Source organism: Mesoplodon densirostris, chromosome 3, assembly GCF_025265405.1.
Source record: "Mesoplodon densirostris isolate mMesDen1 chromosome 3, mMesDen1 primary haplotype, whole genome shotgun sequence".
NCBI classification, from domain to species: domain Eukaryota; kingdom Metazoa; phylum Chordata; class Mammalia; order Artiodactyla; family Ziphiidae; genus Mesoplodon; species Mesoplodon densirostris.
Genome location: NC_082663.1, coordinates 48655199 through 49808631, shown reverse-complemented (window position 1 = coordinate 49808631; position 1153433 = coordinate 48655199). Strand labels below are relative to the sequence as shown.

Below are 1153433 nucleotides of genomic sequence, written 5' to 3'. Positions count from 1 at the left end.
AAGAGAGATAATACAGCAATGCAAAAAGGGGCTTCTTCTCAATCCTAAACTACATACTAGAATCACTAAGGAGCTTTTTAACAGTTACTGACATCTCAGCCCTACTACAGGCCAATTTAATCCAGCCTTCTGGGTGTGGGACCCGGGCATCTATATTTTTTAGAGCTCCACAGCTAATTCCAATATGCAGCCAGAATTGAGAACCAATGTTCCACTGAAGCAAAATTCAGAATGCAAGCTTGAAGCCCTACATACAGAGCATCAAGCTGAGTCTCACTCCCATAAAAAGCAGTCAGGCATTTGCCTAGTAACAAGGGATTCCTAAGATATTTGCCTTTTTCTAAGAGGCAGCTTTGGCCTTTTGAATGGCTACTCATTGTCCATGCCTCAGAAAAATATGCTGGGCCTCCACTGCCCAGTAGCTGAAGATCAGCGTCCCGTTCCTTTGTTATTCAAGGCCGGGCTCCAGGCGTCCTCACGATGGGAAATGGCTCCTTCTGAGGCAACATTTCTCTTTGCTTTCTCTGCCCCTGGGATTTGTGATTCTGGACAAGGCATATGCCTTCTCACCATGTCATTTTCCTCATTTGCAGAGGCAAACACAGTGTCCATTGATTCCTTTGGTTAAGCTGACTGGTGCCCTGGCTCATGTCCAGTGACTATTTCTCTTTGCAGCAATCCTCAGCTGGGGGTGAGCCAGGAAGGAGACGGCTGCCCATTTAGAGTCCCAAGCCCCCGCGCTCTGTATCCTGTAAGCTCTCCAAATGCCGGCTTGTTCAGCTGATTCTCTTCAACCCAGACAGGTTCATCAGAAAGCTTTGGAACAGATTTGAGGACAGAAATGCTACCAGACTCTTTTGAAATGTCTGAGTTTAGTTGAAGTCCAGACTCCAGTAGATCCAGGCTATAGGAATATAAGCCCCGACCCCCCAGCCTCTTTGTTTTCCCACGGGAAAACCTCCTAATTGGTCTGGATAAATTCTCTTGAACTCAAACTGTAACTATAGCACATGGACTCATTACCTTTATTTCTATAATTATTGATAGTTTGTATTTCTTTTTAATATCTCCATATCACATGCAGTTGCATTCATTTTCCCCCTACCTATTAACTAATAATACTGAGTGCTTGCTATGTGCCAAACATATTATCACGTTATCCTCACATCCATCTTCAGAGGTAGGTGCTATTGGTATACCAGTTGTACAGATATAAAATTGAGGTTTAAATAAGTCAAGTGGCTTGCTCCAGTTTCCACAGGGTAAAAGAGGCAGAAACTGGAATTCATCTATAGCTATGTGATTCCAATCAGATACTGCTCCAAAATAGATCTGTTTTAGGAAGTTTCTCAATCCTTCACCTCGAGTTTCTGTGCTTCCTTGAGGCAGGATCTCTGCCACCAGATCTTCCCTTCTGGCTCTGCTTGTTTAGGAATTGGCTACAGTACGTGCCAGAGTCAAAAAGATTTGGAACCAACAACAAGGGTAAGTGGAGTGGGCAGGGAGAAAACTTAGATTTCTGTTTTGTACCATATACCAAAATAAATTCCATATGAATCAAAAATTTAAATGAAATAATAGAAGTACTAGAGGAATATATACATATAGGCAAGGAGAAAATTTTCAGGTAGGAAGGACTTAATAGAATGGTCACCAAAGGCAGAAACCATAAATTAAAATATTAAGAATTTCAACTACACAAAAATGTTAAATGTAAATTTAAATGTAAAAAACAATTGACAATGCAAGATACATGAGAATTAATAGACTGAATACATAAAACATTCTTACAAACCAGTAAGTAAAAGATGAATACTCCAATTAAAAAATGTCAAAGATAAAAGAATGAAAAGAAGACTAATATTCATGATTGATGGTGATGAATTCTGGCAACAAACTGTTGCATTTTCTGCAGGTGGGAGTATGAATTGACATAACCTTTCTAAAGGTCAATTCAACAAAATGTACTTAAACTTTTAAAAAATGCAGAGCAGTTAACCCAACTGTTTAGAGAAATAGGTCTTAGGGTAATAATTAAGGACATGCATAGTGACCCAGCAGGGGAATGACCCTGGAACGGTGTGGACATTAGAAAAGACATGACAACACCCTAAAAGCCCAGGAAAGGAAGAGCTGAAGACATCATACTACAGCCCTGCTACGAAAGCACTATTTAGTCATTAAGAAGAAAGTCTACTTATTGAACTATATTCATTGGAAGCATGCTTACATGGAAAGATATTCACAATACAGTGTTTAGAAAAGAAAAAGCCAACTGTTCCACAGAATAACTGTTTGGGGATATACAAGAAAAGTCTGTCTCTAGGTAATGAGAGTGTGTTGGTTTGATTTTTATTTTCTTCATTTTGCGTGTTTGCATTTTTCATTAATTCTACAAAAAACATGCACCGCTTTTGTAATGAGAAAGAAAAATACAATAGAAGTTGTAAAAGAGGAATCACAGAACTCCAAGTCTAGTCTCTGCGTCACTAAGAACAGGAGGGTTGGACTAGGTCATAAATTGACCCACATCTTCTTCAGAGGGAGATGGGACCTGCTGGCAACGTCTGGCCCTCAGCCCCCTGCTGGTCCCACGGAGGCCTGTCCTTCCCTGAGATCAAACAGTAGTCAGCCCCCAACTCTTCCCACCCTTCCTTAGACAGATCCGGGGCCCCAGTACAGGTGCTTGCCCAGGAAACTGAGGCATGGACAGAGGCTGACTCTGCCCGAGGAAGGTCCATGGGGCAGCAAAGATGTGGCACTCACTCCAGGCTTGGTCCCTGGTTTGGACACGTGGGTTTATTTTCCGGGGAGAGATTTCTCTCCTAGCCTAAAAACACCCTTTTGACTCTCCTGCCCTTGGTTAAGTCTCACTAGTGACAGAAGGTGGCTGCGCTCTCTCTGCAAGTGCTGACAGCCCCACCTGCGCTTTGGCTGCAGTCTCCCTCCACCGTCCCGGGCCAACCCCGAGCACGCCTCAAACTGCCCCTAGGAGGCAGAAATGCCAGCTAACAGCCAGAGTTGCAGCGCGGTGGCCAGCAGCCACCCCCGCGAGGCCGCGGGCATCCAGTTACTGGTTCCCAGAGCGGGGGAACAGGAACAACACTGAGCCGGAATTAGGAGGCGCACCCCGCCCAGGCAGTCGGCTCGCAGGGATCCTGCAGCCGCCCGGCCCCCACTGCGCCTGGAGGCACCAGGTCACGGGGCCGCTTCACTCTCCCTGCGGGAACCCCAAGAGCCCCCACCCTGCCCAGACATCGGCCCAGGGTCTCCGGGCGATGTTGTCTCTGGACGTGAGTTCCCGTCCTTCCTGGAGTCCCGGACTTCCCCGATCGGAAAAGGCGCGCTCTGCCGAGGCCCTGGGCTGCCCAGGCTCTGCCTCCTCAGTGGCCAGCGTCAGGGGAGAGAGCGAGGGCCCTTCGGCTCCCGCCCGGGCGCCTGCATCGTCCTCCCACTCCCCCTCCTCGGCCCGGCACACCGACAGCACGGGGGTTTTCATGCACACCCCCAGCCCTTGGCCAACAAAGGGGTCTCGGATCCCGTGGCCTCCTCCGGGCGGGGCTCCTACGCCGGAGCCCGCAAAGCTCACACATTGCGGGGGGAGTGGGGCGCGGCGGGTGAGCTGCAGGGCTGAGGTCCGCTGCCCCGCAGCGCAGGACTGGAGGTCTCTTACGGGCACAGCGCCACCCCCAGCCTCGTTTGACCGCTGCGGGGAAAGCGCGGAAGCCGGAGGGGCTCCCGGGCCTGAACCGCGGCGCGCTCGTGGTACATGGCGCTGCTGGGCAGGCGAAGAAACTGACTTGACTCAGGTGTGCGGGGCACGGGGCGGGGGGGCGGGGGGAAGAGGTAAAGGCCCCGCAGCTGGACCGCCTCAGAGCTGCAGAGCTCAGGAAAGGCCATAAGTAGTTTACTAAGAGCAAATTTTAAGAGGGGAAATTTGAGACAGTAATAGCTGCAGCATCTGGGGGAACCGCAGGGGGGGGGGAAAGTTGTGAATCAGACTTTTGCACAGGGACTCAGATTTTGCAATAGGCGCTTAATTAAAAATAAAATATATTGACTCGGTAGGCAAGTCGTGTTCCTGGGAAGGTAAAAATACAGTTGACTCCCCCCACACCCCAGATGCTCCACCTGCCTGCTGTAATTACACGGCTTCAGAGAGGAGGGGGAAAAAACACGAACAGAGAGAAATCTGCTTGCATATTTTTCTTCTATTGTGGTGGACTCATTTGAATTATAATGTGTTGCAGGCCACAGTAGGAAATTTTGTGCCTTGAATAATGAATCCCCCTGGAGCCCACAGTACCTGTACTTCTCTTTAGTGTCCTCTGAGAATAACGTGTTCGACATTCAAGTGACAACAGTGGAAAGGATTTCAAAGCCCTGGAGCCCCAGAACGCTGTACACCCTGACGGCTCTTCTGCCTGCCCTGTCTTTGGCTTCCAAATACAGCAGGTTCTTTCTTTACTTTAAATATGTTCATCTTTTACACGGGTCTTGGCTGTCCACAGAAATACAGTCCAGATGAGTAGGCTCTTCTAAATCTGAGCTAGCCCTGCCGATACAAAGGTTCCAAGGTGCTAAGGCCCCAGGATACTACCTAGATTTTTTTAATGGAAAAACTGGGGACCAGAGAGGTACAATGTCTTGTCCCAAGCCAAAACAGGATTTTCTGATGCTGATATTATTTGACTGGCTCAAGCTGGCTTTCCATAAGAAAAAAATAGTAAACATTCAGTACTTTAACAAGACAGACACGGTTTAGGTTGCAAGCAGTATCCAAACCTTTGGGACACTCCATGGTTCTGAATAACTATTTTATAGAGGTTTGAAGTTAAGGGGCAAATGCAGGGAAAAAATACAAAATCTCAGTAAGATGAGAGAATAAAAGTTTTACAAAATGATAGAAGCAAATGCCTAAACTATCAGTTTTCTTTTGTTTTTGTTGAGCATTCTTTCTGGTTTGAAATAGATTGAGAAGCCTTTTTAAAAACAAGTTATTTTTGACCAAATAATATTAAGTATATCCATATGATAACATGGAACCAATTTTTTAAAAGTTCTTAAATGATATGGAAGGATTTCCAACATACATTACTGAGTAGAAAGCAAATATACTACTATTTGAATGGGATGAAAAGATCAAAGGAAAGTGTATATGCGTTATTTGTTTGTAGAGCAATAGACTATCTTTGGACGGATATTGCTTTTTGGGATGGGATGGGAGGACAGGGAGAGGGGACTATGGCCTCTTTATCTAAATCCTCTGTCAGTTTGTTTTTAAACAATGTAAATGGATTGCTTGTTTAAAAAGTAAATAAAATTTGATAAATATTAAAGTCGTTCAAGCTGTAATACAGCCTGGTCAAGACATGGTGATGGAGGGAGGGATGGGTAATTGTTAATCCTCATTTTTTTTTTTTTTTTTTTTTGCGATACGAGGGCCTCTCACTGTTGTGGCCTCTCCCGTTGCGGAGCACAGGATCCGGACGCGCAGGCTCAGTGGCCATGGCTCACGGACCCAGCCGCTCCGCGGCATGTGGGATCTTCCCGGACCGGGGCACGAACCCGCGTCCCCTGCATTGGCAGGCGGGCTCTCAACCACTGCGCCACCAGGGAAGCCCCTGATTTTTTAAAGGTAATTTTATTCATTACTTCCTCATGTTTTCATCGAGTTTCTTAATAACTTGCCAAAGAAAGCTGATATGGAGTTTTCTTCTCTGCCTGCTGCTTCTCTCTAACCAAGGCATAGACAGGCAGAGAAATAACCTGAAAATGGGATATAGGAAGGAAGAGAATAAAGAAGCAAAGACCAGGTTTAATTGGCAAGTTAACAAAGGACAGCTGACTACACTCGCTTACTTTCTGAGCTAGGACATTTCCTTTGTGTCCTGAGAACTATTTCAGGACTTTGTAAGTCCCCACTTATTAACATTCTAAGAGCTTTGAGCTGAAAAGCAGAGAACCCCAAAGCCTGAAAAAGGCAAAAACTCTGCCAGACTTGGGTCTGGCTGAACCATCTTGAAATAGCACTTTAGAGTCTGCTGTACCACTTCCAGCAGCCGCAAAGAGCAGAGAAACTCAGAGGGGTCATCCCCATGGTCTGAGATGTTCCCCCAAAGAGTTCTCAATCCTACTTGTAGATGGTTTGACCCTGCAGTCCAGCTGATTCCCAGGATGCAGAGAGTGAGCCCAGTTGCACCCCAACGTGGGACCATCCTCCCCAAAGACAAAAGTGGAAACTCCCTCTGTGATAGGTTCTTCCTATTCAAACAAAACAAGCAAACCAAAACAAACACACACAAAAACCCTTTTCTTTTTTCTACCTGCTCTCTGATGCCCTTACACAGAGCCCAAATCTTCCTTTCTCCACGTAGAGCAGGGTTTCTCAACCTTGGCACTATTGACATTTTGCACCAGGTAATTCTTTGTTATCAGAGGGCTGCACTGTGCATTTTAAGATGTTTAGCAGGAATCCTGCCCTCTGTCTACTGTCTAGCACCATTCCCCAGGTTAGGGTATATGTATATATACATATTTGTTAGGAGTCAGAGATAAGGTAGAAGGCAGGTGACATTAAGATGTTGTGCTAGATACTTTCCATTTACCTCTCCAAATCCACTCTCCACCCTTTTCCACCCTGCTCTGTGCCTCGGAGTGTTGACTCTTACAGAAGGCACTGATAACTTCATCAACATGCTGTCTCTCTGGCTTTTGCTCGGGTTTGGCCATTGGGGGGAACTGGCCAGTGGGGGTGTGGGAAGAGTGTGAGATTGATTAGATTGATTACTCTGGATCCCCCTTGGCTAGATCATGGTTGGTTGACTGCTTCCCTCTTCCACAGGCCAAAGCTCTGTCAGGAGGCTGTCTCAAAGACCTACAGCTCTCTCTGGCACGCAGTTAACTGCTCGCTCCCCTCGGCCTTCAGGCTTAAAAGTGGTAACAGTTTCCTGCTGTTGCTAGCTCCAGGGTAATGCACCATCCCTCAATGGTTTCCCTAAACCTTGCCCACATTTTTATAAGTCATCCCTTTATTAAAACCTCCTCAAATTAGTTTGAGTACGCCATCTGTTTCCTGCTGGACCCTGACGGATACAGATGATATGGGAAAGCATTTGATGGTGGGGTTATTGGTCTGAGACAGGATTTAGAAATTCCGGGATTCTTTGACCAAACACCCAATAGGTTCAAGTGCCTTGAACCAAAGTGATCGTGGTACCCTTTCTTTATATATTTCTCCCCCAATAACCAAACCCGGGCCTGAGATCTCCCATTTGCAGCATGAGAAAGCATTTGCCCTCATACCAAGAGTAGAAGTTGTCCAGGTCACATGTGGCCTTCTCAAAACAGACATGATTGAGGACTAAAAAACAGCATGAGAGAGAAGGGATAGCAAGATCTTCCCCCAAGAAAGCAAGCTCTGTCCCTTTTATCACTTAAGCCACACGAAAGGAAGAGGAAAACATTGACATGTTAACCCCTTCGTAAGTGCGTTATCTGGAAAATGAGAGCAAATGAGTGTCTTCCAATGTAACATGAGACTTTCTTCATAGACATTGAATGTCTCCATCTTAATTCTAATGTATCCAGGAGAAGTAAAATATGTAGGCCATGTGGGAGAAGGGGCATCCTCTTCACTGGCCCCTGGGCTGTCTGGGTTGGACAGAGGGAGGTTGTCCCGGGCCTCAGCTGCCAGGAGGTGGGAAGGAACAGAGCTCCTGTATGGCTCTGACCCACGAGCACCCAATGATAAGGAGGGCAGGTGCGGCAAGGAGGAGCCCAGGGAGCCAGCTCTGCATCTGGCGGTGGTGCCTCTGGGCCAGGCCAGGACAACAACCTCGATTGTCCCCTCCCAACAGTAGCCCTGCTGATCCCGGAGAAAAGAAAGCCATGGGGCCGTTTGGATCAGGCCTCCACAGGAAGAATGCTGCCCTTTCTCTGCAGCTCTGGGTCCCAGAGTCATGGAATCAACAGCTCAGAAGCTGGCAGCCCCCTCGGAGGCCTGGGCAGCCTCCCCCATGATCACATGGCCCAAGACACTCTGTTCTTTGTAACAGCAGCTTGGCTGGGTGGGCTGAGGACCTCTGCAGAAAAAGATGCTTCAGGTGCCCCCTGAAATCCCTGGAAATTGATGAAAGAGCCTCTCTCCTCTGGTCTGTGCCCCCAGCCTGCCCAGCTCACCTGGTCTCTGAGCGCCTGCACAACCGGATGCTTGACTTATTCACAGCAGAAACAGCTCCTCGGCCAGTGCCAGAAACAGCATCAGACTCCGAGAGCACAAGGGAAGCACAGACACCTTCAGGGCTTCTGCCTCATGCGGCTAACGTCAGAGATGTTTTATTAAACGAGATCTGAGGTCACATTGCTTCTTGGATAAAAGGAATTTTGCTTCAAAGAAATTTACTTGCTAAACAACGCTAGGAAAATTGCCAGACTATCACTAGTGCACAGCCAGCCACTTTTGAGCTGCTCAGTGTTTCCAGAACTGCCAAGTAAACCACTCACATTAGGTCAAGGCTCCAGAGAGCTAATCATGGAACCTTGTGGACCCTCAGTTTCCCCCTCTGTAAGAACACAGCGGCTGGACTAAATGAACCTCTAAGCTATTTCCAGCTCTACACTCCATTCATACTTGGGAACATCCTGTCTCTTGGCACCTACTAAGGAGAAGTTAGCCAAGAAGGAAAAGGAGGCGGCGCAACTCCGGAGCCAGACCGCCTAGGTTCAAATCCCAGCTCTACGACTACCATCTGTATAACACTGGGAAAGTTGTTTCATCTCTCTCTCCCTCAGCTTCCTTATCTGAAAAGTGGGGATAACTTTAGCACCTGCTTCATGGGGTTGTCATGAGGCTTAAATATAATAACATCTGCAAGGCACAGAACACACCTAGTACAGAGTAGGCACACTGTAAGCATTTGCTATTTTCATTGCTCTCTTTACTTTCACAGAATGCCATCTGAGTCTTTTCCTGTCACTAGTTCAGCCTTGCTAAAAGCAATTTGGCAAATGGGCTCTCAGAGGGCAGAGAACGGTATTTTTCTGGGGGAATTGAAAATAATGCCAACTTTATTCCCTCCGCAGCTAGCATTCTCTTGAGCTGGGAAGGAGGCTTGGTGAGGGGGCTGCAGTGCCTTACAAACTTTGGCAGGATGCCATTTCTTCCAGATTGGAGACAAAAGTGAAGCACAGACAGGGGCCCCGTCCAGAGCCTCCATGCAAGTCACAGAGAAGCTCTAAGCCTTCTGTCTGATCCTCAGCCTGCAGCAGCCTCCTTAGCCCACCACCCACCCCACAGCTCCTACTTAGAGGGATTCCCGCCAAGTCCCAGGTCTGCGCTCAGGACACTCCCTACACAGCTGATCAGCTGGGCCGTGCCAGTGAGTCATCTTGTACCATTTCCAGAGGCCCAGAAGCCTGCTGTAGGAGCCAAAATGCTGGGCAATGACTGCAGTTGGATGGAAGCTGAGGAATCCCTGGCCCCTTGGACCAGGGAAACAACCACAGAAAGAAGGGCAAGTCTAGAGTTCCACCATGGTTAACTCCCAGGCAACACAGGGTAAGAATGGACTAAGGCCTTGGAATTCCAGCCCACGCAGGGTCCAGGAGGCCCCATTAGCCAGCCAGTGCCTACACAGCCCATTAACAAATAGGCGTCAGATGAGGCACTAGGTATGTCCACTTCACTTCTCAAGATCCCACTTCCTTCCCTAGCCTGCTCTGCCCTTTGTAGAAAGTACCTCTGGCTTCTGGTTGGGTTTGGCTACCGGAGGCAGTACCATGAGAAGTGAGGGCAAAACTCAAGTGAGTTCATGGCATTCAGTCCTCTGGTCCCCACTCCCACTCCATCCTGGATCCCTTTACCTAAAGCCGTAACTATCCCACTTAAGCATGCCCTCTGTGTCCTGCAGGACCCTGATATAGGCCAAATGTTGGCCCAAGGGCCCATCACCCCATCAGCTTTGTCTTCTTTTTCTTTTTGCATATTTGTACCATAAAAGAATACCTATGACATGTATGCAAGATATGAAGCCACAACCCAACTTAAAAATATGAGTATCAATGCTTTGAAAACTTTGTGTGTTTCACAGCCACAGTTCCATCACCAGACATGCACACATGAGTGCACACACACGCACACAGTTCACCATAGGAAAGGACTGGGGAAAACCAATTATGTTATTTTTCCGCTTGTCAGCTCAGGGTTCACATCCCAGCTGGCACATGTGAGCCAAGAGACCATGTACTGGAAGTGTCATGGAGTGGGACAGCCACACAGAGTTAGATCCTCAGTAGGTAGAACCCCAGGGAACACTGGAGTAAGTCCAATAGTCCCTTACGCTTCCTAATGGGGAGTGAGGACAGACTGCCACACAGCCAGGACTTTGGGGCAGCCTTCCTTCCTTCCTGCCGTGATAATCATTACTGCATGCAGCCCAGCAATTTGGCGCCTCAGCAGCCAGACTCCTGGTAGGTGCCTGGGCCCGACCATTATGGGGGATATTATCATCATGATTACAGGATGGCTGAGCCGTCCAGCAAAGTGACCGGTAATTTGCAATCTAATGGCCATTCAGTGGTGGGTAATATTATGGACCTTACCCTGCAATTGTAAAACAACCATCCCTCTCTAATGTAGCAGTTGTCCCATCAAAAGCCCAGCCTTTGCTTTTGATTTCTGGCTAATCAGTAGCTGTGCCAGCTTTGGCTTTAGCGTTGGAGAAGCTAAACAAGGGAGCGTGAAATGATACACTTCTCTGAGGACCCCTGAATGAGAAGTTTAGGCAGCTCTGTCAAGTGGAGGAAAAACAAGTGAAAGATGCATCTGGAAGGCAATTTCATTTCTTAAAAGAGCAAAAGAAGCTGGCCCCAAAAGCTGTGCAGAATGTACCAAGTGTTGCCTGGGAATCTGGAAGACCAACACAGGCCCAGTTGGGTGCATACCCACAGCCCATGCCCATGTGAGTGGGTATACACCCACTCACATACATCCACACACAGGAGAATACAGTTCCTTCCACCCCAGGGTGGCTTACTGACAGACTCCCAGAATAGGCGTTGAGGGTCTCTCCTGGATGCTGTGCACAATTCTGCTTGTGGGCACAGCTCAGTTCCATCTGCCTTGATGTCAGTGGGCATTGTTAGGAGAGAATGCCGTCTGATTAGAGGCCCAGGTCAAACTTGGGTCACAGTCCACTGGGACACTTCAATTTTATGCCACTCCTCAGGACTATATAGCACAGCAGGCGGGAACTGCTGGGCACTCATGAGTTCAAATCCATCACTAATGACCAGGGTAATGTTGAGCAGTCGGCTTAGCCAAGAATATTCTGCACGACAAGTTAATGGCTTGGTTTTACTGAACCTCAGCTATGAAACAGGGATGATATAGTACCTTCCCTATCTCACAGAGGATGTTGTGTGAACCAACTGATCTCTTGTCTGTGTAAGTGTTTTGAAAATAAACTAGGACTCACAGAAGCTAGGCAGCACTGAGTACTGGCCTGCTGGGGGAATTAACAGCCCATTCTGCCTCAGCCCTCCCCCCTTATCCTGGCTCTTATGAGGAACCCCCTGGTTAGTGGTTTGGGAAACATCACCTGCATTCCATGGTGGCAGGTGCCTGCAGAGTGGCTCTCCAGCTGTGTATTGCCCATACTGTATAGCACCAACTACCAGGAGAACTCCAGAGTGGAAGGAAGGGAGGGAGGGAAGGAGGGAGGGGAGGGGAGGGGAAGGGAGAAAGGTAACAGGACTCAGTTGTCTCAACCCATAGCCATGATATTACAGGTGGAGAGTAGTGACTTTCCAACATACGTGGTGGGGTCTTATCTTTCCAATTCCTGCCTTCTTCCCTTGATAGAAAGGACAACTTGCCATGTCCCCCATGACTGCAAGCCATTCCCAACAGAGCAAAGCTTCATGAGCACAGAATCTATACTTTTCTTTCTAGAACCTGCACCAGGTAATTCCCAGAGCAAGGAGGTAGTAGGAGCAGGCAGTTGACCAATTAGTACCTAGTGGTGGGACTGGAAATGATGGTACCTTCCAGTTCTGGTTATAAGCAATCCATGTGGTCAGAATATAAAGGAAGGCAGAGAGGGATCATGACCTGTGAGCCCTCACCCAACCCTGCGATTCAGCCTGAGCCTGGTTCTGCCCCTCCTCTGACCTGCCTCACTGCTGCGTATCTCACCCAGGGACATGGGACAATAGTATGTCTACTCCAATGGAATGGGAACATGGGAACCAGAGTCCAGCAGGTAGATGGATCAGGCCAAGAGAGACAATGGGCGAGATGTGATTCCTACTGTCCCTGGCCTCGAGTCTAGATTTGGAGTGCCTACTTGCAATAAATTCAGAGGGTGCTTACAATGGAACTGGAGAGTGAAAAGAGAGGTAATTGATAAATAGCTAAATAGAAAGAGATTGAGCCATCAAGAAAGCAGATAGATTATACTACCAAGAAAGAAAATAGATAACACTAGAAACCATGGTGGACATTGGGTTGCCTCTTCCAAATCCATTCAACTATATGATTAATATAAGCCAATCTAGTAATCCCACTGGACATGCAACTGAACTTGAGCCTATGAGACACAGGGTGAAATTTCCTCCCTCTTAAGAGAAAGCCCTAGAAAGGGAAAGTCCTTCTTCTTCCTTCAGATATTATCACATTCACAATGTGATGTCTGGAACAGCTGTAACCACCTTGCTACCAGCAAGATGATAAAGTTAATATCAAAAATGGCAGAAGGGAGAAGCACAAAGAATATGGGTCCTTGATGACAGCATTAATCTAAGAAACAGCCAAGTCTGGCATCTATCCAACCTGGATCTTCAAGTTATATAAGATAATACATGTCCTTTATTTGAGCCAGCCTCAGTGGGGTTTTCTGTTAATTGCCTCTTAGACTAGCACCTTAATTGATATAAGAACCCAAGCCAGGGTAAACCGGGACACTAAGGCCAGGCTGGACCCACAGTCACACTCAACACTGAACTGACGAGGGCTCTTTCTAACCTCTCCCTGTAAACCTAGGATCAGTCCCAGCATAGCCTGGAGCCAGCTGAGTCTACAGGTGTGGAATTCCCAGCTTCAGCTGCCAGTCAAAGAGCTGAGAGGGCACAGGGCCAGGCAGCCCATTATAAAAACCCGCTCCAGGGCTTCTGGAACACAAATGTCCAGGCCAGTTGGGCACTTCCCCTTCCCTCTAGAGGCCTCCCGTCAGCCTCCTGGTCAGCCAGGTCCCACAGCTGCCAAGCATAGATGCTGACTCTTAAGTGGGGAACAGTGCTCCATGAAGCCCCTCTCAAAATGGTATATCCCCTGAACAGCTGGGGCTTTGGGGGCACTTGTCCCCTGGGAAATTCCTCATTCCAGAGCAATGGAAACACACATTGAAAGGCATTATGTTTCAGACCCTCTGCGTGGCATACTGGGGTGGCAAGAAGGTTGAGCTGCACATGTTTCAGATGGAAATCAGTGTTTCTGACTCTCGGTGTAAACGCCTTCTGAGTTTCAATGCTGTTTGTGACTAGTTCTCTTCCAACAGGACAGGCAGGCCAGCGAACGTCAGTGTTGACTTAATTATCCTTCAGAGATGCATAGGATGCCCAGAGTAGAAAAGGACATCAGAAAGTACAGATCTCAGTTTTATGATGAGGAAAACAGAAGTCTAGAAAGTTGAGAAGCATCCATGGTACCACACGATCAGCAACTAAGGCAGGGCAAGAATCCAGGTCTTTTCACTCAGGGTCCCTGTTTTCTCTTTCCTCAGCTGTGACAAAGGCCTAGGTGGGGGTATCCGGAACAGGTGGCTAATGCTTCCAAATTAATAGTGCTATACCTCACAGGGCCCTCTGGGGATAAAGCTGCTTTTACACCTAACAATTTTTTTTTATCATAAATCAGGAGCAACAGTGTTGGAGCAGCATGCTGCTCAGTGGCCACAAAGAACGGATGCAAGTGCTGGTCACACCTCCTAATCTGAGAAAGAGGAAAGGGGCTGTTTGCCATGCGCATGCAATCCAGGCTGCATGAGTGCCGTGTCAGCAGATGATGTGGGCACAGAGCTAGTGAAGGACATCCCAGTCTGCAGCAGCCACACCTCCCCTAAGAACAGGCTCTGGGCACAGAGTCCCAGAGTTGACCCCATTCTGTTGTCTGGCTGCCCTGAGGGGACCCTCGGGTCACAGCCATGCTCACATCCATGGGGGCTGGGCCAGCTCCTCAAAGTCTAGAAAGCTATAGCCCACCTTGCCCCCAAGAGGATCACAGCCCCCAGTGTAACCTCCTACCTCCTGACCCCTAAGAGTGGGTGAAATTCGGGCATTTGAAGTTTTGTCATCCAGCATGGTGTCACAGGACACCATGGGAGAAGGGGGAAGAAAGTCCCACAAAATGGAGAGTTCACCCCTCGGTGCAGCCCCCCATTCTCACCTTCTCCCCAACCTTCTGAGGAGCTAACACAGAGGGCAGCATGGTTTGTAGACTATTCTGAATCCTCAGATTTTAGAACTGGAGAGGATCGCAAAGAAGATGCTGGTAGTTCCAGTGCAGGACTCAAGGGCAGGATACCTAAGTTGTTAGGGACAAAATTAAAAATTCAGGTTTTCAAGCCCAGCCCCCAGGGATTCTTATTCAGAAGGCCCAGAAATCTGCATGTTTCAGAAGCTCTCAGGTGATTTCCCAACCACTGTAGTGAGTCAGTCCTCCCTCCACAAGAAGAACCTGTGGTCCAGAGGTCCAGGTCACTCAGCTTGGGAGAGCACAGCATGGGAGAGGTGACAGACCACAGACACAAATCTTTCCAGTGGAGTGGAATATTAGCTCTGCAACCCACTGGCTGGGAGACATTGGCAAGTCTCCTAAACCCTCTGACCCAGAAATTCCACGATTAGAAATTCTCAAGAGGCCATGGGGTCCTGTCAGCATGATTTATAATAGTAAAAGACTGGAACCAATGTAATTTTCCATCAAGAAGAGACTAGTTGTATGAATTACGCACAACCATGCTATGGAACACTATGAAGATTCTAAGAGGAAAATAGCAAAACAGCAGCTCTGTATGTGCTACTATAAGAAGTGAAAAAAGCAAGGTGTGGTCCAAGGCTCTGTCCTCTCCTGCCCCCTCAGTAGCCTCTTCCTTCTCCCTCAACCCTCACATCCAACAGAAGGACCTTAATCTGGTGGATTCCATCTTACAAATGCCTCTAAATCCATGTACTTCCATCCGTGCTGCACCATCTCCCTGTGGACTCCTGCAACATCTTCCCAACCCAGCCTCCATGATGCATCCTTACATGCAGATCTGACCACTCCACTCTCTCCACCCTTAAACCCCCCTCCAGTGTTCACCACTGCCAACTCCTCAGCAGGGCCCAGAAATTCATTCCTGACCCCTGCTTCCTTCTCCAGCCCCATCTGTTGCAACTTCCTATTCTTCCACCATAAATTTTTAAGTCTTAAAATGCATCACATCTTCCCTCTTACGTCCATATCTGATGCACCCTTCCTCCCTGCTCCCCTACACACACTCCTTATTTAGCTAAGGTGTTGCCTCCTTCACAACTTTTCCTTGACACCTGCCCCCACCATGCCAAGTCCAGGTGTTCCCATGATATCCCCTTGCCTCGCCCATCATAGCATGTTTCTTGCCACACTGTCATTGCATGATTCCTTCTCCATACATTTCAGGGCACCTTAAGCCCTGGGAGAGGAGAAACTGAGTCTGTTTCACTCCTAGGTCTTCAGGGCTCAGCACCAACATGATGCAGATGGTTAATAAGTATTTGTCTGATGAATAAATAATAGTACTCACCACAATATATTAAAAATTATCTGAGCTAATCAATGGTAAACTCTGTGTGGCAGGTGCTAAGGATAGAAAGATAAATTAGACAGTGTCTGAGACATAGGGAAATTTTTTTAATGCCAAATGAGTACAGGAAGGATCTTTTCCTCCTGTTGTACATTTGACCATCCCAAGTTCTAACCAGTACTGGAGAGACACAGAACATCACACAGTAGTAACTCAAAATCAGTGAAATGGGGTAGAGGAAACATATCATGGAGGTCAAAGAACTTCCTTAATAATCAAATTCTCCTTCAGAAATACACAGACCACTTTGAAAGTTGATTCATTTTTTTCAAGCTATGAAGAACATACCCTAAGAAAAATATTATCTGGAGAAGAACACTAAGTAACCTATGTATCATTTATTAGTGTTGAAGATCAGTGTTTTTCTAAACATATTTAGATTCCATGCAAGAATGTAAGCATCCTCCTTTTTTTTTTTACTTTTTTCTTCTTTTTTTCCAGTTTTATTGAGATACAATTGACATATAACCTTGTATTAGTTTAAGGTGTAAAACATAATGACTTGACACAAGTATATATTACAAAATGATTACCACAGTAAATGTAGTTAACATCCATCACCTCACATGGTTACAACTTTTTTTCTTGTGATGATTCATCTTTTTCTGGAGTGCACTCCTCACAATTTGAAAAAGTATATTCAGTTGAGCATTTATTTGTTGAATATTTAACTCTGCCACTTGCCCTTAAGCTATGGTAAGGGTAAGAATAATGACTGTTTTATAACTCCAGAACCTAGCACAGTATCCTAGCACTTGTTAGGTGTTCAGTAAATATTTGTTGTCTGAATGAGTGAATACATGACTGAATGCATGAATGAGTGAACAGAGAATACAGCACGGGATTTCACTCATCCTTGGAAAAATACTGAGCATGAGATAGGAAAAAGTCATCATGAAACCACGCTGATGAAAGACAAGAAAAATGAAGAGCGGGGCTGAGCCAAGGTCACAAACCAATCAGTTTTTTTTTTAAATAGAGAAACAACCAAAAATATGGAACCAAGAAGAGAGATGCTATAATAAACCACTGACTGATACCTTCAGAGTATTGTTATACCACTGAGCTGTGAATAAAATCCCGCTTACCTAAACAGAGCCGGTGAGTTTATGCATTGTTTGTGTTTTGCTTAGATGAGAACACCACGGCTGCCCCGTCAGCCTCCATGTGCAACTGTCCCAATCAACTGCCGGCTGTAATTAGGGAGTGTGCTGGGGAAAGGGCACTGGAGAGAAGTCAGCGTGCGTATTTTGTCTTCCATTGTGGCTGGCTCATTTGAATGATAATGTATTGCAGTCTGGGGTGTAATGGACTCCGGGTACCTGAGCGGCCGGTTAGTGGCCGGCAACAAGACAGGAATAGCATCTTCGGGCAATAAAAAGATGATCTCAGTGTGGCAGTAGACAGATGCTGGGAAATTCCCCATTGCAGGCACCATCAGGAGCTTCCATCATTGAGAGCTTCATTTATTTTATTCATAGTCATTTTTCCAGCCGAGAGACTTAAAAGCATCTGGCTGGTGGCATCCTGAGGTGATGAAACACGGTGGGTGGAAGGCCAGAGGAGGTGCAGGATCCCCATCCCCAGGGGATGCTTAATAAACCCATGAGCCTGCTCTTTGTTTTCAAGGAGTCAGAGGAAAACTTGGCTCAACTCGGGGACAGAGTCAGATGACAGCTGGAAGGCCCTGCCAGCTTGGGGATTTTCAAATATCACTTTATTTTTGTTAACATGGATATCCCTTGTAATATGCCCACATGTGTGTAGGCACCTGGTCCTGGAAACCTGAAGCTAGGTACCAGATGCAACGTAGTAGATGATTAGGTGACAGGTGTAGTTTCTGGATCCAGACTGCCTGGGTTTGAAGCCTGGTCTGCCACTTACCAGCTCTGGGAGAGTTGTGTGCCTCAATTTCCCCATGTATAAAATGGAAAGATGGTAAAAATAGTATTTACCTCATACAAAAGTTTGCTGTAAGGTTTAGTTGTGTAAATCAGTTAAAGCACTTAAAGCAGTGCCTCATACATATTCAGTGCCTGATAAATATCAGTTATTATCAGTATACCTCTGTGCAAATGCCAGGAGACACTTGACCTCCAGGTGACACAGCATGACTTAATAGGATTGGCATAGGCTCTGAATCAGACTGATCTGGGCACCACTCAACTACCTACTAGCTGGGTCACCTTGGAAAAGTTGCTTAACATCCTGAGCCTCAGCAACCTCATATGTAAATAAGAATACCTACCAGTAACTACTTCATAGTGTTGTGGTGAGGGATTGATTACATAATACATGCACTGAAAAGAGTGCCTGGCACATAGTACACACTCAATAAATGCTGGGTAGTAATAATGCTAGTATTATGCTGCTATCATCATCATCATCATCATCACCACCGCAAACCACCATAAGGAGTTTAGTTTTTAGCTAATAGGCAATGGGATGTCATGAAATGTTCATTTAAGGAATTATCTGTCCAAACCTGTGTGCTTGAAATCTCACCCTGGTGGCAAATTAGCAAGTGGACTAGAGAGGGTAAGTGCTGGGAGAAAGACCAGTTAAGCCTTCTGCAATGATCAAGGCAGAGGACGGTAATTGCAAAGTCATCCTTTGAAATTCCTTAACTAGGACCTACACACTGCAGTTAACTTTATTTCTGTTTGTTTTTGCTGTGCCATCCCTTTCCCTGCGGGGTACTGATGGACAAGGTCTAGTTTACTTGAAAAACAGGGATGAAGTAAGTGAATAAATCTCCTCTCTCTCTCTCTCTCTCTCTCTCTCCACACACACACACACACACACAGCTGCTATATAAACATAAATTGTTTAATTTGTCTCAACTTAATATGCCGCCCAACTCTATTAATAATCAATATATCACACCAAGACTTCCAAAAACCTTTCTGGAACAAGACATGTTATTAATACACAGATAAATCATGTGTGGGACTTGGGGTTGGAGGAGTAGGGGAGGGAGTGTCAAGGGGCAAAGATATTTTGAATCTGTACCTAGACACCTATGCTGATACAGGCACCCTGGGTACCAATCCCATAAGCCTTCTGGGTCCCGAGTCTCAGAAGCCTCATAGGACACAATGAGACTGCAGCTGCTCCCCGCCCCCATCTTTGGTGCTTGTCCCCCCATTTTCATTCAGTCGACCGTCATTTCTAAACGCTCTTTCATACAGCAGTTGGGGCCCACCCCACTGGCTCCCTACACTCCCAGTGACAGGACACACCTCCTCCCTCATCTCGCCAGGCTTGCCAGTTGAGCCCAGATACATGAATGGCAAAGCATGCCGAACTGGAGCCCAGACAGCGCTCATCATCCTGTCACCAGGACAAAGGAAGGAAATTCCATTATGTCACCTTCCACAAGTGAGAGACAGTGACAATTTCCCCATAAACACTCCACTGACACTGTTATGATGTATCTCAAGCACTTCTAATCAGTATGGAAGTGGAGAGACTGCGGAAGCTCTTCAGTCTCAAAGACGCCATTCAGCTGGAATTGCAGTCTCCAACTGTTGTTATTGAAATGACCTGGCTAAGAGCATCTACCACTCTCTGTATCACATCAAATGTAAACATGTGTGTGTATATACATATATATATATATATATATATGTGTGTGTGTGTGTGTGTGTGTGTATAGCATTTTCTATCTTTGCAAAGTACATTCACAAAGTTTTGTTACTCTGGGTGAGCACCAGATGTCAGGAATATTTAAATTCAGTTACCACATTTTCACCTGCGTTTACTCATTGCCCTCTCTGTATTACTCATTGCCCTCTCTGTATTTCTTCCTCTGCAAATTATCAAAAGGGACAAGGTTTTTATTTCTCCAATTTTGAACAGGGAAAACTGCTTTTATTTTTCAAGTTTTGAAGAGAGAGAAGACTTTTCTTTTTATAGCTTCTTGCCAACAGCAGCAATGGGATTAAGTTTCTAAAGGTTTGGTCAATACTATCCAACAATAAAAGTGTTTTTAGTTTAAAACTGGCTTGTTCTCTCTCCATGAATTACTTATTAATTATAAAGGTAAAGACCACCTTAACCATGTGATCAAACTTAACATCACCAATAATGGGACAAACTGATATCATGTACTTCTAATATGATGTACCCAGAAAGACAGAACACCACTTATGCGATATGCCTGCCAAAACAGTCATAACCTGAGTTGAACCACGAGGAAATATCAGACAAACCCAAATTGAGGGAAATCTATAAGACAACTAGGCTCTACTCTTCAGAAATGTCTATGTCATGGAAAAAAGTAGCCAGACTGAGGAACTGTTCCAGATTGAAGGAGACTAAAGAGGACTGTATGATAGATTGCAGTATTGGATCAATGTTAAATTTCAAAAATCTGATGATTGTATTATGGTTTTATAAGAAACTTTTTGTTCTTAGGAGATACATGCTGAAGTATTTGGGGAGTAAAGTCTGCAACTTACTCTCAAATGGTTTAGCAAATAGTAATAAAAATGTGTATATGTATATATAAGGACATATATATAGAGAGAAAACGAATGTGGCAAAATATTAACAGTTGATGAGCCCACCTGAAGGATAAATGAGTGTTTGCTGCACTATTGTTGCAACTTTTCTTTAAGTTTGAAATTTTCAAAATAACAGGCTGGGGGTGGGGGCATGATGAGAGTTTGTTGACCAAGTGAAGATGGAATATCAAAGAAAATACAGAAGAATATCTTTCTGACATTAAAGGTAGGAAAGCATTTCTTAACCAGATCACTAAACACACTAACCATAAAAGAAATGTTAGTAAATTATATTACACTGTAATATGGAATTTTTTCATCAAATGAAACTTTAAAAGGTGAAAAGTCAAGCAAAAATCCAGGAAAGATATTTGCAACATACAAAACCTACAACGTTATGGTATCCAGAATATATAAAGAATACGTTTTATACTAAGTCAAGAGAAAACTGGGCAAAAGACATAAACAAGTATTTCAGATTAGAGGAGACACTTGGCTCATAAATCTAAGAAAAACTGTTCAACCTCAGTAGTGATCAGGGAGATGAAAATGAAGCCCAGAATAAGGTAACAATTTACACCAAGAATGGCAAAACTTTAGAGGTTAATAGTACATGGTGGAAAACATTTAGATCAACAAAACCATTACATCCTACTAAATAGGAGTGTAAATTAGTATGGTCACTTTGGAAAACAATTTAGCATGGTTTTTCACTAGCTACTCACCAAATCCACTTCATATGCCTCCTTGATACACAGAAAGGCTACATTTCCCAGCCTCCACTGCACTTAGGTGTGGCTATGTGACTGAGTTCTGGCCAATGGAATGTTGGCAGAAATGACTGTAGGCCACTTCCCTGACTTGCCTTAAAACTTCCTTTGTGATCCTCCAGTGTCTCACTTCGCCATCTGTTAGCTATTTGCACACTCCCAGGATGATTTTGGACACCTCATTTTCAAGATGGGGAGATTTCATCATCCTGGATTCCTGAATGACTGGGTGGAATGGAGCACACCTCCACACCCAGCTCCCATCCCATCTGCAGATAGACTTTACATGAGTAAGATTCCTTCTATTGCGTGAAGCCCCTGATATTTTATTTGTTTTCCGTGACAGCAGCTAGTGGTACTTTTTCAATAAATGCTTTAAGTTGAACATTTGCATATGTTACAACGCAGGAATTCAGTTCTAAGTAAATGCCCTAGAGAAATTCTTGCACATATACACAAAGAGACGTATATAAGAATGTCCTTAGCAGCACAGGTTGATATAGAAGTAAACTGGGAAAAAGTCCCATTGAAGTAGAATGGATAAGTAATTCAAGGTTTAAAGTCCCATTGAAGTAGAATGGATAAGTAATTTAAGGTTTAAAAAATATCATGCAATGGAATATTATACAGCAGTTAAAATAATCAAAGTTCAGGGCTTCCCTGATGGCACAGTAGTTAAGAATCCACCTGCCAATGCAGGGGACATGGGTTAGAGCCCTGGTCTGGGAAGATCCCACATGCCGCGGAGCAACTAAGCCCGTGTGCCACAACTACTGAGCCTGTGCTCTAGAGCCCACAAGCCACAACTACTGAGCCCACATGCCACAACTACTGAAGCCCGCGCACCTAGAGCCTGTGCTCCGCAACAAGAGAAGCCACTGCAATGAGAAGACTGTGCACCACAACAAAGGGTAGCTTCCTCTCATCGCAACTAGAGAAAGCCCGCGTGCAGCAATGAAGACCCAACGCAGCCAAAAATAAATTTTAAAAAATAAAAAAAACCAAAGTTCAGCTACACACAACAATATGGACGAACTATAAAAATATAAACTTGAGGGGAAAAGATAAGTCCCAGAAGACTATATCAAAGCTGTCATACTGGATAAAAAGTTTAAAAACAAGCAAAACTAAACAATCATTGTCTAAGCATTCATTATTTGAATTAAAACCACTTTTTTTAAGATAGGGGAAAGATACACACAAAATTCAGGAGTGTGGTTACCTCTAGATGTAGCTGATATTCAAAATGAAATTGTTGGCACCAACCAATCAACATGGTCACAGCTGGAACCAGCTGTGCTGCCTGTACAGATATGGGAGTAGGGGAGGGGGCAGGCCAAGGAGGGGATGGGGAGACACACAAAAGAAGGTGCAAATTGTTAGTAATTTTCTAGTTCCTGAAATGGGTGGTGGGTTTATGAACTCCATCCTATCACTCTTTAAAATGCACATCAATGTTACATATATATATTTTTTTTTAAATAAGTGGATGAATTCACCTTTGTCCTCGCATATTCCCCTGCTCTTATCAAATTCCAGGCTCCACTTCTATGGGTATTTAGGTCATGCACAGCACAAGGGAACTTCATCCAAGATGGTGCCATGGCAGCCATATATTCATTTATATGAGAGTGTGTGTGCGTGGCACAGAGATGTGGCTTTAGGGCAGGGAGGGCCCTGGAGCAGCCGGCACACCTCACCCTACCATTTCCCAACACCTCACCCCCTCATCCTTCAAACTACACTCAGGGAAGTGACCAGGCACACTTCCCTGGCACACACCCTCCACTCATTCCCTGTGTTATTTCTCTCACTTGCTAACCCATCTTGAAGATCTGCCCCTCCCCCTGCCAATTCTAAATGTCAAATGGAGGGGGGGAAGGGGAGGGAATGGGAACTGATATGGACACATTGTCACAGGCACAGGGACCCCGCCTTGGCAGATGGTGGGCAGGCAAGAGTGAGGTCCATGTGTGCACACAGCCAGGGACTAGAGTCCCTAGGCAGAGCCAGGGACAGGTCACTGCGTATGATTAGTCAGCTTATGCAGTAATATTCTAACCTACTTTTTATTTTTGCTACTGTTTTGCTTGCTTGATTTTTCTTGAGGAAATGACACTAAGCATTGGAGCTACAAGGATAAGTAGAGAGCTCTAATCTTTCAAACCAGGTCCTTGACATCCTTAAAACATATGGTGGTGTGTGCCCTCCACTCGGGCTTCTTGATCTGATATTCCAAACTGCTCTGGTGTGTTCACAGGGGCCAAGGGCTTGAGGCTTATTACTCTCAGAAAGTATTTCGACTAGAGCATTCTGAAAACAAGCCCTTTACTCAAGAGAACGTTGCAAATAGCAGGGATGCTGAGCAGCAGGGCCGGCCCACACGGAGCTACTCCTTATCAGAGTTCCTTTGCAACCTTTCCTGGTTCACACACTTTAGAGGCAGGGGCCAGTTCTGCTCCTTCAAAAGATGGCCCTGGGGTTAGAAAGATTGGACAAAGTTGTGAGATTCCCCAAAACTTCCCAATAATAATAAATGAGTCCTCTTACATCTCACGCACTCTCCTCTGAGATGGAGTAGGAAGCATAAGTTTGCTCCTGGAGCTGCTGTTCCCTCTGCCTGTGACCTTGGGCAAGTCGCTTGCCCTCTCTGCCACTCATTTTCCTCTTCTGTCCAGTGGGGGTAATAACAGTGCCCACCTCACAAAATTCTCTTGAGAATTAGATGAACATACTGTGCATAAATTGCTTACCATGTTGTCTGGCATGCACTAGACAATAAATAAATGCCATCTACTTTTATTATTACCAACCTTAAATATAAAGCTCTCGATTTTTACATGGCAAAGAAGACATATTTGAATTCTTCATGGGGTGTCCCTGTTTCCTCATTCCTCCTACTCATCTTCCCATTTTCAGTCTCTTATCTAATGCAAAAGCCATCAAGCATCAAAGCAAGCTGGACTCCAGGGTTGGACTGCCAAGGTTCAGGTCTGAGCTCTGCCACTCCCCAGCTGGGTCACTTTGGGAAATACGCTTAACCTCTTGGTTCCTCAGTTTCCCCATCTGCACAAAGAAGGTAATAATATGCAGCCCTTCGGAACGTCATGAAGATTAATTGAGATAATACATGGAAAGCATCTAGAACAGTGCCTTGTGCATAATAAAGGCTCAGTTATCTTGGGAGGACTAATTCTTACAAATAGAGGTTGGAGAATTACAACACTAATTGAAAGGAACTGTTTTTAGTTTTGATTGGCTTGAATGGAAAGACACCAATGATAAGATTTCTTAGAATCCTCCCATCCCTTGTTTTATGAAGCCTCGGATATATTCCTTAAAGTGAGATTCTGTCACCAGTTATTCCTGTGACCAGTTATTCATCTCACTATAAACTAGATATAATTAAGTACAGTCCATAAAACTAAGGTTGTGCCATGCTCCCTGTATTAGTCAAGGTTCTCCACAGAAACAGAACCAACAGAAACCAATAAAAGTCTATATAAATACAGTTGACCCTTGAACAACGTGAGGTTAGGGCACCAACCTGCAAGCAGTCAAAAATCCACGTACGGGGGCTTTCCTGGTGGCGCAGTGGTTAAGAATCCACCTGCCAGGGCCTCCCTGGTGGCGCAGTGGTTGGGAGTCCGCCTGCCGATGCAGGGGACACGGGTTCGTGCCCCGATCCCGGAGGATCCCACATGCCGCGGAGCGGCTGGGCCCGCGAGCCATGGCCGCGGGGCCTGTGTGTCCGGAGCCTGTGCTCCGCAACGGGAGAGGCCACAGCAGTGAGAGGCCCGCGTACAGAAAAAAAAAAAAAAAAAAAAAAAAAAAAGAATCCACCTGCCAATGCAGGGGACACAGGTTCGAGCCCTGGTCCGGGAAGATCCCACATGCCGCAGAGCAACTAAGCCCGTGTGCCACAACTACTGAGCCTGTGCTCTAGAGCCTGTGTGCCACAACTACAGAAGCCCACGTGCCTAGAGCCCATGCTCCACAACAAGAGAAGCCACCGCAATGAGAAGCCCGTGCACCGCAACAAAGAGTATCTCCCGCTCACCTCAACTAGAGAAAGCCCGCTTGCAGCAACAAAGACCCAACGCAGCCAAAAATAAATTAATTAAATAAATTTTTAAAAAATCCATGTAGGACTATACAGTCAGCTTTTTGTACCCACAGTTCCTCCATATCTGTAGTTCCACATCCATAAATTCAAGCAACTTTGGGTTGTGCAATATGGTAGTATGTATTTACTGAAAAAATCCTGTGTGTGAGTGGACCTATGCAATTTAAACTTATGTTGTTCAAGAGTCAACTGTATGGTATCCTGATTTAAATGTTAAACCCATCCAAAAACTACCTTCACAGAAACATCTAGAATAGTGTTTGACCAAATATCTGGGTACTGTGGCCTAGCCAAGTTGACACATAAAACTAACCATCACAATATCAGATAACAAACTACTCTTTATACTATCTAATGACCCTTGTTTCCACACAATTCATAACCCTGCCTCTGCACCAGACCCTCAAAAAGGGCCAAGACTTTGGCCCTCAAGCCTTCTGTCCCCTCTGCCTCCAGACTCTGATGTGGACCAAGGTCCCAGTACCTTTTAGACCCACATCTACGGAATGTCCAAGCACAGCCTGAATTGCTCTCACGCCACTTTTTGGTTAAGTTGCTAGCTCCACATACATTAATTCACAGATGTTCTTTAAGTTCTTACGTTTTTTGTTAAACGGATCATCAGTCTGAAGAATACTACTCAGCACCATTTCTCAAGCAATCACTCTTTAAGCCAGAATTCTCATTCCCACTTGCCCCATGCATCAACAAACATCTATTTTCCCTCAGGATCCTAGTAAAGGGGAGCAAGAGAGGATGTCAACAAAGCCATTTGCCATGAAAGTTTCAGGGAGATCAGGAAAAATCCCCCAAGGCAAGGAGGGTCTAGCCTGAAGGCAAAGGGTGAGCTAGAATCCCGTAGATGAAAAGCAGTTGAGAGAAGAAGGGCCTTGTGAAGGGGAAGGGGCTCTAGGGGGGTCTCACCTAAATCCCCTGGCCCACCCCAGAGGACACCTGCAGACCAGCCAGGGACACAGTGTTTTCCAGGTCCTCCGCCTGAGGGCACTGTCTGGCTACGGCAGCACTAACGGGGGGAGGTGGAGGCCTCTTGGACTAGGGTGGTGGCAGGCATGGAGAGAAATGGAGGGATACAGATATCTATACAGGGAAGACGGACAGAACCTCATGATGCACGTGGAGGAAGGAGATGGAGATGTGGGGATGGATTCATTATGATGAACCACATATTCATATGAACTCAACTCCAGAGGTGATTCCCTCTGCCTCTCAAGTAGTTCTCTCTGCCTACTCACCCAGAGACATCCTGACTGCCACATCTGGCCAAACCAGACACAAGACAGTGACAGACAAACGCCCAGGAGTACGGGGCCTCCCAACCACAAAGTCACCACGCAGATGCCACCACGAGTCTGACCAAGAACCAAGCGTGGAATGGTTCTGAGACCCTCCAGGCAGCCTGGGGAGCCCATTCAGTTTGGTAAGAAGGATAGGGTCCATAGGGTTGGGCTCTTGGCTAAAAAGCCTCCTTTCAGAATTTTCCTTTTCTTTTGCCATCCCATAGAGGATTATAGATAGCTGCAGTCTGTGAGTTGGATTACTTCCATCCATAAAAGAAAGAGTATAAAGTCTTTTCACCCGAATCAGAAAAGAAGTATCCTTTTGTCCCACTGTATTCATCAATATGTCATATTTAACTGTTAAAATTATTGACAGGTATATAAAACATTTGGTGACAGTGAAAATAGCTTCCTATAAAGAGTTTATTCTTTTTTATTGATAGTAAGTTGGCTTCCCTAGCCCTAGCAAGAAAATAGAGACCACTAACAAGATATCAAATCCATTTATATGGCTTTCTACAATCTTCCCTTTTACTCTGGGGCTCTGTTCTAGGCCCTGTCTTTTTAAATTTCAGCATCTGAGGGAGCTTGGAGCCCTAAAGCAGGATCATATTACTCCTGTAATGAGGAAAGTATAATTCTAATAGCATCATTTACTACAGCCTTTCATTTTTCGTCTTCAAGGCAGACTGTGCTCCTGTGTGCCTATGACTTGAAACTTTAAAATAGAAAACTTTCAACTGTAGAGAAATATTAATGAAAGGATCTGTCTGCATGCAGTGCCAGGTGGGCACCATGCATAACAACAATAATATTGTATTAATAATAATTATAAATATAATAGCTACCTTGATTTAATGACTACTGTGTACCAGGCATTTAAGCAAAGCCACAATTTCCAGTTGTGTTTCCGCAAAGGTGTCTGGCTGAGTGGCAAGCAGAAACTGAAATCCACTTGCCAAACCCTTTGTCCTTGTGCAGGCTGCATCTCCTGAAGCCAGGGGTGCCTTTTCATAATGTGCTATCATGTGGGCCAGAAGATGTCCTGCTTATATGCTATTTCTGATTCCTAGGACACTGATGAATTTCACGACAAGGAAATCCAAGCCTCAAAAACCTATGTTTTTAGAGACTCCACTCTTGGTGGGCACACACAAAGTAGTGTGCGCATCAGGACCAGGTGGAAGGAGCAGTGACCCCATAGGAAACTGAACCAGACATACCTGCTAGTGTTGGAGGGTCTCCTGCAGAGGCAGGGGGTGGCTGTGGCTCACTGCAGGGACAAGGACACTGGCAGCAGAAGTTCTGGGAAGTACTCCTTGGCATAAGCCCTCACAGAGTCCACCACTAGTCCCACCAAAGAGCCTATAGCCTGCAGTGATGGGTTGCCTCAGGTCAAACAACCAACAGCAAGGGAACTCAGCCCTACACATCAGCAGACAAGTGGATTAAAGTTTTACTGAGCTCTGCCCACCAGAGCAACACCCAGCTACCTACCACCAGTCCCTCCTATCAGGAAGCTTGCCTCATCCACCAGAGGGCAGACAGAAGAAGCAAGAAGAACTACAATCCTGCAACCTGTGGAATGAAAACCACATTCACAGAAAGACAGACAGGATGAAAAAGCAGAGGACTATGTACCAGATGAAGGAACAAGATAAAACCCCAGAAAAACAACTCAATGAAGTGGAGGTAGGCAACCTTCCAGAAAAAGAATTCAGAATAATGCTAGTGAAGATGATCCAGGACCTCAGAAAAAGAATGGAGGCAAAGATTGAGAAGATGCAAGAAATGTTTAACAAAGACCTAGAAGAATTAAAGAACAAACAAACATAGATGAACAATACAATAACTGAAATGAAAACGACACTAGAAGGAATCAATAGCAGAATAACTGAGGCAGAAGAACGGATAAGTGACCTGGAAGACAGAATGGTGAAATTCACTGCTGAGGAACAGAATAAAGAAAAACGAATGAAAAGAAATGAAGACAGCCTAAGAGACCTCTGGGACAACAGTAAACGCACCAACATTTGCATTATAGGGGTCCCAGAAGGAGAAGAGAGAGAGAAAGGACACGAGAAAATAGTTGAAGAGATTATAGTCTAAAACTTCCCTAACATGGAAGAGGAAATAGCCATCCAAGTCCAGGAGGTGCAGAGAGTCCCAGGCAGGATAAACCCAAGGAGAAACATGCCAAAACACATAGTAATCAAACTGACAAAAAATAAAGACAAAGAAAAATTACTAAAAGCAACAAGGGAAAAATGACAAATAACATACAAGGGAACTCCCATAAGGTTAACAGCTGATTTCTCAGCAGAAACGCTGCAAGGCAGAAGGGAGTGGCATGACATATTTAAAGTGATGAAAGGGAAGAACCTACAACCAAGTTTACTCTACACAGCAAGGATCTCATTCGGATTCAACAGGGAAATTAAAATCTTTACAGACAAGCAAAAGCTAAAAGAATTCAGCACCACCAAACCAGCTCTACAACAAACGCTCAAGGAACTTCTCTAAGTGGGAAACACAAGAGAAGAAAAGGACCTGCAAAAACAAACCCAAAACGATTAAGAAAATGGTAATAGGAACGTACATATCCATAATTACCTTAAATGTGAATGGATTAAACACTCCAACCAAAAGACACAGGCTCGCTGAATGGATACAAAAACAAGACCCATATATATGCTGTCAACAAGAGACCCGCTTCAGACCTAGGGACACATACAGACTGAAAGTGAGGGGATGGAAAAAGATATTCCATGCAAATGGAAATCAAAAGAAATACTCATATCAGATAAAATAGACTTTAAAATAAAGAACGCTACAAGAGAAAAGGAAGGACACTACATAATGATCAAGGGATCAATCCGAGAAGAAGATATAACAATTATAAATAGATATGCACCCAACATAGGAGCACCTCAATACATAAGGCAAATGCCAACAGCTATTAAAGAGGATATCAACAGTAACACAATAATAGCGGGGGACTTTAACATCTCACTTACACCAATGGACACATCATCCAGACAGAAAATTAAGAAGGAAACATAAGCTTTAAATAACACAACAGACCAGACAGATTTCATTGAAACTTATAGGACATTCCATCCAAAAACAGCAGATTACACTTTCTTCTAAAGTGCACACAGCACTGTCTCCAGGATAGATCACATCTTGGGTCACAAATCAAGCCTTGGTAAATTTAAGAAAATTGAAATCATATCAAGTATCTTTTCTGACCACAATGCTATGAGATTAGAAATAAATGTAAAAAACACAAACACATGGAGGTTAAACAATATATTACTAAATAACCAAAAGATCACTGAAGAAATCAAAGAGGAAATCAAAAAATACCTAGAGAAAAATGACAAAAAAACACAACGATCCAAATCCTATGGGATGCAGCAAAAGCAGTTCTAAGACGGAAGTTTATAGCAATACAATCCAACCTCAAGAAACAAGAAAAATCTCAAGTAAACAATCTAACCTTACACTTAAAGGAAGTAGAGAAAGAAGAGCAAACAAAATCCAAAGTTAGTACAAGGAAAGAAATCATAAAGTCAGAGCAGAAATAAATGAAATAGAAACAAAGAAAACAATAGCAAAGATCAACAAAACTAAAAGCTGCTTCTTTGAGAAGATAAAAAAAAAATGATAAACCTTTAGCCAGACTCATCAAGAAAAAGAGGGAGAGGACTCAAATCAATAAATTTAGAAATGAAAAAGGAGAAGTTACAACAGACACTGCAGAAATACAAGGCATCATAAGAGACTACTACAAGCAACTCTATGCCACTAAAATGGACAACCTAGAAGAAATGGACAAATTCTTAGAAAGGTAAAACCTTCCAAGACTGAACCAGGAAGAAAGAGAAAATATGAACAGACCAATCACAAGTAATGAAATTGAAACTGTGATTAAAAATCTTCCAACAAACAAAAGTGCAGACCAGATGGCTTCACAGGTGAATTCTATCAAACATTTAGAGAAGAGCTAACACCCATCCTTCTCAAACTCTTCCAAAAAACTGCAGGGAAGGAACACTCCCAAACTGATTCTATGAGGCCACCATCACCCTGATACCAAAACCAGACAAAGATACTGCAGAAAAAAAGAAAATTACAGACCAGTATCACTGATGAATATAGATGCAAAAATCCTCAACAAAATACTAGCAAACAGAATTCAAGAACACATTAAAAGGAACAAGTAGGATTTATCCCAGGGATGCAAGGATTCTTCAATATATGCAAATCAATCAATGTGATACACCATATTAACAAATTGAAGAATAAAAACCATATGATCATCTCAATACCTGCAGAAAAAAATTTTGATAAAATTCAACACCCATTTATGATAAAAACTCTCCAGAAAGTGGGCATAGAGGGAAACTACCTCAACAAAATAAAGGCCATATACAACAAACCTATAGCAAACATCATTCTCAATTATGAAAAACTGAAAGTATTTCCTCAAAGATCAGGAACAAGACAAGGATGTCCACTCTAGCCACTATTATTCAACAGAGTTTTGAAGTCCTAGTTATTCAACAGCAATCAGAGAAGAAAAAGAAATAAAAGGAATCCAAATTGGAAAAGCAGAAGTAAAACTGTCACTGTTTGCAGATGACATGGTACTATATATAGATAATCCTAAAGATACCACCAGAAAACTACTAGAGCTAATCAATGAATTTGGTAAAGAAGCAGGATACAAAATTAATGCACAGAAATCTCTTGCATTCCTATCCACTAACAACAGAAGATCAGAAAGAGAAATTAAGGAAACAATCCCATTCGCCATTGCAACAAAAATAATAAAATACCAGGAATAAACCTACCTAAGGAAGTAAAAGACATGTACTGAGAAAACTATACAACACTGATGAAAGAAATCAAAGATGACACAAACAGTTGGAGAGATATACCATGTTCTTGGGTTGGAAGAATCAATATTGTGAAAATGATTATACTACTCAAAGCAATCTACAGATTCAATACAATCCCTATCAAATTACCCATGACATTTTTTACAGAACTAGAACAAAAAGTCTTAAAATTTGTACAGAGACACAAAAGACCCCAAATAGCCAAAGCAAACTTGAGGGAAAAAAACGGAGCTGGAGGAATCAGACTCCCTGACTTCAGTCTATACTACAAAGCTACAGTAATCAAGACAATATGGTACTGGCACAAAAACAGAAATACAGATCAATGGAACAGGATAGAAAGCTCAGAGATAAACCCACGCACCTATGGTTAACTATTCTATGACAAAGGCGCCAAGGATATACAATGGAGAAAAGACAGTCTCTTCAATAAGTGATGCTGGGAGAACTGGACAGCTACATGTTAAACAATGAAATTAGAACACTCCCTAACACTACACAAAAATAAACTCAAAATGGATTTGAGACCTAAATATAAGACTGGACACTATAAAACTCTTAGAGGAAAACATAGGAAGAACAACACTCTGACATAAATCACAGCAAGATCTTTTTTTGACCCACCTCCTAGAGTAATGGAAATAAAAACAAAAATAAACAAATAAGACCTAACGAAATTTAAAACATTTTGCACAGCAAAGGAAACTATAAATAAGACGAAAAGACAACCCTCAGAATGGGAGAAAATATTTGCAAATGAATCAACAGACAAAGGATTAATTTCCAAAATATGTAAACAGTTCATGCAGCTCAATATTAAAAAAACAAACAACCCAATCCAAAAATGGGCAGAAGACCTAAATAGACATTTCTCCAAAGAAGACATACAGATGGCCAAGAGGCACACGAAAAGCTGCTCAACATCACTAATTATTAGAGAAATGCAAATCAAAACTACAATGAGGGGGCTTCCCTGGTGGCGCAGTGGTTGAGAGTCTGCCTGCCGATGGAGGGGGCATGGGTTCGTGCCCCGGTCCAGGAGAATCCCACATGCCGCGGAGTGGCTAGGCCCGTGAGCCATGGCCGCTGAGCCTGTGCGTCCGGAGCCTGTGCTCTGCAACGGGAGAGGCCACAGCAGTGAGGGGCCCACGTACAGCAAAAAAAAAAAAAAAAAAAAAAAAACTACAATGAGGTATCACCTCACACCAGTTAGAATGGGTATCATCAAAAAATCTACAAACAACAAATGCTGGAGAGGGTGTGGAGAAAAGGGAACCCTCTTGCACTTCTGGTGGGAATGTAAATTGATACAGCCACTATGGAGAACAGTATGGAGGTTCCTTAAAAAACTAAACATAGAACTACCATATGACCCAGCAATCCCACTACTGGGCATATATCCAGAGAAAACCATAATTCAAAAAGACACATGCACCCCAGTGTTCACTGCAGCACTATTTACAATAGCCAGGTCATAGAAGCAACCTAAATGCCCATTGACAGATGAATGGATAAAGAAGATGTGGTACATATATACAATGGAATATTACTCAGCCATAAAATGGAACAAACTGGGTCATTTGTAGAGACGTGGGTGGACCTAGAGACTGTCATACACAGTGAAGCAAGTCAGAAAGAGAAAAACAAATATTGTATATTAACACATATATGTGGAATGTAGAAAAATGGTTTACAAGGCAGAAACAGAGACACAGCGGGGTGGGGGGGCGGGTTGTGGTGGTGGGATGAATTGGGAGATTGGGATTGACATATATGTGCTAATATGTATAAAATAGATAACTAATAAGACCCTGCTCTATAAAAAATAATTAAAAATAAAAAAACCTGTTTTTTCTCATGCAACATTTCCTTTCTACAGAAAGAGAAACTACAGACAGAATTATTGTTATTTTCTTAATTCTAAGGGAATGTTGACCAGAAGTTGAATTGATTTGTCCATTGTTTCCACAAATGCAAATTCATCTATTCATAAGATGAACTTCACCAGAGTCTGCAGAGACTATGAGGGTGGTCTCCAGGAGCTTATATTCTCATGAGAAAGACAAGCTGTCTGGGCAAATAATTACGACCCTAAAGAGGATAGGAGTTCAAGAAAGGGAGAAGTTTCAGCTCTGAGATGCTGAAAGCATGTTCGAGGGGAACCTTGAAGGATGAGAAAATTAGGTATACAGAGATGGTGGTGGAATTCCAGGCAAAGGCAAGGAAACTGCCCCTGTGCAATGAGATGGGCCTCCATTAACCCTGTTCTGGCCTTAGCCTCCTGGCCTCCATTATCGTGGAACCAGCTGGATCCTCTGTCTCCCGCCTTTTCCTTCCCAGCCCAGGCACCATGGCCCATCACTTGCATTACATCACACACACCCAACAACACCTGAAGCTTTGATGGAGGCCCCGTCCCCTTCTTTGCACCCACACTGGTCACTTGAGGCTTGTGACAGAAAAGTCCCACAGCTGTGTTGATGGTGCCCCAACTTCAGGGCACCCTGTTCTGGACCCTGAACAGTGCCCCCTCGTTTCCTAGGAGCGCTCTTCACACCCACAGAACTGCTAAGTCAAAACTGCAGACTCCCTGGCACTCACCTCCACTGCCCTCGCAAGCAGCCTCGTCAGCTCTTCCTCTCCTGCCCTCACTGCCACCCAATAAGCCTGTGTCCCAGGTGTCCCCACCTGACACTCCTAGCAAAGGGCAGGCTGGGCACCTCCTGAAGCCATCACCCTGGACCTTATTTCTGCCAGAGGTGTTACTGGGGCATGATCCCCTCTTGCCTCCTTCTCAACGTCTTCTTTCACTTTCCTTTAGTCTAACCAATTACGTATTGTTTCCTCCTTGCCCAGCACAGGAGGGAGAGAAGTGGGAGACAGCGGTGAACAGAGCAGACAACCATGCATGCCTGCGTGGGCCAACAGTCTAGCCCCCCTTGCCCCATGCCTCTTCCTCCTCAGCCCTGAACAGGCTCCAGGCTCCACCTGAACTTCACAACTTCCATTCCTCCATCTTGCTTGCAGCCTCCCAGCCTTTGCCTCTGCCCTTTCCTTGCCTGAATGTCTTTCCTACCCCATCCTTCCATTGCCCTCCTGCCTTCCACCCAGACTATTCAGATCTGGGACCCTTCCATATGCTCTGACCTGTCCTACAGCTATCATCACGCACTCGCTATGAGAAACACCAGATTAATTTTCTGTCTCCCTAACCAGACTATAAGACTGCTACGGCCCCAAATTGCGGCCTGCTGGTCTCTGTATCCATGGCATTCAACAGAGAGCCTGGCCCACAGTCGCTATTCCATGCATGTCAGTCAAAGCCCTATATTCTTAAATATTATAGTTATATTAATAGTTTTCATATACACTATGTGCCCAGTATAGTCTAAGCACATTTCTATAAACATCTTAGTTAATCTTCTCAACAATCATTCAAGGTAAGTACTAAGGTGATCTCTATTCTACGGAGGAAGAAACAGAGGTTTCAAGAAACTAAACAACCACCACGTTTCACACTGCTAGAAGCATGTAGAGCCTGAATTCTCTCACCTCAGTCTCTATGAGCACCAGCTCTTAGCAATCACTCACTAGGGCCTTCCCACATATAACCATAACATAAAGTATGTTCTATAGATAAGTGAATAGTGAGGGAAAGAAACTAACACTCAAATGTCTACTGTGTGCCAGTACTTCAAATACATACTTTTAATTCTTACATCCCCTTCTGTACCACATACCTATTTGATATTACAGTATATTGCAGTAATTTGACTGATTTGCCTGATGGCTCAGAGAAGTTAAGAAATTCACCCAAGATCACACAGCAAGTAAATGTGGTATCCATTGAATCCAAATGGGCTCTCTCATCACAATGTGCTCCCCCTCCTTTCAGCACAGTATCCGGTGCTCCCTGGCAGGCACTGGGGTCTCCATACCTTCTGAGGATATGTGGGCTGGGCCCAGAACTTTAGAACAGTGGAAGTTTCTCTCAATTTCTGCAATATAATCAACTTCTTTCAAACTTCCTTTCACAGGGGAGAAAGGAGGATAAAGCTAGCCTAATTCTTCCCCTTTCCACATATAAAGGGTTTTGTTTTGCTTTGCTTTGCTTTTTGTGCCTCTAATTCTTACTGCTTTAAATACTAAAATTTGTACTAGACCTCACTGAGTTTTTAACATAGACTTCTGGTGTTCGAAACTCAAGCCATGGTTTCTTTGCCTCTGGGAGGTATTGTTTTGCCTGCAAAATGCCCTCATCATTACCCTCAAAAACACTGGGATGATGAAATGACCAGTTTCCCCACACCCAGACCTCACCTTAGAAAGAAGCAAGCAGAAGGATGAAGCAGCCTCCATCGGAGCTCAGACTTGAAAGAGATCAAATGTTTACCAGATAGAGACAATTTAAAGTATGCAGGGCAGAGGAAACACTAACTGACAAAATATGCTTTATCCTTGCTACCCAGAGGGGAGGGATGGGGTGCAAGAAATGATCGTGGGCTCACAAGGACATCAGGCTGATCATAGAAAATAAAGAAACTGCGTTTCCTTGGGGGAGGGGAAAGGAGCTGAGCATTCCCCAACCTTCTGCCTTGGTTCACAGTCGCAAATGCAGGATGAACTTGTCTGGGGTGTGGGAACTTGCTTCCCCACATACCCAAAGAGTCCCACTCTAGCTCTCACATCCTCTCAACCCAATTCTGAGGGGCACTCAATCCCCTGGAACATGAGGCCCAGCTCTGCCTGGGACTTGGCAGAAGTCCTCCGCTCCAGGAAATGAATAGTTTTCCTCATTCCCACAAAGCAAAAAATGTCATGAGAAATGCAGGGGTTGCCCTTGTTGAGGTGGGTCCGGTGGTGATACTGACAAGTCCTGTTCTGAACAAGCAGGACCTCCCAGCAGCCTCGGGGACCCAGCCTGGGTGGACTCAAATCTGTCGGCTGGAGAGGGAACGGCAGGCTCTGCTGTGCTCAACAGCTGTAAATAGGCAGGCTGGCCCGGGCTGCAGTTCGGACTGCTGTGGTTCTCAGCAAGCATCAGAAGTACCTGGAGGGCTTGTTAAAACACAGATGCCTGGACTCCACCCCCAGAGACTGTGATTCAGCAGGGCTGGAGCAGGGCCCATGAATGTGCATTTCTAGCAAGTTCCCGGGGATGTTGCTGCTGCCGGTGGCCTGTGAAGAGTACTGCCTGACTGCTATACCCTGTCCCTTGGCTTAGAACTATGGGAACTTGCCAAAGGTCTCCCTTGTGTGGTTGCACAGTTTGTGCACTGCCCAAAAGCACCTGGGTGTAGGGGATGAGGGGCCTGGTAATGAGCACATGCTCCACTAGCCAAGCCATGTGCTCTGCCAAGGGGCTGTGTTGACCTGGAGACTGGGACTCATGTGTCCAGAGAGAGCACCTTTTCATCATTCATCCACCCAAAGGGGGTACCTTTTTATAATTTGTGCAAAAGCATGCCTAGGCAGTGGTGGCCCTAAAAAAATGCCCTTTAGCCACCAGTACACAGAGCAGGACATCAAATGCATACTCACCTGGGGACCCATGGGAGGGTCACAAGGATCCAGCGTGTGGTGGGGGAAAGAGGTGTGCTTTGGTACCTCCCACCCTCACTTCTCCCTCACGCTGAGGCTCTCTGACCACATGAGGGACAAGTCATTTCCAGGACCTTAAGGACAATCAGGGCATGTGGTTCTGTCACTTCCTGCACAACCTCAGACGACTAAGCAGGGGAACTGTGGCCACAGAAGGAATGTTGTACAGCTAATCCCTGTCTTGCCTGACAGCGGCCACCCCATATGAACACCTTTTACGTCCCAGGCAGGGTTCTAGATGCTTGCAGAGAAGTTCTCAAGCAGCTTCCCTCAACCAACTGCCCCAGCTGGCCAGCGCTCCCCTCCTTGCTGTAAAATCTCTGCCGCCCACAGCAGGCTGACCCTCTAGGATACCTGTACCATCTTCTGCCAGCTGAGCTGTGTGCCAACCAAGAGTCAGCTATGTGTGTTCCCAAACCTACTGATGCCAGCTGCATGTGTCACTGTGCTCCAGTAATTTAATTAACTATCTTGTAAACTGGTGAAATACAAAACGAAAGAGAACTTTTGTTTCCATGAAAATTAAGTTGATTGCTTTGGAAAAGCTCAATGAAGGCAAGTTTCCAAAAAAGGTTACTGTCAAATTAGATAGCAGTGGAGGAGACAAATGTAAAAGATTGAGGAGGGGCATGTGCAAATCTAAGAGAATGCTGTACTCAGACTGCTTACCAAGCATTTCCATCTAAAGACACTGAAGCTAGAACCATAGGTGAGGCATTGTGGGAATGCTCTACACACGAGAGATGAGAGGGATTGGGAATCAGCGGAGCCTACACCCGAAAACAAGGCTTTGGCCCTAAATCAAAAGGATGGGGAATGAATGTACGTTCACTCATTTTAATACATTTAAGTCAATACTGGTAGCAGAGATGGTGTTAGAAACAGTTAAATCAGCATGCCCAGGTCACTCAGCCCCTTTCCAGCTGGGTGACCTTGGATGAGTAACTGTTCTGAGACTCGGGATCCTCCCTGTTGAGAAGAAAACCGTGAGGAAGAAAGGAACGCACAAATATTGGTGCTACCTTTTGTGTTTGCAGCCAGCACCCTTTTGCCTTCCGCGCAGTGACAGTGCTCCCATTTCTCTGTGGGAAAACCACCCTGCCCTTGCTCTCAGCCTGGGACCTTCCCAGGGCAGAACACCCAGCTCAGGACGAGCAATCTGCACACACCACCTACCCAGCCACTGTGATTGCTACAAGGATGGTACATGGCTCAAGTCTGGGCAGCTGGTAGTAGTAAGACTCCACTCTCCAAGATTTTAAGTTATCAGGGAATTGGTCTTTCTCCTCCTCTGGCTTGGATCTGGTGATGATGTGAGCCTGAGGGCAGCTTGAAAAATTGGAGGATAGAGTCAAATCAGAGGAAACAGAGCCCAGAGCAGAGTTCGGGGGAGGCCGTGGACATCGCTGCAAACCTGATGCAAGCCGGTCCTGAAGCCAGATGTTCAGTTACACAAGCAAATACACTTCTTTTTTACCTTAAGACAGGTTGATTTGGGAGTCTTCATTTCTTTTCCCCAGAAAGACAAAGACTCACCCACAAGGCATGTATGTGCGAGCCAACTGTAGGAAACCTGGAAGGGAGAGTAGGGGAGCGAGGCAGAGAAGGGAAGAAAGCCAGTAACGGAGACGTTGTCTAGCAAGTGTCACTGTGGGCGGCAGAAACGTCGTCCCATGGAGAAGCTCTGGAAACAATGCAAACACACCTCTCAGAGTTAAACCAGCCGAAAGGCCAAGGGCCAGGATACTTATACACGGGCTCCCCTTGTCAAGGTTGAGGTCTGCTCCAGCGTATGAATGAAAAGCATTCCCTCCCTGGCACGGCTGGCCTGACCTGAGAACAGGCAGAGTGGACCTCTGCTTTCAGAAAAGTCCCTCAGACAGAGTTGCAGGAGCTGGCAGCTGGAAGATAGGTTGGTGCTCATGAAAATGACGGGGCCAAGAGGATAGAGGCTGGGGCCAGCAGCCTCTGCTACAGCTAGGTTCTCTATTACTTGCAAAAGAAAGACTTCACTGATACTTTAAGGGATTCAAGGCCATGCTTGGGACGTAGTAAGCACTCAAAAATTACAATCACCATCAGTACTATTATTCTTGCTACTGACCAGTATTGAGCATTATGAAGACCCAGCTCGTGATATAATCACAATGATCTTTGTAACCTAAGAACTCTTTAGGTAGACTAGGTAAAGAAGTGACGTCCCAGGGCTTCCCTGGTGGCGCAGTGGTTGAGAGTCCGCCTGCCGATGCAGGGGGCATGGGTTCGTGCCCCGGTCCGGAAGGATCCCACATGCTGTGGAGCGGCTGGGCCCGTGAGACACGGCCACTCAGCCTGCGCGTCCGGAGCCTGTGCTCCGCAGCGGGAGAGGCCACAGCAGTGAGAGGCCCGCGTACCGCCAAAAAAAAAAAAAAAAAAAGAAGTGACGTCTCAAAGGAAGTCCCTCCCCAGTCTCTCGGGCACTGGTGCCAACCACAGTTGACGGTTCAGGGACGCCACCCATTGCTGGGCCCTCTCTGCCAGAGGATATCTGAAGCCCTCAGCCAGCCTCAGCACAAATGGTGCCTTCAAGAGTCACTTGTCGTTGAGCTCCCTAAACAAGCACAGAGAAGATGGGGAAGCCCATTGGGAGGGGCTTGGTTATACAGGATGAGAAGATACATACAAAGAGACTTTCTGTCCTTTTTGTTTTTCAATCTTGGTTGCAGTTCTTGGTTTTCTTCTTAAAGGCTGGATGAAGAAACTGATATAATGTTGAAGACTACGACTCATGAATAATTAATTGGTTGGAATAAATATACTTAAATATTTCAAAGGTTTGGCCAAGAGGTTTCACTACAGTCGTCCAAACATCTGTCAAGAAGAAAGATACATCCTCACCGAGGTCACGCCCAGTTGATCTGTTTGGGCCTGGAGATGGCTTTGGGGCCCAGAGCCAGAAGAGCTGCATGGGTTTGGGCAGGGCCCACCCACTCCTGGGCTGGCTGGAGAGGTTGCCCTCTTCCTGCATTCCAGCGGTTCCTGAGTCCCGGGTTCACATGTTCCAGGCATATTTGGAAGCACTTTACTGCCTGTGAGATAGGAACTTTTATTATCCCCATTTCACAGAAGCAGCAACTAAGGTAACAAAAGAGCACACAGCTAATACATGGTAAAGCCAAGATTTGAACCCGAGCGTTCTGGCTCCAGAGGTCACTGTGCTCTGTGCTTTCACATATTACCCTTTGAACACACAGTTCATCCAAGCCCAGGATAGGGACAAACCTTCTCCACCCAACCAGGAGATTAGAGATGTCTTCTCATTGCCCCTTCTCCACCCAACCAGGAGATTAGAGACGTCTTCTCATCGCCCCTCTCTGCCGACAGCCTTCTTCTGTCCCCGTACACACTGTGTCACATGCAGCCTGAAGAAGGTAAACAGTAAGTCTTGTTGGCTTACTCTCTGTGTCCTTTGTAGTGTCCATTTTGGGATGTTCTTCAGGGGCCCACCATTCTCGCAGTTTTTTCCTACAAGCCCCACATAAGTAGGACAGTGCTAGTCCCTTAGCCTCATGAACTGCATAGGCTGCAGAAAAGTTATACGTCCCATTTGTGAAGAGTCAAGACAAAACTTTTTAAAGGAAGTCGGGGAGGGAGAAACGGCATTACTAGCAACTCTAAAAGTAACAGAGAAGCTTGTGGCTTTGAGTACATGTACAATCGGCCAGACAGGAATTCAAATGGCAGCTCTAGTCAGTGACACTGGGAGAGTGACCATCCTTTCAGAGCCTCATATTTTCCCATCTGTAAAATGCAGAAAACAGTTCCCATTTGACAGGGATGTTGCAAGATTTCAATGCAAGAACCTAGGCAAGGCTGGTGCCAAACACAGGCCGACAGTAAGCTTCCAATAAGTGCTCATTCCCTTCTTCTCTCTCGGTAAAGGAAAGAAACACGGCACGTGGGAGGTTAATTTCCCTCCAATTCCAGGAATCATGGAAATGGTTTTGCTGATGTCATGGGAAGAGCCCCACTTGGGAATGGATGCTGTCTGGGGAAGAAAACTCTGCTCAGCGTCTATACATTGTGCGGGGGTGACTTACCTCAAGGCTTCCAGCAAGTCACGGCTGTGAAATTATCGCAGTTGTTTATTTGGCGGGGGGAGAAGGGGAGGGGAAAGGATTCTTTGCTCGGGTCCCGCGTCCTCAGCCCACACACACACCTCCTGGGACTGCAGCTTTGGACTGAACATGAACCCTGCAGTTTGTGAGTTTGTTTGCTTTGGGCAAATAATGACTTCCTGTTTCTTAGAAGACAGAGCAAAGCTTCCCAAGGCTTCTCTGCCAGGCAGCAGTTTTTACCAAACGACACACGAATGCTTGTGGGGTAAACAGAACGGAGACACAGGGATGAGGCCCGCCCACTGAGCAGCCCCAAGAAGTGCAATTGGGGTTTGAGAAACAGGCAGGACATTTCAGCTTCCCCAAGCTCCCAAGTTTTGATCAAAGCCCAAGAGCAGTTTCTAGGACTCCTAGGCTCTTGCCCACACACGCTGCATCTGTGCTGTGAGGTTCTCACTGGACCCCCAGACGTGGCACAATTTCCCTGTCTCCTGGGCCACTTGGCAGCTTTCCTAACCACTGGGCAGTCTAAACTCCTCTCTGTTCAAAAAGCATACCAATCTAATTCCCACCTCCAAGCCTCCACAAGTTGTCCTATTTGCCTTCCCCTCCTTCACATATGCTCAGCACACACCTCACTTCTTACAGGAAATCCTCCTGAATTGCTCCCCTGCTCTTCCTTTTCACAGCCCTTGCCACTCAATACTGTTCTCTAAGGTTAGTCTCATGTCCATGGCCCCAAATTGTAAATTGTCTGAAGGCAAGGGTTTAAAGACTAGCTAATGTGTGCTAAGAGCTTTGCAAGCTTGATTTTATTTAAACCTTCACAACCCTTATGAAGGAGGCACTTTCATTATCCCCATTTTACAAGTGAGGAAATTAAGGCTCAAGACATAAATAACATACCCAAGATCACAGAGTTAGTGGCAGAATTGGACAACGACCCAGCCCTGATTCTCGTGCCTGTCCTTGTGAGTACTACAGGATGTTGCCTCCTAGAAAAATGTTTGTTAATTGGTTGTTGAACAGACAGACTGGGGGTTCTCAAAGGATTGCTCCCAGACTAGCAGCATCAGCAGCATCTGGGAACTGGTTAGAAATGGAAATGATTGGGCCCTACCCCAGACTTACTGAATCAGAAACTCCAAGGGTGGTACCCAGAAGTCTGTGTTTTTAAAAGCCCTTCAGGTTTTTGGATGTTTGCTAGTGTTTCAGACTACTTGGCCAGACCGAGGATTGGCAAACTTTTTCTGTTAAGGGCTAGATAGTAGAGATTTTAGACTTTGCAGGCCTAGAGGTAATATTGAAGCTATAACACATACTTTCATAACAAGATAGAAAAAAAGTTTCCAGGAATTTTTTATTGATGAAATTCAAAATATGATCGAGTATGATTTTTTTATAATAAAAATCTAATAATGAGAAGAGTGAGATTCATTGGGGGTGGGGGACAACATTTTACTTACTTGGGATTCAAAGTCAGCGCTCCCTATCATCAAATCAATTGCAGATGTTCATTTGTAAAAGCAATTCTTAGCTCCCTGTACACAGCAGGCAGTGGGCCGGGACTGGCCTGCAGGGTGTAGTAAGCCGACCCCTGGAACAGACCATCCCAGCTGAACCAGTAACTGTGGGTGCCTTTGGGTCAACACTTGTCTAAACTGAGCAGTCACTATGTCCTGGCTATTGTAAATAGTGCTGCAATGAACACTGGGGTGTATGTGTCTTTTTGAATTGTGGTTTTCCCTGGGTATATGCCCAGGAGTGGGGCTGCTGGGTCATATGGTAATTCTATTTTTAGTTTTTTAAGGAACCTCCATACTGTTTTCCATAGTGGCTGTATCAATTTAGATTCCCACCAACAGTGCAAGAGGGCACACCCTCTCCAGCATTTACTGTTTGCAGATTTTGTGATGATGGACTTTCTGACTGGTGTGAGGTGATATCTTATTGTAGTTTTGATTTGCATTTCTCTAATAATTAGTGATATTGAGCATTTTTTCATGTGTTTGTTGGCCATCTGTATGTCTTCTTTGGAGAAATGTCTATTTAGGTCTTCTGCCCATTTTTTGATTGGGTTATTTGGTTTTTTTTGATATTGAGCTGCATGAGCTGTTTGTATATTTTGGAGATTAATCCTTTGTCAGTTGCTTTGTTTGCAAATATTTTCTCCCATTCTGAGGGTTGTCTTTTCCACTTGTTTATGGTTTCCTTTGCTGTGCAAAAGATTTTGAGGAATGGATAAAGAAGATGTGGTACATATATACAATGGAATATTACTCAGCCATGAAAAGGAATGAAATTGGGTCATTTGTAGAGATGTGGATGGACCTAGGGACTGTCATACAGAGTGAAGTAAGTCAGAAAAGAGAAAAACAAATACTGTACATTAATGCATATATGTGGAATCTGGAAAAACTGGTATAGACAATCTTATTTACAAAGCAGAAATAGAGACACAGACATAGAGAACAAACGTATGGATGCCAAGGGAGAAAGGAGGGGGGGAATGAATTGGGAGACTGGGATTGACATATATACACTATTGATATTATGTATAAAATAGATAACTAATGAGAACCTAGGTATAGCACAGGGAACTCTACTCAATACTCTGTGGTGAACTAAATGGGAAGGAAATCCAACAAAGAGGGGATATATGTATACGTATAGCTGATTCACTTTGCTGTACAGTAGAAACTAACACAACATTGTAAAACAATTGTACTCCAAGAAAAAAAAAATTTTTAAGAGAGAAACAAAACAAAACAAATAAATAAATAAACTGAACAGCCACTATAAACAATCATTTTGGTGATTCCATGCCCTCAACCCCACTCCTCCATCCCCCAAAACAGTTGCTTAACAGAACTGACAGATCTGACCAGGCATTCTGGCATCACGTAACTCTCAGAGAGGCTGTGATAAGCCAGGCAGGCCCTGCCTTACACAGCTCCCTGCTCGGGAGAACAGCTGTCCAGCCAGGTGGCCAAGCAGCTGCAGGAAGCCCTGATCCCACCACCTGTGGCTTCCCTCCCTACCTCAGCCCGCCCCTCCTGGACTTCCCAGGCAGGCACACTGCTTGCTCCAGGGAAGGTGGGTGTCTGGAAAAGATAGAAATTAACACTTTGCCCCAGTTTTACCCTCTGCCTGGCTTTCTCAGCACCTGTCTGAACTCACAGAGGGATGGGAAAGCATAGGGAGATAAAACATAGAAGTATCAAGAAGAGCTAAACCTTTACTGGTCCCTTTAAAAGACAGGTGGGGGCTTCCCTGGTGGCGCAGTGGTTGAGAGTCCGCCTGCTGATGCAGGGGACATGGGTTCATGCCCTGGTCCGGGAAGATCCCACATGCCGCAGAGCGGCTGGGCCCGTGAGCCATGGCCGCTGAGCCTGCGCGTCTGGAGCCTGTGCTCCGCAACGGGAGAGGCCACAACAGTGAGAGGCCCGCGTACCGCAAAAAAAAAAAAAAAAAAAAGACAGGTGGAAGTAACAACTGGCTGATGTACTTGGTTGAATTGTGTCCCTCAAAACAATATGTTCAAGTCTTAACTCTTAGTACCTGTGAACGTGACCTTATTTTAAAATACGGTCTTTGAAGATATAATCAAGTTAAGATGTGGTCATGCTGGATCAGAGAGGACCTATAAGAAGAGGGAAATTTGGACACACAGACATGCAGGGACACAAAACCATGTGAAGATGGAGACAAATGTTAGAGTAATGTGTCTATAAGCCAAGGGACACCAGAAGCTGGAGGCAACTTCCACAAGCTAGGAGAAGAGCATGGAACAGATTCTCCCTCTGAGGCTCCAGAAGGAACCAACCATGCCTCCATCTTGGTTGCAGACTTCTAACCTCTAGAACTGTGAGAGAATAGATTTCTGTTGTCTTAAGCCACCCAGTCTGTGGTACTTTGTTCAGGCAGCCTGAGGAAACCAATACAGCTGATAGTAAGGGAATGCTAAAATACAGTGAGATACATCAGAATGACCAGAGAGAACAAATTATTATACTTTCAAAAATCCCTAGCATTTGAAGGACTTCCCTGGTGGTCCAGTGGTTAAGACTCTGTACTTCCAATGTGGGGGTTACCGGCTTGACCCCTAGTCAGTGAACTAAGATCCTACATGCCACGGCACAGCCAAAAAATTTTAAAATAAATAAATAAAAAAGATCCATTCTCTTAGCAACTTTCAAATATGCAATACAGTATTAACTATAGTCACCATGTTGTATGTTACACCCGAATGCATAATTAAAAAAAATTTTTTTTAATCCCTAGCATTTGAGACTGTGCTTAGGACATAAAGTTGAGCAAAAGAAGCAGATTTCAAAACTAACTTTGCAATTTTAAAACTTACATTTATAAACACATGATACATAGACAAAAGTATAGACAAAAATGTAATATAATATTTGCATTATTTATGTCCATGTGGGGAATAAAATAAACATGGGTTCTTAAAATCAGGAAAAATGGTAATTAGAAAAATAAAAGCGATTAAATAGAAGCAATAATCCACATTTACTCTGATCAAAAAAAAACAAAAACAAAAACAAGAAGTATGAAAGAAAAAGGACAACTATCTGGAATCAGAGCCATTTTGAAGTGGATCTGAAATAAGCCTGAAAACTAGATTGCTGAGAGAGGTGCCTGAGAAGCTCCTGTAAGAACAGGTAAAACAAAATCAGACACCAAGATTGCTTCTCAGCCCCAGCTGCACATTCGATTTATTCAGGAAGGTTTCCAAACAAACCAGGTCCCACCCAAGGCCAACTGAATAAACCAGGAAGAGGTCACCTAGGACCACATGAAACTTAAATTTCATTTTAATCAGTCTTTGCCTAGAGAAAATTGTATATGAGAAAACCTAAACTTGGCCTCATCAGTGAGGGGAGATGACAAAATTAGTAATAAGTAACATTTTGAACATTTGTTACATGGCTGGCACAATTCTAAATTATTTACATGGATTATCTCCCTTAAACATCATAATAGCATCATAATCATAGTTGCCACAATTATACCCATTTTAGAGACAAGAGAACCGAGGCTCAGCAATATCAAGTATCATGGCTGGGGTCACACAGTTTGAACGTGGCAGATCTAGAATCCAAAATAAGGAAGGTTAGTTCTTCAACCAACACATTATATTCCATCTTTGAAGCTTGAGACATGATTATCTAAGCTGGGAATTTGGTAAGGAAGACTGTCACTCAAATCCAGATGGATACCTGGAGCCCTACTTTTCCCAGTTTTATACCTTCTTTAAACTTCAGAATCTCCTGAGAGGTTTTTAAAAATCCTGATGTCCAGGCCACACCCCAGACCAATGGCATCAGGACCTCAGAATGGAATCAGGTATTGGTTCTTGAAAGTTCCTCAGCAGGTAATAAGCAGCTAAATGTGTTCCCCAATTCTTCCTGGAAAAATATGGGTCAATAGATAAATAATAATAAAGCCCTAGACCATTTCAGTTTTCAAACAACTAACTTACAATCACTACAAGCATGAATTTTTTTTTTTTATGGTCCCCTTGCTCTTCAACCTCAAAGCCCTTGTGTTAACAGGGGCAGCCACAGAATTCTGCTTCTTCTGTTTCTCTGAGTGCCCCCTCTTCTGCTCTCCCCCAAGCCAAGCCACCTGCCTCTTCTCATTCAGAAATCTCCTCCCACCCTCCATAGTCAGGGACCCCCCTCCCAGCATGTTCCAACCTCTGTGCCTCCACCAAGGACTTGAAGAGCAAACCCCAAATCACAGCAAACCACTCTTCTGTAATTTGCTGAGCTGCCAACCTAAAAAGAGACTAAATATTCCCTCTTTTTTGTTGTTTGAATGAACTGTGAAACAAACCAAAGTTGTGGATTTGTTTTCCAGAAACAATTAAGAAAACCAGTTTAATGCAGAAGCAAAGACAATATACCCATAAAACTACTGAATGCAAAAAATTCTCCAAAGGTACCTAACACATTCAGTTTGAGAGAATCCAATACAACATACGGGGCGAGGGGTGTCAAGCCCAAGCTTCAGGAGGCCTGATCATTGAAAAGCACATAACAGGAGAGCCCCTGAAGACAGAGCACACATGTTATCTGCAGAGTCGGGGCAACAGTACAGTGCAAAACTTCTTATAAATATTAAGCTGCCATCTACCCTCATCAGAAACCATTGCCATTCTTCACGCCCTTGGCCTTCTCTTACTGCGTTGAGCATATGGGACTGTGGCTGGCGAGAGAGTGTCCAAAAAGGCATGGAGATGGAATGGGAGCCCTGGGGTTCAGAGGTCCCACTGCTGTGCTCCTCGAAAGGGCGGTCACAATGGGTTGTAGCTGGGGGTCAAACCACAGACCTGGTCTGATCTCTGACTTAGCTGTGGTCCCTGAGGCAACTCTCTCCCCACCTCTGAGTCTCTGTCTGCTGCTCAGTAAGATACAGGGTTCTCTAAGGCCTGGTATCAAAAGCAACAAGCTGTAGGAGCCAAGTCATGTAGCTGGCTCAAGATCCTGGGTGGGCTCAACTCCCCAGGGTTTGAGGAAAGGCTGCACCCCTTTCACATCTGGAACCTAGAATGGCTGCCCTCTGGTTTATATGAAGGGACATCCTTGTATAAAGTAGGGCCATGGGAAATCATTGCAACAAAAAAAGATAGCCAGGAGAGGGGCCAGCTCACCAGAGGGTTCTATATTCTCCAAATGACCGTGAAGTCATGAGGTGTTATGCACAGAGCATGCGCTTAAACACACAGACACATACACAGAGAGAGAATTTTTATAAGAATACCACATTTAGAGTCAGCAAACCTATGACACAATCCAATTCAGTTCTGGCACCAGACCACTTCAAGTAGATTAATTTTGTGTAAAAAATGTCAAACGAGACTCATAATACCTACTGCAGATTAAAGATGACCCCCAATTCTCTGCTACTCTTCCCACTGAGAGGTGCAGTCTAATTTCCCTCCCCTTGAATCTGAGTTGGCCTCAACAACTTGCTTGACCAAGAGAATGCAAGGGAAATGAGCCTGTGCTGCCGAGGCTAGATCATATGGAGTCATGGGCTTCCACTCTGGTCTCTTAGAGCACTCACTTTCAGGATGCTCCCTTTCAGGACCCAGCTGTCATGTCCTGAGAAGCCCAAGCCACCTGGAGAGGCCTCCTGTAAACATCTGAACAACCAACAGTTGTCCCAGCCAACAGGCCACATCCCCGCATCCACTACCAGCCATGTGATTGCTCCATTCTAGATGCATCGGCATTAAGTTTGGGGGAGTTTGTTATGTAGCAATGGGTAATTGGATACACCTAACTTGCAGACCAAGGGACTACCATGTGAGATTAACTGTAAAGATGATGCAAAACCACCTTGTAAATCATAAAGTGTTCCACGAACGTAAAGGATCACTGTTAATATTATGAGTTCCTGTATTGCCCTTCCCGTCCTGGCCCAAAGAGAGACTCTTGGCCTGTGTTCTAGCCCATGGCAATTTTGTGACTTAGCTCTGTGCCTGTGCTTTTGAACTTTTCAGGTGAGCTTTTTAAAAGACGCCAAGATCACAGAGAGGAACCCCTGGGGTTGTTTACCTGAGGTTCCTGACCTGTATGCCTGCACTCTCATCCCTGTACCCTGGGTTTCCTAATACCTACATGTTTCCCAAAGCTCCTCTGTCCACTTGTGCCTTCAGAACTGGATGCTCCAAACCAGGAGTCCCCAACCTTTTTGGCACCAGGGACCGGTCAAGCGCTTTACATTTATTGTGCACTTTATTTCTATTATTACATTGTAATACATAATTAAATAATTAGACAACTCACCATAATGCAGAATCAATGGGAGCCCTGAGCTTGTTTTCCTGCAACCAGGTGGTCCCATCTGGGGTGATGGGAGACAGTGACACCCGAAGTGTGTTGCTTATGTCCAGTCTCCTCCGTGATCTTGTTTTGGTTGCTCTCTCTGCAGAAAACCCTGCTTCACAAAGACAGGATGTTGCAAATGGAAGCAGGCTTTTCAGTGCTTTTGTGGCAATCTCAGGATACTCCACCTTCACTTTAATCCAGAACGTATGGAGATTTGAAGTTGTCTCAAACATACTTTTAAGGCCACCGTCATTTGCGATCTCAAGCAGTTGATCCTCTTCTAGAATGGACAAAGTCGATTCACCTGGCTTATTCACAAATGGGTCACGGATCCATTCCTTCCCAGTTTGGGGGTCTTTCGTGGTTGGGAAGTAATGCTCAAACTCTTTTCAAAGCTGAGACAGGTGATCATGCACCAACTGGGAGAAAGAAGGCCCTGGCTCGGTCTCTTTCAAAATCTCTGCTAATGTTTGAAACATGTCAAAAATCCCAATGTTCACTCGTCGCCCCCATAATTCCAGTTTGGCTTTGAACGCAGTCACTTTATCTGTCGACTTGAACACAGCTGTCGGTCTCCCTGAAGTGACAGACTGAGTTCGTTGAGCAGGTTGAATATGTCACACAAGTAAGCAAGTACTGCGACCCATTCTGTGTCACTGAAATGTGCTGCCAATGGTGACTGTTCTTCTAAAAGAAATCTCTGGAATGGCTTTCATAACTCAAAAACTCTGGCTAGTGATCTACCTTTAGAAAGCCATCTTACTTCTGTGTATAAGAGAAGACGTGGACTTCCCTGGTGGCGCAGTGGTTAAGAATCTATCTGCAAATGCAGGGGTCATGGGTTTGATCCCTGGTCCGGGAAGATCCCACATGCCACGGAGCAACTAAGCCCGTGCACTGCAACTACTGAGGCTGCGCTCTAGAGCCCGCGTGCCACAACATGCTCCTAGAGCCCGTGCTCCGCAACGAAGAGTAGCCCCGGCTAGCCACAACTAGAGAAAGCCCACGCAGCAATGAAGACCCAACACAGCCAAAAATTAAAAATAAATAAATAAATATATCGACTTAAACCAAAAAAAGAGAACTTATATATATATATATAAAAAAAAAAAGACGTGTGCTCTGCGTCCATCCCCTCACAGAGCTGCACAAACTGCTGTGTATGTACTTTAATGTGGTTAATAATTTTAATCACATCCTGCAAAACGTTGTTAAGTTCAGGTGACATTTTTCGGCTAGCCAGCATTTCTCTATGGATGACACAGCGCGTAGACTCACATTCAGAAGCGACCTCTCTGACCCGAGTAGTGAAACCAGAAAGCCGTCCAGTCACGGCAGCCGCTCCTTCCGTGCATATACCGACACAAAATGACCAATTCAGTTTTCCTGATATGTAATCATTCAAAGACTTGAATAAACATCACTACAGAAGTGGTGGGATTGAAAGGCTGAGCAGGAGAGAGGAAGGAAAGATGGAGGGAGGGAGGGAAGGAGAGAGACAAGGAAAGAGGCAAGGGGATTTTTTTTTTTTTTTTTTTTTTAGTGTAAAATGATCTGGTTTCTGTTAGGCACTTCCACATTCTTTCTTTCATTCCAGAGACAGAAAGAGAGAGTGTAGGTGCTGGAGGACAGAAAGGACAAAAAGGGGCTCCCACTGGTTTCTCCAGTGTGTTTGTGACTGTGATACAGACGCCTCCTTGCTCCACGTTCTCTGCTGGACAACTGCAGTTGTTCTACAAGTAGGAAACAAAAATGATAACCTAATTGTACCTGGAATGAAATTTCAAAGATTTCTTTTAAATCCCTCAGCAAAGCATAAGTAAAAAATTCTAAGTGTCTTAAGAGTAAAATATACCGTAAGTATTTTAAAATGGAAACAAAACAAAAACAAAGACTTGAATAGTTCTGCAGCTGTGGTGTTGGCTGGCAACAAAAGTGCATATAACATATCCTCATGCACATCCTCCTGAAAAATATATCACACAAAAACAAGCATTGTTGCCTTGTTGTCAACATCAGTAGACTTGTCAACCTGGATTGCACACCACAGTGATTCATTAATCCTTTCTAACAATTGTGCCTCAATATCCTCTGCTATTTCATCAATTCATCTAGTTATGGTGCTAGCTGAAAGAGGAACACATGCCGCCTTTTGAACGGCAGCGTCTCCTAAAAGTTCATGACACATGTCCTTAGCAGCAGCAGGATCAACTCTTCACCAATAGTAAAGGGCTTCTTAGCTTTAGCAGTGTGGTTAGCCACTAAGAATGATGCTCTCAGCGCAGACACATCTGATGAAGTTGTGGCCTTCAGTAACTGCTTCTGTTCTTCTTGTTCATTTTTTTTCTTTTGAAAAACTCCAAAGTCTTGTCTTTTAATGCAGGGTGCTTGGTCTCCATGTGGCAAAGCAGTTTTGAAGGTTCCATGGCTTTGTTGGATAGCCAGTGGCCACGTATTATCAAAAGCAGGCTTGGAGAAGGTGAATCACCTGTTTCAATGAACCCGTAATTTAAGTAGCACTCTTGGTATTTTCTTTTAAACGCAGCTTTCTTTTTTGTTGGCAGTCTTAGAGTCTTCTCCTGTCTCATCATTGGGTCTTTCCCCCTTTTCAAAGAAGCTCTCCAGCAACATTTGTTTTTTACTCATTTTGGCTAGGGTTAGCTTGTGGGCTTAGCAAAACTGTGACTGAGACAAGTGTCCAGTGTGGGAAAGAGGCTAGGATGGAAGTGGTAAATAAAATAATGGGCGGGCCACATGCGGGCTAAAATAAGTGTCAGATTCTGACTTAAAGCCTGCCACCAGCTGCAGCTGTACAACTGAAGTACATCAACTCACTTGCCACTGTAAAGCCTGCCACCGGATGCACCTTAATTGTCACTTGCCACTCACTGATAGGGTTTCAATCTGAGTCTGCAAGTAATTGATTATGGTCTCTGTGCAGTCAAACCTCTCTGCTAATGATAATCTGTGTTTGCAGCCACTCCTCAGCTCTAACATCACTACCTCAGCTTCACCTCAGATCATCAGGCGTTAGATTCTCATAAGGAGCTCGCAACCTAGATCCCTCACATGTGCAGTTCCCAGTAGGGTTCGAGCTCCAGTGAGAATCTAATACCACCACTGATCTGACGGGAGGTGGAGTTCAGGCAGTAATGTGAGAGATGGGGAGCGGCTGTAAATACAGATGAAGCTTCGCTCACTCGCCTGTTGCTCACCTCCTGCTGTGCAGCCTGGTGCCAGTACAGGTCCGTGGCCCGAGGGTTGGGGACCCCTGCTCTAAACTGTCCCTAAGGTTAATGTTTCTCTAGCCAGAATCTGTGCATATCCCTCCTATGGACAAGTATTCACTGTCATGGTGAACCAGAGTCTTACATTCAAACAGAGGTCACAAGCTGACATTAGAGAGGAAATATGACCATAATCAACTTACTATGATTTCTTCTCCAATGGCCTTACCAAACGCACTACTAGAGAATTGTCTGACTGTTCTTCAAGGGGTTTGTTCACTGAGACAGATCCTTTGTCCTTATTTTCCTCTCTCAAATGACATCACACGTGAGACAGTGTTCACAGAAGACATCTTTAAAAGTCAATTCAAGTGTTGAAATTTAGTTCTACTCTCATCACCTAGGGTAGAACTAAATGAAGGGATCTCTTGATCTAGAAGCTAGCTCTTTGGATATACAACTAACAGAATTATTTCTGGATTTCCCACTATGTTAGTATTGGGTGGGCCAAAAAATGCCTTCGGTTTTTTTCAGTAAAAATAAAAGACACATTTTTCATTTTCACCAAAAACTTTATTGAACAACATATTCACCCTTTTGTTCCACTACCTTCTGCCATTTTTCAGGCAACTTCATAATTCCATTTTTGCAAAACTTTTTATCATTTTGAGCAAAGAACCGTTCCAAGTGCCTTTTACAGTCTTCCAGGGAATTGAATTTTTTTCCATTAAGAGAATTTTGTAAAGACCGAAATAAATGGAAATCTGAAGGTGCAATGTCTGGTGAATATGGCAGATGAATCAGAGCTTCTCAGCCAAGCTATTACAGTTTTTGCCTGGTCATCAAAGAAACCTGCGGTCTTGCATTATTCTGATGGAAGATTATGCGTTTTCTGTTAAGACTAATTCCAGACGCTTTTCATTGACTGCCACTTTCAGTTGGTCTAGTTGGGAGCAGTACTTGTTGGAATTAATTCTTTGGTTTCTAGAAGGAGCTCATAATAGAGGACACCCTTCCAATCCCACCATATACACAACATCACCTTCTTTGGATGAAGACCGGCCCTTGGTGTGGTTGGTGGTGGTTCATTTCACTTGCCCCACCATCTCTTCCATCCCACATTGTTATACAATATTCACTTTTCATCGCCCGTCACAATTTGTTTTAAAAACGGAATGTTTTCATTATGCTTCAGTAGAGAATTGCATGCGGAAACATGCTCAAGAAGGGTTTTTTTGCTTAACTTATGTGGAACCCAAACATCAAAGCGATTCACATAACCAAGCTGGTGCAAATGATTTTCAATGCTTGATTTGGATATTTTGAGTATGTAGGCTATCTCTCGCGTGGTATAACATTGATTTTCTCAATTATTGTTTTGACTTGATCGCTATCACCTTCAACTGGTCTACCCGACCATGGAGCATCGTCTAGCTAGAAATCTCCAGCACGAAACTTCACAAACCACTTTTGACACATTCGATCAGTCACGGCACCTTCTCCACACACTGCACAAATCGTTTTTAGTGTTTCAGTTGTGTTTTTACCTTTCTTGAAATAACAAAGCATAATATTCCGAAACTGTTGCTTTTTTCTTCTATCTTCAATATTAAAATGGCTACACAAAAATTCACCAATTTTGATGTCTTTTTTTTAAAATGCACACTGATATGACAGCTGTCACATACAACCTAACAAAATTGTTTCGAATGAAGTTAAAGACAACTAAGTGCTCTAGAGTCATCTTACAGAAAAAAAACAAATGAACCTTTTGGCCCACCCAATAATTGAAGTTGGGTTACTCTTGTCACCTGACTCTCCATTTCCTCAACCAGTCAGTGCAGACAGAAGACAGTGCATACCCATGCTATCTCACAAACCTGATGGCATCAACTCCCACCTCTTCCCACCACTGCAGGAGGTTGATGCCTGTGTCATCATTTGTCTCATGCCATTCTGGCCACCTGTGCTCCTTGCTATTTCACAGGGGCTGGAAGCCCGCAAACAATATTACAACATTTCTCAGGTCCATTCCCTCTCCACTAGGTTCTGCCAGTGGCAGGCACTGGAGGCGACTAAAAGGAAGGAAGAAGGGAAAAGGTATCTTTTTGTTCCTTCTGCTTCTGGTATCATCAGTGAAGTAGAAGTAACAGGCAAGGGGTAACTCCTGCATTCCTGGGCAGTAGTGGCAGCAGCTTTGGCAGCTCAGTGCCCATGAGCTCTGGCCCTGCAGCAGCACTGTCAGGGTGGAGATATTCAGGTTCCCAAGCTCCTGTGGTATAAGTGAGAGCACAGGCTGCTGACATCCTGAAAGAGGTCAGCAGCAGCAGATACACCAGCAGTCTGGGACTCCAGCTATCCTAAATTTGGGGTAACATCATATTCCTTCCTACAGCCACAGCCTAGGGGCAGTAATGACTTCCTACAATTCCTAATGCCTGGGTAACCTGATTTTCCTCTTTCTTTCCCTCCTTTGGCCCTTCTGACACTTCTTGTCAAACAACCAAATACCTGCATTGAATTTCCTCTGTTTGCCATAGCTAGAGTGGTTTTTATTTTCCTTAATAGACGCTGCTACTCAGTAGTCTAAGCACCTACGAAAAACACTGTTCATTGCCTATAAACTGCCCATTCCCCATCTTCTTATAAATGGAAATAATTTTGGTCAGATCAGCAAGGTTCCCAGATAAATACCCACTTTCCCAGTCTCCTTTGTAGCAAGGGGTGACCATGTGACCATGGTTCATTTTAACCAATGAAATATAAGAAGTCTTCTGGGAACTCAGAGAAGGTTTTTGCTTTCCTGATAAAATGAAATAGATGGGACCAATGCTACCTCTTCCACTCTCCTTCCTGCTTTGAGTATAGATGTGATGTTTGGACCTGCAGCAGCCCTCTTGCACCCATGAGTCAACAAACATGAGGACAAAAGGCAATTCTCTAGGGATGATGTAGTAGAAAGATAGAAAAAGCCTGAGTCCATGGCATTGTGAGCAGCTAAATCAACCCCAGCAGCCACCGTAAGTCCTAGAGTTCATGCGTTAGCCCCATCCTCTGACAATCTTGAGTTCTGGAACTTTCTTTGTAAGTGCCAGCTCTTTTCAATAACTTCTGCTTTAATTTGACCACATAGGAACACTGGAAAAAGAGTTTCCAGCTCCTGCTTAGCTCAGTGTGCATATACACTCAAACGGGGCCTCTTCAAAAAGGAAAAGGAGGAAGATTCAGAAAACAAAAAATTAGCATTCCCACAAACGGGAGGAGGTGAGAAGGTGTGCCTGGGCAGAAATCTGCCAGGAGCAGCCCACGCAGTATTTGACCTTCCTGGTCTCATTTTGAATTGCCCTTTATAAAAGCTCACCACACAATTCTCATTAGAGTCTCTGAGATAAGCTGGAGTAGGTCAGAGGCAGATTATTTGGGTCATGGCCAATAATATAGTATCACAAATCTTTTCCTCTCACCCTACTATTTTCCTTTTCTTTTTTACCCAAATTGGCTCTGAAGCCCATCTTCCTGGAGAGGCGAGCTGGTGATCCCTTCTGACCACGGTTTCTCTTGGCAGCAGGTCTAGTTTGGTCAGTACCCAGTACTGCTGAGTCTCTCTCCCTGGGAGACGCCCGCTGCCTGGCCATGCTTTAATTAAGTGGACATCTCATTCCTGCGGACATTGTGCAGCTGCTGTATTTTGCTAGTATCTTGAAGCCAAATTAGAATTTTTTAAATACTTAGCTTTTATTTGATGAGTTCCCTGATCTCTTGTAAGAATTGTACCCCTTATCCCCCTTTCACAGCCCCACTAGCCATAGGTCTTTAGGAAGGGTGCCAAGGGCAAGGGGGAGGGGTCCCTCCCTTGAACTGGCCCCGTCATGTGCATACGCCTTGTTAATGAGCACCCTATTTGTGAAGAAAGGGAGGGAATGAGGAGAAACCTCGTTTCTCTCCTTCAGTTTGTTTTTTAATCAAATCAAATTCTTAATTACATTGGGCTGGAATGAAATTATGCCTCTGAAGAGCTTCCAGATGGAACTAGGAAAGTGACTTCAGCTGAACTCTGCAGCCATTTTGGTCAGTAAAAAATGTTTGCTCCTGAAGGGGCTGCCAGGCTGGTGGTTCTGCTCTGAGGGACAAAGGGCACTTCTGTTTGCTCTCCCCTTCCAGGTATTGCTGAGGGACTTCTCACCTGGCTGGGGTAGGAGACTTCTAAGCTCAGGGGTTTCCTAACAGGTCCACTAGATGGGGACTCAGATATATCATCAGACAGGCAGGGGGACCAAATGCTGACCTCCCCTCACTGGCTGTGTGACACTAGGCAGTGCACCACCTCTCTGAGCCTCAGTTTCCTCAAGAGACCTCTCTTATCTCACAAGATCATTGTGAAGAATGTCATATGGTTTGTGCATAGCCTTTATTTCCTTCTCTTTCCTTATTCTCCACCTATTTCCTCAGAGAAAGGCTGCCCAACACAATTGAAGTCTAAGATGCTGCTTTTCATAAGGAACCTCTGGTTCATGAGCCATTGTTTTCAGGAATGCATGAAATGGGCGGACACACAAGAATGCCAGTTATCCTTCGGGGAAAAAGAGATCAGATTTGTGGTCACCAGAGTTGGAAGGTGGGGGGTAGGGGAATTGGATGAAAGTAGGCAAAAGGTACAAACTTCCAGTTACAACATAAATAAGTACTAGGGATGTAGTGTACAGCATGATAAATATAATTCACACTGCTGTATGTTATAAATGAAAGTTGTTGAGAGAGTAAATCCTAACAGTTCCATCACAAGAAAAAAAATGTTATTTCTTTTACTTTGTATGAGGAGATGGATGTTCACTAAATTTACTGTGGTGATCACTTCATCATGCTGTACACCTTAAATTTATACCGTGCTATATGTCAATTGTATCTCAACAAAACTGGAAGGAAAAATAAAGCATACAAGTCAAAAAAAAAAAAAAGAATGCCAATTATCTTAATGAAATTCAGCTCTTCATTCCCAACCTGGCCCCAACACCACAAGTCTGGGAGTTCTCTCCGTAACCTTATGATGGGGCTTCTATCATCTGAGCATTCTGTCTCCTCTCTCTGGATGCACCGTCTTTGTCTATCCAACACCATCTCCCAGAATTTCACTTTTAATTAAGAATTTAATTTAAATTAAGCAAACCCAATCCACCTAAAGGAAGACAACTGACAATGTAGCCTTTGGGGACACAGGAATGCTGCTCAGGAATTTCTCCTGGCTCTGTCCTGAGCCCACTGGGCAGGTGGTGGGGGAGAGAAGGCAGGAGGAGAGCAGACCTGGTTATGTGGGGCAGAGAAAACTCATATGACTGGCTCTCTGGATGTGATGAATTAACCACCTAATCCAAAGTGGAGAATGTGTGGCCTAGCTACATGATCAGGTACACCCAACACGCAAGGGCGATCAGCAAGCAGGGACGATGGCCTGCCACCTGTTGCTGAAAGCTGCAGAGCAGAGCAGCAAATGCACTGGCCCTCAAATAGGTCATTCTGCTTCCACAGGACATGCCACCAGGAAGCCTATTTAGTACTCCTACAGGGGACTTGCACTGGAACAAACTTTTATGACTGCTCCGTTTAGGTTTTTCCCGGGGGCTTAAACCAAACTACTCTGAAGTGGTTCATCTGTTCCTCAGGCCAGGGGTTGTCACCAAGAGGAGCTAAAGTCAGAGGCAGCTCCATTTTCTCAGGAGAAACAAGACATTCAGCTCTTTCCCTTTTTCCACCATCTTCTTCACTCTCCAGCTCTGAGTGGAAATGAAACATTATGAAATATGCTTCTGAATCAAACATTATGAAAATTCCTGTTGAGATACCATTGTATGCAGAGTGGAGCTGCTCTTTGGGCAGCTAGTAATTTGGGGGGTTAATTCACTGATATTAAAAACAGTGTGTATGTATGAGTTCTTGCATTTCAAAAATTCCAAAATTGTTTCCAGAGTGTTGCAGCAGATACTGCAGAATGGCTTGATACTCAATCCCAACTACCTTTTTTCTTAACTTTCTCTAACATAGAGACTGAAAAGCTGAATACTCCATTTTCCTAGCCATCTTCCAGCCAGGAAAGGCCATGTCCTGGCCAAGGAGATATACGTGGAAGCCACAGGGAAGCACTTCCCCTACCAAACAAAATGATAATGTCTCTCAAGAAGACCACTCTTGGCATTCCCCCTTCTTCCTGCCTGGAAGCAGTCTTGCAAACAGGAAGCTCAAAGCCACATGCTAAGAATGATGGGACCAAAAGAGACAAAGGAACTGACAGCATTCTGGAGCAGCTATACCAGCCCTGGGCTGTCCACCTCCAACTTATTATATGAAGGGAAAACAGCCCAACTCAGTAGCTGAAGTCTCTCAGAGTTGAGTTTTCTGTAGTTTGTAACAAAACTGATTCCTAAATTATACAAGTATGATCCTACAGAGATAAGAAAGATTCAGCATATTTCTTTTTTTTTTTTTTTGACCCTAAGTAATTACAGGTTAAAGGGTTTGCACTTGTTTTGGTGAGATGGAGAAAGGAGCAAAGAGGAAAAGTTCAAAATCACCCACCGGCTCTTGAACCGGTGTTATAACAGCTGATGCTGTGTTGCTTGAGTTACAGACCTCCTGTTCCTTTGTATTGGGGGATTTCTCAAAATTTGATATTTAGAAGACCGGATGAGACTCAAGTCTCCTGACATCAAAACATAAATGGTTTCACTTCTCAAACATTTCAGTTGAATGTTTGCCAAAGTTTTTATCTCAGGGAAACTATTTGCTAAGGTTCTAATATTATATAAAATACTGAAGCAAGGCTTCCCCCAGGGGATTATATTACTATTTAGTTTTATATTTCTTCTGATGCCTCCAATAAATCATGAACTTCTTCAGAGATGTCAGAGGGCAGGCTGTCTCTCCGACTGCAAATGACAAGCCATGAATAATGCACACAGGTCTCAAAGAGAGGCTCCCAAAGCCACAGCTTGTTGCCTCTGGGCTCTGGTCAGACAATCCACTTCAGTGGAGCCTGGTTTCTGCCTGGTGTCAGGTGAGCTCTGCACTGGCCAATCACTAGGAATCCCTGGCCATGGGCCACAGCTCGGAGTACATGATTCCTGGGGTCAGGCAAACCGCTGAGGAATCTGGAGTACCAAGAGGGAGCTGCAACTCCCAAAAGAACAAAACTAGAAAACTCCAGGGAAAGCAGCCAGTATTCTAATCTTCTCAACTAGACTTAAAACTCCTCGAGGGCAGTCCTGGTTCCCTACAATGCCTAAAGTAGTGCCTGGATCTTAAGGGTGACCTAATAAATATTGTATGGAAGGATGGACATATGGATGTATAGACAGATAGATGGACAGGCTACCATAGGAAAATTGGCAGAAATAAGACAACCAGTATGTAAAATCATACAGACAGTGATAAATAAAACCTTGTTTATCAAATATCAGGGCAGGAGGTACTTCATGACAATGGCGAGTGGAGAAGGGAGCAAGTATGACACTATTTACATTGCAAAGAAGAAAGCTTCGAGAGCCCACTCACTGGAAGGTGGGGCAGGTTGTATATATAAGTGACTTATTACCTGCTCCCATGTTCCCTATGTTAGTAATTTCATCATCCCTGCTCCCTCCTCATTTTCCATTGAATTCCCAAAGGAACAGTGTTTACTTGCCACCTACACAAATAAATCTGGTTTTCCTCTTAGCCAGCCTTCTGAATCTGCTTTCAAGTATCTCATTAACAGTCTCCAAATTGCAGTATCCAATATCTTTGTCTAATTCATCATCTCCCCCGACTATGTGGCGGTTTGACCCTTCTGGCCATTCTTTATATTCCCCTGCATTCTTCTTTCTGGATTTCTGAATCTCTGCTCTCTCTTGCTCCTTGGTGGACCCAATCCTTATTCTGAATTTCTTCTTCTTTTTCCGCTGCCTCCTCTGAGCTCACTCTTTCCTAACCAGTAAGTTTTTGTCACATTCTGTCTTTATGCTCTTCTCATGCTACCCTCCCCAGGTGACCACATTCTCACCTATGACTTCAAGTGTCCTCTGTTGGTAAATGACCCCCATGTGATGTCTTTGGCCCTATGGACTAGACTGGACATCTCCATCCACCCATTAATTCATTAATCAAACATTTATAAAGACCTTGTCATGTACAAAGTTTGCTGCACAAACTGGGGATACCAAGAAGAATATGACTTCCTTTAAGGATATCAAAGTTAACAGGAGGAGACAGAAGTAAAATGATAATAATTTGGGTTAAGAATTGTCTGTCATCAGGGCTTCCCTGGTGGCGCAGTGGTTGAGAATCTGCCTGCCAATGCAGGGGACACGGGTTCGAGCCCTGGTCTGGGAAGATCCCACGTGCCACAGGGCAACTGGGTCCGTGAGCCACAATTACTGAGCCTGCGCGTCTGGAGCCTGTGCTCTGCAACAAGAGAGGCCGCGATAGTGAGAGGCCCGCACACCGCGATGAGGAGTGGCCCCCGCTTGCCACAACTAGAGAAAGCCTTCGCACAGAAACGAAGACCCAACACAGCCATAAATAAATAAATAAATAAATATTTTTTAAAAAAATTGTCATCAAAGAGAAGGGTCACCTAGGAGACCTCCATGAGAAGGCTAAGTGGGGGTCAGCCCAGTGCATGTGATGGCAAAGGACATCCTAAGAGAGCAGGGCAAGGTATGAAGACTCATGAAAGCACACACTGGTCAGCTAACATTTACTGGCTTCCTATCAAATGCCAGACACTATGCTAGGTGTTTTCACAAAATAATATTACCTCACATTACACAATGATTATTAAGTAACAAGCACTTTGCTAAGTGCTTTTCAGACAATATATCATTTAATCTTCAAAGAACCATAAAAGATAAATGTTATTACCTTCATTTTACAGATGAAGAAGCTGAAACCCATCTGTAACTTGAGCTCAGTGACTTGGGTAAGGCTTACAACTAGTAAGCGGCAGAGCCAGGGGCTTAGGGATGAATGGTTTAGCTCCATGAACAGAAACTCTTCCAGTTAGCTTAAGTAAAAGCAGACTTGCTATGAGGCAGCTGGGATGTCTCCAAGAACTCTAGGATGAAAGCTCCAGTCAGGCCTCACAAAGAGCTGGAATTGGGCCTGGAGAACCATCAGATCAAGGCAGCTACTTTCTGGCTCCTTCCTTCATCAGACTGTCTCTGCTCTGCCCACTGCTGCTCCTCTCTCACTGACTGCTTCACCATCCTGCCCCTCTCTGCATTTACAGACTGGGTCTCTCTTCTTGCTCATCATGGTCCATGGTACCATCACCGAGGCTCCAAAGTGGCATCCTTATGCCCCCTGACTACAGCACCTATAGCTCCAGTACCCACAAAGACTCATCATAGTCATGTCCACTAATTCCAAATTCTCATGAAAGAGATTCTTATTTGCTCAGGTTACATAGGGTAACCACACCCGACCACATCAGCTGTAGCATGTAGAATAGGAAGTAGATTAGAAGAGGTACCAGACATGGCTGCAGAAGAGGTAATTCACAGAGAAAGGGGCATGGACTAGGAAGGCATGCTCAAGAGTTGTCTTTTACAGGTGACATTCCATCCCAGGTGTTCTGACTTCAAGTCATGTTTTTAAACATGTGAGATAAAGCACTGTCCCACACTGCTTTATCTCAAACAAAACATATCCAAAATCAAGGTATACCCTTTAAATAAGCTCCTATTTCCTTATCTCAGTTAATGACTTAACATCGGCCTATTCCCCAGGCTTAACATTTCACAGTTAACCTCAATATCTCTCTTTCTTTGATACCCTACCCCTAACACTCTACCCTTACTATAATCAGACAGTCTCCTGGGTTGGTCCATTTTCCATGCCAAAGGATCAGCCAGTGTGGTTCAAAATACAACAGTGATACAAAGTCCAAGAGTAAAGCTGGTTGATGAGAGACTAAGTTATTTTGAACTGAATCAAGAAAACTGTAGGAGCAATTGCTATTACTAGTGTAAAAAAAGAAAACTATTAGCAGACACAGAACAATCCGATGAGTAACTTTTGTAAGGTCAAGAGACGGCATTGGATTTGGTCTATTTGTTAAACCTGAACTGATTAAACAACCGGCAAGGAGATGAAAGGAAAGAGTGGTGCCTGCTGGTAGAGGATAACTAGCTGAAGGCATGGTGAGCAGATGGAAAGGAACAAACCAAGATCAATTAGGCGTTCAACATAACAAAAATGGCTGATTTTTTTTTTTTAGTTGAGATACAGGTGATGTATAGCATTATATAAGTTATAGGTATACAACAGTGATTCACAATTTTTAAAGGTTATACTCCATTTATAGTTATTATAAAATATTGGCTATATTCCCTGTGTTGTACAATATATCCTTGTAGCTTATTTTATTTTATACATAATAGTTTGTTCTTCTTATTTCTCTACCTACTATCTTGCCCCACCTTCCCTCTCCCCACTGGTAACTGCTAGTTTGTTCTCTATATGTGTGAGCCTGTTTCCTTTTCGTTATATTCACTAGTTTTATTTTTAGATTCCACATGAAAGTGATATCATACAGTATCTGTCTTTCTCTGTCTGACTTATTTCACTTTACATAATGCCCTCTAAGTCTATCTATGTTGTTGCAAATGGCAAAATTTCATTCTTTTTTATGGATGGGTAGTATCCCATTGGGTATATGTATACCACATCTTTATTCATCTGTTGATGGACAGTTAGGTTGCTGCCATATCTTGGCTGTAAATAATGCTGCTATAAACATTGGGGTGTATCTTTTCAAATTAGTGTTTTCATTTTTTTTTGCATATACATCCAGGAATGGAATTGCTAGGTCATATGGTAATTCTATTTTTAGGTTTTTGAAAAACCTCCATACTGTTTTCCACAGTAGCTGTACCAAAAAATGGTCAATCTTGATTGATCTCTCCAGCAGTGCTCTGGTAAACGTTTAACTCCTGGCATTCAGGAGGAAAAAACCCTAAATTTACTCCAATTTCTGTGGTATAAATACTCCCACTGTGGCCAATTTCAAACTACCAACCAAATCTCACCGAATGAGGAATTAGAAAGAGATGCTTTCAAATGATTCTCATGAGGCAGTAAGACCTGGTTCCAGCACACCACTGGGTGTCTCCAACCTTCTTGATTTTCAGAATGTCTTAGAATTGGGGGAGCTTCAATTCACCCATATAAGAACCCCTTGGAATGAATAGTCCTTCACTTCAGCCAAATAAACTGACCCTACAGTCTATTAGTTTAAAAACAAATAAACAAACAAACAAACAGAAAACCACCCTATTCAAGGATCAAGCATCTTTCCAAGCTTGCCATAAATCAATTTGTAATCTAGTATACATTATAGGAAACATACAAGACAGACTTTGAAAAGGGTTCTTGAAGAACAGAGGAACAGAGGAAAAGAAATCCTTGTTGGCACAAAAGAGTTGGAATTTGATCTGAATTTGGTAGATGGGTAGCACAGGAGGAGAAGAGGCAATTCCAGGCAGCAGGACTAGATTGAGACTTAGGTGGAGAGGAAACGTGTGTTTGGGAACAGTATAGTCAGAAATAGCAGATAGAATGGAAGGAGAGCAATAGACTTGAGACTTCAGTGAAGTAAAGAGGTAACTGATAAAGATTATAATGGGGGATTAAAAAAAACTCTGCAAACATTTATAGTAGAAGTGATTATCCATGTGGGGTACAGGTAGGAGCTTGACAGAATGGGACAGAGGTGGGAGCAAAAATACGTACCACATCATTTTTATGTTGCTGCATTCTGAACAATATAAATGTATTTCCTTTTCTAAAATTAAATTTAAAATTCAAAATAAATTTACAAAGATAGGGCTTCCCTGGTGGCGCAGTGGTTGAGAGTCCGCCTGCCGATGCAGGGGACACGGGTTCGTGCCCCGGTCTGGGAAGATCCCACATGCCGCGGAGCGGCTGGGTCTCTGAGCCATGGCTGCTGAGCCATGGCTGCTGAGCCTGCGCGTCCGGAGCCTGTGCTTCGCAACGGGAGAGGTCACAACAATGAGAGGCCCACATACCGCAAAAAAAAATTTACAAAGATAAAGTGTGAGCAGATCGAGCCTCAACCACCAGAACACAGGCATTAGTCCCCTCCACCAGGAAGCCTACACAACCTACTGAAACAACCTTAGCCACTGGGGACAGACACCAAAAACAACGGGAACTACGAACCTGCAGCCTGCAAAAAGGAGACCCCAAACACAGTAACATAAGCAAAATGAGAAGACAGAAAAACACACAGCAGGAGAAGGAGCAAAATAAAAACCCACCAGACCTAACAAATGAAGAAGTAATAGGCAGTCTACCTGAAAAAGAATTCAGAATAATGATGGTAAAGATGATCCAAGATTCTATTTCCCAGATCCAAAATCTTGGAAATAGAATAGACAAAATGCAAGAAACAGTTAACAAGGACCTAGAAGAACTAAAGATGAATCAAGCATCGATTAAAAACACAATAAATGAAATAAAAAATACTCTAGATGGGATCAATAGCAGAATAACTGAGGCAGAAGAACGGATAAGTGAGGTGGAAGATAAAATAGTGGAAATAACTGGTGCAGAGCAAAATAAAGAAAAAAGAATGAAAAGAACAGAGGACAGTCTCAGAGACCTCTGGGACAACATTAAACGCACCAACATTCGAATTATAGGGGTTCCAGAAGAAGAAGAGAAAAAGAAAGGGACTGAGAAAATATTTGAAGAGATTATAGTTGAAAACTTCCCTAATATGGGAAAGGAAATAGTTCATCAAGTCCAGGAGGCACAGAGAGTCCCATACAGAATAAATCCAAGGAGAAATACACCAAGACACATATTAATCAAACTGTCAAAAATTAAACACAAAGAAATCCTATTAAAAGCAGCAAGGCAAAAGCAACAAATAACACACAAGGGAATCCCCATCAGGATAACAGCTGATCTCTCAGCAGAAACTCTACAAGCCAGAAGGGAGTGGCAGGACATAATTAAAGTGATGAAGGAGAGAAACCTGCAACCAAGATTACTCTACCCAGCAAGGATCTCATTCAGATTTGATGGAGAAATTAAAACCTTTACAGACAAGCAAAAGCTGAGAGAGTTCAGCACCACCAAACCAGCTTTACAACAAATGCTAAAGGAACTTCTCTAGGCAAGAAACACAAAAGAAAGAAAAGACCTACAATAACGAACCCAAAACAATTAAGAAAATGGGAATAGGAACATACATATCAATAATTACCTTAAATGTAAATGGACTAAATGCTCCCACCAAAAGACACAGATTGGCTGAATGGATACAAAAACAAGACCCATATATATGCTGTCTACAAGAGACCCACTTCAGACCTAGAGACACATACAGACTGAAAGTAAGGGGATGGAAAAAGATATTCCATACAAATGGAAACCAAAAGAAAGCTTGAGTAGCAATTCTCATATCTGACAAAATAGACTTTAAAATAAAGACTATTAGAAGAGACAAAGAAGGACACTACATAATGATCAAGGGATCGATCCAAGAAGAAGATATAACAATTGTAAATATTTATGCACCCAACATAGGAGCACCTCAATACATAAGGCAAATACTAACAGCCATAAAAGGAGAAATCGACAGTAACACAATCATAGTAGGGGACTTTAACACCCCACTTTCACCAATGGACAGATCATCCAAAATGAAAATAAATAAGGAAACACAAGCTTTAAATGATACATTAAACAAGATGGACTTAATTGATATTTATAGGACATTACATCCAAAAACAACAGAATACACATTTTTCTCAAGTGCTCATGGAACATTCTCCAGGGTAGATCATATCTTGGGTCACAAATCAAGCCTTGGTAAATTTAAGAAAATTGAAATTGTATCAAGTATCTTTTCCAACCACAATGCTATGAGACTAGATATCAATTACAGGAAAAGAGCTGTAAAACATACAAACACATGGAGGCTAAACAATACACTACTTAATAACAAAGTGATCACTGAAGAAATCAAAGGGGAAATTAAAAAATACCTAGAAACAAATGACAATGGAGACACGATGACCCAAAACCTATGGGATGCAGCAAAAGCAGTTCTAAGAGGGAAGTTTATAGCAATACAATCCTACCTTAAGAAACAGGAAACATCTCGAATAAACAACCTAACCTTGCACCTAAAGCAATTAGAGAAAGAAGAACAAAAACATCCCAAAGTTAGCAGAAGGAAAGAAATCATAAAAATCAGATCAGAAATAAATGAAAAAGAAATGAAGGAAATGATAGCTAAGATCAATAAAACTAAAAGCTGGTTCTTTGAGAAGATAAACAAAATTGATAAACCATTAGCCAGACTCATCAAGAAAAAAAGGGAGAAGACTCAAATCAATAGAATTAGAAATGAAAAAGGAGAAGTAACAACTGACACTGCAGAGTTACAAAAGATCACGAGAGATTACTACAAGCAACTCTACGCCAATAAAATGGACAACCTGGAAGAAATGGACAAATTCTTAGAAATGCACAACCTGCCAAGACTGAATCAGGAAGAAATAGAAAATATCAACAGACCAATCACAAGCACTGAAATTGAAACTGTGATAAAAAATCTTCCAACAAACAAAAGCCCAGGACCAGATGGCTTCACAGGTGAATTCTATCAAGCATTTAGAGAAGAGCTAACACCTATCCTTCTCAAACTCTTCCAAAATACAGCAGAGGGAGGAACACTCCCAAACTCATTCTACGAGGCCACCATCACCTTGATACCAAAACCAGACAAGGATGTCACAATGAAAGAAAACTACAGGCCAATATCACTGATGAACATAGATGCAAAAATCCTCAACAAAATACTAGCAAACAGAATCCAACAGCACATTAAAAGGATCATACACCATGATCAAGTGGGGTTTATTCCAGGAATGCAAGGATTCTTCAATATACGCAAATCAATCAACGTGATACACCATATTAACAAATTGAAGGAGAAAAACCATATGATCATCTCAATAGATGCAGAGAAAGCTTTCGACAAAATTCAACACCCATTTATGATAAAAACCCTGCAGAAAGTAGGCATAGAGGGAACTTTCCTCAACATAATAAAGGCCATATATGACAAACCCACAGCCAACATTGTCTTCAATGGTGAAAAACTGAAATCATTTCCACTAAGATCAGGAAAAAGACAAGGTTGCCCACTCTCACCACTCTCATCCAACATAGTTTTGGAAGTTCTAGCCACAGCAATCAGAGAAGAAAAAGAAATAAAAGGAATCCAAATCAGAAAAGAAGAAGTAAAGCTGTCACTGTTTGCAGATGACATGATATTATACATAGAGAATCCTAAAGATGCTACCAGAAAACTACTAGAGCTAATCAATGAATTTGGTAAAGTTGCAGGATACAAAATTAATGCACAGAAATCTCTGGCATTCCTATATACTAAGGATGAAAAATCTGAAAGTGAAATCAAGGAAACACTCCCATTTACCATTGCAACAAAAAGAATAAAATATCTAGGAATAAACCTACCTAAGGAGACAAAAGACCTGTATGCAGAAAATTATAAGACACTGATGAAAGAAATTAAAGATGATACAAATAGATGGAGAGATGTACCATGTTCTTGGATTGGAAGAATCAACATTGTGAAAATGACTCTACTACCCAAAGCAATCTACAGATTCAATGCAATCCCTATCAAACTACCACTGGCATTTTTCACAGAACTAGAGCAAAACATTTCACAATTTGTATGGAAACACAAAAGACCCCGAATAGCCAAAGCAATCTTGAGAACGAAAAACGGAGCTGGAGGAATCAGGCTCCCTGACTTCAGACTATACTACAAAGCTACAGTAATCAAGACAGTATGGTACTGGCACAAAAACAGAAAGATAGATCAATGGAACAGGATAGAAAGCCCAGAGATAAACCCACGGATATATGGTCACCTTAACTTTGATAAAGGGGGCAGGAATGTACAGTGGAGAAAGGACAGTCTCTTCAATAAGTGGTGCTGGGAAAACTGGATAGGGACATGTAAAAGTATGAGATTAGATCACTCCCTAACACCATACACAAAAATAAGCTCAAAATGGATTAAAGACCTAAATGTAATTCCAGACACTATCAAACTCTTAGAGGAAAACATAGGCAGAACACTCTATGACATAAATCACAGCAAGATCCTTCTGGACCCACCTCCTAGAGAAATGGAAATAAAGACAAAAATAAACACATGGGACCTAATGAAACTTAAAAGCTTTTGCACAGCAAAGGAAACCATAAACAAGACCAAAAGACAACCCTCAGAATGGGAGAAAATATTTGTAAATGAAGCAACTGACAAAGGATTAATCTCCAAAATTTATAAGCAGCTCATGCAGCTCAATAACAAAAAAACAAACAACCCAATCCAAAAATGGGCAGAAGACCTAAATAGACATTTCTCCACAGAAGATATACAGACTGCCAACAAACACATGAAAGGATGCTCAACATCTTTACTCATTAGAGAAATGCAAATCAAAACTACAATGAGATATCATCTCACACCAGTCAGAATGGCCATCATCAAAAAATCTACAAACAATAAATGCTGGAGAGGGTGTGGAAAAAAAGGAACACTCTTGCACTGCTGGTGGGAATGTGAATTGGTACAGCCGCTATGGAGAACGGTATGGAGGTTCCTTAAAAAACTACAAATAGAACTACCATATGACCCAGCAATCCCACTACTGGGCATATACCCTGAGAAAACCATACTTCAAAAAGAGACATGTACCAAAATGTTCATAGCAGCCCTATTTACAATAGCCCGGAGATGGAAACAACCTAAGTGTCCATCATCGGATGAATGGGTAAAGAAGATGTGGCACATATATACAATGGAATATTACTCAGCCATAAAAAGAAATGAAATTGAGCTATTTGTAATGAGGTGGATGGACCTAGAGTCTGTCATACAGAGTGTAGTAAGTCAGAAAGAGAAAGACAACTACTGTATGCTGACACATATATATGGAATTTAAGAAAAAATATGTCATGAAGAACATAGGGGTAAAACAGGAATACAGACACAGACCTACTAGAGAATGGACTTGAGGACATGGGGAGGGGGAAGGGTAAGCTGTGACAAAGTGAAAGAGTGGCATGGACATATATACACTACCAAACGTAAGGTAGATAGCTAGTGGGAAGCAGCCGCATAGCACAGGGAGATCAGCTCGGTGCTTTGTGACCGCCTGGAGGGGTGGGATAGGGAGGGTGGGAGGGAGACGCAAAAGGGAGGGGATATGGAAACATATGTATATGTATAACTGATTAAATTTGTTATAAAGCAAAAAATTTAAAGAAAATAAAAAAAATAAAAAATAAAAAGAAATGTCTAATCAAGTGTTCTGTGATGATTCAAAAGAGCTCAAGATGGATCTGAAACATCTCCAGATGTGGAACTTCCCCACACCCTGAATCATCAAGGCCAGGGCTGGCCTCTTTGATTAGGTTGCAATGACTATGAAATGCAATGAATATGTGCAGGAGTTAGGGATGGGGCAGGGGAAGAAGCAGTGTGGGTGTGCATCTGTGAATAAAGCTTCTCGTCTCATCTAGTGAAAATCAGAATTTGGGGTCCAAGAGTACTTACTTCTTAACCTTCCTCCAAAGGTCTTGCATCTGCAGAAATAATATTTACCTCTTTATCTGACCAAAGTCTCTTGAGTCTACTGCTTATTTCAAGTTCCCCCTGCCACCTCCCTTAAATCTTAGGTCTCATGAGCGTGCAATGTTTTCTTTATTGTCTCTTTGTTAAATCTGATCAATTTCACTCTCACCACTTCACCAACACACTGTGCATGTGCACACACACACACACTCATAGCCCTGCCATCACATCCAAAGACTAAAAACACTGCTTCCAGAGTAATCGCCATCAAGTGCAACTCTGACAACGTCCCTTTGTAGCTGTAAAAGCATGGGTGGCCCACCCCAGACTGACCCAGCGGACTTTATTTGAGCTCACCCCTCCACACCTACCTACGCTACCTGCTACCTGACTCTGCTATTCCCAAACGCACCTTTCCTCCCCACCTCAGCATCTCAATCTAGTTCCTCAGCCCAGAATTGCCTCTTCTCCTGAATTCCAACTCTTCATGCCAACAGAGATTTCCTTTCCTCTGTTCTCCTTCTCAAAGTCTGCCTTGTACTTTTCTTACAAAGAATACTAGGCTGTAGGAAATGCATCTAATGTGAGGAGTGGACCCCATCTTGTTTCTCCTGATTCAGCACCTAGCATCTTGCATAATGAACATGCAAGACAGAAATTGCTATCTGTCCCCTGACATCCAGTCTCTGTTTCTGTCTTCCAGTAACAGAAGGACTGCTTTTTAGCTACACACATGGCCACCTAGAGTAAAGATTATATGTCCTAGCCTCTGCTATGTTAGCGGTGACCCTGTGCCTAAGTTCTGGCCAAAGGGAAGTGCACCAAAGGGCATGCACAGCTTAAGGGTTTGCCCTTCAAAGGAAGGAGTGTGTCCTCCTCCTCCTCTGCCCTCCCTTCCTGTGGCTGGAATGCAGATGTGCTGGCCAGCCATGTTGGTCCATGTAGATGTGAACAAAGCACCCTAGTAACAGGAGAGAAGAAGGATAGAAAGAGCTCAGAGCTCGTCTGGACTTCACAGAGCCACCTTCCTAGCCAGCTGAGCTGCTATGCACAGGCAGTTACCCAGAGAGGAATACTTTCCGACCACGTTTAAGCCACTGTGTTATTTTGGGCCTGCTTAGAACAGCACATTCATATTCTAAATAATACAAGGTGCTTAATTCAAGTTTACTGAATTAAATTCATGGATGCTGGATTCTAGGTTTGTACAGGAAATAAGAAAATTGAGGGGAATCTTGCTTCATGTGTTTAGATTGAAGTTTTAGGCAACCGGGCCTCACAGGCCCTTCCCACGATACCTCTGTCAAACAGAACACTGATGAGAAACTGAGCTAACCCTGTACTTACTTCACTGATTAAAAGAACTTATCCCCGGGAATTCCCTGGTGGCGCAGTGGTTAAGAATCCGCCTGCCAATGCAGGAGACACGGGTTCGATCCCCGGTCTGGGAAGATCCCACATGCCGCGGAGCAACTAAGCCGGTGCGCCGCAACTCCTGAGCCTGTGCTCTAGAGCCTGTGAGCCATAACTACTGAGCCCACGGGCCACAACTACTGAAGCCTGTGTGCCCTAGAGCCCAAGTGCCGCAACTACTGAGCCCACGGGCCACAACTACTGAAGCCCGCACTCCACAATGAGAAGCCGCCTCAATGAGAAGGCTGAGCACCACAATGAAGAGCAGCCACCACTCGCTGCAACTAGAGAAAGCCTGTGCACAGCAACAAAGACCCAACACAGCCAAAAATTTAAAAAAATTAAAAATAAAAGAGAAAAAATAACTTATCCCAATGGGGGGTAAGGGGGGGATAAATTGGAAGATTGGGGCTGACACATACACACTAGTATATATATAAAATAGATAACTAATAAGGACCGACTGTACAGCACAGGGAACTCTGCTCAATACTCTGTAATGGCCCATATGCGAGAAGAATCTTAAGAAGAGTGGATATATGTATAACAGATTCACTTTGCTGTACACCTGAAACTAACACAACATTGTAAACTTATGCCCCAATAAAAATGATTAAAAAAAAGAACTTATCCCAAGATCAAACACACCCAAGATGGGCCAGAAATCACCTTCACTGGAGGCCAGGCTGAGTGTGGTGATTCTCTTTGCCTAGAGGCCCTGCCACATGGAGGAAAGTCGAATAAGGAATATAAAGAATAGACCTTCACCAGGACAGTGTGGTCCAGTGTGGCTGCTTTCAGGCCCCATAACCAGTCTCGCAAAAACTCCTAAAACACAGAATGTCCTTTGACTTTCTTCTGTTTTTAATCAAATTTTCTAAGGAGACAGAATCCCAAGAAATAGGAGTTTCTCACTGATAAAGAGACTTTTCCTCATTGATGAATTCCACTGCTGTTAACCCACCCCCATCCTGGAGCTGATCCTCCAAGATGCTCACAAACCAACAGGCAAGCTCCCAGCCAAAGCTGCTCCTGGGCATGGGACAGGACATGCCCTGTCACTTAGCAGAAGTCACCTAGGCCTCCTTGAACTGCCACCTCCCTAACTGCTAGGCTTGCATCATGAGCTACTTACAGGAATCCTGTACCACATGTCGAGTGAAATAGGAGATACAGGAAATGAGCCAGATTCCTGGGCTTGAGGGAGGGCTCATTGTTAACCAGAAGGGACAGCACAAGAGCAGCCACACATGGCATTCCAAGCCCTTGGCAAACTATACAAAGGAAGCCTGTATCCACCCCCTTCTAAAGACAGTGTAGGGCTTGCATTCTAGAGAGATAACTTCTTTTCTTTTTCCCTAGGCAAGAAACGTTGAAAATTCAAAATTGTCTCTGCATATGTATATGTGTACGTGTGTGTGTGCATTTAAACATCACTGTGGATCAAACAGTCTGAGGGTTCTGTAGACACTTAGGAGACAAAGCGGGCTCACAGCAGACAAAGCCAATTCCGGAAAGAAGTCCAAACGCAAGGCTTGGGAAGAGCCCCTGACGCAGCGACTCAAACCACGTCTCCAGCCCTGCCCTTCTGGAGCCCCATCGGTGGCATTTAAAATTGGGGTGACAGGGGGCTTCCCTGGTGGCGCAGTGGTTGAGAGTCCGCCTGCTGATGCAGGGGACACGGGTTCGTGCCCCGGTCCGGGAGGATCCCACATGCCGCGGAGCGGCTGGGCCCGTGAGCCATGGCCGCTGAGCCTGCACGTCTGGAGCCTGTGCTCCGCAACGGGAGAGGCCACAACAGTGAGAGGCCCGCGTACCGCAAAAAAAAAAAAAAATTGGGGTGACAGGATCCCCAAGGAGCCTGAGCCTTGAGTTTGGGGGTTACACATAACCTCATCCTCTCCATCCTCCTCCTCAAAGCTGAATCACTCCCCCTATGAGTCCAGCTGACTGAAAATAGCTTATTTTCTTCAGTGGTTTCTTTATGGCTCTCATTGCTCTTTCATCTTCCTTTTCACCCAAAACCATGTGCATGCAGAGACTCAGCTTCTCTAACTGGATTTTAGCCTCCTGGAGGCAGTGCCTTTACCATCTCTTTCGTCTCTTCCTCCATTGAGTGCTGTACGTTGCAACCCAGGCTACTTAAATATTTGATCACTTGGTTTTCTGTGAAAGGGTTCCCTTTTTCTGCACTTCACAAGACAAGGTAATAATAGTGTCCAGTCACCTGCACTACCAGATCCTCAGAAGGCACCTGCTAAGTGTTAAGCCCCTTGTCCTCAGTTGTGAGAAGACGAAGCAGAGAAGAGCACACTGCCTTCCCTTCCTCCTCTCTGACTCTCCTGTTCTGGGAGGAAGCCAGTGAACAACTCAGTGAGTGTTACTGACTTGTAACAATTAGAAGGGAAGTTAACTGATATAAATGGCTTCTGCACCATTGCTGGCGGAAGCTGAAGCACTGGAACACCGTCATTACCAAGTGCAATAGACACAGGTGGATTCCTCGGAGTAGATTGAGCCAGGCCCTCTGTCTCTCCCAGGAGACCCATCTTCCCTGGATAGGCTAGAGGGGGACCTTGTGGGGACAGGGACTTCTTCCTGCAGAGGGAAAAGCCGGCTCTGCCCAGATGGCTTCCACTCGGCGCCTAGGACCAGGCAGCTTGGCCTGGTGAGCCCAGAGCAACACTGACTTTGCTGTTCCCCGGCGGGCAGAGACTCCATCAACTGCCCCAGATAGTTCCTGAGGCCCGAGCTGAGCCATAGATCTAGCAATAGGAGGTGAGCAACCCGTTTCCCGCGGTGTTCCTGCCAGCACAGGTGTCATCTGTAGAGGGGGCACCAGGGCTTGCACTGTGCAGACTGGGGACGCAGATTTTCATCATCTCCCTCCCCGCTCTGGCTCGCTCATGACACTCCAGTCACGACAGGCTCCCACGGGTCCTCAGACAATGCCAGGCATGTCCCAGCCTCAGGGCCTTTGAACTTGTCCCCCTGTGCCGGGAATACTCTTTTCTGGGTGTCCTCACAGAGGTTTGTGTCCTCACAAACTTCTCCTTCAGGTTTGCTTAAATATAACCTCGGAGAGCTCCTTCCTGCAAATGGCTCCCCACGTACCCCCAGCTGTCCTTACGCCAGTTTCTAGTTCTATTTCTCTCTGTGTCACTTTTCACTGCCCAACACAGTATCACTTTACTTGCATTTTTGCTTGCTGCCTCCTTTCCCCTGTTAGAACCTAAGTTCCCTGAGCGCTGTTTTGTTCTCTGCTGTGTCCTCAGCAACTAGAACAGTGTCAGGTAAAGAGCAGATGTTCAAATGTACTAAAAATAGATATTAAATCAATGAAACAATTATCTTAACTGTTATTATTACCAGATAGGTTATAGGTCACCTTTGGCATCAATAGGCACTTAGCTCCTTGCAGGAGCCGCCCCTCCCAGAGAGGAGTGTTGGTGCAAGACCCCGCAAGGCTGAGCAGTGGGATACACGATCACTTTGCTAGTGTGCTGGAGCTCTCATAACATAGCGCCACCAACTGGGTGGCTTCAACAACAGAAATTTCTTGTCTTACAGTGTGGAGGCTAGAAGTCTGAGATCAAGGTGTGGGTAGGGTTGTTTCTTTATGAGGATTGTGAGGGAGACGTTGTTCCAGGCCCCCTTGCTAGCTTCTGGAGGCTTCCTGGCAATCTTTAGTGTTCCTTGACTTGTAGAAGCATCACCTCAATCTCTGCCTTCATCTTCACATGGCCTTCTCCCTGTCTGCATGTCTGGATGTCTGTATCCAAAATTCCCCTTCTTATAAGGACTCCTGTCATACTGAATCAGGGCCCACCCTAATGACCTCATCTTAACTAATAATGCCTGCAACAACCCTATTTCCAAATAAAGCCACATGCTGGGGTACTGGGAGTTAGGACTTCATATGTGAATTCCGAGGGAGGGGGACACAATTCAGCCCATAACTGCCCTCATCTTGTATGGAGACAGAAAGGTTGCCTAATGGGAAACACCCTCTCATCCTGCTCCTCTCACTGCTTCTCAAGGGAAGGAACATGGATGTCAGATGGGGTTGGCCCAAGACCAAGCCTAAGAGCCGGCATCCACCTTCCTAAGGCTTTCCCTTAAGATGACCACTGTCCAAACAGCACAGACCTCCCTGCAGCCCAGAGAGAAGCTGCCTGCCCCCAGCATCCTGCAGGCCCACTGATGATTCAGTCCCTCAGCTGGACCCGAACAGGGTCACCAGGGAAGACAACTGAAGGTGGACTCAAAAAGCATGCACCCTGACCTGCACGTGGGGATGGGCCAGGAAGAATGTCCTGAGAGCCTGGGGGAGGAAGAGTTGCCAGCACCTAACAAGGGCCCCATGCACAGAGTTGCTGATACAAATTTGAGAGACAGAAATGACAAGATGTACGCCAAGTGGCCACAAAAGAGGACACAGATCTTTGAAAACCTTGGTGGGGTTGATGATAGAGCTGCCCATTAGCATCAGCACAGGAATGCTGTTGTCCCTATCTCCATCATGAGCCCAGTTCTTGGTGTTTTATAACCCATAATAAACTAGTGCGGTGGGCCCTCCGAGACCTTTACCCAGGTTTTAATCCACATGCATTTGCCCCCAGAAAGAGCATTATAGAACACAGGGATGCTTTAGTTTTTCCAATCCATGACATTCTGATTTACCAGAACTAAAAGTGGAATAATGAAACGCATTGGGGTGAACTTAGGTGTGAGATCTCGGTAAAACCTGAGCTCCAACTTCCTGGAACTGCCTCCCAAATAATACTTCCTTCACTGCCATGGTGAGGATTAGATAACTTTGTGCCCTGCACATAGTAGGTACTCACTAAATGAAAAGAGACTCAGCTGAAGAAGGAAAATCTTGCAGCAGCAAGAAGCCCTGTGCACTGCAGCCTGTTTTTGCCTCCCTGTTGCCAGGGATGTCTGCTGCAACCAGAAGCAAAGACCAGGAAGAGTTGGGGAGCTCCGGCATTCCCAGGCAGCAGGCACCCTTCCTCCTGCCCGGATTTAAATTGAAGTACAAAATTTGCATTCAGTCCCCTCAGGGCCTGGCTCAGTGACCTCAGCCTCAGGTTTGAAATACTTTTGCTCCGGGTAACTGCAGGTTCAAATCCCAGGAGGGTTTCTGCTAGGCCTGGCATCTTTCTGAGATAGATTTTTGAATAAATGCAATTTAGTGAAAGCAGACCTCTCAGAGGAGGCCTCTGGAAAGGAGAGATGGAGCTGCTGTGGGAGGGGAGGAGGGGTCAGAATTTTATCCAGGTTTTCCCGGTGTCCTTGCCAGATGTCAAGCATGCTTAAAACTTTGGGGAAACCAGAGGAAGCTCACAGAGGATCCCTGTGCCAGGACCTAGCCCTCTAGTTGTCTCTATTGTGGAGCCTCTGTCACGTGCTTCCTTCCCACCTCTCTCTGCCCTGTGAGTGGGTGTATTTTGAGAATGGGAGTGCTTCTGCTTGAGACTCTTCCTGTTCTGGAGATGGGTCTATTCCCCTCCGAGCCACAGCCGATAGGAGGATAGTTTAATTCAGTGGTTACAGATGTAGACCCCAGATCAGATGACCTGTGTGTAAATCCCAGCTTTTCCAAGTCCTACCTGTATGGCATCTTCTATGGCCCACATCAAAAAGTATATTGGTCTTTGCATTTTGAAAACTATGCCACAGTACCCCGCTGCCCTGAGCTTGGGGACTCACAGGACAAAGGAATCTTCAAGAAAGCTCTCCAATAACACCAAGAAGGGGCAGCAAGGAGACATCAGAGTGACCAAAGGCTTCATCACTTTTGAGACATATACGCAAAAGCCACTTCAGTTATATCCCCTAAATTTCATAGTTCCCCACAGTCCAGTGAGAATTTATATGGCTTTTTAGGAGTCACTGCTCTCAGGGCTCTGATCTCCATGGGCAAAGTATAAGGGGTTATGGAGAGACACTAACATGAGGAGCAAGAGAGGGGGTCCTGTCTCAAGGTGGGGTCCTCAAGAAGGACAGATATAGATTCGTGTGCAGGATGTTTATTAGGGAGTGCTCTTGGATCAACACCTGTAGAAGGAGACAGAGGGAGAAGGTGAGTTGTGATACAATCTCAAGGAGGCCTCGGCTGGCCACACAGAGAGCTGGAGTAGCCCACAGAGTTGTTCCAAGTCAGGGAGGGGAGCCAGGCCTCTGCACCTCCCACGTGGATCAGTCATTAGATGTGGCTGCTCTGGGAAGGGGGGGCTCTCCCAGCAGGGGTAATCGCCATGGAGTGCCAACAGCTGCAGGCTCTCTTCCCACAGCAGCCCCGAAGGGTCCCAAAGTGGGTTACGGCAGCATGTCACAGTGTCCACCACAAACCCCCACCAGGACAACCTCTTTCTTCATGAGTAGAAATATCACTCACACATCTGGGGGGGGCAGATATCTTGCACAATTAGTACAATGAAAAGAGGGGATTTCATTTTGGCCAGGGGTACTCCCAGGCCTAACTCTGCCACTAAATCTAAGACTCAACTTATCAGTAAACAGTGGGACTGTTTCAAACTGCAGAGTCCTTGAGTTAGAAAGCAACAAAAGCCACCCAACTGAACTCCCACCCAAGGCAAAGACCCCAACTGCATCTCAGCAGATGGTCTTCAAGCCTCTGCCTAACCGTTCTAATGCCTGGGCTGGGGTGGGTGCTCCCTTTACCACAGGCCTGACACCCCTATTTATTAACAGTTTTTTCTAATGTACGGTTACTATCAACCTCCCAGGAAAGCTCACTCATAACTCACCAAGTAATTACTCATTCACAGATCATCCTTCAGCTATTTGAGGACAAATAAATAATCTGGTTCTTTCCATGGGTACCAACCATATGCATACCAAACATTTGTTCACTCGTTTGACACATGCATTTGTGCCTTCTGCCAAGCCCTTACATGGACATTGAGTTATTCCATCTTCATAAGAGTCTCATAAACATAACAACTGCCAGCATTATTATCCGTGCTTCTTGCCCTGAGAAATTAGGTAAGGTTTCACAGAAAAGGGAAGCATTGGATTGGATCTGGAAGAATGAATAGGAAGTCCCTTATCCCAGAGGGGGTGGCATTTCCGGCTGGGGGAGTAGGACTTACAAAGACCTAGGGCATCAAAGAGCTTAACATATTTGGGGAAAACTTATAATATGGCTAGAGTGGTGGTTCTCAGGTGAGGACAGTTGCTCCCCAGGGGACATATGGCAACATCTAGAGACATTATTGTCACAACTAGGAGCAGGTTCTACTGGCATCTAGTGGGTTGAGGTCACGGATGCTGCTAAACACCCTACAATGCACAGGGTGGCCCCCACAATAAAAATCATCTAGCCAAAAATTTCAGTAGTGCTGAGGTTGAGAAAATGTGGGCTAGAGCCTGGGGAGAGGGCAGGGATGGTAAATGGGTAAATTGGAACTAGATTCCGAAGGGTCGAGTTAAGAGGTTTAATTCCTTCCTGTTGCCTGCAAGACTTCAGAGCCTAGATTTGGTAAGAAAACTGAAGAATGATCTAGAGTGAGCCAAGTCTGAGATCAGGGAGACTGTTGAGACTGCCCATTCATTCCTTCTCTCACTCATCATTTATTAAAGACTTAATGAGCATCTGTTATATACTACACTCTGTGCTAGTCCCTGGGATGTAATGATGAGTAAAACAGACTCAGTCCCTGCCCTTGGGAGTTTTACAGTCTAAGTAAAGGAGAGAGGCATTGTTTGAATAATCGCACCAATGTGGAAGCACACACTAGCAGGTACAATGAAGCAACAGTAAGGGAGCTCCCAGCGTAAATGACAATGAGGACTGATCAAGGAAGGTTCCAAGGAGAAGATGTCCCCTGCCAAGCCCACTGGGGTCCTCAGGAAAAATAAGATGTAGTCCAGGTGATAAGGTCTAGCCTCTTGTTTTGCGCTTAGTCTAGTTTCACTTGCATATAAGATGTCGTACGCAGAGGCCTTGCACCTAACACATCAGATTAGCGTTCCCAGAATAGAACTACTGCACCCAACACCCCAACTTGGCGTGCCATGTGCAGAAATGCTGCACCCAACACTTCACTCTGGAGCTCTGCAAGCAACATGACTGCACCTGACCCTTGAGGACTCTGCCCCTCAGTCTGTCCACAGAGAAGAACCCTATAAAGCAGCCCCACCAATGGCTTGTTCCAGAGAGTGTGTACTTTAGAGCTCAAGCTCACACCTCTCCATTCTTTCAGCAAAGAATAAAACTTTCCTCTGCTTCTGAACCAAACTTGGTCTCATTCTAGTGGCTCGAATGACAACAAGCAGGAGGACCCTTGTTGGCGCCCGACTCTAAAGGATTGGTAACAAATTTTGGTGACCATGAAGGAACGGACTATGGCCTTTTTGCCTGCACCTACCCACTAGGCTCCAGGCTCGCCCTGGCTCCAGCGGGAGGATGGCGGAAGCTCTGGGACGTTTCCATGAGGATGACTGACTCTGATCTCTGAGTACACTCTGATGGGGTAGAACGGCGGCAGCCTCCAGCTGAATTCAGAGCAACTCTGCCCAGCAACCCAATACCTGGGTGTGCTGCACACACAGGGTAGCCTGCAGCATCATCTGGACCACACCCTCTTAAGGGAATCATACTGTGGCATCACTGGGGATCAGAGACTGAAACTCACACATGTCTGTCCGCTGCCTCTGGCTGGACTTCCTGCAGTGTCCGATGTCCGGGGACTGTGCGGACGGGTGGACGAGAGGGAGCCACAGTAGTCTTGCCCACTGTCTCACCAGTAGTGCTGTCCTATGGACCCCTGTACAAGGCAGTAGTGGCCACACCAGGGATCTTGTCCCCCTTGTCCACCTCCAGGGCTCAGCAGTAGCATTCTCCACAGTCACTTTTGGTTTGGTGAAGGACACTGGCCAGCCCCGTGAGCCAAGAGGCAAGACCAGGAAAAGGCCCAGGTAACGAGGGCCACCTGACAAATTAGAACAAGGATGCTCCGTCCAAGTTCAGGAAAAGGCACCAAGGTTGCCTGAGTATGAAATGGTCCCAAGGTAAATAAGTGACCGGTGACTTGACCTCTTCCTGTCAGAGCTAGTTTCTCTGAAGTGGGCTGGGGAACCCTGTGAGCCACTCTCAAGACCAGGACGCCCATTATCAGGAATCCCTGTGAGCCGCTGGCAAGAACAGGAAACACAACACCCACCATCTGACCTCTCCTCCCCGCTCCGCTTGTGAGGCAAAGCTTGGGTGATTCTTGATTGATGGGGGCTCCACGGGCTCTGCTCCAGGTAGCAGCACAGCATTCCAGCTGCCCTGGTGACCTGGGGAGCGCCGTGGGAGTCTTGTTTTTACCCCTTTACCGGGAAGTCTGAAAACTTCTCCTTTTTGGCTGAATGGAGGAAAGAGAAGACTTCCACCTCAGCCAAGCTGCTCTGGCCTGGAGGCAGTCCTGCCTAACCTCCTGGGGGACATTCTGACTGAGGGAGGACTGACTAGTTCAAGCACAGGCCGTAATAAATTCAAGGGAAATCCCCAACTGTATCAGAGCCCATGCCTATTTGGGTCTCATGAGGTATCCATTAAGAGTTTGGTGCTGGTTCCAAATTTCCCAAACTGGTAATCTTATTTGGGTTAAATCTTATGGCATTTTCATACCAAAACGATCACTCCAACCACCCCCTCGGTAGTTGGGAAAATGTCATTGTAAGGGATTGAGGGACAATCCAGAGGGGTCCTGAATCTGATTAGGGGAGTCATTCAGACCCATGGCCCCACCTGGGCTGACATCCAGAGCCTCCTCAATGTACTCCTAGTAGGGGAAGAAAAGGCCACAGTCTTTTTAAAAGCCCAAGAGGAAGCAGACAAAGAGAACAGAAACAATGCAGGTCACGCTATTTTCAGACTGGGGACTCAAGCGGTCCCAGATAACAAATCCAACTGGGACCGCCAAGACAATGGAGCAGGGAGTGGAAGACAGAGGCTGACCCATTATAAAAATACGATCCTAAAGGGAATCCAGGCAGCAGGAAAGACATCTGTCAATGGGAATAAGATAAAGGAAATTAATCAGGAGCCAAAGGAAAACGCTTCGGCATTCCTAGAGTGTCTCAGGGAATGCCTCTAAATCTATACTACCCATGACCCTGAGATGTTGGAAGGGGATGCAATCCTGAGGTTGTATTTCATTTCCCAAAGTGCCCCCGACATTAGGCTTAAACTTCAGAAATTAAAAATATTGGGTTGGCCAAAAAGTTCGTTCGGGTTTTTCCGTAACATCCTGAGTGAACTTTTTGACCAACCCAATAGAACCAGATACCCATCTCTCTCACCTGGTCAAGGTTCCCTACCACAACCTTTAATAACTGAGGAAAAGGAGGAGGAAGAGGAGGAGAAGTCAGAGGATAAAAAGACCTGGAAGCAAGCCCACCTACTGGCTATTGCCCTCCAGTAGCAACTGGTTGGCATGGGAATCTGGACTAACTGCCCACAGAGACTCTCAACTTTGATGAGGACCGTTAGCCCTCATCCAGGGGTAGCCAGCCAAGGAAACTAGGACCCAATCAGCGTGCCATAAGTAACCAAGAGGGACACTGGAAGAGTCCCAAAGGGGGATGGGAATGGCAGATCCCAGCCACTACTCTCCAAGGCAGATGGTCCAAATCAATGGAAAATGATGGGATCAGGAGGGTCCCAAGCTGGTACTCCAATTTACTCCTCAGGAACCCTGGCTGACACCGGACACAGGGGGAAGCCTGTTGAATTCTTAGTCGACATCAGTGCCACTTACTTGGTTCTGGCAAACTCGGTCACAAGAGTTGCAAAATTTAGGGGGTATCAGGGAAGGCCTAAGAACGGGCATTCATAGAGCCATTAGACAACGCAGTGGTTATTATAAAAATCTGTCACACACTAAATTCTACCACCTTACTACCTACAGAAACAGGGCCCTTGGAACACAATTAAATAGAAGGAAAAGACACAGCCTATTCCAGTTGCCCTGACCTAGGAAATGAACCTCTCCCAAACACTGGAAAAGGAATGGTTCAGAGATGGAAGTAGTTTTTTGAGGGAGGGGAAAAGGCTGGCAGGATATTCAGTAACCTCTCAGACCCAAGTCATAGACGCAAGAAGCCTAGCTTTAGGGACTTCTGTGCAGAAGGCAGAGCTGATAGCCCTCACCCAAGTCTTAGAGCTTAGAAAAGGGAAGATCTTAAATGTTTCAGACCAGAGGGACATATCCTGGAGAAAATGGGCAGATTGATTTCACTGTCATACTGAGACTACTGGGCAATTTCAGCTATCTCTTGGTGCTAGTAGACACATTTTCTGGGTGGATAGAAGCATTCCCTGATAGAACTGAAATGGCAGCTGGAGTGGCTAAGGCATTACTAAAAGAAATAATCTTCCGGTTTGGACTCCCAGAATCCCAACAAAGTGATAATGGTCCAGCATTTGTGTCTCAAGTGAACGAGTGCCCTGGGCATAAAACGGACCTTGTACTTAGCCTGGAGACCCCAGTCATCAGGAAAAGTAGAGATTCAATCAAACCTTGAAACGGGCCTTAGCCAAGCTATGTAAGGAAACTCAAGAAAATTGGATTAAGTTGCTTCCGATTGCCCCAAGGGATAAATTAAAGTTAAGTTTGAACTCATGTATGGTAGGCCCATTCCCTAAGCGCAAGAAAAGGGATACCTTTAACTCCCTTAAAGTGGAACAACTCAAGTATGCCCTCCAGGAAGGAGAAACCATGAAAGCTCTCACAGAATAGGTAATCAGGTGCTGCCCGCACCCACTGACCTGGCCCCACACCCCTTCTGGCCTGGAAATTATGTGTACCTTTAAAAACCCAGAAAACCAGCAGTCCGCAAGATACCATGGTAACTGCTGCCATTGTGCTGAGTCTTTTTTGTACCCCCAGGACAAAATGAGGGCCCTATACTTCCTTTATATTTTTCCCATCTTGGGCATTAAAATGTTCACCCCCACTGTCGCCCCATGGCAAACAAATTTCTTCTACAATGTGACCAGAGATATTCAGGACAATGGAAATTCACTGACTGTTGGATCTGTCGTGCCCAACCTGAAACAGGAAAGGAGCATCAGATATTTTTAAGAGGAAACTCAATAGCCAAGGGGGAACTACTAAATACCACCTTCCTCCCAGCTGGTGATAACCTGTAAACAAGTTGAAGCAGCTGGTCCCACTTGAGACACTGATGGACCAACAGCACGAACAACATGTGAATCAGGTGATCCAACAAGGGAAAACGGTTGAGTTTGGTACCTGGGTGCCCCAATGGAGTCCTAGAGAGACTTACGTAGATAAAAAACCAGAGCACTGACCCTTCGAGGACTCAAGCCAATGGCACAGGGTCGCTGTGCTTACAAAGAGGATACATGTTCTTGGGTATGCCCCCAAACTCAAAGAGGGGCTGGGCATCCAATGCTTAGACAGTACTAAGGTGAGGGGCTGTGTCACCATGAGAACTGTGGGACCACATCCAATCTTAGTTGGAGTTTACAATCGACCCACTACCCACACGAAGAAGCCATAACACTCCAAAAGAGCCACAAGACTACTAATCACAGGAGTCATTGCACTCATTGGGGTACTAGTGACCCTGGCTGGGGGAACTGCATATAACACTGTCACCCTAAAAAGGGTAGTAGCCACAGTGGTGACAGTAGCCACTGAGACTGGCCTCGACTTCAAACTGTTAGAAAACAACTTGACATGTGAAGCAGACCAAACCTTTAAACCCCATACAAAAATCTGTTGACTCACTGGCTAGTATGGTCCTAGACAACCGAATTGCCCTAGATTATGTTAGCTGATCAGGGAGGGGTCTGTGCACTGGCCAACGTGTCAATTTGCTTTTATGCCAATGCAAGTGGCCTGACTGGAGAAAGTGCAGACAGGCTACTAGAAAAAGCACCTTGGCTACCAGAAGCCAGCCAGTCTAACCTTGCCGAGCAAATGTGGAGCAGGGTAACACAGGCCCTCCCCAGCGTCATTTGGTTTCTACTCTCCGGCGCCCCTTAATAACCATCATTTTCTCGCTGACATCTGAGCCATGTATCTTAAATTGTCTTATGTCCTTTGTCTCCAAAACGTTAGACAAATGGCGGTCACTCAGGAATATGAACAGTGAGGGCCAAGGTGACAATCAAACATATCTAAAAGTGGCTAGGGAAAAGTTCTGGTCCTCTACCCGAGGTTATGACGACGCCCAAACTCAGCAAGAAGCAGTTACATAAGACAGACCACCGCTGCGGCCCCTCAGCACCCCTCAAGAATGAGAAGCAGGACCAAGACAGACGAGGGATTTGTCACCGGCAAAGCCCATTAATAATTCCCAGGAAATAAACATAGAAACTGGGTAATGAAACAAAGTCTTACCTTTTTTTAATCCTTTGTGCTTAGTCTCGGTTCACGTCCCCATAAGGGGCTGCAAGTAGATGCCTTGCCCCAGGCACTCGGGACCGGGGCTCCCAGGGCCGGCATCTCAGCTCCCAGCAGCGCGGCGAAAGGCAGCTCAGCACACTCGATCCAAGATAGCAGCAGCGGGCCGTGCGCAGAGACGCTGCTCGGGGCACGGAGATCAGGAGCGTGAGCAGCACAGCTGCGCCCGCTTCAGGAGAACCCCGCCCCCTCCCAGCTGAGGAGACTCGAATAAAGTAGCCCCACGCACGGCCTCTCGGAGAGAGCGTGGGGAACATGGGCAGAGTAGGCTTTAGAGCGGGAGCACACACCTCTCCATTCTCTGATCAAAGAAGAAAGCTTTCCTTTGCTTCTGAACCGAATTTGGTCTCGTTATTTGCTCAAAGGATACCAGGAAGGAGGACCCTTGTTGGGGATTGACTCAGGAAGGTCGGTGACAAAGAAAGGTTTAAGCCAACCGTCAGAAAGATGAAGACTCCAGCCAAGAGATAAGGTGAGTCTTTTCTGGGCAAAGCAAAAGAGAGGATGAGCCAATTCAATGTAAATTTGGGAGGTAGAATCCGCGATTTTGTAAGACTTGTTGTCATGGGTGAGTGGGGAGAAGTCGGGGCCCTAATGGTTTCTGTTTCCAGGATTGGGGATGCCAGAGGAAGAGCAAACTGGGGCTCAGAGTGGCACCATCAGGCCTCCTCTGAGACAGCTTTCTAGCGCGTGGAGGTGTCAGCACACTTTGGGCCCATGACTCGCTGAAGAAACCCGGCAACAAGCCACCTTTTCCTACTCCTATCTACTCCACTTTAACTTTGTTGCTGGTAGAGCCCTCAGACTTGTTTGTTCCCAGCTCCATTTTACAGGTGAAGCCCTTAAGGCATTTGCCAAGGTCTGCCAGCTGTTAGTCATTCAGCCAAAACGAATCCGAAAACTCCAGCCCTGAACAAAAGACAACAAAGACAGACCCCTACCTTGCATCCTCCCTCCAGATTTCACACCCCTCAAATTGAGGCACTGACCTTCGTTGCAGGAGAGGGAAATGTCATGTCCTGTGACCCACAGGTGTCCTTAGGACGGACCACCAAGTGAGGGTCCTTGGCTTTGCCCAGGAAATATTTCAAGAGCAAGCCAAAGAAAAGTGAAAGCAAGTTTATTCAGAGGGCTACACGCTCCATAGGCAGAATGGGGACCATCTCAGAAAGTGAGAGTGGCCCCAGGAATGGGGTTGTTGGTTTTTGTGGGCTAATTTCACACTGCTAACAAGTGGGAGAAATATTCTTGCTGTTTCAGGCAAGAGAGGAAATTTCCCAGGAAGTGGGCCACTGCCCATTTTTTGGCCTTTTATTGTCCGCCTCGGAACTGTCGTGGCATAGGGGGAGTGATTTTTAGTATTACAATGAAAGTATAATGAGCAGACTATTCTCAAAGCCACCTTGGTTTCAGCTGGTTCCAGCCAGTCTTCATCGCGTCCCAACAACTGAGCCCCCTCTTCATTTATCTAGCAGCTGTGTCCTGCCCCTCTCCCTCCTGTTTCATTCCCTCCTCAGAGATTTTACTCCCATATTCTTATGAGAAGCCGAGGGGCGACACTCCATCTTCTGTAGCTGCTTCAGGGATGAGTAGGGGGTGTCGACCCTGCCTGTCAGGGAGTAAATGTCTCTGGATGCCTGGTCTAGGAATCCCAGGGGCAGGACAGCTTCTTGTTTTAAGTCGGAGGGCAGTATGGGCTGGAGTACTCGCATAGCCATCATTTTGATGTGGAACTGTTGTAACCTGGAAGACACAAACTTTACCAAGAGGTTAAAGACACAGGGTCTAAAGAGGAGGAATAGGAGTATGATCATTACTGGCCCAGGAGGGGCAGGAACCAAGTAAGGCTAGGGAGGGCGCTCTTAATGGTGGACCAGATGGTATTAGGGTCTGACCTTGTTGTAGCAGTGTAACCATGATGCTTGTTCATAAATCTTTTTGTGGTCCATCTTGGTCTGGCCTGACTTATTGACATAGGTACAGTAGGTTTCGTTTATGACTGCACAAATGCCACCCTGCTCAGCCAGCAAATAATCCAAGGCCAATCTATTGTCCATGACCACACTGGCCAATGAGTTTAAAGAAGTTGAAAGTCTTTTTAGGGCATCTCCCGTGGTCAATGCTAAGCTCTCTAAAGTGTTGGTGAGATTTTCTAGGGTTACCTCATTGTAGGCAAAGCCACCCCATGGAGCTGACAATCCCCTGCCAGTCCTATTCCTGCCAATATTAATCCAGTGGCCCTCCTGGGATGATATTGAGTATTATTATGTATTGTGACTGTGAGTGGGACCCAATGTTCTAATGTACAGGCTCCCCAGTGCCACACATTATTGATATGAGGATAAGCATTTACATAGGGGCCAAATTTCCCCTGGGGTGCACTTGTCTTTGGGCCCTCATTCTGGGGAGTGCCACATATCCAGCCATATCCTGAAGGTGCAGCAAGAGATCTGGGAACAGAAGAATTTAACAAGGAAGCAGCTGTCTGGATCCATGGAAGGGACAAATTGTGAACACAATGTGGGGACAGGAGCCCATTAGTATATACAAAATAGTTAAGTTCAGGAGTATTCCATGCCCTTGGCTTAGATGAGATACTGATGTAAGAGATTTTACCCACCATTTCCGTAGAGCCCGACAGTTTTTAGCCCAATTTTTAGTCCATTTCATCCCTATCCTATAGGCACCTTCAGTCTGGGCTTTATTATAAGCACACAGAGTGGAGGCATTCATGGGAATGCAGTGTGGGTCTGGGTTCCAAAACACTGCAGTGATATTACCATCTGGTAGCCAGGGATTGTTCCAAAGAGGCTCACCATAGCCAAAAGAACCATAAGAGGTGTAGTGGCCTTGGAAGCTTGACTGGTTTTCTGGATAACAAAAGTAGCCATGATTAACAGAAAAGTTATGTCACCTTTTTAAAAAGAGTTAAACACAGGCAAGGTATTGGGCCTGACGAGGGTATTTCCCATGGCGCTCCTATCAGTGGCAGGGGAGGTGGGGTATCCATGTACCTATTTGTGCCTATAAATGATTGTTGTGAGCCAGAGTTTTTATGGCAGACCCAACAACAATTAACTAGTTTTTCTCCTTAGGCAACTATTTTAGATGTTTACTAAAGCATTATTTTCCCATTCCCCCTGAGCCGTGACCATCGTGAGAAGTGCTACTAGGAAGGAGTATCATGGCTTTTGACATCATATTACTACATTTTTTTCTCAGACCCAGCAGGGGCAAAGAAGATATTTATGAGGGGGAGGGGGTTCTGAAAAACAGCAGAATAAGAGCATGATAGTTAAAAACACAAGGATTATGAGGCCAACCCACCACAGCCAGGTGAAGTCACCTATTCTCTGGGACAGGTATCTGAGGTCTTCCACTGGCTCATAGCTCTTCTGGTTCCTTTTGGGACTTAAAAGTTACACGTTTTATTCTAGACAGATGTACCCAACTAGAAATTCTTGGTAGCATGACAGCAGTTGGGTACTTAGTAACACTTGATAATGGTCCCTTCCATTTTGGTTGTAGCTGGTCCTCAGGGGACCTTTCCTTCCAAGTTTTTTGTAGGACAGAGTCCCCTGACTGGTTGGAGACTTCGACCTTTTCTTTTGTGGGGGGTAGGCAGCACTTTGTTTCCTTATTCTTTGAGGGCCCTTTCAATTTGGCTTCAATGTGGGAGACCAGTTGGTGGGTTTCCTCATCAAACAAGAGAACTGAAGTCAAAAAGGGCCTTCCATAGGTCATTTCAATGGGGCTAAGTTTTAAAATTCCCTTTGGGGCCATCCTGGTCTGTAGAGGGCTACAGGCAGCAGGGAGATCCAGGTTTCTGAAGTCTCTTGGCATAGTTTAGCCAGCGTTCTTTCTAGAACGTGATTTGCTTTTCTACCTTGCCTGAGGGATGGGGCTTCCAGGAGCAGTAGAGGTGGTAGTGAGTACCTAGAGCTGAGGAAACCTGTTGGGTCACCTTGGCGGTGAAGGAAGGTTCATTATCACTCTGTAAGTTTTGGGTAATCTGAATCTTGGAATTATCTCTTTAAGCAGAAATTTGGATATTTCTATTGCCTTTTCAGTTCTAGCAGGGAAAGCTTCTATCCACCCTGTAAAAGTGTCTGTGAATACCAATAGGTATTTTCATCCCCTACATAGGGGCATCTGGGTAAAGCCCATTTGCCAATCTTTCCCTGGATAGGTTCACCAATGTTGTATGGGCCAAGTTAGGGGTGGAGGCTTCCTGGTCACTGCGGGCACAAAGCTTAGAAACCCTGTTGACATTTTTAATAGGTTGGGACAGTCCTTCACCGAGGAACACTTGAGTAAACAGTTTGAGTAAGGAGTCCCACCCTCAGTGGGAAGATTTGTGGGAGTGCTTAATTATGTTCCATTGCTCAGCCCCAGCAGTGAGAAGCTTGTCATCTTCTGTCTGCCATCCTGAGAGGTCTCTTTCCAGTCCCCTGTATTTAGCCCACTCAGTTTCTTCAGGTATAAAAGATGGCACAGTCAGGAAGGGTGGAGTGTCAGGTATGAGAGCTGCAGCCTGTAGGGCTGGCTGTTCTTTGGCTGCAGTCTTAGCGGCCTTGTCGGCCAGGACATTTCCCCTTATAAGGAAGGTGTTGACCCTTTGGTGACCTCTACAGTGAATGACTGCGACCTCCTTTGGAAGCTGGACCACTTACAGGAGTTCTAGAATTTCTAACTGGTGTTTCATAGGGGACCCTTTAGCTATTAGTAGTCCCTTTCTTTCAGTGTGGCAGCATGGGCAAGTAGCACTAGAAATCCTTACTTGGAATCAATAAATATATATTGATTCTTTTTTTTTTAAATATTAGGAAACATATTAACATAATTCACTATGCTAATAACACAAAGAAGAAAAAATATGATCATGTCAATAGATGTTGAAAAGGCATTTGATAAAATTTAACATCAATTCCTAACAAAAGTCTTTTTATTTAATTGAAGTATAGTTCATTTACAATGTTTCAGGTGTACAGAAATGTAATTCAGTTATAAATATACATATATATATTCTTTTTCGGATTCTTTCATATTATAGGTTATTACAAGATACTGAATATAGTTCCTTGTGCTATACAGTAGGTCCTTGTTATTTATTTATTTTATATATAGTAGTGTGTATCTGTTAATCCCAGATTCCTAATTTCTCCCACCCACCCCCCTTCCCCTTTGGTAACCATAGTTTATTTTCTATGTCTGTGAGTCAGCTTCTGATTTCTAAATAATTTCATTTGTATCATTTTTTTGGTTCCACATATGAGTGGTATCATATGATATTTGTCTTTCTCTCTCTGACTTACTTCACTTAGTATAATAATCTCTAGGTCCATCCATTTTGCTGCAAATAACATTATTTCACCCTTTTTATGGCTGAGTAATATTCCACTGAATATATATATTATACATATCATATCTTTATCCATTCATCTGTTGATGGACATTTAGTTTGCTTCCATGTCTTGGCTATTTTAAATATTGCTGCTATGAACATTGCGGTGCATGTATCTTTTCAAATTAGAGTTTTCGTCTTTTCCAGATATATGTGCAGGAGTGGGATTGCTGAATCATATGGTAACTCTATTTTTATTTTTTAAACAACCTCCACACTGTTCTCCACAGTGGCTATGTCAGCTTACAATACCACCAACAGTGTAGGAGGGTTCACTTTTCTCCAAACCCCTCTCCAGCAATGATTACTTGTAGACTTGTTGATGACGGCCATTCTGACTGATATGATGTGATACCCCATTGTAGTTTTGACTTGCATTTCTCCTATAATTAGATATGTTGAGCATCTTTTCATGTGCCTGTAGCCATCTGGATATCATCTTTGGACAAATGTCTATTTAGGTCTTCTCCCCAGTTTTTGACTGGGTTGTTTGGTTTTGTATTTTTTTTATATTGAGCTATATGAGCTGTTTGTATATGGAAATTAATCCCTTGTCAGTCGCATTGTTTGCAAATATTTTATTCCAGTCTGTAGGTTGTCATCTTGTTTTGTTTATGGTTTCCTATGCTTTGAAAAAGCTTTTACGTTTAATCAGGTCCCATTTGTTTATTTTTGCTTTTATTTGCATTGCTCTAGGAGACGGATCCAAAAACATATTACTGCAATTTATGTCAGGGTGTTCTGCCTGCGTTTTCCTCTGTGAGTTTTATAGTATCTGATCATACACTTATATCTTTAATCCATTTTTAGGTTATTTTTCTATATGGCATTAGAGAATGTTCTAATTTCATTCTTTTACATGTAGCTGTCCAATTTTCCCAACACCACTTCTTGAAGAGACTGTCTTTTCTCCATTGTACATTCTTGCCTCCTTTGTCATAGATTAATTAATGATATATGTGTGTGTTTATTTCTGGGCTTTCTCTCCTGTTCCATTGAGGGAATGTGTCTGTTTTTGTGCCAGTACCATACTGTTTTGAGTACTGTAGCTTTGTAGTATGAAAGTCAGGGAGCCAGCTGACTCCGGCTCTGTTCTTCTTTCCCAAGACTGCTTTGGCTATTCGGAATCCTTTGTGTTTCCATACAAATTTTAAAATATTTTGTTCCAGTTCTGTGAAAAATGCCATTGGTAATTTGATAGTGATTGCATTGAATCTGTAGAATGCCTTGGGTAGGATGGTCATTTTAACAATATTAATTCTCCCAGTCCAAGAACATGGTATATCTTTCCATCTGTTTGTGTCATTTTCAATTTCTTTCATCAGCATCTTACAGTTTTCAGAGTACAGATCTTTTGCCTCCTCAAATAGGTTTATTCTTAGGTATTAAATTCTTTTTGGTGCAGTGGTAAATGGGATTGTTTCCTTAATTTCTCTTTCGGGTATGTCATTGTTAGTGTCTAGAAATACAACAGATTTCTGTATATTAATTTTGTATCCTGAAACTTTACCAAATTCATTGAGCTCTAGTGGTTTTCTTGTGGAGTCTTTAGGATTTCCTATGTATGGTGTCATATCATCTGCCAACAGTGACAATTTCACTTCTTCCTTTCCAATTGGATACATTTATTTGTTTATCTTCTCTGATTGCTGTGGCTAAGAATTCCAAAATTATGTTGAATAAAAGTGGTGAGAGTGGGAATCCTTGCTTTGTTCCTTATCTTAAAGGAAATGTTTCAGCTTTTTACTCTTGAGTATGATGTTAGCTGTGGGCTTGTTGTATATGGAACTCATTATGTTGAGGTATGTTCCCTCTATGCCCACTTTCTGGAGAGTTTTTATCATAAATGGATGTTGAATTTTATCAAAACCTTTTGTGCATCTATTGAGATGATCATATGGTTTTTATTCTTCAATTTGTAGATGTGGTGTATCACATTGAGTGACTTGTGGATATGGAAAAGTCCTTGCATCTCTGGGCTAAATCCCACTTGATCATGATATATGATCCTTTCAAGGTATTGTTGGATTCAATTCACTAGTATTTTGTTGAGGATTTTTGCATCAATGTTCATCAGTGATGTTAGCCTGGAATTTTCTTTTTGAGTGATATCTTTGAAGGTTTTGATATCAGGGTGATGGTGGCCTCATAGAATAAGATTGGAAGTGTTCCTTCCTCTACAATTTTTTGGAATGGTTTGAGGAGGTTAAATGTTAAACTATTCTCTAAATGTTTGGTAGAATTCACCTGTGAAGCCATCTGGTCCTGGACCTTTGTTAGTTGGGAGTTTTTAAATTACTGATTCAATTTCAGTACTGGTAATCAGTCTCTTTGTATTTTTATTTCTTCCTGGTTCAATCTTGGGAGATTGTGTCTTTCTAAGAATTTGTCCATTTCTTCTAGGTTGTCCATTTTATTGGCGTAAAGTTGCTTATAATAGTCTCTTATGATCCTTTGTAGTTCTGTTGTGTCCATTGCAACTTCTCCATTTTCATTTCTGATTTTATTTGGGCCCTCTCCCTTTTTTTTCTTGACCAATCTGGCTGATGGTTTATCAACATTTTTATCTTTTCGAAGAATCAACTTTTATTTTTTTTTATTTTATTTTTTATTTTTTGCGGTATGCGGGCCTCTCACTGTTGTGGCCTCCCCCGTTGCGGAGCACAGGCTCCGGACGCGCAGGCTCCGGACGCGCAGGCTCAGCGGCCATGGCTCACGGGCCCAGCCGCTCCGCGGCATATGGGATCCTCCCAGACCGGGGCACGAACCCGTATCCCCTGCATCGGCAGGCGGACTCTCAACCACTTGCGCCACCAGGGAGGCCCTCAACTTTTATTTTAATTGATCTTTTTTTTAGTCTCTATTTGAATTATTTCTGCTTTGATATTTATGATTTCTTTCTTTCTGTTAACTTTGGATTTTGTTCTTCTTTCTCTAGTTGTTTTAGGTGTAAGGTTAGGTTGTCTATTTGAGATTTTTCTTGTTTTCTGAGGTAAGTGTGTATCTCTATAAACTTCCCTCTTAGAACTGCTTTCGCAGTGCCCCATAGGTTTTGGATTGTCATGTTTTCATTGTCATTTATCTCTAAGTATTTTTAAATTTCCTCTTTGATTTCTTCAGTGATCAATTTATTGTTTAGGAGCATATTTTTTAGACATTTTTTGCAGTTTTTCTATTGTAGTTGATTTCTAGACTCATCGTGCTGTGGTTGGAAAAGATGCTTGATATGATTTTCATTTTCTTAAATTTACTGATGTTCATTTTGTGGCCTAGCATGTGATCTATCCTGAAGAATGTTCCATGTGCACTTGAAAAGAATGTGCATTCTGCTGCTTTCAGATGTGTACTGTCAATTTCCCCTTTTATGTCTGCTAACATTTGCCTTGTATATTGAGGTGCTTCTATGTTGGGTGCATATATTGAATATATTTACAATTGTTATATCTTCTTCTTAGATCGATCCCTTGATCACTGTGTGGTGTCCTTCTTTGTCTCTTGTACCAGTCTTTACTTTAAAGACTATTTTGTCTGATATAGGTATTGCTGCTCCAGCTTCTTTTGATTTCCATTCACGTGGAATATCTTTTTCCATCCCCTCACTTTCAGTCTGTATGTGTCTCTAGATCTGAAGTGAGTCTCTTGTAGGCAACATTTAGTCCATTTACATTTAATGTAATTATTAATATGTATGTCCCTATTGCCATTTTGTTAATTGTTTTGGATTTCTTTTTGTAGGTCTTTTTTTTCCCCCCTTCCTTTTTTTGTTCCCTTCTCTTTTGATTTGCTATCTATAGTGTTATGTTTGGATTCCTTTTCCTTTTTTGTGTGTATATCTATTATAGTCTTGGTTTGCACTTACCATGAGGTTTTTGTATAGTAGTCTATATATACATAATTGTTTTAAGTTGCTGATTTCTTAATTTCAAAAGTTTTTTTAAAACCTTGCATTTGTACTCTTCTCCCCTCATTATTACTCTTTTTGATATCATATTTTACATTTAATTGTTTTGTGTATCTCTGCTTATTTGATACAGACAATTTTACTACTTTTGTCTTTTAACTTCCCTACTAGATTTGTGTGTGGATGGTTTCCTACCTTTATTGTATGTTTACCTAAACTGGTGAGATTTTTCAGTCTGTAATTTTCTCATTTCTAGTTGTGACCTTTTCTCTTTTGCCTCGATAATTTCCTAATTTGATGTAGAGCTGGTTTGGTGGTGCTGGATACTTTTAGCTTTTGCTTGTCTGTAAAGTTTTTATTTCTCCATGAAATCTGAATCAGAGGATTTCTGAGTAGACTATTCTTGTTTCTTGATATTTTTCCTTTCTTCATTGTAAATATATCATGCCACTCCCTTCTGGCCTGCAGATCTTCTGCTGAAAAATCAGCTGATAGCCTTATGGGAGTTCCCTTGTAGATTATTTGTTGCTTTCCCCTTGCTGCTTTTAGTATTCTCTCTTTATCTTTAATTTTTCTCATTTTGATTACAATGTAACTTGGTGTGTCCCTCTTTGGGTTAATCCTGTATGGGACTCTGTGCTTCCTGGACTTGGGTGACTCTTTTTTTTCCCAGATTAGGGAAGTTTTCAGCTGTTATCTCTTCAAATACTTTCTCAGGCCCTTTCCCTGGCTCTTCTCCTTCTGGGACCCCATAATGTGAATATTAGTGCACTTGATATTATACTAGGCAGTCTCTTAAACTGTCCTCATTTGTTTTCATTCTTTTTTTAAAATTAATTTTATTTATTTATTTATTTTACTTATTTATTTTTGGCTACATTGGGTCTTCATTGCTGCACGCGGGCTTTCTCTAGTTGTGGTGAGCAGGGGCTACTCTTTGTTGCAGTCCACAGGCTTCTCATTGCAGTGGCTTCTCTTGTTGCAGAGCATGGGCTCTAGGTGCACGGGCTTCAGTAGTTGTGGCACACAGGCTCTAGAGCACAGGCTCAGTAGTTGTGGCACATGGGCTTAGTTGCTCCGTGGCATGTGGGATCTTCCCAGACCAGGGCTTGATCCCGTGTCCCCTGCATTGGCAGGTGGATCCTTAACCACTGTGCCACCAGGGAAGCCCTCATTCTTTTTTCTTTTCTCTGTTTAGTGGCAGTGATTTCCACTATTCTGTCTTCCAGCTCACTGATCCAGTCTTCTGAATCATTTAGCCTACTATTGATTTCTTCTACTGTATTTTTTATTTAAGTTTTTGTATTCTTCATCTCTGGTTGTTCTTCATGCTTTCTAACTCTTTGTTAAAAACTTGTTTCGACCACCATGCCTTCCTCACCCTGTTCTCATTGGAAAAAGCTTAGAAAATCCTAGTCAGCAAGGGAAGAAGTTGTATGTGACATTGGGTAGAGGAACATGGCCTATTTTTTCAACACATTCCACACTGGGAATGAGAGGAAAACCATTAAAATTGGAATTTTAAGTCATAACTCAACTGTCAGACTCCTGGTAGAAGTTGTGGCCCCAGCAAAGATAGTTAAAAGTCACAGAGCAAATCTTGAAAGTTCTCATCACAAGAGAAAAAAATTGTAACTATGTATGGTGATAGATGTTAACCAGACTTTGCATAAAAAACAAAACAAAACAAAAAAACAACTTGTAACTGCTCCTTCTGTGCATCCATTCTCCTCTCAAGTTCTTTGATCATCTTTATTACTACTCTGAACACTTTCTTGGGTAGATTGCCTATCTCCACTTCACTTAGTTCTCCTTCTGGGGTTTTATTTTGTTCCTTCATTTGGAACATATTCCTCCACCACCTCATTTTGTCTAAGTTGCTAGTTGTAGTTATATGTATGTGATAGAGTAGTTACGTTCCTTAATCTTGGAGAACTGGCCCTCTCTAGGAGGGAGGCATCCTATGCATCCCAGCAGTGTACTCCCCTGTCGTCACCCAAGCTATATGCTCTAGGGGTTCCTCCAAAGAAGTCTGTGTGGGTCCTTCTGTTGTGGTGGGCTGACTGTGGGCATTCTGGTAGCCTTGATTGGCCCCTAGTCCTATTGGCTGCCAGGCCCTGCCTTCTGCAGATACTGCTGCCTGCTGTTCAGTACAGCATGGTCATAAGATGGCTGGTTGCAGAATCCTAGGGGACCATGGGGCTAGTGCTGGCTTACTGGTGGGTGGAGTCAGAGTCCCAAAGACTCTGGAGCTTTTGCCTAACCTCTGGCAGGTGAAGCCTGATCTTGGGGTTACTGCTGGACTACTGGCAGGCAGAGCTGGTTCCTGGAGTCTGCCTGTGGGGCCCAGGGATCCCAGAGCTTATCAGATTGTTGAGGGGGGCAGAGGGGGCAATTCCAGACACCGTTGGTTGGCTGTTGGGTATGGGGCCCAAGGTGTCCTAAAGGTTGCATTTTCCTGCTAGTGGGCAAGGCCAGGGCCCAGCTAGTCCTAGTGTAGTGTCTGATCTGCAGTGTGGGGTAATAGTTTTCTCCTGGTGTCTGCACCCTGGTGGGTGAGGCTGGTCTAGAGGCTTGTTCAGGCTTCCTGGTGGGAAGGGCTGTCCCCTGATGAGTGGAGCTAGGTCTTGGCCCTCCAGTGGGCAGGGCTGTATCTAGGGGCATATCTAGAGGTGGCTGTGGGCTCTTTAGTCTTTAGGCAGCCTGACTGCTGATGGGTGGGGCTGTGTCCCTTCCAATTAGTTTGACCTGAGGCATCCCAGCACTCGTGCCAGTTGGATGTGGCCAGGTCTTGGTGTAATGAGTCAAGATGGCAGCCCCTGGGTTCACATGGTTGAATGTTGCCCAGTGTGTCTGACACCAGTGTCTATGTCCCCAGATTGAGCTATAGTCACGCCCCCCCCACCTCTGCAGGAGACTCTCTAAGACCAACAGGTAGGTCTGGCCCAGGCTTCTATCAAATTACTGCTTTTGCTCTTGGTCCTAGTGTGCATGAGAATTTGTGTGCGCCCTTTAAGTTGAAGTCTCTATTTTCCCCAGTCCTATGGGGCTCCTATAATTAAGCTCCTCTGGCCTTCAAAGCCAAATGCTCTGGGGACTCCTCTTCCCCGTGTTGGACCCCTGGGCTGAGGAGCATGATGTGAGGATCAGAACTCTCACTCCTGTGGGAGAACCTCTGCAATATAATTATTTTCCAGTTTGTGGGTCACCCACCCCAGGGGGGTATGGGATTTGATTCTATTGCGAGTCTGCACCTCCCACCCATCTTGTTGTGGTGCCTTCTTTATGTCTTTAGTTCTAGATCTTTTTTGGTAGGTTCCAGTTTTTTTTCATCGGTGGTGGTTTTTTCAGATATTTGTGATTTTGCTGTGCTTGTGAGAGGAAGTGAGCTCAGAGTCTTTCTGCTCTGCCGTCTGGGCTGCTTTTCTCTATATATTGATTCTTAATCCCTTTCCTAGCTGGAGTGCTCTGATCAAGGCGATCCATTCGGCCTTTTGGGCAAACGTGTTAGATGGTAGTGCTCCAGACTCAACAATTGTTACAGGCTGACTATGGCCTAGCTGGCCTTTCTTGTGGGGGCAGTCCCATTTCCAGTGGCCCTCTCATTTGCATATATGGCAGGGTCCTGGTGGACTTTTTCCATACAGGGGGCATTTATCCTTCCAGTGCCTCATGGCTGCATTTAAAACAGGTCCCTTCTCAGTGGGGCAGTGGCTCTGATCCAGATTTTCTAGATCTTGTCCCCACCATGGGCTCGTGCAAGGGAGTGAGGGGGTAACCCTGAGGTGATGGGGGGGCTAGGGCTGCTGTCAATAATTGTGCCTTTCATTGTTGTCCCTGAATCCTTTTTGCTTCCTCAACCTTATCTCTATTGTTAAATACTCCAAAGGCCAAGTCCATGAGCTAATACATGGGGTTTTGGGGTCCCATAGCTGCCTTCTGTAATTTTCTCCTAATGTCTGGGGCAGATTAAGTGATAAAATGGGTATTTACTGGAACTTGCCCTTTGAGATGTCAGGATTAATACTGGTATATTTTCTAAAGGCTTCCTCCAGGCAGCCATGGAAGAGGGCAGGATTCTCATTTTTTCCCGTGTTACTTTTCTGACTTTGTCATAATTAACAGGCTTAACAACATACCTTTTCATCCCTTCTATGAGACAAATTATCATGTGGTTCTTGTGTTCAAGACCTCTACCTCCCTGTTGTAAGTCCCAGTAGGGGGTCTTGGCTGGAGATTTCATCCCCTCCTGTAATGTAGATTATATGTCCTTGATTCTCACTGGCAATTCGTTGGCATGTGCCCAGGCTGCACCAAGGATCCAGCTTTTCTCTTCAAAGGTGCAGCATGTAGAAAGGAGGACCTGTAGGTCATCCCAAGTAAGTTCATAGGACATTGTCAGCTTGGTGAATTCCTCTACAACCTGGGGTCCTTGGAAAAATGTCCAAATTTCTCTTTGCAAGTAACTAGGTCAGCCATAGGAAAAGGGACGTGGACTCTGATTGTTTTTCTGTCACCAGCCAGCCCTTCTCTTAAGGGACAGAGTTTGGTATTGGGAGGCCAATGGTAGCCTCACTTTGTGTAGTACTGGCAGAACTCACCTCCGGTAATGAAGGATACAGGACTGGGCTGGAGGGAGAAGGTGGTGGGATTTCCAGCAGTCCAGATGAGGTGCTAGGGGTAGATGGTCCAGAAGACTGTCTCCCCTCAGAACTGGGGGGATAAGAGTTCCCAGTTGTGGACCTCAAGGAGGTGGACACATAAAGGGATCGTCTAAAACACTGGGCTCCTGTGGAGGAAGAAGGCACTTGGAAGGGGTTGTGAGCCAGGCATACGCAGCAGGATTTTTTTAGATCTGGATCTTGGAATAGGGTCATGAACATTTAGATGTACATGGCATCCCCCCATTTACCTTCCCTTTTACAAAATAGGTCTAGCTGCAAGATGCTATTGTAGTTCAGTGACCCATTTTCTGGCCAGATCTCTTGGTCCCCTAGTTTGTATTGGGGCCATGCAGTATTGCAAAAGAAAATTAATTTCTTTTTTCTTAAGCCATCCTGTCTAAATTTATCCCAGTCAGCTAATGTACATTCTAACGGGGAGTCCTTCGGGGTGCTTGTAGTCAACCCTATTTTTGGTTAGGACTTTGTGATAAGACAGGGGTCTGACAGATCCTGGCCAAAAGGTAGTTAACTGTTCTGGTGCTCTCCTAGTGTCCCTGATATCCCAGAAACATAAGATGGGAGTGCACAGCTAGGGACTTCAGTGGATGGACCCCCTCAAGGGGGTATTGTGGAATTAAGTTCTGATGGCAGTTAAAAAGATAGTATAATAGGCTGGATCTGTGATGGCCCCTGACTCCAGGGTAGGGAATTCAGAAGAAGAGGTGTTTAATTAAGCAGGGCAAACTGGGCTTGTGGCCATCTGGCCTTAAAAAAGGGTTTGTTTGGCAAAGGCAGCAGTGAGATCCCTGTGAGCACCTGAATTCTGTCTGTTCAGCAAGCCTAAGCATAGCCCACAGGGCAGGAGAGGAATAAGAGCCAGCAGGAGAAAAAGCAACCAGAATCCCAAGGCCTAAATCCTTCAGAGAGGGAGGGAGGAGATCTAGGCCCTGAATCAGCTAAAGGAATAATCTTCATCATCCTGCCAAAGAAGAAAAGAAGCAGATAGAGCCGAAGGATAGGGCTGGAATGCCACAAGGGGATGTGATGTTAGTAAAACAAGGAAAAAGTTCCCTTCAGGATGATACCTTTATGATGTTTAGCATAACAATGTTGGATCAAACATCCAACCAGGTGAAAAGCAGCCGGGAACTCGGGGTAACAGTAGGTCTTGACCTGAGGGGAGGCTGAAGAGGGATACCTCTGTACAGCCATGAAACAGAGGCAACACCCAACCTGTTGGCAAAGTCAGCAAGGGGGCCCAAGGACCAGTAGACAGTCTAAGAAGTTAGGAGGGGTTGAGAGGAGGAGGAGGAGGGGAAAACCCAGGGTGATGGATTTTATAAATCCAAACTAGACTAGGGAATATAAGCTTGTGACCCCCGTCAGGAAAGTGACCGCTCGTGACTTCCACTCAGGGGTGCAATGAGACCATGGGTCCCGAGAAGCACTCGGGGAGGGCCGGGCCACAAATCTAGTGGAGGACTTCCTTGGGCCCCCTACTTGGGCCCCCTAACACAGTTCCGGGTCCCAGAATTGGACTGAGACTGGGAATGAGTAACAAAGGGGAATCAGGGTCGAGGAGCCGTAGAGGGGAACCAGGTCACCAGTTACATGCTGTGGTCTTAATTTGGAAGTCCGGGTGGTTGTCTCGTGGATCTTCTCAGTTCCAAAGGGATAGAGTTATATAACCAGAAGATGAGAAAGGAGGAGAGAGAGCCAGCAGAGACAAGCCTCAGGCTCGGCTGGCTCCTTCACGGCCAGAGAGCTGGTCTCTGCCAGATCCCATGGGCAGCATCTGCCACCACCTAAGGGGCTGTTTGGTTTTCATGATTCAGGCCAAGTCCCAGCCATCCTCCATGGAGGAGGGGAGCCGTAGCCCAGTAGACGGATTGAGATGATGCCTTTTGATGTCCCTGCGTGGTCACCACAAAAGATGTTACAGGAAAGGGAACTATCACGTTCTGGGGTCCACAGGAGTCCTTAGGACAGACCACCAAGTGAGGGTCCTTGGCTTCTCGGAGGAAGGAATTCAAGAGTGAGCCAAAGAAAAGTGAAATTAGTTTATTTAGTGAGAGCCGCCCCAGGGCATGGGGTTGTTGGTTTTTATGGGCTAAAGTAATTTCATTCGCTAACGAGTGGGAGGAATAGTCTTACTATTCGAGGAAGGGTGGGGATTTCCCAGGACTTGGGCCACTGCCCACTTTTTGGCCTTTTATGGTCCATTTCAGAACTGTCATGGCATAAGGGGGCGTGATGTTTAATATTACAGTGAAGGTATAATGAGCTAAAGGTCAATGACTGGACTATTCTCTCTTGGTTTCAGCTGGTTCCAGCTGGTCTTTATCGCATCCCAATAACTGGGCCCCTTCTTCATTTATCTAGTGGTTGTGTCCTACCCCTTTCCCTCCTGTCTCACCTTGACCGGTTCTCTGGCCAGGACAGCTTGGGCTAGATTAGGAAGCATTTCAGCCCCACTTCATCTCTTCTCCCACAGTGAGGTCATAACCGAAAATGCCAGGCTCTCAGGGAGACTGACATCCATCCAGGAAGCAAAGACAAGTTCAGGACGAGGCCTGGTAATTCCACCAGTGAGAGGGCACAGCCAATCTGCCAGCCTTCAGACGGGACATGAAGGCTGACATTGTGGGTGATACGGTTTCCCTGGGCGTTTTCTTGTCTAACCAGTTGTTAAACAGGACTCTTCCTGTCTGTGAGTGTTGCCTGAGGCCCCCAAACTGAGAACAATAGATGCTCAAACCCCCACCCTCTAGAGTGAGGTGTTGGGTCATTTAGCACACAGCCTTCTCTTATCCGTAGCCTGGAGGTGATGATGGGTGAATGCTGGAGAACCGGTTTGGAGTTCAGGAAGTTGAAAAGGCTAGTAGGAAGGATTTCTTTAGCGCCAGCTATCTAGGGGTGTTGAGGGTGAGGTGAGTGAAGGGGCAAGTGAGGAGGTCCTTGAGGAAATCTTTCTAAAGGGGAGCTTGATTCATGTCTCCTGGAATTAGGGAGGATGTCGAGACTGATTCCTGCCTTGAAAATGGAAGGTGGCTGAGCCAGAGGCAGAGCTTTGGCAAGGTGAGGTGGTGTCTGCCTTCCGATGGGCCCTAAGAATGGCACCAGCCTGAGAAGGCAGGAAGAGAGGAGGGGATGCCAACAGATGGATGGGCTTCTGGAAACCAGGAGGTGGAAGAAAGCATGCTAGGGAAGGCATTGCCCATGGTGAGTCACTGCAAATGGGAGATTCCCGCCCAAAAATACATAAAAGCATCCCACATTTGGGATAATCCCAAGAGTGCCCTGACTCCAGATTATAACCTCATCATTTGGATTCTGTGCTCTTTTTCTCAGAGGCCCCCTTTCCTCTAGGCTAGACCCTGAAAAGTCCAAAAGAACAGCAGCAGGGAGAGTAAGACAGGAGGTGGGACAAGGAAGCGACCTTCCCCACTGCAGGCTTCCGAGACCAAGCCAGGCCAGGAAGGGGCATGCATGTGTGTTTGTGTATGTGTCTGTGTTTGTGTGTACGGAGTTGTGGGGGGCAGGCAAGGGCAAAGTTGTGAAACGTATGAGTGAGTAGAGCTTTGATTTAGATGCACTAGATTTTTAATGTTTCTGAATAATTAAACTAATTTTGGATAATGAAAATGAGCTTGAGTGGAAAAGGCATGTGATGATCCAGAGCCGTGGAAGGAAGACCCAAGGTAGAGCACAGATTTACACTTTATCAAGGCCAGCTCAGTTGATAAGCTAATTACATTTACTCATAGAAGCCCAGGGCTCCTACTGGGCTGGTCCTGCCCTGGCCAGGCACTGGAGCAGAGGAAGGGCCAGCCCAGTGTTGGAAGGAGTGGGCCCCATGTCCTGGGATACGTCTTGGGCTCTCAGTGTCAGAGACCCCACCCAGAAACCATGTCACTGGGCCTTTTGATGATAAAGATGAGAGCCTGGGCTAGGCTCTCCAGAAGGATAGTCCTCGGTTTCAGAACGGAGCTGAAGGCCCATGGGCCTTGTGACCACAACACAGCACAGGGAGACTCGGCCCAAGCTTCCCTCCTGGAGAGGATGTTTGCTTTCCTCCCTTCCCACACGGAGATCTGAGTGGAAACAGCCTTTCTTCCCCCTCGTGCTGATGAGGATTTGTTGGCAGTGAGCCTTTGGAGTGTGCATTTCCTTCCCAGGGAAGCTGATGCCTTCACAGACGAATTCCTTGCCTTGATACCAGAATAGCTGCTGCGTATCTCTCCTCATGGAGGCCCCATCTATTCTGGGCCCTGTGAGAACAATGCCTGGGGCCACTTTTGTCCCAACAAGGCAGGAACTGGCCAGCTTAGTGCTCAGCGAATGGCTTGGGTATGAGTGGAAATCCCCTCTGTCCCTGCAGGGCCGCAGCTGCACAATCCCAGGGCAGGGCTTGGATTGGGGAGGTCAGGAGCAGGGGCAGGAGGCACCAGGGCTTGCAGTCAGATACCTCCAGACTTTCAACAGTGGCCTCCACTGAAAGTCAAAACTGAGTCTCTTATTTTAACCAGCAGTATGACGGTGGGGAAGTGACTTCACATTTCTGAATCTCAATCCCTTCATCTACAAAGTAAGGTTAGTAGCGTGAAACTCAGGGAGTTGTTAGCACCATTAGATAAGAACGTATGGAAATGACTGATAGCACGTGAAGTAAATGTTGCTCAGCTTAAAATCAGAGCCCCAAATGTCTGGGAAGCCTTCCTTGGTCGCCCCACTTTATGCCAGCGTGCCTCTCAGCTCATCATCCTGTTGGATATCCTCCAAAGGCCATGGGTGGAGTTAGAAAAACAGCCTGTGGCCGGTGTAGGGTGTTGTCAGCGTCGGACGCTGTCAGCCCTGTCACCAGTAGACCCACAGCCCAAAGGCTGGTTGTTGTCCTTCTGGCTTTACAATCAGTCTTCTCTTGCATCCTCAGTGAACTCCCTCAGTGATGATGACTTAATCCAAGTATAGTCACAGGTGGCCCATGGATAAGCCAGGCTGCCAATGTGTTGATACCAAGGGGAGAGGTTGGGCGAGAAAGGGGCGGTCCCTTCCCAGTGTCTGGAGGGTTCAGAAGACACTATTTGAGATGCTGATGTCCCAGTTCTGAGGCTCTCTCTCCTCTGTTGAGGGGAACCACACAGCCCATTCCTCCACAGGGGACCCCTTTTTCTGAGTTCCCTTGCAGACTAATCTCCCCTTGTGTCTCCATCCAATGTGTTAATATCACTGATTATGCCACTAGGAAGTAGATGCTTCTACAGGCCTGGGAAGACCCCAGTATCCTGTCATTATCTGCTGATTTCATTAGTGTAACTTTCACATCCTCTGACTGATGAATGATGAGGAATACTGGACATGGTCCCAGTCTCCTGAGGCCTCCGATCCTCCCAACTGTCAGCCCTTTAGAAAGCCTCTGTGCAGAGATGATCTCCAGGCCCCCTAGGACAGTTCTGGCCTCTAAGTCAGACATGATAATAACACCATGTAAATGTCTGAAGAAATACAACTGGGGCTTCTTCCAAGCCATATTCCACACATGCCATAACCAAGGGAGGACCAAGGGGCCAACTCAAAGCAAGAGTCCGGGGACCAGGGAGCAGCTGCCATAGAAGAATTTAAAGGGATAAAGACAAGAGTTCAGATTGAGGCTGCTCAGATTGGGAGAGGTTCAAACTTGTTGCTAGGTTGTCTGGCTGAACTACACTGCTGGAAATGAAATATGCACCTTGCCAACTTGCAGTGCTAGTCAAATTCTGTGCCGTGAATCATTTTCATGTCTTCATTGTTAAATCTTGGATCCATGGGTAGGAATTCCAACTACCAGACCTGGCTCCCCCTGGGCCTCCTCAGGCAGATAACAGACTTCGGTGCTGGACCTGGGATGCAGCACCCACCCAGGTTTCTGCTCTGGTGGGTGTGGGTCTCCAGGCCCAATGGTGGCAGAAGTGAGTATGGAGATACATGGCATTCCCAGACAGTTGAGAGCTCTAGAATTCGCTTCTAAACCGTTCCCAATGAATAAAACCAACAGGAAGCCCACTGTTGCCCAAGAACCCCCTCAGGCCACACCAAATGGGGCTCACACAGTGTCTCAGTGACAGAGAAAGACCAAAGAAGCCCAGCTGCCTAGCTGCCCAATTATATTAGAGAAGAAAACTGGCCCATGAGCTACCTCAATTCCTGACAACCAGTCCAGTCTGGGTGGACCTCCACAATCAACACTTCTCAGGTGACTGAGGCGTCTCCATTTCTTGATATGATAGGAGCTTTCATTAAACCATCTTTAGCCAAAGAAAAACTGAAGCCTGAAAAAGTCTTGAACACACAAAACTTCTCATGGCTGCTGCACGTGAGCCATACCGGTGCTTGGGAATCAAATGCCTCCATTTACTGACACCTCCTCTATTCCAGAGCCTGAGAGTCCCTCTTTATACATTATGCTCTTCAAGCCTCACCAGAACTAGGTGGGGTGGATATTGTTAGCTCCATTTTGTGGATAAAGAAACAGATTATCAAAATGACTTTTTAAAAACCCATGGCTAGAATCCTCATACTAATAGGAATGTCAGATGGTGAAGCCACTTTGAAAACAGTCTGACAGCTTCTCAAAATGTCAAACATAGAGTTACCATATGACCCAGCAATTCTACTCATAGGTATATGCCCAAGAGAATTGAAAACACGTGTCTACACAAACACCTGTACATAAATGTTCATAGCAGCATTATTCATAATAGCCTAAAGTAGAAACAATCCAAATGTCCATGAACTGAAGAATGGTTAAAAACATGTGATATATCCATGCAATAGAATATTATTCAGCAATAAAAAGGGGTGAAATTCTGATACATACAAAATGGATGAACGTAGAAATTATAATACTAAGTGAGAGAAGCCAGACACAAAAAAACACATTTGATTCCATTTTCATGAAATGTCCAGAATAAGTAAATCTATATGTAGAGAAAGCAGATTAGTGGTTACCTCGAGCAGAGGATGGGGAGAATTGGAAGTGACTATTAATGGGTGTGGGGTTACTTTTTGGAGTGATTTAAAATATTTTAAGATTATGATGATAGTTCACAACTCTGTAAAATACACTAAAATCATTGAATTGTACACTCTAAATGGATGAATTTTATGGCACGTAAATTACACCTCACTAAGACTGTCTTTAAAAAAATATCATGGCTGGTTGAACCCTAAGTGATAATTGTGCCTGTAAAGTCACCTTTGAATTTAGTGTTTAAGTCTGCTTTACCAAAAAGAACAAAACCCAGGTTATCTATGTGTGTGGTAGAAAGCACAGAGCTCTGGTAACAGGAAGATCTGGACTTGTGTGACCTTAAGCAGTTATTTAGTCCTTCTGTGCCAATTACTAAGACTTCTATGGAGGTAAAATGGGATAATGTCTTTACAGACTTGTGGTGGAATATATGTTAATTATATACTCCCATTTCCTAGAAGGGGGAGTTAAAAGAACAAGCCAGGGGCACAGCCCTGGAAAGGGATGAGGGTAAGAGTCATAAGACCACAATAGGAATTTAGGAATATGGATAAAGCTGAAGCCTGGCATAACTCCTGCAGCCCATAGTAAGGACTCAGCTTCAGTAACAACTCTGAAATTCAAGATTTGAGTCCAGTCAACCACTAAGCAATGATGCTGAGCCTCAGGACCTTGAGATATTCAACACCTCTTTGCCCTGGTCATGCCTCGTTCTGCAATGTATGGAAGACCTGAGGAAGTTGTGGAGGTTATGCTGTAGGGAGTGGGGGACTTCAGAAGCAGGCCTGCAAGGTGGGATATTTTCAAAGTAAGTCAGAGAGACATGAGAAATCCCAGTCCTTTGAAGACTGTCCACATCCCAAATGGCGATGTGAATCTATAAAAACCTATTTTATTCTTATGAAATGGTTCAAAAATGTCATTTAAATGGGAGAAAGAAAGTGACCCTACTTAGATTATCTACAGCTTCACAACTTTTCATCTCATTTATGCCCAAAGATTCTCATTCCCAAATCCAAATTCTAGGCCAGTGGCCCCAGAACATTCCTTGTCCCCCAGATCTTAGAGCACCAAAGAGGAAGCAGTGCCTCTACATTCAGTCAACAAACCTGCCAATCCTTTCTTCTACAGTGTCTTCAGCACTTATCTGTTTTTGAAGGAGAGACAAAGAAGGAAGAGAAAAAATATATAGTTGTATAGTTAAAACCTAAGCTCTTGATTTTTCAATTCAGGAGCCCACTTAAGATTCAGGAAAACTACCATGCTTATTGATGTAGGAGAAATATAGATAATAATAAGTACCTCATAGGATCACTATGCAGATAGAATAAGATGGTGACCCAGTTGAACAAATTGTAGATTTGGAGTCATGTAGAAATATGCCTATGTCTGAAACTTTTTCAAACCTCCAACACCAACTTCAAAAGGCTGTTATGAAATATTACTTGTAAAATGCCTAGTGCAGTGTCTGGCATTAGTAGTCCTCAATAATAGGACTACTAGTAAGTAGGAAAAGTGAAGCACTTTACACAGTGATTAGCACAGTCACAGATCCTGCCCCACATTGTTTCCCAGGGTGGGGGGCATCAGATAGCCAAGATGTGATTGAGAAGAGGCCAGGTGCATGCCAGGGCATGGAAGGGCCCAGAAGACCCCAGTGTGGAAAAAGCCAGAGGAGAGCTATTGGACATGGAGGTGGCTTAGTCTGGCAACCTCATGCCAAGGGCAATTTTGGCTCCAGACCCCAGAACTGAGATAGGTTCTGTCCTGGGTGGAAACTTCCAGTGGGAGAAAACACCACCCCCAGGTTGCCATCAGCAGGAAGCCAGATTCTCTACTGGGGGAACTGGTCAACCTGGCAGGAGATTGCATGGATGCACCCAGATGCATGTGTTTACAAATATGAGAGGGGACTAAACACCCAATACTGATCACCAATATTTGACTCAGCAGCTGCTAACTCATCCAGACCATTCAGAAAATCCAGAATTCTGCAAGGCACATAGAAATGCAGTGATTTGGAATGATTCACCAGCCAACTCTTCTCCTGTCTCAGTCTGAGGCTTCTAGTGAGCCCTTAGATTCAATAATAAAGAAAGAGGCCACTGTTTACAACTCAAGTCCTTTGTGTAGGTTGTTCCTGCCTCAGTGGGTTGCAGGTTGTCTGCAGAGAAAAAAGACAGCCACTTTTATTGACCCTCTTTGTGGGCCTCAGATTTTCCCCAACCTTCTTTGATGACAAGCTTTTCTCTCACCAGTTGTGCACATTCATCTCAGAAGTCAGAGAGGAGAGACTTTTATATCAAGGCAAAGAGTACCTGGCAAGAGGCAAGAGGTGAGGTGGTGGGGTGAAGTAGGGATGGGGACCAGGGAGGACATCTTTTTTAAAAAAGGTGATTCTCACCAGGGCCTTAAACGTTCTATGATGAGAAGAGACTAGTGTGTGTCTCTTCAGACAGGCTTAGCATAATAACCTGGAGACCAGCAAAGGGAGCTCAGAGCCAAGCTAAATATGCCAAAATGGAGCAACCCAGAAAAATAGTTAAAGAAAAAAATGGTGTGAACTTGAGGCTCATAAAGATGTATCAAACCCTGGGTTAAAAATAACTTACTGGGCTTCCCTGGTGGCGCAGTGGTTGAGAGTCCGCCTGCCGATGCAGGGGACGCGGGTTTGTGCCCTGGTCTGGGAGGATCCCACATGCCGCGGAGCGGCTGGGCCCGTGAGCCATGGCCTCTGGGCCTGTGCGTCCGGAGCCTGTGCTCCACAACAGGAGAGGCCACAGCGGTGAGAGGCCCGCGTATTGTAAAACAAACAAACAAACAACTTACTGATGAGCTAATGTAAGCACATGGTATGAAATTCTGAAGAGTGAAAAGTGAGTCTCCCTCTGAACCTGTAACCTAACCAAGCAGATCCCCCTCCTCCCACTGAGTAAACATTATTAACAATTTTGTGTATATTCTTTGCGAGATAAGCTTTGTACCTACAAGAATATGTTTATATATATCACATATTCCCTACCCTATAGATGGTATTTATTATACTGTACATATTGTTCTGACTTGCTTTTTCTCTGCTTAATATATCTAGGGAACTATTCAATAGTTCTAATTATTTATGATTAAACATATTTATATTACCATCACTTAACTTCTTTAAAAAGTATTATTTGACCTCCAGCTCTAAAATGTTTGGAAATCAGTGTGTTTGCTTTCTTTTTTCCTTCCAGAACCTTGGTGAAATATATTATTTCTACATTGAAATAGTGTATTACGCTTGCATTCTGTATTAACAACCATAATTTCCACCAATGCCTTAATTCTTAGTCCTACAGCTATATGGATTCAATGCTCACCACCATTCTTTTTTTAAAATATTTATTTTATTTTATTTTATTTATTTATTTTGGCTGCGCTGGGTCTTAGTCGTGGCATGTGGGATCTTTTAGTTGCAGCATGCAGACTTCTTAGTTGCGGCATGCATGCAGGATCTAGCTCCCTGACCAGGGATCGAACCCGGACCCCCTGCATTGGGAATGTAGAGTCTTACCCACTGGACCACCAGGGAAGTCCCTCACCGCCATTCTTTTTGCCAGGGTTTCTCCCCTGATCTCTTGGTTGACAGAAATTTGCCTTCTTGTAGTTTTTTCAAAAAGTGGTCAACATTGCTGCTGGTCTTGTAGAGAATGGACTTGTGGACATGGGGATGGGGAAGGGTAAGCTGGGACAAAGTGAGAGAGTGGCATGGACTTATATATACTACAAAATGTGAAATAGATAGCTAGTGGGAAGCAGCCACATAGCACAGGGAGATCAGCTCTGTGCTTTGTGACCACCTAGAGGGGTGGGATAGGGAGGGTGGGAGGGAGATGCAAGAGGGAGGAGACAAGGGGACATACATATATGTATAGCTGGTTCACTTTGTTATAAAGCAATTATACTCCAATAAAGATGTTAAAAAAAACATTGCTGCTGGTCTTACATATTTGAAAATGTGTGTCTTCTGCTTTTATACTTGATCAACATGTTTGCTGAGTATAAAATTCTTGGATTCCTCACATTTTCCTTCCATGATTTGAAAAAGTGTTGACCATTCCTGTGGAGAAGTTAAATTAGCCTGATGTTTTTCCCTGTGTAGGCAGATTTTCCTCTTGGTTAGAATGCTCACAGGATTCTTTCTTTATCTTTGAAGTCTAGTTACTTTACTATGATTTGATGCTTAGTGTATCAGTTTTTCTTGGCACGTGATATACCTTTTCATACAAGTCTTTTTTATTTCTGGAAATATTCTTGAATAATATTGAGTATTTTCTTCTATTTGCTTGGTTCTTTTCAATGGGGATACTATTTGTGGATCTCTTTGGACTGATGTCTCTATTATTTTCATATTATTCTTGTCCAGCTTTTCATTTCCAGCTCATTTTGCTTGCTTTTCAATCTTTTCCTTTGTGTCCTTCTTATATTTTCATCAGTGTTTCTTCCTTTTTGTGCTTATTCCAGTGCAGGTTTAATTTCTCTTTGTGTCCTCCCTGGCCTCGCCCAGCTCCTGGGGACAGTCTAGTGGTTAAAAGTGAGGGTTCTGAAGTCAAGGTTTGATTCCACCTACCACAACGTAACTCTTGTTCAGTTACTTGACTTTTGGTTACCTCATATTAAATTGAGTAAAATAAGAGCATCTCCCTTACAGGGCTGTCGTAAGGATTGATAAGTTAATACCTAAAAGCACTCTCAACCACTATGGGCATATTTTAAGGTCTCTTTGTAAATTAGCAAAAGGAGATGATGATGATGATGGTAGTAATATTAATAATAATAATTATTATTATTATAGCTGGTTCTTCCCTGAGCTCTTATGTTTCTGCTTTGAGCTCTTAAATCAACCTGTAACATTTTTTTGAATTCACGGTGATGTCATAATTTTCACCTACCTCGTGGCCACATATTTCTGCTGCCTGTTTCTTAACATTTGTTTTTCTTACTCCTTTCCTCATGTTTTGCTTGTAACAAGTTTGTATAGATCCTGTACTCGTTCTTTTTAAAAGTATTCCTTATCTTTCAGTGAGGCTAGTTCTTCTTGGACCAGCCCTTTGAAGGAGATTCCCTTGGGCAAGCCAGTCTGGTTTTCAGACCAGCGGAAATAGTCTTAGAGATCACAGTCGTGTATGTGAGAAATCCACAGTTTACAAGTCTGTGTACTGTTGAGTCTCTCTTCCCCATCCTCTCCAACAAATCGCCTCTTTCAAAGATGATTTTTGTGTGCTGCTCTGTTGGCCTTACACCTCTGCCACTTGCTGGTATCAAACAGACGCCAGGGAAGCTCCCACCACCCGCTGATGTACCCTAATGCCTCTGATTCAAGCAGGGGATGGGCAGTTGAGCCCTTTGGGGTGTGGTGAGAGGACTCTGTTCTTCCAGGCTTGTCTGAGACCTGCAGATGGACACTTCTTCCCTCAGGTCTTCCTATGCCGCCAAGGGGCTTTGCTCCATTTATAGCTCTTCCTCATATATTATGGTCGGGGTCACAGGATGCCTTGCAACATCGTCTAAGATGGAATATGAGTTTCTGCTTCTTGATTTCCTTCTCTGCTTCTGGTGGAGTTGTGGCTTTCCTGGCTTGTCAGAGGAGAGGGCAGAACCCTAGCTGTGCCTTTCTCTCCAACAGCATTCATGAGGAGTTCAGACTCCACAACGCAGCCTCAGCGGAGGGAGGGAGGCCCTGAGGACTCAGTGAGCCAGGGAAAGGCCTCATGCTTTTGGCACACCTTTCCTGAGGGGCAAAGCCCACCTCACCTCAGCTTCACATTCTCAGAGATTTGAGTCCGGCTCTTGGTGAAATAAAGCACTTTACCACACCATACAATCTCTGTATTAGGCTTACAAGCTGTCATGGCTTTAATTTGGAGGAGCAAGATGAACCAGGCACTTCTTTTTGGTGATTTGTTGTAAAAAGGTTTTATCCACCCACTGACCAGCAGGCACTGAGGCTTTCTCCCCCTGGAGTTACCAAAACCACAAGCACCAACTGGTGGGTAACAGTCAGATATGTTTAAATGTCTCCTTAATTAAAAGAAGGAAAAAAAAGCATCTGAGACCTTACCTGGTTTCCTGTTGACTGCACTTGAGCAGGGTCAGGCAGGGACTCCTGAGTCACCAAGTCAGCGAGGCAGAATGTCACTTGTGACCTGGCCTGAGAACAGCTGGTTGGAAACACCTTACAAATACAAGAAGCCACTTTCTCCACAGGAGTTCTTGTGCACGGCACAACCAAGTCCCACCAGGAAGGCCTCAGAGGGGACAAACCGCTGCCTCAAAGATGTGGCCTTTATAAAGCATGTGGTGGAACTTCGGGGCTGTCAGACCAAGGGCTCAGAGAAAGAGACCCTTGAGCAGGTCGTCAAGATAGAGAGAAATGTCCCACCCCCACTTCAGTTCCACCTGAACCACTGGCAGGATCGTCATGAAGACCCAGGGGACCTGAAGGGCAAGCAGACCTTGAGCGTGGCTTCTCTGCCCAGCCGTTTAAAGAAGAGTTTTCACACAGCCTCTGAGTCTTCCAAATCTCCTAAAGTGACCGCAATCAAAATTGATGTGGGGAACTTCATCCACAAATTAAATTTACTGGTTCCCAGTATGGAAGCTCAGTGGCTTTGTCTTGCAGCCAGTGAGGGGATCTGAGGGCTTGAGATATGACATGTAAAAGAAAAAAAGCATTTGATCATCTGGCACAATTAAATGGCTTAAAAGTAGACATGGCTGCCCTTTCAGCTCTGGGAGCCGGAGCTGGCAGCGCCCGGTGAAACTGTTTGGACCACTTAGTGAGATGTTAGGAAGGGCTCACGTCTTCCAAGTTTACTGCCTAATTTTCTTCACGCTCGTTTCTTTGTTGTTTGTTTTTTTAAGTGATGTGTATATGGGCTAATGGATTGATTGCCATGAGAAGCTATCTCTAATTTTGTTCCAAGAGAGCTCTTTTGTTGATCGTTTTCTGTCTCTACTGGTTCTCACCCAGAGAGAGCTCACCCAGCCTCGAGCCCATAGGTATTCTCGGGTTGTCATATGTTGCATCTCTGTGTGGCAGCTCTTCCGTGACCATGACGACAAACGCTGTTTTTCTGGCGACACATGGGAATCAGAGTGCCCCTGCCAAGAGCTGCGGACAGAGAAGGAGGCAGGGTCCTGATGGCTGGGGCGTGGCCCAGCTTGCCAGAAGCCCATCCTCCAAGCCTGGTCCTTCTTGTCTGCCTTGTTTTATAGTGGACCCTTCACGTAGACCTGGGAGTGTAGGATGGGAAGACAAAATAAAAATCAGCCTTGAAACTGGGCTTCCTTACCCATATTCCTGGGTCCCCTCCTAAGAGGTCAGAATCATTGGGTCTGGGTTGGGCTCCAGGAGTTTGCATGTCTGACAGCCCCTGCGGTGGTTCTAATATAGGTGGTCCATGGACCATGCTCTGATAAACACTGCTATATTAGATGATTCATAGAATGAGGAGAATAAAGTGTGTTTTATTACAGTGAAAAAAAAATTAATGGGCTTGTCCTCCCCTTCCACTATCTACTCCTAACCACTCACTGGTGATAGGATAGCAGGATGGAGATTAGTGAAGTTGGACCCAGAGACAGAAAATGTGGATGTGCTCTGGACTGCCTCTCTCTGGACTGTTAGGTTTTCAAACACACACACACACACACACACACACACACACACAATTGTGTTTCCTTTGTTCAAATGAAGATAAAGTTGATCGTGTCATGTTATTCTGTTGAGTGAAAATTCAAAGTAGGTGTTGAAGAGTTCTATCTACCTTACTTCATCTATTTTAAACTTCATTGTGGCATTTTTTTTCTTGAGGATCAGAACTATGTCTTTTATTTCTTTGTGTCCTCTCTACAGTTAAAACCATGGTACATGCTCAATAAATACAATAATTAATTCTATGAGAAACAATAGTAATAACAGCAATAATAACTCCAGGGTGGCTTGTGAGCCTGATTTTGGAGCCAGTTGCCTGGGTTTGAATCTGCCGCTTATTGGCTGTGTGGCTTTGGATGACCATTCTGTCATCTGACTCAGCATCTTCATCAGTAAAAGTGGGAAGGATAATAATAATACATGCCTCATAGGATTGTTGTAAGGAATAAATTAGTTAATATAAATTACATGGAACACTGCATGATACATAGTAAGTACTAAGTGTGCTTGCCATCATCATTTTTTTTTAGGTCATTCTTATTTGTTATGAGCTCAAAAATGCATTTAAAAATATGTTCGTTGTATATTAGTAAGCATTCTAGATGTTTTGAAACAGAGAGCTTTTAAAAATTACTAGTGTCTGTGTACGAGAAGCAGAATTCTCCTGATTGAGCACCATACGGTTATTATTGTCCACTTTTTTCTGTAATACTTTGGTAATGGAATGCAGAGACATTCAACTATATTTTCCTTTTTTTAGATTTTCTTTTTCTTGCATTTAGATATTATTTGGTTTTTCTGTGCATGCATACTTTCAGCATCATAAAATTTTTTCTGCTGTGTAACTTTTGTTGTTTATATCTTCCAGTGAAATTGTTCATGCCTAGAAGGAGAGTGGAAAGTAAGAGTTAATTTATTTTAAAAATGTTTTTAATATTAATTAATTTTCCAAATTTTTAGACTAAGTTTTGCACTTGCCTTAATGCATTTAGGCACAGAAACCACCTACAAATAAAATATGGCTATCTGACTAATCAAATTATGTTTCCTTATCCTATGGGGTGAATTAAGTATAAGATAAAATATCAATAGAGGGCTTCCCTGGTGGCGCAGCGATTGAGAGTCTGCCTGCCGATGCAGGGGACACGGGTTCGTGCCCCGGTCCGGGAAGATCCCACATGCCATGGAGCGGCTAGGCCCATGAGCCATGGCCGCTGAGCCTGCACGTCCGGAGCCTGTGCTCCGCAACGGGAGAGGCCACAACAGTGAGACAGGCCCGTGTACCGCAAAAAAAAAAAAAAAAAAAATCAATAGAAACACTGTGAAGGAGTGCAAAACTTCTCTCCTCCTTGGGCCAAGCCAAAAATATGAAAGTGGGTAAAGTGTTCTTCAGGTCTCTCATAAACTGTTATTTTAAAGCTTAAGAGTAATATATATTTTAAAAGTTATAGTAGTAATTAGCTTGAGCAAGAGGCCAATAAAATGTGCCGTAGCATTTTGCAAATATAATGTATTAGTTCAGTGACGTTATGAATATTTTTTAAAGCCTTTTTTTCATCATTTTTAATCCAGTGGACTAATGGCTTATTTAAGCATCTTGCCTTGATATTAAAATGTACCTATTGTTGATGTCTTTTCCAGATTCCTAATGTCCTTCTTTCTCTTTCTTTTTGTTAGTGGTACTATTACTTTATTTCATTTTTACAGGTGGTGGTGTGTACTAGTATGTCCTAATTGGCAAATTTTTTAAAATTGAAGTATAGTTGATTTACAATGTTGTGTTAGTTTCAGGTGTATTAAAAAGTGATTCATTTATACATACGTATATATGTGTGTATATATATATATGTATATATATACACATGTGTTCTTTTTCAGATTCTTTTCTATCATAGGTTATTAAAAGATAATGAATACACTTCCCTGTGCTATACAGTAGGACCTTGTTGCTTATCTATTTTATATGTATTAACAGTGTGCATCTGTTAATCCCAAACTCCTAATTTATCCCTCCACCACCAACCACTTTCTCCATTGGTAGCCATAAGTTTGTTTTCTATGTCTGTGAGTTTATATCTGTTTTGTAAACAAGTTTGTATCATTTTTTAGATTCCACATATAAGTGATATCATATGATATTTATCTTTCTCTGTCTGATTTACTTCACTTACTATGATAATCTCTAGGTCCATCCATGTTGCTGCAAATGGCATTATTTCATTCCTTTTTATGGCTAATATTCCATTGTGATTATATACCACATCTTCTTTATCCAGTCATCTGTCAACAGACATTTAGGTTGTTTCCATGTCTTAGTTGTTGTAAATAGTGCTGTGATGAACAGTGGGGTGCAAGTAACTTTTCAATCAGCAATTTCATGTTTTCCAGTTGTATGTCCAGGAGTGTAATTGCTGGATCATATGGTAACACGTTTTTTTTTTTTTTTTTTTCGGAAACCTCCATACTGTTCTCCATAGTGGCTGCACCAATTTATATTCTGACCAACAGTGTAGCAGGGTTCCCTTTTCTCCACATGCTCTCCAGCATTTATTATTTGTAGACTTTTTGATGGTGGCCATTCTGACTGGTGCGAGGTGATACCTCATTGTAGTTTTGACTTGTATTTCTCTAATAATCAGTGATGTTGAGCATCTTTTCCTGTGCCTGTTGGACATCTGTATGTCTTCTTTGGAAAAATCTCTATTCAGTTCTTCTGCCCATTTTTTGATTGGTTTGTATGTTATTTTGATATTGAGTTGTATGAGCTGTTTGTATATTTTGGAAATTAATCCCGTGTTGGTTGAATCATTTGCAAATATTTTCTCCCATTCTGTAGGTTGTCTTTTCATTTTGTTTATAGTTTCCTTTGCTGTGCAAAAGCTTTTAAGCTTAATTAGGTCCAGTTTCTTTATTTTTGTTTCCATTTCCATTACTCTAGGGGACAGATCCCCCCAAAATTGCTGCAATTTACATCAAAATGTGTTCTGCATATGTTTTCCTCTAGGAGTTTTATAGTATCCTTACATTTAGGTCTTTAATCCATTTTGAGTTTATTTTTGTGTATTGTGTTAAGGAATGATCTAATATCATTCTTTTACATGTAGCAGTCCAGTTTCCCCAGCACCACTTATTAAAGAGACTGTCTTTTCTCCATTGTATAGTCTTGCCTCTTTTGTCGTAGATTAATTGACCATAAGTGTGTGGATTTATTTTTGGGCTTTCTACCCTGTTCCATTGATCTATGTGTCTGTTTTGTGCCATTACCAAAGTGTTTTGATCACTGTAGCTTTGTAGTATAATCTGAAGTCAGGGAGCATGATTCCTCCAGCTCCATTCTTCTTTCTCAAGATTGTTTTAACTATTTGGGGTACTTTGTGTTTCCATACAAATTTTAAAATTATTTGTTCTAGTTCTGTGAAAAATGCCATTGGTAATTTGATAGGGATTGCATTGAATCTATAGATATCCTTGGGTAGTATGGTCATTTTAATAATACCGATTCTTCCAATCCAAGAACACAGTATATCATTCCATCTGTTTGTGTTGTCTTCAATTTCTTTCATCAGCATCTTATAGTTTTCAGAGCACAGGCATTCTGCCTCCTTAGTAGGTTTATTCCTAGGTATGTTATTCTTTTTGATAAGATGGTAAATGGAATCATTTCCTGAATTTCTCTTTCTGAAATTTTGCTGTTAGTGTATGGAAATGCAACAGATTTCTGTATATTAATGTTGTATCCTGCAACTTTACTGAATTCATTGATGTGCTCTAGTAGTTTCCTGGTGGCATCTTTAGGATTTTCTGTGTATCGTATCATGTCATCTGCAAACAGTGACAGTTTTACTTCTTCCCTTCCAATTTGGATACATTTTATTTGTTTTTCTTCTCTGATTGCCGTGGCTAGGACTTCCAAAACTATGTTGAATAGAAGTGATGAGAGTGGGCGTCCTTGCTTTGTTCCTCATCTTAGTGGAAATGGTTTCACTTTTTCACCATTGAGAACAATGTTGGCTGTGGGTTTGTCATATATGGCCTTTATTATGTTGAGGTAAGTTCCCTGTATGCCTACTTTCTGGAGGGTTTTGATTTTCTGTCTGGATGATCTGTCTATTGATGTAAATGGGGTATTAAACTCCCCCGCTATTATTGTATTACTGTCAATTTCTCCTTTTATGCCTGTTATTATTTGCATTATATATTGAGATGCCCCTATGTTGGGTGCATATATATTTACAATTGTTATATCTTCTTCTTGGATTGATCCCTTGATCATTATGTAGTGTCCTTCTTTGTCTCTTGTGACAGTCTTTAAAGACTATTTTGTCTGATATAAGTATTGCTACTCTGGATTTCTTTTGATTTCCATTTGCATGGAGTACCTTTTTCCATCCCCTCACTTTCAGTCTGTATGTGTCTCTAGATATGAAGTGAGTCCCTTGTAAGCAGCATATATATGGGTCTTGTTTTTGTATCCATTCAGCAAGCCTATGTCTTTTGGGTGGAGCATTTAGTCCATTTACATTTAAGGTAATTATCGATATGTATGTTCTTATTGCCATTTTGTTAATTGTTTTGTATTTCTTTTTGTAGGTCTTTTTTTTCTTCTTTTGTTCTCTTGTGATTTGCTGACTATCTTTAGTGTTATGTTTGGATTCCTTTTCCTTTTTTAAGTGTGTATCTATTTTAGAGTCTTGGTTTGCAGTTATCATGAGGTTTTGTATAGCAGTCTATATACATTTGTGATTGTTTTAAGTTGCTGATCTCTTAATATCAAATGCTTTTTAAAAACCCTGCATTTATACTCTCCTCCCCTCATGATTATTGTTCTTGATATCATATTTTACACGTTTCATGTATCCCTTACCTACTTATTGTGGACACAGATGATTTTACTACTTTTGTATACTAACCTCCCTACTAGCTTTGTGTTTGGAGGAATTCCTACATTTACTTAATGTTTGCCTTTAGTGGCGAGCTTTTACATTCTATAATTTTCTTGTTTCTAGTTGTGGCCTTTTCCCTTTTGCCTAAAGAAGTTGTTCTTTTTTTTTTCCCTTAAGTCAGTATTGTTTTTATTTATTTTATTTTTATTTTTTTTTTATTTTTTTTTTATTTATTTATTTTTTTTTTTTGCTGTACGCGGGCCTCTCACTGCTGTGGCCTCTCCCGTTGCGGAGCACAGGCTCCGGACACACAGGCTCCGCAGCCATGGCTCGCGGGCCCAGCCGCTCCGCGGCATGTGGGATCCTCCGGGATCGGGGCACGAACCCGTGTCCCCTGCATCGGCAGGCGGACTCCCAACCACTGCGCCACCAGGGAGGCCCTATTTTTATTTTTTAACACCTTTATTGGAGTATAATTGCTTTACAATGCTGTGTTATTTCTCCTGTATAACAAAATGAATTAGCTATATGCATATGTATATCCCCATATCCCCTCCCTGTTGCATCTCCCTCCCACCCTCCATATCCCACCCCTCTAGGTGGTCACAAAGCACTGAGCTGATCTCCCTGTGCTATGCGGCTGCTTCCCACTAGCTATCTATTTTACGTTTGGTAGTGTATATATGTCCATGCCACTCTCTCACTTTGTCCCAGCTTACCCATCCCCCTTCCCATGTCCTCAAGTCCATTCTCTACATCTGCATCTTTATTCCTGTCCTGCCCCTAGGTTCATCAGAACCTTTTTTTTTTTTTTAGATTGCATATGTATGTTTTAGCTTACAGTATTTGTTTTTCTCTTTCTGACTTCACTCTGTATGACAGACTCTAGGTCCATCCACCTCACTACAAATAACTCAGTTTTGTTTCTTTTTATGGCCGAATAATATTCCATTGTGAATATGTGCCTCATCTTCTTTATCCATTCATCTGTTGATGGACACTTAGGTTGCTTCCATGTCCTGGCTATTGTAAATAGTACTGCAATGAACATTGTGGGACATGTCTCTTTTTAAATTATGGTTTTCTCAGGGTATATGCCCATGAGTGGGATTGCTGGGTCATATGGTAGTTCTATTTTTCTTTTTTTTTTTTTTCGGTACGCAAGCCTCTCACTGCTGCAGCCTTTCCCGCTGTGGAGCACAGGCTCCAGGTGTGCAGGCCCAGCGGCCACGGCCCACGGGCCCAGCTGCTCCACGGCACACGGGATCCTCCCAGACCCGGTCACAAACGCTCGTCCCCTGCATCGGCAGGCGGACTCTCAACCACTGCGCCACCAGGGAAGCCCTATTTTTCATTTTTTAAGGAACCTCCATACTGTTCTCCATAGTGGCTTTATCAATTTACATTCCCACCAACAGTGCAAGAGGGTTCCCTTTTCTCCACACCCTCTCCAGCATTTATTGTTTGTAGATTTTTTCATGATGGCCATTCTGACCAGTGTGAGGTGATACCTCATTGTGGTGTTGATTTGCATTTCTCTAATGATTAGTGATGTTGAGCATCCATCCTTTCATGTGTTTGGTGGCAGTCTGTATATCTTCTTTGGAGAAATGTCTGTTTAGATCTTCCTGTCCATTTTTGGATTGGGTTGTCTGTTTTTTTGATATTGAGCTGCATGAGCTGCTTATATATTTTGGTGATTAATCCTTTGTCAGTTTCTTTATTTGCAAATATTTTCTCCCATTCTGAGGGTTGTCTTTTTGTCTTGTTTATGGTTTCCTTTGCTATGCAAAAGCTCTGAAGTTTCATTAGGTCCCATTTGTTTGTTTGTTTGTTTCCATTTCTCTAGGAGGTGGGCCAAAAAGGATCTTGCTGTGATTTAGTCATAGAGTGTTCTGCCTATGTTTTCTTGCAAGAGTTTGATAGTGTCGGGCCTTACATTTAGGTCTTTAATCCATTTTGAGTTTATTTTTGTGTACAGTGTTAGGAAGTGTTCTAATTACATTGTTTTACATGTAGCTATCCAGTTTTCCCAGCACCACTTATTAAATAGGCTGTCTTTTCTCTATTTTATATTCTTGCCTCCTTTGTCAAAGATAAGGTGGCCATATGTGCATCGGTTTATCTCTGGGGTTTCTATCCTTTTGTGCCAGTACCATACTGTCTTGATTACTGTAGCTTTGTAGTATAGTCTGAAGTCCGGAAGCCTGATTCCTCCAGCTCCCTTTTTCTTTCTCAAGATTACTTTGGCCATTCGGTGTCTGTGTTTCCATACAAATTGTAAAATTTTTTGTTCTAGTTCTGTGAAAAATGCCATTGGTAACTTGTTAGGGATTGCATTGAATCTGTAGATTACTTTGGGTAGTAGAGTCATTTTCACAATGTTGATTCTTCCAATCCAAGAACATGGTATATCTCTCCATCTGTTTGTATCATCCTTAATTTCTTTCATCAGTGTCTCATAGTTTTCTGCATACAGGTCTTTTGTCTACTTAGGAAGGTTTATTCCTAGGTATTTTATTCTTTTTGTTGCAGTAGTAAATGGGAGTGTTTCCTTAATTTCTCTTTCAGATTTTTCATCATTAGTGTATAGGAATGCAAGAGATTTCTGTGCATTAATTTTGTATCCTGTTACTTTACCAAATTCATTGATTAGCTCTAGTGGTTTTCTGGTAGCATCTTTAGGATTCTCTATGTATAGTATCATGTCATCTGCAAACAGTGACAGTTTTACTACTTCTTTTCCAATTTGGATTCCTTTTATTTCTTTTTATTCTCTGATTGCTGTGGCTAAAACTTCCAAAACTATGTTGAATAATAGTTGTGAGAGTGGACAACCCTGTCTTCTTCCTGATCTTAGAGGAAATGCTTTCAGTTTTTCACCATTGCGAATGATGTTGGCTGTGGGTTTTTCATATATGGCCTATATTATGTTCAGGTAGGTTCCCTCTATGCCCACTTTCTGGAGAGTTTTTATCATAAATGGGTGTTGAATTTTGTTGAAAGCTTTTTCTGCATCTCTTGAGATTATTATATGGTTTTTATCCTTCAGTTTGTTAATATAGTATATCACATTGATTGATTTGCATATTTTGAATAATTCTTGCATCCCTGCAATAAATCCCACTTGATCATAGTGTATGATCCTTTTAAGGTGTTGTTGGATTCTGTTTGCTAGTATTTTGTTGTGGATTTTTGCATCTATGTTCATCAGTGATATTGGTCTTTAGTGTTCTTTTTTTGTGACATCTTTGTCTGGTTTTGGTATCAGGGTGATGGTGGCCTCATAGAATAAGTTTGGGAGTGTTCCTCCCTCTGCTATATTTTGGAAGAGTTTGAGGAGGATAGGTGTTAGTTCTTCTCTAAATGTTTGATAGTATTTGCCTGTGAAGCCATCTGATCCTGGGCTTTTGTTTGCTGGATGATTTTTAATCACAGTTTCAATTTCATTACTTGTGATTGGTCTGTTTATATTTTCTATTTCTTCCTAGTTCTGTCTTGGAAAGTTGTAGTTTTCTAAAAATTTGTCCATTTCTTCCAGCTTGTCCATTTTATTGGCATATAGTTTTTTGTAGTAGTCTCTCATGATCCTTTGTATTTCTGCAGTGTCAGTTGTTACTTCTCCTTTTTCATTTCTAATTCTGTTGATTTGAATCTTCTCCCTTTTTTTCTTGATGAGTCTGGCTAATGGTTTATCAATTTTGTTTATCTTCTCAAAGAACCAGCTTTTAGTTTTATTGATCTTTGCTATTATTTCCTTCATTTCCTTTTCATTTATTTCTGATCTGATCTTTATGATTCTTTCCTTCTGCTAACTTGGGGTTTTTTCTCTACTTGCTTTAGGTGTAAGATTAGGTTGTTTATTTGAGATGTTTCTCGTTTCTTGAGATTGTATTATATTGCTATAAACTTCCCTCTTAGAACTGCTTTTGCTGCATCCCATAGGTTTTGGGTCATCATGTTTTCATTGTCATATGTTCCTAGGTATCTTTTGATTTCCTCTTTGCTTTCTTCAGTGATATCTTGGTTATTTAATAGTGTATAGTTTAGCCTCCATGTGTTTGTATTTTTTACAGTTTTTTCCTGTAGTTGATAGCTAGTCTCATAGCGCTGTGGTCAGGAAAGATACTTGATATGATTTCAGTTTTCTTAAATTTACCAAGTCTTGATTTGTGACCCAAGATATGGTCTATCCTGGAGAATGTTCCATGAGCACTTGAGAAGAAAGTGTATTCTGTTGTTTTTGGATGGAATGTCCTATAAATATCAATTAAGTCTATCTGGTCTAATGTGTCTTTTTAAAAGTTTGTGTTGCCTTATTTATTTTCATCTCCTATGATCTGTCCATTGGTGAAAGTGGGGTGTTAAAGTACCCTACTATTGTTGTGTTACTGTCGATTTCCCCTTTTATGGCTGTTAGATTTGCCTTATGTATTAAGGTGCTCCTATGTTGGGTGCATAAATATTTCCAGTTGTTATATATTCTTCTTGGATTGATCCCTTGATCATTATGTAGTGTCCTTCTTTGTCTCTTGTAATAGTCTTTATATTAAAGTCTATTTTGTCTGATACGAAAATTGCTACTCCAGCTTTTTTTTTGATTTCCATTTTCATGGAATAGCTTTTTCCATCCCCTCACTTTCAGTCTGTATGTGTCCCTAAGTCTGAAGTGGGTCTCTTGTAGACAGCATATATATGGGTCTTGTTTTTGTATTCAGCCAGTCTATGTCTTTTGGTTGGAGCATTTAATCCATTTTCATTTAATATGATTATCAATATGTTGTTCTTGTTGCCATTTTCTTAATTGTTTGGGGTTTGTGTTTTTAAGGTCTTTTCCTTCTCTTGTGTTTCCTGCCTAGAGAAGTTCTTTTAGCATTTGATGTAAAGCTGGTTTGGTGGTGCTGAATTCTCTTAACTTTTGCTAGTTTGTAAAGTTTTTAATTTCTCCGAATCTGAGTGAGATCCTTGCTGGGTAGAGTAATCTTGGTTGTAGGTTTTTCCCTTTTATCACTTTAAATATGTCCTGCCACTCCCTTCTGGCTTTCAGAATTTCTGCTAAAAGATCAGCTGTTAACCTTATGGGGATTCCCTTGTATGTTATTTGTTGCTTTTCCCTTGCTGCTTTTTATATGTTTTCTTTATATTTAATTTTTGATAGTTTGATAATATGTGTCTTGGTGTGTGTCTCCTTGGGTTTATCTTGTATGGCACTCTCTGAGCTTCCTGGACTTGATTGACTATTTCCTTTCCCATGTTAGGGAAGTTTTCCACTATAATCTCTTCAAATATTTTTTCAGACCCTTTCTTTTTCTCTTCTTCTTCTGGGACTCCTATAATTAAAATGTTCATGTGTTTAATGTTGTCCCAGAGGTCTCTGAGACTGTCTTCAATTCTTTTCATTCTTTTTTCTTTATTCTGCTCCTGGCAGTTATTTCCACTATTTTATCTTCCAGGTCACTTATTCGTTCTTCTGCCTCAGTTATTCTGCTATTGATTCTTTCTAGAGAATTTTAAATTTCATTTATTGTGATGTTCATCATTGTTTGCTCTTTAGTTCTTCTAGGTCCTTGTTAAACGTTTCTTGTATTTTCTCCTTTCTATTTCCAAGATTTCAGATCATCTTTACTATCATTACTCTGAATTCTTTTTCAGGTAGACTGCCTATTTCCTCTTCATTTGTTTGGTCTGGTGGGTTTTTACCTTGCTCCTTCATCTACTGCATATTTCTCTGTTTTCTCATTTTGTTTAGCTTACTGTGTTTGGGGTCTCCTTTTCGCAGGCTGCAGGTTTGTAGTTCCCATTACTTTTGGTGTCTGCCCACATTGGGTGGTTCAGTGGCTTGTGTAGGCTTCCTGGTGGAGGGCACTGGTGCCTGTGTTCTGCTGGGTGGGGCTGTATCTTGTCCTTCTGGTGGGCAGGGCCACGTCCAGTGTTGTGTTTTGGAGTGTCTGGGAACTTAGTATGACTTTAGGCAGCCTCTCTGCTAATGGGAGGGGTTGTGTTCCTGTCTTGCTAGTTGTTTGGCATGGGGCATCCAGCACTGGAGCTTGCTGGCTGTTGGGTGGAACTGAGTCTTAGTGTTGAGATGAAGATCTCTGCGAGAGCTCTTGCCAATTGATATTACGTGGGACCGGAAGGTTTCTGGTGGTCCAATGTCCTGGATTCGGCCCTCCCTCCTCAGAGTCTCAGGCCCGACACCCAGCTGGAGCACCAAGACCCTGCCAGCCACACGGCTCAGAAGAAAAGGAAGAAAGAAAACAAAAACAAAAACAAAAAAACGAACAGGCAAAACCCTAGGTCAAATGGTAAAAGCAAACCTATACAGACAAAATCACAGAAGGAAGCATACACATACACAATCACAAAAAGAAAAAGGCGATAAATATATATATATATATATATATATATATATAAAGGAAGAGAGCAACCAAACCAATAAACAAATCCACCAGTGATGATAAGCACTAAATACTAAACTAAGATAAACCTAAAACCAAAAACAAATTAGACACAGACAGCAAACCCCAAGTCTACAGTTGCTCCCAAAGTCCACCGCCTCAGTTTTGGGAACATTCATTGTCTATTCAGGTATTCTTCAGATGCAGGGTTTATCAAATTGATTGTGGGGATTTAATCTGCTGCTCCTGAGGCTGCTGAGAGAGATTTCCCTTTCTCTTCTTTGTTTTCACAGCTCCTGGGGTTCAGCTTTGGTTGTGGCCCCACCTCTACGTGTAGGCCACCCTCAGGCATCTGTTACCTGCCCAGACAGGAGGCGGTTAAATCAGCAGCTGATTAGGTCTCTCTCGCTCACTCAGGCTTGGGGGAGGGAGGGGTACAGTAGTCATAATTGGAATGCGGGGTGAGCCTGCGGCAGCAGAGGCCGGCGTGACGTTGCAACAGCCTGAGGTGTGCCATGTGTTCTTCCGGGGAAGTTGTCCCTGGATCACGGCACCCTGGCAGCGGCATGCTTCACAGGTTCCCGGGGGGGCTGTGTGGAGAGTGACCTGTGCTTGCACACAGGTTCTTGGTGGCAGTGGCAGCAGTGTTAGCAGTTCATGCCCATCTCTGGGGTCCAAGCTGACAGCCACAGCTCATGCCTGTCTCTGGAGCTCATTTAGGCGGTGCTCTGCCTTCTGTGGGAACCCTGGGAAGAAACCCCTCTTCTCGTGCACACTGAAACAAAGGTCTCTTGCCTCTCTGGCACGTCCCGACTTTTTCCCGGACTCCCTCCTGGCTAGCTGTGGTGTACTAGCCCCCTTCAGGCTGTGTTCATGCAGCTAACCCCAGTCCTCTCCCTAGGGTCTGATTTCCAAAGCCCGAGCCTCGGCACCCAGCTCCCACCTGCCCTGGCAGGTGAGCAGGCAAGCCTCTCATGTTGGTGAGTGCTGGTCGGCATTGATCCTCTGTGAGGGAATCTCTCCGCTTTGCCCTCTGCACCCCTGTTGCTGCGCTTGCCTCCATGGCTCTGAAGATTCTCCCCCGCCCACCTCCTGTCCCCGCCAGTGAAGGGGCTTCCTAGTGTGTGTGGAAACCTTTCCTCCTTCACGGCTCCCTCCCACTGGTGCAGGTCCCGTCCCCATCCTTTTGTCTCTGTTTATTCTTTTTCCTTTTGCCCTACCCAGGTATGTGGGGAGTTTATTGCCTTTTGGGGGGTCTGAGGTCTTCTGTCAGCGTTCAGTAGGTGTTCTGTAGGAGTTGTTCCACGTGTAGATGAATTTCTGATGTATTTGTGGGGAGGAAGGTGATCTCCGCGTCTTACTCCTCTGCCATCTTGAAGGTCTCCCACCTAAAGAAGTTTCTTTAACAGTTGTCGTAAAGCTTGTTTTGTGGTGCTGAATGCTTTTAGCTTTTGTTTATCTGTAAAGATTTTGATTTCTCCATCTAATCTGAATCAGAGGCTCGCTGGGTAGAGTATTCTTGGTTGTAGGTTTTTCCATTTCATCGTTTTAAATATATCATGCCACTCCCTTTTGGCATGCAGAGCTTCTACTGAAAAAATCAGCTGATAGCCTTATGGCAGTTCCCTTGTACATTATTTAGTGCTTTCCCCTTGCTGCCTTTAGTGTTCTCTCTTTATCTTTGATTTTTGTTATTTTGATAACAGTGTGTCTTGGTGTGTTCTTCTTTTGGTTAATCCTGTATGGGACTCTCTCTGCCTCCTGGACTTGGTTGACTGTTCTCTTTCCCAAGTTAGGACAGTTTTCAGCTATTATCTCTTCAAAGTTTCTCAGGCCCTTTCTCTCTCTCTTCTCTTTCTGGGACCCCTATAATGTGAATATTAGTTCACTTGATGTTGTCCCAGAGGTCTCTTAAACTGTCCTCTTTTCTTTTCATTCTTTTTTCTTTTTTTTGTTCAGCAGCAGTGTTTTCCACTACTCTGTCTTCCAGCTCACTGATCCATTCTTCTGAATCATTTAGTCTACTATTGATTCCTTCTAATGTAGTTTTCATTTCAATTATTGTATTCTTCATCTCTCATGAGAGTTCTTCATGCTTTCTAACTCTTTGTTAAAAACTTGTAACTGCTCCCTCTGTGCATCCGTTCTCCTCCCAAGTTCTTTGATCATCTTTACTATCATTACTCTGCACTCCTTCCTTCTTGGGTAGATTGCGTATCTCCACTTTGCTTAGTTATTCTTCTGGGGTTTTATTTTGTTCCTTCATCTGGAACATATTCCTATGCCACCTCATTTTGTCTAAGTTGCTTTTTCTATTTTTATGTGTGTGGTAGGTTAGTTATATTTCTTGACCTTGGAGAAGTGGCCCTCTTTAGAAGACGTCTGATGTGTACCAGCTGTGTACTCCCCTCCCATCACCCAAGCTATATGCTCTAGGGATCTCTTCTAAGAGGTCTGTGTTGGTCCTTCTGTTGTGGTAGGCCGACTCTGTGGGCATTCTGGTAGCACTGATTGGCCCCTAGTCCAGTTGGTTGCCAGGCCCTGCCTTGTATAGATGCTGCTGGCTGCTGTTTAGTGGGACCTGGTAATTACTTGGCTGGTTGTGGAATCCTAGGGGCCCCCGGGGCTAGTGCTGTCTTGCTGGTGGGTGGAGTCAGAGTCCCGAAGACTCTTGGGCTGTTGCCCACCCTCTGGCATGTGAAGCCAGATCCTTGAGTTAGTGCTGGACTACTGGCAGGCAGAGCTTGTTGCTGGAGTCTGGCTGCAGGACCCAGGGATCCTAGAGCTTGTTTCAAATCATTGAGGGGGCAGGGGGGCTTAGTTCCTGACACAGTTGCATGTTGGGTATGGGGCCCAGTGTGTCCTAAAGGTTGCATTTTCCTTCTAGTGGGCAGGCCCATGGCCCAGCTAGTCCCAGGGTAGGGTCTGGCCTGCATTGTGGGGTCATAGTTTTCTTTCTCCTGGTGTCTGTACCCTGTTGGGTGAGGCTGGTCTAGAGGCTTGTTCGGGCTTCCTGGTGGGAGGGGCCGGTTCCTGTTCCCTAGTGTGTGGAGCTAGTTCTTGGCCCTCTGGTGGGCAGGGCTGTATCTAGGGGCATATCTAGAGGTTGCTGTGGGCTCTTTAGTCTTTAGGCAGCCTGGCTGCTGATGGGTGGGGCCGTGTCCCTTCCCAGTTCGTTGTTTGGCCTGAGGCGTCCCAGCACTTGTGCCTACAGGCTGTTGGGTGGGGCCAGGATCTTGGTGCTAATGAGCCAAGATGGCAGCCCCTGTGTTCACATGGCTGAATGTTGCCATGTGTGTCTGACACCAGTGTCTATGTCCCCAGATTGAGCCGCAGTCGCCCCCCCTCCCCCGCCACCTCTCCAGGAGACTCTTCAAGACCAGTAGGTAGGTCTGTCCCAGGCTCCTATCAAATTACTGCTTTTGCCCTTGGTCCTGGTGTGCGTGATTTTGTGTGTGCCCTTTAAGAGTGAAGTCTCTGTTTCCCCCAGTCCTGTGGAGCTCCTACAATTAAGCCCCATTCATTGGCTTTCAGAGACATATGCTCTGGTGGCTCCTTTTCCCTGTGCTGGACCCCTGGGTTGGTGAGACGGATGCTCAGAAGTTTCACTCCTGTGGGAGAACCTCTGCAATATAGTTATTTTCCAGTCTGTGGGTTGCCTGCCCCTGGGGGGGTATGGGTTTTGATTATAACGCGAGTCTGCACCTCCTACCCGTCTTGTTGTGGTTCCTTCTTTATGTTTTTAGTTGTAGAAGATCTCTTCTGGTCACCATCATTATTATTATGGTTGTTGTTATGGTGATGATAACCAAAACTATATGATAGGACCAAAGTGTCCTTGCACTTGTCCCTAATACTGTTTTAGCCTCTGTGAATGTGCACATTGCACTATTCTAAAATGGAAGCAATGTTCAAACTGCCCTGAAGTATATTTCATCTTTTCTACATTTTGTATTACTTAAAGGATCACACTTACAAGGCAGCAGCCCATTTAAAAAACATCCATGGAGGAAAAACAAAATTCCTTTTTATATTAGAATGTTCCACATGCTTTAAATTAGGGTTTATCAGTAAAGCTGAAAGTTTATCCTAATTGTTAATATAGTTTGAAATTAGGTTTGTTTTGAAAAGCAAAAAAAAAAAAAAATTTTTTTTTTCATACTTTTCCCTACATAGAATAGGAAGTTGTTTCCATTTTGGGTCTGATGTAAAAAGAAGAGGAAAGAGGCTGTTTTCTTCCTTTTCTATTTAGAACTGGGTTCCTGGTACAGGAGCAGTTCATATCATATCACACTGAGTCACAAGATCTACAAACATGAATCATCAAAACATGCTTCAAGTTTCACAGGTTATGGGGACATTTAGGAAGTAACATTTTCCACTACTCTTTCAATTCTTCTGTATGTTTGGAAATTTCAGAATAAAAAGTTGGGGAAAAACCCAAGAAAAATAAAAGTAGGAGGGATGGGGACCATAAGTCCCTTATCTGACTTTTAAGCAACCCACGGTTCTCCAAAATGTTGGAAGTATTATAATCTTACCAAAGACAGCACAGGGTAGGAGCAAGTCAGAATATTCATAAGGCGGTTATATTTACACAGCTGTATATTTATAAGGTTGCCCATCAGTGGTCTATCATGGTTCTTAATGTAGAAGACACCAAAAATGATGCTTGTAAAGTTGAAAATAAATCTCTCTTCTCTGGAACCCCATACCCCAATAATCAGGACCCCCTGTTTGGCCATGTTGTGCCCTCTGACCTTTCCCCTTATGTCACAGTCCATGTCAGGAGGGGGGTCCTCCTTGGGATTTTCCAAACTGGAACTGAGAGAAGACAGTCCATCTCTGATGGAGAGCTGTGATTTGTGAGGACCAGAATGTTTCCTATCTGTGGTGAAAGTATTTTAAGAGCATAAAGTCAATACATAGAGAACAAAAATAAGAAGCACTCAAAGGACCGAGTGCTAGAAAAAGCCACCAATTAGAAGCCAGGAAGATGAGAAAGGACTGGCAAAGGTCTGTGTCACAATCACAATTCAATCAGGGAGATGAAATGAACATTTTTAGGACTCTCTATTTTGGGTCAAATTACCTTCCTTTACTCCTTGACCTTTCTAGTGAGATAACTCCTACTTAAAAGCACCGCTTGGGTGTCTCGGAGGCATCTCAAATTTCATGTGTTCAAAACTGAACTCCTGATCTTCCTCTCAAAAACCTGTTCCCTGGCATATTCTCCACTTCAGTTACTGGCAATTTCTTCCTTCCAGTTGCTGAAGTTCTAACACTTGGAGTCATTTTTGATGCCTCTTTTTCTCACATGCTGCATCTAATATCAAGAGATGGCTCATCCTTGCCAGATATGCAGACTGTAGCCACTTGTCACCATGTCCACTGATGCCATAGCGCCCAAGCTCCATTGTTACTTGCCTGGATTACTTGAAGAGCCTCCTAATTTGTCTCCTTGCTTCCCTCTTGCCCTCCTGACCACACGGCTTCTCATCTCACAAGTCAGGTCATAAGATTCCTTTCTCTACTTTGGATCCTTCAAATACAGAGTAAAAATCATTATGATGAACTATAAGCCCTCATAGCAATAAAAAATTTAAAAACTAGTTCTTATTCAGTCTAACTTACCTAGTCTTCAGCCTTACCTCCTATCTCTCTGCCCACCTCACCGTCCCCTAACCCCATTCTACCCCAGCCACGGTCCCTTTCCTTCACTGATCTCAGACAAGGCAAGCACACCCCTACACTTCTACCTCAGGGATTGGCACTTGCTGTTCCTTCTGCCTCAGATACACATCTGCCAGATGTTAGCATGGTCACCTCCCTCCCTCACTTCCTTCAGGCATATCTCTTCGTATCCCACCACACCAGAAGTCTTCTCTGATCATTCTACAGGAAGTAGTAGCCTTTTCCTCTGCTTTTCCTTATAATACATATCACCAGCTAATACATTATTTATGTCTTCCTCCAACTTAGAATATATGCTCCACAAGAAGGACATTTTTTGTTCACTGCTTGTCTGAGCACCTAGAACCATGTCTATCACATGGGAGGCACACAAAAGGTGTTTTCTGAACGAACCATTCAGAATCCTTCCAGTACATCTCACGTTTCAATGTCTTTTACCCAAGCTAGCTTGAATCCGTCCTCATACTGGTGTCAAACAGTTCAACTTAAATTTTACCTCACTCACATTTCTTTCACTAAGATGTATCAGATTACATAATGATAGTTCCTTTTTTCCTACATCTTCCTATCTTGTTGCTGACCACTTATTAAGTTCTGAAATAGCTGCCATTTAAGAGTTTTATCAGCCATTTGGAAAAAGCTCAGTTCTTCTTTGCTACTATATTGTACTATTATAATATTGTGACTACAATAATTTAATAATTTTTTCAACTGACTTAATATTTGAAAGTCATGAAACATTCATTTCCCCCCGAAACTATAGCCTCTGTTCTCAAATGAAATCAGAAATCGAGAGTCCAGGATTCAATTAGGAACAAATTCTGCCACCTTTGAGTTATCTAAGCTTGTCACTTCTTCCATTTCTCCTTCCTGCTATTCAAATTTTAACAATATCAGGGCTTTTTCTAGCACTGGTCCATTGGAAGGTGAGGGAACACGTACATATCAAATCAGTATGTCTACTTGACCATAGTCCTAATCAAGGAGTTGAAGTCTTGGTAGTTCAAGAATGTTGGCTAAAATGGGAGTGAGAAAGTACTGTGAGTTCACTTGCTTGACATCCTTGGTCTCCATCTCTTTTCTAAGGGCCCATGATAATTTTAAGATTTCTCAGCAAACACAGTCAATGAACACCGGCTAATTTTCCATCAGCAAAGATCTCAAACTCTTTACTACTACAAGTCACCTTTGTTCTTCCTATGATTCCACTCTCCTGACTTTTTAGGGTCCACTTCATTATGAAATGTTCTGGTGTTTTAATGCACCCACATGAATTTACATTTACCCTTAGGCAATGTCAACTTTCAAAAAACTAAGAATAAACTTGCAAAAAAGAACCAATCCTCATACCACTTTATAGTTTTTGTATTTCTACTTAGCACTAATGTGATTTTAATATGTCACCATGGATTCATTTATTTTAACTTCCACCCATTGACTTATTAACCTTTTCACATTTAAGACTGGATGTCAAAGAGAAACTTTTAAAATATTTCAAGGGATTGAATATTCTGAAAATTGTAGCTTTAAAAAGCATATTTGTCAGTATTACTTCTGGGTATATATCCACAGGAATTGAAAGCAGAGTATCAAAGAGATATTTGCACATCCGTGTTCACAGCAGCACTATTCACAATAGCCTACAAGTGGAAGCAACTCAAATGTCCACTGACAGATGAATAAACAAAATGTGGTATACACATACAATGGAATACTACACAACTTTAAAAAAGGGAGGAAATCCTCTCATATGCTACAACACGGATGAAACTTGAGGACACCATACTAAGTGAAATAAGCCACTCATATAAAGACAAATACTGTAATAATTCCACTTACATAAAGTCTCTAAGGCAACCAAACTCATAGAAATGGAAAGCAGAATGGCAGTTACCAGGGTCTGGGGGATAGGGAGGAATAAGTTGTTGTTTGATAGGTATATAGTTCTGTAAGATGGGGAAGCCCTGGAGATCTGTTTCATGACAATGTGAATACACTCAACACTACACACAACACTGAAAAAAAGGTTAAGGTGGTACGTTTTATGATGTGGTTTTACCACACACACCAAAAACATATTTGTGTCATTTTGCATTTAGATTTTTGATGGAGATGGGGTGGGACAGATGTTTATAATATATATGTAGCATTTACCCCTTATATTGTAATTTCCTTTAAACCACACACACACAAAAACCTCTAACAAACTTAGCATTTAATAAATATATCAAGTACTGAGCATCTTAAATAATAGTTTATTAGGGAAGAATGACCAAATGTACAGACTGAAGAAAAACTGGCTCTTCCGTCCCATATTTTATCTCTGTGATTATCTGATTTATGTCTGTCTTTTCCACTAAGCAGAAAAGTAAGCTCCAGTGTCTGGTTTTAGTCACCATTACATCTCCAGGGCCTAGAAAACAGTACATAAATATTTACCGAATGAATGAATATGGTATTAAAACATTTGGAGATGTGGTAACACCCACGTCCATAATCACTGAATTCAAGCGTAATTAGAGATATACCATAAAGGAGGCAGAATCAACTTTCAAAAAACTAATTTTAATCAAAACAAAAATTGTTGATCATTAACAAGTTTATAAAACAGTGATTTAGTTACATAAATAAATTGATATCAGTGTATCAAATCTTAATTACTTTCAACTTCATGAGCATGTTTACATGGGTGATGAAGTACAACCTTTTTTTTTTCTTTTTACCTATTATAATAAATAAAATGGAGCGCATGAAATAGTTCTTCTAAACAAAAATACCTACAAACATACCTCTAGCATGTTCTCTAATGAAGGGAACAAGAGACACTGGACAACTTTTGCACCAAAACATAAAAATTGCTTTAAAAAGCACAAGGTTACAGAACCATCAGCTAAAGTAAAGACACTATACTGTAACCAAAGTTGGTATTTAATAATATAATGAACAGTTTGGTAGTTAGATCTCCAGTTTGGTTATTTTAAAGCATTAAGACAAGGCAAGATAGAAGGCTGCTTTTGTTTTGAGTAATTCTAGAGAAAATAAAATATATTTAAAAAAAAGAAAGAAAACTGAAAAGTAGAACAGTCATACCTACACAACTTTCTGTCCTGCACAAAGTCAAAATACCTATGCAGAATAGATATATAATATATATAATGTTATTTGTGCACAAAGGTTAGCTTATTATTAGCTCACTGCAAAGGCGTAATGTATCAGATGTCAATTGTTTTGGAAAACATTTTGCGTTTTGTCAAAAGGATATTTCTTTTAAGTTTCCTAGGCTAGGAGGCACGAACCCCAGTTCCGGCATACTGTATATTCTTAATGCTAAGGCTTGCTGCTCTGGCTGTGTATTTTGTTGCCCCTCTTTATTCTAGTGCCTGTTACAAGCATGTGTGGTGTAGTGGTTGTGGTTGGTGTGTCTTGTGTCTGTGTGTATACATATATATATGTATACATAAGTTGTATAAATATATATACATATATAATTTCTCCCAATAGATCTCAGTCAAACCATGCAATCCAAAAGGTGGCTCTGCATAGATGCCCAGCATGAAGTTCACCGCCTGAGCCAACCCTGAAGCAAGGCGCACTTTTAGTCCTTCTGATAGGTTTTCTCTCAGTTTTTTTTTTTTGTTTTTGTTTAAAACCAAGCTACTGCAGCTTCAAGTATTTTGCATTACATAGAATATTTTTTATAAATTAGTTAATGTTATATTTTCAATATTCAGACATATACTATAATATATATACAGTACAATAAATGCTCTCATTCTTTTTTTATTTTTATTTTTTTGATAAATCCCTGAGAATGTATGTTGACAGTCGCTAAGTTTCCACATGCACAAGCATTGTGTGCCATGCTTCTGGACGAACAGCACTGCAAAGCCACGTGGGTCAGCCTTTTAACTATTAGTATTTTCGTTTTGTTGGTTTGTTTAAATATGCTGAAAATGTAAAGATGAGTTACAAAGGAGTAAAGCTGAATCCATTCGAGGTACTTATCACAGGATGGAGGTGTTTTGTTTGGTTTTTAAAGCCATTTCAATTATTTTTTTTTTGAGGCTGTGAACGTATACAGAAAACAGGAGAGCTATGTGGACTTTTGCCACTTGACAACATATACTCAGTGTAAACCAAACCTTTTTAACCTCTCTCTCATACAAAACCAAAAAAACAAAACAAAAAAAAAGAATAAGAAAAATAATAAAATAAAAAGAAAGAAAGAGGGAAGAAAATTAAAAACACACAAACTTTCACATGACAATTTAGTCTGCAAACGCAATATAACTATACACATATAATACCGGTGTGGCTCTGTTCTTTAAGTTAAAAAGGGTACAAAGGCAGGCTCAAGTAAAAACAAACTGTCCCCCCCATTCCCACCCCCACCCCCATTCATACAAGTTCTATCAACCAAACCTCTCCCGAACCAACATCATCAGTTTCTTTTTGCCTTTGTAGATTTGTTTCAGGTTGTCGATGAACTGTGTAAACTGAATGTGTCCATCATGCGCCATTAAGAAGGTCTCTCGGGCCTTGCTGAGGAACTCTATAAACTCACTATAGTGCCGAGGACTGATGTGTGTGAGCCGTGAGTGTGTCGTGTTGATATAGGCCCCGATTGTGGCATCCAAGAGTTGCCTCAAGGGGGCTTTGTCCAGTGACATGAGCTTACCAGAGTTCCTCCTTCCGTGAAGTCCCACCATGCCAGGAGTGGTCAGAGTGCATCTGCGCAAAATGTCTGACAGTACCGTTGCACACTTGACACTCTTGACCACCAGAGGTATTATAGCTGCAAGCTCATTTTTACCAAGGGAGTGGCTAAGCGCACAGGCCCACAAAACGTCATTAATGGCAGGGTGCGTGTCCTGATTGTAGCTCAGGTTAAGATGGGTCATGGCCAGGGTGGCCAGCTTGTAGGCCCTCATGGGGTACCCGCGGTGCTCCATGTACCGTGCTATTGTAAAGAGCTGGGTGTAGCTCATACCAGTTGTAGCAGCGTCGAGAACAATTTGGTACGCCGTCTCAAAAGCTATGTGATCCTTTTCACACAGGGTCAGCGCAGAGAGGGCACAGTTCTGAGGGTCCTTCATAGCGCACTGCAATGCAAGTGTCCGGGCGCTGCTGGCCAGCTTTTCCTGCTGGTGGCAGTCCAGGTGGAGGCGGACGATGGTGCTGTTGGACATCACGGTGGTTGCAACAATACTTGTGGCTTCAGTGGGAGTAAAAAGCGTAAACCAGCTCTGCATGATGCTGTCCAGGGCATAAACACCTGCAAGGAGCACAGAGAAGCCCCATTACTGACGAGAGGCTGCCCAGAGGTCTTGCCTTATTTCCACTTTTATAATCAATGCTTACATTGTTAACCATCACAGGACATAAGCTAGGTCAGAAAATCCTGTAAGGTAATGTGCCTGGGAGCAACCTTTTAGAATAAGGTTATTATAGATTGCTATTCAGTGAAATGCCTGAAAGGAACATGAACTTGCTGTAATAAAGAACTAATCCTCTCGGTAGCTGGTATTTGCACTGTGCTGCTGCTTGCTTGCCATCTCAGACAATGGCTTTTTGCTAATGAGTTCTAGTTCACTGGGGCCTCCTGTCAGTTACCCACCACAGAATCTGAGTCAGAAAAACTACAACCCTCACCAAAATGGGGAGTTTTTATGTGGTCTGTGTAGCTGTGTGTAGGTTTAAAGTACACACGATACAAAGTGATTAAACACACAAAGAAGCAGGAAAATGTGACCTATAATCAAGAGAAAAGAGTCAACAGAAGCAGACATACAGACGACTCAGATGTTTGAAATGGATGACAAGGTCTTTAAAATAACCATTTTAAGTACACAGACGCAATATGCCCCAGCTGTAGGAAAATCCTAAACGTGGGCCATTTAAAGCACAGGTACTAAATCTAAGAGAAATTAGGCCTATTTCTTGGTGCAGGGGTAGGGAGAGTGGTGTGGCAGTTCTTGAACTGGTATTATCTTTGTATTGCTTCACTAAAGCATCACTTCAGTAATATAATTTTTATACTGAGACCAATTTCCCTTTTTCCAAGATAACATACCATTATAGATTAATAAAAGAAAAATAACAAGAAAAATGCTTTTACAGTATCTGCTGTGTCCATCTTTAGACAAGCACTGAGGTAGCCGTGTCTTCTCAGCAAGAGGTCTGTATCCTTTTCTGATGCAAATAAGAAGACAGTTTAACCCACATTTATTTCCAACAGCCACCATTTTGTTTGTGTTGGCCTTCTCGCCAGGAATGTATGGGTTTTTTAGTTATGATTTATTGCTGCAGAGGGGAAATAGTTGACTGAAGGGTCTCACAGATTGCACTGTATGGGCAACCGGGGATCTTCTTATGGCTGCTACAAATTCTCACAAAGCTTACCTAAACCACACCCAGTGGTCATTTCTCTGTTGGATACTATGACGAATGCCCTCAGATGGTGAAGAAAAAACTCAGTGCAACTAGATAACTTTATATTGTTTTAATTAAAGTGACCTGAACCATTAACCCACAGTCTAAAGTTAGTTCCAAAGATGGTTTGCTGCCTACCAAAGAGTCACTGTGGAATATGAAACTGTAAACTTGATTATCACACAAAGTTACTGAAAGCACCTTAAGTGTGACAGAACAGCTGAATAAAAAGTGTCTGCTCCCTGACTTAATCCATTTTAAGTAAGAGTTGGAGCCCCACAGATGTGAGAGGAACAGTGCAAGTGTGTATAACTGAAGGCTGACGGTGGGGTTCGGGGAAGAGAGCCCCTGTAGGTTGCCAGAAGGGGCAGGAGCCTTGGAGAAGTCAAGGTAAAGAAGAGAAAATGTTCTTCTCTGTACCCGGAAAGAAGTGAAATCTGAGCACGAGGCACCTTGGAGAGCCCCTGCCCCTGATTTACGTACCCACTTCAGTAGCGCACGTTACCAGCCACCTGACCATCTCCCGCCGGCGCCAGTTTAAGGTTGACAGCGTCATTCGCATAACCTATGAAGACAGGATAACAAAATGTTTTGGAAGATTATCCCTAAGTCAATGGAAAAAGAAAACAATTCATTCCAAAGTATAAATTACTAGGCAGACTCCCTACTACCAGGAGGATGGAGAGCCTTATTTGGAATAAAGCTGTGCATATGAATTTGGACTTACCCACAGCTCCCCTTGCTGGCCTTGCCCCAGCCTGGGAGGCAGGAGGTCTGTGTTCTACTCCTGGTAGGCCAACTGACTAGACGCGGCAACCTGGGCAAGTCACTCAATCGACCACTTTTCTCCTCTGCAAAATCCAAGGGCTGGACTGGCACACTGAACACAGCCCACGCCCTCTTCTCCTCTCCAGCTTTAACATTCCATGGTTCTAAATTTCTGAGCCACCTCATGAATTAATTCTGACTAGGAACCCTCAGTTGGCAAAGAGGTTTTTTTAAAAAATAATTGTTTTAGTTATCCCTTCAATCTCTGGTTGTTCCTTCCTGGTGATTAAGAAGATAACCCCAGGTCTATAGAAAGAAATCACCTTTGGCATCATTAGCAATCTAATTTTGTTTTTTACTTTCTAATAGATTCCAAGATAAAATTAACCATATCATCCTGCTTCCCTCATTTTTTAAGATTCAGAGCATCTAGGGACATAATACTCCTAAAGCCTTGGAAAGGTCCTATGGTATTCCTTCCTGGGTCCCAGGAAGAATGAGGCAGGGAGCAAGCTCTCAGTAATCTGCCATTTACCAAAAAAATCTGCCAGAATTCCAAATACCCAGGAAACTCATGTTAATGGTTCTTTCTGCATCATACCTTTAAGAGGAAAATGATAACAAAAATAAGCCAAACAACAAGAATTTATTTTTTAAAAGAAACTTTCTAAAATGTCATTGTATAGCTTAAATGCAATCTCCCATGCCCTCTGCTTGTAGAGTACTGTTAGTGGCAAGTGCATTTTTCTACAGTCTAATTCTTTAACCTTATTAATCACTGTTAAGGAGAAGCCATAACTAGAAAACCATATTAACCATCTAACTGGGGCATTCTAGTCCCCATACTTTAGAAAATTAGAAGATGACAATTTCTTTCACTGCTTTTTATGGAGGGAAAAACAATTGTTAATAGAGATTACCTGAGAAAAGTAGAAATATAAACTTTTCAGTTCCTGGTTTATACAGTAATCTTTTCAGATACTATAAGGAAGCAAACATCTATCTGCATGACTAACTCAAAATGTCCTCGGTAATATGTCTAAGGCCTGCTGAAGCTGAAACTGGACTCCGGCCCAATCCCTCTTCCTTTACCCTAATTTTTTTTTTTTTTTTTGGCGGTACGCGGGCCTCTCACTGCTGTGGCCTCTCCCGTTGCGGAGCACAGGCTCCGGACGCGCAGGCCCAGCGGCCATGGCCCACGGGCCCAGCCGCTCCACGGCATGCGGGATCCTCCCAGACCAGGGCACGAACCCGCATCCCCTGCATCGGCAGGCGAACCCTCAACCACTGCGCCACCAGGGAAGCACCCCCCCTTACCCTAATTTTCTCAGGGTTATAAAAAAGGAGTCAGAACTGTCCATCTATCATGAAAATGCAAACATCAGTAAATATCCGTACTTCCTCTAAAAATTTAACCCTAACAAATGAATCGTTATTATACATGAGCTTTATTTAAGCCATGTATAGGAAGAACTCTTCTTCAATTCATTAAAGGAGAAACAGTGATGTCAAGGCTCTAATACAGAAGATGATTTTTTACTGAAAGACACAAACAGGGCTTCTAAAGGTACAGTCCTACACATGAGGCGGCAGTCTGGTTCAGGTGGGAATGACCACAACTGCGAAGCACAGTGCTCTCCTGAAGTCTAACAGATCTGTGCACCAAAGAGTCATGTACCTGCACTAAAAAATCCAAACAAACAGCAACACCGTAGGATGATGCTTTTATTTAGCAGTCCTTGGTGCTCCAGGAAAGACCATAGTCACATACCTGCAGGCCCAGCTCCAGAGACACCTTCAAAAGAGTGATGTCTGGCAAACTGTCCATGAGAGTTGCTATTTTAAATGCATCTTGGGCAAGCTTGAAGATGTGGGATGAGGAGTGAATGTTTTTCTGGATGGATTCTAATACTGTTTCCAGCCTCCGAACATCGCCTGCAATGAACAAGGGGAAACCAAATCAAAGCAAAGCAAGGGAAAGCAAAACAACAACAACAAAAATCACACAACCACACACACACACACACACACACACACACACACGGAGTTAAAAAAGGAACAAAACACAAAGTACAAGTTACTTTACATGAAATGTTCATGGATGGCACAGATGTTACAACTAAGTGTCCCAAGGTTATTGCATGTCTGTGAATCCCAGCTTCAGGAAAAAGATACACTGAGACACACCCTCATGACTAAAAGCTCATGTGAACCAGAACCAACGTGAGACAGCAAATAGTTCTCTCAGGTTCCTGCTTTTTTATTTCTGGTGAATATTTCGGGGAGAAGAAATGTAACCCAACTTTTTAATCTGCCTCTGAAGCTCACCCACCATTTACATGGCATGGTAACTAAACCCAAACTCTGCCAGCAGCAAGTTTAATGATGCAGTTAAATAAGGAAAATGTCGGCTCAAATGAGTAGCACCTGTTTTGCTTCATAAGCTAACATCTAAAGAAAAGGATCCCTTACAACATAAGCACCACTATTGAGAATCTGATGGAAAACATGACCCTTAAAATAAAAAGGCAAACTAACAAAATAATCATGAGGCCTCAGGACAACCCAGTACCTTTGGCTGCAGTGAGCATAGTGGATGCCAGCTCGCACTGCTGGGATTCTATGTGGCTTAGAGTGAACCAACGAGGGTACCGGTTGGGAACAACGGATGCCATGTGGTGTGGACGGGTGAGGTCTCCCGCTGGAGCAGTGGATTCCAACACTAGCAACCTGTAATGACAAGACAAGGCAGGCGGCTCTTAGTTACCACTTGTCCATCACCCTGGCCACAGGGACTGCCCAGAAGCCAGAGGAGCAGGTAGATGCTGGGAGCGATTGTTCGGGTCCTCGGTGAGGGAAGAGCTGGTACAGCTACACTTTGCTGTCTGGATGCTAAAGTTACCTCGTTAATTGCCCATCACCTAACCCTAAGAGGTTTCCTTTCTTTAGCATCATTCAGAAAACGGCAACATTCAAGGAAATTAAGACATGTAACAATGGAGAGGTTTGAAACACAAGTCTTAATGTTTACCTACTGTAAAATTTCTGAATCTTATCACTCATTAAAAATTAAAAATCAAAAGAAACTGATAGTCAAGTGGATATTTAAAACTGAGATTACAACCGTTAGGAATCAGTGTATAGCTGAGACAAATAAGTTTAACTTATTAAAACAAAGTAAGAGGGAAAGTAAAACAAAAATGACTTCTTTCCATATATTCATACTTTCTGCATAATTAGTTCCTCATTACTTCAGAAATTTGTAGTTAGAAAATGTTCTATCAATTATATCAGGGATGATGGATGCAAATGATCCAAGTATTTGTCCCTTGACAGTCTTGCATAAATTCAGCATGATTTCTTACTTTAATCAATGTATCTTTAAGAATATGTTGACAAATAAAGAACAACTATTGAAACAAAGCACATGCTTGGCGGTCTCTTCCAAATATAAATAAGCACCAAAGAGATTAGTAGAGTAGCTATAACTGCAATAATTTTTTTACAATCATCAAAACACTGACCTTCCCTCAAGTACACCAGTGTTAGGGACTGTGGAGTAAGAGCTGGGGACCAGGAGAAGTTAGCACGGTCAGGGTGTGATGCTGGGCTTGGGGCCCTACCCAACAGCAATTATTGCTCTGGTAAGCCAAATCCCTCATTCCCTTTTCCTTTTATCTAGGGACAGAGATGTTAGCATTAGATGGTGGCAATTCAGTAGTAAGAATTTTGGTGGGGTTGCTATTTAGCTTTTTAAAAACCCAGACTATCCCTATGTTCACAGGCAGATCCTTCCAGAGTTGCTGTAGAGCACACTAGTCAACGTCCCTGGAAAGATGAGAAAATGATTGTGAAAATGCCCTTCTTCAGTATCTCCCCTCTCTTTCTAGAAAGACTAAGAGGCAAGTAAGCTACCTGTCTCTTTTCCTTCCTATTCCCCTGGCTGCCTTGAGATGCTCTAGTAGTTCACACCACCTCCCTCCCATGGCCATACTTTGGCTGAGGGCGTGTGGCAGGCAGAAGAGAAGAGGTGTAAAACAATTCCCCTGTGTCCTGCTGGTGTCCCCCGTGAACGAACTGCCTGGGCAGCAACCAAGGGTGGACATAAATGAGCTTGTGAGTGTTAGAAAAGCAAGCCTCCCCACCTGAAAGATACCTTCACATGAGCCAGAACCACAGAGAAACCTTAGCTATTTTACCCTTAAACTTTACAGTAACTGTAGCAATAGCATCTGGTGGCATCATAACAGTATCCTTCCCTTTACCACAGGAGCAGAATTGTTAGGATTTGAGTAAGTACAGAGCTGAACATGTCTTCATCTGATAACTTCCATTTCAGCTTCCCAAAATGGGAATAGGAATGTACTTATAAAATTGTGCTCTAAAATACAAACCAAGTGGTATAAAGTAATTTGGTGGGGGACTTTTGCTTATGTTAGTTATTTTATTTTTTGATATTTTAAAAACAGACGAGAGAACTTTTAAGGTTTCTCTGATATGTTAATGAGATTTCATGTTGCCAAGGAAAACATGTCAAATTAAAGGATGTCAGCCTCAATACACAATGACACACAGGTACACATATACACACACACAAATACAAACACACTCTATTGCTGCATAAAAGAGGCCTCCTGCAACTTATAAGCTATACTCATACAGGAAAGGCATTGTTTTTGAATCCATTACACTGGCTGCAGAGATAGTATCTTCGATGAAAAGTTTCTGTGGAATCAAACTGTTCTCCAGCACCTCAAGCTTTTAGGTGTGTAGGTGGTTTGTCTTTAGGTGGCAATAACAGGGTCTAATCGGCACTTTAACAAAAGTGTTAATTAAAGAGTTGCACAACAATGTAAATGTACTTAGTGCCACTGAACTGTACAGTTAAATATGGTTGAAATGGTATGTTTTATATTATGTGACTTTTACCACAATAAAAAAAAATTTTTTTTAAGTGTGTTAATTAAAAAAAAAGACAAAAGGAAAAAAGCTCATGTTTTAAGAAAGGTAGATATTCCTTTCAGGTACTTAAAGTTTAAAAGGCTATATATAAGACTGGAAAATTTAATCTTGAGTTCATTAAAAAATATTCAGCTAGAACAAATTCGTGATAAAAATAATTATTTTGTGAACTGACTTTTTAAAAGGATGGTGAAAACAGAAAGGTCAGCAGCAGAGAATGTGTTCTAATTGTTATTACTGAAAAGGAGGGACTGAGGGGCGGATGGAAACAAAGCTGAGGCGAACAAATCCTGGAAGACCCCTAGATAGCGATGCCTTCAACACTAGATACAGCTCCCATCTTCTCTCATCCTCCAGTGGAGCATAAAGGTGTTTCGGTGCTAGAATGGCTTTCCTGAGCTACTGATGGAATGTGTAATTACAGCCGGTGTGAAGGCCTCTCTCAATTACTATATTCAGTCAAGTATACGTGTTATTTACCACTGCTTCAAAAATCTATTTTTGTCTAAACAGTTACGTTATTTAGGAAGGTTTCAACTGTTGCTGCCTTGTGGTTAAACTTGGCCTGAAGTTGTTCTCTAGTCCCAAATTCTAGCTTCAAGCAAAAGCAGGATAAAGCCACCATGAACATGAGTGTGACAGCAGACAAGAATACCATCCTTCCCTTACTTTAAAACAAAAGCCAAACAAGCCAACAAACCACCACCACCACAACCCAAGAAGCTTGTTTTAGTTTTTCTGCTGCCTACAAGAAAAATGAATGAATGAGAAGTCAGTTAACAGCCATTTTTCCCAGTGGGGGATTTGGATTGCCTCTGCCCGGCGGGGCTGTGAATACGTACCGCATTGCTCTCAGTGCAATTTTGTATGCCAATTCAGCATCATGAGGTAGGAGAGAGGTGAAGAGATACTTGGCAAATGTGTGCATTGGAACGCTCTCCCGATGGATTATTTCGCCTAAACCACTATATGGTCCGGCTGTAGGAAGAGAGTATACACATTTTACATTCCTAAAAAAGGAACTAAGACTTCTTGTAAAGTATAGTTTAAATTTTTTATGTAAAGTTATAAACAATGCTAATCTAGTTAAGAATGTAATCTAAGTGACATAGTAGAAACGAATACAATTCTTAGTAAAATGATTCTACAGGGTAGAGTATACGATATCAAATTCACTTCAGGAACAATTCCCTGTGCCACAGCTAAAAGGAGAATCACAGAACTATGGGGGCAGAACTTTTTCACATTATAACTGCTTCAGAGAAATAAACACTCCAAAGCAGGAAACCTCACTGAATTTAAGAAAGACCCTATCTCAGTGTGTGATATCTGAGCATCCAGATTTTCAAATACACAGATGACTCTACAGCTTAACTTTGGAATCTGCCCCAGCCCCAGTCAGTCTTAGGGGCACAAATAAGCCAGGTTTCCAGAAAAGAGTTCTCTGTTTCAGGGGGAGGGATGGGGAGGAGTCTGAACCACAAATCCCGATACAAAGACTTTAAATATTGTTGCTTCTAATAAGCAGAAATAGATATTAATTCTCATAAAGGATTAATAATAAAAGACCAGAATAATACTCACCGTAGGCAAAAGAAAAAAAAAGTAACTGATTCTACCACTATTTGGGCTTCAAAAGACCAATTTTAAAAGTAAAATTGTATTTCAACTGTCAAAATTCATGTCTTAGTAAGTTGTGACAGGCATGCGGCAGAGCTGCGCTCCCCTGTGTGCTCTCTGGGTGCTACCCTAAGAAGGACGACACCAACTTTTAAAATAAATTTTGAAAGGAAACCACAGTGGTTAGTTCAACTACTTTCCGCTTAGGTGCTGTGAGGTTTTGTCACTGTGAAGTGTTTTATAAATTAGTTTCCATGTCACCTTTGGGTAACATCTAGAATTATGAATCATGACACTACTGCTCAAAGGACATAATACATTTGTTTTCCATGAGAAAAATAAGTCTGGTGAAGAGTTTAGAATGCAAGAAATGCAGTTCAGAGGAAATGGTGAGAGGAGTTACTGAATTGGGCACTGAGTAGGAGCATGATACATTTTAGATCATTTTAACAGAAGTTGTTTTCAAATTTCATTGTTTTATTCTTTGGTTAGTATTTTTGAATTGTTCCTTATTAAAGTACTTTGAAAGTCATGTAAATAACTTATTTTTTTACCTAGACAAACTAAAATCCATCCTAGATTTCTAATTTTATCAAATCTATTAAACTTTTTTTCTTTTTTTGTCTTTAAGACATTTAAAAATGTTTTAGCGATCTGATATTCTTCAAAAGCTGATAAGGCATTACAGTTTTACCTTTAGTTCATATAATGAGGCCAGATTATTTGTTATATTATAGAATGTTTGCCCTCCCCCCAAATTCATATGTTAAAGCCGCAACTCTCAATGTGACTGGAAGATAAGGCCTTTAGGGAGGTAATTAAGGTTAAATGAGATCATAGGGGCCTTGACCTGGTCCAAGAGAATTAGTGACCTATGAGAAGAGACAGAAAGAGTGACCTCTGTCTCTGTCTTGTGAGGGCTCAGGGAGAAGGCAGCCATCTGCAAGGCAGGAAGAGGGCCCTCACCAGAAACTGAATTAGCCAGCACCTTGACCTTGGACTTCTCAGCCTCCAGAACTGTGAGAAATAAATTTCTATTGTTTAAGCCACCTAACCTGTAGTATTTTTTAATGGCAGCCTGAGCAGACTAAGACATTAATTCTGTTTTTTTAAGGACTAATTATAGCAAACTTGTATATTTTCCATCTTCATTTCTCTTCCATTTCCTTTCAGTGTTTCCCTTGTACCATCAAGTTCCCTTTTTATACTATGCAGGGAAGGCCAGGATGCATAATCAACATAATAACACCTCCCAACAAGCAAAACATTCAGTCAGGTATCACAGAATTATTTGTTGATTAATAGTCAGTGTAATGCCTGAACTCTGGTGTACTGAAAAATGAAAAACTGAAATTTGAAATCTAAGTTCCCCAGAAGTGCTTTTCCAATATGCCCAATTGATTCAATGTGCCCATACTGTGTCCAGAAGTGATTTAACACTCAGCAACAAAATACAGGGTTACTGCTTCCTCTTTTTCAGATACCTGAGTCTGCTAACTAATTTGCCCCTGAAATTCACAGAGTATAAGTGTATGAAGACCTTGGTGCCCAGTGCAGTCATCTCAATCATGGAGCGCTTATCTTTTGGAGTTTATAGAAATGGTCCCTTGGCTTCCCCTTGGACTTCTTCCTGTCCTGCACCAACCACTCTTTGGGGCCTAGCAAGGTTGGGAAAAGAGAGGAGGCTGGGGTGGGTCATCAGCACTCCTTACAGAGCACAGTTCTCAGTAAAATGTTTAATGGGAAGGTATGGACTAATCAAAGACTAAGACAAAGTTAAAAAATATTCATGAGTAATGAACACGGAGACATTTGAAAAGGTAAGTGATGAACAGATATCAGACACTATCAACTTTGAAAACCACACATCCTCATCTTTTCCCTCAGTATAATGAAAATCAAAAGGCAGTTACCAAGAGTTACTAAGAGCCAGCATAGAAAAGTTTATGGCTAATGATATTGCTTATATCAAAAGGAAATATATGACAGGAAACTAAAACAGTAATGAAAGGATCAAGGTCATTTGAACTTTGTCAAGATGGGCTTTTATCTTTAGGGAAAAAAAACTTCAGGAGAGTGCTTCAAAAAACTAGGAATTTTTACCAAAATTAAGCATGTTTTATTCAGAAGAATATTTCTCCTTTAAGGTGTACTTCTAAAACACATAAATGTATAATATATTTAATGAAAATATTTTTTTTCAAATAGATCTTTAGGTTTGGACATATAAAAAGTTTTGAAATGCTATTTTCTCTAAATCCTTCCCTATATATAGCCATTCTGAATATAAGATGAAGATACCATACTGTATGAGCTTATTAATCACAGAGAAATCCACAGAAATAACACACATGTACTTGAGAGACAGAAGCAGTTTAAAAGATTTGACATCACCTAAATCTGTGTAAAAGATCAGGCTACCACATTAATTACACTTATTCTTTTCAAGGAAAAAAAAAACATTAAAAAAAAATAATGCCATCCAAAATTTGTTAGGCCCTTTAGCTCTTGACCTTATAGAAAAGAAGAAAACTAGACTTTGCCTTAATGATTCTATGAAACCTTTACTTTGATGAATGTATACCTAATGTATTCTCTGAAATAATTAGCGCAGTGGAAATTCACTTCTGCAGTCTTTGGTCCTTTGTCAGCATGTGCAAATGATATGTTCAAAACCTAGACGTCAACATAACAGCCAATAATTTGGAGGAATGCCAGCCAATTTCCATTTTATTACTTAATTGATCAAGCAAAGAGGAATATGGCTACCAGCAATAACTCACTAAATATCAAACTTGCATTCATCTCAGGAACAACACAGACTGAGTAAAAAGTCCTTTTTAAAGCTGGTGGCATTTAAATGGGGCTCATTTCTAGCAGGTTATCTTACATGACCACCTAAATCAAATGATAAACATGTAAACATCTAAACTTGTTTATTAAGTGATACTATTATTTGCAAAGTGAACATGCCTATGACACTCAGTGACCATACCAATCAAGATAACCACCATATTAAGTGTACTCCCAACATAAGAAAGCTGAGTGGCTAAATACAATGGGCTAAACAAGTGAGGAAGTTCTTTATCATACTACCTTCTAATAGGAAGACTGCTTGCTTGCGAAAAATTTTCACCAGTGTGTCATCCAATTCAATTTCCTGAAGCTTGGAAATGAGCTGCTCCTCATTCCGGCAAACCTTCTCTTGGGTATACAGCCCATCAGGCATAATACGCTGCTGTCCCAGCCCTATTAGGGCTACTTCCACAGCTAGCGTTAAATAGGATTCCCCTTCTTCTAAGAATTTGTGTGCAGGTAGATGCTGGTATTCCAGAGACTTGCACTGTCCCATATTCTCTGTCACAAAAGAAATCAGAGTTCAGAAATGACTTTTGCAGGTACCCTGATAAGTACGATCTATTTTACCTAGTACTCTTAAATAAATTATTGACTTAACTCCAAGAAAGCCAGAAAACCATGTTTCTTAGGTTAAAGTACATAGTTTTCCAATATCTTTTAAAAAATGACCATGAATGACTAAACGTTTATGTTCTGGGGGATAGAATATTACAAATATTTTTCTCTCCCTAAAGATGAATCACCAAAGAAAACTATAAATCTAAGAAGAGATACTAAGCATACCTAAGAGTAAACAAATTTTTAGTTAAACAAGAGTAAAATTACATGATGACTGCAATAGTTATCAATTTTTTAAAGCCTGGCATTAAAAACATTTTCCATACTTTTATCACAATGTTGTAATTTATAACAAGAACAGTAGAGAACATATATGTAACTCAATTTCATGATCCTTTTTGTTATCAAAGAGTCATCAGTTATTACAAGAGAAGGATTCTTTGAGGATTCTCTTATCTCTCTTAAGGTGTTTCTATTAGAAATTCTTAACAAACTTCAACTGTCCAACTCGCAAGAAAAGTGAATTCAAAGTCATACCATACCCTCACCCTCCTGATAGAGTTTGGGTCACCCATAATCCATGAAGGCAACCACCACAGGCTAGATGCTTAACTCTCCAAGCTAATCCAGCCATGGGAGTAGTGAAAGGACAATCCTTCTTCCCTCCCACATGATGTACATTCTTATTTTATATCTTTATGCTGGAAAATAGTCATAAATGCAGATAAATTCTTAGATGTACAATCATTGACTAGAAGGGAATAAATATTTTTAGGTTCTTGACACATGCTGCCGATTGTCAACTCTAAGACTTTTCCCAGTTTGTAGGAGCCTGCCTGAAAAGTGTGAGCACCCTTTCTTGCTAACTGCTAGTACTGTTAACTATATGGATTCATAAGACAAACTCTGAAGAAAAACAGTGACCAATGATGAACGCCATTCAGGGTTTAGGGGAAAAAAAGCACATGAGACAAATGTCAATGGTTTTACCTGTAAAATCTGAGAACACAGGGAAGCTTTCATCATCAGTGCGGCAGGCTTCCATCAGGCTGCTGAAAAGAGTGCCCACGGGGTCCAGGGGGTGTCCAACCCAGCCCTCCAGATTGGTTATTGAGGTTATGCTTTTATGGGGTAGCTCTTTGTAAGAAAAGGGAATTGAGACATGGAGAGAAGTAGAGGACAGAAAGGCTTTTACCATTTCCAGCATCCTGACAAATTAATTCTAAATTCAATTTAAAATTCCTCTTTCATTAAAAAACAAGGGTACATAAAATCCCCAACTTGTGAACTATTTTAAGTTCTAAAGGTTCATCTGTGAATCAATATAAATGGTGCTAACTTCCCAAGACAGCTCTCAAACATCTATTTAATTCATATATCCAGGCTACTAGGTTAACATTACTACTTACACTATTAAATTATGATGTATGAGGAAAATGAATTTTAAATTTTTACCTGAGAAGCTAAGGACAACTCTCCTCACTTCCTAGGAGTGGCTTTAGAGAGAACTAAGAAGTCCCCCTGGAATTACCATTGGATAACTAACTCTACAACTATGTTAAGAAGATACTCTCAGAGTCAGTGCTCACTGGGTTATCTAAAATGGAGTCTAGAAGGCAGCTGTACCCTGGGTCGGACTTGAACTTCTGTATGAATATTTATTAAATTACTCCCCTATCACCTTATAAAAATCTTCCTTATCGTGGATCTGTAAGTCATTTAAGAGAGGACCTTTGCCACAAAGGGGAACTATAGCAGAAGATAACATATAATTTGGATGAACCATATCCTTTTCATTTTCTTCATGTAATGTTAGAACTTTCAAGTTCTCAAGTTAGAGTGCTGAGAGAAAAGCTGCAAATATTTTAAGGTATATTCCATTATCGTAAACAATGCAATACTTTACATCTAAGTGTTTACTAAAGTTATAAATAATAGTGGTTCCTTCTTAAAGGAAACTATAATAAAATCTATATATAATATAAAATATACAAGAAAAATATTGGCTTGTAAATAGCTAAAAAGCCATTCTGCAAGTTCAGTATTCCTTTAGAAGTCTTCTGTTTTGGACTATCAACTATTAGTACATAAAAATAAAGCATGGCCTAGCACAATGTATTAAAATTTATAGAAGGTGGGTACTAGATTCCTTGGAAAGGTCTTTCCCTTCAATTTCTGTCACTGGCTTTCATATACACAACCAGGATGAAAACAGAAATATGAGCATTACTCTTAGGAACAAGTCTCTCTCTCTCTCTCTCTCTCTCTCTCTCTCTCTCTCTCTATATATATATATATATATATATATATAACACATATATATATTTATATATAGACTTACTGTGGTGATCATTTCAAAATATATAAATATGGAATCATTATGCTGTACACATGAAACTAAGATGTTATATGTCAATTATATCTCAATTTTTTAAAAAGTTGACATATCATGCCAAATAATATTGAAAATGTACAAGATACTTCATTTACTAATCTTGGCCCCATAAGAAATAACTGTTGGGCTTCCCTGGTTGCGCAGTGGTTGAGAGTCCGCCTGCCAATGCAGGGGACACGGGTTCGTGCCCCGGTCCGGGAAGGTCCCACATGCCGTGGAGCAGCCGGGCCCGTGAGCCATGGCCGCTGGGCCTGCACATCCGGAGCCTGTGCTCCGCAACGGGAGAGGCCACAGCGGTGAGAGGCCCGCATACCGCAAAAAAAAAAAAAGTACTTCACTCTCTCTTAGCCTGAGTGTTTCAATCTTTTATACTTTTCAGAAGTAAATGTCTTTTGGCCATAGATTGTGTGTGTTTAGGGGGAGGGAGATTTCAGAAAAATTTTGCAAAGGGCCAAGCAACATATTTTGTAAATACAGCTGGTAACCAGTGATGATATGACAAACACAAAGAACTGGACAAAGTAATGATTGTTGGGGATATCACATTCCAATCCCATCTGAGCTCCCCCTTCCTTGGTTCCAATGGTAACTTTGGAATTTTCTTTCATCATATAAATGCTAATGTTAACATTTTTAATACTTCCAATAATATAGAGGATATCAAAAATTACAACAAACACTCGCTCCAATCTCCAGCCCACTTCAACAACTGATAATTTTTAGCTGTACCCTAGATGTGTGTAAAATCACCCAAGGAATAAAACAAAAACATAAGCAAAAAAACACCACAGCTAAAACTACTTCTCTCTGAATAAGATATAAAATTCCAGAGTAAAAATAAAACAATCCTACCAAAGAAAAATTAAAAGATTTACACCTACAGAAGAAAAAGAAGTGCACGGATTAATCAGAAAAAGCATACATATATCTTTCTTTTGATCAGGGCCTATGCACGTTACAAGCCTTTTGCAATTACTACTACTAAGTAATGCTTACTTAAAATTTAAAAGATTAATAAACTGAGATAAAGAGGAGTTAAATGTGTCCTGTCAGTTGACAGCTCATCGAATGTTATTTTACAGAATTTGAAAAATCCAGTTCTGTTTTTTTTTTTTTTAGCTTTCATTGGAGTATAGTTTTTTTTTTTTTTAAGGTTTTTTTTGATGTGGACCATTTTTAAAGTCTTTACTGAACTTGTTACAATATTGCTTCTGTTTTACGTTTTGGTTTTTTGGCCACGAGGCATGTGGGATCTCAGCTCCGCAACCAGGGATGGAACCCACACCCCCTGCATTGGAAGGCGAAGTCTTAACCACTGGACCACCAGAGCAGTCCCCAGGAGTTCTGTTTAATCGCTTTAAATACATATCATGTCCTGATGTACAAATTATTACAATTAAACTGTTTTATAGTGCTTCCACACTCTGTCAGGCCCTGCTTTCAGTGCCTTACCGGAATTAACTAGTTTAATCTTTTCAACAACTCTAAGAGACAGGTCCTCAACCGAGCCCCATTCCATAGTCAAGTCAATGCCTAAGGTCTCCCAGCTGGGACCTCCTGCCAGGATTCCAACATAGGCAGTCTACCCCCAGAACCCTTACTATCACAATTAAAATGCTCTTTCACAAAATGAAATATCTGGCTAACTTGCATTTTAGATAATTCCGACATACGACATAACTCAAACAGTAAAAAAAAAAAACCTCCCCTTTAAAAAATTAACCAACCTAAGAAACTTGTAAAAAATTTTATTTCTTACAACATTCAACGGGTGGGGGTGGGGGGATGCCTAACATTTCTCATAGATCAGCTATTAAATATTTCAAATGAGTGGTGAGTAAAGCCATCACCATGGCTCTAAGTTTAAAAGTTCTCTCTCCCAAAAGAGCATAAAACCTAGTGACATCATCACCAAGAATCCCATTCCAATGGAAACAGACTCCTTCACACATTTACCTTTTTTTTGAGTTCGGAACATTTCCAGCTGTTTCTGTTGCTGCCGTCTTAACGTGTTAACAATAGCTATTGCTAGTCTCAGTGCTTCTCTGGGGTACCCATGAGAACGTAATGCGTCTACTCGTGCACAGGCTGTAGGAACATGTTCTAAAACAGAAAGTTAAGGGGGGAAGGTTGCCATTATCAGATATATCTATGAAAACAGGATTTAACAGTAAGATGTTTTCCCCTGAAATACTATTAAAAAGATACAAGAAACCATTTCTGAACTTGGATTTGAATGAAAAACTCCTATTGCCAAGCATTCATCCATCTCCCATTGAATCCCTCAACTCTCCTCCTCCCACTCCAATAATGCTATAGAAACTAAACAAAGAAGTAAGTCATGGAAATGTCTTTCCGGTTTGGCCACTTACCATGCCAGAGGGGCCACCCGCGGGAGTCAAAGAGGGAGTTTTCAGCGTCGTCATGGTAACAGTAGTTGGTGTACAGGTCACTGCTGATAATGTGCTGCAAGTGGCTATCCTGCCAGTGGAGATCGCACGCCTCGATGGCTCGGGTGAACACTGTCCGATGTGGCCTGTTCGATGAATCTGTTTTTTCCACAGTTCAGAAAGCCGTGTCAGCTATTGTTCACATGTGAATAAATCAGTCATACCATACCATTCTGTGGCCAGATGTTCATGAACACACCCACACACATTGTCCTGCACCCCCTAAGCAGAAGGATGAAGGGTGAATATTCTCATGTCTGAAGTACTAGGAGGCAAATCAGACCAAAGAGCCACCATTCATTCACTCACTTGTTTTATCAAACACAAACACTCTGCAGCCATCAGAGCTAAGGTTAAAGGCATCCTGCAAAAAGAATCGTCAAGTCTAGTTTCCATGCCAAATACACTGAAAGGAGGCACTCGGCACAAAAATCCCATGAAAACTCACTGCTCCCCACTTCTGAGGTGCTGTGGTGGACTGCCCTGATGGGATCAACAGCTCTCACAAACACTATGCAAGAGATGAGACACCAGCCATGGAACCTTTCAGGAAGATGCAATCAGCCTTTAAAAATACGCAGAAGGGTTGTGCTTTTGGTTGTATTTTTTAACTATATTGTGCGGTTTTGCACAATTAAAAACTATTATGCTTCTTGGGATATAATGACTAAATGTCACTTTATATCCCAAAGGGCATAAATGCATATATTTAACATTTCACAAAGCCACACAACATAGCTACAAAACAAACCAGCGCACTTACCTTGCCCCTACAGGCTGCCTCCTGACTGTTGTGCAGGTTCCATGACTGGTGTGATGTCCCCAGCATAGTGTATGCCAGGGCATCACAAAAGAGCAGAAGCACACACTCCGAAGAGGGTTCAAGTTTCAGGACCTGACAGAGAAAAGAAATGTTTGGGGAATAAAGGATATTTTTACCCCAACCTCTGGGATTATTCAGTTCTTCTGGAAAAAATCATTCAAATTCTACCTGCACTCCCACCCCTTCGGTCCCCAACTCCAGACTTACCTTAAACTGTGGCAGAAACCTTAGAAAGAGCCTCAGCTGACAATCAGGGTAACAAACTATTTTTATTTATGTGTGCTTTATTTAGCTCAAGTATCACCCCTCACTGTTCTGAGGCTTAACTAAATGAGAAGTAAAATCTGGAGCTTCCTTAGTTGGTAAAGTTTCATCTTCCTCTCCCTGGAACTTTGGCTAAGCACAGACATAAAGGAAATCATAGAAATCAAAATACAACTGAATCAAGAAGAGCTCTGAAAACTCATCTAGACCAACCCCTCTATTCTGCTGATGGAACTGAAAATTGAGAGAAGTAAAGTGACTTGCCAAGGTCACACTGCCAGGCAATGGCAGTCAAGATCAAAACACAGATAACCTCACTCCAAATTCAGCTATTTAGGCTGTTCTGAAAGGCTTTTGAATGGTCTTTAACAGAAAGAGACATTACTTCAGCTTGGTCTCAGGTGGACTTAGACATCTGTATTTGAATGGCAGACATATCAAAATGCATGGATGACATAATTTGAGAGGCCTAAATACTGATGTATCTGTTCTGGCCCCTGCCCAGACTCCTTGTTAGCAGCAGACAGAGGGACACTTTGCAAATGGGAAGAGTTGGCCCTACATTTAATAGCCTTTGGAACCTACCAGGGCTTTTTGCAGAGCAGAATAAATATACCCCTACTCAACAAGAAACTGGTTCCATGACTTCTTATAGTCAATCAAGCAAATATTCCAAAGTCCAAATCTCACACAAGTTTTTTTTTTTTTTTTTTTTTTGCAGTACGCGGGCCTCTCACTGTTGTGGCCTCTCCCGCTGCGGAGCACAGGCTCCGGATGTGCAGGCTCAGCGGCCATGGCTCATGGGCCCAGCCGCTCCGCGGCATGTGGGATCTTCCTGGACTGGGGCACAAACCTGTGTCCCCTGCATCGGCAGGCAGACTCTCTCTCAACCACTGCACCACCAGGGAAGCCCTCACACAAGTATTTTTAAATGGCTTTCTAATTTCATTTATTTTGTTTAACTCAAATCATAGAAACAATTTAAAATTAAAAGGAGAATTTAGAAAGCAACGTATTATTATGCACTTATTAAAAGAATGAGAGTTCTGTCTGACCCACTGTGGTATCAATAATAAAAGCAAGATGTGGGTATGATTCCATTGAAAAAATTAAAATCTTAACTTTTCATGTTTGTATGTGACTGTAAGAGCATAACGAAACATACAGGACATACACCAGGACAGTGGTTAGCTGTAAGAGTCTGATACAACCAACTGTAACAAAAAAGACTAAATACTATTGGTATTTAAACGAAAATGTAAGATACAAAGCTCTATAATAGCATGGAAACAAAAAAAAAACCTACATAGACAATGACTGAAAAGATATACAAACAAAAATTGATTTGATTAAGTATCAAAATTATGGTCAATTTTTATCTTAGATATCTGTGTTTTTTTGACTTTTGCAATAACAGAAAATAGAAACACATGATCTTAATCAAATTGTTGAGACGATAAACACAGGGACTTCCCTGGTGGTGCAGTGGTTAAGAATCCGCCTGCCAATGCAGGGGACATGGGTTCGAGCCCTGGTCCAGGAAGATCCCACATGCTGTGGAGCAACTAAGCCCATGCGTCACAAGTACTGAGCCTGCGCTCTAGATCCCGTGAGCCACAACTACTGAGCCTGTGTGCCACAACTACTGAAGCCCATATGCCTAGAGCCTGTGCTCCGCAACTAGAGAAGCCACCGCAATGAGAAGCCCGCGCACCGCAATGAAGAGTAGCTCCTGCTCACCACAGCTAGAGAGAAAGCCCATGCGCAGCAATGAAGACCCAATGCAGCCAAAATAAATAAACAAACAAACAAATAAATAAATGATAAACACTAATTTGTAAAAAATTTTAAATAAAGCATAAAATAATATTAGTTTTTTAACCCAAAAAGTTTTTAAAAGGCTGTCATTCAGGTATATTTAAAAAACAAACACACTACTCTTTCTAAGGGTGTGGATTCTAATGTTGTCAATTAATTCTAACAATCTCAGCGAAGACAGGGCCTGATTTGTGCTTCACTTTCACTCTGATGTGCAAACACATGCAATTCTGCCCATGGTCTGTACCACATGCACTCACTGCCCAGCGGCATGGCCGCTGGGCTCTGCTGTCACCAAAGGCTCTCCCTCTGCCAGCCCGCTCAGCCCTCCAGCAGAAGTACTGCAGGCTGAGCACCCGAGCCCCTCTGTAGGGATGTATCTTCTGACAGCCCCTCTGGAGAATGTGGGTGTTCTGATAAAAGGAGGCGCCCTGGTGCCTTTAAGCACAACAGCTATAAATATTGCCCTTAGAAACCAGTCCTGACTTCATATCCCTGGGCCAAACCATAAATGAAATGAACTCTTTTTTTCCGGAGGCTGGACCACTTCCTAAGAGTTTTCTAAAGCCTATGGAATATTCATATTTAACCAAGGGGAAAGCAACCAAATGGAAAGTAAAAAAGTAAACTGTAAAATGTTAGGATGGCAGTCACAAAAAAGCAGGTGGGGAGTGAAACACAGAGAAACCTCCAAATATAATAAAGTTAAAAAAATCAAATTTATTGCCTATGGAGATGTAAGCATACCTTTTCCTAGCAATAGAAGAGAATAAATGTTGAATTGTTAAACTTGAAAATTCTGAGCTTCTGGAAAAAAACTTGGGGTATAAGGGGTAGATTTATTTTCTTTGAAGTTATTAAATAAAATCATCATGGGCAATAAAGATACGACAGATTTCAAATACTGAATTCCCAAGGCAAATATCTCTAGACAAAGGAGAGCCAGACAATCATCTTTCCCAAGGCCTGAAACTTCTTTTTGATTGGACAAGTCCCTGTGGAGTAATACATATTATTTTCTCTCTTTGTAGAGACTGAAAATACTATGCTAACATCACATTTCATTCTCAGCACATTGTCCAGCTCTTTCTAGGAGTACCAACTCCAGATGGGGCCAGAAAACAGAATGACAGTCTTGATTCTTGAATCCTTCTGATGTCATTTAACTCTCACCTTGCATCTATCATATCTTTAAAGTCTTCCAAGTTTTCTCAAAAAAGGGGGAGCAGCAGCACAAACTTACACAAGAAGAGTGACAGAGTTAGTGAATGAAATTTTTATTTGCAAGAGTTAACTACTTTAAAGATTTGGTTCTGAAAGAGAGGAGAAAATTCTGCGGTAGCTAGCGGGGACGATGGGGGCAAGGAAAGATTTTTTAAGATGAGAGAGACTTGAGCTAAATGGGTGGGTCCAATAGAGAGGGAGAAGCTTAAAAACAACAGCAAACAAACAAACAAAAAGCAGTACAGAAATGAGAGACCAAGATTCTTAAGAGGCTATCTGAAAATGTCTGGGAGCATTTCTTCGTTGTCCAAAGACCGGAGGGCACTATTAGCCTACAGTAGGTGGGAACAAGTATGCTAGACAGTCCTTCACAATAAATAATTTTCCTGGTCTGAATGCCAGCAGCACCCCCTGCTCCTACAGCCCCAGTTATTAAATGTTTACTTGCTGTATTCTAAAACTAAGAATGTTTAACTGATTAAATTGTATAGTAGCCCAAATATGAACTGACCAACAGATATAAAAACACACAGCTCCTCAAGCCTCTCAATATTTTGTTTTACAATATACTACCCACCTATTCCATGATTTTTTAAAATATATTCACACTAAATAATTAATAGGCAATTTTAACACATACTAGTAGTATATGTATTATATCCATCTGTATTCTGAGAATATGAAAAAGAGTTATAGAAAGGTCTCACATAAAAATTAAAACACACACACACATTCATGTCAAAACATATTTTAAGTCCGTGAGTTATGCTAAGTTCTTAAGTGAGTAAAATAATTTTCCCAAATCTATTGTACGTTACTGTTATAAACGCAGATGCACAATTAGGTAGATACAAAGTGAGCAGATTACCACTGTGTACTCACCTTGGTGAGCATTTGCACCCTGAGGCAGAGCATTGGTCAAGTTAGGTAATTCACTGCCATGATTTCCATCTTCCCATGGACAGACATCAACACCATTCCACTTTTTCAACTGTTTTAGCCAGCTGGCCTTCTGCTCCAACTTGCAGTGGGGATTTAAAACTATACACATCCACAGAGCACCTAATTTAAAGGGAGAGAGGAAAGCAAATTTTTTAAAAGTTTACAAGTGTCCAATCCTAATAGCTAATGATAAACCCTTTCAAAATGGACCCAAGTCTGCAGCTGTATAATGCAATTCTCCCTTGTCCAAGCAACAAATCTCACACAGAGGTTAATGTAAAGAGCCCAAATTTGAACCAAAGAATCCAAACACTGTTACATATAAAGATGAAAGATATTTCAGATGGTAATTGTAATCACATTCCTACTTTGTGACATTTTGGGCAAAAGTCAATAAAGAGGGCCTCCCTGGTGGTGCAGTGGTTGAGAGTCCGCCTGCCGATGCAGGGGATACGGGTTCGTGCCCCGGTCTGGGAGGATCCCATATGCCGCGGAGCGGCTGGGCCCATGAGCCATGGCCGCTGGGCCTGCGCGTCCGGAGCCTGTGCTCCGCAATGGGAGAGGCCACAACAGGGAGAGGCCCGCATACCGCAAAAAAAAAAAAAAGTCAATAAAGAATACAACCTTAAGGATCAATTTGTTACTTTAATTTACAAGCAGATTTTATTCATGGATGCTGCAACAAACCACTCTAAATGGTTCTTCTGTGCAAAAATTAAATTTACTTTTAAGAGTATCTTTTTAAAATAAAATCATAAAGGCATAACAATGGACACAAACTATTTCCCAGTCTCCTTATAAGCATTTCAAACTTTATTATGCTCGTTAATTAGTATGCATATCCATATATCAACAGATCTTTTAAAAATAAAATTTACTTAAACATGCTTCCCTAAATGATTTAACTAGGAATTAACCTTTATATAAATGAAATTACTAAATTTATGTCTTTTTGTGAATGAAATCACTAAACATTTATCAAAAGTTCACTTGCTTTAAAATGAAAAGACAACCTGTGGACTTGAAGAAAATATTTCAAGACAATGCGACTGACGAGGGCTTAATTTCCAAAATACACAAATATCTCATACAGCTCAATATCAAAAAAAAAACCACAATAAACAAACCAATCAAAAAAGGGGCAGAAGACCTAAATAGACATTTCTGCAAAGAAAACATACAGATGGCCAACAGGCACATGAAGAGATGCTCAATGTCGCTAATCATCAGAGAAATGCAAATTAAAACTACAATGAAGTATCACCTCACATTGGTCAGAATGCCCATCATCAAAGTCTACAAATAGTAAATGCTGGAGAAGGTGTGGAGAAAAGGGAACCCTCCTACACTGTTAGTGAGAATGTAAATTGGTACAGCCACATATGGAAAACAGTATGGAGGTTCCTTAAAAAACTAAAAAAAGAGTTACCATATGATACAGCAATCCCACTCCGGGGCATATATCTGGAAAATATGACAACTCAGATCCAAAAAGATACATGCACCCCAATGTTCATAGCAGCACTATTTACAATGGCCAAGACATGGAAGCAACCTAAGTGTCCACCAACGGATGAGTGGATAAAGATGTGGTATGTACATACATACAAACATACACACACAATGGAATATTAGTCAGCCATAAAAAAGAATGAAATGATGCCATTTGCAGCAACAAGGATGGACCTAGAGTTTATCATACGAAGTGAAGTAAAGTCAGACAGAGAAGGACACAATGTTATATGATATCACATTTGGGATCTATAAGTAGTACAAATGAACTTATTTACAAAACAAACAGATTCACAGACATAGAAAACTTATGATTACCAAAGGGAAAAGGGAGGGAGGGATAAATTAGGAATATGGGACTAACAGATACACACTACCATATATAAAATAAACAACACGGATTTACTGTATAGCACAGGGAACTACAGTCAGTATCTTGTAAACACCTTTAATAGAAAAGAATCAAATATGTATATATATTTTTTGATTCTATATATATATAACCAAATCACTTTGCTGTACACCTGAAACTTACACAATATTTTAAATCAACTATACTTCAATTAAAAAGTTCACCTGTTTTTCAAAGGAAAAGCCCTAATGAATTTAGAAGGTATAACTCATAATTTGAAAAATTAAGGTACTGATAAAATGTATCATTCCTTTCTACATTTTTCAGAAAGATAGCTAATTCAAGCAACTATTTCACAAGTTTTAGAAGTTCAAGTTTGGGAAGTCCCTGGTGGTCCAGTGGTCAGGACTCCATGCTTCCACTGCAGGGGGCATGGGTAAGATCCTGCAAGCTTTGCCATGTGGCCAAAAAAAAAGTTTTTACTTTACCAATTTCAAAACAAGACAGATACCAGTACTTCAAAGTCATTCACAACACTTCTTCTTTGAAAAGGTTTGTATGTGTATCTGTGTTTATTTTAATCAGTTGTGTTAACCAAGTGAATAATACAGGTAAGAATGGTCTGTTTATGTTTGGTTTGTCCAAAAGAGATGCTTTTCATTCTTCCACATTTAAAATTAGCAAGCTTCTTCAATTAGAGACTCTGTTATTTTAAATATCAAATAATGTTTACCAACAGAAAATAAACATAGCCACAACCTAAGCCACAGATATTTATAATTCACATTTCTATATTTTAAAATGCCAGTCAGAAACAAAAATGTGATAGATAAAGATGGAGTAAAGCCCACTATGGCTTATCTCTCCCCATAATTACAATTAAAAACTGGACAAAATACAAAAAGCAGCAATCTGAGGACTCTGAAAAGTAAACAACAGCAAGCGGTTTGTGGAAATAAAACTTGAAGAAATTTAAGTCATATGGGGGTGACTTCCTGTTACTTTTCCCCCCTCTTTTCTCTCCTGGCTTGCACATAAGATTAGCCCCATTTGGGGAACTATGTAGAAGGCATATAGAGCAACAACTTGAGAGAAACCTCATCTACCTGGTGAGAGGATTGGGAAAAGGGAACCCCCTGCCACTCAGAAGCTAGAGAGGGAGATCCCTGGATATTCTGTACAAAAATAGGCATAAATACTGGTCACACCTCACGTGCATGAGACTGCCCCAACACAGCACAGACAAGGTTTTGAAAACTTTACTGACATCACCCAAAGAAGGTAAAACAGAACTCAAAGTCTGAATATATCCTATTGAATGTATGCTTTAAAAAAACAAAAATTTCTCCGGAGGATTATAATAGGACCTAGACTCTTACAATTCAGTATTTAAAATGTTCAGGATCCAAAATTACTTGGCTTACAAAGAAAAGGGAAATGTGATCAATTCTCAAGGGAAAAAACAATGAACCAGATGTTAGAATTATCAATCAGAGACTTTATGCAACTGTTATAACTATGTTCCACCAGATGAAGATAAACACTAAATTTGAAGATAGAAATGATCTCATCTGAAGAAGAGAGAGAAACAATCAGAAGAAAATGAACAGAGCCTTAAGACAGGTGGGAAAATATCAAAAGTAACATTTGTATCATTGGAGATCCAAAGAAGATGAGAAATAGATACAGAAAAACTCAAAAGAAATAATTACCAAAATTGAAGATATGAATTTACAGATCAAAGAAGCTGAGCTAACCAAAAAATCCATGCCCAGTGATAATCAAATCACTGAAAACCGAAAAGAAAAAAATATTGAAAACAGAGAAAAATGAAATGCCGTATAAAGGAGAATGACTCAAATAATTATTCTTGTCAGAAATTATACAGGACAGAAGACAGTGGAGCAATGTCTTTAAAGTGTTAAAAGAAATGGAAATATCAACCCAGAGTTGGCAAAATATCATTCATGAATGATGGTGAAATGAAGGCTTTCTCAGATCAGGAAAAACTAACACATGTATTGTTCAAGAGACCTGATGCTAAACACTGCTGACAGAAATGAATATGAACTATAAAAAAAGAACTAAATAGAAATGTTAGAATTGAAAAAACAGTATCTGAAATAAAAAAATTCACTAGATAGAATTAATAGTAGAATGGATATGACAGAGGTAAAAGTCAGTAAACCTGAAGAGAAATAATACCAGAGGGAACCTTGGAACTATATGAATAAAGGAAGAGGAACAGAAATAATAAATACCTAAGTAAATGTCATGGACTACTTTTGTCCTTCTAAGTTCTTTAAGATAAGTATGACTACTGAAAGCAAAAACGTGAACATTGTCTTATGGTATTTTAAACATATGTAGATGTAATACACATGAAAACTTTACTAGCATAAAGGAGGGAGAGTAAAGGGACCTATATGGTTGTTAGATTCTACATTCTTTTTTAAGTGGCAAAGTATAAACTCAAAGTAGACTGTTTAAGGTTAGGTATATTTCTTGTAATACTGAAACCATTAAAAAAAATACAAGGAAATACAAACAAAAAGGACAATAGATAAATTAAAATGAAATACTAAAAAAAAGTTTTAAAATAATCCAAAGAAGGAGAAAAGAAGGCAGGAGGGAGGGAACAAAGGAACAAAAACAGAGAGGATAAATAGGAAACAAATGATTAAATGGTAGACTTACACTGAACTATATCAATAATTATAGCAAATGTAAATCATCTAAACATACCTATTAAAAGAGATGGTGAAATCAGGTTGAAAAACAAGACCCAACTCTATGCTATGTACTAGAAACCCTCTTCAAATATAATGACATAGATAAATTAAATGGAAAAGGATGGAAAAAGATACACCATGCAAACACTTTCAAAACAAAGTTGGAGTGGCCATATTATTATCAGACAAAGTAGACTTTGGAACAAGAAATGCTACACCAGATAAAGTGAAACATAACATGATAAAAGGGTTAGTTCTACAAAAAACATAACAATCCTAAATGAGGATGCTGCACCTAACATTAAGACTTCAAAATATATGAAGCAAAAAGTGACAGAGCTGAAAAGAGAAACACACAAATCCACAGTTATATTTGGAGATCTCAATACTTCTCTCTCAATAACTAACAGAACAAGCTGACAGAAAATTAGCAAGGATAAAGAATATCTAAAACAATACTATCAACCAACTTAATCTAACTAACATTCATAGAACACTCCACTTAGCATTAGTAGAAAAACAAAACAAAACAAAATCTTATACTTTCTAAAATGCACAAAGAACATTTACCAAGGTAGTCCATTTTCTGGGCCATAAAACAAACTTTGACAAATATTAAGGAAGTGAAATCATACAAAGTATATTCTCTAATGTAATAGAATTAAATTAGAAATAAGTAACAGGATGATATTTGGAAAATCCCCAAATATCTGGGAATTAAACAACACAATTCCAAATAACTCATGAGTAAAAGAAGTCACAAAAGAAAACAGAAAATATTTTGTTCTGAATGAAAATGCAAATAAAATATATCAAAACTTGTGATCTACAGCTAAAAAGAGTTTAGAAATTTATAGTATTAAATGCTTGTATTGGAAAAGAAGGAAAGATTCAAATCAATAATCTAAATATCCACCTTAAGAAACTAGAAAAAGAATGAGAACTCAAAGCCAAAGCAAGCAGAAAGAAGGAAATAACAGATCAGAAATCAATTAAATGGAAAACCACCACCTAAGTTTTTTTTAATGAAAACAAAAGCTAGTTCCTTTTTTTTTTTTTTTTTGCGGTACGTGAGCCTCTCACTGCCATGGCCTCTCCCATTGTGGAGCACAGGCTCCGGACGCGCAGGCCCAGCAGCCATGGCTCACGGGCCCAGCAGCTCCGCGGCATGTGGGATCCTCCCGGACCGGGGCACAAACCCGTGTCCCCTGCATCGGCAGGTGGACTCTCAACCACTGCACCACCAGGGAAGTCCAAGCTAGTTCTTTAAAAAGATTAATAAAGCTATAATCAGTCTGACCAAAAAAAGAAAGGAGAAACTATGAGTATCAGGAATAAAAAAGGGCACATCATTATAGATCCTAGGGGCATTAAAAGGCTCATAAAGGAATACTATGAACAACTTATTCCCATAAATTCTACAGCTTAGATGAAATGGACAAATTCCTTGAAAAACCACAAACTACCACAGTTCTCTCAAGAAGAAATAATAACCTGAATAGCTTTAAATTTATCAAAGAAATTAAATCTACAGTTAAAAACTCTAACAATGCACGTCCAGATGTTTCCCTGGAAAATTCTACCAAACAGTAAAGAAAGAAAGAACACCAATTCCATACAATACCTTCCAGAAAAAAGAAGAAAGGGAAGGTTTTCAACTTATTTTATGAGGCCAGCATTACCCTGATAGCAAAACCAGTCAAAAAACATTACAAGTAAATATAATTACATGTCAAAGTAAAACACCACAACAAAATATTAGTAAATCTAATTAAGAAATACATAAATAAAGAAAACACACCACAACTAAATAGGGTTTATCCCAGGAATGCAAGGCCAGTTCAACATTAAAAATTAGTGTAACTCACTATATAGCAGACTAAGGAAGAAGAACCATATGACCATTTCAACAGATGCAGAAAAAGCAACTGACAAAATTCAACATCCCTTCATAATAAATAAAAGTCTCAGCAAACTAGGAACAGAAGATAACTTACCTGATAAAGGTCATCTGCAAAAAAAACCACCTACAGTTAATATGATAATGGAAAAAGACTGAATGTTTTTCCTCTAAGATAAAAACAAGGCAAAGATGTCTGCTCTACCACTCCTATTCAACATCACACTGGAAGTTCTAGCCAGGCCAATAAAGCAAGAAACGGAGATTAATGACATAGATTTAAAAGGAAAAAATAAAATAGCCTCTATTTGTAGACAACTAACCTACAAAAAAGGTAAGTAAGTTTAGCAAGGTCATATGATACAAGTTCAAAGCAAGAAACCAACTGTATATCTATGTACTAAAATTGAACAATTACAGATCAAAATTTACCCCCCAAAAGCACCAATTATAATACTATCAAAAAACATGAAATACTTAAGTTATAAATCTAACAAAACATGTATGGAGTCTCTATGCTAAAAACTACAAAACACTGACAAGAGAAATCAAAGACAATCTTAAAAAGCAGACTGGAAACCTCAATACCATTAAGATATCAATTCTCCCCAAATTGATCTATATATTCAACATAACCCTACTCAAAACCCTAGCAGGCACTGGTGTACATACTGACAAAAATATAGAATGGCCAAACAATTTTAAAGAAGGAAAAAGTTGGAAGGTTCCCCAGCACCTAATCTTGAGACTTTGTATAAAGTTAAGAGTAATCAAGACAGCGTATGATTGTGAAAGAACAGGTATATACACCACTGTATAGATTAGGGAGCTCAGACCTACATAGATATGGTCAATTCAAGGTTCAAAGCCATTCAATGTAGAAAAGATAAATCTTTTCAAAAACTAGTGCTACTACAATTGGATATTCATATAAAATGAACTTAAATCTATAACACACAGTTTATTAAAAATTAACTCAGCTAACTTATTAAAAACTAACTCAAAGTGGATCACAGACCTAGATATAAAACGTAAAACCATAAAACTTCTGGAAAACATCTTTGTGACCTTGGGCTAGGCAGAGATAATCTGAGATACAATATCAAAAGCATAATCCATAAAAGATAAAATTTATCAAGTGAACTTCATCAACATTAATATCTTTTGTGCTGCAAAAAAAAACAATATAAAGAGAATGAAAAGACAAGCCACAGGGGCCTCCCTGGTGGCGCAGGTGGTTGAGGGTCCGCCTGCCGATGCAGGGGATACGGGTTCGTGCCCCGGTCTGGGAGGATCCCATGTGCCGCGGAGCGGCTGGGCCCGTGGGCCATGGCCGCTGGGCCTGTGCGTCTGGAGCCTGCGCGTCCGGAGCCTGTGCTCCGCAACGGGGGAGGCCACAGCAGTGAGAGGCCCGCATACCGCAAAAAAAAAAAAAAAAAAAAAAAAAAAAAAAAAAAAAAAAAAAAAAAAGACAAGCCACAGATTGGGAGAAAATATGTGCAAATCATACATCTGACAAAGAACTTGTATCTAGAATATGTAAAATCCTCCCAAAACTCATCAAGAAAACGAATAACCCTATTACAAATGGGCAAAAAATCTGGAAAAGACACTTCACTCAAGAAGATATACAGATGGCAAACTGCTGATGAAAACATGCTGAACATCATTAATCATTATGAAAATGAAAATGGAAACTGTTTGCAAATGACATGATACTATACGTAAAAAATCCTAAGGACACCACCAGAAAACTACTAGAGCTTATCAATGATTTCAGAAAAGTTGCAGGATACAAAATTAATATACAGAAATCTGTTGCATCTCTATACACTAACAATGAACTATCAGAAAGAGAAATTAAGGAAATAATCTCATTTACCATCACATCAAAAAGAATAAAATAGCTAGGAATAAACCTACCTAAAGAGGTAAAAGACCTGTAGTTGGAAAAACTGTAAGATGCTAATGAAAGTAAATGAAGATGACACAAGCAGATGGAAAAATACACCGTGTTCTTGGATTGGAAGAATTAATATTGTTGAAATGACCATATTACCGAAGGCAATCTACAGATTCAATGCATTCCCTATCACAATACCAATGGCATTTGTATGGAAACACAAAAGACCCCAAATAGCCAACACAACCTTGAGAAAGAACAGAGCTAGAGGAATCACACTCCCTGACTTCAGACTATTCTACAAAGCTACAGTAATAAAAATAGCATGGTACTGGTACAAAAACCAGACACATAGATCAATGGCACAGAATATAGAGTCCAGACATAAACCCATGCACTTATGGTCAATCACTCTGCAACAAAGAATATACAATGGAGAAAAGACAGTCTCTCCAATAAGTGGTGCTTGGAAACTAGACAGGTACATGTAAAAGAATTAAATTAGAACATTCTCTAACACCATACGCAAAAATAAACTCAAAATGGATTAAAGACCTAAATGTAAGACCGGAAACCATGAAACTCCTAGAGGAAAATATGGGCAGAACACTCCTTGACATAAATCATAGCAATATTTTTTGGGATCTGTCTCCTAAAGCAAAGGAAATAAAAGGAAAAATAAACAAATGGGACTTAATTAAACTGCAAAGCTTTTTGCACAGCAAAGGAAACCACTGACAAAACGAGAAGAAAATCAAAATAACAAACAACCCAATTAAAAACTGGGCAGAAGAACTGAATAGGCATTTTTCCAAAGGCATGCAGATAGCCAACAAGGCATATGAAAAGATGCTCAATAGTACTAATCATCAGAGAAATGCAAATCAAAACTACAATGAGATATCATCTCACACCTGTCAGAGGGGCTATCATCGAAAAGAACACAAATAACAAATGTGGCGAGGATGTAGAGAAAGGGAAACCCTCATACACTGTTGCTGGTAATATAAATTGGTGCAGCCACTATGGAAAATAGTATGCAGGTTTCTCAAAAAAACTAAAAATAGAACGACCATATGATCCATCAGTTCTACTCCTGGGTATACATCTGAAAAAAACAAAAACACTAATTCAAAAAGACACATGCACCCCAATGTTCACAGCAGCATTATTTACAACTGCCAAGGTATGGAAGCAACTTAAGTGTCCATGAACAGAAGAATGGATAAAGAAGATGTAGTGTATATACACAGAATGGAATACTACTCAGCCATAAAAAAGAATGAAATAATCCCATTTGCAGTAACATGGATGGACTTGGAGGGTATCATGTCAAGTGAAATAAGTCAGACAGAGAAAGACAAATATTGTATGATATCACTTATATGTGGACTCTAAAAAATATAACAAACTAATGAATATAATAAAAAAAGCACACTTACAGATACAGAGAACAAACTAGTAGTTACCAGTGGGGAGAGGGAAGGGGGAAGGGGCAATATAGGAATAGGGGAGTAAAAGGTACAAACTATTATGACAAAAACAAGCTACAAGGATATATTGTACAACACAGGGAATATAGCCAATATTTTATAAATAACTATAAATGGACTATCTATAACCTTTAAAAATTGTGAATCACTATATTGTATACCTATAACTTATATAATATTGTACATCAACTATACTTCAATTAAAAAAAAACCATATGAGATACCACTACACACCTATTATAAGGGTTAAAATTAGAAAAAGAAATTTAAAACCTGAAAATACTGCTGGCAATCAGAATGCTCATAATTGCTGCTGTGAGTGCAAAATGATATAGCTACCTTGGAATATGGTTCAGCAGTTTCTCATGAAGTTAAACATTTACCTTATGACCCAACAATCCTACCTCTTGGGATTTGCCCAAGAGAAATGAAAACTTAGGTTCAAATAAAAACTTTACAAGAATGTTTATAGCAGTTTTATTCGTAAATGCAAAAGACATCCAACCTGAATGTCCTTCAACTGGTGAATGGATGAACAAACTTGGTGCATTCATATAATAGACTACTACTTAGCAACAAGAAACAGACCACTGAAATACACATAATATCGCAAATGCATTATACTAAGTGAAGGAAGCCAGAATCAAAAGGGTATATATGTGTACACACACACTTTATTATTCCATTTATGTGACATTTTGGAAAAGGCAAAACTAAATGGACTGAGAATAGACTACCAATGCTAGGGACAGGGAGTACGCGATGAATTGATTATAAAGGGACTGTGTGAGGGAATTTTTGGAGGCGATATAACCATTCCATATCTTCATTGATCATATGACTCTATGCCTTTGTCTAAACTCAAAATTATACACTAAAAATGTCAGGTGTATGTATTTTTATAGTTAAGTATTTATGGTATGTATTTTACACTATAGTTAGGAATTTTATTGTATGTAACAAAGTAAATTTTAAAAAATTGCTAATTAATATATGGATCAAACAATTTTATCTACTGGTATTCCAAAGACCTAAGTATGAGTGCTCTCTCTGCAGGATTTATCTACAAGCCAATGGACATCACACAAATCACCATCCTATTAATCGTATGCGTTTCCCATGCCAAGAACCAGGAAAAACAGCTTCAAATGAAACATGACCACACACTGTCACAAAGCAAGAGACAAATCAAAATGGTGTCTAAAGAACCTGTAAGTGGCAGCCTTTCCTACTGAATCCCATTGGAAAATGGGATACAACTTTACCAGGCTTTAGATTTTGGACTGATGGACAACATAACAACACAAAATAAGTTACATGGTAATAATTAAATTAAATCTAATGAATGCTACAGATTGGATCAAAAATTGGCATTTCTATTTATAAGGCTACACTGAAGTCATTTTCCAAATCATCAAATTATCTTTCTAAAAAAATAAAATTATAATATTCAACAGGTAATGCTTCAGAATTAAGAATCTTTTGTGTTTTTCTTCCAAGATGTTTTTGTCTTATAATTCTACTACTCTTAGATACTTTAACAGATAAAACTAAAATCAAAAAGTTGCTCTGAAAGATGTGCTGTGAGACTAGAAATTTCATTATCAGGTTGTTAGTGTAGTATCAAAGTTCTGTGTAAAAGGGCAACCAAGTAAATTAATATGGACAAATAATATGTAAATGTCTATCCAAAATAAGTTTATTTATTTTCTATGTGTCTATTTTATAATTCAGAATTCTGTATTTCAGTCCACCTGTGTGAACTATAATTTATTTTGGAAATCAGCTTTAAAGCACCACCATGTCAGCTAAAAGCTAAGATAGAACTAACTTCAACCTAAATGTCCATCAACAGAGGAATGGATAAAGAAGATGTGGTATATATATACAATGGAATATTACTCAGCCATGAAAAGGAACTGAGCTGGGTCATTTGTAGAGACATGGATAGACCTAGAGATGGTCATACAGAGTGAAGTAAGTCAGAAAGAGAAAAACAAATATTGTGTATTAATGCATATATGTGGGATCTGAAAACACTGGTATAGACAATCTTACTTACAAAGCAGAAACAGAGACACAGACATAGAGAATAAACCTATGGATACCAAGGGGGAAAGTGGGGGGATGAATTGGGAGATGGGGATTGACATGTATACACTACTGATACTATGTATAAAATAGATAACTAATGAGAACCTACTGTATAGCACTGGGAACTCTACTCAGTGCTCTGTGGCAACCTAAATGAGATGGAAATCCAAAAAAGAGGAAACACATGTATACATATAGCTGATTCACTTTGCTGTATGGTATAAACTAACAGAGTATTATAAAGCAACTATACTCCAATAAAAAATTTTTTAAGTGTAGAAATTATATATCCTAACATATATATATGTATCTCAAATCCATTGTTTTTCACATTCAATTTCTTTTTCTTTTTACACAAAGTTTAAAAAATAGAATTAAAAACCAGATTTATACTAAGCACTAGTTCTTTTGAAGTAACTCAAAGATAAAATTAGGAAAATACTAACCAATGTATACAATGCTGAAGGACTGACTGACTTGCATTTGAAGAAGCTGACAAGGTGATAATGATCCAGTAAGCTTCACTTTCACTTGGTGAAAACTCAGAGCTTATAGAAGCCAGCACAATACTGACAAAACCATATAATTCTACTTTTTAAAAAAGTTCTTTTGATGAAATAAATATAGGAACACCAATTACAACTTTAATTAAATAATCATTATTATCACTAATAGTCACCATTTCTTGGGTGCCTATCATGTGCTATAGGCACTATACTTAGGGCTTTACAAACATTTTTTTCATTAACTCATTACAATAATCCTCCATGATCAGAAATAATACATCCACTTTAAAGATGAGAAAACTAAAATGCACAGATTACAAGATCTTAAAAACAAGATCCTAAATATTCTTGCAAACTTTAAACAGTGATTTCTATGATTCAAGGAAAAAATAAAGCTATAAAACTAGATTTTCACGCTTACACTTCTCTAATTAGAAAATTTCCATTACAGAATGAGAAAACATTTTTTAAAGCCAAGCCTTTATTAATTTAAGCCAGTAATGTTTTTTTATTGCTCACCTCCCTAAAGAGAGGTTTCATCTTGAAAGGATGTTCTTAATGTTAAATTCAAGTTCAGAGCTATAATAGATATGGTCTTTTATATGAACAGTCACCACTACAAAAGCTGTAATTAGCCTTAATAACCAAGTTAACCAAATTGAGTAAGTCATCCTCCAAATTTTATTAATTTGGAGTTCCACTGTGAGCATTTATCTCCTTCCCCTCCAACACACTCCTGCAACATTTGTAGCTTTAAAAATAAAGCTCTTTGAGGATTAAACACTTCATTCTGCTGTCCCTCAGAAATACAAACCCTTTTGAAAGGTCTCAACCAAAAATAGGACACAGCACTCAGTGAAAACTTAGCATTTCCAGCACCTAGCAGATGACCTGGCATCTAGAGAGTATTACTGGTTCTTTTACAAGACACTTAATTATTTGCTATGAAGTACAATGAAAATAAATTCAATACTTTTAAATTGCTTTCCTAGCTTCAATGCCTCAAAGTATATAAAGGCAATTATCAAATCACCAGTGTGTGCATCATTTGGTTTCTGAATTATCCATGGCACATTTCAGCTCTAGTCTAGCTTTTTCTCTACCACCCAGCATGATTTTACTCTCCTTTCCACTACTCCACCTAATCTGCACTCAGTGATTTCAGCAAAAAGATGTGCTGTAATCTACAAGTCAAAGTAAAGCAAAACAAGGAAGGCAACTCCCGTGGGATGAAGGAAAACAAAGCCTTTTTTTTTTTTTTGCACAAGGTGATGATGGTTCCAATCCACTCAGAGGTCTTAAAATCTGTTCGCATCCTATACCTGACCCACATAGGCAAATTAACATGGACAGAATCACACGGAGACAGAAGACAAATCATCACAAAAGCCTTTTTAGTTTTTAAATATTTTTATTTATTTTTTTATAACGTATGGATTCAATATATTTATAGATTATGTTCCACTAAAAGTTATTACAAAATAATGTCTATATTTCCCTGTGTTGTATAATAGATCCTTGTTTTTTTATTTTCTACATAGAGGTATTGGATTAAGAAAAACAAACTACTATCTTTCCCAGACCCCTTCACTCTCCCCACTGGTAACTGCTGATTTGTTCTCTTTGAGTCTATTGCTATTTTGTTATATGCATTTCTTTCTCGCATTTCTTAGATTCCATGTACAAAAAGCCTTTTTAGTCGCTTCTGTATTCTACTGGTCACACTGCCAATGGACAAGCACCCACACTCCCAACAAATGTAGGTAACAAGAATTAATGAATTCTAAATGTCCTGAAGGCCAGTCTTGTCCATCAAACATTTTGATGTACAAATCACCACCATTTTGACCCACATACCCAGTGTTTTACATTTCCAACTAGAAGAAACGTTTGATCCACAAACTGATCTGGAAAGGACAAGATATGGATTACCAGCTGCAAGACCTTGGGCAAGGCCACTTAGCCTCTCTGTGGTGGCAGTCCCTGATTTAAACAATAGAGATAATAATTCCTACCTACCTTGTAGGGCTGTTTACACTTAAGTAAGATAATACGTGCAGAAATGTTCTGAAAACTGTAGAGTTCCACCCAGCACCAAAAGGTGCACTCCAGCAAACCCCGGTGTAGAAGACTTTGATGTTGAGGAAATTGAGACTCGAAAGGTGAAAACAACATTGAAGGACTCAGCTTGTGATTCTCTGAATACCGTTATAAATATTTCTACATTTAATAAAATAAAACAATTAAGAGAACATATTAAACAAAAAAATATCAGTGACATTAAACACTTAGGCTAGTAATAATGGGTTCTTGTGCAATTAATTTCCACTTGCTATATGTTTTTAGCTAGAAACATCTTTTAGTGTCTTCTTTTCCCGTGGTTTCAAAGACAGGCTTTTAAATGTGTTTTATTTTCCAGTAGGCCTCCCAGGCCCCACCCAAGGCCCACAGTCACTTAGAGGTCTGAGATGCTTTGGGTAATTTTATCCTTACCTACTCGAATGGAGGAGGCATTTCTCAAACTCATCCCCAACCCTACAGGGTTATATAACTTCTTCTCTGCCCATGGTAACCTCATGCCAAAGGATGGATAAAGAGCAGTGCTGAAGCCTGTTCAGACTCTTCCTTCCTCAGCCTCCCTTCCCCTCCCCCTCCCCCCTCAGAATCTCGGCCGAAACATCTAGTCTACCATTCACTCTCTGTCCCTTTTTAGTGTCAAGGGTTCCAGCCTTCTACAGGAACTCAAAATTGAAACTTACTGGAACCCAAATTCTTATTTTTGGAGGGGAAAAACCTGGAAGTCAAACCGGGTGAAATTTGGTATAAAGAGATTATGAAGGTGAGGAAAAATTACTTTAAAAATATTAGAAATGGCGATGTAGAATACTCTAGGACTGTTTTACACTACTTCCTAGTAATACAGATTCAACTTTGACAAACATCTTAGTCCACCATAAGGGATAAAGTTAACTGAAATAAGAGAACTTCGTTTTTACACATTATTCTATTTGACACTGCTAGAGACTTGCAAGATAACCATTAGAAACCGCATGAAGTACTGTCAGATGTATAACCACTGTTCTGGTTACCTATTACTATGTAAAAGAACTACCCTAAACTTACTGGCTTAATATAACAATGTATCATTGTATCTCATAATTCTGTAGGTCAGAGATTCTCTCCTCCTTACCTTTCCCCTGCCCTAACATAGCCTCTCTACATAGACAGTGTGCGCTTTCTCATAACATGGAAGGCTCAGAATAGCCAGACTTTTTACATGAAAACTCAGGGCCCTAGGACAGAACCTTCTAAGAGACAGGAAGTAGACACTGCCAGTCACTTTTAAGGCTTGGGCCCAGAAACTGGCCGAAACATCTACTGTCATATTTTGTTGGTCAAACATCTACAAAAACGAGAGAACACAGACCCCACATCTCAATGAAAGAGTAGCAAAGGATCTGTGGCCACTGTAATCTATCACTGTTACCTGGAAATAATGTAACTCAGCTAGATTACAAAATGGAAAATGAAGGTATTTACCAATGGGTATGAGAATGTTGTTACTTAAAATGATCAAATCCAAACAAACCACTCAACATTTGAAAAGAGCTGCGAGTCAAGCAAAAAACAAAAAAGCCATGATGAAAACAGCATAAAAGGTATGCCAACACACAGTTAAGTGCTGATTTGTATGTTAATTTCTATCCCTTCAAGGAAAATCCTAACAATATCATGTTACCCATGTTAGATTTCTAAATAGAGTCTACATTTAAAGTTTTAAAATGTTTGTCTTTAGGGTACAAAGATCGCTCCATCTAGTTCAGCTAACATATTTCTGAAAGTGAATGGCATCTTTACTTATCCACTTGCTGCCATTTATTGAATATACTTCACACAAAACCTATGTGAAGTACTTCACATACTTTATCACATTTCACCCTCAAAGAAAGACTCACTTTACAAATAAGGAAACTGAGGTTCAGGGACAAGTAGAAATGTTGTGCTGCTATTAAAGATGGCAGCCAGGATTTGTTACCAAGGCCCATGATCCCCCCCTGCCCCCAAACTAACACACTTTTTTTTTTTTTTTTTTGCGGTACGCAGGCCTCTCACTGTTGTGGCCTCTCCCATTGTGGAGCACAGGCTCCGGACGCGCAGGCTCAGAGGCCATGGCTCACGGGCCCAGCCGTTCCGCGGCATCCCCCGGGATCCTCCCGGACCGGGGCACGAACCCATGTCCTCTGCATCGGCAGGCGAACTCTCAACCACTGCGCCACCAGGGAAGCCCCAAACTAACACTCTTAAACAATATGGTGTTTAGCCTTCTGCCTAGATACGTGGTCAAAAAGTACCTCTGTAAGTGAGGCTTCCTATGTGCAGTTAGCATATATGAATTCTAAGATCAATGATTTTAGTCTTTTGACAGAATCACTGATCCGCTCACTCATATTTCAGCAGTATAATACAAATGGTATATTATTGTTGAAAATTATGAAGTACCCTAAAAGTACAGCTAATAAACCCTGTACTTTATTTAACCACCTACTCATATACTTAGAACATGTTGCATATATATTAATGGAATCATATCCAACAAAAACCTACCACAGGTCCATCTAAAAAGATCTAATGAAACAAATGAAAACTCTATTTTTCAGGACTGACAGGCATAGCAAATAAGTAATTTCACTGCAGATTAAAACAGCAGATAAACAATCAAAAGCTCAACTTACAATTCAAGATTGATTATTCAAGTCAGAAGAAATCTGTTTTCTCTGAAAATATGATGATGTACTAATATGAGGTCTCTTAGAGTGGAGTCACATCAGCATTTCTGGGATAATGCACTTGTGTGTGACTGAGTGTGCTCTTTGCCTGCTGGGTGTATTGCTGGGTGGAGCATTATGATTTGTGACTGAATAAATCAGCTGGCCATTCTCTATCTCTTGCTATTCCCCATAATCAATATAACTTGTTTTTAAAGTTCTTTCTACTTCATGAGTTCTTGTGTGTGTGTGTGTGTGTGTGTGTGTGTGTGTGTGTGTGTGTGTGTGTGTGTGTGTTACACGGGCCTCTCACTGTTGTGGCCTCTCCCGTTGCGGAGCACAGGCTCCGGACGTGCAGGCTCAGCGGCCATGGCTCACAGGCCCAGCCGCTCCGCAGCATGTGGGATCTTCCCGGACCGGGCACGAACCCGTGTCCCCTGCATGGGCAGGCGGACTCTCAACCACTGCGCCACCAAGGAAGCCCCATGAGTTTTTGTTAATATGCAAATCAATTCAGTAATTAATATAAAAGCTATACATTTTTTATAAAAGACACTTTGGAATTCTTTATAAATGTGCTCCTCTCCCTAGTTTCCAGAAGATACGAAGTGTATAATGCTACTGGAGTCAGCACAGGGGCAGTGGCAGTGGGAAGTGGGGGACGAAGGGGCAGGGCAACAAATACCGCCTTCTCTAAAGGTGAGAAGAAGAAAGGCCAGTGACTCCCTTTTCCTCTGTCTCAAAGGTGGAAAATGAACACTTTCACATGGAAAATTTAATTTCTACTTTTTAATATCATGTTTATTCTTATGAAATAGTAGTAGGCAAAGTACAAAACAATCACTTTTGGTACTTCCCAGGGTTCCATAGTTATAAAACAATTCATAATATTTATAATATTTATTTTCGTTCTCAGAGGCTATTATATAAGAGGCTAGAATTTCATGCATGATCCAGTTAACTAATTATACTTATTTAGAGGCCATGAAATGCCTAATTGCAGTCACAAATAGAAGATCACTGGCAGAATTAGTTGTGCTAGCAAAACTGTAGTCACAAAATTTCTTGGGTCAGACCACACAAAAATTGCAACCCTAATTATAGTATCGTTCTCAGTATAATTCAGTCTTAATATGTTAGTAACCCATGTTTGGAAAATACGTTTAACTGGTAAAAACATTCTCTTTACTTTAAATTTGGTATGCTAGTCCCTAATTCACTAAAATACTTCTGGGGAAATTTCAAAATAAAGCCTCAGGGACACTGTAAAGAGAGAGTTTTTGAGATTACTTAGGTCAAGCAGGGCTGAACCCTCAGCAAAACGGCATACAACTGGTTATCATCTACCCAGGCTCTGAGAAAAGATGGAAGTAGAATAATCTTTTTGTGGTCAAGAAAGAAAATAAACCACAGATATTCCAAAACAGCTAACTGGTATCCTGGATAATGTTCCTTTCAGGCAAACCTGTGGCCCTCATCTAATTAATATGCAGCCTTTCCATCCCATTTGACTTGTCAGTGCTACTGGGTCAACATGCACAGCTCATCAAAAACACACTGACCTCATGAGGAACCTGGTTCTATAGGAAATGACCAGAGCCAGCTCCTCCACCACTCACCACCCTTCTCCTTTTTGAGGGAGGGAGGAAAGGAAAGCCAGGAAAGGTAGAAAGAAGAGAAAAAGGCACAATGACCAGTGGCGTCTTAGTTTGAGATACAAGAGGGCAGTCAAGAGTGAGGAGAAGGAATGTGGTAACCTGTAAGAACACTTCCCACGTGCTCTGCACTGGCTGCTTAACTGAACTGTCTTCGTAAACAGTGCCACGATTCATCCAACAGTCATGACTCCAAGTCTATATAAATCTAGTTCTGAAAATACTCTTTAGGCCTTCAGGGTGCCTCTCTCCTATAAGCTTCCCATTGGGCCCACTTTCCCAGCATAGACAAAGGACTTCCGGGATGAGAAAGAAAGTGTTGAATATTATCTACATTATCTTACCTTAGGCCTCAAAAATCCTCATTATGGCTTTTTTACAGATAAGGAAACTGGGGTTCTATCTAAGATAAGGAACTTGTCCAGGGTTACACAGTTAGTGAATATGAGGCTCAGAATCCATACTTAAAGAGCATCTGGCTCCAAGAACCCTGTTCTTTATATTCTAGTTGTAGGCTCTAAACACTGAAACAATCCTGTTTAAGACAGAACTTATCTCAACTTGCCCCTTTGAAAAAACATGCCTGGTTAAGTGTGGTAAAGAATTACTTTTGAATATATATTACAAATTGATACAGAATTGTGACTTACAGTATAAATATATTAGCTCTAACCTCAAAACTTTCTGAAACACATCCTACATTATATAACCTCACTTCTTCTGTTGTCTTACTTGGGCTGCTTTTTATTTTTCACGTATTCTGTTTTCTAACTAGATTATAAGCTCCCCAATGGCAGTGCCTGCCATAGGGCACTATAAGCAGTAGGTTCTTATTAATCTGCCTGCTGCACTGGTAAGGCACTCTACTGTCCACCGTATTTACAGGTAAGTGCTTCCCTGATCTACCGGTACAACAACCTTCCTTTCACTTTTACCATGGAGAACTAATTTAGGACAACAGATAATCAGGAGCCCTACCAAAAATAATCGAATTTACCAATGGTTATGATTATAGAATACTGATGACAGGTAAACGCTTCAGCTACAGTTGTGTAACAACCCCAAGGAAATGGGTTTATAGTATTCTGTCATATTGGAACTGCAATTTTACTCATTAAAAACAATTTCTTAATACACTGACTTTTCTATAGAGTTCAGAAAGAATCTGTGATGGGTACTGAATTTCTTGAAGAATAGAATGTTTCATTTTGCTCTAATTCATTCTATTACTGAATTAAACTTTGATGTATTGGTCTTGACAAGTGCTTCATGCTGATTGTATTGTGTATGATAGTATAATCACTTCCCTTGCATTTCCCACTGGCTAGCTGATTAATGCAATAGATTACCTGCAGCACTGATGGCAAGGGGGAATCACTGCCCTTCCATACCCTAAACTGTGTTTATATTTCAGTGTGCATCTGTGTGTGCGCACGTGTGTTCCTCAGTACACAGACATCCGTGAAGATTCACTTGTACATGGGCAGGAAGATAGGAAAAACCAGAAGGGTAGGAAAGGAAAACTGAGGACACAGTGAAGATCAATGCCTTTCCATCACTGTTTTCAGTACACCAAAAAAGCTTACTTCTTAATGCTTCCAGATAGGTGTCTAGCATTACACTTCAATTATTCATTCACTTTTTATTCACAAGTATTTACTGAGCACCAACTCTATGCCAGGCATGTTGTTCTTCTCACCTTTACTGGAAAACTAACTTTTAAAAAATGAATCACTTTCGGTGTTCCATTAGTAGACAAGAAGGAAAAAAGTAGGGTGAGATTATTAAATGGACACTAATACAGGGACGAACAAGGATGGCCATGAAATTAGTTTAAATGCCCCAATAAAGACAGCAATTGACAAGAAGACTATTAATATTAACCACAGAGAGTAGTGTAATGGTTTCCAAACAAACAAAAAAATCTCTCAGATTACTTGGTCTATACAGGATCCTAATTGTCTAGCAAAGAGCAGTTTCTGGGTATGATCAATATGTATGGTGAATAGGTTGCTGGATATATTAATCAAATCTTTAAATGTGTGTGTGTTGGGGGCAGACGGGGTTGGGGAGAGGTGAATTAAGACTTCTGTGCTCTTGGCAGCATTTTGAAAGCATTCCTCCTAACAGAATTTTCTCCCCGTTCCCAGCTTATATTTGACCCAAGTGTCCTGTTTAGGCTCCTCCCATAGAACCCCCTCAGCCCTTGCTCATCCACAAAGGAAGACTGTGGCTTCCAATCTAAGCCATTTCAAGATTGTTTATTGCTTAAGTCTGATTCCTAATTTATGAATGATTCTCTCTCCTCCAGGTTTGCTGAAGCAAATTCTTAAATTTACTAACTTACCCAAAAAGGGGCTGGGGAGCACACCCTGAGGTCAACAAGGCTCAGCTGGTCATAGCTCAAAATCACAGAGATTTGGATTTCCATTGCAAAGGTTATCGCTGCTCATAGTATTGAGGGAGCGAGCCACATTTTGCATAACCACTACTACCACTACTCCTGGCAATTCATCTCTAGATCAGAGCCGGAGAAAATAGCCCTAAGATCAGTCTAACTCATCAGTCTAAGATCTACTAACTCATTCAGGCAATTTAATGTCAGATGGCACCTGTACTTTACAAAGAGTCCTATCCTTATTTCAATTTGGAACTTTGAACCTGAGCACTAAAAACAATGTTACAAAGTTATCAGACAAGCTTACGGCAGCCTCACGAAGATTCACCTACCGCAAATCATTTGCCAGCCTGCCTTCCACCTAAAATATATAAGGGAAAGTTATTTACATAAATAAAAAAGTCATTCTCAGGTATACCCTTAAGATGAGTGGCTGTTTAAAAGCCTACTGAAGATAGTCACTGCCAAGCACGTATTTTAAATCTCAGAAGCCTTTGTTCTAGAGAAATCTTAGTGGAAAGCCTAGTGTGTAAAGAGGCAGGAGGCGCTCTACCGGCAGGAGAAGGCCCCACCCCAGGGGGGCTCTGCGAGGCAGGGTCTGAACTCCCCATCTGAGTGACAACCATTATTCCTTTCCTTGGGTTCTCCCCTGACCTCATTAGCCCACCTAAGCTTAAATGAACCATGACAACATTTGCAAAGCACCTTGCTAGGTGCCAGCACATGCAGAGAACAGCCTAAGTGGCTGCTGCGGTCCTCCCTTGGCTTCCCCTTCTTTCATTCTAGCTCCTGGCACCCTTGACTCCCCGTGAAGCCCCTGGGAATGGCAGATGGCTTACAATGAGGCTTCTCAGACCTCGTTAATGTTTGTATGCTGCCACTTCAGGGTAAGAAATGGTGAAAGGAAATGATCCCCCACCTGTCTTTCTTCGTTTTTACTCCCTCACTCCTCCTATGCTCTACCACGATGGGATGCTCTAGAGATCCACATTCTAAGAAGGAGACTCCCCCAGCCAGATCTCCCTTTGGTGGCAGTTTCTTGAGGGCAAGTGCAATACTAACTTTTAAGAAGTGAGAAAAGTAAGGAGAGAACTTTTCTGAAATTGTGGTGAGGAAGAAAAGAACACATTATACCAATGCTCTGACATTCCTATTAGCCACGAATGTGAGAACAAAATCTACCACTGATGGACTCATGTTATAAATAGAAAGGCAGCATAAAAGAGAGTAACTGGAATTTATTCTTGGTACAAACAATGCTACCAGCACACTACATGTCTAATATAGAACACTAAAGTGTATTACATCTTAACTCCTAGTCAAATCTCCGTGGTCTATATTTAGAAGAGTTTTATGAAAACACACAAGGGGGTTGATCCCCAAGTGTTGTTAAAATTATTCAATTGTACACCTAAATAATTTCGACAGTGAATATCCTTAAGAGTCTCCAATTGGCTAAATAGGATCAAATCGTCTGTAAAGATCTCTTTTAATCCCAAGAATCTACTATCTTCTATTAATATGTATTTTTAATTTTTCTCTTTATTTTCACTATTTCTCATACAGGGTATTGAATGGATAATTAAGGCCTAGCAGCTGCAGTCAAGAGAAGGATGGTTGATAGTACTACACAGGAAGTATTTATCGTAGATTTGCCCACCATATAGAAACATGCATTCTCTCTTTTGGTTAACTTCTGACCCAAACTAGAAATTACTCTGCCGACTTAAAGCAGCGGAGAATAAACCCCTCTTCCCATCCCCACAGCAGAACAGAACCCAGAGCCCTCTGACCCAAGAACACAGAGGTCTCAGTTTTAAGAGACAAACAGCAGTAGGACCACACAACAGAGAAAGAAACCAGGCCCCAGTAATGAGGACCCAGCAGCAGATAGACATTCTGAGAACAGTGCTGGAGGGAAGCAAAGCCTCCTGAGCAATACAATTGACAAAGCCTCTGTATTTAGAGGGAGCTCCGAATAATGAGGGGAAAAACAGAGGCTGAGACAGGAGCATACAACCCCATCCCAGAGCAGGATGGCCTAGCCCATGTGCAGGAGGGGCTCTGCAGAGCCTACAGACCACAGGAGGTAAACACAGGCCAGGACAAAGACAGTGACCTAAGGGTTTTCAGTGGCTCCATAACAGAAGGGACTGGAAAATGAGACCAAAACTTCAATGTACCCCATCTACAGTATGTAGTATCTGTATATTATGATACACTTATTACATAATACAGTTCTCAATCAATAGCATATATTTGGCTACTCTACATTAGTGTGTTTTTTTCAGAGTCTGAAGTTAGAGAGCCCCTGTGAACACAGATGGGCAACTAGATTAGGTAAGCTCTGCTGACAACTGCAATCAGGACTGTGGGACCATGGGGCGGGTGGACCCAGGGCAGGACAGGCAGCTTTTGCAGGATTCACTGCCATCTAGGTGAGCTTGACTTTGTCCCTGTTCTCCTCTGAGGAGAGAGACTGCCAGGAAGAGAGGCATATTAGTCTTTTAAAATAAGTTGAGGATGGTATCTAGTTTTAGTGGTTAAGTCTTTGAAGTCACTGACACATAGGATCAAATTCCTGCTCTGCTGCTGTGTGACCTTAGGCAAGTTATCTGGCCTCCTTGTACCTCAGTTTTCTTGGCTATAAAACTGGGGCTCATAACTACCTATCTCACAGGGTTGTTTTAAGAATTAAATAAAATAACGCATGCCTTAAGTGCTTAGCATAGTGCCTGATAAATAATTGTTGGCACCTGCATTATGTTTAGTAGCTGGACCAAAATGGAAAATAAAGCAAAAATCTAGATCTTGTAATGTCTACTCTCTCTCCTCCTCCTCCTCCTCCCCCTGAAGTTAAGTAACAATGAAGAATAACAAGGTTGGACTGAAAATCTTAAAGACAACATTTTGGATAACGAGTTTGAACCTTTTCACCATCCCCCACTGAATTCTCCCTGTCTTCATTCATGTTATTCCTTCTTTCTGTAGTATTCTCACTACTTCTCCCCTACAACTCACCTCCACGAACATTCCTGTAAAACCATGTTAAGTTCAGTCTACTTATTCACTAATATGTGAATAAATTACTCTATCAAAGTGCGCTGCAGTTCATTCAAGCCTGTTCTGATTTCTCCTTTCTCCTGATGATTGTGTCTCTACTCCCCCCATACTCCCGGTACCATCGTCAACGGTAAAATCAAATATTTAATACATCTATTCTCCTTGACATAGCAAGTGCTTAATACATACTGATCAGGAAACCACAACAGGACTTCTGGAAAGAAGCGTTAACAGGAAGGCATAGAAATGGTGTAAGTGGTTAAGCTATATTCTCCTTGCACCCAGGGAAGACAAACGGGTAGGTGACAAGCACTCCCTGATATGTGGCTCATTAGGATTACATACTACATTTACAGCTACATGGAAGTTTCCAAGTCTGTACTGACATCTTTTTGCTGCAAGGGGGCTCTGGGAATTGCTGTTTTCTCCACTGCACTAGCAAAGACGTATCAACTTATATGGCAAACTACACTGGAATGCTTTCCAGTTCTCAATGAGAAGCAGTCACTCCTTAGCCTATTCACTAGCCACCATCAACTTCAAAATGTGGAAAGCCTGAGTTTGAATTTACCACAGAAAACTAAGTAAGGGGCTCCAAACAGTGGGGGGAATTACTAAGCCTTTTGCTTTTGGAGACGTAAGACGGCATATCCCAGAAATTTCTCCACAGTTACCTCCAAAGCAGAGCCTTTAGAATCTTAGTTCTGGCTGTGCACAAAGGCCCTCCTGTTACTTAGAGTACCATTTTGAATGTGTGACTTAAGCATATGTTTTCTTCCTTATTCAAGAATAATGTGGGTGGGTGCAAAAGAGGCCAATACTTGTATCTGCAGTGATAGCTGGGACAGGGTTCTAGGTCCATGGAGTAGGTAATTTTTAGTACTTTGCAATATCTGTGGTCCCAGTGGGTGGGCTAAGTTCTCTATTGCTGAATGTAGATTTATCCTGATTCCAAGTCCCCTGAATCTTTATACTCACTCTATCTATCCAGCACCCTACCAAGGAATATTATATCTATTGCCTAATAAGGAAATGCAAACTAGAAAGAAACATCTAACTATGGCTATTTCTGCTCACACACAGTGAGGTACCTGTATCAAAAGCTTTGAAAAGAACTCAGAGATACCACCTTGTTCTTATGAACTGAGTGAGCACAGCTCAGAGCAGTAAGGCTCTTGCAATGGCAGCCCAGCCTCTCCCAAAGAAACAAGGTTACATGCTAGAGAGCAAAACACATGACTCGGAGAGAAAGTGTTTAAAATTTGGGTGTGGGGGGGGAGAAACATATTATGCAATACATATTATGAAAATGAAAATTTAAGAATTTTTCCCTGTGCTAAAACTGTAATTAAATCTTATTTAACTGTTTCCTCTAATGACATCCATTTTAATTAGGTTTTAATAGACTGGCAGCCACAACCTATAGTTTTATGAAGCAAAATAAAATTACAGTCTTGGAAGACATTTAAGGAAAGAGAACCATCAACACAGATGAGAGGTTACAATATATCCCCTCATCCCTAAAGACCCCCACGGTAATTAAATGTGCTGAACAGACAGCCATTAGGGCTAACAGTAGGTGTGCTCACCAATCTGCACTGGGCTTGAAATAACCCTTGAGATCCAAGGGTTATTTCTGTGATCCGTATACCAGAAAATCTGCATGGAGTAAAGAACACAACTGAAAAGGTATGTACTCTATAGCTCTACCAAAGATGTGTAGCCACTGCCAAATATGCAGCCTCTACTGTTGCAATGGGCTGTCTTAAGATTTTAATATATACATGTTCTTATAACTGATCATGATACAACAACACTCATCTTCAGAAGACTGCCATATGTTTGGGAAAATGAACATTATGTAGAGAAAGTAAAATTAATATATGAAAAACTGATTCACATTCAAGATAAATGTATCTGTAAATGAGATGCACTAAACAGGATCTTAATAGTATGCATCTGTATCTATTTCACACTACATTATGAAAATCAGGGAGTAAATCAGAAAAATTAACTCAGACCAAATGAATATCATAGGCATTTATTTTAGAAAAGAACTGAGCATAATCATTCCTTTGTTAGCCAGAGGATGGGGCAAAGAAATTGGGCCTTTTGTTATCTCAAATAAGTATGTGTATCTTTATTTGAAAGAAAGAAAGAGTTAAATGAATATATTTTATTTTTAAAACTAATTTTGAAACATTGGTACTTAAATTTTAATAAATCACATATACTCAAAAAGTTGTAAATCTTGGGGAGGGGGATATCTGATCCTATGAAAAAATACAATTTTGTAATCTGGCTGACAATCTGATGCCTCTAAATCTCTCTGCCAAGAAGCAGTTACTTGGCTAAGATACTCTTACTAGTACACTTTCATCAGATTAAGGTTTTCATGCCAGGAATTTTTTTTTCTCCTGGGGTACTGGCCATTGCCAGAAATGGACCTATCGAATCTACTGGTACTAAGGAGTTAAGCATCTGAGATTTAATTTAACAGTTTCAGCTTTATTAAGCTGTCACAGAGCGGCCCTACTTTGATAACAGTAGCTGCTCCAATTATGGCTTGGTTTAGGGTTGACAAGTATAATGATTCATTCGTGGCACATGAGAAGCAATAAAAGGTTGTTTTGCATTACAGCTTTAAAAATGTGGGCACTTTTTTCATTTAATTTGTCACTTAGCTTTTGCTAAGAGGACATTTAAATTGCAGTAAAAGGCAAATGGGGCTTTTAGTTTAAATGTAATCCCCATATTTAAATGATCTGTAATGGTGCAGTGTTGGAGTGGGAACACTATTGTCTCACAGTGGGTCCTGATGGTGACATGTGACATTTGTATTCAGGTCCTGTATTATCCATGTGGCTAAAGGGCTTCCAATTTCATTTCACAGCCAGAAGCCTGCAGAAAACACCAATTAACTTGCAGATCCCATTTGCCGACAAAACTCAGCCTCTTCTCAATGTCTGGCATCTGGCAGTGCTCAGCATTTAATTCCAAAGCAGAGCCTTGAAGCAATGTGAGCCCTGTACAGGGGCACAAAGTCAAATTCCCCCATTTTCTTAAGAAGCAAAATTCTTTCCTTTTGAAGTCCAGAAGCAACTTTTAGTTAACTTTTTTGGTGAATGAATATTAAGATGTGATAACTATTGTTACTCCTACACGAGATTCTTCACAGAACTTAGAACTCATTAAAATGGCAAGTGACCTCTGCTCACCATCACAGCATGTAGGAGAATTTATAGCAGTCTAGTGATGATTGGGTTCGGGGAGGGAGAGGGTGATTTGTGAAAAAAGAAAATACAGGGCAAGAATATGTATTCTTCATCCTGGACTGAAATCAAAGAACTTGTTTGAAAGCCTGGTCCGTAACTAGAAAAGTAGTCCATCAGAGGGTAGGTATAACTAGCATTAACTAGTGGAAACTTCCACCTAATGAGAATTAATCCTTTTGATTGAGGGCTGAGGTACATAATTTTCAAAGCCAACTTGCAAAAGTGAAATACGACTAATGGATTAAATGCAAACCCTGAAAATTTTATTTAACTATATCACTTGTATATATTTTTTTGGTAACCAAAAAATTTCGTTGGTATTTTCTTTCTAATTAGTTATTTGTTAATTCTAAGCTTCTTTAAGTACCAAAGCTCTTTAAATTTTATTCATTTAATATTAATCCAATAATAGATTTTTTTTAATGCTAATCCTTTTTACTGCCATAAACCAACTAGTCAATTCAACAGTTACTACAGAGTTACAAGACTGAGGAGTCTTTATTTGTAAATCACTCAGTATTCTATAAAAATTTTTGTTTAAACCATGCATTACACTTGTGTTCTCCAACCATCACACCGGGCCCCCAAACATTTCCTTCCAATACATTGAAAGGATCCACTGTAGTTACAGATTGATTTAAATTTTGATTGAGGGAAAGGCCACTAAGCATTACTTCAGGTGACCCAAGGGAAGTACTAAGATTAAGTTATTACAAGATACTTAATAAAAATATTAGGGAAAAAGGTCAACAAATATCTAACAGCTGGCAGATAGCAGACACACGTTAAAAAACAAACAACAAAACAAACAAGAGTTGTCATCGGGCTTCCCTGGTGGCGCAGTGGTTGAGAGTCCGCCTGCCGATGCAGGGGACACGGGTTCGTGCCCCAGTCCGGGAAGATCCCACATGCCACGGAGCGGCTGGGCCCGTGAGCCATGGCCACTGAGCCTGCGCGACCGGAGCCTGTGCTCCGCAACGGGAGAGGCCACAACAGTGAGAGGCCCGCGTACCGCAAAAAAAAAAAAAAAAGAGTTGTCATACACAGCCCAGTTCCTGAACATACATCCTATTAATGGGAAAAAGGAAACTTTGGTGTCCAATTCTCTACCAACCTGCTGTACAACCCTAGGTCACACTACGTCATTTTGTGGAAGTCTTCTAACCTCCTCAGACTTCAGTTTCCCTATCTGTAAACAGTTCATCTCAAAGGCCCCTTCCAAGCATTATTATCATGTGGTATCTTCACAGACATCAGCCTCTCTTGGTCAAGACATGGGATCAATAGCATGATGAGGTCCATCATTAGCCAAGAGGAAGACAGAAGGTGAAGGTATGAAGACTTCTACTATTCAATTACACTGAAACTAGGATCTTCTAATAAATATATGCATAACGTAAAATTAATACAGGCATTGACAAAATATTTGCCAAAAATTCCATTTGTCACATATAGATTTCTTAATAGACAAGATAACAAATACATTATTAACTTCCCTAGCAATGAGCACTGAGTAACAAGAGTCATCCCCCCTCAAACTTCCCAGTAAACATGAGTAGTAGATTTCTCATTTTTTCAACCACCTGCTATATTTATATTTTTATCACCACGGATTTGGGAAGCAATAAAAATTAGAGTTTGCCGTGTCTTTTCCATTCTGACAATCAACAGTCCATCTAAGTCAATAATAACGAAAAAAATAAAATGAATATTCAAGCTACTTTTGATACTTTTAATGTGGGCAAAAGGGGAAAACAGCCAAATTTTAGCTGAACTGATTACAGTATCAGTCTAGAAATAAGTAATCAGTTCCATTATACCAAATACCTGTTTTGAAACATAGCTCTTTTTTTCAAATATTTAAAAGCAGATCCTGTGCTTGCTTTCCTCAACATCAGACAATTCCCCCAAAACACTGCCAAGATTGGTTCCTGCAAATGCCTCATTCTTCCTATTCTTCTAACCAGTGTATAATGGCAACAAGTTCATATAAAAGTAGCTCTCTCTTCTGCAGTACTCTGACCATGCTCTTTAAACATTCAACCATGGTCTTTGTCCACACACAACTCAATGGCAATCCATCAGGAAATTTATACTTACCCAGCTCATCCCAGAGCTGCCTATATTTGTCAGTCATTGCGGTGCCTTGTTGCCTCCAAAGTGACAGACGAGGGTCGGCCATGAACTGCTCTGTTATCAAAGTCAACATTCGGGCCCCGTTTGAGTCCCTCATCTTCAACATCTCCCGCACCTAGTGGGGAAAAAAACAGACCTTCAGAAAAATGTTATAAAATGAACAGCAATACAGAGACAGACTACTTTATTTCTTTGGGGAGGGAGGGTGGGGTGGTGGTGGTGGTGAAGTCTTGATACCATCCTTCTTAAGCAAACAAAAGTTGTTAAAAACGAGCCTCTGAGGGACTTCCGTGGCGGCCCAGTGGTTAAGACTTTACCTTCCAATGCAGGGGGTGAGAGTTCAATCCCTGGTCAGGGAGCTAAGGTCCCACATGCCTCGTGGCCAAAAAAACAAAACATAAAACAGAAGCAGTAATGTCACAAATTCAATAAAGACTTCAAAAAAAGAAAAAAAAAAGGTCCACATCAAAAAACAAAAAACCTTAAAAAAAAGAAAACAAAAAAACAAAAAAAATGAGCCTCTGTCCTAACTGGCAATTTAATCAGAGAACTGACCATTGATTTTTTTAAATTATGTTTTAGAATCCACACGAGGAAAAGAAATTTGTGTAACTTCCCAATTTTCCCCCAAAATGTTTTTGTCAGCCTACAGAAAAATAATACCAAAATAAACAAGACAAATCACTGGGCACCTTCCTGACTCCCTAACTGATGGCGCTTACCACCAGAGTAGTAGAGTCTAAAGCACCGTACTGAGAACTCTTTAGAGATCTTCTGAATTGATCTGACAGTGTTTATAATAATAGCATCTGTCCTTCCATTTTTTTTAAAAAAAAAGCTTTATTGAGACATAATTCACGTACATACAATTCACCAATTTAAACTGTACAATTTAAACCTCTTTCAGTGGTTTTTAGTATATTCAAGTACAAGTTCTACAAGTGCTTCATTTTTTGAGGTAAATCAGTAATTTCACTAGATTCTTTCTCACCGAGGATTTCCATGTAAAGAGCAACAGCATACTTCTATTCACTCAAATGGGACTGTTTTTGCAATGGTAAGAGGAAATGTAAAGGGCTGTAGGTTCAGAACTCTCTTGCTCCAAATGAGCAATCCTTGAAGCGGAATCATAACCACTGACCTAGTAAGTTAACTTGGCTTCTCTGCTGGAACCTCAAGCTCTGTCCATTATTCTTCTGTTACATTTCCCAAATAAACAAGAAAACAAGAAAAGAAACACAAGACTAAGTTGCTCTACAGGAAATCCTAAATGAATCCATCCATTCTTAAAGTGTGTACCGCTATGTGTTCAATGAATAGGAATCCCAGCTGAACATCAGTTCTCTGTGTAGAAAATTAGTGGAGCAAGGTCATAAGTAGTAGATAAGGAGAGGGGAGTCCTTGTATTCAAAATTCTTTCTATGTGAAAGCCACATGAAGGAGGAAACAGCAGATCTTCAAAAAAGCAGCCTAAACCTCTAGATCAATAGGTTCTGCCTCAGTCCTGTACCCTGACAAGTAATGGAACCCTCACCCCAAACCAGGCTTCAGAATTTGAGCCTTGTAGAGAACTCAAATGTACTTCTGCACTGAATCACAAGGGTATGCTTCCCAGAGGGTTTTTTGAGTAATCTTAAGAAGTACTAAAAAGGAGAAAGAAATGGAGTTGCCATTTATCGGACATCTTGCTAAAGAGTTTTACATTCATATCTACCTTTTAATCTTCACAACAACCATATAAAGTAGGCCAGATTATAATCCCCATTTTACAAATTATAAAGCCATCCCTCAGAAGTAAAGTAACTTGTCCAAAGGACAAGAGGAACAACTGGAATCAGAACCCAGATCTGCCTTAACTCTGGAAGTTATGCCATTTCCAAAATTAGATGTTGCTCTTACTTCATATGGTATATACAATGTGTACATCATATATAAGGATAAATATAGCAACTGCAGGCCAGTCTAACACCTCTTTCACATTGCTTCCACTAGGCCACAGTGTACTCTCTGCTGATACGAGAATCTATGAAATACTTCCTGTGTGTCTAAATATACCAAAACTTTAATATTACCTCTATATATCATGGATTTAATTTAGCATTTATTTTCCTAATAAATTTCTAACCTACTACTCAGTTAGCAATAGCAATGAAAATAAATGCTTTACTATTAAGCATACAAACCAGAACTATTAACCAACACTCAAATACATATACATTAATTACAGCCTAATGGTAATTAATTTTCAGACTGTTGACTGTGAGGTATTACAAGAGTCTGAAGTGCCTATGAATTACCAAAGAATGATTAAATCATGTGAAATAATTTTAGAGTTAAATGTATTTTTACTGTAATCTAATTCTTGAAAAATTGGCAATCTAAGTATGGTATATGGAATAAATCTTTGTTTTTTTTTTTAAGGCTGCACCACGCAGCATGCTGGATCTTAGTTCCTGGACCAGGGATTAGAGCCCATGCCCCCTGCATTGGGAGCGTGGAGTTTTAACCACTGAACCACCAGGGAAGTCCCAGGATAAATCTTCATTTAAAGGGTTTTCATTAATCAGAGTACACTAATTTTTGGCTATAAGCAGTAACAGAGTTTACTCTAATTCTTCTGAACTACAAAAGCTTTGAATTATTATGAATATTAGAGAAGTTGTTTAACAGAAATATCAATGAACACAGTTATCTGTTCCCTTAAAACCAATTTGAATACATTATCTATAAAGATGGCTGTACCCCCAATGAAAAGACATTGCTTTAATATTATTTAAAAAGCATTTTATCCAGTATTTAGGCATGTGTTTATGGTACTAAGAGTTCTGTGTAAAGCAACAGACACAGCTTCTGTTCACAATGAACTTATAATGAAGATAACTTTGTTTCTTAGGCTATCAAATTTTGGTGATGAGAATTAACATTTACCAAGGCCCAACTACTGTTAGACACCATTATCATTTAACACCATAATCACAACAACTTGAATGGATATGCTACTATTAGCTAATTTTATAGATGAGGAAACTGACTTAAATAACTTGCCAAGGTACATACACTCAATAAGATTTAGAACTGAGATTTAAACCCAGGTTTGTTTGACTCCAAAGTTTATGCTCTTGAAACTAATTTAAAGATATCGACATTAAGCTAATTATATAAAGCACATCTTAAGGGCTATATTCAAAGGTATGCTCTACTTGGGAAAATTAACTAGAAGAAGAAAAAAATTGAAAAGATGGCATTTCAAATAACATTAAGCTATTTTATTTTTAGTACTGAACAGTTTTTCAAAATTGTATAAATTGCCACCATTTTATTAATAAGAGCTGAGAAAGACAAAAATGGCCCATATCTTGTCTAAAGATACCTAAGTAAATTAATGCTTGCATTGCAACACAGAAGTCTCTAATGGTTGATAATAACTTAGTCTATTCTTCCCCCCACTCCGCCCCGGCCATGCCACATGGCTTGCGGGATCTTAGTTCCCCGACCAAGGATTGAACTGGGGCCCTGGCAATGAAAGCACCAAGTTCTAACCACTGGAACGCCAGGGAATTTCCAGTTCTTAAAAAAATAAATAAGAATTTAAAAAGAAGCCTTTATCCTGTTGTAAACATGATCATATATACTTTCTATAAATGTATATATTTAGAATATTTCTTTAAAAATAAAAAGTCATACCTTTGCAAAGAGCAAATTAAGCTGCTTCCCTGATCCGTGGTACCCGCCCTGGGAAAGGAACAGTTTAACCTGTTCTTGAACCTGCTCTTCATCTAAGTGCCAGCAGTTTTCATCATCTATACTAGCACCTGCTGTTGGATCAGGAGCACCTAGAAATAGAAAGAAAAAAATAACACATATGCTAGGAAAAACTCTGGGCTAAAAGGGCTCTGATAATAAACTTGAAAAGAATTAAGATTCTGTATTTTTTGCCTAAACACTTTTTAATCCAATCTCAATTTCAATATACATACAAATGTATGACCGAAAATAAATGTAAAAATTATTCTTTTATTGCCAGAACTTTGCTGATTTGTGCTAAGCCAAAGGGTGATGACTTTAGAGCTGAGATGTTTCCCTTTTTTAAGATCAGAGACTATACCTTTGGAGATGACTTTACAGGTTTCCTAAAGAAAAAAAAATTCACAAAAATGTCTCATTGTAAATATGTGATGTTTATAAAAGCTCTACTGTGTAGGACACGTTAATAAAATGTTTTTCAGAGACATCAGAAAAATATGAAACAAAGTAAACTCAGCAGCATATTTCTCTTTGCTATGTTAATTCAAGAAGCTTTCACCATTATCTGCTGCTGTATAAACTACATGCTGACATAAGTCTTTAGTTGCAGAAAACCAAAGATTAAAAAGGGAAATCAAGCCACATGGGAACAGGCAGTGCAGCTGTTGTACTAAACCACGTTGTAGTATCACCTTGCCAAAACTGCGTAAATATTTTATTGCTGAAGTACGCATAAAAGATAACAGCTATGTAACAAGCCCTGTGTGTAGACTACCTTAGAAACTCAAAAATTACCCAGATATTTAGGCAGGTGAAAATTGTTTCATTATTTATTAATAAAATAAAATAAAATGGTACTTAAGGCCTAAGTTCATAAGTAATACAAAAACTAAATCTAAAATCTCTTCTCAATAGTGTTTCATTGCCTTATCAACCCTTAAAAAAATACATGTGTAGGTATGGTTCTACACTTCTTTTCTTTTAATGATCTAATGCAGACTCAACTGGCTGAGGAAATAATCACTAACATGTGCTTAGAACCAGGGTCCATTAGTCCCTAGGAGGAAGACAATGGGTCTGTGAACCTCCCTGAAAAAGTGTGCTTTCATTCATTCAGCCAACATATTTACTGAGTGAGTGCCCTCTGCTAGACTTGGGGATGGACTGGGGTACAAAATAGAATTCCTCTCCTCACAGAATTTACCATCTAGTTCAATGGCTTTCAAACTTTTTTGACTAAGACCCACAATAGGAAATATAATTTATATCATACTCAATACACCTGTGTACCTGGACACTTATATGATCACACCTATTTATTAATCTGAAGCAAAGGTATGATGAAAAAACACCCTTATTGTAAGTGAAGAGGTCTGATATTTTCTATACTATTTCATTTTTTAAAAAGGCTTGTCATAATTTTTAACACTGATTTCATAATGTATAATGGGTTGCAATCCACTACATGAGAAACACTGGTTTAAGTATGTGAAATCAATATCAAATGTAATAATCACACATACAAATATATAATAATAAATGAACTAATTGTTTACAGAAGAGGACAAAGTACCAGGAGATCGTATCAGAGAGCTCTGACCCGCCCTTGAATTGGCAGAATAAGCATACCTTGAGGAAATGGAATTTGAGCTGAGATCTGCCTTAGGTAGATTAGAAGATAAATTAAGGCAGAAAAAGGAAGCACTGGGTCTGCATGTGAGACTAAGAGCTCAGGCAGAGGTCTCGGGCATAAAGGAACATGGTACGTGGATGAAACAAAAGATAGTCCATGTCCATGCAAACCAAAAGTAGGTGATAAGGAAGAAGAGCAATACAAGACAACTCTGGAGAAGAGAAGGGACAACTCTTGCCAGGCCAGAGAGCCCTGACAAGTGAGGAGCTTAGTTTCTCTCCCTAAAAGTAATGAATGGGAATTCATGACAAGGTTATCCGAAGTGGAAGAATGGAATACTCTAGATAGTAAAAGATGTTCTGTCCTGACGTACATCAATTTCAACATTCCTGTCATGGAATATTATGCAGCCATAAAAATGAATGTGAGGATTCTTTACGTACTACAATGGAAAGATAGCCAGGATACACTGCGGAATGAAAAAAAAAAATCAAGGTGAAGGAAAGTATACATACTGTACCACCTTTTATGTAAATGAAGATTTACATTAAGAAGATTTAAAAGAGCTTATGTGTTAGTATTTCCTTACCTATGCATAAAATATCTTAGAAGAATGATTAGAATGAGCAACCCAGTTACATGAGGGAACGAGGTTCTTCACTGAATACCTTTTTCATACTTTTAAAATCTTGAAACCACATGAATATATTCATGTATCTAAAAATATCTCTAAAGTGTGGAGAATAGATAGGGAGCAAAAATATTTAAGAGTGGAACGGTGAGGGTGATATATTGATGATACAATAATAGAAAGGATAATAATGGTAGCTTAAAAAACATCAGTGAGAACAGAAATGGAGAACCTGACAGAAATTTAGGATATAAAAGCCAAAGGACTTGGTGAAAAAGTAGATACATGAGATATGGGCGATCAGGGGGCTGAGAGAGACATGGTTTTCTGGATTGAAATACTGGACAACTCACTGACACACAGACCACCAGAGCAGGATCAGTTTCAGGGGAGGAGGGGCAGTGTTTAGATCATAAGCTCAATTTTATTATTATTTAAAAAAAATTTTTGGCCGCACTGCGCAGAATGCGGGATCTTAGTTCCCTGACCAGGTATTGAAACCACACCCCCTACAGTGGAAATGCGGAGTCTTAACCACTGCACCGCCAGGGAAGTCCATGAGTTCAGTTTTAGACATGGTGAATTTCAAGTACCTCTGAGATAGCTGGCCAAGAAGAGGGGACAGGATTTCAAGTAGGGAGCTGGATATACTATGGGACACAATACAGGGTAAAGAGAGCGTCTAAGATGGAACCCTAAGGAAGGCCAACACTTAAAGGCTGGGCAAGAGAATGAGGAAGGACAGCAACGGGAACGAGTAGCCTATTAGGAAGAGCAGGAGAGACTGGCTCTTCCAGAAGGCAGAGAAAGCTGTTCCAAGTAGGGAGTTATATAAGCTACCAGAGAGCAAGGATTATATCTGCCCTGTTCACCACTGCCTCCTAACACCTAGCCGGTGTTTGCCATTATCAGGCAATCAAGTACTGGGAGGAACGGGGGGAAAAGAGGGAGAGAGAAAGGCATAAATACATTCCACCCCTACTAAAGTACCCTCACATGCCTTATCTCATTTTCTTCTCACAATGTCCCCTGGAGGTGAGTATAGCTATGATCCCCTTTCTACAGAAGGAGAAACACGTTCAGAGTGGTTATGACTTGTCCACAGCCACAATGCCAAATCCGGTCTCCCATTTCTCTCCCCTGCTGAAGAATATATCCCAGAACCTTGGAGCTCAAGTTTAACCCTGAAGGTATCAAGGCAGCAGTTGTCAACCGTAAATCAAAGATAAATTTAAGGAAGGATACTGAGATCTGTTAGCGTGTTTCTCTTTTACAGGAAAATTTAAGGACACACAATATTGTGAAGAGTTAACTAACTACTGGGGTTATATCTGTAACCCCTAATCTAGCTCATCCCTTTGATTCTAGAGAAAGACAGACACAGACTCACAGACACAGACATACAACTGTACAAAGACAGGCCTCCACTTCCTCAACCCTAAACTTCTATAATGTAGGAATAAAAAATTAAGTAATCAGTTGATAAATAAAACATAAATTTACTCTAAACACAACTGAACATTTTAGGAATAAAGACATGTATACTTTACATTACAGACCAGGAAATTAATGTCTACAACAACAACCCCCCCCAAAAGAGCAAATTTATTTATTAAACTTTTTTTTTTTTGGCTGTGTTGGGTCTTCATTGCTATGCACGGGCTTTCTCTAGTTGAGGCGAGAGGGAGCTACTCCTCGCTGCGGTGCGCGGGCCTCCCACTGCAGTGGCCTCTCTCGTTGCGGAGCACAGGCTCCAGGCGCGCGGGCTTCAGTAGTTGTGGCTCCCGCAGGCTCAGCAGCTGTGGTGCACGGGCCCAGTTGCTCCGTGGCATGTGGGATCCTCCCGGACCAGGGATCGAACCTATGTCTCCTGCACTGGCAGGCAGATTCTCAACCACTGCGCCACCAGGGAAGTCCTATTTATTAAACTTTAATGCCAAAGTTTAAACACTTAAATCCTAACATGTCTTGATTACATGCATTAAAGTATTGCCCAAGCCTTGTATAAAATGTAGATTTGCAAAATTTATTTCTACTTGTTAACAGTTGTCTATAATCAAAGACAAACCTCTCAGCATTTAGCTTTGAGAAAGGTATGCAAAGAGAATCATAATTCATGTATTTATACATTTGCTATTAGATATTCCCCCAGTTGGGCAGGAACCAGAACCTGTGTATGTAAATTAAATGATCCATTAAAGTGTTTTAAAACCTATCATACTTTTAAACCCTTATTTATATTTATAATTATAAATGCTATAACTTTTACAAGTGTATAATTAATCTTTGTGAGCATTTTATTACTGAGGCTTAACTCTTCAAAGTTTCAAGCCTTCAGGGAAAGTGAAATTATCTGTTGAAAAAAGTGAAACAGTTTGTCTCTCACTCCCAGTTAGGGTGTGTGGATTTGATTCACCCTCCTACCTTGCTTACATAATGCCACAGGAGAAGAGCAAAGGAGAGTTCAGAGACAAGAAGGACTACTGTTCACGTCTTTGGCTTTCCCTGCCTGCTACTTGATTTGGTTCAGATTTAGTTTTGATTTACCCCAATATCAAAAACTCTTACCCTAGCGGTTCCCACAATTAGGAGTATATCAAAACTCCAGAGGCACACCATGAAAAACAGATGCTTAGGCACCACTTCAGACCTACTGAATCAGAATCTTTGCCACAGGTAAAAAGGCAAGGGCAGTGGGGGTGGGGAGTGTGGCTGGGAAACACTAGTCTATATTTGGAGAGAATCTTAAACATGGTGGCACATTTTGGATCTTAGTTTTGAAAAGTATTCAGGGTCCTAAGTCATCAGACAGACGCCTCTCCAGCGTACTGACTAAAGTAAATTTAGGACATATTGACTGAGATATCTGTCTCTTGTCACAAAAACAGTCACTTCTAAGCACTGGGCAACACCAAATCATTCTGCAAATTTTAAACTGAGATATTAAGACATGTTCACAACTGGCTTATACTATGTTTGGTATGTGGAATTATCCACAGCTTTGGGTTCTAACGGGGAACTTAAAGCTTTCTTTTTTCTTAAACTGCTGGAAAACAAATTCAAACAAGTGAAAGGCTTTAGTTTACATGTTCATCTTAACTGTGACCTAACTGCTTTAGTAACACTATTGTCCAAATAATGCTTTAAGTGTTTTATATTTATGTAGCAGTGTTCTTTTTTGTTAAAATTAAATTGTCAAATTCAGTCTACAGAGGCAGAATGCAGGCAGCAGATGTCTACACTGCAGAGGTGATTAATTCAGCCTCTTTTGCAGGACCTATAGAAGAATGCCATCTCCGACAGTTTTAGTGCCTGCTGTTAAAGATAGGAAACATTAAGTCTGTGTCTTACAAAGACACCAGTACACCTGTCTTATAAGCTGAAGGCAAAATCCTGGCATCAACCATTGGCACCAAGAGAGGGAAGGCAAGGCAGCAAACTTTAGAGATTCAGGCTCAGAAAAAAATCTTTCTTTAGAGAGGACAAGAACTAGAAGACCACTGAAAAATAATGTGCATTGAATAAACACACACTTGAGAAGAGCTTTAAATTTTATTCTTACTGAAATCCCCATTTCGAGGTAGTGACTAATGCCTTCATTTCAATATACAATTTTGTGGTGGCTAAAAGAGCCAGATCCTTTATCACCTATTCTCAATGGTCAGTCCATGTAATTCTACTGCCATGATGCAGTGTGGTGTCCTCTCCAGGAGCTGTTAGAGGACAACCTGTTTTCCTTAGCCTGCAGGCTAATGACAGAGGGAGCCCTGGCATGCACCCTCAACAAGCCACCTTCCCTTTAGCTAAATTCCAAGGAAATAAATAAGTAGCATGGTAATCAGGATATATTTCAGGGAACTCAAATAGGCCCGTCAGGGTTTATAGCCCTTCTTCTATTCTTTTCCTCTCACCTGACTTTATTACTCATCTCCTATTATCATTTAATTTACTTCAGAAGTTCAATGATATACTTATTTATGTACAGAAATAATCATGTATTTTATATGGATAAAAAGCAATAAAATATTTGTACATTCACGAATGCTCATTTAAAAAATTCAGAGTACTCTATGCTTAAGAGGTAAGTCATTTTCCATAACTTAGCTAACAAATGTATTAATGTATTAGCAATTACCTGGTGCACAAACATAAATAAATGCACAGTTCTCAGAAAGTCTTTTTTACATAACCTGGCTCTTCAGATTTATTAAAAGAGATCTACTATGTTTGCAAGGTCCAAGAATGGTTTGCTCAGATTATTATTATTTTATTTTATTTTTTTTGCGGTATGCGGGCCTCTCACTGCTGTGGCCTTTCCCGTTGTGGAGCACAGGCTCCGGACGTGCAGGTCAGCGGCCATGGCTCACGGGCCTAGCCGCTCCACAGCATGTGGGATCTTCCCGGGCTGGGGCACGAACCCGTGTCCCTTACATCGGCAGGCGGACTCTCAACCACTGCGCCACCAGGGAAGCCCTGCTCAGATTATTTTTAAAGATGTTTTTTTAAAAAAAGTTCACAGGGCTTCCCTGGTGGCACAGTGGTTAAGAGTCCGCCTGCCGATGCAGGGGACATGGGTTCGTGTCCCGGTGCGGGAGGATCCCACATGCCCGGGAGCGGCTGGAACCGTGAGCCATGGCCGCTGAGCCTGCACGTCTGGAGCCTGTGCTCCACAACGGGAGAGGCCACAGCGGTAAGAGGCCCCTGTACCGCAAAAAAAAAAAAAAGGTTCACAAATATTTTCCTCAACTGTCTTGAAGACTCACGTCAACTGCCACATCACAATGATGGAGATAATAGCAACTCAGATTTACTCCTTTTTAACCCTCCTAACCTGATGAAATAGGCACTCTTTTCCTAACCACGTTTTACAAGTAAGAAAACAAAGCCCTGAAGAGATTCAGTTCCTTGCCTCCACTCAAAGAGCTGGAAAGCAAAGGGACCAAAATTCTAATGTAGGCTGTCTAACTTCTAAGCTCTTAAACACTCTGAATACTCTTACAGTGGGAGGTAAGAGAAACCTCCAGGGAGGGAGATGGGAATAATAAGCTCATCTAGCCAACATGGAGACTTAGGATCAGTTAAAGGAGACAGGGATGGCAAGGAAACTGATCACAGCTGGTAACAATTCTTTGAAAATTATGAGAGTTGGGGTAGTGTCAGAGATGGCTATAGGGTGTGAGGGAAGGCAAGATTTGGAGGTAAAAAGAGAAAGGATAAAGGGTATTGGGCTAAAAGTAACTTGGCTGTCTCTGCATTACCCTATCAAATACATGATGTGTCAGAGATGTGACTCCTCCCAATTAGGAGACAGAAGTCCTAAGATTACTTCTCATTTGCTAAAATGTTTTTTCATGTGAAGATGATCATGTGTACATGATTGTATATTTCAACAATTTTTTTGAACAAAATAAAAATCATATTATGGAAACATCAAGTTCTAATTAAAACTTAAGGGAAAAACTGGTAATTTTTGGAAGGAAATTTGGCAGCAATTACAAAACCCAAAATGCCGATACCAATTTTTCTGGCATTTCTACTAAGAATCTATTCCTCAAAAGCATTTGCACAAATCCACACATACACAAAGAATGGTCACAGCAGCACTGCACATAGTAGGAAAAAAGTGAAAACAACTTCAAAATCCTTCAGTATGTCAATGATTAAATATATCCAGAGTATGTATTACTACATGCAACACTTAACACAGTACAAGACCTATTTTACTAACAAGATATTCATGATATATTAAAAGAAAAAAGAAACTGCAAAAAAAAGTTTTTAAAATTGTTTTTTAAAAATTGCATACATGTGTGCACAAAGAAAACTTGCCTCTGAAGACTCTAAACCACACTGTCAGCCATGGTTGCCAGGGAATAAGGGAGCTACTGGAGACTAAGGCAGGGGAGCTGTTGGGAGCCAGTGAGTTCTTGTCTTTTTATCTTCAGATACTTCTATACTTCCATACATCTTTTCAACATGCAGTCTTCTTTTTCTTTTTTTTTACTTCTAAGTTTCACACTACCGTACTTTGAGGTAGCACATTTAAAGCAACTTTAATTCTGTCCTATAGATAGATTTGCTAATTACATTGACCATCAGTAGTAGGTCATACCTTTGCTTCACCAACTGTCAACACCAGAACGGTCTACAATAGAAATGATAATGCCTGTAATAACAAAATTATCTCCCTAGGATAACTGTACAAACTAGTTGCTAATGCAAGCCCAATTACAAGGACTGTGACCCTCCACAGAGAAACAAAATGAAGAGAGATGTGACATGAGGCCTCCATCAAACAACTCCAACTGTCACTCACTGCTAGATTTGGAACAAGTATGTGTACAAGAATAAATCTCCAAGTTCTTACCAAGAACAAAATGGAATAAAAAATGATATGGTTACTTTTTTAAAAAGTATAGCTGATTTACAGTATTATGTTAGTTTTAGGTGTACAGCATAGTGGTTCAGTATTTTTACAGATTATACTCTGTCAAAGGTTATTACAAGATAATGGCTATAAATTTCCTGTGCTATATACAATATATCCCTGTTGCTTATCTATTTTATACATAGTAGTTTTTATCTCTTAATCTCATACCCCTAATTTACCCCTCCCTTCCTTCTCTCTCCCCTCTGGTAACACTAATTTGTTTTCTGTGTCCGTAAGTCTGTTTCTGTTTTGCTATATACATTTGTTTTTATTATTTTTTAGATTCCACATATCAGTGATATCATATAGTATTTGTCCTTCCCTGTCTGACTTACTTCACTGAGCAAAATAGTCTCTAGGTCCACCCATGTTACTACAAGTGGCAGAATTTCATTCTTTTATATGGCCAAGTAGTATTCCACTGCATTTATATACCACTTCTTCTTTAACTATTTGTCAGTTGATGAACACTTGGGTTGCTTCCACATCTTGGTTATTCTAGATAAATAGTGCTGCTATGAACACTGGGGTACAAGTATCTTTTAAAATTAGTGTTTTCATTTTTACTGCATATATATTCAGGAGTGGATCATATGTTAGTTCTATTTTTTTTTTAAATATTTATTTACTTAGGCTGCTCTGGGTCTTAGCTCCAGCATGAAGGATCTTTTTTAGTTGCGGCATGTGGACTCTTAGTTGTGGCATACATGTGGGATCTAGTTCCCCAACCAGGGATCGAACCCGGGCCCCCTGCATTGGGAGTGTGAAGTCTTAGCCACTGGACCACCAGGGAAGTCCCGTTACTTCTATTTTTAGTTGTTTTGTTTTTCTTTTGGAGGAACCTCCATACTGTTTTCCACAGTGGTTGCAACAATTTACATTCCCACCATCAGTGTATGAGGGTTCCCTTTTCTCCACATCCTCTCCAACATTTGTTATTTGTAGACTTTTGGATGACTGTCACTCTGACAGAGTAAGGTGATATATCATTGTTGTTTTAATTTGCATTTCTCTAATAGTTAGTGATGTTGACCATCTTTTCATGTGTCTATTAGCCATCTGTATGTCTTCTTTGAAAAATATGTCTATTCAGGTCTTTGCCCATTTTTTGATTGGGTTGTTTATTTTTTTTGATATTGAGTTGCATGAGCTGTTTGTATATTTTAGGTATTAATCCCTTGTCGGTCATGTCATTTGCAAATATTTTCTCCCATTCCATAGGCTGTCTTATCATTTTGTCAATGGTTTTCCTTTGCTGTGCAAAAGCTTCGAAGTTTAATTAGGTCCTAGTTGTTTATTTTTGCTTTTATTTCTTTTGCCTTAGAAGACAGATCTAAAAAAATATTGCCATGATTTATGTCAAGGAGTGTTCTACCTATATTCTCTTCTAGAAGGTTTATGGTTTCAAGGTCTACATTTAAGTCTTTAATCCATTTTGAATTTATTTTTGTTTATGGTGGGAGGAAATGTTCTAATCTCTGTTTCACATGTGGCTGTCCAGCTTTCCCAGAACCACAAGTTGAAGAAACTGTCTTCTCTCCATTGTATATTCTTGCCCCCTTTGTTGTAGATTAATTGACCATAGGTGTGTGAGTTTATTTCTGGGCTCTCTATTCTGTTCCACTGATCTATGTGTCTGGTTTCTGTACCAGTACCATGCTGTTTTGATTACTGTAGCTCTGTAGTATAGTTTGAAGTGTGGGAGGGTGATAGCTCCAGCTTTGTTCTTTTCTCTCAAGATTGCTTTGGCAATTCTGGGTCTTTTGTGGTTCCATATGAATTTTAGGATTTTTTTGTCCTAGTTTTGTGGAAAATGTCATGGGTATTTTGATAGAGATTGCATCAAATCTGTAGATTGCTTTGGGTAGTATAGCCATTTTAACAATATTAATTCTTCCAATTCAAGAGCACGAGATATCTTTCCATTTCTTTGTATCATCTTTAATTTTCTTCATCAGTGTTTTATTGTTTTCAGAATATAGGTCTTTCACCTACTTGGTTAAGTTTATTCCTAAGTATTTTACTCTTTTTGATGCAATTTTTAACAGGACTTTTTTTTACATTCTTTTTCTGATATTTCACTGTTAGTGTATAGAAATGCAACAGATTTCTGTATATTAACCTTGCACCCTGCAACTTTACTGAATTCAATTACCAGTTTTTGGGTGGAGACTTCAGGGCTTTCTCTGCAAATAATAACAGTTTTACTTCTTCCCTTTCAATTTGGATGCCTTTTATTTGGTTTTCTTGTCTGATTGCTGTGGCTAGGTCTTCCAATACTATGTCAAATAGAAGTGGTGAGAGTGGGCATCCTTGTCTTGTTCCTGAATTTGGAAGAAAGTCTTTCAGCTTTTCACCACTGAGTATGATTTTAGCTATGGGTTTCTCATAAATGATCTTTACTACATAATAAAGGACACTGTTACTTTTTGTTTAACAAACTGTGAGTGCCCATTACTTCTTTTTTTTTTTAATTTTTATGTATTTACTTATTTTTGGAGTACAGTTGCTTCCACAATGTTGTTTTGGCTTCTACTGCACAGCAAAAGGAATCAGTCATACATATACATATATCCCCTCCCTTTTGGATTACCTTCCCATTTAGGATACCATAGTGCATTAAGTAGAGTTCCCTCTGCTACACAGTATGTTCCCATTGTTGTCTATTTTATACATAGTACCAATAGTGTATATCTGTCAATCCCAATCTCCCAATTCCTCCCAACCTCCCCCTTTCCCCCTTGGTATCCATATAACATTTGTTCTCTATGTCTGTGTCTCTATTTCTGCTTGGCAAATAAGGTCATCTATACCATTTTTTAAAATTCCGCATATATGCGTTAATATATGATATTTGTTTTTCTCTTTCTGACTTACCTCACTCTGACACTCGCTAGGTCCATCCACGTCTCTACAAATGACCAAATTTCATTCCTTTTTATGGCTGAGTAATATTCCTTTGTATATATGTACCACATCTTCTTTATCCATTCATCTGTCAATGGGCATTTAGGTTGCTTCCATGGCCTGGCTATTGTAAATAGTGCTACTACGAATACCGGGGTGCACGGGTCTTTCTGTATTATGATTTTCTCTGGGTATATGCACAGTAGTGGGATTGCTGGGTCCTATGGTAGTTCCATTTTTAGCTTTTGAAGGAACCTCCATACTGTTTTCCATAGTGGCTGTATCACTTTACATTTCCACCAACAGTGTAAGAGGGTTCCCTTTTCTCCACACTCTCTCCAGCGTTTATTGTTTATAGATTTTTTGATGACGGCCATTCTGACCGGTGTGAGGTGATGCCTCATTGTAGTTTTGATTTGCATTTCTCTAATAATTAGCGATGTTGAGCATCTTTTCATGTGCCTCTTGGCCATCTGTATGTCTTCTTTGGAGAAATGTCTACTTATAGGTCTTCTGCCCATTTTTGGATTGGGTTGTTTGCTTTTTTGATATTGAGCTGCATGAGCTGCTTGTAAATTTTGGAGCTTAATCCTTTGCCCATTGCTTCATTTGCAAATATTTTCTCCCATTCTGAGGGTTGTCTTTTTGTCTTGTCTATGGTTTCCTTTGCTGTGCAAAAGCTTTGAAGTTTCATTAGGTCCCATTTGTTTATTTTTGTTTTTATCTTCATTTCTCTAGGAGGTGGGTCAAAAAAGATCTTGCTGTGATTTGTGTCGAAGAGTGTTCTGCCTATGTTTTCATCTAAGAGTTTTACAGTGTCTGGCCTTACATTTAGGTCTTTAATCCATTTTCAGTTTATTTTTGTGTATGGTGTTAGGAAGTGTTCTAATTTCATTCTTTTACATGTAGCTGTCCAGTTTTCCCAGCACCACTTATTGAAGAGGCTGTCATTTCTCCACTGTGTATTTTTGCCTCCTTTGTCATAGATTAGGCGACCACAGGCGTGTAGACTTATCTCTGGGCTTTCTATCCTGTTCCATTGATCTATATTTCTGTGTTTGTGCCAGTACCATACTGCCTTGATTACTGTAGCTTTGTAGTATAGTCTGAAGTCAGGGAGCCTGATTCCTCCAGCTCCATTTTTCTTTCTCAAGACTGCTTTGGCTATTGGGGTCTTTTGTGTTTCCATACAAATTGTAAAAATTTTTTGTTCTAGTTCTGTGAAAAATGCCATTGGTAATTTGATAGGTATTGCTTTGAATCTGTAGATTGTTTGGATAGAACAGTCATTTTCAAAATATTGATTCTTCTGGAGCTTCCCCAGTGGTGTAGTGGTTGACAGTCCGCCTGCCGGTGCAGGGGACACAAGTTTGATCCCTAGTCCAGGGGGATCCCACGTGCCGCAGGGCAGCTGGGACCATGTGCCACAACTACTGAGCCTGCACTCTAGAGCTCGCAAGCCGCAACTGCTGTGCCCGCGCAACACAACTACTGAGGCTGCATGCCACGACTGCTGGGGCCTGCATGCCTAGAGCCCATGCTCTGCAGCAGGAGGGGCCATGGCGGTGGGAGGCCTGCGCACCACAACCAGAGAAAGCCCACGTGCAGCAAAAAAGACCCGGCACAGCCAAAAATGAATAAATAAAATAAATTTTAAAAATATATATTGATTTTCCAATCCAAGAACATGGTATATCTCTCCATCTGTTTGTGTTGTCTTTGATTTCTTTCATCAGTATCTTATAGTTTTCTGCATACAGGTCTTTTGCCCCCTTAGTTAAGGTTTATTCCTTGGTATTTTATTCTTTTTGTTGTGATGGTAAATGGGATTGTTTCCTTAATTTCTTTCTCTGATCTTTCGTTGTTAGTACATAGGAATGCAAGAAATTTCTGTGTATTAATTTTGTATCATGCAACTTTACTAAATTCATTGATTAGCTCTAGTAGTTTTCTGGTGGCATCTTTAGGACTTTTCTATGTATAGTATCATGTCATCTGCAAACAGTGACAGTTTTACTTCTTCATTTCCAATTTGGATTCCTTTTATTTCATTTACTTCTCTGATTGCTATGGCTAGGACTTCCAAAACTATGTTGAATAATAGTGGCAAGAGTCGGCATCCTTGTCTTATTCCTGATCTTAGAGGAAATGCTTTCAGTTTTTCACCATTGAGAATGATGTCTGCTGTGGTTTTGTCATATATGGCCTTTATTATGTTGAGGTAGGTTCCCTCTATGCCCACTTTCTGGAGAGTCTGTATCATAAATGGGTGTTGAATTTTGTCAAAAGTTTTTTCTGCATCTATTGAGATGATCATATGGTTTTTATTCTTCAATTTGTTAATATGGTGTATCACATTGATTGATTTGCATATACTGAAGAATCCTTGCATCCCTGGGATAAATCCCACTTGATCATGGTGTATGATCCTTTTAGTGTGCTGTTGGATTTAATGTGTTGCTAGTATTTTGTTAAGGATTTTTGCATCTACGCTCGTCAGTGATATTGGCCTGTAGTTTTCCTTTTTGTGACATCTTTGTCTGGTTTTGGTATCAGGGTGATGGTGGCCTCATAGAATGAATTGGGGAGTGTTCCTTCCTCTGCAGTTTTTTGGAAGTTTGAGAAGGACAGGTGTTAGCTCTTCTCTAAATGTTTGATAGACTTCACCTGTGAAGCCATCTGGTCCTGGACTCTTTTTGGGGGCTGCATTGGGTCTTCGTTGCTGCGTGAGGGCCTTCTTCTAGTTGCGGCGAGTGGGGGCTACTCTTTGCTGCGGTGCGCAGGCTTCTCATTGCAGTGTGCGAGCTTCTCATTGTGGTGGCATCTCTTGTTGTGGAGCACGGGCTCTAGGCGCGTGGGCTTCAGTAGTTGTGGCACACAGGCTAAGTAGTTGTGGCTCACAGGCTCTAGAGCACAGGTTCATGGTGCATGGGCTTAGTTCCTCCGTGCCATGTGGGATCTTCCACGACCAGGCCTCAAACCCGTGTCCTCTGTACTGGCAGGCGGATTCTTAACCACTGCGCCCCCAGGGAAGTCCCAGTGTGCCCATTACTTCTTAAATATTGTCCTTAGGGAGGATGGCAAAATACACAGGTCATAGTTTCACCCCTGATGGAGCCTACAATCAAGTAAACATAAGCTATACAACAGACATGGGATGGCTGAATAGATTTGATTGTTTGGTAATATCTGGAAGAGACTGAATAGACTGATATATATGATGGCTGGGACACAGAAGCATTCGAAGGCTAAATTAAGCAGAACAGGCAGGCATGAATGGAATTTATAGTGCTAGTTTTATAAGAACCATCCTCAAACAAATTGAAATGTCTGATGAAAGAACAACACACAAATGCACACTTGGGTAGAACTACAAGAGGTACATCTTTGGAGTATGGATGCTAGGTGCCTCCTGTGTCTCTGTAAAAAATACAATCACCAACGAGTCACAGAATCGTGAGTGGAAAACATCTTAGATGTCATGTGTCCACCCTCACCTGACATGAATACAAATGACCCTTAAACAACTGGGTTTGAATTACATGGGTCCACTTAGAGGGACTTTTTTTTTCAATAGTAAATACTACAGTACTACATAATCCCCATTTGAATCCACAGACGTGGAACTGCAGATACAGAAGAACTGTGGGCATGAGGAACCACAGGTACAGAGGACTGCAGGTACCCAGGACTGAATGACTATAAGTTACACATGGATTTTCAACTGTGCAGACGGTTGATGCCCCTAACCCCCAAGTTGCTCCAGGGTCAACTTTATATCCCTTCTATATCTGTCTAACTGAGACAGTATCTCTGGACACATGGCACTGAAGTGAGGGATGAATCTAGCCTACTTTTGGGATTGACTCAAGCTCTGGGAGTAAAAGGGCCACGGAAATGACACCTTTTCCCTCTGTTCCAAGCAGAGACCAATGCCACAGTTTCCACTCAATCTGTCCCTTTTTGTTGTAGTTTACCCAGTACTGGCTATCCCATAGGGAGGTCACTAAAAGAAAGAGCAAAAGGAAAAAAAGTAGAAGAGGACGAAATATGTGCCAGAGAGTCAGAGCACAGCAAGCTGACCTACAACTCTATTATCATCCATCCCCCAATTGGTTTCTTCCCTCTTCTTTTTAACTATGACTACTTATGGGTACCCCAACATAAGGTAAACTCTCTCTTTTAATATTTTACACATGTATATATTATATGACTAAAATTTTTCCAACACTGCTAGTGAAGATTATGAGCATTTTAAATATGAGGAAAAAAATGAGTCTCACCCAGGGTCACACAGGTAATACACAGAAGAGACAATGCTGTACTCCAGGCCTCCAGGTTTCAAATTCAATGTTCTGTCCCTACACCACAATTTACTAATTTGTAATGCACTCCTTTAATAAGAAGCATAAAAGACCAAAAAAGGCTGAGTTGAAATAATCAAGAGAGTGGGTTAGCACTTAGACATCAGTAAATTTCCAAATAAATACTTAGTAAAGACAATAGCTTTTTCTTAACAATATGGAAGCTAGAAAGTTTTTTGGTTTTGTTTTGTTTTGTTTTGTTTTGTTTTTTGCGGTACGCGGGCCTCTCACTGTTGTGGCCTCTCCTGTTGTGGAGCACAGGCTCTGGACGCGCAGGCTCAGCGGCCATGGTTCACGGGCCCAGCCGCCCCGCGGCATGTGGTATCTTCCGGGACCGGGGCACGAACCCACGTCCCCTGCATCGGCAAGCGGACTCTCAAACACTGTGCCACCAGGGAAGCCCATACGTTTTATTTTAATATAAAACCAAGACAAACAATTTTGCTTATCAATGCAAAACTACAACTGGCAATCTTCTTGGAGGGCCATTAACATTAACTATCTTACACCCACTGTTTAGCATACAGTGATTGATTTAATCTAATCACAATTATGCAGGAAATTTTATGAAAAGAAAATGAAATGTAAAAAAACTGACAAGGACTGAACTATTATGATGACTACATCTATATTCTGACTACTTTCACTCAACCTGTGACCCTGGATAAGTCACTAACCCATTCTCCTTGGTTTCTTAGTCTAGAAACTATTACAATTATAAATTTGCAATATGTAGCTTACAAGGAAATTTTGAGAAACAATATACCTGAAATAGACTTGAAAAAGCTTTTAATTCCTCAGCATAAAATTCTTTTAAAAATAAAATATTTCAAAATAGTAAGTAAAGCAACTAATAGAATTTTAAGAAGCATTAGGACAAGTTCACAAGGAAAAGGAAAAACCTACTGTTATCAACATAGTTTGTATTTACTTAAAAATTATATTATGGGGGCTTCCCTGGTGGCGCAGTGGTTGAGAGTCCGCCTGCCGATGCAGGGGATACGGGTTCGTGCCCTGATCCCAGAGGATCCCACATGCCGCGGAGCGGCTGGGCCCGCGAGCCATGGCCGCGGAGCCTGTGTGTCCGGAGCCTGTGCTCCGCAACGGGAGAGGCCACAGCAGTGAGAGGCCCGCGTACAGCAAAAAAAAAAAAAAAAAGAAAAGAAAAAAAAAATTATATTATGACTTTCTCTTATAAAGGATTTAGATAAGCTAAACCTCATTCTGTTTAAGATACCTATTAAGATAATCTAATCTAAATCTTATCCTAACCCTATTTATCTAGCAAGGTAAAAGTGATGCTTTTCCTTAGAGAAAAATGAACTCTTCCCAATATTCATGTTCAAGACATTTTTCTCAAAGAAAAAACACACCCCCGAAACCATACAAGGAAATACTGCTTTTAAAATGAGTTAGAAAATGCTTAATGTACAGATGTTTGGAGGCAGGTGGGACCATGTAGTCAAATAACTGCAAAACATTTTAAATCCTACCCCCTACTAAATCATCAATCTAACAGTAAAAATAAGACCCTCCAGGGAGCAGATTTCCCATTTCAACACTTAAGGTCATGGCCTGCTTTCTACCTCTCTTCTTTTTTTGCCACTTGTCACACTAGAATGGAAGGCAGGAAGGCAGCTTGTGTAATTGGCCCATTTCCAGGCTAGGAGCGAATCTTATGATAAATTAAGTGGAGAGAAAGCTGGCAGGATAAACTTCTCAAGTTCACTGCTTTCGTAAAGCTGTTCTCATACAAAAGTTATTTGAAAATCACATTGAGTCTAAAGCTAACCTGCATTCTGCCCTTGATATTTCCTTAGATATCTTTTTCTTCTAATTTTAGAAAGTCTGAGAGAAATATAATGTCATGTGAACACTTTCTCACATCCAAGTTTAGTTTAGATTGTTTCATTAGTCCCACTATTTCGACACAGAAATGCATTTTAAAAGCTTTTACATAAGAAACTTTGGGGTCTGCTATCCTTCAAAACAAGGAAGACAAATGCAGAACAAACACCTTACTGTTGATGTGGACCTCTGGTTAAACTAAAACTCAGAGGACAAAATGACCAAATGGAATATATGAATTTCTAAAAAAGGAAAAAGAGAGAGTGCATAAAAGTTTGAAGAAATGGTATATGCTATTCTTCTGCCTTCAATGAGCGATTTAATAGGAAGCCACAAATAGGCTCCTGAGAAATCTCTGAGATGACTGTTAGCTGGCCTGAATTTTCACAAGGTAACATGATTAAGACAGATGATATGACAGAGCAGAAGCCTACTTAAAAAGTCCTTGCATGCATGTGCTTTTGGTGGGTCCAGGGTACTTCTGTGGCAGAGTTGTTTACAATCCTGTTACTCAACACTGGCAGACTCTACCAGGTAAAATGCTTTACACACCTTATAACAGCTACTTTAATAAAGCTGAGACTGACATGGAGAGCACTAGAAGAAATATGGCTATGTGGATTTTCCCCCGACATAAAAGACATATTAAAAGTATCATAAGATACCAGGAGACTTGTAAAAGAATGTTCAGAGCAGCTCTATTCAAAACAAGGTTCATCAACAGTGGAAGAGACAAATAAATTGTGGTGTCCTCATACCTAGAATACTCTATAGAGTATGTGCTGTCCAATAAGGTAGCCACTAGCCATGTGGCTATTGAACACTTGCAATGTGGCTAGAGTTTGATGTGAGATGTGCTGTAAGTGTAAAACAGACAACAGATTTTCAAAGACTTAATATGGAAAAGAAGTGAAATATATCAATATTTTTGTTGAATTGATATTTATGAATGTTGGGATGATATGAATATGTTGAATTGATTTTTTAGATATATTGAGATAAATAAAACATTATTAACATTAATTTTACTTGCTTCTTTTTAAGTGAAGCTAACAAGATATTTTAATTTATACATGTGGCTCACACTGTACTTCTATTGGTATTTCTAGTGTTGCTTTAGAGCAATGAAAATGAATGAACTAAGGGTACATGAAACAATATGAATAAATCATATAAACACGATTTTGAATGAAAGAAGTCAGATACATAACGTTTAAAATCAGATAAGACTAAACCAGTGTTTAGTGATGTTAACGTTAAAACACAAAGCACCAAAGAAGTGATTACCATAAAAAATCAGGCAATGGTTACCATGGGACACAGAAAGGAGCCTGTGACTGACTGGAAGGGGACATGTGGAACCCTCCAAAGTGCCAAGAGTCATCTATTTCTTGGCCTGGATGTTGGTTCACTTTGTTAACCTACACATACATATTCTATGCACTTTTCTGTGTTATATCTCACAATTTAAAGAGTTTTAAAGAAATGATCTCAAACTGCTTTCCTTAAACATTTATATTTGCTACATCAAGTAAGGACTTTGAAGAAAACCTAAAAGGATAGGGTTGAGTGACTGACTGGTCCCATATTTCAACTGTATGTTGACAGTTGATACATGTGTTTACAAATAAGTGAGATAACAAGTTCAGTGTATAAAAGACTTAAAAGAAACCCTTTTTGAGATTTATTACACACAATAATAGTCATATCCTAAACTCTCTCTATATAAATTCTCATCTTTTTCTAAGAATAAGTTACTTTCTTAATATGAGGCATCATAACAGAAACGTACTGCCTTGGAAAATAAATTTTTTAAGAAAATGAAAAAAATTCTCAATATGCGCAAGTCAGTTTACTGACAACAGCTGACAAAGGTGAATTTGTGTTTACTATAACTGATCCCTAGTATCTGATGAAATTTTACAAAACAAACATATAAGAGCCAAGCTTTAAAGATGAGAGATTTTTCTGAGCAGAAAAGACTTGGTATCTAGTAGAAGGTACAAAACACTTCAAAAGAAATGTTTCAGGATGCAAAACTAAATTTAAACCTTCAGCTACCTAAGAGGGATGCTGATGATCTCATTCATATTTAATTCATTTTCATGCAAAAGAATTAAATTTATAAATGAAAAATAATCCAGAGAAGCAATCTATAGAATAAGTATCTATACTCACCATGAACTTGGTTGATTTCTGAATTCTGGGAAAGAATTTCATCTGCCAATTTTTGAGCAGTTGGCAAAACTTCTGTGTGGTGCACTGTGATCAAATACTGTACAAACTTTTGTAGTTGGTCTCTATTCATTTGAAAGAGAGTCTCTGAAATGGGAAGATGCAATTTGACCTGGTCTGGCTTGCGGATGCGGTATAAAGACAGTGCCACGACATGGGCACAATAAAATATGTCCTTGTTTCCACAGCTGCAGGTCACTGAGGTAATCTTGCAACGATCAAAGCTGATGGCCACGTTACAAACAGTTTCTGGCTCCGATTGTATTGCAGGTTCTGTCACTGTGCCACTCAAGTGGAAACCTATGTGAAAGAAGGGGAGGAGAGTTCAGCTTCTGCATTCAGATGCTACAAAATATTTTAATTCTTTGAAATGCGTAGTGCTTGACAGCTGCCAGAAAAAACTACGACAGCTTTTATTTTCAAGTAAAAACATTCAGGCCACTCCAACCTCCCTCTCCCCGCACCTTACAAGTAAAACATAAACGCTATTTAACAGACATGCTGAAGTAGTGTATTACACAGCCATACGAAAACACTTACTGCAGTATACCACCATCACACCTATATATATGTATATTCATACACCACATCATACCTATACCTAGATCATAGCTTACCTAGAGTAAGCCATCATTACTCTGTTCTAAATCTGTGTGTGGTATATACCTGACCAAAATCCCCTAGATCAGTAGTTTTCTCTCCCAGCATTCCACCCTTTTTTAAACAACTTTTTAAAATAGAGCAGGCCAGCTCAGCTTTCCTCTCAACAAACTCCTCCCTTCCTTCCACCTTTATTCCAGGCAGCCCCGATATTGCAATGTCTCTGAGCAGTATGTGCTGGGGGAACTGCAAAGCCCAACAAATCGCACGCACACCACAGCTGAAGTAGCTCAATGACTATTTTCTTTCCTATCATACAGAGTAAAGCTGGTACAGAGGTAGGCTGTTAAACATGCTCACATGCACACATGGGTGCACAAAATCACCAAGTGGTGAGGGGCCTTAGAGGCCTTGTAGCCTCAACTTAGAACCACACAGGAACCCTCCACAACCTCCCTGACCAATGGCACTTGGCCGCTGCTTCGAAGGATCCAGAAATGAGACACTCAACCCGCACAGGCAGCAACGGCTCCTTGGATAGCTCTAGCTACAGCTCACAGCCAATGAAAACTGCACCCTGACCAACGGCACTTGGCCGCTGCTTCGAAGGATCCAGAAATGAGACACTCAACCCGCACAGGCAGCAACGGCTCCTTGGATAGCTCTAGCTACAGCTCACAGCCAGTGAAAACTGCCTCTCACTGCCGCTGCCACCAGTCAGTCAGTCTTGTCCTGTTTGGCCAGGGCATACACCCACCTCACTCCTTTTCCCTAAATATGCAGAAGCTTATCCTGAATTTTTTTTGGCACACCATTCAGTTCCACCTACCCTCTCTGAAAGCCACATGCAGAGAGTCAGTGATAAACATTAAGGGGAAAACTCCAGGGCACAGACTTACCTCAGGATTAAGTACCCAACAGAAACTTGAATGTTAGAAATGTAATGAAGCCTCTGACTCTCTCAGCCTTCCACTACCTATGCTACTTTAATAAAATTTACCTAGCAGGCCACTGTTTCTCCAGGTTCCCCTTCAGTCACAAAGAGAAGGATCTTTTCACCACGTGGGAACTCTGGGAAGGATGCTGCACATGGAGCTACAGAGACGTGACACGAGAATGACAGCCAGATGATGCCTAGAGTTCACATGTGGGGCATCTGAACCCTACTTACTATCTCTTTCAAGAGAGGGGTTCCTTTAGGCCAGGGTGCTGGGAGAAACATTATTCAACTTACGAGAAATCTTTCAGAGTAATGTAACTTCATCTTGATAATTCATATTCAGCAACACAGTGGAAAGAGAAAAGTGTTGTCATATTTTTTTACCAGATTATCAATTTAAGAAGTGCATTTCCAAAAATCAAGTCACTATTATTGCTTCACAATAAGGAATTTTGATAACCGTAATACGGTAACCTCTGGTTTTCTTCCACAGAGATTATCCCTGTTTTCAAATGGATATCCCAGTCTCCTCCTCTATCTCTTTTGGCCAAGAAGTTTTTTTGGAAAACCGCAATTAAAGAAAGGATACATAGCAAATGTAATCATATTTTAAAAAAATTTAATGTATTTCCCCACAAGAAAAAAAGATCACATAAAAAGTAAACACCCAGGGCTTCCCTGGTGGCGCAGTGGTTGAGAGTCCGCCTGCGGATGCGGGGGACACGGGTTCGTGCCCCGGTCCGGGAAGATCCCACATGCAGCAGAGCGGCTGGGCCTGTGAGCCATGGCCGCTGAGCCTGCGCGTCCGGAGCCTGTGCTCTGCAATGGGAGAGGCCACAGCAGTGAGAGGCCCGCACACCGCAAAAAAAAATAAATAAATAAATAAACATCCTGGAAAATTTTAGAAATGAAGAATAATAAGAGCAGTCTTGTCTTCTTGTATACCAGTGCACTAAAAGCTTACAATAATTAAAAGTCCATGGGACAGGCACAGATTAAGACAAGAAAAAGATCAATGGATCATAAATAAGTCCAGAAAGTTTCCAAGTATATTCTGTATACTTAGTGCAAAGGTTCTGTTTTCTACCTGTCACATATATGTGTACAAAAGAAACTAGTTGTCACTATAGGAAGATAGTTATCATAAACTAACCATTTATAAAATCAATCTCTCCCAGCTTAACACTATTTTATTTCTCCTTATCCACCAAGTCAACATCTTTGTCTCTCCACAAAAGTGATACTGAAGGACTCCCATCACAGGCAAAGCCACGACAGCTGAGAATCCAAAAGAGTTAGACTAGTTAGTATTTAAATAGTCTGCAAGGCTATAGTGTAAGAGGTGCTTCAAAAGAGACTGATTTAACTATCAAAGAAGAGGCCCTTCCTAAATAGACATTTCTCTAAAGAAGACATACAGATGGCCAAGAGGCACATAAAAAGATGCTCAACATCACTAATTATTAGAGAAATGCAAATCAAAACTACAATGAGGTTATCACCTCACAAATCACCTCAAAATGGCCATCATCAAAAACTCTATAAACAATAAATGCTGAAGAGGGTGTGGAGAAAAGGGAACGCTCTTGCACTGTTGGTGGGAATGTAAATTGATACAACCACTATGGAAAACAGTATGGCGGTTCCTTAAAAAACTAAAAATAGAACTACCATATGATCCAGCAATCCCACTACTGGGCATATACCCTGAGAAAACCATAATTCAAAAAGACACAGGTACCCCAATGTTCAATGCAGCACTACAATAGCCAGGACATGGAAGCAACCTAAATATCCATCAACAGAGTAATGGATAAAGAAGGTGTGGTACATATATACAATAGAATATTACTCAGCCATAAAAAGGAATGAAATTGGGTCATTTGTAGAGACCTGGATGGGCCTAGAGAGTGTCATACAGAGTGAAGTAAGTCAGAAAGAGAAAAACAAATGTTGTATATTAACGCATATATGTGGAATCTAGAAAAATGGTACAGATGGTCTTATTTGCAAAGCAGAAACAGAGACACAGACGTAGAGAACAAAGGTATGGATACCAAGGGGGAAGGGGGTGGTGAGATGAATTGGGAGATGGGGATTGACATATATACACTATTGATACTATGTATAAAATAGATAGCTAACGAGAACCTACAGTACAGCACAGGGAACTCTACTCAGTGCTCTGCAGTGACCTAAATGGGAAGGAAATCCTAAAAAGAGGGGATATATGTATACGTGTGGCTGATTCACTTTGCTGTACAGCAGAAACTAACACAGCATTGTAAAGCAGCTATACTCCAATAAAAATTAAAAAAAAAAAAAAGAGAAGAGACCTTAGCAGAACCAACGAAGCCCTCAAATAGTTTTGCAAAACAGAGTTTTCTTCATTCATGTGAGTTGTACAAGTCACAAGTAAAGTATAGTGAATCCTGATATCGTACAATTATGCTGGGGGAAAACCCCACCTACTATCCAATTATATTACGTTGAGTATTTACCACTCTCATAAAATTTTTTAAAAAGCAAACTATAAAATATTGTGACTTCCAAAACAAATTAACTCAAGAGATGTGTGAGGGCACAAATAAACACATTGATGTCTTATAAAAGTACACTTCATTAATGTAATATCATCAAGATTAAGGCATTTCATGAATGTTCATTTTTCCAAGTAATTCTAGATTATCTTTCAAGTACCCAAACTCCTTTTAAAATTCCAACCATTTTTCTTGGAAATATTTCTAAATGTAAGTTCTACCTTGCCACCCTAATCAGCTGACCATTCAGGGTATTACCAAGTGAATGGGACAGCATTCCCTGTAAGAGACAACTGCAGGTGGCAGTATTTTTTCAGCGGGCTCTTGTTTTTTTCTCTACTATCAGCAATCACAATGACTCCCCTCCTATACTGCTATCCTTTTTCATAGAAAATTCTTTGCCCTCCGGTCAGCTGCACCTCTAATTTGACTAGATTTGTGGGAATTATTTAATATTCAGAGGTCTATTTGGGGTTTTTCCCTCCTTACTTTTAGGCTGGGATGGCTGATGTTGCTAGAGGTAAGAGGCTTTACTTTATTTATTTATTTTTTATTTATTTATTATTTTTTTTTTTTGCTGTACGCGGGCCTCTCACTGTTGTGGCCTCTCCCGTTGCGGAGCACAGGCTCCAGACGCGCAGGCTCAGCGGCCATGGCTCACAGGCCCAGCCGCTCCGCGGCATGTGGGATCTTCCCGGACCGGAGCACGAACCCACGTCCCCTGCATCGGCAGGCGGACTCTCAACCACTGCGCCACCAGGGAAGCCCGTGGGTTTACTTTAGATACAAGAAAATTACATACACACAGAGGGGACAGCAGGTACACTAGTTTTTAAGACAATGCAATACTGAGTCAACATGCAGGAGGTTCCATCACGCCTCTCTTCAGGGTTGTGTAGTAGTGTATTTTGGCCTCTCCAATTTGAGGAAACTTTGAAATTCCACCAACTCACTCTCTCTGGGTCCTAAATCATACCATAGCACTCACGGGAGAAGCAAGGAGAATACTCCTCCCTCAAAGATAACTAGAGATGTCCCTATAGACATTCTTCCCCCACTACTTCCTCTGCACCCCTCAGTGGTCTTATCCTTTAGGCACTGCGTGACTTGAAACAAAAAGTAAGTTCTTGAGAATGGATTTTGCCTTTCTGGAGTTCTGGCAATCCCGGGTGACCAGCGGCTTTGGGATTGTAAATGCAAAAATCTCCTTCTAGGACAGTCAGCTGTTCGATATGACAGAACTGAGGACACAGAAAGGGGTAATCCTGCGCTCTGTGGTAAACCATGGATAATTAACTGTTTTATTTTCAAAGAACTAAAACTGAAGAAACGACATAAATCTTTTTTTAATAAATATATTTGACTTTACAAAATATAATCTGTCAAAGACAGTTAACTCCATAAGAGCAAACCTCACAGGGCAGTCAAATTGTTTTGTCGTCATGCCACCACAGCACCCAATATAATGTTAGTATTCACATTCTCAGTCTGCAGGAAATAAAGAAAAACAAAGCAGAAACCAAGGCTCAGTGTTGTACAGGCCTTGGTAACAGACTTTGATTCGGATCAGGTTCTGTCCACTTAAATGCTGTGTGATCTGGGCATATTGTTTAAACTTTCTGATACTTGCTGTATTTTGTGCAAAATGTGGCTAGAAATACCTCCTAGGATTGTTTTGGGGATTAAACTGAAATAACATATGTAAAGCACCTGGCACGTAGTAAAAGTGCTCATTAAATTTTATTTCCCTTTCCTTCCCTTCCCAGCTGGAGAAATAAGGGAGGAGGGGTGCTGGAAACATTCCCTTTATCCATAACACTTTTTTCCTCTATGGCTACTGGAATCTTGGGGGGAAGGAGGAACCTCATTCTTGAAGTAGCTTGGAAAATAAATGCGAAAGAGTGTTACTTTCATACTGAGAGAACTAGAAAATGTTCGGGGAGAGATTTTTTTTAAGTAACCATAGATACTTCAAAAATATTATAATGCAATGATTCTCAAAGCATGATCCAGGGATACCCATAGCTCCCAGAGAGGCTTTCAAAACTTTTTCATTTTTGCACTTGGTCAGTAGTTTATAAGACTTAGCAGGGAAACACCGAAGGGGCAAATTTCTCACATGTGAACTACACAATTGAATCGTCTACATTAATTTCACATTAACGAGAATTAAGGTTTCTAGAAAGTGAATATTAAATTCTTCACTGATATTCTAAAAATAAGCTTTCCTTGAAAGCTGATTTTCCGTATCTAAGGTCAGATTTTAGCTGCATTTTAAAGGTGACAAGGAGACCCATGATATCAGACTGGAGAGACAACTGTTTTAAAATACACAAAGAATTTCTAAAGCTTGGCCACTTTGTGCATGTATATGTATGTCCTCAGTTAACTGAAAAATGGTAACAAACTGAAAACATTAGAAATTGTCTAAGCTAAAGTAAACTGGTAGACATGAAATAAACACACACTAAAAACTACTGCTTTCAGGGCACATTCTTTTCAGAAAAATATGCACCCTGTGCATGAGGTGCTCAAGTAACATATTTTTTGTTGAAAAAGAATTTAACAGAAGCACTGGTGTAGTACTTACACAAATACATCTTTCACCCTTTTCCTAAATAAAAAGAACCCCCAGGGAAATTAAAGGCAGAAACCAAAGCAATGCAATGTTATGGCTGAAAGGATGGCAAGGGTTGTAAGAGGTTTCTTTTAAGTTTCTAAAGCTAAGTCTAAAACTGCGGAAGTGTTAACCACTCTCATAACAAAGCATTCATTGGTTTGCTAAACCCAGTGCATTGGCTAAATGTATAGTAACTAATACGTGATCATGTGTCCCTGGTAAAATATATAAGTTAATCATTGCCCCACAAAACCCAACTTTTACCTTTCCTAACTCTGAGAACAGCACACAATCCAACATGCCATGCTGCAATTATCAATTTTAAAAACAAAAAGTTTTAATTCAAATCAAGCATAATTTCCAGATCAGCAGTACAGACATATTAGGGGACCAAGACAGAGGCAATAAACTCAACTCAAAACCAACTTGTCTAAAATATGATATTCTGGGCTTCCCTGGTGGCGCAGTGGTTGAGAGTCCGCCTGCAGATGCAGGGGACACGGGTTCGTGCCCCAGTCCGGGAAGATCCCACATGCCGCGGAGCGGCTGGGCCCGTGAGCCATGGCTGCTGAGCCTGCGCGTCCGGAGCCTGTGCTTCGCAACGGGAGAGACCACAACAATGAGAGGCACACATATCGCAAAAAAAAAAAAAAAAAAAAAAAAAAAAATGATATTCTTTCTTCAACTACGTAATTTTCTCAAAGGGATATCCTAAATTAAAGAGACTGCATCCTGTGAGCTGGCTAATTAAATCCTCTAGCCCTAATTTCTAACACCAAGCTTAAACAGCTTATGGAAAGACATTAGGAGATTTTGCCGGCAATCACTAATGAAGTGGTTTCCTTCTTTCAGAAAAATTATTTTTTAAAGGAAAAGCTTTGTTTTGAAGTCCACCTTCAAAATGCCTATTTGGACTAGAATTGCTCCTACACTTCATTAATATTTGAGAGAAAGACAATGGCAAATTAATGCAAAGACCAGACTGTAAACCACAGCACACCATATAAACAACATAAAAATTTACGGAGCATGCACTGGATGGGCCCAATCAAGAGTTCCCAGAGGCACTCTGTTCAGTATTGGTTTTGTTTCCTCGTTAATGCAGATCCTCACAACACTTCATCCAAGGACCCGTATGATCAGAATAACTGTGTTAGATATGAATGGCATTACATAGTTATTTAATATTATTCCTGAAGAAAAATGACACTTATCCACTAATTTAGCCATCTGTAATGAGCACCTAGAAGAAGCTGAGTTTAAGGAGACTGTTGGATTTAAAAAAAAAAATTACATCACTCTGTCATCCCCAGTCTTGAACTACATAAGCCCCTCCCCCCCATTACTGTCAAGTAATTTTCCAAAATGTATTTCTGTATTTTAACATGCATACTTGAGGGAAACAACCATTGCCCAGACCCAGATTCTGGGTGGGCAGCCGGGGGAGGAGGGGTGATAAACAAATTAGGTAGAATTTGAGTTATGTGCACAACTATAAAGCCACAAAGTGCTTAGGAATTTAAATTATCTGCCCCAATTTTTAAATTCCACTTTCTCTAATGCCAACCTTCTCTAATACAAGCAAAGCAGCTCCAGACTTCCACCTTTCCTGAAGACCAGATCAGCCAGGCTCCCTTGCCCCATCGGTATAGCCCCCAGTGGCGTCCCTACAATTCAGTGCTCCCTCCTCTTCCCCTCCCTCACTTGGCCTCTCACCTGGATGCCCAACCTCTGAAGTACAGATTAAGTTTATTAGAGCCTTTTGGTGTTCAACTCCGAGCACCTCTACACACCTGTGTCTTACTTCCCCTAAGGGGGAAGGGGACAGAAGATCCTTTTACTTGTTTACTTCCCGTTGTTGCTTACAGCAAAACAACCTTTAGAAATGCTTGGCTATTTGCTTTAGGAGCTGAGGTGAAGGACAAACTCTGGAAACTAAGTCTGTTTACCAGAGCCAAGAGGTAAGGAGAAAAGTATGCTCATTTTTTTGAATTATGGTTTTCTCAGGGTATATGCCTAGTAGTGGGATTGCTGGGTCATATGGTAGTTCTATTTGTAGTTTTTTAAGGAACCTCCATACTGTTCTCCATAGTGGCTGTACCAATTCACCATAATTCAAAAAGAGACATGTACCAAAACGTTCATTGCAGCTCTATTCACAATAGCCCGGAGATGGAAACAACCTAAGTGTCCATCATCGGATGAATGGATAAAGAAGATGTGGCACATATATACAATGGAATATTACTCAGCCATAAAAAGAAACGAAACTGAGCTATTTGTAATGAGGTGGATAGACCTAGAGTCTGTCATACAGAGTGAAGTAAGTCAGAAAGAGAAAGACAAATACTGTATGCTAACACATATATATGGAATTTTAATTTAAAAAATGTCATGAAGAACCTAGGGGTAAAACGGGAATAAAGACACAGACCAACTTGAGAATGGACTTGAGGATATGGGGAGTGGGAAGGGTAAGCTGTGACAAAGCGAAAGAGCGGCATGGACATATATACACTACCAAACGTAAGGTAGATAGATAGTGGGAAGCAGCCGCAGAGCACAGGGAGATCAGCTCGGTGCTTTGTGACTGCCTGGAGGGGTGGGATGGGGAGGGTGGGAGGGAGGGAGATGCATGAGGGAAGGGATGTGGGAACAGATGTATATGTATGACTGATTCACTTTGTTATAAAGCAGAAACTAATAAAAAAAAAAAAAGAAAAAAAAAGAAAGAAAAGTGTGCCCAGACCCCAGAAGGGAGAATGCAGGCCTCGGTAGCCAAATTCCTCCACCCACACCCTGGAACTCCGGCTTGACCCCTCCACTTTAAAATAAAGCCTATTTCTAAGCGTTCACGTCTCGCTTATATCGAGTTAAGCTCGAAGCAGGGGGCTGTGACATCATCTGAGACAGCCGAGTTCTGTAGCACCCTTGTCACAGAGGACTATCCTGGAGGAAACACTCAAGAAGCATTTGTTAGGTGAAAGAACGCACAAACCCTCTTACTCTCTTGGTAGGTGGAACATATAGTTTGGTGCGTCTCAAACTGGAATGTGCATCAGGATTCCTGGGCCCCACCCATCATCCCAGGTGATGCTGTGGCTGCTGGTCCAGGGTCGCCGACCTAAGATGATTAGAATTCAGCCTAAACTGTACTTTTCTAGTAAAAATACATTTAAGTAAACACAGTAAACAGAATAGTAAGGAATATGTTATTTTTCATATAAAAAATGTATACAATTTCTTGCTTATCGTGGAACCTAAATGCTCCCAATTCCATGAAGTCAGATATGAGACATTAAACTGGTCTGAGCGTTAAGAAAGAAAAATAAATGAAAAAAATCTTTATTAACAAAAATGTATTACTATCATAATTGTTAATACTTACAGCTATACCATCCTATTTGAAGTGAAACCTTCATTAAAAATCTAAATTAAAATATAAAAATTTTAAAATGATCAGAGTATTTACTTTTACAAAAAGATTGTTTTACAATGTCCCATGGGATTCCTCATAATTGAAGGTTCTTTGTGTATTCAAAACAATCCAATTAATGGAAAAAAATTACTGGCAACTATTTTAGTAACACATTTTTCGCCTAAGGCAAAATGTACCCTATATGAGAAAGTCAGAGGCAACAGAATATGCAGGATAACACACAGTGAGGCAGAATTTTAAAGAGAATTAGAACCTTCTAAAATAAGATCTGTTTTGTTAAATAAACTTAAGCAAGTAACAGCCTCAATTTTCTCATCTAAAAAAGGATTAATAATATCTATCTTGTAGGACTGCTGTTAAGAACTGACAAGGTATATAAACCCCCATAAGAATTCCTTCTACGGAATGCCTGCTATCATCATTATTGTAATAGAACTGTCACATGCTCTTGGAAGCACAGCATTTCCAACACATGCACTAAAACCCTAGTCCGTTAGCAAGAGTGCATGTGCTGCTTGAAATGTCAAGCTCCCAGGAGCATGCCAGCATTTCTATTACAATAATGGACAAGGGTTTGCTGTTGTGGTGGTAATTCTATACTAATATATACATATTTCCAAATTAATGGAACTGCTATGATTTTTAAAAATTTGTTCCCATTTTACATAGCACATTCTTCAAATGTGAGTTGACTCCAAATGGAAGAGAAAAGCAGGGGACTGAGAAGACTTCATTTTGTCTCAAACAACTTCCAGTTTCCCTAAGTGAAGCTATATATGTATAAACTGAATCACTTTGTTCTATACCTGAAACTAACACAACACTGTAAATCAACTATACTTCAATAGAAAAAAAATTATTACCAAAAAATATAAACAAACAAACAAGTCTTTAATAAGAAAAAAAAAGAACAGCAAGGTAGATGTACTGATACTTTGGCTAAGAGGTACATTTTTTTCTTAAATACACAGTGATAAAAGAGAAGCAAAGAGACTTTGGTTCAAAATGCGGATGAAACATACTAAGACATTCCCACCCATGTCTCAGAGCAGTGTGATTACAGATGAATGTTTATTTAACTTGTTTTGGTTGATGTAGGGGTAGTGTTTTATCTAAGATTTCTACAACGAACATAAATTACTTAGAAGAAAAAAAAGTGCTTTGGCTAAAATTGAAAAAGTGCTTACAGTCTTCCCAAGTAAAGAATTTGCTACATAAATGATGTCCAGCACACATTCTGGGAGCCTGGCAATAACCACACACCAAGTTTAAACACTAAGGGTCATCAATGCCCTCAATGCAGTTCTGCCTACTGACTGGCCCAGCCTATTTTGGCAACAGGACACTCCCAGGCTCTCCTTAACCCATGGATGCTCAGCCCTCTTTTGGCTCAGCCATACTCCAGAGAAGATGTATTACAGCACTCAGTATGACAAGGCAGAGAAAGACTGGGCTCCTGGTTCTAATTTCAGCCATTATCTAATGTTAGCCTCTTGGGCAAGTTACTTATTAACATCTATTTCTTCTTCTCTCTTCTTTCCTCATTTATTAAATAAAGGAAATAGATTTTTTTAAAAAAAAGTGTGTAGGTAGGCAGGAGTTATGGAGAGCTACCCATGACAAGATGAAGGATGGTAGTTATCACAATCACTCACACAAGACCTTTGACCTGCCCTGGCTGCTACAGAATTGAATCAACGCTCACCTCAAAGGACTTGGAAGCTATGGCTCAGGGAAGGGGAGAGAAAAAGGACAGACACTGCTATAGGTGCAGTCACATATATGTAACTGGCATATGGGGAGAATTTTTTAAAGTTTTGAAATTCAATACGAAAGCGAGTAAACATTTAATTTTTATCTACATAATTTTCAGCCATCTGTCTATAACTGAGATTCTTAAGGCATACCTTTTCATTATTTTTCATATCTAAAACCTAAATCTAATCTTTAAAGTCTCAGATTGCATAAATATAGGTGAAGTTTATTATGCAGAATGTATAAAATACAAAATAATATAAAAACATAAAAGCCCATTAAAAATGAAATGAAAGGATTGAATCATACTGTCTGCCCTGCCTTCACCACCTAAATATCTGCATTCTTTCCCTACTATCCATTAAGTATTATGAAATATTAAATATTATGAACAACCACTTCCCTAATCCCTTAACTTGGTTAACAGGTGATATACAAGTCTCTATGGGAAGCATCCATGAACAGAAGGGTTTCAGTTCTGAGAAGTCACTGGATTACTGGGCAACTGATAGCTAAGAAGTCAAATCAGCGGTGGATTCCAGAAATAAAGAGAAACAGTACAAACCTTCATTTCCCAAACTGTGTTCTATGTATGTTAACAGGTATTTATCGGGGTGTCCTATGAGAGAAGGACTGATAAGACCCTGGTAGCACTTATAAGTACCTAGAACAGTGCCTGGCATGTGACACATGCTCAATATTTACTGAGAAAATGAACGAATGAAGGAAAAAGTAAAAATTTTATTTAGTAGAGAGGTTAAATAAAATCTGAATACTCTACCAAATTGCTCTAGCATGAATTAGAAGCTACAAGATAGAAAAATCTGAAAACAAATTATCTATGTGCCTTACCCAGGAAACATATGTGTGTGCAAGAGTAGTAAGAATTAAACTTTTATTGTAGATAATAACCCTGTTTATGTGTGATTATTTCAAAATCTCACAAAAGTACCGCTAATAATAAATATACACTACTTCAAAAAGCAATTCGGTTTTATTTATTTCTTCTGAAGGCAAAGTACGTTAATGAACAGACATATTCCATTTTAGCCTAGAAGAGCACATTTTTTTAACATCTTTATTGGAGTATAATTGCTTTACAATGTTGTGTTAGTTTCTGCTTTATAGCAAAGTGAATCAGTTATACATATACACATGTTGTCATACCTCTTCCCTCTTGCGTCTCCCTCCCTCCCACCCCTCTAGGTGGTCACAAAGCACCGAGATGATTTCCCTGTGCTATGCGGCTGCTTCCCACTAGCTATCTATTTTACGTTTGGTAGTTTATATATGGCCATGCCACTCTCTCACTTTGTCCCAGCTTACCCTTCCCCCTCCCCGTATCCTCAAGTCCATTCTCTAGTAGGTCTGGGTCTTTATTCCCATCTTGCCCCTAGGTTCTTCATGACCATTTTTTTTTTTTTTTAGATTCCATATATATGTGTTAGCATACGGTATTTGTTTTTCTCTTTCTGACTTGCTTCACTCTGTATGATAGGCTCTAGATCCAACCACCTCACTACAAATAACGCAATTTTGTTTCTTTTTATGGCTGAGTAATATTCCATTGTATACATGTGCCACATCTTCTTTATCCATTCACCTGTTGATGGACACTTAGGTTGCTTCCATGTCCTGGCTTTTGTAAATAGAGCTGCAATGAACACTCTGGTACATGACTCTTTTTGAATTATGGTTTTCTCAGGGTATATGCCCAGTAGTGGGATTGCTGGGTCATATGGTAGTTCTATTTGTAGTTTTTGAAGGAACCTCCATACTGTTCTCCATAGTGGCTGTATCAATTGACATTCCCACCAACAGCACAAGAGGGTTCCCTTTTCTCCACACCCTCTCCAGCATTTACTGTTTCTAGATTTTTTTGATGATGGCCATTCTGACTGGTGTGAGATGATATCTCATTGTAGTTTTGATTTGCTTTTCTCTAATGATTAATGATGTTGAGCATTCTTTCATGTGTTTGTTGGCAATCTGTATATCTTCTTTGGAGAAATGTCTATTTAGGTCTTCTGCCCATTTTTGGATTGGGTTGTTTGTTTTTTTGATATTGAGCTGCATGAGCTGCTTGTAAATTTTGGAGATTAATCCTCTGTCAGCTGCTTCATTTGCAAATATTTTCTCCCATTCTGAGGGTTGTCTTTTGGTCTTGTTTATGGTCTCCTTTGCTGTGCAAAAGCTTTTAAGTTTCATTAGGTCCCATTTGTTTATTTTTGTTTTTATTTCCATTTCTCTAGGAAGTGGGTCAAAAAGGATCTTGCTGTGATTTATGTCATAGTGTTCTGCCTATGTCTCCCACTAAGAGTTTGATAGTGTCTGGCCTTACATTTAGGTCTTTAACCCATTTTGAGTTTATTTTTGTGTATGGTGTTAGAGAGTGTTCTAACTTCATTCTTTTACATGTAGCTGTCCTGTTTTCCCAGCACCACTTATTGAAAGAGGCTATCTCTTCTCCACTGTATATTCTTGCCTCCTTTATCAAAGATAAGGTGACCATATGTGCGTGGGTTTATCTCTGGGCTTTCTATCCTGTTCCATTGATGTATATTTCTGTTTTTGTGCCAGTACCATACTGCCTTGATTACTGTAGCTTTGTAGTATAGTCTGAAGTCAGGGCGCCTGATTCCTCCAGCTCCGTTTTTCTTTCTAGAAGAGCATTTCTGTTGGATGTGGTGATGGTAACATTATAGAAAAAAAATCAGAAAAATGCAGGTATTGGCTCAGGGCTCTAACCACAATTTTCCTTTCAATATCAAGTAATCATTAATGCTGTTTACAAATAATGATGATCTGATGTTAACAAACTTCAGGATTTAAAAAAAATATTTTGAATAAGTTAAAATAGATAACTTCTATGCCAAATTTAGGACTACTGTTCATTTTAAACAAGAAATATAAACCCGAACAGCTTCAGATATGAAAGAGTGCTAATTAAGTAGCAATTACATATACAATGGCTTAACCTGTGTTGCAGAATCAAAATAATGTGCCTGAGGCTTGTCAGTATAATGGAATGAGAACTGACCTGGGAGAGAGACTTGGGTTTTAATCCCAGCTCTGCTACTAACTAGCTGTTTGACCTTGAGTCTGTGGCTTCATTTTCAAATCTGCAAAAGGAGGCTAAAGGACTGGGTCAGTGGTCCCTTATTTTTTTTTGTGAGGAGAGGGAGCAGGGGTTGGCACAGATCTCTTGACAAGCTAAGAACGGGCAATAAACGCTCCCCCCAAAATATGCACAAAATTATGCAGAATATTTCGTAGTTCAGCATCTGTTATCTATTCACTTATTTAGAATCTTATAGATCTCCCTATACTCCAACACCTTAGATTCTAAACAAGTCAAAGGCAACCAAAATATATATACTCACATTCAAAATACATGATGAAAACCCAGACTTCGGCTCAAAGTATTTTTTTCTTTGGTTTATAATGAACTTTCAAGGGCTTTTTAAAAAAGAATTTAATGTTTTTAAAAAGTATATTCAGTTTATTTCTAAGATGTTTACAGGCAACTGGAATACCTATCCAAGTACTCACCTATTTGGAGGCAACCATACTTATCCAAGTTCAAGAGACTACATTATCCATTCTTGAGAATAGGGGATTTATAGCCCACATAATACTAAGCACCAAATGATGAAACAACAGTAGTTCTAGAACAGGTTTATAATGGAAATTAAAGGAGGATAAATGATGATAAATAATTGGCATCATGTATAGGACCCAATGACTGATTACTACTCTATTTCATCATAAAACTAACATACATATTAAATGCAGATAAAAATACAGTAATTCAACAACATAAAAGACCAATCAAAAGATATGTGGTCAACTTCTTTAATCAATCAGAATTATTACGTTTTAAAAAGCTACTTTAATTGCCTAAAACATAAATATTATAGTCAAGGAAAATTCCACAGTTTAAAGCAAAAAAATAAAACTTGAGAAATGAACTACGTGGCTAGTTTTCAGGCTTTGGAATTTTGAGGAAAAAAGCTTATGGCCATACATTATAAATCAAGCACATTAGCTTAACAAATGTTTCATATTATTCATACTAATTTCTCTGGCTGAGTATGAACCCCACTACTTGAGACTATTACATAAAGTTGCCTCTTTTCTTTTACTTAGAAGGGTTGTCAGAAATTGGAAAAGCCCTCATCTCCAATACAAAGTTATTTTTCCCTGCCTCAGAAAACCTATAAATGTTAGCACTACAAAACATGGTAGAGGGAGAGGAGTAAAGATGAGATGAGTGACAGCTACCACAGTATCTTTTACTGGTCTAACTGGTCCTTCTCTTTCATTTCTCTCCCTCTCTTAACATTTGTTCCTTCAAATTCTTCCCACACTTTTCCCTTTACTAAACGCAATTGTACCTTGCCTCACTCCCTTATCCTTCACTCCACTATCAAAATTACCTTTATATACACATGCACAGCAGGAGGGAATTCATTAGAAAAGGCTAAGAGAATCTTTTCTGTGGCAGCTATACTCTCCAGCAACTCCAAACTCTGCCCAGACCATTTATAAACTAACTGGGGACATCTGCAGTTATTCTGATCCAAGAATAAAGTTTTTTTATTTGGGGGACAGCTTGACAGGCCTACTAGAAACACAAGTCTAAGTTTATTAAGTTTTTAAAGTATATATATATCAAAATTCAGCATTTTATTAAACAAGAAGGTAAAAAAATATAGGCAAGCCAAAGAAATATTAGCCTTAAAATAATTTCTAAAAAAGCTAAGGAATTCCACTTCATTCTCTTTGACGATTCTTCCTCAAACATATTTTTTCTCTAAATGTATGAAAATTATAGTTACACATTCTTTTTGAAAAGGCCTCTGATATACCAAATCTTTCTATGAAACTGAATTTTCCTGGTATAACAATGACAGCCATACTAATGATATAATTTTTAAGGGGGAAAATCAGAAGCGAAAGGTTAATACCCTAAGGGAACACTAAGCTGGTATTAATCAGATTAAATGAAGATCTGATTTCATGATCATGACTTTACTAAAACAGTAGTTCTGTATGCTCAAAAAATTTGGCTCTTAGTAATTCTTTTTGTTTTTAAAGATTTATTTATTATTCATTTATTTATTTTATTTTTGGCTGCATCGGGTCTTAGTTGTGGCATGTGGGACCTTCATTGAGGTGCATGGGCTCTTCTTTACAGCGCGCAGGTTTCTCTCTAGTTGTGGTGTGCGGGTTTTCTCTTCTCTAGTTGTGGCATGCAGGCTCCAGGGAGCGAGGGCTCTGTAGTTGTGGCATGTGGGTTCCAGAGCGTGTGGGCTCTGCAGTTTGCAGCACGCAGGCTCTCTAGTTGAGGCACACAAGCTCAGTAGTTGTGGCACGTGGGCTTACCTGCCCCGTGGCATGTGGGATCTTAGTTCCCTGACCAAGGATTGAACCCACGTCCCCTGCATTGTAAGGCGGATTCTTTACCACTGGACCACCAGGGAAGTCTCACCTCTTAGTAATTCTTAAGAACAAAAGGTTTAGCCTGAAAAACTGAGGGAAGATTTATCCCTGGAAGGAGCATGTTCACTTCAACAGGTTGATGAAAATCTTTCAAAAAACGTATGAACATTTTAACTTTCTAAACAGTATCAAAAAACTCTAATTTAACACTTGCTTGATGACTCAAGGTTATCATGATGAACATTTACTGCATTATGTCCTCCCAGCAATGCCCTCAACAGCATTACTCAGCCAGGTTATTGGCCTTTTAGCTAAAGAGCTTCTGCACTGCCCTGATGGCCGAGTACTGGTCTGCTCTTTCTCTCTCCTTCCTTGCAGAAGTCAAATGCCCCCTTCTCATGCTGACATTTTGACTAATAGCTGCATCCCCTCTAGTTCTTCTAAAATGTTGGCTTACATCTTTCTAGGACTTTGGAAACTAGATAACCACCATTTTTAGAGCTGTGTAAAAATAAGACAAAATGAGGTCTGAGCACAGGCCTCAGGTTTTCTTCTATGAGTTAAGTGCTTACACTTGAGTCTGGGGATATTGATGGACGTAGCTTCGCAGTTTCAAGGGCTCTTCTTTTGTCCTTGATTCATTGTTCTCAATTATATCCCAGAGAGAAAGTAAAAATTAGAGAAAAATGAATAAACTACTTTTTAAGTTTTCCACAAAAGTGCCATGAACTTGAAAAGGTAAATTCTAAAATTATTTCTCATTACTAGAAATATGCGATGTGGTAACATGTCTGATTAATCACTTCTACCAATATTAATAAGAAAGGGTTAGCTCTTCTACCTGTCACCATATGAATCTCACTTTTCTCTCACACATAAAAAAATAACTTTCAGGATAAACATATCTAACATAAGAAGTCTAACATAAGAAGGCTCTATGTTTTTTCAAGAAGAACACTATTTAAAAAAACAAGATAGGCCTCCCTGGTGGCGCAGTGGTTAAGAGTCCGCCTGCCGATGCAGGGGATACGGGTTCGTGCCCCGGTCTGGGAGGATCCCATATGCCGCGGAGCGGCTGGGCCCGTGAGCCATGGCCACTGGGCCTGCGCATCCGGAGCCTGTGCTCCGCAACGGGAGAGGCCACAACAGTGAGAGGCCCACATACCGCAAAAAGAAAAAATAAATTAAAAAAAAAAAAAAAAAAAAAACAAAAAAAACAAGATACACCCAGGTCTTGGTTTATAAATACCAATAAAAGAAACCAAAGCTTCTTGGAAAAAATGGCTGATTCTAGGGTTGGGATGAAGAAAATACTGATGCCAGAAAGAAAGTGCTTAAAAAAAATTGAGGGAACTGTCCCATCCTGAAAGAGTCCCCAATGGCCAGGATGCAACTATTTGAGCAGCAAAATAACATTAGTATTGGATTATAACTCAAAGAATAAAATAAATATCTGAGTCCATACTGATAAAAATTATTAAATGAATAAATAAATAAATGAAGAAGAAGGGACACATCTTCCTTATAGAAGAATTCCAATTAAAAAATGTAGAGAGGGCTTCCCTGGTGGCGCAGTGGTTGAGAGTCCGCCTGCCGATGCAGGGGACACGGGTTTGTGCCCCGGTCCGGGAAGATCCCACATGCCGCGGAGCGGCTAGGCCCGTGAGCCATGGCCGCTGAGCCTGCGCGTCCGGAGCCTGTGCTCCACAACTGGCGGGCCACAACAGTGAGAGGCCCATGTACCGCAAAAAAAAAAAAAAAAAAAAAAATGTAGAGAGGATGAGAGAAATAAAAATCATCATTAGAACACCACAGTAATATCTGCTGCAGGCCAGGATATACTGATGAATGATAAAATTAGTGGGTAAAGCTTTAAAGAGAAACAGAATATTTGCATAGTCTCAAAGAATCTCCCCTCCAGATATGTAACTTAAATTCTTTGATGCTCCTCCCTCCAGTAGGTGGAGCTTAATTCTCCTCCCCTTGAATATGGACTGGACTTTAGTAACTCCCATCTAATGAAAAGTAAAAAACAGTAGCTTTATAGCAGAGAAACCTGTCACTTAAGCAAGTGATCACGGTTAGTTAAGCAAGTGATCACGGTTAGCATAACCAACTGCAAGTCGAGTTGATATCAGGTACCCCCTGAAATGATGCAATGAGAAGTGAACATTACTATTTTGTGATATTCTTGCAAAAAAATGCACAACCTCAATCTAATCATGAGAAAAGCACCAGACAACTCAAATTAAGGGACATTCTACAAAAATACCTGCCCAGTATTCTTCAAAAGTGTCAAGGTCATAAAAGACAAAGAAAGACCACTAAACTGTCACAAATTAGAAGAGACTAGGAAACATAATGACTAAATACAATATGATATCCTGGACTGGATGCTCAAAAAGGACATTAGGAGAAACGCTGGGGAAATGTGAATAAAGCCTGTAGTTAATAGTACTGGACCAATGTTAATTTCTTTAGTTCTGATACACAGTTGTATAAGATGCCAACATTAGGGGAGGCTGGGTAGAGGGCTTATGAAAACTCTCTGTACATCTTTCAACTTTTCTGTAAATCTGAAATTTTTTCAAAATAAAAAGTTTTTTTAAAAGAATCTGATATGGTTACTAGTTACTTAGTATGGTTACTTAGAACTTAGCAAACAGGTCACCAATATCTAAGCCACAAAGATCCTTTGGGCTGCTTTAAGGTAAATTTCTAATGTTTCAATTTAAAGATTAAGATAATATTTCATAGCAAGAAAAAGGGTAGGAGGACTCTAGAGAAATACTTGCACATATGTACCAGGAGACATACAAATAATTCAGCTTCATAATATAATAATTCAGCAGCTTTGTAATATAAAACTGGTAACCCAAATATCTATCAGCAGCAGACTTAAGCTGTGACATACTCATATGGTAGGACACTTTATAGCTGTGAGAATCAATCACATCTAGTTTCTTTTTCTTTTTTTTATTGAGGTATAAGTGACATATAACATTGTATTAGTTTCAGGTGTACAACATAGTTATTCTGTATCTGTATACATTGAGAAATGATCACCATAATAGTCTATTTTATAACATCCATCACCATACACAGTTACAAAATTTTTTTCTTACATGAGAACTCTTAACATCCACTCTTCTAGCAACTCTCAAATGTGCAATACAGTATTACTAACTACAGTTACCATGTTGTACATTATGTCCACATGACCCATTTATTTTTGGAAGTTTATACCTATTTTAATCACCATTTCTGCAACCACCAATCTGTTGTATCTATGAGCTTGGTTTCTGTTTTGTTTTGTTTTAGATTCCACGTATAAGTGAGATCATATAGTATCTGACTTTCTCTGACTTATTTCACTTAGCGTAAATGCCCTCAAGGTCCATCCATGTTGTTGCAAATGGTACGATTTCATTCTATTTTATGCCTGAATAATATTCCACTGTATACCACAGTTTTCTTAATCCATTCATCCATTCATGGACACTTACTTAGGTTGTTTCCATATCCTGGCTATGGTAAATAATGCTGCAATGAACATAAGGGTATACATATCTTTTCAAGTTAAGTATTTTCATTTTCTTTGGATAAATACCCAGAAATGGAATTGCTGGATCATATGGCAGTTCTATTTTTAATTTTTTGATGAACCTCCATACTCTTTTCCATAGTGGCTGCAGCAATTCCCACCAACAATGAATAAGGATACCCCTTTCTCCACATCCCTGCCAACATTTGTTATTTCTTGTCTTTTTGATAAAAGCCATTTTAACAGGTGTGAGGTGATATATCTCATTGTGATTTTGATTTACATTTCCCTGATGATTAGTGATGTTGAGCATCTTTTCATGTGCCTGTTGGCCATCTGTATGTCTTCTTTGAAAAAATGTCTATTCAGATTTTCTGCCCATGTTTTATTCGAATTCCTTGGTTTTTTGCTATTGAGATGAATGAGTTCTTTCTATATTTTACATATTAACCCCTTATCAGAAATATGATTTGCAAATATTTTCTCCCATTCAGTAGGTCGCCTTTTCATTTTGCTGATGATTTCCTTTGCTATGCAGAAGCTTTTCAGTTAATGTTGTCCTACTTGTTTACTTTTGCTTTCACTGCCATTGCTTTTGGAGTCAGATCAAAAAAAAAAAAATCATCGCTAAGACTGACGTCAAGTAACTAACAACATGAAAGAATAGTCCAGTTTCATTCTTGCATATATGGCTGTCCAGTTTTCTCAACACCAATTATTGAAGAGATGTCCTTTCCCTATTGCATATTCTTGGCTCCTTTGTCATAAATTAATTGACCACACATGTGGGTTTATTTCTGGGCTCTCAATTCTGTTCCATTGATATGTTTGTCTATTTTTATGCCAATGTCATACTGTATTGATTACTATAGCTTTGTAATATAGTTTAAAATCAGGGACCATGATACCTCCAGTTTTTTCTTTCTCAAGGTTGCTTTGGCTATTTGTGGTTCCACATATATCTTGAGATTGTTTGTTCTATTTCTGTAAAAAATGTAATCACATCTGTTTTAATGAATCTCAAATATAATACTTTAGAGAGGAAAAACTGGAAAAGCAAGTTACGGTATATAAAGAAGTAGGCAGAATATCAAATGGGAATTTTTTTTTTTTTTAAGGCAAGGAAATGTTTAATACAAAATTCAGGGTACCTGATAACTTCTGCTGATGGTGGGAAGTAAGAAGTGAAATAAAGGTGTCTGGGAAGGGCACACAAAGTGTTCCCTGTGTTTTTTGCTTTATAAGTCACAAATGTATTATAAATATTCTTTTATATCCATTATATATTTATTTTTAATTATAAAAGGTGTGAGGAAGAATTTCATCTTTAACAGATACACATCCTGCCAACTAAACGTAATTCATTAGGTGCTGAAATCTTTTCAATCTCTATAAAATTCCAAACTTCATCTTTTTTGAATTTGAAAAATAACCATTTCTAAAAACACTGAGAAAGTATGTCATCCATTCAGAGACTACAATGTAAAGCAAGTTTAGTTAATGAAGTCCAGTGTTACACTGGGATGTCTGCCTTCTTCCATTTAAAAAGAAAGAAAAAATAAATAAAAATAAAAAATAAAAAGAAAGAACCTTCCTCTATTGCCATCCTAGGATAAACTATTTACCTTTCACAAAAACAAGAAGCTTGTGCATGCTGGGAAAGATAATAAGGAGAAACCCACTTGAGCTGTTATCACATAATTCTGAATACTCTTGTCATCCTTATGGCCAGATCAAAGTTAACTCAGTACTCTGATTAAAATATCTTCAGATTCTGAAATATTCTATGCATCTCATTATTCAAAATCTACAATTTATTAATAAAATGCCCTCAAAATAAATTTTGGGTTAAATATTAAGTTTTTTTTTTTTTTTTTGCGGTATGCGGGCCTCCCACTGTTGTGGCCTCTCCCGTTGCGGAGCACAGGCTCCGGACGCGCAGGCCCAGCGGCCATGGCTCACGGGCCCAGCCGCTCCGCGGCATATGGGATCCCCCCAGACCGGGGCACGAACCCGTATCCCCTGCATCGGCAGGCGGACTCTCAACCACTGCGCCACCAGGGAGGCCCTTAAGTTTTTTTTAATAAAAGATTCCTAGAGTAACTGCCATAGGTTAGTTATCACATTTAGGTATAAAATACAGTATAAAAAAATCAAGGCAAAGATACTGGCTTTAACTTTTTAAATTATACCTGTGATCAATAATAATTATAAAAACAGCAGGTCTATTCTAAATACAAAACACTAAAGTGACCCTAAGCTCAATACACACACCTAAATATAGTGCTCCCAAGAGAGGAAATAGGCCAAAATCGATGACAGGGCTGAGCTGTAAGACATCAAAAGTATGCTTATAAAGAGCTAACTTTGGTCATTATTAAACTATTTTTTTAATGTAAGTTAACTCAAAGTTTACTATATTCTTTTTTTTTTTTTTTTTTTTTTTGCGGTACACGGGCCTCTCACTGTTGTGGCCTCTCCCGTTGCGGAGCACAGGCTCCGGACATGCAGGCCCAGCAGCCATGGCTCACGGGCCCAGCCGCTCCGCGGCATGTGGGATCCTCCCGGACCGGGGCACCCGAACCCGTGTCCCCTGCATCGGCAGGCGGACTCTCAACCACTGCGCCACCAGGGAAGCCCTGAAGTTTACTATATTCTTACTTAATGAGCAATACTTGATTCCACATGAAAATAATCATTTACTTAATGATGCTTTCCAGTCAAGTTTTGATTTCAAAGGGGGAAAACAAAAATCCCCAAACACCCAGAGGGTATAAAAGTAACCAAGGTAAAGCTTAAAAACCACATTTCCTTTCATGGGAGGATTTTATTGCAATGTGAAATTTTGCTTTTGAAAAACTATAAAGTTGAAAAACTAAGGTCACTGGAGAAATTAAAAGAAAACAAAAAAGTTATAGGAAGTCTTATTACTTCCTACAGGTCTCTTGATATACAAATAACAAACTTTAAATAATGTATTTAATAGGATTATCATTTAAAGCACAATTTGGATTTTAAAAATAATAACCTAGTTAGTCTGTCAATCTAAGTTACTCTGACATTTGTACCTTGATTTCCTGAATCTAACTAAAACGTTCCTATCATGATGCCAGCTTCCTAGTCAGGCTTTTTGAAAGGACTACAGTAGCTCAAGTTCCCTCAGCTGAGCAAGAGCCAACACTCGAACTACTGCCCCTTCTGTGCAGTTGTGAGCAGTTAACACTCAGGATAAATCACTCCTAAATTAAAGCAGTCTTTATGGATCACAGTGACAACAACCACACTAACCAGACGGTCAGGTCAGTCTTCAGGAATCAGGACATACTTTTTAAGGTAACAGGAGCTTCAAACTATAGTCCCTGGAAACGGACTTCTTGGAACCACATTATCCTTAAATAAAGAAACTTCAATTGAATGAAGTAAAACTGCAGATAGCCCTAAAAAATATACTCGGCTACTTAAGTGTTTCCAAAATGACCAATGGCATATGTTCCTGAGGTTCCTCCTCCCTGCCCTCATTTATTTCTCCCTTGAGTGCAGGCTTTTCCCTGCCCCAAGCCTCACCTTCATGAATCATTTGCTTATGGGGTAAGGGTAGTAATTTCTTTGTTTACTATTTACTACTTTGGAGTCCTGTAAATATTTAGTAACAACAATAATAATCAACTGATTATGCAGGTCAAGCATTCATAGTTCAGAGAAGTATAACCATCAGGGCACCAGGAAGTGACAAAAATCTCCAACAGTGACCTTTAACTGTCAGAGGGTTTTATTAACCCACTTAAGGGAAATGTGTTAAGGTGGCAATTCAGTGGAGTGCATACTTTTTAGCAGCCCTTATTTAGTGTATCAGTTATTTTTTTTTAATAAATCATACAAATGAGAAATCACTTAAAGCAAGAGTACATGAGTCTCTGGGATGCATTCTCATTTTGTCCCACCCCTTCCCCTTCCCAGAATGGGAAGGCTGATAGGTCAAAATCAAACTACAGCCATCCATTTTCACTGCTTTCAGCAATACCCATTTCATACTTGGGGCAAAGAAGAATTTGAACAAATCACCATTTTCCCCTCAACTTTCTGCTACTACCAGATTGTTGGAGGGGAAAGGTTAGTGGAAAGATGATCCAAGAAGAGGGGCAGAAAGAAAGGAGGGAGAGAAAGAAGCGGCTGAGGATGTTAGAAGACAGGAGGCTTTTTTTTTTTTTTTTTTTTTTTTACGGTACGTGGGCCTCTCACTGTTGTGGCCTCTCCCGTTGTGGGGCACAGGCTCCGGACGCGCAGGCTCAGCAGCCATGGCTCACGGGCCCAGCCACTCCACGGCACGTGGGATCTTCCCAGACCGGGGCACAAACCCGTGTCCCCTGCATCGGCAGGCGGACTCTCAACCACTGCACCACCAGGGAAGCCCGTCAGGAGGCTTCTGGGTTGCTACTAGGTTCAGAGTTTCTAAGAAGAAATAGGGGTATATTAATTTGGAACACATAATATTTCTAAAAAATAAGCTGTTCTTTCATTCCATTGAAGCATTTAGCAGAATCAGTCCAAACTGCTCAGCACCCCAGCCCAACTCTGTGTGCCTTTCTGGTTAAGCTGGCAGTGAGGGGACCAATTATTTATATTTCCAGTCAACCTTCCTTTTTAGTTACTGCCTGAATCACACCTGGAGGTCAATCAGGGGACAGGTGTTTCACTCAGACTGCCTTCCCATCTGCTTCACACCTGTTACTGTCCTAAAATATCCACACTGACAGACAGACAGGGACAAAGATTATGAAAGGGATAGAGTGGGTCCCCCACAAGCTTTGTACAGTCAGCATCCCCATCCATCCCAGCTATGCTGGGAATGTGACTCTCGGAATTATGACAACAAAAGCTCATGCAAACTACTACTACTACTACTACTACTGCTGCTGCTGCTGCTGCTGCTACTACTGCTACTACTACTTCTACAAACCAAACTCCTAAACATCTTTTGAGTTCAGAGTGGCATAATTTAACCAGAGGAGAATTATGAGATGGTATAAATGGCCTTATTCAAACCTAGGCTATTAAAAACAATCAAATAAGAAAGTATTAAACCTCTGGAAATTTAAGAAAATAAATTGAAATTCAGCTTGAGTGAACCAGAATGAGAAACCAACATGACTGAAAAGAAACAGTGGGCATATCCTACGGGTACTGGTGCTATTTTCTAATTTACTGCTCTTTTGTAGTATTAAGATGTACCTAAGACTTTACAAAACACCAGGAACCAACATTGTTAAGATGTAAATGCCAAAAAGAAATCTTACAGGATGAACAAAGGGATTCAAAGAGGGAAAGAAGATGCTCTGATTACAAAGACTGCCAGGGTAACAGTGTTGCCGTTTTATGAGTCTTCCCAACATATTCCCCTAGTAGGTGGCATTTCAAGTAAATAATGTCAAACTATCCTATATACACCTATTACTCTCTACTCCTATTGGCACTGTGATTTTCTTGGACTACTTCAATATCTCCAGTCAAGGTTAGTTTCACTCAACTTTCACTCCCAACTATGTATGTCCTTACCCTTTCTCTTCATTCCTATATATGCTTACTTTTGACAAATAAATCTTCTCACCATACTCCCATATACTTCTTGGTTCAATGTTGTTGTTTTTTTCTTTTTAATGTCTCCAAGTGCATCATATCAGAGCCAGTAGGACTCTGTGAGGCATTCCTTGAACAATTTTTTCAGAATGCCTACCAACACCTCTATCATCTCTCCTCCCCCAAACAGAGGCTTTTTTGTTCACATATACTATCTCATTTACTAGAGAATTATGGGATTTACTAAAATAAACATTAAGTTTTTTTTTTTTTTTTTTTTTTTTTTTTTTTTTTTTTGCTGTACGCGGGCCTCTCACTGCTGTGGCCTCTCCCGTTGCGGAGCACAGGCTCCGGACACACAGGCTCCGCGGCCATGGCTCGCGGGCCCAGCCGCTCCGCGGCATGTGGGATCTTCCGGGATCGGGGCACGAACCCGTGTCCCCTGCATCGGCAGGCGGACTCTCAACCACTGCGCCACCAGGGAAGCCCAAAACATTAAGTTTTATAATCACTTTAATGAAGTAATATTGCCATTAGACAAACTAGTTATGGAGGAGAGAATTAAATAGTGAATGAGAAGAAAATTTATTTTCAACTTTTTATTGAAGTATAATTAATTTACAATGTTGTTAGTTTCAGGTGTACAGCAAAGTGATTCAGATATATATATATACACACATATATATATTTAAAAAACTATATATTCTAAGGAAACTAATTTAATAGGCCTGTGTTCATTTGTACAGAACATGATACTTCGTGGGGTTTCTTTTTTTGGTTGAGGTATATAGTTGATTTACAATTTTATACAAGTTTCAGGTATATAGTTATCCGTAGTTTGTGCTTCTTAATCCCCTACACCCCATCCTGCCCCTCCTCCTTCAGAACAAGATGCTTTGAAAAGTAATTTCTGTTCTGTGATCTCATTTGATCCACATATATAAAGAAGAAAAGACACTAATAGCAATTAATAGCCAAGCACTGTTAGGAGCTTTTATATTTAAAATTTTTACAACTCAATAAAATACATATTACTTTCCCCCTCGTTACAGATAAGGAAAAGGAAACTAGAAGAGTTGATGTTGATGATGCACACGATGCTGATGTGCTAAGAGGCAGTTCATCTGACTCTGCCACACCATGTTGCCTCCAATCTAGCTTAATCAGATAAATTTTTTAATCCATAATTGCAGTAAATATGAGAAGACTGATCTGTGACATATTCAAATCCTGGCAGACAGAAACTATTAAAAAGCCTGGGGGCTTCCCTGGTGGTGCAATTGTTGAGAGTCCGCCTGCCGATGCAGGGGACATGGGTTCGTGCCCCGGTCCAGGAGGATCCCACATGCCACGGAGCGGCTGGGCCCATGAGCCATGGCCACTGAGCCTGCACGTCCGGAGCCTGTGCTCCGCAATGGGAGAGGCCCCCATACCGCAAAAAAAAAAAAAAAAAAAAAAAAGCCTGGGTCTAGGCAATCAGATAACCTGATCCTAACATATCCTCATCTCCTCAACCAGCCCCAGCCTACAGATGGGCTGTGTTGTGTGTTCTTGGATGAGTCACTTACCCAATTAGGCCTTAGTTTCCCACATATAAAACGTGGGAGGAAGACTAGATAATTTTTAAGGTTATGTCCACCGATACTTTTATTTCTTTCTGAAAGGAATATTCAACTGTATAGATTAACTTTTTTTCTAACCAATGTATAAAACATATAGGGGGAGGGTTGGAAATCACTACCCTATAAAGCAAGGACTAAGTTTAAGCCACGACTAAGTCTTCTTATACTCTCCTGAACACAGATGATTTGCATTTAAGCATTTAGTAAGTAGCTCTGAATGATGAAAGATGAACTGACTAGAGTCTACCTATGAAACTACCTTACATCCAGGAAGGGTTTTCAAGGTAAGTCTGCGTAATTACTGAACTCTGCCTGAAAGAAAAAAATGTTATGAGTATGTGTATTTTAGTGATTACAAAAACAAAAGAGGAAAAGCTAACAACTTCAAATTTGGGATCACAGCCTAAATTGCCACAAAATTTTAACTTTTACACATAATATAATCTCATGTAGATTATCCATAATCTAGATTAACAACATAAACCCTTTAGCTCATGCAGTTTCCTCTGCTAAATATGTCCCTTCTTCTCTCTCTAGAAGTCCTAGTCACCTGTATGACCTATTTCAAATACATTCATCCTCGCAGTGAAAGGCCACCACCTAGAACCTCACCACTCATCACACACACAGAAAAGCATTTGTTGTATCTTTTGTGCACCAAAGTACTTTCTGCAGATTGTTATTACAGCCCCTTATCACACAACACTATGGTGAATTGTTTATATGCCTGTCTGTCCCAGTGGACTGTAAGCTGTTTTATTCATCTTTGTGTCCTCAGTACCTACCAGGACCAGGCACATGGCTGGCATGCATTAAATGGTCACTGAATTGAACTGAATAGAATAGAACATTTCCCTTTCACTCAACCAACACAGCTTTGGGTCTGAACATCCCAAACACTCATACTCAGACGTGTTTTGCTGCACTAGATGGCAAAAGCAAGCTTCAAGCACCCTGTAAATTCAGTTCTCAGAGAGACCTGTGGGGAAAAGGTATTTTAAAAATCAGTTTACAAAAAAAAAAAAAAGCAGTTTTAAAAAAGGCTTCATATTTCTTATGGATTTAGAGGCTAAGAAAAAGTAAATTGTGTGTCCCCAGTATCTTTAAAGTAATGCTCTGCTAATTGTTCTAATATTCATGACATTCTTTCTCCTGTTTGGGAAGATAAGAGGGATTGATTTATGTGAAATATCCACTACCTCCCTATTATCTGCTCTCCGACTATATCAAGAGTTAGTACTTCCTCCCTACACACACCCCCTTATCCCCACAACCAACAGCACCTAAAAAACTGCCATTTTCCTATTTCACACAAAATCTGAAAAGAGAGCTGGGCCTCATTCCAAAGAACTGTCAATTTTTCAAAGAAGTTTACCCTACCAAATCAGTCATCTTTCTTCTTCCATTAGGAAAGAGATTAAAATAGAATTACACTTCAAAATGGGAGCTCAACGTTTTAAAGCCACTAAACTTTCTGTACCCTTAATGTATTCTAGCTTCCACCCCCTACACACACCTTTTCTTCAGAGCATTAATCAAAACTGTGGCATGCTTCCTAGCCTCAAAGATCTTTCCCATGTTCTCCAATTCATTAAAGACTTTTCCAATTACCAGAGTAAAATACTAAGTCATGATTTGGCATTTCAAGCATATTCCTGCAATCCAGGTTAGACTGAAAGGACGTCTGAACTATATAGCTACATATAACTATCCCCACCACATTCTCATGAGAAAACCAAATCCTATAATATTTGACTTTTTAAAACCCAATGATGCCAAAAATCCTTCAAAAGTCTTTTTACACTGAAACAAATCATTTAGAAATAATAGTTTATCCTTAAAGTTGAAGTACATATACTCTATGACCCAACGATTCCACTGTTAGGCAAATATATACTAAAGAAGTGCATGTACATATATACCAAGACACATAATCAAAAACACTCTTAGCATCGCTGTTAATGATACCCCCAAACTGGAAGCAACCCAAATGTCCACCGACAGTAGAAAGACTAAACAAAGTATGGTAGAGATATGAAATAGATTACTATACAGCAATGAGAATGCTACAAGCAACCACACAGATGAATCACATAATGTTAAATAAAAGAAGCAAGTACAAAGAATATATAAAGTGTAATTCTATAACTATCTGTTCAACTGTAGGCATGTTTTATATACTGTTCAATATGTATGTTATACTTCACAATACAAAAGCAGTCTTTTAGCTTCAAAACTGTAGTTTCCACACATAAAATCCTTATTTTTATTTTAGTTATAGCATTTATAAGTCTGTCTTTCCATAAGACTATAAACTGCTTGAGGGTGAAGTCTGATTTTATTCATCTGGGGGCTCCCAGAACATCATGGTACATAGCAGATGCTCAACAAATATTGACTGGATAGATGGATGAAAGAATTACGAACACAGGGAAATCTCAAATGACAAAGAAATCTCCATGAAGCAAAAGAATAAAAGTCACTTCCCTTTTCCTGTATACAGGCAAAGACTAGTAAGCTCCGAATTTCAACTAGTTAAATACATTCTCAAATGCCTATTTCTAATAAATGGCTCCATTGGACACAAGATAGTTTTAGCACATATTTTATCAAAAGTGCAAGTTATTTTTGAGCTGTTAGTTCAATAGCCAGATTCTGATTTTTCTCTTTTGCAGTACAGCTGCCAGACTCCTGGTTGTCTAACTTATTAATAATTCCTTAACTTAAACACAAAAACACATGCACAACTCTCTTTATGAATCTACCCCCAAGAGTTCTAAAATGTTTCTCCATTAAAAAGCACATCTCAGAACATCCTGCTGTTCTTAGAGCTGCAATGCTTTCCTCCTCCCAGTTCCCCAGTCAGTCTCCTATGGACCATCGGACTGAAATTAGCTATTCATTACATGTGAAGGAGCGCTGGCTGGAGTGGAGCCCTGCAGAGACAGACTGCTATTTTACATGTCAATTTCAGAACTAAAGCATCTGCTACCTTACTGATATGTATATTTAATGTCTCTGCATAATGTGTGGAATTATATGCTGTTCATTGCCTGTTTGTTCTGATATTAGGTACTCTTAAGTAGCATTATTCTAAATTATTCTCTGAAATATGTGGGACTTTGTATTAGGTCTCTTCCCTAGTGTTGTCTGTAACACAGGGTCCAAATGAACACCATACAGAATACTGAAGACCAAAAAATCATGAATCAGAGTAAGGTAACCAAATATGACAAGTTTGTGGCCGGCAATTACTAATAATTTACTTCATATCCGAGGCTCCTGACTCCTCGATACAGTCTTACATTAGGTTGAGGGGTTGTGGTGAGGGAATGTTAAATTATTAACAGCCATTGGTAAACCTTGAGTATTAGAATTGTTCTTTTGAAAATCTGTACATTTATGTTAAAAGCCATATTTCTAGCATGTTTCTCTCTCATCAGCAATTAATTCCATGTTAAAGACATTTTTTTTTGTAAATTGTGGTGATACACGTTATTGAATAAACCTCTGAATGGGGTGGGGTGGGGGAAAGCTTTAAGCTATCACATACAGTCCTCATACCATAAATTACAATTGCTTTTGTTCATTAACCCTCATACTCAGCAGGAAGCTGGGAATGTTCAATATTTAAGAACCACCATGAATGGCAGTATTATACTAATCAAACCTAAGTGATACTAGATGTACAATAATGAACTAATGCCTGTGTTAACAGAACTACAAGTACCACACCGGCACAATAATCTGGATTGCTTTACCACAGTTAGTAGTACTGCTGCGATTAAGGACTTGCTCAGATTAATAAGGTTTTTCTAGCTTTATAAATCATCCACACTTGTTAGTGAATACACCTTTTAGTTACAGAAGGTGACTAGTGGATTTTGTTTTTGTGTGTAGTTGGATGCTACATGTAAGCTTGCTGGTGTGATACAGATACAGTGGCCATGTGAGGTGCCCACGGTAAATGACAGGTACCATTTGGCATTTACTCACAAATCTAAAACATGAGGCCTAAAAATTGGTAATAAACTTTAAAAGATTAATCTATTTCCTCTCAGATGCATAAGTTTAGATTCTAATTCTCCAAGGAAATAAATTTACAAGTGCATGTACATGACCACCCAACCCCACACCATCTTTTACCAGCTCCCAAGCATGCTCCAGAGAACGAGGGTTACCTATTTGTTCTAGCACAATGTCTAATACCTAATGATGATGACTCAACAAATATTTGTAGTGAATGCACGCACACGTCAATGCTAGAAAAAAGTAATCTGAGAAATAGTAGGAACTATCATACAAAACCCACTGAAGTAGACAGAACCTATCACCAAACCAGAAAAAAGTTGGTAGTGACCAGTGCTTCCATGAATAAGTTAGCTCAGTCCGACTAATATCAGGATCTGAAACTAGAGAAGCTTTATATATTTGATGAATAGTATAGCACCTACCTAGCAAAGATCTTAAATAAACCATAACAACAATATACATGTAGGAGAAAAAATTAAAACTGGAGAAAATATTCTCCAATACTACCAACCTGTAAATTTTAAGATTAAGATTACTACTACTACTTTATTGTTTAGTTAAAACATAGGTCAGCTGATGTCCAAATTGCCATCAACATCTCATTTGCTGATAACAGGGACTATAGTTTTTTTAATAGAGTACTTAATTGTTCACCTTAGATATACATACTGAACTGCAGAACAGAAAAAAAATTTTTTCCCATCTTTAATCAGCATTTCAAAACACAAAATTAACTTCTTTGTCATTGAAAACAACCACCAAACCAACAACCTTAGAAAATATAATAAATCAGCTTATTTAATCAACAATGATTTTAAAATGTAATCCTTAACAGTTGTTTAAAATATGCATAACTAAGTTTGCAATAGTTATCCTGATTTAAAGCAAAAGCACATCTGCTTATGAGTAAGTATAGTCTGACAGCAATTTGGAACATCTATCAGAAGGAATCAACTGTAAGCTAAATAAGGATTATTTGTATTCCACATAATACTCTATTTGTTCTTTCTAGCCACTGCAGAAATAAAAGACACTCAAACTCATTTAGTGTACACTAAATCCAATGTACCTAGGCAAAACACTGAAAATTCCATTTGGATGGTTCCCAGCCCATATAGCCCAACTTTTTAGAGTATTACTACCATCTGGTTACTAGTCTGTGTTTACCAAAACAGTAGCTGTGCACACATTTCTATAGCAGCTGTGGTCAAAAACTTTAAATCAATCCATTTGGCTAAACGAAAACTCTTCAAGGGAAAAACAAATACAGCATTTTGGATATATATACTTAAAATAAGTTCCACTACTGGTTCTAATAACATTCCCCGAGGACAAAAACAGTAAAAATGTATTTTTTTTACATTTTTGTAAATTGTATTTACAAATACAATTTTGGTATTTGAGACATTAACTTCATTATTTATATTTTCAATCATTTATCACACGAAAGAAGGTCAATGGAAGTCAAGTGAAACACCCAAGGTTAAACAACTAGCTAGTAGCTGGACTCTGTCCAGAACATAGGTATCTCCCCTGGTTTCCAACACAAGAATCTTTTCAGAAAATTATTCCAACCAAATCCCAAGGGCCTAAAAATAGAATTTTGTCAAAGGAATATACCATTTAATAAATGCAGGTTACAATTATTTTAATCATTTTCATAAAATATAACAGTTCATCATAAATTATGAAACCTGACATATTTGTTTCAGAACTGGGTTAAGAGCTTAAAGCATCCTGTGAAATTTATAAGAATTCTAATTTTACAAACTTTTCCCTTTCTTTTTCACATCCTCCTTCAACTCCTCCCATTAAAAACTAAGTCTACAAACCAATCATATTACCCTGGTCAAGAGGCTAAGCTATTACTTTAGATCCAAAGGTAATTTCTTAGCTCCTACACACATGCTGATGTTCCCCTTTCTATTAAAACATAACAATATGCCACACTGCATGCTTTCTTGTAAATAGAAAGCCTTTTCCTAATTAGAACTATCAAACTTCCAAATGATCTCCTTCCCCCTAAGAAACAAACCTAATCCCCAAATATAAATTAATATAGAAATGCCCTCCGCATTGCTTAGAGGGGGAATAAAAGGCAATATGCCAAATGTACTCTCTCTATATCTTTTGTTGCTATAGTACTAACAATTTCTTTAATAATACTTAAGAAAAACAAATTTTCAGGGCATAATGGGGACTATTTTAAACTTATTTGGGTTAATAAGCCACTATCCTTGCTTTGACAAAAATGAATTGTGGCCTTCTTTCTTCCTTTTTCATGATATCTAAGAAGAAAAAATAAACTAACAATCCACCAAAGACAAAGCATGTGTTCACTCCTCTACATGGAATATTAAACTTTCAAGGGAAAGAACTGGACATTAAATTATTTGGGGGTCAGGTTACAGAAGGGGTGGTTTATAGCATTTGTAGGTGAACTATTTTTTGTTTTGTTGGCTTCCTGATTCCTGGTCATTTATTTTAGAACATGAGAACCCAACGAAAAACCCAAAATTAAAACTTTCACTACTTCTTTACATCATATCCAGGAAAAGAAAAGTTGGTGTCGGTGGACATCTAGAACAAACAGGTAATAAGTTAACATAATTACTGAGACAAATGCACAACAGGGTTTTTACACTTTTACATCCATCATTCATAGGTGCCTCTCAACAAACATCCTTGTACAGAGTTGGTAGTGGAGCAGGACAAGCAATATTATTCCCATTTGACAGATAAACTCATGGAGGTTATATGACACACCAGGGCCCAAGGCTAGTAAGCCAGCTGTGAAGTGAGGAAAACACCCAAATCCTCTGGTGCCAAAGACCTGCAATCATTCCAAAATACTGCCTCTGTTCATTTCACTAGTTTCAACTAATTTGCAACAAGAGTAATACAGAGCTGTGTACAGTGTCTCACTCTGCTCATCTACTTTTTAGGTCTTCCTTTCTCTTTCTCTCCTCCAACACTATGAACTCGGTGGCTCAGCTTTGTTTGAGCCCAATATGGGCCTGAGAAGCCGGGGGTGCACTACACACATTTGAAGATTTTACAAGCTGAAGCATTTTGCACAGGTGGCTGGGATTCCACTTTAACCACCTGTGTGTATACGATTCTTCCTAAATTCAAACCTAGCACAGACCGCAGTTTAAATTTAATGTTTTGGAGGAGAGGGAAGCAAAATTGTTTTGAAATTCTCTGTGAAAAACAGCCTGTTGTATTAGAACAAACAGCAGCTTGTTCCTATCATTCCTTTGTTTGACAAGTCTGGGCTGGCTAGAAAGGTCATTTATGCCTCAAAGCATCAAATTAACATTTGAAGACATGAATTTTAAAAATGGCTATTTGCTTCTGTTCTGTGAATGGCTAATGCAGTTCAGAAAAACAGAAAGGAGAAAAACCTACTACAGTCTTAGCCTAGTCCCAAAAAAGGCTAAGAAAAATAACAAAAACAGAAAAGGGAAACACAAAACTTTCCTAAGGCAAAGCATCCTGTGAAATTTATAAGCATTTTAATTGATTTATTTTAATTGATTTATTTAATTGAGCACTGATTTTATGTCCATGTCAACACACGCCGACTCTGTCTTAATTAAGCTACATTCTTTAACAGAAGAATTAAGAAGGTAGCTGAAATCGTCAAACTTTCAAGCAATGTAAGGAAGAAAAATCACTAATTATCATAAGATGGCTTTTTGGAAAATCATAAGGTTCCTCCCTCTCATCCATAACCCTTGTGTCCAAATACCAGCAATGACTGTATAGACTAAACTCCCAATTTATTTAGTACTATCTTGGTTCAAGCACAACATCTTTTTTCCTAGGTTTCTATATTATCTTCCCAACACAAGTCTATGTCACTATATATATTTGAAATACGAATCATCATTACTAGCTACAACCTTCAACTATATAGTCATTCAAGATCAGGAAATACTCTGGTTTCATTGGAAAGACCTGAGGGATGTGAAGTCTGAAATTCACTGTACAGCCTTACAAAAGTGAGTCATTTTCATTACAGCTTGTTTTCTATAGATGTATACTGGGAATACCACAAACCAGCTTCCATAATATTATGGGAAATATAAAACAATGTAATATTTTAAATTAATATGTAATTTAATGAGATAATATAGATATCGGAAATAAAATTTGAGAATATTACTAATTTCCTGAAGTACTACAGAAAATTTTGACAAAATTTTTAAAATGAGAAAAATTTAAAAACATCACTGTAACAATTCAAAATAATCTTTAAAACACAAAATTCTTAAAATAATTTAAAATAATCACCTTATCTAGAAATATTCTATGATGTTATAAAGTTAGTTCATAAAATAATGTCTCAATGATGCTGCTTCCTCAAGCCACCTCCCACCACTCCTCTTCTCACTGCTTAACTCCTTGCAGTCTAGCTTCCATTCCAAGCATTCCATGGCCAGGGTTCTCCTGGGAGTAATTAATTAATGATCTCATAAATGCAGAGCACAAAGGCCTCCTCTCAGGCTTCATTCTCCTTGACCTCTCTATAACATCTGACACTGTTCTGTAAAACCGTTTGACTTGGCTTCTGCAATACTGCACTGGCATGATTCTCTATCCACCTCTCAAAATATCTCTTCTCAGTACCATTCACTTATCATTCATGAATCAAAATGATCCCAAATCTGAGTGGCTTTCCTGCAGATTGGCCCCAATGCTCAAATCCTGGGGGTGCCATTCACACAAATGACAATGTGATTGGTACCCACCGGAGTTTAGCAATGGAGTGGCCCTGTCCTTGGATTGCCCTCAGGCCTTACCAGAGATAAGGCTTCCTCTACCTGGACAACAGCATCCATTCCCACACCTTCTACCACAAAACACACACGCGCACACACAGCCCCCAAGACTGTATCTTCATCTCTGTTTTCTTCTGATGACCAGTCTTCCCTGCCCATGTGTTTGCTAGCTATCTCCGTATGGACAATACATACTTACATCCACCAGTACCTCACTCAACTTACCTCCTGTCAAAACCAGCACCACTTCCATGCCCTATCAGACCCCTGCAGTTTCCTCATCTTGGCCACAGCAAATTTTGCCAAGGCCTTCCTCTACATTCTCTGCTATATCTATGGCCTCACCTTAATTCCAAATGCCCTTTCTCTAAACCAGACTTCACCTCCCATTTTAACAGGTGAGGACCCTGCCTCCACCATCTGCCACTCCACTCTAGATTGCCACTGAAACACAGAAAGGAGCACCGCATTCCCCTATGTTAAGACTAACATATGCTATCTCAGAATTATGACTGTACTCCGTAAGAAAACTGAGGGCCTAGGGATTGTGGCCCCCACCTCCCTACTACTCTCCTTCTCTACGTTCTCCACCGCAAGTTTTACCCCCCCCACACTTTATAAATGTTGTCATGGTCTATAATAAATCCAAGAAACACAAATATTCCTCGATTAAATCCCCACATAAAGAATTATTATAACAGGGTCATATGAAACAGGTCAACTCTAATGCAAATATATTGTTAATTAACCATGTCAATGTACACATTCCAATTAAAACCAGCTGATTAATTCAACTGTTTATTTTTAGGTTTTTGAAACCTAAAATATTGAAATAACTTTCAATTAAAAAAGGAAGATAGGGCCTCCCTGGTGGCGCAGTGGTTGAGAGTCCGCCTGCCGATGCAGGGGATACGGGTTCGTGCCCCGGTCTGGGAGGATCCCATGTGCCGCGGAGCGGCTGGGCCCGTGAGCCATGGCCTCTGGGCCTGCGCGTCCGGAGCCTGTGCTCCGCAACGGGAGAGGCCACAACAGTGAGAGGCCCGCATACCGCAAAAAGAAAAAAAAAAAAAAAAGGAAGATAGTCATGCCACTTGATCAAGGCAAGAAGCACAACATCAATCTCTCTGTAACAAACCCTACCCCCTTGCATGAATAGTGCTTCATGTGAAGCAGGCACTCAGTAAAGGTCTCAGAATTTGAACCTCAAATTGTGGCAACACTTGACTGTCCCTCTCACTCACAAACAGGGGTTGTGTTTAACTGAGGTTTCCCAGTTGTCTCAAAACATAAAATGGGGCTTCCCTGGTGGTGCAGTGGTTGAGAGTCCACCTGCCGATGCAGGGGACACGGGTTCGTGTCCTGGTCTGGGAGGATCCCACATGCTGCGGAGAGGCTGGGCCCGTGAGCCATGGCCGCTGAGCCTGCGCGACCGGAGTCTGTGCTCTGCAACGGGAGAGGCCCCAACAGTGAGAGGCCCGTGTACCGCAAAACAACAACAACAACAACAACAAAAAACATAAAATGATAAAGATGTAACAAACCCAAGAAATGAAGTGCCTTTTTCTTTAAATTACTGAGAATTAGTTTTATCATAGTAGCAAGGGGCCTGAAGTTAAGTCATTCACAATGTTGCCTCTTCCCCTCCTCATGACTAAGAGTAACACCGTCAGCCAAAATGAGAAGCACAGGCCACAGTCTTTGAAAAGCACAAAGCCACCCAGAAGGCAAACAGGTGAAGACCATCACGAAGAACAGATCAGAAAGAAAGGATTTCTTTTTAAGCAGAAAACCTACAAGCCAGAGCAACAGAGGTTACAAGAGTATGAAGACACTAATGAAACGGGGCCATGTTCTCCATCCCTCCAAGTATTTCTGGCATCCCTGTAACTTTGAAGAATAAAATAGCCTAAGAGAACCACCAAAATGGCTTTAATAACGCAGGAAAATGACTAGAGCACTAATACCAGTTAGGAGAATCAAACCAGGCCAAATGCTTTAGTTCACAGCAGCACTCATGCCTGTGTCTTACTCCTTTTTGCAAAAAAGATGCGACATTTTTAATACTTGAGTCACAACAAATGTCTCTTAAGTTCCTTGCCAGAAACTAAAAGATTAAGAAAGTTCTATGTAAATCAGAGCTCCCTTAGATACTGCCCGTTGCAGACATAAGGAAGTCTCCCTGTGGCACCCACTCCATTGATAATATTAAAATCTAACAGGCTCATACCTAACCCTCCAGGAGCCATCGTCAACATACACAGGAACTAAGGAAGCCATCTTCAGTAGGTGGAAAAGGAACTCTCAAAATGGCTAGATGGTATGGACAATAAGATGCCATTTTTATGAACAGAGTCAGAATCATTATAAATATAAAAAGTTTAACAATTTAAGAATTTTTAAAAATAGTTGTTTGATTACTATTAGAAAATAAACATATACATTAGAATACAAACATCAAACTTTAAAAAACATAGACAGTATAAATATTTTGTAACCATTGCAGTAAAGATTAGTTTAAGCATGAATCATCAACACATGCCAAGTCTAGGGAGAGTTTTTGATGAGGAGCATATTTTCATGGTCTTAAAGTGTCTCCCCATAGATCGCTTACTAGTTCCAAGGGAAAAATTAGTAATAAATATAGAGAAGAAATTGGAAAACACTTTGGCCAAGTCATGATCAAAATTAATATTACCAATGAGGGGCAGATGGGTTTCAGGTACCTCGAAATGTGAAACCCTAAGGACACATTATTTATGTAGCATTCTGGTAGGAAATGCATAATCTGAATCTAATCATGAGAAAACATCGGAAAAACACTAAAATAAGGAATGTTCCATTAGAAAAAGGGGGAGACTCTATTCTTTAAAAATGGAAATTATCATAAAAGATAAGATCTTTGGCAATATTCCAGATTAAAAGAGGCTAAAGAGACAAGAGTACTAAATGCAATACCTGACCTAGATGAATCCCATTACTGAAGGAGGGGGAAAATCCTATAAAGAATATTATTGGATCAAGTAACAAAATTGGAATATAGACAGTAAAGTTTCTATCAACATTAAATTTATGGAAGATGACAGCGGTACTGTCTCTACTGTGGTTTTTAAAGAGAATATCCCCATGGAACTCACTCTCATGTGGTTCAAAAAAAAATATTGTGTGTTGAGGGGAGAGGGGAGGCAGTGGGGGAGACAGAGAGGGAGAAGGAGAGGGAGAATACTCAAATGATAAAGCGAACTGGCTAAAAGGTTAACAAGTGAATAGAGACAAAAAGTTTATAGATACTCTATTATTATTTGCAGGATTTTTCTGTAAGTTTGAAATATCACATTAAAAAATTTTTAATATGAAAAGTTTATATGCCTCACTCCAGTATTCTGCCACTTAGTTTGGTAAATACAGTGTTTATCTTAAAATAGCATTGTGAAAACAAGACTTCATCATATTATTAAATTAACAACCTTACAAATTACACACTGGCCTGAACAGCCTCAGTGTCAGAGAAGGGGTACACGTGTCAAAAAAAAGGCTTTATTTATTTATTTATTTATTTATTTATTAACATCCATATTGGAGTATAATTGCTTTACAATGGTGTTAGCTTCTGCTTTATAACAAAGTGAATCAGTTATACACATACATATGTTCCCATATCTCTTCCCTCTTGCGCCTCCCTCTCTCCCACCTTCCCTATCCCACCCCTCTAGGTGGTCACAAACCACCTAGCTGATCTCCCTGTGCTATGCGGCTGCTTCCCACTAGCCATCTATTTTACGTTTGGTAGTGTATATATGTCCATGCCACTCTCTCAATTTGTCACAGCTTACCCTTACCCTTCCCCATATCCTCAAGTCCATTCTCTAGTAGGTCTGTGTCTTTATTCCCGTCTTTCCCCTAGGTTCTTCATGACCATTTTTTTTCTTAGATTCCATATATATGTATTAGCATATGGTATTTGTTTTTCTCTTTCTGACTTACTTCACTCTGCATGACAGACTCTAGGTCTATCCGCCTCACTACAAATAACTCAATTTCATTTCTTTTTATGGCTGAGTAATATTCCATTGTATATATGTGCCACATCTTCTTTATCCATTCATCTGTTGATGGACACTTAGGTTGCTTCCATGTTCTGGCTATTGTAAATAGAGCTGCGATGAACATTGTGGTACATGACTCTTTCTAAATTATGGTTTTCTCAGGGTATATGCCCAGTAGTGGGATTGCTGGGTCGTATGGTAGTTCTATTTGTAGTTTTTTAAGGAACCACCATACTGTTCTCCATAGTGGCTGTATCAACTGACATTCCCACCAACAGTGCAAGAGGGTTCCCTTTGCTCCACACCCTCTCCAACATTTATTGTTTCTAGATTTTTTGATGATGGCCACTGTGACTGGTGCGAGATGATATCTCATTGCACTTTTGATTTGCATTTCTCTAATGATTAATGATGTTGAGTATTCTTTCATGTGTCTGTTGGAAATCTGTATATCTTCCTTGGAGAAATGTCTATTTAGGTCTTCTGCCCATTTTTGGATTGGGTTGTTTGTTTTTTTGTTATTGAGCTGCATGAGCTGCTTGTAAATTTTGGAGATTAATCCTTTGTCAGTTGCTTCATTTGTAAATATTTTCTCCCATTCTGACGGTTGTCTTTGCGTCTTGTTTATGGTTTCCTTTGCTGTGCAAAAGCTTTTAAGTTTCATTAGGTCCCATTTGTTTATTTTTGTTTTTATTTCCATTTCTCTAGGAGGTGGGTCCAAAAGGATCTTGCTGTGATTTATGTCATAGAGCGTTCTGCCTATGTTTTTCTCTAAGAGTTTGATAGTGTCTGGCCTTACATTTAGGTCTTTAATCCATTTTGAGTTTATTTTTGTGTATGGTGTTATGGTTATGGAGTGTTCTAATTTCATACTTTTACATGTACCTGTCCAGGTTTCCCAGCACCACTTATTGAAGAGGCTGTCTTTTCTCCATTGTATATTCTTGCCTCCTTTATCAAAGATAAGGTGACCATATGGGTGTGGGTTTATCTCTGGGCTTTCTATCCTGTTCCATTGATCTGTATTTCTGTTTTTGTGCCAGTACCATACTGTCTTGATTACTGTATCGTTGTAGTATAGTCTGAAGTCAGGGAGCCTGATTCCTCCAGCTCCCTTTTTTCGTTCTCACGATTGCTTTGGCTATTCGGGGTCTTTTGTGTTTCCATCCAAGTTGTGAAATGTTTTGTTGTAGTTCTGTGAAAAATGCCAGTGGTAGTTTGACAGGGATTGCACTGAATCTGTAGATTGCTTTGGGTAGTAGAGTCATTTTCACAATGTTGATTCTTCCAATCCAAGAACATGGTATATCTCTCCATCTATTTGTATCATCTTTAATTTCTTTCATCAGTGTCTTATAATTTTCTGCATACAGGTCTTTTGTCTCCTTAGATAGGTTTATTTCTAGATATTTTATTCTTTTTGTTGCAATAGTAAATGGCAGTGATTTCTTAATTTCACTTTCAGATTTTTCATCATTAGTGTATAGGAATGCCAGAGATTTCTGTGCATTAATTTTGTATCCTGCTACTTTACCAAATTCATTGATTAGCTCTAGTAGTTTTCTGGTAGCATCTTTAGGATTCTCTATGTATAGTATCATGTCATCTGCAAACAGTGACAGCTTTACTTCTTCTTTTCTGATTTGGATTCCTTTTATTTCTTTTTCTTCTCTGATTGCTGTGGCTAGAACTTCCAAAACTATGTTGGATGAGAGTGGTGAGAGTGGGCAACCTTGTCTTTTTCCTGATCTTAGTGGAAATGATTTCAGTTTTTCACCATTGAAGACAATGTTGGCTGTGGGTTTGTCATATATGGCCTTTATTATGTTGAGGAAAGTTCCCTCTATGCCTACTTTCTGCAGGGTTTTCATCATAAATGGGTGTTGAATTTTGTCTAAAGCTTTCTCTACATCTATTGAGATGATCATATGGTTTTTCTCCTTCAGTTTAACATGGTGTATCACATTGACTGATTTGTGTACATTGAAGAATCCTTGCATTCCTGGAATAAACCCCACTTGATCATGGTGTATGATCCTTTTAATGTGCAGTTGGACTCTGTTTGCTAGTATTTTGTTGAGGATTTTTGCTCTATGTTCATCAATGATATTGGCTGGTAGTTTTCTTCCTTTGTGACATCTTTGTCTGGATTTGGTATCAGGGTGATGGTGGCTTCATAGAATTAGTTTGGGAGTGTTCCTCCCTCTGCTATAGTTTGGAAGAGTTTGAGAAGGATAGGTGTTAGTTCTTCTCTAAATGTTTGATAGAATTCACCTGTGAAGCCATCTGGTCCTGGGCTTTTGTTTGTTGGAAGATTTTTAATCACAGTTTCAATTTCAGTGCTTGTGATTGGTCTGTTCATATTTTCTATTTCTTCCTGGTTCAGTCTCAGCAGATTGTGCATTTCTAAGAATGTGTCCATTTCTTCCAGGTTGTCCATTTTATTGGCATAGAGTTGCTTGTAGTAATCTCTCATGATCTTTTGTATTTCTGCAGTGTCAGTTGTTACTTTTCCTTTTTCATTTCTAATTCTATTGAGTCTTCTCCCTTTTTTAAAAAATTTATTTATTTATGCTGTGTTGGGTCTTCGTTTCTGTGCGAGGGCTTTCTCTAGTTGTGGCAAGCGGGGACCACCCTTCATCGAGGTGCACGGGCCTCTCACCGTCGCAGCCTCTCCTGTTGTGGAGCACAGGCTCCAGATGTGCAGGCTCAGCCGTTGTGGCCCACGTACCCAGTCGCTCCACAGCATGTGGGATCCTCCCAGACCAGGGTTCGAACCTGTGTTCCCTGCATTAGCAGGCAGACTCCCAACCACTGCACCACCAGGAAAGCCCTCCCTTTTTTTCTTGATGAGTCTGGCTAATGGTTCATCAAATTTGTTTATCTTCTCAAAGAAACAGCTTTTAGTTTTATTGATCTTTGCTATCGTTTCCTTCATTTCTTTTTCATTTATTTCTGATCTGATCTCTATGATTTCTTTCCTTCTGCTAAATTTGGGGGGTTCTTGTTCTTCTTTCTCTAATTGCTTTAGGTGCAAGGTTAGGTTGTTTATTCGAGATGTTTCCTGTTTCTTAATGTAGGACTGTATTGCTATAAACTTCCCTCTTAGGACTGCTTTTGCTGCATCCCATAGGTTTTGGGTCATGGTGTCTCCACTGTCATTTGTTTCTAGGTATTTTTTGATTTCCTCTTTGATTTCTTCAGTGATAACTTCGTTATTAAGTAGTGTATTGTTTAGCCTCCATGTGTTTGTATTTTTTACAGCTCTTTTCCTGTAATTGGTATCTAGTCTCATAGCGTTGTAGTCGGAAAAGATACTTGATACAATTTCAATTTTCTTAAATTTACCAAGGCTTGATTTGTGACCCAAGATATGATCTATCCTGGAGAATGTTCCATGAGCACTTGAGAAAAATGTGTATTCTGTTGTTTTTGGATGGAATGTCCTATAAATATCAATTAAATCCATCTTGTTTAATGTATCATTTAAAGCTTGTGTTTCCTTATTTATTTTCATTTTGAATGATCTGTCCATTGGTGAAAGTGGGGTGTTAAAGTCCCCTACTATGATTGTGTTACTGTCGATCTCCCCTTTTATGGCTGTTAACATTTGCCTTATGTATTGAGGTGTTCCTATGTTGGGTGCATAAATATTTACAATTGTTATATCTTCTTCTTGGATTGATCCCTTGATCATTATGTAATGTCCTTCTTTGTCTCTTGTAATAGTCTTTATTTTAAAGTCTATTTTGTCTGATATGAGAATTGCTACTCCAGCTTTCCTCTGATTTCCCTTTGCATGGAATATCTTTTTCCATCCCCTCACTTTCAGTCTGTATGTGTCCCTAGGTCTGAAGTGGGTCTCTTGTAGACAGCATATATACGGGTCTTGTTTTGGTATCCATTCAGCCAGTCTGTGTCTTTTGGTGGGAGCATTTAATCCATTTACATTTAAGGTAATTATCGATATGTATGTTCCTATTCCCATTTACTTAATTGTTTTGGGTTTATTATTGTAGGTCTTTTCCTTCTCTTGTGTTTCTTGCCTAGAGAAGTTCCTTTAGCATTTGTTGTAAAGCTGGTTTGATGGTGCTGAACTCTCTCAGCTTTTGTTTATCTGTAAAGGTTTTAATTTCTCCATCAAATCTGAATGAGATCCTTGCTGGGTAGAGTAATCTTGGTTGTAGGTTTTTCTCCTTCATCACTTTAAATATGTCCTGCCACTCCCTTCTGGCTTGCAGAGTTTCTGCTGAAAGATCAGCTGTTAACCTTCTGGGGATTCCCTTGTGTGTTATTTGTTGTTTTTCCCTTGCTGCTTTTAATATGTTTTCTTTGTATTTAATTTTTGATAGTTTGATTAATATGTGTCTTGGTGTGTTTCTCCTTGGATTTATCCTTTATGGGACTCTCTGTGCTTCCTGTACTTGATTAATTTTTTCCTTTCCCATATTAGGGAAGTTTTCAACTATAGTCTCTTCAAATATTTTCTCAGTCCCTTTCTTTTTCTCTTCTTCTTCTGGAACCCCTATAATTCGAATGTTGGTGCGTTTAGTGTTGTCCCAGGGGTCTTTGAGACTGTCCTCGGTTCTTTTCATTCTTTTTTCTTTATTCTGCTCTGCAGTAGTTATTTCCACTATTTTATCTTCCAGGTCACTTATCCATTCTTCTGCCTCAGTTTTCTGCTATTGATCCCTTCTAGAGTATTTTTAATTTCATTTACTGTGTTGTTCATCATTGCTTGTTTTCCTCTTTAGTTCTTCTAGGTCCTTGTTTAATGTTTCTTGCATTTTCTCTATTCTATTTCCAAGACTTTGGATCATCTTTACTATCATTATTCTGAATTCTTTTTCAGGTAGACTGCCTATTTCCTCTTCATTTGTTCGGTCTGGTGGGTTTTTACCTTGCTCATTCATCTGCTGTGTGCTTTTCTGTCTTTTCATTTTGCTTATCTTACTGTGTTTGGGGTCTCCTTTTCACAGGCTGCAGGTTCGTAGTTCCCATTGTTTTTTGTGTCTGTCCCCAGTGGCTAAGCTTGGTTCAGTGGGTTGTGTATGCTTCCTGGTGGAGGGGACTAGTGCCTGTGTTCTGGTGGATGAGGCTGGATCTTGTCTTTCTGGTGGGCAGGACCACATCTGGTGGTGTATTTTGGGGTGTCTGTAGTCTTATTATGATTTTAGGCAGCCTCTCTGATAATGGATGGGGCTGTGTTCTTGTCTTGCTAGTTGTTTGGCATAGGGTGTCCAGCACTGTAGCTTGCTGGTCGTCAAGTGAAGCTGGGTCTTGGCGTTGAGATGGAGATTTCTGGGAGAGTTTTGCCGTTTGATATTACGTGGAGCTGGGAGGTCTCTTGTGGACCAGTGTCCTGAACCTGGCTCTCCCACCTCAGCGGCACAGCCCTGACGCCTAGCTGGAGCAGCAAGAGCCTGTCCTCCACATGGCTCAGAATAAAAGGGAGAAAAAATAGAAAGAAAGAAAGAGTATAAAATAAAGTAAGATAAAATAAAATAAAGTTATTAAAATAAAGAATAATTATTAAGAAAAAATTTTTTTAAGTAAAAAGAAAAAAAATGGCTTTAAAAGCATCCTCCACATTTCCATAGCTAAATGTAAAAGAGCAAATCTACAAGGTATAAATACGTAATAACAAAATAGAAGGAAAGAAGCACTATTCTGTTTACATCACTCCACTGTTAAAAACCCCCAGTTATCTGCCCATTTCCTACTGGACAGAATGTCTTATGGAGCTCGGCATACAAAACTCTTCAAAACCTGGGAAGCTTACCTCTTCAGATTTACCATCTGCTGCCACCATGCCCCCATACACACACCGCCTCAACATTCCAGTCATGCTGATTGTTATAAGCCCTCTCTGTGCCTTTACACATGCTGTTCCCTCTGCCTGGAATGTCCTTCTCTGACGGCCTTCTCTTTTTGGTGAGCCCTTCCGCATGCTTCCTAACTAAGCTTAAATGCCACTGCCTCTGTGAACCCTTTGCTGACTCTCCCAACAGAAGTCAGCCTTACTCTGCTCCCCCAGAACTGTGTCCCTACTCCTGGGCTGTATGACTGAGGATTTCTCTCTTGCCCTGAGCTTCTCCCTAACTAGAATATGAGGTTGCTCAGAGCAGGGATTGTGGTCTAGAAGTGCAGTGTCTTCCAAGCACAGTGCTCCATAAACACTGACAATATGACTAAATTATCTTCTCTAAGTAGGACAGGTTCAACATTAAAGAAGGGCTAGCACTTGGAATACTTATTTTATATCAAATACTATAAGAAAAAGTGCTTTGCAAGTATCAATTTAGTCTTCACAACAATCCTAAGACGAAGGTTTTTCCTCTGTTTCAACCTCTCTGAAACTAGGATGTATCAATGATACAATGTATACTGTCAAATGGACAGTATATTTTTCATTCTTAGTGGTAAAGCAATGGCACATCTTATAATCAATGGTCTTGGTTTTGATAAAATATGGTATTATTCCCATACATTCCCTCATATTTATAGATGAGGAAACTGTGGCACCAATGAGAATTACTTAACTTGCTGAAAGTTGCACAGGACAGTCAAGATTCAGTTCCAGGCAAACTGATCCCAGAATCCACACTCTTTATCCACTTCTCCCCAACAAGAGTGATCCTGTAGCATGCGTGAGCTATTGGCACCAGAGCTGGGAGAAATCCAAAAGTAAGGCTTGTTCTTTGAGGTTACCAGGATCCTGCGAAATGGCCAGGATGAAGCTCAAGATTAGAGGCAGTGAATTAAAATGGATCTTGAAATACCTGAGGAGAGAGCCTAGAGTCCTTGTCAGCATCTATTCTCTCTGGAGGAGGCCTGGGTCTGAGTTCCGGTTCCTTCTCTACAGCCACCTCAGGACACATTCTCCACATCTTTATTTTCTCCCTTAGGTTTGTCCTGAAGTTGCCAGTGAATATAATCATAATTCTCTCAGAAATTACCAAAAAATGACCTAATCAAGCCCTCTGCCTTATATCTTAATCCCTGTAACATCATTGCTGGTAAGTAGTTATCTAGCCTCAGCTCAAACACTTAAGCAGTTCCTTTTCTTTTTAGAAAGATGGGAAAAGATACTCCTAATATTAAAGTTCATCTCCTAATTTCCACCCCCCATCCTACATCTGCCCTTAGAACCTGCACAGCAAATTTTAATTCCTCTTCTTCATGACAGTCCTTGTCTTTATTTGAAAACTATAGTCTTAAGATAGCAATTCATAGGCACCCTGCCTGCTTCAAAAACTTGCCATCACCGGAAGTAACGGAGGCAGAAACAGCTAGCAGTAGTGAAAACATAAGCAAAGTGCTAAGAAAACACAGAGAAAGGGCAGCTCCTTTGTGGGGGACAGAGGGTGAGGGAGAGGGAAGGAGTAAAAGTTCACAGAGGAGGTGGACTGCGAGGGGTAAAGTGCTGTCAGCCAGTGTCAAAATTCAGTATGACAATGAGGGGAAATTTTTATAAAAACAAAAAGCTGAACTTTTAAACATATGAAATGTTTCTGGTTTCTAACATTCTTGCTTTCATTTTATGATTCTGGGCAGAAGGCTCATTGGCTTGTACAATTTGTGCAGTGCTGAATGCATAGATAACCATCCTACTGACAGCGGAATGTAGGGTTGGAATAAACAAAGTGAAACTTACCATCTGTGTGGTACCATCTGATTCAAAGCAATAACACTTACTGAAGATTTTACTTGTATTCTTCACTAACAATAGGTTGCCTCAGGTACTTCAGTTCTATTCATCTTAGGTAAGAAACTAGCACAAATGCAATCTCTGTAACTGCTTCTTAATAATCAGTGGCCAAGTCATTCTGGTCTAATACATACCTCCCCACACACTCCCCACCCCACTCCCCAGCAGCCTTTGTTCCACTGTAACTTATTTGACCCACTATTACAACATGGATAGTGCCTAATATGCCACAACTCTATGTAAGACCAGAAAAAATACATATGTATTTTGGTAACATAGTAGAAGCTGCTGTATAAAGAACACTTATAACCTTTACTGTAAGCGATCTTTCTTTCCATCTGATGTTAAATGAGTCACTTACTGCTGCAGGAGCAAATGAAATGTCTATAATACTGTTGGAACTTTTAGATATACATACTGTAAGAAGCCGGGGAACTAGTATAATTTTGTAGGTCTTTATCATGGTCTGTAACTTAATCCTATACTGTCATTAGACAATTTGGTGATCTCTAAAGCACATGTTGGCTTCTTTGTATGGTCCAGTTCTCTATCAGTCAGTTCAGTGTGATACCTTCTGAGCAAGGATAACAGAATTTAAAAATTACTATTGCAAATTAACACTACTGGTGCATGTCGTTCCTACAGACCATAAAAATATTTGTATAGATTTTACAATTACACAGTACTTTCCAATTCATTTGACACTCACAATAATCTTGTGAGATACCTTCATTTTACAAGTGAAGAAACTAAAGTTCAAAGACATCAAGTGAGTAGCCCAAGTCTCTATAGCCAGTAACCAGCAGGGCTGGATCTCAACCTGGATCCTCCAACTGCAATTTCCAGGATCTTTCTATTAATGAAACCATGGCTACCTCAGTTGCACACCTAACTCTAGCCCAGATCAACCCACTGTCTGCTGCATGTTCTCTTCTGTAATGAATCCAACCAGACGGCAGTGGCTATATACTACCATTGTCCTGAGGGGCTTTCAGAGAGGCTTGTAGTAGGTGGATGCAGAATGACACTCTAGACCAATGCTGTCTAAAAGAACCTTCTCCAATGGCGGAACTGTTCTACACATGAGCTGTTTAATACACTAGCCACCAGCCACATGTGGTTACAGAGCACTTGAAATGCATAACTGAGAAACTGAACTTTTAATGTTTTTTAATTCTAATTAATTTAAATTTAAATGGCTATGTGTGGCCAATGGCTACCTTAACGGGGAGCACAGTTTGACCTTGGAAGCAGAACTTAGACTGGAAGCAGAACTTAGGGTTTTAATGTTGTAGCTTTAAGCACAAATGAAAAAGAAAATCAATTAAATAATGAGCTGAGAGGACAGCACTAGCTCATGGGAACTAGAATGGATCCGATACCATCAAAAGTAATACAACCAAAAGATAATCGTAGAATAATCTTTCCACCTTTGTAAACTCTCTGGTCAGCCAAATCTAATGAGTGACTATATAAGTCCAGGCCTGCTAATAGTATAAACTATGCAGGGCAAGGAACTCAACATTATTCTATAGGCCACAATGGGTTTCCTGGGAAAAAAGAGCTCATCACTCTACAAGAAACTAATCCAAATAAATTATAAATAGATGATGGATGTGAAAAGCAAGGTGTCTTTAATAAATCAGGCATTATTCCTCTAATTATACTTTATCCGAGTACTGAAGAACTCAAAGGAGCATCTCAAAGGCCATATCCTTGTCTCTGTCCTTACAGTAAGTATCACATCCATACGTCTATCACCACCCGTACCACTTCCTTCCAAAACATGTCTTCCCCCCTCATTCACCTAGCTAGGCACTAAGAGGTTTCATTTAACTAAAAGTGATAGACTTGTTTGTCAAATCCTTCTCTGTGTTAAAATTATTGAGACCTTCAAAACGCCTAGATAGGTTTCATAAGTCCCAAGAATAAAAGCAATTGTCATTTCTTTTTCCTTTAGCTTTACCTGACTGGTGCTGATAACAGAACTGAACCGCAAGTCAAGAGCCTGGGGTCTTGGTTCTGACTCTTTGACTACTAGATGTTTAGCCCTCTACAAACCACTTAACTTCACACTGCCTCAGTTTTCTCGTTTGTAAATTGATGGGATGATTAGATCAACCTCTAAAGTAATTTCCAGCTGTAATACTCTACCATTCTGTGATATCCTCAATAGTTTTCAGTTGAGTTCGAGGTCTTTCTTAGAGCCTCCTATTATTAAGAAAGTCACATATTTGGTTTATGTAGCCAAAACCGTGATATGTGCAATCTGCTTCAAAAATTCACTGATCAACAATCCACCCATTCTCCAAAATTCTGAGTATACCAATTCTTTCCTTACAGAAAAAGCCATTCATTTCTAATATTTCAAAACACAAATCCTTCCTAACTGTGCAAATTAAAAGTACATTCAAGAGGCAAATCAAAAGTACATTCAAAGTACATTCAAAAGTACATTCAAAAGTACATTCAATCTAATTACTTATACTCTTAACAACCTGGAGCATCAGGATAAAGCACATGCTAACATGGATTACTTTTTGCTTTTCATTTATCTCTGCAACTGTACTCACTCACACTGAAGTCACACTCTCTCAGATTGTCTTTCCAGCTCCTGTGTTCTACAACTCTGAACCTGTCTCCTCTAGCAGTACCTGAAAAAAACTATTCATAAGAAAAGAACAAACAGCTTTTCTACCTATGTGAAGGCTTTGTTGGGAACTTGGATTTATTTATACTCAAAAAATCCACTTCTGAAACTGAACTTGAGTAATTTTAGCTGGCATTTAGTCGGCATAGTTGAGTAATCTTCTAAACCTGTTCAATGTAGGTAATTTGTACTGAGGCAGGAGCCTCTAGCAGAGATAGGCAGTGAGCTCCTGTGAACTGAGTCCTTCTCGTTTCTACAACTGTGTTCCAACTTAATTTCACTTAATCCACAGGCCCATGCTAACAAAGGTAAGCACTATCTCTTTGACCCCTTCTGTCCATCCTTGTCATTCATTCTCTTCACACCTGTTCACTTCCCTCGGCTTCTGCTCTTTCACATGGGCTTTATGTCTTCTAGTCTCAGTAACTTGTTCTTGACAATACATCATTTCAATTAATGCTGTCCTGCGATCCAAGGGTGGTAGCAGGCTAATGCTCGTGGGCTCTGTGAGGCAAAAGGAGGTAGCGTAGCTAAACTAAATCACCCTCACAGAGACGGACCTACAGGGATTTAGTCTCATTGGCATAAGGTCCTTATCACCTGGCTAAAAGGTCTACCTGCTGGTCACTCATCACTTCTGAGAGAATCAAGAAACAGGATGCTATCACATTTCTAGGAAGCGATAAGAGGTATATAAGCTCTGACAGATACATAATCAGCTAGGAGGAAGATGAAAAGCAACACGATAATCAGAAGCTGAGGCTCCTAGAAATTACTGCTGGAGTATCTAAAATCCTTATTAAAATTATCAAGAAGTCTCATAGTTTCTCGGGGAGGGGGGGAGATGAAGCTATATGAAGAGAGGCTTCACTAGTAGGGAAATCCCAAGGGTAACAAGAATTGACTCATCTTAAGGTCTCCATGAGATATCAACAGGTAGAACAGCAAGCACTGTGAGAATCAAGCCTTTCCGCTTCCTTTCTCACCATTCCTTCCCAGCATTTGGACTCATTGAGCAACAAAGGAACGCTTTTTGTTCTACAAGCTCACGTGCAGAGAGCTTACTTCCATCTGTCCTTTTTGTCCCCAGTGATTCCTAGGATCTGCATTCTTCTCTACCCAACCCACATGTAAGAAGGTTAGACATAGATTATGATCTGTGCTTTTAGTTTTACAGCAAAATCAGACTGCTGGTATTCCAAGCCCTGATAAGCTTATCTTGAATAACTTAAGCTCCCATTACCCTTCATTGGTAAATTTTTTATGAAGGTTTTTGCCCTTAAAGTTCCCAGTTGTTTACAACGAATCAAAAAAAAGAAGAAAAAGAGAAAGGAAGGGAAGGGAAGGAAAGGAAAGGGAAAGGGAAGAGAGAAAGGAAGAAAGGAAGAAAGAAAAAGAAAAAGAAAGGAAAAGAAAAAAAGTTCTAAAGATAGAACTATTCCTTCTGAGGTAGAAAGTAGTGTATACTTTAACTGACTTGAGCTCATCCAGCAACATATACTGAAAGACAGCTTTTAGGTGACTAGTGATGCTATCTTCTAAATGTGACCTTTGTGAGTTGTGGAGAAATGGGGCCCAGTTCTCACCGCATATCCGTTCTGACACACAAACATACTCTTACATAGGAATCAGTAAGTATTTCTATCTTAAGTATTCCTTTGCTACTCATTAAAATGAGAGCATGGGTTTTGGAGCCAGTGAAATCTGGGTTCAAGTCCCAACTCTGGAATTTGTTAGCAGCTCTATATCCTTGAGCAAGTAATGACCTCCCTACAACCCAGTTTCCTCATCTATGAAGTGAAGATTCAAACACTATTTCACAGCCTCTTTGTAAGGATTAAGATTTAAATAAAATAATGAAGAGAAAGGGATTAGCATAGTGCAAGGCACACAGTGTTCAGCTTTTGTTGTAGCTTCTATTATTTGGGTCACTTCTTTCTCCATTACTAGAGGTCTTTGGTTCTATTATCCTATGATCCTATTTGTCATGTTACCAGCTTCAAGAAAGTCTTATCTTGGACTAAACCCAGCATTTTCAATCCAATCTAATCTATATAATCAGGTATCTCAGATACTTAAGAGAAAAGTGCCAAATAAAGCATTATTTGTTCTGTTCCACAGCCACAAACATATTAAGTACCTCTATCATAAATGCGTAACTAGTTTTCAGGAGAATCACATGAGAATGTCTGGACATATCAGTACCAAAAAGACAAGTCAAGGGCAGGTCCTACTATATATAGGTTAATGGCATCATCTGCAGAAATAAAAAATAACATCATAAACCACCAACCTTCTATCTAATACAGAAATGTACGAAGATTGGAACAATGTCCCAATTTTAACACTATTCCAAAAACAAACCTGTACACTATTTTTAATTTTCTTAAACTAGTCAGCTGGCAAATCTCTATACTTCTAATTTTCTATATTTCTATTTTTATTACTTTGTTGTATTATATCATTTTCTTTAAATCACTCAAAATCCCTTAGGGAAAAATAATATAAAAATAAACAAAGAAACACTTAAAAATCAACTAATCACAAGAGGTATTGAGTGCTCACTCCTCTGAACACACACAGCCTTATTTGATTTACCCCCCAATCATACTTAGTGAGCATAGCAGAGTTCCTTCATGCTGAGTCCTTTAGTTTGGGGGTTGTTTGTCGCATTTGTAACTACTACAAGACATTTCTTTTTCCACAGAGGAAACTAAAGTAATTCAGTATGAGTTAATAAGACACCCAACAAGTGGAAGTTAAAATCCTGTATTTTCAAATTTTAAAAACATAACTAATTCTATAGCACAAAAGAAAAAAGAATTTATTTCAGCCACTCTACCTATCTGACCTCTCTGAACAGCTCATCCAAATCCAATTCTTTCCTCCTCTTCACCCACCCCATCCCATCCCATCACTGAACGCTGCTGAGGTGTCCATTGCTCTCCATCTCCACTGCCCCACACGAGTTTAAGCTAATACTGCCAGAACTGCTGCAACCATGTTCTTTACTGGAAGCCTTGCTTCTATTCTTGCCCTTACCAACCTATTCTCCACACAGCAACTGGTGGGTGCCCTGCCACTACACTCAGAAATAAAAGGCAATTCCTTACCGGCTGCCCTAGGAACACCTTACAGGATCTTGCCCTGACCATTTCTCCTACTCCATCAGGCATCACTCTGCCCTCATCTTCCTCTAGTTCACCACCCATGTGGGCTCCTTTCAATTCCTTGTATACATCAGGTCCTTCTGCCCTCAGGAACTTCCTTCAGACATACTTTATTATCTCTAATTTCCATTAGACTGCAAGCTAATGCTAATTTCCATTAGACTGCGAGAACTGCTTTTATTCAGCAGTAAGTACCCAGCACCTGAATAAAGTCTGGCACACAATAGGTGTTCAAAGAATATATGCGAAAAGAATAAATGAATGGGAACAGAAAATAAATTTTAATGTCAAACACCTTCAATGGAAGCCATATGAGAAACCAGCCTCAATGAGAGGAAATTCAAAATAAACCACTTTAAATTTAATATTCAAGATGGACACTCATAAGAAAACAGATTCTTCAGCAATGCTCTTAGAAACCAAAACAGAGATTAACAGAAGAGTTTTGAAAACTGAGCACAATGTGCCTCTTTTCTGGTTTTGACAATCTGTTTTCACTGCTGAATCTCTTTCAATTCTATCTTAAAAGAAGCCAAGAAGTAGCCCATAAAAGGAATATGCAAACAGTTAAAACACTAACCAGAACTAAGAGACAACTGTGCTGCCAGCTGCTCCAAATAACATCAACAATAAATGCCTTCACATCACTAATTCCTGATAAGCAAGGAAACAGGAGGGGAAAATTCTAAATTGAAGCTCTGAAACATACTGAAACCATAATACTATGCCTGAGCATCAGCATTCACAGGATCAAACCAAGGATGCTGCTTTCCCCCAACCCCATTGCAAATAAGCAAGATGCTAGATCTGAAGTACGATAGTTGAAATTCTGACCTACCCAATAGTTCTATTCCTGCATAGTGAGGTAGCCCAACTATCTCTTGTGAGGTTCTTCCCTCTTTTAATCATGAGGTTTCAAGTGCAGAGGCCCCAGTTTCAATCCCCTACAGTTCACTGGAAACGGTAATAAAGTATCTACATGTTTTGCCCAAATTTTCAAACCATCTAATAGAAACTGAAGGTTGACTAAGGGTAAGCTACAAGGCTAATAAACATCTTTTTTTTTTTCGTGTGAGCTGGAATTAAATCAACTTAGTGTGGTTATGTTAGCTATTTGCAGTTGTTTGATATTCCCTGCTATAATGTCTTTCTTTTGATTGAATGACATAATAATTACAGATGCAAGTGTATTTGCAGATAATATCTTTTAAAACATGGGTTAAGTAGACAAAAGTAATTTTAAAGGGTTCTTATTAAAGATAAGGTTGAAGCTTCCTGAAATATATCATAGTATTTGGGGAACAAAAACACACTGTAGTTTTGGGCAAAAGCTTCCAATTAAGAAGCTCCTTCTTCACTAACATCAAGACTGGGGGACAGCAATTTTTGCCATGTTCCCATCCTTTACAACCCAAAATATGCTCACCTTAGTCGATATTATAAGAGCTTAAAAAGCAGATGATTAACTAAGTCATACTTTTCTTCTACAGAGTCCAAATATAGACTCAAATAACAAGACATAAGCATTTACTCTGTATTTTGAAGAGGTTTTATCTTAGAAGAAATAACTATTTTTGCAAAAACAAAGAAAGGAAATTCTAATTCTAAATCCATACTCAAATCACTCGTGGCTTTACTCCCAGAGGAGAGGGTAGAGCCAGTGAGGACTTCACATCAGTGGTGCTGGGTTGCTTTATACAAGCAGGTAGATGGAGAGACCAGTGGGCATACCAGGTCTTCATTGCTTCTGCTGCCTTACTACTCCTAGGGAGCCCAACCATACTGTATCATTACTCAGCATGTTTTTATGTTTTGATAATGGCCTCTTCGCCTTGAGTCCCCTTATGGAGGAACTAATTAAAAGCATTTCTCCCTGGAGAAACCAAGACACAGTGAGGTTAAAAGTGAGTGGACAGTCATATAATTGCTGACTAAGCAAGAATTCATAACCTCTTTCCTAATTCAATGTTCAATATATCAAATATTCCTGTCGGATATTCCATGTATTAAATGAAATAACCTTAATATTTAAATCCAATATAACAGAATAGCTTATATAGCTCTTTATACTTTTATTATTATTCTGCATGAAGTGTATTTTGCCAAAGTTACCTAGGCAAAAAACACAAGTTCTTAAAGTCTAGCCTGATGCCTTAAAAAGAAAATATATCAATTACTGTGATACTATTCACAAACTCAGAACACTCATAAACTCTATGGAATTGTCAATTTAGGGCTGAACATATCTTTTGCCAAAGAAGGTCCTGGTTTTTTGTTGCTTTGTTTCCTCCTGATCTGTACGCTGACTTCACCTTAGCTGGGCTGCTACACATAAGTGTAATTATAGTGACTGACTCCAGAAGGTGAGTGCCATCAATGCCTAAGGAAATGATCAAGATCATGCAGAAGCAGCTTCTTAACAAGAAGGACAAATAAGCAGAAGCTTTCCTTTCATGAAAGACTAAAATCTCCTCTATCGAAAGTCATAATAACATATCAATAATTTTATAAATTTGGTGTCCCTGAAACAGTTACTCAAATACAGTTGATTAAATTAACTATACCAGATAACTTCAGACGCCACACCAAACAGTCTTCCTTTATTGGCCGGGTCAAGTAACAAAGTTTTCCATGAAGTTTAACGGCTCTTTTTAGACCCCTGTTTATGAACTTGTATTGCACTCTGTACTCACCACCCACACCTCTCAACCCCCGCAGGTCCCCCTCCACACACACGTAAAGCCAATAAGTTGCATTCCTAACTATGACTCACATTAACTAAGAACCAGAAGATTAACAAAACTCTCGGCTATAACTAAGCAAAATGATCTAATTAATATAGTTGAGAAAAACACATGTTGTTAAAAGTAAAAGTAATCATATGAAAACAGAAGATAATGGCGGAAATGCAGCTTTAAACATGATCCTTGTAAGATGTCCCTAGAAAAATGCCCACATTTTTCTTTAAGGGCCGAAGAATCAGCAGCAATAACCCAAACCTATCATGCCCATAGGTGGTTTTAATAGTTATATTCAGTATTGGCAGTTTTCCACATTAGTATTTCTTCTTTTTTGATCTTCTGTTTTACAGAATTGCATTTGAGAGTTTTTACAATTTCTTTCCTGTATCAATTCTGAAATAAAATGGACTTTAGGTAAGAAAAATCAAGACCCTCATACTCAGTAAAAATCATCTCTTTAGCCCCTCCTCCGCTAAAAATCACCGTAGTTTTTACTGTTTCTCTTTCTCAGAAACAAAAACAAAAAGGCCCATGAAATATGAGAATATGATATGTAAGTTATATTTAGTTTTATGCTTATATTTACTATTTACACCGAAGCTGTGCAGAGCCCTGGCTTTCAAAAACGATGGGAGGAAGAAAGTCTTTCACCTACAAGGAAAAATCTATAACCAGAATTTAATATTCATTAAGGAACCTCAAACCTTCGCGCCGCCTCCTCTGTGTCAGTCACACACACGCCGCCCCGCCCCCCGCGCTGTCAGTCCCGGCTCTGGCCCCCGGCTGAACCGGCGGCGCTGACGTCAGCTGGCGACCGCGGCCGCATTCCTAAACAGTTCAGACAAACCCACTGGTGGGAAGCTTCGAAAGCCCTCAGCTGTAGTGAAGAAAGCAAAGGCTTGGCCGGCAGCCAGACTCCTGAGCTCAGCATTTTGTAATGCACTTCCTTTTTACTTAACAGCTTGCATAATGCCTTTAACCCTTCCTTTACCTGCTTCGCACCTTTAACCCCTTCTCCTCCCGGTTCAAGTTCAAAGCAAACTTCGAAACTCGGTCTCCCACAAGGTTTTAATGTACTCTGCCCCAAATCACAACTGACTGATTTTTAATACTGCTGAAGAGGCATTTTAATTAAACATACATGCTCCCCCTGAACGGTCCACTTTTTGCCCCTTAGAGTAATGTTATTTTTCAAGCAAGGAAACTAAAACATTTTATTAAAACAATATATACACTACTATGTATAAAATAGATAACTAATGAGAACCTATGTATATAGCACAGGGAACTCTACTCAATGCTCTGTGGTGACCTAAATGGGAAGGAAATCCAAGGAAGAGGGGATATATGTATACACTGGCTGATACACTGCTGTACAGCAGAAACTAACACAACATTGTAGAGCAACTATACTCCAATTTAAAAAAACCAATATATTTAAATGTTCAATTTTTTCAAGACCCTTCCTTAATAATTTATTTCTTAGAACTTATTTTTTCAAGAGATACCTTCAAAAAAATCCAAACAAGAAGAACAAAAGGGTATGTGCAGTGGAAAACCTCCCTCCAACCCTGTGCCCCCCTGCCATCCAGTTCTCACTCCATGAAAATGAATGTGATTTATTTCCCTTGTATTCACCCAGAAGTATAGTTACATGTAAGGAAACAGAATATATTCTATTTTCTCCCTTTTTACCCAAATGGTAAACACCACAAGTGCTTTCTCCGTTGCTTCCTTCTCTTTTAGAACTGCAAGGAATTCCACCACACTTTACAGTATTTACCAGTCCCCTGTATGTGAGCATTTAGGCAATTTCCAATTTTTCTGCTATTACAAATACAGGTTTATGTGTAGGAGAAAACAGCCTTTTGTCTGTGATGAGAGTTTGAAAGAACTTTTTATATATTAAGGAAATTAGCCCTTTGTGTTAAGAGCTGCAAAAATGTTTTTCCAGTTAAGTGAATCTGGTGGTTTCTGTCACACAGAAATTTAGAGATTTTATGTAACTGAATTGCTATCAATCTATTCTTTTATGGCTCCTGGTTATTATATCAGATGTAGACTGTCATTCCCCATGCAGTTTATAAAAGAATTATCCTATGGTTTCTTCCAATACTTACTATATGTTTTCAGTTTTACATTACAGTATTTGGAGTTTGTACTTTGTTTTTTCCTAGATGAATATCCACTAGTCCCAACATTATCCATTGAATAATCTATCTTTACTCACTGTTTTGAAATGGTGCCCTTATTATATTTACTAAATTACTTTATGTCAGTTGGGTTCACAGGGTTTTTATGCTGCATTTATCATCAGTGATCATTTTTTAAACTAGGAAAAATATACGTTCTGTATAGGCAACAAAATCCAGTTTCAATAAATATATTTCAGATTTGAGTTTTATTTATTTTTAAACCAAACTAAATCCTTTTCTGGAATTCTGGGATAAATTAAAGCATATCATCATTCTGTTACATTCAAAGACGTATACTGAAATACTATCTAATGTGATTTCAAAGTGACTGATGTTTTGAAAATAAATATCCATACAGAAACATCACTCTTGACTAATTATGGCAAGTACTTTTACTCTTCATAAAGACTTCACATAATAACCAGAAAGATTTAAAATGTTGAAAACACTGTTAAAACAAAATTTTGATACCGATTGTAAACAACTTTGATTTTTTTAAACTGTTGATGCAGTTTTAATTTTATTTTATTTTGGCCCCGCCACGCAGCATTCAGGATCTTCTCCAACCAGGGATTGAACCCGTGCCCGCTGCAGCGGAAGCACAGAGTCTTAACCACTGGACCACCAGGGAAGTCCAACTTTGACTTTTAATGTACCCTTTAGTACTCTTTAAAAGAAAAATGGGTAACAAATGAGGATGAACTAGTCCTTTCAACTCGTTTTTGCCCTTCTTTCCATATCTGTTAGTGATTATTCCACCAGGTGTATATGAAATTCCTACGTTTTATATTTATATAACCCACCATATTGACAAACAATTACTTATTCTATTTAGCATATAAATTATTAAGAATGCACATGGTTTTAACTTTAAGGAGATGTTAAAAGACTGTAATATGCAAAAATCATCCATTGCTGAAAACACAGCATAATCTACTATTTTGAAAAGGACCTCATCAGGTTAGGCATGTGCTTCCCTAAAGGGACAGCAAGATGATAGAGACCTTCAGACTTAAGGCTCAAAGCACCAGTATGTTAATGGAGGAGGAGAGGGCGGGAAGCAGGGGGCAGGGATGAGGAGGAAAATATAGATTGGCCAAAGCAGGGAGAAGCCCCAAACCCTGAGGCAAAGAAGATCCTAATGCAGCTCAGGCTGTCCTCTGTACAATGAGGCTATCATTTATTTCACAGTCATCACAGGTCCCTGGCCTCTCAGGACAGGCCTGCCACTGAGTCACAAGACCACAAACTGTGTCAAGAGAAAGCCTTTTTAAAGCTGTTTTCCTTGTGTGGTACAGAAATACTGCATGTAGTATACAGTTTTTAAAGTTCTGAAATGCAACTCAAATATAAGACATTATCATTCTAACTAAGATGTGGTGCTACAATTATATTTATGGAGTTACCATTTTAAACCCTGAGCCCATTTCCCTATAAAAGCTATGACACACAGAATAAAGTCCAAACAGAAATTACTTTAAAGCTCCTGACACTCTGCCCCTAATCTATGCTACCACTCTTTTTTCAAGGAGCCTACACTTTGGCCCCAAGGGAGCAGGGCCTGCTGTTTCTCAAACATGCCTGTTGACTTTGCTCATATTTTCCTGTACCTGGAATAACCTTCCAACAACAGAGAATACCAATATGATGCAGATGGTGATGAAGAATGTTAAAGAGAAAAGTCATCAAAATACACGCTTAAAATTCTCATATTAGGGACTTCTCTGGTGGCACAGTGGTTAAGAATACACCTGCCAATGCAAGGGACACGGGTTCAAGCCGTGGCCCGGGAAGATCCCACATGCCGCAGAACAACTAAGCCTGTGTGCCACAACTACTGAGCCCGTGTGCCTAGAGCCTGTGCTCCGCAACGAGAAAGCCACCGCAATGAGAAGCCCACACACCGCAGCAAAGAGTAGCCCCTGCTCACCACAACTAGAAAACGCCCCCGCATAGCAACGAAGACCCAATGAAGCCAAAAATAAATAAATTATTTATTTTAAATCTCATATTAATATGAAGATAAAAGACACTAAGGAAACACTATATTCCACTAAAAAGACGGACCATTATGAAGAAAAACAATGTGGATCCTCTTTATAAAAAATCTACTTAGATATATCAATTATGTGAACAAAGTATATATTTTTAATTAGTTTCATCTCTGAGCAGGGGTGAGGATGTCAGCTTACCTATTACATCTTCAAGCGCAGCTTTCCATCAACTTCCAAATTAAAAGGAATATAAAGGAGTACAAAACTAATATACTTTGTCTTTTTCTCACAAAACGCAGAAAGATATTTGGATTTAAAAAATTTTTTTTATTTTATATTGGAGTATAGTTGACTGACAATGTTGTGTTAGTTTCAGGTGTAGAGCAAGGATTTAGTTACACACATTCAGGTATCTATTCTTCTCTCAGATTCTTTTCCCGTATAGGTTATTAGAGTATTGACTATAGTTCCCTGTGCTCTACAGTAAGTCCTTGTTGATTATCTATTTTACATATAGTAGTGTGCATATGCCTATCCCAATCTCCCAATTCATCATCCCTCCCACCTTTCCCCCATGGAAACCAAAGGTAGCCCTCTGTGAGTCTGTTTCTCTTCAGTAAACAAGTTTACCTGCATCATTTTGTTAGATTCCACATGTAAGTGAAATCATATGATACTTGTCTTTCTCTGTCTGACTTACATCACTTAGTACTGATAATCTCTAGGTCCAACCATGTTGCTGCAAATGGAATTATTTCATTCTTTTTTATGGCTGAGTAATATTCTCCATATATACGTACCACTTCTTTATCCATTCATCTGTTGATGGACATTTAGGTTGCTTCTATGTCCTGACTATCGTAAACAGTGCCGCAATGAACACTGGGGTGCATGTATCTTTTCAAATTATGGCTTTCTCCAGATATATGCCCAGGAGTGGGATTGCTGGATCATATGGTAGCTCTATTTCTAGCTTTATAAGGAACCTCCATACTGTTCTCCATAGTGGCTGTACCAATTTACACTGCCACTGAGAGTGTAGGAGGGTTCCCTTTTCCCCACACCCTTCTCCAGCCTTTGTTGTTTGTAGACTTTTTGATGATGGCCATTCTGACCAGTGTGAGGTGATACCTCATTGTAGTTTTCAGTTGCATTTCTCTAACAATTAGCGATGTTGAGCATCTTTTCAAGTGGTTTTTGGCCATCTGTATGTCTTCTTTGGAGAAATGTCTATTTAGATCCTCGGCCCATTTTTGGATTTTTTTTTTTTATATTGAGCTGCACGAGCATGAGCTGTTTGTATATTTTGGAGATTAATGCCTTGTCGGTCACTTCAGTTGCAAATATTTTCTCCCATTCTGTGGGTTGTCTTTTTGTTTTGTTTATGGTCTCCTTTGTTATGAAAAAGCTTTTAAGTTTAATTAGGTACCATTTGTTTATTTTTGTTTTTATTTTCATGACTCTAGGAGGTGGATGCAAAAAGATATTGCTACTATTTATGTCAGAGTGTTCTGCCTATGTTTTCCTCTAGTTTTATAGTATCTGGTCTTATTTTTACATCTTTAATCCACATTGAGTTTATTTTTGTGTATGGTGTTAGAGAATGTTCTAATTTCATTCTTTTTTATGTAGTTGACCAGTTTTCCCAGCACCACTTATTGAAGAAACTTTCTTTTCTCCACTGTATAGTCTTGCCTCCTTTGTCGTAGATTAATTGACAAGAGTTGCCTGGGTTTATTTCTGGGCATTCTGTCCTGTTCTGTTGATCTATGTGTCTGTTTTTGTGCCAGTACCATACTGTTTTGATGACTGTAGCTTTGTAGTATAGTCTTAAGTCAGGAAGCCTGATACCTCCACCTCTGTTCTTCTGTCTCAAGACTGTTTTAGCTATTTGGGGTCTTTTGGGTTTCCATACAAATTTAAAATTTTTTTGTTCCAGTTCTGTGAAAAATGCCATTGGTCATTTGATAGGAATTGCACTGAATCTGTAGACTGCCTGGAGTAGCATAGTCATTTTGACAATATTGATTCTCCCAATCCAAGAACATGGTATATCTTTCCATCTGTTTGTGTCATCTTCAATTTCCTTCACCAGTGTCCTACAGTATTCACAGAATAGGTTTTTGCCTCCTTAAGTAGGTTTATTCCTAAGTGCTTTATTCTTTTTGATGTGATGGTCAATGGGATTTTTTCCCTTAATTTCTTTCCAATCTTCTGTTGTAACTACATAGGAATGCAAGGGATTTCCGTGTATTCATTGGTATCCTGCAACTTTACCGAATTCATTGATGAGCCCTAGTAGTTTTCTGGTAACATATTTAGAACTTTCTATGTATAGTATCATGTTATCTGCAATGAGTGACAGTTTTGCTTCTTCTTTTCCAATTTGGATTCCTTTTATTTCTTTTTCTTCTCTGATTGCCATGGTTAGGACTTCCAAAACTATGTTGAATAAAAGTGATGAGAGTGGACATCCTTGTCTTGTTCCTGATCTTAAGAGGAAATGCTTTCAGCTTTTCACTGCTGAGAATTATGTTAACTGTGGGTTTGTCATACATGGCCTTTATTAAGTTGAGGTAGATTCCCTCTATGCTCACGTTCTGGAGAGTTTTTATCATAAATGGGTGTTGTATTTTGTGAAAAGCTTTTTCTGCATCTATTGTGATGATCATATGGTTTGTATTCTTCAATTTGTTACTGTGGTGTATCACTCTGATTGATTTGTGGATATTGAAGAATACTTGCATCCCTGGGCTAAATCCCACTTGATTATAGCATATGATCCTTTTAATGTATTGTTTGATTTGGTTTACTAGTATTTTGTTGAAGACTCTTCCATCTGTGTTCATCAGTGATATTGGCCCGTAATTTTCTTTTTCATGATTTTTTTTTTTTTTTTTGGCAACATTGGGTCTTTGTTGCTGCATGCGGGCTTTTTTCTCTAGTTGCAGAGAGCAGGGGTTCCTCTTCGTTGCAGTGCACAGGCTTCTCATTGTGGTGGCTTCTCTTGTTGCGGAGCTCGGGCTCTAGGTGCGGGGGCTTCAGTAGTTGTGGCTCCCGAGCTCTAGAGCACAGGCTCAGTAATTGTGGCGTACGGGCTTTGCTGCTCCACAGCATGTGGGATCTTCCCAGACCAGGGCTCGAACCCATGTCCCCTGCATTGGCAGGCAGATTCTTAACCACCGCACCACCAGGGAAGCCCTAATTTTCTCTTTTTTTTTTTTGTGGTGTCTTTGTCTGATTTTAGTATCAGAGTGATGGTGGCCTCAGAGAATGAGCTTGGGAGTGTTCCTTCCTCTGCAATTTTTTGGAAGAGTTTCAAAAGGATAGGCATTAACTATTCTCTAAATATTTGGTAGAATTCGCCTGTGAAGCCATCTGGTCCTGGGCTTTTGTTTATTGGAAGTTTTAAAATCACATATTCAATTTCAGTACTTGTGATTGGTCTGTTCGTATTTTCTATTTCTTCCTGGTTCAGTCTTGGAAGGTTGTTCCCTTCTAAAACTTTCTCCATTTCTTCTAGGTTGTCCATTTTATTGCATGTAGTTGCCTGTAGTAGTCTCTTAGGATCCTTTGTATTTCTATGGTGTCAGTTGTAACTTCTCCTTTTTCTTTTTAAATTTTATTGATTTGAGCCCTCTCCCTTTTCTTCTTGATGAGTCTGGCTAGAGGTTTATCAATTTTGTTTACCTTTTCAAAGAACCAGCTTTTAGTTTCATTTATCTTTGCTACTGTTTTCTTTGTTTTTATTTATTTCTGCTCTGATCTTTATGATTTCTTTCCTTCTACTAGCTTTGGATTTTGTTTGTTCTTCTTTCTCTAGTTGCTTCAGGTGTAAGGTTAGGTTGTTTGTTTCCTGAGGTAATCTTGTATCGCTATAAACTTCCCTCTTAGAACTGCTTTTGCTGCATTCCATAGGTTTTGCATTGTCATGTTTTTGTTGTCATTTGTCTCTAGATATGTTTTTGATTTCCTCTTTGATTTCTTCAGTGATCCATTGGTTACTAACATATTATTTAGCCTCCATGTGTTTGTTTTTTTCCCAGTTTCTTTCTTGTAATTGATTCTATGCTCAAAGCATTATGGTCAGAAAAGATTCTTGATATGATTTCAATTTTGTTAAATTTACGAAGGCATGCTTTGTGCCCCAGCATGTGATCTATCCTGCAGAATGTTCTGTGTGCACTTGGGAAGAATGTGTACTCTGCTGCTTTTGGATGGAATGCTCCATAAATATCAATTAAGTCCATCTGGTCTAATGGGTCATTTAAGGCCTGTGTTTCCTTATTGATTTTCTGTCTGGATGATCCGTTCATTGATGTAAGTGGGGTGTTAAAGTCTCCCATTATTATTGTGTTATGTCAAGTTCTCCTTTTATGGCTGTTAGCATTTGCCTTATATATTGAGGTGCTCCGTTGGGTGCAAATATATTTACAATTATATCTTCTTCTTGGATTGATCCCTTGATCATTATGTAGTATCCTTCTTTGTCTCTTGTAACAGTGTTTATTGTAAAGTCTACTTTGTCTGATATGAGTAATTCCACTCCCACTTACTTTTGATTTCCATTTGCATGGAATACCTTTTTCCATCCCCTCATTTTCAGTCTGTATGTGTCCCTAGATCTGAAGTGGGTCTCTTGTACACAGCCTATATACGGGTCTCCTTTTTGTATCCATTCAGCCAGTGTGTCTTTTTGTTGCAGCATTTAATCCACTTACATTTAAGGTAATTACCGACATGTATGTTCTTATTCCATTCTGTTAATTGTTTTGGATTTGTTTTCGTAGGTCTTTTTTTCTTCCCTTCCTCTTTTGTTCTCTTGTGTTTTGATGACTATCTTTAGTGTTCTGTTTGGATTGCTTTTTCTTTTTTGTGTGTGTATCTATTATAGATTTTTGGTTTGCAGTTCCCATGAGGTTTGGTGGGGTTTTTTGGCTGCGTTGGGTCTTTTCTGCTGTGCGCAGGCTTTCTCTAGCTGTGGTGAGCAGGGGCTATTCTTCATTGCGGTGCGCAGGCTTCTCACTGCAGTGGCTTGTTGCAGAGCACAGGCTCCAGGCACACAGGCTTCAGCAGTTGTAGCACATGGGTGCAGTAGTTGTGGCACATGGGCCCCAGAGCACGTGGGCTTCAGTAGTTGTGGCATGCAGTAGTTGTGGTTCATGGGCTCTAGAGCACAGGCTCAGGAGTTGTAGTACACGGGCTTAGTTGCTCCATGGCATGTGATCATCCTGGACCAGGGATCAAACCTGTGTCCCCTGCATTGGTAGGCGGATTCTTAACCACTGCACCACCAGGGAAGTCCCTCCCGTGAGGTTTTGATATAGCACTCTATAACATACAAGATTGTTTTAAGTGGTTGGTCTCTTCAATTGCACTTCCAATATCCTGTGTTTGTACTCTCCTCTTCTCATGACAGCTGGTTTTGATATAGCACTCTATAACATACAAGATTGTTTTAAGTGGTTGGTCTCTTCAATTGCACTTCCAATATCCTGTGTTTGTACTCTCCTCTTCTCATGACTGCTGGTTTTGATATACTTTTGTGTGGATGATTTCCTGACTGTACTGTATGTTTGCCTTTACCAGTGAGCCTTCCCATTCGTAATTTTGTTTCTAGTTGTCTCCTTTTCTTTTCCACCTAGAGAAATTCCCTTAGCATTTGTTGTAAAGCTTGTTTGGTGGTGCTGAATTCTCTTAGCTTTTGCTTGTCTGTAAGCTTTTGATTTCTCTGTGGAATCTGAATGAGAACCTTGCTGAGTAGCATATTCTTGGTTGTAGGTTTTTCCCTTTCATCACTTATCATGCCACTCCCTTCTGGCCTGCAGAGTTTCTACTGAAAAATCAGCAGATGGCCTTATGGGGATTCCCTTGTGTGTTATTTCTTGCTTTTAATATTTTCTCTGTTTTTAGTTTTTGTCAGCTTGATTACTATGTGTCTTGGCATGTTCCTCCTTGGGTTTATCCTGTATGGGACTCTCTGAGCATCCTGGACTTGAGTGTCTCCTTTCCCATGTTATGGAAGTTTTTGGCTATAATCTCTTCAAATATTTTCTCAGGCCTTCTCTCTCTCTCTTCTCCTTCTGGGACCCCTATAATGCAAATGTTGGTGCATTTAATGTTGTCCCAGATGTCTCTGAGACTGTCCTCATTTCTTTTCATACTTTTTTTCTTTATTCTGTTCTGCAGCAGTGATTTCCACCACTCTGTCTTCCAGCTCACTTATTTATTCATCCTTCTGCCTCACTTATTCTCCTATGTATTCCTTCTAGTGTATTTTTCATTTCAGTTATTGTATTGTTCATCTCTGTTTGTTCTTTAAACCTTCTAGCTCTTTGTTAAACATTTGTTTTATCTTCTCAGTCTGTGCCTCTATTTCTTTTTCTGAGACCTTGGATCATCTTTACTATCATTACTCTGAATTCTTTAGCAAGTAGACTGCCTATTTCCACTTCACTTAGTTGTCGTTCTGGGTTTTTGTCTTCTTCCTTCATCTGGACCCTATTTCTCTGCCCCCTCACTTTGTCTAACTTTCCGTGTTTCTGGTCTCCTTTCTGCAGACTGCAGGGGTGTAGTTCCTCTTGGTTCTGGTGAGGTTGGTCCAGGGGCTTATGCAGGCTTCCTGGTGGGAGGGACTGGTGCCAGCCCACTGGTGGGTGGAGTTGGGTCTTGTCCTGGTGGGTGGGGCCATGCCAAGTGGTGTGTTTAGGGGTGGCTGTGAGCTCCATACGACTTCAGGCAGCCTGTCTGTTGATGGGGCAGCACGCTCCTCGTTGTTTGCCCTGAGTTGTCCCAGCAGTGGAGTCTGCAGGCTGCGGGGTTGGGTCAGGTCTCCGTGCCAAAATGGCGACCTCCAAGGGCACTCACACGGATCAATAATCCTTGGGGCCTCTGCCACCAGTGTCCTTGCCCCTACAGTGAGCCACAGCCAACCAGTCTCCCCAGGAGACCCTCAAAGATTCACCAGTAGGTCTAGCCCAGCCTCCTAGGGAGTCACTGCTTTGTGATGGGTTCCCAGTGCACATGAAACCTTGTGTGTGCCATCCTAGAGTCTCTATTTCCCCTGGCCCTGTGGAGCGCTTGCACTCAAGCCTCACTGGTCTTCAAAGCCAAATGCTCTGGGGGCGGCTCCTCCCAATTCCAGACCCTCAGACTGGGGAGCCTAACGTCAGGCTCAGAACTCTCACTCCTCTGGGAGAACCTCTGCGATATAATTATTTTCCAGTTTATGGGTCGCCCACCCAGTGGGTATGGGATTTGTTTACATCATAAAAGCACCCCGCCTATCATCTTACTGTGGCTTCTTCTCTGTCTTTGGATGTAAAATATCTTTTTTGGTAGGTTCCAGTCTTTTCTGTCCATGGCTGTTCAGCAGTTAGTTGTGATTATGTTTTTCTGAGAGGAGGTGAGCTCAACTCTTTCTACTCAACCATCTTGTCTGGAATCAAGGGGCTGGTTTTAGTTTGGATGCTTGCTGCCTCTTTCCTCAGCATGTGCTGGCCATCATCCCCTTCATGCAGGGGTGTGAAGGTGCAGCAGCGGCTGTGGGCACTGCCAGGATGGCAGGGGCAGCAATTGGCACCTGCTCACAGCCCATGTGCTGTCCCTGCACTCTCCTCAGATGGTAGGAGCCATGGCTGGTGCCTGCTCACAGGTCTTGTAGTGGCAGCAGCAGCCCACACACTCCTGGGACAGCGGGGGAAGTGACTGGCGCCTGCTTGTGGGTCTCTCAGTGGTGGCGGCAGCCTGTGCCCACCTCCGGAGCCCAGAACGGCATCAGTGGCTCGCGGCCATCCCAGAAGCTTGTGCAGGTGGTATCCTGTTGCTTGAGAGCACACACAGGGAAAGAAGCTCCTATGGCAGTGCCTCCCCTCTCCTCACATTCCCCAACAATGGTGCCGCCTTGCATCTCTGGTGGGCCCAGGCTTCTTCCAAGGATACCCTCTGTTGCCACACTCCAGCCTCGTCTGGCTGTCTCCCATGGCCAACCCTGGTCGTCTCCCTGGGTCTGACTTCTGAAGCCTGAGCTTCAGCACTCAGCCCCCGCCCATACCGGCAGACAAACATCCAGGGTGGGGAGCACAGGGTGGCGGTACTGACCGTCTGTGCAGGTTACTCTCCATTTTGCCTACCACAAACGGGTTGCTGTGCTCTCCTCCAAGGCTCCAAAGCTCCCCCTCTGTCCAAGCTGATCTCCCTGCCCACGAGCAGACTTCCCAGGTGTGGGAACCTTTCCTCTTTCAGAGCTCCCTCCCTCGGGTGCAGGTCCCATCCTGATTCCTTTCCCTCCCTTTTTCTTTTTTCTTTTGTCCTACGCAGTTATGTGGAGGTTTCCTTGACCTTTTGGAAGTCTGAGCTCTTCTGCCAGTGTTCAGTATATGTTCTGTGCAAATTTTTCCATGTGTAGGTATATTTCTGATGTATTTGTGGGAGGAGGTGAGCTCCACTTCCTACTCCTCCGCCATCTTGATAGCTCCCCTCTCTAATAAACTTTAAACAGGGCACTGTAAACACCAGCCCCCATAACAGGATGATTTCAGTTAAGTTCAACTGCACTCTCACTCTGTGAAGCTTTGGCTGTCAGGTCACGAACCCCCGATACCTGTGGACCTATCTGCCATGCTCTAAGCCCCACTGGTGTTGACTCCTGTGACCTAGGACTCAGAACTCCTGAAGTATCTGCGATGCACAGGTATCCAACAGTTCTCAAATCTAATTGGGCATCAAAGGCACCTGCATAACTCAAGAAACATAGAGATTCTCAGGACTCAAGCCCCAGACTTCCTGAAGCACAGTAACTGATAGCAGAATCTATTTTGTGGAAAAAAAACTCCCCAGGTCTGATTTGTAAAGAAGTAGTCTGGAAAAGGAAAAGATGAGCAGGGCCATGAAGGAGGATAAAAGAGGTAGTGAAATCCCCCTGCTTTCTTGGATTTAATCTCTCTCTCCCATGTCCCCCCTGAAAAAAAGAAGAGACAGCTACTGTGAGAAAATAACAGCAAGAGTTTCAGGAATGGGAACTTCCTCTTAAAAACAGGAGTTTAAATAGGAGTTTCCTCTTTAAAACCCACCCGCCCTTGTCTACCTTAAGGTCTGCTGCCCAACAATAAATATGAACAAAAGAGAGCAGAACAGGGATAGGAGTTTCCCCTCGTGGGTGGTAGTCATACAGGAGATGGACACAATATGAGCTTCAGGAGAGTGGAGGAAGCTCTTTGTGGTTTTCTACCTGCCCTAATTTATGCCATTCTTTGCCTAAAGACTGGAAAATAAATAAAATTTAGTCACAGGGAACAAGAAAAAGTGTCATCATTTTAAGAATTCAACTGACAGAGAGAATGAGGAGGTAGGGATCCTGTGGTATATATAAAAAATATTTTTTAAACGTCTCCCAGGATGGGTACTAAAGAGACTTTATGAGGTCACCTAATTCATCTCTTAGTAGACAAGATTACAGCTAATAGTATCCAGGGAAAGATACTGGAAAATATATTTTAGGGGCTAAATTTCTATATAATTTAATTGTTCTCATTGTCAAAAATACTGTTTAAATGTCAGGAAGCTCACAAGATTGGAAACTAAGAACTGAGCATTAAAAACTGCTTCCTTTTATGACAAAAATCTTACATTGGCCAAAAAAATTTGGCCAAAAAACTCCCATGCAAAGATTTTGAGTATGTTATTATTTTGTAGGATTCAAGAATCTTGTTTGTATGCATGTTTTCCCTTCTGATTTTATTCAAAAGATTCTCTTTTCTTTTCCAAGTGTACTTTCTAAGTCTGAAGACAAAGTGTTCCTTTTCCCTGGCTCCTCCTCCCCTGGCCTCCATGTGATGAAGCGCCCATGCGAAAACTAAAGCAGCTATAGAGCTCATAGTGGTCTTACTTGTTAGTCTGTGAAAGACTGAAGCTGCCAGCTGCATATGGATTAGAATGGTCCTGTTTACAATGGCTCCCTGCTCTATGTCAAGAAAAACTGAACTGACCACATGGCACACGGTTTAGAAACCCCAGGCCATTTTTAATTTCAGATATTTATTTTTATGAACAATACCATAGCTTTAACAGCCCCCAAAGAGGTCTGAACCTTAAAACCTTTAGATATTTGGTAATATGAAAACCATGCCCCAGTGAATAATCACTCAATCTTAAATTGCTACCTCAGCCGGAGGTTTTTTAAAAGTCAGTCCTATTGATGGTTTCATGATAGTCTTCAAGGACTAGAAAGAGTTACTGAAAGAACGATACCAAAGACATGTGTCCTCAATTAAGTCTGAAATCTTTGTTTCCTCTAAATCAGATGTGTAAACTTGGCAAGTGACATCATTTGTAAGCAGCATGTGTAAGCATTCCTCTAGTGCAATGCACAATCACTCCCTTAATTTTATCATGGGATCACAGAGTTAAATTCCTGCATTCCCCCCTATTATCTAAGAGTACAACATAGAGCAGGGTATTTTTGTTTGATTTCTTCATTTCTAAATCCCAGGGCGTATCACATAGTATATGTTCAAGTTGTTACTGATTAATGAATACTGCCAAATTAAAGCACACAGAAAAATGAAGTTAATTTCTGTCATTCATTAAATGTAAGAATCAACTATACATTACACCCAACAATGCAAATTCTAAATCTGCCCATAGGGGCAACATAACAGTTATTGTGAAAATCATAATTTTGAATTTCCTAGTTGGGTGCAATTGGATACTTAACCTTTAAGGTGCAAAACCTTATGTATTTAATAAAACTGAATCCTATTAGAGTTCCAATTTCTACATGTATCCCCTAGAGCACTGTAATCTAGAAACCATACAGTATCTTGTTCTGTGCAGAAACTTAATCATTAAAAACACCTTCATTTGGACAGTTTCTGGACATAACATTTCCTGTAATAAAAAACAGAATCACTGGAGATTCATCTCTATACTGCTCCTAAAATCCATGCTGCAAAAGTTTAAGTTTATGCTCCAAATGATAAAGGTTTTATATAAATTGGGAGCCAAATATAACTAAAGCAAAACTCCAATGATAATAGTGATATAATGGCAAATCCATTGTAGTTTTAAAAGTTCTACTTAAACTAATAATTATATTAAAATTTCAAGCATTTATAGATACATCTTCAAAATCATTTTCACGGTGAGTCCTCCATTCTCAACTGTACTTACAATTGATACAGTCATCTTTTCTAACTTCACAAATAAGATCCTTTAACTCTACAGAGTGTGTGCTCTATTACTGTTAATACTTTACACTAAAGAGCATCTCAAACACAGAAAGAGCTACTAATTGCTACCATAACTTGGGATGTACATGTTCCATAAAAGAATATTTTAAGAGTGACAGAATGATAGGATATTCCTTAAATTTTGTCCCATCTTCATAAGACTTCTGAGATGTTTTCACAATCTTTCCTTTCACCCCTGGAGCTGGGCTGAGAAAAAGGAGAGTGGGTATCAGTGTGGGTACATACTTAAGCATATAGATACACGCTCACTTGCAGGAGGAAGAAAGGGAGAAAGACCAAAAAAATGGTAGCAAGGCGAGATGAGACTGGTCTTGCTGATTCATAAAATGACTGGCTTAATAGGACATTTGGGCAGTGATATTATTTTGGAAACATTTATGCTAAAGTTTCTTTTGTAATATATCAAACTAAGAAAAGGTCATATAAATTGATGCAACAAAGGAAATTCCATTACAAAGTATAAGTCACAGAATTAAAAAAAATATGCAGATGTGGCCAATCTATATAACTATCTCCATGTCAAACTCTAATACTTCTCTTCACACAGATCAGTAGAGAGAACTTCTGTGGTATTTTTGATGTAGTAATATCCCATTACATACTCATAACTAATGTTTTTACCAGTTATTTGCCAGGTAGATTTCATTCACATTTTTAACCTATCTCAGTATACATCCTTTATTTTCTATAAAAACATACAGCATCACTCAGAAAATCTGGAATAAGATTTCAGTATATTCTCCTTGTCACTGCTTTTTAAACCTTACCTCCCCACAGATTATATTTAAACTGTCTAAAGTTACAGTCTTTTGAAAAACTGTTGTGTACACATACTGGTACCTCTGGAAGAATACTGGAAATGCTAACATAAGAGATTTTCTCTTCTGTTGTTCCACCAGCCCCCTCTTGTTCAGCACTCAGTACTGGGCACTCCAGAGGTCAGGAAACCATGGGGAGACTGAATGAAAAGAAAGGATGGGGGCTAGGGAGCAATTATTAGAGATCACTAAAGTAAAAGCTAACTAGAGCACAACTGAAAAAAAGCTAGCACTGGGAATCTAAATGTATACAAAAATTAAAACTTACAGAATTTTCAAGATAGATGGTAAATTAATGAGAAAGTTGTTTGAATTCAAGGCTTCAAACCAAGACAAATTACATCCAATCATGAAATATACTGTCTATTGGAACCTGAAACTACTGTCAGGCTTCCCCACAAGTCAAATGTAAATAGCAGAAAGACCCTAACAGGAAGCCATGAGAGACTGTATTTGACTTTACCTGGTCAACATTTTCATCAGCAGACAAACTTGGGATGTACTCAGAGGCAGGATCAGTTAGAACGAGGAGACAACCTGTGGGGCTCCCTAATACCCAGGGAAGATGGAAGGTTCAGAAGGATTTAGCAGTCCAGGACAAGACACAGATACAAAATAACTCACAAAAAGAAAGATAACTATAAAGTACTACACTGGCTGTAAAAACAAAAGCTGCTCATCTATAACATAAGGTCTTACTACGAGCAATTCACGTGAAAAACCACACACCAAGGATCAGTTACATACATGTTTAAAACAGGACATGGCTGTCTATAAAATAAACCCAATAAAACATATCAACTTGGGCTATACTAATGAAATCACAATTTTTAAACCTTCTTAGCATGCCCCATGTTGGTCATACCCTATTTGAAGTACTATAAGCTCTTTTGAGGACCACATTTTAAAAGTGGCAATGAAAAACGGGAACATTTCAGGAAAGCTAGCATGATTACAAAGAGTCTGAAACTACATTAAAGAGGGATGGTAGAAAGAGCTTTGGCAGCATAACTCGGAGAAGAATCAACATAACTCTTGTTCAATATCTGAAGATATGTCATGTGAAAGATGGAAAAGATAGAATTACGACTACTGGAGGGCTAGGAATCCATCCAACGTGAAAAGCTACCTAACATTAAGTTCTTCAAAACTGCCTTGAAAATCAAGGATTCTGAATCTCTAGAAGAGAAGCCAAGCCAATGAATGAAATAGCCAAATAGACATGGAATGACAAGCTGCCAAGGATGCTTCGAGGATGTCTGTCTATGCTCTTAAGGATGGGTGTACAAAGCTACTTCCAACCCATAACCCTAGAGATCATCTACAGCCCCTGACCATACAGGTGAAAAAACTGAAGCCAGACAAGGGAACCACCTTGCTCAGGGTATCACAACCATAAAATAGCAAGGCAAGGAGCCAGTTTTCTGGACTCGTGATCCATGTTCTTCATTCTGTTCCATCTTCTCACTTTAAGTATCAGGCCACTTTGACCCTCACTCACAGAGAAAACATTCTCTTCTTAAGAGTTCATTCAGACTTGGGAAGTAGGGATTTGAAGAACCAATCACTTTGGGACAAGTGATTTTGCTTGTTTTTCAGTTCTTTCTGTAATGTTCAGTTACTCAAATAGCCCAGAAAGCACCAATCCTTTATGTACATGGATGCTGTACGTGTTTTCCCACTAAGAATTCAGCTCTGAGGGCGTTGCAGCAAGAAGATTCAGGTGATCCCCCAAAGAGGAATGACTCACTGCTCAAACTTTCCACCCAATTCAATAAGGGACGATAGATTCTAGAAAAAAACAAAAGAGGATCTTATTTTTTCCCTCAGTTGAAAAGACAGAGATGGAGTCTGCACTTGCAGAGAAAGAGTAGGTTTCAATGTGTAAGAGAAACTGGAGTGCCAATATCAGTAATTTTCTCAGTCCAGTCACATATAAGGATTTAATCCACAATCAGGCAAACTCAATGTTTTCAATCAAAACGCATTTTCAAATAACAGACATTGACTGTCTTTTTAGAAAGCTGAACAACTCACTCTCCTCAGCCTCCCAAACTTCCATTCAGCCATCCAACCTAAGGTCATCCTTCCTCTTCTCACAAACAAGCACCCTAATGACACCAGTCAACAAATTCAGTTTGCTCCCTAACTCAGAGAAAATTATTCTCAAGATTAAAATAACACAATGCTTGGCTTAATCATAAAAATCACAATCTTAATGAACCACTACCGGGGCTGACCAGGTGCCAAATGCTGTGCTTAGTACATTACAGCATGTTGATAAGGTAAATATGATCATCCTCACATTACAAATGAAGAAAACAAGACTCCAAGAGACTAAGTTTATTGCCCAAGGTCAAGAGATACTAAGTGTTACAAGCAGGCTTCTAACTCTGAACTTCAGGACTCCCCAATCTTAACCAATACAATGCTGCCTGCCTACTTGCTCAAGGGGAGTGATGCTGTGGGCTCCAAGCAACAACTGGAACCATGCAAAGGAAGTGGGGCCCAAGTCCACTCAAGAGTTTCACAGGTACCAGATGGCACTGGGCCATTCTGTGAAATACTGTTGAGATGCTCTTCTGTAACCAGAGGCTTAAACAGCAGCAAGACGGACTAAGTGTAGACATGAAAATCAACTTCCTCTGTTTTGTAGGTAAACTGGAAGGCCTCTAATAGTTAACATTAATACTGACTAAATTTTTACTGCTTTCTGTACTAGGCACTGGGATCAAATCCCTTCTCCTTTCCCTCTCAATGTGGATTAAGTGGATTTGGACCATAAAGCCCATTCTCTACACTTAGTGAGCTAAACAGGCAGCAAGGACTCTGTCTCCTTCAGATGTCACCTCACAACAGTTTGGCTGTCACTGATGGGCTGCGTGTGCCATAGTCCCTGGAGGGCCCCTGCTGCAGGGCTGAGGACTCACAGCACGTGCAGACCAACAAAACAAACTGCCTTTTTCTCCTGAAATGTGGATTTAGTCACAACTGCCACCCCTCGGAGCATTTCACTGATTCCCCCATATTACACTCAAGGTGAATTTGATTCAAGATCAAATTTGTTAGAGGTAAATCCAATGGATCTACATTTTTTTTAAGTTAAAGAAAATTTTGATTATTGTGCTATACAAACACATTTTTGTAGGATATTTTAAGATATATACTACATACAATTAAGATAATATTTCGTTGGGGAGTAAGAATACATTCTAAACTACTTTAATGATTTTTAGATTAAGTCTATATCAATGCCCCAAACTGAATAACCTGGTTATTTTGTACCGCAAATTCAGATATTGACAATAAGACAACAAATCAAAAAGCCTGGGTTTTAATTCCAGGTCTCCTCTTACTACTTACTATTGGGGCAATCATGAATAAGTCATTAACCTCTCTGAGAAGCAGTTCCCTAACCTGACAACAGCAATTTTTTAAAACTCTAAACGGCAAATGTATGGCTATGATATTTATAATGTTCCTAAGAGGTGAACAATCTCTAGTTCAAACATTTAATAAGGAGTATTTGGAAAACATTAGATAATTCATTTAAGCCCTCCCCTCTCTCCCCCACAAAAACCCTGTTTTCTGATTTTTATTCAGCAGCAGTAAAAATTTTAACCGAAAATTTAAATTTTAAAATGTCTAACTAGTTTGTGAATGTAGATTTTTTTCCTTTTCTTTAAACTATTTAAACGAAACCACTTAAATCTTTTCTTTAAATTTCTTTGAACTATTTAAACTAATCTGACTGAAGTTAGAGCATGCTATTCCACTAAAACAAACTAAAAAATCTGACACCTAACACTCCCTTCTTACACTTGCACAGCATTTTGCAAGCTAAATAAAATGTTTCATTCACGTTTGAATGAAAACATTCAATTCTCACAATAAACCTATATGGTCAGGAGCGTTAAGCGTCATGTGACAATTTTGCAAAAGAAGATAACGTGACAGATAAATAAGACATTCAGGGCACACAGCTCGAAGTGGTAGAGGCACAAGTGGAAGACTTGGCCTTCTGGTCCATGCTGTCCAAGATCATGTCTGCCTCCCAGTACCAGACTGTACCTTCTGAGCTCAGTGTATATGGCAGACTTGCAAAGAAACACAAACTTTCCCGATTTTTTCTGTTTCTAAGCAATACTATGATTTAGAATGCCTAAACCAACAACTACCCCTCAAAAAAACATATAAAGCTTAACAAGATATTCAAGTTGACAGCCCTCCATTGAGTAAAGCCATTTTCTTTACTCCACTGAATAATTTATAGAGAAATAAATTCTCTGAGAACACTTTAATATCAGATTACTAATGTAGTCCATGGCCTATTATGTCTTACCTATAAAACTTTGCTTAAAAGGTCAAGTGAATAAAATGTTTTAACTTATAAATTAGAAGTTCTGAATCTTAATCTCTCTGGATACATTTTTTTTAAAAAAACAGAATTTTTTTAACCAAGTGTTTTTCAATTTTTGAAATCCATTTTGTTTTAAAGTAAGCTGCTTTAAAAAATCAATTTTTACTGAGTTATAACCATGTGTCTAGCCCTATGCTCATTTAATCAATTAAACCACTGATTTTTATCTTAACTCTGATATTGCTTAACTTAGTATTCAAACATGACACCCTGACAGATCCATATCTGTGTGCAGGGATGAAGGGGGAGGGCGGAGATCAACGTACAGCAAATGGTCTTTCTTGTACTGCATAGCTTGCCATCTATCCTGCATTGGGCTGTCAGGTAGGACTGTGCAAGGACATACTTGGTGCCACCTCTATACCTATATCCCTCCACCAGGTAGGACTGCCTGCACAGAAGTTTTCTCAGCACTGAGCAGTTATACCACCTCTCTGAAATGGTGTCCCTTTTATTAAAGGAGTCTTTCTGGTCACCTTATAGGCCATGATGGCCTTGCTGAAGGGATAAGTCACATTATAAAGGTACTCCCTCTAGTACTAATGTTTAGTACACCCCCAACTCATAAATGGGATTTTATGACTCCAAGAAATGAGCACGATAGGCTTTCATTGGCTCCTCATGACTGTGCCCACGAATCAAGGCTAATCAAAGCCTCGTGATGGCACACTACTATCACTAGAAGATCAAGCCCAACTCCTCATTATGGTACACAAGGTCCTCCATAGTCTGGCCTGCCTCTACCATCTCCTCTCCTATCACCACCACCACCACCCTTCTCCAACACTTGGTGCCAGTCATTGAAGCAGTGCAGACTCTGAATCACAAAAGGGAGATAACTGTTTTGTACCTCCACACTTATGCATGAGCTGTATCGACTGCCTAGAATGTATTTCCATACCCCCTCCTCTGACCAACTACCCTTCCCCACCCTCCTGACTGTATTTGCCTGGCCAATTCCTCCGATTTCCCACCACTGGTTCCAAGTTTCCCCTTCTCTTCTGGAAGCCTTCACATATCCCCAGGAAGAATGGATAACTCCCCCTCATACACACTACTCAGAGTGTACTTCGTGCACTGTCAATCAAGTTACATGCCTTGAAGTCATCTTACTTTCCACCCAGTGAGCTCCAAGAAGACAGGGAAGAAGTCTGACTCAGCTTTGCATTCCCAGTACTCAACCAGTGCAGGCACAAATCAAATAGTCAGAATGGAGAGAGGACCAGTACTGCTCAGCAACCCAAGGCTCAGCTATCCCAGGAAACTCTTCCCATGCAGGGGCTGCAAGGGCCCAAGCAGTCAGGTCCCGGCTGACTCCCTCACCACCAGCCCTGGAGAAGACAGTGAGTGGGCTGGCAGCCCAGGGAGCATGCCCAGAGGCAAGGACACACTGTCCCAAGGAAGAGTGCTATCAGTGGGCTGTGCCAGGCCGAGACAAGTGAGGGGCAAGTTGTTCCACCAGCACTTCCACCAACTGAAGGCAGGGAATTTTCTAATCATAAACGCTTGCCTTTTATCTCACTTTATATAGCCTTGCCTCCTACATTCAGCAGTAAATTGCTGCTTTATCACAAAAATAATTTAATTCAGCAGAACATGGACATAAGATAATAGCACCAAACTAAAAAAAAAATTCCTTAACTATCCTAACGTCAACCAATCAACAACTTCTCTATCTTACCCCTGTAACTGGAACACTCCACAGATATTGACTCTGCTTGCTTTTATTTTATACATCATATGATAAGGTTGGTTATCTTGTTTTCAAGCTCCCTACAGATTAAAAGTAGCACATTTGAGAAAAGAGTTTCATAACGAAGAAGACAAAAAAGCTATTTCAAAAACCAGGCCCAGGAACCCCAAAGTCTGGCAATCTGGAGCATTTGGCCCTGTATGTCTGGATGCTCAGTACATTCAACCTAAAAGAGCACAGTTCAGGTTCTTAAAGGCAAAATTTGTCAGCTTTTTGGGAATGCTGCCTATAAAACTATACACTTCTTAATATTCTGCCATAGACAAAGTAAAATTATATTTTAAATGAATAATAGCAATTCCACTTACAGAAATCTACCCCCAAAATGTAAATGTGCAAGATAAACACACCAATATGCTCAGTGTAGCACTGTTCACAATAGTGGAAAACTGAAAACTAAATACCTATTAAAACGGTAATGAGAAAGAGATTATGACCTATACTTAAAATGGAACACAATTCAGCCATTTTAAAAGATCATATTCATTAACATGGAAAGATACCACAACAAAGTATTAAGTAAAAAAATAAAGGCTGGTAAATAGCACATGTGATATAACTTCACTCACATTACACAAGGGTGCACATGTGTGTATGCTTGCATATATGCACATGGGCATACATGCATGCTGATTACCAAACTGCTGACAGTGAACACTCCTGTATTATCAAACTGTTAACTGTGATTCTTGCTCCTTCACAATTTTCTATATTGCCTGAATTCTCTACAGAAACACAGATCTTGTATATAATGAGAAAAAATTATTTTTGAAAAATATACTCCAGCATGTGCACATACATCTCAAATACTGTTTTACAAGATAAAAGAAAAGGGAGAGAAAGGCAAGTAGGTGCATGTATGTAGCTAGCCTGGATGCATTCACCATGCTTTCCATCCATCTCCTACAACAGAGAAATCAGCAAATAGCTATAGACTCATCACTACAAATTCATCAGTACTACTTACTAGAAAACACAATTTTGAAAGCTAGAATACTTATATACAAGGATATCTTACATATAGCTCCAGTCACCCAAACAACTTCAAATAGTTTCTTAGTTCTATCTGGAAGAAGTACTTCAACAAATTTTCAATGTTAAAACAGTGGCATAAATCAACCACATGTCAATAAAAAAATTAAAGTTAAAAAAACAAACAAATACTAGCATGTCAACCACGGAGGGAAATAACAATACTGAAACGATACTGAAGAAAAATATATGCAAAATAGAGGTGGCCCTAGAAAAGCCTACTGGATGTCAAAAGAAGCCAAGAAATTTTGAAAATACAATTTCTGAGATTGCCCTGACTGACATTGCTCATTCACAAAAGTTTTATCATGTGTGGGCTCTCCAAAGCACGAGGCAAAGATAAAGGGAGGAAAAGAAACACAGGGCATCAGAATTTACACTTTCACTCAAAAAAATTTTTGAAAAACACAAAATATATTACTTTGTCATAAGCTCAGGTTTAATAAGGTTGGAAGAATAAAGTATCTGAAAATATCTGAGCTACAAAAATTGCGGTTTGGGCACAATGCTAGTCACATTATTTCTGAATTCTAATAATTTTCCTCCTTATAAAAGGTGTAAGGATAAAGAAATGTTTGTTAATTATAATAACCTTCTTAGTCAAAATAAATAGCCCTAGAAGAAAAAAAAACTTTTAAAAATAAATATGGTAAAGAATTCTGAACTGTCATACTCTCTTCATTACAGCAGACTAGCTGCACTGGAATTCTTTGGGGAAGGCAGGACATACTATACTTAGACAGGCAGGTTGGCAGGCAGGCTGCCCAAAAGAGTTAAGGAAACGAGATAGGAAATAAAGATGAGGAGGAAAGGGAGCTCTGCAGCAAATAAGATGGAAGAAAAAAAGAAAGGAAAATTCAGTTCTGCCTCATGCTACAGATGCCCTCAGGAAATGTCATTAATGGCACATTTCATTATAGAAATTCCCCAGATTGGCCAAACACTTGCTTTTTTGGTTTCCAGATCAAAAACTACATGCACCTTTTGCACATCAAGGCTAATGCATATATGGCATGTGGCTAAGAAATTATTCTCAGCCCAGCATGTCTGCATCAAGATACATCTGTGGCTCCCTATAACCTGTAATGACAACATTGACAAGCTAAACAGAAGACCAACACAGACACAGAGCAGACAGACACAGAATGGATTTAAATGCCAAAACTGTGTTCTGAGACTCTTCAACTGGGTTTTCTTTCCTTCACAAGATGGTTTCCAAATACATTTAGTCTTTGAATCATTGCAGACTTTTTCATTTCCCTAACTTCTCCATCAAGTTGAAGAGTTGTTGAAGTTCTAAGAAAAGTACACTTCCACTTCAGTGGATAAGTGTGGTACCACGACAAATCTCAGGTGAGGAGGGCCTTCCTCAAGGGAGAAGCCCAACAAGATGGGAGGAGCTCTCCAGAACAGGAACCAGAGAGAAAGCCTCAAGGGCGGGAGAACAGACTAAGTTTCACTGACAGATGGTGACTTTCATGCATTTTGTCTCTTTTCTCATTTCTCCTCCCCAGGAGTTTGGGGACAAGTATCCCAGTATGCCAAGATACATTTACAGATATTCAAGTGACAAAGAATAAACACTGATCTAGAATGATTCAAAAAATAAAGGCAGTCTTTTTGCTGACTACAGAACCAAACTCAGAATTTCCCAATTTCAATTCACAATGATTCCCACTTCTGTATAAAACAGTATTGGTTTCCATTTTAAGGTTTCCTAGCAGCAAAATACCCAAAGTCACAATTCCAACACAAGAAAACTTAAAGCCTCTCAGTCACTATACAGCAAAGTGGTGGAGGGCATAAATTTTTTAAGCCACTGTGTGGGCTCAAATTCCAACTCTTTCATTTACCAGGTGTGTGACAGTGGGCAAGTTACCTAATGTCTGTACCTCAGTTTCCTTATGTATCTCTTAATTTAAATAAATTAATATATGTAAAGCTCTTACAGTATGAAGCACTTCCTGTAATAATAATGACTCTTACTATTATTACTATCATCATCATCATCGTCCAGAAGGTTTCCATGAGCACCTCAAGTGAACCTCTCCTAGAACAAGACTGTCACCTCTAAAGCATTCCAACTATTTCCCAATTTGAGAAGACAGCATAAATCCAAAATGTTTCCTACATCTGAAAAAACATTTTGGTGTGTGGGGAACTTTTCAGCTCAGAGTGGTTTTTCAAGGAGTTACAGCCATCAAGTAAAGATGTAAAATGTGAACTGTTCCCTCTTCCATCTTTCAAGAAGAAAAGGAAAAGGAAGAGACAGTTTGGGAGGTGCTTTTGTTTTGTTTTTCAAAGAGTAGCTTTGACAGGCCATTAATTCAAGCTAATCTTAATTAAATATATCTGCAGAGTATTCAACATGTGAAGTGCTTCTGCCTTAACAGTTTTATAGTATAGACTGTTACAAGCACCCAATTAACTGAAAAAGGACTTTCCTACCACATAATCTTTACATTTGAAATCGCACAAGTGCTGTTTTACCCTTTTTCACTATTTCCTACATTTAAAATATTACTTTTTTTTTTTTTTTTTTTTTTTTTTTTTTTTTGCGGTACGTGCGCCTCTCACTGTTGTGGCCTCTCCCATTGCGGAGCACAGGCTCCGGATGCGCAGGCTCAGCGGCCATGGCTCACGGGCCCAGCCGCTCTGCAGCATGTGGGATCCTCCCGGACCGGGGCACGAACCCGTGTCCCCTGCATCGGCAGGCGGACTCTCAACTACTGCGCCACCAGGGAAGCCCTCATTACTTTTAATACGGCAGTGATGGTAATTAAAATAATCATAAGTTTCTCCAGCATGAGGCATGGAAGAGAACATGGAATGGACACAATCCTGATTTTCAGGCAACTTATGTAAATATGCTGTTTTGGGGGAGTAGCAGGTTTACTGTACTTATTTTTGTTATTACCCATTTGCTAATTTGGAAGGTAAGTGTAGATCTCTCCCAAAAGCAGACGGCCTATCTACTGTAGAAAGCTGTTTCAGATACAAGCAACTACCAGCAGAGAATTTACATTCTTAGTAATCAGTACAAGCCCTTTTGAACTCTACGGAGTACTCATTATCAATATCATAAATAAAACAATAAAAGCAAATGGTTCCTTACAAAGAGTCTTAGCAACTAGAGATAAAGGGATCTGCTGTAATTGGGTTGAATAGAGGGCATTTGGCAAGAGCAAATGGGTAAAGAGCCTCAAAAGTAAATCATACTTTTGTTGTAATACAAAAATATAAGAAAATGAGAGCTAGTAATGTTCTTTGAGAAAGTAAGATATTCAAAGGTATGAAAAACATTTTTTAAATCCGCACAAAGGGATTCTGAAACAGGAAAATCTATTAACCCACAAGTTGTTGGATTATTTTTCTTTACATACACACGTTATGGAAACTTCAGAATCACGAAATATATTCCTGATTAGCAACACTCAAGTTTCCAGCTGCCCTTGCATTTGTTCACTTTGTCAAAGCCCTAATTCTATACTAAAGTCCTTTGTCTTACTCGAACGCCGGCTCAGCTCACCTTACTAGAAAGGCTCTTCTGGTTTGTCAGCTGTGCCCATGATAAGCAGCTGGGAAGTATGGAAAAACCATAGCTACTGACTGAAAGAGTGTGGACATGGAGTTGCACCATTTGTTGCAGAAGAGGTTATAAAAAATGTAAATCCAAAAAAATGAAATTAAAAAGACTATTCATTGCACCACACCTGCTCAGAAAAAGCTTTACAATTACCAATCCATGTAAAATAGCCCCAGTTCAACTAAAGGGAAGTATTAATCCTTGTTTAAAGTGGGGGCAGGGGTGGGGCGGTGGGCGGCACCTACCAAGGCACAAAGACAAAGGCAGAACCACTCAGAAGCAGGAAGAGAAATGCCCACTCATGTACAGGGGATAAACCAAAGGCCTCTCAGAGGTCTGTGTTTCCCTGATGTAGTATTTTCAATAACCGGCAAACTCAAGGCAGACAGACATCAATCTGGAATGTAGACAGGAGAGCTTTCACAACTTCAAAGCGTAAGAATGTGTTCTCAATTAGTACGTAATAACATGAAAGCCAAGTGCAGACTAGGCCTCAAATATTTCCCATCTTTAGCTTGAGATTTTTCTCATCCTTAGCAACGTTCAATTGCTGGGCCACAGTGCCACTCTTCCCGTAATCTCCTGTGCCTTACTTGTGCCCACCACTCCAAGTGTTTGGCTATGAGCAGGGCTCTCTCCTGAGTCTAAGTGCAAACCCCCATATCTGGAGCTGTCAATAAATTATATCCAACGAGGCACCAACAGTCTGTGGTGTTTGCTATTTGAAAGACAGAGAGCCAGGCTGGCTGCTCCATAAAACCCCCGTGAAGTGGGCATGATCACCTTGACTAGCACGGTTATGCACAGCCCTCTGCCCCTGGGGCACAGCAGCTGAGAGCAGGCTCCCAAAAGAACCAAGATCTAGGTGGATTGTCAAAGGTGGAGCAAAGTACACTACTGGGCCTGGTTATGTGAGACAGTATGTTATGTACAAAATACGTGCATTCATCATGAAACAATGAAGCAGGAAAAGAGCATTAACCCTGATAAAGTGCCTGTGCACTGGCCTAAATACCTGCCATATATTATCTCAGTTAATGCAACTGAGGACCAGACAAGTTAAATAACTTTCCCAGGTTGCAAAGTTGGTAAGGGATAGAATGAGAATCCAAACCCAGATCTGCCTAACTACAAATCAAGTGTTCTTGCTATTAAATCATAATGCCTTTTATTATTTTTCCCATCATCACGTTTCTCTGAAATAGTTAGGCCTCCACTGTGGCCATCTATAAAGATGGATTAAAACTCAAAAGAGAACTAAGCATTTTCCTGACAACCCAGCAGTACAGACTGGCTTGGGCAAACTCCTTTAAACACTAAAATTTTTCTATTTTTAATCATTTGATGAAATGGTAAATTTGATGAAAATTTTTCTCAAAATATGTAACTGCCTTCTTGAACAGAACATACCAAACACCACTAACCAGTAAATGTGTGTCCTACGTCCATAGTGTTCTACCATTTGGGATGGGAGACTGCACTCATCTCAGAGATGCAGGGGGCCACACAGACCACCTAGTCAAATCCCGAGACTACAAGATGTTCCTCATAAGATTTGCCCAAGGCTAAAATGTTAAAAATATGAAAAGAAACCCATTCGCGTGTGGCTCAATGGATCTAAAAATTTAAGCAGCTTTTGGAACACAAAGTTTCCAACATCCATCTAAATTCAGTCATTCCACCAACACCTGAGTTCCATACCCACCATTGCCAAACTGGCCACCTGTCAATCTTAACATTCTCTAAATCCTGTAACCTCGTGAATTCGGATTCAACTGTACAATATTAAGGCAACTATTCGTGAGGCCTCCTGAGGGTAGTGGTATTCTTTCACCCTATTTGAACATTCTTTCCTGCCTGCCCAGACTTGCAGAGCTACGTACACTTTTCACTACCATACTGGTTCTGAAAACTTGTCATCAGAGTTTGGAAGACTTTTTATCAATAAAAATCAGATAGTCTCTGTTTTAGCAAGGAGAGCAACATTTTAACGTGGAAAACCTGATCCTTAAACTGGAAGAAAAAAAAAAAGTTTAAGTGTCATTGAAATAGTAGTTTTCCTCAGAAATATTACTGACTTTAGCATCATTTTTTTGTTTTTCTAAATAAGATGATATATTATTTAAACCAACCACAAAGGCGTTATTAGCATATATGAGAAAAGGTTCTTATACATCATTAGGTACCAGATTAAAATAAGAAATGTTAGGGACTTCCTGGTGGTGCAGTGGTTAAGACTCTGCGCTCCTAACGCAGGGGGCCTGGGTTCGATCCTTGGTCAGGGAACTAGATCCGACATGCAGGCCACAACCAAGAGTTCGCATGCCACGACTAAGAGTTCACATGCCACAACTAGGGAGTCTGCACGCTGCAACTAAGACCTGGCGCAACCAAGTAAACAAATAAATATTAAAATATATATATATGTATGTGTAAATAAAATAAAATAAGAAATGTTAAAATAATATTGTTATGTGCTACAGTTATCAACCTTTCCAGACTTTCATTCTCTCAAAACAAGATGGAGATTTCAATTATGACTACAGCCAGCTGGTAGGGTGAAAAGAAAGCCAGCCACACTGTGCTCCACTCTCATCATCTGCCTCTCATTATTCTCCCACTATCCTAAATTTAAGGTGCAGCTCCAAGCTGCCCAGAAGATCTTGACCCTAATGGGAAGTGACTGCTTGTCAGCTGCCTAGTCTGTTTACTGGACAGTTATTGTGGTACTATGCCTGAAACTTGAAAAGAAATCCTAAACAGAAAGAAAATATATGGTGTGTAAAACATACATACATACATATATCAATAAATACATAAGATAAACTTATTTTTAAATCGTATGTAAGTTACAATTTCCAGTAATATGCTCAAAAAATAAGCACACTATTTTCCCTGTGTGTCCAGACTTTGGAAATACTATACTTACTATACTTCTTTCAGATTAAGAACTGGATCCATTCCTTTGAATTCAGAGAAACATCACCTGGAAAGGTGTCTGGAGGTTAAAGAAAATTATACTGAGCATGTTATTTGAAAGTAAAACATGCTGCTTGAAAATAAGTCTAACTCACATTTCCTGACTTTATGGACACCTTGTATCTCAATTCACTGCAAATCGGCTCCCTTCATTCTCCCCACTCACCTCAAATAGCAAATTTCTTTCTCTGTTGAAGGCATCATGACTTTACTGCTTATGGTGTAGCACTTTCGGGAAACTGAAAAAACTGTGAAAGAGAGAACTGTTGACTCCATTAGAGTCCAAATTAATTTTGTCACTGATTGCTATATAACTAAAGACAAGTACCTAATCATAAATAAAAATACATCTCTTGAGATTATGAATGTTGATGAGAGTGCCAAAGGCAAGGGCAGTAGGGTACTCACATAATTCCTTTGCAAAAATATCAGAGAAAAGTTGAGATGAAAAGGATTATCTCTTTCTGCTCCAAAATATAAAAGATATGTATTCTGGCTATTTTTATCGCCAAATGACTGGCAGCTATGAGTCGCGAGGAGAATGCGTGTAAGAAAGCATGCAGGACACCAACCACCACCAGCCACGCTGGTCTGTCAGAGGAACACGATGCTACTTAGTCTTGGGAGCATTCATTTGGAACAGACTAGCTTTTGGCCTGCATTCCAGTTCTCATTTTCCTCGCATATCTGTATTACTCTACTTTCTCTCCCTTAACAAAGAACAAAAAGTTTAGCAGGTGGACCTTTACTAGTATAACACATGTTAACTACAACTAACTTCATCCATCTGTTATATCAAGAAAGATATCTACATTCCACTTATACATGGAAAGCCCTAGTAAATTTTATATTTGTTTTGAATAGATTGCATTACATTTATCCACACAGTAAATGACATAATGCACTGTGATGGAGGGATCTATTCACTCCACACTGCAGGAATACCTCAATTACTAAAGGAGAAAAGAAGCCCTTCTCATGGCATTCAAAAAGTTAACTATATAGAGTTCCAGCTGGACAACAGCGGAAAATATATCACTCCAATGATCCAAGAGGTAATATACTGTACTTAGTTTTCCACAGCCAAGAGGCCACACATCACACACTAAAACAAAATAAACTACAGATACAGATAACTGCTCACCACTGAGGCATGTGTGTGACTTCGTACTTTAAGATGAAGGCATGACATGCATCACCATGTTAGTTACTTTGAGTCTTTGTCCAGGACAGATGTACCCTTACTTTAAAAGTAAATTCAATATCATCATATGCAAAAGAAAAATTTGGAGATGATTTTCACTTTAAAAAAAGAATTTTCAATGGTATTCTTTAAATATAAAAGTAAGCCCTAGAATGATTCATTCTACAAATATATCTATTACATACTATAAGGAACAATAAGTTTCTATGAACACATGAAGGAGTTTATGATTGCAATAATAATTCTAAACCAGGGGCTGGTAATCACTGAGACAAAAACCAAAGAGAGCAAAAGTCACCACCAAAGAAGACTCAATGGTCAGTGCACAGGAGTATAATCTCCCTAGGTTCCAGTCAACATTTTCCAATAAACAACCATTTCTTGAATGTCTACCATGTTCCAGACAATCCTACCTGGCTCACATTTCCTGCACTTCTACCTCCTGACTTGACACACAGAAAGGACTCAAGAGTCTATACAGAGGATGTTGTCCCTGATGTCCCTGATGCAAAACCCTCAGTTTTGTCAAGATCTGAAGACCTAAGAATAGTGAATGGATACTACAGTACTAGTATTTTCAAAACCTAGATTTAAATATGGTGGGGGAAAAAAAAAACACATTCTACAGATGCTAATCATTAGGAACATTTTCTGGGAGCCCCACACAGTCCAAATTCTGAGAAGTTAAAGCTATACCAAACCTAGTGTGAGAATAGTGATAAACAGAACAAAATAGTTCCAAGGCTATTCAAAGTCATAAAGAATAAAAAGCCATTTTCTCATCTTAAATATCACACAAAGAGGCTTAATTTTGTTTACTATCTATCAGATGTAGCTTTGCATTTACATTGCTAATGATCCTTTTTCAAAGTGTGTTAACACTTTTAGTTCCTTTTGAATAGAAATAACTGATCTCCTACCTACCCTAGGACTTGGACATGCTAATAATGTCAAGCTGCACATAAGCATATTTTCATGTTCAGAATATATTATCAGAATAGAAAAAAAGTTAGAGGGGGTTATTTATTTTCTCGGGAAGGTATTGTATATAGGAAGGTTCATCCTGCTTTGTTCTAGTTTTTACTTGATATTCTATAAAGGGTAGATCCAAATATAATTTATCCCTTATGAAAGACATCCCTCAGAAGGCAAAAACCTAAAAGAGTCATTTTTCCAATATGCACTAGAATAAAAAAAAGGGCTTCAGGGCTTCCCTGGTGGCGCAGTGGTTGAGAGTCTGCCTGCCGATGCAGGGGACACGGGTTCGTGCCCCGGTCCGGGAAGATCCCACATGCCGCGGAGTGGCTGGGCCCGTGAGCCATGGCCGCTGAGCCTGCGCGTCCGGAGCCTGTGCTCCGCAACGGGAGAGGCCACAACAGTAAGAGGCCCGCGTACCGCAAAAAAAAAAAAAAAGGGGGGGGGGGGGCTTCAGTGTTTTGTGGTATCAAATTCTTTGTCTCCATACAGTTATCAACTCAGAACTAGTCAAAGGACCCTCTGGAAAAATGAAAACTGTAAAAGGCAATGGAGTGCTCGACCACAATTAAATCCCTACAATTTTAAGATGACAGTCTACTTCTGTGCAGTCATTTAGACAATAAAGATTTGAAGGAAAAGAGAAGCAATAAAACATACTTCACAAATCCAAAAGATCGTTGCCAGGATAGAAAAAGAATTCCCTTGACAAGGTCTAGCCCAAGAAATTGTAGTAAGGAATAAAAACATTTCTGAATTGGATAATCTGAGATACAGACTTAATGTTAACTTCCAAACTGTTCTTTATTTACCTTTCTATCTTTAATTTTTATGACTTAAAAATAAAAAAATTTGAAAGGGTATGCTTACCCCAGCCTCTCTCAAGGCAGCTTAAGATTATGACTTTCTTGTGAATCCTTCCAAAGATGTTATATGCATATACAAGCAACTTACAAATACAAATTTATTCTCAAATGACATAGTAACACACACTACATCTTTTTTTTTTCATTTAACAAATATCTACATCATTCCCTATTGATACAGTTTCCTCATTCTTTTTTGACTACTGCACCATATTCCATTATGTGAATGGAACATAATTCATTTAACCAGTCTTCTGTGATGAACATTTAGGTTGTTTCCAGAGTTTTGTTACTATAAACGATGCTTCAATAAACTACTTCATTTCAACTTAGCATAAGATCCTGAATACATTCCTGGATGTAGAACTGTTAGGTCAAAGAGATCTGTGTGTTTATAATTTTAACGTATGCTGTGAAATTATCCTCCATAAAGACTGTCCCAATTTATACTCCCACCAGCAATGCACGAATGAGTGCCTATGCCCACACCCAGGCTAATAACGTGTTACATCTTTATTTTATTTTTATCCATGTGACAGGATTTTTTTTTAATGGCATCTGGTACAATTTTAATTTGCATTTCTCTTACAAACTGAGGAACTTTATTTTCTTTTAATTTTTTTATTGAGGTATAGGTGATGTACAATACTATATAAGCAACTCAGCAACTTTAGATTTAGAGCCAGTGGTATCTCATTTCTGTGAAATCTTCATGTATATCCTTTGCCCATTTTTCTACTGAATTGTTGGTCTTTTTCTTATTGATTTGTAGAATTTTTTACACATGAAGGAAATTTGCCCATTATCTTTGATGAGTTGTAAATGTTTTTCAACTTGTCTTTGACTTTGCTTGTGTTAGTTTTTGATATGGAGAAATTTTTATTTTTTTTAAGTCTAATTTATAAATATTTTTCTTTTATTGCTTCCGTTTTAGGTCAAAGTTAGAAGAACCTCCATTCTAAATTGTAAAACTTTTCTTCCCTATTTAGTTCTATTTCTTTTGTGACTTTGCTTTTTAAAGTTAAAATTTCATCCACTTAAAATTCATTCTGGTGGAGGTATGAATTATAGATCCAACTTTATTTTTTTCCAGATGGCTCCCCAGTTACCATTTACTGAATAAATTTCATCACTGATTTGAAATGCCAATTTTATCATATCCTGTGTGTTTTGGGGGTCCCTTTCCAGGCTTCATATTTTATTTCATTGATCTGTAATCTATGCTTTTTGCCTTCATCGCACAGTTTTAATGAATGTGGCTTAACAATACCTTTTAATATCTTGTAGGGATGTTCTCATCTCTCATTACTTTTCTTTTTCAGAATGTTTCTAATATTATTGCATGCATGTTCCTATATTTATTTTAGCATTGGTTGGTCAAGCCTAAAAAAATCCTGTTAGTGTTTTTATTGGGATCATTTCCAATTTACAGACAAACTTAGGGAGCTTACTTACCTTTAAGAAACAACCCTAAAACCTGGCAACTTTGTTCCACTGCATACAAATGGTGTGATTCATGACTCAGCTAGGACAATCATATTTCATGTTAGTATGTCTCCAATCACAAGACGATGGTCTTCCTGAGAGTTAATAGTGGTGTTTGGCATTAACCTTCCTCTTGCAGCCAGAAGGGTTGTATGAAAAATGTATGAATGCCATAAGTACTGTTAAAATAGCAGATTCACTGAGTTTATTCATAAATTAAATAAATAAAAAATAATTCCATGGTCACCATATGTTTTCTTAAAATGAAAGCTAAAGACACAAGAGTAAAGAACTGAAAAAGACCTCTACAGATGATCCAGACAAGGGTCTAAGCAACCTTTTCTTCTGAGCACATCACTCCTATCATAATAGTTTATTTTACGGACTGTTTCCTAATTTCCAATTCAAAGGACACTCTAAATTGGAAAATCATGTTCATTCTACCCCCAACATTCCTATAGAATTGTTACCACATGTACAGTACATTGTATCATCATGTAGATGGAAGCAAAAGGAATGATGAATGGGAGCAAAAAGTAGAAAAAATATTTTACATTAATATTTAAAATTTACAAACACCTTAACATACACTATCTCATCTGACATGTATGCATAAATTGGGCTGCCTACATATTAATAAAGAATACATAACAATGAAGAACAATAATTTTTATAAGTAATATTTTAAAACTAAAACATTCATGTCTACTACGTCCTGTAATTTTAATGCTACAAATCTTAGGTATCAAAAGAGAAACATGTTCTTCTCTCTGTTCAAGGGTGGGGGGGAATATGAGATTAAAGATGTAGGCAGGCCAGATCATGAGCAACGACAGAAAGAATTTAACTTTGGCCTTAAAGGGATTTTAAATAGGGAAAGAATATGATCATAACTGCTTTTTAAAAATCACTGATGTACTGTACAGAGGCTGGGTTAGATGCAGTGTGGCAAAGGTAGATAGAGAAAAAGTTATTGCAGTGAACCAGACCAGTGATGGTTGGACTTAGGGTAGTAGCAGCGTGATGAATAAAGGATTCATTTAAGAGATATCCAAGAGGTAGAAATGGTAAGACACTGATGATTTCCGGGCTTAAACAACTCAACGGACGGTGGTGCCACTTACAGAACTAGTGAACATATAGGGAAAGGCAGATTTGGAAGGAAATAACAAGTTTGAAGTACAAATATAACAAGCAAGTGAAGACATCTAGTGAACAGTTAGACAACAGGAGTCTAGAGCTCAGAAGTGAAGATTTAAAGCTGGTCTGTGGAGTTTTGAGAGCAAATAAGAGTAGAAAAGGGGCCCAGAAAAGCAGGTAGAGGAAAGTGACCCTGCAAAGAAGACTGGACTTACCAGAGAGGTAAGAAAAAAACCAGGAGAGCTCGGATTTTATGAAAGCCAAGTCAAGACTGTGTTACTACAAAGAGTTGTCAGCTTTGTTGAGTGTTGTGCTGTCAAATAAGATGAAGAATGAGGAGAGCGAGCCCACTGCATTTAGTAACACTGGTACCCTTAACAGGGACAGCTGCAGTGGAGTGATGGGACAGAGACCAGAGTGCAGGAGGCTGAGAGGGAAGTGGGAAGTGAAGAAATAGAGTGTGATCACTCTTTCAAGAAATTTGAATATGGGGGTGAGGGGAGGTCACTGAGGAAAAGAATGCAACAGGAAAGTCCTGTGTCAAAGGAGGATTTTTTTTAAGGTGGAAGAGATTTCCCCATGTTTAAATGGTATTTATGAACACTAGTACTAAGGAAAACAAATAATTCCTTCCTTTCAATAATGCCCCCAAATTAATACAGGAAAAAAACTGGAAAGCTGCTCATTTCTGAGGATGATCTTATGGTAGTGAGAAAACTCAGCGATCCATAACTGGCAATTATTTGTCCCTAAAGATAGTCTCTAATAAATCAGCAACAAAAAAGTTAACAATAGGGCTTCCCTGGTGGCGCAGTGGTTGAGAGTCCGCCTGCCGATGCAGGGGACACGGGTTCGTGCCCCGGTCTGGGAAGATCCCACATGCCGTGGAGCGGCTGGGCCCGTGAGCCATGGCCGCTGAGCCTGCGCGTCCGGAGCCTGTGCTCCGCAACGGGAGAGGCCACAACAGTGAGAGGCCCGCGTACCGCAAAAAAAAAAAAAAAAAAAAAGTTAACAATAAATCCCTTAAAACAACAAAAACAAAAAAACCCAAAAACATCCTTCATGCAGACATAAATGATTTCATAAGAGCGATCTGCTTACATTTAAATCGTAACAGAACTTTAGGATGCTCACATCAAAATGGAAAATGGAATTCAAAGTTCATATGCCTAATGTTTACCAGTAATTTGTAAATTCTGAAATACACTTTCTCAAAATAATCAGGTAAGGGAGAATAATCTGTGGATCCAATAGGTCAACTTACTCTGATTCTTCCACAGATTAAAGGTTTTACAGATGCCTTGAAATGAAAGGAAACTGACTATTACATGAATGGTTTGGTTATTTACACCCCTTGAGGCTCATACATAGCACACCTAATGGTTTTGCCTTGAGGCAAAGATTTAACAGATTGCCCTCCTAATTGCTCCCTGGACCCAACTGTACACAAGGCCATGTGATTCCGAGGTGCAGATTCCTATATAAAACTCATCTTTAGAAAAAAAAAAATCAAAGATAAATATCTCACCAACTATTTCTGAACAAATGAAACTGTTTATAATATCCAAAATCTAATAATTCACCATGCCAAACACTAGCCAATATACCTAATACATTCTGACCTGGTTCTCTCTAAAATAAAAGCAATTTAAGTAAAGCAATAAACATATTATTTAGCAACATCATCATCCCAGTAAACTGCTGAACAGTTAGTTATACTACAAATAACAGTGTCAATTTTAAAATTTCAGACATGAGAAATTTCATTCCTGAACAATGTGTGTTATGTCTTCGTAATAAGCACAGACACCTGGGAAAGTCATCATTTTTAAAAGAGTTTAAAATGTAAAATAAAATCTAGGTAGTGAAGGAGATAAAAGAATTTTTAAACTAGAAAAAATATAAAACTAAGTATTAAACTTCTGGAAAGGTGAGCAAAGTCCTCTAAATTTAGAAATCACAGGACTTCCCTGGTGGCGCAGTGGTTGAGGGTCCGCCTAATGATGCAGGGGACACGGGTTTGTGCCCCGGTCCGGGAAGATCCCACATGCCGTGGAGCGGCTGGGCCCGTGAGCCATGGCCGCTGAGCCTGCGCGTCTGGAGCCTGTGCTCCGCAACGGGAGAGGCCACAACAGTGAGAGGCCCGCGTACCGCAAAAAAAAAAAAAGAAAAAGGAGATCACAGTTGAAAAAAAAAAGTTTGAATTTCTAAAAATAAAAAAAAAATCTTCCAAATGTCCCAAAATGGCAGTTAAAATCTCAGCTAGGTACCAGCACCTGCCCACACATTCCTGGGGCAGATGCGAGGTGTGGACTGGGCCCTCCTGTCTCCAGAGCACATGCTCTCCACCACTGTGCCCCTTTATCTGACCTTTCCCAACAGGTGAAGAGGAGGGCAGGAATATAATTCATAAAATAGGAAATGTGACAAATAAGGAAACATGTGGGGAAATATTTAATTTCCTGAGTAACCTAATTTTTCCACATTAAAACAGGTAACCTGTTTATGGCAAACTTTTGGTAACCTGTTAAATTGGCAAAAATATAAAACTATGGTAATATCTAGAGCTGGTAACAGGTATTTGAAACTGGTAGGCGGTTTGACATTACGCAAAATGAGCCATAAAAACATCCACATGCCCTTTGGCCCACAATTTCCTCTTCTGGAAGTTCTATACTAAGGTAAAAAGAAATTAAAATATAACAGAGTAGGGGGTGCTGCTCACTGCCCACGTGCAAAGTTCCTCATCTGACAATTATTCATAAAGTGAAAACCTAGAAACAACCTGTATGTCCAAAATAAGAGAAACATCATGTAAAATATGATAAATCCATTGGTCATTTTAAATAATTATAAAATGTTTAGAACATGAAAAATGCTTTTCATACAATGTCAAACCAAAAAGGGCTGGATATAAAACCGTACAGATTTTAGAAACTCTTTTTTTAATGCAAAGATAAATTACAAAAAGGAAAAAAACTCAAACTGTGACTATGGTTGGTTAACGTGATAGTATAGAATGATTTTTTTTCCCCACTAACTTGCAAATGTTTTCATAATGTGGTTTAATTACTTCTATTATTTTAATAAAGGTTTGAAAAATGGGTGGTTCACAAAGCATTTGCAAATTTAAAATATAAGAACAAAACTTTGAGGGTTCTTTGACATTTTTTTCCAAAAGTGAAAAATAATGGTCTAACAATAAGGATGCCTCAGATAATCTGTTCTATATGATCCAAGTTCCAGTGTACAGAAGTTGCAAAACAAAAAAATTGTCAACTTACTTAGGCCTTAGAAGTTATCTCATTAGCTATTTTATTTTAAATGCAATTGGATAGCCATTTGAGTTTTAAGCTGGAGTGTTTTATTACCTCATTTATGCTACAGCTTCCGTTTTCTGGTCTTTTGGTAAAATTTAGCATCCTAAATGCTTAACAAAATCTTTGATGGAAAAAGAAGAACCATTTATACCACCTGACTCTTGCTTAATCTAAAAAATAACTTTATTAGATAAAATTCATATTTAATAATATTTTAAATCTTAATAAGGTCTCCCCTACTAGACTAACAGTTCCTGAAAGAAGACAGGAATTGTACCTTATTTAGCAAGGTGGCTGGTTCTTACACAAGCATACAGATCTGTGCTTGAGGAGGTATACAAGGGGAAAAACTAACGTTCCGAAGTCAGGAAAATCACAAATCACCAATCAAGTAAGCAGACATACATAGGGCTGTCCAAGTCCAAAGATACCTTTGTAAGACATTAAAATGTTTCTGAAAGAATTGGGTGCCCAAAAGACCAAACCACATAAGTTCTGCCTAGCCTCCAAGTCACCTAAGCCTGATGCCAGGAAGACTCAATTTTAGCCAACCAGAAAGCACACACTTATTACAACAGATTTTGAGAGGTTTTTTTTTAGCTATTATATAAAATAGTGGTTAACACAGAATGCTCACTTATTAGCACATGTTAAAAGAATGTACTTGAGTTTAATCCAATGATGAAATTGTTTCATTCTGCAATAGTAACTTGGACTTTCACTTACCTATGATCCAAGATCCTTTTTGTTGTTTTATAAGATAAAGTTTGTAACAGGGAATAAGAGATTTAGCTCACCAGGGCTGCCAATTTGTTACTAAAAGCACTGGGTCTTCAGGTATCAGAACAACACAGGAATCTATATCCAGAACCAAAGGAAGTAATGATACATCATTAAAACCACCAACAAACATTTGTATAGCACTTCATGGTTTTAAAAGGGAATCATATATAAAATATTATTTGATAGCTAAAATATATCTAGACCTTTCTTTATAGCTCTCAAGGTGCTTCCTTCACACATTATATGCCACTTCACATTCAAACCAATCTTTTAAGTTAAGCAAGGCAGATATTAATTACACCATCATAAATGATGAAACTAAGGCTCAGAAAGCTTAAGAGATTTGCCAAATTCACACAGCTGTTAAATGGCAAAGCAGAAACTACACTGTGGGCGAAGGACCTCTATTCCCCATGCCAGATCTCCATCAGAGAGCTGACCAACTTGCATTTTGTGCAGGCAATGTGATCAAAGGGAAATTATATGATGACATCCCAGACATACATCCTTTCTTGCTAGCCAGCCAGCAGTAAGAGTTATTATTTCATCTACTGACACACCTAATAGAAAACCCACAGTTCTTTAACCAAAAGGCAAACTGATAATTAAAAAGGTAAGCCTCCTGCTGAGCCAAAGCCCAGACTTTTATTTTTTAGGAACTTATTTGAAAGTTCAGGGGCAAACACCATAAAGGAATATCAAAGGCAGACTTCTCAAGGGTTTTGTTTCCCCTTCTCTTCTGCTGTTTACATCAAACAAGACAACAATTCAATATCTAAAATGTCAATGCCAATTATCTTACTTTAAATGAGGACCCCTTTTAAGCATTAATACTTTTAAAATATTTTAAACTGAGTAAAATGTTTCTAGAGTTTATTAAACATCTATCTTTTTAAATATATAGAATTACTGGTGTGTCTACTCTGAATCTTTAATATTATATTTTACATAAATATAGTAGCTAACGTGTTTTGAGCTCTTAACCATGTGCTGTGCCACTGGGCTATTTTCACACAGTCTCACTGAATCCTCACAACAACCCTATGATGTAAAGTACAAACAACTTTAACATCTATTTTATAAATGTGGAAATGGAGGCAATGAATATTAGTTAACAAATCAGAAAGGAACAGGCTTGGGATTTGAAGCTAGAAAGTTTAACCACCACATTGCCTCCCTGTTCTCTTGTAGGGGTTGGAGATAGTGGGAAAGGCACGGGCTCTGGAATCTGACTCTCTGGGTTCAAAGCCTAGCTCCCATGCTTACTGATGAATCTTGGAAAAACTAGAGAAAATCTCCCTTTTCTCAGCTACAAAAGAAATCTAAGAGGTGATATAATAATTCTTGTATCATGGAACTGTTACGGGAAGAAGATGTAATGCCTAGTAAACAGTAACTGGCTCACAATGAGGACTCAAAAACGTCAGTAAGCAATAGCAGTGTTCCTCCAAGGAAAGTGAGGTGTTTATTAGGGCTTTAGTCCCACGCCAAACGGCTTCAAACTGCTCCTGTTGAGTTCTCGAAATCTTTTTTTCTAAGGTTTTATTTTCTCAAGCTGGCACTCCTGGCTGCTGATGTATCTATAGGGGGCATCCTCTTCTCTTTCCTCCTCTTCTACACTTTTTCAAATATGCTGTAAACTATAAGGTTAAATCGCTAGACTTTCTAAACTGATTTCTAAGTAAGAATATCTAGATTCTGAAGGAGGATCCAGGGTTTCTCTAGTTAGTTAAGAGGAAAACTTTAGTGAATGGACTTTGTAACATGTGGTTTTGGCTTTTCAGAGTTCTTTTTGCTTATTCAGCTTCTTTGTGGGTTTTGAAGAGTGTTGTAGATACCATACATTTTAGATCTATAGATAAACATGATCTTGCTGGAGCATACTAGAATGTGGCACTACTACTCTTCTGTCAAATCAGATAAACAAAGTGAGGGAAAGTGGCCGCAGGCTAGTACACCAAATTACTCAAACAGTCCATAAAAGCACAGACCATCCTTTTCCTCTGGCTTACTACCTAAGGGCTAGCAGAGGTAAGAAGTGACAGCTAAAACAAGGTAGGGTTTAGGGTCTGACGCACTGGACGGAAGAGGAACTAAGGTCTCATCACATGGAGGTCCTCATTTTAGACACATTCGCTCAAAGTACGGCCAAATGTGGTGATTCAGTAGGAACAACTTTTCTCCACACTCTGCCAACTCAATGCTATTCGTACGTGCTCTCTTGCCCTCTAGCAAGGCAGCAAAGAGAAATGATTCCAACTTTCAGCGATGAGCCTACTGGACAAACAAGTACCAAAAATCACTAAGTGTTAGAAGAGAACGTAATCACACTATTTACTGTGAGACAAGTCTTCACTGGATTAAAATAGAAGCACACAAGGGAGGGTGAAATGAAGGTGATCATACAAAATGTATTTGAGACACCTCAAAAATAAAGAAAAACTGTCAAATCTGAAACAAAGTTTAGACTATTCCACTCTTACCATAGCAACTATATAAAGCACTGCTGCATTTCTGCCATTTCCAAACATTTTTCAAAATTCAGCAAGTCATTCATTCCCTATCCAAGAAGCTGGTATACGAACTACATACAAATAGGAATAAAGTCATGTTTATAACTTCCAAACCCTTTTTATTACCAATGTTTATAAACATGATATTCTACACTGGAACTTCTTAAAATAATCAAGTTCACTGATATAATTGATGAAATATGTTACATTCCAAAAGGCTACAAAACATATGGGCCAGGGGTGAGCAAACTTTTTCTGTAAAGGGTTTTTTCTGTTGTAGGCTTTGCAGGCCATAAACTCTCTCTCAACTACTCAACTCTGCCTTTGTACCACAAAAGCAGCCATAGACAACATGTAAACTAATGAGCATGGATATGTTCAATAAAATTTTACTTCTGGACTCCGCAATCTGAATTTCATATCATTTTCACATGTCACAAACCATTATTCTTTTGATTTTTTCCCCACCTATTAAAATAATGTAAAAACCATTCTTAGTTTTTGCAGGCTATATAAAAACTGGTGGCAGGCCAGATTTGGCAGATGGGTCATAATTTTCTGATCCCTCATATAGGATACTCTAATGTTAAAAAAAAAGGGAAATACAAAAAACCCCATCAACTGCAATTTTGAGATTAGAGTCCCTTTGAATCTGGAGGGGGTTATGGGACAGTCCATAGGTTAAACAATGCATTACTGTACTTCTGAAATAGAAAATGGGCTATATACAGACTATTTTAAAATCCTGATTTCTAAAGTTAATACCAAAATGTTAAATAAGAGTGTGTCTTTTCAATAACCTTTAAACATATTTCATTTTCCCTCGGGAATGACTTAAACCTCTGCAGCGTTCATATTATTAGCACAGTATTTTCAGGTCCACCCGAGCATAGCTAGGGTCTCCTCTGCCCTCCAGAAGTCAACTAATGATTAAGTCACAGTGCCAAATGTAAATTTCTATAGCATGATAAAAGCTATTTCCTGAAGCTTCATGAGAATACATGTTGTGTTGCGTCTAAAATATAAGAATACTCTTTGGGCCTCCCTGGTGGCGCAAGTGGTTGAGAGTCCGCCTGCCGATGCAGGGGATACGGGTTCGTGCCCCGGTCTGGGAGGATCCCATATGCCGCGGAGCGGCTGGGCCCGTGAGCCATGGCCGCTGAGCCTGCGCGTCCGGAGCCTGCGCGTCCGGAGCCTGTGCTCCGCAACGGGGGAGGCCACAACAGTGAGAGGCCCGCATACCACAAAAAAAAATAATAATAAAAAAATAAATAAAAATAAAATAAAATATAAGAATACTCTGAGATTAGAGAAAAGGCTCTGAGAACGATGGATTAGTCAGCCTTCTGCGAGCTTAGGAGAAGCGTGCAAGGTAAGTACCTATAAAATCCTATTATAGGGGAGGTCTGTTAATGGTTATATTCAAACCTGGTACTATATAATCCAACAATTTCCACATGTCAGTAGATGACTGAGCATATCCTTACCAACTCTAAATAATAAACAATTCTGAACAACCAAAAGCTTGCTCTGATTCCATAGTGACCCCCTTATGTGGGATAGGCTTTTCAACTGGTGGTGTTGTCTGTAATGAACCTTTTCCATCTGGTCGGCCGCACAAAACTCCAATCAACCACCTTCCCTGTATGCAGTGTCCCCTGTGGTGTGGGGAGAGGAGGACACAGTTGAAAATAGAGAAAATACTTTTCCTCATTTTAGCAACTTTGCTCAAGCAGGTGTCAGAGATCTACTGACTGGACAGGTAGTTTAAACAAACAAACAAACAAACAAAAAACACAGAGCTTTTCATCTTGAACCTCAGGGGAAAAAAGAGGTAAACTGAAACCAGAGTGACTTACCTCAGTTATATGAAAATCAGTGATTCACTTAGAACACACATATTTTGTTTGGGGATACCAAAATCTCTTAAGTCAGCATCTGGAGATTAAAAAAATAAATGGACCAGACATGTGTTTTGGACCTGGGAATTCTGACTGGTTTCATTTCAAATTCGATTTATCCAGATCTTGCTCAGACAGAAAAAGGGCAAAAATGCAATTTCTTAGGAGGGTCATCCAGCTAGTGGTTGGACTATCAGTGACCTAGATAAGAGCAGAAACAGCCCAAGAAATTCTGGTTTCCTGATATAGGGAAAAGCAAGGAATCTGTCCATGCCTTCTTTCATTTTATAATTATTTACTGCACTCTAAATATTTATGGTCTCCAAACACGTGGGCAGGCTCCCCACAACATGAAATATCTCACATATCTACTGCAGCTCAAGAACAGTGTTTTTCAAAGAGTGGTTCACAATCAACTAACAGGGCAGAGACCAATGTTGTGGGTTACAGACAGCATTTTTCAATTAAATGAATCAATACCTTTGAAAACATGAGCAAACGTTATGTTTTAAGGGTAACTACTATCTTGGAAACTTTAGTTTCTTTCAAAGTAATGTATGTGTGTACTGGGTTGTGATGTAAAGTGTCTTACTTTGAAGGGGGGGGGGTTGTAATTTAAGAATAGCTTGAAATACCTTCCAGACCTAAACAGACATGAGATAAGCAAGCAATCAGGACAGTAATCAGACCTAGAAACAAAAATTGGGAAGCTATCATTACTTGACAGCATAGGAAGCTTTGGGGTACTTGACATTATCTAGGAAAAAGACATGAGGTAGGAGAAGAGCCCAGCCTCAAACCCTGGGGACATCAACATTTAGAGCTTGGACAGAGGAAGAATCACCTAAACCAAATGAAGGCGTGGCCAGAGAGGCAGTAGGAAAGCGGGGGAGCTGAGGTTTCCCGTGCAGGGAGAGCCAGTAAAACTAAAAGTCAAAAAAGAGGCATCTCGGGGCTTCCCTGGTGGCGCAGTGGTTGAGAGTCAGCCTGCCGATGCAGGGGACACGGGTTCGTGCCCCGGTCCGGGAAGATCCCACATGCTGCGGAGCGGCTGGGCCTGTGAGCCATGGCCGCTGGGCCTGCGCGTCCGGAGCCTGTGCTCCGCAACGGGAGAGGCCACAACAGTGAGAGGCCGGCGTACCGCCAGAAAAAAAAAAAAAGGCATCTCCCTTTCAATTCCCCGTTTTTCAAAAATAAGGCATGAATGAGGAAAAGCTGCAGGATGATTTTGAGTAAAGAAGGTAAAATAAATAGATGCTATAGATGCTACAGAGCCTAGAAATGTACTTACTCTGCAGATATACACGTATCTAGGAACACTTGCTCGGTATTTTATGGTGGGTACTGTAAACCAAAAGAAGATGTTGGTATCCATTTAAACCACGTATTTACATGTTTGAAGACAACATGTAGGCAAATCACATGATAGTTAATCAGTTTAGGGTTGTCCATTGGCATTCTAAAGATGTCAAACCACATTACAATAAATCTTATCGTTAAAATATATTTTCACTATCTTCTTGCGAATCTCACACTAAATTCCCTTCAAAGAAAGAAGGGATTCCTAATACTCTGGAAGCAAATACTCTCAACAGGGAGTATAATGGAATAATAGCGTTGCCCTTTGTTTAGACTGAAATTGTTCCAAACCTATGATCCTGTGCCCGTCAACAAAAGCCACAGCCTCTAATGTTCTGGGCAGCAGCCTCATTTGGAGGTAATGGGGCTCTCTTGAAACTTATATGAAGATCTATCATCGTGACTACTTTAAGTGCCTTTGCCCTACTTCACAACTTCTACAAATCACATGTTAATACTCTTGGTCTTAATAAAACACGACATTTCCTAGAGTGGGATGGCAGCTTCCTTTTTCAATATTAGAAGCAACTACTGCTAAGGACAGCTAGTTTGTAATAGAATCAGAATGATGGTACTGAAATGGACCTTAAAAATTATCTTGCCCAGTTCTTTCATTTAACAGATAAGAAAGTGGGGGCTTGACCCAGGTGGTCCAGAGGAGAGAATCTGGCTGTCAGAGTAAGTCAGATGAAGGTTTCAACCCCAGTTCTATTAGTGGTTCATCACAAGAAGTCAGTGTCTTCATCTGGAAAATAAGGGTAACAACCACCAATCTCACGCAGGAGAATTTAAGTGAAACAATGCATTTAAAGCACTTAGCACACTGTGGGCACACAGAATGTACCCAAAGTGAGTCCCTCCCTTGGTCCCCATTCTCTTTTCCTCCTTGTACAAGGCAGATCACAAACTGGGATGCTACTCAGACTCCTCTGTGACTTCACAACACACAAAAGAAAAAGACCACAGAATTGTGTACTTAATGCCTCAATTGGTTCTGGTTTAAATATGAAATTAACATTAAGTAGCTTCTTATAACACACTGAAATCCAAACTCAAGCCAAGTGATGGCAATGGTTTAAGGAATGGAAAGAGAAAGAAGAAAACCAAGGAGCCTCAGTGAGGTAAGAGGAAAATGAGGCAAGTCGGCATCACCGAGGTCAGGGGTGGAAGTCCATACAAATGGGTGTCAGTACCAAAAGCCAGAAACAGATTAAGGAGAAATAACAACTGAAATAACCCATTGCACTGTCTATAAAATCAGTGGTGATCATGAGGAGAGGTTCCAGAAGTAGAGGTGAAAAACTAAAGCTAGTTAGAGATACCAAAAGGAAAATAAGTGCAGGATAAGCAAAATCAATGGAAACAGCTACTCATTTGAGGTGCTTGACAATAAGGAGAAAAGTCAAACAATAACCATGTGTGAAGGGAAGATCAAAGTGTAGCAGCTAAGAACACAGGCTCTGAAACCAGCTTATCTAGAGTCACATCTCAATTCTGCCAAGTTGTAGCTGTGTGACCTTAGGAGAATGAGTTATCCTCTCCGTGCCTCAGTTTCCACACCAAAGACAGTAAGGATAAAAATAGTACCCACTGGGCTGGTTTTTCGTTGGATCTCATCTCTTCTCTGTATTAAAAGGGGCTAGAAGTCTATAAACTACATCTTCCAAACTCCCTTGCCAACTAGATTCCCGTTGGGTATTGCCCATGGGAAACAATGAAACGAGACTGCAAGGTGAGAGAAAGAAAAAGGTCTTCTTTTGTTTCCTGTTTCTACTGGTAACTCCAAAAGCAGCAGCAGACAACCGCAGGCTCGAGCAGCTTCTGTGGTGGCTCCAAAGCAGCAGAACCAATGAAGATCTCCAGCAAATCTGCAAAGCAGGCAGTTTATGCGGCAGCTGTCTGATATTTGAGTACCATCCCCTCCCCTTCTTGCTCTTCAACATTCACGCACACACCCTCACACCCTCACACACACACACACACACACACACACACACACACTCCTTTCTGCTCCAACATCCAAACCCCCAACACAGCCCTTCCAATTAACACTGTAACCAATTCCTTACGTTAAATCTTTCTGTGCTTAAAACATCAAGTGATTTTTATTTTCCTGATTGGACACTAATTGATAAACACCTACTTCTTATTGCTATTGTGAGAATAAAATGAGTTTTTTTTTTAAAGTAAAGGCTTGGATCAGTAACTGAACCCTAGAAGGCACTTTATAAATGTTAACAACTGCTACTCTGCAAGGATCTTAAAATCCGCGTCTGAAATCAAGTTCCTTGTCCCGCATACAGACTATCTCTGAAAATGGTCCCATCATCCTTTCCTTCACCCAGGCTCCAAATCGGAGTCATCTTTCTTCCCGTCAATAAACACAATCCGCCAGTTCTCACTGCAGGGAGCCCTCCGAATCTCCAGGTGCAAGCCTTTATTACTCCTTATTGAGCCTATAGCAATGTCTTCCCCTCCCCAGGGATTTATCTGCTTGCAGGCTCCAGTTCATTCTACACTGTACCAGGAGGATTTTCCAAAAGGGAGGAGGGGAGGTGTCAGATCTTGTCACTACCCAAGGTGCCCAAGGTCACGAGTCCATTCAACCACACAAAGGCCTTCCTTCCTGAAGTCAACCCCTGCCTCCTTCCTTAACAGGAGCTCCCAACATACTGCTTTCCTATTTACATCCCCAAATCCTGCACCCCAACCACATCAGAAACCCTTGACACTCCTCCAAACTTTCTTTGCCCTTTGGTCCCTCCATACTTTTGCACAGGATAATCCCTCTGGATAGAATGCCCTCCATGCCCCACGGAGCCTTTGCTAGATCCCTTCTACCTCACCAGAACTAACCTCTCCTATGCCTCCCTAGCATTTCACCAACCCAATACTATTTCACCAACCCAATACTATTACCTAGCGCCACATGCTTGTGTTGTAAGTTGCAAGTACTGAGCTCCTCAGGAGACTAAGATTCTTTACCCCTTGCATGTCCTCCATATAGCAGAGCTTCCCAGTATGAGAGCTGAAAGTTGTGAGATATTGATACCTCAGCTCTTGGAGCAGGCAGGTGGGGCTGCCAGCCCCCAGGCCAGTGGTCTTCACCCACCAGCCCAGCAGCAGCTTTTCTACCGTTAGAAATCTCCTGCCCCTACTGTACAGAGTATTTTTTTCTGTGTGGTATGAGGGGAAAGAGGTTGGAAGCTATGCTCTATAGCAGCCAGATCAGCACCTTGCATACAGCTCCAGTCTTCCATCAAACCTCATGAAACAGAACTGCTCCATTTCCAAGTTTTTAATGGCAGCATTCCCTATTATAAAAACTTACAAGTGAAGTGAAAACTATACCAGTTCCTCACTTTCTACAACTTTTTTCTTAATTTTTGGAATGTGAACATAAGAAGGTTAGTGAATGAAAGCACAGATCTTTCAAATATAAGAAAAATATATATTCCAGACCCATTTGCATTCATAAATATTAGATTTTATTTTGGACCATTAAACACAATTGAATTCTAAGACAGCCAGTCAACTGGAATTCAGAACACAGTCCCCCTCAAGGGGGAAAACTGTTAGCTTCATAGCTTCCATTTGTTATAAATACTATAAACCAATACTGTTCCAAATAATAGCAGTTAAATACTGGTGTCTGGGAAAAAAATTAATTTAGAAGGATGAGGAAATGCATGACTTTTTGTAGAGATTCTGAGGGGATATTCAGGATCCTTTCAAGAGCTTAAAAGGTCCAAGACACTATTTCTACCTATACTTAGAAAATCTACAACTTGAATTTTCCTTGTTGGAGACATCTCATTGTAATTACCCTTCTCCCATCAGCCACAGTTTAATTACAGTTGAAACAATAAAGAAGAAAGAACACTGTTAAATTAAGGGGGGTGGATTTTTAAATACTGGAGGCAAATAGGACATACAAAAAGGCAGAACTAAGCTTTAGGCAACAAGTGAAAGAAAAAATATGAAAAGGAAAACATCCAAACTATTCCAGGAAAAGTTGGCAGAGAAATTGAGGAAACAAACTTCCCACAGCTGCCACAAGGAGGCACTAACAACCGAGGACAGCTCGGTAACTCCTGAGTTAAACAGATAATAAAAAGACTTTCAAATATTTAAGGTAACATTTCCCACACTCACAGATGCTGGTCCCTGAAAAGATTTGCCTGGCCAACAGTGAAATTACAAAAGGACAGTTTAGTTTTTATAAAGCTAAATTTATTCCATTAAGAAGATTATCCTCTATCCTGAGATTGTTTTTTGGTATTAAAATGCCTTTAAATTTTAAAAATTGTGTCAAAGTACGATTTTGTTTTAAAGTGTAAATACCAGACGTGCCAGTCATGGGCCTATTCCCACAGATCAATGAGAGCTCTTTATCTCAGGAGAGTTGATCACTGCAGACATCATTCCTCAGGCTCCTAGCTAGGTCAGCTGGCTTTTCTCTGGGTTCAGTCTTTGGGAAACACTGGTGGAGAATGGGCAGGTGGGAGGAACAATGGAGCCAGGATATTTCTCTCCCTCCTTCTCTACTTCAGGAAGTGTTCCCAGCAGTGGCTGTATTTCCTTCATGGCTCTTGCTCCTACTAGGAGATTCCAATCTCCTCAGAGTAACTCTGGCTCCCGAGCTCCCATAACCCAACCATTAGCGATACTGTTCTCCTCCCCTTGCTGTTAATCTCTAGGCTGCTTCACCATCCTATCCTGCTGTCTCAGCTCCTCCATCATCTCTGGAACCAACCCCCTGAACTGAATTCCTATTTTTAAAACTTAAGAGTGGTTTCCCTTTTCTTGGGCGGACCCTAAGGAGTGTATTAAGCCAGTGATTCTGCATGTATCAGAATCACCTGAGGAGCTTATTAAAACCCAGATGCTGGGCCCCACTTCCAGAATTTCCCAGTCAGTATATCTGAAGTGGAGCCAGGAATGTGCATTTCTAAGAAATTCCCAGGTGATGCTGGGGCCAACTCTGAAAACTTCTACAACAGACAAAACAAAGAACTGGCCATCTTTGGTTGGTCTGCCTTTTTTTTCTTTTTTTTTTTCTTTTAACACCTTTACTGAGATATAATTCACATACCATACATACAATTCACCCATTTAAAGTATACAATTTGATGGTTTTTATTATATTCACAGATATGTGCAACCATTACTGCCTTTTTTCATTTGACAATAAAATCCAAAACACGCTGTGAAATTCAAGGAAATCCCACCCTCCTGTCTTCGTATGAAAAAAATAAACTTTTAAGACAGTTTCCTTACATTATTACAGAGGCCAATAGGTTTCTAAGAAATGGTCTTTAAAAGAAAACAGAATTTTAGCACTTACTTTATACCTTACCATGCAATAAAATCTCAATTATAAATATCAGAACGAATCCACTGAACTTTTCTATAAAGAAAACATCGATATAGACTCAGATTATTGGAAATAACTTAGCCATGAAATCTCAAACCTAGAAAACAATCAGTTGGCAGATGGTTCTTCTACCTTAGAAATTTAAGACTGAACAACAGTCCCAAATAAGTTGAAGGGCAATTAAAGTACAGTGTCTTGGAACCAAGGTTTAAGAATCACTATACAGGGGCTTCCCTGGTGGCGCAGTGGTTGAGAGTCTGCCTGCTAATGCAGGGGACGGACACGGGTTCGAGCCCTGGTCCGGGAGGATCCCACATGCCGTGGAGCGGCTGGGCCCGTGAGCCACAACTACTGAGCCTGCGCGTCTGGAGCCTGTGCTCCGCAACAGGAGAGGCCGCGACAGTGAGAGGCCCGCGCACCGCGATGAAGAGTGGCCCCCGCTTGCCACAACTAGAGAAAGCCCTCGCACAGAAACGAAGACCCGGCACAGCCAAAAATAAATTAAAAAAGAATCACTATACGGTGTTTAGATTTATGTTGGCAAAAAGTTAAAATCAAGTATGCAACCAAATCATAGCCGAACTGTGTGCACACACAAAAAAACTTATTATGAGACCAAAGGGTCTACAGACCAGCACTAATAGAAAAATGTGAGCCACAAATATAATTTAAAATTTTCTAGTAACCACTTTAAAAAAGGTAAAAACAGGTGAAATTGATTTCAACTAATACACTCCATTTAACCCACAATACCCAAAATATTTTCATTTCAACGAATTATTAATGATATATATATATATATATATTTTTTTTTTTTTTTGGTACACGGGCCCCTCACTGTTGGGGCCTCTCCCATTGCGGAGCACAGGCTCCGGACGCGCAGGCTCCGCGGCATGTGGGATCTTCCCGGACCGGGGCACGAACTCGTGTCCTCTGCATTGGCAGGTGGACTCAACCACTGCGCCACCAGGGAAGCCCTTAATGATATATTTTACATTCGTTTTATTGCACTAAGTCTTCAAGTTCTGTTGCATGTGTTACACTTCCAGCACATCACAATTCAGGCTAGCCACATTTCAAATGCTACCACATCAGACAGCACAAATACAGATGAATAGAAATTCACCAGTCTTTTTACTGGACATATTGATACTTAGCATAGTGGCAGTGTTCTACTATGCTGTTTTCACAAATTACTTGTGAAATATATATATATATATATATATATATTTTTTTTTTTTTTTGGTGTGCGGGCCTCTCACTGTTGTGGTCTCTCCCGTTGTGGAGCACAGGCTCCGGACGCGCAGGCTCAGCGGCCATGGCTCACGGGCCCAGCTGCTCCGCCGCATGTGGGATCTTCCCGGACCGGGGCACGAACCCATGTCCCCTGCATCGGCAGGCGTACTCTCAACCACTGCGCCACCAGGGAAGCCCCTGAACTATATTTTTTAAGAAGTTAAAGCTTTAAATGTTTGTACGGATCTCAGACAGTTACAAAACTATGTTAACATTTGGCTCCTGCCACTTAATATTGTATTAAAAAAAAAAAAGCCTCTCAAGAGAATTTCATTGTAAACAGGTAAGCTACCATCACTGCTATTTTACTTGGAGTCCCAAAGTTGGCAGTATCTCAACTCTCCTTTCTCCAGCCCAAGGGAAACCCTAGCAGCCACTATGGGCCTCCACCAGTCCCGAAGCTAAGGAATGAATTGTCATCTCCTGTGTTTGTGAACAGGAAGTTAAGTCATAACTACCAACCAAACCCCCACACTGAAGTATCTGGTCCTTTGACAGGGGAAACTAATATAACCTGATCACTTTATTCAGTAACAGCACAGTAGACTTGTGATAAACAAAAAATATTAAGTCACATTTTTAACGTGATTAAAACATTATTTTAATACTGAATTAAAAATAGAAAGGACAGGACTTCCCTGGTGGTGCAGTGGTTAAGAATCCGCCTGCCAATGCAAGGGACACAGGTTCGAGCCCTGGTCCGGGAATATCCCACGTGCTGCAGAGCAACTAAGCCCGTGCACCACAACTACTAAGCCTGTGCTCTAGAGCCCGCGAGCCACAACAACTGAAGCCCGTGGCCTAGAGCCCGTGCTCCGCAACAAGAGAAGCCACCACAATGAGAAGCCCGCGCGCCGCAACGAAGAGTAGCCCCCGCTCGCGGCAAGTAGAGAAAGCCCGTGCGCAGCAATAAAGACCCAACGCAGCCAAAAATAAAAAAATAAGTTTATTAAAAAAAAATAGAAAGGACATATCAGCTTGAGGTACTACCTTTAATTCTTCATGATCTATCGAAAGAGACCAGACATATAACCTGCATACAAAATTAAAAATTTAAGTAGACTACAAAAGAGTTATTTTCAGTAGGAAGCCACAGTACAACATTTATTACCTTTAATTATTACAACTGATGATCAAAATAAGACTCTAAGAATGGGGTATATAACAAGTCTCTGGGTACAGAGGCAGACTATAAATCATAAACATGGTACTTTGAGAAACTCCTTAAATTATCCTTAATATTTGAAATTTACAGTTTGATACCAGTTTACTCTAGAATCCAGTGATGTATGAATTTAAATTATACACTAAAGAAATACAGGGAGATTGAAATGGTGCCTCTAATATCAAACAATCTCTGAGCCCCTCAAAAATAATGGACTGTTCCTTCACTTATCAGAAAGTGGTTTCTTTTGCACATAAAACTCTTGCCATAAGCATAAATATACGTGTGTGTCTGTGCAAGAGTAGTGAGATAATTACATACCTTTGGGGCTTAAACACATCTGGTGTCACATCACACTTTAGGCATATAGTTATTTCATTTTGAACCATTCACTCTAGAGAGTACTCATCCTATAACTTGGTCATAATTAAGCAGAGCTACTCAGTATTTCAGCAATTATACAGCATAGGTGGACTTTTATATGGTACTTTTGTAAATCAGATAATCAAAACATATACCTTAAATAAGTTAAAGTGCTAAAACTATGACAAGTTACATAAGATTTACTGAACTTTTAACTTGTGACCAGTCTACACAGTAAGCTATAATTGCTGCAGATACACCCAGCTATAGAATGAAAGTTGAACCCACAGGCAGTTCACTAAGTCAAGGAGAGGGTATGGGGGCAGCAGGATGAGGTCAGAAGAAGGCAAATCTAATAATCCATGTCTTACAAGGAAGGATAGTGTCCTGACTTTATTTACTATCTTCTATTAGTCAGTCAGGATGCACACCCTTACACTACCTACTCTCAACTCAAGAAATACAGGTCTTGGCATCTCAGGCTAGTGGATTAAATAGCCTCCAGAAATGTTCCTTTATATAGTCTCATGGTTACACTCAGGAGGGAATAGGAGAAGGGAAAGATCCTGGATGTTGCCTGGAAAGACATATCTAATCTTTCCTCACCTGCAAACAGAGGAGTTTCCTAAAAACAAAAGAAGGAAAGAAAATTTTAAGGCTTGCTCTAAGAGTTACACAGGTCTTCAGGCTACAATTTAGTAGTAAGAAGAGAATGTCCCCGTACTTCAGCAAACTGCTAAATCTCTCCATCAACAGGGCTGCTAACACAACCCACCAGCACTTGAAACTGCCTTCTAGTAACACTGCTGTGTGCACCTCAGCAGCCTCACACAGCTTCTATTATACTAAACTTCTCTTTGAAGTATCTCCTATATCCATGGCCCCCAAGTCTCCCACTAAAATCAAGGAAGTGATGAAAGAGAAAATGTTACTGTTTCAAGCCAAACTATTAATGTCATCAAATACTGTGACTGAAACTCTTTTTTTTAAAGCTCGGCAAAGAAAAAAGTCGTACTTAACTCATTATAGTATCAGCTCCAAGAAGCAAGAAGATACTATGGATCAGACCATTACTACTATCAAGGAGAAAAAAATAAAACATAGCACATTCCAGAAGTCATGGAACACTTTTCAAAGGTCGGAGCTGATTTTGAGTGGTGTTACAGACCAAGGAGGTCTCTGGATGGTTTCCTTCATGCACAGACAGGCAGAGAAGCTGCCCTTAGCAACGCTTAGAAAGAAGGTGGGTCAGTGAAAAAAATCCCACTTGAGAAGACGTCTAGCAAAGACTCACTGGGTGCTCCTGCACAAGTGACTTAGCCATCTCATGTCTCAGTTTCCTCAGCCACAGAACGAAGAGAATACCTTCTTCCCAAAGTTGTTATGAGGGCTGGAGATCATGCTTGTAAAGCACAGAACTGCTGGTTCAAAAGTGGATGACATTATGAGCTGCAACTACATAAAACAGCAAATGAACACAAGTTTCAAATAAGAGTTGACCCCCAACCCCACCCCAAACAACATACTGAAAAAAGTTCAAGTTTGTCTAAGATCACTTTAATAACTTCAAGTGGCAGATACTTTTTTTTTTTTTTTTTTTCTTTTTGCGGTATGTGGGCCTCTCACTGTTGTGGCCTCTCCCGTTGCGGAGCACAGGCTCCGGATGCGCAGGCCCAGCGGCCATGGCTCACGGGCCCAGCCGCTCCGCGGCATATGGGATCCTCCCAGACCGGGGCACGAACCCGTATCCCCTGCACCGGCAGGCGGACTCTCAACCACTGCGCCACCAGGGAGGCCCGGCAGATACTTTTTTGATATTCCTTACATGCATCATTCTAGCCTGCTCCTTCTGAGTTCGATTAACACACTGAATCAAAGATTAACAGGACAAAAAAAATTGAAAGAGAAAAAGCTCAAGCGCGGGCAAGAATGCACAGAATAATGAATAGAGAAAGATGCTGCATGCAGACCTGCTGTGTGGCCCACAGTGACCCTGCATGTGAGCTCAGTTCAAGGCCAGTGCCCTGCCCACCAAGATGGAACACAGCTTCTCATGCAAGAGAACTGAGAAAAAGACTGAAGAAGAGAACTGACCTACAAACGTGGGTGAGTCTCCTGCTCTAACTACACACCCTACCATCCTCTCAAAACCTTCGGCTGTTTGTTTTTTTCCAGGTAACATGTATGACAAACTGAATTTCTCAATCCATGTTATATAAACCCACATACGAATACAATCGGCCTTGATTAGGGAGCTTCTCAAACTCTTCTAAGGAAGTCCCTCTAACAGCAAAAACAAATGAAAAAGTACCTTTGGGTAGTCGGGGAGTGGCCAAAAGAGGCCACAAACGTAAAACTAGACTACGTTTTTCAAACTGACATATTCTTTGTGGGACAGGTGAGAGACAGCTAGTAGATCGAGCCACTGAGTAAAAGCACTGCCTCTTCCTGGAGAGTCAGAAAAACATTTCCCAAGTAAAACACCACTGCCTTCATCCATTTACTCAACAAACTTTTTTTGAGAGTCAACTATGTGCAAAGGGTTTTATTGGGACTATGAATATGAAAATACATACATATAGACATACACACATACAGTCTAATGGGGGAGACAAAAAATTCACATAGGAAACTATGATTAGGGTTACAAAGGAGAGAACTCTTTGCCAGGAGCTTTCTCTAAGCCAAGCTGACAATTAAGGCATGAATCGGGCAAAGAAGAGCATTCCAAGCAGAAAAAAAGAACATGGGCAAAGGCAGTGAAGGGCAAGGGAGAACAGTGTGCAAAAGGCACCTGAGGGACCAGGCTGGACCACGCTAGGCCTTGCACACCCATGAATGACTTCTGTCCTCTGAACAAAGGGAAGTCACTGAAGGTTCTGCACAGGGAGATCACAGGCAACATCATCCTGCCTTCAATACATATCATAAGAGCTGATCCTTGCCTGTCCAAAGTTCACAAGCTGATTATAACACTCTTAACAAATACATGAAGTTTACTCTTAACGCATGTACACACGAGAAGAGCACATACAAGAAAATGAAAAGCTCTGTGGTACATATTAGAAGTATACAAAGGCCATTAACAGGTCTTTCACTGGACAGTTAGAAACGAGTGTGGAGTAGGTCATCCAGGTCACATCAGCACAGCTTTCAAGGGCAATGATATATGAGATCACCCAAAAATAGAATTGAAAAAAATACACAACCAAAATTTCAGTTCATATTAAGTTCTTAAAATTTAACTTGAGGGGCTTCCCTGGTGGCGCAGTGGTTGAGAGTCCGCCTGCCGAGGCAGGGGACACGGGTTCATGCCCCAGGTCCGGGAGGATCCCACATGCCGCGGAGCGGCTGGGCCCGTGAGCCATGGCTGCTGAGCCTGCGCGACCGGAGTCTGTGCTCCGCAACGGGAGAGGCCACAACAGTGAGAGGCCTGCTTACCACACACACACACACAAATTAACTTGAAACTATTTTTCTGAATACTTTACTTGTAAATCTTTAAATCAGGAGAAAGGTTAATCAACTCTTTTCACTGATTCAAGTCCCCAGAGGATGGGAATGCAGATCTTATACATACATTCCTATGACTTGAGAAACTCAGAAATGCATCTGAATGAGTGTCTTTTATCTTCCATCCTCTGCTTATCCATTGCAAATATTCAGGGAAGCCTAGAAACTAAATCACAAGTGATTAGGTTAATCCATAAACTGTCCATTCTACTCAAGAATAGAATTGAATTGATCTTAGCCATGCCCCTCTCCACTTTCAGGAGAATAATTCTAGAGTTCCAGTGAAGGCAAAATTCATCAATCATTGGGGTCAAAAACAAGAAAGGCATTAAGACATTAAAGCCAAGGCATTCTTTGTTGAATAATATATGTTCTGCTTAGTTGCACTAGATCAGACAAAATTATAATGATAATAAAATATTAACAGAAATTAATCTCTGGATAGTGAATTTCAATGTTTTAATGGTAATGAAAGTTTGTTTTTTTAAAAAAAAACAATGTTTCCCTTCTCTGATTACAAAATCGAGATATGATGATTGTAGGGTTTGGGGAAAATATAGAAAACTAGAAGAAAATATTAATAAATAGAGAAAATCAGGGAAAAACTGGGGCAGAACAATAATATATTTCCCTTTTGTGTAACTATTTAGAATTCAAGTACTTTCATGTGTTCCCATGTAGGTCTCTTAACAGCCTCATGATAGAGGCGACAGAGGTATAATTATTTTCATTTTATAAGACTCAAGGAAATTCAGAGCCACTATGTGATCTGCCTAAGGGTACAAAGGCAGTAAGACAAGACCCATCGAAGAGGATTCTAGTCTCCTGATGGGTCAGGCATCTTCTCCAGCTCATGGCCATGGGATCAGCAAATGATACAGGAGTAGTTAACTCCAAGCACCTAAAATGAGCAGTACCTGCAAACATCGATCAAAAGCAAGAAAATGTGCAAAACAGAATTATATCATTAATACAAATATACGCTAGAGCACTACAACATCAAGTAAAGATAGGAAAATTTACATATCTTTAAGTTACCAAAAAGTGAAAAAGTGGCGGGGGAAGGGGAATACACATCAAATCCATGGAGATGGAGAATCTCTTAATTAACTGCTTCCTTTTGGTGCGAATGCAAATGCAGAGAGACATCAGCTATTTCCTACCTGAAAGAGAGTGAGTGGAGCCCACTGATAAAGACCAAAGCTCTTGCCGTCCCAAACAACTCTCCTCTCCCTCCCTTCCTGTCTCCCTACACACACGCTGTAGCATATGCCCATGCGAACACACAGAGTATAATTTTAAACTGGTTTATTTACTGCCCCCTTCTTCCTGAAAAACAAGATATATGGCTAGGTAACCATATATGTTATCATCTGAACCGGAACATTTATAAGAGTGAAAGAGGTGACTATTCCTGATTATGCTAGGAAAAGAGGCATAAACCAAGAATGACTGGGCAAATGGGAACATGCAGTCTCCCAGTATCTGGATCCCTCCTCTCATGAAACAAGCATTGGGAGTACACCCTTACTGTTCAAAAAAGCTGCTTGGTGTGTCCCATTTTATGCAATACTGGGTCTTAAGGAAATTCTACATCAAGGGAAAGTCATCAGCATTTTGTAGACCAGTTTAATAAACATTCCTAATTAGTGAATGTCTTTTTACAATGCATAAGATCTTGTGGGGTGTTTTTAAGTTATATGTGGTTTTGCAAGCCGTCTGAAAAAAGTTTTAAGAAACCAGTTAAATTTATTTTTGCCAACTTCTTTAAAAATTGAAGTATCAGGGGCTTCCCTGGTGGCGCAGTGGTTGAGAATCTGCCTGCCAATGCAGGGTACACGGGTTCAAGCCCTGGTCCGGGAAGGTCCCACATGCCGCGGAGTAACTAGGCCCGTGCAACTAGGCCCAGCAACTAGGCGCGTCTGGAGCCTGTGCTCCGCAACAAGAGAGGCCGAGACAGTGAGAGGCCCGCGCACCGAGGTGAAGAGTGGCCCCAGCTCACTGCAACTAGAGAAAGCCCTTGCACAGAAACGAAGACCCAACACAGCCAAAAATAAATAAATTAATTAATTAAAAAAAAATAGTGTTCCAATGACCTTGTTTAAAAAAAAAATTGAAGTATCAAATAAAAGGAAAAAGCAATCTCTTAATCACTCGAAGGTATTTAAAATTCAAAGTTACTTGCTTTGGTAACCCAAAAGTACTGTTCTACACAGGAATGCCCAAATTATTTTCTGTGTAGACGCTGGAATCATCTAGTAAATAAACTGCTTTCAGAACAGTTTTTTTGGCTGATGCTGATGCTGTTAACAAGTTAACAAGCTCGAAGGAAAAAGTTCCCTCAAATAAGAAAAAGAAGAAAGAAACCTTTCATGGTATTTGTATAAATGTACTGCTGGTAATAAATAAAGTCTCAAAAACCAAACTTCCTATCTTGTGGTCATATTCGTATTCAAAATACCTCCTAAGGGACAACTCAGATTCAGAAAATCAAACAGAAATTGGAACTTGGAGCTATTTTTTTTCAACTAAGAGAATTTCATACAGGTACACACAAATACTGATATATAATCTAAGCCTACCATTCATTCAAGGGACATTTCAATGTCTACTATACACACACTGCACTGACACTATTAATAGTTGGCTGTCCTGGATTTAAAATTTACCAGTATTTTTTTTCACTCTAGCAGATTTATCTTTCAACTCCAAAAAGGGACTTTTTATTTAAATACTCTGTGATTCTCACCCCAAAAAACAAGACTAGAAATATCTACTAAACAATAGCCAACTCAAAATGACCCTATAACAGTATATGGCAGGGACTTCCCTGGTGGTCCAGTGGTTAAGACTCTGTGGCTCCCAATGCAGGGGGGCCAGGTTCGATCCCTGGTCAGGGAACTAGATCCCGCATGCTGCAACTAAAAGCCCCGCATGCTGCAACGAAGATCCCGCGTGCCACAACTACGACCCAGTACAGCCAAATAAATAAATATTAAAAAGTAAATAAATAAAATATTACTTAAAAGAACAGTATATAACAGAATATTTTTACATTTATTTGTTAGCACTTCATATTCTGAGTTGTCTGATAGCCTAACTATTGCTCCCCTCTATAAAAGATGCTTAGAAATCTACAATCCTACACACTGCAATTTCTCATAAGAAACAATCCCTCATTTTCTCCAACTTTCACATTAAAGATGAGTTCCACAGCTGTGTTCTCAAGTTTGGAAAGGGCCATGAATCAGACAGGCCAGTGTCAGTCTTTACAACAACCCCTTGCAGAATGTCAGGTCTACCCACCTTCACTGAGAAAAAAACAGAGTATACTTATGAACTTGCTTTACTATTATATCTTTTTTAAAAATGGTATGACGGTTCTAGATTTCCTGGGTAAGGCTTATTGAAAGAGTCAAGACATAGAATTTTCTAGATTAAATAATAAATTAGGCTTCTTGAAAGAGCCAGGTTCAAAGCTCAATTCTAAAAACTAAAAAGGCAAGTCAAAAATAAAGAGAACACTAGTTGCTCCACAACTGTAAAGGATCAAAGAGGGGAACTGCAACTCAAGGAGTAAATTTTAAAAACTAGCCTTTTAGAGATGCAATAGCCAATCCATCCATAAAACCACCATAAGTTGGCCATTATACACTGCACACATTACATTCTGAATTGTTACTATCTTTAACAGGAAGAATGGGGGGGGGGTAAGTAAAAAATACAGTTTTTGTAACATTAAATAAGCAGCCCAGTGAAATATAAATTCCGGAAAAGGGAAGAGGAAAGGGACCCTCTATATCTGAACATGGCTACCTGAATTTTTTGTGCTTTTCTGGCCTTAACCCACCACCACTTAGCCCATCTTTACCACCATTCTTTCCGAAGACCCCAATACGCACGCATATGCACGCAGGCGCACAAACAGGCGTTCACACACAACACATACACACAGTTACAGGGTTTAAAAAATACAAACCATATCCTTATGTGTCAAAAAATAAATTTCATACAAGAGCACAAGAACTCTGAAGTCTCGTGATTTATCAAAATCAAAAGACAATGTCACTGCTAAGCTATGAGCTAATGCAAATTCAGACCTAATACATACACTGAATTTTGAATAAACTCAGTCACTGGCTCTTACATCACCATTTTTTTTCTAACACATCTAAAATTATAAACTATGAAAACAAATTCTGGAAAATAAATGAGCATGAAAAATCATGGATGAAACTTAAATTACTATTGAAACAGAATTTTTTTTTTTTTTTTTTTTTTTTTTTTGCGGTACGCAGGCCTCTCACTGTTGTGGCCTCTCCCGTTGCAGAGCACAGGCTCCGGACGCGCAGGCTCAGCGGCCATGGCTCACGGGCCCAGCCGCTCCACGGCATGTGGGATTTTCCCAGACCGGGGCACGAACCCGTGTCCCCTGCATCGGCAGGCGGACTCTCAACCACTGCGCCACCAGGGAAGCCCTGAAACAGAATTTTTTAAAAAATCTGTCCATTTTAAAATAAAAGTATTTTTCCACAAATTGTTAAAATGAATAAAGAGTTTCAAAAAAATTTTCCCCATTGCAATAGTCCTTATTGAAAGCAAAAATGCAATACTATCCAATACTCTGGAATTTCTTGCTATTTAATGAAACAGCTTAGACAAAATGCCTTTTTAATAAGTTGCTAAGAGAGATCCACAAAAACTGCAAAGAAACTGCCCTCACAAGTTCCAATAAGGAACATCATTTGAGCACTTTGCTTATAAGACTTCAAACAGCACTAGTCAAACTACCATCTGGGCTTTGGTTTTAATCAAGCTTATTAGTTAAACTGGAGCTGACATCATTTACATGACTAACCTAAGTGAAATCTAAATTACATTAAGGATCCATAAGATAGTCACTTACCTACTACCATCCAGTAGATTATAATGTTCTAAGCATATTATAAATATATATATGTGTGCATACACACACACACACACACACACCTCTATCTATAGAAACATACATAGATATATCAGTGGATCTATCTCCAAGCCACTTCTGGAAAATACACCTACCATAACCTCTAACTGCAGAAAGACACCACATGGTATAATTAATACACTGTGATATAGTTCAATGCACTCGGTACTCTATCCCCAAGACATTCTGATTATATTCCCTAATGAAATTTTTGTTTTCACTCTAAGAAACAAAATATCCTTGGATCAGCAAGAGTAAGCTGCCCAACTTGCTCTTATCCACAATGGAAGCATCTCATTTTAAGATGTAAAAATTTAAATTAACTCTGAAACATCTGCCTTCTCTAAGCCATTAGACCAGCAAGTCACCTTTCACTAAATCCCTCACCTTAAGCTTTTTTTCAAAAAGTGAATGCAACAAAATTTGTCCAATAAACTACCTTAAAGACAAAGTGGGAAAAAAATCAATTTGATTCTATTTCTAGTTATTTTGGCCAATTATTTTGTTACCTTAAGAAGGGCATCACATCAATGCACTAGCTAAATGTTATCCTGACATCCAACAGATCTAAGTACATTATACCACAATTCATTGAATAAGTGAATAATAATCATCATTCCTGTTTCTATTCAAATTCAGTGTGGTCCATGGTACACTGAAAATCATCCCTAACATACCCTCAGCTTTTTTATGTACTACTATGGAAAGAATATAAATACTGTTCTTCTTACCGAAGTCCGTTCCAAACATACTACAGGTTCACACTGTGACATTCTTTTCACTTCTTTCCAAAATTATACAAGAACAAATCCAACATATTTTTCATTTTGAGTACAACTGATAATCAAGTAAATTCTTAAATTCACACGTGCATCCAAAAGTTTAAAACTCAGTTTGCAAATACAATCCACATGATACTGGCTCTAGGGTATACAGAATCTAGACCCAGATACTGCTACCTTGCCCAAAACCCACCTATACTCCCTACTAGAATAAATAGTAAGCTTTTTATTTGCTAAATATGTTCTTACAGCATTAACCAAAACTAAACACACAGAGAGAATACTGACAACTGTAGAAAAAAACAGTACATGTGTTTTTTTTAAATGTCTAATGACACCTATAATTATATAAACCAATTCAGACTCTACAACTTCAACAGGAATGGCAATTTTAAAGATGCCCAAGGCATTTTAAATTAATCAGGCAAGTCTCACACCTCTTGGTGCTACCGCAAAACCAAAATGATTGAGCAGGATATATGTCTGACCTGATAAGGCAATTCTTAAATCTTTCTCCTATCTAAAATAGTTATCACAGTATGATGCCTACTATCAAAAATCAATCCTTTCTTTAAAAAATGCACATCCCATTTCGAAAAAGTAGAGGTAAGTAGAATATCATAACACAGAATATATACAAAAATTAGTTCAGTTTAATAACTGAAAAGTTAAGTTTTTGACATTTGCCAAGCAGTCCCACAACGTGCTGGCCCTATGCCATCATGGCCTAGTGCCAGCCTGATGGAGGGCCAGGCTAAAAATAGCAGCCAAGCAGCAGCTGGAACACATAGGTCCTTGTGACCTCAGCTTTATTTCCCTAAATCAAGGGAGGTTGAAGGGAAGGGGACAGTGGCTGGGAAAGAAAGGAATGGAACACACTCTCTTGGTTGGTATTTCCTACCTCTTCCGATTTCTTGCCTTTCTCCCTACCACTCTCTACTCTTCCTCACTCCCCCACTCCATTCCCCCATGCCCAAGAAAGGAAGGGAAAGAGCATGGGCATTAGAGAAGGAGGGAAAAGAAAGATACTTGAGCTCTGAGGCAGGTTAGGTTCAGAGGCTCCCTTCACTCCTACCCTCAAGTCTCACTTGATTCTGCCATCATCACAAAGCAGCCATTGGTCATTTCAGTCCTCAGCTTTACCATGGTCTAGAGAAAATATAAGACAAAAATTACACAGGTGATAATTGTAGGAGAGAAGCAAGAGAGAACTAGAATATGGTGTCAGGAGTTCAAAATCCTAAGTGCTAAGGAAACTTGAAGAACGCTTTAAAAAAACAAAGATCGGGACTTCCCTGGAGGTCCAGTGGTTGGGACCCAGTGTTTTCACTGCTGAAGGCCCAGGTTCAATCCCACCGCATGGACAAAAAAAAAATTAAAAATTAAAAAATTAAATTAAATTAAAAAACAAAGTCCTAAAGAAATAAGGTAAACTTATTTTTTTTAAAGTCCTCACATACATCTGATTACAAACTTCTGGTATTTGTGTTTTAGCAGTTTATTTTACGACAAATATTTATAAAAATCATGGCCATCTTCTTTGTAGAAGTGAGTTAATATAAAGCAGTAGCAGGAACAAAGGTTCAACGTAACCAAATACTACAGTGCTACCTTCAGCTTCTGCCAGCCTTTACCAAAAGACTAACAGTAACACCAGAAGAGGCTCCAGGCTCTGCCCTTTACAGTGAAATGATAAAATACCTATACTTCATTTATAAAAATACTGATCACTGTCAGCAAATATTTAACAGCCACAACATGGCACATGTAGCATTCTAAATTGTACTAACGTAATCAAGAGAATTTAAATCTTGCTTCTGTAGACTCATTCTATGTACTATCTTCTTATGCATATTTCCCATATAATACCTTCTAACTTTAGAGATCTGACACCAATTAACAATGAAAAATGCTTTAAGTAAACAGACTGTTAAATAACATAGGACCAGGCAGTGAGTCACCTGAACTTTAAGCGCATTAATTCATTAAATGAGCTTCCAATTTATCTGATCAGCTTTTTCAGCTAGTAAGAGTTTAGATGTACCGACAGGTTCTACTGTATCCTTGCAATTAACATCCTTCCAATTACCTATCTCTTTCAAAGAAAATTAAATCTTTTTCTCAGCACAAGAAATAGTATAATTTTCAACCATAACATTCAAAAAGTTGTACAAGATAAATGTATATATGCGACATATATATTGCAATTAGATCTAACATGCAAGTTATTCCTCTTTCAAAAGTTAAAAATGTCTGGGCTTTCCTGGTGGCGCAGTGGTTGAGAGTCCGCCTGCCGATGCAGGGGTCATGGGTTCGTGCCCCAGTCCGGGAGGATCCCACGTGCCGTGGAGTGGCTGGGCCCGTGAGCCATGGCTGCTGAGCCTGTACGTCCGGAGCCTGTGCTCCGCAACGGGAGAGGCCGCAGCAGTGAGAGGCCCGCGTACCGCAAAAAAAAAAAAAAAAAAAAGTTAAAAATGTCTGATGAATGATGATCAAAATCACCCCACACAACCATCTTCCAAAGCTGAAATTCGTTCACAAAAGGCACTTTTTTTAACTTTTTGTTTTATATTGGAGTATAACCGATTGACAATGTTGTGATAGTTTCAGGTGCACAGCAAAGCGACTCAGCCATACATATACATATATCCATTCTCCCCCAGACTCCCCTTCCATCCAGGCTGCTACATAACATTGAGCAGAGTTCCCTGTGCTATACAGTAGGTCCCACAAAAGGTATTTTTAAAGTGCAGTTTTTCAAGTCAAGTTTTTAAAATACATGTTAAAAATCATAGCTCTGATCACAATTTAAAATTCTGGCTACTGTGAAAAATCACCCTAAAAAGTACCAAGAGACTATAAACATGAAGATGAACTTTCTAGAATAGTTAACGATGACACATCACCAGTAATATTATTTAGGGGATAAGAGTACCAGCTCAGAGAGGCTGTGTCTGGCTCCATAATTTACCAGGCTGTGTGACCTTGGGCAAAAGTTACTTGCGTTTTTTCCCTATGCTTCAGTTTTCTCATCTGTGAAATGAAAATAATAGAAGTACCTAACTCATAGGGCCGTTAAGAAATATAAAGTACTTGGAGCAGTATCTGGCACATGGTTAAGTGCTCTGAAAGCGTTGACTGGAAATGTTGTTGCAGCAGTATTAAGAGACTCACTGTAAATCATGCTCAGTACAATAAAGAAAAGTCCGAAATAATACAAAGTCTTTATAAAGAGACGTTAATAAAGCTTTGAGGCCACATCAATTACGTGAAAGAGGTGTACCTAAGGGTTATGTATATAGTACTAGTTACTAGCGATGAGGGTGGGATGACACTGACAGAAACACTGAAAAACGTACAAAAACAGGTCAAACAGACACTACTGAATAAGTTTTCATACACATACTAAGCTCAGAACAGACAAATTTCTTACTGGGTACTGACTTCTATCGTCCTGTGTATGTAGTATTTTCAACTTTTAGTAAATTCTGTATTACAAGGAGGTATGCGTACAGTCATGTGTACTCACACCAACTGTAATAGAGTTTCATACAGCTAGCAATCATAACTAACTTTTCCTGAACTTTAATCTCATCAGAGAACATCTCTACAGTTTCCAAATGTCTACAAGTGTTTTATACTAGCATGTACTAAGCACGCCAGAATCACTGCTTAACTGAAGCCATTAGAATCTGGCCTGAAACTAAAATGTTATCTAGAAATACTTTTATAACATTCAATGAAATGTTAGCCAAATAATCTCTCCAACAGCATAGTCAATTTACAGTCATTATATGCTTGTTCTGATTTCTGAGATTTTCTGAAGTTTACCAAACATTCCCAGCAAATTAGGAGGCAGCCTGAGTAGTGGAAAAACAGAGATTCCACGTTTAACTTTGCAATTTACTATGCCTGTCTGGACAAATTACTCAACATGTCTGGGCCTCAGTTTTCTCATGAGCAAAATGGGAGAAGCTGGAATCGATCTCTACAAATATTCAGAGCTCTACAGGTAGATAATAACTATCATGCAAGAGTATTGTGTAAAAACAGAATCTCATCCGTTCGCATATTTAAGAAGAAACAGAAGAGTGCATCTGTACACAGAGGTCACTGAAATATGCTTGGAGTAATGATACTCAAATGATACCTAGGTTCACCTGTCTCCTTTTCTCTCACTTGGGAACATCAAATTTGTTACAAATAAATACATAAATAAATATATGTAACATATGTTGACAAAAAACTAATTATCACTAAAGAATTCCACAAATATAAAACACTTAGCATACCCTTTTCCAACAGACTTCACTTACTATCAGCTGAAGGTCAATTTTAAGTTCAAAATGAAAAGCAGATTTTGCACTGCGTTCTCTCCAAAGCTTGCTTTGGCTACCTTTTCTAGATCAAAAAAATAAAGGAAGCATCCTATTTTTAAAGAATTGAAAACCATGTACAAAGCAAATTCTTAGCAGAACACACGGCACTGAAAGCAAAAAGTGGAAAGACACTCAGATTTTTCAAATAAATCTAACACACTTTATTTTTGAGACTCTGGCTAGGATTGAGAAACAAGTCTCTTTCCATGGGACAAGCTATGTAACATATTTCTCCAAATTACCACTTGGTACTGATTTCTCAGAAAGAGATGAGTCTTTCCATTCATTATAAGGAGGAAATAGCTCATGTTTTCTAATTTACAGTAATCCTCCAATATTTACATGCATCAAAAAATTAATAAACCAAGAAAATTAATTATATTTTTATTGGGAGAAAGCATGATTTTTCAAACTATATAATAGTAATCTGAAAGGTAACTGAAAATGGTTTTGTGGGCTCCATGTAGTTTATTACCATTTAAAAAATAGTTGCCTATAATCTGCTTTGTTTCTAAGACGTTTATACTTACCTATAATCTGCTTTCTCTTGTAGGATATTTGTCCTCTTAAATATAACAGGTAAAGGTCAACAGCAGTTCAAGTTTAATGATGGCCCCTATAAAAATTTCTAACACGGGTTTGTCTTATCATATGTATACATAAGCTTCTTAAAATAAAGGTACCAAATTCATTTTGCATCACTGAAGAAAACCGATTTTCTAACACAAAAATATAAAGCACGTAAGCATTTGGAATTAGTACAGACCGTTCGTATAATTTTTAAAAGGGACAGCTTTCTTAAACGAAAGCATCAGTCATTCCTTCATTGCCATCCTGTTCACTGAACATTTTACTAGCTAAAATCACACATTCTTAAGTAAACTCTTAAAATGATTGTGAGTAAAAGAGACATGCTGCCCTGCATCTTTCCAGACCAAACATTTAGAGTTGGAACTGATAGTAACTGATTACCCATTGTGAAAAGAACAGAAGCCAAGGATAAACAGATAAACATCTTAACAGTTGACCAGGACATACTTAAGACAACACTGACTTCAATTGTTCAATTAATTGCAATAATTGTTCTTTAGACAACACGTTCCACAGAATCCTGATGTTTTAAGAAGGAAAGGTATCCGAGTCCCTCATCTGCAAAAAGGATGAAACTCAATGCACAGTTAAAATAATGTGGGTGGCCTTTTCCTCCTCAATCCCAGGGTGTACTCAGAATACAAGTGTGTAGGGCAGGAAATTAAAGACTGAAGCAAGAGTAGAAATATTTACTTAATTCAAATCTGCAATTCCACCTTCCAGTATTGTTGAAATATTCTGGCTACGAAAAGTATTCTGTCTCCCAAACACTTTAGATTTCTTCATTGGACCAGTTCTAACCGTTGGAGAACCAAGTATCATAAAAAATGCCAAGATTGCTTCACCTAAAATTGAAACTCCCTCAGAACAATGCTGAGTACATCTGAGATGCTCAATACTTTCAAAAATCAACTGTAAGCAAATCAAACATCTCAACTCAGATAGAACCACAATAAAAAAACGCATGCAACTAGTTTCAATTTCTTTTCCTTTTGTGTAATTTTTCATTAACCAAAAGACAGAACGAGCATAGGACTCTGATTCAAATTTGTTCTATATCATTACCTTAATCTCAAAATTACATTCAATTAACTATATTATCATCAATAAACAAAACACCTAACTCTCAAAGTGCATTTAGAATCACATCTTTATATAATAATCTCTGGTCTGTAAAGAAAATCAAAATACTCAAAGGCCAACAAATTAGCCTTAAGTTAGCTGATTAAAATTTTAACTATCTTAAATCTAATAATGATCCCCTTTTACTGCTTTGCTACCCCCTAAATCATAAAATTTTAAGTAACAAATCTGAAAAGACCATGAGAATGTTTAACAAAGTATAAACAGAATTTCTCTCCCAAAAGTAACCAGAAAAAAAACCCCAAAACCTAGCTCCTTCCTTCTCCTACAAGTCTAGTTTCTAGTTTTGTTTAGCCATTTCTTGCTTTTAAATGATTGTTTAGTCACAAATAAGGAAATGGTGTTTCCAAAAAAAAAAAATTTGAGTGTACACCAGTTCTTCAGAAAGGGAACACACACACACACACACACACACACAACCCAAAACAAAAAATAATGCATTAATTAAAAACACAAGGATAACTATCCTAAGATTTCTTATTAGAAAAGTATATGCTGCTAGTTTTAAGAAAAATCCAACCATAATAACAATGAAAAGTAAAATTCCCCCCAAAACCTTGCCCATTCATTTGACTGCCCTCCTCCAAAGATACTCACTATTCAATGGTTGCTTGTGTACCCTTTCCACGTTTTTACACACCTATATGCAAGTCCATCTTTTTTGTTTTAAACAGAAATTGCAGCATACTACATGAACGGTTGAGTTGTTTTTATTTTTTTTTTTTGTATTTTATTTTTAAACATCTCTATTGGAGTATAATTGCTCTACAATGGTGTGTTAGTTTCTGCTTTATAACAAAGTGAATCAGCTATACATATACATATATCCGCATATCTCCTCCCTCTTGCGTCTCCCTCCCACTTTCTCTATCCCACCCCTCTAGGTGGACACAAAGCACCGAGCTGATCTCCCTGTGCTGATCTCCCTGTGCTATGCGGCTGCTTCCCACTAGCTATCTATTTTACTGTTGGTAGTATATATAAGTCCATGTCACACTCTCACTTTATCCCAGCTTACCCTTCCCCCACCCCATGTACTCAAGTCCATTCTCTACATCTGCGTCTTTATTCCTGTCCTGCCCCTAGGTTGTTCAAAACCCTTATTTTTAGATGCCATATATATGTGTTAACATACGGTATTTGTTTTTCTCTTTTAGACTTACTTCACTCTGTACGACAGACTCTAGGTTCATCCACCTCACTACAAATAACTCAATTTCGTTTCTTTTTATGACTGAGTAATATCCCATTGTGTACATGTGCCACACCTTCTTTATCCATTCATCTGTCAATGGACACTTAGGTTGCTTCCATGTCCTGGCTATTGTAAATAGAGCTGCAATGAACACTTTGGTACATGACTCTTTTTGAATTATGGTTTTCTCAGGGTATATGCCCAGTAGTGGGATTGCTGGGTCGTATGGTAGTTCTATTTTTAGTTTTTGAAGGAACCTCCATACTGTTCTCCATAGTGGTTGTATCAATTTACATTCCCACCAACAGTGCAAGAGACTTCCCTTTTCTCCACACCCTCTCCAGCATTTATTTATTTTTTGATGATGGCTATTCTGACTGATGTGAGGTGATACCTCACTGTAGTTTTTTTTTTTTTTTTTTTTTCTTTTTGCGGTATGCGGGCCTCTCGCTGTTGTGGCCTCTCCCGTTGCGGAGCACAGGCTCCGGATGCGCAGGCCCAGCGGCCATGGCTCACGGGCCCAGCCGCTCCGCGGCATATGGGATCCTCCCAGACCGGGGCACGAACCTGTATCCCCTGCATCGGCAGGCGGACTCTCAACCACTGCGCCACCAGGGAGGCCCCTCACTGTAGTTTTGATTTGCGTTTCTCTAATGATTAGTGATGTTGATCATCCTTTCATGTGTTTGTTGGCAATCTGTATGTCTTCTTTGGAGAAATGTCTATTTAGGTCTTCTGCCCATTTTTGGATTGGGTTGTTTGTTTTTTTGATATTGAGATGCATGAGCTGCTTGTAAATTTTGGAGATTAATCCTTTGTCAGTTGCTTCATTTGCAAATATTTTCTCCCATTCTGAGGGTTGTCTTTTGGTCTTGTTTATGGTTTCCTTTGCTGTGCAAAAGCTTTGAAATTTCATTAGGTCCCATGTGTTTATTTTTGCTTTTATTTCCATTTCTCTAGGAGGTGGGTCTAAAAGGATCTTGCTGTGATTTATGTCATAGAATGTTCTGCCTATGTTTTCCTCTAAGAGTTTGAGAGTGTCTGGCCTTACATTTAGGTCTTTAATCCATTTCGAGTTTATTTTTGTGTATGGTATTAGGGAGTGTTCTAATTTCATTCTTTTACATGTAGCTGTCCAGTTTTCCAAGCACCACTTACTGAAGAGGCTGTCTTTTCTCCATTGCATATTCTTGCCTCCTTTATAAAAAATAAGGTGACCATATGTGCGTGGGTTTATCTCTGGGCTTTCTATCCTGTTCCATTGATCTATATTTCTGCTTTTGTGCCAGTACCATACTGTCTTGATTACTGTAGCTTTGTAGTAGAGAGTTGACTTGTTTTTACATGAAATTTGCTGGTCACCTCTTCTTGTCAGTACATAAAAATCTACTTTGTTTTTTCATGGTTGCATAGTATTCCATTGAGTACTACTTAGCCACTTCCCTTCTGATAGAAATTTAGCTTGATTCCAGGTTTTCAGTATTGCAAACCATACTGCAATGAGCATCACTCACCGTAATGAACATCACTGTGCACTAATATCAATATATCTATGGAATAAACTCCTAGAAATGACACAAAAAGATTGTGCCAACCATCAGGGGAGGCAGCATCCCATTCTCCCACCTCCTCAATCAATTCTGGGTAATGTCTACCCGTGTGCCAATGTGGTGGATGAAAATGGCATGTCATCTTTGTGTCTCTCTTAGTGAAGATAAATACATTTATAAATAATTTGCATTTCTTTCTGAAATGTGTTGTCCATTTTTCTACCAGGTTATTCATCTCTTTTTTTCCCCCGATTTTTAGGAATTATCTGCCAGCCTTTGGTCAAACAGGTGGTAAATATTTGCCCCAGTTAGTTGCTTAACTTGGTTCATCATGTTTTCAATCCTACAGAAACTTTTAGATTTTTTTAAATCAGGTAACTTATATCTCTCTCTTCCTTAACAATTCAAGTTCCAGGTCCCATTAGGGATTTGCCTGCTCTCTCCCAGGCAAAATTTTTGGAAAAATTTATGTGACTTCTAAATCATTACTGGAATGTTGTCAATAATATTTACAAACAAGCACCTTCAGCAATAGCTCCCACCCAATATATCATTAGTTAACAACAATAAGCCAACAACACTTCCTCCAAAACTTCCCATAATCAACTGATGAACAGCTCTGTACCAATTAAATATTGCTTACAGCTGCTATATCAAAGGTTTAATTTTTTTCCTTTAAATTTCTTCTTCTTAAAATCTAGGAGTTGAAAAATAACTAAGCAAGTATGTTTAATTTCCGGGAAATCCCAATTCTCTGTCCCTCAATCCTTAAATAATCTTCAACATTGTAAGTGTAAAATAAAGTCCAACAACTAGATTGTCTGTATCGTATCTATAATTTAGTCATCTCTACAAAAGTCAAAGAATACTTCCTGTACAAACAAACTTGTAATTTTGCAATAGCAGAAAATTGCTTATGATGCTATCAACACAGTATTCTGTCCTTTTCCATTTCAGGTTATGAAGTGAAAGGGTTCTACCTCAAATCACAAAATTATAAAATAAGCCTCATGTTAGTTCCAATTCAAACCACCACTTAGAGCTAAATTAGATGGTTAATCTAGCCACTCTCTCTGTTCTTCTTTAAGAAAAAAAAATCTTGGTCATAAGTTTTCTATCTCACAGTGCCAGCTGCCAGGCATTTAACAGCCTTCCATCTCTAAGCTGACTGGCACAACAAGTAATACAACTTGGAAGTTAAGGAAATTGGCAGAACTCAGAAGGGAAAAAAGAATATTTTCCACAATTTGTACAGCACTTGTTTAGCACGTATGTTAAGTGTTTCCAAAGGGGTGGTCAACTCTTCAAACTATATAAGAAGCATCTACTTCACATCAACCACTGCCAGCTCCATTCAGTGGCCTCCTTCTCCTCCTGGGACTATTCAGAAAGTTACTATTTTCTTTTACAACTCACCCCGGCCTCTTTACCAATGAAAGCAGGCAAAGCCCACGCTGTGTGTCTGTCTCCTAGAGAAGATTGCATCTTTTATTTATCGTCCCTTGGCTTTATTTTCACAGTGAATTCCTGGCTTAAATGCAATCAGCCAAGAAACCCTCCCTATGTGCTCTCCTGTCATTCCTCATTGCTTGCAAGCAGAGTCAAGCACAGAAGGGGGAAAAAAAAAACTCAGCATTGCCAGCCAAGCCATAAAAACTCACAAACTAGTTATACTGAGAAACCATGGATGGGCTTCAATCCATTTCAACCAGGCAGGAAACAAGGCGGGGGGGTAATAACTTGAAAGGCTGTTCATTCGATTTTTTTTTTTTAAAGAATGGATGGCCTCAGAAGTTAAACCCCCCTCTAGACATAAGGAAAGGGGTATCTAACCTAGAAAAGGCAACACTGGGGGCTGCCTTTACAAATAAATGACCATGCTGGAAATCACGTTTGCAGATTGCATCAGAATGCAAAGTAATGAGATAGGATTAAAACAAATCTTTAAGTCTCTCTTGGGTCCCCACCCAGCCCCCCACCCGACTCCCAAAGAGAAGGGATAAAAGGAACTGACTACGGAAAGAGAAGATTAAATTAAAAATCAGAGGCAGTGATGCTTCCCAACCTCTCCCCATTCATTAGGAACCGTGCTCACCACCACAGTTTAAATAGACAGCAATATGAGAAGGGGGGTAGAAAATACGTCGTTTTGCAATCAGGAGAAAAATACTGGGAAAGGGGAGTTTCACTATAGCATTGTTCTTTTCCGTGCAGCTCAAACATCCCCAGCGCTACAGCTGAAAAAAATATCTGACCAGAAAACACACTGGAGGGTGGGGGGAGGGGGAGGACAGGGAAAGCTTTTAAAATTCGGTATTTGAGAAAACTCTCATGGTCTGTCAGAAAAAGAAGGGCTGTGCAGCTTTAAACCACAAGTCCTACTCTCGCCTTTGTCAAATACCTTCTACTTTACAAGCCCCGAAAAGAAATAAAAAGACTCTTTTGTTTGGTTTCCCCTTTTCGGAGGGTGACAGAAAACTGAAAGGGGCACAAATAAACCTGAAAATGAGAACAAAGTGCGGGGTCGTGCCCGGCTGCCAGGCGGTCGCGCAGGGAGGGACGCGGGAGCGGCCGCGGAGCCCCTCCGCCTCACGCTCCTGCAGCCTCCGGCCGAGAGCGCCAAGCCCGTCACCGCTCCCCACGGATCGCACAGAGCACGACCCCCGGTCCCCCGGGCGCAAACCGAACTCCGGCGGCAGGAGCCCCGGGCACGCCGCTGCCCCAAAGAACGGGGAAGAGCCAGCCCCTCCCGGCCCGGCTCGCGCCCTTTAATTAGGGGGCGTTCTCGCGGGGAGAGGTCCCTCAGGAGATGGGTCCAGCCCGCCGCCCACCGTCCGCGCGGCCCCGAGACGGAGAGGCGCGGAGGAAAGGACATTTAAATCCCGGGGCGGCCGGCGGAGCTCGCCCGGGCCAGCCCAGACGCCGCAGAGACCCCCGAAGCTCTGCGGCCGCCAGCCCGTCGAAGCCAGGAGAAAAGAAGCAGCCGAGTGGCATTAAAATGTATTTCCCTCCCTCAAATGGAAGGGGCGGGGGGTGGGGAGTGGGGGGAAGAGGAGAAAGAAAGACGAGCGAGCGACAGACAAGGGGAGAGAGGAGGGAGAGCGCAGAACGCGGCCCGGCCGCCGTTTCGGCCCCGGCCGGCATTGTCTGTGCGGCCCGCGCTCCCTCCCCCGCCCCGCACGGCCCCGCCACAGACACCCTCCGCCGGAGCCCGGCCGTCAGCCCGCGCCTTTGTCCACATTCACCCCCCAAAACAGGCGAGCAGCCCTCCAGTACGTGCTCCCCGGAAGAAGGGCGGGGAACCGAACGGGCCGGGGGCACCCGACACCCACCCCGCGGACCCCGCGGAGGGGCGCGTCCTGCTGATTCATTTCCCCCTCGCGCTGGCCCGTCCGGGGAGACAGGGGGCGGGGAGGGCGGGGAGGAAATGGGCGCTCCGCTCGGGAGGACTATCCGGGACGGTGAGGGCACCGGGCGGGGTGCGGGCGCGCGCTGGGCTGAGGGGCTGCCGGGAGGGGAGGGGGCGGGCGCCCCCCCCCGAGGGACTGACGGACGGACTGACGGCCCCGAGACTGCCCCGTGACTCACCGACTTGCAGGACGTTGTCGACGCAGCCGCTCTCCAGCAGCGCGATGCCCCGGCGGAAGGGCAGCCGTGTCTCGTCTCCGCCGTCCGCCGACCCGGCAGCCCCCGCCGACGGGGCCCCGGCCCCAGCGGCGGCGGCGGCGGCGGCGGCGGCAGCGGCGGCGGCGGCCGAGGTGGCGGCCGGCGAGGACGAGGAGCCGCCGCCGCCTGCGCCGCCCGCGCCGCCGCCCGCGCCGCCGGGGCCGCCGCTGTCTTCGCCGGGGCCGCCCGCGGCGCCGCCGCCGGTGTTGAAGGACGAGTACATGCAGATCTCCCGCTCGCTGCGGGGGAAGGACCAGTAGACGATGCGGCGCTGCACCGGCTCCGGGATGCGCTCGAAGCGCTCCTCCACGCGCTGGAACGGCCACTTCTCAGCCACCTTGCGCGCCGCGATGTCCAGCAGCGACTCGGGGCTCTGGGTCTTGCCCGGCGGCAGCAGCCCCAGCGCTGCGCCGCCCCCGCACGCCGCCGCCGCCGCGCCGCCCGCCCGCGGGCCCGGCCGACAGGCAGAGCTGTAACCGCCACCCGCTCCTCCGCCGCCGCTGCTGGCCCCGCCGCCGCCGCCGCCTCCGCCGCCCGGCCGGCAGCAGAGCCGTTTCGCGGGAGGAGGCTGCTGTCCGCGCTCCGCCATGACCGCGCCGCTTCTAACCCGACAGCGGAAGTGCCAGGACCCTATAAACGGCACAAGGAAGCGCGACACGCACACGCCGCCGCGACGCCACGCTGCCATCTAGGGCCCGCCGCTCCTTGTAGGGGCACAAGAGGTGGGGCCTTCACTGTGACGTCGAGGCTGAGGCGGGGCCCCGATAGGGGAACCTAGGGCCAAGGGCGGGGCCTATGCAAATCGCTGGGCTGAAACATAAATAGAGCGCTCAGCGGACACGGGGGTAGCGGGGGCGCTGGGGTTGGGTGCCCGAAGGGTTGTGAGAATGTCAGACTGCTGTGACGCGGGGGGCGGGGCTCAGGCGGGGTTCCCGGGGGAGGGGGCGGGCCGCCCGGCCTGGCCTAATGTGGGTGGGTCTCTGCGCCCCCTGCCTACTCAACTTCCCCCTCCAATTCCCTGCCTCCCTTTGATATCCAGTAAGTGAGGACGCGCCTCGTGGGTCGCAGCGGGGAGGGAAGGGGAGATGGGAGGTGAGCACGGGGGAGGGGTCCGGGCTAAACGGGGGGCGGGGCCCGCGGGTCGATGCCCCACCCCCCGGTCACAGCCTGACCGCCGGGGGAAAAGCCTCTGGGCGGAGGAGGTGCTTTCAAAACAAAGAAATGCGGCGTGGAACCTGAGGGACTGGGGTGGTGAGGAAGGCGGAGGAGGTGCGGCTGAGGCCGTCCGGCCGCCCGCTTCCCCTCCAGTCAGCCCGGAGGAGCTCCCCCCACCGCCTGCCCGGGCTGCGGTGCCGGAGAAGAGGGAGGAGGCTGCGTTAGGCGGCTGTTTTCCAGTTCACTTTTGCAGACCAAGGCGGAGAAGAAGAGCACCAGCTCCGCTGCCCCTCTTGGCTGCTGCGCACTCAGCCCCGAGCCCCGCGTGCGCTCTGTCTCGGATACCGAGCCAGCCAAAGTGTCCGGAAACGCGCAGAGCGCTCAGAACCTGTCCCGCAGCTGTGCGACGCGCGTCTCGAGCTGGCCGCTGCCGCCCCGCCCTCGTGCTCCTTCAGCCCTGCGGGCGGAGAAGCCGGCCCGCCCGCCGGCGCAGAGCTGGGGAACTTGAACTGGCCCCAGCGGCCGCTCTGCCGAGATCCCGCTCCAAGCCCGGGGGTGCTCCGGCTCGGGGTAGAGGGCACACCCGGGAAGTGGATTTAGCAAACACACCTTTGTGAGTACACACGCCACGGGCGCGCGCACACACACCCTACGGGCGCGCGCGCACAGCCCAGCCGTCTGCAGACAGCGCGCCCGGGCCGCTCGGCGGCGGACGGTGGCTGCGAGCGCGCTCGGTGCGCACTTAGATTTGCGGCTCGCGTCCGCCCTGGGCGCCGGGCTGCGGGGAGCCCTGGCGCTCGGGACACACGCCGCGCTCTCTGCCGCCCTGGCGGCGCCCGAACGGCCCATCCTCCTGGGACAAGGCAGCGTGGGGGGCGGTCGAGCGGAGAGCGCAGCTTGCTGGGGCTAGGGCTCCGGTGAAGGCGAAGTAGCGAGTCCCGGCTGAACCCGGAACGCCGCGGACATTGTTCTTCGCACTCTCCAGAGCTCGGTTGAATCTGGGTCCAAAACACAGACTTAATTACCACGTTAGAGACATCCTTACTCTTTGCCCTGCCTTCTGTTTTTACTGTAAACCCTGTCACTGATAACTGTCGCTATTGTAAAAGATAAACCGTATCTCCTTTGACACTTTCGCATCTTTTAAGGTTATTGGCTGATACCCACCTGCCCGCCTTGTTGCCTGGATTTAAAGGGATAAGGGTGCTCCCGAGTTTTAAAGAAAATCGCCCACTCAGGGCCGAGGCACCGAAGACCTAGAGCTCCAGGTCTTGGCTCTTCTCCTCTTCAGGCCTCACTGAGCCCCAGGCTGCAGGTCCCCAGGGGACCTGATGCTGGCAGACTTTCCATAGCTGCCTTACTAGTTAGGAAAATGTTGGTGACATTATGTTTTTGTATATCCATCTGGTATTTTTCTGGGCACCTCCTCAATGCTTAGGAAAAGGCCTGGGTAGAAAACTGGAAGACTATCTTTATGGGCAAAAGGGAGAGGGAAGATTTTTCCTCCAGTTCTATTTCGGGGTTTCTTAAAAAATAAAAGTTTTTAAATTTTTTAAAAATATAGGTGATAGGAGAAGAAAGTAAGTCAAAAAGTAAAATTTGGGTTCCATTCCGTCTTCAAACACAGTCATGATAGGACTTAGGCTTGTGTAATGTGTAGCTTACAAAGAATTTTCATACAGGTACAGACAGAATCGCTGAACTGGAAAGTTAAAGATGACAAAACTCATACCCCCAGACAGGGTAAGTGACTCATTCAGGGTCCTACGTGGTGTTAGTGGAAGAAGTTAATTCATACTGAACGGGAAAGTAGACAGCTTTGGAGGTGCCTAATGTTTAGAGATCTTGATTTTGTATTGAACCAAAGAGACTGGATTTAAGGCATCATCCTACATTGGAGGGATTTCATTAAACTCTCTGTTCAAAGATGAATCTAGAGCCTCCAGCTCAGCCTAACCCCATTTTCCCTCTCTGCAGTCTCTTACATTGAGACCACACCCTCCTTCTTGAACTGTCCTCTCTCTGGTTTCCCTGACACTCTCCTGTCCCTTCAGTGTCTCCAACTCATCTTTCCTTGACTTACTATGGGGTTTCTCTTCCTCCCAACTGTTGAAGGTACACCCTGCCCTATAGACTATGAGGGTCCTGTTCTCCATTTTTAGTGGCCCACCCCTTGGAGAGTTTCCACTGTTCCCAACTCCCAACCATGGTCTCTGCTCCAGCTCACTCATTTCTTCCTGGTGGCCAGCTCCCTTTTCCATTGCCACCTCAAACCCAAAAAGTACCACATTTCCCTGGAAACCAGACTCTCTTCCTTCCCCTAGATTGTTATTACTGTTGCCACCTGTTCATAAGCCCCCAAGAGTTTTTCTTCTTTGCCTTTGCCTGCAACTCCCATATAGGTTTACTTGCTGCATTATCTATCCCAGCCCCTCTCGCTCAGTCAATTATTCCTCCTCTTCACTCTGCACAGCCTCCTCACTGGTGTGTCTGTATAACCTTTCCTCCTGCAAATCCTCCTCCACCCAGCTGCTGTGCTTCCTAAAGTATAATTCTGATGGTGTCACCCTTCTGCTCAAGTCCCTTTAAATGACTCCCTGCCACCTACTAGGAAAAGTCCAAATTCAGATACGATCTTGACCAAACCCAACTTTCCAGCCTAACCTTCCACTAAAATGTAGCAGACCTTCCAGTTCCCCAACAGGAATTTTGTTAGGTCCCATCAGGACCTCTCCCAGCTCCCCAGATGTCATCCCAACTTTCCCACTCTGCACATTTACTCCAGATGTTCCTGTGGCCTGTAAGAGAGACACTGTCTCTTCCCTTGTAACTTGTCAAATTCCTACCCTTCCTTCCAGGACTGGCTCAAATGCCGCTTCCTCTGGGAAAAGCCACCTGGATGTGTGATCTCTCTCTCCTGGAGCCACTGTAACGCTTTGGATCTTTCTCGTGACGTTTATACCATTCTGCCGAGGGTCACAGCTATGTTAACACCTGCTCAAGCCATTCATCTTCTCTCTCTTCCCTGGTTAGAAATTCTCTGAGGGTTGAGATTATGCCTCAGCCATCTCTGTAGTGCCAGGTGCCCAGCACTGCACTGCAAGGCTTCTGTCTCCCCAGAGGTCAGCTACCCTCATGAGTCAAGAAGTAAGTGACAGTATGTCATCTTTGGCTGGTACTGTGCCACTCTCATTTCTGAGGTATTTACAGTGTTTTTTTTTTTTTTTTCTGGTGTTCATAGAAATCGTTACTAAATTACTTACAATTGCCCTTTTCAAACAAGCCCCTACTGTAGGGACCACATAAGGGCCAGAGGCCTCTGGTTATGCTTCAATGTTTACCATTAGGCAATGGTAGGAAATGAAAGTACAAAAAGTCTACAGCTTCCCAAATGCAGTGACTCATCATATCAAATCACAGCACACCACATCGGCCAGTGTGGTCAGGAGCTAGGCTCTTAGGCAGACTTCATAAACAGGACTCTCAGTAGCTAAACTGATAGCCACAAAGAAGAGAGACACCCTCTCCCCAGCACCTTACCAATCACCTGGCCTGTTGCAGTTAGATGCATCAATAGATGGATAGCTAAGGAACTTATTTCAAAGGAGCAGTAGAGTCCTGTCTAGACATCTGTCATGGCATCTCTACCTGTCTTTAAGAATGAAAATTTGAATTAAATTCAGTAGAGATGTATCAAATTCCTGGAGCAGTGGTTTTCAAAGAGAGATCCTTAGAGTGCCCCAGAGCACTGCACACAATTTTGGAGCTGGGAACCAGAAACTGACACTCACTCCCCATGTGAGTCTTCTTTACAGTCAAGTTTGAAAACTACCCTTTGGTGGCAAGAACTTCACACAGCCCTGGCACTTAGGAGGAGGCCTGCAGAAGAAAAAAAATGGCTTTGCCTGATCATTATTGCTAGTCGTCTCAGCTAATTAAAAGAATAATTTTCCATTAATAGGAAGACTCCAAGATGTGAGAATTAGATTAGATCTAAGGAACTTCAAGTCATTTGAAGATGGACACAAAGTTATTCCCACTTCCATGCTTTTCCTCATATTGGGGTATACTTTTTATATTATAACCAAAGCCAATTATGTTCCCTGGGATATAATTAAATTATTTAGAGAGAAAGAAAAGCCTAAAATAGCACAGTTAGCCTATGAATCAGGCTTATTCTCCCCTTCAGTGGAATGACAGAGAATTCTATGTGCCAAAAAAAGAGTAAAGAATGAGATATTAGAGATGACACTTATCAGGACAAAATGTCCAATAACAAGGGAAAGTGCCAAAAGAATCTCCCTGGTCAGTCGTTTCCACCAAATAGATCCTTGGGCAAAATAAGAAGTGGGCATTAAAACCATTGCTCTAGGGCTTCCCTGGTGGCGCAGTGGTTGAGAGTCTGCCTGCCGATGCAGGGGACACGGGTTCATGCCCCGGTCCGGGAGGATCCCACATGCCGCGGAGCAGCTGGGCCCGTGGGCCATGGCCGCTGAGCCTGCGTGTCTGGAGCCTGTGCTCCGCAACGGGAGAGGCCACAACGGTGAGAGGCCCGCGTACCACAAAAAAAAAAAAAAAAAAAAAAAAAAAAAAAAAAAAAAAAACCATTGCTCTCTATCTTAGGGGAAAAATTTGATCCATTTCAACTTTGTTAAATTCCAGAAAATGAAACTACTGATATTTCACTATTATTGTTTAGAGAGTGGGTGCAGATGCAGTGCTAGGTCTTTTATAAACAGTAACTCATTTGGTCCCCAGTGCCCCTTAGCACCCCTCCCCACCCTGCCCTGGCACAAGAAATGAATGAAGGAACTGAGGCTCAGAGAAATTCATCAAAGGTTATTCAGCTCTGATCTGGCCTAGCAGGGATTCAAGTTCAGGTTGTCTGATGATAAAGCCAGAACTTTTCCCATTATCCAGTAGTTCCCAAACTTGCCCAGATTATAAGAATAGCCCTGTGTACTTGTTTAAAATTTAGATTTCCTTTACCTCTCCCCTGGAGAGGGCTGGGGTGGGACCTGGAATCTGTGTTTTTGTTGTTGTTTTAATGTATGCCCTGGATAATTCTTTAGAAAAGACAAGTTGGGAAACATCATAATTCATAATTCAGTGGCCACATTATCACTTACCCACAGGTTTTCTAGAATTTTCTATAAGTATAAAAAAGTGTATTCAACAACTGATCAACCAACCAATCTTTTCCATCCTATTTCTAAGAGCAGTGTATTCTGTTAAGACAAAAGTCTGTAAAGTTACAATCTGGGTTTTTGAAAAATAAATCATTATATCTCAACATATACAAAAAATCAGGTTGGCAATTTGCTTATAAATTAATTTGCTTCAAGTTTTGTAATTTGGACAATAATTCCCCCCTCTAGAGGTAAAAAAGTGTTTGCTTTTGTTAAATATTAGATAATCTACTCTTGTTAATTTTTAGCAAAAATATTTTAGTGTAAATATAGTCTATTCGTTCCATTCCAAAGTGCAGTGGTGAAGATCGCATCAAATGAAACCATCTCAGAACCGGAATGTTTAACAAGCCTCCAACATGACTTAGAACCTAGTGATAGCCAAAAGAAATAGGAAATGCCACATTTAATTATAGCTTTTAGTCCTTCCCCTTTTAAAAAACTGTAACTTTTTAAAAAGTTTTTATTGGAGTACAGTTGATTTACAATTTTGTGTTAGTTTCAGGTGCACAGCAAAGTGAATCAGCTATACATATACATATAGATGTATCTACTCTTTTTTTTTTTTTTTTAGATTCTTTTCCCATATAGGCCATTACAGAGTATCCAGTAGAGTTCCCCGTGCTCTACAGCAGGTTCTTACTAGTTACCTATTTTATGTATAGCAGTATGTATATTTCAATCCCAATCTCTCAGTTTATCCCTCCCCCCAACCCCTGGTAACCATAAATTTGTTTTCTACATCCATGACTCTACTTGTTTTGTAAATAAGTTCATTTGTACCCTTTTATTTTTAGATTCCGCATATAAGCAATATCATATGCTATTTGTCTTTCTCTGTCTGACTTACTTCACTTAATATGAAAATCTCTAGGTCCATCCATGTTGCTGCAAATGGAATGATTTTGTTCTTTTTTAGGGCTGAGTAATATTCCATTGTATGTATGTACCACATCTTCTTTATCCATTCCTCTGTTGATGGACATTTAGGTTGCTTCCATGTCCTGGCTATTGTAAAATAGTGCTGCAGTGAACATTGGGGTGCATGTATCTTTTTGAATTATGGTTTTCTCCAGGTATATGCCCAGGAGTGGGACTGCTGGGTCATATGGTAGTTCTATTTTTAGTTTTTTAAGTAACCTCCATACTGTTCTCTATAGTGGCTGCACCAGTTTACATTCCCACCAACAGTGCAAGAGGGTTCCCTTTTCTCCACACCCTCTCCAGCATTTATTGTTTGTAGATTTTTTGATGATGGCCATTCTGACCGGTGTGAAGTGATATCTCATTGTAGTTTTGATTTTCGTTTCTCTAATAATTAGTGATGTTGAGCATCTTTGCATGTGCTTTTTGGCCATCTGTATGTCTTCTTTGGAGAAATGTCTATTTAGAGCTTCCGCCCATTTTTTGATTGGGTTATTTGTAACTGTAACTTTTTAGTAAGTATTTTGTTAAGCTTGTCACAAGATAGACACAAGAATACTATTTAATTGAATAATGTAAAAAATATTTACTTCCATATTTATTTACCTATGTCAACTGGAAAAAAGAACTCCCAGTTTTAAACACTGAAAAAGTAGCACTATAGAAAAATCTTAACTTAGAAAATTAATGATTTCCTCAAAATTGCATCAATCTACCAGTTCACTCTTTGCACATATCTCTGGTAGGTGAGATGGTAGGGGAAAAACACATTGAAGACATTAAATGCTACAGTATGAACATATTCTCTAGGGAGTCAAAACGTGCTCTGACATGTATGAAGGATGTATTTGCAGAAAATAATGTCATCCCCCAAATCATTTCATAAACATACAGCATGAGCATTTTCCAAAGTGATCAAACAGTATTTTATTCATTCTCATTCCCATCTGGAGGAAGTAAAGACATACAATTCAGACAAACAAGTAACTTTTGGGGGCACCTTATGCCTAGAAAAAGATTATTTGCTTTTAAGAGACAAGCATGAAAATTAAAGTTAAAAATGTGAAAGCCAAACTTTATAATGCATTTATTAAGGACATTTTTATCACCTACAATATTCTAAATATTCAAGAACTCATTCCTTGTCAAGAATATAGCATCATGACAATTCAGATGTGAAAAGCGTCACTTCCAATGACTTCGTTCAAACCCAGAATTAAATATCTTGTGAAATGAAGCAGTCTCAGCAAAAGCTCATATGTCAGATATTTTTTCAACCTGAAATCTATATTAACTAACATGTCCACAGAACTACACTACAATAAAACCATGGTTATAAGAACCTTTATAAGAACCATCTTGAATAGACATTTTCCCCAAAAAACTGAAGATTTATTTCTTAAGTACCAAAACTTTTAAAAAAAATCTTAACCCTGAAAGCTAGAAATCTTCTAACGTGATGCACTTCCTTGGCTTCTTAAGCATAGGGTCTCACTATAAACACAATGATGACCTCAAGAGCTACTAAGGCATGCAAGACAGTTTGTCCACCACTAAAAACTCTAGACTTCTTTCATTCTTTCTTTCCTTTCTTCCTTCCTTCCTTTCACTTTTTATTTAGTTTTTAGTTTTTATGTCTTTTTTCCCTCAGTTTTTTTGGTCTTCTCCTCTACAGTTGTGCTATCCCCTGTTATTTTTAATTATTGTCATATAACCCCATTCCTCCTCCCTTTCTGAATTGTTGCTTCCCATTTGCTGTGGCTTTGGAACCCAGAAAACCCACTTGTTAGAATTGTTTGTAAAATAAAAATCAACTAAGTTCTTAATGAGGACATCCCCTATGGTTAAAATATGCACAGTCTATGTCACATTTATTTCAGCTTCTTGCAGACTTCCTGGATTCCAGGTAGGTCGCAGATAAAGGGAAGGTTATTAGATGGTCAAACTCTGGCTTCTGAGGGGTTAATACATGATGATAATTGAAACTCACGGTGATGGCTCTGAGGTGCCTGTTGAATGATCGTACATAAAATAATATATCTTGAGTATGATATAGGTTTAAAGTCTTTATAAAATTATAATCCTTTGAAGCTTGGTGGTTCACATCTGGAATTTATGACAATATCCTAACGGATTTCAGATAAACCAGAAGTTGCCGTTCCCACATCACATACAAGAAGGGCCTGTTATGCCTTCCTGTTACAGCTTGAGTTCACCCTGGAATGAGGAGGGATAGAGAACAAAATCCTCAACAAGCCCGCCTGGCAAGACTCAAGGCTATGCATTAGGAATGAACTGGTTGGTGCTCACCTTTCCAGCTGGCCTTGTCCCAGGTTCATTCCCCTCAGTCTCTGGGGTTCTGCCAACACAGACTGCTCCGGCCAGCTTTCGGTTCCTTGAACACTTGAGGCTCACTTCCCCCAGAGGGCCTTTGCCCCAGAGTTCCCACTGCCTGGAATGCTCTCTCTCCCCAGGCCCAGCAATCACTGCCTAGTTTCCTCCTACTCAGCGTAATCATACTTCCTTAGGAAGGCCTGGCCGCTCTGACAGGTCAGCTCTGCCTATTACACACTCTTGTAGTTCATGTACTTCCCCTAGAAGCCCTTCTAGAATTGTAATTTTTCATTTAGTTGTGTGTAGGACAGATTACCTAGAAAATAGTAGGTGCTCAATAAGTATTTGTTCATTCCATGGAAGGGAGGGAGCAAGGGCACTTCAGCCAGACTGGCTTTCTCACTGTGGTTAACATCATGACCTGCCCGGAGAGCAGCTGCCAACATTTTACCTTCACTTGATTGCTGTCAAGGCCCATGGGTCTCTCCTTCCCTTTCAAGAAAAGAGTAAAATCTACTCAATGAACATGCAGCAGCATGCCATGAAGCTATTGCTACTACATTCTAGACATCGTGGCCTTATTCCAAGCAAAGAAATAAGAAGAAAATCTTTCCAAACAAATTTCAAAACGTTTGCCATGCTGTGATACATGCTCCCTTTAACATTTGTCTTCTGTTAATTCTATTTTTCTGGTTTTTGTCTCAAGTTTTGGCAATTTCAAGTGTTCTGGTTACCATGGAAAGAGGAAACAATGATCTTTTAGAGGTTAAGAGGGAAAAAATATTCGCTCCAAACTGTTACATTAAAGATTCATTATGCCCTCTCCTGGGGCTCTTGGGTTTATCCTTAAGACAAGTTCAAATTGCTGAACATGAACTATTAGCTCTAAGTGAGAACCTTTACCTTCTTTCCTCTAAGCATCTTCATAACACTTCAGACATTTTATAAGTTCTTCCTGACACATGGGAAACTTAGGTTACGAAGAACCGTACGATATACATTGTCAGTTTTATTTTTTCTTTCGTTATTTCAGAGGAAGATAAAAATTTCTTAACTTTCAGAGCAAGAAATAAACATTAGATGTTGCCTCTTTTTTGTTATTCTGTATGTAGTCTTAATAGCTGTAGTCTGATTAGTTATAGTCTTAATAAGTCTTTCACAGAAAACTTGACCAGTAATAACTGAAAAATTTGAAAAATCTGGAAAAGGAAGAAGATAGTTTACTTGTCTGCTGAAGAGGCAAATATCCCTACAATTTTACATCCTGTAAGAATGGCTTCATTTCTTTTAGACTTTGAACTTAGAACCTATGTGTGTATATATGGCTGTATAAGACTTGGTTTTTAACACATTATAGAATATCCTGTGTTGTAATTTTCCACATCTCATGTCACCAGAAAATTTCCAGGTTCCCTGAAGGACAGGTATGGGTGATTCTAACACCACCTCCTGCCTCATTTCTGTGTGGAAGCTGGCCTGCTGCCCCTCCCTCTCCACCTAAGGTGTCATCCTCCTGTGAAGCATCCATCTGATGGGCTGCTTCCCACTGCACTTCCCCATCCCACCCCGACTACTGTTTCTTGCCTTAATTCTGGCTTTAGGAATATCCAGAGGAGGCTTCTATCTTAAAAGTGTGTTTGACAGCTCATGCGGCTCAATATTTTAAAAAAAAACAACGCAATCCAAAAATGGGCAGAAGACCTAAAGAGACATTTCTCCAAAGAAGACATACAGATGGCCAAGAAGCACATGAAAAGATGCTCAACATCACTAATTATTAGAGGAATGCAAATCAAAACTACAGTGAGGTATCACCTCACACCAGTTAGAATGGGCATCATCAGAAAATCTACAAACAACAAATGCTGGAGAGGGTGCGGAGAAAAGGGAACCCTCTTGCACTGTTGGTGGGAATGTAAATTGATACAGCCACTATGGAGAACAGTATGGAGGTCCCTTAAAAAACTAAAAATAGAACTACTATATGACCCAGCAATCGCACTCCTGGGCATATACCTGGAGAAAACCATAATTCAAAAAGACACATGCACCCCAATGTTCATTGCAGCACTATTTACAATAGCCAGGTCCTGGAAGCAACCTAAATGCCCATCGACAGACAAATGGATAAAGAAGATGTGGTACATATATACAATGGAATATTACTTAGCCATAAAAAGGAACAAAATTGGGTCATTTGTAGAGACATGGATTGATCGAGAGACTGTCATACAGAGTGAAGTAAGTCAGAAAGAGAAAAACAAATACCGTATGTTAACGCGTGTATGTGGAACCTAGAAAAGTGGTAGATGAACCGGTCTGCAGGGCAGAAATAGAGACACAGACGTAGAGAACAAACGTATGGACACCAAGGGGGGAAAGTGGTGGCGGGGGCTGGTGGTGGTGGGATGAACTGGGAGATTGGGATTGACATATATACACTAATATGTATAAAATAGATAACTAATAAGAACCTGCTGTATAAAAAATAAAATTCAAACAAAAAGTGTGTTTGAGCAAGGCCAAGTCTCTAAAGTTATTCCTCTCAATTTACAATTCAACCATTAGCGATTTAGTTCTTGAGCCCCCTTTGAAAAATATCGATGTCCCCCTAAGGGCTAAGACTTGAAGCCATTATCAATGTTTAATCCCAACCCCTCTGCCACCTCTCATGGAAAATTAAATTGAGGACAGGCCCTATAGGGTGGTGCTAATAAGAAGGGGGTTGCTGAATGAACTTCACTAATTTCACAATGTTACCTTGGGTTTCACACTCTTCAATGTATGGCTCTCCTTGAAGTTTCCTTTTTCTTTATTTTTTTTCCCACCTTGTTCCACCTTTGTTCCTCTTGCCTAGGTTTATCCACGTGTGCCAATGTCTGTATATATCCCCAGGTCTGTCTTTGTCGTGACACCGACTTGTCTAGCAGGGTAACCATAAAAAAATTAATTCAGATTCCTTGTTGGATGATTTAGGTATTTTCAGCTTCATTAACAGCTAATCACCACACAGTGGATTACACAACCACAGTTTGAAATATGCCTTCAAGGTGGCTAGACTAACAGGAATGATCGTGTAAGGGGACTTCAGGAGGGCATCATACACACACAGCTATTATGTCTTTGTGGGAACGTGCATTTGCCTATGAATTGTCTGTGCATGTTCTTGACAGGTCCCTTCTTATCCTGTTCCCAGCCCCCAGCCCACCCCACCCAGCCTCTGCCAGGTCTGCCTACAGGTCCCTCAGTCTCAGAGCCTTCCAGAGAGAAGTGAGAGCTCATTCAGGTCCAGCAGTGTCCTGAGGAGTGTCCCAGTGTGCCCGCAGCTGAGGCAGACAGGCCAACTGTACCCCAGCAGGGTTCAGAGTCAGGCTGGGAGGTAAAAATACATAGCCAGGAAGCTTGGAAAGGTGCCACTGGGGACACAGCCAGGTATTTTGCTCCTCTGGCCCTGCCCTGAGGGCCAAATTAGCATCAGAGCCGGAAGTGTGACCCAGGAGCCAAAGTTTTATGTGGGCTCTTTCTCCAACCACGGAAAAGACTCTGGTAGGTATGGGGGGTGGGTTGCTGTGTGGGTTAGGTTAGTATGAGAGATGATGAGACCCTCCCACACCCCACAGACGCCAGCTCCAGTGCTGGCTTTGACCAACTAATGTCAACTTGGCCAGAGTGGCAGCAAATTGGGGTAGGGTGCTGGGTGCAAGCCTGTGCTCCCACATGCAGGTTCTGCTTTTGCAGGTCTGGCACAAACCACTAACTCCTCTGGCCACACAAAGTGCTCTGTGGGCAGGGCTAGCCCTGTTTGCCCTGGACGGGGACCGTTGTCAATGGCTGGTTGGATTTGTCAGGTTTGCTCTCAACATTGGTCAATGACCATTGTCAGGTGTTGCTAGGGTTGCAGGAGAAAGGTTACACTTGATTGGCTGAGCAACTGTATTCCGTAACCAATCCAAATGCTGTGCCTGTGGGAGGGGGACTCAACACGATAGAGCAGTATCAAGCACAGGCAGACACATTCCGGGTACAAACAAGGCGTCTGGAAAAATGGAATGATGGTGTGCAGGAGTCCCATGCCCCTCGACAGCTCCAGCCATGGTGTGGTTGCTCTTCAAAATGTTACAGCCTAAGTTAAAGTCATTCCCACTGATTGGAGGATATCAAGATTTCAAAACAGGCAGTGGCAATTGTAAGGAGGAAGTAAAACTCCTTGCTCATTGTGTTTTACAGCCTTCCTTAGTAAAACTGCTGAATTGTAATTTAAAATATTCCACCCTTTCAAATAAATTAAGTGCAGCCCTTAAAAACAGGAAATGAGAAAGGCGCGCACGTATTGTCAACTAAACATTCACAGACCTAGTACCACAAAGCGAAGTTGAAAATCAGAGAACAGTCCTATGAATTCACTATAGAAGGATGACAACAGGGGTCACCACCAAGGGAGACGTTATGCCTCTGGCAGTGAACTCTTGGGCTGAAACCTGAATGCTAATTAGGAAACGAATGAAAGACAAACATCAGCTCGAAGGGAAATTTGGATCCTGCATGATTGTAGATATTCTGAGATTCAGATAAACCTTATGGTACTAAGGGAAGTTAGAGTGTACTTGATGGTAGCAGCAGCTGAACCCTCCCTTTAGAAAACATAACTGCCAGTCAGCCAGATGTTCCTGCAGAACTCTGGCAATACATCAAAAGCAAACAGAATTATCTTGCCTGAAAGATAAGTTAAGCTTCTGTATAGTACTGATTTTCCATTCAGTTATCAATATAATCACCAAATTTTAGCATTTTTAAAAATTTTATGGAACATTTTAAAAATATTTATTTATTTATTTTGGCTGCTCCGGGTCTTAGTTACGGCACACGGGATTTTTAGTTTTGGCATGCAGACTTCTTAGTTGCGGCATGCGGACTCTTAGTTGCATTGCGGCATGCATGCGTGATCTAGTTCCCTGGCCAGGGATCGAACCTGGGCCCCCTGCATTGGGAGCACAGAGTCTTACCCACTGAACCACCAGGGAAGTCCCTGGACTTTAGCATTTTTATTGTCAGTTTCTATTCAGTCACAAGAAAAGTTTTTTTAGTCTTCTTCCATTCCATGCCATGCCTCTCCCTTTGCTCTCAGACCTGTTCCTTAGAAAGATGGAGCAGCCATGCAAGAATACTAAGGGAGGGAAGGAAGGAAGGAAGAGAATGAAAGAAGGTACATCAGTGTATGTTTCCCATGGGTCCCATCCCCTATTATTCATTTCCCCTTTCCAACTCAGACTCTTCTGCTCAAGAGGGACCCTACATTCAAGCCAAGGAGCTTGAGCTTAGTTTCAGACTGAAACAGTGTTTCAGGATTCTGCATTTTACTTTATATACATTTTGAAGTAACTCAAAACGAGAAAAAAGAATAAGCTTCCACAACTGAGTTTTGGACAATTTCACCTTCCACTTCCACTGGTGTAAAGAAGAATATTCCTGATTCACTTTGTTATAAAGCAGAAACTAACACACCATTGTGAAGCAATTATACTCAATAAAGTTGTAAAAAAAAAAAGAATATTCATGAGGATAAATATTCATGAAAATATTCATGAGGAGGATCGGCAACAGGACTGCCTTACAGAAAGTACACCTTCACAAGCCTTTCCACCAAGCTCCTCACTTAACTCTACCCACACAGACCAGTGGGACCCACCAAGCTCACTCTACCCAAGATCCTCCTGTGTCTTAATGGAGACACTATAATAGCAGTATCTAGCTTTTCCAAAGGGGAAGAAACTTAGTATTTTGGGTTCATTTTTGTTGTTGTTGTTGCATGTGAGGCTAAATGCAGATATTTGTGCTGTTGGCAACATCTTAGGAAGTGATTTAGCCCACCTGCATAGCCAGGCATAATTTATCATGTGGCCCTGTGACTTTAACCCTATTTCTTTCTCCCTTCCGATTATTTCAGTCATGTTTGTGTATTAATGACTTAGGGCATAGCTTTATTATTTCAGAGGCTCTGAAGTCCTACTTGACTTTTCTAATTCAGAACCTAGCTTTCTCTCATTCTGACCTTACCTGCTCTCTTCAGGAACAGATCCAGGAGACCAGAAAAACTTACCACCCACATCTACTCTTCATAATCAAGTCACTGGATGAAGACAGGCAGGTAAGCTGGGAAAGTTATCCTAGATCCTGTTCTGGCCTGGCAGGCACACCCCACACAGTCATCGGTGAATATTCTCCAGGGTTAGCACTGCCCAGGGCTTTGCAAATTGGTGTTCTCTCTCCACAGTTTATATTTCAAGACAACTTCCAGTGAGAATCATATAGTCAGAAACCAAAATGGTAGGTTATAAAAACCTACTGGATCAGTGAAAAACAAAAATTTGACTGCTAATTTCAACCTATAATCAAAGAGTAAAAGTCACCCATTTAACTTACATCCCTTTCTTTTTCTGAATCACCATCTCTAATAAAGGGGAAATTTTGTTTAATGATAAAAAGTAGAAGCAAAAGGCCTGGGATAACCCACAACTAAATAAGCAGTTGTAGAACATTAATGATCATTGGGAGAAGATGAAACCAAAAAGGGAGAGACAGGCAAGGGAGTTGACATGAAGTTTGAAAGACCACATTCAGCCTGCACCCTCAAGAAAATGTCTAAGAGAAAGTAGGCCAGAACAACAATGAAGGTAGGGTGAAAAAGATGTGACTTTAGTTTTCAAAATGTCATGTCCGTATTGAGTGTCCCTTTGGTCCAAACGAGAAACAAAGGGAGAAATCAAACAGCTTCAGTGGCAAGCAGAACAGTTGGCAAAGAATCAGGGGTAAAATCTTGGGGAAGCCTCAGTGTGCAGCCTAAGGACAGATGGGAAGAGTCCTTCCAGCTCCTCTGTTTCCCCAAGTCCTGCTTTTCTCATTGCCCACTATTCCCCCTTTCAGTCTGCTCTTAATTTTACCCCATGCCAACGCTCACACCTGGCTCTCTCTGTGGATTTCTTTTCTTTTTTTTTTTAAAGCCTTCTGGGGAAGACTCTTCATTCATTCATGCTGTACTTTCAAACCATTTAAGATGTGATTTTTCAATAACATATGATTAATTTATTTAAAAAACCACTTATGGGGGCTTCCCTGGTGGCTCAGTGGTTGAGAGTTCGCCTGCCGATGCAGGGGACACGGGTTCGTGCCCCGGTCTGGGAAGATCCCACATGCCGCGGAGCGGCTGGGCCCGTGAGCCATGGCCGCTGAGCCTGCGTGTCCGGAGCCTGTGCTCCGCAATGGGAGAGGCCACAACAGTGAGAGGCCCGTGTACCACAAAAAAAAAAAAAAAAGCCACTTATGATGCTCATAAGCAGAAGGGCTGACTTGATTCCATAACAAGGCCATGACCAGGTGGTTTTATTGGTTGTGACTCTTTCCAGCAGGCTTGGTATTATAAAAAGCACAGTGGAAAGGGAGATCTAGACTTTGCTTCATTCTCTGGGATGTTCTGGAGAGTGAGTGTTGACAGATCACCAGGTTTTCCTTAATTGTTCCCAATATGTACATAAGCGGATGTTTCTTTAGGCAAAAACAGCTATTACAATGAGCCCAGTGAAGCTTTGAATTTCCTTGAGCCTACAAGAGATTTTAGGAACACCATTTATTAAGATCAATGTGCTTTGTTTTGGTCACTGAAAGCCATAACCATAAAAGAAAAAAACTGATAAAATGGACTTCGTTGAAATTAAAAATTTCTCATCAAAAGAGACCATTAAGAAAATGAATAGGCAAGCCATGGACTGGAAGAAAATAATTGTGAAACATAAACTCGACAGAGGACTGATAGCCACAATATATCGAGAACTCCTACTCAGTAATAAAGACAAAAAAATTGCTTGAATGGATAGAGGATTTGAAAAGACATTTCACAAAAGATGTATGAATGGCAAATAAGCACATGGTAACGTGTTCAATGTTCTTAGTCATTAGGAAAATGGAAATTAAACCCACAATGAGATATCACCACGTACTCACCAGGATGACAACGCTAAATGCAAGCTAGGATGCGGAGCAACTGGAACTCTCATACATTGTTGGTGGGAATATTAAGTGGAACATCTGTTTTGAAAAAGGAATAGCAGTTTCTTTAAAAACTAAACATACACCAAAGACAAATATCATATGATATCGCTTATATGCGTAACCTAAAAAAAAATGATACAAATGAACATATTTACAAAAGAGAAACAGATTTAGAGAACAAACTTATGGTTACCAGGGGGGAAGGTGGAGGGGAGGGATAGACTGGGAGTTAGGGATTGACATGTACACACTGCTATATTTAAAATAGATAACCAACAAGGACCTACTGTATAGCACAGGGAACTCTGCTCAGTATTCTGTAATAACCTAAATGGGAAAAGAATTTGAAAAAGAATAGATACATGTATATGTATAACTGAATCACTTTGCTGTACACCTAAAACTAACACAAAATTGTTAATCAACTATACTCCAATATAAAATAAAAATAAAAAAAAAACAAAACTAAACATACATCTACTCTGTGATTTAGCAATTATGCAAGTAGGTTTTTCCCAAGGGAAATGAAAGCATATGTCTATAAAAAGGCTTGTATAAGAATGTTCCCAACAGCTTTATTCACAATAGCCAAAAATGATACATCCCAGGTGTCCATGAACAGATGAATGACCATACAAACTGTGGTATAGTCACACAATGGAATACTACTCAACAATACAAAGGAATGAACTACTTTCACACAGAATAACGTGACTCAATCTCATAGACAGTATGCTGAGTGAAAAAGGTCTTACTCGAAAGAGTTTATTTTATTTGATTCCATTTTTATATGAAATTCTAGAATAGGCAAAACTAATCTGTAGTGAAAAAAATTGAAACAGTGCTTGCCTCTGGGAAGGGGAGTAGGGGTGAGGATTGACAGGAAACTGGGAGGGAACTTTCTGGGGCAATGGTGATGTTCTATGTCTTAATAGGACTTTGGGTACACAAAACTCAGAAAGTATACACTTAAGGTTTTATATTTCATTATATATAAATTTTACATCAGAAGAAAAAAGTAAATATCAAACTGAAGTTTTTAGGTGGAATTTGGTTCATGCCTGCCATTTACTTTTTTTTGGCCATGTCCTGTGGCATGAAGGATCTTAGTTTCCCCATCAGGGATCGAAGCTGTGCCCCCTGCAGTGGAGGCACAGAGTCTTAACCACTGGACTGCCAGGGAAGTCCCTGCCATTTACTTTTTTTTTGGCTACATTGGGTCTTCGATGCTGCGTGTGGGCTTTCTCTAGTTGCGGCGAGCAAGGGCTACTCCACGTTGCGGTGCGCGGGCTTCTCCTTGCGGTGGCCTCTCTTGCAGCGGAGCTCAGGCTCTAGGCGCGTGGGCTCAGTAGTTGTGGTGAACAGGCTTAGTTGCTCCGCGGTATGTGGGATCTTCCCGGACCAGGACTCAAACCTGTGTCCCCTGCATTGGCAAGCGGATTCCCAACCACTGTGCCACCAGGGAAGCCCCCATTTACTTTCAAAAGCATGAGAAAGATAAGGATTAATGGAGGAGGGATGTATAGATATGCAATAAAGCAACGTAGTACAATGTTAATGGTAGACTCTACAATTAAATGGTGGGTATATGGGTATTCACTGTAAAATGCTGTGTAAAATCTTGTGTATACAGAAGATATACAGACTGCCAACAAACACATGAAAGGATGCTCAACATCTTTACTCATTAGAGAAATGCAAATCAAAACTACAATGAGATATCATCTCACACCAGTCAGAATGGCCATCATCAAAAAATCTAGAAACAATAAATGCTGGAGAGGGTGTGGAAAAAAGGGAACACTCTTGCACTGCTGGTGGGAATGTGAATTCGTACAGCCACTATGGAGAACGGTATGGAGGTTCCTTAAAAAACTACAAATAGAACTACCATATGACCCAGCAATCCCACTACTGGGCATATACCCTGAGAAAACCATAATTCAAAAAGAGACATGTACCAAAATGTTCATAGCAGCCCTATTTACAATAGCCCGGAGATGGAAACAACCTAAGTGTCCATCATCGGATGAATGGGTAAAGAAGATGTGGCACATATATACAATGGAATATTACTCAGCCATAAAAAGAAATGAAATTGAGCTATTTGTAATGAGGTGGATGGACCTAGAGTCTGTCATACAGAGTGAAGTAAGTCAGAAAGGGAAAGACAAATACCGTATGCTGACACATATATATGGAATTAAAAAAAAAAAATGTCATGAAGAACATAGGGATAAGACGGGAATAAAGACACAGACCTACTAGAGCATGGACTTGAGGATATGGGGAGGGGGAAGGGTAAGCTGTGACAAAGTGAAAGAGTGGCATGGACATATATACACTACCAAACGTAAGGTAGATAGCTAGTGGGAAGCAGCCGCATAGCACAGGGAGATCAGCTCGGTTCTTTGTGACCGCCTGGAGGGGTGGGATAGGGAGGGTGGGAGGGAGATGCAAAAGGGAGGGGATATGGGAACATATGTATATGTATAACTGATTAAATTTGTAAAATAAAATTAAAAAAAAAAAAAGTCACCCATGTTGTTGGGAGTATAGCTGCAGTTCCTTTGTATACATCGCTGCAGTGTTCCAGAGGTGTGAATGTATCACAGTTTACCCATTATCTTGTTTATGGGGAGAGGGGAGAAAAAGAAGGAGGTTCTGTTTTAGTCATGTTGACTTTGAGATGCCTATTGCAATTCCAGTGGAGATGTTGAGTTGGCAAGTGGATATTCAAGTTTGTATTTCAGGGGAGAGGTCTCAGATGGAGATACCAGCGTGCAGATGGCCTCTAAAGCATTATTTCTCCAGCCGTTTCTGGAATGCTATTTAACCTATTGATTGAGATTTTTAATCTTTTTGCTTCTGGTCTTTCCAGTCTGCCTGGTCACTTTGCTGAAGTGTGACTTGTAAAAGAATAAATGAGGAGAATATGAGCCTCAAAGAAAAAAAAAAAAAAAATCTTGTGTATATTTGGAAACACTCACAGTAAAGTGTTGGGGGAAGAAAATAAATGTGCTAGTCTTACCCATGGACCCTCTTCAGTTGTTTGTTAGATCTAAATACTCTATCTTTTAATATTCATATTAGATTATAAATATAGAAGATGAAGCCTTGGGTTTGTAAGAATCTCACATCTGACTTCTTTTTCTTTTTAAATCTAGTCTTTCATACCTTTTATTGTAGCAGACAAAAGAAGCCAGGAAACGGTTATTATGGGAGGAAGGGAGGGAGAGAGACCTGTGACCCTAAAAAAAAAACCACACACAAAAAAAACTCCTACTGTAAAATATTGAATATCAAGAGCCGGCAAGTGCTTCAGAGTTGTAGAATCAAGAAATTAATGAAAGCACCAAGACTGCATCCTCAGAACCGCTGGGGAATGATAATTACAGACAACAGTATTTCTGGAGCAGACACATAACCTTGATTCCCAGGATACCCCCTAAGGCACTCTAATAGTATGCTATTTGAGGAAGGTTTTTCTACCTTTAATAACAGGGAAATAATGTTAGAAGGAAAGAAATCCCTTATTTAGCCACTAGGGTGTCATTATTGAGCCCCAGTTGAAGGTCCCTTTAAAAGCCTCCATATGGTAAAAGAATATGTTTCCCCACGAAATCAAAACTGAGTACATATGAGACTTCTGAACATCCTTTTTCTTGGATCTTAAAATGGATTTGTGCATATTTGTGAAAAAAAATTTTATGATGTGCTATCTTCCAAAGTGAATGGTTATTTATAATTCATAAAAGACCTGAGCACAGGAAAATTCTTCCCTTTTATTAGCCCTGTAAAGTTAGACCAGCTGATCTTTTAGTACATATTACAGACACCAAATTCTCCGTATGGTTGAAGTTTCTCTCCTCAAAGTAAATGCAAAGAGGCAGTGCTACTGAAGCTATTCTTCAAAAGCTGGTGGGGTCCGTGTCTCTTTTGATTAAATGTTAAATAAACAAAAAAATCATTCTCAGAGCCAGTCTCTAAAGACACAGAAGGGAGCATACTTGGAATGCTAAACATGCTTTCTAAATCTTGCACAGCCTTTGTAAAATACGACGGCATATTTTTAAATGGATTTTCTTTTCTGTTTCCAACATTTAACCATCGTCTTCGGACACAGTTGCCACATCATTTCCTTTCAGCTGCTGCTGGCTGCTTGTGGGTCATAGTACAGGCTCATGAGCAGAAGTGACTTGAGGCAAGGAGTATGGGCACCAGGGATTTGGACCCATTACAGGGAGTCCTGGTGCCAAGGGCTTCCACCCAGCTGCACCTGCACATCCCCGACATGATATCATAGAAAGTTACTTCCTTCAAAGAATCCAGCTTTCTTAGCTCACCCTACCAGGGTCACATCCACCTCGATTAGTGGCGTGCCTCGGACCCACATAAGAGAGTTTCACAGAATTTTTAGAGATCTAAGTTCAATCTGAAAATAACACATGGTTTTGTTTTCTTTGAAGTTCCCTGCCCTCTAATATTCCAGACGAGCCTTTTAAGCTCTGGTATAGAACTTTCTGGAGATAGAAACTCTTTCTGTGTCCTGACTTTTAAATACCTTGACTTAAAATATAGGGTGCTAACTGCCAAACACAAAAAGCCAACTCACTTATAAGACAGGATCCTTGGTCAGAAAGGATTGCCTCACCTTGCAAGGACAAGGGATGAAGGATTCAAATGATTCTTGAGCAACTTTTTTACCACCTTATGCTGCCTGACTCAGAAGAGAAGGATGAGGAGATCTCAGCCTCTTGATGACACACCAGCTGCACTATGTAGTACCAACAGTGGGAATGGAAAAGGCAATATTTATTCTGAGGGCCCTCACAGCATCATCATTAAGTCATTCGTCCACTCCTAAGTGGTTTGCATTTTCCAAGATCCAGAGAGGGACGCCCATGAGCTGTAATTCTAGGCATTTTTTTCCCCTTTCTACCCACACTCTTATTCAACATGTCTAAGCACTGTTTGGAAAAACCAGATAGCTGACAAAACCAAATATGCAATATGCTATCATATGTTTTCGTTTAACACTTTCAGAATTTATTTCCCCATCACATAAATGAAATCTTTCAAGTTCTTCTTCCTCATCATCCACCACCCAAAACACTAAATCATTACATAACAGAACTGTTAATCAATTATCTACTGCGTCATATCCCTCCCTCCCTCCCTCCCTCCATCCAAGCATCCACGCTACAAGTATTCCCTAAGAATTTACTATGTGCCAGTCCCTATGGTGGAGATATAGACATGAGTAATTTATAACCTTGCCCTTCAGGAGCTTCCAGTCATACAGAAGATGCTCACCTCTATGTCTCCCAAGCCTTCAGTGAACAGTTAACTTTCTGTTACTTCATCACAGCAAGAAAACAGGAGCTCTTACTCTGCCCAGATAATACTCCTAGGTTCATGAACTTTGTCCACCGCATTTTCTCTGATCACCACCCTATCCTCTGAAGCCTGGTACACAGTCAGTCATGAGAGAAACTAACTAAATTTACTACTGGAGCAAATTTCGGGACATAGCTTGGATAGGACACAGGATAATGTCAAATTCTCACTTTGCAGTTTTAAAATTTAAATAGCCACTGCCAAATACAGTGTATTTAATTTTCTCTCTCCTTTCTAGGGCACTGACCCCCTCCTTCAGAACTAGACCTTTGGGGTTTCAATTCATCTGGCTAATTCACTCCAATCTACCCTTCAGTCCAATCATCTTTCTGGTTTCCAGAGATAAGTCATGGGATCTTTCCTTTTGGGAGGCCCTAAGTGTAGCTTCCTTACCCATCATGCACCGAGCTGTGTCCTTTGAAATACTGTTGTGCTTTTTTTTTGAGGGGGAGGGGAACCGAATTGTAATGAAACCTGGGTTGGGGAGAGGATGCCAAGAAGGCACCCAAGGCTTCCCTTTATGCTGCATCCAGCCAAGCCTCTGACCAACTCAAGGGTTTGTTTATGACATTTCATAAGCAGACCTAACAAGCTCCTTTGGCAATATTCTTTGAAGAAGTTTCCATCCCCCAGGACAAGGCCAGAGCTTCCCGGTCTGCCTGCCATAGCTCACCAAGACTGGGTTCCAGGTATGCAAATGCGTTACAGGTGCGTCAAGATGTGGACCCTCTCAGCCCAAGAGGCTGCCAGCCTGGGTCAGAGGCAGTCAGGGCAGCCACTCGTGAAAGGTAGGGCTGGGCTGATAAGAGTTCTGGAGAGGTGACCAAACTCGGCGGCCCCTGTTTGCCTTGGGGCCAGAAATTGGGGTCTGCCATCAGTCCCGTGCTGGCACTTGGTGCAGAGGCCTGCTCCAGTCCTGGAGTTATATCCTTATCCTCAAAACCCCCCAACCTTCCAGGCTAGGTTCTCCGTCACCCTTCACTCCTCTTGGCCCTGAACCAAAGGTGACCACGTCTGGCTGCTCTTCTGCCTGGTGTTTATGATCATCCCTTTGGGAACCACTAGCCTGGGTTTTCCCAGCTTCTTCACCCTCAGTCCCCTTAGCCCAGCAGGTTCAACAGAATATAATGCCAGCCACTTATGTAATCTAAAATTTTCTACTAGCTACCTTTTTTAAAGTTTAAACAGGTAAAAAAATTTTTTTGCATCCAAATTTGTTATTTAAAACAGCTTTATCGAGATAAAACTCACATACCATACAACTACACATTTAAAGTGTACAACTGAGTATATTCACAGAGCTGTACAACCAGTGCCATGATCAATTTTAGAACATTTTCATCACCCCTTAAAGAAATTCCATACCCATCGGCACTCACTTCCCATTTCCCTCCAAAACCCCCAGCCCTAAGCAACCAACCATCTACCTTCTGTCTCTGTTGCTTTGCCTCTTGGCCATCTCATGTAAGTGGAATCGTACAATGTGTGGCCTTTGTGTCTGACTTCTTTCACTTAGCATTGTGTTTCAAGCTTTGCTCATGTTGTAGCATTCACTTTAATCATTTACTTTATTTAGTTCAATCTATCCAAAATATCATTTCAACATGTAGTCCCTCTTAAAGATGATAAATGATGTACTTTGCATTCTTTTTTTCACACTAATTCTTTGAGCTCTGGTGCGTATTTTACACTCAGAGCACATCTCAGTCAGACCAGCCACACTGCAAGTGCTCAATACCCACATGTGGCTACCGGCCATTGTGCTGGAAAGCACAGCCCTAGCCAGAGTCCTTTCCATTACTCTTTAAAGGCAACAGCTTTCTCTGTTCACCACCATACTCCTGCATACCCTCTCTACCTCATCAGTACCGACACCGTGGTTCACAAGTGGCTTTAGGATTTTAAGGCCAGCACCATGCTTCTCTTCCCCAGTAGAGAGCCCCAAGCTTGTGCTTCCATCTGGGCAGTGGCCGCTCAGGTCAGAGCCTGCACACAGATAACTGGAGCCCATGCTGCCTGGTCACTTTCCTTGCCCAGGTGCCAGAGCTGGATGATATATCTAGCTAAAGGGAAACTTTCTGCTTTGAAAAACTTAACAAAAGAAACTTTATTCTTACTTTTTAGAAGCAGGTCTGTCATTTCTTAATTTTCTCCCTAGTACATTTTCCAGCCATTGTTTTGCTAACAATTGCTCTAAGCACACAAATAAAGCTCACTGGTAGTGGTAGATGTGGGAAATTGCTACAAGCTTCCTCACAGCTTTATCCTGCTTCTGTCAGCCATTTCCCTAAGAAAATGGATGTTTAATCAATATGAGGCTGCATCTTATAAGCCTAGCTCATCAGCTATCACCTCCTTCTAGGCTCTCAGAAGAGACAGAAGCCTACAGCACTGCCACCAACTGCCCAGGATGCAGGGATTTCAACAGGAAACGGGACCTTTATGAATGAAGCACATTATTTATCTCAGTGTGGGTATATCTATATGGTCATATGTAAGTTACTTCTAAACACCTGTAATTCTTAAGATGGGCACATGGCAATGTTTGTGAAATTGCCTTTTTGAAGGAAAAGCTTTCAAAATTGGGGTTATTTAGTCCACAATATGGAAAATTGAGGGCAGGTTTAATATGTGCAAATTTAACAGAGACATAAGAAGAACAACAATATCAGCATCTTCCCTGTTTTTCCTCAGGGTAAGAAGAGAGAAAATGAGCTGCAGTTGCTGGAGAAGGGACTGAGGTTCATCTTCGATGTCAATAACATCGAAGCTCTGGAGAATCTTATGGAAGGAGCTTCAGGGTTTTGGTCAACATTCATTCTACCAACATTTACTGAGGACCTTCTGGGCATTTCTTGGTTTGTGTCTAATTCAGTCACAGAGCTAAATCGGGAAGATTTCACTAAAATGCTTCTCTGGAGTGTTTCCCTAACGTGAAGTATTGCTATCTCTTTTTTCCCAACTTTTCTTCTTATTCTCTGCCACCTATGAAGGTTCACAGGGCCCAGTCCTGGACCCTGCAAAAAAAAAAAAAAAAAAGCTTTACAAATCAAGAATTATTCTAAAAGAAAATCTGACCCACCGCACCAGTCAAGATTTCAGCCTCTTGATCAAACAGCCACTCATAAGGCAATGGCATGCTGAGAAAAGCAGGCAGTAATGGTAGCCAGTTCAGAGGTGTGAGGACTTGCTGTGAACTGGTTTATATTACCTACCTCCTTTTACTCAACAGAAACTTTCTTCTCTACAGAAAATGGCAATACCACTACCATTCTAGGATTCCTTGTATTAGCCTCACCCAGCAACTGCTTGGCTGTCTATCCAGAATAGTTAAAACAGCCAGTGCCCCAGGGAATGTCATAAAATTTCACTGTATTCAGTGACGCCCTACTCAATGAATTGCAGAGAACCTAGTCTTCTGCACACCTGGCTATGAATCACTGATTCAGTGACCTCCATTTGGGATCTGATTTCCTGAGGTAGTTAATTTAGCCTTCATGAGATGGAGGTACTGAACCTTTCTTAGGGATGCATGCCGAATTTCACATAACTGTGAAGTTACTTCGGTTGTTTACATGGCAATCTTGTGTGATCTAAGCAACTCTATTGCTGTCATTTTAAGACCCTTTGAAACATCTTAATGGTCCCATTTTTTTTTCTTTCCCTCTTGCTCATTTCCAAATGGAAGGAATTCTTATGAGGTAATAGGGTGGTGGGGAGAAACACAGTTTGCTTTAGCTCCTACTAATTATTCCATGTTATGCTTGAGTGGATTATTTGCATCCAATCTCTATTTGTTAACATCAATGGGCTATGTTTGCATAACTAGATCGAATTATAAAAAGACTTCCATTTTGAATGGTTAACTCTCACAAAAAGAAAGAAAAAGAAAGAAAAGAAAGGAAGGAAGGAAGGAAGAAAGAAGGAAAGAAGGGACCATATCCTAAGCTAGAGATAGCAGCCTTGGGAAACCTGTACTGGAGGAAAAAAAGAATCTCTTAAAGTTCATCACAAAGACTTTCTGGTTTCAATTTCCTCTCTTCTTTTGAAATAAGATCCAGTACCCCAGCCCTCCACCTAGAGTAAAGTAGCTGGGACTTGGCAGGAAGTGGTGTGGCAGACCACCCAAGAATTAGGGGTATCTGATGTGGAAGGGAAAAGTTAAATGAAAATCTGAAAATGATGTCAAGTAGATGAGAATGAATCATCAATACTGAGCTCCCATTTCTCTCCAGTGAAGATCCCTGTGCTAGATCATCCAGTTAATCATCCAGCTAGGAAGGGCTGGGCTAAGTCACTTTCCAAGCCATACCTCAGCCTCCAGGCAGTGTAATCCTAACCCTTTAGAAAGACCTCCAACTCATTCAAGTTCCTGAGAAACATTCCTGTTCTATAAACTCCTCAGGCTGTCTTCTGTCAACACACCTCTTTCCTTTTACTCACACACATTTCCTTATCACCATCTGATGTGTTTTGTCCCTTCCAATAAACTGTGAAGTTCTTGAAGCCCAACAAGAGCTCTTGCGCCACCTGACTGTCCCCCCTCCACCTCCCAGCCAATACCTGGACAGAGGGGTAACTTACTTGGTCTATTATCACTCTGGATCAAAGTTCTCTTTTTTAGATTGCAAGATTCAGGAGAGCAGGACCTCAATTAGTGAAAAGTGCAAGTGACTTCCTGCCAGAGTCAGCTTCTACTGGTAGACCTCTGAAGCAACCACACCTGGGGTGTGATTGGAAGGGTTTTAGAAACCTCCTTCCACCTTCACCTTCTGAAATTCCACCAATTGACACCTTTTCACTTAAGGTTTTGATCTTTGTTAAAATACAGATTCCCCCAGGAGCAGTACCTTGATAAGTTATCTGTGATTTAGAGTAGATAAAGGAACTTACTGAACCTGGAGAGAGGAGAGGGGATAGCAGTGGAGGGGAAGTTTGGGTGTCAGTTGGCCCCATTCACACCAAAATATTTCAATAATGTGTGATGGGGGTGTTGATATGAAGAATCATTCTCCTTCCAAAGGCCCAGCCCCCAACACCTTATGTATTGACTGAAGTATGAATAAGGATGGGGACATTTAGTGAATGCTTTCTATGTGCTAGACAGCGCTCTAAACACTTAAATAGTAACTTGTTACACCTCACAACTCCCCGAAGTTGGCCCTGTTATCATCCCAGCTTTACAGATGAGGCAACTGAGGAAGAGAGGGTCCCAAAGTCACACAGACAGAAGGTGGCAGACCCAGGAAATGAGTAAGAATGATGGACACTTTTAAATATCCAAGCTTGCATTTCTCATCCCTTTCCCATGTTGACCGCCTCCCCTCCCCGATTTTCATTCTCCTCCCACCCTTGTCAGTAGATTTACCTGAGATAATCCAAATGAATCCTAAATGTGGGAAACAAACAGCCATCTAAGAAAATAGAAACAGCGATCCAGCTATGGATGAGTCCTTCCACAAAGAAGTGTTCAAAAAATGACAACCAATATGCTGTCATTGACGACACTTAAAAAAATGTACATTGTGATCCAGTGCTTTAAAAGTACCCAGGGAATTTTCTAAATTGCAATATGCCCATTTTGGGTGCTTTTTCCCCAACACTATGAGCAAAACAGAGATACTAACCATGGCAACCTCTATATCACTTGATACACGTAAAAGGGGCAAAGGCTTCCTGAGAGAGGGGGCCCTGCATCTGTGTGTGTATATGCTATTTCTAAGACATGTATAAACTGAAACACACACAGGACCCACCCAACAACTTCTTTTCCTTGAGGAGGATGAATTGAGAGAGTTCATCTTGTGCATCAGACTAGAGAAGATAGGCTCCTTATTCATCTTTAGATTGGAAAAATAAAATACGCATTGGCTCCCTGGAGCTGGAGGTGATAGCCCCAAAATTAGAAGGAGACCAAGCAAAAGGAAAAAAGCAGATAAATAGCAGAGTGGCGGTGGGACAGCACCATGTTTTGCTCCCGATAGGCGCTCATGTTTGCAGGGTTTCGTTCAGTGGAAGGGCATGGGATTGGAAAGTGCATTGCTTTGAGGATGCCCTCACAGTACAGCTCACGGAGTAACATGACTGGGACACCTATGCCCCTGATGACCTCTGAGAAGGAACTCCAGGGACAACCCTGCCACCAATGGAAGACAGTTCTTCAGCAGGTGTGGCAAAGCTGAGATTTGCCTATGAGGGCAGCACTACTCCAAGGTGCTGCTGGGTTCTTCCTGGGAATTGCTCTTTCCCAGTCAGCATCAGAAATCAGCAGGAGAGTAATGATTAGAGAAATGCAAATCAAAACTACAATGAGGTATCACCTCACGCCAGTCAGAATGGTCATCATTAAAAAGTCTACAAACAATAAATGCTGGAGAGGGTGTGGAGAAAAGGGAACCCTCCTACACTGTTGGTGAGAATGTAAATTGGTACAACCACTATGGAGAACAGTTTGGAGGTTCCTTAAAAAACTAAAACTAGAGCTACCATATAATCCAGCAATCCCACTCCTGGGTATATATCTGGAGAAAACCATAATTCAAAAAGATACATGTACCCCAATGTTCACTGCAGCCCTGTTTACAATTGCCAAGACATGGAAGCAACCTAAATGTCCATCAACAGAGGAATGGATAAAGAAGATGTGGTACATATATACAATGGAATATTACTCAGCCACAAAAAGGACAAAATAATGCCATTAGCAGCAACATGGATGGACCTAGAGATTATCATACGGAGTGAAGTAAGTCAGACAGAGAAAGACAAATATCATATGACATCACTTATATGTGGAATCTAAAAAAATGATACAAATGAACTTACTTACAAAACAGAAACAGACTCACAGACTTCAAAAACAAACTTCTGGTTACCAAAGCGAAAAGGTTGGTGGGGGGATAAATTATGAGTTTGGGGTTAACATATACACACTACGATATATAAAATAGATAACCAACAAGGACCTACTGTAGAGTACAGGGAACTCTACCCAATAATCTGTAATAAACTATATGGGAAAAGAATCTGAAATAGAATAGATATATGTATATGTATAACTGAATCACTTTGCTGTACACCTGAAACTAACAACATTGTAAATCAAGTATACTCCAAAATAAAATAAAAATTAAATTAGAAAAAAAATCATCAGCAGAGGTTTTCACCCTAAGCTCCACAACCTTCCTTGTGAGCCTGAGGTGTTCTTACATGTTGTGTGACTTTAAAATTTTTAATGATCTTCACAAAGTTCATATTAAGGAAACAGCTCTTTGAAGCACACCTCTTAACCCTTCAAAACTTGTCTTTATAATTTGGGAGTTTGGACTGATTAATTTTTATGACAAACCATGTAAAGAATTTCCAAAATTTATTCTTTCCTTTCATTATTATCACTGGAGGCCACACTATATGTTCTTGTACATAGGTAGTGTATGGTCAACTTGTTGAGACTTTTGGAGGCTTATAATTACCAATAAAGCACTGGTAGCTCCTGTGCTTTACTCTTGTGCTAGTAAAAGACTAGTAGTACATTTTTTACTTTGAAAGAAATTTTACTTTCATAATGACCTTGGCTTGCTGGTATATCCAGTGCTACAAAAAGTATTGATAGCTGCCTAGGTTGTGTACCCTTTGCTTTCTACCATCCATGCTTAAAATTAGAGACACAGTAAGGATTCTACCAGCCCCAATATATCTATAGTTAACAGAAGTTAAAGGAGTTCTCTTTCATTCTGAAAGGAATGGGAATTTTTTTTTTTGAGAATTACTGAACCCACATTTGGTAATAAGCCCATTATATAATGGGTTCAGATATCAACCGTCAGTTTTTCCTTATTAAAAAATGGGGGGGTGGGGCTTCCCTGGTGGCGCAGTAGCTGAGAATCCGCCTGCCAATGCAGGGGACACGGGGTCGAGCCCTGGTCCAGGAAGATCCCACATGCCGTGGAGCAATTAAGCCTGTGTGCCACAACTACTGAGCCTGCGCTCTAGAACCCACAAGCCACAACAACTGAGCCCACGAGCCACAACTACTGAAGCCCATGCGCCTGGAGCCCATGCTCCGCAACAAGAGAAGCCACCGCAATGAGAAGCCTGTGCACTGCAACGAAGAGTAGCCCCTGCTCGCCACATCTAGAGAAAGCCCACATGCAGCAACGAAGACCCAACACAGCCAAAAAGAAATAAATTAAATTAAATTAATTTAAAAAAAAAACAGAGGCGGGGAACCCTTAACTAATGGGGCAAGGAAAATCTAGTTGTTCACACCTACTCTGGAGAACTTTTGAACATCCCATGGGGTCTTATTATTAAGTGTGTTTTGGAATGTCAGCTTCTTCCTTCAGGATCTTTAACTACTGATTCGTTTCTTTTTTAAAGTACTGTGTCTAGGTATTCAGTCCTTATCAACTTATTCCAGGGGGAGACTTTGCATCTCTAATAGAGCTGTTTCTGAGTCACTTGCAGCTCTTCCTATCTCTAACCTGGGCACTCCAGTCACAACCACATTCTCCTGGTGAGATCAGCGTTCTCTCTCTGAGAGTACTGTGGCCAGGGCAGGGGCAATTTAAAAGCCCTATCTCATGGGAACAATTTTTTCTTGCTTGGAGTTTGATGAAACTGCTTCCTTCAGTGGGAGAGTTATGAAGAGGATCATTGACCAGCCTTTGTCTCTCATTTAAGGTATTGCTGTTTGAACACTTCATGTTCAATATCACCTTGAGTACACGAACACCCAAGGCCTTGAGGAAACTCTGACATACATCGAGGGGGTACTGATGAGATGGGTGGTCCAGCCATGTCATTTGGCTCTGGCCTCTGGCTGAAGGGGATCCCAGACTGTGGCTGCTATTCTGTAGCAAACTCATGCAGAAAAGCAGAGAGCATATCACCATCACGTGGATACTAAATTAAATCCATCAAACTCTTAGTTCTCACGATATCTGCAGGAGAAACGCCAGATGCAGGAGTGAGGGGCCTTAAAAATCTGTAAGCTTCTTTGTCCTTTTGGAGGCTGTCCGACAGCCCAAAGACCTGTTGATGCAGGAATATTTTGCCGATTCCTACAGCCAGGACTGGATAGAATTTTGTTATATCAGCAGTTGTCAGTCAACGAACCTCTCTCTTGTTGGTAAGGTACATCAAAGGCCAGGACAATACCAGGAATGACTCTTAAGTGTCCCAACAGGAAAAGGAGGCATCGTCACTCACATTGCCGGCCAACTGGTAAGAACCAGGGCATATGGAGAAGCAGTGCAGGCCGGAGTGAGGAGTGCAGACAGATGAGAGACAGCTGTTCCCTGGCAGGGCTCTGCATTACCTCGAGGGGAGAGCCAAGCTCTGGCTCTGGGAGGGACTGCTGTCTGCACTCGCACGCAGAGGCAGGGCACACAGGAGGGGCCCTGGGAGTGTGCTCAGGCAAACGTGAAACTCAAGCCCTGAAAGCTAAGCCCCAAATCCAAATACGCTGTTACGCAAAGCATTCGCAGATTGGCTCGCATTTGATTATCGTATGAGGTTACTTGTTGGCATGTGCTGAGTAATTCCCTGGCATGCCCGCAGCTTGTCAGGGGCATTCCTTCCTGAGTCACAACTGGACCAACAGCCCGGCTCAGGGAGCAGGGGCCAGCGCTGTCTAAGAGGCTATCTTTTTGATGAAACCTACAGCCCTCGGTCCGGATTTGCTGATGTCACCATGCCTGCTTTTCCATCTTCAAAGATGAGCTGGTAGGCATTTCCAGTGAGTGTTTGACAGACTCAAGGAAACATTTTGGGGGCTGCACGTAACTGTTGAAGTGAGGAATATTCGTCTGTCATCAGTTGGATGAGAAAAGTTAAAATTCCTGCCAGAACTTTGGAGGCCTAGGGAGATGGCATCTCTCACGGGAGCAACATGAGGCCAATTACAATGCTCAGCATTTTCCCAACACTCTGGGTTCAGAGCTCTTTGCGATCCGTTTGTTTCTTTAGCTGAGTTTCTTAAACACACACCACCCCTTGTGGAGCTCTCTGGGCCTCCACCCAAAAGCTGAAGGATACAAAGAGGAAGAAAAGACAGAGCAGCCGGCTCTACCCAAAGAGAAATCAAGCCAAATATTTCAACGATTCATTACTCTCCAAAAGCCTGTCAATACTTACAATGGGGGGAAACGGAGAACAGCCAAAATGTACAGCAGTGGAAGACTGGCCATATACAATATGGAAAAATAAGCAGTCATTAAAATCATGCTGTAGATTGTAGAAGAAACTTTAACGACATGGAAACCTATAAACAATATATGGTTAAGTGAAGCTAATTATAAGACATCATGGACAATATGCTTACATTTTGTACATACATATATATATTTCTAGCTGATATCTACATATAGGAAAAAGACTGAAAGAATATAAATTAACATGTTAATAGCAATATTTCTAGGTTGGGGTGGATTATAAGAGATTTTTCTTTCTTTTTTTCTCCAAACTGTCTACAATGAACACGTTTTAATTTTGTTTACATTTTGTTATTATTATTATTTTGCTTATAAAATAAGACGTGCTCACAGTATAAGGTTCAAACAATATAGACATGTTTTGTTTTGCGGTACGTGGGCCTCTCACTGCTGTGGCCTCTCCCGTTGTGGAGCACAGGCTCCAGACGCGCAGGCTCAGCGGCCATGGCTCATGGGCCCAGCCGCTCCGCGGCATGTGGGATCCTCCTGGACGGGGGCACGAACCTGTGTCCCCTACGTCGGCAGGCGGATTCTCAACCACTGCGCCACCAGGGAAGCCCCTACAGACATGTTTAAAGTCTAAAGTAAAATTCCTCTTAATCCTGCCTAACAGATAATCCTTGCATGTACAAATCTGTATTTTAAAATTATTCTAGAATATTTATGCAATAGAATTACATATAGGTCTTCAATTCGCCTTTTTTCACTTAAGGTATCTGGCACATCTTCCCAGGTATGTGTGAGTACTTTTCTTTTTTTCTTTTTTAAGAAGTTGATCAGTGGGAGCCCTGGTAGGCCAGCAGGGAATGGGAGCTACAGCCACAAGTCCACCAGAGTGAGGGTCTCCCCCTTCCTGCTGCAGATGGGCAGGGGAATCAATGGGCACTGAAGTCCCAAGATGTAAGAGCTGAAAAGAACTTTAAAAAAGACTTAATTAAACCCATTCCTTAAATGAAGAGATGAAGATCCAGAGACCAGAATCCAAGTCTTCTAACTCTGTGTCCAATATTGCCTTTACCACACTGTGTAGTATAAAATAGATAATAAGAAGTACTTTTTAAAGAGCTCTTATCTTGCTAACCTTTTGTTTCAGCCTTAAAGTCCCTTAAGGGAACTGGGGGAGGTTATCTCTCCCATTGTACAGATGATAGTACTAGCTAACCTTTGCTAGGGACCATGGGCCAGGTTCTAAGCTAAGCTATTCGCCTGCATTACCTCATACAGTTCTCACAAGAGATCTCGGAGGTTGGTCCTATTATTTTACCCATCCTACAGATGAAAAAAATTAAGGCTCAGAGAGACTGAATGAACTTTTCAAAGGTCCCACAGCTAGGACATGATGGAGCCAAGACTTGAAACTATGTCTAGCCCCGGAGTCCTTACTTTTAAACATTACACTTTCTTTCTTGCAGGCTTAGTGCATAAAGTTTTCACAAAACACACTTTAATTACTCTCTCCCTTTCCCCTTTGTTGTTGTTATCCAGTCCTCAAACAAAGCAAAACAGGAATGACATTAGAGAATGCAATTTGGTGTCAGGCAGGGTTCAGGGGCCCCACTTGGTGTTCAGGACTCCATGCCAAACACTGGGGTAAAAACAAAACAAAACAAAATAAAACAAAACACCCAGTCCAACCACAGCTATTCTCACAGTTGGCAAAAGAGTTGCCTGGCACTTTTCCTCTAAGGATCCTGCACGTCCCATACAAGGTGGTAAACTGCTTGCTCCCCAGGTATTTTCATTTCTTATGTAAAAGTGCACTCGTTTCAACTTGGCCAACACGTTAGCACTTGTAGGTAAAGCTGTTCTTTTTTTCAATCAGACACACAATACACACTGAGTCATGTGTAGAAGGCCTGTACAATGTTTTTATTGTGAGCAGAGCCCCAAGGGCTTCGTCTTACAGTCCTCACCTCCACAGAGAAAGAGCCTGCCTGATGTTGCTGCATGTGGCTGTCACACGGAGCTGCCAGAGGCTGGGCTGTGCCATGAGCTGTCATTTCACCCACTCAACTCTGGCCCCTCACAAGCTGGTGGTCAGGACTTTCCCGGACACTTATACTATAGCCTTCTCTATAATTTGTTCACCTTCTTCTCTTTCTTTCCACTTTTAGTGCCCTCCCTTCTCTCCCCTCCATGCTTCTGTTCAATCTCTCTGCCTTTTCTATTTTCTGATTCATTTCCTCTTCTTGTATCTTGAAAGGCTGCACTAGTTCCATTACTGTTCCATAAAGCACAGAGCTGGTCCCCTTTCTCTTTCTTCCATAATCCCCAGAGCCTATTCTGTAGTCTCCCCCCGCCCAAATGCCTTTTCACCTCCTTTCTCTGCTCACCAGCCTCTTTGTCACTATGATAGCCATTCTCAGCAAAGAGGTTGGAGGCGCTGTCCTGAACGTGGAGACTCTGCATTGAAAAGATTCAGTGCATTGGCTCAGGGGCCCCGGCTGCTTGGGTAAACTTCTTGGCACTGCTCTTTACTAACTAGGTGAGGTCAAGGAAGTCACCTAGGCTCTCTAAATCCCAGGTTCTCTCGAAGTCAGATGGTGATAATGAAAGTCCCTGGTTCTTAGAATTGTTGGGAGCCCTACATTAGGCTCCATAGCTCTGGGGTTTGGGTTCTAGACCTACTTGCTTTACTAGTTGGGTGATCTTGGCCAGGACACTGAGCCTCTCTTTGCCTCAGTGTCCTTGCTTATAACATGAGAGTGGTAATAATAGTATCTACTCTATTGGTGTACTGAGAAGATGTTAATAAACATAAAAACACCTGGAATAGTGCCTGGCACACAGGAGCCTTCCCCCAAAGTTGTCCATGGTGACATTTATTCATGGATGTAAGATGCCTGGAATAGCTGGAGACACTCAAGCGGTGGCAGTTACCCACTTGCTAGAGACCTTTGTTCCTCTTGCTCTCTGCTCTTTGGCTGCGCCTTTCCTGGGAAGCCTGATCATGACCATTCTGCCCAGAGTGTGTTTTCTTAAGAACTCTCTCTGCCCTTTGCACCAAGTGAAAACCAAGCCATGGAGAAGCCCAGCTTACAGACATACAGCTAAGGAAGCAAAATAGGAAGGGAGTAACGTGGCAGGTTTTCTACAGCAGATTTGCTTTTGTGCCGATTTTATAGGTGGAACAATGACATCTTCCTGCATAATTTTGCAAAATGACTTTTGCAAATCACATCACATTTAACTTCTCTCTTTAAATGAGAAACTGTATATAAAGAGCTTAGAGCAGGTGTTGGAGCCCCATAAATTATAACTCTTGTTTATTTTATTCTTGTAAGACTGATCTAGTCACATTATAGAAAGCTTAGAAGAGAAAGAAAAGGAAAAAAACACTGCTTCCTTAAGTTCACCATCTATGATCATTTTGTACTCTCACATCTTAATATACTGCAAGAACTCATACTTCAAAGGAATCCTATCGAGAATAATTTCAGAAAGTGAAGATTCCTTCTTATATTACTAATACTTATATTAATAATATAAGGAATACTACTATTTCTTATATTATTAATCTCTTCAAGATTGCAAGTAAAGATGTGCCTAGATTCTCTTTGGTAATGTGAGGAAGCTCAGAGTGTCATCTCCTCAAGTGATCTCCAGGTCAGGACATTCTCAGCAACCCTTCGAAGGTATTCTGAGAGTCAGGGTCCTTAGTGTCTGTATTTCCCAAGAGAGAAAGTGATAGGATTCATTTGTAATCAACCAACTTAGAGGATAGAATATAGCACCAGATCACCTCAGGAATACTTGAGTTCACTTTTGTCAGAGGTGAGCCATGGGTGTGGGGTGTTGAAAATATTATATCTATGAAGGTTAAGGCTCATGGATCCCTTTTTTGGAAAAATAACAAATCACTTTGGTTCGCCTTCTGTGGGCACTCACCTTTCCATGCCCTGGGTTCACTTTAAGTGTGGTGTTTTGGGATAGCTCTTTGATTAGTGGGGCCTTTATATTCTGTGCATTCACTGCCCCCTCTCCATCCACACTAAAATATTCTTCATATAAAGCCACTTACAGATTTTATTCCAAAAGACACAGACCTACTAGAGAATGGACTTGAGGATATGGGGAGGGGGAAGGGTAAGCTGTGACAAAGCAAGAGAGTGGCATGGACATATATACACTACCAAACGTAAAATAGATAGCTAGTGGGAAGCAGCCGCATAGCACAGGGAGATCAGCTCGGTGCTTTGTGACCACCTAGAGGGGTGGGATAGGGAGGGTGGGAGGGAGGGAGACGCAAGAGGGAAGAGATATGGGAACATATGTATATGTATAGCTGATTCACTTTGTTATAAAGCAGAAACTAACACACCATCGTAAAGCAATTATACTCCAATAAAGATGTAAAAAAAAAAAAGCTAGTCTATATAAGAAAAAAAAAAGATTTTATTCCACTAATTATTAGAGGAATGCAAATCAAAACTACAATGAGGTACCACCTCATGCCAGTCAGAATGGCCATCATCAAAAAGTCCACAAATAACAAACGCTGGAGAGGGTGTGGAGAAAAGGGAACCCTCCTACATTGTTGGTGGGAATGTAAGTTGGTGCAGCCACTGTGGAGAACAGTCTGGAGGTTCCTCAGAAAACTAAAAATAGAGTTACCATATGATCCAGCAATCCCACTCCTGGGCATATATCCGGACAAAACTATAATTCAAAAAGATAATGCACCCTTATGTTCACAGCAGCACTATTCACAATAGTCAAGACATGGAAACAACCTAAATGTCCATCAACAGATGAATGGATAAAGAAGATGTGGTATATATATACCATGGAATACTACTCGCCCGTAAAAAAAGAATGAAATGATGCCATTTGCAGCAACATGGATGCAACTAGAGATTGTCATACTAAGTGAAGTATGTCATAAGGAGAAAGACAAATACCATATGATGTCACGTATATGTGGAATCTAAAATATGACACAAATGACCCTATCTATGAAACAGACACAAAATCAGGGACATAGAGAATAGACTGGTGGTTGCCAAGGGGGAGGGGGGTGGGAGAGGGTAGGAGTGGGAGTTTGGGATTGGCAGATGCAAATTGGTATATATAGGATGGATAAACAACAAGGTCCTACCATAGAGCACAGGGAACTATATTCAATATACTGTGATGAACCATAATGGAAAAGGATATGAAAAAGAATGTATATATGTATAACTGAGTCACTTTGCTGTATAGCAGTAATTAACAGAACATTGTAATACAACTATACTTTAATAAAAATAAATTAACAAAAGATTTTATTCCATAGGAACAGAATATGAATATGACTAAGAAAAGCTTACCATCTGGAAAAATAATTGAAACTGCTTAAAGTCTAATGTCCTAAAGGGGAGGGGAACTCTACAACAGAAATAAAATTGTCAGCTTTTAATAATCAGCTGCATATTCACGGCACTTTGTCACGTGCAAAGCATTTTTTAACAGTCACTACGCATTTACTCATTCGTTTACTTATTCTTTCAATACCAGAGTCACATTATGACTTTTGTGGACCCCAGGTACTTTTGCCTTCTTGGGCCCCTTCCTCCATTAAAAAAAAAAATTAAAATTAAAATAACTTAGTAGATTTTTGTGGGCCCAAAAAACTTCTTTTCTTTTTTTTCTGATATGAGAAAAAATTAAAACACCTTTTCTACTCTGACAACTTGGGTTTTTTTCTGATTTTAAGAATAACTGAAACATTTTCATGGGCCCTGGGCATGGTGCCTACTATGCCTCCATAAATCAGCCTGCACCAAGAGTGGGTTGGGGGTTAGAAATGCAGATGGGACTTCCCTGGTGGTGCAGTGGTTAAGAATCCGCCTGCCAATGCAGCATGAGACACGGGTTCGAGCCCTGGTCCAGGAAGATCCCACATGCCACGGAGCAACTAAGCCCGTGTGCCACAACTACTGAGCCCACGTGCGGCAACTACGGAAGCCCGTGTGCCTAGAGCCCGTGCTCTGCAACAAGAGAAGCCACTGCAATGAGAAGCCCACGCACTGCAACCAAGAGTAGTCCCCGCTCACTGCAACTAGAGAAAGCCCGCACACAGCAACGAAGACCCAACGCAGGCAAAAAGTTAATAAATTAATAAATAAATAAATTTATTTAAAAAAAAAAAAGAAATGCAGATGAACACACGTGGCTCCCGCCCCCTCAGGAGCTCAACAGCCTCAGGGAAGCAGACCAGCACACATGCCATGATGCTGCTGCTGCTCTGTAGTCCCAATGCAACTGAGGGCTGGCAGCTGTCCCACAAGAGCATACAGGGGCCAGCATCTAACTCGTAGGACAGCAGGAAGATGGGTTTCTGGAGGAGGCATTGTTTGAATGACTCTTTAACCAGCATTTTTCAGCAATTTGTGTTTGAGGCCCAGGTTCAAATTTTAGAATTTCTGGCAGGCCACTTGAAAAATTGAGAAGTGAACATTAGGCCAAAGAAGCAAGTTTCAGGGAACTGAAGAAACCTGCTATTAATCTCAGTATATGGAGCTATACACAATTTTATATTCTGATCAATACATAAGATTTATCTTTGCTGCAAGCATGGGGACATACATCTACCTCTGTGTCAGAAGACAGTGTCAAGCTGACTAGCTGCTGTGGCACTGGATGCAGGGGACACATCGGGCTGGGAGGAGGGGTGGGAGGCTCAGGGTATCTAGCTGGTTCCACAGGGAGACCACAGTTCAATGGGGCGTGAAAAACCTTTCCCTCCCGATCCTATAAAAGACACAGTGGAGGCAGAAAATATTTCTTCTCGGTGCTGAAGAACAACCAAATGATAACATTTAGCCTCATCTATGGGAAAAAAATATTTTAGACGTTGATCAAAATTTGGCAACATAGTTAGTTGCAAGGCATTCAAGATACACCAGCTGCCAAGCTCCAGTAGTTAAATCTACCAATCTCAGGATAATAAGAGCAAACGCTTAGGATGTCCCAAGAACCACTGTGAGAGCTTTATATTTGCTTTTAATCTTCATAACAAATCTACTATGTGAGTATTATTATCATCCCCATTTTAAAAATGAGGAAAGTAAGACATGGAAACTTCAGGTGACCTGCCTTCGTGCGGGGCAGAGCTGAGACTCGAACACAGGCTCTGAGGCTTGTCCTCTCCGTCACTGCGCTTCGCCATCTGGGGATGCCGCTGGCACACCATCCACTGTCTCGTGTCTGAACACTGCTGCTTCTGCTCAGCCTCACATAGGACCAGCTTGACTGCCCCTCGCCGTAGGCCTCTGACCTGGCACCGCAGAGTGTAGTGGGGACCCACTCAGCCCCACGGGAGCAACACAGAAGGGCTTCGAGGACTTACCACTCTGACCAGTGGCCGACGGGGAATAACAATGGCTCAATCCCAAGACAGATTTCACACGACCTCGCAGTCCCACAGGGTCCAGCAGCTGGTAGCAGAGTCAGGGTTGCCAGAGACAACATAGAATGCCCAGTTCGCTTTGAATTTCAGATCAACGACAAAGAATTTTTTCCTAGAAGTATGTCCCAGATATTGCATGGTACATACTTCTAGTCAAAAAAAAATTCTTTATTTATTGGAAATTCGAAGTTCACTCTGTGTTTTATTATTTTATTGTTTTGCAAAAAAGTGACACCCCTAAGCAGTAGCCACGCTGGTGACGCATGCTCTTACAGGCCTGCTTCCTTCCCTGCCTGGCTCCCCCGTCTCTCACCCAGCTCCCTGGGGCCACAGGCACAAAAAAGAACTTGCATGGGAGCTTTTGTCACAGCCCCAGCTTTCTGGAAAACCAGACTATGACCCAACTGGGCAAGGACTTTGCCAGGCAGTGAGGTAGCCATAATGCTCCCAGCCATCCTGTGAGACAGGCATTGCTATCATCACACTCAAGTTACAAATAAGGAAACTGAGGCTCAGGGAGATCCATCCGTTGGCCAGGACCCCCTCAGCTGCTCTAGCTCCACCAGTTTCTTACTAGAAAGTGCATTCCAGGCCACTCTTGAGAGACATTGAAGCATTACTGGAATGAGCATCAATTGGTTCAGATAATCATTGATTCACTTAATAATTACCCCTATTTGTTGAAAGAAACACTCTTGTCCTCGCATAAAGGAATATAGTGACATATGCACTGAGAGAATTCGTCTCTTAGCAGCTGTAACAGCAAGAGGCCCAATTTCTCCTGTTTCACTCTAGTTGGAATGATCACAGTTAAAGCATGAAGTTTTCAACCTCAGTTCTTCACAAATAAAACCAGCAGCACATTATTTTTTCTATATATAACTAAATATAATGTATTCATTCTAAAAGTTATGACTGATTACAAAGAGACAAACTCAGAGGGACTTCCCTGGTGGTGCAGTGGATCAGACTCCACACTCCCAGTGCAGGGCCCAGGTTCAATCCCTGGTCAGGGAACTAGATCCCACATGCATGCTGCAACTAAGGGTTTAAGTGCCACAACTAAGGAGCCCATGTTGCCACAACTAAGGAGCCCACCTGCCACAACTAAGATCCAGTGCAACCAAATAAATAAATAAATGAGACAAATTCAGAAAGCCTCGAAATTATACTTGCCTTTGACCTGCACTGGAAAGTTGGTTTCCGTCCCGTAAATTATCTGTTGGGACAATTAGAGAAAAAAAAGCAAACATTAAAGAAAACCTGGGCCAAAGCACTTGTGCCCAGTGGGTTTACACAGGAGTGAAACCACCTTGTAAACTTTCAAAAAACAAAACCAAACCTTGGCAGCATATAAGCCTAAAATGAGAAAGAAGGTGCTCTTTTCTACATAAACCTTATGAAATGAAACCTTTTGTTCCTCTTTGTCTGCTGGATCTTCATTACGAAGGAAGGAAACTTGTAGATGCGAGAAAACCTTCCTCCAAGGTGCTGCTGGAGGGGCTCATGGAATCAGCCGCCTCTGCAGCTCCATCCAGTGAGGCTTTTTCTCACGGCAGCCAGGGAAGCAGATGGAGCGCATGGCTGGCTCTGGTTACCTATGGCTGCCAGCCTAGTCCCCTGGGCATTCCAAGGCCCCACCTTCCACCTGGCCCATGACCTCTGACCTTGGCCCTGTGGCCAACACAGGAATGGGGGAGGCAGGGGGGTGTAGGTCTCAGGCTGTCTGGGCCCAGGCCACAGATGAAAGAGTCAGTTGTTTCCACTCTTCATGCTCACTTGTGAGGTCCTGGGAGCTGCAGAACTGGTATTTCTCCATCTCGCAGCTGCTCACATGGCCGTGTAGACAAGCTGTAACTCTAGCTGAACATTGTGCATGTGTGTCGCACGGGAGGTGGCATCCTGGCTTCCAGTCCCAGCTCTGCCGCTGACTTGCTCTGGGGCTTCAGTGAGCCCCTCCGCCTCTCAGGAGCCTCAGTTTTCTCATCTGTGAAACAGGACAGTTGGATCCCTGCAGGTGCTGGGGCAGGGGGCTGCTGAGGAGGCAGATCGAAGCCATCTCCTGTAATCCTCCTCGCCACGTCCACAGAATCAATGAAAAATATTCCACTTTTATCTGTCTTCCATTGTGTACTTTCATTGAAGACTTTCTTTGAAAAAAGGTTTCTGTTGCTTCTAAAAACCAGTAGAGTAGGCGGTCTCTAAGTGACCTTCCAAACTTATGATTCTATAATTCCATGATCCCAAAACAGAAGTTCGGACTTGGCCTTTTTAAAGGGTTGCACGGTACTTGGGAGAGTGAGAAAATTATGAGATACGTGATGATATGTTTCTGATCCTGAAGATCCTCTTATGCAGCCTCCCCCTGGGGACATATAAAGTTTCCAGGGCCCAAGCCCCCTCCTTTGTTACACCGGATAAAGGCTCACATGTTAATTATTTAGCCACTGGGGCCAACTGGAACACAGTCTTATAATGAAACTGCCTTGAAAATACTTCCGTGTGTGACATAAGGCTCTGGCAATTTGAACATATCTTTTCTTCCTTCATATCAGCAGCTGTTTTATGGACTGGGCTTAGACGGCTTAGACAAAGGGCACTGGATTGGTGAATTATTCATATAATCTGCATTTCCTGGCCGCTATGGATAATTGACAGGTGTCACATCACCTTTTGCAAATGTCCCACAATTAGAGACTGTATATCAGTGTTTGACTTCCATGTAATCCTCCCTTTCTAAGCTAGTTTCATATTTTATTTACAGCTTGGTGGCGTTTTTGACTTGGCTGCCTATTTCTCTCACTTTCGATTTCAAGCCTTTTGCTCCACTTAATATAACCGGGAACATTTAAATAATGACTCCCTCTCAGGTTGCTAAAGGCAGTCACTCATTGTGGCTGTGTTTTATTCATTCAGCCATTACGTTAGTCAATTTCTTGATGTAGGATGAAATGCAGCTGTAAGGAAAGCATGATATAAATCTGTTTTTATGACTTGTTTGGTTCACAGGGAAAAAAACTAAAAGCAAATCTTCCCAGGGCCTGACACAAGTTGTAAACTGTGGAGGAAGTTAGCTGGTTAAAGAATGTGACTTACTTAATAGGAGCAATGGAACATTTCAGATCTCCACCGGAGTGGGAAGGTTTCTGGCATTAGGAATAAAGCCAGGGTGAGTTCTCTTTGGGCCCAGTGAGAAAAGTTAGGTAAGAAAATAAACCTGGAATTGATAGCCCTGAAGACTAATGTGAGAACATAGCCATAAATTAAACACTTTGAGCAAATAGAACCTTTGGAATCCTGCAGTCCTACTTTTCCACTTGACCCAACTGGAAACTGAGGCCTAAGGCACACAAGGGCTTGCCCACCATCCCAGCACCAGTTAGTGGAAAAGCTAAAAGCTGGGTCAGCTGATTCCTGCTCCGGCACTTTTACTGCTCTGCAATGCAACAGATCATTCTTGTTACCCCTCCAGTATCCACTCACCTCTTCTACGGCCATTGCTTGCTGTTCCTTGGGAGAATTCACCCTTCCTCATGCTTAGTTGTGTGCACTGTGTGAAATTATTTCATGCTGACTCTCAGCAGGAGCATGACTGACTAAGCCCATCAGTGAATCCATTTTCCCAAATGGGTACTTCAGGAATGGCCATGTGACCTAAATCAGACAGTGATTGCCAGCACTTGTGTAGGTGCTGTTGGAAGAGATTTTCTGTCCCAGTAGAGGGGGTTGGATTAGGCTGTGAGGGCTGCAGCTGCTGCAGATATTTTGCTATCCACATGGAAGAGACTGGAGCCACAGGGAGTAGGTGGGGGAAAATGTATCATGTGATACCTGAGGGTGAAATCTGTGATACAAAAACACCGAGCAGAGAGATCAAACCTTGGTTAAGTAAACCTATCATTTATCTTCTAAACTAGGACAACTTTGAGAATGAAACAGGACAAGAAAAATGCTGAACCAGACCAGATGCATAAACAGGACTAGCCTGGGCAGAGGGACACATGGTCATCTGCTCTATGATGGCATCATCTGAGCCACTGGATTAAGCTAGCTGAATTAAGCTGGCACTCTCTTTAGGCCTTTTTAGTCTAGGTGACAGTGAACTCTCGTCACTGTTGAGGCCAGTTTGAGTTAAGTGTTTTGTAACTTGCATGTAATAGTTTTAACTGAAATAAATATGTTGCTGCTTGTGCTTTCTAAAATCTTGTCCTATTTCATATCTTAAGCTTGTAGTTAAACGTGCTCATTATATGCCGTACTTTTAATAAATGTTAAAACTTTATATTTAACCTTTTACTTCAAATAATTAAAACGATCACTTATAGAACGTTTACATTTACAGAGAACTTCTAAGTTAATTGTCTTACAATACCCCTGTGAAATAGGTATCGCCCAAGGTTTGGAGAAGTTAAAAAATTTACCCAGGTCCACAGGGCTGATGTGGCAGATATGCAGTGGTGACTTTCTGTGGTGGCGGGAAAAATCCTACAATCCTACACTGAATTTTATTGTTTTCCAGTTTCTGTAGTGTAAGTATTCCAGTGATGGCCAATTTCCAGGCATCAACCTGACCTCACTGAGCTTGGAGCTGGGAAGAGCTGCACTGGCTCTCAGGGGCCAGATCCAGTGCCCCACTGCATGGAACGTGCATCCAAGACTTCCGACTCCATTTCCAAATTCATCCTTTTTCTGTTCTAGATGTTTGGTGTGAGGTAGTCAGCTCTGAATTGTGCTCCTTTTTTTTGTGTGTGTGGTACGCGGGCCTCTCACTTCTGCGGCCTCTCCCGCGGCGGAGCACAGGCTCCGGACGCGCAGGCTCAGCGGCCATGGCTCACGGGCCCAGCCACTCCGCGGCATGTGGGATCTTCCCGGACCGGGGCACGAACCTGTGTCCCCCGCATCGGCAGGCGGACTCTCAACCACTGCGCCACCAAGGAAGCCCTGAATTGTGCTCCTTTAACAATGGCAGATGGGCCCCAGGGCTTCAAGCCTTCAAAAGATATTTCCCCAGAGCAGAACTGCAACGAGCAACTCAGTTCAGACCTTGTGTTTCCCGAGCCTGTCTCCACTGACACCCTCAGCAGGAACCACCTCTGGGTCTTCAGCATTTTCTCTGCTCCTCACTTGAATGAAGCTACTTCCCCGCCCCTCCCTTCCCCTGCTCTGCTTCTGCTCCTCCTACAGCTGGTGTAAGAGACTCGTCTGGGCCCTCTGCTCTGGCTCCTGGGCCACTGTGTTGAATCATAGCAGTAATATAGAAAGGTACTGTTTCCCTTCTCCCCAGAGTGAGAAGCCAAGGCCTTGGCCTAGGATCCTGTGGGCTGGGTTAGCAACAGCAACTGCCTATGCTACTCCGGTCACTGCTGTCAGTCCTAAGCCCTCACAGCGAAGGGGACACTCACAAACCCCATTCACATTCATGACCTCATTTGAAGGTAGTGACTGGATCGTGTGCTAACTGCTTTGCTTCAGCAGAGAGGAGAGAGCTTGGAGAAGAGCTGAGTCATGTGAAAACCCTGGTGGCAGCCACCTAATTTCCAGTCCTGGGGCTTAAGTGAAACTAGCCAGGCTTTACAGGGCTTGCCTTACAAGCTCAAACCTATTGGTCACAAACAAATGCCACAGTAACCTTAATTGTCAAAAATCCCGGAGTCATTGAACTGCATGGTAGAAGTAATTCTGCATGACATCCACAGTATGTAAAAACTGAGAAGAGGAAGGTCTTCTGGTAACATTTCAACCCAAATATTTATGGATCACTTTTTCATTGTGACTGCTATTTCCTCCCTGTGAGTTAGGTAGGGGGGCAGCCATGATGACACCATGCCATTAACAATGGCTAATTCTACCATGGTCAGTGCTCAATTGTCCACTCTCAGAAGGATAATTTAAAAAATCATTTAGGGTTGATTTGGGGATGGATTTTTGTCCTTATGCTTGAACATGGGCATGTCAGAGCATCTGAGCATTCCCTTAGAACAACTTAATGAAGCAAGTTTATGAAGAATGGGGAAGCTGCCCTCCCTCACCAGGCTGCCCTCCTGCAATGGCACCTCCTGGGGGAACAAAGGGTCCTTTTCCAGAATGATTCAAATACAGAAGGAGGTTTGCACCTCCTTTAGCTTTTCCTACAGAAGAAGGAATGGTGACTGTGCTTCATATTGCTTTTCCACATGTGAAGCGAATAGCGATGAAGTGAATCAACCAAAACATATTTGTGTGTGTCAGGGTGAATGTGCTCATGCAAGATGTGTGGAGCATAAAGTCATAGTAAAGGCCATGGTCCCTGTTTCATTTCAAAGCTTGTGCTTTTTGACCTGCTAAATAGCAGGAAGCAATCCACTGCAGATTATAACAAAGAGTTACGTTGGAATCGATGGCTAAGGCTGTAAAAGTTCAGAAGAACTGGAGATCAGAGAAGAATTTGGAAAGGAGAGGAAACTGAAGCTGGGCCTTGAGAGCTGAACAGGAAGAGGAGGACATTCCAGCTCAGCAGAATGAGTGTTATGTGAGACACATGGAGGCATGAATGTCTGGCCAGAGGGGCGTTTCTATGCATGATTACCATTAAGCAGCTAGGGTTCTCCCATAGCAAGCGAGTTATTTACAAAGCAAGCTTCTTGATAGAAGAGGCATTAACAGTTCATAAAGTGAAGAATAAGCAGACCCTGCCATGAAACATAATATGGCAAATCCAGTCACCATTAAGTGGGAATCAACCATAGCCAACCTGTATCAGACAATGATGACTCAGAATGATACTTCTTAGAACATCCAGCATCCATGCATATTCAGACTGAAAAGTCCTTCTGGTATTTTCAGCTGATGACCAGATTGGATTAGGCACACTGACTTGATTTGCTATACAGTCAATGCTGTCATTAAGATGACCCCCCAAGAAACTAGACATTGATAAATTCATCAATTATTTAAAGTTACAAACTCTATGTGGTAGATATTCTAGGCCCAAAGAACGTAAAAGTAATGAAAATGAATAGCATTACATACTTCTAGGGGCTTAAATGTCTGCATACTTCTGAAAGCTTGACTTGACTCTGATAAATAAAGGACGATATTGAGCTTGGTGAATCTGTTGTAGCAGATGCCCCATGGGAATCGACATTTCCACCATGCTGATCACTAGTCTTCCCTTGTAGGTGGTGGAATGACCAAAAGTTCTGGATCTCTCTATAGCACAGTATGTCAGTTTGACAATGTTTAAAATTTAAGAAGTTTCAGCTTCCTCACATATGGAAACAGGCTGATATGCCCCTCCCATACCGATAAATAGGCCCCTCATAGGGAACTGAACCTTAGAAAAGGAAGCAACTCACCCAAGAAACACACTGAGTGGAGCCTGGGGGCATGTCTCAGGGAGAAGTAGAGTCAAAAAGTCAGATATTCTATCCAAACTAACTGGAAAAAGAGGAGAAAACCCCAGTATACGCAAATATCAGATAGTGGGGCCTCGTGACAGATGAGTTCTACTATCTGTGAGAAAATTAAGCAAGCTATCAGAGGAAGTTTGGGAATCTCCTTCCATAAATATTTAGGAATTTTTAACACAGTATTTATTTGGAGACAAGAAAATGGGATGAGTCCTTTCTGTTTGGTTTCTATTAAACTTCTGCTCCCAAATATCTTTCCATGAGACAACAATTTTTAAATCTTATTGGAAAAATCCCAAAGTGGTCAAGTAAAAACTTTATAATTGAGAGAAAACAGGAAGAAAAGAAAATGCTTTGACACATGCTGAAAATCTTGGCTGCATACAACAAAGTGTCTATCGTGTTTCCTTGGAAAAAATGGGAGGTTTACCAGGAAAATGTGTCTGGACAGGAAGTAGATGTGGGAGCCTCCAGGAGGAGGAGCATCTCTGTCTGCTGGGCCACGCTGACTTACCCTCTTCTCTCTCCTGACCAGTTTGACTTCATTGGAGCTTCTGCTCCTTCATAACTAGCTTTCACATGGCTTCATGGCCTCCCAGGCCCCTCTCTAAACAAGACCCTTCAGTTCCATCTTCCTCATACTAACTAGCACATTCGTGCTGCACTTTAAATTCTTGAGAGACTGAATCTGATTGGCCCAGTTCACCTGTTGGTGCCAGGGATAAAGGTTACATTATAGGCCATTGTCTGGCCAGTGCAATGGTTGCCCTTGGGTCAGATTCCCGCCACTGGTCCAATTCCTTGGAGCAAACGAGGGGAGGGGGGTAAAAGGATGTGGTCAGGGCATTTCTCAACAGAAAGGGCTGGTCATGAGCATGCTCTGATTGCTGTCTCTGTTAAAATGTAGTGGTAACTGGCTCTTCTTCAAGACTAGCGAAAGTGCTCTTAAACTGCAGCTTGAGGGCATGTTTTATTATTTTATCTATTCAGTCATTTATTCATTCCAATCTATCTCCTATCATAAAAGGTTTGAGGTGACTTACAAAATCTATATACAAGTATCAAATGGTTGAGAAATGTAGGCAAATTCTTGTTTTCCTAAGAATAAGACAATTAAAAGCCGGGGCAAAATTATCACCGCAGAGTACATAACGTTCAAAGTTAGGAAATTGCTAAAGATGGGCCTTGAGGACTTCCCTGGTGGCGCAGTGGTTAAGAATCCGCCTGCCAATGCAGGAGACACAGGTTCGAGCCCTGGTCCGGGAAGATCCCACATGTCACGGAGCAACTAAGCCCGTGCTCCACAACTACTGAGCCTGTGCTCTAGACCCCCACGAGCCACAACTACTGAGTCCATGTGCCACAACTACTGAGGTCCGCACACTCTAGGGCCCGCAACAAGAGAAGCCACCACAACGAGAAGCTTGCACACCGCAACGAAGAGCAGCCCCCCTTCGCTGCAACTAGAGAAAGCCCACGCACAGCAAGAAAGACCCAATGCAGCCAAAAATAAATAAATAAATTTATTAAAAAAAAAAAAAAAAAAAAAAGATGGGCCTTGAATTTGTTTCGAAACCTGAGACCTGCCAAACTTAACAGCAAGTGGCTAAATACAAGGGAAAACTCCTGGCAGAAAGTGTCATTTATGTTCTAACAGGTTACTAGCCAAGCCGCCTGTGGAAGCCTGTCCCTCCAAAGAGACATTCTCTTCTTTTTTTGATAACTTATGGGCCACCTCAATGGGGAAGGAGACTGCTACATTATGTCTCAAGGCTTCTTCTGGTCCTCAATTCATAACAATGGTTGTGATTTCACTGAGCAAGCAAGAAAACAAATAATTAAGAAGGAAAGATTTTATGTAGATAAAAACCAACCTCCAACACAACTTCATTCCACTAAAGCCTTAGGCCCCAGCCCCCAGCAAAATTGGAGACATAGTTTGAAAGCTGAAAAGGCAGATCATAAAATCCTTATTTCTTTTTTATTGTGCATTGTAAGGCAAGAAATACACAGGAAGCCTGGCTCAGTGATTTTTCTGCTCTCCGCTTTTTTTGCCTGTAGCATTTCTGACATCCTCAGATCTTCGGAGGCTCTTTATTTACTTTATTTTTCTTCTTTTGATTATAGAATAGCAAAAAGTCCTAGAAAGCTTGGTCCTGGTGCATGACGATGGAAGAGCTCTTTCCTGGAGTACCAGGTCTGCCATGCTGGTTGAGACGCACTGTGGGAGCTCTGGAAAGCAAAATGGGATGTTCCCTCTCAGACAGGAACTGGGAATCATTCTATTTAAAAGGACAGCTGTCATTTAATATTCATTGAGCAGCCACCATATTCTAAGTGCCATATGAAGCATATATGTACCTGAAGTTTGAAAAGAGGAGACTAATTTTTTATGGAAACCAGTTACAACTGATACTTGATTTTGGAAAGGGGTAGAAGGAATTCTTGGTGCTTCAATTTTTGCTGAGAAAAATGTCACATGGATTGCCAAGATGGTGATCCTGAAAAACCATTTGCAATATTCAATTAACAATAATTAAGGCACTCAGTGGGAAGCTCCTTAGTGACTTGCTTAATAGCAGAAATTGGTACTTGGAATTCCCGGTGGATGAGCGAAAAGATAATAAGTACCCCAAATATAAAGACAATCGAAATGAAACCCATAATGACCAAATTATATTACGCAAATAGACACACAAGTTGAATTAGGAATATTTAAGTTTTTGACGAGAAATATTAAAAAGTGATATAACATTTTAGCCATTAATTGATCATCTAATCTAGTTTAGTTCTGTGAAGGGAGCTGGTTTATAAAGCTTCAAGTTTTACATATGTTGATAAGGGACCACAGTCTATTATAACAACCTCATATTTCTAGGAGCTGGTAAAGTCTAATTTTCTGTTAATACAGTTAATAATGAACTATAATTGATTCTATTACCAATAGTCTTAAAAAGACAGCTAGTCATTTAGTCCATCTTTTCATGATCACATACTCACAAAATATTAAAGCTAATTTGATTTACTATATTCAACTTTAATAATTTTAAACTATTCTCCACCAAATAATTTTCTATGGTATTAAACAGATTCTTCGTTTCTTCTCCTTTATAGTTTTTTCTCACATACTCTCTTACTATAACTCACTTCTCCATCAATTTCCCCTCCTTCATATATTTGAAATTGTACAATCAATTTCAATAATCCTCCAATATCCAATTAAGGTGTAAGTCAAGGGTTGCCTGTATATGCTTGAATGCAGTAAATCCAAAGCATGGGAGACTTGTTAGATTTCACTAATCCAATCTCCCCATTCATATGTGTATATTTAAGTCTAAAAACCTAACCCGGTCTGATCTCTGGCAAGGAAAAAACAATCAGTGCATTCATCATTAATCATGTCAGCATTGTAAAAGTTCTCTTCCAAAGCCTCTGCTTTCCTCCTTTGTATGTCCAAACCTCTGTTAAGCTCAGTAAAATCTTTGCTTTTTAAAACTTTATGTTTGAACAAAACCCTCATATTTATTATCAGAGAGCTAAGTCAGTCAATCCTTTCATATAAAAACAACTCTAAGGAAGTCATACATCATGTCTATCATGCAGATGTAACATATATATTTGTGTATACATATATAAACATGTGTATATATATAAAATGTTTTTTAAAAACTTGATCATACTTTTCTTCATGTTGTAAATATCTGTTTATTCCAATTAATAGATATAAATTTAACAGTTTAATGACTGCCTAATAGTATGGATATAGTTTACTTCATTTGATTATTCCTCTATTGTTCAACATTTAGGATCTTCTGGTTTACTTGTACATACATCCTTATATACTTATTTCATTGTTTTCTTGGGATGAATTTCTTCAGGTCAAATGTTTAAGCCTTCAAATATATATTGACAATTTGTCCTCCAGAAAGGTAGTTTCATTTTGCATTGCCATGGACAGTGTATGAACATGTCAAATCACCAACGTCCTGGACAACTCTGATTTTTCCTTATCTGACAGATGAAAAGAGATATCTGGCTGCCATTTTTATTCTGTGGTTACTAGTAAGGAAGAAAATGCTTTCGTATGCTAAATAGTCATTTCTTCTTTTGTAAATACCCAAATCATGTTCTTTGTCCACTTCTACATAGTAAGAATACTGCCCCATTGTTAGTAACATCTACAGTCTTGCAAATGCTTTTCCCAGTCTGTATTTGTCTTTTAAATTTGTTCACAGTACTTTTTTCTATTTTTGCATGCTTGTTTTTTAAAAATAAATACTCTTAGAAGCAGTTTTTAACAAATAAAATAAATAAATCCATTTGGGAGACACAGAAATGTTGTCAACTTTTAAAAAGTTTTCAAATGGCTGTAATTCTCAGTATGGACCTTGGAATTTGGAAGCTCTCTTGCAGTTCTTTCATTCATTGAGTGTCTCTGTGTGAAAAGCACTAAGCTAGCCATTGCGGGGGGGTGGGGTACTAGGATGTTTACACCTGATCCCTGTCCTCAGATCTAGACAAAGGAACAAACGAAACAACAACTACACATGGTTGAAAATGAGTGAACATAAGAGGATAGGATAGTATTACAGTAGCTTTGGAATGCAGCATTTGAAAAAAATGGTTGTTCAGTGGAACTTGTGGGAAGATGTGTGGTTGTTGGTGAGCCAGTTGGTTTGCTTCAGTGGCACGACTGGTTTAACTTGGGGAATTAGACAAATGTGCCACCCTCAATTACATCCTGTATCGCCTTTAGGGTATATATCTATTCTGATCCAGTAATGAACTCTCATTTGAAGCAGGGTACAGACTTGATCCTACTAATCCTGGCCATCAGGATATTTTCTGTACTCAAATAAAAGCAAGGACCTGATCTAACACACTCTACTAGGAAGAATGTCTGCTGACCTCTAAGACTTCCATCAAAATCATAGTTTGCCAAGGTGTAAGCTGACCGCATCCTTTAGAGGCATGTGGATCAGCCAGCTGGCAAGCCTTGGCCACCACTCTCCCCAGGCAATCAGCCAACAACCCAGCACTCCCAGCAAGATTCATTCCCACTGCAACATTTGTTTAATTTTATTTTTTGAGGCATTCTGTTAATTGGGACCTTTTGCAAAGTCTTTCAGGCGCTTTGAAGTGCCCATTCTCCCGTCAATTTCTGGTGAAAATTGATAGTCCTGTCACACGTGTCTTCAGCAAGAAATCTGTATAAAGACTGAAGTTGATTCTTTTTTCTTTACCTAACTCAGTGCAGCAGAAATGAGGCAGAGGAACTGTCAGTCATTTCTAAGGATGACAATTTTCACTGCTTAACAATCTTAAATATAAAATTCCAGCTATTTGATGATATGCCTGTGTACGGCCCATCCCCCAGATCCAATGATAAGTGTCGAACAGCAGGTTTAGGGCCCTTTGCTTAGGCATGATAACTTAGGGAAATAGTTAGCTCATCAAAATTGGCTGGGTGCCCTGTTTTCATATTATCCAGACAGAAGTCACTGAACCACAACTTTGCTGCTTAGAAATAGGCACCAAAAGAGAGGGAGTGCGGGAACTATGAAGAGTTAGCCAGTTACCGTATTCAGTCATGAAGTGTACTTTACACTCAAGGATAAACTGATACATGTTAAATTATGCTTGAAGAAATGTCTGGAAGAGCACTCAGGAGATCTGCTGGCTGAACTCTGGTCTTCCCCAGCCAGGTGACCTTTAGCAAGACCCAGGACTCTTTGAACCAGAGGTTCTTCACATGTGAAAGAGAGTCCAAATAGATGACTTCGAAGTTCCAGAGCTTCACGTTTTGAGAACTTGATTGAAAAGCCACATTAATCATTTCTATGTTCAGGTACACCCTACTTTTATAAAGTCACTTTTTAAAACTGTAAACTCATAATTCATTAAGTAATTACTCTCTTAAGTCTACATAGGTGATTCAGCAGAGTGTACCCTCTGACTCATCTTAAGAAGTTCACGTGCTCAAAATGGGTACCTGAAGTCAGAGTAGAAATCCCCCCCAGATAAGATCACAGAGGCCCAGAGTACTATGGGGATTGGAAACCCAGACGTGATCCTTTCCAGCTCTTCTGTTTTGAGACTGACTCTATGATATTTGTTTGGAGATTGCAAGCTGGGTTTCATGGAACAATTAGCATTTAATGAGAACCTTGAATGAATAGTGAGATTTCCAAAGAGAAGGATGAAATGGAGGAAATTCTAGGCAGAGAGAACAGAATAAACACAGATGCAGACCCAAGAAATTTTGGACAATATTTAAAGAATTCCTGAACTCAAACACCTAGAGACAACAAATCCAATTTGTCTGCAATCCAGGTTAAGGTATTAATTTATCTTTTCCACAAATATTGATTGAACATCCATGCTTGGTGTGGTAGGACAGCTAAAGATGTCTCTGGAAGTTCAAATATAGGGTTAAACTAGGTTTCTAAATAATAAAAGAAATATATGCATATTTTGCACAAAATATGGAAGACAGAGGAGGAAAAAGAGCTAAAGTAAAAATCACCCACCTTATTTAAGTTTATAGACTTTGAAGGTAATATCTCACCTAGTACACAGAATCAAACATATAAATTTGGATGAATACAGAAGCAATCACTGATTAGCTCAAAGCAACATTTAAATTGATCTTTTCAGTGAAAAGGCGTTAGAAAAAGCAATCTAAAGAACACCTGTTTAGACTCACAAGAATCAACAATTACGTTCTTCAGGGAATGAGGAGTTTTCAGCTGCCTTCACTCCAAGGAGAGGCAATAGAGCTTAGCATTTTTATTACCATAATCCAGAACATTTAAGGGGGCCAGAGGAAAATATTCACACCCACCTCTTTTTTTTTTTTTTTTTTTTTTTTGCAGTACGCGGGCCTCTCACTGTTGTGGCCTCTCCCATTGTGGAGCACAGGCTCCGGACGCGCAGGCTCAGCGGCCATGGCTCACAGGCCCAGCCGCTCTGCGGCATGTGGGATCTTCCCGCACCGGGGCATGAACCCGTGTCCCCTGCATCGGCAGGCGGACTCTCAACCACTGCGCCACCAGGGCAGCCCTGCACACCCACCTCTTAATTTGAACAGGAGGCAAGTTCCTTAAGGCACTCACTTAATTAGCATGGTCTGGGGCTGAGGGAGGGGACACCCTAGGATTCTTCACTTGACAATTTCCCTTTAAGAAATATGGGCTCTAGACTTTAGAGTAAAAGAAAAACTAACTTCAGTCTCAACCATGTGACCTGAGAAGACCTAGACAGTGAATCTGATTGGTGCAGAGGGGGAAGAGGGAGAGTTGATGCCTCCACATGGCCTCTAGTCTAGAATGGCTGGCGCTTCTGCCGGGTGTCAGTTTGAAGCCACTAAAGCTGGCACCGCACAACTCCAGGGAATGGGAAGGTCATTCACAGAGCCTGTGATGGGAATGTCAAGTGGGAAAGCTTGGTTTCACTCCTGCTGCCCCCTCCTCAGATGGCTTCCTAATAATATTCAATAGTAATAATAATAATAGCTAGCATCCACTGAGTGCTTACTATGTGCCAGATGCCATACATTTGATGTGCAAAATCCCATTGATTCCCATGAGCAGGTAATATTAATATCCCAATTTTGTAGATAGTAGAGTGAGCATACAGTAAATTTATTATCCCACCTGGGGCACTTTTGAGAGAGAAAAGAGGTGCTATTACTAACGACACTGGGACAATAGGTGTAAACCAAGACTGACTCAAGTGAACCAGGGAATGTGGTCCCCCTATAGATAAGGGGGCTCAGGTGCAGAATCAGGATCAAGGGTACTTTGTAATGTCAGTCTCAAAATGTTTCTACGGAACAGCTTTCATCTTTGTGCCAGGCCTTCCTGAGCTTTAAATATTTTTATCTATCAAATGGACTTAATGAAACAATTTCATACAGTTATATAAGGATGTAATCAGAGCAAAGCACCTACAAGGTGTGTAGGAGCTCAAAGTGCTAGTCACTTAATCAACCTCAGTTACCTTCTCCAAACTCCCTCTAGAATCCAGGCCTCTTTGGGACCTCAGGCAAGCCCCTTTACTTCTCTGGCGCTCAGCTGCCTCATTCATACAAGAATCGGGGTGGAGGGCTTCCCTGGTGGCGCAGTGGTTGAGAGTCCACCTGCCGAGGCAGGGGACACGGGTTCGTGCCCCAGTCCGCGAAGATCCCACGTGCCGCGGAGCGGCTGCGCCCGTGAGCCATGGCCGCTGAGCCTGCGCGTCCGGAGCCTGTGCTCCGCAACGGGAGAGGCCACAACAGTGAGAGGCCCGCGTACCGCAAAAAAAAAAAAAAAAAAAAAAGAATGGGGGTGGATTAAAGGCAAAACATTCCTTTTAACTTTGACCTTCTTTCTCCTCTGGTTCCTCTGGAGTTCATCTTTGTCCAGTCACAGCAGCAGGAGGAATGCCCCTCTCCTCTGCTTTCAGTTCAGAGAAGGGGTTCCTTTGGTTTATGCCTACTTTCATTCTCTAGTGCTTTCTGTAGGAGGTTTAAAATGGTGGCTGAGGGAAGACTTTCTCTCCCGCATTCTCTTCTTTCCATAGATTGCCCCTCAATTTGGTACAGAAATGCCAGGGAGCAGCTGATGAGCTGGACAAGGGATCCCATTTGGATCTGGTCAGGTGGAAGTTTTTCCTCTGCAATGTATCACCTTGTCCTTTCTTGCAACCACCAAATGTCTGTACTAGGAAAGATATGTCACAAATTGCATTCAGAGGTCACACAGTTATGCTAATGCAAGGGCCATTTTTCCTAAGAATAAATGTTGGAATTGAACTGAGAATTAAACACCTTAATGAATCAAAGGCAGTGGGAGGTGAGAAAAGTACACAGGGCTTGTGGTAGGAGATGGTTCCTTGTGCAAATCCTCAAGACAGTGCGGCCTCCAGCACAGGCAAGGCCACCCGGGTGTGCCTTCTTCTTTCCTCCCTCCCTCTCCCTCCCTCCCTCCTTCCTTATTTCAAAGATGTCAGTTGAGCACCTCCATGTTATACTCAGGAACCATGCTAGGCTCGAGGGTTGGAATAAATGGAAATCAGACATGGTTTCTGCCTTCATAGAGCTTCCACTGTAGCAGTGAGAGAGATGTAATCTAATAACCACACGAAAACGTGTCAGATTAGGCCTCTGAGAAGTGCCATGGAGGAGAAATACAGGGTTCCATGGAGAGGTTTGACCTAGTTAGAGAGGCTGGGCAAGGTCTCCCTGAGGAAGTGATGGGGCTCCGGACGAGACGGGAAGGATGAGTTGGCATTCCGGGCAGAGGAAGTAGCTTGTGTAAAAGCCCTGAGGTGAGAGGAAGCTCAGAGGGTTTGAAGAACCGAAAGAAGGTCAGAGTGTCTGGAGCCCTGAGAACCAGGGGAGAGGGTGCAGGATGGGACTGGAGAGGGAGATGGGGACCAGACCACACCCGGCCCCGGAAGCCCCTGTAAGCATTCAGGCTTTTCCTCAAAGCCACAGAGAACTTGTGCAAGTGTTCTCAGCAGGAAGGTGAAGGATCAGAGTTTATTTGAAAATGATTAATCCAGGAAAATGAATTCAAAGGTGGCAAGAAAGGAAGTGAGGAAATAATAAGGAGTAATGGGAGTTAATGTTTATGGAAACATGAAACCATGGACCAAGTATTGTTCTAGGAACTTATTCACATTATCTCTTCTAATCCTCATACAGACCTAGAGGCTATCATCCCCTCTTTTCACAGAAGAGGAGGTTGAGACACAGAGCAACTGGACCAACGTTGGTTGGCAAGTGCTGAAACCAGGCCGTGACCCAGGCAGTCCATCTGTTGAGTCCACTGTTTGATCACTACAGCACAGAGGCTCCTTCCTGCCCGTAGGCCAGGTGGAAGACGGAGTAGGGGTTGCACCAGGCTGGTGTCTGTGGACAGACCCTGGAGCTATTAAGTGGTAAGAATTGACAAGATTCAGACCAGAATTTGGGGGGGGGGGCTGGAGGGAGTCTCAGTTCTGTGTGGGTAAGAAGGTGAGAGGGGATGCAGCTCCGGGTCTAGAGATCCTGCGAGGTGCCAGGCTGGAGATGGAGAGCATGATTTGGTTGAGGGTACTTCTTTACAGCTCTGGATCTAAGGAAAAGAAAACAGCTTTGATACTTCACTGTAAGCATTCATTATGTTTTCTTGCTTTCTCTTCCTCTTACTGGGAATTCCATGAGATTTGCTAAGAACTAACGACTTTAGGTCTCTTCTTTTAAAAACTAGGCAGATGCCATTTCTCTTCCTGCTTTATTTATTTATTCGACTTGATGTTTAATTCTTTTAGTTTCTAAAAATTTTGCTTTCACTCCGACTGCACTCCTAGAAATTCTGTCTGAAGATTACTTGGATTCACATGCTCATTGATTTTATCCCCCACTTCTCAGAATTAGAGAAAAATAGACATGTTTTCTAGCTTCCATACATTTTCTTCTGCCAACAACTGACATTCTTAATTCTGACACTGGTCAGCCCTGAGCCTTGGAATGTATACATAGCTTTATTTCAACAATGCACTTCAGATATCTACATGTTACAATTTCTTAGACAATACAAACCGTACTTGTCTATAGCTGCCACTAAAGTACATTTTATTTTAATTAATTAATTTATTTATTTTTGGCCACGTTGGGTCTTTGTTGCTGCGGATGGGCTTTCTCTAGTTGCGGTGAGCAGGGGCTACTCTTTGTTGCCATGCACAGGCTTCTCATTGCGGTGGCTTCTCTTGTTGCAGAGCAAGGGCTCTAGGTGCACGGGCTTCAGTAGTTGTGGCACACGGGCTCAGTAGTTGTGGCTCGCGGGCTCTAGAGCACAGGCTCAGTAGTTGTGGCACATGGGCTTAGTGGCTCCGCAGCATGAGGGATCTTCCTGGGCCAGGGCTCGTACCGGTGTCCCCTGCATTGGCAGGCGGATTCTTAACCACTGCACAACCAGGGAAGTCCCTAAAGTACATTTTAAAATACACAGTCGGGGCTTCCCTGGTGGCGCAGTGGTTGAGAGTCCACCTGCCGATGCAGGGGACGTGGGTTTGTGCCCCGGTCCAGGAGGATCCCACATGCCGCAGAGCGGCTGGGCCCGTGAGCCATGGCCGCTGAGCCTGCGCGTCCAGAGCCTGTGCTCCGCAACGGGAAAGGCCACAGCAGTGAGAGGCCCGCGTACTGCAAAAATAAATAAATAAATAAATAAATAAATAAATAAATAAACTAAAATACACAGTTACTGGGCTTCTCTGGTGGCCCAGTGGTTGAGAGTCCGCCTGCCAATGCAGGGGACACAGGTTCGTGCCCCGGTCCGGGAAGATCCCACATGCCGCAGAGCGGCTAGGCCCGTGAACCACGGCCGCTGAGCCTGCGCGTCCGGAGCCTATGCTCCGCAAAGGGAGAGGCCACAACAGTGAGAGGCCCACGTACTGCAAAAAAAAAAAAAAAAAAAAAAAACAAAAAACACAGTTACTTTAGTCTTGCCTCCAGGATAATTTTTGGACAATTTCCTAAAGAACAATCTTTTCACAGATTTCTGGTTCAAACCACTAGACTACAATGGCCAATTTGGCAAAGTTGTTCTCTCTCTCTCTCTCTCTCTCTCTCTCTCTCTCACACACACACACACACACAGTTTTAAAAAGGAAGATGAAGTCATGTACTATTGCAAAATTTCTATAAATTCTAAAATATATCACCAGAGGGACAGTTCTAACAAATTAGTCAGAATTGTAATTTTAACTCTGTAGGGTACTTCTGGCTAAGCTGTTTGCCCCTAAGGATTCCACAAAAGCAGCCAGACTCCATTTACGCTTCTTTGTTAAAATGCATTGTGAGATGAGCGTTGATGGTGCCTTCATTAATTCCTGCAATGATCATTTGGCACGTACTATGTGCCAAAGGCTGTGGCAGGGGGCAGAGTGATGTTCTAGGAGGGCATAAACTCCATCTTAAATTTCAATCTTGGGCTTCTCTGGTGGCACAGTGGTTAAGAATCTGCCTGCCAATGCAGGGCACACAGGTTTGAGCCCTGGTACAGGAAGATCCCACATGCTGCGGAGCAACTAAGCCCATGTGCCACAACTACTGAGCCTGCACTCTAGAGCCCGCGAGCCACAACTGCTGAAGCCCGCGCACCTAGAGCCCATGCTCCGCAACAAGAGAAGCCACCGCAATGAGAAGACCGCACAAAGAAGAGTAGCCCCCGCTCACTGCAACTAGAGAAAGCAAAGACCCAACGCAGCCAAAAAAAAAAAATTAAAATAAAATAAGTTTATAAAAAAAAAATTTCAATCTTGTGGAGGAATCAGTACTAAATAAACAATTACATTACAGAGTTTCTGGAAGTAGAAAGCTTTAAGCTGAGACCTGAAGGATGAGTAGAAGTTATCAAGGAGACAAGAAGAAAAGAGACCTCCAGTTAGAGGGAGCCACATATTCAAAAGACTCAGAGTGAGCAAGAACAGGGTATGCAAAAACTGCAAGAAGTTCAGTAGGGCTGGATCTGAGAATGCAGGGGGGTGGTTGGTGAATGAGGCGTAGTGAATGGTCATGAAAAGTCTTGTAACCATGTCAAGGAATTTGGAATTTATCCTGAGGGTAGGGGTTGCCCATTAAAAGGGTTATAGCAGGGAGTGTGGATAATTGATTGAGGTGAAGCTGTTGTAATGATACAGAGAAAACGATGGCCTGAACTAGGACAGTAGCAGAGGGGGCAGGTTCATAGGGTAACTGGAAGGTTGGCTATGGGAAATCAGGGCAGGGGGAAGGTGACAGACAGGATGACTCTCAGGTTTTGGGTTTGGCCAACCAGATGGATGACAGAGCTGTCCACTGAGAGAGAGAACACTGGAGGGGAGACAGGTCTCAGCATGCTGAGGTTGAGGTACCTGTGGGACACCCAAAGTAGATGACCAGTATATAGTTAGTTCTTTAGTTAGTTAGTTAATTAGTTGAGGGGTCTAGACTAAAGATATAGACATGGTAACTGAAGCTAGCTGAACGAATAGATGAGTGTGCTCAAGAAGAGCTGTAGGTGCCCAAGAAGAGATGTCCAGTGATTTTAGCAACATGGCGGTCATGTGATTTTGAAGGGGCAAGTTCGCGGGGGGCACGGGGTGGGGTGGTTGGTGGTGAAGGCAGAAGCCAGGTTGCAGAGTGAGCACGGGGAAAGGAACAGTGTAGACAACGCTCTCAAGAAGTTTAACCATAGAAGGGAAAAGAGAAGCAGGGGTGACTGCTTGGCAGTGGTTTAAGATTTAGGGGACTCTGGTGAATTTAAACATCAATGATAAAAACTTGGGAGGGAGAGAGGGGCTGAGCGTTCAGCAAAAAGAGGCTTGGTCTTGGGGAAGGCTGGGGAGGACATCCAGGGACTGGGAAAGGAATAGAAAATGTGAAGGAGTTTCAAGATGTTCTCACTGAGGTTTTTATTTCTGTTACTGGAGGGCAAGATAATCGGTTAAGCATGAGAGGGAAGTTTGCAGGATTAAAAGGGTAGAAGAGAATGGAGGTTTTCTTTAAAAAAAATAAAAATGAGTATTTTTTAAATTAAAAAAGAAACACATGCCATGATTTTGAAAAATCCAAGAGTATACAGTGAAATGTAAGTCTGTGCTGTACCCCAGCAGCCCAGCCCTCCAGCCCTTCTTTCTGGAGGCAACCCCAGGGACCTGTCTCTTGAACCTCCTTTCAGAGATATTCCATGCCCTGTTCTGAGCCACATTTTTTCACTTAACATTTTATCTTGAAGATGGTTCCACATCAGCACAAAAAAATCCACCCCATTATGAAATATACTTTCTTTAACCAGTTCTTGTACATACTTCTTAGCTCACAGTGGGAAGCGTGTGTAGGGACAGAATTGCCCTCTAAAGATTTACGGGTCAACCTGAGTGGCCATGAGGTGCCCAGATGAAACATCATTTCTGGCTATCTCTGAGCATATTTCCAGATGAGGTGAGCATTTGAATCTGTGGACTCAGTAAAGTAGATCTTGTTCCCCAATGCAGGTGGGCTTCATCTAATCCACTGAAGGCCAGAATAGAACAGGAGAAAGGAAGAATTCATCCATTTTTTCTTGCCTTATTGCCTGACTTGAGATATCTCATCTCATATTCTTCTGCTCTGGGACTGAGATTTATACCATCAGCTCCCTTGGTTTTCAGGCCTTCAGATTCGTACTCAATTACACCACTGGCTTTCCTGGGCCTCCAGCTTGCACACAGCAGATCATGGAACTGCTCAGTCTCCATAATCACATGAGCCAATCCCTCAGGATAAATCTCTTTCTATATATCTGTGTACATCCCGTTGGTTCTGTTTCTCTGGAGAATCTTAATACAATATCCTTGCCTATTTTCCTGTTGGGTTGTTGGTCTTTTTCCTACCAATTTTTAAGAATGGTGAAGGTTTGCAGTAGTCTCCATGGAAGAGAAGAAAGGGCCAAAGAGGGCTGGTATCGGGGCAGCCACCAAGCTCCTCCCTCTCTGCAGTGGAGCTAAGTACAGAGCTCTGCAGGCACTCCTTGAATTGAATAGGTTTTCACTGAACTGCCCGTTTGCAGCCCTGGCCTGTGATTTCTTTCTCCAGAAGGATTACAATTCCCTGAGGCTATTGCTGACCAACAGGCCTGCGGTCGGAGAAGGAAGGAAGGAAGGCCCCCATTCTGTGAGTTCCATTGTCCGCCTGTGAGCGGGTGGAGGAGAAGTTGCTCAAATCCCTGAGTCGGCCTGGGAAGGGACTTGGGGCCCTCCTTGCTGGGCTTGGTGTTTACCCTGGGCCCCAGTTTCCCGTACTTGATCCAAAGGGTGTGTCCTTCCAGGCCTGCAGTGAGCCAACCATGCCAGCCCCGGTAGATGCCAGTCTCCCGCACGCAGCTCTTGATGCCCCCACCCCCAGCTGGCTGCCCGCACACACAGACTGTCACCTCGGCTGCCAGCCACCCTCCTTGACCACACACAGTCCTAGGCCCAAGAGTCTGAGGGCAGGGGGCTGAGAAGGCTGAGGATGAAGGGTGAGGCTGATGCTTCCCTGTCCTCTGCAGGTAGCCAGCTCCCTCCGCCCTTTTGCATTTCCCAGAGCCCCACAGACAGGTTCAAGGCCTGAAAGGTGTGAGAGGCCACTCTAACTCCTAAACTCCTCAATGCGAAGCCAAGAAAGCACCGTTTCCCAGAGCAGAACTTACAGCTTCCTGCTACCCATGAAAACTCCAAGTGGTGTGAATTGTTTTGTAAACTCTCTTATCACACATACGAATCATACAGTTAAAATGACCTGAGTAATGAAAGGATAGAAACACATTTTAATCCTTCCTTAGCATATGTGATGTGCCTGGTGCTGTGCTAAAAGGCTTTACATACATTTGGCCCTTACAACAACCCTATAAGGCAGTGAGCATCGTTATTCCCATTTTACAGATGACAAAAGTGAGGCTTCGGGCAGTTAAGTAACTTTCCCTAAATCACAGGATTGGTAAATGGCAAGGCAGGCATTTGAACTTAGCTCTAAATGTGGGAAATGTGTAAACACGGCCTTAGACTGCAGTGTGCACCCCTGTTCATCCCCCATCAACACAGCTGTAGCCAGGGAGGCCCTTACTGACTGGTATTTCATGTCTCTCAATGCTCTGTAGATTCCGCTTCTCCTAAAAAAGAGGACTGCCTAGGAATTCTGCCCCAGGATACTTAAACCCATCACAGGTTTTCAAAAACAGACGACCTTATTAAACAGGAACTTTATACCAGAGTCTAGTTGGGCCTCTCTGTCTAGTGACCAGATGAAGGTCTTGCCGGGGGTGGATGATTGCTTAAACTACTGAAATAGTTATGAAAAGGGGCATTCATATTACAACTCCCAATATTCAAATGCATTGGGCAGTCCAGCATTTTTCAACTTTCATAACCATTGCTTTTAGACTCTACTTCTTTAATTAAAAAGAATTTCTTGGAAACCATAAACAAATTGAAAAGACAACCTATGGACTGGGGGAAAATATTGGCACATGATGCAACCGACAAGGGCTTAATTTCCAAAAGATACAAACAGCTCATACAATTCAATATAAGAGAAACCAAACCACCCAATCAAAAAATGGGCAGAAGGCCTAAACAGACATTTCTCCAAAGAAGACATACAGATGGCCAAGAAGCACATGAAAAGGTGTTCATCATCGTTAATTATTAGACAAATGAAAATCAGAACTACAATGAGATACCCCGTCACACCAGTCAGAATGACCATCATTACAAAGTCTACAAATAATAAATGCTGGAGAGGGTGTGGAAAAAAGGGAACCCTCTTACACTGTTGGTGGGAATGTAAATTAGCATAACCACTATGGAAAACAGTATGGAAGTTCCTCAAAAAACTAAAAATAGATTTGCCATATGATCCAGAAATCCTACTCCTGAGCATATACCTAGACAAAACTATAATTTGAAAAGATACATGCACCTCTATGTTCGTAGCAGCACTATTTATAATAGCCAAGACATGTAAGCAAACTAAATGTCCATCGACAGGTGAATGAATAAAGAAGATGTGGTGTATATATATATATATATATATATATATATATATATATATATACACAATGGAATATTAGTCATAAAAAGAATGAAATAATGCCATTTGCAGCAACATAGATGGACCTAGAGATTATCATACTAAGTGAAGTGAGTCAGAAAGGGAAAGACAAATACCATATGATATCACTTACATGTGGAATATAAAATATGACACAAGTGAATCTATCTATGAAACAGAAACAGACTCACAGACATAGAGAACAGACTTGTGGTTGCCAAGGGAGAAGGAAGAGGGAAGGATTGGGAGTTTCAGATTAGCAAATGCAAATTATTATATATAGGATGGATAAACAACAGTGTCCTACTGTATAACATAGGGAACTATATTCAATATCCTGTGATACACTGAAATGGAAAAGAACATGAAAAAGAATATATATGTATAACTGAATCACTTCTCTGTACAGCAGAAATTAACACAACATTGTAAGTCAACTATACTTCAATAAAACTAAAAAAAAATAATTTCTTGTCTTCACTTCCTATCCGACCCCTTCTCTTGTGAGTGGAGGTTTAAGCTCAGAATCCTAGCATCGGTGGAGCTTTGACTTTGAGTTAACAGGGACTGGGATACAGACCCATAACTAGAATCGTGAGAGGTAGTTTGTTTTCTTTTTCAACCCTCTTGATGGCCAAAGGTGCTAAACATGTAGCTGTATAACAGCTGAAAAGGAAATCGAACACAAAGAAGAAAATGACACAGCCCTAACCCACAATTTAAAAGGCAAACATTCAAAACACGTGGACTGAGGAAGTCTTTTTTTTTTTTTTTTTAAACTTTTACTTTATAAAAATTTCTAATGAAAGACCTCATGGAAAATTTTTTAAAGTTTTAACTTTTACTGTTTAGGTCGATGCTGATCAGAAAGTACTACCTTTCCTTACAACACACAATATTACCAGGGACGTTGATGGAGAACCACACAGCAATGAGTACATGTTCCTCTGGGTAAAAACTACTGCAGTCCATTAAAGGTCTGCAATTTTGTAAAGTGGTTCCAATATCTGTTTCCCCTTTGTCTCTAGAACCCAAACTTTAGAGAATTCTTTCAAAATTTCTCAAGCTGCAACTAGTGCATGGCGTCTCAAATGCGAAAAATGCCAAAAGAGTACTTTGATTTTCAGTGCTCTCTAACCAGTGAGTTCCTGGTTCGTTATTGTATCTTCAGGGTAGGAAGAAATGAAGCTTTTTTCCACTGGCAGGGGAGGGGACCCAATCATAATTTTTAGTTCCTAATAAAGAAAAGTGCAGCCAATTTAAATGGTCTCAAATAAATTATTGTTGAAACTAGCATTTTATAACATTGGTATGTTTGGAATCTAAAGGATTGGTACTAATTTATGAAGAACAAGTCAGAGAGGAAGCTGAAATAGGCCTGACTTTCCGGGTTGGCCTTGAGGGGCGCAGCATGGCCACTCCTGTCGGCTCCTCTGAGCAAGACAACAGAGATGGCCCACAGAAGGTTTCTACGTTTTGAGGAATATACTTCCTAAAGTCCTGGATTCTTTTTATGTTCTGTTTTTTCTCTTAAGAGGGGTAGGTGTATAGGGGCAAACTAGGAAACGGATGGGGAGAAAGGAAAGTGCATTTCCAAGTTAGAGAAAATTGGTGGTACAATATCCCAATGGATGTGAACTGAATTTCATTGGCAACTGCATTCACAGTCAGAGCAACTAAACAAGGTGACTTCAAGAGGAAAGTTCCAATTTCTGCAGTGCTGAGATTAGAGATCAGTGGCAACTCCCTTGGAGGCCTGGGAGCTGCTCCCTCTGTTCTCTTTCCTCCTCCACCCTCCCCACCCCTATTCCTTCCCACTCTTAGGCTATCCAGTACTGTGATGTTAAGAAAACCACGTCTAAAGAACATATTCTCCCTAAGAAGGGCATTACATTGTTAGACAGGAGCCAACAGGGTCTTTGGAGACAGGCCCAGGTACGAATCCTGGCTCTCCCCCATACCGGCTGTGTGTTACAGTCAGGCTACTTAACCTCTCTGAGCTTTAGGGTGCTCATCTGTGAAATAAGGACAACAGAACCTACCGTGTTTTTTTTTTTTTTTTTTTTTTTTTTTTTTTTTTTGCGGTACGCGGGCCTCTCACTGTTGTGGCCTCTCCCGTTGCGGAGCACAGGCTCCGGACGCGCAGGCTCAGCAGCCATGGCTCTGCGGCATGTGGGATCCTCCCAGACCGGGGCACGAACCCGCGTCCCCTGCATCGGCAGGTGGACTCTCAACCACTGCGCCACCAGGGAAGCCCCAACCGTGTGTATTTTTGAGAGGACTGTGAAGAAGTACATAAATGAAAGCCTTTGGAGTCAAACTGCCCAGATTCTCATGTTTCCCTGACTACTTTCCAGCTGTGTGACCTCTTGTAAGTAACTAACTCATATATGCCTTAAATATGAGTTTCCTCATTGTAAAAACAATAACACCCACCTTGTAAGTTCTTTTAAAGTTTCAATGAGATTGTTGGTACACCCTTTGCAAATATCTGGCACATAGTAAATGCTGGATAAATGCTAGCTGTTATTAAATAACATGTGTAGAGTGCCTAGGACTTGGCTGAGAAGGTATGTTCTATAAGCAGTTGCATCTACTAGTTTGAAAACTGTAACTGGTTATATTTTGATAAATCTTCAACTATTCAAGCTAAATGCACACGGTCATATATCTATAATTTTTCAGAGTTTTACTGAAGTATAACCTGTGTAGAGTGCAGACATCTTAAGTATAAATTTAATTATATTTAACCCTGTTTTAGGTGATTTAAAAAGTGAGAAGCTTTCTCTGCTGAATCTGACAAGTAGAAGAAAAGAGATTAATTTGTCTGATTAAAAGACAGGTTTATTCTGAGAGAGAAAAAAATGCAGTATTCAATACACACAATTTTTTACCAGCAAATAGAGTACATTTTATTCATATAATTACCCAGTCTTCACTCATATCCCAAAGATTTCTTGGATTCACTAGAACATTTGCAGTTGTTGCTAAGCAGAGGCAATATTTTCATAAAAGTGCCTGTGAGTTTGACCTCTGTAGCACCCCTGATTTAGAATCTTAAATTTTTTTCTTTAACTGATTACATCTTGCAGGAAGTGCAACAGATTCTCTTGAAAGAGCTTGACAGACAGATGTTTTGCATCTGAGTGAAGCGTAAACACCAACATCGCTTAGCTTTGAAAATTCTTTATTCTGAAAGATTTGGCTGAATTCACCCATTACAAGCAAATGATAATTCCTCTTAGCAACTCCTCTACCTGGCAGTTGACATGTTTATTTTGACAATGATTGTAAAGCTCATTCTGATTTCCAAAACATTCAAATGTGAAAAAGCATGTGTCTTAGAACTCTTGAAGCAGTATTTTAATACTTTGCAACATACATTTCACCAAAAATTGTACAGGACACTGTGATTATGACTCTTTATTTGGCTTCATATTTTGGGAGCTAAGTTGTAATAGAAGCCAGAGATTCAAAGTGAGGAGTCTTGAGTGTTTTCTCCAATACAAATATCACTTCAAGACAACTTATGTTTCATATTAATAATCATCATCACTTTGGAGTAGCTGCTCTGTGCTAGGCACTGTGCTATGTACATTATCTCCCCTAGTCTTTATTAAAAGTCCTATACAATCGGGGCTTCCTTGGTGGTGCAGTGGTTAAGAATCCACCTGCCAATGCAGGGGACACAGGTTCGAGCCCTGGTCTGGGAAGACCCCACATGCTGTGGAGCAGCTAAGCCCGTGCACCACAACTACTGAGCCTGTGCTCTAGAGCCCGCAAGCCACAACTACTGAGCCCGCGTGCCACAATTACTGAAACCTGCACGCCTGGAGCCCGTGCTCTGCAACAAGAGAAGCCACCGTAATGAGAAGCCTGCACACCACAACAAAGAGTAGCCCCCTGCTTGCTGCCAACTAGAGAAAGCCCGAGCACAGCAACGAAGACCCAATGCAGCCAAAAAATAAATAAATTTTAAAAATTAAAAAAAAAAGTCCTATACAATCGGTATTATTATCAATTTTTACAGACAGAGAAACTGGGGTTCAGAGAGATCATTGTTTAGGCTAACTCACCTATGAGGAAGATCCTGACTTTGAACCCAAGCTTGTCAGACTCCAACACCTAGACTCTTTCAAGTACACCCAATAGCTTTCAAGGTTGTGCAATGTTAAATACATTTAGTGTACTCAGAATACCAGAGATGACTCCAAAGATCTGTTGGGGTAGAGGGAGTGGAAAGAGAGATAAATGTTTATATCCATATGTGTGTGTATATATATGTATGTCACACACACACACACACATCAGTTTGTTAGGGAATTTCCTTTCTTTGAAGCTGTGTAAAGAGAAAAACCTCACTGGTGTAAACTATTGGAGAGAAGGTCAGACTAAATTAGTGGAAAGTATGAATTTTAAATTCATTTTAAATAAAATAGATTTTCCGAATGCCTTATGGATTTCAAAATGGATTCCCACTCATTCTCTTATTTCATGCTCATAACAACCCCTCAAACTAGGCAGAGTTGGTATTATCAACTTAATTTTACAGGTAAGAAAAGTAAGGGATGAAAAAGCTAAATGTCTTGCCTATGGTCATAGAGCTATTTAGTGATACACTCACACCTCCCTACTGCAGGGTGACCTAATAAATTCCTTCTGAATTATCAGATAATTATCGGATAAGAATGATATGTATTCTTATATTAATTATTCATATATAAGAGATTGCCTGAAGTGCTCCAAGATTTATTTCAAACATTCCCTTTGTAATCTCATTTACATCATTCTTCTGCACTACTTAGCAAGACAGGGTTTGCTAAATGCAGGAAAATTTCTGCCCAGATCCCAATCAAGTTATTATAAATTCCAAATGAATAGGGTCTAAATAAATAAGGGCTTATTATGGGGCTAAAAGCTGATAATGTTATTTGTTTCTGATATCTTTTTTCATTTGCTTCAGCCCCAGTTTGTGCATTTTATCTACTGCATTTTTTTTTTTTTTTTTGGTTTCCTCATTAGAGAAACAGGGCAAGAGAGGCATACAAGGAAAGAATTACTTGTATATGAATAAAATTAATAACCTGAAGTTATGGAAGGGGGTAGAGAGGTATCTTTTTGGTATTTTATCATAATGTTTAGTAACAGCAATTTGCAGTAATGAAATAACGAATCTTTACTTCTCCTGGGTATGTGCTGTGTTTATCGCTTTATGCTTTACTTACAATTTTTTTTATTACTCCATTTGTTAAATTATTTAAACTTACAAGGCAACCTCTAACTTATTAATGGTAAGGCAGCCTTCTGAAATGGGAGTCATGCAAATAATTATTTCATTTTTTATCCGTATTTTTAAGGGGGTCAAGATATTTTTGTCATTTACCCTGGGATTTATAGGGACTAAAATGCTCGTGATAATTCACCACCGGGGACAGGTAACCCAGCTTGAACTCTAAGTACCATGAGGACTTATCTCCCTAAAATAAACTTTATATAAAAGTCATCTGGATGGAAATGTGCTTTTCCTCATGCTGGGTTTCCTTATGCTTTTAAAAGAGTCCTAAGGGATTAACATGAGTGAGAGACAGGCCAATAGCATGAAAGGCCCAGTGCTCTTAGAGATATTTCTTCTATGATTAAAAAAGAATGAATTTTTGTGTTTGCCAGGTGTGAAGAATAAACACTCCTGGATTCCCTCTGTTCTGTGGTTTTCCCTGTAATCTACAAACACGCCACAAAGGCTTCTCTGTTTCTTCCCTCAATCACATTTCTCATTCAGACGTCCTTCCTGTTTGGGGTTCTATTTCTTACTTCCATTTGGTTCTTTCCTTTCCTGTATGGGCTTCTAAGTTTGTTTATTTTCAGGTTTCTCACATTTTTCTATTTTTGAATCGTTTCTTTCTGCAGGACAATCTCCGTGTCTTGCTCCTTTTTCGTTTTGCTCCCTGTCTGTGCTGTACCTGGTATTATTCATCATCTTCGTTTCTATTTATTTCTTTCCTCCTGGCTCTTATTTCTTTATCTCTGGCCCCTTATTTCCTCTCCTTGATTCTCCTGTTCCCATCTCGATGCCCTTTGACCAAACATCCTCTCTCTACCCCCTGCTTAAGGCAGTTGAAGAAACATTCCCAACTAGAATGGAATAGAAAGAATAGAGTAGAAAGGGAATAGAAAGGTGGCTGGCTGAACCTAGGAAGGGCGTGTCTAGTCGTGTTAATGACTTCCCCATCCTCTGTTGGTCCCTGGCCGGTCTCCACCACTGTCTGCCTGTGTCCCAGCCGGGATGGGAAGGAAGCAGGAGAAAAGGTGAGGGCTTGGGGCCATGGAGACTGTGAAGCCGTTCTGTAAATACCAGACCGCCTGGTCAGCATTCATCACAGAAACTCTACAAAACAGGATTATATTCAAAGCACAGAACCACTCAGATCAGCTTCCCAGCAAGCCAGAGTCTATGCTTCTGCATCTAAAACTGAAGTAAGTATAACCAGAATGTTTTCACTTGACCCTGAATTACTTTAAAACTACCTGTGGGAGGGTGCTAATGCCCACTTCCAAAATAAACATCTCATTTCTCATGACTTGGCTCTGACCCAGCTCCACCCTTGGCATTTTTTATTTTAAAAATATTTCCAGATATGTTTATAAATAAATCACGCCTCTTAACACTGCCTTACTGCCACCCAATTGTACAGCGGAGGAAAAATCCATGACAGTTAACACTGTGGAAAGTTTGCTTCTCTCTCATCCCTCAGGAAAAAAAAAAAAAAAAAAAAAGGAGAAGCATAATGAGTATTTAAAAGCCAAATGAACAAGAAGCTCTCAGAAAAACAATTTTACCAGCCCAGCAGCAGTAAGACAACCAACTGCACAAACAACGTGACCTTTCTTCCTTCCCCTCCTGCCACCTGGGGTGACGACCAAAGGGCATTGTGTGCAGTCTGGGACGGCAGGGACCTTGGGAGCCCTGCTGAGGACGGATGGTGACAGAGCTGACTCCACGTCTCCTTGTTCAGGCAGGTGTCAGTTTGTTGATTCTGCAACTGAGTCCCAGGGAAAACACCTCGCTCTTCAAATTCTTCAAAACAACAACAAACCTGCACTTTTCACATGTTTTCTATTTGGACCAAAGAAGTCTCTCTTTCTTAGACTCAGGTACATTGGGGAAAATACCCTAAGTTTATGACATTGTTTGCTAGAATCCCCTCTGAGGTCAGTTCTGGCATGCCTCCTGCCCTGGCCTACTCTTGAGACAAAAGAGAGAAGAGCTGGGTCTTAGCACAAATGAAAACAAAGTTTCAGGGCTGAGGGCTTTGTCTAACTCTGCACTGATTGAGGTTGGGTCTGAGCAGAGGGGCGCGTCCCCAGGCAGCCAGGAGTCCTTCCTGTAAGACAGCTTCAGGCGCGGGGTGGGGTGAGGGTGGGGGGAGGGGGGGTTCTGTCCACTCAGGGCTGCCATCATGTGGGGACGTCTTGAATCAGGGGCCTCTCTTTAATAACATCTAAGGATTTTTTTTTCCTGGTTTCAAAAAGATCACAAAAAGGATGTGCCGAGAACTGAATCAAATAATAGAATCACAAGCACCCCCCCCCCAAAGTTAGAAATAAATTACATTCGGACAAATATACATACAAAAATTATGCACAAGCGTTCCAATTTTAATGCTCATTTCCCTCCTCTAAGGAAGTTTTAAAATAAAATAAAAAGAAACAAGTAACAAAAATAAAACAAGAACACAAAAAAATCCTCGGCCGGATAGAGTCCAGTTCCTGATATCCTTGAGATTTGCAGGTTCTGTTTTGTTTGTGACCCCTTGTGCCCCCGATTCCAGTCTCTGTGGTTGGCATTAGAAGCATCACTGCCTGGTCTCAAGGCTTTCATCCCCTTTGGGGAGCCCTGTCACCATCTTGTCTCCATTTGCTAAAAGGGTGGGCTTTAAGCAGCTGTGTGCACAGTGTTAGCTGCTGCACAGAGGCAAGCAGTGGCCAGAGTTGGAACGGTGTGTTCCCTGCCAGCCTGGCCTGCACGCTGGACAGCTTCTCCCTGCCCCACCACAGAGGGAGGGGTTTCCTTGCTCTGCATCCCACAGGAAGAGAACTACCTCCAGGCCAAGTGTTCCCAGAAAAACCCACCACCAGAATAGAGAAGCCGTGAGCTCCTCTTACTCATTTTGTCACACAAACATCCCATGCTGGAATACGCTGAGGTTTCACTCTTACTCCATTTTCTGACCACTGTTAAGGACATGTGACTAATGCTAGATGTATTAGTTTCTTAGGGCAGCCATAACAAAGTATCAAAAACTGGGTGGGTATCTCTTTAATAAGTAGAAACTTTTTGTCTCACAGTTCTGAAGGCCAGAAGCCCAAAGTGAACCTGTTGGCAGTTTCAGGCTCCCTCTGAAGGTGCTAGGGAAGGGTCTGTTTCATGCCTCTCCTAGCTTCTTGGTAGCCTCAGGTGTTCCTTGGCTTATAGATGAGCACTCCAGTCTTCTGTCCTCTCACAGTGTTCTCCATGCGTCTGCATCTTCTTCCCTCTGTGTGTGTGTGTTTCTGCATCCAAATTTCCCCATTTTATAAGGACACCAGTCATATTGGATTAGGGCCCACCCTCATGGCCTCATTTTTAACTTGGTTAAATCTACAAAGAACCTATTTGCAAGTCAGGTCACTTTCTGAGGTCTGGGGGTTAGGACTTCAGCATATTTATTTGGGGGGACACAGTTTGGCCAATATCAGTAGGTTGCCTTGTTGTTTAAACGTTTTCCCAACTTACAAGAAAGACTACTCTCTCTTATTTTGTGGGTCAGCCTATGGAATGTTCTGTAACTACAGTAATAACTAGATTCAAACAAATGGCAAAGAGCTGCTGGGTAGGTTCAATAGAGGCCCTGGCTTTAGACACTTCTGCTTGGCCACTTCCCCTTGTGTGGGCCTGTTCCCTCTCCTCTTCTGGTTTCCCTGAATGAAATGGGAATCTGATTTGTACTTTCAACTGAGGTTTCTCTTTTCTAAGCTCTTCTCCAGCACTGGGACACATCTGAGCTGCTTCTCCTCACTGTAACAGCAGCTCTCACAGTAACAAAAAACGTATCCTCATTAGTGATGGAGGGGTGGGAGGTGCTGGAAGATGTGTCAGCACAGGTATCACTGGTTGCCCCATAGCGATTCACACCCATTTGTACAGTTGTGATATAAGGCTGAAAGTGACATTTAAGTGTTTGGAAATTCTGAGATGAAAAGTAATTGAAAAAATCAATTGTTAGGATTGGATTGTGAAAGCATCTTCTTAAAAAACAGAGCATATTTGGGTTAATGAACATCTTGGGTTCTCCTAATTTTCTAGGCAATAATCATAACAAACCCATGATACAAGTCTTAGCCTCCAGGGCTTACACATCAATGTGGTTAATCACCTTTGATTTCCATAGCATTCCTGCCCCACCAGATTCTCATACCAACCTCCCAACGTAGGGCAACAGAGAGGATGAGTGGGTGAAAAAAACAATGAGGTTCAAATTGCGGGGCAATGCCCCCAGGTGGTCTCGGGGGCACCTCAGCTGGCTACTAGCTGCTCGCACAAACTGGTGGTCCACTAAACATGCTGATTTTATTTACAGGTTGGGCTAGTTTTCAGCATCTTGTTTGAACGTTGTTTTTGATTCTGATTTTCCAGTTTTTCTAGTTGGGTAAGGCTTGGGAAGATAAGTTGGATCAGAGGAGAGATTTCTAACCTACTACAAAGGCTTCCCTAGCAGGTGGGATTTAAAAGGGAAATAGATGAGAGTAAGCTTAGAACATCCAGGTGAGAGACATAGCCAAACCCTCGTTTTTACACAGAGCAGACAGGAGCCCTTCATGCAAGAGGGAGGGGGACGAATGGATATCCTCTCTTTTTTTTACTTTTTCCCCCCTGGTTGGAAAAAGTTATATTTTTCTTTTACCAGCACTATACAAAATGAAGCAGTACAGAAAAAGAGAAGGTTTCTGCAATCTCACCACTTCTCCACTCTGCTAGGAGCCACAGTGATGACAGTTCAGGTTATTTCCTTCCAGACTTTCTAACACAAATACTGTATAGGTCTACATCTGTATCTATAAGTAAAATCATTAACAGAGTCATCCCATTCTGATCATTCTGTACCTGCTCTTTTTTCTCTTATATTGCCTATATTTTTCCATGTCAAACCATGAAGATACAACTTATTCTTTTTTAAAAAAAATCATATTTCATGTTGTAAAATAAAGCAATTCTTGCACTGATTCAAACCATACAGAAAGCTATAAAGTGAAAAGTAAAAGTCCTCCATCCTTTACACCTAGTCCTTTTCTTCAAAGGTAGTCACTATAACTGCTATCACAGTTTCCCATATATCCTTCCAGAAACTATAATTACTACTATTTCCATATATGTACATACAGAAAACTTTTATTTTGTCTGCATCTTGCTTTCTTTATGTAATATATCTTGAGATTCTAAAGAATCTTGAGGTATATATAGATATACCTCATTCTTTTTAACGGACGTGTAGCATTCCATTGTATGACTGTACTATTATTTAATTACTCAGTTCTCTATTAATGGACATTAAAAAAGCTATTTTTACTGGAGTATAGATGATTTACAATGTTGTGTTTGTTTCAGGTGTAGAGCAAAGTAAATCAGTTATACATATACATATATCCACTCTTTTTTTAGATTCTTTTCCCATATAGGCCATTACACAGTATTGAGTAGAGTTCCCTGTGCTATACAGTAGGTTCTTATTAGTTAGCTTTTTTTTTTTTTTTTTTTTTTTTTTTTTTGCGGTATGCGGGCCTCTCACTGTTGTGGCCTCTCCCGTTGCGGAGCACAGGCTCCGGACGCGCAGACTCAGCGGCCATGGCTCACGGGCCCAGCCGCTCTGCGGCACGTGGGATCTTCCCGGACCGGGGCATGAACCCCTGTCTCCTTCATCGGCAGGCGGACTCTCAACCACTGCGCCACCAGGGAAGCCCAGTTATCTATTTTATATATAGTTGTGTGTATATATCAATCCCAATCTCCCAATTTATCCCTCCCCCACCTTATCCCCTGGTAACCATAAGTTTGTTTTCTACATCTGTGTTAATGGACATTTAAGTTGTTTTAAAATTTTGTACTAAAAAAGAGCACTAGAATAAACATCCTCATACACACATCTCTCATACAGAATAAAACATTAGTCCTCATTTCTCTACACTGTCATCAACCCTGGGCATTAGCATTTTATTTATTTATTTATTTGGCGTACTTTATTTATTGATTTATATTTTTACAAAAACTGTTGCTGATTTGATTAGTGATATCTTGCTTTAACTTTTATGTCTTTGATTATTATGGAACCTAACCCTATTTTATATGCTTCACTGCCCTGAATTGCCTGTTCCTGACTTTTGCCTGGGTGTTTGTCGGAATATTTCTCTTTTTCTTATTGATTTACAACAGGAGGATTGTCATATGAAAACATGCCTATAGAACTCCAGTGATGGAGCTAAGACTTTAGAAGGCAATTATGCTTTACATGTTCATAATTCTCTAATAAACTCAGCAGAGACCAAGTTGATACTTACATCTGTTAAAGTAAATTTTTTTCTAATAGAGTGTAAACTGTGTAAAAAATAAATAAGTAAATAAAAGACACAGGAAGAAAGAACAGCTTGTCTTCCAGTATCTCTTGCCATCTGAGAAGCACTTTTAGGGAGATAGTGAACATGCTAAGGAAATCATTCTTATCTATCTATTTATTTATTTTTTATAATCAAATGAACACATTTATTTATTTTTATTTTTTAACATCTTTATTGGAGTATAATTGCTTTACAATGGTGTGTTAGTTTCTGCTGTATAACAAAGTGAATCGGCTCTACATGTTCATATATCCCCATATCTCCTCCCTCTTGCATCTCCCTCCCACCCTCCCTATCCCACCCCTCTAGGTGGTCACAAAGCACTGAGCTGATCTCCCTGTGCTATGTGGCTGCTTCCCACTAGCTATCTATTTTACATTTGGTAGTGTGTATATGTCCATGCCACTCTCTCACTTCGTCCCAGCTTACCCTTCCTTCTCCCCGTGTCCTCAAGTCCATTCTCTATGTTGGCATCTATATTCCTGTCCTGCTCCTAGGTTCTTCAGACCTTTTTTTTTTTAGATTCCATATATATATGTGTTAGCATACGGTATTTGTTTTTCTCTTTCTGACTTACTTCACTCTATATGACAGACTCTAGGTTCATCCACCTCACTACAAATAACTCAATTTCGTTTCTTTTTATGGCTGAGTAATATTCCATATATGTGCCACATCTTCTTTATCCAATCATCTGTCAATGGACACTTAGGTTGCTTCCATGTCCTGGCTATTGTAAACAGAGCTGCAATGAACATTGTGGTACATGACTTTTTTTGAATTATGGTTTTCTCAGGGTATATGCCCAGTAGTGGGATGGCTGGGTCGTATGGTAGTTCTATTTTTAGTTTTTTAAGGAAACTCCATAATGTTCTCCATAGTGGTTGTATCAATTTACATTCCCACCAGCAGTGCAAGAGGGTTCCCCTTTCTCCACACCCTCTCCAGCATTTATTGTTTGTAGATTTTTTGATGATGGCCATTCTGACCAGTGTGAGGTGATACCTCATTGTAGTTTTGATTTGCATTTCTCTAACGATTAGTGACGTTGAGGATCCTTTCATGTGTTTGTTGGCAATCTGTATATCTTCTTTGGAGAAACATCTATTTAGGTCTTCTGCCCATTTTTGGATTGGGTTGTTTGTTTGTTCGACTTTGAGCTGCATGAGCTGCTTGTAGATTTGGGGGATTAATCCTTTGTCAGTTGCTTCATTTCTTATCTATTTAACACTCATTCCTCATAAGCAACTCTTTGCTATTCTGTCTTAAGGTACACATAAATAAAAGTAATAAAACAATCTAAGCCGTAGACTTGCACTCATTCTGACTGATTCCCCCCCTCAGTCCAAATTACTGAAGTTTTCTTAATAATACTTAAAAACAAGCCCATTTACAAAGCCAGTGACATCATAACGATCAGAACTGCACTCATTCTCACTCCCTCACACATTTTCCTACTGGATGAGTGGCTTCCTTGTTTAAGTATGGAATTCACTGATCATAAAGTGGATTTCATCAGATACAAAATATGAAAAAATGAACTCATGGGAAATGACCCTTGAAATGCACACCACCCTCAAGGCTTGAAAGGATTCTCTATTTCATCAACTTTAGATGAGCCATAGTAATAAAACATAAAATATTATACAAGGATTAGAAAATTAAGAGGCACATACCTCATATTTCCTCCCCAGTCTCGTTTTCTTAGCCTAACTCACTCTCAGCATTTACAGCCGGTCCACTTGGCCTTCCCCCAGGAATTGCACCCCTTGGTTGAGTTAAGGGTTTCTTCTCTGTGCTTCCAGAACACTCTGCATGGCTCTCTCCTATCACTCACTGTACAATTTTGAAATGACAGGGGATGTGGCTCCTCCCAAATTTGATTGCCAGCTCTGCAGGTCAAGGACCGCGTAGTGTTCATCTTTGTGCACCTGTCAGCTCTCACAGTCCCTGGCACTTGGGGGGTTCTAAGTAATTACTTGTTTTGCTGTGTTATTGTTAATATGTTGAATGATATGGAGAACAGTTTGCTCCCTATTTCACAACCGGTTGCTTACCTAACAGTCATCACTGCCCCTTCCCCCTTTATCCTTGCTGGAGAAACCCTGATTTTGTTTGAAGTTTCACTCTCCACAAAGCTATGTGCTTAGGAAATGACTCCTCTTTTCTGGTTCGAGGGAGAGCATGCATGGTGACTGGTCCGGTCAATCTTTGCAGTCCCACTCCCCTGGCCTGTGGCCCAATTCCAGTCAATGAGGTCTGAGAGTAACTCATCTGGGAAGCTTCGGGAAAAGGCTTTTCTTATAGTATAGAGAGACTCATGGGAGGAGACCGCCTCTTTCTACTGGTCATTGGTGTATTGCATGGGATATCTGGAACTGTTGCAGACATCTTATAAAACAAGGGGGACATCCCCAACCTTCTAAAGACTGCAAAGGCATCCTCCATGTTGTGGTTGGGCTGGTGTCCCCTGCCTGCAGACTTTCACTGAGACATAATTAACCCCTGAAGGCAACCTAACAGTACATCACCACACTGAATAAAAACAGGGAGAAACCAAAGGGGCATTAGGAGTCCTGTACTGGGGGAAATAGAGTCAAAATGGAAAGTTAAAAGGAATCAGGTTTGGGCTTCCCTGGTGGCGCAGTGGTTGAGAGTCCTCCTGCCGATGCAGGGGACACGGGTTCCTGCCCCAGTCCGGGAAGATCCCACATGCCGCGGAGCGGCTGGGCCCGTGAGCCATGGCCGCTGAGCCCGCGCGTCCGGAGCCTGTGCTCCGCAACGGGAGAGGCCACAACAGTGAGAGGCCCGCGTACCGTAAAAACAACAACAAAAAAAAGGAATCAGGTTCTATCTTAAGGTAGAGAAGCCCATGGATAAACCCAGTTGTTTTCAAGTTCATGGAGGGTTTTATGGATGGGATATCAAACAGTTATTCCCCATAACTTCTGAATACCTAACTGAAAGAGGAAACTGAATTAAAGCAGGAAAGATTCTGGATGGGTTTAAGGGAGAATTTGCCTAAGGAGTGATAAAACCCTGACAAAGTCCACTGAAGATGAGAGTCTGTGCCTTTAGAAAAAGACAAGAATGGAAAACACGAGTCTTTGAGCAGTTTATTATTCACCTACCTAAGGCAGTGGGGATAACCAAATGGCTACTTTGAAGTTTGTAATTTTATGTTAATCCAGAGAAGAGAAGCTACTCAAATTTAAGCAGATGAGGAATCAGCTACGTATCTCCAAAAGTATCCATTAGGGTATAAGTTTGATTCGACAAAGCTGGAAATACCTGTTTCAGCACTATCAGGCCAAAATGTCAGCGTGACATCCAGTTTATAAGTTACGTAGAACACACACTACTTATCAGAGCTTTGTGATTAGTCACATGCCCTGAACGAGGACATTGCATGAGAAATGTAGCCTTGGGGAAGGTGGCTGATTATATTTCCGGGGTGTTTATTAGTAAGGCTGATCCTAATCTGAATCCACTTTTCCATGGAAGAATGTAAAAATGAGTATTGGATTTGGTCACTTGCTATGACCATGCCAACACGCTGAAGAACACACAGTATGCAAGTCACCAGGCTCGGCTCAGGGCCACCCATTCCTAAGTCCAAGGCTTAGGTTAAGGGAACTACTCAAACAAACGATATTGCAAATTGATTTACTGACTGTGAAATTACAGCACGGATCACAATTAACCTGGGACAATAACTACTTCTCCCCTTACAACCAATTTTACATAAAACTATTATCTCTCAGATTAACCCCAGAAGCTAATGTAAATACAATAAAGGCGTAGTAAAATCGGTTTTGAAAGGTTTATTCTTGTTGATTTGGTTATGTGCACGTCACCACCTCGTTTTACTGAGACTGCTGGTGGGGCGTTTCTTTTCCTCCTAAATTTGGTTGGACAAGTCTTAAAATGCAGATTCTGTGTATTGAAACTCACTCTTTCACAAATCAACAACTGCTCTTTCTGTCATACAGGCCTGGTTCTACTGAGACTTTTATGGAAACAGCATGAGCTGACAGACACCTAGGGGAATGAGGGTCCCCTCCCAGCCCCGCTTCTCCTCTTCCCTTGTATGACTCTCTGACTCCTCTCTTCTCCTTTCATCTCACTTTTGAGAATCCCTTCATGCCCTAATTCTCTGCTGCACTGGGCACATGCTCCCTGACGGCCAGGGAGCCCTGGAAACAGCCTCTGGGTTTTGAAAGAAATTCCGGACTTCAGATAAGGCACCCCAACAGCCCGCCAGGGTGCTGAGAGGAGCTGTGCGGAAAGTGCTGTCCTGTCCCCTTCCCTTTACACCTTTCCTCCCCGCATCCGCCCTGCCATTGGCAGTAGATGGAGGGAAGCCTGCAAGTTTAGCTGCTGCCAATTAGATTGTGTTGTTTTCAGTCCTCAGTCTTTCCCTTCCACGCACGGGGTCAAACAACCCCTTACACAGGATGCTGACACAGCCTTATGTCTTGGCTTTGAAGTCACCCAGACCTGGGTACAAACCCTACTCTGCCATCGAATACCAGTGTGTCTTCCAGGAATGTATTTAATCTCTAAGAACTCGGTTTCCTATAAAACGGGGGATACTAATACCTACTTCTAATGTTGTCAGGATTAAGGAAGGGCCATTTAAAAAGCACTTATTATTCAGTGTCATTATAGGGAAGCAAAACCCCTTTTTATACAGCAGTAAGAGACTTCTAAATACCTGTGCCCAAAATATAGGTAGTATTTGCTGCTTGTACTCCAGCCACTTCCTTTCAAAGGAAACCCCAGTCTTGGGCCTACGACCGCAGCAAATCAGCTGCAGAGCCGAAGGACCAAATCGTGGGCACGGAGGACTATCTTCCTGAGACCAGTGGAGGCTACAGCAACCCTGCATGTAGCACATGCCTTGCTGGGACACGGGGAAGGTTAATGAGATAACATCTAGGTGGAAAGTGCTGAGCGTGCTAAATATTACCATGTTGCAATTACCCTGCTACTGGGGCAGGCGTGCCTTTGTCCGGATTATTCAAGAGCAGGGGGCCCTGAGAGAGAAGGTGGCGGGTGAGATGCAATTTAGGCAAGTCAAACATACCCTATCCCAGACACGCTTTCAGTGATGCTGGAAGCCACAAACAGGGAAAGGACTTCAGCCTCCGCAGTGCTGCAGTTTCAACGGTTTAACTTTCTGGGTTTAGAATTATTTCCTGCCACGTTTCTGCAGAGCTTCCGAGAGACGACTGACAACACAGCCACGGTGGACCTGCTCATCAGCCCTGTGACCTGGGGCAACACCTCTCTGAGCCTCGGTTTCCCCGCTTGGAAAATGGAGAAAATAATCCCATCTATTTCACACGGTCTAAGACTACAAAGCCAAAGTGCTTGGAAAGTTATAAAGGGATGCATGGTGATGTGAATTATTAGATGTCGTCACTTTCTATTCTCTCATTTCTTATCTGACCATAACCAATCTTAAGGAGTAAAGGTCTCTGACTCTACTTGCTGTTACCAACCATCATACATCACAAAGTCTAGCTGAATTTCCACAAGGCTGAGTTATGCATTAGGAGCACTGAGAAAAGATGGTACTATTGGTTCTATTTTTAAGGACCAGCTTATCATGACGTAGTGCTTCTAGTTTCTGGATCCACTAAGCCATGCTATTATATAGAAATAGTATTAGTTTTTATTATGTAGCACCTGGAACTTTTAAAAACACTTCCACGTATGGTGTCGTTTAGTGCTTGTTTGTAGGTCTCTGTCTCTCCCAGATAAATCTCTTGGGATATCTGTTTTTCTCCTTACTGTTTTTCAGCACTTTGCCTCTGGAAGAGGCAGAAGCCTGGGGCCTCAAGGATTCAGGGCATGACCCCGGGAGTCTTACTGGACGTGGCCTCGGTGGAATCAGTTGTTAAGGAAATGAAGACAGCTCCAAGCTGCCCAGCCTGTCTCATGACCGGGACACAGACAGTCCTGCTCACAGGGAGACAAGCATCCCTCCACGACCTGCGGTCACCCCAACAGTTTCAGGAAAGTCTCCCATGTACCCAGAGTCTCGGGTGCTGCTTACTGACAAACCAGCCCCTCAATAATCTTATTGTATGTTTTCAAAATAATTCTCTGTAATGCCCCAAGAATGTCTGAACTTCTGTATGAACTCTCTAGTTTGCATATTTTTCAGCTTATTAGTGGGAACTCCGATAGACAAGGCCCATGACCTTGTCTTTCCATGGACGTCTCTGGCGGGGTGCAAGGGCACTCTCTCCTGCTGGTGAACTCACAGTGCCCTTCTGATTGCCCCTCACACCCACTGCAGCCTCTTTCTTCCCTCACCTTCTTCACAATCAATATTAAGAAAAAAAATAACTTTGCTTAAATTACAGGTTACTCATTAAAAACTGCTACAAGATTCTGGTTCTGAATTTTCGTGAAGCAAGATTCTGAAAAAAGAGAGAGCACGGATGATGTTGCCTTTGATGACCTGTTGACCCTGACCCCATGCCACTGGGAAGGGAGCATTCAGGTTTCAGGATGAGTGCACAGGATCTCAGCTCTAATATAGCCTGTCGTTCATAAATCCCTGAGACATCCAGGCCCAGCCAGATGTGATGTGCCCTGGCTGAATCCTTCTGTGGAGATGCCAGGGAGAGTGGGAGTTAAGTGCTAATTGGAAATGAGATCTTATATTGGAAAATTAAGGTTTTAAAAATGCTTTGAACGGGTCTATTTGGGAGTATATTCAAGTGCATGGATACATAAATTCAGGAGATACTGTTATCTTATTTTGCTAGATGCAGCTAGAATCATAAAGAAGATAAATACCAAATTTCATAGCTATTGGACAAGCATGTCCCAATACCTCCGCCTAGGATTTTGCTACATGTAGCATGATATATTTTGATCCACGTATGCAATTCTTCTCTATTTCCAGTTAGAAGGATCTGTCCCACAAATGAAATGACCTCAGATTTAGGGACCTACAACAAGAGCAAAGGACCACAAGTAATCCCCAAATTTTTGCTTAAGTCATTCATTCGCTTATATATTTATTCATTTTTGTTTCAAGAAACCTTTACTTATAACTAATTTTGTGTACAGTACATTGTACGTATGCGCTATTCAATGAGAAGATGTAGAGAGTCATTCTGCCCATCAAACAACTAAAAACCATGGTAGGGCAGTGAGAAATGTCCCTCTCAATTTAAACATCATTGCAAGAAATTTCATCGCAAGTGTATTATTAAAAACCAAGTGACTCCTATAGAAAATGAGGCCTGGGAACTGAGAAAAACTAGCCTGAGTAGTCAGGCAAAGATCAGAGCTGAGCAGAGCCTTGAAGGATGCAGAGTGAAGCATTTCAACTATGTTTCCACCTTTTATTCCCAACAGAAGGCAGAAGGAACTGTGCTCTTCTTTCATGACTCCTGACTATCCCTAGTGGGAGGTCCAAGGTGCAGTAAAATGGCCGAAAGACTGAGACCCAGAGGGAGAAATAGGAGATTCGAGGATGCACAGATAGAGTATCATCACACCCCAAAAAGTTAGAACTGACTCTAGCTTGGAAAGATGAGCCCTTTCAACTATTGGCACCTGCTACAGAAAAGGCCTTCAGGAATTATTAGTTGAACGAATGAATGAATGACCAAGATGATCCCCAGAACTTCCTCAGCCCCCACTTTTGCTGTCTCTTCCCAGGTGCCCTTGCAGCCTCCAGAGGTGAACAAGGCAGAACTTGTCTCCCAGGGCTTCGTAAATGACTAGATTCTTGTTAAGTGCTCCTTCCTTGCAGAACGGGATTATGCAGTGATTTGCAAAAATACGTAACCATTAAGTTGTTTTTACTTCTTTGCTAGTACAAGCAAGTGCGATGATGAACATCCTTGTGCGCATTTTCTTGGGTACCTGAATGAGAATGTTTCTAGGGTAGGCACCTAGATACATGCTCAGCCTTTCTAGACACTGCCAAATTGTTTTCCAAAGCGCTTGTACCAATTTACACCCCCATAAGCAATGTAGAATACTTCCTGTTTGTCTACATCCTTGCCAGAACTTGGTATCATGAATTTTACCGAGATAAGAAGGGTAGAATGACATCTCATTGTTGTTTCCCTTTGCAGTTCCCTGTTTACTATTGAAGTTGAGTCTGTTCTCTGAAACTCCTATTCAATCCATGTAAGGTCTTACCTACTCTGTAAGCCTCTTGGCTTCCTTTTCATCTCTTTGTCTCCTTTTTTTTTTTTTGGCCACTCGTGCGGCATACAGGATCTTAGTCCCCTGACCAGGGATTGAACCTGCGCCCCCTGCAGTGGAAGCGTGGAGTCATAACCACTGGACCGCCAGGGAAGTCCTTCTTTGTCTCCCTTTTCTATCTTATGAACAATTTCTTCTAGTTCGCTTGTTTTTTCAAATGTGCCTACTTTTCCATTTAACCAATCCATTGGCGTTTTAAATTTCAATTATAATATTTTTTATTTTTAAAAATTTTTTGTTTTGCAAATTTGCAAGATCATTACTTTTAATCCCCTCTATTATTATTTTTTGCCAATTAGATAGACATACACTTATTTTATTATGACTGATAATGACAATATCTAATGTCATTTGAGGTCTGATTCTTCCATTTTGTTTTCTGGACATCCCCCATGGTGTCTTGATTGCTTGTGTGTTTTGTGAGTTATGATGGTTCGGCCAGATTCTCTTCTGTTTAATCGTGGGAATTTTTTGAGGCCTGATTTAAAGGCAGGTTCCTCCAGACTATATTGCTTTTATTTCTGTCATGTGCCTGGAATCAATTAAAACCTGAAACCACTTTAAAATAAAATTTTCAACTTGAGGTTTTTTGGTCCTCATAGATAATGTAAATTTTGGACCACAAACCCCTGTGTAGGTTTGCTTGTGGTTATGAATTTTTGGGAGAGTGTTCCCCTCTCCACCCAGCACAATAGTCAAGATAAGCAAGTTTCCTTGTTATCTCCATCTGTGGGTGGGTTTGTATCTATTGATAGTTCACCCTTGTACTGAAGGTGTTGCTCACTGGGATTCAAGCTTTACATGTGGGATCTCCTGTTAGAATGCACCTTGGCTGGGCCTTGGGCTTGGTCACCTGCCAACTTTACCCCTTGCCACCATTAACACCTTAGGTTAAGGCCAGCAGGGCTCAACTGATGCCTCCATGGAGAAGGCCAAATTCAGAGCGCTCTTAACTTTCAGGATTCCTGCTTTCACCTTATTTGCCTCTGAATATTTCTTACTCTCTTACTAGCTCAGGGATGCACTTAAAAATAATTATTTAAAAAAAAATTTTGGCCATGCCGTGCAGCATGTGGGATCCTAGTTCCCCGACCAGGGATTGAACCCACGTCCCCTGCATTGGAAGCACAGAGACCGCCAGGGAAGTCCCTAAGAATAATTTTTAATTCTGAAATTTTATTTCACATTTTTAGTTGTTTTTAGTGGAGGGATGTTCAATTTGCCCTACAGAAGCAAACAAGAGTCCTATTACATAATTTATTATAATTTCCTGTGTGTTTGTAGTATTTTATATTTAAAAGAATAACAACTCTGATAAAAACTCTTGGAAGGAAAGAGACCAAAAAAGTGTTAGGTAAGGATGGTGAGATTATTGGTGAGTATTCCCTCTCCCTATAGTTCAAGTTCAAGGACTGGACTGGGTGTCAGAAGACCTGGGTTTACTTCCAGCATTCAGTAATTCAGTGCTATTCAAGGTAGCATTGATAATACCACCTCAATATTCTCCTGAATATTTGTGAACTGGCAAAATTGATGGTACCCAAACCTATTAACACACCAAGGAAAAACCACCCAGTGAGGAAGTGTTTCAGGTATCTGTCCATGTCACCTCTGACCTCCTCATTACCCTACACTCACCAACAGGAGGTTATCAAATTCTCAAATTGTTGCCTACATGGTAGGTGAAAATGGTATCTCATTGTGGTTCTTTTGCCCCCCTTGACAGCAGCATAATAGCTCATTGCATGAGAGTAAAATAATCGGGTTTTATTTAAATGACTTCTCCATTGATAACGTTTTAGATTACTTCCAATTTTTTGTTATTATAAACAGTGCTGCAATCAACTTTTTGGGTACATACATCTTTACACAATTGTTGTTTTACATTCTTAGGATAAAGTATTCAGTATTTTGCTACTTGTTGCCAGACTGCCTTACTTTGGGGTAGGCACAAGTTCTTGCTGTAGATAAAAGTTCTAAAAAATGTCTAAATTCCTAGATTAAATTTCTAAAGCTAAAAATATTTTCATTTATGTTTTAAAATTTTACATTTTGTTACTTGCAAATTAAAGTCTTCCTGCCTACCATTATCTACAGATGTATCTGGCTTTTAGAAAAAAATGTAAATACAATAGTCCAAACTTACAAAACAAATAAGTTAGGGAGTGACTATTATTTGTTTTACAAAATGGTACCAATTTAAACTGAAAGCACTCTGAGAACTTTTGAAATACGACCAAATTTATAAAAACTCAATTTACACATAATATATCAAGAATATATCAAGCACACAAAGTGAGGTATACTTATTTGAACATCATTTTATGAATCTGAGGAGGGTGATTAAATATGCTGCTGCTTTTTTGAGAGGCAAATTGTGTACAGTGTAAGAAATCCATGAAGGATTAACAAAACTGTAATTACGTGATTTTTTTTTCTCTAAAACTCTTGGGTTTGTTTTCTTTTCCTTTTTCTTTCTTTCTTTCTTTCTTTTTTTTTTTAAGATTGTGCTTCAAAAGCAGAAAGAATATCCATTTCCCTCCCTTGCTTTTCAGGCTTCCCACTACATGCCAGCCAACAGAGTGGCATACGGCACATAACATGCATAGTCAACCTCCTACTAGCATATTTGCAGAAGAACCTACAGTACATATTGAACTAAACCACACCTCATGTAAAAGACCTTTAATCATCCTTTATTCCTTGGTGCAGGAGAATGGTGGTAGTTGGGGTGGGGGAGGGAGAGTTAGTTGTTGGCAAGATAGCTGAGGGGAATGGAAATATCATTACCATGGGGGTGGGTGGCCTTCTTACTCATTGGCTCTAATTCCCTCGCCAGACAAATGAAATGACAATGCTGTAGGGCTTAGAAAAATTGGGGCAACTCTGGGGCAGTGGGTGGCCGAGAATGTATTAATGACAGCCTGTCTGGGCCTTTGAGTGGCAGATAAAACACACAGATACACACTCTGCACACTTAACCAGCTCCGGTCCTAACAGACTTTCCCAATCTTTTGTCCCAATCACTCATCTTTTTAAGCCAGATTCAGAAAAATGCACGTACCATGTAAAACACTTTTGTTTTTGTAAGAAAACTCTAACATAGAAGTTTGAGGGGGGAGTTTGGCATTTTTCCAGCACATTCGGGAATCCCCGCCTACACTCTGACCATAATTAGCGTGTGGCCTTCAGAATGCAGGCCCAGGAGGAAGGAGGTAGGCGTAGGCCAGGCCCCCTTTGCTCTTCCTTTTTTCCCTTCCTCACTTATGCCCCTCTCCTCCCATTAGGCAGTCTGGCTATAGGCCATGCTTACCTAGTGCCCATTGGTCACCCCTAGAAGGCCACACAAGGTGTTGCACCCAGGGGCTTGCTTGGCACTTTCAGAGTTTCTGGCCTCTGAAGTAGAAGAGGGTTGACCGATTTTATTTTATGAGGTCGGTGGGAAACTAAAGTGGAAAACTAGCAGGAAAAGAACTGGACTGGGTGTCAGAAGACCTGGGTTTACTTCCAGCTGGGCCTCTACTTAGCCATGTGACCTTGAGCAAGACACTTAATCCCTGCAGACCCACGTTTTTTCAGCTGAAAAGTGAGGTTTGAATGAAGTGATCTGGGGAGTAAAATTGAGCCAAGTGATCGATTTTGTGTGTATGAGGGTGGCTGTGCCTACGTGGTGTGTGTATACGTGTAAAGTACGAAAAGATCACCCCAAGGAGAAATGGATTAATGCAACCACAGCGCAAACGCTCAGAAGTGAAAGTGGGCAGCTGAAATGGTGAGGAGGTGTGTCAAAGGGGAGACAGTGCTTTCCCGTGGGCACTGTAAAACAAATTACCCTAAAACTTAGTGGTGTAAACCAAAAACCAACTTGTTTAAAATGGTCTTTTTTAACGATTTTGTGGGTTACGAGTTCAGGAAGGTCTTGGCTGCCTTGCTGTCACACAGCTTTTGGGGACACCCAAGCTGGCCTGTCCACATAGCTGGCAGTGGATGCTGGCTGTTGCTGGAAGCTCAGCGGGGCTGTGACCAGAAGGCCTTTCCAGCATGGCTTTCTTAGAGGAGGTAGCCTCCACATGGTGGCCAGCTTCCTGCTGAGCAAGTGTCCCAAGAGAAGAAAGCAGAAGCGGCACGGCCTTCTCAGACTCAGCCTGAGAAGTCACATTGTGATATTTCTACCATACTTAATTGGTCAAAGCAGTCACCAGCCCATCCTGGTTCAGAGGAGGGTATGGGGGACGCTTTCTCTTGACGAGAGGATACAAAAGAATGTTGGGGTCAAGTTGTAAAATTGCCACAGGCACCTGACAAGAGTGCTCTGATTTTTCTCAGTATCTTTGAAATAAATGTCTTGATAATTTATATAAGTTAATCAGCTTTCTGAGATAAGAGGCTTCTTGACTAATGTGGCTTGCTGAGTACTTATGAAGTGAATGTACTTAAAGAATCACTGCACTTTGCAAATAAATTATATAGCTCCAATCTGGGATAACTTTAACTTCCACAGCTGTTTGACGCAAATAAAGTCAGCTCTGTAACTCCTCAGTGTGGGGAAAAGGCAAAGAGCTGTGAAATATCAAATAACCAGACTTATTATTTCTAGACTGATTTGGATGGTTCAGAAATGGGCCTCTGCTTCTGGGAATCTGACAGCTCACTATGAATATGGGACAATAATGCTACACAACACCCAGGAAAGAGACCAACTCGCTATGAGTGCCTGGGAGCAGGCTATGACCGAGGGAAAACACCCTAGAATTCATCTCAGGAAAAATGTATGCTACCTGGACTTGAGCTCTTCTGAGGATGGTGGCTGAGAGCAAACACACTTTATGCACTCTTCCTTGGTCTAATTTCAATGATTATTCCTTCCCATCTTGTGCAGCTGCCATCAGACTGATTTTAGTTCCTGGGGACTAAACAGTTTCTGAAGGTTGTGATCACTCCCCTTCAGTGGAGCATATCTTCAAACACCTTCCTGGATAATTACCATGGCCCAGTGACTGGGCAATCACGAGAGTGATTTTAAACACACACACACACACACACACACACACACACACACACACACATTCTCCAGCGTGTTCCTTTCTGTTTGTTTTGTTTTTGCATTTTCAAAGCCCAGCGGTTTGTGAGAGGCAGAGAAGGACAAAATAAAAAGACATATGGTAGTGCTTAAATTATTCCCCAAAAGGGAAAGTGTCCAATATGAAATTATTCAGTCTTTCTACTATTCTGGGGTGGGGAGGGAGGCATTTCAACCAAGAAAATCATAGAATACCCACAATACCCAGAGGAGAACTGAATTATATTATCAACTTCCAAATACAGTCAGCAATATTTCACCAGAAAAGCTGTTTTGCAAACATTAAACCTCTAATATTTACACTGGGAAATACCTCCAGTCCTTCTCTGCTGTCTCCCCCAGCCCCCTGCACATGCGTGCACACACACACACACACACACACACACAATCTTTTCCTTCCCAGGATCCTCTTTTTTTTTTTTTTTTTTTTTTTTGCGGTATGCGGGCCTCTCACTGTTGTGGCCTCCCCCGTTGCGGAGCACAGGCTCTGGACGCGCAGGCTCCGGACGCGCAGGCTCAGCGGCCATGACTCACGGGCCCAGCCGCTCCGCGGCATATGGGATCCTCCCAGACCGGGGCACGAACCCGTATCCCCTGCATCGGCAGGCGGACTCTCAACCACTTGCGCCACCAGGGAGGCCCCAGGATCCTCTTTGTTTGGTTCGCTTCTTTTATCCCAATGTGTACATAGGTGATTCTGTAGTGAGGTGCCCAAAAGTCTCCAGAAGGAAAGATTACACAAAGTAGAATTTTGTCTCTTATTTTTCTAAATGTTCTAAGGACCTACAGATTCATCTGATATAAGCCATGGAAAATGGCAGCCAGAAGAAAATCAGTGAGACAATTCCGCGAGATCTTTTTTCATCCAAATTGCTAAGTAGAGAAGGAGGTGGAGGTTGGGTTTCAGCTTCCTGTTCTTTTACTCAGTTTATGCAACTTCAATCCATTCAACCCAGGCTTAGGCCTGCTACATAAATGTTTTATGAAACGAGATAAACTTTGAGAAATATTTTTAAACTTAAATTTGAAATACAGGTGATGCATTCACGGTTCAACATGAAAGCACTGTAAAATGTATATGCTGAGAGGTCCGCCCCAGCTACTCCAGTCCCTCCCCACTCCCACCCACTCCTTATAAGTAAGCATCTTGTTAGTTTCTTGTACATATGCCCAGTGTTTATGCTAATACAAACACAAACATATCCATATTTTACTTCTTTTTCCATTGTTTTTGAGAAGGAATTTAAGAGAGATAGAACTGGCCTTGTTTGCTCTAGTGGTGAGAATACAGAAGTAGAGAAAGCATAATGGGATAGCAGAAGCTTATAAGAATGAAGTGATTTCTGTTATTTAGATTCTCTGAATCACTTTCCTTGACATTTGTTCTTTTTTTCTTCCTAGTTTTATTTTATTTTTATTTTAGGCCACGCCATGTGGCTTGCGGGATCTTAGTTCCCCGACCAGGGATCGAACCTGTTCTCCCTGCGGTGGAAGCACGGAGTCCTAACCACTGGACTGCCAGGGAATTCCCAACATTGGCTTTTTGATTAAATCTATTCTTTGGGCCTCTTAATTCTTTAAACTTACAAAATCTTTATTGGTTGCACAAGCAAAATTTTAGATAATTTATATAGCTCATCTCTTGCTTAACAACTAAAACATGTATATGGCACATCCTTAAGAAAAGAACAAGAAGTACAGTAGCAAGTGCAGTGCAGGGTCCCCTTACTGGGAGGCTGACCATGACCTGAGGGAAGAACATTCATTCTGACCTGAAAGCTTTTCTTTGTCTTACATGTACACTTGCAAAGAGAAAACAAAGGCCTTAGAACATCACACTCTTCTGATACCTGGCAGTCTAAAGTAGAACTATTTGGTAGATTTTAGAAATAGCTGCAGGAATGTGTATGTAACCAGATAATTGATGCTGGGCATTGTGTGGGACTGTGCCAGACTCCAAAAACAATTAAATCATTTAAAACTCATATTTTGGAAATGAACAGACAACAATGACAACAACCCATCATCTGAACAAGTTGAAACACAATAATGATGTAATTTGTTGTCATTTTTTGGTGTGTAGTATTGTATTATATGCCAGATGAATAAAAGACAAACTAAATTGTGAATGATATATAGAATAAATGATTGCATGGGTCATACTGTAATAATTGCTTTACATGGTCGATGCTTTCCTAAAGAGTTATATGACAGACGAGTTTTGGAAAATCAAAAAATGTTTAAAGAAATCCTTAAGATGACTCATTTATTTTGATTTTTTATTTAAAATGAAACATACATGAACATTCTAAGATATCTTAACAGGACAAAAAGGGTGCAATAAAACAAATCTCCCTCCTACCCCATCCCAATTTGCCAGGCCTATTCCTCAGACACAACCAACATACCACTTTCTTATGTTTCCCACAGAAATATTCTGCATATTGTAATACGTAAATATCTCTCTTTTTAAAACACAAACAAGAGCGTGCTGCAAACCTATTCTTCACATGGCTCAGTCTCTTATCAGCACACGCACACCTATGCAGCTGAATGTCCCACTGGAAGGAAGGACCTCAGTTTATTCAGCCAGGCCCCCAGTGAGTGATGACTCTTCTCTGACATGAATGAGAATCTTGGTAGAGTAAAATGAAATCACCTTCTCATGATCTCTTTTTTTAAATGTATTTGTTATACACCAAGTGTTGTCCCATCTCCCTTTCTGGCATCTGGAAACTCATTCGTTCCCTTCTCAGAGATCACCATCATGGGCTGCCTTATGTCCAGGGTCTGAAAAACACTCTTTTATACATTTTTAGTTTTTTCGTTGTTTCAGGCAGGAGGATAAATCCAATCCCTATTATTCCATGTTGGCCAGAAGCAGAAGTGTCGTATTTTTAAAACACTGAAGTGTTTCCTAAACTTGGATGTGTACAATCATCTGAGCAACTCACTAAAAATGAAGGTTCCTGGGCTCCCATCCAGAAATTCGGATTCAGCAGGGCTACCTGGGAATCTGTATTTCTAACCAGTGGCTCAAGTAGTTGTTGAAGCCCCGCCATGGACGGGACCAGTTGTTTGGAAACCGCTGGCTTTAAGGAAGATTATATGTATTTGTCAGCTATCCTCAAGTGATACCACCATATGGGACAGTTTGTTTGTCAGAAGAACAAAATAGAAATAAATGGTGAGATGGATTTCTTGCCAGACTTTGAATTACTGAGTTTTTAGGAACACACTGCCACCTCTGAAGAGTGTTTGAAGAGGGCAGGGTCCTGATCCAAAGGGACAGCTCTACTCAGCATGTGACACAACAGAGCCAATGAGCTTGAAGGCAGGCTGGGAGTCGAGGTGGAAGGGGCACATTTACTTGTCTGTACAGAAAAGGCACAAATCCCAGCAGCTTCAGCTTAGTTAAACTCATTTTGGAAAATATTTTTGGCTTGTGTGGTTTTATGCTTTTAGAGTTCCATTTTTAAGCACTGAGCCTGTCCAAACCCACTGAAGCTGAGCTGAAGCATCCAAGGAAGATGCTGAGTTTCACACCGATCTCTGCTGAGTCTGTAAAAATTTTTCAGATTTGTCCAAACTGCTTTGTTGAGAAACCAAAACAAAAATCACTAATCCCAGTGGGGTTTGTAATATCCTGTGGTTTTCATCCAAAACTATGGCAAAAGCAGAGGTCGGTCATGTGACTTACAAGCCTAAAGGTTTCATTATGAACCCTGAAAGAAATCCACAAGCTTCAGTCTTAAAATATACTCCCAAGAGAAAAACCAAAAAAAAAAAAAAAAAAAGAAAATCTTCTTATGGTTGGCCTGCAAGCATAGACTAAGGAAACATTTCCAAACCAAATGTTGTCAGGGCTCACTACATTTTAAATCCAAAGTTGAATTTTATTCCATTGGGGTGACATTGTTTATTAACACTGTCTGTGGCAACTGGATTGTCTAGAAAAGTTCAGGAGAGCTGGAGGCCCTCTCTTATTTGTGCTATGAACAGAACTGGCCTACTGCTCAATAAACAAAATGAGTTCAACAACATAAATGATGAGGTTTTATTTTGCCATATCTTCCTTCCCCTAGAATATGTAGACAACAAATTATGAAAGTACTCATATTTTCTATTCTTTAATATGAAATTTCACTCATTAAATGTCAGATCCCTTTACAACAATGATTCAAATTCTAGGATACACAAGAATAACCTGGAGAACTTGTGACATCTGTATATTCTTGTTATCTATCACATTGGAATGTGACAAACTATCCCAAAACATAGAGGCTTACAGCAACAAGCATTATATTGTATCTCATGATTTTGTGGGTCAGGAGTTCTGGCAGGGCTCAGCTGGGTGATTCTTCTGCTCACTGTGAACATCTGGGGTTACCCATTGGTTTTTAGCTGGTGGCTGGTCTCACCTGGAGGGTCCAAGACAGCTCCACCCTCATGCCTGGCAAATTGGATGAGCGTAAATCTGGTTCAGCTGGGAACTTCTCGCTCTCCATGTATCCATAGCATCTCTCCATGTGGTCCAGGGCTCCCAGAGACCAAGCCTAGGCCTGGAACTGGCATAGCATCACCTCATTGTTCAGAGCAGCCATGGCCAGATTTCAAGGGGAGGAGAAACAGACCCTACCTCTCAATGGGAGAAATGTCAGAGAATTTGTGGCCATCTGTTATCCACTACAATGCAAATGCCAGAGTTCTACTCCCAGAAATTCTGATTTAATAGGTGTGTAATGGGGTCCAAGATTCTGCATTTTAGAAAATACCCAATGAGATTCTGGTGTGAAGGATCCTCACAGCACCCGTTGAAAAATACCAAGTGTGCTTATAATGAATCTGTCCATCAATCAATTAACAAACATCAACTAATCATATGATGTGTGCCCAGAATCACATTGGGTGCTCTGGAGACTAGAAAAGGAACATAATGAAGGGATCCCAGCCCTGAAGGTGCTCACAATCCCTGAAGCCAGGGTGCAGGGGAGTCTTAATGCCAGGATTCCCCATGGGAGAGGGCCAGGTGGGGGGAAGGATAGTACAAAGTGGGCACATTGCCAAGGTGACTGAAGCAAGCATCTGGAACACAGCCATAGGAATCAGATCAAAACGTGTGTTGGAATGAGTAGGTGGCTAGAATAAATTATGGGGGAAAGGGAGCTGTTCTCTGCAAAGTTTCTAGAGAGAAATGGGGATGGGGCAGAGCAAGGAAGCAGGGGGCGTGACGGCTCCCAACACGTTGTCCAAAGTGTGATCTTCGACAGGACCACTTCCCCTCATCTTTTATTCCTCCCCAGGCCTGACTTTCTGGTCCTATTTGCCTGTGTTGCTCCTATCCCAGCAAGCCAAGCAGTTCAGCTTCAGGATGGGACAGCCAGTCTTTCCAGTAACAACGTGGACTTTCAGGGCAGGGTTCTGACTCACCCTGTATATGGCTTCAGTGACCAAATCGTCTCTGGATCCCACTCCCAAAGCAGACTCTGTGAGTGAGTGCCTGCACATGTATGCGTGTGTGTGTGTGTGTGTGTGTGTGTGTGTGTGTGTGTAAGGGGGTGACTCCTGGGGGGAGGCATAACGTTGGGAGACTCTCAGGAGCTGGGTCAAGCTATGAAGAATGTTATTGAGCGTCTGAGCACATTGCTGAAAATAATAGAGAAAGATGATCTGTAATCTAGATACATGGGATGAGAGATAACAGTGGAATGAACTCGGTGGCCGGGGACCAGAAGAACGGGTTGGGAGGGGTGCTGGAACAGAAGGGTCCAAGAGGCTATCTGTAAACAAGGTTTTGTGTAGGGTGCCAAAGGGGGTGAAGGCTGGCTACTCAAAGATGTCTTATTTGGCCTGATGGAAAACAATCCCTTCTTGTCCTGATCAGAGGCTGCTGTCAGTGCTAAGTCTAAGTTTTGAAGATTCAGGACTGAAAGCCGGGACCAGCAGCAGCCAGGGAAGGCTGGGAGCAGGCTGGGCAGCCATGGTCTCACAGCACAGGGTGCTTCCTGAGCGAGCAGATGCTCGCAGACAGGCAGCACAGGGAGACACAGATATCCAGGAAGAGGGCCAGGAAGGTAGGCCTGGATCACACCATTATGTACATGGTCTCATTCCCAGCCATAGCTAGGGCAGGAAGCAATCGTAAATCAGTCCGGGGCTTCTGGGTCCATCCTCAGGACAGGATGGGAAGGAAATATTAGGTCTCTGTGCCAATTAGACCAAGGTGCCTCAGGCAAGCAGCTGATGCCCTATGAGCCCTAAGGCCCCCTCCTCCAGGCAGACCCAGGATTGAACCCCACCACAGGTTTAGCGAGCATAGTGCTGTCTGGATTAGCCCCTTCTGGCCCCTCAGCAGGGCCTTGGTGCAAGGCAGAAAGCATATAACCATACAAAGTGACCCCGGTGTGGAGGCAGGGATGGGGGTCAATTTTTGTCCTGGATGTTTGAATATACTGGCCAGACCTTGATTTTTTTTACCATAAGTCAGGAAAGTTTGGGGTCTCTCTGTACCTCATCAGACACAGGGCTGGTAAATCAGTCATGACCAGAGGGATGCAAAACATTAACACTGGGCTAGTTGGGAAAACAGGGAGCAAGTGAGTAGGTCCAGGACACCTGGTGTCTAAGCATTGTCATGCCAGCCGGCCCGTCCAGTAAGTGGCTGGCTTGAGCAGGGGACGAGCTGAGAAGGCTATTGAAGGCACTGCTGCCAAAAACATTGTTCCAGTTGAATGGTAAGCTATGTTCCACACCCTGGCAACTGGAGGATGAAAGCGTCTGCTGTGTTCCTTTTAAGATTAGGAAAATACCACCTCATTGTGGAGTTACTTCTGAAGATTTCAGGACACTTGCATCAAAAAACAACACCCTGTCACTCCAGGGGAGGCTGGTGCCCCAACCAGTGAGCTTTTCTTTTGCTACTCCAATAAAGCCCTTAAAATACCTCTACTTACTAATTCACCATCCACCCATTTCCTTACCTGTAGGTTCCAGCTTCCCCAGTGAGTGTGCTGGTGCTGGTGAGAGGCTCTTGACCTGATTTCTCTTTCACTCGGTCGGACCAGTTAGGTCTGACTTAGGCTAGTCTTTTGTTCAGTATTTCTTGAATGCTTGAGGTGTGCCAGGCACTGTGCTCAGGGAATGCAGAGGTAATTATGACATGGTCCCTCCCCTCAAGGAGTTTGTAGCATAAGAAGGGACAGACAGGTGGACAATGGCTGCCTACCCAGCAGAATCCTTCCTAGCAGAATCCTGACACTATTTGGAATCCTCCCTTCACTCATTCCCCTACACACACACACACACACACACACACGCACAGACTGCTTTGGGGGTAGGGTGCAGGGAGTGTGAAGCCAGGAGCAGAATGAGTCAGGGGAAGGGAGAAGGGCCTGCCCTGAAAGTCCACGTTGTTCCTGGGAGGGCTGGCTGTCTCGTCCTGGAGCTGAGCTGCATGTCCTGCTGGGATAGGAGCAACACAGGCCAGTAACACTGGAAAGATGGCCAGTGTGTAGTTGTGGTTCATTCGTGTTCTTAAATATTATATTGTGTGAATATATACAACTTATACATTCATATAGTCAAGGGACATCAGGGTTATTTCTAGTCTCTTAAAATTGTGTTTCTTTGAACGGAGTTGTTTGATGTTTGTTATTATAAACAACACTGTTATAAATATTCCTAAGCAGGTCTCTGGGTATCCATGTGGAAGTTCACATTTAAAGGATAATACCAAATTGTTTTTCACATGATGGTACCTATTGACTTTTCCATCAGCAGTGTGTAAGAGTTCCATTTGTTCCATATCCTCACTCATGCTTCACTTCATTGCATTTTTTGATTAAAAAAAAAATCTAGTGATTTCCACTGCAAATATGAATTTGAATTTTTCTGATTACTGATGAATATTATCATGAATATTGTCCATTTGTGTTTCTGCTTCTGTGAAAGCTTGTTCAAGACTTTTGCCCGTTTTCATTTTGAGATATTTGCATTTTTCTAATTGATTTTAGGAGTTATTTGTATATTCTGGATAATAATCATTTGTCAGTTGTATTTGTTCCAAATATCTTCTTCCATCTTGCATAACATATTTTCACTTTTTAAATAGTGTCTCTTAATGAACAAATGTTCCTCATTTTTATGTGGGCAGATTTATCAATATTTTCTTCATGGTTAGTACTTGCTTGGTCTTTTTAGTAAGTCCTTCTCTACTCCAAAGTCATAAAGATATATTCTTTTCTTTTATGCTAAAAATGTTAAAGTTTTGCTGTATGCATTTAAGTTTAATTCACCTGAGATTCATTATGTGTATGGTGTGAGACAGGGATCCAATTTCACTTGTTTTCCATATGTATAAGTAAGTGTCCCAGGGAAATTTATGGAATTATCCTCCCTTTTTCCAATGACTGCAATGCTATTTCTGTCATATATTAAGTTTCCATATACACAGGTCTGCTTCTGGGTTTTCTATTTTGTTCTATCATCAATTTGTTTAGTCCTGAACCTATACCACCTAGTGTTATTAAACATTCCTTTATGAAAAAAATGTTGCTGTCAGGAAAGGCAAATTTTCCCACCTTATTCTTCTTCAAGACTGCTTAGCTATTCTTAGGCTGTGCTCATCAATATACGTTTAGAATCGATTTGTCAAGTTCTTTGAAAACCTCTGCTGGGATTCTTATTGGAATAGCACTGCGTTTATAGATCAATTTGAGGAAAACTGACATCTTCATAATCCTGAGTTTCCCTATCCATTAAAACAGTGTATCTCCATTTATTTAGGTCTCTATAAAGTGTTTTCATTCACTCAAAATTCAACTGCTCTGTGCCAGACACTTACTCCAAGGGACAAATTCCTTGCCATGATGGAACATACATTCTGGTAGGGAGAAGACAATAGAAAAAATAAATAAGTAAAAATAAGAAACGAGTAAAACTAATAAGTGAAAGGTCAGAAGGAAGCAAGGAAACCAGCCACATGCCTATGTGGGGGAAGGCAGAAGGAAAGCAAGCCTCCTCATATGAAGAGTCTGGGATGGCTGGAGTGGAGACAACAAAGGTACGAGTTGTAAGACATGAGGTCAAAAAGGAGACAGGGACCCACTCACGTGGGTCAGAGTGAGGCTGGGCTGATGACCACAGAAGGGATGTGATCTGACTGTGTATAACAGGACTGCCCTGGCTGCTGTGCTGAGAACCTATGGAGCAGGAAGTAAGCAGGGAGGCCATATATGAGGCTCCTACAATAATTCAGATGAGCTGTGATGGTGGCTTGGGCCGGGGTCATAGCAATGGGGTGGTGAGAAGTGGCCGGTGAGAAGTAGCACCAAGAGGATTTGCTGACAATGAGATGTGAGGTGGGAGAGGATCCAAGAACTGATTAGTCCAAGAGATATGCCTGAGCAAAGGAAAGACGCTGTTGCCATTTACAGAGAAGGGGAAAATAGGTTGGAGGGAGAATGTCAGGAGCTCAAAACTGGACATGATAAGTTTGAGATTTCTAGTAAACAGCTCAGAGGAGGTGCTCTGTGGCCTGCTGGATACAGAAGGCTGGAGTTCAGAAGCGAGACACCAACTGAAGTTATACATTTGGAAGTCACTGAACCGTATCAGTCAGGATCCCAACAGAAAATAATAGCATGTGCAAATTAGGAATATTTAGGGAGAGTTTATTTACAGAGAGACTATTTTTAGAGGTGGGCATTTAGGGAAACCCAAGGAATCTTGGAAAACTCTGGGTGTTGCAAGCACCAAAAGAACAGGGGAAACAGGGGAACATAGGAACTGGGAAAGAGTTGGGTGGAAAAGGGAGTCTCGAGAGGAGACATCTTTAGTTAAGAGTTCTTACCCAGAAGGAGCCAAGGGAATAAATACCCCAGCCTCACGCTTCTCTCTCCCCTTAATATCCTGCCACTGTGCACCAATGTTTATAACCAACCAGAAGCCAGAAGGGACATAGACTGCTTGATAAGTAAATACAAGCCAACCTCCTGAGGCAAAGAACAGAGAGGAAGATGGAGAACAGATCTAGAGGGAAAGAGAAGATACTTGGAGCAGGCAGATAACATGGTATTTGAAGCAATGAGATTGAATGAGATGACTAGGGAATGTATGCAGACAGAATAGAGGAGAGGTCTAAGGACTGATCTCTGGAACACTGCAATTCTTAGAAGCTGGACAGATAAGGAAGAATCAGCAAAGTGTACTGAGAAGGAGTGACCAGAAAAAATCTCCAGGAGAGTATGGGGTCCTAGAAGTCAAGTGAAGAAGCCGATTTTAAGGAGAGTGTGTCACATGCTGTTATTAGGTCCAGTAAAATGGGGCCTGAGAACTGACCACTGGACATAGCAAAGCAGAGGCCACCAGTGGCCTTGACAAGAGCAATGGTAGTGGGAGAGGGACCTCACTGAAGTGGGTCTAAGTGAAAATCAAAGAATTGAGAATAGATAACATTTTCAAGGAATTTTGCTATCAATTATAAAATCATATATAAAGGGGTTGAGGGAAATGGGTGGCTGCTGGAAGGGAAAGATCAAGACAGGTTTTTGTTTTTGTTTTTAGGATGAGAGAAAATAATAGCATACTGTATACTAACAGGAAGGATCCTAGTATAAAGGGGAAACAATGAATGATGCAGGAGAGAGTCAAATTGCTATAGCAATGTACTGGAATAGATAAGAAGGGATGGGGCCTGGTGCATAAAGAGAGGGCTTGGGTTTAGTTCAAAGCTTGGGGAGTTCATCTACAGGAGCAGGAAGAATTGTAAGCGTGTGGGTGCAGATGCTAATGGGAATGCAGATGTGGTGGGTGGTTCATGTAAGTTCTCATTTGATTGCTTCATTTTTCTTCAGTGCATAGAAAGCAGGGTCATCAGCTGATAGAGAGAATCTGGGAGAAGTTGGCATTTTGCAAAGAGAAAAATATATCGTCAACTAACTTAGTAATCATCAAAATTTTCTCTTTCAAAAATAATTTTGAAAAATAATGTCTCCTCAATATATTTGCAAATGATGCAACCAACAAGGGCTTAATTTCCGAAATATACAAACAGTTCATACAACTCAATGACAAAAAAAACAAACAACCCAACCGAAAAACGGGCAGAAGACCTAAACAGACATTTCTCCAAAGAAGGTATACAGATGGCCAACAGGCCCATGAGAGATGCTCAACATCACTAATTATTAGAGGAATGCAAATCAAAACTACAATAAGGTACCACCTCACACTAGTCAGAATGGCCATCATTAAAAAACCTACAAATAACAGACGCCGGAGAGGGTGTGGAGAAAAGGGAACCCTCTTGCACTGTTGGTGGGAATGTAAATTGATACAGCCACTATGGAAAACAGTACGGAGGTTCTTCAAAAAACTAAAAATAGAACTACCATACGACCCAGCAATCCCACTACTGGGCATATACCCTGAGAAAACCATAATCCAAAAAGAGTCATGTACCACAATGTTCATTGCAGCTCTATTTCCAATAGCCGGGACATGGAAGCAACCTAAGTGTCCATCAACAGATGAATGGATAAAGAAGATGTGGCAGATGAATGGATAAAGAAGATGTGGCACATATATACAATGGAATATTACCCAGCCATAAAACATAACAGTGTACGTCTTGCCTCCTACACTGCTGGTGGGAATGTAAGTTGGTGCAGCCACTATGGAAAGCAGTATGGAGGTTCCTCAAAAACATAAAAATAGACCTGCCATATGATCCGTCAATCCCACTCTTGGGCAAAACTAATCCCAGACAAAACTATAATTCAAAAAGATACATGCACCCCTATGTTTATAGCAGCACTATTCACAATAGCCAAGACATGGAAGCAACCTAAATGTCCGTCAACAGATGAATGGATAAAGACTATGTGGTACATATATACAAGCGTACCATGATTTTGGTTAGGCAGGCCAGCATGTTAAAGCAATGAAAAGTGCAATGGAGTTGAGGATATGCATATAATTCTTAGTGATTATAGTTCTCGGCCATGGAATATAATCTGGATAAGGTCTTCAAACAAGATTTATAATTTTTTCCATACTGGCCTGGGAAGCCCTTTGTTAAGTTCATTTCTAGGTTCTTTATAAAAGAAAATCTTTTAAAATATGTTTGCCAATTATTTTTTGCTAGAGTAGACAAATAAAATTAATTTTAATATATTGACCATACTATCAAGCCAGCCTGAAAAACCCCAATACCTTGTATATAGGTTGCTTTGGGCTCTCTTGCAGTTGGTCATATCCTCCATAAATATTATCAGTCATGTTTCCTGCTTTTCAATCCTTATGCTTTTCTCTCTTTTTCATGTCATACTGTGTTGGCTAGTAACTCCAATGTAATGTTGAATACAGAAGTGGTGATAATGACTAGTATTAACTTATGACTGATTTTAAATGGAATGTTTTTAACATTTTATCATTAATAAAGATATTTACTCCAGGTTTTTGGTAGGTATTCTTTGTGGATTTTATTTATGTATTTTTTTAATACTAAATGACTCCTCCATTCCTCGGATAATTTCAACTTGGTCATGATGTAATATATTTTTTATGTCACTAGAGTCTTTGAATACTCACAATCTGAGGAGATAAGGTTTATTATGTTCATTTACAGACAAGAAACTGAGATTTAGAGATAAACATAATATGCATAAGGTTTATACCCAGCCGATGTCAGAACAGGAATTCAAACTCAGGTCTGATTCTAAACTGATGCTCTTTCTACCAGTTATATTCCTTGAGGGCAGAGACTAGGTCTTTTTACTATGTCTCAAATGCTCAGGGCAGTGTTGTACTCAAAGTACTTACTCAAGAAATACGTTGAATGAATACTGAATGGATGTTTCAGGACCCTATAGACTCTTTAAAGTTTCCTTAGCTGAATAATAAATAAATAACACTTTTCTCATCTTAGGTATTGGTCACAAAATGATGTTAAATGTAAATGGAAGAAAAGATCTATAGAAGTGGACCTAAAAGATACTCTTAGTAGTTTTTTATTGCAGTTCTTTAAATTCTTCATTGGAAGAATTTTAATCCATTGGGATGGATTTTAGAAGGGCTAACAGGAGACAGAAAATAGTGAAATCAAGAGAAAGTCTCTTAAAATGTACACAGTTTCCCTTGGTCAATGATTTTACTATTGTGTTAATACTCAGGACCAAAGAAATCAAAACCATTGATGGTCAAGTCTTCTTTAAAACTTCTCCATTTCTTAAGTCCAAAAAGTGGTATTTCTTGGGCAGATATGTTTTAAAGAGATTGGGAATAACTCTCTACAGTTAGAAAAAGAAGAGCATGCAAAGGCATATCTGAGCATGGTGTCAGGCAGAAAAGCCAGGTCACAAAGGTTCTGGGAGGGAAATCCCCCTACATCCTGCAAGACCCTGGGATGGGCCTCTGGGGCATAAACAAGGGCAGGAGACTCTCTACATAAAACATCTGCCAAAATAGGATGAAGGAGTCAACAGTTGTAGCCAAAATAATATTTCACTGCTTGCCGAAAAACAGGCAGGAAAAACTACACCGTCACCTCTTCTGGGAAAAGCAAAAATAAAGTTGCATTTCAACCTTAATTTTCCACCCTGTGGGCAAAAATAAAAGGAAAATTACTTCTGGGCAATACTGCACATATTATAGAATAATGTGCCATCTTAGCCAGTTGAGCAGAGCAACAAATGTTCTTCTCTCTAGAAAAGAATAATTCACTGAGTTCCTTTAAAGTAAACCTTAAAAAGAAATGCTATCTCCAGAAGGAGATACAATGAAACACACCATCAAGTGCCATCTAAGAATGTCACACATCTCTATTGAAGAGACAGTGTGACGCTTGGGAATAAACTGGAAGTATAGCATTTGGGAGGCTGATCTGATACACACACCACCCCATCACTGCCTCATGGCCTTCTCAACTTGAAGTCACTTCATGTCTGTTTTCTTCCTTCCTCCCTTCCTTCCTTCCCTCCTTCCTTCCTTCCTTCCTTCCTTCCCTCCTCCCTCCCTTCCTTCCCTCACTCTGTCCTTTTTATATTTTAAATGTTGATTCATTGGACAATCCAACAAATTTTTTCTGTGATGCCTGTTATTAAGATGGTCCCAAACACTACCAGTTTTCAAGACTGGCTTATAATTGCACAGGTGTGGCCCCCTCTGTGTCTCTGTGTCAGCAGAATTCTAAGATGGTTACCAAGATTTCTGCCTCCAGTGTATGTGCCCTATATAATCCCTTCCCTTTGACTGTGAGAGGAACCTGTCAATATAATGGTATATCACTCCCATAATCATGCTATGCTATATGGCAGAGGGATTTACAGATGTAATTAAGATCCCTAATTAGTTGACTTTGAGTTAATCAAAAAAGATTATCCTAGGTGGGCCTGGCCCACCTAACCAGAAGAGCCTTTAAAAGTCATCAGAGGGATTCTAAGTGAAAGAGGTTTCTCCTGCTGGCCTTGAAGAAGAGAACAACCACTGTGTGGCAAGGACCTGAGGGTGACATCTAAGAACTGACAGTGGTCCCTGTCCAACAGCCAGCAAGAATCTGGGGACTTCACTCCCACAAGTCCAAGGAACTTAATTCTGCCAACAACCAGTGAGACCTGAAGAGGAACCGAAGCCTCAGATAGGATTGAGCCCCATTGACACCTTGATTACAGCCTGATGAGACCCTGAGCAGAACACCCAGCCAATCCACACCCAGATTTCTGATCCTTGGAAATGATGAGATAATGAATACATTATCTAAGCCACTAACTTTGTACAGCAATAGAAAACTAATAAATCTATCCTTGGCCTTAAAGTCTGATGACAATACCCCTAATCTGAGGTTTTGAGTGAGAATTTACTAAGTAATGTGGGAGAAGAAGTTAATGAGCTCCTTTATCAGCTGGAAAAAATTACCTCTAGTGTTTTAGTTGATGTTATAGTCATTCCTGCTATTCACCAAATGTTTCCAGCTTTCTCTCTCTCCAGACCCATGACAGCCATGTACTATTCCCCTTGGTGCAATCCTTGTTAGATGGACCATGTACATCATGTTTGACATGTGTATCACTTCCGGGCCAGGGCACTGGACCAATGCAGAACTCCCTGGAGCTCCCTTTGCCTAGTCACAGCAGTGCTCCTGATAGCGTGGGTTCTAGAGTGAGGTTATATGGGCAAAGCCTATCTTGCTGGCCTGTGATTTCCCCTGTAGAGTGAAAACTAAATCTTATTTGCAGATACGACAACTTTACAGTTGTTTGTTACTGAATCATAACTTAGTCCACGCTCTCACATGGGGAATTACTGAACTACACAGCCGAAAGGAACAGCCAGAGACACAGACGTGAGAAGATAAGAAGATAGGAGAACACTCAGTCTCTTACATGGTGTCACATGCCTGAATTATTTCCAGTCCTTATTGCAAACAAACAAACAAAAACAAAGAACAAATAAAAAATGCCTTAAGTAAGTGCATGCAGAAGAGATAAAACATGAGAACATCAACCATCACTCATCTATGCTGAAAAGCACGAGGATCACAGAATCCACTAAAGTCTGAGACGGCAGAACCAGCAAAGTGGCTGGCTCTTTATTTTGTCGGGGGAAGCTCTTCTTGGACAACTCTTCTTAGGACAAATGCCATCAACAGTCTTTGGAGTTTCCATGTTCCCTTAATTTCGAGAGCTGAGGACAGAGTCTTCATATCCTGCTCATCAAGATTGTCTAAAGATAATTTAGAAGAAGTGTATCTACCCAGCAGAAACAATGCAAACAAAAGGTCTGATTTTTAAAAAGTGCTATGATAGGAGAAAAAATAGATGAGCAGTACAACCCTGTTTTTAAAAGGGAGAGAAATAGCATGTTAATAGGGGGATGTTAATGTTAAATGATCATTTTGATCAGTTATAAGGTCTTTCTGAAAACCATTCAGATGGTTTCTGTGGCAAACACTAAACTTAGATCTTAGATAGAGGTTCTGGTGAAATGTTCTTGGGGAAATTAACAGAAATTCCATTCTGGCAGATTTGGATTTTGAAGATAAAAATACCACTGGCTCTGTGAATAGTGGGATAGTTAAGGCAGACAAGTATAAATTAAGCTAACCCTATGTATGTTTTCAAAGTGCTATTCTGTTCAGACCACATCAATAATGTATAGCCAAGGAAATGGACTGAGGAATGAAAGAGATTTCTTGACCCCAGCAACCAGTGACTCAACGAATTATTATAGAAGTAACTAGACTATACTTCTCAAAGTTAAATTTGATCAAAAAGATGCATCACCAAGAACTAGAGCTGGACACTATTACTTGTGGAACATTTTTCAATTTGAATATATTAGCTATGTCTACATAGTAAGAGGAAATGGAATACTGAGGCAGTGATTGGGTAATTTAGGCTATAAGTTTATATTTACAATGAAAACATAAAGCAATTGTGACAAGATAGTTAAATTGAATCACCTAAGGTAATTGCTTCAATTCCTTCACCCCACATTTTTTTATAGATGTGTGGTCATAGCCTTTGAGAGAGGTAAGGATATTGTGGGTGCCTGAATGTTGGACTTATGTGCCAAAGGACACACTCCTACCAATAGTCCTAAAGCTATTCTCGGTGCAAAATATTTGCCTGCTAGTTATATGCTCCTCTCACTCCAATGCTAGGTGATATTACCAGCATATGGCTTCCACAGGCAAGCTGGTGGCTATATTTTTTAGGTTCTATCTGTATTTCCCTGGACCTGTGCAATGAAGTCATCTGGATGATGAGAACAAAAAACAGCATCCTCTCGAAAGGAATGTCATTCGGCTCTCACAACACAGAGAGATTCATTTAGTATACATTTAAATGTAAATAAATGCATCAGATTAATGATCTTGGCACTAAAGAGATACTAAAATAGGCCATTGATGACCTTTCATGCTCCACCTGAAATTGTAAAAGGATGGCACAAGAGGTAGCTTGGGTCTTTCGATAGAACCACTTCCTTTCTAGAACCATTTATCCCCCTTGGTTTCTCAGCTTTTCCTCTAAATAGCAATGTTGATGCTTTATTAATCAATAAGACATGATACAGAGTATGGTTATCATAAAATAATCATACCCTGGAGCATTTTGAGGCATGAGCCACTTGCCTCTAATCAGATTGGGTTGAGATTACCTCTGGATAACCACACTCTTGGGAACTGTCTCATTTCTATTATGAGTACATTTTATAATAGGGAAAAATGTACATTCCTGTAGGGGGAAAATGAAGTTGGCAGCTTATACCTAGCAATCATTTCAGTTGAGCCGAGAAACATTCCTCTTTTTGAAAGAAGTCAAACTATGCTTCTTCTATTCAAGCAATGTCAGAGAAGAGGCAGCTCACATGCCGTGTGGGTAACGTGATACAATGGAGACTGTATTTTACTTTGGCATTGTAAGCTCCAAATTATATGCAAACATTCAAAAAGGGCATTTGAAACTTGGCATGCATGTTTATAAAGGGCACATTCTGAATCTGGAGTGGGCTTAGGTGTCTAGGTTACAATAACAGATGATCTCCAATGTAAAAATGGAACAAAGCCTTTTTTTAACTTCCTCCAGAGAAAGATGTTCAACTTTCTGCTTCAATTATAATCCCAGGCACACTGGAGCTTCCGTTAAGAGCAATTTCTCTCTATTTCTCCTTATCCTGACCAGCCAAAAATTTTAATCAAATTACATATATTGGAAAGTTAAAGACAGAAAAGCCCAGTGAGCCATCAAATGCATTTTACAACAGTGTGCACAGCACTCACCCCATTGGTTTAGAATGATGGAAAAATCCATTTAAAATGTTACATGAACACACTGCCGAGACGATTACAAATTCTTAGAGCTGTAGGTTTTAATCCTATTTTTCTATGCATAGTATTTTTTAACACCTTTATTGGAGTTTAATTGCTTTACAATGGTGTGTTAGTTTCTGCTGTATAACAAAGTGAAGCAGTTATACGTATACATATGTGCCCATATCTCTTCCCTCTTGCGTCTTCCCCCCTCCCACCCTCCTTACCCCACCCCTCTAGGTGGTCACAAAGCACGGAGCTGATCTCCCTGTGTTATGCAGCTGCTTCCCACTAGCTATCTATTTTACGTTTGGTAGTGTATATATGTCCATATGCATAGTATTTTTATCCAGGAATTTTTAACATGGGATAAATGATAAAGAATAAAAAAAGATGGTGAAAATACTTATGTAAATTGTTCTACGATAGAAATAAATATTTGTAACTAATAATTAAATTGAGATACAAGAAAGTTGGACAAGTTTTTGCCATATTAATGGAATCAGATGATACTCTTTGTGTTTGTCTTTGTTAGCTATATGAGTCTCAAAATAAAAACAAAATTATTTCAGGTTGATCTTTTGAATGAAAGGAGAGAAGGTGGACACAATCCTGGGACACCATAAAGAGAAACAGTCTCATTTATGGATTTGTGGTATTAGAATTAAATTTAGCTTCTACATGGCATTTGCTACATGGCATTTAGCTTCTACTGCATTTGATTAATGACACCCGTTTTCAATGCCGGTTATTTCAAGAGCCTCAGAATATCTGTCTTGGGTTTGAACAATTGCTTAATGCTTCCTACTATATCGTTTCCTTGGAATTGTACTTGATTTCTGTAAAACAGCTAGGGTAACTGGGCTCCTGGCTTAAAAGAAATAAGGGCTAGCCAAAAAGAAACCATGTAAGCATTTTTATTCACCATTAAAAATTCAACTCACAGAACCAGATGAAAGAGTCAATTTTTGATTATTCAGAGAGCAGAAAGGTTCCCCACCTCAGATTTCCCCAAGTTGGTAGATTACTCATGTTTTCTACTAAGAGTCTCATTTTTTTCTTGCCCAGAAGAGGCCAAAAACAGCCTAAATGCAGCCTGTAGCGCTACCTCACACATCCCAGAATGAAAGACAATTGAGGGCCTTGTAGGCAGAGCTAGACTGAAATAGACCTGGGGAAGCTCCTCCTCTTCTGGAAGCAGTGACTCCTGGCCCAGCCCTGCCTCCGACTGATGTGGGAGTTCTCAGAGGCCTGCACCAAGCACCCTCTTCTATCACTTAAACATCTCCTGCCCCATTAACCTCCTGCCACCTCGACTCTGGCGTTAGCTACACCTGCACCACAACAGTTTTCTCTAAGGTCATTGCATAGTCAAATGAGTGGCTTTATCAGTGTTCTCCTTGAGTGCTGCCCCATTCACCTCCACTAATCAACAGGCTCTTGAAATTCCTTCCTGCTTATGTGACCGTTCATTACAAGCTCCTCTCCTACATCTTGCTCATCTTTCTCTACTTTGCTAGTTGCCTTTCCTTTCCTAAATAGTAAATATTTTCCCAAAACCAAGAGTGTCTTTGTCCCTTTGCTTTTCTCTCTGGGTAATAAACCTTCTCTCATAGTATCAACTGTGTCAAATCCACAAGGCCCACTTTGACTTTTCACCCATCACTAGTTTTTTGTCTCCCACCAACACTCAAAGCTAAAAAGACTGAGCTGCAGAATTTCAAAGTGGCTCCCTGTGATTCCCCCCACTTGGTATCCACATCTTTGTGTAATCCTCTCCTCTTCAGCGTGGGTAGAGTCTGTTACTTGCTTCTAGCCAACGGAATATGGCAAAGGTGAAAAGACTGAGCAGATGTTATTCTGATCCCTATATCAGTTGACTTTGAATTCATCAAAAGGGAAATTGTCCTACGTGGGCCTGACCTAAAAGACGGTGCAGACTTTCCTTGAAAGAAGAAACTTGAAGCAAGAGAGACACTCCCCTGAAGACCCTGAATTGCTTAGTGAGAGGATAGCCTCTTGGAGCTGAGGGGTTCAGTCCTATAATTGCAAGGAACCGAGTTCTACCAAGAGTCTGCATGAGCTTGAAAGAGGCCCAAGCTCCAGATGAAAACATCAGCCCTGGCTGATACCTTGACTGCAGTCTGTAGGACCCTGAGCAGAGGACCCAGTTAAGCTCTGCCCAGACTCCTGACCCACAGAATTGTGTATTGTTTTAATCCACTAGGTTGTGGTCATTTGTTTTATAGCAATAGAAAACTAATATCTTACCTTCCCAACTTTATTACTGTCCTCTCAGGCTCTAAAGTTACCTGTGACTCTTTTCCTTCATCAGATACGAAGACTTGTCATTTATTCTTAACCAGAATCTAATGAATTAAACTACATTCCTCTATTTTATTGAATTATTCAGCAAATACGTGCCAGACACTGTGTCCAGCTCCGGTTATGCAATGCTGCATAAGATAGGCATGGTTCCTTACCCTTATGCAAATAAAGTTTAGTGGATAAAATGAACATTGCACATACAGTTGCAAGGTGCTTTGAGAGAGTCCTGCAGGGACTCCAACCTAGTCTGGGTGGCAGAGGAGGCAGGAAAGACCTTATTACCTCACTGTCTCCAGCCTGAGTTCTGTTCCAGCCTTCTACTGAGTCTCCCTGCTTCTCATTCCTCCAGACAGTACACTCAGTTACTAGGTTTCCCTTCCTCAAAGATACTTGAAACCTGTTGGCCTCTGTTTAAGGACTTCCAATGGGTCCCTATGACCTCATAGATATAACAAGCAAAATATTAATATGGTTGTAGCAAACGTCAATTGTCCCTTATCTAACGAAGGCCCAAAAAAGTGTAAAGACTTGGCTGAAGCCACAGAAGTAGTAGAAGTAGGACTGAATTCACTGTCAGCTAACTCTAAATCAAATTCTCTTTTTTCGCTTTTGCTACTTCTCTGATATTGTTAAAAAAAATTATCTGATCATGAGTATGGAGCTAACAAATGTTATAGATAAATCAGGTATAGTCCTTAGAGGAAAAACACATTGCCTATTTTTGGCTTACATGCTTGAAGCTAATCGAAGATCAATATTTGGTTAATATGGCTGGTCTCATAAGCCTGTGACTATAAAATGAGGGTCACATTTACATTTATACCTCATTTACAGTAAAGCCGAGACCACCTGCCTGCCAAAGAGAAATACAGCAGCACTGTTGATGGTCCTGGTGCTCCAACCAGCTACCTTTCACTGGCATGCACCCACTACTATGGTTTGGATTTTAACAAGGCACAGCTTCCCTTTTCTCCAAAGAACTGTCCTCAGAAGCCTCTTCCTTTGGAAGGCCGTTCCAACCCTCTACATTTGGGCCAAACTTCAGCCAATGACTGCCTGATACATACTCAGCAAAAGATCAGTTGTGGGATGCAATCTACCCTCCAGAGCTTTTGTGTGAGATCTGATTGAAGCGAACCTCCAGAGGAGACCTTATTCTTGGGTTGCTGGCATCCCCACCCTATCATGCTTCCTTCATGCCCTTCTCCTGAGAACAGTCCTCAAATCAATCACTTGAATAAGAATTCCCACCTCAGGCTCTGCTTTCAGGGGACTTATTCCCAAACAATAAACTTACTCAAAGTGTCCCCTATTTGTCTCCATGAGCCATCAAAGGAGCCTCATCTATGTCTACTGGCCATTATGTCATGGCAGCCTCATGAGGCATCTACCACCTTTCCCTCTCCCATCCAAATGTCCTCACCACTGCCCAGGAATCTGCTTGAATGAACCCCACTGTGGTCTCTGCTCAAGGCTTGCATTCTGAGAACAACAGTGTCCATAACAAGGATGCTGCTTTTGGATATCCCTTCAACTGCCAGTCCTCAGGATGCCACAGCTAACCTGACTTCCATGCTAGTTGGTAGTATGACTTCCACCTTGACTTTCTGGATACTGGATACTTCCTGGATGTGGCCCCTCAACAGCTCTGCTTGTGCCCACAGTTTCAGGAGGTCTAGTTTCTGACCTTTATTTCTCTAATCCTGAGGAATCAAACCCATTTCTAGGGGTAGGGGGAAAAGCTGATACCATCCCTTTAAAATCCTCTTGCAGCATATGGCCCCAAGCAAACACATCCCTTCTGTTCCAGCTAAAAAAACAAAGCCCTGTGATGTGCATGAACGTGTGGGGAGAGAGTGTCGTCTACACTAGCAGCATCTGGCATCCAGTTCAAAAATTTTCTTAAATTTGGTTTTTATTTTAAGCCTGTGTATCAAGGAAACCTCCTTCCTGAAACTATTTTGGATAGAGAACTTCCGTAAAGAAGAACAGATACAACCTGTTTTTAAGAAATTCTTCTTTCATAAAAGTTATTAAAATGTGCTTAAATACACATAGAAGAAACATTCAGAGTATAATTCTTGTAGTTTTTACAAAGTTTGGTTTTAAATAAGGAAATTCTAGAATGAAATTCAAAGTGTTTTCCATTTCTCTTTCATAGAGATTTAACATTTATGATGGTATTTCCTAATATTTTATTACAAACATTTTTAAGCACACAGCAAAGTTGAATTTTACCATAAACATCTCTCTATGCATCATCTAGATTCTACCAGTAACATTTTTCTGTACTTGCTTCATCATGTATCAGTACATCTATGCATTCCTCTATTCACTCATTCATCAATCTATGGTGGCATTATAATAATTATTATTATTTTTAAAATTATTTTTTAAAAGATATTTTATACTTGGATTTAAACAAGAAAGTCTAAGTGAAAATAAATTGTACTGGATATCATCTCTTCAACAATAAAAATATTATAAGATGTACTTGACAGAGTGGCCTGACAAAGGAATCCTAAATTATCTTCATATACACTAGTTCTGGATGAATATTGTTTTAAAGCCATGGGTAAATCAGTTATAAAATAAATCTCATGGAAATTTGAGAAGAATGCCAGGTAAAGTTTTAAGTAACAATTCTCTAAAACCCTGGTCTGTTCAATTGTCAGTGTGGGAAGCTATTTTTATTTAATCAGTAGTAAATGTGCCAATTCATTAACGCTTGTGTTTGAAGTCAGAAACTGAATTTCAGGGGAATAGGAACTAAGATGGCTGAGTAGAAGGATGTGCTCTCACTCCCTCTTGTGAGAACACCAGAATCACAACTAACTGCTGGACAATCATCGACAGGAAGACACTGGAACTCACCAAAAAAGATACCCCAGGGCTTCCCTGGTGGCGCAGTGGTTGAGAGTCCGCCTGCCGATGCAGGGGACACGGGTTCGTGCCCCGGTCTGGGAAGATCCCACATGCTGCAGAGCGGCTAGGCCCGTGAGCCATGGCTGCTGAGCCTGCGCGTCCGAAGCCTGTGCTCCGCAACGGGAGAGGCCACAACAGTGAGAGGCCAGCGTACCGCAAAAAAAAAAAAAAAAAAAAAAAAAAAAAAGATACCCCACATCCAAAGACAAAGGAGAAGCCACAATGAAACAGTAGGAGGGGCGCAATCACAGTTAAATCAAATCCCATAACTGCTGGGTGGGTGACTCACAGACTGGAGAACACTTATATCACGGAAGTCCACCCACTGGAGTGAAGGTTCTGGGCCCCATGTCAGGCTTTCCAACCTGGGGGTCTGGCAACGGGAGGAGGAATTCCTAGAGAATCAGACTTTGAAGGCTAGTGGGATTTAATTGCAGGACTTCGACAGGACGGGGGAAACAGAGACTCCACTCTTAGAGAGCACACACACAAAGTAGTGTGTGCATCAGGACCCAGGGGAAGGAGCAGTGACCCCAGGGGAGACTGAACCAGACCTACCTGCTAGTGTTGGAGGGTCTCCTGCAGAGGCGGGGGGGTGGTGGCTGTGGCTCACCGCGGGGACAGGACACTGGCAGCAGAAGTTCTGGGAAGTACTCCTTGGCATGAGCCCTCCCAGAGTCCGCCATTATCCCCACCAAAGAGCCCAGGTAGGCTCCAGTGTTGGGTTGCCTCAGGTCAAAGAACAAACAGGGAGGGAACCCAGCCCCACCCATCAGCAGTCAAGCAGATTAAAGTTTTACTGAGCTCTGCCCACCAGAGCAACAGTCAGCTCTACCCACCACTAGTCCCTCCCATCAGGAAACTTGCCCAAGCCTCTCAGATAGCCTCATCCACCAGAGGGCAGATAGCAGAAGCAAGAAGAACTACAATCCTGCAGCCTGTGGAACGAAAACCACATTCACAGAAAGATAGACAAGACGAAAAGGCAAAGGGCTATGTACCAGACGAAGCAACAAGATAAAACCCCAGAAAAACAACTCAATAAAGTGGAGATAGGCAAACTTCCAGAAAAAGAATTCAGAATAATGATAGTGAAGATGATTCAGGACCTCGGAAAAAGAATGAAGGCAAAGATCGAGAAGATGCAAGAAATGTTTCACAAAGACCGAGAAGAATTAAAGAACAAACAAACAGAGATGAACAATACAATAACTGAAATGAAAACTACATTAGAAGGAATCAATAGCAGAATAACTCAGGCAGAGGAACGGATAAGTGACCTGGAAGACAGAATGGTGGAATTCACTGCTGCAGAACAGAATAAAGAAAAAAGAATGAAAAGAAATGAAGACAGCCTAAGAGACCTCTGGGACAACATTAAATGCAACAACATTCGTATTATAGGGGTCCCAGAAGGAGAAGAGAGAGAGAAAGGACCAGAGAAAATATCTGAAGAGATTATAGTTGAAAACTTCCCTAACATGGGAAAGGAAATAGCCACCCAAGTCCAGGAAGTGCAGAGAGTCCCATACAGGATAAACCCAAGGAGAAACACGCTGAGACACACAGTAATCAAACTGGCAAAGATTAAAGACAAAGAAAAATTATTGAAAGAAGCAAGGGAAAAATGACAAATAACATACAAGGGAACTCCCATAAGGTTAACAGCTGATTTCTCAGCAGAAACTCTACAAGCCAGAAGGGAGTGGCAAGATATACTTAAAGTGATGAAAGGGAAGAACCTACAACCAAGATTACTCTACCCCTCAAGGATCTCATTCAGATTCCACGGAGAAATCAAAAGCTTTACAGGCAAGCAAAAACTAAGAGAGTTCAGCACCACCAAACCAGCTCTACAACAAATGCTAAAGGAACTTCTCTAAGTGGGAAACACATGAGAAGAAAAGGACCTATAAAAACAAACCCAAAACAATTAAGAAAATGGTCATAGGAACATACATATCAACAATTACCTTAAACGTGAATGGATTAAATGCTCCAACCAAAAGACACAGGCTTGCTGAATGGATACAAAAATAAGACCCATCTATATGCTGTCTACAAGAGACCCACTTCAGACCTAGGGACACTTACAGACTGAAAGTGAGGGGATGGAAAAAGATATTCCATGCAAATGGAAATCAAAAGAAAGCTGAAGTAGCAATACGCATATCAGATAAAACAGACTTTCAAATAAAGAATGTTACAAGAGACAAGGAAGGACACTACATAATGATCAAGGGATCAATCCGAGAAGAAGATATAACAATTATAAATATATATATGCACCCAACATAGGAGCGCCTCAATATATAAGGCAACTGCTAACAGCTATAAAAGAGGAAATCGACAGTAACACAATAATAGTTGGGGACTTTCACACCTCACTTACACCAATGGACAGATCATCCAAGATGAAAATAAATAAGGAAACAGAAGGTTTAAATGACACAACAGACCATATAGATTTAATTGATATTTATAGGACATTCCATCCAAAAACAACAGATTACACTTTCTTCTCAAGTGCGCATGGAACATTCTCCAGGATAGATCACATCTTGGGTCACAAATCAAGCCACAGTAAATTTAAGAAAATTGAAATGATATCAAGCATCTTTTCGGACCACAACACTATGAGATTAGAAATGAATTACAGGGAAAAAAAACGTAAAAAACACAAACACATGGAGGCTAAACAATACGCTACTAAATAACCAAGAGATCACTGAAGAAATCAAAGAGGAAATCAAAAAATACCTAGAGACAAATGACAATGAAAACACGATGATCCAAAATATATGGGATGCAGCAAAAGCAGTTCTAAGAGGGAAGTTTATAGCTATACAAGCTTACCTAAAGAAACAAAAAGAATCTCAAATAAACAATCTAACCTTACACCTAAAGGAACTAGAGAAAGAAGAACAAACAAAACCCAAAGTTAGCAGAAGGAAATAAATCATAAAGATCAGAGCAGAAATAACTGAAATAGAAACAAAGAAAACAACAGCAAAGATCAATAAAACTAAAAGCTGGTTCTTTGAGAAAATAAACAAAATTGATAAACCATTAGCCAGACTCATCAAGAAAAAGAGGGAGAGGACTCAAATCAATAAAATTAGAAACGAAAAAGGAGAAGTTACAATAGACACCGCAGAAATACAAAGCATCCTAAGAGACTACGACAAGCAAATCTATGCCAATAAAATGGACAACCTGGAAGAAATGGAAAAATTCTTAGAAAGGTATAACCTTCCAAGACTGAACCAGGAAGAAAGAGAAAATATGAACAGACCAATCACAAGTAATGAAATTGAAACTGTGATTAAAAATCTTCCAAAAAACAAAAGTCCAGGACCAGATGGCTTCACAGGGGAACTCTATCAAACATTTACAGAAGAGCTAACACCTATCCTTCTCAAACTCTTCCAAAAAACTGCAGAGGAAGGAACACTCCCAAACTCATTCTATGAGGCCACCATCACCCAGATACCAAAACCAGACAAAGATACTACAAAAAAAGAAAATTACAGACCAATATCACTCATGAATATAGATGCAAAAATCTTCAACAAAATACTAGCAAACAGAATCCAACAACACATTAAAAGGATCATGTACCATGATCAAGTGGGATTTATCCCAGGGATGCAAGGATTCTTCAATATACATAAATCAATCAATGTGATAAACCATATTAACAAATTGAAGAATAAAAACCATATGAACATCTCAATAGATGCATTAAAAGCTTTTGACAAAATTCAACACCCATTTATGATACAAACTCTCCAGAAACTGGGCATAGAGGGAACCTAACTCAACATAATAAAGGTCATATACGACAAACCCACAGCAAACATCATTCTCAATGGTGAAAAACTGAAACCATTTCCTCTAAGATCAGGAACAAGACAAGGATGTCCACTCTCACCACTATTATACAACATAGTTTTCGAAGTCCTAGCCATGGTAATCAGAGAAGAAAAAGAAATAAAAGGAATACAAATTGGAAAAGAGGAAGTAAAACTGTCACTGTTTGCAGATGACATGATACTATATATAGAGAATCCTAAAGGTGCCACCAGAAAACTACTAGAGCTCATCAATGAATTTGGTAAAGTTGCAGGATACAAAATTAATGCACAGAAATCTCTTGCATTCCTATAAACTAATGATGAAAAATATGAAAGAGAAATTAAGGAAATACTCCCATTTACCATTGCAACAAAAATAATAAAATACCTAGGAATAAAGCTACCTAGGGAGATAAAAGACCTGTATGCAGAAAACTATAAGACATTGATGGAAGAAATTTAAGATGATACCAACAGATGGAGAGATATACCACGTTCTTGGATTGGAAGAATCAATATTGTGAAAATGACTATACTACCCAAAGCTATCTACAGATTCAATACAATCCCTATCAAATTACCAATGGCATTTTTTACAGAACTAGAACAAAAAATCTTTAAATTTGTATGGAGACACAAAACACACCGAACAGTCAAGGCAGTCTTGAGGGAAAAAAACAGAGCTGGAGGGCTTCCCTGGTGGCGCAGTGGTTGAGTGTCCACCTGCTGATGCAGGGGACATGGGTTCGTGCCCTGGTCCGGGAAGATCCCACATGCCGCGGAGCGGCTGGGCCCGTGAGCCATGGCCACTGAGCCTGCATGTCCAGAGCCTGTGCTCCGCAATGGGAGAAACCACAACAGTGAGAGGCCCATGTACCGCAAAAAAAAGAAAAAAAAAAAACGGAGCTGGAGGAATCAGACTCCCTGACTTCAGACTATACTACAAAGCTAGAGTAACCAAGACAACATGGTACTGGGACAAAAACAGAAACATAGATCAATGGAACAAGATAGAAAGCCGAGAGATAAACCTATGCACCTATGGTCAACTAATCTATGACAAAGGAGGCAAGGATATACAATGGAGAAAAGACAGCCTCTTCAATAAGTGGTGCTGGGAAAACTGGACAGCTACATGTAAAAGAATGAAATTAGAACACTCCCTAACACCAGACATACACAAAAATAAACTCAAAATGGATTAGAGACCTAAATGTAAGACCGTACACTATAAAACTCTTAGAGGAAAACATAGGAAGAACACTCTTTGACAAAAACGACAGCTAGATCTTTTTTGATCCACCTCCTACAGTAATGGAAATAAAAACAAAAATAAACAAATGGGACCTAACGAAACTTCAAAGCTTTTGCACAGCAAAGGAAACCATAAACTAGATGAAAAGACAACCCTCAGAATGGGAGAAAATATTTGCAAACAAATCAACAGAGAAAGGATTAATCTCCAGAATATATAAACAGCTCATGCAGCTCAATATTAAAAAAAAAACAAAACCCAATCCAAAAATGGGCAGAAGACCTAAACAGACATTTCTCCAAAGAAGACATACAGATGGCCAAGAAGTACATGAAAAGCTGCTCAACATCACTAATTATTAGAGAAATGCAAATCAAAACTACAATGAGGTATTACCTCACACCAGTCAGAATGGGCATCATCAGAAAATCTACAAACAACAAATGCTGGAGAGGGTGTGGAGAAGAGGGAACCCTCTTGCACTGTTGGTGCGAATGTAAATTGATACAGCCACTATGGAGAACAGTATAAAGGTTCCTTAAAAAACTAAACATAGGGCTTCCCTGGTGGCGCAGTGGTTGAGAGTGCGCTTGCCGATGCAGGGGACACAGGTTCATGCCCCGGTCTGGGAAGATCCCACATGCCGTGGAGCGGCTGGGCCCGTGAGCCATGGCCGCTGAGCCTGCGTGTCCAGAGCCTGTGCTCCGCAACAGGAGAGGCCACAACAGTGAGAGGCCCGCATACCGCAAAAAAAAAAAAAAAAAAAAAACTAAACATAGTATTACCATATGACCCAGCAATCCCACTACTGGGCATATACCCAGAGAAAACCATAATTCAAAAAGACACATGCACCCCAATGTTCATTGCAGCACTGTTTACAATAGCCAGGTCATGGAAGCAAACTAAATGCCCACTGACAGACGAATGGATAAAGAAGATGTGGTACATATATACAATGGAATATTACTCAGCCATAAAAAAGAACAAAATTGGCTCATTTGTAGAGACGTGGATGGATCTAGAGACTGTCATACAGAGTGAAGTAAGTCACAAAGAGAAAAACAAATATTGTATATTTATGCATATATGTGGAACCTAGAAAAATGGTACAGATGAACTGGTTTGCAGGGCAGAAGTTGAGACACAGATGTAGAGAACAAACGTATGGACACCAAGGGGGAAAGCGGCGGGGGGGTGGGGGTCGGGGTGGGGTGGGTGATGAATTGGGCGATTGGTATTGACATGTATACACTGATGTGTATAAAACTGATGACTAATAAGGACCTGCTGTATAAAAAAATAAATAAAATAAAATTTAAAAATTAAAAAAAACCTGAATTTTATTTACAATATTAATTCACTAAATGGAACCATATATTTTATTTTTTTTTATTTTTTTATTTTTTTTTTTTTTTGCTGTACGCGGGCCTCTCACTGCTGTGGCCTCTCCCGTTGCGGAGCACAGGCTCCGGACACACAGGCTCCGCGGCCACGGCTCGCGGGCCCAGCCGCTCCGCGGCATGTGGGATCTTCCGGGATCGGGGCACGAACCCGTGTCCCCTGCATCGGCAGGCGGACTCTCAACCACTGCGCCACCAGGGAAGCCCTGGAACCATATATTTTAACACAGTGATTTACAAAGATTCAATCACTTCTCTAACATTTACATTTATGTGATCTAATCACCGAAAAGTGTTAACTTAGAAGCAATATATTGCATTCTGTGATGTCATTTTTGACAGGGCTCCAAGAAAAGAGATACAGAAGTTTGGTTTAGCAGAAAGCAGACATGCATTTTGTTTCACTCTTGTAAAAGTAAAATTTAATCATGTTGGTACACCCAAAATAATTTTATCATTTTATTTTATTTTAATTTTTTAATTAATAAAATTTTTTTGGCCACACCTCATGACATGCGGGATCTTAGTTTCCTGACCAGGGATTGAACCCATGCCTCCTGCAGTGGAAGCACAGATTCCCAATCACTGGACCACCAGGGAATTCCCAAAAGTAGTTTTATCATTTTAAATAGAATAACCAGACAGTTGACTCAAAGAGAAAATTGGCTTGTTTATTTATTGGCTAAAATTACTAGTTCCTTGAGAATTCCATAAGAAGATAAAGTGGTGGTGAAAACCAAATCCCTACATAAAAACAGAGCAAGTAGACAGCAAAACTCAAAATCCACGGACTATATTTACAACCAAACTTGGTGACAAGGTATCTCTATGAACCTGAAGATATAAGTGGGATTCAAACCACCAACAACCACAAGATCTGCCTAGTATCAGGATCTATATAAGGAGAAGCACAGAAAAGCTACAGGGTATCTGCCAGATATGAGAACAGGAGATCTCAAAATTGCCTATTGGAATTCACTAAAAGCATAGGAGGCCATTTAGAAGAAAGCAGCTGAAACTGGCAGGACTTTACCTACTCCCATAGTGTGTGAATGCAAGGTGCACAATAGCATGTGAAGGGGTTGTTAGAGTCTATGAACTTTTGAAAATGATCAGCCAGGGTTGCCTTCCAGGTCAGGACCCCACACTGTAGCAAAATGGTTGATAGAAGAATCTAACTTGAGGAGAATGTGGACAATAGAGACCATGCAAAGAGATGGTCCAGATAAAAGCAGGAGAGAGAAACAAAACCAGGAAATTTAAGAATACAAGCTGTCAGGGCTTCCCTGGTGGCGCAGTGGTTGAGAGTCCGCCTGCCAATGCAGGGGACATGGGTTCGTGCCCCGGTCCGGGAAGATCCCACATGCCGCGAAGCGGCTAGGCCCGAGAGCCGTGGCTGCGGAGCCTGTGCTCCTCAAAGGGAGAGGCCACAGCGGTGAGAAGCCCGCGTACCGCAAAAAAAAACAAAAACAAAAACAAAAAAAGAATACAAGCTGTCATATTTTAATACTTTATGAAAACAAGAAGGAGTTCTTTGAAATTAGGAAATCAACATGAAGCTTCCTTCTAAAAGTTAAGGAAAACTCACATAAAAATAAGCAACATAAATGTACCAAGGTCAAATAGCATACTAAGTTATTATTTTTAAAAGCAAAATAAGGAGCAGAATAATACCCTTATAGTCAATGAGAGCATGCCAGAAAGACATGCCCATAAAACAGATAAACCTTAACTATTTCAAAATGATCTAAGAAGCATTAAGAAGTTAAGACATAAAAGAATAACATAAATCAAAATTAGGAAAATGAGGTGACAGAATTCAAAATGAAGAAAAAATTTATTTTAGGAATGAAGGCTAAACTAGAAGGAGCACAAGAATGATCAAATAGAAAATAAAATACCTTAAGAGAAATAGAAAGTGAAAGCAGATTTTTCGTAAAGTAAAAATAAAGAGAAAAAGTATTTGAGAAAAAGTGACAAATACTGAAAACAAAGATGTACTATGCAGATAATAGAAGTTCTTGATGAAAAGCAGAACAAAATAACAGAACAAATACGAAAAACTGTAACTTAAGAAAAAATTTCCTAAAACAAACAAATATTTGAAACTACATTTTAAACTCAATGGACTAAAAAGAAAAAATTGGTGGGGGATGGGCATCTAGCTCAAAAGGAAAAAAAATTACATTCAATCAGACATTCTGATAGCCATGCTATATGTCAAAAGAAAATTGAGTAACATATTTAAGACACTCAAGAAAAGAAAATATGAGCCAAAGATATACAATGAGCAATATACATCTTCAGATACAAAGGGCACAAACTGTTATCAATATGTGAGAACTCAAGGGATGTTGTTCCCATAAGTGCTTCTTCAGGAAGCACAAGAGAATAAGCTTCAGACAACAAAAATGACTCAGCTACATAAGGATTGATGGTGAGCACTAAATATATAATTACTTGCAGAACTACATAAAGATTAAAAATTATATAATAGTTATATGCTCTGACAATGTGGATATAGCACAAGCATAAAATGGGGTTGGGTGGGTGGTAAGAATGGGAATACTATATGCTAAAAAATAATTTAACTGCTTTCAACAATCATAATTGTTGGTGGTATTATTAGTAATATTAGTATTATTATATTAATATTAGTAATGAGTATTACTAATATTAGTATTATTAGCACTATTATTCTGAGACTCTTGCGTGTACAGTTGGGTTAAAACAAATGAATTATTATGGGATATTCTAATTCTATCATCTCTTGAATCCTTGAGAACCAAGATTCCTGGTGTGGAAAAACAGAGATACAGATATAGAAGAGGTGGGTAGTCAGAACCCTTTACCAAGTCTGGGGCAAGAAATGTTTAAGATGAACCTGGAACATCTTGTCATACCAGAGAGTAAGGAAGCAAACAAAGATCACTAGGGTAATGTCAAAAGGACTGAGGAAGTGACTTAAGGAGACTCCCACTGCCAAAAATGGAACATTTTGAGATTCGACAAAGATAAGAATTGCAGTGGATTTAAACCTATCAAATCTATTCAATTCATCTGCTTATAATGATATCTTAAAAACTTATCTCATCCAGAGGATAGCAGGGAAGCAGTTCATTACCTTGAAGTCTGGTAAATCAAGGAAAATCAAGCATTTACTTTGCCTTTCCTACATAAACTGTACCACTGAATAACCAAATAGTAGATGAAAAGAAGCATCTTTTTAAAAAAGTATTCTAGCTAGTAAGTGAAAATGAAACAACTGAAGAAGAATATCACCATTTTGCAGCCCCAGGAATTAATACATCTAGACAATGGTGACATTACAAAAGAGAGACAAGACAACCACCTGAAATCTTACTACAGGCATCTAACCTGAGTTTGATCAAGTGTCTGGACTCAATTTGCAGGAAATACAGAAGAAAGAGGAACATGATGAACAGCACCATGAAGAAAATCTAGACTGCTGGAAACACTGAAGGTCAAAATTGCCCAGGTCACTCAACAGATAAACTGTGAGGAAATAAAAAGATGTATCAAAAAATAAGGCAAGACTAAACTATAGAGTCTAAGGATGCACACTTGGGTGATAATGTCATAAAGAAACATAAGGAAGAGGGAGCTACAGTCAGGAGAGTGGTTACTTATAGAGGGACATATAAGGGCATGATAGGGTTAGAGAAGCACATGGTAGGGCTTTTGGTCTATTTCTTGACCTGGGTAATGATTACAGGGTATTAGCCTTATAATAATTTCCTAAATGATGAGATGAGAGGAGACAAGCAGACAGTTAGACCCACAAGTCTGGAGTTCTAGGGAGAAGTCAAGGCTGTATTTAGGAATCAAATAGATGATACTTATATCTATGGGGTTGAATAAGGTCATCTATGAAAGTAGTTGGATTTTTAAAAGACCAGCAGCTCCAGGACAGAGCCATGGGAATGTCAACATTTGGATGTGAAGCAGAGAAATCAGAAAAAAAGGTGGATAGTTACTTGGTAAGTGTGGTGTCGGGAAGCTTGTGACTCCTTTAAATCTTCTCAATCCCAAAGTTTACTCCAGTCATTGCTATAGTGACAAGTCCCCAAAAGGCTTCAATGGCTTCACACAGGTGCAATCAGACAATGCCTGCCTCAGGTGGAAATCAGGTGCCTCCCCATTCCTGTCCTGGGGAGCTTCTCTGACCCATGTAGTGGGATCCTCAGGAACCTACTTGGCACTTCTGTATGAGCTGGGACTGGGACAGTAACACTTGTGGGGTCACACTCCTGAATTGTGGTGGATGAGATCCGATGGATACATGCTTCCCCTTTTATCCCCCAGGCAGATACTTCTGAGGTACATTTTATAAGGCTCTTCAGGGTCTTATAAATGAGGGTCTTATGAGTCAAGCACAGATGGTTGCAGCAGTCGCCTATAGGCATGGCCCACTCCATGACACAATCTTGTGTTGGTTTTCTCTCCTTTTCTATGATCTCTCACTTTAGCTCTCTGGAATCTTTCCCCAAATAAACCATCTACATACCAGTCTTTGTCTCAGGTTCTGCTTTGGGGAGAATCAGTATTTCAAGGAGAGAGGACTCAACTGTGTTGAATGCTGCCGAGAGGTTAAGGATCCACAGAATGTGGCTAGATGGAATTCCTGGGTACCCTGACAAGAGCAGTTTCAGTGGAGTGATGGGGCAGAAGCTCGATCGGGGGGGCCAGAGAGAATAGAAGTGGAAACGGACACAGTAAATTACAGGTGCTCTCTCATGGGTCCTATTCTTGGACCCTTGACCTCTCAGCAGCATTCAATACAACTGACTATTCTCTCCTTTTTGAAATATATCACATTTGCCAGTGACCGGGGAGAAGAGAAATGGACCAGTAGCTAGAGATGTATGTAGGGTTAAGGAAAGGCTCTTTAAAGCCAGGAGACAGTAGACCATGGGGATGATGAGATTGTCTATCAGAGAGGGAAAAACTCAGGCAAAAGAGAGAGAAGGGAATATTGAGAATGAGAGCAGGTAGGATCTTAAGCCCAGGTGTTGGCATGGGCCTTTCATTCAAAGAAGTGAAGAGAAGGCAGAGTACAGACAGGTATGGAGATGGGTTGGTTTGATGATTTAGGTGTTGGGGATATAAAGGAATTCATGTCTGATGGCTTCCATTTTCCAATGAACTATACTGTCAGGTCAAAAGCTGAGGGAGAGCAGCAGAGGGTGTAGCAAGTTTGAGAAAGGAAGAGGAGGGAAATAATTTTGGAAACAAAGAACACAAATATATTAGGAAAGTGACTGCCGAGCTGAACTGAGTGTCCATTTATTCATTTCACTGGAGAGATTGCTAACTCACTTCTATCCCATTTTGGGGGCAGTGGGTTTTCTAAGGCCCAGGGTTACACCTGGGTACTGTTAATTTCTAAAAAAAAAATCTTGTTACCAATATGATGGAGTTGGAATGAAGATTACAAGGAAGAAGAGCAAGATAGAGATCTAGCCTCTCAAATCAAATGCAAGGTGGTAGTGGAGGCCAGCTGAAGAATGACTGCTCAAAGGAGCATGGTCCGAGGGGGGATATTTAATTCGGGTCACACAATTGGCTCAATGTTGTCAAGGTCCATCAAAAAAAAGTTTATTTTCCATCAGAAGTGTGGAACAACTGCAAATGCACAGGTGAGTTTTCAGAAAGAGTACATTTAGGAATATATGTTTTCCTTCAAACAATGCGTTAAACAGAACGATACTGTTTTTCCCTTTTCCCCCTTAGAAAAATTAGAGTTGTATGAATTTATCACAGAGGTGGAGGTGAGACTTATGAAATAACTATAGGCTTTCCAAACCATGAGTCTAAATAGGGAAGTTAATAAGTACCATGCTGAGCAGTGACATCACTGTTTCCTTAGTTACCCAATGTGGAGGCAGAAATGAATAAGCTAGATATAAATGCAGTATCTAATAGGGTGGGAGTGTTAGAACATTTTATGGCCATGAGGTTGGTAAGCCTTGTAACTCAAAATGTGGTCACTGAAAACATGTAACCAAAAAATGTCATGGGGCCTGTCAACTCACTGCTTATGGCATTGGCAAAATATGTTCTATATTCATGTACGTGGGTGGAAGCTAAATGTAGCTAGTTCATTGGCTACACCTAAAATCCTGAATTAGGACTTTGTGGATATGTCAACACAAAAACATACACATATTTTGTATTTTACACAGAGGCAGTAGATAACAAGTATGTAGTAAATATAACATGATTTTAAAATAGGTATGTGCTTATTTATATAATACACATGGTTCATTCCTTTTAGTTAAATGATACCTGCCTCTGTAGACACTCTGAAAAGCTGAAACAATCTTATTCCTATCTTGATATTAAACTCATCTTTACTTCTCCTGTTTGCTTATTTTAACATGTAACAATCAAAGTCTTTTTTTTGTTTTGTTTTTAATGTGATTGTCTTTGACAATCATCTGAATTACTTACTGGAGCAACTATAATAGGTAAGCTAAAATGACTATTCCCATTTTAGAGTTGGAAAAACTAAAGTATAGATGGGTTAAATTTCTGTACAAACTCAGTTTTTACTGTTGTTATAAATAGTTTTGTTTCAGATTGGATGTAAGATCAGTGACCAAAGAAGACAGCTTCTGAATGTTACCTCATCCTTACATTCTAGGATCTGAGAGTTGTATTTGAGTACCAAGCTTGATATACAGAAACTAGAAGATAATACACACTGTCTATGGCTAACAGTGCGAAAAATTCAGCCTAGGAACTACTAAACATGCTTGAACAAAAGTTTATTTTCCATCAGAAATGTGGAACAGAACTTTTTTTGAAAATTTGCAAAAATCCTCATTTTTCATAGTGTTTAACAGTGTCTCATCATCTGGACAATAATTTTTCGACTCTTTAACAAATGATAAGCTTTCAATTATTTTTACAGAGGTTTTCCTTTCAATCAATAATTTCCTTTCAATTATTTTTACAGAGGTTTTCCTTTCCTTTCAACAATTATCTCTATTTTTAGCTCATGATTCCCAAATAAAAGTGTAATCTCTTTCCAGAATTTTAGGGCTGTGCTCTAGGCCATCAATCTGACAAAAATCCTTGCAGATAAACAGCACATACTTTAAAAAGCTTTTTCTTTTCTTTCTTCCTTTTTTTTAAAAAAATTTGCCATGTGGAAAATGGCAAAGAACTTAGTTGAAAAACAACTGGTTGAAATAATAGATCAAGTGATAGAATAAATTTTAGGCAAAGTATCTTCAGATACACATTTCCATTATTTTATACTATATGTTTCTCTTATTTTTAGTTAGCTCCTATAACCCATTATTTTTAATTTTTATCAATGTTATAGATTTTATAAACAGTTTAAAGAGTGAAGCAACTTTAAAAACCTTATCATAAACTTCATTTCTCACTCCCAACCCCACCATACCTCCAGGCAACCATTTTGAACTCCTGTAGCAGATTCTCTTGTTTACTTTCTTAATTCTAAATAAAGTGATTATTTTGTGACTTTTCCACTTTAGGCATTATCTATTGATTTCCCAATATAGAAGATGAGGATTTAGTTATCTTTTACTTCTTGCTCCTCCACATAAATACACACATTTAATCCCCAAATTTGGCCCTATCATGATTTCAGTTAGATCACTATTCAGTACTTACACTATTAAATGCTATCCTCATCTGTGCCACATAATATACTATGGTTATATCTCCTTTCCTACATAATTTTTGTTCTTTTTAAAAAATTGAACCTGAGGTACACAGATTTGGATTAATTATAACTCATGACACATACTTATCATTGGTCTATGCATAGCCCTCTTTTATTTAGTCATTTAATTAACTATTTTAAATAATGTAACTAGATCTCTTGAACCGACACCTAAAATGAAAGTTAGAGCCTTGAAAATAACCTACACCTATTTATCCCTGCATCAACAAGAATGAAATACTTAGGAATAAACCTACCTAAAGAGGCAAAAGACTTGTATTCTGAAAACTATAAGATGCTGATGAAAGAAACTGAAGACGACACAATCAGATGGAAAGATATATCATATTCCTGGATTGGAAGAATCAATATTGTTAAAATGACCATACTACCTAAGGCAATCTACAGATTCAATGCAATCCCTATTAAATTACCAATGGCATTTTTCACAGAATTAGAACAAAGAATTTTAAAATTTGCATGAAAACACAAAAGACACTGAATAGCCAAAACAATTTTCAGAGAGAAGAATGGAGCTGGAGGAATCATGGTCCCTGACTTCGACTATATCACAAAGCTACAGTAATCAAAACAGTAGGGCGCTGGCCAAAAAACAGACACAGATCAATGGAATAGGATAGAAAGCCCAGAAATTAACCCTAACACCTATGGTCAATTAATCTATGACAAAAGAGGCAAGAATATACAGTGGAGAAAGGACAGTCTTTTCAATAAGTGGTGCCGGGAAAACTGGACAGCTACATGTGAAAGAATGAAATTAGAACTTTCTCTAACATCATATGCATAAGTAAACTCAAAATGGATTAAAGACCTAAATGTAAGACTGGATACTATAAAACTCCTAGAGGAAAACATAGGCAGAACACTCTTTGGCATAAATTGCAGCAATATTTTTTGGATCTGGCAGCTAGAGTAATGGAAACAAAAGCAAAAATAAACAAATGGGATGTAATTAAACTTAAAAGCTTTTGCACAGTAAAGGAAACCATAAACAAAACAAAAAGACAACCTACAGGATGGCAGAGAATATCTGCAAGTGATGCCAACAAGGGATTAATCTCCAAAACATACAAACAGCTCATACAACTCAGTATCAAAAAAACAAACCAAAAACCAAACAACCCCATCAAAGAATGGGCAGAAGACCTAAACAGTCATTTCTCCAAAGAACACATATAGATGGCCAACAGGCACATGAAAAGAAGCTCAACATCACTAATTATTAGAGAAATGCAAATCAAAACTACAATGAGGTATCAGATGTCATAATGGCATCATCAAAAAGTCTATAAATAGGGCTTCCCTGGTGGCGCAGTGGTTGAGAGTCTGCCTGCCAATGCAGGGGACACGGGTTCGTGCCCCGGTCTGGGAGGATCCCACATGCCGTGGAGTGGCTAGGCCCGTGAGCCACGGCCGCTGAGCCTGCGTGTCCGGAGCCTGTGCTCCGCAACGGGAGAGGCCACAACAGTGAGAGGCCCACGTACTGCAAAAAAAAAAAAAAAAAGTCTATAAATAATAAACACTGGAGAGGCTATGGAGAAAAGGGAGCACTCCTACACTGTTGGTAGGAATGTAAATTGGTGCAGCCACTATGGAGAACAGTATGAGGTTCCTTAAAAAATCAAAAATAGAGTTACCATATGATCCAGCAATCCCACTGCTGGGCATAAATCTGGAAAAGATGAAAACTCTAATTCAAAAAGATATATGTACCCCAATAGCAGCACTATTTACAATAGCCAAGACATGGAAGCAACCTAAATGCCCGTCAACAGATGAATGGATAAAGAAGATGTGGTACATATATATACAATGTAATATTAGTCAGCCATAAAAAAGAATGAAATATTGCTATTTGCAGCAACATGGATAGACCTAGAGATTATCATACAAAGTGAAGTCAGACAAAGACAAATATTATATGTGGAATCTAAAAAAATGATACAAATGTGCTTATTTACAAAACAAATAAACTCACTGACATAGAAAGCAAACTTACAGTTACCAAAGGGGAAAGGGGGGAGCGATAAATTAGGAGTTTGGGATTAACATATACACACTACTATATATAAAACAAATAAACAACAAGGTCCTACAGATAAACAAGGACCTATAGCACAGGGAACTATATTCAATATCTTGTAATAACCTATAATGGAAAAGAATCTGAAAAAGAATATATATATATTCTTTTATATATATATTCATACATATGGAACTGAATCACTTTGCTGTACACCTGAAACTAAGACAACATTGTAACTCAACTATACTTCAGTAAAAAAAAAAATAACCTACATCTAACCATCTTCTCCCTACCCACAACGAATCCATCTTTCTGCCTCCCTTTACCTAAGTTAATCATAGTCTTGAATCTTGCGTTTGTCATTTTCTTACTTTCATTTTTATAAAAGTTTATTGCATCTATATGTATTTCCACATAAAGGGATACATAGGGCTAGTAGATAAAAGGTATCTTTTTAGGCTTCACTTTAACGGCAAACTTTGTAATTGGGGCCAATCTTTTCAGTAAGAACAAGTTGAAATGCTAGAGAAAATATTTTCAAAAATCTGCTTGAAGTTATCAGAGAGAAAACAAAACAGTAAAGAACTGTGAGATCATTATCAGGGAGAAGAAACCCAGAGAGGTGAGGAATTTGAGGCTATATGCCTCTTAGTCATATGCTGATTTTGGAAGAGGTAACTAAATAGCTGAGCAAAGCTCCTGATAAACACATGAGACCAGCAGACAAAACTGGAGTTCAGTGCCCACCAAGGAGGATGGTGTCAAGGATATCCTCCAGGTTTTAGATTGAGATGATAAAAGCTAAATCCTAGGAGTAAAGAGTGAACTGGAAATAGACTAGCCTTCAGAGATTGAAGCGGATTTTTCTCAGTCCTCTAAGGAATTAAGGTGATCCAATATTGCCAATGCCCTTAGCAATCTTCTGGAAACAAACTCAAATCTTTGCTGGAGTAAGACAACCTAATTTTAGACCTCAAAGTATCTGTACAATGCCTGGCATTTAATAAAGGATAAGCAAGCATATGAAAACATAATGAAAAAACAAGATAAACAACAGACAATAGAGGATCAAAATAATGAAGTTATCAAAGATAGACTTTAATTACACTTAATATGTTCCAAGAAATAAAAGACAAGATGGAGAATTATAGTAAAGAACTGGAAACTATAAGAAAGAATAGAAAAAATATTCTAAATTATAAAAACAATAACTTTATTAAGACCCCAATGAATAGATCTAACAACAGATTAAACAAAGTTGAAAAGAGAATTAGTGAATTGGAAGATAGATTAGATAAAAACATCCTAAATGAAGTAAGGAAGAAAAAGAATAAAAAGGAATTTTTTTTCTATTCTTTCTCGTAACTTGTTCTTTCTGTAAGAAATATAGAGGACACAGAAGGGGAGAAGGAAAATTGGACAGAAGTAATATTTGAAGAGGTAATTTAAATTTTTCTAAAAATGATAAAATATCCCAAGCCACATATCCAGTCATATTATAAATTACAAACAATACACACACACACACACACACACACACACACACACTTAGACATATCATAGTATGACTACTAAACACTAAGGACAAAGAGAAAAACAATAGATGGTCTTCAAAGGAACATCTGGTTAAACAGGAGCAATTGACATGGAAAGACAATGAAACAATATTTTTATTTATTTATTTATTTTTATTTTTATTTTATTTATTTACTTTTTTGTGGTACACAGGCCTCTCACTGTTGTGGCCTCTCCCGTTGCGGAGCACAGGCTCTGGACGCACAGGCTCGGCGGCCATGGCTCACAGGCCCAGCCACTCCACGGCATGTGGGATCCTCCCGGACCGGGGCACGAACCCGTGTCCCCTGCATCGGCAGGCAGACTCTCAACCATTGCGCCACCAGGGAAGCCCGAAACAATATTTTTAAAGTGCAAAAAGAAAATAAATCCCAGCCTAGAATTCTATTCCCAGAAAAAGCAATGTTTTAAAAAGGATGTAAAATAAATAGATTTTCAAAGGAAAAAATGAGAGTATTAAAGGATGTTCATCAAGCAGAAGGAAAATTATTTCAGGGGAAATTCAGAAATGTAGAGAGGAATGAAGAGCAAAAAACAGATAAATATGTGAGTAAACCAGGTCAATACTGATTGCAGAAAACAATAGTCATAATGTTTTGTGGAGCTAAAAACATAGAGATAATTAAAATACATGAAAACGATGGTAAGTAAGGAGAGTGATAAATAGGATTTAAGCTGTTTTTGAAAGTCTTTGAACTGTCCAGAAAGAGATGAAAGTACTAATTTATATTAGGTTTTATACATCAAGAATACAAGTTATAATCTCTGGGATTATCTCACAACAAGTAAAAGCATATGACTAATAACTGACTAGAAAGCAGGAAGATTAACATTTAAAAAATTTTATGTAAATACATGAGGCTGGTTATAGTATTTGAGTTGTACTTTTTCAACTTATAGAATCACTCTGATTCACCCATATATGTATTTGTTTTAACTGCTTAAATGATCAGTTTATTTATCCATTCTCCCACTGATGTGCAGCTTTTGGGTTATTTCCAGGTTTTTGGTGAACAGTGCTATGGTAAAACTTCTTGTACTTTTCTCTTATTATATATATGTTTTTAATTTATTTTTTTCTCCTATTATATATATTTAAAACTTCCTCTTTCCCCCTAAAAGAGTACTGCTGGGTCACAGAGTCGGTTTTTCTTCAACTTTGGAAGGTAATGTCAAAATATTTTTATTTTTTAATCTCACCAGCAACACACAGAAGTTTTTGTAAATCCACATATTATTCAATATTTGGTATTATGAGTCTTTTAAATTTTGTCAGTGAAATGGCTATATCATTGTGATCTTGATTTGTATTTTCCTGATCACCAGTAGTGTTGAACATCTCTTTGTATTTATTGGCCATATGTAATTTCCTCTTCTGTGAAATACTTCTTTATATCCCCTGCCTATTTTGTATTGGGTTGTTTGTGGTCTTACTATTGATTTTTACAAGTTTATTTTATATTCTTGATATTATTGGTCATTTATGTATATTGTGAATATCTCCTTAAGAGTCTTATTTCTTTTTTCACTTGCTTTTGATGAGTACAGTTCTTAATTCTTTTTTTTTTTTTTAATAAATGTATTTATTTATTTATTTTTGGCTGTGTTGGGTCTTCGTTGCTGCGCGTGGGCTTTCTCTAGTTGAGGCGAGTGGGGGCTACAATTTGTTGTGGTGTGTGGGCTTCTCATTGCAGTGGCTTCTCTTGTTGCGGAGCACAGGCTCTAGGCACGTGGGCTTCAGTAGCTGTGGCTCGAAGGCCCTACAGCGCAGGCTCAGTAGTTGTGGTGCCCAGGCTTAGTTGCTCCGCAGCGTGTGGGATCTTCCTGGAGCAGGGCTCGAACCCGTCTCCTGCATTGGCAGGCAGATTCTTAACCACTGCATCACGAAGGAAGCCCACAAGTTCTTAATTCTAATAAGCCCTGCACAGCTTTTTAGTTTTCTCTGAAATTAACAGCGGTCTTTTTGTCGATTTACTTACTCTTTTATGGACTTGTTGCTAATTTAATCCAAATCCTTCCCAGAGTGTGCAAGTTTCTACTTGAAATATTCAAATTAGTTATTTTATCAATGTCATCATCCTGAAGAAATCTTTTATGGAACTTTGTGGCCTGTTCCATCCTGGACATGTTGCCTTCTAGGCATGGCTGTCACCTGGAGATCTCCATTTAACACATTCTGGAGACTCTCCTTTTTGCTTTGTTTCTTGGATCAAGGTCTTACTCTTTCTTACTTCACTTCCTTGTTCTGGTGGAGTACATCCTCCTGTACCTTCCTGAGAAAAGGTGCGAGATAGATTTTTAGAGATCTTCATTCTGCCTCACACTTTTAGATGGAAATGAAATTGAAATTAGAAAGCATTTTCCTTCAGAAGTTTAAAGACATTGTTTCATTGTCTTACAGCTTCTACTGTTATATTTTAGGCATTTGGTACCATTCTGATTCTTGATTCTGGTATGAAACATTTTCCCCAGTCCTCCGGGGACTGTAGGATTTTTTTCCCTAGTGCTTTGAAATGCCATAATACGATATGGTGTGGGTCTATTTTAGACCATCATGCTGAGCGAGCATGCCTTTCAGTTCTGAGAAATTCTCTTGAATTACTTTTTATAATTTCCTTCCCTCTATTTTCTGTTTCCTCTTTCTGGAACTCCTATTATTTAGGTATTGAATCTCCTAGAGTGGTCTTCTAATTTTTTTTACCTTTTCTCTTCTATTTTCTATGTCTTCGCTTTTCTATTTTACTTTCTGAAATATTTCCTAAACTCTACCTTCTGTGTAATCTACTTTTTCTATACCCCCTTCATACCTGCTATGATAATTTTAATTGCCAAAAGCTTGTTTCTTTGTTCTCTGAATTTTTTTTTAACATATCACCTTGTTCTTCATTTGTGAATGTAACAACTTCTCTTTTTTTCTGAATATCTTGGTCATAGAGGCTTTCCTTGTCCTTTTGGCATTCCCTGGCTGTTTGCTCAAACCAAAAGTTATGCACCTGAAAGCTGATTAGAAACTCCGTGTACGTACTTGTAGCTTGTTGACTGCAGTCTTCATAAGGTGATCTAGCTGGGTCTATTCCTTGGGAGATTCCTAATGCCAAGATCTCAGTTCTACTCCTTGGGGACATCCTGATGTCAGGATCTTCGTTCTTTTCTCTCCCTGAGAGAAGATTTCTATTTTTCTGCCAGTTGTATGTTGGTTGACAGCCAGCAGTCTGGGAGCTGAGAAGGTCAAGGGCAGTTTTTGTGTAAAGTGGGAAAGGAATAAAAGAATAATTGCTTCATTAACACACTGTCAGAGAAGACTTAACCCCATCTTCACCCCCTGCCTTCCAGAGATGTTTGGGTCTTGGGGGATTTTGCAATGTAAATTGAGTTTCTGTTCAGTTTTCCTTGCTGCCAGTTTAGGACTGCTTTCTCTAGTCTGCTAAGTCAGTACCTACATACTTTCCAGCCTCCAAAACTTTGAGGCTATCTTCCTTCCTGTTCTTTTATTATAGGTTTGTGCCTTTAACTAGAAATTCAACTTAAGCTTTTCAAAGGATTGTCAGGTCAATTCAACAAGCACATACTGGGCACCTGTCAGGTGCCAGGTTCACATATCCAGGGCCTTGGGCTGTTATTAAATTCTGAACAGGAATGATGGATGCTTCTCAAGTCTTTATTGTTCTCCTTGCAAGCACTGGGCTACTTCCTCCAGCTCTGAGCTATTTTGTTTATTCTTTTATCTCTGGGGTACCGTTAACTCTTTCCCTCATCTTCTATCAACTGGAAACATTTTTTCTCATCTTAAATTTCCTTTTAGATTTAAGTACATAACCTATTTCCGAGTCTACTAAAAAGGTCTCCTTTATCAATCTGGAAAAAATAGGGAGCATTTTTAAACTCTGCCTAGTAAGAAAAATTACTTCCAATTTGTGTTCAAGTTATATGATATCACTTATATATGGAATCTAAACAATACAACAGACTAGTGAATATAACAAAAAAAGAAGCAGACTCCCAGATACAGAAAACAAACTAATGGTTACCAGTGGGGAGATGGGCAACATAGGGGTGGGAGTGGGAGGAACAAACTATTGGGTGTAAGATGGGCTCAAGGATGTATTGTACAACACAGGGAATAAGCCAATTTTTGAAATAACTGTAAATGTAAAGTAACCTTTCAAAATTGTATGAAAAATAAAAAATAAATTAAAAAAATTTTTAAATGGATCCTCCTCCCTACTCCCATCAAAAAGCATCATGACTCTTCCTATGTCATAGACCTGGCAATAGTGACTCAGGGCTGTTATAATTAATCACTATACATCAAAATGGTTATTATTTACTAATGCCCACTATGTACTAGAAATTTTCATATGTTTTGGGCAATATTGGATTGTGGAGGTACAGTGTATGAATTCCAGTTTCACCAGTTATTAGTTATATGACTTTGGATGAATTACTACTTTGTACTTCGTTTCTTCATCTGTAAAATGAGGAAGATAATGGCATCTACCTCAAGTGATAATTTCTCTTCTGTAAAATGAATATAATAGTATCTCCTCCAAAAGACCATTTTGAAGATTAGATGACAATATATGTCAAGTCCTTAGCAAAGCACCTGGTGCATAGGAGGCAACATGTGCTGTCTATTAACATTACTGTTATATTAGAATTATTTCTATCTTCCTCCCATCTAACAGAATAAGAAATATGAGTTCAAAGAAGTTCATTTAATTTGTCTATGGATGCAGAATTAGTCAACAATCTAGTCAACATCAAGGCTGGAATACAAACTCTAGCAATTCTGACAATACTAACACTTTTCTCAGAGTGTCATGTGTCTCAATATAGCATGTGTCCATTTTAAAATGTAGTTCTTTTTAGTCTTATTGATTAAGTATTTATTAATCACCAATTACATACTAGATAATATGGAGTTTAAATAGAACAATTTCTCAAATTGATGAGAAGAGAAGCTGGGGAGGTATCCTTGCAATGGGGCAGTCTGGTATAGGGTATCAAAGCCTGGGTGGGGTGAGGAGGGCTTCTGAGCAGCAGAACAGCCCCAGTGTGGGGTCTTGGGGCTCAGGTGGGGTGAGGAGGGCTTCCATGTGATGTAGGGGCTGTGGGAGGAGGTAGTAGCTGCAGCCCTGGGCAGGGTGTCAGCCCAAGTGGGATGAAGAGGGCATTTGTTTGGGGAAGGGAGCAGCACTAGCAAAGGGAGATTGGTTATATACAGGGGAGTTAAAGAAGTAAATGTATTAAAGATAATGGGAGACAGATTTCTCATTGTCAGAAAAGGGAGTTACATATATAGAAAAGATGAAAACTAAAGTCAACTTTGTGGTGTTGGATTGAGGGTATTGGTATGAGCTGCATATCTGTTAAAGAAATAGTAGTTTATAACCTTCCCACAAAGAAAATTCCAAGTCCAGATGGCTTCAGGGTAAATTCTCCCAAACATCTAATGATAAAATAATAACAATTCTATTCAAACTCTCCCAAAAAATAGAAAAGGAAGAAATACTTCCCAACTCACTCTATGAGGCTAGCATTACAATGAAACCAAAGATCAAAGATATTACAATAAGAGAAAATTACAAACTGATATCCCTCATGAATATAGATGCAAAAATTCTAAATAAAATTTTACCAAATCAAATCTAACAATATAGTAAAAGGATAGTACATCATAACCCAGTGGGATTTATCCCAGGAATGCAGGGTTGCCTTAACAATAGAAAATTAATCAATGTAATTCATCATGTTGACAAACTGGAAAAGAAAGACACGGTCATCTCAAGAGATGCAGAAAAGACATTTGACAAAATCCAACTGATATTTGGCTACCATCCTGTCAGGGGAAGCCTCTGTTGAGAATCACAGTTTTAGAGGGAGTAACATATAGACAACTATCTGTTCTGTTCTATTTAATAATTAATTAATTAATTAATTATATCTTGGATGCGTTGGGTCTTCGTTGCTGCATGCGGGCTTTCTCTAGGTGCGGTGAGCGGAGGCTACTCTTCATTGCAGTAAGCAGGCTTCTCACTGCGGTGGCTTCTCCTGTTGCGGAACACAGGCTCTAGGCGCGCGGGCTTCAGTAGTTGTGGTGAAGTCCCCGAGAAGCCCTTTTAAAGTGCTTCTACCAGTCAAGTGAAAGTATCTTTTTGACTGATGTCATCTGTGGCTTTTAAATATTTTTTGAAAACTTACTGCTTTTATTAATCTGGAGTAAACATTTTAGATTCTTTTATGAACTTAAAAGATATTAAGAGTAAAGAATTGGAAAAGTAAATAAGAAAAAATGCCAATTTCCATGGTGGTGGTATAGAGTTGGCACGTGTAGGAAGGTATATGAGCAGAGGAGAGCCGCAATAAAACTGGTGCTTACAGAAAGCTACACTGGCGGCAGGCCAGGGTCAAGAACATCTACGCTTCCATGAAGTTGTCCCAGGCTGCTCTAACCATGCTGTTTTCTGAACTCCTATAGATATTATACAATGTATAAGCAATAATAAACAGGTGGGTCAAAATAAAATGCTTTTAGCAGCAAATATAGAATAATTCACCCTGAGAGGACAGCAATGGTTAAAATTCACAGGAAAGTAAAGAACTTTGGGTACAATTTCTTCCCTGGAGTTAGAACTTTTAGTATGTTAATGGGCATCTTGACGGTACAGGAAGAGCCTTATATTTCAAACAATGCTAGTGTTTTAAGGAACAGAGTTCAGGGAACACTAAGTTAGATTATAGTGTAATGTATTTAAGTAAGAGATCATTAAAGTTAGAATTTATGCTAGCAGCCTGTAACTAGAATGACTGTGGAGTCCCACTTCTGCATATCCTCAAGAACAGAACAGGGCTTCCCTGGTGGCGCAGTGGTTAAGAATCCGCCTGTCAATGCAGGGGACACGGGTTTGAGCCCTGGTCTAGGAAGATCCCACATGCCGCGAAGCAACTAAGCCCGGGCGCCACAACTCCTGAGCCTGTGCTCTAGAGCCTGCGAGCCACAACTACTGAAGCCCATGCGCCAAGAGCCCATGCTCCACAACAAGAGAAGCCACTGCAATGAGAAGCCCATGCACTGCAACAAAGAGTAGCCCCCGCTCGCCACAGCACGCAGCAACAAAGACCCAATGCAGCCAAAAATAAATAAATAAATAAATGTATTTATTAAAAAAAAAAAAAAAAAAAGGCTTCTCTCCATATACCAAAAGAAAGCCATGCAGTAAAGATGAAATTTCTCCTCATGTTTGCTAACTGCTATGGTCTGAATGTTAGTGTTCCCCCAAAATTCATATTTTGAAATCCTAACTCCTAAGGTCATGGCATTAGGAGGTGGGGCCTTTGCGAGGTGATTAGGTCATGAGGGTGGAGTCTCATTAATGGAATTGTACCCTTATACATGAGACCCACCTCTCCATGTGAAGTTATAGCAAAAAGAAAAATATGAACCAGGAAGTGGGCTCTCATCCGATATCAACTTGATCTTGAACTTTCCAACCTCCAGAACTGTAAAAAATAAATTTCTGCTGTTTATAAGCCACACAGTTGATGGTATTTTGTTATAGTAGCCTGAACAGACTAAGATACTAACACAGTGTTTCTTTCTGTAAGCATAGAAAACACATTAAAGGGAATTGTGTCCTGTGAGAGGTGAATCTATAAAGAAGCTGGGTATCGAGTCATAAACCCACCACAGAAAAACAAAATAAAAAGGGAAACCCAGCTGAGCATTTTCCTTTTGTGTGTTCAGGGGATTTGTGACTTATTCTTTGTGCAGAGTACTACACATCTTGGAACCAAATAGTTTAAATAAGGTAGTAATATATATAATTTTCTTAATAGATCTTTATTGGAGTATAATTGCTTCACAAAACTGTGTTAGTTTCTGTTGCACAACAAAGCAAATCAGCCACATGCATGCACATGTCCCCATATCCCCTCCCTCATGAGCCTCCCTCCCCTCCTCCCTATCTCACCCCTCTAGGTCATCGCAAAGCACTGAGCCGATCTCCCTGTGCTATGCGGCTGCTTCCCACCAGCCAACTAGTTTACATTCGGTAGTGTATATATGTCGATACTACTCTCACTTTGCTCCAGCTTTGCCCTAGCTTTGCCCTCCCACCCCATGTCCTTAAGTCCATTTTCTATGTCTACCTCTTTATTCCTGCCCTGCAACTAGGTTCATCATTACCATTTTTAAAAAAATTTAGATTCCATATATACGTGTTAGCATACGGTATTTGTTTTTCTCTTTCTGACTTATTTCACTCCGTATGACAGGCTCTAGTTCCATCCACCTCACTACAAATAACTCAATTTCATTTCTTTTTATGGCTGAGTACTACTCCATTGTATATATGTGCCACATCTTCTTTATCTGTTCATCTGTCGATGGACATTTAGGTTGCTTCCATGTCCTGGCTATTGTAAACAGTGCTGCAATGAACATTGTGGTACATGACTCTTTTTGAATTATGGTTTTCTCAGGGTATATGCCCAGTAGTGGGATGGCTGGGTCATATGGTACTTCTATGTTTAGGTTTTTAAGGAATCTTCATACTGTTCTCCATAGTGGCTGTATCAATTTACATTCCCACCAACAGTGCAAGAGTGTTCCCTTTTCTCCACACCCTCTCCAGCATTTGTTGTTTGTAGATTTTCTGACGATGCCCATTCTAACTGGTGTGAGGTGATACCTCATTGTAGTTTTGATTTGCATTTCTCTAATAATTAGTGATGTTGAGCATCTTTCCATGTGCCTCTTCGCCATCTGTATGTCTTCCTTGGTGAAATGTCTATTCAGGTCTTCTGCCCATTTTTTAACTGGATTGTTTGTTTTTTTTGATATTGAGCTCCATGAGCTGTTTGTGTATTTTGGAGATTAATCCTTTGTCTGTTGTTTCAGTTGCAAATATTTTCTCCCATCCTGTGGGTTGTCTTTTTGTCTTGTTTATGGTTTCCTTTGCTGTGCACTTAAGTTTAATTAAGTCTCATTTGTTTATTTTTGTTTTTATTTCCATTACTCTAGGAGGTGGGTCAAAAAAGATCTTGCTGTGGTTTATGTCAAAGAGTGTTCTTCCTATGTTTTCCTCTAAGAGTTTTATAGTGTCTGGTCTTACATTTACGTCTTTAATCCATTTGGAGTTTATTTTTGTGTATGGTGTTAGAGTGTTCTAACTTCATTCTTTTACATGTAGCTGTCCAGTTTTCCCAGCACCACTTATTGAAGAGGCTGTCTTTTCTCCATTGTATGTTCTTGCCTCCTTTGTCATAAATTAGGTGTCCATATGTTAAGGTAGTAATATATTTAAGAGCACCTTTTGAAAGTTACAATCCCCAAGGTAGATACATCATAAGAATCTTTTCATTGAAAAAAAGAATTCAAACACTTTTGGTATAACAAAAGAGCAAAATGAATCGTGCTGTGGGTAGTATGCTGAATTCACAAGAAGCAATGTTCTCTCCCAGCCTGATACTGGGTAAGTAATTTTTCAATTAAGTACTTTTATTTGTTTATTTTTTTTTCTTTTTGGCCATGCCACACAGCATGCGGGATCCTAGTTCCCCAACCAGGGATCTGACCCACGCCCCCTGCATTGGAAGTGCAGAGTCTTAACCACTGGACCACCAGGGAAGTCCCTAATTTTTCAGTTAAGGTGCCTTTTTCTCAATACTTGAAATGTTCTTGGATGAGTTGTAAAGTGTTCATATTGACTGCATTAGGCCAAATGGTCATCTCATATAAACAGGAACAAGACTTCAGCTAATCCAGAATAGTGTGACCAACATTTTGATTCTTTGGCTGAAGTTTCAGAACGATGCCCATAAAAAACAGGAAGATACTAAATCAATTTACTGTGATCTAGACTTAGCTTGCAAAATCAGCTAAGGCCTAAAATATATATGCTTTGAAGCACAGGTCTATCAGAAGTGATAAACTTAGTGTACTGTCTATTTTGTCTTCCATTTCAAAAGGCAAACAAAAGGATCAAATTATAATTTTAAAAGGCTTCAGAAATACACTTATATTACCTGCACTTAGGACATGTACGAATTTGGTAAGGAAAATTATGGAGAAAAAAGATTGACTCATCCACACTATTGTTTATTTTTCTGGAAAGAGGCTTTCAAAACAGAAAAAGTCTTAAGTTAAACTAATCCACCCTTCTCCCCTTTTATGGGCCTGCCCCTTGGAAATTATAACCATTTGTACAAATAATTTTACTCCACAGTATATTTATTGAGGCAATGCATAATTAGTGGGGCCTTAACATCTTTCTAGCATTGCCACGGTCTGTGAAGAACTTAAGAGAAATGTGAGACATATTCTCTGCCCTCTAAGGACATTTCATTCTATTAATTTTAGAATTCTAGAAATAATACCAGAGATAGTTTAAAACATTTTATTTTCCTGATGAGATATACTTGCAAACATGAATCTTAAGCAAAGGTACAATCCTGGATACTCTATTTTATTATTCACCTGGATGGAAATGGCCATCTCTGTGTCCAGACAGCACCTACTACCTTAGAATAACCAAAAGAATGGTTGTTTTCCTTCATTAGATTACTGGCTCACTACATCTTTGTTTGGAAGAAGATAGTTTCATTGCCTACTGTCACATTTTTATTTGTATTGATTAGGTCTATGTCCAATAGAAATGCATGCCCTGTGCCCCAAGAGATAGCATAAGAATAGTCATGGCAACATTATCTGAAGTAGGGAAAAACTATAATCAATCCAGATGTCCAACACAGAAGAACGGATAAATGAATTGTGGTACACGTTTACAACAGAACACTGCAAAACAAAGAAAATCAACAAACTGCTGTTACATTCAACAACATGGATGACAAATGGAAGAAGCAAGACTACAGAATACGTCAAGTATGATCTCATTTACATAAAGTTCCCCAACACACAACACTAAACTATATGGATGTATCTGGTGCATATGGGTGCATACCAAAGTGGTAAGACTATAAAAAAAGCAAGGAAATGATCACATAAAAAGTGAAACTAGGGATTCCCTGGTGGCACAGTGGTTGAGAGTCCGCCTGCCGATGCAGGGGACACGGGTTCGTGCCCTGGTCTGGGAAGATCCCACATGCCACGGAGTGACTGGGCCTGTGAGCCATAGCCACTGAGCCTGCACGTCCGGAGCCTGTGCTCCACAACGGGAGAGGCCACAGCAGTGAGAGACCCACGTACCGCAAAAAAAAAAAAAAAAGTGAAACTAGAACTTATTCAGCAAAGAGTGTGGGGAGAAGGTTCTGACTGGGAAGAAATTCTAATTCTTCTAATTCTCCTTCTCTTCCACCTTTTTCTCTTGTTCCCCCTCCTCTTCTCCTCCTCCCCCTCCTTCTTTTTCACCATAGGTGGCAGTTACAAGGGGTGTTTACTCTTAGAACAATTCATAAACTGTACATGTCACATTATCACTTTTTTATGAGTATATTATACTTCACAATAAAACACATGTAAAAAACCCACAGGTTACTATGCTAAATATTAAATACATAAATATATACCTACATGTGTGTATATAGTACATACACTAAACTCTACTGGTTTCAAGAGAAAAAAAGAAGAGTTATTCTGTATTAGACTTCTCTTGTCATCCCCCTCACCCCGGCTTCTGCTGAGCACAAAAGAGCACAAACATACTTAAAAAATGAAAGCGATAAGGGCTTAAAAGTACACCAAAATATACCATTCCTTGTCATGAATGTAATCTGAGAGTTTGAAAGACTTATGTGGCTTTTTGGCTGATGGTGGAATTGCAGGTATATATTCCTAGTTTCTCCTTTGTCTATTGATATAACTTACTGATATAACTATGCTGAAGCAGCTCTTGAGAAAAATGGGCATCTTCCTGTCCTTACAACTTAGACACAGAAGAAGCTGTACTTTGATCTTACACGTAATGGCCTGCCCCTAAGTTTCCTGCTTCTGCCAGCAATGTTGATTCTAATCTTAGAAAAAGTCTGCTTCTTTGAAGAAAAAAAAAAAAACATGCAACAAAAACCCTGAGCTAACCCAGCCGTGTCCACCTATGATATGAGTTATCTGATTTGAGTTAAGCCTTCATCAACCTATTTTTCTCCATGCTCCTGAATTAATTGGGCACTAGGTAATTGTGTTACCTTTTCATCTGCCCTGGATGAAACCTATAACAATACCTGAATACTGGTGATACAACATCCTCAAAGCCTCTTTCAGCAATGATCCCAATACAAATCTTGGTTAAAAGACTGACAATATCAAACTCTAACATGTCACACAAGAAAGAAAGTGGGTTGACCAACTGCCCACCTCTGTGCTCCAGGATACACTTTCTAAAAGGAGCACAGAAAAATACAGCAACTTTGTTCTCCCCTCTGTGATCATTATTATTGTATAGCTCCTGGGTAGGTCAAAATCAATTTTACATTTAAGAATACCTGAATATGATCTGCGCTCTTATAAGTTAAATCTCACTTTTCAAAATCAATACTCCCACGTAATATCCTGGTGGAAACAATGTAGAGGGCAATACAGTTCACTCTTGATCTTCCAAAGGTTTATCCACAGCACAGCTTACTTCAAGCAAACCTTGATCCAAAGTTTGGTAAAATAACCAATTCTACTCAAGTCACATGTGGCCAACACTCTGTCTATTTAATCTAACAACCAGAATCAAGGCCTTAAAGGCAAAATAATTATTTGCCTCTCTTTAGCCTGGCAAAGATAAGCAATCTTTCTAGGCTGGTGCTTTATTTCACCCTGAGTTACTACTTCCTCTTATTGCTGTTTTTTTAAACAAGGAGACTAGGAATGCATTTTGCAAGGAAGAAAGGAAAAAGAGCTACAGAACAACCTTATAATGAAGTTGAATTATTCTACCTAAGTATGTCTACACTGTAGCTCATTACTTGGCTCAAAATACTATATGTCAAAGGATATTTCCCCCAATAGAACTATATACAATAAGAACATGATTTAAGAGGTACAGACCATAAATGGTAAACCTGTTCCCCAATATTACTGCTATAAATGGGGTCACACTGAATTAGAGTTTCCCCAAATATCTCTCACATTCAAATACAAATTCTAAGATATTTCAAAATCAAATCTCATTACGTTGGAAGTAGTTACCATTTGGCTTATATATACCATGGTTTCCCTCACTTACAATGAAATTTAAAAATTGACATACAGGGACTTCCCTGGTGGTCCAGTGGTTAAAGAATCCTCCTTCCAATGCAGGGGATGCAGGTTCGATCCCTGGTCACGGGACTAAGATCCCATGTGCCATGGGGCAACTAAGCCTGCATGCTCTGGAGCCCACACACCATGACTAGAGAGAAGCCCCTGCACTGCAACTAAGACCCAATGCAGCCAAATAAATAAATAACTAAAAAAAGATTGACATACAGTATATGACTATTTTTATGGAGCAGAAACAAATATGTTCTGGGACCATATTTGAACTTCATATATTAAAAAAGCATTTTAACAGAGGAGGGATAAAAATAATCCTCCTTACATTTGTAAGCAACTGGAATTCAAACTCAGGCCTTCTGAGTCCATGGCCGGTGTGTTTGCAACATACCACAGCTGTCCTTAGTTTCCTTAATAATGACTTATCCAAAATCTTCATATGAAAAAAGTGATTTTAGGAAACAACTGCAACATCCCAGGCTTTTGTTTTTAATTAGACAAACATGCATTCTCATTTGGTTCTAACACCCCTCCCAAACGATTCCTTACAGAATAAAATCTGAGTAAAAAAACATGAATTTTCTACACAAACGTTTTCCCTAAAGGTTCCACCTGAAAAATATTATGAGAAATTAGAAGATCACAGCCATATGCCTCCTATTTCTACTCCTCAGTGGTAGTCAGCGACCAAAGAGTGACATAACCGATGCAAGAATAGGATCTAGAGCCTGCACATAATAGTATAGATGATTTTAATTGAACACTAGACCATAAATTAAGTGTAAACGGTTTCTAAATCAAATGTGGTTTAAAATTAATTAAATACTTACAGCAAGAAGCTTACTTGTTAATTCATTAAAGTCAAGATCACACTTATTCAGATAATTTCAACCATTCAGCAGCTTCAACTGCTATTTTATTTCCTTTAATTAATCTCTCTCAAGATACATATAAGCATATAGCAAAACCATCATTTTATCAGGTTATAATATTAGCTTTAAAATTTTATAGCCAGGGACTTCCCTGGTGGTGCAGTGGTTGAGAATCCACCTGTCAATGCAGGGGACATGGGTTTGAGCCCTGGTCCAGGAAGATCCCACATGCCTCGGAGCAGCTAAGCCCGTGCGTCACAACTACTGAGCCTGAGCTCTAGAGCCCGTGAGCCACAACTACTGAGTCCATGTGCCACAACTGCTGAAGCCCATGCACCTAGAGCCTGTGCTCTGCAACAAGAGAAGCCACCGCAATGAGAAGCCCATGCACCGCAATGAAGAGTAGCCCTTGCTCGTTGCAACTAGAGAAAGGCCATGTGCAGCAACAAAGATCCAACGCAGCCAAAAAATAAATTAATTAATTAAAAAAAAATTTATAGGCCAGCATGTTTATTTGTACAAATGCTGGAGTTCTGAGTTCTGGTAAAGGGTGTCAACCATGTAAATTCACCATCTATGAGTAAACAGCTGTTGTTACATTTAAAATCAAGCTGAAAAAAGAATGTGTGTGTGTGTGTGTGTGTGTGTGTGTGTGTGTGTATGTATAACTGAATCGCTTTGCTGTACAGCAGAAATTAACACAATATTGTAACTCAACTATATTTCAATTAAAAAAAAAGGTAAAATCAAGCTTCCTTCAGTTTTTGGACAGCCAGTGATTGCTTAAGTAATGTGCTATGTGGACATAGAAAATAAAATTTTAAATATTTATCTTTGTGTCAAACTGTGTTAAACATGGCAAACGAACAATTCTCATTCAATGCATAGCCCCCTCTGAGTTAGATATTTAAAGATTACTAACTCAAAGAAGGAATTCTAAAATAATCACCCAAAGCATGAAAAAAAGTCACCCTAGTGGACCAGAGTTTCATAAAACTAACTGCATATGAAGCTAACCGTGTATGAAAGTGGAATAGGAAAATCTGAGACACAAAACTTTGACTATCAGGAAAAATTTCAGCAAATATCAATAATTTAAAAAAACTTGGAATCGATTATTTTATATCCACCTGTGGTCTTTGATTGTTAATTGTTGCCTTTCAGTGATTGAATTACCTCTCATGCAGTGGCCTTGCTTAAGCTCACAGCTGACAAAGTTGATGGAGAAGCTGCAGAGCAGAGAACCTCTCACCGAGGGCAGAGCAGGTAGTCCAGGAGAAGCTGAAGTTGGGTTTTCTTGAAGTCGTGAGGTAACAGAGCTGTCGAGATCAGTGGTTCCCATGCTTGTCTGTTCATCGGAATCACCTGGGGAGTGAAAACATTCTTGATGCCTGTGTCCCACCTCCAGAAAGTGATTTAATTGGTCTGCATGTGGCCTGGGCTTTGGAATTTTAAAGAGATGTAGGTGATTCTAATGTGTGGCCAAATTTGGGAACAACTGGTCTATATCCTTTTACGTTTTTAATCTTAAAAATTTTTTGACAAATTAGATTCATGTCTATTTTCTCATATTTTCTATATGTCTCATGCCATTTTGGGAAATCCATGGAAGTACTACGTGTTCTGGAATACTCCCACAACTGTACCCTGTACAATACAATTGAATTATTTATCATTGTCAAAAGGAGAATAAAACTAGGAAGAATAAAGGCATGAATAAGCTGAATTTCATAAGATGTTTCTTCATGACAAGAATTACTAGTGTATGGATTTTTTTTTCAAATCCAAGTCCTAGAAACTTTATTGCTTTCTATCATAAAACCAGACAGAAGACTTAGAGGACACTGCCTACAATAATCTGTGCTTAGGTAATGATCTGGATTTGTGTGACCTATTCCAACTTTCCACTTTATCAGATGGAGCAGAGGCAGCTGCTGGAATGAGGAATAAGGAACTGGGTCTTACACATGAATAAACCTGTAGAGATACTAAGTTCATTAATGTTCTTGTTGGCAGGAATCAAAATGACTTAGAGGCAGCCAAGTTGAATTACAGGTTTGATTTACTTAGAGATACATGCTATGTGGACATCAGCATTTTTTTAAACCAGCCTCAAGGCAGGCTTGACAACAAGTGTGCAATCTCTTCCTTTCACAGTATGATTCACTTTTATTTCCCTGTGGCTTCCCTGCCTCCTGTGGGGGCATATGTCCAGACTAGAGGGGAAAGAAAATAGTTTTAAAAGTTAAAAATGTCAGTTTATCAATAGTGATTAATGGAGATACTAGATATCTTTGCTCCTTAAAACAAAAGCACCCACAACAGGTGAGTAGATTGACACTGGAAAGCATGTTACAGTGTCAGAGATTCATAGTAAGAACATGTAATTTCACTCTGATACATGGGGTTAACATGCTTTAAATAGACTGAAGTACTAAGCTGAAGGTATTGCTCCTTTGAAATTAAAACAACGACCAGATCATAATGAAGCTATGTGGATGTCAACATCAGAACCTTCCCACCTCATGACACAATGTAATCTTTTGTCAGTTCAAAATTCTACTAATAGTTGGGCAAACCAAGGCATTACTCACATAAGGGGGAAGTGGGGTAAAGGCTCCCAAGGAGAAGCCTGTGGTATGAGTGAACTGTAGACAATGGACAAAAATCAACAGTAAAAAGCAGCCTATATTGTTCAATTTTAAAGATTTGGCTTAGTGAAATACAACGCTTTCTAAAAGCCAATACAGGGCTTCCCTGGTGGCGCGGTGGTTGGGAGTCCGCCTGCCGATGCAGGGGATGCAGGTTCGTGCCCCAGTCTGGGAGGATCCCACATGCCGCGGAGCGGCTGGGCCCGTGAGCCATGGCCGCTGAGCCTGCGCGTCCGGAGCCTGTGCTCCGCAACGGGAGAGGCCACAACAGTGAGAGGCCCGCGTACCACTAAAAAAAAAAGCCAATACAACTAATTCTCAAGATCTTACCAGTCTTACTGAAAGCTGACTGCAAATCACCAAAGCACACAGAGACAAAACAGAAGCTATGTTCTCGATTATTTCCAAATACACAAAATCATCCACAAAGATGTGTTCTTTTAGCAAGTGACATGGCAATTTGGTGTTCATTTCTAGTGCCAACTGCAACCAATTGTTTCTTCTGAGTCTTTAAACTTAGGTCTTGAAACTGAGCTCTCCGTTTCCCTGTCTTCTGCTTTTGCTTCCCCATATTTGCTGCCAAAGTTACAGTCTACCACCCACACAACGGCCAAGCCAGAACTTGGGAGTCATCACGGGCTCCTCTTTCTGTATTTCAGTGCCTACCTCCAAGTCCCATCCATTATGTGTCTTGAATATTAAATTAATCCTCCCCTCCATCCCTTACACCACCACCAGAGGTCACGTCCTCATCCTCACTGGTTTCTGTACCCTAATTTTGTGTTCTGTCAACACTCCTGCCTACCCTTCTGAAGTTTTTTCTGGAGTTCATGTTACTCAAATATGAACATACCATCTCCCCACATATTCTTTAACAACTTTGTGCCTTTACTCTTTTTTTTTTTTTTGCCATGGCCGTTGAGCCTGCGCGTCCGGAGCCCGTGCTCCGCAACGGGAGAGGCCACAACAGTGAGAAGCCCGCATACTGAAAAAAACAAAAAAAAAATTACTCCCATATTTAGCAGCTCAGAATAACCAAAACTGATTATCTCACAGCTTCTCTTGGTCAGGAATAGGGGCACAGCAGGGCTCAGGGGTTCTCAGGAGACTGCATTTGTGGTGTCAGCTGGAGCTGCCATCATCTCAAGGCTTGACAGTGAAGGAGAACTTCCATCCAAGTCCACATGTGTGGTTATGGTGGGGTTCGGTTCCTCACTGTCTGGTGGCCAGAAGCCCTCCTCAATTCCCCTGCCTCTCCACAGGGCAGCTCACAGCTTGGGAATCTGTTTCCATTAAAGTGAGCAAGTGAGAGAGCCAGGAGAGGGTGAGCTAGATGGAAGCCAGAATCTTCCTGTAACCTAATCCTGGAAGTGACACCCCATCCTGTTGCTGTATTCTATTCAACAAAAGTATGTTATTTGGTCTACCCCAAACTCAGCGGGAGAGAATAACAAGGGCATGGATGCCAGGAAGCAGGGATCATTGGGAGCCATCTCAGAAGCTGCCTACCACAGACATTTAATGATACTTGGCTTAAAAATTAACCGACCTTAAAGGAATCCCAACCAGACTGCCTTAACATTAGGAGTATGCACATCATTGGTTTCCTTGTAAAACTGATCCAACCTGCTTTGACAGAGATGAACCAGAAGTAAACTGACAGGTATACTTTCTAATAATAAATTTATATTTTTTGTTTTATTATCTAACTATAGATATATTAATTTAAGGCCATTTATACAAGACAATATCAAGGGAGGTCAGTTTGCATAACTCCAGCCTTCACACAGCCTTATGAAGTATGTCAATGTGTTTTTCAAAGATAGTGCTCCTCTTTCTTTTCCTGAACATCTTCCCAGTCATACAAATTCACAGAAAATAGGCCACTTTAAGTATTTAACATAAATTTTGTTTTTAGTGAAGGGCAGGCAACAGTAAATCTAAAGGTAAAATACCAAGCAAAAAAGGCAAGTTAATGCACAGGCTTTACGCTGATCAGAGTAATCAGTTTTAATTTTATTTCATATTTTAGAGGGAAAAGCCAATGTATTGGACAATACTGAATACTGATCTTAATAACCAAAATTTAAGCCTTCCTTCAAGATCCCATCAATACGAAAGACTTCAGTTGTCTTCAGACGACTCACCATTTAAGGCTAAGATGGCAAGTTGAAATGGCTTAACAATATTTAGTAAAACAATACAACGTAATAAAAGCAAAAATATCTGTGTTAAGGCACAAATGACTTGCATCCTTGAACCTGATGTGGACAGCACTTTACACGAAATCCTAAACTTTAATTTATATTCCAACTACAAAATGCCACCTCCCAAAAATCAGTTGGTTTTTGGTGCAGAAACTGCTAGCCTTCCAGATTAAGAGTACTGCCTTTGATAGAACCTTTCTCCTTGAATCATTTCCTAAATATTTGTTCAAAAATATTAGTAGCCCATAAAACCTGATGTGATTTTTAAAAGAGTATGATCATAATGCAAGGTTATAAAAGATGTAACTGAGAAATTGTGTTTTAAGTACTTTATACATGGGCAGAAATGACTTATGAACAATCTATGTAGTTTGCTTTTCAAAACATAAAATAGCACCACTGAGGGGAAATCCACCCTTTCCTTTAGCTGAAGCAGCAATTTTTCATGACTTGATTAAAGACATGGAAGACAAAGCCATGATCAGCTACTATTACCCAACATAAACAATTCTGTTTCAACCACTGTGAGTTACAGCAGCCATGAGGATTAACGCTAGTGACCTGGACTGTCGAAGCCCTTTAACCACTCATTCCCTGAGCCATTCAGTGCTCAAGGCCTAGACATACTTATTTGGGGCTTAAGTTTGAACTGATTAATCTTACTTAAAAGATGGCTTTTTAGCTGCCAAACTGAAAGGCTGGTTAAAAACAGACGGGTCATCTAAAAATTTAGTTTTTTTTTTTTTTTTTTCCCGCAGTAGTATGAGTTAGCAATTCTAAAACTACCTTTCACGCATTCTAATCTTGAGCAAATGAGTAAATATACTGAGGATAACGGTAGCCAGGTTTCTTTCTGTTGATGGAGTTACAAATATGAAAAAACAGAAGACTAAAAAGTAGTGATAGACTGGAATTGATGGCATCAGTATAACCGGGTAGTTTTTAATAGGTACAGAGATAAATATAGGTATTTGTATGCGTATTCGTCTGCTGAGAGGAACTACAAACAATGACACACGAGGAGCAATGAGCAAACCTAGCACTCAGTTCATGGTTCCTGGACACCATTCTCCATGAAAAGAAAGCAGAGCTCCTTGAAGAAATGATTTATTCCAGGGCTGGGGCAGGGGAAAGTAAAAGATGAGCTGAGAACATCTGGTTGTACCAAAAAGTAAGAAAGGGCTTAAAGAATGATGAGGACATGATACATCTGGGGCTCCTGACACACAGAGGACACATCCTGGCACTCCCATTTATCAGATCTAGGACAAGGAGAACATCAAAATAAATAATGATGGTAATGGATTTTAATGTTAAGAATCCATAAATCCATCTGTTATAAATAAATGAGTGAAGCAGAAGGGAAACATTTCCTTTTATTAGAATGTCAACAAATATAGATGGAATGATGGAGTTAGAAAATCTGTCACTCAGTTGGATAGGGACTGGGGGGATGGACAGGTTTGTGTCCTGTGGTCAAGTGTTCAGTCTCTTCAGGGCACAGTGATGTGCCAAGAGCTGTTTCTCAATGGGCATACAATTATCTGCTGCAGATGGCATGACAGTGCTTCAGAATCCCAAGGGTCTGTGTCATGATTCTTCCACTAGACTTGCCATAAATTCCGCACCACATCTTTTCCCATCACTGACACCACTAGGATCTGCTGGATCATATGGTCCAACTGTTAGTCAGGGCTGCTTGCATTGAAGCCTGGAATTGTCACAGAGCCCTTTTCTGTTCTGGGTCCTATTTAAAGTTGGCAGCCTTCCATGTCACTTGGTATCTAAGCCAGAGCACTTTTCCTAGTTGTAGAATGTGTTGATTCCAGAAGCAAGAGGCCTACAAAGTGCCCTACCTCTTTCTTTGTGGTAAAGGCTGTAAGAGGCAGCAATTTGTCTTTCACTTTGGAGGGGATATCCTGATACTCCTCTGACTGCTGGACCTCTAAAAACTTTACTGAAGTGGCTGGTCCCTGAAGCATCATAGTGTTTATCTCCCATCCTCTGGAGTGCATGTATCTTACCAAGGTCTTCGGCATACTAGCCACCTCTTGCTCATCTGTCCAATAAGCATGATGTTATCAGTAAAATGGACCAAAGTAGTGTTCTGAGGGATATTTAAGTGGTCCATATTTCTTCATGACAGAATGGGACAGTTAACACAGCCCCAAGGCAAAATTCAGTCTAAACGAATATCGCTGACTGTTCTTCATGAATGTGAACTGTTTCTGATACTCTTTTCCAGTTGGAATGGAAAAAAAAAAAAAGTATAGCCAAATCAGTGATATACCATGTATCTGAGCCCTTATTAAATCTGTTCTACCAGAGTCCAGCACAGAACGGCCACTGTGATCAGGGTCTTTACTTAGTTAAATCCATAGTATATAGTCATTCTCCAGGATCCATCCAGTTTCTTTAGGGCCCAGACTGGTAAATCAAAAAAATAGGATTGGGATTAGCACCCCTGTGTCCTTTAGGTCTTAAAGGATTAGTGGTGGCACTAATCCTCACCATTGCCCTAGGACACAATATTTTGCCTGACTTACTATCTTGGAAGGAGCGATGGGAAGTTACAGAGGCCTCCATTTGGCAGCCCCCGCTATGATAACTCCTACCTCCACAGACCTGGAACCCACTGCAGCAGTTACTCCCACTGCCACACATATAAATTCCAATTATGCACTTGGGGACTGGGAAATGACCACTGGGTGGGTCCATGGACCCACTGGGCCCACTGTGAGACTAACTTTAGCAAGAACACCTGGTCTGGTAGGCTCCCATTCTAACAGTAAAGCCGTGATGTTGCTTTGCATCTCTGGGTATAAACATCAATGCTGATCCTGTGATCAAGTCTTCAAAATACCTGATTATTCTTTCCCCAGGGTGTGGTCACTCAAATAGATAGCCATAGAGTCCTTTGAGAAGAATGGGCATGCACTTATGTACTTGCCATGGTGTGGTAGGGTTCTTCCTCCTAGGAACCTGTTCATATATTCAGTTCTGGATCTGAAAATTGTCTTAGGTCTGGGAACTAAGCAAGGGATCACTTTTTATTGCAATTACTGCCCTCAGCCTCCAGCTCCTCTATTCTTGCTTTTTATAGTAACAGACGTTAATGAGCACCCTTGTGGACTGCCCATCTATTTTCCCCCTAGGGAGACTATTCTCTATTAGCCGTCTCCACAACTCCTTTTGAGTCAAGACCTTGCCAGTCATTATGGTAATTGTGGCCTTCTAGCTTCTGCCAGTTAAGCAACACCACCTGGCCTCTTTTTCTTCAGGGCTCTATTATTCCCATGGATGCTAATGAGCCAGCTCTGTGGCTGCTTCTCTTACCTCCATCCCTGGCCAGCAAACTTCTCGGTGATGTTGGTGCCTCTCTCACCACTGTTTTCCTGATGGCCTTGGGTGAATGGTGTATCCTCTGGGCACATTCATGGAGCATAATCCTCTGATGGGTCTTCTGTTCTGGCATGCCCACTTCGCTCAGCCCCTTTATTCCTTCCTCTATAGTCTGCCAGTACTACTCAGACATTTTTCACTTTGCTGAGAACTGGCTGTTTTTTCTAAAAGCCATCCCATTAGCAAGCTTCCCCTGAACACTAGGGTCTGACTTAGTTTGTGCTACTGTTAACAGAAGACCACAGACTGAGTGGCTTAAACAACAAACTTTTTTATTTCTCACAGTTCTGAAGGCCGGGAAGTCCAAGACGGAGGTGCTTGCAGATTTGGTGTCTGGTGAGAGCCCATTTCCTGGTTCGTAAACAGCTGTCTCTTTGCTGTGTCTTCACATGACAGAAGGGACAGGTTAGCTCTCTGGGGCCTCTTACCTCCAAATCACATTGGGGATTAGGTTTAAATATATGAATTTTGGGGAGACACATTCAGTCTATAGCAGAATTCTTGCTGGGGTGTTAAATCCCCCATACATGAGAAAGTGTGCCCAAGTCAATGATTTCTTATTCATCTAATCTCATATTCTCGCCCCTTTGAAAAAACACCTTTAAAATCCAATCCCAGGAGTGTTTTCCTGGTTCCTGCCAGTAATGTCAGTTAAACCATGCAATTTTTTAGGAGAATAGTCTCTTTCCTTCCTTATCAAGCCCAGCATGTCCCAGCTGGGTTATGCTGGGATTTACCAGTGACTGGATTTGTTATTGGTTAATTATTGGCTTGACAGCCAGGAAAGAAAGAGGAGGGCAGTGTTGGGGAGGAGGGCTACTGCCTTGGGGGCAAGGGGCTTCTTCAGCATCTTCCAGCACAGCAAATATGCTAGTTCTCACTAGAGAAAGGCCACTACCACTGCAAGCCCTGAGAGTCCAGGAGTCACAGGGGCATCCATTGGATGACCCCATCTAATGTTTAGTATCCTACGTTTCCCCACCTTCATGTTAACAGACCCACCTTGGCAAAACATTCAGTGCTCAAATGTCTTTGGAGCTCTGTGACATCAACAATTAGCTGGCTCTTCAGCTTGCAGTTCAACCAAGTCTTGTCTTTCAATTCCAGGTGATAAAGCCCTCTCTGTAAGCTACCAAAGAGGCTCTACAGCTCTCACACTTAGCTGTTAACTGCTTGTTAACAGCTCTGTTTCTCATTTTCCTTCAGCAGTGCTCCAATACAACTTAGCAGTAATCAGCCAACTCTTTCTTTGTAGGTATTATTCCTCCCATATTTTTCAAATACCTGCATAATCACACCTACCACAGTTCCCCTCCACTAGGACATTGTCTCAAGTCAACACTGGTGAAACCTTAACGATTTATCTGCAACTTTATGCCAGGGGTGGTGAGTGCCCCATCTACCCACCAGGGTGGCATCTTCTGGCCAGGTAATGAACCTGTTCTGAATCCCAATTTTACCATCCCAGAGGCCAAGATGGGATTAAATGTGTAAGATTTTTTTTTTTTTTTTTTTTTTTTGTGGTACGCAGGCCTCTCACTGTTGTGGCCTCTCCCGTTGCGGAGCACAGGCTCCGGATGCGCAGGCTCAGCAGCCATGGCTCACGGGCCCAGCCGCTCCGCGGCATGTGGGATCTTCCTGGACCGGGGCACGAACCCGTGTCCCCTGCATCGGCAGGCGGACCCCCAACAACTGCGCCACCAGGGAAGCCCTAAATGTGTAAGATTTTTATTAGGGGAAATATCTGTGAGAGAAAATGGGGAAGGAGCTGGGCAAGACTGGGTAAACTGTCACACCATGATGCAAGTCTGACCCCAAGTGAAAGAGAGAGGGGAGGAAGACTGGGTAGAAGTGTCCTAGACTGCAGTGTAGCCTATGGAAGGCTTGGCAAGACAATGGAGGAGTCCCTGACCCCTCACTGGCCATGAGAGGAGTCTTCTGTCTCCCAGAAGCAGGCCTTAGTATCTCTACTACGCTCAGTCACTGAGCTATGAAAGAAGCAAAGAGTTAGCACAAACAGTGATGGATTTCTGAGCACAGCAGCTAGGGCCTTTGGGCAATTAAGCTCCTTAGAGCAGGAGTCTGTGAGGTGCATTCTCATAGCCATCTCTTCATCCTAGCAAGAGGCAGGGCTGGGATTCAAACCAGGTAGTTTGGTTCCAGTCTATATGTCAACCACTGCGGTAAGAAGGTATCTCTTAGAGCTGTAGAGGTCTGAAATAAATGGTCCTCTATCATGTCGAAAATTTACACAGCAGGTTGGACCAGACTGGTAGGAATCATTACACTCCTCTAAGGAGTTTGTACTTCATTCTACAGACAGTAAGGAGGGGAGAGGGGCACATCACAGATTACTGTATATGAATATATTCCATACGCACTGCATACACACATGAATAATTTATAGACCCATATGTAGCTTTAGTTTCTTGTGGTATAAAAAGGTTTAGCAGACTTGAAAACAACTGCAACAGTGATTCCTGGACTGCATATATGGTAAGATGGTCAGAAAGTGCTGACAAAGCATTCACATCGTGTAGGAAATAAAAACTTGAAAAAAAGATGGACTCAGACGAATTCATTTTCACTATTTACAATCATTATCACTTTTTATAAAATCTTACTGTGGTACAAGGGATCAAAGTTTCATTTAATTTTTACTATTTTATTACTAGTATTGAGAATTACCTTCTACCATTTTTATGCAGAGACACTCTTTCCACTTATGCTGTGTGTCAAATAGCCATAAATAACCACTATTTATAACATAATTCCCTAGGAATCTGTGTAAGCTCCCAACAATCAATTTACAAATGAATTCTATAGAATTCAACCTCATAAAAAAGAGGCTACGGGTTTCCCTGGTGGCGCAGTGGTTGAGAGTCCGCCTGCCGATGCAGGGGACATGGGTTCGTGCCCTGGTCCGGGAAGATCCCACATGCCGCAGAGCGGCTGGGCCCGTGAGCCATGGCCGCTGAGCCTGCGCGCCTGGAGCCTGTGCTCTGCAACGGGAGAGGCCATAACAGTGAGAGGGCCGCGTAATGCAAAAAAAAAAAAAAAAAAAAAAAAAAAAGAGGCTACATGTTTATTAACTAGTCAGTATTGCAAAAAACAGGTATTATTAATTCTACTTTATGGACACAGGAACCTAGGCACAAAAATATTAAATGATTTATTTGGTCCACACATGATCAAATATGAATCTAGAACAAGAGATTAAGTCAGATTCTTATACACCTATACTCATTAATAATACAAGTCTACAACCGCAGTAAGTCCTACAATAGAATATTGAAACTTAGAGATGAAAAGAACCTCAGGAGGACATTGGTCCAACTTTCTGTATGAAGGCAGGTATTATTATCTTATTACAGAGAACAGAAAATTAGTTGATCAAGGTCAATTCTAAAAATTAAGAAAAACTCCAAATTCAAAGCCTCTAGAAACTCATCATATGCACCACTATTATTTATTACACTTCAAGGGGACATATGTGAAAAGAAAGGAGTTTTTGGATTTCAGACTGTTTCACTTCCTGACTTAAAAGTGTAAAAACATAAACTGTGAACTCAGCAAAAGCAATTTATGAATTTGGGACTACGATATGTGTCTAAATGATGGTTTAGGGAACTATATTTATAGCCTGGCACCAGTAAATTTTTGTTCACTTCTAAATCTAGATTCCAAATATACACATTATACTCTGAGGGCTATTAAAGGCACAAGATAGCTTTCAGAATTAAGACTTTGGGATGCAGTTTCACACAATGATTTCCTATATTCCCTAGTTCTGAATGATATGATTATAGTACAAGATTTTAAAATAAACATAAAAGTTAGAAGCAGTGGAAGAATTTTACTAGCAAATAACTACTTGTTACATATCAAACATCTTTGTAATGTTCTGGGTTTCAAACGCTTGATCTACAGGCATAGTATACTGTGCCTTATTTCACCAGGAACTGGAGGAATCTTACTACATGAACATATACAATAATGACAGGTACAGAATATCTGTCCTAGGAAAAATATATTTAAAAAGAAATGCAAGTATGCAAGTCAGGATGGATGTTAAACATGAATTTCAAATTTGGCTCTTGAGCTTCCGGTCAAATCAAAGACAGGCAAAATTCTTCCTATGAAAAAGTGGCTTCCAAAACATTTTTTAGAATCACATTCTAAAATATCTCATATGGGACTTTATATAAAGGGCACTGTATGACACAGAGGACAACATACCTGACAGTATCATACAGCTAATATGGTTATGTTTCATATGGTTTCTTCAAGTAGCTTGCTTAGGTGAAGGTGGAATGTATAAAATTAAAATGTTACTCAGCAAAGGTGATGGTGCTAGGGGCTGCTTTTGCAATACACATGGTTTTTGCACTGAAGGATTCTTTTTATTTATTTGTTTATTTATTTATTAACATCTTTATTGGAATATAATTGCTTTACAATGCTGTGTTAGTTTCTGCTTTATAACAAAGTGAATCAGTTATATACACTGTAGGATTCTTATACATGGATTAGTTTTCTCAACTGGACAGCAACTCCTATTTAATGGCTACGAGACCCTAGCACAGAAATTAAAGGTGACTTGATACGGCTAATATTATTACATCATTTAGGGATAAGCCTAATATTTGAACTTCTAGATTCAGCAGGAAAGCTTACTGTCTCTCATGACTTTAACAGGACTGCAATCCAAGGCTTCAGAAGAATTTACTGGAAACTTTACCCTTCCAAAAGGGTGCCCTCTAATTACAGGGTATTAGTTTGCTGCATATGCATGTATAGTACATTCTGGAGATACAGAATTGTAAATAGTTTCAGTGTTAAAAAAAAGCAGAAACACCCAATTTTTAGTGAAAAGACTTCTATAAACTACCCAAAGCAGCAATACATATCACTCAAACACACTGAAATGTTTCTTAAACGTGCAGAAAGGGCCATAGGCAGCAAGGAATAATCAACAAGAGAAGCATCTACTATCTAATCTTTCTTTTGCAATCTGCATTGGGAATCATAAAGCTGGGAAATATCTAGAGAGGGCATCTAGCCTGCATATACACACCCCATTTTCAAAGATCTCTATTTATATCTCTAGTCTAGCTTGTTCTTATCTTAAATCTTAGCACCTACAGTCTAGGACTAATTCCTTTTATCTTATCAATGAAGATGATGAATCACTATGTTCCTTTAACATACTTTTATATACTTGGAAAGCCTTAAGCAACTAGTTTTCTTTCATTAACAAAATAACCACAATTATTTTTATCTTTCCCTAAATCTTATTTACTAATCTTTAGACCTATTCTTACTGGGGCAACTCTTATTACTTTCAAAACATACAATAACAGTTTGGTACTTTAACACGAGCTTTACAAGTTCCCGGGATTTAGATTATTTCATGATTCGCTGAAACACTAAGTTTTATTTGTAAGTGGCAATGTTGTATCTTGGAATCAATTATTCAAAACAATATTCTTTCTAGGTACTGTGGTAACTGATCTCATATAGCTTACATTCTAGTGGGAAAAAATAAACAATAAACCAATAAACAAGATGTCGGACTGAAGTGTTGTGAGAAAAATAAAATAGGGGTAGAGAGGGCTTTTGTGAGGAGGTATCATCTGATTTGAAACCTCTAGTAAGGTAGCAGCCCTGCAAAGATAATGTTCCAAGCAATTTTTGGCTAAGGTAGGTTTAACTAATTATTCTGATATACATATATATATATATATATATATATATATATATGTATGTATATCTCCTTCTGAATTATATGACCTTTCACTGCTCCCTACTGAATCCTCTTGTTCTTATTTTGAAGACAAATTCCATCTCTATCTTTTAAAAGCTTTTCATTACCTCCTTAACTGGTATATCCCATAAAGTTTAAGAAGCATGCCTTCTAATTTAGACAAGTATTTCATAATAATATTAGCCAATTATTTCATTTAGGATGTGCTTTTGCCAAATTACATTTAACAATAAGTGAAAAATAACAATATTTGAAAAAAAAAAGTCTTCATGTTACTGGATAGGCCTAAATGAATTTTCCAGAAAATAATACTTTGGTGATGCTTTCTTTGTAGGCAAAATAGGCTGAAAGCAAACTGGCAGAGTATGATCCATTCAGAAGATGAAGCTGAAGGGAGGGTGGAAGGTTGAGTGAATCACTGATGCGTTGGTCTAATAGCAGTGAAAGTGCTCAAAAGAGAAGTAGAGACTGACAGATAGGTCCTGTATGTGGGATGAAGAAGCAAATCAACTGGCAAGGCTGGAGAAAACCTTCTACACCACACTAACTCTTTGAGACATGCTGCCACCACCTGGGCAACAGACAATTTTGAAGTATGGGAAGATTTTAGTTGTGATTATTAGTTAAAATTAACAATTACAGATTAAAAAACTTACTTTCATTTTATGAAATCAGCATTTTCATCTAGTCTTTGACATTAAAAAACAAGCAGGGATTTTGGGGGCCAGATCTGTTTAGAATTCTGCCCTACTTTTTAAGTCTCTGGTTCCTTATCTGTAAAATAGGTATAAGAATACCATCCTAGAGTTGTTTACTCTAAGGATTAGTGATAACAGATGCGAAGCATCTAGCCTAGTACCTGCTACACAGTATTCAATAAATAGCCTTTAAAAATTATTATTCTGCAGTATGATCTTCCAAATGTCACTAAAACCCGACTATTACTTTTTAAATTACATAAATGGACCTATTAAGAAATGTATCTGCACTGTGTTGGTTTTTTTTTGTTTTTTTTTTTGTTTGTTTGCAGTACGCGGGCCTCTCACTGTTGTGGCCTCTCCCGTTGCGGAGCACAGGCTCCAGACGCGCAGGCTCAGCGGCCATGGCTCACGGGCCCAGCCGCTCCGCGGCATGTGGGATCTTCCCGGACTGTCCCCTGCATCGGCAGGCGGACTCTCAACCACTGCGCCACCAGGGAAGCCCGTGCATTGTGTTTTAATGGTAGGAAATACTCACAAATAAAAATTAGGGGAGAAAACAATTCTATCAAAATAAGTCAAATATGTGAAATGTTACTGCAAAAAATAAGCACAAATTGTTCAGCCGGTAAGAAAGCTCTTAAAATCTTTAGTTAAGTCTAGATTATTATAATAGAATGTTATTCAGGCTTTACTCATTCACAATTGACATGAGTCAGGGTGAAATGTAACTTTGTACCATTCAAGAGAAAAAAGTTTTAAACAAACTAATGAAAGACTAGGACTTCCTTTCTTAAGAGGAAAAAAGCTCAGAAATTTGTAAGGCTCCATTTTCTTTTTTTTTTTTTTGAATTTTATTTCATTTTTTATACAGCAGGTTCTTATTAGTTATCTATTTTATACATATTAGTGCATATATGTCCATCCCAATCTCTCAATTCATCCCACCACCACCACCTCCGCCCCACACCTCTTTCCCCCCTTGGTGTCCATACATTTGTTCTCTACATCTGCATCTCTATTTCTGCCTTGCACACTGGTTCATATGTACCATTTTTCTAGATTCCACATATGTGTTAATATACAATATTTGTTTTTCTCTTTCTGACTTATTTCACTCTGTATGACAGACTCTGGGTCCATCCACCTCACTACAAATGACCCAATTCTGTTCCTTTTTATGGCTGAGTAATATTCCATTGTATATATGCACCACATCTTTATCCATTCTTCTGTCCACGGGTATTAGGTTGCTCCCATGACCTGGCTATTGTAAATAGTGCTGCAATGAACATTGGGGAGTAAGGCTCCATTTTCGAAATATAACTGCAGTAGAGTAACTAGTGCGGATGGTGATGTGATATGCTACAAAGGAATTATTCTTATGCAAAGACAAACCCTCCTTAATTAATAGTGCAAGCTTTAGTTACTTTGGTTAAAGCTACACAAACGGTTAAGATTTTATTTCTTAAAAATAAATACAAGCAGACCTTATTTCCTTGTTATTCTAAGTTGATATTCTGAAAGACATTTGCAAGAGAATAAAAAGCCAATTAAGGATCTTTCAAATAAAGACTAAGCCCTTAAGAAAACTGGCTATGATATTTCCACTAAATTCCTTATTCTGCTGCTGCTTATGAAGCCGAAGTCAGAAAAATGGCCAAATCCAGCCCAATCAAGAGAATTTTCAAGCTGAGAGAACCCCAGAGATAACCTAATAGCTTTCCACATACACAAAAGGAAACAGGCTCAGAGTGACTTATCAGAGTATCAGATCAGCAGAGACAAGGCCTGTGAATCTCAACTCCCAAGCTGAGACTCCTCTAGAAAGTATTCTCGGGGCTTCCCTGGTGGCGCAGTGGTTGAGAGTCCGCCTGCCGATGCAGGGGACACGGGTTCGTGCCCCGGTCTCGGAAGATCCCACATGCCACGGAGCGGCTGGGCCCGTGAGCCATGGCCGCTGAGCCTGCGCGTCCGGAGCCTGTGCTCCGCAACGGGAGAGTCCACAACAGTGAGAGGCCGGCGTACCGGAAAAAAAAAAGAAAGAAAGAAAGTATTCTGCAGCATCTGAACCAATCTTGATGCCACCTTTCATTAAGGCAATGCAGGTAGCAGTAGGGAGCTCAGCTGTGGCAACCGCTATGCTATTCCTGGGCTTTCTGCCTGCCCTGGAACTGGAAGCTAGATCAGTAATATTAGACAGTGAAAGCCTGATTTACACTAGAGCCAAAGACCTACCGAGGCTTCCTTCTTCTGTGCCTTTTCTTCCGGCGCAAGACTCCTATGCATTTCACAAGGGATGCAGCAGGGTGAGCTACAGGGGAGGCAGTAATGAGGAAAACTGTCTAACCGTGATTAAAACAACATACGCATATTGGTCTCTGGAGTGAAGGACGTTAAAATAAATTCTGACCCTCTCCTGGAGTTACTATTTGGGCAAGTTTACAAAACCACACAGAGTAACCATCAGCAAGTCAAGTTTTCAGTACACACAATCCAACGACTGAGTCTTATTCTGGCTACTACAGGTACAGGCTAGGTCCAAGCAGCGCAAGCTTTGAAACCATCATCCAAGTTCTCAAACAAGAATGAGTAAGAAAACAACTGCTGCTAATACAACATACAAACATTAACATATGCCCAACAAACAGTATTTTAGATCATTAGCTTATTTGCCAAAAGCCTGTTCCCTGGTAAACAATAGTTATTGTTGTTATACCTAAACTAGTTATACATGTCACAACTTGCGCCTCAAAGAGAACATTCTATAGCGTTTCAAGAATAAAAACCTGCTTTATTTGGCACGCAACAGTGAGGAGATCTTGCAACATTCGAAGAGGTAGTCAAACAGAGCAGTTCAGTGCAAGAGACCACAAAATCTGATCATCAACCAAACCAGAGTTAATCTCTCAGTTCCTGTAGAAGACAATATATTAACTCACTCTTTCTGCTTGTTGACTTTTGAATCCCTTTGTGTATTGGAAGAACAAGTACCTCGGTGTGAACTCTACGCCCAGTTTAATTATCAAGTTTACTCTGGGCAAGTATCGATCATGCTTTTGTGAAAGAGTTAGGTTCTTAAATTAAAAACAAACAATAAAAACCCCTCTTCACACAGCATGGCTGCATTTTCCCTTAGTAACAAGGTTCGATGGACCCACCACGGTCCAGCTGCTGCTTTGTCTCCTCGACGTGAGGCGTTAACTATTGTCCAACCCGAAGATGAGAGGGTCAAAGAGTGGGGTGTGAACCCGAGGAACTCGCTAGAATCCTTCAAGAGTCGCCGTGTCACCCTCACCTTGACTCTGGGCGGTTTGTGGGAACCAACTCCTTTCTTGCCGCCGCTCTCTGGCTGGAGTTTCCCAGGGTCACGGACCTTACCCACCGGGGCCCTCCACCCACAGCCGGGCTCCTGCAGGGGAGCGGCTGTTCCCCGGCTGACTTCGGGGGCAAAGGTAGGGGGCCCTCCGTGCTTCCGGACCGGCTCCCGGAGGCCGGAGCCCACCCGAGCCTCAGGCAGGACGCCGCCCCGACAGAAGGCGCGAGACTCGGGCTCCGAGCCAGCGACCAGCCGGGCGCCGCCGCTCGCCCCACGCGGCCTCACCTGCCGCTCCCCGGAAACCCGGGCGCCGCCCCACCCTCCCCGCGTGCTCGAAGTCCAGGTCCCGGGCCCCACACTGCAATGGCGCAGCCGGAAACTGGCCCCTCGACTTCCTCAGGCCGGATCCAGGCAAGGGCCGGCCTGTGGGCGGGTCGGGAGAGCCGCGGCTTCCGCCTTCCTGCTTCCGCCTGGAGGTTAGTTGGGAGTGGGGGGTCCGAGCCCACCGTCTCGGACGCGACGTAAGGGAGGCCGGTGGTGGCCGCAGCCGCAGTTTTGCCCCCGTGCCCGGCGGAGGCGGCCACGGCGCCGACGGCCCAAGGTGTGGCGGGGACGACCTCTGATTCCCGGGGGCCGCCCGTTATGCGAGCCCCGCCGGGCCCGCGCTCGCCGAGGTGGAGGGTCTGGGGAGCGTGGCCCCAGGGGCGGGCGGCCGGGTGCAGTGAGGAAGGAAGGGTGAGCGAGGAAAACACAAGGAAGGAGGGCAAGTGCGGATGGCTGTGAGGTGCCATCAGCTGCAGCTTTAGGCGCCGCGCGGGTCTGGTCCGGAGATCAAGCCCGGCCTATCCTTCTCGGAAGGAAGAAAATATTCCTTGGAGTGTGGGAGGCGTGTGCGCTTGGGGTCCGAAATTGAGGTGCATGGGAGGTGTGTGTCTTGTGGACGGTAACTCCTTTCTCTGTGTTAATGGCTAAAACTCGGCCATAACCGAGTCCTTCACTTCCGCTTTACTCTTTATTGCAAAGTTCTTTTGCTCATCTCTGAATCTTGCATTAGTTAATTTATTACTGGGCTGGAGAAGCTGAAGAAACATATCCGTAGAGCCTAGGCTCGACTGTGTGGGTGGGACCCTACGAATGGGGTGGGGAGGCTAGGATATTTAACGATATCTTAGACACTTTAAATGTGTCTTCAGTTGAAAATATGAAGAAGTTGTGATAGGATATAATTAAAACCAGTCATGGTAGTTTTATGTAGGTGATGGGATTGTGGGTGATATATATTTTGTTTTGTTTATCTCTGGGTTTTCTATAAAGAACACAAACTGTATAATAGGGAGACAAAAAAAAAATTTTAAGAGTAAAGCGGTGTTTGATTTTGCGATTGTATACCTAACCCTATAAACAAATAATTGACCTTTTTAGTATAAAAAGTTCAAGATCTGGGAATGGATATGCTGTAACATATCAGTGAGCTAACTTATTTTATATGTTAGTGAACTTCGTAAATAATTTTATTTTTGAAGTAAGTAATTGAGTAAAATATTTGATCTCGAGTAACTAGGATTTTCTTACAGGGCATTTACCATTTTGTAATTATTTCTTTCTTAAAATTAGAAAGCAATAGATATTAAATGTATTTAATGTGCCAGGCGATTTTACATGTCATTTATAGGTTGCATATAGAGAATTTAGAAATTTTCCATTTAAAACTGTATTATAATTATTCCTTAAAGTTGACTTTTAACGTTTTTCTTTTATCTATTCTTTTCAACCCAATCAGTATATAGAATTTAAGCATTCTCTCAGAAGTGTATGGTAGAGCTAAAGAAGACAACCAACCAAGGGTCATCTGAAATTGTGATTGGCTAATAATCCCAGGACAAAGTTAGAGATCACTACTCAAGCATAAGGTAGATGATTTTTTAAATGCCAGCTGAAATTTTAAGTGACTGTATATACACCCATTCCTACCCAGGTATTCTAATTCTCCACTTTGAATAGAGATCGACACAAACATGAAGGTTGAAAAGCTTCTGGGGCAAAATAGAAAATGTCACTCAAATCCACAACATCCTCATTTGCCAGATGGCCCTCCCTTAGCAACTCAAAACGGAACAAAATGCATGGCACCTGTAATGGTTAATTTTCTCATCTATTAAAGTTGTTCTCATTTACTAAATTATGTCCTCAAATAGGAGTCCTCAAAGCTGAAAGAGGGCATAAAATAGCATGTCACCTTTTGCTTATATCTCTTTGCATATGAATGGATGTTATGGTTCCCTTACCCTCTCTTTTCATTTCTGGAAACAGCCATCCACTACCTCCCTTTCTCCAGGCATTTCACATATTCTGTGGCTTTCAAATAGCAAATGTGATGATTGTACTTTTGTTAATTAGCACTTAATAGTACTAAGGCCATGTAAAAAAATGACAATGGGATTCAGCTGTTTCCTGGAATGAGCACATAAAACTCAAAATTCTTTTAAAACTCTGCTGCTAAATAAAGTTTGTCTTGAACATAGGAGACATGAGAATGCCTAGTCCTTACGACAGATTCCACATGGTTTTTCCTTTTATCTTCTATAGCTTCACATCTTTTAAGTGTCACTCTTCTGGTTGTCCTAGGTGAATTATTTTTTCTTACTAGAAATATTAGTCCTTATTAAAATAGTACTAATTAGTACTTTTTAAAAACAACCAACCAAACTATTGAGTGATAATGGAATTCTGAGTTAACTGATTGTATGGGGTACCTTTTTCAAAATTTGATTAACCACATAGTCTTTTCTCTTGTTGTCTCTCCCCCCACCCCCTGCTTTCCTAAGGCCTCTACAAAGATGTTTGATATAAAGGCTTGGGCTGAGTATGTTGTGGAATGGGCTGCAAAGGACCCATATGGCTTCCTTACAACAGTTATTCTGGCCCTAACTCCATTGTTTCTAGCAAGTGCTGTACTGTCTTGGAAATTGGCCAAGATGATTGAGGCCAGGGAAAAGGAGCAAAAGAAGAAACAAAAACGTCAAGAAAATATTGCAAAAGCTAAACGACTAAAAAAGGATTGAAGGAATGAACAGGCTCTGCAACCAGAGGAAAATCATCTGGAAAATTATGCAGCTTTGGAAGGACCCATTAAGGTTTCTTTTCAGATCTTATGACAGTATTATTTAGTAAATGAAGTCTGAGCATGTGGAAGAATCATGTTAATTCTCACCTGTACTATAGCAGCTTTTAGGCTTCGGTGTAGAAGTCTGTTGACAGTCACTGTAAATTGGCATTTATTATGCTACAGATTCTTTATAACTGACTTAGTCATTTGCCTTTTTGCAGCGTATGTACTAAAGTGAAAACATCCTGTGGAGAAAAATGGCTTTAGATTATGGACTCTATTCAAATAATGGCTTAAAATGGGGTCCTGTTCTGGACAAAGGAGATTAAGAATGTAAAAATCAGAATTGTCCTGAGGTGAAAAGCATGCTTTGGCTTAAAAGAGATATAGTGTATTAATCACATCTTTTATCATTATTACTTATTTCTTGAAATAGAATCATTTCTGGCTTCCTCAAAGCAAAGTATTATTATTCAACGAGTACTTCTATTTTCTGTATTTTTCTCATTTTAGCTTTTGAGATACTGGTAATTACCAGACATTCTGCATTTTTAAAAATCTAATTTTATAAAGAATTCTCTTATTATCTTGACCATGTAGATTACCACTTACTGGATATAACAATTTTTGTACTTATGAACACTGCCATTTTCTTAGAGATGACTTGAGTAGAGCAACACTATGATTTAAAGCTTGGAGTAAAAATGCCAAACCTTGTAGTACCTTGGAACCAATTAATTCTCACTTGTGCTATAAGTAGAAATGTGAAGTAGTTAAAATGTCTTATCAAATAATTTACTGATTATATAATACCACTTTTGTTTTTCATTCCATTCTTTTAATTCTTGTGGTAGTGATGTCCTTTACTTTTTTGATCAAACAGGTTCATGGTGAAAATTAAAATTCAAATCTCTTTTAAGGAACTTTTAAAGAGTAACAGTTAAGTCATATTTCATAAATGGTAAAGAAAGGCTTAACAGTTGGAAAAATTTTGTTTAGCATAGTATTAGTTGGGTGAAAAAGGTGTAAATCATGTCAAAATTAGAATGTGTTATAGTTAGAAATAAAGGACTGAAGGATATTTCCTTCAGTTAAGTAGTATAACTGGAACTTTTTACTCTTTAACATGGCTTTTATAAATGCATGGTTAATAATTTTATTTGTTGTCAGTAATTAATAGCTTATTGATGTTTTCCTCACCCCTGATAATGAATTTTAAACTACAAAAAAACTGTCTAAAAGCTTTAACTTTAAAATGAAACTAGATATTGAAATAAATTTGATACATTTTTATAAAGAGGTACTGGGCTTTGTTTTTTTTTTGTGGGGGGAGGAGTAATAATTCAAGTTAAATATGTTATAGAAGTTAGACTTTTCAGAGGGTTACAAATTTCATTTATAGATAAGCATGCAGTTGACCCCTGAACACCACCCTGGGCTTCGTTTTTCTTTGTGGGGTTAGGAGCATGAGTCCTCCCTTGCAGTCAAAAATCCCTGTATAATTTATAGTGGACCCTCCCTATACATTGTTCCTTCCTATATGGAGGTCCTCCATATCTGCAGTTCCGAGGTCCCTCTGTACCCACAGTTCTTCATCCGTGGATTCAACCAACCCTGGATCATGTAGTATTGTAGTATTTACCACTAAAAACATCTGTGTATAAGTGACCCCACACAGTTCGAACCCATGTTGTTCAAGGGTCAGCTGTACTTGTAAAAGTTGAGAGCAATGTTTCTCAAATATGAGAACCTAAGGACCTCTGAGAATGTTTATGGACTGGTTGAACAATACTTATTACTGTCATTTTAGGTTGTCAGTTCCTACCTGGTGCCAGTGTGATCAACACATTGCAGCTCCAAGCACTGAAATAATTCAGTGTTTAATTACAAATTATTCAGGTGATCAAGGATATGCTTTTTATACTGTCATTGAAATTTAAACAAAACTTACAGTTATCCACTAAAGCTATGGTTTCATTGTTCATTGTGACAATTTAAAGGTATTTAACTAAAATAGGTTTTTCTGTAGTCCCTGTTAGTCTTAATACAATTTTGTATTTGTTTGGCATAGGCCATTCATTGTTTCTTCAGCTTTTCCCAAAATTTATGGAGCCTTTTTACACATTTAAGATCAACAAGGTTTTATAATATGTGTCTATATGTTTGTGTGTGTTGGGGGGTGGTGTAAATTAGAGACTATAGAGCTTCCTCAATTTAAAATGGATTACATCCTGATAAACCCATTGCAAGCTGAAAATAATTTACTGAATAATGTACTGAAAGTGAAAAACAGAATGGTTGTGTGGGTATCGGTTGTTTACTTGTGATTGCATGGCTGACTGGGAGCTGTGGCTCTCTGCCACCGCCCAGCATCACAAGTGTCCTACTGCACACTGCTAGCCCGAGAAAAGATTAAAACTCAAAGAACGTTTCTGTTGGATGTGAATGTGTATCGTAAAGTTGAAAAATTAAGTTGGGGACTGTGTATTATGAGGTTTGAGAGTCTTCAGAAAAATCAATCTTTTATTGTAAAAAGATTACTGTTATGGTTACAAGAATCCCATTTACTGTTACCCAGAATAATTCTTTTAAAAACTGCCTACCTATTATGTTGTTTCTGAAGTTCTTAGAACTAATATAATCAATTAGCATTTTATGGCTGGTTTTGAAGGAAAAACAAACAAGCTGCCTATAACAAACATTTTACCACCAAAAAGTTTGTGCATCAGAATTTGATCCATAGTGTCCATGTGGTAAACTTCAGCATGGTGTTACTATATCAGATGTGCAAGGGGATTTTAAACCTATTTCCTGAAATTACAGTGAGCAAACTGGAAATAAGCTTCGGATGCTGCAAGCTAGAAACCCAATGTTGAGATCCACTATAACTAACAGCTCGTCACCCATTGTTAGGGGCACTTTTTTTTTTTTGCGGTACGCGGGCCTCTCACTGTTATGGCCTCTCCCGCTGCGGAGAACAGGCTCCGGACACGCAGGCTCAGTGGCTCCGTGGCGTGCGGTATCCTCCCGGACCGGGGTACGAACCCGTGTCCCCTGCATCGGCAGGTGGACTCCCAACCACTGCGCCACCAGGGAAGCCCTGTTGGGGGCACTTTATACCTCATCTGGTTTTAAGTTAGAGGAAGTCTGATACCTATTTAGGAATGATTGCTTTCAGGTTTGCAACTGATTATAGGATCACTCTGATTTACTTCATATCTGTAATATATAAGGACAAATTCTGTATTTCTCAAACATTAAAGGGGATTCCGTGTTCAAGTACCAAATACCAAAAGTTTGGGAAACACAAGATAAGACAATTCATTTCTTCATGATTTCCTGGAGTCTTTTAACCTTCTTTGACTATCATAGACTCTCTGTTCTTTTCCCCCAAAGAACACAAATAGTTTGAGAAAGCCTAGTCTAAATGAATTCAGGTTACATTTTAGATAATGTGGTTAATGAGATAGCATTAAAAAGGTCAGTATGATGGTATTGGGTCAAGGCTGATGAAATTAGGAAGTAAATGAGAGCCAGAAATCAGTAAAAATGGAATGCAACAGGATAACATAATGGGGAAAAATTATTTCCTCCATTTTTTTTTGATTTTTAACTTCAGATATCCAAGGCATAGCTAATAGGCTAGATTTATATGGTTAAACCCAAAAGGCAACGCATGTATACGTGAGCAGTTTGTATAATAAGGCCTTTGGGGAAAAAAAATGCTATATGCATGTATAGCAGAGGCACAGGAAGTCAGGAAGGATTTATCTGAGTACTTAAGGTATGTATGACACTTTAATTATTATTATTATTTTAAATTAATTAATTATTTTTGGCTGTGTTGGGTCTTCGTTGCTGTGTGTAGGCTCTCTAGTTTCAGTGAGTGGGGGCTACTCTTAGTTGCGGTGCGCGGGCTTCTCATTGTCGTGGCTTCTCTTGTTGCGGAGCACGGGCTCTAGGCTCGCAGGCTTCAGTAGGTGTGGCATGTGGGCTCAGTAGTTGTGGCACGCAGGCTCTAGGGCTCAGGCTCAGTAGTTGTGGTGTGTGGGCTTAGTTGCTCCGCAGCATGTGGGATCTTCCTGGACCAGGGCTCGAACCCGTGTCCCTTGCATTGGCAGGCAGATTTTTAACCACTGCACCACCAGGGAAGCCCCACTTTAATTATTTTAAAATGAACATTTTAACTTTTGAAATTAAAAAAACCGCATGGGTTTTGGAGTCTGTCTTGAAAAGATGAAGAAAAACATTTTCATTAAAAAAAAACTTGTAAATTCCCCAAATATAACTATTTAAAATATGAAATATGGTGGACAAGTGAATATTTTATGTGAAACTTTGATTCTGCTTTGCGTGTGTCTGGCTTAAAAGCCACATATAAAAACAAGATTGTTTAGAAAGGCAATCTTAATTAGGCCAAGATTATAGTTCAGTTTTTATGTAGGACTAAATGTTCTCAGAACTCTGTTCTGATACCACCTAACAGGGTAACCAGTCATCCTAAAAATGTTAGTCTTGAGGAAAGGAGTGTGGATGGATTACTACAAAGTTTATTCCCACCTCTCAAAATCACTTTGAAAGTGCATACTTTACTAATAATGGGTGGGCCAGTATCATCTTCTTATATAACATAACTGTTGGCTAAGATTTTCTTTTATGTAGAACAGGTATTTTTAAATGAAAACCATAAAAATTAAAATTAACATAAATTCTGTCATACATTAAGATATTTATAAACAGCCTACCCGACAAACTTTTGTAAAATATGTATATAGAACACAGTTAATAAGCTGATAGGAATTTGGCAGTAGAAACATTCTATTCTAGCATGTTAGAATTTACAGTTTTTCCTGTAACCTGGGGTTCAAGAACATCTTACTTTACAGTCAATTATACAACAAATTTTATCTTTTTTTATATTGCCTAATAGCTAGTTCCTTTTTTGCTTCTTTGGTAAAATGTAATACTACTTTGTAATAATGTAAAGAGACAGAATGATGAACTTGATATTAACAGGGCTGATGGAATGTTAATATACCACCTAGGGGCTTTTTTTTGTCATTTCATAAATATTATGGTGATTACATTTGATTACTTGTTTTAGTATAACATTTTATAAAGTTGTATTTTTCTGTAGTTTATTTCTTAAGCAATTAAAAATTTTATCTTCTAATATTAAGTAAAAATCTCAGTCCATATTTATTGAGTAGTTGCTACAATGTCAAACACTGTTAGAAGACCTCTATATTAGAATTAGAACTCTGTTAGCAACAAAAACTTGGTTGTGTACTTCAGAAAATGTATGACACTTTTATATATAATCTGTATTAATGTTGTCATCTGTTTATAATTTTCTCCAATATAGATATCACTGTTATCTCCACTATCAGTGGAATCACGTTCTGAGAACTCTGCCCTATTTTCTATTTCTTCAGAGTAATTTTTAACCTCACAGAACTGCAATTACTTTACCATTTCTCTGTTTACCATCTTTTCAGACTTTTGTGATAGATTGTCTACTTCCATTGGTCCTAATTCCTTCTTTAAAACTCCAACCTCAATCCTACCATAAAATAGCTTTTGTGCCATCTACTCATCAATATCATAGGGTGTTTTCCATTTATCAAATAAATTTTCTTGGCCTCCACGTGTTCTATCCAAGTTCATATTTTGATTAGTTCTTTAGAATCTTACAGAGTGCCTCTACAGAAATAGCAGTCTTCTCCTTTTATATTTCATCATTTAGGACAGTTCAATATTTACCCTTATCATTTTCTACAAAGATATATTTTGGGTGGTTTCTAAATGATCGTAAGGATCTAAAATGTACTGAGCATTTACAGCTACAAGATACTTCTCAAGGGAGCAACTCAAAGAGGAAAAAAAAACTAAGTAAATTCATAAACAGAGAATGATGACTAAATCAAGTGAAGGATTTAAGTCTAAAAGAAGTTAGGTTCCTACAGTTCATAACCTCACACTTCTTATGCATAGTAAAAACAAGTTCTTAAGCTTACTGGAATAGAGAACTATTGTACAGTAAGAAAATACAAAGTAACTTTTTACTTTTACTTGTTAAAATAGTCACATACATATATAAATGAAATGATTTTACCACAGTGCATTCATTGATTGTGGCTCTTGCCATCTTGTGGCATCCAGGATCCTGGCTGAAAGGTTTTACCAGTGCTGGTGGGAGCCACCGAGGATTCTTCTTTTCCAAAGTACGGAGCGGAGGCATGCCCTTTAATCTGAGTTTGAACTGGTGGAGCCAAGTGTTCCTTGTTGCTCTCTTCTCTGAGGAGTTTTTCTTTTTCATGAAAGTCTTTGGTTTTCATTTTAATTTCTTCTTTATATTTTTCACTCTTCATTGTTTCCTGCATGCATATATAAATGGAAGAAATCATTAAATTCCTAGTTAGAAGAAAACAAACTACAGGTTTTGTAAAAATAAAATAGCTAATAAAAAATAAAGTACATATATACATGATACTTGCCTTGCATTTAAATAATATATAGATATGTACAGGCTAAGTCTGAAAAAGCTATCTGATTATATATTGATGTTATTTTGAATTAAACAGCTATGTCCTTGTATACTAAAATAAAAAGATGAGAAGCATAATGAAATAGAAATATTTACTACCCAGTAAGTGAAACAAACCACTTAACATGAAATATTACACAAGAGCATAAAAGTCACTCTTATCAAAGATTTTCTAAATTTAACAGCTATTTACTGTCTCAAAAACTAATCAGTGATTTGTACTTGTTTTGCAGATGAAGTGAAGGTGAGAGGGCCTCAGAAGGATGCTCCTGCCAGTCCCTTCTCTGTGGGACTTAAAGCATGGTTGCTAAGGCCACCCTCTATAGCGCCAGGACCAAGTCCCATCTATTTCCCTTTCGCCTCTGGAGTGGTATGGCAGTGAAGAGGAGGACAGAAATGGAATCAGAGTTCAGCAAGCCTTAGACACCAGTTCCAGAGAGGCACTTTGCTATTGGAAGTGCTTTCTCAAATCAGTGCAAGCAATTTGTGCAATGCAGTTTTGTCACTCATTTGCTATTCTATTTGTAAGGATCTATACCCCGAACAACAATCAATCTATTACTGTATTTCATTGAATACAAGACCATCAAATTTAAGATGCATTGCTGTTATATGTACCACTAAAAAAGGCAAACTCCTTCACACATCCTGATTTCAGAGATGTTAAAATTTGAAGATATGCATCTTAAAAACAGATGAAATAGTAATTACGTCTTTTACCTTTTTTGATTCCTTCTTCCTCTTCTATCTTAATTATTTCTAAATGGGTGAATTTTTTTTTCTTTTGGCTGCGCCTCACAGCTTGCGGGATCTTAGCTCCCCGACCAAGGATTGAATGGGTGCCCTCGGCAGAGTCCTCACCACTGGACTGCCGGGGAATTCCCTGGGTGAAATTTTTAATGTTCTTTTTGCTTATCTGTATTTTCTGATTTTTCTTTAAGAATATATTTGTTGGGCTTCCCTGGTGGCGCAGTGGTTGGGAGTCCACCTGCCGATGCAGGGGACACGGGTTCGTGCCCTGGTCCAGGAGGATCCCACATGCTGTGGAGCGGCTGGGCCAGTGAGCCATGGCCGCTGGGCCTGCGCGTCCGGAGCCTGTGCTCCACAGCGGGAGAGGCCACAGCAGTGAGAGGCCCACGTACCGCAAAAAAAAAAAAATAATAATAATAATATATTTGTTATTTATAATATAAATGTTAACATAACTAATATCTGACAACATTGACAAAAACAAATTCTCCCAAGTTATTTTTAAATTTCAACATTTAAAAAAAATGACACATCTGGGACTTCCCTGGTGGCGCAGTGGTTAGGAATCCGCCTGCCAATGCAGGGGACACGGGTTCAAACCCTGGTCCAGGAAGATCCCACATGCCACAGGGCAACTAAGCCTGCCTGCCACAACTGCTGAGCCTGCACTCTAGAGCCTGCGTGCCACAACTACTGAAGCCTGCGCGCCTAGAGCCCGTGCTCCGCAACAAGAGAAGCCACCACAATGAGAAGCCCGCACACCACAACGAAGAGTAGCCCCCATTCGCCGGAACTAGAGAAAGCCCGAGCGCAGCAGCAAAGACCCAATGCAGCCAAAATAAATTTATTTTTAAAAATGGTTCCTTTAAAAAAAAGACAAATCTGGTTATTTAACTATATGATGCAATCTTTGTTTCTAACGTGAATTTCAAGCAATAATAGTTCTCCAAAAAGGTAAACACTGATATTTAAAATCACATTTAAAATAATGGTCTATACTTACAGGAAAAGATTTGAGGAGATTGTAGTGTTACAGACTTCTAGACACAAAGAAGGGCCCATCTAATGAAACCTCTCCTAAAGCAAACATGTGAGGGAAGGCCTATTTATAAATATTCTTGTAATTTCTATAACAGATCAATTCCCTATGAGTAATTTAATAACCACAGTAACTATGAGTTTAGGGACAGCTGCTATGAGTGAGGGTGAAAGTCAGGCTTTGCCTTTCGTAAACCCTGTAGAATTCTCAGGTGGGGTGACCATATGTCACAAAAGAAATCCCTCAATATGATACTGGAAATAATGGAAGTAGGTGGAAATATTTTTCAGTCTAAGGCCATCTCATCTTCACTTATCTCCAGACTTCAAGACCCTCTATGAACTGGTGTGTCAGCCCGGAGGCTCTTTCTCCTGAGCAGAATGAAAGGTTCAGGAGGGTTGAACTTGCACTAGTAGCCCATCACAGGGAGCAAGACACTACTGAGAAGCTGGTATAAAGCTTGCTTGGGTTGGTATAAGAGCATCAGTCACATTGCCTTTAGGGATTTCAGCTCTGCTGTTGCAGTCTTACAGCTGGTGCAAGCCTATGCCTTCTGCATAAAAGGAAACTGAGGGCAGAGAGCTGTTTTTTCTTTTTTCCTGCCTTCATATAATTCCTCTTTACTCACCATTACTCTGCCAAGTAGTTTCTTTCTTATAACAGCTATTTAGGCCAATAAAAAGCCAATCTGAATATGTTAATTATTTTAATATGAAGATTAAATATTTCGGAGTTGAAAAACATGGAGACTATAGTTCTTCCTAGAAAATTATTTCTTTTTTTTTAAACTAATGGTTACCAGACCCCTGCCAACAGCTTCCAGAAAAATTACACAGAACATAAATCATTTGTGAAAGGAAATCTAGTTTTGTAAATATTTGGAATAGATAAAATGAAAGTAGTTAGGTGGAAAAAATAGGAATTTGTAGACTAAAAGAGAAACAGAAGTAATTCTGTAACAAAGCCTATTTCATAGCAGAAATTACTATAAAGCAAGGATTTTTCCCTTAACATTATTTCCTTGGAAACATATCACCTTAAGTCTCAATATGTTTATCAATAAAAACATTGTTTCAGCATTTTAGGGATAAACCAAGGGTAAGTAGGTCTTCACATAAATGTTTATATGTTTAAAGCAAATATTTATCCTTTTGCATACCACTTTTCTCCCTGTCAGTATTCTTTCACATTAAAAAAAACCAGGGCTTCCCTGGTGGCGCAGTGGTTGAGAGTCTGCCTGCCGATGCAGGGGACGCAGGTTCGTGCCCCGGTCCGGGAGGATCCCACATGCCGCGGAGTGGCTGGGCCCGTGAGCCATGGCTGCTGAGCCTGTGCGTCCGGAGCCTGTGCTCCGCAACGGGAGAGGCCACAACAGTGAGAGGCCCGCATACCGCAAAAAAAAAAAAACAGTTGTATGGATTTTATCACTTGCATTATACCATGACTTACTTAATGTCTACCCCTATTTTTGTTTCCAATATATCACTTTTTCATAAAAAAAAACAGAACTCTGATGACTATCCACATAGGTAGTTCTTTGACCCAAACACATAGCTGCAATCCCAAATCTACCTTTTACTATCTATGACACCAAGAAAGTCAGTTAACTTTGTTCAGTCTCAGTTTCTTTATCTGAAAATGGGAATACTATGTATATATAAAATTTACATCTCAAATACTCATATGCATACTGTTCACATTGTTAGACCTTCTGAAAGTTTGCAGTTAAAAACATGGGCTTTGAAGCAAGACAAACTGCATATAAATCTCAGTTTTGCCATTTACTAGCTGTGACCCTGTTAATGTTGCTTAACCTCTCTGTGTCTCAGTTTCCTTGTGTAAAATGGAGATTACAGTACTGCCTTCTTCTGTGGGCTGTTGTAAAGACTGGGAAAGAACTGGCTATTGGGCAGTAATAGTACAACAGAAAACGTTACAGGTGGATTTTTAAATAGTGATTGTTTATTCTATTTCATTAAAAATAAACACACCAAACTTTTATCTGTCCCTCTTTCTCATCTCAGGGTAGAAATGTAGTCTCAATACTTATACCTTTAAGTACTTAAAAATTTAACCCACTAATTTGTGACATACATTGAATAACTTTGTTGTGAACATTTTTTAAATAGCAGGATCCCTACATCAATTGCTATCCTTATGAAGAATGAACAAAATTCATAATTTTGCCAGGATGAAAAAATCTCCAATTTAATGTGCTACAGTCTCCAACAAAGGTAGCAAACACTACCACTGGATTGAGAACAGAGGTGTTAGTAAGACATAATCTACTGGCTTGAAAACAAGATGGAGTAACTGGTGCCAGACTAGTTCTTCTGCCATAAACAGCTAGAAAACTGGACAAAAATACTAAACTTTTCAGATACTAAACAACAGCCAGTGCAGTACTGTGATCCTCGAGAGAGGGGAAACAAACGAGATAAGCCCTGTATCACCTCAGCTGGAGGCTGCTGCACAGGGTCAGGGAACCTAAGCAGAGGTTGGTTATCTCGCTGAGCTAAAGAGATAGAGATGGTTGGTTAGGAAGGCTGAGGAAGCTGAAATTTGTGGGGCACAATACCAGAACACACACACACACACAGACACACACAGAGTTCTAGAAACCTGGATAGGGGTACCCTTGAGTGTTCAGCTGAGTATTAAACTGTATGTGGGTAGGGTGAGACTCTACAGGGCCAGGAAAGTCAATTTCTGGCTAAAGAATAACTACTGGGGAGCTGTAAACTGAACAACTGCTGCAGCTTGCATGAGACTAGGGGACATTCAAGTTCTAAAAAGCCAGAGATACCTCACCAAACCTGCAGGGCATTTAGTATAAAGACTTCAGAAAGATCACTCCTTAGGAGTAAGAATAAATTGGCACAAGAGTTGAGGTAATTCTAGACCTGCACTGTCCAATACAGTAGCCACTAGCCAAATGTTGTTATTTAAATTAATTAAATTTTAAAATTTAGTTCCTTAATTGTACTAGGCACATTTCAAGTGTTTAGTAGCCAAATGTGACTAGTGGCTACCATATTGAAAAGCACAGATACAAAACATTTCCATTATTGCAGAAACTCCTATTGAACAGTACTGCTCTAGATCCACCTGAACAAAACTTAAAAATGAAGCATCCAAAAGTTTGGGCTGATTCACATGTAAATTAATATACTAAAAAAACAACAACAACAAAAAACCCTCAACATTTTTAAAAGGAAGACAACAAAACACAGACAGTAAACAATATACTATTTCAATGTTTATCATCCAATCAAGAAGTGAAGAAGTGTGATCCAAAACCAGTCAACAGAAACATGATAGAAATGATGAAATTAATAGATAAGGACTTTATCACAGCTACTATAAATATGTTCAAAGACTTAAAAGAAAAATTAACATAAAGAGAAGAAAAGTAGAAACATTTAAAAAGAACCAAATGGAACTTCTAGAGGTGAAAAATACAATACATGAAATAAAAAATGTAATGGATACGCTTAACAGCAGATTAGACCCTGCAGAAGAAAAGAAAAATGAATCTGAAAACAAGGCAACGGAAACTATCCAAACTGAAGCAAAAGAGAGAGAAAATAGCTTAAAAACTGAACCAGAGCCTCGGTGAGCTGTGGGGCAATATTAAGCAGTCTTACATACATGTAACTGGAATCACAGAAAGAGAAGAAAGAAGAAGGAGAAAAAATAATGACTAAAAAATATATCAAATAGATAAACATATAAATCTACATATCCAAGAAACTAAAAAAACTCCAAGTAGGAAAAATACAAAACCAAAGCATATCAAAACCAAATTGCTAAAAACTAATGATAAAAGAGAAAATCTTAAAATAAGCTACAAAAGAAAGACATTTATGAGACAAAGATAAATACTATTGAGTTCTCATCATAAACAATGCAAGGTACAAAACAATGGAATGACTTTAATACACTGAAAGAAAATAAAAACTGTCAATTTAGAATCCTATATCCAGTGGAAACATCCTTTAAAAATGAAGGCATAATGACATTTTCAGACAAAAAAAATAGATGTTTTTGTCACAAGCAAACCTCTATTACAAGAACATTAAAGGAAGTATTAAATACTTTAGGTTGAAAAAATGATACAATATGGAAACTTGAATCTACATAAAGGAATGAATAGTGCCAAAAATATCAGAATGAAGGACTTCATTGCAGGGAAAAATGTTAGACTTTGGGACACTCTGCTAGGTACTCAATGCCCTTTGATTTTATGTCTACCCACTCCCAGCTCCTTGAGCCCATGAGGAGCATCATCACATTGTGCATTGAAACTACTGCTATAGATTTTGAGGGTTATCATCACTGTACCCCCATCAGAAGGACTTCTCAAGCTTTGCAAAGATGTCAGTTACCACTAAATAGAAGAGAAGTACAGCCTGAAATGCAAGAGGACTATTATGACCATATGCAGCCCTCAGATTGATAGTACTACCTGGGAGACAGATGATGCCTCATTCCCTCCCTACTCCCACCTGACAAAGAGCCTCTGCCCACCAAACCTTCCATGTCTTGCACCACTGTCCTGGCTTCCCTGGCCTGGGATTTGAAGCAGTATGCCAACAATGGCCCTTCTCCACTGAAGCTGAATCTGGTGGGGTGGACAGTCAGAAAGTCATGCATGAGGTTAACTCGTTTCTGAGAAGGTCACATCAAAGAGTCCCCTGTAGTGAAGTACTGAAGGATATCATTCTCAACCAATCTGAGGGAAGAAGAGAAAGAAACCATACTGACAATAGAGAAAGCACAAGCGTACCAAAATCTGATATTTCAGAACTTTTCCTAAGTATATTGTTTATGAATGACTATTGTTCTGTGACAATCCCTCTCACGTCAACAGGCACCAGGGGTGTTCAGTTGGAGCAAATTAGCTTAGGCTTGAGTTGTTTACAGAGCCTTAATATTGGAAAAATAGACAAACTCAGTTGTGAAAAGTATTGTTAAATGTTTGAATTTATATATTTTTCTACATCAAATTATAAATTACCATTGTTTGTGAAGGATTACATTGAAAAAAGATTTTTTAAAAAAAGCTCTGGATGTGTTCAACAAGCTTAACCCTGTTTTTGTAGTTTAGACAAGTTAATGGTTATTTATTGTGCACTATTTATTAATTCAGTGATGAGAATTCAAGCCCCTAAAAGGTTGCAGCTCAAGGCCTTTTCAGTGCCACTTCTTTGCTAAGAGCCCTGCTTAAGAGCCCTTTTGGTAGCTGTCCTGTTGTTGTACTACGTGTTACAAATTGCTAAGTGTGGTAATCACAAAATCATTTTTAAAGTTGTTTTTTTTTAACTAATAAAATACAGACAAATATTAAAGCTTGAAAATGCAGTCTTTAAACATGTTGACTCAAAGACATTAGGAATTATATTATCCCACTCTAATCATATAGTCCCTTATGTGAAAATCTAGTACACATGACTTTTGGTGTAGAAATGGTGAAGAAATCAGCTCTAATATACAGTTATAGCTGCGGGAGGTACTATAACAGATCTGGATACTTGGACTATAAAAAAGAGGTGAAACAAATGGCAGAATAGGACTAGAGGTCTCTGCGATGATGCCTTGGGAGAGATAAAGGACACTGAGGCAATGCAAACCTGAACCTTGGAACCGTACTCTAGCATCTGAGAGAAGAGAGAGAGAGCTGTCCACAAGTGCTCTCTGATGAAGTCATCTTGACTGGAAGAAAATTTCATCACTCAGTGAGTACTGGAGAAAGAAAAGGGCTGAGAAATATCTGAGTGAGTTAAAACAGTTTCCCAAAGATTTTTCTGTCTCAGGTATCCAAGTCATTCTGCATCTCTGGGGCCACACTTGGACAAGAGGTGAAAGAGTGAACAATTCTGAGTCTACGCTATTAATTTGGATATAGATCTAAGCATACATACAACAGCATTTAGGAATATCTATTATTACACATATACCTTATGGACAAGGGCAGATAAGTACAAATTAAAAATTACCCATCATTAATAATTTATGTAAAGTATCACTAGTATTTTTAAATTTAGTGTGCTTATTTGTATGTGCCATATGTATGTATAAATAAAAAAGAAAAATGGTTTTCATGACATAATTCAGGAGCTCAATCCCCTAACCCTGTTTCTCTCTTTAGAGTCTCAGCTTAGCAAAGCAAAAATTCTTCTGTCAAGGAATATTTCAGTAAAACACTCTATGTACATATATATGATGGTGTGACATTCATGTTAAAGATAAAATTCCATAATAATAGACTTCAAAATTATTTTATAATTTTTATACAGATAGACCTGGAAATGGAATAGAGCTAATGGTCAGTTCTTTATTAGGGAATTATGAAGTTTGTTCTAAAAGTGCTATGAAGCACAGGGAGATCAGCTCGGTGCTTTGTGACTGCCTGGAGGGGTGGGATAGGGAGGGTGGGAGGGAGACACAAAAGGGAGGGGATATGGGAACATACGTATATGTATAACTGATTAAATTTGTTATAAAGCAGAAAAATAAATAAATAAAATAAAATAAAATAAAAGTGCTATGAACCCAGCCAGGAAAAATGGCAGGCAGAATACAGTTATACATAACAACCCATTTCTTCCTTGAGAGCCTGGCTCCACACTCCTCTGGAGTTTGGTATTTATAAATGGTCTCCATTTGGTTTCAAGTACTTGTGAATTCCACGTATACCATATATAACTACGTTCAAACTTAAGTACAAAAGAAATCCCAAGATTAAAAAATCTAAATACAGTTTAAAGTAAATTCAACAGTGCTTCATTGTTAGAAAGTTACCATATCCAAAAGCAAGTAAAGACTTAAAAGTCAGTCTTAACGGATATTGATAAAATTTCCCATGTCAGTAAATTCTTTTTTAGCCTTCTACGGGAACAAAACCATGGCCATTTCATAATGATCCAGTTATATTACATACAAAAAACAGGAACCTAAATTTTTTTTAAGTTTTAGTTTAAAATTATAAATTAGCAATACATTTGTGGCAAAAGCTTAGTGTAAATATATCTTTAATAAGAATATATCTACTGGATGTAGATATATACTTTTCAAAGTACACATAAGATAAAGATACAGTGAAAATTTTGGTCTTAGAAACAGATCAACTTTCTAAAATATTTAAATTACTAAATACATTCTCCCCTACCCATACATTTTCACCTCTCACTAGACCATGTGATATATATAATATAAATATATTTGACTTTGACAGCCTCATTTTCTTTCCATAATTTAAACTATACATACTAATGAATAATTTTTATTTTAATCAACATTAAAAATTTTAAAGTATGACTACACTGCTTTTGAGTCTATTAAAAAATATTTTGGGGGCTTCCCTGGTGGCGCAGTGGTTGAGAGTCTGCCTGCCGATGCAGGGGACATGGGTTCGTGCCCGGGTCCGGGAAGATCCCACATGCCGTGGAGCGGTTGGGCCCGTGAGCCATGGCCGCTGAGCCTGCGCATCCGGAGCCTGTGCTCCGCAACGGGAGAGGCCACAACAGTGAGAGGCCCGCGTACTGCAAAAAAAACCAAAAAATTTTTTGAAAAATACAAAAAGATTGAGTAAATAGATTTAAGTGAAGACTTGACATAAAGTATGGTACAGGTCCTCAAACCTTAGAGACATATGGTTACTGTAACATGGTCTCCTCCAGAAAGTAGCCTCCCAGTATATGCCACATACTCCACCCAGTAATCAACATGATTATAATGGGAATTTGATTTGTAACTGTTTCACAATGTTCTAAGATGAATATTCTTTTTACAGTGTCAACTTTATAACATACCAAGAAACAATTTAGACCTAACAATAGCAGTAGCAATGCCTAAGCTTGAAAATATTGCCAAATTTAATTAAACTACACTTTCTAGTTCAAGCTGAACTGCCAGGATGAAATAGTAAATTATTATATCACCCTTTTTCAATGTATGAAAGAGAGAAGAGAAAAAAAGAGGGGAGGTTATGAGGTCACCAAAATGTTATGAGATCACCAAAAGGTACTCTGTGCTCAGACCAGAGGCGATGCCTGTTGGATCAGTAATCAAAAATGAATTTAATCTTGCCCGGGTGGGAGTAGAAGCCAAAATGGTAAATAAATGACAGAGCGTAGGTTAGTATGATAGCACTGGGTTGCAAAGAAATCTGTTAGAATGAAACAACAACCAAGCAAGTTCTGCTTACAGAAGCTGCTCCTGCTATGTGTTCTTGCCAATCACTAGTGTGCCTCTGCCAAGTCAATGTCACCTTTAATTTATTCACATTCAAGTCTGCTGCAAACAGACTTTGATCAATCACAATAATGAAAATGTAGACTGAGTTTTGTTGTTTTGACATGCTTTCTTGAACTTTTCTCCTTCATTTTTTCAAAACACTTCTAATTGCAAGAAGTTGATCTCAATGGTTCCTGTTATTTGAAGGAACAATTGTTAAGGTTTGTTTATATTCCTTGCTGGCTAGGAATTTCTGGCACTGAGTTTTCTTTCTTTGAACTTGAGCCAGATTAATTATGAAATCTCAAAATGTCACTAAAATGAACTAATCACAGAGCTCAAGTCATTAATAGTTTTGCAGGTGGTATTTCCCTTAATAAAACAAATGAACTTCCATATATATATATTTAAAAAAGACCTTTGAGCATAAAGACACAATCATTTAATTGAAAAAGGAATTTAGCAGTTAAACATTAATAAAAAAATAATTAGAGTCATTTAATATTAGTCCTATTTAATTGAACTGCCCTGGTGGGAGACAAAGAAAACCTTGCTCCCTTGCGTGAGAAGGGGAAAGACCATAATCCCTGGAAGAGAAGGCAATGTCAGGTCCCCGTGGCTTTCCGGGCATGGACTTTGAGAGTGGGAAAGAAATGGCAGAGAGGCTGAAGCCCTGGAGGAAAAAGAAGGTTCCATCTGTGAATGACTGCTAACATTTATTGAGCTGTTATGTGCCCGCTGCTGTAGGGAGAAAAGAGTTCTTCTCTCCGAGGTTGAGAAAGGGAAGTAGAGGAGTTGGGCAAGAAGGTGAGACACAGAGTTAGAGAAGCTGCAGCTCCCGCTATACAGAATCTGCCCTAGAGATTCAAAGATGTCATGGCCGGAGGTTTCCCTCCCCAGGACCTAATGCAGGGATACTGTCCCCCGATGAAAGGGACAACAGGACCTGGAGCCCTGAAAGATATCCTCATTCATTCGTACATTTTTCATTCAATAAATACATACTGAGCACCTACAGTTCAAGGTCCTGGGGATACACAGGATAAAACCTGGCTCCGACTCTTATGAAGCTTCCTTGTGGGTAGAGAGGAGGACAGGCAAAGGCGGTGACTTTTGGAGGACTCAAGGTAGGGAAGAGCTGAGTTAGCACCAATGGCCAAGTACCAGGCTAATGCTTATGGGTTCTTTCCTATTTTCTCATTCACTCATTCATTGGTTCATTCACACATTGAGAGCCCACTATGTGCCAAGGATAAAGAGTTAAAAGAAACAATTTTTTACCCTGTTCTTAAGGAACTCACAATCTAGGAAAGAGAGATGGGTAAAAGATTAATTAAATTTACAATATGATAAGTTCTGTGATAATATCAAGTAAAGAATGTTATGAGACTGCAGAAGAAAAGTTGGTGTTCCTATTATTCTCCACAGGGTGGGGAGTAGGGGGTTAGAAATGACTTGTTAGAGAAGATGATGCCTGAGTCTTAACAACAGGAATTAACCAGAAAACTGAGAAGAGGGGGCATTCTGGGAAGAGGTAAGTGCTCACTCAGAGGTATGAAGGAGTAAAGCACACAGCAAATTCAGGATACTGTAAGCATTTCATACGGCATGAAGAGGCCAAAACACGCTGAATCTTATAATGCAATGTTAGGACATTTAGATTTTTATCCTGAAATATTCTGACTTCGAAGCAAGACTAGGATTTCCAGATAGAAGAGTAGAATGATCAGTTAATTTGAATTTCAGATAAACAAAAAATAATTCTTTAGTGTAAGTATGTTCTAAATATTGCATGGGACATACTCACTTATAATTATTGTTTGAAATTTAAATTTAACTAGGTGCCCTGTATTTTTATTTGTAAAATCTGGCAACCATAGCAAGAGACTTAGCATTAAAAAAATGACTCTGGCAACTGTAGAAACTGAATTGGAGGGAGGCAAGAATGGACTAGAGATATCAGTTTGTGCGCTACTGCAGAAATGCAAGTGAGAAATCATTAGGGCAGAAACTAAGGCAATGGTAGTGAGATGGAGAGAAAAAGATAGACTGTTGAGACATTCAAAAGGAGAAAGGTCTTGGTCACCAAGTATGTGGAAGTGAAGGAGACCAGAACAATCCCCAAGTTTCTGATGAACGATGACAGATAATGCCATTAACCATAGTAGGAAACAGAGAAAAAGAGGAGTTCCATCTTAGACATACTGAATTTGAGATGTTCATAAAATATTCAAGTATTCTGTATCGAACTGTTAGCTCCTTCTTCTTAGCCAAACCTCCAAATACTGAAGCGCTTCAGGACTCAATTCTAGGCCCTCTTCTTTGCCTATACTTTCTCCCTAAGTAATTATTTCTATATATGCTGAAGAATTTCAAACTTATACTTTCAGGCCTGACCACTCTCCAAGCTCCAGAATCATATAGCCAACTATCTAATTGAAGTCTCCACTTGGATGCCTTATGGACATTTATTTTTTCTTTTTTTTTTTCTTTTACAAATTTAATCAGTTATACATATACATATGTTCCCATATCCCCTCCCTTTTGCGTCTCCCTCCCACCCTCCCTATCCCACCCCTCCAGGCGGTCACAAAGAACCGAGCTGATCTCCCTGTGCTATGCGGCTGCTTCCCACTAGCTATCTACCTTACATTTGGTAGTGTATATATGTCCATGCCGCTCTTTCACTTTGTCACAGCTTACCCTTCCCCCTCCCCATATCCTCAAGTCCATGCTCTAGTAGGTCTGTGTCTTTATTCCTGTCTTACCCCTATGTTCTTCATGACATTTTTTTTTCTTAAATTCCATATATATGTGTCAGCATACAGTAGTTGTCTTTCTCTTTCTGACTTACTTCACTCTGTATGACAGACTCTAGGTCCATCCACCTCATTACAAATAGCTCAATTTCATTTCTTTTTATGGCTGAGTAATATTCCATTGTATATATGTGCCACATCTTCTTTACCCATTCATCCGATGATGGACACTTAGGTTGTTTCCATCTCCGGGCTATTGTAAATAGGGCTGCTATGAACATTTTGGTACATGTCTCTTTTTGAATTATGGTTTTCTCAGGGTATATGCCCAGTAGTGGGATTGCTGGGTCATATGGTAGTTCTATTTGTAGTTTTTTAAGGAACCTCCATACCGTTCTCCATAGTGGCTGTACGAATTCACATTCCCACCAGCAGTGCAAGAGTGTTCCCTTTTTTCCACACCCTCTCCAGCATTTATTGTTTCTAGATTTTTTGATGATGGCCATTCTGACTGGTGTGAGATGATATCTCATTGTAGTTTTGATTTGCATTTCTCTAATGAGTAAAGATGTTGAGCATCCTTTCATGTGTTTGTTGGCAGTCTGTATATCTTCTGTGGAGAAATGTCTATTTAGGTCTTCTGCCCATTTTTGGATTGGGTTGTTTGTTTTTTTGCTATTGAGCTGCATGAGCTGCTTATAAATTTTGGAGATTAATCCTTTGTCAGTTGCTTCATTTGCAAATATTTTCTCCCATTCTGAGGGTTGTCTTTTCGTCTTGTTTATGGTTTCCTTTGCTGTGCAAAAGCTTTGAAGTTTCATTAGGTCCCATGTGTTTATTTTTGTCTTTATTTCCATTTCTCTAGGAGGTGGGTCAAAAAAGATCTTGCTGTGATTTATGTCATAGAGTGTTCTGCCTATGTTTTCCTCTAGGAGTTTGATAGTGTCTGGCCTTACATTTAGGTCTTTAATCCATTTTGAGTTTATTTTTGTGTATGGTGTTAGGGAGTGATCTAATCTCATTCTTTTACATGTAGCTGTCCAGTTTTCCCAGCACCACTTATTGAAGAGACTGTCCTTTCTCCACTGTACATTCCTGCCTCCTTTATCAAAGATAAGGTGACCATATGTCCGTGGGTTTATCTCTGGGCTTTCTATCCTGTTCCATTGATCTATCTTTCTGTTTTTGTGCCAGTACCATACTGTCTTGATTACTGTAGCTTTGTAGTATAGTCTGAAGTCAGGGAGCCTGATTCCTCCAGCTCCATTTTTCGTTCTCAAGATTGCTTTGGCTATTCGGGGTCTTTTGTGTTTCCATACAAATTGTGAAATTTTTTGTTCTAGTTCTGTGAAAAATGCCATTGGTAGTTTGATAGGGATTGCATTGAATCTGTAGATTGCTTTGGGTAGTAGAGTCATTTTCACAATGTTGATTCTTCCAATCCAAGAACATGGTACATCTCTCCATCTATTTGTATCATCTTTAATTTCTTTCATCAGTGTCTTATAATTTTCTGCATACAGGTCTTTTGTCTCCTTAGGTAGGTTTATTCCTAGATATTTTATTCTTTTTGTTGCAATGGTAAATGGGAGTGTATCCTTGATTTCACTTTCAGATTTTTCATCATTAGTATATAGGAATGCCAGAGATTTCTGTGCATTAATTTTGTATCCTGCAACTTTACCAAATTCATTGATTAGCTCTAGTAGTTTTCTGGTAGCATCTTTAGGATTCTCTATGTATAGTATCATGTCATCTGCAAACAGTGACAGCTTTACTTCTTCTTTTCCCATTTGGATTCCTTTTATTTCCTTTTCTTCTCTGATTGCTGTGGCTAAAACTTCCAAAACTATGTTGAATAAGAGTGGTGAGAGTGGGCAGCCTTGTCTTGTTCCTGATCTTAGTGGAAATGGTTTCAGTTTTTCACCATTGAGGACGATGCTGGCTGTGGGTTTGTCATATATGGCCTTTATTATGTTGAGGAAAGTTCCCTCTATGCCTACTTTCTGCAGGGTTTTTATCATAAATGGGTGTTGAATTTTGTCAAAAGCTTTCTCTGCATCTATTGAGATGATCATATGGTTTTTCTCCTTCAGTTTGTTAATATGGTGTATCACGTTGATTGATTTGCGTATATTGAAGAATCCTTGCATTCCTGGAATAAACCCCACTTGATCATGGTGTATGATCCTTTTAATGTGCTGTTGGATTCTGTTTGCTAGTATTTTGTTGAGGATTTTTCCATCTATGTTCATCAGTGATATTGGCCTGTAGTTTTCTTTCTTTGTTACATCCTTGTCTGGTTTTGGTATCAAGGTGATGGTGGACTCATAGAATGAGTTTGGGAGTGTTCCTAGCTCTGCTATATTTTGGAAGAGTTTCAGAAGGATAGGTGTTAGCTCTTCTCTAAATGCTTGATAGAATTCCCCTGTGAAGCCATCTGGTCCTGGGCTTTTGTTTGTTGGAAGATTTTTTATCACAGTTTCAATTTCAGTGCTTGTGATTGGTCTGTTCATATTTTCTATTTCTTCCTGATTCAGTCTTGGCAGGTTGTGCATTTCTAAGAATTTGTCCATTTCTTCCAGGTTGTCCATTTTATTGGCATAGAGTTGCTTATAGTAATCTCTCATGATCTTTTCTATTTCTGCAGTGTCAGTTGTTACTACTCTTTTTTCATTTCTAATTCTATTGATTTGAGTCTTCTCCCTTTTTTTCTTGATGAGTCTGGCTAATGGTTTATCAATTTTGTTTATCTTCTCAAAGAACCAGCTTTTAGTTTTATTGATCTTTGCTATCGTTTCCTTCATTTCTTTTTCATTTATTTCTGATCTGATTTTTATGATTTCTTTCCTTCTGCTAACTTTGGGATGTTTTTGTTCTTCTTTCTCTAATTGCTTTAGGTGCAAGGTTAGGTTGTTTATTCGAGATGTTTCCTGTTTCTTAAGGTGGGATTGTATTGCCATAAACTTCCCTCTTAGAACTGCTTTTGCTGCATCCCATAGATTTTGGGTCGTCGTGTATCCATTGTCATTTGTTTCTAGGTATTTTTTAATTTCCTCTTTGATTTCTTCAGTGATCACTTCGTTATTAAGTAGTGTATTGTTTAGCCTCCATGTGTTTGTATGTTTTACAGCTCTTTTCCTGTAATTGATATCTAGTCTCATAGCATTGTGGTCGGAAAAGATACTTGATACAATTTCAATTTTCTTAAATTTACCAAGGCTTGATTTGTGACCCAAGATATGATCTATCCTGGAGAATGTTCCATGAGCACTTGAGAAAAATGTGTATTCTGTTGTTTTTGGATGGAATGTCCTATAAATATCAATTAAGTCCATCTTGTTTAATGTATCATTTAAAGCTTGTGTTTCCTTATTTATTTTCATTTTGGATGACCTGTCCATTGGTGAAAGTGGGGTGTTAAAGTCCCCTACTATGATTGTGTTACTGTCGATTTCTCCTTTTATGGCTGTTAATATTTCCCTTATGTATTGGGGTGCTCCTATGTTTGGTGCATAAATATTTACAATTGTTATATCTTCTTCTTGGATCAATCCCTTGATCATTATGTAGTGTCCTTCTTTGTCTCTTCTAGTAGTCTTTTAAAGTCTATTTTGTCTGATATGAGAATTGCTACTCCAGCTTTCTTTTGGTTTCTATTTGCATGGAATATCTTTTTCCATCCCCTTACTTTCAGTCTGTATGTGTCTCTAGGTCTGAAGTGGGTCTCTTGTAGACAGCATATATATGGGTCTTGTTTTTGTATCCATTCAGCCAATCTGTGTCTTTTGGTGGGAGCATTTAGTCCATTTACATTTAAGGTAATTATTGATATGTATGTTCCTATTCCCATTTTCTTAATTGTTTTGGGTTCGTTATTGTAGTTCTTTTCCTTCTGTTGTGTTTCTTGCCTAGAGAAGTTCCTTTAGCATTTGTTGTAAAGCTGGTTTGGTGGTGCTGAATTCTCTCAGCTTTTGCTTGTCTGTAAACGTTTTAATTTCTCCATCAAATCTGAATGAGATCCTTGCTGGGTAGAGTAATCTTGATTGCAGGTTTTTCTCCTTCATCACTTTAATTATGTCCTGCCACTCCCTTCTGGCTTGTAGAGTTTCTGCTGAGAGATCAGCTGTTATCCTGATGGGGATTCCCTTGTGTGTTATTTGTTGTTTTTGCCTTGCTGCTTTTAATATGATTTCTTTGTGTTTAATTTTTGACAGTTTGATTAATATGTGTCTTGGCGTATTTCTCCTTGGATTTATTCTGTATGGGACTCTCTGTGCCTCCTGGACTTGATTAACTATTTCCTTTCCCATATTAGGGAAGTTTTCAACTATAATCTCTTCAAATATTTTCTCAGTCCCTTTCTTTTTCTCTTCTTCTTCTGGAACCCCTATAATTCGAATGTTGGTGCGTTTAATGTTGTCCCAGAGGTCTCTGAGACTGTCCTCTGTTCTTTTCATTCTTTTTTCTTTATTTTGCTCTGCAGCAGTTATTTCCACTATTTTATCTTCCACCTCACTTATCCGTTCTTCTGCCTCAGTTATTCTGCTATTGATCCCATCTAGAGTATTTTTTATTTCATTTATTGTGTTTCTAATCGATGCTTGATTCATCTTTAGTTCTTCTAGGTCCTTGTTAACTGTTTCTTGCATTTTGTCTATTCTATTTCCAAGATTTTGGATCATCTTTACCATCATTATTCTGAATTCTTTTTCAGGTAGACTGCCTATTACCTCTTCATTTGTTAGGTCTGGTGGGTTTTTATTTTGCTCCTTCTCCTGCTGTGTGTTTTTCTGTCTTCTCATTTTGCTTATGTTACTGTGTTTGGGGTCTCCTTTTTGCAGGCTGCAGGTTCGTAGTTCCCGTTGTTTTTGGTGTCTGTCCCCAGTGGCTAAGGTTGGTTTAGTGGGTTGTGTAGGCTTCTTGGTGGAGGGGACTACTGCCTGTGTTCTGGTGGATGAGGCTGGATCTTGTCTTTCTGGTGGGCAGGTCCACGTCTGGTGGTGTGTTTTGGGGTGTCTGCGGACTTTTTATGATTTTAGGCCACCTCTCTGCTAATGGGTGGCATTGTGTTCCTGTCTTGCTAGTTGTTTGGCATAGGGTGTCCAGCACTGTAGCTTGCTGGTCGTTGAGTGAAGCTGGGTGCTGGTGTTGAGATGGAGATCTCTAGAAGATTTTCGCCGTTTGATATTATGTGGAGCTGGGAGGTCTCTTGTGGACCAGTGTCCTGAAGTTGGCTCTCCCACCTCAGAGGCACAGCACTGACTCCTGGCTCCTCAATTTGGGATGATTTGTTGTCTATTCATGTATTCCACAGATACAGGGTACATCAAGTTGATTGTGGAGCTTTAATCCGCTGCTTCTGAGGCTGCTAGGAGAGGTTTCCCTTTCTCTTCTTTGTTCTCACAGCTCCTGGGTCTCAGCTTTGGATTTGGCCCCGCCTCTGCATGTAGGTCGCCGGAGGGCGTCTGTTCTTCGTTCAGACAGGACAGGGTTAAAGGAGCAGCCTCTTCGGGGGCTCTGGCTCACTCAGGCGCGGCGGGAGGGAGGGGCATGGAGTGCGGGGCGAGCCTGCAGCGGCAGAGGTCGGCGTGACGTTGCACCAGCCCGAGGCGCGCCGTGCGTTCTCTCAGGGAAGCCGCCCCTGGATCCCGGGACCCCGGCAGTGGCAGGCTGCACAGGCTCCCGGAAGGGCGGTGTGGACAGTGACCTGCGCTCGCACACAGGCTTCTTGGCGGCGGCAGCAGCAGCCCCAGCGTCCCACGCCCGTCTCTGGGCTCCGCGCTTTCAGCCGCGACTCGCGCCCGTCTCTGGAGCTCCTTTACGCGGCGCTCTTAATCCCCTCTCCTCGCGCACCAGGAAACCAAGAGGGAAGAAAAAGTCTCCTGCCTCTTCGGCAGCTCCAGAGTTTTCCCGGATTCCCTCCCGGCTAGCTGTGGCACATTAGCCCCTTTCAGGCTGAGTTCTCGCCGCCAGCACCAGTCCTCTCGCTGCGCTCTGACCGAAGCCCGAGCCTCAGCTCCAGCGCCGCCCGCCCCGGCGGGGGAGCAGACAAGCCTTTCGGGCTGGTGAGTGCCGCTCGGCACCGATCCTCTGTGCGGGAATCTCTCCGCTTTGCCCTACCCAGGTATGTGGGGAGTTTCTTGCCTTTTGGGAGGTCTGGGGTCTTCTGCCAGCGTTCAGTAGGTGTTCTGTAGGAGTTGTTCCACGTGTAGCTGTATTTCTGGTGTATCCGTGGGGAGGAAGGTGATCTCCGCGTCTTACTCTTCCGCCATCTTACCCGGAAGTCCTTTTATTGACTCACTACCATACTCTTAAAGTAGCCTTTCTGACATATCAAAGGCAAACCTGGGCAGGATCTGGGGAAGAGGAAGAGGTTACTGGGATGTCCTCAGGGTTGGAAGCAGCACTTCTGCCAGCAGTAGCTAAATCAGCCTCCCTTACACAACTATATTTACTAAAACTATTCCTACTTTCCTTTACCACCTAGCACTAAATCCTATCAATTCTTCCTCAAAAATGTATCTTGAATTGTGTGGTTCTCTCCATCTTCATTGCCAACAACATTTCTTGCCTAGATTACAATCGCTTCCTAATAGGTCTCCTTGGTCCTCTATGATCTAATGTCCACGTAGCAACCCCTGACCTTTCATGCCACTTCCCACTAACAATTCTTTAACGGGTCCTTAGAAAGAACAAATCCCAAACTTGCCCATGACAGACAAGGAGATACTCTGATTAGCTCCCCCTTCAAGAAAGGACTTGCTTCAGGTGCAGGGAGTGTGGTGGGCAGACAGCCTACACTGTATAGCCATACTATGGCTTATCAACAGATAGACATTTGGGTTGTTTTCTAGACTTTCACTATGTCATATTCACTATTTCTTTTACAGATAGTGAATTATGCCAAATAATGTATTTTTACCAGATAATTCTGAGTAGATTCCTAGAAGTTGGATTGCTAAGGCACAGGGTAAGTACATATATATATTCTGCTATCTCAAAGAGAATGGGTTTTTGACTCCCTTTCTACCTCCCTCCTCTCCTCCTTCTTCCCGCCATTACTCAGTGCCTAGAATATCCAGCACATAATAGGTGTTCAATATATATTTGTTAAATTAATGAATTTGGCTCTGCATATACACTCTACTAACTGCTGAAAGATCAGATTAACTTTGTATTTTGCAATTGTGTTATAAGTCCAAATCTAAACTTCAATACCTAGTTATAAGTCCAAATCTAAATTTAATAGCTAGTAATCAATGATAAATCATATTCCATTAATAAAACAAATTCTGATTCTAAGTGACTTAAAGCCCTTCTCTTCATATGCTAGAAAAGTCTTAATAACTTGAAAACTGAGAAAAGAGAGGTACAAATTTACTTATACTCCTGCGAGTTTACACTAGTTTTTGAAAAAATCAATGTAGTAAAGTTGACTGAGTTTGCTCTTTTGAAAATTGAGAAAAAATTATTTCTCTGCTTTTCTTCGTGTACCTTTTACCTGTCAACAAATTAGTATTTGACTTAAAATATATCACCACTCAAATACAAAGTTCCTAATTTAGGAAGGCGTTAAAGTGAGAAAGTTGAAAAATAAACCAATTATTTTGGACTTAAAACACTTTTTTTCCCTCATAGAAATGGTTTTATAATGATGGTTATATTCCCTGCCTAGTATATATATTAAGCAATTTAGCCACAGTGTAGCATATTTGCAATAAAAAATACAATGTGATACAATCACAGTACCTCATCCATAGTGAGTACGACTGACTTGAGACTTGAAAACAGGCTGCTGACATCTCAGAGGGACAGCTGGTACTGTTTCCCCAAAGAGGCAAGGGTACTGTGGGGAGGTAGATGGGTAAGTGACCCTCAATTCAAATGGAACTCTCCAGTCCACACACCTCCAAAGAGTGTCCAAGCATCTTCCTTCCTATTGTGGGATTGGAGAAGGTACAAATAAGAGGATAGGCTTGGGAAAGGGTAGGTAGTGGTAGAGAGTGGGAGAAGGTGACCACATGGCCAACTAGAAATGCAGCGGTCAGATAAACAACCGCCACGACACCAGCAATAACAACAACACCCACTTCAGGCAATGTGAGTAGCACCGACAGGCAGTTGGGGCTGTCTGCAGCAATTATACCGGGAGGAGAGTGGAATTCCCAGAAGAGTAGCAGCTGATGAAACCAAAAGAAATGACATGGTGGGAAGGAGACAATAAAAGGAAGGAACCACAGAAACATTTTTTCTCCTAAGAGAGAAATGAAAAGGCTAGAATATTAATGAGGATTGTAGAGTGAGTTCTAAAAGTCAGGCAATCAGGTGAGCAAGCAGATGTAAATTCAACTGGGCATCAGTGGTAGCCAAGGAGCCAGGCTTCCTTTAGGTTTGGTGCCAGGAGAAAAAGAAAGGCTCAGGAGTGTCCCAGCCTACTGGAGACAGGAAAATGAACAAACAAGGTGGGGTGAGAATTCTTATGGGAACTGGGGGGAGGGCAGCCAAATGGTCACTGAGAAATAAGAACAAAGGCAAAAGGAAATCAAGGGCAGAGAAGCAACGGGCTTCCTAAGGCACTCACCAAGAGACCTCAGCTGAGGTCTGACCTCTCTTTCACTTTCATTTACGTACTCATTTGATATGATTGAGCTCCTACTCTGAGCCAGGCACTGTTCTAGATCCAAGAGATACAGCAGGGAACACGAGGCAGTTCCTGCTCTCATGAGGCTTAAATTCTAGAACGAAGAGAGAAATGATAAACTAGCAAATATAAGCTAACTGGTAACTGCCTGATACTGCCATATCCTTCTCATTTAATCAGCCTGCCCCTTGGGTTTACTAAGAAACAGGAAACTTGAAATAGTAAACTAGCAAAGGAGTAAACAGATCTTTCTTTAGCTCCTTTTGAATGTTCTTTTTTCCCCTCTAAATCACTTTTTTTCTATAGTAATAAATCTTGAAACAAACACTGAAATTTAAACAAAAATCTATGAAGTCAAAGTGGAAATCACTTACAATTTCATATTCACTGTTGAAAAGTCTGGAGTATATAATTATATACTTTCCCCTATAATACATATACATTGATAATATGAATATATCTAATTTACAAATGTATATTTATAATTATAAATAAGATGTGCATATTGTTTCATAAATTGGTTTTTCACTTAATATTTTCCAGACATCTTTTGGTGTCAATATATAGATGTATATTATCCTTTTTTGAAATTAATGTATATTTTACTACTTATTCTTTACTATTTTTTACTTTTTTAAGTTAAAGTATAGATGACTGACAATATTATATTAGTTTCAGGTGTATAATACAGTGATCTGATATTTTTATAGATTATGTATTCTAATAAAGTCCTTATAAAACATTGAGTATATTCCCTCAATGTGTGATGTGATGTGCATTACATCCTTCTTATTTATTATTTTTTTAAAGAGTGTTCTCATGTTTTTTTAATATATATAATTTATTTATTTATTTATTTATTTATTTATTAAACATCTTTATTGGAGTATAATTGCTTTACAATGGTGTGTTAGTTTCTGCTTTATAACAAAGTGAATCAGTTATACATATATGTCCCCATATTTCTTCCCTCTTATGTCTCCCTCCCTCCCACCCTCCCTATCCCACCCCTCTACGTGGTCACAAAGCACCAACCTGATCTCCCTGTGTTATGCGGTTGCTTCCCACTAGCTATCTATTTTACATTTGGTAGTGTATATACGTCCATGCCACTCTCTCACTTTGTCCCAGCTTACCCTTCCCCCTCCCTGTACCCTCAAGTCCATTCTCTAGTAGGTCTGTATCTTTATTCCCGTCTTGCCCCTAGGTTCTTCATGACCATTTTTTCTTTTTTTGGATTCCATATGTATGTGTTAGCATACGGTATTTGTTTTTCTCTTTCTGACTTACTTCACTCTGTATGACAGACTCTAGATCCATCTGCCTCACTACATATACCTCAAGATTGTTTCTTTTTTATGGCTGAGTAATATTCCATTGTATACATGTGCCACATCTACTTTATCCATTCATCTGTTGAGGGACACTTAGTTTGCTTCCATATCCTGGCTATTGTAAACAGAGCTGCAATGAACATTTTGGTACATGACTCTCTTTCATGTGTTTGTTGGCAATCTGTATATCTTCTTTGGAGAAATCTATATTTAGGTCTTCTGCCCATTTCTGGATTGGGTAGTTTGTTTTTTTTTTGATAGTGAGCTGCATGAGCTGCTTGTAAATTTTGGAGATTAATCCTTTATCAGTTGCTTCATTTGCAAATATTTTCTCCCATTCTGAGGGTTGTCTTCTCGTCTTGTTTATGGTTTCCTTTGCTGTGCAAAAGCTTTTAAGTTTCATTAGGTCCCATTTGTTTATTTTCTTTTTTATTTCCATTTCTCTAGGAGGTGGGTCGAAAGGGATCTTGCTGTGATTTATGTCATAGTGTTCTGCCTATGTTTTCCTCTAAGAGTTTGATAGTGTCTGGCCTTACATTTAGGTCTTTAATCCATTTTGAGTTTATTTTTGTGTATGGTGTTAGGGAGTGTTCTAATTTCATCCTTTTACATGTAGCTGTCCAGTTTTCCCAGCAACACTTATTGAAGAGGCTGTCTTTTCCCCAGTGTATGTTCTTGCAACCTTTATCAAAGATAAGGTGACCATATGTCCGTGGGTTTATCACTCGGCTTTCTATCCTGTTCCATTTATCTGTATTTATGTTTTTGTGCCAGTACCATACAGTCTTGATTACTGTAGCTTTGTAGTATAGTCTGAAGTCAGGGAGCCCGATTCCTCCAGCTCTGTTTTTCTTTCTCAAGATTGCTTTGGCTATTCGGGGTCTTTTGTGTTTCCATACAAATTGTGAAATCTTTTCTTCTAGTTCTGTGAAAAATGCCAGTGGTAGTTTGATAGGGATTGCATTGAATCTGTAGATTGCTTTGGGTAGTAGAGTCATTTTCACAATGTTGATTCTTCCAATCCAAGAGCATGGTACATCTCTCCATCTATTTGTATCATCTTTAATTTCTTTCATCAGTGTCTTATAATTTTCTGCATACAGGTCTTTTGTCTCCTTAGGTAGGTTTATTCCTAGATATTTTATTCTTTTTGTTGCAATGGTAAATGGGTGTGTTTTCTTAATTTCACTTTCAGATATTTCATCATTAGTGTATAGAAATGCAAGAGATTTCTGTGCATTAATTTTGTATCCTGCTACCTTAGCAAATTCATTGATTAGCTCTAGTAGTTTTCTGGTAGCATCTTTAGGATTCTCTATGTATAGTATCATGTCATCTGCAAACAGTGACAGCTTTACTTCCTCTTTTCTGATTTGGATTCCTTTTATTTCTCTTTCTTCTGCAATTGATGTGGCTCAAAATTCCAAAACCATGTTGAATAATAGTGGTGAAAGTGGGCAACCTTGTCTTGTTCATGATCTTAGTGGAAATGGTTTTAGTTTTTCACCATTGAGGATGATGTTCGCTGTGGGTTTGTCATATATGGCCTTTATTATGTTGAGGAAAGTTCCCTCTATGCTTACTTTCTGGAGGGTTTTTATCATAAATGGGTGTTGAATTTTGTCGAAAGCTTTCTCTGCATCTATTGAGATGATCATATGGCTTTTCTGCTTAAATTTATTATTATTATTATTTTTCTTTTTTTTTTTGCGGTACACGGGCCTCTCACTGTTGTGGCCTCTCCCACTGCGGAGCACAGGCTCCAGACGTGCAGGCTCAGCGGCCATGGCCCATGGGCCCATCCGCTCCATGGCATGTGGGATCCTCCCGAACCAGGGCACGAACCCATGTCCCCTGCATCGGCAGGTGGACCCTCAACCACTGCGCCACCAGGGAAGCCCAATTTGTTAATATGTTCTATCACATTGCTTCATCTGTATATATTGAAGAATCCTTGCATTCTTGGGATAAACCCCACTTGATCATGGTGTATGATCCTTTTAATGTGCTGTTGGATTCTGTCTGCTAATATTTTGTTGAGGAATTTTGCATCTATGATCATCAGTGATATTGGCCTGTAGTTTTCTTTCTTTGTGACACCTTTGTCTGGTTTTGGTATCAGGGTGATGGGGGCCTCGTAGAATGGGTTTCGGAGTGTTCCTCATTTTGGAAGAGTTTGAGAAGGATAGGTGTTAGCTCTTCTCTAAATGTTTGATAGAATTCGCCTGTGAAGCCATATAGTCCTGGGCTTTTGTTTGTTGGAAGGTTTTTAATCACAGTCTCAGTTTCAGTGCTTGTAATTGGTCTGTTCATATTTTCTATTTCTTCTTGGTTCAGTCTCAGAGGGTTGTGCATTTCTAAGAACATGTCCATTTCTTCCAGGTTGTCCATTTTATTGGCATATAGTTGCTCGTAGTAATCTCTCATGATCCTTTGTATTTCTGCAGTGTCAGTTGTTACTTCTCCTTTTTCATTTCTAATTCTATTGATTTGAGTCTTCTCCCTTTTTTTCTTGATGAGTCTGGCTAATGGTTTATCAATTTTGTTTATCTTCTCAAAGAACCAGCTTTTAGTTTTATTGATCTTTGGTACCGTTTCCTTAAATGTCTTTTTCATTTATTTCTGATCTGATCTTTATGATTTCTTTCCTTTTGCTAACTTTGGGGTTTTTTGGTTCTTCTTTCTCCAATTGCTTTAGGTGTAAGGTTAGGTTGTTAATATTTGAGATCTTTCTTGTTTCTTAAGGTAGAATTGTACTGCTATAAACTGCCCTCTTAGAACTGCTTTTGTTGCATCCCATAGGTTTTGGGTCGTCGTGTTTTCATTATCATTTGTTTCTAGGTATTTTTTGACTTCTTTGACTTCTTCAGTGATCTCTTGGTTATTAAGTAGTGTATTGTTTAGCCTCCATGTGTTTGTATTTTTTACAGATTTCTTCCTGTAACTGATATCTAGTCTCATAGCGTTGTGGTCAGAAAACATACTTGATATGATTTCAATTTTCTCAAATTTATCAAGGCTTGATTTGTGACCCAAGATATGATCTACCCTGGAGAATGTTCCATGAGCAGTTGAGAAGAATGTGTATTCTGTTGTTTTTAGGTGGAATGTCCTATAAATATCAATTTAGTCCATCTTGTTTAATGTATCATTTAAAGCTTGTGTTTCCTTATTTATTTTCATTTTGGATGATCTGTCCATTGGTGCAAGTGGGCTGTTAAAGTCCCCTACTATGATTGTGTTGCTGTCGATTTCCCTTTATGGCTGTTAGTATTTGCCTTATGTATTGAGGTGTTCCTATGTTGGGTGCATAAATAATTACAATTGTTATATCTTCTTCTTGGATTGATCTCTTGATCATTATGTAGTGTCCTTCTTTGTCTCTTGTAATAGTCTTTGTTTTAAAGTCTATTTTGTCTGATACGAGAATTTCTACTCCAGCTTTCTTTTGATTTCCATTTGCATGGAATATCTTTTTCCATCCTCTCACTTTTAGTCTGTATGTGTCCCTAGGTCTGAGGTGGGTCTCTTGTAGACAGCATATATACGGGTCTTGTTTTTGTATCCATTCTGCCAGTCTATGTCTCTTGGTTGGAGCATTTAGTTCATTTACATTTAAGGTAAGTATCGCTATGTATGTTCCTATTACCATTTTCTTAATTGTTTTGGGTTTGTTATTGTAGGTCTTTTCCTTCTCTTGTGTTTCCTACCTAGAGAAGTTCCTTTAGCATTTGTTGTAAAGCTGGTGTGGTGGTGCTGAATTCTCTTAGCTTTTGCTTGTCTGTAAAGGTTTTAATTTCTCTGTCAAGTCTGAATGAGATCCTTGCTGGGTAGAGTAATCTTGGTTGTAGGTTGTTCTCCTTCATCACTTTAGTTATGTCCTGCCACTCCCTTCTGGCTTGCAGAGTTTCTGCTGAAAGATCAGCTGTTAACCTTATGGGGATTCCCTTATGTGTTACTTGTTGTTTTTCCCTTGCTGCTTGTAATATTTTTTCTTTGTATTTAATTTTTGATAGTTTGATTAATATGTGTCTTGGCGTGTTTCTCCTTGGATTTAACCTGTATGGGACTCTCTGTGCTTCCTGTACTTGATTAACTATTCCTTTCCCATATTAGGGAAGTTTTCAACTATAATCTCTTCAAATATTTTCTCAGTCCCCTTCTTTTTCTCTTCTTCTTCTGGGACCCCTATAATTCTAATATTGGTGTGTTTAATGTTGTCCCAGAGGTCTCTGATACTATCCTCAATTCTTTTCATTCTTTTTTCTTTATTCTCCTCTGCAGTAGTTATTTCCACTATTTTATCTAGGTCACTTATCCATTCTTCTGCTTCAGTTATTCTGCTATTGACCCCTTCTAGAGATTTTTAAATTTCATTTATTGTGTTGTTCATCACTGTTTGTTTGCTTTTTAGTTCTTCTAGGTACTTGTTAAACGTTTCTTGTATATTCTCCATTCTATTTCCAAGATTTTGGATCATCTTTACTATCATTACTTTGAATTATTTTTCAGGTAGACTGCCTATTTCCTCTTCATTTATTAGGCCTGGTGGGTTTTTGCCTTGCTCCTTCATTTGCTGTGTATTTCTCTGTCTTCTCATTTTGCTTAAATTACTGTGTTTGGGGTCTCCTTTTCTCAGGCTGCATGTTCATAGTTCTCATTGTTTTTGGTGTCTGTTCCCAGTGGCTAAGGTTGGTTCAGTGGGTTGTGTAGGCTTCCTGGTGGAGGGGAGTAGTGCCTGTGTTCTGGTGGATGCGGCTGGATCTTGTCTTTCTGGTGGGCAGGTCCACCTCTGGTGGTGTGTTTCGGGGTGTCTGTGGCCTTATTATGATTTTAGGCAGCCTCTCTGCTAATGGGTGGGGTTGTGTTCCTGTCTTGCTAGTTGTTTGGCATAGGGTGTCCAGCACTGGAGCTTGTTGATCTTTGAGTGGAGCTGGGTCTTGGTGTTGAGATGGAGATCTCTGGGAGAGTTTTGCCATTGATATTACATGGAGCTGGGAGGTCTCTTGTGGACCAGTGTCCTGAACTTGGCTTTCTCACCTCAAGAGGCACAGCCCTGCCAGCTGGCTGAAGCACCAAGAGCCTGTCAGCCACACAGCTCAGAATAAAAGGGCGAAAAGAAAGAAAGGAAGGAAGGAAGGAAGGAAGGAAGAAAGGAAGAAAGGAAAGAAAGGAAGAAAGGGAGAAAGAAAGAAAGAATGAATGAAAGAAAGAACGAAAAGAAAGAAAGAAAAGAAAGGAAAGAAAGAAAGGAAGAAAGGAAGAAAGAAGATAAAATAAATTAAAATAAAATAATTATTACAAAAAAATTTTAAGTAATAAAAAAAGGAAGAAGAGAGCAACCAAACCAAAAAACAAATCCACCAATGATAATGAGTGCTAAAAACTATACTTAAAAAAAAGGAAAAAAAAAGGACAGACAGAACCCTAGGACAAATGGTAAAAGCAAAGCTATACAGACAAAATCACACACAGAAGCATACACATACACACTCACAAAAAGAGAAAAAGGAAAAATATATATATATTGTTGCTCCCAAAGTTCACCTCCTCAATTTAGGATGACTCATTGCCTATTCAGGTATTCCACAGATGCAGGGTACATCAAGTTGATTGTGGAGATTTATTCCGCTGCTCCTGAGGCTGCTGGGAGAGATTTCCCTTTCTCTTCTTTGTTTGCACAGCTCCTGGGGTTCAGCTTTGGATTTGGTCCTGCCTCTGCATGTAGGTCGCCTGAGGGCTTCTGTTCTTCACTCAGACAGGACAGGGTTAAAGGAGCAGCTGATTCAGGGGCTTTTGCTCACTCAGGCTGGGGGGAGGGGTACAGAGTGCGGAGCGAGCCTGCGAAGGCAGAGGCCAGTGTGACATTGCACCAGTCTGAGGAGCGCCGTGTGTTTCCCGGGGTATATATATTTTTTAAATTTATTTTATTTTATTTATTTTTGGCGGCATTGGGTCTTCTTTGCTGCACGCAGGCTTTCTCTAGTTGAGGCGAGCGGGGGCTTTCTCTTCGTTGCCATGCTTGGACTTCTCATTGTGGTGGCTTCTCTTGTTGTAGAACATGGGCTTTAGGTGCACGGGCTTCAGTAGTTGTGGCACATGGGCTTAGTAGTTGTGGCTCGCAGGCTCTAGAGCACAGGCTCAGTAGTTGTGATGCACAGGCTTAGGTGCTCCGTGGCATGTGGGATCTTCCCGGACCAGGGCTTGAACCCCTGTCCCCTTCATTGGCAGGCAATTCTTAACCACTGCGCCACCAGGGAAGCCCCTTATTTATTTTATACCTAGTACTTTGTATCTCTTAATCCACTTCACGTATCTTGCTCCTACCCCTACTTCTCTCCCCTCTGGTAACCACTAGTTTGTTCTCTGTATCTTTGAGTGTGTTTCTATTTTGTTATATTCGTCCACTTGTTTTATATTTTAGATTCCACCATATAAATGAAAACGTACAGTATTTGTCTTTCTCTGTCTGACTTATTTCACTATCTTGGCTGCAATGAACACTGGGTTGCATATATCTTTTTGAATTAGTGCTTTGGTTTTATTCAAATAAATAACAAACAGTGGAACTGCTGGATCATATGGTACTTCTATTTTTAATTTTTTGAGGAGCCTCTATATTGTTATCCATAGTGGCTGCACCAATTTACATTCCCACCCACAGTGCATAGGCTTCCCCTTTCTCCACATCCCCGCCAATACTTCTTATTTGTTGTCTTTTTGATAACTGCCATTCTGACAGGTGTGTGGTGATATCTTGTGGTTTTGATTTGCATTATTTGCATTTCCTTGATGACTAGTGATGTTAAGTACCTTTTCATGTGCGCTTTGGCCATCTGTATCTCTTCTTTGGGAAATGCCTATTCAGGTCCTCTGCTCATTTTTTAATCCATTTTTTTGGGGGGGAGATATTGAGTTGTATGAGTTCTTTATATGTTTTAAATATTAACCCCTTATCAGACATATCATTTGCAAATATCTTCTCCCACTCAGTGGGTTGTTTTTTCCTTTTGTTGATGGTTCCCTCTGCTGTGTACATTATCCTTCTTAATGGCTGCATAGTAGCTCATATTCCATTGTACAGAGATAACATATTCATTCAGTCCCCTATAGACTGATGTTTAGGATGCTTCACATTTTACAATACTGCAAACAACATTCTTGTATAAAATTTTACACACTTTTCAATCATTCCTCAGGATACCTTCTCACACCAAAACTACTACATCAAAAGGTTCCCATATATACTTGTCCCTCGATATCCAGGGAGGTTTGGTTCCAGGATCCCTGCAGATACCAAAATCTCAGATGCTCAAGTCTCTTACAGTTGGTCTTCTGTATCCCAGGGTTTCGCATCCATGAATTCAACCAACAGCAGATCACGGTTGGTTAAATCCATGGACGCAAAACCCATGGATATGGAGGGCCAACTTTATTTGGAAAACTGATTTCTAAAGAGTCAACATCAACTTACATCTGTACCTACAGTGAATGAGAATACCTGTTTTCCCACAAACTTCTCAATACAAAAAAAAAAAAAAGTCCTTATCTGTACTGTGTTTAAAAGCTACTACCCCCACCCTATCTTTGGTTTGCCTCTAACCTTGTCTAGAATTTTTTAATGAAAAAGTAAAGATTTCTTATGCTGTCAAATTTGTCAATCTTTTCATTATAGTATCTGGCCTAGCTGTCATGCCACTCACTCTTTGTCTCGCTTGTTCTTTTTTATCCTTCAGGTCTCAGCCTAAATATAACCTCCAGAGTAGCTTCCCTAAACATCTCATTTAAAGAAAGCTGTCCCTGTATTTGTAGAATCTTTGCTTTTTCCCTCAGAGCTCTATTTACAATCTGTAATGGTCCATTTTTGGTATTTGCTACATGTCTGTTTTCCCCACTACAGTATAAGTTCTATTAACACTGGAATAATATGGCAACTGTAGCTACTGAGTCAGGCAAGTTATATGTGATCTTTGAGGAAATTCTTCTGATTCAAGGACTTGCAATATTGTTTTTATGACAGTCAAGAGTGCATCCACATCCCGTATTTGAAGAATTTTTGATGGTTTCAAAATCTATCCCTAGAGTTCACTTTCAAAAATGAATACACACCATATTACAAAAAGGAGAAGTGTTGTGATGCCAGAGCACTCCAAAAGTTAGGAACTTGTAAACTTAGTTTCTTTCAGGTATTTAGGCACAAGCTTTAGCAACAGTGACAGTCCATTCTTTGAACAGTATCAGTTCATAAGGACACAGACTGAAGTTTAGGGTACGATGTTTTGCCACTTGCTAGACAAAAGAGTTCACTTCAAAGATATGAGGGTTGCACCCTTTCATTCTGGAAAGAATAAACTCTATGATACTGAGGTTAGATGGATTTTTTTTTTTTTTTGCGGTACACGGGCCTCTCAGTGTTGTGGCCTCTCCCATTGCAGAGCACAGGCTCCGGACGCGCAGGCTCAGCGGCCATGGCTCACGGGCCCAGCCGCTCCATGGCATGTGGGATCTTCCTGGACCAGGGCACGAACCCGTGTCCCCTGCAACGGCAGGCGGACTCTCAACCACTGTGCCACCAGGGAAGCCCTAGATGGATAGTTTTTTAATGATAATTCTTAAGAATGTTTCTTTCCTTTTAGACTTAAATATCTTTTAATTGTGGCAGGAATTAGTAAAGTTCCTATCTAGGAGTTTTTCAAGAATACCTGTATATTAAGATTCAAAAGTCTAATAGAAATTTAAGTTGAACAAAAGTTGGGTGCTATTTTCATAGTATAGGTTAATAGTATTTACATTCTATGATTATCATTTACTTTTGTTTCTTAAATTGAGAGGCAACTGTGATATTTTGTTGATTACATATAATATTAACTTTCACTGAATATATCACTGTACTTACTACATGCATTTTCCAATACACAAATGAATTTTGTTAACAAGTACTACTCTAGTGTGATAATATGCCATGACTTTTTATAATTATTCCATTTGAATTACTATGCAATATAAATTTCTTGGCAAAAATATCCATCTGGTGATAAAAATTTGGAAATAATTCAATAGAAAATCTTGTTAGTGAGGTTATTTTAAACAAACACATATGAAAGGAAGTGTTTTTTATGATAAACTGTCATGTAATTTGGTGACCACAGATAATGCAATTAGTCTGATTTTGTGGGGGAGACAATTACTGAACCCTTATGCTTATTAGTCCTCAGTAAATTATACCTTTTCCCTGTCTTAAGAAGAGAGACTGTCAAAACAAATAATTATAGAACTAGAAATACTTTAAAAGAAGACAGGACAAAAATCTTTATTTTCCTCTTTAATATTTCACCAATTGTGCAATTCAGAGAACATTTAAACCTTATTACTGCATATCAAGAACTTCATACTTTAAAGATAAAAAGTAATTTTTAATGCAATAAAAGTACAAATAAAAGAAAAACATTTTTTAATAAAAAAGAGATTAAGTTAAACAAATACCTAAATTTGTGGCATTTATTTTAAGTAAAAAGCACTTCTACTCTTCCATCAGAAATGGAACTTTCTTTTAGTACTACTGTATTTTGGCTTTTAGTATAATCAAATTTCTAAGCTAATGATATGATTAGAGGCACAGGATTTGGGCACACTTATTTCAAAATGTATTGATTTGTAATACTATTTTATAATGTGTTGGTTATTTATTATCATTGTAGCCAGGCTTTAAGGCCATCTAAGATCAAAAGCAGAAGAACTGGCCCATAACAAATGAAACTAGTCACTTCTAAATTTTAAATATATAAACTCTCATAGCTAATATACAACTAGCAACAAACTTTTAAAAAATATTCAATTGATTTTTTGTTGTTAGCTATTTAGATTCCTTGCATTTGTTAAATTAAAATATTTTCAGCTTTATTGAGGTGTAACTGACAAATGTAAATTGCAACATATTTAAGGTGTACAACATGATTTGATATGCATATATATTGTGAGAAGATTCCCCCAACTGAGCTAATGAACACATCCACCACCTCAAATATTTAACTTTTTTCTTTTAGTGAGAACATTTAAGTTCTACTTTCTTAGCATAGTTCCATTATACAAAATACAGTGACTAAACCATGTTACACATTAAATCCTCAGAGCTTATTCATCTTACAGTTGAAAGTTGGTATTTTTTTTTACCCGCCTCTCCCTATTTCTCACATCCCTCAGGCCCTGGCAACCAATATTCTCTGTTTCTACGAGTTTGAATTTTCTTTTCTTTCCTTTCTTTTTAAAAAATATTTCACATATAAGTTATACTATGCAGCATTTGTCTTTCTCTGTCTGGCTTATTTTACTTAGCATAATATCTTGAAGGTTCATATATTTTGTTGCAAATGACAGGATTTACTTCTTTCTCATGGCTGAATAATATTCCATTGTGCATATATACCATATTTTCTTGATCCACTCACCTGATAGACACTTAGGTTGTTCCCTAAGTGGCTATTGTGAATAATGATTCCATGAACATGTAACTACAAATATCCCTTTGAGATAAGGTTTTCATTTCCTTTGGATAGACACCCACAAGTGGGACTGCTGGGTCGTATGGTAATTCATACCATATGGCAGCCACTCTACCATATGTCTTTTGATTGGAGAATTTAGTCTGTTTACATTTAAAGCAATTATTGATAATTATGAACTTACTGTTGCTATTTTTTTCATTGTTTTCAGGTTGTTTTGTAATTCCTTTGTTTTTCTCTTGCTATCCTCCTTTGTATTCTGATGATTTTTCTGTAGTGTTATGCTTTGATTCCTTTCCCTTGATCTTTCGTATATCTATCATAGGTTTTGCTCTGTGGTGACCATAAAACACCTTATATTTTATCCTTACATAAAACATATTTATGACAGTCTGTTTTAAGCTGACAACTTCACACACATATAAAAGCTCCACATTTTTATATTCCCCCTCAACATTTTGTTTTTGATATCACAATTTACATTGGGTAACCATTAACAAATTATTGTAGTCATTGTTATTTTTAATATTTTTGTCTTTTAGTCTTCACACTAGAGTTACAAGTGATTTACACACTACTATGACAACATTAGGGTATTCTGATTTTAACTATGTATTTACTTTTGCCAGTGGTTTTATATTTTCATGTTTTCCTGTTACTAATTAATATCTTTTCATTTCAGCTTGAAGAACTACCTTTAACATTTCTTCTAAGGCCCATAGAGTGGTGATAAACTCCTTCAGCTTTTGTTTGTCTGGAAAACCCATTATCTCTCCTTCAATTCTGAAGGACAACTTTGCTGGGTAGAGTTCTTGGCAATTTTTTTCTTATAGCACTTTGAATATATCATGACAATCCATTCTAGCCTGCGAAATTTCTCATAGTCTTATGGGGGTTCCCTTACATGTAACAAGTTGTTTTTCCCTTGTTGCTTTCAAGATCCTCTCCTTGTCTTTAACTTTTGCCAATTTAATTATAATGTGTCTTGGTGTGGGTCTCTTTGGATTCCTTCTATTTGGAACTCTCAGGGGTTCCTGGATCTGGATTTGTTTCTTTCCCCAGGTTAGGAACTTTTCAGCCATTATTTCTTTAAATAAGCTTTCTGTCCCTTTCTCTTTTCTCCTTCTGGGATGCCTATAATGTGTATACTGGTCTTCATCAAGGTCTCCCACAAGTCCCTTAAATTCACTTCACTTTTTTTCATTCTATTTTCTTTTTGCTCCTCTGATTGAAAGAATTCCACTGCCCTGTATTCAAGTTCACTGATCCTTTCTTCCACTTGATCTGGTCTGCTGTTAAACACTTCTATTGAATTTTTCAGTTCAATTATTGTATTCTTCAGTGTTTTGATTTCTGTTTAGTACTTGTTTATATTTTCTGTATCTTTGTTGAAATTCTCACTTTGTTCATGCACTGCTCTCCTGACTTTGGTGAGCATCTTCATGACTGTTATTTTGAACTCTCTATCAGGTAAATCACTTATCTGAATCTCATTAAGATCTGTTCCTGGTTACTTAACCATGTTCTTTTGGTTGGAACACATTCCTCTGTTTCTTCATTTTCCTTGAATCTCTGTGTTGGTATCTGCATATTAGATAAAACAGCCACCTCTCCTGGTCTTGATACAGTGGTCCCATGTATAAGATGAACCTCATCAATCAGCACAGCCTGAGCTCTTGGTTGTCTTTCAAAGCTCTGTGATTGTCCAAGCCACCTTCTTTAATCTTACTGGCTCCCAATAGTTGAGAGTGTGTCAAGACCGATCAATGTCCCAAAAGGCAGAATTGTATTGAGCACCTAGATGGAGGATGACTGGAAGCTGAACCCTCAGTCAGCAGCTTTGAAAGTATATAGTTAAGCTTCTTCCAGGGAGAAACTGGGAATTGGGTGTTTTTGCCTGTTTCCTCTGTGCTGGGCCCAGGTATATAGCTGTGGGAGGCAGGGTAGGGAGAGAAGGATGCTCCTCTGCCCATTAAGAGCTGCTTCTTTGTTTGCTATAGTCCTGTGGGGCTCATAAATGCAAGCCCCAGTGTCTATTGAGCCAGGTGATCCAGTGACTTGTCCCTTTGGGTAGCTGATGCAAAAGCTGGGGCACCAGATGCATGTACAAGCTTTGTGCAGGGAGATACCAGCAACTTGGAGTGGTCTAGAGGGAGAAGGTGGGGAGGTGTCTGTTGGTTTCCCTGGTGTCCAGGGAGGATTGCAGCCATCCCCTAGACAGTGTACTAAATTAGAAGCCTGACCCACAGGCAGCAGCTTTCAAAGTATGCAGATGAGCCCCTTTCAGGGAAATGGGCATTTCTACCTGCTCTCTCTGCACAACTGTGGTGAGTACTCTGGTCCATTAACGACTGCTTCTTTGCTGTAGCCTTGTGGGTCTCATGGATACAAGCCCCATTGGCTTTAAGAGCTATGTGTTTGGGGGGCCTATTCCTTAGGTGGGAGTCTTAAAAGTTGGGGTGCTAAATGTGGCACTCACACCCTCTGCTCTTCAGGGAGTAAATCAAATTATCAAATTACATCTGATAAAAGTGATCAGCAATTTATTTTTCTAAAATTTAGATTATGAAGAATAGCACAATAATGAATAAGAGGAAAAGTACAAGAAATTGTTTTGGTGAGATAACTGAGAAAAAGTATGGATAAAAAAAAAACCCTAATCTCATTTTAACTCCCTTAACCTTTTTCACTCTCAATGTAAATCCAGTTTTAAAACCTAAATGGGGCTTGTCTTAGTGACTGATGATATGAATCAGAAGGTTAACTATTCAGGACTAATTCTGTACACTTTAAAATATGCATCCAGTAGGTTATGATGAATCTCAGAAGAACCTGACCACAAGTATATCTAAAAATAATGAATAATAGCACTTCATTTATATACAACTTTAGAAGAAAAAACTTTTACATTCTGCTTTAAAAGTCAGATAAAGGTCAAAATAGAAGAAAATATGTGCCAAAACTAAGGTCAAACTCAGACCTCAGCTTTGTACAGAAGTATATAAGAAGCAATCCTTTCAGACCGAGAAAGGTGGGATGCTTGAAATATGAGATACTACTTTTTAGTAAGACCCACCTAAACTCAGTGTTTTGAAAACCAAAAAGATTTACAACATAAACTAGCATAAAAAGTTCTTGCACAATTAATAAGTAAATACCTATAGATAGGGAGGCTTACTAGCTTATGGTTACAAGTATAGACTCTGAGGAGCTCAAAACACTCAAAATGATTCACTTTCATTTCTTACCACATTTTTCTAGAGAAGCATGGCAAATTTCATATTTTTTTTTTCAGTTTTTACAAAGCTAGAGGTCAATACCATAGAAAAAGCAACTATGTGTTATGCTATTGTGTTTCAAGTGCTTTTTAAAATTCCTTTATTATGACAGTGAAACGAAAACATCAGAATACAAAACAATAAACATACCAAAATTAAATTATTTGCTGATGTATACATGGGTAAATTAACTTGTTAAAGTTAAGAACTGTGCAGCCAGCCATAGAATTTGGGGTAATTTATTATTTCTATTAAATATTATTGTTATATTATTTTTTTAATAAAACAAAGGAAAAAAAATTAAGTAAGGTCATAGTGTATAAGCCAAGCCAGAGAGTCACAAAAGTGCTCAAGAATTACACTGGCAGGTATAAATTTCTGGGCTTCAGGCACTCCTGAATGGGGACAAGCCTGCTTCTTCATCTGTTTAAAGGCAGCCATAAATGAGTTAGGTATAAAAGAGGTCAATAGACTGGCATAAAACTCGGCCCAACAGGGACCTTTCATTGTGGACGGTGGTAAACCCATTCAACCACAACTTTTCCTTTGGGGAGGCAGAAATGCTAGTAGGTAAATAAAGAATGGTATGTTGATCAAGCTCAGGATATATCCTTTCCAATCCTGAAAACCAAAGATCTCAAAATGACTGTACCACCAAAGATATAATGCTCCTGTGTAAACTTGCAATAAGATTCAATTTCTGAAGGCAATATGTGAATGTTTTTTCCTTGCAACTGTAAAGAATCAGACTAATTCAGTTTCACAGAGGAAAAAAGATGATACTAAAAGCAGTTTACACATAATTTAACAGAGTTAAGATATCTAGGACAAGTTGTTATGTACAACATATGTCTACAAAGAAATTATACTACCTATTAAGCACATACTAGATGCTTGATAAATAACTGAATGAACAATAGAGCTATATAAGCATTAAGTCTTTAAAAAGGAATTCCAAAACCTAAACCACACTGATTATTTCTTACTCATATTGCTACATAATTCCTTAAGTGCTTTTGGTATTTCAGTATTTCAAGGATTTCATTTTTCAGTTTATTCTGAATATCTTATTTTTCTATCAAGGATCTAACACGTTCTCTTAAAATATATGATTACGAGGTTTCATTGTATTCTTTTTAAATGAACTATTTCATGTGTATAAATAAATATAGCTAATAATATAATATACACTCATGTGCCCACCATCCAACTTAAGAAATAAAACACTACAAATATGACCAACTTAAGAAAGAAAACAATACAGGTATGACCACCATCCAACTTAAGAAAAAAAACACTACAGACATGACCAATAAAATGCTCTGTGAGCCCCCATCTACATTCTCCTTCCCCAGCAGTAATACCTACTTATTCATGCATGTTTTTATACTTTCACTACATCTTTATATATCAATAAACAAAACAGCAGTGATTTAAAAATTTTTTTTACATTCTTATCTCCTAAGACTTTTAAAAACTATGTACCACCTTGCATATTTAAGTTGACACTTAAATAATGGCAAAGGATGTATTTTCCTATTTACTGCATATCAAATGCATGCTTTAAATATGTTTTTGTCAAAGCCTTGGAGCTGCACTTTGGTTTATTCAATTTACGGAAAATATAACTATATAACTTAATTGGCAAAGCCAGTCCTCATTGTCAAATGCAATCACCCAAATTCAACCTACTCTCAGAAAAATTCTAACTTAATTTTTAAATTCAAATAAATGTGTTATTATGTGTCCCCATGACAACTTTCTCACTTGTGAATTTTAATTTTAAGATAGATAAATGGATAGCTAGCTAGCTAGGTAGACAGAGAAACTATAAGGCATGGAACCTTACTATGAGATTGTCACCTGGATGAAATAATGTGTTGCCCCTTTCAATAATTTTTATTGAAGCTTTCTCTGTTTTGTTCTCAAGGGACTCTCTCTCAGGAGAGACTCTCCGATAGTCTCTTTGTTTGCTGCCCTGATTTTTAAACCCCAAGGCAACGCACCATAGTAAGATTTAGGATGGACAAGACGTAAGCTTTTCTTTTGAAAGACAGATGATTATGAAAAACGTCAGAAAGGAGAACTGGCAGACCAGAAGGAGTTCTCAGGCAGATCTTTTTTTAGGAAGGACTACATATGGAAAGAGAGAATATGGAAATTAATTGCTTTAAAGCTATTCATACCTGTATATCCCACAGGAAGTCTTTGTGTGCCCAGGGTACAGGTATCCCAATTTGAAAACCACTGATCAACAGCTGGGGTTGGCAAACTAGGATCCAGCTGCCACTTGTTTTGTATACAAAGTTATACAGGGCACAGCCACACTCACTGGTTTACATATTGTCCATAAGTGCTTTCACAGTAAAATGGCAAAGTTAAATAGTTGCAATAGAGATTGTCTCACAATGGCCAAAATATTTACTATCAGGTGCTTGAAAGAAAAACTTGGCTACCCCTCATCTACGGCACTGTGTATGTGCTTTTTAAAATTCTTTTCTTTAAATTAAAGTTATATATTCACATATTTGTAAGCACACCTCATCGTAAAAGGCTTATTATTATTATGAAAATGTCATTTCCCTCTCCCCAGAAGCAACTACTTTATATTCTTTTAGCTGATATGTATGGTACAGGCCAAACCAGGGAGCCACAAAAGTGTTTGACAGCTATCAAACAGACTTTGCCCCAACCCTTCCATAACATTCTTATATTATCATTCTTTATTATTCAGTTTCAAGCACTGTATGTTAACTTCTCATTACTGAAAATGAGGATTTATCCCATCGCATATCCTCAATATAGTTGTAAATCAATATTCAATATTTATTATTATGAGTAAACACTATCAGCAAGTGAGTTATCTGTATACTAAAATTATTTTTCCTTCTCCTACCCAAGGCTTACTTTTTTGGAGATAACAAATGAAGTCTGTTCATTTTCCACATACTTATCTATAATTCAACTTGATATGCTCAGTATATATGTGTTCATTTAATCCCTCTATTTTTCCGAATGTACCGCTTCCCTCAAATATGTCTGGAAAACAGTCTGTACTGTTTTCCCTTTGCCATGAATAAACCTCCAGGTTTCAACTGGGTAGAAAAGTTGCCTGGTTTTCAGACTTTCACAAAGGGAGTTTTAACAATGTCCTTTTCTTTTGCTTCAGGAGATTTAACATTAATACAATGCTATTATTTAATATATAGTTCATGTTCAAATTTTTAAAAATAACCCAATACTGTCCTTTATAGCTAAGGTATTCCCTCAATTCAGGATCACGTGTCATATTTGGTCATCAGGTTGATTAGTCTTTCTTTGTCGTTCATTACACTGATATGACTGGCCTGGCGTTTCATGAAGTTTTCTGGTTACTTCCTCATGATTAGATTAAGTTTGTGCATTTAAAAAAATACTACATGAATGATGTCTTACTTTCAGTGCATCATACAAAGAGGCAAACATGACGTCAAAGCTGTTCTACTTGGCACCTCTGACTAGCTGGTTACGGTGGTGTGGCCAGATTTGCCCACTATAAAGTTATTTTTTCTTCCCCTTTGTAAATTAATAAGTAATCTTCAGGGAGATACCTTGAGACCATGTAAATACCCTGTTCCCCAACAAAATTTGATCCAATGGTCTTAATATCCACTAATGATTTTCCCCTGAATTGATTATCACAATGACAGCTGAAAAATGGTGATTTTCCAACTCTGTTATTTCTTCTACATTTATTGGTTAATGTCTAATTGCTTCTTAAATAGATTTTCAACCAGGTTACTGTTTTTAGCACCAGCCTCAACTCCACTTTCAGTTTCCTGGCACTGCCAATTACTGAGCATTCTGGGGTTCTGTGGTTTAAACTGGGTTTCTTCTAAGCTTTCTCTTCTGCTAGATTAGGGGTTGTACTCCTCAGTTTTGCTAAATTTGTTAACATTGCTCATCTGCTTTCCAGCTTCCAAAACATTGTTGCTGTGTTTGCCTCTTCAATTTTTCTTTGACCTTGTGCTTTTAAAAGTAACCCCCTTTACTGCCATTTTCATTAGGCTCAAAAAGAGAAAGTAAACTCATGTGTTTAACTGACTAACTTTATTTGAAATTCCTTTTTCTTTCCCTGCCTTCAAATTTTATATAAATGGTATCATGTTGTACGAAATCTTCTGCAACCTGCTCTTTTTACTCAATATTACGTTTCTGAGATTTATCCATGTTGATACATGCAGCTCTAGTTCATTCATTTTTAATGAATGATGTTTTAATGCAGTGTATGAACATGTTACAATTTTCTTATCCAATTCCACTATATTCCCAAAAATGAGATTGTGAGGTTTGGGGTAGGGGTCTATTTTTCCATAAGAACATACACTCCCCATTTAAGTCAGTAGGAAAATAGGATTATATACGCAAAATGTGAATTTTAAGACATTTCAATTCTGTAACTTATAAAATGAACTAATAATACTAGGCACAGAGAACTCACTCAATAAATGTCAGTCACTTAGAGACAACAATGAAATGGGCTTCAGAAATTCAGAAATAAGATTCTTTTCTGAAAGTTAAACTGCAAGATCAACACATTATAGGCCAGGGCAGAGTTATGAAAAGAGTAAAACAAATGAAGAGCTGCAGGGCCAGCAACATTTGACCATAATATAACTAGTGTAATAGCAAAAGAAATAACAGGTCAATCAGAAAGGAGTAGCAGAGAAAAAAGGATAATCATAGAAACAAATGCTGGCAATCCATAAAAACACTGTTCATGGGAGCAAAAACCTTAATACGCATGTGGCAATTTTTTTCTATTCCAAACCATAAGGCTATTCTTAGGATAAAGACAGATATTGGGAATTGTGGTCAATTCTATTTAAATATTTCCATTCCTATGGTTCAGACAATCCCTATTGTAAGATGGACACAACAGGTGATTTTAGGCTGGATGCAATTAAACATTTATTTTACTACTTAACTTCCCTTATCCTAATGCTGCACTCACCAGATATCCTACTGTTTTTTTCCTATGCTAACTTAATTTCTTACTATAAATTAATATACTGGAATTCTGGCAACCCTTTCAAACTCTCTTGTGTTTTAGTCACCGTGATATCTTTTAGAGCCAAATCACCTTGGACGTGGACAAAAAATGAGTCTTTGGAGCCTCCAGACCAGATCTGAGAACATGATCAAGTAAACAAGGTGCTGTGCAGTATGGTCCTACCTAGCTGCCCTAACCTCTCCTTCAACTACAGTATCACCATCCAACTCCATTCTCTACTGATTTCTAGAATTTCCTCTTTCTCTTTCATGGAGCATATGTATTAAAAATAAAGTAAGTGAGCTCTAATATTATGGATTTCTTCTACTGTCTGTAAACCTGTTGCTGAGTCATGTACTTTGTCAATACTTGGCAATACATTTATTTACTTTTTCAAACAGAATTGTTTCCTACTATCTTGTCAGAATGAAAGGAGAAGCAATATTTCAGAATACTTGCTGCAAATGGCTTCTAATGGGATAGAGTCAAGACTAGGAAAAGTCTACTTCATTAATTTTGTGAAATGTTAATTCAACTTGTACTGAACTGATGAACAGGTGTTGAACTATACTGGCAACAGGTATTGAACTATATTGGCAAAACTGAATTTTCATGAAAAAAGTACAAGCAATGCTCAATTTCAAAATATGTTCAGTTTCTCAGGGTTATTTTATAGTTGGTCACTGGAAATTCAAACTCTGTCATACAAACCATGTAATATACTTACATGGCATTGAGATTTTCAAGTCTGTCAATAAAAGCCTATCTAACTAATAATGAATCAGGTTCTGTGTTAGGTGCGTCTGATATATAAATGAATAAGACATAATCCCTGTGCCATATAGCCCACAATATAGTCAGCAAGATGGACAAATAAAACAAGTAATTATAATGCTGAACTCAAAGGGTTATATAAGTGCACAAGGCAGTGTAGCTATATCAAGAAAGAAGTGACTAACTCTATGAGTTAAGAAGTTAGGAAAAAAGTTAAGGAAAGTATCACAGAATTTTAAAGCACCTTTTAAACAGAATTAAGCATGAGCAGAAGTGTCCTGCTGATGGGAGAGAAAGAAGATATTCAGCTTGAGAAACAGCAAGGAGTGCCTTGGAAAGTAGGATGGGTATAACAAATATAAGGAGGAAAGCTAGAAAGTTGGGCAGGGCAGGAGGCTTAAATGGAATTTCAAGGAACTAGATCTTTTGGCCAGAGCTTCCCAAGAAGTGTGCCTAAAAATTGATTCCTTCAGCCTTCAAGGTGGCCAGGAGAGAAACTGTTGAGTTATAGGGTAGGTGTACGTTTGACTTTATAAGAAACTGTCAGTTTTTGAACATGGTTATATCATTTTCACACCAATCAGCACTGTATGGTTATATATGAATGTTTATGGTTTCTCTAGTTATGGTTATTGTCAATCTTCTAAACTTTAGCCATTTTCATAGATGTGTGGTGGTATCCCATTATGGTGCCTAGTGATGTTAAGTATCTTTTCCTATGCTTACTGGCCATTCTTGAATCTTATTAAAGCCAATTCAAGATTTTCACCCCATTTTTATTAGCTCTGTCTTTTATCACTGAGTTGAAGTGTTCTTTATATAGACTGGATACAAGTCCTTTCTCAGATACATGTACTGTGATTATTTTCTCCCAGTCTGTTGCTTTCCTAATGTTCTCTTTTGATGAAAATTAGTTTTTTGTTTGTTTTTATAATTAATTTTTATTGGAGTATAGTTGCTTTACAATGTCGTGTTGGTTTCTACTGTACAGCAAAGTGAATCAGATATATATATTTGCCCTCTTTGTTAGATTTCCTTCCCATTCAGGTCACTGCAGAGGACTGAGTTCCCTGAGCTATACAGTAGGTTCTCACTGATTATCTATTTTATACATAGTATCAATAGTGTATATATGTCAATCCCAATCTCCCAATTCATCCCACCTCCCCTTTCCCCCCCGTGGTGTCCATATGTTTGTTCTCTTAATTTTGATTAGGTTCAATTTACCAATGTTTTTCCTTTATGGATAGTGCTTTCTGTCTCCTGTCTAGCCCGAAGTTGTGAAGATATTCCACTATGTCTTTTTGTAGAAGCACTATAGTTTTAGCTTTTATGTTTAGTCTATGATCCATCTTTAATTAATATTTGTGTACGATGTGAGGTAGGGATCAAGGTTCAGCTTTTTCCATATGGATATTAAGTTATTCTAGTGCCACTTGTTATGAAGACTTTCCATTCCTAATTGTATTCCTTTGGTGCCACTGCCAAAAATCACCTGGCTGTATACTATTTCTAAACTCTCTATTCTTTTCCATTTATTTGTTTATATATCCTTATGCCAGTACCACATTGTCTTTTAAAAAAATTTTTTTTGATGTGGACCATTTTTAAAGTCTTTATTGAATTTGTTACAATATTGCTTCTGTTTTATTTTATTTTATTTTATTTTTTGGTTTTTTGGTCCCGAGGCATGTGGGATCTTAGCTCCCTGACTGGGGATCGAACCTGCACCCCCTGCATTGTAAGGCGAAGTCTTAAGCACTGGACTGCCAGAAGAGTCCCCACACTTTCTTAATTATTATAGTTTTAGAGTAAGTCTTAAAGCCAGGCAGCATAAGTCCTTTAATTGTCGTCTCCTTTTTCATGATTGCTTTCAGCTATTCTAGGTCCTTTGCATTTCCATATATATTTTAGAATCAGCATGTTGATTTCTACCAAAACAAGTCTAATGGGATTTTAACTGGATTTTTATTTGATTGAGTCTATAGATAGTGGTTCACAAAGTAAGGGCTCTGGCCCAGCAGCACTACCATCACCAGGGAACTTGTTATGAATGCAAATATTCAGGCCTTACCTCAGACCTTGTGGATCAAAAACTCTGGGAATAAGGCCTTGCAATCTGTGTTTTAACAAGCCCTCCCTGTAACTGGTGCATGACAAAGCATAAGAATTACTGCTGTGAGGGACTTCCCTGATGGTCCAGTGGTTAAGACTCCACACTTCCACTGCAGGGGGCACGGGTTCGATCCCTGGTTGGGGAACTAAGATCCCACAGGCTGCATGGCCAGAAAAAAAAAAAAAAAGAATTACTGCTGTGAATCAGTTTGGGAGAACTAACATCTTAGCAATATTGAATATTCCAATCCATGAAGAGGTATTTCTCCCCATTAATTTAGGTCTTCTTTAATTTCTCTCACCAATGTTTTATAGTTTTAAGTCTACATGTCTTGGGACTTCCCTGGTGGTGCAGTGGTTAAGAATCTGCCTGCCAATGGAAGGGACATGGGTTCAAGCCGTGGTCCGGGAAGATCCCACACGCCACGGAGCAGCTAAGCCCATGCGCCACAACTGCTCACGTGCCACAACTACTGAAGCCCACGCGCTTAGAGCCCATGCTCCGCAACAAGAGAAGCCACTGCAATGAGAAGCCCGCACACCACAACAAAGAGTAGCCCTTGCTCGCCGCAACTAGAGAAAGCCCTCGCACAGCAATGAAGACCCAACGCAGACATACATACATACAAATAAATAAATAAATAAATAAAATATTTAAAAAAGTCTACATGTTGCATATATTTGCTTAATTTATATCAGGGTATTTTATGCTTTCTGATGCTATTGTAAATGGTATTCTAATTGCTACTGGCTAACCTTCAGCCATAGTCTACAGGTGATATGGGCAGAAGTCTATTTGGGGGTGGGAGTTCACAAAGAGATTTGAAAAAAAGTAGAGAACTCAAATTACTGGTAGCATCTTGAAAACAAATTAGTTTCAACAGATATGCAAGAATAGGAGGTTGTTTCCAATGAACTGATATAGGTATTAAGCATGAGCAATTATAAAGATCACAAAAAGAAGGACAACCAGACATCATGTTCTCCTGTAGTCTTGCCAAACATTTTCTACATTCTTGACAAAAAGATCAAACATCAATATCTAGCTTCTGGATCCAGCTGCCAATGCGGAAGAAAGACAGAGGAGCAGGGGAACATGTTGAATTACACAGAGAGCACAAGATCAGCAAAATCTAGACTGTGGCAAACTCTTTAAGTCAAATGGGCTGGGTTTTTCAACAGACAAATGTGTAAGGAAATAAAAGTGATGGAGGAAGAACATATAAACTGAAAGAGATTTAAAACAAATACAAAGTTTTTACAAAATGGGCAAGTCTAAACTATAGTGTACATTTGGCTGAGAAGATTATTTAAACATGTGAGTAAACGCTTACTATAAAAGTCAGGTTCAGGGTTGCTTTTGTGGGGAGAAAGGAGGTTGTATTGAGATCCGGCACATGAGTAGCTGGCAAAGTTCTGTTTCTTGATTTGGGTGGAATTTGCCTTATAATAACCTATTAAACAATACATTTAATTCTTGTGGTCTTCTGTTTACATGACTTATTTTTACAGTAAATAGGTTTTTTCTCCCTCTTAACATGATATATGTAAAATCTGGGATTGAAGAGTTTATAAGTTTTAGTGATAGAATGATGTTTGGGGATGACACGAACTAAGGTGTGGCTATGGAAGTGGTTGTTTATTGAAGTAGGGATACTGGTGTGGATGAAGTCAAAGAAGTAAATGGCTAAGACTTGGGAAGACACCGACAGGAAAAAACCACAAGTCTGGTTCTAATCTCTGCCATCAGTGTGGGAGAGTGCCCTAGAGTTTAGCAAAGATAAAAATGATGAACAGATCGAGAGAAATCTACTTGGATTGCAAAGGTACCACACTCTCCTGGGCTCACAAAATGGAATAATATTTTGGAAATGACTGGGGGAAGGTAGGAGCAATCAATCCCACTTCCTTTCTATGGGTTGTAGGAAAATGAGCACAATTCATCTCAAGGAAAAAAACGACTCATTATCTTTTAGACACAGATAGATTTTACTTGAGGCTCTGTGGTAGAGAAAGTTCCTAGGACAATATTAAAGGTGAAGGGTAATTTGCTAATAAAGAAACGGAAATTCCTGAAACACAATGGAAAGGGTCAGGAGGAAGAGAAAAGGGTGTGTGCATTTGTGTGTGTGTGTGTGTGTGTGTGTGTGTGTGTGTGTCTGTTGGGAGGTACAGAAGAGCATAAAGAACAATGTGATTAACAGTACATTAGAAAAGAGGCAACAGAGGGCTCCTTTTTAGATATTCAAGAATGTAAGCACCATGGAGGGAATGACTTGGTCTCACTGTTCTGATGGAGCTTGTCTGAGATACTGGGATTACCTAACATTTATAGGAGTAGTGCCTTAGGCCTGATTATTGCAGTTGCCTCCATCTAATCACTTTGCAAGTATCAATGTTTCCATGGAAGAAGGCTTTCAAAGTCTGGAGGATAGAAGAAACACCTTTTTCTCTTGAGAACAGTAGCTCTTATTATGGCCCAGATTAGGGGAATCAGAAGGGCTCCTTGATCCATCCTACCACTGGAAACCACAGGGGATACTTCTGAATATTGGATCACATTGACTTTTTTTCGCTTTTATTCCAAGGTTCACTGATATTAGAACAAAGGTTCTGAGAAGAGTAGGACAAGGTCAAGGTAGAAGCAACATACAAAGCTAGAAATAGGCTTAGAGATGTGCTCACTCAGACCCCAGGCAGACACACCCTGATGGGGTCAGTCCAGGAGGAATGGAACAAGTAAAGATAGGTATGCCAATTTATAGGTCATAATAAATTCTGCCCTGGAGTATCCCACCTCTTAAAAAGTGTGGCCTGAGTATCGGAGCCCATTTACATTGTCAGCAGGGTTGTAGTAGTAAGGGAATAGGGGAGGGAAAAGAGGAGTCCTCAGTAGCAGAAAAAATGGAATAGGTAGTATATTAATGAATTTGTAAACTTCCCTTTTATGAAATATTTATTTCTTACAAACTAACTTTAGAACATTTCATGCTATTGTTTTAAAATAAAAATTATGAAATAATCATGATTTAAAAACACAAATACCACAGCATTGCTATGCTTTTTATTCTGCATCCCACCCAAACTATGTTTCTAAAGTTTTTTTTTTTTTGGCCGCTCCATGTGGTTTGCAGGATCTTAGTTCCCCAACCAGGGATTGAACCTGGGCAGTGAAAGCGTGGAGTCCTAACCACTGGACTGCCAGGGAATTCCCTATGTTTTTAAGTTTTAAATAAAAATTCAATTCAACTATTAGTTACCAAGTGTTACATATTACATGCTAATTGTAATAAGTTTCTTCAGATACTAGATGGTGTTAAATTTATATAAAATTATAAAATTTTATGTTTTATATAAAATTAAGGGCAAAATAAGCAGAGCATGATTTAGAGAGGACCAAGAGATTCAGTGTTTCTCAAACTTTTCTACCAAAGCATCTGTATCAGAACAGAGAACTCCCAGGGGACAGGGAAATGACCTAATGCAAGCTGCTGTAAGTCCAAACATTCTCTAAAGTGTTTTTATTTTGTTTTAAATTTTTATTATTTCATTTAAAATTTTATATGGATTTTGTTACATCCCATAATTTGTGCATTTATTTTATTATAAAAATGTTTGAAATTATTTTCTATGGGGCAAAATTAATGCTTTGGAGAGGTGGCATCACATATATTTTAGAGGCTTCAAGTATCCCTGAGAGTACAAACTCCCAATTGAGAAACACAGCATTATAAACACATATTTGAATATTTTCCTTGTGTATTCTTACCTCCATAGTAGGTGGAGTCTTTCTAGTTTTTCTGATCCAAGCTAGAAAGAAAAATAATATTTAAATGTAAGTTTTCTATAATTTGCACATTTTATTCATTCATGCATGAAACAAATATGTATTAAGCACCTGTTATATATTGTTTTAGGCACATGAGTTCCCTCCTCTCCTGTAGCATATATACTAGTGAAGGGGCACAGAAAAGAAACATTATTAGGTAATGATTTGTGTCATAAAAAATACTTAAGTGTAGGGAGGATGTAGAGGGGATAGTTTCATAACTAAAATCATACCCCATAATCATCTGAATTCAACTTAGGGTATATATGGCATATAGGCCAAATCATAATACAGTAAACTTCAAGGCAATATTAAAGTTATATTATCCTGGAAATGTGAAGCAATTATTGCTCGATATGTAAAAGAATGGATGTAGAAAAGTTTTCATTTACAGAGATTTCTCTTCTAACCTGTTCTAGCAAGCAGTCTATCTCGTATGGCTGGTATCTTAGCGCCAACATTTGGGAGATGAGAGGCAGAGTAGAAAGAGCTTGTATTTGTGAAGTGCCTACTGGACACTGGGCACTGTGCTAGATACTTTAGCAATAGAAAGGGAGTGGGGCAACTGCCTCTAGAGAAGTGTATCAGAATCACATGAAGACATGTTATAGTACTTAGAAGAGCAGAGGCAGATTTTGGGGGTTCAAATCCCAACTTAAGTACTTACTAGCTGTGTTACCTGAGGCAAGTTATTTAATTTTCTAAGTATCAGATTTCCCATCTATAAAATTATAATACTAGTATCTAGATTTTAGTATCTACATTGCAAAAGTTATATGAAATAGTATATATAAATTCTTAGCTCAGAGTCTGGCAAACATGCAAGTCTAAGTTATCACTATCACTATTATTCAGTAAACCTGTATTTTTTATAACAGACTCAAAACAGCAAAGATCAACAAAACCTGCTTGGCCTATGAGGATATATAGGAAACTGTGAGAAAACACACTGTAAGGAATATAGTCTTTGAAAAGTAAAAACTACTATTTTATCACTTTAGTTAATTCAATCTTCATTACAAAATCATGAAGTATGCTTATTTTATAGAGAAATTCAATGACATTCCCAAATTTATACATTAAGTAGTAATGGTGGAATTTGAATCCAGATCTGACCCTGTCTCTGGATCCAAAAACCATCCATGCTCTACTAAGCAGTTTCTCAAAGTTTATAAGCAACAAGCAAAGAACACTAAACTAGGAAGAGGAACAGGTCACAACACTGACTACTGTCAAAAAATAAGATTCACCTCATTTTACAGATTGGGAAACTGAAGATTAAGCAACTGGCCAAAACTCACACATTTAGCAAGTAACAGTCTGAGAATCAAATGCTGGTTGAACCGGCTCTAAAATCTGAGCTCTGCCCATTCACCAGCCACCTTCTCTTTTGACAGGCTAGCTCTGCTAGCCTGCCTTCTGTCATCCAAGTAATAGCAGCGAGACCTGTCCTCATGACAAGCCCAGTAATGAATGACTGTGGGGGTACAAACAGCAACATTCAACTGTGGGCCTGTGATGAGTTATTTCTCCCTACTTTGTTCTCTCTTGCACTGACCCCATACGTGTATTTTCAATACAGACCCAGTGTTTTGCCTTCTCTATTTCTATTTCTGAACTCCTAACTCTGCTATTATTTTCTGCATCCTCTTCTTATTAGCTTCCAGCTCTATTTCTAGCCACAACTTGCACAAACTTTATATTTCTTGTTAGGCTGGAAGGTTGTCAAAAGCAGGATGCATCCACAGGAGATTTATTTTTCTACCACCTAAATGCCTTGAAAGAGTAGGTACTTAAATACAGTTGTTGAATGAATACTTCCACTATAAAATACTTCCACTATAAAAATATTCGTTGTATTGGGATTTTTTTTTTTTGTAATGGGATTTTGACCTGTATTAGAAAACCCAGCTTAGCAACAGCAAGATTCCTCTGTACGATCAAGGAAATAAGTGGTTTGTGGAAGTTTTCAACTGCCTCTTTATGGTGAAAATAAGGGGTACTTGTATATGTTTATGGGCATTTTTTCCCCCCAGGAAAGAGACTTCTTTTGAAATAATTCACCATGAGCCATATACCTCTAAAAGGTTTTAAACAATAAATCTTCAGTTCTAATTTGGATTAGAAAGTTAATTTAGAAAAATCAACTGTTATGGCAGGGGTTATCAAACTATAGCCTGCAAGCAAAATTCGGCCCATGGCTTGTTTTTTGTTTTAATGGCTGAAAAAAATAACCAACAAAGAACAATATTTCATGACACATGAAAATTAAATAGAATTCAAATTTCAGCCTCTGTAAATAATGTTTTATTCGAACACAGTCACACTTATTTATTTACATATTATCTATTATAATGTGGGCTACAATGGCAGAGTTGAGCAGCTGTAACAAAGATAATATGGCCCACAAAGCCTAAAATATTTACCATCTGGCCCTTTAAGGAAAATGTTTGCCAACCCCCGTGCTAGGGCTACCATTAAGTATAATCCTTTTAACAACAACTATATATCTTGATTCAAAAACACTTCCATGGGCCTCCCTGGTGGCGCAGTGGTTGAGAGTCCGCCTGCCGATGCAGGGGATACGGGTTCGTGCCCCGGTCTGGGAGGATCCCATATGCCGCGGAGCGGCTGGGCCCGTGAGCCATGGCCGCTGGGCCTGCGCATCCGGAGCCTGTGCTCCGCAACGGGAGAGGCCACAACAGTGAGAGGCCCGCATACCGCAAAAAAAAAAAAAAAAAAAAAAAAAAAAAAACACTTCCATGAGCTTCCCTGGTGGTGCAGTGGTTAAGAATCCACCTGCCAATACAGGGGACATGGATTTGAGCCCTGGTCCGGGAAGATCCCACATGCCGCGGAGCAACTAAACTCGGGTGCCACAACTCCTCAGCCTGCGCTCTAGAGCCCATGAGCCACAACTACAGAGCCCATGTGCCACAACTACTGAAGCCCGTGTGCCAAGAGCCTGTGCTCCACAACAAGAGAAGCCACCGCAATGAGAAGCCCATGCACCGCAACAAAGAGTAGCCCCAGCCTCTTCAATAAGTGGTGCTGGGAAAACTGGACAGCTACATGTAAAAGAATGAAATTAGAACACTCCCTAACACCATACATAAAAGTAAACTCAAAATGGATTAAAGACCTAAATGTAAAGCCAGACACTATCAAACTCTTAGAGGAAAATGTAGGCAGAACACTATGACATAAATCACAGCAAGATCCTTTTTGACCCACCTTCTAGAGAAATGGAAAGAAAAACAAAAATAAACAAATGGGACCTAATGAAACTTCAAAGCTTTTGCACAGCAAAGGAAACCATAAACAAGACAAAAAGACAACCCTCAGAATGGGAGAAAATATTTGCAAATGAAGTAACTGACAAAGCATTAATCTCCAAAATTTACATTCAGCTCATGCAGCTCAATATCAAAAAAACAAACAACCCAATCCAAAAATGGGCAGAAGACCTAAACAGATATTTCTCCAAAGATATACAGATTGCCAACAAACACAGGAAAGAATGCTCGAGAGACGGGCGCGAGTCGCGGCTGAAAGCACGGAGCCCAGAGACGGGCGTGGGACGCTGGGGCTGCTGCTGCCGCCGCCAAGAAGCCTGTGTGCGAGCGCAGGACACTGTCCACACCGCCCTTCCGGGAGCCTGTGCAGCCTGCCACTGCCGGGGTCCCGGGATCCAGGGGCGGCTTCCCTGGGAGAACGCACGGCGCGCCCCGGGCTGGTGCAACATCACGCCGACCTCTGCCGCTGCAGGCACGCCCCGCACTCCGTGCCCCTCCCTCCCGCCCGGCCTGAGTGAGCCAGAGTCCCCGAAGAGGCTGCTCCTTTAACCCTGTCCTGTCTGAGCGAAGAACAGACGCCCTCCGGCGACCTACACGCAGAGGCGGGGCCAAATCCAAAGCTGAGACCCAGGAGCTGTGAGAACAAAGAAGAGAAAGGGAAACCTCTCCCAGCAGCCTCAGAAGCAGCGGATTAAAGCTCCACAATCAACTTCATGTACCCTGCATCTGTGGAATACATGAATAGACAACAAATCATCCCAAATTGAGGAGCCAGGAGTCAGTGCTGTGCCTCTGAGGTGGGAGAGCCAACTTCAGGACACTGGTCCACAAGAGACCTCCCAGCTCCACATAATATCAAACGGCGAAAATCTTCCAGAGATCTCCATCTCAACACCAGCACCCAGCTTCACTCAACGACCAGCAAGCTACAGTGCTGGACACCCTATGCCAAACAACTAGCAAGACAGGAACACAACACCACCCATTAGCAGAGAGGCTGCCTCAAATCATAAAAAGTCCGCAAACACCCCAAAACACACCACCAGACGTGGACCTGCCCACCAGAAAGACAAGATCCAGCCTCATCCACCAGAACACAGGCAGTAGTCCCCTCCACCAAGAAGCCTACACAACCCACTAAACCAACCTTAGCCACTGGGGACAGACACCAAAAACAACGGGAACTACGAACCTGCAGCCTGCAAAGAGGAGACCCCAAACACAGTAACATAAGCAAAATGAGAAGACAGAAAAACACACAGCAGGAGAAGGAGCAAGATAAAAACCCACCAGACCTAACAAATGAAGAGGTAATAGGCAGTCTATCTGAAAAAGAATTCAGAATAATGATGGTAAAGATGATCCAAAATCTTGGAAATAGAATAGACAAAATGCAAGAAACAGTTAACAAGGACCTAGAAGAACTAAAGACGAATCAAGCATCGATTAAAAACACAATAAATGAAATAAAAAATACTCTAGATGGGATCAATAGCAGAATAACTGAGGCAGAAGAACGGATAAGTGAGGTGGAAGATAAAATAGTGGAAATAACTGCTGCACAGCAAAATAAAGAAAAAAGAATGAAAAGAACAGAGGACAGTCTCAGAGACCTCTGGGACAACATTAAACGCACCAACATTCGAATTATAGGGGTTCCAGAAGAAGAAGAGAAAAAGAAAGGGACTGAGAAAATATTTGAAGAGATTATAGTTGAAAACTTCCCTAATATGGGAAAGGAAATAGTTAATCAAGTCCAGGAGGCACAGAGAGTCCCATACAGAATAAATCTAAGGAGAAATACACCAAGACACATATTAATCAAACTGTCAAAAATTAAACACAAAGAAATCATATTAAAAGCAGCAAGGCAAAAACAACAAATAACACACAAGGGAATCCCCATCAGGATAACAGCTGATCTCTCAGCAGAAACTCTACAAGCCAGAAGGGAGTGGCAGGACATACTTAAAGTGATGAAGGAGAAAAACCTGCAACCAAGATTACTCTACCCAGCAAGGATCTCATTCAGATTTGATGGAGAAATTAAAACCTTTACAGACAAGCAAAAGCTGAGAGAGTTCAGCACCACCAAACCAGCTTTACAACAAATGCTAAAGGAACTTCTCTAGGCAAGAAACACAACAGAAGGAAAAGAACTACAATAACGAACCCAAAACAATTAAGAAAATGGGAATAGGAACATACATATCAATAATTACCTTAAATGTAAATGGACTAAATGCTCCCACCAAAAGACACAGACTGGCTGAATGGATACAAAAACAAGACCCATATATATGCTGTCTACAAGAGACCCACTTCAGACCTAGAGATACATACAGACTGAAAGTAAGGGGATGGAAAAAGATATTCCATGCAAATGGAAACCAAAAGAAAGCTGGAGTAGCAATTCTCATATCAGACAAAATAGACTTTAAAATAAAGACTACTAGAAGAGACAAAGAAGGACACTACATAATGATCAAGGGATCAATCCAAGAAGAAGATATAACAATTGTAAATATTTATGCACCAAACATAGGAGCACCTCAATACATAAGGGAAATATTAACAGCCATAAAAGGAGAAATCGACAGTAACACAATCATAGTAGGGGACTTTAACACCCCACTTTCACCAATGGACAGGTCATCCAAAATGAAAATAAATAAGGAAACACAAGCTTTAAATGATACATTAAACAAGATGGACTTAATTGATATTTATAGGACATTCCATCCAAAAACAACAGAATACACATTTTTCTCAAGTGCTCATGGAACATTCTCCAGGATAGATCATATCTTGGGTCACAAATCAAGCCTTGGTAAATTTAAGAAAATTGAAATTGTATCAAGTATCTTTTCCGACCACAATGCTATGAGACTAGATATCAATTACAGGAAAAAAGCTGTAAAACATACAAACACATGGAGGCTAAACAATACACTACTTAATAACGAAGTGATCACTGAAGAAATCAAAGAGGAAATTAAAAAATACCTAGAAACAAATGACAATGGAGACACGATGACCCAAAACCTATGGGATGCAGCAAAAGCAGTTCTAAGAGGGAAGTTTATGGCAATACAATCACACCTTAAGAAACAGGAAATATCTCGAATAAACAACCTAACCTTGCACCTAAAGCAATTAGAGAAAGAAGAACAAAAACATCCCAAAGTTAGCAGAAGGAAAGAAATCATAAAAATCAGATCAGAAATAAATGAAAAAGAAATGAAGGAAACGATAGCAAAGATCAATAAAACTAAAAGCTGGTTCTTTGAGAAGATAAACAAAATTGATAAACCATTAGCCAGACTCATCAAGAAAAAAAGGGAGAAGACTCAAATCAATAGAATTAGAAATGAAAAAGGAGAAGTAACAACTGACACTGCAGAAATACAAAAGATCATGAGAGATTACTATAAGCAACTCTATGCCAATAAAATGGACAACCTGGAAGAAATGGACAAATTCTTAGAAATGCACAGCCTGCCAAGACTGACTCAGGAAGAAATAGAAAATATGAATAGACCAATCACAAGCACTGAAATTGAAACTGTGATTAAAAATCTTCCAACAAACAAAAGCCCAGGACCAGATGGCTTCACAGGCGAATTCTATCAAGCATTTAGAGAAGAGCTAACACCCATCCTTCTCAAACTCTTCCAAACAATTTCAGAGGAAGGAACACTCCCAAACTCATTCTACGAGGCCACCATCACCTTGATACCAAAACCAGACAAGGATGTCACAAAGAAAGAAAACTACAGGCCAATATCACTGATGAACATAGATGCAAAAATCCTCAACAAAATACTAGCAAACAGAATCCAACAGCACATTAAAAGGATCATACACCATGATCAAGTGGGGTTTATTCCAGGAATGCAAGGATTCTTCAATATACGCAAATCAATCAATGTGATACACCATATTAACAAGCTGAAGGAGAAAAACCATATGATCATCTCAATAGATGCAGAGAAAGCTTTTGACAAAATTCAACACCCATTTATGATAAAAACCCTGCAGAAAGTAGGCATAGAGGGAACTTTCCTCAACATAATAAAGGCCATATATGACAAACCCACAGCCAGCATCGTCCTCAATGGTGAAAAACTGAAACCATTTCCACTAAGATCAGGAACAAGACAAGGTTGCCCACTCTCACCACTCTTATTCAACATAGTTTTGGAAGTTTTAGCCACAGCAATCAGAGAAGAAAAGGAAATAAAAGGAATCCAAATGGGAAAAGAAGAAGTAAAGCTGTCACTGTTTGCAGATGACATGATACTATACATAGAGAATCCTAAAGATGCTACCAGAAAACTACTAGAGCTAATCAATGAATTTGGTAAAGTTGCAGGATACAAAATTAATGCACAGAAATCTCTGGCATTCCTATATACTAAGGATGAAAAATCTGAAAGTGAAATCAAGGAAACACTCCCATTTACCATTGCAACAAAAAGAATAAAATATCTAGGAATAAACCTACCTAAGGAGACAAAAGACCTGTATGCAGAAAATTATAAGACACTGATGAAAGAAATTAAAGATGATACAAATAGATGGAGAGATGTACCATGTTCTTGGATTGGAAGAATCAACATTGTGAAAATGACTCTACTACCCAAAGCAATCTACAGATTCAATGCAATACCTATCAAACTACCAATGGCATTTTTCACAGAACTAGAACAAAAAATTTCACAATTTGTATGGAAACACAAAAGACCCCGAATAGCCAAAGCAATCTTGAGAACGAAAAATGGAGCTGGAGGAATCAGGCTCCCTGACTTCAGACTATACTACAAAGCTACAGTAATCAAGACAGTATGGTACTGGCACAAAAACAGAAAGATAGATCAATGGAACAGGATAGAAAGCCCAGAGATAAACCCACGGACATATGGTCACCTTATCTTTGATAAAGGAGGCAGGAATGTACAGTGGAGAAAGGACAGTCTCTTCAATAAGTGGTGCTGGGAAAACTGGACAGGGACATGTAAAAGTATGAGATTAGATCACTCCCTAACACCATACACAAAAATTAGCTCAAAATGGATTAAAGACCTAAATGTAAGGCCAGACACTATCAAACTCCTAGAGGAAAACATAGGCAGAACACTCTATGACATAAATCACAGCAAGATCCTTTTTGACCCATCTCCTAGAGAAATGGAAATAAAGACAAAAATAAACACATGGGACCTAATGAAACTTAAAAGCTTTTGCACAGCAAAGGAAACCATAAACAAGACCAAAAGACAACCCTCAGAATGGGAGAAAATATTTGCAAATGAAGCAACTGACAAAGGATTAATCTCCAAAATTTATAAGCAGCTCATGCAGCTCAATAGCAAAAAAACAAACAACCCAATCCAAAAATGGGCAGAAGACCTAAATAGACATTTCTCCACAGAAGATATACAGACAGCCAACAAACACATGAAAGGATGCTCAACATCTTTACTCATTAGAGAAATGCAAATCAAAACTACAATGAGATATCATCTCACACCAGTCAGAATGGCCATCATCAAAAAATCTAGAAACAATAAATGCTGGAGAGGGTGTGGAAAAAAGGGAACACTCTTGCACTGCTGGTGGGAATGTGAATTGGTACAGCCACTATGGAGAACAGTATGGAGGTTCCTTAAAAAACTACAAATAGAACTACCATATGACCCAGCAATCCCACTACTGGGCATATACCCTGAGAAAACCATAATTCAAAAAGAGACATGTACCAAAATGTTCATAGCAGCCCTATTTACAATAGCCCGGAGATGGAAACAACCTAAGTGTCCATCATCGGATGAATGGATAAAGAAGATGTGGCACATATATACAATGGAATATTACTCAGCCATAAAAAGAAATGAAATTGAGTTATTTGTAATGAGGTGGATGGACCTAGAGTCTGTCATACAGAGTGAAGTAAGTCAGAAAGAGAAAGACAAATACTGTATGCTGACACATATATATGGAATTTAAAAAAAAATGTCATCAAGAACATAGGGGTAAGACAGGAATAAAGACACAGACCTACTAGAGCATGGACTTGAGGATATGGGGAGGGGGAAGGGTAAGCTGTGACAAAGTGAAAGAGCGGCATGGACATATATACACTACCAAACGTAAGGTAGATAGCTAGTGGGAAGCAGCCGCATAGCACAGGGAGATCAGCTCGGTTCTTTGTGACCGCCTGGAGGGGTGGGATAGGGAGGGTGGGAGGGAGACGCAAAAGGGAGGGGATATGGGAACATATGTATATGTATAACTGATTAAATTTGTAAAAAAAAAAAAAAAAAAAAAAAAAAAAGAATGCTCAACATCATTAATCGTTAGAGAAATGCAAATCAAAACTACAATGAGATATCATCTCACACCGGTCAGAATGGCCACCATCAAAAAATCTATAGATAATAAATGCTGGTTAGGGTGTGGAGAAAAGAAAACCCTCTTGCACCATTGGTGGGAATGTAAATTGATACAGCCACTATGGAGAACAGTATGGAAGTTCCTTAAAAAATTAAAAATAGAACTACCATATGACCCAGCAATCCCACTACTGGGCATATACCCTGAGAAAACCATAATTCCAAAAGAGTCATGTACCACAATGTTCACTGCAGCTCTATTTACAAGAGCCAGGACATGGAAGCAACCTAAGTGTCCATCAACAGATGAATGGATAAAGAAGATGTGGCACATATATACAATGGAATATTACTCAGCCATAAAAAGAAATGAAATTGAATTATTTGTAGTGAGGTGGATGGATCTAGAGTCTGTCATACAGAGTGAAGTAAGTCAGAAAGAGAAAAACAAATACCGTATGCTAACACATATGGAATCTAAAAAACAAACAAAAAAATGGTCATGAAGAACCTAGGGGCAAGATGGGAATAAAGACACAGATTTACTAGAGAATGGACTTGAGGATACAGGGAGGGGGAAGGGTAAGCTGGGATGAAGTGAGAGAGTGGCATGGACATATATACACTACCAAATGTAAAATAGATAGCTAGTGGGAAGCAGCCGCATAGCACAGGGAGATAAGCTCAGTGCTTTGTGACCACCTAGAGAGGTGGGATAGGGAGGGTGGGAGGGAGACGCTGGAGGGAGGGGATACGGGGATATATGTATAGGTATAACTGATTCACTTTGTTATAAAGCAGAAACTAACACAACATTGTAAAGCAATTATACTCCAATAAAGATGTTAAAAAAATAAAAAAGAGTAGCCCCCACTCGCCACAACTAGAGAAAGCCTGCACGCAGCAATGAAGACCCAAGGCAGCCATAAATAAATAAATAAACAAACAAATAAATAAATAAATTTATTTAAAGAAGCAAAATACTTCCATATTATCTAAAATAAAAATCATTATTAACTATTATATTTTTTTCACTTTGCTGTACACCTGAAACTAACACAATATTATAAATCAACTATATTCCAATAAAAATTAAAAAGCAAACAAACAACCCCCCCCCAAAAAAACCTATTACACTTTTTACCTGATTGCCATGTATTCTAGACTCTATGAACACTGCCAGTGGCATCAGACCATGTTAAAAAATATAATGCACACTTACTATCACCATGAGAAAAACAACAATTTGCCTTACTGATGAGTCTATAAAACATTATTTTCAGTTTTTTTTAAGATTGGGAAAAGAAAAATACTTCAGTAGAATCCAAATAATTTTTTAAAATTCCACGGTGGATGAATAGGTTGAAGAAACTCTGATATGTGTTTTCTAAACCCTACTGGTTTTGTATAAGTTTATAAAATTCATTCATAGATATAAGAAAGTAATATAATTCAGATAATGTATTAAGTACTACCTAGACTATTCACTCTCATGAGACACTATTCTCTAAGGAAAGATATAAGGGCTTCCTTTAGCTTTGTTTTAAGTGGCTCAAGGAAGAAGATTTTTGTTTAAATAAATAAATGCAATTTCTGAAATAAATAATTCTACAATATAATTTACAATATTTATAATTCTACAATAACCAGATACTTGAAATGTCTGTTGATGCCTGTTCACTGTTATGTATCCAATAAAGGTTACAGCTAGAAATTTTCAGTGTGATCACTCATTTATATAATCATCCCTAGTTTCCCAGTCACTACATACAACAAAGGAAATGTCCTGCTGATGGCTGGCAAAGGTTAGGAGGAGGAAGGAACAGAAATAAGCGCTAATATCAAATCATTACATTTATTTTTTTTTTAACCTCAGAACAATCTGGAACTGAACCTCTATTCAATTACAAATTATATAATGATTTTGCCATTGCTAATTATATTTGTATGGTGGATTCTGTATCAGTCTTCATTATAATGTAACCATTGTCTGAATAGAATTTAGCAAGATAACTGGACAGTTTATGCCTTAAGATCCTAGCATTCTTTCATCAATACTCATTTGCATTCTCATCAGTGGGCATGAGATTTTCACTGAACTTTAATACTCTTATTGGAATATAACATAGTATAATGAGCATAAAAGTGAACATGCAAGTTAAATACTTCATGAAGCATACATTCTTCAAAATTTTATAAGAACTGAAAATGGCTAATACACTTTTAGAAGTAGTACCAACAGGGGTTAAGGTAAATGAGAAATTTATCACCAGATTCAGTAGGTGACCATTCAGAGCTGAAATTATAGATAGGTTATCAACAGTTGCATCCAAAGGATACATTAGAAATATGTGTTTCCACTACTAAAGGAAAATACGACTTTTAATAAAGCTTCATCTTTCAAAAAACGATCTTTGCCAGTTCTGAGTGTTGACACATCATAAAGAATATTTTCTTAAAAATCCACATTTTTTCACTTTTTCACCACAAGAATTTTTCCACATTTCACCACAAGAATTTGTTGAAAATTCTTCAAATGATATATTATGAAATGAGTTATTTTCTGATTACCGACTCTAAACAGTTTCTTAAGGATATTATTAGATTTACTTGGCACAATTAAGTTACAAATTTTGTGATGCTCATGGCTGGCTATTACTGTTCTTTTCTTCTTAATCAACTTTATTGAAGTATAATTTACATACAACACAGTGAAACCATTTTAAGTATGCAATTCCATGAGTTCTGACAAATGTAAACAACCTTGTAACCAGCACCACAATCAGTGTATAGAACATTTCCATCATCTCCAAAAGTTCCCTAGTGTCTGACTACATGCAAACACCCACCTTAATTCACCCACAGCCCCCAGTGAGTGCTGTATCAATACTTTGTCACTGTTGATTAGTTTTGCCTTATCTACAATTTCACATAAATGGAATCTTATAGTATGTACTGTTTTGCATTAGCTTCTTTTACTCAATATAAAATAATCTTAATCCCTGTTACCGTGTATAGAAAACAGACTCTGAAGGTAACCTCCAAAACCCCCACCCCTTGGTGTTCATGCCTCTGTATGATCTCTTCCCCTTGAGTGAGGACAGGACCTGTGACTTACTTCTAACTATGAAAATATGGCAAAGGTCATGGAATGTATGTAATTACATGATGATGTTACATAAGATTATAGCATCCTTCTTTTTGGAGTCTCTCTTTCCCTCCCTGGCTGTAAAGAAAAAGAAGGCCATGTTGGGGAATATTATGTGGCAAGAAACTGCTGGCAACCTCAAGGAGGTTATGGTGGTCTCTGGCCAACATCAAGCGAAACCTGAAGCTCACAGCCCTACAGCTGCAAGGAACTGAATGCTGCCAACTACCACATGCGTGGGAAAGTGGATCCTTCCACACTCAAGCCTCCAGATGAGAATGTGAGACAGGCTGGGACCTGGGACCCTTTGTTGCAGTGCTTGCACCTGGACAAATGTCTCCTCCAACAACAAAATACAAAGAAACTATAAGGGACTAAAAATAACTGCGTGCGTGCACAGTTGGGGAAAATTATGAACAATAAGATACAAAAAGACCATAAACCCAACTGCCACTTCTGGAGAGCCTGGAGCAAAAGCAGGGTACTGCACATGCCCCCTGCACACAACACCACGAAGAGCGTGGGCAGACCACCTTAGCCACCCCTCTGGCCCGAACCCTGGACACACCCCTACCCTCATCCCATATAAGGAACCAGCTGCCCACCCCACTCAAGGAGTAAGCAAGGGAACCTGTTACTTGTTTTTCTCCCTTGTGCTATAGCACTAGTCCCAGTAAAACCTTGCTTGAATTTCTTGTCTGGTCGCTTACCAATTTCTAGTGATTAAGGAGTCCAAGAACCCTGGTCAGTAACAAATGCAGCCCTGGCTGACGCCTTGATTGCAGACTTGTGAGACCCTAAGTAGAGAACCCAGATAGGCTATGCCTGGACTCCTGACCACAGGAACTGGGAGATGATAAATGTGTGCCATTTTAAGCTGCTAAATTTGTGGTAATATTGAAATGGAGTAATAAAAAACAAACACAACAAGCATAGCAGCAGTTTATTCTTTTTACTGCTGTGTAGTATTCCACTGTATGGAAAAATGACAATGTGTTTACCCACTCACTACTTGGGCAGTTTTCAGTTTTGGGCTGTTATGAATAAAGCTGCTATGAAAAATTTGGGTACAAGTATTTGGGCAGACTTAGCCGTCTCTGGGTAAACACCTAGCAGAATTTCCAGGTTGTAGAGTATAAGTGGACAGTTAAATTTATAAAGAGCTGATAAACTGTTTTCCAAAGTACCTGTACCATTTTACACTCCAGCCAGAAATTTATGAAAGTTTCATATGCTTTATATCCTCATTAACACTTCATATTGTCAATCTTTTAAATTCTAACCAGTCTAGTGGTATGTAGTGTTATTTCATGATGGTTTTAATTCACATTCCTTGATGACTACTCTTATTATGTATCTTCTTTGGTGAAGTGTCTTTTCAAATCTTTTGCCCACTTTTAAAAATTCTGATGTTTGTCTTATTACTGAGTCATGACAGCTCTCACATGTTCTGACAAATTCTATGATAGATATGTATTGCAAACTTTCTCCCTATCTGTCTTGTCTTTTCATTTGTTCAAAGGTTTTTGTTAAAGAATAGAATTTTTAAGATTTTGGTGAAGTCCAATTCATCATTTTTTTTCTTTTATATTTGTTATGTGTGTATCCGATCTAATGCTTTGACTATCCCATGATTGAAAGATTTTGTCCAATGTTTTCTTCTAAATGTTTTAACTTTTACATTTAGGTCTGTGATCATTTTCAACTGAAATTTTTAGAGATGAAGTGAGGTAAAGATCAAAGATTATTTTCTTTCATATGGATATCCTGTACTAGCTGTTGAAAAGAATTTCCTTTTGCCATTGAAAAATCAATTGACCATATAAGTGTAGAAATAATTCTGGACTCTCAGTGTGGTTCTCATTAGTTTTTTTTTTTTTTTTTTTTTTTTTGCGGTACACGGGCCTCTCACCGCTGTGGCTCCTCCCGTTGCAGAGCACAGGCTCCGGACACGCAGGCCCAGTGGCCATGGCCCACAGGCCCAGCCGCTCCGTGGCATGTGGTATCCTCCCGGACTGGGGCACGAACCCATGCCCCCTGCATTGGTAGGCGGACTCTCAACCACTGCGCCACCAGGGAAGCCCCTCATTAATTTTATATCTATCCTCATAACAGCATTAAATTATCTTGATAAATATAGCTTTTTAAAGTTAAATCTTCCAATTTTGGTCTTTTCAAAAATGTTGTAGGTATTCAAGGTTCTTTGCATTTTAATATAAAATTTAGAATCAGTATATCAGTTTTGATTGGGAATGCACTAAATCTACAGATCAATTTGAGGTGAAATAATATCTTTTAAATATTGACTTTTCTGATCCATGGAAGTTATAAATCTCTTCAATTATTTAGATCTTCTTTCATTTCTCTTGGCAATACTCTATATTTTTCAATGTATAGGTCTTAGAGGCATATTTCTGTAAATTTATCCCTAAAGACTTCATGTTTTAAATGTCATTTAAAATGATACAACTGAAAATTTTACTTAGCAATTGTTTGGTATTAGAGTGTAGATACATAATTGATTTTAGCATATTGCCTTTATATCTTGAAAACTTACTAAATTCATTCATTAATTTTTGTAGTTTTTTTTAGATTGTCTACATGCACAATCATGTCATCTGTGAGCAGAGTTTTACTTTGTCCTTACCAATCTGTATTCATTTTATTTCTTTTTCTTGCCCTATTGCACTGACTTGGATTTTCCAGAATGATATGAAATAAAAAGTGAGAAAAGATACCTTTGTTTTATTTCCAATTTTAGGAGACAAGAGTTCTTTCACCATTGAATATGAGGTTACATAAAAGTTTTTTTTTTCCTCTTAATGTCCTTTAATAGGTTGAGGAACTTCTTATTCCAAAGTTTGTGGAGAATTTTTAATCATGAATGTGTGTTGAATTTTGTCAATTTTTTTGTACCAACTAAAATTAACTTATGGTTTTTCTCCTTTATTTTATTAATGTGTTGAACATAAATGCAAATCAAATCCACAATGAGACATCACCTCAAACCTTTTAGGATGGCTATTACCAAAAAGGTAAAAGATTACATGTACTGGCGAGAATCTAGAGAAAAGGATACCCTTATGTCCTATTGGTGCAAATGTAAATTGGTATGGCCATTATGGAAAACAGTATGATGTTCTTCAAAAAAGTAAAACTAGAACTACCATATGATCTGGCAATGCCTCTTCCGGGTATATAACCAAAGGAAATGAAATCACTATTTCAAAGAAATATCTGTGTTTCCATGTTCACCGCAGCCTTATGCACAACTGCCAAGATATAGAAACAACTGTGTCCACTTACAGATGAATGGGTAAAGAAATTGTGGCATACATACACACACACAATGGAAAATTCTTTGGCCTTGAAAAAAATCCTGCCATTTGTGACAACACTGGATGTACCTGGAGCACATTAGGCTAAGTGAAATAAGCCAGACACAAAGAAAAAAAACTGCATGGTTTCACTTTTATGTGGAACATAAAAAAAGTCAAATTCATGGAAGCAGAGAGTAGAATGCTGGTTAGGAGGGACAGTGAGGTGGGGGAAATGGGGAGATGTTAATCTTCAAATGTTAAACCAATCTATGTTACTGATATAAACTCCACATGGTCATGGTATATTACCCTTTTATATATTCTGGGATTCAGTTTGCTAATATTTTGTTAGTGATTTCTGCATCTGATGTTTATGTGAGATATTGGTTTGTAGTATTCTCTTTATTGTCTCTGTGAAGAGCTGGTATCAAGGTAAACGTGGTTTCATAAAATGAGTAGATAAGTATTCCTCCACATTTTGGAAAGAATTTGTGGCCCATCCTGGCAAGTGCTGCACATGCATATGAAACAAAAATGTTTATTCTGCCATTGCTCACTGGAGTGTTCTATAATGTCAATTAGGTCAAGTTGTTTGATATAGTTGTTTTCTAAATCATTCTGACAATTTGTGCTTTTTACATGTAGGTTTTGGACCATCTAAATTTACTGCAACTATTTTGATAATTAGGTTTAAATCTACAGATATTTGTATACCTATGTTCATAGCAGAATTATTCAATAGCCAAAAGGTGGAAAAAACACAAATGCCCATTAATGGATGAATGATAAACAAAATGTGTTACAGTCGGCCCTTTATAGCCACAAGTTCTGCATCCACAAATTCAACAAACCACGGATCAAAAACATTTGGAAAAAAAATTCCGCAAAGTTCCAAAAGGCAAAATTTGCCATTAATCAGCAACTATTTATACAGCATTTACATTGTATTAGGTATTATAAGTAATTCAGATATGATTTAAAGTACAGTCATCCCTCAGTAACCATGGGGGGTTAGTTCCAGGACTCCCACAGATATCAAAATCCACAAATGTTCAACTCCCTTATATGAAATGGAGTAGTATTTGCATATAACCTATGCATATCCTCCTGTATCTTTTTTTTAACATTTTTATTGGAGTATAATTGCTTTACAATGTTGTGTTAGTTTCTGCTGTAAAACAAGGTGAATCAGCTATATGTACCCATATATCCCCTCCCTCTTGCGTCTCCCTCCCATCCTCCCTATCCCACCCTTCTAGATGGTCACAAAGTACTGAGCTGATCTCCCTGTTCTATGCAGCTGCTTGCCACTAGCTATCTATTTTGCATTTGGTAGTGTATGTATGTCAATGTGACTCTCTCACTTCGTCCCAGCTTACCCTTCCCCCTCCCCGTGTCCTCAAGTCCATTCTCTACATATGTGTCTTTATTCCTGTCCTGCCCCTAGGTTCATTAGAACCATTTTTATTTTTAGATTCCATATATATGAGTTAGTATATGGTATTTGTTTTTTACTTTCTGACTTACTTCACTCTGTATGACAGACTCTAGGTCCATCCACCTCACTATAAGTAACTCAATTTCGTTTCTTTATATGGCTGAGTAATACTCCACTGTATATATGTGTCATATCTTCTTTATCTGTTCATCTGTCGATGGACATTTAGGTTGCTTCCATATCCTGGCTATTCTAAATAGTGCTGCAATGAACACTGTGGTAAACAACTCTTTTGGAATTATGGTTTTCTCAGGGTATATGCCCAGTAGTGGGATTGCTGGGTCATATGGTACTTCTATTTTTAGTTTTTTAAGGAACTTCCATACTGTTCTCCATAGTGGCTGTATCAATTTACCTTCCCACCAACAGCACAAGAGGGTTACCTTTTCTCCACACCCTCTCCAGCATTTATTGTTTCTAGATTTTTTTTTTTTTTTTTTGTGGTACGCGGGCCTCTCACTGTTGTGGCCTCTCCCGTTGCGGAGCACAGGCTCCGGATGCGCAGGCTCAGCGGCCATGGCTCACGGGCCCAGCCGCTCCGCGGCATATGGGATCCTCCCGGACCGGGGCACGAACCCGTATCCCCTGCATCGGCAGGCGGACTCTCAACCACTGCGCCACCAGGGAGGCCCTGTTTCTAGATTTTTTGATGAGGGCCATTCTGACCAGTGTGAGGTGATACCTCATTGTAGTTTTGATTTGCATTTCTCTAGTGATTAGTGATGTTGAGCATCCTTTCATGTGTTTGTTGGCAATCTGTATATTTTCTTTGGAGAAATGTCTATGTAGGTCTTCTGCCCATGTTTGGATTGGGTTGTTTCTGTTTCTGATATTGAGCTGCATGAGCTGTTTTGTATATTTTGGAGGTTAATCCCTTGTCCGTCGCATTGTTTGCAAATATTTTCTCCCATTCTGAGGGTTGTCTTTTCGTCTTTTTATGGTTTCCTTTGCTGTGCAAAAGCTTTGAAGTTTCATTAGGTCCCATTTCTTTATTTTCATTTTTATTTCCATTTCTCTAGGAGGTGGGTCAAAAAGGATCTTGCTGTAATTTATGTCATAGAGTGTTCTGCCTACATTTTCCTCTAAGAGTTTTATAGTGTCTGGTCTTACATTTAGGTCTTCAATCCATTTTGAGTTTACTTTTGTGTATGGTGTTAGGGAGTGTTCTAATTTCATTCTTTTACATGTAGCTGTCCAGTTTTCCAGCACCACTTATTGAAGAGGCTGTCTTTTCTCCATTGTCTTGCCTCCTTTATCAAAGATAAGTGACCATATGTGCATGGGTTTATCTTTGGGTTTTCTGTCCTGTTCCATTGATCTATATTTCTGTTTTTGTGTCAATACCATACTGTCTTGATTACTGTAGCTTTGTAGTAGAGTCTGAAGTCAGGCAGCCTGATTCCTCCAGCTCCGTTTTTCGTTCTCAAGATTGCTTTGGCTATTGGGGTCTTTTGTGTTTCCATACAAATTGTAAATTTTTTGTTCTAGTTCTGTGAAAAACGCCATTGGTAGTTTGATAGGGATTGCATTGAATCTGTAGATTGCTTTGGGTAGTAGAGTCATTTTCACAATGTTGATTCTTCCAATCCAAGAACATGGTACATCTCTCCATCTGTTTGTATCATCTTTAATTTCTTTCATCAGTGTCTTATAGTTTTCTGCATACAGGTCTTTGTCTCCTTAGGTAGGTTGATTCCTAGGTATTTTATTCTTTGTGTTGCAATAGTAAATGGGAGCGCTTCCTTAATTTCACTTTCAGATTTTTCATCATTAGTGTATAGGAATGTAAGAGATTTCTGTGCATTAATTTTGTATCCTGCTGCTCTATCAAATTCACTGATTAACTCTAGCAGTTTTCTGGTAGCATCTTTAGGATTCTCTATGTATAGTATCATGTCATCTGCAAACAGTGACAGCTTTACTTCTTCTTTTCTGATTTAGATTCCTTTTATTTCTTTTTCTTCTCTGATTGCTGTGGCTAAAACTTCCAAAGCTATATTGAATAATAGTGGTGAGAGTGGGCTCCTGTATCCTTTAGATCATCAGTACAGTAAGGGAAGAAAAACTAAAATTGGTAAGTGAATTTAGCAAGATTGTGTAAGGTACATGGTTAATATAAAAAAACAACTGCATTTCTATGTGTTACCAGTGAATAATTTTAAACTGAAGTAAAAAACAATCAGTAAGAGCCCATAAAAACTAAGACACACTTAGATTTTAATTTAATAAAATATATGCAAGACCTGTAAGCTGAGAACTATGAAAACTACTGATGAAAGAAGACCTAAAAATGTGAAGCGAATATGCTGTATTCATAGATTAGAAGGTTCAATTCTCTTCAATCTGATTTATAGATTCTATACATTCCCAATCAAATTCCTAGAAGGATTTTTTTGGGGGTAGTAATTGATAAGCTGTTACTAAAAATCATATGTAACAACAAAGGGCCCAGAATAACTAAAATAATTTTGAAAAAGAAGTTGGAGGACTCAAATTACCTTATTTCCAGACTTACTACAAAGCCTCAGTAATCAAGACAGTGTGGCACTGACAAAAGGACAGATACACATTCATAGACAGAACAGAGAATGAAGAAATAGATCCAAACGCATAGGGCCAATTGATGTTTGACAAAGATGAAAAGACAATTCAATGGAAAAAAAGATGGTCATTTCAAAAAATAGTCCTCAGAGAGTAATCACAAAGACAGAAAGTATAATGGTTGTCAGGGGCCAAGGCAGAAGGAAGAATGGGGAGCTATTGTTTAATAGGTATAGAGTTTCAGTTTTAGAAGATGAAAAGAGTTATGGAGATGGATGGTGGTGATGGCTCCAAAAAAATGTGAATGTATTTAGTACCACTTAACTGTACACTTAAAAATGATTAAGATGGTACGTTTTATGCTATGTGTATTTTAACACAATAAAAAACTAGTGCTGAAAAAACTGGATATCCATATAAAAAATAAAATTGACTGATATCTAAACCATGTACAAAATTTAATTCAAAATTAATCAGAGACATATATGTAGAACTGCAAACTCTAAAACTTTTAGAAGAAATCACCAAAGAAAATATTCGTGAGCTTGGGTTAGGCAAAAATTTCTTACATACAACACCAAAAGCATGATGAGGCATAAAAGAAAAAATGATAAATTTGACTTCATTAAAATTAAGAATGTGTCCTCTTCAAGCAGCACTGTGAAGAGCATGAAGCCACAGACTGGGAAAAAAGTATTTGTAAGTCACATATATGGTAAAGGACTTGTATTGAGGATATATAAGAAACACTCAAAACTAAACAAATGGGAAAAAAAGCCAACCAAATAAAAACTATCTGGGCAAAAAGAAGAGATATACAGATGGCACAGTGGCTCCAGTTGAAAACTGCTATCAAGTGTAAAAGACCCAAATGTCTTTCAGCTGGTGAATAGATAAGCAAACTGGTATATCAATATGATAGAATTCTACTCAGCAATTAAATGGAATAAACTACTGATTCGTGCAAGCACACAAATGAATTTCAAATGCATTAAGCTAATTGAAAGAAGGCTGCCTTCTTTTTCTAGCCAAGATGGAGCAACAGGGACATATTATATGGAACAGCAATTTTCATAACAGTGGACATCGAGTAATGAATACAGTGGTCCCTGAGAATGTTAAATAAACAAAGGTTGTCCTTACAATTGCCTCAGCTTACTGCCTTGACAGTTTCTAGGTTGTGGCACAGGGAGGAGATCTAGCCAAAACCCACCATACTACCTAAATTATGAAGATGGAGCTAGGAGTCTAGGGACAAGGTGACTAAAATTCAAAGGATAGACTACCAGACAGGAGACAGCTACAGAGAGCACACTCTGGATGGAGATTAGCAGAAGACCAAGTATTCAGCAGAGCACTGCTCAGTTCAGGTGAGTGAGGAAATCTTGAGGCCAGGAAGAGAACCACCTGAAAGGATCAGAAGGAACAGTATTCAGGATTTACACAGGGGCAAAAGTAATGTCAATTCCCACCACCCAGAGTGGAAAACCTCATGACTGATGGGGCAAAGCAGAGTGCTGAGAAATGACTTGCATCAACAGTGCAGAATTATTAGTTCTAGACTGTATTATGCTCTAGTCCCATCTAAAAAATCTTAAAAGTCATCCCTGAAAGAATCAAACTGTTTCCAAGTAACTTAACTGTGTCTCAGAACAAAGCTCAAATATATATATATAGGAACACAAAAATATCCAGTATTCAACTAGGCAAAAATTTTAAATGTCTGCCATCCAATCAGATATTGCCGAGCAAACAAAGAAGCAGAAAAATACTTCCCATATTGAGGAGAAAAAAATCAACTTACCAAAACCAACTGAAAACAGATACAGATGGTAGAATTAGCAGACAAGAACATTAAAACGGTTATAACTGCACCCCATATGTTCAAAAAGCTACAGGAAAGATTGAACATGTTAAGTAGAGACCTAGAAGATATAAAACAGACCCATATCAAACTTGTAGAGATGAAAACTATAATGCCTAAAATGAAAAATACTCTGGATGGATTAATAGTTATTTGACATTGTGAAAGAAAAGATTAGTGAACTTGAAGACACAGCAAGAGAAACTATACAAATTGAAACTCAAAGAGAAAAAAGTCTCTACAAGTGAACAGAACATCTATGAGCTGTGACACAACTTCAAGCAGCCTAAAACTATGAATGGAGTACCTAAGAGAGTACAGAGAGGGAAACAGGAAAAAAATGTTTGAAGAAACAATGGCCAAAATTTTTCTAAACCTGATGGAAACCAAATCCACAGGTCTAAGAAGCTCAAGAAACATCAAGCACAAGAGATTACATCATGGTACATCATAATCAAATTGCTCAAAACCAGTTAAAAAAAGAAAAACTTTAAAACAGCCAAAGGAAAAAATACACATTACATACAGAGGGATAAAGATAACCATGACAACAGATTTCTCAACAGAAACCATGTAAGGTAGAATATCTTTAAACTACTGAAAGGAAAGCAACTACCAACCTAGAATACTACATCCAGAGAAATATCTTTAAAAATCTTTAAAAATATATTTCAGACATGTAAAAAGCTGAAAGAGTTTAACATCAGTAGATTCACATTTAAAGAAATGTTAAAGGAAGCCTTATAGACTAAAAGAAAATGATTCCAGATGGAAATCTGGATCTACAAAAAGGAATGAAGAATATTAGAAATGCTAACAATATCGATAAGTTATATTTCTCCTATTAATTAAATATCTCTAAATGCTAGTTCACTGTTTAAATAAAAATGATGATGTAGACTGTAGATTTTAACATATGTAGAACTAAAATATATGACAATAACAGAAATGTTAGAAAGAAAAACTGGTGGTATACTTTTATAAAGTTCTTGTACTCTGTATGAAGTAGAATAACCGCATAAAGACTCTGATATGTTGAAGATGGTAGTCTGTAAAAGCTGAAGCAACCAGTAAAATAAGAAACCAAAGAAATATAGCTGTTAACCCACAAAGGGAAATACAACTGAATCATAAACAATACTCAGAACTAGAAGAGGGGAAAGATCAAGATGGTGGAATAGAATAATGTGCAGTTCACTTCCTCCCACAAATACATCAAAAATACATCCACATGTGGAAAAATTCTCACAGAATACCTACACAACAGTGGCAGAAGATCTATACATCCAGAGCCACGTAACTGGGTAGGATGAGAGAAAAAAAAAGGAATAGGGATGGCACCTGAGCCCCTGGGAGGGAGCTGTGAAAGAGGAAAGGTTCCTTTACCCCGGGAACCCCCTTCAACATCTGGGAGATCAGCCAGGACAGATAGGGAGCTTCAGAGGCTCAGAGAAAAGTGTAGCAGCTGGCTTGTGGCAGGCAGAAGCAGAGAGAGACCAGCACAGATGGTCCTGACCAGCTTACTGCACTACCCAGCCCAAGATGCACATCTTCTGCTGGTGTGCATGGGGGTTGTGTGCTGAGAGTCGAGCTTCAGTGGACAGACCTGGGGAGAGGACTTGGGATGGCTACCTGGAGACAGTCCCAAGGGGCTGAAGTGTGGCCCAGGCCTCAATTGAGGGTGTGCACAGGATGGAGCCTGGCCCACTATTGGAGCCCTGTTGTTAATGCACACAAAGAAGGGGCGGAGCCTCACTCTCATTCTCGGTGTACTCACAGCTGGTGTGGCTCTGTCTCTAGGAGCTCTGGGAGTGTTCAAAGCACCTGTGGACTGCCCACATGTAGAGATGGGGCTGAAATCTGAGCTGTGTCCTGGTGGCTTTGGAGGATTTACATGCTGGTGCCTCTGTAAGCTCAGCGCCCTCAGGATATCCGAGTGAATTACTGGTACTCCTGTAGCTGGGCAGGCCTGGCATTAGCAGCTACCGGCTTTGCAGGCATGTGCACATAGAGGTGTGGCTGGGGTCTAGGCTGACCCTGTAGCTCCCACGATGGGGCCAGGTGCACGAATGCACACAACTATGGCAGGTTCTGATACCTAACTTCAGCAGATCTGTGCCAATGGATCTGTGATGGTGGCTTTGTAAGCACAGTGCCTAAGGGACATCTGGGCTGACAGCCTGTATTCCCATGGATGAGGCAGGGTCCAGGGCAGTGCCAACAACAGTGTACTTTGTGAGCACAGACAGCTGGTGACTGGCAACACCACAGAGCACATTTCCCAGTGGACAGCCTCTGCGGAGGAATACTCAGTAGCTCCTCTCCCAGTGCAAGTCCTCCAGTCCCGTCTACCTCACACGACAGCTCAGAAACGGATCTGGGAGCTTCAACTCCAACAAGTGGGGAGCAGACCCTGCCCCGGACAGTGCTGTGACAACCACAGAGCAGAGACTCAACTCAATATCCAGTGCAGTCTCTGGTTACCACAACACCAATGACACCCCCTATCAAGGGGATAATGGCCAGCACACACTGAGGAAAGATGTGGCAGGCAACCATTCTAAAAACAGCCCTCGCACTGGTTTTACAGACTACCATCTTCAACATATCAGAGTCTTTATGTGGTTATTCTACTTCATATAGAGTACAAGAACTTTATAAAAGTATACCACCAGTTTTTCTTTCTAACATTTCTGTTATTGTCATATATTTTAGTTCTACATATGTTACAATCTACAGTCTACATCATTATTTTTATTTGGTTTTAAGTAAAAATGACACATTTTTCATTTTCATCAAGAACTTTATTGAACAACGTATTCATTAACCAAATGAACTTTTTGGCCAACCCAATATTAGACTCATGAAGGGTACACCGGGATGCTCCCACATAAAAATAGCCCTTCAAAACCACAGCAGATAACTATTTCTCCTAAATTCATAGATTCAGAGAAGTAGAAGTAAAATGAAGAACCAGAGGATCCACTTCCAATTAAAAGAACAAGAGAAATCCCCTGAAAGAACAAACAATGAAACAGACCTTTCCAGTCTACCAGATCCCAAGTTCAAAAAGGAGGCAATAAAAATACTGAAGGAATTAAGAAAGGCTATAGATAGAAATGTAGATCACTGTAACAAGGAACTAGAAACTATAAAGAGGAGCCAACTAAATTAGAAAACACATTTGCTGAGACAAAAGACGAGCTAAAGGCAATAAATAGCAAACTAAATAATGCAGAAGAACGAATAAGTGATCTGGAAGATAGAGTAGTGGAAATCATCCAATCAGAACAGCAAACAGAAAGACAAATTTTAAAAAATGAAAGCAATATATGAGACCAATGGGATTATATAAAGCAAGCCAATCTATGCATAATAGGGATCCCAGAAGCAGAAGAAAGAGAAAAGGGGATTGAAAATGTATTTGAAGAAATTATGGCTGAAAACTTCCTAAACCTAAAGAAGGAAACAGATATCTAGATACAGGAAGCACAGAGGGTCCCAAACAAGATAAACCCAAACAGACCTACAGCAAGACATATTAAAATAAAAGTAGCAAAAGTTAGAGATAAAGAAAAGATTCTAAAAGCAGCAAGAGAAAAGTGAAGAGTTGGTTACAAGGGAACCCCCAAAAGGCTATCACCTGATTTCTCTACAGAAATGTTGCAGGCCACAGGGAGTGGCAAGATGTATTCAAAGTCCTGAAAGGGAAAAACCTGCAACCAAGGACGCTCTACCCAGGAAGGTTATCATTTAGAATAGAAGGAGAGATAAAGAATTTCTCAGACAAGCAAAAAGTAAAGGAATACAGCAATACTAAACTTATCCTAAAAGGAATATTGAAAGGTCTTCTCTAAATAGCAAAGAAGCAAGAATCTATAGGAAAGAGAAAATCACAGTTGCAAAGTAAATCACTTAAATAAGCCAGTACATAGATTAAAAAAATTTTTTTTGAGAAAGTAATGATAACTACAAAGAACAGCAAAAGAATAAACATGAAGATGTAGAAGAGGACATCAAAATCATATAATGCAGGGGAGGGGAGTAAGAAAACGTAGATTTTTTCTTTAGAATGTCTTTGAGCCTATATGACTACCAGTTTAAAGCAAGCAGATATAGTAATGGGTTAACATACTTGAAAAACAGGGTAATCACAAATCAAAAACATACAATAGACTCACAAAAACCAAAAAGAACACAAGAGTAAAACAAAAGAAAATCATCAAAACACAAAAGGAAAAACAAAAAGGAACAAAGAAGATATACAAAATCAACTGGAAAACAAGGTTTAAAATGGCATTAAATATATATATATCAATAATTTCTTAAAGGTCAGTGGACTAAATGCTCCAATCAAAAGACAGAGAGTGGCAGGTTGGATAATAACACAAGAGCTTACAGTATGCTGCCTAAAAGAGACCCACTTTAGGGTGAAGGACGCACATAGTGTGAAAGTGAGGGGATGAAAAAGACATTTCATGCAAACATAAATGGCAAGAAAGGAGGGGTAGCAATACTTGTACCAGACAAAATAGACTTTAAAACAAAGCTCATGAAGAAAGATAAAGAAGGAAACGATATAACCATAAAAGGATCAATAAAGAAGAGGATATTACACTCATTAACATGTGCATCCAACATAGGAGCACCTAAATACGTAAAACAAATACTAACACATAAATGTAGAAATTGACTGGAACACAATAATTGTAGGAGACTTTAACACCCCACTGACATGAATGGACAGATCTTCCAGACAGAAAATCAATAAGGCAACAGAGCTCCTAAGTGACACAATAGAATAGTTAGACTTAATTGATATTTTCAGGACATTACCTCCAAAAAAACAAAAACAAAAAACAGAACATAAATTCTTTTCAAGTGCCCATGGAACATTCTCTAGGATATACCACATACTAGGACACAAAACAAGTCTCAACAAATTTAAGAGGACAGAAATTATTTCAAGCGCCACTTCTGACCACAACAGCATAAAACTAGAAATCAACCACAGCGAGAGAAATGAGAAAAGAAATGATTACATGGAGATTGAACAACATGCTACTAAAAAACTAATGGGTCAATGATGAAATCAAATAGGAAATCAAAAACTACCCTGAGACAAACGACAATGAAAACACAACCATACAAAATCTATGGGACGCAGCAAAAGCAGTTCTTAGAGGGAAGTTCATAGTAATACAGGACTTCCTCAAAAAGCAAGAAAAATCTCAAACAACCTAACATATCACCTAAAAGAATTAGAAAAAGAAGAACAAACAAAACCTAAAGTCAGCAGAAAGAAGGAAATAATAAAGATCAGAGAGGAAATAAAACAGAGATTTTTAAAAAATCAATAAAACCAAGAGCTGGTTCTTTGAAAGGGTAAACAAAATAAACAAACCTCTGGCCAGACTCACCAAGAAGAAAAGAGAGAGGACCCACATAAATAAAACAAGAAATGAAAGAGGAGAAATAACAACCGATACCACAGAAATACAAAAACTCGTAAGAGAATACTATAAACAATCATATGCCAACAAATTGGACAACCTAGAAGAAATGGATAAGTTTCTAGAAACATACAGTCCATCAAAACTGAAGCAAGAAGAAAGAGATAATTTGAACAGACTGATCACTAGAAGTGAAATAAAATCTGTAATAAGAAACAACTCCCTGCAAACAAAAGTCTAGGACCATATTGCTTCACTGAGGAATTCTACCAAACATACAAAGAACTTACACTGAGCCTTCTCAAACTCTTCCAAAAGACTGAAGAGGAGGGAACACTCCCAAAGACATTCTATGAAGCCATCATCACCCTGATACCAAAACCAGAAAAAGACACCTGCAAAAAAGAAAATTATAGGCCAATACCTTTGATGAATATAGATGCAAAACTTCTCAACAAAATATTAGCAAACTGAATCCAACAACATATAAAAAAGATCATGCACCACAATCAAGTTGGATTCATCTCAGGGTCACAAGGATGGTTCAACATATGCAAATCAATTAATGTGATACACCACATCAACAAAGAAAAGACAAAAATCACATGATCATCTCAATAGATGCAGAAAAAACATTTGATAAAATTCAACATCCATTCATGATAAAAACTCTTACTAAAGTGGGTATAGAGGGAACATATCACAACATAATAAAAGCTATTTATGACAAACTTACAGCCAACATAATACTCAACGTGAAAAGTTGAAAGCCTTTCTGCTAAAATCTGGAACAAAAGAAGAATGCCCACTCTCACCACTTCTATTCAACACAGTATTGGAAGTCCTAGCCACAGGAATCAGACAAGAAAAAATAATTAAATAAAGGTATCCAAGTTGGAAGGGAAAAGGAAAAATTGTCATTATATGCAGATGACATGACACTATATATAGAAAACCCTAAAGACTCCACACATAAACTATTAGAATTGATAAACGAATTCAGAAAGGTAGCAGGATACAAGATTGACATACAGAAATCTGTTGCATTTCTTTACACTACCAATGAAATATCAAAAAGAGAACATAAAAAAAAATCCCTTTTAAAATTGGATCAAAATAAAATACTTAGGAATAAACCTGACCAAGAAGGTGAAACACTTATACACTGAGAACTGTAAGACACTGATAAAGAAAACTAAAGATGATTTAAAGAAATGGAAAGATAACCATGCTCTTGGATTGGAAGAATTAATATCATTAAAATGGCCATACTACCCAAAGCAATCTACAGATTTAATGTGATCCCTATCAAATTACCCATGACATTTTTCACAGAACTAGAACAAATAATCCTAAAACTTATATGGGACTATAAAAGACCCATAATTGCCAAAGCAATCTTGAGGAAAAAGAACAAAGCTGAAGTCTGTCCCAGACTTCAGACAATCCTACAAAGCTACCGTAATCAAAACAGCATGATACTGACACAAAAACAGACATATAGATCAATGGAACAGAACAGAGAGCCCAGAAATAAAGCCACACTCCTATAGCAATTAATCTTCAACAAAGGAGGCAAGAATACACAATGGAGAAAAGACAGTCTCTTCTGCAACTGGTGCTGGGAAAGCTGGACAGCTGCATGTAAATCAATGAAGTTAGAACACTCCACCACACCATACACAAAAATAAACTCAAAATGGTGTAATGACTTAAATATAAGGTAGAATACCATAAAACTCCTAGAAGAGAAAGTAGGCAAAACATTCTCTGAGATAAATTGTAGCAATGTTTTCTTAGGTCAGTCTCCCAAGGCAACAGAAATAAAAGCTAAAATAAACAAATGGGATCTAATCACACTTATAAGCTTTCGCACAGCAAAGGAAACCATAAACAAAACAAAAGGACAATCAATGGACTGGGAGAAAACATTTGCAAATGATGCAACTGACAAGGGCTTAATTTCCAAAATATACAAAGAGCTCATACAACTCAGTATCAGAAAAACAAAAAAACACCTAATCAAAAATGGTCAGAAAAACCCAAATGGACATTTCTCCAAAGAAGACATACAGATGGTCAACAGGCCCACGAAAAGATGCTCAACATCGCTAATTATGAGAGAAATACAAGTCAAACAACCGTGAGGTACCACCTCACACTGGTCAGAATGGCCGCCCTTAAAAAGTCTACAAATAATAAATGTTGAAGATAGTGTGGAGAAAAGGGAACCCTCCTACACTGTTGGTGGGAATATAAATTGGTTCAGCCACTATGGAAAACAGTATGGAGGTTCCTGAAAAAACTAAAAACAGAGTTACCATATATGAACCAGGAATCTCACTCCTGGGCACACATCTGGAGAAAACTCTAATTTGAAAAGATACATACACCCCAATGTTCATAGCAACACTGTACAACAGCCAAGACAGGGAAGCAACCTAAATTTCCACCAAGAGATGAATGGATAAAGAAGATGTGGATGGAATACTACTCAGCCATAAAAAAGAATGAGATAATGCCATTTTCAGCAATGTGGATGGACCTAGAGATTATCATATTAAGTGAAGTAAGTCAGATAAAGACAAATACTATACAATATCACTTATATGTGGAATCTAAAATATGATACAAATGAACTTATTTACAAAACAGAAACAGACTCAGAGACAGAAAACAAGCTTATGGTTACCAAAGGGGAAAGGGGAGGAGGGATAAATTAGGAGTTTGGGATTAGCAAATACACATTACTATATATTAAAATAGATAAACAATAAGATCCTACTGTATAGCACAGGGAACTATATATATTCAGTATCTTGTAATAACCTATAATGAAAAAGAATATGAAAAAGAATATATATATATATAGCTGAATCACTTTGTTGTACACCAGAAACTAACACGACATTGTATATCAACTATACTTAAATTTTTTTAAAAAGTAATAGAAAAAAAACCCTCAGAACTAATGTATTAGTTCACCAGGGCTGCCATAACAAAGTACCACAGATTTGGTGGCTTAAACAACAGAAATTTACTTTTTCACAATTCTGAATGCTATAATTCTGAGACCAAGGTGTTGGCAAGGTTGGTTTCTTCTGAGGCTTATCTCCTCGGCTTGTAGATGGCAGTCTTCTCTCTGTGTCTTCAAAAGGTCTTCCTTTTGTTCACATCTGTGTCCTAATGGCCTTTTCTTATAAGGACATTAGTCATATTGGATTAAGACTGGTCCTAAGGACCTCATTTTAACTTAATTACCTCTTTAAAGACTCTGTCTCCAAATACAGTCTGAAGTACTGGGGGTTAAGACTTCAACATAGAATTTGTGGGGACCCAATGCAGCCATAACAATTAGGAATGAAAGAGGTAACATCACACAGATTCTGAAAATATTAAAAGAAAAATAAGGTAATATTATGGTCGGTCTTATGCCAAAAAAATTTGGAAACTTAGATGAAATGGCAGATTCTTTGGAAAAATATTGGTTGGCCAAAAAGTTCCTTTGGCTTTTAAGTAAAAATAAAAGACATTTTTCATTTTCACCAAGAATTTTACTGAACAACTTATTCCCCCTTTTGTTCCACTACCTTCTGCCATATTTCAGGCAACTTCATAATTCTATCTTCCCAAAACTTTTAATCTTTTTGAGCAAAGAACTGTTCCAGGTGCCTTTTACAGTCTTCCAGGGAATTGAAATGTTTTCCATTAAGAGAATTTTGTAAAGACCGAAATAAATAGAAACCTGAAGGTGCAATATCTGGTGCATGTGGCGGATGAATCAGAACTTCCCAGCCAAGCTGTAACAGTTTTTTCCTGTTCATCAAAGAAATATGTGGTCTTGCGTTATCCTGATGGAAGATTATGCATTTTCTGTTGACTAATTCCAGACGCTTTTCGTCGAGTGCTGCTTTCAGTTGGTCTGAGAGCAGTACTTGTTGGAATTAATCATTTAGTTTTCCGGAAGGAGCTCACAATAGAGGACTCCCTTCCAATCCCACCATATACACAACATCACCTTCTTTGGATGAAGACTGGCCTTTGGTGTGGTTGGTGGTGGTTCATTTCACTTGTTCCATGATCTCTTCTGTTCCACATTATTGTACAATATCCACTTTTCATCACCCATCATAATTTGTTTTAAAAATGTAACGTTTTCCTTACATTTAAGTAGAGAATTGCATCGGAAATATAGTAAAGAAGGGTTTTTTCGCTTAACTTATGTGGAACCCAAACATCAAAGCGATTCACATAACCAAGCTGGTGCAAATGATTTTCAGCATTTGATTTGGATATTTTGAGTATGTCAGCTATCTCCTGTGTGGTATAACATTGATTGTTCTCAATTAATGTCTCGATTTGATCACTATCAACTTCAACTCGTCTACCTGGCCATGGAGCATCATCCAGCAAGAAATCTCCAGCATGAAACTTTTGCAAACCACTTTCAACATGTTCAATCAGTCAAGCACCTTCTCCATACCCTGCACAAACTATTTTTTTTCTTTGCGTTTCAGTTGTGTTTTTACCTTTCTTGAAATAATAAAGCATAATATGCCGAAAATGTTGCTTTTTTAGTTCCATCTTCAATATTAAAATGGCTACACAAAAATCCACCAATTTTGATTTTTTTTTTTTTTTAGTGCATGCTGATATGACAGCTGTCACAATACATTCTAACAAAATTGTTTCGAATGAAGTTAAAGACAACTAAGCTCTACTAAAGCCATGTTCCAGAGAAAACCAAACAAACTTTTTGGCCGACCCAATACAACCTACCAAAGGTCATTCAAGAAGTAACAGATAATCTGAATATCCTGTTTAATAAAGAAATTGAACTTGCAGTTAAAAACTCCTGGCCTAGATGACTTCACTGGTGAAGCCTATCAAATATTTAGAGAAGAAGTAATATTAACTCTACACAAACTCTTACAGACTTTTGAAGAAGGAATATGTCTAAACTCATTTCATGAGATCAGCATTACCCTGATACCAAAACCAAGAAGAGACAAGAAAAAAGGAATTACTAACTAGTATCCCTCAAGAACACAGATATTAAAAGTCTAAATAAAATTTTAGATAACTCAATCAAAAATATATAAAAAAGTAAAACATAAGGAATAAGGCAAGACTGTTGATTCTTATCTCTTTTATTACACAGTGTACTGGAGGTTCTAGCCAATACAAATAGGCGAGATTAAAACAAAGACATCCAGGTTGGAAAGAATTAAGAAAAATGTCTCTATTCACAGACAACATGATCTTCTATATAGAAAATCTGATGGAATTGACAAAAAAAGCTACTATAATTAATAACTGAGTTTAGCAAAGTCACAGGATAGAAGATCAATATACAAAAACCTACTGAATATTTATTCGATGGCAACAATCAGAAATTAAACTTGAAAAACATTATCATAACAATAGCATCAAAAATATGAAGTTGTTCGGGATAAATCTGACAAAAGAAGTGCAATATATGTACAATGAAAGCTACAAACTTTGATGAGAGAAATTAAAGAAGGTTTAAATTAAATGAGATATATAATATCCAGGGGTCAGAAGATCCTTATTGTTAAGATGTCAGCTCCCTGCAAAGTGATCTATAGATTTAACACAGTCCCAACCAAAATCCCAGGAGGCATTTTTATAGAAATTAACAAAATGATCCTAAAATCCATATGAAAATGCAAAGGACCTAGAATAGCCAAAACAACTTCAAAAAAGAAGGACTAACAGTACCTGATATCAAGACTTAGAAAGCTACAGTTATCAGGGAACTAAGGCCCTAAGTCAAATAGCCAGGAAGAACCTGAAACCAGGCAATAGCCATTTGAGTGAGCTTGGAAATAAATCTTCTATGGCCTGACAAAACCATGTGAATGAGCTTGAAAGTAGATGAGCCCTGAGAGAAGCCTTGAGATGACTGCAGCCCAGACCAACACCTTGTCTGCAGCCTTGTGAGAGACCCTAAGCCAGAAGATCTGCTTAAGCCATGCCTAGATTCCTGACTCACAGAAACTGTGAGTTAATAAATGTTTGTTGTTTTAGGCCTGTAACTTTTGGGGTAATTTGTTATGCACCAAAAGATAATTAATATATGCAGCTATCTTATCCTCTAATGAAGGAGATCACCATCAACTCTCAGCAATTCCCAGCCAAGCAATTTGGTTATACAGTAGGTCCAGAGACTCTGGGTTGGGACATAAGTTGATTAGAGATAATTCTAGAGTCATATAATCATAGAACATTAGAGACAGATGGGGCCTCAAAGGATACTGAACCCAGCCTTTTAATCTGACAGATGAAAAACAGGGGTAAATAGATTTGCCCAAAATGACCAAGGTAGTAAATGTACATTGGAGGACCTGAGCATAACCCAGGTCTTCTGATGCTGGGACAAGGATAGCATCATGCCATATATATTATTTTATGAAGTTTATTTTGAAAATTATTGTTGGGGAGTTCCTGTGGCTTGAGAAAAGGCATGTTAAACAATTATTAATTATTAATAATAAAGCAATAAAAGTGCATGTGATTTTTTATACTGAGATACTCATTATTAATTGTGTTAATGATAGACAGGTATGGTCTAATATGTCTAAAAATTAATTTTTACCTGACTTTATTCTGAAATTTAGTTTTACATTTTAATGAGTATGTGTGATTAAAGATTAACATTCCATTACAAAGAAATACTGGATCAGAGCCTTTCTGTCTCTTCCTATTATACTCTACTTTGCGTGTATTTTAGGGTTCTCATTAATAATGCTTATTACCGTCAACAAAAAACTAGCTTAAACTTATCAAAATAACAAAAAAGGAAAAAAATGGAAGATACACTGTGATCTGAATTATGAAGATAGAGCTTTTGAGAGGCTCTGTATAAGAACTACACATCATGCCATGGATTAAACGTAAAAGGTTCCCTGAAACTTTGTAAGATTGTTCAGTAGCTAGTAGTATACTAGGTAGTACTATACTATCTCCCACATCTGAACCTTGAGTGTCCTTTATGTTAGGAACCAATTGCTTTGGTGTGCCATTCCATGTCTTTCTTTTTAAAATGGACTATTTTCAACAAATCAGCAAAGTCCCCAAAATGTCTCTTCCTTATGTAGTTTCCATTTTAAATGCATTCATTCACTAAATATTGATTGAGCTTGCACTTATTTTATGTTAAGTGTTGAACTAGGCCCTAAGAATACAAGGATGAGCAAGGTAAAGACTCTACACTAGAGAATCTTCAAGTCCAGGTAGAGGAGGTAGATAAGTAAACAGGGAATACTCTACAGTGTGTTGTGTTATGCTGCAGAGAGGCATCAAGTGAGATGAAAAACAAAAACAGGAACATCCCACTAAGCACTAGGGGGTGAGAGGTAGGGTCAGAAAAGATGTCCAAAGGAAGCCGTGTCTACCCTAATACTTGAAGGATAAGGAGGAATTAGCCTGGTCATTATGGAGTAGGCAATACAATATAATATTAAGAGTAAAGACTCTGGAGACAGATAATTTGGGTTCTTGGCTATAGCTGCTGTTTGTATTTAGGGAGTTATTTAACCTCTCTGTGCTTCATTTGGAGGAATCAAGAGAGAATGTATACAAGTTATTACCACTACATGATCTACCTGCATCTGTGACTATATATTCTACTTTTCTGCTATTACTCCTGATGAACTTTCCATGCTCTTGTCAAAGGCCAATTCTTCCACAAGTGTACTAGATCCTGTCCCATCTTGTTTTCTCAAGGTCTTCCTCCTGCATCATTAATGATTCCTTTTTGACTGGAACTTTCTCATCACTATTAAAAAATTTGGTTACTTCCACTGTCTTTAAAACAAAACATAATAAAATTCCTCTCTTGACTCCACTTTCCCATGCAGGTACTGCCTCAACACTCTCCTTTCTTTTACAGATAAACTCCTCATAAGCATTATCTATACTTATTCTCTCCAAATTCTCTCTTGCTATTCCTTTTTTTAAAATCAGGCTTTTGTTCCTAACACTCTGCAGAACTATTTTTGTCAGGATCGGTGACTTCCTGTTCTTAAAGCAAAGAATTAATTCTTCGCCCTTATTTGACATGATTGATCATTACTTCCTCCTTGACACTTTTTCTTTTATTTCCCACTTTTCTGGCTGCTCCTTTTTTGTCTTCATTGTCTCTAAACCCTGTTATAGCCTAGGGGGTCAGTCTTGGAACTTCTCATTTTCTTTCTTTTTTTTCTTTCGAATTCTTTTTTTTTTTTACTGGAGTATAGCTGATTTACAATGTTGTGTTAGTTTCAGGTGTATAGCAAAGTGAATCAGTTATACATACACATATATCCATTCTTTTATAGATTCTTTTCTCATACAGGTTATTACAGAATATTGAGTAGAGTTCTCTATGCTATACAGTAGGTCCTATTATCTATTTTATATATAGTAGTGCGTATATGTTAATCCTAAGCTCCTAATTTATCCCTCCCCCCTCCCCTTTCACCTTTGGTAACCATAAGTTTGTTTTTTACATCTATGACACTACTTCTGTTTTGTAAATAAGTTCATTTGTACCATTTTTTTAGATTCCACATATAAGCGATATCATATGATATTTGTCTTTCTCTGACTTACTTCACTTAGTATCATAATCTCTAGGTCTATCCATGTTGCTGCAAATGGAATTATTTCATTCTTTTTTATGGCTGAGTAATATTCCATTGTATATATGTACCACATCTTCTTTATCCATTTCTCTGTTGTTGAACACTTAGGATGCTTCCATGTCTTGGCTATTGTAAAGTGTGCTGCAATGAACATTGGGGTACATGTATATTTTGAATTATGGCTTTCTCCAGATATATGCCCAAGAGTGGGACTGCTGGATCATATGGTATGAACTTCTCATTTTCTATTTACACACATTCCCTGATCTCATCCTGTCTCCTGGCTTTTCAATACCATTTATTTGCTGTCAACTTCCACATTTTATCTCCAGCCCCAATTTTTCCACCAAATTCTTAGCTTATATACAACTTAATACCTCTACTTGGACATCTAATAGGTATCTCAAACTTCGTTTTCAAACTTGATCTCATTTCCCCCGCAAATGTGCTCCTTCCAGTCTTGCCCCTCTCAGTCAATGGCAACTGCACTTTTCCAGGTGAGGCCCAAAAGTTTAACAGTCATCACTGACTGCTCTCTTTCTCTCACACTGCACATCCAATCTGTCAGCAAATCTCATTGGCTCTACTTTTACAAGAGATCCAGAATGCAACTACTTCTTTCCACTCTCACTGTTACTCTGGTCCAAGCCACAATTAGCCCTTTCCTGAGTTATTACAAGAGCATACTGTCTCCAAGTTTTCTTTATGCCCCCCCTCAGTCTCTTTGCAATGCAGCAGCCAGACTGATCCTGTTAAATATAATTCAGGGCATACAACTACTCTTTTCAAAACCTTCCAGCGGCTTCCAATCTCAGAGTAAAAGCCATAGTCCTTATAATGGCCTGTAAGGCCTACAAGATTGAGCAACCTGTTACTTTTCTAACCTCATCTATTACCTTCCCTCTGGCTCTACTCCAGTCATGCTGGCTTCTGTGCTGTTCCTTAAAAACCTGAGCATGCTCCTGCTTCAGGGCTTCTGCACTAGCTCTCCAGGAATGCTCCTCTGCTACTTATCTTCATGACCAGCTCCTTCTGCCTTTATTCAAAAGTCATCTTCTTGGGGCTTCCCTGGTGGCACAGTGGTTAAGAACCCGCCTGCCAATGCAGGGGACATGGGTTTGATCCCTGGTCTGGGAAGATCCCACATGCCGTGGAGCATCTAAGCCCGTGCACCACAACTACTGAGCCTGCGCTCTAGAGCCTGCGAGCCACAACTACTGAGCCCGCGCACCACAACTAATGAAGCCTACGCACCTAGAGCCCATGCTCCATAACAAGAGAAGCCACCACAATAAGCCCGCGCACCGCAACTAGAGAAAGCCTGTGTGCAGCAATGAAGACCCAACACAGCCAAAAATAAAAATAAATAAAATAAATAAATTTATTTAAAAAAAGTCATCTTCTCAACAAGGCCATTTCTTTATACTATTTAAAACTGTAAAATCCTCCCCAACACTTCCTATTCCCTTTATCTGCTTTATTTTCTGTGGCCATTAACATACTATATAGCTATTTATCTGATTTATTATCTTTCTTCCACCTACTCTCCCACTCCCGAATGTAAACTCCATGAATTCAGAGGTCCTCAATAGATGTTTATTAAATAAATGAATGAAAAGGGTGAACCGTTGAATACATATCATGGCAGGAAATGCAGCCTGTGGGTACCTGTATTCTGCTACTAACAACTGACAAATACAGTATTCATCTGGACCTGAAAATACTTCAGATTCACTTGGGGTTGACACTATTCACTTTAAGTTTTTTTCTTTCCTTTCCTGTATACAGTGTTTTGTGTATTTATTTATATTTTACTTTACTTTTTCATGGTATGGAGTTCTTATTTTTTACATTTAATTGATTTGCAACACTATAAAAATAATTTTTGTTTCAATGTTTGGTTGACACATTTGTTTTAAGGGTGTGCCCCATGGGAGGGTTATGCTGAATTATTAAGACCAGGACAGAGCCATAAAAAGCATTAGAATTTCATTCTAATTCTCTGAAAGTCTCAAACGCTTAAAAATGAGTCACTACCTATTTATTTATAACTTACTTTATTTCTATAAACATTTTAATTCTATATTACTATTAGAAAAAATGATAAAATAGGTTCATTATAAGAAGGTGTAAGCATTATTTGAGAATTGCAAATGTCGCTTATAACATTGGAGAGTCTGTTAAAATAAAAAAGCTCAAGGACTTCCCCAGTAATCCAGTGGTAAAGAATCCGTCTTCCAATGAAGGGGGCATGAGTTCGATGTCTGGTAGGGGAACTAAGATCCCACACGCTGCAGGGCAACTAAGCCCACGTGCCACAAGTACTGAGCTCATGTGCCTCAACGAGAGAGCTTGTGTGCTGCAAACTACAGAGCCCATGCCCTGGAGCCTGAGCACCACAACTAGGAAGAAACCTGTGGGCCACAATGAAGAGCCTGTGCCGCAATGAAAGATACTGCATGCCTCAACGAAGATCCCGCATGCTGCAACTAACACCCGATGCAGCCAAAAAAAATAAATTAAATAAATAAATATTTTAAAAAAAGAAAGAAAGCTCAATTACTCCTGGACATTGCCAGTTTATATTCTGTATTTCTTCAAAAAGTCCCTGGTATCTACCCATTTTAATGTTCTTTTCTCATAGTTCTACTATTTTCATAGCTAATAAAGAAAAATGGAAAAGATATGTCCAGGGAAATATTTACACTCACATGCTGACATAAAACTAACTCAATGCTTATAGCTACCATATGTTAGGTATAATGCTAAACCCACCAGGAAGCAAAGGGTCCACTGCTTACAGTCTGTAGCTGTATTACCCAAGCAGTTTATCTCATCTTTCTAGAACTTAGATTCCCTATTAAATGGGTATAACTACAGTGTCTACCTCATAGGATTATTGTGATAATTAAAACAATATAATGATTGTAAAGCAATGGCATATACAGGTATACAGGTAAACACTTGACAAATGTTAGGTGATATATAAGATAGGTATTGGTATTTTAGTTAAGGTTCTTTTAGTTTCAAATAACAAGGGTTAACTCAAGCTAGATTTCAAGTATTTAATATATACTTACTGAGCACTTACTATGTGCTTTCCTATGTGCCAGGCACTAGGCTAAGAACTGGTAAGAAACAAGGGGAAATTTATAACACAGATGTGGGATGGCACTTAGAACCTGAAGGCAGACTTGCAGATGAACTTCATTCAGAAAGAAATGGAACTGGGAATTGGAAAGTTGCTGAAAACGTAGGAAATATTCTCTGCCTTGATACATAGAGTTGACTCTTGAACAACACAGGGATTGGGGCACTGACCCCCTCATAGTCAAAAATCCACCTATAACTTAACAGTTGGACTTCCATATCTGCAGTTCCACATCTGCAGATTCAACCAACCACGGATCGTGTAATACCATAGTATGAACTTACTGAAAAAAATCTGCGTATAAGTGGACCTGCTTCTAACCTGTGTTGTTCAAAACAAAAAAATCAAAACAAAAAACAAACACCTGTGTTGTTCAACGGTTAACTGTACTTCTCTTTGCAGACTGGTTTCCATTTTCTTCTTAGTAGATAAAGAAGTTTTTTTTCTGCAACAAAGTTTAGATAGTGGATTGAAGATAGCCACCCATGTGCTTCCAAGTTCATATGATACTATTCCAGCCTTATAGAAAGACTGCTACTATTTTCTCTTCCTTTCATTTTTTTACCTTAATTCCAAAGTCCTGACAGGGATCAAGTGTCCATCCTTGTCTAAACATGGGGGCAGCTAATGGGGTCACTGTAAGTTGAACAAATATTCCAAATGGCATCTACAGCAAGTATTATCCACAATTTCTAAAAGAGGAAGCTAAGACTGAGAGGTATGAGTTACTTTCCCATGTTCATGTGGGTAGAGTGCCAGAAACAGAATTCAAATCCTGGGGTTGTATAAGTGCAGGGCCAGCATATCAAAGTGGATGCCTTCTTCAATTCTGCATCTAAGAAGCTTTGCTTGCCTCACCCTAGTCCCAGCTCTGCTAATGCTTCATAGTTCTTTTCACTATGTTCCCTTACTAAAATGTAGCACCTTCACAACTTTCAAAGAAATGCAAAGTTTAAAAAAAGTTTCATGGATTCAGATTGTAAAAGTTTTTGCAAAGAACATGAAATAATGTTATGCTCTTATTGATTTTGTGTAGAAACTATTTGCCTTCCAGAAGACACTACTAAAATCAGAAACTTACCTTCCCATTCTGTTGGGATATCCCCTACTTCATAGTCTATTTCTCTTTTATTTGCTGATTCTACAATTCTTTTCTCTCGAATAGTTTGTCCTGTAAGACAAAAGTGATTATTACATTTTTAAATGAACCCATGACACAGTAGTTACTACATGAAATATTTTCTCTTTAGATATTACACACCTTCTCCTATGATAAGAGAATTAACAGGGAAAAGAACAGATTCCATTTAGAATTAGGTATATTAGAAAAAGCAGTTTCTAGACTACTTCAGAAATTATAAATTTCCTACATAGTATGCAAAATTAATTTGGTAGAATAAGTCTAGATTCTGTGTACAGAAAAAGAGAAACCACTTAATTTGCAGGCCAATAAAAAACATTTTAATAAACAACAGAATGTTTAACTCCTTCAAACTCTGCAGGTATATATATTAGAGGTGCTAGTGGCTGCTGCTACTGCCTAAGGGAATCAACATTCATGGCCCCACTATGGAAAATAATATGGAGGTTCCTTAAAAAACTAAAAACAGAGTTATCATACGACCCAGCAATCCCACTCCGGGGCATATATACAGAAAAGATGAAAACTCTAATTTGAAAAGATACATATACTACAATGTTCATAGCAGCACTATTTACAATAGCCAAATATGGAAGTAACCTAAGCGTCCATCTACAGATGAATGGATAAAGGAGATGTGGTATATATATATACACTATGGAATATTACTTGGCCACAAAAAAAGAATGAAATATTGCCTTTTGCAGCAACTTGGATGGACCTAGAGATTATCATACTAAGGGAAGTAAGTCAGAAAGAGAAAGACAAATACATATGATATCACTAATTTGTGGAATCTAAAAACTAATATGAATGAACTCATTTTCAAAACAGAAAGACTCACAGACATAGAAAACAAACTTATGGTTACCAAAGGGGAAAGGGAGGAAAACGAAGGATTAATTAGGAATATGGGATTAATAGGCACAAACTAATATACATAAAATAGATAAGCAACAAGGATTTACTGTATAGCACAGGGAACTATATTCAATATCTTATGATAAGCTATAATGGAAAACAATCTGAAAAGTATATATATATATATACATATATATATATATATATATATATATATATAAAACTGAAACACTTTTCTGTATACCTGAAACTAACACAATATTGTTAAACAACTATATATAAATTAGAAAAAAGAGCCTTGATTATATCCTTTCAAAGCAGCAGCAGCTTTGTCAAAATGGTGATTTCAAAACATATTACTTTGTCATTGAAACTTTGATCCTGAAGAAACCAGGTAAGTTTCTATTTCCCAACAGTTAACAAATGTGCCTGCCTACTCCAGGGAATGCAGGCTAAAACAGAGAAGGTATTGGTAGGTAATGATGAGAGGAGAAGTATGGCTTAACAATGGTCAGACCAGTCAGGGAGAGAAATCTGGGCCTTGCAAAATACCACTTTCTCTTCCCACTCCTAGGCCAATCTTACACTATGCCAAATAGAATGGGTCACATAATTCAAGAAATTGACTTTGTTGCCTGCAAATCTCTCCCCTAAACTACCTGAATTCTACATTAAAAAATTCCTTCGGGACTTCCCTGGCAGTCCAGTGATTAAGACTGCGCTCCCAATGCAGGGGGCATGGGTTCCATCCCTGGTCGTGGAACTAAGATCCCTCATGCCGCAAGGAAGGCGCGGCAAAAAAAAAAAAATCCTTCAATTGCAGACAAGGAAATTTCTAGGAGTGACTGTGCAGGAGAAAGGGAGCCACAAAAGGGTAGCCTAAGAATACTGAGTGGCTAGTTTTATTTCCTCTGCCTTAGTAATAGTAAGTGAAAGGCTAGGATTTCCTAGACAAGCCATTAATGGCTAATAACTCTGAGATGAGCTCAGGGAATCCCTGCATTTTATTATGGACTCATTTAACTGTGCTGATTTAATCCTAATACAGAGGTTCTCCAAGTTTTATAAAGAGGAGTTACCTTTTGCTTATCTTATCCAATAAATACACAGGAGGATAAGGGATTAGTAGTAAAGTCCCCAGGTTGTAGGGACAAGAATTAGGGTAAAAGGAGCCTCTAACAATGACAGCTGCATTACTCTCATAGCAGAGGCTCAACATATATACATATATTTTTACTAAAATGCTATTTATATCCACATATATAAACACATCATAATAACAAGTTACCATAAATTTAGCATAGACTAAATTTACTAAAGTATGTTTACATTACAATTTTCAAAACGTTTGAAAGAGTCAAAATATCTGTGTCTTCATAAATTCCTTATCTAAATACCAGGATATAAGTATATCTTTTTAGCAATAACAAGTACAGAAAAGAAAATTATCATCTAAAATACGAAATGCTAACAGATGGCCTTCTGAAAGTACATGTGTGTTCTATAAGCTTTTAAGTGTATGTCAATGAAATTTAGTGCATAGGGAGAGAACAGAGAGGTCTACCATTTCCAGCAGCACCACTAAATGCATATATAAGTAAGTATATCTATATGTCTGTGACATAAAAATTAACTTTTTATTCCTACCCTCAAGTTTATACACTTCCTTTAAGGTATCGTAAGAGTTTTAAGAATCAACATTCATACCTATTTGTGTGTATATGGAAAGACAGGAAGAGTAATTCATGAGTTAGTCACAGATAATTGCTGAAAAAAAACCTTTGTTTACAAATAGATGACATCAAAGGTTTATGAAATGCATGTACACATCTTTAGCAATATAAAATAAGGCCATTAATTTATTGAATAAACTCCTGGTAATCAGATATGGGCTTTTCCCTCCAAATAAATTGTTTTAAGACTACTCCATTCTGTACAATTTTTATGAATTGGGAATAAAACTTATGCCTCCCACTGAGTAAGAAATTATGCACAAATTGTACACTTGCTCATTCTAATATGCTTTCATACAAGAGTTGTAAAGACAATCCTACTTCTCATAGCAAAAACAATTTCCATCTAGTAAATGGAGCAAATTTAAGTATTTACTCAAGTGTCAAAACTTTAGGGTCTAATTTACATTTAAAAATTAACTTAGGGACTTCCCTGGTGGCGGAGTGGTTAAGAATCCGCCTGCCAATGCAGGGGACATGGGTTTGAGCCCTGGTCCGGGAAGATCCCACATGCCACGGAGCAACTAAGTCTGTGTGCCACAACTACTGAGCCTGTGCTCTAGAGCCCGCGAGCCACAACTACTGAAGCTCGCAAGCCTAGAGCCTGTACTCCTCAACAAAATAAGCCACCGCAAGGAGAAGTCCACGCAATGCAACGAAGAGTAGCCCCCGCTCGCCGCAACTAGAGAAAGCCCGCGCGCAGCAATGAAGACCCAAAGCAGCCAAAGATAAATAAATAAAATAAATAAAAAAATATTAACTTAATAACAAAAACTTTTAATCTAATACATGTGTAGGTTTAATAAGTCCTAATAAAACAATAAACAATTGACAGCAGTGTACTCAATGAGTATTAAGTAAAACACCATATTTACATGGTGTTTTACTTAATATTAAACAATATTAGATTTAATTAAAACAGTCAAAATAAAAGTTTGAATTCAGGTAGATCATAATGATCAATGGTATACGGATTTAAAGACTGTGTAAGTAACAGTACAATTTCCCACACTTAAAAAAATTTAAAGCTACCTGTCATTGAACTAATTGCCCTATGACGACAGCTATTCCTTTATTTAAAAAAAACATGGAATCCATTCAGTTAAAAGAAAAAAAAAGGCAAGATTCCCTTTCAGGTATCAGGTAGATAATGGGTTTAGGTAAAAGATGGATTTCATCTGTTCTACTGGGTTTCTGGGATAGAGTAAGAACCCTGGACACAGACTCGGGAAAGATGAGCTAGAGCAGAGAGTCCTCAACTTCAGTAATTCAAGTGCCAGCTTTGCAATTTTGGTCACACTTTGTGGTATTACATTCCTAATATTTTTCTTTAATTAGGCTTGCTTTTTTCTTCAATATTCACTTTTTACCTTACCCCCCCAAAGAAACCCCATGAAATCACTGACTCAATACACTAGTTGTATTTTGTGTTCAAACATACATAAAATAGATATATCTTAAAAATGTAACAGGCTGTCTTTGTACCTGCTGAAGTCATCTTGTAGACCACATTTCGAAAACCACACTGGTCTATAGAGACAGGCCCAGCAGAACATACAGTGATACAGGGCATAGGAATCAACATACCAGTAAGAAATTCCTGTGGATAGGAAACAGCTGATGAACATCAAAGTCTTGCTTGGATTGTGTTTACCCTTCATTTCATAAAATCCTATGTTATGTACAATCTTATGTTAGGTTTGAAAGAAGAGGGCAGAGATCTTAGAAGTATGAAGGGAGTGGTACTTGTCTGAGTATATACTTCTCAATAAGTTTGAAAGCATGCTAATGTTCTGTATATTCAAAAAATTAAATCAACATGGATGTGAAAGGGAAAAAAAAAAGGAAATGAAAGCAAACTGAAACAAATAAACCCAACTTTATTTCAGACTAATAACATAACCATACTGAATGGGGAAAGAAAAGAAAGTGGTATGTGCCTATGTACCCTAAGTTTCAGGAATGAAAAGAACTGCAAACACATCCTGAACTGTTTGTAGTATGTTTGTTTTCTGTAGTGGTATGGGCGAGGCAGTTCTGAAACTACTTTAGATATATGATTCAGCAAATGAGTAAACGTATTAATGTTATTGGAAGCAGGGTTCTCATTGTAGAAGGACATACAGATATGTAATGGGGAAAGGTAAAAAAGTACAGGGGTCAGATTGAAACTGGAGATATCAGTTACTTATGATAAATAAGATAGATAAGTATTTATACACAGATATATGTATTTCCATGTATACATCTGTATATATTTTCCTGGTTCTATTTGCAGAAAGAGCCTAGAAGCAAAGACCTTAATAGCAATAAGGACCCCTAGAGCCCAAATCTTGGCCTCTATACCATTATCCACCAAAAGAAACCAGGATTCCTCAGGAAAATGGCTGATTCCAGGCCTAGGGCAGGGTGGGTTCAAGATGAGCCTGGAGCATCTTGCTATGTCAGAAAACAAGAGTTCTCAAAAAAAAAAAAAAGAAAGAAAGAAAGAAAGAAAAAAACAATGATAATAATAATAGGGGCCTATCACAAGGACTTAAGGGCCAGCTTAAGGGCCAGCTTAACTGACAATGGCTAAATCTGGGATAAGCTGAGCACCAAAATAATCCAGGAATTATAGACCAGCAATTGTCAAAAGTGTGATAGGGAAGTCTGAGGGGTACTTACGACTCTTTTAAGGTGTCTGTGAGGCCAAACCTATTTTAATAATACTAGATGTTATTTGTCTCTTTCACTTTGATTTTTTCATGAATGTACAGTGGAGTTTTCCAGAGGCTACATGATATGTGATATAGTAACATACTGAATGAGGAAACAGATATGAAAAATCTAGCTGTCTTTTATTAAGCCACACATTAGGGGATGTGTAAAACAAAGCAATGCTACTCTTTTCTTTAAATGTTTCTGTTTTGGAAAGTATAGTTACTTCTGATCAAAAATATATTCTTTCTGTAAGCATTTATTACATTTATTAGGGTTATTTTTAATGAATTAAACACTTTAAAAATTCTGTTTCAGTTTCAATATGATAAATATTAATACATATCTCATAAACAAAGCTTTTTCAATAATCGTGAAGAGTTTAAAAGGATCCTGAGACCAAAACGCTTAAGAACTATATACCACTGGAAAAAAAAAAAAAAGGAACCCATAAAGGCAAAGTACTAAAGATATAGATAAATAGATGGATAAGTAAATAAATAGAGATAAAGGAGCTGTTGCTTACCACAGTGCTAAAGAGTAAATGTGAAGCAAATGCCAGAGCTGGAAAATCATCATTTTGTAACCATCTTGATAAAGAATGGTTCTTGCAAGAATCATTAATGGCAGGAGATTCTGTCTTTTGTTTTTTATTTAGAAATAATCTCCCCTTCCTCTACCTACAGTGTGTTCTTAGACATTTGAAAGCTAAACAAGACTTACACATTAAAAGGATGCTTGGGTTAGAAATTTATAAAATTTCTAATTTGGTACCTCAAATACTGCCTTCCTAGGGTCTTAGTGATCCTACTGATGAGTAAGACCGTTGACAGGTACCAGTCCGAGGCAGGTGCCACCAATGGTCCAGAAGAATGCACCAGCAGACTTAGACATCTCTCCTTCCCTGGGCCACTGCTCCTTCCTTAATCCATCCACACAGGCCAGGGAAAATATTTAAGCAGGCTTTAATCTTTAAATTTTGAAGCACCAGAACTCATAAGACATCTATTATAGTGGAAAAGGAATTTTCTTCCATCAGTACCAAATCAAAGGTGAAGGCCTATATTGGTCGTGACCCACTAGCACGTGTGATCTTGGTGAGGGTTTTCAACCAGCTGTCTACTTCCAGCCCAATATTTCCCACTGGTGGGGCACTGTGAGGAGAGATGAATGGAATTCTGAGGTGACTTTGGGGTGGAAAGAGAGATTGGGCTGAGTAAAGTGACACATCTCTGAGACAGCTATCCCCCTGAAAACAAGCAAGATTCAGGCCTTGGATGCCTGACAGGAGCCCCTGGCTTGGAGGAATGGTAATGAAGTAGGTAGGATGGCCAAGGTAAGACCCTTTCTGTCTGACTGATGTCTGGCCCTTTACCCCAGTGGCAGAGATCAGTGCAAACCAGGTGATAATTCTAAATCAGTTTGTGTGGTGATGTATAAAAGACTGAATTTTGCATACGAAAGGAGGCTTAGAAGTGTCAATGCATAATATATGAAAGCAAGGGCTATTGAAAGCCAAGAACCATACTACATATGTTAGATTTGGGGACTTTAAACCTTGTTATTCTGAACCTTTGTAAATTTTTTTTAAAAACGTCAATTAAGAGTACTAAAATAAGAATCCTTACACTGAAAGTCATTTTTCCATATGACTTAAAGCATAATTTGACTGAAGTTACTCAGATGTAGAATTCTTTTTATTAAGAACCTGCTATGTACCAGGCAATGTTTAGTTGCCTTTCATATGTTATCTCTTATCTTTAAAACAATCTTCTAGAGATGAGGAAAAAGAGGCATCAGGTGATGAGATTATCCAAATATACATGGCTAATTAAAGTAGTATAGCCAGTATTTGTACCTAAGTATTTTTCTGACTCCCAACAGTATGCATTTTCCATTTAAGATTTTAAAATTAGCATTTACAAAGTTTGCACATGGTATCATTACAGATATCCAATTAAAAACTAACATTTTATTCATAACTATCATAAGCTATTATTTTCCCATAGTGATCAAATGAGGCATTCCTACTGATGAGCCTATAATTTGACATATTCTACATATATTTATGTGAGCATGGAAGACCATCTCAGCAGGTCTCAGCAGGTAATACTTTTTTAAAAGCAATTAAAGAGAACTTCCAGATAAGCTTTCAGAATTTTTAAGACTGCCAACTAGTTCAATGGACTACCTAAAATCTTATTAGCTTTCCCATTCTTACAGTTTTCCCAGAAGGAATCTCAGCTTCTTCTATCTTAGAAAATCCAAAATTATATAAAAGTACATAGGAAGAATATCACAATTTAAGAAAAAGGATGGGGGCTTCCCTGGTGGCGCAGTGGTTGGGAGTCCGCCTGCCGATGCAGGGGACACGGGTTCGTGCCCCGGTCTGGGAAGATCCCACATGCCGCGAAGCAGCTGGGCCCGTGAGCCATGGCCGCTGAGCCTGCGCGTCAGGAGCCTGTGCTCCACAACGGGAGAGGCCACAACAGTGAGAGGCCCGCGTACAAAAAAGGATGAATCTAATGCAAATTGTATCTGTGCTTTCCACATGGACAATAAACTCTTATTTACTATTTATTTTTTTAAGAGTTCCACAGTAATATTATAAGCAAACAAAAATTTAAACTTCCAAAATGTTATTCAACCAACAAATATATATTAAAAGAGTCTATTACAATAATCTAGAAAGATTCAAAGTCAAAAGTTAAACAGGTTTTCTGATTTCTGATTCTAGTCCCAAATCAAGCACATAAGTCTTAGAAATGTCTAATATTTTACCTCATTTACTGCCTTTCCATTACTGTGGAAATCAAACATTGAAAATTATTATGTTTTAAAAAATAAAAACACTTAAATGTTACATAAAAAATCATTTACTTTCTAAACTGCAAGGAATTTTTGATTCTCAGAAAAAGTGCAGCTGTATTACACTTGCCCCTCACCTCCCAAAAGAGGTAATTATTAAAAAGAAAAATTCAAATGATGGATTCATACTATTTAGTCCATGTAACAATGTGTTCACTTTGAAGAGCTGAAAGAGAAGCAGCCATTTCAGGTTTTGATTGATGTGTAGGAAATCAGTATCTTGAAAGTATTTTATTCATCAAATACATTCTACAGTTCTTTGTAAAGCTAAATTATCTTCAATGTATAAAGTATATTTATATTGAGAATTTGAGCATTTAAGAAAATAACAAAAACAACTAACATTAGGTGATTCTGCTGTGACTACATCTGAATCATGACAGATGAGTTAAATGTCTTCAATACACATAAAAAAGGAAGGAAAATAAAGGGGGGATAAAGTATTTTTGTAGCCAAATTAAATAGGCTTTAAGCTATTATCATATGGAAATTCCAGGTTTTAAAAAGACTATCTTATAATGAGGAAATTTATGACTGACTGGAAAAAAATTTTCATTTTATAGTGAAAGTTGCTAACTAAACCAAGCAAATTCCAATATGGTACACCCTTAATAAAAAAAGGAGGAGTATTTTCTCCTCTCAAAATTAGCAAACACTCACAGTGTGGTATAAATCAATATAATCAAGTATTTGATTTCCACTTTGAGAATCCAACTTGAACACTTGGGGCTGTCAATAGAGAGGTAAAGAGAGAAACTGAAGGAATTAATTTTTTAAAGTGGCAAATATTATCAGAATTTAGAGAATTATCCACTTGTAAAGCTTGGGCCTAGCCCAAACTTTATTTTCACATTTGAAATGTATATGATATGGCTGATTACTTGATTGATTTCTAGATCCAGTTTCACAGAAATCAAATATTACTTGGTCATCTATCAAAGATTTTAAAAGCAGGGGCTTCCCTGGTGGTGCAGTGGTTGAGAGTCTGCCTGCCAATGCAGGGGACACGGGTTCGAGCCCTGGTCCGGGAAGATCCCACATGCCGCGGAGCAACTAGGCCCGTGAGCCACAACTACTGAGCCTGCGCGTCTGGAGTCTGTGCTCCGCAACGAGAGGCCGCGATAGTGAGAGGCCCGCGCACCGCGATGAAGAGTGGCCCCCGCTTACCACAACTAGAGAAAGCCCTCGCACAGAAACGAAGACCCAACACAGCCAAAAATTAAATAAATAATAAAATAATAAAAAAAGAGTAGCCCCCACTCTCCACAACTAGAGAAAGCCCACGCGCAGCAACGAAGACACAATGCACCCAAAAATAAATTAATTAATTAAAAAAGAAAAAAGATCTTAAAAGCATCAAGGACTGCACTATTAGCTACCATTAGTAACTCATAAAATATATGAGTTTTAAATATGGATAATTTAGTGAAAATAAAGTACATTTTGTGATACATGTCTTAATTTTAAAATATACATATTTATTTATTAGTCCATGAAATTACTAGTACCCTTCATTAGTCTATTTAATTTGGTTACCATCACGCACTACTTACTAATGAACAGCAATCTATTCTGATATAGAAAAAGACCACATAATCATTTAATAAAACCTGATATTCATCAGCTTAACAGGAACTTTACAAGTATTTGTGAACCAGATTTATGAGTACAAAAATTAGGCTCAGTTGGAAAGAGGCAGAGGTGTCAATAATTTTCAACCTCTTGTCTCTAAAAATACCTTCTTTAATAGAGGTCGAATTTATGAAACTGTTCAAAGCAGAGCTTCTCTGGTTAAGGCCGGCAGGCGTCCAAAGTACAATTTACCTTTTCTCTCCTCCCCTTGCCTGGAGGCAACCTCCTCACACTGTTAGAGCCCTAAGGAGTGCTGTGAAAATCACTGATTCAGACCAAGTACTGCACTTCTGAAATTGTGAAATCCATCCATAAACATATATTGGTTCTCTAAACAAAATCAAGATCTTGTGAATAGCAGAAAGACCATCATACTGCTTCTCTCCCTACCATGTCTTTCACATAGTTAATCACGTGACCTGTCACAAACTCCTGAGTAATCAGGTGTAAGACAATATAGGATTTTTCCTGCAGTTCCATACCCCAAGGTGATATAGGTCTACTTCAGTTGTGGAGCTATGATTTAAAGCTAGAACCTGACTTAAGGCTTGCTTCCAGTGTTTAGACAGGATTAAGTTCAGTAAGAAATCATTCTCTCACTTTGGAGCAAGAAGTCCTTAGGAAGACAAAGGAGTCTGAAAACCAACTCTTCAATTCACAGGTCCTCAAGGAAGCACGTCTCCACTGGAGAAGCATTCTCAATACTTCCTTCAGTCCCTTAGACCTGGAGGCCCCTGTGAAGGGGAAGAGATTGCGGTAGTCTGAGGCCAATCACAAGCAGTGAAAGGAAAGACAGGAAAGAAAATTCCAGCAGGAGCAACTTATTTATAGTACCCCATTATTTTAGTCATTAGTTTAAACTTTCTCTATGACAAAACTTTACCTTGGCTAATAACTTATAAAATTAGATGACATAGGGCTTCCCTGGTGGCGCAGTGGTTAAGAATCTGCCTGCCAATGCAGGGGACACGGGTTCGAGACCTGGTCCAGGAAGATCCCACATGCCGCGGAGCAACTAAGCCCGTGTGCCACAACTAATGAGCCTGCGCTCTAGAGCCTGAGAGCCACAACTACTGAGCCTGTGTGCTGCAACTACTGAAGCCCGTGCGCCTAGAGCCCATGCTCCGCAACAAGAGAAGCCACCACAATGAGAAGCCCGCGCACCGCAACGAAGAGTAGCCCCTGCTCACCACAACTATAGAAAGCCCACGCACAGCAACGAAGACCCAATGCAGCCAAAAATAAAGTAAATAAGTAAATAAATTTATTTTTTTAAAAATTAGACATAAATTTTACCTTCATTCTCTACTCCAGATTCACTGGTAGAAAGACACACTAATAAACTGTGATTTCACCAAAAGGAAGGCTGTTAGGAGCATGAAAAGGTAAGATTGGTCTCATTTTGCTTGTCAGGGTTGCAATAAAGACCATTCATTCTGCTATTTTTACCTACTTATTCCTTATTTTCCATTGATATTAAAAAAGATAAAGAAAAACAAGTTACAAATAGTGAAGATTTGTGAAATGGTAATATTATTTTAACATGGGTATCTCCAAAATTACTGTGTACATAAAAGTGGGGACTGCCTCTATTCAAGAGTATACTGGTAATGCATGCCAGGATATTACCTACAAAAGAATCAAATAATTGGACTTAAAAATTCTGTTTTAGTAGTAATAAATGATAAAGCTTAATATTTTTTCTTACTCTTTGCTACTTCTTTTTAAGTTTCCAGCATCTAGAGATCATATAATTTAGTCTAATTTAGCAACATATCAATAACATTTTGTTAATGTGGTTTTATTCATCAGTATTATCTGACTCATTTAGAAGATGAGCAGAATCATATTTATTGAGCAACATTTATATGTATGGTACTTACTTGACACCTATACTTCCCACATCCTCCTTTCGCTTTGGGCCTAGAGCAACTTAACCGTTGTACGACAATAGCACCACCTATTGGCTGGCAAAGGGATTGGAATAATCCAAAATACCACCTGCTTCCTTGCCCTTCAGAAAGACTAATGCATAATTTGGGCTCTTCTTTTCTTCATTTATTATTAAACCCACTTGAAAAAAATTTCAGCTGAGTTAAACCCACTTGAAAAAAATTATTTTCTCATGTATATCGTCTCTTTTTTCTCCTTCATCTCTCCTGTTAAAAACCTGTAGAGTTATTGCATCTCTCTTGATTCCATTGCTAACCAATGTGTTTTTGTTAACAAGCAGCAATTCAGATAAACCGAGGATTAAAAGGGTTTTGTGAATTATTCTGGAAAATGAAATGTCATTTATAACACAATTACTGTTGAAAAATGTATTGAATTTAAGCAAGCTGCCTATGTGGAACTTTGGAATTCAAGTAATTTGTAGGTTGGGAACTTGCTATAATACAAAAACATAAAAAAGCATTAAGACTCTCACTGTGGTTTCCAAGGCAAATAAAGGAACAGAATTCTGATACAAAACAATATTGGATACACCCTTCCCCCTTTCCAGAGCTGATGAACATCTATCTGCCTTGTCCTGTGGAATTTGAATATTGCACTACACACAGAGGAACACTCAAAAATGATGAGATGTATTGCTATTTTGCAGTGGCTCATTAAAGGTACACCAATGATATAGGAGAGAATTAAAACCCATTATTTTAACTTTATCTCTATGATGAAAATAACCAGAATTACATCTATAACCCTAACCACTTAATGAGCTCCAATCATGAACTTGGATGTCCTTACACTTCTGTTATGCAGAGTTCTATATCTTTCTGTAATACATCCTTAGTATCTAGCCCTTGAGGTTGTCCTATCTTCATGGTAAGCCCTATAAGTTCTCATCTGTGGGAATTTTGCGCTGAAGCAGAGAAACATGTAAGATACCCCAAGCTAACTGATCAATATGAAGTCATTTTTATTGCCAGTACTAATCAAATAGCAAAGGGTTTTGTCCCTTGGCCTTTTCCCTGTATCTCAGTTCTAGAAACTGCTCCTGAAATCCTGATTTGAGCCCAATCTGTTACAGGCAGGGAAAGGGGGCTTCTTTCTGCCCCATATACATTGTAACCATAACTGCTCTCACCTGTCTGGACAGAGCCTATTCTTGGTGGAAAGACAGACCCTATTCCCTTACACTGATTCCATGGTCTACTGAGACCTGTTTATGGCCTAATGCTGATGTCAACTGCCCAGGTTGCCAAGACCACCTTTTGTCTTGCAAATCACCTGTCCAGGACTCTTTTATTGGCTCCCCAGGACTTGGAAACTTATGGTCCGGCCTGTTTAATCGGTAGTTATGACATCTACCTCTCCTGAGCCTCAACTGCTTTTCCTTTTAAATCTCTCAAATCTTTTGATAGTACTATTATTTTACTCATTTCTTAATTCAAAAACTTCAGTTGTTTTTACAAGATGAATATACTTAACATTACATTTTTATGGTTAAATTGGTCAGTATTGTGTTTTTTATCACAAAATTTTTTTCAATTTTTAAAATTTTAAAACAACTGCAATTGATTTTACTACTGCTCCCCTCCCCAACAATGCAAACTTTCAACAAAATACATATACACATATTACTCTTCCTCTAATTTATTCTTTTTATCTCATTATTACACCACCACCCTCACCCAGGCCCTTCTTGTTTCATGCCTATATTAATAGAAAAACCTCTCTAACCATACTATATTGATGTCTATTTTTTATTGTTCAGAAATCCTTTCTTTAGGAAACCATTCATTATTACACCACCACCCTCACCCAGGCCCTTCTTGTTTCATGCCTATATTAATAGAAAAACCTCTCTAACCATACTATATTGATGTCTATTTTTTATTGTTCAGAAATCCTTTCTTTAGGAAACCATTCATTATTCCATTCCTTTTGATCCTGCTCTGTCCACTGAGTTTGGTGGGGCTATCACCCCTCCATCTAAAAGGAGGAATGTAAACTAAGTCTGGCCACAGTATTACATCCTTTTAGCCACAAAAAGTATGTCAGGGATGGGTACATGACTCCAGCTGGGCCAATCAGCATGTTCCTAGAACTTTTGTTGGAGCTTCTAAGAAAGACACTCAACCTCTGTGATCATGAGCTATAAAGACCATACAGACCTGGAACTGCTGAGGTCAGCCACGCTACATTGTGGAGAAAACCTACCTATGAATGAAACCAATTGGGAGGAAGGTAGAGTCATGTGATAGAGAGAACACACCCTGATGACTGAAGCTATTTTTATTTTTATATATCAAAAATTAGTCATACTCCTCCAAAATAGTTGTACAGACGATTGATCTCATAGCCACCGTGAAGTTCTGACTGGAAGGTTGTCCCCTTTTGAATCAGCTGCTACAAAGCTCAGAGTTGCAAGCCTGTGTGCCACAACTACTGAAGCCCGCGTGCCTAGGGCCCGCACTCCACAACAAGAGAAGCCACCGCAATGAGAAGCCCACGCACCACAACAAAGAGTAACCCCCACTCGCCACAACTAGAGAAAGCCCGCTCAGCAACGAAGACCCAATGCAGCCAAAAATAAATTTATATATATACAAAAAAAAAGAATATGCAAACATATTAAAAAAAAAAAAGCTCAGGGTTGCGTTTGTGGTCCACTCTTAGAAAATGTGCAGGTAATTAGAGTTTACATTAAAGCCTCATATCTGGCTCTACTATTCCCTCACCCTGATTTTACTTTCTCCTTTCACTGCAATTTTATGCCTCTATCTTCGTCTTTGAGTCTTCAATCTCACGTCTTTTCTGGAAGAAGGAAGAGAATGATCTTATAACACAGTTTTACTATATCACAACTCTATCACTCTTTCTATACAAAACTTAAGATCCTACTGCATGTATTTTTCCTTTTTTATATATATATTTTATTTATTTATTTGGTTGAGCCGGGTCTTAGTTGCAGCAGGCAGGCTCCTTAGTTGTGGCTTGCGGGCTCCTTAGTTGTGGCTCACTGGCTCCTTAGTTGTGGCATAAGAACTCTTAGTTGTGGCATGCATGTGGGATCTAGTTCCCTGACCAGGGATCAAACCCGGGCCCCCTGCATTGGGAGTGCAGAGTCGTAATCACTGTGCCATCAGGGAAGTCCCAGCATGTATTTTTCTTAAAAGCAAAAATCCAAATTCTTCACCTCATTTAAAATATATATATAACTATAAATATAGTTATATATATATAATAAATATTTATTTTTATAAATACACACACAAAGTACATAAGTCGAACACTTTACTATATATGGGAGAAAGAAAAAGAAGGTTCAAATTGCTCACAGTCTGGTTCAATGGTGCCAATATTTTTTCACTATGACTCACATCAGACAACCTAATGGCCTCACATTCCCAGAAGCATATCAAGACACATGGTATGTACAATTCTCAGCATGATAGCAACAACTTTTCTCTTTGGCTATTACTGATCTGAGACATACTGGTGGTCTCAGGGGTCAGATGGTTAAGAACAGAGATTGACTACAACACAGAGAGACAAGTATAAGAGAGAAAATGCCCTATGCTATACCACACAAGAAAAAAAAATAAGGTACTCAAAACTGTGGAGTAAAGATGAATGGAAAACTTTTGATAAGAGATACCTATCAAACAGGGGTTAGGCGGGCAAAGGAGGAAGAAAACTGAGATTAGAAGGATCATTCCAGAAAATGGAAAGTTTAAAGAACAATTGGAAAAATAAAATAAAATAAAGGACAATTGGATTTTACACAGGGAAGATGGTGAAAATAATTCTGGGCATTTGAATATATGCTACTTTGTATAGTATGTCATCTTTCTAGCATCACTAAAAAAAATCAGCTAATCCATATAATACCATTTTTAGATAAATGAAGCCAATTCCTTTGAAAAGCAAAATATTTCCAATCTGACCATTTTAATGAAAATAATGTTTAAATACTTTATGGATTTTTTTCTGCTTTAGTAAATAAAACACCATTCCGTGTACTCACTTTCTCTTTGGATCTCACACTAACTATAAGTAAGTCATTATACAGTTGACCCTTGGACATTGCTCAGGTTAGGGACCATAACCCTCTGTGCAGTCAAAAATCGGCATATAACTTTATAGTCTGCCCTCCACGTACGTGGTTCCTCTGTATCTGCAGATTCAATTGATCACATATAGTACTGTAGTATTTACTATCAACAAAATTCACATATAAGTGTACTCGTGCAATTCAAACCTATGTTGTTCAAGGATCGACTGTATATCGTACTTTAACATAAGTAGGTCCTACTGAAATTGGTTTTTTGACTTAGAAACTATTCCACTATATTATAATAATCCAGTTATTTCTTATTGCCAATCAGTATTACTGCCTCTAACTATTGTATATCACCTTTTTACCAATCTTTTTTTTTTTTTTTTTGTGGTACGTGGGCCTCTCACTGTTGCGGCCTCTCCCGTTGCGGAGCACAGGCTCCGGATGCATGGGCCCAGTCGCTCCACGGCATGTGGGATCCTCCCGGACCGGGGCACGAACCCGCGTCCCCTGCATCAGCAGGCGGACTCTCAACCACTGCGCCACCAGGGAAGCCCTACCAATCTTTTATGTGTAGAAAATTATGGGGAAAATTGTCAGAGAAAGGAATATTATCAAACTTGCTAAATCCCTAATCTGTTTTTGCACACTACACCAAGTTAGCAGCTCTGCTCTGAGGATAGCTATATTCTGTATAATGTTCAAAATACATAAATTTTGTGATTTACTTTTTTTCGCACTACCTTGAAAAGATTTTGTTTTGGTCAATACCCAGGCATGTTTTCCTGACTTCTCAAGCTGTCATAAACCTCCCTCAAGGACTATCATTTGGGGTATAATGGATTAGAAAACAGTCAATTAGCATAATATTAAAATTTAGACTTTTCCCATAATCTCAAAACAAGATTGTACATTCCATAATAATGTTCTCTGTGTTAAAGTTTGATTTAAAATATACTACTCTACCTCACACCTATTAAGATAGCTACTATTAACCACCCCCCAAAAAAACTAATAAACAAAAAAAATGGAAAATAACAAGTGTCAGCAAGGATGTGGACAAACTGGAACCCTCATGCACTGCTGGTAGAAATGTAAAATGGTACAGATGCTATGGAAAACATTATGGTTCTCCTCAAAAAATTAAAAATTGACTTATCATATGATCCAGGAATTCCACTTCTGGGCATATAACCAAAATAATTGAAAGCAGGGTCTTAAGAGATATGTGTATACCCATGTTCATAGCAGTACTACTCACAACAGACAAAAGGTGGAAAGAACCCAAGAGTCCATTGACAGATTAATGGATAAACAACATTTGTGGTATACAGATACAATGAAATATTACTCACCCTTAAAAAGGAAGGGAATTCTGACACATGCTACAACATGGAAGAACCTTGATGACATTATGCTAAGTGAAATAAACCAGTCACAAAAAGACAAACACTATGATTCTACTTATATGAGGTACCTACTTTCTTCTATGTTCATAGAAATAGAAAATAGAATGGTGGTTGCCAGGGACAAATGGGGAAGGAAGGGAAAGGAAAGTTTTTGTTTAATGGGTATAGAGTTCAGTTTTTCAAGATGAAAAGAGTTTGGGAGATTGGTTGTGCAATAATGTGAATGTACTTAAAACTACTAATCTGTACACTTTAAAATGGTTAAGATGGTAAATATTATGTTATGTGTATTTACCACAGTTACATATGTGTGTGTGTGTGTGTGTGTGTGCACGAGCATACAAAATTTACAGTTTTGCAGCCCTGTTTTGACAATTCTTCAACTTTTGGTAACTAAGGAGTAGTCCCCTCAAAGGAAGTGAACGGACACATTTAAAAGGTCTGGGGTTTATCACAGAACTAAGAACAAGCATGTTTTTCTATATATTTCATCTGTAGCTTGTTCTCCAAGTGAATTACAAACTCCTATGTATAAACACAGTGCCTTCTGCTTATTAGACAGTCAATATTCTATGCCAGGCAAATAGAAAGCAATTAATGCTGGTTGACTTAAGAATGTTTGGGTAGCATGTTACTCATATCTCCAAATTTTCACCATATAATTTTAAAATACACTAGAACTGAAAGGAAACTTGGGAGATCCTAACAGAATCATCATCAAACCATTTCTTAAATCTCTTAAAAACCAAGGAATGGAAACTTATTCCTTCATCACTCATTCAAAGACATTATGCATTAGGTTAAAAAATGTCCTCATAAAATGCTGTGGAACTAGACAGAGGTAATGGTTGCACAACAATGGGAATTAACTAAATGCCACTTAAATATAAACTTGAGTCAAGGACAAACAATTCGTTGGCAGAGAAAATGGAATTTAAATTCTGGTCCATATGACTTTAAAGCCTGTGCATGTACCATTTTCTACTACCCTGTAATGTCAACAAATATACAACCAAAATAGTTAAACTGCTTTATATAACTAAAATGTAAGTCTGGGTATATTGAATACTTGTCAAGAGCACAGTTAGCTGTGATGGAGGATAAAAATCCACGTCTTACTCCTTAAATACCTTTTTAGCACTTGATGAGATCCTAAATTACATGCACTAAAAACAACTTTTCCCTAGAAGTGAGGTTTTTTTATTTAAATCTTTCTTAATAAAGGAAACTCTTTATATTAAGGAAGACTGGGGTTTATAAAAAATTACTATGTCCTCTTGTGACATATTTATACTATTTTTAATAAAGGGCTACTTGAATATATTGACTCAAATAGCATATAATTAGAGGCTATAATACCACAGAGATATACTTGATCTTTAAAATTGCCAAATTAAAATCCTTTCTATATATATTACAAAGAATACAAAATTCTGATATAAGTCCAAAATGCTTAATTTTGTAGATTAATATATATAGGCTTTTAAAAATATACCTTGGCTCCCACAGAGAGATGGTAGGGGCGGATAGTTTTACTTTGCATGTTGTGTCAAAAGCGACTTGAAACACAACCCACAAACCCTAAATGAGCAGATCCGATTGTGAATGTTCCTCTGCCACCACTCCCTTCTCAAATCACCCATCTTTTTTTTTTTTTTTGCGGTATGCGGGCCTCTCATTGTTGTGGCCTCTCCCGTTGCGGAGCACAGGCTCTGGACGCGCAGGCTGAGCGGCCATGGCTCACGGGCCCAGCCGCTCCATGGCATGTGGGATCTTCCCAGACCAGGGCACGAACCCGTGTCCCCTGCATCGGCAGGTGGACTCTCAACCACTGCGTCACCAAGGAAGCCCAAATCACCCATCCTAATCCACTCTGGTTAGACTCTGGTGTCCTTACAGTCTCAAAGATGATGTAATATTTTGCACTGCCTCATTGCTTCTACCAAAAGGATGAGTAACATCTAAGTCACAAAGAAGAATGAGGAATGACACTTCTCCACTACAACATTTTCAAGAAAAAAAACACAAAGGTTACAGGAAGAATTCTTATTCAGGCGTTAGGATTAAGATCAACTTTTCTTAGATTGAGAAATAAGGTGATTAGCCCAGGTATAATGGTGTGAAGAGAGCTGCCTGGGATATAGCTTTTGACAATACTAACTTCTCAATGCAAATTATTAAACATTTCCATTACCTGTACCCTTAGGAAAGTTCATTTATCCAAAAAGAATCTTAATTTTATAACTCTAATGTCTCATTCTTTTTTTTAAAAAATATATTTATTTATTTATTTAGGCTGAGTTGGTTCTCAGTTGCGGCATGCGGACTTCTTAGTTGCGGCATGTGAACTCTTAGTTGCGGCATGCATGTGGGATCTAGTTCCCCAACCAGGGATCAAACCCGGGCCTCCTGCATTGGGAGCATGGAGTCTTACCCACTGGACCACCAGGGAAGTCCCTAATGCCTCATTCTTCACTTCTATGAAACAAAACCTGTCCATGACTTTGAAATCGTTCAAGGCACCCTATCTGATTAAAGAGCATCCACATTTTAAACTCAATCTCCTTTTCAAAAAGTTTAATCTGAGTAAGCACTAACCCCAGGATACAAAAATAATTTGACAACTGAGTTATTCTGCAAGAAATGATATGAATATTTATCTGTTTTTTTATTTAAAATGGATAAACAAGAAAACATATCTCCTCAGTTGAAAGCCATTCAAACATAATTTCAAAACTCTCCAAATTGTAAAGGGAAAAAAGAGCCAAGGGAATGAATTTTTAAACTTAGTTCCAGAACATATTAGGAATTTTAAAAAATATTAGAACTAAGTTTTATTCAGATACACACTTAAATTTGTGATATGAAAAAGAAATGAATTCATTCATTAATAATGAGAAGGCAATTTTGCAGGGAAAAATATGAAAAGAAACAAGTCTATCTTGATTTTTTTTCACTTCCTGTTTAATAAACTGCTTTGAAAGTAAACTTTCTTTGTTCTTTTATTCCATCTTCCATGAAATAAGGACTATAAAATCATTAATAAATGGGTAGAAAGGCTTTCCTTTAACCACAGTGACAGCATATACCCTTACATAAATGCCACTTAAGCTGACTCTAGGAATACACAGCACTCCATTTCACTCCCTTTACTTTTCCTGACCTGACCTTAATATCTCAGTAGGAAACCCTACTGGGATGAGATACTATTCTGGGAATAGTTGGGTCGATTCTTTTTTAGGTTGTGTGCTCTGTGGAAGGTTATAATCCTACCTGACAAAGACAATGTTCTAGTCATGGTTTAAACAACATGAAACATCAGAGAGAAAAATGTGGTTGTTACAGCACTGAGGTTCACAGGTAGTATGCACCTAGTACAAACTGTGGGTTGGTTCAGAAATTACTGAGGTCTACCCTCATTTCAAACAGTTATGGCAGTGTTTTACTTTGCACGTCTCTATAAATAGCTAAGATTACCTTGACACCAGCTAAGCTGAAAAACAAATGTTGAATAAACGTAGATTTTTTTTTTACACTGCATAGGCAATTGGTTAAGAGCACAGATACTGGAGCCAGACCACATGGATCTGCAATTTACCAGGTTATATTCTTTAGTACTACTTGAATTCCCTATGCCCCACTGTCCCTATCTATAAAACAGGAAAAAATAAGATAAAATATGATAACTTAGTGACTTGGCACTTAGTATTACATGTATTAGCTATTATTATAAATTATTCTGTTGGTTGATTATAGTTTAAAAGTCATACTACAAGCCAAATAAAGAGGTTTTTTATATTGAACTTAAAGAGATAACATTCAGATATTGCATGAAGCCTCAAAAGAGAAGCAACACAGAAGTTTTAGTGCTCTCCCTAGGATGTTATGAGGCTAGTGAGAGTAGAAGGTTTTCACCAGAGTGTAAGATTATGTTTAAGAACTGGCAGTTTTGTTGCTGAAGGGTAGTGGTAGGCAAGGGGAAGTTCTGACACTCTTGAAGTTCTGATTAGCCTGGTGCCCTACAGAGTCTGGTGACTTCAGGATCAAAGGAGCAGCTCAGAGAAGTCGGTAGGAAGTTGAAAGGTAAGGTGGCCAAGATGGAGAAGGAAGACCCTGAGCTCACCTCCTCCAAATGGACACATCAAAATTACAGCTACTTACAGAGCAACTATCTATGAGAACAACCTGAAAACTAGCAGAAAAGATTTTCCACAACTAAAGACATAAAGAAGGAACCACAAAGAAACAGGAAGGAAGGGTAGAGATGTGGTAGTCAAGACCCTCAGCCCTTGGTAGGCGACCTACAAACAGGAGGATAATCACAATTGTAGAGGTTCTCCTCAAGGGGCAAGGGGTCTGAACCCCACAATGGGCTCCCTTGCCTGGGGGTCCTGCACTGGGAAGATGAGCCCCCAGAACATCCAGCTTTGAAGGTCAGTGGGGCTTGTGTACAGGAGAGCCAGAGGGCTGCAGGAAGTAGATACTCCACTCTTAAAGTGAACATGCAAAATTTCACATTCTCCGAGTCCTAGCACAGAGGCAGTCATTTAAAGAAACCTGGGGGACTTCCTTGGTGGTCCGGTGGTAAAGAATCTGCCTTCCAATGCACGGGATGCGGGTTCGATCTCTGTTCGGGGAACTAAGATCCCACATGCTGCAGGGCAACTAAGCCTGCACACCACAACTACTGAGCTTTGCATGCCTCAGTGAGAGAGCTTGTGTGCCGCAACTACAGAGCCCACGTGCCCTGGAGCCTGCATGCCACAACTAGAGAGAGAAAATCCACACACCACAACTAGAGAGAAGCCCATGCACCACAACGAAGAGCCCACACCACAATGAAAGATCCCATGTGCCATAACTAAGACCCAACACAGCCAAAAAAAATAAAGTAAAATAAGGGCCTCCCTGGTGGCGCAAGTGGTTGAGAGTCCGCCTGCCGATGCAGGGGATACGGGTTCGTGCCCCGGTCTGGGAGGATCCCATATGCCGCGGAGCGGCTGGGCCCGTGAGCCATGGCCGCTGAGCCTGCGCGTCCGGAGCCTGCGCGTCCGGAGCCTGTGCTCCGCAACGGGGGAGGCCACAACAGTGAGAGGCCCGCATACCGCAAAAAAAAAAAAATAAATAAAGTAAAATAAAAGGAAATAAAATAAATAAAAATAAATAAATAAATATTTAAAAAAAAAGAATAGGAAGAACCATAAAGATACTTGGGTCACACACACTTGCAGATCTTGGAGAGCTCCCAGAGAGGCCGGAGGCTACTGGGACTCCCTCACTGGGCACACAGATGCAGGCGGCAGCCATTTTGGGGAGTTTCTGTTCCACCACAAGGACAGTGGGGCTGGCAAGCACCATCCTGGAGTCCTCCTTCTAGACTATTAGTGATGGGGGCTTACTCGTCCACCAGCAGGCCAGCACCAGTTCCGGACTATCCTGGGTTGAGCATCCAGCTGCATGGCAACCCAGCCCTGACCACCAGAAGGCTGGCGCTAGCCCCAGGCCCCCCAGGCCCCCACAGTCAGTGGTGCTGTGACACAGCTCCACCAACCAGAGAGCCAGCAGCCATAGCACAAGGCAGGTATTAGCAGCCAACCAGGCCAGGGGGCAACACCACCTACAGACACACCCACAGTAGTCAGCCCTGCACAACAGAAGAGCCCATGCAGCCTACATAGGAGGCACCCCTAAAGCATACAACTCTGGTAACGAGAGGAGAATGTGCTACTGAGCCCCACTGGATGTCTCTGCCCCACTGGACATCTCCTACAAAAGGCAATTTCTCCAAGATTGAGAAATGCAACCAACCTACCTAATACATAGAAATAAACACACTGACTTATGCAAAATGAGGAGACAGAGGAATATGTTCCAAATGATGGAACAAGACAAAACCCCAAGGAACTAAGCAAAATGGAGATGAGCAATCTACCTGATAAAGAGTTCAAGGTAATGATGCTCAATGAGCTAGGGAGAACGGATGAACACAGCAAGATGTTTTACAAAGAATTAGAAACTATAAAGAAAACCCAAACAGAGTTGAAAATACAATGACTGAAATAAAAAATACACTGGAAAGAATAGTAGATTAGATGACATAAAGAAATAAATTCATAAACTGGAAGACAGAAGTGAAAATCACCCAAACTAAAAAGAAAAAAGAATTTAAAAAAATAGGCCTCTGAGACTAACATTCACATTATAGGTAAGAGAAAGAGGAAGAGAACTTATCTGAAGAAATTATAGGTGAAAACTTCCCTAACTTGGGAAAGGAAACAGACAGCCAGGTGCAGGAAGCACAGAGAGTCAGTCCCAAACAAGATGAACCCAAAGAAGTCCACACCAAGACACGTTATAATTAAAATAGCAAAAATTGGGGCTTCCCTGGTGGCACAGTGGTTGAGAGTCCGCCTGCAGATGCAGGGGACATGGGTTCATGCCCCAGTCCGGGAAGATCCCACATGCCTCGGAGCGGCTGGGCCCGTGAGCCATGGCCGCTGAGCCTGCGCGTCCGGAGCCTGTGCTCTGCAATGGGAGAGGCCACAACAGTGAGAGGCCCGCATACCGCAAAAAAAAAAAAAAAAGCAAAAATTAAAGATAAAGAATCTTAAAAGCAGTGAGGAAAAACAACAAGTTATGTACAAGGGAACTCCCATACAGCTAGCAGCTTACTTCTCAGCAAAAACTGCAGGCTGGAAGGGAGTGGTGTGATATACTGAAAATGATAAAAGAGAAAAAACTACAACCAAGAATATTCTACCTAGCAAGGTTTTTATTCAGCTTTGATAGATCAAAATTTTACAGACAAGGAAAAGCTAAGAGTTCAGCACCACCAGACCAGCTTTACAACAAATGTTAAAGGGAGTTCTTTAAGTGGAAAAGAAAAAAAAAAAAACTAAAAATAATGAAAATTTAAAAAGGAAAAATCCCATTGGTAAAGGTAAACATACAGTAAAGATAGTAGATCAACCACTTACAAAGCTAGCAGGAAGGTTTAAAGAAAAAATTAGTAAAATTAAAAGACTACTATATCCACAATTAGTAGTCAAGGGATACATAAAACAAAAAGATGTAAAATTTGTCAAAAACATTAAACATGTGTCGGGAATAAAAATGCAGAATTGTTAGAATATGTTCAAGCTTAAGAGATCAGCCAACTTAAAATAATCATACACACACACACACACACACACACGTCTCATGGTAACCACAAACCAAAAATCTATAATAGATACAAACCCACAAAAAAGAAAGGAATCCAAACACAGCACTGAAGACAGTTACCAAATCACAAGGGAAGAGAGCAAAAGAAGAAATAAACAACAACAAGAAAACTATAAAAACAATGAACAAAATGGCAATAAGTACATATCTATCAATAATTACTTTAAATGTAAGTGGACCGAACACTCCAATCAAAAGACAGAGTGGCTGAATGGATTAAAAGAAAAAAAAAAGACCCATATATATGCTGCTTACATGAGACTCATTTCAGATCTAAAGACACACACAGACTGAGAGTGAGGGGATGGAAAAAACTATTCCATGCAAAGGGAAACAAAAAGAAAGCTGGGGTAGCAATATTTATATCAGACAAAATAGACTTTAAAACAAAGACTGGGGCTTCCCTGGTGGTGCAGTGGTTGAGAGTCTGCCTGCCGATGCAGGGGACACGGGTTCATGCCCTGGTCTGGGAAGATCCCACATGCCGCGGAGCGGCTGGGCCCATGAGCCATGGCCGCTGAGCCTGCGCGTCCAGAGCCTGTGCTCCACAACGGGAGAGGCCATAACAGTGAGAGGCCCAGGTACCGCAAAAAAAAAAAAAAAAAACAAAGACTATAACAAGAAAACAAAGGACACTGCATAATAATTAATGGATCAATCCAATAAGATATAATAATTGTAAATATATATGTACCCAACATGGGAGCACTTAAATACATAAATCAAACATTAACAAATATAAAGGGAGAAATTGACAGTAACACAATAATAGTAGGGGACTTTAACACTCCATTTACATCAATAGATCATCCAGACAGAAAATCAATATGGAAACACTGGCTTTAAATGACACACTAGACCAGATGTACTTAATAGATATATAAAGAACATTTCAAACAAAAGCAGGTGAATACACATTTTTTTCCAAATGTACATGGAACATTCCTCAGTATCACAAGCTAGTCCACAAAACAAGACTCAGTAAATTTAAAAAGACTGAAATCACATCAAGTATCTTTTCCAACCATAATGCTATAAGACTAGAAATCAACTGCAAAAAACACAAACACGTGGAGGCTAAATAATATGCTACTAAACAACTGATGGATCACTGAAGAAATCAAAGAGAAAATCAAAAAATATCTAGAGACAAATGAAAGTAAAAACACAACGATCCAAAACATATGGGACAGAGCAAAAGCAGTTCTAAGAGGGAAGTTTACAGCGATACAAGCTTACCTCAGGAAACGAGAAAAATCTCAAATAAACAACCTAACCTTACACCTAAAGCAACTGGAGAAAGAAGAACAAATAAAACCCAAAGTTAGTAGAAGAAATCATAAAGATCAAGCAGAAATAAGTGAAATAGAGACTAAGAAAACAACAGAAAAGATCAATGAAACTGGTTCTTAGCAAAGGTAAACAAAACTGATAAACCTTTAGCCAAACTCATCAAGAAAAAAAGCGAGAGAGCCCAAATCAATAAAATCAGAAATAAAAGAGGGGAAGTTTCAACTGACACCACAGAAATACAAAGGATCATGAGAGATTACTGTGAACAATTATACACAATAAAATAGATGACATAAGTGGATTAATTCCTAGAAACATACAATATCCCAAGACTGAACCAGAAAGAAAAAGAAAATATGAACAGACCAATTACCAGTAATTAAACTGAATCAGTAATTTAAAAAATTCCCAACAAACAAAAGTCCAGGACCAGATGCCATCGATAGATGATGGATAAAGAACACGCGATATATTAGTCAGCCATAAAAAAGAAAAAAATCTTGCTATCTGCGACAACATGGATAGATCTGGAAGGTATTATGCAGAGTGAAATTAGTTAGAGAAATACCATATGATTCCACTTATATGTGGAATCTAAAAAACAAATAAACAAACATAACAAAAGAGAAACAGACTCATAGATATAGGGAACAAACTGGTGGTTGCTAGATGGAAGAGGGATGGGGGAATGAGCGAAATAGGTCAGGGAGATTAAGAGGTACAAACTTCCAGTTATAGAATAAATCAGTCAAGGTACTTTATGTACAGCCTAGGGAATACAGTCAATATTATTTCACTTATATGCTATGACAGATAAGAAATATATAGCAAAATGGATATCAGAGAGTATGGTTAAATATAACTGTAAGAAGTCAAAATGTGCAGAGGAACCCACAAAATAGTCTCTGGGACCTAGGGAAAGCAAACCCTTATATTTTGGGGATGCCTTATTTGAAGTTTAATATTTCAGACATGAATATTAAAAACAAATCTTCAATTGGGAAGGCCTTTCTATAAATGACAACCCAGAAACTTTAAAGAAAATTGCTGCACAATTTTCTTTATAAAGAACTTTTAGGGAGCAAAAAAAAAAAAAAATACCATTAAACAAAGTCAAAACACCAAAGAAAAAGTTGGAAAAAAAAAAGGTGTTTAGCCAATTAAAAATCAAAGGGCTGTAAAGCATTTATACTCCAATAAAAAAAATCAAAGGGCTAAATGTTTCTAATATACAAATAGATTGAACAAAAAAGGAGAACAAACATAAAATTATGAACAAAGGACATTAATAGTCTTTATATAGCAGAGAAGTATATAAATATGCAGATAGAGATGCACAACCTCATTAAAAATTAAAGAAGCATAGGGCTTCCCTGGTGGCACAGTGGTTGGGAGTCCGCCTGCTGATGCAGGGGACATGGGTTCGTGCCCCGGTCTGGGAGGATCCCACATGCCACGGAGCGGCTGGGCCCGTGAGCCATGGCTGCTGGGCCTGCGTGTCCGGAGCCTGTGGTCCACAATGGGGGAGGCCGCAACAGTGAGAGGCTGCGTACAACAACAACAACAACAACAAAAAAAATTAAAGAAGCATAGATTAAAAAGAAATTCTCTTCCACGGCTCCATAGCTCTTTCCCTACCAAAGTATCTGAAGAGGCCTCATGTTCTAGATGTTGCAGCAACAATATGGTGGAATCTCTCCATCACCCTGGTTCTCTAAGTGGAACTGACAACATTCTCACCCCCAACCTGGAGTAGGCAACTGAGAAAGAAATCTCTGTCATATAAATCACTGGAATTTCAATGGTTATTCTGTTCTAACTTGTATAAACACACCCCAAATTGCAAAGTGGCTATTTCAAGGGGTTGAGGAAGGATTATGGTAGACTTTTTTTTTTTTTTTTTTTTTTTGTGGTACGCAGGCCTCTCTCTGTTGTGGCCTCTCCCGTTGCGGAGCACAGGCTCCGGATGCGCAGGCTCAGCGGCCATGGCTCACAGGCCCAGCCACTCCGCAGCATGTGGGATCTTCCCGGACCGGGGCACGAACCCGTGTCCCTTGCATCGGCAGGTGGACTCTCAACCACTGCGCCACCAGGGAAGCCCCTATGGTAGACTTTTGATGTCTATATTAAATATTTTTATTTTTGTATTACTTTAATTAGAAAAAAATTAAAATATAAAAATATAAGAATAAAACACTGACATCCAAAGTATCAATACAAACACTGGTAACAATTTCCACAGATGTGCACTATTTCATTTGAATAATTATTTCTTATTTAGGTTAACACATCCTTCTCTAAAAGACTGCCTACAGAGAAGGCATCCTTCTATCCATAAATGGCTTTTGGTAGGGCCATATTGGGTTTATTACCAACATTCAGGCCCCAAAGATGATTATTTCCATTGAATACACAGAATTGGGGTGGAATACACAGAAAAATGTTCAAAGATAAAAAAGAAAGGCCATGTTTCACTAGACGGGTAAGTACCTTGTTAAGAAAAATAAGTTCATATTAAGAAAGTACCTAAACTGCTGGTAATCAAAATTACTATCCTACTAAATGGAAAGCTCTAGAACATCCTGCTAAGACTGTCAAATAAGGCCAATCTAACCTTACTTCTATTAATTTGATTCTTCTAGATACAACAATGGAAGTCAAATTAAACCTAAAAGATTCCATGACAGTATTTCAAGGGCAGCCTTGGAAGGAACAAGGTTCCAGGGAAACCCCTTCCTTCTTCCAACAAATCCTCCACTTCAACCAAAAGACCTCCATTTTTAGTTTTTTTCCACTGGTAGGCCAAATAACATTTTGTCTGAAGAAATGAGCTGGAGCTGAACGATAGAAAATGCTTCATCTAAAATCGTGATTGTAGGAAGATACTGACATAAAATATCAACCCGCATGAAAGAAGGTGCCACATTAAGGTGCATCTTTTAAATACCAAGTGGTTAAAACCTAGGAAAGGATTCTAATCACTACAAAGAATACATCATTGCAAACCACCAAATGAACATATGAGCATAATACATGAAATAGAATTATGTCCAAGCTTCTGTTCCCAATGGAATGGTACACTTGATGATCCAAGCTCATCTAATCTAAGAGCCTATACAACTGGTTCTTCATAGTAGGGAAGTCTGTAAGTTTTAGGGCTCAGTTCATCTGCACTGGGGATAGACAGGCAGGTTTACTGGTGAAGTTAGCCTGAGCTGAACTCAAGAACGGACATTGGGAAGACAGAGTTGGGTAACTGGTAAGATTGCTAGAAGGGCTTGTGTTTCAGACAAGAAAGGGCTACATAGGATTACTCTATTTCATCAAGTCTCACAATAATAGGCAGGTCCTTTATTGGAAAGATAGCTTCATGGAGCAGATGAGAATATCTTGTGGAATAAAACTGCATGCTTGTTACGCTGCCCTAGAGAGCAGGGACCTACTCAGACATATCCTGCCCAAAGGCAGAGCAGCAGGTTCAATGGTTGATAGTTGTCCGTATTTTGACAAAGATATCCCCAAAGCTAGCTAGTAAAACTGTAAAAATTGTAAACCAGAGCTAGTCACACCAATCTAGAACATTTGCTGTCATATTCACCCTGGGTTTTTACAAAGCACACTGATACACTGGCGGACAACTGGACAGAGGTGACCAGGATGATATGAAATTTAGAAACTACAACTTCTACAGAAAAGTTAGAAGAACCATGAAGTTAATTTACTGATTGAAAGACTCTGAAGGGAGATCAGAGTCATACCATGATTCAAAGGGACAGTACATGGAATCTTTAATTGCCAGTACATGGCAACTTATACCTAACAGGTGCTCTATATATTTTCATGATTAATTCATATCAATCCCCAAAAGCAACTGTTTTTAAAGTTTGTTTTCACTTACTGGGCTTCTGTTAAAGAAGAATTCAATGAGCATACTTTTAAAAACAGAATTTTCTTTCCTTCTCTTCCCTTCCTCCCTTTCCCTCCCCCACTTTCTTTTCCTCTTTTTCCCCTTCCTTCCTTTCCTTCCTTCCTTCATTTCTTCCTTCCTTCCTTCCTCATCCCTCCCTCCCTCCCTTTCTAAGTAATATATTCACATGGTTCAAACATAAATCATAAAATGGTCTACAGTGAAAAAACTCCCTCCTATGCCTATGTCCTGTTGGCTGAGTTCCCATCCCTGCACATAAACATAGCTGGCAAGCCCTCTTTATTAGTTTATTTTTCCAGAAATTACTTTTATGCACACAAAAGTCAATATAAAAGTTTATATGTATTATACACATACACACACATGTAATTTTACTCCTTTTGTTTTTCCACAAATCACTTACTCTACAAACTTTTCTGCACTTTTCCTTTTACTTAGTAACATATACACATTTACTGTGTATATGTACAATTTATGGTACTGGCCCACTAATGATAAGCACTTGGGTTTAAGAGGAATTTAAATTACAATCATGGAATTATTTGTTTATAAAGGACCAACAGATTTCAAACTGAAGGTAAAAATCTCCTATGGTTAAAACAGCATTATCAAGATTACTGGGCTCATTTGGGTACTTAGAATAATAGTACTAAGTCCAAAAGTAAAAATACATTTCTACAGAAGACTCCAGCATAGTAATAGTTATAAATCTACTTGCTCATATCTAGATTTTTAACTTGAGTTTATTAAGGGTAATTTTATCCATATGATTCACTCACAAGATATGTCATGGAAACTGTCAGGCTTCAAGAAGCATACCTGGTTTGCCCATGGCTGCCACAGAGATTTTTATTTTGATTCATGGCATGTGAAAGCATCATTGGAAAGCAGAAAGAAAATAATTACGAAGTGGCCCTTAAAATCATCACTTTCCTCTAGGAAACATGGTGAACAAATGTCTAAAAAGATGTCCTCTACTAACTAAAAACAATGACTCTTTTCTCCTTATTAGTAGAAGACAATTTGAGTGACTGACCGTAAGATTTAGCCATTACAAGAGATGTTTATTCACCCAGTTGGATAAACTAAATTTTGCTTATAATTCATAATTTATTTATGTAGCTAAAAATACACACATTTAAGTCTTTGCCAGTTTTCAAAATTGTCAATCTCTTATTCTAGTATTGGTCCATTTCCTGTAATGAGTTAAATTAATATTTCTTACTTACAGTCTCTATATGAAGGGTGAGAATTTAATATACAAAGACTAGGAATTCTTGTATATTAGTATTTGTGAAAAAAAATGGGACAGGTGCAAACGACCTACAACTATCTCAAAGAGTCATTAGTGCCTCTATTGGCAGTATTTCAACTACTGAGTAAGAAATATTCAAAGGGGCAATTTAAAACTACTTGTAATTAGAGACAGAAAAGTGACACTAGCAAATGGAGAATATATTTAAATTGAGACAGAATATTATTTAATGACCATTTTTCGTATCTTAGAAATTTAGACTATAAGCTAAGCCTTTAAGATGACAATTTTTTAATTTTTATATATCCATTGAGAGGTTATTTTGGAATGTCAGTTCTTCATAAAATACCATGTTACTTTAAATTATGTTTTTTAGTCTTTTTACTAAAATGTAATCTTTATAAATGATATGTGCTTTGGACAAAATTTTGATAGTTAAGCAATCATTTATTTTCAGTTGTGCTCTATAATGTTAGAGCAAAATTGTGACAAACTGAATATTCTCTGGGGAATTCAGATTGACAGCCCTTTAGAAATGTCATTTACTTTAAAATTCACTTCAGGTCTTATCTTTCATATGAATGGGATCTAAAAGTGGTAGTAACAGCTAGCATACCTTTGCTAACAATAGAAACCTAAGCCTGCCAATTATCTCCAATCTTTTCCATACAGAATATCCTTATGATTATTTATATTCTTGTCTTCCTCAAGTATGCAAATTTAATAAAAAACTAACATGTTTATTCAGGAAGAATACATTTGGGAACCTTAAAAAATAAATGTGCCCACAGACTTATGTGGTAAGTATTTGGGGGACACCAAATCATGTGCCTACTATGGATGAGTATGACATGGTTTTGTCCTCAAGGACTTCACAGTATAGTAGACAGGACAAATATGTAAAAGTAAGTAGTAAAACATAATATGTTTACAGGAGAATGGTTAGGAATACTGTCTTGGTTTCCTAGGATTGTCATAACAAAATACCACAAACTGGGTATTTTAGAACAAGAGAAATTTATTCTCTCACAGTTCTGGAGGCTAGAAGTCCAAACTCAAGGTGTAGGCAGGGCCATGCTCCCTCTGAAGACTTTGGGAAGATTTCGTCTTTGCATCTTCTAGTGGTATTGGCATTCCTTGGCATTTCTAGGCATGTAGCTGCATAACTGCAGTCTCTGCCTCCATCTTCAAAAGACCTTCTTCTCTGTGTGTTGTCTCCTCTTCTTGTAAGACACTAGTCACTGAATTTAGGGCCCACTCTAATCTAGTAGGACCTCACCTTAACTAATTACATATGCAAAGACCTAATTTTGGGCAGATAAGAACTTCTAGGGGATACTATTCAACCCATTACATTGACCATGTATGAGGGAAAAAAGCAAAGAACAAACAAACAAACAAAAAAACTTGTCAGACTGTGTAAACTTCAAGTTAAAGTGTTCTACAATTTGTGTTTCATGGTTGAAGCTGGGGAAAGAGGACAACTTTGTAACTTCTCAAAAGTTCTTAAAGTGTTCTGTTCTGTGTGCAAATCTTCATTTCAATGATGGATCTGAGATGATTTAATAGAATATCTTCAAAGTCCAAAAGAGTTATTATTGTGCCTTGATCTATATCAATGGGCCTTCAAGATTTCACCCTGTACTATGAAAAATTACAAAATAAAGTAGGGATGACTGTTCCATCCATCCCTGCTTGCAGCAGCATGTATCTCATCTGAATTAAAGGCAAGGTTGGTTTTCTCTTTGATGAGACATAAGTGAGATGTTTGATTTTTATTAAATGTAATTATTCATACTTGCCAGAAAGAACAGAAATACAGTCACAATCATTAAAACAAAAGAACCAGCTATCCCATCACCTGAGGGATTCTTAAAGACATCAGAAGTCCCCCAAATCACAGTCTGACAATTAACATCTAAGTTAATTGGCAAAACAGGTTAAATATATCTTTCCTTGTACTGTTTACCAAATAGTATTTCTGTGGTAGAAAATGACAAAATTATTCACTAACATTCAGTTTGAAAGTTGGGCTTAATTACTATTTTCTAGGAGGTAAATATATTTCTTTGAGTTTTGGGATTTAAAAAAAAAGAGATTTATGTCACAACATTCATGGTTTCTCTTTTTGAGAACTATTATCTACTTGTTTTGTGTGCTTCATAAAATGCCTGATAGATGTTATACCTTCTTCAAAAACATGATTCTTTAGAAAATGAATTCTATAATACGCTTGCTACAAATATGGTCTCTTCCCACCCCCTTTTTCAACAGTAGCTTAAATAATGCAAGTACAAATGCCACTTCTTTAAATATCTGATGGGTCCTCAGCACTCTGGCATGTGTTAGCTTTGTCCCCAAGCTTTTTTTTTTCTTGGCCTGTCAGCTGTGAGAAACAGTTTTCTACCAATTACTGTCAAAATATGAATAAATTCAAAACTGAAAATATAAGCACTGAATATTTTCAGTAAATGTATCCCAAAACTACATTAAAATAGGGATTTAGCATGTAAACAAGGAATTTAGCAAGTAATAAGGAAGAAGCATCACATTGTACTTTGTCTTCTCTAAATAAAAACACAATATAAGAAGATAAAGGGAAAAGCACTCAAGCACAGAAGAGAAATGGGCAAATGACAGTGAGTGTATGAAATGAAAAGAAAGTTACAGCTGCAAAGAGAGCATCAACTAAGAACTATGACTCCCGAAAACAATGTTAGAGTTGTTCCTGGGCTTTTCCCCCTTTTTGAATGATTGATTATGACCTAATAACAAATAATTTTTAAAAGATTTATATAGCATTTCTCTCTTTGTCCATCACTGGTTTCCTTAGTATGTGGCGCTAAACAAACATTAGGCCAGCAGCTGGTTGTTAACATGATTGGGGTTCAAAAGGTGTTGAGAAACATGCTGTAAAAATTAGCAGTGTTCTTAGGTTAATACTGTTAATAAAACCTCAAATAAACAAGATACAGTTGGCTCTTAACTCTAGACTGGTTCTGTGCCAAAAATTTTTGTTGGGGGGAGGTTTAATAAAAATCCTAAGTTTACAGGTACAACTAATAAGTATACAGTTTGAGTTGGCTCTGTATACATAATCCCAATGGTCTGGTCCATCAACCTAGCTTGATCAGAACGCTGCTTTTCTAGTCCTGAATCACAATTAGTTTGTATACCATGGTGATGATGCACAATTATTCCCAGGACACATTCTTTTAAACTCATTTTCAGAATAGGCATTATGTTGCCCTTTGTGTACTGTCACACATTCTTCCCAAATGTCTTTTTTTTTATACTTCCTTCTTAATGGTCTGTGTACAATGTAGATTGCAGTTTAACAAACTCACACAGACTAGAAGATTTGGGCCTGAAAGTCATAGTTTGTGTCATTACTGACCTCGACCTCTCTCTCTGACTTTCCCTCCCTACTTCTTATCACCCACATTCAGTCAAAGTCATGTTATCATTTCTTTCCTCTAAATGCCCCTCACAAGTGTGCATCTTTTACAGCCCACTACCACCCTTTACTTCAGACTAGCACTATTTGCCTGTATTACTGCAGTAGCAATAGCTTCCTAAATGAACATGTGCACTCCAATCCATCTTGCATAACACTGCCAGAATAATCTCCCTAAATTACCCTTTTAATCATGTCATAACTCTTTCAGAACTATTCAAAGGCTTACCATTACCTATAGAAGCATTTCTCAAAACAGGTTTTATAGAATAATAGAGTTTCACAAGATTTTAACATGTTTCAGTTAAAAAAAAAAAGAATTCTTTTGCCATGTGAAGCTTAGCAGAAAAAGTGGTTTCTGTACAAGATTTTTCAGAGCTTTCAATATACTAAAGACACATTATATATATCTAAGGGTGGGAGAGTATACATTTCCCAAATTTATTTCATTGCATAACTCTTCTACCACACAATACCTTGTAATCTGTCCTAGAACATCGTGATGGTTTTTAGAAGCACAAACTCCTTAGTTTGCTCATTATGACTCTCTAACTTCTGACCTCAAACTATTTCTAAACCTACCTCTCACTAACTTCTTTATGAATTCCCACCTTCAACTAGACTCCACACTCAAGTGTACTCTGAGCAAACTATATATATGTATGACTCTATCCTCCTTGTCTATAAAAACTCTGTAAACCTTTCATAGCCAAGTTCAAGTTTCAGTTCTTTCACAAAGCTTCCCCTAACAATTCAAGGGCACAATAATCTCTTCCTCTTCTGAACTACACCACTTACACTTCATCTAATGCGCCATGTGGCACTAGATCACTGCTTGAACAGAAATCTTCTAGAGACTTGCCTTTGAATTTAGTTTTTGTTTGTGGTTCCCTCTCCCTCACTAGAAAGCAAGGTCCTTGAAGGAAAAGGCATACCTTTTGTATATGCCCCATAGTATTTACAGCTTTGCAATGAACAGGGCCTAGAAAATATGTGCCAAATAGACAAAAAAAAGATTTCTTAGAATAGTGTGCTGTTTGCCCCTCTAGATCCAGTCCCTGCCTTTCTGCCCTCTGCCCTAGGAAGCTGACCTATACGGATTACATCAAAGGTTCCCTTGCCCTCTGGATTCTACTGGGATTCAGATATTAGGGAATACCAACAGGAGACTAAAAGGAAGGAGGAGAATAAGGTCAGAGAATTTATTTTGCTGGCTCACTCCCTACAAATTCAAATGGGCTGGCTGTTTCCCTTACTCAAGGTCACAACTCCAGGCCCAAGAAACCACTTATCCTCACCCTTTTAGGCTTGCAAATGGTGAAGACACCCTGCTGTTAACCCTCTAGTATTGCACCTGTGGTTTCCTACACCCTGTGGTTTCCCTCCTAGACCCTGCCCACACCTTTACATAGTCTCTTTATTATCTAATTTGAATGTGCCATCTGTTTCTTGCCTGAATCCTAACTGATACAGATGGTATACAAATCTTTTGGCTGTTTTAAAAAATACTTATTAGTCTCATAATACTAAGAATAGGCAATGGATTTGTTTTGAAAATCTAAAACTAAATACAGGCTATAGTCTACAATGAGTTTTAGAACTCGTTTATGATTCACTTGAGGGAAGAAACCATGACTTATTCATCTTTCTAACCCTGTGCCTAGAAAAGTCACATGCACACTGTTCACAATAAACACTCACGTAACTGGAGTTAATCAACGGTGGCAAAGATAGCTCGTGCTCACCAATTATGCACAAGCTCCTCTACATCTTCCAGCCTCCCCTGCTGTTTGGTGGAGGTCACATGACTGGGTTCTGGACAGTGGAATATGGGTAGAAGCGACATATGCCTCTTCCAGGCCCAGCCCTTGAAATCATCCCAAGTGAGCTTTCAGCTAGCTCTCTTCTCCCCTTGTCAACCTTGAAGATTTTCTCCAAGTGATGAAAATATAAAATAAATGACAGCTGCCTGATTCAAGAAATAAATGCTTGTGTTAAGTCACTGAGCTTTCTAACTTATTTATTATTTATCTAATTGAGTTCAAGTATCCCCTACTTATAACAACTTTGCATTTTAAATAACAACTGATTTTTAACTTCTATTTGGATATGATAGCTTTCTCATGAATTTTTTCATCATAAGACTAATCAGATGCTCCAGACTATACAATGAATGAAAATAAATGCCTAATTATTACTGACAAACAGAAAAAAGAATTGAAGGCATTCTTTTTATTTGTTTGGCATTAAGAAAGTCTCAGAATAAGATAACTGTAAAATGAGGTGTTGTGATACGAGGAGTTCTACTTCCAGGCTGAGACCCCAGGAGCGGGCCCATGTCTTGTTCCTCTTGGCATTATAGTGAAGAGGAGAGAAAGGGCTGTTCTGTGGTTGAAAAAAGAAGGCATAAAGAATGGTCTTTCCAGAAGTTTGGAACATTTACAGATTTTCTAAGTATTTTTTTTTTGTTTTTTTAACATTTATTTATTTATTTAATCTATTTATTTTTTATTTGGTTGCACTGGGTCTTAGTTGCAGCAGGCAGGCCTCCTTAGTTGCAGCTTACCAGCTCCTTAGTTGCAGCATGTGGGCTCCTTAGTTGCAGCAGGCAGGCCTCTTTAGTTGCAGCATGTGGGCTCCTTAGTTGTGGCATGCAAACTCTTGGTTGAGGCATGCATGTGGGATCTAGTTCCCTGACCAGGGATCGAACCCAGGCCCCCTGCACTGGTAGCAAGGAGCCTTAACCACTGCGCCACAAGAGAAGTCTCCCTAAGTATTTTTTTTTATGTTCCCTCTTGCCTATGTTATGTTTTATATTTTTAGCTTAAAAGCATTTCTCAAAAAATAAGAGAAAAAAAAAAGGGAACAGAGCTGTCTTGTTCTCTTTCATCTATTAAAAATATACTGTTTTCTTAAGTAATGGGTGAAGCTTTTGAAATTTTTATGCTCCAAATGTTTTTAGCTTTTTGTGTCTACATAATACTCATATTCAATGTTATCAAAGAAGAACATATTTGTTACCTACATATATTTACCCATCTAAGAAAAACCAAATATATACACTTACATAAATTCATACATAAAAGTAGATGGCCATTTTGTGTCTTTTGTGAGACTTAAAAAAGTCTCTTCTTTTTGAGGTTTAGTCTTTCTAGGAGTATGTTTTATTGATTTGAGCAACTGTCCTTGGCTTTGTGTTCTGTTCACAGTTTGAACATGCCGTTTTGCTGAATTTTGATGATTATGTGGGAACACATCAGGCCCCCTATCTTGCTGCCATTACATTTCCTGTGGCTACAGATACAGACATTTTTGTCTTCTTGCCCTTTTAAAACACTAGTTAGAGCACTGCCTTTAGCAAACTTTCCATCTCCATCTCCTCATTAGGATTAGTAACAGATATACTGTCAGTAATTTTTTTTTAGACCTTTTCCATTCCTCTTGAAATATAAATACTTACCTATTTTTCCTGCAGAGCTTTCTGAAGACTCCTCTTCTAATGTATGGGTTAGAATATACATCTAACTCTCTATAGCACTGCTTTCCTTAGCTACCATAAACTCTGAAATTATACTGACTTCTCTCAAGTTTCTACTTTACTGATCAATTTTCTCCTTAATGATCAGAATTACGCCACGAATAGTAGATGTTTCACTCTCCTTCCGACAAAACAAATGAGAACCTCAGCCAATGATTTATCATATGCAGCAGGGGTGTGTGTGTGCACGCGCGTGCACACTATTTATTTACGTACAATTGTTTCCTATAGAGTTAAATATAAAAACACTCCTTTTGTTTGTCTAGCCTCTCCCTATTCCTTTTTTTGTGAGAAGCTTTACGTCCTTCTAAGTGGTCTACTTAGTATAGCTTTGGTTTAGCCCTACTCTGATTTTTAAAAATACAGATGAACCAAAACAATCCAAGAAAGAATAATTCTATATAAGGAGATTATCATTGCCAGAACAACCTGAATTTCTGTTGAACAAATACTGCAATGAATAAATTTATAAATAAATTGTACTTACAAGTATAAGAGAATGTTCAATACTTATCATATAAGAAGTGTCCTAAGTCATTCTAGGTTTACTAATTATAGGTACCATTAAATGAAAATGTAAACAATTTTATGATAAAAATTAAATCTATACCACAAAATGGGTATCATATGGACTATAAAACAGATTTGTATCATGAAGGATAATATATAATAAAGCCCCTACTTGAAAGGATATCTTTAATATTTTCCATAGTACTATAATAAATTAATTATGTATTGGCATAGATAGCATAAAAAATCTACATCACTGTCTTCATATAGTGTAATAATTAAGGTTCAAAAAAACCTTATATAAACCCAATTTCTTAGAAGTTATCTATGTGAAAGCATAATGGTTATTCGACGATTGCTGAGAGGTACAGAACTTGTCATCTATATCCATGACTCTCACATGTGTTGAAGTGGTTGATAAGTATAATGGATGCTATAAAGGAGTCTATACAAAACTAAGTTTAAAAGAGCAGTCAAAGGAACTAACCAGAAGAGATGACAGTGATAAGGCAGCCAGGAAAAGGAGCTAAGGAGGCAGAGAAATGGTGTACCTAAGGCAAAGAATAATGGTAACTAAAGAATGGGTGTTTGGTAGAAGTAGGTTCAGGAAAAATCTTAATGTTCTAGTTTAAAATAGAAAGGTTACATAACTTTAACCTTAAACTGCTTGACCTTTTGCTATAAGAAACCGCATCAGTTATTTGGGGAATTAGAAGTAATCTTCAATATGCTTTCAAGTATTAAAGAAAAAAAGAAAAAGAGGAAGGGAGGGAGGAAGGAAGAAGAAAACAGAGGAAATTAATTGTTAAACTATCTAGATATTATATAACATATCTTACTTGTAAATTTAGATTTATTAATCTTTTAATAGATTGAAAACACTTCACATTTTAAAAATGATAAGAAAGAAAACATTTAAAGCAAAAAACTATTAGAAAACATAATAAACGAATTTATACATAAAAAATCTAAATTAAGAAGTTGATACCTCAAAAGAAATGTGGTCCAAACTAAATAGTCAGATTCAATAAAGGATCTAAGAGCTGAGGTCTGTTGGTGACAGCAGAGCTTGCAAAAGTGTTATTCCAAGTCTCAGTTTCTGAACCACACCATGAATCTCTAACAAATAGTAGAAGAGCAATAGATACATACTCTGAACACATTTAACTGGTAAGAATGAATAAAATAGGGAATGGGAAAACAGGGAATAGGAAGGCAAAATAGAATTGGCTGCTCTATATAAGGCAGCTCTAGACTTAACTTGAAGAGTTGATAAGTTTCCCTACTTGCCATGCCCATTCTACCTAAATTCTCAAAACTCTGTCAGAAGTCTTGGATTAACCAATATGCTCTCCCTAACTACCCATCAAAGACAGTATAGTATCTCCCCTAAGATTCCTATACATGCCCTATTACTAAAATCTAATTCAAAGACCTTTATGCTCATCCTACATTAAAAACTTGAAACATCATCTGGCTCTTTACACTTGTGAACACTGAATAATCTTTTAGACCCACCATTTAAAGGCATGATCTCAGTCAATCAGAGCTTCATCAGGATTTCACTTTCCGTTTTCTCAAGAGTCCAGCTGCTAATGCAGTCTATGGTCACTCAGGCTATTGCTGGATCACCATAGCTCCCAGTTCACATAAAGAATAAAAAGGCAGAAACCAAAACGCTCTCTAAACATAACCTTCTAGAATGGGTGGCTGTGAAAAGATTGAGCTAGCTGATAGCAAAGGGACATTTCAACATTAAGATTCTAAAACGAAGAGACCGGTTGAAACTAGAGATGTATTTTATTTATACTTTAAATCTGAAAATAGGAATACACTTTTATCTGGTTGTAGCAAACTGCTTGGCAAATGACAAACAGCTTTGCCCCTTACCTGACCTCTGTTCACCGGTGCACATCACATACTGGGATGAAGACACTTGCCTAGTAAAGTGTCAACAATATTACTTTAAAAAATTTCAGGGATAGGCCTAGAATGTGCATGTGATTTCAGATCCAGAAAAAAATGCACAGTAGCCAAGCAACAATCTGACAAATAGAACTGTGTCTTGATCATAGCAATATGTAATGTAGGAAAAATGCTTGCTCAAACCCGAGAGAAAAATAGTGTCAAGGAAAGAATATGTTTGACCTCTCAGGTAACAACTTCTAAATGTAGTGAACTCTTATGTGCATTGACAAAGAGAAATCAATGGCACAGATAATCCAACAGGCTTGGCAAAGATCTCGTACATTTAGTTTTGAAAGCCAGTATTCACCCAGACCGCTCTCCTACAGTGTGTCAGGCCTTGTGTTACTGAAGTGTTGAGGGTCAGAGTGGGTGAAGAATATACTTAAACATGTGTTAAAACCCAACATGGTAAGATTGATAAAAAGTGATCTGTACAGTTCCATAAGGGCACAGTGTTCCATTGTTCCAAATAGCATGCCCAGGGTACACACAAGCTGAGCGTCACGGAGACAGATGACTGATGGGTTAAAACAATCAGAGGAAATACACAAAACATAATACAAAGTTACCTAGGTGAGAAATGTGAATTGTTAAGATTTTTTTGGAAAGTACTCTGGTAATATTCATTAATAAAAATTGGACATATCCTTTGCTACTGCAATGTCAACTCTGGGAATTTATTTTACAGACGTAAAAGCATGAGTAGAAAAGGATATTTGTACAGGATGTTTACTGGAGCATTTTCAGTAGTAGTAAAAAAAAGTTGCAAGCAGGGCTTCCCTGGTGGCGCAGTGGTTTAGAGTCCACCTGCCAATGCAGGGGACACGGGTTCATGCCCCGGTCTGGGAGGATCCCACATACCGCGGAGCGGCTGGGCCCGTGAGCCATGGCCGTTGAGCCTGCGCGTCTGGAGCCTGTGCTCTGCAACGGGAGAGGCCACAACAGTGAGAGGCCCGCATACCGCTAAAGAAAAAAAAAAAATTGCAAGCAACTGAAATGTCCATTAATGTATTAATCAAAGGCTAAATAAACTGTGGCATTATCCATATTATGAAAATATGAATTTTAACAGGAATTGCTTTTGGTCTATATCTTCTGATCTAAGTAATGGTCATGATTTACTGTTGAGTAAGAAACGCAAGTGCCAGGGAAAGGTAAATATAAGGATTCCATTTTTTATAAAAAATAAATAAATAATACTCCCTCCAAAGAAACCTTATTTCTACATATTTGTATATAAATATACAAACTGTATGAGCACGGAAAAGCTATAGGAGCTGTGGGAGCATAATTCTAGACTACTCATGTTGAGTGTGACTAGAGGATGGGGATAAGTGAAAAACAAACACTCATACAGCAAAATCGGGGGGAAGTGCTCATGCTATACAAAGTAAAGGGAAAATACGTAGAACTCCCAAGTATTACACACTCCCTCATTTCACTCAGGTTTCTTTTCAAATGGAACATCATCACAGAGATCCTTTTAGAACTTCCTATCTAGTCACCACATCCCCATTCTGTCACATTCTAGCCCCTTATCTTGCTTTACAGTTATTCATATTCATGAGTAACATTATATTACATATTCATTTATTTACTGTCTCTCTCTCTCCCACTAAAATGCAAACTCCGTGAAGGTGGAGAGGGGGCTTTGTGTTGTTTACTATTGTGTTGCCAGCACCTAAAATAGTCTCTGGTACATAGGTATCAGTAATAAATGTTTGTTGAATAAAGAAAGAATAAATTATATCTCATGGATAAAAACTAAAAATACACATGAGCAGAAGCAAGATGCTAAAATAGCAAATGAAGATACTGATTTAATTGGGTGATGAAATTGGTAGCAACTTAAAGAAAAAGGTGACTTTTAATAAGCAGTAAATTAAATTAGCCAGGCTCATGTATTTTGGAATGCTGAATACTGCAAATTCTCAAATGGGTAGGCAGGGAGGGAAAAGAAGAAAGAAAGAGGGAGAAGTCTAGAATGACTTCTTGAATGAATGACCCAAAAATGTGTATGCCTGAGTAATGCTAGGAAGAAAAAGCACAAATGAGAAAATAGTTTTTCCAAATACCTGCGAAATCTATGCTGGACACAGTGGTACTTCTCTCATAAAATAGTATTGCTTTTGTTTGTAAACTAATGCATAAGAAGTAAAAATATACTTAAGTGACAGATTCTGGTATTAACACAGAGAGTAAAACAATAGCAAGTAATGTTGAAAAAGCAAGCCTTCATAAACTCCTAGCAGAATAAGCACACTCTTGTTATGTAATCTGAAGATGCTCAATTAACACCTAAAGCAAATTCTGAAACTCTGAAAAATGTCCATGTGTATATTTTAGCACAAATATCAGAAATGTATACTGTTCTTCTCAAATTAAAATAGTTTACAATATAGATATAGTAGATGTTCTCAAATATAATTAAATATAACAAAACTAATGGAATCAGTTTCTATGTTCTTATATTCTTAAATAATCTAGTACATTAAAAAAAATAAAGGCTAACAATTATGTATATATTTTCTGGGTAACAATCTCACTTTTATATTTAGACTACATAATTTTAAACAAAATGTAATTTTTTTCACAGTAAGGATACTATTTTTACATACAATTGTGCAAATACTAATTTTCCAATAAAGCCATCTGAGGGCACCCTGTTATGGTTAAAACACACACTGTCCACAGAGACAAAGAACTCTGCGGGAACAATGAACACATTCTTGAGTCGTTTAGTTCACCTACAATCCATGAATATTTTAAAATCATGTACAATATGAAATCTCTACAAGACAAGCATTAAACAAAAGAATTAACTTTTTGCCAATTTTGCTCAAAAAAAAAAAAACACTTTAAAATGAGAATGAAATAATTTCCTTGAAAAGGCAACTTGTTATCTGTGATTGTTACTTGGCTGTCTGTTCAACACATTTTTTTAATATTTAAAATAATGAGTTGGTATTCTCAAAAAGTGAATTGTGTGTTACTTACAAGAACATGAAATGATTTTTCAATCGTATAAAAAACAAGCTTGTACTCTGTTCCTACAATACTCATCTTTTATCTTGAAAGGCTCTTATGAAAATAACCCACACAATAAAACCTTCTATAACTTCAAGAAATACCTTATTTTCCCTATTTAAATAGTAAAGACGAATAAACTGACTTTTAGGTACATATTACATTTTCTACATATGACTAAACACATATTTAGATATCAAATGTAGACATATTTAGTTAAAATCAATTAAACTGAGAAGTCCTTCCCTTCTGGCTGTCCATATTTTTCTTTAATCCTGGTCAGTGTAAACCCTTATTACCAGTAATTTGCCACTATAACGCTGAGGAAAAATGCTAGCCTCACAATTTTTGTCATTTCTCTCCCCCTCTTCCCCTGCAGGCTGCTACTGTTGATGGCCTTTATGGAAATATAAATTCAATCAGCAGCTGCAAATTTCATGAGACGTCCATCTTCATGCTGAATTTCTAACTGAGTGTCAAAACAATCTGTGGATTTCTCCCTGATGAAACACACATTGAATTGTAAATTTCTCCAATTTCCTCATGTTTGAATTTCAGCTGCAGCAAAATAGTGCTAGCCCAGATATACTGCCTACCAGGCTGAAACAAGTAATTTTCTTTTCTTACCCCTTCATGCCTCTTAAAAGAGTTAAATATTTTTAAAAGCCATGAAACAAAATATTTCCTCCCAAATTAAACAATTGAATTTTCTATACAATTATATAAAATGAGGATATAAAACCATTAATATATTTTATATGTTTTAAAAGAGATTTTTTTTTTCTCAAGAGGCTTACTTGTTGTATATGGTTGTCTTTCTATTGCTTTTGGTGGTTAATAACGCTATGAGCTTTCATAAAATTAATATTTCTATATACAATGTCAAGATAGTACATAAATGAAATGCAGTCACAGAATAATTACTAGTAACTTCAAGTTTAATTAGATATATTTTCGTTAAGTATTGACAAGAGTAAAAATATTAAAGACAAAGAACTATACCAGCTAAACTAAACATTCTTTTTTTTTTTGGCTGTGCCGCACAGCATGCTGCTGGATCCTAGTTCCCCCAACAGGGATCGAACCCACTCTGCCTTCAGAGGAAGCCTGGAGTCTTAACCACTGGACCACCAGGGAAGTCCCTAGGCATTCTTCTTAATACATACTTATAAGTGAGTTAACTTTTTCACCAGAGAATCATTTTCAACTGAGTAGCTAAACATAATTGCTTTTAAATAACTCACTATTAAGGAACCTATATTATTTTACAACTAAATAAGCAAAAATATTGTGTTTAAAAAGGATATCTCAAGAAACCCATTAATTGACTTGCATTCCAAGACAGCAACTTCTTGTTCTTACAAACATCTTTTCATTAATGTCACTAACAAAATAATTCATAGCACTATTTAAAAATTCAACAAGAGTGAAAATGTTAAAAGTTACATGTGAGTGAGTTTATAGTCAATAAAATACATGTTTACTAGAAAATACCAAAAATTTTTTTAAAATAAAATAAAAATTCAACAGGACATCGCAGTAAGAAAACCTTATGGGTGATCTGTAAAACAAGTAATGAAATAATCGTTCATTCTTTCAACAAACATTTATTGAACATCTCCTATGTGCCAGGTAATTTTTACTAGGCCATGGGGACAAAGAGATGTGCAGAACACAGTTCTTTACCTCAAGAAGTTAGTCGAGTTGAGAGAGAAGATCATTTATTAAAACATAGTGAAATAAGTGCTATACACTGGTACATTAAGGAAGGAAAAAATTAGAGGAGAGTACTGAGGAGAGAGACGACTATCTCATGAGCAGTTATGGAAACTTTCAGAAAGAGTTATAGTTTCTAAGGACATATAGGAGTCAGCCAGGAGAGAAAAAGAAGGAGGGCACATTCCAGCCAGAGGGCAGAATATAATATTAAAAAAAAAAAAAAAAAGGAAGGATGAAATAGCATAGTGCCTTTGGAAAATTGTTAGTAATTGGAGACGGGGAACAGGGCTGATAATGTGACGTGATAGAATAGGGTAGGTTGGAATAAGGTCAAGAAGAGCTATGAATGCCATGTTAAAATATTTATTTAAACATGCAGAAGGCAGTGGGGGTCCTCTGAAGGATTTTAAACAGAGGTGTAACAATAATGAATGATCTCTCTCAACAGGATATAAAAGTTAAAGTATAATGATTAAGAATACAGGCTCCTGAGGGGAGACCTTCAAGATGGCGGAGAAGTAAGACGTGGAGATCACCTTCCTCCCCCACAAATACATCAGAAATACATCTACATGTGGAACAACTCCTACAGAACACCTACTGAATGCTGGCAGAAGACCTCAGACTTCCCAAAAGGCAAGTAAGTCCCCACGTACCTGGGTAGGGCAAAAGAAAAAAGGAAAAACGGACAAAATAATAGGGATGGGACCTGCACCTCGGAGAGGGAACTGTGAAGGCGAAAAGGTTTCCACATATTAGGAAGGCCCTTCACTGGCGGAGATGGCGGGTGGCAGTGGGGAAGCTTCGGAGCCACAGAGAGCGCAGAAACAGGGGTACGGAGGGCAAAGCGGAGAGATTCCCGCACGGAGGATCAGCGCTGACCAGCACTCACCAGCCCAAGAGGCTTGTCTGCTCACCCGCCGGGGTGGGCGGGGGCTGGGAGCTGAGGCTCCAGCTTCGGAGGTCGGATCCCAGGGAGAGGACTGGGGTTGGTTGTGTGAACACAGCCTGAAGGGGGCTAGTGCGCCACAGCTAGCTGGGAGGGAGTCCGGGAAAAAGTATGGACCTGCCTAAGAGGCAAGAGACCATTGTTTCGGGGTGCGCGAGGAGAGGGGATTCAGAGCACCACCTAAACAAGCTCCAGAGATGGGCGTGAGTCGCAGCTATCAGCGCGGACCCCAGAGACAGGCATGAGACGCTAAGGCTGCTGCTGCAGCCACCAAGAAGCCTGTGTGCAAGCACATCTCACTATCCACACCTCCCTTCTCGGGAGCCTGTGCAGCCTGCCACTGCCAGGGTCCCGTGATCCAGGGACAACTTCCCCAGGAGAAGACACAGTATACCTCAGGCTGTTGCAATGTCACGCCGGCCTCTGCCATTGCAGGCTCGCCCTGCATTCCATGTGAACCCCTCACTCCCCACGCCTGAGTGAGCCAGAGCCCCCTAATCAGCTGCTACTTTAACCCCATTCTGTCTGGGCAGGAACAGATGCCCTCAGGTGACCTACATGCAGAGGCGGGGCCAATCCAAAACTGAACCCCAGGAAACGTGCAAACAAAGAAGAGAAAGGGAAATCTCTCCCAGCAGCCTCAGGAGCAGCGGATTAAATCTCCACAATCAACTTGATGTACCCTGCATCTCTGGAATACCTGAATAGACAACGAATCATCCCAAAATTCAGGCAGTGGACTTTGGGAGCAACTGTAGACTTGGGGTTTGCTGCATGTGACTGACTGGCTTCTAGTTTTATGTTTATCTTAGTTTAGTATTTACAGTTTATTATCATTGGTAGATTTGTTTACTGATTTGATTGCTCTCTTCCTTTTTTATATATATATATTATTTTTTCCTTTTACTCTTTTTGTGAGTGTGTATGTGTATGCTTCTTTGTGTGATGTTGTCTGTATAGCTTTGCTTTTACCATTTGTCCTAGTGTTCTGTCTGTCCGTTTCTTTCTGGTTTTTTTTTTTTGGCACTTGTTATCATTGCTGGATTTGTTTTTTGGTTTGGTTGCTCCCTTCTTTCTTCCTTTCTTTTTTCTTTTATTACTTTAAAATTTTTTTATTTTTAAAAAATCTTTTAATTTAATAACTTTATTTCTTTTTATTTTCTTTCTTTCTTTCTTTCTTTCCTACTTTCTTTCACCCTTTTCTTCTGAGCCGTGTGACTGACAGGGTCATGGTGCTCCGGCCGGATGTCAGGCCTGTGGCTCTGAGGTGGGAGAGCCGAGTTCAGGACATTGGTCCACCAGAGGTTTCCCAGCTCCACATAATATCAAATGGCAAAACCTCTCCCAGAAATCTCCACCTCAACACTAAGACCCAGCTCCACTTAATGACCAGCAAGCTACAGTGCTGAACACCCTATGCCAAACAACTAGCAGGACAGGAACACAACCCCACCCATTAGCAGAGAGGCTGCCTCAAATCATAATAAGGTCACAGACACCTAAAACACACCACCGGATGCACACCTGCCCACCAGAAAGACAAGATCCAGCCTCATCCACCAGAACACAGGTACCAATCCCCTCCACCAGGAACCCTACACAACCCACTGAACCAACCTTAGCCACTGGGGGCAGACACCAAAAACAACAGGAACTACAAACATGTAGCCTGTGAAAAGGAGACCCCAAACACAGTAAGTTAAGCAAAATGAGAAGACAGAGAAACACACAGCAGATGAAGGTAAAAACCCGCCAGACCAAACAAATGAAGAGGAAATAGGCAGTCTACCTGAAAAAGAATTCAGAGTAATGATAGTAAAGATGATCCAAAATCTTGGAAATAGAATGGGGAAAATACAAGAAACGTTTAACAAAGGCCTAGAAGAACTAATGAGCAAACAAACAATGATGAACAACACAATAAATGATACTAAAAATTCTCTAGAAGGAATCAATAGCAAAATAACTGAAGCAGAAGAACAAACAAGTGGTGTGGAAGATAAAATTGTGGATATAACTACTGCAGAGCAGAATAAAGGAAAAAGAATGAAAAGATTTGAGGACAGTCTTAGAGACCTGTGGAACAACATTAAATGCATAAACATTCGAATTATAGGGATCCCAGAAGAAGAAGAGAAAAAAAAGAGACTGTGAAAATATTTGAAGAGAGTATAGTTGAAAACTTCCCTAATACAGGAAAGGAAATAATCAAGTCCAGGAAGTGCAGAGAGTCCCATACAGTATAAATCCAAGGAGAAACACGCCAAGACAAATATTAATCAAACTATCAAAAATTAAATACAAAAGAAAATATTAAAGCAGCAAGGGAAAAGCAGCAAAAAACATACAAGGGAATCCCCATAAGGTTAACAGCTGATCTTTCAGCAGAAACTCTGCAAGCCAGAACGGAGTGGCAGGACATATTTAAAGTGATGAAAGGGAAAAACCTACAACCAAGATTACTCTATGCAGCAAGGATATCATTCAGATTCCATGGAGAAATTAAAACCTTTACAGACAAGCAAAAGCTAAGAGAATTCAGCACCACCAAACCAGCTTTACAACAAATGCTAAAGGAACTTCTCTAGGCAGGAAACACAAGAGAAGGAATATACCTACAATAACAAACCCAAAACAATTAAGAAAATTGTAATAGGAACATACATACTGATAATTACCTTAAATGTAAATGGATTAAATGCTCCCACCAAAAGACATAGACTGGCTGAATGGATACAAAATCAAGACCCATATATATGCTGTCTACAAGAGACCCACTTAAGACCTAGTGACATATACAGACTGAAAGTGAGGGGATGGAAAAGACTTTCCATGCAAACGGAAATCAGAAGAAAGCATAAGTAGCAATTTTCATATCAGACAAAATAGACTTTAAAATAAAGACTATTACAAGAGACAAAGAAGGACACTACATAATGATCAAGGGATCAATCCAGGAAGAAGATATAACAACTGTAAATATTTATGCAGCCAACAGAAGAGCACCTCAATACATAAGGCAAATGTTAACAGCCATAAAAGGGGAAATCGACAGTAACACAATCATAGTAGGGGACTTTAACACCCCACTTTCACCAATTGACAGATCATCCAAAATCAAAGTAAATAAGGAAACACAAGCTTTAAATGATACATTAAACAAGATGGACTTAACTGATATTTATAGGACATGCCATCCAAAAACAACAGAATACAGTTTCTTCTCAAGTCCTCATGGAACATTCCCTAGGATAGATCACATCTTGGGTCACAAAAGAGCCTTGGTAAATTTAAGAAAATTGAAATCGTATCAAGTATCTTTTCTGACCACAATGCTATGAGACTAGATATCAATTACAGGAAAAATTCTGTAAAAAACACAAACACATGGAGGCTACACAATACACTACTTAATAACCAAGAGATCACTGAAGAAATCAAAGAGGAAATCAAAAAATACCTAGAAACAAATGACAATGAAAACATGACGACCTAAAACCTATGGGATGCAGCAAAAGCAATTCTAAGAGGGAAGTTTATAGCAATACAATCCTACCTCAAGAAACAAGAAACATCTCAAATAAACAATCTAACCTTACACCTAAAGCAATTAGAGAAAGAAGAACAAAAAAACCCTGAAAGTTTGCAGAAAGAAAGAAAGCATAAAGATCAGATCAGAAATAAATGAAAAAGAAATAAAGGAAACAACAGCAAAGATCAATAAAACTAAAAGTTGGTTCTTTGAGAAGATAAATGGAATTGATAAACCATTAGCCAGATTCATCAAGAAAAAAACGGAGAAGACTCAACTCAATAGCATTAGAAATGAAATGAAGTAACAACGGACACTGCAGGAATACAAAGGATCATGAGAGATTACTACAAGCAACTATATGCCAATAAAATGGACAACCTGGAAGAATGGACAAATTGTTAGAAAAGCACAACCTTCCGAGACTGAACCGAGAAGAAACAGGCGAATCACAAGCACTGAAATTGAGACTGTGATTAAAAATCTTCCAACAAACAAAAGCCCAGGACCAGATGGTGTCACAGGCAAATTCTATATCAAACATTTAGAGAAGAGCTAACACCTATCCTTCTCAAGCTCTTCCAAAATATAGAAGAGGGAGGAACACTCCCAAACTCATTCTATGAGGCCACCATCACCCTGATACCAAAACCAGACCAAGATGTCATAAAGAAAACTACAGGCCAATATCACCGATGAATATAGATGCAAAACTCCTCAACAAAATACTAGCAAACAGAATCCATTAAAAAGATTAAAAAGATCATACACCATGATCAAGTGGGGTTTATCCCAGGAATGCAAGGATTCTTCAATATACGCAATTCAATGCATGTGATAAACCATATGAACAAATTGAAGAAGAAAAACCATATGATCATCTCAGTAGATGGAGAAAAATCTTTCAACAAAATTCAACACCCATTTATGATAAAAACCCTCCAGAAAGTAGGCATAGAGGGAACTTACCTCAACATAATAAAGGCCATATATGACAAACCCACAGCCACCATCATTATCAATGGTGAAAAACTGAAAGCATTTCCACTAAGATGAGGAACAAGACAAGTTTGCCCACACTCACCACTATTATTCAACATAGTTTTGGAAGTTTTAGCCACAGCAATCAGAGAAGAATAAGAAATAAAAGGAATACAAATTGGAAAAGAAGAAGTAAAGCTGTCATTGTTTGCAGATGACATGATACTATACATAGAGAATCCTAAAGATGCTAACAGAAAACTACTAAAGCTAATCAGTGAATTTGCTAAAGTAGCAGGATACAAAATTAATGCACAGAAATCTCTTGCATTCCTATACACTAATGATGAAAAATGTTAAAGAGAAATTAAGGAAATACTCCCATTTCAACTGCAACAAAAAGAATAAAATACCTAGGAATAAACCTACCTAAGGAGACAAAAGATCTGTCTGCAGAAAACTATAAGACACTGATGAAAGAAATTAAAGATGATACCAACAGATGGAGACATATACCATGTTCTTGGATTGGAAGAATCAACATTGTGGAAACGGCTATACTACCCAAAGCAATCTAAAAATTCAAAGCATTCCCTATCAAACCACCACTGGCATTTTTCACAGAACTAGAACAAAAATTTTTACAGTTTGTATGGAAACACAAAAGACCCCGAATAGCCAAAGCAATCTTGAGAAAGAAAAACGGAGCTGGAGGAATCAGGCTCCTGGACATCAGACTATACTACAAAGCTACAGTAATCAAGACAGTATGGTAGGGACTTCCCTGGTGGCACAGTGATTGGGAGTCCGCCTGCCAATGCAGGGGACACGGGTTCAATCCCTGGTCCAGGAAGAGCCCACATGTTGCAGAGTAACTAAGCCCATGTGCCACAAGTACTGAGCCTGTGCTCTAGAGCCCGCGAGCCACAACTACTGAGCCCACATGCTGCAACTACCGAAGCCCACGAGCCTAGAGCCCATGCTCCGCAAGAAGAGAAGACACCGCAATGAGAAGCTCGCGCACCGCAACAAAGAGTAGCCCCCACTCGCGACAACTAGAGAAAGCCTGCACGCAGCAGCGAAGATACAGCCAAAGATAAATAAATAAATTTATTAAAAAAAAAAAGACAGTAAGGTACTGGCACAAAAACAGAACGATAGATCAATAGAACTGGATAGAAAGCTCAGAGATAAACCCACGCACATATAGTCACCTTATCTTTGATAAAGGAGGCAAGAATATACAATGGAGAAAAGACGGCCTCTTCAATAAGTGGTACTGAGAAAACTGGACAGCTACATGTAAAAGAATGAAATTAGAACACTCTCTAAAACCATACACAAAAATAAACTCAAAATGGATTAGAGAACTAAATGTAAGACCAGACACTAAAAAACTCTTAGCGGAAAACATAGGCAGAACACTCTATGACATAAATCACAGCAAGATCCTTTTTGACCCCCCTCCTAGAGAAACGGAAATAAAAACAAAAACAAATGGGACCTAATGAAACTTAGAAGCTTTTGCACAGCAAAGGAAACCATAAAAAGAGATGAGAAGACCACCCTCAGAATGGGAGAAAATGTCTGCAAATGAAGCAACTGACAAAGGATTAATCTCCGAAATTTACAAGCAGCTCATGCAGCTCAATATCAAAAAAACAAACAACCCAATCCAAAAATGGGCAGAAGACCTAAAGAGACATTTCTCCAAAGAAGATATACAGATTGCCAACAAACACATGAAACGATGCTCAACATCACTAATCATTAGAGAAATGCAAATCAAAACTGCAATGAGGTATCACCTCACACTGGTGAAAATGGTCATCATCAAAAAATCTACAAACAATAATGCTGGAGAAGGTTTGGAGAAAAGGGAACCCTCTTGCACTGCTCGTGGTAATGTAAATTGATACAGCCATTATGGAGAACAGTATGGAGGCTCCTTAAAAAACTAAAAATAGAACAACCATACAACTCAGCAATCCCACTACTGGGCATATACCCTGAGAAAACCATAATTCAAAAAGAGTCATGTACTGCAATGTACAATAGCCAGGATATGGAAGCAACCTAAGTGTCCATCAACAGATGAATGGATAAAGAAGATGTGGCACATGTATACAATGGAATATTACTTAGCCATAAAAAGAAATGAAATTGAGTTATTTGTAGTTAGGTAGATGGACCTAGAGTCTGTCATACAGAGTGAAGTAAGTCAGAAAGTGAAAAACAAACACCATATACTAACACATATATATGGAATCTAAAAAAAAAAAAGGTTCTGAAGAAGCTAGGGGCAGGACAGGAATAAAGACTCAGATGTAGAGAATAGACTTGAGAACACGGGGAGGGGGAAGGGTAAGCTGGGACGAAGTGAGAGAGTGGCATGGACTTATATATACTACCAAATGTAAAATGGATAGCTAGTGGGAAGCAGCCGCATAGCACAGGGAGATCAGCTTGGTGCTTTGTGACCACCTAGAGGTGTGGGAAAGGGAGGGTGGGTGGAAGACACAAGAGGGAGGAGATATGGGGATATATGTATATGTATTGCTGATTTACTTTGTTATAAAGCAGAAACTGACACACCATTGTAAAGCAATTATACTGCAGTAAAGATGTCAAAAAAAAAAAAAAAAAAAGGAATACAGAGTCCTGGAGAGAGACTCAGTTCAAATCCAGCTCTGCTACCTGCTGGCCATGATTTTGGGCAAGTTTCTTTCTCAATGTCTTAATTACCTCATCAGTAACACAGTGATAATAATACTACATACCACAGATTGGCATGAGAATATAGTTTGGTAGAGTGTTTAGGTCTAACTCTAATACACAGAGTCCCAAAGCAAATACTCTAATTAAAATCATCTAGACACTTTGGCACAAATTACGCATCAACTTATTTTCATTTAGAAAACATTTATTGAATATTTATATACAGATACTTGCAAAAAATAAAGTTTAAAAATCCCACTAGAAGGGGAAAAGTTAAAATAATTCTAAAATGGATTTTTTAAAAAGTATTAATATAGAAAATCAATCAACATTCTTAAAACATAAAGACACTAAGATTCAATCAAATTTCTTCAACACAGAAAATTCTTACAACATGGTAGTCCAAGCTGATATGTAGGGGCTTCCTTCCTGCTTCAAACATATAAAAATGATAGATAAAATACTTTAAAAATAATACATTGCTAAAAAAATTCTTTTTAAAGTTAAAGAAAGGAAACAGACAGACATCAAAGCCAGTGCCCTAATCTTGAGTTGAAACAGTGGCAATGAACAGGGTTTCAGACCCAGCTCTAAGCCCTAAGGGCTGAAGGCTTGGATATATAGTTTTAAAATCTCTTGTGGGGAAGTGAGGTGGTGAGGGGGAGAGGAGACATAACTTTACCTGTGAGCATCTGCATAAAGCTCACAGCACCAAAGAGCTGTGCTACTCATGAAAAAGTAACCAAAAAACTCTGCCCCATGAACTCTGAGAAGGAGCAAAGAAGCCAGTCATTAGTCTGAGGCCTTTAATGGGCCGGGGAGGGGCGGGGTACGGTGGAGTCACCAGTAAGAAATCAAAAACTCTAGGAGTATCACATATATGTGAGGGTATCAAATTTACACAATTGCACAGTATGGATTTCATAAATTTAAAAATAACATAAAATCCAGCTGGATATTTGAAATCGTTAAAGATCCAGAAGATGTAAGTGTAAATAGCCCTGTAGTGATACTCAGATACTACACTGGATTTCCATGAAAGAAATAATTCCTACTAAAGATGAGTTCATCATAAAAAAATTACACCTTGAAGAAAGCACCATGAAGGGAGTTTTAGCTGGTGAAATAAACAAAGGAGCTTCCAAAAACTACAAACAGAATAATGTGAAAGTGACTCAAACAATAAGAATGTTTAGAATGATTACAGATTTTTAAAAGGAGAGAAAAGGGGCTTCCCTGGTGGCACAGTGGTTGAGAGTCCGCCTGCTGATGCAGGGGACACGGGTTCGTGCCCCGGTCCGGGAAGATCCCACATGCCATGGAGCGGCTGGGCCCGTGAGCATGGCCGCTGGGCCTGCGCGTCCGGAGCCTGTGCTCTGCAATGGGAGAGGCCACAACAGTGAGAGGCCCGCATACCGCAAAAAAAAAAAAAAAAAAAAAAAAAAAAAGGAGAGAAAAAACAATGAAAAAACTGGTCATATGGAAAAATTACTAACATATTTTTAAAAGAGCCAAAAAGAAACTTAATGAACAAATAAATAAAATAAACATTGATGAAAAAGAAAACCTCAAGGTATATAGAGAATGAATATCTTTAATAGTCATTCCAGAAGGAAATGACAGAGAAAGGGAGAAGGATGCAATATTTGAAAAGATAATGACCGATAGTTTCCAAAATTGATGAGCCACATGAGCCCCTTCCCAGGTCCAGGAATGAGAAAAATCAGGATAAATAACAAGAAATCCATACCTAAATATGCTGTAATGAAAAATGCAGAACATCAAAGACAAAGAAAGGATCTTAAAAAACAATCAGCAAGGGGTTTCTCTAGTGGCACAGTGGTTGAGAGTCCACCTGCCGATGCAGGGGACACGGGTTCGTGCCCCAGTCTGGGAAGATCCCACATGCCGCGGAGCGGCTGGGCCCGTGAGCCATGGCCACTGAGCCTGCACATCCAGAGCCTGTGCTCCGCAATGGGAGAGGCCACAACAGTGAGAGGCCCGCGTACCACAAAAAAAAAAAAAAAAAAAATCAGCAAAAAAAAGGGCAGAATGCCTACAAAAGAGACAGTTACATTAAAGGTAGATTTCTCACAAGCAACAACTAATGCTAGAAAACAACAGACAATACCTTCAAAGGGCTGAGGAAACAGACATGTTAACCAAGAATTCTATACCCAGGTAAACCATCATTCAAGTTTGAGGACAAAATAAAGATATTTTCAGAAAAATGAAAATTGAGAATGTATTTCCCACAGGCTCTCAGGAAAGATCCATTAAAGAAAGAAAATCGAACATAAAAAGGAGAGTGAAATGCAAGAATAAATTGTGTGAGCAAATATTGGCAAACATATCGGTAAAGCTAAATTAAGCACAGAATCTTAAGAACCATAACAGTGAAACTGAATAATTTGTAGAGTATTATGGTTAATTTTAATGTGTCAACGTGACTAGGCCATGGTGCCCAGATATTTGGTCAAACATTATTCTAGATGTTTTGGTGAAGGCACATTTTGTATGAGATTAACATTTAAATTGGTGGCCTTTGAGCAGAGCAGATTACTTTCCAAAATGTGGGTGAGTCTCATCCAATCAGTTCAAGACCATAATAAAGACTGACCACCCAAGCAAGAAGGAATTCTGACAACAGACTGCCTTTGGACTTGAACTGTAATTCATCCCTGGACCTCCAGCCTGCTGGCCTACTCTGCATTTTGCATTTACCAAGCCTCCAACATTGTATGAGCCAATTTCTTAAAATAAATCTCACTCTGTCCTGATGGTTCTGTTTCTCTGGATAACCCTGTCTAATATGGAAGGCATTTAAAAACAAAGGGAAAATGAAATGTTAGAGAATACAAGGAAGGTGCAAAAGAGGATGGTATTCAAAGATGAAATTTCAAGGTCTTTATTTTGTTTTGAAGAGGCTCAACAGAGATATTAACTTCAGACTTTGTTAAGTCAAACATGTATGTTACACACCAAATAGTATACTGAGGAAGAGAAACAGAATGTATAACATCCAAAACAGTAAAAGGGGAAAGGTTGGGGAGGGGAAATAACATAGAAAAATGTATCAGTCAGAGAGGGCTGGTAAAGACAGAAGTAAAGGCATGATTAAGAGAAAAAATGAATAAAGTGATAGAAATAAGTCCAAACATATCATAAAATATAAAATAATAAATAATAAAAAAGATTACACTCACCTATTAAAAAACTGAAAAATCTTAGAATATTTAAACATTTATACTTTTATGCTGTTTATAAGAGATTTACCTAAACCATTAAAACATACACACAAAAAAAGAAAATAAAGGGATAAGAGAAGATATACCAGACAAATATTAACCAAAATGAACCTGGTATAGGCAGTATTAACATAGACAAAAGCATTAATAGATTTTGAAAGGGCCATTAATGATAAAAGGGAAATTTTACTGGAATGCAAAACAATCCTGAAGCTAAACACATCTACCAACAGAGTCTCAATATACATAAAGCAAAAATTGATAGAACTATAAGCCGATATATATTAATATTGAAAAAATGAGAAATCTTAACATACTTCTCTCATAATCTAATGAAGAAATAAAAATCAGTAAAGATTTGAAAAATCTGGACACTACATATATAACAAGCTTGATTTTGTAAATATGATCTTGCAGAAAACTACATATCCACAACCAGGTTCTTTTCAAGCATATACGGAATCTTAATAAAATTTAATGATGCACTAACTAAGCTACAAAGACAGTCTGAAAAAATACCAAAAAGTATATGTCACATGAACATACTCTAAACATAAGCGTCTGTGATTGGCAGAATAATGCTCCCCTCATAGATGTCCATGTACTAAATCTCTGGAACCTGTGTTACCTTACATGGCAAAAAGGACCCTGTAGACTAAATTAAGAGCCTTGAGATGGGGAGATTATCCTGAATTACCTAGTAGACCCCAAAAAATCATAAGAGTGATAAGAAGAAGGCAGGACAGTCAGAGTAAGAGAAGGAGATATGAGTACAGAAGCAGAGGTTTGAAGGTCAGAGAGAGATATTAACGTGGAGGAAGGAGCCACAGGCCAAGAAATACAGGTGATCACCAGAGGCCAAAAAAGGAGAGAAAACAGATTCTTCTCTAGAGCCTCCAGAAGGGATACTGTCCTACTAACACCGTGATTTTAGCTCAGAGAGACTGACTTTGGACTTCTGATCTTCAGAACTGTAAGAAAATAAATTTGTGTTGTTTTAAGCCACTAAAGCTGTGGTAATTTGTATAGCAGCAATAGGAAATTAATACTGTGCCAAAATGTTAGAAATGAGATATCAGTAATAAAAGAAGCACCAAATCAAGTGTCCTAATACACTTGGGAACTTAAAAAAAAAGTTCAAAATAATTAATGGGTCAAAGAAGAATTCACAATGGAAATTATAAGACAGTTAAAAACTTTATCAGATGAGCACAGTATAGTGTACCAGGTATTGAGAGATGTATCCAAATTATTTATAGGAAAACGTATAGCCCTAAATGTTTATATCAAAAAACAAAAAGGTAAACATTGATGATCTAAAATTAATTCAAGAAATTATAAAAATAACATCAACAGGAGAGAAAAACAAAGGAAGGATAATAAATCAAATAACAAGAAGAGAATTAATGTTTAATGAAATACAAAATAAATAAACAATAAAAAACTATAAAGCTGAAAGCTGGGTCTTCAATGAATTATAAACAAATTTCTTATTAATTAGACAAGTTTTAAATGGGATGGCATAAATAAATACTATTAAATATACACAAATATATGTAAAAGTGTAAGAAAATATAAACAATTTTATGCCAATAAATTTGAAACGTTAAACTGAACAATTTTCTAAAATATATAAATTATAAATATGAATCAAAGAAGATTGGAAAAACTAAATAGAACCTGCAACTATTAAAGGAATTGAATTAATTGTCAAAAATCTTCCTGTAAAAAAACCCACTAACTCAGAAAGTCTAACAGGTGTATTTTCCAGGACACACAGGAACAGGTAAGCCTTTTTCATACAACCTATTCCAAAGAACAGAGAAAGAGGAAAAATGTCTCAGTTCTTTTTAAGAAGCTAGCATAATCTGATACCAAAAGCATAGGAGGCCAGTACAAAAAGGGAAAAATAAAGCTAATCTCATTTATAATGGTATATGTAAAAATCATTTATTTAAAAAATACATATGTATATGTATCTCAGCTGGACATTTAAAAAAGGTTATATTTCATCCAGCACTACAAAATATTTTGTAGCAGAAGAGATTTTCAGGTTTTGGTCTATTTTGTTGATGGAAAAATAAGTCTTACAAGGGGATTTTAAAGTTCTTAATCTGTTATAAACTTATTGAATTATACTGCACTTTTTTTTTTTGCAGTACGCGGGCCTCTCACTATTGTGGCCTCTCCCGTTGCGGAGCACAGGCTCCGGACGCGCAGGCTCAGCGGCCATGGCTCACGGGCCCAGCTGCTCCGCGGCACGTGGGATCCTCCCGGACCAGGGCACGAACTCGTGTCCCCTGCATCGGCAGGTGAACTCTCAACCACTGCACCACCAGGGAAGCCCTATACTGCACTTTTAAAGACTATTTCACAATACTCCACTTGTGAAGAAGGAAAAGGGTGGTAGTTTAATATGAACCATCAACCCTCCATGAAAAGGAAAGGGACAGAAAATGAAGAGTAAGCTACAGTAGGGGAAGAAGTAGAGGCAGGAAAAGTAAAGGGAAGGGGGAGGAGAAGGAAAAGAGGAGGAAGGTAGAATAGCAGCTAGTATTTATACAGCACGTACTTTGTGCCAGAAATTCTTTTAAACACTAATAAATTTACTTACCAAAACTCAAAAATAACACTAAAATGATGTGTACTATTATTATCCCCATCATACAGAAAAAGAAATAGGTGAAAAATTGCAATCACTCTAACTTTCTTTGTGGGTTAAGATACTCAGTGGACTCAGAAGCAGCACTGAAAAATTAATCCCTATGAATGAAAGGTAATATTTTGATCAATCATCTTTTCTATCTTAAAGATTATCTAGTATAATCTCTTTATATAATGGATGAGGAAATGGAAGCTTTTAAAGAGAATGAGAATTACACATGCAAGGTAACAGAACCCCAAAATGACAGAATCAGGACAAGAAAGCAAATCTTCAGACTCTTTGTGTGTGTACAGATACTTTATTTGGATAAAACTTTCTTAGTGATAAACTAAAAAGATCTTCACAGTACACTGCTCATGGTTTTCTAATAGTACCAACATGAGACATGCAATAGTGTCAAACTCAACAGATGAACAGCACAAAGGTTGCAAAAGCTCCTTCTATCTTTTTTATTTTACTTGTTCTAAGTAAAGGTCTTCAGTATGCAAAAAAGACATTGGAAATTATGCCATACAGTGATTCCTAAGCCTGGCTGATGATTGGTACCACCAGGGAAGGTTTCTAAAATGCCAGGTTCTTAGGCCATCCATAAACCTACGGAATCAGAATCTCCAGGATACAACTCATGTTTCTGCTGTCATTATTTTTAAAGTTTCTATTACTTTGATCAGTCACTTATGGAAATTCTAATATAAAGGTTGTTGAGGATATTAAAATTTAAGAAAACTATAAGCTAGCTTTTTGTCATAAATGCATAAATACACCTCATGTTCTGGGTAGTAACATATTGGATGAATAAAAATATATTTTATTGCCATTTGTGTAGCTTAAATTTAAAGCATTTATGTTAAATCCTAACTTATTAATTAAAAAATTAACAAAGTTTGATGAATTTAAAACAGTGGTATGCTAGCAAATATTTAACAACCAGCTCTCCGGGTATAATTCCATGAGTGCTGATTGGATTACAGTTTTTTAATATTGAAAGACTATTTCCTCAATTTTTATGCAATTTACAATATAATGAGTATAGGTACACTATGCATTTATTAACCTTTTGTTCTATTACTTTAAGTGCAATCAACAAAACAATATATCAAACTCTGATTTGTGGCATTTGCTAATTTCTGTGGTATAAACTTCCCACCATGGCCAAGTTCAAGCTACTAACATGGTGTCACTGAACATGGAGTTTGAAGAGATGCACAGTAGCCCACCATTATATAGTATTCTACTGTAAAGATACAATAGGCATAAATAACCACAAGAGCACAGATAATAGTAAAATGTAGTCAATTAATTATAAAGTAATGAATTTTAAGTATTTATTATCTCTGTTTTTAATATAACTTAATTATACATTTATATGGTTTAATTTTTTTTTTTTTTTTTTTTGTGGTACGCAGGCCTCTCACTGTTGTGGCCTCTTCCGTTGCGGAGCACAAGCTCCAGACGCGCAGGCCCAGCGCCCATGGCTCACAGGCCCAGCCGCTCTGCGGCATGCGGGATCCTCCTGGACCGGGGCACAAACCCGCATCCCCTGCATTGGCAGGTGGACTCCCAACCACTGCGCCACCAGGGAAGCCCATATATGATTTAATTTTTAATAATGTCTGTATTGAATAACCAGCACACAAAATTCCTGAAAAGTTAACAATTAGCTCTTATAAACCAGTGCAAGTTGGCTCCAGTACACCTTGAAACACCTGTGATTACTACTGCTGTTTCTGAAATTTCACATAAAATCACACATCTATTTTAGTTCAAAAATTCTGCGGTTATCTGATTTAGCAAAAGTCAATTTATATCAAATTACCGGTATGTCCAAAGAAAATCCAAATCAATAATCTGTTTGATTACATTTTAGTTCAAAATTTCTACAAAGATTTTTAATCTAGATTATAAGTTTATACAGAAAGGACTCCCATGCTTAACTCTCTGAGTATAAGGTTTTTGTTTTGCTCTTATACACAATGTCAACATAACATTAATATGAATTTGTGCTATTCCAAAATAATTTTATTAGCACACAGTCAATTCTTGTGGAACCTACTATTTTTTAAAAATTTTTATTGGAGTATAGTTGATTTACTGTAACCTACTATTTATTGTAGGCTGTCTCATGCTTAACTTATCTTAATAGAGGAGGAGTAAAAAAAGAAGAATTAAAAATAGAGAAAAGAAGATATTTATGATCTGAGGCAAATGTTGAGCCCCTAAACTACAAAAGAGGGATAGAGAGGAAAAAATAAGTACTTTTGCTGGGATAGTGCTGACAGTTATCAAGAATGGCCAGGCACTCAGGGGCTAGACATCCCAGATACATCAGAGGTACAGTGAGAAGTACAGGCTACCCAGGCACAAGCAACCTACCAATCCTTTAAAAAACACACACCTAAGAGTCATTGTTATTCTTTACCTTTCCAACATAGCACTGGCCCCTAAACTCAAACTCCCTTATTATAATCTGTATTCGTAAGTCAAGTTCATATCTAAAACTACAAGCTTTAGTCACTTTAGGTTACATTTAGATGATTAAAAAACAAAGTAGCATTTGATTTGGAAGCCTCCAGCTTTGAGGAGAGAACTGTCCCAGAGAATCCTACTATGACAGCAGGGGAAACCACGGCAACTGTTTAAGCATAAACCACCTTAAGAAATGCAGCACTTCAAGACAGAATATATTAGTGCGATAGAATGCAAAATGAGTCAAAAAAGAACAAAGCTTCAAATTCCCTCCTGACAGTTAATCCATAGTTTTCCCACTTCACAGTTATTTGCTACCAGCTTTCACGCTACTTGGCTGCCACCTACCAGAAATGTCATTATTATAATTTCAATACACATGCAACCACAGCAACCATCCAAACAGGATTTTACTGAAATTAGTCCTATTTCCCCCAACATACAGTTATGTACTTTCAGCCTATTGCGTCCCCAATTTACATAGCATCCCACTCCCTACCTCTGCTGCCTTTCATCTTTTTCTACTTTTACATAAAAAAAGAATTATTTTACTTATGTATGAATCATTTTAAAAATCCTACTAGTGAAGTATTTAATTATTAAAATAAATTCATAATTATTGTTGTTTAACCTCTTCCCTCGAGATTTTAAATCGTCCTTTAAATAGAAGCTTGGAAATTTAGAGTACAATTGCTATTCTGACATGTAAAATTTTCTGAGCAATAATGTGGAAAGATTTTTGAGTAGTGGTGAAGGTCAAGAAATATTTAAACAATCTACTTGTTTCCATGAATCTCCTATTAAACATAAAAATATATACAAGAGATTGGGTATTACATTTAGCAACATTGTTAAAGTAATTAAAAATAGTATATCAGGTAAGTATACATTGGTTCAGTCACTCAGTTTTGGGGTTTTTTTTGCGGTCAGTGGGCCTCTCACTGTTGTGGCCTCTCCCGTTGCGGAGCACAGGCTCCAGACGTGCAGGCCCAGCGGCCATGGCTCACGGGCCCAGCCGCTCCGCAGCATGTGGGATCCTCCCAGACCGGGGCATGAACCCGTGTCCCCTGCATCGGCAGGCGGACTCTCAACCACTGCGCCACCAGGGAAGCCCAGTCACTCAGTTTTTAAAACAAATTCTACCATTAGTAGTACACACTTTCAGGGTTAATAGGAGTTCATACCTAAGCACATCTATTTCAGAACAAAGTCAGAAAATGTCCAAAAAATCAATCTTGCTTGTGATAGTTCTTTTACTTCAATTTGGTCTCAACAGGTAATGAACAAGAAAGTTGTGGAGAAACAAAGAATCCACATTCTTATTTAATGTCTATATCATGGGTGTTCAATGAATATTAAACATATGCAAAAGAAATTCTCTTCTCCCCGTAAGTGGTTAGAGTTTAACATTATCCTAAACTTTTAAAACCCAAGGTCTGTTATATAGGTAATTAACAATAATAGAAAGTTTATCAGTTTTGGCATTTCCAAACTAGCCTCAAATAAGAGTTAACAACTATGCCAAAATAAAAATTGAAAAATGGCCTACAATCAAATTCAACAATCTGGGCTTCCCTGGTGGCGCAGTGGTTGAGAGTCCGCTTGCCTATGCAGGGGATACGGGTTCGTGCCCTGGTCCGGGAAGATCCCACATGCCGTGGAGCGGCTAGGCCCGTGAGCCATGGCCGCTGTGCCTGCGCGTCCGGAGCCTGTGCTCCGCAACAGGAGAGGCCACAACAGTGAGAGGCCCGCGTACCGCAAAAAAAAAAAAAAAAAAAAAAAAAAAAAATTCAACAATCTCCAACAGGAACTGTGCCAAGGTCCACTGTATAAAACAGAATACCTATAAAGATGCTTTATACATGACATACACATAAATTATACAAACCTCACTGAAACTTCTCAGTACCTTTTCAAATTTCTAGCTTTGTGTTTTCTACTACTCCTATGAATTCTGATTTTACTTCCATGAATTCCTAACTCTACAAAAGGAAGAGATAACCTTGGGAACAATCAGGATCAAAAGATATCTTGGCTAGGCTCCAGTGATGCACAGCAACTATCCATAGAATACATGACTGTACAAGCATATTCAGTGTCATATGATTCACAGCAATGAATTTAAAAACTGGCTTTATTCAGAATCTTCAGGACTTCCCTGGTGGCGCAGTGGTTAAGAATCCGTCTGCCAATGCAGGGGACACAGGTTTGATTCCTGGTCCAAGAAGATCCCACATGCCGCGGAGCGTGTAAGCCCGTGCACCACAACTACTAAAGCTCGCATGCCGTAGAGCCCGCATGCCACAACTACTGAAGCCCGAGTGCCCTAGAGCCCATGCGCTCTAGGGCCCACGCTCCACAAAAAGAGAAGCCACCACAATGAGAAGCGCGCACCACAACAAAGAGTAGCCCATGCTCGCCGCAACTAGAGAAAGCCTGCATGCAGCAATTAAGACCCAATGCAGCCAAAAATAATAAATAAAAATTTTAGAAAAAAAAGAATCTTTAAACCTTCAAACAGATGTCTCACAGAAAAGAATAATAGTTAGAAATAAATCCACTAGCTTTAATATAATCCAAGTATACAACACACAGAGCATTTTATCAATATATCAACACAGGGAACTCTTAAAATACCTGATTTTAAGAGAGTTGAAAGAAATTATTATAAAGGGAAAAATTTCTTTTTATGTACTTTTGAACATAAGACATTAGACAAAATTAAAATCCAAAAGAAACTACCGTGCTTCCATAAGTTGTTTGAAAAAAAACCTAATTCAGCTTAACGGTTTCAAATGAATAAAACTGCATTAACATATTTTTTGCTTCAGCTGTTTTCTGAGGGTGATTAAATATAAAAAGCTACTCTGCAAATTTCAATAATTTTCTCAACTTCTCTGTCTGAATGTTTGCAACATTAACAACCAATTTTTATTTGTTTACGTGGCTTAATAATTCTCCAGTATGAAGAAGTTTTTCTTACAAGGTAACCAAACTGTTGAAGAGGTTTCTAACTGAAACTGCCTGTCATGCTATTTACATGATTGCTACCTAGAGAGTTCAGGCAATATATAAATTGGTTAAAACAAATTATTGTTATAATTTTCAAAACACTTAATTGAAAATGTTAAGGTGAATAAGTGAGATTATAGGTGAAATTTTTATGTAAGAAATAAAGTTTGACTACTTTTCAATTACTATGTCCCATTTCTTTGTATGTTTTACATCACATTTTTCTGAAAGCTAAATTCTACTTCGAAAAGATTAAAAATTCTACTAAATAAAAATGGTAAATTAAAATTGTTTAAAATGTAATTAAAATGATTTCTCAATATAGACTAACATAGATGCAAATGTATTCTAGTTTAGATCTATTCAACTTGCAATACTAATATTATTTGTGTCTACGCTCAGTAGTAAAGTGCTGGTACTAAACAGAATTTTTGGAAATTATCAATAGTCTTAATTGTACACTGATAGAAAAATAGAAAGTACTAGACTAAAATGAAAAGAATTTATATATACCATATATAACTGAATCATTTTGCTGTACAGTAGAAATTAACACATTGTAAATCAACTATACTTCAATAAAATAAACTTTTAAAAAACCAAAAAACGAAAGTACTAAAGAAAGAAAAAATATCTGAGAATAAATCTTAACTGTGAATTTGCACCATGTACATTAACTTAATTTCAGCTAATCTGTTGATAATTAGATTAAGCAAATGATTTAATAGCCATATCTATAGTATCTGTCTGTTGGGGAAGGACAACAAAACTTGTTTAATTTTAGGCATGTAGGATATGTTGAGTGTGAGAGGTTTGTGGGATATCCAGATGGAGATATTGAGTGGGCAGCTGGATATAATGGTTTGAAGCTCAAAAGAGACGTCTGGGTAGAAGATAACTTTTGGTAATCATCATGTAGAGTAACTGATGCCATAGGAGTGGGTGAGCTGAATAAAGAATTCTGGGGGATCACTAAAATATAACAGCTGACAGATAATGAGGAATAACTTCAGAAACCTGAAAAGAAAATAATCAGAATGGTAAAATGAGAACCAGGAAGGAATAGTGTGTTCAAAGCTTTAAAGAAGTTCATCAAGTTATAGTGAACCACTGGATCTGGAAAGCAGAATACTGGCAGTGATATTACCAAGAGCAATTTCAGAAGATTACTGGAGCTAAAGTGAAATTACTGGGGTAGGTAAGAGAGTTGAGATCAGAGGCATGGATTCCTCATTTATTAAAAACAAACAAAACGAAACAAACAAAAACTGAGTACCTATTTAGTGTACTAGGCAGTGAGCTAGGCTACGTTGAGATGCTACGCACTGTGGGGATATACTGATGAGAAGACAGTCCAGACAACATTTATAATCTGCTAGAGAAGACCGATCATGACTTTATCAGTAAAAGATTTTAACTGCATGCAATAGAACCCTTTGCTTAGTTTCAACCAAAAATGAAATGTTAGATAGTTCACAGAATTGTTGGCATGCTGAAGAAACAGGCTCAGAAACTATGTAATGAAGGAGAAAAGCATGGAAAATGATACCACAGAACTAGTCCAATGAAGACGTTACTGCTGCTGTCACCAAGCTTTAGCTGCTACAACTGGCATCTCACTGGCCCTAAACAAAGGATGGCACCTCCAACCTGAATGTTCTATTGCCACCCGCCCCCAAAGTTCTACCTACTATAGCCACTGCCAGGAAGAATTCACTGTTGCCTCCACTTATTTGTATCACTAACTCATGAATTCAAAAGTGAGACAGACACTTCAGCTTGGTTAAGTCTAGATCGTACATCATACCCCAGCTACAAGGGAAGCTGAGGGAGTGATTACACAACTTTTCTACTGTGGGAGGGGCTCTGCCTCCTAGTAAGACTCATAAGGTACAGAATTATCCAAACACAAGACGAGGCTCAGATGAAAAGCAGCTATATCAGAGTAAAAATACACACTGGAGGAAGTAAGTAACACTAGCTTAAAAAAAGATGGAAGCTTATTTTTCTCTCACATAAAGGAAATATGGAAGCCAAGAGCCCAGGGCTGATACGGTAGTAAACTACAGTCATAAGGGATCCAGGTCCCTTCTATCTGGCTGCTCTGTTGTCCTCAGTGCCACTCATGACCCAGTATGGCTGCTCAAGTGCCAGTCAGCACATTCACATACTAGTCAGCAGAAGGAGAAAAGGGAAGGGGCAAAGAAGAGTACGTGCCTGCCCTTTAATGATAGTTTTCAGAAATCACACTCAACTTATCTCATTTCCTAAGAATTAATCATAAGGCAAATGGAGCTGTAAAGGAAAAGAGAGAATACAGTCATTGTTATGCAGCAATGTGCCCAGCTAAAAACAAGAATTCTTTTTGCTAAGAAAGAAGGAACGAATGTCTAATGGGAGGAAAATAGCAGCATCAGCCACAGTAGGCCCACAATGAACAACCACTACAATAAGATATGTAATAACAATGAAGAGCAAAGGATTCTGACCTGGCCCAGAAAATAAGGAAGATCTCCTTGGGGAAGATGTATTTAAATGAAAAGTAAAGGATGAGTACTTAGCTGATGGAAAGGTTAGAGGCAGAAAGGAGAGAAGAAGGAGACAGAAACATGTATAAAGGCATGGAATGATACACATGGAAGGAACAGAAAAGTCTCTCATGGGCTGAAGGCTATAGTAGAGAGTAAGGGGAAGAATGGAGTGAGATAGTGCTCGTCAGAGAGGCAGGGTCCCGATTCTGTGAAAGGCCTCTTAAGTTCAGCATCTTGGACTTAATCCTAGGGTGGTATGAAGTCACTGATTAAAGCAACACAGTGTTATAAGCAGATTTGAAATATAGGAGTATCAGTAAGACTGTAGTGTGGAGCCTGGATTAGACGAGAACAGGTTGGAGGTAGAAAATCAAGATGCAGCTGTAGTTCAGGAAAGAAGTGACAGAGGCCTAGACTGGGGTAGAGGTACTGATGGTAGAAAGAAGTGGCCTTTCACTTTAAGAACTATTCAGAAAGTATAATTGGCAGGCCTGGTAACTGAAAGGATACTGGGAATAAGGGATAAAACTGACTCTCGGGTTTCTAACTTGGATATCTAGATAGAGGGTAGGCATCATTTGCTAAGAGAGAAAATACTAGAGGAAGAGCAATTTTTAGTTCTTGGTTAGAGGAAGGGAATAATTAGTCTCACTTTTAACATTCTGAGTGTGAGGTCTCATTGAAGTATCTCATAGGAATTGTTCAGTATGCTGTTGTTTCTGTCTAAAGTCAGAAAATAGGGGGAATGGATCTAATATGTTTTAGAACAATGAGCACTGAAGCCATGGGAGTGAATTCCATGGCTTGAAGAAGATGTACAGTAAGACTAGTAGACAGCTGGGAATAGAGCTCCAGTTAGCCCAATCATTTGAGAGATGGGAAAAGAAAAACTAGGAGACATTTTACCTCCCTTCTCCAAGATTCTGGTTTAATAGGACTGGGGTGAGTCCTAGGAATCCTGGAACTTAAAAAACCCTAACCAATTCTGATATAATGGGTCCAGAGTTTTCTGGCAATCATTGCTGTAGATCTGTGTCCCAATGAAATTAATCTCTAGAAATGCTCTAGTGGGGGAAAGAAAAAAAAAGGATTCCTTGGCCAAATTAGTTTAGGAGATGATACTATATCCTGCCCACTATATACCCACCTTCCCTCCTGGAGATTCTCAGTGCACAACAGCATATAAAAAACCCAAGAAGCTCTGTGTTTTGTTAGGTAATCTATGTAACTCTATTGAACAAATTGTTCCTCAACTGTATTGGCTTTGGCATACTTCTATCTTGTAAAACCTAAGAATACTCTGTGATCTGAAAATACTGCTAGAGACTTTTAACAAAATGTAAACCATGAAGATAATGATAAAAGGTATGGATTAGTAGTGAAGACCCCATAAAAACATGCACATGACATGCAGAAATGATAATGTAGAAAGACGCAAACAGTAGGAATGAAGAAGCTCAAGTAGAAGACATACTTATGGAAATAAATAATAAAATTTGAAAAACTGGTGAGAAATAATAAAGGTAGTTCATAAAAAGCCTTGGATGCTACAAATGCAACCTATCTTTCACTGCCCTGTTTAATGCTATTTTCTCTACAGACTTAATATTATCTGCCTCTATGGACAAGATAATAATAGAAAGAGATGACCATTAACTTTGGAATGAGAAGTACCTATGTTCACATCCTGATTCTGTCACTTATGAGCTAAGTCAACTAGCCAATATGTGCCTAAAATGTTTCATGAATGTAATAATGAAGGTGATGATAATAATACTGACTACTACTTATTGATCACTTTCTACATACCAAGCCCTTTACATCCTCAGTTACTATTCACAGATGCTTTAAGATAGGTGGAATCATCCTAATTTTATAGGTAATGAAACTGAGGGTCAGTGAATATAAGCAATTTTTCTAAGATCTTGAGAGGTCATTTTGAATATCAAGAGGAATAAGATGTAAATGAAGTATTCTGAAGGCTGTAAAGTGCCATACAAATTTTAAGCACTATTAAATAAAAATGTACATAAATACCTTTGTTATTTGTGTACACATGCTTATTAATCTTTCTTACAAAGACTGCTCTTAGTAATACCATTTATCAAGGTTTGAGAAATGGTAACCTCAGTTCCTCAGGAACTAAACACTGATTGAGACCTTCTTTCTACTGTTATTTCAAAACCAGACACTTAGTGTTACTAGTATTTTTGGAAGTTCTGATGAGTCAAATGCTTTAACCTAAATGATAATTCAGTTTAAATAAATAAAGGGTCATGTTTCTATTAGAATATTAACTAACTAGATGGTAATACCCTTACTCCAGTATACTCTCTAGACACATCCCCAGGAATGATTAATTATAGTTAAATACAGTTTTCTAATTAAAAGAATAAATGGTGAAGTCCTATTGAGGTAAAAGACATTTTATAGCCATAAAGGATTAGTATTCCAGTGTCTGAAATAAAGGATGACCTAGGGACTTGACTGGACTATTTCGGGTTCAGTGCTATGGGAAACCCACCTTATCTCAAAAAGCTTTAACTTTTAAGGTGTCTTTGATCTGAAACAGCTCTTTGTATGTCTCTCTCCATGGCTGGTGATATTTGATCACATAGACCCTATGTGTTCTTCCATAGGCACCAAGTGATTTGCCTGTAAAAGTGCCAGTTACCGGGGTTTCCCTGGTGGCACAGTGGTTGAGAGTCCGCCTGCTGATGCAGGGGACATGGGTTCGTGCCCCGGTCTGGGAAGATCCCACATGCCACAGAGCGGCTAGGCCCGTGAGCCATGGCTGCTGAGCCTGAGCATCCAGAGCCTGTGCTCCTCAACGGGAGAGGCCACAACAGTGAGAGGCCTGCGTACCGCAAAAAAAAAAAAGTGCCAGTTACCAAGATAAGGGGCTGGGGATACAAAAATGAATAAGATATAACATCTATCTTCAAGGAACACTCAGTCTCATAGGGAAGACACTATTACCATTGAGATTACTAACCAATACAAATTTTATTTTATATTCTTGGTTTTCTAGATTAAACAGAAAAGTCAAATGGTATAACTCATTCTCTACTTCCATTTTGGACATCAAATTTTATAAAACAAAACAAAAAGGATTTTTTTTAAAAATTGAAAGGCTAAAAGGCAAATCCTATCATGCCATTATATTTTAAGCAGGGAAACTTGCTTAAAATCTTTCAAGAGCTTCCAAATATAATTAGAATAAAAACCAAACTCATTACCATTTGATCTTGCCTTAGATACTTTTGATCTCATTTCATATTACTCTCCCCTTTGCTCACTAAAGTCCATCCATAAGCCGGAATAGAAAACCACTCCTGCTTTAGGACCTTTTCTGATCATTCAATCAAAAGCAAAATCCACATGTCCCTGTCCCTGCCTTGCTTATCACATACCCCAGTTCATTTCTTAATGGCATTTCTCATTATCTGACAGAATATTGTTTATCTATTTGTTTATTTTGTGCCTCCCTCTTCTAAAATCAGAATGCCATGACATCTCACACCAATTAGTTTCAAAAAGACAAGGGGTAACAAATGTTGGCAAGGATGTGGAGAAAAGGGAACCCTTGTGCATTGTTGGTGGGAATGTAAATTGGTGCAGCCACTGTGGAAAACAATATGGAGATTCCTCAAAAAATTAAAAATAGAATTACTATGTGATCCAGCAATTCTACTTCTGGTATATATCCAAAGAAAATGAAATGAGCATCTCAAAGAGTTATCTGTACTCCCATGTTTATTGCAGCATTAGCCAAGATATGGAAACAATCTTAAGTGTCCATTGATGGATAATGAATAAAAAAGATGTAGTACATATATATTCAATGAAATATTATTCAGCCATGACAAAGAAGGAAATCCTGCCATTTGCAACAACACTGATGGTCCTTAAGGGCATTATGCTAAGTGAAATAAGCCAGGCAGAAAAAGATGATACTGCATGATCTCAATTAATATGTGGAATCTAAAAAAGCCAAACTCATAGAAACAGAGTAGAATGGTGATTGCCAGGGAGTGGTGGATGGGGAAAATGGAACATGTTGGTCAAAGTATAAATTTCCAGTTGTAAGATGAATAAGTTCTGGGAACTTAATGTACTGCAGAGTTAGCAATACTGTATTATATACTTGAAAATTGCTAAGAAAGTAGATCTTAAATGTTCTCACTACAAAAAAATAAGTAATTATGTGATGTGATGGAGTGTTAACTAATCCTATTGTGGTAATCATTTCCCAATACATTTATGTGTCAAATCATAATGTTATACACATTAAACTCACACAATGTTCTATGTCAATTATATCTCAATAAAGCTGGCGGAAAAGATTAAAATACCATGAGAGAACTGTATCTTTTACATCTTGCTTACCACAGTATCTCAACACTTAGAATAATACCAGGAACATAGTAGGTGCTTAACAAATATTTGTCAGTGAATCATAAAAGGACTGAGTGGTTGAGCTAGGATTCAAATCCAGGACGGCTGGGTGCCCATCCTTAGAGCTTGCCAATTGTATCAGAGAGCTTGTGAGGACAAGATTGGATCTGACTTATTTTTCATATCTTCCATATCCCCTAGTACACTGCTGTATGTAAAATATCCTATAAATATATACTTACTGAATAAAATAACATTTAGATTTCATACTATAAGTTCTTAGGTACTAGACTAACAAACAAAAACAGTATGTGAGTATCTGTAGGTACAGAACCAATTCACACTATTTCTTCTTCCCAGAACACATCTCTAATCCCATCCCTTCCTTCTATTAAAAAATTCTTACTTTGTTTTCAAGAACCACAACTTGGTTTTTTTTTTTCAGTCTTTCCCAGCACTGAAAGAAATAGTTAGACATACAACTTCTGAATTCTCATAGCAATTTTTTCCTACGCTTATTATGCCTGATTTTTTCCACAAGACTGTGAGTTAAGTCAAGGACCTGAATCCAACCCTTTTTTTCCTTCCCTTATCACCCCTTCCTTCTCTCTTTTTTCTTTTCCCTTTTTTCCTCTCTCTACCTCATTCTCCGTTTCTTCTCTCCCTTCCCTTCTTTTATTTTTAGGTGATTAAGGAGAGAGGTTTAAAATGCTTTTAAAATATGAACATCTACAGATAGCCTCATCCACCAGAGGGCAGAGAGCAGAAGCAAGAAAAACTACAATCCTGCAGCCTGTGGAACAAAAACCACATTAACAGAAAGATACACAAGATGAAAAGGCAGAGGGTTATGTACCAGATGAAGGAACAAGATAAAACCCCAGAAAAACAACTAAATGAAATGGAGATAGGCAACCTTCCAGGAAAAGAATTCAGAACAATGATCGTGAAGATGATCCAGGACCTCGGAAAAAGAATGGAGGCAAAGATCGAGAAGATGCAAGAAATGTTTAACAAAGACCTAGAAGAATTAAAGAACAAACAAACAGAGATGAACAATACAGTAACTGAAATGAAAACTACAACAGAAGGAATCAATAGCAGAATAACTGAGGCAGAAGAATGGATAAGGGACCTGGAAGACAGAATGGTGGAATTCACTGCTGCTGAACAGAATAAAGAAAAAAGAATGAAAAGAAATGAAGACAACCTAAGACACCTCTGGGACAACAATAAATGCAACAACATTCGCATTATAGGGGTCCCAGAAGGAGAAGAGAGAGAGAAAGGACCAGAGAAAATATTTGAAGAGATTATAGTCAAAAACTTCCCTAACATCGGAAAGGAAATAGCTATGCAGGTCCAGGAACTGCAGAGAGTCCCATACAGGATAAACCCAAGGAGAAACATGCCAAGACACACAGTAATCAAATTGGAAAATATTAAAGACAAAGAAAAATTATTGAAAGCAGCAAGGGAAAAACAACAAATAACATACAAGGGATCTTCCATAAGGTTAACAGCTGATTTCTCAGCAGAAACTCTACAAGCCAGAAGGCAGTGGCATGACATATTTAAAGTGATGAAAGGGAAGAACCTACAACCAAGATTACTCTACCCAGCATGGATCTCATTCAGATTCAGTGGAGAAATTAAAATCTTTATAGACAAGCAAAAGCTAACAGAATTCAGCACCACCAAACCAGCTCTACAACAAATGCTAAAGTAACTTCTCTAAGTGGGAAAAACAAGAGAAGAAAAGGACCTACAAAAACAAACCCCCCAAAATTAAGAAAATGGTAATAGGAACATACATATCGGTAACTACCTTAAACATGAATGGACTAAATGCTCCAATCAAAAGACACAGGCTTGCTAAATGGATACAAAAACAAGCCCAGGGGCTTCCCTGGTGGCGAAGTGGTTGAGAGTCCACCAGCCAATGCAGGGGACACGGGTTCATGCCCCGGTCCGGGAAGATACCACATGCCGCAGAGCAGCTGGGCCTGTGAGCCATGGCCGCTGAGCCTGCACGTCCGGAGCCTGTGCTCTGCAATGGGAGAGGCCACAACAGTGAGAGGCCCGTGTACTGCAAAAAAAAAAAAAAAAACAAGACCCATATATATGTTGTCTACAAGAGACCCACTTCAGACCTAGGGACACATACAGACTGAAAGTGAGGGGATGGAAAAAGATATTCCATGCAAATGGAAATCAAAAGAAAGCTAGAGTAGCAGCATCAGATAAAATAGACTTTAAAATAAAGAATGTTACAAGAGACAAGGAAGGACACACATAATGATCAAGAGATAAATCCAAGACGAAGATATAACAATTATAAATATATATGCACCCAACATAGGAGCTCTTCAATACATAAGGCAACTGCTAACAGCTATAAAACTGGAAGTCCACAGTAACACAATAATAGTGGGGGACTTTAACACCTCCCTTACACCAATGGACAGATCATACAAACAGAAAATTAATAAGGAAACACAAGCTTTAAATAACACAATACACCAGATATATTTAATTGATATTTATAGGACATTCCATCCCAAAACAGATTACACTTTCTTCTCAAGTGTGCACGGAACATTCTCCAGGATAGATCACATCTTGGGTCACAAATCAAGCCTCAGAAAATTTAAGAAAATTGAAATCGTATCAAGCATCTTTTCTGAACACAATACTATGAGACTAGAAATCAATTACAGGGGGAAAAATGTAAAAAACAAAAACACATGGAGGCAAAACAATACATTACTAAATAACCAAGACCACTGAAGAAACCAAAGAGGAAATCAAAAAATACCTAGAGACAAATGACAATGAAAACACAACGATCCGAAACCTATGGAATGCAGCAAAAGCAGTTCTAAGAGGGAAGTTTATAGCAATACAAGCCTACCTCAAGAAACAAGAAAAATCTCAAATAAACAATCTAACCTTACACCTAAAGGAACTAGGGAAAGAACAAACAAAACCCAAAGTTAGCAGAAGGAAAGAAATCATAAAGATCAGAGCAGAAATAAATGAAATAGAAACAAAGAAAACAACAGCAAAGATCAATAAAACTAAAAGCTGGTTCTTTGAGAAGATAAACAAAATTTAAAAACCATTAGCCAGACTCATCACGAAAAACAGGGAGAAGACTCAACTCAATAGAATTAGATATGAAAAAGGAGAAGTAACAACTGACACTGCAGAAACACAAAGGATCATGAGAGATTACTACAAGCAAATATATGCCAATAAAATGTACAACCTGGAAGAAATGGACAAATTCTTAGAAAAGCACAACCTTCTGAGACTGAACCAGGAAGAGAGAGAAAATATAAACAGACCAATCACAAGCACTGAAATTGAGACTGAAATTAAAAATCTTCCACCGGGGCTTCCCTGGTGGCGCAGTGGTTGGGAGTCCACCTGCCGATGCAGGGGATGAGGGTTCGTGCCCTGGTCTGGGAGGATTCCACGTGCCGGGGAGAGGCTGGGCCCGTGAGCCATGGACACTGGGCCTGTGCGTCCGGAGCCTGTGCTCCACAACAGGAGAGGCCACAATGGTGAGAGGCCCACGTACAGCAAAAAAAAAAAAAAATTCTTCCACCAAACAAAAGCCCAGGACCAGATGGCTTCACAGGCGAATACTATCAAACATTTAGAGAAAAGCTAACACTTATCCTTCTCAAACTCTTCCAAAATATAGCAGAGGGAGGAAGACTCCCAAACTCATTCTACAAGGACACCATCACCCTGATACCAAAACCAGACAAAGATGTCACAAAGAAAGAAAACTACAGACCAATATCACTGATGAACATACATGCAAAAATCCTGAACAAAATACTAGCAAACAGAATACAACAACACATTAAATAGATCATACACCATGATCAAGTGGGATTTATCCCAGGGATGCAAGGATTCTTCAATATAGGCAAATCAATGTGATACACCATATTAACAAATTGAAGAATAAAAACCATATGATCATCTCAATAGATGCAGAAAAAGCTTTTGACAAAATTCAACACCCGTTTATGATAAAAACTCTCCAGAAAGTGGGCATAGAGGGAACCTACCTCAACATAATAAAGGCCATATATGACAAACCCACAGCAAACATCATTCTCAGTGGTGAAAAACTAAAAGCATTCCCTCTAAGATCAGGAACGAGACAAGGATGTCCACTCTCACCACTATTATTCAACACAGTTTTGGAGGTCCTAGCCACAGCAATCAGAGAAGAAAAAGAAATAAAAGGAATACAAATTGGAAAAGAAGAAGTAAAACTGTCACTGTTTGAAGATGACATGATACTATACATAGAGAATCCTAAAGATGCGACCAGAACACTACTAGAGCTAATCAATGAATTTGGTAATGTTACAGGATACAAAATTAATGCATAGAAATCTCTTGCATTCTTATACACTAATGATGAAAAATATGAAAGAGAAATTAAGGAAACACTCCCATTTACCATTGCAACAAAAAGAATAAAATACCTAGGAAGAAACCTACCTAGGGAGACAAAAGACCTGTATGCAGAAAACTATAAGACACTGATGAAAGAAATGAAAGATGATACAAACAGATGGAGAGACATACCATGTTCTTGGATTGGAAGAATCAATATTGTGAAAATGACTATACTACTCAAAGCAATCTACAGATTCAATGCAATCCCTATCAAATTACCAATGGCATTTTTTACAGAACTAGAACAAAAAAACTTAAAATTTGTATGGAGACACAAAAGACCTCGAATATCCAAAGCAGTCTTGAAGGAAAAATGTGGAGCTGGAGGAATCAGACTCCCTGACTTTAGATTATACTACAAAGCTACAGTAATCAAGAGAGTATGGTACTGGCACAAAAACAGAAATATAGATCAATGCAACTGGATAGAAAGCCCAGAGATAAACCCACGCACCTATGGTTAACTAATCTATGACAAAGGAGGCAAGGATATATAATGGAGAAAAGACAGTCTCTTCAATGAGTGGTGCTGGGAAAACTGGACAGCTACATGTAAAAGAATGAAATTAGAACACTACCTAACACCATACACAAAAATAAACTCCAAATGGATTAAAGACTTAGATGTAAGACCAAACACTACAAAACTCTTAGAGAAAAACACAGGAAAAACACTCTTTGACATAACTCACAGCAAGATCTTTTTTGATCCACCTCCTACAGTAATGGAAATAAAAACAAAAATAAACAAATGGGACGTAATGAAACTTAAAGGCTTTTGCAAAGGAAAGGAAACTACAAACAAGACGAAAAGACAACCTTCAGAATGGGAGAAAATATATGGAAACGAATCAACGGACAAAGGATTACTCTCCTAAATATATAAACAGCTCATGCAGCTCAATATTAAAAAAAAAAAAAAAAAAAAAAACCAATCCAGGAACGGGCAGAAGACCTAAATAGACATTTCTCCAAAGAAGACATACAGATGGCCAAGAAGCACATGAAAAGATGCTCAACATCACTAATTATTAGAGAAATTCAAATCAAGACTACAGTGAGGTATCACCTCACACCAGTTAGAATGAGCATCAGAAAATCTACAAACAACAAATGCTGGAGAGGGTGGAGGAAAGGGAACCCTCTTGCACTGTTGGTGGGAATGTAAATTTATACAGCCACTATGGAGAACAGTATGGAGGTTCCTTAAAAAACTAAAAATAGAATTACTGTATGACCCAGCAACCCCACCACTGGGCATATACCCAGAGAAAACCATAATTCAAAAAGACACATGCACCCCAATGTTCATTGCAGCACTATTTACAATAGCCAGGTCATGGAAGCAACCTAAATGCCCATTGACAGGTGAGTGGTTAAAGAAGATGTGGTACACATATACAATGGAATATTACTCAGCCATAAAAAGGAATGAAATCTGGTCATTTGTAGAGACGTGGATGCATCGAGAGACTGTCATACAGAGTGAAGTTAGTCAGAAAGAGAAAAACAAATATCATATATTACCACATATATGTGGAACCCAGAAAAATGGTACAGATGAACTGGTTTGCAGGGCAGATATTGAGACACAGATGTAGAGAACAAATGTATGGACACCAAGGGGTGAAAGCAGCGGGTTGTGGGTGGTGGTTGTGTGATGAATTGGGAGATTGGTATTGACATATATACACTTATATGTATAAAATGGATAACTAGTAAGAACCTGCTGTATAAAAAATAAATAAAGTTCAAAAAAAAAATAAAAATAAAAAAACAAACAACCCAATCCAAATATGGGCAGAAGACCTAAACAGACATTTCTCCAAAGAAGACATACAGATGACCAAGAAACACATGAAAAGCTACTCACCATCACTAATTATTAGAGAAATGCAAATCAAAACTACAATGAGATATCACCTCACACCAGTTAGAATGGGCATCATCAGAAAATCTACAAACAACAAATGCTGGAGAGGGTGTGGAGAAAAGGGAACCCTCTTGCACTGTTGGTGGGAATGTATATTGATACAGCCACTATGGAGAACAGTATGGAGGTTCCTTAAAAAACTGAAAATACAATTACCGTATGACCCAGCAATCCCACTACTGGGTATATACCCAGAGAAAACCATAATTCAAAAAGACACATGCACCCCAATGTTCACTGCAGCACTATTTACAATAGCCAGGTCATGGAAGCAATCTAAATGCCCATTGACAGGTGAATGGTTAAAGAAGATGTGGTACATATATACAATGGAATATTACTCAGCCATAAAAAGGAATGAAATTTGGTCATTTGTAGAGACGTGGATGCATCGAGAGACTGCCATGCAGAGTGAAGTAAGTGAGAAAGAGAAAAACAAATATCATATATTAACGCATATATGTGGAACCTAGAAAAATGGTACAGATGAACCGGTTTGCAGGGCAGAAATTAAGACACAGGTGTAGAGAACAAACGTATGGACACCAAGGGGAGAATGCGGCAGGGGGGTGGGGGGTGATGAACTGGGAGATTGGGATTGACCTGTATACACTAATATGTATAAATTGGATAATTAATAAGAACCTGCTGTATAAAAAATAAATAAAATAAAATTTAAAAATTAAAAAAAAATGAACATCTATAGTCCTAAAATTACAAGAAATTATAATCCTTCAAATGATGTGACTATGTCTTAAATGCCAACTAGTTACATTTCTCCAAGAAAACTGTCCATAGGGTAGACTGTGACAAATTAAAGCATTCCCAATGAAGCTGAGACAATAATAACAGTTTAATAGGAGAATTTCTAGGATCACGAGATCCCAAGGAACTCAAATACTAGATTTAAATTTATTCGACCTCCCATAAATACACAAAAGCATATATAAATTTTCATATTATTATAGCTAAAAAACATCTAAGATATGAAATCTTTTAGTTCTGATGTTTAACACTCTCAAGAATGCTCTTTTACTCCCTTATGGGATATTCCACTGGATTTCGCAATCACAGCTTTTGAAATACTCCATATATTGAGTATTCTACAGTTGGATATCCATTATATAAAAGACTTTGTATAATAAGAACACATCAATTTCAGTTTTAAAGTATTTCTCTTTACATTCAGTAGCATAATATATCATTGGTATATAGTACTCTAACTTACTCATTTGATTTGATCCACAGGAGATCATGTTTGCTACAGGAAGGTACATAAGACATAGGAAGGTAAAAGGGATATGTGTAAGCCAACAGCATGGAAAAAGAGAAAAAAATAAAAAGCAGTAAGAACAGAAAAACTTAGTGAACACAGGCATGAAGGATAAACAACATAGATGAAAACTACCCAATATACCTCAAAAGGGCTATGAGGGCACAAATATTTTACAGGATAGAAAAGTAAGTGGTGGTCATTACTATAATATAAACCATCATATAATATCTTCAAGAAAACAAGAAAGGGTACAGGGTGTCAGAGATGTTTATTATCAATGCAGACACTATGAAGAAACCCAGGTATCTAGAATAATTTTTTTCTAGGGCTTAGCAGAGCTGAAGTTTTAGGGTATTGCTATGTCTATTTTACATTGTCACAAAAATTATTTTAACCTGATCATGCTGCTTCAAGGATATAACCTTTCATTTGCGAGACAGGACCTTGTTTAATTCACTGCACCTAAAATTTTTACCTGGTCCATAAATAGAAAGGGCTTTTTCTGAGGGGGCTAATTTAAATTGAAATATTAATAACAGAAAGAAATCTTTCTGCCATTTTAGCAATAAAACTTATTTGAGGCAATATTCTTAGTTCTTTAGGTAAAGAGTTAAAAACTTTACAGACAGTATTTTCCAAAGGCCTCCTTATCCAATTTCCTAAAGTACAGAATGATCAATAAAAATCAGCCTGTAATGGTATCTTCCAAACATCAATTGGAAAGAGTCTGTGTTCAATGGGATTCCAAATAGTACTGCCAGACATTTACTCTTATAGAAAGAGAATGCTATGTTTGCATTGTTCTGTTAATAGCATAATAACAAGTATGTTTACTGTAGGATCAGAAATGGACAGAAAAAAATACATAATAAAGCAGTGAATGGTAGACAGCCATTCATACTCTACTGGTCTACAGTTACTAGAGAGAAGAAAGAGTAAGTCCTATAATCTTAGGCAGCTATAAAAAAGAATACTCTCTTGTTAAAGCTCAAGAGAATCTGAAGAGGGAATAAAAGAGAAAAAAGTCAAACAGATTATGCTGTCAATTTTAGTTGTCATAATGTGCTTCAGAGATAAAACATTCCTCTGAATGGCAATTGAACAGATGGAAATTTTCATTTTCGGTTAACTGGATGGAAAAATTGGACCAGTACCTAAAATGACATTGAAATGAAGCTCAAATCCCCTCCCACAAGAAGGAAACAGATGCATCACTCCAGATACAAAATAAATTATTGAACAGTGCATATATTATATTGGCATCATTGTATCCAACTGTACATCTGCACAATGTTTTAGTCTCCTGGTGAGAGGACAGACATTTCTGAAAGGGAAAATAGGCAACTAGTGGAGTGAATCAGATAAGTATACCATTTGGGTAAGAAAAGCCAAACAACACTTCACTGAATTTGAAGTTATTCATGCTGAGATGAAAAAAGAACCATAAAGTATACTGATTCCAATGCCCTTGAACTTATACATTGATTTAAATGTAGTAGATTTAGAAACATAAAACCACATTTTCAAGACTTTTATAATCTTCAATCAGAATGAATAAAATATATATATATATGACTACTTAAGACTCTAAAGAAGTTAGGGTTGAATACCCACCTTGCTTGAGTTGACAGAAGTGAGTGACATACTAAACTAAAGCTACATTCCTTATCTCAAACTATGACTAGAGAGGATTCACAGAATAGGTAACACAAATCAGACTTATTTGATAATTTAAAGTTAATAACTGATCCCGTGAGTTGTGAACTAAGGAAATGGGGTGATGAACTCCTTTTTACTCTTTTATAAGTCTCAATTCCACTTTCTGACAATACTGTCCTTTTTGGTACTTTCCCACTGCTTTCCTAGCCAGCTCTCGACAGAGCTTATCCATGCAGGCAGCTTACACCATCCTACACTTGCACCACAGTCTTCCTATCAACCCTTTCCATTCTTTCCCAACTCATTAAATCCTCAGTCCAGCTGCAGAGAAAATATGAGATACCAGCTTTAGAGGGTAGGTAAGCAAGCAGGTTGTTATTTTGTTTTAAGGTATAATCTCGGTTGGCACTGGGCCAGCAACACTCCTGCATTATAAGGTGACTGTATACGGTCTGATCAGGGGATGCAGATGATGCCTGAGGATGCCAGCAGAATAAATTCTGAGGTTAGAACCTAAAAGGGAAAGAGGCAAAAGGAAAAATGTCTCTAACGTAAAAAGATTTTATAGTTAAATAACAGAAATTCTGACTTCTTTTTATTTATTCAGTCATTCATCACAATGTAATGAGATTTTCCAAAGATCTAAAGTGATAGGGACTTCCCTGGTGGCGCAATGGTTAAGAATCCGCCTGCCAATGCAGGGGACATGGCTTTGAGCCCTGGTCCAGGAAGTTCCCACATGCTGCAGAGCAACTAAGCCCGTATGCCACAGCTACTGAACCTGCGCTCTAGAGCCCATGAGCCACAACTACTGAGCCCACGTGCCACAACTACTGAGGCCCACATGCCTAGAGCCCGTGCTCCACAAAAAAGAGAAGCCATCGCAATGAGAAGCCTGTGTGCCACAACTAGAGAAAGCCTGCGCATAGCAACAAAGACCCAATGAAGCCAAAAATAAATAAATAAATATTTAAAAATAATAATAAAGTGATAGAATATTTTATCAGATACGACTTCCAATCAAACTATATTTAGCAAGGATTCACTATCTTGAAGACCGACTGAAATATGTCTCACAAGACTACTAGTACAGCACAGGTGAGAAAAATAAGTTCAGTGCCAGCCCTACAAAATACTAATGGAGAGCGGATACCATGGGCACAATGAATTATGAATCTGTACTGGTGTATAGTATTCACAATGGTATTCCCTCTAGAAATAAAGTTGCAGAAGGAAGTCATTCTTTGCATTCTCCCCATCATTTTTAAACACAAGCAAATGTGAAGCAGAGCTCATTAAAGATATAGAAAGACAAATATAACTTAAAAGTAAAAGTATAAGAAGGTTGGGTCCATCTGGACTTATTAGAGAAAAGCCTTGAGGGGAATAACTGGGAATATGGGATAGGAGAAATAGTTAGAAGGTAATTGGGAAAGGGGAACTCAAGTTGGCTCCCTCCCTGCGGTGTTTCTGCCAAGGAAGGAGATAAGAATAGAACCTTCAGGAATAGTATCATGTGGTGGCTGGATGCCCAAAGAGAGGCTGTTGCTAGAAAAAGGCCATGGTATAATATGGTAATGATTCACAGAAGAATAAGAAAAAGAAGTGGACCAGGAATCATCAATATTTTGTTCCTCTGACTCATTCTGATGCTCTATGCTTCCAGCCACTCTATTACCCACTCTCTGTTAGCTGTATCTCTGTCATTCTGTAATCATTCTTAAATAAATATTAGCAGAGATTTAATTTAAAAGATAAACTAAAACAAAAGGTTTCACAAAATATTTTATATTTTCAGATGTTTTATGGTCACTGGTCATGGGACTAACAGAGGAGACTGATGGATCATCACCAAGGAGCCAGGTGAAAACTTCTAATCTAGAGGGCAAGAAAACAGGTAGGAGAGTCCTAGGTCTTCTTAAATGAGGACAGAAACAGCACGAAAAGGGCTAACCTAAAGGAAGCAGTGTGTTCTCATTTGAAGTTAAGTCTACCTCTATCTGCATTCCATTGTCATTAGAGACAGATACTTATTTTGATTCTTATTTTGATAGATTCTTATTATGAGATTCTTAATATGAGATTCTTATTATTATTATTATAAGAATCTTCTTATTATGAAGATTCTTATTTTGATATCCATGTGTTTTCTTATCAAACACAATAACAGCATATCATTTACTGACTTTAAACATGAAGTAAGCTAATTTATGAATAAAGCATTTTTAATATGGTTTAGAACGTGTTTAAACATAACCTTTGAATAAACAGTAAGTACATACAGAAACTCTGGCAAGTCTGACTGGAGGCTGGATTTACCTAAGTGTAAAGCCTCAAATGGGGCAGAGAAAATCCAAAGTGCTATTAATGAAACCATATGTGGCAAATGAACATTAAATCTACTCATCTCTCATTGAAAAGGAGCACTAGAGACTAAAGCTCTTTTAATCCCTTTGTTCATCTTTTTTGTTGGGCAGATGATTAGCACATTTTCAATGCTGACAAATTACATACTCTGTTAAGCACTGGATCCTTCAACACTGTGAAGATTATGCTCTTCAGCAATCATTTACAACAATTTTAATGTTTTCCTTCTATCATGTTGTCTTCTAATATTTTTTATTTTTCCCCATCAAAAATCATTATGCAAATTTCAGCCATAAAGAAATAAATTCTCTCAATCTGGAATTCTAAACATTGTTAGCTTTTCTGTAAAAGGGAAAGAATAGAAACAAACACCACTTCATCCAAAAAGGTAAAATAATAGTGCATCTAGTTTTTCAAGAACTTCCTTTAAATAGTTCCAGAATAAGTACTCTGGCTTCACAGCAAACATATTTCAAAATACACTGTATTTGAAGATGCTGATATTAACAGCATTATCCCTGTGTACTAGTGTAACTAGTTAGCATTTTTTTTTTAAATTGAGGTGAAATTCACATAAGATAAAATTAACTATTTTTTTCATTTTATTTTTTAAATTAATTCTTATTGGAGTATAGTTGCTTTACAATGTTGTGTTAGTTTCTGCTGTACAGCAAAGTGAATCAGCTATACGTATACATATATCCCTTCTTTTTTGGATTTCCTTCCCATTTAGGTCACCACAGAGCATTGAGTAGAGTTCCCTGTGCTACACAGTAGGTTCTCATTCGTTGTCTATAAAATTAACTATTTTAAAGTGCACAATTCAGTGGCATTTAGTACATTCAAAATGTTGTGAAAACACCCTGTCTAGTTCCAAAACATTTTCATCACCCCAAAAGAAAACCCAGTAACCATTAAACAGTCACTCTCTGTTCTCCCCTTTCCCTAGCCCCAGCAATCTGTTTTCTGTTTCAATAGATTTACCTATTTTGGATATTTTCATATAAATGGAATCATACAATATGTGACCTTTCTTGTCTAGATTCTTTTATGTAGCACATTAATATGTTCACAAGGTCATCCATGTTGTAGCATTTATCAGTACTTCATTTCTATTTATGGATGAGTAATATTCACAAGTTGTTTTTCTATTCATCTACTGATGAACATTTGGGTTGTTTTCACCCTTTGGCTACTGTGAATAGTGCTATCAACATTTGTGTACAAGTATTTCAGTACCTGTATCAATTCTTCTGCATATATACTTAGGAGGAGAATTGCTGGATCATATGATAATTCTATGTTTAACTTTTTGAGAACTAGCAAACTGTCTTCCAGAGAAGCTGCACCATTTTATATTCCTACCAGCAAAGTAGAAGGGTTCTAATTTCTTCCTATCTTTGCCATCACTGTTTATTTTTCATTTTTTTGATTACAGTCATCCTAGTGGTTATGAAGTGGTATCTTACTGTTTTAATTTGCATTTCTCTAATGAATAACGATGTTAAGCATCCATTCATGTGCTTGTTGGTCATTTGTAAATCTTCTTTGGAGAAATGTCTATTCAAATCCTTCGCCCATTTTAAAATGTGGTTATTACTTTTTTGTTTTAAATACTAGACCCTTATCAGATGTATAGTTTGTAAATGTTTTCTCCCATTATGTAGGCTGACTTTTCACTTTGTTAATGTCTTTTGATAAATGAAAAGTTTTAATTTTGAAGTCCAATTTATCCATTTTTTCTTTTGTTGACTGTGCTTTCAGTGTCGTATCTAAGAATCCACTGCAAAATCCAAGGTCATAAAGATTTACCCCTGTGTTTTCTTCTAGGAGATTTATAGTTTTAGTGCCTACATTTAGATAGCTGATCCATTTTGAGTTAATTTTTGTATGTGATGTGAAGGGGAAGACCAACTTCATGCTTTCGTATGTGGATATCTAATTGTCTCAGCACCATTTGTTAAAGAAACTATTCTTTCCCCCACTGAGCGGTCTTAGCACCTTTGTTACTAATAATTGGCCATGGATGTATGAGTTTATTTCTGACTTCCCGTTCTATTCTATTGGTCTATAGTTATCTATTTGAACTGTATACTTCTCTACATGCTCAAAGCATAAATACAAAAGAGCTTGGATAAGAAACACTACTCTAAGATCTTTTAACTTGACTTAAAGTTTCCCCCTATACTGGGAAACTATACTCAGGTATAACTGAGTTATATCTTTGGTAGGGATGATACCCTGAACTGGCACTGATTTTAAGCACCCTCTTCCTGGAGCTGACATGAGGAATGACAGAGATTCCTTAGATTCTTGCAAATCAATTTGAGGCACTCCTTATCGTAAAGGTATGTGGTATTGAGCTAGCACTACCAACCTTCCTCTTTGTGTAGCTCATCATTACTGGGAGGAGAAAGGGTGATAAAAAAGGGAAAAGGTGACAAAAAGAAGGCACAGCTTCTATTCTCAGGAGATCTGTAGGATAGATCTTTTTAGCAACAGCTAATAAACTTGGGCCACGTGACCAAGAAGCCAGTTTACCAAATACTTATAAGCATCTGCAATGATTACTAGTAACCACACAGCCACAAATACTGTAAAGATTTCATTGGAAATTGTGTGAATGCTTGGTGTTTGCCGCAAATGACACACGTGTTCTCTTGATTTATTAAGGAAACAGACATGGAAATGGGCAAATGAAGGAAGTGAAGGGGTAAAATACTGTTTTATGTTAGTTCCAAAAATGTTTTTTGAACTTACTTTTAAGACTCATTTTTAGATAGTTTTATAGAAGAAAAGTCTCAGGAATTATTTTTAAAAAGTACAGGGGAAAAGTACAGGAAACAAACAATATAGGAAATTATTTTTCCTTGTTTTATTCTCACTAATATTCTAGTAGCAAAAATATAACTTAGCTAGCCCTGACCTACCAAGTCCACAGTTCTCAACAATGAACACTGTTAATGGATTTATTTACAACACACAGTACAATGACATTAAAAGGTAGGCAGAGGGTCATAAATTTTAAAATTGTGGTACGATCATGGAAATAGCCATCATTTTTACTTTTAAGAGGGAGGGAGGTAGCCTCTTTGGGGCCAAATATACCATTAGAATTAGATGGTGCTTGAACTTTACTCATGAGATATTGGAAGTCTGCTTCTTTCCTCATATCAGCCAGAAAAGCAGAACACTTAAGAGCAATGGAAGAATTGGTCATCTGGCTGGTAGCTATCAGCCCTTGTATTAGGTACTGTGATAATACTACTACCATGCAAAAGCTGTACTCCAGAGTGCCTCAGGATCTAATAATCTCACTTCCTTACATGAGAGGCTCTCTGAATTTATAAGGAATATCTTCTGAAAGGCTGTACATAAGAAATTTTCTACCATCTGATAAATCATAGCTAGGTGATGAGGGTCATATGAGAGGGAAATTTGACTTATTTCATCAACCTCTTTTAGGTGGTATATTCCTTAGCACATCTTCTCTTCTTTCTCTCCATGTCTCAACAGGGAAGTACTAAGGATACATAACACTGAGCTAGAAAAACAAGAGTCCAGAGTAGCCTGAACTGGGAAGATCAACTTAAAGGGGTTGGGGGGCGGAGTGGGGCAGGGAGAGTGGAAGGGCTCCTTTCTAAACTAACCATGCTTGCTTAACTCAGATATCAGTCACTTAGAGCAGCGCTTCTCAAACTTTAATATGCATGTGAATCACCTGTGGATCTTGTAAAAATTAATATTCTAATTCAGTAGGTCTGGGATGGCATCTGAGATTCTACAGATTGTATCTGACAAAGAGAAAGGTGATTTTCAGGGAGACACTACCAGGACTCTGAACAAAACTGCGAAGTCTATGTCGACCATTCTACTTCCTTTCCCAAATGTCCCCCCACCCCCATTTTATGGTTCCTCATTCCTTCTGTATCTAAAAAGTCTTCCACCTCATAGATATAAGCCTCTCAAGTAAGACAGAGGGATATCTCTCACCTTAACCTTCTAAAACAACTCCCAATTTAACTGCCCTTTGGTCCAACGTGTTCTTGGATTAAAGCATACTGTTATCCTTAATGGTTAAAACAATACAGACTAAAATGAGAACTAATGATAACTTTGCTCCTCCAAAGGGGCACTTGCAGTTTAATCAAGATGTTCTTACCAACCTACATTCATATCTACTAGGGCGACTGCTATGTGGAAAATACTTTCAAGATCCTCCGCTCCCTATTCATCTGGTAACACAGTATCATTTCCACTCCACTTTAATTGGTCTGGAAGGGTTTTAAATACATAGAGTCTATATTAAGAACATGTAGCCTCAAACCCTCCAATCTCACTTCCTCTACCATTGTTAAGTGGCTTCATACCTCTCAGTACACTGAAAACAGGAGGTGATACAGTGCACTCAAATACTCAAAATTTTAAATCATAAACCTCTGAATATAATGGGTCTCCTATTCTGAAAAATCTCATCATAATAAATTATATAACAAAAAAAAATTAAGGGACTTATGAAGGTTTGGTAAGGAATTTTACAGAGATAGGTCATAGTATGGGAAGGGAGCCAGAGAAAGAAAGCCTGCTGTGTAGGGTACTATGAGAAGGAGAGAAAAATGGGATTTTTGTAGAGAGAAAGGATGATCATAGAGATGATAGTTGAGTCATAGTATCTTTCACTTTGGAGGGAGCACATGATTCAAACCTCTATAACATTTTTGTGGTTTACTCGTTAATAACCAAAGCCTTTGTTAAGTCTCTGATTCCAATATTCATGTCTATTCATAGGATAAAGTATGTTTTCAGCATGTTGAGAGCAAATAAAATTTTACAAGTCTATTCCACATATTTATTAGACAAAAGGAACATTTTTAAAGGTCATGAGGCTACTATATTTCCAAAACAGCAGTAATTTCTTACTGCTAAAACAATTTATTTGGAGTTTCATATATCTTATTTTATAATTTTCAGAAAACATATAAGAATAATCCTTCAAAATAATACATACTGAAAAGAAAAGAAAGTGATCATTAAATTTTTTGTTCCTTCAGTATCAGTTTCTTAAAGGCCACAGTTAAATGTTAATGATTAAAACTGTCCTTATTAAAATTAAAGCTTTAGATTTACTGGTTTAATTATTCATTCATTCAAGTTTATAGTTGCCCAAAGTGTTCCTGAACATTCAGCTTTTCAACAATTTAAGCAGTAGCTACAAATTTAATTCTGCCGACCTAGGTGCATTTCTGAGACTCCTAGAGTTTAAAATTTTGACTACCTTCTATACCAACCCCCCCACAAAAGATATAGGTGGGTGCCACTCATTGGCTGAGAATCATATTAAATATTTGCTTGCCAATAATTTAGCAGGATACTTGGCAGGTCGCCAGAGAATAAGCCTTTCTCCAAGATGCTAATACCTCATTTAGACACTATTTTAGACACAAAAAAATTTCTTCTTGCACAAGCATATAATTTAAAAGTATAAGGAGGAAGGAATCCAAGCACAATAAAGGTAAGAATGGAAAGGGAGATCCTGAAAAGATTTTATTTGCTAATGGGTATAAAATGGTGGTCATTAAAGTAATAAAAAAAAGAAAGGAAAAATAAAATTTTATTAGTTGTAAATAATTATGCTTAATTCTTTTTTTTTTTTTTTTTTTTTTGCAATACGCGGGCCTCTCACTGTTGTGGCCTCTCCCGTTGCAGAGCACAGGCTTCAGATGCGCAGGCTCAGCGGCCGTGGCTCACGGGCCAAGCCGCTCTGCAGCATGTGGGATCCCCCCGGACCGGGGCACAAACTCGCGTCCCCTGCCCCGGCAGGCAGACTCCCAACCACTGCGCCACCAGGGAAGCCCTATCTGATTTTTTTTTTTTTTAAAGACACTGCTAAGAACAGTCACTAAATGTAGGTTCATTTCAAATGCAAAAAGGGAGGCTTCAGAAATAACATCTTAGAAAAAGAAAATCAAATTTTAGAGGTAAAGTGACAAGAAATTTCTTAGGTTTAAAGTAAAACCATCTCAAGGGCTTTTATACTCTCAAACGGACTACTTTTCTCTTTATTCTGCTGCTGCTGCTTAAGAGAAAAAAGCAGCAGAAGCACTGCAAGAAAAGAAATGAGATAACCACAGCTTTGTAGCCTAATCTGAAGTCCGGGGGTGTAATACCTCCAGTTTTGTTCTTTTTTTCTCAAGATTGCTTTGGCAATTCAGGGTTTCTTGTGGTTCCATATAAATTTTAGAATTACTTGTTCCAGTTCTGTGAAAAATGTCGTGGGTATTTTGATAGAGATTGCACTGAACCTGTAGATTGCTTTGGGTAGTCTGAACATTTTAACAGTATTAATTCTCCCAATCCAAGAACACAGGATATCTTTCCATTTCTTTGTATCATTTTCAATTTCCTTCATCAATGTTGTATAGTTTTCAGAGGGTAGCTCTTCCATCTCCTTTGTGAAGTTTATTCCTAGGTATTTTATTCTTTTTGGTGTGATTTTAAACAGATTGTTTTCTTGCTTTCTCTTTTTGATAGTTTATTATTAGTGTATAGAAAAGTGACAGATTTCTGTGTATAAATCTTGTATCCTGCAACTTTACTGAATTCATTTACTAGTTCTAGTAGTTTTTTGGTGGAGACTTTAGGGTTTTCTATGTATAGTATCATGTCATCTGCAAATAGTGACAATTTTACTCCCTCTCTTCCAATTTGATGCCTTTTATTCCTTTTTCTTCTCTGACTGCTGTGGTTAGGACTTCCAGTATTATTTTATTTTATTTTATTTTATCTATCTATCTATCTATCTATCTATTAATTTTTCGGTATGCGGGCCTCTCACTGTTGTGGCCTCTCCCATTGCGGAGCACAGGCTCCGGAGGCACAGGCTCAGCAGCCAAGGCTCACGGGCCCAGCCGCTCCTGGGCATGTGGGATCTTCCCAAACCGGGGCACGAACCCGTGTTCCCTGCATTGGCAGGTGGACTCTCAACCAATGCGCCACCAGGGAAGCCCTCCAGTATTATTTTAAATAGAAGTGGTGAGAGTGGGCATCCTTGTCTCATTCCTTATTTTAGAGGAAAGACTTTAGCTTTTCACTGTTGAGTATGATATTAGCTGTGAGTTTGTCATAAATGGGTCTTTATTATGTTGAGGTATGTTCCCTCTATGCCCACTTTGATGAGCATTTACGTCATGAATGGATGTTGAATTTTGTCAAATGCTTTTCCTGCATCTGTTGAGATGATCATGTGATTTTTATCCTTCCTTTTGTTAATGTAGTAGACTACATTGATTGGTCTGCAAATATCGAACCATCCTTGTGTCCCTGGAATAAACCCCACTCGAGTGTGGTGTATATTTTTTATTTATTACTGAATACAATTTGTTAATATTTGGGGGGAGAATTTTTGCATCTACATTCATCAGAGGTATTCTCCTGTAATGTTCTTTTTCTGTAGTGTCTTTGCGTGATTTTTGTATCAGGTTAATGATGGCCCCATAGAATGAATTTGGGAGTGCTCATCAATTTTTTGGAGCAGTTTGAGAGAATAGGTATTAGCTTTTCTTTATATGTTCGGTAGAATTTCCCTGTGAAACCATCCAATCTCAGACTTTTGTTTGCCAGTTTTTTTTAATTAAAAATTAAATTTCAGTACTAATGATGGGTCTGTTTAGATTGTCTATTTCTTCCTGATTCTGTCTTGGAAGGCTGTATATTTCAGGAATTTGTCCATTTCTTCTACATTGTCCAATTTGTTGGCATACAACTGTTGGTGGTACTCTTTTATTTTTTTTCTGTATCTCTATGATATTGGTTATTATTTCTCCTATTTCATTTCTTATTTTATTTGGGCCTGCTCTCTTTTTTTCTTGATAAGCCTAGCTAATGGTTTATCAATTTTGTTTAGCTTTTCAAAAAAAACACCTCTTGGTTTCATTGATCTTTTCTCTTGGGTTTTTTTTTTTTTTTTGGTCTCTATTTTATTTATTTCCTCTCTCCTCTTTATTTTTTCCTTCCTTCTGTTCATTTTGGGCTTTATTTATTCTTCTTTTTCTAATTCCTGTAGATGGTAGGTTCAGTTGTTTATTTGAGATTTTTATTGCTTCTTGAGGAAGGCCTGTATCACTATAAACTTCGCTCTTACTGGTCTTGCTGCATCCCATATATTTTGTTTTGTTTTTTTTTTTTTTTTTTGCTGTACGCGGGCCTCTCACTGCTGTGGCCTCTCCCGTCGCGGAGCACAGGCTCCGGACACACAGGCTCCGCGGCCATGGCTCGCGGGCCCAGCCGCTCCGCGGCATGTGGGATCTTCCGGGATCGGGGCACGAACCCGTGTCCCCTGCATCGGCAGGCGGACTCTCAACCACTGCGCCACCATGGAAGCCCAAATTTTTGGAAAGTTGTGTTTCCATTTTCATTTGTCTTGAGGTATTTTCTGATTTTTTCATTTAACCATTGGTTTTTAAATAGCATGTTGTTTTAGTCTCCATGTGTTTATACTTTTCCCATGCTTCTTCCTGTAACTGATTTCACAGCAGTGTTTTCAGAAAAAATGCTTGATATAATTTCTATCCTCTTAAATTTGTTGAGACTTATTTTGTGACCTACCCTGTGATCTAAATGGAGAATGTTCCATGTACACTTGAAAAGAATGTGCATTCTGCTGCTTGGGGATGGAATGTCCTGTTGATACTGATTAAGTCCAACTGGTCTAAAGGGTCATTTAAGACCATTTTCCTTATTGATTTTGTCTGGATGATCTGCCCATTGATGTAAGTGGGGTGTTAAAGGCCCCTAATATTACAGTATTACTGTCAATTTCTCACTTTATGTCTGTTAATATTTGCTTATATATTTAGGTGCCCCTGTACTAGCTGCATACATATTATAACCTCTTCTTGGACTGATCCCTTTATCTTATATAATACCCTTCTTTGTCTTTTGTTATAGACTTTAATGTCTACTTTGTCTGACATGGTATTGTTACCCTTGCTTTCTTGCCGTTTTCATTTTGATGAAATATCTTTTTCCATCCCCTCACTTTCAGTCTGTGTGTGTCTTTATCTCTGAAATTAGTCTCACGCAAGCAGCATATAAATGTGCCTTGTCATTTTATCCAATCAGCCACCCTATGTGTTTTGATAGGAGCATTTAGTCCACTGACATTTAAAGTGATTACTGATAGGCATGTACTTATTGCCATTTTGTTACTTGTTATCTGGTTGTTTTTGTAGTTCTCTGTTGTTTTCTTCTTTTGGTTTCTTCCCTTGTGTTTTGATGATTTTCTTTAGTGTTATGCTTCTGTTTCTTTCTCTCTAGTTTTTGTATATCTATTGTAGGTTTTTGATTTGCAGTTACCATGGGATTCATATACTTTGATTTCTAACTATATCTACTTGTTTTAAACATGCAGATAAGTTCAAACACATTCTAAAAGATCTACATTTTTTACTCCCCTCCCTACATTTTGTGTTTTTGATGTCATATTTTACATCTTCATGTTTCCCTCTACTGAATATTGTAGTTACAGTTAGTTTTATAATTTTTTATCTTTTAATTTTTGTACTAGCTTACTTACTTGGTTGATCCTCAGCCTGTAGTATATATTTGCCTTTCCTGGTGGGATTTGCCTTTCCTATACTTATTTCTTCTTATAGCCTTTTCTTTTCCACTTAGAGAATACCCTTTAACCTTTATTTTAGGGTTGGTTTAGTATTGATGAATTCTTTTAATTTCTGCTTCTCTGAAAAGTTCTTTATCTTTCCTTCAATTCCAAATGATAATCTTGCTGGGTAGAGAATCCCAGGTTGCAGTTTTTTCCCTTTTATCACTTTTAATATATCATGCCACTACCTTCAGGCCTGCAACGTTTCTGCAGAGAAATTAGCTGATAGCTTTACAGTAGGACCCTTGTATATAACTCTTTGTTTTTCTCTTGTTGCCTTTAAAATTCCCTCTTTAACTGTTGTCATTTTAATTAAGATATGTGTGCATCTGTTTGGATTCATCTTGTTTGGGATCCTCTGTGATTCCTGTAACTAGATACTTTTTCCTTCTTCAGATTCAGGAAATTTTCAGCCATAATTTCATTAAATACATTTTCAGCCCCCTTCTCCGCCTCTTCTCCTTCTAGGAACCCTTTAATGCAAAGGTTGGTATGCCTGATGTTGTCTCAGAGGTCCCTTAAATTGTTCCCATTTTTTAAATTTTATCTTTCTTTTGCTGTTCTGATTGGGTGATTTCCATTATTCTATCTTCCAGATCACTTATATATTCTTCTGTATCATCTAATCCGCTGTTAATTCCTTCCAGTATGTTTTTCATTCCAGTTATTGTATTCTTCAGTTCTGACTGGTTCTTTTTTATATTGTCTAGTTCCTTGCTAAAAAATTCTCACTGTGTTCATCTATTCTTTTCCCTAATTCAGTTAGCATTCTTATTACCAACGCTTTGAACACTTTATCTAATAAATTGTTTATTTATGTATCATTGGTTGTTTCAGGAGTTTTCTCTTGCTCTTTCAATTGAAACAAATTCCTACCTTCTCATTTTGCTTAACTTTCTTTGCCTCTATGAAATTAGGTGGAAAAGTTAGCTATTTCAATTTTAAAGCAGTGTCCTTGTATAGCAACATCCCTATACATGTTGCATGTGCCCAGTGGCTTTGGTGGGAGAGCTGGGTCTGATCTGAACACAAGTCACATCTTTCCCCAGGGTTAGCTGGCAGCACTCACCTTGGTAGGAGGTGGCACTGGAGATGGAGGGGCTAGAGAGCCAAGTGAGGGCTGGGGCTTCTTCTTTGGTTAGCATCCAAAACCACTCTACTGGGGGTGGTGGGTCCCAAGCTGCTGAAGCAGAAGCCCTGAGGGTCGGATTTGAGCTGCCTCCATTCCCTTTAAGTGTGTGTTCTTCTCCCTCCCAGTACCAGCACCCTTGGCCCAGAGGTGAGCAGTACTGGAGAGAGAGGGGCTGCTGCAGGCCCTTAGTGTGGGTCTAGGCATGGGCTGTGTTGACCCCGGCTGCAGTCAGCAACCCAGACAGCTTCTGATGAGCTCCCTGTGTAAGCATCAGTAACGGCTGTCCCTGCCCTGCTCAGATGCCAGTTCAGGTGTGAACAGCATTTGTCCCTCACAGCTGAGCTCTTCCTCAGCTGCTGCAGCCCTTGCCGTGGCAGGGAGCTGTGCCACTGAGCAGGTGGGGCAGGTGCTGGCAATCAGTGGGTTGGGGGCATGGGCTGTGGCACTCAGCCAAAGTCAGAGTCCCAGACTACTTCTGATGCAATGCTTGTGTAAGTGCCCACAATGGCTGCCCCTGCCCTGCTCAGAGGCCACTACAGGTCTGAGCCAACTTTGTGCCTCATATCCGAGCTCTCCCCTCAACTATGGCAGCCCTCACCCCAATGTGGAGCTGCATCATGGAGCAAGTGGGGCTACAGCAATCACTCAGCTCAGGCTGGGGCATATGCCAGGAGAGTCATGGGAAACCGGCCAGTGACCGAGGCAGTTTCAGTCTGCCCTGTTTCAGGAGTAAGCAAGCATATGTGCGCTCCTCACAAATAGAGTCCAAGCTTCCAAGAGCCCCCCTGCTAGTCCCGCTGCCCAACCGGCCAAGGGGACTGAACTTCCCATTGTCAGACCCCAGGGCTGGTGCACCCAAAATATGGCTTGAACCGCTCACTCCCAAGGATCTCCTCTTCTGAGTCCCCTCCCAGGGGCACAGGTCCCAACCCTCTCACCTCTCTTCCCTTACTGCCCAGTTCTGTGTGGATCTTTCTTACAGCCCTGGTTGTACACGAGTCTTTCTGCTACTCTCCAGTTAGTTTTCAGTGAAAATTTTTCCACATGTAAACGTATTTTTGATGTGTTCATGGAAGGAGGTGAGTCCTGTGTCCTCTTACTCCAACATCTTGATCTCCTCTTTTGATTTTGTAATTCTTGTAGAGTAACTAACACTTAGTCTCCAAATAGCAGCAAAAATGAACTGCCGAACAGAGTAGTACTTTGGAAAGTGAGAGGGCTAAGTAAGAAAAGTAACAGTTTCAACTGATTTACCTTGACAGAGCAACTTCGGTTGAATGATGAACACAAATGGAGCTCACCACTAAATGACCTTGACAAATCAATACTAGATATATTATTTTTCCTAATTTGTTGTAATTCTTCCACAAATACAGTGAATCATGACAAGTGCTAGGAATAGAGTCTAATTCACAGGATTTAATAATACTAATTTCAGTGATTGCCATTATTGACATTACTACTCTTTTTTTTTTTTTTCTGGTATGCAGGCCTCTCACTGTTGTGGCCTCTCCTGTTGCGGGGCACAGGCTCTGGACGCGCAGGCCCAGTGGCCATGGCTCAAGGGCCTAGCCGCTCTGTGGCATGTGGGATCTTCCCGGACCGCGGCACCAACCCGTGTCCCCTGCATCAGTAGGCGGACTCTCAACCACTGCACAACCAAGGGAGCCCGACGTTACTACTCTTAATGTAAAGCAATTATGAGATCCTCAAAGCACAAAAGGACAATAACTCTTTTTCTCTTACATGAAACATTTTCAGCCTCACTCAGAAATAGATATAACTAGCTTAGTCACTCATTCATTATTAGTTTCCATTTCTGATCAAAAGGTCCCATGTTTCCCTGGCAGGGAAAGGCAGAATTGAAGATTATGGTTCCTTAAATTCTTAAAGACAGTATAAAGGACTGCCTGTATGACTGTGAATAATTTCATGCTCCTGTTTCTCTCTTGGACGAAAGTATGACTCTGATGTGATTCCACTGGTATGAGACAGGAATGCAATCAAGGACTACAGGGGAAATGTTGATATTTTCCCTTCACCAAAATACAATTAAGTGTTTAAGTACATGCATGCATACACACACAAACTAAGGAAGTTCAATAAGCAATTGAAATAATCTCAGAGGAAAACACAATTAAGAAATGAAATTTTAAAATGAAGATAAGAAAATGAAAATTCCAAAATTCAGAGAACATTAAGATAACCTATGTAAAACATGAATCATTTTTATTATTTTATATTCAACAAAGGCTTTTAAAAGAAGTTCAACTTTTTTCAGGTATTCCTAAACAGAAGGTACAGTTTAAGTAAAACCATAAAACATTTTACGATATTCTATGAATTTGTTGATGTCCATGGTTATGATTATATTATGTTATCTCCGACAACTCAAGACAATATTACTTACTGTTAGAAAAATTATATGTATGATCTTTTAAAATTTTGGTCAATTCTTCAAAACATAACTGTCACTTATATCACTGTGCACTACTAACTAGGAATAATCCATAGCGTCATTTTGAAATCCCTGTCTCTTGATTAGCATTTTATAAAGCAGTAGTGCTGGGCTTATTTGGAAGAAAAAATATAAATTCAATTATTTTAAAGAAAAGATTCCTTCCTCAAATCGCCTCAAAGAAAAATATTTAATAAACTGGCAAGCTACGTTTTTCAAGACAATGCTGCCACCTGCTGGAAGAATATTTCCCAAATGTTAGAGTAAAATCGCATTCTAAAGAACTATATATCATAATCTTCCAATTACCCACTGAAAAAAGACACACCTTACTTAATAATTCTGACCATTTTATCTTTCGGACTTTTAATAACTATGTCTTAATTGAATACCAATTAACTATGGTTTTCAGCGTATTTAAATACTAAATACAAATAAGTTGAAGTGACATCATAAAAAAAAATGCAGCTCTAAAGAGCTAACACCTATCCTTCTCAAACTCTTCCAAAATATAGCAGAAGGAGGAACACTCCCAAATTCATTCTACAAGGCCACCATCACCTTGGTACCAAAACCAGACAAAGATGTCACTAAGAAAGAAAACTACAGGCCAACATCACTGATGAACATAGATGCAAAAATCCTCAATAAAATACTAGCAAACAGAATACAACAGCACATTAAAAGGATCATACACCATGATCAAGTGGGGTTTATTCCAGGAATGCAAGGATTCTTCAATATACGCAAATCAATCAACGTGATACACCATATTAACAAATTGAAGGAGAAAAACTATATGATCATCTCAATAGATGCAGAGAAAGCTTTCGACAAAATTCAACACCCATTTATGATAAAAACCCTGCAGAAAGTAGGCATAGAGTGAACTTTCCTCAACATAATAAAGGCCATATATGACAAACCCACAGCCAACTGAAACCATTTCCTCTAAGATCAGGAACAAGACAAGGATGTCCACTCTTACCACTATTATTCAGCATAGCTTTGAAAGGTTTAGCCACAGCAATCAGAGAAGAAAAAGAAATAAAAGGAATCCAAATCGGAAAAGAAGTAAAGCTGTCACTGTTTGCAGATGACATGATAATAAACATAGAGAATCCTAAAGATGCTAACAGAAAACTACAAGAGCTAATCAATGAATTTGGTAAAGTAGCAGGATACAAAATTAATGCACAGGTATCTCTTGCATTCCTATACACTAACGATAAAAAATCTGAAAGAGAAATTAAGGAAACACTCCCATTTACCATTACAACAAAAAGAATAAAATACCTAGGAATAAACCTACCTAAGGAGACAAAGGACCTGTATGCAGAAAACTATAAGACACTGATGAAAGAAATTAAAGATGATACAAACAGATGGAGAGATATACCATGTTCTTGGATTGGAAGAATCAACATTATGAAAATGACTATACTACCCGAAGCAATCTACAGATTCAATGCAATCCTTTTCAAACTACCAACAGCATTTTTCACAGAACTAGAAAAAAAAATTTCACAATTTGTATGGATACTCAAAAAAATCCGAATAGCCAAAGCAATCTTGAGAAAGCAAAACGGAGCTGAAGGAATCAGGCTCCCAGACTTCAGACTATACTACAAAGCTACAGTAATCAAGACAGTATGGTACTGGCACAAGAAGGGAAATATAGATCAATGGAACAGGATAGAAAGCCCAGAGATAAACCCATGCACATATGGTCACCTTATCTTTGATAAAGGAGGCAAGAATATATAATGGAGAAAAGACAGCCTCTTCAATAAGTGGTGCTGGGAAAACTGGACAGGTACATGTAAAAGTATGAGATTAGATCACTCCCTAACACCATACACAAAAATAAACTCAAAATGGATTAACGACATAAATGTAAGACCAGACACTATAAAACTCAGGGGAAAACATAGGCAGAACACTGTATGATATAAATCACAGCAAGATCCTTTTTGACCCCCCTCCAAGAGAAATGGAAATAAAAACAAAAATAAACAAATGAGACCTAATGAAACTTACAAGCTTTTGCACAGCAAAGGAATCCATAAACAAGACAAAAAGACAACCCTCAGGTCTTCCCTGGTGACGCAGTGGTTGAGAGTCCGCCTGCTGATGCAGGGGGACATGGGTTCGTGCCCTGGTCCGGGAAGATCCCACATGCCGCGGAGCGGCTGGGACCGTGAGCCATGGCCGCTGAGCCTGCATGTCTGGAGCCTGTGCTCTGCAACGGGAGAGGCCACAACAGTGAGAGGCCCACGTACCACAAAAAAACAAACAAACAAACAAACAAAAAACAAATACAACCCTCAGAATGGGAGAAAATGTTTGCAAATGAAGCAACTGACAAAGGATTAATCTCCAAAATTTACAAGCAGCCCATGTAGCCCAATATCAAAAAACAAACAACCCAATCCAAAAATGGGCAGAAGACCTAAATAGACACTTCTCCAAAGAAGATATACATATTGCCGACAAACACATGAAACGATGCTCAACATCACTAATTATTAGAGAAATGCAAATCAAAACTACAATGAGGTATCACCTCATGCTGGTGAAAATGGCCATCATCAAAAAATCGACAAACAATAAATACTGGAGAGGGTGTGGAGAAAGGGGAACCCTCCTGCACTGTTCGTGGGAATGTAAATTGATACAACCACTATGGAGAACAGTATGGAGGTTTCTTAAAAAACTAAAAATAGGGCTTCCCTGGTGGCGCCGTGGTTGAGAGTCCGCCTGCCGATGCAGGGGACACGGGTTCGTGCCCCGGTCCGGGGGGATCCCACACGCTGTGGAGTGGCTGCGCCCGTGAGCCGTGGCCGCTGAGCCTGCGCGTCTGGAGCCTGTGCTCCGCAACGGGAGAGGCCGCAACAGTGAGAGGCCCGCGTACCGCAAAAAAAAAAAAACAACAACTAAAAATAGAACTACCATATCACCCAGCAATCCCACTACTGGGCATACACACTGAGAAAACCATAATTCAAAAAGAGACATGTACCACAAGGTTCACTGCGGCTCTACTTACAATAGCCGGAACAAGGAAGCAACCTAAATGTCCATTGACAGATGAATGGATAAAGAAGATGTGGCACATATATACAATGGAATATTACTCAGCCATAAAAAGAACTGAAACTGAATTATTTGTAGTGAGGTGGATGGACCTAGAGTCTGTCATACAGAGTGAAGTAAGTCAGAAAGAGAAAAACAAATACCATATGCTAACACATATATATGGCATCTAAAGGGAGGGATAGTTCTGATGAACTAGGGGCAGGACAGGAATAAAGATGCAGACGTAGAGAATGGACTTGAGGACATGGGGAGGGGGAAGGGTAAGCTGGGATGATGTGAGAGAGTGGCATGGACTTATATATACTACTAAATGTAAAATAGATAGCTAGTGAGAAGGAATCGCATAGCACAGTGAGATCAGCTCAGTCCGTTGTGACCACCTAGAGGGTGGGTTAGGGAGGGTGGGAGGGAGATGCAAGAGGGAGAAGATATGGGGATATATGTATATGTATAGCTGATTCACTTTGTTATACTTAGTTGCGGAGCAACTAAGCCCGTGTGCCACAACTACCGAGCCTGCGCTCTAGAGCCCACGAGCCACAACTACTGAGCCCGTGTGCCACAACTACTGAGCCTGTGCTCTAGAGCCTGCGAGTCACAACTACTGAAGCCCACGTGCCACAACTACTGAGGCCCACACACCTAGAGACCGTGCTCTGCAACAAGAGAAGCCACTGCAATGAGTAGCCCCCACTCACCGCAACTAGAGAACACCGGCACCCATCAACAAAGTCCCAATGCAGCCAAAAATAACTAAATAAATTTAAAGAAACAAAAAAACATTAGTGATCATGATGTAAAGACTTTGTTTGGAGGTCAATTTTTACCAACTGCAAAACTAAGTAAACAAATCAACCAATAAATAAGAGCATTTTATAGGACAACCAAGGGAATGTGAAGGACAGAATATTTGATGATATTAAGGAATTTTTGATTTCTATATATGATGATGGTGTTATTGTTATATTTAAAAAAAGGAGTCTCTGTTCAAGGGATATATACTGAAAATGTTTACAAGTAAATAGACATGATGTTTGGTATTTGCTTCAAAATAAGAGGAGAGTTGGGTGGCAGGGTGTGGAGAAAATAAAATTTAGCCATGAGTTGATAACTGTTTAAAGTGAGTGATGGGTACGTGGAGGTTTGTTTTATCATTCTATTTTTTATGTTTGAAATATTTCATAATTCAATAGTTAAAGATAAATGGATAAATAAATAAAACAAATGATTGTCAGGTTAGAAAAAAGGTAAAATCCAACTAATTTTTTTAAAAAGGAAGCACATAGAAATGATATAAAATAACCTTCAATTTTAAACAAAATTCAATCTTAGATTGACAAACCTAAATTTTAAATGATCACCTCTAAAGTGCGGTTTATACCTTTTCTGATTTGGCTTCCCAAGAGTGTTTGGAAACACCATGTTCAAAGGCCATCTTTTTTTTTCTTTTAACCAAAAAGCATGAAATGTAAAATTCAGGAAATATTATTATAAACAACGTGTCTGGCACACTGATAATCTAGATATATGTGAATCTATAAACACACATATAAATATAGAAAGTACAGAAAATACAATTTGGCAATAATGCTTTCATTAAAATCTTAGCACAGATTTTTCTTTGCTCACAATTTCTATAAATGTACAAATAATGCTTCATTTAAAAACAGCATAAAATGAAAAAAATCTTTTAGAATGTAAGATTTTCTAATAAAATGCTGAACTTGAATAGGTTTATTTTATAATTGTTAAACTGTGAACAGTTTGAAAATCACTGGCAGTAGCCTAGTGTAAACAATTCACTACAAAAAGCCTTAATGAAGGTTATACAATTTTAAAAAATGTGTTCCAAAAATAAATCTACAATGTTTGATGTAATATTTGTCCTGAATTCTAAAAGAAAGCATCGCTGTTACCTACGGTCCACTGATATCCCTGCCTTGCCCCCAACCGATTCCATTTTTGGAACATCAACGTTACAGTCTAGATGCTCTTAAATAACTACATTCAATTAATTTTAATTTTTTTTAATTTTTTTTTTTTTTTCGGTACGCGGGCCTCTCACCACTCTGGCCTCTCCCATCGCAGAGCACAGGCTCCGGATGCGCAGGCTCAGCAGCCATGGCTCACGGGCCCAGCCGCTCCGCGGCACGTGGGATCCTCCCGGACCGGGGCACGAACCTGCGTCCCCTGCATTGGCAGGCGGACTCCCAACCACTGCGCCACCAGGGAAGCCCCTAATGTTTTTTTTTTGAATGCTGAAAATTAAATACTATCTGATTCAACTCCCTGATAGGAAATCATGTAAGCTTTCAGGTTTGAGCTCTCCTAATAGCATAAATATCTAGGCTTCTTACAAAACCATTGATCTAAAGATTAGACTAAAAACAAGTATCACTTTCAAGATGGACTCAAAGGTCATGAATGCCAGCCAGGTAGTTTGGATTTATTCTCAGGTAACAGGAAGCCACTGAAATGACAGGGTTCCCAAATACCTGTCTCTTAATATCATGTTATTATTATTCTTTCCCTGCTTGAATCCAACTATCCCTACAGTTTTAGTGATCACCTCTATTAAGATGGCTTCCAAAGTTGTATTTTAATCACTGACATCTTTGGAACTGCAGATCTGAGTACACAATTGCCTGATTATACAGTTGCCCTGTTATAAGCAACAAATTCTATTTACTCTTCCACTAACCCAAGCCTAAGGCCAGCTTCTCCATTTGCATTAGTCCCTTATAGCCTCTATTTGCATGAATCGGTACACCACCATCCACCAGTTCTCCAGAATTAAAACAATAAAATCAACTTTGGCCTCTCCTCTTTTCTTTCCCCTTCTAACAGTCCAATTCATTACCAAGTCCAAAAGTTTTGTCAAATCAAACTTTTCTTTCCATCACTTCAGTCCAAATAGATCTCTATCCAGGATCACGGTAAACCTAGCAATGCTCCCACCTAACAGAATTTTAGTTCCCTCCCTTTCCCCTCTAGCTCATCTTTCCCGGGGCTTCCAGAGTCATTTCTCTAATAGCTCTAATTATGACACAAACTTTTCTCTGTTGAAAAGTTTTCAATGGCTACCTACCACCTACAGAATGAAGCATAAATTTCAAACCTATGCAAGGCCTTTTATAATCTGACCTTGTCTATCCCCTCACTAGAACAGCTTCCATTGTTCTTCTACACTGAAGTCTACCCACATGGGACTACCTTCTAATCTCTGTGGTATTTCCTATCCCTTCCAGGTGCCAACCAGAAATACTTTTCTACCACTCTTTGTGAAACCCTATTTATCCTTCAAGGTGCTGATCAAATGTTTCCAGGTACTTATCTCCCTAAATTCTCCCAGCTACAATCAAACATAAGGCACTCTCTTCTTTTTCTAGCACAGCCCTAACAGTCTGAAAGTTGCTTCTTATAAAAAGGTAAACATTTACCCTCTGATCTAAGTTCTGAGTTAAAAGGCTACACAGATGAGCCTAATCCTTTCCTTTTTTCTTTTTTTAAATTTGGCTATGTCAGGTCTTAGTTGCGGCATGCTGGATCTTTCATTGTGGTGTGCAGGCTTCTCTCTAGTTGCAGTGTGTGGGCTCTGTAGTTGCAGCACTTGGGCTCTCTAGTTGTGGCGCAGGGGCTCAGTAGTTGCAGTGCACGAGCTTAGTTGTCCTGTGGCATGTGGGATCTTAGTTTACCAACCAGGGATTGAACCTGCATCCCCTGAATTGGAAAGCAGATTCTTAACCTCTGGACCACCAGGTAAGTCCCAAGCCTAATCCTTTTCTATACCACGATTTTTCATATACTTGAAGTTCCTCGTAAATCTTCTCTTCAAAGGGTAAACCTCCTCAAGACTCACAGCTAATAATACTCACGTATATAATTTCTAGAAAATTTTATCATCATAACTATCCCCGTCTGGACACAAGATTTTCAAGCATCTCTCCTAAACTGTGGTATCCAGAACCAAACACAATACTCCAAACGGGTGTTTTTGCATATTATGTATAATATTCACCCCACCCCCAAAATCTGGACATTCACAGTGTCAATTAGCAAATAACAACTCAAAATAGTTCTTCAGTTAACAAATTTGTTAGTTTTTAGGGGTGTAGATGTTTAATAAATGTGCAAAAGGAGGTGAAAATAATAAAACAAGGTTCAAAGAGGTTCCAGTCAGAATCAAGTATACAGGGCTCCCCTGGTGGCGCAGTGGTTGGGGGTCCGCCTGCCGGTGTGGGGGGCGCGGGTTCGTGCCCCGGTCCAGGAGGGTCCCGCATGCCGTGGAGCGGCTGGGCCCGTGAGCAATGGCTGCTGGGCCTGTGCGTCCGGAGCCTATGCTCCGCGGCGGTGAGAGGCCCATGTACCGCAAAAAAAAAAAAAAAAAAAAAAAAAAAAAAAAAAACAGAATCAAGTATACAAATACAAGAATTTATCTTAGAAAGGAAGAGAATTACCTTTTGAAACATGAGATAAATGGAATCGTATGGATAAAAACTCAGGGAAATTACAAATAAGAAGGGTGCAATAACTAAAGAATTTTCTAGATCAAGTTTGAGGAATCTTCTACTAAATAATCTACTATAGAGCAAGCAAACTTTCAATAAAAAGATGTCGATCAACATTTTGCTATTAAAAATGCCAAGTACATGTTATACTCATAATCTTTTTATCCTGAAATGCCAATATGCTTTTTTAAAAAAAAGTTAAAATTTCCACAGTTCTAAACTTAAATTCAGCTGATTAGACAATACTCAAGACTTATTTTGAATTACATAACAGATTTTCTCTTATTAAATAAAACCCTATGTGGAAAATATAGTAGTTCTTTGATGACTGGCACCACAGTAAATAACTGAATTAAAAGAAAAATTAATTTCCTCTAAAGGGTTCTTAAACACTCTTCATTGATGGTGTTCAATTATGCAACTCAAAGAAAACTCAAGGAGACCTCTAAAGAACCACCTTTCATATCAAGGAAACAGAAAAGTTAGATGACTTATTTTTTGAAAATTTGCTTGAAAACAAAAACATTTTCCCTTGCTTTATAGTAGAAGGCTTAGGAAATGTGTAATGGTACTTACAGACTGTATAACACATCTGTACCACAGCCCTCAATTATCTAAGAACTGAGACACACAGAGACATTAGACAGCAGCATACAGTGATTCTACTACATCATTGATAAAAGCCTGATTTTCTCACAATCAAGAGTACATGGATTCAAAATATCAAGCTAATTGAAGCATAAATTGGCATAAGCACTTTGGAAAACAACTTGATATTATAATAATAAAATTATAAGATAAACATTATCTGTGACTCACAAAGTATACCATTTTAGAATACATATGATTTTGTTAATTTAAGTCTTTCTTTAATGATACTGTATTTTCAATGAAATGAAATTAATACAAACTTTTTTTTTCTTTTTGCTGTACGCGGGCCTCTCACTGTTGTGGCCTCTCCCGTTGTGGACCACAGGCTCCGGACGCGCAGGCTCAGCGGCCATGGCTCACAGGCCCAGCCGCTCTGTGGCATGTGGGATCTTCCCAGACCGGGGCATGAACCCGTGTCCCCTGCATCAGCAGGCGGACTCTCAACCCCTGCGCCACCAGGGAAGCCCAAATTTTTTTTTTAATGATCAAAAGATTTGAACAGATACTTCACCAAAGATCCATGTGGATGGCAAATAAGCACATGAAAAGATTCTCAACATCCTCAGTCATTAGGAAAATGAAAATTAAAACCATGAGATAACACTATCTACCTATTAGAATGGCTAAAATAAAAATAAAAACAAAAAAACTGACAAAACCAAGTGCTGGTGAGAATGTGAAACTAAAACTTTCATGTGTTGCTGGCAGGAATGCAAAATGGTACAACTAGTTTGGAAGTTTCTTATAAAGTTGGTTATATATACATTTACCACACAACTCAGCAATTCCACTCCTAGCTGTTCACCCTAGAGAAATTATGTTCACACAAAATCCTATATGGGAATGTTTATAGAGGCTTTTCGCACAATCACCAAAAACAGTAGAAACAACCTAAATGTCCTTCAGCTGGTGAACGGATAAACTGTGGTAAACCCATATAATGGAAGGGAATACTACTTAGTAACAAAAAGGAACTACTGATACATGGATAAATCTCAACTGCATTATGCCATGTGAAACAAGCTAGACTCAAAAGACTGCATCTTGTATTCAATATAGCTCCATTTATTATACATGATGTTCTGGAAAAGGCAAAACTGTAGGAACGTAAAACAGATAAGTGGTTGTCAAGGGCAGGGTGAGGGAATGAAATACTAAGGGGTAGGAGGGACTTTTGGGGGTGATGGAACTGTTCTACATCTTGATTGTGGTGATACATGAGAGTATGCATTTGTCAAAAATCATAAAACCATACACCAAAAAGGATGAACGTTACTGTATGTAAATTATACTTCAATTTTAAAAGGTCAATCTGATGTTTTTCGTATTTTTTTAATGTTACCTGACAACTTATGGAAAAGAAACATTTTTCCCTCTGCTTCCTCTGTCAAGAAACACTTCACCACCATTCTAGGTTCTTTGTGGACGTTTAAGACTTATTTCCTGCCCTGATAGAGTTTAAATGCTCATTAGGGAAACAAGTCTCAGATATTAAAATAAGTTACAGAAAAGGGCTAGGCAAAACAATTTTGAGTAATAAATCAAGGAATACACTTTACATATGCTCTACGAAGAAGAAGAAATGCCCTCTGTCAAGAGTCATGGGAAATGAATGGAACACAACTTTGAAAGGTCTTAGTGTTTCTCAATATTATTGCTATTATTATCATCTCTAACTTTCAAGTGAGGATACGGAGACCTGCGGAGGACAAATACTTTGTCTGTGATCCCTCAGTTATTAGATCTCAAAGTTGAGATTCTAACCCATGCCTTTCTGACCCCAAAGCCTGAGATCTTTTGCATCGCGGCGCTGGAACAACACAGAAGAGTTTACGACGACTGCCACGTGGTGTGATCTCAAAGACCAGCAACGGCCCCTACCTCCCCAAACATCAAGACTTCGCAAGATTCCTGCACAGAAACACGGTTAGCGCCCTGTATCTTCAAGTCAGCGCAACAGGGTCTTGCGAGTACAAACTCATGGGAGCGGTAACGTGGAGCCTTGCGGGGATCTCTTTTCCACACAGTCAGCGTGCATGGCCCTACTTCTGACAGTTTTGGCCTTGAGGAAGGTGACGCCTGGGGCCAACGCCGGAGCCACTGAAAAAGGTCAACACCACGAAAGAGGAGAGCGGAGGCGCTCAAAATACACCTCTTCAATTACCCCGCGCCAGCCTGGTCGCAAGTGGGTCACGCGAAGCGGAAAGGCACTTCCCTAACCCTCCCGGGACCCTTTGGTAAAAGACGTCCGTGGACTTGTCCCCGTCTACGTCGCCCGACGTCAAGGACCCACACTTAGGGGGGCAGAGGGGGCGGCCCTCCGCCGGCGAGGCTCTCGGCGCTGGGAGATACAACGCTAGCGCGGCCGCGGCCGGGCTCAGGACACGGGCGCTGCGGCGCAGAGCCGGCGGGCACCCGCCGGGCCGTTCACCGAGAGCCCGTCTGAAAGCCAGCGGCCAGAATAGAGAGGGCTGTGGGGAGAACGAACTCGGGTTGTCTACTCTGGTGATTACAAGTGCCGCACATCGTTTTTCGACCCTCCAACCGCTGCCCTAGCTCTCATCTCACCTCTCCAGTTCTTGTACTCTGGGATATAGTAGTATTTGTTCCCGAACCGGTCTGTGCCCACTTGCTCCTTCACTTCCTTTGACAGCGCTCTCCACAAGACACGGAACAAATTCTGAGACCAACCCATGCCTTCCGACCGGCTCCAGCGCGGGTCGTGTCGTGACCTGCCGGGGATCCCTGAGACCAAAGCGAGAAAGCCCAGGCAGCTGACCCCGCCCCCCGGCTCAGAGGAGTCCCACCCACCTCCTTCCGTACACCCTCAAGTAACGACGCTCTCCATTGGCCGGGTGGCATCATGCTTGACCAATGGGAGACTCCACTCTACACCCCAGCCTCAGTGTTCTGTCATGGCGCCGTCCAGTTCGCTAGCTGGTGTGAAGGGACGGGATGCTAGGGTTTTTGTCGGCGCGACAAGCGGGTTTGGACGACCCTCTTCGCCTTCGGAGAGAGGAGTCCACACGGAGGTAAAGAAAACCTTATTCTTTTCTCTAATATTCCGGTTAAAATCTGGGCCAATGGCTGTGTTAGCTTTGCCTCACACTTGGCCGCCTCATTACCACTTTGCTCCACCACAACTGGGCTTTACTCTCTCTTCTGTTCTGCGGCTCGAGAAAATAGGATAGCTTTTATATATAGCTTTTATATACCTGTAGGCAGGTGGGTGCGCACGCGGGCCCGAGTGAGGGCGCTATAAATCTAAATGAGGATATTTTCATTTTACTTTATTCCTTCTCCCCGACTCCCAAGGAATAACTATCTTCCAAGAATTCGTTCTTTCATTTAGTCAACGTATTTAGTAAGCTGTTACTATGTGCCCAGCAATATGTTAAAGGCGGAACGTAGGCCAGGAATTGAAGAAAGTTTAACATGACTAGAGCAGAGAATTGTGGAGAGAGGGCCATTGACAAGAGATGAAGCTGGAGAAGTAGGGGAGGCTAGATGGGGAACAGCCTTGTATGCTTGGTTAAGTGGTAAGAAGATGAGAATAAGGTGACAGCTGTTGCATTTTGTCATCTGCTTAGAGAATGGATTGAAGTTGAGAGCAGGATTGGGAGCCAAGTTAGGTAACTGTTGCAAGGAGAGAGTTGATGGAAGCCCGAGCCAGGGACGTGGCAGTTGGGACCAAGAGGGTGAAGATACTTGAAAAAAATCTAAGAAATAGAATCAACCAGCCATGGAGATTAATTGGATATATCGAATGATGAAAAAGGAAGAGTCTGCAATGATTCCCAGCTATGTGCCTTGTATGTTGGGGTGAATAATGGTAACATCTCTCCCCAAAGAGGGAGCAAGTTTTACTTTAATTTTGCTCATATTGACTTTTCCCATACTGCTTTCAAGGAACTTGTGAAGATTTCACTTGGAGGGTTCAGGACACAGTTGCATATAGTATATGTTTGATGCTCAGGAGAAATTTAGATTGTTTAATGCAAGTTGATACGTGAAGTGAGGAGGACATAAGATCACCCAGACACTATTTGTGGAGTAAGAAGAGAGAAGCAGTTCAGTGATTACAAACCTGAAAAATACCAACACTTAAAGTTAGGCAGAAGATGAGACTACAGAAGAACTGAAAAGGAGTAACCAGAGGGATTGAAGGAAAACCAGGGTGGTGAGGTATCATGGATGCTGAGGGAAGACTGTTTAAAGAGGGAGCCATCAAATGTGTCAGTTGCTGCCCCCGAATCCCTCCTTTGCTCTCAATGGTTCTCCATCCCATTATTCTGCTCTATTTTCTTCATTCAATTTATTGCCACTGAAATTGTATTATATACTTATTTTTTTTTACTGGTATATTGTCTTCTAAAACCCTGTATTCCCATTGCCTAGAAGAGAGTTTGGCACAATTTGTATGATGTTTTGTGTTCTAAGATGTATCATCCTTACATTTTAGTATTATGCTTTTAAAATGGGTAAATATGTTTCTAGATAGTACATACAGTTTTAACGAAATAAGAGAGTATTAATTTTTTTTACCATGTTTTAGTTAGTTTTAAGCATGATTGGGGTTGCATCTCCTACTGTCCTCCAACTCCCGTTAGTGCACCGTTGACAGTAATTCCTTTTCAGCTAGGTCATCCACTCTAACCAAAGCATACAGGCATATCCAGAGTTTTTTATTCCAGTAACTGCAAGAACTCAAGCAAAATTTGTATGTATCAAAATTTGTCAGTCTGCTTAAATTTGTCAGTCTGCTTTGACTATGTGGCTTGTTTCCATCAAGTAGTTCTGCAGTTCTTCCCTAATGATCAGCGAAGTAAAGTTTGGAAAATGAGTGACGTTGTCCATTATCTTTAATTTCAGTGACAGTAACGGTACTGTTTTGAAAAGAAGCAGCATTATTCTTTTTTCCCTCATATGACCAGAGGTCTTATCATATCAGTAATAATGTAAATCGTGTGCACCACTGAGGGTCTGAAAAATTTGGTTTCTTGTTGTCTTTTAATTCCAAAAAGTCCTTGGTCTGAGGAAGCAACTAAGTATAGCTCTTTAGCACAGTCAAAATTCTGTGACCTAAACCTCTTACTTCATTAGAAGAAATAAAAATTCAAAACAGTGAAGGTTTCCTAACCAAATTGCCAGATTAATCCATCTGTAAATAGATTTCATTTCCTCTGTAAAACACTGATTCCCCAAGCATACTTAACATTTCTGGTTACAAACCTGTGCTCTAGTAATCCCATGCACATCTCTCCCACCAACTGCTTTGTGTGCTTATCAAAAGTCATTATTTGGGGCTTCCCTGGTGGCGCAGTGGTTGAGAATCTGCCTGCCGATGCAGGGGACACGGGTTCGTGCCCTGGTCTGGGACGATCCCACATGCCGCGGAGTGGCTAGGCCCGTGAGCCATGGCTGCTGAGCCTGCGCGTCCGGAGCCTGTGCCTCCACAACGGGAGAGGCCCGCGTACCGCAAAAAAAAAAAAAAAAAAAAAAAAAAAGTCATTATTTGCCCCTAACCCTATTAAAGCTAGTTTTATTTATTATTCTGATGGTGTCATTGTAGTGTGAGCTGATGAAGTATGAATACAAAAGTTGCTGTTCTTACAAAACTAAATGGACCACTTTTGAAATACTCAGTGCAAACAAATGGCCTAAAACAAAATGAAATATGATTGAGACAATTATTATAAAAGATTTGGGGAAAGTGTAAAAAGATGAAACAGTCTTTTTCAACTTTGCCAGAATATTTAAAATAACATAGGGTATTTGGAAAAAATACTCATGCTATAGTTCCAACCCCATAGATTCTAGTCTAATTGGTCTAGGACACCGGAATTTTTTAAAGCACCCTAGCTGATTGTAATGTATAGCTAGAATTGAGAACCATTGCTTGAGAAAGAGTCCACATTCAGTTGCTTTGCATATGTCTTAAATTTTCACCCAACTAAAATATATAAATTAATAAATAAATAAACAAATTTTAACAATCCCTGAAAATCATAGACTATATATAATATGGGTATGGTTTATGGAAGAAAGATGATATGGCCCTCTGTTCAGCACATTTCATTCTTCTTCAAAAAATTAGCTAATATTCAGACAGTCTTTGCCTTGCATAGTAGTGCACATCCATAAAACTGATTGTGTAAGCTAAAACCTATGCAAAGTTATCTCAGTAATTAGTGAGGAAAATTCAAATTGTTCTGTGACCTTTAAAATTTTTTTTGAAACACTAGAAGTCACTATCAGTTATCTGTGTAATGTAAAATATTAGAAATGATGAGAACCAAAGTATATTTATTTGCTTAAAAAAAAAACTTGTCAAGAGTAGTTTGAGCAGTGCTTGTCTTCTCTTTGTACAACTTACAAGTTGAGCATCTTTTCTTTACCTTGGCTAATTATCACACGCCTTTCTAAATTTGTGTCACATTCCAACATTTTATCCTTTACATTCTCAATGGCTTGAAATATCTCTGAGAGTTCTCTTATTTATTTATTTATGTATTTATTTTTGTATTTATTTATTGCCATGTGGTGTGGCATGCAGGATCTTAGTTCCCCGACCAGGGATCGAACCTGTGCCCCCTGCATTGGGAGTGCAGAGTCTTGACCACTGGACCACCAGGGAAGTCCTTGAGAGTTCTTTTAATGTGAAGATTTCTGCCAGCATCACTTCTTCTGGGACATATTCAGCCTTTTCATCACAAACACTTTACCTCATTTATGTCGATAAGTTCACCTTCATTGATCTCTTCAGTCTGCATATCTAGAGTTTCTAAAATGGCAGCAATGTGAACATTCCTGCAGCGAGCTATCTCTTTTGAATTCCATTTACATTCAATTTGAGTTTCACTTCTGGTATCATCACTTTGTGTTGCTTTCGTGCACTTTAATTATGTTTGCCAATTCCCCCGTTCAGTTATCCATTTTTGTGGAATTCCTTTTGGGTTTATCTCAGGGGCACAGAGGTAACAAAACTAAATGCTGTGTGTGAACTGAATAACAAATGCACAGTGATCATCTGCAGACTTTGAAAGAAGTCATGCAAAGTGCTCACTAATTTTAATGTACATGTTATTTTCATAGTATCTTGTGGACTGAAAAGCAAGTATTGAACACTGCGCTTTATGCTATTACTCACAGTTAATACACCATGGTAACTGAGATTTGAACCATGTTGTTGTGGTCTGGTATTAACTAAATCGTGGTAACTGAAATTCGTGTGTATCAGACAATGCAAAATAAGGACTACTTGTATATTTAAGTTAAAGTGTTTAAGGTAGTTTTTTTTTAAGATTCCCCTCTTTAATGATATTTTAGCTTAACTAAACAAACATACAGTCCTATTTTATTCAAAGAAGATGTCTACTGTCATTTGCCTCAGTTTCTTCCTTGTCATTGACTACAGGCAAAGACATGAACACTAAAATGCAATGTTTATAATTCATACCCTCCTTTTTTATTTTATAACTCTACTGAGGTACAATGATATACACTAAACTGCACATTAGAGTATACAATTTGATGAGTTTTGACATATATATACACTTTTGATACCATCACCATAATCAAGATAACAATCATCCATAAGCCCCAAAATTTCATCAAGACTCTGTAATCCCTTTCTCTCTTCTTTCCCTGTTTCACATTCTTACTACTCCAGGAAACTACCGATCTGCTTTCTGTCACTATTGATTAGTTTGTATATTTCAGAATTTTATATAAATGAAATTATTTTTTCTTAGCGTTCTTTCATTCAGAATAATTATTTTGAAATTTCTCCATCCTGTTGCATGTATCCATTCTTTTTTATTGCTGAGGAGTTTTCCATTTTGTGGATATACCATGACTGATTATCCATTCATTTGTTGATGGGCATTTGAGTTGTTTTGGGACTAGTACATATAAAGTTGCTCTAAAGATTCATGCACGAGTGTTTGTATGGGCATATGCTGTTATTTCTCTTGGGTGAATACCTGGCAGTGGAATGACTAGGTATATGTTTCACTTTTTAAGAAACTGACAGTTTTCTAAAAGCTTACATTCCTATCAGCAGTGAATGAAAGTACTGATTGCTTCACATTTTTATTTACCCTTTCCTGCTTTCTTTTGGGTTATTTGAACATTATTTAATATTCTGTTTTAATTTATCTATTGTGATTTTGACTATATCTCTTTGTATAGTATTTTTTAGTTATTGCTGTAGGAATTATAAAACACCTACTTAACTTTTCATTTTCTACTGAGAATCAATATTTTACTCCCTCATTTGATATATTGAAACTTATCACCCTTTACCTTCCACCATATGTGTTGTTGTCTTATATATTAGATTTACATACATTGTAAACTCCATTGGACAGTGTTAAATTTTTGTTTTCAACCGTCAAACATATTTTAAAGGAAAGAATAGCCTATTTACCTAGATATGTATCATTTCTGGTGTTCTCTTTTCATTTCTGATATCCCAAGTTTCCTTCCTATATCACTTCACTTCTGTCTGAAGAACTTTGTTTAGAAATTCTTTTAGAATAAGTCTGGATGGCTCTGTGGTTTCGGAAAAGGAATCTGCAGTTAGTTCAATCATGTGTTTCTCTATAGGTAATTTGTCATTCTCTCCGGTTGCTTTGAAATTTTCTTTGTTTTTAGTTTTCAGCAGTTTGATTATAATGTGTCTGAGCATGGACTTCTTTGGGTTTATCATAATTAGAGTCTATTCTGCTTCTTGAACTTGCAGATTTATATCTTTCCACAAACTTAGGATGTTTTCAGCCATTATTTCTGTCCAATATTTTTTACATACCACTTTCTTCTTTCTTTCTGGGACTCTGATGACGTTTGGCCTTTTATAATTGTTACTTGGGTCCCTGAGGCTGTGTTCTTTTCTTTTCTTTCTTCTTTTTTTTTTTTTTAGTCTTTTTTCCCTTTGTTGTTAAATTGTGTAATTTCAATTGATCTGTGTTTAGGTTCACTGACTTTTTCCTCTGTCATCTCTAATCTGCAATTTAGTCTATCAGAAAAATAGTTTTTAATGAAAATTAGATTTTTGATGAAAAATAATTTAACATTTTTCAGTTCTAAAATTTCCATTTGGTTCTTAATTATGTCTTCTACCTTTGCTGAGACCTTCCTTTTTTAACATTTGTTTCAATTATGTTCACACTTGCTTGCTCAAGCATATTTTAATGGCTGCCTTGAAGTCTTTGTCAGATAATTCCAACATCTGTGTCACCTCAGCTTTGGTGTCTGTTGGTTGTCTTTTCCCATACAAGTTGAAATGTCCATGGTTTTTCATATGCAGAGTAATTTTGCATTATATCCTGGACATTTTGTAATGTCATGAAACTCTGGGTCTTTTTTCAGTCCTATGAAGAATGTTGATATTTTTGTTTTAAGAAGCAATTGGTGAAGTTAGGTTCAGGCTGAAAGTTCTTACCTTGTTATGTTTGCCATGGTTCTAATGTCAGTTTATTTTTCAAAGCCATTTCAAATCTGCCCCCAATGTGTGCCACTCAGTAGTCTGTTACCTGAGTGGTACTCTGTTAGTTTAGTCTTCAGAATCTTTTGTATGCTACTTAAGGTTAGCTCCATGCATGCTCTGCTCAGTGATGAGTCCTGGAGTTCATAAATAACTTTATGAGGTTGCCTTCTTGAGCTTCTTTCTCTCAGTGATCTTTCTGGTACCTCTCATCACTGGGACTCTCCCTTTTGGTACTCCTGCTGGAAACATTGGGCTCTAGTTACCCTGTTCTACCATACACTAATGTGTTTGGGCCCAGTTCTCGGCCTGTGAGAAGACAGAGGAAGAAGGCAATGGTGATTGGACCCACTCTCTTGGGATCAGAGCTCTGATGAACAGAGAAAACAGATTCCTTCCCCAAGAGTTTTGGCTCCCTCAGGTCACTATTTCCAGCCATTGCCAGTGCTGCTATCAGATTGCCTAGGGGCTGGGCCACAAGAGAATGGAGAAAAGAAAGAAAAAATATAGATGGGCGATTTCTGCATGTCCTTGAGTATTGGAGTTCCCTTTTTTACTCCTGGAACTTTCTCTGTCTGTGCCACAGTGCTCACTTCCAGGTTTCCAGACAGGAAGTAGCAGAGGAGAAAAAAATAATAAACTGGCCATTGTTTTGGTGGTATGTTGGATTTGGTGTTTCCCCCAGTCCAGTTGCTGCTATTTACTTTTTGGAGTCCTCAAATAGGTATTCCATGCATTTTGTTCACATTTTATAGTTGTATTTCTAGGGAGATGGGTAGAGTGTGCTAGTGATCTTACCTCAAACTGGAGTGGCTACTTTTGAGTATTGACTAATGAAGTGGATGATCAAATGAAAGAAATGTGTCAAGTCACAAAGCAAGTGTAAAAAGTATGAGAGAAAGGATAAGAGATTTGGAGAGTAGATCCAGAAGACCCCAGAGGCAATAATAATTCCAGAGGGAGAACAAAACAAACAAGCAGAGACTAGATTCACAGACTAAAAAAGGTTCACTGAAGTACAATAGGATTGATGAAAAAGACATAAAATTACAAATACCCTAGTAAATATATCTAGGAATGGAGAAAAAAAATATTAAAAGCTTCCAATGGTAAACAGTTTGTTCATAAAAGAAAAACAGGTTGACATTAGACATCTTAGCAGTTCTAGAGACTGGAATGCTATCTACTAATAAGAAAAAAGGACTGCAAGTCAAGAATCCAAATTTAGCCAATCTTTCCAATATTGTGCATATGCTAAAATTCCTAGAAATATTTCACCCCTTTCCCCTTCAAGAAAAAATACCCAAGGAACAACATTAATTGATGAATAAATGTATTTGAACAAGGCCCCAGGGTACGTAAATGATGAAGAGGAGAGGAAACAGAGGAGGGTAATGAACCTTGTAGTATGTGTATGGTTAAATCTAAATATATAATAATAAACAAGCTGGAAATACATAACATGGCTGATGAAGATCTTTTTAGACGTGATTCAAAATTAGAAAAGGGGAATGAACAGCAACTTCATTGAACTAGCAAAATGAAAAGTTGAAGATGGAACTATGACATTAAGTAAAGAGTAAATAATATCAAGTATATCAGATGTCATACCAAAGGTGAACAGGCTGATTCCTCCCATTAGAAGCACAGATTATCAGATTAATTTTTAAATAAAATGTAGCTAAAAGCTGTTGCTCAGAAATACCTCAATTTAAAATATTTTTAAATAGTTTACAAAATTCTTTTTTTTTTTTTTTTTTTTTTTTTTTGTGGTACGCGGGCCTCTCACTGTTGTGGCTTCTCCCATTGCGGAGCACAGGCTCCGGACGCGCAGGCTCAGCGGCCATGGCTCACGGGCCCAGCCGCTCCGCGGCATGTGGGATCCTCCCAAACCGGGGCACGAACCCGTGTCCCCTGCATTGGCAGGCGGACTCTCAACCACTGCACCACCAGGGAAGCCCCAAAATTCTTAAATATTAAAAGTTAAGTAGAGGATAAAAAGATATTAGATAATTGTCAACAAAATGCAGAAGTCACTGTTAATATTAGTTAAGGTGAGATTTTTGGTTAAAAGCACCAAACAGGGCTTCTCTGGTGGCGCAGTGGTTTAGAGTCTGCCTGCCTATGGAGGGGACACGGGTTCGTGACCTGGTCCAGGAGGATTCCACATGCCACTGAGCGGCTGGGCCCGTGAGCCATGGCCACTGAGCCTGCACGTCCGGAGCCTGTGCTCCGCAATGGGAGAGGCCACAACAGTGAGAGGCCCGCATACCGCCAAAAAAAAAAAAAACACCAAATATTGTAATAGATGATATTATTTGAAGCACAATTGATGAATTGGTGTAATAAAACATGTATTCAAACAGTTAAGTATATAAAGCAAAATATAAGGAAAATTTGACACTAGTTTCTTTTCCAGAATGGTCCTGATATAGTAGAGAGAGAATACATACATATGGAGGAAATGGATAAACAACACACCAAATTTAATAGACATATATAACTTTACATCTCTTAGAGAATGTGCATGTTTTTTATATGTCAATGGTACATTTACCAAAATTTTTATATACTTGGCTACCAAGAAAACTTTAACAAATTCAAAAAGGTAGCCATCTTTACAGGTCATATTCTTTGATCATAAGCTAAAGAAATTGGAAGTAAATTAATTAATGAGAACATCACCATCACCTCTAATTCAATGTTTAAAGAATTAGGAATTACATTCCAGATAACTCTTGAGTCCAAGATGGAATGAAAATTGAAGTTATAAATTATCTGGAGAGAAAGGAAAACTATTTCTACAACTTAGGGGAAACAGGGAAACTTGTATTCAAAAAATGTCATAGGGCCTTCCCCCGTGGTGCAGTGGTTAAGAATCTGCCTACCGATGCAGGGGACACGGGTTCGAGCCCTGGTCCGGGAAGATCCCACATGCCACGGAGCAACTAAGCCCGTGCGCCACAACTGAGTCTGAGCTCTAGAGCCCACAAGCCACAAGTCCTGAGCCTGCATGCCACAACTACTGAAGCCCACATGCCTAGAGCCTGTGCTGCACAACAGGAGAAGCCACCGCAATGAGAAGCCCTCACACTGCAACTAAGAGTAGCCCCCGCTCGCCACAACTAGAGAAAGCCCGCGCACAGCAATGAAGACCCAACACAGCCAAAAATAAAATAAATAAGATAAATAAATAAATGTACTTTTTAAAAAAGTCATAGCCTAAAAAAACAAAAATGAAAGTATTTCATCATTGAAGAAGATGAAAGGATATAATAAAAATTTTAAGCCATCTTAAGACGTTAAAACAAAAAGTTAAAAGGACTCTTTTCCTTACCCTCCTTACCCCAATTTCCTCTGCCTTCCCCCATATCTCTTCTCTTTCACTTCTTTCCCCTTCACCCTCTCTCCTTCACTTTCTCCCCTCCCTCTTTTCTCCCATATTCTCCCTACCCCTCTTCCTTCAACTTCTATGCTTTTGTGTGGGGGGAGTCCCCAGGACCACCCCCAGGTTTGAGGATTCTCTGGAAGGACTCAGTATGCAGCATACGATTGTACCAAATTACTCATGGCTATGATTTATTACAGCAAAAGTATACAAGGTAAAATCAGTGGAGGGAAAGGCACATGGGTGACTTGTGAAGGAAACCAGGCAGAAGCTCCCAGTGGAGTCATACAGATAAGCTTCATTTCTTTAGCAATGAATTGTGACAGCTTAGGTGAAGCTGTCTATCAGGGAAGCTCATTAGAGACTCAGTGCCTAGAGTTTTTAATTGAGAACTGGCCACATAGGCACTGTCTGCTTAGCATGTACCAAAATTCCAGACTCCCAGAAGGAATGTAGGTATTCATAATGTGCATTGTTAGCTCCAAATATTAGTTTGGGCACAGTGAGCCATTCTTATCCAGAAATGATGGGAATCCTCCTGAAATCCCAGAAGGCAGGTAAGGGCTAGTCTTGCAAGCATCCCTTTCTAAAGATAGCAGTCTCAGGCCTGCCATTTTAACTATTTTTTGCACACCTTGCCTCCTTCCACACAGACCCCACCCCTGTTTCCCTATTGTAGTACCCTCCCCCTTTCCCTTCATCTTAACCCCTCCTTCCGGTTCCCAAACAATTCAGACCTAAAGTATTTAGGTTGGGTAGAGGTAGGCTACCTAAAAGGCAGGGATTAGGTTGGCCGAAAGTGAGATTTCACTGGCTAAGCAGGTTGAGGAGGTAGTCCAAAGGTGGAGACAGGCAAGCCCAGCTGATCAGGGTGCTGAGAGAAGCAGAAATCAAAGCCTAAGCCTGGTAAGCAGCATCCTTGTTGGAGGATGGGGTAGTAGTGGAGATGGGAGATTGGTTACATACAGGGGGATTGATCAAATAAATATGTTCATGATAATGGAGACCATGTTTTCACTGTTAGGAGAGGGAGCTCAAGGAAGGGATGATTCTCTTTGTACATGTTTTTATGATACTATTTTACTTGTTATAAGAAGCAAATATTACTGTTATAATTTGAAAAGTCATCACTTGGAAAAATATTTTAAGAGGAAATAGACATTTCAGTGGAGAAAATGTGAAATATTATTTTCTGGTGAAATATTGAAGTTTAGAAATAGTAGAAGAGCATAATGGTCTGGAGAAAAAAATGTCAGAGTTCAAATGTAGTTCAACCAATTATGTGATTTTGGGCAAATTACTTATGTCTTAGTTTTATAATCAGGTAAAGTGTTTAATAATGTAATCTACCACTGGGAAAGTTACTACTTAGGATTACCATTTATTACACATAATAAAGTGATTACAATGTCAGCAAATAGTAGGCTCTTAATTAATATTAGCTGTTTTTATTATTGATCAAGTTTAGACAAGTAGTAAGTGTTAGACTGGATATTTGAATCTAAGGCTAAACTGTCTTCCAAGAGAAAAAGAGGAACTTGCATATCTTTAAATCAGACACTTGCTACTGTTAAAATGATTTCCAAAATGTTTATGAGAATTAATAGTACTGCTACTGTCACTGCATAAAAGTATCAGTATGTACCTTTCCTAGCACTGTGCATAGTTATTTTTTTAAAAAAACTATGATAATTTGATAGGTTAAAACTTCTCATTTTATGAAACTTGACCCCTATTTTATACCCCTCACAAAAATTAACTTGAAATGGATTAAAGACTTAAATGTAAGTCCTGAAGCCATGAAAATCCTAGAAGAAAACATAGGAATAAAGCTCTTTGACATGGCCTTGGTAATGATTTTTTGGATATGACACTTAAAGCAGAAGCAACAAAACCAAAAATAAACAAGTGAAAGAACTCCAAAGGTGGGGAGGAGTGGGGAGGGGTGGATCCTAGGCCAAAGGAAAGCAAACTGTGAACGGTAGGAAATAAACACCAGGGCTGTGATGTGAAACTTTTGTCCATTTCAACAGCTTTTTTTCCAATATAGGATGGGTTTTGGTTACTGCATACCTACCAACTACAGTGTGATATAACGTGGAATAAGCACTCTTACCAAAAAAAATCAGAAACAAATAAACAAGTGAGACTACATCAAACTAGAAAGCTTCTATACAGCAAAAGAAACCATCAACACAGTGAAAAGACAACCTACAGAATGGGAAAAAATATTTGCAAACCATTTATCTAATAAGGGGTTAATATCCAAAACATATGAAGAACTCATACAACTCAATAGCAAAAAAAAAAAAAAAAAAAAAAAAAAAAAAAAAAAAAATTGAAAAATGGGCAAAGAACCTGAATAGACATTTTTCCGAAGAAGATATACAAATGGTCAACAGGTACGTGAAAAGATGTTCAGCATCACTAGTCATCAGGGAAGTGCAAAAACAGTGAGACAACACCTCACACCTGTTAGAACGTCTATTATCAAAAAGGCAAGAGGGCTTCCCTGGTGGCGCAGTGGTTGAGAGTCCGCCTGCCGATGCAGGGGACACGGGTTCGTGCCCCGATCCCGGAAGATCCCACATGCCGCGGAGCGGCTGGGCCCGCGAGCCGTGGCCGCGGAGCCTGTGTGTCCGGAGCCTGTGCTCCGCAACGGGAGAGGCCACAGCAGTGAGAGGCCCGCGTACAGCAAAAAAAAAAAAAAAAAAAAAAAGGCAAGAGATAACAAATGCTGGAGTGGATGTGGAGAATATGAAACCCTTGTGCACTGTTGGTGGGATTTGTAAGTTAGTACAGCCACTGTGGAAAACCAGAATGGAGGATCCTCAAAAAATTAAAAATAGAACTACTACATGATCTAGCAGTTTCATTTCTGGGAATATATCCAAAGGAAATGAAAATGATAACTCGCAAAGATATCTGCACCTCCATGTTCATAGCAGCATTATTTACAATAGCCATGACAAGGAAACCTAAGTGTCCACATATGAATGAATGGATAAAGAAGTTGTGGTATAGGGGCTTCCCTGGTGGCGCAGTGGTTGAGGGTCCGCCTGCCGATGCAGGGGACGCGGGTTCGTGCCCCGGTCTGGGAGGATCCCACATGCCGCGGAGCGGCTGGGCCCCTGAGCCATGGCCGCTGAGTGGGCGCGTCCGGAGCCTGTGCTCCGCAGCGGGAGAGGCCACAGCGGTGAGAGGCCCGCATACCACAAAAAAAAAAAAAAAAAAAAAAGAAGTTGTGGTATATATATACAATGGAATGAATATTATTTAGCTACAAAAAGTGAGGAAATCCTACCATTTGCAACTACATGGGTGGACCTTGAAGGCATTATGCTAAAGGAAATAAATCTGACAGAGAAAGACAAATACTGTATGATTTCACTTAAATATGTAGACTCTTAAAAAAAACACTCATAGAAAAAGAGATCAGATTTGTGGTTACCAGAGGGAGGGGGTGGGAGCAGGAGGAGTTGGAGGAAAGTGGTCAAAATTTACAAAATTCCAGTTATAAGGTAAGTACTAGGGATGTAATGTACAACATATTGACTATAGTTAACACTGATGTATGATATATAGGAAAGTTGTTAGTAAATCCTAAGAATTCTCATCACAAGGAGAAAATTTTTTTTTCTTTTTGTTGTATCTATATGAGATGATAGATGTTAGCTGAACCCATTGTAGTAATCATTTCACAATAAATGTAAATTAAGCCATCATGCTGTATACCTTAAACTTATACAATGATGTATTTATTTATTTCTCAATAAAACTGGGGGCAAAATCTTATTTAAATTAATATTATTTTGATCATTAATGAATTTAGAGATCATTTGGTTAAATTAATGTAAATGCTTTTTGACATCCAAAAGATTGAGACAAATTCTAATAGTTAACACTCACTAGGCACTTACTATATGCTGGGCATTGTTATGAGCACTTTTTATGTTTCAACTCATTTAATCGTAACTTCCTCACCAGGATAATGATGGTTTATAATTATTGAATATCAGAAATTTCATTCGTCTTAATTTGTGAGAGTACTTGTTAATCATTTTTATTTATATTTAATTTGATTTATTTAAATGTGCCTAATTGTTGAGTTGAACATGCTCGTTTTATATTTCTGTAAGGCTTAAGAAACAAGGGAATTTTTTTAAACTGTAATTTAAGCTTTTGTCCACTAGATGTCCTCAGCTAAGTTTAAGTTATCAGAATTTAACTTTTCGTTCATGAAAATTTGTTTCAGTTTCTAGCTATCTAAATTAAAAATTAATAAAATACACCCTTTAAATAAGAGATAATTAAGACAATACTTCAGGAGAAATTCTTTACATGTAACTGTTAGTACTCTTGTTATTTTAAAAATTTGTAGAAGGTCTTTAATAATCTATAAATACCTTTGGTTGTATGTTAGGAGATTTAAGCATTACTTGTGATTTTTGACTCCATGTAATTTTGGTGAAATAAGGACGTTTTAATGTTAAATTACTTATTGTTTAATTTTATTTTTCCTTTTCCTCCTTTTAATTTTTATGTTTTGCAGGGTTTTGGGACTGGAGTTAAACAAAGACAGAGATGTTGAAAGGATCCATGGCAGTGGAGTTAACACCCTTGACATTGACCCTGTTGAAGGGAGATAGTAAGTTTTTTATTTAATCATTTTTGTTCCTAAGTGAGAGCCAGTAAAACCTTGCTTTCAGATTAATTTTCTGAAGTTTCATAAAAATTAATAAAAATTCTAAATTTGTAACATTTTAAATCTGACATTACTAATTTCAAATAAATACAGAACATTGAACCTATGAAATGTTGCCAAATAAACATTTCTAAACTACTTTAATATAAATATATTCATTGTTAAATCAACAAATACTGAACTTTTTTGGATGCAGAGAGTGTGTAAGTGCTGAGGTATGTCTTTAGGTGCTATTTCAAAACAGAGTTGTTACTCTCAAGGAGTCTAGTGGGAAAACAAATATAAAAAGCAGAAGTATGTTTTGGAAAATTAAGTTTGAAGCACACCAGACTTGTGTTTGAGTTCCTCCTGGCTTTATATTTATCAGCTATGTGGCCTTGATCAATTTATCTAACCTTTCTAATTCACAGTTCCCTTAGCTACACAATGTAACAACAAAATCTAACAAGTTTGTTGTGAAGATTAATTGAGATAATATGTATAACATGATTAGCATAGGACATGGCATACTGTAAATGGTTGCCACCACTGTTGTTAATCAAAAGCATTATCACCTATACTTTTACTCCTTTCAATCCATTTTCCATCCAACAGCTGAAGTGCTTAGAAAAATGTGCCATCTCCCCCACTTAAAGTTCATCTACCCCACATTACTCTTACAAGAAAGTTCAAAACCCTTCATGTGGTCTATAATTAAGACAAGTGTAAAAGTAGCTAAAGAAAAGTTTGTCTTACCATGTTCTGTTTAGCATTTACCCCCCAATTTTTATATTATAATGAAATATTATTATTTACATTAAAATAAGCCAGTGTAGGTTTAATAGAAATCCATTTTTTATTTCCAGCCTCTGTCATGGTCTCACCTAGTAGTATATGAGAAACATGTACAGTGAACAAATACTCACTTTAACACATGGTTAAATCTAAAGGATGACCTGTGATAATTCTTTTCTTCCTCCTGACCTTTTCCAAGCTCAACATAACACCTCCCAATTAAGGACAGGTGTGGGACATTTGCTTATAAAATAATCCAGACATGAGCAGCAAGGGATAGCTGATTTCTTTTGGTCTTGTCTTAGGTGCTGGTAGAAAAAAATGTTCAGTACTCCAGCCAGTCATTTGGGGTAGTGATCAGTTGTTTGACCTGTAAAGTACATGAATACAGTAGGCTACCAGTTGGGAGAGTTAGTGAGAAATGTGGGAAGTTATAGATTACATGTGCATTAAATATGTGTGAGAAATAACAGACTGAGGAGTCTTTGCATAGCATATACAGAAAAGTCAAGATTCTCACTACAGTGGTTTCCCTGTTTTCCCCCTTTTTGCATAGTAAAAATCTACAACTATTTATTTCATTGTTTGCTAAGACTTGTATTTTGCATTAAACCCTTTTGGCAGGAAAGAGAAATAAAAAACAATATGAACGTTTAATGGAAAATTAAATATAGATCCTCTTTTTCTCAGAAAAATCAATTCACATGTAACTTGCTCAAAATACTTGTTAATATTTACCAACCACTGTGAGAGCTGTAGTGATACCTCGGAAAACCAGAATGAAAACTAGAATACATAAATCTTGTAAAGAAGCATTTATTTCCAAAGTTAGGAGTTAATTGAAGAAGTCTATCTGAAAACAACATTTTAACAAGTGCAACTATATAAAGTACATTTGTATATCATCCTGTGAAGCTTGAATTTTCTTTTATGTCTTCTAAATTCTTCTGAGTTAATTCCATGCGTCTTTGGTACCGAGTTTTCTTGTCCACATAAAAACGTCAAGTCCTGTCTTTTACTGTGTTCACTTTATTAGCAGGGTAATAACTGTAGAGTTAGGTAACATCATTGCCATCAGATACTTCAACTACGAAGTCAGTTAATTACAATAATGTTCAATTTTTTTCACCCAATTAATGTAATCAAAGGAAAGCTTTTGGAAGTCATTCTAGCAAAGATGAAACATCCTATGTTATTGTAAATACAATTTAAATTAAGTCTAAAAGTTCAGCTTTGAAAACAATTGTTTTTACATTGATAATACATGTAATGCCATGGTAAAAAACAGTATTTCACAAAGTACAAATATGCAGAAAATGTTTTTGGAATTGTTATGGTACACATGTAACTCAAAACTGTGTTCAAACAAGCTGCAACATGTTATCAACCAAAATAAAAGCTGTAGTTGTTAAAATTTACAAAGATTTCTCTGTATACACAATGAGTAACTGAACCACAAAATTTTATAATGAAGCTAACACTGAGTATTAAAAAAAAAAAACCTTCAGCATGGCATTACTTGCTGTCTTTCTTTACTGCTCCATCATCAATTAGATTTAGAACTATTTGAGCAAAGAACTTTGAAGAAGTACTGTTAAATTAACCTAATTGTCCTACAAATTGATATTGAATTTTTCTTAAAACAAGTCTATAAATCAGTGCTTCTTGGACATGCTGCTAGTTCATGAACCCTTTGTATCTGGTTCACAACAAGATAAGGCACTTGTACCAGAATGTGGTACAAGTCACTAAGCACACAGCTTAGATGAGCTATATTTTTTTTGTAGCAGTACTATCTCAGTGAAGAAAGAAGTGTGTTCATTTCTGACACAAGCTCTTTATGTTGTACTATAAATAGCAAAGAAACTAAAGAAGGCAAAATAAAAAACCAATGTATAACACTCATAACAAATATAAGTGATCAGATATCTCCACAAACCACAAAATATGGATGAATGGGAGCAAAACACTGATAACTACAAAATCAGTGTGGTATCAGCATCTATACCAGGGGAGGCAATAAAAACCAATGGGGCATCTAATAGACCTGATAACTCAAAATAACTGACAGTTAGTTAAAAGCTCAGCAAGCCAATTTGACTACAACATTGAAACTGGGAAAGGATTGTGTACTCTAATTGTTCAAGGGACTCACAGTAAGACCCAAAGGGGCTGGAGTACTTTAGGCCCTATAATCTCTCCAGCTAATCACCTAAAGATGTCCTAATGGACAGAACCCTACGTGAGGAGAAACTGTTTGGAATAGAATCCAAAGTGAGCAGTACAGGGACAATAGAAAGAAACAAGGGAAAAAGATGGATCAGATAAAAATTGGGGAGGTGAATAGAATCAGGAAATCTCTGAAAGTTAACTGCCATATTTTGAGCATCTTATTTTAAAAAGAAGAGGAGGGGGATGTTCTAGAGATACAAATTTTAAATATTGTTATAAACAAAGCCTCCCTTTTAAAAGTTTAAGAAAATTAATTTTACATAAAAATGAGCAAAAGAATAGGGTTAAGATCAAAGCCCATACAAAATTACTTTAAGAACAAAGGGAATAAATAGAATAATGTTCCTTTAGACAGTGTAGTTGTGCCAGAAAGATATACCCACAAAATAGATGAGAACTCTACCTAATATTTTAAAACTAGCTGAAAGTCATTTCTATTTTTTATTTTCTTTATTTTTTTGGCTGCACCACGTGGCATGTGGGATCTTAGTTCCCCAATCAGGGATCAAACCTGTGCCTCCTGCAGTGGAAGCACAGAGTCTTAACCACTGGACTGCCAGGGAAGTCCCTAAAAGTCATTTTTAAAAGATACAGTGTATGAAAGAGTAACATAAGTAGGAATTAGAAAAACTGAAAAATGAGATGATCAAACTCAAGAAAAAATTAGAAAAGAAAGTTTCAGAAATGAAGACTAAAGCATAAGGAACACAAGCAAATAAAATATAAGAGGAAACATTTAAAAATCAAAAAGAAATGGAGAAAGGAAAAGTATTTGAGATACAGATGTATGTAGAATATAGGCAAAGAAGATCTCACATACATATAATAGGAGTTTCCAGAGACGAAACCCAAAGGAAGAGAATGGAATAAAGACTAAAACTATATTCCAAGAAAACATTTCTAGAATAAATAAAATCTGAAACTACATATAAGGGAAAGAGAATCACATTGTAACCAGACTTTGATTTTGAGCTTTATGCTCAAAGAAATGAAGTTTCTTTTCTAAGATGTTCAAGGAAGTAAAATGTGAGTCAAGGATTTTATATCCAGCCAGACTAATTTTCAAGTACAAAAGGACTAATTATTAGTAACATACAAGAATTCAGGGAGTATTGTTCTCATTAGGCCTTTCTTAAGAATCTACCAGAGAATAAAATCAGAACAAGAATGAACAGAGACAGCACCAGAATTGATGGTGAGCAGTAATATTAACAAATAGCAATACTTTATATAGATGCATAAATATTTACGTATATAGATATATAAATTAAATTCACAAATGTATGTGTTTTCCCTATTAGATTGCAAACTGGGGAGTCAGGAATCATCCTGTCTTGTTCATAGTTGAATTGGCATAACGCCTAGCATATTGCAGAAGCTCAAAATAGAATGAGTTGAGTAAATGCATTCACAATGGAGGGACTTATGGATCCCCTATTTTTTGCCAGGCAGTATAAAAGCCCTTTGCATATGACTTATTTTTATATCAACTTTATGATTTAGGTGAAAATGTCCCACTTTTCACAAAGGAAAAACCTTAGGTGAAGTAACTTGCCCAGGGTCAGATAGCTAGCATCAGTAATAACTGGTCTGTCTGATTCCATTTATAACTCGGCCATTTAAAATGACTTTGTAATATTTCACTTCCTTAAATAAGAAGTATCTTTTGCCATCTTGTTTCTACTGTCCTTTCTTCTTGGAATCATGAAGGTAAATTTTAACTGATCACAGATTGAATCTTTCTATACTCATTCTTCCACAAATATTAGATTAAAAATTTTAGTTTATTTCAGCCTATACTAATGAAGATTTACTCTGTATTTATGGGCATAATAAATTTGAGTTTGTAGATCAGTAATTTTCAGAAATACTTGGTCATAAATGAACTATATAAAATGATAAATTAATGTGAACTTTTTTTATTATTAGCATGTTATCAGGTGGTTCAGATGGTGTGATGGTGCTTTATGATCTTGAGAACTCCAGCAGACAACCTTATTACACATGTAAAGCAGTGTGTTCCATTGGCAGGTGTGTATTAAAAATATAATTCATGATTTTATAAACATTTGAGTATTTTTTGCATCAAATGCAAAACATGAAAAAACTTTTGGTTATGTTCTTTTTGTTCTCCACCTACATAGCACACCTCAGTAACTAATTTTAGTTTTTTTAGACTACTTAGCATAAGACTCATTTGAGTCTTTCCAGCTAAATATAAACACAAATTAGATTTTTCAACTATCATTAATAGAACGAAAACATTAACAGCTAGAAGCCATAAATGTACTAACAATCACACACACACACATACACACCCCTTTCTTACCTCTCTATTTACTCAAAGCTGCCTAACTTAACATACTTCTCTTTGTCTTGAATTTTTTGACTATCTGCTGGCTTTCCAATCTTGTGAGAATTATTTTTAAGTTTTTAATAAAGTGTTTTGTGATTTTGTTTTAATTTGTTCATAATCATCACTTAATTCTTTTTCATTTCCTGTATTTGATCTGATTTTGAGGAGACCTTGAATTAACGGAGAGAATAGGTGTCGAAAAAATGTTTTCAAGAGGAAAAACTTTATGAACATTCATATCAGCAACCACTCTGTATTAAAGCTGTTCCCAAAGGGCTAGATAGATGCATAAGTTCATGGAATATTTGTGAGATTTACGAATGTTTCTTGGCTCTGGTGCTTCACTTTGGAAATACAGATTTAAGGAAACTATTTCTCTGAGCCTCTGACAAAACTGTTTTGTCTTAGAGACAATTATACTTGCCCTGTTATTCTTGTAAGTTTTCTATAAGACTTAAATGAAATACTGTCTTTTAAAAAGCATATTAAAAATTGTTAAAGCCACCATATAAATAGGAAGCAATATAATTATAGGTACAGTTGGTACAAAACAAGATACCACTTCAGGTACTCTGGAACTTGGTTCCTAAGAGGCTTACACCCTTTTATATTCTCTCCACTCCCACCAAACAAACAAACAAAAAATCTAAATTCTAAAGTGTAAGACAGTTATTAATTAGTTTAATTCATCTTTGTCTTATTTTATCTTAGCTATCATTTTAACACTGTTAAAATAATATTTTTATATATACCACCTGCTATGTAATGTTATTCCATGAGTGGCTATGATTTGCTTTTCTGGTGTGTGGTGTCGAGTAAATGCTTAGGACATCAATCTTTATTATGACTTTCTTCTTAGATTCAAATTCTTAACTTTAAAACCATGACTTTGGTAAATGGGCATATAGTAAGCATCTTTACAAAATGAGTTAAAGTAGCATTTTACATTCAAAGACTTTATAATCTAACTTTAAAAAATAATTTGAATAAAAATTGTTACTAAGTTAATGTGGCTTAGACTGTTTCCTGATATTTATTTTTGCTTTACTTAATGTGTTTGTTTTGAGCACCAAAAAGATTCCTGTACCCAAATTTTTATTAAATGTGAATGAGAATGACAGATCATACATAGTAGGAGAATAATATAATATTTTGTCCTATTTTTAAATCTAAACTATAAATGAGCTTTTATTTGTGATCACTACATTAAAGATTTATTTATTTAAAATTGGAAAATCTCTGTGTAGATTCTTAGGAACAAATAGAAATCAGTTCTGTTTATCTTAAGCAGAAATTTATTGGAAAGAAATTTAATATCTCACATAATGGCAGGAAGGTGGAAGAATCAAGTAGAAAATGAGCAGAAAAGCAAGAGAAACTAGGACAAAAGAACACAGTCAAGGTCACACCACAGGAACAATTTAGTTTGGGTTCTGCTACATGTCACAAACACAGATTCTCAACTCCACAGCTATGAATAATTGCTAACTATCCTTGGTTTTCATTACTAGCTGGAGTTCAGAGTCCCAGGCAGGATTGATGAAGCCTAGGACACATGTTCATGCCCCCACTGCCAAGCGCAAGGGAAAGAGAATATCTGGAGCCCTTTGCTTTATGTAACAAGAGGCAAGGCCCTGCCTTTCAAAAAAATGAAGGGAATTTCCCCCCAAAAGGAAGTTTGGATGTTCAGCCAAGAAAAGGGCACATGTCCACTACAGTCCACCCATTTGGCTGTCCAATATCAGTATGTACCTTTCTTCCCATACCTACCCTTCCTTTTAAAAAAAAAGTTTCAGCCTGACCTAATGCAAGTATCCATTATTTGACAAAAAAATGTAATTATCCCCTTCCCCAAAGAGCTATGACCCTAAGTCTGTTTATTTACCACATCCATCTCCAGTTCAGGATAATGTCTATTTTTCCACTGGTTTTCCATGATCTTATATCAGGATTATGCAACCTGTGGGCTCAATTGTATAGTTAACCTATATAAAATAATGGAGGTAAGAAAAAGAGGAAAGAAAGAGGAAATTAGTTAAAATATATACGTATATACATGACATAGAAAGTAAGGAAATATGAATGGGTACTACAGTCCTTTTTTGCAGCTGTCTCAAAGCCAGCTTGAGGTCTTCAGGTAGCACCACATGTGTTAAGGCCCTTTATTCTGTATTGTGATCCAGACCTTCACCTTAAGGAATCAGAACTCATGATGGTCCTATCTGCATAGGGTTGCAGTAGTCTTCTGTTTACTTTTATCTTATTGAAAATTTCTAACATGCATGAAAATAGAGAGTAGTATAATGAACTGTGTACCCATCACCCAGCTTCAACAGCTATCAGTCATAACCAGTCTTGTTTCATCTTTACCCCAACCTACCCACCTACTCTGAGGATTATTTTGAAGCAAATCTCAGAAGGATATCATTTCATTCATAATTATTTGTATCTCTAAAAGGTAAAATGTGTTTTATAAGCATAACCCCACTACTGCTATCTCACATCTACAATAATTCCTGATATTAAGTATACAGTTGGTATTCAAATGTCCCACCATTGTATCTTAAGTGTTCCTAAACAGCCAGTGTCTTTCAATTAAGATTCAGTGAAGGACACATACTGTGTTGATCACTGGTTCAGAGCATATACTGCATCCTTCAGGATAGCACATCATCATCACAAGGTGCTATATTGTAACTGATGTCATAACTGAGTCTTCAACAGATCATGATTCTACGGGTATTTTGTTACATAAGAGTAGTGAATCTCATGGGCATCTACCAGTTGCATTCTTTTGTTGTATAAGTAAGGTTCTTAATCAGAAGCAATACTGTGTGGGACACCACGGAAGTATGTGAGGCAGCAATTCTAAGAATGGTGGTGTTGATAAAATGATGGCCAGGGAAAGCAAATCCAAAACCAGAATAGGTATCTCTTCCAGTAAGGAAAAATCACTGTCTCCATGAAGCGCTCCAGTGTAGCTGGCTGATCCCTCTAGGATATAGTATTGAAATCAGAAGTCTTTCATTTTATGAGCCTTAGTAGGAAGCAGGCCTCCACATCATACTGTGAAAACTTAAAACTAGAGATGCCTAGATAGTCTCTTTCTCTAGACAGCTACGACATGGCATGTGATCTAGGTTTGGCCATTCATATCATCGTTCCTGAGACTGCTACTCGTGAATATAGTATCAGTTTTGAAACTCAAATAAATCAGTTATCTCTAAATTTTGATTACTGTTTTGTAGAAGCCATCCTGATGTCCACAAATATAGTGTGGAGACTGTACAGTGGTATCCTCATGACACTGGCATGTTCACATCAAGCTCATTTGATAAAACTCTGAAAGTATGGGATACAAATAAGTTACAAGTAAGTACATTAAAAACTTTTCCAAGTTGCTCTGTGCGATAAATGAGAACTTAATCCTAAACCATTTTAGTGTGATTATTTGCTAAGATGTCATATATGTTAGATGTGAAATTAGTAAAGTAGTTCAGGAGAGCTAGAGTGCTTGAGTTCATATCTTGGTTCTGCTGCTGACTGTCTATGTGATATTTGTCTGAACCTCTCTGTATTTATCTGTAAAGGGGGTAATGATTGTACCTTATAGAATGGTTGTGAGGATTAAATAGGTCAATATATGTAAAGTACCTGGAACAGTGCCTAGCATACAGTAAGTGCTCAAAAACCATTAGCTATTACTATTATTTGCTTTATTATTCAAAAACTACTATGGTCTAGTGGTGTAGGGAAGAAAATTGGATTTATCTCCTATTGGCCAAAAGGCTTAAAGGAAAAGAAAGTTTTTAACATTATAGGTTAGTAAAGGTAGACAGTAGATAATAGTTTTTACATTTGATCAAATTTATATTTCTTTCTCATGCTGATTTTTTCCCTGAGCTCTAGTCCCATATGTCTCCACCTGTCTTCAGAACCTCTCTTACTTAAATGTGGTGTCATCTTCTCAAACTTAACATGTTCCAAACTGAAGTGAACATGGTGGCTCCTCACATCCATTTAGTCCTCAAATCTTAGCAATTCTTCCTTCAAACTCTCAGATTTCCCTTTTCTATTTCCCCCACCATCAGTGTACATCTAGACTACTCCTAAAAACTCCGAACTGGTTCCTCTGCATTATTTTTCTTCCGCATTTCCACAGCAAGTTTACCCCAGAATTAATCAGAATCAAGCAGTTTCATCCTGTCTCAACACAAAACCTCTAGTGACTCCATTGTCTAAATTCAGCCTGGCATTCTAAGTTCTCCATAACCTCACTTCCCACTTTCTCAACCTTAGCTTCTACCTCTTTTCAACCTAAATGATGTACTGCCACTAAATTGATCTCCTTTTGCCTTCTGAACACATGTTATGTGTTATGTTCCCTGCCTCAGTTCCCCTTCCCTATGAAATTTCTCCCTTCTCTTACTCATCTTATAACTGGAAGTTTATACTCTTTAACCAGCATCTTTCTATTTCTCCCACCCCCCAGCCCCGGTAATCACTTTATTCACTGTTTCTATCAGTTTGACTTTTTAAGATTCCACATGTGATATTATACAGTATTTGTCCTTGTCTGCCTGACTTCACTTAATATAATGCCCTCAGGGTTTATCCATGTTGTCACAAATGACAGGATTTCATTCTTTCTCATGGCTGAATAATATTCCTGTGTGTGTGTATGTGTGTGTGTGTTATCTTCTTTATCCCTTTATGCTTTGATGAACACTTAGGTTGTTTCCATGACTTGACTATTATAAATAATGCTGCAAAAAACATGAGGGTGCAGCTGTCTCTTTGAGAGAGACAGTGATTTTATTTCCTTCAGATATATATGCAGAAGTGGGATTGCTGGATCATATGGTTCTATTTTAAATTTTTTGAGGAACCCCATATTGTCTTTCATGATGGCTGCACCAATTTACATTCCCACTACCAGTCACAAGGGTTTCCTTTTCTCCGTATCCTCACCAACACTTATCTCTTTTTGATAATAGGCATTTTAACAGATGTGAGGTGATATCTCATTGTGGCTTTGATTTGCATTTTCCTGATGATTAATGATATTGAACACCTTTTCATGTTCATTTTGGCCATTCTTATATTTTTGGAAAAATGTCTATTCATGTCCTCTGCCCATTTTTTATTTGGATTGTTTGGGTTTTTTACTACTGAGTTGTATGAGTTCTTTATATATTTTGGATATTAACACTTTATCATGATTTTCAAATATTTTCTCCCATTATTTAGGTTGCTTTTTCATACTGCTTATGGTTTCCTTTGCTGTGCAGAAGGTTTTTAATTTGCTGTAGTTCCATTTGTTTATTTTTGCATTTTTTGCCTTTGATTGTGGTATCAAATCCAAACAGTCTTCACCAAGACCACTGTCAATGTTTTCTTCTAGGAGTTTTATGGTTTCAGGTCTTAATGTTCAAGTTTTTAGTCCATCCTGAGTTAATTTACGTGCATGGTGTAAGATAGTGGTCCAGTTTATTCTTTTGCATATGCTTCTTCAGTTTTCCCAGCATCATTTATTGAAGAGACTATCCTTTCCCCATTGTATATTCTTAGTTCCTTTGTCATAAATTAATGGACCATACATGCCTTGCTTTATTTCTGGACTGTCTTTTCTGGTCCATTGATCTGTGTGTGTTTTTATGCCAGTACCATAATGTTTTGATTACTATAGCTTTGTAATGCAGTAGTCCCCCCTTATCCATGTGGGATACATTCCAAGACCCCCACTGAGTGCCTGAAACCACGGATACTATCAAATTACCGTGGTTATAGTATATACCAACCCTGTATATACTATATTTTTTCCTATACTCATGTGTGGGTAGCATATATGATATGGATACACAGAACAAAGGGATGATTCACATCTAGGTGGGACAAGCAAGCTTTTATCATGCTCCTTAGAACAGTGTATTATTTAAAACTTATGAATTATTTACTTCTGTAATTTTCCATTTAATATGTTCAGACCACAGTTGACCTCAGATAACTGAAACCGAGGAAAGTGAAATACAGATAAGAAGGGGACTGCTGTATAGTCTGAAATCAGAAAGTGTGATGCCTCTAGCTTTGTTCTTCTTTCTCAAGATTGTTTTAGCAATTCGGGGTCTTTTGTAGTTCCATACAAATTTTCAGATTATTCTTTCCTATTTCTAGAAAAATGCCATTGAGAATTTGGTAGAGATTGCACTGAATTTATAGATTGTGCTGTGGACATATTAACATATTAACATTGTTAATTCTTTCAGTCCACTGGTATGGAATATCTTTTCATTTATTTGTGTCTTCATCTTCTTTCATCAGTGTCTTATAGTTTTCACTGTACACCTTTTACCTCCCTAGTTAAATTTATTTCTAGGTATTTTATTCTTTATGCTGCAGTTGTAAATGAGATTGTTTTCTTAATTTCTCCTTCTGATAGTTCATTAGTGTATAGAAATGCAACTGATTTTTTTAACAGTTTGAATCCTGCAACTTTACTGAATTTGTTTATTCTAACAGTTTTTTGGTGAAGTCTTTAAGGTTTTCTATGTATAATATCATTTCATCTGCAGATAGAGACAGGTTTACTTTTTCCATTCCAGTTTGGATGCCTGTTATTTCTTTTTCTTGCTTAATTGCTCTGGCTAGGACTTCCAGCACTGTGTTGAAAAAAGTGGCAAGGGTGGGCATCCTTCTCTTCTCCCTGATCTTAGAGGAAAAGCTTTCAGCTTTTAACTGTTAAGTATGATGTTAGCTATGAGCTTGTCATATATGGCCTTTATTATGTTGAGGTACATTCTCTCTATACCCAGTTTATTGAGGAAAATATTTAATACTTCTTAATATGAGTCAGTACCCATTCGTGATTTTTTTTTAATTCCTAACATAGTAGGAATAAAAGGGAAATTCCTTAAACTGGCATTTACAGATTACATGATTACAAACATGGAAAATCCAAAGGAAACTTTAGCCAAATTATAATATAAGAAAATTCAGCAAAATTGCTGAATATAGGGCTTCCCTGGTGGCACAGTGGTTGAGAGTCCGCTTGCCAAGGCAGGGGATGCGGGTTCGTGCCCTGGTCCGGGAGGATCCCACGTGCCACGGAGCAGCTCGGCCCGTGAGCCATGGCCGCTGTGCCTGCGCGTCCGGAGCCTGTGCTCTGCAACGGGAGAGGCCACAACAGTGAGAGGCCTGCGTACCACAGAAAAAAAAAAATTTGCTGAATATAAGGTCAGTTCTATCTGAATTCCAGGCACAAAGAATTATAAAATGAAATTTCAAGAGTAATATAGTTTATAATTGCAGCACAAGTCATCATATACCTAGTAAGAAATTGAAAAGTGTACAGGACCTCTCAACACTACACAGAAAACTATAGAATATTATTGAGAGAAATTAAGACCTAAATAAATGGTGGGATATGTCACATTCACACTCTCACCACTTTTATTCAACATAGTTTTGGAAGTCCTAGGCATGGCAATCAGAGAAGAAAAAGAAATAGAAGGAATCCAAATTGGAAAAGAAGAAGTAAAACTGTCACTGTTTGCAGATGACACGATACTATACATAGAAAATCCTAAAGACACCACCAGAAAACTACTAGAGCTCATCAATGAAGTCCAGTAAAGTTGCCAGAAACAAAATTAATATACAGAAACCTGTTGCATTTCTGTACACTAACAGTGAATTTTCAGAAAGAGTAATTAAGGAACAATTCCATTTATAATTGCATCAAAAATTAAAATACCTGGGAATAAATCTACTTAAGTTAAAGAACTGTACTCAGAAAACTATAAGACACTGATGAAAGAAATTGGAGAACACACAAACAGATGGAAATATATACGGTGTATATGGATTGGAAGAATTAACATTGTTAAAATGAACATACAACCAAAAGCAATCTACAGATTCATTGCAATCCCTGTCAAAATACCAAGGGCATTTTTCACAGAACTAGAACAAATAATTTTAAAATTTTTATGGAAAAGCGAAAGACCCTGAATAGCCAAAACAATCTTCGGAAAGAATAGAACTAGACGAATCACGCTTGCTGACTTCAGACTATACTACAAAGCTACAGTAATCAAAACAGTATGGTACTGGCATAAAAACAGATACATAGATCAGAACAGAATGGGGAGCCCAGAAATAAACCCATGCACTTATAGGTCAATTAATCTACGACAAAGGAGGCAAGAGTATACAATGCAGGAAAGACAGTCTTGGCAATTCCCTAGTGATCCAGTGATTAGGACCCTGCACTCTCACTGCTGAGGGCCCAGGTTCAGTTCCTGCTCAGGGAACTAAGATCACACAAGCCCCGTGGCATGGCCAAAAAAAGAAAAGAAAGGAGAGTCTCTTCAATAACTGGTGCTGGGAAAACTGGACAGCCACATGTAAAGGAATGAAATTAAAACATTCTCTAACACCATATACAAAAATAAACTCAAAATGGATCAAAGACCTTGACGTAAGGTTGGAAACCATTAAACTAAAAGAAAGCAGAACACTCAGAGCATTCTCAATATAAATCATACCAATTTTTTTTTGCCTCTGTCTCCTAAAGCAAAGCAATAAGAGCAAATATAAACAGATGGGACTTAATTAAACTTAAAGCTTTTGCACAGCAAAGAAAGCCGTAAACAAAACAAAAAGACAAACTACAGAATGGGAGAAAATATTTGCAAATGATATAACCAATAAGGGGTTAATATTCACATATATAGACAATTCATACACCTGAACATCAAAAAAACAAGCCTGATTAAAAGATTGTTAGAAGACCTGAATAGACATTCTTCCAAAGAAGACATACAGCTGGCCAAGAGGCACATGAAAAGATGCTCAACATCATTAATCATCAGAGAAATGCAAATTAAAACCACAATGAGATATCACCTCACACCTGTCAGAATGGTTATCATCAAAAAGACCACAAATAACAAATGTTGGTGAGGATGTGGAGAAAAGAGAACCCTTGGGTGCTGTTGGTGGGAATGTAAATTGGTGCAGCTACTGAGGAAAACATTATGGAGGTTTCTCAAAAAACTGAAAATAGAACTACCCTATGACCCAGCAGTTCCACTCCTGGGTATTTATCTGAAAAAAACTAAAGCACTAATTCAGAATGATACTTGTATCCCAATGTTCATAGCAGCAGTATTTATAATTGCCAAGATATGGAAGCAACCCAACTGCCCATCAACAGATGAATGGATAATGGAGATGCAGTGTATACAATGGAATACTACTCAGTCATAAAAAAGAACAAAATTTTGCCATTTGCATCAAATGCATGGACATGGAGGGTATTATACTAAGTGAAATAAGTCATACAGAGAAAGACAAACACTGTATCACTTATATGTGGAATCTAAAAAGTACAAGAAGCTAGTGAATATAACAAAAAAGAAACAGACTCACAGTTACAGAGAACAAACTAATGGTTACCACAGTGAGGAGAGGGAAAGAGGGAGGGGCAAGATAGGCATAGGGGATTAAGAGGTACAAACTACTATGTATAAAATAAGAAAGGTACAAGGATATATATTACAACACAGGAAATATGATGAATATTTTATAATAACCATAAATGGAATGTAGCCTTTAAAAACTGTGAATCACTTTGTTATTATATATCAACTATACCTCAATTCTAAAAAGAAGAAGAAAGAGAAGGGCCGGAGGAAGATGGCGGAAGAGTAAGACGCGGAGATCACCTTCCTCCCCACAGATACATCAGAAATTCATCTACACGTGGAACAACTCCTACAGAACACCTACTGAACGCCGACAGAAGACCTCAGACCCCCTAAAAGGCAAGAAACTCCCCACATACCTGGGTAGGGCAAAAGAAAAAAAGAATAAACAGAGACAATAGGATAGGGACGGGACCTGCACCAGTGGGAGGGAGCCGTGAAGGAGGGAAGGTTTCTACACACTGCAAGCCCCTTCGCGGGCGGAGACTGCAGGTGGCGGAGGGGGAAAGCTTCGGAGTAGCGGAGGAGAGCATAGCAACAGGGGTGTGGAGGGCAAAGCGGAGAGATTCCGGCACAGAGGATCGGTGCCCTCAGGCACACACCAGCCCGAGAGGCTTCTCTGCTCGGCCGCCGTGGCGGGCGGGGCTGGGAGCTGAGGCTTGGGTATCGGCTTTCAGTCGGAGCGCAGGGAGAGGACTGGGGCTGGCGGCAGGAAGAGAGCCTGAAGGGGTTAGTGCACCACGGCTAGCCCGGAGGGAGTCCGGGGAAAGGGTCTGGAGTTGCTGAAGAGGCAAGAGTCTTTTTTCACTTTCACTTTCGTTTCCTGGTGCGCGAGGAGAGGGCATTAAAAGGGCTGCTTAGGGAAGCGCCGGAGACAGGCGCGAGCCGCGGGTAAGGCGTGGACCTCGGAGACGGGCGTGGGCCGCCGCCGCCCGCAGCCGCCGCGGCCCGCCGCCGCCCACCGCCCGCCGCCGCCCGCCGCCGCCGCGGCCCGCCGCCGCCGCCGCCGCCCGCCGCCGCCGCCGCCGCCCGACGCGGCCCGCCGCCGCCGCCGCCCCCGCGGCCCGCCGCCGCCGCCGCCGCCCCCGCGGCCCGCCGCCGCCGCCGCCGCCGCCGCGGCCCGCCGCCGCCACCGCCGCCGCGGCCCGCCGCCGCCGCCTGCCGCCGCCCGCCGCCGCCCGCCGCCGCCGCCGCAGCCGCGGGGCCTGTGTGCGAGCGCGGGTCACTGTCCGCCCCGCCTTCCGGGGGACCTGTGCACCCCGCCACCGCCGGGGTCCCGAGACCCGGGGACGGCTTTCCCGGGAAAGCGCACGGAGCGCCACGGGCTGCTGCAACGTCACGCCGGCCTCTGCCGCCGCAGGCCCGCCCCACACTGCGCGCCCCTCCCTCCCCTCTGCATGAGTGAGCCAGAGCCCCCGAATCAGCGGCTCCTTTAAACCCGTCCTGTCTGAGAGAAGAACGGACGCCCTCCGGCGACCTACGCACAGAGGCGGGGCCAGGTCCAAGGCTGAGACCCGGGAGCTGTGAGAGCAGAGTCAGGGAAATCTCTCTGTGCAGCCTCGGAGGCAGCGGATTAAAGCTCCACGGTCCATTTGATGTGCCCTGCGTCTGTGGAGTGCATGAATGGACAGCGAATCATCCCAAATTGAGGAAGTGGACTTTGAGGACAAGATTTAAGACTTTCCCCCCTTTTCCTCTTTTTACAACGAATTATTCCAAAGTAAGGAGGTGGACTTAGAGAGCAAGATTTCAGACTTCTTGCCCTTTTCCTCTTTTTACAACGAATTATCCCAAATTGAGGAGGTGGGCTTGGAGAGCAAGATTTTTGATTTTTCCCCCTGCTCTCTTTTTGTGAATGTGTATGTGTAATCTTCTGTGTAAGATTCTCTCTGTATAGCTTTGCTTCCACCATATGTCCCAGGGTTCTATAGGTCCGTTTTTTTTTTTTTTTTTTTTTTTTCCCCAATAATTACTTTCTAATTTTAATAACGCTACTATATGTCATACTTTATTCTATTTTACTTTACCTGCTCTTTCTTTTTTTCCTACCTTCCCTTCCTCCCTCCCTCCCTCCGCTCTTCCTTTCCTTCTTTCTTTTTCTTTCCTCCCTCCCTCCCACCCTTCTTCTTTCCACTTTCTTTTTCTTTCCTTCCTCCCTCCCTCCCTCCTGTCTTTCTTTCTTTCTTCCCTTCCTCCCTCCCTCCCTCCCTTCTTCCATTCACTCATCCTTTTGCTTTCATTGCCCCCTCCCTCCCTCCTTTCTTTCCTTCTTTCTTTCCATCCTTCCTCACTCCCTCCCTCCTTTCTTTCTTTCTTCCTTCCTTCCTTCCTTTCTTCCCTTCTTCCTTTCTTTCCCTCTCTCTTTCTCTCTTCTACTAATTCTTTCTTTCTGCTTTTTCTCCCTGTTATTCTGAGCTGGGTGGATGAAAGGCTCTTGGTGCTGCAGCCAGGAGCCAGTGCTGTGCCTCTGAAGTGGGAGAGCCAACTTCAGGACACGGGTCCACAAGAGACCTCCCAGCTCCACATAATATCAAGCAGCGAAAATCTCCCAGAGATCTCCATCCCAACACCAGCACCCAGCTTCAGTCAACGACCAGCAAGCTACAGTGCTGGTCACCCTATGCCAAGCAACTAGCAAGGCAGGAACACAACCCCACCCATTAGCAGAGAAGCTACCTAAAAACATAATAAGGCCATAGGCACCCCAAAACACACCACCAGACGTGGACCTGTCCACCAGAAAGACAAGATCGAGCCTCAACCACCAGAACACAGGCATTAGTCCCCCCCACCAGGAAGTCTATACAACCTACTGAAACAACCTTAGCCACTGGGGTCAGACACGAAAAACAACGGGAACTACGAATCTGCAGCCTGCAAAAAGGAGACCCCAAACACAGTAACATAAGCAAAATGAGAAGACAGAAAAACACACAGCAGGTGAAGGAGCAAGATAAAAACCTACCAGACCTAACAAATGAAGAGGTAATAGGCAGTCTACCTGAAAAAGAATTCAGAATAATGATGGTAAAGATGATCCAAAATCTTGGAAATAGAATAGACAAAATGCAAGAAACAGTTAACAAGGACCTAGAAGAACTGAAGATGAATCAAGCATCGATTAAAAACACAATACATGAAATAAAAAATACTCTAGATGGGATCAATAGCAGAATAACTGAGGCAGAAGAACGGATAAGTGAGGTGGAAGATAAAATAGTGGAAATAACTGATGCAGAGCAAAATAAAGAAAAAAGATTGAAAAGAACAGAGGACAGTCTCAGAGACCTCTGGGACAACATTAAACGCACCAACATTCGAATTATAGGGGTTCCAGAAGAAGAAGAGAAAAAGAAAGGGACTGAGAAAATATTTGAAGAGATTATAGTTGAAAACTTCCCCAATATGGGAAAGGAAATAGTTAATCAAGTCCAGGAGGCACAGAGAGTCCCATACAGAATAAATCCAAGGAGAAATACACCAAGACACATATTAATCAAACTGTCAAAAATTAAACACAAAGAAATCATATTAAAAGCAGCAAGGGAAAAACAACAAATAACACACAAGGGAATCCCCATCAGGTTAACAGCTGATCTCTCAGCAGAAACTCTACAAGCCAGAAGGGAGTGGCAGGACATAATTAAAGTGATGAAGGAGAGAAACCTGCAGCCAAGATTACTCTACCCAGCAAGGATCTCATTCAGATTTGATGGAGAAATTAAAACCTTTACAGACAAGCAAAAGCTGAGAGAGTTCAGCACCACCAAACCAGCTTTACAACAAATGCTAAAGGAACTTCTCTAGGCAAGAAACACAACAGAAGGAATATACCTACAATAACGAACCCAAAGCAATTAAGGAAATGGGAATAGGAACATACATATCAATAATTACCTTAAATGTAAATGGACTAAATGCTCCCACCAAAAGACACAGAGTGGCTGAATGGATACAAAAACAAGACCCATATATATGCTGTCTACAAGAGACCCACTTCAGACCTAAAGACACATACAGATTGAAAGTAAGGGGATGGAAAAAGATATTCCATGCAAATGGAAATCCAAAGAAAGCTGGAGTAGCAATTCTTATATCAGACAAAATAGACTTTAAAATAAAGACTATTAGAAGAGACAAAGAAGGACACTACATAATGATCAAGGGATCGATCCAAGAAGAAGATATAACAATTGTAAATATTTATGCACCCAACATAGGAGCACCTCAATACATAAGGCAAATACTAACAGCCATAAAAGGGGAAATCGACAGTAACACAATCATAGTAGGGGACTTTAACACCCCACTTTCACCAATGGACAGATCGTCCAAAATGAAAATAAATAAGGAAACACAAGCTTTAAATGATACATTAAACAAGATGGACTTAGTTGATATTTATAGGACATTTCATCCAAAAACAACAGAATACACATTTTTCTCAAGTGCTCATGGAACATTCTCCAGGATAGATCATATCTTGGGTCACAAATCAAGCCTTGGTAAATTTAAGAAAATTGAAATTGTATCAAGTATCTTTTCCGACCACAATGCTATGAGACTAGACATCAATTACAGGAAAAGATCTGTAAAAAATACAAACACATGGAGGCTAAACAATACACTACTCAATAACGAAGTGATCACTGAAGAAATCAGAGAGGAAATTAAAAAATACCTAGAAACAAATGACAATGGAGACACGACAACCCAAAACCTATGGGATGCAGCAAAAGCAGTTCTAAGGGGGAAGTTTATAGCAATACAATCCCACCTTAAGAAACAGGAAACATTTCGAGTAAACAACCTGACCCTGCACCTAAAGCAATTAGAGAAAGAACAAAAAACCCCCAAAGCTAGCAGAAGGAAAGAAATCATAAAGATCAGATCAGAAATAAATGAAAAAGAAATGAAGGAAACGATAGCAAAGATCAACCAAACTAAAAGCTGGTTCTTTGAGAAGATAAACAAAATTGACAAACCATTAGCCAGACTCATCAAGAAAAGAAGGGAGAAGACTCAAATCAATAGAATTAGAAATGAAAAAGGAGAAGTAACAACTGACACTGCAGAAATACAAAAGATCATGAGAGATTACTACAAGCAACTCTATGCCAATAAAATGGACAACCTGGAAGAAATGGACAAATTCTTAGAAATGCACAACCTGCCAAGACTGACTCAGGAAGAAATAGAAAATATGAATAGACCAATCACAAGCACTGAAATTGAAACTGTGATTAAAAATCTTCCATCAAACAAAAGCCCAGGACCAGATGGCTTCACAGGCGAATTCTATCAAACATTTAGAGAAGAGCTAACACCCATCCTTCTCAAACTCTTCCAAACAATTTCAGAGGAAGGAACACTCCCAAACTCATTCTACGAGGCCACCATCACCTTGATACCAAAACCAGGCAAGGATGTCACAAAGAAAGAAAACTACAGGCCAATATCACTGATGAACATAGATGCAAAAATCCTCAACAAAATACTAGCAAACAGAATCCAACAGCACATTAAAAGGATCATACACCATGATCAAGTGGGGTTTATCCCAGGAATGCAAGGATTCTTCAATATACGCAAATCAATCAATGTGATACACCATATTAACAAGTTGAAGGAGAAAAACCATATGATCATCTCAATAGATGCAGAGAAAGCTTTCGACAAAATTCAACACCCATTTATGATAAAAACCCTGCAGAAAGTAGGCATAGAGGGAACTTTCCTCAACATAATAAAGGCCATATATGACAAACCCACAGCCAGCATCGTCCTCAATGGTGAAAAACTGAAACCATTTCCACTAAGATCAGGAACAAGACAAGGTTGCCCACTCTCACCACTCTTATTCAACCTAGTTTTGGAAGTTTTAGCCACAGCAATCAGAGAAGAAAAGGAAATAAAAGGAATCCAAATCGGAAAAGAAGAAGTAAAGCTGTCATTGTTTGCAGATGACATGATACTATACATAGAGAATCCTAAAGATGCTACCGAAAAACTACTAGAGCTAATCAATGAATTTGGTAAAGTAGCAGGTTACAAAATTAATGTACAGAAATCTCTGGCATTCCTGTACACTAATGATGAAAAATCTGAAAATGAAATCAAGAAAACACTCCCATTTACCATTGCAACAAAAAGAATAAAATATCTAGGAATAAACCTACCTAAGGAGACAAAAGACCTGTATGCAGAAAATTATAAGACACTGATGAAAGAAATTAAAGATGATACCAACAGATGGAGAGATATACCATGCTCCTGGATTGGAAGAATCAATATTGTGAAAATGACTCTACTACCCAAAGCAATCTACAGATTCAATGCAATCCCTATCAAACTACCACTGGCATTTTTCACAGAACTAGAACAAAAAATTTCAAAATTTGTTTGGAAAAACAAAAGACCCCGAATAGCCAAAGCAATCTTGAGAACGAAAAAAGGAGCTGGAGGAATCAGGCTCCCTGACTTCAGACTATACTACAAAGCTACAGTAATTAAGACAGTGTGGTACTGGCATAAAAACAGAAAGATAGATCAGTGGATCAGGATAGAAAGCCCAGAGATAAACCCACGCACATATGGCCAACTTATCTTTGATAAAGGAGGCAGGAATGTACAGTGGAGAAAGGACAGCCTCTTCAATAAGTGGTGCTGGGAAAACTGGACAGGGACATGTAAAAGTATGAGATTAGATCATTCCCTAACACCATACACAAAAATAAGCTCAAAATGGATTAAAGACTTAAATGTAAGGCCAGAAACTATCAAACTCTCAGAGGAAAACATAGGTAGAACACTCTATGACATAAATCACAGCAAGATCCTTTTGGACCCACCTCCTAGAGAAATGGAAATAAAAACAAAGATAAACAAATGGGACCTAATGAAACTGAAAAGCTTTTGCACAGCAAAGGAAACCATAAACAAGACCAAAAGACAACCCTCAGAATGGGAGAAAATATTTGCAAATGAAGCAACTGACAAAGGATTAATCTCCAAAATTTATAAACAGCTCATGCAGCTCAATAGCAAAAAAACAAACAACCCAATCCAAAAATGGGCAGAAGACTTAAATAGGCATTTCTCCAAAGAAGATATACAGACTGCCAACAAACACATGAAAGAATGCTCAACATCATTAATCATTAGAGAAATGCAAATCAAAACTACAATGAGATATCATCTCACACCAGTCAGAATGGCCATCATCAAGAAATCTAGAAACAATAAATGCTGGAGAGGGTGTGGAGAAAAGGGAACACTCTTGCACTGCTGGTGGGAATGTGAATTGGTACAGCCACTATGGAGAACAGTATGGAGGTTCCTTAAAAAACTAAAAATAGAACTACCATATGATCCAGCAATCCCACTACTAGGCATATACCCTGAGAAAACCATAATTCAAAAAGAGACATGTACCAAAATGTTCATTGCAGCTCTATTCACAATAGCCCGGAGCTGGAAACAACCTAAGTGTCCATCATCGGATGAATGGATAAAGAAGATGTGGCACATATATACAATGGAATATTACTCAGCCATAAAAAGAAACGAAACTGAGCTATTTGTAATGAGGTGGATAGACCTAGAGTCTGTCATACAGAGTGAAGTAAGTCAGAAAGAGAAAGACAAATACCGTATGCTAACACATATATATGGAATATAAGAAAAAAAAATGTCATGAAGAACCTAGGGGTAAAACGGGAATAAAGACACAGACCTACTTGAGAATGGACTTGAGGATATGGGGAGGGGGAAGGGTAAGCTGTGACAAAGCGAAAGAGAGGCATGGACATATATACACTACCAAACGTAGGCTAGATAGACAGTGGGAAGCAGCCGCAGAGCACAGGGAGATCAGCTCGGTGCTTTGTGACTGCCTGGAGGGGAGGGATAGGGAGGGTGGGAGGGAGGGAGATGCATGAGGGAGGGGATGTGGGAACAGATGTATATGTATGACTGATTCACTTTGTTATAAAGCAGAAACTAATAAAAAAAAAAAAATAACAAAAAAAAAAAAAAAAAAAACACTTCGTTAAAACATGAATCAATATTTGTAATTGTATAGATACTCAGCTAATTTTGAATGCTGCTGATGGCATAACTATATATAAATATAAATATAAATTTTTATATCCAAAAATAAAAAAAAAAAAAAAAAAAGAAGAAAGAAAAGAATTAGAAGGCTTAATATTATAAAGATAATGATTTTACCCAGTATGATCTATAGAATCAATGCATTTCTGATCAAAATCTTTGCAGAATTCTTTTGTGGAAATTGACTAGGTAATTCTAATGTATAATATATATGGAAATGCAGAGGGACAAGGTGCTCTTGAAGAAGAATGAAGCTTGAGGACTTCACTACCTGTAACCAAGACTTTACTGTAAATTAATTACACTAATCAAGGCAGTGTGATATTGGTACAAGTGAAAACAAACACACACAGGGGAACAGGATAGAGAATCAAGAAACACACCCATAGCTGTATAATGATTTGGTTTATGATAAAAATAACACTGCAGTGAATTGGGGAAAAGATAACCTTTTCCATAAATGGTGCTGGATGAACTAGGTATCCATATTTAAAAACTAGTTTTGACCCTTACCTCACACCAGACACAAGAGTCAATTTCAGGTGGATTACAAGTATAAATGTGTGGGCCTCCCTGGTGGCGCAGTGGTTGAGAGTCCGCCTGCCGATGCAGGGGATACGGGTTCGTGCCCCGGTCTGGGAGGATCCCATATGCCGCGGAGCGGCTGGGCCCGTGAGCCATGGCCGCTGGGCCTGCGCATCCGGAGCCTGTGCTCCGCAACGGGAGAGACCACAACAGTGAGAGGCCCGCATACCGCAAAAAGAAAAAAAAAAAAAAAACAAGTATAAATGTGAAAGATAAAATGATACAGCTTAAAGATGAAAAAAGAAAATGTGTTTGTGGCTTATGATAGTTAAAGACACAAAAACTACAAACCAAAAAGGCAGAGATAGATAAATTGAGCTACATTAGAATTAGGAATCTCTAGTCATCAAAAAACACTTACAAAAGTGTAAAGGTAAGCCATGGAATGGGAGATGATATATCTGACATATGCATATGTTTGAAAAAGGACTGATGTACAGATTATATAATCAACAAAAATTAAAACAGTCCTATAGAAAAATAGGCAAAACACTTTTGAATAGACACTTCAAGAAAGAGGATATCCAAATAGCCAATAAATAAAAGTGTTCAACTTTGTTAATTGTGTACCTGGATGTGTTATTTAAATACATTATGAGCTACCTCTCTGTGCCCTCCAGAATGGCCAAACTTAAAAGAGGTTGATGATAACAGTTACATATGTTGCTGATGAGATCACAAATTGGTACAGATATTTGGTATTGACTGAAGCCAAATATGTGCATATCCTCTGACCCAGCAGTTACACTTTTGGGTATATAAATGCATGCATATGTGTACTAAAGGATATTTGTGAGAATGTTCATAGCAGCACTGTTGATGATAACCAAAAACTGGAAACAACTCAAATGTCCATTAACAGCCAAATGAAATCTGGCAAATTTTACATCAGAGTACTCTCCTACGATGACAAGGGAACACTTCTGTATTAACAAAATGTATGGATCTTATATAATATTAGATAAAATAACCAAAAACTAAAGAGTGCCTAATATATAATTCCCTTTACAGGAGGTTCAAAAATAGGCAAAACTAACCTAATGATGATAGAGGCCTGTATGATGGTTATCTTTCTTGGTGAGATTTGTAAGGGGGGGTTCTAATGAGCCTTCTGGGGTATTTGTAATGTTCGTAATGTTCTGTTTTTCAATACAGGTGGTCATTACTTTGTGAAAATTCACTTTGTGAAAATTAATTGAGTTGTACACTTATGATTTTTGTGTACTTTTCTGTATGTTACACTTCATTTAAAAGTATGGCTTTTAATTAAAATTTTTTAATTTAATTAATTAAAAATTAATAAGCCATACATTTACATTTTCTTTCCTTAACATTGACTTCTATTAAAACTCTGACACCTTGGATTTAAATTTTCTTTAAAACATAAATGTTTTGCTAACTTAAAACAGTATTCCATGAGTTCATAATTCTGTTTGAAATAAAGGTATGACAGTATTTTATTGATAATAAATTTGAAACGCATTCAATAAGAAACAGCTGTGCATCTGCTATGTATAAAGAAAAATAAGGAAGGCAAGATACTGTCCTTTTCTCCATCCTCTACTCCCATCATTAGTTTTTCCTATTAATGTATATATTAGGTACTTTTCATACCTTCATCTCAGTTTTCCATGAGCATGTTTTAATAGCTTGAGCATATGATGTGGCTATGTGGCTTAGAGGAGTGTCTTTTCTAGCGTCTTCTCTATTTTAAGGTGTAGAGCCAAGTGGAGATAATCCAGGAATTGAGCTATACCTAGGTGGAATTCGGGAGTGTGGTCTAAACTGAAAATATAGATTTGTGAGTCACTAGGATATAGGTGGCAGTTGAAGAGAGGAGTGCACAGAACTAAACCTTGAGGAAGATTCATAGGACAGGAGAAGGAACAACAAAGCCTGCAGAAGACAATGAAAAGGCCTAGCCAGAGAGAATAAGAGGGAAATCAGGAGTATGTGATATAATGGAAGCCAGTGGAAGAGATTGTCTTAACGAAGGTAGAATAGTCAGCTGTGTTGAATGCTACTGACAGATTAGGTAAGAAAGAGACTACATTTGGTGATAGAAGGTTATCAGTGGTATTGGCAGGGTGGTGAGAGCGGGAGTAGTGGAGATAAAAAATAAGTTTGCAGTGAGTTGAGAAATACGTAAGAGATAAGAAATTAGAGACAGCCAAAATTTGGATTTAAAGGGGGAGGAAGAAGATTAATTAGGAGGAATTTGGGTGGAAAGGATTTTATTTTTTTGTCTTGGGGAGGGGAGTGCTGTTACAATGAAAGAGACTTGAACATGTTTTAGTGCTGATGGGAACAACCCAGTAGGGAGAGAGCAGTTATACATACTCAGGAGATAGAAGCAATAATGTATAGGGTGAGATTTCTGACAGTGCTGAAAGTGATCTGAACACAGGTAGGGAAATTAACTTTAAATAAGAGGAAGGATCATTTTTTCATGATAACAGGAATGAAGAAGGAAAAAAGATAAGCGGAAGCAAATGTGTTTATAAGTTTGTTGTTAAGACAATAAGGAAATTCTCATTGAATGGCTCCTATTTTCTCTTTGGAATGAAAGATCAGATCACCTGTAGTGATGAAGTGGCGATTTTTGTGGAGAGTGGAGAAGGTTTGAAATAGCTGCAAATATTGTAGACAACGCTATTGAAATTGTAGGACCGGCAGTCAGTACTAAAGCCCAGTTGAGATGAATGATCTTTTATAGTGATACTAGTCTTCTCTATTATAAGATTTTCTTCACCTGGATAGGGCAGAGGTCAACTAACTGCGGCCCATAGGCCAAGTCTAGGCTCTGGGCCAAGGCTTCTCATGGACTCTTTTTGTAAAAAAAAAAAAAAAAGTGTTACTGTAACACAGACATGCTCATTTATTGTCTGTGGCCACTTTGACACCACAGTGACAGAAATGAGTAGTTGGTTCTCAAAGCCTACAATCTGACCCTTTACAGAAGAAGTTTGCTGACCTCTGGTGTAGTTAAACCTGGATATGGGTACACGGAAGACAGACATTTGGAGTCAGGTTGAGGTCTTGACAAATGCAGTGATAACATCAAAGATATTGGTAGTTGAAGTATTGAAACTTGGAATACAAGCTGAAGAAGGAAAAGAAGTGAAGAAAGAAACTGATAGGACTTCTGGGATTTATTGAGGTGTCTTGTAGGTAGCTGGGCGGGGGGAGCAGAAATGATATAAAATTTGGTCATATATAACTGAAATAGGTGATTCCAAAGGAGAAGCAGTTCTAGGTGATGAGAATGTCCTGGGTGTGGTAGCTGAGGTTGTATGGCACTGAGAGGCAGAGTACTGGCTAGATCGTCTGTGTAGATACTGAAGTCCCTCAGAATGGAGCGGAAGGGAAGATGGTGAACCAAGTGGTTGTCTTGTCTTTATCTCTGGGATTTATTAGAGAAAAATAAATAAATTGCTAACAGCCAATTAAAAAATTTCTAACAGTGTGAAAATAAGTAAATCGAAAATTTGTTGCTTTTGTGATTATAATTAGAACTTACACTTATTTTAAATGTCTTTTGATTACTAGATTGCAGATGTATTTAATTTTGAAGAAACAGTTTATAGTCATCATATGTCTCCAGTTGCCACCAAGCACTGTTTGGTAGCAGGTTTGTACATATGTTGTTTTTTAACATATTGAAAACTTTCTCCCTTTTAATATCTAGTTAGTTTTGATATAAACATTTTAACCCTGATGAAGATCACAATTCTTTTTTTAAAAAAAGTGTGTATTACTCTTTATATTTAGTTTAACGGATATTGTACAAGTTGGGCACTGTGCTAGGTTTCAAAGTGGCTAGGATTCAAAGATTAAGAAAGCACATTCCTGTTCCCTTAAAGAGTTACTTTTTTTTTATTTTAACATCCTTATTGGAGTATAATTGCTTTACAATGGTGTGTTAGTTTCTGCTGTATAACAAAGTGAATCATCTATACATATACATATATCCCCATATCTCCTCCCTCTTGCGTCTCCCTCCCACCCTCCCTATTCCACCCCTCTAGGTGGTCACAAAGCACGGAGCTGATCTCCCTGTGCTATGTGGCTGCTTCCCACTAGCTATCTGTTTTACATTTGGTAGTGTATATAAGTCCATGCCACTCTCTCACTTCGTCCCAGCTTACCCTTCCCATCCCCATGTCCTCAAGTCCATTCTCTACATCTGTGTCTTTATTCCTGTCCTGCCCTTACGTTCTTCAGAACCTTTTTTTTTCTTTTTTTTAGATTCCATGTATATGTGTTAACATACGGTATTTGTTTCTTTCTGACTTACTTCACTCTGTATGACAGACTCTAGGTCCATCCGCCTCATAACAAATAACTCAATTTTGTTTCTTTTTATGGCAGAGTAATATTCCATTGTATATATGGGCCACATCTTCTTTATCCAGTCATCTGTCGATGGACACTTAGGTTGCTTCCATGTCCTGACTATTGTAAATAGAGCTGCAGTGAACATTGTGGTACATGAAAGAGTTACTTTTAAACCACCAAATTTTCAAAGATTTTACGTGAACAAAATTTGACACAGTAAAACAAGGAAATGATTTCCTTTTCTCTAGAATGTGTGATTCAAATTAAACATCCATTTTTATGAAAGCACCTGCAACAAAAATTTTCATGTGTGAAGAAGAAAAAATGTTTTTCTCGTATCAGGTATCAGGTCCCTGTGATATTATTTCTGTGGCACTTCATGACTCCTCACCTCCAGACATCAGTTAGCTGCTTCATCTTTAAAGAGTTTGGGGACTAACTTTTCTTTAAGGTCCACTCAGTCTGTGTCCAGAGTTTCTGTGAATCTGTTACTAGTGATTGGAAGTATATCATTAACATGGAAAAGCTAAGCTATTAAAATAAAATGAATTTTTCTAGTTATAAACATTAATAACTATTTAAAGTATATTATTAGCATACATTTTTATATTTCTGCATGGATATAGAGAATATGTCATGACTCATATGGTAGTTTCTTGTTTCCTTTTGGTGATGATTTATAGTAAAATTATCTGAAACTATTTTTTTTGTTTTGTTTTTACAGTTGGTACTAGAGGGCCCAAAGTACAACTTTGTGACTTAAAGTCTGGATCCTGTTCCCACATTCTACAGGGTATTTGAAACAACAACTGCTTTGAGTAAACCATTCCACAAAATGAAACATTATTAACAATGTATTCTTTATAAGTGACATGACTGATGTATTTTGTGCTAGTTGTTAGAAGTCAGCAGGGAAATAAAGATCCTTTTGTGCATTATTGTTATAAAACTAAACTATTGAGGAGACATTTTTATGTACAGTAGCCACAGGGGAAGCTCAAAGAATATAGAAAGTCTAACTCAAAACCTTGTGTTATTTCTACATTGAAAAAAATGAACTACTTATGAAACTTACATCAGTACATTTGTCTCCATGAGCATTTTTTAATATTGTTCTGGCTGAGTAAACATTCTTAATATTTAGGTGCTTGTTTTCTCAATAAAAATATTTTAGAAAAAGGTATTGAAATAATACTTTGGTAAAGTTTTACTAGCTTAAATTATTTTTGCTACTTTTTTATTAGTATTAGGTCATCTAATTTTAAACAATGAAAAAATGGGATGTAATTCAGATATAGTATTTTTATTCATCTCTGAGAAACACATAATAAATATATCAGGAAAACTTGGTGAGATGGATAACATTTGTTTTACATTATCATGAATTTCTATGAATATAAGCTAGGTAGATGAAAATATATGATTTGAATAGTTAGGTAGAAGTGAATTAAAATGCTGAAATCACTTATCCTATGAACTTATCACTTGTGCTTTCTAGATAAAAATTTTTATATAAATGCCTTTTACAATCATGAATTAAAATAATTTTTTTCTGTTAGAACTTTCTGAAAACTTAATGAACATTTTTATTCTTTAGAATGTTTATCTTGTATGGTGGTTTGTTGCAGGGATTTTGTTGTGGAGATAAGTAAGCTTGAGCTATATCACTTATTAATAGATAGACTTGCTAGGCTAACACCTGTATTTAAAAAGACAGACTCACTTGCTCTGAATGTTTTTTCCAAAGCAAACCCAGACCTTTTATAATAAAATAGCATTGTGAGAAATGCCCCATAGACTTCACATTAATATTTAAATATAGATTATTATAAATGTTAAAAATATCATGATTGTATCCATTTATTTTTAAAATTTAGTCTATGCTTTCTTCATAATCTGACAAAATTAATTGCACTGTACCTTTTGATTTCTTTCAAATATTTTGCAAGTCATTTTATACAGTTGTTTTGCAGGTCACAGACAAGAAATATTGGCAGTTTCCTGGTCACCGCGTTACGAGTATATCTTGGCAACTGCAAGGTAAAATGCAAATTATTTGGTTTTGAAGTTAATAATTAATGCTAAGCATTTTTTAAAGACTGTTTTTATGTTAGATGCATATTTAGTTGCTAAGTAGTTCCTGGAAAATAAGATAATTGAGTTACAGATTTTAATTCACATCACCAAAAGAAATCTTCCTTTGCATCATAATCTTAATCCTGACTATCTATCTTGAAGGTGCTCACTTTGTAAAACAGAAAACAACAGAATCTATGTAGCAATGCGAATCTACTAGTACTACCCATTAAACAACTGTGTTGTGTCATTTTTGCTTACAGAAGTGTAACACTGTCAATTTAAGAATAGTAGCATTTTAGGGCTTCCCTGGTGGCACAGTGGTTGAGAGTCCGCCTGCCGATGCAGGGGACATGGGTTCGTGCCCTGGTCCAGGAAGATCCCACATGCCGTGGAGCAGCTGGGCCCGTGAGCCGTGGCCGCTGAGCCTGCACGTCCGGGGCCTGTGCTCCGCAACGGGAGAGGCCACAACAGTGAGAGGCCCGCGTAACGCAAAAAAAAAAAAAAAGAATAGTAGCATTTTAATTCATTTTCTTTAACCCAAAATTATTTTGAATCTGATTCAGCACACTCATCCATTCATTGATTCAGTTTACTAACATTTAATGACTCCTATCATGTGCCAAGCATTGTTCTAGGGACACAGAGGTAACATAGGCGTAGTCCTTTCAGGAAGCTAATAGTCTAATGAGGGGGTATAGTCAGAAAAGTCAGTGATTTCAGAACATCCTGAAAAATGCTTTAATAGAGATATGTCTCTGGTAGGTATAATACGGGAAAAAAGAACAAGAGCACTTAACTCTTTTTCTTTTTTTTTTTTTTTTTAAATTGGGGTATAGTTGTTTTACAGTGTTGTGTTAAAAGCACTTAACTCTTGAGGATCAAGGGGATTGGGGGTTTTGTTTGCTGGAAGGAAGAGTCTTACATATTTAAATGCTGACGGAAAAGTATTGCTGGAGAGAAATTAGTGAAGATAAGAAACGAAGGGGTGACTTCCCCAGTGGCGCAATGGTTAAGAATCTGCCTGCCAATGCAGGGGACACAGGTTTGAGCCCTGGTCTGGGAAGATCCCACATGCTGTAGAGCAACTAAGCCCATGCACCACAGCTACTGAGCCTGCACTCTGGAGCCCATGAGCCACAACTCCTGAAGCCCGCATGCCACAACTACTGAAACCCGCGCACGCTCGGGCCCACGTGCCGCAACTGCTGAGCCTGCGTGCTTCAACTACTGAAGCCCGCATGCCTAGAGCCTGTGCTCCACAACAAGAGAAGCCACCACAATGAGAAGCCCACGCACCATAACGAAGAGTAGACCCTGCTTGCCGCAACTAGAGAAAGCCCACGTGCAGCAGAAAAGACGCGATGTGGCCATAAATAAATAAATAAACAAATAAATAAATAAAATTTTTTTTTTAAAGAAGGCTGAAATGGAGGGAATAGTTGGTACATCAGGACCTTGACTAGACAAGAGAGGGTAATATCAAGTGTCCCAATAGAAGGGGACACTGATTTGACACATGAAGGGCATCATGAGACTAAATGGAAGGAGGAAAAAGGCATGAATACAATTAAATTTGTGACTTTAGCAGAGAAGCTCAAGAAATGCGAACCCAGTGGCCTCTGTTTTTTAGTGAGTGGAACTTGATGTCATCTATTGAAAATACTGGAATGGGATGCAATTTTCAGGGAAGGTAGTTAAAGATTTGGAATAACAGTTTTAAATGAATGGAAGAGGGAGCTGATTAAGGGCACATAGGATTGCTGGTCAGTATTTTGTGCTCTATCAAAGGTGTAGCCCACAGCTATACTAAGCCACAGAAATCAAAACATTGAATGACATAGACTTAACAATTGTCTAAAAATTGTTCAAGTCACAGGTATAAGGAAGGAAATAAAATCACCAAAAGGCTTATAGGAAGGATCAAGGACCTAATGAGATAGAAGCATGAGTGTTGATAAGAAAATTTAAAAACTGAAGGGACAGGAAGTAGTAATCAAATTTTGATATAGACATTTTAATAAAACTTTTTGCAGAAGAATTATTACAAAAACTACTTTTATTAGTCTTATAAAGAAATGTCTCAATATTTGTAAAGCAGCCAGCCCTTCCTCTCTGTCACAGTTTTTTCCTCAAAGAAGCTTCTGTTAATAGTTTTCAGAATGTGACATTGAAATTTATGATTTCTGAAGTAGAACAAAGTCTAGAATGTAACCATAAGAAGGCTGGCCAAAGAGGTGTGAAGGTGAGGAGCTGGGCACTGCTTGTGGGTCCATGCTAGAGTGGATTTACATTGTTTGTTTCTTATTTGGTTTTCCTCAAATCAAGAGGGAAACTAAGAGGCTTTCAATTCTCAGAGTACCCCAGGAATTTGAATCAATACCAGAATGGACCTAGTAATCAATGTTAGGAGTCAGTTATGTCCATATCTAATCTGTTTCAGAAGAGACTTAAGTCCTCAGACTCCTCCCATTGCAGACCTATTCCCCAGCTGGAAAGAAAGAAAACCAAATTGAGAATGGGAAATGCTAACTTTTTGCCGACTATTCTAATTGGCTACAATTGATGGTGATCTGTGAAAATAATCAAAGTTATGGGAAGAGATAAACCCTGTATAGATATTTTTTAAAAAGGTTTATAAATGAGGAATAAGCTTATAAAATGCAGCATAATACTCTTTCTAATTAAAATGACCTGGATAAACCCAACAGGTTAGAATATTATTGAGGGCTTTGTGAGGATATGATACCATCAGTTGAACTGATTTATATTTTCTTTAGTAGTAGTTTAGGAGCTGAAATTGATAAGTGATCATGGTTTTACCTTTTTTCGTTTCACTTGAAATAAAATGAAAATAAGTGTTGAATTTCTAGGAGACATTAAATTTATTTCTTATATATCTGGCAAAGATTGATTTGAGTACAGGAAACCAAATAAAAATATTTTGTTATGATTCACCTTATTCTTAATTTTTTTCATATAAAAAGAAAAAAAAACATATTTCTACCAAATGGATTCTTAAGCAAAGTGAAATTAGTTCACTGCTTGATTATCTAGGCAACATTTGAATAACAAACAGTAGAACAGATATAGTAACAAATTTGCCAAGGAACAAAGCTCTAAGCCTGTCTAGTCTTTGGAGAGGAAGATGTTCATGTCATTAAAAACAACAGAAAAAACAGCAGAATTCTGTCCTTGTGATTTACTTTTTTTTTTTTTCTATTTTTTCACTTCTTTGTGCTACTATTGACTATTGAATATTTGCTGGAAAGGCAAAAGTACAACCATCCAAATGTACAAATACATTTGTGCTAATATACTGAGACCTCTCTATGCCATAATACTGGAAAGGTGGGTGAGGAGTACCGTCATTATCCTAGCTCTACACGTTAATGTAACATTTATGTCTTCTCAGTGCTGACAGTAAAGCAAAATTATGGGATGTGAGGAGAGCATCAGGATGTTTGATTACTCTTGATCAGCATAATGGGAAAAAGTCACAAGCAGTTGAATCAGGTAATGAAAAACATATTAATATAGAACTATGGCATTGATAATATTTTTATATTGAAATTTTTGAATTGAAACCAAATAATAAATGTATGTTGACAAATTGTAGATTTTATGTTTTTTTAAAAAGGCATTCACAACAAATCAGTTTCTAAATTTACATCAACTAAATTATGGCTGTCTTTTTTTTTTTTACTGAGGATTCCAGTGAGCTTTTGTTTTTTTTCTTTCTTTAAAATTTTTTTTTATTTTTAACATCTCTATTGGAGTATAATTGCTTTACAATGGTGTGTTAGTTTCTTCTTTTTTTTTTTTTTTTTTTTTTTTTTTTGCGGTACGCAGGCCTCTCACTCTTGTGGCCTCTCCCATTGTGGAGCACAGGCTCTGGACGCGCAGGCCCAGCTGCTCCGCAGCATGTGGGATCTTCCCGGACTGGGGCACAAACCCGTGTCCCCAGCATCGACAGGCGGACTCTCAACCACTGCGCCACCAGGGAAGCCCAGTTTCTTCTTTATAACAAAGTGAATCAGCTATACATACATCCCCATATCTCCTCCCTCTTGTGTCTCCCTCTCACCCTCCCTACTCCACCCCTGTAGGTGGTCACAAAGCACTGAGCTGATCTCCCCGTGCTATGCGGCTGCTTCCCACTAGCTATCTATTTTACATTTGGTAGTATATATAAGTTATGGTTGTCTTTCTTTAAGATACAAGTAAGGGGACTTCCCTGGTGGTTCAGTGGGTAAGAGTCTGTGCTTGCAATGCAGGGGGCCCAGGTTTGATCCCTGGTCAGGGAACTAGATCCTGCATGCTGTGTGGCGTGGCCTTTAAAAAAAAAAAAAAAAAAGAAAGAAACTAAAAGATACAAGTAAGTATGGCATTTCTTCTGCCTCTGAATTTTTGAATGTAGAAACTTTTCTGGATTAACTTGTTATTTTATATTTTTCCTCACATGAGACCAACTAATACAAATTCAGTGCCATTTAGGAAGTTACAATAAATTAAAGAAATGGTGATATTTTGTGTCCATTTTGTCACAAAATTTGCAAGTTGTGTTTAATTTGAGTCCACTGCAATCCAGGTGACAAAGTACCTCGATTGCATTTTTATAATAGAATTTAATTTCTGTGTAGGTTAAAATTCTGATTCAGAATTAAATTTGGACCAGAAATACATTAGGTTGAACTATATAAAACCTATGATTGTTTTAATAATATTTTAAATTAAATTAATCAGGTTATTGAGAATTATGCTTTCTCAAACCTGTTCATTTTGAAAGTAATATAAATTTTGATTGAGACTAGAACACTTCTTTAAGTGGCAAATACTAGTAGTATTGATTTTTAATAGTCCATGGAATGATTTTTAGATTGAAAATGGAAATAATATATAAGAAGTTTAATTTAAAATTTTAGTGGTAGGTTTATGAAGTTAATTGAGTTTGATAGCACAGCTTACTCTCTGAAGAAAAATTATATTTGGCAGGATTTTCTCCCTTTGCTTTTCCTATTTTCCTCTGCTTTTATGGTTCTAATTTATATAGCTTATGTTCAAGTAATCCAAAGGGGTGATTAATTTTAAATATAATCAACTTATATTTAGATAATTCAGATAGTATTCCTTTAATATGTTTAAATAACTATATCATCAAGCATTAAGTGTGTGTTGAATTTATAAGAACAGATAAACTGAATTGTGTTTTTCATTGCAGCAAACACTGCTCATAATGGGAAAGTTAATGGCTTATGTTTTACAAGTGATGGGCTTCACCTCCTCACTGTTGGTACAGATAATCGAATGAGGCTCTGGAATAGTTCCAATGGAGAAAACACACTAGTAAGACATTTTAAGTACCTTGAATGTTTTAGATCTACATTAAAGAAATGAATCTGTGACTTAACACTTGGTGTTTTTCTGTAGATTTGACTTTGTTTCTTGCCTCTGAATCACAGCCTTCTTTATATAATATTTTTCCATTATGTGAACTAGTAATTCTCAACTCAGGACAACCCGCCCCACCTCATCCCACCACATTCTCCCCACTTAGTGGAGAATCATTGCTCTACTGAGCCACTGTGTATAATGGGAGCGTGTCATCTCTCTCAAGTATATTGTAGAAGAATAAAAGATTGAGAACAACTGATATAAATTAAAGCTATAAAGTTAGTCAAATTTTATACTATATCTGACTTTTAAACAAAATCCAAAATGAGGGACTTCCCTGGTGGCTCAGTGGTTAATAATCCACCTGCCAATGCAGGGGACACGGGTTCGATCCCTGGTCTGGGAAGATCCCACATGCCATGGAGTAACTAAGCCCGTGCGCCACAACTACTGAGTCTGTGCTCTAGAGCCCGCGCGCTACAACTACTGAGCCTGTGCTCTGGAGCCCGCGCACCACAACTACTGAGCCTGTGTGCTGCAACTACTGAAGCCCGCGTGCCTAGAGCCCATGCTCCGCAATAAGAGGAGCCACCACGGTGAGAAGCCCACGCACCACAACGAAGAGTAGCCCCCACTCAGCGCAGCTAAGAAAGCCCGCACGCAGCAACAAAGACCCAACGCAGCCATCCATAAATAAAAAATAAAAATCCAAAATGAATGTTATAGTACCAAAACACACGGTAATTGGAATAGAGGTGTTCTAAAAGTGCTAGATTCTTTTTTTTTTAATTGAAGTATAGTTGATTTACAGTATTGTGTTACTTTCAGATGTACAGCAAAGTGATTCCGTTATACATATGTAGATATATATATCTTTTTTTTTTCGATTCTTTTCCTTTATAGGTTATTACAAGATACTGAATATTGTTTCCTGGCTATACAGTAAATCCTTGTTGTTTATATATTTTATATATGGTAATGTGTATCTGTTAATACCATACAACTAATTTATCCCCTCACCTTCCCCTTAGGTAACCATGAGTTTGTTTTCTATGTCTGTGAGTCTGTTTCTGTTTTGTAAATAAGTTCATTTGTACTAGTTTTTAGATTCTGCCTATAAATGATATCATATAGTATTTGTCTTTCTCTGTCTGACTCACTTCACTTAGTATGATAACCTCTAGGTCCATCCATGTTGCTGCAAGTGGCAATATTTCATTCTTTTTTATGGCTGAGTAATATTCCATTGTATATATATACTACATCTTCTTTATCCATTCATCTGTCTATGGACATTTAGGTTGCTTCTGTGTCTTGGCTATTGTAAATAGTGCCACCATGAACATTGGGTTGCATGTTTCTTTTCTTTTTTTAATTCTTTTTTATTTTTTTTTAATTTTTATTTATTTTATTTTTGGCTGCGTTGGGCCTTCATTGCTGCGTGGTCTTTCTCTAGTTGCGGCAAGCCAGGGCTACGTTCGTTGCAGTGTGTGGGCTTCATAGTGCAGTGGCTTCTCTTGTTGTGGAGCACGGGCTCTAGGCACACAGACTTCAGTAGTTGCAGCATGCAGGCTCAGTAGTTGTGGCTCGCGGGCTCTAGAGCGCAGGCTCCATAGATGTGGCACACGGGCTTAGTTGCTCCACAGCATGTAGGATCTTCCTGGCCAGAGCTCAAACCCATGTCCCCTGCCTTAGCAGCCGGATTCTTAACCACTGCGCCACCAGGGAAGCCCGCATGTATCTTTTCTAATTAGAGTTTTCATCTTTTCCCGTTATATGCCCAGGAGTGGGATTGCTGGATCATATGGTAACTCTATTTTCAGTTTTTTAAGGAACCTCCATAGTGTTTTCCATAGTGGCTGCACCAATTTACATTTCCACTAACAGTGTGGAAGGGTTCCCTTTTCTCCACACTCTCTCCATACAAGTGCTAGATTCTTATGTGGTAATTAATTTTTAGTCTTTTTAAAAATTTATGTTATAGTCCTTACCAGATGTACCTCTGGTTTAGTCACTTTCAGAATAAGCTACCAAAAGTTTATAATTTGGCAATATACTAATAGCTAATATTTATTGAGAGCTTATGTTCCAGTTACTACACTAATAAAAATTAACACCATGTGCCAGAGTATACATGGTGTTGTTTAATCACCACATCAACACTATGAAGGTTGTTACTCTTAGAACTCCCATTTTACACATGAGGAAAATAAGACTAAAATTAGGTAACTTGCCTGAGTTTACATAGCTAGAAAGCAACAGAGTTTGACTCTAGATTCTACTCTTACCATAATGCTGATTATACCCAGACCCCTTAAAGCATTTATTAACTACCTTAAGGTTCATATTAATATTAATCATATTCCTTTCTTTAATCATCCTTTCTAGCTAATTCTTAGATAATCTAGGTATCACTTTTATTATTAAAAACTAACTTTAAGGTCAGAATTGTTTGTGCCAGATTACTTCAGGGTTTGCTAATCCCTCTTATTCTTTATGAAATGCTTCTCCATCGTGTCTCAGGCTAAAAACTCAGGCATTGCAAATTTTAATTTAGAATCTCCCGCTCATTATATTGTACCATGTCTCTAATCAGGTCACACCTTCCTTTTTCTCATTTTATTCATTTGTTTAATAAGTATTTATTGAGTACTTCCTATTTTCCAGGCAGTATTATACAGCAATAGAGAAAACATAGAAAAGTTCTATCCTTGTGGAGCTTACATTCCAGAGAGAGAAAGAAAGACTTCCATCAATCATTGAATGGATGGATGGATGAATGGGTAAAATATATATTCGGTGCAGTAAGTACTATAAAGAAAAGCAAAGCAAGGAAGGGAGCATAGAAAATATTAAGAAGCTGGAGTTGATGTTTTACCTAGGGCAGTCAGGCTAGGTCTGACTCAGAAGATGACATTTGGCCTTAAGGAAATGAAGGATGAGCCATCCAACATCTGGGAGGGAGAGCATTCCAGGAAGAGGAAGGAAGAAAATACAAAGACCCTGAGGCAGGAGCATGCTTGGGATACCCAAGGAGCATGTATGTGGCTCTTGTGTTAGACTAGAGTAAGCAGAGGGGAGAGTAATAGGAGATAAGCAACAGAAGGAACAGGATACCAGAGCTTACAGGCTTGTAGCCCTTGGTAAGGGCTTCGGCTTTTTCTATGCGTGAGATAGAAAGCCACTCAAGGCTTTTGAGTAGAGAAGTGACAGGGTCATCTTGGAAAAGTAGGTTGACATGTGCAACAAAGGTGAATGTGATAGAAATAAATGGTATTGAGTACATACATAAATTGTTAATGTGATTTTATTCCATTTTTCTCTCCATCTTGAAGGTGGTGATACTCATACTCTATGGATTTTTGCTAGTAAGCCCATATTTTGAATAGTGTGTTTAGAATGGATAAAAAGGACTTGATCAAAGGAAAAGTCATACATGCAAAAATACTAGAGTGGCCCAGAAACTCACCTACAAAGAACACTTAAAGGAGTTCGGACATTGATCCCAGAAAAAGTAACTCTCAGGGGAAGCACACTGTATTCAAACACTTAAAGTGCTGTCAACAGAATAGTAAGCAAATTTCAGTCCTGCCATTTAGTAATTTGGGGATATTAGGCAATTTATTTAAGGTGAGATCATGAAGGACTATGGTCAGAGTTTCAGTGTCTCCATCTTGTAAATCAGAATTATTAGTTACCTAAACAGTAATTGTAAGGGCAAAATGGAAGTATGTAAAGAGTAGTACTGTACCTGCTAAATAATAAGCATATCATAAATGATAACTATTTTTATTGTATGGTGTTGCCTTATTGGTAGTACCCTTATAATTTAAGAAAAATGTATAAGTACATGCTTCCAATATATGTATAATTATTTATAAATTATATACACGTACTGTTGTGAGTCTATATATTTTATTAAAGCTTAATTTCTTATTTTTTAGTTAAAAATGAAATAGAAATTCTCATATTTTCCCCTCATACCTTAATGGATCATCTTACAGACTCTTTGATGTGCCAACTGCACTCTGGAAACCATTCCCTTAGAGTACAGAAAACTCTACCTACAGGGAAAATTCACAGAGAGACAGCTTTTGGCACAGCAGCAAAATTTTAAAATAGCTATTCTGGTGTTTACTGTTTTAGTTATTGGTGTTATAATTCACCCGGTCACCAATGGCTAGAAAGTGGGAATCTATCCTTTATTCTTCCCTTCCCTTATCCCAGCTATTAAATCATTTACAAGTCCTCTTAATTGTTTCTTCATAATTTATTTCTTAGCTCTCTTCCCTTCCATCCTCACTTTGGGCCCTCATGGTCTCTCTCTTTAATTACTCTAATGTCCGTCTAACTTTTCCCAAACTCATCTCCCAGTGAAAGTGTTTCCTCAGTAAACTTTCAGGTTATGAAAACTGAATATTTTTGCCTGTTGTGCACAAGGCCTTCATAAGCTGTCCCTTCTAACTCACTAGCTTTATATCTTGCCACTTCCCCATTTTTTTCCCTGTCCTTAGCCATACTGAGCTACTTAAAGGTCTTTAAATATACGCTCTCTCACCCTTCCATTCTTTGCGTCGACTGCTGCCTTTGCTTTAGAATACGGTCTTCTCCTTCCTGTCCTAGCTGCTTCTCAGCTTTCAAGATTCATTTCAGGCACAATCTCTTTTTAACTCCTCTAGTCTAGCTTACCTGCTTCCAGAGTACCCAGTGCTCACTTGTATTACAGTAGACTGTGATCATGACTTAGTGAAATTAAAGAAAAATAATTTACCACAGTGTGGCACAGTACTTTTTTTTTTTTTTTTTTTTTTTTTTTGCGGTATGCGGGCCTCTCACTGTTGTGGCCTCCCCCGTTGCGGAGCACAGGCTCCGGACGCGCAGGCTCAGCGGCCATGGCTCACGGGCCCAGCCGCTCCGCGGCATATGGGATCCTCCCAGACCGGGGCACGAACCCGTATCCACTGCATCGGCTGGCGGACTCTCAACCACTTGCGCCACCAGGGAGGCCCGCACAGTACTTTTTGATGAGTATAATCTAGATTTCAGTTTCTGATTCTGTTGCTTACTAGCCAAGAGACCTTGATCGAAATACTTAACCTTTCTAAGTGTTTTCTTTTTGTTTAATAATGCTACCTATCTCATAGTATTGTTTTGCATATTATATGAAATAATGCATGTAAAATACTTAACACATTGTCTGATACTTACAGCAAATGTTAACACTTAGTAAACATTACCTGTCATTATTATTAATTACGCTGATAGTTGTTTGACAGTGAAATGGGCTGCCTTATGACAGAATCTCGGCATCACTGTAGGTGTTTATTCAGTGACTAGATGTATATATTTCCTGGGACAATAAAAGGGATTCACAAGATAGGGAACTGTGTTTGCCATCATCCTATCCCACATCTATGAAATTTTCCTCCCCTATCAGAATCTTTTCAAAGACTGTACATACCACCTTTAAGACATCATAACCAAAAGTAGCCTGTTCTTCTTCAGTACTTTCATAATATATAGCATGATATTTGTCACATACTGCTTTTTATGGTAAGTGTTTATAGTCATAAAATGGGAAGCTTAGATAACCACCTAGCATAGTGTGTGACACTAAGCACTTAGTAATTGGTAGATCTCTCCTTTCCTTCATCTGTTACTAGAACTTCATTCCATAGGCATTGAAAAGATACTGATAGTTTTGAGCCCACAGGTGATTTGATGACAGCAGTGATTTACCAAGATTAATAGGACAGTAAGTTGCAAGATGGATTGCAGGGGGAATGCCTAAGGACAAAGACAAAAGTTAATTATCTGGTCCAGTATTTATACCTCATTGAACACTTTCCAGTTCACATTTGGGAAGGAATGTGGTATAGTGGAAAGAAAATAGGTTTTGTAGGTAGGTGTTCTGATGTGTGAATAAGACCATCACATTCTAGCAGTTCATAATTTTTCCAGGAGGAACAGAGAATTGCTAGTTGAGATTTGTGTTTTGTCTCCACCCCACCTCCCCACCCCACAGTGCTATTCTACAAATTGTTGTGCATGGAGGATCAAAAGACACAAATGAGGGAATGTTATTCTTTTAAATATATAGGAATTAATAAATCTAGGGACTCACTGAATACTTCTGTATCCTAAGTGTTTTCTTATGCATTATTTCATTCTTTAAAAAATATTTATTGGGCTTCCCTGGTGGCGCAGTGGTTGAGAATCTGCCTGCCAATGCAAGGGACACGGGTTCGAGCCCTGGTCTGGGAAGATCCCACATGCCACGGAGCAGCTAGGCCCGTGAGCCACAATTACTGAGCCTGCGCGTCTGGAGCCTGTGCTCCGCAACAAGAGAGGCTGCGATAGTGAGAGACCCGCGCACTGCGATGAAGAGTGGCCCCCACTTGCCGCAACTAGAGAAAGCCCTCGCACAGAAACAAAGACCCAGCACAGCCATAAATAAATAAAGAAAAAATAATAATAAGACATTTAAAAAAAAAATATATATATATATATATATATATTTATTTGGTTGCACTGGGTCTTAGTTGTGGCAGGCAGACTCCTTAGTTGTGGCATGCAAACTCTTAGTTGCGGCATGCCTGTGGGATCTAGTTCCCTGACCAGGGATTGAACCCTAGTTCCCTGACCAGGGATTGAACCCGAGCCCCCTGTGTTGAGAGTGTGGAGTCTTAACCACTGCACCACCAGGCAAGTCCCTGCATTATTTCATTTTATTTTTCACAATAACTGGTAAATGATGTTATTCCTTTTAACAGATTAGAAGAATGAAACTCAGAGATTAAATCATTCGTTACTCATAAGAGGCAAAAAAAAAAAAAAAGGAGGGATGGAGTGGGTTTCAAAAACCCAAGTCTACTGATTATAAGTTTAATGTTTTAACATTTCACTGTACCACTGCTGCATTGAGAGAGTTGAACACATGTGCTCATTTCTGTCAAATGTTAACCTCAAGGGTGGGTAAGCCAAATGTAGTATCCACAATTATCAGCATATATCCATTTGAGTCTCAGTGTTTGTTTATACACAAAAACACACACATACACACACACACACATACACACTCCCACCCAACCTTTAGAAAAAGAGAAAAAGGCAAATCACTCACTGTCTGTTTAAACTCCAGTATTAGCCATAGTGAAGGGAGGTATTGGTGATCTGCTTGCTCATAACTCCTAAATGATTAGATACTGGTTTTACACTTACCCTAAGCTTCTTATCTAAATTATCACCAGGAAGTAAACCTTTATCCCCAAGCTTCTCGGACTTTGATGGACCTACAGAACATCTAGGGATCTTGTTAAAATGAAGGTTCTAGTTCAGTAGATTGGGATGGGGCCTAGAATTTGTTTCTAACTGCTCAGGTGATGCTGATGTTGGTCTTGCATCTTTGACTTACAGGTGTAGAATTTTTGTTTTTGTCCCAAATATATAATTATTTATAAAAAGCCGCAATTGTAGTATATACAGTATTTGTGTTCTTTGCTTTTTTATACTTAGCTTTTATCCCTATTTTCTGCATAATTTTCATACTTATGATTTTTTAATTTCTATATAAACTGTAGAGTTAATATAACACTATTAGGAATTTACATCTATTCTCAGTTACTTTGCCATCCTAGATAGTGTGGAATTGAATTCCTCTCGGCATGTACCTTTTTGCTGTTTAATTATTTCCCTAAGATAAATTCCCAGTAGTAGTTACTAGGTCAAGGAATAAGAATATCTTTGTTGTTTAAAGGGTACAGAGTTTCAGTTTTGCAAGATAGAAAATGGATAGTGGTGATGGTTGCACAGCAATGTGAATATACTTAATATCACTGAACTGTACACTTAAATTGTGGTTAAGTTGGCAAATTTTATGTTATGTGTATTTTATCATAATTTAAAATGTTATAAATAAAAAGAAAGTTATCCTCCCTCCAAAAATATATATATATTATATATGTATGTGTGTATATATATAATTTTTTGGAGGGAGAATATATATATATATATATATATATATGTGTGTGTGTATATATATATATGTATATATATAAAGTATACTTTATATTTTGTTGCATAATAAACCATTTGGTCTTTTAGAAAGAATGACCAAGTTGTGGTGCCACCTACACGTTTACCTCACTTGTACTAGTATTGAGTGTCTCAATGGTTTATTAAAATTTTTGCTAAATGGTCTAAAATGATTCTTCAAGGTTGCCTTAATTTGCATTTTTATTTCTATCACAGTTGAAATGTGAACATTTGTTTTTGTGGTTCTATTTACTATTTGTGTTTCCCTCTTATATGAAATGTACATTTATGTCATTGGCCCTTATTCCTATTAGGACATTGATCCTTTTTTTTAGACTTACTAGAGTCATTTCTATAGTAGAATATTTTAAGTAAATATTTTTTCCTCTTTGTTGTCTTTTTAATTCAGATTTAAGTGAGTAACTTTATGCTTTTACATCCTACAGGTGAACTATGGAAAAGTATGTAATGACAGTAGAAAAGGATTGAAATTCACTGTCTCCTGTGGCTGCAGTTCAGAATTTGTTTTTGTACCATATGGTAGCACCATTGCTGTTTATACAGTTTACTCAGGAGAACAGATAACTATGCTTAAGGGACATTATAAAAGTGTTGACTGCTGTGTATTTCAGTCTGATTTCCAGGTAAGAATGATATTTAGGGAAATTTAGAATGTTTGGGTAGCTGGCTTGCCAGAGTAGTTGTATATAAAAGAGTAAATTGCAATTTCATTCTAAGGAATTATACTTTTTATCCACATCTGAGCTAGAGTTTATTAAATAGAGGATAGATTTTTTTTAGGTGGCATAGGATGTCTCTGTGAATCAGTATAATACTGTGCAACTTGACTGGGATACATTCTTTCTTTTGTATATGGGCTCCATTTATTTGACAGTTGAAAATCTCTGGCAAATTAAAATAATTTCTTGCAAACGAGCTCTTGGGAAAAAATGGAACATATGTGTCTCATCTCAAAGTATAGTTTGTGTATCTTGATTTACGTATGTGTATGTCTGAAATTTTGTTTATTTTTTTCTTATTTACTGCCGAGGGCTAATACGTTTACTTAGTGTTGATGCAACTTACATAATTTCTTAAATACCTATGGTTTTTGTTTGTTTAACATCCTAACCTTTCTCTTTCATCTCACCAATGGAGCAGATTGTTTTTTCCATAGAACATTTGCATAGATTACCTCATATGCTCCTTTAAATGAGTCTCTAATGTAGCAAGATTGTTGGTATTTTCCCTGCATCGTAGATAACGAAAATGAAGCTCGTGAAAATTAAATACTGAAAGAATGAATATTATGGGTTACTAGAGCTAGGAGGGACTTTATCACCTTATTCATTCATTCATTAATACTCATGACTTAATTTGTGTCTGACGCTGTGAAGTAAGATATACAGGGCTGGTTTTTCAGCCAGAACACATCAGTATGGCTGTATCCATTATTAAAATACTCAAATTCATATCCTGCTGTTTGTTACATAGCTATTGTACTAAGCCCCCTAAGTGACCTCCAGCTTCACTCCCTTCCCTGGGGCCTCCTAGACCCAGTAACTAAGAGGGACCTTCAGACCCTGCTCCCTCTCTATGTTCAGTATCTCTTCTGATTGGCCAGTGTCCTGGTGTACCAGTTATTAAATATTTTTAGTGTTACTCCTGGGAAAAGGCTACTAAGGCAACCAGAGGCGTGATGTGACTTGCCTCAAATCAGCAAGTAGATTGACAGAGCATGATTATCTATTCAAAGAAATTCTTAGAATACAGTACCTCTTTTCTTATCCAGAGTCACTTAGAGACACAGCCAAGATTTTTTTTTTTTTTTTTTTTTTTCTTTTTGCGGTATGCGGGCCTCTCACTGTTGTGGCCTCTCCCGTTGCGGAGCACAGGCTCCGGACGCGCAGGCCCAGCGGCCATGGCTCACGGGCCCAGCCGCTCCGCGGCATATGGGATCCTCCCAGACCGGGGCACGAACCCATATCCCCTGCATCGGCAGGCGGACTCTTAACCACTGCGCCACCAGGGAGGCCCCAGCCAAGATTTTAACAGAGGTATTCTGACTACCAGTTGTTGCTTTCCACCAAATCAGAGCTTCCTAGAATGTATTGAAAGTATGTCATGATAATTGATTCCCTTCAGTCCCTGAAATAGCTGGGACAAGCCTAGGATAGCCAGAGAGCTGGGGCCAGTTGCCTCCTGACAAATACCATTTCTTTCATTCATTCATTCATTCATTCATTCATTCATTCATTTAGCTGCATTGGGTCTTCGTTGCTGTGCGCAGACTTTCTCTAGTTGTGGCAAGCAGGGGCTGCTCTTTGTTGCAGTGCACAGGTTTCTCGTTGCGCTGGCTTGTCTTGTTGCAAAGCATGGGCTCTAGGTGCACGGGCTTCAGTAATTGTGGTGCATGGGCTCAGTAGTTGTGGTGTCCGGGCTTAGTTGCTCCGCAGCATGTGGGATCTTCCCGGACCAGGGCTCGAACCTGTGTCCCCTGCATTGGCAGGCAGATTCTTAACCACTACACCACCAGGGAAGTCCGACAAATACCATTTCTATATGTGCTGTGCCCTAAGAAAGATTTGAATCACTGCATTACATCAGAAAGCTTCCAACTCTTATCCCATTCCATTTATTATGATTTCTGACAAGGAAAATAATTATAAATCTAAATTATAAAAGTAAAGGAGAGGGCTTCCCTGGTGGCGCAGTCCGCCTGCCGATGTAGGGGACACGGCTTCGTGCCCCGGTCCGGGAAGATCCCACATGCCGTGGAGCGGCTGGGCCTGTGAGCCATGGCCGCTGAGCCTGCGCGTCCGGAGAGGCCACAACAGTGAGAGGCCCACACACCGCACAAAAAAAAAAAGTAAAGGAGAGTAGTATTTTTGCATCCATTCAGCATCAGAACCCTTTTAACCAATTACATGTTACACACAACCCACTATCTGAAAATAAAATTGATATTTATAGTAATTCTATCATAAATGTAAAAATTTGAATATACCCAACATCAAAATAAATAATGATAATAACTGATTATTTCCCTTTGACTAAAATAGGGATCCATGAGTCCATTCTGCTATTAGTAAGTAATAAATTGAAAGTCTGATGAGGAATGGGATATTTACATAATCTCAAGGTAGCACCCTACAAAATATTAATTACAAAGGTAAAATGAGTAATTTTACCTTGAAGAAGACTGGCATAGGTCAGCTTAATCAAATTATCAAAGTGTGTGATTTTCCTGGCAAAGATATATCACCTGAATTTAATCATGAGGAAACATAAGACAAGGTTATCTGACCTTAGTGTATCTTGGGTGTATATCTTCTCAGGAAACTAAATTGCTCTAGGGCACTGAGCATATGAAAATATCTTTGCATCATCCATAGTTAGTGTAACCATACATTCTAGATTTAACAATGCAGTCTGTAGAATTTTGTTCCATTTAGGAAATCTGATAATGTGTAACTAAATGTAATTTACTTAATTCTCTTTACATCTATATTTCCTATAAATCACTTTATAATCTTATTTTCCCTTTACTCAGAACCTTTACATATTTTTTTAGAAAAATACTAATTGTACCATGCCTCAAATAGCTTTTGAGATGAGTAACAGTAAAACTAAATAATTTCATACCAGAACAGGAAAAAAAAGTTATAGTGTTAGAAATATTTGTGTAGAAACATTTAGTCAGTCAGAGGTTTATAACCACTTAACATTTTGCTGTTTTTTCTTTTTAGCCCTTCCTCTTTGCTTAGTAGCTTTTAAAAAAATTGACCTAGTATTTTACATCCTGTTTTTTTCTTTTCACACTATGACTATTTGGTTTACATCCTGCTCCTTTCTCTTGACAATATGGATATTTTCCACTGTCATTAAATATTCTTCAAAAATAAATTTAGTGATTATGTAATATAACATCATATTAATGCAGCATAAGTTTATAAATCATTACCCTGGACAATAATTTTTGGAAAATTATTGTTATTTTTGTTATTATAAATATAATATTGATGATAATATCCTTGAATTTCATGTGTGTCTTTGGCATGATTTCTTAGAAATGCATACAGAAACTTCTGACACATGTTGAGATTTCATTCTCTGAAAAGATTATAGCAATTTATACCCTCTGTATGGGAGCGTATCTGTTTCACTGCCCCATAGGAATATTTTCAGTACTAGCCAATATAACATATTTCTGAAGTTTTGTGGGGAGGCGAATGAACATTGTTCAGCATGTGCAGACAGCATATCCATAAAGACATTGACATTGACTGTGCATCAGCCCAAGCTTCTTATAGGATAAGCTTCTTGGGCTTCCCTGGTGGCGCAGTGGTTGAGAGTCCGCCTGCCGATGCAGGGGACACGGGTTCGTGCCCTGGTCTGGGAGGATCCCACATGCCGCGGAGTGGCTGGGCCCGTGAGCCATGGCTGCTGAGCCTGCGCATCCGGAGCCTGTGCTCCGCAACGGGAGAGGCCACAACAGTGAGAGGCCCGCATACCGCGAAAAAAAAAAAAAAAAAAAAAAAAGCTTCTCAGCAAGCATGGCATATATGTCTTAATGCTCTTTAGTTGAGTTCTTTTTTTGAACTTTTGGCCTATTTTAGCTAGAAACTCATATGGTTTCTTCATTGAAGTCTTTATTAAAACTCAGTTATTGACAGAAAAGGACGAAATTTATTTCTTCCATTTTTTTCTCATTCTCTGACACTTGAAATAAATGGATACTATGATTGATTAAAAATTACAGTGATTGTTTTTGTGAATTTTAACGTGTTAGCAACATGTTAACATATCCTAATACTATTTTTAAATACAAAACAAGGCTTTACTACATCTTAAACAAACAAAAAAAACATCAGCCCAGTTTCTTTGGGGAGTAGAAATAGAATTAATCTTAATTAATCTAACCTAAGAAATAAGCATTTAAAAATTGATGTCATTTTTTTCAGATTGGCACCAGCTTTAAAGTGACCTACAATTACATCTTTGCTTTGTGTTATAGGAACTTTATAGTGGTAGCAGAGACTGCAATATTCTTGCTTGGATACCATCCTTATATGAATCAGTTCCTGATGATGAGGAGGTAAATATTATTTACACAAATTGAACAGTGACTTCTAAATCATAAAAAAAGTTTTTATTAATTTACTTTATATGAGAGAAACTTTTAAAGCATTTCTTGCTATTTTGTGATTGTAAAAATAACTTGTGTCTATAATATATTTGGAAAATTCAAAAAAATATTAAGAGAAGAGCATAAATTTCTGAAGTTTATTAATTACTATTAACATTTTGATTTACTTCATTCTTGTTTTTTCCTGTGCATACTTTTTAGCATGGTTAATATTATGCTTGAACATACAACTTAGCATCCTGCTTAAGACTTTTTCCATGTCATTAATAAGTATTTGTAAATATTGTTTTTAATAATATAGCATTCTGTCATCTATTTACCATAATTTACTCAAATATTCTCCTATTGGAAGACATTTCTTTTGATCATTATAAACACATCAAGGTAAATATCTGTTCAAAAATTATTTACATTTCTGATTACTTCTTTGGTTAGATTCCTAGAAGTAGTGTTACCTCTTGAGTTATCATGTATGACATGTTTAAGGTTCTTTATTCACACTATCAAATTTTATCAGTTTACACTTCTACCAGCAGTCTGTTAGTGCCTATCTCAGAGCATAAACTGGTACAAATATGACAGTGTGAATAAAGAACCTGAAAAATGTGGCGGGAAAACAAAGATAAATAAGACATGATTTCTGGTCTTAGTAGCCTCTGAATTTTTTTACTTTTTTGTCAAGCTATCTAAAGGTGAAATCTTCCAGATTTCATCATGTGTCTAATTTGATTTATTATGGCTTTGATTAGTTTTAGTGTACATCTGCTTTAAATACTGAATTTTTTTGTACAAAGCTTAATATGTTCAAATAATTTGGTTCAGCTATTGATTTTGCATTATTATTTAATTACTGTGTCCTGCTGTTTGGGAATTACTATATACATTAAATCTAACTCATAATACTCTAGGCCATGTTAGAAAGTTTAACAATCATTCACCAAATGAAAACTATAAAAAAAAACTAGAAATAAATCATCTTTGACTTATGTATGAAAAAAGGATATTATTTAGAAGAAAACTAAATTGCTTATTTTATAAAGAGAGTATGTGACTCTGATGGTTTATTTCCTCATTATATAGTTACAGTGATAGTTTGAACTCCCCATCTAGAAGAATTTTTGTATATGGGAAGTTAAGCTGAACAAGTAGAAATCAAACAGAGGTACACATAAGTTAGCTTTATAGTTAGGCTTTAGAGCTATGAAACCTTACCTTTTAAAATACACTGTATATATGCTTTAAGATAGGCACCATTCTCAAATTAATATAAAATGGTAAGTGCTAAGATTATTTCCACAAAATTTTAGTTTGAAAGATTTCTGTGAGTGTAGGTAGAACATGAATATGATCACGATGCAGATCCCAATAGAGAAGTCTGTCTACACTAGACCCTGTTCCTTACATGTATATTTACTATTTAACTCATATTTTAAAAGTATTTTCATCTCACCTATCAAATGGATGACTGCTGCCGTTCCCCAGAGAGGCAACTTAACACAAAACAAAACATACACATGCACATACTCACACACTCACTTTGTCTATAGTTTCAGGTAAACTAAATAATAGTAATACTGGTAACTGGGTTCGAATCCCAGTTCTGCCATTCATTAGTGATCTGAGACAAGTTTATGATATCTTCAAACATCAGAATCATCAAAGCAAAATTGTTCTTAGGTTTCCTTTCAAATCCACCCTTGAGATGAGATTTACTTCTCCATCAACCAAGATACAATCCCTTAGGGGTGTTTCTTCTGATATCCAAGATAGAGGAGGAACTTTGTTCTACCATAAGAAATTGAAGGGCATTGGGCAATAGGGGCAGGTTTTATGGTCTTTAAGCATAAATCCTATTATTTAATTGGCAGGCTGTTTTGTTATATTCTGAGGAATCTGCCTTCCTTTTGCCCCCTCTTCCTAACATTTGGTCACAACCAAAGCAAGCCTATGTAACTCCTACTCACTTTTTCCTGCCTGAGATCTCTAGGGTGACTATATTACAGTTTAAATCTGACCTCTCATCAAGAATCTTACTTTATTTTGACAGTTACACAATATGTAGCTGTTTTATTTACCACTTGTGTAGATGTATAATCACTTGCTATATTGAGACAACTCTATATTCTACCTATAAAGATTTTCCACTAATTACCAGTAAGAAATGTAGAATTTATCAAGATGCATGTGTGGAAGATGGTCCAGTTTGGTTTTGTTCTTCCTTCCCGTTATATGGACCTGAACTAGATCCGCTTTAAACTCATGCTTCCCTGTCTCCATAACATTCACAACTATCTGTCAGTAGAACAGGCAGGCTGGATGGATATGTTCAAGCGTAGAAAGAATGTCCACTAGGAGGAGATGTTGTAGAGAAAACTGAAGTAATAGATGGTAGTTAACTTGATCAGTAGGTCTCAAACAGTATATGTGTACCACATCATATATAATATTTTTACTGCAGCTTTCAATTACAAGCAAGATGTTTTATTTGTGTTTTTTAACAATAAAATATACTCCTAATAATACTGTAATATATTTATATTGTTATCCTTTACTGCTATAAACAGTAAAATTTATATGCAACTGCCTTTCCAATTTTCACTTATTTTTGTTTGCTTACCATAGCAACAATAATTTATATTAAAATATAATTTTGCTTCTCTGTTGATTTTTCAAATGAAATTTAAATGTTTAATAGGTTACATATTGGGCTTCCATAGTGAAATTAGAAAGCATGGCCTTTGTGTGGTTCATCTACCCAGGGACATTTTGGTAGATATCTAAGGCAGAGTTAAAGGCTTTTAGAGCTAGAGTAGGGAAGAATAATCACCTAACCCCTAAGGACAATACATCTTTAAATAAACTGTCACTAAATAACCTAACTTGGTAGTTAAATTATAAACCCAGAAAGGTAGGAAATTCAGTAAACACTTGGATGAAAAAATAAAGGAACAGTCTTCAGTATGCTACTCTTGCAAATCAGTGGACTGCTACTAGAAATAAATGAATAGTTTGCTGAGGTTTGGTAATAGTTTTGGATCTGGATACCAGGCATAATGGAATTTTATTTGTGCAACTAAGTGACAATAGCCAATATTAGGTTTACTAATGGTGACAATACCACCATTAGATTAAGTAATGGACTCAGATCTAAGCTTTAACAACTATAAAGAATACCTAAATTAACATATTGTTTTCTGACTGTCCTGGCTGATACTTGGGGAATTTACTGCAAACACCCACTTTTTCTACTGTTATCATTATTTGAATTTTAAGAGTCTAAATCATCATGTTCATCAAAAGGAAATGAACATTCTCAGACATACAATAGGGGCTACCCTTAACATAAAATATTGCTATATGTTGTAAAAGGTAATATATCTAAGATAATTTAAGAATAATCTAAGAACTAATACATTATTGGATTCGGAGTCTGAACAAACTGGCAGCAAACATAAAAGCTGCAGAGTAGGAAGCACACGTGGCCCATAATGCCCAGATACTCAAAAAAAAGAGATCATGTTAAAGTCCTTTAATCATTTGCCAAAGAATAAGAAGGTTAGCCATTCAAAAATTTTCCCCAAACAAGTGAATTGATTTGAAATACCACAGGTAATTAAAGTTCCTCTGTTGCTGATTACATTTATTAGGTACAGCTTTAAAGTTGTAAGAGTACTGTGATGTTTTGTTATTTTAAATAAATACCGTCTAATGCATGTTCTCTTTCACAGAAATCTCCCAGGGAAACCTATATGCTAATGACAAGATGTTACCGTTTCCAATACATTTTGCCTGTCTTTTTCAACTGCTTCCCTAGCTACATACATACATACATACATACATACATACATAAACCTTGCCACTTAATACCAAAAATGATATTACTCTGTTTGATGAACTCCTTATTCCCCACATGTGGATATTTGCTTATTTATAAAAATCAGGTCCATCCAAGCAGTAAAAAGTTGCTCACGTTAATATTTTGGGCTCTCAAGTCAGACTATAGACCTGAGTCCAGCCTTAGCCACATGGATATTAATGTGCCCTCTTCTCCAGGTAACTCCAAAGAGGCATAAAAATGCCTTAAGTAATAGCAGCAGCATCGTGTGTGTGTCTCTGTGTCTGTGTGTCTGTGCATGTCTGTGTGTGTGTATGAGGTAACTACTTTGAAGGAAACAGATAATTTAGATAAAGTCTGATATGTCTATTTAAAATGAAGTTACATTATTTTGTACTGTATGCGGGGTGTTTCTTTTGTTAACTTTTGGTTTGAAATTAACAATTATATAGTTTCTTCAAGAATAATCTAGTTCCTTTTTATCTGATATATTTCATAACTATATTGTGAGCCTAAAATTATGAGGTAGAATAATTGAGTCTTTCTTTTTTGCCCCTCTTTTTAGACTTCAGCCCAATCACAATTAAATCCCGCATTTGAAGACGCCTGGAGCAGCAGTGATGAGGAAGGGTGACTGTCATTCTTAGTACCTTTTTGTCTCTATTGATGAAACTTTTAAAACAGGACTGTTTTATTTTTTTAATTGTCCCGTGACAGCTAAATTAGCCCTGAATTTGGGTGGTTTTTTTCCTTTTGTTTTAAAATGAAGTTAATAGTTGCATGAAGTCCTGCAACAGAGTTCCATATAGTTTATTTAATCAGAACATGTCTCCTTGATCCCAGTTGCTATTGTCTGCCACAGCCTGTATAGCTATAGTAGAAGGAGACAGGTCATGGTAGCCCCTTTGTGGGAACTTGAGCAGATTGTGTGAACAATAAGATGCAGTCTTAGAGGATGAGCACGTAGAGGTTATCAGCACTGACTTTCTCCTGCTGGTTGTACCATCACCTTGCTCATTTTCACTTTCAAGAATGATTTTACTGAGGATTATACCAAAAAGTATAGTTGAAAAGTTAACATCAAAATTTGTTTATTATTATTTATGTATTCCATTTTTGCAATGATTTCATTTACTTAACCGTTGTCTAGCTTTATGTTAAATTTTCTTGAACTCATTGCCTTCCACAATCTAAGAAGCGCATCACAGCAGGTATTTAACTTAGGGAAGATACCATGTTTCCTTTATTTTAATGCATCAGATGGCAGCTTGAACTACTCTTCTATGAATCTGTTTAGGATGTGACCAAGTCCCACTTCATTCATCAAAGCAGAAAATATCCTGGCAGGGAATCTGGCTTAAACATGAAATGTAATAAAATTTCTATTTTATTTTCTGCTCTTCTTGTGTCATAACCCACAAGTGATTATCATGAACCTAATCTTATATTCCCTTTCTGAGTCTATCAATAGGAGACTAGTTAAAGAGGTTTTTGTGAGGTTGAATACCAAGTATAGAGTTGTTGAGTTTTTAAGTGTGTGTTAGGCCTCATATCAGACCTTTCTGGCCAAATGTTTTCCATACGTTTACTTTATAGTTGATCTTAAGCCCTGACCATTTTACTCTCACTTTTTCTCATTTGGTGAGGATTCTTACAATCTTTGAGAATGCTATTGAAATTGGAATTTTTTTTAATTTTAAGAAAAAAGGAGTCTTTCTCCAAACTGCAAATACATATAGGTAACTGGTACATTTCAAAAAGGTCCATCTGCTGGGGATGTGGAATGACTACCCTCCTAGTGCCATGGGATGAGTCTAATCCACTGACCGGGCAGGGCTGACAACCAGTGAGGCCTTATCAGTACCTCTTGTCTGCGACGTTACATGTTCCTGTAGGCATCCATAAACCATTTTCCTTTTCCCCTCTGAGCTCTTCTGAGTCAAATCTCAGCCTGTTCCTCAAAGTAGTCGGAGATGGCTCCACCTGAGCACTCACCTATGTGCTGTGGGCCATTTGTGGGTTTGGTGTGAGGGCCAACTCAGGAGATCACGGCTCCCCACAAGCATTGTTCAGGTCACAAGCTTCTCTGCTGTGTCTGCTTCCTGCTGTCGCAAGCAATCCGTTCCCCACACTAGTAGGGTATAAGAGGGTCCCATCCCTGGAGACCGTGGCTCAGTGTTTAATGAAGAAGGAGAGGAGGGGAAAGGAGCACCTGGTTCCAGCATGCCCCCCGCCAAGACCTGAAGAGTTGATCCAATTAATTTTAAACATACAAAGCCCTGGTCCATGCATATGGGTCCTCATAAGAGCTGCTGCTTATCAACATGCAAAGAGTCTCATGCTCAAAACAAAAAATGTAAAAGAAGTAGTTCATGCCACCGTTGCTTTCCTAGATGTAGACCCTAGCCCCTCTAAGGTTGATTAGGACACCCTAGAGAAGGGGGGCGCTGCTTACAGAGAGGCCACTAGCGACCAATAGGAGCTTATCAGGTAAACACCCAACAGAAAAAACAAAAGGAAAAGTTTTAGTCATCTAGAGGTACAAGCCATTCTGTAAGTTTAAAAAAAAAGGTGGCAGTGTGATGAAGGGACTGATGATTCCATGGACAGGGACAATCCCGGGGGTAAGTTGCCCAGAAGCACCTGGCCCCTTCAGCCTCCCTTTTTTCCTCTTATCAGCCAGAAAAAGAAAGTAAAGACTGCACCTTCAGGGTGCAAAAGCCTGAAACAGGAAGAGAGCAGAAAAACTGACTGCTACTTTTGGTGGATATAAGCTCAAGGGGAGAAAAAACAGGAACTTTAAATCTTAGGTACTAAGCAAACACCAGTCTAGCAAACATAATGCTAATTGTAGATTACTTAATGATTTAAAAGCAAAAACAGAAAATAAAAGGTAATTGAATAATATATACATAAATATAATATTAAAGCAAAATTTTATAATTTGATGTAATTGAAAATCCAAAACTTATATACTAAATGAATATACTAAAGAATTTATATAGCAATAAGATTAAAATGGCACCTTATGATGGATTACTACAATGTTAATGATGTGGTCCCATCCATTGGGGCCCCCATACTCAATATCCAATGTTATTTCTTTTAAATTTTATTGAAGTATAATTGATTTACAATGTTGTGTTAATTTCTTCTGTACAGCAAAGTGACTCAGTTATATATATTCTTTTTCATATTCTTTTTCATTGTGGTTTATCACAGTATATTGAGTATAGTTCCCTGTGCTATACAGTAGGACCTATATTTCATCCATCCTATATATAATAGTTTGCATCTGCTAATCCCAAATTCCCAATACTTCCCTCCCCCACCCCCCTCCCCCTGGGCAGCCACAAGTCTGTTCTCTATGTCTGTGAGTCTGTTTCTATTTTGTAGATATGTACATTTGTGTTGTATTTTAGGTTTCATATATGAGTGATATCATATGGTATTTGCCTATCTCTTTCTGACTTACTTTGCTTAGTATGATAACCTCTAGGTCCATCCGTGTTGCTGCAAATGACATTATTTCATTCTTTTTAATTGTGTGTATATATATATGTGTCTGTGTGTATACATATATATATATACATATATATATATATATATATATATATATATTTATCCCACATCTTCTTTATCCATTCATCTGTAGATGGACATTTAGGTAAATAGTGCTGCTATGAGCATAGGGGTGCATGTATCTTTTCGAATTATAGTTTTGTCTGGGTATATGCCCAGGAGTGGAATTGCTGGTTGATATGGCAACACTATTTTTAGTTTTTTGAGGAACCTCCATACTGTTTTCCATAGTGACTGAACCAGTTTACATTCCCACCAACAGTGTGAGACCCTTTTCTCCACACCCTCTCCAGCATTTATTATTTGTAGACTTTTTAATGATGGTCATTCTGACCAGTGTGAGGTGGTACCTCATTGTAGTTTTGAATATCCAATATTACTGAAATTACTGATTCTATTCAGTCAACAACCTGTAAATATTTTGCCCCTGTACACTTGGCTAACATGTTCTGTTCAGTGCCTATTTCACCAGCCTCTAGCTGCTGTTCGCCTTCACTTCAAAGAGACACAATACACCTTTTCCAGACTGTCCATTGGGTACCTCAGCAGCTTTGCCATCACAGTCTAGGCAGACAGGATCTCAACTGCATCCACCTTTTTCCAGGAGCACGGGTGTGATGTTACATTGATGACATCCTCCTCCATGGAGACTCGTTTGATATACATTTAACATATACAGGTCCAACATGTTTTAGTACTTTGGGGGTTCTGAAGGCAACATATTGTTTATTTACAAATTTTACTTCCAAATTAAAATCAGTAGGTACTCCCGTTAGTGCCCTGAAGGACTCTTTCACCAAGGAAATTTTGGCAACCTCTTGTCATACCTCCTGGAATCTCTAGACCACGTAGGATGGCCATAAGTTGTCCAAGGGCTTATGATGCAAGAAACTGCCCTCCCAGCCTCATACTATGCTCCATTAAAACAACAAGTAAAATACATGCTGAGCTCTCTGGAAAATAGAGGCTCTCACAGACTCTGAGCCTGTGACCTTTCATACCCAACTGCTTGTTAAGTGTTGGGTCGTAGAAACAATACACCAGAAACTCGGCACAGCTACCAAGGCCTCTTTAGACAGGATGGAGCCGAACCTGAGCTCTCTGGCATATTCCACCTGCAGGAGGAGGCGGCTTCCCCTGTCCACAGTCCCTTGTTAAATGCCATGGTGCTGGAGGATGTCACCCCTCCCCCAGATCACTTGGCTGCTCAGAATCCACTTGGGATTAACTGAATGAACAGCAGTAGGAGTACATAGACTATGCAAATGGCACTGCTAACCATAATACATGATGGAGCTCAATGAAATGTTGCTGTTTTCCATCTCTTAGCCAGGATGCCCCTAATTAAGGATGGGACCCAAGAAACAACACACTCAACCAAACTTCTGGATGCCCTGGCCAACAAGTAGCCTCATTTCACATTTATTATAAACTGTTGGGTCATTGCCTAAAATTGTCCCTTTAAGGGAGAAAAAAACTAACAAAGCTGGGACTCTCTTGCCTCACAGATGTCCAAAATATAAATCAAAATCACACATCTCCATATATATTTAGGCCACAATACAAGGCCTTTCCAATTGCACGCCATACTACTTTTAGAGTTACAGACATTATTGATAATAACTAATATATACATTTTTCTTCTAAAAATACACAATGCTAATCTCTTGGAAAAGGTATTCAATAGAACTTTCACATCCCTTGTAGGTATCAGATAGCCAGTTTAATTAAGAGACATAATGGTCTCACACAGCTCTTTTTCAAATTCCACTCAGGTAAATGGACCCCTAAATGGGTCTCTATCTTGCTCTAGGCCTTAATCTCTCTTAATTCAAGGCCCCTTGGCCAGTTTACACCTCACACCAACTTTTAAAAATTTTCTCTCCCCCTTATATTTAAAGGGCATGTGCATTGCCCCCGTGTATATAAAGACTCATTGTAAATGAGACCCTTTTTATAATGTTTTCCCCTATCTTTATAAATGTTTTATCATTCCCTCATCCCAGAAGGGCTGGAGGCCAGATCAAAGGGTGCATTAACCAAATTGTCCATATACTAGACAGCTGTTTACCTGATAGAGGACCCATTTGAGCTGAAACTTTCACCAAAAACAAAAACCCTCTCAGTGCAGCTGCTCACCTTCCTGTTGACTGTTGGTCTTATTGCTATTGGTCTGTATACTTTCATTAATTTACAAGCTGAAGACCCAAACATGGTAAATGTGAGACCCCACATCACCTCGAGGAGATACCCTCTGGGAAAGGATACCCCAGCCCCGTATCCCAGAGGGCATCTCCTAGTCCAAGTGCTCATCATTGGAGATGACTTCACTCTGACACTAAAACCTCGCTTCCAGCAACACATGGGTTACCTCTTCTAAGGCACAAATTGGACGCAGGACATTTTTGCTTTTCTTCCTTCGATATTGGGGATCCCATTACATTTCTGAGCTACTGTCTGCCTAGCCCATGATCCTACTCCTTGTTCTTTGCCAAAAGGCACACCCCTCACACCTGTGCCTAAAGAGAAATCTAGTAGAGGTTACTGCTATGTGTTCTAAATTAATGGAGATTATTGCTTTCCCTGGAGGCATTTGCCTCAATTTGGGGAGAGGACCACCTAGTTCCCAAGGCGTTTTCCTACTCTCACCTTGTGCCTCCCACCATGATCGCCACAGCCACTCTTTCTCCTTGATTACACACAATCCCACTAATCTTACATATACTTTACTAATGTATCATTTCATACTGTCCAACAGAACAACTGCTCGACCTGCTACCTTGATATATCATACCTTTAGCACACTTTCCAACTCCACTTAGATATTGTTGAGGACCCCAAGAATTTCCTATTTCTTGGTTAATGTCATATAAATAGAAAATCTAGTCATAGGCTGGCCTGCAAGGACTCCTTACACCTCTACTTGTGTTCTTCCTTTCTACTCTCTTAGTAAAATGTTTTCTACAGTGCTAGTGCAACTTATGCCCTGCTCGCTAAAAGTCTCCACTAGTATCACCCCCAGGGATTCCTTAATATGATGCCAGAGCGTCACAGGGCCAATTGTATTGACTACATTTTCTTATTTTCTGTATCCTTGATACTGTGGCATTTGGATCCTTGATCGATCCTGGTGACACTGCCCCTTCCAGAACTAATTCCCAGAGATAGCAAAGGACCCCCCTGGAAGCATGCCTTTAGTATACAAGACAACCAATCCAGAGTCCACAACCCCAACCATCCCCTTTATCAAATTCTCACACGCCGAGCCAGTATTCCCCCTGCCCTAACTCACCCCAGAGCCAGGTACCAGGCAGCGAGGAAGCAGCCCTGTAGCCCCAGTCCACTGAAATTATTAAAAATATCCAATCCCAAACTTACTCAGTGCACCTGCCCTGCCTCCCCCATTCCTTCCCACAAAAAATGTTAATAAAGACTCTAGGCCATGCTGCACCCTCTCCCTCTCTGCCTCCTGACTAATCCTGGTCCTTCCCCATGTGGCTCTTCATGGCATGGTGTGCCATGCTTCCTGGTTCTAGGGATATTTGAGTATAAACTATCCTTCATTTCCATGTCTGCGTGTCTTCGAAGAAATCCCAGCTACAAACACTAAGTCATTCTTTTTATTAACTTCACAATACTCCATCTTGTGAATGTACCACCATTTGCTTTTAGCCATTCCCCTGTTTAGGGCCACATGTACAGTGGTAAAGATTGTGAACTGCAGGGGCTTCCCTGGTGGCACAGTGGTTGAGAGTCCACCTGCTGATGCAGGGGACGCGGGTTCGTGCCCCGGTCCCGGAAGGTCCCACATGCCGCGGAGCGGCTGGGCCTGTGAGCCATGGCCGCTGAGCCTGAGCGTCCGGAGCCTGTGCTCCGCAACGGGAGAGGCCACAACAGTGAGAGGCCCACCTACCACAAAATAAAAAAAAAAAAGATTGTGAACTGCAGTATATCACCCTTAGGTAATGTATTTGGGTGATACACAATAACTTTAGTTATTGAATATCATCTTTTCCTCTGGCAGAAGAAATGGTAATTTTGCTGGGTAGGATTCTTGGGTTGTAGTCCTTTTCTTTCATTAGCCTGTAACTATTACGTCCACTGTCTTCTAGCTTCTATTATTGCAGACTAGGATTTTATAATAAAACCAGTTTGATTTTTTTCCCCTTTGTGGGGAACTTTGAGGGTTTTGGTTTGTTTTTTTTTTTTCTTTTTATCCTTAGAGTTCCTTAATTTTATCAGATGTCTGATAAGTCTACCCCTCTCCCATCACTTCCTGGACCTCTTGTGAGCTCTTTCAATCTGAAGCCTCAAGCCTTCTCTCTGCTCAGGAATATTTTCTTCTAATATTTGTTTAATTGTTGCTTCTCCTCTTTTTTTTTTTTTCTTCTCTGCCTGACCTAATAATTGCATGTAAAGTCTACTCTCTCCTTCATAGTCTTATCTTATCCTTCCTGCTCACCTTTTTTTTTTTTTTTTTTAATCCTAGAACAGTTCCTGCTACTTAGTAGGTGCTCAGTAAATACTTGTTTTGTGGCTTCTATTCTGTACTTCGAGATTTTGCACTTGACCTGTGAGGTCACTAATGCAGGCCTGACTCTGATCATCAGGAGAGACTTTAATTATTGTTTTATTCTCCTTCCCACCCTACACCTTTGTTTTGTTTTGTTTTTAAACACTTGGAGAAATAGGAACGATCTATAGAGGCTTCTACTTGAAACTTGTTTTTAATTGTTTCATTCAATTGGTATTTGTCCAATCTTACTGACAGTATATATCAATGAACCTATTACAAAGGTAGTAATCACCTGCAGTTTCTCTCCATTGCCTTTTACATTTTACAGAATTTCCTTCCATGGTGACTTGGCTAACAGTATGTGTCTTTTAGTCATATAAAGTGCTTGTATCCTGCCATATTTCAAAGGACACATATACCAGTTGTTTACTGCACCTCAAATTGATCCCAGTTTTAAAGTCATTTATGCTACACCTGTGAAATGCCTAGTTTTTAAAAATATATAGAAAGAATAAACACACGTTTTATTGACATAGCCCTAAATCTATGTTTTCACAGGAAGTCCAAATACAGCATCATAGATAAGCTTTTTATATTTCCTGCCAAATCTTTTCTTTACAATTAATTGAGGAAATACCTTAATAGAGAAAAAAAGAAGATATCTTCAACTGAAGCATTCTTTCTCTTCAGTCTATACTAAAAAGCCCCATTTAAACTAGATAAAAACCTTTAAAGAAAGCTCTGAAGACAAACCCTTAAACTGTAAAAGTTGTATTAACAGGTTAAAAATAACCTCAAAATGAAGACTCTTCAGTAAAGGACACAAAGGTATAGAGAGCCTACTATTGATAAGACACTAGAAAACAAAAACCTTTAGCTCTGTTATTTAAAGTCTCAGTGAGACAATAATAAAACCAGTTTGTCTCAACAAACTAATCTCAATTATCTTTCAAAGAAAAGTCACTAACCCTAATGGCTGCATAGTTCTAACTCATACTTCATTACTGTTCTGTCATATACTAATACTTGGTTGTTTCCATAAAAATGGTTAATTACTGAAGATTAGAAAAGAGTTTCTGTAAGTTATAATTTTTATAAACAAACACACTGATAGATTTCCAACATATTTTTTTCTCTATATTCAGATCCTATTTACTGAGCCTGAATTTTAAAACTCTTTTGAGTATCATTAGAACAGTAAACTTAAAATCAGTCAAACCATGCCAGAAATGAAATTGGCAAAAAGCCTAGCATGCTTGAGATTTTTCCTTTCAAAAAGTCAGGGAAAGCTAATTACAGAAAGGAAAATAATCACTTTGCTTTGTATTGTGATGAAGGTTCTAAACATCTGAAGTTTAAATCTAATAGAGTTGTTTCTTCTGTTTTAGCTCTGGAAAAAATATTAAATTTTTAGGGGACATATCTAACAAAGCTCAATCATGAATATGGCTTTCCTTTGCAAAAAATATGTATAGTCCTTCTGTGCTGCCTTGATCACTGTACTAAACCCTGGTGCCCAGAATTTATTACAAGTCATTTCTGGTAAGGCAAGCTTGTCTATCTTACTAGAATATCAGCAACATCCTCAAATAAGGGAGGCATAGTTCTTTTGCTGCCATCTAGTTCTTTATTTTTCTGTTTTTAAAATTGGACAATTAAAAAATAGAAAAAATCTAAGGGAAATAATAAGATAAACAACTGTGTTGTGACCTCTCTAATTCTCTGTGTGTAGGAATCTACAAATGCCCTGTATCCTCCTGACAAACCACTCCTCTTTATCCTTATGAGGATACTCATAAACTTTGTACTAGTGGGTTAATACAGCTCTCCCAGTCTTTGCTCTCCCTAGGCTTGGAACTAAATAAATGTCACAATCTTAACTTGATTTGTTATTTTATCACTAAAAACACAAGTCAGTGTTTAATACCAAATTCCTCAAGCTCCTCTTATTTTTTATGCCTTGACAGTCTGTCCAGTGGTTATTGCAGAGAATCTGTAGCCTTGGGCCTAACCAGGGACTTTGTTTCCTAGGCACTGGTGGTCAGCTCTTGAAGGCAACAAATGATTGTCTGAGTGTGGCACAAGAGTGATTGGCACAAGCCACTTCTCCTTTGTTCATCTAATCATTACAGCAAGAGTTAGCAACAGTACTAAACTAGGGCCTGCTAACCCATTCCTGTTCAAACACCAGCAGGAACAGGAGAGCTGCTACTTCCCAGGTGGCTCACACTCCACTCTCCAGCTTCTCTTCAGCTGTATAGTAGCGTTATCCACTGTTCTGTGAAACTGTGTATCATCTATATAAATGTACTGTTAATACTGTGCTAAAATGAGGAAATAGTACTCCTAATAGGTCTTTGAGAATTGAGCTATTAACTATTTTTATTGTATGGTTTTAATGTTTTTTATATATTATGTATGAAAAAATTGGGGTTTCAGTAAGTACTGTGGAAAAAATGTATTAAAAATAACTCAGTGATGATCACTATGAACATGAAGGAATGGTAAGTTTATTATAAAAATGTACTGGTTTCAGAAAGAAATAAATAATAATAAACAGACTGGAAATCAGAAGACCTGAGTCTTCATCTTAGTTTTACTACCAAGTAAACATGTGAAATTTGAATACTATTTTTTTACTTTCTTTTTTTCCATTAGTTAAAAAAAAAAAAAAAAAAAAGGAAGGGACAGAAAACTGGAGTAGAAAATTGTCAAATTCATTCCTGTTCCAAAATCATACATTGTAATATTTAGAAAGCATTTTAAAATGGTATTCACTGTGTGAAATACATAAATAAGTAGAGGTTTATATTCAAGGTTAACTGAAGTTCATTGAAGGCATAGGTAGAGTGTCTTTATAAAAGGCTCATGAATTATCTTATACTAAATAAACACTCATTTTAATGAAATTAACATGTATTTTGCCTAAACTGAAACTTGTAAAGTTCCCATCCAAATTATTATGGGACCACCACTTGATTTAGCAAGTTAACCTCCCTGAGCTAGCTTCATTTGTGGAAAGGGAATAAAATACACCTTACAGAGTTGTAAAGATAAATGAAATAAAGTTCTTACATATAATAATTGTTCAGCTAATAGAACTCTTGTTACTTAAAATCTCATAATTATTGGGTTCTGAGGCCTTGTCAAATTCTCTCAAATTTTACCTCCTCAGGACATGGTCTGCTTATTTATTTTATCCTTCTCTCCCTTCTAGAATGTATATTCTATGAGGGCAGGGATTTTGTCTGTTCTAGTTACTTCTGTATCCTCAGTACTTAGAACACTGCTTGGCAAATAGAAGATGCCATATATATGTGTAATTTATTAGTGAACACCACCATTACCAAGCACTTAAGTGCAGAACAACAATTTCACTCATAATTTGAAAATGATAAAATGCTTAATTGATTATGCTATTTTTAAAATTTACTATGTATGAAATTTTGTTATTAAATATTAGTTAACAACTTGGGTATTACATTAATCTTGTAGTCTTTCTTCTCACCCAATGGCAAAGTGTCCTATTCTTAAGGTTGCTATTGGTCTGTACACCTATCATAGATCCTCCCTGAATCCTTTAGAGGGCTGCTGTTATACCAGAGACTTGCTATATGAATCTCAATAGCCAAACAAGATTAGGGGATCTTTATGAAACCTTGAGTTCAGATTTCTTTACGTGGTCTTCTCCAACTCTAGCCCATTTCCACCTGGTAATATTATGGTTACACTGAATTTCTCCATTGCCTTTGGCTCTAAAGTTCTGGGCATTCTTTTCTTGTCTACCCCCTTTATGGAAAAATGACAAATAGTTTTGGAAATTTTACCTGCTCAGGGCATTGATTATCTTTGTATCCAGAAGGAATGCAAGAAAGGCAAGACAAGGGCTCACAATCTCAAATGCTTACAAAAGCCAGGAGAACATGGTAAATGAGTGAAGGGGTGATGTAACGAGAATCAAATATGAGAATTATATCATTTATTTTTATTGCACTTTGCTATAAGCATGTAACATAAATATATGATATTAGAGATAAAATTTTGATATAAATTCAAATACTAACAAATATTTTAGTTATGCATTTCTTCTATAATTCATTATTTTTTATCTTGAACCAGAGAAATGTGACCTTTTTCTTCATCATCTGTGAGCAATATTAATTTTATTCAAATTAGTAATGTAAGTTTTTCACAGATACGGTTTTTCCAAAACATAGATTCGTCACTCAGGTTTTTGTTTTTTGGGGTTTTTTGCATTTTTAAAATATCTGGGTTATTTATAGAATTCAGTTCCTGTTCCTGGTTAGTTTTTGGAACTACACCTTAGTATACTAACTTCCATTTTTTAGCTCTTTACTCACATTATCAATATTAGCTGAGAAAAGGCAAAATGATCTAAGTTTATTTTTATAAATTTCAAAATCAAATAACTTAGAATTCAGTTCTTAGCTCCACAAGGGGTAGTCATCACTTAAATTTCTGGAAAATGATTTCTGCATATTAAAGGCCAGATTTTTTTGTGGCTTGGTGAGTTTCCCAAAGGCACGGTTTGGTTAGAAATTAGATGAATAAAAGGAATGATTTGTTTGTGTAATTGATTGCGAACACACTTATAGAGAAATAGAGTGTGAATGTCACCCGGAGTCCCAATCTTTGAATAAATCTTCACTGATGGGTTCAGCTGACACTTTCTTTAGGTAACACAAACCAATTTCTTAGAAACATCCAAAAAAAAATCCCTTCATTCTCACACCACATCTACTTTGCATACAATTCACCAAGGAAGGAGAGCATTGGCGTGTCTCCTGTGGTTCAAACCACGGTAGCACATTCATTTCATAGTATTCATTGCTATATTCATTTTATGTTCTCTTTTTCTAAATTAAATTTTATTCTTATTTAATTATGAAATAAACATATTATTGTATAAGTTGTGCGAACTGCCAGCATGGACTTCAGTTTTGAAAAACAAGTCCAGTATTAGCTCTGACTCGCTGAAGCACCTCCTGCGGCCCTGTTTACCCACTTCACTCAACATGCAAAAATAATGTTCTGATATGCCTATTACTGGCACAAAGTTCAAAAGCAATTCAAACACTTAAAGCCTTCCAGACACCACAAATGACTATAGCTACTTGTGTGGTTTTTATCTTTTATATCTGTACACTTATTGGCTGGAAGGGGAAAAAACTGTAAATGATTTAACTTTTTCATGCTGCTTCATACTGTAAATCCCTTCACTCCAGCTTCAGCATGGTAAGAAATATTACATGAGGTTAAACTTATATTTTCAAATGTTAGTTTCTATTCAGGACACAATTTCTGCTGCAATCAACCTTTTCATAAACCCGTCACTGGCAAAAGGTTTTAATGCCAAGAACATTTTTTTTACTTAATACATTTTACACCATTATCATTGCTGTAATTCCAGTCCTTGTTTTCAGTCCATTAAGTTATTCATTAAGTTTGTCATTAACATGTCTGCTTTTCTGGGTATATTTCTTACTGTGGTTGGTTTCATAATAGCTTCTGAAGTCATATTTAATACAGTGTGCATTAATAGTTGGTGTGCAGTATTAGTCATGTAGGAATAGTCTCTACTTCCACAATGACATATGCTCTTCAACTTCCTTTGAAACACATGACTATGTCAGTTTTTCTTTTTTCCATTTTTAATGGTGAGAAAAAGTGTGATATGATGATAAATGGCAACTCCTGGTCAATATTAGGGAGTTATTACATAGTGGTGGGATTTGTGATAAACCTGAGAATACCTGCTCAAAGGCAGTAGCTTTTATGAATTAGGATTAGATTTGCCTGAAAACTCAAATAACATAGCTTAAATAAAATATAATTTCATTTCTTTTGATAAAAGTCCAGGAAGGCAGTCCTCAGCAGTATGCTGATTCTGAGATCATCAGGAAGCTAGGTACTTTCTTATTGATCTCACATCCTCTATCAGCATCTTACCCCTTGAGATACAACAAAATTGTTCTAGCCATTATATTCATATTCCACCCAACAGGAGAAAGGAAAACAAAGAAGACAGCATCCTCCCTTTGAGGACACTTCCTTCTTTCACACACCACTTTCAGTAACATCCAATTGGCCAGTACTCCTGGTCAGACCTAACTGAAAAGGAAGCTGGGTCTTTAAGTGGCCATGTGCTCAGCTAAAAAGTGGGAGCTCAATTACTGTTGACAAAAAGGAAAACAAATATAGGAGAAAAACTAACAGCCCATGTCATATGACTGCTCAGCTCCAGCTAACTTAGGCCATGTGTGAGTGTGGGCCTATTGAAACTAGAAATGCTAATTATTCAAGAGAAGTGAAAAAATCCATATTTTTATAGGAAAATACAATTTTTAGATGTTGACAATTCAAAAATTTTTATGGCTGGAGAGTCAAAAAGTGGTCTACATCCTACCTGAGTGTACTACTTGTGACCATTTATGTAGGTAAAAGTATAGAACATCATGAACAAGAGATCTGCTACATGTCTTCATGTTTCAACATTTATGCAAAAGGAAAAAAAGGATTTAGTATGGTAGAGGGAAGTTACAGGTATTAACACATGTATTCTCAGGGGTGACATTCACCAGCTCCTTACCAGGTGATGACACAGGGAAGAAATATATCCATACTAATTTGTGGCATGCTTTTGATGAGGCTATCAGAAATAAAGTGACTCAGTGCTTGCTTCACCAGCACATACAATAAAATTGGAACAATGTGGAGAAGATTAGCATGGCTCCGTACAAGGATGACACAAAAATTTGTGAAACATTTCATTAAAAAGAAGAAGAAATGAAGTGATTCAACATAAACCAACAGCCCATGTTGCTCAGGGAAGTAACATAGCTTGGCAATTAAACCAATCTCGAAACCAATTTCTAGGTATTTGTCATTACAACTTTTATTCATTCAACATATTTATTGAGGACCTTGTAAATGCCAAGCTTCTCTACACATTTTTATGGCAAAAGATCGAGAGCCAGAGGGCTCCATTCTCAGCCTTGTTTTCTTCAGCACCAGATCTTTAATAAAGATATTAATGGCAGTGGTGATATTTGCATATGACACTAAGCTATGAGGTATGACAAATATCATCGATGACAGACATAGGATCTAAATTATTTTAACAGCTTGAAACAAATGATATGCCAAATTCAATTAATTGAAAGTGAAAATGTCAAATCCTACTCTGAAGACCTGTGGCAGACACTGTTCTTTGTCTACCCGATATCTATTTCCATTCCCTTCTTGAGAAACCCAAATTCTGCTTGGGGAATCAGTGTATCCAGCTAAGTACTCACTTTCCCTACATCCCTTGCAATTTAGAATGGCAAGATTACACACTTCTGGAAACACATTAGTAGAAACATACAGGGACTTCTCTGGGGAAACTTTTGCATTTCTAAAGAGGTCAGAGACAACTGGCACCTTTCTTTCTCTTCCTTCATCCTGCCTTCAGTATCAGAGGTGATATTTGACTTGCAGCCATGGGGGACAAGCACACAAGAAAGGACAAGAGAATGGCAATGATAATAGGGCTTGACACTGTTAGGCCACTGAACTAACAATATACCAGCAATATGTACCTCTGGTCTTCTTAATGTGTGTGAAAAATAAACCCCTAATTATTTAAGCCTCTCTTTAGGCTTTCTGTTACTTGCAGCAGAATGCATTCCTGTCACAAGTCCAAAATACCAATTGCAAAAGGAGGTAAACTTCACAACATGAGGCAAAATCTGGTGGTTAACTAGAAACCTAATATACCAAGCCAGTGTTCTCTTAATTTACTTTAACAGACATATAAGATTCATAAACAAGAAAAAATAATATCACATATAAAGTATTGTGGCTCGTTTCTAACTCCTTGCAGTACATTTGCAATTAGGATGAACAGGAGACATGAAATCAAGCCATATGAAAATGGCCAAAGGGATCAAGAGCCATTTAACCCAGAGAAAACAAAGTCCGCTGTGGACATGACAACTATCATTCAATATCTGAAGAACAGTCCTATAGTATAAAGATTTATGTGTGGCTCTAAAGGGCAAATTAAAAACCAAAGGAAAGCACAGAAGCTTTTGTTTCACTGTGCGTGGCATGTGGGATCTTCGTTCCCCTACCAGGGATCAATCTGCACCCCCTGCAGTGGAAAGTCTTAACCACTGAACCGCCAGGGAAGCCCCAGGAAAGAGTTTTAAAGCATGTCTTTCTCAAGATCCATTTTGATTGACATTTTTTAAAAGCTTGTGTTTTTCTTTAATATTTAATATAAGCACATCTAACCTGAGCCTGTTGTACTGTTTTGTATTCATATATACTCTCCTTCCTCTTTCCTCCTAACCTCTCTCCTTAGAACTGTCTCAAAGGAATGAGTTACTCAGAACAAGCTTCCTTTCTAATTTACATTTTAAAGACATTTTTGCATTTTTAAGACTGGGCTTAATAATAAAGTTACTAAAGTTGCAAATTTAAAACCTTGTTTTATTTAATAGCAAATTCATCATATAAATCTTGTTATACTACTTGTAAATCTAGTAAATTTTAAGCATGACATCAATCAACTGAAGTTAAAGAACTCAACTTCTCTCTTTTTTATTGAAATAATTCACACACCATTTTTAAAAATCACCTTTTAAAAATAAACAATTCAGTGGTTTTAGTGTATTGCCAAAGTTGTGCAATCATCACCACTAATTCCAGAACATTTTCAACACCCCAAAAGGAAATCCCATTCCCCTTAGCAGTCACTCCCCATATCCCCTAAAAATACCTAGCCCTAAGCAACCTCTATAGATTCTGTCTTTATAGATTTTCTTATTCTGGACATTTCATATATATGGATCCTACTATATATGGTCTTTTGTAACAGGCTTCTTTTAATTAGCATAATGTGTTCAATATTCATCCATGTTGTAGCATGCATCAGCACTTCATGCTTTATTTATTGCCAAATAATATTCCATTGTATGGATATACCACATTATATCTATCAGCTCATTAGTTGATGGTCATTTGGATTGTTTACACTTTTTGGCTATTATGGATAATGCTGCTATGAACATTGTGTACAAGTTTTTGTGTGAATATGTCTTCACTTCTCTTGGGTATACATATAGGATTTAAACTGCTGAGTCATATGTCAACTCTGCATTTTACCTTTTTTTATTGAAGTAGAGTTGATTTGCAATATTGTGTTAGTTTCAGGTGTACTGCATCTTACTCTATGAAGAACTGTCAGACTGTTTTACAAAGTGCCTACACCATTTTACATTACTACAAGCAACATACGAAAGTTCCAACTTCAATTTTTCTACATTCTTGCCAGCATTTGTTATTGTCTTTTTTATTATAGCTATATCAGTAGGTGCGAGTGGTGTCTCACTGTAGAACTCAGCTTCTCTTAAACCGTAAGTCCTATTCACCAGCCTATTCAAATTCCCTTAAACTGCATTGATAATTTTAATAATTGATGTTTTTAAGCACTTCAAATATCTTACCAGACAAGTGAACATGCAGAGCTTCCAATAATTTAAACATCTCTTATAAATCCAATAAATTAAACTTACAAATGCAATCAGACAACTTTTCATTTCAGGCATTTAATACTGATTATAAACATTTTATTTTATTTTATTTATTTATTTTTGAGGTACGCGGGCCTCTCACTGTTGTGGCCTCTCCCGTTGCGGAGCACAGAGCTCCACATGCGCAGGCCCAGCGGCCATGGCTCACCGGCCCAGCCACTCTGCGGCATGTGGGATCTTCCCAGACCGGGGCACGAACCTGTGTCCCCTGCATCTGCAGGCGGACTCTCAACCACTGCGCCACCAGGGGAGCCCTGATTATAAACATTTTAAATGGTTACATCTCTAACCTTTAAATCATGAGTCTGAATTCAATGATAAAACTCAAAATGGAATCATAAACCTGATCTGTCAAATTCCTTAATAAGACTGATTCTCCTGAATACTAAAATTTTAAACCCTAAATACTCATATTATCTATAATTCAAGTATCTATCATAATTATAGATATTTAATATTTACAGTATTATATATAATCATTATCAATAATAACTAACTTATTCCTACATTTAACATGAAAGTATCAAACTATGAGTTTGACCCCTTTTAGCATCTTCTAAAATTTTAACTCTTCCTGGGTTTGGAAGAACACTTTCTCGCTAAGGAAACAGTTTTACTGGATCTAATTAATTCTTGATCCATTCATTATAACGGGTTTAAGTGCAAGCTATGTGCTGGTGAACAAAACAGACCAAATCCTTTGCTGTGCTCAAACACTTCCATTGCGTGTGAGTGTTACTTGCATGACTTTAAAACTGTGACTGAAGAAATGGAAATGGGAGGAGAGAGGAGCATCTTTTAAAAGGTGAGAGTTATGATCTTATACTGAAGTAGAGGAAAAAGACAAAAACAAGTAAATAAGATACATTATCGAAAAGTGCAAGGGAGGGAAAAAAAGGCAAAGGGAATGAGAAGTGGGGACAAGAACCCGCATTAAATTTTTAGATAGGGCAGCCAAGAAAATCCTCACTGGAAAAGATGAATTTTGAGTAATGACTGAAGCAAGTGAGGGAGCTAGCTAAGCAGACATCTGGGGAAAGAACATATTCTAGATAAAGAATATCAAGTGCAAAGGCTCTGAAGCAAGGGCATACATGGAATAGCCAAGGATCAGCAAGACAGCTAAATGGAGAAGAGTAATTAGGGGGATAGTGGCTGGAGATGATGTCAGGTTAAGAGAGGCCTTGCAGGTCCCTGAGGGGATATAAGAAGCCATTGGAAGGTTTTGAGCAGAAGAGAGACATGATTTGACTTAGGTTTTAATAGGATCACGTGGTGTCAGTGTGGGGATTGGCTGAAGAGGAGCAACAAGCAGAAGCAAAGAGGCTCGTAAAATCCAAGCAGTCCCAGGGTGCTGGCAGTGGGTATGGTGAGAAGTGGTTCTGGTTAAATTGTGAAGGTAGAATTGACAGAGAGGAAGAGGAGAATCAAAGATAATTCCAAGGCTTTTGGCCTGAGCAACCGAAAGAATAGAGCTTCCATTAAATGACGTCGGGAACACATGGCAAGGGAGAAATGTCAGAGGCTCTATGGTGGACATTTAACTCTGCGGTACTTAGACATCCAAAAGGCTCTCCCAGTAGGCACCTGATATACAGATCTGGAGTTCAGGAAAGAGATAGCATTTAGAAATATATGTTTTGTAGTCATGAGTATACAGATGGCATTTAAAGCCCTGGTAGTTTTTAAAGTTTTGATCCCCTGAGGAATGAGTGTAGAAAGATGAGAAGAAGACCAGGACTGAACCCTGGGCACTCCAACATTTAGAGGGGGGAGATGCTGTTGAAGAGCCTGAGAAGGGATGGCCAGGAAAGTAGGAGAACAGCCAGACAAATGTGGTACCCCGGAAGGCAAGTGAAGACGGCACTTCAAGAAGACAGTCACGACTGTGTTAAGTGATGTTGATAGGTCAGTTAAGAGGAGGACTAAAAAGTGACCATTGGCTCATATACTCAGCAACTGCATCAGCTTCCAGTCCTGGAAGAAGAATAAGTTTCTCCAGAAGACTTTTCCCTGCCAGATCCCAGTGTGAATTAGGAGTTTCCCTTTAGTGCTCCTCTGGCACACGATGCTTATCTATATAAGAGCATTTAGTCAGTCAGCAAAAATTTATCTATTATTTATTATTTGCCAAGTACTACTCTAGGCTGGCAACTTAACAAAAAGTCAAAAATCCTTTCTCATGGAGCTTTCATTTTAAGAAGGGTGTGGAGGGGAACAGACAGTGAACAATGTTAAAAAGAAAATGCGTATAGCATGTTAGAAGGTACTAAGTGCTGCGGAGAAAAATAATAGAGGGAAGGGGACGGAGAGTGTAAGGAGTTGTCATTTTAAATAGTGTGCCCAGAAAAGCCTCTCTGAGCAAAGGCTGGGAGAACAATCCATGGGGGTGTCTGGGAGAAGAGCATTCCAAGCAGAGGGAACAAACACAGAAGCCCTAAGGCAAGAGCATGCCTGCTTTGTTCAAGGAATAACAAGGAAATCTGCGAGGCTAGATCAGAGTAAGGGAAAGGGAGAGTGTTAAGAGAGAGGGACAGAGAGGGTATGAGGAGAGGTGGCAGATCAGAAATGGTCTTATAGGTCGTTGAAAAGACTTTAGCTTCTTGAAATGTAGACAGTCAAATGGAAGTGTGCTTTAAGTGTTAATACACATATTGAATTTCGAAGACAGTGTAAAAAAATGTAAAATAGCTTGCTGATAATTTTTAGAGTGATTGCATGTTGAAATGAAAATTTTTGATATATTGAGTTAAATAAAATAGAGTATTAAATTTTTTTTTAAAAAGACTAGCTTTTTCTCTGAAACAAATGGAGAGCTTGGAGGGGGTTGAGAAGAATGACATGAGGTCACTCTTGTTTCTGTTTTGATAATAAACTGTAGAGGAGGGCACCAGCAGAAGCAGTGAGCTAGTTAGGAGGCAATTGTAATAACAAAGGTGGGGTTAGGAAAACTTGTCCAAAGTAGAATGCCAAAGAAGTTGCCAGGTCTTATCCAGCAAATACCAGAGAGGCCAAGGGAAGAGGCAACCATTTCCTGCTTTCTACAGGCTGAGAGGTAAAATCCTTGACCAACAGTACTATTCTGTTATATCAGTTGGGGCAGGCTAACTGTGGTATCAGATGAACTACAAAATTTCTGAGACAATGCAATATACATTTGTTTATAGCTCATATAAAATCCCTCTCCTCCAAATGGTAATTTGAGAACTTAGGATCCCACCATCTTGTGGCTCCACCACATTCAACATAAGGCTTCCTTATGCTGCAGGGGAAACAGCAGAAAGGGTCTTACTTGGTAAGTATGAATGAGCCAGACCAGGAAATGCCAAGCCCTTCTGCTTGAATTCCATTGGCCAGAACTCTATCATATGGCCACACCCAAACTGCAAAGAAGGCTGGGGAATAGAGCCCCGCTGTGCACCCAGGAGAAAGAAGAAGCTGACCTAGTGAAGAGATAGCCATCTTCTGCTCCAACTGTGAATGGGTATGCTTTTCATCACCACACATGCCAAGACCTCTTTCTTCAACGCACCAAGAGCTAATTCCTTTGCAGATTTTTAAATTACAAGGAGCTGGCTATTTGTGCGCCCACCACTGTTTTCACTTACCTGCCCGCAACTCTTTAAGCTTTCTGAAAAAGTCTAATTTTTCCTCAGCCTAGTCTAGAAGAAAAAAGCTGAAATGAATGAAGTTGTAACAAACCAAATGACTAACAAACTGCTTTGGGGAATATAGTCCACAACTGCTCCACACGCATTTCCTAGACTACTTTATCTGCGCAATTGCTGTATCATTTAGAAATACATAGGGAACTCGTTTTACATGCAACAGAATGGATATGTAAAACCAAGAACAACAGAGATGAAAGATACGCCTTTTAAATTACATTTGTGTGCACAGTCAGCTCTTAATGATCTTTGCGGAAGAAAAAGAAATATGGATAATATAAAGCAATACACATTTTTTCTTCACTTAGAAATTAGTCACTAACACATATATGCCCATCTCCACTCAGTCTGATATTCAGGGCTGGCTCCTACTATCATTTATGACAAATGATCAGTAAACGTTGATTAACTGACTACAGGTTACACTCATAGGAAGATATCCTGAAACTGTAAAATAAAAATATTCCAGTAAGAGTTTAAAATGCACATTTCAATTAAAGACAATTTGATTGTTTTGATATTCTTGTAGGCAGCTAAGGTTCACACGTTGATAGAACATAATCCCTGGTGCCTCTTTCTGCTTACTTATTACAATTTTATTATAGTAGCAGTCTCCTGGAAAATACCCAAAAGCAACAAGATTTTTTTTAAACTGTTAGTGCATCACATAGGATTTAAAATGTAAAGATGAATCTAGTATTTTTACAAAATCTTATATGATACCCTATTAATAGAAGTGTCCTTAGTTTCTTTTCTTATCTCAAATTGATAAGCCTTTCACAAAAATTAAATGATTATCCAGTCATCCTGAATGTATAATAAATTATACAAGTTCTCGCTTCAGTAGCAGGTATATCTAGGGGGAAAAAGATATGTAATGTTTAAAGAGAGAGAGAGAGAGAGAAAAAAAAAAACTGATCAAGATTCTTACCATTGGTTATCTCATAGCTGTCCAAGGTAGGGTTGGACCACTATTTGAGGGACCTAAAAAAATCTGTGTTTTTTAACATTTGTTTCATGATTATGCAAATCGGGTAAGTTTGTGAAACATCAACCAAGTACAAATGTAACACCTCCAAGAAGACAGAGCTTCCATCTGCTGAATTGTTTTGTAAACCTTCAAGGTATGGGACTGCCCTGGTGGTCCAGTGGTTAAGACTGTGCTCCCAGTGCAGGGGGCCCAGGTTCCATCCCTGGTCAGGGAACTAGATCCCACATGCCACAGCTAAAGATACCACGTGCTGCAACTGAAGATTCTGCATACAACAATGAAGATCTGGCAGGCGGCAACGAAGATCCCACGTGCTGCAACTAACACCAGGTGCAGCCTAAATAAATAAATAAATAAATAAACAAACCTACAAGGTACACTGAACAGTTACCAATACACAAAATTTAGAATAACATAGTACAAATATAGTATATGTTAAAAATTCCAAAAGAATCATGACTGCTAAATAGTTTTACTTTGTAAGATTTTTTGTTTCCTTAATTGTTGTTTTGTTTCAAGCACATCATTAAAATATACCTTATCTTGATGGTATATTATTTAGTCATTCAATAAGATACAAATTATGACAGTTCTCCTATCTATTTGAGAAACATTTTATTATGAAATGAAATATATAAGAATTTTAATTAAATATTATTTAGACTTGGCCTTCACAGGAATTTGTGATATCAAGATATTGATTGAGGGACTTCTCTGGTGCTCCAGTAGGTAAGACTCTGTGCTCCCAATGCAGGGGGCCCCGGTTTGATCCCTGGTCAGGGAACTAGATCCCGCATGCATGTTACAACTAAGAGTTTGCATGCCTTAACTAAAGATTCCATGTGCCACAACTAAGACCCAGTGCAGCCAAAATAAATAAATAAATATATTTTTTAAAAGGATATTGGTTGAATACACAAAATAAACCGCTGCACTTTAGTTTCAGATAATATAGTTGATTCAGAAATCAGTTCCAGGGCTTACCTGGTGGTGCAGTTGTTAAGAATCCACCGGCCAATGCAGGGGACACGGGTTCAAGCCCTGGTCTGGGAAGATCCCACATGCCATGGAGCAACTAAGCCCATGTGCCACAACTACTGACCCCGAGTGCTGCAACTACCGAAGCCCGCACGCCTAGAACCCGTGCTCTGCAACTAGAGAAGCCACTGCAATGAGAAGCCTGTGCACCACAATGAAGAGTAGCTCCTGCTTGCTGTAACTAGAGAAAGCCCTCGTGCAGCAATGAAGACCCGATGCAGCCAAAAATAAATAAAATTTATTTTAAAAACAAAAGAAATCAATTCCATAACAGTTAAAATCAAATTAATCATAGCTGATGTCATAATCACAGTAAGTGACAATCCTTCACGGTGGAAAACCACTTGTATTAACATTTTCAAATGATTGGAGTTTATAGGAAAATAATTATAATGCTGATTTTTATGATAATTTAAGGGATATTCGCATTCCATATCTCACTTATATCCTGTCCTGGGGATATAAATTTTATAGACGTCTTAGATATCTGCACAGAAGGATAGCAAAAAGAAAATGATTCGTCTGAAACTCATAGTTTGCATTTTCTTTGCCAAAAAGAAATGATGCCATTAAGCTTGGCAAGATATAGACACATTGGGGTAAGGGTTGGTAGTCACCTAGTCCATGTACCTATCGCATTGCAATCATTGTTCTTCCTCTGATGATAGCAAAGTTATCTTTTATTTATTTTTTAAATAAATCTTTGTTATTTTTATTTATTTTATTTATTTATTTGGTTGTGCCAGGTCTTAGTTGTTGCAGGCAGGCTCCTTAGTTGTGATTTGCAGCCTCCTTAGTTGCAGCTCTCCAGCTCCTTAGTTGTGGCATGCGAACTCTTAGTTGTGGCATGCATGTGAGATCTAGTTCCCTGACCAAGGATTGAACCTGGGGCCCCTGCATTGGGAGCACGGAGTCTTAACCACTGCACCACCAGGGAAGTCCCAAAGATATCTTTTATTGTTTTATTTTTTAATTAATTAATTAATTAATTTATTTATTTATTTTTGGCTGTGTTGGGTCTTTATTGCTGCACCTGGGCTTTCTTCAGTTACATCGAGCGGGGGTTACTCTTTGTTGCGGTGCGTGGGCTTCTCATTGTGGTGGCTTCTCTTGTTGTGGAGCACAGGCTCTAGGCACGCGGGCTTCAGTAGTTGCAGCACACGGGCTCAGTAGTTGTGTCACATGGGCTCTAGAGCACAGGCTGTAGAGTAGTTGTGGTGCACGGGCTTAGTTACTCCACGGCATGTGGGATCTTCCCAGACCAGGGCTCAAACCAGTGTCCCCTGCATTGGCAGGCAGATTCTTAACCACTGCGCCACCAGGGAAGCCCCAAAGGTATGTTTTAAATGTATATAGAATGCTCATGAGAAAACATTTTTTTTTTTTTTTTCGGTATGCGGGCCTCTCACTGTTGTGGCCTCTCCCGTTGCGGAGCACAGGCTCCGGACGCGCAGGCTCCGGACGCGCAGGCTCCGGACGCGCAGGCTCAGCGGCCACGGCCCACGGGCCCAGCCGCCCCGCAGCATATGGGATCCTCCCAGACCGGGGCACGAACCCGTATCCCCTGCATCGGCAGGCGGACTCTCAACCACTGCGCCACCAGGGAGGCCCAGAAAACATTTTTAAAGCATTTAAATAGCAGCTTCACACAAAGTACTCCCAATGACTTTCATAAAATTCCTTTTTACCTTCTGCACACTTATTTAGCATCTACTGTTGGTAGGCTACTATTCTAGGCAGAAAGGATACAAGAGAGATTAGATAAAATCTCTGCCATCAAGGGTTTATCATTTCATTGGGGAGGCAATAATAAATATCAGAAGAGATAGGTTATATGTAAGAAGTTTCCCAAACTGCAGCTCTCTGGGCAACTATAGCTGAATCATATATGGTGTGTGTTAAAATGCAGATTATGTATCCCACTATCTAGATCTACTAAATCAGCATCTCTGGAGACACATTTCCAGGAATCTTCATTTTAACAACATCCTGATAATCCTCGCTCTCAGTTAAGTTTGTGAATCACTGGTAAAAGTTAAATCCATAACAGAGTGACACAGAGTAAGAAGTTGCAGGTTAAGGATTCAGTAATTATAATTATTCACAGGAGATATTATTGTCTCAGTTAAAAAATCATAGAAATTCTACAAATTACTGAGTTTAATAAAGATGAAGGATACACAATAGTTACAGAAAAATTAATAGCATTCCTATATTTACAATTAGAAAATGTAACTTAAAAACACATATACTGTTTATAATAGCCACAATAATTATAGGGTTCCTAGGAATAAATCTAACAAAATATGTGAAAAACCAAAACAGAGAAAAATCAAAACTTTATTAAAAAACAGAGAAAATTTACACAAATAGAGAAATAATATCATGTTCATAAATGGGTCACTTCAATATTCTAAAGATGGCAATTCTCTCTAAATAAATCTTTAAACTTTAAGGCAATTCAAATCAAAATCCTAACATAGCATTTCGTTCAAAAAGCAAGAAGAATTGGTCAATACAGAAATTATGTGGCATCCTTTTGTATTTTATAATAATATTAATGGAGAAATTCTAACCAGGGCCTATAATAATTTCATTTCAAAATTACGAATTAGCAATATAACAAACTAATAAAATGTATCCAAACTGAAATATAGATTAGAGAAATCAATGACAGAGATATGCATTCTCTTAGGTTCTCTTTATAATGTACTGGTTTCCACTTTTATAATAGTTTAGTGATGAAGCATCTCTCCCTTGCCTTGGATCACATTTCTGTTTTGACATTTATGAACTTAAATTTTGTTATGCTCTTTCCACGTAATTCTTCTATTTCTACTTACAACAGCACTAAAACTTCTGTTTACCAGTTGACTATATCTCCCCACATTGATGATTTTCCTGCAGCAGTACAACAGCTTGATTAAACAGATTATTTTAAAAGGAACATTCACTTCTTTTTTTTTTTTTTTTTTTTTTTTTTTTTTGCGGTACATGGGCCTCTCACTGTTGTGGCCTCTCCCGTTGCGGAGCACAGGCTCCGGACGCGCAGGCTCAGTGGCCATGGCTCACGGGCCCAGCCGCTCCGCGGCATGTGGGATCTTCCCGGACCGGGGCACGAACCCATGTGCCCTGCATCGGCAGGCGGATTTTTAACCACTGCGCCACCAGGGAAGCCCCGGAACATTCACTTCTTTAGACTCTGATGGGATGCTTCAGTATATGCTAATCACATTTGTTAAACTTTCTTTGATACCGTTCGTTATTATAAATTTGTACCTATTTTGTTTTTATTTCTATCAGCCACAAGTTTCTTTGTAAGGTAGTCATGCAGAAAATATTTTCTAGCTATTAGAGATCAATGTTCAGATGTTTCTCCATATATATATATCCAAAATAGCATTAAGAAGTGTGAACATTGTTTGGTTATTTCATTGTGGATCTCTTTTTATTGTCTGTTTGTGTTCTCTGGGTGTTCATATCATCACCCAATTTAGTATCATCTGTGATTTGAATTAATGTGCAGTGTACTTCTATGTCCAGACCAAAAATAAAAGAGTTAACATTCTTCCGAGATACTTTAAACTGAATGAAATTTAATATCCAAAAACAAAAACAAAAACAAAAAACTGTGAGGGGACTTCCCTGGCAGTCCAGTGGTTAAGACTTCACCTTCCAACGTAGGGGGTTTGGGTTCAATCCCTGGTCAGGGAGCTAAGATCCCACATATCTCGTGGCCAAAAAACCAAAACATAAAACAGAAGCAATATTGTAATAAATTCAATAAAGACTTTAAAAATGGTCCACATCAAAAAAAAAAAAAAAAAAAAAAGGAACAACAACAACAAGAAAGAAAAAACAGTGAGAAACCATTTCACATCCATCTGACTGGGAAAAATATAAGGTCTGAAAACATCGAATGTTGGCAAGGATTTAGGGAAACGGGAACTATTAATACAATGTGGTGCTAGTGTAAATTGGCACCACTTAGGAAAGTCTGTCAGTCAAGGAGAGTCTGTCAGTCAGGGTCCTCAGCTGCAAGAAATAGAAACAAAGTAACTAATTTAAACATAAAAGGTGTTTATTGAAAAATATTGAGAGCTTACAGAATCTCCACAAGGGCTGGATAATAGGCTTGGAAAAGGTAGGAACAAAGTCAAGCTTTGCTGACAAACTAGAGCTAAATTTATGCCAGTGAATCAGTCTGGGAAGCCACCCATGCCACTAGGAAACACAATTTCTTGTGTCACTAGCTTCAATTTCAGAATCCTGGGAGGAGGGTTGTCAGGGAGTTGCAGCAACTGTGAGCTCTAGCTGTCCAAGCGGGTGGCAAAGTGAGTATCATGCATTTCCAGCTTCTTTAAGGAGGTGAGCTCTGCCTCTATGAAGTCATAACAGGAACTTCCTCAAATATAGACAGAGGATTCAGATACAGGGCAGCCAAAAAACAGCAAATGTCCGTAGAAGAGAACAATCTATTCCATGACCAGCAGTTCCATTTCTAAGTATAAATCCTAGAACTTTTTCTCCATGTGTACAAGAAAATAGTTGCTTGTATATTCCTTGACACATTGTCTCCAGAAGGGAAAAATTAGAACTAAACCAATTTTGTTCATTAGAAGACAAATGAATAAATGGTTTAGTTATACAATAGAATACTCTAAAGTATTTAAATGAGTGAGCTACATGAATCAACATGACTAAAAAACAACGTTGTAGAAGAATACATACAGTATGATACTATTTCCATAAAATTTAACCATATACAAAATTACAGTATATATTGAGATAGATATACTAATGAAAATATAAACACATGCATGGAAATGATACGTAGCTACTTCAGGATACCTTTGGGAGAAAGAAAAGGATTAGGATAGGGTGGAGCTTTAACTGTAACATTTTATTGCTTTAAAAAAAAAAAAGCTGGGCTTCCCTGGTGGTGCAGTGGTTGAGAGTCCGCCTGCCGATGCAGGGGATGCGGGTTCTTCGTGTCCCGGTCCGGGAGGATCCCACATGCCGCGGAGTGGCTGGGCCCGTGAGCCATGGCCGCTGAGCCTGCGCGTCCGGAGCCTGTGCTCCGCAACGGGAGAGGCCACAGCAGTGAGATGCCTGCATACTGCAAAAAAAAAGCTAAATTTGGAAAATATTAACATTTGCATAGTGAACAATATTATTATTTCACCCAGATCCCTTTGGATCCCTTACTGACCTCAATAAATCACTTGCACACAACTTTCTGCCTCAGGTCTGCTTCTGGGAAATCTGACCTAAAACAGTCTATCAACACAAGCTCCTACTTCCCCCCAATCTTTGCCCATAACTCTACCTTCCCTCTGTTGCCTATTGGTGAATGTGCATGTTCAGATCTGAAAACCCAAATGGGGTGGATTTTCATTCCTTCTGTTTCTCCAAACCTGTTCTGTCATGGTCAACCAAAGACTTTCATATTGCTAAATCAAGGGCCAATTTTGGTTCCCAGCTTATTGGGCGATCACTTCCCTCACCTTGAAACACTTTCTTCCCTTGCTATGATAAAAGTTTGGATTATTGTTCAGCAAATACTCATTCTCCTCACCCTTCCACTGTAGGTTGAATATGCTTCCCACTCCCCTCTGATGTTGGATTTGGCTATGTGACCCACCCTAGCCAATGAAATATTAGCCAACCCGATGTGAGCAGAGGCCTTAAACATGCTTCAATAATGTGAGCAGAGGCCCACAAATCATGTGGATTTTGGACTGCCTCTTGTACCCCAGTTGATCTTCTCCAGGTGGCTGCTGACTCTTCAATCTGGGTTCCAGAAATAACACACATGGGACAGACTTAAGCTAAATCTGCAACCTAAAGCAGAGCCACCCAGCTGAGCACAGCCTAGATCTGATGCACTGCAACCAATCTGCTGACTCGTGGGCATGAGAACAGGTATACTGCTATAAGCCACTGACCTTGGAGTGATTTGTTACACAGAACTATTGTGGCAATAGCTGACTAACACACTTGCCTTCCAGGAAACCACACTCTCCTGATTTTACTCAAATCTCACGACTATTCCTCCTCATTCCCTGATGGCTTAATAGTGGGGTGCCCCAGGACGAAGTTCTGAAACCTCTTCTCTAGTCTCACTCATGGTGCTCTTAGCCATTCTCAGACCAGAGAATAAATAAATATCATGTGGAAGCTCCCAATTTTTTTTTTTTTTGAAGCTCCCAAATTTATATCACCAGGCCAGACCTCTCTCTTGAACTCCAGACTGGTATAACCAACTTCCTACTTGACATTCCCACTTGGATATCTAATAGGCATCTTAAATTAAATCAGTCCCACAAACAACTCCTGATGACCTCCCACCCAACTGTGGTCTCTCAGTCTTCCTTTTCATAGTAAATGGCAGCTCTCTCCTTCCAGCTGATAGAGGAAAACACCCTGGAGTCATCCTTGACCTTTTTGTCCCGCCTTTCACACCCCACATCAGATCCTTGCGAAATCTTGTTGATATTATCTTCCACTCCACTCCAACAGCTCTGGCCTCCTTGCCATTCTGTAAACGTGATCATCTGGGGCACGCTCATGCCCTGGGCCGTTAGCCTTACAGTTCCCGATGACTGGAATGCTGTTACCCAGATAGACACACAGGCTTGCCACCTCATCTCTTTACAATTTTGGCTCAAATGCCTCCTTCACCTGAGGACTTCCCTAGCTACTTTAACAGTGCAACTCCTCACCTCCCCACCTCCAGAAGTCCCTATCCCCATCTCTTCTTTATTTTTCTTCACAGCACTTATCACTACATGAACATTCATATTTTACTTGCTTATTCATCTGTGGTCTGTCATCTCCAACTAGAGCAAAGGTAAATGAAAGTACGTTCCACAAGAACAGAGGTTTTTTTTTTTTTTTTGGTCTGTTTTGTTAGCTGTTGAATCTTCAGAGCCTGGAACATAAAAGCACTGAATATATATTTGTTAAATGAATGAATCCATTTGATCTTTTGCATACTTGAAATTTCATAATTGTGTATAGATGGGCAGATAATGACAAATGCAAAGACAAATATTGTTAAGCAATTGTCTCTAGTTCCCAGTAGCCAAGACTACTAAATGACATGGTTTTATTATGAAAGCAAAATTTATCTAAAAGGAAGAAGAAATCTTTAGTTTCACTGAAGCTGGGATTCTCTTAAATTTGAGCTTTCATGTTTTTTTTCTTTTTCTTGTTCTTTTTCTTCCTGAATGGCTACTATGGGGGTTCTCAACATTTTGTATAAAACATTTAAAATCTCTTGTTGATGCAGTAGGATTAGGTGATGGTAGGCAACTACCTGTATGTGAGGGAAACATGCTTGTGGCCCACTGAGTGTTCTTCTTTCTACCCTCCCTCCCCAGTAGTCTGGACCCTTTTGTTGTGATTTCATGCTTAAAACTCACAGCACAAACTCACAGGCCAGGTTTGTGAGGTGCATGGGCCAGGGCTGCAACCCCTGAGGTTATTTTTCTAGTTTCCAGAAGACAACTCAATTCTAGTTCTTGGTTTTTGCCTCCTGAACAAGTAACTTCTTTTGTAAGTAACAAGTAACTCTTATTTTGCTCTCCAGCTATTGATGCCAGGATTCCAAAACATGAGAGCGTTTAGGAGGCTCATGATCAAACACAAAGCCAGGTAAGGTAAAAAATAATGGAGCGCGCATACACACGCCTACATTCATCCTCACCCCACCACTCAAGCCAGCCGTGGTTGAGGAAAAGTCAGTGTGTCAGAGTGTGTTGGCTGCAACAGCAGCTGTTACTAACCAGGGCAAAAAAGTTAACTTCGATTATATACAATTTCCTCTTCATTGATATAAAAGCCCCCTTCACTCCCCAATATTTGCGGCAATTCTCCAGTTTTTAATAATCAGGGGATGGAGCTGACCCAAACTGGGCCTCTCGCCGCCGTTGGGTCTGGCCTCCATTTCAGATAATGAATTAACCCTCCGAATAGCCTTTTCAGGAGCAAGAACTCCCCTTTTTTCTCCCTCTCCGCCGCCAGCCTCACCCTGGGCCAGGTTTTCCTCATTTCAGATTTTTCTGCAACTCAATCCTGAGTCATGCATGACGACAGTTTTCACACTATTTATGTTAAGCCTCGAGATGACCTCAGGTGATGACATTTGTGCTCAGAAAGAAATGTAATTAGTCTGGATCTCCCCGAGCGGTCCTCGGTCCCCCGTCCCGGCCGCGCTCCGAGCTGCGGGGCGCCGAGCCAGGCGGAGGTGGGGCGACCGAGGCCGCGCGCCCTTCCCGGTCGATCCCTCCCGGGAGGGAGGCTCCTCCCCGCGGTCCCTCGCGAGTACCTGGCGGCGGCGGCGGCGGCGGCGGGCGGTCAGGGGGCGGCGCTCTGCGGCGTCACGCTGCAGGGTGGGAGAGCGGGCAGGTGACACCCGGCGGCCTCCGCCCCTTTTCCAGCTCGGTCGGCGGCCGGAGCAGCAGGGCCCGCTGAGAGGAACGCCGCGCTCGGGCCGCCGCCCGCCGCCGCCCTCTGCGCCCGCGCCCGGGCACTTGGGCTCAGCTTGGGCTCGCCGGGTGAGTGTGGGGCTCCCAGCCGGTGGGCCGGGGCCAAACTTTTCCGAGACGCTGAGGAGAAGAGATGGGGGGAAGTAGAGAGACGCCGGGGGCAGGGGTCGGGCGCAGCCCGGTGGAAAGAACTTGGGCGCGGCGCGCGGGGAGTGGGATACGGGTCCCGGAGACTCGGGAGCCCGGCCAGGCCCTGCCTGGACTCTGGCGGGCGCTTCGGAAGTTGTCGCCGCGCCGTCTGCGGGTGCCCAGGGTCGAAGCCCTTCCCGCCGGAGGGAGGGGCCGCCGCGCTCACCTGCGCCCTCCCTGGGAGCCCACCGCCGCCCCCAGCATCCCAAAGGGACGGTGGTCCCCGCCGCCCCTGGGTTTTTGAGCCTCTCCCGAGCGCTCCCGCGGGACAGGGCCCAGCTGTTCCGGGCGGGAGGACAAAGGTGCTTGCGGGTGGGACTGGGAGGGAGAGGGACCTGTTCGACCTTGACCTCCGAGGTCACTTTCCCAGCTCCTGGATTTGGGCTCGCTCGCCCACCTCCCCGACCCCTCCCCCCCCGAATCCCCGAGCCCCTTTCTTTCTGCTTTTTCCCCTCTGGGGCGCTTTTGTGTCCTCGAGGCCGGAATGAACTTGGGGCGTTGCTCTTGCAGCGGGCGCTGCCTCTTTGGCTCCCCGAGCTGCATCCTGTCCCGGCGGCAGCTGCTGGCTGAGGAGAGTGATGCGTACACAGCGGTGGAACAGGTCGTGCCGGAGATGGAAATCGGAAAGCCTGTTGTTTCATCTTACAGGGTATCGTTGGTTAGGAAATGGGCCTTCTCCCCTAATCAGCCAGCGCTGATTCAAACTTACCGGATGCTGAGAGAACGCTCTTTCGAGCTCCCTTGGGGAAGCTGCGACAGGAAGGATATGGTCTCTACCCCTGTCCTCTCGCTGTGTGGTTGGGAAAACAAGTCGTACAAAGACTGAAGAATAGTTTTGGCGAGCCAAGCCTTTTTCCTCTTGCTGAGCTGTTCCCTCGAAAAGCATTTTCATTTAACCCTGTACGCGCAAGTTACTCTTTATTTCACTTCTCGCTTGCATCGCCTAACTGCTGTGAAAGAGTCTTCGATACTTTGGGGTTGCCTCCGCCTTCTTAGCCATCACTTGTTTGTTAATTCCCTTATTTTGTAGTTTCTGCTTCTACCACTGGCCAGGAATTGTTCTCCTCAAGGTCACCGGCGATAAAAAAAAAAAAAAATTTTTCCCCCAATGGCAGACATTTATCGAATGCTTCTGTGCCCGGCACTGTTCTAAGAACTTGTATCAACTCTTTTAATCCTGGCAACAATCCTATGGGGGTAAATAAATGATAACATTATCCTTTTACGGATAAGGAAACTGAGACACGGGAACTTGCCCAGGACGTACAAGTAGCAGGGGGTGATTCCAACTCAGGGGCCCTGGTCCAGTGTTGAGGCTATTAACCACTGTGCATACTGCCTCACCTAGAGTTCCTTTCTTCATCCTTACTTTCTTGAAGTCCTGTGCTTTGTCATGTTCACTGACTAGGCTCTCAGTCTCAGGTTCTTTTCCTTCTTGTGTGACTTTGTACTCATTTAGGTTTTCTTTTCATAGAATTTTGTTACTTAGGTTATCACTGCTACTTACCCACTTAAAGATTCTGTGCTTTCCATGTATCTTATTCAGTTTTAGTGTAGCATATGTCAGTGCATACTGGAATATTCCATTTGGACTTGCCCTGCTTTGCCCCAAAGCATTTCTAGTTAGCGTCATTTATGTCAGCCTCCCTCCCCTTTTTTGTAGTCACCCAGGTGCAAAACAGCAGTCATGTCTCACATCACACTTCTCCCAATCATGAAACCTCTTCTTTCGGCTTTTACCTTGTCTCTTCTTTCTAGCCTTCCTCATTCTCAGCCCCGTTCCCTACTCCTCTTCACCAGTCTCCCTCTTCCCCACTCCTGAACATTCATTTATCACTTATGTCATTTTTCTTTTTACTGTTGGTTAGCTTCTCTCATAAATGTTCACGGTCCACAGGGAGATTGTTAACAACTTAAGACTTTAACTCTTCAAGCCTTACAACTAGTAGTTGCTTGATAAATGTTTGCAGAATATGATGCAAGATGAATTAATGTAGCATATATTGGGTAGGTTGAATAATGGTGGAAAACTTTTTGAAATTTTTAAGCCGGGTTTTACAGGGTGTTAAGGATGCGTTGGTAGACGTGGGGGACCAGGCAGGCTTTGTAGGGGACGGGCAGGGAAGCCTCTGCCAGCTCCATTGCTGCAGATAGGAACCCAGCTACCCTGGCTAAACATTCCATTTATAAGGGTAAAGAAGTAGGGCCACGTCAGCAGAGAGCCATGAATCCTAACCTCATCCTAGCCAAACAAAATATGAAGCCGCACAGAGTTACAAGAAAAACCCAATTTCGTTGAAAAATATAACACATACACAAAAATGCCTACAACATAAATGAAGAGATTACCACAGTAGATATATTTAGCAGTAGAATGACTGTCTTATTCTGGCAGTAGATATGATAGTTGAATGAGACTGCAGAAAAGCCAAATGGGAATCTTTTCTCGAAACCTCTGCATAAGGTAATGTGGGCCTGGACTAATCCTGAGAGGCATTGTCAAGGAAGAACTGGCTTTTTTTGGGGAGGTTTGAGGTGAGGAGAAAAGAAAACTGGAAGGAGGTACCCAAATGGTGAGATTGGCGAGCCAAGAAGAGAGTTTTGACCCCCTGAGCGTGAGTTGACCACACTAAATATTTTGCCATTTTACCTTTGTCTCTCTCTGTTTATTTATTTGGGTCTTCATTGCTGCGCGCGGGCTTTCTCTAGTTGCGGCGAGCGAGGGCTACTCTTTGTGGCGGAATGCGGGCTTCTTACTTTGGTGGCTTCCTTGTTGCGGAGCACGGGCTCTAGGCGCGTGGCTTCAGGAGTTGCAGCACGCGGGCTCAGCAGTTGTGGCACATGGGCCCTAGAGCATGCGGGTTTCAGTAGCTGTGGCGTGTGGGGTCAGTAGTTGTGGCGCACGGGCTTAGTTGCTCCGTGGCATGTGGGATCTTCCTGGACCAGGGATCAAACCCGTGTCCCCTGCATTGGCAGGCAGATTCTTTTTTTTTTTTTTTTTTTTTCTTTTTGCGGTATGTGGGCCTCTCACTGTTGTGGCCTCTCCCGTTGCGGAGCACAGGCTCCGGATGTGCAGGCCCAGCGGCCATGGCTCACGGGCCCAGCCGCTCCGCGGCATATGGGATCCTCCCAGACCGGGGCACGAACCCGTATCCCCTGCATCGGCAGGCGGACTCTTAACCACTGCGCCACCAGGGAGGCCCGGCAGGCAGATTCTTAACCACTGCACCACCAGGAAAGTCCCCTCTCTCATTTTTTAAATGCATGTTTTCCTATATCCTACTACATATAGAATTTTAGTATATTGTGTTTTCCTTATAATACATAGTAAGCATTTTTCACCTATATTTTCCAAAACTCCTATTGTCTGCCTTATATTCTAAAAATTATAATGTAATTTCCTTAACTAGTCCTCTGTTGTTGGATAGGTATATTAGCAACTATTATAAACAACTTAAGTTATAGTAATGCTTACCTTGCAGTTCTGTCATTTTACAAATTGGGATTTGTTTCTTTATGCTAGACAGTGGAATATACTTAAAGCCTCTGACCTCAGGTACTTACTGATCGAGTTGAAGAAATAAGACTTTTTCTAGTTTGTTTAATTGCTTATTCTCCTTGGTGTGCTACATGTGCAAACATCAGCTTTAGAATATAGAAGAATGCTGTTTACCAAACAAATAATTTTGGAGCCTTTGTATATACAGTAGCATGTTAAATTGAGAACGAGTCTTGAGTTTCAATAAAACACACCATATAGCATGGAAAGAAGCATGCCATAAACACGTTTTTAGAGAGGAGTGTATCTTATATGTATTTCTGTGACTCATCCAATTTGGACCATTCACATGTTATGAAATAGCTGAACACTAATGCAAATTTAGCACTTTATAAGATTGGTCTTTTTTTAAAAAATTGAGATTTTTAATTATTCCTAATTGATTTAGATATATTAAAAGCACATGTTATTGCCTGACAAGTAAAATTATCCTCTTTGTTAGTGATAAATATTTCTAAACAGACCATTATTCAGAGGAACTAAGTTACCATATAACATATAACTCATAAATGTGCCGTGTTAAAGACAAATCTTCATCCACTTGGAGAAGCAGCACAGGCCTTGAACACCAGCAGCCCAGCTCCTTTGTCCCCTCTAATATAAGGTATAGAGCAAAACCTAGCCAAAATCAGGGAGTTTCAGAAGTTGCATACTCAACAAACATTTGAGTGTCAGCTTTGCGTCAGGCAAAGTAGTCGGCAGGGTGCTGAAGCCCATCCAGATCTATGTGGGTTCAAGGGAGGTAAACACTTAGAGTACAGTGTGGAAAACTGTGATTAACACAGAGTGTTGGGGAAACCGAGCAGAGAAAGGCAGACAAAGTTGTCCTCCTGAGCCGAAAGAAGGAAGACTGGGAGTTGGGGCAGCAGAGAAATGGGATAAGGGTGGGAAATCAAATCCAGGCTGAGAGCATGCAGGTGCATTCAGAGAATTGGAAACACTGTAAAATCACTGCAGAGGAGGGTGTGAGAAGAGGTTGCACAGCTGGCTTACTGAGAACCTTGATTCAACTAGTAAAGATTTTGGATTTTATCCTACAGACAATGGGGATCCAGTGGAGCCCTTTAAGAAGGGAACGGACCTGTTAAGATTTGTATTTTTTGTTGTTGTTTTTTTGGCTGCATTGGATCTTTGTTGCTGCGTTGGGTCTTCGTTGCAGCGTGTGGGCTTTCTGTAGTTGTGGCGAGCAGGGGCTACTCTTCGTTGCAGTGCACGGGCTTCTCATTGCGGTGGCTTCTCTCGTTGCGGAGCTCGGGCTCTAGGTGCATGGGCTTCAGTAGTTGTGGCACACGGGCTCAGTAGTTGTAGCTCGCAGGCCCTAGAGCGCAGGTTCAATAGTTGTGGTGCACGGGCTTAGTTGCTCTGCGGCATGTGGGATCTTCCCGGACCAGGACCCGAACCTGTGTCCCCTGCACTGGCAGGCGATTTCTTAACCACTGCGCCACCAGGGAAGCCCAAGATTTGTGTTTTGAAAGCACCTGTCTGCATGTGCAACTTAACCTTTCTGGAACCTCCCCTTCTCCCGTGGAGGCTTTATCGCCTTTCTCTGTCTGACCTGGAAAGGACAGCTACCATCACTATTTACATGAGATATCTTGATTATGCTCAGTGTACATAACAATTTGGGAATAGAAAACGATCTTGTGCGACATGTTTATAGAAAGCTCAAGCCTGCATTTAAGTTTTTACCTGCTTGCTGAAAATCATGAGGTGAAACGTTTGGGCATCTTTTAGACATCAGTCATAGTTGCAATCAGGCACTTTCTGTTCTCAGGAATTCTCAGGAATTGTCTAAAGCCAGCAAGGTCTGCACCAGAATCCTCACAGCACACATGGGTGCAGAAAAGTGAAGAAAGGCGCTCAGGTGAAGAAGCAGAAAGGGTGCTCAGCTAGGGTACACGGTTACAAGTGCGAAGCCAGGATTTAAACCCAGGTATGATTACAATGTTCAGGCTCTTCCCCCTCTGCATACTGACTCAGTGGGTTGATGATTTAGAGGGTATGAGAGACACTAGGGCTCTGATATCCAACGATAGTTTTGTGAGGGCATAAGCACAACCATAAACGCAAACCTGATTTAGACTTTTTAGGGTCAGTGGTAGAAATGTGAGAACTAGAAAAAGAGGGTTTGGCTCGTTGTCCCTCAACTAAATACGGCCCCTCCATGCTTCTGCTCCTACCTTTCCATCCCCAGTTGTGGGATTTTGTCTTAATAGCACCTTTGTGATGTATTTGTTTGCTTGTTATAATTCAGTGGCATAACATGGACAGAATAAAAGGAAAGGCTGCTTGTATTTAAGGGGGACTTATCCTAAGTCTGTCTGGGGCTTCTCTGCCCTCTCCTTGTCTTTCCTTTTTCCTGCCTTCTCTAGGCAGAGAGTGCTGTGTTGGATCCCGTGAGCCAAAAAGTTTTATGTCTGAGAAGCAAACAAACAAACTAATGAACGCTGACCTCACGTTTTAATCCCTCTGCTCTTTATCCTTCAGTTCACTAGAAGGCAAACGCTTACACCTTCAGTCTTTGAAGAATTTCTTTGAAATTCTAACAGGTGTGACTTTAACCTGAAGAAAGAAAGAAGGTAGAAATCCCATTCTTAGGAAACCAGAGTTTAATTACTGATTATTTAATAGCTTATTCCTGAGCAAACATGGAATTTAAAAAATGAAGTTGTGCGAACCACTATTCATTGTTTAAAGGGAGGGGGAAAAGGATAATAGATGTGATATTAAACATTAAATATAGTTAATATTTTTAAAATTAAAAAATAGAAATATTAGGTTGAACACATGCAATTGCCGTTTCTCTAGGAGAAATATTTGTATATTGGCAATTACATATGGTTCATCCTAATATAAAGACAATCCTCTTGACATCTAACCAGTCGACACTACGAGCCCATGCTTCTTATTTCCCCAAAAAGCAGACCAAATGCTGCCCAGGCATGATGAACACCAGTTCCTAGCAGCCTGTTCCCTGCTCTGATGGCTGGCTCAGTGGCTGTATTTTTTTTTTTTTTCGCGGTACGCGGGCCTCTCACTGTTGTGGCCTCTCCCGTTGTGGAGCACAGGCTCCGGACGTGCAAGCTCAGTGGCCATGGCTCACGGGCCCAGCCGCTCCGCGGCATGTGGGATCTTCCCGGACCGGGGCACAATCCCGTGTCCCCTGCATCGGCAGGCGGACTCTCAACCACTGCACCACCAGGGAAGCCCAGTGTCTGTATTTATCGCAAACTTGGTGGTGCCAGTTATGCTTGTTATTGTGATTAGATAATTTAAGTGTGTGTAAATCTATAAAGTGCAAAAGGGAAAGAGTATTATTGCTTCTGTGAAAGGAATGTTGAATTCTTTGAAAAGATTCCATAAAAGTGAGTGCCTTAAAAAGTGGGCAGGAGAACTAACGGTAAAGAATTGGAGAGAAAATTATGAAAACTTGAAAGATAATATCCTGAGCTTGCTTTACAAGTTTTGTTTTTGTTTTTTAGTTTTCAATCCACTTAGAACATTAAAAGTGGAAATGTAGAAAATGAATTCTGAGTATGGTTTACATGAGAAAAATATTGGGGAGGAATTCTTCCTCAAAGAAAATCTTGGAACTACTTTGGAAAGTTGGCAGTTAATGCGTTCTTATATGTCTCAAGGTAAAGTACGTGTTTATGGGGTGAACATAATTTTTTTTAAAATATTTATTTTATTTATTTTTTTGGCTGCTTTGGGTCTTTGTTGCTGTGTGCGGGCTTTCTCTAGTTGCAGCGAGCGGGGGCCACTCTGTTGCGGTGCACGGGCTTCTCATTGAAGTGGCTTCTCTTGTTGCGGAGCACAGGCTCTAGGCACACGGGCTCAGTAGTTGTGGCTTGTGGGCTCTAGAGCGCAGGCTCAGTAGTTGTGGCTCACGGGCTTAGTTGCTCCGCGACATGTAGGATCTTCCTGGACCAGGGCTCAAACCCGTGTCCCCTGCATTGTCAGGTGGATTCTTAACCACTGTGCCACCAGGGAAGCCCAAAACATCAATTTTTAAGGTAGTATTTTTTCCCCTAGAAATGAATTGTAAAAGGGATTTATTTATGAGGTAGTTTCTTATAAAGAGGATCTTGAATCCCTTCATGTATAATACTTTCAATAATAGTTTTGGGAAAGATGGAAAGATATTCTTTACATTAACATTGGTTTTTTTAAAATTATTTTTAATTAAATTAAATTTTTATTTGGCTGCACCACACAGCATGTGGAATCTTAGTTCCCTGACCAGGGATCAAACCCGTGCTCCCTCCAGGGGAAGCATGGAATCTTAACCACTGGACTGCCAGGGAAGTCCCGTAAATTAATGTTGGTTCTTGGTAACTCATTTATTATGGACATGAATGAAGGTAAACCCTTTGAAAGCATTTCTCCAAAGGTGCCAGGGCTAGGCTAGTAAAGTTTAGGTTCTTATAACGATATACAATAACAACTCATATTAGGTAGATCAGGGTATTTTTAGACCTGAGATTTGTCTATGGATGGGCATTAGAGGGTCCATAAACTCTCCAAAACATCAGATTTATGTATACACATCATCCCTAGGGAGGTAGCACATAGCACCATAGTCTCAAAGGTTGAAAGCTATTGATTTAGGAAAGACATGAAATAAAATATATAAAATGCTTAATAAAGTTTAACTTATTGTATACATGTACAAGGATTAGCTTTTAATGTTAATGTTGGAATTAGACATGTAATGTTGACATGAACCAACTGTGTAGACTTTATCCATGTTACAAGGACACAGTACCGATAGTGAGGCCCTAGAAAAGAGAGATCTCCTTCATCCATGGTAGTTTTCATTTCTGTTTTCTTGGTTCTCTGGGAAGAAAGGTTTCTACTTATTAAGTGTTAAATCAATATTCACTCATTTATGAAATAAACATTGGCTATTTTCTGTGTGCTAGACCCTGGAGATATAGAAATCTAGAAGTCAGCTCCTCTTCTCATTTATTTCTTTATCTCATGCCCACATCCAAATTAGCAGCGGTCATGTCAGCTCCGTCCCCAAAGTGTATCCTGAATCCATCTATTCAGTAAACTCCTAATCCTGCTGCCTCCCTACCATCAATTCTCTACCAAGCAAGCAACTTAATTTTTAAATCATAAGTCAGATCACGTCACTGCTTTGCTTAAAAGCCTCTGATGAGAGTTTCAGTTTTATAAGATGTAAAGAGTTCTAGAGATGGATGGAGGTGATGGTTGCACAACAATATGAATGTACTTAATACCACTGAACAGGGCACTTGAAAATGGTTAAGTTGGTAAATTTTATGTGTATTTTACCATAATTAAAAAAATAGTCATACACACGAGTTATACGAGGTTCTCAGAAGAAACATTTCGTGTTTATAGGCTTTAAGTGAATTCAAAGCAATGGATTCCTTCTAGGACAATAGGCTTTAACAAGAAAGCTTTTTCTTTCTTTTTTTCCTTTTAATTCCATTTTTGTATGCATACCTGCTGACTTGTATGCCTCTGGCATGGAGAAATTAAGGGAGCAGTGTCTGCATGTAAGATGAGATGTGATCAATATTACTGATCCATGTGTAGCCTGGGGAGGGGACGGGGAATTCCTGTCCCGAGGTGGCACAGAGCTGTCCTTTGCAACATTCTCATAAAATTGGGCAAAGAGTTCGCACTACAATGTTTATGGGAGCAGGAGGGATGGGGAAAATAAACGTAACTCTACAAAAGCAAACTCTAATGCATGCAAGGATCATTAGCTTGGCAGATATATTAATAAGTGAAAAATCTGGAAGTGCAATGGTAGAACATAAGGCTTGTACTGCTTCTGTTTTTAGTGCAAAAATGTACTAGCCCATACGCTTAAGTGAATGGCCCACAAATTGAACAATTTAATGTTGACATCATATCCATGATATTATGTGGAGTTTTTGCTAAGGGGAAACTAACTCATCCAGCCTAAAATGTTTCTTTTAATCTGTATTCTGTTCTTCTAGTCGTGCCATTAATAGTGCTCATGTTATCAATTTCCCCCTTTATTGAAAACAATAAACATTTATTTAAAACAATTATAATCCTTCTGGGGGCACTGGAAGCACAATGTGGTGATCATCTTGCTTTTACTTTTTTAAAACATTTAAACTATGATTTTGCTAGAAATAGGAGGCCCAGTGATGGAATGTTAGAGGAATGGAAACTGACAGTGTGTGAAGGTTTAGAGGCAAATACATACGTGTAGCTTGGAGTGCTGATATCTAATATACCATTGTTTCCACTAACTCGAAATAAACACATTTAATCTTGGAAAAAATAGTTATACAACAACAACAAAAAGTCTTTGATGGTTTCCCCTTGTACGTAGAATAAAACCCTGGCTCTTTCACTGAGGCCTCAAGACCCTGCATGCCCACTTCTCCGATTCAGCTAGCATCCACCTCCTCCTTGTGCTCTGCTTGCCCTTCCTCTGACATACTGTTTGTCCCTGCCTCTGGGCCTTTGCCCTAGCTGTTGTCTCCTGCAGGACTGTTCGCCCTTAGATCTTCTCAAATGTTCTAGAGCTTTCTGGCTACCCTTCTAGTGTTGCTGCCCTCTGCCTCTGGTGACCCTATCACATCAGTCTGTCATGTTTCCTTTCTTCATAACTTTTGCCACATTTGTCTGATGTTTGTGTGGTTTTTTTTTTTTTTTTTTTTTTTTTTTGGTGTGTGTGTGTGGTACGTGGGCCTCTCACTGTTGTGGCCTCTCCCATTGCAGAGCACAGGCTATGGACGCGTAGACTCAGCGGCCATGGCTCACGGGCCCAGCCGCTCCGCGGCATGTGGGATCTTCCTGGACTGGGGCACGAACCCGTGTCCCCTGAATCGGCAGGCGGACTCTCAACTACTGCGCCACCAGAGAAGCCCTGATGTTTGTGTTTATCTTTGTTTACTTATGTGTCTTCCCACAAGAAAGTAAACTGTATGAGAATAGGGATCTTGCTATATCCCTTGTGTCAAGAAGGGTGCTTGGCACATAGTGGGTACCCAGATATTTATTGAATAGTGAATGGAGATGTGGTCCCTTTCCCCAAGGACCTTGCAGTTTCTGATACCGAGTCTCAGGAACCCTGAACTGTGCTTGTGAGTGAGGTCTCACATGGTGAATAGACAACTAGTTCTGCCCCAAATAAAGTGATGTGGGGAAGGAGAAGGAGAGAATGATGTTGGGGGCCAAAAGGGTCAAAAACACATCAACTGTTTCCTCTCGTTCAAGGATGGAGAGAAACTTTTCCTCTCTTCTATCCCCCTCCCCATCTAAAAGAAAAATATGAGAAAACAACACTATAGCTATGTATCAATATTCAGGCATGACCTCTGCCTAAGCCAAGCTTAAAATGAAAATCATGTAAGATATCTTTTATTACATTCCCAGAAACACCTGACTCCCCTGGACCATTTGCTCTTAGAGGATCCATTATGAGCACTCAGTTGTATTAGTCAATCAGATTGTCTTACGAAAATGAAACAAAAATCTTCCCAATCTTTCTATCACTCCAATATTACCTTCTTTAGCACGCATTTCCCCGGTGACAGTCAAAGCTCACCCTTTCCATCCTGCTGTCATACCAAAGTAGTTTTGTGCATGGATAACTGGACTTTTGTGTGCATGTTTTTCATTAATATTTTTCATGGTAAATATAGGAAAAAGTTTTATGATATAGATAGATTCTCTATGCTTGACATGGAAAATCATACTTTCACATAATCAGAAAAATTAGACTACTTTCTGACTACAATAATAGATTGTATGCTGATTTTAGAAATATAGAAGACTTGTAACAAAAAATAACAAAACAAAACAAACTGGTAACAAAAAGAAAACAGACATCACCCATAATCCCACCAACCAGAAATTACCATTGCTAACATTTTGGTAAATTACTTTGCAGCCTCTTGTAGGCATTTTTTCAAAGGTTGTCAGAGTTTTTCCTGAGGAAAAAAATTGGGAACTACTTAGTTGAAGAACAAACCATTTCCTAGTACACTTAAAAAACAACCACCACCACCACCTTATAAGCATTTTTAACATGGAAAATTTCTTTCTTTCTTGTTTTAAAAACTCATATTATGGAAATTTGCAAACATTTATAAAAGCAGAGAGAGTACTATAATGAACTAGATATACACATCACCCAGGATCATGGCTAATCTTATTTCATCTGTAAATATTTTGGTATATCTCCAAAGGATAAGGACTTTAAAAAAACCACAGTACCATTATCACACCTAAAAAGTTAAAAATAATCCATTAATGCCATCAATATCCAATCAGCAGGAAGTTTAAAAAATACGTATAAATCAGGTTATAACTAAAAGGGCAAAGGTGTAGAAATTCTTGGCTAATAGGACGATATACTGTCCACTTAACAAACCCTACAGTTATAAGAAAAGATTAAAAACAACAGAAACTTACTTAGCAATGCTTATTTCATGTAGGTAAGTATTGATATGTTATTAAATAATCTGACAATATATTTCCATAACTTTACTATTTCTACATTCTCAGTGTTCAATTTAAAATGCAGTGTCCACCTGTACCAAATGAATTTTTTAAACTCGTCTATTTTGGGGGCTAATACAGGGCAAAAGTGTGAACTGGGTACATAAAAGTCAGCAGTTTATTTCATTTATTTATTTTAAAAAATATTTTGCTGCGTTGGGCCTTCATTGCTGCGTGCGGGCTTTCTCTAGTTGCGACAAGCAGGAGCTACTCTTCGTTGCGGCATGCCGGCTTCTCATTGTGGTGGCTTCTTTTGTTGTAGAGCATGGGTCTAGAGTGCGTGGGCTTCAGTAGTTGTGGCATGAGGGCTCAGTAGTTGTGGCTCACGGGCTCTAGAGCGCGGGCTCGGTAGTTGTGCGTATGGGTTCAGTTGCTCCGCAGCATGTGGGATCTTCCCAGACCAGGGATCGAACCCATGTCCCCTGGCATTGGCAGGTAGAGTCTTAAACACTGCACCACCAGGGAAGTTCCAAGTCAGCAGTTTAAAATGTTCTCATAAGGTCCCATACTATGTACATTTAATATATTTTCCTAAAGCTATAAATACTTTATCCGAAGTAGAATGAAAACAACACAATTTTAGGCATAAACTCTTACATTAATAAAGCAGAGTAAAACCATTTATTTATCTGGGTTTTTATGAGTAGTAGAAATAATCTTTATGCTCTTAAGAGTACATGATAACTCTTAAAGAAAAAAAAGCAAAATCCTAAAAGTCTCTGATGAATGTATTCCTATTTCAGTTATTGTGAGGGTGTAATAGAGAGAATTTAGAGAATAGCAAGAAAATTTACTTGGCCAAGAGAATTGCTGGACGATTCAGGTTGCTGGCTTGTCACTGTCAGTGGAGAGGAAACTAGGGTGTGAATCAGGGAAGGTTGATCCCTTGGTCCAGCACAGAGCCTGGACAGGTGTCTGCTGTATGGATGGAAAGAAATGAGAAAGGCAGAGAAAGTGAAGGGAAAGTGAAGAAAAGGAAGATCTAGAAGAAAGAAGGGTAGGAGGCCAAGGTTTGGAGCCTGGAAACATGGGTAGATTGTGGTGTCAAAATTGGTCTTAGAGAAACTGGATCAGGGGAAGGTTTTGGCTGAGATACTGGTAATTCCTTTGTTTTTATTCCTTGGTAATCATTGCAGGTTAAGTGAACAAATTACATGTTCATTTGTAGAATTTAAGACTTTGAATCAGTGGCTTTTTCTGGGCAATTCCTTCATGATGGGGCATTTAGAGATTTAGCAATTGTTGATATATTTCAAAGATCAGATGGTTGAAACTCATAATGGTAGATAAAGCCAGAATCATTAGAATTTCTCCCTCGCCTCTCCTCCCCCACCAAGGGAAAAATCCTTGGAAATCATTTAAGTATTTCCTGTAAAACTAACTGGAAAGGAAAAGTCTTTCTTTGTTTACTTAGAAAGACATTTGTAAATATTTTCTGTGACCACTTTTATAGGGCAGTCATTGTTTTAATCTTGCATTGGTCTGCAATTTCTCTTTGATGTTGAGCTATTGTTTGAAAGGGCCATAGCTGGAGGCGCCCACACTGAGATAATATTGAACTAAACTCTATTTTTCTATCCAGATAAATAGTGGGGAGATATGTTTGTCTTTCGAAGTTGTTAATTCTAGAATCACTCATATCAAAATTATTTAACTTAAAAATTAAGTAATGCTATTTAGCAATACTATACTTTATTATAAATGTATTGTATTTTACATACATTATGCATTAAATCTATTTGTCTCCTAGCTTAGGAATGTAACTCTTTTTCCCTGGGAAAACCTTTTCTTCAGCTAAAATAATCAAATTATAAATTTTATTCTCAATTGGCGATGTCTTTTGCAGACATAGAATAAATGCAGATCCTCTGTTGTCCTAAATCTGTGTTACTTGTTAATTTGTGAAACAGCACTGAGACACCTTAATAACATTTTATTAGAACTGAGTGAACAATATGGTGTAGATACAGGAACAAGTCTGCTAACCCAGGGGCCATTTATTATGAAGTTTCATTTGCAAAATGCTATTGAAAATCAGTAAGAAAGCAAGGAGATCATCCCTGAGCAGAGAAGACAGTGTCCTGAAGTCCATTGAGTAAATCTGTACTTGACCCATAGGGAGATCCTCTGGTTTTTAATCACAGCCCATATAGCATTATTTCAAACATTCCAACATCATTGGTTATCTAGTTTCTCATCCCATAGCAGATTAAGGGCAGCAAGTTAGAATGAATGGGGTCTTATAGAACCAGGAATGCTGTTAACAGACAATGTAGTGGCTAACAAGCTGATAGGGAGGAGACAGGAAATACATCAGAAGCAGACACGGGTTTTGGAACTTTTTAGGGTAGGGCAAAGGTCCATAGCTGTAGACATGGATAGGCCCAGAGAGCAGTGCTGTGATACTGCTGCTCTTACTAATATCCCTGAATCATCCAGAAAGTTTCAGTGTATAAGATGGTTGAAATCTTTTAAAAAATGTTTTACATTTTTCTATCAGAAGCACTTTTTGAAGTGATTACACCTACAGATAAGCATTTCAGTATCTAAAACATTCACTTCTATGGAACACTGCAATCCTGGATGAGGCTGGATAAATGAATTGTATCCAGAAATAGAAAGCAGGATGAATTTATTTAGTCTTTACTGTTGGTTACTTTTCTTATCCACACTTCTTTTTGAGGACCATTTGTTTTTCTTCCTTTTATGGGCTTCTCTGTATATTTTAGGGATGTGTGCTATTATGCACATGTGTGTTACAATACTTTCCCTATGTTCAGATTTTTGTTCTCTCTAGAAGTCATCAATCCACGTGACCTACCCATCTACTCTGGGTACCATCTCCCTCCCCTGATGAGGCTCCATTCCCTATTCCCATCCCCACCCAGAATGAACCTGTTACTGCCAATTCTGGCTTGTCTCAAAGGCGAAGTATTTGAGGTCAGTTGATTTCCACCCTTCCTCTCATGATTCTTGGTTACTGCCTATAAGAGATACGCCTTACTAGGTATTACAGCCTTTCTGTTGTCTCCTCCTACTGTTAACCACACCTTCAGCTCTGTCTTTTATCCTTTGAAACCCTGTTCCACTGTGTTCAAACTCTATCATATCTTCAGTGCTATCACCTGCCAAAAATAACTGAATCATGGCTCTTCCCCTTACCCCATGCCCACATGCTCCTTATAAAAAGGTTCATCCATCCATCCACTCAACAAATATTTGCATGTCTGACACATCCCAGGCGCCATCTCAGGTGCTAGAGAGGCAGCAATGCACAGAACAGAAAAAGATCCCTGCCCCCAAGGAGCTCATGTTCCAGAGTGTTATTGGGGAGTGGAGGGAATCAGACAATAAACAAATACATATAGAATGTTGGTGAAATATATAAAAATAATGATGAAAAGTGCTATGGGGAGAAATAATGCAATAGAGACAGGGAAGTGCATGTTGATGGGGTGATGAAGGTGACATTTTAGCAGAGATCCGAAAAAAGGGAAGGAGCATGCAGGTATCTGCAAGAAGAGAATTCCACATTGTTGGGACAGTGGTTCAGATGCTTTGAGGCAGGGGTGTTCTTGGCGTGTTTGAGAAAGGACAAGGAGCCCAGTGTGGCTGACACTAGCTAAGTAAGAGAAGAGGTCAAGGAGGAAAGGTCAGAGAGGTAGTCAGGGCCACTTATAGGAACTTTGACTTTTAGTGTGAGTGAGGTGGGAAGACACTGGCGCATTTTAAGCAGAGAAGTGACATGAGTTGGGTGTCTTTATTTTGTTTTGTTTTTTCTTCAGCGTGATGAATACATTGGAGGTGGACAAAGGTGAAATCAGGGAGACCAGGTGAGAGGCTATTGCAGTAATTCAGATGAGGGAAGACCACCGGTAGAATGAAAAGTGACTTGGACCACCAGTAGAGTGAAGAGTGCTTGGATTCTAAAAATATATTTAGGAGACAGCGTTGTCAGGATTTGCTGATGGGTTTGATGTTGGGGGTGAGAGAAATGGAGGATTTATCTCGTATTCAAAGGTACTACACATTTGGATGGACTGGCCAGAATTCCCCTATCTTCCCATTGCCACATCTGAATCAAACTGTTAACTTTTTCACTTCCATGGGCAAGTAAAACAAAACTCTCCTTTTTTGGATGCCTCCCTCTCCAGCTTTGCTCTCTGCTTTTCTTCAACCTCTTTGTCCATCATTTCCCTCTTCAGTCCCACACACACTGTGGACTTTGGCATCTGACTTTATTTGGCATCTCCCCATCCTCTCTCTCTCTGGGAGACTTCAAAACCCTTTCAGAGACCGACTACGAGTAGCCTCATCAGACAAAGTTTGTTGTCTGACCCAACTGTGATAAGCTCTACTAGACTGTAATTGCCTGCTTTCATAGCACATCTCTGGGCCTCTTCACCTGGAAATGTGCCAAGAAAAAATCATCAATTCTAATATCCCTTCTTCGAACCACAGCCTCTGGTTTATCAGCTCTCTTACACCTCCCTTTCTTTTTTTTTTCCCTTCCAGTTTTATTGAGATATAATTGACATACATAAACTCTAAGTTTACAGTATAATTATTTGACTTACGTACATCCTGAAATGATGACAACAAGTTTAGTGAACATCCATCGTCTTATATAGATAAAGAATGAAAGAAATAGAAAAATTTTTCTACCTTGTGTTGAGAACTCAAGGTTTACTCTTGTGACAACTTACATATGGAACATAGAGCAGTGTTAATTATATTTATCACGTTGTATATTACATCCCTGGTACTTATTTATTTATTTTCTTTACTCTCACAAAGTTTATATGCAAGCATGGGGGAGACGCTCAACAAATGAAGGAATACACATGAGGGAAAAAAAAAGGATGAAACACAGATGGTGCGATGCTAAGAATTCAGGGTGATGTTTCTGTCAGGTTTGTTCATTTCTTTTTTTGCATCTTTATTGAACTATAATTGCTTTACAATGCTGTGTTAGTTTCTGCTGTATAACAAAGTGGATCAGCTATACATATACATATATCCCCATATCCCCTCCCTCTTGCGTGTCCCTCCCACCCTCCCTATCCCACCCCTCTAGGTGGACACAAAGCACTGAGCTGATCTCCCTGTGCTATGCGGCTGCTTCCCACTAGCTATCTATTTTACATTTGGTAGTGTATATATGTCCATGCCACTCTCTCACTTCGTCCCAGCTTACCCTTCCCCCTCCCTGTGTCCTCAAGTCCATTATTCTCTACGTCTGCGTCTTTATTCCTGTCCCGCCCCTAGGTTCTTCAGAACCTTTTTTTTTTTTTTTTTTTTAGATTTCATATATATGTGTTAGCATACGGTATCTGTTTTTCTCTTTCTGAGTTACCTTACTCTGTGACAGACTCTAGGTCCATCCACCTCACTACAAATAACTCAATTTCGTTTCTTTTTATGGCTGGGTAACATTCCATTGTATATATGTGCCACATCTTTATCCATTCATCTGTCAGTGGGCACTTAGGTTGCTTCCATGTCCTGGCTCTTGTAAATAGAGCTGCAGTGAACATTGTGGTGCATGACTCTTTTGGAATTATGGTTTTCTCAGGGTATATGCCCAGTAGTGAGATTGCTGGGTCATATGGTAGTTCTATTTTTAGTTTTTTAAGGAACCTCCATACTGTTCTCCATAGTGTCTGTATCAATTTACATTCCCACCGACAGTGCAAGAGGGTTCCCTTTTCTCCACACCCTCTCCAGCATTTATTGTTTGTAGATTTTTTGATGATGGCCATTCTGACCGGTGTGAGGTGATACCTCATTGTAGTTTTGATTTGCATTTCTCTAATGATTAGTGATGTTGAGCATCCTTTCATGTGTTTGTTGGCAATCTGTATATCTTCTTTGGAGAAATGCTTAGACCACTATTCTTCTCATTCATCCGTAACTGGTTTTAATCACCATCTAGATGTGAAAGCTTCCCAAATCTGTATCTTCAGCCTTGACCTTTCTCCCAAGTGCCTGCTGGCCATCTCCACCTGAATGTCCCACAGGCTTGTAACACTGGAATTTATGAATTCCCTACCTCTTAAACCTGTTCCTCTTTCTGTGATCCTTATCTCCTCTGGTGACACCACCATGCACGTACTCACTCCACCAAACCAGAAACTTTAGTCACGCTACCTTGTGTCTTTATCCTGTCTAGTGAATCACCAAGCCCTTCCTGTATCGCCTCACAGATATTTCTTGACTTTGTGTCTACCACCACTGCACGTCACTAAATTATCTCTGCCCTTGTTGAGGGCTTTCAGCATTTCTCACTGGGATGATTGCAGTTAAATCCTAGTTGGTCTCCCTGCCTTTCTCACCCCCTGACATTCATCCTTCATGAGCTAGGTCACAACACTGGTTTAAAACCCTTCAGGGACTCCCTCTGCCTTTGCTAAGGCTTGCACATGCTAGTGAGAGGGTGCTGCTAGGGTAAGCTTGAGGGAGAGGGTCAGGGTGGGTGGACTCTGGCAGAACCGTCTGGTTGAGCTCTTCGACAGCATTATGCTTCGGCATATTTCACCTTTTGAAAGCGTTCCATTGCCTATGCACCATCTTTTCTTTTTTAAAAAAAGTTAATTAATTAATTAATTAATCTTTGGCTGCATTGGGTCTTCATTGCTGCGTGGGCTGTCTCTAGTTGTGGCGAGTGGGGGCTACTCTTCGTTGCGGTGTGTGGGCTTCTCAATACGTGGCTTCTCTTGTTGCGGAGCATGGGCTCTAGGCACGTGGGCTTCCATAGTTGTGGCACATAGTCTCAGTAGTTGTGGCTTGCAGGCTCTAGAGCACAGGCTCAGTAGTTGTGGCGCATGGGCTTAGTTGCTCCATGGCATGTGGAATCTTCCCGGACCAGGGGTCAAACCCGTGTCCCCAGATGGATTCTTAACCACTGTGCCACTGGGGAAGTCCTACCATCTTTTCTTGCTATTCCTCATTTGCACCTCTTCTTCAGAGCATTTGCCCATGCTGTTACCCCAAAGTGCCCAATTCCTGCCAATTACTAAGAAGTAGCTCAGATCTCTTGTCTTTTAGGAAGTCTTCTTATCAGTCACATCTTTATTAATTTATTCACTGAGATTTATGGAACAGCTGCATTGTCTCAGGCAGCCAGCAACATCCCAAAAGGTGGAATATGGGAACGTACCTGAGTGAGTTAGAGCAGTGCTCCTTAGAGTTTCTGTGATGGTGGACCAATTGAGTTGTTCTTTGTTTTTGCTCTCTCACGGACCAATAAGTGGTCCTGTTGCACATGATTAAGATACAGTTTGCACCACGTGTGACTCACCACACTAATTCAACAACATCCAAACTGGTGTATACCTTGTTCAACAAGTATCACATGCTTGGATGTCCCTACAATGTCAAATTGCCATAAACATTTCTAAGTACTTACACCTGATTTCTGGACTTACCTTGGACCAGAATGGTAATAACCATTTGGACACCAGCACCAGTCCACAGGCCAGCTTTGAGTAGCGTTGTACTAGAGGGTTTGCTGCAGATGCTGTGGTAGAAGAGGAGACAGTTATATCAGGGGCTCAGAAGAGACTAGACAGAGCTCTAAGACGAGCATAATCCTGTTAGAGGAGGGCAAAATTTAACAAAAATGAGATCTGCTTACCAGCCAGGTGAACGAGGCTTTTTAGCCATGAGGGGAAAGTGGAGCATAAAGAGGGAGGGAAGGTGGAGTAGTCTGGGACTACGAAGATTGGATAGTAGGAGCATAGTGAACAGGGGCTGCTGAAAGGGAAGCAGTGAGGCTGCAGCGTCAGCGGGGTTGATTTTATTTACTCAGCAAATACTTTCCAAGAAACACCTATGTGTCAGACCTTTCCTAGGCACTGGAATAAGAAGCCAAGCAGAGACAGTTTTTGCTCTAGTAGAGCTTAGAGGGGTTGCTAAGAGTAGCCAAGGAGTTAGACTTTAACTGCAGGCAGTCTTTGAAGGATTTTGAGCTGGACCATGGCATGCTCAATTTAATCCTTGGAAAAATGACCCTGGTGGATTGAGGGAAATGGATGTGGGGAAATGGATGGCTATTGAGTCAGGAAAGTTAATCGAGAGGGCATTACAGTAATCTAGGTAAGAGATGATAAAGGTCAGAAAGTAGCAGTCAGAGGTTGGGGGAAGAAATGGGGGTGAGGGAAAGAGAAGGGACTTTTAGGAGAAGTATTATTAGGGTGATATAAATCACAGGTCTGGAGGGGTCAGTGGAGTTTAGGATGGCTTTCCGTTTCTGACTTGTAAGAAGGTTGTTGGGGCTTCCCTGGTGGCGCAGTGGTTGAGAGTCAGCCTGCTAATGCAGGGGACACGGGTTCGTGCCCCAGTCCAGCAGGATCCCACATGCCGCGGAGCGGCTAGGCCCGTGAGCCATGGCCGCTGAGCCTGCGCGTCTGGAGCCTGTGCTCCGCAACGGGAGAGGCCACAACAGTGAGGGGGCCACGTACCGCAAAAAAAAAATAAATAAATAAAAATAAAAATAAAGAAGGTTGGTGGTCCAATTCATTGGAAGAGGGAGGGATCGGAGGAGTAGTAAGTAAAGCATCTGAGGACATCACACAGTTAGGTACCCCTCTCTGCACTCCTGCAGTGTGCTGTGCTAAACTGTATCATAGCATTGTTTAATGTTTTCTGAGCTTGTGAGCTCCTTGAGAACGTGTGCCCACTTTTCTACCCTAAACACTTGGCGCAGGGCCTCACATGGAACAGGCTCCACAAATGATTCTTAAGCTGAACAGGAAGAGTCTTCATTTTTTATTACTGCCGTAACAAATTATCACACGCTTAGTGGATTAAAACAGCACAAATTTATTATCTCATAGTTCAGTAGGTCAGAGGTCTAGGTTGACAAGGGTGAATCACTCTGCTCTGTGTTTCAAAGGTGCTGGCCCTCTTGGCTCTTATCAGAGGCCTCTAGAAAGAATCCATTTCCAAGCTCATTCAGGTTGCTGGCAGAATTCAGTTCCTTTTGGTTTCAGGACTGAGGTCCGTGTGTCCTTGCTGGCTGTCAGCAAGAGCTGCCTAAGCTCCTAGGGGAGCTCTTTCCAGTCCTTGAATGTGGGCTGCTACATCTGAGAGCCACGGACAGTGCACTGAATCCTTCTGCGTCCAATCTCTCTGTCTTCCTCTCTTCTTCCAACCAGAGACAGTTCCCTGCTTGAAACGGCTCGTGTGATTACATTGGGCCCACCAGGATAATCCATGATAATCTCCCTACTTTAAGGTCTGTAACCTTAATTAGATCTGTAGAGTCCCTTAGAGATTCCAAGGATTAAGGCATGGACATTTCGGAGGGGTGGGGGAAGGTGGGAGCATTGTTTTGCCAACCCTATTAGTAATTATCCACCAAGTCGTGTGGAGGTTACGATCATGTTTCTTAATTATTTGTAAATCCCAGCACCTCCCATTTGTACAGGGGAGCACAAGGAGACTAAGGCTGGCCCAGTGTCAGAAGGAAACGGGAGCAGAGAGAGATCACAGTCCTTCAGTGTCTACTCTTTCTTCCAATCATCCATCTTTATATCTATCCCATCCATCCATCCATCCATCCATCTATCCATCTATCCCATCCATCCCATCCAGTCATCCTTTCAATCTGTTATTTATTAATGAACATTTGAATACCTGCTTTGTTTTAAGAGTGTACGCTAGGTTGGGAAATGAGGAAGTGAGTGAGCTACAAAGATAAATGACACCTGATTTCTGTCAGCTGGTTTTCAGTATATTGATGTCTACATCAAATTTTTATAAATCCATACCATCTGCTGATGAGTTTGACTTGTTTTGATAATGTTTTCTTCCCTGCTTAGTGAATCTTTTTTCAGCATGCTTTAGCTTCAAACCCTATACCAAGGACTCAGTAAATGTGTGTGATTATGATCATTACTGCTTGGCTCACTCCCTTTTATGTGTGGCCATAAAGTTTGGGAAACATTAATAAATATAGATGATTGTTGTGTTAATTTTTAACTTTATTAAGATAAGTAACCATTGTTACCAATATCTTACCAACCTTTCCAGAGATAAGGAAGTATTTGTCTTGTACCTGGCATTAGTTATGGTTTTTAGTGATTATCCCATAGCAGCTTTGATAAAGCTACTTCTTTCCTTTTTATATCTACATAGTGTTTCCTGGTATGAATATGTCAGTTTTTTAACAAGTCTCACATTGGTGGACATTTGGTTAGTTTCCACTTCTTTTGCTATTAAAAATTGTAAAAAGTCTTCTATGTGTACCTTTCACACAAGTGTTCAGTATATACCTAGAATATTTGCATGCAACAGATATTGCCAAATCACTCCAACAGAGGTTGTACCAGTCTAAATTCCCACCTGCAATGTACAAGGGTGCCTGTTTTGCTATACCTTGGCCAGCAAAGTATGTTATCAGACTTTATTTAATAAAGTAAAAATGGTATTTCACTCTAACTTTGAACTTGTTACATTGCTGAGTGAGGTTGGATGTCTTTTTTGCATATATTTTAGAGTTATTTCTATTTCCTTTTCTATAAACTATTCATATATTTTATCCATTTCTCTGTCAAGTTGTTGGCTTTTTTCTTATTAATTTGCTGGCATAAGCTGGGACAAAGTGAGAGACTGGCATGGACATATATACACTACCAAATGTAAAATTGATAGCTAGTGGGAAGCAGCCACATAGCACAGGGAGATCAGCTCAGGTGCTTTGTGACCACCTAGAGGGGTGGGATAGGGAGGATAGGAGGAAGAGAGACGGAAGAGGGAAGAGATATGGGGATATATGTATATGTATAGCTGATTCACTTTGTTATAAAGCAGAAACTAACACAGCACTGTAAAGCAATTATACTCCAATAAAGATGTTAAAAAAATTTGCTGGCAGTCTTCATATATTGAGGAAATTAGCCCTTTGGGAGATGAGATGCATCTATTTTTCTTTCTGTTTGACCTGTCTTTTGATTTTGTATATAATTAGGCTTTTGACATGCACAAATATTTAATTTTAGGTGGGTTTTACATCTTTACAAACTTCCAACTGTCATGGTTGGAAAGACCTCCCTATTTCAGTATTATAAAATAATTATCTCAGGTTCACCAAGTATTTTTTTAACTTTTTATTTTGAAATAACTGTAGATTCACAAGAAGTTGCAAAATTAGTGCAGAGAGATCTTGGGTACCCTTTACTGAGTTTCCCTCAATCACCAGGTATTTTTATAGTTTCATTTTTTTATGTTTCAATTTTTGATGCATCTGAGATTTAATTTGGTATGAGCTGTGGATTCCAATTTATTTCTTTCCAATTGGTTACCCATTTGTCTAACTTTATTTACTGAATCATCTATAGTTTCCCCGGTAATTGAAAATGCATACATATCAATCATGTGCTAAGTTCCTGCATATACTGGTTAATCTTTCAAATTTTTAAAGTATCACAACTTGAAGAAAAACTGAACTGTCACTGTATATTTTTCCAAGAGCTACATGTTGAGATGACCAGAGCTGGCCTTGTTTCAGAATCCTGTTATGGTATAATTTGGCCTGTTTGTCTAGAATTAACTTTGTAGTGCTGTGGGTTGTGCTGGGATTCACGTGAATAACATTCACTCCTTGGCCTCCAGGAGTTCATCTTAGCTATTGATCCCAATCTGTTGAAGTAAGGCCTTTAGACTGTGTAGTGCTTAAGGTTAATCATGCAATTAACTTCACAAAACCTTTCTGAGGAATGTATATTACCTCCATTTTGTAGATAGGAAATAGCGACTCAGATTAAAATTGCCCAGACCTCAGGTCTAGAGCAAGTTGTCAGAGCTCAGACAGCTTCTGGCCTTATGATTAGTATTATTCCACACTGTTCCAGGACATGCCTCAGACCTGCCCGAGGTGTCTCTTTACTCCATGGATCTGAGATAAAAACCAACATAACTTCTAGGCTGCAACATAACTCCATTTTTCCATCTCTGCCTTAGCAAACTTAAATCACCGTTTTTAGTTCTTGCTTTCCAATGAAAAGACTAAGCAAAGACACATAACTTTTCCAAGGCTTTTCTGATTTCACTCTGAGCGATGCTAAAGGAAAAATAAAATACTCATCTGCTTATTTAGTTATCTGAATTTAAGGAGTAGATTTAGATAATTCTTAAATTCTTTCTCAGCTCTGTGATTCTAGATATATGTTTTTTATCTGGCTAGTATTTTCCATAGTTTTATGTGCCTATATAGGAGGGAGTGAACAAAAGCATTTAAAGAATGACAAGTATTTTCATGTGGGTTGTTTAGAGGGAAAACATGCTAGAAATTCTTTAATCCAATTAAAATCACATCTGTTAGGGGAAGTCCTGTAGGCTGGTTATTGTATAATATAATAGGAGTCTTGATTTCAGTTCATTACAGTAGCTTGCTAGCATATATTTAAAGGCCACCCTTTAAGACTGTCTATGTGCTTTGAGTTTAAGGTTATCAATTCACACACCCTGTACGGTCCACTTACAATTTCTGTTAGCTGCAGTGTAGTCCATGTGATGCTTTTCATGGGATAGGGATTTCAGGAGAAGTAAAGCAGGTGAGTCTCCAGCGCTGAATTTTCCACTTAATGTTAAGAATGATCACTGTAGCAAAGTAAGGTAGTAAGGTCTTCCAGATGATTTTGCCCACTTCTCTTGGAAGCCGTGTCTGTGTGTGGTTGCTATGGACAGTCCTCACACTAGCCAATTTGGATATCTAGATACATAAATCATTTCATGTATCTGGTGGGGAGGAGTATATTCTTAGGGTCTAGTGAGCTAATACAATGCCAGCCACACCCAAGAAACTGGCTCATAAACTAGAATCCCAAATCATTCATTTAAAAAAAAAAAAGATGGAATAAATGTGCAAGTGGATAGTCCTGCTCCGGAGATCCAGGTCTCGGTGAGAAGATTGTTTGGTAAAATTAAAGCAAAAATGTCTAATTCTGTTCTCCCCTCTAGAGATGATTCTTTCTTTTAAAACCTTCATTCACAACACCCTTCTATGCAGGGCTGGAAAACCTAGTAAGTGCTTTGCCAACTGTGTTTTTGAGACTTTGAGGGGACCTCTGTTGTTCAGTTTGCATTCAGTTTTACATCACCTTCACGAATTTAAACAGAACTGTCACAACCTACAGGCGTACATACCTCAGAGATATCACAGGTTCAGATCCAGACCACCACAATAAAGCGAATATGGAAGTAAAGGGAGTCATGTGAATATTTTCATTTCCCAGTGCACATCGAAATTATGTTTACACTATACTGTAGTCTGTTAAGTGTGTAACAGCATTATGTCTAAAAAATGGACGTATCTTAATTATCAAATACTTAATGGCTAAAAATGCTAACCATATCTGAGCTTTCCGTGAGTCATAGTCTTTTTGCTGGTGGAGGGTCTTGCCTCAGTGTTGATGGCTGCTGACTGGTCAGGGTGGTGGTTGCTGAAGGTTGGGTGGCAGTGGCACTTTCTTGAAATAAGGCAACGATAAAGTTTGCCCCATCAATTGACTCTTTCACGAATGATTTCTCTGTAGCACACAATTCTGGTTGATTGTATTTTATCCGCAGCAGAACTTCTTTCAAAATTGGAGTCAATTCTCTCAAACCCTGCTGCTTTATCAACTAAGTTTATGTAATTCTAATCCTTTGTTGTCATTTCAGCAATCTTCAAGCATCATCACCAGGAGTAGATGCCATCTCAGCAAACCACTTTCTTTGCTCATCTATAAGAAGCGACTCCTCAACCATGAAAGTTTTATCCAGAGATTGCAGCAATTCATTCAGATCTTCAGGCTCCACTTCTAATTCTAGTTCTCTTGCTTCTTCCACCACATCTGCAGGGACTTCCTCCTCTCAAGTCTTGAACGCTTTCTTGTCATCTGTGAGAACTGGAATCAACTTCTTTCAAACTCCTGTTAATGTTGATATTTTGACCTCTTCCCATGAATCACAAATGCTCTTAATGGCATATAGAATGGTGAATCCTTTTCAGAAGGTTTTCTACTTAGTTTACCCAGATCCATTAGAGGAATCACTATGACAGTTATAGCCTTATGGCATGTATTTCTTAAATACTAAGACTTGAAAGTCAAAATTACTCGCTGGTCCATGAACTGCAGAATGGATGTTGTATTAGGAAGCATGAAAACAACATGAATTTTATCTTACATCTCCATCAGAGCCCTTGGGTGACCAGGTGCATTGTCAATGAGCATTAATACTTTGAAAGGAATCTTTTTTTCTGAGCAGTAGGTCTTAATGGTGGGCTTAAAATATTCAGTAAATCCTGTTTTCAACAGATGGGCTGTCATCCAGGCTTTGTTTTTCCACTTATAGAACACAGGCAGAGTAGGTTTAGCATAATTCTTAACAATTTTCAGAATGGTAATTGAACTGTGGGTTGAATTTAAAATCACCAGATGCATTAAACCCTAACAAGAGAGTCACCCTGTTCTTTTGTAGCTTTGAAGCCAGGTATTGACTTCTCCTCTGTAGCTGTGAAAGTCCTAGATGGCATCATCTTTTTTTTTTTTTGCGGCATGCGGGCCTCTCACTGTTGTGGCCTCTCCCATTGCAAAGCACAGGCTCCGGACGCGCAGGCTCAGTGGCCATGGCTCACGGGCCCAGCCGCTCCGCAGCATGTGGGATCTTCCTGGACTGGGGCAGAACCCGTGTCCCCTGCATTGGCAGGTGGACTCTCAACCACTGTGCCACCAGGGAAGCCCTGGCATCATCTTCTTATATAAGGCTGTTTTGTCTCCATTGAAAACCTGTTTAGTGTAGCCACCTTTGTTAATGATCTTAGCTGGATCTTGATAACTTGCTGCAGCTTCTATATGAGCACTTGCTGCTTCACCTGGTGCTTTTATGGATATGGCTTCTTTCCTTAAACCTCATGAACCAAACTCTGCTAGCTTCAGACTTTTCTTCCTCAGCTGTCTCACCTCTCTCAGCCTTCAGAGAATTAAAAAGAGTTAGAGACTTACTTTGGATTAGGCTTTGGTTTAAAGGAATGTTGTGATGGTTTGATGTTCTATCCAGACGAGTAAAACTTTCTCCATATATACAATAAGGCTGTTTGGCTTTCATATCATTCATGTGTTCACTGGAGTAGCACTTTTAATTTTTTTTCAGGAACTTTCCTTTGCATTCACAACTTTTGGCCAACTGGCACAAGAGGCCCAGCTTTCAGCCTGTCTTGGCTTTCAACATGTCTTCCTCACTGAGCTTAACCACTTCTAGCTTTAAAGTGAGAGATGTGCAATTCTTCCTTTCACTTGAACACTTAGTGGCCATTGTAGGGTCATTGTGTTGATAGGTTCACAATATTGCAGGGTTATAAATGGGCATAATTTCAATATTGTTGTGTCTCAGGGAATAGGGAGGCCTGAGGAGAGGGAGAGAGATGAAGGAATGGCTGGTTGGTGAAGTAGTCAAAACACACACAACATTTATCGATTAAGTTTGCCATCTTATCTGGGTGGGGTTCATGGCACCCTCAGATGATTACATAGTAACATCAAAAATCACTGATCACAGATAACCATAAAAAATACAGTAATAAAGAAAATGTTTGAAATATTGCAAGAATTACCAAAATGTGGCACAGAGACACAAAGTGAGCAAGTGCTGTTGGAAAAGTGGCGCTGATAGACTTGCTCAATGCAGGGTTGTCACAAAACCTCATTTTGTAAAAAGCACAGTATCTGTGAAGCAAAATAGAATATAGGCTGATGAAACAAGCCATGCCTGTATTTTGATGAACTGCTAAACTGTCTTCCACAGTGGCTGCACCATTTTACAGTTCCAACAGCAACGTATGATTGTTCCAAATTCTCCACATCCTTGCCAACGCTGGTTATTGTCTGTTTTTTTAAAATAAATTTATTTATTTTATTTATTTATTTTTGGCTGTGTTGGGTCCTTGTTGCTGCGCGTGGGCTTTCTCCAGTTGCGGCCAGCGGGGGCTACTCTTCATTGCGGTGCATGGGCTTCTTATTGCGGTGGCTTCTCTTGTTGTAGAGCACAGGCTCTAGGTGCGCAGGCTTCAGTAGTTGTGGCACACAGGCTCAGTAGTTGTAGCTCACGGGCTCCAGAGCGCAGGCTCAGTAGTTGTGACGCATGGGCTTAGCTGCTCTGCTGCACGTGGGATCTTCCCGGACGAGGGATCAAACCCGTGTCCCCTGCATTGGCAGGCAGATTCTCAACCACTGCACCACCAGGGAAGTCCTTGTCTGTCTTTTTGATGATAGCCATCCTAGTGGGTGGTTGTCTGGTCCACTTCGGAATCCCAGCATAGGGCCTGCTATGGTGTTGATAAATGTTGGTTGATTTCCTAAGTATGTTTTGCCATCTTGCTCGTCTTAGCACCCTCCACACTGGAAAGCTGTGTGCTGCAGTAAACAAGCATAGACTAGGGTCCTGTTGAACTTTGAATACCTGCTCTGCAACATAGTAACTGTGTGATCAGGAACAAATTACTTAACATCTCTCCAGCTTCAGTTTCCTTATCTGTGACCTGAAGATTATGATACCTTTTTCCTAGGGTTGGTATGAGGATTAAGTAGATAATGTGAGTGAAACATCTAGCACAGGACCTGACCCAGATAAGTGGACACTGTTGTTATTCTGTTGTTATTCTGTTGTTATTCTCTTGGATAACTTGGGTAGCAGCTCGCCCTACTCCCTTGCCTCAGGAGGTAGAGGCAACAGTTGATTTCAGATGCGCCTAGTTGCACTGCCTGTGGTATGCCGGGTCAGCTCCCTTTCTTTCTTCAAGAAAACTCCCTGCAAATCTCCTCACAGGATCTGTTAATACCTCTTCAGTTTTTGAGTAAAACTACTGAGGTCTGATGAGATAGCTGACTGTCATTTGTGGTTTTGCTTCTTCCTTGGGAATTTCTGCTTAAGGTTTAACTGACCCATTTCATAGATTTGCTTGCTTCTATTAACTCATTATTAAAAGGGCATTCCTTTCAGAAGTACCAGTTTTTAAAACTTTAATAAAAGCAGCTTTTTAACTGCAAAAATCCCTGATAATGAGGATTCCAGGTTGGCACGGGTTGATTTGGGCAACTGAGAAAAGTCTTTGCGACCTTTGCCAGAGAAGTTGCTTAGCAGAACTTGTTGCCATCTTGCTTTTGAACCTCTTGGTTAATTTATGAAAGCAAAGGAACTGCTTTCATCTGAGACACACAGTGGCTGAGTTCCCGTGGCAGGAAGTGTTTGTCCTTACAAATCTCATACACAGTGGTCACCTTGGGAGACCTTGGTATTTTGTTTTACTTGTTCATGCTTTATGGTGATTTCACAATTGTTTCAGTGTTTTTACCTGAGAGCTATAATAAATAAATAAGACACACTTGCCCTTAGGGATAGTCATTATTCAGCCTCAGTCTAACCGTCTGGTTTTATCTGCCTCTTCCCCTCTTTACAAATCCTTGTGTACTATACAACTAGACTAACGGTTTTTTAACAAGCAGCCTCTGAAATTTCTAAGTCCCCATTTCTGCTAGTAGAAAAATGTGATAGGAGCAAAACCAAACAGCTGATAACTTGAGGTTAAGAGGGAGGGGAGAGGACAGGTGGGAAATAGCTTTACTGGAAAGAGAGAGAGAGGGAATGAGGGAGGGAGAGAGGGAGAGAAAGTTTTTAACGTTAGAGTAGTAGGGAGTGGTGGGAAGTAAGCTGGAATCAGATAATGGAGCTGAGAACTTGAGACTTGATGTGATTTTTTTTTTTTTTCCTGGTAAGCGGGCCTCTCACTGTTGTGGCCTCTCCCATTACGGAGCACAGGCTCTGGACGTGCAGGCTCAGTGGCCATGGTTCACAGGCCCAACCGCTCCGCGGCATGTGGGATCTTCCCGGACCGGGGCACGAACCCGTGTCCCCTGCATCGGCAAGCAGACTCTCAACCACTGCGCCACCAGGGAAGCCCTTGATGTGATTTATAATGGGGCGTCACTGTAGGTTCTTGAGGAGGGAGAAAATATAATAAAAGTGGTATATGAGTCTGATTTTTTTTTCTGGTAATAATATTAACCCTAAGCATGAATCTAAAGGAAATAAGCATGGAGGCAGGAGTTGTCCCAGCCTGAGTGCAGTAATACAGGGTGAAGTGGAGTTTTGGTTGTTAGCATGAAAATGGTGGAGAAAGGTTTCATCTAAAAAAAAATCAAATTAATTTTTAGCAGTTTGCAAGTTAGAGATGAAAGAGCAGAGTCAAAGATGAGTCTGGTGTTTTATATCGGAAGAAAATTCAAGCCATTAACATTGGTGTAGGTATTGGATAAAGAAGCCAACTGGTGGAAAGTAGAAGTTGGGTAAGATGAGTTCCTTTTGGGATTAGTTAGGTTTCCTGTGACAGTGGTATGTCCAAGTTATAATGTTTATGGGCAGTTACAAATAGCGGCCTCTGGCATACATGAGAGGTTAGCTCAGAGTATAGATTTGAAAGTCATTACCATAGTAGTAAGAGCAGGCGGATAACAAGAAAATCCCACAGATTGAGGGCAGAAAGCCCCAGTGCAGGAGTGTGAAGAAAGGAACCAGCAGAACACAATGATAAAGGGCTGACCGATGGAAAGGCATGAGGCCAGTTAGAAAAGTGCTATGTTCTGAAAGCCGAGGTTAGGGTTTCAGGAAGGAAGGAAGAAGTCAGACTTGTGGGATGACAGGGAAATCAGCATAGATAAGAACTCAGGAAACGCCTTTGGGTTTAGCAAAAGGGGGGTCTCTAACCTTTGTGTATGGCTCCTGTGAGCAAGGACACCTGTAACCAAGAGAGGTGGTTGTTTGAGCACAGTCACACCCTCCATCAAGCACCCTTTAGAGACGGTAGGGTCCAGAATCTCCACCGTGATGATGAATCACAGTGTGTCAGATCGACTCAAGAACAGTCCCTCTGTCGTATTTCATTATCATAGGCCCAGCCCTTATTTTTTCCATTTGGATTGTGTCCCAGCATGGCCAGGGGCTGTTGTTATTGATTTACCAACAGAGGCCACAACAGTTAAACTTTCTCCTATCACAACACATGTCTTATGATGAAAATTAAATATATACCAACCAATAAGTCTGGCTCTCTGTTGTCAAACTTATTGGCAAGGATCTTTTTGCTACTTTACGCTCTTTCCTTTTAAGTTTTTGTTATTTATGTTTCTCATTTTTCTTTTTTTCCTAGAACTTGTCTTGGATTAAGATTGAGATTAGATAAATAGAGAAGCATTCTTAGAAGAGAATAAAGAAGAGCTAGGGTGACTAGAATGGTAGGTTGACAGTTGTGGCTGGGAAGGGATTTTACAGAGTAATGAAAAGAGGCTGCATTGTTACTATCCTCAGCCTTAAGAGAACTCTGTGAATGATGTTTGACTGAGAGGTGTAAGATCAACACACTTAATAAAAGCATGAGTCAAGGTTATATTCCTAAATTTTATTTGGAGGAATCACAAACTCTACAGCTCAGAATTAGCTAAAGCTAATTTAACTATACTAGCTTCTATACTATATAATACATAATATTTCCAAACACAACTTCTGACCTTAAATGCTATTTCTCCCCAACAAGCAATTCTCAATTCTGCATTTCAGTATCTTCCCTCAGAAGTGAATTTCAAGTTTTTAAGTCTGTCAGAACTGGTGGTAGCACCTGGTACCCCAAAGATGGAGCCTGGCCTCCTTCTGTGCGACACTGAGACACCAGTAGGCGCGTTGATGTTTCTGTTTAATTTCACATCTCAACAGGGTGCGGTGGACACCAGGACGCCCGCGGACACAGCACTTTACTCAGACATTCATCAAACACTACACGTCTCACAGGATCAAGAATTTGGCAACTGACAGTCATCTGTATTAACTTTCATAAAAACAGGCTTATCTTTTCTTATTCCTGGACATATGGCAGTTCTAGAAGACGGTGCTGCACACATTGTGGTTTATTTGTCAAGGGAATTCCTTCAAGCCACCAGGATTTCATTAAAAGGTCACAATTCAAATGAGTGAAATGCAAGTAATCTTATTTCTAGAGTTAAAAAGAAAAAAAAAGTACAGCTGACCTTTAATGAAAACACATTCCTCAAGTTTTTCAGAATCAAATCCCATTAAAGGAAATCTTTTGAGATGATCAAGTACAGCCTCTCAGTAAAAGGCAAAAAGCATAAATAAATCCAATTAAACTAAGTAATTGAGAAGTTGACCTTGTCATGTGAGATATTTACAGATAAATACGGCTTATTTTCTTATGCTTTAACTTAATTTGAAGCTGAGAAAATTGGATCTTCCTGCTAGCCAGTGCAACAAAATGTAAACATCAGCTCTGATCATTTACTTGATTGATTGATTGATTAATACCATGGATTTTTTTTTTTTTTTTTTTTTTGCGGTACGCGGGCCTCTCACTGTTGTGGCCTCCCCCGTTGCGGAGTACAGGCTCCAGACGCGCAGGCTCCGGACGCGCAGCCTCAGCGGCCATGGCTTAGGGGCTCAGCCGCTCCGCGGTACATGGAATCTTCCCAGACCAGGGCACAAACCCTTGTCCCCTGCATCGGCAGGCGGACTCTCAACCACTGCGCCACCAGGGAAGCCCAATGGATGATCTTTTTTTTGCCTCCCCTCCTCTGGTTTAGTTCTGTATGAGATATAAATTTGCATAAGACACCCCTACCACCCTACTCCACAAGAACTTACAAGAGTTTTAAGTGATGCAAAACATGTCTACAAATAAAATTAAATGCAGTGTGATGACTACCAAATATATAGAGTGTCAAAATAATTGACAAGCAGGAGTGTCAAAATAATTGACAACCAGTTTGGCGTGAATGTCCAACCCACCAGATAGAATGCCACCTGTGAAAAACTGACCTGGACATCCCAATGCACAAGAGCGAAATACTAGTATTGGTTATATATACTGTGCTGTAAGATTGCATATAATTTGGATAATTCCATAATTGATTCAGCTGAATAGTAGTATATGATAATGGGCTAATCTATCAGTTTTGGACAGAACAATATTTCTAACATCATTAATTCTTTACAGAATCTCTTTAAGCAGATGTTTAGATACGCAGTAGACAATAGCTAAGCAGTAGGCTTAGAAAAACTTATATGTGTGAAAAGCCTGGAATGAATGGATGAGTTCATCTCTCTTCCCTTTCAGAAGGGGTTCTAATGTCACTGTCTTCACCCATGAGTGTGAAATGAAGGCGTGTATTAAGTATTAATACATAGCAGAGCAAAAATCCTAGGGGCACTGCCCCAGACTGGGCCATCCTGCTTCTGTTGTCCTGCCCCACAACATTTTCCTTCATACTGTAAGAAATGCTTTATTTCATTTTCTTAAGTACCTAAAACACTCACTTAAAAATCCATTTGTGTTAACAAGCAGTGTTTCTCTACCTGTCATTGAAGGACCCCTGGAATGATATGATCGCCTTCTGGGGAGGCCCTAGAAATAGGCCTTTTCAACAAGTATCTCAGGAAAGTCTAATGCACATTAGAGTTTAAGAATTAACTCTCTTGTGCTTGCTTCGGCAGCACATATACTAAAAATTGGAACGATACAGAGAAGATTAGTATGGCCCCTGCGCAAGGATGACACGCAAATTCGTGAAGCGTTCCATATTTTTTAATTGCAATCATTGTTGCTTTTGTTGTGGTCATCCATTTACAATGCTTGGTGTCAGTTTATTTATCTCTTGTAAAAATAAAATACAGTGTGTGTGTGTGAAAAAAAAAGAATTACTCTCTTGTTCTGAATAATGATGAAATTCTTTTCTTTCCTGTATCTAGCCAATGTGAGTTGCAACTTAATGAATTGACTTTTTGTCTGTTTGGGGGACTAGGTAGTTGTGTACTTGGAACATTTTTGGTGGGGTTAAGGCCTTGGTAAATAGGGGATTTAGGGCTGAATGAGATCTCTGGGTATAAGGTATACCCAAATACATCTCATATACTCAGGTTGTATTCTCACTTTTAAAGTGTTGTTAATTATCTATACCAAGATTCACTCCACCTTGAAGGTGTATGCCATTCCCAAGGGACACCTTTAAGGCACCTTTCTCCGCTCACCAGTTGAGTGTGGGGCCTCCATCATCAGAGTCTCTCTATTGTTCCCTTCTCGAGCTGGAGAAGGGAAAGATTAGGCTTAGTCCATTTGCTTCTCTTCAGATTTGGGGGTGCTTGTGCAAGTTCTCAGGCTCTTTTGCAACAGCAGTACAGCTAGGGAAGAGGCCGTGTTGGGTTAGGAGCTCTTCCGTCCTATGGATGCTACTCTGCTCTAGAGCCTTTCCTGGGCCTCAACTGTTTTGAAATTTAGAACATTTGTATGGGTCCCTTCCTTATTTGGTTCCTTCTGTGAAGTTTTGTGGCTATTTATTTATTTATGATTCATATTACTTTTTTTTTCATTATTTGGAGGGAGGTTGTACCAGGCAACTTTATTCTGCAGGTTTCTGACTGTTGCTTCTTTATGCTTTTCCCTGGCTTCTCTTTCTGTTTTATAAACATGGGTGTTCACTGAGAAGGTGCCCTTTGCCGTGTTTCCTCCTGCATTATTTATCACAGAAATGTATTCTGCTCCCATGTTATCACCTCTCTTTTTTTTTTTTTTTTTTTTTTTTTTTTTTTTATCACCTCTCTTTATTTATAGTTAATGATGACCTTAATCCTGAGCTCTGATTCTGGGTGTTTCTCCAAGTTGGCTGAACATTTTCACTTATTGTATTAGTTTGCTAGTGCTGCTGTAACAAAGTTCCACAAACTGGGTGGTTTAAATAACTGAAATTTATTGTCACACAATTCTGAAGCCTAGAAATTCAAAAGCAATGGGTTGGCAGGGTTAGTCCCTGCTGAGGTTGTGACAGAAGGGTCTGTTCCAGGCCTTTCTTCTTCACTGGTAGATGGTCATCTTCATGTTCATATTAGGTTCTTATATGCATGTCTATGTCCAAATTTCCCCTTTTTATAAGGACACCAGTCATATTGGATTAGGACCCACCCTAATGATTTCGTTTTAACTTGATTACCTCTGTAAAGACCCTATTTCCAAATAAGGTCACCTTCTGAGTATTGGAGGTTAGGATTTCAGCATACGAATTTTCAGGGTCACAGTTCAACCCTTAACACTTGATTGTTCACTTCATGCCACAAATATTTTCTGCTACACGCCAGGCAGTGGTCTAGGCGCTTGGGAACACAAAGATAATTAGGCCTAATCTCTTCCTCTTGATGAGCAAAAAGATAAGAATTAATAAACAGGCATTTTCAATACTGTGCAATAAGTTTTATCATAGATGAGACGAATTGTTATGAGAACACCTTAGTGGTACACCTAAGCCCGACTGATTGAATCAGGGGTGGCATCTCAGAGGAAGCAATGCTTATGCTGGATTCTTCCCAACAGAATGCAATCGCTGCATTGTCTTTCTCCCTGCTTCCAAACCACACCCTCAGTCACCCAGCCCTGGACTCTACTACCCAGATAATCTTTTCAAGCACCACTTTGATTAAGAAATTTCTCGGTTGAGAAATCTGTAATGACTCTTACTTTGTCAACAGAGCTAGGTCTAAAAAATTCTTTAGCTTGGCTTTTGGGTCGTCCACAATCAAGTACCAACCCTGGAGTCTACCTTTCCATTGTTCCCCTCTTTCACTCTGTGCATTATCAAAACAGACTAACAAACATTCTGGAAACGCAGTTGGAGATTTTCTATAATTTTGTGAAGGCAAGGTTTTGATTTTGTTTTCTACTGTATCACTGGCACCTAAAGCAGTGCTTGACCTATAACAGATACTTAAGAATATTGGTTGAATAAGCAAATGAAAGAACTTTCCCCTGGAGGTCCCTCTGCTTGTGATGTGTGCCTCTCCTCTGTCCCAGGTGCACACATTTTTGCCTATTGAAATATTATAGTCAGGGTTCAGCTCATATGCTCTCCTCCATTATGCATTTCTTCTGGGTCACATGTCCCGGATGTGAACCTTCATTCCGAGAGGCTGTAGCTGTCTGTGTGAACTGTTCACGTGACCCTGCATTCTGCTTTGCATTTTGGGTATCTGTTTCGGTGTTTATTTTTTCTTCCAAACTGAAAGTTGTTTGAATTCAGGGACCATATTTTTAAAATAATATTGTATCCTGTTTAGCACTTCCTTGCACAACAACAGATGCTCAAAAAATACTTTTTGTTTGAAGAGAAAATGAACGAGAGGGGTATCTCATTCATTTGAAACAAAGTAGAGAAGAAGGCCTAAGGGATGGAGTATTTGGTCTGGCCCCCTTGCCTTGCCTTGCTTTTCTGAGTTTATACTTCAAAATTAATTCAGCAGATATTAATTGAGCACCTACCCATTTTACTCAAGGCATTGTACTAGGACTTAGATTACAAATAGGAACTAACCTGCCCTTGAGGTACTTATCACTTCTTCTAACAGAAAAATGAGTCCTATTGGTCCTGGTGGTCTCTTTAGTCTATTAGTCTAGTGAGTCATACGTATATAGTGTTATAGTTTCCAGAGGCATCTAATTTGTACAGTTTTTCAGATGCTTTTCTCTTTTCAGATTTATCCAATTTTCTAGAATTCTCCCACATGTTGAGGCTGCCTGAGGGCAGGGCCCTATTTTCATCCTCCTATTCCCTACTGCCTAGCACTGAGTTTACAGCTGCTGGTGATTTGAGCAGGTCCTTTATTTACCCTAAATGTTCTCTGACTCTTCTCTGAGTTGGCCTTGTCTCTCCAATTACAGAATGCTGTCCTGGGACCTGAGATGCAGCAAAGACACTGATTACTCTGCTTAGCCTGGGAAGCCCTCTGTTTTCATAAGAGTAATAGTAAGCACAATAAATAGTGCGTTTAGCATTTTGCTAAAGGTTTTACATGAATTGTATTTCCTAGTGGGGCCTTCTGCTAATATCATTGGTTTCTAGGACGCTTTCATTTCTAACAAGTTGTCATATTAACATGTTGAGGTTGTTAAATGAATATCTAAACTAAAGTCTGTCTGCCTCGTACATACTCATGAATCAGGATTATGTTTCAGAGCCAAAACAGGAATGTAATCTAATGTATATAATAATGTATACAATGTGTGTGTGTGTGTGTGTGTACATATATATATACACACACACACATATATATAAAATATAATGTAAACCAGTCTGGTGAGTCATGCATATATAGTGTTATATTATCCGGAGGCATCTAATTTTAATAGGTCCCTCTATCAAGGGAATGTGAAGATGTGAAAATCAAGATGAAATAATAGAATTGTAAGGAAAGGAGGGGATGGTAAGGATATTTGTTTTGAGGTCCTGCTTGACATGGAAAGTAGAGCTCTTAAACCTGATTGAAGGGCAGATCTGAGTCTATTCATACAGAGAGAGTGTTAATATGTACTCCTATGTCATTGTTATTGGGAGTGGGAAACACCCATTTTACTTAAACATGCTGTATACCAGTGAGAACAACATTAAGTTTGTGGAAGTGGTAATAGCAGTTACAAGTGTGAGTCCAACTCTATGCTCTCTGTGTTTATGGACTTATGGCATATTATCTGTATCATCAAAGAGGCTGTGGCCCAAGGTAATTCCAAATAGCAGACATGTAAAAGTCACTAGAAAGTCTTATATGGTGTTGCAAAACATGCTTAACTTATTAATCATGTTTTGTTTAAACAAATAAAACAATCAAGATTAGTCTATCCGGAACACACATCACCAGGGTGAGCAGAGAGCACTTAGATGGGTGGGTTCCCTGTCAGACCTTTGGTCCATATCTGAAATATCACTCCAGAGTAATCACCTAAAGTCACAATTTAAGCAAACATTGTTTCTCAAAGCTAACCTCCCTTTCCTCCTTGTGGGTTAATCAGTCTTCTGCCTTTTTCAGGCTCCTCCTTCCTCCCTGAAGCCATGTGCTTTCCCACACGTGCAGGGTGGGAGCCCGCACAATACCAATTACCCTGTAGAAACCACTGCAGGCCCAGTCCTTTTTCAGTGCTTGGTTTAAATATGGGCACTTGATACAATCCTGGGAGGAGGTGTTTAAGGCGCCTCTGGGAGCATTGGGAAAGGTTTTAAACCTCCTAAAAAGAGACACAAAGAAAAGACCCTTTTACTACTCTGGAAGAAGGTGTATGAGAATGTGATTTTTGGAATGACTGTCACCATCTTTTTCCACAAAAATGACAAAACAGAAATTTCAGAAGAAATTTTCCTACCTTTGGACTTCTTTTTCTATGAGATAACACATCCTCTTACTGCTTAAGCCATTTTGAGTTGTGTTCTGTTATTTGCAAATGAAAGCATCGTCCCTGATACTATAACATTCCCATTTGAAAAACAGAAAGTTAGGCGTTTAGTATCTTTATTTGTGTTGATCAATTTTGTTTGCCTAAAAGACAAGGCTTATATTCTAATTTTCTGTAACTTACTAAGACCTAAGATGTAGCAATAATTTTCTCTTGTCACAAATGCTTGAGAACTTCAAGCTTATTTCACCTTTGAAATAGGAGTTTAGTTTCCCTACATTGTGGGTGTGTATACTGACCCAAAGATCTCCCAGATTTCACATCTGTTGAAATTATTTTGAATCACCAGAGAAACCTTTTCCAATATTGATTGCACCTCCTGTTCCTGCCCTTCTTGACCCAGATACCTTATCATATCCTAGTGACATTCATTTTGAACCCCTTGTCATGAATCATGCCTATTCCTCATATTGTAGGTATTGTCATGTCAGAGAATGGTTTATGCAGTATTAAGAAGTTCCCAAACCTGGCCCATCACCAGAGTCTCCCCAGACATACTAACTGAATCCAAATCTCTCTCTAGGTAATTATGACAATCAACCAGTCTGACAGCCTCTTGTATTAGGGGTATAGAAGAGAGGAAATTTGTACTGACCTGATCCCATACCTAAAGTAAATGGTTTCAAACCTCCTTTGACAAAATCAGCATATAAGAACAAAAATTTTATTTTGTTATAGCTTAATTTTTTTTTTTTTTTTTTTGCGGTATGCGGGCCTCTCACTGTTGTGGCCTCCCCCGTTGCGGAGCACAGGCTCCGGACGCGCAGGCTCCGGACGCGCAGGCTCAGCGGCCATGGCTCACGGGCCCAGCCGCTCCGCGGCATATGGGATCCTCCCAGACCGGGGCACGAACCCGTATCCCCTGCATCGGCAGGCGGACTCTCAACCACTTGCGCCACCAGGGAGGCCCTGTTATAGCTTAATTTTTAATTTTAATAAAGCTTTCTTTATTCTTTGGGCATGGTAGGAACCTATTTCGGTCAACTCTAAATGTGACCACCCCTCTCTCCATCACCTCTCAGCAAGTTAGAAAAAGCTTATGTATAAGTTAGAAGGAGGGTTCCTTTAGTTTCCATGTCCTCTGTCCACACTGCCATCCCCTGAGATGTCCAGGGTCCTATCAGGTCTTTGACCACTAGTCCATACAGATCTGTGTTGTTGCTAAGCTACATGATTCCTTCATTTTGTACAGCTCTTCTGCAATACTTCCACATCTATTGAGTGTACTCAGAAGACTTTCTGCTGCCCTTGCACCACGCTGGAGCAAGAGAAACTCTCTATGGATGCCTAAGGCCCCATCAGCCACCTGTTCCCGCTCTACCCAGGCAGCAGGGCCTGACTCCTTCTCCTCTGTTTCCATAATACTACTTGGCACCTCACCAGGGCTTATTGCCCTTTTCTCTGAGATCTGCACTTATTGCTTTCCCTCTGACTTTCTCCTTTCCCAAGCCTGAAGCATGCTCTTCGGTGCTAGGAGGCATGGAAACCTCAGAGGTTTCCTCCTAGATCTCTTGTCTATTCCCCTGAGTTCTTCTGTATGGCTAAGTACCTAAGCTTTTATAACTCAAAATCTAGGATTAAACTTTCTGGGTTTTTGCCTTCTATGTTGTGTTTCATTCCCAAGGCGATTTGCATTAACCTAGCTGATAAAGGAAATACCAAAGAGAAGCACAAGTTCATATATGTATGTGAAGCATTAAAATAAAACACAAAATCCTGTATGGTAAGTGTAAGGAACATGACATGTTTTTTGCTTCTGCTGCGTGTGTGTGTGTACATGTAATTGCAGTACACACATGTATATAGTAATTAATAAAATTGAAAATCTGTACGGAATAATTTTTCACCGAGTCTGTTCATGTTCTAGATTTACTTTCTTTAATTTGTGTTCATAATAAATGACAAAGGGAAAAAGGATTTAGGATAATATGCTAGAAAGTACACTTCCCACATAGTTACCTCAGGCTACTCTACGTTTATTCCAGTAATATTGCCATAGCCCTAAACATTTCTGGATTTGTTCCTTTGCAATTTACAAACCGTAAGTTGAAAATGTTAGTAAATTATAATAATCCTACCTCCACTTCCCCCATTCCCACCCCCACTTATCAATATGTAGCTCAGCTTGATCCGTTTACCTTCAAAACCATTCTTATGATTAGTTATGAGCTTGATTTTTAGAAGCAGTAGACAAAGATTTTTCTCCCTTAAAGCCAATTAAATGAAATTTTGAAAAACTCTGATGTTGATTTGTAAAGAAAAGCTCAAAAACTGCTTTGAACAACAGTATCCCCGAAATAAATATATAATTGCCAAAGTGATTACCCTGAAGCAAACTACTTTTATTTTGATGAAAAAATGTTGGTAGTTTACTTTAAACTAGTGCTTCTCAACTAGGGATGACTTTGCCCCCCAGAGGACATTCACCAATTTCTGGAAACCTTTTTGGTTGTCTCAGCTGGGGGAGGGGTGTTCCTGGTGTCTGGTGGGTGGAGGCCAGGGATGATGCTGAGAATCCTGCACTGCTCAGGGCAGCTCCCCCCAACTAAGCATTGTTTGGCCAAAATGTCGAGAAAGATGAGGTTGAAAAGCCCTGGTTTAAACAAACAAATGATCACTTTTTAGACATTGCTCACATTTTAATACAATTAAAAGTTTCTGATCCCCTTCCCCCAGACTTAGGCAGGTCAGCTGTTTTGTTCTTACCCTGCTGCCCTATTTCCATTACAGACCTCCATCCCTCTGCTGGTACCTTCCTTAGCTCATTTCAGTTTATGTGTCCCTGAGCAGCAGCTGGGGCTAGCCAGAAGTGTTCTTGCAGGTTTGTCCCTGATGTCTGATGTAAAAAGCAGAGATCAGTGGGGAGCCCAGAACCTCCCAAACATCAAAAGAGAAAGGGAGAATCATAGGGCCCTGCTCTGGGATGATAGGCATGCCCTAGGGAAGCCGTACGCTACCTCAATCCTCCTTTCCCTCAGGGAGAATGTCCCAGCGTATTTTGCAGAGTTTGGACAAACCTTTTTACATGAGGGTTCACCTGTAAATGGTTGGCCGTGGTTTTCGATTTCTGGACTCCTGCCATGTCCTTCCCACCACAGGCAAGGTCATATCCCCATCTGAGTAAACTAAGGTCATATCCCCATCTGAGTAAATTCCAGCAAGAAGTCCTCCCAGCTGAGTGCTGCCTTGTGAGTCCTGTTGAGATAGATCTCAAAGTGATCAGATTCCTCAAGCTCACTCTGTGTCCTGGTGTTAGCATCTATGTGGCTTTGAAGTGTTTCCAGGTAAGCTGTAGATGTTAGGCACATTTCTCACATTTGAACTTGAGATCTTTAATATAGGTCTAAAGAAGCTAGTCTGGGCAGATTAAGTCCCTTTTAAAAAAAAATTAATTAATTAGTTTATTTATGTTTGGCTGCGTTGGGTCTTCAGTTGCTGCACGCGGGCTTTCTCTAGTTGTGGCAAGCCGGGGCTACTCTTCGTTGCGGTGAGTGGGCTTCTCATTGTGGTGGCTTCTCTTGTTGCAGAGCACAGGCTCTAGGTGCGTGGGCTTCAGTAGTTGTGGCTCGCAGGCTCTAGAGCACAGGCTCAGTAGTTGTGGCGCACAGGCTTAGTTGCTCCGCGGCATGTGGGATCTTCCAGGACCAGGGCTCAAACCCGTTTCTCCTGCATTGGCAGGTGGATTCTTAACCACTGCACCACCAGGGAAGTCCCTAAGTCCCTTCTTTACCAAGTGGTCCAGTTGCCATGTGATACTGTCCAAAACAAGGAGTGGAATTCATGGGTTAGTTGCAGGTGCTGGTCAATGAAATAGCAGCACCAGTTCCCCATCAGTGAGCTCCTGTTTACTCTAATCCTGCCACATACATTTGACGCCTTTGGAAATGGGCTGAGCTCTGGCAGGGGGCCTTTTTCTCTTCCCCTGTAGCACCTGCCTGTCTCTTCCACCCATAGTGAAGGTTTGGTAATTTGTCTACTGTTTTTGAGTTTTAAGTCTCTGCTTCACATTCATGAGACCCCTGACTATTCTGGCATCTCCAGATCTGAAATTTTATGCCATTGAGTATTTAAAATCAGTTATTAAGGTCCTAGTTCTGCTGTCAGCTAGAAGATATCTCTGTACCTTCACTACATAGAATAAGTTTCTCCCCATATCTATGTACCATTGCCTAGCAATCAAGGGTCCCTGTTAAGGGGGGAGGTCTGGGTTGGGACGGGGGGAGATATGCCTGGCTCTACCCCGGGGGTAGCACTGTATTTATAGGACAACTCAGGTTGCCCCCAATTCATTTATCAACAGTTTTCTAGTCTAGTCCCTATAATGTAATATTGGCGTCCAGTCCATCACTGTCCCAGCTTATAAGGAAGTTCTCAGCAGTTTAGTTCCAACAAGCTAAATGGATCAGGTTTCTTTTCAGGCCCCATCCCTACACAATTATGCAGGTTCCTTCTCTTCTGGTGGGCTCACAAGGGTTAAGGACTGTCGGATGGCAGGTATTTACAAGGAAAGGATCCGTGAGAGAGTTCCACTCCAGTAAGCTTGAGACAACAGATCCCTTTCCTGCCTCTCCAGTCCGCCCTTTCACCTGCTTGAAGGGCATCTACTTCTGTCTCTCCCTCCCCCCTCTCCCTCCCCCCTCTCCCTCGCCCCCCGCCACATGTGAGTTACTGCTCTGACGACCTTCTCCCTCTTCCTCCATCTCAGTCTTGCATAGTCTTTTGGATTAGAAAAGCCAGCTCTCTTTGCTGCCTGTGAATATTACTGAACTGCATTAGGCTGTGGTTTCTTTGAGGCTTCGTGCTTTAGTGAGGGTTGGCGAGAGGAAAATGGCCTATGTGGAATGACTGGGGGGAAAAGAGGAGGCAGGGCTTGCACAGGAAACAGTTTAATACTTTGAAATGTAAGCCCACCATATGCCCTATAAAGTAGAATCTTTCCCTCTGATTCTGAATAATTTAAACAGCATTATTTTGGCAGTTTAATTATGAGAATAATGGCTCGAGGTCGTTACATCAGTAGTTAAGGTGAGCTGGAAAGTAGCTTTTATCGTGGCCTAAAACATTCCTACCGAAACCACTGGAAAACATCAAGGGAAGAATCATTTATAATTTGTGACATACCAGCTCTTATAATGAAAGTAGTAGACTTTTCTCTAGATTTGTGCCATGTACTGCCATTCAACTGAGTTTGGCTGGATGTTTTCCATTTAAATTGGTACAACTTATCTCTACAAATGATCATATCTGACGTTGATTGAATATTCATTCTTTATCAGATCCGTGCTCTAAACTTTATACATGTATGTTATCTCATAGAGTCTTCCAAACAACTCTGTGAGTTTATTTTATCTTGGTAGGTTGTAGAATTGCCAATTTACAGATAAGGAAACTGAACTTTAATTTTGCCCAGGGTCACACAGCTAAGTCAGTGGTGGGATTCAAACCAAGGTCTTTGCGATCCCAGAGCTTCTGCTCCTACCCCCATATCACACCTTCACTATAGAAATCATCCACAGGAAAACCAGAGTCCAGGCTGACTCTGGAAAGTTCCTGGCATCACCATAGCTAATTTGAGTCTGAACTCAGCTTGAGGACACTGGATGTATCAGATCAGAGGCCATGCTGAGATACCACCCTGGACTTGGAGAGATCCTCTGGAGTGGACAGATCCTTGAGGCATTAAGATGAAAATCCCTCTTTTGTGTTTATGTGCAAGTGTGTATGGGTGTTCAAGCAACGATGTCCCAGCAAACGGGCAGCTGATTCCATTCTTTTTTGTTTGTTTATTTAAAATACTTTAATTCTTTATTTTTGGGTAGGTAATATAGTCACATGAGTCAAGACCCAAACAGTATAAGGTCTTCCTTCCATCCCTTCGGCCCAGTTTGTACCCTGATCCCTTCCCCATGGATATCTTTTCAGAGTTCCTTGTATGCTAATATAAATAAATGGAAACTTATATTCTTATTCCTTTCTACCTTTTCTGTATAAAACATAGTCATTTAAAAATTCTGTCCTGGGCTTCCCTGGTGGCTCAGTGGTTAAGAATCCACCTGCCAATGCAGGGGACACAGGTTCGAGCCCTGGTCCAGGAAGATCTTACATGCTGCGGAGCAACTAAGCCTGTGCGCCACAACTACTGAGCCTGTACTCTAGAGCCTGCAAGCCACAACTACTGAAGCCTGCGCACTTAGAGCCTGTGCTCCACAACAAGAGAAGCCACTGCAATGAGAAGCCTGTGCACCGCAACGAAGAGTAGCCCCCGCTCGCCGCAACTAGAGAAATCCTGTGGGCAGCAACAAAGACCCAACACAGCCAAAAATAATAAATAAATACAATAAATTTATTAAAAAAAAATTCTGTCCCTTCCTTTGCTTTTTTCACATAGACATTTATCTTGGATATTTTTCCATGTTAGCACATAGAAAGCTTCCTCATTCTTATTTACAATAGCATGGTGTTTCCTGGTGTTAGACATATCATCATTAACCAATCAGTCCATTTTTAATAGACATTTGGCTTGTTTCCAGTCTTTTGCTCTTATTGACTGATGCAATGAATAAGCTTGAATATATGTCATTGAGCATATATGCATATATCTCTATAGGAGAAATTTCTGAAAGTAGGATTGCTGGCTTAAAAATATGCGTTTATAATTTTTTTACTGATAATGCCAAATTGCACCAAGGGTTATACTAATTTGCACTCCCACCAACAAGGTATGAGTTTCCCACAGTCCTTCCAACAGAGTGAACACATTTTTGGATTTTGGCCCATCTTATTGATAAAAATTTTTGGACTTTAGTCCATCCAATGCAATAAAATATTGTAGATTTCTTTTTTTAAACTTTTTTAAAAATTAATTAATTAATTAATTGTATTTTTGGCTGCGTTGAGTCTGTTGCTGCACGCGGGTTTTCTCTAGTTGTGGCGAGCGGGGGCTACTCTTTGTTGTGGTGCCCGGGCTTCTCACTGCGGTGGCTTCTCCTGTTGCAGAGCACGGGCTCTAGGCACATAGGCTTTAGTAGTTGCAGCACGCAGGCTCAGTAGTTGCAGCGCACGGGCTTAGTTGCTCTGTGGCATGTGGGATCTTCCTGGACCAGGGCTCGAACCCGTATCCCCTGCATTGGCAGGTTGATTCTCAACCACTGCGCCACCAGGGAAGCCCCGTACATTTCTTACTATGGTTAAAGTTAAGCAACTTTTCGTATGTTTAAGAGCCATTTGTATTTCCTTTTCTGTGAAATTTGCCCATTTTTTTCTTGGCTTATAGGTCTTTTTCTCATCAGTTTCTAGGAACTCTTAATATATGGGGAAGAGTAGCACTTGTCTGTATTTTAAATTGAACATATATTTTTTTTCTGTTTGTTATTTGGTTTTTTTCCTTTTTTCTTCTTGATTTTCATATGGTTAAATTTGTTAGTCTTCTCTTATGTCTTATGGATTTTAAGTCAAAGTTAAAAAGTGTTTTTCTACTCCAAAGTTATAAAAGTGTTCTCCCTGTTGTCATCTAGTACCTTCATGGTTCTTTTAAGTTTTTACTTAAATCTTTGATATATTGGAGTTTATCTTGGTTTATAGTATAAATTTTGGATCCAGCTTGTTTTTTTGCAGTTGACTATCTAGTTGTACCACACCATTTACTCAGTAATTGCTGGTAATTCAGTGCCTACTGGTTTGAGTTGTCACCTTTATCATATACGATATGTCATTAAAAAAATACATATATACTTTATATATGTATATTCTAAAATGTCTTTATCTTAGAATGCTAGAATAAAGTCTGAATTTTTCTGTTGCAGACCTAGAGGGTTTACTTTTTATTGTGGTAAAATATACATAATGTAAAATTTAACATTTTAACCATTTTTAAGTGTAAAGTTCAATGGCATTAAGTATATTTGCATTTTTGTGCAACCGTCACCACCAGCTATCTCTAGAACTTTTCATCTTCTCACCATATGACTTGAAATCAAACCTACTATTCATTTTATGATGCACCATTCCTTTGTAAGGTGTGTGCTGTTTTCAGAGATGTTAAAATTTGGGAAAGTGTACATCTTAGAATTTATGAAATATGATACTAAAATCCCCAAAGTTTTTGGTGTGTTTCTGGATGTTCTGTTCTATTCCATTGGTTTGCCTCTTCATGTGCTAGTGTCACACTGTTTCAAGTAATGAAGATTTAGAATATCTTTTAATACATGATAGAGCTAGTTTTCCCTCATTGGTCTTCTTTTTCAAAAGACTTCTTTTTCCAGCTGTTTTTGTCATCAGTCCAGATAAACTAGGCAACTTCTCCTTGGCTCTTGTAGATCTTCTTTTCCTCCCTCTCTCTACCTCTATTTCACTTAAATTATAAACATTTGAATATAGAAAATCTTCTTACGCCTGAAGGTCAGCTAAAAGTCTGGATCAGGGTATCTTTTCTGAGAGTTTGTCATCTTGACTTTCTTCTGGGTTTTTACTTCAACATTGCCATGGGAGGTACAGTCCATTCCTGACCTATATTGTTTCCATAAAGGGAGATAGATGCTCCTATGACAGTTCTTAGAATCACCTACTCCTTTTGCATCTCGTACATAGAACATCAGCTTTTTGAGTGAATTAAGCATTGTCCTTATGATGAAAAGTCTTAAATGTTTGCAACTGCATCAGGGTTTAATGTGATTCACTAATGCATTTACCTTCAGTAAGTTTGTTGTTTTGCCAGTTATTCATATTAAATTTTTAACATTTTTAATATTGTATTACTAGAAACTTGGCTTTATTTGCATCCATAGATCATAAACACATCTCTTTTTTGTTTTACTGAAGAACCCATTGTAAGGGCGAGTAAATCCTGTGGAAAATGGCCTTCAGTGATCTTACATCGAGGACCGTGCGTCTTTACGGTAATTGGATCAAAGATGCTGGTAAGTAACCAAATTTCTTAACTATGGCTCATCCTTCTTTTTCCTGTCAGATTCCCATATTTAATAGGATTTCATTGAAACAGAACGAGAGACTTTGCAACTTAACACTCCCTCACTGACACCCCACATATTGATTTTTATTAGTAGTTAATGAAGAAGTGTCAAAGATTTCACTGAAGATATGTACAAAGATAGAGGTACACAGGTGACGTTCATTACAATGTTTATAATAGTGAAGATAGCTTTAATATCCAAGGAAGGGAACTGGTTAATAAATGATGGTACATTCCAACTCAGTAGCCATTAGAAGTGATTTTGGAGGCACGGAGCTCTTAGGCTTGATTCTGCCCTAATGCTCCTAAGGGAAATAACAGTTACTGCCAACAATGGCTCTGTCCAGGATGACTCTTGAGTGGGAAGGGCCGCAGCCCCCAGGGGCGTATCAGAAAGGATGGGGAGCGTTTCCTAGGGTAACCCCTGAGTAATTCTAGAATGCCCAGAGTAATTCTCCCCTTGCCCATTAAAAAAGTAAAAATCAATGTTGTTGAAGAACGTTTAATGCCATAGCAAGAAGTTTAAAATACATTAAATGAAAGCAGCTTATAAAACACCACATGTATTTTTTTTGTGAGGGTTAGCAGTTATCTCTGTGTGGTAGGATTATGGGTAATTTCCATTTCCTTATCTATGTCTGTCTAGATGTTTTTAAAACACACAAATGTGTGTTGCTTTTATAACTACTATGAAATGTGTTAATAATATAACAAAGGTAAATTTTTAAAAAATAGACAGGAATCAGCACATTTTAGAGCTGAGATGGACTTAGGTATCATGAAAGCTACCTCCTCATGTTAGAGTTGGAGAAACTGAGGCCCAGAGATGTGACCTTCCCAACATCATGGTCAGTTGTTAGCAGAAAAGATTAGAACCTATGTTTCCTGATTAGGATTAGTATTCTGACATTTCACATTTGAATTACTTTCCACATATTCACCACCATCACCACTTCAGATTAGTTCTTACCCATCAATTAGAAATCACATGTTTACCAAATTCAGGAGGAAAAGTGTCACCTCTTTATACCTACCACAATTGAAATTATATTCCAATTTACACTGATTTCAGCAAAGATACACTGTTTCATGATTGCTGTCTTTCTCAGTAGACTACTGAAGACCAATCTTATCTCACTGAAAAAGGTCCTAACAGTTTTGCCCCTGAAGAATGCCAAGGACCTGAAAGAGATCCCGTAAATAAAGAAGCTTCACTCTGGTGAATGGAGAGTTAAGGGAATTTTTATATTTTCTCATTTTTTTCCTTAGTTTTTCAACTTATGTAATGGTGCAGAGAATTATAGGTTTCTTTAGAGGTCATCTTTCTCTGAAGGTTTACAGTAGTTCTCATAAACTCAGTAATTTAAAAACTAATTTTTTTGTTTTGTTCTAATGGTTTTTATTTATTTATGTTTAAAAATATGAATATTTTAATTTCTTTTCAAAGTAGAGGTGTAACTTGCTACCTGAAGTCTCACGATTTAACCTTGAAAACCAAATAGATTTGGGTACATTTTTTAAAATAGACCTGTTTGGAAGAATAGATCCCTTGCTATCCAACTCTTGCTATTAACTATCCCAATTGCAGGAACCCAAGAGATTCAGGTAATCAATATCCTAACTCAAGAGCCAAATAGATTTAGACGATGATGAGTATCTATAATAGTGCTAGAAGTATAAAATGTTTTAAGATGAACTACTTCTGAATTCCACTTCCACTTTTATTCATGGGTCAACCCTTTATTTTTATTAGGAATACTTATATTGGAAAGCCCAGTAATATTAGGTCAGAAAAAGGAACGACAAAGGGGTGGAGGTGGTTAGGGAGAGGCAAGGAGAACCCTGGAAGCAGTGTTGCAAACAGTGCAGGGAGGAGGAGAGAGAGGCAGGTGATGCTACCAATCTGAAGCTAAGCTAATTTAAAGTCTTGAGAGAAGAGGGAGGGTAGGGATGTGTAGTGAGAAGACCTAGATTTAAGTTCTGACACTACTGTGAACCAGCTAGGTGATCTTGAACAAAGTATTTATTGTCTGTGGGTTTCAGTTTCTTTGTTAGCAAAACAGAGATGAGAATGGTATCCACCAGCTACCAGACAATAGGCATGAACATGCTCTGTTGTTTGGGAAATATCCCAACACAACCGGTGGTGGTGGTTGATGACTGATAGAGCATTTCCATCTTCAGACACGTTTAATATAGCATATCATTTTTTTTTAAAGTTTCTTCACATTTTCTTTTCCTGTCAAAATCTAGAAGGGTTAAAATATTTTGTGTTGAGATTTATAACTTTATGAGAACACTCTCGCGTGTAACAGGAGAGGTTTTTTGCTTCTGCTTAGTGTGGTATCGATCTCTGAGAGCCATCAGGAATCATTTCTGGCCATCTTAGTCCAGTTTTACTTTGCCTGCCCTCTGAAGGTCTGAGCCCATGATCAAGTGCCAAGAATTTCAAGCGTATTCTTGGCTTTGGCCCTAATCCTGAGTAGGCTTCAGAAAACTTAATGATATTCATTGGATTTCTGATTGCTAGAGAAGTGGGGGTCATGCATAGTTATTTCATGTGGAAAATTCCACAGCTACAGAATTTTAAAACGGTTTAATGAATACTTAAGCTATAAGAGGGTTTATTGTGATTCTTAGATATGAGATGTCAAACCTTGAAACAATGCTATAACTTTTTTTTTTTTTTTTTTTTTTTTTTGCAGTATGCGGGCCTCTCACTGTTGTGGCCTCTCCCGTTGCGGAGCACAGGCTCCGGACGTGCAGGCTCAGTGGCCATGGCTCACGGGCCCAGTCGCTCTGTGGCATGTGGGATCTTCCCGGACCGGGGCACGAACCCGTGTCCCCTGCATCGGCAGGTGGACTCTCAACCACTGTGCCACCAGGGAAGCCCTGTAACATTTTTAATGTTTGAAAAGCAACTTTCCTTGCCTTTGAATAATAATGATGATGACTTTTCAGACATAGTTGTGATTTTTTTGCAAGAAGACGATGTCTGAGTAAGATTTGCTGCCACTCTGAACCTTTAGTACTTCACAAAGTATGAGAGGTACATGTTTGCTTTTCCTTCCAGCTTCTTCATCTTATTGGTGCTTAGACTTTTAAAAGGGTGTACTCTTTGAGGTAGTACATGCTACTTAAGAAGCGAACACACTCTTAAAAGTAGTTGGTGGAAAAGTTCATTAATATTCTATGTATGTGGCCCTTGTACTCTCCTGTACTCTCTCTCTTTAGAACGCTCTTAGAAAAGCATTATCGGGCTAGTAATAAGTCAGAACTTTGGTAATCACTGGGTCATGGGCTCTCAGACAGCCTGCCCTCCCATCCTCTGCCTTTATCTTGGTTCTGCTCATAACACTTAAGCCCAACTCCGATGCTAAATACAAGGTACATGAAACTCTCCCTCCCTCTCTAGGGAAAACAGAGCTCACTTGACCCCTGATCATTTTGTAGTTTGTGGGATCACAGACTGAGGCAGAATTAACTTTAAACATTGTCGAGCAGCCCCCTCTACAACCCCCTCATGGAGTCACCAGCCACACCTGGCTTGTAGACATCTCATCACCAGGAACCTCCTGCCTCACATAGAAGTGGGCTCCCTGTTCAGAAAGGTATCACTGTTGCCGAGAGAGAAGGCAGGAAAAGTGAGCAGTCCTCAGAGTCGTGGACATATTAAAACTTTGAATTTTGTTTGCTCAGCAGGGAGAGCTAATTTAAGCAGAGGAATAATCTGAGCAAAGCTTTACTTTTAGAAAGTGAATTTGGCAGTTGTATAGAGACAAGACATAGCAGATTGGGTCAGGAGGCAGGGACATCACATAAAAGATTATTGCAGAGCACCTAGTGAAGAGCACTGAGGACCTCAGTGTAGGTGAAGGAAGCACTGAAGCCCTGGTTTATAACGTTGATGGTTCATCACGGTCACGTTGACAGCTTTTTGCAACATACAGATGCCTGGGACCCATGCCGAGTCTTTTTTTTTTTTTTGCTATCTGGTTTATAAATATTCCAGAGGTGATTCTGCTGTGCTGACAAAACTGAGATCTGCTGAAATAATAGTAGCCATGCTTACTGAGCAACTTGAGGTTGTGCCAGGCTCTTTACTTAAAATAACTCACTAAATCCTCTCTGAGCTACATGCTGTTTTATGCCCAATTTACAGATGAGGAAACTAAGCACAGAGAAGTTAAGTTGGTGGCCCCAGGTCACATAACAAGTCAGTTATGTGAGAGCCAGGATCAGAGCACAGACTGAAATAGGATGAAAAAGCTTGGTGTTTTGTTTTGTTATTCACTTTGAAAATAATATGAAATTAAATTAGCTAGCTTTTCCTAAAAGATAAGATTTTTTAAAAAATCTGTAGAACTGGAAAGTCACACTCAGGATTCTTAAAAAAAGGTGTGTGCTTAAAATGTTAAATTACAGGAAAAATGATTTATTTAAATCATTTTTAAATAAAATGAGCCAGACCAGCATGCGTTTCCTGGCTTTTTGTTTCTCCTACTGCTACCAGCAGAAGAACAGAAATATGATGTCATTTGATACTCGAGTACCACCCCTTCCCCCTCCCCTGCCACCACTGAGCTAATGAAAGAGTACAATAAAATATTTCTAATTCAGGAATTCCTTTGCTTACAAAAACAAAAGCCAAAAAAACTAGTTTTCAATCATGCCTGTGATGTCCATTAATAACAGAAACATTTAAAATTCCTTATAAAGAAAAAGAAAAAAATAAAAATCACCCATATTGTCCCCATCCAAAGGTGATAATGTTAACATTCTTCCAGAAGCCTTCTTTTAGTATTGGTTTTAAGTCTTTATTTCATTGGAGATAAAAACTAGACATATTAATATGGTTTATGATGTTCATATATTTAAGGTTTGGATTACCCACTGATGGAAAAAAATCCGTCATTTATAAATTTATTTTGGCAAAGGGCTATCTTTCCTAAACAGTGCTCCACAGAATGTTAGTTCCACAAGGTGTTAAATAGTATTCTACAAAAAATCAGGGCTCCATGGCCAAGTAAGTTTGGGGAATGCTGCATACCACCATTCTCATCTTGGCAATTCACAACAAACATGAAGCGCTAAGAAATCATGCAGAAAGGCACTTGTTTGTTTAACCTAGCATTTCTAGTAGCCTTTCTCCACTTTTTGTGGAAAGACTTTAAATAGCTTTCTTATATTGCATAGTTTGGGACATGCTTGGATAGGATACAGGGTAAGGCACAAACTCATTTTTCTCCCAAGTAGTCAGTTTTCCTATTTACTGAATCGTCTCTCCCTTCCTGCTTGCTTATGAGGCTTTCTTTATCATACATTAAATTCCTAAATATCTTGGGGTCCCTCCTAGAGCTGACTTTTGGCTTATGTATTATTTTGAGTTAAGGCATCTGTCAGTATTTTTGAGGGAAGCCCATTTGAGTATAGGATAAATCACCTTTAATAGCTACAGCCATGTCAGTTTTCCTATTTACTGAATCGTCTCTCCCTTCCTGCTTGCTTATGAGGCTTTCTTTATCATACATTAAATTCCTAAATATCTTGGGGTCCCTCCTAGAGCTGACTTTTGGCTTATGTATTATTTTGAGTTAAGGCATCTGTCAGTATTTTTGAGGGAAGCCCATTTGAGTATAGGATAAATCACCTTTAATAGCTACAGCCATGCCCTGGTATATCTGAGTATCAAATGTGAACTTTCCAGCAATAAAATTGAGACCAAGTAAGTCATCAGGTGTGGAGTCTATTGAAGAAATGTTTGCATTGGGTAGGAAGTCAGACTCGAAGGGATATTCAACGTTTTTTTGGTGATTGGCCACATCATTAGCAGTTTCAGTGGGCAAGGGCTGTATTCCCCCCACCCTTTGTCCCAATTAACAAGAATGATGTTGATTCTTGATTAACCTAAGGTTAGTCAAGACTTGATTTTGAGTCAGAGGTACTTGGAAACTTGTCCATACATATTTTCCTTTACAATATTCTGGCTTCATGAGGCAATTTAGTAAAATTACACCCGAACTATTTAAGATTATAGAATTAATCACATTTCATCTTGAGTTGCAAGTTTTAATTGATCTAATTCTCATGGCCTGGAACTAGCAGGGACCACATGAATTTCTTTTTTACATGGTTGTGAGGCTAGTACTTTTTTGTTTGTTTTTGTTTAAAATATCAGATTGGTTAGCCCACATTTTGGACACCTAGAACCCACATTTTAGATACTTAAATGATGCTAAATCCCCTTTCAATTGTATGATACAGTATACAGAAAACTTTCCCCCAGTTTTCTTGGGGAAAGAAGAAAGTTGAGAAAAAGCAAAACCAAACATATTTATATATATAAAAGCATGTCTGGATGGAGAAACTCTAACATGTTACTGGTGGTTATAGACAGATGATAAAAGTTTGCTGGGTGTCTTCTGTTCTCCAGATTCAACTGTGTACCCCTGGTAGAATGACCAGGATGAACTACCTCCATGGACTTGCTCCCCTGCCCTCTGGTTTCTGGTTGAGTTCGGCGACTGGAGAGAGAGGGAGGAGGGTGAGGCTGGGGTATTGATTTCCCTGGCCCCTTATTTGCAGGTTTGCTGTGCGGGCTGAATCCCTCAACTGAAGGTCACAGCTCCTCACCAGAAGGGCTTCTCCATATGGCTCTCTCCTGGGTTCTGGTAACCACTACCTTCTTTTGCCCTTTGAGCCTCACTGTTTCGAGCTCCATCACAATTCCTGGTGATTTCCCTTGGCACATCCTAAAAATAGCAGCGATCATTGACCAAATAGTCCACCGTCAGCGTTAGGATCTAGGTGCTCACTTAAATGCTGGTTCCTGTCAGTTATCTCTTGGCTAAATGGATGTGCACTTACACCTTGTTTTTCTCTTAGATCCAAGAGTTGAAGACTGGCTCCTCATGTCCTCACCTCTGCCACAAACCGTCATCCTGGGACTCTATGTCTATTTTGTCACATCCCTGGGACCAAAGCTCATGGAGAATCGAAAGCCCTTTGAACTCAAGAAAGCGATGATAACGTACAATTTTTTCATAGTACTCTTTTCTGTGTATATGTGTTATGAGGCAAGTGTCTTCAGTATTCCTAATGGGAGAATTTTGCCTGAGTCTTTATGTTTGTCTGTCATGATGTTTCTTGTTATGACTGTAAGGGTAACTCTCCAAAATTTAAGAAATTTCCGAAACTTAGCTCACTAGAGTAGGTGTTTGTCAAAGAATTGTTATATATAGACCAGATATTGAACTCCTTAGAGGATCTCAGTATAGTCTGCCTCACAGGTGGTGAGAAAAATTAAGTCCAGGGACTTGCATGCAGTTAGCCATAAAAGATGATTGAATGAGTCCATAAATGTTAAATTTTAAGGAAACTCAGAGTTGGAGAAATTAGATAACTTACCCAAAGTAGTGTAGCTGGTAAGTGGAGGACTGATATTTGAATCCAGGTCGGTCTGACATCAGAGCTCATCCTGACTCTAATGAGTTGACATCATCATGGTAGCAGCTTTGGGTTCTGCATGCCCTGATGACCTGTTAGGCGGTAGACTGTTTGGTTTGATTTAGCTGGGCTTTGTGGGGTACAGAGAACTTAGACTCATACAAAGCAGTAGGTGAGGGAAGCTGTCCCTTAACTGTCAATAAGAGAGGTGGAGAACTTCTAGGACCCGAAAGCAGACTCATGAATGCTCTCTCTCCCCTCTGCTGATTACAAGTCTCAGCCGCCCTCCCTTACCTGCTTTTCTGGGATTTCTTGCTTCTCTTCCAATGCTGGCTGGCTTCCTCATCCTATTCTCCTTACTTACTTCCTCTGCAGCATAGCCTATGCTTCCTCACAGCTGAGTCCCAGGAGGGCCTTGCATGACCTCTCCAGCCTCTCTAGACACCATGGCCTCTGCACATGCATCCTTCCAACCTGATTCCTGCCACGGATCCACCTGATCAGATCACCTTAAATCTGCTCTGGCCTCATTTCTCACAGCCTTCCTGAAGTCTGGACTTCCTTTGCTGCCTTCTACTTTATTTCCAAAATTAACTCACAGGTCACCTTACTCTCCTTTCTGGAGCATAAGCAACTGAAAGGGAAGGAGTAATAGAATAGAGCTAGGGAGCAGAAAAAATACATGCTTTGGGCAAGTTATCAGAGATAGGATATCGCCTACTATAGGACAGTGCTAAGACAGACCTGGAAGCCAGGAGACCAGGGACTAGTTAGTCCCAGCTGCACTACTAACTAGCTACCTGATTTTGAACTAGTCATTTAAATTCTCTGGGCCTCACTTCTCTCATTTTATAGAGTCAGGATTGACCTTGTCTCTCAGATCCCTTTATGCTCTGTGTCTGGTTGTACCATTGAATGTGATGTCCCCAAATATATTTCTCTGGAAGGAATCCAGTTATAACCAGTAAGTTTTGGTTTCTATTTTAGCAATTACACCATAAAAGGTTTGAGAATATCTGAATCTGAGAGTTTCTATTTCCCATTAACCAGTAATACTAGAGTAACTTATATGCAGTTTGGGGGTTTTTACCTGCCAAATATAAATTATTACTCTTCCTTTGTGAAAGCCTAAAATATAGACATATATGTCAAAAGCTCTGCAGGCTTTTGGAATGTTCTTAAACTTAATATCAGGAAAGCATTAAGTTCTACTTTCTGTTTAAACAAAGACTTTTGACAGCTGAGCAGCACGTCACCTCCAGGACACATTCAAACACATGGTTTATTGGGTGGGGCATGATTACATTTGCTCTACAGAGTGAACCCCTCTACTAGGGATGTTAGGGTAAATATGAGTAAGGTGAGAGAAGTACATCAGACTAAAGGAACCCACATGCCTCATTTTATAGTGATGGTTTGAGTGTGCTAGTTACTTGGCACCAGTCAAGAAATAAAGAGAGACCAGTGAAGACCCTGCAGAAGGCTACATCCCACAGCTTCTCCTATTTGGTGCAGCACTTGTTTGGCATAGGGTAGCATGGGGAATCAGTCATCCCCTTTTGAGTGGATGGACTTAGAGTGTTACTTGCATCAGTCAGAAGTGAGTCCAAGTGCAAAAGAATAGGAAGATGCTCACTGACAGATCAGGATTTTGTAAAACAGATTTAACTATTTCTGTACCACATTCCCTTGTTCCTTTGAGAAAATTCATTGACTTGTTTTTGTAAGATACTTTTCTCACCCATGATATATGTCTTATACTTTTCTGAATCTTAATTCTCAAGACTTCATAATTTACCAAGTTAATAGTGTGATTAATTTATATTACAAATCAAGCTAGGAGCTTGATAGTGTTTTTAAATACCACGGTCTAAGTAGTTTCTCTTTCTCCTTCGTTTCTTTTCTTTTTACCATTAAAATGTCATTCTGATTATGCCTCATAAACTTTTGCCTTTAGAAGTTAATTTACTGTAAAGTTGTCATTTCAGCTTTAACAGTAATTAAAAGTGCAAACTTGTAATGTAATAGAAAATGATATAATCCTTATGCTGAGAAAGAAGACATCCTAGGGAAGATGTTGGCATTCATGAGAATAGGACTCCAGAGAAGAACTGGTCATATTGTCAGAACACTAAATTAAGCCAACCATTTAATATAAATGTTAATTTTAAATCAGAACCCTTAGTTTTTCATTTTCAGGTACTGCTTTAAAAGACCTTCCCAGGGGCTTCCCTGGTGGCGCAGTGGTTGAGAGTCCGCCTGCCGATGCAGGGGACACGGGTTCGTGCCCCGGTCTGGGAAGATCCCACATGCCGCGGAGCGGCTGGGCCCGTGGGCCATGGCCACTGAGCCTGCGCATCCGGAGCCTGCGCTCCGCAACGGGAGAGGCCACAGCAGTGAGAGGCCCGCGTACCGCAAAAAAAAAAAAAAAAAAAAAAAAAAAAAGACCTTCCCACTGTCAGACTGAAAGAATGTCAATGTAATCTTTGAGTTAAGGTCCAGATTTATCAACAATAGGCTTTTTCTTCTCACCACTAGCCTAAGGTCACTTCGTGGGTGTGTTGGAATTAAGGCTTGCCAGACTGCACTTTCTTGTTAGTATTTTCATCTCTTACTTGTCATGTCAATCCAAAGCAAAACTGATACGTGAGTCTTGTATTTGGTCGATCTTGATTTAAAAGCTGTGGACTATCACTTCACATTACATCTACTAGCCGAGACAGGAAAAACCCAGTTGATGCAGCCATCGGATGAGTACATTGAGAAAGTTGCTTTGCTCATTTATTTGTTGACTAATTGCAAAGGCTGGAAATTATCAGAAAAGACTGATTTCAGACTTAGTCACCCCTTTGAGAGTACACAGACATATGCACAAGCACATAGAGATGTACATAAGGTCAAACACTTATCGGTATTTGCTGTTCAAACAAAACAGTCCTAGTATTTTGTTCTCCACTATATTAGAATAATCATCCCAAGAAATAGGTATTTTAGTTAGTACGCAGTTTATATAAATGTGACTTTACAATTTTGAAAACTCTTTTTTTTTAGCATCTTTATTGGAGTATAATTGCTTTACAATGGTATGTTAGTTTCTGCTTTATAACAAAGTGAATCAGTTTGAAAACTCTTGATGCTTTGTTATCAAGCGAGTTCCTGGTTTGTAATTGTTCTAGCCCGCCTTTCCTTCTGCACTGACTGCTGACTCAGCTGAGAATGTAATGAAGAGACATACTCAAAACTACCTTCATTGTAGCCGTTGAGCAAATATTTCCTTCTTTAATATGCATGTGCTCTCTTGCAGTTTGTGATGTCTGGCTGGGGTACAGGTTATTCCTTTCGATGTGAAATTGTTGACTATTCACGCTCACCTACAGCATTGAGGGTAAGTTTCTTTTTGGAAAAACTTGTACCACAAAATCAACGTTAAAACTTTTTGGACTCTATTTGTAAACACTGAATGTGAAATCAGAATGGGTAAATGACTCAATTATCAGAATATATGTGTTGAGAGAAAAAGCTAAAAATTACAAGAAAAAAATCAAAGAAATTCAGGTGTGTAATTTTCTGTAAAATGAAAACTGGTGCTTTTCTTTTTGAGTTTCTTGGATTTAAAAGTAAATTTATGTCTGGTTCCTCAAAAAACAGAATTACCGTATGATCCAACAATTCTACTTCTGGGTATGTACCTAGAAGAATTGAAAGCTGGGATTCAAAGAGATATTTGTACGCCAGTGTTCATAGCATTCTTCACATTAGCCAAAAGATGGAAGCAACCCACATGTCCATCAGCGGATGAATGGATAAACAAATAGTGGTATATACATACAATGGAATATTTTTCAGCCTTAACAAGGAAGGAAGTTCTGACAACTGCTACAATGTGGTTGAGCCTTGAGGACATTATGCTAAGTGAAATAATCTAGGTACAAAGGGACAAACAAATACTGTATGATTCTGTTATAGAGGTACACAGAGTAATCAGATTCAGAAATAGGAAGTAAAATGGTAGTTGTCAGGGGCGATTCACCAATGAGGACTTACTGTTTAATGGATACAGAGTCTCAGTCCTATAGGAGGAAAAGAGTTCTGTGAATAGATGGTGGTGATGGTTGCACAAGAATGTGAATGTACTTAATGCTACCAAACTGTACACTCTAAAATGGTTAAGATCGTAAATTTTATGTAATGTGAATATTGCCAAAATTAGAAAAAATAAAATTTTCTTCCATGTAAAAATAAATAAATAAATTCATATCTATGTGTGTTTCTGCAGATGGCACACACCTGCTGGCTTTATTACTTCTCCAAATTTATTGAGCTCTTAGATACTGTGAGTATATAATCACCACATTTGGTAAATGTTTGATGTTTCAATGAAAATAATAAACTGTGAGTGTACAGTTGTCTTATAACTTTGGTTATCTCTCTTCCTCAGGCAAACCTCATATTATCTTTTACTTTTTATTATCAGTTATTTTAGAGAATAGGATAAACTTATTTTTCAGTCTTTTGCAAATGCCAAAAGATTTTTCTTATATATCTACCACCTGGTTAAGATAAGAATGTAACTAACACATATACTACAAAGCTATGTCTCTATATAGATGGATGACAGTTGTTTTGTGAAGTAAGTTCAAGAAGCAAAGAGCAGAGAATATGTTGCCTTTGGTTCTTTATAACAAAGCACTGTGTCATCCATATTCCTTTAAGAGGATAAATGCTTCAAAATTCATAAACTTACACTAGAATGTTAGATTATCCCTGGAATATCAGTAATTTTGGTAACATCAAAACTATTTCCATCTGCCTTTCTGAAGTCCATGTTTACTGGTCTTCTCCCTTCCTGAGTATCAACTCTGACTTTGAGTGACTAGGCCTGGGAAAAGCAAGTGCCATGGATTAGGATCCATGATGAGAGGAGAAAGCCATGCACCTTTATTTCCAGAAACAAAGGAAAGCTGGCTATTTATTTTCTCTTTGTGGCATGTGGATCTTATTTATCTGGAATCAGTTCGGGGCCTAAGACTGACACGTGTTTTCTCTCTTCAGAATATATACCACTACATTTCTGGTAGAAAATTTCAACATGCTTTACCTTCTCAGCTGGCTACACATAATGTTAGAATTAGAAAGGAGAATTTAGTGAGTGTAGAATCCAGTGGTTCTCAAACTTTAGCATGCATTAGATTCACATGGAGGACTCATTAAAAACACGTGTGCTTGGATCCCACCCTCAGAATTTCTGATTCAGTACGTGTTCGATGGGGCTCAAGAATTTGCATTTCTCTCAAGTTCTCAAGTGCTGTTATTGCTGTTGGTCCAGGGTCCACACTTCAAGAACCCCTGCTGTAGTCCAGTGGTTCTCAACTGCTGTGGTGCTGGAGACCTAACTGCGTTAGAAAACAAAAACCTGGGCCCTGCCCCCAGAGATTTGGTGTCAGATGGTCTGGAGTTAGAGACCAGGAATGGTTATTTAAAAACAAAAAACAGACCTTCTTGGTCATTGTAATATGCAGGCAGGGTTGAGAACCATTGACCTAGCCTGGAGCACTAAATCTGAAGGGAAATGGAAGCCAGAAAGTTACAAGACTTGTCCAGAGGAACGCCACTACTGACTAGGACTAGGACCCCAGATTGCTGGTTTATGGCTTTTTCTGTTGCACCGTGTTGCCTTCCTCCACGTGCATAAGCAAAAGCATTTTGACTTCATTGTTCCTGCTTTGCATGTTCTCAGTTTCAGCTTCCATAAGGAAACTTGCTGCTCTGTGTTCTTCCCTGAACCACATTTCTCAACTACTCTTAGGAATGCTTTTGTTTCTGCTACTCTGTTTAGTCCTGTACTTAGAAGTCTACCTCATCACTGGTCTTCTGCATTTTGAATATTTTTGAACATTTATTTCTGCTTTTGAATATTGTTTTGAACGCCCCCTCCACAAAGCCTTCCTATTCTACCTCTTTGTTTGTCGTTTCTGTAAACCACTGGATACATTCAATCTGGATGGTGCCTTTGTTGCCCTTCTCATTTTTCCTAAGCTGCTTTGCTTTCTTTTCCACCCTACTTCCCCAATTAACTCTTCAAGTATTTCCCTCTTCCTCTTTCTTTAATAATAATTTGCTAACTTCTGATTTGCTACAAGTCCTCTTTTAGTTTGCTTAATCCCTTATCTAACTTGGTAGGATGTGTTAGTTAGGGAGCAGTGTAGAAATTCAGTCCTAGGACTTAAAAGTCTCTGCTTCCCCATATATTTCAAAATCCACGTGGGTTTTTTTTTTAAACCAATAACATTTTTTTCAATAATTTTTGGTCATATTCTTCACTTTATATCTTTGATTTTTAAATCTTCATTCAATATCTTTTCACCTTTTTATTGATTCTTGCATGACTAGGCATTGTACCTAAGTTCTCTCATACTTATTAGCTTTTGAGCTGCCTCTTGGAGAATCAGCTGCTTCTATAGGCATTCTGTAAGGCAACTCTTTCAAAGCACATTACAACATGGAATAGTTTGCATTTTGCCAATAGTTTTGTAACACTAGATAAATTATTGCATGATTTTATATGAACTTGATTTTCTTTAAATTATTTCAGATCTTTTTTGTTCTGCGTAAGAAAAATAGTCAAGTGACTTTCCTGCATGTCTTCCATCATACCATCATGCCATGGACCTGGTGGTTTGGAGTCAAATTTGCTGCAGGTAGCCAAGGGAGAGTTGGGATCATGTGTTATAATTGATTACGTTTCTGTATGCTATAAGCATAAATTCTGTCCTTAAACGTGATTTAAAAGAATCTCAAAACATCAAAGAATCACTTTGATCAAACTTCTGACTTTCATTAATTATCTGAAACATAAACATAGGACTCCTAACTAGATCTCCCCTCCACCCCCCAATACTCTTTAATGTGTAAGACCTTTGGGTATAGTCTTCTACACATATCCTTTAGTTGTTTTGTTTGGATTTTATTCTTTTCCTATATAGTTCTATAACTATTTTTAAATAAATCATTAACAAACAAATAAAATGGCAAAATCCTTGTTTTATAGGAATATAGTTAGATAACTTATTCCTTGTGTGTTTCCAGGAAGTTAGAATGTTTGTCTTAAGTTCCATGTCTTCTTTGCTTTCAAATTTCCAAAAACGGATACACATCCCAGTCCCTAACAGCTCTGTAAAGATGTGTCAAATTGCAGTTTTCCACCTTCCCTAAACATCCTACCATAATAAAGGATGTTTTGATATTGTTTTTTAGGTCAAAAATAGTTTAACTCAAAAGCTTGGCAAGCAGGTTCTTTAGTTGGTTTTGATTTTATGCTTCTCATCATCTAGAATATGAGAAAACAGAAAGGTAAGTAATTTTACCTATCATAAATTTTTTAATGAGTGATATCCTGAAGGATATAGTCTTACTAGCAAAAGTTGTTTGGGGGATTTATGTATGCTAGTTTCTTCAATTTAAGAAGTCTTCATGTAAGCCTGCAGCCCATACTAGACAAAGCTTTAACACTTCTGTGAAGAGCTCACCTCTATTGGGTATTCTGACTTGGTAAGACTAAAAGGAAAGAGAAACCGCAATTGAGGAACTCCTGTTTGAGTTTTAGACTCTCTTGGCATGGGGAAAAATTCTGCATGTCTCAGAGCATGAGGGGACATGGATAAGCCAGTGGCTAGAAGAAGATGGCAGAACCTAGGGGAGCTGGAAGGGCTGTCCCTACCTTGGCCTAAGGGCATCAGATTTTCCAGCATGTAAAGTAGCTCCTTGCCCAAAATTGGCATTTATCCGTTGAGGATGTTTTTTTAAAGGAAATGTAGTTGTTTTTCTTATAATGTATATGTGTTAATTTAAAAATTTAACTCACATTATAACAAGATAGTCTCATCTGTGTCCATTTTACAAATTGAAGGTAGATATATTATTTAATCTCCATTATTTTTCTTTATTTTCTGTGTTTTTATTTTCTCTCACATGTATATTGTGCCTCTCAGTTCTTTCTACAGTGATATTTCTTAACACTATTTTTTTGGTGAAAATTAGAAAATACCTAAACATCCAGTAATAGAATGGTTATGATGTCTTGTGTTTATAATCATGAAATGCACATGATATTGAAAGACATTTAGCTCAAACTTTTGTTAAGAAGCTTGGCTCCTAAATTATCAGAAATAGATGACTATTCTTACTATTCTGTTTTTAAAGTATGCTAGACAAGGTGTTTTCACTCCCTTAGAACTCACTTATTCAGATTTCTTCCCTGAGACCAGATTATTCTATTATAACACTGAAAAATAAATATAGATTTAAAATATATAGGAAGACAATACCCCAAAAACAATGATTTAGAGAAATCGACACAAAAGTGGTCTCCCTCTCCTTCTTTATCCACCTCTGCATTTTCTATTTTTTCTAGTTTGAATATCTGTTGGTTCTGTAATGGGAAAGAATAAATTTTATTTACGAATAGAGTTGAGCATTTTTCTAGTTTCTCTCTTTGAGTCCACTGATAGTCTAGTTTCCATTTAAAAAACAAGCAATGCTTTCAATAATGAACATTTAAACATATAATATTCCTCAATTTTTCAATGTTACCATGTACATTAAGCACTTTGTAGTAGATTCATTGTCCACACCTCAATTCCCCTTCTGCTTTACAAAATGTAAGTGGTAGAAAATAATGTTTTCTTCTCTCTCATATGTTCCATGAGTTGGCACTTCTGCTCAGTCTCATGTGTGGGACCTAGTAAACACTTGTACAGCACACCTGATATCTATTCAGTGACAAGCACAGCAACAAGAGCTGAGGTATTCCCAGAAGTGTGGTGTGGCATTGGCTTTCATTCCTAGAATAAAACTGTCCAGTTTAAACTGTCCTTTCAAAAACTTGAGCACAGCTGATCTCTATCTAGTATTTAATTTCCTGTTTGCCTATTGTACTCCTCCCTGGGATAATGGCAATCCACCTTTTCTTTTGAATGTGATGAAAATATTTCTGAGGCAGGTTTTTATATTAATTATGTATATACTCCCTCCCAGAGATATGGAAAGTTGTGATAACTACCCAGGTGGTTCCTTTATTTTTTTCCAAACCAAAGGAGTAAAATGTGATGGTACTAATTATAATTCATCCTGAGATGTTTGCTTTTCAGAACTATTATAAAGAAGAAAACAAGCTTAGAAAATACTTTATTAGAAAAGCCTTCCAAAGAAGATACGAAAAGCATTATTAATTAAAATGTGATTTTTTGGTGAACAAACATTAAAATAACTTCTCAGAGAATAATCATTACTAGAGAAAATAAGCAAGTTAATTTGATTTGATAGCTTATTTTGATCAGTAACCCTTACTGAACACTCTTAGCTATACTAGTGCTTTGTTAAATTCCTGTCCGTAGGAGCCTCATTTTAGGACATTTAAATGGTGAAAGTTTCTGAGTGGAAAATAGAACTCTTCTACCAAAAAATGGGAAAGGTGTCTTAGTGAGAAAGGCTCAGTCTAATGTAGTTCATTATCAAGCATGAAATAGATTTCCTGTGTATATGTAATTGTGAGACAAATGGACTTGAGAGGTATTTGACTTGTCCCCATGTTAAGCAGCTTGACTCCTAATCTATTCTATTTTTAAATTAGCCTAGAAAAGTTGTTTTCATACCATACTAATTTATTTATTCACGTTTCTTTTGGGAAATAAGACGAATCCAAATGTAAATAATAAAAGCTGGAAGGTTGTTAATAAGCTTCATTAATTCAGTTTCTTCTGACTTGAAATTTGTGGTAATTACAGGATTAGCTGAAATTTGATTTACTTACTTAGGAGAGGGAAGCTTATGAAGCACAGTATAGCAGAAAAGAGACTTTAGGGGAATATTTAAACTACTTACAAGTAATTATTTAAAACAAGTATTTTAAGGGTGTACTTTGGCAGTGGTAGTATTTAGAAGAATCTAGCATTGCTGCAATTATGAATGATTTTTTAAAAAAATAATTATTTCTTCCACGAAACAATTTTTATGACATTTCTCCTTAGAAGATTGTGGTTGAAATAATAAATTTGTATTTTGCTTTAAACTTTCTATAACTCATAGTGTTGATGAATTCAGTCCTTCCTCTAACATAGGCAAATCTGTGAGGTATTGCTTAATTTCTGAAATTAAAGAATATTAGAATAAATAAAATAGCATATTTTGGAGAAAAATTTAAATTCTAGGTCAGCATTACTAAGCTAAATCAGGCTGTGCATAAAGAATGAAGATTCTTTAAGATTGTGCATCTTAGGAAAGAGACACTAGGGAAGAGTTTTGGTTTTTTTCCCTACCATCAACTGAACACTCTGTTACCCCTTCCACTGTACTACTGATCCAGCTAAAGACAATTGTAACAATCTTTGCTTATATTCCCCCCAGGGTCCTTTTCTTCTATTCTAAATTGAAAGTGATCAGTGGGAGATGTGGTGAGATTAGAAGAGGAAAACCAGGATAGGAAGGCACAATTGATAATAGTCAAATAGAAGCAGTAAGGAAAGATGATTTAACAATTAATAAATGTTTATTTTGGAAAAACAATGATTGATTAAAACAAACCTAGCACAGCTTGGTAATGAAAGCCAGTGGTTTTACTGCCAAAATTTTGTGGCACTTGGACTTCCCTGGTGGTTCAGTGGTTAAGACTCCATGCTTCCACTGCATACTGCAGGGGAACAGGTTTGATCCTTGGTCAGGGAAGTTCCGCATGCCATGCAGTGCGGCAAAAAAAAAAAAAAAAAAAAATTGTGGCACTAAAAGTATTTATGGAAAACTATTGAGAATGAAAAAAGTTAATTTGATTCCACACAATATTATGTAAAATAATATTCTTAGTGGCTTTATTCATAATAACCCAAATTGAAGACAACTCAAATGTCTTTTAATGGGAGGATGGATACATTGTGATGCATTCATATCACGTAATACTACACAGCAATAAAAAGGCAATCACATAGTTGAATCTTAAAAACAGTATGTTGATTGAAAGAAGGTAGCCACAAAGAATACATCCTGTGTAATTCTATTTATATGAACTTTTGTAACAGGCAAAACTAACAGTTGATGATGGAATTCAGAATAAAAGTTACATTAGGAGGAGTATGTTCTTGGAAGGAGCACATGGGAACTTTATGTGGCATCAGCAATGTTCTATATCTTGAATTTGGTGGTGGTAACATAGGTGTATACATATGTAAAAAATCATCAAGTTGTACACTTAAGATTGGTGTACTTTGTGTGCTTTATATATGTTAATTCTCACTAAAAGTGAATTGGATTACTATTACTTAGCAATATATTATATTTAAAAGGAAGTCAACTTAGTTTGTTAAAGTAAACCCAAATCATAAGACTATTTTAAGGTTAAGATATCACAGAATAAAGTCATGCTGATTTATTTTACAAGATTTGTATTTTAGTTTTACTAACTGGATGTATTATCCAGCTCCCTCTAATTTTATAGCTATTTAACAATAGTGATATTTCATATATATTTTTCTTCCTACTAAAATTAAAGAAATAATTTTACTAAAATTTCAGTTCAGACAAAAATATGTCTCATTTTAAGGAACAGTGCCCCTATTTTACAATATTTTTTTCCAGGTGGTTTGGGAACATTCCATGCCTTTCTAAATACAGCTGTACATGTAGTCATGTATTCCTACTATGGACTGTGTGCATTGGGACCAGCCTACCAGAAGTATTTGTGGTGGAAAAAGTATTTGACATCACTACAGCTTGTGAGTAATTAATTTTCTTTAAAACCAGATACGAAACTAAACTGGAGTCCCTTGTCTTCCTTACGAATGAGGATACTAACTAAAGAGCAAAGTTTACAAAACACAGGGATATAAATTGTCTGGCCTCTTATGGCATCCCATAATTGTCCTTTCTTTGTTATGTGAAATTTTGTCAGGAATTTTATTGAAAGCAAAGCCTATTTGGTAGCCAAGAGGCTCAGACAATTAAACTAGCGTGTGTATCTTTATACTGTTTTATGCATTTATATAAAATAAAAATATTTATGTTCAAAATTATGTGAACCTTATCATACATAATATTAAATTAGGAGTTAGACATTCCATATTCTGGATCTAAATGACCTTGAGGGAATGTAACTTTGAGAGGATTATGAGCCTTCCTGTGTGCCTGCCTATCTAGTCCTAACATTTTTAAGTCTATTTTTCCTCCAACTAGTAAAAGTACTATGGGAATTAAAGGTGTAGAATGGTGGTGTAATATACATATTGACAAAAGTGACAACACCCTAAATAACCAACCATAGGGAAATGAAGAAGTAAATTATTTTAATTCCTGCTTGGGAATATTACAAAGTCATGAAAATTATTCACAAGTCCTTTCTTTTTAAGCACTTTTTATGATTGTAAAGTAATATATCCTCATTGCAGAGAAATTAGAACATCTATACTGCATATAGAATTTTGTATCAGGCTTTTTTTTCACTTAACATACTCTTAAATGTTGTAGAAACTTTTTAATAATGTGGAAAAATACTTATATAGCAAAAAGAATACATGTTCATTATTTTTTCAAATATGTTGATAATATTTACACAAACACATCTGCATAGAATGTTGAGGATGCTGCTTACACTTTCTAAGGTTTCATTTTCTCGTCTGCAAAATGAGAGGAATAACTGTATCTACTGCGCAGGAATGTTCTAAAAGTTCCTTAAGATAATGCAAGGAGGGCTTCCCTGGTGGTGCAGTGGTTGAGAGTACGCCTGCCTATGCAGGGGCCCACGGGTTCGTGCCCCAGTCCAGGAAGATCCCACACGCTGCGGAGCGGCTGGGCCCATGAGCCATGGCCGCTGAGCCTGCGCGTCCGGAGCCTGTGCTCCGCAACGGGAGAGGCCACAACAGTGAGAGGCCCGCGTACTGCAAAAAAAAAAAAAAAAAGATAATGCAAGGAAAGCTGATGATTATAACAGGAACAATGTGAAAATCTTAACTATGGTTATAACAGGATAGATTGTGGGTAATCATTATTTATTTTTATGTATAGATTTTTATTTTCCAAAATTTCCACAGAACGCATGTTGCCTTTTAATCATGAGAAAAAATATATCAAAAAAATCTGGATGTTAGCCCAAAACATGTCCCTTTTAAGACTGTGTAGAACGTTCTAGAACACAGAGCCCTTGGGCATCGCTAGGAGGGTCACCAATGCTCTCTCACTCCTTGCAGATTCTCTGCTGCAGTTGGCAGGTAGGATGTATTTTTTATCTATGACGGTGGAGGACCAGTGGCAGATATGAGGACTTAGCGATGCTTTGGCTCCTACAAAATAAGCGGGGCTCTAATTAGAATGTTTTTATTCCCCTCCCCACCAACGGAAATATCCAGTGTAACAACAGGACAGAATGTTTGAAATCAAACTGCCCTAGAAAATAAGGCCATAAGGTAGTGGTCCTGTATGCATTTCATCGGTCAAGGACTCAAGTCAGAGACTGATGGTTCTCTGAGTGTGAAAGGGCTGCTGCACTGCCCTGCTCCAGGGACATTTACATAGCTCCCCCTGGAGCTGTGCACTTTGGCAGGACTGAATAGTAGTTCCAAATTCCCATCTGCATTTTGACATTGTTCCACCCACTGTCATTCCCATAGAGGCTAGATTGAAAGATAAAATTCCCTGTCCAACAGTAGCCTGGATGTGGTTGGAGAGTGTTTAAACATAAGCAGACAAAGAATGCATTAAATAATTGCTCCATTGTGACTCTTCGTAGCTAAACAATACTTTTCATTCTTCCGTCTGTTAGGTCCAGTTCGTTATTGTCACTATACACATAGGCCAGTTCTTTTTCATGGAGGATTGCAAGTACCAGTTTCCAGTCTTTCTGTACATCATTATGAGTTACGGGTGCATCTTTCTGCTGCTCTTTCTCCATTTTTGGTACCGTGCTTACACCAAAGGTCAGAGGCTACCCAAAACAGTGAAAAATGGAATCTGCAAAGACAAAGATCACTGAAATTCAAGCACAGCATAAATCTATGAATAAGACTGCTATCTTGTCTTCCTTGACAATCAAGAGATATTTCCATGTGCAGTGCATTTTGTATATTTTTCAAAACCAAGAGCTTGTATTTTTATGATAAGTTATTGGGGTTTCTGATATTTGAGAGCCCAAAGCTCCCAGGTAACAGTCTTCTGATAATTAGAGCCTAAAGCAGCCAATTTTTCAGCTGCTTTTAAACCTAATCTAAAGGTTTTATTTAACACATTTTGTTAGATTGAAAGAAGGATGTGAAACAGTATAGTACTCTTCAAAGAAGTCCAGTATAGATGAAAAATATCGTTAGATATTTTGAGCACGGACAGAGATCCATGCCGTACAGTAGATTCCTTCTGCCGGGTCTGGAAACCTTTAACTGTGGGCTCTGGCTTTGTTGCTTGTTGACTATATTCAGAAGACACTGTATTTACTCTAAACTTAAATTCCCATTCTAAAGAGCTAATAGGGTGAACGTTAAGTGTATTTTTGATCAGTTATCATTTAAAATCACTAATGGTATTTTTTAATGGATCTCTTGAGTAGCCGGCACCAGTTTTGCTTGTAAGACTTCCTCACAACGCTTTTGTTGTGTAAACTGTTTAAAAGTGACAATCCTTTAGGGTAGTACATTGATGCACTTGAAACTAAGGTTAAGTTATTATTTTGAAAACAAGGTGATTTGTTCTGATGGCTTAATGAACACTTTGCTATTACCGTTTTGCAATGAACTTTGTATATTTTGGGAAAGAGGTGAATTTATCAATGGAAAAAATAGTTGTCTGTAGTATTGTAATGTCACTTTCTAATATCATGGTTTAAAGGATTATCTTGGTTAAATATATATTGGTTAGATGTGTAAATGTTCATGTCATTGGCACACATTAAATGATTTTAGACCACCCAGGGATGGGTTAAGAGTGGCTTGTGAAGCAACTGGAAGCAAATGGTGGCACAGAGATTACCCAGGGAGGATCTGGTGATAAGGGTCTCTCTCATAATGAGAGCGAGCAAGAGAGAGACTGTATAATAGTTATTGTTACAGATTCACTGCATGGAAAAATATTTTCCAGAATTATGAATTAATTAACAGCCTGGAATTCTTTTTTTCAAACTTATAAACTATATAATGAGGGACTGAAATTCATTTTGCATAGCTCTCATTTCTTTAAAATTGCTACTTTCTAAAAGTCATATTTTCTTGTTGGAGAACCCAATTACTGATCAGTAGAGTTTTGCCCAAGAAACAGCAATATTTGGACATTTCTGAATTTTTCCACAGTGTTTTTTTTTCTTGTTCTATTTTACTTGATTTTGAAGGATTGCTTATGCTTGTATGACTGTAAGCAATTAGTACCCCAGTAATTGTGTAACACACAGTGATACTTATTGTACAACAAAGCCTGAGTTTTTACCAACTGTAAACTCCTGTAGTTAGGTGTCTCCCTCCTAACCCATTAATCTGTACCATGGCCTTTTCTCTTCACACTCAGCAAATTAGTAAGGTTATTTGCCTTTAGTGACTTCACTCGCTTACAGTGTGAGAATTTGAGGGTTGATAAAAGGGGAGATTTCATTTTTTTTTAAATAAATAGTAAAGAACAGGAGAGCAAAGCTAAAAGAAACAGAAGCTCTAATTTATTTCTCTGTGAGAGTCTCAGGGTTCCTTAAGTGTTTTCCTATTTTTCTCTTCAAATCCAGCCTGTGCTAAAATGAGGAGGTATGGTAGATGCTGTTACACATACACATAATTCCCAAAGACCCCAGTAGGGTAAAGACCAAAAGGAAGCAAACCTAAAAGAAGAGAAAACAGGAGGGTTTGTTTCTTCTCTTGCATACTTTCTGCCCTGCACTGTACAATCCCTCCTTGTCTCCCTGTAGTCTTTAAAATGTTTGCTGTGCCTGTGAACTAACAGCAACATGTGACAGAATCACATTCTACATTATATGAATAGGAATGGAGAACTAGAATGTTACATGAAAAGAAATCACAGCTGGCAGAGGTCACCTCCGTATGAACATCAGCAGATTAGAATGGTTATCTGTAGGATTGGATGGGCATTGTTTTATTAAACAGCTCTGTGGGTCACATAGAGTTTCTGTTGGAGTTTCATCCCACTTTTCAGGACTTCCTTGCCTTTGGGTTTGCTTACCTAACAAATAAAAAGGCCAAAAGGCCAGCTGCAAAATCTGGCTTATGACATAAAGCTCTATGAATCCTTTAGAACCTATATCTATATTACAAATAAATGCAAATGTAAAATTTTAAATATCTGTGGGACATTGCCATTTTACAGTCTTAACTGAGTAGAATTCTTAACTGAGCAGAATTCTTAACTGAGCAGACTACATTGTTACATAAATTATAAGATTATGATGTTATACTTCTTCAATTATCCCTTATCTCTGTTAACTACTTTTAATGACTGTGGAAAACTCTGTGGATACTGTCAAAGTTTGGATTTGGTTTTTGGTATGTGTATTATAATAAATATGTGGTATCACATGCACATGTGTGTGTCTTTCATTTTGGAATCTAACTGCATATGTTTGCCTGGATAGATGGTGTTTAATATGAATATTCATTTAACCAAATCATTTTACACATTTGTTGTACACTTGTTATGTTCAGAGCCCTGTGCTAGACATTAGAGTGATACAAAATACAAAGATGCCTACCGCATAGTTGGGACCTCCTGGAGCTTGCAGGCTGGCAGAGGAGATTATGTTACAGGGAAGTATATGATTGGTGCCATATGATTGAAAGTCATGGCACTTAGCAAGCAGGTAGGCTCCATGAAGGTATTTAAATTTGGGTCATGTATTTAAGATGTACAGGTTGTCAAAATGGGGAGTGGGTTAGTGGGCAAGGTGTTCTAAGTGAAAAGAAATAACAACTCAAGGCCCAGGGGAAGGAAAGCATTAGGAAAGTGTAGGGAATGGCCAACAGACCAAACTGAGTGAGGCGTCCTGTAGGTGTCACAGAGAGATGAGGCCAGTAGGGAGGAGGGCTCTGACACTGGAGATGAGCTGCTGCAGCATCCACCCTTGATGCCCCAGGCAAATAGGAGCTTTCAAAGATTTGGGGGAGAGGAGAGGTATGACCAAAGTGGTACCTTACGAAGAGTCACCTGGTGGGGTGGGGTGGAGGCATGAGACACTAAAGGCAGAGATAAATTAGTTGATTAGGGTGAGGGGAAGAGAGCTGGAATGTGTGACTGGAAAGAAAGAGGCTGCTGTGAGAGAGCTTCTGATGGGAGAGTTGAATCTGGCGACTGATTGACCAAGGATGAGATGTGCTGCACAGTTCAGAGAAGCAGTGTGGGAGTGTGGAAAGGAGGCCGAATCTGAAGCTGTGACGCATGGATATTAGATGCCAAGCAACCTTGAACAAGCCAGTTAACCTCTCTCAGCTTGTTTCTTCATCTGTAAAATGAGAATAATAGTACAAGTTCTTGCTGGATTGTTGTGTGGTTTAAATGAGATAATATATTTAAAAGCCTTCTGTAGGGCTTCCCTGGTGGCGCAGTGGTTGAGAGTCCACCTGCCGATGCAGGGGACACGGGTTCGTGCCCCGGTCCGGGAAGATCCCACATGCTGCAGAGCGGCTGGGCCCGTGAGCCATGGCCGCTGAGCCTGTGCTTCCGGAGCCTGTGCTCCGCAACGGGAGAGGCCACAACAGTGAGAGGCCCGTGTACCGCAAAAAAAAAAAAAAAAAAAAAAAAAAAAAAAAAAAACTTGACTTAAAAGCCTTCTGTAGTAACTGGTGAAAATATGAAATAACATAAGCACAAAGAATACAGATTTACCAGGCTTGAGTGGGGAGGAAAAGAAGGTGGATCCTTACCCAAGAGAGACCAAGGGGTTTGGTACCTCCACTTCAGGACATAAGTATATGTGTTGATTGGGGAGGAGGTGGGGACAAAAGTTTTTCTAGACGTTTCCAGCAGATGCAGTCACAATGCAGCAGGCTCACAACAGGTCCTGTTACACCAGCCTGCCCCAGAGAGACCAGAGGGCTCTTACTTTTATGGGGCTACCTGGGTGTGATCATGGCTTTCACTGACAGCTGGTATCAGGTCAGGCTGTACTTGCACATATGGCCCAACAATCTTTACAAACTGAAACACCCTTATCATCTAAAAGAGCATTTGTTCCTATATTTAAGCTGCAGCATTTTGAAAATATTGCTGTACCTTGTGTATATTCTAAAGCCGACAGGATTCAGTTAATTTAGGGGACAGTCTGGTTCCTAAGAGAGAAGGCTTGGTACGAGGTAGTATTGGCTTCAAGTGCCCAGGCCGCCCAAGGGGACATTCTGTGCTTAGTACTTACAACTTCAGTATGCATGATGTAAGCATCTGACTACCTGAATGTGAAGGCCGTGAGCGCAGACCTGCTGCCTTTTGTCTTAAAAGCTGCACGAATCTTGGCCAGCGTGTCTTCTGCTTGCTTTGTGTTATCGTGCCCATGAATCTTTTCCTTTCTTTCTTTTTATTGTGCCAAATATCCTACTTCAGGCCCAAATAGTTTTGCCCAGATGAGGGAATTATCCTTGGTCTTTTTGCATTTTGACCGACTATAAGAACATTTTATCCAACTAGGCTGCTTTCGTGGAGGGGAGCTTGGTGCAGTGGCTGAGAGCACTGACTCTGGAACCAGCCACCTGGTCAGATCCTGGCTCTGTCGCTTATGAACTGTGTGACCCGGATGACCTCTCTGTCTTAGTGTCCCCACTGAAAGTAGGAACCCTGGCACTACTTCCCTCATCAGTTCATTGTGGAGATTAGATGAGTTAATACAGGGAAAAGTTTTAGGGCAGTGCCTTCCTTCTGGTTCAGGCCAAAAACCTGAGTCATCCCAAAAACCTGAGTCATCCTCAACTCCTCTTTCTCACTCAGCATCAAAGGCTTCCTCACTCAACATCAAAGGCTTCCTCTTAAAGTATCACCAGAATTTGACCACTTCTGGGCCCTCATCATGTCGGCCTGGATTTCTGAAATAGCTTCCTCTCTGACTCACTGCTTCTGCCTTTGCCTCTCTACAATGCATGGTCTACATAGCACCCAAAGTCATCTCAACATAAATTGATCATGTCACACTTATACTCAAAACCCACCAATGGCATGTGATTTCACCCAGAGAAAAAACCGAAGTCTCTACAATGGTCTACAAGGCCTTCCATGGTCTGTCTCCCCTGCCATTGCCCCTCAGTCCTCATCTCCCACTTGGCTCCCTCTGGCCCAGCCACACTGGCCTCCTTGTGTTCACTGGACTGTATGAGGCACATTTCCATCTTAGGCCTCAAGGTTTAGCTTTTGCCTCTGCCTTGGGGGCTCTTGCCCTTGGCTAAACCCCTCATTTCCCTCCGATCTTTGCTCAGATCTTGCTTTCTCAATGAGGCAGGCCCTGCCTGCCCTGTTTACTACTGCAGCTAGCACCTCTCTGTGCCTTGCTCTCTCTTTTTTCCCATACAGCTCTTATTACCTTCTAACATGCTATACAGTGTGCTTAGTTATTATTTATATTGCTTATTGACTGTCTTTCTCATTAGAAAATAACCTCCTTGCGGGTAGACATTTTTGTCCATTTTATTCACTGCAAGTGCCTAAAACAACGGCTGGCATATTACAGGAACTCAAAAAATTGGTATTGAATGAATGCATGAAACACCAAATAGGTGTTTGCTATTGTTACAGGTTCTCTCCCTCTGCTCACTTTTTACTGACTTATTCATTCATTCAACAACAGTTTTTTAAAAAAAAATAAATTTATTGATTTAATTTTGGCTGTGTTTCGTCTTGATTGCTGTGTGCGGGCTTTCTCTAGCTGTGGCGAACGGGGGCTACTCTTCGTTGTGGTATGCGGGCTTCTCATTGCGGTGGCTTCTCGTTGCAGAGCACGGGCTCTAGGCGTGAGGGCTTCAGTAGTTGTGGCTCACGGGCTCTAGATCACAGTCTCAGTAGTTGTGGCACATGGGCTTAGTTGCTCTGCGGCATGTGGGATCATCCCAGACCAGGGCTTGAACCTGTGTCCCCTGCATTGGCAGGCAGATTCTTAACCACCGCGCCACCAGGGAAGTCCCAACAGTTTGTTAAATTCCTAGTATGTAACAGGTTTTGTGCTGGACACTGAGCATAAAAAACAAGTCAAATAATAGCAATCCCCACAGAGGTTTACACTTGGATAGAGGGAGACAAACATGTAAACAAGTCAAGTGTTCCAGCTGCAAAAGTGGTGGTTTTTAATCTGCATAATGTAGGGACACAAAGGAGAGATAGTTCTCCCTGGCTGATGGCAGGATTTCAGAAAAGGCTTGAAAGAAGTGGTAGTATCATATGACTCATGAAAGGTGAGGGCCTGTTTGTTAGACAGAAAATGAAGACAAGAGTGTGCTCAAAAGATAATTCCAGGCAAGAAAGGGAAAGAAATGGCCTACATGAACTTGAAGGAAATGTGTAAGGTGAACCCAGTGTTTCAGCGTCAAGAGTACAGGCCCAGGGCCAGGACTGACTGGGATTCAGGAAGAAGGAACACATGGTGAGTTGTTTTTGGCCATGTTGAGTTTGAGGGATATCCCTCCATCAAATCTTCTCTTTTCCTCAGGCAGTAGTGTGGTGACTGTTCTTTCAAGGAGCTAGGATGAGGAGAGGATAAAGGGTAGTAGGCAAAGAAATGAGGGATTGAGGGAAATTTTTTTTTAAAGAAGAAGATGCATAAACATGTTTATTTCCTCTAGGGATGGCTTGAGGAGAAGAGTGAAAAGTTGTGTAAATACAGTGGGGAATGGATGTGCCTAGCCACAGCCACAGATGTGAAATATTTCCCAGCCTCCAGCAGGGCCCTGCTGAGTCTGGAGACCATACATCTGTAGTGGTCTCAATGTGCATAACCGTGTTAGCCCACAATCGTGTGAGCACCGAGAAGACTTGCACTGACCAAGGTGGGGATTTGCAAGAAAGATGCAGGAGGACAAGGAAGGGAGGATGTTGAGAGTGCCAGTAAGAGCAGACGAAGTGATGCATTATGGGAGCTGAAATCAAGATTCTCAAAGGACAGTGGTGCTTACGAAGCTCCTTATGTGTCTCATGCAGTAAAATCCTCACAATATCCCTGTAAGATAGGTACAATAAGGAAGATACAGGTAAGGAAATTGATGCTGATAGCATTTAAGTAACTTGCCCAAGATCATGCAGTTATGAAGTGGTAGAGCTGGTGTCAAACCAAATCTGTTTGATTTCAGAGCTCTTACTCTTAACCATTGTGCTGTAGGGCAAGGAGGGGTTGATGGAATAAGGGAGTGAACTGATTTGTAAGTTCACCTAGGAACGATGAAAACCCAGAATAACAGTTACTTAAACATGAGAAATTCTTTCTCATGTAAAGTTCCAGAGATGTGCAGTCAGAGCTGAGTTGGTTACACTATAGTATCAAAGACCCAGGAACATTCTATCTGGTGACTCTGCTATATGTGGCTTCCACTCCATAGTTATCTCATGATCCAAAATGGGTGTTGGAACTCCAGCCGTTATATACACATTTCAGCCAGCATGAAAGAGGAAGAGGATAAGAGAAGAACTTGATCTCTCCATTTAAGGACAAATAACAAAAGTGGTAACTCATTGGCCAGAATCTAGTCATATGGGTCGCATGTAGCATAAAGTAATCTGGGAAGTGTAGTTTTTATTTTAGGTGACTCTACGTCAAGCTAAAACCAGAGATTCTATAACTATGGAAGAAGAAGGTGAATGGGCAAGGGTTGTAGGCTGTGGTCAGAAATTCAAAGTGTGGAGGTAACACTGGATGGCTCTGGAAGTGAGAGTCTGACATAGAAACTGTATGCTGGTTATTGGAATTGAACAGATGAGGAAGTGTTAGGCATGGGCTGGATGGGTTGTCCATGTGAATGTTGAAGAGCCTCACGATGATGAAGAATCTTGGGAGACTTCCCTGGTAGACCAGTGGTGAAGAATCCGCCTTCCAATGCAGGGGACACATGTTTGATCCCCCATCAGGGAACTAAGATCCCACATGCCATGGGGCAATTAAGCCCGCGCCACAACTACTGAGCTTGTGCGCCTCAACGAGAGAGCCCGAGTGCTGCAAACTACAGAGCCCACGCACTCTGGACCCCGCACACCACAACTAGAGAGAAGGCCGCGTGCCACAGCAAAGAGCCCGTGCTACAGTGAAAGATCCCGTGCCACAGTGAAAGATCCCGTGTGCCTCAGGGAAGACCCTGTGTGCCATGACTAAGACCTGATGCAGCCAAAAAAATAAAAGAAAAATAAATACATTAAAAAAAGAAAAGATGATGAAGAATCTTGGAATAAAGATTAGCCAGGTGACAAAGTGCTCTGAATAGGGAGGGGTATATGGCCAAGAAGACAACAGATGACAGTAATGAGAAAAGCAAAGTGATAAAAACCTCAAAATCTGGGATGTGCAGGACTTAGGTTCTTTTTTAAAATAAACTTCACAATAGTTTTAGATTTACAGAAAAATTACAGAGTTAGTACAGAGAATCCCATAAATGCTTACCCAGTTTTCCCTATTATTAACATCCTACAGGGACTTCCCTAGCGGTCCAGTGGTTAAGACTTCGCCTTCCAATGCAGGGGGTGCGGGTTTGATCCCTGGTCAGGAAGCTAAGATCCCACATACCTCGCGGCCAAAAAACCAAAACATAAAATGAAGCAATATTGTAACAAATTCAGTAAAGACTTTAAAAATGGTCCACACCAAAAAAAAAAAAAATCTTATATAAGTATGGTATATTTGTTACAATTAATGAGCCAATACTGATACATTACTATTAACTAAAGTCCATACTTTATTTAGACAGATTTCTTTAGTTTTTAACCTAATGCTCTTTTCTGTTCCAGGATCCCATCCAAGATACCACTGCATTCAGTTGTCATGTTTCCTTAGGCTCCTCTTAGCTGTCATAGTTTCTCAGGCTTTCCTTGTTTTTGATGACATTGACAGTTCTGAGGAGTACTGGTCAGGTATTTTGTAGAATGTGCCTCTTTTGGAATTCGTCTAATGTTTTTCTCATGATTACATGTGTTGTTATGTTTTAGGAGGAAGACAATAGAGGTAAAGTATCATTCTTATATCATATCAAGGGTACATACTATCACCATGACTTTTCACTGTTGATGTTAACCCTGATCACCTGGTTGAGGTAATGTTACTCTTTTTTTCTCCTTTTATACTTTATTCTTTGGAAGGGAGTGACTATGTACAGTCATACTTAAGGATACCCCCTTGAGGGCAAAGTATCTGCATAAATTATTTGGAATTCTTCTGCTTGAGTCAGTTACCTATTCTGTCCCACTTATTCATTCTCTCATTTATTTACAGTAGTATGGACTCGTGAATATCTACTTTATACTCTTGGTTATAATTCTAATACTACCTCATTTATTTTGTTGCTCAAATTCTTCCAGCTTTCACCACTGGGAGCTCTTCCAGGTGGCTTCTGTATCACATTGACATATCTCTACTTCCTCACTTTCTGGCACTACAAGATGCTCCAGACTTATCTTGCATATTTCCTGCCCCAGTCCTGGAATCAGCCAGTTCTCCAAGGGGCCCTGGTTCCTTTGGCTGGAGAATGGTATTAGAAACCAAGAGCTGGCACCAGGTGTGCTCACTGCTACTGGGATGTCATTGCTTCTAGACCCTATCAGCTGACAGAGCAAGGAAGTATATGTGTGTATACTAACCAGTGCATATGCATATATCTATAAATGTTTCTATATGTAACCATCTGTATCTATATTAAGATAAGCATAAGTTCATATTAATATCTTCAATTCTAATCCATTACTAAATGGATCACTCTAGCCTTTGCTCCTTGCTTATCTGTAACTGCTTCTGAGAAACCTTGCCCCAACATCTGCCATGTGTTTACTTAATAGTTCAATTCTGGTATACATGGATAGTGGTTTCAGAACTGTTAACCCATACCCCACTTGATCAACTAAAGTTCCTTTTGCCTTTCATTTACAGACTCCACTCATTTCCACAGTTACTTACGTCAGCACCTTCCCCCCTCATCCTCTTCAATGAGGTTGTTTCATATATTTGTAATAGATTATTTTGTCACATTCTACCTTCTATCCTGGGAACCTCTCACCTTCTAAACAATTAAAAAAATTTTTTGCCGCCTTTGAGGTTGACTCTTTGTGCTTTAAAGCTCTTTGAGTTTTGATAAATATGTGGTGCCATATATCCACCATCACAGTATCACACAGGATCGTTTCACTGTCCTAAAAAATCCTCTGTGTTTCACCGGTTCAACCCTTCCCCACCCTGAACCCTTGACATCCACTAATCTATTTACCATCTCTATAGTTTTGCCTTTTCCATAATGTCATATGAATGGAATCATGCAGTATGTAGCCTTTTTGGATTAGATAGCTTCACTTAGAAATATTCATTTAAGATACCTCCATGTCTTTGTGTAGTTTGACAGCTCATTCCTTTCTGTTGCTCAGTAATAATCCATTGGCCGGATGTACCACAGTTCTTTATGCATTCACCTATTGAAGGACATCTTGGTTGCCTCCAGCACGGGAGGATTATGAGTAAAGCTGCTATAAACATTCACATATGGTTTTTTGTGAGGACATAGGCTTTCAAATCGAATGGATAAATGCCTAGGAGCACAATTGTATGGTAAGACCATGTGTAGCTTTGTCAAAAAACTTCCAAAATGTCTTCCAAAGTGGCTGGTACCATTTTACATTCCCACCAGCAATGAATGAGAGTTCCTGTTGCTCCACATTCTCATCGGAATTTGATATTTTCAGATTTTTGGATTTTAGACATTCTAGTAGGTATATAGTGTTATCTCTGTATTGTTTTAGTTTGCACTTTCCTCATGACAAATGATATTTAGTATAATCAAGTTCTTTCTATTCCTCACATGGGATGCTTTTTATTTTCTGATCTTTGCAAATTCCACACATTAGCCAGCCTTTGTTCAAGTGCTTTCTCCTCCGTGATGTCTTTACAAACCTTATGAGCCCTTAACATCACCTTCCTTTTTTGACTTTCTATTGCACTATAGCGGAGTTACATCATACTCATATCGAACTTGCTCAGATTCAGTTACAGATCCACAATCTTTGCCAGTGATTATGAAACCCAAAGTTTTAAGTTTGCAGCACATGTATTTGGTGGCCAAACCTGAGTTGGCAAGGAGAGACCATCTTTTTATTCATCCACACAGGTGAATATTCACATATTTTACTGCTGAAATATGGTTGTGTTTGATTATGTGGTGCTGCCCAAAGCTCTACTGTGATGTTAAATAATATACTGTACATGTACCACATATTCTTCTCAAAAACATTCTAGGTTACATTTAGTAATCCTCAAGGGAGTAATGGTATTTTAATTTTCTAGGAACGGGGAGGAAATGGATCTGAAGAGGCTGAGAGATACCTTTGGCTTCTGAGAGCAGAGGGGACCTTCACCTTCCTTTGATAGTATTTCTGGGGAGAAATGGCTGCAGGGGGCATCTGGTCAGACAGGTCCAGAAAGAGCCTAGTAAAGATTTCTGGACCTTGAGGCTGTAGAAAGGGGATGTTGAATCCATGGGGAGAGGGAGGGAAGGTCAGTGGGCATCACGAGGGCCATGTCTAAGGTCAGATGACAAAAGTCATGCTCCCTCACCCCACCTTCCCATACCTTCAGAAAACTGTGGAAAGAACTGAGGGTAAATTTTTATCTGTTAAATAGGATCAAGCAAATAAGGATAAAAGTCAGGGTTAGAAATTAAGTTGGACTTATAAAAAACAGAAGCAGTTCTATTTCTTGGAGTCATGAGTTTTAGGGCTAAGAATCATACCTGACATATAGAGGTAAAATTACGTCTAGTCCTCACAGAGAGGTTGATCCATGTCATTGGAATAAACTGCTCAGGGTCTCACATCTTGGATGTCTTTGAATCAGCCTTCCAACCTGACTACTGACTCACAGATCAATGCAGTATCTGATTTTCATTAGTAGATAGCCCTGTGGTGTCATGTGAACTGATTGCTTACATTATGGTACTTTTCCATGTATTTTCCTCACCTGTGTACTGTGTAACTCTCCAGCTTTCTTCTTTGTACCATTTTGCAAAGTGAATCAAGATAAATGCTTTCTGAAATTGCCCTACATTGTAAGAGTAATCACAGTTGCCAAGAGAGAAGCTTTAAGACTGCAATTTTTAACAATATAAATCAATTTCATACCTACAGGCAAAGTAGCCTAGTATGGCAATTCCTCATTTAAAGTACATTTTGTTTGCCATTATTTCTTTCACTAGAGAGCACTTTTGCATAAAAGCGCAATATATTTTGTCCTAGTTGAATCAGAGTTACTTCAAAGGAGTAGTATCTAATTTTGTGTCCCTGGCTATAGGAGGGAAGGGAGCACCTGTTGCTGCTGGCTGGTGGTGCTGGTGGTGATGGTGATGGTGGTGATGGTGATGGTGCTGGTGGTGTGAGGTGTGATTTTTTTTCATATCTAGTGGCCTCCTTCAGCACTTCAATGACTGTTCCAATTTCTTTCTTCTGGACTACTGTTGACTACTATGGACTAATTATGCAGATTCTTCTTGGTCTTTCCTCCTAGGGTCAAACACATGAATCCCCAAACTGAATATCACAATTACTTTTAGAATATCTTATCTGTGATTCACAATCACATTGTCATTTTTGTACAGGAGTCTTTCTTGTCATTTCTTCATGGGCTCTAACACTTAAGAAATGTGCGAGACCTGTACTACAATGAGTTTATCTTTGCCTAATTCATTGTTTTATGTGTGCATACTTTTCTTTTCTTTTTTCCAGCTTTACTGAGATATTATTGACAAATAGGAATTGTATATATTTAAGGTATCCAACTTGATGTTTTAAATACATTGTGAAATGATCACCACAATCAATCTAATTAACAAATTCATCACTTCACATAGTTACCATTTCCCTCCTTCCTTCTTTCCTTTCTTCTTCTTCTTCTTCTTTTTTTTTTTGCGGTACGCGGGCCTCTCACTGTTGTGGTCTCTCCCGTTGCGGAGCACAGGCTCCGGACGCGCAGGCTCCGCGGCCATGGCTCACGGGCCCAGTCGCTCCGTGGCATGTGGGATCTTCCCGGACCGGGGCGCAGGCAGACTCGCCACCAGGGAAGCCCCTTTCCTTTCTTCTTGCTTTTCTTGTGGTAAGAGCACTTAAGATCTACTCTTTTAGCAAATATCAAGTATATAATACAGTATTGTTAACTACAGTTACCACACAGTACATTAGATATTCAGAACTTATTCATCTTGCATAACTGAAACTTTGTGCCTTTTGACCAATATCTCCCCATTTTCCCCTCCCACCCAGCCCCAGGCAACCACCATTCTGCTCTCTGCTTCCATGAGTTTGACTACTTTAGATACCTCATATCGGCGAATCATGCAGTATTTGTCTTTCTGAGCCTGGCTTATTTCACTTAGTGTAATGTCTTCCAGGCTCATTCACATTGTCACTAATTTTTTCAAACGTGTCCTTGTAGGGGATATGTTTTTATGGCTGTACATAACCAGCTGGCAAACATATGTATGACACAATTTTTAATAATCGAAGATAATCTGGGATAATATGGATAAAGACATGGGCTATATTGATAAATAACTTTTTACTCTGATCCATGAGGTAAGAAAATGGGGCAGAGTATTACCATGGCTTATAAATAGCCAGATGGTGGGATTCTTCAATACTGTAAGAGCTACATTTCAAATCTTTACCCCTAATTATTTGGTAATTGACTAACATATTGATCCTTCAGTTTCTCCTTTCCTTGTTTTACAAATGGAAAAGGTTGTTAGAATAAGGCAGAAATGTGTGGTTTATGGGTTTAGAGGCAGTGGAGGAAAGACGGGCCAATGCATCTGTCTAATTAGGGAAGTCTTCAAGAAGAAGAGCGCCAAGACAAGCCTGTAATGATTTGGTTGTTAAGACATCACAGTTTTTACTTTTTTACAGCGTTTACAATGTGAAACTTTCAATGCTTAGTTGATTGTACCTTGCATGTACTGTGGAAAGTAAACACGTTTATTCTGGTTTAAGTACAGAATTGGGAAGGAGAAACGACTTCATTATTTTCATTGTTTTGTTTTTTCCTTCTAATTCTTCTTTTCAAATATATTATTTTTCCAAGTCTAATTTAAAAGATAGTATAAGCTAAAAGTAGAAAATGTGGAAAATACAAAAAGTACAATTGGAAAATGAAAAATCTACTTATATCCCCTCCACCCAAAGAAGTCCACTGTTAACATTTTGTTATAAATGTCAGGTAACTATCGACAAATAATGCTACTTAACAAAACAACCTCAAAATCTCAGTGGTTTACAGCAACAAATATTTATTTTTCCACTCATGGGTCTGTGGGTTGGTTGGGTTGATTTTGCCTGAACTCAGGTTTGGCTCTAAGCAACAGGTCTGGGGTAAGTCCATGTCATGTGAGTTATTTTGGGCCCCAGCTTAAGAAAAAGAACTACAATTTTCCAGTGAAGTGGTATGAAGTGGGTATAAGCTGCCCTGGGAAAGAGTGGGTGGGGCTATAGATGAAACAGCATTGGCCATAAGTTGCTAATTATTGAAATTGTGGGTTTGCTATACTATTCTCTCCACTCATTCATATGTTTAAAATTTTACATAATAAAGAGTTAAATTTGTATCCAAATACTGCTTTTACTATTAGAAAATTCTTTTGATAACAATCCCTTAATATTTGTATATATATTATTATTATTATTTTATTTGTTAGCAAATACTGTGGATTCAGTGTCTAACCTGTGATTGTGTAATGGTCATGAGCTCGTCTTAAGATCCTTCCAAAGGTCCATCCATTTTTATTGAAGCTCCTGACTTGTTATCTTTGTTTGATTCACTGTGTGTTCAGTAATAGATGCAGACAAAACTGGAAACTGTTTTAATAATGGGTATACCAGGATCACCACTGCCACTGCCCGCCTGCCCCCCCCCCCCGCCCTAGCCAGAAATAATCACATCCAAAGTAGTTCTACAGTTTGTTTGTTCATAGACCATCTGTCATCCTATGTATTTACCCAGGGTTTATCAGCACTATAACCAGCCATTCCATTCTTCTGTTAAACCCCAAGAGGACTCCAAGGGACTGAGCAGAAAGGCTCTCTACCTCGACCCCAGCCAGCTCTGTCCACCACTGCATTTAAGAAAGTAAGTCCTCAATGAGGGGCTAGCTCATCATAGTCTAGTCTAGACTGAGGTCTAGGAAGCTCACAGCCCCTAGGACAAAATCTTTTTCCCACATGGGGAAAGAGGATGACAAGACATCCTCTTTGTCATCAAACATTATTGCAAAATCCCTACAGACATAGGGAGGGAATTTCCACTGATGGGAGACTCAGCCATAAGATCAAGAGTGATCTATCTCCACAGCCCTACCAGGACTTTCACCCATAAGAATAATCTATCTGTGGAATGAGGACAGCATTCCTAGAAAGTGACTGCTGGCTGAATAGTCCAAGTTCTTTGATTTTTAAGTACCTGTAACACTACTAATTCTTCTACTAGACACAGGTGAATTAATAGTCTTAACCAGTAGTTGAAATTTCTTTCTTTGTAGTGCTAGTAATTTAACTATTTGGTTTGGTTATCTACTGTTGCACAACAAGTGATCCCAAAGACATTGAAAGATAAACTACCACAGGTTCTGTGGATCAGGAATTTAGACAGGACATAGCATATATTGCTCATCATCTCTCTTCCATAACTGAGGCCTTTTGTTCTGAAGATTCAAAAGGCTGGGAATGCCTTGAAAGGCTGAGGGCTGAAATCATCTGGAGGCTTCTTTACTCACATGTGAGGCACCTGGGCTGAGATGACTCCAAGGCTGGGCTCAGCTGGGCTATCAACCCGTGCCAACACTTGGCCTCTCCCAAGCTTGGCTTTTCACAGCATGGCGGCTGGGTTTGTAGAGTGAGGACCCAGTAAAGAAACTTCTGTAGAGTGAATGGTCCAAGAAAACTGGGGGGAATCTGCATTGCCTTTCAGGACCCAACTCCAGAAATCCCATGGCATCATTTCTGTCATACTCTATTAGCTGAAACAGTCATAAGCCCACTGGATTCATTCCGGAGACAGAGCGGCCGCCTCTTGACAGGAGGTGTTTCCAAGCATTTTGGGGCCTGTTTTAAAACCACTACATAACTTCAGATTCCAGTGGGAGCTGCTGCGCCTTCAGAGTTCCCCAGGTGAGCTACTTTGCTATCGGCATAATAACTGAATGAGTGCAGGGTAAACTATTGTCTGGCCTTGCAGTCTGGACAAAGTGCTTTAATATTCTTGCTTTTCCAAAATTCTTTCCCAGCATTCTTATCTCTAAAACAAAATGTGTAGTTTGACCACCTCATTTGTGTTTTTAGAGCTTTTTTAACGGCTCGATTCTCTTCTGTATTTTCTGTGGAGCATTCCAAATATATCATTTGTTTTGGTGTTAGGGAAGGAAATGTTTCCTCTGGTTGTCTAGCCTCCGTTTTTTTGTATCCAGTGGATAAACCGGTTGGGGTTATAGTCGGTGCAGGGCAGAGCAGAGCAGAGTGTTTTTGACACCCCTCCAGCTGTAGTAGCTGCAGGAGGCCCCTTCAATGGTGTCCTCACCAGGTGGAAGTAGCCAGTAGGCAGGCTCCTACCCTTGTGTCCCCAGTACCAGATACCAACCGTTTTACATAATATTGGCTACTTCTGTTTCGTCCCTGGCAACCTTCCCATGCCTGTCCTTTGCTCACTCTTCTATTAATTAATCTCTTTGCATTTCTTTAAACAAAGGCTCTTTTTATGTTTACATAGCAAACTTATGCTTTCTCGTTTTAAAATGGAACATTTAAAAACAGTTTTGTTTTTACTTTTTTCTTTCATTTATATTTTTCTGTATCTCTAATTTCCACAATAAACATGTATACTTTAAAAATAAACACACACTCAGTAGGATGGCCAGTATGTAAAAAAAAAAAAACCCAAACAGGAACCAATAAAGATCGGTAAATTGGAGAAATTGAAATGCTTTTGCAGTTTCAATGGAGAGAAGTTTGGTATAATAGTTCCTCAAAAAATTAAAAATAGAATTACCATGTAATCCAGCAATTCCACCTTTGGGTATATATACAAAAGAACTGAAAGCAGGGACTCAAAGAGGTATTTGTACACCCATGTTCATAGCATTCTTTACATTAGCCAAAAGGTGGGAGCCACTCAAGTGTCCATCGATGGATAAATGGGTACAGAGTTTCAGTTTCACAAAGTGAAAATAGCTCTGGAGATTGGTTCCACAACAACGTGAAAGTACTTAACACTACTTGAACTGTACACTTGAAAATGGTTAAGATGGTAACTTTTATGTTACTCCTTTCTCTTTGCATTTACTATGTCAATCAGATTTGGTGTCAGTTCTGCTAGCATTGTAAAAGGAGTTGGAAAACTTAAAAAAAAAATTTTTTTAGAGCACTCCCACATGCCTCACAGATTGTATGTGGCTTTAAGGAATCATTCAGATAATTCTCTGGACTCCCTTCCTCCCAGCTATCACTGCTAAAATTTTCCACCTCTCCAGGGCTGAGACAGACCAGGTTTTCAGCGGTGCCACATCTTAGGAGAGCAAAAGGGCAGATCCTTCAGAGTAAGGGAAGGGTGAAGGTCAGCCCTGTGCTCAGACTCTTCCCTCCCTTAACCTCTCACCTATCCCTTCCTCCTCTCTGCAAAAGATCCAAGCAAAATTCCAGCTCTTATCCATCTCTTTCTCTTCCTCCAGAGACCTCCACCCTGCTTTTGAAGGCTTTTGGAGCATGTTTGTTTATTGGCTTTGTGTACCTGTGTGTTCCTAAACTCTCACCATTATCAACTCCAATCTCACTTCTGTGCCCTCAGGGTCCTATGGAGTGAGCATCTGCCCAGCCTGCCAGCTACCCCATAGTCCCTTACCCTAGCTTATGACAATAAAGACCTCAGCATTTTTTTTGTTTCTCAGATATTCCAATTTCCTCTCTTTACCTCAGAACCTGCTAGACTCACTACTCCCATACCCTCTGCCACCAGCACTACTACCCCCCAACACACACACACACACACACACACACACACACACACACGCCTTTTTCCCTTGAATTGAGTAACTCCTATCCACTTTTCAGATCCTAGATCTCAGTTCCTATTTATTTATTTATTTATCGGCCATGCCACGCAGCATGCAGGATCTTAGTTCCCCGACCAGGGATCGAACCTGGGTCCTCTGCGGTGGAAGTGCAGAGTCTTAACCACTGGAGCACCAGGGAAGTCCCTCTACGTTCCTATTTTAAAGGAACCCTTCCCAACCCAGAATATGCCAGACTCCTTGATGTATGCCTAGAACTCAGTGTGCCTATTTTTAGAGACTTACAATTTTTGTAGTTAAATATTTATATGATCATTTGATTCATATTTGCCTTCTCCACTAGACTGTAAGCACAGGAAGGCCATGACTGTGTGTGTCTTGCTTCAAATTTTATCCCGGGTGCTTAGCACAGTGTAAGCATTCAAAAAATATTTGTTGAATCAATATAGAACTGTAAAGATAAGTTGTGAGCCTATTCTATATTACACTGGGTCAGGTATTGAAGGGTAAAGGGTTTAATACATAACACCTTATTTTTCACCTGCCCGAGTTTGGAACAAACTTGGAGATAGATGTAGGAGTCAGACAGATAAAGATAAAACAAAACAAAACTTTGTATCAAAGAGAAATGGCATAATAAATAGCATTTCCAGTTAAAAGGAATGGGAACTTCTTGGAGAAATGGCTGCTTCCAGGTGTGGAGAAGGAAATATATTATATGAGCTTAAAATATCTTGTAGCAGAAATAAAGACCCTATTTAAAAACTAATGGGGATATATGGAAACAACACAAGAGGTGGTTTCAAAAAGACAAGTGACAGAAATGGATCATAATTTGATAAATAAACAAGGAATCCCTGAGTCCATAATCATACTCAAAATGTGAGGGGAAGGGAGGAAAGCTATTTTTTATAAAAGAACTCCAGTTTAAAATGTAGAAGGAGGCCCGCCTCCCGCAGCGGAAGATGCGGCCGAGGAGGAGGCGGCGGCGGCGTGCTCCCGCGGTCCGAAGCGGCGGCAGGCTGCAACGGGCCGGCGGCGCGATGAGCTGGGCTGCCGCCCCCGGCTCGGGGCTCGGGGCTCGGGGTGGGGCGGGGGGTGGGCGGCGGCGGGCGGCCCACGCTTCTCCTCAGCGGCGGCGGCGGTGGCCATGCGCAGGACTGGGCGGCCGGGGCCGCCTCCCGTGGACCCGCGGCCTGAGGGCCCCGCCGCCGCCGCCCCTGCCCCGAGGCCGCCGGCGCTGCCTCCCGCGTTCGCGGGGCCCAGCGTGAGCCTCTACCTGAGCGAGGACGAGGTGCGCCGGCTCATGGGTCTTGTTGCAGAACTTTATTATGTGAGAAATGATCTTATGAGTCACCACGCCCTATCCTTTAACCTGTTAGTACCCAGCGAGAGAAATTTCCTGCACTTCACTTGGCATGCAAAGTCCAAGGTTGACTGTAAGCTGGGATTCCAAGTAGACAATTTCGTGGCTATGGACATGCCCCAGGTCGACATTTCTGCTCAGGGGGAAGTTCCACGCACTTTATCAGTGCTTCGGGTCGAGCTTTCCTGTACTGGCAAAGTAGATTCTGAGGTTATGATTACTAATGCAGCTCAATTTGACAGTAAATTCTTCAAAAAACTTTACAGTCTTAAATTTTAAACGAAGGAAAATGTGCTGCAAAAAACTTGAAGAAGTAAAAACGTCAGCCTTGGACAAAAACACTAGCAGAACTATTTATGATCCTGTACATGCAGCTCCAACCACTTCGCCGCGTGTGTCTTATATCAGCGTAGGGGTTTGCTGTGCAGTAATATTTCTTGTAGCAATAATATTAGCTTCATAGTATGAAAAGGATTGAACTGGATGACAGCCTCAGTGCCAGCAGTAGTTCCCAAGGGCTGTCTCAGCCATCTAACCAGACGACTCAGTATCTGAGAGCCGACACACCCAACAATGCAACTCCTATCACCAGCTCCTCGGGTTATCCCACCTTGCAGATAGAGAAGAATGACCTGAGAAGTGTCACTCTTTTGGAGGCCAAAGCTAAGGTGAAGGATATCGCAATATCCAGGGAGAGGATAACTCTAAAAGATGTACTCCAAGAAGGTACTTTTGGGCGTGTTTTCCATGGGATTTTAGGAGATGAAAAAGATCCAAATAAGGAAAAACAAGCATTTGTAAAAACAGTTGAAGATCAAGCTTCTGAAATTCAGGTGACAATGATGCTCACTGAAAGTTGTAAGCTACGAGGTCTTCATCACAGAAATCTTCTTCCTATTACCCATGTCTGTATAGAAGGAGAAAAGCCCATGGTGATATTGCCTTTCATGAATTGGGGGAATCTTAAATTGTTTTTACGGCAGTGCAAATTAGTAGAGGCCAATAATCCACAGGCAATTTCTCAACAAGACCTGGTCCACATGGCTATTCAGATTGCCTGTGGAATGAGCTATCTGGCCAGAAGGGAAGTCATCCACAAAGACCTGCCTGCTAGGAACTGTGTCATTGATGACACACTTCAAGTTAAGATCACAGACAGTGCCCTCTCCAGAGACTTGTTCCCTATGGACTATCATTGTCTGGGGGACAACGAAAACAGGCCAGTTCGGTGGATGGCTCTTGAAAGTCTGGTTAATAATGAGTTCTCCAGTGCTAGTGATGTGTGGGCCTTTGGAGTGATGCTGTGGGAGCTCATGACCCTGGGCCAAACGCCCTACGTGGACATCGACCCGTTTGAGGTGGCCGCGTACCTGAAAGATGGTTACCGAATAGCCCAGCCGATCAACTGTCCTGATGAACTATTTGCTATGATGGCTTGTGGCTGGGGCTTAGATCCGGAGTAGAGGCCCAAGTTCCAGCAGCTGGTCCAGTGTCTCACAGAGTTCCATGCAGCCCTGGGGGCCTACGTCTGACTCCTCGCACAGTCCCCCAGCGTCAGGAGGAAGGAGCCTGCCAGGGCTCACTTGCAGCCAGTCACGCATGCCTCATACGCCACGCAGCACCGCGGAAGCACATTTGTCTTCCAGAACACCGTGCTTTAGGAATGCTTTAGAATCGGAACTATCTAAGGCAGACTTAATGATGTCAAATATTTTCTAGATATCACTTTCGTTAGGTTGAACTGAAAATGTTTTTGTAACTTTTTTGGCCAAAAATTTTTTTAAACATAGTTAACTTTGGACTAGAGGTACATTCTTACAAAATAAATAAACAGTTTTTTTTTAAAAAATGTAGAAGGAATGATAGAATTAGAAAATCACTATTTGCAAACACCACTATTGCACATCACTATTTGCAATCAGTAATAACTGATTATGCATGGATGCTAAAACCATGGGTATAAGTTTGTTGGGGAACAGGATATTCGTATGGGCTCACAGTATCACCCAACAGGTTACTTACTAAGTATAAAGGGAAAAGATACCTTTAAAATGAAGAGATCTGGTGGGCACCACGTTAACCAAGTGATTAAATCCAGCATTGGAGATACTGGAACAAACTGACATTGTGTTCTTACTGATGTGATGCAATTGGAAGCATACGACATCACAAACCTGGTACTCGTGCTAAATAGTTAACATGAATTAATCATAAGGAAGAATCATGATGGTGTATTTTATGACACAGATATTCTGACCTTTTCAAACTTGTCAGTGTCTTCTGAAAAGGAGGGAGATTATTCTATAGATTATCGATAGTAAAGAGACAAGACCATTAAATACAGTGTATGGCCTTTAAAACAGGTATAAAGGAACTTTTGAGGTAAACGAGGGTAATATAAATATGGAATGTATAATAGATAATAATGTGTCAATGTTACACTTCCTGAGGGTAAAAATTGTATCATGATTAAGTAGAAAAATCCCTTTGTTCTTAAGAGATACCTACTGAACTACATAGGTTCAGCCAAAAAAGAAAAAAGGAAAAAAAAAAGAGAGAGAGAAAGATGACAAATGGAACACAGTGTTAACAACTGATGAATGTACTGAATGTATGTGGTGAGTATATATGCTTTGAATTTTTCCAAATAAAAGTTGGGGAGGTAAGGTTTTAGGAATAGATGGCTTTAAGTCTGATGATTAAGTGGACTTCCTTGTATCTGAACTAGCTAGATCTACCTTGTCAGAGTCAGTCACTCCTGGACAGCCATAGTCTTCTCCCACCTCCTGTTCCCTCTGCCCCTTGCCGTACAATTTATGGCTCAGAGTAGCAGAACAGAATCAGTAAACTTTAAAGGCAGGCAGATCCCACAGAAAATCCAGTAGAGCCTGAGCCATGCTTGCCCAGTTTCACCTCCTAAACTCACTGTTCAGAGAGGTTACCAGGCCAGAAATATTCCTGTAGGGCAGGGGTTCTCGAGGTACATTGTACATCAGAATTGGGGATCCTACATCCAGGCCATACCTCAGTATAATTAAATCACAATCCGTGGAGGTGGAACCCGGGCAGCAGGTGTTTTCGAAGCTCCCCAAGTGATTCCAGTGTGCACGCAAGTTTGAGAGCCATAGGTCTCAAGAAGTTTCTCCTTGGAGAAATACGATTAAGTAAGGAATAAGTCTTCACTCTCAATATCAGTCAGGGAAGGCCCCCAGGTTGTGATAGGATGCAAGCTCAGAAGGAAAAAAAGCTCCTAGGGGCTTTAGAAAATAAAGATAGAAAACCCTTCCCCACAGCCATCCAGCTCCTACCCAGCCGTAGTGTCTGTCCTTGCCACAGTGTTGCAAAACCTTCTTCTTAGTTCTAGCAGGTGTTTTGTAGACCTCAAAGGATTTTTTACACAGGCTATCATGCTGTCTGCAAATAACGACGGTTTTACTTATTCTTTCCGATTTGGATGCTTTTTCTTTCTTTTTCTTGCCTCATTGTACTAGCTAGCCAGTACAGTGTTGAATAGAAATGATGAGAGCAGATATCCTTGTCTCGTTGCTGATCTTAGGGAGAAAGTATTCAGTCTTTCATCAGATACGACGTTACCTGAGGATTTTCATAGATTCTTTTTTAAAAAATTAATTAATTAATATTTTTGGCTGCGTTGGGTCTTTGTTGCTGCGCATGGGCTTTCTCTAGTTGCGGTGAGCAGGGGCTACTCTTCGTTGCGGTGCGTGGGCTTCTCATTGCAGTGGCTTCTCTTGTTGCAGAGCATGGGTCCTAGGTGCGTGGGCTTCAGTAGTTGTGGCATGTGGGCTCAGTAGTTGTGGCTCGTGGGCTCTAGAGTGCAGGCTCAGTAGTTGTGGCACACAGGCTTAGTTGCTCCACGGCATGTGGGATCTTCCCGGACCAGGGCTCGAACCCGTGTCCCCTGCATTGGCAGACGGATTCTTAACCACTGCATCACCAGGGAAGCCCCTCTCTTTTATTTTAAATGAAAAGGGAAAACCCACAAAAATCCACAAATGGTATATCAAGCTTGAAACCGAATGCTGTGTTTTGTCCACTAAATCAAATCCTTTTGTCACCTCCCCCTTCCACTTTTTATAGTTGGCTTTTGGGTTACAATGTAGAGTGACTAAATTCCTGGTAATTTGTGAGTTGGCTCTTGTTCCCTCTTTAATCTGGGGTAAACTCTTTCTTGTTTCTTTTTTCTTACATAGTAGAAGATCCATACCGTTATCTTTAGGCAGGTAGAGACTGGAGGTCTGCTCAGGTCCTGGTCATGTTTTGTTTCTTGATTGGGGTGCTGGTTACAAGGATGTGTTCAGTTAGTGAAAATTTCTCAAACCCTACACAGATAATGAGTGCTTTTCTCCATATGTTATAACCCAATAAAAAGTTGAAAGAAAGAAAAGAAAAAGATCTGTGTCAGGAATAAACAAAGAAAAATATAAAGTAATCATCAGTAAGGACAAAATGCTTAAAATAACTTTGCTTTTTATATCCAAGCCAGTTTCAATTACTGGCCTCTGAAAGAAAATAAGAGTGGCAGTGTCGTAGGCGAACACAATAACCACTGTTGCCTTTGTTAGCCCTTCAAGATAGCCCAACACAGAACAGACACCCTGCCCCAGCTCACAGACCTTCCTTGTTCCCCAACTGCTTTTACCTCACAATCTCATTTTCATCCTGCTCTGGCTCGGTGCTGCCACCCAGTGTCCCACTTCTGACTCTCTGGGCTCTTGTGTTTGTTTGTGGTCCATGGGCCTTGGCTCCCAGGGTCCTCTGCTGCTGCTGCCAGGAGTAGGAGATTCCCTGTTAAGTATCTTACCTCTGCCCTGGGCACCTTACTACTTACAAGCCTCTGGCTGTGAGACCGGGCAGCAGTGTCTTCTAAAAGTTCTGCACATTCTTCTCCTCCTCCACTTTTTTTTTTTTTTTGTAAATTGAATTCTTTGGGGGCTATCCTAAGTATATTTGCTATTTCAGGGACCATTTGTGATGAATCTTTTAAAAGTGCAGATAATTTTATCCTACCTTTAGATTTTTCTTAAAACTGAGCTTAGGGGCTATGAGTCAGACAGCTGATGTACTGATACTAGACTAGAGTATATCATTTAACTATTGGTTCGCTACCCGAAAGTTCAATAACATGTAATGATTTGTAATTCTGCTGAGGTGAAAACTTGAATCTTGAGCCTTTGACAGTGAAATAGAGGAGAAAGTCTTTGATGAATGCCCAGAGTTGAAGCCTCTAGGGAGGGAACCAAGAGAGTTGGATAATCCCCTAACTGAGCTATCCCTGGCCCAGAACAGGCTGAGGAATCACAGAAGATGAAGTGCCTGGAACGGGCAGACAAGCCTAGACTCAGAGGTGAAACAGCCGGGTTTTTTTTTGTTTGTTTTTTTAAGAGCTAGAACAAACAGTTAATTCTCGCTACTATCTTATTCTATTTAACTTTACACACATTTCTTTGTATGGAAACAAGAACTACACATCTAAGAAATATTCTAAACCCCGCAACAAAGTGGATATTGTGAAAGTCTATCAAAAAGATAACATTAATTTTAAGGTGACTTTAAAGATGTTTGGTGACAACAGGAGGATAGTTCAAAAATAATTTGTTGTACAACAAATGGCTGCTCTGTTAAAATGTTTGGTCTTTATGAAGATAAATGAGACATATAATTTTTTAGACTGTTATGGGGCAAGGCAAATTTAAATTTATCTTATAAGAACCAACAGAAGTTTTCTATTGAAGCAGCAGGTTTGAGAGCCAGAGAAACTTGTCAGTCAGGGTAGTGAGCTAAAGGGCTGAAATGGGACCGTGAAGGCCTCTGTTCTTCTCTCTCTATTCTTCCTTCCTCAAAGTCCTCATTTATCTGTAGGTCTTCATCTTCCCCAACACTACCCTGCCCTCTTCATCTAATATTTTCAACCATGGGTCACCTCTATTTGGATGTTTCACTGTCAGTCAAAGGCTGCATATCCAAATTCCAACTTCTTTTGGCTTTTAGCATTTATGAGGAATAAGTCCATTGACTTGGGTAATTCTGAAATACAACTATAGCATAATATTGTCCCCATAAGGTACATAAACACAAACAGTAGAGAATATCAAAGTCACATTGGATATGAGATCCTAGGGGTTGGCTAGGCTCATATACAAGCTGGATGACATTCTCTTGCATACCAGCCTCCAAGGTGGGAGTTTAAAAGTTTGCCTCATCAAAATTAGAAATATGTACATGGGTCTTTGGAGTTGATGGTAAGGAGTCAAAACCATAAATCACCCGTGGAATCTGGGTACCTAGGATTTTAAACAAGCCACCTTGGTGATTCTTGTCTCTAGGATCTTCCTGCTCGAATCCTATGTTCCTTGGCCAGACAAATGTTTGTTTAAAAAATATTTTTTTTCTATCATATCACTTTCTTAGATGAAGAGAATTATACTTAGCCATAGCAACACAGAGGCATGGCTATGATATGCCAGAAACTGAACTTGTGTACAAATATGAGAAACCATTCAGTTAGGTCCTTGCTAAAGATTTTCTTATGCTAACTTCAAACTATAATGGTGTGGTTGTGAGGTGGCAGGAAGCCTCTGTGTGTGTGTGTGTGTGCATGTGTGTGTTTGCATGTGCACGATTATAACACAAGGCATGGGGTATGGATTGTATTGGGTTGGCCAAAAAGTTCATTCAGGTTTTCTGTACCATCTTATGGAAAAAACCCGAACAAACTTTTTGGCCAGCCCAATATCTTCCCAGACTCAAAAGGGAGAAACAAGAATGGATAATCCTGGGCTTCCCTGGTGGCGCAGTTGTTGAGAGTCTGCCTGCCGATGCAGGGGACACGGGTTCGTGCCCCGGTCCAGGAAGATCCCACATGCCACGGAGCAGCTAGGCCCGTGAGCCATGGCCGCTGAGCCTGTGCGTCCGGAGCCTGTGCTCCACAACGGGAGAGGCCACAAAAGTGAGAGGCCCACATACAAAAAAAAAAAAAAAAAGAATGGATAATCCTTTAACAATAAGACCTACCAGAATAGTAGGTTCAGCCGCAGATTGTATAGGTTAAATTGAAAATATAAAAGTTAGCTATTATATTGTAGAGTACATACCTATAAGAAATACACATAGATAAAATGAATTGAATCGATCTTTAGGAGATGAATAACTTTTTTTTTTTTTTGGTTGATCTGGGTCTTAGTTGCGGCAGGTGGGCTCCTTAGTTGTAGCACGAGGGCTCCCCAGTTGTGACATGTGAACTCTTAGTTGAAGCATGCATGTGGGAGCTATTTCCCGGACCAGGGATTGAACCTGGACCCCCTGCAGTGGGAGCATGGAGTCTTATCCACTGCACCACCACGGAAGTCCTTAGATAACTTTTTTTTTTTTTTTTTTTTTTTGCGGTATGCGGGCCTCTCACTGCTGTGGCCTCCCCCGCTGCGGAGCACAGGCTCCGGACGCGCAGGCTCCGGACGCGCAGGCTCCGGACGCGCAGGCTCCGGACGCGCAGGCTCAGCGGCCATGGCTCACGGGCCCAGCCGCTCCGCGGCACATGGGATCCTCCCAGACCGGGGCACGAACCCGCATCCCCTGCATCGGCAGGCGGACTCCCAACCACTTGCGCCACCAGGGAGGCCCCTTAGATAACTTTTTGAAGCTTAGTTTCACTTGCTCATTCATTTATTCATTCAACAAATATTTGTGGAATGTCACTATGTGCCAAGCACTGTATCAACCAAATTTATTTATTTTTCCTGCAAGTGTATTGCAACAGTATCCCTAACTGGTTTTCCTGCTTCCATTCCATACCTACACCCATTCCAGTCCATTATCCACACAATGGCAAGAGTGCTGCTTAAAAAACCCTATTTAAGATCTTGACACACTCAAAACTTTTTAATACATTTGCAACAAATTCAGAGTAAAATCCAAATCCTGTGGCTCATAATGTGGCCTCAGAAGCCCCTTTCCACTCTGTATTCAGCCCCATCTCTTCCTCTCTCCCTTTCATGCACCTCATTCCAGTAACACTGGCCCCCTTCCCGTATTCCCTGGACGTGGCAAATATGTGTCCACCTCAGGCTTTCACATGGGCTGTTGCTCCACTGGCTTGGAAGGTCCTCCCTTAGACAGCTACCCCTCTATTCCACTCAGATTGTGTACCCAATGTCACTTCATCAGAGAGAACTTTCCTGACCACCTGAGCCAAAATAGCATCCACTCCCTCCACCCTCCTTTCTTTCTTCTTCTACTTTTCTTCCCAGCACCCAATTACCACCTGATATATTATATATATTTTTATGTATTATAGTTAGCTTGTCATCCCTTTCCCCACTAGGATGTCAGCTTCTGGAAATGAGAACTTTGTTTTATTTACTTCAGTATTTCAGTGATTGGAACAGTGCCTGGCACATAGTCGGTACTCATACATACTTGTTGAATAAATTAATGAATGAATATAAATTCTCTATTTCTTTGGGACATTTACTTTTTAAATACTGAAATAAAAATATTATTCAACAGTTTCAATGAAATAGTATGGTTTTATGTTTTCCATGTATTTTTATCATTTCTTCTTCACCCATACCCCAAAGAATATGATGTCCCTATTAGTGAATAGGTTAATACAACCTCTGGGGGAACATTTCCTAATAGAACAGTGACAGTACAGACCAATAGCCATGGAAATCAAGTCACAGATATTACACCTTTTAAGAACCTTGGCAAATAGACAGTCTTGATGGCTTAAATGCCAACAAACACAACTGAATGTAGTTGTAGTACAATCTGAAAGGCTCAAGTTGAATGTAGGAACTGAGTGACTTGGGTTTCAGCAGAGGAGTTCTTTCAAAATGACCCATCCAACTGGCTGGGAGACCTTTCAGGCAGCAGCAGAACTGCATGTAGCAGTCAGGAATCCCCTGGGGAGTGAGGGCACCACTCCCAACTGTTCCCTACTGGGCATGATTGAGAAACACAGCTTCCAACCCCACAATATACTTGAGGCCTATGTTGCTTTCTTGCACCATAGCTTGGAATTTCCTAATATCAGTGACAAGTCAGGTGGTGATGGTGAAACTGCCAATTCTCAATGTGCTAATACTCACTTTATAAAGATGTTCTAGGGAGGGAGACGCAAGAGGGAAGGGATATGGGAACAGATGTATAGGTATAACTGATTCACTTTGTTATAAAGCAGAAACTAATACACCACTGTGAAGCAATTATACTCCAATAAAGTTGTAAAAAAAGAAAAAAGATGTTCTGAGGCTGAGGAAAAGCTTCTACAGGATCTTGATGGCCTTACACTTATATATGCCAAGAAGAGTATGAACAGCAATTTATTAAAATTGCTTCCACTGTGAATGTGGAAATAATTTTTTTTTTTTTTTTTTTTCGGTACGCGGGCCTTTCACTGCTGTGGCCTCTCCCGTTGTGGAGCACAGGCTCCGGACGTGCAGGCTCAGCGGCCATGACTCACGGGCCCAGCCGCTCCACGGCATGTGGGATCTTCCCGGACCGGGGCACGACCCCGTGTCCCCTGCATCAGCAGGCGGACTCTCAACCACTGTGCCACCAGGGAAGCCCTATAAATAAATTTTAATTATTTAATTGAGACATAACTGAGAGTTCAACTTTCTTGGGGGGTAGTAATCTGAGTAAATACATATTTCATATGCAATCAATCCCAATGAATACAAATATAGTAACAAGCCAAACTATAATCAGAGGGTTGAAGAGAACTCAAGCGTTTTGTGAAACTCAAGTTTTTTACTCAGGTTTTTATGAAACTCATTCCTAGGAATGATCATTTGGATAAACTTATGAAAGGTTTCTATCCTTCTCCCCCACTCCTGAAATGTGTCTTTGCATAAATATAAATGTGAAATTCTACTTTACATTTGCAAATTATCCTTTTTGATTTGTGAAGGCATTAGTAAAAACCAACCAACCAAGCAATCAAACCAAAGCAAACCAAACCCCACAGGCTTTGGCAGCAGAAGGTATAGGTTCAGTTCCAAGTTCTGTCAATTACTGGCTGTGGGACACTAAACCTCTCTAGTTAAGCAAGTCACTTAGTCTCTGAAGTTTAGCTTCCTCAACAGTAGGATGGGATTATCCATATTTGCATATCCATATGGTTCTGAGGATCAAACGAGATAATGTGACAAAGCTTTGCAAGCAGCTTTACAACTGTAAGGACTGTAATTTATTTCTTAGAAGCAGTGAGTAACTCTTTCCAAAAAGGAACTGAGTCAACTTACGATGTATTTATATAATACCATAGAATACATAGAAAATAAATGTAGAAAAATGAAATAATGCACAATTATATTCTTTATAGTTAATCTATCAAACAAAAAAATAAACTAGCATTTTTTTGTGCTTATTCAACTGGGGTGCCTATGGATTTGGAAGGAAGATTGTGGTATGCTCAGGCATGGAAAGCCAGAGGATAAACTGTAGAATCTCCCTCCTGCTTCAATTTTACTTGAGTAAGTTAAAACATTTTTACATTAAAACAAAGTTATATATTAATTTTTTTATTGAGTGTTTACTATGTATCAGATACTGTTTTTGGAACTGGGGTACAGTGGGAAACAAGAGGTCTTTGATCTCATGGAGTTTATAGTCTAGACAGAGCAGCTGTTCACAACTGGATCAGGGCCAATAATCTTTATTCTGCTGAAATGAAATTCACAGGTAACCAACCTACACATAATTAAAATTAACATTTTTTATATAATGGTGAAATAAAAAGGAAGTAATTCATAATAAAGCAATATTCATTTCAAAATTTAAATAAATACCTGCATGATTATATCAGAAACATATAATGAGATAGGCAAGTACTTGCATCTACTTACAAAAATTAATTTGTGGGACTTCCCTGGTGGCACAGTGGTTAAGAATCTGCCTGCCAATGCAGGGGACACGGGTTCGAGCCCTGGTCCAGGAAGATCCCACATGGCACGGAGCAACTAAGCCTGTGCGCCACAACTACTGAGCCTGTGCTCTAGAGCCTGCGTGCTGCAACTACTGACGCCTGCGCGCCTAAAGCCCGCGTGCCTAGAGCCCGTGCTCCGCAACAAAAACCACCGCAATGAGAAGCCCGTGCAACGCAACGAAGAGTAGCCCCCGCTCACTACAACTAGAGAAAGCCTGCGTGCAGCAACGAAGCCCCAACACAGCCAAAAATAAATAAATAAATAAATTTAAAAATTAATTTGGATTAAAGAGAAGTAAAGATAAAGTCAACTGAATATTCTTGTCATTCTTCCTTTATATTTGACATTTTGAAATAAGGACTAAATAAGTATACAGCACCTTTATGCATAATTCCCATGAATTCAAGAGTTGCAGATACAGAATGACACAGACACATGTCTCAAATACCATTAGCTGCGTTGCCATTACTGATGCTCTTGTGACATGGCGAGCAACTTTTGGTACAATCCCAAATGGGACAGGGTATGATATTCCTGGAAACTTCAGTGCTTACTCTAGCCGGCCAAAACTACTTTTTATTTTACATGTAAAACAGAGTTAGGTTCTAGGCTCAGATAATAACAAACAGGTTATTCACTTACCTGAATGTCCAGTGGACAATAAAAAGGCATGTAGAACATGGGCCAATTGTAGGTTGTGTGGCCTGACTTAAGCACCAGAAGACATCTAGCTCCCCTGGCCCCTGCCCACAAAATACCAGTACTGGCCTTCCTACCTTTTAGAAGATCAGAAAACAACCTCAATGTCCAAATGCCCCAAATGCTCCCAGAAGCTGGAACCCCTTCATTTGACAACCATCATTGTAGAAGTAGAAGAGGAGAAAATAAGTAATTCTAGTTACAGGTAAGTGCTCAGAAGGAAATAAAACAGTGCAAGAGTAGGGTGGGCGTGTCAGGCTTTTCTATACAGGAAGGTCAAGGAAGGCTTTTCTAAGGTTGGCAGCATTATGAGCTGAGACCTGAATGGTGAGATGGAGAATGGGGAAAATGGGGAGAATGGGGAAAATTCTGAGCAGCAAAATGAACTCAGAGCCCTGTGGCACAGGACTGAAAATTTCAGTCAGATCCAAAAAACAAAGAACTCAAATTCCAGGGAAAGACTACTCTACCAAAAGAACAACACAGGAAGCTGAATGGGGCTCTTTTCCAGCTCTTTATTGTTCTTACACGCTGTCGACACTCCCTGTGGCCAAGGGCTCTTATCTAGTTTTTACACGTCCCTCCACTTGAAGAGGCTGTCCCCTCGCTTCCTTTCACTACCCACTTCTCCCAATCTTCGCCGCACCACCAGGTTCACGGTGCACTTGGAAGGGCGGACAGGGATTTTCCTCTCCAGTCCAACCGGCTTTCGGTCACTGAATTACACACGTTCATCGACCCTTCTGCGGAGACTGCCTGCGTGTGCGCGGGGTGGGCAAGGGTGGGCCGCGGACTCCAGCCAGGGCCGTTGTGAACCTACTGCCGCTCCGCAGCAGGAGGTCTCGGAGGAGACGCCCCCCGCCCCCTCCGTGGGGCCGCAGCGGCCCCGCCCCGCAGTTCCCGTCACGTGCCGCCGCACCGCCCAATCAGCGCCTGCAGTGCGTGGGCTCGAGATTCAAACTGCGGCGCCTAGGACTCTCCGGAATCTGCGTTTGTGTGGCCGCGGCCGCCGCTGCGTGCGGGCCATGGAGCACCGCATCGTGGGGCCCGGTCCATACCGGGCCACCAGGCTGGTGAGTGTGCATGCCGGGATCTGGGCGAAGCGAGGCCCCGGCCTGAGTGCCGACTGCGTACTCGTCAGTCCTAGCTTCTCCAGGGCAGGCCGGGCCCGGGTCTGGAGGCGGGACGTGTTTCGGGTCGGGCGGCGGTATTCTGGACGACGCTCAAAGAAAAGCTAACGGGGCCTGGGGCCCAGCCCGTCCAGGGTGGGCGCAGCTTCGATCCCGAGACGTTGGCTGGGTTCTCGCCAATCAACGGCGCCTCCCTGTTTAAAGCGCCCGGAAGACCAGGGTGACACCCCTCTCCCCTCTCCTGTCGTCCGGAATCCAACGCCCCAGTCCGTAACTTTAGGGCCACTCGCCGCCTGGAGCGTGTCTCCGTCCCGAGTGTCACTTGTGGTGACACTTGAGGTTCTTTCTAACGGTGCCCAGAACAGAGGTGGATCGCCCTGGCCACATTTCCGGCTCCTGACGTTCCGGCTTTTTCTGTGAGCACCGACCTAAATGAGGAGGGTGGGCCCGGACTTATGGTTTGAAAGAGCCTTTGCAGACCTTGGTCCAGGATGCTGACTGTTTTCCTGGGAGAAGAGCTTTGGTAATCAGAGTTCTGAGGCGTACTTGATTTCTTTGTGACCTGGAGCAAGTGATTTTAGCGATTTCATAATGGAGTAAGTGGCGATAATTTGGTAATGTCTAGAGTAAGTTTTAGACAACTTTCTATGAAAGCTTAAAGGTGATTTGGGAGGAAAGGACTGCTCTCCTTGGTCTGTCAACACTTCTGGCCACAGCTAACTTAGGAATTAGGCTCATTGTTCTATGCACCCTAAGGGATATCCAGGAAAAGATGAGAACAGGATGGAAGGAGTTATTGTACTCATCTTTGCAAACAATGCACTACAGATACCCATAATGATTCATTCATTGAAAAAAAATTCAACACATATAAATTTAGGTTTTCCTTTGGACCTGCCTCTAAGAGATATGGACGGTGGTAGCAGGGAGCAAATAGGATTTTAAAAAACCTCTTTTCATATCTGCTTCCACTTCACAGTTGCCTCTACCCCTTGAAACCATCTGGGGTCAAGGCTATTGGTAGGTCCATCTTTTTTTTTTTTTTTTAACATATTTATTGGAGTATAATTGCTTTACAATGGTGTATTGGTAGGTCCATCTTTAAGGATGAGATATAGGTTGTGCTTTATCAGGGGCTTTCAAAAACTTTACTATTCTTTGTGGAGGGAAAATAACACTCCCTTACTGCCAATTTATTCACAGCACTAATGCAGGGGAAATAGAGAGAGACTCTGGATCTTGGGGTAACCAGTTCTCATTCTTCCAGCTTTAGACTAAAAAAATAAATTACATGATAATTGGAACTGTTTTTTTAATCTCATTCACAAAATTGTGTGAGGTACCACTTTTTATAGATGTAGAGTGCCTATGTGAAAGGCATTCTTGATTCTGAGTCACATTAAAATATTATCAAAGGAATTTACAAAGAAAAGTACCCTGTTCTTCAGAAGTCTTCAGTCCCCAAGAAGTGATAGTCAAGTCAGATTTAGTTAAGACTGATCAAGTTAAGTAGGAAATTAAATGTGAATAATTAATGAAAATACCTAAATATCACCACAATTTCCTAGGTAGTCAATTCAGTTCTCAACTTTATTCTATTTGAGAATCTTGATCGTAAACTAAGATTTTTGAAAACACAGAAAACAATAGCCATTTTTTTTTTTTTTTTCGGTACGTGGGCCTCTCACTGTTGTGGCCTCTCCTGTTGCGGAGCACAGGCTCCGGACGCGCAGGCTCAGCGGCCATGGCTCACGGGCCCAGCCGCTCTGCGGTATGTGGGATCTTCCCGGACCGGGGCATGAACCTGTGTCCCCTGCATCGACAGGCGGACTCTCAACCACCGCGCCACCAGGGAAGCCCCCATTTTTTTTTTCTTAAGTGAATATTACTGATTTATCAGTGATCTCTGTAGTCATTACAGGTACTTTCCCCTCATTGTAAAATCTCTGTCCCTGGACATAATTCAGTTGTGCTTTACAGCTTTCATCAGTTAAATCATAAACTTTGTGATTAGTCCTCTCTTTACTTACCTGCCCCAGCTCACCTTTCCTCCCTGGCTCCCAGCTTAGCATTTCCATCTTCTCCCAACATCATCCTCAACCTAATCTTCAGGAAAAGCTTGGGAAAAACCTATTGGTACACAAAGAGCAGGTGTTTACTTCCTCCTTTCATGGCTCACTATACTTTCTCAAACCATGTACAGCTCCATTTTCTAAGACACCAAAGTCTTATCTGAAAATAGCTTTTTATGGACTAGGTAAATTTCTATGCCCAAAATAAAATGACAGGCTCTGTAAGTCAATTCATGGTGAATATGGAAGCTAATTAGCAACTTATTCATCTTCACTGAAATAGCTTTCACTTTAACCCACATATTAAATAGTTCATTAGTTAAAAAGAAATAATGAGAGGGCTTCCCTGGTGGCACAGTGGTTAAGAATCCACCTGCCAAGGCAGGGGACACAGGTTCAAGCCCTGGTCCGGGAAGGTCCCACATGCCACAGAGCAACTAAGCCTGTGTGCCACAACTACTGAGCCTGCGCTCTAGAGCCCGCGAGCCACAACCACTGAGCCCACATGCCACAACTACTGAAGCCTGCGCGCCTAGAGCTCGTGCTCTGCAACAAGAGAAACCACGACAATGAGAAGCCCTCACACCACAACGAAGAGTAGCCCCCACTCACTGCAACTAGAGATAGCCCGTGCGCAGCAATGAAGACCCAACACAGCCAAAAATAAATAAATAAATAAATTAAAAAAAAAAGAATGAGAAAGAAAATTGCTTTTTCTGAAAACTGCTTAAATCTACTGATCCTTTCTTTGAACTTAATTCTGAGTTGTCTATATCTTCTGATGCAACTAGTAAACTTTAAAAGACCTACAGCCATCGTTGAATCTGAGTTTGAATGGACTCTAAAGATTATCTAGTCCAATTCCCTCATTTTATTGAGGCGTAAAGGGGTGAACTGACTTGATCAAGTTCACATTGCCAGTATGTGGCAAGTACACCTAGATCTAGCGTTTGCCTCTGAAGTCCCTGGCCAGGTGCTATATCATAATATTTTTGATATTAAGAAGTAAAGAAATGGAATAAATATTCAAGAGAAAAGAATAGGAAGCACATTTCAACACTCAGTATTTGTCACATTGTTAAGCAAAAACAGTTGTATGATTTTTTTAAATATAAATTTATTTTTATTTATTTTTATCTTTGGCTGTGTTGGGTCTTTGTTGCTGCGTGCCGGCTTTCTCTAGTTGCGGCGAGCGGGGGCTCCTCTTCCTCGTGGTGCCTGGACTTCTCATTCTCTTGTTGCAGAGCACCGGCTCTAGGCACGCGGGCATCAGTAGTTGTGGCACGTGGGCTCAGCAGTTGTGGCTTGTGGGCTTTAGAGCGCAGGCTCAGTAGTTGTGGAGCACAGGCTTAGTTGCTCCGCGGCATGTGGGATCTTCCTGGACCAGGGCTCGAACCCATGTCCTCTGCATTGGCAGGTGGATTCTTAACCACTGAGCCACCAGGGAAGCCCCAGTTGTATGATTCTTTATGCCTTAAACTAGCGGTTTGAAATAAACAAAAAATGTTTTTTTAATCACAAAACAAATCTGTTTTGTCCCCTTTGCTATAAAGATTCTCTCGTAATACGTCATTGAAACAATCACATTCTCAAGCTCTATCTAGTTCTTTGTTGACATAGGATATTTTCTTTCTAAATGTTACTGAGGATAGTGAGTTATTTTAAAGATAACTTTTTCTTTCTTGGCAGAGTAGCCAAATAACCACTGAATTATTTTTGGAAATAAGTGGGAGCAGAGATCATGGTCCTTGCTAGGTTTTGAAAATCTGAAGTGTCTCATGGATTGAGTAAATATCCTAATGTTAAATGCTATTAAAAATCAAAATAAATAAATTCAAAATTCTTTTTATGAGCTTTTCTAAAAAAGAGATATGAGGCTTTGATAAGGATGTCTTCTTAGAAATTTTCTAGTGTAAAATGAAAACTAGCTCTCACCAGAAGAGCTAAAAAACCAATCAGAATCCTAATAGATTTTTCCCCCCCTGTGTGGGGATGCATTGAGTAGAAAGCTCATACAGAAGATTAAAAGTGGAGGAATTAAAAGGTTTAAAAAAAGATGACTATAGGTGACTTTGACCTACCAGAAATTTAAATTTAGTATTAATAGACTGTAATCACACCAGTGTAGTATTGTTCAGGAATAGACAAATAGCTCAGTGGGATTAAAAAAAAAAGAGTTCAGAAACAGAATCAAGGACTTCCCTGGTGGTGCAGTGGTTAAGAATTTGCCTGCCAGTGCAGGCGAGCCCGGGTTCGAGCCCTGGTCCAGGAAGATACCACATGCCGTGGAGCAACTAAGCCTGTGCACCACAACTACTGAGCCTGCGCTCTAGAGCTCATGAGCCACAGCTACTGAGCCCGCGTGCCACAACCACTGAAGCCCGTGCACCTAGAGCCTGTGCTCTGCAACAAGAGAAGCCACCGCAATGAGAAGCCCATGCACCGCAACAAAGAGTAGCCCCCACTCACCACAACTAGAGAAAGCCCGTGTGCAACAACGAAGACCCAATGCAGCCAAAATAAATAAATAAATAAATAAAAATTAATTTAAAAAAACAAAATAAAAAGTTAAAAAGTAAAAAAAAATAATAAAGTAAAACATTAACAGTTTCAAAGTTCGTTCATAGCTGGCTATTAAAAAAAAAAAGAAACAGAATCAAGAAAGGTAGTATGTAAGGTAGCTTACTATTTCAGTTTAGTGAGAGAAGGGTAGCATAATTGACTACCATTTGGGAGAAAATAGAGTTGGAGATCTCCTCCCCACAGCATAAAAAATTTCAGTTGAAGATTCAAATATTAAAATCCCTGTAAAATATTAAAAGAAAAATTTGATAAATATTTTTAATATCTCAGGATAGGAAAACTTTCCTAATTGAGGGAGTAAACCCTGAAGCTATAAAGATAAGAAGATATATTTGTTTTCTTAAAATAATATAATCATCAGCAAAACTTTTATATAGCTAGAGACCAAATAAACAGATTGATAAGTCAGGGGAAAACATTTCTAATATATTTGAAAAAGGATTAATATTCCCTATTTATGTTAATTCAATACATATTTATTAAATACATGTACTGTATGTCAGGCAATGTCCTCAGTTGTGGGGGTACTGAACTGAGCAAAATAGAGTAACTTTCCTGACTTCTATGCACTTAGATTCAAATTCTAGATTTAAACAGTTCTTAAAATTAAGTAAAAGAGAAAGACAACCCAGAAGAAAAATAGCAAGTCTCAAATGAAGAAATAAAAATGACAGACGATAAAGGCAGGAAAATACAAACAAAATATAAAGATACCATTTCTTGTGTATAGATTGGCAGACAAAAGAATGATAATATCTAGAAATGGCCAGAGGTAAGGCAGCAGGCTCATACAGCATTGCTGGGAGTGTGAATTGCTACAACTGGTTTAAATAAGCTGATACCCTTTAGAAATCGGTTCTATCAAAAATAAATAAATAAAAGGATTTATACGTTAGGTTATGTAAACAAGGATATACTTGTGAAACAACAAACTGGAAACAGCTGCATGCCCATTAGTTGGAAAATGGTTGAATAAATTATGGAACTCATTCATTCATAAAATGGGCTATATCTATAGGTACTGACACAAAGATATCCTGGTATGTTTAATGCAAAGGCAAGTTGTAGGATAATATGTACAATATGGATGATCTCATTTCTTCAAAAAGGAAGCAAACAGCGACAGTGATAATAAACAATACATACATAAAAAGGGAAGGATTCTATATATGTGTGTGTATGATTAATAGATATGTGGGATTGGAGAGAGACAGGGCAGACTCTTTTGTATATATTTCTGCATTTAATTTGTTACAGTGTGCATTATTCTGTAATTAAAGTGGCAGTAGAGGAACTGCTAACCAGCTTGAGTCAAATAACAGGCATATTTACTTATATTTTGAAATATTGGGTCCCAGAGAGCTGTATCTTCATTCTTTTATTAAGTAATGCATAAAGTACTATGCATTAAGTTTATCAATCAACCTAAAATAAATAAAACTCTTTTTTATTAAATCTTTCCTCCCCATCTCCCAACATATATATATTAATCAGGACTGAAATGCAAGCTTGGTGTCAGCAGAGAACTGAAAAAAAGACCCAAACAACCAACGTTTAAAAATATGTGGAAATTGTTTAAAGCTATGTTGAAATTTGTAGGTTCTTGTTATAATGAAATGACCACTCAAGAAGGAGAGCATAGAGCAGGTTTCCAGATCCTATTATGAGACTAAATACCTGAGTGACATGTGCCAACTTGCCTGTCCTCTTTGGATCTTGATTTTGCCCCAAAGTTTCCTTCTAGCTCCAGAATAGATTGAACCTGTCGTTTGTTTTAAGAGATTATCCTGGGAATTTTATATATTCTCCTTACGCTTGAGGAATGCCTTATCTTTTACAGAGGGCTTTCGTAAGCATGATCTCACGAGAGACGTCACAGTAACCTGGTCAGGGAGGTGGACAGAGAGTGAACTTAAATCAACGTTCATGGGCTCTTCCTGGGCTCTCTTTCTGCTGTTCATTATTTCATTCTAGCCAGTTTGCCCTGCTTCTCCTCTGTTTACATTCAAGTCCCTCTTTCATCCACTCACTTCGTTTCTTCTTCGGCTACCCTCCTTAATCTCTTCCACATTCAGTTTACCAGCACAATCAGCTAGTTCATATTTATCAACTTTCAGGTTGGTAATTTAAAATTGTGGATTGCTCTCAAGGAGGATTTTAATATATGAGTGTGTGTGTGTGTGTGTGTGTGTGTATGTGTGTTTTGTTTTTAGCCCTTTATTCTGCATAACATGTACAGAAAAGCACACAAATTATAGGCGTACAACTCAGTGCATTTTTACAATGTGAGCGCCCCATTTAGCCAATGCCCAGGTCAAGAAATATGACATTACCAGCAGCCCAGATGTCCCTCTGCCCCTCCCAGTCTCCACCTCCATACAAATTAACCACTATTTTGATTCCTAATACCATGGATTAGCTTTTGTCTGCTTTTAAACTCTATGTAAATACAATCATATAGTACTTTTCCTATCTGGCCTTCTTATATCAATTATATTTTATCTAAGTTATTCATCTATGTTATTGCATGTAGCAATAGTTCATTCTCATTGCTGTGCAGCATTCCATTGCATGAATCAATTTGCTTATCTGTTCTTATGTTGGTGGATATTTGGGTTGTTTTTGTCTATTAAGATAGTGCTATTATGAACAGGGTGGCTTTTGGTGAACATATTTCTGTGACATATATACTTAAGAATGGAATTGCTGGGTTATACGGTGTGCATATAATTTCCAGTTGTTCCACGTTCCCTTGGTAACACTTAGTATTGCCTGTCTTTTTCATTTTAGCCATTCTGTAGGCATGTAGTGGTATTGCATTATAGATTTCTTTTACATTTCACTGCTAATTAATGAGATTGAATATCTGCATATGTTATGGTAAATTTGGAGGTTCTTTTATGTGAAGTGCCTGTTTAAGTGTTTTTCCATTTTTCTATGGAATGTCTGTCCTTTCTTGATTTGAATTTTTTGTTTTGTTTTAGAAATTCTGAGGCTTCCCTGGTGGCGCAGTGGTTGAGAGTCCGCCTGCCGATGCAGGGGACACGGGTTTGTGCCCCAGTCCGGGAAGATCCCACATGCCGCAGAGCGGCTGCACCCGTGAGCCATGGCCGCTGAGCCTGCGCTCCGCAACGGGAGAGGCCACAACAGTGAGAGGCCCGCGTACCGCAAAAAAAAAAAAAAAAAAAAGAAATTCTGGTTATAGGTTATCTTGCTCTACAGCTTGTATTGTTTTTGTGTGTGGTTTTAAGAAAGTTAAAAAAAAAGTTTAAATCTGGTCCAACTTAATTTGGAGCATGGCTTATAGTAGTGTCAAATGAAGTACAAAGATTGATATGCATAGGACAAAAAGATATTTGAGTTTGGCCAGGAGAAAGACATGACTGGGAGTCAAAGTAGAATTAAGTTGCATGAAGTTAGGGGGTAGTTAAAAAAAAAATAAGGAAAGTGAAAGGCCAGTTAGGCGTTTGCTTGTTGAGTACCAAATGTGTGTTTGTTGTGCCTGGTGCTGCACATCCAGGGTGCCTGCTTGCACAGACCCTACCTGGGCCCTTGAAGCACCTGGTGTTGTATACTCAGGAATGATTACTGTGGCTGAGAAAGTTAGCCATCAAAGGGAGAAGAGAAATGGGACAACAGGTGCAGAGGTGATTGGGCAGTAGAGCATATGAAGAGAAACCTGGAAGAAGAGGCCTGGTTGGAAGAGAAGACAAGGAACCAGTGTTGGGCAAAATAAAAAGAATATGCTGAGGTCAGAACTATCACTGAAAGAAAAAGGTGAAACCAGAAGAGCTGATTTCAGTAGGAAGGTAGGTGAAAAATAAGGTTCTGAGTCTGTAAAGTGATAGACTTGAAAGAGGAGCATGAGAAGAGAGAGAATGGTTATGAGAGTAAGACTGAGTTTTCGGGACTTTTAGGAGGAATGGTGGGAAGACGAGGGTCCTAAGAAAATGTTGGAGTAATTATGCAGGAAGAACACCATATGTGAACATTTCATTTAATTTAGGGATGGCTGATGATGGCTTGGATGTCTAGATTTTTTAAAAAATTAATTAATTTACTTATTTTTGGCTGTGTTGGGTCTTCGTTGCTGCGCGCGGGCTTTCTCTGGTTGCGGCGAGCGGGGGCTACTCTTCCGTTGTGGTGCGCAGGCTTCTCATTGTGGTGGCTTCTCTTGTTGTGGAGTACGGGCTCTAGGCATGCGGGCTTCAGTAGTTGCAGCATGAGGGCTCAGTAGTTGTGGCTCATGGGCTCTAGAGCTCAGGCTCAGGAGTTGTGGCACACGGGCTTAGTTGCTCTGCGGCATGTGGGATCTTCCCGGACCAGGTAGATTTTTTTAAAATAGGAAAATATAATGCAGAATTTTTAAACATGCTTTGACACCAGGCACTGTATTTTATGCATCTCCCTTTTCCTCTCCCCATACAGTGCCTTTCGTGTAACAAACAGTAAATACTTGCTGAATGAGGTAAACTTGTATTAAACACAGGGCTCTAAGAAGTGAATTATGAATATTGAGCTCAGTTTTACGATTATTTTTGTTCATATGTTTCTCATTAATGTAAAAATCCGTTAAGTTCACATCATTGGACAACTTGATGGCAACATCTCCAGTAAATATTTATTGCATGAATAAATGCATTTGTAAAAGTTACTTTCTCTTTAGCGTGTAAAGGTTGTAAATAAAAAAAATTTCAAGGCTCCGTCTGTTATTAAGGCAGTCTTTTACTTATTTATTTTTATTAAAAAATTTATTTATTTTTGGCGGTGTTGGGTCTTCATTGCTGCACATGGGCTTTCTCTAGTTGCGGCGAGAGGGGGCTACTCTTCGTTGCGATGCGCGGGCTTCTCGTTGCGGTGGCTTCTCGTTGCGGAGCATGGGCTCTAGGCACGCAGGCTTCAGTAGTTGTGGCTTGTGGGCTCTAGAGCGCAGGCTCAGTAGTTGTGGTGCATGGGCTTAGTTGCTCCACAGCATGTGGGATCTTCCCCGACCAGAGCTCGAACTTGTGTCCCCTGCATTGGCAGGCAGATTCTTAACCATTGCTCTACCCGGAAGTCCCCTTAAGGCAGTCTTTTAAATGGAAAAACTGCATTCATTGTCTTAAATATTTGGGATGTAATAACCTTGTAAAAAACTCAATCGATCACTAAATGCCTTCCTCTCTTTTTGCCCCTAGTGGAATGAAACAGTCGAGCTTTTTCGCACCAAGATGCCGTTACGGAAACATCGCTGTCGTTTCAAAAGTTATGAACATTGCTTCACAGCGGCCGAAGCTGTGGATTGGCTACACGAGCTGTTGAGGCGCAGCCAAAACTTTGGCCCCGAAGTCACCCGCAAACAGACGGTCCAGCTGCTAAAAAAATTCCTGAAGAATCACGTTATTGAAGACATCAAGGGAAAATGGGGCCAGGAAGACTTTGAAGACAACCGTCACTTGTACAGGTAATGGCAACAAGTCAGCCCCGAAGGGGAGGAGTTTGGGGAGGACCAGTGGATCTGGTCAGTCTATTGAAACTTGCTCATGTGAAAGAACTTACTTGTCCGTGGGCGTGATGCTTCTACTTGTGATTTGTTGGGTGGAGAACTGAATCTGCTGCTACCGTAGAATTGATTGCAGTTTTTCTTGGTGCTCTTTTCTTCATAGAGCACCCCTTAAGTAGTCTTTGGTTGCAGTGGCTTTTCAGTAAGGAAGACTTTTTGTGCCTTTTGCACACTGGGAGGATGGCTATAGTAGCTTAGTACCTCTCCTGGGGAACCTGAAAGGGTGAAACAGTAGTTCTGGCTTGCACCTTTCTGAGCAGTGTGAAGGTGTGTGTTCAGGGGGTTAGTGGCAGAGGCGTCTGATCTTTAAGTGGAGCTCAGGTCTATCTATAATGAAGAGTTGTACTAGAATTCCCCGATGTCTCAGATTAACCCTGCGGTGCATGTCTGCTTTTCCCTAAACATTTTTGCTCATGTTTTAGTGCTGTTTTATGACTGCTCACTTACTACCCAATAATCTGAGGGCAAGGATGTCTCTCTGCTGACACTTCTGTCCTCACTGCATGCTAGCCTGTTTCACTGCTGGAGGTGGAGGAGACTTGCCTAGGATTCTGGGAATGGGAGAGTACTAAAGAGGAATGAAGTCACAGGAGTCCAGAAAAGAGGAATTGCTGAGCTATCTACAGAGAGGGCTACCAAAGTGCTAAGAACCTGAGAGGTATTAAATGAAGAAACGAAGATGATGGGCCCTTAATATTTGCTGCCTTTTACTCCAACAGAAGAATAAGGAATTCTCTTATAGCACATTCAGTGAGGCATTTTGGGGCCACTGGGACACCTGGGTTTGAGCAGAGAAAACGTGACTGTTTCCTGTCTGAGTCATTTCTTTGGTTCCTTTGGGGACTAGCAGCTGAGAAAGGCTGCAGAGCAAGGTGAGGGTGGTCACCAGCACCAAGGCTACGGCCAGACAACTTTGTATGTTTAGGATCTAACTTTGTCAGGGAATTTCATCAGCAATCTCCCTCTTCTAGATGTCAAGATTGTCAGCTGGGCAATTAATTGTCTCTCCATTTGGCAGTTATTTCGGGCTTGCTGATCCAACTTTTAATTGAATCTTGGGTGATTTTAGCCCGTTCTGATACCATAGTGCTTGTTAGTATCAGGCAGTGGAAACTCTATCCTTGGTTCCACATGCCATACTTCATTGGGGATTCTTTTTTTTTTTTTAATTGCCTATTTTTAAAATTGAAGTGTAAGTTGATTTACAATATTATATTAGTTTCAGATGTACAGCATCTTACTAAGTTCTTACTTAGAACTTTCTTAGACCTTAGTTCTAAGGTCTAAGAAAGGAACTGATACCAACAACACCTGTGATGTGCCAGACTCCTTGCACAGTCGTCATGGAACTCAGCACCTGTAGATGTTGGTGGTATTATCTTGATCTTAAAGATTAGGAAATTAATGAGGCCAAAGTTACTGACTTGTCCAAAGTCACTCAGGTAGTAGTAAGAGTCAGGATTTAAACTGAGGTCTCTATCTCTGAAGCCTGTGTTCTTGTGGCGTGTCAAACTGCCTCCATTGCCACGGCATGAGGTTGACTAGCTTATTAAATAAACTGATGACCAAATGAGTAAACAGAATCATAAACAAGAAATATTTAGTGTAGTCAACACACGTTCATATATTCACAGAATTCCAGTAATGTATTAAGTACTATGTAATACATATTAAATGATCAGCTGTCTTCTCAAATAAAGGAGGTAAGGTAAACATAATCAGCTTAAACACTTACATAAATATAGCAGGGGATAGGTGGTTTCCTGGGTCTGTGAATTACAGAAAGGCATAGTTAGAGAAAGCAACATGAAATATAAAGACTTAAGAGTATTTTTTAAAGACAGAAATTACACACACACACACACACATACACACACACCACAGGAGAATTTTATAACAGAAATGATGAGTGAAGCTTTTATTTTGGAATGTGTCAAATCTTATTTTTAGTTCAAAAACATGTCATATTTGCTGTGTGACTGCATTTACATTTGTTAACTATGATTTTATGTTTCAAGAATCCAAGAGTTAAGTATAGAAAGTAGGGGGAAATAGTGAATTTTTGTGTGTAAGGAAGGAAAGTAAGATCCTAATATCCGAATGTCCCTAACAGAGGAGATTTTGCAGAGGAGGACCCAGAGCTATCTACTGAACCACTCTTTGCTGTTAGTATCATGGGGGACTAGAAAGAGAGCTGGACTGGCTGCCGGTGGAGACAATTTTAGATCTCACTAAAGGGTCCTCGTAGCCGAGCCACATGCTGTCATCTGTGTCTAACAAAGCTTCGTGGCCCCAGACTTTGGATGAAGAGAACCAGTGATACTACCTTGTATTTTTATAAGAAATTTCAGTTTATGAAGCAATTCTTTATGATCTCATTTGATCTTCGTGACAACCCCGTATGGTAGACAGGGTGGATAGTTCACCCTCAGAGAACTAGACAGTTGTCTCTTTGAAACCTCTAAGCAAAACAGTAAATTCCATGGTGATCATTGAATCGGCCCATTTATGTATGGGAACAGATAGTTACATAGGATTATTTAAACCTAACGAAGTGGATTATATAGAATTTAATTATATAGAAATAGAAGTGTGTATTATGATCATTGCTTGTTTTGAACTATTAAATGAGGAAAGTGTTTGGCCTATTTTAGATCTTTAGCAGGATGGGTCCTTGGTCTGGAGCCTCCACCGGGCCCTTGCCCTGTTCTTACTACTGATGCCAGCTCTGGTATGCAGTTGTAACCAAGGTGTTCATGGCTTACAGATAGAAATTCACTGGCTCGGGTGTAGTGCTTGTGATCTAATGTGCAGGGAACCATTTTCTTTTTATTTTCCTACTTCTTCCTGTTCCTTTTTTTCTTTCCTTCTCCATTTCTTTCTCTGTTTATACCACTTTATGTGTATGACTGGCATGTTCCCACTTCTTTCCCCTTTTCTTTTTCTTCTACTTCATTTCTCTCTCCTTTTCTTTCTGTCTTTTCCCTCATATTTGCTTTTTTTTCTGGCTTATTTCCAAAATGTTTAATTTGAACCTAAAATTTGTTATGTAGATTTTGTCAGCTTTCTTGAACGTGACTTACCCTGTTCTTTATTTAAAAAGCAGGAGCCATGCTACCCAGTTTTAAGACTTACTCTATAAAATCACAGTAATGAAGACTGGTGTTGGTGAAGGGCTGCATGGACGCTTGGGTCAGTGGAACAGAACAGAGTCCAGAAACACACACAAACATGGCCAGTTGATTTTTGACAAAGATGTAAAGGTAACTTAAAGGAAAAAGATTAGTCTTTTCAGCAAATGATGTTGGAACAATTGGAAGGCAGCTATGCTTACCACTATACCACCAACGCTCACAATGTCGGGACAGTTGGACATCTATTCATCTACATGCAAAAAAATGAACCTCCAAACTAAACCTCATTTTTTTAATACAGAAATTCATTCATAGAATTCAATGTAAAACTAAAAAAATTTTAGAAAAACAGGAGAAAATCTTTATGCCCTGGGGTTAGGCAAGGAGATTTTAGACATGACACCAAAAGCATGATTTATAAAAGAGAAAACATGATAAAATGGACTTCATCAAAATTAAAAACTTTTGCTGCGTGAAAGGCACTGTTAAGAGTATGAGAGGACAAGCGAATGTTGGGGAGAAAATATTTGTAAATCGCATATATGACAGTGAACTGGTATCAAGGATATATAAAGAATTCACAAAACTCAACTGTAAGAAAACAAACAACTCAACAAATAATAGATTTGAAAAGACATTTCATCAAATATATAAAGACGCTTCATCAAAAATATACAGACAGCAAATAAGCACTTGAGAAGATGTTTAACATCATTAGCACTAGGGAAATGCAAATTAAAACCATGGTGAGATACCACTGCATATCTAGTAGAATGGCTAAAATAAGAATACTAATAACGCCAAAATCAAGAGAGGATGCAGAGCAATTGGAAATCTCCCCCATTGATGGTGGGAAGCCTAGATTGGTAGTCACTTTGGAAAACAGTTTGGCAGTCTTTTTTAAAGTTAAACACGTACTTATATATGACTTCGTATTCCTGCTCCTGGGCATTTACCCTGGAGAAATGAAAACTTATGTTCACACAAAAACTTGTATGTGAATATATATATTTTTAACATCTTTATTGGAGTATAATTGCTTTACAATGGTGTGTTAGTTTCTGCTTTATAACAAAGTGAATCAGCTATACGTATACATATATCCCTATATCCCTTCCCTCTTGCGTCTCCCTCCCTCCCACTCTCCCTATCCCACCCCTCTAGGTGGTCACAAAGTACCGAGCTGATCTCCCTGTGCTATGCGGCTGCTTCCCACTAGCTATCTATTTTACGTTTGGTAGCGTATATATGTCCATGCCACTCTCTCACTTCATCCCAGCTTACCCTTCCGTACCTGAATATTTATAGCAGCTCTGTTAATTCAAATGTTCCTATGGGTGAATGGATAAACACTGAACATCTATATGGAACGTTTCTGTGCATATCCAGTGCAGTGGGAGGTGTGACTAAGGGGAGGAGGGAGGTTTTTTGTGAATAATTGAATTGTTCTGTTTGCAGACTGTGATGGTGGTTTTACAAAGTGTATATGTGTGTTAAAATTGATAGAGCAGTACACACACACACACACACACAAGAAAAGAATACATTTTACTATATGCTAATAACATTTTTTTAATGCTGGAGATTTGAAAAGTCTCTATTTTTACCTCTAGTGAAAGAAATCCAAATTTACATTGATTGAGGTATATGGCCCTTTAGTCATTTTCTGTGGCTGTGGGAAAAAGTCTTTATTATTACCCTATAGGTCTTTTGAAGGGGCCAATAGGAACTTCTTCAAGTTAATGGACTATTGGCTCCCTCTAGTGGACACCTTTTGTTTTTATAGTAAAGCTTAAAATTATGATTGTGAGTTTTGTTTTTCTTTTGTTTTTATTCATTTCCTCAAGTCCTGAGTTTTTATCCTGTGATAGTTGGATAAATTTTGTACATTTCCTATGCATCAGTTTTTTTCATCTATAAAATCACAGGGCTGACTTGTAGCTCTCATTTCCTTCAAATAATGATCAACACTATTTCACTGAGCAAACTGTGAAAGGGGCTTTGGAGAGATTAGGAGGGGTGGGCTGGAATATTTTAAAAATTAAAAAAAAAATGACAGGGCTGGACTAGATCTTTAAGGTGTTTTTCCATTCTAAACTTTTATGGTTCCAAATATTGAGTTACTTATCATAGGTGTTTTCCAAGTCCTAGGCGATGTAGAAGATATGAAAGAAATGTAACATTCTTTTCCTCCCTACTTTTGCAATCTCTTTTGAGAGAGAGTATGCATATATAAAAAAGATATGTAGCAGAACCAAGGCAGTATTGAATTTATTAACCAAAATGAACCTGTAACAAAAGCTTAGAGGTACTACACTGGCAGTCCTTGGGTTGACACAGCTGTTTTGTTTAACTGGCATTATGTTTTTAATCATTGAAATTTTTTTCCCATTTTTGTTTTTCAGTTTTGTGTATTTTGTGAAGGTAATACATTCATGTGTTTCAAAAGTTACAAAGTACAAAAGAGTATATACATAAAAATTTCCCTTCTACCTTGCTCCCCCAGGTGGGGTTCAGGCCTTGAACTTGCATTGAAGCTTTCTTATTTTTATTATTTATTCTCAGGTTGTTTTGTTTTTTTTTTATACCTTAAATGCTACTTTGTCCTGGATGAGAAGAAGCTAAATAACTTTCAAATGCACAATAGAAATAGAGTGGGGGGTAGAGGGGGAAGAGCAGGATAGAAAATAGTTTATTCTTACTTTTTCCCATGTAAAGGCTCAAGCAAAAAAATATAGAAAAGTCACAATGTTAACAGTAGTTATTTCTGGATAGAGGGCTTAAAGACAGCATAAATTATTTTCTCTCCTTAATTTTACACATTGAATACATATTGCTTTTATTTTCAATTTTTAAAATCATTCCAGTAAAAGAGTAATCGATAAATTGTATTGTTTGGAAGTTTACAATGATAAGATGACTTCTTTTAGGCACCTCTGCTCTATACCAGTACCCCACTTGCTCCTGGATTCTGTGGACTAAGAATGCTGCCTGCCATTATCAGTAAACAAAGGATGTTGCAGCCATCGAGTGATCAGCCACTTCAGCCACCTTGTTGAGCCCTGAGGGGACTCAGGATGGGAGAGCACAGGATACTGACCCCAGATAGCTAAGGTGCATGTCAAAGGGATGATTTCAGTGAGCCCAGACTCTTGCATCTTCCCATACATAGAAAAACGCCAAGTTAATTAACTTGAGATATGTGGTTTTCTTTAATTAATCTTTTGATGTTCCCACTATCTGGACTTTGTTACAAAACTCCTATATATCTTGGCTCTCCCCTTCCCTCTTCAGAGCAGTTTCTCAGAGCTATCTGAGAGGCTGCCTTCGAGGCTTGAAGTCCTGAGAAAGTTCGCCAAATAATACATGATTCTGAAGTTTTAGGTCGTCCATTTTTTTCAGTCGTCAGTAGTAAAAATTCATCCGGAAGAGAGAAGGCAGAAAAGTAGCCCCCAAAATCTTGGGCAACAAGACCTTTTGCTTTATCAGAAACTAAAATGCCATAGGGCTAAACAGTGTGATAATAGACCTGGAATAAATAAATCTGGAACTGACTAGAGTAGAGAAAAAACAAACTCTCCACCCAGTTCCCTTCCCCACAGGCACGTAATGTTATTAGCTTGTAACACAGCGTCTTAAAAAATTGTGAACCTGCAAGTCTTTAATTGGAGCAAATTCCCCCCAGTTGCCGCCCTTCCCACCACTTCACTACGTCATACCAGACTGTAGCATGGTAATGTTGTCTGTGTCGGTCAGTGCAGGAATTGTGTTTGTGACCCAGTCGGTGTGGACTGGAGTTCTGTGAGATCTCCTGGAGGAGGGAGGTGGAGGACGTCCATCTGGGTCCTGAGAATGGGATAGGGTCTGGATGATCAGATGGGATGGGAAGGGGGAGCACATTTCAGGTGACAGGACCACGGCTCTCAGTCAGATATACCTAAGTCGGCTTCACTGGGAGAAGAGGGAGGAAAGTAGCCTCGCTGGAGAAGAAGTTTTAGGTCAGGAAGTCATAGGGCTAAATTTGGTGGTGTTTCTTAAATACCTGGCTATGGAGTTGACATTTATGTAAAAGGAAAAGGCAGCCAAGGTCCGTGTTTTGAGTAGGAATGACGTCTGTGTTCTAGAATGGAGTTAATTGGACTTCCCTGGTGGTCCAGTGGTTAAGACTGTGCTTCCACTGCGCGGGGGCATGGGTTCGATCTCTGGTCAGGGAACCAAGATCCCACATGCCGTGCCGTGTGGCCAGAAAAAAGGGAATAGAATAGAGTTAATTGAACAGTAGTAATAGAATAGATTTTTAAGGCAGTGAAACTGGTGAGGTTTTTAAGGTAAATGGCGGGGGTGATGTTGCCTGGATGAGAATGCCAGCCATGGGGCTGAAAAAGAAGGAAGGGCCCACATTTTATAGTCAAATTCCAGGCTAGACCCTAACTGCTCCATAGACCTTCTGGTTTGCCTGAAGTCTGACATTATTTATTTATTTATTTATTTTTTATTTTAATATTTTTTTGCGGTACGCGAGCCTCTCACTGTTGTGGCCTCTCCCGTTGCAGAGCACAGGCTCCGGATGCGCAGACTCAGCGGCCATGGCTCACGGGCCCAGCCGCTCCACGGCATGTGGTATCTTCCTGGACCGGGGCACGAACCCATGTCCCCTGCATCGGCAGGTGGACTCTCAACTACTGCGCCACCAGGGAAGCCCAAGTCTGACATGTTTTAAATGTATTATTCATTAGTCTGAAATTGCTATTTTCATTTAGAACCTTTGTTGATGTTTGGCATTTTCTTTTATTGAGGCCTGGAATGTAACTCAAGTCTTTTCAAGGCTACTGTCAATCCATAATACCTTGCAGTTCTTCTGGCACATCTACAGTGTTTAGTGGGCGTTTAAATCTTCGGAATGGCTTTGTTCCTATTTAATGTCTCAAGGAGTTTGGAGCCGCCGGAGCTGGAGCTGGGTGAGTGTCTCAGAGTCTCGGTCCCCATACCTCCCACAAGGCTCAAGAATGAATGTCCACATCTCACAGTGTCATAGCTGTGGGATAATGATGGAGAAATATATAGTAGAGGGCACTTCCCTGGTGGCGTGGTGGTTAAGAATCCTTCTGCCAATGCAGGGTACACGGGTTTGATCTCTGGTCCGGGAAGATTCCACATGCCGCGGAGCAACTAAGCCCGTGCACCACAACTACTGAGCCCACGTGCTGCAGCTACTGAAGCCTGTGTGCTCTAGGGCCCGTGTGCTGTAACTACTGAGCCCACATGCTGCAACTACTGAAGCCCGTATGCCTAGAGCCCGTGCTCCGCAACAAGAGAAGCCACCGCAATGAGAAGCCCGTGCACCGCAATGAAGAGCAGCCCCCGCTCACCACAACTAGAGAAAGGTCATGCACAGCAATGAAGACCCAACGCAGCCAAAAAAAAAAGAAAAAAAGAAAAATATACAGTAGATGTTTGGCTATTTTTTGCTGCCACGACTTCTAGACTCCTCTTCTAGTTTGTGGGATTCCTTGTTTGTGTGAGCCTTGGTGGGAAGGAGGGCCCCGCCCCCAGTGGAAGCCTAGGCAGGTGAGACGCTCTCTCCCTGCCCTTGAGCAGTTACGGTGCAGGCACATGTCCTACACTTGGCTGTTGGTATGTTACTACCTAGGACTTTGGACAGCTTAGAGTTTGTTGCGATAGCAGTGGTGGCCTGCAGGAGCAAGGACAAGCAACCCTGGTGCCAGCAGTGGCTTTCATACTAGCCTGTCACTTGTGGTTCCTGCTGTGTGTGCTGTGGGGCTTCCTTTTGTCTCAGCTTTTTTTTTTTTTTTTTTTTTTTTTAACTTTCTGATCCTGGTTTTCCAGCTCTCCTATTGATTTTGTGACCTACTAGGATATCTTCAAACTCCTTTCTGGTTAAATTAGCCAGAATTGGTTTCTGCAACCGAGAACTCAGACTGATATAACAAGCAATGCCTATAGAGGTAGTAAAACTGGGGCAGCTCTTTGGGCCTAGGAAATAGTGCCACAATTTCTGTGTGTATTGGGACCGCCTGAGAGCTAAGCACCAGATCAGATTGGCCTGTAGCAATCAGAGAAAAGGAGATGGAGCTCAGGATCCCTGAGGCACAGGAATGGAGTCTACTATGAATAATGGCTACACATGGCGGGGGTGGGGGGGGCTGAAAGTTCTGTACTGGGCTGTTTAGTCTAACTGATTCTCACGGAGGTTGCAGATGGTAACTGCTGTCTTTGGATGTAAAAGATGCCAGTATGGTGCATTAAATAGAAGGTTGAAGTAGATTGCCCTCACTCACAAAAGGCAACTCCTGGTAACTGATAAACTTTTGTTTTGTAACATCCTTTCTTAGGCTTTTTGGTGATTAACTTGTGAAAATTTCAAACTTGTGATTTATCTATCTTGGTCTTTCATTTGTGGTCATAGTTACACGTTCCCTATCAGGTTACTTTATCCTTCCCTTTATATTTGTTTGTTTTATCCACTTGGTCTTCACCAACTTGCTCTTGAAATTCTTTTTTTCTTTAATCCTTACCCAGCTTTCTTTCCTATGAGTTTATGATACCTGGTTATTATCATTAATAGAGAATGATGCATCATTAGTAGGGAATGGGGCAATGGAATTCAGAAAAATCAAAGGAGCTTGGCTTACTGAATGCTCCAATTTCAGATGGAGACAAAGCTCTTTAGGCCAGAGAAGGTAGATTGAACAGGGGTAGTTCTCAAATACTGTTGACCTTGAAACAAAATATAGTTGACCCTTGAAAAATGCAGGGGTTAGGAGCGCCGACCCCCTGCACAGTCAAAAATCCGAGTATAACTTTTTTCTTTTGCTCTCCGTATCTCCACATTTGCAGATTCAAGCAACTGCAGATTGTGTTGTGCTGCGCTTTGTATTTTATTTTTTTTTAGTGTGTGTGTGTTTTTTTTTTGGCGGTACGTGGGCCTCTCACTGTTGTGGCCTCTCCCGTTGTGGAGCACAGGCTCCGGACATGCAGGCTCAGCAGCCATGGCTCATGGGCCTAGCCGCTCCGCAGCATGTGGAACCTTCCCGGACCGGGGCTCGAACCCTTGCCCCCTGCATCGGCAGGCGGACTCTCAACCACTGCGCCACCAGGGAAGCCCTTTAGTGTGTATTTTATTTTATTTTTTTGAAGTTTTGAATTTTATTTATTTTTTTATACAGCAGGTTCTTATTAGTTATCCATTTAATACATATTAGTGTATACATGTCAATCTCAATCTCCCAATTCATCACTACCCGCCCACTTTCCCCCGTTGGTGTTCATACGTTTGTTCTCTACATCTGTGTCTCAATTTCTGCCCTGCAAACCGGTTCACCTGTACGATTTTTCTAGGTTCCACATATATGTGTTAATATACGATATTTGTTTTTCTCTTTCTGACTTAGTTCACTCTGTATGACAGTTTCTAGATTCATCCATGTCTCTACAAATGACCGAGTTTCGTTCCTTTTTATGGCTGAGTAATATTCCATTGTATATATGTACCACATCTTCTTTATCCATTCGTCTGTCGATGGGCATTTAGGTTGCTTCCAGGACCTGGCTATTGTAAATAAGGCTTCAATGAACATTGAGGTGCATGTGTCTTTTTTTTTTTTTAAACATGGTCTGGATCCCTGCTCTGCTTTCTCTCTCCTGGAAACAGCCATTTTTCTTTTTTAAAAATTAATTAATTAATTAATTAATTATTTTATTTTTGGCTGTGTTGGGTCTTTGTTTCTGTGCGTGGGCTTTCTCTAGTTGCACAGCGAGCGGGGGCCACTCTTCATCGCGATGCGTGGACTGCATGTGTCTTTTTGAATTATGGTTTTCTCTGGGTATATGCCCAATAGTGGGATTGCTGGGTCATACGGTAATTCTATTTTTAGTTTTTAAAGGAGCCTCCATACTGTTCTCCATAGTGACTGTATCACTTTACATTCCCACCAACAGAGCAAGAGTGTTCCCTTTTCTCCAGCATTTGTTGTTTGTAGATTTTCTGATGATGCCCATTCTAACTGGTGTGAGGTGATACCTCATTGTAGTTTTGATTTGCATTTCTCTAATAATTAGTGATGTTGAGCAGCTTTTCATGTGCTTCTTGGCCATCTATATGTCTTATTTGGAGAAATCTCTATTTAGATCTTCTGCCCATTTTTGGTTTGGGTTGTTTGTTTTTTTAATATTGAGCTTCATGTGCTGTTTGTATATTTTGGAGATTAATCCTGTGTCCGTTGATTTGTTTGCAAATATTTTCTCCCATTCTGAGGTTTGTCTTTTTGTCGTTTGTAGTTTCCTTTGCTTTGCAAAAGCTTTTAAGTTTCATTAGATCCCATTTGTTTATTTTTGTTTTTATTTCCATTTCTCTAGGAGGTGGGTCAAAAAAGATCTTGCTGTGATTTATGTCAAAGAGTGTTCTTCCTATGTTTTCCTCTAAGAGTTTTATAGTGTCTGGTCTTACATTTAGGTCTCTAATCCATTTTGAGTTTATTTTTGTGTATGATGTTAGGGAGTGTTCTAATTTCATTCTTTTACATGTAGCTGTCCAGTTTTCCCAGCACCACTTATTGAAGAGGCTGTCTTTTCTCCATTGTATATCCTTGCCTCCTTTGTCATAGATTAGTTGACCATAGGTGCGTGGGTTTATCTCTGGGCTTTCTATCCTGTTCCATTGATCTATATTTCTGTTTTTGTTCCAGTACCATATTGTCTTGATTACTGTAGCTTTGTAGTATAGTTTGAAGTCAGGGAGTCTGATTCCTCCAGCTCTGTTTTTTTCCCTCAAGACAGCTTTGGCTATCTGGGGCCTTTTGTGTCTCCATACAAATTTTAAGATATTTTTGCTCTAGTTCTGTAAAAAATGCCATTGGTAATTTGATAGGGATTGCATTGAATCTGTAGATTGCTTTGGGTAGTATACTAATTTTCACAATATTGATTGTTCCAATCCAAGAACATGGTATATCTCTCCATCTATATGTATCATCTTTAATTTCTTTCATCAGTGTCTTAGAGTTTTCTGCATACAGGTCTTTTGTCTCCCTAGGTAGGTTTATTCCTAGGTATTTTATTCTATTTGTTGCAGTGGTAAATGGGAGTGTTTCCTTAATTTCTCTTTCATATTTTTCATCATTAGTGTATAGGAATGCAAGAGATTGCTCTGCATTAAATTTGTATCCTGCAACTTTACCAAATTCATTGATTAGCTCTAGTAGTTTTCTGGTGGCATATTTAGGATTCTCTATGTATAGTATCATGTCATCTGCAAACAGTGACAGTTTTACTTCTTCTTTTCCAAGTGGATTCTCAACCACTGCGCCACCAGGGAAGCCCTCCAGCTTTCTTTTGATTTCCACTTGCATGGAATATCTTTTTCCATCCCCTCACTTTCAGTCTGTATGTGTCCCTAGGTCTGAAGTGGGTCTTTTGTAGACAGCATATAGATGGGTCTTGTTTTTGTATACATTCAGTGAGCCTGTCTTTTGGTTGCAGCATTTAATCCATTCATGGTTAAGGTAATTATCAATATGTATGTTCCTATTACCTGTTTCTTATTTGTTATGGGTTTGTTTTCGTAGGCCCTTTGCTTCTCTTGTGTTTCCCACTTAGAGAAATTCCTTTGCATTTGTTGTAGAGCTGGTTCGGTGGTGCTGAATTCTCTTAGCTTTTGCTTGTCTGTAAAGCTTTTGATTTCTTCATCGAATCTGAATGAGATACTTGCATGGTAGAGTAATCTTGGTTGTAGGTTCTTCCCTTTCATCACTTTAAGGATATCATGCCACTCCCTTCTGACTTGTAGAGTTTCTGCTGAGAAATCAGCTGTTAACTTTATGAGAGTTCGCTTGTATGTTATTTGTCATTTTTCCCCTGCTGCTTTCAATAGTTTTTCTTTGTCTTTAGTTTTTGCCAATTTGATTACTGTGTGTCTCGGCGTGTTTCTCCTTGGGTTTATCCTGTATGGGACTCTCTGCGCTTCCTGGACTTGGGTGGCTATTTCCTTTCCCATGTTAGTGAAGTTTTCGACTATAATGTCTTTAAATATTTTCTCGGGTTCTTTCTGTCTCTCTTTTCCTTCTGGGACCCCTATAATGCGAATGTTGTTGCGTTTAATGTTGTCCCAGGGGTCTCTTAGGCTGTCTTCATTTTTTTCATTCTTTTTTCTTTATTCTGTTCTGTGGCAGTGAATTCCACTGTTCTTTCTTCCAGGTCACTTATCCTTTCTTCTGCCTCAGTTATTCTGCTGTTGATTCCTTCTAGTGTATTTTTCATTTCAGTTATTGTATTGTTCATCTCTGTTTCTTCTTTAATTCTTCTAGGTCTTTTTTAAACATTTCTTGCATCTTCTCGATCTTTGCCTGCATTCTTTTTCTGAGGTCCTGGATCATCTTCACTATCATTATTCTGAATTCTTTTTCTGGAAGGTTGCCTATCTTGCCCATCTCCACTTCATTTAGTTGTTTTTCTGGGGTTTTATCTTGTTCCTTCATCTGGTACATAGTCCTCTGGCTTTTCATCTTGTCTGTCTTTCTGTGAATGTGATTTTTGTTCCACAGGCTGCAGGACTTTAGTTCTTCTTGCTTCTGCTGTCTGTCTTCTGGTGGATGAGGCTATCTAAGAGGCTTGTGCAAGTTTCCTGATGGGAGGGACTGGTGGTGGGTAGAGCTGGCTGTTGTTCCGGTGGGGAGAGTTCAGTAAAACTGTAACCTGCTTGTCTGCTTATGGGTGGGGCTGTTTTCCCTCCCTGTTGGTTGTTTGGCCTGAGGTGACCCAACATGATCCTACCTGGGCTCTTTGGTGGGGCTAATGGCGGACTCTGGGAGGGCTCATGCCAAGGAGTACTTCCCAGAACTTCTGCTGCCAGTGTCCTTTGTCCTTGTCCTTACGGTGAGACACAACCACCCCCCACCTCTGCAGGAGACCCTCCCAACACTAGCAGGTAGGTCTGGTTCAGTCTCCTATGGGGTCACTGCTCCTTCCCCTGGGTCCCAGTGCACACACTGCTTTGTGTGTGTGCCCTCCAAAAGTGGAGTCTCTGTTTCCTCCAGTCCTGTCGAAGTTCTGCAATGAAATCCCGCTAGCTTTCAAAGTCTGATTCTCTAGGAATTCCTCCTCCCGTTGCCAGACCCCCAGGTTGGGAAGCCTGACGTGGGGCTCAGAACCTTCACTCCAGTGGGTGGACTTCTGTGGTATAAGTGTTCTTCAGTTTGTGGGTCACCCACCCAGCAGTTATGGGATTTGATTTTATTGTGATTGTGCCCCTCATCCTGTCTCATTGTGGCTTCTCCTTTTTCTTTGGACGTGGGGTATCTTTTTTGGTGAGTTCCAGTGTCTTCCTGTTGATGATTGTTCAGCAGTTAGTTGTGATTCAGATGCTCTCACATGAGGGAGTCCTAGTATAACTTTTGATTCCCCCCCAGATTTAAATACTAAGAGCCTACTGTTGACTGGAAGCCTTACCAATAATAATTAACTGTCAGTTAACACATACTTTGTATGTTATATGTATAGTATACTGTATTCTTACAATGAAATAAGTTAGAGAAAAGGGTAAGAAAATCATAAGGAAGAGAAAATACATTTATAGTACTATACTATATTTGTTATATTCATTCATTCTTTTTTTTTTTAAGATTCCACATGCAAGTGAAAATAAACAGTATTTGTCTTTCTCTGTCTGACTTATTTTGCTAAGCATAATACCCTTCAGGTCCATCTATGCTGTTGCAGATGGCAAAATTTCATTTTATGGCTGGATAATATTCCATTGTATATATCTACTACATCTTATTTATCCACTCATCTGTTGATGGACACTTAGGTTGCTTCCATATCTTGGCTGTTGTAAATAATGCTGCTATGAACATTGTGGTGCATGTAATCTTGAATTGGTGTTTTCATTTTCTTTAGAGATATACCCAGGAGTGCAATTGCTGGGTCATATGGTCATTCTATTTTTAGATTTTTGAGGAAACTCCATACTGTTTTCCATAGTGGCTACACCAATTTACCTTCCCACTAACAGTGTACTAGGGTTCCCTTTTCTCCACATCCTCACTAACACTTATATTTGTTGGCTTTTTGACAATAGCCATTTTGACAGGTTTGAAATGGTATCTCATTGTTTTTTTAAAAAATTTATTTATTTTAATTAATTTTTTTTTGGCTGCATTGGGTCTTCGTTGCTGTGTGCTGGCTTCTCATTGCAGTGGCCTCTTTTGTTGCAGTGCGGGCTTCTCATTGCAGTGGCTTCTCGTTGCAGAGCATGGTCTCTAGGTGCACAGGCTTCAGTAGTTGTGGTGTGCAGGCTCAGTAGTTGTGGCTCTCGGGCTTAGTTGCTCCACGGCATGTGGAATCTTCCCAGACCAGGGTTTGAACCCATGTCCCCTGCATTGGCAGGTGGATTCTTAACCACTGTGCCACCAGGCAAGTCCTTCTCATTGTGGTTTGGATTTGCATTTCCCTGATGATTAGCGATGTTGAACATCTTTTTATGTGCTGATTGGCCATAAAACTCCTAGAAGAAAACATAGACAGTACACTCTGACATAAGTCTTAGCAGTATTTTTTTTGCATTTGTCTTCTCAGGCAAGGGAAAGAAAATAAAAAATAAACAAATGGGACCTAATTAAACTTAAGAGCTTTTGCCCATCACAGGAAACCACTGACAAAATGAAGACATCCTACTGAATGGGAGAAAATATTTGGAAAGCATATGTATGATAAAGGGTTAATACCCAAAATATATAAACATCTCATACAACTCAATATCAAAAAAACAAACAACCTGATTAAAAAATGGGCAGAAGACCTCAATAGCCATTTTTCCAAAAAAGACATACAGATAGACAGTATTTATTGATACTGTAAGTTTACATCATCTGTTTACAAGATGAATTGTCTGTCAGTATGTAACATCAATATTGTCTTATATGGTACAAAACACTGTAGATGTTATATGTATCACTAACACTAGACGTCACAAATGAAAAGATAATGTGATAACTCTTAAACTCTCCCTTCAAGTGTTTCATAAATTTAGGATTTAAAAGAATATTTTAAAAAGATAATGTGAAAAAGAAATTCATATTTATTTACAGGTATAACGATCCATGCATTGATAACAAAGAAGCAACAATATGATTGCTCCATAGTAGACTACCCTATACACTAGTGAATGAATTCTTACAAAATTTTTATGGCATACAGTATTACAGTCATATAGTACTGTTACATGTAAGGAAAAAAAAGCCGCTTACCTGTGATGATAGGCTGATATATGGTTTCTCCAAATACAAGAGAGAGAGGCATACGTTATGGTAATATAATTCTTTGAAAGCAAAGTTATGAAATAGTAAAAAAAAGTAACACAGTAGTAGTTTTATATTAAATATCACTCATCTTATGCCTATGTAATAATAGGCTATTCACTTGGAGTCTTGCACAGGATGTTCTATACAATGAATACTTAGATGATGATGATGATGATGACACAAAAATGTCTCATACTGTTCCTGCTGTACAGTTATGAGATTTTCACATGAAGACACACACATATACAACAGATAAGCTTATTGACTGGATGATGATTATTTACTGTTCGTTAGGTATAAGTGGATCATCATAAAGGCTTCATCATTGTATTCACAATGAGTAGGCTGAGGGGGAGGAGGGAGAGGAAGGGTTGGTCTTCCTGTCTCAGGGGTGACAAGAAGTGGAAGAGGAGCAGGAGGTGGAAGGGGAGGGAGGAGAGGCAGGCACACTTGGTGAACATTACAGAATACTTCATAATTTCTGACTTTTTTGCTTTTTCATTTGTCTAAAAATGTTTCTGTAATATATGGTACCAATCCTTCTTCTACCATTTGCTTTAGTTTCAGTGCCTGTATCATAGAAGTGTCCATGCCGTAAAAGAAGTCCAAGGCAGTCTTGAATCATTGGAATCCTCTGCCAGATTGTCTAATGTCAATTTGTTTTCTGACCCTGCTTCTTCTGTATCTTCTTCCTCATTGTCTGGCACTGGTTAGGAAGCACCCATCTCCATCAAGTTGTCTTCTGTTATTTCTTCTGGTGTGGTGTCTATTAGCTTTTGAATTTCTCCTAGATCCATGTCTTGAACCCTTCAACCTCCACCTTTTTTGTCATATCCACAATATCTTTCATGATTTCCTCGATTGGCTCTTTAGTAATTCCTATGAAGTCATGTACAACATCTGGACATATTTGTCTCTGGCAGGAATTTATTGTTTCAGTCTTGACAGCTTTCACAGCTTTTTCTGAAACAACGATGGCATATTCAATGGTGTAATCCTTCCAGACTTTCATGACGTTCCCTCAATTAGGGTTCTCTTGCATAATGTGACAGTCCTTTCCATAAGGTACTGTGTGTAATTAACATTAAAGTCCTTATGATCTGATGTAGAGGCTGAATTAGAGACATTGTGTTTGGGGGCAAGTAGACCACTTTGACGCTTTCAGTGTTGAACTCATGGGGTTCTGGGTGGCCAGGGGCATTGTCCAATATCAAAAGAATTTTAAAAGGCAGTCCCTTACTGGGAAGATATTTTCAGGGACAAAGCATCGATGGAACTGGTCCAGAAAAGGGGTTCTCGTCCAGACCTTCTTCTTGTACAACCAGAAGACTGGCAGCTGGTGTTTAGCTTTCCCTTCAAGGCTCATGGGTTAGCAGCTTTTTATAGATAAGGGCAGTCCTGATGGTAAACCCGACTGCGTTTCCAGACAACAATAGAGTTAGCCTGTCCCTTCCTGCCTTAAATCCTGGTGCTCACTTTTCTTCCTTACTAATAAATGTTCTTTGTGACATTTTGCCTCCAGAATAGGGTACTTTCGTCTGTGTTAAAAACCTGTTAAGGCAGATATCTGAGTTTCTCCTCATTGATTTTCTTAATGGTGTCAGGGAATTCATGTGCTGCATCTTGGTCAGCAGAAGCTGCTTGTCCTGTTATCTTGACATTTTTTAAGCCAAACCTTTTTCTGAAATTACTAAACCATCCCTTGCTGGTATTAAATTCTCCAGTTTTAGATCCTTCACCTTCCTTTTTCTTTAAGTTTTCATATAATGATTTTGCTTTTCCTCGAATCATATTACGAGTCTATATGCCTTTCTTATAGCAATCCTGTACCTACCTAAAAACTGCATTTTCAGTGTGAGATAAAAAGGTATTTCTCAAAAAGTGCAAGGGTTTTGCACCTGCTGGATTATTAGTGGCAGCAACAGCTTCACAGATTTTTCTTTCTTTCTTTTTTTTTTTTTTTTTTTACAATGTTCCTTACACTGAATTCATTTGTCTTGAACTGGTGGACAACCACAGCTTCCGACCTCGATCTATGGAACATATCAAGGAATTCGACTTTTTCTTGTCATGTCATGACTTTTCTCTGCTTCTTGGGAGCACCTCCAGCATCACTGGTGGCACTTTGTATGGGTCCCATGGTGTTATGCAAGGTTTACGGCCCTAAACATGATGAAAAATACATGAGAACAGTGAGAGATCACTTTTTACTTCAAAACGCAATTTACTGGAGATATGAACTGCTCCCGTGGAGATGATTAGCGTCACAGGGCATTTTAAGCAGGTATTGGCAACACTTGAGCTCACTGTAATGGCAACAGGAAGTGGCTACCAAATTACTACAGTAGTACATTGTGTACACAGTTAATTCTATGCAGTTTTAATACTGCATTTTTATGTTTGTTTACCTTTTTCTCAGCTGCAACTGGTGCCATGTACAGTCTGTAAGAGTTTGTGTGTGAGTTTTGACCAATTTTAACTTTTTATAATAGATTTGTATATATTTTATGGTAGTAAATGATAAAATAGACTAGTCTCTACGTATAGTTTATGCATTCAGGACATACCTAACTTTTTCTTAATTTTTTTTGATAGTTCTAGGCTACATCGTTTGTCTGCTAGTTTTTTTTCAAATTGTTGCAAATCTCCAAAAAAATTTCCACTGTGTTTATTGAAAAAAATCCGTGTGTAAGTGGACCCACGCAGTTCAAACCCATGTTATTCAAGGGTCAACTATGATATAGATCCAGTGGGCATCAATCAATTCTTCTCAGTTAATCCTAAAACTGTAACTTTTTGAGAAGAGTGGGAACTTGCCTTGAGTTGCAGTTTATAAGACTAGACTTATAAAAGTCGTTGAAAGATGCCTGATACATAGCATGCACTTACATTGTTTGAATTGATTTGAAGTCATCACACAGAAAGGAGTACAAATTAATAGAAGATTCTGTTAGTTCAGGTCCTCTGAGAAGAGAAGGAGATGCCAGGAAGGGACTAGATGTGCAGGCATTATAATGCCAGGGTTGGTGAGGGGGGTGGTGCACCTGGAAAGGATAAAGGGAAGGCAAGAGGAGTTGAGGTGAGCCTTCAGACTGTGAGGCAGATCTGACTTCTGTGGAAAGCAGAGAAGGAAAGAGGAATCGGAAAGGAAGCGCCTAAGCCCACAGGGTGCAATTCTGAGAGGGTCTTGGCCGGGCCGATGTGATGGGGAGGCCTTGGGCAAAGGTTGCCAGCTGGAGGAGTCCTGTGTCTTCTGGTGGGATTGGCCTGACTCCATACCCCCACTGTGCTCACTGATGTGCTGGAAGCATCCTGGGGGAAATGTGCAGCAGCTAGAGGCTGGAGGCTGTCCTGGAGGCTGCTGCTCTTGAAGGGAGATATGAGCCATGCACTTCCATGGCTGGCACTATCCATTTCTGGTGCTGCACAGATCTGCTTCTTCACATGTGTTTATAGGCCTTTCTTCCTGGGGCAAAATCTAGGAGATAGAAATTTCTAGGAAGAATACGTTCTCTGTTGCTATAGCTGATCTCATGGATGCAACTGATGCTGATTCTTTCCCTTCTCCACTCTCCATTGTAGATTCTCCCACCCTCAGCTGTCACATTGGCAGACTTTGGGTGTATTACTTAGAAGTGTGACCCAGAAGTTCATTCTGAGAATCTGGACCCTTGATAACCGTGCACTTCTCAGGTGTGATGTTTGTGCACATGCCCATTCGCGGTACAGTGGGGCAAGGGAGTACAAGAGGTGTGCGTGTATTCATTCCTTCCTGTCCCCGGGGGCCGAGAGCAGCCCTGCCTCGTCCTGCTGGTCAGGATCAGTTACCCCTGCTCTGAGAGGGGTTCCTATTCTTGCCTGTTGCTCCCTGCTATGACTCCGGGCAAGAGTACTTACTTCTCTTTGGGGGACAGAACTTCTAACTGCAGAGCCCAGGGTTGTACGGATGGGAAGCACAAAGTCCCCCAGTGGGTCACTGGGAGGGGTGGTAAGAAGGGCTACTCCTACTTCCACCCCTTGGTCCCAGGATGTGTATTCATGTGTATATTGGACCCAGCACTGTATAAAGCCCTCTGACTTAATTCATACACTATTCCATTGTCCTGTATGTCCACCTTGTCTCCAGTACCGTCTCGATTACAGTAGGTTTATAATAAATCTTGAATTCAGATAATGACCCTAACTTCTTTTTTTTTTTCCAAAATTGTTTTGGCTATTCTAGTTATTTTGCCTTTTCATATAAATTTTAGAATCAACTTGTTTATTTCTATAAAAATTTCTTTTGAGATTTGGAATGAAATTGTGTGGAATCCATAGATCAGCTCAGGGAGGTTTGATAACAAAATTGAGCCTTCCAAATCATCATGGTGTATCTCTCAGTTAATTTAGGTTTTAAGTCTCTCAGCAGTGTTTGTAGCTTTAAGTATAGAGATTCTGCACAAGTTTCGGAGATTTAGATCTAAGCAGTTCATGTTTTTGGTGCTATTGTAAATGGTGGTAGTTTTCCCTATAGATCTTGTGCATTTCTTTTATTTTTTGTCATAGGTATTTAATATATTTTATTTTGTTATAAATGGAATTTATTTTCTAAATAGTTATTGCTGATCTAAAGTAGGAATGTCTTTCAGATCAGATCATATCTCTCCCCTTCTTGAAAATACTCATTTGATTCTTTACTCATAGAGGAATCTTTATTCATACAGAATACAGAGTGATTCTGAGCTTGTAGTTCAAAGAGTTCCTTAGTTTATCAAGTAACTTTTTCCAGCTTCATCTATCACTGTCCTTCCCTCAAATACTTTTAGTTCCTGATACACCTTTAAGCAGTATCGCGAGATGTAATCATTGGCAGTTTTTCAGCACTTAAGTGATACAGTACTATATACCACTATTGGGCTCGAAAAATATGTTGAATGGGTTTACAGAGCATAGTGAAACCCAGAAAAATACTATAAATTTGCCTAACCCATAGGTTTCTGGGAAACAGTGGTCTCAGAGAGATTAGCTCCTATAATAATCACTACTGGATTGTTTTTTTTAATACAAAGGCTTTAGGCTACTAAGGCAAAGAGGCAGGGTGGTAAAAGCTGTAGATGCTGCAAATTTCTACAGATGCTAAAGGAAAAATTTTAGCATATATTGTGAAAAGGACTTTAAGTCATTCTGTCCTCTGTCATTTATGAGTGAAATTTATTAAGATTTATAAACTTTGTTTTCCTTGGGGTTTAGATGCCCTAGAATATTTTTATTGATTCATCAGGTAATGAATTCTGGTTTGTTTCAAGTACATTCATCAAAGGATAGTAGCTTTGGTATGGATTATTATTATTATTATTATTATTATTTTTTGCCGTACGCAGGCCTCTCACTGTTGTGGCCTCTCCCGTTGCGGAGCACAGGCTCCGGACGCGCAGGCTCAGTGGCCATGGCTCACGGGCCCAGCCGCTCCGCGGCATGCGGGATCTTCCTGGACCAGGGCACGAACCCGTGTCCCCTGTATCGGCAGGCGGACTCTCAACCACTGCGCCACCAGGGAAGCCCTGGATTATTTTTTAATTGTTTTTTTCCAACCAGTATTTGGAAACAGACGTGGCAGTAGGAGACCTGGGTTGTTTTGTTGAATGATTAGCTGTGGCCAATTCCTTTTCTGGCCTCAGATTTTTCAGTGTGCAAATATGGAGTTTGTGCTAGATCATTCTAAGGGGACTTTATAATTTTGGAATCCATGATCATGTTGGGATTAAATTTATAGTTGGTGTTTATTTATTTATTTTTTGGCCATGCCTTGCAGCCTGCAGGATCCCAGCTCCCCAATTAGGGGAGCGAACCCGGGCCCTTGGCAACGAAAGCAAGGAGTCCCAACCACTGGACCGCCGGGGAATTCCCTATAGTTTTTAAAGACAAATGTTGCCCACTAGCGAGAGCTCTGCTCTATTTGAATGTCCTCAATCTTGAGAAATACATTTTTCATGCAAGAGTGTATAAACTATATTTGAACAATTTATATAGGAATAATAAGGCAAACACTTAACTACCCACAGTTTATTTCTTCTCTAGAGAGGTCATCAATGTCCTGACCTCATTTGTTAATGTGTTAATCATTTCCTTGCTTTTCTTTATTGTTTTAACACTTAGATTTGTATCCTTAAACAATATACTATTTTTGTTTGAAACATTTTTCTTTGTTTTGAACTTTATATTAAAGATATCAAAGAGTGTATGTTCTCTGACTTACTCTTTTGTTGCTCATGATTTTTGAGATTTCATCCATGTTGGTGTGTTTAATTATAGTTGTGGAATTTCCTCAGCTATATTATGTTCTATTATATTGATATAATCTCTGTAATCTGTCTCTTCTCCTGTCAGTAGAGATTTGGGTTGCTTTGAGTTTTTTGCTATTATAAACAATGCCACCATCCACATTTACGAACATTGTATCCTTTGCACATGTGTGTTTCTTTAGGTTACCCAGAGTTACCGAGGAATGGAATTAGTATACAGGATATGGGTATGTTCATATGTGCATGTTCAACTTTACTAGGTCATGCCAGCTGTTTTCCGTAGTGAATATGCAAATTTTTATTTCAGTAGTAGAAAATATTTGATATTGACTGACTCTACCTTTTGCCGATCTGTGAAATGATCTTTTATTGTGATGTTATTTTGAATTTCCTTGATTGCTAATGAGATTAAGCATCTTTTTTTTTAATTGAAGTATAGTTGATTTACAATATCGTGTTAGTATCAGGTGTACAACAAAATGACTTGGTTTCATATATTCTTTATTTTTGGATTCTTTTCCATTATTTCAAGATATTGAATGTAGTTCCCTGTCCTATACAGTAAATCCCTGTTGTTTATTTTGTACATGGTCGTGTGTATCTGTTAATCCCACACTCCTAATTTATCCTCCCCCACCCCGAGATTAAGTATCTTTTTATATGTTTATTCATCATTCCTGATTCCACACCTGGAAGTGCCTGCTTCATGTCTTTGTCTTCTCTATAGGATTTTTATTTCTTATAAATCCTTAGCAGTTTTAAAAAATATTCTGGATATTAATCCTTTGTCAATTATATAGATTACAAAATCTCACTTTTTTTTCACCTTATGGTGTCTTGATGAACAGAAAAGTTTTTAATTGTGATGTAAGTGAATGTATCAGGCATTTTTTTTATACCGTGTGGTTTTTATGTCTTGCTTAAAAAAATTCCTTTATTGTCCAAGGTCAGAGAGATATTTTCTTATATTGTGCCCTGAGTTTTATGGTTTTTCCCATGATTCTTATTCATAGTGTGATTTTGGGATTGTTCCGGTTTTCTACTGCTGAAAAACAATTTACCCCAAACTTCAGTGGCTGAAAGCAACCATTTTATTTAGCTCATGGTTTTTGTGTCAAGAATTTAGAAAAAGCTCAGCTGGCAGTTTGCCCCTTACCCACAAGGCATTAGTTGGGCTAGAAAATTCACTTCCAAGATGGCTTCTTTCTCTGCTCACAATAGTGGTGTCTTTGTGCTTCCTGGCTCCTTTCTCTTTCTACATGAGCTTTTATTCTCTAGGGCATCTCCCATGGCTTGTGCTTCTTGCAGCATGATGGGCTTAGAGTAGTTGCTATTCTTATGGGGTTGTTGGCTTCTAAGAGGTATGTTCCAAGAATGAACATCCCAAGAGCAAGTATTTACAATAGGCAAGAAGAGGAAACTGCCAGGCAGCTAAGATCTATGCCTGAGTTGGCAAAGTGTCACTTCTGCTTATTCTATTTATTCAGAAGAATCACAGAGCTCACTCATGTTCAAAGGAGTAGAGAAATAATCTCCTCCTGTTGATGGGGAGTGTTAAAGTCACATTGTGGAAGAGGCATAAAGAATGGGAGATATTGTCATGGCCATCCTTGAAAAATACAATCTGACCACAATGACATTCGTTTGCAAACTATATTCACCCCCTTCCTCAAGACTCTCAAAATTCATCCTGTTATGGCATCACATACAGGAATCAGTAGCCCATACATTGCACTTCTAAAATGCAGTTGAGGGACTTCCCTGGTGGTGCAGTGGTTAAGAATCCTCCTGCCAATGCAGGGGACATGGGTTCGAACCCTGGTCCAGGAAGATCCCACATGCCGTGGAGCAACTAAGCCCGTGCACCACAACTACTGAGCCTGTGCTGTAGAGCCCGCGAGCCACAGCTACTGAGCCCACGCCCCACAACTACTGAAGCCCACACACCTAGAGCCTGTGCTCCACAACAAAGAGAAGCCACTACTATGAGAAGCCTGTGCACTGCAACGAAGAGCAGCCCCCAGTTGCTGCAACTAGAGAAAGCCCGCACACAACAATGAAGACCCAACACAACCAAAAATGAATAAATAAATTTAATAAATTAGGAGGAAGCCATTTGATGCCTAAAAAAAAAAAAAGTGCAGTTGAACATACATCTGCCATTCCTTGATTAGGTCACAGTTCTGCTTCCTGGGAGTGATTCTATGTGGTTCCTGCCTACACCCTTGTACTCTTAGCTCTAATTTCTGAGTCATTCTGGCCCATGACTGCAGTGGAAAGCTTTCTCAGATGCTTTCTGCTTATAGAAGCTTGAGATTCTTGACTGTTCTTTTAATTTTGAATTGTTTCTTTTTTAGTCCAACTGGCTGGTGATTCTGTTAGTACTATTATCTTTAAAATGCTGTGGCTTTTCTCTGAATTTCATTGTGCTTTAATCCATTAGACAAAAGTCACACTCATAAATCTCTTTGAGATAGACTCTCCCCTGCCTTGGGCTGTTATAAGTCTGCTGTGGTACGACACTCTTAAGATTCTTAAAGTACTGCTTTATAAGGTACTACCTTAACTCTTCCTGAAGTTATAGCAAAAGTTTTATAGCCACACACTTGTGACTACTCTGAGATAGTAGTTTTCTAGAAACATCTTGAATCTGATATTTGTTGTAAGACCATTTTTACTTTGAGAACCTTTTGCTGGGAGAGATGAAGGATGAGAAATAGCTTTGTTTTCGAATCATTTAAGTCACGACTCCTTTTTATTGCCTCTAAATTCTGCTTAAAAACTGAAAAGTTCCTTCTTCAGTTTCTCTCTCTCTGTCTATATCTTGTTATCAAGGCTAAAAGAAACAAGTCGGCACTTTGAACATTCATCCTGGAAAACTCCTAAGATCCACCTTTTGTATTTTCCTTGTTACCGAAGGTGCCAGTTTTAACTGAACTTTAGGCCACTATGTAACATGGGTCTTTCTCCGTCTTCCAATAACAGCTTCCTCGCTGTTCTTCCAGCCTCCACTAACAAGTCTCTCTGAGCTCCTTCAGACCTCCACTCACTGCCTGGCCCTGATGCCACACACTTCTGTTCTGGTTATCTATTGTTGTGTAACAAAGCTATGCCCAAACCTAGTGGCTTAAAACAATCATTGTAATTTTTACGTAATTTTGTGGGTTGGGAATTTGGAAGGACTTAGCTGGACATCCGCTGAGGCTGCTGAGGCTGAGGAATCCACCTCCATGATAACTTCTTCATCCACAAGTCTGGAACTTTGGTGCTCCTTGACCTCAATTTCTTTCCACGCAGGTCTCATCTTCTAGGGCCTCTTCCTGTTGCTTAGGCATCTCACAGCATGCTGGGCTCAGGGTAGTCGCACTTCTTACATGATGACTGGTTTCCAAGAGGGAGCTTTGCAAGAATGAATGATACAAGAGCAAGAGTTCCAAGAGGCAGGAAGAAAGTTTCAGGCTAGTTAAAGGCTAGTGCCCAGAACTGCCACACTGTCACTTCTGCCATCTTCTATTTACCCAGTCAGTTAGAGAGGGCTCACCCTGACTCAGATACACTCTACCTCTTGTTGGGGTAGTGGCAAGATCACATTACAGAAGCACGTGTGGGTGGGAGGTAATGTTGCAAAACATCTTTGGGAGTGCAGTCTGCCACAGGGATGCGATATCACTGTTCCCGAATGGATAACCAATTGGATCAGAATTCTTTATTGAACAGTCTGTACTTTTTCATCTGTAATGTCTGTTCTGTCATAAATCAGGTTTCTAAACGTGTGTATTTGTTTTAGATTGCCTGTTTTTACTCATGGTTTACAGCTGGGGGCCATTCTGCAGGGGACAATATTTGGAGACATTTTTGGTTTTCACGCTTGGGAGAACATGCTGCTAGCATGTAGTGGATCTGCACAATGTGCAGGACTGCCTCCCACGACAAAGACTTATACAACCCAAATGTCAGTAATTCTGAGTTGAGGGCTTCCCTGGTGGCGCAGTGGTTGAGAATCTGCCTGCCAATGCAGGGGACACGGGTTCGAGCCCTGGTCTGGGAAGATCCCACATGCCGCGGAGCAGCTAGGCCCGTGAGCCACAACTACTGAGCCTGCGCGTCTGGATCCTGTGCTCCACAACAAGAGAGGCTGCGATAGTGAGAGGCCCGCGCACCGCGATGAAGAGTGGCCCCACTTGTTGCAACTAGAGAAAGCCCTTGCACAGAAACGAAGACCCAACACGCCAAAAATAAATAAATAAAAATAAATAAAGGAATTCCCTTAAAAAAACAAATTCTGAGTTGAGAAATCATGGTCCATGCCACCAGTATCCTCCTACCATATTATCTTAGTTAGCTTAATAGCTGGTACAGTAAGTCACCTCACTTTGCTTTTCTTCTTTAAGAATGTCTTGATTATATTTGGTCCCTTGCATTTCCGTATAAATTTTAGAATCAGTTTATCATGTGTCATGGAAAACTTTATATTTTGATTGGAATTTCGTTGTAACTATATATCTTCATGATGGAAATTGACATTTTATGATATTGAATCTTCTTATTCACTAACATGATATCTCTATCAATTTAGTTCTTTGATGCCTTTTAATAAAACTTTATAATTTTCTTATTAAAGGACTTGCAAATCTTTTGTGCAAGATTTGCTCTCTTGGCCAGGTAGCTGCTGGGCTTTTAATAAATTGTGTTCCTCTTTTGGGCCTTAATTCCCCTAAGTGAAAAATGTGACATTTGGAACAGAGATGACATGATTAAAATGTTAGAAATTGAAAGCTGTCAATGCACAAAATACAGGTGGTCCTCTAGAGGGAGCTCTTCTGCATTTCATCTCAGGTCAGGTTGCCAGTTGGCTGTGAAGGTACCGCATCAGTACTGACAGCTGCAGATGTTATAGCACAGACCTCATCTTATCAGGGCAGAGGAAGAAAGTGACTCCCTAGTATCTCATCAATCACAGTTCTCCACATAAGAAATTCTGCTTTGGTCTTTGGAAGATATTACTTGTTTCTGGGTATGGGAATACAAGAAACATATTTGAACCTAGGAGGAAATTTATGGATCATCCAATTTAATCCCTTCATTTAACAAGTAAAAAAGCTATGATTTAGAGACGCTTTCACTTTCCAAAGGACAAACAGTTTGTGAGAGAGCCAAGGCTGGAACTCAGTTTCATACTTTTCACACTATAGTTGAAGGAATGGGGAAAAGAAGTAAGCATTGGGTATTAGTGATGGGGTGGGGGTAGGGATTATGTTTAATTTTTAGAGGATTGAGAGGTGGGTGGTCTGTGAATTCCTGAAATTATATGCAATATTGTATATGTGAATGTGAGAGTGTATGTGTGCATGCGAGTGAGTGTGTATGTGTGTGCATACACATGCTATACTTTGGCTGGAAATAGGACTTTTGCTGTGATTGTTGGCTTCTAAGAAATAGGATTGGACTTTGGTAAGCCAGCCTTTATTTACAAAGTAGAATAACTTTCACTGACTTTAGAGATGCATTTAATTTATAGTTTGGAATCATTTGGAAATACCTGCGTTGGTAACTTGAGTACCAGAAATTTAAGCTGTCTTTCAGTTTATTTATCCTTAAGTTGATTTAATGATTTCAAGACCTCTTTTTTTTCTTACTGACTCAAAACTGACTTTTCAAGTAAAGTGCAGTTATTGGATGTTCTTTTCAGAGAAGATGAAGCTGAACTTCTCTCTGTTAGTCATCCTTTTTGAAGTCTATTATGACTTTTTGAAATGTTTCTCCATAGTTCTCTTATTATTTATGATTCTTCTGATTCACCTCAATACAAACTTTCCTTGTAAAGAGTGGACATTTTAAAATTCTTTATTTCTGTAGTTGCCTTATGAATAAGATCTTTATAGTTTATTTGGATTATTTTTTTGTGGATATCATGGACAAGATTTTAAGCCTTTATTTCGGCTTAAATAAATAAAAAATGAAGATAAAAGTCATTACCTACTAACTACTTTTTAATTTATTTTATTTTATTTTTGGCTGTGTTGGGTCTTAGTTGCAGCACTCAGGATCTTTGTTGTGGCATGTAGGATCTTTCATTGTGGTGCGTAGGCTCTCAGTTGTGGTGTGCGGGCATCTCTCTAGTTGTGGTGCGTGGGGTCAGTAGTTGCAATGCACGAGCTCTTTAGTTGTGGTGTGAGGGTTCTGTAGTTGCAGCATGCAGGCTCTCTAGTTGTGGCTTATGTGCTTCAGTAGTTGTGGTGTGTGGGCTTAGTTGCCCCGCAGCATGTGGGATCTTAGTTCCCCGACAAGGGATCGAACTTGCATCCTCTGCATTGGAAGACAGATTCTTAACCACTGGACCACCAGGGAAGTCCCTATGTCAACTTTAAGAACTAAAGTTCTTGCATTGCTTTTTCAGTGCAATGCAATATATCCTTCTCTAGCAAGCTAACAGAAAAAGATGCTCTGAGAAAAATATGTATTTAATTGCCTCTATTGTTCTTTAGACTTCTATGTACTCATCCAAGGAGTGATGATGTTGATTCCCAGGGGGAATAAAAACAGAAAGGAGTATAAAAGGGCAGAATAAGGATATTGGGAAGCTTTATATCTCCTCCAAGATGGATTTTTAGACTGAAGCTTCAGTCTCATTGTGAGGTGTTGGATATTCAAGGAAAGGAGGATTAATCTTTATTAGAAATAGTTATGAAAATGAATTTTAGGCCAAATGATTTTTGTGCTAATGTTAGTTTCCTCAACAAGTATTACTGAAGATTTATCTGTCAGTAATTTCCATTTGCATACTTACCACCTAAAAATTTCAGCAGGAGTTATGAGGCAGTAAGGGTTTTGAGCTGGGTGAAAGAAATGGCTTACCCTAGCATCCCATTAAGAGCATGTTTAATCATGAAAATCAAGTGACAGACCAAGGTTTATTTATTTATTTATTTAAAAATGCATCACATGTTTGATTCCTGTTTTTCTTCATAAATGTTATTTAATAGGCATAATGAATGGATGTTTTTATTTAAATTAAAAAAAATTTTTTTACTTCTTTAACATCTTTATTGGAGTATAATTGCTTTAAAATGGTGTGTTAGTTTCTGCTGTACAACAACGTGAATCAGCTATACATATACATATATCCCCATATGTCCTCCCTCTTTCATCTCCCTCCCACCTTCCCTATCTCACCTCTCTAGGTGGACACAGAGCACTGAGCTGATCTCCCTGTGCTATGTGGCTGCTTCCCACTAGCTATCTATTTAACATTTGGTAGTGTATATATACCATGTCACTCACTTCGTCCCAGCTTACCCTTCCCCCCACTGTGTCCTCAAGTCCATTCTCTGTCTGTGTCTTTATTCCTGTCCTGCCCTTAGGTTCTTCAGAACCCTTTTTTTCTTCTTTTTTTGATTCCATATATATGTGTTAGCATATGGTACTTGTTTTTCTCGTTCTGACTTACTTCACTCTGCATGACAGTCTCTAGGTCTATCCACCTCACTACAAATAACTCAATTTCGTTTCTTCTTATGGCTGAGTAACATTCCATTGTATATATGTGCCACATCTTCTTTATCCATTCATCTGTCGATGGACACTTAGGTTGCTTCCATGTCATGGCTATTGTAAATAGAGCTGCAGTGAACATTGTGGTACACGACTCTTTTTGAATTATGGTTTTCTCTGGGTATATGCCCATTAGTGGGATTGCTGGGTTGTATGATAGTTCTATTTTTAGTTTTTTGAGAAACCTCCATAATCTTCTCCATAGTGGCTGCATCAATTTACATTCCCACCAACAGTGCAAGAGGGTTCCCCTTTCTCCACACCCTCTCCAACATTTATTGTTTGTAGATTTTTTTCATGATGGCCATTTTGACTGGTGTGAGGTGATACCTCATTGTAGTTTTGATTTTCATTTCTCTAGTGATTAGTGATGTTGAGCATCCTTTCATGTGTTTGTTGGTAATCTGTATATCTTCTTTGGAGAAATCTCTATTTAGGTCTTCTGACCATTTTTGTATTGGGTTGTTTGTTTTTTTGATATTGAGCTGCAGGAGCTGCTTGTATATTTTGGAGATTAATCCTTTGTCAGTTGCTTCATTTGCAAATATTTTCTCCCATTCTGAGGGTTGTCTTTTGGTCTTGTTTATGGTTTCCTTTGCTGTGCAAAAGTTTTGACGTTTCATTAGGTCCCATTTGTTTATTTTTGTTTTTATTTCCATTTCTCTAGAAGGTGGGTCAAAAAGGATCTTGCTGTGATTTATGTCATAAAGTGTTCTGCCTATGTTTTCCTCTAAGAGTTTTATAGTGTCTGGCCTTACATTTAGGTCTTTAATCCATTTTGAGTTTATTTTTGTGTATGGTGTTAGGGGGTGTTCTACTTTCATTCTTTAGCATGTAGCTGTCCAGTTTTCCCAGCACCACTTATAGAAGAGGCTGTCTTCTCCATTGTATACTCTTGCATTCTTTATCAAAGATAAGGTGACCATATGTGTGTGGGTTTATCTCTGGGCTTTCTATCCTGTTTCATTAATCTATATTTCTGTTTTTCTGCCAATACCATACTGTCTTGATTACTGTAGCTTTGTAGTATAGCCTGAAGTCCGGGAGCCTAATTCCTCCAGCTCCGTTTTTCTTTCTCAAGATTGCTTTGGCTCTTCAGGGTCTTTAGTGTTTCCATACAAACTGTGAAATTTTTTGTTCTAGTTCTGTGAAAAATGCCATTGATAATTTGATAGGGATTGCATTGAATCTGTAGATTGCTTTGGAGATAGTTTAGTCATTTTCACAATGTTGATTCTTCCAATCCAAGAACATGGTACATCTTTCCATCTGTTTGTATCATCTTTAATTTGTTTCATCTGTGTCTTATAGTTTTCTGCAGACAGATCTTTTGTCTCCTTAGGTAGGTTTATTCCTAGGTATTTTGTTCTTTTTGTTGCAGGGGTAAATGGGAGTGTTTCCTAAATTTCTCTTTCAAAAATTTTATCATTAGTGTATAGGAATGCAAGAGATTTCGATGCATTAATTTTGTATCTTGCTACCCTACCAAATTCATTGATTAGCTCTAGTAGTTTTCTGGTAGCATCTTTAGGATTCTCTATGTATAATATCATGTCATCTGCAAAGAGTGACAGTTTTAATTCTTCTTTTCTGATTTGGATTCCTTTTATTTCTTTTTCTTCTCTGATTGCTGTGGCTAAAACTTCCAAAACTATGTTGAATAATAGTGGTGAGAGTGGGCAACCTTGTCTTGTTCCTGATCTTAGTGGAAATTGTTTGTTTTTCACCATTGAGAACGATATTGGCTGTGGGTTTCTCATATATGGCCTTTATTGTATTGAAGTAACTTCCCTCTATGCCTACTTTCTGGAGGGTTTTTATCATAACTGGGTGTTGGCTTTGTTGAAAGCTTTTTCTGCATCTATTGAGATGATCATATGGTTTTTCTCCTTCAGTTTGTTAGTATGGTTTATCACATTGATTGATTTGCGTATATTAAGAATGCTTGCATTCCTGGGATAAACCCCACTTGATCATGGTGTATGATCCTTTTAATGTGCTGTTGGATTCTGATTGCTAGTAGTTTCTTGAGGATTTTTGCATCTATGTTCATCAGTGATATTGGCCTGTAGTTTTCTTTTTTTGTGACATCTTTGCCTGGTTCTGGTATCAGGGTGATGGTGGCCTTGTAGAATCAGTTTGGGAGTGTTCCTCCCTCTGCCATATTTAGGAAGACTTTGAGAAGGATAGGTGTTAGCTCTTCTCTAAATGTTTGATATTATTCTCCAGTGAAGCCATCTGGTCCTGGACTTTAGTTTGTTGCAAGATTTTTAATCACAGTTTCAATTTTAGTGGTTGTGATTGGTCTGTATATATTTTATATTTCTTCCTGGTTCAGTCTCAGAAGGTTGTGTGTTTGTAAGAATCTGTCCATTTCTTCCAGGTTGTGCATTTTATTGGCATATAGTAATTTATTGGCTTGTAATAATCTCTCATGGTCCTTTGTATTTCTGCAGTGTCAGTTGTTACTTCTCCTTTTTTATTTCTAATTCTATTGATTTGAGTCTTCTCCCTTTTTTCTTGATGAATGTGGCTAATGGTTTATCAATTTTTTTTATGTGCTCAAAGAACCAGCTTTTAGTTTTATTTATCTTTGCTATTGTTTCCTTCATTTCTTTTTCATTTGTTTCTGATCTGATCTTTATGCTTTCTTTCCTTCTGCTAACTTTGGGGTTTTTTGTTCTTCTTTCTCTAATTGCTTTAGGTGTAAGTTTAGGTTGTTTATTTGAGACGTTTCTTGTTTCTTGAGGTAAGAGTGTATTGCTATCAACTTCCCTCTTAGAACTGCTTTTGCTGCATCCCATAAGTTTTGGGTCATCGTGTTTTTATTGTCATTTGTTTCTAGGTATTTTTTGATTTCCTCTGATTTCTTCAGTGATCTCTTGATTATTAAGTAGTGTATTGTTTAGCCTCCATGTGTTTGCAATTTTTACAGAATTTTTCCTGTAATTGATATCTACTCTTATAGCGTTGTGGTCAGAAAAGATACTTGATATGATTTCAATTTTCTTAAATTTACCAAGTCTTGATTTGTGACCCAAGATATGATCTATCCTGGAGAATGTTCCATGAACACTTGAGAAGAAAGTGTAATCTGCTGTTTTTGGATGGAATGTCCTATAAATATCGGTTAAATCCATCTGTTTAATGTATCATTTAAAGCTTGTGTTTCCTTATTTATTTTCATTTTGGATGATCTGTCCATTGGTGAAAGTGGGGTGTTAAAGTCCCCTCTTCCTATTTTGTTATTGTCGATTTCCCCTTTTATGGCTGTTAGCATTTGCCTTATGTATTGATATGCTCCTATGTTGGGTGCATAAATATTTACAATTGTTATATCTTTTTTGTTGTATTGATCCCTTGATCATTATGTAATGTCCTTCTTTGTCTCTTGTACTAGTCTTTATTTTAAAGTCTGTTTTGTCTGATATGAGAATTGCTACCCAGCTTTCTTTTGATTTACATTTGCGTGGAATATCTTTCCATCCTCTCACTTTCCGTCTGTATGTGTCCCTAGGTCTGAAGTGGGTCTCTTGTAGACAACATATTTACAGGTCTTGTTTTTGTATATATTCAGGCAGTCTGTGTCTTTTGGTTGGAGCATTTCATCCATTTACAATTAAGGTAATTATCAATATGTATGTTCCTATCACCATTTTCTTAATTGTTTTGGGTTTGTTATTGTAGGTCTTTTCCTTCTCTTGTGTTTCCTGCCTAGAGAAGTTCCTTTAGCATTTGTTGGAAGGCTGGTTTGGTGTTGCTGAATTCTCTTAGCTTCTGATTGTTTGTAAAGGTTTTAATTTCTCCATGGAATCTGAATGAGATCCTTGCTGGGTAGAGTAATCTTAATTGTAGGTTTTTCCCCTTCATCACTTTAATTATGTCCTGCTACTCCCTTCTTTCTTGCAGAGTTTCTGCTGAAAGATCAGCTGTTAGCCTTATGGGGATTCCCTTGTATGTTATTTGTTGCTTTTCCCTTGCCGCTTTTAATGTTTGTTTTGTATTTAATTTTTGATAGCTTGATTAATATGTGTCTTGGCTTGTTTCTCCTTCGATTTATCCTGTATGGGACTGTCTATGCTTCCTGGACTTGATTGACTATTTCCTTTCCTATGTTAAGGAAGTTTTCAATTTTAACCTCTTCAAATATTTTCTCAGTCACTTTTTTTTCCTCTTCTTCTTCTGGAACCCCTAAGATTCGAATGTTTGTGTGTTTAATATTGTCCCAGAGGTCTCTGAGATTGTCCTGAATTCTTTTCATTCTTTTTTCTTTATTCTGCTCTGTGGTAATTATTTCCACTATTTTATCTTCCAGGACACTTATCCGTTCTTCTGCCGCAGTTATTCTGCTATTGATTCTTTCTAGAGAATTTTTAATTTCATTTATTGTGTTGTTCATCATTGTTTGTTTGCTCTTTAGTTCTTATAGGTCCTTGTTAAATGTTTCTTGTATTTTCTCCATTCTATTTCCAAGATTTTGGATCATCTTTACTATCATTACTCTGAATTCTTTTTCAGGTAGACTGCCTATTTCCTCTTCATTTGTTTTGTCTGGTGGGTTTTTACCTTGCTCCTTAATCTGGAGCATCTGTGTATTTTTCTGTCTTCTTATTTTGCTTAACTTACTGTGTTTGGGGTCTCCTTTTTGCAGGTTGCAGGTTTATATTTCCCGTTGTTTTTGGTGTCTGTCCCCAGTGGCTAAGGTTGGTTCAGTGGGTTGTGTAGGTTTCCTGGTGGAGGGGACTGGTGCCTGTGTTCTGGTGGATGAGGCTGGATCTTGTCTTTCTCGTGGGTAGGACCACGTCCAGTGGTGTGTTTTGGGGTGTCTGTGAATTTATTATGATTTTAGGCAGCCTCTCTGCTAATGGGTGGGGTTGTGTACTTGTCCTGCTAGTTGTTTGGAATAGGGTGTCCAGCACTATAGCTTGCTGGTCGTTGAGTGGAGCTGGGTCTTAGAGTTGTGATGGAGATCTCTGGGAGAGCTTTCACTGTTTGATACTACGCGGGGCTGGGAGGTCTCTGATGGACCAATGTCCTGAGCTCGGTTCTCCCACCTCAGAGGCTCAGGCCTGACACCGGCCAGAGCACCAAGACCCTGTCAGCCACACGGCTCCAGGAGTCATCGTCATGACAGCCCTTTACTCCCCTACAGCAGACTCAGCAGCCGTACAGACAGTGTGCTTCAAATTGCCAATCTGGCAGACTGCCTGCAGGATCATTCCTCCTCCTCATCGTCCGCCTTGGGGGGAGCTGGCGCAGCCAACCTGGCCACGAAGACGAGGAAAAGGTGTGGGGTCTGCATGCCCTGCAAGAGGCTCATCAGCTGTGGCCGAATGAATGCTCTAAGAAAATCATGTTGTTGGGTACTATTAGCCGTGTGTAATGATTTAAGTATGAATTCATTACCTGAAGTTTGGAATTATATAAACTCTCAAGGATAAAAGAAGTGGGGACTATTGTTAAAATATCTGTGTTTCCCACTGACTGCAATAATATTTTCTTCTTGGTTTTTAGATTTCCTCCTTCCTCACCCCTGAGACCATATCCAAAGAGGCCCCCATATCAAAAGGATGTTATTAAATTTCCAGAATGGAATGATCCCCTACCAGGCACTTCACAAGAGAATATCCCAGTGAGGCCAGTTGTGATGGTAAGTGCCATTACAGAAGCTGGAGGACTAGCAGAGGGAAAGATAAGAAATAGTCTGTGAACCATCAGGCTTAGTCCAGTTTTTCTGTCGGTCCCTTGGAAACAATGGTCTGAAAGCACTTTAAAACAATATCATCCGTTAATAGCTGAGAGACTAGTAACACAGGAGGATTGGCTTTTGCATTTTTTCACTCTTGCCTGTTGACACTGTGACTGAATATATGGTAGCTGTTTTCATATGTTTAGACTGAGCAGTTTTCTCTTAAAACTCCCTTATAATTTCCTTTTCCTTTCTATTCTATAATTTTCCTCTTCTCTCTCTTTCTCTTCTCTTCCTGAACTTTGTTATAATTATTACCAGTTGAAAGTGTGAAGTTTGGGACATGGAAGATTGTGGAGTGAGTCCTGACACAATATGAACAAAGGTAGGTTCTGCTACTTTTGGGAAACCTAAGCACATTGTAGAATAAACTACCTTTTTGGGGGTGTACTTTTTCCTTGAAATATCCTCAGTAGAAAACTATTAAGATTGCCATAATGCTAAAAAATAAAATACAGTCAAAAATTTTCTATGGCAGTTTTTAAGAATCGTACTAACACCAATGTTTTAAGTTAATCTAGTCTTACAGGACTGGATGTCCAGTTCATACGTTTGCAAAGATATGTTGTAAACATTTTTAGGCAATGTGATTGAAAGAAAAAAAATTTTTTAACAGAGGTTATATTGTATCTCCGTTTGGAGAGAATAATCAAGCAGCTTAGGCTTTATCAAAAATAATTCAAGAGGGCCTCCCTGGTGGCACAGTGGTTGAGAGTCCGCCTGCCGATGCAGGGGATACGGGTTCGTGCCCCGGTCTGGGAGGATCCCATATGCCGCGGAGCGGCTGGGCCCGTGAACCATGGCCGCTGGGCCTGTGCATCCGGAGCCTGCGCATCCGGAGCCTGTGCTCCGCAACGGGGGAGGCCACAACAGTGAGAGGCCCGCATACCGCAAAAAAAAAAAAAATAAATAAAAATAATTCAAGAAGAAGAGTGGCACCAGTGACAGAAATGGGGACTCCATATGAACTTGCAGATTTGTCAGGGCCAGTGATGAATGTAGTTTTAAATATGTTTGATGAGAAAGGTGGGTTGTATTAAATGGAAGTATCTAAGAGGCAGATGGAGATAAAAGCTCTAGAACTTAGACGAGAGGTCGTATTTGAAAGTCATTAACATTCATTCAACAAAGATTTGTTGATTGTCTACTGTGTGCCATGCATCCTGCCAGGTTCTACAGATGCAGTTGTATGTAATACGGTTTTTCCTCCAAAAGGGCTCATAGTCTAGTCAAGTATTCAATACGATGATAGATTATTAGAAAACAAAGTGGAACTACTCTGAAAGAGTGAGCACAAGGGGTATTTGAGGACTATTTAATTCATTACTAATGAGGAGAACTTAATTAAGGTCTAGCTGATAGTTCCTGTACTTAAGCAAGTTAAAATGTCAGCTCCATGAAATCAGGTTCATTTTTTTTTAACACTTGTGTTTAAACACCTAATATGACCCCATCAGTAGAGTGGTTATTCAACAGACGTTTTTTCATTATAATGTCATCCAGTATTGTTTATACAAAAGAGGTAAAATCCCATATTAAACTAATGTGTATTTATGTCATCGATATAATAATTTCCCTTTTTTGTTCTTTTTGGTTCTGTGAACCTTTAGGAAGACCAGCTGGTCGTTAGCACACTTTCGTGCACCAATGAAGAGGACAGTGTCGTCTCTCTTCTCTCTTCTGTTTTCAGTTTCTAATTTTTCATCAGCCCTGAAGTGGTGGTATACCAGTGTCTCGGATCCATCAAACATTTCCCCCACAGCTTGTCATGTCGCTGGTCGTCTGTATGTATATTTCTGATAATGTTGCTCTTGCCTTTTCTTGTACTTCCCCCTAAATCAAGTGGTGGAGGTTTGAGCTCCTCACTTGCTACAGTTCCTCTAAAGCTTGGGCTGTCCGGAGGAAGAGGACTGTCCAGAGGAAGAATGGCAGAGCAGGATCTGTTTCCCCAGTTGGGCTTTATGCAGGTTTTAGGTTGATGAAGTTAGTAGTCAATAGAGAACCAGTCCATCTTTCTTAAAGGACCTGCGCTCGTATTCATTTCTTCTATCTTACTTGCCCTCTTTGTATCTCTGCCTCCACTTTGCTTGTTCGTTTTTGTTTTTGTTCTGTCCTATCCTCTCTCTTGCCTAGCCATTTTATAAAATAAAATGAAGTGAGGCAAATAAAATGATTTGTTGTGTTTGCTGAGGGGCAGTGTAATGTGGAGAGTACAAGTGTGAGCTCTGGAGACAGACAGCTGGATTTGAATCTTGGCTCCTTCATTTACTAGCTGTGTGATCTTGTTTCTCTGTTTTATTCACTGTGTCTGTGTCTGTTTTCTTTTTGTTGAAAGTGGAATGAAAACACCCCCCTGGGGTAAGGTCATTATGAGAATCAAGTGACTTCCTATCTATAAAGTGTTTAGAAGGTGCCTGACACACAGGTTTTCAGAAACTGTTAACTGCTATTGCTGTTATTAACAGAATTGTTCATAGGTAGAGACAAAAAAAATTACTCATAATATCATCCAGAGAGAATTAATATTAACATTTTTGTTGTGTTTTATTTTTTCCACGCATGTTTTTAACAACAAAATGAGATCATGCTGTGCTGTTTTGGTAGCCTATATTCTTCACTTAGAACAGTGTATTGTGTCCATTTTTTCATGTTATTCAACATTCAACATCATTTTTAATATCTGCATCATGTCTATAAAGGATTATGGTTTATTTATCCAGTTCTTTACTGTTAGATATGTACCATGTTTTCAGCTTTTTCAGTATGTGTGTAAACAATGCAATGAACAGTACCTTTACAGATAAATAGTTGAGTATATCTTTAAGGTAAGCTTTAGAAGTGGATTTGCTAGGCAAATGCAACAACTGATATTCCTGCCTTTAAAAGAGAACACCTAATCTGGATACTTTAAAAAAAAAAGTCACAAATCCATGTGACCTTCAAGTTTCTTTTGTAGTTCAGTAATTCTCCAAAAACGAAACCAAAAACCACATCAAAAAAACAACTTTCCAGTTCATTTTTCCAATTAATAAGATTTTTCTATAATGACACTTATGCAAAAAACTATTATAAAAATCCTTTGTAGGTGATTTCTTATATGTTTTGCCTTTAAAAGTTCATAGTTCCTCTCTGTGATTACCAAAAGGAAATTTTAAGATTTCTGTGTAGTAGCCTAAATGTGAGAAGGGAGGTGCTAAGAATGTTGAAGCGCTAAAGCTGTGTGACTTTGAGCAAATTACTTAACTTCTCTGGGCTTTAGTTTTTCTTCCTGGCCATCTCCAGCTGTCCTTGTGGAGCTCTTTTTTTTCCTGCCTTCTTCAGATGCCTAAGATCTGGGGCCTGCTATCTAACATTGTACTTATTTGATCTTTCCTTATAAAAAACAGAGAATTCTTGAAAGTAATAGACTTTAATGTTATTTTAAACAATCACTTAATTTGGACAGTGTGTGAATTTGGATAGATATTCCTCGATATTAAGTAGTTTGAATTAATGAAATTTTATTTTACTGCTACTACACTGATTAGTTGGAACTCCCACAGGGAAAAATAGCTAATGTCATGCTTATTGCCATAGCTCTTTTGCAATTCTTGAATATTCATTTATGATATGACCTGATATTTGAGTCATACTTTATTACTCTGCAGTCCATGCAAAGAAAGTTAATGTTTCAAATTATTATTTTAAAACAAGTTAAAAATAACCAAATCAAAGAAATTTCTCATAAAATCATACCTCTGTCTATTGAAATACTTAATCTCTCTCTTTCTGTTTTACTCTCCTCCCCCACCCCAATTAGAATTCTGAGATGTGGTACAAGCGTCACAGCATTGCTATTGGAGAGGTGCCGGCTTGCCGTCTTGTCCACCGCAGACAGCTGACAGAGGCCAATGTAGAAGAGATATGGAAGACTATGACATTATCATAGTATGTGCATTTGGTATTAATGAGAACTTTAAGTATTTTTCTCTTTTTTTTTCTGTTTTGCTTCTCTACTACTCTCTGCATATTTAATTTTCTGAAACTGTGTATAAAACTCTCAAATTTGATTGCATTATTTGCAGCTATGCTGCTTAGCAAACATAATTTAACTGAATTCTAGGAATTTTCTGTTGTCATTTATATACTAGTTAAGAATAGAACTTTAAAAATTCTTTTTTTTTTTGCCACTGGTACAAAATTACCTAATGTTTAATTATTTTTATTTTTGTTTTTTTAAATTTAACTATAGTTGATTTACAAATTGTGTTAGTTTCAGGTGTACAGCTTCAGATTCTTTTCCATTATAGGTTATTACAAGATATTGAATATAGTTCCATGTGCTATACAGTAAATCCTTGATGTTTTATCTATTTTATATATAGTGGTGTGTATCTGTTAATCCCATACTCCTAATTTATCCCTACCCCTCCCCTTTAACCTTTGGTAACCATAAATTTGTTTCTATGTCTGTGACTCTATTTCTGTTCTGTAAATAAGTTGATTTGTATTATTTTTTTAGATTCCACATATAAGTGATATCATATAATATTAGTCTTTTTCTGTCTTGCTCCCTTCACTTAGTATGATAATCTGTAGGTCCATCCATGTTGCTGCAGATGGCAATATTTCATTCTTTCTTATGGCTGAGTAATTTCCATTGTGTATATGTACCATATCTTTATCCATTCATCTGTCAATGGACACTTAGGTTGCTTGTGTGTCTGGGCTATTGTAAATAGTGCTGCAGTGAACCTTGGGATGCATATATCTTTTTGAATTAGAGTTTTCATCTTTTCCGGATATATGCCCAGGAGTAGGATTGCTGGATCATATGGTAGCTCTATTGTCAGTTTTTTAAGGAACTTCCAGACTGTTTTCCATAGTGGCTGCACCAATTTATATTCCCACCAACAGTATAGGAGGGTTCCCTTTTCTCCACACCCTCTCCAGCATTTATTATTTGCAGACTTTTTGATGGTAACCATTCTGACCAGTGTGAGGTGGTAACTCATAGTTTTGATTTGTATTTCTCTAATAATTAGTGATGTAAAAGTCTTTAAACTTTCTAGTTACACTGAAATCTTAAGCTTAATGAAACATGTAATGGAAAATTTGGTCTCCTAGATATTTGATGTACAGTAGGTAATTAAAGTTAACAAGGTCATAGAAAGTTTTTTTTTTTTTTAATTCTTATAAAGATGTACTCACAGCAGTTTCTCATCATTGGATAAGCTAGTTTTTGTTATTATAATATTTTACTTAAAAAGTCATTTTCTTGACATTCAGTGTGTTGTGTTTTTAAATTAGTGTAGTACTATGTTAATAAAAAAATGATCTCTTTTAAGTTTGTTTTATATATGCGATGTCTAGCCTTTTTGCCCCACAAAGATTGGGTGAAATGTACGAAAACAGCACATTCTAAAGACTGATCTTTTACAGTGCCAGTTCTTGGGCAGATAATGATTTTTTTAAAGTAACTAATTAATTTAATCATTATTTATCTTTTTTAGTTTACAGAAAATCCTTGGCCTGGATTCCTTAGAAGAAGTTTTAGACGTTAATCTTGTCAACTCCAAGTTCATCATCCATAATGTATATAGTGTGAGCAAGCAGGGAGTTGTTATCCTTGATGACAAGTCAAGTAAGTGCATAAAAGCCATTTTGTTCCCGGTTGACCTAGTACATTGGCTGTACAGGTCCATCAGCTTCTATTTGACCCTTGCCTAAACCTTACATATGTTTACCCCCTCATTACATATAGCCTTAGCTCACTTCCAGAGACCTTTAAACTCATTGTTTGGAGTCAGGAAATGTCATAGAAAGATGAATACCCAGGAGTGAAAGCCTCAGCAAGATCCATCCAGATGCTAGTTAAGTGTTAGCCACACAGGGCATTAAGTGGTTCTTTATCATCCCCAGAAAATACCTGAGAAGTGAGTAAGTTTAATGCCTAACAGAAAGCTTGAGTCAGTTTTTATGTGGGTCCCGGGGTCTGACTGATTTTTTTAGAGCTCTCACTGACCTTTTCATTATGTTGTCTCTGTGTCAGATTTTCTGGGATAGTCTTGGTTTATGTCATTTTTTTTTTCCTTTTTAATAAAGGTAGCTTTCCAGATGTTGAAGGTACTTTAATTTTTTACTTTTTCCTCCAAGCCAGTTTACAAATTGGGAAAAAAGACATTTAGCAGCCGCCTATCCTGGTTTTTGATTAGGAAAAATAAGGTCCTGGTAACTGTAGTGAGCCAGAATCCCCAAACTGATTAAAAAATTTTCTTCCCCTGGATAAGAGATAGAACAGAATTGGATGGACTCTTCTTTTACTTCAAACACTTGATCCTAGGAATTAGCTGGAGCTAGAATGACGTTTGGATGTGGGAAGATGGTATAGTACTTTTGGGCTTTTGTAAGTTATTAGATGTAGGGCTGGAGGCTCCTGGGCAGCAAACAAACCTGGCCTAGAAGGAGCCTGAGCAGTGAGAGAGGAAGAGGTTTTTCTAGGCCAGGTTTCCTGACATGAGCAGAATGTGTCTTTGAAACATGAAACACTTCCCCTTTAAAGCCCCTCTATCAGGAATGAAGAACATTAGGAAACAGAAATAAACAGATTTGTGACTTCATGAGTTGTCAGGTTAATATCAACATATAAAATTAAATTACATAGAATGAGGGGGTTATTGTTGCCTTTGAAGTACATCTAAAATCCTTCCACGTTCTCTGAGTACAGCAAACATGAATACTTTCAGCTACCAGTTGGATGATCAGTTGTCTTTTTTTAAAAATTTATTTAACTAATTAATTTTTTATTTTTGGCTGTGTTGGGTCTTCGTTGCTGCACACCGGCTTTCTCTAGTTGCGGTGAGCAAGGGCTACTCTTCGTTGCAGTGTGCAGGCTTCTCATTGCGGTGGCTTCTCTTGTTGCAGAGCATGGGCTCTAGGTGCGCAGGCTTCAGTAGTTGTGGCACGTGGACTCAGTAGTTGTGGCTCGCAGGCTCAGTAGTTGTGACGCATGGGCTTAGTTGCTCTGCGGCATGTGGGATCTTCCCGGACCAGGGCTCGAACCTGTGTCCCCTGCATTGGCAGGTGGATTCTTAACCACTGCACCACCAGGGGAGCCCCGATCAGTTGTCTTTTATTTTATTAAGTACATTCTTCAGAAAGAAGAGAGCACTTTACAAGCCTCAGGTTCATTAGCTCTAATACAAGTCAACCAACCAGTGTCTTTGCAGTTTCACAGATAGTGGAGAAGGTGAGAAGTGGAAGCATGAGTGCTGGCCCCGCTCATCAGATGTCTGTGGCAGGGCCAGGGGAAGAGACCCTGTACCAAATGGCTCAGCTGGGTTTTTTTGTAGCAATGCTAGTGATTATTATTTTAAGGCTGTCCTAATACTAATAACCTATATTGATATGTCAGTGGAACTTTCTTGCCTTAAGACATTTTGAAAATTGAAACATGTAAAATGATACTTATATTGGACATCGGACATACAGAATTTAACTTTTTTTTTAAGGTATCTGGTGAAATGGTTTCATAAATGCATTTGATGACTCATACTTTTGCTTTTTATGTTTTTTTCTTCTCTTTCTAAAATTCTTAGGATAATTGATTTGTTTGTTAGTGTTTCTTTGGAACAAACTATCAGATTTCTTCTTTTCCCTAAAACTTATACAAGTGCATCTTGTCTTTAGAGAAATTTATAGTTATGGTTTATATAATCACGTGCTGTAACATCACTGCTAAGGAAAAATTATCTTTTAAATGTTCTGATACATAAGCAGGTGATTTGTGATTAGCAGGTATGTTTCATATTACTTGGGCAAGTATCATTCTTATGATACCAAGTGTGTATATAATCCCTTCAATTATATATAATTGAATAAAACATCTTTTTATTTTCCTTTTTCTGCAGAAGAACTTCCTCACTGGGTACTGTCAGCTATGAAGTGTTTGGCAAATTGTAAGTACTAAGTACCTGCCATTTTTATGAAATTAACAGAAATTAGTGCCCTAAATTAGAAATTTTTTTTGCTCAGTGCCCTGAACATTGATTTGAGACCTTTGAGACTGGCAGTTAATTGTTTGGGGATTACTGTGCTTATAATGATAAATTTGTGACTTAGTGAAAGGGCTGAGTTACAGAGCATTTTTTTTTTTTTTTTGCAGTACGCGGGCCTCTCACTGTTGTGGCCTCTCCCGTTGCGGAGCACAAGCTCCGGACGCGCAGGCTCAGCGGCCATGGCTCACGGGCCCAGCCGCTCCGCGGCATGTGGGATCTTCCCGGACCATGGCACGAACCCGTGTCCCCTGCATCGGCCGGTGGACTCCCAACCACTGCGCCACCAGGGAAGCCCTACAGAGCATTTTTAAAGGGGTTTTGTGCTTCCATTTTCTTGTGGATATAATCACACTACAGATAAGGTCCATACTGCTTCTTCTGAATGCTTCGTCACAGGAAAGAATAATTAGTAATATTGAATGCAATATTTTAATAGATAAATGCCTGTTAACAGTTTATAGGTTTTTATTCCTAAAACATAAATTTTTATTCCTAAGTATGCCTTATATTTACCTCATCAGTTTACTCAGCAGATCCCGTTTCCCATTGGCTTTTTATAGGGCATTGGTTTAAGTTGGAGAGAAATGTTTTAGAAAACTAATCTAATTGGTATGCAGCATGGTTTGGAAGGAGAAGAACATGCATGCAGAAAACAGAAAAGGCCATTTCAGCAATTTGGCTGTAAAATGAGGTGTCTGGACCAGGGCGGCCCCTCTGAAGTTTTTCATAGGCATATGAAATCTCCTTCACTGGATATCATAGGCACTGTGAAGAAATGAGTTATTATGGTATCTCATTAACACTACTGTTTTTCTGGGATTTTCAGAAGGCTTAACCCAAAGAAGGGATTCTAATGGTTAATGGCTTAACCCAAACAAGTGATTTTAATGAGAAGAATTCTAGTTATTTTAGCTGACTGATAATGGTGATATTTGGTCTATAGGGTCCTTTGAGTCTCAAAGATCACCTCAGAGAGGTGGTTTCTTTCTTCCCTTTTGGGTAAGACTAGCATGTACAGAGATACGTGTATAAATTCTTGAATTAGTAGGCTCTGAATTATTAATTTCACTGAAGTTAGTTTTGTTTGATTATAGAATGAAGCTAAAATAACTGTTCAGCTCACTGTGGGTGATCTCAGTGGTAATATGTAGAAAATGATTATATACAATCATCCTAAATATAAATAGCAATGTTAGTTTGTGAGAAGCCCAAAGTTCTCTGTGTTTAACTATTAAGATTTTCATAGGTTTTTGGTTCATGTTTTGGAACCCCTCTGAGATGTAGAGTCCTTTGGTTTTTAGTTTGGGGGAGTGCTTTTTATTCTTTCTCAGTCATTTGTAGTAAATTAATCTAAATTATATCTTTGGCTGGAATGACAAAATAGAAGGTATAAATGGGTTAAATGACCCATTTATGAAATTTTGGAAAACCAAGGATTTTGGAAGTTGATCAACTGGGAATGAACAGAGGAAGCCAGTATAACAAGTCTAGGCTATAATACATTGTAAAGTATATTTTAAGGTGTGGTTATGATGTTGAATTCTCAATGGCGATCAAAATGTAATGAAGAGTATAATTTTCCCTCAAGTAAGATTTATACATAATGCCGCAAAACTTCTGCAGAAAGGTTAGAATAACTGGAATTATCAATGGAGAGGAAAGATGTGAGGATCGACTTAGTAATGTTCACCACATTAATGTTATGTTAGGTGGAAATTCTTGGGAACAGGGACACCTCTCACACGTATCAAGTGCAATGCTTTACAGATGGTTGGCACATCCATAAACGTGCTTGTTTACATGTCAAAGAAAAAAAGGTGGCCAAAGGGCGAGGTCAGCCTTTTGAATAGTTGTATAAAATTATTAATTTTTCCAAATTCTCATTGGCCTCCCCAAATTTACTTTGAGTCTTATCAAAGTCATGGTCTGTACTTATCCTTCTTATTCTTAATGAGTCTAGGTTCCCATTATAGTCCTCTAATAGGGAACAGAAAGGATAGGCTGATTATATGAGATTTTGAAGGCCCTGTGCCTCTTTTTCTGTAGTTTTACTGCTCATCTCTTCCCTTTGGGCCCATCTGCATTTATTGCAGACCATTGGCCTGGGTGCTTTTGTTGTTGGCCAGCCTCATGGTGGGCCACAGAATGAGGGACTGATGCTAAATAAATACAAAACCAGGTTAACTGTTTTTCTTCCTTGTGCACATAGATTGCAAGAATCCAATAAAAAGTGGATGTAAACAGTTGTTTTCCAAAGTCTTTCAGGAATAACATTTATAAAAACTAGATTAAAAAATATTCTGAAATTCAACATGATAGAGAAACAAAAGATCTTAGAACTATGGCCTCCTCTCATAGGGCTTGCCATGCACTGGCATTTTTAGGGAGACCTTTTTTTGGCTTGTTTTTGCATATTTTTATCAAGAATGATGAAGTGTTCACAAAGGGGTACAACTGCTTAGAATGAACTGCATATTATCCTGGGAGGGAGTAATTCAAGGCAATGTGTATTGCTTGCTGAGACATATCCCACTATTTCAACTGACTAAGCTTGGGGTATTATAGAGGAGGAAGCAAGTAAAAATGGCTATGTTTGCTGCTAGGTTAATGAGGTATGACACATATAGATATTTAATAATTTTCATTATTTTAGTCAATTTTAGAACATTAAAAGGTAAGAGAATTTTAAAGGAGACCAACAAAAAGCTGTTTCCACAATGTCCCAATGGCCTTGAAATGTGAAGGCCCACAATACTTAACTGTTCTTTTTTGTTTGATACTTTCTCTTTAGTTACAGTGATTCTGTAGGAAGAATTTCCTATCAGTTTTTTTTTTTTTTTTTTTTTTTTGTACGCGGGCCTCTCACTGCCGTGGCCTCTCCCGTTGCGGAGCACAGGCTCCGGACACACAGGCTCCGCGGCCATGGCCCGCGGGCCCAGCCGCTCCGCGGCATGCGGGACCCTCCGGGATCGGGGCACGAACCCGTGTCCCCTGCATCGGCAGGCGGACTCTCAACCACCGCGCCACCAGGGAAGCCCTTCCTATCAGTTTTTACTGGCTTCTCCGGCTGTCCCGAGAGTAGAGATCTGTTCCAGTACAGTTGTTAGTCTTGTGTTCTGCTGGCCGAGAACTGGCCAATCCATTTGCGTCCCTTTCTTCCACACTGTGATGGAAATAGACAAGGCTGGCCAAGCAGCTCCTCGTGGACCACTTACCATTTCCCTCAGGCATGGGCAGATCCAGTTCTTCTCTCCACTTGGCGATGTAAATCTTGCCATCTGTGTATGGATTGTTGGGGGCGTTTGCTGCCAGCTCTGTAGAGAGCTAAGAGTTTCTTGTTCCTCTTTGGTCCCTGATACAAGGGGATCTCTGCCTCACTTGTTCCAGGCTTCTTGGTTCCTAGGTTGTTCCAGGTTTCTTAGAGTTACTTTGCAATATGACTGCTTGATAAACTATCTTTTTTATTTTTAAACTTGTTTTTAGCAGAAACATCTGTTTGTTTCTGCTTTGGTGTTATTTTCTATTATAATTTTGTTTAATAAAAATTCATTCAATGCCACTGATCACTCAAAAGCATTGTTGGGTAAATAAAACCTAGACTCTTAGATCAAAGAATTCAACAGGAATTTAGAGGTCATTTTATCCAGTCTCCCATAGTCTTTGTTTGAGCAGCTTTAAAATTTTTATTTTAAATTTTTTATAAACTATCTTTTGATGGTTGGTGATCAGATGGAGAGTTTTGTAGTCAGAATGAATTTAAGACACAATGTAAAATCTCCTTTTCAGAATATCTTTAGGAAAAAGAGTATACATTCTTATTAGTCTATAATAGTTTAGAGGCAGAAATTATTTCACTCAACTCTTGATTCTTGAATTTTATAATATAGCAATGATGAAATAATGAAAAGCTTTAAAAATTGCTTTATAGCTTATCTATTACATATATGAGGTAATTACTGTGTTGGTTAACTGTGTCAAGACTAGGAAAATATCTGGACTTCCCTGGCGGTCCAGTGGTTAGGACTGCACACTTCCACTGCAGGGAGCATGAGTTCCATCCCTGGTTGGGGAACTAAGTTCCCATATTCTGTGTGGCGAAAAAAGACTGGGAGAAATATTGACTCTTTCAAAGAGAATTATCACTGTTTACATTTAATAAAAATGCCTTTCAGAAGGTCATAAAAGAGTTGGTTTCTTTGAAAATGGAAGTAAGCCAGTGATTTCCCTCATTGTTTTATAATAGATTTCAATTTAGACATAAAGTATATTTATATAAGCAAAAGGTATAGTATCAGTTTTCTCCTTGAAAACTTTTCTGATCTTATCTGTACACACCACACCTATGCACAGAGACTAATACTTAGAGATGATTGCCCCATTAACGTTTCTCTTTCTTTCTCTTTCCCTTTTTTAACAGGGCCTAATTGTTCGGATTTGAAGCAGCCTATGTATTTAGGATTTGAAAAAGATGTCTTTAAAACTATAGCTGATTACTATGGTCACTTGAAAGAGCCTTTGCTTACGTTTCACCTTTTTGATGCCTTTGTCAGTGTATTAGGTAAGTTGGAATATAATGAGCGTATATCTTCACTACTGATATGGAATCATTTCATTTTTCACTATCTTGAGACTTCCATTAGCCCAACTTCCATAGCTTTTTTGAAATAAAAACAGATGGGATGCTTGCCTAGTTGGAGTCCTGTTCTATAAAGGAGGAAAAGAAAATAGTTAAGCTCTGTTATGAAACCTAAACAAGGACCAATAGTTTTTATTTCTTAGGGAGGAATAATATGTTCTATGTCATTTCTATACAAAAAAGTATGACTTTATTGGTAAAGAATGTAAATTTGACATTTACTCTTCATGAGTAAATCTACTACTCTGGATATGACTTCATGAATAGTCAAGTGTGAGAGAGATATTTTCATATAGAAATCTTATTTCTTTTTATAGAAGGAACAGGTTTTTGTAGGACTATTTGTTATCTGTGACATGTAAAATATAGTAACTACTGTTCTCTAAAACTTGTTGCTACTTCTCACATAGATTTATATTTCAGAATTTACACTGTCAAAGAAACATGGTAAAAAGGAAAAAGAAATCAATATTATTGGTATAGGTTTTTCTGATATTGTTCCTTTCTTCTTGGAAATCAGATTTTTCTGTTGATGTTGTGATTGTTCAATAAGTATTATTGTTTTCTTGTCCAAAAGTTTGCTTTAGTGACCAAATCACTGTGTGGGTATCATACTCTGTTATGTAAATTTGTAGGAATTAGCATCCTCTTGGTTTTGAGTGTTGTGGGCTTAGCAGTCTTCGCCTTCCCATTCCTCCTTCCCCGTCTCTTCCCTTTCTACTTTGGATTTCTACACCTCTCTTATTTTCTTGTTGGAAAGTAGGGATGCAGCCATAGTATCCTAACAAAATAACGTTATCAGCAATATGTGAATAATGTACCTGATCTCTTAACACAATACGTCAATTTTAAGATTTCATAGGATTTCTCATAATAAGAAGCAAAATGGAACAATTATAAATCATGTACATAAGAGTGAGTTTGTTCTCAGAGAGACCAATATTGAGAACAGATGAAGGGATTAGACCTAGTACTGTGCTTTGAGACCACTGGGTCTTCTTGGTATTTTGTTGTCCACCAAGGAGAGTTGGGGGCTTATGTCCTTGTGAATATCATGCCTAATGATGACTACTTGCTGTTATTTAAGATGCATAAAGACTAATTGAGTAGATTCTCATTATAGCCATTTAATGCCATTATGCGACTGGTAAAAGACAAATTCTAAAGACACGATTAAAAGCCACTTCTTAGATTTTCTTCTCATTTTCCATTTTCGTAATGTTTTATGGTAGAATTTAGAAACAAAAGAACTTGGAACTTAAAAAAAAACAAATTCCAATTTTTAAAAAATTTTAATTTTTTTATTGGAGTATAGTTGATTAACAATGTTGTGTTAGTTTCAGGTGAACAGCAAAGTGATTCAGTTATACATGTATCTATTCTTTTTCCCATTTAGGTTATTACAGAGTACTGAACAGAGTTCCCTGTGCTGTACAGTAGATCCTTGTTGGTTATCTATTTTAAATATAGCAGTGTGTACATGTCAATCCCAAACTCCCTATCTATCCCTCCCTCCCAACCTTCCCCTCTGGTAACCATAAGTTCATTCTCTAAGTCTGTGAGTCTGTTTCTGTTTTGTAATAAGTTTATTTGTATCAATTTTTTTAGATTCCACGTATAAGTGATATCATATGTTATTTGTCTTTCTCTGTCTGAGTTCACTTAGTATGATAATCTCCAGGTCCGTCCATGTTGCTGCAAATGACATTATTTCATTTATTTTGATGGCTGAGTAATATTCTTTTGTACATATGTACCACTTCTTTATCCATTCATCTGTTGGTGGACATTTAGGTTGCTTCCATGTCTTGGCTATTGTAAGCAGTGCTGCAGTGAACATTGGGGTGCATGTATCCTTTTGATCCATGTTTTGTTCTGGATATATGCCCAGGAGTGGAACTGTTGAATCGTGAGGTAGGTCTATTTTTACTTTCTTAAGGAACCTCCATACTGCTTCTCCACAGTGGCTGTATCAATTTACATTCCCACCAACAGTGTAGGAGGGTTCCCTTTTCTCCACACCCTCTCAAGATTTTTTGATGATGGCCATTCTGACTGGTGTGAGGTTATATCTCATTGTAGTTTTGATTTGCATTTCTCTAATAATTAGTGATTTTGATTATCTGTTCGTATGCCTCTTGGCCACCTGTACCTTCTTTGGAGAAATGTCTATTTAGGTCTTCTGCCCATTTATTTTTTTTGTGGGGGGGTACCAAATTACTTTATTTGAAGGAATGGTACTAAGGAAAGGACTTGTAGATATTTTGGTACAACTTACAGAAAAGGTAAAGGTAACCCAAACATGCATGCACTGTCTTGGTGACCAGGGAAGTCACCCCTGTGGCTATGGGAAGCCAGCCTAAGGCTTAGCTCTCATTTTCACTATTTCCCAGGGTGTGCTTGTCAAAGAGATACTGTGCCATGCCAGATTCGGGGGCCCCCATTGTGCGCAAGTTGGTTACGTGGTCACCCAATTCTTTAATGGATTTCACCTGCTCATTCAGATAATGAGTCTCAATGAAGTCACACAAATGGGGGTCATTTTTCTCAGTGGCCAGTTTGTGCAGTTCCAGTAGTGACTGATTCACACTTTTTTCCAAGTGTAGCGCACATTCCATTGCATTCAGACCATTCTCCCTGTCATCACGGTCTGGTTTCTTGATATCCTGAAGGAAGATTCGGCCACCCTGTTGGCTCTGCAGCTTCATCAGTTTCTCAGCATGTTCCCTCTCCTCACAAGATTGGTGAAGAAAGTATTTGGCAAAGTTCTTCAAAGCCACATCATCGTGGTCAAATTAGTACGACATGGACAGGTAGACGTAGGAGGCGTAGAGCTCCAGGTTGATCTGGCGGTTGATGGCGGCCTCTGAGTCCTGGTGGTAGTTCTGGTGCACCTGTGAGGGGGACGCGGTCGTCATGGCAGGCGGCTGAGGTGAAACAGTGGCGGTGGCTGCATGGCGCTGTAATGGCGGTGGGGACCTTGGGGTGGTCGGAGGGCGATGTGAGGTGGTGGCAAGGGCTGGCTCTGAGCGGCCAGCCGGAGCGGGGGACGTGCGCCGGGTTCTGTCCAAGCACTGTTGAAGCAAGAAACCGTGGCAACTCTCCGCGAGGACTGTGTCTTCTGCCCATTTTTTGATTATGTGTGTTGTTTTTTTTTATATTGAGCCACATGAGCTGTTTGTAAATTTTGGAGATTAATTGCTTGTTGGTTGTATCATTTGCAAATATTTTCTCTCATTCTGTGGGTTGTCTTTTCATCCTGTTTATGGTTTCCTTTGCTGTGCAAAAGCTTTTAAGTTTAATAGGTCCCATTTGTTTTTGTTTTTATTTCCATTACTCTAGGAGATGGATCAAAAAAGATCTTTCTGTGATTTATGTCAAAGAGTGTTCTGCTTATGTTTTCCTCTAAGAGTTTAATAGTATCTGGCCTTACATTTAGGTCTTTAATTCATTTTAAGTTTATTTTTGTGTTTGGTGTTAAAGCATGTTCTAATTTCATATTTTTACATGTAGCTCACCAGTTTTCCCAGTACCATTTATTGAAGAGACTGTCTTTTCTCCAGTGTATAGTCTTACCTCCTTTGTTATAGATTAATTAACCATAGGTACGTGGTTTTATTTCTTGGCTTTCTATCCTATTTCATTGATCTATATTTCTGTTTTTCTGCCAATACCATACTGTCTTGGTTACTGTAGCTTTGTAGTATAGTTTGAAGTCCAGGAGCCTGATTCCTCCAGCTCCATTTTCCATTCTCAAGATTGCTTTGGCTATTGGGGGTCTTTTGTGTTTCCATACAAATTGTGAAAGATTTTGTTCTAGTTCTGTGAAAAATGCCACTTGTAATTAGATAGGGATTGCACTGAATCTGTAGATTACCTTGGGTAGTATAGTCATTTTGGCAATATTGGTTCTTCCAGTCCAGGAACATGGTATATCTTTCCATCTGTTTGTGTCATATTCGATTTCTTTCATCAGTGTCTTACAGTTTCCAGAGTACAGGTCTTTTGTCTCCTTAGGTAGGTTTATTCCTAGGTATTTTAATCTTTTTGATGCGATGGTAAATGGGATTGTTTCTTTAATTTCTCTTTCTGATCATTCGTAGTTAGTGTATAAAAATGCAACAGATTTCTGTGTATTAATTTTGTATCCTGTAACTTTACCAGATTCATTGACGAGCTCTAGTAGTTTTCTGGTGGCACCTTTAGGATTTTCTATATATAGTATTATGTCATCTGCAAACAGTGATAGTTTTACTTCTTCTTTTCTAATTTAGATTCCTTTTATTTCTTTTTCTTCTCTGATTGCTTTTACTAGGACTTCCAAAACTATGTAGAATAAAAGTGGCAAGAGTGGACATCCTTGTCTTGTACATGATCTTAGAGGAAGTGCTTTCAGCTTTTCACCGTTGAGTATGATATTAGCTGTAAGTTTGTCATATATGGCCTTTATTATGCTGAGGTATGTTCCCTCTATGCCCACTTTCTGGAGAGGTTTTTTTTTTTATCATAAATGGGCGTTGAATTTTTTTTTTTTTTTTTTTTTTTGCGGTATGCGGGCCTCTCACTGTTGTGGCTTCCCCCGTTGCGGAGCACAGGCTCCGGACGCGCAGGCTCCGGACGCGCAGGCTCAGCGGCCATGGCTCACGGGCCCAGCCGCTCCGCGGCATATGGGATCCTCCCAGACCGGGGCACGAACCCGTATCCCCTGCATCGGCAGGCGGACTCTCAACCACTTGCGCCACCAGGGAGGCCCTGGGCGTTGAATTTTGTCAAAAGCTTCTTTTGCATCTATTGAGATGGTCATATGGTTTTTATTCTTCAATTTGTTGAGGTGGTGTATAACACTGATTCATTTGCAGATATTGAAAAATCTTTACATCCCTGGGATAAATCCGACTTGATCATAGTGTATGATCATTGTAATGCAGTGTTGGATTTGGTTTGCTAGTATTTTGCTGAGGATTTTTGCATCTATGTTCATCAATGATATTGGCCTGTGATTTTCTTTTTGTGTGTTATCTTTGTCTGGTTTTGGTATCAGGGTGAGGGTGGCCTCATAGAATGATTTTGGGGGTGTTCCTTCCTCAGCAATGTTTTGGAATAGTTCGGAAGGGTAGGTGTTAACTCTTCTCTAAATGTTCGATGGAATTTGCCTGTGAAGCCAACTGGTCCTGGACTTTTGTTTGTTGGGAGTTTTTTTTTTTTTTTTAACATCTTTATTGGAGTATAATTGCTTTGCAATGGTTTGTTAGTTTCTGCTGTATAACAAAGTGAATCAGCTATACATATACATACATCCCCATATCTCCTCCCTCTTGCGTCTCCCTCCCACCCTCCCTATCCCACCCTTCTAGGTGGATACAAAGCACCAAGCTGACCTCTCTGTGCTATGCGGCTGCTTACCACTAGCTATCTGTTTTACATTTGGTAGTGTATATTATGTCCAAGCCACTCTGTCTCTTTGTCCCAGCTTCCCCTTCCCCTTCCCCGTGTCCTCAAGTCCATTCTCTATGTCTGCGTCTTTATTCCTGTCCTGCTGTTGAGAGTTTTTTTTTTTATCACAGTTTCGGTTTCAGTACTTGTGATAGGTCTGTTCATATTTTCTGTTTCTTCCTGGCTCACTCTTGGGATATTGTACCTTTCTAAGAATTTGTCCATTTCTTCTTGGTTATCCTTTTTATTGGCATATAGTTGCTTGTAGTAGTCTCTTATGATCCTTTGTATTTCTGTGGTGTCCATTGTAACTTCTCCTTTTTCATTTCTAATTTTATTGATTTGAGTCCTCTCCCTCTTTTTCTTAATCTGTCTGGCTAAAGGTTTGTTAATTTTGTTTATCTTTACAAAGAACCAGCTTTTAGTTTCATTGATCTTTTCTATTTTTTTATTTGTATTTCATTTATTTCAGCTCTGATCTTTATGATTTCTTTCTTCTACTAACTGTGGGTTTTGTTTGTTCTTTCTCTAGTTGCTTTAGGTGCAAGTTTAGGTTGTTTATTTGTGATTTTTCTTGTTTCCCGATGTAAGATTGTATTGCTATGAACTGCCCCCTTAGAACTGCTTTTGCTGCATCCCATAGGTTTTGGATTTTCGTGTTTTCATTTTTATATGTCTCTAGGTATTTTTTGATTTCCCCTTTTGATTTCTTCAGTGATGCTTTGGTTGTTTAGTAGCATATTGTTTAGCCTCCATGTGTTTGTGTTTTTCACTGTTTTTTTTTTGTGTGTGGTTGATTTCTAATCTCGTAGTGTTGTGGTTGGAAAAGTTGCTTGATATGATTTCAGTTTTCTTAAATTTACTGAGGCTTGCTTTGTGTCCCAGCATGTGATCAGTCCTGGAGAATGTTTCATGTGCACTTGAGAAGAATGTGTATTCTGCTTTTGGATGTAATGCTTTATAAATATCAATTAAGTTCATCTGGTCTAATGTGTCACTTAAGGCCTGTGTTTCCTTATTGGTTTTCTATCTGGATGATCTGATAGAAATGGATGGACCATCTGGATGGTCCATTGATGAAAGTTTGGTGTTAAAGTCCCCCACTATTATTGTGTTACTGTTGATTTCTCCTTTTATGGCTGTTAGTATTTGCCTTATATATTGAGGTGCTCCTATGTTGCGTGCATATATATTTACAGTTGTTATACCTTCTTCTTGGATTGATTCCTTGATCATTATGTAGTGTCCTTCTTTGTCTGTTATAACAGTCTGATATGAGTATTGCTACTCCAGCTTTCTTTTGATTTCCATTTGCATGGAATACCTTTTTCCATCCCCTCACTTTCAGTCTGTATGTTTCTAGATCTGAAGTGGTTCTCCTGTAGACATGATATATATATGGGTCTTGTTTTTATATCCATTCAGCCAGTCTGTGTCTTTTGGTTGGAGCATTTAATCCATTTACATTTAAGATAATTATTGATATGCATGTTCTTACTGCCATTTCGTTAATTGTTTTGGATTTGTTTTTGTAGGTGTTTTTTCTTCCCTTCCTCTTTTATTCTCTTGTGATTTGATAATTAACTTTAGTGTTGTGTTTGGATTCCTTTTTCTTTCTCACGTGTATCTATTGTAGATTTTTGGTTTGTCGTTACCATGAGGTTTTGATATAGCAGTCTATATATAAACAAGATTGTTTTAAGTTGCTGGTCTTTTAATTTCAAGTGCATTTCCAATATCCTGCATTTGTGTTCTCTTTTTCTTGCAGTTGTTGGTTTTGATATCATATTTGTGTGCAGATGATTTCCAACCTTTACTGTATGTTTGCCTTTACCAGTGAGCTTTTCCGTTTGTTATTTTCTTGTTTCTAGTTGTGGCCTTTCCTTTTCCACTTAGAGAAGTTCCTTTAGCATTTGTTGCAAAGCTGGTCTGGTGGTGCTAAATTCTCTTAGCTTTTGCTTGTCTGTAAAGCTTTTGATTTCTCTGTGGAATCTGAATGAGAGCCTTTCTGGGTAGAGTCAGTTGGAAGCTCAGTGGAAGCTGACTGAAGAAATTCTCATTTGAACACTGGCTTCTAGGAAATCAAATGGAAGGTGTTTAAAAATGTATGAGTTCCAATTTTCATCAGTTACATTTGTGATGTCACTGGTCTGTTCTACCCCCAATTGTTCATTTTGATCTCATCTAGGAATTAAAGCTGGTTGTTTCCAAATTGATGTTAGAGTCAGCCATCAGCTAAAATATTTTCAGTAGAGGCTTTGAGGTGGAAAAGGATGGATAGAATGGAGAATTTATTATTCTTAGGTGTCAGCAATAATAGACTAATGTGTATAGATGGTGACATATATTAACCTTCCCTGATCAGTCCTTCTCAAGTGAATATATTTCAGACATGCTGCATTGAAAACCATAGTATTTAGAACTTTACATAGTGAAAGAAGAAAGTCTTCTAGGTTATGGAGGACCATAATTTGTTTATACGAATAACATAGATTATCTAATATAGCAATCCTGTTAGAATCTATGGGAAAGCGTATCATATCTAGGTCTGTGCAAACTAGATACATAGGTTGAATCCCAGGAGGAATTAGTCATTCCTGAAACCTTTTGACTTACTTTGATTGGAATAGGATCCCCTTAGATAAAATGCTTTAAAGTAGGTAATCAGTCTACTTTGTCGTAGAAGCTAATTCTGCAGCAATTTCAATGGAAATGGTTTTTAGTTTAGTTAATGAATTTCTTTTGAGGGTTATTCCTTTGCTTCTTGCATGAAATAATTCTGGCTTTATGCCATAACTGTGACCCTGAGAACAGTCATTGATAGGTGAAACAGGATATCGAAGTGTTCTTAAAGAAAAAAATGAAAAAAAGAGACATTTTTGGAGATTTAAGGCTTACCCTTTACTTATACTATACTTCATCTCAGCAGTCTGACCTAACAACATAACTGTGACTAGTAATAAATCTTCATTTCCAAAATGGCAGTTCCTTATATTAAGATCAGAGTTCGGCTGACTCTTGAATAGGGTGAGTGAGATAGTATAGCAGCCTTTACACACACTTCACATGCACCCTAGAATCCACTGAGCTGTGTAGCTTGCAATAAGTTAGCATACTGAGGAAAAGAGAACGCAGAAAGGAAACACAAAGGGGCATGGAAGCAGGGAAGAGTGTTTTGGAAAATTGGCTGGCTTGTGTGTTATATGATGTTAATATCTGACATCCTAGACTGGTGATCTATGGGCCAAATCTGGCTCATGAATACATCTGGTTTAAGTTGTGTGTTTTAAAAAGAAAGTTTAATTAATTGCAAAACTTTAAGAAATAGGAAATTCACATAAGAGTTTATATTTTTGGTTTCTGCTCCTATAGGCAGGTGAGTTTGTGGCTCCTGGTTTATGTGCTAATAGGCTGGAAGGCTGACACAGTAGGTCTTTGCTGTTTGCTTTCTCCTAGATGTAAAGTTTAGAAAATGCCATTGAAATTCACTAGGCTGGTTATACATTGGATCATGTAACTCAAAGGCTGAGATCTCCTCCTATGTTTTTTAACCTAGAAATATCCATAAGGTTAGGTTTTCCATTCTTTGGTTCTTTTGTATAGTGATTTCTAGGAGATCCTCTGGAGCTGTGTGCCATCTTGCTTCGTAACCTCTTTGCCCTCATGTGCTTCAGGTTATCTCAGGGTCCTTATCCCATGGTAATCCTTAGGGGAAAACAATTCCTTTTTTCAGAGAGTGCCTACTTGGTGCACTTGACCAGACAGAGAGCTCTTGCCCATGTTAGTCTGAAGTTCTTGCTGGTGGTGCTCTCTGCTCTCAGGGCCCAGGGCTTATGGCCCAAGCTTTTGAAATTGCACATGGGCCAAGGTAAAGATACTGAATCACCTCCAAATGTAATGACTACTGTTATGTCAAGATTATTGGAATAAAGTGAGTGAGGTAGTTCTTAAAGATGGAAATTTAGGCAAATGCCTAGGTATTCACTGGCTGTAACTAAACACATAAATTATTTATAAGTGGACTAGTAATCACTAGGATAATTGACAAAACTTGGGAAAAAAATTAAGACCTCTCTCATACTATTCAGCAGGATTAATTCCAGCTGTATTAGAGAATTAAATTTTAAAAAAACGGATCTAAAATAGTTGATACTTATCTGATGTTGGGGTGGGTGAAGGACTTTCTGATCATAAAAGCAAAAGTACTCATAAAAATGCTATAGCGGGCTTCCCTGGTGGCGCGGTGGTTGAGAGTCCGCCCGCCGATGCAGGGGACACGGGTTCGTGCCCTGGTCCGGGAAGATCCCACATGCCGCGGAGCGGCTGGGCCCATGAGCCATGGCTGCTGAGCCTGTGCGTTGGAGCCTGTGCTCCGCAACGGGAGAGGCCACAACAGTGAGAGACCCACATACCGCAAAAAAAAAAAAAAAAAAAAAAAAAAAAAAAAAAAATGCTATAGCAGTTTGAGACTCTTCATGTAGGAAAGGGCATCACTTGTGTGTGCGTGAATCTGTATCTACCTTTAAGCAACTCACAAAGTCAACTTGTGCTTTTCCTGAAAAGCCTCCAGAGAAGTAGTCCCACTTACTGTGTCTGTCTGTAGGCAGGGAGTTCTTGCTAATCGATGTGTAGTTTGAATTCTTTCAGCTTAGTATAAACTGTTTCCTTTTTATACCTCTTCTCAGTGAAAATGAAACTGTGGCATATTTTTTTATTCCTTTGGTTGTTTGAAAACTACAGTGAACACTTCTCAAGTCTCTTATCCTCTGGCTGAACAGACATAGTCCGTTGACTTTCTGGGAACATCAAGCCTTCTCAAAAGTCTTCAAATTTCACTTTGTTTTGAAGCTCCCATAAGGAGCAGCTTATTGTTAACATTGTATATGTTAATGGAATGATCAGGTCTACCTTGCAAAAATGAAAATTTGTGTTTCCAGTGACTTGAAAATAGAAATCTAATGTCACCTTTGGAGAACGGGAAGGAGGGCGCCAAAAGTAGGTGTCACATAAAGCACTGAAGAATTCTGAACCTGTCACATGATCATTATGGCCAAAGTGTCACCTAACTTCTAAAACACAGAACATTACAAATTCCCATTGATTTTGATTTTATTACTTTCATAAGGAACAGTTGGGTTTCTTTGAGATTTAATTATTTATTCACTTATCTTTCCTTAAGTCAGATAAATAATGAAATGTTTCCCTGATTGAAAAAAGTCTCACAGATGAATTGCTTAGTAATTTCATGGATAGTTTATTATCTTTTCATTATTATGTTCTTTTTTCACCAGTGGAAACATCACCAAGCTCAGGTAACTTGGTGGTTTGTTGACCTAGTTGTACCCATTCTGATAAATCACTCTGCCTTTCTGGGCCTGTTTTCGCATTGACAAATGGCAGTAATGCCTGTCATACTCATAGATATGAAAACATGAAACTTAAAGTGATGGGTAACACTTACTTCCTACTAAGTATCTATTTTGTTTTGTTTCATTTTGAAAACTACAAAAAATTGGAACAATGTGTAAGTTGAGCTTGTCATTTTCTTAAGAGAAGGAGGATTCAGTATTTTTGTGATGGTGTTGAGGTTGTAGAAATGGTGAAAGATGAAAAATTTACTCTTTTAGCTTTTGTTTAGCAAAATGAAATGAATCCAAAGAATAAAAGTTAAAACACTGAAACTCTTTTGTTATAAAATAAGGATAGAATTCTAATGTCCTTCAGAAGTTCTTAAAACAGAACCTTAAAGCCAAGAAGCTCTTTAAAATCGGTGAGGAATCTGTAAGTACTTGTTGAACATGTCTTGAGTTCAACTGTAGACTGTCATGGATATTTGAAAGCTAAATTCTCTTGCAGTCATTTTTTTTTTTTTTTTTTTTTTTTTTTTTTTTACTGAATCCTGTAGTGTGCTTTTGTTAGTAAGCTTTTAATGAAGGGAAAAAAAAGATTAGGTAATGGTTAGCAATGGGGAAGAGTTAGGAAATAGAAACAGAGAGCTCAAATTAAACTGTTTTTTGAGAATTTAAGTATTCCTACATGTAATTTAACTGAGGAAAGCAATATATAGCACTCCAAGATTCAAAGGCAGAAAGAACTAAGAACGAGTCCTGCTCTGACATTTGAACAGATTGAAAAATAACAACATCCTTGGGACAGGATGCCAAGAAGGACTTAAGTATTACAGACATATCAAATCTTCTCTTTGATCACATCATACCACTTCATGGATCACCCATATGCTGAGGATTTTCAATTCTTATCTTCATCTCAGATCTATCTCCTAAACTCAAGACTAGAATATCTGTTTGACTTCTGCCTGTGTATTCCTGGATGTTTGTTATACAAGAGCCTTGGTTCAAACTTAGTAGTCCCTAAGCCATTGTTTCAGAAACTACATGTTGGATGTGAATTCTATGTAGTAGAACAGCATTAAAAAAACAAACAAACCCATAGAATAGTGTACAAAATATCAGAGGGCATTGTATATAATGAGTAGGTATTTTTATAAACTTTTTTGTTTTAAATGCCTATGTATTTGTATATATATTATTGTGATATAAAATATATTTCTTAATTTTAGTTGTAAAAAATTTTTGAAAAATAAGAGTATTCTAGGGCTTCCCTGGTGGTGCAGTGGTTGAGTGTCTGCCTGCCGATGCAGGGGACATGGGTTCGTGCCCCGGTCCGGGAAGATCCCACATGCTGCGGAGCGACTAGGCCCGTGAGCCATGGCCGCTGAGCCTGTGCGTCCGGAGCCTGTGCTCCGCAACGGGAGAGGCCGCAACAGTGAGAGGCCCGCGTACCGCAAAAAAAAAAAACCCCAAAAAACACCTTTTACCTATGGTTCATATTCTATAGAGTTATATTCAGTTTTTCATCTCTAATTGTTGTGGAATTAACATTTTAAAGTGATTAGAGAGTTTCTTCAGGGATAAACTACATTCTATTTTTACTTTGTGGGAGGGAAACTGGCAGTAGTTTTCATTTTGAAACCTGGCTTTCATTTTGAATTCTCAAGAAAATGGTTTTGTGTGCCCTTGTTGGTGTAAAGGAGCTAGTTTCAAATTTGAGAAATTCTCTGTTCTTTTTACTCTCTAATCCTTGCCTCAAGTTGAAGAACGCAGAATGACATTTTATTTGACTATCTGCTTATTGAATATTTGTGCATACTCTTTGAACCAACATTTCTACTTCTATGAATTTATCCGTAGGAAGTAATTGGCCCCTTGGTAATTCAGCATGGTATTTAGGGTGTGCATGGCCTAGACTGTGTGGACTCAAATCCCCTTCTACCACTGACCAGCTATGTGATTTGGGCAAATAATATAATCTCTTTAAGCCTCACTTTTCTTTATCTATAAATGGAAACTATAATAGTATGTATCTCATAGGGATTGTTGTAAAGATTCAATGAGATACTGTTAGTGTTTAGAACACTATTAGATACATAATGAAATGCTTAATAAATGTTACCTATTTTCATCATTATAAATTAGGTTTATCATTATAAATATTAGCTGCTATCCTTAGTTTTAATTTTTAAAAAGGAAAAGTAGCTCCAAAACCACCATCAAACCTTTAAAATTCTTTTCTGCTGTAGTGGAAGATCTTCTATTCAAGTTCTAAAATATTTTTTGAAATTCACATGCTTTTACAAGTAATAGAACAATTTGCTCCTGTCAAGATTAATAGCATGCAGATCTCTACTTTCTTCAAACATAGCTTGTATTTTACTTTTAATCTGTTTTTCTGGTTTTATTTGGTATGTACAATGATGTGATAAACTGGAGCACAGCTAAGTATCCTTATGACCCAATTTCCCCTGCTGTCTGTAGCATCTGTGTTCCTCATACCAAGGGAGTTATAGGGTTGTGACTTTTTACATTACTGCCTCTTTAAACATTCAAAAATATTAAAAAGGAATAATTTATATTCACCTGCCAATTTTCTAAACTTTCTACCAATTAATATTTTTGTGATTTCTAATTGTAGCCTTGGTGTGGTTGAAAAATCCTATTAGTTTATGTCTGTTTTATACCCTAGGTTCAATCTCTTTTAAAATAAATATGTATTTACTTAATAGCCACTAGAGCTTTTTTTGGATTCCTGGAGATTTTGCCAAAAGATTACTTAAGACATAATACAATGATGATAGGTGGCTGATGGATGAACTTTTTAAATATAATCCAAGATTAAAATGGTTTTTATCTAGGACACATAGTATCCAAGAAAAGTTTGCCTATGAGTGTGTTAATATGTATATAGAGTATGGTAGTATGGTATTAAGTAGAGAGTATAATCTTTTAATTGATAATTAATAATTGCTGACCATTCACTTTTTAAATTTTAATTAATTAATTAATTTATTTATTATTTATTTTTTTTGGCTGTGTTGGGTATTTGTTGCTGCGCAAGGGCTTTCTCTACTTGTGGCGAGCGTTGAGGTACACAGGCTTCTCATTGCGGTGGCTTCTCGTTGCGGAGCTTGGGCTCTAGGTGTGTGGGCTTCAATAGTTGTGGTTCATGGTCTCAGTAGTTGCGGCGCATGGGCTTAGTGGCCTATGGGCTTAGTTGCTACACGGCATCTAGGGTCTTCCCGGACCAGGGATCGAATCCATGTCCCCTGCATTGGCAGGTGGATTCTTAACCACTGCGCCACCAGGGAAGCCCCTGACCGTTCACTTTTAATACCAAATTAAAACCAAGTAGGATTTATTGAGAGGAGGTTCCTAATTATGTGTTGTTAATTATGTATGTAAGGATTTCATAGGTTTGAATCTCAGCTAAGGGAAAACTCCCAAAGTCTTAACTACTTTGGGCTTTGGTTTCCTTGTATATAAAATGGGGCAGTGGGGCCTCCCTGGTGGCGCAGTGGTTGAGAGTCCGCCTGCCGATGCAGGGGACACGGGTTCGTGCCCCGATCCCGGAGGATCCCACATGCCGCGGAGCGGCTGGGCCCGCGAGCCATGGCCGCGGGGCCTGTGTGTCCGGAGCCTGTGCTCCGCAACGGGAGAGGCCACAGCAGTGAGAGGCCCGCGTACAGCAAAAAAAAAAATAAAAAATAAAATAAAATGGGGCAGTGTTTCCTACTTCATAGAATAGTCAAAATGATTAAATGGGAACAGATAAAATTGCTTAATATATAGTAACTTGGGCCTAGAAGGCATTCAGTAATGTTGTTCAGATTTCCAAAATGGGGGAGCAGGATTTTCAAAATCTCATTTGATTCATAAGCAAACAAAATGGTGATATAAATGATCTCCCTGTCTTTTCAGTCACTCAAGACATTAACTTAGCACCTATAGTGTTCTAGGCACCAGAGCAGAAAATAAAAATTGTATGCTTGCCAGAATCAAGGGTTGAAGTGTATAAAATATTCCTGTATTAATTATGTATTTAATTTTAATAAACATACAGGTATTCTCTTGTACATTGTGAATAAAAAGTATTGTTCCAAATTTTGGACTCACTTTAATATATAGTATTATTTTTATAACCTTCACAATACCCTGTGAGCTTGGTGCTAGTATTATTTCCATTTCCAGATGAGGAAAATCTCAGTAGACCTGAAAAGAAGTTGAGTAGTTTTTCCAAAGTCATTTTGTTCTATACCATCTTACCATGCTCCTAGTATTTCTGCCTTCCTAATGCTGAGTATATGAATGACATGCCCTTTTTTAAAAAATAATTTCTCTTTAATAACTTTGGAGAAATTTTACAAATTCGAGGTATTATAGGAAATTATTTATATAAGAGTTTCTATGATTTTTTTTTTTTTTTGCGGTACGCGGGCCTCTCACTGTTGTGGCCTCTCCCATTGCGGAGCACAGGCTCTGGACGTGCAGGCTCAGCGGCCATGGCTCACGGGCCCAGCCACTCCGCGGCATGCGAGATCTTCCTGGACCAGGGCACGAACCCGTGTCCCCTGTATCGGCAGGTGGACTCTCAACCACTGCGCCACCAGGGAAGCCCAGGAGTTTCTATGATTTTTAAATCTCATTTCTACAAACATAGCAAACAGAGCTGATATCATTATGGAATGAGAATGAAGAATAGTTTTTTCTTGTCAGTAGCAATATAATATAGGGGTTAAGAATGCAGACTGCAACTGGTTCAAACTCCAGCTTCTATGGTTACAAGCTGTGTGATTTGGCCTTAATCCAATATGACTGGTGTCCTAATAAGAAGAGGAGATTAATCTTGGACACAGACCGAGGGATGACCATATGAGGTCAGAGCAAGCAGGCAGCCATGTGTAAGCCATAGAGAGAGGCCTCAGGAGAAACCAACCCTGCTGACACCTTGATCTCAGACTTCTAGCCTCCAAAACTGTGAGAGAAAAAATTTTTGTTGTTTAAGCCATCCAGTGTGTGATATTTTGTTATGGAAGCACCAGCAAACTAATATAAGGCTATTATACAGAGAAAAAGCTCCACAACTCTGCATGGGGATCCTCTTGAATCTGTTGCTGAATATACTCTAAGCTGTACATCTCTAGGGTGATACTACTCAAAGCTGGGCAAATCATAACCACAATGAGATACCACTTAACACCCACTAGGATGACTATATAAAAAAGATGTTTAACAAGTATTAGTGAGAATGTGGAGAAATTGGAACCCTCATACATTACTGGTGGCAATGTAAAATGGCATGGCCATTTTGTAAGACAGTTACGCAGTTCCTTAAAAAGTTAATCATAGAGTTACCATGTGATTCATCAGTTTCACCCTTAGGCATATACCCAAGTCAATTGAAAGTATGTGTCACCACAACTTGTACATGAATGTTCATAGCAGCATTACTCAGAATATTCAAAAAGTCCATCAAATGATGAATGAAAAAAATGCAGTATATTTATACAATGGCATGTTATTCAGCAATCAAAAGGAAAGTACTTTTAACATGCTACAACATGGATGAATCTTGAAAACATTATTTTAAATGAAAGAAGCCAGGTACAAAAGATCACATATTTTATGATTCCATTTATATGAAATGTTCAGAACAGGCAGATCTACAAAGACAGAGATTAGTGGTTTCCAGGGACTTGAGGGGAGGAGAAAATGGGGAGTGACTGCTAATAGGTATGGATATTTCTTTTTGGAGTGACAAAAACATTCTGGAATTAGATAGTGGTGATAGGCATAACTTAGTGAATATACCAAAACCCACTGAATTGTATACTTGTAAAAAAAAAAAAAAAACTATCTCATAAAAAACGAACAAAGAGAAAAGAACCAAGTTGGACTTCAGGAGTTAAAAAGATTGTGGGTAGAGGGAATGAAACTGAGCACAGCCCCCGAGACGTATAGCGTAATATTAGGCAGTCTAATATGCATGTATTTGGAGTCCCTGGAGGGGGTCCTTTAAAATCCTCATGTGGGGCTTCCCTGGTGGCGCAGTGGTTGAGAGTCCGCCTGCCGATGCAGGGGACACGGGTTCGTGCCCCGGTCTGGGAGGATCCCACATGCCGCGGAGCGGCTGGGCCCGTGAGCCATGGCTGTTGAGCCTGCGCGTCCGGAGCCTGTGCTCCGCAACGGGAGAGGCCACAACAGTGAGAGGCCCGCATACCGCAAACAAACAAACAAACAAATAAAATCCTCATGTGTCCTTTCGCCACATCCCCAGCGTCCTTGAAGCACTTTCTTTACTTTTGCCACTAGAGGCTCATCTTTTACTTTCTGTCACCACCCTGGAATCAGCCATTTCTTTAAGGATTCTTGGTTCCTTTTCGTAGAGAACAGTATTTAGAAGACGAGATCTAGTGCTCGATGTGCTCATTGTTATAGGTGGTATTGTTCATAGAAAGAAAACAACGTTTTCAAATAGCACTTTAAGGAGTAACCCTGCAATTTAATTTCCAAATTTTCACCAAAAGTACTGTTTGGAAGGAGGGTGGTTTTTAAATTGGCAGAATGGAGAGTAATAAAACAGACATCATGTGCCCACCACCCTGATCCAACACATACATTTCGCCATGTTGCAAAAATATCCATGTGTTTCTCTGTATCTAGAAGCAGAATTGCTAAGTTGTTTGGTATTCAGATCTCTACTGGTTCTAGCAAATTGCTTTCCAGAGTCGTTCTAGCAATTTATACACCATTTAGTGATATATTCCTATTTGCCTGTTTCCTTACCAATATTTGGTTTCATCAGGCTTTTTAATTTTTCTGATCTGATGGGTATGAAAATGAATCTTATTGATGTTTATTGGTCATGTGGGTTTCTTCTTGGGTAAAATACTTTTTCTATCCTTTACCCATTTTTTTTTGTTTTTGTTTTTCTTTTTTGTCTTTATAAAAATACATTCTGGATACTAATCCTTAAGTCTGGCAAATATCATTTCATAGTCTGTGGCTTGTCTTTTGACTGTAATCACAAGGTAAAAAACTTCTGTGCTTTACTTTGGTCAAATTACTTTGTGTGTCTCAAGAAATCTTTTTGTATCTTTAAATCACAAAGAGATTCTGTACTAAGATTTTTGAGTTTTACTTTTGTCACGCTTAGGTTTCTTAAATCATTTTCTTAAATTGTTTATTTTTTTATTTTTAAAATTTTCTTTATTTTTTTTGGCTGTGTCGGGTCTTCATTGTGGTGCGCGGGCTTCATGGGCTTCTCTCTAGTTGCGGCACAGGGGCTCCAGGGCGTGTGGGCTCTGTAGTTTGTGGCACGCAGGCTCTCTAGTTGAGGCACGCGAGCTCAGTAGTTGTGGCGTGCAGGCTTAGTTGCCCCACAGCATGTGGGATCTTAGTTCCCTGACCAGGGATAGAACCTGTGACCCCTGCATTGGAAGGCAGATTCTTTACCACTGGACTACCTGGGGAGTCTCCTTAAATCATTTATTTTTAAATTAACTTTATTGAGGTATAATTAACAAAATTAAAATGCACCCATTCTAAGTACAGTTTTGGTCAATTTATACTAGTGTAATTGCCATTGCAATTAAAATATAGGCCATTTCCATTCCCCTTAAAGGTTCCCTTGTGCTCTCTTTTAGTCATCACCCCAACACTGGCACCAGACAACCAGGAATAGAAGCTTTTTATCCATATAGATTAGGTTTTCTTTTTAAGAGTTTCATACGAGTGGAATACATACAGTGTGTACTTCTTATCTGGCTTCTTTGCTCTGTAATGTTTTTGAGATTTTTGTTCATGCTGTCGCATGTACCAGTAGTTTGTTACATTTTATTGCTGAGTATTCTGTTATATGGATATGCCACAATTTATTTATCCATTCATCTGTTGGGATGCAAAGCTTTTTTGTCTTGAGTTATTATGAATACACCTGTTTTGAATATTCGTGTACAAGACTTTGTGTGAATATGTCTTTCTTCTTTTGGGTAAGTATCTAGAAATGGAATTGCTGGATCATGTGGTAAATGTATGTGAACTTTTATATGAAAGTGACCATCTATTTTCCAAAATAATTATATTTTTACATTCCCATCAGTGATGCATGAGAATTCCAGTAGCTTTTCCTTCTTGTCAACACGTCACATTGTTAGTCTTCTAAATTTTAGTCAGTCTAGTGGGCGCATAGTGGTATATATTTTTGGTTTTAATTTGCATTTTTCTCATGACTACTAACATTGGGCATCTATTTATTTGCTCAGTGGCTATTCATATATCTTCTTTTGTAAAGTCTATTGAAATCTTAATTTCTGTCATTTTTTAAATTGGTTTGTTTGTTCTCTTATTACTGAGTTATTGGTATGTTCAAAAACAGAAATAGACTCACAGATATGAAAAACAAACTTATGGTTTCCAAAGGGAATGGGGGGGGAGATAAATTAGGAGTTTGGGATTAACATATACACACTACTATATATAAAATAGATAAACAACAAAAACCTTCTGTATAGCACAGGGAACTATATTCAATATCTTATAATAACCTATAATGGAAAAGAATCTGAAAAAGAATTATATATATATATATATGTATGCACATACAAATAAATCTATATGATATAGTAAATATATATTTAACTGAACCACTTTGCTGTACACCTGAAAGTAACACAACATTGTAAATTAATTCTTCAATAAAAATGGTTATTAAAAAATAGTTATTGGTATGTTCTGCATGTAAATCCTTTGTTAGATATATTTATTGCAAATATTTTCTCCTGGAGTGTGGTTCTTTTCCCCCCTTTTCTTAACAATGTCTTTCAAAAAGCAGAAGTTTTCAGTTTTGAAGTCTATTTTATCATTTTCTTTTATGGTTCATGCTTTTTGTATCTCAAGAAAATTTTGCCTACCTTTAAATATTGTACTATTTCATTTATAATGTTACTACCTTACAACAACATTCTTTCATTTTTTCCCGCTGCCCTTTGTGCTATTGTTATCATACATTTTAGTGCTACATATATTTTTAATAATGTGTTATAACCCTACTATATATTGTTGTTATTTTTTCTTTAAACAGATGATTTTCTTTCTTTCTTTTGTTTCTGTTTGCTTTCTTTTAAAATATTTTTTCTTCCAGTTTTATTGAGATATTATTGACATACAACACCTTATAAGTTTAACATAAACAGCATAATGATTTGACTTGCATACATCCTGAAATGATTACCAGAATAAGTTTAGTGAACATCCATTATGTCATTATAGATGCAGAATTAAAGAAATAGAAAAAAATGTTTTTTTTTCATTGTGATGAGAACTCTTAGGATATACTCTGTTAACAATTTTCATATATAACATACAGCAGTGTTGATTATATTTATTTTGTTGTACATCACATTCCTAGTACTTATTTACCTTATAGCTGGATGTTTGTACCTTTGATTGCCTTCATCCAATCCCCCCAACCCTGCCTCTGGCAACCAGAAATCTGGTCTCTTTTTCTATGAGTTTGTCTATTTGTTTGTTTTCGATGTATTGACCTGCAACACAACGTTAATTCTTGTTATACAACATAGTGATTTGATATTTCTGTACATTTTAAACTGATCACCAAGATGAGTCTTTTTACAGTATGTCACCATACAAGATATTACATAGTTATTGACTATATTCCCCTAATGTACTAAATGTATATATATATATGTAATTTCATACCTGTGATGCATTTATTTTGCAACTGGAAGTTTGTACCTCTTAGTCTTCCTCACTTTTTCTTTCCTCTCCCCACACATCTCCCCTCTGGCAACCACCTGTTCGTTCTACGTATCTATAGCTCTGTTTTTGTTTTGTTTGTTCATTTCTTTGGTTTTTTAGATTGCACATGTAAGTGAAATCATACAGTATTTGTCTTTCTTTGACTTATTTTACTTAGCATAATACCCTCTAGGTCCATCCATGTTGTTGCAGTGGCAAGATTTCATTCTTTTTAATAGCTGAGTAATATTCCATTGTGTGTGTGTGATATATACATACATACATACACACACACACACACACACAAACACACACACCTTCTTTATCCATTCATCTATTGGTGGTCACTTTGGTTGATTCCATATCTTGGCTATTGTAATTAATGCTGGAATGAAATAGGGGTGCATGTATCTTTTATAATTACTGTTTTTGTTTTCTTCAGATATATACCCAAGAGTGGAATTGCTAGATCATATGGTAGTTATATTTTTTAATTTTTGAAGAATCTCTATGTTTTCCATAATGGCTGCACCAACTTGCATTCCCATTAACAGTGCACAAGAGTTCCCTTTTCTCCACATCTTTACCAACCCTTACTTGTTGTCTTTTTGATAACAGCCATTCTGACAGGTCTGAGGTGGTATCTCACTGTGGTTTTGATTTGCATTTCCCTGATGATGAGTGATGTTGAACATCTTTCCATGTGCCTGTAGGCCATTTGAATGTTTTCTTTGGAAAAATGTCTGTTCAGATCCTATGTCCCCTTTTTAATCAGGTTGTTTGGTTTTCTGATGTTGAATTGTATAAGTTCTGTGTTTTTTGGGGGGGTATTAACCCCTTATTGGATACATTGTTTGTAAATATCTTTTCCCATTCAGTAATTAGCCTTTTCCTTTTGTTCATAGTTTCCTTCACCATGCAAAAAGCTTTTTAGTTTGATGTTGTCCCATTTGTTTATTTTTGCTTTTATTTTTTTGGATACATATCTAAAAAATATTATAAGACCAGTGTCAAAGAGCACACTGCCTGTTTTCTTCTAGGAGTTTTACGTTTTCAGGTCTTACATTTAAGTCTTTAATCCATTTTGAATTTATTTTTGTGCATAGTGTGAGAGAGTACTCCAGTTTGATTCTTTTGCATGTAGTTTTCCAGTTTTCCCAGCACCAATTATTGAAGTGGCTGTCTTATCCTTATTGTATATTCTTGCCTCCTTTATTGGAGATTAATTGCTCATATTAGTGTGGTTCACTTCTGGGCTGTCTATTCTGTTCCGTTGATCTGTGTGTCTGGTTTTGTACCAGTACCATACTGTTTTGATGACGGAAACTTTGTAGTATAGTTTTAAATCAGGGAGTATGCTACCTTCAGCATTGTTTTTCCTTCTCAAGATTGTTTTGGCTATTCAGGGTCTTTTGTGTTTCCATAAAAATTATTTAGAATTATTTATTCTTGTTCTGTAGAAAATGCCAGTGGTGTTTTGCTAGGGATTACATTGAATTTGTAGATTGCCTTGGGTAGTATGGCCATTTTAACAATGGGCACGAATGCATGAGCACTGCACATCTGTCCAGTTGTTTTTGTCATCTTTGAATTCTTTCATTAATGTCTCATTGTTTTCAGAGTACAAGTTTTTTATCTCCTTCATTAGATTTATTCCTAGGTATTTCATTCTTTCTGATGCAATTGTAAATGGGATTTTCTTAATTTCTTTTTCTGATAATTCATTATTAGTGTATAGTAATGCAACAGATTTTTGTATATTGATTTTGTATCCTGCAACTTTACTGAATTTGTTTATTAGTTCTAACAGTTTCCTGGTCCTGGACTTTTGTTTGTTTGGGGTTTTTTGATTACTGATTCAATTTCATTATTGGTAATTGGTCTGTTCAAGTTTTCTGTTTCTTTCGGATTTAGTCTTGGGAGACTGTACATTTCTAGGAAGTTATCCATTTCTTTTAGGTTGTCCAATTTTTTGGCATATAATTTTTGTTTGTGGTAATCTCTTATGATCCTTATATTTCTGTGGTATCTGTTTAACTTCTCTTTCATTTCTGATTTTATTGATTTGGGCCCTCTCTCTTTTTTCTTGATGAATTTAACGATTTATCAATTTTATTTATCTTTTCAAAGAACCAGCCTTTAGTGTAATTGGTGGTTTTATTTTTCGGTTTGTTTTTTGTTTTTAGTCCTTTTTTCATTTGTTTCTTCTCTGATATTTATTTCTTTCCTTCTACTAACTTTGGGTTTTGTTTGTTCTTCTTTTTCTAGTTCCTTTAGGTGTAAGTTTAGGTTGTTTGAGATTTTCTTGTTTCCTGAAGTAAGCTTGTGTCATTTCCCTCTCAGAACTGCTTTTGCTTCATCCCAGCAATTTTGGATCATTGTATTTCCACTCTCATTTGCCTCCAGGTATTTTTTGATTTCTTCCTCTTTTTGTTTTGTGTATCCTTTGACTACTTATTGTGGATATAGGTGAATTTTACTACTTTTGCCTTTTAAACTTCCTATTAGCTTTATAACTGGTTGATACACTACCTTTACTGTATGTTTGCCTTTACCAGTGAGATTTTTCCTTTCATAATTTTTACATTTCTAGTTGTGGCCTTTTCTTTTTTGCTTTGAGAAGTCCCTTAACATTTTTTGTAAGGCCAGTTTGGTGGTGCTGAAGTCTTTCTAGCTTTTGCTTATCTGTAAAACTCTTTATCTCTCCTTCAACTCTGAATGATAACCTTGTTGGGTAGAGTATTCTTGGTTGTAAGTATTTTTCCTTTCATCTCTTTGGGTATATTGTTCCACTCCCTTCCGGCCCACAAAGTTTCTGCTGAAAAATCAGCTTGTGGTTTTATGGGACTTCCCTTGTACCTAACTGGTTGATTTTCTCTTGCTGCTTTTAGGATTCTCTCTTTACATTTAATTTTTGCCATTTTAATTATAATGTGTCTTGTTGTGGACCTTTTGGGGTTAATCTTGTTTGGGACTCTCTACTTCCTGGGCCTGGATGTCTTTTTCCTTTGCCAGGTTAGGGATATTTTCTTCAAATATGTGATTCAAAGCTGTGATTTCTTCAAATAAGTTCTCTTCCCCCTTCTCTCTCTGTTCTCCTTCTGGGACCCCTATAATTCAAATGTTAGTATACTTAATGCTGTTCCAGAGGTCTCTTAAACTATCCTCATTTTAAAAAGTTATTTTTCTGTTTTTTTTTTTTTGTTGTTCAGCTGGGTGAATTTCCACTACTCTGTCTTCCAGATTGCTGATTTGTTCCTCTGGGTCTACTATATCTAGTCTACTATTGATTCCTTCTAGTGTATTTCAATTATTGTATTCTTCCCCTTTGTTTGGTTCTTCATGTTTTCTAACTCTTTGTTGAAATTCTCACTGTGTTCGTCCATTCCTCTCCTGAGTTCAGTGAGTATCTTTATTGTCATTACCCAGAACTCTTTATTGGGTAGATTGCTTATCTCCACTTTAAGTTTTTTCCCTGAGGTTTTGTATTGTTTCTTCTTTTGGAATATATTGCTTCTTATCCTCATTTTGTGTAATTCTCTGTTTTTTATGTCTATGTATTTAATAGGTTGGTTACATTTCCTGATCTTGGAGAAGTAGCTTTATATAGGAGATGTATTGTGGGACCCAGCGGCACATCACCCCCTTCTGGTCACCAGAGCTATACGCCCTGCGGGTGCTCCCTATGTAGGCTGTGTTTGCCCTTTTGTTGTGGTGAGGCCACCCACTGTGGGTGCACTGGGAAGTGGGGCTGCTCCCCTTCACCCCCAGCCCAATTGACTGCAAGGCCCTGAGTTGTGTGGTGGATGTGGGCTTGCTGGAGGGCGGGGTAGGCTTCACACATGGCTGGCTCTGTGATCTGGTGGTCCATGGCTGCTGTGGACCCACTGGTGGGTGGGGCAGGCCCCCTGGCACTAATAGATTAGAGGGAGGATTCCAAAATGGTGCTTGCCAGCACTGGTTCATCATGGTAGAATGAGCTCCCCAAAATGGCTGCTGCCAGTGTCTCCACCCCCAGGAAGAATCCCAGTCTCCTCCTCCCTCTCTGGGAGACTCTCCAAGATGAGCAAGTCAGTTTGACCCAGCCTCCTTTCAAACTACTGCTTCTGTGCTGGAACTCAGAGTACATGAGATTTTGCACATGCCCTTTAAGAGTGGAGTCTCTGTTTCCTCCAGCCCTCCAGCCCTCCTGAATGTAAGCCCCACTTGGTTTCAAAGTCAAATGCCCTGGGTGCTTGTCCTTCTGGTGCAGGAACCCCAAGCTGGGGAGCCCCATGTAGGATCTGACCCCTCACTTTCTGGGGTGGACCTCTGCAGTTGTGATATTCCTACCATTTGTGGGTTGCCCACTCATTTATGTGGGTCCTTTAATATTGAATCTCTGCTCCTCCTACCTGTTTCATTGTGACTCTTTCTTTATACCTTTAGTTGTGGAAAATCTTTTCTGCTAGTCTTCAGGTCATTTTCATAGCTCTGTAAGTAGTTGCAACTTTGGAGTGCCCATGGGAGAAGGTGAGTTCAGGGTCTTTCTACTCTACCATTTTGTCCCTCCCCCAACCCTTGAATGTTTACTTTTATGCTTTGTACCATATACTAGGAAATAGGGCTTGCCAAAAGAAATGCATTATGATTTCAATTATCTTGAAGAAGTCTTATTTGTAAAACTGTGTGTGTGTGTGTGTGTGTGTGTGTGTGTATGTGTATATATATATATATATATATATATATATATATATATATGAAACATATAAAGTTAAGGTGAAATTTGACTCTCCACAGGTGTTTATAATTTGGTAAAAGAAGGGATTTGTGGCCTAATGTGATAGAAGTCTTTGTGACGAAAGTAAAAGACTTCGTGGAGAAATAGATCTAGAATTTAATTGGTCTTTACCAGATCCAACTGCTACCAGTTCCAACCTCATGCAGACTGTAATCATGCCTTGAATCTTCCTTCCTCCCTCCCTGTTACCCCTTTACAGTCTATTCTCTATACAGCTGCCAGAGTAAAAATAATTCAAATCAAATGGCTCTCCTGCCCAGAATCCTTCAATGGCTTCTTGGGTCACTTACAGTGAAACCCAGAGTCCTTAATGATAGTCTACAAGGTTCTACATGATCTGGCTCTTGGCTTCCTCTCTAACCTCATTTCTGACTTGAATATTCCTTGCATACCTCTCTCTCTTCACACTGCCCTCATTGCTGTTCCTCAAACATTCCAGACATACTCCCTTGTCACAATCTTTGTAGTTGCTATTTCCTTTACCTTGAAAATTTGTCTCTGTGATATTTGCCAGGCTTACTCTCATTTTCTTCAGATTTCTGCTCAAATGTCCTCCTTAGCGAGTAACTTTCCCCAAAACTCTAGGAGTATTTTCTCATCATTCCCCAGCTCCTTTCCTTTTTTTTCTTCAAACCCAAAGTCCTTAGTCTGGCATTCAAGGCCTTCTAAAATCTCATCTCTGCTAACCTTTTTCACTTCATTTCTATTGGGCACTCACAGCCTATGCTATAGTCTTATTGAGTGACTTACAGGTTCCCTAATATGCCTGTTGCACATGTCTCTTGCAGCACCTCTCACATTTTGCTACTTACTTTTTTATGGGCCTCTCCTTCTCGCAGTGTATAAGCTCTTTAAAGGAAGGGACCTGGCATATTTTTATATTTCTGAGACCTAGCATTGTTCCTGGCATATCGTACATGGCCAGTAAATATTTACTGAATATAAAAGATGGTTTTGTCTCCAAGCAGAGACTAGTTGGAACTTGAAAAAATTGGATATGAACCAATAAATCGGTGCAAGCAGCTTCATCTCTTCAGAAGGCTTGGAGGTGTGTTTGTCCAGAGACAAATATGGTTGAAGAGAGCAGAATATTAGAATACCCTAATTTTTAGCAAAATCATATTGGGTGAGGAAGGATGACATGTAACACAATTTAATCATCACACTTAGCTAGAAAAAATAGCTTAAGTGGGAGGAAGGTGTTATTTAGAAAGAAGCAGGGCCATTAGGCACCAGAACGACTCTAACAGCATTAGTCCTATTATTTAGTCTGTGAGAGTCATGCAGGTTGGTGACCGTGCTCCTCATGAGGAAATAGTACAAAAGGGGAAACTCCAGGGCAGTGATGGCACACTCATGTTCTTGCTCATGCTGTCTTGGACCTCTTACAGAGTGTTGAGAGTTAAGTTAGGCTTAACCTGACTGCTCTTGGTTCAGAGGGAAAGAATGCTATGAAAATTTAGTTTTATCTGTCAAGGGTGTGGGAGGGGGAAATGGCTGTATTTGTTTTATATATTTGCCAATGCTGGTTGGTGGTTCGTGTTTTCTCTGCAGATTTGTGACAGTGGATCTATGTCAGTTAGCCCAGTATAATTGCACATGCAAACATGCTTTATATAATTTTAGTAATACATGTTTTGTAAAAACGTGAACATAATAGAGTCAGGTAGGCTATAGGTTTTTAAAAGATTAAAACCTTTTTTTTTTTTTCTAAATCAGGTTTGTTACAGAAAGAGAAAATGGCCATTGAAGCATTTCAAATTTGCTGCCTCCTCCTGCCTCCTGAAAATAGAAGAAAGTTACAGCTGTTGATGAGGATGATGGCAAGGATCTGCTTAAATAAGGAGATGCCACCACTATGTGATGGCTTTGGCACCCGAACACTGGTAGGTTGATTTCTAACATCTATGAGGACTGGAGTTTTGGGGTTAAAATTCACTTGAGTAAAGTTTACCAGCTTGGCAACCAGAAGAAGGTACAAGGCAGGCTCGCTTAAAGAGCCATGGCTTGGAATCCACCCAGATTGGTATTGTGCTTTTGGTCTTAGTGACTTAAAGAACATAATGAAAAGTAAAGAGTGAGTAGGGGTAGACCCTGAGTGTAGAGATAGCTGCTGCATCCTGCCTGCTGTCAACACAAAGAGAGGGAAGCGTGGACAGAAAGGATTACTGGCCTGTCAAGAAACAGCATTCTCTCCCCCAGGACAAAAAGGGTCGCAAAACCTTTGTTACTCTAACCAGTAGGAGAAGATGCAGCATATATCATGGATTAAAGAGGGAAGAAGTAAACTATAGAGTTAGACCAGACAACTTGGAAGGAAAGAATGTGTATTTTTCAGGGTATGATCTAAGGGTCCATGAGTGAGGATATTTCTTAATATATTCTCAGTTTTGCTTAAAAACATAGGCTAATTTTGAATTCTACTTTGTCATGTCAGCATGTGTTTTAAAATAGGGTCTAGGTTTAGAATTATTTACTAGCAAAATTTATTAATTTTCCTCAAAAAATATCTCAGAGCAAAATTGATGTTTCATTGGGATGTACATCCTTTCCATATGTTGGTGAACCATTGTGTATGCCTGAGGGTCCACTGTTCGACTTTTAGAGGTGTGGCATAAGATCCGAGGACAAATCAGCACCCAGTAGAGTGATTCTTGACCTTTTTTTGGGGGGTGAGTGGATGGGTAGGTGGGCTAATGGACCTTTTTGTAAAGCTGAAGAAAACTTTGCACCTGTTCTCCAGAAGAATGCATGTGTAAAATTTTCTATACAATTTCAAGGTGCTCACAGATCCCCTGGGGTCCCTAGTCTCCAGATAAAGTCTCTGTGTGTGTCTCTCCCTCTGTACATATATGTGAGTGAAGATAAAGTATCATCTGCAGTATGTTGATGAAATGAAGTCTTATTAAACAGAATTACATGATGTCATGCTTATAGGTTTTTTAAAATTGTAGTTGATGTACAATATTATATAAGTTGCAGGAGTATAATATAGTGATTTACAATTTTTAAACGTTATGTTCCATTTATAGTTGTTATAAAATATTGGCTATATTTCTTGTGCTGTATAATATATCCTTGTAGCTTATTTTATACATAATAATTTGTAATTCTTTTTTTTAAAATTGGAGTATAGTTGATTTACAATGTTGTGTTAGTTTCTGCTGTACAGAAAAGTGAGTCAGTTATGCATGTACATATATCTACTCTTTTTCAGGTTCTATTTCCATATAGGTCATTACAGAGTGTTGAATAGATACAGTAGGTGCTATACAGTAGGTTCTTATTAGCTATCTATTTTATATATAGTAGTGTGTATATGTCAATCCCAATCTCCCAATTTATCCCTCTGTTCCTTTCCCTTTTGGTAACTATAAGTTTGTTTTCTACATCTGTGACTCAATTTCTGTTTTGTAAATAGGTTCATTTGTACCATTTTTTTAAGATTCCACATATTGCGCCTCCCCTCTTCACTCTCCCCACTGGTAACCACTTGTTTGTTCACTATATCTGTGAGTCTGTTTCTTTTTGGTTATATTCACTAGTTTCTTGTATTTTTTAGTTTCCATATATAAGTGATATCATATAGTATTTGTCTTTCTGTGCCTGACTTGTTTCATTTACATGCTTATAGATTTTGAAATAAGATTGTCAACATGGGCTTCCCTGGTAGCACAGTGGTTGAGAGTCCGCCTGCCGATGCAGGGGGTGCGGGTTCGTGCCCTGGTCCGGGAAGATCCCACATGCCGTGGAGCGGCTGGGCCCGTGAGCCATGGCCGCTGAGCCTGCGTGTCCAGAGCCTGTGCTCTGCAACGGGAGAGGCCACAACAGTGAGAGGCCCGCGTATCGCAAAAAAAAAAAAAAAAAAAAAAAAAAAGATTGTCAACAATAAAATTAGTAGGAAAAGGAAAAAAAAGTCCATCCAAAGGATTGCATTAAGAATGGATTAGTTAAAATGAATTCTATGGAAACAACTGCTATAATATTTTTTGTATTTCATCACCTAATGCACTTCTGATGGTTTTGTTCAAAGGTGACTGTCAAATGTACATACAAAATCCTGAAGAAAATAACAATTAGCTAGGAAAAAACTAATCGTTGAGGCACATAGATTGTGCTAGCAAATTTTTTTTTTTAAACAACGAAATAAGACAATACTGAAATTAGGATATTATTAGACTAAATGGCTATAAAGTACTTTTAACTTAAAAGTGCTACATGATCCAAGTTGTGATGGTGATAATAATTTTCAGAATTTGTTTAAATATATATATTTAAAACCATCTGTAAAAGGGGGTGCCTTTAAAAACTGCTCAGACAAGCATCTCTGCTAAGTCTCTGTGAGATGTGACGCACATTCTGTTCATGCTGGTTGATGAGAAGATCAGCTCATCTGAGATGACCAGGTGTGGCCAGGTGCCAGGTGAGATGTGCACCCTGTGCTGTGGGCCATTTCTCACTGACTAGGCACATTTGCTTTTTGCAAATTAGATGGCACTCAGTTCAGAATAGGGAAAAAACCTCATCTATGTTTATTTAAAAATTCACCCTCCCTCCCCCCTATTTTTTTTTTTTAGATGGTTCAGACGTTTTCCCATTGCATCTTGTGTTCCAAAGATGAAGTGGACTTGGATGACTTATTAGCTGCTAGGCTGGTGACGTTTCTGATGGACAATTACCAAGACATTCTGAAAGTCCCTTTGGCCTTGCAGACCTCCATAGAGGAACGTGTGGCCCATCTACGAAGAGTCCAGGTAAAGGAAGGGATATTACCAGTACTATAAAATTGCCAGTAGAAAGTTATGTAAGTTTGCTAGGCTTCTTGGCATTTTTTGTTTTGAAGATTGAGTGAGTTAATTTGTACAAAGTGCTTACAACTGGGCGTGGCACATAGTAGGCACTGTACATGTTTGTTATTTTTGAAAATTTGTGGAATGCCCACTAGGTTTTGTTGTGTTGATCAATGCTGCATACTTTTGGTTGCAAATTCCTAAAATGGGTTTGTTCAGAATCTACATATACTTCCTGATGGAAGTAATCTATGTGCAATAAAGTCTTGATTCATAATAGCCCTGCCACCTAGGTACTATTTTTTGAATGAGAAAGCTAAGGCACAGAGAGCATAAGTAATTTGTCCAGGGTCACAGAGCTAGGATTCAAACTGATAAAATCGTTTTCCAGAATCAGTGCTCGTAACTACTATGCCATACTGCCTCATTGTAAAGCATGGTATGGTAGAAGAACCCGGCTTCAGAGCCCTAAGGACCTGGGCCAAACTCCTGGCTCCCCACTTGCCTGGTTATGTGGCTTTGGGCAAGTCCCTTAAGCCCTCTGGATTTTAGTTTCTGCAAGTGTTAAAATGGTCAATACCTACTCGATGAACTTCTTGTAAAGAGTAGACACTACATTGTAAAACGCGTGGCACAAATGTCTGTCATATGGCAGATACTTTTTGAAAGGTATTTATTGTTTTTGTCGTTGCAGTCATTATATTAAAATGATGCAAAAGAAATGTAATGTATTACTATCATGTGGGCCCCCCAGAGGGGTTTGTATGTCAGCCTGCAGGAGCAGAAACGTTGGGTAAAGGCAGGCAGGTCTGCTTGTCTCCTTCTGAATGACTGGCCCTCTTTCCCCTTAAGCATTTTTTGAGGCTCCACAATTAAGGACCAGTGAGCTGCTACCTCCAAAGTATCATTAAAGTAAATAACCATCTGTTTTCAGTGTGCAGTTTAAAAATTAAAATAAAAAATCTTCCTATTGAAGGAATTTGGAAAATAGAGAAAACACACACTAAAAAATATCAGAGTAACTCTAAATGTTCAGTGTTAAGAGTCTTTTCTATTTCCCCCCTCCCTCCCTTCCTTCCTTCTTTCCCTCCTTCCTTTGTTCCTCTTTTATAACTTACTTTCTCTTATAACTACAACAAGAAGTTTCCACATCATTAAATATTCTTCCTTTTTTGTTTTTGGTTTTTTTTTTTTGCGGTACGCGGGCCTCTCACTGCCGTGGCCTCTCCCGCTGCGGAGCACAGGCTCCAGACACGCAGCCTCAGCGGCCATGACTCACGGGCCCAGCTGCTCCGCGGCGTGTAGGATCCTCCCAGACCGGGGCATGAACCTGTGTCCCCTGCATCGGCAGGCGAACCCTCAAACACTGCGCCACCAGGGAAGCCCCCATTAAATATTCTTGATTGACCCAGAATGGCCAGGAGCACAGACTAAATGGTGTTTGTATTTCTGATGTGCCCTTTATTAGCCATATGACCTTGGCATGTTGTATAACGACTCTCTGCTTTAGCATCTGCCCCAACATCTCTTTTTTTCATCAGTAAAATGGGATAACGATAGTTAATAGCTACCTCCTAAGGCTATTTTGGGGATTGAATGGCTTAAGACATGTAAAGTGCTTAGAATAATGTTTATCACATAGTAAGTATCTCATTTGGTACTGCTGCTGTTATTATTATCAACATTATTGTTATATATTCCACAATATCATTATGATTGGTAACATAATATTCCATAATATGAATATACCATAATTTATTTAAATGACATTCTTTGGTTGATATTTATATTGTTTCCATTTTTTCCATTTTACAAGCATTATAACAGTAAATATTTTTATATTTGGATTTTTTTTTGGTCGATCTGTGATTACTTTCTAATAATAAATTCCTAGGAGTGGCATTTCACAGTCAAAGACCATGAATGTGTGTTAAACATTGATTGCATATTGTCAAATTTCCATTTAGAGTGATTGTTCCAAGTTACATTCCCATTGTTGGTATAAGAAAGTGTTCATTTCTTTACACCCTTGCCTACTTTGGGTATTATTATTAACATACATACCTTTGCCATTTAAATGGGTGAAAAGTGTAATATTACTGTTGTTTTAATCTCCCACCTCCCCTTGATATTTTATGAGCCAAACTTAAAAAAAAACCCATAAAAATGAAAAGAAATACTTTCACTGAATTTCTGTAAGGAAAAGTGATAGCAGTGACTCCGTTGCTCTGCATCCTTGCTGGGCTTGTGTATTCACATGGCACAGGCTTGTATTGCAGGAACGTAACCCTGTGAGCCCTTCACTGTCAGCTGAAGATCAGAAGGCTGAGTGATGATTAACTTAACCGCAGAGTAGCATGACCTGTGAAGGGGGGCTGTGATGGCCCTGAATAAAATCAGTAACTACCCAATTGTCCAGTGACATTTTCTCTCTTAGAAGTACACACTCATTAGAATTGCCAAACAATTGTTTGTTTTAGTGCTCAAAGCCTATACATCTCTCTTCTCTCGCACAGGGTACTCAGCCCCTCCATCATAACACATTTAGGGTGGTACCTTTCTGAAAACGAAGTGTTACTTGGACTGTTCTGGTGAACTGTTTTGGAGCAGTTTCAGGGCTGACCCTGGGATAGATAAACAGTGAAGTCAGCATTGTTTTTGACACCAACCTTCTGTTGACCTTGTCTGTAACCCTCTTCTTCCTCTTGTACCCTTTACTCATAGATATCTTGTGTTTTTCTCATGTCCTAGGCTTCGGCTGTCACATTTTACCTGGGCTTCACCCTTTTATTCTGGCCCTTTTCTACTTTTTCCAGAATTCTTGGTTCAAATACAAATTAAGTGTTGTGTGTGTCCTCCTTTCCTTATGGTTCTGGTCTGTTTCTCTTGGGTTGTCCCTAAATGACCTGGTAAACTGATGCTGAGGCATGGAATGTTCTTCATGGAATAACCCTTCCTGGCAACACATTTATTTATTTATTAAAAAAATTTTTTTTGAATTTAATTTATTTTTTTATATAGCGGGTTCTTATTAGTCATACATTTTATACACATCAGTGTATACATGTCAATCCCAGTCTCCCAATTCATCACACCCCCACCCCCAACCCCCGCTGCTTACCCCCCTTGGTGTCCATACGTTTGTTCTCTACATCTGTGTCTCAACTTCTGCCCTGCAAACCGGTTCATCTGTAACATTTTTCTAGGTTCCACATACATGTGTTAATATATGATATTTGTTTTTCTCTTTCTGACTTACTTCACTCTGTATGACAGTCTCTAGATCCATCCACGTCTCAACAAATGACCCCATTTCATTCTTTTTCATGGCTGAGTAATATTCCATTGTATATATGTACCACATCTTCTTTATCCATTTGTCTGTCGATGGGCATTTAGGTTGCTTCCATGACCTGGCTATTGTAAATAGTGCTGCAGTGAACATTGAGGTGCATGTGTCTTTTTGAATTATGGTTTTCTCTGGGTATATGCCCAGAAGTGGGATTGCTAGATCATATGGTAATTCTATTTTTAGTTTTTTAAGGAACCTGCATACTGTTCTCCATAGTGGCTCTATCAATTTACATTCCCACCAACAGTGCAAGAGGATTCCCTTTTCTCCAAACCCTCTCCAGCATTTGTTGTTTGTAGATTTTCTGATGATGCCCATTCTAACTGTTGTGAGGTGATACCTCATTGTAGTTTTGATTTGCATTTCTCTAATAATTAGTGATGTTGAGCAGCTTTTCATGTGCTTCTTGGCCATCTGTACGTCTTCTTTGGAGAGATGTCTATTTAGGTCTTCTGGCCATTTTTGGATGTCTTTTTAATATTGAGCTACATGAGCTGTTTATATATTTTGGAGATTAATCCTTTGTCCGTTGATTCATTTGCAAATATTTTCTCCCATTCTGAGGGTTGTCTTTTTGTCTTGTTTATGGTTTCCTTTGCTCTGCAAAAGCTTTGAAGTTTCATTAGGTCCCATTTGTTTATTTTTCTTTTTATTTCCATTACTCTAGGAGGTGGATCAAAAAAGATCTTGCTGTGATTTATGTCAAAGAGTGTTCTGGGGCTTCCCTGGTGGCACAGTGGTTGAGAGTCTGCCTGCCGATGCAGGGGACGTGGGTTTGTGCCCTGGTCCAGGAAGATCCCACATGCCGTGGAGCGGCTGGGCCCGTGAGCCATGGCCACTGAACCTGCACGTCCGGAGCCTATGCTCCGCAACGGGAGAAGCCACAACAGTGAGAGGCCGGTGTAATGTGTAAAAAAAAAAAAAAAAGAGTATTCTGCCTATGTTTTCCTCTAAGAGTTTTATAGTGTCCGGTCTTACATTTCGGTCTCGAATCCATTTTGAATTTATTTTTGTGTATGGTGTTAGGGAGTGTTCTAATTTCATTCTTTTACATGTAGCTGTCCAGTTTTCCCAGCACCACTTATTGAAGAGACTGTCTTTTCTCCATTGTATATCCTTGCCTCCTCTGTCATAGATTAGTTGACCATAGGTGTGTGGGTTTACCTCTGGGCTTTCTATCTTGCTCCATTGATCTATGTTTCTGTTTTTATGCCAGTACCATATTGTCTTGATTACTGTAGCTTTGTAGTATAGTCTGAAGTCAGGGAGTCTGATTCCTCCAGCTCCGTTTTTTTCTCTCAAGACTGCTTTGGCTATTTGGGGTGTTTTGTGTCTCCATACAAATTTTAAGATTTTTTGTTCTAGTTCCCTAAAAAATGCCATTGGTAATTTGATAGGGATTGCACTGAATCTGTAGATTGCTTTGGGTAGTATAGTCATTTTCACAATATTGATTCTTCCAATCCAAGAACATGGTATATCTCTCCATCTATTTGTATCATCTTTAATTTCTTTCATCAATTTCTTATAGTTTTCTGCATACAGGTCTTTTGTCTCCCTAGGTAGGTTTATTCCTAGGTATTTTATTCTTTTTGTTGCAGGGGTAAATGGGAGTGTTTTCTTAATTTCTCTTTCAGATTTTTCATCATTAGTGTATAGGAATGCAAGAGATTTCTGTGCATTAATTTTTTATCCTGCAACTTTACCCAATTCATTGACTACCTCTGGTAGTTTTCTGGTGGCATCTTTAGGATTCTGTATGTAGAGTATCATGTCATCTGCAAACAGTGACAGTTTTACTTCTTTTCCAATTTGTATTCCTTTTATTTCTTTTTCTTCTCTGATTGCCATGGCTAGGACTTCCAAAAGTTTGTTGAATAATAGTGGTGAGAGTGGACATCCTTGTCTTTTTCCTGATCTTAGAGGAAATGCTTTCCGGTTTTCACCGTTGAGAATGATGCTTGCTGTGGGTTTGTTGTATATTGCCTTTATTTTGTTGAGGTAGGTTCCCTCTATGCCCACTTCCTGGAGAGTTTTTGTCATAAATGGGTGTTGAATTTTGGGAAAAGCTTTTTCTGCATCTATTGAGATGATCATATGGTTTTTATTCTTCAGTTTGTTAATATGGTGTGTCACATTGATTGATGTGCATATATTGAAGAATCCTTGCATCCCTGGGATAAATCCCACTTGATCATGGTGTATGATCCTTTTAACGTGTTGTTGGATTCTGTTTACTAGTATTTTGTTGAGGATTTTTGCATCTATATTCATGAGTGATATTGGTCTGTAATTTTCTTTTTTTGTAGTAACTTTGCCTGGTTTTGGTATCAGGGTGATGGTGGCCTCAGAGAATGAGTTTGGGAGTGTTCCTTCCTCTTCAGTTTTTTGGAAGAGTTTGAGAAGGATGGGTGTTAGCTCTTCTCTAAATGTTTGATAGAATTCACCTGTGAAGCCATGTGGTCCTGGACTCTTGTTTGTTGGAAGATTTTTAATCACAGTTTCAATTTCATTACTTGTGATTGGTCTGTTCATATTTTCCCTTTCTTCCTGGTTCAGTCTTGCAAGGTTATACCTTTCTAAGAATTTGTCCATTTCTTCCAGGTTGTCCATTTTATTGGCGTAGAGTTGCTTGTCGTAGTCTCTTAGGATGCTTTGTATTTCTGCGGTGTCTGTTGTAACTTCTCCTTTTTCATTTCTAATTTTATTGATTTGAGTCCTCTCCCTCTTTTTCTTGATGAGTCTGGCTAATGGATTATCAATTTTGTTTATCTTCTGAAAGAACCAGCTTTTAGTTTTATTGATCTTTGCTATTGTTTTCTTTGTTTCTATTTCATTTATTTCTGCTCTGTCTTTATGATTTCTTTCCTTCTCCTAGCTTTGGGTTTTGTTTGTTCTTCTTCTCTAGTTCCTTTAGGTGTAAGGTTAGATTGTTTATTTGAGATTTTTCTTCTTTCTTGACGTAGGTTTGTATAGCTATAAACTTCCCTCTTAGAACTGCTTTTGCTGCATCCCATACGTTTTGGATCGTTGTGTTTTCATTGTCATTTGTCTGTAGGTATTTTTTGATTTCTTCAGTGATCTCTTGGTTATTTAGTAACCTATTGTTTAGCCTCCATGTGTTTGTGTTTTTTACGTTTTTTTCCCCTGTAATTCATTTCTAATCTCATAGTGTTGTGGTCAGAAAAGATGATTGATATGATTTCAATTTTCTTAAATTTACTGAGGCTTGATTTGTGACCCAAGATGTGATCTATCCTGGAGAATGTTCTGTGCGCATATGAGAAGAAAGTGTAGTCTGCTGTTTTTGGATGGAATGTCCTATAAATATCAATTAAATCTATCTGGTCTGTTGTGTCATTTAAAGCTTCTGTTTCCTTATTTATTTTCATTTTGCATGATCTGTCCATTGGTGTAAATGAGGTGTTAAAGTCCCCCACTATTATTGTGTTACAGTCAATTTCCTCTTTTAGAGCTGTTAGCAGTTGCCTTATGTATTGAGGTGCTCCTATGTTGGGTGCATATTTATTTATAATTGTTATGTCTTCTTGGATTGATCCCTTGATCATTATGTAGTGTCCGTCCCTGTCTCTTATAACATTCTTTATCTTAAAGTCTATTTTATCTGATATGAGTATTGCTACCCCAGTTTTCTTTTGATTTCCATTTGCATGGAATATCTTTTTCCACCCCTCACTTTCAGTCTTTATGTGTCCCTAGGTCTGAAGTGGGTCTCTTGTAGACAGCATATATATGAGTCTTGTTTTTGTATCCATTCAGCAAGCCTGTGTCTTTTGGTTGGAGCACTTAATCCATTCAAGTTTAAGGAAATTATTGATACGTATGTTCCTCTTACCATTTTCTTAATTGTTTTGGGTTTGCTTTTGTAGGTCCTTTTCTTCTCTTGTGTTTCCCACTTAGAGAAGTTCCTCTCGCATTTGTTGTAGAGCTATTTTGGTGGTGCTGAATTCTCTTAGCTTTTGCTTGTCTGTAAATTTTTTGATTCCTCCATCGAATCTGAATGAGATCCTTTCTCGGTAGAGTAATCTTGGTTGTAGGTTCTTCCCTTTCATCACTTTAAGTATATCATGCCACTCCATTCTGGCTTGTAGAGTTTCTGCTGAGAAATCAGGTGTTAATCTTATGGGAGTTCCCTTGTATGTTATTTGTCATTTTTCCCTTGCTGCTTTCAAAAATTTTTCTTTGTCTTTAATTTTTGCCGATTTGATTACTATGTGTCTTGCTGTGTTTCTCCTTGGGTTTATCCTGTATGGGACTCTCTGTGCTTCCTGGACTTGGGTGGCTCTTTCCTTTCCCATGCTAGGGAAGTTTTCGACTATAATCTCTTCAAATATTTTCTCTGGTTCTTTCTCTCTCTCTTCTCCTTCTGGGACCCCTATAATGAGAATGTTGTTGCGTTTAATGTTGTCCCAGAGGTCTCTTAGGCTGTCTTCATTTATTTTCATTCTCTTTTCTCTGTTCTTTTCTGTGTCCGTGAATTCCACCATTCTGTCTTCCAGGTAACTTATCCATTCTTCTGCCTCAGTTATTCTGCTATTGATTCCTTCTAGTGTAGTTTTTATTTCAGTTATTGTATTGTTCATCTCTGTTTGTTCTTTAATTCTTCTAGGTCTTTTTTAAACATTTCTTGCATCTTCTCGATCTTTGCCTCCATTGTTTTTCCGAGGTCCTGGATCGTCTTCACTATCATTATTCTGAATTCTTTTTCTGGAAGGTTGCCTATCTCCACTTCATTTAGTTGTTTTTCTGGGCTTTTATCTTGTTCCTTCATCTGGTACATAGCCTTCTGCCTTTTCATCTTGTCTTTCTGTGAACGTGGTTTTTGTTCCACAGGCTGCAGGATTGTAGTTCTTGCTTCTGCTCTCTTCCCTCTGGTGGATGAGGCTGTCTAAGAGGCTTGTGCAAGTTTCCTGATGGGAGGGGCTGGTGGTGGGTAGAGCTGACTGTTGCTCTGGTGGGCAGAGCTCAGTAAAACTTTAATCTGCTTGATTGCTGACGGGTGGTGCTGGGTTACCTCCCTTTGGGTTGTTTGGCCTGAGGCAACCCAACACTGGAGCCTTCCCTGGCACTTTGTTGGGGCTAATGGCAGACTCTGGGAGGGCTCACGCCAAGGAGCACATCCCAGAACTTCTGCTGCCAGTTTCCTTGTCCCCACGGTGAGCCACAACCACCCCTGCCTCTGCAGGAGACCCTCCAACACTAGCAGGTAGGTCTGGTTCAGTCTCCCCTGGGGTCACTGCTCCTTCCCCTGGGTTGCTATGCTCACAGTACTTTGTGTTTGGCCTCCAAGAGTGGAGTCTCTGTTTCTCCCAGTCCTGTCGAAGTCTTGCAGTCAAATCCCACTAGGCTTCAAGGTTTGATTCTCTAGCAATTCCTCCTCCTGTTGCCAGACCCCCAGGTTGGGAAGCCTGATGTGGGGCTCAGAGCCTTCACTCCAGTGGGTGGACTTCTGTAGTATAAGTATTCTCCTGTCTGTGAGTCACCCACCCGGCAGTTATGGGGTTTGATTTTATTGTGATTGCGCCCCTCCTACTGTCTCATTGTGGCTTCTCCTTTGTTTTGGATGTGGGGTATCTTTTTTGGTGAGTTCCAGTGTCTTCCTGTCGTTGATTGTCGAGCAGCTAGTTGTGATGCTGGTGTCCTCACAAGAGGGAGTGAGAGCACGTCCTTCTACTCCGCCATCTTGGTTCCTCTTCTGTATTCTTTTAACACATTTAGTTTTAACTGTGGCTTCTGGGAAAAAAAGAAATCTTAAACCAAAGACATGAATATAATGGTAGTAATTTTATCCACTGCAGAAGAACAGTAGGTGCTATATTTTTGAGAAGATGAACCTCCTGGACCCTGAAAATTTTTGTTAACTTTTTAATTTATATTGGAATATAGTGATTAACAATGTTGTGACCGTTTCAGGTGCACAGCAAAGTGACTCAGCCATACATATGCATGTATCCATTCTCCGCCAAACTCCCCTCCCATCCAGGCTGCACATAACATTGACCAGAGTTCCCTGTGCTGTACAGTGTGTCCTTGTTTGTTCTCCATTTTAAATATGGCTTTGTGCATACGTCAGTCCCAAACTCCCTAACTATCCCTTCCCCCCACACTTGCCCCTTGGTAACCATAAGTTCATTCTCTAAGTCTGTGAGTCTGTTTCTGTTTTGTAAATAAGTTCATTTCTTTTTAGATTGCACATATAAGCCATATCATATGATATTTCTTTGTCTGTCTGACTTACTTCACTCAGTATGACAATCTCTAGGTCCATCCGTGTTGCTGCAAATGGCATTATTTCATTCTTTTTAATGGCTGAGTAATATTTCATTGTATATATGTACCATATCTTCTTTATCCATTCCTCTGTCGACGGACATTTAGGTTGCTTCCATGTCTTGCCTATTGTAAACAGTACTGCAGTGAACATTGGGGTTCATGTATCCTGTCGGACCATGTTTTTCTCCGGATATATGCCCAGGAGTGGGATTATGCGGTCATGTGGTAGCTCTATTTTTAGTTTTTTGAGGAACCTTCATGCTGTGAAGGTGGTTGTACTAATTTACATTCCCACCAAGAGTGTAGGAGGGTTCCCTTCTTTCCACACCCTCTCCAGCATTTATTGTTTGTGGATTTTTTTGATGATGGCCATTCTTCTTTCTTTTTTTTTTTGGTGGTACGCGGGCCTCTCACTGTTGTGGCCTCTCCCGTTGCAGAGCACAGGCTCCGGATGCGCAGGCTCAGTGGCCATGGCTCACGGGCCCAGCCGCTCTGCGGCATGTGGGATCCTCCCAGACTGGGGCACGAACCCGTGTCCCCTGCATTGGCAGGCGGACTCTCAACCACTGCACCACCAGGGAAGCCCAATGATGGCCATTCTGACTTGTGTGAGGTGATATCTCATTGTAGTTTTGATTTGGATGAAATTAAGTATTTTTAATGGGTGCTTTTATTTATAGATCTTGGTACCTTTTTCCCTCTTATTTCACCCTTCTGCCTTTTGCCCTGTAGTGTCTGCACATTTGTTTTCACTAGTTTCATGCTATGAACATGTTTGGAGTTGGGTGCAGTACTTCCCTCTACACAACAGCTGAGCTAAACTTGTACGTTTGTCAGGGCCCAAGGGAGGGAGGAACAGACTCTCCAGATGTGGGAAGAACCTACATAGTTCATCGTGTGTGTTTGGAATCATTCTAGTCAATATGTTCAGTTTGTGTGTAAATTTCACATCTTATTAGAAGAGAGCACAAGGTTTTTTGTTTATGAAATTGGCTTTGGGGTTTAAAAAGGCAAAAAATCATATGTGACACTGTGGCTTTACGTGAATTTTTTTTTGAAGTTATGGAAACACTTTTTACTTTTCGTTATAGTTTTTCCCAAATTGAATGTCATATCATTCCTACTAGGAGATCTACGATCTGAATTAATTTTTGAAACTTATTTGAAAATGCGCTTTCACTAATAATCCCTTTGCCCCAGATAAAATACCCAGGAGCTGATATGGATATCACTTTGTCTGCTCCATCATTTTGCCGTCAAATTAGCCCAGAGGAATTTGAATACCAAAGAGTATACGGCTCTCAGGAACCTCTGGCAGCATTGTTGGAGGAAGTCATCACAGATGCCAAACTCTCCAGTAAAGAAAAGAAGAAAAAATTGAAGCAGGTAAAAAGGATATTCTTCATAAGTCATTTCTTCTCCCTACCGTTCTTATGTTGTTTTGTTTCCTTTTTATTCCCTATTTTAATAGGTTTCATACGAATCTCATCTTCTGAGACAGAGCAGTTTTGAAAGTAAATTATTCATTTCATATATTAATTTACACAATTATGGTCAGTTTTCCAGGTCTTTATTCTCCAATGTAGATCTTTTACCATTATTGAGCTCTTCATTTATGAAGCTATTCTCTAATATTTGTCCGTGGTTTTGATATGTGGTATGATGTGAGTTAGTGGAGCAATTACTTTAAATTCAGAGAAGCTGTCAAGTGAGGACAGTTTCTTTGGATTTTTTTGAAAGGCAAATCAGACTGAATTCACAAGTGTAAAATGTCCAGAATTTAAGAGTCTTTGGTTTTACATAGCCACTATCAAATTGGTTTCTTGCTGCAGGCATCACTAAAAGTTTTTAGTTCTCATTAAACAACACAGCTTAGGGTTTCAGAGAAGAGTTTTCAACTCAGCATAGGTTTAACTTGATCTTTTTTAAAACTTGAAGTGTAATTGATTTACAATGTTGTGTTAGTTTCAGGTATACATACCTTGATCTTTTTTGTTTGTTTGTTTGCTTTTGTTTTTGTTTTTGTCTCATAAGTCTCTTATTCAACACACTCCCCAGCTTTCTTTCTTTCTTTTTAATTGTTTTTAACATCTTTTTTTTTTAAACATCTTTATTAGAGTGTAATTGCTTTACAATGGTGTGTTGGTTTCTGCTGTATAACAAAGTGAATCACCTATACATATACATATATCCCCATATCCCCTCCCTCTGGTGTCTCCTTCCCATGCTCCCTATCCCACCCCTCTAGGTGGTCACAAAGCACTGAGCTGATCTCCTTGTGCTATGTGGCTGCTTCCCACTAGCCATCTATTTTACATTTGGTAGTGTATATATGTCCATGCTACTCTCTCACTTCGTCCCAGCTTACCCTTCCCCCTCCTCGTGTCCTCAAGTCCATGCTCTACATCTGCGCCTTTATTCCTGTCCCGCCTCTAGGTTCTTCAGAACCATTTTTTTTTTTTTTTTTTAGATTCCATGTGTATGTATTGGCATACGATATTTGTTTTTCTCTTTCTGAGTTACCACTCTGTATGACAGAGTCTGAGTCCACCCACCTCACTACAAATAACTCAATTTCATTTCTTTTTATGGCTGAGTGATATTCCATTGTATATATGTGCCACATCTTCTTTATCCATTCATCTGTCGATGGACACTTAGGTTGCTTCCATGTCCTGGCAGTTGTAAATAGAGCTTCAGTGAACATTGTGGTACATGACTCTTTTTGAACTATGGTTTTCTCAGGGTATATGCCCAGTAGTGGGATTGCTGGGTCGTATGGTAGTTCTATTTGTAGTTTTTTAAGGAGCCTCCATACTGCTCTCCATAGTGGCTGTATCAATTTACATTCCTACCAACAATGCAAGAGGGTTGCATTTTCTCCACACCCTCTCCAGCATTTATTGTTTGTAGATTTTTTGATGATAGCCATTCTGGCTGGTGTGAGGTGATACCTCATTGTAGTTTTGATTTGCTGTTCTGTAATGATCAGTGACGTTGAGCATCCTTTCATGTGTTTGTTGGCAATCTGTATATCTTAGAAGAAAGTGTATTCTGTTGTTTTTGGATGGAATGTCCTATAAATATCAATTAAGTCCATCTTGTTTAATGTATCATTTAAAACTGTGTTTCCTTATTTATTTTCATTTTGGATGATCTGTCCATTGGTGAAAGTGGGGTGTTAAAGTCCCCTAGTATGATTGTGTTACTGTCGATTTCCCCTTATATGGCTGTTAGCTTTTGCCTTATGTATTGAGGTGGTCCTATGTTGGGTGCATAAATATTTACAATTGTTATATCTTCTTCTTGGATCGATCCCTTGATCATTATGTAGTGTCCTTCTTTGTCTCTTATAATAGTCTTTATTTTAAAATCTGTTTTGTCTGATATGAGAATTACTACTCCAGCTTTCTTTTGATTTCCAATTGCATGGAATATCTTTTTCCATCCCCTCACTTTCAGTCTATATGTGTCCCTAGGTCTGAAGTGTATCTCTTGTAGACAGCCTATATATGGGTCTTGTTTTTGTATCCATTCAGCCAGTCTATGTCTTTTGGTTGGAGCATTTTATCCATTTACATTTAAGGTAATTATTGATATGTATGTTCCTATTCCCATTTTCTTAATTGTTTTGGGTTTGTTATTGTAGGTCTTTTCCTTTTCTTGTGTTTCCTGCCTAGAGAAGTTCCTTTAGCATTTGTTGTAAAGCTGGCTTGGTGGTGCTGAATTCTCTTAGTTTTAGCCCATCTGTAAAGGTTTTAATTTCTCCATCGAATCTGAATGAGCTCCTTGCTGGGTAGAGTAATCTTGGTTGTAGGTTTTTCCCTTTCATCACTTTAAATATGTCCTGCCACTCCCTTCTGGCTTGCAGAGTTTCTGCTAAAAGATCAGCTGTTAACCTTATTGGGATTCCTTTGTATGTTATTTGTTGCTTTTCCCTTGCTGCTTTTAATATTTTTTCTTTGTATTTAATTTTTGATAGTTTGATTAATATGTGTCTTGGCATGTTTCTCCTTGGCTTTATCCTGTATGGCACTCTCTGCGATTCCTGGACTTGATTATTTCCTTTCCCATATTAAGGAAGTTTTCAACTATAATCTCTTCAAATATTTTCTCAGTCCCTTTTTTTTTTCTCTTCTTCTTCTGGGACCCCTATAATTCAAATGTTGGTATGTTTAATGTTGTCCCAGAGGTCTCTGAGATTGTCCTCAATTCTTTGCAGTTTTTTTTCTTTATTCTGCTCTGCAGTAGTTATTTCCACTATTTTATCTTCCAAGTCACTTATCTGTTCTTCTGCCTCAGTTATTCTGCTATTGATTCCCTCTAGAGAATTTTTAATTTCATTTATTGTGTTGTTCATCATTGTTTGTTTGCTCTTTAGTTCTTCTAGGTCCTTTTTAAACATTTCTTGTATTTTCTCTATTCTATTTCCAAGATTTTGGATCATCTTTCCTATCATTACTCTGAATTCTTTTTCAGGTAGACTGCCTATTTCCTCTTCATTTGTTTACTCTGGTGGGTTTTTACCTTGATCCTTCATCTGGAGCATCTGTGTATTTCTCTCTCTTCTCATTTTGTGTAACTTACTGTTTTGGGGGTCTCCTTTTCGCAGGCTGCACGTTCTTAGTTCCTGTTGTTTTGGGTGTCTGCTCTCATTGGGTAAGGTTGGTTCAGTGGGTTGTGTAGGCTTCCTGGTGGAGGGGACTGGTGCCTGTGTTCTGGTGGATGAGGCTGAATCTTGTCTTTCTGGTGGACAGGACTGTGTCCGGTTGTGTGTTTTGCAGTGTCTGTGACCTTATTATGATTTTAAGCAGCCTCTCTGCTAATGAGTGGGGTTGTGTTCCTGTCTTGCTAGTTGTTTGGCATAGGGTGTCCAGCACTGTAGCTTGCTGTTCATTGAGTGGAGCTGGGTCTTAATATTGAGATGGAAATCTCTGGGAGAGCTTTCGCCATTTGATATCATGTGGGGCTGGGAGGTCTCTGGTGGACCAATGTCCTAAACTCGGCTTTTCTACCTCAGAGGCTCAGGCCTGACACCCGACCAGATCACCAAGACCCTGTCAGCCACACGGCTCCAAACTCGGAACTCCACACTCCAGAGGCCCTCCTTTGGAGGTGCTTCCTCTCCCCTTCCACACAGGTCCTACCTTGATCTTTTTTTTTCTTTTTTTTTTTTTTGTGGTTCGCGGGCCTCTCCCTGTTGTGGCCTCTCCCGTTGCGGAGCACAGGCTCCGGATGCACAGGCTCAACTGCCATGGCTCACGGGCCCAGCTGCTCTGCGGCATGTGGGATCTTCCCGGACCGGGGCACGAACCCATGTCCCCTGCATCGGCAGGCAGACTCTCAACCACTGCGCCACCAGGGAAGCCCTACCTTGATCATTTTTAAAGTATTGATTCAAGAGCAAGTGAATGGTGTTTATTTTTAGAGACTGAATCCTGCATAGCTAGATTTCTGATCATACCACCTAAGATTAAACACAAAGCACAAGGGTTCTAGATTCCCATCCTGTTCTTCTCAGAGTAATTTTGGAGAAGAGCTCAGTGGTGACGATCAAAGGAAAAACATATTGCTTCTCTGTAAGCTTTTTGTAAAGTAATGTATGCCAGCATGTTTTCTCTTCCATTTGGGTAGAAGCAGGTGGGGCTAAGCTGGAGAAGCAGGGAGATGGGGAAATGTTGGGCCAGATTTTCTTTGACTGTGTAGAACATAAGTCAGAATGACTTGTGAATATTTTAGAAGGGAGGTGTGTTTATAGTTGGCAGGGGAGAAATTTTAAGAAGTATGACTAAAGCGAGTTTATTGGAAGATTAGATCAAATTAAAAATGAATCTGATCTACTGAAAGTGCAATCCAATGATTTAACAAAAAGAAATAGATTTGTGTTGAAGTGAACTTGTGATCTGTTTTCTTCTTATTTTCTTTTCTGATGGAAAGCAGTAAACTAAAACAAAACAAAAATAGGGAAGTATTGCATCAGAAACTTATTTTAAAATTACAGTGCCCAATTTTATTGACTTTTATTTGTTTTTTTGACACTTCTTGGATTTTTTTTTTTTTTTTTAGTTTCAAAAGTCCTATCCTGAAGTCTACCAAGAACGATTTCCTACACCAGAAAGTGAAGCACTTCTGTTTCCTGAAAAACCTAAAGCAAAACCACAGCTGCTGATGTGGGCACTAAAAAACCCCTTCCAACCATTTCAAAGAACTAGAAGTTTTCGGATGTAATACTTGGATAGCTGTTAAAGACCTCTGTTGTTGCTGTTGTTTTTGAGTAAATAGGTGGTTAGAGGACTATGGTGGTGGAAGAAACAAACACATAAACCACAGACTACTGAATTATAAAGATTTCCTGACTTCAAAAAATGTTGAGCCATTATCAGTATTTTTATAAAACTCAATGCTGTTTTTAAAGTGTACAAACCAATTAAAAATAATGAGACAAATATATAGTGGTAAAGTTAATGTTTTTAATTTGTTACAAAATGTAAGGGTATTTTCATTTTTTTATTGTTTCCTATGGTGTTTATAAAATATTTGTGTGTACATCCTAGTTACTGATGTCTTTGTGATAACCAAGACTGAAAAATAGTGTATATGTTTGAATAAGAACGACACTGGGTACTGTTACTGTGATGCTATTGACCTAATAGCCAATTGTGATTTCTGCTGTATAAATTGTTTTTCACTGTTGCACAAAGATTCTTAACGTTCTTTATTACAATGGCTGTGTCTTTTGTTGCAGATCTGTTGGGTGCTATGACAGATTTTATGAAAGCTAGTTCTTTTATGATGTATGTATTAGTTGGTGTTTACTTGTAAGTGAAGTAGATTTTCATCTGCCTGCAGTGGTATAATTTCAGTCTTGGCTAAAGATGGAAAATTGAACTGGATAAATTCTTTTGGTCTCATTAGCCCTGTGATTCTAAGTCAAATCTTTGTTGTTTCATGAAAAACACAAATGGGTTAAGTAAAATGAGACTACTTCCTTTATAAGTATCAATATATTTTCCCCAGCTTCCTCATCCTTTTGAAAGTAAATGGAATGTAAATAAATACTGTTCTTTTTAATACTGTACATGGTGTTTCTTTTTTGGCATTTATTTAGGTCAGGGAGTTCCCTGGTGGTCCATTGGTAAAGAATCCGCCTTACAATGCAGGGGACGTGGGCTCAATCCCTGGTCAGGGAACTAAGATCCCACATGCCGTGGGGAAACTAAGCCTGCGTGCCACAACTACAGAGACCACGCACTCTGGAACCTGTGCGCCACAACTAGAGAGAAGCCCGTGCACCACAATGAAGAGACCGCACGCCGCAATGAAAAATCCCACATGCCTCAACAAAGATCCCGCATGTGGCGACTAAGACCCAGCGCAGCCAAAAATAAATAAAATAAATAGATAAAATTTTAAAAAAAGAATATATATACTTAGGTCAGTCAGAGAGCATCTTCAGATGCTAAACGTCATCGCCTTAGCTAATGTTCTCACATCAATCATTTATTTCTATGATAAAATAAGAAGTGAGTTTTGGGCTTTTGTACTAGACTTTAGGAGGTGTTTTGTCCATTTCTTTTGCTTTGCTTTGCCCTCTTGCAAATAGTGGTACACTTAAACTATGGAGCAGCTGGAATGCTTCTTTTGAGACTGATTACCCAAAAAGCTAAGAGCAGCACTCACTAATTGGCTTGCTCTGCTCTTTGGACTGAATTTTCCTTGCACTTGAGACCCCCCTCTGTTCTTTCGTAGCAGAATGCCTCCTGCAGTGGACTTCCTCTTCAAAGATGGAAATAAGTATTCCTATTGGTTTGAGTACCCCTTACCATGCAAGTGTGGAAAGTAATGGGAGATTTCTAGTGTTTCAGTATTTTATTCTTAGACCTTGGAATTCTGTTTAGAGCAAATAATAAATCTACTTTCTGCTCTATTTGTTCCCTGAGGTAGAATTTACTTTCTAGAATCTCCTCTTCTGTTGCTTATCTTTGGGAATATATGTTACTGTTTTCTTTTTTTTTCCCTTAAGTTTACTTTTTTTATTGTTAATATCACATACTTACGGAGAGATCATAAAACATAACCACCACCTACATGTGAAATGGAGGAGTGGATAAAACCAGTTTTTCAAAGTGGGTGTGCCAATTAACAGCCCATCAGCAGTGTATAAGAGTTCATGTTACTTACCATCCTCACCAAAACTTGCTATTGGCAGTTTGAATTGTCAGTGTGGTGGATGTATAATGGCATCTCATTATGGTTTTACTTTGTGTTATTAATATGGCTGAAGACTTTTCCCACATTTTTTTGGACTTTTTTCACTTTTGTTCAAATTTTAATATCAGCTTGTCAGGCTATACACACACACACACAGTTGAGATTTTGATTTTGATTGTATTGAACTTATAACTCTATGTGGAGAGAATTGCAGTCTTTACGATATTGAGTCTTCTAGTCCATGAACATGCTCTATCCCTCCATTTGTTTAGAATAAATGAGAAAAAAATTTAAATTTCTCTGTAAACGTTTGCAAGTCTTTTATTAGATTTGTTTCCAGATATTTGATACTTAAAAAAAAGTTAACATCAAATTTTTCTTTTTTTTTTTTTGGCTGTGCTGCGTGGCATGTGGAACTTCCCCAACCAGGGATTGAACCTGTGCCCCTTGCAGTGGAAGTGTGGAGTCTTAACCACTGGACCACCAGGGAAGTCCCAAAATTTTCAAATATATGAGAAGGTAAAGATAATAGTACCCATCCCTAGCTTCAACAGTTATTATTTAACTGTTTGCTCCTATGGTAAATGGGGTTATTTATTTATTTTTTTCTATATATATATTTTTAAATTTATTTAAGTTTTGGCTTCATTGGGTCTTCGTTGCAGTGTGCGGGCTTCTCATTATGGTGGCTTCTCTTGTTGCAGAGCGTGGGCTCTAGGCGCACAGGCTTCAGTAGTTGTGGCTTGTGGGCTCAGTAGTTGTGGTTCACAGGCTCTAGAGCGCAGGCTCAGTAGTTGTGGTACACGGTCTTAGTTGCTCCATGGCATGTGGGATCTTCCCGGACCAGGGCTCGAACCCTTGTCCCCTGCACTGGCAGGCAGATTCTTAACCACTGTGCCACCAGGGAAGTCCAATGGGGTTATTTTTAAATTTCCATTTTCTGTTTGTTGCTTATATGTAGTATAAACTAATTTTTGTGTCCAGATTTTTGTACCCAACAAGCTTGCTAGACGTCCCCATTCACTCTAGTGTGATTCTTCTGGATTTTCTGCATTCACCACATAATAAGCAAACAATGACACTTTTTGTTTTTCATTTCTGTGGTTGACAGCATCTAAAATGTCCCCAGTGATCCCTGCCTTTTGGTGTTTATGCCCTTGTGTAATCTCCTCTCCTTGAGTGTGTGATCTTGGATCTCATGACACAGTTTTAACAAGTAGAATATAGCAAAAGGGATGGGATGTCACTTTTGAGATTAGATCACAAAGACTCTGGCTTCCATCTTGCTGGCCCTCTCTCTTGTTCTCTCCCGGGCTTCCTCTGAGGGAAGCCAGCTTCCCTCTTGTGAGCTGCCCTATGGAGAGGCCCCTCAGGCGAGGAACTGACATCTCTGCTGAATAGCCAGTGAGGACAGAAAGCCTGCCAACAGCTGTATGAGTGATCTTGGAAGTGGATCTACTGACGCCTGCCAACAGCCATGTGAGTGATGTTGTTTTGGTTTTGATTTTTTTTGGCTGCACCACGCAGCATGCAGGATTCTTAGTTCCCTGACCAGGGATCCAACCCGCGCCCCCTGGAGTGGAAGCGTGGAGTCTTAACCACTGGACCACCAGGGAAGTCCCCATGTGAGTGATGTTGGAAGTGGATTCTCCCTTAGTTGAGCCTTGAGATGAAGGCAGCCTTAGCTGACATCTTGATTGCAGCCTGTGAGAGATTCAGCTAAACTGTTTCTGGATTCTGGACCCACAGAAAATATGAGATAATGTTTGTTGCTTTAAGCCATTTAATCTAGAGTGATTTATTATGAAGCAATAGATACAATAGAGTTTATACTTCTTTCTTCCCTACATCCCTGCATCCTTCCCTCTTTTGCTTTTTTTTAAACCATTGTGAAAGGTCACTCCTTATCTTCAGTGATGCATTTGTTTGCAATCTTTGTGCATTCTTATATTTTAGTTTTGTACCTTATAAACAGTATACAGTTGGAATATTTTTTTAAGAAACCAACTTGATAATCTTTGTTTTTAATTGTAACATTTAGACAAATTGTATTTAATATAATTACTTTATATTTTGGTATAAATCTTTGTTGAATTTTCTAACACTTTGTCTCCACTTTCTTGCCTTTGTTTGGAGTTAAAAAATAATTTCATGTTTTCTTCTACTAATTTGAAACTTAGACACTGTTTCTAATCTTATTGGATCCCTAGAAATTACATCTTGCATACTAATTTATCAAAGTTAAGTTAGTCATTACCTTTTAACCCTCCTCAGACTCTTCAGGGAGTTGAAAGCACTAAGAACACCCTCCCAAATTAGATATTATTGTTGTAATATATTTTAATTTTGTTGTTTTAAAGCCTCATAACGTGTTATTATGTACAGTCTTTGTTTAATAGGCTTATCTACATACTTTACTACTTTTTTTCCTTCTGAAAGTACATTCTTTAGAATTTATCTTTAGTAAAGGTTTGTTGGTTTTTGTTAGTCTGAAAACATTTTATTTTGCTATTATTCGTTTTTAAAACAGGTTTTTTTTCGTGATAGAATTCACACACCATACAATTAACCCCTTTAAAGTGTGGTTAGCACCATAATTAAATGGTTTTTGGTATGTGACATTTAAAATTTTTTAAAGTTGTGGGAAAATATATATAACGTAAAATTGGCCATTTTAACCATTTTTAAGTGTACATTCAGTATATGGAATGCCCTCTTTTTTTTTTTTACATCTTTATTGGAGTATAATTGCTTTACAATGGTGTGTTAGTTTCTGCTTTATAACAAAGTGAATCAGTTACACATATACATATGTTCCCATATCTCTTCCCTCTTGTGTCTCCCTCCCTCCCACCCTCCCTATCCCACCCTTCTAGGTGGTCACAAAGCACCGAGCTGATCTCCCTGTGCTATGCGGCTGCTTCCCACTAGCTATCTATTTTACGTTTGGTAGTGTATATATGTCCATGCCACTCTCTCACTTTGTCACAGCTTACCCTTCCCCCTCCCCATATCCTCAAGTCCATTCTCTAGTAGGTCTGTGTCTTTATTCCTGTCTTACCCCTAGGTTCTTCATGACCTTTTTTTTTTCTTAGATTCCATATATATGTGTTAGCATACGGTATTTGTCTTTCTCTTTCTGACTTACTTCACTCTGTATGACAGACTCTAGGTCCATCCACCTCACTACAAATAACTCAATTTCATTTCTTTTTATGGCTGAGTAATATTCCATTGTATATATGTGCCACATCTTCTTTATCCAATCATCCGATGATGGACACTTAGGTTGTTTCCATCTCCTGGCTATTGTAAATAGAGCTGCAATGAACATTTTGGTACATGACTCTTTTTGAATTATGGTTTTCTCAGGGTATATGCCCAGTAGTGGGATTGCTGGGTCATATGGTAGTTCTATTTGTAGTTTTTTAAGGAACCTCCATACTGTTCTCCATAGTGGCTGTACCAATTCACATTCCCACCAGCAGTACAAGAGTGTTCCCTTTTCTCCACACCCTCTCCAGCATTTATTGTTTCTAGATTTTTTGTTGATGGCCATTCTGACCAGTGTGAGATGATATCTCATTGTAGTTTTGATTAGCATTTCTCTAATGATTAATGATGTTGAGCATTCTTTCATGTGTCCTCATTCTTTAAAGGTATTTCTGCTGCATGTAGAATTCTAGGTTGATAGTTATTTTATTTCAGTACATTGTAGTTATCATTCCTTTGTTAGCTGGTTTCTGTTGTTACTGTGAGAAGTCAACTGCCACTCTAATTGTCATTCCTCTGCAGATAATGTATCTTTTTTTGGCAGGCTGCTTTTTCAGATTTTCTCATTGTCTTTGGTGGTCTGCAGTTTATGATGCTGTATCTAATTTACATGATGTGCTTTTTAAACAATTATTCTACTTGGATTTGTGGGGCCTCTTAAGAGTATTGAAGTCTTTTGTCACTTTAAATATTGCCTTTGTCACAATCTCAACTCTGCTTTTGAATCTCTAATTAAACTATTTTCGATCTTTTCTATCCTCTGTTTTAAGCTTCCATAGTTTGTCTTTCTGTGCTGCATTATGGATAATTTCTTCAGTCTTTATTCCTTTTCAGCACTTTTCCCTTTAGGTATGTCTGGTTTCCTATTAAATGCTTATATCCGCTATTGTGGAATTTATATCCATTTACAGCTCAGGAAACAGAGACTCAGTTAAGACTGGGTAACTTCCCCAAGACTACCCATCTTGTAAGTAGCAACATAATAGGCAGTCATAACCGGCTCTTTCTGAACTGCACAGCCCAGGCTCCTCACTAAGATGTCTTATTGTCTCCCAATGAGCACTGTTTTATATTTTTATGTGCACTTTTTAGATCTTACTTATAAGCTCACATGTTATTTTTCAGCCTATACTTTCTAAAATTTAATATCTCAAATTTCTTTTTGATTTGCATTGTTGTCTTGACCTAGCATTTTGCCGAATTCACTTCCAGTTTCTTCTGGTCACTGTCTACAGATATCTGCTGAAGCTTTTTTCATTGCATTTCCCACAAAAAATTTGCAGCAGTGATGAAAACAAAGTATTTCTGTGAAGCTCTGTGGATGCAATCATGTATTTGCTTTACTTGTAGGTATGATTTTTAAGCTATTTTTAATTTTTATATGTAATTGCTTTTATTTTTAGGTATGATGAGTAGAAAATATCCTATAGATTATCATTGCTCTGAGAGACTATGATAAGGAATTTATCAAGTGAGTGTTCCGTATAGAAAATCTGAGAGCAATACAGCAATTTTTTAAGGTTGAATATACCACATGTATGAGCATGGTGATGAAATTCAGTCATTCATCACTCTGATCTCTCACACATCTTTGTGTTCCTGCATCTGCCTTCGGGGAAGTCATATCTGGGGTCTAGCAAGTGTAATAGACATATGGGTCATGACTTAACATTTGTGTTGTCCAGGAGCTTGATTCTGATTCCCACCTCTAGAAGAGGGTTTCTGTACCTTTTTACAGGAAATATAACTTTAAAAGAGCCAGTGTTTGTGAACTGTTTATGTACAAGAAGAGGAAACTAAATATTCCCTTGTTTGGAATGTCACAAAAATCTTTTATCATGATTAAAAGAGGAATCAGTTAAAATGCCTGTTTACTAAATGGGCATGGCTGTATCAACTTATATCTTTATTTTTACCCTCAAGAACAAAACCCTGCAAACGTTAAAATCCTGGAGTAAAGTAAAAGTGTTATTACCTGCTAAGGTCAGTATTAAGAGACAATTCAGCTGTGTGTCTAGCCATCATCATAGTATTTGCCTAAATTTGAAGTATTCTCTTCAGAATGAGACACAGGATATTCTAATTTTATGGCATTTGGAAACATTCTTGCATTTCCTTTCTTCTTAACACTGTATACCTGCAAAAATGTGTAATACCTTGACATCATTGCATATTGGGTCTTCCACATGAACAAATTACTATAATATATAAACTATGATTATCAAGCCTTAGAGAAATTATTTGCTCCTGGGTATTCAAGTAATTTGAAATTTGGGATCTGGTATCACATTCATAAACAGAGAATTTGCTTATTTGTATCAACTTGGGAATGCATTTATTATTGAATTTCGTAGAAAAAATACATTGCCTGGAATAAGTGGAGGATATATTCACTAATTTAGCAATGTAATGAGTAACTTCTGATGGACTTTTTTGTGTTTCAGTGTCTGTTTAACCTTAATGCTCAAACTTTCAATTTGAGGAAATAAAATGGGAAGAATAATGGTATAAAAGGGTGCTAGCCTAATAAAAAATGTCACTTTCAGCTATTTAGTGCATGTTTGTGTTGCTACAAAAGTTCCATCATTTCTAGTGAATTTAAGATTTAGTTAAAAATCTTTACAGTTTTTGTAAATTCCATCTTGGAGAACTATTATATGAATTGTTTGCTTCAAGGACCTAGAATATATTTTCCATAAACTGTGCCTATTTCGAAATAAAAAATAATATATGTATTTGGCTAGGTCTCTAGGTCTCCTCACTTTATAATATCTCTTTTGGGGCCCCTGGCCAGAACTGAGAACGCTCATAGCATTCTGAGCCTCTTGTAGAGAATGTAACGGAAGTTATTCCTCGCTTTCCCAGCCCCCGCAAGTTTTACATATTACTGCCAGCATCTCTCTGATGGTAATAACATGGTGGTCTTCTTGAGTAGTCTAGTAAAACAAAGACTTACTTAATAAAAAAAAAAAAAAAAGGACTAAAGATTATTTTCATAAGAAATAAGTAAACTGTAATTGATTTTTTAAATTGAAGTAGTTTTATTTTGATCAGTTGTAAGGCTAATCCAACATGGGAATAAAGAGGCCTTTTGCTTAACTGTTTCCACTAAGAACTTGTGACCTTTTGAAGGATCTTGGCAACAGTGATAACTTACCATGATAACAGAGCAGTTTATTGCTAAAAATAGTTAGGCTGGGATAAAATGCAATCTCTGACTTTCTGAGAGCCCATGAGTCCAGTTTATCTCTAGTTAACTGATATCTTTATTTATGGATGTATGTTTTAGAATCAGGTGTATTGACTCAGTTATTAAGAAAAAAACCAACTAAGTCAAACCATGGAAAGCTGTTTTGAAGATTAGAATCACGTGACTGAAAACTACTTCACATGAGATCTGAAAACAGACCATAATATGAGGCACAGAGGAAAATATATAATGAAATCAGCCTTCTTGCTTACTGATTCTGCATAATTTATTAAACCTGGGTTTTTGTCCATATGCAAGTTTGGCCTAAAAGACTCCAATCTTTTAAAAGCTTTTTGTTACTTAGAAAAGATTTTAAGACTTTTCTAAAGAATGTGCAGGGTGGTCAAGTCTGATTGGGTAATATTCCTTCAGTGTTTGAACTCTTAATAATTATCTGAAGCAATAAGTAACATTTACTGACAAATTAACATTTAATTAACATTTACTAATAAAAAACCATATACTGACATCATTTATAAATTTCTTAATACTTTCTACTATTAAAATACCAAGTATAATTAGACACAATTACTGCTTAAAGACGATTTTGATTTCAAAAAGTTTTGATTTCAAAAAGTTCTCCCTCTTACCTTTTCACAGAGAATTGAATTCAATAATCTATTAAGGCCCTAGAAGTGTCCAGTTTAGGCTGTTTCACTTTTCCCAAGTCATGATCCATGTAACAAGGACAGATATTCCCAGTAGGGGTCAGTCTTGTGTTGGTAATTATTGTACCAAAAGGAAAAACTGAGGATTTTATTTAAAAGTCAAGTATATTTTGTATAATTAGTAAGCCACTAATCATGGGAAGAAGAAACTTAAAAATCAGTCATCTCTATTGCAACAAAAGTATCTGTGGCTAATATTTTGGCTCCTCTATTACCATATTTACCCCCAAAGCTTCAGAAGGCTTCTGTTCAGAAGGCTTGCTAAATACTCTCCAAAAGCTCCTCTATTTAGGCTTGCTAAATACTCTCCAAAAGCTCCTCCTTTTGGCTCCTCTATTACCATATTTACCCCCAAAGCTTCAGAAGGCTTCTGTTCAGAAGGCTTGCTAAATACTCTCCAAAAGTGAGCTATAAATGGTAAAAATGCAGCAGCAGATAATTTGGGATAAATGACAGATTATTAGACTTTAAAGTAAAAAAAAAATTGCCTGCAAAATTGAGGTTGAGAAAACCCACAGAGGTAGGATAATTTTGTGCATGTCCGTCGCTTGTCTTAACTGCCTTCTGCAGTGTGGGGATAACTGTGCCTGTCCTCTTTCCTTAAAATAAATCTTGTTTTACTCTCATTACTGGGATTGAGCTAATCTTTTGATCTCTAAACCAAGCTCTTCATAATAAATTCAGAGATGGAGAGCTGGGCTAAAACCTCTGTTTTCATTAATGCCTTTGGAGTTGTTGATGTCAACATACTATAAGCAGCCAAATAAGCATAGCCCAGAAAACATCTTAGAGGTTACTGAGTTAATCAGTGTGTTGGCAACAGCAGTGATGGCACAGGATAGCTTGGGGAGGCTTTCATTTCCCTCACCTGAAACAAATGTCATTAAGCAAGATGCTTAGTCCCTTCTTTCCAACTAAATTATTACCCAAGGGTCCTTCCTGCTAGAATTTGTAACACCAGTACTGGTTAGAAATGAGAATATTTGGATTTTAAGTTCTTGCACTACCAGTAAACAGTTCGGCAAGTGGCCTTGAGCAAGTCACAACCTTTCTGGGCTTGGGTTTGCTCCTCAGTGAAGGGAAGGGATTACATTTCGGAGGTCACAAACTCCAGTGTCTTCCAGGGACAGGAAGATATCAGTTGCTGAGAGTGGAGGAGCCAGTGGAGTGTGCAGGTCCTACAACTAAGTATTTGATAACCAAAAAAAAAAAAATGTTGAATGACTCATGTTAGTGAAACTGATCCTATGGGTAGAGATGACGGTCTTTGGATTAGGTGATTTTGTAATAGGGAAGAAACTTTGTATTCTATTATAAGTTAATCATTAAAGGGATGTTTCCTATAAGCTTAAACTATACATACTAGCCCATCTCTGGGAACACTGCCTCCCAGGTAATAAAGCATTAAGCTAAAATACCTTTGTTTAGCTCACAGGAAACACCAGGCCCACCTGTGAATGAATGCGGGAAGAAAGAAATTAACACATCCCCTTCGGAGGCTGGCCTGAACCAGGAAATGTTTGACTTGACTCCCTCCCCTTTTAGTATAAAAGAAGCCTGAATTCTAACTCAGGCAAGATGGTTCTTTGGGACATGAGTCCACTATCTTCTCAGTCTGATGGCTTTCCAAATAAAGTCACTATTCCTTGCCCCCAACAACTTGTCCCTTGGTTTATTGGCCTGTAATGTGGTGAGCAGTATGAGCTTGGACTCAGTAACAATTTATAAGGTCGCTTCCATTTCTAGTGTTTTGTGATTTTTTTTAAAAAACCATTTCCCACACTTGGAAAATGTGGAAAATGGTTTATTGCCTTGTGCTTATTTTCGTATCTACATCTCTTCTCTTTTTCTTCTGAGTGGAACAGCTTCTCATATCGGCAAGCTCAGTTCTGTATCAAATAGGATAAAGCTGATCAGGGTGGATTTAAAGTCAATGCTAATGCATCATGAAATGCTTTTTTCTGAGAAATGTTATCCTCATCCTTAGGCTTATCATAATGTGCCTAACTTAACTTGAATTGCCATCTGCCTATGTTTATATTATTATGCCAGTTGGTTTAATCCACAATAGCTAATGAAAGTTTTCCTTCATTAGTGTCAATATTTGTGTATTATATGTCTATACCTATTTCATCAAAGTTGTTGGGAAAATACTCAAGAAATTTTGGTAGGCATTGTGCCAACTAAATTGCTGGAGCCAACCTTCAGTCTCCTTACATATGTTTATTGTCACTAGCAGGTGGCTTTTCACTACCTTGTCTTATTGGTTAGACCAAAACAAATAATACTTTTCATTCCATGAGCACTTTATACAGTGGTTTCACTTGTATTTTCTGACTAAATCCTTTCAAATCCCAGTGAGCAAACAGGTGCAGATGAGGAAACTGAGGTTCAGAGTGGTACCCAGTTACAAATGCAAAACCTTAACTCTGGTCTTCTTTGATGATCTGGTACTTTTCCATTTTACCACACTGTCACTGTGAAATCCTATCACTGTCAGGCAAGGTATGTGGGCTGGATCCAAGCAAATCTATAAAAGAGGGGGCTTATTTTTGGTTCCTCATATCCTCCATCTGTGCCTCTTCTTTCTTATTGGGGTCCTTTTCTTTTCATCCTCAGCTGTGCTCATATGCTTATTGAGCATCGGTTTTGTATGAAACACCTTTTAGGAGTTGGTGAAACAGCCTAGTGCCTGCATGGTACTGCCCTCTCACTTCAGGGTCACCACTATGATGCTGACCTTTGCCCTCAGCATAACTTATCCAGGCTGTACTACATTTCTTTATGAAGACTGGTTAGCTATCCAAATAGTTAGAGCTCTTTGACTTAGTCATTTTTTTTAGAGCCTTAATATGCCAGGCCTTAGGCTGGGCAACAATGGAGGAAGAAAGATGGCTCCAACTCTGAAGGGACCTTAACCCAGTGAGGAAGATGAACTTGCCTACATGTAACTCTAGATGATGACCTCAGTGCCACAGAGCCCGGTAGAGTGCAAGGGGCACAGAGGAGAGAAAGGCAGTTTTTCCAGGGCAGTTGGAGGGGTATGGAAAGTATCACACGGCAGCTGATATTTAAGCTGAGTCCTGAAGAATGTGCCCGCCAGTAAGGAAGGCAGGGCAGAAGGCATTTCCTCAGCGGAACCAGCATGAAATAAGGCTCTAGTGGCAGCTAGAAGTAATTCTACATTGTCCAGATAATATTAGTATTTTAACAGAGTGTCTTAAATGGCCTTATCTGAAGGCATGAGCAATAAGGAGATTTCATGAATGTGGCAGAGTGGGCAGGGGAATTATTTTATGTGATAAGTTTTATGGCATCTCTCAAATAACATCTCCAAGGTAGCTTCCTCTTCCTATTCCAGCCCAGTAGATGCAGATTCCAGTGCTTTTGGGAATTAATCTTTGAATCTTTTTTAGGTTGCTGCTATGCCATGGCTTCTCTTTCTCAGTTCACAGGGCATGCCAGTGTTCATTTGTACCAATGCATTTCCAAAGGTTGCAAAAAATCGTTGGTGTTGATGAACCTTCCTTGTGCTTTATTTACATGAGTGATCCTTTTTATTTGCCCATTTCTATTTTTCCATCAACAGCCTGATATTCCATGCCTCTGGGTCTATACTGTTCCATTTCATAACATTTAATGAATGTTAGAACTTGCTCTGCAAATGCATTGCCTTAATCTTGTTGCCTGCAGTGAGATGCTTTTAATATTTTCTCCACATGTGAACTCAGTGTTCTCCTTTAGCTTTTCTTTAATTTCCATGTGGTTAATCCCCTTCTACTCCAGGGAGCCTGGATATTTATAGGTTTCTCTCTTTCACTCTATTTTCAATAATTTGCTTTTTACATTCAGTGAACACATCCATCACAATAAATTGCCCTTTCCCTATTTGTATTGACTTGCATTTATATAAACCAGACTCCCTTTTCACATCATTATTAATGTTCATGGTAATTTTCAGTAGCTTGGGAAGCTGGGTATAAGAGCTGGCCAGAGCTTCAAGTTGTCCTATTGGATTAAATGACTCATAATATGATGCTTGTTTTCAAATTTTATCATTAAGTCAAAACCAAGTTTATATGTTTTTTTCTTAATTGACTCAATATAAGAGTATTAAATAAGCATCTCTAAATTATTCCTCATTTCATTAAAATGTTCTTGACTTTGATTAGCCCTGTATGAACCAAAAAATGCAGAATATTCCCATTATCAATGTGGAGTATTTTCAAAATCAAAAACCCAATTTTATAAACTTTTATAATCCCTAGTAGATATAAATAGGGGTTGTGAGTTATAAACAGCTAACATTGGTCATATTTAGATGCTATGGCTTTCTGATTGCTCAGTTTATCTTGACAGAGTCTAGAATGATGTCGTTTTAAAATTCTCATGTTCTTTTTATGCTTCATTTATATTCTTTTAATTAAAGGTAATTTTTTTCTATCATTTATGCATGTCATGGGGTTGCAGATGGTAGGAAAGGATAATTGGCAGGACTTAGATTGCTGTTCTTTAGGCAAAACCAAAGATCATCAAACTTTCCATAGCTTGTGCACGTTTCCCAGGAAATATCTTTCAGAGTAGCTCTGTGTTTCTGAGAACCTCTCGAACCAGTCATTCTGCTGTAAGACAGTCCTATGCTTTCCTGTTAACTGAACATTTTGATTGTTCAGCATCCTCTTCAGGTATCAGTAGAATTTCCATGATTCAGTTTCTCTGAAACTAGGATACATCTTTTTAAAAATAAATTTATTTATTTATTTGTTTGTTTGTTTGTTTGTTTATTTATGGCTGTGTTGGGTTTTTGTTGCTGTGCACGGGCTCTCTCTAGTTGCGGTGAGCGGGGATACTCTTTGCTGCAGTGTGTGGGCTTCTCATTGCGGTGGCTTCTCTTGTCACAGAGCATGGGCTCTAGATGCACAGGCTTCAGTAGTTGTGGCACGTGGGCTCAGTAGTTGTGGTGCACGGGCCTAGTTGCTCCACAGCATGTGGGATCTTCCTGGACCAGGGCTCGAACCTATGTCCCCTGCATTGGCAGGTGGATTCTTAACCACTGTACAACCAGGGAAGTCCCAGGATATGTCTTTCAATTGATTATGTGTCACAGTTTAATTTGTAGCATTAAAAAATAATTTTAGTGGCACAAAAATTAATGGTATTCTAGATTTTATAAAATGTGGCATTTTATTTTTTTCTCTCTCCTTTAAACCACTTTGTTGAGTTATGATTGACATAAAAAAAGCTGTACGATTTTAATGTATACAACTTTAGGGGTTAGGAGATAAGTGTACATTCATGAAACGAGCACTACATCTATGCCATAAACATCTACCACCTCCAAAAATTTCCTCCTGCCCTCTTTATTTGATATTGTTTTTGTGTGTGTGATAAGAACACTTAACATAAGATTTATGCTCTTAGCAAATATTTAAGTATAGAATTAAGTTACCATTGGCACTGTGCTACACAGTAGCTCTCTAGAACTTGTCCATCTTGCATAACTGAAACTTTGTACCCTTTGACTAATACCTCTCTGTTTTCTCCTCCCCTAAGCTCCTGGTAACCATCATTCTACTCCCTGCTTCTTTGAGTTTGACTATTGTAGATTTCCCATGTAAGTGGTTATCTTGTATTTGTCCTTCTGTGTCTGGCTTATTTCATATCGTGTCCTGCAGGTTTATCCATGTTGTCACAAATGGCAAGATTTCCTTCTTTTCTTAAGGCTAAATACTATTCCATTGTATGTATATACCACAGTTTCTTCATCCATTTGTCTATCAATGGACACTTACGTTGCTTCCATATCTTGGCTATTGTGAATAATGCTTCAGTGAACATGGGAGTGCAGATATCTCTTCAAGATCCTGATTTAAATTCCTTTGAATATATTTTTATTTTCTAAGGCTAGATATTCATGATCTCAGTGACTTTATGTATTGAGTAAGCATTCCTGAATATTCTCTGAGCTTGCTTCTTTTCCGTTCTAATCTTTCTTCATAAGTTTATCTTCCAACTTTTTCATTTATTCATTCATTCTCTTCAGCTAATGGAAGTTAAGAATTTAACAGATGGTAACATTTTTTGAAATATGCTATGTACTTTCTTCTCTTGAACTTCTATGTATATGACCTTACTCCTGGTCAGGCCAAGACACCTTTCTGTGTCTGTGGGTGGAGAAATGAGAAATTCTAGAACTAAGAGTAGGACTAGGACTTCTATAATAAAAATGTAAAGAAAAAGGTCAGCGTTCAGCTTTTAATTACAATAGGATGTTTTTCAACAGTGCTGGCAACATGAAAACCTTGATTTCGTCAAGAGAAAAAGAATTTTCTAAATTTCTTTAAAGCTCTGCAACATATTGAAAGAAAAATTTGGTAGGGCTAGATCATAGACTATCTTTCAGAGTCCAGCAGGTTTGGTTCCTCTAGGAAGATGGATTTGGATTAGAGCAAGTAGAGGCTTTACCCTTTTGGTTCCATGAGGTAATGGTTCCTGTTTTTTCCTTAAGGTCCTCTTAGGACTGTGAGTCAAATGGAGAGAGTATAGAAATGTCAGGAAAGGCATGGGGGAGTCTGAGGATGTTTGATCTAGTGCTCTGCTCCCTGTCAAAGCATGAGGGAGATCAAGGACTCGAGTTCTTGGTCAGTGTAAGCCTGTCACTCTGGGCCATGACCAGTGCAGTGTGAGAGCAGCAGCATGGAGTTACCTTGGAGGAAGCTGGATAGGTGAGACTGAGGCTGTGCTCTTGGCTCCCCAGGGCCTGTGCTTGGTGTACAGGGGATCATGCCTAAAGTTTTCCACAGCCTCAGAGGTGCTGTAAGGGCCAGTGGACCAGAATGGGTCAGCTCAGAATGAAGACTGTAGTGTGAGGAGCCTTTAAGAGCAGAGACCAGGATTACACTTTCCGGCATAGAAACTGCCTGCTTACAGGCAGAATTGAGTAGTTGCACTGTGATGAAATGGCTCACAAAGCCTAACATATTTACAGTCTGTTCCTTCACAGAAAAATTTTGCCAATTCCTACTGTAGGAAATTCTGAATTTTAAGACTATAATCATAAATATAGTTCAGTAATTGATCTCAGACAATCAAAGGTACTAATGACTTTATAGGAAGATATAAAAGAATGGATTATTTAACTTGATGATTTATTGGAAAATAAAATTATGAATTGTCCTAATTTGGCTGCTGTATAACAAATTACCATAGACTCAGTTGGCTTAAAGAGCAAACATTTATTTCTTATAGTTCTGGAGGCTGGAAAGTCCAAGATCAAGGTGCTGGCAGATCTGGTGTCTGGTGAGAACCCACTTCCAGGCTTGCAAATGGCCAGCTTCTCGTTGTGTCCTTACATGGCAAAAAGAAAGCTAGCTAGTTGCCTCTTCTTATAAGCACAGTAATGCCATTCATGAGGGTAGAGGCTTCCCAAGTTAATTACCTTCCAAAGGCCCATCTCTTAAGACAATCAGATTGAAATTAGGGTTTCAGCCTATGAATTTTGTTGGGGGACACAAACATTCAGGCCATAACATGAATAATGAAGAAATCATATATACTGTGAATTGAACTGATTGACCTCAATTTGGAAAAGAGGAAAAGCAAAGAGAATCAAATCCAGAGCTAACAGTGGCAAGTAAAGCCCCACAGTTTACCGTTTATTAAGTTCCAGACTGAATCAATATTATTTTAATGAAAAAGTGGAAGGACTATGTGATGCAAAAGCATATATCATCTTGACAGGCTAAAAGGACTCATTTTATTAAATGTATATATATGTATGGTTTAAATGAAAATGACCGTGATAGGTATTTGTTATATATTTCATGACTCCTCACTTTGACTTTCAAATCAAATATCAGTCTTGATTTTGTCAGTTAAGAAGGCATCTGATATATTTAAATTTTGTTACTTGACAACTCCTGACTTTCTTAGTGCCCAATAGGATAGACCCTTGTTAGGAAGATTGGACCAGCTACCTTAAATAAATCACTTTGCATTCTCTTCCCTCCCACCTCCTGCCATTTCCATGTAGGGTGGATGAATTTGCCACCCCAAAGCTGCATACAATGTATTGGGCAAAATAACCACAATATGGACATGTATGTAACTTGAGAATGAGTTCCTCTTCTGTCCCTTCTTCCTTTGGCTAATGCCTCTTAAAACAAATCACAGGTGTGTTGGGTGAACAACTGTGAATATACTAAAAACCATTGACTTTTACCCTTCAATGGATGAACTGTATGGTATGTGAAACATATCTCAATAAAACCAGTACAAAAAAATTGCAGGAGAAAAAAAACTTAGCTCCCAGTTCATGGCATAGAACTAATAAAAAATAAAATAAAATGTTCAGCACCTCCTACTATGTGCTAGAAACTCTCAGATGGATAGATAAGAGTATCAAAAGTTCACAGCAACTTAAAACAAGATAATTCAAACGTTTGCTTTTGTTGAATATCATAAAAATGCTATTCTAACTAGTTTTTTAATTTATGTAGGTATACCATCAGGACGAAGCTAATTTCTTATTATTATAGTGTAGAGAATATAATACTAGGCAGAACAGAACAGAGTTGTATTTTCTAGGTTTAAAATAATTAAATTATGGGTCTGGAAGCCTAATTTTGTCTTATCAATTATTAAGTATTTCTAGGGTCTCCGTGAGGTCCTGTTATATCTGGGCTCCTATAAGCAGCACACTAAGTAGGCAGTAATGAGATTGATTTTAAATTACAATACAGGAGGGCTTCCCTGGTGGTGCAGTGGTTGAGAGTCTGCCTGCTGATGCAGGGGACACGGGTTCGTGCCCTGGTCCGGGAAGATCCCACATGCCTCGGAGTGGCTGGGCCCGTGAGCCATGACCGCTGAGCCTGTGCATCCGGAGCCTGTGCTCCACAATGGGAGAGGCCACAACAGTGAGAGGCCTGCCTACAGCACAAAAAAAAAAAAAAAAAATTACAATACAGGAATAAACATTCAAATTCGTTCCATCCTTTTAAAGAGTGAGATTAAGAAATGTTAAAATGCACTCATTTTAACAATGATTCCATTGTTCAAAATATTTTTGGCACAGTTTTCTATGTCTTTTTCAGGCAGGAAATGTCAAAGCTTTATAATCATATCTCATTTGTGTGTGTATGAGTGTGTTTGTCCATGTATAGTATGAGTTAGTATCATCACTTGTTTCCAAATGCCTTTCGGTCATTTCAAAAGTCTAATCTAGCCTTACAGGGGAAAAAAAAATTGCCACTATTGAGAATATTCCAAGGTATGGGCTGAATGGGGCTCACAGAACTGGTTGGAAGATTGAGACTGAAGAATTAGGCCTGGGAATTCGGCAGGTACCTTGGCAGCGAGGTCACAGCAAAGGTCACACCACAAAGCAATGTGGTTTCACATCTCCCTACTAGCAAGTGCACCATTAGACTTTCACGACCACTGGTGCCAACTGGCCATGGAGCCTTGTATCACTTCCTTTAGATGTAATAGTCCCAGTAGGAGTGTTGGTGCAAGCTGAGCTTATGTGGGGGGCTGGGGGGTGGTGGTGGGGGATGTGTGAACCCTTTGTCTTGCTCTTTGAATCTGTTGCCACCTAAATTCACACAAAGGAAGATTTCCCCACAAACATTCATTACAAATTTGTTTAAACATTACTGATATTATAGATGCAACTTTGGATTCTTTTATTAGTTAAAATGAGCATGTATTATATTCGTAATTTTAAAAGTAGAATACAAAATAATTATTAAAAAGAGAGAGATGTTTTTCAAGTCTAGGCAGAGTTGGCACCTGTGCCATGATTTGGGGGAGACATGAGAGAGGGCTGCTGCACTCCCAGCTCACTGTCTGAAGGGAGGATAGAGCCTTGACCTGTAGAAAATTCTACTTAGTGGCACAATCACCTGGACACAGTGTGAGAAATCAGGTAAAAAGGAGAGAGAGGTAGTGTTCCTTAATCAACCTTCCCCCTTTCAATTATCAATGGAATTTCACTCAGAACTTCAGTTTAATCTCTTGTCTGACTTGGAAGGGAGAAAATACATTAAAAAAAAAAAAAAAAACAGAACAATAACAAGACAACATAGCTGGAAAGGCAAGAGTTCCGCTCTACTTTGTTAAGAGACTGATGTTCCTAAACTCCCGAGGAGACTCTCCTGGCTGTTGTGACCACTTTTTTTAGTTGAAAAAGTGTGAGCTTAGGGAAACTCAGGGGAAACATTTTTCTTCATTTTCTTCTCAAAACAGAGGCAGAAATAGTCAGGGGAAGGTATAGATGAGTAAATATAGCCATTGTCACCTTAGGATAATTGGTGATAAAGTGCTGGTGCATCTTATTTTCATTCTATCGAGTCATTTTGTTGTTGTTGTTGTTTTTTTGCAGTACACGGGCCTCTCACTGTTGTGGCCTCTCCCGCTGTGAAGCACAGGCTCCGGACGTGCAAGCTCAGTGGCCATGGCTCACGGGCCCAGCCGCTCCGAGGCATGTGGGATCTTCCCAGACTGGGGCACGAACCCATGTCCCCTGCATCGGCAGGCGGACTCTCAACCACTGCACCACCAGGGAAGCCCTCGAGTTGTTTTTTAATTGGCTGTCCTTGAAATAGTGGGTTTTTTTCAGCTGGCTTCTTCACTTCTGTTTTCCTGTTAATGTCCTTTTTTAGGGGTGGGGCAACTCTACTCTGGTGAATGATCAAATGTTCAGGCAAGTATTTCTTGGTGTTATAAGCTCATTAAATTTCTTGTCATTTCTTACAGTATGCTGGGAAGTTCTGTTTACAGCCCCTTTTTGCAGTGTGGAACCTGTCTTCTTTTGCAAACCACGGAAGCTCCTTCTTTGATAATTCATCTCCTGCTTTATCAGAGCCATTAAGAACGCTGCATAAACTGCCAACACTTGTGGATGTGCACAGCCTTATGAGCTTCCTAAAGTTAGTACTGCAGGTGGCATTTTGAGATGCTTCTGGAAGCCTTTCTCAACTTAGATCAGTGGTTCTCAAATGTCAGTGTGCATTAGGATCACCTGGTGGGCTTGTTAAAACCAATTGCGTGTTCCGCTAGGCGAGGTGGATTCAGCAGGTCTGGGATGCAGCCTGAGAGTTTGCATATCTAACAATTTCAGGTGATGCTGCTCCTGGTCCTGAGACCACACTCCAAGATCCACGGAGATTTATGGCTCAAATGGGTATGTAAACACCCTTGGTAAAATGGAGGAACCAGTGCAGTGAATTTTTGAATTAATATTTGTGGAATATCACAGAGTGCAGAGTATTACACGAGCAGTTTGGGGAATGTTTCAGGTAAGTGTATACAATTCCTGTGGCCTAGGATCTTAACAGTAACTCTAAGACAGTGTTTCTGTTTTCCAAGTAACTTTATTAATCTCATAGAGAATGTTAGTTAACAAAATTCTTCTCCTTTCAGTATAAAATAGTAATCTAATAGTTTCTTGTTCAATGTAAAATGAAACATTATTTCACATAAGCAGCAATTTACCATTGTTTTCAGGTTTTCTTCCCTAGAAAATAATAACTTGAGAGTTACTTTAACATAGAAAAGATGTGGACTTCAAAAAAATGTGCAGATATGTTGCAACAACAAGAATGATTTCATGGTTGAATGCATTTATAAAAGCTGACTTCACTTACATTTCTGCTTCCATCTTCTAGAAACAGTCAGAGTTGCTTTTATTAAGATCATGTGCTTCAAGGGACTCAGGACCAGATGGTGGTTATGGGTTGGTCTGTAGACCACAGCCTGAGAGCTTTGCTTAGGGAGCCAAAGAGCTTTGGGCTGGTATCTAGCTCTTACTTAGGCAAATTATGTATCCCCTCATGAAGAAGCAATCCTAGGCTTTGCTGACCTCTCTATTGTGTATTTGTTTTCTATTTCTTTACCTTGTGTTCCTTTCTTTATTTCTTTCACTCTGTTTCTTTGACTTTAATTTGCTGTTCTTTCAACTTTGTGAGATTAAATGCTTAGATCATTGATTATCAGATTTTTGTCTTTTCTACTCTATGCAAAAAAGGCTATACATTTTCCTTTAAGCACAGCTTTAGTAGCTCCAATGAGCTATGGCTGTGATTTAAACAATCATGCCTATGTAATGAAGCCTCCATAGAAACCCCAAATGAGATGGTTTGGAGAGCTTCCAGGTTGGTGAGCATGTGGAGGTTTGGGGAGCGTGGCATACTCAGAGAGGGGATGGAAGCCTCTGCCCCTCCCCCATAGCTTGTCCTACATGTCACTTTCATCTGGCTGTTCCTGAGCTATATTCTTTTATAATAGGCTGGTCATCTAGTAAGGAAAATGCTTCCATGAGTTCTGCAAACCACTCTAGCAAATTAATTGAACTAAAGGAGGAGGTTGTTTGAAGCTTTAGTCTGTACTCAGAAGCACAGGTGACAACCTGGGCTTGAGATTGGTGTCTGAAGTGGTGGGGGGCAATCTTGTAGGACCAAGCCCTTGACCTGTGGAATCTGATGGTATCTGCAGGTAGATAGTGTCATAATTGAATTGAATTATAGGATAACCAACTGGTGTAGAATTACTTGATGGTGTGGGGAAAAAAAAACAGACACATGGAATTGGGTGCAGAACCCTTACAACTGTTCATAACAGCATTATTCACAGTAGGCAAAAGGTGGAAAGAATTCACATGTCTGATGAATGGATAAACAAATGTAGTATGTCCATACAAGGGAATATTATTCAGCCATAAAAAGGAATGAAGTGATATATGATACAACATGGATGAACCTTGAAAACATTATGCTAAGTGAAAGAAGCCAAACACAAAAGGTCACTTAGTATATGATTCCATTTATATAAAATATCCAGAATAGGTAAATCCATAGAAGTAGAAAACAGATTAGTGGTTTCCAGGGGAGTATGGAGAATGACTTTTTAATGAAGTCACTTTCTTTTAGGGTGATGAAAATGTTTTGGAGCTAGATAGAGGTGATGTTTACATAACTCTGTGACTGTACTGAAAGGGACTAAACTGTGCATATTAAAATGGTTAATTTTAGGTTATATGAATTTTACCTCAATTTAAAAAAGTAAAGCAAACAAACCAAAATAAACAAGATGGTACTGGAAAATCTGCATAGAGGTGCCTTTGACTACAAATAGATTCTCTTATTTACTCCCAAGAACACAGAAACAAAAACCAAACCCTGGGAGAGGTAAATAGTATGTTTGAGAAGGATTTACCTGAAACTTCTGAAGCTTTAGTCAGAGGGTCTCTCGTGTGCATGGTCCCATCTTAAGTTCCTGTTTGGGGCATTGCACTGCCTTTGGAACTAAGGTACTTCATCTGTAAAACCTAAGAGAGTTGTGAGGATTGAGCTGATATAACAAAGTCCTAGATTTTGTAAAAATTACAAAAATAATATATTCTAACTTCAATTGGTTGAGCTACTCTTTCTACTCTGACTTTTAGGTCATATTTCCCTTCGGGTGATGGTGGTAAAGGGGCCACAGGCACTTTTGGAATCAAGCTGATGGGAGGTTGAATTGGACATACATTTAGTTTGGGTTATGTGTGAGACATATATGTTACATATATAAAACTTAGTGTGGTAGGCTGCATAGTGGCCCCCAGAGATATCTAGGTCCTAATCCCTGGAACTTGTGAATGTTACCTTACATGACAAAGGAGACTGCAGATATGATTAAGTTAAGAGTCTTGAGATGGGGAAATTATCTGGGAAGGCCCTGAAAGCAATCAGAAGTGTTCTTATGAGAAGGGGGCAGAGGAAGATTTGACGCAAAAAGAAGGCAAAGTGACCACTGAAGCAAGCTGCTACACTGCTGGCTTTTTTTTTGTGTGTGTGGTATGCGGGTCTCTCACTGTTATGGCCTCTCCCGTTGCGGAGCACAGGCTCCGGATGCACAGGCCCAGCGGCCATGGCTCATGGGCCCAGCCACTCCGAGGCATGTGGGATCTTCCCAGACCGGGGCACGACCCCATGTCCCCTGCATTGGTAGGCGGACTCAACCACTGTGCCACCAGGGAAGCCCAACACTGCTGGCTTTGAAGATGGAGGAAAGTTCCCCCAAGCCAAGGAATGCTGGAAAAGGCAAGGAAACAGATTCTCCCCTATAGCCTCTGGAGGGAGTATGGCCTGGTGACACCTTGATCTTGGCCCAGTGAAGGTGATTTCACATTTCTCACCTCTGGAACCGTAAGAGAATATATATATATATGTTGTTTTAAGCCACCATGTGTGTAGCACGCACACACAGTTTGTTACAGCAGCCATAGGAAACTAATACACAGAGAGAGCTAAGTTACTGCTAGCTACACGGGTGTTGGAATGGGTTCCAATAGTGTTCCTGCTGCCCACTGTGTCAGTCCACTCAGCACAGTAACAGGAAAGGACAGAGCCAGAGTTTTATCATGATACGATTGTGTCACGTGGAGTCTAACACCAGAAGCATGTATGCCCAGTAGCAAGGTTTGAAGTGTAGAGATCCGAAAGTGTAGAGATCCGAAAGTTATCCTGGGAATACTCTTCCAATTACCAGGTTTGTAAAATTGCTTTCATTGATTTTTACTCAAAGAGGAAATTCTCTCCTGTCAGTAATATATTCAATAATGCCTCATATCAATCACAAATGCAACATGCATTTTTTTTCTTTTTTGATGGAAACTGTGCAAAATAGAATTTATTGGAATTTCCACCTAAGACCCAAACCTGCTGCCATACTACAAACTGTATGTGTGTGAAGTGACATGTTTTTTGCTTCCCAAGGTATTGGATTATTTTAGCATTTCAGATGCACCTTGTCCTGCTAAAAATCCCATGGTTCCAGATGAAATGGCACACCCCAAATGGCAGCTGCCTTAAAACGACCAGAAGAGGGAAGTATTCAAGTGACCAAACTCCTAGCATTCATTAATAAGTCAATGTGTACAGTATAAATTATGAGTGAGGAGTATGAGTAAATGTGGAGCTCAGTACAAGGTAGCAGCACTTTAAAAAAGCATTTGAATTGCTCTTGGGGAGGGGTTGGCTAACTATGGCCTGTGGACCAAATCCAGCTCGCTGCCTTATTTATCAATAAGTTTTACTAGGAACACATTCATGTCCATTCATTGACACACTCTCCATGGCTATTTTAGTGCTATAAAAGCAGAGTTGGGTAGTTGAGACAGACTGTAAGGCCCCCAATGCCAAAAGTTTGCTATCTGACTCTTTACTAAAGAGTTTCCCAAGTCTTACTCTCATGTGTGACTTGATTTCAGATGAATCATATTGTATGTTACATGATGTATTACATATTTAATTATATAAGTTATTAAAGAATTACTATGCCAAAATATAGATATGAAAGACATATACTTAGGGAAACCAAAAACAAAAATTGAAAAAAAGAAGGCTGGCAGAAACTTCTTTTATTTGTGTCACAAAATATCAAAAACTCTTTGTGTCACAATATAAATGAAAATCTCTAATGCTCAAAATCATGAAGATAAGGAAAAGGATCAAGATAAACAAGAATTATAGTTAATAAAAATGGAGACAGAAGATGTAAAGATGTTTATGAGGACCAGGACCTTCTCAAGCAGGAAGTGAAAAAGCAGCAGGAAGATGAAAATGACAGTAAAGAAAAACTCAGTTTGTTCAGTCAGCAGAAGGCATGAAGATCAGCCACTGGCTGCACTATAACCAGGTCATTGATTTTGATATATACTCTCATCATTCATTATGACTTGTTATGGTAAGCACTACTTCATTCAACAGTGTTTAATGACTTTTTTCAGAATCACAATCCCACAATATTTATGAAACACCAAACAGAACATAAATGGACAAAAGACATGATGCTTCTTAATTAGATATTTTGGAAAAAATAATCATTGGCATAAGACAGGGCAACCAAAGAGTATTCAGCTAAAACTATAGGAGTACAAGTATTCTAGAAATGTGTCAGGCAGCTAATTAATAAAAAAATATATTTTTTTCTGGATTTTGTAACACGTGATCTTTATAACTTTTTAAAAGTTTGTACTTTGTTGTAATTTCTTTTTTCATTTTAAATAAGTATTTACTTTTTTTTTTGTGGTATGCGGGCCTCTCACTGTTGTGGCCTCTCCCGTTGCGGAGCACAGGCTCCGGACGCACAGGATCAGCGGCCATGGCTCACGGGCCCAGCTGCTCCACGGCATGTGGGATCTTCCCGGACCGGGGCACGAACCCGTGTCCCCTGCATCGGCAGGTGGACTCTCAACCACTGCGCCACCAGGGAAGCCCCAAATAAATAAGTATTTACTTTGTATTTAATATTTTATTTTAATTTTTTAAAATAAATTTATTTATTTTTGGCTGCGTTGGGTCTTCGTTGCTGCATGCGGGCTTTCTCTAGTTGTAGAAAGCCCACACGCAGCAATGTGTGCGGGCTTTTGTTGCGGTGTGCAGGCTTCCGTTGCGGTGTGCAGACTTCTCATTGTGGTGGCTTGTCTTTGTTGAGGAGCACGGGCGCTAGGCATGCTGGCTTCAGTAGTTGTGGCACGTGGGCTCAGTAGTTGTGGCATGTGGGCTCCGCAGTTGTGGCTCACAGGCTCTAGAGTGCAGGCTCAGTAGTTGTGACGCACAAGCTTAGTTGCTCCGCGGCATGTGGGATCTTCCTGGACTAGGGCTCGAACCCATGTCCCCTGCATTGGCAGGTGGATTCTTAACCATTACGTCACCAGGGAAGTCCCATATTTAATATTTTATATCTGTACCTAATAGCATCTAATACTCTGTCCCTGTATCAAATATTCTATATATACTTTATGTTCACTTTATATTTATAAAAATACGTATTTATATTTTATAATTTTATTCATTTTATATTCATTTATATTTTATGTTACTCAGATAAAGGCTAAGTGTCTAGTTTCGCTTTTATTTTGTGGCTAGATTTTCATTCACTGAACATCTGACCAATGTATATACCTAGTAAAATAAATGAGGTGAAATTTGAAGGAGTAAACTTGAATTTTAAAAATCCTTGAGCAACATCTAGCTCACAATTCAGTCAAGTAAACAGATATTTCTTAAGCAATTTTCAAAGCCTTGATAAGATATCATCAACATGATTTAAAAGTGAGATTAGCTAATGTAGGGAGCAATTAGATTTAGCTCATACATTTGGAGTTATGATGGAAAGCTCCTATGGGTACTCTTTTATTGCACACAAAAAGAAATATGAGAAAGGAAAAGGAATTGTGTTCTCCTGTATTTTTCCTGAGGTGCATTGCTTTGAAGATCCTCAGGGAGCAAAAGGAGAGATGAGTTACATGAAAAAAAAAAACTATATAGAGGATTTAATTATTTCAAAATTACCCATTTTTTTCAACCAAGAATAACTACAGAAGCCTTTATTTAAAAAAAAAAAAAAGGAATGGCTACTTTTCCCAGGGAAAATGGCAATAAATATAGCACATAACTATAATAAATAATTTTGTAACCTCCTTCAAAGGTCTTCATTCTGAAGAGTCAGGTTATTTTTTAATTCCCATCTAGCCTCTAATTTGCTGTTTGACTGATTCCCTAAAGTATAGTAGCATTGGTGACCTCGAGGAGCTGTGCTCCCAGGCATATTTGATGGTCATTTAGACCATCACATTTCAGCGTTCAACATCAAAAATTTACCTCCACTTGCCAAATTTGCTTGGATTTCACCCACATTTGCTTTTGCCTCCTATCCTTGATAAAAGAATATTTACAACTACCTAGTAATCTCAGACACCCATAATGTCAGAGATGCAAAGACCCTCAGAGACCATCTCTTTCAGCACCCTCATTTTACAGATGAGAAGGGAGGCCCAGGGTGGTGGAGGTGGCTTCTGATACCCTGGCCTCTATTTGTAGAGGTGGAACCAGAAGGATACCCTGTGGCATTTCCCATCACACTTTCCTGTTTATTACCTTTTATGAGCTGGGCGGTAACATGGATTTAGGATCATTACACATGAAATCACACTCAAAAAACATAACCTTCAGACCCTTTGATGAAACAGCTAGCCTAGAGGGGTGGTGGTGGTGGGATGAATTGGGAGATTGGGACTGACATATATACACTAATATGTATAAAATAGATAATAAGAACTGTCCTATAAAAAAATTCAAAAAAAGGAAAACCTATTATAAAACATCCGAGAAAATGTCATCCACTATTCTCTCAAATGTTTCTCAAAATAATATTTATTAAAAGCAAATAAAATGAAACAAATATCAAGATATACCTTTTATTTTCCTTGCTCAAAGGAGTTAATTTTTTATAACATTTTTATTGGAGTATAATTGCTTTACAATTGTGTGTTAGTTTCTGCTTTATAGCAAAGTGCATCAGCTATACATATACATATATCCCCATATCTCCTCCCTCTTCTGTCTCACTCCCTTCTACCCTCCCTATCCCACCCCTCTAGGTGGTCACAAAGCACTTAGCTGACCTCCTTGTGCTATGTGGCTTCTTCCCAATAGCTATCTATTTTACATTTGGTAGTATATGTAAGTCCATGCCACTCTCTCACTTCATCCCAGCTTAACCTTCCCCCTCCCGGTGTCCTCAAGTTCATTCAATACATCTGCGTCTTTATTCCTGTCCTGCCTCTAGGTTTTTCAGAACCTTTTTTTTTTTTTTTTAGATTCCATATATATGTGTTAGCATACGGTATTTGTTTTTCTCTTTCTGACTTACATCACTCTATGACAGACTCTAGGTCCATCCACCTCACTACAAATAACTCAATTTCGTTTCTTTTTATGGTTGAGTAATATTCCATTGTGTATATGTGCTACATCTTTATCCATTCATCTGTCGCTGGACACTTAGGTTGCTTCCATGTCATGGCTATTGTAAATACAGCTGCAAATGAACATTGTGGTACATGATTCTTTTAGAATTATGGTTTTCTCAGGGTATATGCCCAGTAGTGGGATTGCTGGACAGTTCTATTTGTAGTTTTTTAAGAAACCTCCATACGGTTCTCCATAGTGGCTGTACCAATTTACATTCCCACCAACAGTGCAAGAGGGTTCCCTTTTCTCCACACCTTCTCCAGCATTTATTGTTTGTAGATTTTTTGATGGTGGCCATTCTGACTGGTGTGAGGTGATACCTCATTGTAGTTTTGATTTGCATTTCTCTAATGATTAGTGATGTTGAGCATCCTTTCATGTGTTTGTTGGCAATCTGTATATTTTCTTTGGAGAAATGTCTATTTAGGTCTTCTGCCCATTTTTGGATTGGGTTGTTTGTTTCTTTGATATTGAGGTGCATGAGCTGCTTGTAAAATTTGGAGATTAATCCTTTGTCAGTTGCTTCATTTGCAAATATTTTCTCCCATTCTGAGGGTTATCTTTTTGTCTCGTTTATGGTTTCCTTTGCTGTGCAAAAGCTTTGAAGTTTCATTAGGTCCCATTTGTTTATTTTTGTTTTTATTTCCATTTCTCTTGGAGGTGGGTCAAAAAGGATCTTGCTGTGATTTATGTCATAGAGGGTTGTGCCTATGTTTTCCTCTAAGAGTTTTATAGTGACATTTAGGTCTTTAATCCATTTTGAGTTTATTTTTGTGTATGGTGTTAGGGAGTGTTATAATTTCATTCTTTGATATTTAGCTGCCCAGTTTTCCCAGCATCACTTACTGAAGAGGCTGTCTTTTCTCCATTGTATATTGTTGCCTCCTTTATCAAAAATAAGGTTACCATATGTGCATGGGCTTATCTCTGGGCTTTCTATCCTGCTCCATTGATCTGTATTTCTGTTTTTGTGCCAGTACCATACTATCTTGATTATTGTAGCTTTGTAGTATAGTCTGAATTCAGGGATCATGATTCCTCCAGCTCTGTTTTTCTTTCTCAAGATTGCTTTGGCTATTCGGGGTTTTTTGTGTTTCCATACAAAATGTGAGATTTTTTGTTCTAGTTCTGTGAAAAATGCCATTGGTAGTTTGAAAGGGATTGCATTGAATCTGTAGATTGCTTTGCGTAGTATAGTCATTTTCATAATGTTGATTCTTCCAATCCAAGAACATGGTATTTCTCTCCCTCTGTTTGTATCATCTTTAATTTCTTTCATCAGTGTATTATAGTTTTCTGCATACAGGTCCTTTGTCTCCTAAGGTAGGTTTATTCCTAGGTATTTTATAGGTATGTTTATTCCTACGTATTTTATTCTTTTTGTTGTAATGGTAAATGGGACTGTTTCCTTAATTTCTCTTTCAGGTTTTTCACCATTAGTGTATAGGAATGTAAGAGATTTCTGTGCATTAATTTTGTATCCTGCTACTTTACCAAATTCATTGATTACCTCTAGCAGTTTTCTGGTATAATCTTTAGGATTCTCTCTGTATAGTGGCATGTCATCAGCAAACAGTGACAGCTTTACTTCTTTTCTGATTTGGATTCCTTTTATTTCTTTTTATTCTCTGATTGCTGTGGCTAAAACTTCCAAAACTATGTTGAATAATGGTGGTGAGAGTGGGCAACCTTGTCTTGTTCATGATCTTAGTGGAAATGGTTTCAGTTTTTCACCATTGAGAATGATGTTTGCTGTGGGTTTGTCATATATGGCCTTTATTATGTTGAGGTAAGTTCCCTCTATGCCTACTTTCTGGAGGGTTTTTATCATGAATGGGTGTTGAATTTTGTTGAAAGCTTTTTCTGAATCTATTGAGGTGATCATATGGTTTTCATTGTTCAATTTATTAATATGATGTATCACATTGATTGCTTTGCATACATTGAAGAATCCTTTCATTCCTGGGATAAATCCCACTTGATCATGGTGTATGATGCTTTTAATGTGCTGTTGGATTCTGTTTGCTAGTATTTTGTTGAGGGTTTTTGCATGTATGTTCATCAGTGATATTGGCCTGTAGTTTTCTTTCTTTGTGACATCTTTGTCTGGTTTTGGTATCAGGGTGATGGTGGCCTCATAGAGTGAGTTAGAGAGTATTCCTTCCAATGCAATTTTTTGGAAGAGTTTGAGAAGCATAGGTGTTAGCTCTTCTCTAAATGTTTGGTAGAATTTGCCTGTGAAACCATCTGGTCCTGTGTTTTTTTTGTTGGAAGATTTTTAAACACAGTCTCAATTTTAGTGCTTGTGATTGGTCTGTTTATATTTTCTGTTTCTTCCTAGTTCAGTCTCGGAAGGTTGTGCTTTTCTAAGAATTTGTCCATTTCTTCCAGGTTGTCCATTTTATTGGCATATAGTTGCTTTTAGTAGTCTCTTAGGATGCTTTGTATTTCTTCAGTGTCAGTTGTTACTTCTCCTTTTTCATTTCTTATTTTATTGATTTGAGTCTTCTCCCTTTTTTCTTGATGAGTCTGGCTAATGGTTTATCAATTTTGTTTATCTTCTCAAAGAACCAGCTTTTAGTTTTATTGATCTTTGCTATTGTTTCCTTCATTTCTTTTTCATGTATTTCTGATCTCATCTTTATGATTTCTTTCCTTCTGCTAACTTTGGGGTTTTTTTTTTTTGTTGTTGTTGTTCTTATTTCTCTAATTGCTTTAGGTGTCCGGTTAGGTTGTTTATTTGAGATGTTTCTTGTTTCTTGAGGTAGAATTGTATTGCTATAAACTTCCCTCTTAGAACTGCTTTTGCTGCACCCCATAGGTTGTGAGTTGTTATGTTTTTAGTGTCATTTGTTTCTAGATATTTTTTGATTTCCTCTTTGATTTCTTCAGTGATCTCTTGGTTATTAAGTGGTGTATTGTTTAGCCTCCATGTGTTTGTAGTTTTTACAGAATTTTCCCTGTAATTGATATCTAGTCTCATAGCGTTGTGGTTGGAAAGGATACTTGATACAATTTCAATTTTCTTAAATTTACCAAAACTTGATTTGTGACCCAAGACATGATCTGTCCTGGAGAAAGTTCCATGAGCACTTGAGAAGAAAGTGTGTTCTGTTGTTTTTGGATGGAATGCCCTATAAATATCAATTAAGGTCTCTGAGATTGTCCTCAGTTCTTTTCATTCTTTTTTCTTTATTCTGCTCTGTGGCAGTTATTTCCACTATTTTATCCTCCAGCCCACTTGTCCATTCTGTTTGCTTCAGTTATTCTGCTATTGATTCCTTCTAGAGGATTTTTAATTTCATTTATTGTGTTGTTCATGATTGTTTGCTATTTAGTTCTTCTAGTTTCTTGTTAAACGTTTCTTGTATTTTTTCCATTCTATTTCCAAGATTTTGGACCATCTTTACTATCATTACTCTGAATTATTTTTCAGGTAGACTGCCTATTTCCTCTTCATTTGTTTGGTCTGGTGGGTTTTTACCTTGCTCCTTCATCTGCTGTGTGTTTCTCTGTCTTCTCATTTTGCTTAACTTACTGTGTTTGGGGTCTCCTTTTTGTAGGCTGCAGGTTCGTAGTTCCCATTGTTTTTGGTGTCTGCCCCCAGTGGGTAGAGTTGGTTCAGTGGGTTGTGTAGGCTTCCTGGTGGAGGGGACTGGTGCTTGTGTTCTGGTGGATGAGGCTGGATCTTGTCTTTCTGGTGGGCAGGTCCACATCTGGTGGTGTGTTTTGGGGTGTCTGTGACCTTATTATGATTTTAGGCAGCCTCTCTGCTAATGGGTAGGTTTGTGTTCCTTCTTTGCTAGTTGTTTGGCATAGGCTGTCCAGCACTGTAGCTTGCTGGTTGTTGAGTGGAGCTGGGTCTTAGTGTTGAGATGGAGATCTCTGGGAGAGCTTTCATCATTTGATATTACATGGACCTGGGAAATCTCTGGTGGACCAATGTCCTGAACTTGGCTCTCCCACCTCAGAGGCACAGGCCTGACACCTGGCCGGAACATCAAGACCCTGTCAGCCACATGGCTCAGAAAAAAAAAAGGGAGAAAAAAAGAAAGACAGAAAGAAAAAAAGAAAGTCATTAAAATAAAAAATAAAAAATAGTTATTAAAAATAAACAAATTAAAAAGTAATTAAAAAAAGAAAAAAAAAGAAGAGAGCAACCAAACCAGGAAACAAATCCACCAATGATAACAAGCACTAAAAACTATATTAAAACAAAAAACAAACAAACAAACAAAAAATGGTCAGACAGAACCCTAGGACAAATGGTAAAAACAAAGCTATACAGACAAAATCACACACAGAGGCATACACATACACACTCACAAAAAGAGAAAAAGGGAAAAAATATATATATCATTGCTCTCAAAGTCCACCTCCTCAATTTGGGATGATTCATTGTCTATTCAAGTGTTCCACAGATGCAGGGTGCATCAAGTTGATTGTGGAGATTTAATCCGCTGCTCCTGAGGCTGCTGGGAGAGATTTCCCTTTCTCTTCTTTGTTTGCACAGCTCCTGGGGTTCAGCTCGGATTTGGCCCCGCCTTTGCTTGTAAGTCACCTGAGGGCGTCTGTTCCCGCTCAGATAGGACAGGGTTAAAGGAGCAGCTGATTTGGGGGCTCTGGCTCACTCAGGCCGGGGGGAGGGAGGGGTATGGATGCGGGGCGAGCCTGCGGCGGCAGAGGCCAGCGCGACGTTGCACCAGCCTGAGGTGCACCAGTGCGTTCTCCCGGGGAAGTTGTCCCTGGATCACGGGACACAGACAGTGGCGGGCTGCACAGGCTCCCGGGAGGGGGGCGTGGACAGTGACCTGTGCTTGCACACAGGCCTCTTGGTGGAGGCAGCAGCAGCCTTAGCGTCTCATGCCCGTCTCTGGGGCCCGCGCTGATAGCCGCGGCTCGCGCCTGTCTCTGGAGCTCCTTTAAATAGCGCTCTGAATCCCCTCTCCTCGCGCACCAGGAAACAAAGAGGGAAGAAAAAGTCTCTTGTCTCTTCGGCAGGTCCAGACTTCAACTCCCTCCCGGCTAGCCGTGGTGCACTAGCCCCCTTTAGGCTGTGTTCACGCTGCCAACCCCAGTCCTCTCCCTGGGATCCAACTGAAGCCCGAGCCTCAGCTCCCAGCCCCGCCCACCCCGGCGGCCGAGCAGACAAGCCTCTCGGGCTGGTGAGTGCTGGTCGGCACCGATCCTCTGTGTGGGAATCTCTCCGCTTTGCCCTCCGCACCCCTGTTGCTGCGCTGTCCTCCGTGGCTCCGAAGTTTACCCCCCACCTCCTGTCTCTGCCTGGGAAGGGGCTTCCTAGTGTGTGGAATCCTTTCCTCCTTCACAGCTCCCTCCCAGAGGTGCAGGTCCTGTCCCTATCCTTTTGTCTCTGTTTATTCTTTTTTGTTTTGCCCTACCCAGGTACGTGGGGAGTTTCTTGCCTTTTGGGGGGTCTGAGGTCTTCTGTCAGCGTTCAGTAGGTGTTCTGTAGGAGTTGTTCCACGTGTAGATGAATTTCTGATGTATCTGTGGGGAGGAAGGTGATCTCCGTGTCTTACTCTTCTGCCATCTTGAAGGTCTCCCCAGATATACCTTTTAAAATAAGGATTTTGTGATTTATTTGGTTTAATTCTTGGTTTTATTTTAGCCACACTTTGATACATTTCATGAAGTATAGCGGCAGAATGAAAGCCAGTTTTAAAAGGCAAATTTTCAAAACAGCTTCCTTAAATAATTCACATACATTTAAATTTAAAGTGTACAGTTCACCTTTTTTAAAGCATATTCACAGAATTGAACAAACAGCACCACAATCTGATTTTAGAACATTTTCATCACCCCCAGAAGAAATCCCATATCCATTAGCAATCCTCTCCATTCCTGCCCATCCCCTCCCCGCAGCCTGAGGCAACTGCTAATGAACTTTCTCTCTGTATAGATTTGTCTGTTCTAGACATTTCACACAAATGGACTCATACAATATGTGGTATTTTATGACTGGCTCTGGTTTCTTTCACTTAGCATAACACTTTCAAGTTTCATTCATTTTATGACATGTAAATACGTCATTCCCTTCTATGGCTAAATAATATTCTATTGTGTGCATATACCACTTTTTATTTATACATTCGTCAGTTGATGAGTATCTGGACGGTTTCCACTCTTTGGCTATTATGAATAATGCTGCTATGAACATTTGTGGATGAGTTTTTGGGTGGCATATGTTTTCATTTCTCTTGGGTATATACCTAAAAGTGGAATTGCTGGATCACATGGTAACTGTATGTTTAATATTTTGAGAAACTGCCAGACTGTTTTCCAAAGTGACTGTGCTATTTTACAATATCACCAGCAGTGTATGGAGCTCCCAATTTTTCCCCATCTTGTAAAAGGCAAATTTTACAATTTTAACTGGTAAACATACAATTATTTATTGAGAATCTCCTAGGTGAAAGGTCCTGTTTGAGGCGCTGTAATTTTAAAAATTCTATCAATTCATTTGTGGAAAAACTTAGAACTTTTCTTAAGGGGATTCCTTCCTGAAGGGGACTATATCAGTCAGTGACCGGTGAGGAGACAGAAATGACACCAGTAATTTGAACAGGGAAAATTTCACATAAATAATTATTAACTAGTAAAATATAATTAACTGCAAAAGGGGTAAATTAAATGCTAAAGAACACAGGAACAGTAAATGTAGGAAGCAGCTCTGACATGTAGGGCTGAGAACGAGTACTACTCAAGGAAGGAATAAACTTGGGACGGCATCACCTTCCACTCGAGGCTGAGATCCAGACCTTGTTGGAGGGGGAGAGGCTGTGGTCCACTGGATGGTGAAGTTTCTTGAGGTGCCATGAGCCAGGGCTGGCAAGCAGTGAACTGGGAAAGTGTCTACTAGGACCTGGCAAAACCTGCAGGAAGGTGGGTTCCTCTGGATCTTCCACATACTGCTGGCAAGCAAGCTGCCTACCGGGCTGATAGAGAAACTCAGTGGAAAGCCCTCACTTGAGGGTGATGCCACTGGGTCTCCCACATACCACTGATGGCATGCCACAGGAACAGGAAGGACCAGGAAGGATGAAGAAGGACCATGCCTTCCTCTGCTATACCTTGCAGTATCCCTCCTGCACTCTACCGACAAAACATAAAATGACACCAGCTGGCAAAGGAAAAGTGTTTACAAAGTCCAGATCAGGGCAAAGCAGAGTGGATTTGGAGTTGAGAGGCAATAAACCAGTAAGTGGCAGTCACCTCCTTTGACTACTTACTTTAGCATGCACCCTTTTAAACATATTTGAACTTTTGTACCACACAAAGCCAACTCTTCTTCACAGAAGTGCAGAGGTTCTCACCCTTTCCCCCATGAGGAGACACACAGTTTCAGCAGTCATTTATATAGCCCACTGGTGATGTTACTTACTCTCCAAATTTAGTCCCAGCCCCACTGAGTATTCTCTTATCTAAAGGCTAAGTTGCAGAATTTACATTCAACGACTTCTATGTAAAATAATGAAGGGAAGAAAGAGAGAAAAAAAGAAAATGGTTAATATATACAAATGTACTCATACATGTAACATACAAAGAGAAAATATGTAAAACTGCAGTTCTCATTTCTGTAATTGATAAAGAGGCCGTAATTGATAGCTATGACTTCCTCCTTCTTCTCGTGTCTATTCTATGTACCATTGCCCTTAGATGGTCAGGGCTCTCTGCCTGATGGGGTGATCCCAAGCTTCATTTCCAAGGGTCTGAGTTCTCAATAATCCTGCCTTTTAAAAGTTTTGATTCCTATGGTTTTTTATTAAGCGCTGCTGTTGGTGCCCCCGGAAGATCCCCTGCCTTCCACAGTCCTCCTTGACCCCCTTGTGGAGCAACACCCCAAATTCCCCTTGGTAACCAGGACCAACCACTCCAGCCAATAGAGTTGCCACTTTCTCTGTCTGTTGGTTCAGTAGCATAAAGAGTGCAAAATGGCTTGGTGGCATTCTCATCCTATGAGTTGATGGAACCATTTTACATCCCTTGGTGGAAGTCTTGCCTCCTGAGAACTTAGAACCCCAAGTCAGCCAGCAGTGGTCAAAGTTGCTGGGAAGGGAGGCAAAATTTTTGCAAATAGCTTGTTATTTATATAGTGAGAATAGCCATTTTTATTTCCGCACTTGTATTGTATTGTAGATACGTGTATTCTGGTTATGAGGGAGATAGCACCGTTTAAGATCTCTGATTCAAGGCATACGCTTTATTGTATAAAAGAGAACCCCATCCTCTCAGAGTTTTTTCTCTCAATTGGTGGTATAACTGAGTCTTCAGTAAGCCATTCAACATTTCAATCAGCCCAGTTGCTTCTGGGGTATGGGATATGTAATAAAATCTGTTAATTAGTTGGGCGTAAGTGCATTTGCTGTGAATCAGTCCCTTGATCAGAAACACTGCTGTGTGGAATATCATACACAGCAAATGTTTTTCTCTGGGCTTCAAGGAGAATTCGAAGTACATAGGTCAGATTTATGTAGGTCAGTACATAGGTGGTTCTGACGGAAGCATTATGGGCAGAAAGACTAATCCGTATCCAGACTATATGTCCAGTATGGTGGAGACAAATCTCCATTCCCTCCACAAGGCAAGAGGCCCAACATAATCAAACTGCTACTGGGTGGCTGTCTGGGTCCCCCTGGTAAAGGGCGCCATGTCAGGGGCTCAGTGTTGGTCTCTGCTGTTGGCTGATTAGAAAATCGGCAGCAGTAGTAGCCAGGCCAGCCTTAGTGAGGAGAAATTGATGTTGAGCCTATGCAGAGTCTCTATCCCTGACACTGTGATCATTTTGAGTAGCATTGGGGTAGCTGGGGAAAGGGTCTGACTGACATCAGAGAGCATGATTTTAAAGAGCCTCTTCTGTAGTGGATGCCATTTGATAATAAGCATTCATGTGCAACCCAAATGTCTTCATACTGTGCTCATTCTGAGAAGTCTATTCACATAACTTTTCTCGTTCTTTGTTGAAACTCAGAGAGGTATTTGGTCACCAGACCTAGAGATATTTTCCTATTACTGTTTTCAGATCAACATTAGATCCCTGGCACCTTTTACGGTAAATGGTCCATCTGGTCTTTGGTGGTAAGTTGCTGCCTCATGGCTTCTGTTCCTCTGGAATCCCATCGTCGCATGAAATCAGGGGTCCTCATTTCAACGGAAGCTTCCTTCATTGTCATGCTTGGCCAACAAAGTGAGCAACTACAGAGCTTTTTTATTTCTCTTTATTTTATTTTTTAATTTAATTAATTTTAAGTGTCTCAAAAATTGAAGTATGGTTGATTTACCATGTTGTATTAATTTCAGGTGTACAGCAAAGTGATTCAGTTATACATATAAATATCTATTCTTCAGATTCATTTCCATTTTAGGTTATTACAAGATATTGAATATAGTTCCCTGTGCTACACAGTAGGACCTTGTTTTTTATCTATTTTATAGATAGTAGTGTATATCTGTTAATCCCAAACTCCTAATTTATCCCTCCCCCACCTTTCCCTTCTGGTAACTATAAGTTTGTTTTCTATGTCTGTGAGTCTCTTTCTGTATTGTAACCAAGCTCATTTGTATCATTTTTTAAGATTCCACATATAAGTGATATCATATGATATGTCTTTGTTTGACTTACTTCACTTAGTATGATAATCTCTAGGTCCATCCATGTTGCCGCAAATAGCATGATTTCATTCTTTTTTAATGGCTGAGTAATATTCCATTGTATGTATACACCACATCTTCTTTATCCATTCATCTGTAGGTGAACATTTTTTAGGTTGCTTCCATGTCTTGGCTATTGTAAAATAGTGCTGCTGCGAACACTGAGGTGCATCTGTCTTTTCAAATTAGAGTTTTTGTCTTTTCCAGATATACCCAGGAGTGGGATTGCTGGATGATATGGTAACTCTATTTTTAGAGTTACCAACATTCCTACCTCCCTGAGCTTTTGTATTCCCCTGTATCTCAACCTCACTGAATGTAGACCACTCTTGAGACCACATTTCGGGCAACCAGCCACATAAATTGTTAGAGCCACCTCTAGCTGCACGAGCTAACACGTTAAATCCAGAAGCACTAGTAAATATATCCATATCAATGAATTTGGCTCTATCTAATTAGAGCCAAATTAATTATCTTCCTTGTTCTCACACCCTTAGAATCTATTTCCACATGTATTCTCCAGGTTTATACCAATATATTTAGCAAAATCTTGCAAGTCTTTTGTTGGAGAGTGAGCAATTTCCTTCTGTGTTATAGTGTGTGCCCGACTCCCGGGGACATGCTGAGAATCAACCCTAGTTATGGGTTGAGTGACTACAAGAGGTAATTGTAATTGTGGTGGGTCTTGAAGAGAATGATCATCTCTTTTCAAGTCATCTTCTCCAGGTGATGTTATAATAGGCTTTTCAAAGAACGACTAGTCTCCTCAAACAAAAGAGGGCAAGCTTCTTCCACTGGTAAGGAAGACTCAGGGCAACTTGGGGTTTCAGGATTGTCAGTTTCATTTCAATACAACCAGATGTCCTTATCCCACATTTTAGGGTTCCATTTTTCCAGATGAGTGCCCTCACTTTTACATGAGAAACTTAGTGAGACGGTGAATTCAAATGATGTTAAAAATTCAACAACCCACACGACTAAATATTTTGTTTGATTTTTAGCAATATCAGCCCATTGGCTACAATAAATAAGAGACAGTAAATGTCTCCAGGTTTTATGATGCTGTATAGTGCAATAATACTTATTTTGGCCATTTTGATGTCTTATGGTATCGTGGTTAGATTGCTTTCTGAGGGCCACAGGATTCATTAAAAAATAAAACTACATTCAGTTCTGTCATCAGTAACCTGCTCTATTTTGATTTTTATGACTTAGTGTTATTAAATGCACTTTTCAGGTAGACTTTTCCTCCTGACTTCCAAGTAGGGACACTGTGATTGTGTAAACATTTGTAGATTTTAAGCATCCTTGCAATGCACTGGTTTCATAATGCAATAAAAATAGATAAGCTCAATGAAATAAAGACCACAAATGTCTGTCTTCTTAGTTGAAAAGCATACTATGAAGATTAAACATTTACCTCATAGTGGGTATAAATCTCAGTCCACAAATATTGGTGTTTTCCCTATACTCCATCATAGTTTTTTTAATCAACCCCTATTCCGCTAGTGTAGAGGGAACAATCTCAGCAAGGCCTGGGTCTGCCTTTTCTCTCATTTTACACTTTGAGTCCAGGCTCTAGGGAACGTTGCTCACGTTGAAGATGCCTCTTCCTCTCCTGTGCAGCTGTTTGTGAGTGACTGTTCTCCCAGGTGGTCCTGGGTCCTTGGGCCTCCTAGGTTGCTGCCGCCTCATTCCTGGTACCTGTCTGCGGGGCAGGTTTATTTCAGGTGGTTCGTCCCACTGTGTTCATGTCATACACTGGGGGATTGTGTCATTACAGTTTCCTGCTTCTCTGAAGTGCTGGGGGATCCAGAATCCCTGCATGATGCTGGATGCAGCCACTCTTTTAATGGAGACTTACCACCCAGGGCCCTTCATTTTTAGGATATCCCCCCTCCAATCTCTGTTCCCCTCTGATCTGGGGAAACTTCTTTTTCTTCTGGGGTGGTGGAGGGTGAGGAAAGAAATTATTTTCCTTTTTTGTTTATCTCAGACACTTGGATGGCCTTTGTTCTCATTTTCTTAGCTTTAAGGGCTTAGTTCTTACACTCCCCCCGCCCCCTCCCAGAAATCACTTCCAGGAAATCTCATAGGCCTTGTCTTCTTTCTGCCTCAATTTACCCCTAATGAACAAAGAGCTAACATTCTGCTTATAAGGGGAGAATATAATAAAAAATGAACAAAATGGGGCTTCCCTGGTGGCGCAGTGGTTGAGAGTCCGCCTGCTGATGCAGGGGACGCGGGTTCGTGCCCCGGTCCGGGAAGATCCCACATGCTGCAGAGCAGCTAGGCCCATGAGCCATGGCCGCTGAGCCTGTGCATCCAGAGCCTGTGCTCCGCAACGGGAGAGGCCACAACAGTGAGAGGCCCGCATACCGCAAAAAAAAAAAGAACAAAATGTAATATCTCACAACTCTTTTCTCACCTTTTAATAACTATTGAGAAATTCTAAAAATAGCTGCCTAGTTGAAAGTTCAGTAAGTAATTATAGCAATTATAAATTTTTATTTATTATGTAAGATAATGCATATATTATAAATGTCATTATCTGTGGTATAAATATACATTGTAACCACCTCCTGTTAAGCATTTTCTCTCGAACTTTCAACATTTGAATTGGATTCAGAATACAGAATACAGAACAAACACATCTCTTAAAAGTGTCATGCTAGATTTCTTTCTCGCCTCCATGGAAAAAGTAAACACAACATAAAACACCAAGTAAACTTTAGAGATTAAGAATGTGCTTTATGTAATTTATGCTAAAATAATTACTCAGTTATAGAAACCTGTAGATTAAAAACAAGTTATAGTCATTTGGAGATTGCAGCAGAACAATTGGCAGATTAAAGGATTTATACACAAAGGTGAAGTCTTCTTGAAACAACCAGAGTCTTCTTGCAAGTCGAACTCCCAGAGCAATTTATTTCAAAAATCTTGAAATGTCATGCAGGAAGATGTTCAGGATATGCAAAATTATTCAATCTGCTTTGATTATGTTGAATTGGAGGACAGGTCAAGAGTGCAACAAAAGCTAAAACAGGAGGAAATAAAGTGAGCTTATTGTGAACATGGCCTTTTCCCGTTTAAAAAAAGAGGATAGTTTATGTTATTTTGAGGATTGTGAAGTGGGAGAAGCAGATCAGCCTTTCATGTTTCCGAAATAGAATTTTCCTGGCCGGCCCCACATATCCCTCATTACTTGCCCCCAGTTCTTTAAAAAGAAAAGAAATACCCTTCCTACATTTCTTCTGGAATAATTTCATAGTTGTATTTGCCAAATATTTAAACACAATTGTGATAAGCAGTGCAAATACCTTGCTCTGTGGTGGCATGAAATCATTGAGAAAATAACTGTTTTTTCTAATGTTTGTTTGTTCTCCATCCTTATTCTCCATCCCTACTAGTTGAGGGTAGCTGGAGGGAGGGTTCTGTGTGGACGTCTGAGTTCCCCTTTCTCCAGGGGAGAGTTAAGAGGCTTTTGCTGCATTGACTTATGCTCCTGGAGCTATTGCACTGGACACATGCTGAGGGAGCACTGGGAAGCTGAAGGTGGGAGGTTGAATCACAGAGGATGCTGGAATGCTGAGACCCCTGGTGGTCATGAGAGACACTGGCTTTCAGAGTCAGGGCAAAGACTTCAATAGTGGGGTGGATCCTGCGAATAACAGAGTCGTCTATCATGAAATGAGCCAGTTGGGTGGGACAATATACTTCAAGATTCCTCAACCAAGGCAGACAGAGGACCAGACCAGAGACTCTTCCCTAAGTGGATTACAAAAGCCCCAGTGTTCTTATGTTGGTGGGTGGGGTATATGGTGGTCTAAAAATGACTGAGATTGGATTTCCTGTCAATCCTAGTGTGAGAAGGCTCATCCAGTTAGAATGTTAGAATTAGATTTGGAAAAGTAAAGAAACATGACATTTCATGGACCTGGGGGTTGTGGAACAAACCTATACCCATTACATTTGTTTCAAAAGCATAAGCAGTAGATCCTGCCTTCTCGCTTTATCTACTCTCCACATATAGCCAAGGTAAGACCATTTCAGGTTTCCTCTTGGGCCAGAAGATTAATTCTATAAAGAGCAGAGGGATGTCAATGACTTGAAACAAGAAACGTTTACTAACTATTTTGTTAGCCTGGTAGGTGCTACCTACTATGTACTATGAATATGAGGAAAAATATGTGATATCTGCCATTGAGGAAGCATACTTAAACATTAAATCTATAAAGTGTTAATGACATCAATAAAAGGTCTGTAAAATGGATGTGGCCAGGGCTGGGGCCGGGAGGTCCATCTCAGAAAGCAGTGCAAAATAATGAGTCTTCAGTCATGTTTCATGGAGAGGAAGGGACATATTTAGGCCCAAGGAATTGGAAGGGAATGGATAGAAATCTTATTTCTGCTCATCTGCAATGTCAGTTTCCCCATTATAAATCCTGTTCATCTAAAATGCAGTTTACCACCTAGAGGGGTGGGATAGGGAGGGTGGGAGGGAGATGCAAGAGGGAAGAGATATGGGGACATATGTATATGTATAGTTGATTCACTTTGTTATAAAGCAGAAACTAACACACCATTGTAAAGCAATTATACTCTAATAAAGATGTTAAAATATATATATAACGTGCAGTTTAGTACACGAGGAATCAGCAAGATTGTTTATTATGAAGATCTGGAGACTTAGATACAGATGGGGTTGATATTCTGAAGCTCACAGAATTTGCTAACATAGTACTTAGGAAAAAAATAGAAGATCATAACTTGAAGAAAAAATATAAATTATCCTAGGAAGAAAGGGAAATCAGAATGCTTGAGGGCTCCCTTGGAGAAAATCAGATCTGTAGTTCTAACCCAGAATCAAATATTGGTTGAGAGTGTTAATGTGCTCTGTGCTAGAGAAATAAATGAATGTCAGTCTTTCCAAGGAAGATGGTAGGCAATAATCCTCTAATTATCTTCAACTAGAAAAAATAAATTCAACAATCCACACTATTCAGCAACCCACACTCTTCTTCAAGCCACTATCTCAAAGCTTTTTCTCCCTCCTTTAGGTTTAAATGATAAACTTCTAAAAACGGCAAAGAGATATTTCTCTGAAAGTTTTACTAATGAATGGATTCCTTCTGATAGAAGTCCAAGCAGGAGCACAGATAATGAGAGGAACTTAATGGACAAGATGTAAAAAAGAGACTACAGTGTTTAAGAATTATGTGGAAATAGTGTCTTGGTGTCATTTTAACACCAAGAGACCAAGAGCAGTACAGCAGGGGGCTCCGTGCAATGCATTCCTCAGCAGAACATAGAATCCTGTAAAGCCTAGGGATGAACGCAGAGAAGAACCCTGCCCACTGTTGGGAGAGCCTGGTCTGGTCCTCGGGCTGCACTCACCACTGTGAGTCCTTGGACAAATCATTTACCTTTCTGGGCCTTCACTCTCTCATCTAGAACTGAGGACAGTGGATTAGGCCCTTCTTCAGGTCCTACGATTTTTAAGGCTCAAGAGCAGTCATATATATTAATATGGTACCAGGTAGCCTTTGTCCTACGTGGAGTTGCAGGTATGATTTATGCATATTTGTCTCCAGTCCAGAGGTTTGCGTATTCACTAAGGAAGAATCAGTTAAGGGCCAAACAGGGGAATTGGAAGGATTCAGAGCTATAGGATCTACTCTTCGTTACAAGGCAACTCTTCACCAGAAGATAGAGAAGCTTATCTAAAAACTGCCATCTGGTGTTTGCATGGGTGTAGGGTGCTGGAGAGAAGAGGATGGCCCAGGAGATCAGGTGAGGGGGTTGCTATGATACCTGAACCAATCAAAGAGCCTAGAGGCATGAGTGATGACTCCTTCTTTCATGTGGCCATGATTTTCTCTAGTTCTTCAAAAGCCATGAGTTGGATCATTTTTTTTTCCTGTGAAAAAAGAAAATTAAGTGAAAATGCTTCACAGAATATAACGGCAACACACATCTCAGGATTAATTACTATTTTCAGAAAACAGATGGAAAGAGACCTTGCCCGAATAAAGGACTGAAGATCCACATATTCCGGGAGAAAAGAGGCTGTTATTCTGTCATAGCTGCATACACAGTTTTGCTATAAAGTTAACAGAAAATTCAAGCCTTTCAAAAATAGAACGCATGGGCATGGCTGTGAGGTCACACATGAGCAAAATCTGAGTTTCTGTTCCAGCTAAGTTGCCCCTACTGAGGTCAAAGGAGAACCAAGAGGGAATGGTAGGCTGAAAGCCAAATGATTGAAAGGTGAAGATTTTCAAGAAGGGAGTGATCAGCCGTGTCACATGCTGCTGACACGACTGGGGAGTGACCACTGGATTGAGCAAGATGGGGGACATTGTGACCTTGATGCAAACTTTTTCTCTGGTTACAGTGGATTCTAAAGAGAACAGGCTGAGGAGTAGAAACACCGAGTGAAGATAACTCTTTGAAGATTTGTTGACCATTTGTTATTGTACCAAGTGAGGTGTGAAGGAGAGTTTTATAACCAGATAAAAGCCTTCTTTGAGCTCAGGATGTAATTGCTTTTGAAGCCATGGAGAGTCAAGGTCACTTGTGATATAATCATTCAGGAAAGTGGTTTCTTAGAAAATTTATACTTTCTTCAAAGGCAGTCAGTTTCTCTCATTTGAGTGTCTCTCCTTTTTAACAGAATGCATTCTGGACTACAATGCAAAGCAACCTAGTGAAAATTCCTTCCCCTATGAACTTGAGCTTTGCACATATTGAGTATACTTACAAGTGCTGGTTGGCTTGATTTGGTGCTGAGCAGGATCCCACAAAGAGAACAATTCAGACTTATAACCTCTCCTCCCTTGACTTTCTACCATTAATTTTTTGAGAGTTTCATGGAGTGGCTGGTAACAGCTCTGGCCCCCCCTTGCCACGTGGTGACCCTTGTCTTGGAACAATTTGGCTCACCGGGCAGGGGTGGTGGGCAGGAGGAATGAAATCATTGTTTTGCTTCGGTGTCCGTTTTTCTCAAGAGAACTTTCACCGCCAGGGAGTCTATATTTTTAGAATTAGCATGTTCTGTTTCAGTGTTGTGAACATTTATTTTAAACCTACTATATTTAGTGAAGGTTTAATTATCCAAGTAGGGAAACTAGTTGCAAGCTGTCACCTTTCATTCCTTGCTCATCAAAACAACCCCCTGAGAATGGAAATTTCAGCTACACCTGTTGAGAGCAGCAGACAAGAAAAATTCCATTGCTGGAGTTCAGTGTGAGCAGGGGGGAAAGCCACTCTGGTTCCTCCCACTCCTGTTGTAGCCCCTCCACTCTCACTGGGACCCACTTTCTGCAACACCCCCTCTGTGGGCTGGGGCTGGTGGTACTGGGTGTCAGCTCCAGTGCGTGGGAAGTATATTCCCTTCCTACACAGAGACAGAGATTGGACTATCCAAAGTACCACTCAGGTAACAGAATCTGTTTGTGCCATTTACAAGTATGTGAGATGTTAGGGAACTATGCTCTGAATGATAAGATTCTTGGATTTTTCAGGGATGCCATTTATTCCTTGGTTTTACTCACTCACTTCTTCTGGCAGGGTCTGCTCCAAAGCTATGCCTGGGATTGAAATTGGGCCAGTCAGAGGGCTGGATTGAGGAGTTCCAGGCTGAGGCAGGCATGGATGAATTAGGTTCAGGGAGGATGCTGGTGGGAGAATGGGAAGGTACCAACTGGCATGAAAAATGCTCTGAGACACAAATATAATATTTTGCACATTCATTTACTCATTCAGCAAATATTTATTGACTGATTGGTGGAGAGCCATGGAGCCTGGCACTACTGGAGAAGGGTAGAGATGAATAGAAAAAATTATGCTAACAAATGCATAATTACAGAGTGAGAGCTCAGAAGGAAAGGAACATATTATGAGTGTGTAACAAAGAAAACTGGTGACTGGGTCAGAGGAGGGAAGTGTTGCTTGAGCTGAGAGCTACAGTGGTGCTTCCCAAGTTTCTGTGCATATGAATCTCCTGGGGATCTTTTTAAAGTGCAGAGTCCTGTTTTAGGTGTGGGGTCTGAGGTAGGGCCTGAGATGCTGCATCTCTAACGAGCTCCCATGTGATGCTGATGCCGCTGGTCCATGGACCACATTTCGCGTACCAAGGATTCTAAAGGGTGAGGATAAGGCAAAGCAGTGGGGTCTGGGGAGAAATAAGTTTCACAGGGAGGGCCCAGCATATACATAGTCTGCACATTGGTCTTCTAATCCCCTTCAGAGGCACTGAGGCACTGGTAAAGAAGCTGTTCCACTCTCTTCCATGACCGGTTCTCAGGATGTGTGTTCACCTGCCAGGACATTTTTCCCCTTAAAGGCTGCTCTTTATGTTTACTTTAAACTTCATTTTATCTTTTGTAAATAGTGGGGCTTCTATTTAAAAGAGCAGCTATCTTCAGTAAGTGGTGCTGGGAAAACTGGACAGCTACATGTAAAAGAATGAAATTAGAACACTCCCTAACACCATACACAAAAGTAAACTCAAAATGTATTAAAGACCTAAATTTAAGACCAGACACTGTAAAACTATTAGAGAAAAACATAGGCAGAACACTGTATAACATATATCACAGCAAGATCCTTTTTGACCCACCTCCTAGAGAAATGGAAATAAAAACAAAAATAAACATATGGGACCTAATGAAACTTCAAAGCTTTTGCACAGCAAAGGAACCCATAAGATGAAAAGATAACCCTCAGAATGGGAGAAAATATTTGCAAATTAAGCAAATGACAAAGGATTAATCTCCAAAATTTACAAGCAGCTCATGCAGCTCAATATCAAGAAAACAAACAACCCAATCCAAAAATGGACAGAAGACCTAAATAGACATTTCTCCAAAGAAGATATACAGATTGCCAACAAACATATGAAAGGATGCTCAACATCACTAATCATTAGAGAAATGCAAATCAAAACTACAATGAGATATCATATCACACCGGTCAGAATGGCCATCATCAAAATATCTTCTAACAATATATGCTGGAGAAGGTGTGGAGAAAAGGGAACCCTCTTGCACTGTTGGTGGGAATGTAAATTGATGCAGCCACTATGGAGAACAGTATGGAGGTTCCTTAAAAAACTAAAAATAGAACTGCCATATGACCCAGCAATCCCACTACTGGGCATATATCCTGAGAAAACCATAATTCCAAAAGAATCATGTACCACAATGTTCATTGCAGCTGTATTTACAATAGCCAGGACATGGAAGCAACCTAAGTGTCCATTGACAGATGAATGTATAAAGATGTAGCACATATACACAATGGAATATTACTCAACCATAAAAAGAAACGAAATTGTATTATTTGTAGTGAGGTAGATGGACCTAGAGTCTGTCATACAGAGTGAAGTAAGTCAGAAAGAGAAAAACAAATACCATATACTAACACATATTTATGGAATCTAAAAAAAAAAAAAGGTTCTGAAGAACCTAGGGGCAGGACAGGAATAAAGATGCAGACATAGAGAATGGACTTGAGGACACAGGGAGGGGGAAGGGTAAGCTGGGACAAAGTGAGAGAGTGGCATGGACATATACACACTACCAAATGTAAAATAAATAGCTAGTGGGAAGCAGCCGCATAGCACAGGGAGATCAGCTCAGTGCTTTGTGACCACCTAGAGGGGTGGGATAGGGAGGGTGGAAGGGAGATGCAAGAGGGAGGAGATATGGGGATATATGTATATGTATAGCTGATTCACTTTGTCATAGAGCAGAAATTAACAAACCATTGTAAAGCAATTATACTCCAATAAAGATGTTAAAAAAAGGGCATTTTCCAAGTGAGTTGAAAATCATACTGTTATTCAAATATTCAATAAATATGTATTGAGTTCATACTAAAAAATAAAAATAAAAAATTAAAGCACAGGCTAAAGATATTTCTTCCACCCTTCTTCTTAGAATTTTCCAGAAAAAAAAGGAAGATAGAAATATGAATTTACCTTTGATAAAACTTGAAGACTAACCCCCAAAAAATAATATATGGGGAGTGCTGCCAATGCAGTAAAGGTCAAACATGGACACAGAAAGACTCCCATAGCAGGTGTTTGAGGATATAGATCTTAGACAAAGCAGGCAGGAAATTATTTTCTTAAGTAGATGGCACTCTGAGGAGCAAAACCAATTATCCCTTCTTTGAAATCACAGGAATAGTTTCTACATATGAGGTGGGTGGGTGGCTGGATCCCTAGACCCTGTTTCATCCCATAGAGAAATGAAGAAAGCAGAGCTAAATTAAAAAAACAAACAAACATGTAGAAATGCCACCTTTGGTCTGTCTCCTGATGAGGCAGGGTAGAGGAGAGGTTGAATTGTGTTCTTCTCTGAAGCTGCCAATATTTGTTGGTTGGAGAGAGGTAAAAGCTAAAAGAAGTCACATATACAGCTTTGTCATAATGAGTTTCTTCCCAAACCATTGAGAATTCCTGCTAGCCTGGAACTGCTCATCCTTTCCCCAAAAGGTACCACCTTTAAAATCTGGAAAGTATGCACTTAATATAAAGGCAACCAGCACAGTCTCCATAAAAGATAGTATAAGACAAAAGGAGGGAGGGGACAGGGGATCTATATGGCAGAAAAAAAATCCTCACAATAACAAGTGACCACCAAGATGTTGGAAATTATGACTAAATAAATGGCTAATAGAACTTAATGAAACAATGAACAGGCTCAAAGCAGAGCAATTGATAGCTCAGGGAAAATCATAGGGGCACCACAGAAGGAGATAAAACAAGAACTTCTAGAGCTCAGGAGGGAAGCAGAAGAGAAAAATAAAGCCATCATGGAAATTCAGGCATATTGGAATAAACACAAAAGAGAATAAACACTGCTGACACCAGTGAAGATGAGTTGGACAGGATAAAGAAAAGCAAGAAAAATAAATAAGAAACGAAGAAAGTTAGAATGGATTAGAGAGAATATGGAAGACAAAAGAATCGCAATATATACCTCATTTGTATCCTCTAAGAATTAGCCTGGAGATATTATTCAGTACAATGCTTTGGAAAATAAAATAAGACTTAAATCTACAAATGGAAAGGGCACAGTGTGGCCCAGGAAAAACTAATACAGAATGATCAACATTGGCACATATCCAAGTAAATTTATGAACCCTCAAAGACAAAGAAAAATTCTTCTATCATCCAGGCAAAAATCAAACTATTACAAGGGGGGAAAATCAAGCTGGTGTTATAGCAAAACAGACTACATAGGGATATCAAAAGCAAGAGAAAGGATCATAACCTAAAATGTGAGTAGCAAGTTTTGACCAAACATATGACCATAACCATAAATTGTCTAACTCAGCTATTAAAAGAGACTCAAATTGATAAAGAGTGAAATCCAATTATGTGTAATAATAAAATAATAATGATAAGATATAATAATAAGATGTACCTAAAACAGTGAAGTCCAGAAAGGCTGAAGATAAAGAGTTGGGCAAAAACATTGCTATAGGCTGAATTGTATGCCACCCAAATTCATATGTTGAATCCCTAACCCCCACCATGTGATTGTATACTGGAGACCATTAGGAGGTGATTAAGATTAAATAAGGTCATAAGGGTGGGGCCCTGATCTGATAGAGCTGGTGTGCTTATTTATAAGAAGAGGAAGACACACCAGAGCTTTCTCTTTGCCATATGAAGACGCAGTGAGAAGGCAGCAGTGTGCAGACAAGGAAGCAAACTCTCACCAGAACCTGACCATGCTGGCACCTTGATCTTGGAATTTCCAGATTTCAGAACTGTGAGCCACCCAGTTATGGTATTTTTTTTTTTTTTTTTGCAGTACGCTGGCCTCTCACTGCTGTGCAGTTATGGTATTTTGTTAGAGAAGCCCAAGCTAACAAAAAGGGAGAGGGAAAGGGAGAAGGAATAGGAGAGGGCAAAAGCAGCAATCATAACTGTATGGTTGTATTCAAAACAAAGAGCATTGCATTAGATGAAAATGGCTCTTGATGATAATAAAGGATGTAACTCATGATGTAATTTAATGTGATGAATAAATTATCATGGAAAATATAGTGCCAAAGTTACAGGAAACAGGAATAGACAGAAATGTTTTAATAATAGGAAACTTTAATTCTTATCTCTTAACTACTGACAATAAAATAGAAAAAACATGTAAGGATATGGACTGCCTGACAATCATTATGATAGCTCTTAGATATACATCAAGCAATATATTCTGAAAATATATACTTTCAAGTATCAGTGGAGATGTCACAAAAATTAACTGTGTAATAAACCACAAAGAAAATGGCAATAAATTTTCCCAAATAGAAATAGACAATATTCTCTGATGACAAAATTGTGAAAATTGTCATCAGATATTACTAATAAAAATAGAAAGCTTCCTTACCTCCTGGAAATTAAAGAACACAAATGTTTCTTGAAACTGAAATTGCAGAATATTTAGAAAACAACAAAAATTAAAATGACATATTGGAGGCTATGAGATCTTGCTGAAGCAGTGCTTAGAGGATAATTTGTAGCATTAAATACTTATAATTAAGAATTAAATTAAGTGACAAGCATACAATACAGAATTTATAAAATAAAATAAGTTAAAGAAAAAAGCTATAGAGTAAAACATTAACAAAGATTAAAGCAGAAATTAATGAATTTGAAGAATTTTTAAAATGGCAAAACTAAGTCTATGAATTGTGTCTGCTATACTCATTTTTTTGAAATGAGCTTTTCATTGTGGTAAAGTATATATAACACACATTTGCCATTTTAAAATGTACAATTCAGTGGCATTAATTATATTTACCATGTTATATAATCATCATCACTATTTCAAAACTTTTTCATCACCCTAAACAAAATCTCTGTGCCCATTAGGCAGTAACTCCCCATTCTCCCCTCTCTCCAGGCCCTGGTAACCTCAAATTTACTTTTTGTTTGTATCAATTTGCAGATTCTAGATATTTCATGTAAGTGGAATCATACAATATTTTTCCCTTTTTGTCTGGCTTATTTCACTGAGTGTAATGTTTTCAAATTTCAGCCATATTGTAACGTGTCTGAACCTCTTTCCTTTTTGTGTCTGAATAATACTCCTTGTATTGCATATATCACCTTTTGTTTATTTATTCATCTGTTGGTGGGCACTTGGATTGCTTCCACCTTCTGGCTATTGTGAAAAATGGTGCAACATTTGTTTTTGAAAGGGAGAAAGCAGAAATAGATTTAAAAAAGTAAAGAGTAGAGAAATAATCACAGATAAATTAACAGAGATTATAGGAGACTTATCTACTCAACCATATACAAATAAATTTAAAAACCTGGATAAAATATGTAATTTCTAGAAACCTGTATAAAGTATAGAAATTTCTAGAAAATGCATTTCTAAGACTGGCCCGAGTAGAGTCTGAATATCTAAAGAGATCAATTATACTCCGAAACGTAGGAAAGTTTTCAAAAGGCTGCCCTTCTCCCCAGCTACCAGCTGTCGATGTTTTCACAGGTGAACTCTTTTTAACCTTAATCAATCACCCCATTGCTTTTTTTTTTTTTTTTTTTTGCGGTATGCGGGCCTCTCACTGTTGTGGCCTCCCCCGTTGCGGAGCACAGGCTCCGGACGCGCAGGCTCCGGACGCGCAGGCCCAGCGGCCATGGCTCACGGGCCCAGCCGCTCCGCGGCATATGGGATCCTCCCAGACCGGGGCACGAACCCGTATCCCCTGCATCGGCAGGCGGACTCTCAACCACTTGCGCCACCAGGGAGGCCCCACCCCATTGCTTTTTAAAACTCTTCTAGAAAAAGAAGAAAAGCCTCTGGTTTCTTTCATGAAGTAAAGATTCTGTTGGTGCCAAAGTCAGCCATGGAACATCAACAATAAAATGAAAGAAAACCACAGACCAGTGCCTCTTGTGACTATCAATGCAAAAGTCTTCAATAGAATATTAGCAAACAGAATCCAGGGTGTCAGTAAAAGAAAACATGACCAAGTGAGGTTCATTTTAGGAAGGAAGGGATAGTTTAGTATTAGGAAACCCATTAACACAATTCACCATACTAATATATTAAAACATGGGTCCTCACACCCTTGGTTGCTGAAAATGTTTGTTGTAATAGTAAAACTCATGATTGATATGGAAAAACACCTCATGAAACAGAACTAAATTCCTATTGCCTTAATATAACAGATTTATCTTACCTCAAAAGTCAGCTCATGCTGACTTTTGAGGTAAGATAAACAGTGGAAGCACAATGTTCATCACATTAGTGAACATTAATCTTGAGGTACTAACCAGCTTCACTTAGATAAGAGAAAGAGAGAAATATGAGATGTATAAATGGGAAAAGAGGAGGTAAAATAATCATATTTGCAAATAATATGACTGTGCCGAGAAAACAAGGAAATTAACTGAAAGATCAGTTAATAAAACAGCCACCAATAATCAACAATAAGAGAATTGAGTAGTGTGGCTTGATACAAAAATCAATGGTCTTTATATATATAAACAACAACAATTGGCACCAAGATACATGGAAGAAAGGACCACATGTCCAGAGAAGCTGATTCTAAAGTTTACATGGAAAAATAAACAGCAAGGATAGCCAGGAAAAGTCCTGAATCAGAAAAGTAACGAGAAGCATGAATGCTCTGATGAGCACATAATATAAGGCTAAAATGATTAAAGCATTCTGGTACTGGGTCACAGATAACCACATCCATGGAACAGAGGAGAAAGTTCATTTCTTTCTGTAGATCACAATAAAAAATTTGAAAACTACTCTTCTACATATGTGATATATACATTTTCCATAAAAGTGCATGTACGTCTGTACTTGTATACACACAGAACAGCTTTGGACGTATATTTAAGAAACTGCAACAGTAGTTAAATGGCTGGGAGATAGAGTTGGGGAGGATATTTCACCATTTTCTTTTATAACTTTTGAATTTTGTAACATCTACGCTATTATCTCTTCACAAAATAACTCATCTTTTCCCCAAGTCCAACATAGGATATGAATAAGGTAAAAAAATACTATCGATGAGTATGGAATGATTTGCTCAGATCACTCCCATAAGGGTTTTTTAATTTATTTAATTTATTTATTTTTGGCTGCATTGTGTCTTTGCTGTGCGCAGGCTTTCTCTAGTCGTGGCAAGTGGGGGCTACTCTTTTGTTGCAGCTGTGTGGGCTTCTCATTGCAGTGGCTTTGCTTGTTGTGGAGCATGGGGTCTAGGCGTTTGGGCTTCAGTAGTTGTGACTTGCGGGCTCTAGAGCACAGGCTCAGTAGTTGAGGCGCACGGGCTTAGTTGTTCCATGGCATGTGGGATCTTCCAGGACCAGGGCTCGAACCTGTGTCCCCTACATTGGCAGGCAGATTCTTAACCACAGCGCCACCAGGGAAGCCCCCCATAAGGGCTTTGAATACTTACCTGCCTGTGTCTGAAAGCTTCCCAGACCTAAATTCCCCAAGAGAGACTTCAGAGAGTCATACCGGAGTGAACACATTGACATAAGATTTTCATCATTTTCCAAGTTTTTCCCGCTCTGGGCTTTCCTCCTTTCAGCCTCCAGTGGGAGGCCAGGAGGTGGCTTGGACGTAGGGGCTTAATGATTATCCCATCAGCTCCGCTCAGCTGATGCTGATAAACGCAAACAGCTGCCAGATAATACGCAATGCACGTGATAGCCGTGTGCTTGCAAAGCAGGTTTCAGCAAAGCCCCCCAGGTTCCTCTTTGTGGTAGATTCCTGCCCCACTCCCTTCCCATACAAGAAACTCCGGAGCGGAGCGAGCCACATGCCTGCCTGTTTTCCACATCTTCAAGAGAAAAGGGCCGTCCTCTTTTCTTCTGAGAAAACACCAAAATTTACTGGTCAGCACGAAAAATGCGCCAAGTGTACTTAACTTTGGTTTCAGATGGCAACTCAAACATGGGTGTGTTTGTGTTGCCCTTTACGAGTATTCCCATCAGCAAAGCCTTCGGTAAGTAGCACGGGAAGTGGCTAAGCAGAAAAAGTTCCAGTCTGGAAGCTCCTTTTTCATCCTGTCCCTTTTGGGAAAAGACTCTGAAAACTCAGGGTGGTGGCCAACTCTTGAAGGCCAGGGTCATCATCAAACATTTGCTGAGGCTCTAACAAGAACACAGGTTTGTACTGGGTCAATATGCACACAGTTGTACTGGGAAGGGAAGAAGGGTTGTGATAGGAAGCCTGTTTCTGGAAAATGCCCGGCCACCAGTCACTTGAGTTGAAAATCCAGGCTGAGGAAAACTCAGAATGTCTTTAAGTTGTCCGAGCGAGAGGACATCTCTAAGAAATGAGGACTAAAACTTGGCTTTTGACTTGGGGAGCACTCAAAAGAGTCCAAGCTCCTGCGTGGTCAGTGTGTAGCTCTCCGTCTTAAGAAAAAAAGAAAAGAAAACAGAATTTGTTTTTCTAGCTACTGAGCCTTTAAGTTTGTTATAACCAACTGAGAAAAAAACCGTATTTCAACCTCATACCTAAAATGGGTTAAGCACTGATTATAAATTAAAAAACTTCCTCAAACGAAAAACATTACAAATGTGTTTTACCTTTAAACATATTTTGTTGATATTTCATTAGCATTCCATTATTGGTAACAAAAGGTGCCGAGATAAGGATCTGACATGGTTAATTTATTGTGCGCTGTATAGAGCAGAAAGGATGTTTTCCCTAAAAACTCATTTTGCTGAAGTCTCTTTCTTGCTCAGATCTAACTAGCTGCCCACATCATTTGATTTCCCACAGCAAGTTATTCTAAGCCTTCACTGTAATCTCTGTTTCCTCCTCTGAATCTTCCTCTCCATCAGCAGGATTCTCATGTTTTTCCTTCGCCAATTAACTGTGTGGCTAAGAGCCAGTCGCTAGAGTCTTAATGGCCCTTTGTCCTGGCCCTATATGGGGTGTATCAGAGTCAGGGTGAAGGTGTCCTATGACATTTGAAAATAAAGCAGCAAAGAAGCTTGACATTGAGAGTAATCTGCACTGGGCTCTGGTTTTCCCATTACTTAGGAAGGAAAGCTCCTGGTGAGCAAGCAGATTCAGAGCTCACATTGTTGCCACATGATCCAAGGAAGAAATGTGTATCTTTCAAGATCAAAATAAAACTTTTTTTCAAGGTTACCATTGCAACCATCTTTTTTCCCTCAGGATACTGCATTTATTTCAAATTTTCAAATAACACTAGAGGAAGGCATACAGTTTTTGTGGTTATCCAAAAGCTAGTTTGTTTATTTGGGTTTTTTTTTTTTTTTGAGTGACTTAAGGATTTTTAAGTCACTTTCTGGCTCTGAATATCATATGACTGTGAACATGTGCCCTTCCTCAGCTCTAGAAGACATTTAGAGCAAACTCGCTTATCTGCTTTATCCAGGTCATGCTTCCTTCCTTCTACAGCCATCTGAAATATTCTTCTCTGACATTCTGACAAACCCTGAACCTCCTAGCTTCCCTGCCTGAGGTGAATTATTCCATCTGGACTGAACCACTGCATGCAGCTTGGGAGCCTCCTTATCTTTAAGGTATGGGGCAAAATATAGATGAGAGAACCTACTGTGGAAGATGTAGTAATAATAGTGGTAAGAACAAAACTAACCATTTTATGACATTAATAGCAGCTAGCATTGGTTGGACTCCTTTCATGTGCTAAGCATTCTATGTTCATTATCTTACTAACGCTTCACAACAACCTACAAGGTGGGTGTTGTTATTAACCCAGTTTTCAGAAGGAGAAACTGAAGCTTCGAGAAGGCTGTAAAACTTGCTTAAGATGGTGACTGGTAGAGCCAGGCTGCAAACCGAGGTTGTTTGACCTCCACGACCCGTGCTTTTACACCGTTCATAAATATTTACCGGTGTGTATTCATATCGTTTCCATCAGTGTCTGTGCCATTTTTCTCATGAGACTCCTGGAAGGCAGGTTGTGTATCCCTTCATTCTTTTAAGCCTCGTCAGAATGCTGTAACAATAAGGGAGCAAATAACTTCTCACTGGCATTACTTCTTAGGGGAAGAGAATTCTCAAGCAAACTATTACTGAGTTGGTTACCTGAATCAGAATGAATTTTCTCCAATAGCATGGTACATTCCACAGACCTTCAGGTAGCATTGAAGGATTTGAAGGTTTTGTTTAAGTTGTTTTTCATTGCCATTTCTTGACCCTACTTCTGAGTGCTTGAGTTGTCTAGCAGGGCTTCTGAATATGAAAGATACAGACTGCTCACTTAGAAGTAAGGTTAATGACTACTAAAGATTTTAGAATCACATCCAACATGATAAGATCAGCATTCTAGAACTGAGTTACTTTGGTACATTAATTTAAACTTGTTTTACTGGCCTTTGGCCTGCTGCCTAATGCCAATTGAGGCAACAAATTAATTCCCCATAAACAGTGGCTTGTCTTGTTGCTTAATTCTGGGTTTTATGAAGAACCAAGAATTTATTGATTAAGCAAATTACTGTGCTGCATCCCCTAAAGCTGCTGGGACAGTGTTTTCCTCTAGCATCTCTAAAACTTTTCATGCAACTAAGTGATCAACAAATGTGTCTTTTTAAAATTTTATTTCTTTTTACTGGGGTATAGTTGTTTTACAATGTTGTTAGTTTCTACTATACAGTGGAGTTCCCTGTGCTATACAGCAGGTTCTCATTAGTTATCTATTTTATACATATTAGTGTATATATGTCAATCCCAATCTCCCAATTCATCCCACCGCTCCCCCCTTTTCCCCCCTTGGTGTCCATACGTTTGTTCTCTATGTCGACTTTAAAAAAATGCACAATGTGAGAGTTGTGAGTTAAGTGGTTTTTTGTTTTTGTGGTTTTTTTGAGTTAAGTTTTATTTGGGGCAAAATGAGGACTGCAGCCCGGGAAACAGCATCCCGATAGCTCTGAGAAACTGCTCCAAAGAGGCAGGAGGGAAGGTCAGTATATATGTGATTTTGGTGAAGGGAGAATACATGCAATCAAGCAAATATTTTTTACAGAAGGTTTCTGCTAGTCTTGCGCAGGTTACTTCTAGTCACGGGGATCAGACGTCACCGTGAAAGATGTTAGTGCTTTTCTAGATATGAGGAGGTACAAGAATTGGGCTCATAAAACTGGCTCCTGAAAATATCTAACTATCTGAAGACCTGTTCTGCCAGTTTTTCTCAGAGCCCAGAGTGCCTTATTTCTGCTCTCCACCCTGAACTCCTTTCAGGGGTGTTGAAAGTCAGCAGCTGCACCTGCACATGATTTAATCCTTGTAGAGGTAGATGGCAACTGCCAATGGAGAATGCCAATTGGTAGTTGATATCTCCATCTTCAACAAATGTATCTTGATGATGAGACAGATGATGATTCTGTAGTGTTCATTTTGGATGTCTGAAAAATTACACTCTTCAGAGTAGCTCAGTTATTAAGTAATTTTCGGTTGTGTTATGTCAGAGGGAAATAAACAGGAAGATTTTAACAGTATAAATTTCTCTGAGATATTAAAAATAAAAGAATGCCACCGGCTGCCCGCTCCTTTCTTTAAATCGATGTGCAGCAGGGCTCTTTGTTTCTTACTAGCTATTGGGGTCAAGAAGAAGCTCTGACTCCTATTAATCCTTTTTCAGAAACATTTTGACAAGTTCTGGTTTTACTTCTCTCTTTCAATCATCTACCATTTTTAAAAGATGACTTTCTGCATGTCATCTTAGAAGAAAGTGCCCAAAGGGAGGAAAGGACCAGATAAATGTAGGAGTTACCTGGGATTACTTCCTTTCCCTTGCCCCTTGTACTGCTTTACCACTTGTTCCTTTTCTACTGTCCTGACTTTCTATTACAGGTCTGTTGGATGGCAAGTAAATATACAAGCTCTGGGATCACACTCTCTAGGTTGGAATTCATTGTGTGACACTGTAGCACCTACTTTAGAAGGTTAACATGAGAATTCGTGTAAAGCATCTTGGACAGTGTAAACTCCTAGTGAATGGTCCCTAAATATTAGTTATGATCATTCTTTCCCTTTGAGGTTCTGGTTTCTTGGCCTACTATCTCTGCCCCTTCCACTCTATTCTACATAAGGTAATCAGATTCAGCTTCAAGCAGCGCTGTTTTGATCTTATTATTAGCTGGTGGAGAAAAAAGAAAACTTTCAGTGGTTTCCGATGGCTATGAAATAAAATTCAGATTTCTCATTATGGTATTCAAGGTCTTCTATAATCTCACCTCAATCTGTGGCTTTCACTGACACTCCATTTTTCTGTTGCTTAGGATGCTTCAAGGTATGGTCATTGACAAGGACTCTGGTGATTCTGATAAAGGTAGTCTAGAGCAGTGGTCCCCAACCTTTTTGGCACCAGGGGCCAGTTTCGTGGAAGACAAGTTTTCTATGGACTGGTGGCGGCGGGGGCGGGGGTGGGGGCGGGTCGTTCAGGTGGTAACGCGAGCGATGGGGAGCGGCAGATGAAGCTTCGCTCACTCGCTGCTCACTTCCTGTTGTGTGGCTCGGTTCCTAACAGGCTGTGGACTGGTACTGGTCCGTGGCCCGGGGGTTGGGTCCCCCTGGTCTAGGGGACATTTTGAAAAATATTACTTTAGTGTTTCTAGCAAGCTATGTCTACTGTATGCAATGCATATTTTTATGTGTAAGACTTGTTTCTCTAGATTTCAATTGCCTCAAGGGCATGAACTTGATCTTTGTGCAGAAAAGAGTTAACATAGCAGACTTGAGACTGCTACTCTTAGAAAGGCCTGTTTGCAAGGGTGGCTCTTTGGTGGCATCTAGGAATTTTGTTCTCGAAGTGCTCAATTAACTGATCAGTGTGGTTCATTGTGCCTAGAGTTTTGTGCAAAAAATACAGTTTAAGTTTGAACACCTGCTTCCCTTCTGGGGCTCTGGAACTTTTTATGTGCTAGGCAAAGAGTGCCTACATAACCAGGCCCCTGTAGTAACCTCAGGCACCTAGCCCCTAAGGAGTTTCCCTAGGCTGAATCATTGCATCGTGTTGCAACTTTTTCATTGCTGTGGTATGTGTTCTCTGTGTGACCTCTCATGGGAAGGAGAGAGCAGAAGGAAGTCTACACCTGGAATCCTTCAGATTCTGCACATATTTCTTCCCTTATCATCTGGCTGTGTATCCTTATTATACTGTAAGAAATCTTAGGTGTAAGTACAACTATAGGCTGAATTCTGTGAGTTCTTCTAGTGAATGTTCAAATATAGGGGTGGTCTTGGGTATCCCTGACACAGTATCCCTTTCAAAACAATTTTTATAGCAAGTGGTCAATAAATCTTTTGTGATTGTTACAAGTTCCCCAAACATTGTAGAGGCTTAAGAAATTTAAACAATTTCTTTTATTGGTACTATTTTCTATTTATTTTGGCTTTTAAAAATTGTATCATTATATGATCAGGCCAACGTTTTTAGTGTATGATAGTTACGAGGTATCCTTCTTTCACTGCTTATAAAGAATGGTTCTGGTTTTGCTTATTCGTTTTCTTTCCTTCTCTAGATTTCAAGCAAGGTTCGATATTGCCAGACCAGTTCTTTTGGGCTTTTGTGATGCAGAATCAAGGGAAAAGGTAGAGGGAGAGAAGGAGTGAGGTCTGAAGACTGGTTCTGGGAGGGCAGTTTTGGTGGGAGGATCTGAAGGAGAAAGGTAAATGAAAGAGTTTGTGTGATATGAAGTAACCATATGAAAAAATAGGAAGTTTTATGGATTGTTGCTGCGGACTGAATCCCTTTCCCAGTATTTGAGAAATACAAAAAGAGAATTTGTTGTTTTGAAATGACTTCTTGGTTGCTGAGTTGTTTTCCATTGATTAATGACATCCTAAGACCAAATCACATTCATAGTTCCGGTCTTAAGTTTTGCATTGATTTTACTTGAGGATAGGAACCATACCGTTTGTAGTTCTAAATTTAGCATGTGAAAATCCTTAAAAAGTTTTTGATGATATTGGCTGATTGCTTCATACACAAGCATATTGAATGCCTTTGACATGCCAAGCACCAGGTGGGGGGGATACAGAGAGGAGTGGAAAGAACACATTGCCCACATCAGAGAAGGGGGATGCCAGGCATTCCCATGTAGTAAATACTAGTGGTGGAACGTGGGAGCCCAGAGGAAAGCATCTCTTATGCCCACCAGGGCTTTTTTTCTGACTAGGCTCCACGATGCACAAGGAAAAGAAAACCTGGTCCTTACCTCTAAGTACCAACTAGAAGAGTTTGGAGAAAAGGTACACGGCATGTGTGTTTGGAGGTGTAAGTCTCTAAGAGAAGGGCACTCGGCTGTCTTTCTGAAACCTCTGCAAGGTGCCTCTGTCGTAGAATTTTCTAAGGTCTAAGGTTTATACCTGAGCCTTTCAGCCCAGAAACTTGATTTGTTGGGTTCACTGAGAGGGTGTCTGCTTCTTAGGTGAGGACTCATATTAATCAGCTAATGAGACTGATGTGTCAGTGAGAATGACATACTAATTTGCAATGAAAAAGACTAGAGTCCCAGAAACCAAAATACTCATTAGCTTGACCACCATATTCTATTCCAAGAGATGGACCTGATAGCAAACCAGTCAGTAACCAGGCTGGATGAGCACAGAATCAGAGCTAGAGGAGTCCATTATATGACTTGTATATTTTGTGCTTGGGGTAAAGTGGGAATTCACCTCTATCTTAGAACAGCCTTGGCCAAGAGAGGTAAACTCAACATCTGCTGGTCAAGACTCCTTTTCACCTGAAGAGAGCTTGGGCTAGCACTTTTTCCTTTTCCTCTGTGGCCTCATTTTCCTACAGTTACATGAATGATAACCAGTCTTTGTTTTGAGTCACTTTTTAAAAAGTTGTGAGTTAGAATCATAAATTCGTAGACCACCTATGAGTTTGCATTTTTTACTTATCAACACTTACCTCACGGAATAAGTGACTTTCCCAAGGTCACATACCTAGTTAGTGGTAGAATTGGCATAATTTTGCAATTCATATGATTTTTCATGTATCTTATTATTTTATTTGTATTATGTGTCAGTCTTTCTGATAGAAAATATGTGTTTATTGAGTGCAGGCTTTTGTGTCTTTATTTTTGTACCCTGAGTGCCTAGCATATTGCCTAGGGATGAAAAAAGATTTGTTGGATTAAAAAAGATTTGTTGGATAAAAGATGAGATGATAATAATAAGAAAGAAAGAACTTAGGCTTCTTTTTGGGTCCTCATGAGGTTTCTCCCACTACATCACATACAAAAAATCAAAGAGCATATTCATTATTTATTCAGCACGTGTTATGCTTGAGGCAATCTGCTAGGTGCTATACTGAATGAAGACGACAAAGACAAATACCGTCCTAAAGATAGAGACCGTAAGATTAAAACTGCTAATGACTGGAATGCAAGATAGAATTAAAGTGCCCTAAAGGAGACACAAATGCATGACTAAAGCAAGTCAGAGAACGGAACTATATCATACATTGTGGGAGAATGAGAGGAAGCTTCATGGAGAAAGTGACTTGACCTGAGTCCTGGAGGAGCACCTGAATTTCAGAAAAAAAAAATGAGCCGATAGATTGGGAGGACAAAGGGAACAATGGGAAACAGGAAGGGGACTCGTTTCTGAAGACCTGTAAGAAGTCTCTCTTAGGTGTGGTGCGTGAGGTGAAGTGTTTGGATGTGGAGGGGAGTGGAGCAAGTCAGGATAGGAAGTTGGCTAAGTTCCTAAGTAGCTTTGCCTGTTCAGGCTCAGGGGCCTGCTCTTGCCTCATTAACCTTCATGGTTTTCAAATATGGGAGTGACAACAGAGGTTTTTTGGCAGCAGCAGGCGGGCTGCTTTTGCGGGACAGGAGGATGAGGCAGTCAGATAAGTTGGGAGGTGACTGCAATAGCTCAGGGATCACGTAGGGCCGCAGAGACGAAAAGGAAGGGGCGGTGTGTCGGCCTGCGTGAATGACACGACATGGGAAGTGCAAGAGCCGGAAGAGCCAAAGGTGGAGATGCCATTAACAGCGTTTCATACTTGTCACAACTTATTAAAATTCCCTAGTTATGTGTTTCATACTTGTCACAACTTATTAAAATTTTCTACATAAACACTCATCTCCTCATTAGTCTGCGAGCTCCTAGAGGACAGGGCCCATGTCATCTGCATCTACCGACATGAACACAGCAGATGCTTGGTAAATGTTTCTTGGGTAAGTGACTGGGACTTAGGAGATTTGGGTTAGTAATGACAGCTGGGGTGTTGGTGGAAATAACATTCTTTTGGGACACTCTGGAATTTGGGGCTGTTTGTTTTTCAGATGCAATTTCTAGAAACAGAAGGTAGAAAGAAGTGAAGAATTACAAGCCGATATATAAGTGAGGGCAAGGTAAAAAAGAGTAAAGAGATGGTATACTGAGTATAGAGAAAATATAGTAACTGCTTCTTTCAAGATATCAGGTGAGATTGGAGGGGAAATGCAGCACAGCATCCATCAGGGGAGACTGGACCGATGGGAAGGACTGGGGTGGACTTGTGGGTTGTGTCAGCCAGTGAAAGCTGCAGGGAAGGGGAAGTGGCCTCGATGGGAGGTGGTAGCGCTAGGAGCTGAGTTTACAGGCTCTGGAGCCAGACTGCTTGAGTGCAAACGCTGGCTCTTCTACTGATTCATTATGTGGTTTCAGTGACTTCACTTTCTCTTGCCTCAATTTCCTCTTCTGCAAAATGAGGATAATGGTCATACCTGCATAAACACATGTGTGGCGCTCAGAACAGAGCCTGGGAGGTAGAAAGCCCTCCATAAGCACTAGTTACTCTTCTTATGGGAACCCACTGTGACCACTTTGTATGTATGATCCCACTTAGTCCCTTAATAACTATGTAGGTGGGTGTAATTATCTCCATTCCACAAATGAGGAAACTGAAGGGCAGAGAGGTTTCATAATTTGCTCAGATTCACACAGCCATGTAGTGGTAAAGCTCACCTAAGAGAGATTCTTACCCAATCCATCTGGCACCGAGGCTCAGGCACTCTCTGCTACAACACACTGTCTAAGCGAGATAGCGATGGTGAGACCACTTGTGAGTAATTTAGATTTGATCAGTAGGTATTAGGAAGCTGTGGCAGACCTTGGGGCCAGGGAGTAATGTGAGGGGACTGTCTGCTGGAAAGGTTCATCTGGCAGTCTCGTGAAAGTGGGGAGGCAGGAAGGCTGGAGTGCTAAGGATTCAGACCAGAGATGGCTGAGGAAATGACCGGGTGTGGTAAACCAGAGTCGAGCTGTGATAGGAGAACTAGCTGGATTCGTGTCTGATGTAAATGAGATGGAACTGACGGTCTGTGATGGAAACTGACTAAAGGGGCAGGTGCAGGGGTGGGGCTTGGAGTTTCAACTTGCATGTTTCAAACACGGGCCTCTAAGAAAATACTGATACCATGAAACATAATGCGGAAGTTGGGAGGGGAGCCATTTTAGTAACTGCCCCCTTGAGAAGTAGCTACAGAAAAGTGACTGCAGAAGAAGCAGCTCAGAGAATAGTGTCTGAGCCTCAAAGTGGGACACTTCATTATTTTTAGTGGCAGTTTGGTTCTGATGGGAACACCCTTGATCATCTTTACTGTCAATCCCACTCTGCTTCTCTCCTTCATTTAGGAAGAAAGCTGATGGAGCATTCCTTTTTACCCTGGAGTGGGATATTTTCTATACATAATTGGCATGTGACCTCCTTTTAGAAAGGAGGTCTACACCTCATGGTAGTTCTCATCCACAGCAAGTGCAGTGATTTGCATTTGAGGAGTTAGGAAAATCAGTTCTGTTGACTTCCTGTTTTCTATTTCAGGCCTCTGAGCAGAACTTCCCATTTGAATGGAGCCAAGCAGAAAACACAAAGCTGGAATTTTCTCCTGAAGGTGATCTACCAAAGGGATAAAGTAAGTTCATGGCCTGAGGTGTTTGCCTCGCCCCACTCTTGACGTTTGTCCTTCAGCTGCTCTTGTCTTTCTACTATAGGGAACGAAATGAGGAAAGCTTCTGGTCTTTTCCTGCAGGTCAGTCCCAAAGCTTTAGTGCACTCAGGGGGTAAAAAACATGCTCCTCAGACTGAGCTCTTGACCAGATTTGGCGATTACAGTAGCTTCTCCCTTCAACAGTGCCTAAGAATATTATATTTTGGATTATCTTGTTCAGGTTTCCTGTCTGAACACTTTATTTTACCTGCTAGTGCAAAAGGGTGAGGGAAGCTGAATTTTTCAGTTTTTCCTCCCCTCCTCTCTCCTCTTTTCCTCTTTCTCTGTTTATAATTCAAAATTATGCTCACTTTTATTATCTTATTTCTTCCTTCAGAGCACTCTGTGAGGTGGCTATTATAATCCCCACTTTACAGAAGGTAAGACCGAGGTTTCAGTGAACTGTAGTGACTTGGCCAAAGTCTCTCAGTTAATAACAATTCTGGGCCTGAATCCTCAGTCTTTTGTCTTCAGGTATCTCGTGATTTCTTCTCCCCAAAACCACTTTGCTTTTCTGGCGGTGGCTGTGGTCTGCAGGATGCTGACAGAAAGGAGAGGAAATGGTGGCTGGCCTGAACAGATCTCATCTACTATAAAATCGTGGACTCTGATGAATAAAACAGAAAATGTTAACTAAAGATATGGCCATGCAATTCTTCAAGCATATAGGACTTTGGGTCTCCTTCTGTGTTATAGACTTTAGGATGACGTGACCAAGGGCGTTGTTCACCACATACGAGGAGAGTAAATAAAAGAGTCAGGTGCGGGCCTAGGTGCGGGTCCACACTTTGTACTCAGGTGATGAGGCTTTTTCTGTTGGTTGTTGGGCTGAGGGTGGTATAATAAGACACTTTGATTTTCCTTGTTCCCCAAATCTTGGCAAAGCAGATGGAGGCTGGGGAACCAGTTGTGAGTTGGGGTCGGTGGTGAGTGTCTAGACTTTAACAATGCATCAAGTCCTGGATGTAGGAAAAAGGGATAGGAAATGGTGGCTGCCTGGAAGCTGGCGAGGTTGCTGTGCTCCTTAGGAAGGGATGAGAATTAGGACAGGACAGCGAGCGAGGCCTGAGGAAGCCTTGGCCACCTGCTCTGCCAGGGCTCCAGGAAGAGGCTCCTTTGATTTTGGAGGAGTCCTCAGGGCTATTCAGACCAGGTGACCAGGTCGTCCTGATAGATGGTAAACTGCAAGGGACCTTCTGCACCAGAGCTGGCAGATGCCTTCCTGACCCCAGCTGTGAGCAACAGGCAAGCCAGGCAGTGCCCCCTCTTCCTGAATCCGGCCCCTCCCTCCCCTGCCCCAAAGCAGAAGCGGCCGGGAGGGCTGTGGTCTGGGCCCTGGCCGGGGCCCACGGTCCACGGCCCACATTGCTGTGAGAGCCTGACCGTTCTCTTTCCGGACTGATAGATGACAGGGAGTGAAGGAGGGAAATCACATGTTGTGGCAAGGAGGGACTGGCAAACGTGGGCCCATGAGAGAGGAGGATTTTGAGATGTGAAGGAATCTCAGAAGTCTCCGTCCTTAAAAACACACTCGGGCTGGAATATGGTCCAGGTGTGGGGTTAATATTCCGTGTAACTGGCTGATGGAAATGGGATGGGATGAGGGGACCTGGGGGTAGAGGATAAAGGAGGTGATAAAGAACCCAGTTTTGCAATTGACCAGAGGCTGTCTGGTTGCAGGCCACAGGCCTCCAGAGAGGGCTCCTTTCTCTGCGCATTGTATGAAAACAGCCATGCCATCTGCTCTTAAAAAGCCTGTGACAGGGGCTTCCCTGGTGGGGCAGTGGTTGAGAGTCCGCCTGCCGATGCAGGGGACACGGGTTCGTGCCCCGGTCCGGGAGGATCCCACATGCCGCGGAGTGGCTGGGCCCGTGAGCCATGGCCGCTGAGCCTGTGCTCAGCAACGGGAGAGGCCACGACGGTGAGAGGCCCGTGTACCGCAAAAAAAAAAAAAAAAAAAAAAAAAAAAAACCTGTGATGGAATTTCTGTAAGCTGAATTATATTTTGAAGGCATGAGGGACTATCCTCACTTAAAAGAACTTCATGAATTACTTTCAAAAAGCAAAGAATCGTTTTAAGGAGCAGACACTCAACACTTGGTTTGAGCCCCTGGATTTTTATGCCTTTGCTCAAAGTAGGAGTCAGCATTTTGCCCTTTCACGGGGAGGGGAAAATTGTTCTCTTACATCCATGGAATGCAAAGTTCTTAACGGAATATAGTAATTAATTATTTCCCAGCTACTTTTACTTCTGCTATACTGAAGGTTGGGGGAAACCATTTCATTAAACAGAATTTAAACAACGTGAAAAAGTTACTTTCTTTGTGCTTTTCCCAGGAAAGGCCTTCTCCAACAGCACTTTTCCAGACAGTTACCAAAGGACAATCCTTGCCAACAGAGACACTTGGTCTCTAAGTCTGGCTTTTGGAAAATGAGTGTGTATATTTATTTATTTATTTATTTTTCCTAAACAGGACACTGTGAGTTCAGTCATGTACACTGTGAAAATAATTGGTGTGTGTTAGTACGCCTTGTTCCAATTTCATGCTTGTTGGAAGGTGATTGGATTAAAACCAGCAGATTTAAAGGTCAGCTGGTTGTTCTTAAACAGTGCAGAACTTTAACTCTTTTGTTGTCATGGATTTTAACCAAATGGCCATTTTAGGAAGGAGGAGAGACTGCATACTGTGTTCTGATATTTTGTCCTTAAATTTTTTAAAGTTCTCAGGGCTTTCTTGAGGATGAAAAGGGTCTGAGAAACGACTTCTCAACTGGCATTTGGAAATGGGTGGGAGGAGAGATTTAGTTCTTTTTAAACTACTAAATTTAGATCAGGGCTGTACCGGGAGAGTGGACATCACATAAGCAATATCTAAATGTCAGGCTGAAAGGTCTCTCTCTCTCTTTTTCAATAAGTACTTCAAATTTGCTGGTAAGAGCCAGTGATAGACTCTGTCTCTTATCGTCCCACCTTTCGAGTGATTTCTCTTTTTTTTTTTTTTTTTAAGTTCCTTGAAAAGTTTGGTGGAGAAGCCACAATCTAATCATCAGTATTTAACCCAGCTGTTTGACGATGTTAGCTCCATTTCTGAAGTGGGTATTTCACTGGGCTTTGGGATTTTGATGACCTTTTTCCTCAGTGATTTTGGTTGCATGGGTTAAATGGTTTATTTTGTTTATCTTCAAAATACCTTCTGCCTACCAGTCTTTTTTCTGGGTTTCCCAAAATTAGGCAGGGGACTGACCTGTCTCTAATCAGTAGGGTGAATTGTAGTCAGCTGATGCTAAGGCTTCTTTTTTTTTTGGATTAGTGTCCTGGTGAATCCCTAGAAACTGTTCAACATTTCATTATGAGGACCCCAGTTTGGAAGCTATAAAAGCAGTATCTTTCTTAAAGGAAAAAAAAAAAACCTCTCTGAGATTGACATTGGACACTTCCACATATGCCACACAAAAGTCGACAGGTAAAGGCAGCTGGAGTCCAAACGTCTATCTACCTAGACTGCGTATGAACTCGTAGAGCAAACAAAGGCAAACTAAAGTTACCCTGAAAAATCAGAGTCCCGCTTTGTCAAGCAGATACTCAATATTCTCTTTTTTCTTGGTTACTTCAAAGTTCACTCTTAGTTCTTTTCTTTCTATGTTCTCCACAACTTTATAGCGTGAGACCATGTGCTAGTTGCTTAAAAACTCTGTGCCCCATTTACCTCACCTGCAAAATGGGGAAAACATTACCTACCTCAGGGTTACTGTGAAAATTTAATGTGTTAATTCATGTAAGATACTTGGAACAATGCCTGGCATAAAACAATGCTCAACAAATACTCTCATTATCATCATCATTTTTTGCTGTAATTCTTATCTCTTTCACTAACTGCTGTGCCATGTGGAGATGTTTCCTCTGGTTGACGATTCTTCTGGTTGAGGTAGTACAAGCCTAGAAGTTCAGGTTAAAGCTGCTCTCCGTTTCATGTCTTAGCACTCCAATCTTTTTTGCTTAAACCCCAGCTGAGGTTGGCTGGGAGACATCCGATGGGAGACGATGGTCCTAAACCAGAGAGCTGGGGGAACAAATTGCTAGGGTGGATCTTGAGGGAAAAGATGGAGAGCCAGACATGGTGACAGTTCAGCCACTGAGGGAGAGTCTGGGAGACCAAAGCAGGTAAAAAGCAAAAGTACAGCTTGGGGGTGCTTTCAGAAAGGGACCAGGATATTGTAAAGCAGCTATACCCCAATAAAAAAATAAATAAAAATAAAATTAAATTCAATGGTTAATTCTAGGAAAGAACAGTGGAATAAGGAAGAAGGAGATAATGTTTGCTTTTTTAGTTTGTCGTGTTTGTAATATCGGAATTCGTTAAAAGAGGACATGTATTTGTTGTATAATTTAAACACTAATCACTAAGAAAAGTGTAAAAAAAAAGAAAAGAAAAGAAAAGAAAGGGACCAGGAGATGGGAGCCAGGAGGAGGCCCAGAGAAATGCCTTCTCAGACAGCTGTCCTTTATCTTTACTCACTGCCTCTGCAGCACCTTGTGCCCCTTCCAATAAGTTCCCTGAGCCACTGATATCCTCCAGGGGCTAATGCTCAGTGTTCTTGAACATCCTCTTTCAAAGGCTCTGGCTGGGCTCCGGCTGGGCTCCGGCTACCTGCATTTCACTGTTGTTCTCATATTCTTCCCTAATTAACTCATGCATAACCCCCAGTTTTCACCGTTAACTCTCATTCAATTCTATCACATAGGTAGCAATCCCAAATCTAAGGTTTATGTCTGAGCTAAAGCGAAAATGACACAGCTGCAAAATACCTGCCACAGTAAGTACCAGGCGTTATAACATGTAATGACACTTAGAATTCTGTTGGAAAATAGTTCCCAGAGCACGGTTTTTCAAATATTTTTTTTTTTTTTTTTTTTTTTTTGCGGTATGTGGGCCTCTCACTGTTGTGGCCTCTCCCGTTGCGGAGCACAGGCTCCGGATGCACAGGCTCAGCAGCCATGGCTCACGGGCCCAGCCGCTCCGCGGCATGTGGGATCCTCCCGGATTGGGGCACGAACCCGTGTCCCCTGCATCGGCAGGCGGACTCTCAACCACTGCGCCACCAGGGAAGCCCTTCAAATATTTTTGACTGCAATCAACAAGAATAAACAGATTTTACATCAAAGGCTCTATATACACGTACATACATTTGTGTGTTTGGATATGTGTGTGTGTATAACTTAAGCAAAAGTAAAAATCATGAAATGATGCTTAATCTTACCATGCAAGATCCACTTTGATGATTTCTATCTGATTGAAAATAAGGCTCTTTGTAACCCACTAAAACACATAGCCTGCAATTTGGGAAAACTTGATCTGGAGTACCATCCAGCAATTGCCTTTTGAGCTCTTATATGTTATCCACATCTCATACATAAAGGAGGATTGTGGCCATCTGTTACATTTTCTGGGATTTTCTTCTTATCTTAAACAAACAAAAAGGGAAATGCAGGTCAAAAGCTGGCACGTTATCTGCAAAACATAATTTCTCCTTTCCCTTATACTCTTTTCTAATAACTATTCTCCCTTAATTTCCCCGAAATTCAGGAAATATTTATGAGAGAAATTAAAGAAGATCTAAATAAATGGAGGACTATACTGTGCTCATGGATGGACAGATTTTATATAGATATCTGTATGTCATGATGATGTCAGTTCTTCCATAAAGAGGTCAATAATATCACAATCAAAATGCCAGCAGTCTTTATTTTCTTAATGGAGGTTCACATTCTTATTTAAAATTTTATATGGAAATAAAGTTAGCTAAGAATAGTCAATAGAGCTCTAAAGAAAAAGAACAAAGAGTAAGACTTAACTCTGAGATATTAATACTTGTAAAACACAGTAATTAAGACAGTGCAGTATTGATACAAAGATAGAAAAATTACCCTGAATAGCATTTTTATACATCTTTTGTTAGATGTATTTCTGTGTATTTGGTATTTTTGATGTTGTTGCAAGTTATATTATTTTGTAAATTTCAATCTCTGTTGTTCATATCAGAAAAACAATTGATTTTTATATCCAGAAATTGTTAACCTTCCTGATTAATTCAAATACTTTATAGATTCTTTTGAATAACACAATCATGTGGTCTAAAAGTATTGATATTTTTACTTACTCTTTTCTAATTCTATGCCTTTTTTTGGTCTTATTATCCTGGCTAGGCTTTCCAGTACAGTGTCAAATAGAAGTGGGGATAGCGAATATCTTTTTCTTTTTACTGATCTCAGAGGAAAAGTTTTCAGCATTTCAGTGTTAAAAGTGATGTTTGGTGTGGTGTTTTAAAATTTGTTTTTGTAAATATTCTTCATTAGATTAATAGATGTTAAACTTTATCAAATGCTTTTTCTCAATCTATTAAGATGATAGAGATTTCTCTTTCATTCTATTAGTCTGGTTAACTACACTGAATTGATATTTTAAAATGTTAAACCAACCTTGTGTTCTTGAAATAAGCTGAAGTCAGCTATGGTGTGCCACATTATTACTGGATTCAGTTTATTAATATTTAAGATTTTTACATTTATTATATGAGAGACTCTGACCTGAACTTTCTTTTCTTTTAATAACTTTGTCAGGTTTTGGTATTAAGGTTATGCTGGCCTCATAATATGAGTTGAGGAATAGATACTGGTTATTTGTCTCTTTCCTTATCTTATTTCCTTTTTAATCCATCTTACCAGGGGGTTATCAAATTTCTTTTTACCATCTTACCAGTCTTCTCAAGTAACAATCTGTTGGCTTGGTTGATATTCTCTGTTGTATTAAAATTTTTCCCATTAATTTTATTCTTTTATCATTTCCTTCCTTTTCTTTTGGTTTAATTTGCTATTCTTGTATATCTTCTTGACATAGAACCTAAGATAATTGATTTTTAAGCTTTTTTTCCCCTCACCTAATATCTACAAATAAATATTCCTCAAAGATCAAGTTTAACTATTTAATGAATTTTCCTTTGTAGGATTTTCATTTTTATTTAGTTCAAAATATTTTTGAATTTCCACTGAATTTTTCTTTGACCTATGTGTTCTTTATAAATATATTACTTAATTTCCAAATATATGGGGATTTTCTAGTTATCTTTTTGTTATTGGCTTCTGCTTTAGTCACTTAAAAAAGAATACAGCAGTTTCTTGGTATCCGTGGGGGGGTTGGTTCCAGGACCCCCGGCAGATAACAAAATCCGTGGATGCTCAAGTCCCTTAGGTAAAGTGGCATAGTACACAGTAGGCCCTCCGTACCTGCCATTTGCAGAGCCAGCTGTGTATATTCTGCTGTTATAAGGGTTGTGTTCTATATAAGTTAATTAAATAAAGGTTTTGAATCATGCTTTTCATATTTTCTCTGTAATTGTTAATTATTTTTCTGTTTATTACATCTGTTACAAGAAGAGTATGTGAAAACGTCTCATCATGATTTGTGGATTTACCATTTTTTCTTTTAATTCTGCCAATTTTTACATTAAATATCTTGAGGCTATTAATCACATATAGAACTGTTACATCTTCTTTGCAAATTGAACTCTATCATTATGAAAAATTCCTTTCTCTCAGCTAAGTCTTATTGTCTTAAAATCTATCTTGTCTGATATGAATATGGCTACCTCAGCTTTGTTTTGGGATAGTTTTTGCATAGTGACTTTTCCTCATTTTTCCACCTTCAATCTTTCCAATATTCTTAAATTTAAGGAATCTCTTATAAGCACATACAGTTTTTGTTTAATCCAGTCTAGCAATTTTGTCTTTTAATTGAAATATTTAATCTGTTTATGTTTCATGTAATTATTGATACATTTGGGTTTAAATCTATCATCTTAATGCTTGCCACCCATTTGTGCCATCTTTCTGTCCCCCTTTTACTTTCTTTTTGTTTGAAGGTTTATAAAATTAGTATTTTTATCCACCTTTCCTCATCTGTTGGCTTGGTAGTTATACATCCCTTTCTATACTTTTGGTGGCTAACAAAAATTATCACGTGCATCAGTTACTTATTAAAGCCTAAGATAAAAGAATACTTTTGCCATTTCCTGGACAATTCACAGAAATTAAGATACTCTAATTTCAGTCCCCTGCTCCTAACTTATAGTGTGCTCTTGTTTAAGTGTTCTAATTTCATGTCTATATTTAAACTTCTCAGGACATTATTATGGAATAAATTATTATTGAATACATTAGGTATGCATTTAGATTTACCCACATATAACCCCTTTTTTGGGTTCTTCATTTTTTTTCTCTCAATCCTTCATTTGTGAACACTTCCTTTCTCCCTGAAGAGTACCTGTAATGTTTCACCGAGGACATGCCTGCTGCTGAGGAATCTGTTGGTTTTTGTTTTTCAGGGTGTGTCTTTACTTAGCCTTTGTTTCTGAAAGATATTTTTACTGGGTATAGAATTTTAGGCCAACAGTTATTTTTTTCCAGCATTTTGAAGATATCCCATTGTTTTCTGCTTTCACTGTCATCCAGTGTCTTCCAGATCTTATCCGGATAGGTAGAAATAATACTAGGCATGCAAACTTTTAATCCAAAGGCTAAATAAAAATGCATCTATGAATTCATAGCTCTATTTTTTATGGAATTTTGCAAAAGTGCATATGCATATGTCTTGCTCAAATCACTTTCACAGTCTCAGAGCAGCTCATTTTGTAAGAAACACCCATAATACAAATCCATATCCTTTTCTTTTTTAAAAATTTCTATTTATTTATTTATTTATATCTTTATTGGAGTATAATTGCTTTACAATGTTGTGATAGTTTCTGCTGTATAACAAAGTGAATCAGCTCTACATAAACATATATCCTCATATCCCCTCCCTCTTGCCTCTCCCTCCCACCCTCCCTATCCCACCCCTCTAGGTGGTCACAAAGCATGGAGCTGATCTCCCTGTGCTATGCGACTTCTTCCCACTAGCTATCTATTTTGCATGTGGTAGTGTATATATGTCCATGCCACTCTCTCACTTCGTCCCAGCTTACCGTTCCCCCTCCCTGTCATATCCTTTTCATTTATGATGTCAGTCCACATGGGTCTGCCTTGAGTTAGCATTCCTGATCATTTACAATTTTATTTTACATGGCTGTTGGTTAGCTGTGTCTCACTGAATATTTTGATTTTTGGATATCACTTGTTGGAAAAATAGCTAAATGTAATGCCTCCTTACTGAGCATATTGTGTCTATGATTGTGTATTTACTGATGACTTATTTCTTCACCTAGAAAAGTATTTTGGCTACAATATTAACTTCTTTTGGCATTAATATTGTGCTTGAACTATGAACTAAATTCTTACTTTCAAAATATTTTTTCCTATACTAAAATCCACTACAATATAATGTAGCACTTAAGAATATGAGTTTTACAATAGCAGAGATCAATAAAACTAAAAGCTGGTTCTTTGAGAAGATACACAAAATTGATAAACCATTAGCCAGACTCATCAAGAAAAAGAGGGAGAGGACTCAAATCAATAAAATTAGAAATGCAAAAGGAGAAGTTGCAACAGACACCGCAGAAATACAAAGCATCCTAAGAGACCACTGCAAGCAACTCTCTGCCAATAAAAAGGACAACCTGGAAGAAATGGACAAATTCTCAGAAAGGTATAACCGTCCAAGACTGAACCAGGAAGAAAGAGAAAATATGAACAGACCAATTACAAGTAATGAAATTGAAACTGTGATTAAAAATCTTCCAACAAACAAAAGTCCAGGATGACATGACTTCACAGGTGAATTCTATCAAACATTTAGAGAAGAGCTAACTCCCATCCTTCTCAAACTCTTCCAAAAAATTGCAGAGGAAGGAATACTCCCAAACTCATTCTATGAGACCACCATCACCCTGATACCAAAGCCAGACAAAGATACTACAAAAAAAGAAAATTAGAGACCAATATCACTGATGAATATAGATGTAAAAATCCTCAACAAAATACTAGCCAACAGAATCCAGCAACACATTAAAAGGATCATACACCATGATCAAGTGGGATTTATCCCAGGGATGCAAGGATTCTTCAATATATGCAAATCAATCAATGTGATACACCATATTAACAAACTGAAGAATAAAAACCATATGATCATCTCAATAGATGCAGAAAAAGCTTTTGACAAAATTCAGCACCGATTGATGATAAAAACTCTCCAGAAATTGGGCATAGAGGGAACCTATCTCAACATAATAAAGGCCATATATGACAAACCCACAGCAAACATCATTCTCAATGGTGAAAAGCTGAAAGCATTTCCTCTAAGATCAGGAAAAAGACAAGGATGTCCACTCTCGCTACTCTTATTCAACACAGTTATGGAAGTCCTACTCATGGCAATCAGAGAAGAAAACGAACTAAAAGGAATACAAATTGGAAAAGAAGAAGTAAAACTCTCCCTGTTTGCAGATGACATGATACTGTACATAGAGAATCCTAAAGATGCCACCAGAAAACTACTAGAGCTCATCAATGAATTTGGTAAAGTTGCAGGATACAAAATTAATGCACAGAAATCTCTTGCATTCCTATACACTAATGATGAAAAATCTGAAAGCGAAATTAAGGAAACACTCCCATTTACCCCTGCAACAAAAAGAATAAAATACCTAGGAATAAACCTACCTAGGGAGACAAAAGACCTGTATGCAGAAAACTATAAGACACTGATGAAAGAAATTAAAGATGATACTAACAGATGGAGAGATATACCATGTTCTTGGATTGGAAGAATCAATATTGTGAAAATGACTATATTACCCAAAGCAATCTACAGATTCAATGCAATCCCTATCAGATTACCAAAGGCATTTTTGATGGAACTAGAACAAAAAATCTTAAAATTTGTATGAAGACACAGAAGACCCCGAATAGCCAAAGCAGTCTTGAGGGAAAAAAATGGAGCAGGAGGAATCAGACTCCCTGACTTCGGACTACACTACAAAGCTACAGTAATCAAGGCAATATGGTACTGGAACAAAAACAGAAACATAGATCAATGTAACAAGATAGAAAGCCCAGAGGTAAACCCACACACCTATGGTCAACTAATCTATGACAAAGGAGACAAGGATATACAGTAGAGAAAAGACAGTCTCTTCAATAGTGGTGCTGGGAAAACTGGACAACTACATGTAAAAGAATGAAATTAGAACACTCCCTAACACCATACACAAAAATAAAGTCATAATGGATTAGAGACCTAAATGTAAGACCAGACACTGTAAAACTCTTAGAGGAAAACATAGGAAGAACACTCTTTGTCATAAATCACAGCAAGATCCTTTTTGATCCAACTCCTAGAGTAATGGAAATAAAAACAAAAATAAAGAAATGGGACCTAATGAAACTTAAAAGCTTTTGCACAACAAAGGAAACCATAAACAAGACGAAAAGACAACCCTCAGAATGGGAGAAAATATTTGCAACCGAATCAACGGACAAAGGATTAATCTCCAAAATATATAAACAGCTCATGCAGCTCAATATTAAAAACACATCGAAAAATGGGCAGAAGACCTAAATAGACATTTCTCCATCAAAGATATACAGATTGCCAACAAACACATGAAAGGATGCTCAACATCACTAATTATTAGAGAAATGCAAATCAAAACTACAATGAGGTATCACCTCACACCACTTAGAATGGGCATCATCAGAAAATCTACAAATAACAAATGCTGGAGAGGGTGTGGAGAAGAGGGAACCCTCTTGCCCAGTTGGTGGGAATGTAAATTGATAGAGCCACTATGGAGAACAGTATGGAGGTTCCTTAAAAAACTACAAATAGAATTAACGTATCACCCCGCAATCCCATTACTGGGCATATACCCAGAGAAAACCATAATTCAAAAATACACATTCACCCCAATGTTCATTGCAGCACTATTTACAGTAGCCAGGTCCTGGAAGCAGCCTAAATGCCCATTGACAGATGGATGGATAAAGAAGTTTTGGTACATATATACAATGGAGTATTACTCAGCCATAAAAAGGAATGAAATTGTGTCATTTGTTGAGACGTGGATGGATCTAGAGACTATCATACAGAGTGAAGTAAGTCTGGAAGAGAAAAGCAAATATCATATACTAACACATATATGTGGAATCTAGAAAAATGGTACAGATGAACCAGTTTGCAAGGCAGAAATAGAGACACAGATGTAGAGAACAAACCTATGGACACCAAGGGGGGAAAGCAGGGGGTGGGGTGGTGGGGTGATAAATTGGGAGATTGGGATTGACATGTATACACTGGTGTGTATAAAATGGATGACTAATAAGAACCTGCTGTATAAAATATAAAGTTCAAAAAAAGAAGTGAAGTGAGAAATTAGTTCCATGATTTATGTGGCATTCATATTGTTATTATTATTAATTCTTTACCTTATATAGTATAATATTGCTGCTATCTCTGTTCATAGAACAGTATATGGTATTGGCAGATGATATCTGGTAGGAGAATGGTGCCTTATGAAATAAATAACTTAAAATAACTTACCACTTTCTTTTTTAGAGTTTGTGAAGATATATACTTGGTGAACATGTAAGTCAATGGCATTTCATAAATTCTGTATTCTTATAACACATGTGATGGTTAATTTTGTGTGTCAACTTTACTGGACTGCAGGGTACCCAGATATTTGGCTAAACATTATTTCTGGGGTGTTTCTGAGGGTGTTTCCAGATAAGATGAGCATTGGAATTGGTAGACTGAGTAAAGCAGATGGCTTTCCACAGTGAGGGTGGCCACTACCCAATCTGTTGAGGCCTGAGTAGAACAAAAAGGTGGAGGAAGAGAGAACTGACTCTGCTTGACTGCTTGAGCTGAAACATCAGTCTTCTGTCCTTTGTTGGGACTTACACCATTGGCCCTCCAGTTCTCAGAACTATACCACTGGCTTCCTGGGCCTCTGGCTTACAGACAGCAGATTGTGGGACTTTTCAGCCTTCATAATTGCATGAACCAATTCCTTATACTATCTCCTATTATAACCAGGATCTGCTGTTGATCCTGTTTCTGTGGAGAACCTTGACTAATACCGTAAGCATTTATTGAGTCTCCAACAAGGTGAGGCTCTGCCTTCTTGTTTCAGCTCTCATACTGTAAACAAGTATCCTTTTCTTGATATATTTAATGCTGCTTTTTTTTTGCATTTTTGTGCTTTTTGATGATGATTTTACTGTGTAAAATGACCCCCAAATATAGTGCTGACTTGCTGTCTAGTGTTCTTAAGCGCAGGAGGTTGTAATGTGCAGAAGAAATATGTGTGTTAGATGAGCTTTATTCAGGCCTGAGTTATAGTGCTATTAGCTGTGTTTTCAGTGCTAATGAATCAACAATATATATATTAAATAGGGTGTCTTTAAACAGAAACACATAAAATAAGATCACGTATTGATTGGTTGATGAAAATGTTATGACCAGAGGCTCACAAGAACCTAACCTATTTTCCCCCTAGGAATAATTGTTCACTATTCACGAATTCAGGGTTTCCAGTGACTTTATAGAATATAACTACTATGAATAACAAGAATCAACTATATAAAACAGTTGTTTAAGCTGAAAAGATGGCCAGTAAATATGCATGTTTAAACATTTTGTAGAATTATAGTCAACCCCCCCAAAATGGAAATACTCATTTAATTTTGGAAGACACTATTTTCTCTTTTGTTTAGATTGGTTTATTTTCATGGACATTTACTGGGGAATGTATGAAATAAGTCAGGTACAGTTGAGTTAGACCCAGTTTGTGCTGCAAGGGAACTCCCAGTCTACCATGGAAGGCAATGAGAATTGTGCAATCAACAGTATTGACATTTATTTGTATTCATGGAGCAGATGTCATAGAGTCAGATGTTGGATTTCTTGATGTTCTGAACATGCCTAGATACAGAAAATAACCACGGGCTGTCCACAGAGCAGATATCTCTGCAACATGCCAGTGAAGGGTGACCTTATCTTAGAGCTCCATGGATTTACGGAGGCTTGGTATGTGATAAGAACCTAAGCATGTTTAGATAAAGAGCTAGAGCCAGAAACCAAGTCCCACAGCTCAAGTTGAGTCCTTTCCCACTAAACCATGTTTGTTCTATGTGCTTAAGTGAGTTATTGGGTTTAGGGTTACAAGTGGACTCATGTTCCAGAAATTCCACTTAAGTCTGATGTTTAGAAGTGAGTCTGAGGCTGTTCAAAGATGAACTCCTAGAGGCCTATTTTACTGTATTTGAGCAGTAAAAATTATTTTAATTTATTTTTTGCTGTGTCGGGTCTTAGTTGTGGCATGCGGGATCATTTGTTGCAGCGTGCAGGCTCTCTAGTTGCGATACACAGGCTTAGTTGCCCCACGGCATGTGGGATCTTAGTTCCCCGACCAGGGATCGAACCCACTTCCCCTGCACTGGAAGGTAGATTCTTAACCACTGGACCACCAGGGAAGTCCCTGCTATGTTTGAGCATTTTTATAGAAAGAGTTTCATAGATTTCAGCTGATTCTCAAAGGAGTTCATGATACTGAAAAAGTATATGAACTTCTATGCATATTCAGAAATTTACTTTGTACCATAAATGGTAAACTGAATAAGGGTTAATAGTGCCTTCGGCATTGAATTTTGCACTCCTATCAATTTAGTAGAGGATTTTTATGTTAAGAAGATGCTAATTGTTGACTAGGGTGTGGCGAAATAAACCTATCTGTGGCAGTGTAAATTAGTACAAAATTTCTAAAACGACGTATGGCACCTTTTGAACCAGGTACCAAATTTAACCTTCAATTTAACAATTCTATTCTAAGGAAGTAATTAGAAACTCAGGAAAAATACTATCTATGACACATTATTCTTCAGAATATACAAACTAAGAATCAAAGTAAATGTTTAAAAGTTGTTGATTATGATGACAATATAATGAAAAGTGTCTATGGCAAGATACTATGTGAAAAAAAAATCACAGCATATATGGTGTGATCATGATTTGTATATACATGACCAGAAGAACATATATTAACAGAGGTTATCTCTTGGTAACAGGTGTTGCTTTTCCTTTTATTTTTTTGTATTTTTCAAGTTCTCTAAATGACTATATATTTTTATAATCAGAAAAAATGTTAATGTTTTGTCACACTGGAACTTTGATTTACCTAAGGGAAATCCTGTCTGTTTCTCCTAGTGTCTACATTTCAAAATGTCTCATCACTGGTTTTGTCTGAAAGTTCAATTGGAAACTCAGTTATTTCACGTTTGTTCAATTTGCAGGCCCCTTTTCTTCCCGTGGTGACATTTCAGCTTAAACCTTTGTACTCAGTCCCCTTTCCAATTCTTGCCTCTCTCCTTTCTTCTTTTTTTTGTTCTTTCACTGATCTTTAAAATAAAATTTAAATTCTGGCTGTTTTTCTTTGGCAGCCTTAGCCTTTTTCTCTTCTTCTCTATTTGTACTATTTGTACTATTCAGTTTCAGATATTCACCTGACCCTTGTTTCTTTACCCTGTTTTTTTCCTTTTGGAAGTTAGAAGCATTCATGGAATAGTCTCTTCTAAACCTTAGAGCCTTGGTAGTACTTTTGTGTTAATTTTTGTATTTTTATTACTTTTTGGGTTTTACAAGTATTTTCCCACTATATATCAGAAGCAGGTGTCCACAGGTGTGCATGTGTTCTCACATGTGTACATGTGTGTCTGTGTACATATGTACGAGAACATGTGCATGTATGTGAAGTTCAGGTCAGACCTGTGTCCAGACTGTATGCACAGGATGGGAATTTCCTAATCCACTCTGATACCAGCAGGCTCACGTCCATACTTGGAAAGATTTGGTGAAGGTGATGCAAACTGGGTTGGCTCTGTGGGTTGTCCAGCTGCTGCCAGGCTGCTTTGGAGCCAGGCAGGGTGACTTTCAACCTCTCCAAAAGCGTTTCAACTAGCAAAGAGATCCATTTATTAGAAAAGATGATAGAACTCGATTTAGAAGAGTGTGAATACAGGGTTGAATTAAAATGACACCTCAAGGAAGGAGCCCCAGGACCAAACCAGGAGACTCTCTGAGTCAAAAATCAAGGCTAGGATTTATAGGATGAACATTTTTATATGTAAATTGGAATTCAAAGTAGATATTTGTCATTGAAGTCCTGTGCTTATTTTATTTCCATAAATCTAATGTCTTGCTTTGAAGTTGGCTCCCTTGTAGGTCCAACAACAGTGGGCCTTGGAAATTTGCCTGATACATTAAACCTATGATGAAAAGAATCAGGCAAATGCTACACTGGCTGGCAGTGTGCAAACCCCATGGTGGTATTATAGAACACTCAGTGTCCCCTAGCAGAGAAAAATGTACCTTAACATGCTTCCTGGTACTGACAGCTCTTCATCCTTCAATCTAAAGACAGAGTTGGGTAGAGAAAGGATAGGGAGACAAATGCTTTACTTTAATGTTATTCTCTTAAAACCTAAAGTCAGCTGGGTGAAAATTGGACTGTATGAAATGTACTTGGTTGGAAACAAGCACACAAATTACACGAGATTCCTAAATGTGCCAAAGCATCAGGGAGAGCGCCCTGTTATGCATGGAGGGTGAGGAACAATGCGAATGCCCTAGGTGGCCCTTGCCACTACTGGCCTTTGGCAATCATGTGAAAAAGTTGACCTTTATTCCTGATGCCTCAATCTCACCTTTCTACGCCATCTTACTGTACTACCTTCCTCTTTTTCCTTCTAGTTATAAACACCCCCTTCTCAAGAAATGTTAGCTTTCAGGGATGACCAGTCAAGCACATCTTTGTGCACATGCACGATTTATATTAATTCCATTTAGATATTTGAATTTGACATTGCAAATGTTGTGGAACAAAATGTATGTTTCCTACGAGCAGACAGATGAGCATTTTATGCTGTTGTCTGGGGAGGGCAGGTTTAGGCGAGCTCTCCTGTTGGCAGTCTGTGTTTCATATCCTGTCTGATAGTAAGAAAACAGTTAAATAGGAACTCTTGTGGTACGGGGAGTCTGGCTTCTCTTTTAAAAGTGCTCCCCCTTTTTTGCTTAACATGATGAATATTAATTTTAAGTAAAAGTCACTACATCGACTCTAATGTCAAATAAATTTGAAAAAGAAGATACAGCCCTTTGGAAAATATGGTGGAAACAATTTCGTTCCAGGTTTGGAGCTTATTGAAGCTGATCAACCGTCTAACAGATTCAGACTGTATTTAGAGCATTTTGCTTTGGCGGCCCCATTTAAGTGTGGAAGAGGCTGTTTTGTAACCTCATCTTTTTTTTACAGAGAGAATGAAACTGCCTGAGGGACAATACAGAGCCTTGGTGAGGGCTGGGATAAAGTCTCAAGGCTACTGGGCTGTGCCACGTACCACAAACAGCAGACACCACAGAACTGCTTTTAAAAACAAATCCTGCCCTTCATATGTCATGCTAAAAATACAGACCTAAAAAAGACCTGAAAAACGTGAAAGAACTAGAGAAGCAGGCTGTAGTTATATGCAAGCAACATGCAAGGTCATGGAAGTAAAACAACAAACAAACAAGAGTGCACTGTATAAAGTAAGACATATTAGAACTTTCTAAAGTTCCAAAGTAGCTTTTGTAGTATATTCAGAACAGAAATACGAAAGGAATCATAAAACTGGATAGTCCCTAGGAGACTGAAAAAGGCTATAGAAAATGATTCAATAACATTGGTGGTGGGTCATATAGAATGTCCTTATTCCCCTAGACTTCTCATTTCTTTCTTCTCCCTCTTGAAATTCACCTTAGGAAAACCTTACGTGGGTTTCTACCTGGTCAACCCAAACTTGGTCCTCTGCTTGAACTCTAGTTATCTGCACATGTTATAGATGTCCTGTTAAGTTGTTCATTGTGTGGCTTGTCACTTTGACTAGGCTCAAAGCGCTAAGGTCAAGAAACATGTCTTTTGTATCTTTGGAATTTCCTCTATAGCTTGGGTACAATAATTGTGTCTGCAGATGGTATACAACAAATGTCCCCTAACTCACTGGATACTTCCAGATTAAAAAAAGGTAACATAAAGCTATTCAACTTTGCTTCTATTATTAACGTTTATGTGCCATATTCTGAAATATATGTGGAAGACCAGGTAAGAAAAAGACTAGAGGAAAAAGTTGTTGATACAATTGTGAGAATGCAAAAGACCTTTAAAAATGTCTTGACATAAATAATAAAGATGGTAAGAGTAATAATGATATACCAACTTTACATTTCTATAGCACTTGATTCTTCTGAAAGCACTTTCAGGGATAAAGGTGGGAATATAAATACACGTGAGGAATAACAAAGAAATGTGGAGATAAAAAAAAGCAAAAGAACAAAAGAAAGGCAAAGAAAATATAGTCAAGAATAAAATGGAAGGAGAATTTACTAACAAATTGGAACAGTTGTTGGCTAAGTTACACACTGGACAGAGTGTCAAATATTTACAACATTGGTGTTCTTTTTTGTGTGTGTGGTATGCGGGCTCCTCACTGCTGTGGCCTTTCCCATTGCGGAGCACAGGCTCCGGACGCGCAGGCTCAGTGGCCATGGCTCACGGGCCCAGCCGCTCCGCGGCATGTGGGATCTTCCCAGACCAGGGCACGAACCCGTGTCCCCTGCATCAGCAGGCGGACTCTCAACCACTGCGCCACCAGGGAAGCCCCGTTGGTGTTCTTTGAGCAGGTAGAATATGCTGTCTATAGATCACGCCATGTTTTCACTTGTTTTCCACCAGGTAGTTGGGGAGGGAGTGTCCTGGATTCTCTAACTCTCTTCATTCTTGTTCACTAGGGTTTATATTGATAATGGTCTGGCCATCTGTACTCAACATTCTAGCTACATCATTAAAAAGACATGGATGTGTGAGTGATACTCAACTTTAGTAGCCTATTTCAGCAATTTCACAAAAGATTAGGTAAGCTTGCTGTGGAGGGCACCATCGATATTTGATCCTGTTGTAAAGTTCTGAAAATTTCCCAAACTTAGGAGGCAGTTCTCACATTGCTGTCAATAATGCTGAATGTAGTAACTTATTATAAAGAAGTTCTAAGAAGAAGAAGACATCCCAACCATATTCTAGAACTGACCAGCTCTAGAACTGAAAAAGTGCAGACCAAAAAATTCTGCCTCTCACATGTGTCAGAGGCCACAAAGGTCCTAAAATTACCTTTATTACTGCTTTGGAGTGATGAGCTACATATTTGAAAATATAATTCAATAAGGTTAACTCCTTGCACCTCCTTGCATTCTGAAGTTGGCAAGCTTCTCTACTTTGGGGTCTGTTTTGTTGACAAATTATATTAACTTTAGTTGAAGGGCAGGTGACCCAAACCAAAGTGTCAAGATTAGTACATTTTTGAAAGAAAGTTAGAAAAAGATATGAGTGATTATCAAAGATAAAACTCATCAAATCCTTAGAAAATTTTCTCATATCCAAATGAGAAAAGAGATTAAATCTTTATTCCTTTGAGAACGTTGACATGGAGACAGACTTTTAATTTAATTGCCTTCTATGCTGCTGAAAGCATGGATCGACTATTTTCAAGATTTAGAGATCAACACCCATGTTTTGGCAATAATTCTACGTTTCACACTTCAGGTTTTGAAACAGTGGAGAACTCTTTCCTTTGGCGAGTTGAGGACCTGCTAGGGTTCTGGTCCTCGCTCTGGCCTAATTTAATCTCTTTTGGTCTCAATTCCCTCAACTGTAAGAGGGAATAATTATATCAGTCCTGCTTTATAATAATAATAATTTCCATTTCTAAATGCCTGCCATGTGTCAGGTACTCTACTGTGCCTTTGCCATATGTTATCTTTAAGTCTCTCATCAACTCTGCAAGGAAGGAATAATTATCACTCATGTTTTACAGTTGGGAAAGATGAGGCCCAGATCCCTTCAGGAACTTGCCTAAGGTCACACAGCTAAGAAGTGGCAAAGCCAGGATAGAAACCTTCATATGTATGAACAAAAGCCCCTTCTCAGTCCTCCATGAGATTTTGAAGTTCATTTATAATGACATTTGTGGACATTGAGGATAGAAAAGTTTTTTGTAGATGCATGTTCTTACTACCATTATTATCCTGATGAATATAAATTAATGTGTATTTATTGAGTTCCTTGCAGGAGCTTGTACTGAATCAGATACCATTTTGGATACTCTGTGGAATTAGGTATATTCCCCAGTGTAGTATTATGTAAGGTGTATTATAACTAAATGTTAAATAGTTCCAAGTGATATCGCTTCCACCCTTGGAATCAGGTATTAGTTTCTTTTGGATCTTTTCTGGAGAAAAAAGAAAAGAAACAAATATGCTAATCTAAATTGAATGAATGTTTCAGGGAACAAAAACCAGCTGCATTAGTCCAGGCTTCAGAGTCAGCAAATAAAGCCCCCAGCAACCCCGAGAGTTGATAGGAAAACTCCAAAGGAGTTGAGAGAAATATACCATAGGGATTAGCAAATCTCTGCTGAAAAATTCATGTGTTCACAAATGTTCTGAACCAACATAGCTTCCCCTGTCTGGTTCTTTGTTTATTTTTTGAGTCTTTAATGACGCATAGGGCTGTTGAAACTTACTTGAAGAGTGTATCCTTGATTTGGGGGTATCAGACTTCCTGTGTGAAAGATGGCTGGGAATCCACTCAACTCTCCTAAAATAAGCACTAAGTTTTGGAAAGAATTTTCTCTTGTGGGAAACATCCTATTCCCAAAGAAGGCCATCAGCGTGAGATAGCTTTTTTTCCAGGGAGTAAACTGAGGGGAGCCGGTTGGTCCAGCAGCCAGGAATCAACCTTCAGGACAGGTTAACATTCAGGACAGACTCCTCTGTCCTTTCCTCTTGATCTTTTGGAAGAACTGCTGAAAGTCAAAATCAAAGTTCAAAAAATTCTGCAGAAGAATCACCTGAGTCCAGAAATGAGCTGTTTCTTATTCTTTCCTCTGTTTCTTTGTTTCAAGAACGGATAAAATGACCCACCTTGGGAAGTCGTTGTGAGGATTAAATAACGTAACTCAGGTGCATCTCCTGGTGCAAAACAATCATCGCTATTGAATCCTAGGCCATTTCTCCAAATATGCTCATCCAGTTGTTCTTTATGGCTCAAGGGGAACTATTGATTCTGTTAGGTCACAGAATGTCTAAAGAGTTAAGAAAAATGCTTTCAAACTGAGAAAAGATGGAGGAGGCTGTCTTTCTAGGCCTCACCAAGGATCTGTGTTGGGTGGAATACAGGCCATCATTTGGGTTTGGTAAGAGCTTCATGATGGGACCATATAGAGAAGGAGCTATGCCACTGGACAGCTGGCTGAATGCTGGCCTTTGATCACCTTGGAGGAATGAATGCAGGGCCACTGACTGACCCTTGCATTTTTCTGCATGTGAGATGGGAGAGGGTAGTCCTTGTCCAGTTCTCCTGTCAGACATTTTGATCACATTTGGGTGTCTGCTGGGCTAAGGCAGAAGCCCATCTGGGAGGACAGGACCACTATATGGCCAGGCTTGATTCTGTTTGACACAGAGTCTGGATTTGGCTGAATCCAAACAGACGAAATTGAACAAACTAAGGTAATCATACAAGATATATTTGTTTAAAAAAAAAAAAAAGCTGGATACTACAAGAGCTGTCATCAGCCCCATTTTGCTGTTTGGATTTGGTCATATTCTTCAGTAGAGGAACAAGAGGGCAGCCTAACATCATCCGTGTAGCTTCCAGCCACAGCCAGTCAGAACTCTGCCCAGACCTAGCAGCTATGAGGCCGTCCAGGCATCTGGTCCAGGCTCTCTGGGAATAAGTTCCTGGGCCTGGGGTGAGAGTGCTTTTGTCACATATGCCTTTCAGCATGATCCTGGCACTTTGGGAGGCAGAACCAGTTTTTCAGCTCTGGGGACTCAACTGTGCTTTATTTGTGGCCAGTGTCTCCTAGTAGGATGAGCTCTGCTCAGGGGGCAAGGGACTGCCATTTGCCAGTTGATTGCAGCAAGTCACTTTATGTCTGAGGGCCTTGGTTTCCTTGGAGTGAGGCCATCTCTAACCTGGATCTCAGCACAAACAATCTGTGAATCTGTGGTCTGCCTCTGCCTGGGGCACAGAAGTGTGTGTGTATTTTTCTTCCCTCCTTCCCAGCCCCTGGTCCTGGGGATGTTCCTTTCAACTGTTCTTGACCCCTCTTCCATTACCCAAATTTCTCTGTGCAAAAGAACATTAAGTTTGAATGGATCATTGTTTCTTATAAGATAAACAGCTGCTGATAAAGTCAGGGGTTGACCTATTTCTGAAGCAGACAACCGAGGAGAAGTTTATGGCTTTCTCTTCTTCAGAATTAACGAGTTTTTCTTCTTGGAACATGTTTTATGGGACTTGACTAATCACCCTGGCAATATGTGGCTGAAGTTTTCTTGGCTATAGATCAAAGTCTCCGATACACCAGCACAGACAATGAGAAAGCAACAAGAGGCAGGAGAAAGCCTTTGCAATGAATTTTGGAGTCAGACTCTAATAGAATGAATGTTTGGAGTCAGACTCTAGTAAAGCAGAAATAGAATAGGGATAATTAATTCCTGGAAGAATTGCAAATGACCAGTACATAGGAACAAATGTCTAACTTTCTCCAATAATGAAAGACATGCAAATAAAAATTAAAATGTTATCATTTCCCTTTGTCATTTTGGCAGAAATGTAAATGGTTGGTTAAACCTGGTGTGCCCGTGATGTGAGGAGATGTACACGCTCATGCAGCTACCTGATTCAACCTTTTGGAGGGCAGTTGGGTGATATGCACTGAAATGTAAAATGTATCATCTCTTTGCCCAACAATTCTCAGTTTATGACCTACCCTAAGGGGATGACTACTTGAATGTAAAAATAAGTTTGCAAAAGCATACTCATAGGGAAAACTAGAAATAATTTTGATGTTCATCAGTTGGGATCTGGCTTAGTCAATTATGGTAAACACCTGGGAAATTCTGTGCAGTCAATAAAAATGACGATAAAGAGCTTTATGTATGGTGTAGACAATTATTTAATGACACAAAGCAAGATTCTAAAACAAAATGATCACATTTGTGTACAATTATATGAATAGAAATGTGGGAGGTTTTTCACTTAAATCTTAACTGGTAGGATTTGAGGCTACTTTTACTTCCTTTCTTGTTTAACTTCCAGTTCTGCCACTTACCATCTCCATGTCCTTAGGGAAGCTTATTTAACCTCTCTTGGTAAAAATGGGAATAATAATATGTATCAACCTTTTAGAGGTTACTGAGGAAATCAGACAGTGAAACACATGTCAAGAACCTGGGATGGTATAAGAAAATTCTTTGATTTTTTTTTTCACATGGTTTCTATTTTACTTTAATTATATGAGTACAAACAGCTGTGTTCCTATGCTCATGATTCAGAGAGAAAGCTAAGAGGGCTTTGAATAGCTTCCATTGATTTGAAGGCAGGAAGAGCCCTACTTCCAAATATGTGGAACAGTTTTTTCCTCAGGCTGTCAGAAAAAGGCCATATTGAGTCATTGTTTTCTGAAGGCAGGAGAGGAGAGTGAGTGACTGATCCTGTTGGGTAACCTAAAATAATATTTCATTCTTGTTATCCTGATGCAGTTTAAGACCAAGGATTTTGGATGGTTCTACAACTTCCCTCTTGGTTTGCAAGAACAAAACTTTTGTTATTTATGTTCTTAAACAACAGAGCTTTGTCCTATACTCGGGAGCATGCAAACTAAATAGAAGATTTCCTGAAGGGCCATCCTATTTACTGTGAGGAGTGATTCCAAGTGGTAAGTAGACACAGTTAGCTCCAACCATCTGTGGAGGACCCACATCATTGCAGAGGAAATTAGCCAAGACTCACAGAAGCACAGCAGCCAATCAGGTTGGGGATTTACTTCTCCTATATTGTGCTAAAGTTGGTGGACTCAACCACTTAAAAATGCCCTATTGGGCCTCCCTGGGTGGCGCAGTAGTTGAGAGTCCGCCTGCCGATGCAGGGGATACGGGTTCGTGCCCCGGTCTGGGAGGATCCCATATGCCGCGGAGCGGCTGGGCCCGTGAGCCATGGCCGCTGGGCCTGCGCATCCGGAGCCTGCGCATCCGGAGCCTGTGCTCCGCAACGGGAGAGGCCACAACAGTGAGAGGCCCGCATACCGCAAAAAGAAAAAAAAAAAAAAAAAAAAAAAATGCCCTATTTACTTGGGCCCTGCTTTGTCTTACAAAACAAATAACCTTGTATTGCTTTCTTTGGGCAGAAAAATGAAAATGTCAATATTTTGAGTGTTTTTACTTTGGGAACTTCTGGTTCATAGACGATTGTTTCAAATATTGCCGTGTTGTCTTTTCAGAGCTGTTGATACTGTGGAATGGTGAGGGCGGGTAGTTGAGGCTCAAGAGTTTTCGTCAAAGGCTAATAGATCACTAGAAGAACACAAATTAGGCTATCTCTGTCCCGTATCCCTCTTCTCATTTCTCTTTCCTTGCACTAAACTAGCTCCTGGCTTGCTATCAGGCTGCCAGGCCCATGTGCAATTTTCACTTAACCAAGGTTAGGTCTGGGTAGAGTACATGAAGTTGGGATCAATTCCAACTCTTAATCATTACAGCTAGTAAGTATTGAGCACTTTGTAACATGCCAGGTTTTATGTTAAGTGGTTTGCATGCACTATCTCAATGCTTCTCAAGAGTAATCCGTGATGACTGGTTTAACAAGCCTAGGGGCGGGGGTGTGTGTACCAATAAAAAAATGCAGATTTCTTGGCTCCATTCTAGACCTGTGAGATGAGCACCCTGTGGTGGGTTCAAAGGTCTACCATGTTAACAAGCACCTTCAGCAATCCTCACGTGCAAGAAGTTCAAGTGCCTCTGCATTATTTTTCAAAGCACATGGGACACAAGTGCTATCTGCTCTCCTTCCACTGCTCTGATGTCTGTGCTTAAATCCTCATGGCAAAGAAAAAGTAAAAAAAAATCCTGTGGACTGGGAGACATTGTGAGACTTATGCCTTTTAGTAACTGGTGATCACGAATGTGTCCCCATAGCCAAAGTGCTTTTGAGACGCCAAGTATTTATCTCTATTGTGGGAGGACTAAAAATTGAGAAATCTTGACTGATGGTAGCCTGTGCTCTGTAAATAGAGAGGGAAGCCTCAGGGACCACAGAGACATGACTGTATGAGTGGTTATACGGGTTGTGCAATGCCCAACTGGCCTTGCCCGAAGGAATGAAAACCCAGCGTTCTCCTTGGCTCCGGGCTGTGTGTCGCGGTGGCCCACTCCTGAGAGGAGAAGGTAACTGATATGCTGGTGTGGGTCCCAGAGCCCAGAAACCCCCCCCTGCCTTCTGCTTGCCTTTGTTGTCATGCTCCAAGGGGCCTGAAGTGTTCAGTTTCATAAATTCCTTTGTTCTCAAGTTTATTTCTAGAAAGCCTCTATTAAAATGAAGTGCCACATGGAAGATGACAGGGACATTTAATCATAGTGGCACAGGCTGGTTTAATCTGGTTGCTCTGGGGATGGCAGCCCAGAGGATTCATTTGGTGGGAGGGGAGGACAGGCTCCTTTGTGGACCACTTTGGTGGAGGAAACTGGAGATATTAGGAAAATATATATATATATAAGGAAAAAATAAATATATATTTTTTGAGGCGCAAGGCAGAGGTGAAGTGGGAGAGGGCTTAAAGACACATTGGACCTGTGTCACAATTCTGTTGGTTACCTTCCAACACACTGTTTTCTTAATTCTTCAGCCCTTCCCATCCTTCTCGTCTTTGGTGAATGTCCAGTGCCCAGTGACTGTCCCCTCAGTAACAGGCCTGGACTGCAGCAATACTGCAGGTGGCAAGGACTCAGTGGCATAAGCGGGCCCCGGAGAGAAACTTCATGTCCAACTCTGGAGCTGGTGCAGCCTAGGGGAGTGGGGGAGATAATCACCCACCCCTGAATCTGAGACCTCCCCCTTCCTTTTGCATTCCTCTGCCAGGAGCAGGATAATTAGGATAAAGAGACTTAGTTTAGGTCATTCAACTCCCTGCTGGACTCCATACAAACCTTTCACATGTGCAATCATTTCTAGCAACCTGGGTAGGCTTCCTTGCGTTTCTTTATCAACTTGTTGAGAAAGACCAGAGATGATTCTCTAACTCTAGTGAAGAGTCTGTCTATGGGACTATTAAGCCTTAACAGTTGATTTCATTTTGGATCTTGTTGAAAGTACCCTAGATTTCATTTTGAAATCTTTTTTTTTTTTTTTTTTTGCTAAGTTGAAAATGTTCCCCAATTTTCCCACTGATTATTTGTCCTGCTAATTCATGAGGTAAATGGTGCTGATTCATTACTTTATCCAGCAGGGAATAAGCACCTTCCATGGAGAGGAGGTGGGTAGGAAGGGGTTTGCTGGGAAGGAGGGGCTTTTCCTTGGTCTTAGTTGTAGGTGCTGGGGAGCGGCATGCAGGTGGAGAGGGACATCCTCAGAAGCATAGGGGTGAGAGAGCATGGCCTCCCTGAGGCCCTGTAAGCCATGAGATGTGACTGGTGGGGGTTTGTGTGGGTGTGGAAGGAGATAAGGGCAAGACCCTTAGTGAGTGAATGAATGAATGCAGGAATGACTGAGTGTAGAAGTCTGTTGTCCTTCCCTAGGGTGGCTGCTCCCTCACCAAGCAGACTGTTTTTTCTCTGCACCTTCTCAGTGAGTAAGTTGAAGTTTCAGTTAATAATCTCCTAAACTGAGAAATCCCCTATCACAGGAGGAAAGGAGATAATTAGCCTCAGTGTTCTCTCATATCTAAGCTGAGAAGTCAGCATGAATTCTAGACATGGTTCATGTCTTTGGATAATCAGCACTGCTGTTCATGATAGGTAACTCTCTCTCTCTCTCTCTCTTTTTTTTTTCTCCCTTCAAATCTTTTTTTGGTTAGGGTACCATGACTGAAATGAATGGCTTCCGTTATTTTTTTGCCTTCACGCAGGAATCTTTAAACTAGCATGAACTTTGTACCAACTATCATATGAATCATGTCTACTACAATTACCCCTTTCTGTGTCATTTCCTAGGTTAGTGTCCTTGTGTGACACAATAATACGGGGCAGGGTTGAAAATGTCAAGTGATAACCAGGCAGAAAACTGACCGTTAACAGACCCACCTCCTTGAGCTTTTATCTCAGAGGCCGTAAGACAAAAATCTTACTTGTATAAATATTACCTGAAATGAAATATGTAATGTTAATAGATATATTTCACCATATCTGGCTGTTTAGTAATTCACCTCCATTTTGGATATTGTGTACCTTTATTGCAATGAGCTTAATAATCATTATAAAACAAATGATAGTTTTCTTTTAGTGAATGTTCACCATATAATAGGCTCAGTTCTAAGCAGGTGTTGCCCATTTAATCTTCACGCCAGCCCCAGGAGGTAGTTACTGTGGGTGGCACCATTTTTCATATGGGGAAACTGAGGTGTAGAGTTCTTAAGTAACTTGCCCCAAGTCCACAGTTAAGAGTCAGCTGGGATTTGAACCCAGGCAGTCTGGCTCAGAATTTATGCTCTCAACCTCCATGCTGTAATGCTTACACATTGCTTGAAACAAGAGGCGGTTTTAGCATCAAATATGAAGAATGTAACCCTTCAAATTTTTCTCTTCCAAATGTAAGTAATTGCCTGTTTTGTATCTATATTGTTGTATGGCTTTTGACAAACAGCAAGGCCAAAGAAGTATCCTTTCGCTCACGTCTCGTTACCTAGAAGAAGAGTTTTGACTATATATGAGTGCTAAAGGTTGTTGATTTAGGTTAATTTTATGTATGATATGGTTTAGAATCTTGTCACATGCATTTTTAGTACATTTCCAAACATTCAGGTTCTTGGGGAGACAATTGAAAAACAGCCACAAAAATTCCCCCCATGGGCCAAGAACAAGTTTGATTGTGAGGTCTATGTGCCCAGATGATGTGTTTTGTTATCTGAACCAAGAACATAAGCTTACTCCCGGCAATGACCACCATATATAAATGCCTTTTTATATAAGTGAAAAACATTTTTTTTTTTGCTTTGTTAAAGTGAGCAGGCCTTCTTGCTGACGTTGTTCTAAGTAACTGCTTCTCTTTCGGTTGACGCTATAGACAGTGGCTCCAAGAGCTGGCATTTGAACTGTCGGCAGTGCCCCCCCACACCACCCAGCAACCTGGTCCAGGGTCTAGGATTTCTTTAGGCAGAGTCCAGTGCTGTGAAAACAATGAGGCCATTTACCCACATCCCCTGGAGTGCAGTTAACATCCCGCCAATCTCAGCTGGTCTGACACACTGACGTGGTGGGTCTGGATGTTTCTTATGAGTTTTCTCACGAGCAGCTCCTTTGGCCACATAAACTGCAGGGCCAGACAGATTAGTTTATGGGCCTAGAAGTCCTTCTTGGCCCAGATATAGGGACACTTTTCAGTCAACCAGAGTTGCTCTGATATTTGAGATTTGCTGACAGTTCTCGGTTCAGAAAGAGGTTTGCATTCCTGAGCTACTTTTCTTTTATTGGGATCATCTTAATTCTTATCTGTGAGGTGGAGATCCAGGAAATGAGTAAGAATGGAATTCAGCTGTTTGGGTGACCCTTGTATATACCACGAGCCTCTCAGTGCTGGATGCAACAGCCAACAGATATTAATTGATGGTGATGATGGAGGTAGTCTTTCTGCCCAGAACCTGCTAGCACAAGCCCTGACTGATTGGCACTGACACCTAGATGACTTTAACACACTGCACTAACAACTTTAGGCAAAAGAAGTTTAGAGTATCTGTGTGTATTTTTAAATGTCCTCCTTCATTGCATTGCTTTTTAATAAGGTATTGAAATCAGATGTAAACGGTATAATCAGCATAAGTTGGATTGTACTGAGACATCACTTCCCTCATCCCAATGTGGGGTTTTCCCTGCTATGTGACAGCTCCAGGCGCTAAATACCTACCCCTCCCCCGCAAATTGCCAAGTAGCAGTAACGTGTCTCAGGCTATCACGACTGTTACGATTATAGGAAGGGAAATCCATGCTGGTCTTTTAGAAAGCTCTCGTCATGAATGTGTTTTCGGGCGTGCATTTCTTACTAACAGATGAACAGCTTTCAGTTGAGTCAGACAAAACCTTTAGTGTTTGTAAGAGTCAGGGCACCAGGGATCAGTCTGAAACTGAGTTTTATATTGACACAGACAATCTCCAGAAGCTGAGAAAGCTTTTACCTCAAGGACTTGCTGGATGGTTGTTGGCCATTGTCTTGAGTGGTGAGATGGTTATCTTCAAAGTTGTCAAAGGTGAAGTTTTCCTATAGGAAACTTCTGGACAATTATCATGTGAAGTGACTTAAATGCCTTAGTTTAGAGTATCCTTGGACTTGTCTGTTGACAAATGGAGGTTTGAACATGGGCGTTTGAAGGGATTTTAATGTAATATTTTTCAGGGAATGAAACGGGGAATGTTGTGTGTTGAGGTTTCAATGACAACATTACCTTAAGAGCTTGCTTTCCCTTTCAGACTAGATCATCCGTGTTACCGCTGAGTAAAGGGAATCACAGTTTTAACAACCTGGCTTCCCTCAGAAATTTCAATTCTCACATAGTCACCATAGGCAGCCACACTGTCAAATAAACAATTCATTTTATATTAATTGTCAAGTAAACAATTTAATTAAATAAAAAATATTTAAACAGAGTGAAATATTCCTCCCTGGCTAGTCACAAGTTGGACAATTCAAAGAACAAATCTTGGGGGAATTGAGAATGGATTACTTTTTCTGTTCCCTGTGTACTGCTCTGTTTTTCTTCTTGGGGTCAAATCTCAAGTTGAATTCAGTCAACTATCTACAGCAAACAAAAAGGGCATAAATGTCTTTTCTGTTACTGTTCCTTATATTTCATCACTAAACAAAGCAAGTTTCCCTTCCTGGCTTCTTCCTTTGGGAGCATATAACACGGACATGAGTTTAACACTGTGGAGGTTCTACTGTCACTTTGGAAGTATAATGATTGATTTCATTATTTAAAGGTTTATTACAGTGATTTTTTTGTTGTTGCTAATGTCACACTTGCTACAAAATTTGTTGAAGAAACACACCATTTGCTGAGGATATGGAAGGATTTGTCATGAGGTAAAGTATCTGAGGGTGTGGTGTTGGGCTACCTGTACATCAGTTCCAATACTTTCTTTTTTTATTTTCTCTTTCCGTCATCTCTTTTTGCTTAAAATGTTTCCCACAGATCCAGTAACAACTACACATTTGGCAGTATGGTAAAACAAGCTGTTGGCATAACTAACACTTCAAAATGTAATGGGAAATAAGGAAACTAGTGCCAAGAAAACAGAAACCTGGGCCACGGGGGCTCTGCCAACTTGCGCTGATGTCATTCTCTGCCCCAACGATCCCACCAAGGTTCATCCTAGTACCTTCTCATATGGCCTAAGTGCCAAGGCTCAGAACAATACCGCGTCTTCCTGCGTACGGTCTGAGCACTGTTATTCCTTTTAAGACCCTAAAAGCACTTAATTGTACCCATGAAACCCCTTTCCTCTCCCCCGTGCCTGAGCTGTCTTTATTCTTGTTTCTGTGGGTGGGTGAAAAGGCTGCCCGTCTGAAAGGCAGCTCAAAAACAGTTCTGGCAAATGATCTCTCTTCCTCCGCAAATGGTCATTTTGGTTTTAAGTTTATTTCAGGTACATTAAGCCACCCTCTACTCATACTTAATAGCAAATGATCCTACAATAGATGAGAGTAGAAAAAGGTAACCTAAAATCAAAGCATACCTCGTTGCCCAAGTGACTTCATGTATATCATTTTGACTCAGCATTACTCCTACTAAAAATAAAAAGAAAGATGAAAATTACCTTCAGGTTTTTGCTGCTATAGTTGCCCTCCGGGTTCCAGCGGTAGGTGGGATCTTTAAGGCCAGCACTGTTGGGATTGCCAAACCATAAAAGATCTTGCTCCAGGGTGAGGTCGCATTTCCCAGGTCCTCTGTCCTGCTTCCCTCAGACAGTGAAATGGTGATTTTTCTCTGGCCCTGCAAAGAAAGTGATTCCAGATCAGCTGAGTGTTATGTGGAATATCTCATCTTTGTTGTTCTAGTGCAGCCCTTTCAGCCTTCCAGAGCCAGTTAGACTTGTTATGAGGAGCTAAATGATTGGCTGGATCTGGGGCTCAGTTTCATAAATTATAGCCCAGTGTACGAGAAGCCCGAGTCCTATAGTTGCTGTGGTCCAGAGGCCTGCCAGTTCCTGCTTTAACGCATATGTAGTCGTAATTGAGTTCTAACACGGCCTTGGATGTTTCTGTCCTAAATAGCTGACATTGCATCTTCAAGACTGTGTGAGTAATCCTGACTTCTTTTTTTTTAAACTCCGTAAATTAATTATATGCCCCGAGAGGGAGTGATTGCAATTAGAAATTACTGAAGTAGCAGATGATTCATTTTCAAGTTGCTGTTTTCTATGTATCAAGTTCAATGCAGCTAATCTTAAAGCTTCTAAGACCTGGCAGGGTCATTCCAGCTTTTTGCCACGACTCACAGGCAAGCTGCCTTTTGAATGAGGCTCTTCAGTGCCTTTGCTAGCCCTGTTTGTTTTATGGGGTCAGGAAAAGTGATAAAGGTCCAACAGGTTAAACAGATTGCTGGTGTCAAAGCAATGGCTGAGAGCCCTCGAGTCGGGCAAGTTTCAAGATTTCCCACCCCTGCCATCCATAGCTGGGAAGGAGCAGCTTATGGCAGGCAGTCCTTTTGGGACACAGGTACACAGCAGTTAGAGCACAGAAAGAGGAAAAACATGAAATGACAACAGAGCTTTTCTTTGCAGTCATCTGAAGCTGTACTGAGACATAGTCTATGGATAACTAGAACATTTTTACATGTATAAAAATGTTCCTCAGTGGTCCTGTTTATGTGGTAGGGAGCTGAATGAGAAATCCCTAGGTTGTTTTTTAAAAGGCCTTTTAAGAAGCACATTAAGCACACACAGACAACAGTGGTAGCAGAAGAAAGCATGTGGATTGGGATGTGTGGTGGGAACGGAAGCCGTTGTTAGGTTTGTGTAATTGCTGGGGGTGGCTTCTGTTGCTAACCAGGTTGAAGATAAAGCCGGAGCAGACTGAAATGAGCAACTAGCAAACATCAGCATTTTTTAACCCTCTATAGCATACACTGCAGGATAGAATTAATACGAGTGTAGACTAGTGAGTGTAAGTAGTTCACTTTTTACTTTGAAAACATTATTGATTTTATCCTAACCTATCATAAAAAAATCAGGCTTTTGTCTATGAAGTTAATGTGTAAAAATAAATAATTTTTCTTCCTCCCAAATCATTTTTATACCTTTTCTCAATACAGCACAAAGTTAGGTAATTTCTTATAATTTGGGGTTGTTTTCCAGTTTGCTTTTTGTCTTATTTTTCCTCTTTAGACTTAGAGATACAAATGTATATATTTGTGCTATGTATAAGCCTCAAGCATAAATCATTTGAACAGTTTTTAAAATCACAGGTTTCTGTGGCAAATATAAACTTCTAATAGCTAGAGTAGTTACTTGCCAATTCCTATAAAAATATTATTTTTATACCCAAGAGTGGTTTATTTTTGGTTGCACCTATTTAAATGACATGATTTAGTCAGTAGGAAAGAAATAGTAGTTGTGTTTTTTGCAAAATTTTATGTTTGGTCACACTGAAGTGCAAAGTTTTGTTGTTAAAATATTTTTGCCCTCTAAAATATGACCCCTTTTAGGTCACAGCAATGGATGAGGTTTATAAAAGAAGAGAAAAATAATGAACATAGAATCCTTTTCTGTATCAGCCAAGTGTATGTGAAATAGTTTTAAAAAGTGTAATTCTAGTACATTCTTTCAGAAATACATTTACTTTGTGAAGAAACAGCATAAGCTTCTTTATCGCGATAGTATAGTGAGTTCACTTATTGGGTTTCTGTGGCTGTAGACGCTAATAGTAATAGTTGACATTCACTGTTCTACATTCCTAACTGACTGTAACAGTGGAAGAAAGTAGTGCATCTGTTGAGGGACTATGATCTCGCCCCTCCAGGTGGTTCGGGATCCATCTACAGTGAGAAATGGTAAGGGTGGAAACTGCTTTCTCTGAACTAGTTTCTGACCTCTAAGCCGGCTCTTTTTCTTGCCATAGGGTCAGTGTTGCTTTCTTGCCATAGGGTCAGTGTTGCTTTCTCGGTGTAATAATCACATTCCCTTCCAGCTTTTTGTGCCCTCATTCTTTATAGCATTAACTTGCTTGAGCTCTTATTGAGATGAATCAAATAAAAAATGACTTATGCTTAATTATCAAACGTGAATCAGCTGCTCATGCAATTCAGAAGGTGTTCAGAACGTGGCTCAGGGAAATTCTGGTGAGAGTATTGACATCTTGCATTGGTGCTTCCTCCAGGACCTTCATCTTTCAGTTCTTCCTGAGATGCCAGGGTTACATCTCTTTTTCATGAAAGGGCAGAATATTAAGAAAAGAAAGAGTAGAGGTGTGCCAGGTGTCCAGTGGACAGGTATCCATGAGCAAGGCGTTGTGAAAAAAGGAAACATTTTCCAAATAGCAGTAGTTGATCTGTTTTCCCTCCCCTCCTCTTTATTTTCTATAGCCATTTTTGTCTGACTGTGGAAGTTCTTTTGCAGATAAGGTTCGGTAAACTATGCATATCTGCCATAGACAGATGGATTTAACAAAAGATATATCCAAAAAGGAATGTATTACATCATGAACTTGCAAAGCTCCATGAATACAAATCGTTTTTTGGCAACTATTAACACTACCTACTAAAGCAATGACATCAATCCAAATTGAAAGAAAATATTATTCCTTGATTGAATTACATTTTCCAGTGTTTCATTTGGTAAATTTTGCTTTTGGAAAGACTTACTCTTCTCTAAGACATTTTTTCCACTGTTATATATAGGACTAATCTTATTGCTTACTCTTGCCAAAGAATTTAATTGTTCTTAGTTGGCGTTTTCAAAAGACTCACTGTCCCACCTGGAGCATGTTTTAAAGAAGGTGGAGCAAACCAAATGAAACAATCCCCCCCCCCCTCACTACCACATAGAGTTAAACGCTTTAGAATTGTATGACTCCCTCTGTTTGTGGAGCTCGCCACTACCCACTGGAAGAGGAGGAGCTTTCATTTAATTAAAAAAATCATTTTTTCCACTTTAATTATATAGTGTATGCAGGTGATACAATTTTTCAGTATATTAGTCACCAGCCAGAATTGTATCCTTCCAATTTCAAGAAGCAGAAAGACTTAGTGAATTAATCTTGGAGTCAGTGAGATCATGCTCAGGTCATTAAATTTTTCTAAGCCTCAGTCTCTATGTCTATAAAATGAAAATAATGATATATGTCCTGGTATTTTACTGTATTGGTGAATATCAGCAGCATGATGAGAAAGTGCTGATTAAAGAACGTTTTAATTCTTTGTGCATTGTGATCTACTGTACAGCTATACATTATTATCGTTGCAGAAGATCTTAGCACTAGTTAGCTTCCTTTACTTCTAAAAGCGTGTTCCCGGTATCGGATAAGTACTTTTTAAAGCAAAGAACGTCTTCACTGTTTGATCTTGAAAAATTACAAAGGTTTTCAGAGTCTCAGTCCTCATCTGTCTGTTGCTTGAGTGTTAAAAATACCAGTATGGTTACCGTGACGATAAAAAAGTGATATTATATGTGAAAATATATTTAGTAAACTTCTAAGTGCCATGTAAATCTTACTTATGACAACTGTTATCAGAATATTAATAAAAGGTATAATTGTCAAGTTTTTAAAATGGAAAATATCACACACATTTCTTTTCTGAAAAATCATATGATTCCATTTATATAAAATATACAAAGTAGGCAAATTCACAGAGACAGAAAATAGATTAATTGTTGCCAGGAACTGGGGGGAGAATGCATGGGGAGTGACTGCTAATAGACATACATTTCTTACTGATTAGTTTGATTAGCTTTCTAAGCTATGTCTGCTTCCCTCAAACAGGGTGGATTTTCTTGTTGGTTAAGCTGGTGCCATGACTTTCCTTCCACTTAGATATAGCACAAAGCCAATAGTCAGATAAGCATTCCCTCACAGTCTATATTTAGAACTGTTAATGACAAGGTTTTAGAGGGCATAGTTTCCTCAGAGGAAAAAATGAGTTAGAAAATTTAGACTGACAGATGTTCTTGGCTTTTTATTCCTGTTTTGACTCTCTTTATTAAATTTAACTAATGAAATAAACATGTAGGTTGAGGTGATGCTTATTCCTAGGTCTTTTCATCCCAGGAATAAAATGAATGGTCAAAATGACTTTCTGAATGATTTAGAAAGTTCAGTCAGCAGTTTTGAATCCCAAATTTTTAACTAGTTCTACTCTGGAAGGTCATCACACTTTTTGGAAGATTGGCCACAGGTGTGTCCTACGTTTCGGCTGCTTAAGTGCACTGTTGTTAAGAGTGATTATTTTCTAATAGTACTATTGGTTAGTCTGAGACAGTTCTACCACCTATAGGATCTCTCTCTTTTTTTTTAAAGATGAAACCATACAGGGAGCACAATAAGTAAAACAAATATAAAAATGAAATGAATCCTCTCTTATCTTTATCCTACATACTTTACCCAGCAATTTATGAGAGGACTTTACAGAAATGAAGGAATTTCATTTGTAATATAGTTAAACAATTTTTTTTAATTTTTAAAATTTATTTTTTTATTGAGCTATAGTTGTATAATATTATATAAGTTTCAGGTGTACAGCATAGCGATTTATAATTTTTAAAGGTTATACTTCATTTAAAGTTATTATAAAATATAAGCTATAGTCCCTGTGCTATATATATAATATATATATATTATATATATAGGATACAGGATTATATATTATATACAGGATATATTATATCCTGTAGATAATATATATATTATCTACAGGATATAATATATCCTGTAGCTTATTTATTTTATACATAGTAATTTATATTTCTTAATCCCTTACCCCTATCTTGCTCCTCCCCCTTCCCTCTCCCAGGAGATACACACACACCACATCTTCTTTATCTATTTATCTGTTGATGGACACTTAGGTTGCTTCCATATCTTGCCTATCGTAGATAGTGCTGCTAAGAACATTGGAGTGCATGTATCTTTTCAAAACAATGTTTTGTTTTGTTTTGTTTTTTATATATCCAGCAGTGGAATTGCTGGATCTTATGGTAGTTCTATTTTAGTTTTCTGAGAAACCTCCATACTGTTTTCCACAGTAACTACACCAATTTACATTCCCTCCCACAGTGTACAACAGTTCCCTTTCCTCCACACTGACATTTGTTATTTGTGGTCTTTTTGGTGATAGCCATTCTGACAGATGTGAGGTGATATTTCATTGTGGTTTTGATTTGCATTTCTCTGATGGTTAGTGATGTTGAGCATCTTTTCATGTGCCTGTTGGCCATTTTTATGTCTCTTTTGGAGAAATGTCTATTTAGGTCTTCTACCCATTTTTTGATTAGTTTGTTTGTGTTTTTTGATATTGAGTTGTATGAGCTGTTTATATATTATGTTTTGGATATTAACTGCTTGTTGGTCACATCATTTGCAAATATTTTCTCCCGTTCCATAGTTTGTCTTCCATTTCATTGATGGTTTCCTTTACTGTGTAAAAGCTTTTAAGTTTAATTAGGTCCCATTTGTTTACTTTTGCTTTTATTTATTTTGCCTTAGGAGAGAGATCCAAAAAAATGTTGCTATGATTCATGTCATAGAGTGTTCTATGTTCCCTTCTAGGAGTTTTATGGTTTCAGGGCTTACATTTAGGTATTTAAGCCATTTTGAGTTTATCTTTGTATATGGTGTGAGGGAATGTTCTAATCTCATTGTTTTACATGTGTCTGTCCAGTTTTCCCATCACCACTTGTTGAAGAGACTATGTTTTCTCCATTGTATGTTTTTGCCTCCTTTGTCATAGATTAATTGACCAAGGGTACATGGGTTTATTTCTGGGCTCTCTATTCTGTTCCATTGATCTGTGTGTCTGTTTTTGTGCCAATACCATACTGTTTTGATTACTGTAGGTTTATAGTATAGTCTGAAGCCAGGGAGCATAATACCTCCAGCTCTGTTCTTTCTCAAGGTTGTTTTTGGCTATTTGGGATTTTTATGTTTCCAAACAAATTTTACAGTTATTGTTCTAGTTATGTGAAAAATGCCCTTGGTATTTTGATAGGGATTGAATTGAATCTGTAGATTGCCTTGGGTAGTATGGTCATTTTTAACAATACTCATTCTTCCAATCCATGAACATGATTTATCTTTCCATCTGTTTGTGGTGTCTTCAGTTTATTTCATCAGTTTCTTATAGTACAGGTCTTTTGCCTCCATAGGTAGGTTTATTCCTAGTTATTTTATTCTTTTTGATGCTATGGTAAATGGAATTGCTTTCTTCATTTCTCTTTCTGATAGTTTGTTGTTAGTGTATAGAAATGCAACAGATTCTATATGTTAATTTTATAATCTGCAACTTTACTGAATTCATTGATGAGCTTTAGTAGTTTGTTGATGGTGTCTTTAGGATTTTCTATATATAGTATCATGTCATAATGACACGGTTTACTTCTTCCTTTCCATTTTAGATTCCTTTTATTTCTCTTTCTTGTCTGATTTCTGTGGCTAGGACTTCCACTACTGTGTTGAATAAAAGTGACAAGGGTGGGCATCCTTTTCTTGTTCCTGATCTTAGAGGGAATGCTTTCAGCTTTTCACTGTTGAATATGATGCTAGCTGTGGGCTTGTCATATATGACCTTTATTTTGTTGAGGCATGTTCCCTCTATAAAGACTTTCTAGAGAGCTTTTATTATAAATGGATGTTAACTTTTATCAAAACCTTTTTCTGTATCTACTGAGATGATTATAGTACAGTTTGAAAACTGCCGTCTGTAACCATTGTCCTGACTTTCTTTAATAATTTTAATACCTTTTAGTACTTTAATACTTTTTTAGTACCTTTAATAATTGGATAAGACCACTCTCCAGTAATTTAAAATTATAATTAAAGAATGTTTTTAACTCCTTTGTCCCCCCCAGGTTTACTGAGATATAGTTAACATATAACATTGTGTAAGTTTAAGGCATACAATGAGTTGACTTGATACAGTTAGATACAATAGTCCTCCCTTGTCCAAGGTGTGACTTTCTGCAGTTTCAGTTACCCGAGGTCAACCAAGGTCCAAAAGTATTAAATGGAAAATTCCAGAAATAAACTAGTCATAAGTTTTAAATTACACGCCACTCTGAGTAGCGTGATGAAATCTCATGCCATTCTGCTTCTCCTCCCTCCCAGGATGTGAATCATCACTTTGCCTACCTGCTAGTCACTTAGTAGCCATCTGATTATCAGATCAGCTGTAAAGGTATCATAGTGCTTGTGTTCAAGTAACTTTCATTTTACTTAATAATGGCTCCAAAGTGCAAGAGTAGTGATGCTGACAATTCAGATGAACTTTATTATAGGTAAGTAAGTGTAGGGAAAAATATTATGTATAGAGTTTGTACTATCCGTGGTTTTAGGCATCCACTGGGGGTCTTGGAACATATCTCTCAAGGATAAGAGGGGACTACTGTATTGCAAAATGATTGCCACCATTGTATTAGCTAACATCTGCATCATGTCACCTAGGTGCCATTTTTCTTTTCTTGGTGAGAATGTTTAAGATTTACCCTCTTAGCAACTTTCAAGTATATGATACAGTATTATTAGCTATAATTTCTGTGCTGTACATTAGATCCCTGTAACTTTTTCATATTATAACTGGAAGTTTGTACTCTTAGACTAACATTTCCCCCTTTCCTCCACCTCCCCAGACCCTGGCAAACACCATTCTACTCTCTATTTCTATAAATTCAGCTTTTTTAGATTTCACATATAAGTGAGGTCACACAATATTTGTCTTTCATTTATTTCACTTAGCACAATGCCCTCAAGGTTCATCCATATTATTGCAAATGGCAGAATTTCCTTCTTTTTTTATGGCTGAATAATATTCTACTCTGTGTTTGTATGTGTGTGTGTGTGTGTGTGTGTGTGTGTGTGTGTGTGTGTGTGTATCTATCATTGTTGAAAAACCATTCATCCATGGATTGACATTTAGGTTGTTTCCATATCTTGGTCATTGTGAATAATGCTGCTATGAACATGGGGTGCAGATATCTCTTAGAGATAGGGATTTCATTTCCTTCAGATATATACCCAGAAGTGGGACTTATGGATCATATGGTGGTTCTATTTTTAATTTTTTGATGAGCCTCTGTACTATTTTCCATAGTGGTTTAACCAATTTACCAAAATGGATATTCCTGATGGGCAAATTTCTCCCATTCAAGTGGTTTTCTTGTGGCACTTGTCTCATCACCTAATTATCACCAGTTTCCAGGTCCTTGTGCTTTGGCAAAGGGGGAAACACCTAGAGGATTGCTCACATTCTTTAGGCCAGAGTTTGGTCACCTAATGGCCTCACCTAATATAAAGGAGGCTGGGACATGAGTCCTATTTGTCTCTAGGAAAAATAGAAAGTTGGTTTATTGGTCAACTCACCAATTTATGCCATATCTTTTGTTCTTTTCTTTTCTATTCTTTCCTTTTATTTTTTCCTTCTCCTCCCCTCCCCTCCCTTTCCCTTCCCTCTCTTACTGTCTCCTACCCTCTCCTCTTCTCTCCTTTCTTCTCTGTTATTTAATAGGGCTACATAGGATCTAAGCCTTGAGTCTGACCACTATGTATAAGTTAGATTTTAAAAATTATAATCTTCACCATCTAGAAAAAATTAAGAATACGATTTAACTTTTCAATTCTTAATCCCATATGTTAACAATTTTCCAAGGCTATTTACATATGATTGAAAATGATGATTATAGAGATTACCATTGATTTAACATTTATGTCCAATAGTGAAGAAAGTGGTAATGGAATGTTTTTCTCCTCCCACCTAGCCCATCCTCTTCTGTGTCAGGTGTTTGAATATCTTGCTTTGTAGTTACAGAAAAAGGTAGGAAGAAATTGGAAAACAGGAAACAACTATAAAATGCCTGATCAAAACTTCTCCACTTTTTCCTGTTCCTTGAGTATGGTGTAAATTTTGCAGTGAATGCTAGTTTTTTATTGAGGAAGAGTGCTATAAAGAGAGTGTACAGCTTTTGGAGAAATGTTTCTTGCCTGGGGTTGAACATATGGTGGAATTAATATAAACTTTTTTGTAGCCTCTCTATTTTCTAGAGGCTACAAAGATTTCTCTCCCCTCTGAACTTTTGGAGATTAGCAAAAATATTTATATCACAAACAAAAAAGAACACAGATGCCTACTCAGTAACCAAAAATATTTTTCAGATCATTGCTATTTAAAAAAAAACTCCCACAAACCTGTAATTTTCTTTTAATGAACATCATAAACCAATTTTAGTCCTTTACTCTGGATATATTAGGGTCAAATATTTTTGTTGGGTGTTAAGTCAGTAGTAACCTCAGTTATTTTACCAAATTACTTTCCTCCAATATAAGCCAAATTTATAATTAAGTTATTTAAGAAATAAAGACAACAAATAAATATCTGTTTCTTTTTGTTGTTGTTGTTGTTTTGTGGTATGAAGGCCTCTCACTGTTGTGGCCTCTCCTGTTGCGGAGCACAGGCTCCAGATGCGCAGGCTCAGCAGCCATGGCTCATGGCCTAGCGGCTCCGTGGCATGTGGGATCTTCCCAGACTGGGGCACGAACCCGTGTCCCCTGCATCGGCAGGTGGACTCTCAGCCACTGTGCCACCAGGGAAGCCCCTAAATATCTGTTTTAATCTTCAAGTCCTGACCTAAGAAATAGAAGGACTTACTCATTTCACATCCTCTTATTTATCTGATAGAACTAGGAATGCCTAAAAAGAATTTTCCCATAACTCCATTTATTTTCTGGCACATTCCAAAAACAATTTTAAAGGCAACACTGAAAAAGCATAAAATATCTTCATCTAACATTCAAGCAATCTTTTTATTTTGGTGGAACTGAACAAAAATAATAGACACTTAGAATCTTTACCCCGAGGCATTGAAAAACAGTGACAATTCTAAATTGTTAGACTGTGAAGATTATATTGTATTTAGTAGAGATTTTACATATATCTTATCATGTTCATGGTCTTTGAAATAAGGCAGCCCACATATAGTTATAAGGTAATTACTTGGCATAGTGTAGTAATTGGAAAACTGGTGTCTGGAGCCAGACTGCGTGGGTTCAGGTCCCACACTTAGTGGCTGGGTAAGTTATTCAGTCTCCTTGTACCTCCATTCTTTATCTGAAAAATGGGATAATAATAGTAACTATTTGGTTGGATTGTTGTGTATATTAAATAAATTAATATATGTAAAACACTTGGAAGGATGCATGACTCATAGTAAGTGCTTTATAAATGTTTGTCTTCCTATTATTATTATCTGGGGAATTATTTAATAAAATATATATTCTAGATGCCTAAAGTTTCTTCAGTTAGTTCGAAAACTCCTGTTGGCCAGTTTTCATGGGTCTTTCTAAATGGATCTTATGTGTCTCCATGTTTCTTCTGTCTTAAAGAGATTAAACGGAATCTCTCCTCTGTTGATTCAGAGTCATCATTCTAAGTAAGTGATATTGAGTCATGTGATATTGAAATCATTAAGATGATGTTAAAGTGCTTAGGGAGAGTGTTTTGCCCCTAAACTAGCTGATACAGACTGCTCTGCTGTTTTAGTCCTCTGGCTGTGTTCTGATGGATTTTGGCCTTCTCTATACTGGCCTACACTAGCACCCTTGATTTGAAATACCTGCTTCAATTTTGCTACAGGTTGTAAGCAAGAATATATATAGCCCAGTTTTTAAAAATTGTGTACAAAATGAGAGAATAAGACTTCACTTAGGATGTCAGTCCTCCCTTGAGAGTAAATAAGAACATGAGTGCATTTTTCCCTTCTGGGTGAGGGATATGTTTCACAACAGGGATTGGCAAACTACTGTTTGTGGGCCAAACCTGTTTTTATAAATAAAGCTTTATTGGAATATATCTACACTCATTTGTTTGTACATTGTCTGCTGCTGCTTTCACACCAGGGCAGAGTTGAATAGTTGCTGCAGAGACCATATGGCCTGCAAAGCCTAAAGAATTTACCATCTGACCTTTTACGGAAAATGTTTACCAAACCCTGTACTCAATCTTTTAATCTGGGCAGAGTCTGAAATAAATGAGATGTTAGTTTGTTTAGTAGTCTCACTTAATTGGCAAATTCAGTTATCTGGAGCATTGTCTCTCCTAGATATATTTTTGATAAACTAGAATTTACTGGGAGAGATTGGTTCAAGATGGCAGAGTAGAAGGATGTGTGGTTACTCCCTCTTGTGAGAGCACTGGAATCATAACTAACTGCTGAACAATCATCAACAGGAAGACACTGGAACTCACCAAGAAAGATACCCCACATCCAAAGACAAAGGAGGAGCCACAATGAGATGATAGGAGGGGCGCAATCACAATAAAATCAAATGCCATAAGTGCTGGGTGGGTGACTCACAAACTGGAGAACACTTATACCACAGAAGTCCACCCACTGAAGTGAAGGTTCTGAGCCTCATATCAGGCTTCCCAACCTGGGGGTCCGGCAATGGGAGGAGGAATTCCTAGAGAATCGGACTTTGAAGGCTAGTGGGATTTTATTGCAGGACTTTGACAGGACTGGGGGAAACAGAGAATCCACCCTTGGAGGGCACAAACAAAGTAGTGTGTGCATTGGAACCCAGGGGAAGGAGCAGTGACACCATAAGAGACTGAAGCACACCTACCTGCTAGTGTTGGAGGGTCTCCTGCAGAGGCGGGGGGTGGCTGTGGCTCACTGTGGGGACAAAGACACGGGCAGCAGAAGTTCTGGGAAGTACTTCTTGCTGTGAGCCCTCCCAGTCTGCCATTAGCCCCACCAAAGAGCTGGGTAGGCTCCAGTGTTGGGTTGCCTCAGGCCAAACAACGAACAGGGAGGGAACCCAGCCCCAGCCATCAGCAGACAAGCGGATTAAAGTTTTACTGAGCTCTGCCCACCAGAGCAACACCCAGCTCTAACAACCACCAGTCCCTCCCATCAGGAAGCCTGCACAAGCCTCTTAGATAGCCTCATCCATCAGAGGGCAGACAGCAGAAGCAAGAAGAATTACAATCCTGCAGCCTGTGGAACATAAACCACATTCACAGAAAGACAGACAAGATGAAAAGGCAGAGGGCTATGTACCAGATGAAGGAACAAGATGAAACCCCAGAAAAACAACTAAAAGAAGTAGAGATAGGCAACCTTCCAGAAAAAGAATTCAGAATAATGATAGTGAATATGATCCAGGACCTCAGAAAAAGAATGGAGGCAAAGATTGAGAAGATGCAAGAAATGTTTAACAAAGACCTAGAAGAATTAAAGGACAAACAAGCAGAGATGAACAATACAATAACTGAAATGAAAACCACACTAGAAGGAATCAATAGCAGAATAACTGAGGCAGAAGAACGGATAAGTGACCTGGAAGACAGAATGGTGGAATTCACTGCTGCAGAAGACAATAAAGAAAAAAGAATGGGGCTTCCCTGGTGGCACAGTGGTTGAGGGTCCGCCTGCCGATGCAGGGGACATGGGTCCGTGCCCCGGCCTGGGAAGATCCCACATGCCGCGGAGCAGCTGGGCCCCTGAGCCATGGTCGCTGAGCCTGCACGTCCGGAGCCTGTGCTCCACAATGGGAGAGGCCATAACAGTGAGAGGCATGCATACTGCAAAGAAAAGAAAAAAAAGAAAAATAAATGAAGACAGCTTAAGAGACCTCTGGGACAACATTAAACATAACAACCTTCACATTATAGGGGTCCCAGAAGGAGAAGAGAGAGAGAAAGGACCTGAATAAATATTTGAAGAGATTATACTCAAAGACTTCCCTAACATAAGTAGGAAATAGCCAACCAAGTCCAGGAAGCACAGAGAGTCCCAGGCAGGATAAACCCAAGGAGAAACATGCTGAGACACATAGTAATCAAATTGACAAAAATTAAAGACAAAGAAAAATTATTGAAAGCAACAAGGGAAAAATGACAACATACAAGGGAATTCCCATAAGGTAACAGCTGATTTCTCAGCAGAAACTCTACCAGCCAGAAGGGAGTGGCATGATATGTTTAAAGTGATAAAAGGGAAGAACCTAAAACCAACATTATGCTACCTGGCAAGCATCTCATTCAGATTTGAGGGAGAAATTAAAACTTTTACAGACAAGCAAAAACTAAGAGAATTCAGCACCACCAAACCAGCTTCAAAACAAGTGCTAAAGGCACTTCTCTAGGCAGGAAACACAAGAGAAGAAAAAGACCTATAATAACAAACTCATAACAACAAAGAAAATGGTAATAGGAACATACATATAGATAATTACCTTAAATGTGAATGGATTAAATGCTCCACCCAAAAGACACAGACTCGCTGAATGGATACAAAAACAAGATGCATCTATATGCTGTGTACTTGAGACGTACTTCAGACCTAGGGACACATACAGACTGAAAGTGAGCAGATGGGAAAAGATATTCAATGCAAATGGAAATCAAAAGAAAGCTGGAGTAGCAATCAGATAAAATAGACTTTGAAATAAAGAATGTTGGAAGAGACAAGGAAGGACACTATATAATGATCAAGGGATCAATCCAAGAAGAAGATATAACAATTATAAATATATATGCACACAACATAGGAGCACCTCAGTACATAGGCAACTGTTAACAGCTATAGAAGAGGAAATCTACAGTAACACAATAATAGTGGGGGACTTTAACACCTCACTTACAAAAATGGACAGATCATCCAAACAGAAAATTAATAAGGAAACACAAGCTTTAAATGACACAATAGACCAGATAGATTTAATTGATATTTATAGGACATTCCATCCAAAAACAGCAGACTACACTTTCTTCTCATATGCGCACAGAACATTCTCCAGGATAGATCACATCTTGGGTCACAAATCAAGCCTCAGTAAATTTAAGAAAATTGACATCATATCAGTCATCTTTTCTGACCACAACGCTAAGAGATTAGAAATCAGTTACAGGGAAAAACCACAAACACATGGAGGCTAAACAATATATCACTAAATAACCAAGAGATCACTGAAGAAATCAAAGAGGAAATCAAAAAATACCTAGAGGGCCTCCCTGGTGGCGCAGTGGTTGAGAGTCCGCCTGCCGATGCAGGGGATACGGGTTCGTGCCCCGATCTGGGAGGATCCCATATGCCGCGGAGCGGCTGGGCCCGTGAGCCATGGCCACTGGGCCTGCGCGTCCGGAGCCTGTGCTCCGCAACGGGAGAGGCCACGACAGTGAGAGGCCCGCATACCGCAAAAAGAAAAAAAAAAAAAATACCTAGAGACAAATTACAAAGAAGACAAAATGATCCAAAACCTATAGGATGCAGCAAAAGCAGTTCTAAGAGGAAAGTTTATAGCAATACAAGCTTACCTCAAGAAAGAAGAAAAATCTCAAACAATCTAACCTTACACCTAAAGGAACTAGAGAAAGAAGAACGAAGAAAACCCAAAGTTAGCAGAAGGAAAGAAATCATAAAGATCAGAGCAGAAATAAATGAAATAGAAACAGAGAAAACAATAGCAAAGATCAATAAAATTAAAAGCTGGTTCTTCAAGAAGATAAACAAAATTGATAAACCATTAGCCAGACTCATCAAGAAAAAGAGGGAGAGGACTCAAATCAATAAAATTAGAAATGAAAAAGGAGAAGTTACAACAGACACCACAGAAATACAAAACATCCTAAGAGACTACTACAAGCAACTCTATGCCAATAAAGTGGACAACCTGGAAGAAATGGACAAATTCGTAGAAAGGTATAACCTTCCAGAACTGAACCAGGAAGAAATAGAAAATATGAAAAGACCAATCACAAGTAATGTAATTGAAACTGTGATTAAAAATCTTCCAACAAACGAAAGTCCAGGACCAGATGGCTTCACAGGTGAATTCTATCAAAGGTTTAGAGAAGAGCTAACACCTATCTGTCTCAAACTCTTCCAGAAAATTGCAGAGGAAGGAATACTCCCAAGCTCATTCTATGAGGTTACCATCACTCTGATACCAAAACCAGGCAAAGATACTACAAAAAAAGAAAATTAGAGACCAATATCACTGATGAATATAGATGCAAAAATCCTCAACAAAATACTAGTAAACAGAATCCAACAACACATTAAAAGGATCATACACCATGATCAAGTGGGATTTATCCCAGAGATGCATGGATTCTTCAATATACGCAAATCAATCAATATGATACACCATATTAACAAATTGAAGAATAAAAACCATTTGATCATTTCAATAGATGCAGAAAAAGCTTTTAACAAAATTCAACACCCATTAATGATAAAAAAAAAAAACTCTCCAGTAAGTGGGCATAGAGGGAAACTACCTCAACATAATAAAGTCCATATACGACAAACCCATAGCAAACATCGTTGTCAATGGTAAAAACCTGAAAGCAATTCCTCTAAGATCAGGAACAAGACAAGGATGTTCAGTCTTGCTACTACTATTCAACATAGATTTGGAAGTACTAGCCATGCCAATCAGAGAAGAAAAGAAAAGAAAAGAAAATTAATCCAAATTGGAAAAGAAGAAGTAAAACTCTCACTGTTTGCAGATGACATGATGCTATGCATAGGGAATCCTAAAGATGCCAGCAGAAAACTACTAGAACTCATCAATGAATTTGGTAAAGTTGCAGGATACAAAATTAATGCACAGAAATCTCTTGCATTCCTATACACTAATGATGAAAAATCTGAAAGTGAAATTAAAGAAACACTCCCATTTACCACTGCAACAAAAAGAATTAAATACCTTGGACTAAACCTACCCAGGAGACAAAAGACCTGTATGCAGAAAACTATCAGACACTGAAAGAAATTAAAGATGATACCAACAGATGGAGAGATATGCCATGTTCTTGGACTGGAAGAATCAATATTGTGAAAATTACTACCCAAAGCAATCTACAGATTCAATGCAATCCCTATCAGATTACCAATGACATTTTTTACAGAACTAGAACAAAAAGCCTTAAAATTTGTATGGAGACAAAAAAGATCCCAAATAGCCAAAGCAGACTTGAGGGAACAAAATGGAGCTGGAGGAATCAGACTCCCTGACTTCAGACTATACTACAAAGCTACAGTAATCAAGACAATATGGTACTGGAACAAAAACAGAAATATAGATCAATGGAACAGGACAGAAAGCCCAGAGATAAACCCATGCACCTATGGTCAACTAATCTATGACAAAGGAGGCAAGGATATACAATGGACAAAAGACAGTCTCTTCAATAAATGGTGCTGGGAAAACTGGATAGCTACATGTAAAAGAATGAAATTACAACACTCCCTAACACCATACACAAAAATAAACTCAAAATGGATTAGAGACCTAAATGTATGACTGGACACTATAAAACTCTTAGAGGAAAACATAGGAAGAACACTCTTTGACAAAAATCTCAGCAAGATCTTTTTTGATCCACCTCCTAGAGTAATAGAAATAAAAACAAAAATAAAGAAATGGGACTTAATGAAACTAAAAAGCTTTTGCAAAGCAAAGGAAACTACAAATAAGATGAAAAGACAACCCTCAGAATGGGAGAAAATATTTGCAAACAAATCAATGGACAAAGGATAATTTCCAAAATATATAAACAGCTCCTGCAGCTCAATATTGAAAAAACAAACAACCCCATCAGAAAGTGGGCAGAAGACATACAGATGGCCAAGAAGCACATGAAAAGCTGCTCAACATAACTAATTATTAGAGAAATGCAAATCAAAACTACAATGAGGTATCACCTTACACCAGTTAGAGTGGGAATCATCAGAACATCTACAAACAACAAATGCTGGAGAGGGTGTGGAGAAAAGGGAACTCTCTTGCACTGCTGGTGGGAATGTAAATTGATATAGCCACTATGGAGAACAGTATGGAGGTTCCTTCAAAAACTACAAATAGAATTAACGTATCACCCAGCAATCCCATTACTGGGCATATAGCCAGAGAAAACTATAATTCAAAAAGATACATGCACCCCAATGTTCATTGCAGCACTATTTACAATAGCCAGGTCCTGGAAGCTATCTAAATGCCCATTGACAGATGAATGGATAAAGAATATGTGGTACATATATACATGGAATATTAGCCATAAAAAGGAGTGAAGTTAGGTCATTTGTAGAGACATGGATGGATCTAGAGACTGTCATACAGAGTGAAGTAAGTCAGAAAGAGAAAAACAAATATCGTATATTAACGTATGTATGTGGAACCTAGAAAAATGGTACAGATGAACTGGTTTGCAGGGCAGAAGTTGAGACACAGATGTAGAGAACACACATATGGACCCCAAGGGGGGAAGGTGGCAGGGGGCAGGTGGTGGAGTGATGAATTGGGAGATTGGGATTGACATTTATACTCTAATATGTATAAAATGGATAACTAATAAGAACCTGCTGTATAAAAAATAAATAAAATAATATTCAAAAATTCACACACAAAAAAGAATTTATTGCAGTAGTCTGTGTTGGCTAAGGAATAAACAGCCTACAACAGCACAGTTAGAACATTAAGAGGAGGTAAAAATGTGTGCAAAGTTGTGGGGGAATCCTCATTTGGTATTTGTTGTTCTACTATTATCAGTACATAACATGACATAAAATTATGTGGCTTTCCATTGTGTTCTGTAGAATGTTCTAGAAATGTTAGCAGTTAGTAGCTGCTTTTCTTACACAATTGTCCTATGTAAATGTAAATGTAAATGCCTCTGTTGTCTCTTTTGTCACATATAGATCTCTGTTCTTTATCTTTCTTCTTACATATATCCCTGTTCTTTTTCTTTTCTGTGAAAAACTTGTTTTGAGTTTTCCAACAATGTATTACTCTGGAGCATAGTGTATGAAAAAGGACTCTGAACTTGGGTTTGAATTCTGATTTAGTCACTTTATGGAAGAGAAACCTCGAGGAAGTGTCACACTGCCACCCCCAGCTTCAGTGTCCCTGCCTGTAAAAGGGAGACAAGAATCCAGGCTCTGCTGACCACATGCTATGGGCTGAATCTTTGTATCCCCTCAAAATTCATATGTTGAAATCCCAGTGCCCAATATGCTGGTATTAGGAGGTGAGCCCTTTGGGAGGTGATCAGTCATGAGGGCAGAGCCCTGATGAATGAGGCTAGTGCCCTTCTAAAGAGCCCCATAGAGTTCTCTAGCCCTTTCTGCCACTTGAGGATAAAACAAGAAGTCTGCAACTTGGAAGAGGGCCCTCACTCAGCCATACTGGCACCCTGATCTCAGCTTCCAGAACTGTGAGAAATAAATTTCTGCTGTTTATGAGCCCCCCAGCCTGTGGTATTTTGGTATGGCAGCCTGAATGGACTAAGACACCATGTGAGGGGCAGTGTGGGTCTGAGCACAGAGCGGACTCTACCAGTGTATTATTACTTGTATCTTTAATAACATTCTCAATTTTGTCCGGTTTCTTTTTATACAAAGATATATATGTTTATGGAACAGAATATAAAATGGATTCTGTGAGACTAAAATTGTGGCTGGGTGCGAGGCTGTGAGAGTGAAGGAGGTTGGGTGGGAAAACCTCTTCAAACAGTGTATTCATTGCTCTGTGTCTGCTTCCTTATTCACCTGTCTAATGTGAAAGTTTATGCTTTCGTGCAGACCTCGTGGGAAACGTGTAAAGGAAAAAGGAAGAAGGGTAACCTTGGAAGAGGAAAAAGATAGTGCTTATGTCAGTACAAAAGTCTGAATAGAAGCAAATTACGGTTGGTTTATTTTAGCTACAGTTCTGTGAATGAGTTTCATATGTGCACAGGAAGGTTGTTAATTTTTTTGATATGAAAGAAGGAATAGTTTAATGAAAATAGACTCTAGTGCTGTGGAAAATAGAAGTCCCCAGTGATGAGGCTAGGGTAGAATGACTGAAGGGTGAAGAAAACATGCGGTTCCATTTTCTTTTAAATTAATTAACTAATTTATTTATTTTTGGCTGTGTTGAGTCTTTATTTCTGTGCTAGGACTTTCTCTAGTTGCGGCAAGTGGGGGCCACTCTTCATCGCGGTGCGCGGGCCTCTCACTGTCGTGGCCTCTCTTGTTGCGGAGCACAGGCTCCAGACGCACAGGCTCAGTAGGTGTGGCTCATGGGCATCGTTGCTCCGCGGCATGTGGGATCTTCCCAAACCAGGGCTCGAACCCGTGTCCCCTGCATTGGCAGACAGACTCTCAACCACTGCGCCACCAGGGAAGCCCTCCATTTTGTTTTTATTGGAGCCCACAAAGAGAACCACCAGTCTACTGTGTGTCAGATATTTATGCTTGTAAAAGATCACCCCACTTTTATAATGTAAGAGGATGCTAATAATTTAGCTTTGAATTGAAATTACATTGCACATAGTTCCTCATATTCCTGTTGTTTTCAAATGATTTAAAAAACTTTAATTAGAAACTTAAGCCCTTTTTTGCTTAGGTAATGTCATTTTAGCTTGTCCATTGTAACTTGTCCATTTTTAATCTCAGTTATTTGGAGGGTAATTATGCAAGTTATATCAGTTAGCTATTGCTGGGTAACCAACTACTCCAAAGCATAGTATCTTGAAATGACAACCATTTATTATTTTTTATGAGTCTACTGGTTGGGTAGGGAAGTTCTGTTTATTGAAGCCAGATTCTGATTATTTTAGCTGGGCTTCCTCATGCATTAGTGGTTATCTGGGAGTCTATGATGCCCTTGATTGAGGAAAGTCAATACTCTTCCATGTTTCTCTCATCCCTGATCTCATACCTCCAGCAGGCTGGTCCAGGCATGTCCTCATGGTGGTGGCTGGGGTCCAAAAGCATGAAAGCCCAGTCATGCAAGCAGGTAGGTGGCAAGACACATGTGCTTTTCAAGGCTCGATTACTGTCACATTTGCTAATATCCCATTGGCCAAAGCAAGTCATGGTGTAACTCAGGGTCACAATGAATGAATACAAAGCTATGGGTCAAAGGTGTATATATAGGGAGGCCATGAATTGGGACCTCAATCTCCCAGATGTCATTTCACTTTCTTTCTCCATCTTTGCGGCCTTCATTTTGGAAGTTTTACTGTTCATTAGCACTTTTATAGACTGGGCAGAAAGAAAAAAAACCAAATGCTATCTTGTTACTTGTTTTCAAAGCTTGATGAGGGAGTAGCTTGTCATTAAAGGCTAAAATAAAAAAATTTACTTTATTTACTTCTATGCCTCCCCCCCCTTTTAAACCAAATTAAGCACCACAAATTCTTGTATAATGAAGTGAGTTCTTTTCCAATTCTATCAATATCCATCCATGAGTTCTGTTTCCAACTAATTTCTGTATTTTGGGGCCAACATTCCAGTAGCATTTGGAGGATTTTGGTGGGTGGGTCTGTGCATTTTTAGTCTTGCTTTCCGGTGTTCTTGCTTTTTGCTTTCCTTTGTCCTAAACTCCATGTTTGCATTTCTTACTGCCCACTCTATGAGTCCTCAAGAAACCTCAAACCGAACATGTTTCAAAGAATACTCATTATCCACGCTTTGTGCATTTGCTCATGCCTTCAATCACCAAATATTTGATGAGTGGCTTCCATAGTATTTCAGGCATTAGTAATACAGTAGAGTGCAATACAGACAAAATGCAGGCCCTCCTGGAGCTTGCAGTCTAAAGGGGCTTGAAAGACAGGAAACACGTGCATGAATGCACGTCATTTGATGTTTAGTAGTGATAAGTGTTATGGAGAAAACAGAGCAAGGTGAGCAAGAATGATGGTGATGAGGAGTGAGCAAGTATTCACGGAAGACCTCTGAAGGCAGGGAGTGAGCTGTGATGACCTGGGAAGGATGCTGCAGGCAGAGGAAAAACAGATGCAAAGGCTGCCTGAATAATATCCAGTAAAGCTGCAGCTATGTTCCCAGCGGGAAGAGTGGTAGAAAGTGCGGTGGGGAGACAAGCAGAGGCCAGATCATGTAGGGCCTTGGTAGAGTGCAGTAAGGTCTTTGCATTTATTCTAAGGAGATGGGAATCCATTGGTGGATTTGGGGCAAGGGAGAGACATGATCTAGTTTCAAGGGTAGAAGCTGGTAAACTATGACAGTCATGTTAAAGGGAAGCTGCCTTAGGGGAGCAGCAGGGGAAACTGTGAGAGGATGGCAGACTCTGGAACTCTCCAAAATGTGTTTCATTTAAATAAGCCAAATTTAGATATTGAGATCAGCTCTGTAAAGTTGAGCATATGGAGAAGTGTTTCCCAAAGTAGACCCAGCATATTTCCAGTGATATCTGAGTTAATTTTAGGTGCTATGTCACATGAATGGAACCTTTTAAATTTTAACAATTGCTTATGAATTTAATATATATTAGGAAAAATAGAAAACTTGTAATTCTACAGTTTTGAATTACACTTGAATTGAAGATAAAGTATTGAGTATACTACACAGTTGAGTACAGAAATAGAAACAATTGTGAGGGATGTATCTGAATGACTAGATTTAGGACATAGTGACAGTATTACTTGTAAGGTTTAGTCCTGAGAGACAAGTGAATGATGACTCTGATTTAGGGTAGTGTGTAATCATAATCACATGTTACCGTTTATTGATTATCTACTGAATGTGAGGCTCTGTACTAGGCACCTTATAGATGCTATTTCACCCAATTCTCACTGCAATCCTATGTGATATAGGTGGAAGAGTTTTTTTTGTTTGTTTTTTTGTTTTTGCTGTATGCGGGCCTCTCCCATTGCGGAGCACAGGATCCGGATGCGCAGGCTCAGCAGCCATGGCTCACGGGCCCAGCCGCTCCGCGGCATGTGGGATCTTCCTGGACCGGGGCACAAACCCGTGTCCCCTGCATCGGCAGGCGGACTCTCAACCACTGCACCACCAGGGAAGCCTGGTGGTAGAGTTTTGATATTCCCATTTAACAGATGAGAGAAATGAAGTTCATAGGGAATAAATCACTTGTTCTAGGAAGTCTCTGAGTTTTCAGATATTGCAATATTATGGAAGTGATGTGTAGTTCTGGTAAATTCTCTGCAAGCAGGGACTTAGTCTGTTTGGTACACTACTGTATCCTTAGCACCTAAAATAGCTTCTGATATGTGCCAGACATTCAATCTATACTTGCTGAATGAATGAAAGAAAAAAACAGTGGGGTGTTTTCTTTTTTTTAATTGACATGTAGTTGATTTACAATGTTGTGTTAGATTCAGGTGTACAGCAAAGTGATTCAGTTATACACACACACACACATATGTATTCTTTTTTCAGGTTCTTTTCCATTATAGGTTATTACAAGATATTGAGTATAGTTCCCTGTGCTGTATAGTAGGTCTTTGCTGGTTATTTATTTTATATATAGCAGTGAGTCTTATTTAAGTCTGATTCAAGAGTGGTGAATATTGGCGTTTCTCACAACAGGATGAGATTTAGGAAGTAATCACCTGAACTTTTCATGGAAAGGCCATATTTGGGGACAGTAGGGTGCTTACTGTGCCCCCTAAATGCAGGTTTTCCCAGCATCCTAGTCTTGCCCTTGTATTTTTCTCCTATTCTCTCTTAAGAATCTCATCCACTCCTCTGGGTATAATTGTGCATCTCCCAAATATCAGACTATGGTCCTCAACTCTAACCGAAGAACAAATAAACCTGCTGACAAACTCGGAACCACTTTAGGGCAACTTAAGCTTTGGCAAGTTACTTAACCTCCATTGAGCCCAAGTCTCTGTCAGTAAGAGGAAGAGACGGACGCTGGGTCTGAGCCCTGATCTGAGAGGAACCAGTGTGTGCCAGAAGGAGAGGACCAAGATTCTTAGGGAGAATGGCATTAGGGGAAAGATGACTTGAAAGGCGAATGACATTCAGGTTTCATTTTTCTTGAGCATCCTTTCTTTGTTTTTTACCTAGAACTTTAAAAAAAGTTTACTACTCTTGTTTTGGGTAAGTTTTCTCTAAAGCCTTGATATTTATTTTGCTTAAAAAAAGTAGAAAAGGCAAAGTATCGAAAGCAAAGTCATTCAAGCACTTAGACTCCTGGGTGAAGCTCTCACATGCAGCCAGGGAAGCTCCACACATACTCTCTCTGCTGGCAGCAGCTGGGTGCATGGCCAGCACAGGGCAGAAATGTTGGGAGGTCTGTGTGAGGCAGGGGGACAGACCGAACTGACTGAAAACAGGGCTCCTGGTAGGGGACAGGAGCTCTCTAAAGGCGAGCCCAGGAGGGTGTTACTGAGCACAGAAGGCCATTCCTTTTCTTCTTTCCTTTCCTTGCAGAGGTGGGAGCTGCAGAGAGTAGGGTGTGTGCCCGAATAAGAACTTGCCAGGTTTCGTGCTCACTGCCAGAGCTGCGTCCTTCTCCTATCCCTTCCTATCTGCTGCCCTGTGTCCCTGATCAGCCCTGGCAGTACACATTTTCTGAGTTATGAAATAAATAGTTTCTGCAGAATTATGTAAGAGAAGGTGGAGGCGTAAGGATGAAAACTACGTTATTATCATCTTCTGCAAACTCCCAATCTCCTAGATGAAAGACATAAAATTTCTAGTACAAGGTTGAATGGAGGTAAGCTCTACAGAGAGGTAAACGCCTGCTTTAGGAGGCTGGGTAAGATGAACAGATTCTAACTGGGTGGATCTGGGAAGCCATTTTGAAAGAAACAGGATTCCAATTAGGCTTTGAGGGAAAGATATGACCTTGATGTTTATCTTTCGGAAGAAAGGGGGTTCTAGTCTAGGCAAAGGTAACAGCCTCTTCAAAGGCCTGGATGCAGGAAAATGCTGAGGCTGGGGTGGGGTCAGGGGGCATGGGGAATCCAGCAGTGGGGAGGGAGTTTGTGCATGCTGTTGGGAAGGGTGCCAGAAGATTGGAATAGAAATGGGGGAGGTTATGCATTGCTTTGCATGCCAGCTGGGTACTTTGAACTTGATTGCCTTCCACATTCTGGTGGAGGGACTTGGGAAGTGGAGTGGCAGGAGAGGGCCATGGTCAGGGGCAGCAAGGAGACTGGTGGTTTTTTTGTTTTAAGCTTTGTATTTTGAACTAATTCAAAATTTGGAGAAAAGTTGCAAGAATAACCAAAGAGCTTTGAAATATCCTTCCACTGGATTTACCAGTTGTTAAAGTTTTGCCACATTTGCTTTACCATTCTCTCATTCTCTAACATATACATATTACTAAGAGTTTTTTCTAAACCATTTGAGAGTGAGTTGCAGACATCATGCCTCTTTTACCCTTAAATATTTCAGTGTGCGTTGCCTAAAAATAAGAGCTTTCATTTACGTAACTTCAGTACAGTGATTGAAATTGGGAAATTTAGTATTGATATACAACTGCTGGCTGTTATACAAATTTTACTAATTGTCCCAATATATAGGAGGTCTTTTCTTTCTTTCTTTTTTTTTTCCCATGTATTAATGAAATAGGCTGGAGCTAAAGCACTGATGGTGTGAATAAGTCAACCATTTCAGAGGTGGATGGAATAGGATTTGGCAGCAATATGTTCTGAGGGTGAGAGAGGAAGTAAGCTGATGAGGGGTGGTAGTTTATATGATTGGTATCATTCACCAGGAACTCATGAAAAAAATTTGAATTGCAGGGGTGGCCTGATGTTCTGGATTTTTTATTTAATAATAATAATTTGATTTCTGCAGTGCATTAAAAGGCAGATAGGCAGTATAAAGAGAGGCAGCTTAGCGTAGCTTTTGGGGCTAGACTGCCTGGATTGGAATCAGGCTTTGCCACTTATTAGCTGTGTGACCTGGGGAGGTTACCCAAATCGGCTGTGTCTCAGTGTTTTCATCTGTGAAATGGGGATAATAGTACTACTTGCCTCACAGCGTCCTTGTAGGGATTCAATAAGTTATTATTTGTAAAGTCCTGTATTATAAGGCTTCCTGACAAACTGTAAGTGCTCTATTTAAATCAATATAAATAAATTGAATTTCCTACTTTTATGTCGCTGAATCCTCACTAGCAAACCTATGAGGTAAGTACTACTATTTTTACTAACTGGGACTCATGTTACATGGTTTGCCAAGGCCAAACCACTGCTCATATAGAAAACTCATTCTTTTCCACATACCAGACCATTCTTGGGTTTCCGCTTGAGATTACCCAGCAGGCAGTAGAAATGGGCTAGTGACTCAGTATTGGGCTAAGGGCTGAAGGCTCTGGAGTTGAAAGTCCTCTGCACTGAGGTGATTGTTGAGGACATGGGATGCATGCAGTTCACAAGAGAGAGCCTATAGAAGAAAAGACTGAAGGTTGGAGCCGGTGAATGTGACTGGGTAGGAGCAGTCAGAGAGGTAAGTGATAAAACAGGGTGTGAAATGAAGAAAAGGAAGAGAGGGTTAAGGACAACCTGCCCATTCTTTGGGAGTTGAAGTGGGACAAATTCCAAGCAGAGAGCTGGGATAGTAATGAGTGGGTCCCTATCACCTTAGTGAGAATGGTTGCCTTGGCTTGGTGAAGGCAGAAGCCTATTTACTGGGGCTCAAGAAGACAATGGGAAGAGAAGAAGTGAATTCCATGAACATGAACTATTCTTTCAAGAAGTTTGATAATGAAAGGAGGAGAACTTGGGGAGAAGCAGGATTAGGAAATGATCCCTTTTCAAAAGAGGCAATTGTCTTTGTCATCTAGGAGGGGAAAGACAAAGTCTGAAGATACAAGAAATAGTGGGGAAGATGGAAAGAGCAGGCTGTCAGAGGTAGGTCAGGAGCATGGGTTTGGTCTCAGAAAAGAATAGGGATACTGCTTTAAGATGGGAGGGAAGAAAGAAACTATGTGCCATGTCCTATGACATTTCATGGAGAGAGAGAGAAAGTTGATGCAGTTCACTTAAAATCATCTCAATCTTTGTAGAGTGGGCAATGAAGGTGCTCTTTGGGGAAGTTAGAAGTACATTTGAGAAAGTGAAAGAATTGATGAAAGTTAGGATGTATATTAGAGATAAAAACGGGGGCTTGTCTAGTGGTGGCCAGTGCCTAGGACTGATTGAGTGGCATGGTTCTACAAAGTATTGTAACGGGACTTTCTCTAGTGACACCCTGGAATTAACTGAGAAGAGATGGATTGGGTCAGTCCAAGTAAGGGTTTTAATGGAGAGTCAAGAGTACTCGGCATTCTCAGAGGTCAGAGAGAATTTGGTTGGGAATGGTTAACCATAGGCTGTGAAGCCAAGAGGAGGCTGAATAGGTTAGGTTAATGCTTCTCAAACGTTTCCTATGAAATATTCATAATGACAGAGAAGAGAAGCTTGTCTCCAGGGCATGGAGTCTTAAAGTAGCCTATCAGAAGCCTTTGTAAGTTCTAAAGTCCTGAGCTTTATTTTAAAAATATTTAAAATTCCATGATGTATCTGTATTTATTTTAATTTTAAGTATTAAGCTATTTATTATTAAGTAAAATAAAGAGTTAAAAAATATATGCCACATTTTTCCATGACTAGGCCCTATACTGGGATGAGGGTGGGGGTATATATCCTAGTTTAAGAAGCCTGAGGTTAAAACAAGAAGAAAAAGCAAAATTAACTGGAGAGAACAGGGAAAGATAAATTCAGCGGGAGGCAAGGTGGAAAATTTTGAGATGGTAGCTATAGGGAGGTTTGTCAAAATGTCAGATCTTAAAGATAAAAGAGTTGTAAGTGATAGTGGGTCTCAAGTGTGATCAAGCAAGCCACTTACTGATTCAGATGAAGAGGTGGAGGCTGCCTTGGGTGATTTCAGTCTCATTGAGTTGCTCTTGACTTAGAACCTGAATGCAAAATTTCTCTCTTGTGGTACACAAAGAAAAATTAATGTTTAAAAAGAAGATTTTGTAAAATGTTAAGCCGGACATTTATTTTTAAACATTGTCTTGAAGTCAGAGAGATTAATAGAGCCAATTTAAATCCCCTTAGGGAACATCTGTTATCTGCCTGTTGCCTTATAGCCTCCATTAAAAGTGGAAGCAAGAAGAAGTGTACAATTGAAATGTCAATTGTGACACTCAGTAATTTTTAAATGAATGCATTTTCCAGTTAATTGATAGGAGACATCCTTATTTACTTTATCTGTGGCGGTCTCCGTCTTGAACAACAGGCAGATAATTTGTGGAACTAGTGGCTATTTAAGGAGAGTAAGTAAGCTGTCATTTGTGCCCATCTTGTTTCAAAATAATGTTGCAGGCAAATACAGTAGACCCTTGAACAACTGGAGGTTAGGGGTGCCGACTTCCTAAGCAGTCAAAAATCCACATATGACTTTACAGCAGGCCCTCCGTATCCGTGGTTATGTATCCGTGGTTCCACATCCATGGATTCAACCAACCCCAGATACTGTAGTACTGTAGTAAGTAGTTCCTGAAGAAGATCTATGTGTAAGTGGACCCCTGCAGTTCAAACTCATGTTGTTCAAGAGTCAACAGTACTTCCATCCAACTAGTGGATGGACTTTTGGCACTGGTGGATACTGCAGCCAAAGAAGCGATGTTGTCAGAAGTCTAATGTTAGCCATTTGTCCCTAGAGTTTTGAAATAATTAATTTCACTGTCTGATGTTGATAATTTCCATTGGTAAATGCCTTCAATACTTCCCACTTCTTTTTTTTAAGTTCGAAAGGTGTACAAGTAATAAATGTTTATAGAAGAAAAGAGTTAAGTAAGAGGAATAGAAATCTTGGACCATCCCAAACTGACCAATGGGAAAGTCTGTGTGCACGTTCTTCCAAACTTTGTTTTAAGCTATTTCGTGACAAATTTGTGTTTACAAAAATGAGATTATACACAGCTTGTTTCTTATGATTTATGGAAGTTATGATTTATGGAAGGTAAGCATTTAGCCTTACTTTTAAACTACCTTAGGAAAATTATCTGAAGCTTAGTGAAAAGAATAATAAAGCAAGAGAAGTGAGACTTAAGTTAATCACATAACAGCATGCTGGGGACTAGTATATTGAGGAGTATTTCTTCAGCTTAGCTCATGTTCAGGAAGTGAGTGGGTTCATTTTCCACATTTGAGTCTGGTCTTTTTATTTTTACCTTTTTAGCTTCATACCCTGCAAAAGCATATCAGCGGGATGGAACTGGGATTCCATGCTTAGCGCTGACTTACTTCCTTGCAGCATATTGAGATTTTCCAGTGTCAAGATCAGAGAGCTCTCTTGTAAGGCTCCATCCCTGAGATCTATGGGAACATCCCTGGAGACAGGCAGCAGCTGCTCCCAAGGGAAGTGGCAGTCAGAGCCCCGACTCTAGTGAGCTGGGTAATGCTGAACCTTGGAACTGTGCTGGGCGAGTAGAGCTCTTTTTACCTCTTCTGCTCCTGCAAAAGCTGACTTATCTGTGGATTTGCCTGTGATGATAAGATCCAGAGTGATGCCTGAACTCCTGTGGTCAGTCTTTCCATTGACAAGGAGGGATTTCTACCTGATAGCATTTCTCTTATAAATTTAGGTTTATTTCTGATTATGCTAGGCTATTTGTAAAACACAAAATTCAGGTTGATTGACTGCAATAATTTCTTCCCATCCGTATTCTGGATGAACCAAAAACGAAGCCAGCAGTGTTTCTTATCCTTTGAAAACATTTGGCTAATTTTCACAAATGGAAAATTACATGGTTTCCTGGAGATGCTGATGTGTTCTCTTAGAAGTGTTAGGCCCTTGGGAATTATTCATTTAACCAAAAACTCACAGATTACAATATGGGTGTGTGGAGGATGGGGAGGAAGAGGGAGAGAAGGGAAAGAAATGGGTTAACATTTCATTCAAAGGAAAAGTTTCAACATTGGATTAGGAAATAAAGACTGTCAATAAAAAATGGACCATTCTAAAGTTTGCATAAACTTGTTGCATGTGTGTACTTTTATTTCTGAGTAAAGCTCAAACAGTTTCTCATGAAAGGGAATGAATACAGAAATCTTCCAGGATGTGTTGGAATTGGCAGTTGGTTGGAGCTTGGCCACGGCAGGAAAGGACAGCTTTTCGTTGTGGTGCTTTTTGCCAGGGTGTTGGGTAAAACATCTTCACTTCTCTCTGGGAAGACCCCCACGGAGGAGCAGGCTGGGACAAACAGAGCCTGAGGGCGCGGCTGCATCCCCTTCAGGCTCGAATGCTTTGCTTTCATAGTCATCTGGATTGTTTACTAAGGGTAGAAATGTCTTGGCTCCACCCCAGACCTGCTGATTCAGTCTCTGTGGGGTGCTGCTTGGGAATCTGTATGTTAGAGAAGCTCCCAGGGTAATTGTGCTGAGTGGTCATGTTTAAGAACTTCTAATGTAAATAATGGCAGACAGTAGGACAGACTGACGGGAGGCACTATAGGAAAAAAGTGTGTGTGTGTGTATGTGTGTGTGTGCTTGTGTGTGTGTGTTGTGTAACAGCTATGAGTGGAAATCAGGCTACTGGAATTTGCCAAGAGGCAGCAAGGGAGACACAGTAACCAGGTGCCAAGGATGTGGCCTCAGGCCTTACCAGAAACTCCCTCCTCTACGGTGTGAGCTTCTGGAAAACACTGACTGGTCCGGGTTAAATCCTGCATTCCCAGGCCTAGTGTAGGATTGGCTCCAGAAAAGGCCATCACAACATTTTCTTTAAGGTTCTGTTTACTGTTTATCTTTGATTTTCTACCTCAGTCAGGAATCCTAGTATCCAATTTTCTTTGGTGTGTTTGCAGATTTCCGACAGTTCTCTGGTTTCTTAGGTTTTCCTTTTATTTCATTTTCTATTTATTAGGATGCCAATCTACAGATTTAACAGATTGAACAACCTTTGCAGATAAACAACAGAAGCTGGAACTACATCTGATGCTTTCTATTATATACCCAAAGTCTGTTGTACATGACAAAGGTGAAGTTTTATTTACTTCTTGAGTGTACCAAGCATAAACACTCACTATGAGGGGAAAAAACCTTACGGGAAGAAAAGTGCTGGATGCTACTGGGTGGCAATTGTTTTGGAACTCTGGGCTTGGTGTTAGTGAGGGATCATTACAGGGGAGGCTACTACCTGTAGTTTGGTGTAGCTGGGATGAGTTTATATCCCAATTTACAGGACAGTCTTGGCTTCACCTATTGAGCTGGTATCCCATTTGGTTAGGGTCCGTTTTATACTCAACAGTGCCCTGGTTCAGATAATAAGTTGTGTCGTCACTGTGAGGATAGGAGAGAGAAAGACATTTCCTGGGATCACTGAATAGCACACGTTTCAGTCTGTGATTTATCTCATTCCAGGCCCACCCCTAACATTTGCAGGCCCAGGACAAGAGACCCTTCTGTCCCACAGCCTTGTCCTTTCTCTTCCTTCCCTGACTCCACTGTGCAACTGTAGGAATATGTGTGGACCAACCAATCTGCTCATTCGAGCTTTATCCACACCCATAGCCAGACAGCTGCCCATGATCACCCCTCAGGCCTAGGGGTACACACACTGGCTGTAAGGTGGTCTGCCCTTGGGAGAGTAAAGACCCACATGGGCCTTGGAGGCTGGCTTTGGACCATGTGAGACAGGGAATTCCAGGGACATGGGAACTTGGGGAATGGTCTAGAAGGGAGATTGTTGCTATAGGGAGGTATATACTCCAACCCTGCAGACTCCTAGTCCCATGGGAAGGGGTGGCTAGAAGAGGAAGAGGGGAGCCTTAATTTAGGGTTACCCGGCCCTAGGATGGTCCTGTCCTTTTCACTCCTCCTTTTCAGAGATCCTGCTTCTAGCACATCCTTGAGCATCCTGGGAGAGCAGGCTCACTATGCCATGTGGGATAAGCACACTTCAGACATGAATTCAGCTTGGTCAAGTGACTGAGATCCAGAGGTGTTGTTTATCTGGCCAGATAGAAATCCCTTATCCTACTTTCAAGCTGGCGTGTCCTCAAATGCCCTATATTTAGGGTATCAACTCCATGTTTCAGATTGAAACAAAACCTTAAATTATACGGCTTAATGTTTTCAAAGTCAACCAAAGAGAAGGCATGGCATATTTCATCAATGGAAATTTGGTGAATGTTTTCTTTGCTTGCTGATATGTTCTACTGGGTGTGTGGGTGTGAAGATAGGAAAGTCTTTTGCCCAGCCATTCCCACTGTGGTTTTGTTTATCTGAGGATCAGTCAAATGGAAAGACTTTCCTTTCTTGTGATTGCAGTCAAATCTTTTACAATTCTCAGATACTTCTGAGTCTGTTTGTGGAACTTCTTGAGTAGTTTTAAAGTCAATAAACACTCTCTCTTTTTTCTCCTTATCTCATTAGGATTGAACTAGGTCACAGGGCAACGTGGTATTTTCCTGGACTAGGAGTGCTCAGGTTTTTTGTGGATCCTTGTGTACTCTTAGATAGGCTCGCTCTATATAGCACAGAGATTGAGCCTTGCACAGCCCTGGAGGTGGATTTCACAAAGAGTATGAATGGGATTGTGTAAAGTGGCGGCCCTGCCTGTGAAGATTTTGGTTGGGAATTCCTCCTAACTGTGCACTCCCCAGCAGGCCTGTTGTTTTCCTCTTTCTCATTCATCGTAAGTATATGGAGAAGATGGGTGTTTGGAGAGAGGAGTCGAAAAACATGCTATTTTCTATACTTTTCTCCATTTTTTGAGGGTACTCATTCTCCTTTTAATGTTAATGTAGATCAGGGAAAATAGAAGCCACTAAGGATGTACAGAACTAATTTTTATATAATCAATGATTTTGGCCAACAATTGTCCCAAAAATATGTTTTCAAACTCTTGTTCTATCCTGTCAGTTAGCTTCCCTGGGGTCTGAACAACTATGACTTTTCCATTTTAATAGATGGTTCAGTATGTGATTTTCCTGGAATTAAGAGCATAAAGTGATGCTTCAAATATCTATGCGTTATTGCCCATTTGTAATCAATGAAAGTTACACTAAGTCACACTGTTTTGGGTAATTAATTGTCTAACTGTCTGTCTTTATTTGGTCATAACTAGAGACTCAACTGAGCAGGAATTACTATCCAGATATTTTCTTGCTACATTTTTGGTTTTCAGTGGTGGTAGACTGAGGAGGGGTGCATTTGAACGGCAGAATAATTATTGGATGAGTCCTGGTGTGCAGTGTATGTGCTCACTCATTATCTTTGTGTGCTGCTCATTACCGCTTCTCTCCTTTGATTATTGGAAACTTCCATTCTTAATAATTTAATTTATCCCTACCAACTCCAGCCTCCCCTGACAGCCTGAAAACCAGGCTTGATAAAGTCCAGGTGTATTTTAATTCTTCTTTATCAAACCCAAGAGAGAACTTCTTAGAGACTGTGCTGATCTATGTGTCTTGAAAAAACACCAACTGTGGGAATTTTGATGTATAATGAAGCCCAGGGAGGGATGGACTCCTTTCCAAGATGTTGCCAATAGATATAATTTAAGCAAGCAAACATGACGTACATTCTTAACTATCTTCCAAAAGGGAAAATACTAGAAGAGAGGTGATTTGAAAATAGAAACTTTCCAGTAGCAACGGGATGGCTCATAGCTACTGTGGTTCTCACAAGCGCTCAGTGGAGAGTCAGATGCTTATTAGGTGCTCAACAAAGCATTTGTTAACTGAATAAATAGATGGATCTGATCTTGTTCTGAGAAATTCTGAAGCGAAGAATACCTGACATGAATGTTCACATCAACCACACATACTGAGCCCCACTGGGCTGTGTGCTCTCCCATACAAGCTAGTTGATTTGGTCTTGGCTGAAACAAATCCCTATTTTATAGATGACATTGAGGCTCAAAGAAGAGTTCAACAGCTTCCTCGAGGCATCTGAGCATTAGAGCTGGAATTGGAGTTTTCTGACACTAAGCTGAGGGTTCTGGGATTTCAGGGATTACCTGCCTTTTTGAAATCATGGGCCAGAACAATGGCAAAACTGCCATTTTCCAAGCAGCTGGAAAAAACTGAAGTGGACTCAGTATTCACCCTTATATAGAGGAGAATAAAGCTAACTCTCGAGAACCTTGATACATTAAAAGACTTAAAAAATAGAGGCACATGGAATGTGTAGGGACACTGCACACTGGATGTAGGGACACTGGATGTTTACCTCCAAAAGGCCCAAATTTGGGGAATTAGAAGAATGTGAGAGCAGAAGAGGGGAAACGTGTCTAAGTTCTTCCAAGCTATTTCTTTTGCTACTCAAGCCAGGTGTTCTGTCTCTTAATCAAAATTTCAGGGAAAGCTCACAGCAGATCAGATGTTTGGAAGAGTATTAGAAATCAGGAGGAAAAGGCCTTATAACTCATCCATTCGCATCCTTGTGTTACTTTGTAATATTATTAAAGAGTTTTCATTATACATAGATTCTGTCTTTTCAATTGCCCTGAAAAACTATTAGGACAAGTTTCTTTTCTCTCATCTCTTCCTTGTACTCTAGGTACATAGAGAGACCTCTCAGCGCAGCAGGCAGTTGCCTGCATGATATGTTCAAAGTGCTCCAAGAAGCTTGTGTGTCCCCCACTGGCCTGATCTCATTTCTGCAATACATACCTTCTACTGGAGTCATTTTACTTATTAAGGAATGATATGTTTTCAAGGCCCTGTTTACAGTGTTAATTAACTTGCACAAATGACCTATTCAACTGATAACACTCACTAGCCCATTGGTACATGGTAGGTAGTTTATTCTATTAGTTGGGCGACCACCACCAATGGATAAAGCCCTGAAAAGATGAGAAAAAGAATTGTCTGGTGGTAGAAAGGGGGAAGTAGAGGCACAGGACACATTCTTGGGCAAGGGGATCTTTTTGTGTTCCTATGGAGAACAACTCAGGTATGGTAGGGTGAGGTGCTAAAAGAAGGGAGAATGAAAGGGAAGATTCATCATTCAGTTTGGCTCACAGGCTTGACCTGTGATGTTTTGTAGACTGAGCGTAAGGAAGTAGAACTTGAGACAAAAGCTTTTCTCTCTACCTGGTCACTGCCTAACAGCTCACAAAGCTTCTCTTCATGCTGGCTTATTTTTTTAGTTGTGTCTAGACTTTTCTCGCTGAAGAAATGCATCCTCTTGTGCTCACTGTGGACTCCATGGTATTAAAACCAAAATCATTTGACCAACTGAGCTAAAGTAACGTTAGCACTTAGGATGGTTACTTTCACTAAATAGTATAACCAATACTATCTAGTCCAGCTTTTGGGATATGAGATACAGCTAATTAGATTTTCTGGCTAACCCAGATTAAGGCAGAAATGTCATATCAACAGTAACACCCTTTGGCCTTGGACAAGAAAGATTCTTGGCTTTGTTCCATGTTCCACGAAGAGAGGGTTCTGCAGGGACGGGGTTTGTGCAAGGCACCCTCACCCCCACTGCTAAACCACTCAGGACTCCACAGCCCCCAGCTTAAGTGACCCCCATATTACTTCCAGAGCCTGTGAGGGCCTGTCTTGGGGTCAGATCTCCCAGGTGTGAACTGCACTACTTGAGTACGAGTGCTACTAGGACCAAAGAGTGTGGAGCTGTGTGCGCATCTTGGATGGGCGGGCTGGAGTGTTCTCATGAGTGTGTGCGGGGCTCCTTGAATTGTGGAACAGAGCTGAAGTTGGGAAAGAGAAGGGGAGTGGGGCTACTGGCTGGGGCTACTCCACAAACTTTATGGATGAGGTTGTGTTTTAAACTCTCTAGTGGGAAACTGTTGCAAACAGTCAGCTCATTCTGACTATGAAATTCACTACTTTGAGTAACTAGGGTTTCATTGACCACTGGGTCCTTGAGTGGCTTCCTGATCTCTGGTCTGCATGTGGAGTAACAGTGGTTATTGTTCTGTGGATACGTAGGAACCAGGGATAACTAACTGTTCTCCAGGGACACTCCTAGGAAGTTGCTACTGCTGGTGATCACTATTATTTCATGAACACCGAAATATCTTATGTTCTTGTAAATTTGTTTCTCCTTGAATACTGGACAGTAAAGGTAAATTACTGTTCTAATTTAAATTTAAAGGTAAATTACAGTTCTAGTAAATTCAGGATTCTGGTTGTTGAGTTCTGGTTACTTAACTTTTTATTACTGAAGTTTGTACTTGGAGCTTGTTCAGAGTCTTAAGCACTTTAGCATGGGCATATTTTATCCTTTTGTCCTCTCTCCACTCTAATGTATGGCTTTCGAGCTCAGGAAGATTATATTTATATGTCACTTTAAAATATTACCTTTCTTTCTCTCTTTCCTTCCCCTTTCTCTTCCTCTGAGGTATATTTATGCCTACCCTCTCCCAGGCCCTGTGTTAGAATTTCTCTCATGCTAATTTTTAAATAATAACATATGATTGTTTAAAATGTCATTATCTAGTGTGTAGTAAACACATAATAGAAGATAACTTTGTTCCTTCACAAATATTTATAGAGCTTTAAAGTTATCATTTCAATATCCAAATATTGTGCTTTTTTTTTTCTGGAGAGAAACAAATAACTGGAGGTATCTGTTACCATGCAAAAAGTACATGTGAAGATTTTCAGATGTTATGCTCTGTAATTAGAGTTGTGTACTGTTACTTGGGTCTCTTCTTGAGTTCTCTTAACTGTGCGTACCTTTGTGGTGTCTCCTCTTTTTCTCTAAACACTTTGCCCTGCTCCCCACTTACCAGCCCCCGCCACCATGTCTCTGGAGTTTTCCTCTCTCTCCTCATTATTCTCTCTTTCTCCTCCTCTTTCTCTTCCTCTCCCCTCTCCTCTCCTGCTCTTCCCACACATCCCTGTCTGCCTGCTTCTCTCTTGTTTACACTCCCTCCTCAGGTACGTGCCCTTTGTTCTTGCCTGGGTTTATATCCACTGAGAGAAGAGCCAACCATATTTTTAATGTAACAAATGGCATCCAAGTGTGAGGCCCCAAGTCCAAGAGCTAGAATGTCCTCCAATGTCAGGGTTGTCAGAACTTTTGAGATTGATCATCTAATAAGGTCCTCTTCATTTTGTGCCAGAGAAGACAGGCCCGGTGAATTATATAACTGGCCCAAGGCTACACAATGACCAGGCTCCAAATCTCCTATTTCCCAGTTCAGTCCTTTTCTAAAAAATAGTTTCCAAATACATTCAAGTAAAAACAAATAAGCCACCATCAGTTATAGACTTTTGTATGTTTCCTCCTATGGTGCCAAGGAAGGAAAATAAAGGGGGAGGGGGCATGAACACAAAAGAATACATGAGATGCCCTGATAAGTCATTTCCTCAGAAGATCTCTAAAGATAACTTAGAAATTGCCAGTAAGAACTACAGACAAACAAGGTCAGACAAGTTACTGCAGGGAATAATGTACTTAAGTTAGGGGGGCAGGAAAGGTGCATTTGTCAGCATATGCAGAGAAGGAGGAGCTATAGACCTTATAATTGGAAAAATATTTTGGGAAAATAGGAGTTGATGCTTTTCCTTGATTTTTCTTGTTTTGTGACAAGGCATACAACAAACCTGTTTTAATGCATCAGCTTAAATCAGTAAAATGTAGTTTACTTGGCTTAATATAAATTTAAAACTCTTTAGGCTAGACCAGCTGTAATAATATTCCCAAAGATCTCCATTTTATCATTATTTACAGCTAACAAGACGTTTATGATCTTTTTTTGGTTGTCTCTGGTGGACATTGTTGGCAATAGTTTCCTGACGTGAAATTCTCATGTGCATGGTAATCTAGTTAGGAAAATGAGTAAGTAAATAGCTTTTCCTAAGAGTATAATCTCTCCTTTGTGACATAAACTAGATATCCATTCACATCTATGGAATAATTCCCAGTTTTGCAATTAAATAATTTGATATACACAAGCAAACATGCCAAGTTCTTTCTAGACTAGGAGAGTTCAGTCAACTTTCTACTTGAACAAATTATGCTTTTAAATAGATGCATTGTTTTCTCAAAATTGGATTATAAAGAGCTGATCTGAGCTGCAATCAGATGGATAATTAAACAGCAAAGGTAAGAGGCTTCTGACTGTGCATGTTTACAGTGTTCATTGAAAAAGCTAAAATGTGATTTTTAATCCTAAGGGTAATTTGAACACTGTACCTGTATAATGATGTGAAGTTCACTCACTTCACATTTTAATCTCAAAGCTGCTGGTGCATTTGAAACTAGCTTTCTCACAGAGACTAGGCAAAGTTGGATTGGAGAAATCTGGTCTCATTTTATGTTTTTCTGGTGTGTGTGTAGTTGAATGAAAAAATGAAGATGCTACTTTGAAACTGTTTTTTTTTTTTTTGGCGGTTTGCGGGCCTCTCACCGTTGTGGCCTCTCCCGTTGCGGAGCACAGGCTCCGGACGTGCAGGCTCAGCGGCCATAGCTCACGGGCCCAGCCACTCCGCGGCATGTGGGATCTTCCCGGGCCGGGGCAGGAACCCGTGTCCCCTGCATCGGCAGGCGGACTCTCAACCACTGCACCACCAGGGAAGACCTGAAACTGTTTTTTAATTTTGTTTTTTCCTCCCTCAGCTGTGATGCTTTGTTTTCTCAGATCTGTTTAATAATCTGGAATATTTTCTGGAGTGATTTTTAAAAATTTATTAATTGATTTATTTATGGCTGCATTGGGTCTTAGTTGCTGCGCGCGGGCTTTCTCTAGTTGCGGTGAGCAGGGGCTACTCTTCTTTGCGGTGCGCGAGCTTCTCATTGCGGTGGCTTCTCTCGTTGCGGAGCACGGGCTCTAGGCTCGTGGGCTTCAGTAGTTGTGGCTCGCGGGCTCTACAGCTCAGGCTCAGTAGTTGTGGTGCACAGGCTTAGTTGCTGCGCGGCATGTGGGATCTTCCTGGACCAGGGCTCGAACCCGTGTCCCCTGCATTGGCAAGCGCATTCTTAACCACTAAGCCACCAGGGAAGTCCCTGGAGTGATTTTTTAAATGCTGGGCAATGTTCTCACTTTCTTAGCATAGCTGTGGCCTCTGAAATGTCATAGATGTTGGATTTTTTAAAGAACCTTATTGATGGCAGTGTGTACATTTTACTTCATGTTCTAGTAATTTGGCATGCAAATATGTCTTCCATACTAAGTTTTAAGCTCTTTGAGGTCAGGGTCTGTATCTTCTTCTTTACCCAGGGCTTTTCATTTGGTTGGTGAAATGTTTATGGACTCAGTGAATGAAGATAAGGCATACATTGCTCTCTAATAGTGTACAGATGTATGGCTGACTGTTGGCTGGAAAGCTGGCTGGCCAGTTTACACCTAGGTGAGGATTAGGATTCAGAGACAGCATGTTCATAATGTCCTATAGATTATGTTGTTTCTTTGAACAAGAATGAAGTGAAAATGTGGATCTCTGTTCTAGCCTTTTTTTTCAGTGTGATTGAAAATGTAATTCAGTGTGATTATGTTGAAAATGAGCAGGAAATATGATGGCACTTAGATTAGTTGAAGAAAATTCCAGATTTTGCCCTTGGGTCTTTGGACAAGTGACCTTTCAATTTTTTCTCAGATATTTAAATTCCAAAGGCTGAGTATTCTCCATTAGAGAACATCCTGAGGATTTCTTCTTACTATTTCTCATTTAACTGATATTAATTTTTCCAAGAGAAGGAATGAGAAATATGATTTTTTTTCCTGTTATTTAAACCTTCCCATGAAACCATTTAGACTCCTTTTGTGCTAATGAGAAAAACTGTGTGGACACTTTTCCTGGGCCTTTGAGAGTGATAAGAAGAGTTCTTTTATTATTGTCATTATATATTTAATAATACTAATTCCAATTTCATTTCACTTTTATGTAGTATTAATTTTGCAGCAAGCCTAGCAAGACATCACCCATACATCCTGGTCAGTAAAGATGCTGTTATCAGTCATGTTACTGAACATGACTGAGCTGATAGTGGGGTCAGTTCAGCTTCCCTCTCTTGGCTTGGTAGAGAGTCCAGCGGTAGGTGCTATGGAATTAGGGATGAAAGGAAACTCTTCTTTTGGTTTTTCCAAATCTCTTAACACCATTTAAACTCCTGGAAGTTTTCCCCATTGAGAGGAATAGTGTGGTTCTGACATCCTTAACACCAACAGACTATGGGTCAAATTCAGCCTTTAATCCTTCTGTGGGTAGGGAAATAAAGGCATGTCTTATGACTTCCCTAAGGCCCATAGTTATTGGGAGAGCTGGGAAGACTATGTTTAGAACTTAGGTTTCTCCTACTATGCATATATTACATTGTGAACTCCCTTGGAGCAAACTTGGGTTATCCTAGAGGTAGCAAGGAGACCCAAGAGAGACAGGGGCAAAAAGAGATGCTTAAAGACAGTAGCAGAAATGTGTGCCTCCTGTAATTTTCATCTTATATGAACATCTAAAGGTCTTAGCAAGAACCACAGGGTGCTTGGAAAGCCTGGTGATCTGGGCTGTGGAGTGTCAGTTCATTCATTTACTCCACAAATATGTGTTAAGTGCTTACTGAATGCAGAGAACTATTTTCAATACTTTTACAATTCTAAGTCCTATTTTTAACCTCATACTATATGTCGGGCAACTTGTTTTTATGATTTCTACTTTCACTTTTTCATTTATAGGTAGGAGATAGTAATAGTAATGGTCTGGTACCTTCACAAGAAACTTAGGGTTGATTACTGGATGAGCATCTTATTCAAATAAATCCATATAAAGACATAAGGACAGCATTTATATATTTGTGGTCAAATCAATTGTCAGTCTTACTTTCTCCACGTAAAAATAGGTTTCACCATTTATATGGCCAATTACCTTTATCCAGCTCAATTTGACCAGGTCAGTGAACCTCGTAATTTTGTATTGTGGAAGATATAGAAAGCATACTGACACCCTTAACTTACATTTAGTAAAATTGAGTTTGTGAATTTTCCCCAAATTTATTCTGCTATAAAGTAAATTATATTGTAGATACAGATTTTTCAGTCTCTAACCTTGTATTCTCATCTAATTGCTCTACAAAGAAATGCATATTAAAGTTACGTTTTTAAAATAACTCAGTCTCCTTGTCCCTCTCTCCCCAAGTAAAATAAATAACCCTCATTCTTCATTTTGTTGTGATTTCAATTTGTCCAAAATAGACTGGGGATAGGTTAATTAAAAACTTATATATTGGGCTTCCCTGGTGGCACAGTGGTTGAGAGTCCGCCTGCCGATGCAGGGGACACGGGTTCGTGCCCCGGTCCAGGAAGATCCCACATGCCGCGGAGCGGCTGGGCCCGTGAGCCATGGCCGCTGAGCCTGTGCGTCCGGAGCCTGTGCTCCGCAACGGGAGAGACCACAACAGTGAGAGGCCCACACACTGCAAAAAAAAAAAAAAAAAAGAAAAGAAAAAAAACACATATATTAAAATTAACTTGGGGTTAGAACTTTTATCCATTTGGGGCAAAACCACTTTTCAAATGATTAGCAAATGATAAAATACACTCACTACTAACATTGTCATATGAACATGACTCACAACTTTAGAATCCTTTTCATATTTATGAGGCTATTTACTTCAGGTTCAATCTCCACTGATCGTATCCTAATAGCTGCTTTTAAAAATGTCTCTGAGCCAGCTTGTTTATGCTTCATTTGTCTCTTTCTCATGAAAGGCGACTTAATAAAACAATGGTTATGTGAACTTCTGATGGTTTAATTCCAGTTAAGCAGGAGTTTGCTTCAGTTTCTTTTGTTATGATCAGGGAGAAAAATGACTTCTTGCTTTTCAGTTGCGTTTGTGAGGGACTTGCTTCTTTCAGAGCACCTCCTGAAGCCTCCACACTTGCCATCTCATAATCTCAAAGGGTCTTTGCACTCACCTCTCTGCTTTTTTGCAACCTGGGACAGTTTACAAAATCTCCAAAGATTTTTTTCCCAGGTGATCTTTAAAAAAC

The 1153433-nt window shown here is 39.6% G+C and overlaps 9 protein-coding genes, 2 non-coding genes and 1 pseudogene across 17 annotated transcripts; 8 read left to right on the top strand and 4 right to left on the bottom strand.

Annotated features, from left to right (window-relative positions):
• Positions 1-134866: 134866 nt before the first annotated feature.
• On the bottom strand, positions 134867-344519 carry ZSWIM6 (zinc finger SWIM-type containing 6). The gene is made up of 14 exons (XM_060092921.1): positions 343853-344519; positions 211103-211459; positions 191052-191200; positions 187332-187482; positions 157523-157702; positions 152434-152610; positions 152018-152164; positions 148657-148803; positions 147346-147606; positions 143472-143607; positions 140240-140397; positions 139439-139602; positions 137383-137464; positions 134867-135742 (listed from the first exon to the last, which is right to left on the bottom strand). Exons 1-14 carry the CDS (start codon positions 344517-344519, stop codon positions 134880-134882), a joined length of 3639 nt encoding a protein of 1212 aa, XP_059948904.1. The 3' UTR covers positions 134867-134879.
• Positions 344520-345015: 496 nt separating this feature from the next.
• LOC132486759 (uncharacterized) lies at positions 345016-346830 on the top strand. Its single transcript, XM_060094331.1, has 2 exons — positions 345016-345698; positions 346768-346830. Exons 1-2 carry the CDS (start codon positions 345016-345018, stop codon positions 346784-346786), a joined length of 702 nt encoding a protein of 233 aa, XP_059950314.1. The 3' UTR covers positions 346787-346830.
• A 54641-nt stretch (positions 346831-401471) lies between these two features.
• On the bottom strand, positions 401472-507337 carry LOC132486758 (uncharacterized). Its single transcript, XM_060094330.1, has 4 exons — positions 507003-507337; positions 506526-506937; positions 489755-489867; positions 401472-402067 (listed from the first exon to the last, which is right to left on the bottom strand). Exons 1-4 carry the CDS (start codon positions 507335-507337, stop codon positions 401992-401994), a joined length of 936 nt encoding a protein of 311 aa, XP_059950313.1. The 3' UTR covers positions 401472-401991.
• Positions 506917-510907, top strand: SMIM15 (small integral membrane protein 15). 3 transcript variants are annotated; one of them, XM_060092925.1, is made up of 3 exons: positions 506917-507022; positions 508327-508456; positions 509372-510907. In XM_060092925.1, the coding sequence occupies exon 3, from the start codon at positions 509384-509386 to the stop codon at positions 509606-509608; it is 225 nt and encodes a 74-aa protein (XP_059948908.1). In that variant the 5' UTR covers positions 506917-507022; positions 508327-508456; positions 509372-509383; the 3' UTR covers positions 509609-510907. The 3 variants fall into 3 exon arrangements, with proteins under 3 accessions (XP_059948908.1, XP_059948907.1, XP_059948909.1); XM_060092924.1 differs by lacking the exon at positions 506917-507022 and adding an exon at positions 507029-507147; XM_060092926.1 differs by lacking the exon at positions 506917-507022 and adding an exon at positions 507155-507471.
• Positions 510908-515707: 4800 nt separating this feature from the next.
• NDUFAF2 (NADH:ubiquinone oxidoreductase complex assembly factor 2) lies at positions 515708-712566 on the bottom strand. Of its 4 annotated transcripts, none has more exons than XR_009531446.1 (6): positions 712372-712566; positions 604886-604975; positions 564431-564471; positions 536738-536924; positions 522524-522723; positions 515962-516029 (listed from the first exon to the last, which is right to left on the bottom strand). XR_009531446.1 is itself a non-coding variant. In XM_060092923.1 (5 exons), the coding sequence occupies exons 1-4, from the start codon at positions 712496-712498 to the stop codon at positions 536739-536741; spliced, it is 444 nt and encodes a 147-aa protein (XP_059948906.1). In that variant the 5' UTR covers positions 712499-712566; the 3' UTR covers positions 515941-516029; position 536738. The 4 variants fall into 4 exon arrangements, 2 of the variants coding, with proteins under 2 accessions (XP_059948905.1, XP_059948906.1); XR_009531447.1 differs by having other exon boundaries at positions 522524-522612; XM_060092923.1 differs by lacking the exon at positions 522524-522723 and having other exon boundaries at positions 515941-516029.
• A 143-nt stretch (positions 712567-712709) lies between these two features.
• ERCC8 (ERCC excision repair 8, CSA ubiquitin ligase complex subunit) lies at positions 712710-782858 on the top strand. Its single transcript, XM_060091712.1, has 12 exons — positions 712710-712835; positions 727231-727326; positions 732319-732420; positions 735994-736117; positions 754480-754561; positions 755993-756061; positions 757242-757308; positions 760760-760860; positions 762566-762690; positions 771219-771416; positions 775790-775870; positions 780322-782858. Exons 1-12 carry the CDS (start codon positions 712759-712761, stop codon positions 780388-780390), a joined length of 1191 nt encoding a protein of 396 aa, XP_059947695.1. The 5' UTR covers positions 712710-712758; the 3' UTR covers positions 780391-782858.
• Positions 782859-794546: 11688 nt separating this feature from the next.
• Positions 794547-794652, top strand: LOC132487262 (U6 spliceosomal RNA). The gene has a single exon (XR_009531557.1). It is a non-coding gene; the product is annotated as a U6 spliceosomal RNA (small nuclear RNA).
• A 16977-nt stretch (positions 794653-811629) lies between these two features.
• ELOVL7 (ELOVL fatty acid elongase 7) lies at positions 811630-880643 on the top strand. Its single transcript, XM_060091711.1, has 8 exons — positions 811630-811711; positions 859039-859136; positions 866075-866265; positions 869940-870020; positions 870912-870968; positions 873228-873333; positions 878258-878394; positions 880434-880643. Exons 2-8 carry the CDS (start codon positions 859073-859075, stop codon positions 880641-880643), a joined length of 846 nt encoding a protein of 281 aa, XP_059947694.1. The 5' UTR covers positions 811630-811711; positions 859039-859072.
• LOC132487337 (U6 spliceosomal RNA) lies at positions 845435-845542 on the top strand. The gene has a single exon (XR_009531619.1). It is a non-coding gene; the product is annotated as a U6 spliceosomal RNA (small nuclear RNA).
• Positions 880644-887450: 6807 nt separating the features above from the next.
• On the top strand, positions 887451-901789 carry LOC132486757 (tyrosine-protein kinase RYK-like). Its single transcript, XM_060094329.1, is given in 5 exon segments — positions 887451-887607; positions 889550-889672; positions 899775-900421; positions 900423-900655; positions 900657-901789. Coding segments are annotated over 5 exon segments (2238 nt in total). The 3' UTR covers positions 901735-901789.
• Positions 901790-912822: 11033 nt separating this feature from the next.
• Positions 912823-1018693, top strand: DEPDC1B (DEP domain containing 1B). 2 transcript variants are annotated; one of them, XM_060092917.1, is made up of 11 exons: positions 912823-912923; positions 922813-923078; positions 958974-959109; positions 963008-963135; positions 964701-964831; positions 967098-967145; positions 971662-971802; positions 998926-999092; positions 1001784-1001960; positions 1012843-1013028; positions 1017709-1018693. In XM_060092917.1, the coding sequence occupies exons 1-11, from the start codon at positions 912876-912878 to the stop codon at positions 1017868-1017870; spliced, it is 1590 nt and encodes a 529-aa protein (XP_059948900.1). In that variant the 5' UTR covers positions 912823-912875; the 3' UTR covers positions 1017871-1018693. The 2 variants fall into 2 exon arrangements, with proteins under 2 accessions (XP_059948900.1, XP_059948901.1); XM_060092918.1 differs by lacking the exons at positions 1012843-1013028; positions 1017709-1018693 and adding an exon at positions 1006016-1006415.
• On the bottom strand, positions 974132-974798 carry LOC132486140 (ferritin heavy chain-like; annotated as a pseudogene).
• Positions 1018694-1153433: the final 134740 nt, after the last annotated feature.

Excerpts from the sequence above, each read along its gene's own strand:
- ERCC8 (XM_060091712.1), top strand. The coding sequence starts at position 712,759 with ATGCTAGGGTTTTTGTCGGCGCGACAAGCGGGTTTGGACGACCCTCTT. Across the intron at positions 732,421-735,993 it reads GCAGTGTGTTCCATTGGCAG|AAGCCATCCTGATGTCCACA; the intron begins GTGTGTATTAAA and ends ACTGTTTTGTAG. Across the intron at positions 756,062-757,241 it reads CTGTTCCCACATTCTACAGG|GTCACAGACAAGAAATATTG; the intron begins GTATTTGAAACA and ends GTTGTTTTGCAG.
- LOC132486759 (XM_060094331.1), top strand. The coding sequence starts at position 345,016 with ATGGGAGGTGAGCACGGGGGAGGGGTCCGGGCTAAACGGGGGGCGGGG.
- LOC132486758 (XM_060094330.1), bottom strand. The coding sequence starts at position 507,337 with ATGGCACCTCACAGCCATCCGCACTTGCCCTCCTTCCTTGTGTTTTCC. Across the intron at positions 489,868-506,525 it reads ACAAACCGCCCAGAGTCAAG|GTGATTCCGATGAACAGACA; the intron begins GTGAGGGTGACA and ends TTCACTCCCCAG. Across the intron at positions 402,068-489,754 it reads GACTACCTGCTCTGCCCTCG|ATCCAGAGCTGTAAAGAAGT; the intron begins GTGAGAGGTTCT and ends TCTTTTCCTTAG.
- DEPDC1B (XM_060092917.1), top strand. The coding sequence starts at position 912,876 with ATGGAGCACCGCATCGTGGGGCCCGGTCCATACCGGGCCACCAGGCTG. Across the intron at positions 912,924-922,812 it reads CATACCGGGCCACCAGGCTG|TGGAATGAAACAGTCGAGCT; the intron begins GTGAGTGTGCAT and ends TTTTGCCCCTAG. Across the intron at positions 1,001,961-1,012,842 it reads CCCATCTACGAAGAGTCCAG|ATAAAATACCCAGGAGCTGA; the intron begins GTAAAGGAAGGG and ends CCTTTGCCCCAG.
- SMIM15 (XM_060092925.1), top strand. The coding sequence starts at position 509,384 with ATGTTTGATATAAAGGCTTGGGCTGAGTATGTTGTGGAATGGGCTGCA.
- NDUFAF2 (XM_060092922.1), bottom strand. The coding sequence starts at position 712,498 with ATGGGTTGGTCTCAGAATTTGTTCCGTGTCTTGTGGAGAGCGCTGTCA. Across the intron at positions 604,976-712,371 it reads AGAGTACAAGAACTGGAGAG|GACAAACTATTCGAGAGAAA; the intron begins GTGAGATGAGAG and ends TTTGTCTTACAG. Across the intron at positions 564,472-604,885 it reads TATCCCAACAGAATGGGAAG|CTTGGATCAGAAAAACTAGA; the intron begins GTAAGTTTCTGA and ends TTTTCTTTCTAG.
- ZSWIM6 (XM_060092921.1), bottom strand. The coding sequence starts at position 344,519 with ATGGCGGAGCGCGGACAGCAGCCTCCTCCCGCGAAACGGCTCTGCTGC. Across the intron at positions 152,165-152,433 it reads CGGGTGGCCCCTCTGGCATG|AACATGTTCCTACAGCCTGT; the intron begins GTAAGTGGCCAA and ends TTTCTGTTTTAG. Across the intron at positions 137,465-139,438 it reads CTCTGGAGCTGGGCCTGCAG|GTTATGCGAATGACGCTGTC; the intron begins GTATGTGACTAT and ends CTGTCTTCATAG.
- ELOVL7 (XM_060091711.1), top strand. The coding sequence starts at position 859,073 with ATGGCCTTCAGTGATCTTACATCGAGGACCGTGCGTCTTTACGGTAAT. Across the intron at positions 866,266-869,939 it reads CTGTGTATATGTGTTATGAG|TTTGTGATGTCTGGCTGGGG; the intron begins GCAAGTGTCTTC and ends GCTCTCTTGCAG. Across the intron at positions 870,021-870,911 it reads GCTCACCTACAGCATTGAGG|ATGGCACACACCTGCTGGCT; the intron begins GTAAGTTTCTTT and ends GTGTTTCTGCAG.